The following is a 1,133,148-nucleotide window of genomic DNA, read 5'->3' on the forward strand; positions in this document are numbered from 1 at the left end:
TTAGAATTTAGCAAATGTTCTATATTTCAAAAAAAGATCTTGTTATATGGTGCTAGAGAATTAGCACTTACAAACCAAGTTTTTTCCTGTTCCACTCGAAAATAAAGCAAGAGAAAACTATCTGATATTTGTGAGAAAACTATTTGATATAACATTCTTCATTTTGTCAACAGGATTTGAAGATTGTCATAAAACTGTGCAATTGGCATTCCAATCGACATGATTCTGGAGAATAGAGAACAGCTCCTGTTCAGCACAACTGAGGAAGCAGGACTTTTTTTTCAAATAGCAGCTTCTCTGTCAATTTTGTTATTATTAACAATTTTATGTCAGCTACACCTGTTAACATGTGCCATGAGCTAATACAAACTTTGAAGGTTATCCTTCACAGTATGATACATGGTACAGGAAGAGTGTAACTTGATGTATAAAAAGTTTGTTGGTGTGTCCATTATCCGCAACAAATACATAAATATCCATTTTATCATTGCAATGCCTTTTTCTTGTTGCAGTCTGTATTTATTCACGATTCAGACTCATTTCGCCTTTAATATTAAGGCATCCTCAGCGGATTTACCCTGGAATAATACAGTTTTTTTTATATGACCATTAGATAGCAATTCACATAATAGTTTTTACATTAATAAATTATTATTTACAAATGATGGGACACAGCAATTAGGCATCCTCTTTTTTTTTGCAGGTTTTATTCGGCAGATCTAGATTTTGGCTATTGCCTAGTTATTATCAATGAACTATTTCATAGTATCAGTCCATGCCAGTCCCCTGTTGTTCGGGCGTCTGTCAGTTCTTTCAAGATGCAGTCTTTATTTATTTACTGTTCCGTGGGACCAAATTAAGGACAAGTCTCTATGGTCATGGAACGAGTCAATACATGAAATTATAACACAATATTAGAAACAGATAAAATGAAATATAAAAAAACATATTCAGGTGACAAGTCGTACATTTAAATAAAGAAAATCAACAATGTAACACTGGAATTTGCTTAATTTTTTAGCTCTTCCAGGAGCTCCTCGACAGAATAGGAGGAGTGAGCCATGAGGAAACTCTTCAGTTTAGACTTAAAAGTGTTTGGGGTACTGCTAAGATTTTTGAGTTCTTGTGGTAGCTTATTGAAAATGGAAGCAGCAGAATACTGCACTCCTTTCTGCACAAGAGTCAAGGAAGTGCATTCCACATGCAGATTGGTTTTCTGCCTAGTATTAACTGAGTGAAAGCTGCCAACTCTTGGGAATAGGCTAATATTGCTAACAACAAACGACATTAAAGAAAATATATACTGTGAGGGCAATGTCAGAATTCCCAGACTATTGAATAGGGGTCGACAAGAGGTTCTCGAACTTACACCACATATAGCTCGAACAGCCCGTTTTTGAGCCAAAAATACCCTTTTTGAATCAGAAGAATTACCCCAAAAAATAATACCATACAACATAAGCGTATGGAAATATGCGAAGTAGACTACTTTTCGTGTAGAAGTGTCACTTATTTCAGATACTGTTCTAATGGTAAATAAAGCAGCATTTAGTTTCTGAACAAGATCCTGAACATGGGCTTTCCACAACAGCTTACTATCTATCTGAATTCCTAGGAACTTGAACTGTTCCACCTCGCTTATAATATGCCCATTCTGTCTGATCAAAATATCGGTTCTTGTTGAATTGTGTGTTAGAAACTGTAAAAACTGAGTCTTACTGTGATTCAGCATCAAATTATTTTCCACAAGCCACGAACTTATTTCATGAACTACGTTATTTGATACTGTTTCAATATTACACACAAGATCCTTCACTATCAAGCTGGTGTCATCAGCAAACAGAAATATTTTTGAATCACCTGTAATACTAGAAGGCATATCATTTATATAAATAAGAAACAGCAGTGGCCCCAGCACCGACCCTTGGGGAACGCCCCACTTAATAGTGCCCCATTGGGGCTGAACATCACTACCACTCTCAATATTGCGGAGAATTACCTTCTGCTTTCTGTTCTTAAGGTAAGAGGCGAACCAATTGTAAGCTACTTCCCTTACTCCATAATGGTCCAACTTCTGCAGTAACATTTTGTGGTCAACACAGTCAAAAGCCTTCGTTAAATCAAAGAAAACACCTAGCATTCGCAACCTTTTATTTAATCCATCCAAAACCTCACAGAGAAAAGAAAATATAGCATTTTCAGTTGTTAAACCATTTCTAAAACCAAACTGAACATTTGACAGCAAATTATGTGAATTTAAATGCTCCAGTAACCTTGCATATACAACCTTCTCGATAACTTTAGCAAACACCGATGGCATAGAAATAGGTCTATAATTGTCAACATTATCCCTGTCTCCCTTTTTATAAAGTGGCTTCACTACCGAATACTTTAATCGGTCAGGAAACCGACCACTCCTAAAGGAAAAGTTACATATATGGCTAAGTACTGGGCTAACATACATAGAACAATACTTCAGTATTCTGCTAGATACCCCGTCATATCCATGAGAGTTCTTGGTCTTTAGTGATTTAATTATTAACTCAATCTCCCTCTTGTCAGTATCATGGAGGAGCATTTCAGGTAACAGTCTCGGAACACTTTTTTCTAAGAGCGCTATATGATTCCCTGTTGGGACTAGGTTTCTATTTAGTTCACCTGCTATATTCAGAAAGTGATTATTAAATACTGTACATATATGCGACTTATCAGTAACACGGACATTCCCACTACGCACTGATTCTATATCCTCGACCTGTCTCTGCAGGCCAGCCACTTCCTTTACGACTGACCATACGGTTTTAATTTTATCCTGAGACTTAGCTATTCTATCTGCATACCACATACTTTTTGCCTTCCTAATAACATTTTTAAGCACCTTACAATACTGTTTGTAATGGGCTGCTGCATTTAGATTTTGACTGTTTCTAACGTTTTGATATAATTGCCACTTTGTTCTACAAGATATTCTTATCCCTCTAGTCAGCCACCCAGGCTGCCTGTTTGTGCTAGTACCCTGTTTTGAACGTTCTAACGGAAGGCAACTTTCAAAGAGCACGAGAAAAGTCTTGAGAAAAGCATTATATTTATCGTCTACTGTATCAGCACTATAAACATCTTGCCACTCTTGTTCCTTGATAAGGTTTACAAAGGTCTCTACAGCAACTGGATCAGCTTTCCTAAACAGCGCTAGTGCCTTCTTTCAAGGCACTAGCCAAAATCTAAAAAAAAAAGACTGATTGCTGTGCGCTATCAATTGTGAATTATATCACAGTCGCTGAGTGCACCCACATTCTTAAAGGAAGGTACCCTCATGAATAAATTATTACTTACAACTGTTCATTTTTTTCTGGCTGAAATCTGCGTATACTCTGATCTGGGCATAGGTCACACGTACGTTGACCAGACTTCAAAGAGAAAAAACCGAGGCATTTCTGTTTATTTCAGCCATCTTTATCCCTCTGGAATAATACATACATGAGATATATATTTTGTGCAAAAGTGTTATGTATTTCGCCAGTACCCAACCACATTGGGGGTATATATGGGGCGATGCACCTCATATATTAAAGAATAACACAGAAAATGAACAAAGAATAAAATAACAATGAAGAAATAGAAAATACAGGAATAAAGACAGGTATTACCCCTGCTGCAGTTTCCCCAGGAGTCAGGAAGAGAAGACCAGCACTCTACCCAATGCCAGCCCAGGGCATCAGGCACTGTGCTGTCATATGCTTGAAGATTCTGAACGACATGCAGCACAAGAACAGCACTCTGGATGAGATGGACGCAAGCTCCCACACCTTGAAGCCCAGCTTCAGGAGGTCACTCGTCAACTGTGGGGACCACGTCGCCCTCCAATTCAACATGGCCGATGAAAAGCAGACACTCTGGACAACGGGACGCAGGTCAAGCATGGTACGGTTGATTGACAGTGTGTTGTATTTCGCTGCCTTCTGCTTGTGGCACTAGTCAAGCCGAAGTTGGTCGTCGACTATCTGGGTGTCGACTATGGTAGCTTGGCTGTTGTCGACTGTGACAATGTCAGCCTTGCAGAGTTTTGGTGTTTGAAGGTGGGGCTCTAACGAGACATCACAGACCCTATACGTGAATCCAAGCGTGAGGTACTTCACCACTGTGTCATCGTATATTTCACGTGGGACCCGTGTGTTTGTTCATAAGCCTGGATGATGTGGTTGGTGGTCTCGACTGCTCTGCAGCCTGTGCAGCATCAGTTGTCAGTGATGCGGGCGCGTATCGCATTGATATTGTCGAGCCCAGATAGGAGTGAACTGGTGTCAATGACCCACTGGTGCTGCCCCCGGATGGCGGCAGACTCGGAGAGGTCCGCACCGTTGAAGGCAACGTGTAGGCAAGCAGCCCATGTTTCTCCAATCTGCTCCAACGTCGTGAGGAAGTGGCCTTCCCACGTCAAGTGCTGCTCGGGTGGTGCAACCTCACACTGTACCTCACACAGGTTCGCGTCATCTTCCTCGCTGTAGGGTGGGGGCCATCCAGTGGGTCACAGGAGAATGGAAGCAACCTAAGGGAGTACCCACTACGAGACAGAACCATCTCCCAATAGTGTGTGCCGTGTTCAGGGCACCAATCTGGGTGTCAATGAGGGCCAGCCCGTGGTACAGGCCCGGCAGCAGTACATGCACGAGGACGCAGAGGCGCTGTTGCAGCTTCAGGAGAGCCTGGATGATGATGCCCAGCTGCTCCTGCAGGTGGCAGCGAGTTTGGAACTGGCAGTGGCCGGAAGAGGAGAACTGCAACCTCAAGTAGTAGAAGGTCTCACCCGTGCGTAGTGCTGGCATAACTGGCTGTGAAGATGATCGTGTCACCCATCTTCACTTTCTTATCATGGCCGAAGGCCACTAAGGTGAGGGTGAAACACTTTCATGCATAAATATGCAGCCCCAGATGGGTGGGGGCTGCTGTGGCTGCATCGATGAGGGACTGCAGGCCCCTATTCATTGATGTGAACTGCAGGATATCATCAGCGAAGGCTGCAATGTTGACTCCGCGACCTAAAATCCTGGCTCCTAAATGGGAAGCTGTTAAGCATAGTGTCCTTGGCCACGTTGAAAAGGAGGGGGGAGAGAAGGTCCCCTTGATGGACACATCTTGACGGCTGCATGGCCATGCTCACACTGCCGCCGCCTGTTATCACTGTCATGCTCCCCTGTAGCAGCCCTTAATGTAATCAGCAGATTTGCTCGGGAGGCTATGCGTTTTCAGCACGGAGTGTAGAGCAGCACAGTCTAGCGAGTCGAATGCCTTAGACATGTCAAGAGACCTGACAAAGACAGAACAGCAGGAGCAGACTACGTCAATGATGAATGTGTTTTCCAGCATCCCATCCTGAGAGATGAATGCCCGGTGACATTTGTCCACAGCGCTCAGACGTATCAGGTGTGAGGCCAGAACCTTGTGGAAGGTCCTCACCAGCTCCTAGCTTATGGTGATGGGAAGAAAGTCTTCGGTGGATGCCAGTGCAGCTGTATTGGGGAGTAAGGTAGTCTGGGCGCAGAGGAAGCAACCCGGGAGTGGTCACGCAAGGTGGAGATTCATGATCTTGACCACCACATTGCATGGCAGGCGGCATAGCTCGGCAGGGAATCAGGGACCTCTTCATCTGTGACCAATCGCCACAGGCACTTAAAGTCAACAGGCTGCGAGGGCGGCAGAAGGTGGTCACTAATGTCACAAGCGGCGGACGGCGGCTGCTGCTGGATGAAGTTGGCCCAGAAGTTGTGCAGTACAGGGATGTGTTGGTGGCTGTAACAGGTTGCCATCCAGGAGACCCCGCACGCAATGCACACAGGACTGCCAGAAAGCCCCCTGGGTGCGTTGAACTCCCACCAGCACAGCTTCCACCATCACTGGGGCGGCTGCTGCCACTTAGGTGGTGGACACAGCATAGACTTGTGAATCTCCCCCTCCCTGGGGCTGACAGCAGTGAGGGCATCTGGGAGCATGCCCAAGATGGTGGCACGCTGTGTCCCCAGCCTGAAACTGATGATGTGGTCCAGGGCCAAGAAGCACTGTGCAGATGTGGGTAGGACTGTGAGATGCTCCCAGATGGCAGTGTCGACACTGGCATCTGGCGGCGGCATCACTGGCAGTGTCGTGCTGTCCTCTCCCCCATCCAGCAGCATCGACCTTGCCGGCCCATGGTTGGAGTCCTGTCCCTCTCTCGCAGGATGGCCAGAAACTCCTGCACATGGTGATGGTGTGTAGGCTTGTGCCTCTGACCCTTTATGGTGTTGAGTGTCCTGTCTGGCCCTTTATGATGTCGAGTGTCCTATTGGGAAAGATATGGAGGAGCTCTTGGTTGGCAAAGAAGAAATGGGGGCGACCCTCCTGTGGAAGAGCTCGACCTCCACCCGGGCGAGTGAGAGGGCTTCTTCCTCGGCCAACTTCACGAGTTTCCTGTCCGTGTTTGATGTCAATGTCAGCTGCCACCTGGTGTTGCTGGCAGCAGTGGACCCAAAGCCAGACTTGGTGGCGAAGGTGCAGTCGCATTCAAGACAGGTGTGTGCTGTGTTTCGTCCAGGACCTTCAACAGGGCCGGTTGGCTGGACTGGTGCTGGCACCTCCAGTGGGAGGGCCATTTCCCTTGTTGTCTGTCCTGCTGCCCCCAACTATAAAGGCTATAATGCGAGGAGGGGCTGGTAACCCCCCCAAGCCCCTGGTGCAGTCATCCACTCAGCAAAATCAATGGGCCCATGTGAAGGGGGCAGGACTGCAGGTGAGTAGAACCTAAGGGGGCCAGCCCCGTGTATTGCACATCACTCACCCAGTAATTACAACCTAAGGAAGGAGCCTCACAGCAGCGCCCCAGTCATAGGAAGACTCTACTTGGAAAAGCAAACACTGCTCCTAACCCGTATGCCACTATTTGGCTACCTTAAGAGAGTCATAGTTACTACCACCAAAACCGGGGCATTTGTGTTTATACCTAGCTGCATTACTATACTTACACTTACCATTCTCATCAACTATCATGATATTTTGGAATCGTTAATATGCCTATGATGATGCAGCAGCTGAAAAACCCGTAGTAAGAATCTATTTTCCATTTTGTGAATTGGAAAGGCATGTGTAGGTGCATTACACATAAATGAAATACTTTTGTTCACAAATAAAAAAGGCTGATACACACTTTTTTATTGTTATAGCCTGGATATAGTTTCTGCAATGCTTAGTCACTTACTAAGTACTTAGGTACAATTTGATAATCCTAAAATGTGCATAATATTACTAATCTATGATGGGATACAAATTATACATTTCATAATACAATTTATGATACCGTTTGATAGCAGACTGTTTGGGCATACATGGCTAACAATATTCAATAAGCGTTGCTAACACATGCCGCATCACTCACATTCTTCAAAACACGAACTTACATATGGCTGCAGTCCCATTAGGAGAAATGGTTTGATGCTCCTTCATACCTCCATAGGTTTTGGTTTTACTTGTCTCAAGAGCCATAAGTCAGCAAGTCAGAGGCGGTGGCAAGTAATACCTGCTTTTCTTTTCAACATTTCTCTTACCGGTATGCTTTCTTTTGGCATAAGATGAGTTAAACCAAATGCGTTAGGCCTATAGGGGGTATTGTGAAAATTTGTATTTCTACAGTATTTGACTCCTAGGAAACTTGTTTTTCACGCGTATTTAATTAAATGAGAAATATTAATGGCCACATTTTGTTTCTCAATTAACATCCGGGACAATTGTGTGTTGTCCGAACGACTTTCTTGGGATAGGACATTTATGTGGAAACTGGGAGTAACAGCTAAACCTGGACGTCTGGTCGATCTAGTTGCACTTTCACTTAAGGAACGTCGACGCATTTTCACATCATGATCTTTTTGTTACGAGAACTGTGAATGATTTTGTACACAGTCTAAATAAGTAGTGTAGCAGTCCAAAAACTATTGTGAATTTATGACAGAGGCATTTTTTATATGTGTTTGCGTTTCTTTGCTGTGTGAGTCGAGCTAACAAGAGTAAATTCTAATGTAGTTTTAGCATATTGAGTAATGCTGAATACATTTCTCAGTAGATTGTTAATAAAAATGAAGGTAGTGCTTAAATTAGGAAAAGTAAAATTTTCTTAGGCGCTACCTTCATATTGTTTTATGGTTATCAGCCTTCCGGTTTCGTGCAGCCCGCCACGACTTCCTGTCCTGTGCCAAGCTCTGCATTTCAGAGCAGCATTTGCACCCTACATCGTGAATTATTTAGTGTATATATTTGAATTTCCCTCTTTACCTGCAGTTTTTACCCTCTACAGCTCCTTCTAGAGTCTAGAATCATTCCCTGCTGTCTCGGCGCACGTCCAACGATACAGTCCCTTCGTCACAACACTGTTCTCCATTATGCTCCTTTCCTCGTTTATTCTGTAGAAGAAGCTTCTCATCTGTTACCTTACCTGTCCATTTTATGTTCAGCATTCTTCTATGCTACCACATTTCAAATGGTTTGATTCTCTTCTTCTTCTTCTGGTTTTCCCTCAGCCCATCATTAACTTCCAGATAATGCCGTGCTTCAAACATTGATTTTCAGAAATGACTTCCTCAAACTGAGGCCTATATTTGATACTAGTAGACCCCTTTTGGTCAATAAAGCCCTCTTCACCTATGCTAGCCTGTTTTTTATGTCCTCCTTGCTTTGTCTTTCATTTGTTATTTTGCTTCAAACATACCAGAATCGCTTCAGTTCATTTACTGCTTGGTCATCAATTCTGATGTTATGTTTTCTGCTCTTCTGGTTTATGCTAACCCTCATTATTTTCGTTTTTCTTCCGTTTATTCTCAGTCCATATTAGTATTCACAAGACTGTTCATTCCACTGAGCAGGTCCTGCAATTCTTCCTCACTTCACACAATGTAGCAATGTCATCAGCAAATCTTATCTCTGGTAAGCTATCAGCCTGTTTTTTTAGTTCCATTTGTGATCCTTATTTCCCCCATTGTTTCTTCATTGTACAGATTGAACAATAGTGGTGAAAGACTGAACCCATTTCATACGTTTTTTAAACCAAATGCATCCCTATCTTACACCTTTTTTAATCTGACCACTTCTTTCAGATTCTTCCATTCTTATCGTTCCTTCTTGGTTATGTACACTCTGTATATTACAATCCTTTCCTTATAGCTTACACATTTTTCATCAGGATTCGAACATGTTCCACCATTTTGCCTCGTCAAATGCTCTTTCTTAGACCATTATGAACGTTTCTTCACATATTATATACACCTCAGTAGAGTGCATACTGTTGAAAAAGGACCCCACATTACCAGCAACTGCGCCTGGTAAGGCAGGCTGACCAATCAAATGTTGGCTGATATGCATCTTGTACAATGAGCTATTCCTGCACTGATGACATCACAGTATTTTTGCATCTGTACATAGGAGCCTATGACAAAGCTAACTCTTCTGCATTGTATGGTGATAGCATATTCCATGTTATTTCATTGTTGTGAAGTTAAAAAACAGAAAATATCAATATTCAGCAATAGGCCACTGAAGACGTCCCTTTTATCAAAATACTCATAAAATCTCCCTGAACAAATTTGAAATTTTGTTGGTGGAGCTCAGGTTTAGCCTATACAAAGTAATGAATCTTTTTTTTAAACACACACACACACACACACACACACACACACACACACACACACACACCCTCTTCTTCAATGATATTTCTTTACTGCGATAGGCCTATTTCGGCTACATAGCCATTGTCAAGTTATTTGCTGATAATGTATATAATTTTATCATTATTTGCTTACATTTTTTTGTAGTTACTTGTTATGGCTATATGATGTGTGTGTGTGCGTACATTACTGGCTATGATTTTGAAGGTGTGTCCCTTTCCAAGCCACTTATTTAAGGCCAAGCTGAGAAATTTTTCATCAATTTTCGTGGCAACAAAGATTTTATAGCTTCCGACAGATGGTTTTCAAGATGGAAATGTTGCCATGGAATTCACCAAATGACATCTGAAGGAGAAGCAAGGTCTTGTGACAGTGAATCTGTTCCGAAGTTTCCTGAAATTCTACACAAAGTAATGGTCAATGAAAATTAAATAATTGTGATGAACCGGCACTTATTATAGACTTCTTCCAGTCAGATCTCTTGATATAAAAGGATCAGGAAATAATAAGGGTTTGAAAGTGAATGAAGGCAGAATAATCCTCCTCCTTGCCTCAAATAAATTGCGCATTGCACCCATAAGCCTCTTTGTATAGGTTAAACCAGGGGCGGGCAGGAATCCTGCACGTGTGCGGTGCACTTGCACACGTGCAGTTAACAGGTGTTCTGCGTGCACACAGGGGCAAGCTGACCACCTGCTTACTTCCCCTCCCCACCATACCTTCTGTCCACTCCTTCCTCTGTAATGCGTTTTGTTTTTCTAGCTTGCTTTATTGAATGATGGAATAAGGTTAGCAGGAGTGCTTGAAATAAATCATGGTTTGATAGAGTACCTATTAACTACGATACATTTTATTTAATTATCACAGGTGGAGTTTACAATATGTTTAATATCTGTAACAAAATTTCTGCATACAAACAAACACAAACAGTTATGTAAATTTTCATCACTTATGTTTGCTCTTAACCGAGGCTTATTAATTCAGCAAATGGTTTTCCAGCTCTCACTATATTAAGCGCAATTTTATAGCTTGCACGTACCGCTGGGCTATTATTGTTGTCGTCCTGAAAAATTGAAAACAGTGCTCAATAAAATGTTAAATCAGTTAGATGAGAGACATGACGAGAGAAAGTCGCAGATCTCTCGTGACAACGACAACTAGGACAGATGCATCTAATATCGTCAGGTCGCTCTTCTTAAGCTCAGTCAATTTCCCCATCCACTCAGAATCTGACAATAAAATGTACTCGTCCTTGTGAAATTTATTATAATGGCCTTCAATACTAAACTTCCGCTGACAAGCGAGAATACTGCCACATATAAAACATTTCGAATTTTCACGTCTTTGCACAAAGAAAAAATGATTCTCCCATTACTTTTTAAAAGATAGCAAATCTCCACGTCTCCGTTTCCTTGATTCACTCTGCATTTTCCCGTTCTTGAAATACAACGTTCACTACGTAGTGGTCGCTTCGCATCAACGTCCGCGGCTTAGCCTTGTACTCGTACTACACTGCCGCAACCTGCCGGCTGTCGCCACTGCCCCATTCGACGATTGCATGCGAGCAGCACACGTGCAGCGCTGCGCGCTCTCGAGCCGCGTGCAATATTTGCCCGCCCCTGGGTTAAACTAAAAGCCTGAAATGTTTTAAGTGTGCCATCATTACATTTCACTTACACACATTCAAAGAATGCTTGGACGACATTTTCAACAATTATCTTCAAGAATTGTTCGTTCCATCGGTGAGGGAGCACCTACTGTCACTTAATTTGAAACAAGAACGCCACAAATTCTTGATCACTGTCCCCCAGAAACTTTGTTTTTGCAGGAAAAAACACGACGGCATTAATTCAGCCGCTGGGCACCAAACGAGAATTTACGGCTCACTGTCGCCATGAACTGCGCACTTCAGTTGTAAATTCAGGGGAGGAAATGGGAATTTTCTTGAAATATGTAAATCTTAAAGAGTGTTGCGTATTCAGTAGGCCTGGTGTAGCAAAGCACCGGTATAACGACTACTGGGAATTGCAGGAACAAGTGCTCCACTGAAGAAAATGCAAAAGATGAACGGTTTAGTGACAAAGGTATCAACAGCAGTGACATACAATCTGCATGTGGTGTTCAACAGTGCAACATTGACCGTAGAGACTTGAACTGTTTGGTAGTCATTGACAAAAGAAGAACCAGTTCCAGAGATCATAGACGACAAGGAAATTATTGCTGCAGTTCGAAATGAGAATAGTGAAGCAGACGAGGATGAGAATGATGAAGCTAGTATAACGTATAGATGTCGTCCCTGGTATGCGTGAAACACTGGATAGTATAAGTAATGTGATCATGCACATGGTCCCCCCCATGAACCACGGACCTTGCCGTTGGTGGGGAGGCTTGCGTGCCTCAATGATACAGATAGCCGTACCGTAGGTGCAACCACAATGGAGGGGTATCTGTCAAGAGGCCAGACAAACATGTGGTTCCTGAAGAGGGGGCAGCAGCCTCTTCAGTAGTTGCAGGGGCAACAGTCTGCATGATTGACTGATCTGGCCTTGTAACACTAACCAAAATGGCCAAGGGGAAACTACAGCCGTAATTTTTCCCGAAGGCATGCAGCTTTACTGTATGATTAAATGATGATGGCGTCCTCTTGGGTAAAATATTCCGGAGGTAAAATAGTCCCCCATTCGGATCTCCGGGCGGGGACTACTCAAGAGGACGTTGTTATCAGGAGAAAGAAAAATGGCGTTCTACAGATCGGAGCGTGGAATATCAGATCCCTTAATCGGGCAGGTAGGTTAGAAAATTTAAAAAGGGAAATGGATAGCTTAAAGTTAGATGTATTGGGAATTAGTGAAGTTCGGTGGCAGGAGGAACAAGACTTTTGGTCAGGTGAATACAGGGTTATAAATACAAAATCAAATAGGGGTAATGCAGGAGTAGGTTTAATAATGAATAAAAAAATAGGAGTGCGGGTAAGCTACTACAAACAGCATAGTGAACGCATTATTGTGGCCAAGATAGACACGAAGCCCATGCTTACCACAGTAGTACAAGTTTATATGCCAACTAGCTCTGCAGATGAGGAAGAAATTGAAGAAATGTATGATGAGATAAAAGATATTATTCAGGTAGTGAAGGGAGACGAAAATTTAATAGTCATGGGTGACTGGAATTCAAGAGTAGGAAAAGTGAGAGAAGGAAACATAGTAGGTGAATATGGCTTGGGGCTAAGAAATGAAAGAGGAAGCCGCCTGGTAGAATTTTGCGCAGAGCATAACTTAATCATAGCTAACACTTGGTTCAAGAATCATGAAAGTAGGTTGTATACATGGAAGAACCATGGAGATACTAGTAGGTATCAGATAGATTATATAATGGTAAGACAGAGATTTAGGAACCAGGTTTTAAATTGTAATACATTTCCAGGGGCAGATGTGGACTCTGACCACAATCTATTGGTTATGAACTGTAGATTAAAACTGAAGAAACTGCAAAAACGTGGGAATTTAAGGAGATGGGACCTGGATAAACTGAAAGAACCAGAGGTTGTACAGAGTTTCAGGGAGAGCATAAGGGAACAACTGACAGGAATGGGGGAAAGAAATACAGTAGAAGAAGAATGGGTAGCTTTGAGGGATGAAATAGTGAAGGCAGCAGAGGATCAAATAGGTAAAAAGACGAGGACTAGTAGAAACCCTTGGGTAACAGAAGAAATATTGAATTTAATTGATGAAAGGAGAAAATATAAAAATGCAGTAAATGAAGCAGGCAAAAAGGAATACAAACGTCTGAAAAATGAGATCGACAGGAAGTGAAAAATGGCTAAGCAGGGATGGCTAGAGGGCAAATGTAAGGATGTAGAGGCTTATCTCACTAGGGATAAGATAGATACTGCCTACAGGAAAATTAAAGAGACCTTTGGAGAAAGGAGAACCACATGCATGAATATCAAGAGCTTTGATGGAAACCCAGTTCTAAGCAAAGAAGGGAAAGCAGAAAGGTGGAAGGAGTATATATAGGGTCTATACAAGGGTGATGTACTTGAGGACAATATTATGGAAATGGCAGAGGATGTAGATGAAGATGAAATGGGAGATATGATATTGCGCGATGAGTTTGACAGAGCACTGAAAGACCTGAGTCTAAACAAGGCCCCCGGAGTAGACAACATTCCATTAGAACTACTGACAGCCCTGGGAGAGCCAGTCCTGACAAAACTCTACCATCTGGTGAGCAAGATGTATGAGACAGGCGAAATACCCACAGACTTCAAGAAGAATATAATAATCCCAATCCCAAAGAAAGCAGGTGTTGACAGATGTGAAAATTACTGAACTATCAGTTTAATAAGTCACAGCTGCAAAATACTAACGCGAATTCTTTACAGACGAATGGAAAAACTGATAGAAGCTGACCTCGGGGAAGATCAGTTTGCATTCCGTAGAAATGTTGGAACACGTGAGGCAATACTGACCCTATGACTTATCTAAGAAGAAAGATTAAGGAAAGGCAAACCTACGTTTCTAGCATTTGTAGACTTAGAGAAAGCTTTTGACAATGTTGATTGGAATACTCTCTTTCAAATTCTGAAGGTGGCAAGGGTAAAATACAGAGCACGAAAGGCTATTTACAATTTGTACAGAAAGCAGATGGCAGTTACAAGAGTCGAGGGACATGAAAGGGAAGCAGTGGTTGGGAAGGGAGTGAGACAGGGTTGTAGCCTCTCCCCGATGTTATTCAATCTGTATATTGAGCAAGCAATAAAGGAAACAAATGAAACGTTCGGAGTAGGTATTAAAATCCATGGAAAAGAAATAAAAACTTTGAGGTTCATCGATGACATTGTAATTCTGTCAGAGACAGCAAAGAACTTGGAAGAGCAGTTGAACGGAATGGACAGTGTCTTGAAAGGAGGATATAAGATGAACATCAACAAAAGCAAAACGAGTATAATGGAATGTGGTCGAATTAAGTCGGGTGATGCTGAGGGGATTAGATTGGGAAATGAGACGCTTAATATAGTAAATAGTTTTGCTATTTGGGGAGCAAAATAACTGATGATGGTCGAAGTAGAGAGGATATAAAATGTAGACTGGCAATGGCAAGGAAAGCGTTTCTAAAGAAGAAAAATTTGTTAACATCGAGTATAGATTTAAATGTCAGGAAGTCGTTTCTGAAAGTATTTCTATGGAGTGTAGCCATGTATGGAAATGAAACGTGGATGATAAACAGCTTAAACAAGAAGAGAATAGAAGCTTTTGAAATGTGGTGCTACAGAAGAATGCTGAAGATTAGATGGGTAGATCGCATAACTAATGAGGAGGTATTGAATAGAATTGGGGAGAAGCGGAGCTTGTGGCATAACTTGACTAGAAGAAGGAATCGGTTGGTAGGACATGTTCTGAGACATGGAGGGATCACCAATTTAGTATTGGAGGGCAGCGTGGAGGGTAAAAATCGTAGAGGGAGACCAAGAGATGAATACACTAAGCAGATTCAGAAGGATGTACGCTGCAGTAGGTACTGGGAGATGAAGAAGCTTGCACAGGGTAGAGTAGCATGAAGAGCTGCATCAAACCAGTCTCAGAACTGAAGACCACAACAACAACAACACACGCATGGTGGCACAAAGTGAACCAAAGCAGTTCGAGTCATTGCACCTGATGAACAGAAAACACTACACACTGAAGAAACTATGTGAAGTTACCCACCTACTTTCAGCTAGCTTATTTCTTTGAAGCAGTGGAATAATGACATACTATAGCTTATAGGCAGTGTTGTAAATTATCATACCATATTTGACAGTGTACTTTATATACCGTATTGAGGTTTGTGTAATTGCTGTATTGTATTTGGTAGTTTCTGAAATGTTTAACTTCTAATGTTCTTTAAATTTAAACACAGTATAGTACAGTATGTATAATATTGCGCTATGTGTTCTTCCTAACTTTCCATGCAGAATCTGTCGATACGCGGCTCACTCTCAATATACCGCGGGTATGCTATAATCGACACATCATAGTAAGTAAGGTCCAATTCACACAGAGATGGAAAGGTGGAGACGCATCGCTTTGTGGCACTTGCCATGTCTGTTTGTCACCACGAGTGGTGCACGGAAGGGACACATTGCGGAGACGACCAAGTGGCGCGCTGGAAGCGAAGTATTTAGTTTCTCAGTCAAACATTTACTTTTTTTGTAAAAAAATGAAAACAACTTCTTTGGGTATATCGGTGTTTCCAATGATACAGAAAAAACCACAGACAAGACCGTTTTCAATTCAAATATTCTACATACATTGGTGTAACCGATAGCCTAATGGAGTGCGAGATATTTTGTGTTCAGTTCTTTCACAATGTCGATTTATAAAGGGATATTATATAGGAGAACAGATCCTGACAAAAAGCAGTGGAAGGTCTATTGGCCAAAACAGTGTATCAGTAACCTAATTTGGTTTGTACACCACACATATGCACACTTTGGTAAAAAAAAATGTGCAGATAAGATAAAGGAAAGCTGCTACTTCAGCAATATTGAAAAGAAGGTCAGGACAGTATTGAAAACGTGCATTAAATGTCAAAAAGACCAAAGCGTCTAATTCTAACAATAGAATGGAAATGCGTAACATGATCCCAACCAAAGTATTGGAAAGGGTCTGTGAGGATTTATATGTCCCCCTTCCAACATCATGAGGAGGATAAAAATATCTATTTGTAGTGTCGGATATGTTGTCAAAGCATGTGAAATTGTATCCATTGAGAAAGGCCGCTGCTAAGTCGGTAACAGACAAAATAAAGAATGATTAATGGAAAATCTCATATAAAGATGTGTAACAAATACTAACAAAGAGATAGAGGGGTTGGCCAGTACTTACCCCAGCTCAGTACAGCTGATAGATACACAAAACAGAACAGACAATTTACGTTCCTAGCTTTCAGAAATTTGTTCCTTCATCAGGGAGGAGAGAGAGGAAAGAAAGGGAAAGTGGATTCAGTTACTCACAACCCAGGTTATGAAGCAGCAGGGAAAGGAAAACAGGGAGGGTAGCAACGATGGAGGCATGGTTGTCAGAGGGAACCCAAAGATATTCTACTGTAAGTACTGTGCCAGCTTCAAACCAAAGAGGATGCATACAGAAGTAAAGAGGTATATAGTATAAAGATAAACACAACTGTGTAGGATGAAAAGATGCGTGAATGGCTAAAGAGGAAAGGGAAAGAGGAGAAGACTGAAGAGTACATGGGAGTGAGGTTGTTTAACGTAGGTTCAGTCCAGGGGGACGGCGGGATGAAAGGATGTGTTGGAGTGCAAGTTCCCATCTCCGCAGTTCCGAGGGACTGGTGTTGGGTGGGAGAAGCCAAATGGCACATACGGTGTAGCAGGTTCCTAGGTCCCTATAATTATGCTGCAGGGCATGCTCTGCTACTGGGTATTGGACATCTCCTAGGCGGACAGTTCGTCTGTGTCCGTTCATGCGCTCAGCCAGTTTAGTTGTTGTCATACCGATGTAAAAGGCTGTGCAGTGCAGGCATGTCAGCTGATAAATGACATGTGTTGTTTCACATGTGGCCCTGCCTTGAATTTTGTATGTTTTACCACTAGCGGGGCTGGAGTAGGTGGTTGTGGGGGGATGCATGGGGCAGGTTTTGCAGTGGGGTCGATTACAGGGGTAGGAACCGCTGGGTAGAGAAGGTAGTCTGGGAATATTGTAGGGTTTGACAAGGATGTTACAGAGGTTGGGGGGGGGGGGGGGGGGGGCGACGAAAGGCAACTCTGGGTGGTGTGGGGAGAATTTTGTCAAGGGATGATCTCATTTCAGGGGTTGACTTGAGAAAGTCATATCCCTGGCGGAGTAATTTGTTGATGTATTTGAGGCCAGGATAATATTGGGTGACAAGGGGGATGCTTCTGTGTGGTCTGGGGGTAGCAACATTATTGTTGTGACAGGGAGGAATGTATTGCTCGGAAGATCTGTTTGTGGACAAGGTCAGCAGAATAGTTGTGGGAGAGGAAAGCACTGGTCAGGTTGTTGGAGTAATTGTTGAGGGATTCGTCACTGTAGCAGATATGTTTGCCATGAATGCATCCCCCCACAACCACCTACTCCAGCCCCGCTACTGGTAAAACATACAAAATTCAAGGCAGGGCCACATGTGAAACAACACATGTCATTTATCAGCTGACATGTCTGCACTGCACAGCCTTTTACATCGGTATGACAACAACTAAACTGGCTGAGCGCATGAACGGACACAGACGAACTGTCCGCCTAGGAGATGTCCAATACCCAGTAGCAGAGCATGCCCTCCAGCATAATTATAGGGACCTAGGAACCTGCTACACCGTATGTGCCATTTGGCTTCTCCCACCCAACACCAGTCCCTCGGAACTGCGGAGATGGGGACTTGCACTCCAACACATCCTTTCATCCCGCAATCCCCCTGGACTGAACCTACGTTAGACAACCTCACTCCCATTTACTCTTCAGTCTTCTCCTCTTTTCCTTTCCTCTTTAGCCATTCACGCATCTTTTCATCCTACACAGTTGTGTTTATCTTTATACTATATACCTCTTTACTTCTGTATGCATCCTCTTTGGTTTGAAGCTGGCACAGTACTTACAGTAGAATATCTTTGGCTTCCCTCTGACAACCATGCCTCCATTCTTGCTACCCTCCCTGTTTTCCTTTCCCTGCTGCTTCATAACTTGGGTTGTGAGTAACTGAATCCACTTTACCTTCTTCCCTTTCTCCCCTCCCTGATAAAGGAACAAAGTTCTGAAAGCTAGGAACGTAAATTGTCTGTTTTGTTTTGTGTATCTATCGGCTGTACTGAGCTGAGGTAAGTACTGGCCAACCCCTCTATCTCTTTGTTAGTATTTGTTACACATCTTTATATGAGATTTTCCATTAATCATTCTTTATTTTGTCTGTTACCGACTTAGCAGCGGCCTTTCTCAATGGATACAATTTCACATGCTTTGACAACATATCCGACGCTACAAATAGATATTTTTATCCTCTTCATGATGTTGGAAGGGGGACATATAAATCCTCACAGACCCTTTCCAATACTTTGGTTGGGATCATGTTACGCATTTCCATTCTATTGTTAGAATTAGACGCTTTGGTCTTTTTGACATTTAATGCACGTTTTCAATACTGTCCTGACCTTCTTTTCAATATTGCTGAAGTAGCAGCTTTCCTTTATCTTATCTGCACATTTTTTTTTTTTTACCAAAGTGTGCATATGTGTGGTGTACAAACCAAATTAGGTTACTGATACACTGTTTTGGCCAATAGACCTTCCACTGCTTTTTGTCAGGATCTGTTCTCCTATATAATATCCCTTTATAAATCATGTAATATTTCCTGACATTACTGTTAGTATTCCTACTCCATTCCGCTTTGATAAGCTTAATACTTTCATCCTTATTTTGTTTCCTCCTTAGATTTTGTAACATGACTCGAATTTTTACTTGTGTGAGGTGCATAATTGACATCTCCTTTTGCCCTGAATCATTAAAGTCCACTTTGTCCATTTCAACAGGTAACCTAGATAAGGCATCTGCTACTTTGTTACTTTCTCTAGAAAGGTACTCGATAGTAAAATCATACTCCTGGAGAGCAATGGTCCATCTCGTCAATCTGTTGTGGCTCAGTCTGCAATCCGTAAGGAAAGATAATGCTTTATGATCTGTGTAAACCTTAACTTTTCTGCCCATGACATAATATCTAAACTTCTTGAAAGCAAAGACTACTGCCAAAGCCTCCTTTTCTGTGACAGTATTTTCTTTCCCATTTATTTAGCTCTACTGGCAAAATATATCGTCTTCTTTTCTATTTTCCCACTATTTTCAATAAACTGGCAAAGATGAGCCCCTAAGCCATATTCCGAACTGTCTGCAAGAATGCAGAATGCCTCATTTAAATTTGGGTGGGCTAACACAATGCTGTTACATAATTTGTCTTTGATCTTTTGAAACTCTTCCCCGCACTCTTTAGTCCACACCCAAGTGGCATTCTTTCAGTTAATCTCAACAATGCCTGAGCATCGAGTGCCTGATTGTTGGCAAATTTGCGATAGAATCCAGTGAGCTCTAAAAATGCTTTAATCTGCTTTTTGGCCTTAGGCTGTGGGAAATTTCTAATAGCTTCAAGTATGTCAGAGTCAGGCTTGATTCCTTCCACTGAAATGACATGCCCTAAAAATTTAATGTCACCTATTCCGCATAGGGACTTGTCTAGGTTGGCACTAATGTTACTCTTATCAAATTTATCAAGAACCTGTTTCAATATTTCATTATGTTCCTCCCAACTTTTGCCAGTAATTAGAATGTCATCTACATAGACTGTGATTTTGTCTAGTAGCTTTCTCCTAGCACTTTGTCCAACACGCATATGAAGGCTGATGTTGATATTTTCAGACCAAATGGCAACACTCTTGAATAATAACTTCCTCCTCCATATACAAATGCTGTATATTTTCTACATTTCTGAGCCAGGGGTGTTTACCAGAAGCTAGAAGTCAAGTATATGCTTGTCAAAATCATGACACCATTAAAACTTCTGCACCAATTCCTCTAACACTTCAGGCCAATCTATTTGTGACTGTTTTATTTTTTTCAGCACCCTGGCATTTGAGTGTAATCCTAACTGAGTTATCCTTCTTTGTTACAATTACGAGAGGGCTACTATAACTGTTTTGGGAGTGCTGTGTTTCCATTCAATCATTTTTTGAATTTCTTTGTCCACAGCTTCCCGTTTTACCAGTGGAATGGAATAGGGCTTAAACCTAAAGGGGTCATGTGGCTTTACCTGAAAACAATACTTATAGTCCTTCATGCACCCTGGTTTCTTTGAAAATGCTCTTTTGTGCTGTAGTAATATGTGTTCTAACTTTAGGCTTGTTGTTCCGTTAAACCTTTAATGCTTGCGATCTTTTCTCTGATTCTAATATCAATGCTTACCTCCTCCTGTGACTCTGCTTTTGTAAATAAACAAAGGGTTTCTCTCGGTTTGAGGTCCCACCACATCTTTTCCCTGAGTATTCATATTCTGGCATTACTTTCATCACGCTGTGGTCCCTGGTTCCTTACAATTTTATTACATTTTTCTCCTGTGCCTCTTTCATTTTCATTACACCTTCAGCAAAAACTAGCACTGCTCTATTAGCAATTAACCAATCTGCTCCCAGGATTAAATTGACACACAGGCCAGTCACTACTGTGGCATTAACTGTGAATGTCTTTTCCTGCAGTGTAAATTTCAATAAAATCTGCTTCTTTATAACCTTGCTTCGGGCCCCACAGGCAGTAACTACCATTACTCCTTGTACAGGTATCTCTGGTACTTACTTATTTTTCTTTATTCTCTTGTAAAAGTCACTTGGGGTTGCACTAACTTCACTGCCTGAGTCGAGAATCTCTACTGTCTTAATGTTTAGAACTTCAATTTCCACATCTGGTTGGTACATTTTCTCTACCTCTGGCCTATCATCTTCCATAAGTGCATCTTTAATGTTATCCCTATCTTCATATCCCAAGAATCTCATTAGTGGTCCGCTTATTTCAGCTGTATGCGACTGGACCGTTTTCGAATCGCCTGCACGTTTTCTGACTCCCCTTGATTTCTTTCTCTCTCCTGAGTAAGGCCTCTGCCCTGACACTGATCATTATACTATAATATTCCCTGCAACCACTATGGTTATATCCTCTCCCCCTTCTAGATGGCTAATATATACAGGAGGTTGTTTTCTCCTGTACAGACACTGGAAACTTAAGAACCATCATTTATACTAGGTCAGATTCATGTAAAGGATCAGTCAAATACTGGTTCTTTTCCCAGTAGTGCTGAAAGAACTCCTTATAACTATTGCAGACACTGTTTCCAAAGCTCTTAGCTTCATATATTTCTGTTCTTACACTGTTTTGTGTACCCGTGAACCAGTATTGGTTTAAGAATGCTCTAACAAACTCTTGGTATGTTTTACATGTGTTACTGACTCCTTTTCCCCATGATATTGTATCCCCTTCAAAATGAATGGCTACAAATTTGTTTTTGTGCTGTTCTGTCATGTTGTCAGGTATGATGCCCTCAACCTGCTGAATGAAAGCGACAGGATATATAGTAGCTCTGCTACAAAAGTTATGAAATTTGTATGCATTGGAATGAATTACTGGATACTTCATTATTAAGAACAACACCCTTACGTTTTTCCTGTCCAACCCATGCTTCGAGTTTCTGTTTTAACATAATTTCCGTATTATCTGTATTCTTACTCATATCACTTAATTGAGATATATCTACCTTCTGTTCTATTTCTCTCAAACGACCCTGAATCGTATTTGTATTACCATTACAAACAGATTCTATTCGTGATACTTCATGGCTAAGGGCTGCATTTTCGTCCTTTAAATCTTTGACTTGCTTGTTTTGCCTTTCATGGGTGTCTTTGCAAGTTCTGTTTATAGTAATCTGACCATCACTTAATTTAATGACTTCATCCCTAACTGACAATACAAAAGTGTCTTGCGCTTGCATGAGATCATTTATTTTTGCTACTCCATCATCAATCTTATGATTAACCTCCTGCTTACACTTATCTAATTTTTGACCCCATTCTTTACTCTCATGTTCAATTCTTTTCTCACAAGCTCCTATTCTAGTTCCATGAAATCAACACTGGTCTCTAAACGTTTAAACTTACAATTAATTTTTGCTATCTACTATTTTGTTGCTTGTATTTTATCAGCAAGTAATTTTTGACCCTGTCTATCTTTTCTTCTAGCCCTATTTTTAATTCTTTTTACCCAGATACTAACTCCATTAATATTTCAACCATACTTTATCATCTTGTATAGCCAATGTATCAGATGATGATGTTCCATGGCTTAATCTACTTGTTGAATCATTATCAATGACAGTGTCATCACTGCTGACATCACCATTCACCTTATTTAACTTATCATTAACACTCATGTCATCTACATCAGAATCCACTTCTCTCATTTCACTATTGCTACTATCTAAATTATGTATTCTTGGGAAACTCTAGTTTCTACATCAGATAATTCTGGTAAATGGCTTTCATCCATTTGATTTCGTACACTTTCCTGGCCTACCATTAAATCTAATTTTTCCTGTACATTCTCCATTACTGACTAAGTTAATATGCTTTTTACTTACATTACTAATTTCATATAGCATGCCCTGTAATTGGTTTGACTCTTCAATTTCATTACCCTGAGGGTGCACTGCCTCTCTACTTCTATGATTGTACTGTGTTTTGCTTTCCCCGTGACAGTTTGATATAAAGAAATTATTACGAAACAATTTAACAATATTCTTAAAAAATATCCTTATGGTTGTCAATGCTAGCTTCCTCTCGCTAGCTGTAATGTGTGATCAGTGTACACACTACCTTCTTCTCCTGCGTGATGCTGCTGCTCGCCACACTGTTTTTGCCTTGTTGGGTGTCTTCGGCTGCTGCAGTCAACCACAAACGCCAATCTCTGCCGTTCGCCGCTCACTGATGTTGGACTGCAGCTGGTGGAGGTGACCGGTGTTGCTTCCATGTGATCTGCCTCGCCTGTTGTACGCTGCTCTGCTAACTGCTCCCTGAACGTTGTTTCTCGAAGCGGAAATACAACATAATCGCTTTGGACTGCGCACACACCTATTACTTTACACTTCGATTTATGTTTTTGCGCTTACACTTTCAGCTACGTGATGCCGATTAATTAGCGGCATATATAAATTTTGTTGGCAAACAGTTCAAAAACACTTACAAAAGTTCAAACATGATATAATTGCACAGTTCACGCTATGTCGCTTTTTATCTTTTTCACTGTTCATACACTACTGATTCGGGCATTTTATGATAATCATTACTGTCTACTGTTCTCACTATGATTTTCATGTCTCACCCAGTTCACAGTTCTCGTTAACAGATAACAGCCTCTTCTTTAAATACACGTTTCCTGCCAGGGAAGCCATGTATAAAATATGTGTGCTTTGGCAGTCAGATTTGGAAGCTGGAGAGAACTGGAGATATTGAATAAGAGTCTCTAACCATTCTTTCCACCAACCTGTCATCTTCTAAATTTGTGTCCCCAGCGCAGATCTTCTTCGGCGGAGGCTGCTACGCTGTTAATTTGAACTTGCTCAGGTTAGTTTCTGTATCTACAGAGGACAATATCTGTTGTACTGACAATGATGGTATGCGACACTTCTCATTAATGTTTCCTGTTTGGTTATTATTTAAATACTCACACATTTTACACTGTCTCTTACAATAGTTGACATAGCTTTCTTAATTGGAGGGTAACTTTTCTATCCACTTCTGATATAGAGTACGACATGTCCGCCCGAAACAGAGATACATGCCTGGCTCTGAAGAACGGCCAAAACAAGAGTGATGTATCTGTCCCTCAAGAGCGCCAGAAACAGAGTGACTAGTGCAGTGGAAGTACCTTGTCCCCAGGTGCGCCAAAGCAACCCAAAGGATCCGAAGCACTTCGGTTGCAACATTGTTACTCTTACGTTTCTCAAAACTAGTGAAATTTAATAAACAAAAATGATAGACTGGTAGGGTAACCATGAGAGATTGTTATACTAAAAACTGGGTTAAATATAATGAAAAGTATATAAATAATTAGTAAGAGAAGCCGAATGTGCCAACTAATCAGAAGCAAGTTCAGTACAATTGGTGGACTTTTCGACGGGACTGGTACACATTGTACTACCTGCCGCTTGTACCTCACTACATTTTTGTACCATGTGCTACTTTGCGTGTATCAAGCTGCTTCAAGGCGAGCTTCTAGCAAAATAAAATACTGGCGGCCACAGTCAAGAATATCACACACTGAGAGTAGCAAACTCATTGTGTCAGTGATGTTAAGCTTTGCAGTTGCGTCACATCCTGTCAATGAGATAGTCAAATTTGACAGTCTGCTTCATTCATATCCTATATTCAACAGTTTTTATTACCTTTAATTTGCTGGAACTGTGCTGCAGTAACTAGCATGTTTGGATAAGCATCGCTTAACTCATAACTCAGAAAAAAAATCCTTCACAATATCAAATTAGAAAGCTGTGCCTTTCATTTGAAACATTAAAGAAATTTACTAACTATCTCTGCTGCATAAACATCTCTGCAGTACACTGAGGTGACAAGAGTCATGCGACAGTAACAAACACATGTGCAAATGGGTATAGAACTGCTCATACAAGGCATAGCAGGGCAGTGCACTACCAGAGCTGTCATTTTTGCTCAGGGGATTCGCGTGAAAGAGTTCCGACATGATTATGACCACACGGTGTGAATTAACAGACTCTGAATGCAGAATGATGGAGCTAGACGCATCGGCCATTCCATTTCAGAAATTGTTAGGGATTTAATTCTCCGAGATGCACAGTGTCAACTGTGTGCCGCAAACACCACATTTCAGGTATTACCTCTCACCATGGACAACGCATTGGCTGACAGCCTCCACTTAACAACTGAGAGGAAACTATTGGAATAATTACTGCACTCACAGAGGCATTTAAAAATCATTCTTCCCGCACTCCATACATGAATGGAGAGGAAAGAAACCCTAACTTGTAGAATGGGACATACCCTATGACATGCACCTCAATGTGGTTTGCAGAGTATAGATGTAAATGTAGATAATCAGCAACGGCGTTTGCTTAGAACTGTCAGTGCCAACAGATAACAACACTGTGTGAAAAAACCGCAGAAATCAATGTGGGATGCACACTGTGGTGAAATTTTGCATTAATGCGCTATAGCAACAGGCGACCAATGCAAGTGTCTTCGCTAACACCACAACATCGCCTGCAGCACCTCTCCTGGGCTCGTGACCATGTCGGTTGGATCCTAGATGACTGGAAAACCGTGCTCTGGTCAGACGAGTCCTGATTTCACCTGGTGAGAGATGATGGTAGGGTCAGAATATGGTGCAGGCCCCACGAAGCCATGGACCCAAGTTGTCAAGAAGTCGCTACGCACTCTGATGGTGGCCCATAATGATGCGGGTTGTGTTTACAAGAAATGGACTGGATCTTCTGGTCCAACTGAATCAATCATTAACTGGCAATGGTTATGTTCAGCTACTTGGACACCATTTGTGGCTACTCATTGACTTCATGTTAAAAAAAAAAAAAAAAAAAAAAAAAAAAAAAAAAAAAAAAAAAAAAAAAAAAAAAAAAAACTTTGTCATGGCAGTGGGCCACAACTGTTCGCAACTGGTTTCAAGAACATGCTGGACAATTTGAGCAAATAATTGGGCCACCCTGATAGCCGGACATGAATCCCATCGAGCATTTAAGGGACAAAAGCGGGAGGCAGTTCATGCACAACATTCCGCACCGGCAACACTTTCACAGTTATAGACAGCTATAAAGGGAGCTTAACTCAATATTTCTGCAGGTAGCTTCCAATGACTCGTCGAGTAGATGTCACGTTGAGCTGCTGCATTACACCCGGCAAATGGAGGTCCAACACAATATTAGGAGGTATATATACATCTGGGGAGGATTACTTTGAAGGGGTCGAAGTTGATTTTAATGAATAAATGAAAACAAAACTTTCCATTATGTTTTAATGAGACAGATAACTAGACTTTACATCAAGAGTAGCACTCTTTTTCTTGCAGCTATTTATTAGAATAATGCAATTTTATTACTAATCAGATCATGGCCTTTAAAGACACATAAGTTTGTATTCAGTCTCCCTGGAATAATCGTGGCACCTGTCACAGAGGTCCACTTCTCTCGCTTTGTCTTATCAGCCTGATGCCTAGAAAACCATATTAAGCTGCATCCATATCAGACGTGCTGCGCAGAATGTTTATGGGTGCGTAGCAATGTTCCAGTGGGTGTACGAGTGGAAGCTGCATACTGGGGCATATGTGACGAAGGGCAGGGCAAAACAGCACAGTGCCTCCTTCCGCCATCACCAAGCAGTGCTACACATGCTCCCGTGACGTGTTGACTTAGAATGATGGCAACAAACGTGAAGGTATTGGAAATATTGATACTTACGAGGAAGTTACATCTCAAACAGAGGACCTACAGAATTGGACACTTCTTTATTAATCAAGCACTAATTTAGTAAAGAACAGCCAGGCCAGCTTTAACCTGTTGGAGGCCCTGGACACATTAGGATAATGGGGTCCTATGACCTTGACAGAGAGTACTATTTTGTTAGGATAGATAAAGGAAGTAGATAAGTGAGGTTCTAGATATATTTTTATTTCTTTACAGCCACATTAAATGAACAGATAATATAATCCACAAAAGTAACTCTTTTAGCATGTGCTTAAAAATCTATATTGATTGAACAGGTACCCTCACCCTTCTAGAGCCGAGATGGGCAAAATCGTTAATCACTTCTTCAAAATCAATATTTTTGAGTATATCACATTCTATGGACATCAGCTATAAACTGGTAATCACTCTTGAAACATCATGCTTCTTAATTCATTTTTTATTCTTTTCAATTTGGAGAAGGAGCATTCCGCACTGAAGTTGGTTACCACAATGCTTAAAAAGATTCTCAATGCGATTTCAATTTTGTTTTATTTCAAAAGGTGATATATTTCCAATACACTACTAGTTCCCCCATTTTACTATGAATAATTTTCAAGTATTCTGTTACACATAGACATTCTGTCTCCAACTCTTGCTCGTTAATGTCTTCATAAAAAATTCCAGCAAATTCTTTGCAACTTTGTCTCAGCTCTTCGGAATTCAGAGTTTTCAAGCAAAATAACACACCGAAATGTTGACTAATGTTCTCACACGAGCTTAATCACTGTACTAGATGGAACTCTCACGGCATCAATTATGGAGAGAAAGGTTTCAACTTTAAATTCCTTTTTCCCATTCAGTTGGACTGACAGTGCGGAGCCTTCAAAAAAACTCTGGCGTGAGCTTCTACGTTTTATTCTTTTTGCGATAGGGCCTTGTAATCAGATTCCAGGTTGTTTCTTTGGCGGATGATTCGAAATCATCAAATTTATCCCTGAGGTTAATTATAAAATGATCAAGTGAAGTGAACAAATTAGTTGCAACGTGCAGTGTTATTGTTTCTTTCTGAAGATAATTACTTGGTTTGTCCATTCTTCCCAATAATGAGCTCCAAATTTCCGTTAGTATAATAAAGCCTAGCTTTTCCATTTTTCTGGACAGACTAAGGGCTTCTTTTCTAGTTTCTCTTGCCTGTTCTGTATCTTCTGTGATGGACATCGGAGTTTCTATAATTTGTTTATGACCTTCATGCAAGGCACTTACTGTAGCAGCTCGGGCTGACCATTTGGTTTGTGAAAGACTTAACAACTTTTTTTTAACCTAAATTTTCTGTCAATATATTCCACTGGTGGGAAGAGCTCGACAAAAAGTTGTACACTTTCTGAACTGTTTCAAAAAACTTTGTTGCCTCTGGTGCAAACCCAGCAGCTTGGACTCCTACCAAGTTTAGTGAATGTCCCACACATGGTACATAGGTGACAAATTCACATCTCTCCTTGATTCTTGCTTTCAGACCAGTATACTTCCCCGACATATTTGAAGCATTGTTGTAGCTTCATCCTTTATGGGAATATCATAATTCTGTAAAAAATTCAAGATGGTTTCCGCTAAATATTCAGATGTCCTTAATAGGTACAAATTTCAGGAACCTTTCAACAGGAACACAGTCGTTTACCTATCGAATTATAAAAGTTAGTTGGTCAACACGAGACAGGTTGGGCATACTGTCAATACTAATAGAAAAATATTTTGCTAATTTAATTTTATTTATAATTTTTTAGGACCTGTTTTCCCATTATGTCAATGAACTCATTACAGATATTCACTGATAAATAAGGAGTCTTACCTTTTCCAGGATTCCCAAATTTTTGTAAGTGATCTGCATCTCGATTTCACTCAATAATTCCACACACCCCAAATAATTTCCATTGTTGGGAGATCCTAGGATTTCACTGTCGCCACGAGATGGAAGCTGTCTCGATGTCAAAAGTTTTACAACAGCTACAATCTCTTTAAGTACATTTCTCCAGAAATCCACTTTTCTTTGATGTTGAGATAATATGTCTATACCTATTCTACCAGCTGCTTTACTTCGTGCCAGATAAGTCAACATAAACTGCCTATGTGCTAGGCTATTTTTGTGTTAAAATTATGAGATTAATGTGCGTCCAATCATTACATCCACTCAGAGAGCGTAGATTTACATCACATAGTTTAAATAAGCAGCATGAAAGACAAAATACAGAGTTTTTGGAAGGTGAGAAAACAACCAATTTCTTTCAATGCTTTCATTGCTCTTTAATTTGCGAATAAATAATGCTTTGTTGAAATACCTAGTTATGGATTTATTACCATCTTTGTAGGTTCTGGATGCCTCGGAAATGTCAGAATCATTATTTTGAAAACATTCAGGTCCCTAAAGAATCAACATTTCGCGATTTCTTTCTGTAAAGTTTTCATGAAAAAAAATCAGTGGGATAGTGTGATATTTCTTCTGGGTTGGAAAACTTGTTGTTCAACTGACACAGTTGTCAGTGTTGGTACAGACACCAAAGCTATTCCACTTTCATCATAGTGGTGTCAGTTTCTGATTCAATCTCTTTTCCTTTCTTTGGTAGAAATCTGAAATTAGTGCAGAACATGAACATAAAAAATTCCTGCAACTTGTAATCGACACGACTCATCATGTGGAAGATTTACTATTCGATTGCTACTTACAGAAGTTGTTTCAGCAGTAGTAGTAGTAAAATATGCTGTTAATTTGGGTAACTTTTCAATTACACCCTTTTGATGTACAGCTGTTTTCCTTTTTGCAGATCCACTAGGATATGACCGTTTCGACATTTTATAATTCAGTATTTATTTTTACACCAAAAATAGTCACTAACACAAAACAAAACAAGCAAATGATGATTAAATCAAAGAATATCTCAGAACACAGTAGGTAACAACTACAAACATCACAATGCCACAGACAAATACAGGGGAATTCCTAATCGTCAAATTGGTTTATTTAAGTCGGTCGGTCACGTTTATTTTTACGTTGCTATTCGCTCCGTGCAAACCTGTGCACTGCGCAAAGCTAATACGCAAGTAGGTATTGTAGTTAGTCATTATTGTTCAATTTTTTCGAAATAAACTTGTTTTTCGGTAATAAATATCGACTATAGTTTGTGATCTGGCAGGTACTAGAGGGACCCTACTGATCGCAGGGCCCTGGGCACATGCCCAGAGGGAGAGAGGGGCCTCAGGACAACCAAAGAAAAATAGAACAACTTGATGTTTCCAAACGCATATACTTGTGCTGCGTGAACAAAGGGCAAAAGAAACAGAGACTTGACTCAAAAAGACTGAAGACAAAATCTGCCAGTGAGCCACTCTACAATTTCTTCATTTCAATGTATCAAGCAACTAAAAATATCCCAGCCAATCCAAATTTCTGATTTTGTGAACAGAGAATTCGCAGTCTTCACCTCAAGAACTCAAAATACCTCAGAAGCAACAAGTACTTCATATCCAACATACTCGTCAGAAGCTAGCAGTACATTTTCGATAGGGACTTATGACCTTAGCAGCTAAGTCCCATAAGATTTCACAACCATTTTTGTTACATTTTCGACACTTCTTCAGAACTCACTGGACGTGCCTTCAGGTACAGCTGCTGGGTCTTATGTGCAACTCGTGAATAGTAACAAAAATTTCACAAATTAGTTTTCCTAAGTAACGTATGTGACTCTTGCTAATGTGTTTATTTTGTAAGAAATCCCAGTAAAACTTAAGAAAAACTTCCTGTGTTCTTGTAACTACCGGTTGATTTCTTGGCATTACACCTTTCACAAACTAAAGATTTCTCACAACCTTGCAAAACTCGTGGAACTGACTCTGGTCCAAGTGGAAGCACCTGGTGAACTGTTTCTCAGAGAACTCTGATGTCAAAGCAAATTTGTCATGCGTATTTATCTTGATCTTGAAACAGTTTTTAGATTCTGATTTGCTCCATTTTGATGTGTTATATAATGACATCAACATGTCCACTTCCTCATCAGAATCCGACTCTGAACTAAGACACATTATTTCCGACATACCTTCACACTAAAAAAATGGGCACTGGATCAACAAGGAAAGACTGCGCGGCAATGGCAAAACTGGCTGTCAATATGCGCAAACTTCGTATCGCCAAGCGTTTCCTTTCGCTGCACTGCTCTGTCCTATCCTGCCCTCAGTCACCTAGGTTCCACTGTGCACCTGACGTTAATAATGGAAAACGAGGAACAGTGTCAAAACAGAGCCGCACATTAACAAACCATTTCATTTGATGTACCGACACTATGCGGAAATTGTTCCTTGTTGCACAACATGGTTCGACATCCACACTGGCAGCACCGAACCTCTTTTCTTCATTTTGCGAGGGTGTGGATTAGGGATGGGCAAAAAATATCGATGTATCAAAACATTGATATTACTCTCAAATACCATCAGTGTTGGTCGTCAATAATTAAATTATCGATATATCAGTTAACCATTATTTAATACTGAATTTTGAAAGCGATATTTTAATTTCCTGTCTTTTCTTGATTCTTAGGCACTGTAGTTCTCAGCAACAGATTTCTTGCCCATTCCAACTGCTACCAATCTTTGCAATTTGACAATAAATATCTTGCAATGGGTTTAATTTAATTTCATATTCAGTACTACAAATGAACACCAGATTTGAACATGAATGTATCTGTACTACATATTCGTAAAACCTTGTTACTTCCGTGTGCCATTTCTATCATTGTAAACTGGTAGGTACAAGGTGCAAAATACATAATCTGATGACAGCACTGTATGAGAATGGTGGAAATTATCACTACCTGCTCCCAGCTATGAAGCAGAATGTGCGTTTCTCTTACTCCCTGATGCATGGATCAAGAAAAGACAGACACAGTGTAAAAGTAACGTACAGTCTGCACAAAAATTGCACATATTACCACACTGGTATTTAATGGAAAGCGGGCTCTGTTGTCTGAAATATTTGTCTTCTCTGCCGTCAGTCATGTTTAGTTTGACTACAACAGCAAATCCCCCTCCCCCTCCTTTCATACGGACCTCCTCTGTAAATTCCCACACATTATCTTTTGCCCCCATGCATCCCTGACACCCTTCCTCAGCCCCAGCTCCCCCCCCCCCCCCCCCCCCACCTACACCACTGCGATCAAGCTCAACCCGGTGATCATGGAGGATAAGGTGTTGGCGGAACTCAACTCACACTCAAACCTGGAAATCCATTCTGCTAGCTGTATCCGCCCCCTCCATCGACCACCTCCTAACCCAGGGTGCACTGATTTCCCATCGCCACCACCCTGTTGAATCCTCCAAATCCCCTCCCCAATCCTACTGCTGCCTCATGCATAAAGATCACCTGACCGCCAACTGCAAACCCTCCCCCCCCCCCTACCTGTCCCCATTGCAAGGCCTCCCATATTCTCAAAAACTTCCCCAACCTCGCCATCACTCCTTCCTGTAACACCTGCAATGGCCCCCATCCCACCTACTCCCACAAGTGTGAAGCTAAACCCCCTCCTGCCACCCCTGAGCTTACTGTCTCTGTCCATCCCATTGATCCCCTCATCCACCCCAACAATTCCCTCCATCCATCCCCCATGGCTGAAGACATCCGGTTTCTCACCATAGTCCTCCAAAACATTCACCCTTTTCAACGTCTCCACACCGTCCAACAGATCTCCCTCGCCGCCTGCTCCATCTTTCACCTCAACACTTTTGTCACTTATTCCCACAACCAAGCCCAATTCACCTTCACCTGCCTCAACACCCTAGTTTAAGCCTCTTCCCTCCCCTCTCTTCACCACCCCCTCTTCCCATCATGGCGTGGCATGAGTCACATCCTATTCCAGAACATCCGCTCCTTCAGCACCAACAATTATCTACTCATGAACACCCTCTCCCACCACCTGGTTGACACCTTCCTCCTGAATGAAAACTTTCTCCAGCCCCACTATACTATCCGCACCTCTCCCTATAATCTCCATCGAACTGATGCTGCTGGTCCTCGAGTGCAGGGTGGAGTCGCCATCGACCACCTTCAGCACATCCCTGTCTGGCCACAACCTCCCCTCTATGACCACACCAAACACCTTATCCTCAGCATCTTCCCCTCCCTCACCATCTATGTCCGCTCCACTGCTCCTCTTCCCTATGACTTCATCTCCCACACTGACCACACCTTCCGCACTTATGTGATTGCTGCCGACATCAACATCCATAGCCGCTCCCCTACTGCCCTTTGGCGGAGGCATGAGTTCCTCCTCACGATCCAAGGTGACCTTGTTCCCCATCCCCAGCACATCCGTCCCAAAAGCAACACCACACCTGATGCTGCCATTGCCTCTGCCAACCTCCTTGGGCATATTGCCATCGACATCCTTGACCCCTCAGGTAACAACCACCTCCCCCTCCTTCTCACCATAACATCGGCTCCCCACCCTGCACCCCCTCCCAAGGTAGTCCATGACTACCGCGTGCCAACTGGGATGCCTACCGGAAATCAAGGTCGAAAGCCACCCTTTTACCAATCACTATCCTGATGATATCATCCATGCCTCGTCCTTCCTTAAGAAGGCCATTACTGATGCTGTGGAGGCCCATGCTCCTATTAAAACCATCCACCCCCACCATCCCACTCTCCCTCGGCGGGTTGTCCTCCTCCTCCGCCCACCGCCTCTGTTGCTTCTTCCTGCGCACTCCTGACAGGGATACACTCTCATGCCACTGGCAAATACAACTACACATACGGAACCTTATTACAGCAAAGAAACGCCAGGACTGGTGCCAGACCTGTACACGACTCAATGCCACCCTCCCTATCAACTCCTCCAAGTACTGGTCAGCCTTCCATCACCTTACTGGTTCCAATTCAGCACCCCATTACCCCCTTCTCCACAACGACTGCCCCTTTCCGACAACCTCAGTGAGGCCGATCACTTTGCTTCCCATCTCTCAGAGGTCTTCTCCATCCCTGAAGATCCACACTTTGAATATTCTCTTTTCCCCACCATCATGGAACACGCCGATACCTCGGTCGCTCCTCTTGCTCCCAGTCTCCAGTACTTGGGGCAGTTGCCCCCCTCCGAAATCAACACCCCAATCACAGCACAAGACATTAAACTTAGTCTCCGGTCAAAATGCAACGTGGCTCCTGGTCACGACTGTGTCATCTGCTGCCACCTTAGAGACTGCCCCTTCTCCTTCCTGACTGTCCTTGACAATTTATACATCATCCTCTCTACCAGCTTCTACCCGACCTGTGGAAGACTTCCTGCATCCTCTTATTCCTCAAACTCAACAAACCCCCCCTCTGTCACCTCTTCTTATCATCTCGTCTGCCTCTCCTCTGTCTTCAGTGAGGTCTTCGAATCCATCTTCTCTCATCATATCCATCGCCACCTCAATCAACACCACCTCCTCCCCCTTACCCAATGTGGCTTCTGACCCCCTCCTCCGCCAAAGACCAACTCCTGAACCTCGTCCACCTTCTTTCCCTCCAACTTAACTCCCATCGCTCCGCCATTTTTGTTTCCCTCAATCTCCAAAATGCCTATGACTGCATATGGCATCCCTGTCTCCTCTTTAAACTCCAAACCTATGCCCTGCTTATAAATTTTGTCCATCTGGTCGTTTCCTTCCTCTCACCCTGTCCTTCCTTTGTCACCCTCCATGACACCAACTCCCATATATTTTATCCCACTGCTGGCGACCCCTGGGCTCCGTCCTATCCCCTCCCCCCTCTACCTCCTGTACACCACAGATATGCCCAAGCTGCCCCCACCTGTCCACCTCCTCCAATATGCTGATGATACCGTCTTCCTGGCTCTTTGTCCTACCCTTCAACGGTCCCAAACACCCTCCAAACCCACCATGACCAGTTCGCCACTTGGTGTAACCAGTGATTACTTCATATCAACCCCTCCAAAACACAGGAAATCATCATAGGCTGCACAATCCGCTCCTTCCTCTCCATGATTACTACTTTACCATTTATGGTCATCACATCCGGCTCACCCTCACCCTGAGATATTTTGGCCTCACCCTTGACTGTCACCTCACCTGGATCCCTCATCTCCTGACCATCCAGCAGAAAGCCCATTCCTGCCTCCGCCTCCTGAAACTCATGTCTGGCTGTGCGATGGGGATTGCATCCTTCCACCATCCTACACACCTACAAATCCCTTATCCGCCCTATCCTCTGTTACGCCAGTATTGCCTGGGTCTCCCCCCCCCCCCCTCCCCCTCTCACTTTTATAAGACCCTCCAAATCCGAGAATACCGCGTGCTCCACCTTTCCTTCCATATCTGCCTTCCTTCCCCCACACGACTCCTGTATGATCTCATCCCCTTCCCCCACATCCTCCTCTTCCTCCAGCATCTCCACATCCTTTACACTGCCCACCGGTGAACATTCATAAAACCCACAAACTGCAGGGACGAATTCCTGACTGGAAATGTGTCCAGAAATGCAGCGTTGCCACAGTAGATGGCGCCGATGAATGAAAAGTACCTTTGACCATGTGCCATGATACTGTAAGCGGCAGAATGGTAGTTCGGTGTTCACATAAGGAAAAACGGAGGTTGCGAGCAGATGGAAATGGACTATAGGCAAAGTACCATATCATAACATTTCAAGCACTTTTTGAGAGTTTATGTGATCATGGGTACTATCAGACAGATGAAAGTGCAGGGAGATGAGTACATCTGATCTGGAGGACCAGGTTCTGCCTCTTGACCGTTTCTGTCTGACTGGCCGTACACAAACACCATCTCGGCTTTTCTTGGCATGAATACCAGACTAGTCAGCTGCTTAGAGCTAGGGTTGCCAACTTTAACTGGAGCCAAAACCGGACAACTCAAAAATATTATTATTATTATTATTCACAACATGTTACACAACAGATACATTATAGCTGGTACAACAGGAAGCATGTATTTATTTAAAATGATACTCACTGTTAATACTGTGAATCCATCGATTTCTGTGAGCCTCTAGTTTCTTTACTAGTTGTATTCTGAACTTATACTTCTTTTCTGAGTTCACAGCTTTAGCAATTTCTTCCCGTTGTTGGGTTTAACAAATTTAGCACATTTCTGACGCTAGTCAAAATTCACAAATAGTTCAACATTCACCTTTTTCACTCTCAGTCTGTTTCTTTCATTGCTCCAGATGTTTAGCATCACACTGAAAATCCGCTCCACAAATGCGCTGGACGGTGACACTGCAAGTACATGTTGAACAACTTTCGGCAAATTATGTGCTTTGCAACTCTTAAAAAATGTCATCCATTTGTTTGAAATGTTTGGGTCTGGCAAGTCCTTGATGAATGGCAAGACGTCATTCTGTGCACTGTAAAAAAAAATACAAAGTCTCTTTGAACCCTTTGACACAGTTTGTCAAACAAATAAACATGCAGACTTATATTAAAATACATTGGAATTCATTGCGACAAATCCAGAATGCTTTCAACTTGTGACACAATCTGATACAAAGTATTGAAAAACAACCAGACAGTTGGCAACCCTACTTACAGTATGTTGCGTCAATCACAAAGCCTACAACACACAAGGCACGTGATTGCAGAACTTTCATTTGTCAGGCCTTTTTTACTCCATTTCCAATCAGAAATCTGTTTGTCGTTTATTAATGTCCACCCTGTAAATGTTGAACGATGTATATCGGTACTTTTAAAAATTTGCCCATCCCTAGTGTGGACGTGGCTTTATATCGCAGTGTCTCATGAGATCCCACCAACTGACTCTTCAGTGCAGCGTTAAGAACGTGCGCAAGTTAATTACAATTCACCTCAATTTTTTGCTTGTTTCCAGTCCCGTGCCTCGCTTGAGTTCTCAGCCTGCAGAAATCAGAAGTCTTCTGTGAAGGAGCATATTATTTTGTTTCAGAACCTGCTTGGTAACCTTTAGACAGTTTTTCATTGTTGTTTTTTCTTTCCAGTCAATTTTCGCTCCCTTGGTGGGGTCCTACTCCCACCACACTCGGTACAGCCCAGCTGTTAGCCTCTTCAGCATCTATACAGATTAAATTTTAATTGTGACTTGATTTTTTTGTCATACTATTTTATACGACACTCATCCACAGCCTTGCAACATCTGTTACACTACCAAATACATGACTACACTCATGACTACACTACAGACAAATAGATATTCAGAAAACACTTTCTAACCTTTAAATCTATATTCGACATTAACAAATTTCTCTTCTTCAGAAACGCTTTTCTTGCCACTGCAACTTTTATACACATATAAAAAAAAAAGGTTTTGCATTACCTCAGTCCCGAGAGTTCCGGTACCTGACCTGTACAGAAATTTGGAATAGATATCATCATAAATATCATATCCGCCCTTTTTATTGCTCATGAAACGCACACATTTCATGTTGTACCGCCAAACTGTGAGAACTTCAACAGTGGTGGTCCAGATTGCTGTACACACCAGTACCTCTAATACCCAGTAGCACGTCCTCTTGCACTGATGCATGTCTGTATTTGTCATGGCATAATATCCACAAGTTCATCAAGGCACTGTTGGTCCAAACTGTCCCACTCCTCAATGGCGATTCAGCACAGATCCCTCAGAGTGGTTGGTGGATCACGTCGTCCATAAGCAGCCATTTTCAATCTATCCCAGGCGTGTTCAATTGGGTTCATGTTTCGAGAACATGCTGGCCACTCAAGTCGAGCGTTGTCGTTATCCTGAACGAAGTCGTTCACGAGATATGCACGATGGGGGCGCGAATTGTAGTCCATGAAGACGAATGCCTCTCCGATTTGGTTGCACTATTAGTCGGAGGATGGCATTCACGTATCGAACAGCTGTTATGGCGCTCAGCGACATACGTCGGCCCCACATAATGCCACCCCAAAACAGTAGGGAACCTCGATCTTGCTGCACTCGCTGGACAATGTGTCAAAGGCGTTCAGCCTGACTGGGTTGCCGTCAAACACGTCTCCGACGATTTTCTGGCTGAAGAAATACGTGACACTCATCAGTGAAGAGAATGTGATGCCAATCCTGAGCGGTCCATTCGGCATGTTGTTGGGCTCATCTGTACTGCGCTGCATGGTGTCGTGGTTGCAAAGATGGACCTCCCCATGGACTTCAGGAGTGAAGTTGCGGATCATTGAGTTTGAGTCTAACACAACGTCCTGTGGCTGCACGAAAAGCATTATTCAACATGATGGCGTTGCTGTCAGGGTTCCTCCGAGCCATAATCCGTAGGTAGCGGCCATACACTGCAGTAGTAGCCCTTGGGCGGCCTGAGCAAGGCATGTCATGGGCAGTTCCTGTCTCTTTGTATCTCCTCCATGTCCAAACAACATAGGCTTGGTTCACTCCAAGACGCCTGGACACTTCCCTTGTCGAGAGCCCTTCCTGGCACAAAGTAGCAATGCGGACGTGACCCAACCGCTCTATTGACCGTCTAGGCATGGTTGAACCACAGACAACACGAGCTGTGTACCTCCTTCCTGGTGGAATGACTGGAACTGATGGGCTGTCAGACCCCCTCCGTCTAATAAGTGCTACTAATGCATGTTTGTTTACATCTTTGGGCGGGTTTAGTGACATCTCTGAACAGTCAAAGGGACTGTGTCTGTGACACAATATCAACAGCCAATGTCTATCTTCAGGAGTTCTGCAAACCAGGGTGATGCAAAACTCCTTGTGATGTGTGTAGAACTGTGGTAGGGGCATGTGCAAGCGGAGTCGTGAAGTTGCACCATGAAACTCTCCCGCCGCATCGCACTGCATTGAAGCTTGTGGCCAAATGGCACATTAATTTTTAACTCATATGCAGGTATGAATGAAATCGAGAAATTTCAAGGTTTTAGTGTATTATTATTAAGTTTTATATTAGTTTGGCTTTTTTTCTGTGGTCGGTGAAATGCTACTGTAAAGCATCCGAACTACATCTTTTTCATTTTTTGTTTGTAGCGTTGACTAAGTTTTCAAAACACTAAGATCTAGTGGAAAGCTAAATTACAGCTAAATTACCTGAACCTTATTTTTAATAGTGACTGCACTAGGAAGACGGTACTTCAATGTGTCTCTGAGAAAAGATAATGTTTATCAGGTAAGAAACGTACAGTTGCAATCACACAATTAAAGTCGCAGCCTTTGCAATATCTTCAGATGGCCTGTTAGTACACCGTTGTTTCATAACCAATTCTTGTTGCCAGTGAGAAAAAGAGCCCTGAATCACTTTTCGAATATGCTTTAATTTCAGTAACTCGGAGCTATGAGTGAGGCGATCCTGTAAGTCCGCATTCTTTTAGTAAAGGTCTTTTATTTCTATTTCCATCATTTCTAATTGTTGGTGTAATCAAGCATAGTCACATATACAGCTGTATTAGATTTTATTTACCTAGTAGTAATAGTTTTTATTTATCTAGTAGCAGTTTCTTCATTACCTGGTAATACATTTGTTTGTAACATACCTTGTACTTCTTTACGGTAGCTTCCTTTTCTGTGCACAAATATATCTCTCATTATTAAGCTCATTACTATGACCTAAATCAGCACCAGATGGTAGACTTACAGTTGGAACATCATCAGTTTACAGCTTGCATTTCGAAGGAATATTCAACAGTTCACTTTTCAAATCCCTTTCATAATGAGAATCAGAAAAATGTACTGAGCAGACATGAGCACTTTCAAACTGAAAAAAAAATCTGTACATTTACAAGCACTTATTCATTTTCGTTAGGCTTCACAGTATTTAGGAAATATGTGAAACTTATTTTAACTCACTTCATTGTCTGCTGTGATTACAACAATTGACGATCACGAAGCAAACTATTATTTTTCAATTAAAAACTTACTCTCAAAATCGCTCAATACACTAATAATTACGGTATAACTCTGAACTCAATCGCAACACTAGTAAAAATTCACACTACCGTAAGCAACGTTTTCACTCGTAAGCGCAATTACAATACATTATGGCAAATGCAGGCTACTGAGCGCTGGTTGGGTTCATTCTGACTTCACCTGCACCGCTTGCTACTGCAATGAATGACGGCAAGAAATTACAATTTGCTTTTATTGCTGAAACTGAAGTTATTATTCTGTCTTGAGCTTGCTTGTGGAGGTTAGCTTTAACCGCCGGGAACAAGGCGATCGTGATGTTAGTTCTGCTGCATATTGCTGGCCCCCGCTTTCCCGGACAAATTGCACGTCACGAGGTTGTGCTTAGCTTAGGACAAGAGTTTAAATTCAGGGCTACAAAACGCGTCGTCTACCGCGTTCAGCCATTGGTCATTTAAAATTAGCCGGCGACAGAGTCTCTCATTTCAGACACACCTCCCCAATATTGCTCCGCGTTATACGACAGCAGCATTTGTGAAGTGACTTGGCGAGTTTGCATTTACCTGTAACAGAGCGGTAGCTGGCGGCCGATGTGGCCACGCAGTAGCTCAAGTGACAGACGTCTACTATCAAGGTACTTCAAACGGACTACACAGCTACACAGAAACTAAAAAATAACATCAAGTTTCAGGACAGTTTAGTCAACGTCCAGTGTACGGGTATATTAGGGAGTTAAGGGGTTAACGACGAATACTATATGGAGGCGTTTTACATGAAAGCAGGGCAGAACCGACAACTAGATAATTCAGAAATCAAATGTAACTTCGTAACTAATTAATAACGGAATGAAGTAAGCGCACAAGCGTCATAATGGAATGCAGCGCCTCTGGCGGCTGGCGTGGAAGCACTTTGACAGCTTTACAAAATTTCGCACGACAACCACATAACTTGCAGTGCACTAGAGCGTCACTTCTGTCTCCTACAACAAAATTCTCCACGTTTTCTTCCCATTTTAATTTCTTCTCACTTTTTCCAAACTCCAGATGCACATTATCCTCAGGTGCATCTGCCCCGGTCGTCCCAGCCTCTGCTATTATCGCTGGATAGTTTTCTTAATTGTGCGATGATAATTTATCCTCTTAGAGTAAACAACATACAGCGATGTGAAGCAGCTCTCAACAATACAGGAGTCTCTGCAGCGATCGACGTCGTTGCTAAGCATTAGTTTGAGATGAGACGACTGGCGAAGAACATGAACGTATCCGTCCCATCAGCAAAATCTTCAAGAAAACCGTGAAATGCGTCATCAGCACGGAGCAATAGCAGCTGTCAGAAGGTAAGCCCTAAGCATACATCTGCATTGTGCCAGTCTGTGGCACCCAAAACACAGGTGTCAAATCGAATGCACCATTCTGCGGACGTATAACATAAACCCTCGTAGACATACATTTTTGATGAATTATCTTAGACAGTGCATTTATATTCAGGAGAATCTCATTTTGCAAACTAGTCATCTACATTGCTGGAAGAGCACGGATTTTATAAATCTTGTGATGGCACGAAAATAGGAATGCTACAAATTACACATTCTTCTACGAAGTTTCAGTACCAAATGATCTCTGTGATCCCTAGTATAGACACTGTTCGACAAATCGAGTGTGTCACTGCGATGTTTTGAAACATACGTTCTCCATGCAAGTGAGTAGTGACCATAAGAAATGATACATATTTAATAATACTTCGACGATTACGGACGAATTTTTAACATTATTTCTACCCGAAAACTAATTTGCCTATTACATCACAGATGTCTTACAAACGGAAAAAATTCTATTTGTAATTGTAGTTTCCACTTCCGTATAATTAAATAAGGTGGGTCAGATTTCGTCTTTGTGCCACATTTTCTTCGATTCTCGTCTAGAAGTGAAGATCGCTGGAATTTGAGCTGCTAAAATGTTGAAGCCTCTCTCTGTTCACTTCGACGATGAAATGCAACTAGTCTGACACGATAGTCGTCATCGTTTAATAACGCCCGAAATTTTTGATATGTGGTTCGGGCTCTAACGTGAAACACATTTCGTATTAATGAGCCTGAGACACGGGCAAGAATTATGCGCAAAAAAATAGCTTAGCGTATCCCGATAAATCCAGAATCTATGTTTCATTAAATAAAAAAAAACCACTCGGAAAGCACTATTCCCTTCCCACGCCCCGAGAGGCGTGGTGAACGATCATCGATTGCAGATGAGATCCTACGAACCCCATTCTGCATGCCTCACGCTCAGGGAAAGTGCTACCAAATGTTGAAGCCTCTCTCTGTTCACTTCGACGATGAAATGCAACTAGTCTGACACGATAGTCGTCATCGTTTAATAACGCCCGAAATTTTTGATATGTGGTTCGGGCTCTAACGTGAAACACATTTCGTATTAATGAGCCTGAGACACGGGCAAGAATTATGCGCAAAAAAATAGCTTAGCGTATCCCGATAAATCCAGAATCTATGTTTCATTAAATAAAAAAAAACCACTCGGAAAGCACTATTCCCTTCCCACGCCCCGAGAGGCGTGGTGAACGATCATCGATTGCAGATGAGATCCTACGAACCCCATTCTGCATGCCTCACGCTCAGGGAAAGTGCTACCAAATGTTGAAGCCTCTCTCTGTTCACTTCGACGATGAAATGCAACTAGTCTGACACGATAGTCGTCATCGTTTAATAACGCCCGAAATTTTTGATATGTGGTTCGGGCTCTAACGTGAAACACATTTCGTATTAATGAGCCTGAGACACGGGCAAGAATTATGCGCAAAAAAATAGCTTAGCGTATCCCGATAAATCCAGAATCTATGTTTCATTAAATAAAAAAAAACCACTCGGAAAGCACTATTCCCTTCCCACGCCCCGAGAGGCGTGGTGAACGATCATCGATTGCAGATGAGATCCTACGAACCCCATTCTGCATGCCTCACGCTCAGGGAAAGTGCTACCACTCATCATCGTGGTTGCGTCTACTCCAGTATTGAACTAGAGAGAGTTGAAGACATACTACAGAAATGATCCTGTGAAGTATGATCTTAACATTACTTGCGCTTTCTGGGATATTTATGGCCACGACGGGAACGCGTACTATGCGAGAACAATCAACGCCACAGTCTGTTAGTCCAAGTTCGAGCAAATCCGTCTCCATTGAAACATTTTACCATACAAAATATAGTGAACCACAGATTCTTAACGGCATATTTATCCTGTATTCCACACCTGATGCAAAAAATGTGTTCCCCAGTTATAGCGAGGCGCGGCGAGACCGATGCGCCGGGATCTCCGTAGTTCAGCTCCTTACGTTAGATGGCTCGTTTGAGAACAGCTGACTAGGTCCAAAGGTCAATAATCCTCACGGCTCATGTCCTGGGCGTGTGTTTTACGTTCCGAAAGTCGTATATCACCAACATAGCTAAATCAAATTGTGTTACGTTTACGCGTAGAAAAGATTTGCGCAGCCCCGTAAAATTAGTGGATACGATATGTTATGTAATATTTCTTTTTTTAATCGCGTCTCCAAAGTGTTTTGTGACTTATTTAAAGTTTTCTAACCACACATATGTCGTGTGTCAGTTAATTATTTTACTGTAGTGAAGCTTTGTCGATCGTAAATTTGTTTTCTGCCAGCTTTATTAACGTGCTAATGTGTTACTGGTTGCAAAATTACGCTCACGACTATGCACTTGTTTGAAGTGTATTTTGCATCTAACACGATTTCTGTTCACTTTGGGGTTAATGTTTATGTACTGTGCCCACAAATACGAATGCATGATGGCCTATAACTTGTTTCCTTTAGAACAGCAATTAATAGTTTATATGTTTGGATAAACTTTTCAAATTGGTATGTTATGACTGTATTTCTTGTCTTCAGCGAAAATTTATTTGTACTGTAAATATATTACTGCTCTCTATTGTTTATTCCATCCATTTGATTGCATCAGTGGCACAAATGTACCAGATTTGATATTGGACAGTATCTTACAACACAAGATTACACATACTTTTACAATATTAATTTTCCTTGGACCAGTGTTGTGTTGAAGGCTACCAATTATAATTTAATATGCATAGTGCAGTTTTTTTGTTAAGAATTGATGCAGTGTTTGCAAGTATAGTGATTGGCTACTGACAAATGCACTATAACAACTTAACAGGTAGATGCTGTAATAAGCATTTCCTATTTTGGGGCCACAGTCATGTAATAGCCAGCGTAATCCACGCACTTGTGTGAAGCACTGTGTCGAGGTTGCTTCGTGGCTAATGCACCTGACTAACACGCAGGAGACCCGGGTTCAATTACAGACCTTGGTACAAATTTTCACTCGCTGCCTAAGCCTTTATACCCAGAATTTCTCAGGAGAGTTTGCATCTATCTTAAAGTATGTGCCAGCTTCATTTCTTCAGCATCTCCGTGACACACATGTATCACTCTCACAGGATCTACAAAAAAAAACAGATTTACTTAGTGCCTGCAAAGAAATATTTAACTAGTCATTCTTCCCTTGTTCCATAATGAATGAAGCGAGAAGAAATCCTAATGTGTTGTACAATGGAAAGCACTCTCTGGCATGCACCTCACAATCACTAGCGGAGTGTGGATTTAGAAGTATATGTGAGGTGCTTATGTTCTAATAAAACTTTGTATTCATGGGGATCCACAAACGTGAATACGGCTGTAGTAGGCTGTAATATGATATTCATTTAATCGTGCAATTAGCTCATTTCAACTAAGTGTCATTGTCAAGCACATTTATAACAACTGTATTCATGTTATTTCCAAATACCTCTTAATTACAAGTAAAGAAGTAACTTATCTGCAGCAAGTCATATTTAGAAGGCATATTTCATTACATCTACTTTATTTTTAATGTACATGCAAGTATCTCAAAGTTGCATCATACATGGGCTTAATGAGGCGCATGGTATAACTTGAATAAGAATATTCAAGTGCATTTTGCAAAATATACATAGGTTTTCTATTTGAATGAATAAAACTGGACCTATGTCAAAATGGCTTAAGAATCTATGTGAGGTGTAATTTAAGTCAATGGGTGAGGAACAACAACATCTGCAATTTTAAATGAATTTTTACTCAAGATGTACATATGTCTGAAACTGCCTCATGGAGAATTTATACTTGACAGATAAATACAGCATAGTTTCATTTGAAACAAGTGACTAGATTCTTTAAAGAACATAGTTAGTAGGATTAGGAGAATAACATGCCAAATCCGATTAACCGTGGCCGACCCTGCATAACTGCAGGACAATGCAGAAGTGATAGATAGGAGAATAACATTGGCCATTATTCTATAAGCCTATTGTTACTATCCATTTAGATTAAAATGGCTTATGTATATTTTGAGCATGCCAAAAAAATATTTGAGGTGACAAAAAAGTTATGTTCCTCCTCTCATACAGTGAACCCTTAACTATAATGAAGGAATGCTGCAGCAACTAGACATAAGTTACTAAACTTTGTGATTTATTGCAAATCTCAGAATTTTCTCTTTTATGGGGGTAACTAAAACAAAGTTATTAATAATAGTGTATAATTAGGACCAAATGACAATAAAATGTTATGCTTTGCCCTTAATGTAGAATTTTTGAGTTATCTCATCTACTCAAAGCTCATTGCATTAAAACTATTGCAGCACTATTCTGGCCTTGTGGACAGAAAAATGTTCTGTTGGAATGGAATGTGTACTCCGTCACTCATTATATACTGTAAAAAGGCTGATATTTAATCCGCATCTTAACTACAGCAGTTTATTATTGTGCAGAAAATGTTAAAGGTCATGGTGGAAAACAGAGCCATTAAGCGACCAATTTCTTAGTAGTTAAGTTATTGGTGCCGATAATATAATTGTTGTTCTCGGCAACCTCTCAGATGCTGCTGAGGGTCTGATTAAGGTTCCTATGGAGTAATATTACTGCTAATGGCTTGTATACATTGGAGATGTTATCCAGGTGTTCTCTGAGACCACAGTACATTCTACCTTGAATATTCACGTGCTGTAGCATACAGAATCAAACAAATAGGTTTCTTTGTCCCAAGGTACAGCCACCCTATTCTCTCAAATATTAATGTCTAGCAGTGCCATTATGTCAGGTGTTCCAAAATCAACATTGGGTTTTTACAGCTTTGTACCATTTACTACATTCAATTTACAATTAAAAGTAAGACAATCCATGAAAGAGCAACTCAAACAGTTTTTTTACAAGTGTTCAACATGATGACCATTCTTCATACTGCACACATCGTGTCGATAGTGGAGTTCTTCCCAAATCTTGGTCAGTTTATCTGGAGCAAATGTTGCAAAAACTACTTCAATACTGTTCAGTAAGCCATGCAGATCAGCTGGTAGCGGAGCCACATGTACACAATCCATTATGAGCCCCAAAGAAAAAAATTACATGGCATCAGACCTCCAGAATTGAATGTTTCTTGAACCAGATCCCGGCGAAAAGTTTATAGGCCTTTCTTTTTCGGTGAAATAACTTAACTGGCATTTCTTATCTTGATGCGCTACAACTATGGCTCTTTCCTCAATTGGAATAAGCCGAACCACAGAAAGAAGGTGTACCAACTAACTAGCATATCTCAGCAAGTGATTGATTAAACGACTTTATACCTGACCGCTGGATTGGACACAAGAGGTCAGATTACTGAGCTTGTTTTGTGTGGTCTCCATGTTCAGCTGGTATGACCCCATGATTTTTATATTTAGTGGTTCATAAAGGATTATATGTATCTGCATCCACTATCAGCTGGTCTACCCAATTTAAGAAATAGGATTGAAGCAGTTATTGCTCCAAACATATTGATTGAAGTCTGGGAAGAACTCTACTATTGGGTCAATGTGTGCCATAACATTGAAAACTTGTAAGAAAAACTTCGCGTGTTCTGGTTCATTTGATGTGTTATGAATAATTTTAAGTTGATTGTAATAAATTCTCCAAAGCCTTGGAGGGATATGAAAGGGATATGAAATGAAATACTCACATAGCGTCAACTGAAGGTAAAGCAGAAAATTCCTTACGAAACACTTATACAACCTATCCTAGAATAATACTGCTCAATTGTATGGGACACAGAAAATAAGACTAACAGCAGATATTAAACGTAGCACAAATAGTCACAGATTCGTTTGACTCATGGGAGAGCATCATGGAGGTACTGGAAAAACTGCACTAGCAGACAATAGAAGCAAACTATCCTCGTGAAAGCCTACTTTCAAAACTAGGTTTAACTGAGGTATCTATGAATGTACTACCAGATGTACAAGTATGAATTGTGGATTTTTTTTTGTCTAAAAAATGTTAAACTCAGAAGAATGATAAACAATGCTTTATTCAAAATATGCTCCATCATTTGTGAATACCACACCAGTAAAAACTTTCCCTTTTTGCTGTGAATCATCAACGCAAACAAACAGTAATAGGAAGGAGCCAAGTCGGGTGAGTAAGCAGCATGGGGTAGAACATCCCAGCCAAGTGCTTCCACTGTGTCGCAAACCAGTTTTGCCTTACATAAAGGAGCACTATCATGAAGAAAAATGACTTTGTGTCACCTCTTGTGGTACTGTGGCGTGTTTCCAAGCACCGAACAGTTCCAGTTGGTCAAGTGTTGTTGGTAAATTAACCATTTTCCCAGGTTTAAACAGCTCATAATAGACCGCACCCCTCTGATTACACCAAACACAGAGCATCGTCTTTCTGCCAAAGTGATTCGATCTTGTGGATGATGTGGATGCTCTGCCTGGGACTACCGATGATTTTTTGCACTTGGGTTCTCAAAATAAATCCAGTTTTCATTCCCCTGTAACTGTATGATGCAAAAATGACTTTTTTTTTGTACCAAGTGAGCAAAATCTCTCGTGTTTTTGCACTTCTCCATTTGACTGTCAGTCAGTGGTACCCATCTACTGGTCTTCTGAATATTTCCCATCTGTTGTAGCCAACTGGAAACAGCTTGTTGACCTATGCCCAATTCCTTGGTGAATGGTTTTTGTGTTTGTGAATGATCTTCACTCAACAATGCTTCTAATTCCACATCTTCATAATTTTTGGTGGTTTTCCATGTTCCTTGCTTGCAACATTGAAGTTGCCATTTTTGAAGCACCAAAACGATCATGCACATGTATCTTGTAAAGAGCATGTTCAGAATAAGCTTCTTGAAGTAATCGGTATGATTCAGTGGCAGTTTTCTTCACAGGCAAACAAAAAATTAGTTCTGTACGTCAATGCTCTTTGTTCGGTATAAATATTGCCATATTGAACACAACACCACAACACTACGCACACACTTTCTCAATTTATCACTCGTGCACATCTGTCAATTGTTGATGACACAACAAAATAGTGCAGTGTCAAATCTTGATAGCACAAACTGCACTGGTGTGACATCTGAAATCCACATTTCATATTTCTACACCTGATACAACTGACTACATATCTCTGCTATAGGGACAATGAAGACCACATTAGATTAGCTACAGCATGGATAGATGCACTTTAGCAATCATTCTTCCCATTCTGCATACGCAAATAGAACAGGAAGAAGATCTATAGTGAGTGCAACTAGTACCCTCTGTCATGCACTTCACAGTGGTTTGTGAAGTACAGACAGAGATGTAGAGTCTGGAATGAGTTTCATCCAAACTGATGAGAGTATACAGGAGACTGGTTCACAAAATAAGCAGCAAAACTGATGTATTAGCTGCTGAAGTTGCATCAAATTGACTAGCTTGCAGTTGATTGGATTCCACATAAATTATTTAATAACGTACTATAAGTGCATATTGGGTGGCTTCCTAGAGGAAACCATGGAGCTTTGAGCTTTTGATAGCTGTACCAGGAAATAGTCTTCATATTACAGAAAAAATATCACTCAAGCTATTTGTTTACATTAAAAGTTGCTATTTTCATGTAAATTACATACTAGTCATCTAATTTGGATAAACAAGTAGTTATAATTACATGAATTACATTACATACAAATTACATTACATTAAAGGGAAGATAAAACAAAGTATCTCAGAGAGAGACTGATGAAAATTTATTACATGTAAAACATTGCACTTGTATATGAAGGTCATCTAAACTGTTATTCTACATCACTACTTTTTCTAGTAAGCAGAGCTCTTTCAATTAATTTTAGTACTGAGCCTAATATAATTTAAACATGAAGTTATCATATGTTTCATAGCAGAATAATGGAAAACACTGTTGTTTCAGAATACCCAAATGCTACATTTTTAGAGAGCATTTTAACACTAACACTAAATTGTGATTCACACAGTGCTCTAGAAAGTACAGCAAGGTTCATTTTCTCTAAGGACACATATTGAGAATTTGTCTGTGTGTATTGACAGTCTGTAACAATAGATCTTCCCATCCCTAACTATAAGCTTTTCTCTGGAAACAAAAACTTGTTAAACTATGAGTCACTCTATCCAGTCATTGCCATCTGTCTGTTGACACTAGAAATGGGTACTGTGTGATTGCAACCTGTTCGTTACACAGCCTTCTGATCAATCCCTTGTCCTCAACTCATGTGAACACTGCTAGCTGACCTCTGATCTAATGCCATGCATGTGGCACGTGTGCCTGTAATGTGTGCCCAATATCAGTGGTTGTGGCGTACAACAACATCTTTTCATGTTCCTGTAACCATAAATATAAAGGATTTCGGCCAAGTTATTAGGGAGGCCCTTATAATGAACCACCTGAACCAATAAATTGCTCAAACATTTGGGTTAGGTACTAATTTCCACAAGGTGTAGAAAATGCTCTATTCTACCAAAAATACATTCATTGTCTTTCTTCCTACAGTTATACAATTTTCAGCACTGCGGGTAATTTGTAGTACAGAAGCTGTAGGAAAACAGTTCCTGTCCATGTGTTAGGCAGAGTGCAGGCCCCACAATCCCTGATCTTATATTGATACTACAGTGAGCTTGTTGACTTGCTTCCATGATTGACTGAGAATTGGCACCCCACACACACACACACACACACACACACACACACACACACACAGAGAGAGAGAGAGAGAGAGAGAGAGAGAGAGAGAGACAATATTATGAGAAGGAAAGTTGCTACTCGCCATATAGTGGAGATGCTGAGCATCTCCCCTATATGGTCGAGTAGCAACTTTCCTTCTCAAATATTGTTACATTCCATCCTGAATTTTCCACTGTTTGATATTAGCATTATGAGCACTTCTGCAACAGAGAAATCTGGTAACAATGAACATAAATTTGAATGTTAGGAAGTGTTTTCTGACAGTAAGTGTCTGGACTCAGAGTGAAACACTATAACAAAGGTTGAGAAAAACCCATCTATTTTTTTAAATAGACCTACCCAGTGGGGTTATATATTGTTTTGGGACTTTTTCATATTGACAATTAAATAGTTAAACTGAAATTCTTATGATTGAGAAGAAATTGTAATAGAATACAATGAAGAACTCCCTGCAAACATTAGCAGTATCTTGGATAATGTTATAATTTCTTCTCCAACAACATACAGAGGTTTGTAGAGACCTGGACTTTCTTCAAGCAGACAGCACAGATACTGCACAAGGAGGAAAGGAACAAGCACTAAAGGCTTTCCACCACCTTGCTAATATGTTAGATCCAAGATTCAGAGGAACTAGATTAACTGCTGAAGAAGAAGAAATGCAGAAAACTGGCTCAGAGATGCATCCAGAGTGGATTGCCAAGTGTTTCAAGCTTTAGGATTGCTGATTCTGTTTCTTTTCCTGCCACTATGTTTTGATGCAGTCGTAAAACAGTTCCATCCCAACAAGTGGTGGAAGATAATGGAACAGTAAACAGCAAAAACAAGGAAACTTACCACCAGGATTTATTACTTTTGTGAAAAGTCTCATTTCTTGCCCTTCGAGCACTGCCTCCATTGAGAGAACCTTCTACATCTATGGACTTGTTTGGTCAAAATTAAGAAATAATTTACGAGAAAAGAGAGAAAAGAAATTAGGGAAGACCTATAAATTGCTGCATGCTTAAAAAAAGGACTAAATTGTAATTTGCAGTCATTACAATTCAGCATCAAGTTAAAATCTTTTTTCAGGACGTGTTAACATTGTTTAACTGTGTTTCTTATATTGTAAAAAAAGTTAAAATACAATATTAATAAATAAAATTCTTGTGACAGGAAACACTTGCCTTTGGCAGCAATGATGGCTCTTTTTTAATTTGTGTAAAGTTAACTATGTAACATTTTTTATGATAATTAAATATTCATAATTAAATACAGTTGGATTTTATTTATTTTCTTTTTAAAACCCTCATGGTGTTTTTGGGTCACGTTAAATTACAACTCTGAGTGCACAGGAGTGAAATGTGGATGATAAATTGGTTCAGACAGGAAGAGACTAGAAGCTTTAAAAATGTGGTCTACAGGGGATATTCGAAAGCTAGATGAATATATCAAATAACTAATGAAGATGTATTGAGTACAACTGGAAAGAAAATAAATTTATGGCATAACCTGACAAAATGAAGGATGTTAGTAGAACACTTCCCGACGCCTACTGGTACAAATGTATTCTGAAGTGGTGGTTTTGGGGCTTATGATATTGCACATGTGGTACATTTCTGCAGAAACTGTGATAAAGTAATAATTTACTTGTGTGAGTATGTGGAATGCAGACTGTGAGAGGTCTACCCCATATCCTTGTCTTTGTTGCAAATGACCACATTTGAAGTCCATGGAAACACCTACCGAACCTTTTCTAGACATGCGCACACAATAAGTGTCAACTGATTTACACGATTCTCTGTATGGAAAAGACAACTTCAATGTTCACACTTCACGGGATACATAATTTTGTTCTGAATTAGAAGGATATTAAAAAAGGTTAATGTAGCAGACTGTTTTAACTGTTATAACTGACGTCAGCATCATGGTCAGTGGAATGAGAGAGAGAGAGAGAGAGAGAGAGAGAGAGAGAGAGAGAGAGAGAGAGAGAGAGTGTTGCAACCAGGGTGGCTTGGTACTTACAGGAAATTTTGGACATAGCCAGACCACAGGATAAGACAGCAAAAGATTGATCTGGGTGTGGGTCAATGAATTTTATGTAAGTTGCACTACATTTTTGTACAAAACCCCATGTCTTACAAGCTGAGTGACATGTTCAGAACAGAGAGAGTACTGTTTGCTCCTCTCACATTTACTTGAAGAATCATTAAGTTTATCAACAGCTCTGACTGAATATCTTTTCCTTTCTGCTCTACATAGTTGTAGGGAGAATGAGGCAAGTAGGAGTGGATGCATGTGAGGAATGATTCTGAGTTGTTATTGAAGTTCATTATTATTATCTCCCCCCCCCCCCCAAATCAACTGGTTTGTGGCAATGTTGTTAACTTGCCCAATTTACTTTCAATGCATTGATTATACTTTATTTTAGTTTTACTGAACTGAATTTCAGGACAACTTTCGAACTTGCTATATTAATTTCTTTCATTTGTCATGCAATTTTTGCAGTTTCAGGAATAATCATAAAACACTTTTGTTTTTAAGTATGAGACACATATAATCAGTTTATTGGTAACTAGATATTATTGCCAGGCTCAATCTCTGTAGAAAACAGCATTATCCATAACCTTATCTGGCCTGGAGATATCACTCATCAGTTTTACAAGCAGGATCTTGCAGTGACATTTGTTTCCAAGGACATGAGGCAGAGTGTGACTACCACAGCACATTCTACACGAAACATAATTATGAAATGTTTTCATCTACATCTGCGTGATTACTCTGCTATTCACAATACAGTGCCTGGCAGAGGGTTCAATGAACCACCTTCAAGCTGTCTCTCTACCGTTCCACTCTCGAACGGCACGTGGGAAAAACGAGTACTTAAATTTTTCTGTGCAAGCCCCGATTTCTATTATTTTATAGTGATGATAATTTCTCCCTATGTAGGTGGGTGTCAACAGAATGTTTTCACAATCGGAGGAGAAAACTGGTGATTGAAATTTCATGAGAAGATCCTGTCGTCACGAAAAACACATTTGTTTTTAATGATTGCCACTCCAATTCATGTATCATGTCTGTGACACTATCTCCCCTATTTCGTGATAATACAAAACAAGCTGCCCTTCTTTGTACTTTTTTGATGTCATCCGTCAGTCCCACCTGATGCGCATCCCGCACCGCACAGCAATATTCCAGAACAGGACGGGCAAGCTTGGTGTAAGTAGTCTCTTTAGTAGACCTGTTGCACCTTCTAAGTGTTTTGCCAATGAATCACAGTCTTTGGTTTGCTCTACCCACAATATTATCTATGTGATGGTTCCAATTTAGGTTATTTGTAATTGTAATCCCTAAGTATTGGCTGAATTTACAGCCTTCAGATTTGTGTGACTCACCGCGTAATCGAAATTTAGCCGATTTCTTTCAGTACTCATGTGAATAACTTCACACTTTTCTTTATTCAGGGTCAATTGCCACTTTTTGCACCATACAGATATCTTATCTAAATCATTTTGCATGTCGTTTTGATCATCCAATGACTTTACAAGACGGTAAATGAAGCATCATCTGCAAACAATCTAAGACGGCTACTCAGATTGTCTCATCTGTCGTTAATATAGATCAGGAACAACAGAGGGCCTATAACACTTCCTTGGGGAACGCTGGATATTAGTTATGTTTTACTCGTAGACTTGCCATCTATTACTACGAACTGTGACCTTTCTGACAGGAAATCATGAATCCAGTCGCACAACTAAGGCGATACTCTGTAGGCACGCAGTTTGGTTAGAAGACGCTTGTGAGGAACGGTGTCAAAAGCCTTCTGGAAATTTAAAAATATGGAATCAATTTGACATCCCCTATCAATAGCACTTATTACTTCATGAGTATAAAGAGCTAGTTGTGTTTCACAAGAACAATATTTTCTGAATCCATGCTGACTATATGTCAATAAATCGTTTTCTTCAAGGTATTTCATAATGTTTGAATACACTATATATGTTCCAAAACCCTACGGCAAATCGACGTTAGTGATATAGGTCTGCAATTCAGTGGATTACTCCTACTTCCCTTTTTGGGTATTGGTGTGACTTGAGCAATTTTCCAGTCTTTAGGTACAGATTTTTCTGTGAGCGAGTGGTTGTATATAATTGCTAAACATGGAGCTATTTTATCAACATACTCCGAGAGGAACCTGACTGGTATACAATCTGGACCAGAGGCCTTACCTTTATTAAGTGATTTAAGCTGCTTTGTTACACCGAGGATATCTACTTCTATGTTTCTCATCTTGGAAGTTGCTCTTGATTGGAATTAAGGATTATTTACTTCATCTTATTTGGTGATGGAGTTTTGGAAAACCGTGTTTGATAACTCTACTGTAGTGGCATTCTCATCAGTGACTTCACCGTTGTTATCGCGCAGTAAAGGTATTGATTGCGTCTTGCCACTGGTGTGCTTTATATACGACCAGAATCTCTTTGGGTTTTCTGCCAGATTTCGAGACAGAATTTCGTTGTGGAAATTATTAAAAGCATCTCACATTGCAGTACGCACTATATTTTGAACTTTGGTAAAACTTTGCCAATCTTGGGGATTTTGTGTTTTTTTAAATTTGGAATGCTTTTTTCGTTGGACGATCTGACCCATTTTGTGTACCATGGGTAATCAGTACTATCACTTATTAATTTATGTCGTATATATCTCTCAATTGCTGTCAATACTATCTCTTTGAATACATTCCACAACTTTTCTTCACTTACATGATCAGATCGGAAGGAGTGAAGACTGTCTCTTAAAAAGGCGTAAGGCGTAAGTGAAAAAAATCATGAAATTTCACATTTAAAAAATATTATTTTTTGTGTTTTTGAACTTCCACTGCTATGAGTGTGAATCCTGAATCCTTCCTGGTCATGCTGACAAAGTTTTATGAATTTATTTGTAAAAGTATAGACAGTGCAAATTGAAATGTCTCCTCCTCGAAGTCGGCCCGTTTGACGTCCTACCCCCTTAAGAACATTTTTATCAGTTTTTTTAAATAGATATACTTTGCGTTTCATCCCAATACTCTGTTCTATTGGTGCCCAAGTACAGAAGTGGTTAAATCAGCTCAGAAGCACATTTGTAATTACAACCCTTGCTGTTGGCTTTGTCCTGTACAAGTGGGTGAAAGTCTTAGGCATCGGCAGCTTGAAGCAAATCACTTGACATTATTATTTTTGTAGCATAATAATGTCGTTAATTGCCAGCAGTTCAAACGTATGGTGAATAATGGTACCACTTATGGAAATCATAGCAAGGGAAGAAACGACAGGTGCACTCAGTATGTATGCCTCAAGATCTTATTCAACATACCAAAGAGATTGTTCTGGCAGCCATTTAGCGAACAGGCTGCAATCAACTGCAGATTGTGGCACACTTTGGAACAAACAATGCCTGTGATTTGGGCACCGGTTTCATACTTTGATCATTTCAGTGACTGGCAAAGCACGTTGGGAAGACCAGCTTTACTCACAAGAGTTTCAATGAAGCCCAGACCCTGGAGCACTGTTCCCAGAACAGATCGTGGCCTCCTGCTTCCAAGCTGAGTGGAACTTCGAACTTTGGACTTAGAAGATTCTGTAACAGGCTAGGATGCAAGTCATTGTGTTGAGAATTGTAGGTTTCCTCCAAATGGGTCAGGTGTGAACTACACAGTTTTTTTATTTTTATGTTACGGTTGGGTGACAATCCATTAAATATAGACAAAAACAGCTGTAGGGGACCCAGAGTAAGAACCAAACATAAGCATCCCCCCCCCCCCAACCTCCTCCTGTGGTTTACTGTTGTAGCATTAGCTACGAACTGCCAGAAATTGGACAAAATTCAGTTTACAAATAACAGCCATAAATTACAAGTAACTGAAACAGGACAATTTGAATTTAACTGTAATTAATTACATATATAATTTACAACAGAATTTTTTTTAAAACTTAAAAAGTTCTTTTACTGAATAAAAACACTGTTCCATCACAAATTGCTTAAGGTTACATTTAAATGTATTTTTATGTCGCTGCAGTTTTAACTCACTAGGGAGACTGCTGAATAATCTAACTGTTACTTGTGAAGCACTTTGCTGATACAATACTGTTCTACATGGAGACAGGTAGATATTACTCATGCTTTTGTGTTGTGTCTATGGATATGCTTTTTGTTGTAAATGTCCAGTACTGTTTAAAAGATACTTGTTTGTGTTGTTTGCACACAGGATACACTCATATACGTAAAGGCCTGGCAGGCTCATTATTTTCAGCTGCATGAAATGTGTATGTTTCCAGTTTCTTTAGGAAGTTCTTTCACATGACAATTCTATTTTAAATTTTCTTGTACCAATATCCCTAGAATTTAAGTTTCAGTAATTTGTTGTCAAGTTATGGTATTACATCAAATTCTTCTACATGTGGAGAAGAGTGGAAATTCATAAAGATAGTTCTTTCTTTATTTATTATTATCATGTCTTTTTGAAACCAGCTAGAAACTAGACCTCAGAGATTTTTTCAGCAGCTGCTACTACAATGCTGGTGTCATAAGCAAATAAGATTCATTCAAATCATCAATATTAGGCACAGAAAGCCGATTAAAACCTGAACTTGACAGTAGTGAGATTTTGAGGAAAATGTAAGCATATATCGAAAGTATGGGCTAATGGGAAATGCTGGTGCTGTATTTTTAGCAGTTGTCAATAAATGCAAATCCACCAAGATACAAATTGAAACTGCATTCGAGATTGTTTTGGTGATACTCAAGGACTACCTACAAGTGGGAATAAATTTATAATTGGAACTTTCCATCGAGCTCCATTCACACCAGGTGTAATCAAAATCTTTAGGAAAAAACTTCAGTTTGCTAATCCGTATATTCCCCAAGAATTATACAATTATCAATACTGGAGAAGACATTAATCATCCAACAATCAATTTGGATAGTTACAGTTTTGTAAACAACAGACATGAGAAGATATCCTGTGAAATATTATTATATATCGACTCATGATGTGAGTATATTGGATCTCAGGGTTGCCACAAGTTTCCGCAGGTGAAATTCCCTAATATTTTCCTGATTTTCAGACAAGTTTTAGCATTTTTCCCTAACAAATTTTGAGATCTCAAGGGTAAGTAAAGACATAAGTTGACAAAAAATGTAAGAACTTCTGTATTTCTGCCACGTGTGAGCAAAAATCTTAAGTACTAACATCAACATATTTTGTAATGAACTGTTTTTATTTGGAGAAGGCAAATCAAATGGTACATATGCAAATCCTTGGAACACAAGACAGATTTGAATTACCTTTGCATTGATTTCAGAAATAACCTCAGAAAAACGTAGGCCTCTTGGAAGAAGTGTATAAGGCAGGGAAGAGTTATGTAAACCAACACTATAGGTGACCACTAACAATATGTTGGTTCTATTATGTTTGTTATTGTCAGTTATAACCCACAGTGTTATATCTGTTATTTTACAATTATTGTGTGATTTTTCTTTTGAGAAAAAACAGTTTTTTTATTTTTATGTTACGGTTGGGTGACAATCCATTAAATATAGACAAAAACAGCTGTAGGGGACCCAGAGTAAGAACCAAACATAAGCATGGATTTAGCCTCCAAACCGCCAGCAACAGCCACTATTTTCTTCTTCTTCTTATTGTGCATACTCTCTAATACATAAACTACTTTCAAAGTGCCAAAATCTACTAGAATAAATAAAATTTCTATAAAAGTCACACTGTATGTACTGTAGTAAGACAGTTGCAATTCCTGAAATTTATAGCCCATGGCCTCAGGCCTGCTGAGTAGCACCTCGGTCCTGGGTCCACGGATAACACAAAACCCACCACATTATGCCACACACAGACAGACGTGGCCCACGGGCAGATCGGTGAGGCTAGGTCCGCCGGGCACGGCCTGCACATTAGTGGGAAATGATGGGCTTCAGATCGGCAGGCCTGATCTGTTACACATACCCGCAGAAATGGCCTGCAGTTTTGGTCTGTGGCGAGAATCCACTCGTGTGGCCAGCTTCTCACATGTCAGAGACAGCATGTTTATGAGATGAGACCGCAGTGAACAATCCGTGCAACAGATAACATGCGCAAATACTCTGAGAATCAATACTAATGAGTATAGACAGCAACTCACCGTAAAGATGATAGCTCAGCTGCAGACAGGCACTTAACAAAGGCACACTCTTAGAACAAAATTTTCATCCATTGCCTTTGTCAGAAACTGAGAGAGAGAGAGAGAGAGAGAGAGAGAGAGAGAGAGAGAGAGAGAGAGAGCGTGCGCGCGCACGCACACACACCCACAAAAATCACTCAGACACAACTCGTGCACACATGACCACCTTCTCCGGTTGCTGCGTCACTGAGAATTAGATCCAAACAAACCACTCATCACACCTCCCTGCCTCTCATTGGCAGCTGCTAGGCTGCACATGCACATTCTCAGCTGCACCCAGCCAGTGACGAAGCATGACATCTCAGCAAACAAACCATTTCATTTACTGAGACGAAAACGAGATTTTTCTGGTGTTTTTTTTTTCTTTCCAAATTTCCCTGATTTCCAGAACTTGTGGCACCCCTGGTATCTAATAGCACAAGGAAGAAGCCAAAGGAGGGGTCCAGGGGATCCCCCCCCCCCCCTGCACTATCTCCTACAGTTCTATTTGTCATGTTGATTTTCAGTCATACAATGAAAAAGCAACTGATAGTCAATAAGGCCATAGTTATATTTCACCATCGAGATATCAATAGCATTATTGTCATATCGCCCATCCGTAGTTTAGCCGAGACCAACTACTGTACAGTGTTTGCCTAACCTGAGCTCAGTTGTTGCTTTCTTAATCAGTTCCGTTCTTACTTACAGCCGAATGTGATGTAAGTGCTGCTCTGCATTGTTTTTGTGCTGTGTACTGTTATGAAAGTTTCCAGTTATGAATAAGTTTGTAACAAGAAAGAGGAGGAAAAACAATTTTAATCCTTTCCTAAATCTTAAGGTACGTTAAATATGCGTATGCTCTACTATAACAGCACAATTATCTGCCTACAGCAGTTTAGTGTTAGCACTGGAGTCACTATTTGGACACTGGTAGAACTTTGGTGTTGCAATATTTCAGTGTTTCATATGGTGGCTGAGCAGTAAACATAACTACAAATGACATTCAATTAAAATCAGTACTTAAAAATACACCTCCTCTAGCCCTGTATCACCCAAAAATCATGTTGGTCAACAAAAATATTGTCGAAATGGCAATGATTGCATTTTATTAACAAAATGCTCAAAATTCTATCATTAGTAACCCAAATGTCAAAATATTGCCCAGTCTAGCCATTTGGGTGGCACTTAATTTAAAAGAACAGTTTCAGTATAGAATGATGGGGAGGGATTTGCGGAGAGCAGATGGGGTATGTGATGACGGCACATTCTATAGTTCGTTTCTATTGGGCTGCTTGAATTCAAACAAGCCAACTACACTTTCCACCCCACCCCCCCTCCCCATTTCATCCAAAATCTATTTATGCTGTTGTAGCACTATACTGAATTGGTGAAGTCAAGGGATAACAATATGCACACACACAAATGATAGTAATATCATATGCACAAGGTATAAAATGGCAGTGCATTGGTGGAGCTGTCATCTCTACTCAGGTGATCCATGTGAAAAGGCTTCCAATGTGATTATGATCGAATGGCAGGAATTAATCAACTCTGAACACAGAAAGGTAGTAGGAGCTAGATGCATGGGATATTCCATTTTGGAAATCATACATCAATTCAAAATTTCAAGATTGACTGCGTCAAAACTGTCCCAAGAGTATAAAATTTCAGGCATTACCTCTCAACACGGGCAACATAGTGGCCAACAGAATTCACTTAACAACTGAGAGCAGCAGTGTTTCCACACAGTTTTCAGTGCTAACAGAAAAGCAACACTACATGAAATAACTGCAGAAATCAATGAGGGACATTTGACAAACACATCCGTTAGGACAGTGCGACAAAATATTGCATTACTGCGCTACGGTAGCAGACAACTGAGGCCAGTGCCTCTGCCAACAGCACGGCATTGCTTGCCGCACCTCTCCTGGCCTTGTGGCGATATCGGTTGGACCCTAGATGACTGGAAAACCATTGCCTGCTCATGTGAGTCCCAATTTCACTTGGTATAAGCCAATGAGCGTGGTGCAGCCACAATGAGTCCTCTGTTCCAACTGAACTTACCATTGACTGGAAATAGTTATATTCGGCTACTTGGAGACCGTTTGCAGCCGTTCATAGGCTTCACGTTCTCCAACATCATGTCGCTGGATCGCCTGACATGAATACCATCATCGGGATACCAGTTCGAGCACAAAATGCTGCACTGGCAACAGTTTTGCAATTATGGATGGCTGTAGAAGCAGCAAGGCTCAATATTTCTGCACAGGACTTCCTATGACTTGCTGAGTCCATGCTAAGTCGAGTTGCTGCACTATACAGACAAATGTGTTCTGACACGATATTAGGAGGTATCCGGTGACTTATCAACTCAGTGTATAATAACTGAAGCCATGAGATCAAACGCGCACAATTAATGGGAAAACATTCAATATCAGTTCAACTTTTGTTGTGATGCATTTCATTTTACATTGTACAACAACCAGTTTTCCCAAATTCTCTACCAGCTGGGGTAGCTCTGTGCGCTGAGCTAGCAATCGCTAGATTCTGGAGGTGAGGTGGTTCAAATCCATCCACTGGCAACCTTGAAAATGGTTTTCTGTGGTTTCCCATTTTCATTGTAGTCCCTTACTATAGGCCACAAACAATTCCTTCTGAATCTCTTTCTTCCCTGACAGAGATTCTAGGTTCCTTCTGTGCTGAAATGAAAAGAGTTGTGTCGAAAGCATCCAAACATCTCTTTGGAGACTCCTGGCACTTAAGTAAATTATGTACATGAAATTAAAAAATTAAATATATGTGTTTTCAGAATAAAATGAAAAACAAGACCTTTTAAGCTCCTCTTTAACAAATTGGACTCACCCTTTGACTAAATCCTGGCTACCTTCTTGACAGAACCTCCTTGAGGACGTCCACAACGAAGCTGGTATAAGTAACCAAGAGGCAGTTGTAGCAACAATTGTTAACAAAATGCAGACCATGACTCAAGTTTAAAAAGATTAGTTAACCATGCGCTTTACAGATATTTCCCTAGTAAAACAGTTCACGATGGGATGGATCCTACATAGTATACAGTCGCTGTAAAGAAACACAGACTACTGAATAAAAGACATAAACCAAAGGACAGGGCTATAGATATAGTGATTCTGAATGAAACACATTTGGCTGTCAAGAGAGAAATACATGACCTCTTAAATAACTACCATAGCGGAATATTATCAAAAGAGTTTTCATAAAACCCCAAGAAATCCTAGTTGTATGTAAAGGCTGTCAGTGACAAAAAAGTTGGTGTCCAGCCACTCACACATGAGACAGATGCTGAAACTGAGGATAGAAAAGCAAAAACCAGAAATGCTGAATTCCATTTTCAATAGTTCCTCTGTACAGCAATATCCAGGTGTAATGACAATTACTTCTGGCATCACTATACGGATGATTGAAAAAGATATTAGATCACTGATATCAAGATGCAATGAAAGTGTTAAAACTGATCAAAGCTCCATGGCCTGATGATACCTATCATCTTCTATGCTGAATTTGTGGTTGAGTTAGTCCCTCTTTTAACCATAGTACATTATAGATCTCTCGAGCAAAAAACTCTACACAGTGGTTGGAAAAAAGCACAGTTCACAGCCATCTACAGGAAGAGTAGCAGAAGGGATCCACAAATACACCATACAATATTCTTGACAGCCTTCTGTTGTATTTTATAACATATCCTGAGCCCAAAGGTAATGATGTATATTGAACAAAATGACCTCCTCGGTGCCAACTATCATGGATTCCAAAAGCATTGATCATGTGAAACTTACCTCACCATTTTCCCACATGACTTCACGAAAGCAATGGATCAAGGCAGTCAGGAAGATGCAGTGTTTCCTGATTTCCAAAAGGTATCTGACTTGCTACCACACCTACACATATTACTAAAAGCACAAAACAAAATTTGTGATGCATACTATCCTGTGGAAGCCTACTTACAAAGTTTCAAGAATAACTTTAAATGATGAGGTTAATAATGTGTTACAACCCTCTACCTGCTCCAACTGGGACTGCCTGGAAATCATGAGGCTAGTTACAGCACACACAGAGGCATTTATGAAAACACACTTTTTCCACTCTCGATGTGTGAATGGAATGAGAAGCAGCACTAATCAGTAGTATCCTCTGCTGTGCACTTAATTGTATTTCAGAAGAGGCTTGTTGCCATCTTCAGGTGGTTCCTGTGACCCGAATGGATACCAGAAAATTACACAAGTTGCAAATACTCTGGGAAAACATCAGATTGCATACCACTTTGGTTTAATGGCAAAGTCTCACATTTTAAATACAAAGGTTCAGGATTCAAGCTTTAGTCAGCTCAAGTATCTTTTTTTGCATTTATTCCTTATTTCGCATCTTGCAATTATCTGTATATGTGAAGAATACCAAGTCATAGTGTGATCTGGATTCCCTGTGAAACTGTAGCCCCCCCCTCTCTCACTGTAATTGGCTGGGTAAGGCGGTTCAAAGGTCTGAAGAAGTCAAGTGCATACGACCATGCCTAGTAAAGCACTTGCATTTTAACCACACTTTAGATTGATTTACCTTACTTAATAAATGGAAATACCTGTCATAAAATCTGAACAGAAATGAAATAATAGAGAGAACCATTAGCATGCCTGAAATAATTGTTTCACTCAATTCTGAAGCTTGTTTTTCCTTTTGATCTATGTTTATGAATAAGTACCATATGTTTTTTTCTATCTCCACCTCCTGCAAAGCTTTTTATGACATCCATGACTGGTTGCAGACTTTCTCTGCAAGGGTCCCCCCCCCCCCCCCCCTCCCCCGGCCTCAGCTCACACAAATGATACCATTACCAATTTTGACTTATTACCAAGTCATCATGAGACCTGTTTGAAAAGAAAAAAAGGGAGATAGTATGATGTTAATTAGGACATGAAATTGCAAATAGAACTAAGCTCTATTTCGGCCTACTTTAATATGTTATACCTTAACTCTACTGAATGAGCCTGGAGAGATGGTCACAATGTAAACATATCACTGCTCTGCTTGTTCGAACCTAAGGCTACAGTTAACTATGTAATAGTAAAAACTGATAACTCTTACATCAGAAGTATGACATTATGTTCATAAGGGATGTCATCTGGATGCACTTGATGAGCTATAACATTTTGCTAATTAAAAAAAAATGTTAAATGAAAAAAGTTAATATCCATAACAGGGCAGGGCCTTTTTTGGAATATTTTCTGATTTTTTTTCTTTGTAGGGATTCCTTTTTCTGGTGGTTCACGATTGTCTAATAGCAATTTTATTTTACAGTAAATTCACTCTAGCTCTTAAGCGTACACTTACAATCACCAGTAATTACTTTGCTACTAGCAGATTACGCCTACAGGCATATGTAATTTATCCTGCTTCTAGTGCATGTCTAGCTTATCTTGCCAGTGCTTAAATAATTTTATCCCAGTTTTCATTTTTGTAGGTGTTCTGTCACTATTAGTCTTTCCTGGTCATCAGGGCTCAATTCAAAGTGGGACTCACTGAAAGACAGTTCTATTTCAGTCAATGAGAGTCCAGTCTAAAGACGTGTCTGGAGATGCCCTGGAAAGGAGTGGGATACTAACTTGACTGTCGCCCACCATAGGGCCTGACAACCAGGAACGATGATCTGGTGTGCCATTTCTTTCCATAGAAGGACCAGTTCAGTTGTCATCAGAGGCACCCTTACAGCAAGCAGTACACTGACCATATTCTATGCCCTGTTCTGTAGCTCTTTATGGCAAAACATGCTGGGTTTACATTTCAGCAAGATAATGCTTGCCACATGGCAAGAGTTTCTACTACTCGTATTCATTGCCAAATCCTAACTTGGCCAGCAAGATTACCGGAATTCTCCCCAATTGAGAACGTTTGGAGCATTATGCACAGGGTCCTCCAACCAGCTCAGGATTTTGATGATCTAACACATCAGCTGGACAGAATTTGGCACGATATTCCTCATGAGGGCATCCAACAACTCTAACAATCAATGCCAAGCTGAATAACTTGCCTGCATCAGTACCAGAGGTGGACTAGTGTTAGTGACTTGGTCAATTTGTGAAGTTCTTTTTCTTGAACAAATCACCCAATTTTTTCTGAAAGTGCAATAATTTGGTGGTTGTACATGTACACCATATCTACCCATTTGCATCTCATTCATATAATCCCTTCACGGTGCATATTTTTTTTGTTTTAGGGTGCATTCAAGTGTGCATAGTTATTTATAGAAGATAGCCTGATTTGTAATTTAGTTTCCCAATAACTAACTTCTTTTTTATTTTATTTTTAAACACAGTACACTGACCATATTCTATGCCCTGTTCTGTAGCTCTTTATGGCAAAACATGCTGGGTTTACATTTCAGCAAGATAATGCTTGCCACATGGCAAGAGTTTCTACTACTCGTATTCATTGCCAAATCCTGATCTGATGATGATAATAAGTTCAAACTGGTAGTGACACTATTTGTGTCACCTGAGGCTGAAAAATACAATAATTTCTTTAACAGCAGAAAATCCAGGATGATCATAAAAAGGATATATTGCTGTTTACCACATAGAGATGTTGAGTCATGGACAGGCACAACAAAAAGACTGCTATACAAGTGAACTTTTAGCCAAAAGCCTTTTCTAATGTAGAAAACACACATTCACGCAAGCACAACTCGCACACAAATGACCATTGTCTCTGGCCACTGTGGCAGTGGTCATGCATGTGTGAGTTATACTTGCATGAATGTGTGCTATTTTTATGTTAGAAAAAGGCCTTTTCGCTGGACACTCACTTGTATAGCAGTCATCTTGTTGTGCCTGTCTGTGACTCAACATCTCCTCTATAAGGTGAGTAGCAGTCTATCGTTTTCATAACACTTTCATAATTTTTTTTCCCAACATACACCTCATTTAACTAAGGCAGTACACCGTACCTGTCCAACTTGCTCTAGATATGGCAACCGAAATCCTTGTTGCAATAGAAATAATTTAAGGAAGGCAGGTTACAACTCACTGAACAATTGAGGTGCCGAGTCATATTGATGGGTGCATAAAAATGACAGAGAACTTTGCTAGCATATGAGATGACACACTCTCTCTCTCTCTCTCTCTCTCTCTCTCTCTCTCTCTCTCTCTCAACTGGAGTGGATGACATACCCTCAAAATTATTGAGATCCTTGGGAGAACCAACCATACCACCTGGTATGCAAGATATACATCACGCGCAAACTATTCTTGTACTGCAAGAAGCATATAATGATTTGAATGAACAGTGGAGTAGGCAGGTGGGAATGTTGACAAATCATCAGTTTAATAAAGTCATGGCTGCAAAATATTAACATAAAGTATTTACAGATGGTTGGGAAAGCTGATAACATGTAGATTTAGAGAAAACTTTTGTTAATGTTAACTGAAACACAGGGTGTACATAAGCTCTGGGAACACTTTTAATTATTTATGGCACAAGAACCAAACATTGTACAGATGCCATACATCTGTCATTCTGAAAAGAAATCCTGAAAGTTTTTTCCATGTATACTGCCACAGCATCGTTTGGTAAATTGCCAATAGTCAGCACTAGTCACAAACACTGTGATTTCAGGTGCGGAGCAAGCTCTCTGTGTGTTGGAGTTCGACGATATCAAGTGTGCTACAGATGATGCCTCAAATGCAATCGGGCTCTCCATTCATTTTTCAGCAGGATGGGGCTCCACCAAAGTTTCATCGTGAAGTTCGTGGGTACCTGAACACGGGGCTGCCGCAACGACGGATCAGCCGTGCAGCAGAAGGGGGACAGCTGTTTCATGTAATGGCCTCCCCGATCACCAGATCTCACTCCATGTGACTTTTTCCTGTGGGGATACATTCAAGATCTGGTGTATGTACTGCCTCAACCATGTGATGTAGCAGAGCTCTGAGAGAGAATACAGGAAGCGACTGACCCAGTCGATGATGCCATGCTGGGACAGGTATGGCAAGAATTTGATTACTGTATTGAAGTCTGCTGGGTCACTCATGGTTTGCATCTCGAATGTTTGTAAAAAAAAAACTTTCGGAGTTTCTCTTCAAAATGCAGAACGTATGACATCTGTGCAATATTTTCAACATTTCATGGCCCTGTCAGCAACTGTATAAATATTGATTTTAATTTTAATATCCAACAGCCACAGTTGCAATGTTTACCTAGATTTCAGTCGGGACAACCCAACCTTCTTCAGAATAAAAGTAACTACCGTTTGTCCATAGTGGCCTCATGACGCTACGGTCAGTTCCAGTACAGTATTCATGGTTGCCGCATCGCGGCCACGAAGTGGGGCCAAGGCAGTTTCAAGTAAGTTTTTACTGTCTGACAATAATTTATGGATTTGTAGTTTTAGCTTGATGATGTCTACTATGGACAAATGGTAGTTACTTTTACTCTGAAGAAGGTTGGGTTATCCCAACTGAAACCTAGGTAAATCTAGGTAAACACTGCAACTGAGGCTGTTGTTTATTAAAATTAACATCTGTACAATGTTTAGTTCTTGTGCAACAAATATCTGAAACTGTACCCGGACTTTATGTACACCCCATATACTCCGACGGCAATAAGGATAAAATACAGGGAGCAAGAGATTATCTAGCCTACAACTAGCACGGAGACCAGACTGCAGAAAGGACATGAAAAGGAAGCAGTAGTTGAGAAGGAAGTGAGACAGGATTGCAGCCTAACCCTGATATTATTCAATCTATACAATGACTAAACCAAGAAAGAAGCCAAGGCAAATTTAGGAAAAGGAAATTAACAGAAAAGGAAGTTAAAATTTGAGGCTTGTCAATGATGATGTAATACTGCCAAACAGCAAAGAACTTGGAAGAGCAGATGAATGGAATGCATAGTGGCCTTAAAAGAAGTTGTAATGTGACCAACACCAAAAGTAAAATAAAGAGTAATAAAATGTAGCCAAATTAAATCAAGTGATGCCGAGGTAATTAGATTAGGAAATGAGAGACTAAAAGCAATCTAGGAGAGTTTTCTTTATTGGGCAGTGAAATATGTTAACAATGGCCAATGGTATATAAAATGCAGTCCAACAATAACAAGAATATCATTTCTGAAAAAGTTAACTCTGTTAAATAAAATTATACATGTTAATAAGTCTTTTCTGAAGGTTTCTGTGTGGAGAGTAGCTTTGTATAGGAACGAAATAAGGCTGTTTAACAGTCCAGACAAGAAGAATGGAAGCTTCTGAAATGTGGTACTCACAAGAATGCTGAAAAGTAGAAGGGAGGATTGTATAAATAATGATGTGGCACTAAAATAAACTGGGGAAAACAGAATTTTGTAGCAGAACTTTACTAAAAGAAGAGATTGGTTGATAGCACACCCCGAGACATCAAAGAATCATCAATTTACTGTTGGAGGACGTGTGAGAAGTAAGTTGGTTGGCTGGGGGTGTGAGGGGGGGATTAAGGGATTAAACAGTGAGGTCATCAGTCCCTCATTTGTGGGACTGATCACCTAACCGGAACTTGATCGAACTGTGACAGTATGCAGGAGTGGTGAAACTGTGGCATTGAAGGCAATATTGCTGCCCGAGATGAGACAAAATTGAAAAGTATACTGGTAAAAGTATACAAGTAGATTGATCTGGAGGTCAGAAAGTAGAAAATGGCCCACTCTGGATTCATCTGTGTGTGGCAAGTAAGAACTGGAGGAGACCAAGGTTCGAATACTGTATAAAAGTTCAAGTAGGTGCAGGTGGTAGTATTTGTGCAGAGATGAAGAGCCTTGCAGAAGATAGATTAAAATGTAGAGATGCATCAAATCAATATTTGGACTTGAGAATAAGAAGGAGATGTAGATGTCAATAACAGTAAAGGAAAGTGGCTTTAATGAGAGTATCAACAAGATAAGTAAAAGATAGGTTGTTACTTACCATAAAAATGACACTAAGTTGCAGACAGGCACAACACATTAGCTTTTGGCCACAGCCTTTGCCAGAAAAAGGAAAAGGAACACACATGCATTTTTCCTTGCATTATTGACATTCCAACTTGGATTTTCCATTGTTTATGAAAGAGAGTAAAGAAAGCCTTTCAGTAAATTAAACCTAACAATGTTGATTTACAGTTGTGTAAATAAGGAGAAAATGACACAGTTGATCAATTAATAAAAACACGTTGGTGTCCATAATGATAAAATATGAACTCAGTAGGCCTACATACACAAGATCTGTAAACAGGGAAATTGTGGTTTAGATTGACAAGTTACTTCTGCATGCAAACTTTTATTATATCCAGTGTAAGTGCAGAGTTGGTGTTGAATCATACTGCCGCTTCAAAAGGTTTTGCACAAACAGAGGAAACCCTCTCAAAACCAGGGTACATAATTACAAAGAAGTAATTTTTGGTTTCTGTACTGACAGATGTCAATGATCACAGTAACATTAATCTATGTGACTTGCTGGAAACGAACAAAGAAACTGAGGTATCCGGTTTAGTATATGATACCATTCTTAAATTTATAATATACAGAGATTCTGCAGCAAGAACGAAGTCGTAAATTGGAGTATAAAGCTACTTCATTTGTCTCCTATATCTTCAATACCAGTTGGAGTACTTTTTGTCATGGCTGGTTCTCTGAAGGATATCAATAATTCAAAGTTAATGTCATCTACTTCAGGAGGCCTTTTTTTTATTTTTTATTTTTTTTTTTTATGCTATGCCTTTAAATCGGAAACGAGGCATATGTGTAGTTTACTGCAATAATGAATGTACATCTTGGGTTACATTATTAAGACAATTGTATTTTCTTGTTGAGGTTATTGGCTTTGTTAGCTCGCAAGTGGACTGTCACATTTGAAGGCATCCTAGACCTTGGGCTACACTACAGGTCAGTCTGTTGGCATATTTAGTTTTCTTCCATCCACATTCATTCGCTTCGCTAACTCACAACCAAACTATCACTTTCCAAATGAACCTAGGTCTCGGATTCGCTACAGGTCACATCTATGTTTTTTTTTTTTTTACCCTTTTATTCAGAAAATAAAAGCAAAAATTCAATATAACAAGGTCAGTAAAAGTTATTCTGGCACCCTTAACATCGAAAACAAACGAAATCAATTCCAATTTTATGCTGTAAGAAATCATTAGATTCAGATATTCTCGTTGTCTAATAGCTGCTGTATACCGTCACCCAAGTGCTGCAACCAATCTCAAAGAACTGCCAATGTCAGCATATGACCAACATCAAGGAACTGCCAATGCCAATGTTTAGCACACAATGCAGAGCTGCAGGCGCCATATGTGCACTTTAGCCAATGTGGATGTTTGGCTGTGTTACAATATTCGTACTACACTTTTCCTTTCCAAGCAGTGTGCATAATTTAGGCTTTGAACTGCATCATCGAGATTATTCATTGTGAACTTTGCTTTCACCATTAATAAATGCAAATACTGTTGTACCGTACCTTAATGTATTCTCGACTTTTTGTAAGTTTATACAATTCTGTACAGTAAATGGCATAATACCACTGATTAAGTATAGACTATGAACAGAAGTCTGTTGCTAAGGCAGAATACTCAAAATTTCTGGGTGTGTGCATTGATGAGAAATTGAACTGGAAGAAACATATTGATGATCTGCTGAAACAGGTTCAGCTACTTATGCTGTTAGGGTTATTGCAAATTTTGGTGATAAACATGAGTAAATTAGCTTACTATGCCTATTTTCATTCACTGTTTTCATATGGCATCATATTTTGGGGCAATTTGTCATTAAGAAAGAAAGTATTCATTGCACAAAAGCATGTAATCAGAATAATAGCTGGAGCCACCCAAGATCACCTTGCAGACATTTAATTAAGGAACTCGGGATATTCACAGTACCTTTGCAATACATATATTCACTTACGAAATTTGTCATTAATAATCCATCCTAATTCAAAAATATTAGTGAAGTGAATAGCTACAACACTAGAAGAAAGGATGATATTTACTATTTTGGATTAAATCTCACTTTGGCGCAGAAAGGGGTGAATTATGCTGCCACAAAAATCTTTGGTCATTTTATGTACGATGGATGAGCCTCCATAGGCTCTGTTACAACGACCAATAAAGTACGTGCTAGTCCACATACAACAGTGATCTCTATATGGTACAGTAGAGAGATCATTGGGTGAAAGTTAAAATGCTGAGAAGGAAGAATATGCTACACAGTCAGATCAGTTCGTACGTTGTCTAGTCTCGACAGATAATTTGTTCGCCAAAGTTTGCGGGCAAGGATTACATTCTCTGTCATAAAACGATAAAATCATTGGAGACTAGTTCTGGGCAGGTAAAGCTGCCACACAATGTAATCAAAATCCACTCATTATAAATAAAAAAATTTGCGGAACTTTGCATCGTTTGTCGTACTTTGCGTCGAGTAACTTCTGTAGCAATGTACGGTACACTACTGTAATGGTAAATTCTCCCTATGCGAATGTCTTGTCTTTGATTCTATCTTTACTAGCACAATTGAACTGAATAGCAACTGGGTTTCATTCATACGGAGTGCTACAGTAATAGGGCTACAATTTTTAACTGTGGCCATTCCTTTCCTACAAATATGACTGACAGCATGGTGGCCGTTGGGAGCGATCGTAAAGGCATCTCTCATTTACTGTTTCTTTGCTGCACTGTGTCAAGTACGTGTCGAAATTTAAAAGAAAAATTTGCGAAAAAGTATGTTATGCAATGTAGGTTCAGATTTTAATGCACCCATGGCTGATATTTTGTGCAATTATAAGTTTTTCACGAATGTAGTCTCTAAATAGCGTACGTCGTACTTTCAACAGATTTTCAGAGTTTGCAAACTGTTCACACCACAAATCCGAGACTTAAAACACGTTTATAGGAGCGGACCGTCAACAATGTACACGATGCAGATATGCGACTATTCTAGTAAGAAATTAGAAACAAGAGCATTCTGAACCATTTTTCTTGTTTGAATTGCAAGCACCAACAATAACGTAATTCATTTCCTAGTATCTTACGAAATACAAATAGGAAACATACCTACCCCTACCATGGCATCTGTTGGCATGCATGTACGATTACCCACAACACCTTTACGCGGCATAGTACTATGGCCAGTGCGGCCAACATAGCGACTTTGTCACCAGATCTAGAATTTTTTAATTCAACCTGTAGACGAGATTTTGCGGTATGCGACGTGTTTCATTCTTGGATATTTTAAATGCGTTTTAGCGACTACTGTGCAGGTTTTTTTTAAGTATGGGAAGAAATTGTAGGTTTCAGGTGTACCGGTTCATTAAATATGAAACGATTGTCGAAGTGACAAGATGTGACCTTTTTTTGTTCTTCGATAGTACTTCTTATGTCAGATTTCACGGTCGACACACCACCCGGGAGGCCCCTGGTTTGTATTCTCATGCTCCTCACAGCAAGAAGCCATACCTTGTACAAACGTATCATTCGTATTTTTTCTTTTTTTTGTGCTAGCCACTTTTCATGTTAGTAGACAAATTTTAAATATTAATTAGTGCCTTTGTCTGATATACTTACTGTTCATGGATAATATGTTATCGTTTTTAAACGCATTTATTGTTTCACTACAAATTCTTTGTAACAAATCTGGCTGCCCAGTAACAATGAGGACTTAAACTGTGGAATATTTTTAGATTTATCCAAGGCATTTGACCTCAACAGCCATGATATTTTGCTAGAGAAACTGTATTGCTATGGAGTACGTGGAAAAGCATACAGCTGGTTTCAATCGTATCTGTGCAACAGATATCAAAAGTTGCTCTGAGCACTATGGGACTTAACATCTGAGGTCATCAGTCCCCTAGAACTTAGAACTACTTAAACCTAACTAACCTTAAGACATCACACACATCCATGCCCGAGGCAGGATTCGAACCTGCGACCGTAGCAGTCGCGCGGTTCCGGACTGCGGCGCCTAGAACCGCGTGGCCACAAAGATCGGCCAGATATCAGTGTTGAAATAATACATAATGGCACAAAATATTACTCATCATATCTGAAAGTCAACTGTGGTGTACCCCAGGGTTCTGTTCTAGGCTCTCTGCTCTTCTTAGTTTTTATTAATGGTTTTTGCTAAACATCTAACAAGAGCAGAATCAGTACTTTTCGCAGATAATACGAGCCTTTCCATTAAGGGAGTTAGTGAAACTGACCTACAAGAAAAAATAGCTTCAACAATGAATGAGGCAGTTGAATGGTTCAAGGACACTTACTTAATTATAAATGACAAAAAAAAAAAAACACTTGGATGAGCTTTAGGTGCATAAGGAACAAAGTAAAAAATAACATAAGAGTAGAGATTGGGAAATGTCTGATAGAACAAACTTCTTTTACAAAATTTTTAGGTGTATGGCTGGACAATAGCTCGAGATGGGAAAAACATGTTGAACTATTGAATAAAAAAACTTAGTAAATACTGTTATATATTAAGAAAACTCAAACAAAACTGCAATTTTGAAATAGTTCTATGTGCCTACTACTCTTACATTCATAGTAATCTAAGATATGATATTATATTTTGGGGGAATACAGGTTTCGCAAAAAGTTGTTTTAAGCTCCAAAAGATAGCTATTCGTATTGTGAAGGGTGTTGCCTACAGAGATCCATGTAGAGGACTCTTTAAGGACTTGAAAATTTTGACCCTCCCTAGTTTATTCATCTATGAATCAGTATGTTTCCTAAAGTCAAATCAAGAATTATCTTCTCTAAACAGTGAAGTACGTGAGTATCAGACAAGAAGCAGGCACGATTTCCATAGAAACATACATTCAAAATCCCTGTACCAAAATAGTGTGATATATCTACCCAAAATAATGTTCAATGCCTTACCAAAAGAAAAAAAAGCATACAAAACTTACATATATTTAAAAAAGAATTAAAGAGGCTACTATTAGGTCAAAGTTTCTGTAACGTTGATGAATTTCTTTGCTATCTGAACAGATAGTGCTCATCTTTTGATTTTCTTCATAATCCTTCGTTTTTTTCCAACTTGCATGTAAATAGAAGACAAAATATCTGAAGCTTAATTAAGAAAAATATTAAAGTGTAATTAAGAAAATGTTATTCCCCTTAATTGATATTTCTTTGTATAAACCTTGTAAATATTTTTTCTCGCCTTTCATGTAAAAAGAAGACACAATATGTAAAGTGTAACTAACAAAATGTTATTTCCCTTGATTGTTAAAAATATAAATCATGCTCTCTCTCTCTCTCTCTCTCTCTCTCTCTCTCTCTCTCTCTCTCTCTCTCTCTCTATATATATATATATATATATATATATATATATATATATATATATATATATATAATATGACAATTCCTATACCATGTATATGATAAAATGGATGATGATAAATTGAATTGAATTGTAGTTGAGTCGTGAAAGTAAAACATTAAGGTTCAGGGACTACATAATATAGTCCGTACAGTATACGGGGGTCGATGCACAGTGACCAGTTTTCGTCCACAAGTGCTGGGTGAATTGACTTGCTTGGTTGGAATGAGAGAGCGACAAATGTTTTCCACCTTTCAGCCAGTCAGCGATGCCAGAATCGTGGCGCGCACCTTGCAATCTTACTCAAACGATTTTACAGAAATTATTAGCTAAGCATTTCTCATTTTTGCTTTACATATAGCTTTTTATATCAGGTTCATGATGATGTGCCCATCATAGGTATCGCGATATTTACATGGAAGTAAGACACTGTGCGAAATTCGGAAAAGTTTGCAATGAAAAAAAAGATGTCGCTATGAATTTGCGTTTGATGCATATTACGTCACATGTTCCTGCGTATGAAATTTAGCTAACATATTGAATTTTTCTTTAGACGTGGGTAGAGGTGTCTGTCACCAATTTCGTGAAAACTGTCTGACTCCACAACATTCCTCATCCTTCATGAACGGTTTCAGACATCGAAATGTGATTATGGTAATTGATAGCACTCAAAGAGGAGAGTATTTTGCCAAATCGTATTATGCAAAACTTCATTATCTACTGTGTTAGTCCACTAACTACAGAAGTTTTCCATAAAAGAATGTAGTTTTTAAGGACCATCGATAGCTGGCGAAATGAGAACTGCTGTGGGTTTTGGAACAACACAAGGGATGACATTACACTTTTTTTTGTACTGAGGATATGCTTTTTCATTAGCGGCTGACCTTACCTTTCCTCAGTTCCTCACTTAATAAACTTAATAAATCACTGTTTCAGAATTCTCTCGCTGTTGTCTCTGCATCTGTACAACGTGTTTGTGAGGTGAAATGTATTAACTCTGACGTTTTTTTGGCAAAAGAAGCAAATTTTAACGTGGCAACCAGATAAATCTGTAGGTTTTACTCAAAATTCGCCACTCATGACGCTTCTCTGAAAGATACTAATTGTTAACAAGCCAGGCAAAACTAAATCGCTGCATTTCGGCGGAATTCTTCTTAGATACCAACTAAAGCAGAAGTGACAGTAGATCTTTTTCAATGATCACCATGCAAGTATGAGCATAGAGGGCCCCCACTTTACACACTACTGGCCATTAAAATGACTACACCACGAAGATGACGTGCTACAAACGCGAAATTTAACCGACAGGAAGAAGATGCTGAGATATGCAAATGATTAGCTTTTCACAGCATTCACACAAGGTTGGCGCCGGTGGCGACATCTACAACGTGCTGACATGAGGAAAGTTCCCAACCGATTTCTCATACACAAACAGCAGTTGACCAGCGTTGCCTGGTGAAACGTTGTTGTGATGCCTCGTGTAAGGAGGAGAAATGCGTACCATCACGTTTCCGTCGTATTGTAGCCTATCACAATTGCGGCTTATCGTATCGCGACATTGCTGCTCGCGTTGGTCGAGATCCAATGACTGTTAGCAGAATATGGAATCGGTGGGTTCAGGAGGGTAATACGGAACACCGTGCTGGATCCCAACGGCCTCATATCACTAGCAGTCGAGATGACAGGCATCTTATCCGCATGGCTGTAACGGATCGTGCAGCCATGTCTCGATCCCTGAGTCAACAGATGGGGACGTTTGCAAGACAACAACCATCTGCATGAACAGTTCGACGACATTTGCATCAGCATGGACTATCAGCTCGGAGACCATGGCTGCAGTTACCCTTGACACTGCATCACAGACAGGAGCACCTGCGATGGTGTACTCAACGATGAACCTGGGTGCACGAATGGCAAAATGTCATTTTTTCAGATGAATCCAGGTTCTGTTTACAGCATCATGATGGTCGCATCCGTGTTTGGCAACATCACGGTGAATGCACATCGGAAGCGTGTATTCGTCATCGCCATACTGGCATATCACCCGGTGTGATGGTGTGGGGTGCCATTGGTTACACGTCTCGGTCACGTCTTGTTCGCATTGACGGCACTTTGAACACTAGAAGTTACATTTCAGATGTGTTACGACCTGTGGCTCTACCCTTCATTCGATCCCTGAAAAACCCTACATTTCAGCAGGATAATGCACGACCGCATGTTGCAGGTCCTGTACCGACCTTTCTGGGTACAGAAAATGTTCGACTGCTGCCCTGACCAGCACACTCTCCAGAATTGAAAACGTCTGGTCAATGGTGGTCGAGCAACTGGCTCGTCACAATACGCCAGTCACTACTCTTAATGAACTGTGGTATCGTGTTGAAGCTGTATGGCAGTTGTATCTGTACACACCATCCAAGCTCTGTTTGACTCAATGCCGAGGCGTATTGAGGCTGTTATTACGGCCAGGGGTGGTTGTTATGGGTACTGATTTCTCAGGATCTATGCACCCAAAGTGCGTGAAAATGTAATCATGTGTCAGTTCTAGTATAATATATTTGCCCAATGAATACCTGTTTATCAACTGCATTTCTTCTTGGTGTAGCAATTTTAATGGCCAGTAGTGTATTTACAAAAAATGTGAGCATAGGCTTCAGTTTAGAATGGCACTTCCTCTCCAGGACTTGGCATTTTCCCTACAATGCCTGCCCATAACCCCCACCACTGCCACTCTCCCAATGTGTGCCCTGCCGTCAGTGTATCTGCCAGCCTTGACATTCTGCATGGATTATGACAAATCTATGAGGGTGCACGGGAAACAGCCTGCTCTAACTGAGTTTCGAATTCGAAGAATTCGTCCACACATGGAGCACCTTTTCCCGGAGCATGACAATGGCAGGCCACACACGAGCACTGCAATATCGGCAACAATCACCGATCATCCTCTATACACTCCTGACTTGGTCCTATCCGTTCATCTTGTTTTGAATCATGTTTACACTTTTACTTATAAAATACTTTATTAAAATATACACATGTTAACTTTACAATAGACGCACAAAGACGACTATTGCGCCTCATCACTCACACATATATACACAAACATAGCTGTCATCACAATCGATACTTCTCGAACATAATCGATATAACTTATTCTAGAACGATGTTCTGGAACTTTCTCATATCCGATATAAATGTATTACATAATTCCAACATGCCTCCTTACATTTATATCGCAATGTTTAACATATTCCTAATTTTAATGAATTTTTCTTTACATAACGACTTTGTGAATATATCTGCAACATTTTCATTTGAATCTACTTTAACAATATCAATGAGTCCCTGTTAATAATACTCATGCACAAAATGGTAATGTACTTCTATATATTTTGAATTCTTTGTAAAATTACCAAACTTCGCTATATTTAATGCTCCTGAATTATCTTCATATATGACAATAGGTTTTTCAAATTTAACATTAAAAATGTCTAAAATATCATGTACAAGTTTCACCTCGCTTACAGCTTCAGGCAATGCTACATATTCTGCGAAAGTTGCAGCCTTTGTGACACTCGCTTGTTTTCTTGACTTCCAAAATACAACATTACCAAATAATCTAATTACATAACCAGAAGTTGACTTTCTATCCACACTATCACCTGCCCAATCTGAATCCACAAAACAATCTAATATCTCAGCACTTTAATTCCTACAATAGTTTAATTTCAAATCTTTAGTTAAATATAAATATTTCAAAATTCTCAAAGCGTATTTAGAATGAGTACTACTGTAACAACTTTGGAATCTGCTCAAGTAATTCACACTATAGCTAATATCTGGTCTAGTACCCGAACTTATGTACAAGAGTGCACCTATCAAGTTTCTATATCTAACGTCATTACAATCTTCATACGCTGGTTCTAACTTTAAATTTACTTCCATTGGAGTTTTGTACAAGATCGAATCTTCAATTTTATATTTCGCAGCTAACGAATCAATGTATTTTTCTTGACTCAAACTCATAACTCTTGTTTCATAATCATAATTAATATCGATGCCAAGATATCTTTTTACCTCACCTAAATCTTTCATATTAAATCACTTTGACAATCGACAAAAATAATCAAATAAATCAAGACATCTCCATCTCGCAATACATAAAGACAATAATCATATTTACTCCTTTTAAAACCTAAACCTCTTAAAAACTCGTCAAGACAATTGTACCAAGCTCGTGAGCTTTCTCGCAAACCATACAATGCTTTATACAATTTACAGACTCTATCCGTACCATCATCATATCCTCTTGGCTGCTTTACATAAACTTCAGATAAAACTTTACAATTTAGAAACGCAGTCTCTACGTCCATTTGTTCTATAACCAAACCTTCTTGACAACAGTATGACAACAAAATCTTTAATGTTTGCATATTGGTTACTGGAGAATAAATATCTTCAACGATTTCTTTTTGTTGAAACCCCCTGACAACTAATCTTGCTTTGTAAAGACTTTCTGATTTCTTTGTGAAAACCCACTTTACATCAATGGCTTCTTTATCAACTGGTTTATCTACTAATTCCCATGTTTTGTTTTTGTTCAAACAATCAATTTCCTTATTCATCGCTTTTTCCCAATAATTTCATTCGGCGCTGTTAATCGCCTCCTCAAAGCTTTCCGGACTATTTGCACTGCAAAAGTTTACACAAATAAAATTGCTGTAAACATAATCATTTAATATTTTTGGTTTTCTTTCTCTAGATGATCTCCTCAACTCAAGTACTTTCTCTGATTGATGATTATCAGAAAGCTTTTCATTTTTCTCAATTTCCTTCTGTTTTTCTATTAGTTCAGTTTCATTTTCTATACTTTCGTGTTCAGAATCACTAGAATATTCACTTACTGAATCATAATCTTTAAACCCAATACATTTAACACTTTCAACAATGTCCACATGTCGAGCAACAACTATCTTATTATTTATTTATTAGCACTCTGTAGCCTACTTCACAATAACCCATTAAAACCCCCAAATCGGCTTTCCTATCCCATTTCGACTTTCTCAGTTGCTCAGGTACTCTTACAAAAACTCTACTCCCATACAACTTCAAATGATTAACATTAGGTCTTTTCCCCAGTAATATCTCATAAGGAGTTTTCTTTTCAATGGTGTTAGCTAAAGTTCTGTTTTTGAGGTACGCTGCTGCACAAACCACTTCAGGCCAAAATCTCGTGTCTACTCGCGCTTCGGCTAGCAGGCACCGTGACATGTCCATGATGGATCTGTTATACCTTTCAGCAGTACCATTAAGCTCATGCACATAAGGTGGACAAGCATTCAATACAATTCCTTTTTGTCTCACAAATTCATAGACATTTTCATTTAAATATTCCTTCCCATTGTCACATCTTATCTTTTTAACAGTTTTCCCAGTGAGATTCTCAACTTCATTAATATACTGTACAAAACATTTGTATACTTGATCTTTAGATTTTAAGGTGTAAACACGAGCTGCCTTACTGTAATCATCAATGAAAGAAAGAAAATATCTTTCCCCATGCATTTCAGTAGTTGAGTGAGGCCCATTTAGATCTGTGTGAACAATTTCTAAGATTTCTTTTGCTTTGGTTCTATTATTTTTAAAAGGAACATTATGCATTTTGTTTTCGATACAGATTTTACATTTCATAAATTCTGATTCTAGTTCTGAAGGAACCCCATCTAACAATTAATGTTTACACAAAGTATTTAGATAATTAAAATTAACATGTCCCAAAATGCGGTGCCATTTTTCCTTTGCTGTCATATTATTGTCTTTACTCATAACATTAACATTAACTTCTCCTTTATTAATAGTAGTACTCATTTTATACGACCGACCCTCTTTCCATGCAATCGCAATCAATCCATTAGCTTTATCAAAAATTTTAGCATTATTCCCTACCGATACAATTTTGTGATTATCTGTAATTTTAGCATAACTGATAAAGTTTTTGTCTATGTCTTTTACAAAGAAAACATTTCGCATATTAATTGGAACCATTTGATCATAGACAGGAAAATTACTAATTACATTACCAACTTTAGTAGCTTGCAAAATTTTTCCATCAGCAATTTTTACATTTATAGGTTGTTTTAAAGTTATACTCTTAGAAAAATATTCCTCATTATTAATAACATGATCAGTACAGCCACTGTCTAATAACCAATTAATTTGAATTTGATTGTTGTTACTTGACTCTACTGTTTTATTTTGACCTATTATAGAATTAACCACTGTTATAAAACTACTTATACCATGATCACTCTGATGGTAACCTTGCTTGCTGTGATACCGACCGCTGCTAAAACCATGCTGCTCTCCTCGACCACGTTGCCTGCTGCCATAACCTCCACGCTGCATATTGCCGTAATTTCCACGCTGTACATTGCTATAGCCTCCACGCTGCATCTTTCCATTACCTCTGTCGCTGCTTTGAAAATGTACTCCATGATGCAATGTGCCTCTGTTACTTGTTCTTCCCTGGTTACAATCACGTTTGAAGTGACCTGCTTTGCCGCATCGATAACATACTTGCTCCTGATTTCTTGAATTCAATTTTCTTTCTGTGTGAAATGCATTTGATTTTACCTCTTCATTTCCAGTTTTTGCATTCAATAATTGAATCTTACTTTTAACGTATTCAACTGTCTGGTCCTCTTCCTTCAAGACGTCCACTAAGTCCCCAATATAGCTCATTGACTCTGGTAACGTTCGCAGCATATAATTTAACTTCTCCTTTTCCGTTACTTTAGCGCCTGTAGATTTCAGCTCATTTACAGTTTTTTCAAATGCACTGAAAAATGTCCCCGTATCACTGTAATCACTTAACCTCAATTTGTCCAGCTTGTTTCTGCATAATATTTGAAGGGCTGTAGACTCTTTCGAATATAATTCATCAAATTTCTTCATGATCTCGAAAGCACTTTCTCTGTCACTCACGAATTCTAGTTCCTTATTTGTGATTGCACCATAAATATAGTTGATAGCCTTCAAGTCCTCTTCATCCCACGTTTCGTTGTCTGAACTCACTTTTGCCCTCGTAGTCACTATATGGCATTTCTTCATTTTTAGGTACATGATTATCCGCTGCTTCCAGTTCCCATAGTCCTCGCCATCAAATACAGGAATAGTTATATCAGCCATGTCGAACTTTCTGAATAACACGCGACGGCCACAATATAATATTTAACTTCTACTTTTCTTTTCAACAACCACGCTCTGCTACCATGTTTTGAATCATGTTTACACTTTTACTTATAAAATACTTTATTAAAATATACACATGTTAACTTTACAATAGACGCACGAAGACTAACTATTGCGCCTCATCACTCACACATACACTCCTGGAAATGGAAAAAAGAACACATTGACACCAGTGTGTCAGACCCACCATACTTGCTCTGGACACTGCGAGAGGGCTGTACAAGCAATGATCACACGCACGGCACAGCGGACACACCAGGAAACGCGGTGTTGGCCGTCGAATGGCGCTAGCTGCGCAGCATTTGTGCACCGCCGCCGTCAGTGTCAGCCAGTTTGCCGTGGCATACGGAGCTCCATCGCAGTCTTTAACACTGGTAGCATGCCGCGACAGCGTGGACGTGAACCGTATGTGCAGTTGACGGACTTTGAGCGAGGGCGTATAGTGGGCATGCGGGAGGCCGGGTGGACGTACCGCCGAATTGCTCAACACGTGGGGCGTGAGGTCTCCACAGTACATCGATGTTGTCGCCAGTGGTCGACGGAAGGTTCACGTGCCCGTCGACCTGGGACCGGACTGCAGCGACGCACGGATGCACGCCAAGATTGTAGGATCCTACGCAGTGCCGTAGGGGACCGCACCGCCACTTCCCAGCAAATTAGGGACACTGTTGCTCCTGGGGTATCGACGAGGACCATTCGCAACTGTCTCCATGAAGCTGGGCTACGGTCCCGCACACCGTTAGGCCGTCTTCCGCTCACGCCCCAACATCGTGCAGCCCGCCTCCAGTGGTGTCGCGACAGGCGTGAATGGAGGGACGAATGGAGACGTGTCGTCTTCAGCGATGAGAGTCGCTTCTGCCTTGGTGCCAATGATGGTCGTATGCGTGTTTGGCGCCGTGCAGGTGAGCGCCACAATCAGGACTGCATACGACCGAGTCACACAGGGCCAACACCCGGCATCATGGTGTGGGGAGCAATCTCCTACACTGGCCGTACACCACTGGTGATCGTCGAGGGGACACTGCATAGTGCACGGTACATCCAAACCGTCATCGAACCCATCGTTCTACCATTCCTAGACCGGCAAGGGAACTTGCTGTTCCAACAGGACAATGCACATCCGCATGTATCCCGTGCCACCCAACGTGCTCTAGAAGGTGTAAGTCAACTACCCTGGCCAGCAAGATCTCCGGATCTGTCCCCCATTGAGCATGTTTTGGACTGGATGAAGCGTCATCTCACGCGGTCTGCACGTCCAGCACGAACGCTGGTCCAACTGAGGCGCCAGGTGGAAATGGCACGGCAAGCCGTTCCACAGGACTACATCCAGCATCTCTACGATCGTCTCCATGGGAGAATAGCAGCCTGCATTGCTGCGAAAGGTGGATATACACTGTACTAGTGCCGACATTGTGCATGCTCTGTTGCCTGTGTCTATGTGCCTGTGGTTCTGTCAGTGTGATCATGTGATGTATCTGACCCCAGGAATGTGTCAATAAAGTTTCCCCTTCCTGGGACAATGAATTCACGGTGTTCTTATTTCAATTTCCAGGAGTGTATATACACAAACATAGCTGTCATCACAATCGATACTTCTCGAACATACTCGATATAACTTACTCTAGAACGATGTTCTGGAACTTTCTCATATCCGATATAAATGTATTACATAATTCCTACACATCTATTTGCAAAATTGAGAGAACATCTTTGAGGATTTCACATTGATAGTGATGAAGTGGTGCAAGCAGAGGTGAGGTTGTGGCTCTGTCAACAAAGTCAAAAATTCTACAGCGGCGGTATCAGAGAACTGGTCTCTGTTAGTGCGAAATGTGCTTGTCGCCAGGGTGACTATGTTGAGAAATAAATATGTAGACATGAAGAATAAAGATACAGAATGTTAATAAAATTTATTTAGAAGGCTTTAAGAGTTTGCACATAAAATTTGGAGGATTTACCTTTACGCGCGGCCTTGTAACAAATTCTTTCACCAAATTGTTAATGCTTTCCGGTATGTCCAGAAACTGTTTAGTCCATATGTGGATCAGCTCAAAGAAGATGAACTAAAGTACGGATATTTTAAGCAAGACGAAGCAACTGCACACACTGCCACGACAACCTTGTGATGAGTGCATGAGGTGTTTGTAGTGGAGAGGACAATTAGCAGAGGCTGTGTGGTCTCCTGGCCACCTCTGTCGCCTGATCTCTCTCCATGTGAGTTTTACCTATGGCACAAATTAAGGGTCAGATGTACTCAAATAATCCTCACACACTGATCTAGCTACAGCAGAACATTGAAGACACTACTGCTGCTAACACTCATGCAAAGCTGCTACTCGTGTCTCACAGTTTGGTAGATCGAGCACCGTGCCACATCGGGGTCAATGGTGGTCCTTTCCAGGATCTTCAGTGATGCCCATTAGCAAAGATCATAAAAATTCCATCATTGTTTGGAAACATGCAGTCCATGAATGGTCTCCAAGTAGCCAAACATAATCACTTACAGTCAATGGTGTATTCAGTTGGACCAGAGGACCCAGTCCATTCCAAGTAAAGATGGCCCACACCATTGTGGAGCCACCACCAGCTCACACAGTGCCTTGTTGACAACTTGGGTCCATGGTTTCATGAAGTCAGCACCACACTCTTAAACCCAACCATGTGTTTCCAATCTGTCTATTTTCCCCCGATCTATGCTACTAGACTGCCAGAAGGCCAAGGTGCTGCCTCTTACAGCAGCAAACAATTCAATAATAAAAACGTGTGGCACTCAGCACCGAAACTTTAACATTCAACTGTGGCACATATTTGCTTGGATGTTTACTGTAGATGGTGTCAACAAACCCATACTGGGTGCGGATTTCCTCGGCCTCTACAACTCATTACCCAACATCGTGAATGTCCGGCAGATTCATTCGACAGTAGCAATGTCAAACATTCTACCATATTGAGACAATGCCTGGCCCGGCCACCTCATGCCATCCAAGTTGACTTACACCCAAGCAACTTACTGTAGCAAAGGATAAGTTCCAGGCCATGTTGCAACACTGCATTGTTCGACCATCATGCAGCCCATGGTTTTCTGTCCTGCACGAAATGCCAAATAAAGATAATTCGTGGCGCTCATGTGGAAAATGTCATGCCTTAAACGCATGAACGGTGCCTGACTGATATCCAGTATTGTGCACCTGCAGGATTTAAGCCACACATTAGAGGGCTTATTTATATTTAGCAAAATTGACTGCATGAAGGTGTTCACACAGATGTCTATGGCACCTAAAGACATTCAGAAAAATGCAATTATCACGCCCTGCAGGCTTTTTGAAAGCTTATACATGACAGTTGACCTTCAGAATGCGACCCAGACCTGGCAACACACCCTGGATGGTGTCTTAAGAGACTTTGTGGTGTTTCGCGTACCTCAATAACATTCTCGTCTATATGAAGTCGCCTGAACTCCACTGCTGTCACCTAACGACCATCTTTCGGCACCTGAGCGAGGTCGACATCGTTATTAACCCCTCAAAAACTATATTTGGGGTCATGGAAATTGAGTTTGTAGGACATTTAATCACCCCTATTGGATCCACGCCACTACCAGGCAAGGTATAGGTGATCTTGAATATGACGTGCCCACAGACACACAGAGACTTACGCCGCTAACTTGACATGATAAATTTTTATCAGCACCATCCGCTAATGTCGCCACAGTGCTGGATCCCCTGACAACGATGCTATGTGAGTATACCTCGATGGGAAAGACTCCCATTAACTGGATGTATGCAATGAAGAGAAGCTTTATTAAGTCCAAATAAAGTCTCACAGTAGCGACGCTGCTTGCTCACCCAGAGCACAACACTTAACTGGCTGTGGTCGTGGACGCTAACCAGACAGCTGTAGGCGCAGTGCATCAACAGTGCATCAGTAGCAGTTGGCAGCCACTCTGTTTCTCCTTGCGGAAACTTTCAGAGTCACAATGTGCATGGAGTGCTTACGATCATGAGTTACTTGCAGCATATAAGAGAGTAAAAAACTTCTGCACATTGGTAGAAGCTCATCCCTTCGTAATTTTTACTGGCCACAAGCCCCTGACTCATGCATTTCAGAACAATAATACCAAGTGTATACCATGCCAATTCTGACAGTTGGAGTATGTGTCACAGTTCTCCATGAACATCCGAAACACCAAATTTTTCAGGTAGAGGCAGGAATGGGCACTAGCTTGAGATGTAGGGAATTGGACGTGTCATGGCGTAGGCTGTCCAGTTATTTGTCAGTCTCCCGTTCTTGGGAAACATCCTCAAAGTTCACAGGGGGAGAGATAATGGCACAAGCACACACTGCCCATTTCTACTGAGAAATTCAGGCACAGTGCTGTGTACATGAACTGTCACACCCTGGCATCAGCACCACTGTGCCACTCATGGCCTGGCGTTTCGTCATGCCGGGACTACAGAAAGAGTGCCGCTAATGGTCATGCCCAAGTCAGGAGGCGCACCCATGCACCTGTTAGCGCCTTTCCTCAGCGAAGCACCATTTTGAACACATTGATGTCAATATCGTGGGCCCACACTCTCTATCTCAAGGCAAGCTCTATCTGTTGATGATGGTGGACCACTTCACACAATGGCCGCAGGTGACGCCCATAGTGGACATCACCGATAAGAATGTTGTCCTATCCTTCATCGAGACCTGGGTGGGACACTAGTTGCCCGTCATGTCACAATGGATCGCAGCTGCCAGTTTGACTGTGCACTGTTCATAAAAGTCGCCTGACTGTGTCGTGTGCAATTACACAGAAGTACCAGCTACCACCTGGTGTCTAATGGTATAGTCAAATGGCTCCATCAAACATCAAAAGCCACCCTAATTTTCCACACTTCTGCTTGGACAGATGCCCTCCCACTGGTACTGCTCAGCCTGCAAGTAACGCTGAAAGAAAAGATCGGCACTTCACCTGCCGACCTGGCGTATGGACAACTTCTCGCCGTCTGTGGTGATTTCTTGGATTTCCTGTGATTTCCTATGCAGTGCATCGGCCCCTCCACTGGCAGCACTCTGTGAGCGCACATATCCTTCCTCCAACTGCATGCACCAAATGTGACATAGCACCAGCAATGTGTTTGTACACCCCCCCCCCCCCCCCAACCTACAGCACTGCACACAAGTCATGCTGTGCACTGACACAGAACAGCCACCACTTCGGCCACAGTACTCCTAGTCCGTCACAGCTCCCGGACTCGTGTTTGCATCCCTGTGCCTCTGCCGTTCCGGACGTTGAGGCCAGATTAACTTCCATACTGGGTCTCTGCGTCTTTTCCTGCCAAACTGCAGACATCTCCCTCCACACCACCGGGCTTATGTGTTGCAGTTTCGGGAACCACATTCACACAATGTTACCATACTTGCACGAGTATAGATGTTTGGCTGTGCCAAAGCGTTGAGTCAGGACTGAATCCAGGGCTGTGCTCCTTCGACCGAGTATACCTGCGATTTTTGAACAGTGAAATTCTGGAACACTTTTTTCGTTAGATTTTATCATCAGTGTTGCTTTCCAGATGACGTCTTTTCATGTAACTCACAGCCAGTGCCTCTCGCCACTACTGTCACTAGCCCGCTGCAAGAGGACACACCCACTGTGCAACCATGTGCTAATACCATATGCCATCGCCCAATCACAGCTCACTGGCAGCCGCCATCACGCTCTCACTGACTTCTCAATGATGTGTGCAAAAACCCAAGCATCTGTCACACAAACTGGATCCTGCACTTTCTCGCGGCTTCTGAGCTCCGCTCCGCAAGAGAGGACCTGGCTGTGAACTGCGAGGCAAGAATTCGTGAATGGACCAGAGCTGCTCACGGCTGGCCCAAGTTAGTTGCATCAGATGTCCTTCAGCATGCACGCCTGCCGATAGGCAAAATTCTGGCAACGTGTGGCAGACACGGATGCAGGTCAGCAAAGAAGCAATGGCATTGCAAACTGAGCCACCGTACAGTACAGACACGTTTTTCAAGAGTCTGTAATTTCAATCCACAGACGACACAGGTCGAGCTTAACGCGAGCTCCCCACAGGTGCATACGGAAGTTTGCTTGGTGCTCTGCATTTGTTTCCACCTACGCTTAATCACCTCCATGAAATACGTGGCACCTCACGTTTGTTAGAGAAAGTTTGTTTTCGTTCGGGACACGTGTCCACTGTTCTCCCACCTACCTCACTGAGGAGGGAACACTCTTCAGGATCGGTGTTCGAGTGGAACTGCTATGCTAAGACAATTATAGTGATCGGTGGTTAATGGCCATTGTGATCTGATTTAATTTTTGTCACTCGTTTATTTACTCATTTGGCAGAATAAAATTTTCAGCAAGTGTACTTGTTAGTTCCCGTTCCCATACTGACACCATAGTATACATCTAGAAAAAAGGACATGGGTACGACAGTAAATTCAGCTCACTGCACGAGTGACATGTAAGCGGCAATATCCACACTTTCCTGCTTCATCATCATCATTAAGCCATACAGTAAAGCTGCATGCCCTTAGGCAAAAAATCACAGCTTTAGTTTCCTCTTGCTTTCAGATGTTCACAGTACTAGGACAGCTAGGGTACAGTGGCCAATGTTACAAGGTTTGATCAGTCAATCATCCAGACCGTCACTCTTGCAACTATTGAAAAGGCTGCTGCCTCACTTCAAGAGCTACAGATACCCATCCATTGTGGTTGTATGTGTGGTACGGCTATCTGTATTGTTGAGGCACGCAAACTATGTAAGGTCCATGGTGGTTGTGGTGGGGGGACGGGGGGTGGGAGGGAGGAAGGGGCACATTGTACTTTGTTGTCCACTTAACACTTTTTTTCAAATTATTTACCACAAAATAATTCTTTTTATTAATGAAAAAACATTCTATAACGAATGACATTACATATAGATGTATAAAGAAGCCTTTTAAAGCTCAGAATAATGAATCACTAATATTAAAAAATCCCGAATATAATCGTGCACTGGACTTTGACTAAAATATCATGAAACTTGAAGTCATTCTTTTAGTTTCTGTGTAGCTATGAAGTTTCTTGGTTTATTAGGCGGAGAGGACAAAACATCAAGCTCATCGGTCCCATCGCATCAGGTAAGAATGACGAAGGGAGTCGGCCATGCCCTTTCAAAGGAACCATCCCGGCATTTGCCTGAAGCAAAATAGGGAAATCACAGAAAACCTAAATAAGTATGGCCAAACATGGATTTGAATCGTCATCCTATCGAATGCGATTCCAGTGTGCTAACGACTGTGCCACCTCGCTCAGTAGCTATGAAGCTTCACCATATATTTCACAACAGTTTCCTGTGAACATAAATCTTGGAGGAGCTGGCTGGAGCACCGTGGATGTATTTACCTCGTGCCACTTGTGAGCACTTACAAACTGTCGTCACTCTCTGTCTCTAATGAAGTAGCATTACATTCTTCATACTTTTCTGAACTTGTAAATTTAATGCCAAACCCAGGATCACTACAGTAAACCTGTTTTGAAAGCACTGACAAAACAACAGTATAGTAGAGTTTATGAAAGGGCATGTCTTGTTGTCAAGTATCCAAAGCCCCACACGTTAAAGACGATATCTAGTGGCAACTATCTCAACCTAAACAAGACAGTCAGGCTACAAATTTAGTACCAGATGCTTCCTAGCGGCCGAAGATGTAATTATCAGTACTGAAACGGATATAAGGAAGGTTTTATTTTTTTCGAAGGTCACTTCGTAACTTGCCCTAGTATACTCGGGGTTTTAAGGATCTGTCAAAATAATAAAAATCAGAAACTACTTCATCTTGCTGATTTTATTCACTCATGTCTTTCTGATTGCCATGTTAGAAAAGTGCTAGTTGGATTTTGCATGGAAATCCATGCTGGTCGGCATGGAGGATGTCATTCTCTTCAATGAATCACTTCGGAACAGCGTCTGCCTCAGGAACAGCTCTATAAGATGTGGGCTGTATATTTACGCAATGTATTTGTGGTGTGGTTTAGCCTCTACTGGAATAATGAAATGTAAATTGCCATTGAACATGTAACACGTCAGCCACAGTTGCAAATAGAAACCAAACATTACCCAGGTTTCAGCCAAAATAATTTGGTCTTCTTCAGAAGCGAGTGACACTAAACTACTGCATACCAAAGTTTGGCCATGTCAAGTACAAAACTGTAGCACCGTAGTACCCAGTCATAAATCTACATTACTTGGGCTGAAGAGAAACAGCAGGCCCCACTGTGCGGACGAGGTCAGTAGGTGAGGTCGGTAGGCCACAAGAGCTGCATCGGAAATAAATGTGGTGAGCAGCTGTGTACCGAGCACTGCTGATAGTCATGTGCATGCGCGTGTGGAAATATAGATGCATAACAGTAGCTAACTTTACATTAGGAACTGGATTAATATAACCATTAAAACCTTTAATGGTGTAATATGTAAAAGAACTTACTTCTGAGGAGACCGATACCCCTATAACAGATTCGGAGCCCGTGAGAAAGAATAGCTATTACTCGGCAAAATTATTTCTCGATTTTGAATACATTGCTCAAACTTTATCTGGTTAATTAATAAATGTATGTCTGGCTATTTACAGGAATGATCTGCAATATCGTGGAGAGTATATCAGTATGACTAAGCATCAATAAAGGCAACAGCACCTAAAACCTTAAAAGTAGATGAATTTGAGTTAACACAGCATTAGGAGCAGTAAAGAAGAAAGCATTAACAAAAACTGAGTAGGGTAGTTAGAAACTGGGTAGGCCTGGCAGAACATCAGGTAGTAACATAACATGATGTAACACATTCATCGTGTTACTACAAAAGTATCAGGCTAAGTGTTAGGTTTCCGAAGGCCTTTTTATAAATTTGGCGTATAGCACCATAAATACAGTGGAATAAAGTACATGTACATGCACATATATTGTGTCAAATTACATATTTTTAACAAAAGATAATGGTTGAGAGAAAGAAAGTCAGCAGTGCCTAAATATTTTGTATTAAAAGTAAGTTAGTGTACAGGTGTGTTAAACCATCATTGTCTAACGCTGATTAATTAAAGAACAGAAGTCAACCATCAGCATCTGTAAGACTGGGTGTGCAACGCCACAGTCGTCACTTGTATAAAAAATTTTTGACGGACATTAGGTCAAATTTGCATTTAGGCATTTAAACATGCATTTCTGCTTACGAAACACATTTAAAAATTCCTAAATTGCCATTCTCTTATTGCTAGAATGTTATTGCTACATTCTGTATCTTCTCCAGATTTTAAACAGACACTGCTGACTTAAAACAAATTCAAGCATGTATCGAATTGAAACATTCAAAAATAAGTGCAAAGTATAATCTGTTCTTGAAGGTTTCCATCAAAGTAAATACAATGTTCTAAGTTGTCTCAGAGAAAAGTTTTAACAAATAAACAATATCTGCATAACTAACGTTCATTTTTATTTTGTATGCATTATAAGTTTAAAACTACTTCAACTAATAGCTAGACATTGTCATTTTCAGTCAAGAAATTTTGCAATTGCCTCATGTGTAGAACGCATTTGAATTAGCTAATCTAAGTGCCGCACAGACAAACACACTTATAATGTTAGTCACACCACTAACCTTAGCATTTTCTAATCAGTTGTGACGAGAATGCTGAGCCCAGTTGTCAGATTAACTCATATAAAAGTACATTACATCAAGAACTTGCTGACAGCGCTGTAAAATAACGATTTACAGGAAATATAAGCAAGTTCACTTACCATTCCTATCGTTCAGCAAAGTTAAGATGATGTGTGGAGGCACATTGCACTGTTAGTCTTGGACTCTTGCTAGGTAGTTAAACAAACACTGTCACTTCTGTCACTAATCTAGGTTCCTACGTAACTTACAAGAGGTGGGGGGGGGGGGGGGGGAGACCAGTAATAACGTTGCTGTGGGCAAGGCTTATGATGTATGCATTTCTGCAGCAAGGTGTGTGTAGCACAACTCATTGCCCGTTCAGTGCCACTTGTGTAGTTGGCCTGGCTTGTTCTGCTTACCTGCAGCGATCGTTTTGGCGAGCGGTGTTTTTTTTTTTTTATGATGGCAAGTTTAAGTGAACAATGGGCAGCTGTTAAATTTTGTTTTCTACTCAGTAAAAATGCTGCCAAAACTGTTTTAATGTTGAAAATACCTTACCAAGATGACACTATGGGAAAAAACTAAAGCGTACAAGTGGTCTGCTCAATTTAAAAACGGCGACATGTAGATAGATAACCTACATCATTCTGGATGTTCATCAACTGCCTTAAGAGATGAAAACACTGAAAAAATTCGAGAGGTTGTGCTTACAGACCATTGGCTGACAATTGATCAACTGTCTCAACTGTCAGAGATCGTGCCGTCAAAAAAAGACCAGATTTGTGGCAGACAGGAGACTGGTTCTCTCACCACAACACACCTGCATGTACAGCCATTGCTGTTAGACAGTCTTTGGCTAAAAATGGCATGGTTCCAATGCCCCATGCATCTTACTTGCCTGACCTGGCTCTGTGCAACTTCTTCTCACTTCCACACATGAAAAGGGGCATGAAAGGTCACCGACTCAACAACAGTGAGGAAGTCAAGAGAACTGTAAGTATAGCACACAACTTCTTCACAATGCGTTTCCCTGAACAAATCATCATATCCATGGATATGGGCAATTATTAATTCAAATTTGCTCGCTGTTGCAAGTCACGTTTCTGAGAGAGTACGGGGACAAAGAGAGAGCTGGTGAATTGTGTTAGTGCGGGTTGCCTACATCAGGGGCAGGTATGCACTAAGGGGCAAACCTACTGTTCTCCTGTGATTGACAGGTCCTTAACCTATTATTCCGCTAAAAGGATCCTTCCATTTGAGTGACAGGTCCTTAATCTATTGTCCCCCTGCTCCTCCCCCCTCCCTCGCACCCCTCAGGAAACCTCCATCCCATCCCTTCCCCCTCGTTGCTACAGGTACACTTTCAGGTCTGAGTTATTGGAATAGCCCCTCTCATTCTTATCAATTTGATTGATTACTTAACCAAACTGATCAATTAATTAAGCTCTCCCCCTCTGGTAAACCTCCTTCCCTCCCACGCTCCCTCCCAGAAACTGGCAGAAAAAAGACTCAGTTGATCCGTCATTTGGAGGGAAATTGATTGCAATGTATGGAATATTGTTTAAACAATTTAGACAATGTGTGGAATATTGTTTAAATAAACAATTTATGGGATTCAAGACAGTGTGTGGAATATAGTATATTTATTTATTTGAAGTATATTTCAGAAAATTTATTCCCACTCTGTGCCACACCATCCCCAGCCTCTCCCCTCCCCTCCACTACCTGGAAGTTGGCGACTCTGTGATGGAGAGGACGGATCTCACGAAGGGAAATTCAGTTTGCAGGGGTTGGATTGCTCTGGCCACAATTGGCATGTTTGGTCATTAGGGAAGAAAGTGTGTTGGATGCTGTAGAGACTAATCCAAGCACCAGCAGGCATGCCACTGCCTTAGACTTAAGAAAGTCTCAGCAGTATCAAGAGTGTTTTGAACGCCGAGCCATTACACACCTTTCGTCTCCAAAGGGTGCAGTTATTACAACCCAATGATCATCCCGCATGTGTGCATATCACACACTGGTTTCTGCAACAAAATGGTTGCATTGCAATGTGCATTTCCCGGCTTGTGTGTTGTCCACAGATGAGGCCACATTCACTAACGATGGCGTATTCAATCACTACAATGAGGCATCAGAAAACCCCTACATTGTGTGGCACCTTATGGCACAACATCGCTTCACAGTTAATGTGTGGCCAGGTTTGGTTGGGAACTGCTAAATCAGGCAATACCTTTTACCATTCCACTTTACTGCCATGAGCTATCAGACCTTTCTGGAACAGGTTCACTCCAGCTTGCCCAAAGATGTTCCAATAGATGTGAGATACAGCATGTGGTTCTAACATGATGTCTGCTCATTTTGGACTGGTTCTTCATAGCCATTTGATTAGCCAATTCCGGCATTAATGGATTGAGTGTGATGGACCAGTTCTCAGGTCACCACACTCACCGGATTTATTTAGCCTAGATTTCTTTCTGTGGGGAGCCATGAAATTTCTGATGCATCACTATCCTGTGGAATCTGAAATGAGTCTCTTTGCAAGAATTGCCTGCACAGCTACTACAATCAAGGAAACTGCCAGTACATTTAAGTGTGTCTGACAGTCAATGTCCTGTAGGTGTCAGACATGTGTGGCACCTGATGATGCAAGATTTGAACATCTGTTGTAACAATAGAGCTGTATTCATGTTATACACCATGTGTACTCATTACGCCTTAATGTTTCATATGAATCTCTCTCACATTTCTCTTTTGATCTTCGACTTCTGCTACCACTTACCCCTCACATTTGCAGCTATTGGTTGCTATTCAGTTTTCAATCCTTGTGATGTATCTCACCTCCCCTAGAAGTTTGTCACAATGCTTCTGGGCCACCCTCTGTATGTATATTTATATGCCACATATGTTTTTGAAAAGTAGTGTACCGTATTTACTCGAATCTAAGCCGCACTCGAATCTAAGCCGCACCTGAAAAATGAGACTCGAAATAAAGGAAAACAATATTTCCCGAATCTAAGCCGCACCTGAAATTTGAGACTCGAAATTCAAGGGGAGAGAAAAGTTTTAGGCCGCACCTCCAAATCGAAACAAAGTTGGTCCATTGTAATACGAGACACAATTTAGGTCGAATGAAAGACGATACAGCTACAGTAGTTTGGTTCGAGTCGTAAGCTTAGCAGTTAAGCTGTACCAGGTAGCCATTGCTATGCGTCAGGCGCTCCGTCCGTATTTATACGGGTACCCTTCCTTTTTCACGTGCTTCGTCTGGTTTGAATCGATTGCTTATTTTGCTTTGATCTGATAAGTGCCGTTTTCTTTGTTATAGGTGTTTACGTCACTCTAAGCTGAAAATGCATTACTGTACTGTGTCATGCATTGTTTGTCGCATTCTGATAGTGCGTGTGTACGGCCTGTCGCCGCTCGCGGCATGACTTGCTTTTGTGCGCGCTACCGCCGCTTTTTTAAAAAAAGAGGAATCGTCTCATTAGCGAAACAATGGCAATAGACTGCAGTTTGTTGTTACTTACACTGCTGCTTTCTTTGATAATGATCAACAAGAACCAAATAATAGACTGCGTATGATAGAACATGTTCTGAACGAGAGTTAGGCGCAAATTTTTCTCCGTTTGAAAATCTTTGCGGCCGCTTCTTTAGTACATCAAATTCTGCACAGAAATTAGTCATCTTACATTTAAAATCTAGTCAGTTGCCGTGCTTCATTTCTGACTATATCACTATTAGGCATAAGAATAATACGAATATAAACATGACACGATAAGTATATTCTTCCGCGTTTGCTGTTGTTTCACTCTAGTTTCGTAGTTTATTAGGCAGACAGGATTTAAATGAGAGCAGCAAACACGAAAGAATACATGGCAAAATGTTTATTTTCGTATTATTCTTATGGTGAAGAGAATACTGCATGTGATTCACATTTCATCAGGTTCCTATTAGCAACCATCTCTTCTCACGGGTAGGAAAAAACTCGGAACGTAGAGTTGGCCATATTGACAAACATCCCTAACAGTCTTGCCAGTCGGATTTTCGTAGTACATTGAAATTCTGCTTCATTCGAAGATGAACAATACGGAATTTGTATTTACTTCGTTGGACAATGTATGAAAATGCAGTGGTCGAAACTCGGGGCGGAGAAAAAAAAAAGGTTTTGGCGCCAGTATTTATCTTTGTGCCCACAAAGCATGCTTGTGTAGCGCTACATATATTCGATGGCAGAAGTTAGTTGTGGCGGCACCTACCAACATTTTTCAGAACTTCCGCTTGCTTTGCACTTGATTCTAAGCCGCAGGCGGTTTTTTGGATTACAAAAACCGGAAAAAAAGTGCGGCTTAGATTCGAGTAAATACGGTATGTCCATTTGTACATTCACTGGAGTACTGCATAACAATATGAAGTAATTTTGTCAATAAATTGAGATTTTTGTTATCAACCTTTCCCATTCATATTAGGAAAAGGATAATTGATACTCACCATAGAGCAGAGATGCTGAGTTGCAGATAGGCGCAGCAAAAAGACTGTCACACAATAAGCTTTCAGCCAACAAGGCCTTTGACAAAAAAAAGGCACACACTCACACACGACCATGTACACACCCCCACAACATACAACATGCAACTTACACACACATGGCCACAGTCTCTGGCAGCTGAAGCCAGACTTCCCATTTATATAGTTTATACATACTTACATACCATGTAAATTTAAAAATATGTAGCCTATGTCCACCTGAACATTTATTACAGAATCACATAAAAATTTGAAGTCAGTTAGTCACAAACATTTCGAGATTTTAGGTAAAATTGTTGAACTAGAACTTGTCTTTATGATGTAGTATAGATTCATTAAAAATTGGTACTTTGCACAGTCATAATAGATCTGTAGTTAGTATTTAATGGGAATCAAAAAAGAAGTACTGACAGTGAGGTTCAATCTAGAGACCTTGCACTTACTTGTTTGGCTTCAGACTCCGGTTGCGCTAGTGACCATACAAAGTATACAAGCATGCCTAAAATTTTCAAACTTAGTTTTCTCAAAAATGGTCGGGAGTTGCATCTTCCTGTTTATATATGTTGAAGTCCTAGATGTGCCCACACACTCTTTCAATATAAATGAAATCGGTGAGGAGAAATTTGTATCACCCCCTTGTTAGTGTTGAAACCACACACCACAGAAATCATCTGTAGTAGAATGAGAGTTTGCTGAATAACCACTGAGGTCCAAGAGTCTGCTGGAACTATTTCTCTTGTTGGCCCATTCACCAGAAACAGAGTTATGGATAATCTCAAAATACATACAAAAAGTCATTCATCAAGCTGAAAGAAGTAAAGGAGAAACATGTGTTCCCATGTGTTTAGACAAATTTAAGACACAAGAAGTAATAATTCCACATGGGAATGTTGTAGCCAGTGTACAAGAAATAGAAGCAGTAGGTTGTTGATTACTTTAAGACAGAAGTAGTAAGGTCTCATGAAACTTGGAAGACCCAGCGTTGTGTTAAAAGATGTGGAAAGCTATCTGTGAAGAGTTAGAAAACATTGCTGAGTAAACAAACACCTATCAAAACAAACACCAATCAAAAATCAATTGAGAGAGAAATTAATGCTCTTTTCAGAACCAGACAGGAATCTGTTGTATCTGGTGTCAGAGGAATTCACGTCGCTGATGGAGCAAAGACTGTACTTACCAACCATGCATTTAATGCAGCACAAAATTCCGACTTGAAATGCATGGCCAATAGCTCAGGAAATTCATTAAATTCCCTAATACTCACAATCCATCATAGAAGAAAGCATTCAACAGCAGTTAAATGCAGGGACAATTCAGCCTTCCTCTAGTCTAAGTTACAGTGTCTAAAAAAAAGGAGTGTCCATGGCAAGAAAATTTATTACCTCTGCATTGGTATGTGAGCAGTGAATCAATTTATAACTCCTTGCTCTTATCCATTTTCCTCCATTGACAAAACAGTTGACCACTAGGGGAACAGCAAATATTTTACCACAGGTCAGATTACCAATTTCTCCTCAGGATAGACCTAGACCCAAGACAGCACCTGTTGTACCTTCTGGGCTATATGATTTCATCAGACTGCCTTGCACACTAAGAAATGCACACACTACTTTCCTTGCAGAGTTGCTATTACATGGATTGAAACTCACTATATTCTTGGTGTATGTCAATGATATCATTGTCTTTTCTTGGTCAATCAAGGAACATTAGAATGACTGAGAAGTGTATGGTCACAATTCCAAAGTGCAAACCTGAACTTAAAACTAGAGTAGTGTTCTTTTGTGAAGTACCCAGTGTAATACCTGGGCCACATTACAAGTTCCGCACACATTAAACTCCATCCACACCTCACAGAAGCCGCTGATGATTTGCCAGGGTGAAAGAACATAAAAGAACTACAATTGTTTCTGCATCTTGCAAACTATTGTCACAGATTTCTGCAAGATTAGGACTTGGTCATGAAGCCTTTGACTAAATTAGTGAAAATTGGAGAACCTCTCCATTGTACCACTCAATATGTCATATGAGTACAGCAAATTAAGGATGTTTTGACAAAATTATTTTTATTAGCTTATCCAGACTTTGAAAAACCATTAATTCTGTCAAGTGAAGTCAGCAGTTAATACATTGGTCATATTCTAAGCAAGGAACAAGATGATTTCAAAAATCAGTTAGTTATCAATTCTGACAGCTTAACTGATAGATCCGATATTTGGTGTAAATTATTTCAAGTCCTATTTCTACGGCAAAGATTTCTCAGTAGTCACTGAGGATGCCACACTAGTATAGCTTCTACATTTAAGACCAGAGTAGTCACTTGACATGATGGGCCCTGGAACCCAGTGGCGCGATTACAAAGTCCAGCAAATTTACCTAAAATGCCAATGCACTAAGTAGGAAAGTCTGCGTGCTGCAAGCAGAGGAAGTGCACAGAGCTGAATTGGAATAAGCACCAGGAAAAGATGAGAATGCCAGCAACTTGCCACCCTGCCAGATTTTGTCTGGTGATGGTATCTTATACTGTAAAACCCCACAATAGAACCAATTGGTAATATTACAAGTACTGCAATGATGTGCCACTGCACAGTGTCATAATAGTACTCAAGCTTCTTACAGCAGGAAGTGGGCATGAAATACCCTTGTGGCCACAAAATATTTGTGGAAAGATTAATAGCATGAAACTGAAGATTATATCAGTGCCTGTATACCTTGTGCACACTGCACACAATACACAAAGTCTAATATTCCACTGCAAAAACACAAACTGAAGCCTACAGACTCTTTGAAATAGTACCTTTAGACATACTAGTATCATTTCCAAAAATACAAAAAGACAAAAGTACATATTATCAATAATTTATTGCTTCTCATGTTTCCTAGTCTTGCTCTCAATTACTGACATGACCACAGAAACTGTGGCAAAAGCATCCATTCCACATTTGCTTCTGTGTTTTTGAAGTCCTGATCTGATACTGACAGATCAAGAGAGAAATTTTGTGACTTCATTACTTGTTCAAGTTTGTAAACTTTTTAGAATGAAGAAATGGAGAACACCTCTTCATTCTAAAGTGGATGGAAGATTGGGGTGCATGAGTAAAACTGTAACTAAGATGCTTTCTTATTACATCAATAAAAACTACAATGACTGGACAGGTATCTGCCATCCATTATTTCTTCCTACAATAGTAGAATTCATGATTTAACTGAACAAACCTGCTACAACGTTGTGTATGTGCAGAAAATGAGCTTCCATTTGAATTAGAAAAATTACTGGCAGATACTGACTTAGGTGAAGTCAATGGATTAGCAAGATGACTTAAAATAATATAGAAAAATATACAACAGAACTATTCAAAGGCAATCGATAGGCAATATTGCCACTCTAATGATCAGGTGACTGGGTTCTATAGAGAAATCCTGTAATTAAAATTAGGGACCATACTGTATTTTGCAACTCACATCACCTGTGAGTGTACATTTCAACAGATTAAAGCCATACTTCCATAGAGCAAACTGTCATCTATGTATATACTAAAAACTGATGTCTAGTACTCTATTCAAAAGTTACTTATAATATATACAATTCACCCAGAAAACTTATTCCACTATAATGATGCCTCTGATTTGGCTCCTTTTATTGTTGAAGAAATTGTGTGGGTTGACTACATTTTTCTAGAATTTTATCATTCCACCAAGTCATGTTTTAAAATTTCAACAGTCATGGGAAAATGGTAATCCTTAGTTTCTTAATGATGCTATGTTTCCTTCTTTTTCTGTTTCTCCCTCTTCTTCCATTAGTTCTTGGTATAATGAAAATGGTGTGCATCATTGCAAAAGATAGATTGCTAGTAACAGTAATTAATTATGTTATAAAAGAAATAGGGGGACAGGAAAACAAAAAAGAAACTGGCACAAGTACACACTGTGCTGTAGCTTCAGCCTTGGTGAGGAGAAGAATGTTTACTATTCCTCCCCTGCTGGTGTTTAAGTAATAAAAACATTATTGGCATCACACATTTTTGATTTTTTGGTACTGTTTGACTACTTACAGCTCACCAGAGAAAGCATAAATGGATCAAATATATGTACTTTTCAGTCTGTTCAGCTTTTTTGCAAATTCAAATGTTGAGCTCACTACTTAGCTTTTGTAGTCATTTTCTTCCCAAAGTAAATTAAAATTTTGCATGTGTCATTAGCAAAAACAAAACATGTACTGGAATTTAAGACCAAATTGTACCTAATGACTTCTTTTTTAATTTTTTGTAGCAGACTTAAGTTTCTGAAATTTGCTTTATTTTTCTGATAAGAATTTTTTAAAAAATTATGATGAATGTCTTTCTTTTATAGTTACACTAAATTTTGGTGAGATAACCAAAAAATACACAGACTCCTACATAATGACAATGAAATTTGTACAGTAATGAATTGTCTTTAAGCACAGATAAAGAAAATCTTGTCCTATTTTTCTAACATAAATACACATAAATTAATACTTTCAGAGATACAAAAATATACAGGAATTTTATTACACTCTGCGTGACTATTGACAATGTTAAAAAAGCATTTCATTTTTACAGATGTTCAATACCATAGGAAGGCACATAGCAATTTGATGCTGTGTGCACTACTAACAGTACACACTAAATAATAAGCTTACACTATCTGATCAGTAGGAATGTGAGATACTTTCAAATTTCAAAGAAGAAAATACACTTTTTGAAATTTAAGTTTTTTGTCTTAAGTAAGTACAAGACAAATGATACAATGAAAGTTACAGCACTAAAAAATCATATTGGTATCCAATACAAAGATTTATTTCTGGTGTGTAAACAAGTTTCTAGTGACTGAGAAGAAGAAAGCAGCTGCTATCAGTTATTCAGGTAACAGTATGTTTATGTGAACATACATCACTTTTGTGTGCCTGTTAATGTTTCTTGAAGGTGGGGAGCTACTTACAACTTGCTTTCATGGAGCATGAGAGGAATGAGGACAGACAGAACACTTAAGAAGAAGATCTACTGCAGGTAGCCAAAAGAATAACTCGGCAATCAAATCGCTATGAGGAAAAAATGGAGAATGCTGAAAAGGCAAATGCAAAGAGAGCACTAAGAGGAAATAAAGTATAACATACAGTATTTATTTAGAAATTTGATGATGACCAAGTCCACAGCCTTCAAGTCATTTTTAAATGAAATCATTCCACTCTGTGCTCTTAAAACATTATTTACTGCAATTGCAATTTTGACTCATGGTCATTTTCAAGCACTGTGGGATGTTGTAACCCACTCGAAAATATAAACTTGTGACATGTTGTGTAAGAGCAGTTGCATTTGGAGGAGTGAATTTATCTACTGCTCCAAAACATTAGAAAGTTGGTGAAACAATGATATAAACACACAAGTTTAAATCTTATCAATAAGTTAATCATTTGCTATACTATGGCTAGTGTATAGTGGCACAATACTGATGACTATGAAGTGCAAAGTTAGACCTGAATTGTTGGAAGAGACAGATGCACATAACATAAATGGATTATCACCAAATGAAACAGTTGCATGTTAGATTTTATGGTCTTATAGCTTGTTGGTTAAGAGGGTAATTGCCAGACTAGCAATCTAAAGGTCTGGGGTTCACTGCCCAATCAATCCTATGATTTTTTTTTCTGTCGTTTATAACTTTCTTTATCCTTGTAAATTGTTTGTTAATGTGAAAAATGCCAAACTGCACCAGGGTTTGAAGCACATATTAAACCGTAGGGTTCCCATTTACTTATGGCCTGAAAATCTTCACACAATTTCAGAACTGGTTTGCCTGGTAATTACATGAATAGGGTACTAATGCATGCTGGACACTGAGCCCACTTTCTGGACACAAAAGTATCACTGTTCATGGTCTAGTGTACCAACAACCTTTGAAAAGGTAAGTACAAATTTAAAAAAAAAAAGAAATATGGCATTTTGCATGGCTATTTTATGGTTGTGATCCTCAATTCAAAGACTGGTTTGATGTTGCTCTTGATTCTTTATACAGAACACATATTGAAGCTGCTAACTGTTAGGTATGTGAAAATATCTGTAGAACCATTCAAATTTTATACAGGTGTTCTGTAAAATTTATGGCAAAAAGAAGCCATTATAGCACAACTAGGTTTTGCTTATAATCATCGTTCCACTACCTGAATGAACTAAAATGTGAGTTAAAGATATGATAATGGAAAAAAGAAAGCAGAGTTGGCTTAAAAGGTGAAGCACTCGTCCTGATGATAATATTCACTATTTTCGACAAAATATCCTGAAATTGATGTAACATTATAGTTTTGTGGCAGTATTGTACATGCAGATGAGGATCACATCTCAATAAGATGTGCCAATGCTACAAAGCCATTATATTCTCCTACAAATGTGTATAATTCAAAATAATTCAAGGTAAACACAGAGGAATTATGTTGATTAAAATGGCTATTGTTCAGACTGCCATCTATTTCCATTGGCTACAGAATAAAATGAATAATCATTTGCAAAACCAATTTCATTATCTGATATACAGAGTCACTAGTTCTGGAACTGATCAGTAATGCAAAAGTTCTGCAAGGTTCACAGGAGAGCTTCTGTAAAGTTTGGAAGGTAGGAGATGAGGTACTGACAGAAGTAAAGCTGTGAGGACGGGGCGCGAGTCGTGCTTGGGTAGCTCAGATGGTAGAGCACTTGCCCACGAAAGACAAAGGTCCCCGATCTCGAGTCTCGGTCTGGCACACAGTTTTAATCTGCCAGGAAGTTTCAATGCAAAAGAAAGTGTGAATTGTGAGCACAAATTCATATGGGAGCAGAGTAGAAACGTTGCTCTGCCTTGTCATATGGACATATTTACAGCTGTGTTAAGAAATTAAACTTGAATGACTGGAGAACTGCAGAAGATTGGCAACTTGGGGCATACTTTAGAAAGTGAACACCAAGAATGAGTGGAAGGGCACAGAAATGAGTGTATATTGATCATTCTGAAAAATGTTAGCAATCCAATATGCTTGTGTACAGTATTATGTGATGACTCACTTTTACAGAGGAAGACTGTTGGAAAGCTCAACTAGAACTTGCTGGTCCCAAAGTTTGAAATACCCTAATAAGACCAAGTGTCACTACTTACATGCCACACATTAAAATAATTACAGATATTAAATACTTACTTCAGTAGTACTAAAATTTTATATGAAGTTAACGAGCCATCAAGCTGCATGACATATGTACTAATCCAAAGATAAATATTTTTGTATATAAAAAACTATTAGTGTATAAAAGGTTTCAGCTGCAGTAAAAAAAATAATTTATTGCTTGTAGCTCCATTGGAGTTTTTCAGACAAATTCAATTAATTATGGTACATCAGTAAAGACTCGTAATTACACGACTTGTTTTTCATAGTCAATTACATCAGTTTCTCTTTGTGACAAAAAATAGCAGCATAATATGCAATATGATGAAAGTCTGTTCAGCAATACTAGACCCTTCACATTATCTACTGATCAGAATTTAGTGAGAAACAATTATTTGATGCATAAGAATACAGAGTTACACAAAACTGTTTTTCACAAGATTCCACCTTCAGTATTATCACTTTTACGTAACATTTGCCAATAAAGTTTTCTAAAAATGCAAAACTCCATGCTTCTGAATGATAAGAAGAGAACACAAATAAATCCAGAAAAGTATGTGACAGAATATGCTGTTATAAAACTAGACTCAAAATATTCTGAATAATATCCTACTATTGCTGTATTTCACTGTACATTAGCATTTCTCTGAATATCACATCATAAAACACAGGAATGAATTGATTAGTACATTAATCAGTCACTAGATTGGTAACATTTGTGCAGATTCTCCAGTACCTTTACACAGACCTGTTGGTAATGTACACTGTATTCATCCCCACAAAATGGCAGTTGAACCTGTCATGTTAATGTCTTACATACAAGTCCTTGTAACATCCAGTTTGACAACAGGCAAATAACAAAACTGCTGACTCCAACCCACTCACATGTGCAGTGAATTATCTTCAGTCTTGCAGTCACTGCCACTGTCACTGTCAGGCGTAGTCATTATTCACTAAGAACCACATTACATTCTGTTCATTCTGTTTTACTACTTCCTGTACTCAATAGACATTCCGTGCTCAAACTGTTCTTTAGATTCCACTGGTTACTACTGAAGAGTCCTGTGCAATCCGACTTGTGCTGCAGAAATTTTGTAAGTTCATCTGAAACATACAAAAGACAATGTTTGTATGATTTTTTAACAAACTTTAACAACAACTACATTCATTAGCTTATGCTGTAAACGTGTTGATTTGCTGCAGACACATGGATTCATATATCCTTAATATTATGTAGTTCAGCCCCTCTGTCCTCCTTTCCAAAGGAAGTAGCACTAGTGAGGAAAAGTTTTTCTTTTTGTGTGAGGGTTGGCAACACCGAGTGGTAGAAGGGAATTCCCTGACAAGAGTGAGCATCACAGGAACACGCGAGTACGTAAACTCACGTTGTAGTATCCAGTTGCATGAAAGACATCAAATCCCGCTGAGTGTGCTCTGTTTGCTGTGATCCGCTTCCTACTTGTGGCAGGTCTACTTGCAGGAGTAACACCTACTGAAATTTTTTTGCAAATTGAAATAGTTTATGGGAAAGATGCTGTAAACTGAATGTGTGTGTGTTTAAGTGCTGTAGGGAGTTCAGTGGTGGCAGAACAAATGTTCATGATGAACAGAGGAATGGAACAACATCCATTTCGGCTGATGAGTTGCTGCAAAAAAATCAAGGAAACTGTTCTTGAAGACTGCCAATTAACAGTGGGTGAAATTCCTGTGATGTTTCCACAACTCTTCAGAACTCTCTCCGAGACACTCTCAGAAGTGCTAGTATATCAGAAACATCATGCAAGATGGGTCCCAAAACAGCTGACAGAGCAGCACAAGAAAAATCAGGGCAACAGCTCCTGCAAATTTCTTTAATGACTTTAACTGGAAGGTGAGCATTTTCTGAGCTCTACTGTGACTTGAGATGAAATGTGGGTGGCTTGTTACATTTCTGAAACAAAAAGATAGTCATCACAATGGCATCACACCAATTCCCCAGTGTCTAAAAAATTCAAAACCACAATTTCAGGCAAAAAAAAAAAAAAAAAAATCACAGCCCCAGTGTTTTGGGAGTGAAAAGGCGTAATTTTGGTCGAATTTCTGCCTCAGAGGGAGAGAAATGCACAACAATATTGTAAGATCCTAAAAATCTCAAAAGGAGGGGAATGCTGATGAGGGGGGTGTGCTTGTTGCATGACAACATCCGTACCCATGCAGCCCATTAATACATACATGCTCTTGGACTCATTCAGTCGGGATGTTGTGAGCCACCCCCATATTCCCCTGATATGGTGCCTTCAGATTATAATCTTTTCACCTCCCCAAAGGCACACGTGACTGGAATTAAATTTTCACCTGATGAGTAGGAAAAGGAGGTGGTTCTGAAGTAAGGGAATGAGCTGGCAGGAGAGTTCTTCGAAGAGGGCGTAAAGAAACTTGTGACTTGGCTCACCACAAGCATTGAACAGGATGGTGATTATGTGGAGAAAATAGTCAACAAGTGTAACAACAGCATTCTGTAATTTTTTTCAAATATATTTTTCTAAAAAATATATAAAAATCTAGTACACTTACTTTCTAAACATGCCCTGTATAAAAACAAGTTATCCAACAGAAACAGGATTTAAAAAACACACACATTTGACTACGGTACAGCAGACATCTTTTTCTGTCTACCCCCATGGTTGATGATAATATTATCAATATGTATAATAGCAAAAATAAGTGAACGCCTGTGGAAGAGGAAGATTTACATCTTCACATGGTCAACCTCTCTTCCAATGACAACTATGGAGAAAGATAGCTAACCAGGGAATCAACATTGCAGTAGTGAAAATGTATGCAGAAGAATAATAACAGACAATAATAATTTCACGGTGGCCTTAGTGGCTTCTTGTGGCAGACAAGACAGTAAATGCATGAAAAATTACATGAAAAATCTGACTACTGTCTCATAGTAATATATTTTATTAACCAATCTACATTCTGAAGTACAGTTTCTCCTTCAAGACTTCTTATTATGGAGGGATCCAAAGCCACAACCATAGCCTTAGCTAATAGCTCTGGAATTCAAACAAATTAAAATTACTGGAAGCCTGAGATGATTTTATTACATCAAATCATAGCAAGAGAATGTGTTTGAACATTTTGCCATTCTTCTGCCATTTAGACCAAATACTTGAGTGTAAAATAATATTTTTAAGAGTTTACTACCATAATTATTAGCTCGTTTTCATCGGTGACACTATTCACTTTTCAGTTAGATATGTAGCCTATTAGTACAAAAATATTTGATAAGGGCATATAAAACATTTATTCTCTTCCTCTGGTCAAATGCCTCATTTGGCTTTATTTATTTTCCTGAGTGAGTGGTGACCCATATTTCTTCCTGTTATAATAATGTATATAACTTGAGGTGTATGTAGATGTGAGGTGACACTTACCGTGTGAGATATGAGCTTTGCCAGTCTTGTCCAGATGGCTGCAGAGCTGAGCAACCTCCATGGGTGCCATACCCAATGTATGTTGCAGTACACCAGGCAGATCTGACTGGCTTAAACTGCCATCTTCCCCTGAACCGAACACCTATGATACAAAAATTACAGCTTTCGACACTGCCATATCCTTTGCATTTTTATAAGTCTCACATTAGTGGAGATTGTAGGTCACTGCATTCAAAATAATCCACTAAACTTTTGTCAGGAAATATCAGAAGAAAATTACCTGGAAAACTATAGGGATAATGTCTGATGTTTTCTTTGCCTTTGATATCACCAACACTTCAAAAATGTATTCCCTGACATCAATGACTCCAGAGGATTCCTGCAATGTATTTTCAATTAATCATATAATCTTAAATGAGAGTTGTATCACACTGTAGCTATAGGTCAAAACTCTGATGGCTCACATATTAAGCATTTAAGTATGATAAAATGATGTATGTTCACAGGTGTTTAATATAATGATTCTATTCACCTTATCGTATAGGCAGAAGAGCTGCTGAAGATGACCATCACTGGGCTCTATACCGAGTAACTTTGCAAATTGCTTATAGGAGATTTTGCCACCTTCTTTGCTGAAAAGATGCCTGTGCTCAGACAGAATCTTTTCTTCAGCATCTGAATTCACTAACCTGCAAAGCAATTAAAAAGCATGTTAATTCACACAGAATTTCCTTGAAACTAATGTGAATTCAAAATTATGATTGCAGTTCTTGGTTGATATAACAATTACTGTATATCACAAGGTCATCATTTCAGAACTTTTCTTTTCTGCCCATGAAAGCTTCAAAATGACAAAATTCTTGCAAATGCAGAAGTAAGGACAAAAATAAGATGTAGCACAGACACAGAATGTACATTTATCTTACATAACAACTGTGGGACAGCTAATACTAAAACATAAATGATGGTTTTGGAAATTCTTTTTTCATAAGTAATCATGTTTTTTCATAAATTGGGGGACAAAGGTTGATACACACTTAATCAAAAATGGAACACTTGCTGAAATACCCCATAAGAAATGGTATGGCATAAGATGAAAGATATTGGAAAATGGAGATGAAAGAGGCTAGTCAGAAATGTGTGAAGAGGAATAAATTTGAACTACATGGTGAGGAATATATAAGCAAGTAAGCAGAGGAATGAACTCTTGAGTAGTGGGAAAGTGAAGGGAAGGAGCAAGAAATTACAATGGAGGGAGGAAAAAAAGGAGATAAGGAAGCAAATCTGCCTAGTTCATGTACAGAAAACAATTACAATTGATTCTAACTGTGGCCTAGTACAGCTATAAAAACCTTTGATGATCTACCTTTGAAAAATAAAATGTCAGGCAGACAGTAGAAATAAGTTTCCATGCAGATTCAAGTTGTTTCAGTTTGCTAACTCTGTCCATACTATGAATCCATCTTTGAACTGAAGTAAGTTTATGACTATCTAGAATTCCAACTTCTGGGCAGGCATTGACATTTTGTTATGAAACTTCCTGGCGGATCAAAATTGTGTGCCAGACCGAGACTCGAACTCGAGACCTTTGCCTTTCGCGGTCAAGCGCTAGTTCTGCAAGGTTTGCAGGAGAGCTTGTGTAAAGTTTGGAAGGTAGGAGGTGAGGTACTGGCAGAAGTAAAGCTGTGAGGACGGGGCATGAGTCGTGCTTGGGTAGCTCAGTAGGTAGAGCACTTGCCCGCGAAAGGCAAAGGTCCCGAGTTTGAGTCTCGGACCGGCATACAGTTTTAATCCACCAGGAAGTTTCATATCAGCACCCACTCTGCTGCAGAGTGAAAATCTCATTCTGGACATTTTGTTAGATTGCATACTGGCATATACTTTTCGAGTATTCGTCCAGAAAATGTACAAAAAAAGGTGATGAAATAGGTTGTAATGTGCAATTTTTTATCAAATGGTATTAATTTATTCAATACCTGCATAAATAAATGTATGCTCATGTAATATATACAACCATGAGGATATTATTGTATAAAATACAAATCAGTTAATATAATTAAATACTTTAAAGAACTTATCACAATTACTCTTATGCAGAGCATAGGCCTATTCATAGTAATAATACATTGTTTTGGAGGATAATTTAATAAAATTCTCATATGCCTAATTATTTTCCACTTCTATCTCTTGACTAGACAATTAATGACACATAACTGGAGTTAGTAAGATGTAATGTTTAATGAGCCTTTTATAACACTTTGAATTCTTCCCAAGACCACAGTTCCTTGCAAAGACTGGCTATTTACCATAGTCTCCTCATTTACAATTAATATTGTAGAAATACTTTCTTTTACTTCCTCAAAGAAAGTGCAAATAAAAGCAATAGTTGGTGCCATTGGTCCTCCTCCTCCTCCTCCTCCTCCTCACATTAACTGCACAGTATCTGACTCATTCAGAACTAGTGCCATTCAACAAGTGGATTGCTGGGCCCTATATACATTCTGATCATCATTGACTGTGGCCACGCTCATGCAGACTGCCTACTCCCTATCTGACTGAGCCTTTACTTATAACCTTTCTGCACTAAAGCATTTTGTACTCAACAAAGGGCACATTCATAACTCGCTGCCTCTTTATAATTCTTAATATTTCTGTGTTTGCCAATGAACTCACCTTATTGAGAAGTGTACATGCAAACCTTTCTGTGCAATGTTCACACACCAGCTTGCTCATCAGTCACAAAGTACAGTACTTCCTCCTCATCCTCCCCTCCCTCCCCTCCCCTCCCCCTCCCCCTGCCTCAACCTCTCCATAAAAAAGAACAGTGAACTCTGGATGCACATGGACTAAGTTCATTATATCCCCTGTGTATAATTTCATTCCTCAACTCAAAATCTCCTGCATTAAATGAACTCTCCCCCCCCCCCCATTTCACCCATAATTTGTACATTACTCACCCAACAATTACATTGTATTCTTTATCTTGGATGTTATTCCACTATTCCAAACAAACTGTAACTCCTTTGTTAGAGTATGAAATAACTCGTGTAAGAAATGATTGCAGAAATAGTGAACTGTAATTCCCACTATCAAAAAAACAAGTACCTTATGCTTAAAGTATTCTGACCTTGGTTCTCTCAGGATACAAGTGCTTCAGACATAATAGGTAACTGTCCTAGAGCTGAGCAACCATATCCTTTGCTCCAGTCTTCAGTTCTTCAAGTTATGATGTAAATGAAGAACAGCTTTCTTTAAGGCCAGTAAAATCTCTGAGTCTACCTTCATCACATGATCTTTAGCCTCTGTAAACTAGACTGTCCACATTCTCTCCTTCATAGACCAGATCCGACCTGACAGCTTACTTCAATGACTCATTTGTTTCTCTTCCACCAAATACCATCCACTGCTCAAATTCCCATTCAAGAATTGATCTAAAAATTAATGATTGGTATTCTTAATTTATAATCCTGAATCAGTAAATAATTGTAATGTAGCCAAATGTGGATTCTAACTATGTTGTAACTTGATTATGAATAATTTGTTCTTTGAAATTGCATTCATTGTGAGAGTGGCCTATGAAATAAGTAACTTAACTGATGGGGGCAACAAAGATTAAATGTTAAGTATCAGTTTAAATGGAATGAGCATTAACTAATAAAACATTGTCACCTACTAAGAAGCTAATTAACAGAAACAGAAAAAAAGTTTCTTTAAGTTCTTACCCAAGCCGTCCCCTTAGCTTCTGAACTTCAAGCAAGCCAGCAGCTCCTGGTATATTGAGCCTTTTAGCTCTTGTTATAAGACGGCAATCATCATATGTATAATCTGACATGGGTATGCCAAGAGCCCTGCCAGAAAAAAAATACAATTATACATTTAAACTTGGGAATCTGAGAGGATCAAAGATTCAGAACCTTTACAATGTTAAACAGACAAAAAGAAGTAAATTATAAAATTGTGCAAATGAAACTAAAACAGAGAAAAAGGATAAAGGGAGATTAGTGTTAAATATACCACTGATTATGAAGTCATTCAAGATGGAGCACAATCTGGGATTGGGAAAGGATGGTGTCTTTTTCAAAGGAAAAGTCCCAGCATTTGCCTTAAGCACAGGAAAGCTAAATCTGGATGACCAGATAGGTATTTGAGCTGCCATCCTTTGGAATGCAAGAAAAAAGAAAAATTCATGTCCTGCACACAGTAAGGATAGGCCTTGAGCAAAAGATATGTTCTCACACTAAGGATTGGTTGAGTCCCTCTGCCTATTCTGTACAGATGACTATCTAGGCTACCTGCTGGCTGTCACTCAGTGCACTCTGAGTACTGCGGACATCCTCAGCAGAGGGTGAGAGCACTTAATATTCACACATGCGAGGTGTTTTCAAATATTTTTATTTCTACAGCTTCTTTTATAAAGTTATCCCAAAATCCCTTCATTCTCATAATGACAGATGTTTCATCAAATAGAATTTGGTATCAATTTTCTAAAGTATGTTGTGCCACGGCTGATTTTTCAGGGTATCATAGGTATAAGCACCTCTTGTGTTCCATCTTGGATTGCTCCACAGTGCACACTGTTTGGAGAATGTAGTAGCAGCCACACTACACAGCTGAACAGTACCCACTATGGAGCAATGCCGGACAGAACAAAAGAGTTGTTCTGCATACGCTATCCTAAAAAATCAGCTATGGCAGAACATGCTTTAGAAAAATCGACACCATATTCTATTTGACGAAACATCTGTCATTATGAGGATGAAGGGATTTTGGAATAAGGATAGCATTGTAAAAGAGGCTGTAGAAATAAAAATATTTGTAAATGCCATCAACCAGGATGGCGGTTTGCAATTCAGCATAGCATGAGACCCGGGCATTGGAAGGTTGAAGCGGTTGCAACGAATGCCATATCTGGTGTGTAAGGGAGCGCCAGTGATTTCACAGCCAGCAGCGTGGCTATATAAGAGTGAATCTGTGGTGTCACAGCAGTCATTTACCATTTGACAATGATCAAGGAGATCTTGGTTGAAAGCTTGAGGGATTTTAACCACCTGATGCAGCCAGAAGCCTGAGAACATTTCACTAATTCATATTGCCATGAGACCATGCATTCACATGTATCCAAGTCTGCAGTGCCGGGCAGTTCTGTGATGATGGTTACAATTTAGCATTTCATGGGTTCCAGAGGCTGCAAAGTTGAACTGGTACAAGAAATCTGGAGACATTGCACATTAGGGTGACCCTTAATTTTCAACTTTCTTAAGTTCAGCTCCCACCCTCTCATCTTGCTCCATTCAAGGAATCAACAAATGTCAGTTTTCTTTCATTTAATCAACATGTGATTGTTATTTCCATTGGGTTGTGATTTGCTATTGCTAAAATGCACAGAATGTCATCATGGTGAATTATTTTATGTAATTCAACACAAAATATTCACAAACTAATTGGAAAACTGGCAGAAGCCAACTTCTTGGAAGATCAGTTTGGGTTCTGGAAAAGTGTAGGAACACACTGAGCAATACAGAACCTATGACTTAACCTAGAAGATAAGCTGAAGTAAGGCAAATTTCTACTAGATTTAGAGAGAGGTTTGAGAATGTCAACTGGAATACTTGCTTTCAAATTCTGAATTGAATTAAAATGAATTTTATTTGATCCTGTAAGATTACATTGTGGACAGTAAATCTACATGTAATACAGGACATGTCAAAGTAGCAACATTCATCACCACTTATTTTTCTACCCCTTTAGCTTACATTTTTACATCATTGATAATGAATAACAATATATACAAATTTAATGGCATAAGTATTCATCAACACTGTAAAACTCTTTTTCAATGAGATAGTCTTTAAGTTTCTTTGGAAAGTCATTGTCAAGTACACTATCTTGCAGGTTTTTAGGCAGACTTCTTAGTAGTCTGATTCCAGAGTACTGGGGTCCTTTTTCTAACATTGCCAGTTGGTGGGGTATGCTCCGTTCTTCATTCTTCCTTCTTGTATTGTGGGTGTGTACACTAGCATTTGTAATCCAGTCCTCACTACCTTTTGTGATGTACATTATTGTCTTGTATATATACAATGATGAAAAAGTTAAGATACCTAACTTCTTGAAACAGTTTCTGCACGTTTCAGAGGTCTTTCTTATTAAAATGGTCCTAATTGCGTTTTTGTGAAGGTAGCAGGAACAAAATGCAAGGAGATAATATTTATTTACAACAAACCACGCTGTGATTCTCAGAGTTGAAGAATATGAAAGAGAAACAATAGTTGAGAAGGCAGCGAGAGAAAGTTGCATTCTCTCCCAATATAATTCAGTCTGAACACTGAGTAAGCAGTAAAGGTACCAAGGGGAAGTTTGGAAAGGAAATTATGGTTCAGGAAGAAGAAATAAAAACTCTGAGGTTTGTCAATGATGATGTAACTCTGTCAGAGATGACCAAGGACTTGGAAGATCTGTTGGCCAGAGCGTATGGGGTGTCGTGCAGAAGTAAAGATGAACATCAACAGAAATAAAACAAGGGTAATGGAATGTAGTCAGGTAAATCAGATGGTGCTGAGCTAAGTAGTTTCGAAAATGAGATGCTAAAAGTAACAGATTAGTCTTGTTATTTGAGGAACAAATTAAATGACTATGATTGATGTAATGAGGATAGATAATGAAGACTGCAAGTAGTGAAAAAATCATTTTTGTAAAAGAGAAATTTAAATGGTATGAAATCTTTTCTGAAGGTACTTACTTTGAATGTAACCTTGTACTGAAGTGAAACATGGATGACAAACAGTTCAGACAGGAAGGGAATAGAAGCTTTTGGAAAGTGGCTCTACAGACGAAGGCTGGAGATTAGATCAAATTACTACTGAAGAGGTTTATCAAATTGTGGAGAAAAGAAATTTATGGAACAACTTGATTAAAAGAAGATACTGGTCAATAAGACACATCTTGAGGTGTCAAGGAATCATCAATGGAGGGAAGTGAGAGTGATAAAAATAGTAGAGTCAAATCAGGGCATTAATACAGTAAGCAGTTTAAAATGGATGAAGAGGCTTGCACAGTATAGGCTAGTGAGGAGAGCTGTATCAAACCAATCTTTGGATCGAATATCAAGGAAGCAGCAGCAGCAACAAATTCATACTGTTGTTATTGTTAGATAATTTTATTCTGTAGCATGGACCACTTCTATATCTGAATGGTAAGGGTTGCTGCCTTTGGTGCAGACAGACACAGGTTCAATTCCAGGTACCACCTCTGAATTTTATGAGGTAGAAAAGTCTGGAAAGGGGTCCACTCAGCCTTGTGAGGCCACAGAAAGAGCTGCTTGAATAACATGGCACTACCAGGTTCTCTTACTTGCAACAACAGTTGGAAGTACTGGTGACATGATGGTCACACATCTGACGATCATAGAATGCTCCTTGTACTGCCTTGTAGGCAGCACTCAGTCAGCCTGACTAAACAGGCCTAAGGCCTATCAATAAGTGGCATTAATGCTTTTTTTCTATTTTATAACATTGTATTTTTATAATGTTGTGTGCTTGGTTTACTTAATTTGTAACTAAATATGAGCTTGTCTTTCATGGCTGATTTTTCAACCTTTCTTTCAAGCAATTTGCACTGATGGTGTGAAGGCAGTTCTGTGACAAGTTCTTCCTAGACTTATAAAATCTAGTCAGCTTATTCAGCTACTGCATTACCCAAATCAATTAAAATAAATAAAAAATAAAAAGAAATTAAAATTCTCTTCTGTATGTTACATTTCCAATAAAACCATTGAAGCCAAGCCACCCTCAAAGTAGCAAGCTTTAAATGTTTTCTTCAACAATTTAACAGTTTTAAAGCTCACAACAAAAGGAAGTACAGCATTAGTAATACAAACATTTTCCAATTTTTTGTTAAAATTCATGAAGTCCTACAAGAGGAATGGTGCTGGTAACTTAACAGAATTTACAGTGAATGAAAAGTTTTGTGCGACCAGACGAGGAAGAAGAGATATCTTATTAACACGACTAACATGCTTGGGAATAGGTGAAAACAGGAGGAGGTGAGTCTTTCCTGAAGCTTAAATGCTGAAAAGGATGTCCAACCTCCATGTCTGGTGTATATCAAAATGGAACAATGTGTTGCCATTTATCGGCATTGGTTTGTTGGTTAGTTGGTAGTGGGTTAACGAACTGAACAGCAGCAGCAGGGTCATCAGTCCCTTGGTGCACATGTAGTTCATCTGGAGGTAGTGAAGCCTGCCAACAATGCATTGTGAAGATGAAAGCATGTAGGTATGATAAAATATTGAAGGCAATACTGATCCCATTGAGAAATAATTTACTGAGAAGTCACAGCAGACAAGGGGTCTCCCAGGGCTAATCCATAGCAAGAGAAGCCTCAGCCGCATCCAACCCCATCAACACAATTAGAGAGCAAAGAATGCCTTCTAGTCAGAAATTTAGAATAGTGAGAAGGGTAAAATGTACTAGATATCAGATACACTGTCAATAATAAATACAAGAGGACATAAATATGTAAGGGAGAGAATAGGTGTCCCTGGGGCCCTGCAAACAACAGCAGTCATCCCACCCAGTCATCCAACCCAATTCATTAGGGATTAAAGAGCACCCTCTTATGAACAGAGTGATACCCCTAAAATGTAAAATATGGTATGGTAGATGGAGAGGCAAACTGCATTTAAAAGCAATTAAAACAGAGTAAAAGAGGGTTGGAAGAGGGACAGCTGGGGGAGGAGGTAGGGTTGAATGTTCTCCCTGACACAGAACGCAGCAGGAAACGTCCCAACCCCAAGCATCCTGCTGTCACCCCAATGATAGTTTAAAATATTTTATCTTAGAATAAAAACCACTTCCATCGAGAAAAGGGAGAACCAGTTCAACTGTCTGCAAATCATCTTTAAATATTAGAGGCAAAGAATTCAGGAGACCATGCTTAACATGGAGAGCCAGTAGGAAGGGGCATTCCACCAGGATATAAGCTAGTGTCTGTAAGACTCCAGGCCCACAATGTTTCATACAATAAAATTATGGTTTAAGCTGGTATGACCATTGTGGAAGCAACATACAACAGTGTATTCCTTCCAGAAGGAACAGGAGGAGGAGTGCCAAGCAGCAGTAGTCTCCTCAATAGTGTGGAGTTGAGAGGATAGTAGTCCACAAAATGTTGCTTCATCTCCGAGTGTGCAAAGACTTTATTTGTTCCTGGAAATATGCACCTGGGATCATCAAATTGAATATGGGGCAAGTAATCGCTTCTCTAGCCAAATGGTCAGCCAGATCATTCCCTCGAATATCCAAATGACGTGGGACCTGGAGACAAACAACTGGGCAGGCAGTATGGTTAAGATCGGGGAGAAGGTCATGAATAGCAGGTATCACAGTGTGACAAGAGTATCAATGATCAGTGGCCTAGAGGCTGCACACTTAGTCACTGCAAATTAAAATACAGTCAAGGGAGGCTTAGTTAACAAAATGTAGGGCTCTGTAAATGCTATTAGGTCCTTAAAAACACTAAACATTCCCAACAACAAATGTTGTTCCTGACCAGAGGAAGATGTAAAAGCGTATCACATTCTATCCATAATTTTAGAGTTGTAAGTGTAAATGATGGTACCAACCAGATACTCTTAGAGAACTGAAAGGTACAGACACCAGAAAGTCGGAGTCATAATGAGCTTTAGGACCACGGAATAGAGCTGTTTTAATTTGTGGCTTGAGTACCAACAAAGGGGACAGGAGCAGCTTTCAACTGGTAACCCCACACAAAGGCAAGTGTCAAGGGGTTGATGCCCTTGTATGCAAGAAGAATGTGATACATTGGATAATGAGGAAAGTATAGATGGTTGAATCAGAACAGCCATTGTGATGGTTCAATCTGGTACATTTCATGAGAAAATATCCACCTTGATGCCATGTAACCCACTCTTGTACTCTCTCCATGGGCACCACCAAGCTACAGAAAAGGCTATCTGGCATGACGGTTGTTGCCTGGAGTACTGATGGCCCAGGAATAAAGGCATACACACCTTGGCATGTGTGGAGAGCTAACAGCTCAGGCATCAGAAGTCGAACCCTTTGTTGTTGGGAAGTAGTATGTGCTACTTCACGACCTTCTGTCCCATTTTGTCCACACTACAGAAAAAGCTTTGAAAATGGAGAACAGACTGAGAAGGGGACAAAAATTACTTCAGCTGACAAGTGATGCATGAGAAATGAATGGAGACGATGAGAGAAAGCAGAATCTATGGGAATAGCTGGGTCAAAATCAGAGGCTGCCTCCACAAGAAGGAAAGAAAAGTAATGACAATTGGAGATGCGAAAAGATATGGGAGCTACAACAGCTCAGGGCCCTGTGCTCACCACACAGAAAAGAAAAAAAGGCTGCTTGTCAGTATTGCACACAAAAACAAACGATAAAATCAATCAATAAAAGCAGTGATGTAGGTGACAACAGGAAAAACTGTCTGCCAGTGTTCAGCGAAGATCAGCAACAATAATAAACACAGAAGCACTTCCAGAAAGTCAAGGTACTTTGCTCTTCTTTTATTTGGGATAAATTTATAGGAACAAGACCCACAGAAGACAGACATAACTTAACCTTACTGACCCTCAAAAATTAGTGCCACACTGTGATGAAGAGCTGCTCCCAGCATTCGCATCTGTTGAAAATGTCGATGGAATGGCAATGATAGTAAAATTTCAAGATAAAGAGCAATTGCTGGAAGTGTCTGACATCTGAACACCTGCAGGAGAAGAGAGAGAGAGACATTATTTTTACTGATAACCAATAAAATTCAGTTAAGCAACAAAAGTTGACTGAAGTGTGCCTCTAAAAATAAAAATAAAAAAATTGTACCTTCCTTTCGGTCATCACATTTAGGGCAATCTTTTTTTTTTTTTTCTTTTGGTTCTAGTTCATATCACTGATAATGCAGCTTCTGTTACAGGTGTGATCCTTTTAAAAAGATTTACAGAAGCCTCAACACAACTCTTTAAGAAGATTTACCATAGCTAGCAGCAAGAAGTGTCCAATGATATCTGATCTACCATTTGGTTTCTATTGTATCATCACTCCACATACAAACAAAACTATCATTATTGAGAACTGCGGTGGCAATCCAGAGAACAGGGTATCATTCAGTGATAAGTCATTCTAGGTGGATGACAAAGGCAATTTGTGTATTCAAAATATATTTGTTTCAAGACCAATTTCACTTATCTCGTAGGGTGAAGAACTCTTTAAGAACAATAGGTATTTTTCTTGTTCTTGCAATTAAAGTCATTTATTATGATTTTCTATTCATAAGCCAATTGATGAATTATCAGAATACTGTCCTGGAAATCAGTGTGGCTGCTGTGAATTACATTTTCAACCATATTTGCTACTCTGTTTCTGAAACTGTCACTCTATTCTTTGTGATAATAATGATGATGAACCAGGAAAATATTGCAGAAGTTATGTTGCAAGCAGCCAAAGGTGAAAAAAAAGGAAGAAGAAATAAAATTGACTAAAGAGGTACAATTGGCATCAATGTTGGCTCAGAACACTTTGTAGCAAGTGCTGCAGTATCCTTGTATGTGTGTCTATAAATTTATTTCAGAATTAAAAAGGAAATAGAGGAGAAGGTATACCACTTTTGAAGGGATTTAACAAATGTGTATACTGTTTTCCAACTTCATCATTTTTGGGGATCACCTAGCAGTTGTCCGACTGATCAGAAACTTTACGCAAATTTATTATTTTATTTTATTTTATTTTTTTATTTTTTAACAGCATTAGGAGTGGGAGTAGCAAAATTTTTCCTTCTGGTAAATTACCTATAACTATGGGCTGTATATCACAATGCACTAGCACCAGTTGTATTACATCTGAGTATGTTAGGGCTTACCAGGAGTCCAACATATTCATTCCCACTTCACAATGGCCATGGAGTACTTGATTGAAAGCTATAGCATTTTTACCATTTCAAGCAGCTGGATACTTGAGAACATTTTATCTGATGTGAGACTATGTTTACTCTCATTCAGTTTATGGACAGAACTTCCTGTATCTCACAATGTCCAGTCGTAATGGAATCTGCAATAGTTTCACTGACCCCACTCCCAGATGCATGCACAGCTATGCAACATGTTATAATGGATGTAGTCAAAGTTTTCTTAGTGGAATGTCTGTCCATCATTTGTGAATAAGATAATGAAATTGCACAAGACATATATGGTATTGTGCACACACACACACACACACACACACACACACACACACACACACACACACACTGAACAATGACTGAGAAATATTCACCTTGCCATTAATTTCCGTACATTATTGGCGTAAAGTTTTGGATCTCTCTTCTCATCTTCATTTGGATGGTAGACAGGCAGAAATTCTATGACACAGCTACTGTGAACTTGTGTGAGAGTAAGCCACAGCAGTTTTAACCTGTGAACATATTATTGCAGGGTTACCCATAATGTTAAAAAAGGACTTACACTGTACAGAGAGAAACTGTTTATTCATCCACCACAAACTATTAAACAATTATGTATCTCCTTGAAAGTTGTGGCAAATGGGCAAACAGAAATTCACAATTTCACATGTTACAAAGACACATTTCACTACCAGTAACAGTATTGCCACCTTTCTTTGAAATATACGATAGTTGTAGCCTACACAATTTACTTTTAAGTATAAGATATTTGCACTTTGTACATCTTTGTTGCCATGCTACCTTATATAATATAGAGTGAAACTGACATAAAAGAGATAAGATTTGGGCTCAAAATGCAGCTGATGATGGGGTCACTACAGTTGTGACCAGTCTGAAATTTAGAAAGAATGGATTGCACCTATAAAATAGGAAATGAGTGTAGAAGTTTATGTTAGTCTCTTTTTCAGTCTGTTTGAATCCTTCATCCTCACTGATTCTCTATTCACATAAGCTTGAATTCTTGCAATCCTTGTTCCACAGATTCTGTATGACAATGTCATTATATTTTGCCAGCTGTATCTATTTTTTGCGTATGCCATTTCCGCACCTGGTACATGTGAGCCTTGATAACTGATACCAGCTACACTGTGCATGTCAAAAGTAATGAAACGTGAGAGAAGAAAGGGAGATAAAGTTTACAGTAAGAATACAAATTAGATATGCTCTCAGTTAAGAAAATATCTATCCAAGATGATAAAACGTAGAACTGTTTTGAAGTATACCAATTCAAATAGAGGGACTGATAGGAACTTGTTATTTCTTTTACTTTTCCATACTTTCCCAACTACAGAAATATGTAACACTTTCAAACATCAGTTCCACCACAGAGGGCCACTAACTCTCCTGCTACACCCAGGACTCCCAGATTTAGTGAGCTTCAACTATCCAGCAAAAATTGCTTCAACATCATGGTCTTTCAGCGAGTCAGCTCCAAGATGCAGAATGATTAGTTTTTTTACTCAAGTGTAAGAATGAACTTTGGTGTCCCCTTTCAACATACAACATTTGTCCTTCTGGCAGGACTTCGCATTACTGGCAGAAAACTTGACCCCAGTGGTGACTCCTGAACTCTTCCATAAGCAACCATTTCAAGTCTCTCTGACAATAAACATTGTGTGGAATTCAGAAGTGACCCCATTGCCTCAGCTCCCAGCTGTAGTGAGCATTCTTAACTCACAGAATCTAGAAAAATAACAGAAATTCCCCCAGATGCTTTATTGACAACTAGAATAAAGGCTCAAGGTTGGTTGTCAGTTGGACTAGACTCAAGTACTGAAATCGATTTCTTTTACTTTGGTAGTGCCACTAATTTATGGAGGGGTATGTAATACTAAAAAATATAAAAGCAGCGAGTTCAATATACGAGGGTTGGAACTTAAGTAGTGGCAACTATTTGTTCACGACCGAAACAAAAGTTACTTGTTTGAACCTGTTACTGTCCTTCAAAGTAGTCACCAGCATTGTGTAGAACCCATTGCCAGGGATGTGGAAGGCGTAGTATACCGATAGCAGAGCCTGTTCTGTTGATGGTGCGAATGGAGCGGTCGAATCTCTAACAGTTCTGAAGCGAATGTCACGAAGTGGTTCCTTCGTCTTCGGAATCAAATCAAAGTCACAAGACCTAAGTCTGGGGAGTATGGTGGATGGTACAGTACTTTCGAGTCCCATTGACCGAACAGAACAGCCACAGCTTGCGCTGATGTGCCTGCGCATTGTCGTGCAAAATGATGGGTGGGTTGCGCAGAAAGTGTCGCTGCTTCTTTTGCAAAGCTGGTTGCAGGTGATGCTCCAAACATGAACCGTAATACTGTGCACTGATGGTCTGCCGTGGAGGAATGTAATGCATTAGGATAACACCATCACAGTCGTGCACTAGAATCACCATAACTTTAAACTGCTCCATTCACACCATCAACAGAACAGGCTCTGCTAACGGTATACTACACCTTCCACATCACTGGCAATGGGTTCTACACAATGCTGGTGACTACTTTGAAAGACAGTAACAGGTGCAAATGTTTAACTCTTTTGTATTGGTTGTGAATAAATAGTTGCCACTATTTAAGTTCCAACCCTCGTTACTAAGACAAAGCTTTTATTGATAGTAGACAGGGAAGTGAGCATTTTACAGCACAGTCAACTTTTTCATCCATAGTAATATAACAACAATATTATTTTCAAATGGAATTGTGTTTAACAGGGTTTGAAACAATGATGCAATACTTGTCAAACATAGGAATACATGCACAATTATACTATATTTGCTTAAAAATGGAGATGGTACTGCACTGTTCTGAGACACTTTGGCCTCAGATTTATTCCTTTTTTCTTGTTATTTTGAACAATTCTTTTCATTACATCATTTAATCTTTTTTTCATGAACTATTTCATAGAATTATCACCTAAATCCGTGTCATTGAATTTCTCAGCATCTAAAAATTGTAAATGAACTTAAATCATGATTTTTCGCATCTACAAAACAAAAATATGGAACTGTAGAAGCAGTGCCCAGATTGAGACCACGTTAATAATTGAACTGTGACTATTAAATGTTGTGAGTGTAGCAGAAATGTAACAAAAGGCCTTCGGGTGTGTGCACAAACTCAATGGGGTGGGTACACATCAATTGTATTTGATTGGTAAGCAAAAACATACATATCACATTAGTGTAACTCAGTTCTGAGCAATTAAATAGGTTATGACAGAATCACCGAAAAAAAAAAAAAATGTTATTCTGACACTGATAAATGACATGTCTACAATGTAGGAAAAGACAGATTGCCACTTATTGTGCAGCAAGTTGCAGACAGGCACAATTAAAACACACTTACGTAAAGTTTTCAGCCACAGCCTTTATCAGTAAAAGTGTACAAGTGGGAGGAGAGATGAACACTGTATGGTGGAGTGCATGGGGACTGGACTACTAACAGGTGCAGCATCAGAAGATTGTGGGGCAGAGAGATGGGGAAAAAAAGAAGCTAATTGGAGATTTGCAGGGAAAGATGGGTGGATATGTTGGCAGAGGGCTGCAAATAAACAGGGTGGGAGATGTGAATGGGGAGGAGATGGTAAGACAGAGGGGGGTGGAGACTGCTGGGTGGAGGATGTGGGGACAGCATGTTACCATAGGTTGTACAGTTTGGCAGTGGCCATTCATCCTGGTGGACAGCTGGTTGGTATTCATACCAATATGAAAAGCTGTATAATGGTTGCAGGAGAGCTGGTTAATGACATGGCTGCTTTCACAAGTGGCCTGGCCCCTGATAGGATAGGATAAACCTGTGCCAGGACTGAAATATGAAGTGCTGGGTGGGTGGAGCAGGCAAGTTTTGCTCCTGGGTCTTCCATAGGGATATGATCCTTGAGGTAAGGGGTTGGGATTGGAAGTGGCATAAGTATGGGCAAGGACGTTGTGAAGGTTGGGTTGGTGGTGGAACACTGTGTTAGGAGGGGTGGGAAGTGTATCAGGCATGATGATAGGTAATTGAAGCCTTGGCAAAGGATTTGGTTCAGTTGTTCCAGTCTGGGTCAGTTCTTGGTGATGAAGGGAACACTCCTTCATGGCTGGTTCTTGAGGGTGGTGGGAGGATTGTGGGTGTGAGGGTAAGTGGCAAAAGAGATCTGTTTGTGGCCTAGATCTGGGGGATAGTGCCTGTGTGTGAAGGCCTTGGCAAGACCTTCATCATACTGAGCAAAAAAGTTTTTGTCACTGCAGATACACTGTCCCTGGGTGGCCAGGCTGTATGGATGGGATTTTTTGGTGTGAAAGGGATGAAAACTGTCAAAATGCAGGTACTGATAATGGTTTCTGGGTTTAATGTGGACAGATGTACACATAGAGCCATTAGAGAGGAGAAGGTCAACATCTACAAAGGGGACATGCTGGGTTAAGGAGGACCACTTGAAGCGGATGGGAGGGAAGCTGTTGAGATTGTGAAGAATGAAGATAGGGTGTCTTGGCCCTGAGTCTAGATCATGAATATATCATCAATGAACCTGAACCAGACTAGGGATCTAGTGTTTTGGAAGCCTAGGAAGATCTCCTCTAGATGGCCCACAAGAAGGTTGGCATAGGAGAGTGCCATGTGTGTGCTGCAGATTTGTTTATATACCTTCCCTTCAAATGAGAAGTAGTTGTGGGTTAGGAAAAGTTAGTGAGGTGTATTAAGAATGAGGTAGTGGGTTTAGAGTCTGAAAGATGTTGGAAAAGTTAGTGTTCAACAGCGGTAAGACATTGGGCATAAGGTATGTTGGTGTGAACAGTGATGAATAGGGATCCAGGAGGTAATGGGGTGAGTCAGTGAGTGAACTGGTTGGTGCCTTTGACATGGGAGATTAGGTTACGAGCAATTGGTTGGAGGTGTTGGTCAGTGTGGGCTGATATTCTTTCAGTGGGGGCACAATAACCCACCACAATGGGGGGCATCCACAGTGGTTGGGTTTGTGGAGCAGGTAGAAGGCAGTTTGTGGGGTGTCATAGGGGTGAGGAGGAAATAGATTCAGGAAAGATGTTTTGGGAAGGGCCTAAGGCTTTAAGCAGGGACTGTAGTGTGTGTTGGACTTCTGGGTTGGGATCACTCTGGCAGGGTTTATAGGTGGAGGAGTATGATAACTGGCAGAGGCCTTCTGCCAGATTGTCACTGCAATTTACAACAGTAATGGTGGAACCTTGTATAAATATGCAAATGGCATCAGAGAATCAACACCTTACTTACAAAAACTAGCAATAAGTTAACCATAATGTGTGAACATGAACACATCAAACATGAAAACACTCATGGGTGCCTGAAATCAGTGAACCTAGCACTGAAAACTTCTGCAAATTAAATCAGAAAAACAAAAGTAAATAGAGAGAATAATTCAGACAAAAAAACTCAGCAATATGTAATAGTATTTGGAGACAGCTATGGAAGAAACATTGCACACAAACTGAACGATGTAGTGTCTCCTTTACTGCTTTTGATGTAATACAGCCAGGAGAACTCTTCCGGCAGTGCTACAGAACCATAGCTCCCTTAATGAACTCTCAAACAACAGCCTCAAAATTAGCACCAACAACTTCTACACCTGTAAGTGTGTGCTTAAGACCAAGGCTGAATACATCTAAGAAGGGGAATTTTTCTACTCTCCTCTAAGAAAGGAGTAACCATAGCATCTCCAAATGAGCTTGAGATCCACAAGCTGTCAACAAATCTTGTCAGTCAGTTAAATGTAAAAAGGTTGTGTCTAATAAATTTCATCAATGTACAATGCAATCTATAAAAAAATTCTTTGAACTAAAAGTTTATTTTCAAAATATGCAAGAACTAAAAGTAAATGACTTAGATATTTTAATTAGAAATGGAAGTGATCTGTCAGATGCACAGATATGGTGTTGAATGACCAATTCATGAGGTCTCTTGAAATAGAGGGGTTGGGTTGTTTGGAGGGAGAGACCAAACAGTGAGGTCACTGGTCTTATCGGATTAGGGAAGGACAGGGAAGGAAGTCGGCCATGCCCTTTCAAAGGAACCATCCCGGCATTTGCCTGGAGCGATTTAGGGAAATCATGCAAAACCTCAATCAGGATGGCCGGACGCAGGATTGAACCACCGTCCTTCCAAATGCGAGTCCAGTGTGCTAATCACTGCGCCACCATGCTCGGTTTTGAAATAGAAAGTGATCTGTTAACATAATTTAGACTTGAGTCACTTTTCAAGAAAAAGTTTTAGAAGTGGAGAGAGCGGCGTATGTGTAAAAAATGACATTACTGCCACACCACCAGACAAATGCAATTCCCACAGTTTTGAAAAAGAAATAGAACTGTCAGGCATAGAGCTCACACACTTGACTGTTTATATAATAACAGTTTACAGATCACACTATGGCAACATGAGATGCTTCTACAAAAATCAAGCATCAGTGATAGAAAAATTAAATGAAAGAAAATCTTATAGTATTTTAACATGTAGTGAGTTTAACATTAATTTTCTCTCAGGAGACGCTAGCCATATATTATAAACAACTGCAACCTTGATCCGATGCTAAATTCCCTAGTAGGGTAACAAACTGTAATATCAGTTGCCTGTACCAAGTACCCAGTGACATCAATTGCACAGTATCCTCTGTAAATTTACAGTTCTTAGACAGCAATGCACTAATTAAACAGGTTAACTTGCCAATGAACATGCTCCAACCAAAAAAAAAAAAAAAAAAAAAAATGTATGATAACCTCCTCACACAATAATCAAATAAAAACAAATTATTATGATCACTGGTACAGGAAAACAATGTCCAAGTGACATTAATCTAAAAATAAATGGAAAATCATTCTTCAGTAAAAAAAGAAACAGAAGATGCCTTCAATCACTATCTAATAAAAACAGTTGAAAATGTGACTGACAACCTCAAGGATAATCATCTCTTGTCTCCTAAAATTAGGATCAAAGTTATGCCGTGACACATTATTCTTAATTCCAACATCAAAAATTGAGATACAAAAAAATAATTCATAGGAAAATGAACCATTGGCTCACATATAAATGCCTCATTCCTGGATGGCACATTTCCTGGTTAATTCAAAACTGCAAAAATCACATCTGTTGATAAAAACGTGTGTGTGTGTGTGTGTGTGTGTGTGTGTGTGTGTGTGTGTCTGTCTGTCTGTCTGTTTTAGAAAAAGACCTATTGCTTGAAAGCTAGTATGAATGCTGTTTCTTGTTACATGTTTCTGGACTCCACACCTTTTCCTTATTTTACACACTGCTTTGTTCAGGAAATTCCATTATTGTTATCTTTTGGAATAACTGCAGGGCATAGCATGCACTATTTCTGAGTAATGTGATTATTGAACAGAAAGTATTTCCAGGAAGAAATATAGGACTCTCAGAGCTAACTTTATTAACAGTGACCATTACATCACTGGAAAAGAAATTTTACAATCTTGTTTCATCCAAATCATTTAGCTCAGGCAAAGTTTTCTTTACTGGAAGTTATTTATAATCTTTTCCCTTGTACTGTAATTACAGACTTTACTTTATATATCAGTAATTATAAATAACAGATCTCTTAAAAACCACTGGCCATTATAAAACATCAGGAGAACATTATTTTACTAATTGTGCATGTAAAGCAAAGTACCTGATCTGGGGACATACAGACTGCAGAACTTATTACACAGGGCTCCCAACTCTGACAGTAAGAGTGGCTCTAACCTAGCTGGGCATCGAGTCAAACTGAGCTCAAATGACAGGTATGGAGCTGGCCGGGGTGGCCGAGCGGTTCTAGACGCTACAGTCTGGAACCGCGTGACCACTACAGTCGCAGGTTCGAATCCTGCCTCGCGCTTGGATGTGTGTGATGTCCTTAGGTTAGTTAGGTTTAAGTAGTTCTAAGTTCTAGGGCACTGATGACCTCAGAAGTTAAGTCCCATAGTGCTCAAAGCCATTTGAACCATTTTTTTGACGGGTATGGATAAGTCATCCAGTGCTGCTCCAGCTCTAAGCTAGAGTACACCTGTACAGGGGCTAGTGACAAATTACTGCCTGTGCAAACCAGAGGTGACTTATGTTCTGTAAACAATGGCACCCGATGGTATTGTGCCTCTGCTGGGCCCTTATGATTATGATTATGATGACGATTATGTGAGACTGATGAATGCAATCTGGTAATGTCTGTTCTCCACACATATGTATGTTGATTGTGTAGAACCAGAACTCTTCTTGCCACTGCTGTGTCCAGTGTTGTCATTAGGTTCACCACTGTTAGCTCACCTCTACTGCTGCTGTGTAAAGGTACGGCATCACAATGGTTACTGTGCTCACGGTCAATAGTGCTCCAGATGCCATTACATTACTTCTCTGGATACTGATCCCACTGCAAGCAAGCCCATTTCCTGATGAAGTTAGGTGGGTGTATGATCTTGCACAACCTAGCAAACAGTATGTCTGTCTGGCCAGGCACTAGTCACATGGGGCAGTGAAGATCCTGCATAGAATCGAGTATGGCTCTCCTGAACCCAACAATTCTATATTCACATCACAGTCATGAGATCCTCACCACATGTGCAGCAATTTCTCACAATGATGAACTGCAGCTCAGTAGGTCACAATCTAGCTGCTGTCAATTTCTGACACATTCTGATATGCATTCCTCTATCTTACGTGAGGCATAACAGAATCTTCTCGCAAGCAACCAACAGACAAACTCAGTTTCTGAATGACAAATCTTCTGCATAATCTTTCTTTATACAGAGAAGTTAGATGGCATTAGTCCTATCATCTTTATGTTCTTGCACTGATATGTTCATCATTAGTGTATCCCAGCATCTGGTACTCTCCATAAAAATTTGATGTTTGTTGCATCTCACCTTCATGGTGTCACAATTTTAATGTACATATGGTTGAAGCTGCAACTCAGCTTCTGATCTCCTTTAAAAGGTATCTGCAGTATGATCTAGGAAGATAAAGTAACCACATATTGTGACTGCATGGTTCTGTATATGAAAATTTTCTTTCCCGAAGGTAAGTTCTTTCAGTAATTACCAAAGAAGAAAGCTGTAAATGAAAACTTGATACATAATTTATTTTTCTGCAAGACTCAAAAGAAAAAGTTGCCACGTCTATATGATCAAGCAGCTCTGTAATGTGGTTCATTTAATTATCATCTATAAGTATACTCAAAAGTTCAGAGAATTTTCCCTAACATATTAACTCCTGATGATATGCCATCCTTGCCATTAGTGTTACGCCCATTTCTATGCAGTGTTAAATATATGCAAATAGCATTTGGGAAAATAAAAAAATCCTGAAACATGTAAGCTTTCTGGTTTCAGAGCTGGCTGTATGTTGCAAACTGCAGCCAAACTATATCTCTCTCTTAAGCATTTAGCCACAGAATTAGGAATAATAGAACAGATGGCTGACAAAACTGGCTACCCATATTGGAAAATTAAACTCCTCAATCAGACAAAAAAATAGCACAGAAATATACATATGGTACATATACACCAGAAAAAGACGTTGGGAAGAAGTAGTTCAGTAAGTACCACAACCTTGAATTTGCTGGAAAACTTCTCTGTACAACAACAAATATTCTGAAGAACTACGACGTCAATGTAAGTTTCTACCCAAAGAACAATCCAACCTTACACTTACACAATAAATGAAATCACTCTGACAAACTCAAAAAGCCCTAATGTCTTTAAAATCAGTTACCATACCAGTGACTGCTTCTAAATAGTACAAAGTGGGAGGAATTTTTCCACATGATTCAGAGTACACTACGCTGTTTTCAATCTCAAACTAATAAGTCAGGAATTGCTGATCATCTAATCAAAACAAACTACAAAATTTAAAACACATAAATGGACTTAAAGAAGCTATGAGTTCAACCCAAAGGCTTCAGACTAGACATTTCAGAAACTCATGAAATACAATGGCTGGTCATATTGCACCTTTAGCCCACCTTCAATGGAAAGAATGAAACTAAATTCAATGGCGTGTCCTAACATCATTCAGTAAATCCCTGAACATGCACACAATGTGGGTAAGGTGCTTTTACATTTCACTCCACTTTTATTTCTCTTCCCACCCTGAGCTCTTTCTGACCGGTTACTTCCCCTTTCACACTCCCTTACCTGGTTACAACTTTAGGTTCATCGTTAAAAACTATTAATTCGTTACTGATATATGGTTACTGCATACTGTATTCATACACAACATCCAAAGGCCACATTTCTCAACCTCTTTTCATTTCGGGCATACCAAAGTACATTTCAAACTTCCGTGACATCTCTACATCTGATTTTTTTTTTCTAGCTGCAAAAAATCAAATACATAACATACATACAATAGATTTTTTAAATTATGGAATGAGTATGAGATAAAAATTTTACTAATTTATTACTTCAAGAAATGATTTGGTGATAAATTTTTCATGTTCTAGGTATTTTATCTGTGGAAAATTAGAAGACATTAAAAATCTCACTACACATCTGACACATACTTGCGATATGCCAATGCGTCACAGCATGGCAGTTGAGAAATACAGTTCTACACTGCAAGCCTGTATGCAACCACATATGTTTGCAAACTGTAATACTAATTTGCACTGCATGCTTAATTTCAACTTATACCACAATATATGACGACATGTAACCGTATTATGAAAAGGATAGTTGTTACAATATAGCAGAGATGCTGAGTTGCAGATAGGCACAACAAAAAGACTGTCACAAAATAAGCTTTTGGCCAACAAGGCCTTTGACAAAGGCATTGTTGGCTGAGAGCTTATTTTGTGACTGTATTTTTGTTGTGCCTATCTGCGATTCAGCATCTCCGCTATATGGTGAGGCCTTGCACAAAGGCATTGTTGGCCGAAAGCTTATTTTGTGATTGCCTTTTTGTTGTGCCTATGCGTCACTCAGCATCTCTGCTATACGGTGAGTAGCAACTATCCTTTTTATAATATTGTTACAGCCCCTCCTAGATTTTCCATCGTTTGATACATGATGATATTACTTTTCCTGTAAAATATTTAAAAACTTTTGCTCAAAGATTATTTGTGGTTGTCTAGCACATATGTTGTTATCTTCAAACTATGAAAATATCCATTCAGTTTGTGGTGTAGTTTGAAATTCCTAATGTTAATCCAAAAAATGCATAAACATGTGGAACAGACTTCATTGAGATGTCATATGCAACAGTAATCAGCAAAACTTACAGGTATAATATAAGTTGCTAATAAAATCTGGATAGTGAAGGTGACCAGACAGTCAACTTTATCTCTGAAGCTGAGAAATTTTCTACTGCAGAAGAGATATTAAAAAAAAAAAAATAAAAAAAAATAAAAAAAAAATTCAATTATCTTTTTAGAAGAACCAGTGTCATATTTTTTACAGCAGTTAAATAAGCAACCCTGCACATCACTAATTTATAAATATAAGTTAATTTGATTTGGCCTGGAGCAAAAAAGTAGACAGAAACCTATCCTACACAGTACTATCTTTAAATACTGACTGACATATTTAATAAATCTGACACTTGTATATTACACATTACAGCACTTGCGTATGTGTATTTCAAAGAATAGGTCAGTGTGCTCTAGGACTTTCCAATTACTCTGATGTATAATCTTTACTTACGCTCCTGGTCCTTCCCAGGTCCAAGTAACTGTGTCAAGTTTGTTTGGATAACGTAGACAGACAGGCTGCACAGGTACTCCTGGGTAGAAAGCTCCTGGTTTGAATGTGATTAGACATGATCTGTTTGTACATGTTCCTTCCGGGAATATGAGCACCTGTAAGAGACATTACAACATCATTAATGTCAAAGCCAGGTTTCTGTGGAAGGGTTAATTCAACACAGATGGATAGGATGTACAGATCAATGTCAGCAATTTTTAATACATTTTACGAGAAGGGTATCAGCTTCTATGAATCTCAGTGCATCTCTAAATATACTTGAAATAATGAAAAAACGGCTCAGATATGAAGTTAAATTAAATAAAGCTTCTGAAAGTCTTAAGTGTTACAGTTTTTATGGTGTCTTATCTGAACCTAGTCAATTTATTTTGACATGAAATAGCTGAGATTTCAAGGAAAGAGGTGTACAGCGAATCCCTAGTGGAAAAATGCAATAATGAATGAACATCTGCTTCATAACTGTGTTGACAGTTTGCAACTCATTGAAAGTGGATTGCAAACCATGACTGAAACCTACGTACTTACCCTTTGTGAACACTGTCCTCCTACTTAGGCCATCCAAGTACACTTCACAGACCAATTCAAAGTTTTAACTTGCCACTGAATCGTCTCCACTTCTTCCTGATCTCTGGACCCAAAGTTTGGCCCAACAAAGTGAATCAAATGAAGGAAATTATAGTGGGGATGCATGAAAGGAGAGAGAACTGATGATTTCCAGTATACATCAACACTATGGGAACTCAGAAGGATGTCATCATCGAGAGAAACAAAACTTGCATTCTACAGATTGGAGCATGGAATGTTAGATCCCTTAATCCGGCAGGCAGGTTAGAAAATTTAAAAAGGGAAATGGATTGGTTGAGGTTGCACATAGTGGGAATTCGGTTGAAGGAGGAACAGGACATCTGGTCAGGTGAACACAGGGTTATAAATACAAAATGAAATATGGTTAAAGCAGAAGTAATAATGAATAAGAAAACAGGGATGCAGGAAGCTACTAGAAACAGCTTATTGAATGCATTATTGAGGCCAAGTTAGACATGAGGCCCACTCTCGCCACAGTAACACAAGTTTATATGCCAACTAGCTCTGCAGATGATGAAGAGATTGAAGAAATGTATGACAAGATAAAAGAAATTATTCAGATGGTTAGGGAAGACAAAAATTTAATAATGATGGGGACTGGAATTTTATAGTAGGAAATGGAAGATACGGAAAAATAATAGGTGAATATGGACAGGGGAAAAGGAATGAAAGAGGAAGCCACATGGTAGAATTTTACACAGAGCATAATTTAGTCATTGCTAATACTTTGTTTAAGAATCATAAAAGCTGTATACATAGAAAAGACCTGGATACACCAGAAGGCTACAGATTGATTTATATAATGGCCAGACAGAGATTTAGGAACCAGATTGTAAGACATTTTCAGGGGCAGGTGTGGACTCACACCCTCTGTAAACATTTTGCTGCTGGGGAGACAATAGTTGCTTTATGTTGTGCAGAATTGTCTTCATTGCCAATTGGAGCATGGTTTGCCTCCTTGCTTCCAGACTTTTGGTTATGAACTGTAGATTAGAGCTGAAGAAATTGGAAAAGGATAAGAAATTAAGAACATGGGACCTGGATAAGTTGAAACACCTGGAGGTTGCTGAGAGTTTCAGGGAGAGCATTAAGCAATGTTGACTAGAACAGGGGAAAGGTGTACAGTAGAAGAGGAATGTGTAGCTTTAAGAGATAAAATGGTGAAGGCAGCAGAGGACTGAATAGCTATAAAGTAAAGACCTAGCAGAAGTTCTCATATATCAAAAAAGATACTGAATGTAATTAATGAAAGGAGAAAATATAAAAATGCAGCTAGTGAAGCAGGCAAAAGGCAATGCAAATGTTTTAAAAAAACAACTAAGCAGGAATGGCTGCAGGACAAATGTAAGGATTTAAAAGCATATTTCACTCAAGGAAAGATAGATACTGCCTCAGGAAAACTGAAGATGCCTTTGGAGAAAAGAGAAACAGCTGCATGAATATCACAAGCTCAGGTGGCAAACCAATCCTAAGCAAAGAAGGCAAAGGTAGAAGACAGAGAAGACATTCTTGAAGGCAATATTATAGAAAGGCAAGTCGACACAGATGAAGATGAGATGGGAGATATGATACTGCTACAAGAATTTGAGAGTTCTGAAAGATGTAAGCTGAAACAGGGCCCTAGGAGTAGACTATATCCTGTCATGACTGCTTTCACAGGTGGCCCAGCCACTGATGGTGTAGGATGAGGCTGTGAGAGGATAGGAATCTGAAGTGCTGGGTGGCTGGATTGGGGAAGTCTTGCACTTGGGTCTTCCACAGGGATATGATTCCTGTGGCAAGGGGCTGGGATTGGGAGGGGTATAGATGGACTATAACATTGTCGAGGTTGGGCGGGTGACGGAACACCATTTTGGGAAGGTGCATGTCCTCCATTTTAAGGCATGATGATAGATAATTAAAGCCCTGATTAAGGCTGTGGTTCAATTGTTATAGTCGAGGGTGGTATTCGATGATGAAGGGGGCATTCCCTTTGTAGCTGGTCTTTGTGATAATTGGAGGATTGAAGGTGTGTGGGGTATGGCACGCGAAATCTGTTTGAGGAGTGGGTCTGAGGGATATTGCTTGTCTGTGAAGACATTGGTGAGGCCTTCAATGTACTGGGCAGGGAGGAGGAGGTCAACATCCATGAAGGTGGAATGCTGGGTTGGGAAAGGGAGAGAAACTGTTACAGTTGCGAAAGGAATGAGGATAGAGTGTTCTGGTACTGAGCCCTTATCATGACGATACCATCAATAAATTTTATTTATTAATGGTAGTTCTCATACTGTAGTTCTGACCAAGGTTTTCAAGGGGGTTTCACTTACTCTCTCAAATGGCACTTCCCTTGCCTCACTACCTACTCGTTTGTTATTCTGCTGAAAAGCCCCTGCCTCTCCAATGGGTTATTACGTGAAGATCCTGCTCTTTCTATAGGGGTATGGAATGAAAAGTATGTGATAAAAACAAAACAAAAATATAAAATATAATATTTCCATGTGAACATATACAAATTCTGTACATTAAGTGCATATTTCTCATAGATATACAAGTACTCTGTGTACACTATTGAAACTGTTGTCTTCTTTTTGTCAATGAAATGAGTATGAAAACATGCACAAGTATTAATAACTTTTTTCTTCTCTTTGTAGAATGACTGTAAATGGTCATTGTGGCTACAATCAGATAACTAATTATCACAGCCAATGAATAAAGAAAGGCTAAACCAAATAACTGCTTGTATTTATTTCTTCCAGTTGGAGTCTGCAGCCTGTATACTTATCTCCAACATGCCTATTTTCGTACCTGCATATAACAAAGTGGAAAAAGTGTAAGTAACACAAGGCATCATGCCTGTTAGTTCCATGGCTGGTATCTTTGGAATAAAAATTAAAAAAAATAAATAAAATAAAAAAACCAGCAATGTGACGGAATGAGATCTAAAGGCAAGTCAACTATATATGGTACTTTTACTGTTTTCTAATAAATATGGCAAGAAAAGTGAAAGAGCAACACCCAGAACTGTCTATCTCAGTGCCACTCAAATAAAATTTTTAAGACTGAAATATATATTACTTTAAAGTAGCATCCCATAAGTTAAAAAATGTCTAATTGAAAATTTACTCACTAAAAAAATTTGCAAATTCATTAGACATAACAAAATGTATGTGGAGCAAATTACAGAAAAAAACTGTAAGCCTGTGTTATGAGTCCCTTAACTGCATAATAATAGTTAAGGTGTTGGAAATGAAGCACACAATTCAGGCAGTGTAATCACAGGACAGAAACTTTTCTATTTTCAAGCTGACCAGTTTCAACAGTTTTCTGCTGTCATCATCTGATCTAAGAGGAGAACATGAAGATAATGGGGGAAGCGTGGGGGAGACTACAGTTAATTTCACCTATTATATAAAATAAGAAATTTCAATTACCTTCTGGAACTTGTTATAAAGGTGGCACGTAACATTATATTAAGATAAAAGGCACTCCATGCATAGACATATTTTTATAAAAGACATGCACACAGTTGGTAACCTCCTCATACCATCCACGCATATGTATTAGATGACTAAGTAAATTCAGCTCCGTGTGGTTTTTGTGTATGCTAATGCTTTCCACAAGTGGTAGTTTGTGGGACCCCCTCCATTCCTGGCTGGCTCGGCGTTAATGCTTGCACCATTTGGTTCTTATTTTATGTCCTGTTACTTTATTAATTAAAGATAAAGGCTATTTTTAAACTTTTTTATTGTTACTGTAATTCTCTCACTGCACAATAAGGAAACAGTATGTATGACTATAGATTTTATGTGGAGCATAAGCCCATGGTAGGTTTAAATGTATGGTCAGCTGGCATTCCTGTTATATCAAATATTTGGAAAGTCCACCTTTATTTCTGGTACATAGCTGTCCATTTCTTGTAACCAGAGTGTGTGTCATCATTTGGCATTTACTACTTACATAACTTTGTAACAGATCTGTCGCCTCTATGTAGACACTCCGTCTGTAGCTTAGTGCTGTGCGGCAAGCTTAGGAGAGAGATTTCCAGTGACTATACGCGTGGATGGTACACAGATGTTAAGAACTGTGTGCATTTGATCAATTTCGTGTTTTTCATCATGACATGTATATGTGTGGAGTGCCTTTTGTGCTTTGACTTTATGACAAGTTTCATATGGTACATGAAATTACATGGTACTTTTATAACATCTTCCACAAGGGACAATTTTGTATTTTATGTAATAGGGGAAATTAAGTGTAGTCTCCCCCATGCCTCCCCCCATTATCTTCATGTTCTCCTCTTAGATCATATGATGGCAGCATAAGACTGCTGAAACCAGTCATCCTGGAATAATAAAAGTTTCTACCTGGTGTACAAAGTATGTTCTTCATTGATGACCACACAAATTGCCCCACAACACAACACGTGTATACTTTACAGCTAAGGTGTTGTGTCTCACCTGTGGCCAGTCGAGATCTGAGGTGGCTCTCTCGATGATCTCCTTGATGGTGTTTTGTCTCGAGTTAGGATCCTCCCTCCACACATACACAGGCTGTGTATAGTTTATCAGCTCTGTTGGAAACATTGTAAGTCTGCTTATAATAATTAAAGGATACATATTTTGTTATTATTTTTAATTATATTGTAGTACCTGACTTATCAGAAGTATAGTAATTAAAAGTAAAATTACCATAAGAAAAAAATGTTTTCACTCACATTTGATTTTCTAAACATGTCATACCATAGCAGAAATTTATGGTGCTATGTTCTGGTTCTGTGAAGTACTTAACACAAATACAACTGGTAGAAGTCTATAAGTCTTTAAATATTGCCTTAGGTGAGCTGTTGGGAATATCCAGTGATTTTTGTGATCATCAGAAATATCACTATGGAAGAAAATTAATTTGCACTCAAAAGGTAAATATAATAAGCATATTCAGCATTGTAAAAATCGTAATAATGCCGACAGTAATCCACAGAACTGGGATGATAGAGCTACAGATTACAGTCAGGTGGCAAAATAGGAAAAAGTTCACAAACATTGATCTGATAGATGTGCCTGTTAGATGAAATGAGCATTTTATATGAAAGAATGATATTGCAGATTCCCCACCAGTGTTATTGTCCACCAAACAGCTGAAATAATATGTAATGGATTTGTGAACTGTATTTACCTGGAAAATGTTTCTGAATGTCACTTGATGGATTCTTTTCTTAACACACACAAAAAACTTTTTCTCCATCCATACATAGCAATCACAGTCAGTGTGTCACATGAACTAGCAGATCGCATAATTTACATTAAAAACAGTAGAAATATGTATTTTCAAGAACATTGCTTTAGTTTACATGTTACTCATTGTTACAGAGACAGCTGACTTCTAAAGAATGAACGTTCACAGCCAAATAGGTTTATTACATCTGAAACTGATGCAGTATATAATATGATTAATGGAAAATCTCATATAGAGATGTGAAACAAATACTAACAAAGAGATAGAGGGGCTGGCCAGTACTTACCTCAGCTCAGTACAGCCGACAGATACACACAAAACAAAACCGAAAATTTATGTTCCTAGCTTTCGGAACAAATGTTCCTTCATCAGGGAGGAGAGAGGGGAAAGAAAGGGAAGAAGGGAAAGGAGATTCAGTTACTCACAACCCAGGTTATGAAGCAACAGGGAAGGGAAAATTGGGAAAATTGCTGACAACCATGCCTCCATCCTTATTTCCCTGTTGCTTCATAACCTGGGTTGTGAGTAACTAAATCTCCTTTCCCTTCTTCCCTTTCTTTCCCCTCTCTCCTCCCTGATGAAGGAACATTTGTTCCGAAAGCTAGGAACATAAATTTTCGGTTTTGTTTTGTGTGTATCTATCAGCTGTACTGAGCTGAGGTAAGTACTGGCCAGCCCCTCTATCTCTTTGGCAGTATATAATATATTGTTTGAGGAAGATAAATGGAATTTTTTAGTTTTCACCATATTACAATGTGTGTCTCAGAAAGTGTTACTTATTTTCATTAGGCCATGTCAACTAGTAAATTACATACTACTGGTAGTAAAATAATTCTTCAGTCTTGTTAAGAGTGTGCACAACATTATCTTAGGTTAGTCATCTATTTCATACAATCAGAGAACAAAGCAAAGCTTTTCCACACCAATCTGTGTATATTTCAAGTCATCATTCCTATATGTACAAATGTAGAGTTTTAAAATTAAAGCAGTGAAAATAAGCAGTATTCCTTTAATTTTATATATCTGTAAATCAACTCATACTCTGTCTTGTCTCTAATCTTACTGTGGTTAAATACACGAAAAGGGAATGAAAATACATTGACTCAATTTGTACACATTAACAGACAACCACTTTTGTGTCTGTGCTTTGGTAGATTTTACATACTATGGAAAATATTGAAAAATATTTATTTTTTAAATAAGTAATATTATGTGCAGTGCACTTTGTTCTCTGATACATATGTAATCCAAACCTGCTGGTTCTCACAACTGGCAACAGAAATACAAGAATGTTCTAGATACATACTGCCAATGAAAGGGTTCAGCCCACTTTCCCTGCGAACAATAAGAGAGGGGAATCCAGTGATATAGGTGATACTGGCATCAAGGAACGTCGAGTGTGGTGCAACGACGAGTATGGGTGCCTCCGACCGCGTCGCCTGCCGGCCCCTTATCACAAGGGACATGCCGCCCGCCCGGTAGGTGGAGCGCCCCAGTGCACAGATCACCGGCGTCAATTTTCTGTGTGGTGGGTGGAATAAACAGCACAAGTAAGAGAGAGGGAGCACAGGACAAAACAGCCAGAGTACCACACCATGTGTTAACACTCCCTTGTTTGCAACACAGGAAGAATTATGTTACTGAACACCCACAGAACCACACAAGTTGAGTTTAGAGAGGAGGTCTGTTAATCAGAAGAATCCATCACCAAAGAGAGGTACAGGTAACAGAGATTTAATATTGTAGAAGCAGCAGTAGATTATTTCCTTCCATTTTACAATATTTCTTACAGCAGCATCCATAGAAATAGAGTAAAAACTATAGAAATTTTCCCAATAGGTTAAAGTAATTGTTGTAAGCCATGGAAAAGTGAGTTTCCTTCTGAATAAAAATAATATTTTAGGACTGAAAATCCACAGAAATGAACCTTTCTTGTTGTGCCATGCCAATACAAAAGCATAAGAATTTACAGTTAGAAAAAACTGTTTTTATGGAAATGAGTACTACACTTTGATTGACTTTGCACCCAGTATGTCCACAAAAAGAAGTTGCTAATATGGAAGAAATGATTTCATTATATTTTGTAAGTTTCACTAAAATAAATCCCAAATATGTAATCAGTAAGATATATGCATTAGTTTTCCATTAACAATAGTGAATGACATGATTAAAATGTATCATTAAATGAAAATGTTTATTTTACACACACACACACACACACACACACACACACACACACACACACAAAAATAACCATACCAACTTTGAAACTGTGAAAGTAGTGAGGGGAAAAAAAATTCTCTACAAACTTTTTGGCCAGTGTACAAAGATAGAGAAGATAGATCACTAAAACAAGAATTAATTTTAAAAATACAAACAAGAACGCTGAAAAATATGGCACTGATCAATTTAAGATCCTGTGTGGCAACTGTTAGGCAAGAAGACAAGATCTGTTCTTAAATACAAAAACTTTAGTAGGGGGAGGGAGATGCAAGAGGGGGGGGCGGAGGACACACACACACACACACACACACACACACACACACACACACACACACACACACACACACACACACACACACACACACACAGGCAGACAGACAGAGATATATATATATATATTTAAAAAGAAAGATGATGAGACTTACCAAACAAAAGCGCTGGCAGGTCGATAGACACACAAACAAGCACAAACATACACACAAAATTCTAGCTTTTGCAACCAACGGTTGCTTCGTCAGGAAAGAGGGAAGGAGAAGGAAAGACAAAAGGATATGGGTTTTAAGGAAGAGGGTAAGGAGTCATTCCAATCCCGGGAGCGGAAAGACTTACCTTAGGGGGAAAAAAAGGACAGGTATACACTCGCGCACACACACACATATCCATCCACACATACACAGACACAAGCAGACATTTGTAAAGGCTTGTGTCTGTGTATGTGTGGATGGATTTGTGTGTGTGTGCGAGTGTATACCTGTCCTTTTTTCCCCCTAAGGTAAGTCTTTCCGCTCCCGGGATTGGAATGACTCCTTACCCTCTTCCTTAAAACCCATATCCTTTTGTCTTTCCTTCTCCTTCCCTCTTTCCTGACGAGGCAACCGTTGGTTGCGAAAGCTAGAATTTTGTGTGTATGTTTGTGCTTGTTTGTGTGTCTATCGACCTGCCAGCGCTTTTGTTTGGTAAGTCTCATCATCTTTCTTTTTAAATATATTTTTCCCACGTGGAATGTTTCCCTCTATTATATATATATATATCACATCACACAGGTAATTACAAGCAGTGACTGATGATAAAGGAAGCATAGCCTGTTATAAAAGCCTACAAAATATATATCATACTGGCATCTGGTGTGTTATGCAGTGGAAGCATAGCTACTATTTGCCCCAATAACCATAAAACATTTGTGAAGCATTTTTGTTATTGCTGCTAGACTGTGAGAACCTGAGGTAGGATTGCTTTTTACACATAGATAATGCATGCACGAATGACATACTTCCAAAGAAGGGCAAGTGTCCAGTCTCGCCCTTTGCAACAATACTCGGAGCACCCAGATATACAACTGGCAACGCATCAAAGTAGGAGGAATGCGGCGCTAATGCCAGGACGGGCGCTTCCTTAGCCGTCGCCTGTTTTCCCTTCACCGTCACCCAGTGGAATCCTCCACACAGGAAGAGACCCCTCATCACACAGCAGATCACAGCACGCGCATTGCTACAACACCAAAACCATGTCACTGCACTTGCTATGTTGTTACATGCACAGAAATTTCTCTGAGAATGTTAGAAAGGAAGTGTTAGTGTAAAAAACAATCATTTCCACACAAATTGTATCAAGTGCAAATTGATCTCAACTTAAAACAAAGTTCCATTGTAAGAATATCATATTTTGACCATTTTTCTGTATATTACTATGATAGTGTGTCATTTTTTGACTATTTTTCTTGGTCTTACCCTGGTGATATCTAACAAGTGGCTTAGAAAGGTGAGCTGTTAGGTCACACATGAGAAAGATGGCTTTACACAATCCACACAGGCATTTCACGCTGCTTAGAATATACAGTGTGGTGTAAGAAGCAGAAAGTTTCCTGCCACATACAAAACAAATGTTTTATCCACATTTAAGATGAATATAACAAAGATAGCTACAAACACCACAAAATTCTCAACTTGGTCAAGATCTACTAAATTCATCAAACATCTGAAGCAACACCCTACATTGTCAGTGTAAATAGTGAGCAGGCATAACATGTCTGATTTATTCCCTTAAAAATCCATTCATGGGTAGCTTGTGAAGTTTTTACTAAGCTGCGATTGGGCTGGGCTGGCAATATTAGCCAGATGTCAGCCACTTCATGCTCTGTTCACAAAATGGAAGAGTTAACTTGTGCAGAGAAGGTAAGGCCATGGCTAAGTGTCACTTATGCTGTAATACAACTGTATAGGACAAAACCAATCACAGGAATGAAATTGTTCCCTTGATGCCCTAGGATGGGCAGAGGAGTGTAGGCGAGTGAAGTTTTGACCCTCTTTTTTCAGCCAAATTGCAGAATGTTCAGACCTTTCTCCCACTCCTCTTTGGGAATGAGGCCCCCCACCTCGTATGAAAGATTGAAGACTTCATTCTGTATCCCTTAGAGTAGACAATAAACCATGCCACAATTTAATTGCAATAGTAGACTTGGCATTTCTGATTTCATACCCTGCAGTTATCTCCTATACACTGGGTCCCCAGCTGCAGCTGGCATTCATCCTATCATCCAAACATTTGTGCACTTGCACACCACTTTATTAGGACCAACAATATTATTGTGACTGTCACTGTATAAACAGTCTAAAATACGTTGTTGATTGGGTCAACAATATATTACTTTATGCCTTTATTACACATTTCAGCTTGTGTTAGATTGTTCAACTTATCTTTTATTTCTGAACTTTCATGTCCTTTGCTTTCTTATAACCACAGAAGTTAGCAAGTCGCTCAGTAACAGCAGAACTGTAACATCAGAAACATGTGAGTGTTTGGGTTCACCTATACTAAATGTGTGCATGTTCATACAAAGGCAAATAATTTCCTACAGACTTCCATGTAGAGAAAATATAGCGAGCTTATCTACATTATACAATCAAAAGTATCTGCATACTTAACAATGGCCATTAATATGAGGTGTGCCCGCACTTCACCTTTATGGCAGTATGAGCACTGCTGGGCACACTTTCAGTGAGGTGTCTGAATGAATGGAGGAATGGCAGCCCATTATTCCTCAAAAGCCAAAACCAGGAAAGGCAGTGATTTTGGACACTGGGGTCTGCAAGAAACTTTACATTCTAACTCATCCTAAAGGTGTTGCACTGGGTTCAGGTTGGGACTCTGGGCAAGCCAGTCCATTTCAGGAATGTTATTGTCCACAAACCATTGCCTCATATGTGCTAGTTTATGGCAAGGTTCATTTTGCTGATACAAAGTCATCAACTCCAGACTGTTCCTTTACTTCACACAGTTTACAATGGTGTAAAACATATCCATATCCTTCCGCATTTACCATCATCTTAAGCACAAAAATGGGACTACACCGTATCCACAAAAACCACCCTTGTGCTGTAAAATCCCTCCTTTGTGCTTCGCTGTTGGCACTACAGATGATGCCAGATAATGTTCTCCAGACATTTGTCAAACCCAAAGCATTACATTACATTATCACCAGGTATAGCACGATTCATCACATATAATTGGTTTCCAGTCATCCCCTGTCCTGTGGCATCACTCTTTACACCACCAAAATTATCACTTAGCTTTCACTGCAGAAACAAATGGCTTACGAGTAGCTCCTTGACCAATACATCCCATTATTTTTTAAGTCTGTGTGCATCATCACAATGCTTCCTGGACTGCTAATAACACTTTAGAACTCATGCACAATTAATTCTGCTAACGTCATGCAATTTTTTATAACCACCCTATGCAGTGCTTGACGTCCACCACCAGTAGCTGAGTGGTCAGCACAACAGAATGTCAGTCCTAAGGACCCGGGTTCAATTCCCGGCTGGGTCGGAGATTTTCTCCACTGGGGGACTGGGTGACGTGTTGTCCTAATCATCATCATTTCATCCCCATCAATGCGCAAGTCGCCGAAGTGGCGTCAAATTGAAAGACTTGCACCCGGCAAACGGTCTGCCCGATGGGAGGCCCTAGTCACATGACTATTTATTTAGTGCTTGACAATCCCTGTTGGTCAGTATATGATGTTTCTGCCTGGACTTCGTTTAGTTGTGGTTGTTCCTTCATGTGTCCACTTCACTATCACTCAGTAACAGTCAACATTGGCGGCTACAGAAAAATTAAAATGTCCCTGATGGACTTCTTATATTCAGGTGACATCCAATGACTATTCCACATTTTAAGTCACTGAGCTCTCTTGGATCACCCATTCTGCTGTCGCTCTTTCTCAAACTGACAACACAATATTCCTCAGCTTCTTTTGTACTGGTGGATCTGCCTCTTGTTACATTAGTGGTCAATTTCACATTACACAGTGGTGTCCAGGTACGTTTGCTCAGACAGTGTACATAAATGCCATGAACTGATAGGACGGCATGGATGAGGAGCTGAACCCATAGAAATGCAACTTTAATTCAGCTAAAATGATATGGCCACCCATGGGCATTACATAGCTGTAGTAAGGATGAAATATACACCGATGAACAGCTCAATATTGTGCAGCACCTGTGTGACAGTGGGGAATCGTGGGAAGGACCAAACATGATAACTGATGTACTAAGGATATGCAATGACTTATGGCCATCAAACAGCCACACAAAACCAATTAAGATCACCAGAGCAGGGCTGAAGTTATTAACATCCTCCTCAACAGCAAGTTGAGCAAGACTTTTATTTCTACAGAGATGTCGAGAGTTTGTGAAAATTTCAAAACAGAATTTCCAATTCCTGCTGAAGTACTTTAAGGTTATTTTGGTGTATGACTGCAGATTTTCCAAATGTAATATGCTTTTGAAGTTGTGTACTTAATCTCTGCATAAAATTAAACACAAACACATACCCACATAACAAATTAATGTATTATATACATATGTACATTATGCAATGAAAATTAGAAAAAGAAAGTGTTAATTGATTATCATGCTTTTAACTGACCACTTTCTCAACATGCAGTGTATTAAATAATCAAAAGTGTTTCCGTTTTTAATTATCTGTATGTCTAATACCGTGCACATAGTTGACAAAACAGTTTATGAATTTACATTGTTGTTTAATAAATAAAGACATATCTCATAATACTGTTAACATCCTACATGACAAAGATTGTGTTAATTCTTAACAAAATGGCTTTAAAGGATGGCTGGTAAATAGTTAACTTCAGATGGACACATTCAAAACTAGGAAAAACCTAGCTTTTGGAACTTTTTTTCTTTCTTCATGAATAGGTTGGTGAAGTTGGGAAAGAAATTAGAGGAGCTAAACTTCTTTGTCAAGAAAGCTAATTATAACCTTTATTCTCAGTAATCAGTTCTGGTAATCAATGTTACCATCTCCAGATCTGGAGCGACAGGTTATTGCATATTTCTTTAAATATGAGGGCTGCCCAGTAAGTAATGCACTGCATCTTGTTTCTTTGACAATTCTTTATTGAACATAATGAGAATTACACTCGTGGAAGAATGGTGTTTTATCTACAAACCCCATTTTTCCATGTAATCTCCATCCCGTTCTATGGCCTTCCTCCAGCATGAAACAAGGGTGTTTATTGTCTGTCTGTACCAATCCTTGTCCTGGTGACAGGGCCCGTTTTTCACTATGTTGATCATCTCCTCTTCTTTCTCAAAATGTCTTCCATTAATGGCGTTCCTTAATGAACCAAACAAGTGGAAGTCCGAGGCGGCTAGGTCAGGGCTGTAGGGTGGATGGGGTAACACTGTCCAACACTTTTTTGTGATGTGTTCAGCAGTCCTCAGACTTGAGGGGGCCGAGTGTTATCATGTTGCAGCAAAACATCTCCTGGGTTGCCGTGACGCCGAAGTTACTGGAAGCGCATCTTAAGTTTTGTTAATGCTTTAGTGTATGCTTCTGAATTAATAGTACCACCCCTTGGCATCGCATCAATGAGAATCACACTTTCACAGTCCCACAAGATGGTGATCATGACCTTACCAGCGGAAGCAGTTGCTGTGAATTCTTTCTTCTGTGGTGATTGGGAATAGCACCATTCCATCAATTGTTGTTTAGTTTCGGGCTCAAAATGGTGAACCTGGGTTTCATCACCTGTCACAATCCTGGATATTAAGGCCTCCCCTCAGCTTCAAAATATTGCAACAAGTCAAGACAAATGCTTTTTTGTGCTATTTGTGATCCACTGTTAGACACCGTGGGACCTATCTTGCACAGACTTTTGAATATCCAAGAGTGTGGATAATTGCATCCAAACTTGTTTTGCTGATTGACAGATACAGTGCCAACTGCCAAGTCAAAATGCATCTGACCTTGCAAATGACATCAGCTTGCTGCAACATGTCGGGTGTGACAGCAGTGGATGGTCTCCCTGACTGCTGCAGATCATGGAGCTCCACCGAATCGCCTTCTGATGAAGGCGATGCCCGGCAAGTAACTGTATTTCTGTCGACAGCAGATGCTCCATAGACTTTGCACAAGGATTTGCGAATATTCCTCATCATTTCTTTCTCTGCACTGAGAAATTCAATGACGGCACATTGCTTGTAATGTATGTCACCTACAGGCATAATTTTGAAACAGTCTTGCAGCTACAATTTCTGTTGGAAAAGATGGAAACTTGGGGTGCTCACTCAGGTGACTACAAATATTGCATACGTAACATTTCACATTTGTAGCATTGTTTTGGGCTGAGAAAAAAAATGTGGTGCATTACTTTCTGAGCAACCCTCATAGCAGTGAAGGTACTCTTTCTCTTTTACCCTCCTATTTTAAGGAATGTGCAGTAACCTGTTCGTTGAGATGTGACGATGGTAACATTGATTAGCAAAACTGATTATCAGGAAGATCGCCCATTGTGGCTGAAAATGAGTAAACTATTGGGAGAGAGAGAGAGGAAGGGCACTCAGAGTCCTAGGTTAAGAGAGCACCTAGATACAGTATTTATGTTGTGAAGTACGTAATGACCAGCCATTTTGCACAATCTTGATACAACAATCTTTTTAAGCAAATGTTCCTTTAGAGACAATACTAATTCTTCCTTTGATATTGATGGCTGTCTGACACTGACACTCCTGATTTCAATTTATCACTGGACACATGTCAAATATTGTTAAGAGAGACAGTTGCTGCTATTCCAATTCAGCATATACAATCATAATTGTTTAAGTATCACATTTTTAGACAGCCATATAGGAAAATATCTCTCTTCTTTTGCCAAAATATTAAAATTGTATGAACTGATCTGAGTATCTTCATCATAATCAAAAACACCAAGCAACTTGCATATCAAAAGGAACATAGTTATCAGAAAATTCCCAAAGTAAAGATAAAAAAGATCACAATGCTGCACACTATTTAGAACAATATACAAACAGAAAACTGAAATTAGTGGACACCAAAATGCAGTAATTAAGATCACCTGTTAAATGTTGTATTACCAAAATATATGAACCAATAAAAGACTGGCATATGCTGTTATTTTGCCTGGCGTTTCAATACAGCTCAAGGCTGAATAGGCTCGCTGATAGTGTAAGATAGGTTATCTCAACAATTCTCAACATTTTGCTTTGATGTCTTTTCTTAAAATTTCTTTGTATTAATGTTGCATCAGTAGTGAAGTCAGAATAACACATGTAGTCCTGATTGAATTTTGAAACTGAAGTACCTGAACATTATTCTACGAATTGTTCAACTTGCATACGAAGATTTAGGAAAGACAAGTCATGAATTTGGTATGTTGTCAACAGTAAACTTGGATCATCATATGAACAAGGTTCAGCATTTATCAAATTTAGTATAACACACCCTTGGCAACACCAATAAAAGCCAACTGCACGAACATCGCTGACTGGAGATCAGTTTTGACCTTAATTCACACTTTTGACATTCTCAGTTCAAAGCTCCACTCTATTGCATAACACCGATCTTGGAGCCACCGAATGAGTGTCACTGTTAAACTAAATTAGCAATAAACACTCTCGGGAACACTGCTAAAATCAGCTATTGACACAATTATACGGGGGCAGGTACTAATCATATGTCTTCAGCCTGGAATCTCATTGACTGGAGTAAAATTTGCTTCAGTGATGAGTCCCACTTCAATTAGAGCTTCAATGACCAGCAAAGATGTGTCTGGCAATGTCCCGGACTGCTGTGAGGTACCAGCCCGACTGTTGGCTGCCACACAGTGTGACAACCAGGAATGATGGTCTGAGGTGTCATTTCTTTTCATAGCAGGATCCATTTGGTTGTCATCCATGGCACCATTACAGCACAGCTACAGCACAGCAGTACTCTGACAATATTCTCCACACTGTTTTGTTCCCCTTGATCAAATAATTTTACTGTTTGTCTTTGTGCTTGCCAAACTAATGTGCCCAGTGAGGCCACTGGATCTCTACCCAATTGAGAACTTTTTGAGCATTATGGTCAGGACCCACCAACCAGCTCATGGAGGGCGTGATATCCCTCAGGAGGGCATCCAAGAACTCTATCAATCAACATCAAGCTGAATAACTGCTTGCGTGAGAGCCAGAAGTGGGCCAACCTGTTATTGACTTGTTCAATTTGTGAAGCTCTTTCTCTTGAATAAATCATCCAGTTTTTCTGAAACTGTTATCATTTGTTTGTCTATTTGTCTACGACACATCTACCAGTTTCCATTCCATTCAGTTAATCCCTTCATGGTGCATCATGGTTGCTTTTTTTCTGTTTTGTCTTAGTAGATTTAGTAATCTTTTTTTGTTGGCTCGAACCTACTTGTTTTTTTCAGTTTCTCTTTTGCACAAAACCATATTGCTAGATTTGTAGGGTTGCAAGGTTGTGAGCCGGCCATTGTGGCCGAGCTGTTCTGGGCACTTCAGTCCGGAACTGTGCGACTGCTACGGTCGCAGGTTCGAATCCTGCCTCAGGCATGGATGTGTGTGATGTCCTTAGGTTAGTTAGGTTTAAGTAGTTCTAAGTTATAGGGGACTGATGACCTCAGATGGTAAGTCCCATATTGCTCAGAGCCATTTTTTTGCAAGGTTGTGATGTGCAATAGAATTTGGCTTGAATCGCGTAATTTTGCTAGTCAAAGGAAGTAGGGTGGTGGGGGGGGGGGGGGAGGGAGGAGAGCAGAGAGGAGGACAGGCTCTCGGCCCTTCTACCTGCCGGACAAGTCGCGGAGCTGGGACGGGAGGTTTAGTGAACCCTTCCTCGACCTTTTCTCACAGAACATAGAAGTAAACAGACGGGCCTTGGGGCCGCGCGACGTGTGTCAAGCTTCCCCTCCATCTGGGTACCCACAACCACTGAGATGCTGGCCGCTCCAATCAACATGTTATCGCACGATGCACAGGGAGTGAAATTTCAAGTCTGTTTTATGTAGATGAAGGAAAGTTGCATCCGTCTCTGTAGTTAGTTTCTCGATAAAGCTTTTAGTTTTCGCGAAAAAATAAAAAACAAGTGAAAACCACAGTGCTGGGATTTGCCCTACTTTTCTGCTACGTAGTCTCTTTCAATCTACACTCCTGGAAATGGAAAAAAGAACACACCGGTGTGTCAGACCCACCATACTTGCTCCGGACACTGCGAGAGGGCTGTACAAGCAATGATCACACGCACGACATAGCGGACACACCAGGAACCGCGGTGTTGGCCGTCGAATGGCGCTAGCTGCGCAGCATTTGTGCACCGCCGCCGTCAGTGTCAGCCAGTTTGCCGTGGCATATGGAGCTCCATCGTAGTCTTTAACACTGGTAGCATGCCGCGACAACATGGACGTGAACCGTATGTGCAGTTGACGGACTTTGAGCGAGGGCGTATAGTGGGCATGCGGGAGGCCGGGTGGACGTACCGCCGAATTGCTCAACACGTGGGGCGTGAGGTCTCCACAGTACATCGATGTTGTCGCCAGTGGTCGGCGGAAGATGCACGTGCCCGTCGACCTGGGACCGGACCGCAGCGACGCACGGATGCACGCCAAGACCGTAGGATTCTACGCAGTGCCGTAGGGGACCGCACCACCACTTCCCAGCAAATTAGGGACACTGTTGCTCCTGGGGTATCGGCGAGGACCATTCGCAACCGTCTCCATGAAGCTGGACTACGGTCCCGCACACCGTTAGGCCGTCTTCCGCTCACGCCCCAACATCGTGCAGCCCGCCTCCAGTGGTGTCGCGACAGGCGTGAATGGAGGGACGAATGGAGATGTGTCGTCTTCAGCGATGAGAGTCGCTTCTGCCTTGGTGCCAATGATGGTCGTATGCGTGTTTGGCGCCGTGCAGGTGAGCGCCACAATCAGGACTGCATACGACTGAGGCACACAAGGCCAACACCCGGCATCATGGTGTGGGGAGCGATCTCCTACACTGGCCGTACACCACTGGTGATCGTCGAGGGGACACTGAATAGTGCACGGCACATCCAAACCGTCATTGAACTCATCGTTCTACCATTCCTAGACCGGCAAGGGAACTTGCTGTTCCAACAGGACAATGCACGTCCGCATGTATCCCGTGCCACCCAACGTGCTCTAGAAGGTGTAAGTCAACTACCCTGGCCAGCAAGATCTCCGGATCTGTCCCCCATTGAGCATGTTTGGGACTGGATGAAGCGTCGTTTCACGCGGTCTGCACGTCCACCACGAACGCTGGTCCAACTGAGGCGCCAGGTGGAAATGGCATGGCAAGCCGTTCCACAGGACTACATCCAGCATCTCTACGATCGTCTCCATGGGAGAATAGCAGCCTGCATTGCTGCGAAAGGTGGATATACACTGTACTAGTGCCGACATTGTGCATGCTCTGTTGCCTGTGTCTATGTGCCTGTGGTTCTGTCAGTGTGATCATGTGATGTATCTGACCCCAGGAATGTGTCAATAAAGTTTCCCCTTCCTGGGACAATGAATTCACGGTGTTCTTATTTCAATTTCCAGGAGTGTATTTTGAGGAAACCACCTGGTAACAAAATATTATTTTTCCACGTCTTCCAGCCACACGTTCCAACTTGAGAACGAGCGTGTTTTATTTTCGCTATGTCCCACAGTTGTTGTGATACATCGAAGTGAAGCACAACACTGCGCATATTTAGAAAAGTTTGCAGTGAAAAACGTCGTCACTGGCCTTTACGTCTGACGGGCTTTTAGGAAATAGGTTGGTGCGCATGAAATGTAGCTAATGTATCGAAATTAGAGAGCGGAAGAAGAGTGATAGCTCTTTCCATTATCGACAAAATACGTGAGATATATTGGATACCCTCCGTGACGAGTTTGGTAGTTATGCGGCTCATACCGCCTGCTATGCGGAGTTGCCCCGTGATCGTCTTTTCCGTATGCTCACGACACAGAACGAAGCTTGGAAGGGCAGAAAAACGTAATGAAATGAAAAGACACCGAGAGTCATCAGCTCACGACACTGACTGTATTTTTTTTAATTTTTAATTTTTTTTTTAAGTCCATGCTGCCTGGTTTAAGGATATAACGTTGCCTTATTTTGTTCACTATCTTACCTACGTTATTTTGTTCACTATGTTACCTATGTTACTGAATTTATTCTCTCGTTTATGAATAGCCTGTTCACTTTACAACTGCCATTTTAGATAAGCGCACGGCGAACTGTTGACTTGTACTGCTATTGGCTGTTTCGAATGACGCACGAGCCATGTAACTGCGCTCAGTCAAAATGTACAAGAGTTCCTGAACTGTACCTGGTACACGTGCAGCACACAGAACAAACATACGTTGTGTTAACACAGTCGAAACGAACAGCAGCAAATTAGAACTTTTTTTACACTCGAACAATGCAGCTGTGCGTGTAGGAGTCAACACTACATTCGCTTTTAATACACTCTTTGGGAAATCGTAGGTAATGAAAATAAAGTAAAATAAAATAAAACTTGTATTACTGTGTAATAACTGAAGCTAACGGAATATACAATTGCTATTAATAAATTCTCCCAGACAGAAGCATACGACGTTAAAAAAACTTGTTTTACGATCTAATAACTGGAACTGGGATTCAGATCACAGTTTCAGGTTTTTTCGTACCTTCCTGGATTTCTCTCATTGTTGAAAGAACGCGTGCACGCCATACTACAATGTCCTCCCTCCCGACCAGAAATATTTTATTTTTACATTTTTAAAAACGTAGCAGACCTTTCGTTTTTTCTTCTCGATATTTCTGAACTGCGACATTTATCAATACTTTGCCATCTGAGCGTACTCTTCATTAAGGTATATCTGCGCGGTGACTATCCATTTCAGCAGACTGTGAGAATATGCAGAAGTAGTAACGCACTACGACTATAACCTGACTGTCCAACGCAGGGGCATGTGCGTCTATCGTGTACTGTGAAGTATTGTCGGACTATCTGTACGTGAACAAGGTTTAGTTCCGCGTTCCGCCATCGACAACTGTAAAATGAGCAAATCACAGTTAATTTGAAAATTAACAAATCTAAGACGAACCCGACAGAAGGATGAGACGAGGTAGTGAGTAAAAAACAGAGCAAACAGCAATGCGACTGGTGCTGCGCTAGGCGCTGTACGTACCCAAGGGGAAAGACCCCTCTACTTACTTCTGTGCCCAGTGCCTTTTCTGGGTGCAAATTTCACTGGGTGTGTCATCAGTTTTCTTACTGCTATGAAGCAGCTCGCCACGAATTCCTCTCCTGTGCCAAACCCTTCGCGTCTCACACCAGAACACCGCCGGGCAGGGTAGCCGAGCGGTTCTAGGCGCTTGAGTCTGAAACCGCGAGACCGCTACGGTCGCAGGTTCGAATACTGCTTCGGGCATGGACGTTTGTGATGTCCTCGGGTTAGTTAGGTTTAAGTGGTTCTAAGTTCTAGGGGACTGATGACCTCAGATGTTGAGTCCCATAGTGCTCAGAGCCATTTGAACCATTTTTGAACCAGAACACCGACTACCTTCCTCGTTCCACGCCCAATTCTCCCCCCCCCCCTCTCTCTCTCTCTCTCTCTCTCTCTCTCTCTCTCTCTCTCTCTCTCTCTCTCTCTCTCTCGGCCTGATAAAAGTACCTTGAGGAAGCAAGGTGGGTAGGTCTTTACAGGCTACATTTCTTCGTTACTACGTAGTTACGCTGTAGGGATCTGTAGGCGGCAAAAGCTGTAGAGGAAGACAGAGACTGGTATACATCCAGCAAATGATTGAGCACGTGGTTTGCAAGTGCTACTCTGAGACGCGAAGGTCGTTGGCACAGGAGAGGAATTCGTGGCGAGCTGCTTCATAGCAGTAAGAAAACTGATGACACACAAAGAAAAAAAATATTTATATACACGCTTTCCTCGTCTACCTTAGCATAGTCTCCGAAAGCGAATCACATCTGACGGGGTAGGATACTTGTTTCACGACCCACAAGGTGGCACTCCAAGTGCGACCACACTGCGAACGGCATTACTAGCTCCAAGTATCACTGCTCTTCTGCTCCGCTATGAACTACCCAACTCCCCGAGGCGCAAGTGTTTACTCACGTGGCTCTAGTTTCCTTACAACTCTAAAACTTTGCTACTGGACACACAGATAGTGTGGCAGGCAGGAGAGATAAGTCCCTTAAAAAAGTAGGTGCAGTCCAGCAGTCAAGATGACGTAAATCCAGTACGTGGGATAAATCGTACAAACAGCAGTTCATGTTTTTGTTTTGTTTTTTTTGTTTTTGGTTTTAGGGCGCAAAACTTCTATGGTCATTAGCGCCCAGCCCGTGACTTAAGACAGTAAAAAACCGAAATTGAAAACCAGCAGCAATGGGAACAAAGTCATAAAATTGGAGAAACTAAAAATAGAAGGAATGCTTAAAAATCCACTACAGAAAGGGGGTGGTTGTCCCCAAAAAAAGCTTCAAATGACTGACGTCATTTCACTGTCACTAATAAACTGGAGAACGCGGTCGGCTGAGCGCGTGTCATCTGCTAAAATCGACGATAGATCAGGCGATAGCTGTAGACGGGAGCGTAACGGATTAAAATAGGGGCATTCAATTAAAAGGTGTCTTACCGTCCACAGCTGAAAGCAGTGGGGACAGAGTGGGGGAGGATCGCCGCTTAAAAGATGTCGATGGCTAAAAAGACAGTGCCCTATCCGGAGTCTAGCTAAAATTACCTCCTCCCGACGACGCGTTCGGGAGGAAGAGGTCCAAGCGCAAGGAAGGGCTTTCACTTCCCGCAATTTATTACGGGAAAGTGTTGACCAATGCGCATGCCATAAGTGAGCAACTTTGCGACATAAACCGCTCCGTAGATCGGTGAAGGGAAGCGACTGAATAGCTGGCCGAGGAAGAGAGACTGCAGCCTTGGCCGCTATATCGGCCGCCTCATTCCCACAGATGCCAGCGTGTCCCGGGAGCCAGAGGAACGCCACCGAGACGCCCCCCAGGTGGAGCAAGCGCAGACAGTCCTGAATCCGGTGGACCAGAGGGTGCACAGGGTAAAGAGCTTGGAGACTGAGGAGAGAGCTGAGAGAATCTGAGCAGATAACGTACTGTATCCGCCGATGGCGGCGGATGTAGTGGACAGCCTGGAGAACAGCGTAAAGCTCCGCAGTATAAACCGAACACTGGTCGGGAAGCCGAAAGCGATTTGGGGTGTCGCCAACAATATAGGCACTCCCTACACCTAACGATGTTTTCGAGCCGTCGGTGTAAATAAATGTGGCGTCTGTCATTTGTGCACATAGAGCAGCAAATGCCCGACGATAAACAAGTGTAGGGGTACCATCCTTGGGAAATTGACAAAGGTCACGGAGCAGGCAGATCCGTGGACGGAGCCAAGGCGGTGCTGTACCCCAAGTTGTCAAGAAGGTTTTAGGAAAGCGGAAGGAAAGAGAATGGAGCAGTTGACGGAAGCGGACTCCCGGGGGTAGTAGGGAGGAGGAGCGGCCTGCATACCCTACATCAAAGGAGGCGTCGAAAAAAAGGTCATGGGCTGGATTAGCAGGCATGGAAGACAGATGGCTAGCATAACGACTCAGGAGGACGGCTCGCCGATTGGACAGCGGAGGTTCAGCAGTCTCAGCATAAAGGCTTTCCACAGGGCTAGTGTAAAAAGCTCCAGACACTAAACGTAATCCACGGTGGTGGATAGAGTCGAGACGCCGAAGAATAGACGGCCGAGCAGAGGAGTAGACTATGCTTCCATAATCCAATTTCGAGCGCACTAAGGCGCGATAGAGGCGGAGAAGGACCACTCGGTCCGCTCCCCAGGAGGTACCATTCAGGACACGGAGGGTGTTAAGCGATCGCAGACAGCGAGCCGAAAGATAGGAAACGTGGGAGGACCAGCACAGTTTTCTGTCAAACATAAGACCCAAGAATTTAGCGACGTCTATACAGCAGTTCAGTATCATTACAGAAAAAAGAAACAGATAAATAACGAAAAAGGAAACAAATAATTACGAAATGCGAAACGCTTTCTCGATGTTCTAAAACATTCATTCATTCACACGTCTGCTTTCGGCTTCTTGGACGATAGAAACTTTGCTTGTAGCTGAATGTCAGTTTAACCCTCGACTAGTAAACCCTCGTCTAATTTGTGATTGGAGTTCGTGCCAATTGGAGGCTCCCGCCAGCAGTCAAGATGACGTAAATCCAGTACGTGGGATAAATCGTACAAACAGCAGTTCAGTATCATTGGAGACCTCATAATTGTAATTAACTGGAGAATAAACTATAAGCTATGACTTCCTTTGAATAAAATATGAAGTACTAAAAATTATGACGGCTTAGCAACAATGCAACATTCCTCCCCGCCCCCCCTTTAGTGTTCTAGGGGTAATGAGGCTGAATAAGTACAATTGTCATTAACACCACAACACAAACGGCTGTGTTTGGACTGGTGCTGTGACCGAGACGCACAGATTTCTGACGAATGGCGCCGCACTGTACGCATCAATGAATTGCGGTTCCGCACTACCGTAGACAACCGTCGCCGGCCAGTTTACCAGATGCTAACACGACGCCAAGTAAAACACTAGTGACTTGAACGCACGCACTGGAGACGAACACTTCCGCACAGAAGTGGGATAGTTAATCGGAAGGTTCAAGCGAGAGTCGTAAGACAGCGAACTAATTTAGACTTGGGAAATGGTGACGCCTTTTCGTAGGTTAAGATGAAAACTTGCCTCGGTCCTCTGAACCGCCATTCGCTATTTTCTTTTTAAAACTGTTAAAAATTGAATCAAATACACAAAAAAGCTGAATCATTAAATTCCTTTCGATCGCCGCACATCCGCGACAGATGCTGAAATAAACAATTAAGGCGTCTCAATGAAATCAATGTTTTGGAATTCTTGTTAAATTTTACGTTGAACACGCCGCTGAATTTGCCTTTCCTACCTCACATTCATTGGACGTACCGTGCGGAGCGAGGGATATTCACATATGAAGAGGGCGGTAATATCGCATACTGTCATTTGTACCCAGGTGACATGTGAATAGGTTTCCGATGTAATTATGGCCGCACGACGGGAATTAACAAAATTTTGAACGCGAAATGATAGTCTGAGCTACATGCATGGAACATTCAGATTCGGAAATCGTTAGGGGATTCAACATTCCGAGATCCACAGCGTCAAGAGTGTGACGAGAATACCAAATTTCAGGCATTACCTCTCAACACTCACTCAACTCAGCGGCCGACGGCCTTCACTTACCAGCCGAGAACAGTGGTGTCTGCTTACTGTTGTCAGTGCTAACAGACAAGCAACACTGCATGACGACAGTGTGAGACGTGGGACGAACGTATCCGTTAGGAGAGTGGTGGGGAGGGGGGGGGGGATTTGGCGTGAATGAGCTATGGCAGCATGCGACCGAAGCGAGTGCCTTTGCTGACAGCACAACGTCGCATGCGGCGCCTCTCCTGAGCTCGTGATCATGTCGGTTGGATCCTAGACGACTGGAAAACATTGGCCTGGTCAGATGAGTACAGACTTCAGCTGGTAAGAGATGATAGTCCCTCCCAGGGGACACTGCCTTATCGTAGGCATCTTCAGTGCCGGGCGGGAGGGTTTGCGCACTCTGACGAAATCTAGAGCAGTGCCGGCAGTAGCGTAGCAGGGTCACCCAAGTCGGATTGGTCTCGATGGAGGAGTCAGACAAAGTGTGTCCCACAACGATGGGCGGGGGGGGGGGGGGGGGAGGGGTCTCCATATGCGTAGGGAAGCCAACCCTCCTAGGGGAATAAACCCTAAAAAGATCAATGTCGTCCAAGTCGGGGGTTGGGCGTGAGGCTAACAACCCCACCCCAGAAAAAAGTGTTGTTGCAGATACTCTGCACATGCCTCGAAACGGAAAGGATTGCCTGCCGACGACCCGGCGAGAAAAACGGTTAAAGAGAAGGAAGGCCAAGGTTCTTCAAGGACTGTAAATCAACCAAGAAGAAGAGGAGTTGATAGTAGGGTTCGGTGGATCCATAATGGTGTGTACTGGGTCCTGTGGTCCAGTTGAACCGATCACTGACTCGAAATTTTTATGTTCGGTTTCTGGGAACCATTAGCAGCGATTCATGGACTTCTATTATGGATGACAATGCGCCATGTCACCAGGCCACAATTGATTGCGACTGGTCTGAAGAACATTCTGGACAATTCGAGGGAGCGGTTTGGAAACCCAGATCTTCCAGCGTGAGTTGCATCGAACATTTATGGGACATAATCGAACTGTCCATTGGTGAACAAAATCCTGCTTCGGCGACACTTTCGCAGTTATGGATGACTACAGAAGCAGCGTCAACATTTCTGCGGGGAACTTCCAACGACTCGTTGAGTCTACGCCACGTCGAGCTCCTGCACTACGTCGGATAGAAGGAGATCCGACCGGTATTAGGACGCATCCCAAGACTTTTGTCACCTCATTGTAGCCCTCCGTTACCGTAAAAGGAGTACAGATCATTCTTCTTTAAAGACAGAACTTATGTACAGAACTACAGCAAGTATCGCTAATGACAGTTTGCTGCAGCTTTGAACATACACGTAATGAAAACAGGCTTATTTCAGCATCGGCATGGAATCATGAAAAACCACTCGTGTCGTACACAGGTTACGACGCCTCGTGCGTGAATGACGCAAACAGCATATCTAGCTGAAAAGGGGAGATTTTGCCTTTTTAGGTTTCCGAAAGGCGTACGCTAGTACATATCACTGCAAACTAATAAACAGCATACGGCCATACAGAGTATCTTCACAAAGCAGTAAAACCTAGAGTCTTTAAAGAATCTAACTCCCATGTATAAAACAGCATCAAACGTCTGATTACTTTACAGGTGTGTTAAGTTTTGGACGTTAAGCATGTATAAGCATGTAAGCGAGAAATAATTTTAAATTATGCTCGAAGTTTGTTCGAAATCGGTAAGTATTTTCATTACGACACTGGATGAATATACACTGAATTGGCGAAGGTCAAGAGGTATCTCCTAATATCGTGTAGGACCTCCTCCTGCCGTCGTAGGACAGCAGTTCGACGCGGCGTGGACTCAACACGTGGTTAGAAGTCCCCTGCAGAAATATCGAGCCATGTTGCCTCTATCGCCGTCCATAATTGTGTAAGTGTTGCCGGTGCAGGATTTAGTGCACGAACCTCTTGATTATGTCCCATAAATGCTCGATGGGACTCGTGTCGGGCGATCTGGGTGTTCAAATCATTCGCTCCAATTGTCCATTATGTTCTTCGAGCCAGTCGCGAACAACATATCTCGGTGACGTGGCGCATTGTCATCCACAAAAATTCCATAGTTGTTTGGGAATATGACGTCCATGAATGGCTGCAAATGGTCTCCAAGTAGCTGAACGTAACTATTTCCAGCCAATGACCGATTCAGTTGGACCACAGGACGCAGTCCATTACATGCAAACACAGCCCACAGCATTCTGGAGCCACCGCCAGCTTCCAATCCGGCTTCTTGACAGCTTGTGTCCATGGCTTGGTGCGGTCAGCTCTTACCGACTGAAATCGGGATTCATCTAACCAGGTAAAAGTTTTCCAGTCGTCTTGGCCCCAACATTTATGGTCGCGAGCCCAGGAAGGGAGCTTCAGGCGATCTCGTTCTGTTAGCAAAGGCACTCGCGTCGGTTGTTCCCTACCATAGCCCATCAACGCCAAATTTCGCGTCCTAATGGACACGTTCCTCGTATGTCCCACACTGATTTCTGCGGTTATTTCACGCAGTGTTGCGTGTCTGTTAGCACTGACAACTACACTACTGGCCATTAAAATTGCTACACCAAGAAGAAATGCAGATGACAAACGGGTAGTCATTGGACAAATATATTATACTAGAACTGACATGTGATTACATTTTCACGCAATTTGGGTGCATAGATCCTGAGAAATCAGTACCCAGAATAACCACCTCTGGCCGTAATAACGGCCTTGATACGCCTGGGCATTGAGTCAAACAAAGCTCGGATGGCGTGTACATGTACAGCTGCCCATGCAGCTTCAACACGATACCACAGTTCATCAAGAGTAGTGACTGGCGTATTGTGACGAGCCAGTTGCTCGGCCACCATTGACCACATTTTCAATTGGTGACAGATCTGAAGAATGTGCTGGCCACGGCAGCAGTCGAACATTTTCCGTATCCAGAAAGGCACGTACATGACCTGCAACATGCGGTCGTGCATTATCCTACTGAAATGTAGGGTTTTGCAGGGATCGAATGAAGGGTAGAGCACGAGGGCACGGGTGGCAACACATCTGAAATGTAACGTCCACTGTTCAAAGTGCCGTCAATGCGAACAAGAGGCGACCGAGACGTGTAAGCAATGGCACCCCATACCATGACGCCATGTGATACGCCAGAATGGCGATGACGAATACACGCTTCCAATGTGCGTTCACCAGGCAACGCCGCTCAACTGCTGTTTGTGTATGAGAAATCGGTTGGAAACTTTCCTCATGTCAGCACGTTGTATGTGTCGCCACCGGCGCCAACCTTGTGTGAATGCTCTGAAAAGCTAATCATTTGCATATGACAGCACCTTCTTCCTGTCGGTTAAATTTCGCGTCTGCAGCACGTCAGCTTCGTGGCGTAGCAATTTTAATGGCCAGTAGTGTACATGCAAAAGCCGCTGCTCTCGATCGTGAGCCACTGCATAGACCGTGGTGAGAGGTAACGCCTGGAATTTCGTATTCTCGGTACACTCTTGACACTACGGATCTCGGATTATTGAATTCCCTAACGATTTCCGAAATGGAATGCCTCATACGCCTAGATCCGACTAACATCCCGCGTTCAAAGTGTGCTAATTCCCGTCGTGCGGCCATAACAACATCGGAAACCTTCTCACACGAATCACTTGAGTACAAACGACAGCTCCGCCACAGCACTACCCTTTTATACCTTGTGTTCGAGATACTACGGCGATCTGTATATGTGCATATCGCTATCCCACAACTTTTGTTACCTCAGCGTAGTATGAGTAATTTGTGCTCCATTTTAAGCAAAAGCAACTTTTACACGCATCTCTTCGTTTATGACGTCGTGTCTTCTGAACTGCGGGTCCTTAAATGATATAATTTCGCAGATACATTTAGTAGTGTATGTGGATTCTTTCTACTAAATGTACTGTGAATCGAGTTAATAGTGAAGAAATAACAAATTGAAACGTCACGTCTCGAGTTGAAGCTTTACTACACGAACCGGGAAAATGTAGCAGGCCTAAGCGACTAACTTTTTCTTTTCGTTTCATTGTTCTGTGGAGGGGAGAGTTGGGTGTAAACCACAAAAAGTTTCGAAAGGATTTGGAATTATCCGCAAAGTTTGTTGGATGTCGCCAAGTGCTCTCATTCTCAAGTATTGATCCATCAAGTCCGTGTATTTGCTCGCCGACGGTTACGCTGCTTCAAGACATACACACGGATTTTTAGTTTAATACTTGAATTATTGTGTTAAGTTTTCAACGTAAGGTTATACCTCTTAATGAGTAGATCAAGACACCTGCACGCGAAATACTGAAAATAAAAATTCTGTTGCCGCTGAAAGCATTTCGACAGGCAACTTGCGATTGACAACGGGTTCCAGGATAGTCGCTTAAGGGTCATCAAACGATTTCCATGTGAGGGCGCTGCTACAGCGTGTATGCAACGTAACGCGACTCCGAAGCGGGTGTCTAAGGCATTAGTGCACCACCTATTTCTCCAACGCGCATGCGGTAAATGCGGAAACGTGAACTATGGTGACGTTGTAGCCAGATGCATCCAAACCGGATCAACGTGCTATTATTCTTTTCTTGGCTGCCGAACGACAAACGCGGGACCACATTCGTCTGTGAATGAAGAACATATTTGGAGCAGCACGTCTGTCGAAAGGCACCGTCGTGGAATGGTGCGCCAAGTTCCGTGCTGGTCGTGAATCGACACACGATGGCGGTCCATAAGAGAGGCCAGCCTCAGACGTTACGGACAAGTGGGAAAGATTCGAGCACCAGTCCAATAGTCCTGCTCAATCCCCATGCGACTACCACGCCTTCGGTCGCTTAAAAGAAGACTTGAGGTTTCGACGATTCGTGTCGGATGAGAATGTGAAGCAAACAGTTACGGACTTCTTCACATACCAGAACACTTGTGTTTTGCCGAACGGGTATCTTCAACCTGGTGATTAGGATGATTGCCTCAATGGTTGCGACTTTTCCCGATTACCATACCGATTCTGGACTAAACGGTATTCGACTAAAATTTTTTTATCGCCCCCATATACACTGAAGCGCCAAAGAAACTGGTATAGGCATGCGTATTCAAATACAGAGATATGTAAACGGGCAGAACACGGCGGTGCGGTCGGCAACGCCTATATTAAGACAGAAAGAGTGTGGCGCAGTTGTTAGATCAGTTATTGCTGCTACAATGGCGGGTTATCAAGATTTAAGTGAGACTGAACGTGATGTTACAATCGGCGCGAGCAATAGGACACAGCATTTCCGACGTAGCGATAAAGTTGGGATTTTCCCGTACGACCATTTCACGAGTGTACCGTGGATATCAGGGATCTGGTAAAACATCAAATCTCCGACGTCGTTGCGGCCGGAAAAAGATACTGCCAGAACAGAACCAACGACGACTGAAGAGAATCGTTCAGCGTGACAGAAGAGAAACCCTACCGCAAATTGCTGCAGATTTCAGTGCTCGGCCACCAACAAGTGTAAGCGTGCGAACCATTCAACGAAACGTCTTCTATATGGGCTTTCGGAGCCGAAGGCCCACTCGTGTACCCTTGATGACTGCACGACACGAAGCTTTACGCCTCGCCTGGGCCCCTCAACACCGACACTGGACTGTTGATGACTGGAAACATGTTGCCTGATCGGACGAGTCTCGTTTCAAACTGTATCGAGCTGATGGACGTGTACCGGTTTGCAGACAACCTCATGAATCCATGAGGCTGCATGTCAGCAGGAGCCTGTTAAAGCTAGTGGAGGCTCTGTAATGGTGTGGCGCGTGTGCATTTGGAGTGATATGGGACCCCTCGTACGTCGAGATACGACTCTCGCAGGTGACACAAAGTAAGCATCCTGTCTGATCACCTGTATCCATTCACGTCCACTGTGCACTCCTACGGACTTGGGCAATACCAGCAGGACAGTGTGACACCCCACACGTCCAGAATTGCTACAGAGTGGTTCTAGGAACACTCTTCTGAGTTTAAACAAGGCCTCTGGCCACCACACTCTCAAGACATGAACATTATTGAGCATATCTGGGATATCTTTCAACGTGCTGTTCAGAAGATATCTCCACCCCCTCGTACTCTTACGGATTTATGGACAGCTGCAGGATTTGTGGTGTCATTTTCCTCCAGCACTACTTCAGACATTAGTCGAGTCCATGCCACGCCGTGTTGCGGCACTTCTGGGTGCTCGCTGGGGCCCTTCACGATATTAGGCAGGTGTACCAGCTTCTTTGTATTTCAGTGTAGATACCTGATTGGCTCGATAAATGCTCGGTTAATAGAACGTAGTAGGTTATAGCGAACAGCTAATGAGCAAGAAAAATGAATTAGAAGTACTTCTGTTCTGAATATATATAAACATAGTAATTAAAATTCTTCAGGGTATTATGCCGCGTCATTGCTAAAAAACTAATAACAGTCGTGCCCTGAGGAAGGCCGTTGCAATTCGGCCGAAACGTCGGTTTTAGTTTATTATTGTTGTTAGTTTTTAGCAATGACGCGGCATAATACCCAGAAGAATTTTAATCACTATGGCACCGGCCGCGGAAGCCTACGTTCTTATATATAAATAATTTATTAGACAGTGTTAGCAGCACTAGATTTCTGTGCTGCTGTCTGCAGAGGAGTATCGTCTTTGGACGATCGCAGGGCAATGCAGAAATTCTTGGATCAAATTTCCACTTGGTGTGATGTATGGCAGATCTCCGTGAATGTGGAGAAATCCAAGAATAGTAATTCAACGCTGCCGTAGGTGCTGCAGTCGCAAATGCTACCGTTTCCTCTCCACCCGCGAAGCCATAGCAGATGAAGAATCTACGACGTCGGGAGTTCAGCTCTCCACAGCAGTTCTCATCCTTGATACGCGTTTCTGCTCTTTCCAACCATTTGTAAGTACTTAGGCCACGGGTGTTAATCTTAAATGTGATGAAGTGTGTTCTTGAAGTCAGCAGTAGGACAGGATCAAATGCAACGACTGTTTTGATCAGTACGTTGCTCGCGATAGGGTAAACATATTTCAAATTGGTAATTAAAATTTCTGTCGAAGATTCGCATGAATCATTACGATGCAGTATCTGTTTTGTACAGTGTACAGTACTGTTATTTGTCAGTGATTTCCTTCGTGTATAAGTCTCATCGTTTATTGAGCAAGAAAAACGTGTTGGTCTCCGCATGTCTGGCTTTCTGTTATTGGGTTGGTACTTAAGTTCATAGCGTTTCTGTGTTGTATATTCGCATTCCCGTTGTTGTGTGCTTATTTCTTGAGTGTTATCTTTTATATGTAGTTCACTGTAGCTATTACATATTGTCATTTTGTCATCTGGAAATAGTGAGTGGATCCGCGGACTCTAAAAAATTGAGTGCCAAGTGGAGAAATCGGAACGTTTCCGACGTATTCCTCAGTTTGAGTTCAGTCTAGGGGTGACAGCAGCGGAGGCAGCCACGAATATTTGCGCCGTGTGTGAGGATAAAGTCACTGGATACAGCACGGCAGGAAAATCGTTTTCTCGTTTTAAGGAGGATCATATTGGCATTAGTGACTATCTACGTTCAGGAAGACCTTCAGGGTTTGATGAAGATCGTTCAAGCGCCTTAATCCACGTATATCCAGTCAGTGTATTGACAAAACTGATGAACTGTGATCATTCCACCATCGTGCGACAATTGTACGCAATAGGGAGGTTCAAAAATCGGGTGTATGGGTATCGCATGCTCTAAGCCAAAATCACAAAAATCAGCGGGTGGCGTTACGTACGTCTGTTTTCTAGTGATCACTTGGCTCCTGAACAATACCGACCATTCCCATTCTGTATCGTTACTGGCGACGGGAAATGGGGTCATTCTGCTAAGGTAACGCACAGAAAGGAAAGGAATGGCTGAGCTGAAACAAAGCAGCAACTCCCCTACTTATGCATCTCGTGGGACAGCGACGGTGTGGTTTACTACGAACTGCTTCCCCGAGGTGTAACCAACACTGCTGACAATTATTGTCAAAAAGTGAGACGTCTTGCAGACGCAATCCAAGAACAACGACCAGGAATACGGCGTGAAGCGATGCCAATCCACGGTAACGCCCTACTGCAGTCTGCTGGACTGACAAAAAACACTAGACAGAAGTTGGGTTGGGAAGTCATTCCGCACCCAGCTTAGTCACTTGATCTTGCTCCCTCAAATTTTTCACCTTCTCCGCTCTCTATCGAACAGGTTTCAGGGAATTTCCTTTCCAGATGAAACTCCGCTCCGAACATGACTCCATGTGATTTCTACAGTCGCGGAACTGAAAAGTTGCCCCAGCGGTAGTAGACTGTTGTAAATACCGATGGAGAATATATTATTGATGACTAAAATCTATTATGTGTATCTGTTGTATTAAAATTATGGGAAAACGCTACGAACTTATACTCCAGCCCAATATATTTGTTTGTTGAACCGGCTTTTCTGGCGCTGCCTTGTTTTCACTGTGCCGTCATCATATTCTACAACGAAGCCCCCATCCCCTGCCTGTAAATGGTTGATCCGACAGCCAATTGCCAGCAGTTTCAGCAAATATCCATAGCCAACGGCCGACCTAGCATGTAGCCAGTGATGGTGTCAATAATTCAAGCAATGCCAGTTGAACACGTTGTAAGACTTTTTTCGAAGAAGTCTTCAATAACATATATTACAATTTGTTCCGAAGGCTATAAATGGGCCCAAGTTTTTACCGAAAATGTTCGGAGAAAAAAAGACAACCGTTGAACTCGCAACTTATTGAGATACGTACTTCCGCCACGGCAGTCTTAGGTGTTTTTCTTCCTGCAGGCAGGTAGTATTTCTACTCTCGCATACTGAACGATCTCACAAGAAAAAATTTAAAAATAAAAGCGTTGAGGGGAAAAAGCAGAGAGGGGAGCGATCAGAGAGTAGCCGGCCTTTGCTGTGGAAGCGCGCTTGGGCGCGAACGTCGGCGTAGCGAATTGCTCGTCTTCTGAGGTACACTACTGGCCATTAAAATTGCTACACCAAGAAGAAATGCAGAAGATAAACGGGTATTCATTGGACAAATATATTATACTAGAACTGACATGTGATTACATTTTCACGCAATTTGGGTGCATAAATCCTGAGAAATCAGTACCCAGAACAGTCACCTCTGGCCGTAATAACGGCCTTGATACGCCTGGGCATTGAATCAAACAGAGCTCGGATGGCGTGTACATGTACAGCTGCCCATGCAGCTTCAACACGATACCACAGTTCATCAAGAGTAGTGACTGGCGTATTGTGACGAGCCAGTTGCTCGGCCACCATTGACCAGACGTTTTCAATTGGTGACAGATCTGGAGAATGTGCTGGCCAGGGCAGCAGTCGAACATCTTCTGCATCCAGAAAGGCCCGTACAGGACCTGCAACATGCGGTCGTGTATTATCCTGCTGAAATGAAATGTAGGGTTTTGCAGGGATCGAAAGAAGGGTAGAGCACGAGGGCACGGGTGGCAACACATCTGAAATGTAACGTCCACTGTTCAAAGTGCCGTCAATGCGAACAAGAGGTGACCGAAACGTGTAACCAATGGCAGCCCATACCACCATGCCGGGTGATACCCCAGTATGGCGATGACGAATATACGCTTCCAATGTGCGTTCACCGCGATGTCGCCAAACACGGATGCGACCATCATGATGCTGTAAACAGAACCTGGATTCATCCGAAAAAATGACGTTTTGCCATTCGCGCACCCAGATTCGTCGTTGAGTACACCATCGCAGGCGCTCCTGTCTGTGATGCAGCGTCACGGGTAACCGCAGCCATGGTCTCCGAGCTGATAGTCCATGCTGCTGCTAACGTTGTCGAACTGTTGGGGCAGATGGTGGTGGTTGTTGCAAACGTCCCCATCTGTTGACTCAGGGATAGAGACGTGGCTGCACGATCCGTTACAGCCATGCGGATAAGATAAGATGCCTGTCATCTCGACTGCTACTGATACGAGGCTGCTGGGATCCAGCACGGCGTTCCGTATTACCCTCCTGAACCCACCGATTCCATATTCTGCTAACAGTCATTGGATCTCGACCAACGCGAGCAGCAATGTCGCGATACGATAAACCGCAAACGCGATAGGCTACAATCCTTACACGAGGCATCACAACAATGTTTCACCAGGAAATGCCGGTCAACTGCCGTTTGTGTATGAGAAACCGGTTGGAAACTTTCCTCATGTCAGCACGTTGTAGGTGTCGCCACCGGCGCCAAACTTGTGTGAATGCTCTGAAAAAGCTAATCATTTGCATGTCACAGCATCTTCTTCCTGTCGGTTAAATTTTTGCGTCTGTAGCACGTCGTCTTCGTGGTATAGCAATTTTAATGGCCAGTAGTGTATTTGTCCTTCAGCTGCCCGCACTTTTGGTACGGGAGCAAGTCGGTCGCGGGCATCCCTGCGACCATATAGTCTCTTCGTCAAACGTCTGGCTTCCGGAATGCCAACTCTCTAAAACCGGCGCTGCAGCCCGAAACGGCAGTGTTCACAAATAGTCGGTCGCGCGCCGATGCTGTATTTGTGCCACTGTCTGGTTGCGTCGCGCGTTGCATGCAAAGTGCCTGCCCGCCTTCTGTGCTCACAGCAGACAAAACAAGCTCGCCCCGTTCAGGGGTCACTCGCAGAGTCAGACAACACGATTCTGGGGGGCTCTGTTTTGCAAGTCAGACGGAATACTAACTCGTGACACTACTGCACTGGAGGATGGGAGATTAGGAGCTGTCGTCATCTACATACATACTCAAGAAAGGCACTTCGTAACAAACTTAGCGATTCCCTATTTGATTCTACGGGATGGCGCACGAAATGTGTTACCAATTGTTTCTTTCACAATTTACGACGCACATTAGATATCCCGCTGGGATCTCTATAGCAGGACCAGCAGAGCTTGGAAAAACAAATGAGTTACCAGTTTAACACACGATTGGTGCCTTGCAGGAAGATCATCCACAGGCTGTACGATAAATTTGTGCAGGAAGGAACAGTATTGGAAGCGAAGCGACCTCGGCCTAAGCCTGTTTGTTGGCCGGAGAATACGAGTTACTGTACAGAGACGTTCCGGAAAATCGTGTAGAAAGGCAGCAGTGCAACTGGGAACATCCAGACGCTCCGTTCAACGCATTCTTGAGTGACCTCCATATGTACCCGTACATGATGACCTGTGTCCAGACGCTCACTGAAGGACACAAGTAGCAGAGACTACTGTTTGCTCTGTGGGCGGACAACGTTCGGTTTTCAGACGAGGCGCATTTTCATTTAGGCGGTGTGGTTAACAAAGAAAATGTACCGCTTTTGGGCCACTGAAAATCCACAAGTGCTTCATGAACGACAACATTATGCTCCGAGGATTACAGCGTGGGCAGCAATTTCCAGTCACGAACGTATTGGACCCTTTTTCTCTGAAGAAACTATGAACAGCGAGCGTTATTTGAGCATGCTTCGCAATAGCTTCATTCCTCAGCTTCTTGCTACTGTCTTGCCCTTCAACACGCAGTGGTTCATGCAAGATGGAGCAAGGCCACATACTGCAAACACTGTGTTGGAGTTTTTACACGAGCATTTCGACATGCGGATCATTTCACATAGGTTTCCAGGTCGCTTCAATGACTGACAAAATTGGCCCCCCAATAGTCCAGACCTCAATCCATGTGACTTTTTTCTTTGGGGGTACCTAAAGGAAAAATTTTTCCCGAAACGTCCACGTGATTTAATGGAGCTCAGAAGACTTATTCTTCAAGCTTGCAGTAAAATTACGGAAGACATGTGCTGTAGGGTAATCACTAACTTCAGTGTTCGTTTGAAGGAAGTTAGGAAACGAAATGGTGGACATATTGAGCATGTGCTGAGTTAGAACAAATCTCCGTGGACGGCTCTTCATTGTAGTACATGTTCCTTTCCGATTGTATTGACAATAAAGTTTATATTCAAAAACAAAATGGTAACACATTTAGTGCGACACCGTGTAGTAGTGTATGTAGTAGTGTACTAACCGATGGAGAAATTACTGTCTCTATACAAGAAGTGGACAAAAATATCGAAACACCGAATGTATAACACATTAACGTGTATAATACGGGGTAGGACATCCGTTGGCACTCAAGACAGCTTGCAGTGGTCTTGTATTGGATACATACAAGCTAAGGTTTCAAAGGGAATCATACACCATTCTACCTGTAAAATAGTGACAAGTTCAGGTAAGGATGATAGAGGTGGTTAGCGATGACGCATCATTCTCTCCAAAGAAGACCACAAAGGCTCAATATTACTTACAAGGGAACCTCCCCATCGCACTCGCCTCAGATTTAGTTATAAGTTGGTGCAGTGGATAGGCCTTGAAAAACTGAACACAGATCAATGGAGCAAACAGGAGGAAGTCGTGTGGAACTATGAAAAAAATAAGCAAAATATACAAAAGGAGGAAGTCGTGTGGAACTATGAAAAAAATAAGCAAAATATACAAACTGAGTAGTCCATGCGCAAGATAGGCAACATCAAGGATAATGTGAGCTCAGGAGCGCCGTGGTCCCGCGGTTGGCGTGAGCAGTTGCGGAACGAGAGGTCCTTGGTTCAAGTCTTCCCTCGAGTGGAATTTTTACTTTCTTTATTTTCGCAAAGCTATGATCTGTCCGTTCGTTCATTGACGTCTCTGTTCACTGTAATAAGTTTAATGTCCGTGTTTTGCGACCGCACCGCAAAACCGTGCGATTAGTAGACGAAAGGATGTGCCTCTCCAATGGGAACCGAAAACATTTGATCGCAAGGTCATAGGTCAACCGATTCCTCTACAGGAAAACGCGCCTGATATATACTATACGACACTGGTGACGACATGTGCGTCACGTGAAAGGAATATGTTGTCGACCTACCGAACTCGTACACTTGGCGAATGGGTAAAAAGATTCTTCTACCTTGCCCGATTTCGGTTTTCTTGTGGACGTGATAATCACTCCCCAAAAAAGTGATGAAAACATAAAAAATTAAACTTTTCACTCGAGGGAATACTTTAATCCAGGACCTCTAGTTTCGCAGCTGCTCACGCTAACCACGGGACCACGGCGCTCCTGAGCTCACACCACCCTTGATGTTGCCTATGTTGCGTATGGACTACTCAGTTTGTATATTTTGCTTATTTTTTCATAGTTCCACACAACTTCTTCCTGTTCTCTCGATTGATCTGTGTTCAGTTTTTCAAGGCCTATCCACTGTGCCAACTTATAACTAAATCTGAGGGGGGTGCGATGGGAAGGTTCCCTTGTTAGATCTGTTGACTGTGGCCGGCCGGGGTGGCCGAGCGGTTCTAGGCGCTACAGACTGGAACCGCGCGACCGCTACGGTCGCAGGTTCGAATCCTGCCTGAGGCATGGATATGCGTGATGTCCTTATGTTAGTTAGGTTTAAGTAGTTCTAACTGCTAGGGGACTGATGACCTCAGATGTTAAGTCCCTTAGTGCTCAGAGCCATTTGAACCATTTTTGTTGACTGTGGTGCCTAGGGGAAATGGGGCAATTCATCCTCATGCTAACAAAACCAATTCTGGAGGACGCGTGCTGTGGGCACAGGGGCCCTGTCGTCCTGGTACGTAGCACCACCATTGGGGAGCAAACGCTGTACCATGGGATGGCCCTGATCAGCCAAAATGGTCACATAGTCCCTGGAAGTAATGTGACGCTGCAGAGAAACCATGAAATACCACGGTACGCGTGTCCACATCATCACCAACCCCTCTATGTTTCACTCTTGGGACGTAAACTCGGCCAGAATTCTGAAATAGCGTGAGACAAGACTCATCTGACCAAATGACCTCCTCCCATTGCTCCATGTCCAGATTTTACGGCTTCGGCATTCACCATTGATGCGTGGTTTTTTTAATTCCAGCTCGCCCTGCAGTCCCCAGTTTATGAAGCTCCCCTCAGAGTTGTTTTAGTGCTGATTGGGTTGGCGAGTGCAACATGCAGTTCTGCAGTGACTTCTACAGATGTCGTCCTCTTATCTTCCGCGACAATCCTCTTCAATAACCGTTCTTCACGATCACTCGACACGCGCTTCCGTAAGCGTTGTGACTTCGTGGATGCTGTTTCTCAGCTTTCCCTCTATGCGGTATGAATCTTCGATAGGGCGCTCCTTGAAACACTTCGACTCCCTTGGTTACAGAAGCACCATACAAGCAACAACAGTTTGCCCACGTTCTGATTCACGTAACACCAACATAATGCATTCAGAGCTAATCGTAACACTGTTCTGACCATGGATGACACTTTAAAAACGTCTTGAGGACGTCCCACAGGCGCCGTTCGTGATCAAATACAACAGCTCAACCTGCAGGCTTGACTAGCATCTGCACTTATGTTTAAGTATGAATTTCTCGTGGTGTATCCATATTTTTGGGCGACTCCTGTAGATTATTTGTTCTCCATTGGGGTAGATAGCTGAACCCCGCTCAGCCCTAAATTTAACTGTGGCATTCGAGCAATGCGTTGTGGAAACGGCCTTGCCGCATTGGATACACCGGTTCCCGTGAGATCACCGAAGTTAAGCGCTGTCGGGCGTGGTCGGCACATGGATGGGTGACCATTCAGGCCGCCATGCGCTGTTGCCATTTTTCGGGGTGCACTCAGCCTCGTGATGCCAACTGAGGAGCTACTCGACCGAATAGTAGCGGCTTCGGTCAAGAATACCATCATAACGGCCGAGAGAGCGGTGTGCTGACCCACGTCCCTCCTATCCGCATCCTCCATGAGGATGACACGGCGGTCGGATGGTCCCGGTAGGCCACTCGTGGCCTGAAGACTGAGTCCTAACTCGAGCAATGCGTTGCAGATGGATCAGCAACTGTATTCAGTCATATCCTCTCTCAATCAGGTGCAATGACAATTTCGCTTAATGGTCACCAGTTCCATCATCGAACCATTACATGAGTAGTTTTGAAACATTTAATAAAATAATATTTCCACGATCCGAGCTATCCATAACTGTTCAACTTGGAACATTGTGTGTTCGTAATCTAATGACAATCAGTCATCTGTTCGAACTTCAGCAGCTATGAATAGCTCAAAATCTGCAAACGCTATTTCACTCATTATTTCAGAACCCGTCAGGTAATGGTTCGATGATGAACGGATACTTTCGAAACTACTCAAAAAAATGGCTCTGAGCACTATGGGACTCAACTGCTGAGGTCATTAGTCCCCTAGAACTTAGAACTAGTTAAACCTAACTAACCTAAGGACATCACAAATATCCATGCCCGAGGCAGGATTCGAACCTGCGACCGTAGTGGTCTTGTGGTTCCAGACTGCAGCGCCTTTAACCGCACGGCCACTTCGGCCGGCGAAACTACTCACCATGAAACCAAATTGTCAGTGCAACTGAGACAAAAACTAAACAAATAATAGCAAGATAGTGCACTGAACACCTGCCTAGTACCGTGTAGGGCCCCTGTGAGCACGTGGAAGTGCCGCAATTCGACGTGGCATGGACTCGAATAATGTCTGAAGCAGATGGGATGAAACTGAGTCTGAAGTAGTGCTGGAGGGAATTGTCACCGTGAATCCTGTAGGGATGACTATAAATACGTAAGAGTGCGAGGGGATGGAGATCTCTCCTGAACAGCACGTTGCAAAGCATCCCACATATACTCACTAGTGACCATGTCTGGGGAGTTTTGTGGCCAGCAGAAGTGTTTACACTCGGAAGAGTGTTTCTGGAGCCACTCTGTAGCAATTCTGGACGTGTGGGATGTCGCATTGTCCTGCTGGAATTGCCCAAGTCCGTCGGAATGCACAATGGACATTAATGGATGCACGTGATCAGACAGGATGCGTACGTACGTGTCACTTGTCAGAATCGTATCTAGACGTATCTGGGATCCCGTATCACTCCAACCGCACGCGCCCCACACCTTTACAGAGCCTCCACCAGCTTGAACAGTCCCCTGCCGACATGCAGAGTCCACGGATTCATCAGACTGTATCCGTACCCTTACACGTCTATCAGCTCGATGCAATTTGAAACGAGACTCGTCCGACCAGCGAACATGTTTCCAGTCATCAGCAGTCCAATGTCGATGTTGACGGCCCCGGGAGAGGCCTAAAGCTTTGTGCCGTGTAATCATCAAGGGTACACGACGTTGCCTTCGCCTCCCAAAACCCATATCGATGATGCCGATCGTAGCGCTATATTCTGCCTGTTCACACATCTCTGTATTTGAATACGCATGGCTATAAAAGTGTTTTTGGCATCTCAGTGTAGAATATCGTTCTGTTAACAGCGAGCTATCGTGCCTGTCTCCGAGGGTATTTTCCACGGTAATCTTACTTGCTGGTACCGAGAGGTAAAAAGGCACACCACTTTGAACTGGAAAGTGACCGAGGTGTTTCCCTGCTATGGTCGATTCTAGGGTTCGCTTTTTCGAGTAATATGAGGGCTATTCGGAAATCAAGGTCCGATCGGTCACGAAATGGAAACCACTGCGAAAATCAAAAATGTCCTAATTGCAAGAGTTAGCTACACCTTCCAGCTACTTCTGTACGTAGTTGCCGCTCTGACTTATATGTCTTAGCGTGGTACCAGCTTCCCAGTACCCTCGTCACAGAAGGCGGCCGCCTGCGCTTTCCGCCAATTCTCTACGCTGGTCTGCAGTTCGTTCTCTGTGTCGAAATGTTGTCTTCATAGCCACCTGTTCATGTGAGCAGAGAAGAAAAGCAGAGGGAGCCACGTACGGCCTGTATGCTGGGCGTTCAAAGACTTCGCATCGAAAACGCTGCAGTGCGTCTTCGTTGCCCCTGCAGCGTGCTGCCGAGAAACATCATGAAGGAGGAGACGCACAGCAGTTCTGTGGGCCCCATGAAGTTAGGCGAAATTTCTCGACAGGCACCCACACTCGGCGGGAGACGGTACTTTCGAGGCGTCCTTACGATCTCAGTGTGCGCTCAGAACTGAAAAGATCGTCTTGATGGATCGACGGGCATACTAGAGACACTGCACAACACGTCTGTGCAAAGCTTCATCGAATTTTCACTGCTGTTTCCATTTCGCGGCCGATCGGACCTAACAATCCGAACAGCCCTCGTACTAATTGTCAAGGAGATGTTAGTAAATTAAAAAAAATGTCTGACAAGGGGAGGCCACGACGTTTGGAACCCGGATTTACTGCAAACTTCGTACACTCTTAGTACTCCATGAGGACAACAAAATGTGTAAGCAGTAGCGCGTACATCTCAAGCGTTACTGAGAAAATCGCAAGATAATTTCGGTCGTCAAATATACAGGGTGGTACAAAAAGGTACGGTCAAACTTTCAGGAAACATTCCTCACACACAAAGAAAGAAAATATGTTATGTGGACATGTGTCCGGAAACGCTTACTTTGCATGTTAGAGCTCATTTTATTATTTCTCTTCAAATCACATTAATCATGGAATGGAAACACAGCAACAGAACGTACAAGCGTGACTTCAAACACTTTGTTACAGGAAACGTTCAAAATGCTCTCCGTTAGCGAGGATACATGCAACCAACCTCTGTCGCATGGAATCCCTGATGCGCTGATGCAGCCCTGGAGAATGGCGTATTGTATCACAGCCGTCCACAATACGAGCACGAATAGTCTCTACATTTGGTACCGGGGTTGCGTAGACAATAGCTTTCAAATGCCCCCATAAATGCAAGTCAAGAGGGTTGAGGTCAGGAGAGCGTGGAGGCCATGGAATTGGTAGATACTGACGAAACTAAAATGAGCTCTAACATGGAAATCAATGGTTTCCGGACACATGTCCACATAACATCTTTGTGAGGAATGTTTCCTGAAAGTTTAGCCGCACCTTTTTGTAACACCCTGTATACCTGTGCGTGGCCATTTTTACTATGAAGCGGCGGCAGCCCAGTGGTTAGTGTTCAAGCCCTGTAATCGCTGGATGGAGCCCTGTTCATCAGTTTTTTTCCCCAACACAGTCATATTCTTTGCTATTTATATTACAATTTATATAATGGGAGAAAAACGTGTAATCGGATGAACTTTTATTAAATTTACAATCTTATTTGGCAGTCTACAAATTTTTATTATCACAAATAATATAATATTTGTAACTACCGCCTGGTAAACGACCAAATGCATACAGTGATACTGAAAATGTATGCTTGTCCGTGATTTCAGAAATCCCTTATGCCTGGAAGGAACCCGAAACTACTTGTTACCCGCAAGTTTTGACCGGCACAGACGGCTTTCAAAGAACGAGGGGAGGGGCAGGCTCGAACCGGGATAGAAGGGGTTTCACTGGACGGTTAACTCCCACAGCGGTGAGACCTTGCTTATGTAGCAGGAAGAAATAACGTATGTGCGAATTATTCGTCAAGTATAAAACCTTACTTCGTGACCAGAAAAATGGAAGTGACACCCGGTTTGTCGAGAACTGCGGACGAGGAATGTCATGAACATTCAAACCAAAGTGCAGTTTCGAAACGTCGGTTGAAAGATGCGTTCGTATATTGTGATAGTCTTCTTCAAGAAGCGGGCGTCGTTAATACAGAACATACTAGTCGATAGTTATGAATATTATGTGACAGTAAAAATTTGTAGACTGGCAAATAACATTGTAAATTTAATAAAAGTTCATCCGATTAACGTATTTTCCCCATTATATCAATAATTGTAATATAAACAGTAAAGAATATGACTGTCGGAAAAAAAACTGGCGAACGGAGCTCGATCCAGCGATTACGGTGCTTGAACGCTAACCACTCGGCTGCCGGCGCTTCATGGTATAAATGGCCACGCACGGGTATATATTTGACGACCGAAATTATCTTGCGATTTTCTCAATAATGGTTGAGAAGTACGTACTACTGCTTACACATTTTGTTGTCCTCGTGGTGTACTACGAGTGTACGAAGTTTGCAGTAAATCCGCGTTCCAAACGTCGTGACCTCCCCTTGTGAGTATATGGAGGAACAGTATACATACTACAGTACGACGACCTCAGCTGGTCTTAAAAACACAAGTTGCCACAACCGGTGCATGACTGCATATTTTTAAACCATCTTGTGATAGCAGCTTTTGCGGATTCTGCAAAACACTAAACAGCTTGAGAATGAGCAGTCAGCAGAGCCTCTAAGGCCCCCCCCCCAGCTAAAGCACGACGCCAGGATTGAGAGCTCGATATGTAAATGTGGGCCCGCGAGCTGCCTGAAATGCTAATTACCTCCTGACAAATGCTCGCGTCGCGTCGCCGCGGGGTAACCCTCGGAACAGCTCGTCGCTTACACCGGGCGCCACGGCCAGAGATCGTGCGCCGGCTGTGAGAAGGCGAGGGAGGGGAACACTGCACTGTTCGGGTGTCTGGCGTTTATCTGCGCCACAGCCAAAGCACCAGGCGCCGTGGAAGCTGTGTGGAAGCAACCACCACGATGGCAGAAGACTCCACTCTGTTTTTTTTCCCTTCTCCATTTCTTACCCTCTCTCTTCTGCTGACTACTACTTGTTTATTTCTCGTACTTTCCTGGCCCAGTTAACTTCTCCCGATTTAATTTTTTTTTTTTACAAACTTTCGATATGCTAACCATGAGTGACCCGGCAGACGTCAATACGGTAATCGAATTCTTGCCATACCCGTCCCAGCATGGCATCGTCGACTGTGGCAGTCTCTTCCCGTATTCTCTCCCAGAGCTCTCCTACATCACGTGGTAGAGGCGGTACGTACACAAGATCTTTAATGTGTCCCCACAGAAAAGAGTCATTCGAAGCTTACTCTTCAAAATGAACCATGTATGATATCTGTACAGTGTTTGGTTCTTGTGTAATAAATAATTGAAAGTGTTCCCGGACTTTATGCACACCTTGTGCGAAGAAAGTAATTATTCTGGATTTGCAGGCCTCTTCTAATGGAGTATTGCAGTCTCGTGTTGATTTGACAATTTCCTGATTCTTAGTCGCTGTTATGGTCCATAACGTAAGATTAACAAATTGCAACAGGTAAATAATCATTAACAACGTACAGACCGATCGAAGTTTTTTGCCCAGCGTGCGCGTCGTGAGCTCGTGGTCGTGCAGTAGCGTTCTCGCTTCCCGCTCCCAGGTTCCCGGGTTCGATTCCCGGCGGGTCAGCGATTTTCTCTGCCTCGTGATGACTGTGTGTTGTGTGATGTCCTTAGGTTAGTTAGGTTTAAGTAGTTTTGAGTTCTAAGCGACTGATGACCATAGATGTTAAGTCCCATAGTGCTCAGAGCCATTTCTTTGAACACGCGCGCGTGCGCGTGCACACACACACGTTTTTCTTTTGTGATAGTGCGTAAGATCGTAGCGTTTTTCCGAAAGTTTAATAAAACAGAACAGATGCGCGTAATAGAGCCTTTAATAATAGTAACACGTTCTCCCCCTTTGCTCGTACTAACGCTTATCAGCAGTGGTCTGTCTCAGTGAGATACGTTAACTTTTCATTTTACGCTGCTTGATTGTCCAAAGTACACTCTGATGAACGTGCGTGGCGGTACCCAAAAAACCGCAATTGTTTATTAAAAGCTATATTTTTCGAATTGTTTACGAGATAACCTTATCCCCTCCAATACGACTAATACATTTGTCCCACCGGTGCTTCCACTGTTCGAAACATTTTTAGTTCTAATCCCCTCCCTCGTTTTTTTCTTGACTTCTTCAATGTCGTCAAATCGGCTTTTTTCCACACTCCTCTTCATGTGTGGAAATAGTAAAAGTCGCACTGTGACAGGTCGGGCGAGTAAGGTGCATGGAGCAGCGGAAACATGCCATTTTCAGGCAAAAACTGTCGAACAGAGATGGCTGTGTGTATAGGTGCGTTGTCCTGGCGGAAGAACCAGTCTCCTGTCTGCCACAAATCAGGTATTTTTTTTAATCTGCTCAAAACTTCGAAATAAAAGGTCTGATTGGCGGGTCGACCTGGGGAAACAAACTCTGAATGAACTATGCCCTTGGCATAAAAAAAAGCAAATCAGCATTGTTTTGACGTTTGGTTTGACTTTACACACTTTTTGGACGGGGTGACGATGACGTCTTCCACTGACTTGGCGGTTGCTTTGTTTCTAGGTCGTAACCACAACGCCATGACTCATCGGCAGTATCAAACTTTGATAGAAAATTGGATCAGTTTCAAGCTGTTGTTTCAAAGCATGACACGTTACAACTCTAAGTTCCTTTTGATTGTCAGTCAGAACCCGAGGTCCAAACTTGGCAGCAATCCTTTTCATTCCCTAATCTTCCGTTAAAATTCGCTCCACCGAGCTCTGATCTCTGATCTCTGATCTCTGACAATTGATAAATTGTCTGTCGACAAGCTCTCGAATTTTTTCAATATTTTCCTCGATTCGGGCAGCTGATGGACGTCCAGAACGAGGTTTGTCATCAACTGACATGTCGCCATTTTTAAATCGAGCAAAACACTCGCACGGTAGAATTTTTCCCATAGTGAACTGTTTGCAACATTAAAACAGTTTCAGTAGGATTTTTACCGAGTAGAAAACAAAATATCACAGCTGCACGTTGTTCACTTAAATCTGCCATCATAAAAAACGAAACAAGAACAAAACAGCGCTAGCTAAAATAATCACTGCAGATAAACAGAATAAGCCAGGTCGACAACAAAGGAGGCACTGAACTGGCTATGAGTTTGCTATACACGCCTAAAGACAGAAATGCGTGCTACAGAAGCTCCGCCCACGGCAATGTTATTCCATCCTTTTTTTTTGTAGCCCCTCGTAACAATTTATGATTTCTACTGCTGCATCTCATGGCGTTGTTTCGCACGGCAACGGAATGTATGAACAAAACGATTGCGAAACAAAGCAAAATCGATTTTCCGGCCAGCCTGTCGATGTCCAGTCAAACGAGATTTTTTAAATGTGCCAGTTCATCTTTCTCTTCTCGACGTATCTGGAATATGCAATGTAACAAGCTCACGTGGTCGCGGATTCGGAAAATATTTCCTTTCGGGTGCCCCCCGACGCTGAGGTTGCGCCAGGTTCGAAGTATGAAGAACGTTGGCCGGCAGGCCTTGATAGCAGGATTTCGACGTTCAAACAAAGGCAGAGATCATTGCTACAGACAACTGCTGATTTAGATCGTTTCCTCTGGCACGACTTCCAGTTGCAGGAGCGCCTTGGTGGATGACTATCGTTTTTAGCCAATACTGGAGAGATTACAAACAACTGCGAGCACGAATGTTTTTAATAAATGTTTTATCGAAAAACACTCTATTGTACTTTCTACGGACGTGGTATCTGAGACTGAATGTCGAATAAGGTCGTTTAGGATGCGTGTCCACTGTCCAGATGTGATGTTCTGGTGAGAGACAACCGTCTGCCTCATCAGATGGGGTGACGTATAATATGAGCACTTGTAAATTTACCGATTTATCGATAGAGGATAAACATCACGCCAAGACCGTCTAAAAAAATGTAATGTCAACTGTTATTAATGGGATTATTTTTCCAGAATGAGTTTTTCACTCTGCAGCGGAGTGTGCACTGATATGAAACTTCCTGGCAGATTAAAACAGTGTGCCGGACCGAGACTCGAACTCGTACTGGCAGAAGTAAAGCTGTGAGGACGGGGCGTGAGTCGAGCTTGGGTAGCTCAGTTGGTAGAGCACTTGCCCGCGAAAGGCAAAGGTCCCGAGTTCGAGTCTCGGTCGGGCACACAGTTTTAATCTGCCAGAAAGTTTCGGGATTATTTTTATTTGCTCTGGAGACAAATCAGGGGAGGGAAATCTACTGTTAGCATTAGGCCTAAATATCTCGAAAACAACGTATCGTACGGAGAAGTGTTCCAGGAGAAAAGTTAATATTAGACAACAGGCCACCTGTCTGTGCAGCTACTGGCCATCCCTTCACGTGGCCGGGGTCAACTTCGTATTTTCAAATGGGAGCCCCTCATTTATACTGCATACTTGGATTCTACGCCAATAAATGCGTCCGGTTTACTCAAACCATCGTTTTTCATTCGTGATAGATACTGCTGAAGACAAGTATCAAGTGCGTCTGCTGTAGAATTAAGAACCGACGCATTTGATTCTGTATTTCATTTACGATGCAACTGTAAACCTTTGTGTTCTAACGGTTAATGTTTATGTTCGAAATTTAGTTTAGTCTAGTAAATTTGATTGTAGAGTACAATATGATTAGCCGTTTCAATGCTTGGTTAAAAACTACATTTGGCGTGATTCAGGAACAACGACGTGGATACATTTCGGTGAGTACCCTTGCCCCTCACCACTGCAGAGCTTGACATCAGTGAGTATCCATGGCAGATGCGCCTGTCATTGCAATTTCATGGATATTTTACACTGAAGCACCACAGAAAATGGTACAGGCATGCTATGTAAACAGGCAGAATACGGCGCTGCGGTCGGCAACGCCTAAATAAGACAACAAGTGACTGGAGCAGTTGTTTGCTCGGTTACTGCTGCTACAATGGCAGGTTAACAATATTTAACTGAGTTTGAATTTGGTCTTATAGTCGGCGCACGAGCGATGGGACGCATCATCTCCGAGGCAGCGAAGAAGCGGGAATTTTCCCGTACGACCATTTCACGAGTGTATCGTAAATATCAGGAATCCGGTAAAATATCAAATCTCCGACATCGCTGCGACCGAAAAAAGATCCTGCAGGAACGGGACCAATGACGACTGAATAAAATCGTTCAGTGTGACATAAGTGCAACCCTTCCGCAAATTGCTGCAGATTTCAATGTTGGGCCATCAGCAACTGTGAGCGTGCGAACCATTCGACGAAACATCATCGATATGGGCTTTCGGATTCGAAGGCCTACGTGTGTACTCTTCATGACTGCACGACACAAAGCTTAACGCCTCGCCTGGGCGAGGACTGTTGATGAGCGGAAACATGTTGCCTGGTCGGACGAGTCTCGTTTCGGATTGTATCGAGCGGATGGACGTTTACATGCATGGAGACAACCTCACGAATTCATGGAACCTGTATGTCAGCAGATGACTGTTCAAACTGGTGGAGGCTCTGTAATGGTGTGGGGCGTGTGCAGTTGGAGTGATATGGCACCCATGATACGTCTAGATACGACTCTGACAGGTGACAGGTACGTAAGCATCCTGTCTGGTGACCATCATTTCATGTCCGTTGTGCATTCCAATGTACTTGGACAATTCCAGCAGGACAATGCGACACGCCACACGTCCAGAATTGCTACAGAGCGGCTCCAGGAACACTCTTCTGAGTTTAAACACTTCCGCTGGCCACTAAACTCCCCAGAGATGAACATTATTGAGCATATCTGGGACGCCTTGCAACGTGCTGTTCAGAAAAGATCTCCACCCCCTCGTACTATTACGGATTTATGGACAGCCCATCAGAATTCATGGTGTCAGTTCCCTCCAGCACTACTTCAGACATTAGTCGAGTACATGCCACGTCGTGTTGCGGCACTTCTGCGTGCTCGCGGCGGCCCTACATGCTATTACGCAGGTGTACCAGTTTCTTTGACTCTTCAGTGTACTTTATTACAATGGTTGTCGATTGTACTTCGTCGGTAGCTGCGTAGCGGGCAGCGCGAGACTTACGGCAGTTGTACGGAAACACACTGAACTTAGTCACCCTGATGACGGTATGCGAGGGCGGCCACTGAAATCAAGGATTCTGATGGTTTGAGGACTCACCACAACGGACCCCGTACGGAACAGGAAACTACGTTACAAAACAAGCAGCTCATTTGCCAGAAAGCCAATATTTAATCATATTATTGGTACTGCACAATAACGTTTGTAACACTCGAGTAACGTTTGAACATCTGTATCAACCGTCAGAACACAAAGGTTTAATTTCGTATTATAAATGAAATGTAGAATCAAATGTGTCGAGTTTTAATTGCAAAAAAACTGGCACACTTGGTATTTGTCGATTACAGCGCCATTTACGACGAATTGAATATGGCTCTAAGCACTATGGGACTTAACATATAGGGGACTAATGACCTCAGATGTTGAGTCCCATAGTGCTCAGAGCCATTTGAACTTAACATATGAGGTCATCAGTCCCCTCGACTTAGAACTACTTAAACCTAACTAACCTATCACACACGTCCATGCCCGAGGCAGGCTTCGAACCTGCGACCGTAGCAGCAGCGCGGTTCCAGACTGAAGCGCCCAGAACCGCTCTGCCACAGCGGCCGGTGACGAATTGAAAACAATGGTTTGAGTAAACTGTGCGTATTTTTTGCCGTAGAATCCAAATATGCCATAAAAATGAGGGGTTCCCATTTGAAGACACAACGCTGACCCCGCCCACACAAACGAATGTTTTATTGGTACGACTCTATCTTACGAGTCTCAAATTACTCAAAGCTTTTTGCTTCCTTATTTCGGACGCTTAATACTGGCTTTCGAAAAGAAAATCGCGGTATCACGTACACTGCAGACGGTTTCGTCATGGATCAGCTTGCCGCCGACATGTGTGCCCTGGCCAGACCGACGCTTGGCGGCTGTAGCCGTAACCTTGCGGACGCGTGCTAGTTGGCGAGCGAAGCCAGCGAAATTGTGAAAGCGGCTGGAGGCGTCAGAAGGGAGCCGACGCTTCAGCAGAGCGGCTTTTGTAATCCACCTGTCGCGTCTTCGCCCGCGAACAACTGCAAAGTAGCCATAACACATTCTCCGCGACGCCTCTGGCGTGGAGCGGGCCTTCACACGCACAACACCGTCAGTGACGAAAGATAAATTCAACCTACGAGGACGAGGACGAGGCCGTGCCGAAAGTATGTGGTCACTGTGCTGTAACACTTCATACCTGATGTCGTTTGATTGCTGGCTCTTTTTTACGCTTCGGGGGCAGATTTGGGCAGCACATGTGATGATGCGTTTGCTCGGTGTCTGACAATGAGTCTACAGTCTGTGTCTAAGAACAGGGGGCAACTGTGGACAAGCGAACAGTCTTGATATTTGAACTTAAATTTACTCATATTATATGGATGTTGTTTGAGGGCTGCGACTGTGTTTTAATAATTTTATCAAGTAACATACTGCAGCAGTCACGTGTTACTAATACACTACTGGCAATTAAAATTGCTACACGAAGAAGAAATGCAGATGATAAACAGGTATTCATTGGACAAATGTATTATACTAGAACTGACATGTGATTACATTTTCACGCAATTTGAGTGCATAGATCCTGAAAAATCAGTACCCAGAACAACCACCTCTGTCCGTAATAACGGGCTTGATACGCCTGGGCATTGAGTCAAACAGAGCTTGGATGGCGTGTACAGGTACAGCTGCCCATGCAGCTTCAACACGATACCACAGTTCAAGAGTAGTGACTGGCGTATCGTGACGAGCCAGTTGCTCGGCCACCATTCACCAGACGTTTTCAGTTGGTGAGAGATCTGGGGAATGTGCTGGCCAGGGCAGCAGTCGAACATTTTCTGTATCCAGAAAGGCCCGTACAGGACCTGCAACATGCGGTCGTGCATTATCCTGCTGAAATGTAGGGTTTCGCAGGGATCGAATGAAGGGTAGAGCCACGGGTCGTAACACATCTGAAATGTAACGTCCACTGTTCAAAGTGCCGTCATTGCGAACAAGAGGTGACAGAGACGTGTAACCAGTGACACCCCATACCATCACGCCGGGTGATATGCCAGTATGGCGATGACGAATAAACGCTTCCAATGTGCGTTTACTGCGATGTCGCCACACACGGATGCGACCATCATGATGCTGTAAACAGAACCCGGATTCATGCGAAAAAATGACGTTTTTCCATTCGTGCACCCATGTTCGTCGTTGAATACACCATCGCAGGCGCTCCTGTCTGTGATGCAGCGTCAAGGGTAACCGCAGCCACGGTCTCCGAGCTGATAGTCCTTGCCGCTGCAAACGTCGTCAAACTGTTCGTGCAGATGGTTGTTGTCTTGCAACGTGTATGCTCTGAAAAGCTAATCATTTGCATATCACAGCATCTTCTTCCTGTCTGTTAAATTTTGCGTCTGTAGCACGTCATCATCGTAGTGTAGCAATTTTAATGGCCAGTAGTGTATTTTATTAGCACGACAAGTTTCGGCAGCATGCTGCAGTCGCGAAGTGCATTTACAACTACTTTTTGATTTTAATTTATACGAAGCGAAGTTAGGTCCCTTTTCTGTGTGTACCTGTGAGGATATGTTCCCAAAAAGACGCCTTTTCTGGAAGGTAAATATATTACAGTGAGATCATTATATGATAACCATGATGAGTGATTTTGATAGTGCATTACTTACATTTTTGTTGGTAATTTCGTTGTCTGGCACCCACAGTACAATGAGAAGAACATTACAACTTAACATTTTCATAGTCATTTGTTTACTCAATCCAAAGCGTCGGAAAAGCTTTTTGCCATGACAGAAACACATCTAGATATAAATGTTTCATCTTCACTGTATACTCCTGTTTTAGCAATGGGAACTACCTTATCTTAGCTTTTAAAACTATTTGGACTGATGTAAACAAATGATTGCGAGAGTGTTGTCATGTTCTTGTAACTGTGCTCTGTGTGCCAGGAAACGAAATCACCAACAAAAATGTAAGTAAGTGCACTAACGAAATAACTAATCATGTGTACCCATAATGTACACACTGTAACCAATTTATCTTCCCGAACAGGTGTCTTTTTCGACACACAACCTTACTGATACATACAACAAAGGAAACTAATCTCACTTCATATTAACTACAGTGTAAGTAAGTGCAAATGCTGCTGATGATGGCAACACGCTACCAAAACAACGTGGTGCTGATAAAATATTAGTAACAAGTGAATGTTGCCGTATGTATTATTTCATGAAAAAGTGTGCTATTACCCAAAACCAGCATGCACAACCAGATCCCGCCCTCCCCCAACGGCACCGGCGTTACGGAGGGCACGGTTTGCGAACTGTGGTCAAGTTCAGGGCTACACGACAGGCAGCGCACCTACTGGAAAGGTCGCCCAAATACGACGCGTAGTCAAAAAATACACTCCTGGAAATGGAAAAAAGAACACATTGACACCGGTGTGTCAGACCCACCATACTTGCTCCGGACACTGCGAGAGGGCTGTACAAGCAATGATCACACGCACGGCACAGCGGACACACCAGGAACCGCGGTGTTGGCCGTCGAATGGCGCTAGCTGCGCAGCATTTGTGCACCGCCGCCGTCAGTGTCAGCCAGTTTGCCGTGGCATACGGAGCTCCATCGCAGTCTTTAACACTGGTAGCATGCCGCGACAGCGTGGACGTGAACCGTATGTGCAGTTGACGGACTTTGAGCGAGGGCGTATAGTGGGCATGCGGGAGGCCGGGTGGACGTACCGCCGAATTGCTCAACACGTGGGGCGTGAGGTCTCCACAGTACATCGATGTTGTCGCCAGTGGTCGGCGGAAGGTGCACGTGCCCGTCGACCTGGGACCGGACCGCAGCGACGCACGGATGCACGCCAAGACCGTAGGATCCTACGCAGTGCCGTAGGGGACCGCACCGCCACTTCCCAGCAAATTAGGGACACTGTTGCTCCTGGGGTATCGGCGAGGACCATTCGCAACCGTCTCCATGAAGCTGGGCTACGGTCCCGCACACCGTTAGGCCGTCTTCCGCTCACGCCCCAACATCGTGCAGCCCGCCTCCAGTGGTGTCGCGACAGGCGTGAATGGAGGGACGAATGGAGACGTGTCGTCTTCAGCGATGAGAGTCGCTTCTGCCTTGGTGCCAATGATGGTCGTATGCGTGTTTGGCGCCGTGCAGGTGAGCGCCACAATCAGGACTGCATACGACCGAGGCACACAGGGCCAACACCCGGCATCATGGTGTGGGGAGCGATCTCCTACACTGGCCGTACACCACTGGTGATCGTCGAGGGGACACTGAATAGTGCACGGTACATCCAAACCGTCATCGAACCCATCGTTCTACCATTCCTAGACCGGCAAGGGAACTTGCTGTTCCAACAGGACAATGCACGTCCGCATGTATCCCGTGCCACCCAACGTGCTCTAGAAGGTGTAAGTCAACTACCCTGGCCAGCAAGATCTCCGGATGTGTCCCCCATTGAGCATGTTTGGGACTGGATGAAGCGTCGTCTCACGCGGTCTGCACGTCCAGCACGAACGCTGGTCGAACTGAGGCGCCAGGTGGAAATGGCATGGCAAGCCGTTCCACAGGACTACATCCAGCATCTCTACGATCGTCTCCATGGGAGAATAGCAGCCTGCATTGCTGCGAAAGGTGGATATACACTGTACTAGTGCCGACATTGTGCATGCTCTGTTGCCTGTGTCTATGTGCCTGTGGTTCTGTCAGTGTGATCATGTGATGTATCTGACCCCAGGAATGTGTCAATAAAGTTTCCCCTTCCTGGGACAATGAATTCACGGTGTTCTTATTTCAATTTCCAGGAGTGTGTATAAAATCAGGGATTAGTTTTTGGAAAGTATTTAATCGTCTAAACACAAATTTTCTAATAACACTCCATCTTCAGGCCACAAGTGGCCCATCTGGACCATCCGACTGCCGTGTCATCCTCAGCTGAGAATGCGGATAGGAGGGGCGTGTCGTCAGCACACCGTTCTCCCGGTCGTTAAGATGGTTTTCTGTGACCGGAGCCGCTACTATTCGGTCGAGTAGCTCCTCAATTGGCATCACGAGGCTGCGTGCACACCGAAATAATGGCAACAGCAGATGGCGGCCCGGATGGTCACCCATCCATGTGCCGGCAACGCCCGACAGCGCTTAACTTCGGTGATCTGACGGGAACCGGTGTATCCACTGCGGCAAGGCCGTTGCCCAATCATCTAATAGACCCCCTCCAAATAAGATATTACACACAGTTCATTTTCCAACCCCTAAACATTTCTGTAATTCCATCTGAAGGATAGTTTTTCGTCCCTCAGCAATGCGATTTTATAATCTCAGCTGTACAAGTAAAACGACAGAACTTTACGATTTACTTAATTTTTTATTGTTTTATAGCTTCGCTTGAACAGCGTTGAACTTGTGAGTACACTCTGAGGTTTCGTTTTCGGACACCTCCTCGTCCAGTCCTTGACCGCCGAAGGGACATTAGTATAGTGTGTGTCCACCCTTCGTCTTTCTGACGGCTCGAACTCTGCTGGAGACACTTTCAATGAGTTGTCTGTGGAGGAATGGTAGCTCCAAGGGCCGGAACCAGAGAGAGTAGTGATGTTGGATGTTGGTATCTGGAATGAAGTCGATGGTGTAACTCATCCCGAAGATCTTCCACTGGGTTCAGGTCGCGACTCGGGGGCAGACCAGTCCACTTCAGGAATGCCATTGACTTACAGACGCTGCTTTATGACAGCGATGACAGCGTGCATTGTCATGCTGACACAAACAATGTATGTAACTGATCTACTGGACAACGTCGGAAACTCCACGAGGCTGATAGCAGACTACCAAACTGTCTATAAGAACATAGCAAAGGCGTGATGAGGACAGCGAATTACGGGAAGACATGCAGGTAATCGACGATTGGCGAGGGACTGGTACCTTATCCCGAACGTAAATAAATGAAACATTTTGTATGAGAGCTTCTTTCAGTGTCCGATCGTTTGTAGAATGGAAATCAGAGAAAAAATAAATGTTTTATTTGCAATATTCAGCTACAGTTCCGGCTACTTCTCTTCATAGTCGCCGCTCCGACTTTAGTACTCGTCGTCGAGTGGTACCAACTTTCCAGTACCCTCTTCACTGAAGGCAGCCGCCTGTGCTTTCTGCCAATCCTCTACGCTGGTCTGCAGCTCGTCTGTGCCAAACTGCTGTCCTCACAGCCAGCCGTTCGTGTGAACAGAGAGATGAAAAGCAGGTGGAAGCAACTCCGGGCTATACGGTGGACGCTCAAACACTTCCCATCGAAAACGCTGCAGCTACGTCTTTGTTCCAGATGAAGCGTGCGGCCGAGCATTGTCATGAAGTCGGACAAAGCCTGGTGACAACCTTCCTCTTCACTTGTTCTGAACTGCTTAGAGACTCTCTGAACAATATCCGTTTACACTCGTATCCTTGCTGACCGCCAGCATTATGAACGTCTGTACCTTCTGCTTCGAAGTTCCTGCACCACTGCCACATCACGCATGACTTATGTTATATGGGCTGTATGAAATCAGACGAAAACCCTCAACACGAAAAAATCGAATGACAGCGCGCACTTCACACGGGAAATTATTGTTCTACGCATCTATGCATGTTTACGTGCTCACTGTGCGCTCAAAACTGGGAAGTGCGGCGTGACGCGCGACCTATGGTCATACTCTTACTGGAGACGCTGCACAGAGCTTCATCGGAATTGCACTACGATTTTAATTTCGCGATCGAACGGGCATATATACATACAATTATACGTCGTACATAAATAGGCGAAGTCGATTACATCACTGGTCATAAACCATTGGAAACAGTAACACCATTAAAATACCTAGGACTAAAAATCCTTAGCGACCTGAAGTGCAACGCCAACACAAAACAAACAATAAGGAAAGCAGACGCCAGGCCGAGATTCATTAGGAGGACGTTAAGGAAGTTAATTCACTCACGAAAGGAGCTTACAGAACAATTGTTGGACAATTATTGAGCATTACTTTCTGAGTCTGGGAACCTTACCAGGTTGGACAGAGGGAGGGAGGGAGAGAGAGAGAGAGAGAGAGAGAGAGAGAGAGAGAGAGAGAGAGAGAGGGGGAGGGGGGGGGGAGAGAGAGAGAGAGAGAGAGAGAGGGAGGGAGGGGGAGAGGGAGGGGGAGAGAGAGGGGGAGAGAGAGAGTGAGAGAGAGGGGGGGAGGGAAGGGAAGGGCGAGAGAGAGGGGGAGGGAAGGGAAGGGCGAGAGAGAGGGGGAGGGAAGGGAAGGGCGAGAGGGAGGGGGAGGGAAGGGAAGGGCGAGAGAGAGGGGGAGGGAAGGGAAGGGCGAGAGGGAGGGGGAGGGAAGGGAAGGGCGAAAGGGAGGGGGAGGGAAGGGAAGGGCGAGAGGGAGGGGAGGGAAGGGAAGGGCGAGAGGGAGGGGAGGGAAGGGAAGGGCGAGAGGGAGGGGAGGGAAGGGAAGGGCGAGAGGGAGGGGAGGGAAGGGAAGGGCGAGAGGGAGGGGAGGGAAGGGAAGGGCGAGAGGAAGGGAAGGGAAGGGGGAGAGGAAGGGAAGGGAAGGGGGAGAGGGAGGGGGAGAGGGAGGGAAGGGAAGGGGGAGAGGGAGGGGGAGAGGGAGGGAAGGGAAGGGGGAGAGGGAGGGAAGGGAAAGGGGAGAGGGAGGGAAGGGGGAGAGGGAGGGAAGGGGGAGAGGGAGGGAAGGGGGAGAGGGAGGGAAGGGGGAGAGGGAGGGAAGGGGGAGAGGGAGGGAAGGGGGAGAGGGAGGGAAGGGGGAGAGGGAGGGAAGGGGGAGAGGGAGGGAAGGGGGAGAGGGAGGGAAGGGGGAGAGGGAGGGAAGGGGGAGAGGGAGGGACGGGAAGGGGGAGGGAGGGAGGGACGGGAAGGGGGAGCGAGGGAGGGACGGGAAGGGGGAGGGAGGGAGGGACGGGAAGGGGGAGGGAGGGAGGGACGGGAAGGGGGAGGGAGGGAGGGACGGGAAGGGGGAGGGAGGGAGGGACGGGAAGGGGGAGCGAGGGAGGGACGGGAAGGGGGAGCGAGGGAGGGACGGGAAGGGGGAGCGAGGGAGGGACGGGAAGGGGGAGCGAGGGAGGGACGGGAAGGGGGAGCGAGGGAGGGACGGGAAGGGAGAGCGAGGGAGAGAGGGGAAGGGAGAGCGAGGGAGAGAGGGGAAGGGAGAGCGAGGGAGAGAGGGGAAGGGAGAGGAAGGGAGGGGGAGAGAGGGAGGGAGAGAGAGGGAGGGAGAGGGCGGGAGAGAGGGGAAGGGAGAGGGAGGAAGGGAGAGGGAGGGAGAGAGGGGAAGGGAGGGAGAGAGAGGGAGAGAGGGGAAGGGAGGGGGAGAGAGGGAGAGAGGGGAAGGGAGGGGGAGAGAGGGTTAGAGGGGAATGGAGGGGGAGAGAGAGAGAGAGGGGAAGGGAGGGGGAGAGAGGGGAAGGGAGGGGGAGAGAGGGGAAGGGAGGGTGAGAGAGGGGAAGGGAGGGGGAGAGAGGGGAAGGGAGGGGGAGAGAGGGGAAGGGAGGGGGAGAGAGGGGAAGGGAGGGGGAGAGAGGGGAAGGGAGGGGGAGAGAGGGGAAGGGAGGGGGAGAGAGGGGAAGGGAGGGGGAGAGAGGGGAAGGGAGGGGGAGAGAGGGGAAGGGAGGGGGAGAGAGGGGAAGGGAGGAGGAGAGAGGGGAAGGGAGGGGGAGAGGGGGGAAGGGAGGGGGAGAGGGGGGAAGGGAGGGGGAGAGAGGGGAAGGGAGGGGGAGAGAGGGGAAGGGAGGGGGAGAGGGGGGAAGGGAGGGGGAGAGAGGGGGAGGGAGGGGGAGAGAGGGGAAGGGAGGGGGAGAGAGGGGAAAGGAGGGGGAGAGAGGGAGAGAGAGGGTTAGAGGGGAATGGAGGGGGAGAGAGTGAGAGAGGGGAAGGGAGGGGGAGAGAGGGGGAGAGAGGGGAAGGGAGGGGGAGAGAGGGGAAGGGAGGGGGAGAGAGGGGAAGGGAGGGGGGAGGGGGGAAGGGAGGGGAGAGGGGGGAAGGGAGGGGGAGAGAGGGGAAGGGAGGGGAAGGGAGGGGGAGAGAGGGGAAGGGAGGGGGAGAGAGGGGAAGGGAGGGGGAGAGAGGGGAAGGGAGGGGGAGAGAGGGGAAGGGAGGGGGAGAGAGGGGAAGGGAGGGGGAGAGAGGGGAAGGGAGGGGGAGTGAGGGGAAGGGAGGGGTAGAGAGGGGAAGGGAGGGGTAGAGAGGGGAAGGGAGGGGAAGGGAGGGGAAGGGAGGGAGGGTCTGACAACTTTTTGGTTACTCCGAGTTACGTCTCGCGAATTGATAACAACGAGGAAAAAAAATCAGAAAAATTAAAGATTATCAACAATAATTCTGCCTACGAACGGAACAGGGGGGGGGGGGCAGTGGCTTGCAGCGTGTAGATGTAGAGGTACAAAACGAAGTGGGGTGGAAGAACATTAAATAAAACAACGTCACGTATTTCTTGACAAGATATGAGGTACCATCTCACCTGCATGTTTAAAAGCGTGTTGTACTTCAAATTACGATTGGATATTCGAAACACATTGTATATATGAATCTCATAACTCAATGAAATTTGGAAGTGTGAAGCTGGAGTACACAACCTGGTTTCGGCTCTACTACTCTTTTCAATAGCTGATAACGACAGCAATTAAAAAGTTCTGACAATGATTCAGCCATTGAGAAACGACAGAGCTCTCGCAGCGACACAATAGCCGCAGAGATATGTAATGCACGAGACGAAAGCTGTCCTAATTAAACCTACATAGCGATTAAAACTGAAAAGACACGATATAACAAAGCACAGCAGTTGGTAACGGTGCCCATTAAATAGCTCTGAGCCAGCCAATAATAAAAAAGAGTTTTACCGCAGCGACATTACAGCTGCCGAGACATAAAACGCACGAGACAAAGGCTGTTGGAGTGTATCTGCAAATGAGATTAAAACCGATGAGAACAGCGTCATTTTAGTTCTGATGAGGACTGATTAGAGTCGAAACCGGTTAACAGAAAAATACGTATCAAATGACACTGGAATCGCATTCGGGAGGACGACGGCCCAATTCCGTCACCGCCCACCCTGATTTAGTTTTCCGTGATTTCCCTAAATCCTTTCAAATGCTAGGATGGTTCCTTCGAAAGTGCACGGCCGATTTCCTTCCCCATCCTTCCCTAACCTGAGCTTGTGCTCCGTCTCTAATGACCTCTTTGTCGACGGGACCTTAAACACTAATCTCCACCCCCCCCCCCTCCCCCGTCCTATCAAATGAGATCAAGACATTTATGAATAGAAGAGATTTTCTGATTCCACTTATGATTGTTGTCAGTTGTGTCGTTAGTAGAATATACAGTCCGTCGTAGTATGTAGGCGGCGGACCGTCAAGTACTTGCAGCAAATTAATACATACATAAATAAGTTTCCGCCGATTGGTTCGTTGCCTTAATGTATTGGTGTAGAACTATTTGATCCAGAGTGAAGCTCGTCTTTTACACTCACTGCTTCGTTTCTCGATGTGGTTTCCAAGTCCTTTCGCCAAGTATGTCCGTCTGAAGACACTATTGTACAAAGGGAACAGGAAGTAAACAGAGATGGATAATACTTCGAGAAGAATTTGACACACTGCTGAAAAAATGAAGTCGATATAAGGATCCTAGAGTAGACGTCGTCTCGTCATCATTATTGCGATTCTTGGAAGGATACAACCATGACGAAAATACTCTACCAGGTATGTACTACATAGTCAGAATTACATCCTGACTTCAAGAATTTCTGTTCAAAAGAAGGCAGGTGCTGCCACGTAGGAATATTACATAGCTGTAAGTTTAATGTGATGCGTTTGCAAAATAATGACACGAATTATTTACAGACGAATGGAAAAAGTGATAGAAGCAGACATCGGGAAAGATTAGTTTGGGTTCCGGAGAAGAGTAGGAACACGTGAGGCAATACTGGCCCTGCTACTTAAAAAGATAGGTTCAAGGAGACAAACTAATTTTGAAAATCTAAGGTAGAATATAGTCTTTGAAATTCTGAGGGTAGCAGGGCAAAAATACACACAGAGAAGGGTTACTCGTACTTGCAATTTTTACAGAAAGCAGACTGCAGTTACCCAAGTCTAAGATCATGAAAAGGAAACGCTAACTGAGAAGGGAGCGAGACCGAGTTGTAGCCTGTCGCTGATGTTATTCTATCTGCAGGTAGACTAAACAGAAAAGGAAACTATGAGAAATTTGGAAAATTAATTACAATTTAGGAAAAAGATTTAGGGATGAGGATGACATTACAATGCTGTCGGAGAAGCCAAAGAACTTTGAAGAGCAATTGAACGGAATGATAAGAGTATTGTATTGAGCGATGATGGACGAAGCAGTGAAGATTTAAAATGCAGAATGGCAATAATTAGAAAAGCGTTTCTGAAAAAATGAAATTTATCAAATCGAATGTGGTATGAAATGTTACTAGCGAGGAGAACACCGCAAGTGTCATCACACGATTCCCCAGAAACTTCGCTCAGAGGAGTCAGTATAAGCGAACACGTGGCTCGGCTTATCCGTAGGCACTCGACCGTTCCTGAGAAAACGACGGTCAAAGTTTTCGAGGTACTTTACGTACATTTTACCACGCGATATCCTCAGACGAAATGGCGGCACTGTTTTTAGCGTCGCGGTTTCTTAATTTTGAGCTCCGTGTTCGGAACCCGATTATTACTTTTATCTTGTCTGGAGAAAATCACTACAGGAATGTTTTATTTATGTAACGTTGTCCTTTTTCATCTAACAAATTGATTATCAGATAAATGAACTTGAAAAAGAGAGAACTACTTGGAATTGTTTTCGGTGAAATCCCTGTAGCGTATCGTGATTCATAATCAATTACAAGCGCCAGTCTTCGGAAAAGTGATCCTGGTTTGTCGCGAAATTCTTGCCAACGCCCAAAATCTCCAGCAATGTTAACGACATTTCTTTCCCAAGTGATATTCATACGAAGAAATTTGGCTGTGTTAACCTGTCTTTGCGTGATGCACTTACTGTTCGGAGTATCTGGGTTTCGAATGTTTTTGCGATCGGTATCATCTAAGGCAATGCACCAAATCTTATTGAAGAAAAAACATAAGAATAAAATGTAAGAGTTAGTATAAATTTGATATGAGAAAGAAATATCAGAATATGAAAATTTAAAAAGACTAACCCCTCAACATACCACACACACCCACATATACACTACTGGCCATTACAATTGCTACACCACGAAGATGACGTGCTAAAGACGCGAAATTTAACCGACAGGAAGAAGATTTCTCATACACAAACAGCAGTTGGCCCACGTTGCCTGGTGAAACGTCGTTGTGATGCCTCGTGTAACGAGGAGAAATGAGTACCATCGCGTTTCCGATTTTGATAAAGGTCGGATTGTAGCCTATCGCGATTGCGGTTTATCGTATCGCGACATTGCTGCTCGCGTTGGTCGAGATCCAATGACTGTTAGCAGAATATGGAATCGGTGGGTTCAGGAGGGTAATACGGAACGCCGTGCTGGATCCCAACGGCCTCGTATCACTAGCAGTCGAGATTACAGGCATCTTATTGGCATGGCTGTAACGGATCGTGCAGCCACGTCTCGATCCCCGAGTCAACAGATTGGGACGTTTGCAAGACAACAACCGTCTGCACGAACAGTTCAACGACGTTTGCAACAGCATGGACTATCAGCTCGGTGACCATGGCTGCGGTTACCCTTGACGCTGCATCACAGACAGGAGCGCCTGCGATGGTGTACTCAACGACGAACCTGGGTGCACGAATGGCAAAACGTCATTTTTTCGGATGAATACAGGTTCTGTTTACAGCCTCATGATGGTCGCACCCGTCTTTGGCGTCATCGCGATGAACGCACATTGGAAGCGTGTATTCGTCATCGCCATACTGGGGCATCGCCCGGCTTGATGGTATGGAGTGCCACTGGTTACACGTCTCTGTCGCCTTTTGTTCGCATTGACGGCAATTTGCACAGTGGACGTTACATTTCAGATGTGTTACGGCCCGTGGCTCTACCCTTCATGCGATCCCTGCAAAACCCTAAATTTCAGCAGGATAATGCACGACCCCATGTTGCAGGTCCTGTACGGGCCTTTCTGGATACAGAAAATGTTCGACTGCTGCCCTGGCCAGCACATTCCCCAGATCTCTCACCAATTGAAAACGTCTGGTCAATGGTGGCCGAGCAACTGGCTCGTCACAATACGCCAGTCACTACTCTTGATGACCTGTGGTACTGTGTTGAAGCTGCATGGGCAGCTGTACCTGTACATGTCATCCAAGCTCTGTGACTCAATGCCCAGGCGTATCAAGACCGTTATTACGGCCAGAGTTGGTTGTTCTGGGCACTGATTTCTTAGGATCTATGCACCTATGTTTCGTGAAAATGTAATCACATGTCAGTTCTAGTATATTTGTCCAATGAATACCAGTTTACCATCTGAATTTCTTCTTGGTGTAGCAATTTTAATGGCCAGTAGTGTAATAAAAGTGTGACACTTACTATGAAATGAAGTTGTAATTATACAATTAGTATAATGCCCTTGTATCTTCTAATTTGATAATAAACATTCGTGCAGTAACCTTCTACGAACATGGATAGATAAACGATGTTGTTGTTGTGGTCTTCAGTCCTGAGACTGGTTTGATGCAGCTCTCCATGCTACTCTATCCTGTGCAAGTTTCTTCATCTCCCAGTACCTACTGCAACCTACATCCTTCTGAATCTGCTTAGTGTATTCATCTCTTGGTCTCCCCCTACGATTTTTACCCTCCACGCTGCCCTCCAATACTAAATTGGTGATCCCTTGATGCCTGTCCTACCAACCGATCTCTTCTTCTGGTCAAGTTGTGCCACAAACTTCTAAAACAGTAAAAATAAAATAAATACAGAGAACTGCAACCGCACACTTTTTGGAAATATTTATTTATTCCATGAACCGGTTTTCGGACCTTTTCAGGCTCATCTTCAGATGGTGTGCAAGAGAAGGTGGAACATGCTTTAATGTATCGCCACAAGTATTCTCGGCACAGTGCCTGCACCCAGCATTACGCTTTGAAATAGCTATGTAACTGCCTGCACACCATCTGAAGATGAGCCGGAAAAGGATCGAAAACCGATTCATGCAATAAATAATTATTTCAAAAAAGTGCTTCGTTGCAGTTTTCTTTATTTAACACTGACGAGCCAAAACATCCTGACTAGGTGCTTAATATCTTGTTTGTCCATCTTTTAAGCGAAATACATCACTGATTCTGCTTATCAGGGATCCGACTGTTTGTTGGTAGGTTTGTGGCATTAAATGTCTACGCAAAGGTCACGTAATTCGCGTAAATAACGAGCCGCTGATTTGCGTACGCGATGCTGGCGCCCGATAGTGACCCAGATGGATACCACAGGGTTTACATTAAGCGAATCTTGCCGCCGAGACATCAACGAAATTTCACTATAATGCTCCTCAAACCATTGGGCCACGGTTCCGACTCCGAAATAAGCACAAAAATACTGTTGAAAGATGACATCGCCGTCGGGGAAGACATCAAGCATGAAGGGATGGAGGTGGTTCGCTGCTGTCAGCGTGTCTTCATTTACTACCACAGGTCCCACGCAGTCGCAGGAGAGTGTCTCGCACAGCGTAATACTGCTCGCTGCAGCCAGCGTCCGTGGCGCGGTGCACGTTTCGAGCCGCCGTTCACCTCGATGACGGCGTCTGTGGAGACGACCATCGACTTAGTGTAGCAAAAATGTGATTCACCCGTAGAGCCGACACGTTTCCAGTGATCGACGGTCCAATCCAGATGGTCCCGAGCCCACTGCACTCTTAACTGAGGATGTCGTTTGGTCAGCATGTAGACACGTAGGGGTGGTCCGCTGCCGAACTCCCATGTTCAACTATGTACAACGAGTGCTGTGCTCCGAAACACCTGTGCGTGCACCAACACTGTGCTCTTTCGACAGAGATGCCACAGATCACCACCTATCCTACTTTACAGAGCAGACACGCCTCCAAACCCTACGTTCTGTGAAGAGTCGTGGAGGGCCGACCATTTAGCACCTAATGGGAGTTTCACTGCCCTATCTCTTTCGGTAGATGCTGCTGCGCCGTTTCCGATAAACTTGTTCATAGACTCTGCGTAATAATAATAATAATAATAATCTGCCTTTTCTCGAAGTCGCTTATCTCAATGGATTTCCCCATTTGAAGCCCTTATCTTCGCTAGGGTGATCCCACATTCGTCTCTACTCCGCTTACATACTTTTGCTACAGCCTCACGTGCCCGCAACGCAGCCAAGCGGATTCCAGCGTCTTGGTCGGCAGTTTTCATAATGGGGTTCAAATGGCTCTGAGCACTATGCGACTTAACTTCTGAGATCATCAGTCGCCTGGAACTTGGAACTAATTAAACCTAACTAACCTAAGGACATCACACACATCCATGCCCCAGGCAGGATTCAAACCTGCGACCGCAGCGGTCGCTCGGCTCCAGACTGTTGCGCCTAGAACCGCACGGCCACTCCGGCCGGCTTTTCATAATGTTTTGGCTCGTAAGTGTATACTGAATAAAGAGTTACGGGTTTATTTTAACACCCACAATGGTAAAATTAAAATAAAAACAATAATCGGGTTTCGAGCACGGGGCGCAAAATTAACAAGCCACCGAGCCACAATTTCGTCTGATGGTAAATGGCACATAAAGTACCTCAAAAATACCACGATAACTTCGACTACCTTTTTTTTTCCACAAGCGGTCAAGTATCTACGGATAAGGCGAGACACGTGTTCGCTTATTTCGACCCCTATTCCACTGATCGAAGTTCCTGGGAAATCGTGAGACTGCACCTATCGTGTTCACTTTTCTGAAGGAATTTGTCTTGACGGTAGCCTCGTAAGGAAGTGAAACGAGGACAATAAACGTTCAGATAGGAAGAAAATAGAAGCTTTTCAAATGTGTTACAGAAAAACGCTGAAGATTAGTTGGGCCCATCGACTAACGAATGAGGAGGTACTGAATCGAACTGGAGAAGAAAAGTAAATTATAGTACGAAGGGATCGATTGATAGGACGCTTCCTGAGACGTCAATGGACGGAAGTGTGAAGAGTAGAAAATGTGGAGGGAGACGAAGGCTCGAGTATAGTAAGCAGGGTGAAATGTGTGGAGGTTGCAGTAGGTCTGCAGAGATGAAGGGACTGGCACTGCATAAGCTAGAGCTGAGAGCTGTATACAGTCTGTATCCGGACAGAGTCAGAAGAAAGACAATATGTCCACCTGCACCGCAGACACGCTACGCAGCGGGCAGCAGGCCAGGTAGTGCTAGTGGTAGTGATTCGGCGGCGGGTTGTAGTGGCGCGGGGGCGGCGGTGGCGGAGCACCCGCTAAGCCGGCCGGGCGCGCTGCGGGGGCGCGGTCGATAGAGGGGGGACGCGCACAGCAGACCAGCCCGCGCCTCACGTCGTCTGCTGCCGGATGCTGCGCTAAACGGCGCCTGCATCGCACGCTACCCGCTGCGCTCTGAGGCTCCGCCGGTTGCCGCATTTGAAGGCGCCCTCTCACGCTACCTTTTCCGCCGTACGGCAAATCGCCGGGTTTCAGTCAGTCCGCATCACTAAATGGGGGTTTCCACGCGCCACTGCAAGTGGCCGGAACACAGCTGCCGTCTGGCGATCGTATGTCACTGAGGAAGCCGGCTACCGTACACTGGACGACCAGACGAGTCTGATCTGCATTTTACAGTTTTGTGAATTGTGTGTACTCAGACGCTAAACGCTCAAGCAGTCGGCACGAGAGACGAGGCAGCTAACGTTGATGTGGAAGCAGACGGGTAATCCATCGTCACGAGACAGAACAGCGTCGGCTAAACGCTCAAGCAGTCGGCACGAGAGACGAGGCAGCTAACGTTGATGTGGAAGCAGACGGGTAATCCATCGTCACGAGACAGAACAGCGTCGGCAAGACGGACGATCTGGTTAACGTGTTATTGCGCTCTCAGCGTTCTCCACCGGCAGTTGTCGGCTTTATTTGGCTCGCAACCCATAGTTTTTTTTTTTTCACGAAAATGACGCACGTAAAATTCCTTCTTTAGCTCTATCAAAACGCACATTTCCTCCCTTGTCATATGTACCGTCTCATTAGTTAGTCGATGGGCACATCTAATCTTCAGCCGGCCGGAGTGGCCGAGCGGTTCTAAGCGCTACAGTCTGGAACAACGCGACCGCTACGGTCGCAGGTTCGAATCCTGCCTCGGGCATGGATGTGTGTGTTGTCCTTAGGTTAGTTAGGTTTAAGTAGTTCTAACTTCTAGGGGACTGATGACCTCAGAAGTTAAGTCCCATAGTGCTCAGAGCCATCTGAACCATTTTTTAAACCATCTAATCTTCATTTCTGTAGCGCATTTCAAAAGCTTTTATTTTATTTTGTTTTCTATCTGAATGTTTATCGCCCATGTTTCACTTCCGTAGGAGGCTACCCTCAAGACAAAAAGCTTGAGAAAAGACTCTAGAGGAGAACACGGCAGGTGTCGTCACTCGATTTCTCACGAACTTCGATCAGTGGTCGAAATAAGCGAACACGTATCTCCGCTTATCCGTAGATACTTGACCGCTAGTGAAAAAACGTCAATAGAAGTTAACGTGGTATTTTTGAGGTACTTTATGTGCCATTTACCATCAGACGAAATTGTGGCTCAGTGGTTAGCGTCGCGGCTTATTAATCTGTGCCTCTGGTACACATAAATGGTTATGGTTCAAATGGTTCTGAGCACTATGGGGCTTAACATCTGAGGCCATCAGTCGCCTAGACTTAGAACTACTTAAACCTAACTACCCTAAGGACATTACACACATCCATGCCCGAGGCAGGATTCGAACCTGTGACCGTAGCAGCAGCGTGGTTACGTACTGAAGCGCCTAGAACCGCTCGGCCACAGCGGCCGGCTACACATAAATAAAAACTTCAGTATCTGTGAACATGTAATAATGACAAAACGGAAAGATGCAAGTCTAGTTGGTAAGGACATCAGCTTATGAAAGTTAACCAAAGCGAACAAATTCAGCCCTAAAAGAGAACGTACTTATATTTATGTAACTCAAGTATTACATAAGTAATTTCTATCAATGTCGTAAGAAAGTCCCACAGTCCTTTACAATACGCGAAGATATAAAAAAAGAAATAACACCTGAGATACAGCAGGACTCGAACCGTCTACCAACCTATCGAGTTCTATAACGTGGTGCGTCTAGCCACTATGCTGGGCTGTAGCTCCTTTCTGAGCGATTTTGTATTGTGCGTTATAGACTTCTGTAGGCTTTAATCACCGAAAGGTTATTAATTCACATTTGTCAAAAATCCTAACAAGAACCACACATTTTCGGCGATTCTCCAATGTGTCATTGCTGTTTTTGCCTTCAAACGGCTTAGTCTCGTTATAACGCGGTAATAATAACCAAATACGAAAATTATTTAAACAGCAATCTGACGACTTCCCCCGTCGGTTTATTACAACAAATCGTGCCAATAACGATTCGTTCTCGAGAAATTTAGTGTGCTGATGCTTAGAAACAGCATATATTCGTGGTGGTGGAAGGTGTAACATAAAAGTCACCGAATGCGGGCTTCTACTGAACACAACAAATACGACATCGCGCCTTGTTTTCAGCGGGCCTCAAGCTTTCTGCTCGCGATGTAGGAAGCGTTCGTGCTCACGTACCCGAAGTTTAGCCGAACTTTTGTGTTTCACGCAAGGAAATGGCTCCTCAACGTGAAATAGCAGGAAGTGACGGCCCAAAACTACTAGAGCGCCACCTCATCGATAGCTAGCCCATTCCACGTACCGACAGCCTAAGGCCCATTTCACACTCGTCCGACAAGCGTGTAATCCGGCGCCGTGTTCACGGCCGTGCTATGGGCAGCCATATGGTGCCTTTCACATCCACGCGGCACGGTCCATTGCCGTCCACACGGGACACGGCAGCCGTACAGCAGCCGGGCGACCCCAAAGCAGTGGACGGCTGCTTGGCTCTGAGCACTATGGGACTTAACTGCTGAGGTCATCAGTCACCTAGAACTTAGAACTACTTAAACCTAACTAACCTATGGACATCACACACATCCATGCCCGAGGCAGGATTCGAACCTGCGGCCGTAGCTGTCGCGCGGTTCCAGACTGTAGCGCCTAGAACTGCTCGGCCACTCCGGCCGGCGGACAGCTGCCGTGCCGTGAGCTCGGTGAAGTCTGGAGCACTGAGGACGGCACTGCAGCCTCCGAAACAACAGTGCCTGCCTCAATTCGTTCGTTCTACATGTGTTTACCTTTCTTGTTTTTGTTTTCGCTAACTACTATTCTTAGGCGTACACGTGGTTTGGGAAGTAGACACTGTGCGATGAATCTATTTAGTGGAAGGCGGACCAATTTTGTGGCACGAAACTGTCTTAACCCGTCGAGGGTCGCAAAACACTTGCGCGAATCCCTCAGTTGAATAGGAAGCTATGTCGGATATTTCAGTCTACCGGCTCTTTGGCACGCGAGTGGCTTCGTGCAAGGGACTAAGTCGGCGTCAGGGTTTAGCTGAGGTTTATCAGGTCTCTATGATTGGAGACAGCATAGCAAGACTCTGGTATCAGGCTAGGGAGATAGAAAAACGAGCTTTTGGGTTGGTATCTTGGTCTGATTTTATTGCTTCTTCCTGACTTTACATGAACATGTCGAAGAGCACAGACACTGAGTCATAATTTCAATGAGCGTAGAACATAGATGAGGCTTACTAGAAAAAAATTACTAGAAAAAATAGCCTGCCTGGTCTACGACCATTGTAAGTGCGAATCAGTCACAGGTACAAGTAAGCCCCGTTTTTTGCGTGCCAAATTCGAATGAGTATCAAGCATCTGACAGATGCCTTCATCCAGAGAAAGAAGAAGATGACAATGCAGGCACTCTTTCGAAACTCGAGATTGTATTCAAATTAAATGTAGTAATACTACTGAGAAAGTACTGTCTAAGGTGAAAACAACAACTACATCTACCTCTACTTCTACATGGATACGCTGCAAATCACACTCAAGTGCTTGGCAGAGGGATCATCGAACCACCTTCAACTAATTCTCTATTATTCCATTCTCCAGCACTGGAAAAACGAACATCTGCATCATTCCCTTATTTCATTATGATGATCGTTTCTCCCTGTGTAGGTCGGCGTCAACAAAATATTTTCGCATTCGGAGGAGAAAGTTGGTAATTGGAATTTCGTGAAAAGATCTCGCCGCCACATCAAAACGCCGTTGTTTTAATTATACCCACTCTAAATCCTGTATCATGTCCGTGAACCTCCCTCCCCTATTTCTCGGCAATACAAACGTGCTGCTCTTCTTTGAACGTTCTCCACGTACTCCGTTAACTATATGGTAAGGGTCCCAACACCGTACAGCAGTACTCCAAAAGAGGAGGGACAAGCGTAGTGTAGGCAGTATCTTTTAGTAGATCTGTTGCATCTCCTAAGTGTTCTGCCAGTGTTCTTTGGTTAGTCTTCCTCATAGCATTTTCTGTGTGTTCTTTCCAATTAAAGTTGTTCATAATTGTAATTCCTAGGTATTTAGTCGAATTTACTGCCTTTAGATTCGACTGATTTATCGTGTAACCGAAGTGTAACGTATACGTTTTAGTAATCATGTGGATGACCTCACACTTCTCATTATTTACGGCAACTGCCAATTTTTGTACCATACACATATCTTTCCTAAACTATTGTGCAATTTGTTCTGGTCATCTGACAATTTTACCAGACGATAAATGACTGCATTATCTGTAAACAGCTTAATACGGCTGCTCTGCTTGTCTCTTAAATCAATTATATAAATTATATAGATAAGGAACAGCAGAGGGCCCATAACACTACCTTGGGGAACGCCATAAATGACTGTTTTACGAGACTTCTTTCCGCCAGTTACTGAGAACTGTGACCTCTCTGACAGAAAATCACGAATCCAGTCACATAATTGAGACGATATTCCATAAACACGCAATCTGGTTACAAATCGCTTCTGGAAATCTAGAAACGCGGAATCAATTTGAACTCCCTTGTCGATAGCACTCGACCCTTCGTGTGAGTAAAGAGTTGTGTTTCACAAGAACGATGTTTCCTAAATCTGTGTTGACTGAGTGTCAAGAGACCGATCTCTTCGGGGTAATTCATGATGTTTGAACACATTGTATGTTGCAGAATACTGCTGCATTTGGACCTTAATGATATAGACCTGTAATTTATTAATTACCCCTGTTGCAGAAGGCTGTGCTTAGTAACTCTGCTTTACCAGCACTGTCATCGATATTATTTCCATTGGTATCACGCAGAGAAGGCATTGATTGTGTCTTACTGCTAGCTTACTTCACATAGGAGCAGAATCGCTTTGGATTTTCTGCCAGCTTTCGAGACAAATTTTGTTGTGGAAACTATTGTAAGCACCTCGCACTGAGTCCGCGCTAAATTTCGAGCTTCCGTAAACGATCGCCAATCTTGGAGATTTTGCGTTCATTTAAATTTGGCATGCTTTTTTCGCTCTTTTTGCAACAGTGTTCTAAGCATTTTCTGTACAAGTGGGATCAGCTCCGTCGCTTATTACTTTATTTGGTGTAAATCTCCCAATTCCTGTCTATACTATTTCTTTGAATTCAAGCCACATCTGGTCTACACTTACTTTGTTAACTTAGAAAACGCAGAGATTGACTCTCAGGAAGGCGTCAAGCGAATTTTTATCTGCCTTTTAGAATATATTTTTCGAGGATTTGGGGATTACAATATCAAATCTCTCTACGACAACCATGTGTTCACTAATCCCTCTATCCGTTTTGATTCTCGTTATTAACTCCGGATTATTTGTTGCTAAGAGGACAAGTGTGTTTTCACAACCGCTTACTATTCGCGTGGGCTCATGAACAAATTGTTCGAAATAATTTTCAGAGCATGCGTTTAGCACAATTTCGGACGATGTTTTACGCGTACCTCTGTACTTAAAAATGTATTTTCGCCAACGTATCGAGGATACAGGGAAGTCCCCGGCAACTATAACTGCATGATGCGGGCACGTGTTTGAAATTAGACTCAAGTTTTCTTTGAGCCTTTCAGCAACTGGATCATCTGAGCTGGGAGGTCGGTGAAAGGATCCAATTATTTTGCTCCGGTTGCTAAGATTGGCCTCTACCCATACTATCTACTTCGATGTCGAGTAACGTTTTGTGTAGCAAATGGATAGGCAAATGCTCTTGAACAGGTATTGGTGATGGATGATGTGGTTAGCAGCTACCTTTGCCGATGTCTGGTCTTGAGATCTTGAGCGTTGCAGCTACAATCTATAGCACACAGAACGAGAACGATACTCACTCGCCGGTTGCATAATACTCTGTTGTTGTTGTTGTTGTTGTTGTTGTCTTCAGTTCTGAGACTGTTTGATGCAGTGTTTTATTTTATTTTTTTATTTATTTAATGTTTGTACATATGGTCCCAAGTGCAGCTCGTAAAACTAGCACTTTTCTAGGTCTTAAAGCTGTAAACAGCACAAAAACATTCATTCCTACAGGAAGAAGCGTGAAGCGAAAACCATTACTGTCACGGAGAATAATCGCAAGAGAGAATACTTTTACCTCCATGCTCCTGCTGACTCTGGATGGCGGCTGACAGCTTCAGGAAAAACCCCGCGCAAATGAATAAGCTACGGGAATCCACACACTTTCATAACCGATGAAGACCTTGAGCACGGATACTTGTGTACAAGGTAGAGCATGTCTCCTTGCTGAACAATCTAAAAGCGTTAATCGTGAGATAGATAACTATTTTCGTCACGCTACGAAGAGTAAGGGGAGGAAATATATATTTCCGTTTTGACATGACGTGTATTTACTGTGGCACGAAGGAAATACTTTCAAAAGTACGTTCCCTACTTCATAACTGGGAATTGTCATGTTGGGGGATTGACAGCAGAGCACAATCGAGGGTCTTCCATGTCCATATTTTAAAAAGACGAATCTCTCCTGCCCCCCCCCCCTCCCCCCACCACTCACGAACGTACGCACACTCAGGAACAACGCACGCCTAACGTAACAGTAGGTATAAACAGTTTATAAGAAATTTCTTTCATTCGGAGAGATTGGCCAAAGGAAAAAGAGCGGCAGTCCATATTAAACGCAACTCGTCTAATTCCAAATTGGTTTATGCTACGTTATTATAGTTGTCTTGAGTGTTATTCGATGCACCTATCCACGATAGTCTATCCAGAGCAAGCCTTCGTCATCTTTGACTAACTCCTGCATGCTACACTCGTTTCAACTTACTTACTGTATTCGTCTCTTGGTATCCCTCTACAATTTTTACCATCTTGACTTATCTCCACTACCAAAATGACAATTCCTTGATGCCTCAGGATGCGTCCTATCAATCGGTCCCTTCTTTTAATCAAGTTGTGCTATTAATATCTTTCTTCCCAATTCGGTTCACTAACTTTCGCAGGATTAATTTATTCAGGTTAACCGGTTTTCGGCGTACAAGGTCATCATCAGACTTTAAATGACTACCGTCGTCAAAGAAGTTAATGTTTGTTAACAACATTGGAAAAGGTGTTACTCATGTAGACTAAGGAACAAACACACAGTAAATGTCATCTTTGACAGTGCGGTGGTAATGCAACTGAAAAGGTAAAAAGTTGAGCAATAAATAAATATAAAGGGAAAACATAAACACAAAACTCGAGAATCAGTACCTATATAACAGTTTACATTAAACATACAAACCCAATAAAATGAAGTAAGTACTTGACAAAACTTCAAGAGGTACTGCACATGGAAAGTGATATTTCAACCAAAGAGTTAACAGCTGTTACAACAAAATATATGAAGTATGTAGGCATTCATGTATGTACCCCATATGTACTGTTGCAACAATTGTCAATTCTTTATTTTACTTCGTTTCTGTACCACTTTACGTGTATAATATCTCTTTAAATAATTTTAACGTAAACTGATTTTCAAGCTTAGTATTGATTTTCTTCTTGGTTTTCTCATTTTCTATTTGTTTATTATTCAACGTTTTGCCTTTTAAACTGCATTACCACCGCACTGTCAAAGATAACATTTAGTGTCTGTATGGTCCTTCGTCTAGATGTTAAATAATAACACGGCATCAACGTTGTGTGTGTATTAGAACACTGCAACTGTTTAAGCTGAAGATGTCTGACATCCCATCTTTAGAGGGTAACATTTATTTGTGAGTCCTCAGTATGTTATCTTTACTACTTGTTTTACATACGTTTCTGCACATTAGAGTTTTAGTAACAGCTATGGTGCAGTGCTGCCGTTACTGCGGATGTAAAGAGAAGTACATTATGCGATCAGAAGTATCCAGATACCTGGCTGAAAATGACTTACAAGTTCGTGGCGCCCTCCGCTGGTAATGCTGGAACTCATGGTGTTGGCCCAACCTTAGCCTTGATGACAGCTTCCACTCTCGCAGGCGTACGTTGAGTCAGGTGCTGGAAGGTTTCTCGGGGAATGGCAGCCTATTCTTCATGGAGTGCTGCACTGAGGAGAGGTATTGATGTCGGTCGGTCAGGCCTGGCACGAAGTCGGCCTTCCAAAACCTCCCTAAGGTGTTGTATACGATTCAGGTCAGGACTCTGTGCAGGTCAGTCCACTGCAGGGATGTTATTGTCGCGTAACCACTCTGCCACAGGCCGTGCATTATGAACAGGTGCTCGATCGTGTTGGAAGATGCAATCGCCGTCCCCGAATTGCTCTTCAACAGTGGGAAGCAAGAAAGTGCATAAAACATCAACGTTGGCCTGTACCGTGACAGTGCCACGCAAAACGAGGGGTGCAAGTCACTTCCATTAAAAACACTATCACACCATAACACCAACGCCTCCGAATTTTACTGTTGGCACTACACACGCTGACAGATGACGTTCACCGGGCATTCGCCAGACCCACACCCTGCCATCGGATCGCCACATTGTGTGCCGTTATTCGTCATTCCACACTACGTTTTTCCACTGTTCAATCGTCCAATGTTCACGTTCGTTACACCAAGCGAGTCGTAGTTTGGCATTTATGAGGGTGATGTGTGGCTTATGAGCAGCCGTTCGACCATGAAATCCAAGTTCTCTTATCCCGTCTAATTGTCATAGTACTTGCAGTGGACCCTGATGAAGTTCGGAATTCCTGTGTGATGGTCTGGATAGATGTCTGCCTATTATACATTACGACCCTCTTCACGTGTCAGCGGTCTCTGTCAGCCAACAGACGAGGTCGGCCTGCACGCTTTTGTGCTGTACGTGTCCCTTCACGTTTCCACTTCACTACCACATAGCAAACAGTGGACCTAGGGATGTTTGTGGAAATCTCGCGTACGGGCGTATGACAAGTGGCACCCAATCAGCTGCCCACGTTCGAAGTCCGTGAGTTCCGCGGAGCGCTGCTTTTTGCTCTCTCACGATGTCTAATGACTACTGAGGTAGCTGATGTGTAGTACCTGGCAGCACAATGCACCTAATATGAAAAACGTACATTTTTGGGGGGGGGTTGTCCGGATACTTTTAAAAAGTCGTGGAGGATGAGTTACTTTTCCTAGTTACAGACAACAAATGTCTATTTTAATTGTAAATGTCTATTTTAATTGTAAATGTCTATTTTAATTGTAAATGTCTATTTTAATTGTAAATGTCTATTTTAATTGTAAATGTCTATTTTAATTGTAAATGTCTATTTTAATTGTAAATGTCACATTGATATGAGACAGTTTGTATGTTGGAAAATATGGAAACACGGAATTATAAAGTCCTGTGACGATTTCTGCGGTTTTATGACCATGCATTTACGAGACAAGTGTTGGATAAATTTCCAAGTACACTTGAATAAACTGCCAGTCAGTGTTTATAAATCGCTGCTATTTTCACATGTAGGTAATATTTATAAACGAGAGTGTGATTCTTTCAATTTACGCAGGTTCTCAAATTTGTGTGTGTTTCTAAGTATTTCTGAACGACAGACTGTAACCCGATGTATTCGACAATATGATTCAGTGAATCAAACCTATAAAAAAAATATTGTTGGCTGTCACTTCTTTTGTTACTCCAAAACTCGAGCGTTGATCTTCCATTTTTTTTATTTTTCTGTGAATAGTTTTACTTTACTAGTGAGGTGAGGATTTTTTGTTATAGATTTTACTTGTCCATAAAAACCGGAACGGCAAATGAAGAAAAACTGAAAATAATAATGGACAAGCAGGTGGTACAAATCGCATACATATTTATTATAAATTTGACAGTTCCAAAAGCGTTGTTTCTTCGTGAAATTTCGGCGCCGTCTGCAGTGTCAATGTAAAATAATTAATTGGAGCACAGGTTCGAAACTACGAATCAGTGCAACAGAGAGCGTAAAAAAATAACTTTGGCTGACACTTCTTATCCTGTTACCGAAGAAACGTAAATAATGTTGAATCTGAGCTGTGGTAATATGGCGAAAAAGCAGAATACTATTGTTCTTCACATCTTTAAGCCAAGTTCGGTTCGTGGTGTCAAATTGTTAAGATGGCCATAAAACACGTACACAATGTTTCACGGTACTTCTAAAGATTATAACATCCACAATGCGCTAAACGCAGTACGGAATACGAGCTAAAATGCTCCGTCCCAAAATCATGTGACTTGAGCGGCAGGAGATGTTGCGGACAGAATACTCGTACCGCGCAACCGAAAAATGCTCACTCCACAGATACGTATACTCTACGGTGGGACAGCGTCCTGGCCTTATGCTGACAGCAGCGGCTGAGCTGAACGCTGTTGCCGGAAGAGGTGCCAGTTGCGCAGGTGCCGCCAGCGGGGAAAGGCGTGCAGCTAGGAGAAAGTGTTGTGTTGGTATCTGTGGCGTGGTGCCGTCCAGCGCCTCGCTGGAGCAGTAAGTTCCAAAACGCAGGCTTGCCCTCGCCCCCAGAGCCATGATGTCAGAGCAACATGAGGCTGACCGTTTCCGCCTCAATCCATCAATCCATCCATCCATCAATCCATCCATCCATCCATCCATGCATCCATCCATCCATCACACTGACACGAGTTCCTGTTCCGGAAACGGTTTCTCCCGTTTGCTGCTGGGGTGTGTTTAATAAGTAATACGACACCTTTTCTTCTCGGTCAAATTTGGTTAGAAAAATTCGTAACTGTGGAGCATCGTAGAATATTCCCACTTCAGCCCCTATATTTTCATGAAGATCCCATGGGTGGCGGCGCTATATGTACCCATCAAATGGTCGTCTGTAACGGAGATACGTACCATGCAGAGAGCTGTCATTGAGTTTCTTCTGGTGGGAAACCAGAGCAGCGCAGCTACTCAAAGGCGCTAGCAGAATGTCTGCTGAGACCTGGGAGTGGACAAAAGCACGGTGAGTCGTTGGGTGAGGCGTCTGTCATCATCGCAACAAGGTCGTCCAAACCTGCCGGGCCTAACGCGTGGCGGCCGCCCGCTAACAGCTGTAATGCTGCAATGTTGGAGCGTGCGGACACTCTCATTCGAGGAGATCGACGGATCGCAATCAAACACCTCGCCACACAACTGGACGTCTTTGTTGGCGATGCTGACATACTGGTCCACCAGTTGTGGTAGTCAAAAATGAGTGCCTGCTGGATTCCTCGCCACCTAACAGAAGACCGTAAGGACCAACGAAGGATCGTCTGTGGGGAATTGCTTGCGCCTTAGGAAGCTGATCGCGACAATCTTATACTGAACATCGTCACGGGCAATGAAACATGAATTCATAACTTGAAACTGGAAAAAAATGAGAATCCATTTCTACATGTATATCTACATCCATACTCCGCAAGCCACCTGACGGTGTGTGGCGGAGGGTACCCTGACTACCTCTATCGGTTCTCCCTTCTCGTATTGTTCGTGGAAAGAAGGATTGTCGGTATGCTTCTGTGTGGGCTCTAATCTCTCTGATTTTATCCTCACAGTCTCTTCGCGAGATATACGTAGGAGGGAGCAATATACTGCTTGACTCCTCGGTGAAGGTATGTTCTCTAAATTTCAACAAAAGCCCGTACCGAGCTACTAAGCGTCTCTCCTGCAGAGTCTTCCACTGGAGTTCATCTATCATCTCCGTAACGCTTTCGCGATTACTAAATGATCCTGTAACGAAGCGCGCTGCTCTCCGTTGGATCTTCTCTATCTCTTCTATCAACCCTATCTGGTACGGATCCCACACTGCTGAGCAGTATTCAAGCAGTGGGCGAACAACTGTACTGTAACCTACTTCCTTTGTTCATGCACTGCATTTCCGTAGGATTCTTCAAATGATTCTCAGTCTGGCATCTGCTTTACCGATGATCAACTTCATATGATCATTCCATTTTAAATCACTCCTAATGCGTCCTCCCAGATAATTTATGGAATTAACTGCTTCCAGTTGCTGACCTGCTATTTTGTAGCTAAATGATAAGGGATCTATCTTTCTATATATTCGCAGCACATTACACTTGTCTACATTGAGATTCAATTGCACCATGCGTCAATTCGCTGCAGATCCTCCTGCATTTCAGTACAATTTCTGATTGTTACAACCTCTCTATACACAACAGCACTATCCGCAAAAAGCCTCAGTGAACTTCCGATGTCATACACAAGGTCATTTATGTATATTGTGAATAGCAACGGTCCTCTGACACTCCCTTACGGCACACCTCAAATCACTCTTACTTCAGAAGACTTCTCTCCATTGAGAATGACAAGCTGCGTTCTGTTATCTAGGAACTCCTCAATCCAATCACACAATTGGTCTGATAGTTCATATGCTGTTACTTTGTTCATTAAACGACTGTGGGAAACTGTATCAAACGCCTTGCGGAAGTCAAGAGACACGGCATCAACCTGGGTACCCGTGTCTATGGCCCTCTGAGTCTCGTGGACGAATAGCGCGAGCTGGGTTTCACACGACCGTCTTTTTCGAAACCCATGCTGATTCCTACAGAGTAGATTTCTAGTCTCTAGAAAAGTCACACTCGAACATATACGTGTTCCAAAATTCTACAACCGATCGATGTTAGAGATATAGGTCTATAGTCCTGCACACCTGTTCGACGTCCCTTCTTGAAAACGGGGATGACCTGTGCCCTTTTCCAATCCTTTGGAACGCTACGCTCTTCTAGAGACCTACGGTACACCACTGCAAGAAGGAGGGCAAGTTCCTTCGCGTACTCTGTGTAAAATCGAACTGGTATCCCATCAGGTCCAGCGGCCTTTCCTCTTTTGAGCAATTTTAATTGTTTCTCTATCCCTCTGTCGTCTATTTCGATATCTACCATTTTGTCATCCGTGCGAAAATCTAGAGAAGGAACTACAGTGCAGTCTTCCTCTGTGAAACAGCTTTGGAAAAAGACATTTAGTATTTCGGCCTTTAGTCTGTCATCCTCTGTTTCAGTACCATTTTGGTCATAGTGTGTCTGGATATTTTGTTTTGATCCACCTACCGCTTTGACGTAAGATCAAAATTTCTTAGGATTTTCTGCCAAGTCAGTACATAGAACTTTACTTTCGAATTCATTGAACGCCTCTCGCATAGCCCTCCTCACACTACATTTCGCTTCGCGTAATTTTTGTTTGTCTGCATGGCTTTGGCTATGTTTATGCTTACTGTGAAGTTCCCTTTGCTTCCGCAGCAGTTTCCTAACTCGGTTGCTGTTTCACAGTGGCTCTTTTCCATCTCTTACGATCTTGCTTGGCACATACTCATCTAACGCATATTGTACGATGGTTTTGAACTTTGTCCACCGATCCTCAACACTGTCTGTACTTGAGACAAAACTTTTGTGTTGAGCCGTCAGGTACTCTGTAATCTGCTTTTTGTCACTTTTGCTAAACAGAAAAATCTTCCTACCTTTTTTAATATTTCTATTTACGGCTGAAATCATCGATGCAGTAACCGCTTTATGATCGCTGATTCCCTGTTCTGCGTTAACTGTTTCAAATAGTTCGGGTCTGTTTGTCTCCAGAAGGTCTAATATGTTATCGCCACGAGTCGGTTCTCTGTTTAACTGCTCAAGGTAGGTTTCAGATTAAGCACTTTAAAAAAATTTCACTGGATTCTTTGTCCCTGCCACCCGTTACGAACGTTTGAGTCTCCCAGTCTATATCCGGCAAATTAAAATCTCCACCCAGAACTATAACATGGTGGGGAAATCTACTCGAAATATTTTCCAAATTATCCTTCAGGTGCTTAGCCACAACAGCTGCTGAGCCAGGGGGCCTATAGAGACATCCATTTGCCATGTCTGAGCCTGCTTTAACCGTGACCTTCACCCAAATTAAATCATATTTCGGATCTCCGTCAATTTCCTTCGATACTATTGCACTTCTTATCGCTATAAACACGCCTCCCCCTTCACTGTCCAGCCTATCTCTGCGGTATACTCATAGATTCCAATCTGAGTTCAGAATTTCATTACTGTTTACGTCTGGTTTCAGCCACCTTGCTGTCCCTAGTACTATATGGGCGTTGTGACCGTTTATTAATGAGAGCAGTTCTGGGACCTTTCTATGGATGCTCCCGCAGTTTACTATTAGCACATTAATATTGTTATTCCCTGTTGCATTTTGCCTACTCCTACCTTGCCGCGTCTCAGGAGGCGTCTTGTCGGGCCTAGGGAGGGAATTCTCTAACCTAAAAAACCTAAAAAACCTAAAAGACCCACATGTGCACTCCACACGTACTCCGCTACCCTTGTAGCCGCTTCCGGCGTGTAGTGCACGCCTGACCTATTCAGGGGGACGCTACATTTCTCCACCCGATAGTGGAAGTCGAGGTGGCGCCACACCACCTTTCCTCCGAAGAAAAAGTTCAAAGCTGCACCCTCATCCTAAAGTCATGGCGACAGCCCTCTGTTGGTGCACTCAAGTTGGTGCACTCAAGTTGGTGCACTCAAGTTGGTGCACTCAAGTTGGTGCACTCAAGTTGGTGCACTCAAGTTGGTGCACTCAAGTTGGTGCACTCAAGTTGGTGCACTCAAGTTGGTGCACTCAAGTTCGGGCACTCAAGTTCGGGCACTCAAGTTCGGGCACTCAAGTTCGGGCACTCAAGTTCGGGCACTCAAGTTCGGGCACTCAAGTTCGGGCACTCAAGTTCGGGCACTCAAGTTCGGGCACTCAAGTTCGGGCACTCAAGTTCGGGCACTCAAGTTCGGGCACTCAAGTTCGGGCACCCAAGTTCGGGCACCCAAGTTGGTGCACTCAAGTTGGTGCACTCAAGTTCGGGCACTCAAGTTCGGGCACTCAAGTTCGGGCACTCAAGTTCGGGCACTCAAGTTCGGGCACTCAAGTTCGGGCACTCAAGTTCGGGCACTCAAGTTCGGGCACTCAAGTTCGGGCACTCAAGTTCGGGCACTCAAGTTCGGGCACTCAAGTTCGGGCACCCAAGTTCGGGCACCCAAGTTGGTGCACTCAAGTTGGTGCACTCAAGTTGGTGCACTCAAGTTGGTGCACTCAAGTTCGGGCACTCAAGTTCGGGCACTCAAGTTCGGGCACTCAAGTTCGGGCACTCAAGTTCGGGCACTCAAGTTCGGGCACTCAAGTTCGGGCACTCAAGTTCGGGCACTCAAGTTCGGGCACTCAAGTTCGGGCACTCAAGTTCGGGCACTCAAGTTCGGGCACTCAAGTTCGGGCACTCAAGTTCGGGCACTCAAGTTCGGGCACTCAAGTTCGGGCACTCAAGTTCGGGCACTCAAGTTCGGGCACTCAAAACGTCATTGGACTGTTGTTCCCCATCCACCCAACAGCCTGGACCTCGCACCTTCAGATTTCCATGTTTTTGGCCCAATGAAAGATGTGCTCAGCAGGAAACAGTACTTTCATGATGGGGAGGTTGTTGCAGCAAGACGTTGGCACCGTCGTCGACCCACAGAAGCGAACAGTAAGGTGGCGTAAGGGCGTCGCATTGAACGGAAATTATGTTGTAAAATAGGGTTTTGTAGCCAAAAGAATGAGGAATAATATGCTGTACTTGAACCGTTAATAAAACCAACTTGCTTTGAGAAACAAAAATGTGTTAGCATTACTTATTGAATGCCCCACATAGAGGACAGTACGGTTTCTACAGGTTCAAAATAGCTTTAGTTTCTATACTGTACTATAACACAAGTCAGTGTCTCAAAGTTCAGTAAGACTGCCGCCGCTAGATTCAGTAGAGTGACGCATCGATAGTTCAACCCTCGTGATCGCTAACGGCCGAGTCCTGATCGAGCTGCGGCAGAGTTATTAGTTTCTTCACGTTTGGAGGTTAGTGATTCCGTAACTATGTGTTGGGTTAATGTAAAGTGCTCCAGTTGCTGGTAAGTACTTTATGAAGTCCACTATCGGTTTCGGTATTTATATTAGCTCGTTTTCAAGTGTGTCTAAAAATTATGCTGCACAGAAGAAGTAGCCAAATGATAAAAATCCAAGTCAATTCGATTTAGTATGTTAGTAGTCATTTTCGGAGGGCCAGCTGCAAAGAAATGCCTTCGAATTTGTTATGTGACAACCTGTAAAGCTTTTTGTCTCCGCCACGTTTTGTGTCACGGCACCGTCACACTTTCTCTTTTCCTCTGAGGAAGAGAGCATTGTGTGGCAGGCATTTCCAGACTCAAAACATGATTACTTAGATAGGACATTTAGTGAACAGAAAGTGTGAGAAGCTACTGCTTTCACTGGCATCAGCAATTCATCTCGTGCGTGAAACAGATCGTTACGGACAAGGCGTGATATTCGTCTCTGATCCCTTTCGCCCAAGATTCCTTTGCGACGACTGTTGTTATGCCCTGCCACATGGCTGCATGTTGTACACCGTTCCTTGTAGACACGCTGTACAGTCAGCGTTAATATGCCAACAAATCGGTCGACTTCACGCACGGTGAGGTCATGGGCGTCTCCAAACACCGTAGTTCCTTTCTAGCATTCTGTCACGCCGCCACGTCCACAGATCTTACTGCAACGATTTCACACAACCGACTGGCACATATACACCACTTCACTGCTGCGAATTACGTTACCGATGGTGGGTCACTTCGTTGATTGGTAACAACTGTACACCATCTGCAGTGACCAGAGTGTTCTTATCTTGTCCGGCGAGCTTTGTCTTGCAATTCATCGGGTTGTCGCACGGCTCATGACTCAAGACGAGGAGGACCTTCGCCTTGCAATTTGTGAAGAGCTTTTGGATCGCGCAAACCAGTACAAGATGTGCCTTAAAAGGATCGTAAGTGATGATGAGACGCGCGTCTACGGTAATGATATTCAGGCGAAAGTTCATTCTTCAGAATGGGCCAGGAAAGATTCTCCAAGACCATACAAAGCTCGTCAGGTCTGGTCTAATATCAAAGCCATGCCGATAATTTTCGTTGACTGTAAAGGATTCGTGTCAAAGGAACAAACTGTTAATGGATGGTACTATCAGGTCGAGCTGTGACGTCTGCGAGAAAATGTGAAAAGGAAACGGCCTGAAATGTGGCGAGACAATTCCTCGTTCTTGCACAACGATAACGCATCTCTGTTGGTGTGTGTTGCTCATCTCCGTCACTCCGCATCTAGCCCTGCGAACTTTTTTTATTTCCGATGTTCATGACCCTGTTGAAAGGACGAAGATTTGCAACGACAGACGAGTTACAAGAAAATTCGCGGACGGCGCTTTGCGCTATCCAACAACAGGCGTACCAAGACTACTTCTGGATGTTATTTATTGTGCAGAAGTGGTACAAAGCTGTATCACTTTTCAACATAATCTCCCCCACGCTCAATGCAACTTCTCCAGCGCTTACAAAGTGCATAAAGTCCTTTAGAAAAAATTCTTTTGGTAGTCCGCGCAACCACTCATGCACCGCGTGGCGTACCTCTTCATCGGAACGGAACTTCTTTCCTCCCACTGCGTCTTTGAGTGGTCGAAACATGTGGAAATCACTTTGTGGTGAGGAATGGCGCCATTCCTTGTTCGCTCTCTTCGTTTCCGGTAGGTGGAAGTGAACCCAGGTTTCGTCCCCAGTAACGATTCTTGCAAGGAAGCCATCACCTTCTTGTTCAAAGCGCCGAAGAAGTTCTTTACAAGCATCAACACGTCGTTCTCTCATTTCAGGAGTCAGCTGCCGTGGCACCCATCTTGCAAACACTTTGTGAAACTGGAGCACATCGTGCACAATGTCATGTGCTGACCCGTGACTAATCTGTAAACATGCTGCAGTGTCATTCAGTGTCACACGGCGGTTTTCCTTCACTATGGCTTCAACTGCTGCAATGTTCTGTGGAGTCACAACTCGTTGTGCCTGAAACGGACGAGGAGCATCTTCCACCGAAGTCACACCATTTGCGAACTTCCTACTCCATTCGTAGACTTGCTGCTGTGACGAACATGCATCACCGTACTGAACCTTTATTCGTCGATGAATTTCAGTAGGTTTCACGCCTTCACTACGCAAAAACCGAACAACAGGATGCCGTTCTTCCCTGGTGTAAGTCGCAAGTGGGGTGGCCATCTTTATACTGATACTGCGACGGTATGTGTGCATCTGCACTATTCCGCCACCTACAGGCCATTCTGCACGCTGTTTGTAGCACGCTTACCAACTTACAGGATAACGGCGTGAAATTTCGTTTTGTTATTACAATTTAAGGTTTTCATTTTACTCACCCTCTTATTTTTTTGTCAGTGTAGCAGAATGGGGGCGGGCGTTATCGCGGAGTAGCATTTCACGCAGTCTTCCTGGTCCTTGTTCTTGGATTGCGTCTGTAAGACGTCTCAGTTGTTGACAATAAATGTCAGCAGTGATGGCTACATCTTGAGGAAACAATTCTTGCTACACATCGTCGCTGTTCCACCAGATGGACAACATTAACTTTTATGGATGCGCGAAGGTCTTTCTACGGAGAGTTGCTGCTTTATTGGGGCTCAGAAATTCCTTTCTTTTCCTTATTTTACGAGGTGCATTCAAGTTCTAAGGCCTCCGATTTTTTTTCTAATGAACTACTCATCCGAAATCGATGAAACTGGCGTTACTTCTCGACGTAATCGCCCTGCAGTCGTACACGTTTTTCACAACGCTGACGCCATGATTCCATGGCAGCGGCGAAGGCTTCTTTAGGAGTCTGTCTTGACCACTGGAAAATCGCTGAGGCAATAGCAGCACGGCTGGTGAATGTGCGGCCACGGAGAGTGTCTTTCATTGTTGGAAAAAGCCCAAAGTCACTAGGAGCCAGGTCAGGTGAGTAGGGAGCATGAGGAATCACTTCAAAGTTGTTATCACGAAGAAACTGTTGCGTAACGTTAGCTCGATGAGCGGGTGCGTTGTCTTGGTGAAACAGCACACACGCAGCCCTTCCCGGACGTTTTTGTTGCAGTGCAGGAAGGAATTTGTTCTTCAAAACATTTTCGTAGGATGCACCTGTTACCGTAGTGCCCTTTGGAACGCAATGGGTAAGGATTACGCCCTCGCTGTCCCAGAACATGGACACCATTTTTCCAGCACTGGAGGTTACCCGAAATTTTTTTGGTGGCGGTGAATCTGTGTGCTTCCATTGAGCTGACTGGCGCTTTGTTTATGGATTGAAAAATGGCATCCACGTCTCATCCATTGTCACAACCGACGAAAAGAAAGTCCCATTCATGCTGTCGTTGTGCGTCAACATTGCTTGGCAACATGCCACATGGGCAGGCATGTGGTCGTCCATCAGCATTCGTGGTACCCACCTGGATGACACTTTTCGCATTTTCAGGTCGTCATGCAGGATTGTGTGCACAGAACCCACAGAAATGCCAACTCTGGAGGCGATCTGTTCAACAGTCATTCGGCGATCCCCCAAAACAATTCTCTCCACTTTCTCGATCATGTCGTCAGACCGGCTTGTGCGAGCCCGAGGTTGTTTCGGTTTGTTGTCACACGATGTTCTGCCTTCATTAAACTGTCGCACCCACGAACGCACTTTCGACACATCCATAACTGCATCACCACATGTCTCCTTCAACTGTCGATGAATTTCAATTGGTTTCACACCACACAAATTCAGAAAACGAATGATTGCACGCTGTTCAAGTAAGGAAAACGTCGCCATTTTAAGTATTTAAAACAGTTCTCATTCTCGCCATTGGCGGTAAAATTCCATCTGTCGTACGGTGCTGCCATCTCTGGGACGTATTGACAATGAACGCGACCTCATTTTAAAACAATGCGCATGTTTCTATCTCTTTCCAGTCCGGAGAAAAAAAATCGGAAGCCTTAGAACTTGAATGCACCTCGTACCACAGACACACCTTTTCTCGTTGCCAGTAACGATACAGGGCAGGAATGGTCGGCGTTTTGACGAGCCAGCTGATGACCAATTAGAGATGCATATATGGCCATCCGTAGATTTTTTTGATTTTGGCTTAGAGGTTGGCAGTATCAACTAACCCGATTTTTTCCAACCTTCCCCATTGCATGCACATGTCGCGCGATGGTGGGACGATCGCAGTTAGCCAGTTGTCTAGTACACTGACGTGAATCATTGTGGATTAATGCGTTTAAAAATCGTCAAATGCCGAAGGTCTTCCTGAACGTGGAGAGTCCCTAATGTCACAACGATCCTCCTTATAACGAGAAAACCACTTTCTTGCCGTTCTCTGTCCAGTGACATTACCCCCGTACACGGCGCAAACGTTTCTGGCTGCCTCCGGTGCTGTCACCCCTCTATCGAACTCAAACAGAATAATATGTGGGTTAAAATGGCTCTGAGCTCTATGGGACTTAACTGCTGAGGACATCAGTCTCCTAGAACTTAGAAATACTTAAACCTAACTAACCTAAGGACATAGAGACCGATGACCGTCGCAGTCTGAGCCCTTTAATCCCACAAACCAACCAACCAACCTAAGGACAGCACACACATCAATGCCCGAGGCAGGATTCGAACCTGCGACCGTAGCGGTCGCGCGGCTCCAGACTGTAGCCCCTAGAACCGCTCGGCGACTCCGGTCGGCTAATATGTGGGAAATGTTCCGATTTCTCCACGTGGTACTCCATTTAATACCGTCCACAGCTCCACCCACTATCTCCAAATGACTAAATACCAATATGTAAACTCAAACAGCATCCGTAAACTGCAAATAAAAAATATCCATCTAGAAATAAGCCCATAGTAACACAGGAATACCAACATGCAAAAGAAAAACGCTACGAACTTACGTACTAGCCTAATTCGATCGCGACAAGAAATAGGAACAGACGAAAACACGTCACAAAGAGCACTTCGGAACAGATACAGAAAGGGAGTTCAGCTGCCAAGAGGAGGCCGTGACAGCTAAGCCCTACCTTCAAAACACACCAACGCACACACGCGCACACGCGGAGAGGGAGGGAGGGAAGGAAGGAAGGGAAGGAAGGCGGGAGAGAGATGGTGACGGCGCGGCATTTACTCAGGACGAGGTGTGGTAGCACACCGCGGGGCCTCCTGCGCCCGCAGCACCTGCTGAATATTGCAGGCTGTGCCGCTGCCTGCCCCGCACGCAGTGAGCACTGCCGAGTTGAGAAAGCTGAGAACAGCGGCGCCGGCCGCAGCCGCCGGAAAAACTGGGACGTTAAACGCACGCCGTCTCGCCGCAGCCCGTGTCGCTACCTGCTTCTCCAGACACTGTACACGCCGACACGCAGCAGGACGGCAACGGGCTTCACTCGTTAGGCGCGCTAGTTACATCGTATTCGCTGCCTCCTACAACCGCACCACAAGTGTCTCTCTCACGCTCGTAGACACTCCTCAGCTGCCTGCAGCTTATAGCTGTTTGTACTGCTCTGCTTCGTAATCCTCCTTTATTCTCTAAAATTTTAACTCCCCAATATCAGAAGTTTCTCTGCCTGCCGTCCTTGAAATCTATGCACATAGGATGAATCACCTAACACTTGCACGGACATGGAACGCACTGTCGATACGCGGTTTTCACATAATTGAACTTTAGGTACGCATCTGTATTTGCAGCCTATACACAAATTTTGAGACGTTGATGAAAGGGCAGTTATTTTACACCAGTTATAAATTTTTGAATAGGACAATGCCTGTTGTTCTTGATGATGATGAAGAAGAAGACGACAACAAGAACACCCAGTCATCTCGAGGCAGGAAATATCCCTGACCCCACCGGGAATCGAACCCGGGACGCCGTGCGCGGGAAACGTAAACGCTACCGCAAAAGCACGAGCTGCGGACAGGGCTATTGACAGTAAAATTCTAAAACTAGCGTGAATGAGAATATCAATGGTGTCTGTCGGAGGAAGCTAGTGCAAGTAGTTAACGAGTTATCGTATTGTGAACATCGTAAACACCGATAGTCATTTGTTCCAGTGTACAAGGCGTTTTCGTAAGAGGCTGCAAAAGTTTAATAGGCCATATAGGATACTTCACTGAACAATTTGAGGTAGGGAACATGGGGAATTCAGCTTAAGGACACAATAGGAATAAAATCACATTGCTGGGTACTTTTTTATTTACATTAGTTAACTGCAAAAGCTGCCACTGACACAATTAACGTAATACTTGTACTGTATCTTACAGAATGTGCTGAAACTGACGGCCATGAACCTCAGTGCAAGCATGACATTGGCGAACAAGATTCTGACGCACCCTGACAAATGTCACTGGTGTCTTTCGAATCACATCACAGGCAGCTACAGTTCTGACAACTACTTCCATCTCCGTATCCACTGGGCTCCCACACTCAAATGACTTTACATATCACCACAGGAAACAATCAAGGGCATTCAGGTTAGGGCAGCTCGCAGGCCACGGCATAGGACCACCCCTTCCAGTCCGGTGATCAGGAAGTACTGTACCGGTACTGCTCCATCGTATTGTGCTGTACGTCTCTGAATAGCACTGAGTAACGAATGGGTCTGCCGTTGATTCACTGCACGTCCTGTTGGGGGTTGTCTGGGGAAGGAGACCAGAAAGCGTTGTCATCGGTCTCATCGGATTAGGGAAGGAAGTCGACCGTGCCCTTTGAAAGGAACTATCCCGGCATTTGCCTGGAGCGATTTAGGGAAATCACGGAAAACCTAAATCAGGAAGGCCGGACGCGGGATTGAACCGTCGTCCTCCCGAATGCGGGTCCAATGTATAACCACTGCGCCACCTCGCTCGGTGCACGTCCTGTCATGTGACAATGTAAATATCATACAACAGAGCCACCTTTTGGGCAAGTAAAGTAAACAAAATCTGCATCATGAGTTTCTGGTAGTCAGGCTCGTCCTACTTGTTTCATTGCAGGAGATAAAGAAAGTCCATGAAAATAAACAACGCAGTACATACAAATTTGTACGCATGTTAGTCGCATGAAGATGGAAAACAGAAATGCCAGACAAAGCGATAGACAAGTTTGCTTCGCCATCTCCTTAAGCTGGCCTCAAACTGTTCAGTGGAGCATTCTCTGTGTCCCGTTACGCCCTTACGGAAACACCCTGTATAAAGGAGACAGCGTACAGAACACTAGAGTGATTCATTCGTAAGTACTGATCGAGTGTTTGGGATGCCCACCGGGTCGGATTAAAGGAAGGCATCGAAGCAGTTCAGAGAGGTGCGGCTAGATTTGTTACCGACAGGTTTGATCAATACGTCAGTTTTTCGGAGCTGCTCCGTGATCTGAAATGGCAATCCTGGAGGGAAGACTAAGTTCTTTTCGCCAGCCACTATCGAGGAAATTTAGAAAACCGGCATTTGAGGCCGACTGCAAAACAATTCTATTGCTACCAATGTACTTTTTGCGTGTCACGAAGATAGGATGACAAATCATGGATCGCACGGAGGCTTACAGCCGGTCGTTTTTCCCTCGCTCTATTTCCGAGTTGAACAGGAAAGAAAACGAGTTATTGTGGTGTGTGGTACCCTCCGCCATGCGCCATAGGGTTGCTTGTAGACTATGTATGTGGATATAGATGTAATTTTCTCAATATACAAAAGTGATTTGTAGAAGACGTTGTAATCCTTGAGTGCGGCATTAAGAATACCAACTTTTCTTCTCTCAGATATTCGACCTTCAGTACTCTTGGACTCAGTCACAAATTTATGAAGACGCTATCGTGACGGGTTAGTCCCTAAGGCCTGTCCGAACTACAGAAACATGGAATGTATCGGGTCAGCTTCAGCCACTACTTGCAAGACATTTGGTGCGACTGAAGCAAGATGTGTTTCAGGCGAGTTGGTTTTGCCAGAGGCCGGGCTGATTGAGAGCGTGCCTGTCCGTCAGTAACGTCAGTGTTCGAGCTAACAACGTGCACTAAGACTCTGCAACAGACGAACGTTCTACTAATTTGCAATTGTAAACATCCGTTCTCTTTTCTCCTTTTCTTTCCGCCAGCACTCTCTTTCCGAGAGATACTTTTAGGAAGGAGGACTGTTGATATTTTAGAAAATATCGGGAATAATATACACCGATATTAAGAGAGTCATTATCGACTCACGATATATCGAAAACAGTAAAGATATGCTGACGGAAAAACAGCGACGCACGAGCCCATAAAAATATCGGCTGCACACACACACACACACACACACACACACACACACACACACACAGTTTTAGAACTGTATACGTAAGTATTAATTTATTACTAGCTATTCTGTACATCAACAAGCTGGCAGCCTGCCTATCCGAAAACAAAAGAAGTAGGTTACAGTACACTTGTTCGCCCACTGCTTGAATACTGCTCACCGGTGTGGAATCCATACCAGATAGGGTTGATAGAAGAGATACAGAAGATCCAACGGAGAGCAGCGCGCTTCATTACAGGATCATCTAAAAATCGCGAAAGCGTTACGGAGATAACAGATAAACTCCAGTGGAAGACTCTGCAGGAGAGACGCTCAGTAGCTCGGTACGGGCTTTTGTTGAAGTTTAGAGAACATACCTTCACCGAGGAGTCAACCAGTATATTGCTCCCTCCTACGTATATCTCCCGAAGAAACCATCAGGATAAAATCAGAGAGATTAGAGTCCACACAGAGACACACCGAGAATCTTTAATCTTTCTTTCCACGAACAATACGAGACTGGAATAGAAGGGCGAACCGATAGAAGTACTCAAGGTACCCTCCGCCACACACCGTCAGGTGGCTTGCGGAGTATGGATGTAGATGTAGATCCCCTTGGAGCAAGAATCGGAAGAAAAACGATGCACGTTCACGCTTGGCGATAACCACTTTGCGAACAATAGCAACAGCATGTATGTCGCACAATAAAAGTGCGTCCGATCGGTTGGTTCATCGTTGGGTTTCGTCACATATCGGGTTTGTCTGGAACACTTCATGTCGACCTCCCAGCCAGCGACCTAGCAGTTGCAGTTGCAGTGTCGAAACTGCGTGGTGGAGCTGAACGTCGCAGTTTAGCGCCGGTTACGTCAGCATCTCCCCTCACCACGTCTCGACCCAACGTAAAGACCAATACCGTCATTTAGATTTTTGTTCGTACTTTCCAGCAACTGTTTCGAAGAATGGCGATGTGAAGAAATTGCACACTAGTTGCGTTAATTTTTTTTTTTTTTAATGCAGCTAGAATGCTGTTTCTTCACATCGGAAATCTTGTTATTCCATTCATATCCTTCCACCCAGTGCAATCGGACCATTACTTTCGTGCCACATATACTTGCTTCACACAGTCAAAGAGAAAGATAGGACGTGATGAAAACTAAGAAAGTAGGAAGACTCCTTTATACAATGAAAGTAAAATTATGTTCTACTACAATTTGAAATCATTACCGAAAATTGTGAAAAAAACGTAATGTAAAATAAAAATATCGGCACTCATCATCGGCATTTTTAGTCGGTATGTCGTGTGGAGACATATCACCGATATGTGTCGATATTATGCCGATAAAATGTCAGTGTGTCGACATCGATATTTTGTCAACAGCTCTAGGTTGGAAGATGCCGCATTTCGGTTTACTAGAGACGTACACCTTTAGGGTATTAAAATAAACCATGCAGTGGTGCCCAATGCCTCTCCTGCAACCTAGGCTCCCGCGCTTACTAAATGCACCCATGATGAAACGCACCGCTCTTCTTTGGATCTTCTGTATCAGTCTTAACGTGGTAAAGCTCCCCCACTGAGGAGCAACAACGAAATACGGGTCAAATGCCGTGTTTCGTATGCTGCTCTTCCGTGGACGGACTGCATTTCCTGAGCACTGGAGACGCGCCTGTTTTGGATGCCTTGCCCTGGCAGCCCGCCCACGCTGGCCACAGCCTATGCCGGCGCCGGCATCAGGCGGCGCGGCGGATGTAAGGCGCCGGAAGAGCTCGGGTCGCCCCCCCCCCCCCTTTCCACCGCCCTCCCCGCTTCGTATTTCATTGCCTGCGTAGAAAGCTGGGAGTTTCTCCTCGCTGGCGCGCGCCGGCCTATTCTGCGCTGGAGACGCTGCCGCTGCTTCCCGCAAATACTCCATAGCACGTCCGTCTGCAGGAATTTATCCGAGAACGCGGCTCTTCCTGACATAAGTGATTCGGTGAGTTTGAGAACTTCTCATGTCCCAAGAACGTGACTATGCTAGAAGCATTCTAGAATGAAATTACAATGAAATGAAAACTCTTAGCTGCATACAGGCCTTGATATAAGTCAACGGGGACAGTTGTGTACCCCGGGACTCGAACCCGGGAACTCCTGCTTACATGACAGGCGAAAAATTTTCAAATGTGTGTGAAATCTTATGAGACTTAACTGCTAAGGTCATCAATCCCTAAGCTTACACACTACTTAACCTAAAATATCCTAAGAAAACACACACACACACACACACACACACACACACACACACACACACACCCATGCCCGAGGAAGGACTCGATCCTCTGCCGGGATCCGCCGCACAGTCCATGACTGCAGCGCCTGAGACCGCTCGGCTAATACCGCGCGGCATGGCAGACGCTCTATCCATCTGAGCCACCGAGGACACAGAGGATAGTGCGACTGCCGGGAATTATCTCTGGCACGCCTCCCGTGAGATCCACATTCCCAGCTGATTGTCCCGCGCTATATTCATAGTGTCCCCGCCCATTATACTCATTACTCGCGGCGTGTTGCCGACTCCCGTACGAGTTCGGGCACTATTTGTGCATACGCTCACAAGAAGATGGTCAAATGGCCGGTGAGCCTTAACTATATACAGGGTGTCCCAGCTATCGTGTCCACCCAAAATATCTCTGGAACAATAACAGCTATTGGAAAACGACTTTCACCGGTATCAATGTAGGGCTGGGGTCCATGAATGTACATATTTGGAAACATTCTAAAACGAAAGCATATGTGTTTTTTAACACAAACTTATGTTTTTTTTTAAATGGGCCTTCTATATTTTTTCTTCAGCAATCCATAGCATGACAAAGCACATACACAATGGCGTTGATTGCATCGCAATATTCCCACTACATCCCGAGATATTAAGACGCGAAGTTGACGCTTGAAACACCCGACATGCGCTGCTAGCGCACGTCCTGAGGCTCAGGCGTGAACCCCATGCTGCCCGTAGTCGCGATGTGACTGACATGCGTAATCACACTTCCATACTTATCAAGAGGTCCGAAACGAATAATACGGTCTGCTGCCATCCTGCATTAACGTCGTACATTCCAGCAGGTATTTATGCCATAGGCTAGGGGTGATGCGGTTCTGTAACATATCTCTGTACCGCAACGTTAGTCACAAAGTTAACTTCGCTTATCGTTAATCCGTTACTAAAAAGGTATGCCGTTCAACGTTAAAACTTAACTTTACTGTAGATCTAGCGCAAGTGACAGTTAATCATTCACTCGTAATAGTAAAATTCATGTTGATGGTTTTAGTGAAACGAGCAAGTGGACTAAAAGTTTTACCGTTGTTTAGGTAAAAATGTCTTGATTTGGGAAGTTCAGGTAGGGCATAGACGATGAATGTAAACATGTTTAACCAATTAGTTTTATTATCACATAATTATCAATGTTATGTTTATCTAATGCGTTAAATGACAAATTGTTGCAAACAAATTTTTCCTAACATCACTGGGTAAAATGGTCCTTTGTAGAAACTTCCACTGCGATACCAGCACTACATACTAAACATAGCGTTCACATCTCATGCTCAAAGTTTTGCCCATTCGTTTCGGACCTGTTGATAAGTATGGAAGTGTGATTACGCATGTCAATCACATCGCGATTACGGGCAGCATGGGGTTCACGCCTGAGCCTCAGGACGTGCGCTAGCAGCGCATGTCGGGTGTTTCAAGCGTCAACTTCGCGTCTTAATATCTCGGGATGTAATGGGAATATTGCGATGCAATCAACGCCATTGTGTATGTGCTTTGTCATGCTATGGATTGATTAAGAAAAAATATAGGAGGTCCATTAAAAAAAACATAAGTTTGTGTTAAAAAACACATATGCTTTCGTTTTAGAATGTTTCCAAATACGTACATTCATGGATCCCAGCCCTACATTGATACCGGTGAAAGTCGTTTTCCAATATATATATTCTAGAAGGTCACAAGTGAAGGAACAGTGGCCGGCCGGGGTGGTCGTGCGGTTCTAGGCGCTGGAGTCTGGAACCGCGTGACCGCTACGGTCGCAGGTTCGAATCCTGCCTCGGGCATGGATGTGTGTGATGTCCTTAGGTTAGTTAGGTTTAAGTTGTTCTAAGTTCTAGGGGACTGATGGCCTCTGTGCTCAGAGACATTTGAACCATTTTTTTTTGAAGGAACAGTGAAAACAAGACAAGTCTAATTAAATTATACAGTTTATTTTCAATCCTGTACTTATTGTGTTCAAAAGCAGTAGTAACTATAGTGGTTCAGATAATATTGTACTACTACTGCAGACAGTGATTTAATTTAAATTCCTTTTCTGTGATAAAAATATAGTGCCCTTTTTGTAGTAAAAATAGTTTTAAAATTTAAGTTGCATTTTGTAAATGATATTGTGTTTGTGTAAATTTGCGTAACATTAGTACAGGAAAACAGTTGTTGCCACGAATGAGTTATTACGGCATTAATCTGAGGCGCTATCACTTAAAAACTAATAAGGCACGTGCTCCGACCTAACGACATGTGACCGCACGAAGATGAAGAACCCAAGAGCAGAGGAGGCTGTAGGACGAGGTCAGCCAACAGCCCGCTGACAGGGGCGGCACCGCGGCAGGAGCGGCCCCTGTCCGAAGAGAACATAAGCGCCGCTCCTCCCAGCCTCTGCCGGAGTACAAGACGTACTCTAGTAGAAACCACTACGATAGGTTACTAGTGATCCACAAATTGTGTGATAAATCTGCGTGAACACTGTACATAGCAAAGGACACTGTTTGCATGTCGCCCATAGCTTGCAACAACTCGTAAATCCAAAGTGAAGTATTGTCAATCTTGCAAATACGCTTCTCGCGTTTGCCGCCGAATCGTATTGTGCAAATCGCACAATATTTCTTCGATGGAACTGCTCGACATCATCAGGTGGTGGTAGCTGCTGCTGTCACTGCTGCAACGCACGACTGATGGCAATCGCGCGGCGGCGTCTGAATTCACCACGACGGGAGCAGGCAATACGCGTGCAAAGGGAAGACGCTCGTAGTTGGGGCAAAGCGGCGCTGCTGGTGCCCCCTGATGGGAGCCGCAGAAAGGCCATCCACACGTACGCTATGGGCAATGGCTGTGCTGCTGGACGCTTCTGCGGTTAAAGTTTGAACTAAAGCTCAGCTACGCGTTGTGTCACTTCAGGAAAGGGAACTTCTTGTTTTCCCTGGTTTTGATTTAATGGCAACCAGTGCTGGATTCCAGGCGGCGCTCAGTTGAAAACCTGCATCCCTGTTGATAAGATTGTCCGCCGTGCGTATATGTATGGCCTCTTGACAACACACGCCCAGAAAAATGACGCTGGGGATAAAATTTGTCTGTTCGTAAAGCATACAATGTCCCTTGTCCAGGCGATGCTCCACTACTGCAGAGTTATCAGGTTGCCCCAGGCGTGGATGATGATGATGATGATGATGATGATGATAGACGCAACGTTCTTGCACGGTTCGGCATGTCTGTCACACCACGTTTCCTGAGGGCGAGGTCGTCTTTGACCTAACACAATAAATTCCTCAGTTTTGCTGGTGGCCGAAAAACACACTTGACGTCGTGCTTTTTGAGGATTCTTTCTATTCTCGAAGACATGCCGCCAAAACAGGGCAAGAACGCCGCTTTCCTCCAACTACGAGCGTCTTCCCTTTGCACGCGTATTGCCTGTTCCCGTCGTGGTGAATTCCGACGCCGCCGCGCGATTGCCATCAGTCGTGCGTTGCAGCAGTGACAGCAGCAGCTACCACCACCTGATGATGTCGAGCACTTGCATCGAAGAAATATTGTGCGATTTGCACAATACGATCCGGCGGCAAACGCGAGAAGCGTATTTGCAACAGATCCGTCGGAAAAGCATGAAAAGTCACATTCTCTATCTTATTTGTTGTAATAAAAACTATTAATGTGATTTGCTTGAATTATTATTTATATACCCGAAAAAGGAGCATCCTTTTAGGCACCCTATAAGATACGAGTGGCCAGGATATCACATAGTGAATGAGAAACAGTTTTTGTCACGTTTAGGAATCTTCCCCAAAAGAGATAGCATTATCGTCAGTTACGTAACAGTGTACACTTTGCGTAAAGCGTTGCTAGTCATTGCTTATTACTGGGGATAATTGACGTAACAACAGCACTGCATTCCAAATTAACATATTTTGTGTTCATGTCACACTTATCTTTCACATGGAAATTAGCGCGTATGCAGTTTGTCTAGCTACTGCTTCGTCTTTCTTAGACGAAACTAATGTGATTTTCAAAGTCATTACATTCATTTACCAAAACTAACTTTTCCTCGTTTTTGGAGCTGGCGACCGATTTATCGTGCAACCTAAATTCATTCAAAACTTACTGTGGCAGTCAAAATTACGGCTAACTACAGTGAAACTTTAACTTATTACCATTTTTTATATTTAGCTCATTGTTATAATTAGGTCATAGTTGTAAGCAGTAACAAACATTCGTGCTCTGTCGATCACCACTCATCTTCGGATTCGATGCCTTGTTTCCACTAATAGCAGAACATTAGGTACACGTATCACAATAAAACCTTACATACACCATCGAGTATAGGTACATTACAGTACATCGTCTTTATGAAACTTATTGGCCCTAATTTCTGCTGCCTTATTCTCATGGTTAGTTTCAGAGATGTACAATAACTGATTACAGTATCCGGACACCGCTATATTGCCCGGCATTGACAACTAGACGTCATCACAGGCGGACCCGCCAGTATAAAAGGAGCAGTGACAGCAACGTGGGTGGAATAAGAGAGCTCACCACGACAGCCGTTGAAAAATATCGATATATGGATACTTTCCTGAAAGGTATCGACAAATATCGGGGACATATTCACCCGTAATATCGATATCAAAATGGCAATATCCAGAGCCGATATTTTTATTTTACGTTATATGTTTTACATTTTCGGAACATATTTAAAATTGCTCTTTTGAAATTGTAGTAGAACATATTTTTACCTTCACATTGTGGAGGTGAAGTAAGTATAAAAAGAGGAGTCCGGTTGCACTGTGTGTGTGTGTGGGGGGGGGGGGGGGGGTGAGAATGGAATAGAATAACAAGATTTCCGAACTGAAGAAATACCGCACCAGCTGCGATAAAAAGCAGTTATTAACACAACTAGTGTGCTACTTCTTCCCATCGGCATTCATCAAAGACAGTTGCTGAAAATCATGAACAAAAATCTAAATGAAAAGTGTCGTCTTTGCGATGGGCAGTGACATGTTAAGGGAGATGCTGACGTACTCGCCGCTCGGCGTTACCAACAGATACTACAACATTTACACTATGTAACCAAAACTATCGGTACACCTGGCTCACAATGACTTAAAAGTTCGTAGCGCCCTCCATCGGTAATGCTGGAATTCAATGTGGTGTTGGTCCACCTTTAGCCTTGATGACAGTTTCCACTCTCGCAGGCTTACGTGCTGGAAGGTTTCTTGGGGAATTGCACCCCATTCTTCACGGCCTGCTGCACTTAGGAGAGGTATTGATGTCGGTCGGTGAGTCCTGGCACCAAGTCGGCGATCCAAAACATCCTAGAGGCGTTCTATAGGATTCAGTTCAGGACTCTGCGCTGGCCAGTCCATTACAGGGCTGTTATTGTAGTGAAACCATTCCGCCACAGGCCGTGCATTATGAACAGGTGTTCGATCGTGTTGAAAGATGCAATCGCCGTCCCCGAATTGCTCTTCAACAGTGGGAAGCAAGAAAGTGCTTAAAACATCAATGTAGGCCCGTACTGTGATAGTGCCACCCAAAACAACAAGGGGTGCAAGCCCCCTCCAAGAAAAACATGACCAAACCAAAACACCACCGCCTCCGAATTTTACTGTTGGCACTACACACGCTGGCAGATTACGTTCACCGGGCCTTCACCATACCCACACTGCCATCGGATCGCCACATTCTGTGCCGTGATTCGTCACTCCACACAACGTTTTTCCACTGTTCAATTGTCCAATGTTTACGCTCCTTATACCAAGCGAGGCATCGTTAAGCATTCACCGGCGTGATGTCTGGCTTATGAGCAGCCTCTCGACCATAAAATCCAAATTTTCTCGCCTCCCGGCTAACTGGGATAGTGGATCCTGATCCAGTTTGGAATTCCTGTCTGATGGTCTGGATAGATGTCTGCCTATTACACATTACGACCCTCTTCAACTGTCGCCGGTCTCTGTCAGTCAACAGACGAGGTCGGCCGTACGCTTTTGTGCTGTACGTGTCCCTTCACGTTTCCACTTCACTATCACATCGAAAATACTGGACCTAGGGATGATAAGGAGTATGAAAATCTCGCGTACAGATGTATGACAAAAGTGACACCCAGTTACATGACCACGTTTAAGTCCGTGAGTTCCGCGGAGCGCCCCATTCTACTCTCTCCCGATCGCTAATGACTACTGAGGTCGCTGATATGGAGTACCTGGCAGTAGGTGGCGGCACAATGCACCTAATATGAAAAACTTACGTTTTTGCGGGTATCCGGATACTTCTGATCACATGGTATAGCTTCACCACGCGATTTTGACACTAGAACTGTTAGTTGCTGGCGTTGGCAGACACGAAAAAACAGGGAAGTCGACATGAAGTGTTCCGGACAAATCTAATATGTGACGAAACCGAACGACGGACCCATCGGTCACCCGAAAGATAAGTGTTCATCCCATTTCATTTCACATCGTTTCTAAATATACGCTATGCTGTGTTCCGTAAGATCTTTAACTAACCTTGAAATAGGATATTATCGCGTCCTCTCTCTTTTGTTACTGGCATTTAGCGGCATTTAAAGAGAGCTGCAATTCGTTGAACCAAATGCAAGTTTTGTCTTTCTGCATCTTCTTACGGCCGTCCAAAGACGACAATTTCTTCACAGACAACAGAATCGTCTGCGATGAACATACATACAAGGGGAGGCCACGACATTTGGAACGCGGATTTACTTCAAACTTCGTATAATCGTAATACTGTGTGAGGACAAAAAAAAATGTGTAAGCCGTAGCGCGTACTTCTCAATCGTTACTGAGAAAATCGCAAGATAATTTTGGTCGTCAAATATATACCTGTGCGTGGCCATTTCTATCATGAAGCGGCGGCAGCCGAGTGGTTAGCGTTCAAGCCCCGTAATCGCTGTATCGAGTCCCGTTCGTTTATTTCTTTTTTTCCCCAACACAGTCATTTTCTTTACTATTTATATTACGATTGATATAATGGGAAAAATACGTGTAATCGGATGAACTTTTATTAAATTTACAATGTTAGTTGGCGGTCTACTAATTTTTATTATCACAAACAATACAATATTCTTAAGTATTGACTAGTAAACGACCAGACACATAAAGTGATAACTGAAAATGTATGCTCCGTGATTTGCGAAATCCCTTATACCCGGAAGGAGCCCAAAAGGACTTGTTACCTCCAAGTTTTGACCGGCACAGACAGCTTCCGAAAGATGTACAATTAATCGTCATTTTCGACATTTCGAGTACAAGTTGCAGGATGGTATTTTTCGTAAAAACATGGAAAACAAAGTTAAACGGCACCAGCTGCATTGAATAAATGCTATGTTTCCACATACGCAAGGTCTTTTGAGGTTTTCCGTGGAAATACAAACCTCGTTAACATTTTCAAAAACCTTTCTTTTAGACGATAGATTGAAAAAACCATGCATAACGCAGTATTTCCTTAAAAATCGCCGCTGCAGTATCGACTGTATTTTAATAGCGTCTTCTGAGAAGCAATTTCTCGTTCTCTTTCGATTAAATACGAACAATTTTGAAGACACGGACAAGCATACATTTTCAGTATCACTTTATGCCCAATGAAGGATGCACTCCGAGAAACTCAAAAAACGTGATTGGTCTGTTTCTCCTCATCCATCCTACAGCCCTGATCTCGCAGCTTCAGACTTCCGTCTGTTTGGCCCAACGAAGGATGCATTCCGCGGCAAGCAGTACTTGGATGATGGGCAGGTTACTGACGCAGCAAGGCGTTGTCTCCGACGTCGACCAGTGGAGTGGTACCATGCGGGCCCTCCCAGTAAGGTGGCGTAAGGCCGTCTCACTGAACGGAGATTATGTTGAAAAATAGGGTTCTGTAGCCAGAAGAGTGGGGAATAATATGGTGTACTGGAACCCTGAATAAAAGCAACCTGCTTTCAGAAAAATTGTGTTACTTATTGAACGCCCCCCGTAGATGTACTCGCGATGCAGTCAACATTAAAGCGCTGCTGTACACTGGAGGTATTTTCAGTTGGACACTTAGTAACAATGTCGGCTCCATAAAGTGATTTCATTAGAATAAAATACTAGATAAATTATTACCGGAACAGCTAGATCCTTTTGCTCCACCTCGACCGAGGTGGCGCAGTGTCAGAGCACGGGACTCGCATTCCGGAGGTCGACGGTTGAAACACGCATTTAGCTTTTCCGTAATTTCCCTAAATCGCTCCAGGCATATACCGGGATGGTTCCCCTGAAAGGATATGGCCCATTTCCTTCCCCATCCTTGACACAATCAGAGCCCTTGCTTCCTCTCTAACGACCTCTATGTCGACGGGACGTTAAACCCAATCTATCTTCCTTCCATCCATCCAACTTCATACCATTACTAATACTGGTGTATTAACTGCCGAACTTGCTAAAAAAAAGTGCACTGTTCGTCAAATACGAGAACATTTGTACTGAAATCCACATGCAAAGCTAATGTCGGCGAAATAGAAGCCAATAACTGTGAGTGTGAGTGAGTGTGTGTGTGTGTGTGTGTGTGTGTGTGTGTGTGTGTGTGTGTGTATACCAGAATTAATAACTGCATCTACCGCTATCAACAATCAACGATATGGCAGTGCATTTCGTACAAGCTACAATTGGACGATCGTCCGCAATACATGAAAGAGGAACGTCAAACAGAGCGCAACGCAAATTAATTGCCAAATCGTGTTCCGCTCTTGTGACTGAATTGCTCTCCTCGCACGAACGCCACAGACTTGCAACAACATTATCGCTAGCATAAGTCACACTTCGAGTGGATTACAGATCGCACCGCAATTCCGTTTTGTACGCTGCTAATCGTGTATGGAGTCTGTCAACTGTGGACTCGAGTTAACGAGCAAATAAAAGACAGTCACATTCAAATGTAAAGCTCTTAGCGTTTATGAATCAAGTAAATTTTAATGAATTAGTTTTGCAATAATCGTACATTTTTTGTCAGTATATAACTTACCTTCAACGGTCACATTATATGAGAAGTGGCCCAATTGGACAAGAACGGTGAAGGAAGAAGACGGGAAGATGTTGAAGGATTGAGTAAAGCATTCTATTCAATTCAGAATAGCCACGGACAGTCAGGACAACAGAAATAAGGTTCAAAGTTTCTCCACAGGCATCCGAGTCTTGAAAAGTTTGCTACACCCCTCGCTGGAGAAATAGTTGATATAAATGAAACTAATTAAAAAAGTGAAAACCAAACAGCTGTGTACAGTCTGTCCACTTACGGTGTTTTAGTTGATTATTAGTGATACAGGTCTTTGGCCAACGTTCTACTGCTAGAAGACACTGTACCTCGATACTGACTAATGACCAATATAGAATGAAGAACCATTACACGGGATGTGAGACTGACTTGATGGATATTTCGATATTATCACAGAGTGAACTCTGCTGAACGACAAATGTTCACGAAAACGAAAGCATCCAGTGCGTCGAAACAACCGTAGTATCACATCTAATAAGGGCGATACACGCAAACCATCTACGACACACGGTCAACGGCACTATAAGATTCTCCTCTGATGACTGTGACCTCTCCTCGAAACCTCGGTGGTATAATTGGTATGTGTTGTCACGCTTGACCAGAGTTCGACACTACAGCCCCCTTTTTCGCCCGACAAAATAAGGGAGCACAGTAGGAGTATACTTAGTTTTGTTGTTGATGACATCGCAGAAGTCGCTGCTGGTATCGTACAGCCCATACGAAAGTGGTAACACGGGTGCTCAGCGAACTTAAAGGCTAATCTTTGGAAGAAAGGCTCGATTCTTCTCGCATAATCATTGTGGATCAATTAAAATAACCCATATGCCAGTCAGAGTACGACAGTTCATCTGACACTATAGTACATTTCCCCGCAGGGACGATGAGACTAAGATGTGTTTGATCAGGGCTCGTACACAACCACAGTCAATACTCTGTCGTTCAATACAGAAATCTGCTAACACTGATTTCGAAGTGATGTGATCTCTCAAGATTCCTACGCGTGACTGATGAACACGATAATGCAGTGCCTGTGTTATTCTACTTACGATGCAATATTCCTTCGGACGTGAATGGATGTCCGAAGGAACAGCCACTGCGGCGACTACAGACGTTGTGAAATACATGAAATGTATTCGCAGTTGCGAATATGGACAACCATCACTGCATAACAAAATGACGACAATGAACCCTCTCCCAGAAACTAAAATGTTTTTTGCAGAGTATCCATGCAGATGAAAAGTTGTGCTAGGCCGGGTCTCGAAATCCGATTTCCCGCTTATCGCGAGCGCTTGCCTTACCATTTGGCTATCCGAGGACAGCTTACTTTCAGATGTCGTCAACGATGTGTCCACAGCCTGTACTCTTACACTCACTTTGAACACTACTGGCCATTAAAATTGCTACACAAAAAAAAAAAAAAATAAAAAAAAAATGCAGATGATAAACGGGTATTCATTGGACAAATATATTATACTAGAACTGACATGTGATTACATTTTCACGCAATTTGGGCGGATAGATCCTGAGAAATCAGTACCCAGAACAACCACCTCGGGCCGTAATAACGGCCTTGATACGCCTGGGCATTGAGTCAAACAGAGCTTGGATGGCGTGTGCAGGTGCAGCTGCCCATGCAGCTTCAATACGATACCACAGTTCATTAAGAGTAGTGACTGGCGTATTGTGACGAGCCAGTTGCTCGGCCACCATTGACCAGACGTTTTCAATTGGTGAGAGATCTGGAGAATGTTCTGCATCCAGAAAGGCCCGTACAGGACCTGCAACATGCGGTCGTGCATTATCCAGCTGAAATGTAGGGTTTCGCAGGGATCGAATGATGGGTAGAGCCACGGGTCGTAACGCATCTGAAATGTAACATCCACTGTTCAAAGTGCCGTCAGTGCGAACGAGAGGTGACCCAGACGTGTAACCAATGGCACCCCATACCATCACGCCGGGTGATACGCCAGTATGGCGATGACGAATACACGCTTCGAATGTGCGTTCACCGCGATGTCGCCAAACACGGATGGGACGATCATGATGATGTAACCAGAACCTGGATTCATCCGAAAAAATGACGTTTTCCCATTCGTGCACCCAGGTTCGTCGTTGAGTACACCATCGCAGATGCTCCTGTCTGTGATGCAGCGTCAAGGGCAACCGCAGCCACGGTCTCCGTGCTGATAGTCCATGCTGCTGCAAACGTCGTCGAACTGTTCGTGCAGATGGTTGTAGTCTTGCAAACGTCCCTATCTGTTGACTCAGGGATCGAGACGTGGCTGCACGGTCCATTACAGCCATGCGGATAAGATGCCTGTCATCTCGACTGCTAGTGATACGAGGCCGTTGGGATCCAGCACGGCGTTCCGTATTACCCTCCTGAACCTACCGATTCCATATTCTGCTAACAGTAATTGCATCTCGACCAACGCGGGCGGAAACGTGATGGTACGCATTTCTCCTCCTTACATGAGGCATCACAACAACGTTTCAGCAGGCAACGCCGGTGAACTGCTGTTTGTGTATGAGAAATCGGTTGGAAACGTTCCTCATGTCAGCACGTTGTAGGTGTCGCCACCGGCGCCAACCTTGTGTGAATGCCCTGAAAAGCTAATCACTTGCATATCACAGCATCATCTTCCTGTCGGTTAAATTTAGCGTCTGTAGCACGTCATCTTCGTGGTGTAGCAATCTTAATGACCAGTAGTGTATATTCCTGTAGAGGGGAGACATTTTACTTGAAGGTCGCTTGCCTGGTGTCGGCGGATAAATAAAATATTGTAGTACCTGTGCTATTCCAAATTACGATGCAACGTTCCTTCGGATATGCGTGCATCGTACTTTGCATCGTACTTCTGAACAACATTGGCACTGCAACATCGTATTGCTGATTTGCTTGGTTATTTTAGTGGGGTACCTGGCCGATGTTTCCTGCATCCCAGTCACACGTAATACTTACCACATTCGCATGGAATGCGATGCACATCTGGCTTTCGGTGACCTAGATCGTCTTTAAAAATGCAAAGAAGACTTGTATCTCAGCTGAAAGAGGGAAATAACACTGGATGTCATTTCTCCTACAAGCCCACCAATCTCTTGTGGATGTTGGACCAGTGTAAGGTAGGGTAGCGATTGCTAGTTTCTAGCCCTGAGTCTCAGTCTGCTTCTAGGTGTTCTTCATTTTGGCTGCAACGTCCGCTCGTTTCGACGATTTGAGTGACCACTTCCGCATGACAGTACTAGTAGTTGCTATAATTCTTCGGCGAGACTCTCCTTGTCTGAAAGTGTTCCAGCTCTATGGACCAGTCTTCAGTACCTAATTTCTTTGTGACGGATGGTGATCGCTCGAGGCGTTGAGGTAGGCAGGTCAGTGCGGGATATGAAAACGAAAGAGCATCGAAGGCGAGTGGCCGTCGCCAGTTTAACTCCGATATAAGCAGCGGCGCGAGACCTACAATAGATGACAGTCTCGTTGGAGTCCAGGGGCAGCGAGTTCATATGACGGCACACCTCGCAGCAACTGAAGACCACTATTGGACCGGTCGTCGAAGTATACAGTGTGTCCCAGTTCCGTTAGGACTGTGGCTAAGGAAAATAAAAGTCATGAACTATGTTCAAAAAACCACAGTATGTATTCAAAATAGTCTCTTCCTGAATCAAAACACAGCTGAAACAGTTTCTAAGCATTTTGAAATAATCACTGTATCATTTATTTCAGTTTATACATAGTCAACAACAAAGAAGAAAATCAGCAAAAGACATCACTGATTTCGAAACGCGATGCATTATGTTAGATTAAGCATAAAATAAAATAAAAGTGACTTGTAGCAGAAACCTGACATAAATAATTATCCCACACAGTCACGGTCCACAAACATAGCCATTATGGCTGAAAATAACACTGTAGTCCTTTTTTTGGAGCTGCATTTAGTACTGCAGCACTATTTTCTTGCAGGTCCGTAAGTGCCCCATAAAGGTGTCCTTCTTTGCCAACTTCAAACTGGGGAACGACCCGAAGTCGACTGGGGCCAGATCCGGCGAATACCGTGCGTGATCCAGGACCGTGATCCATTTGCTGGCCAGACAGTCTTCGTTTTGTGGGCTGGGGTGTCATCATGGAGGAGCAGTCAGGAGCCTACCTTCAGTATTCGGGTCGAATTGGATGACTTTTAGCCCACAAATTATGAACGACCCAAAACACGTGACGTTGCCTCCCGAAATCCACCGCTGCCGTTTTCCAACGAGTGTCAGACGCGTACTGCTACATTCCCTTCCACAATACATTACACAGCAAAGGAGCTGACGATTACGGTGACTGTGGTGAACGTGGCGTTTGTAGCAGCTAACTGTGATAGTGGTCGTATGTAGGAGTGACTCCAGAAGCTTTGCTGTGACAACCCAAAAGAAGTATGGCGAACCTTATTTCTGACGCTGGTAACTCTGAGGCTGCTTTCGGAACCTGGCCGCTTCCTCACCTCAGTTCAGCTGACCTCGGAGTCGGAGGCCGCAGAGAGCTTCTAGCGAGGCGAGGCTGTCAGCCTGCGCTCCTACTTGCCGAGATGAGTTGATCGATCTGACAACCCCCGCGCTCCTCGTTTTCCACCCCACTCGTCTGTTTGCAGAGCAACTTGCAGCTGCGAGAGCTTCCCAGAGAGTTGGAAAGGGGTTACCGACCAGCAGGTCTCGCGGATAAACGAGCACTGGTGGGGGTGGGGGGGAGGGGGGGGGGGGAAGGCAGGCCACCAAGACAAACACGGCTACCAGAGCACCTGCAAACTACTGCGCTGGACGACAGGAGCAAAATAGAAGAAATAATTCACCGAGAGGGATCAAGGGCTACATACAGTACTTCTCATATTGCTGGCGAAACGTCCATTATTTTGCGCTGTTTTGTAAAGTTTTCTATAGAGGAATGTGGGCAAATTGGCTAGCCTAAGGTCTTCCTAATTTTTAAGCTGAGCAGCAATAGACGGAAATTCAGAGAAATGAGTTATCATGATCTGCAGCTGTTGAACTATAATATCTAATAATTTAGTTACCTTACGATTAAGTTTAAGGAAGAATATAATTCCAATCCCAAAGAAAGCAGGTGTTGACAGATGTGAAAATTACCGAACTATCAGTTCAATAAGTCACGACTGCAAAATACTAAAGCGAATTCTTTACAGAAGTATGAAAAAACTGATAGAAACCGACCTCGGGGAAGATCAGTTTGGATTCCGTAGAAATACTGGCACACGTGAGGCAATACTGACGCTACGACTTATCTTAGAAGATAGATTAAGGAAAGGCAAACCTACGTTTCTAGCATTTGTAGACTTAGAGAAAGCTTTTGACAATGTTGACTGGAATACTCTCTTTCAAATTCTGAAGGTGGGAAGGGTCAAATACAGGAAGCGAAAGGCTATTTACAATTTGTACAGAAACCAGATGGCAGTTATAAGAGTCGAGGGGTATGAAAGGGAAGCAGTGGTTGGGAATGGAGTGAGACAGGGCTGTAGCCTCTCCCCGATGTTATTCAATATGTATATTGAGCAAGCAGTAAAGGAACAAAAGAAAAATTCGGAGTAGGAATTCAAATCCATGGAGAAGAAATAAAAACTTTGAGGTTCGCCGATGACACTGTGATACTGTCAGAGACAGCAAAGGACTTGGAAGAGCAGTTGAACGGAATGGACAGTGTCTTGAAAGGAGTATATAAGATGAACATCAACAAAAGCAAAACGAGGATAATGGAATTTAGTCTAATTAAGTCGTGTGATGCTGAGGGAATTAGATTAGGAAATGAGCCACTTAAAGTAGTAGTTGAGTTTTACTATTTGGGGAGCAAAATAACTGATGATGGTCGAAGTAGAGAAGATATAAAATGTAGACTGGCAATGGCAAGGAAAGCGTTTCTTAAGAAGAGAAATTTAACATCGAGTATAGATTTAAGTGTCAGGAAGTCGTTTCTGAAAGTATTTGTATGGAGTGTAGCCATGTATGGAAGTGAAACGTGGACGATAAATAGTTTGGACAAGAAGAGAATAGAAGGTTTCAAAATGTGGTGCTACAGAAGAATGCTGAAGATTAGATGGGTAGATCACATAACTAATGATGAGGTAGTGAACAGAACTGGGGAGAAGAGAAATTTGTTGCACAACTTGACTATAAGAAAGGATAGCTTGGTAGGACATATTCTGAGGCATCAAGGGATCACCAATTTAGTATTGGAGGGCAGCGTGAGGGTAAAAAACGTAGGACGAGACCAAGAGATGAATACAGCGCATTCAGAAGTATGTAGGGTGCAGTAGGTACTGGGAGACGAAAAAGCTTGCACAGGATAGAGTAGCATGGAGAGCTGCATCGAACCAGTCTCAGGACTGAAGACAACAACAACAACAACAACAGCAGCAGCAGCAGCAGCAGCAGCAAGATCAAGTTAAGTACTGTAAACAATTCAGTTTTGATAAAGTGGCAAAATGGGTACTTTGTCCGACTGGAATGGGCGAAGTGGCCACTTACTTTTAAACTCAAAAATGAAAGTTAAAAAACGGTTGCAACAAATAACTAAATATATTTTTCTCCGAAACGGATTCCGATTAAATTATTTGCATTTTTAGCAAATACAAATCAAACGGTGTTCCTCAACTCCTGTGCACAGTTGGTGAGCTCAGAGGGAGCACAGATGGCACTAACTTCGCTGATCTTCTGCACTTAAATTTAAAAAAAAAATTCTTTGCAGTACATGCATTCTCTGTCTTCATCGTTGTCGTCAGAAAGATATCTTATAGGGTTGCATTTCCTGCTCTTCACACTCTTCTCTGCATTGCCTTTCTTCTCTTCGGCGGCCGGCCGGAGCGGACGAGCGGTTATAGGCACTACAGTCTGGAACCGCGCGACCGCTACGGTCGCAGGTTCGAATCCTGCCTCGGGCATTGATGTGTGTGATGTCCTTAGTTAGGTAGGTTTATGTACACTCCTGGAAATTGAAATAAGAACACCGTGAATTCATTGTCCCAGGAAGGGGAAACTTTATTGACACATTCCTGGGGTCAGATACATCACATGATCACACTGACAGAACCACAGGCACATAGACACAGGCAACAGAGCATGCACAATGTCGGCACTAGTACAGTGTATATCCACCTTTCGCAGCAATGCAGGCTGCTATTCTCCCATGGAGACGATCGTAGAGATGCTGGATGTAGTCCTGTGGAACGGCTTGCCATGCCATTTCCACCTGGCGCCTCAGTTGGACCAGCGTTCGTGCTGGACGTGCAGACCGCGTGAGACGACGCTTCATCCAGTCCCAAACATGCTCAATGGGGGACAGATCCGGAGATCTTGCTGGCCAGGGTTGTTGACTTACACCTTCTCGAGCACGTTGGATGGCACGGGATACATGCGGACGTGCATTGTCCTGTTGGAACAGCAAGTTCCCTTGCCGGTCTAGGAATGGTAGAACGATGGGTTCGATGACGGTTTGGATGTACCGTGCACTATTCAGTGTCCCCTCGACGATCACCAGTGGTGTACGGCCAGTGTAGGAGATCGCTCCCCACACCATGACGCCGGGTGTTGGCCCTGTGTGCCTCGGTCGTATGCAGTCCTGATTGTGGCGCTCACCTGCACGGCGCCAAACACGCATACGACCATCATTGGCACCAAGGCAGAAGCGACTCTCATCGCTGAAGACGACACGTCTCCATTCGTCCCTCCATTCACGCCTGTCGCGACACCACTGGAGGCGGGCTGCACGATGTTGGGGCGTGAGCGGAAGACGGCCTAACGGAGTGCGGGACCGTAGCCCAGCTTCATGGAGACGGTGGCGAATGGTCCTCGCCGATACCCCAGGAGCAACAGTGTCCCTAATTTGCTGGGAAGTGGCGGTGCGGTCCCCTACGGCACTGCGTAGGATCCTACGGTCTTGGCGTGCATCCGTGCGTCGCTGCGGTCCGGTCCCAGGTCGACGGGCACGTGCACCTTCCGCCGACCACTGGCGACAACATCGATGTACTGTGGAGACCTCACGCCCCACGTGTTGAGCAATTCGGCGGTACGTCCACCCGGCCTCCCGCATGCCCACTATGCGCCCTCGCTCAAAGTCCGTCAACTGCACATACGGTTCACGTCCACGCTGTCGCGGCATGCTACCAGTGTTAAAGACTGCGATGGAGCTCCGTATGCCACGGCAAACTGGCTGACACTGACGGCGGCGGTGCACAAATGCTGCGCAGCTAGCGCCATTCGACGGCCAACACCGCGGTTCCTGGTGTGTCCGCTGTGCCGTGCGTGTGATCATTGCTTGTACAGCCCTCTCGCAGTGTCCGGAGCAAGTATGGTGGGTCTGACACACCGGTGTCAATGTGTTCTTTTTTCCATTACCAGGAGTGTAGTTCTAAGTTCTAGGGGACTGATGACCTAGTCCCATAGTGCTCAGAGCCATTTTAGTTTACTTTTATTCTCTTTCTTTATTTGTCGCTTCTACGTCACTCTTTACAACGGATTGTCGGAAGTACCGTCGCCGAGCCCTTTTCTTCGGCCGCTGCTGTTAGGTTCTTCAGAAGCCACCGCAGAAATGGGTGCTTTACCCACTTGACGCCATAACACAAAAGCTGTACACCCCGAAATTTCAATAACTGAAATAGGATTATGGAGTCAAGATGCGATTGTATTGTATGTCAACCGGAGACCTAGAAACGATGGAGAGACTCCGTTCCCGCCGCAACCGCAGTGGTCCACAACCCCACGACGACTACCGCAGTCCACTTCACCCCTCCGCCGCCCCACAACGAACCCAGGGTTATTGTGCGGTTCGGCCTCCGGTGGACCCCCCCAGGGAACATCTCACACCAGACGAGTGTAACCCCTATGTTTGAGTGGTAGAGTAATGGTGGTGTACGCGTACGTGAAGAACTTCTTTGAGCAGCAATCGCCGACATAGTGCATCTACGTCTACTTCTATACTCCGCAAGCCACTTGACGGTGTGTGGCGGACGGTACCTTGAGTACCTCTGTCAGTTCTCCCTTCTATTCCAGTCTCGTATTGTTCGTGGAAAGAAGGATTGTCGGTATGCCTCTGTGTGGGCTCTAATCTCTCTGATTTTATCCTCATGGTCTCTTCGCGAGATGTATGTAGGAGGGAGCAATATACTGCTTGACTCCTCGGTGAAGGTATGTTCTCGAAACTTCAACAAAAGCCCGTACCGAGCTGCTAAGCGTCTCTCCTGCAGAGTCTTCCACTGGAGTTTATCTATCATCTCCGTAACGCTTTCGCGATTACTAAATGATCCTGTAACGAAGCGCGCTGCTCTCCGTTGGATCTTCTCTCTCTCTTCTATCAACCCTATCTGGCACGGATCCCACACTGCTGAGCAGTATTCAAGCAGTGGGGGAACAAGTGTACTGTAACCTACTTCGTTTGTTTTCGGATTGCATTTCCTTAAGATTCTTCCAACGCATCTCAGTCTGGCATCTGCTTTACCGACGTTCAACTTTATGTGGTCATTCCATTTTAAATCTCTCCTAATGCGTACTCCCAGATAATTTATGGAATTAACTGCTTCCAGTTGCTGACCTGCTATTTTGTAGCTAAATGATAAGGGATCGTTCTTTCTATTTATTCGCAGCACATTACACTTGACTATATTCAGATTCAATTGCCATTCCCTGCACCATGCGTCAATTCGCTGCAGATTCTCCTGCATTTCAGTACAATTTTCCATTGTTACAACCTCTCGGTATACCACAGCATCATCCGCAAAAAGCCTCATTGAACTTCCGATGTCATCCACAAGGTCATTTATGTATATTGTGAATAGCAACGGTCCTACGACACTCCCCTGCGGCACACCTGAAATCACTCTTACTTCGGAAGACTTCTCTCCATTGAGAATGGCATGCTGCGTTGTGATATATAGGAACTCTTCAATCTAGTCACACAATTGGTCTGAGAGTCCATATGCTCTTACTTTGTTCATTAAACGACTGTGGGGAACTGTATCGAACGCCTTGCGGAAGTCAAGAAACACGGCATCTACCTGTGAACCCGTGTCTATGGCCCTCTGAGTCTCGTGGACGAATAGCGCGAGCTGGGTTTCACACGACCGTCTTTTTCGAAACCCATGCTGATTCCTACAGAGTAGATTTCTAGTCTCCAGAAAAGTCATTATACTCGAACATAATACGTGTTCCAAAATTCTAAAACTGAGGCGGAATAAGGGGAGCCAGCCCGCATTCGCCGAGGCAGATGGAAAACTGCCAAAAAACCATCCACAGACTGGCCGGTTCACCGAACCTCGACAGAAATCCGCCGGGCTGATTCGCGCCGGGGACCAGGCGCTCCTTCGCGCCCGGAAAGCTGTGCGATAGACCGCACGGCCAACCGGGCGGGCGAAGATGCGATACTGTCAACAGAGTTTCATTAAAAAGACATAAGCCACATTCCCTCTCCACAGTTAATACGTAAACTTACCTTACACAAGATGTTTTCATATAGAAAACTCAATGAAAAAACTGCTGCCAACATAAAAACTCTTAACAGTTTTGTGGTGTAACCGCCAGACACCACACTTGCTAGGTGGTAGCTTTTAAATCGGCCGCGGTCCGCTAGTATACGACGGACCCGCGTGTCGCCACTGTCAGGATTGCAGACCGAGCGCCGCCACATGGCAGGTCTAGAGACACATCCGAGCACTCGTCCCAGTTGTACAGCCGACTTGCTAGCGAAGCTACATTGACAAATACGCTCTCATTTGCCGAGACGATAGTTAGCATAGCCTTCAGCTACGTCATTTGCTACGACCTAGCAAGGCGCCATAGCATTTGATAATTAATATTGTGAAGCCTGTACAGTAACGAGAGATGTTCACCAATTGTGGATTAAAGTTAAGTATTCTACCAGTTACTCTTGTTTTGATAGTCTTATTTCTCTGACCTGTTCCAGACCTCACGCCAGCCTGCGTGAGGTTAATCGTGTGCCTTTCGGCTTCCTCCAAACTCCGTCAATTGGCTCCTGCCAATTCACAACAAGTATTACTCAAAAATTGTGTGGAATGTCATGGGGAGCTTCAGCAGATACCTTGCACACGTCATCCATTGCGCTGGTCTTCTCAGCAGCCGAGTATTGCGCCCCGGTATGGCTAAACAGCTGCCACACCAACTTGATGGACGTCCAATTGAACCACGCTATGCGGTTAATAACTGGGGCAATCCGGCCAATACCGATTTATTGGCTTCCTCTGCTGAGCGACATCTATCGACCCGCAATCCGCAGAAACGAGGCCTTGCTTAGGCAAGATACAGGAGAACCTGGTATTACCCTACAGCAAGACATACCAAGTCTACGACGAAATAGACTTCGTTCAAGAAACCCACCATTACGGCAAGCAGAACAGCTAGATGCCAATAATGGCTGGGTGAGAGAGCCGTGGGACCAGCGCTGTCAACTCATTGAAAATCCTGAAGAGCGTGAGTGGTTCCGAAAGTGTGACTGTGGTCTGCGGCACAGAACTCGTCAGGAAACAATGGGTCGAACTGAACACAGCTCGCACCGGGCACGGCCGATGCGCGGACTCTCTGTACAAATGGGGTGCTGCAGGGTCTCCGGTTTGTGACTGTGGGGCTCCGAAACAGACAATCAAGCACATTACAGATGAATGCCCTAGTGTTCCTACCAGGGGAATTGGAGCGACCTCATGAAAGCGGACTATACAGGTCTTACATGGATTACGAACTTAGATACCGACATTTAGTTTTATATGTAGTTTTCTATATTCATATTCCTGTTATACATAGTATTACTAATGTTATATACCCGTATTTTTAAACTGCATGTGAGCCGTACGAATAAATAAACAAAATAAATAAACCCTACATCAAGATATCTAAAATCCACGAACATTATAACAACACCCAAGCGCGGCACAGTTAAATCTAGCGCCTGCTTTTCTGGGCGGGTGTAGTGCATAGTGAACTGTCAAGAGTTTTACTGTTTTTCTGACCACATTATCCAACTGTGCTTGTGTTTTAAAAAAAATGTTCAAATGTGTGTGAAATCTTATGGGACTTAACTGCTAAGGTCACCAGTCCTCCCCGGGGGAGGACTCGAACCTCCGCCGGGACCGGCCGCACAGTCCATGATTGCAGCGCCTGAGACCGCTCAGTTAATCCCGCGCGGCTGTGCTTGTGTCCTGCAGATAATGCCTGCAGCTTATCTGACGGTGGGTGTAGTCCAGGTATTGATTGCTTCGACGGTACTGCCGCCAATCAGTTTGCTTTTCAAAATTTTTCTACCCTTCGGGTGTGCTGTTTGTTGACTACACCCTGTACATCCCCACGTTCTTTGCTGTCGAACTGCAAAACGCCTGTATCGTAGCACTTCATAGTTTGTGCATTTGGCAGTTTGATGTCTCCCTTCCCTGATACTTTGCTCTTCTTTAGTTCTTGTCTAAACCGAATTCCATCTGATGTAATGGCTGAAGATTCGGACTGTGTGAGTCACGAGATCACCACCTATTCCGTGCGTTCACAAATGATATTTCAATTGCTGCAGCGTCTTTTTTTTTATTCAAATAGTCATCTTTTTTTTACAAACTAAAATATTTTTATCTGTGGTTTCTGTTCTTTCTGACATGTTCGAAAGAGAGGACACCATATTGACCACACAACCACTATGAATCAAGACACAGTGGAATTAAAGGCAGTGATTGCCAGTGGGCTTGTGGCCGTCCAGGGCTCGAACTCTTACGGGAATCGGCTGCGAATAATGAGGCTAATGGGCAGGGCCACTACGTCAGTAGTTGTAGTCGAAGTTGAGAATTCGGGTCTGGCAGGAGCCGCGCCAGGGTAGCCCGCGCGACTCTGGTGACCACGGTGTCCGGACGCCACAGTGATCAGCACACCTGCCTGGTAAGTGGGAGACCCAGGTTCGAATCTCGGTCTGGCAAAAATTTTCAACTTCTCCCATTGATAAAAGTCAATGCCCACAGGCAGCTAATCTCTTTAATCCCTTTGTGACTTGAAAAATATATTTAGATATCACCAGTGGTATTTGGTGCCCTCGTCGGATATTTATGCCCAGTGCCACCACAGCTGGCACTGGAATTGATATATTTCACGACGAAGCTGTTCGTGCATTAATCGTATTTGAAGAGGGCAATCAATTGTGGAAACCGATAGCGTGAAAATTGTAATTCTTCGTCGATGTTGACATCATAACTTATTACAACATTCGTAAGTTCACATACAACAATTTGGAAACATGTCAGCTTACATAAATTATTATTAATGTTCTCGACATTATCACTAAATTGTTGAAGTTAAATGCCAGGGCGCTTATCTTAGAAGTAAGGTGGCAAAGCTTCCTGTCCCACTGTGTGCTGTCACCGATGACTTGGCGTCGGCGGGATACTAGCCGTAATTTTTCTTAACCTTCCTTCACTCTTTCTTCCCCGGCGACACTTATTACCTTAAATTTCCCTTTCCAAAGTTAAGGAATTTAGCTACGCCAGTTGACCATTCAGCACATGCCAGAGCCCGTAACGAATACCGAGTTGCTAAGTGCACGGTAATGAGAAAGTACAGCTGCAATTAGGAACGTAAGTTATGTATGAAGAGCGAGAACGGGCTGTCTGGAGAAAGGATGTCTGCCTTCCGGGCGGCGGAGTGCCCCTGCTCTTCTTTCTCTATAACAAATAGAGATGGTGCCCGCGAGCCGGCAAGTCTGAATAAGCGAACTGGCAATTCTGCTGCCGACTTCGACACAGTTCTCACTGAACGATGTTACTCCTTTCTCCGCTGGAAAAAAAGCCTACTCATGCTACTCAGTGTCCATCACGCACCACATACGCTACCTATGATACAGTGAAGCGCCAAAAAAACTTGTACAGGCATGTCTTTTCAAATACAGAGTTATGTAAACTGGCAGAATACGTCACTGCGGTCGGCAACGCCTATATAGGACAACAAGTGTCTGGCGCAGTTGTTAGATCCGTTATTGCTGCTACAGTGGCAGGTTATCAAGGTTTAAGAGAGTTTGAACGTGGTGTTATAGGCGGCGCACGAGCGATGGGACACGCATCGCTGAGGTAGCGGTGAAGGGCGGATTTTTCCGTGCGACCATTTCACGAGTGTAACGTGAATATCAGGGATCCGGTGAAACATCAGATCTCCGACATGACTGCGGCCGGAAAAAGATCCTGCAAGAACGGTACCAACGACGACTGAAGAGAACCGTTCAACGTGACAGAAGTTCAACCTTTCCGCAAACTGCTGCAGATTTCAGTGCTGGGGCGTCAACAAGTGTCAACGTCCGAACTATTCAACGAAACATCATCATCGATATGGGCTTTTGGAGCCGATGGCCCACTCGTGTACCCTCGATGACTGCACGACACGAAGCTTTACGCCTCGCCTGGGCCCGTCAACACCGACACTGGACGGTTGATGACTGGAAACATGTTGCCTGATCGGACGAGTCTCGTTTCAAACTGTATTGAGCTGATGGACGTGTACCGGTTTGCAGACAACCTCATGAATCCATGAGGTTGCATGGCAGCAGGATCCTGTTAAAGCTAGTGGAGGCTCTGTAATGGTGCGGCGTGTGTGCAGTGGGAGTGATATGGGACTCCTGATACGTCTAGATACGACTGTGACAGGTGGCACGTACGTAAGCACCCTGTCTGATCATCTGCATGCATTCATGTCCATTGTGCATCCCCACGGACTTGGGCAATTCCAGCAAGACAATGCGACACCCCACACGTCCAGAATTGCTACACAGCGGTTCCAGGAACACTCTTCTGAGTTTAAACACTTCCGCTGGCCATCAAACTACCCAGACATGAACATTACTGAGCAGATCTGCGATGCCTTGCAACATGCTCTTCGAAAGATATCTCCACTCCCCTATGGACAGCCCTGCAGGATTCATGGTGTCAATTCCCTCCAGCAGTACTTCAGACATTAGTCGAGTCCACGCCACGTCGTGTTGCGGCACTCCTGCGTGCTCGCGTGGGCCCTACACGATATTAGCCAGGTGTACCAGTTTCTTTGGCTCTTCAGTGTATATCTGGCGTGTATACCGGTATGCCATTTGAAATACACTGCTGGCCACCCAAAATGCAGCACCTTGAATGTAGCATCCAAATCAGGCGAAATGTGCAATTTGCAGCGTGCGTCTGTGGTGACGAGAGGTGCACATGGTAAGCATTTCAGCGTGGGCGCACACATTACGGGCGCCAGTAGCACCACCTTCAAGCGCTGTATAAAGGGCAAATAGGCGGCCGTGTGGACCTACTAGAATTGTTCTTTCGTGAGGTCTTTTGCCTAAGCAACTTCAATACGGCTCGAAGAAGACAGCGAGCATCTTTCGAGCACGTTTCGTAGTTCGACAGAGGAAAAATAGTTGCCTTTAGGGTTAGCGGATTATTCATCAGAGAAATCGGTGATCGTGTCGGACGGAACCGGTCAACTGTGATGCGAATCAGTAATCGCTGGATGCAGGAGGGAACGACGGACCGATTGCACCCACGTAACTGCACCACCACACGCGATGACAGGCATATTGTGCGCTTGGTAGTGATGGATCGCTCTCCCTCATCACGAACCCGACAAATTCGGTCTGCTGAGCAACAAGCAGTGTCCGCGCGTACCATTTGACGTCGTTTGCAGCACAGTGGACTGTTACCAAGGCGTTTGCGCTGGCAGTGGTGCGATCAAACTGAATGGAACGAGATTGTTCTCACCGACGAATCCCGATTACGTCTGCACCACCATGATGATCAGAAGAGAGTCTGAAGATAATATGGTGAGAGAGAGAGTTGAACTGTTGCCTTATGTATCGTCATGCTGGTCCTACAACCAGTATTATCGTTTAGGGTGCTATTCGATTCCACTTCGGCACCCTCCTAGAACGCATTGCCGGTATACTAAGCAGCCAACGTTACATCGCTGAAGAGTTGGAGCCTGTCGTCCTGCCTTACCTTCAGAGCTTGTCGGCAGCCTTATTGCAGAAGGATAATGCGCGACCACACGTGGTGCGCAATATTCAAGACCACTTCGTCGCCCATAGGATTGCAGTGCTGCCTTAGGCTCCCTGTTCTCTCGATCTCTCGCCTATCGAAAACGTCTCGTCGATGATTGCGGAACAACTGCCCCGGAATATACCACCCACTGCTACACCAGACAGCCAAGACGAGAAACATGTCAGTAGATATCCTTGGTGTAGCGTAGCAGCTTGAGTGAATAATAAAGGTAAGGCCTCCGGTCCAGGTTGTACACCAGTGAGGTTCCTTTCGGAATATGCTGATACAATAGCCCCATATTTAGCAATTATATGCAACCGCTCGCTCACAGAATGTTCCGTACCTCAAGACTGGAAAATTACTCAGGTCACACCAATACCCAAAAAGGGAAATAGGAGTAAGCCACTGATTTACAGACCCATATCACTAACGTCGATTTGCTGTAGGGTTTTGGAACGTATACTGTCATTTCGAAGTGGGACTCATCATCACCAAAGACAATACTACTCCACTCAACGACATTCCATACCGAAGACATGTCCGGAGACGCCCCAGACAGTGAAAAATGTGTAGAGGATCAAGACACGAACTCTGAACCTCAAGTTTCGTGGGCAGTAGTCTTACAGGTGTACTGGCATGAAAACTGTCAGGCAGCTCTCGGTAGCTCAGTCCGTAACAGGTCTGTCCCTGATAGACGAGGTTCCGGTTTCGAGTCGCAATCCGCTACAAAGTCGAATTCTGCCAGGAAGTTTCGGCACCGAAGTAGTGCACAGACTGGGCAAAACAACACGCCCGGAAAATATTTCATGCACCTCAAGATTGGCAACACAAGTTACATCATGTGCCCCAGCATGCAATTATGAAATGTTTTCCGGGTCAGTACTATGCTGCGCGGCCTGTGTAAGCGCTGTTCCCTACTACCTGGAGACTTCATTACTGCATTTGGGCGCCAGCTACACAGGTGTGAGTGGAATGGCGTGGAGTGGGGTGTGGCTACTCACCGCCGCCAGCCGGTCATGGGCCTGGAGCGCAGGTCGTCCTCGGAGAGCCCCAGCAGGCCCACGCACGCCAGTAGCCACGCCAGCACCAGCAGCACCATGATGGCCGCCACGCGGAACGGCAGCACCGCCACCGTCAGCACACCAGTCTGGGGACACCACAACACAGCCGCCACTCACTCACCACACCGAGCAAATGCAGTTTGTAACGTAACAGACCAACACCAAATACTGAACAATACGACAAGGACGTTAGAAATCATGCTGATACACCTTTGAAATACACTGTTCAGCCAGAACAGGTCTGTCGGTGTTGTTCAGTCACTCACTGATCAGTCTGGCCTGGCAACGGAAGACAGCAAAACGAAAGCTGAAATTTTAAATTTAGCATTTGAGAAATCTTTCACGCAGGAGGATCGTACAAACATACCGCTGTTTGAGTCTCGTACAGATTCCCGTATGGAGGACATAGACATCCCTGGGGTTGTGGTGCAGCTGAATGGGTTGAAAATAAATAAATCGCTAGGTCCTGATGGGATTCCAATTCGGTTTTACAGAGAGCACTCTACTGCATTGGCTCCTTAATTAGCTTGCATTTATCGCGAATCTCTTGCCCAACGTAAAGTCCCGAGCGACTGGAAAAAAGCGCAGGTGACGCCTGTATATAAGAACGGTAGAAGGACGGATCCTCAAAATTACAGACCAATATCCTTAACATCGGTTTGTTGCAGGATTCTCGAACATATTCTCAGTTCGAATATAATGAATTTCCTTGAGACAGAGAAGTTGCTGTCTATGCATCAAATGGTTCAAATGGCTCTGAGCACTATGGGACTTAACATCTGAGGTCATCAGTCCCCTAGAGCTTAGAACTACGTAAACCTAGCTAACCTAAGGACATCACACACATCCATGCCCGAGGTAGGATTCGAACCTGCGACCGTAGCGGTCGCGCGCTTCCAGAATGAAGCGCCTAGAACCGCTCGGCCGCAACAGCCGGCCAAACACGTCTGGTGTGTTATAAACGTGAATGTTCTCCAGAGCATAATGAAGCCGCTAACAGCCTGTTTCCGTCGTGCAGTACAGGTGTCAAGGAGATAATACGCTGGAAGACGACGGATTCGGCCGGGCACTGTGGCCGAGCGTTTCTAGGCGCTTCAGTCTAGAACCGCGCGACCGCTACGGTCGCAGGTTCGAATCCTGCCTCGGGCATGGATGTGGGTGATGTCCTTAGGTTAGTTAGGTTTAAGTAGTTCTAAGTTCTAGGGGGACTCACGACCTCAGATGTTAAGTCCCGTAGTGCTCAGAGCCATTTGAAGGACGGATTCGCGACCTTCCATCGGCACAATGAACAACCTATCGGGCGGGATTCATCAGACCATTTGATGCTCTGCCACTGCGCCAACGCCCAGCGCCGATGGTCACATTTCTGTCGTAGTTACCGATATCGTGATGTTAGCACTGACACATCCATGGGGCATCAGCTGCGAAGATCCATCATTAGGAGTGTTTGGTCCACTGTGAGTTCAGGCGCACTTTTACTCTGGCCAGCATTAAAGTCTGATGTTGGTTCCGCCTGTCCCGTATTGCCAGTCTGCCCAGCCTACAACGTCCGACCGACATCTGTAATAGTGGGTGACTGCCCAGTCCTACGAGGTGTGGACGTGGTTTCACATTGGTTTCGCCACGTGTTGAAGACACTCACCACAGCACTCCTGGAACACCCGACAAGTGGTGCAGTTCCCGAAATGCTCGCGCCGAACCTCCGGGCCGTCACAGTCTGCCCTCGCTCGAATTCGCCACCAAATGTGAAAGCAAGGAACTACCTGACGTGTATTTTAGACCCCGCAGAAATGTCAACACGTGCTATCTGTGCACAAATATTGCTCTACACAACTGTCGCGAACTCGTTCAAGGCCGTTCCCCTCTCCCCCCCCCCCCTCTCAAATCCACTAACTGCCAGGTCAAAACGCGTACGCAAAAACTGAGCAGTGTGCCGTTTGGGCAGAGCTCTGATTTCCTGGCAGCTCAAAGGACTGCTGGACTGCTCTCTCTCTCTCTCTCTCTCTCTCTCTCTCTCTCTCTCCCTCCCTCCCTCCCTCTCTGACTATTTAATGCGTGGCGAGGGCCGGATCTGCGCCGGTATTTAGCTGGAGACGCGGGAATCGCCGCAGGGGCGCCCGTATTGTGCGCAGCACTCCGCCCTCTCCCCCCCCCCCCCCCCACAACCAAAGCGGTCCAGGTTCTCAGACTCACGACCCGGAAAGGGGGGAGCCAGCCAGCGCATGTAGCGTACCGCTGCAACGCGCCGCGGTCGATACCCCATCCCGGCAGAAACCGGCACGAATTCTTATCGCCTGTGAAGTACTCTTTCCAGCTATGAGGTTCTGGAACACAGCACTTTCGTCGATAACTGTGCACGTGGTGAAGTCATTTCGAAACCTTATCATTTGTAAATTGATAAAACTGCAACCAGTCACCTTTTGAAATAGTTATTTATTTATTTATTTCATGAAACGGTTCTCGAACCTTTTCAGTCTCATCTTCAGATGGTGTGCAGGAGGTTACATAACTATTTCAAGCATAATGCTAGGTGCTGGCTCTGCGACAAGAAAATGGTACATTCTTCAATCAGTCGCCGTAATATTGTTTATCTAACTGTAAAAAGGTGGGAATTTAAGGAGATGGGACCTGGATAAACTGACTAAACCAGAGGTTGTACAGAGTTTCAGGGAGAGCAGAAGGGAACAACTGACAGGAATGGGGGAAAGAAGTACAGTAGAAGAAGAATGAGTAACTCTGAAGGATGAAGTAGTGAAGGCAGCAGAGGATCAAATAGGTAAAAAGACGAGGGCTAGTAGAAATCCTTGAGTAATAGAAGAAATATTGAATTTAATTGATGAAAGGAGAAAATATAAAAATGCAATAAATGAAGCAGGCAAAACGGAATACAAACGTCTCAAAAATGAGATCGACAGGAAGTGCAAAATGGCTAAGCAGGGATGGCTAGAGGACAAATGTAAGGATGTAGAGGCTCATCTCACTAGGGGTAAGATAGATACTGCCTACAGGAAAATTAAGGAGACCTTTGGAGAGAAGAGAACCATTTGTATGAATATCAAGAGCTCAGATGCAAACCCAGTTCTAAGCAAAGAAGGGAAAGCAGAAAGGTGAAAGGAATATATAGAGGGTCTATACAAGGGCGATGTACTTGAGGGCAATATTATGGAAATGGAAGAGAATGTAGATGAAGACGAAATGGGAGATACAATACTGCGTGAAGATTTTGACAGAGCACTGAAAGACCTGAATCGAAACAAGGCCCCGGGAGTAGACAACATTCCATTAAGAACTACTGACAGCCTTGGGAGAGCCAATCCTGACAAAACTCTACCATCTGGTGAGCAAGATGTATGAGACAGGCGAAATACCCTTAGACTTCAAGAAGAATATAACAATTCCAATCCCAAAGAAAGCAGGTGTTGACAGACGTGAAAATTACCGAACTATCAGTTTAACAAGTCACAGCTGCAAAATACTAACACGAATTCTTTACAGACGAATGGAAAAACTGGTAGAAGCCGACCTCGGGGAAGATCAGTTGGATTCCGTACAAATATTGGAACACGTGAGGCAATACTGGCCTTACGACTTATCTTAGAAGAAAGATTAAGGAAAGGCAAACCTACGTTTCTAGCATTTGTAGACTTAGAGAAAGCTTTTGACAATGTTGACTGGAATACTCTCTTTCAAATTCTGAAGGTGGCAGGGGTAAAATACAAAGAGTGAAAGGCTATTTACAATTTGTACAGAAACCAGATGGCAGTTATAAGAGTCGAGGGACATGAAAGGGAAGCAGTGGTTGGGAAGGGAGTGAGACAGGGTTGTAGCCTCTCCCCGATGTTATTCAATCTGTATATTGGGCAAGCAGTAAAGGAAACAAAGGAAATATTTGGAGTACGTATTAAAATCCATGGAGAAGAAATAAAAACTTTGAGGTTTGCCGATGACATTGTAATACTATCAGAGACAGCAAAGGACTTGGAAGAGCAGTTGAACGGAATGGACAGTGTCTTGAAAGGAGTATATAAGATGAACATCAACAAAAGCAAAACGAGGATAATGGAATTTAGTCTAAGTCGCGTGATGCTGAGGGAATTAGATTAGGAAATGAGCCACTTAAAGTAGTAGTTGAGTTTTGCTATTTAGGGAGCAAAATAACTGATGATTATCCTAAGGAGACACACACACACACACACACACACACACACACACACACACACACACACACACATATGCCCGAGGGAGGACTCGAACCTCCGCCGGGATCAGCCGTACAGTTCATGACTGTAGCGCCTTAAACCGTTCGGCTAATCCCGCACGGCAAAAGACTGAAAGTGCGCCATGTTTTAGAACGCGTGTAGCCGGCCGCGGTGGTCTAGCGGTTCTAGGCGCTCAGTCCGGAACCGCGGGACTGCTACGGTCGCAGATTCGAATCCTGCCTCGGGCATGGATGTGTGTGATGTCCTTAGGTTAGTTAGGTTTAAGTAGTTCTAAGTTCTAGGGGACTGATGACCACAGATGTTAAGTCCCATAGTGCTCAGAGCCATTTGAACCATTTTAGAACGCGTGGCCCAGAACAGCCCAAACGTGAAAAACAGGGATTGCAGGAAACAGACCACCACCTAACATTCTTAACGGCGAGGAAGTGCCAGACGTGAAAGTAGCCTCGGACGTGTCCCGAGGGAATGTAACTGTACTGTTGTACGCAGAGGGTCCCAGGAGGAATGGTCAGTATTCAGGTATTGATTTCTTCCAAGCAGCGAAGTCTACTAAACATGAGCTCTAAGTGCTTACCTTAAGAGCTAAGAGCACTTCATCTTCGATACTTTGAAACAAATATCTTTTACTGAGCTCCTTGCTATTTTGAGATCAAAACAAGGGAAAAATGTCCAGTCAACAAGGGCTCTAAATCGTGTAGCTTAGAAGCTGTGAGGACTTGTCCATCTTCGCTACTGTGAACAAGTGCTCACAGTCCTTCGGGTATTCGATTTAGAGCCCATGATTACTAGATTTTTTTCTGCTTCGAATGACTGTTCCTGTAATATCCCTGAATACTGACCATTCATCCCGGGATACCCTGAATGGACAAATAGCAACGCTAGAAAATTGAAGCCAAGTGCAGGAAAACCTATAGACGATAGACGTTAGGTGTAAGAATTGGCACTTCACCCTCGACGTAAATAAATGTAACATACTGCGCATAAATAGATGGAAAATGTTTTACTACACGACTGCCGAACGAACACGAATTAAAATCAATCGGACGCATAAAACTAATCGTAGAAAAGGCAGATGCCAAACTCAAAGACTGTAGTGTACCCACGAAGGAGATAGCTTTCGAAACAACCGTTCTACCGATTACCGAGTAGTGTTCCTCTGTCTGGGAGCCTTATGAGAAAGGAACTAGAGAAGTTCGAAAGAAGAGCAGCGCATTTAATCGCGGGTTCGTTTAGAAAATGTGAAAGCCTCTCGGAAGTGTTGACTCCCCACGGCAGCCGCTACGAGAGAGACGCTGTCCATTACAGAAGAATTTATTGCGAAAATTCTGAGAGCCTATGTGCCTAGATCAGTCTAACAAAGCACAGGGTGACAATTGTTGACTATACGAAAAAACCTAAATCAGTTACAAACTACGGCGTGCACACTCTTTTTTCGAAATTTAAACGTCACAACGGATATCCGGATTTAGGTTATGACGTGTTCGATTTGCCTGCCATCATCAGCGATGATGTGGCGTAGACGAATAGCGAAATTCTGTATGAACCGCTGGAGTTTCGGAACATCTATGCTGTCGACGACCTCCTGAATGTCTGTTTTCAGCTCAGCAATTCCGCAATGGTTTGGGAGTATTGCTGTATACCTTGTCTTTAAGATAGCCCCACAAAAAGGAGTCGCAAGTGTTCAGATCCGGAGTATATGGCGGCCAATCAAGGCCCATGAAAGTGACCTATGGGTACTCCAGGGCCAGAATGCGGTCCCCATAGTGCTCGTCTGGGACATCACTCTCCTGGTTCAAATAGCTCTGAGCACTATGGGACTTAACATCTGAGGTCATCAGTCCCCTAGAACTTAGAACTACTTAAACCTAACTAACCTAAGGACATCTCACACATCCATGCCAGAGGCAGGATTCGAACCTGCGACCGTAGTAGTCGCGCGGTTCCAGACTGTAGCGCCTAGAACCACTCGGCCACCCCGGTCGGCAAACACTCTCCTGCTTCGATAGGGTGGAGCTCCGTCTAGCATAAACCACATCTTGCCGATATCAGGGTCACTTTGGATAATGTGGGTCAAATCATCTTCCAGAACCTTCACGCACCGTTCGGTTGTCACCGTGCCACCAGGGAGTATCGCACTGATTATTCCGTGACTGGGCACTGCACACCACACACTCACCTATTGTGGATGAGGAGACTTCTCGATCGCGAAATGCGGATACTCAGTCCCCAAAACACCCCAATTTCGCTTACTGACGAACCAATCCAAGTGAAAGTGGGCTTCGTCGCAAAACCAAATCATATTCACATCAAAGTTCTGTTCGTCAATTCTGTGGAAAACAGTGTTGGCGAAACACAACCGCTGTCCATGGCCATGTGGCTTAATGGCTGATGGGTTTGAGTTTTGTGTGGGAAGAGGTGCAAGTGTTCAACAACATGTTGTCGCAGTGCCTCCCGGTTGATTCCCACCTGTTGTGCAGCTCGTCTGATCGATTTCCTGGGGCTAGTTTGAAACACAACGCGTGTCTTCACGATGTTTCCAGGCGTTTTCACCTTTATCGGACGACCGTCATTGCCAATACTGTCATCACGAACACTACCCATTCTCTCAAACTTACGAATGAAATTCTTGATTGTTAGCACACTTGCCTTCAGCATGAACTCGATTGCAAACTTCCTCTGAGCCGAAGTTGGGCTGTTATTGCTCGTATAGTAGACCTTCACAAGCGGTATATGCTTAGGCATGCTGTCCCATGAAATTTTCACGTGCAAATGGCCAACAACAAGGTGCATGCGCATACTAATTCCCATCATGCCTTGCGGCCAACGATGCAGTTTGAAAGTCGTAACGCAAAACGTTCAGAAGTTGATTTTATTTCATGTAGTTCAATAATTGTCACCCTGTATTAGTGCCTCGCACATTTATCTCGCGAAAAAGACCACTGAAGTTGTTCGCACCAGTAGATGTCACATACAATATCTCCTGGTTACACGATGAGTCACAGCTAATTCAAATCTGGCGTGAAATTACCTGAAGCCAAATAATCTGCTTTGAAATAATGCAGAGATGATTACGCAAGCGCAGTTGTGAGCTTAACAAAGCTGTTATTACTTTCACTAGAGACTACGATCTTTTTTCCAGGTTCCGTTCTCTTTAACAGCAATCAGCGTTCTCCACATCAAAGAGATAAATTACTGGGTCGGCTTCTTTTATAACGGCATCTACGTCTGAGGATCAATATTTACGATCTCTCTCAGTTCCCATTCACGTCGCGAAACTATTTGGAATTAATCTTCCTAATGAATGGAGCAGTGTGACCAGTGATACGGAAAAGCGGATGCCAAACAACTTTTCTCACTACGATAAAATTTAAAAAATTCCGTAATCATCCTGCGATGAATTTTAAACCAGTTTTGTCAAAACCAGATATTTAAAAACTTTTCCATAATGGAAATGCTCATTTTGTTCAAGTAGAACCATCATGAAAGGCCCATTGCAAGAGATACAACGTACAATCTTCGATCTCTCTCTGATAAGTTAATTACGTACTGCTTATTTTTATAGTTCATTGAGTAGACACGCGGTATTAATTCAAAGTGTACGTAACACCTGTGAAAATACATGCCCTGAATGTGACAGTGACAATTAGATGCACACGGTAAAGAAATACTCGCGGACTTTTGGCTTCACAACGCTATTGCTATCATACTGACAATACAGAAATGTGTGCGACACATAAGTGGCAGTCAAAATAAAACGAGAAAAATGAAAATATTTACCTATTTATTATTTCAAAAGTAATCGTAAGTGTTAATATATTTATCTTCCTGCTAGGCAAGGCGGTCAGTGCCTTCGAGGAAAAATCTTTGCAGTTGCCTACGGATCCAGGATTGTAACCAGGCGTGCACTAGGGGTATTGGTGATGTATCGACATTCCTTCCAGAAGTATTGATTACACCGGCGATATTTTTCTCACCGACATATCAGAACGTCGATATTGAAATGGCAATATCGAGTTCCGGTATTTTTATTTTATATTACACTTTTTCGCAATTTTCGATAAATATTTCAAGTTGGTCTTCTGAAAGTGCGGTAGAACATAATTTTACTTTCACTGTGTGAAGGAGTCTTACTTGTTTTTGAGATTTCATCACGTCCAATCTTTCACTATGGCTGTGTGAAGCAAGTATAGGTGGCACAAAGAGGAAGACCGAATGCACATCAGTTTTCTTCAAAAAGAGTTGCCTAAACTGATGAACAAAATTCTAAATGACGAGATTGGTCTTCACGGTGGGTCGAGATGAGTGAGGGGAGATGCAGACGTAATCAGCGCTCGACGCCACCATCAGAAACTGCGACGCTTAGCTTCACCACGCAGGCTTGACACTGCAACTGCTAGGTCGCTGGTGTTTGCAGAAATGAAAAAACAGGGAAGTCGACTTTAAGTGTTCCGGACAAATCCGATGTGACGAAACCGAACTACGGACCCATCAGACACCTTTTATTGTGCCACTTACATGCAGTTACCATCGTTAGCAAAGTGGTTATAGCCAAGCGCGAACATGAATCGTTTTGCTTTCAAAAAATGGTCCAAATGGTTCTAAGCAGTATGGTACTTAACATCCGAGGTCATCAGTCCCCTAGAGTTAGACCTATTTAAACCTAACTAACTTGAGGACATCACACACATCCATGCCCGACGCATGATTCGAACCTGCGACCGTAGCAGCAGCGCGGTTCCAGACTGAAGCGCCTAGAACCGTTCGGCCACAACGGCCGGCGTTGCTCCAAGGGGGACAGGCAAGCTGCTAGCTTGTTGATGTACAGAATATCTAATAATAAACCAGTACTTAAATACACATCTCTAAAACTGGCGGTACATTTACAATTTGCAGCCGATTTTTTTTTGGCATTTACGTCGATATTTTTCCGTCGATATATCGATATTTATTCGATATCCCGCAACTGTCCACGGACCGCTGTGCGTTAATTGTGGCGCCGTGTTCCGGAAAGTGAATGAGCAGCGGGCTCTTTATGTCAAAGGAAAAGGTCATCGTGACTTTCCAGGAGCTGGCGTACCTGCTGTTTCGACTACACTTCAGAAGTTTCGCTGGGAACCCCTTACACATCGACATACCGTCCCGATCTCTCCCCATGTGACTTTCATATTTTTGCAGTAAAATGAAAATGCTGCGTGGCTAGCGCCTTCCGACGGTTAGACCTTTCGCCCGGTGCAAGTCTTTCGAGTTGACGCCACTTCGGCGACTTGCGTGTCGATGGGGATGAAATGATGGATATTAGGGCAACACAACACCCAGGCCCTGAGCGGAGAAAATCTCCAACCCAGCCGGGAATCGAACCCGGACCGTTAGCTATGACACGCCGTCGCTCTGACCAATCAGCTACCAGAGGGGGACATTTTTTAAGTTAAGATTTTAATTTACGGAAGACTATTCATAAAGTGATAATTCTACAGATAAAATAACCTACACAGTTCAATTTAAGAGTTTCAGATAAGATTCTGTTCAGTCGAATAGGAGATGCCCGACAAAAAGTTTCTCAGTTCAGCCTTAGACTCCATACGTTACCTCCATGACATTTAGACAAGCAGCTGTCTAAATATGACGGTTTCTGAGGAAGTATGTGCAGCATGGTCTAGAATTAAGACCAGAAGTAATTATTTGGAGACGCCTCAGTACACTGAAAATATTATGCACGGAAGATGGGTTTCGCCCAAAAAAGACTCCATAACGCAGACGTGATTAAGTAAGCAGAGAAAACTAGTTTCTTCATTTTTAAATCAGGACCTGTCGTAATTCCAGTGTAACAGTTAAGAAGCAAGATAGCATACCTCGTAGACTGAAATTAGGATATTAAAAAAATACTCCTACACACGGCGGTTGAATCCTCCACTCTGCCAAATACATCCAGTGAGTAACGTTTTTTTACCTTCTTGAATTAACGTGAAGTTGCACGGGTCACAATAACATTCAAGAAAGGCAGTAGGAGTAATCCACTAAATTACAGGCCCATATCGTTAACGTCGTTATGCAGCAGGATTTTAGAAGATATATTGTGTTCGAACATTATGAATTACCTCGAAGAAAACGGTCTATTGACACACAGTCAACAGGGGTTTAGGAAACATCGTTCCTGTGAAACACAACTAGCTCTTTATTGATATTAAGTGTTCAGTTCTATTGACAAGGGATTTCAGATCGATTCCTTATTTCTGGATTTCCGGAAGGCTTTTGACACTGTACCACACAAGCGGCTCGTTGTGAAATTGCGTGCTTATGGAAAATCGTCTGGCTTATGTGACTGGATTCGTGATTTCATGTCAGAGAGATCACTGTTCGTAGTAATTGACGGCAAGTCATCGAGTAAAACAGAAGTGATTTGAGGCGTTCCCCAAGGTTGTGTTATAGGCCATTTGTTTGCTGTTCCTTATCTATATAAACGATTTGGGAGACAATTTGAACAGCCGTCTTCGGTTGTTTGCAGATGATGCTGCCGTTTATTGACTAATAAGGTTATCAGAAGATCAAAACAAACTGCAAAACGATTTAGAAAAAATATCTGAATGGTGCGAAAAGTGGCAGTTGACCTTAAATAGCGAAAAGTGTGAGGTCATCCACCTGAGTGGTAAAAGGAATGCGTTAAACTTCGGTTACACGATAAATCAGTCCAATCTAAAAGGCGAAAATTCAGCTAAATACCTAGGTATTACAGTTACGAACAATTTGAAGTAGAAGGAACACACAGAAAATGTTGTGGGGAGGGCTAACCAGAGGCTGCGTTTTATTGGCAGGACACTTTGAAAATGTAACAGACCTACTAAGGAGACTGCCTACACTGCGGTTGTCCGTCCTCTTTTAGAATACTGTTGCGCGGTGTGGGATCCTTACCAGATAGGACTGACGGAGTACATCGAAAAAGTTCAAAGAAAGGCATCACGTTTTGTATTATCGCTAAATGTGGGAGAGGGTGTCACAGAAATGATACAGGATTTGGGCTGGACATCATTAGAAGAAAGGCGTTTTTCGTTGCGACGGAATCTTCTCATGAAATTCCAATCACCAACTTTCTCCTCCGAATGCGGAAATATTTTATTGACACCGACCTACATAGGGAGGAAGGATCACCACGATAAAATGAAGGAAATCAGAGCTCGTACGGAGAGATATAGGTGTTCATTCTTTCCGCGCGCTATACGAGATTGTAATAATAGATAATCGCGAAGGTGGTTCGACGAACCCTCTGCCAGGCGCTTAAATATGATTTGCAGAGTATACATGTAGATGTAAATGAAGACGTATCTTACTTGCGATTATAATGATGCCAAATTGTCGTTATTTCGCTTCATTCTGTATCGAAAATTAGGACATGTTTATTTCTCCTCGCGCACCATTCGCTTATGGAATAGAAATGTGGGGAAAATGCACTGCTCAGTCACAAACATTATGACCACCGTCCACCGCAACGCTGGTTGCCGCCTGGTAGCGTTGTGGGCGCGTGACGCGGAAACAAAAGTGTGTAAGCGGAGAATACATGGACGGGGGATCGCCCTAGCAAGGATATGGGCTGCAAATGGGAAAATCCATTGAGATAAGCGACTTTGACAACGAGAAGGTTATTATTATGCAGAGCCCGTGAAAGGGTATTTCGAAAACGGCGAATCTGGTCGCAAGGTGACGTGCTACTGTCCTGAGCAACCACAGAACGAGGTAGAACGACAGAGAAACTACTAACTTAGACGATAAATGGCTGGACGTCCACTACTCTTCACAGAACGTAGGGTCCGGAGGGCTGTCTGCTCTGTGAAGTAGGAAAATGGTGATATGTGTCATCCCTGCCAAAAGAGCGAAATACTGGTGCAAGCACAAGTGCTCCTGAGCCCACCGTTCATCGTACATTGTTGAACATGGACGTTCACAGCAGACGACATCTAGGTGTTCACATGTTGATCCAACGACGTCGTCAGTCGAGGTTGCAGTGGGCACGGGGCTATCGGGATTTGACCATCGATCAAAAGAAACGTGTCGGCTCTTCGGGTGAATCCCTTGTTTGTTTCACTTGGTCTCCAGAAACGCCGTCATCGAGGTGAACGGCGGCTCGAGACCTGCAGCGAGCCATGGAGGCGCTTTGGGAGAGCTTCTCCTGCACTAGCAGCACGGGACCTCTGGTTGTAATTTAAGACACTTTGACAGCTGCGAACCACCTGCATCCCTACATACTTGATAGGTTCCAGATGGCGATGTCACCTTTCAACAGTACGAGGTGCATTCAAGTTCTAAGGCCTCCGATTTTTTTTCTAATTAACTACTCACCCGAAATCGATGAAACTGGCGTTACTTCTCGACGTAATCGCCCTGCAGACGTACACATTTTTCACAACGCTGACGCCATGATTCCATGGCAGCGGCGAAAGCTTCTTTAGGAGTCTGTTTTGACCACTGCAAAATCGCTGAGCCAATAGCACCACAGCTGGTGAATGTGCGGCCACTGAGAGTGTCTTTCATTGTTGGAAAAAGCCAAAAGTCACTAGGAGCCAGGTCAGGTGAGTAGGGAGCATGAGGAACCACTTCAAAGTTGTTATCACGAAGAAACTGTTGCGTAACGTTAGCTCGATGTGCGGGTGCGTTGTCTTGGTGAAACAGCACATGCGCAGCCCTTCCCGGACGTTTTTGTTGCAGTGCAGAAGGAATTTGTTCTTCAAAACATTTTCGTAGGATGCACCTGTTACCGTAGTGCCCTTTGGAACGCAATGGGTAAGGATTACGCCCTCGCTGTCCCAGAACATGGACACCATTTTTTCACCACTGGCGGTTACCCGAAATTTTTTTGGTGGCGGTGAATCTGTGTGCTTCCATTGAGCTGACTTGCGCTTTGTTTCTGGATTGAAAAATGGCATCCACGTCTCATCCATTGTCACAACCGACGAAAAGAAAGTCCCATTCGTGCTGTCGTTGTGCGTCAACATTGCTTGGCAACATGCCACAAGGGCATCCGTGTGGTCGTCCGTCAGCATTCGTGGCACCCACCTGGATGACACTTTTCGCATTTTCAGGTCGTCATGCAGGATTGTGTGCACAGAACCCACAGAAATGTCAACTCTGGAGGCGATCTGTTCAACAGTCATTCGGCGATCCCCCAAAACAATTCTCTCCACTTTGTCGATCGTGTCGTCAGACCGGCTTGTGCGAGCCCGAGGTTGTTTCGGTTTGTTGTCACACTATGTTCTGCCTTCATTAAACTGTCGCACCCACGAACGCAGTTTCGACACATCCATAACTCCATCACCACATGTCTCCAACTGTCAATGATTTTCAATTGGTTTCACACCACGCAAATTCAGAAAACGAATGATTGCACGCTGTTCATGTAAGGAAACCGTCGCCATTTTAAGTATTTAAAACAGTTCTCATTCTCCCCGCTGGCGGTAAAATTCCATCTGCCGTACGAAGCTGCCATCTCTGGGACGTATTGACAATGAACGCGACCTCATTTTAAAACCATGCGCATGTTTCTATCTCTTTCCAGTCCGGAGAAAAAAAATCGGAGGCCTTAGAACTTTAATGCACCTCGTATAACTGACCGTATCTCGGAGCCATAACCGTGGTACAGTGGTTCGAGGAGCATTTTAGTGAACTCGCGTTGATGTTTCAGCCAACAAATTCGCCTGATCTAAATCCTGTTGAACCCATCTGGGTCGCTATTGGGTACCATCACCGCGGACGCAGACCAGTGGCCCCTTATTTCCGCGAATTACACGACCTATGCGTAGACATCTAATGCCACATATCTCCACACACCTACAAATAAACTTCGGATCCTCGGTACGTAGAAGCAGTGATGTATTTCGTTCCAAAGACGGACAAACAAGCTATTATACAGGTGTTCATAACGTTATGGCTCGGCCGGCCGCTGTGACCGAGCGGTTCTAGGCGCTTCAGTCCGGAACCACGCGGCTGGTACGGTCGCAGGTTCGAATCCTGTCTCGGGCATGGATGTGTATGATGTCGTTAGGTTAGTTAAGTTTACCTAGTTCTAAGTCTAGGGGACTGATGACCTCAGATGTTAAGTCCAATAGTGCTTAGAGCCGTTTTTTGTTATGGCTCATCACTGTATATTCTGGTAAACATAGTACCTTGCTACGGTAAACAAACTGGCTTCTGGAGTACCGAGTGTCATAATGTGCCCTTTTTTGCTATTGATTAGCAACTTGTTTGAGGATTATAATTCTGCTGTCACCTCAGCTTCATTTGGCATCAAAAGGAGGAGGAGGAGGAGGAGGAGGAGGAGGAGGAGGAGGAGGAGGAGAAGAAGGAGGAGAAGAAGAAGAAAAGCGAAAGCGAGGAGAAAAATTGGGCTATTACGCAGTTAGTGTCCATGCCGACAGGAATTGCGTTGCCATACTTTGCAGTTTCGAGGTAACTGGGAGGACGTAAATAAAAAGGTGAGTTATTTAATACTCCCACAGCAACGCATGTACGGTACGTTTGCCTATCGAAAATGAAGGCATGCCAAGTGATAAGAAGTAAAACGCACTTTTGGTATCAAAAGAAAAAAGAAATCAAATAATTACAACGCAGAGAATATTGCAAGACTGAAATGTTCGTTTCTTCCGCGTCTCGGAGCTTCCCAGGAAACGACAGTGCCGGCTGCGGTCAGAACAGACGCCCTATTCGACGACGTGCGGCTTGTGGAACAAACCACGTGACATGCGACTCCGTGGATTTAACGGGAAACTTTTTATCAGCGGATCCGGACTGATTCTGTGATACGTGACACGATCAGTTCAGTCTAAGTAAGGGTCCTCAGCCTCGTGGTTAAACTTGTCATCACAACGATGTCAGTAGCACTCGTTGACAATGATTTTTTTTTTCCTTAAAGGCAAAGCGTTTTTTCCAGCGAATTTTTGTATGCCGATATCAGGTAAAATACCTTGAATTTCAGTTACACAGTTTTGTCACAAATTTAGAATTTCTTTGAGGTATGCAAAATATAGCCGTTTAATTGTTTGAGCAGTTATATTTCTGCTGTCACCTCAGCTTCATTTGGCATCGAATAGAGAAGAAGGAGGAGGAGGAGGAGGAGGAGGAGGAGGAGGAGGAGGAGGAGAAGAAGAAGAAGAAGAAGAAGAACGAAAGTGTAAGTATTGCTTTGTGACGGTGTGAAATTTAACCTGCTACAAGAAATTGTTTAATTTTCTACGCTATTATAAAGCGATCTGCATACATTCGGTGATATTGTAATGCAGAATCCTCTGTGTTTTCTTTTCTTTTGTTCACGAAAATTTCGGCAAAGGCGTCGACGGGATTTTAAACCCTAACCTTGCTTCAGTAAAGGATGATAAATCGACTAGTGCCTGCTTTCGCGAGTTTCATGGATTCTCGATGTTATATTACTTCTACTGGCAAGCTTCTAGTGTAAAAGCAGCAGCGGACAATCTCAGACTTTGTCAGTGAAGTGTGTTTAGCGTGCATTGGCATAAAGTGTGCTCAAGTTGCCCTGAACGACCCCTGCTTCCTCTGCAAATGGAATGGTCTTGCAAAAGACGAATACTGATCTCCAATCATCTGGGCAACTGGAACACCCGAAGTTCGAGTGAAAAATAATTAGCTGCTGTTATGGGTTGGCAGTACGAACTATAGTGAGGTCCGCCAGGGCCCGCGGCTGCCAACCCACGGCCATCACATGTGTGGATAGCGAGCGGTCGACGCCTCCTTAAGTACCAGAGCACTGAGCTACAGCGGACTGTTCTCTTGAGTGCGCGGCAGTCGTGTACAGTCTGCAACTACCGCCGACTCTACAAGCTCCAGTGTTCGTGCGTCGTAGCCGAGACTTACGCTCCGTAGCCAAGCTCTGACTCTACACAGGCATCAGTCGGAGGCACAGTGACAGGACTTAAATATTTTAGACGACTTTTAATTGTGCTGGACAAGACGAAGCATTTCTTCATATGTAATAAATATCATTTTATTACTAATCTTAGGGAATATTTTAAGGAAATGGAATAGGACGTAAATGAAATGATATATATGATAGTGCGTGAAGAATTTGACAGAACACTGAAAGACTGAAGTCAAAAAAGGCCCCAAGAGTAGACAAAATTCCATTAGAATGACTGATAGCCTAGGGTGAACCAACCATGACATCATCTTCCATCTGGGGAGCAAAAGGTATGAGACAGCTGAAATAGACTCAGACTTCAAGAAGAATATAATAATTCCAATCCCAAAAAAGGCAGGCGTCGACAGGTCTGAAAATTACCGAACTATCAGTTGGCTGCAAAATACTGACGCGAATTCTTTAGAGACGAACTGGTACAAGCCGACCTAGGGGAAGATCAGTTTGCATTCCGAAGAAATGTTGGATTACGTGGAAATGTTGGAACACATGAGGCAATACTGACTCTACAATATATCTTAGAAGATAGATTAAGGAAAAGCAAACCTGCTTTTCTACCATTTTTAGACGTAGAGAAGGCTTTCGACAATGTTGACTGGAATACTCTCTTTCACATTCTGAAGATGGCGGGGGTAAAATACGGGGAGCGAAAGGCTGTTTACAATTTGTACAGAAACCAGATGGCAGTTATAAGAATCGAGGGACATGAAAGGGAAACAGTGGTTGGGAAGGGAATAAGATAGGGTTGTAGCCTCTTCCCGATGTTATTCAATCTGTATATTGAGCAAGCAGTAAACGAAACAAAAGAAGAATGTGGAATAGGTACTAAACTCCATGGAGAAAAAATAAAAACTTTGAGGTTTGCCGATGACATTGTAATTCTGTCAGAGACAGCAAAGGACTTGGAAGAGCAGATGAACGGAATGGAAAGTGTGTTGAAAGGAGGATATAAGATGGACATCAACAAAAGCAAAACGGGGATAATGGAATGTAGTCGAATTAAATCGGGTGATGCTGAGGTAATTAGATTAAAAAATGAGAAACTTAAAGTAGTAAAGGAGTTTTGCTATTTGGGGAGCAAAATAACTGATGATGCTCGAAATATGGTATAAAATGTAGACTGGCTCTGACAAGGAAAGCGTTTCTGATGAAGATAAATTTGTTACCATCAAGTGTAGAGTTCAATGTCAGGAAGTCCTTTCTGAAAGTATTTGTATAGAGTGTAGTCATGTATGGAAGCGAAACATGGACGATAAATAGTTTAGGCAAGAAGACAATAGAAGCTTTTGAAATGTGGTGCTACAGAAGAATGCTGAAGATTAGATGGGTAGGTACTGAATAGAATTGGGGAGAAGAGGAATTTGTGGTAGAACTTGACTAGAAGAAGGGATCGGTTGGTAGGACATGTTCTGAGGCATCAAGGGATCACCAAGTTAGTATTGGAGGGCAACGTGGAGGGTAAAAATCGTAGAGGGAGAGCAAGATATGAATACACTAAGCAGGTTCAGAAGGATGTAGGTTGCAGTAGCTCGGAGATGAAGAAGCTTGCACAGGATATAGTAGCATGGAGAGCTGCATCAAACCAGTCTCTGGACTGAGGACCACAACAACAACACGGAATATTTCTGACTGAAGATTACCTACGTCGTCGTCCTGCATTCCCATTACATCCCGCGAATAATCACAGCAACAAAACAGAAATACTACCCAAAGCCGACAAGGAAAGAGTCACTCAGAAACTCCACTCTCAAAATCGCCCAGAAACAAATGAAATTTACTGGCGTGAATTAACCGAAGTCAAGTCAGTCACTTATCCAACGCCACCTCCATGTAGCCACGACTCCTCCACGCTTTACTCTGAGGTGTCTCTCTTCGCGAAGGAAGTCTACGCTCAATAACCGGCAGCACTTGCCGATAAAAGCCGGGAGGACCTGAGCACAATTCGATGCCTCCTCACAGGAACGCACGTTTCGATTGCTTTGTAAGCTTTCTGCAGCGGAAAAGGGAACATAGTTGATGACGAAGGATAACCAACTCCATGTTCCCGGAATGATGACAACTTTATAACACAAACACCGCTCCAGAGTGCCCGCGATTCGTGATCTTATCAGCATGAGCGCTGCCCACCGATTCCTTGATATCGAGGTCCCGCAAAAGCGCTCCACGAAATTATCTATCATCCCAGCCAATCATCGTCAGGAGCAGAATACAGACATTTTCCTTGGTTACTTCCTGCTGCTCCTGCTGCTGCTGTTTAAAGCGCTTCCTTAAAGTGCTGCCTTCTAGAAGGACTTTAAGAACTACTTCCACAGCGGATGTTGGGAACACCGGTTATCGTGGAGAACATTACCCTCCCTTTAACCCAGCCATGTGGACTCCGGCCACAACCCTTCTAGGAGAATTAAGGAATTAGCGGCGCCTCAACTCCAGGGTGAAGAAAGCCGTCTCCTCCCAGAAACACACCCTGTCACACACAATAGCCAGAAGAACAGCACACAGACTGGGCAGAAAAAGAGAAGTGTTACAAGACGTAGATCAAATTGATCCTGCTCGGTATTTTTCACATACTCAAAGTGTCCCGGAGGTGAAGTGACACGAAACACGCAGGAAGGAATGTTAAACGATAACGTCCCGCTGAGACGGGGTAATTACAAACCAGAGCTGACAAAAACCCGGATATTAAAGAAAATGAACAGTGGTTAAAAATTCGGTTTTTATGGTTGCTTTTTGTGATTTTTTTCGGATTGGTGGTTAAGTAGTTCAATTTAAATCCCTGTGGTTAATTTATTCAAAACATTAATCCGTTCTTACAGCTACTGTGTCAGCGTCTCACTCTTCGCCCTGTCAGCAGTGTATCCGTCTATTATCTTCTCCGTCTGCGAGCTCGTTTGGTCAAAATCAAGAAATTTAGGACAGCAAATACCAGAAAAATTAATGAAGGTTGTAAATTTCTGCGTTAAAACTAGTTTGTTCTTTACAGTCATAACAGTTTTGTATCAAGTTACAGTATTTTATGTAAATGCGTTATTTAACTGAGTTTTATATTGGTAAAAAAGTTGAAACAATATTTACTAAATAAATTCTCGTGACAAACAGTTGACTTCATTAAACATGATGGCTCTTTATTTTGTGTAAAGCTATGTAACATTCTGTATGGTAATTAAATTTTCATAATTAAATATAGCTGAGTTTTACTGGTTTTTAAGGCTGTTTTACATTTTTTTTCTAAAAACGCATATTTTTTGGGTCGGGTTAAATTACAACAACCCTGTTAGAGACGGAGCTCATGTTCGGACTGGCGAAACATGCGCTCGTGCCCTCCCGGCATGTGTGCAAATGTGACCAAAAATTATATTTTCGCACTTCGTTTAAATTCAGCAGTACAATTCTTTGACTACTACTTCCGAAAGTTTCATTTTCAAAGTCGTATAAAAACCGGTGAGGTGAAAAAAACCATCTTGTACGATGTTTTCCAGCCGTGCCCCTTTTCCTTTCGCAACTGCCTGTGGAATAATAATTCCTACAGCAATAAAAATGTATTCCTGAATATCTAATGAATGCTGTGAAGTCCACATTTACGTTTCAGGCAAATGTGAGCTACTAATGATGTGTTTCCACGGTAAAACCCGAAACTCAAAATCCAAATGACTCTCTGAACGCACTTATCTGGAAAGATATCCTCAAGACAATATTTTCATCATCTGCAGATATATGATGCTGTAACTGTTTTTAATGACTGAAACAGAGAAAAGTGTTGGTTGGTCGGTTTAAAAAAAGGGGGGGTGGGGGAGGAAGGGACCAGACTGGTTGGTCATCGGTCCCTAAAGTAGAAGTGATACAGAAAAATGTCTCAAATGGCTCTGAGCACTATGGGACTTAACTTCTGAGATCATCAGTCCCCTAGAACTTAGAACTACTTAAACCTAACTAACCTAAGGACATCACACATATCCATGCCCGAGGCAGGAATCGAACCTGCGACCGTAGCAGTCACGCGGTTGCAGACTGAAGCGCCTAGAACCGCACGGCCACACAGGCCGGCGAAGTGTTAACAGAGTTTGGGTCTTTAACCATTCTTGAGAATATTCAACATCGAGGAGTCTCTAGAGCTGAAATGTCTATTGAGGCCCTAGCAAAGGAACAAGATTATAGAAAAGATGATACAAGTCTTGAGCGCAAAGCAGATCCTGGGTACAGTCATGGAGCATTCTAAGAAGGTACAATTGAAGAAAATATGTTTAATGTGTGAATTCATTTTCGTAGAAACTGCATTTCATGACACTTAGGTAACTTTTTCTCAGGGTACCTTTCATATAATGACCTGACATTTTGTCCGCACATTTCTGACAGTGCAAAACACACACAATTAGAATAAAATTTTCAAATGTTTTGTTTAAGCTGATATACGTAAATAAAGGTGCTGAAAAACGTTTAAAAAATTAAAAAATAATAACTTCCTATATGGTTTCCAAGAAATTCGTATAGGGATTCCTACGAAAAAGACGTATGCTATATTATCTTTTTATCAGTGATATTCAAAACTACTTATGTGTGATTATTTTGCAAGAATGGGTAACGCAGTTCAAATTTGGAAGTAATTGCTTTAATAGGTTATGAGAAAAAGAAAAATAATTATAGATGTATTAAAACTCATAATTTTATAGTAATTTATAAATCCAATTAAATTTTTGGAAAATAAAATTTTTAGATTTATTATGTTATTACTAATCATCACATAAAGGGATTATATCTCGATCTCTGAGCTTAGTAGTATGACCCTTACAGTGATAGTAACATGTAGCACTCTTCTCTAAACAGGCTATTTGCACAAATATTCCTGTACATTGAGCAAATTTCTGTCAGGCAGCAAATATTACGCGAAGTTCGACTGCGAAGGCGTAAGTATGGAACGCTGGACACGCAGATTCCAACCACCGAAATGCTAGCAGTGTCTACGTCATGCACGAGCACGCAGTGCTGGGAGAAATATGCAAACTGCGTCACGCGGCATCCGCGAGTATCGAATACCCATACTCGAGATGGCCAGCGAAACGTGTAGATTGCGCCGGCGTAGTTTCTCGTTTAACAGTCAGCCCGGCCCCGCAAAAAGCAATATCGTTAAACGTGGCGAACACGGGATAATCACCAAGTTCCATACCTCGTAACGTCGTCTACCCGAAAAGTTATGGAAATTCGCTTCGATGCTGCTGCCTGCTAGCCCAAGCAGCTGGAAATTGTTAGGAGATGTTATACGCCAGTCTGTTTCACAGCTAGGTACCGTCATGATGATCTAAATTTTCATTAGGTCCGTGACCTACTCCACGCGAATGCTTCCAATGTTCGACAAAGAAAATCGTGAACAGATATCCGTCTTCATTTTGAAACGTTTCGGTAACTCCGATTTGAAGCAAAGATGCTGTTTTACATCAGTGAATAACGAGAGTAAATTTTAAAATTGTTTGGATCGGGGAAAGAGTAACGTCGAAGGAGAAAAAAATATTTCTATATTCTAGACTGAAGCAGCAAAGAAACTGGTTATAGGCATGCGTATTCAATTTCAGAGATACGTTAACAGGCAGAATACGGCACTGCGGGCGGAAACGCCCATGTAACACAAGTGTCTGGCGCAGTTAGGCCGATTACTGCTGCTACAATGGCAGGTTATAAAGATTTAAGTGAGTTTGAACGTGGTGTTATATTCGGCGCACGAGCGATGGGACACAGCATTTTCGAAATAGCGATGAAGTGGGAATTTTCCCGTACGACTATTTCAAGAGTGTACCGTGAATATCAGGAATCCGGTAAAACGTCGAATCTCCGACATCACTGCGGCCGGAGAAATATCCTGCAAGAACAGGACCAACGGAGACTGAAGAGAATCGTTCATCGTAACAGAAATGCAACCTTTCCGCAAATTGCTGCAGATTTCGGTGCTGGGGCATCACCAAGTGTCAGTATGCGAACCATTCAAAGAAACACCATCGATGCTTGCTTTCGCAGCCGAAGGTCCACTCGTGTAACCTTGATGACCGCATGACACACAGCTTTACGCCTCGCCTGGGCCCGTCAACACCGACACTGGACTGTTGATGACTGGAAACACGTTGCCTGGTCGGACGAGTCTCGTTTCAAAGTGTATCGAGCGGATGGACGTTTGCGGATATGGAGACAACTTCATAAATCCAGGGACCCTGCATGTCAGCAGAGGACTGTTCAAGCTGGTGGAGGTTGTGTAATGGTGTAAGGCGTGTGCAGTAGGAGTGATATGGGACTCCTGATACGTCTAGATACGACTCTGACAGGTGACACGAACGTAAGCATCCAGTGTGATCGCCCGCATTCAATCATGTCCATTGTGCGGACGGACATGGGCAATTACAGCAGGACAATGCGACAACCCACACGTGCAAAATTGCTACAGAGTGGCTCCAGGAACACTCTTATGAGTTTAAACACTTCCGCTGGCACCAAACTCCCCAGCCATGAACATTATCAGCGTATCTGGGGTGCCTTGCAACGTGCTGTTCAGAAGAGATCTCCACTCCGTCGTACTCTTACGGATTTATGGATAGTCCTGCAGGATTCATGGTGTCAGTTCCACCCAGCACTACTTGAGAAATTAGTCGTGGTGTTGCAACACTACACGATATTAGGCAGCTGTACCAATTTCTTCGGCTCTAAAAAAAAAAAAAATTCAGGCTCAGCTTTTACAACGGTTATGTACTAATTGTAATCACGAGCTTAATTTTTAAATGGCTTGTTTTCTTTATTTCATGCAATAATTTTACAGTTTCATGCAAGATATAGTTGCAGAAAACGGACGGGGAGATTGCTTGATATTCGAAATAAAAACACAGATTACAGACTCTGATTCTGCGATATGCAAACGCCCGTTACACCTAGATTTCATCGCATGGAAACAAGGCACTTTGTAGTGCATTCTTATGTCTACCGGATCACAGTTGTTCCTGTGTATCCACCGTACTGATAGCGATTGATTTGTCCTCACACGAACTTGTTTCGAAATACTGCGCCCATTCAAGATTTGTTCCCTAAAAGATGTTTCACCAGTCATCTTTAAAGCTACCTCGACGAAAATGATGGAAGTTGCTGGATTAGCAGACGAGTCAATATTATCATACGCTGGTTTGCAATACTGAAGGACGAAAGTAAGTTTCGCATCCTGTGTCACTGGCAAGTAACATACACTATGTGATCAAAAGTATCAGGACACTTGGCTGAAAATGACACAAATTCGTGCAGCCCTTCATCGGTAATGTTGAAATTCAGTGTAGTGTTGGCCCACCCTTAGCATAGATGAGACCTTCTACTCTCGCAGGCATACGTTCAATCAGGTGCTGGAAGGTTTCTTGGAGAATGGCAGCCCATTCTTCACGGAGTGCTGCACTGAGTAGAGCTATCCAAGTCGGTCGGTCAGGCCTGGTATGAAGTCCGCGTTCCAAAACATCCCAAAGCCAAAGGTGTTCCATAGAATTCAGGTCAGCCCTCTGTGGAGGCCAGTCCATTACAGGAATGTTACTGCCGTGTAACCACTTCGCCACATGCCATGCATGCCACGCAAAACAACAAGGGATGCAACACGACCACACCGTAACACCACCGCCTCCGAATTTTACAGTTGGCACTACACACGCTGGCAGATGACGTTCACCGGGCATTCGCCGTACCCACATCCTGCCATCGCGTCACCACATTGTGTACCGTGATTCGTCACTCCACACAACGTTTTTCCACTGTTCAATCGTCCTATGTTTACACAAAGGGAGGCGTCGTTTGGCGTTTACAGGCGTGATGTGTGGCTTATGAGCAGCCGCAGGACCATGCAGTCGAACTTTTCTCACTTCCCGCCTATCATAGTACTTGCAGAGGATCCTGATGCAGTTTGGAATTCCTGTGTGATGGTCTGTCGGCGGTCTCTGTCAACAAACAAGGTCGGCCTGAACGCTTTTGCGTTGTACGTGTCCCTTCCAGTTTCCACTTCACTGTCACATCGGAAACAGTGGACCTACAGATGTTTAGGAGTGTGGAAATCTCGCGTACAGATGCATGACACAAGTGACACCCAATTACCCGACCACGTTCGAAGTCCGTGAGTTCCACGGAGCGCCCAATTCTGCTCTCTAAATGACTAGTGAGGTCGCTGATATGGAGTACCTGGCAGTAGGTGGCAGCACAATGCACGTGATATGAAAAACGTATGTTCTTCGGGGTGTCCAGATACTTTTGATCACATAGTGCAGCTTCACGAAACTTTGACCATATACAGAAAGAACTAATACAGTGTAGTACAGATGGTAACTGAAAGAAATGCGCAATTAGACGAAAAGAAATGACACTCTTGTCCAAAGACAGAATTACACTGAAGTCACCGCGTTTCATGATGGTCCCCCAGGCCATCGGGCCATGGTTCTTATTAGGGTGTGATCACCACGGACTTCAGTGCATGCTCTGCATCGTTATTGTGACACTGTACACCTTTCACATGTGCGTCTCTGCCGGCGTGCATTCCGGCCCGACTTCATTTTCACGGACGACAGTGTGAGATTGGATCGAGCAGCGCAGGTGGAGTAGCTTTTGAAACGAGAGCTTGACCGGTCCCCCGACTTAAATCCCATCGAGTACGTGTGGGATGCGTTTGGTAGAGGTATACTATTCAGCAGGTGTCAACCGTCTATTTGCATTTACGAAAGAAGTGATACCGGTTAGTTGCTCTCCAAAGAATAACAAGTGTTAATCTTTCTCAGTACCATGCATCATGATAACTCTATGGATGAACACCACACAAAACTGAAGCTGTAAATTGTCAAAATTTTATGATCAGATGAAGCGTAACGTGGATGTTATGGACCAGCTTGTGCGCAATTACACATGCAAAAGACGAATTGAATGCTGGCCCATGGCTCACTGATGAAATGTGGTCAGCGTATGCACTCTAAATTCCTTTATTCTTTACGCAACATAACATCCCACGCGTTACGGACCGCTTTTACAGAAGAGGAGAATTTTCATCAAGGAACTTCCAACTGCTTATGATCGTATCTTCTTCCCCTCTCTACAGAAATCCATAGACATGGATCTGGAGAGGTTCATTACAATCTCTCAAAATCAAAACAGCAGTTGTAACAGCAAGGTGACTCATCAGAAGAGAAGGAGCTCATTGTTTCCTGCTTCAAAGAACAGACAAACAATATGGAGTGCTTGAGTGCACAAAACATTTTTGCCAGGACCATAGCAGAGTGGTGCATAACAACTACAAAATCAATCTCATGCTTTTCTGTTTAATGATTTGTTGTTTGTCAGTACGATTATCATCAATGTGTGACCAGTTTGTTACAAATAATAATGGTGACTCAGGTTTCAGTTTTCATAATGTTCTAATGACCCTCCCTTGGTCACTAGAAAAATTATTAGGTATTCCTGATAAGAGCAAAAAGAACAAACAGACAGGCAGCCTCGAAACTTTCCGCTGCAAAATTAATTATAACTACCGTTCCCTACTTTTACCAGGTCCTCTTTTCTTCCTAGTATTAAATGATTTGAATAAATCTGTCCTTTGGTATTACTTTTGAATATGAAAACAGAAATTGACTTTTTCATCAAAACTAAAATATTTAGTGCTGTGAATCTTAATTACTCTCTTCTTGGCTGAAAAAGAGTAAATTATTAATTTTGCAGTAATGCGTGGCGTCTCCGGAGCGCAATCGAGCGCACCATAGGCTAAAGTTCTTCTTAGCAACCAGAGTAAGAAACAGCTTTTCAAGATCTGCATAGTAATGTAGCTCTGAAAAATTCTTGACACTGGTATTGAAGAGCAAGTCAGACGGGTACGATTCTAAACAACTATGATAGTCTGTGTCGGTAGGAAAAATTCCACCGATTTTCGCTTTTCACGAAAGAGAATCTGTTCATTTCAAAAGACCGTGTTATTAAACAGGTATCGCACAGTAGAACCTAGCATTGAAAATCACAAGTCTTCTCCTTGCTTGCACTTTGTGTCGTAATTACTAGGAGAGGGCAGATGAGCGTAACATTCACATCATAAAGTAGAAAAATTGTTTGCTTCTACCTCACAATGTTCCACCAAATACACCCTCTTACAGTATTTTACCGGTAAAAACAAATATTATCGGAAAATGTCCCTTCAGCCGTCACAGTACACAGTATTTAGAATTAAGTCACAGTCTGCATTACCAGTTATGAAGTGATACTATAATGTAATTTATTCAAAGACAATTATTCAGGATTAAGATACATACTCTTTTCAACTTAATGAAGCTACTGAAAATGACCTCGCCTACCTTACATTACACCGATATACAAAATTCACACATCAAAAAAGAGTTTGACATCACCCCGGTTCCCAGAACTCCTGAAGATAGACGTTGACAGCGGATTTTGTATCACAAACACAGTTCCTTTGATTGTTCAGAGGTGTCACTAAACCCGCCCAAAGATGTAAACAACCATGCATGAGCAGCGCCTATTAGACGGAGGAGGTCCGACAGCCGATCAGTTCCAGTCATTCCACCAGGAAGGAGGTACACGGCTCGTGTTGTGTGTAGTTCAACCATGCCTACACGGTCAATACCGCGGTTGGATCGCGTCCGCATTGTTACTTTGTGCCAGGAAGGGCTCTCAACAAGGGAAGTGTTCAGGTGTCTCAGAGTGAACGAAAGCGATGTTACTCGGACATGGAGGAGATACAGAGATACAGGAACTGTCGATGACATGTCTCGCCCACGCCGCCCAAGGGATGGCCGCTACCTACGGATTATGGTTCGCAGGAAGCCTGACAGATATGCCACCAGGTTGAATAATGCTTTTCTTGCAGCCACAGGACGTGTTACGACCCAAACTGTGCGCAATAGGCTCCATGATGCGCAACTTCACTTCCGACTTCCATGGCGAGGTCCATCTTCGCAACCAGGACACCATGCATCGCGGTACTGATGGGCCCAACAACATGCCGAAGGGACCGCTCAGGATTGACATCACGTTCTCTTCGCCGATGAGTGTCGCATATGCCTTCAACCAGACAATCGTCGGAGACGTGTTTGGAGGCAACCCGGTTAGGCTGACCGTCTTAGACATACCGTCCAGCGAGTGCAGCATGGTGAGGTTGCCTGCTGTTTTGGGATAGCATTATGTGGGGGCGGACGTACGCCGCTGGTGCTAATGTAAGGCGCCGCAACGGCTGTACCATACGTGAATGCCATCCTGCGGCCGATAATGCAACCATATCAGCAGCATATCGGCGAGGCACTCGTCTTCATGGACAACAATTCGCGCCCCCATCGTGCACATCTTGTGAATGACTTCCTTCAGGATAACGACGTCGGTCGACTAGAGTGGCCAACATGTCACCAGACGTGAACCCTTTCGAACATGGCTGGGTTAGATTGAAAAGAGCTGTTTATGGATGACGTAACCCAGCAACCATTCTAAGGGATCTATGCCAAATCGCCGTTGAGGTGTGGGACAATCTGGACTAACAGTGCCTTGATGAAGTTGTGGAGTTGTTGTTGTTGTTGTTAGAGTTACCAGTGTGTACAGCAATCTGGACCACCAACTCGGAAAGTCTCGCTGTAAGGTGGCGCAACATGCAATGTGCGGTTTTCATGGGCAATAAAAAGGGCGGAAATGATGTTTATGTTGACCTCTATACCAATTTTATGTACAGGTTTCGGAACTCCCGGAACCGAGGTGATGCAAATCTTTTTTTGGTGTATGTATTTGTGCACGACAATTTCCAAAAAATACTGGTTTTTAGTTGAAATTTCGGAAGAGACAAAGTGTCAATGGACGGAGGGAATGTAAATGTGTAAACGATATAAGTCAAGCATAGAAGGGTTAAGTGGTTTAAAGACGATGATAATGAAATGCGAAAGCACAGGCGAGCTTAATGTGGCACCTGGAAGAGGAAGGCTGCTGTTGACGTGACTGAGCGTGCAGCCAGGCGACTGGTAGCGCTGGTGGTCGTGCAGTGTCACGAGAATTGGCCATCCCACGGTCACCATTACGGAAAGTTTTGCGGTCTATTTTACACTGGCACCAATACAAGACGCAGACGGTGTCCAACTGAAACACATTATCCGCAGCAATATTCTCGATTTCCTCTTCGGTTTCGGGCACGGATCGAAACTGACCCATGTGGCCGGGCACCTATTCTACAGAGTGGCGAGGCACATTCTAAGACTACAGGGTGCATTGAGTACACGGAGGTAGCGAATTCGGCGTACTGTTAAATCGCGTGTTGTACACGAAGAGCCGTTGTATTCGTCGTATGTGACTCCGTGGTGTGGATTCAGAGGCACTTTATTCACAGCCTGGTCTTGTTTGAAGAGAGTACACCCAGAGGGTCTGTCAGCTGCACCGTGACGTGCACATTATCGGGATCACCTTGTACAGCATGCGGCTCATGTTCTGGAAGAGCACAACTGTGTGGAAACCACTGTTTTCATGCAGGACGGGGAAACCCCTGACGACGGTCGCCCTGTGGAAGATCTGCTTAATGCATCCATCCACGAACGTGTTATCTCCAGAGGTTTTCCAGATGGATGTCCCGCAAGACCACCTGATCGGAATCCATGTGACTTTTGGCTCGGAGAATATCTAAAAGAAGTCGTTTACGAGGTTCACGTTCGGTCTCTACCTGACGTGAAGACCAGTATACAGGAAAACGTTGCTCAGATTCCACTGGAGCTGCTGCGAGCAACTGCTGATCACGTCGTTTTACGGGTGCTGCAACTCGTCGACGCCTCCGGTTCTCATACTTAACACAAGTGTGTAAGCAGCGGTTAATAATAAAACTAAAATTATGCCTTTCTCACTTGCTTGACTCTTTCTGCCCAAGTCCTGTTCCCAATTCATCACACATGGAAACATTTGGGTGTGTGTTTCTTTAATTTACAGCGCCAGTTTTGCTCCTGGTGGTCAAAATTGAAAATAATTTACTTCCAGCGTAAATCGATTCCTCATTAACGCATTAGACTACCTACTAAAGTTCGCTGTCGTACGATAATTACAGCCGATCCGGACTTCCGTGAGTAGCTACCCTTTAATTATAACCATCCAGTATCTATGGACCAAGATTAATCAACCTATGTTACTTGGCAGTGATATCATATGATAGTTACTTTCGTCCTGAAGTATTGTATGTAAGCATGGACAGGATGACAATTATAAAACTATATGAAATAAAATCGTCGCAACTCCTTAACGGTTTGCGTTAGGACGCTGAAACAGTACGCCTGGCCGCGGGGCATGACGGGAATTAGTATACGTTGTATGGTTTGATTTAGCGACGAAGCCCACTTTCATTTGGACGGGTTCGTCAATAAGCAAAAATGTGGCATTTGGGGAACTGAAAATCCGCATTTCGCGATCGAGAAGTCTCTTCACCCGCAACGGCTGACTATGTGGTGTATTCCCGGCGGGGTCAGGGATTTTCTCTGCCTCGTGATGGCTGGGTGTTGTATGCTGTCCTTAGGTTAGTTAGGTTTAAGTAGTTCTAAGTTCTAGGGGACTGATGACCATAGATGTTAAGTCCCATAGTGCTCAGAGCCATTTGAACCATTTGAACTGTGTGGTGTGCAGTGTCCAGTCACGGAATAACTGGTGTGATATTTCTCGATGCAACGGTGACTACCGAACAGTACGTGAAAGTTTTGAAAGATGATTTCATCCCCATTATCCAAAGTGACCCTGATTTTGACAGGATGTGGTTCATGCAAGACGCAGCCTCGACCCTACAAAGTAGTAGAGTGTTAAGTCCTGGAGCAGCACTTTGGGGACCGCATTTTGGCTCTGGAGTACCCAGATCTCTGGCATCGGCCTCGATTGGCCGCCATAATCTCTGGATCTGAACAAATGTCACTCCTTTTTCTGGGGCTATACTAAAAACAAGGTGTACAGCAATAACCCCAGAACCATTCTGAGCTGAAAACCAGCCATTCAGGAGGCCATCGATAGCATGGATGTTCCGACACTTCAGCAGGTCATGAAGAATTTCGCTATTCGTCTGCGCCACATCGTCGCCAATGATGTCAGATATATCGAACATGTCATAACCTAAATCCGAATATCTGTAGTGATCTTTACACGTTGAATAAAGTGTGTGCTCGCCGTAGTTTGACCTAATTTAATTTTTTTTATAGTTCAATAAATACTTTGAGGTTCGCCGATGACATTGTAATTCTGTCAGAGAGAACAAAGGACTTAGATGAGCAGTTGAACGGAATGGACAGTGTCTTGACAGGAGGATATAAGAACAACATCAACAAAAGCAAAACGAGGATAATGGAATGTAGTAGAACTAAATTGGGTGATGCTGAGGAAATTAGACTACCAAATGAGACACTTAAGTAAAGGAGTTTTGCTATTTGGGGAGCAAAATAACTGATGTGCCAGGAAGTCGTTTCTGAAAGTATTTGTATAGAGTGTAGCCATGTATGGAACATGGACGATAAATAGTTTAGACAAGAAGAGAATAGAAGCTTTCGAAACGTGGTGCTATAGAAGAATCCTGAAGATTAGATGGGTAGATCACATAACTAATGAGGAGGTATTGAAAAGAATTGGGAAGGAGTTTGTGGCACAACTTCACTAGAAGAAGGAATCGGTTGGTAGGACATGGTCTGTGGCATCAAGGGATCACCAATTTAGTATTGGAGGGCAGCGTGGAGGGCAAAAATCGTGGAGGGAGACAAAGGGATGAATACACTAAACAGATTCAGAAGGATGTAGGTTGCAGCAGGTACTGGGAGACGAAGAAGCTTGCACAGGATAGAGTAGCATGGAGAGCTGCATCAAACCAGTCTCAGGACAGAAGACGACGACGACGACGACGACGACGACAACAACAACAACAACAACAACAACAACAACAACAGTTCAATAATTGTCATCCTGTATGTATGTATGTATGTAGATTAAGGTCCGTGAAAATTTGTGGCATCACGGAAACACCTCACAAAACATAATTTTACTTTTGGCAGCACAACGCCGCCTGTTAGAAATCGTTTTATCATTCGGCATCACGTTGTTAAGCTTCCAGTTAGTTTACAATAGTTGGAGGGTGTTTAATCGTATTACTAGAAGTATGGTATTACGCGCAAATTTCTGTTTATTGTAACATCTACAAAGAAACCTGAAACAATCCTTACGTACAAAATGACGTGCAGAATGACGCATGAAATTTTTTCCCTAATTTTTGCTACTCTGATGTCATCAGACTGAATTAAGAAAAATAATAATAAAAGAAATTAAGAATCCCTTACTGCAAAGGCCATTTTCTTGAGAAAAGTACGCCACTGAAGGAAACTGGCAACGCTCTCAAATACGCAGACATCGTCTTTTGAGAACGGAGCACGCTCCCGTAAAGTTTGGACTGTAAGCCTCTTACCGGATATAAAGAAGCCCGTCCTTTCTGCCCGACGACGCGGAGATACGTCGGCACGGAATAACTTGCCGGTTGCGGCGGCTGCGACGAGAAACATGCTCACAAATACCAGTTATGAAGTACAGCGAACGGCAGCAGTTTTCTTTGAAACCCAGCAATCAGTGGAATGTGATTTTACTCTCAAATGTCCGTTTCATATACGTACAACAAGTAGACAAGGCAGCCGATCTAAACCGTCTTTGGTAATGGCGTTGTCTCCTGGTTCAAATTCCGCTAAGGGACTGTGCACCATGTATATTTACATCTGCTGTTGTGCTGCTGCTCCTGTGTTTATTTGGAACACTTGTGTACATCTACATTTATACTCCGCAAGCCACCCAACGGTGTGTGGCGGAGGGCACTTTACGTGCCACTGTCGTTACCTCCCTTTCCTTTTCCAGTCACGTATGGTTCGCGGGAAGAACGACTGCCGGAAAGCCTCCGTGCGCGCTCGAATCTCTCTAATTTTACATTCGTGATCTCCTCGGGAGGTGTAAGTAGGGGAAGCAATATATTCGATACCTCATCCAGAAACGCACCCTCTCGAAACCTGGACAGCAAGCTACACCGTGATGCAGAGCGCCTCTCTTGCAGAGTCTGCCACTTGAGTTTGCTAAACATCTCCGTAACGCTGTCACGCTTACCAAATAACCCTGTGACGAAACGCGCCGCTCTTCTTTGGATCCTCTCTATCTCCTCCGTCAACCCGACCTGGTACGGATCCCACACTGATGAGCAATACTCAAGTATAGGTCGAACGAGTGTTTTGTAAGCCACCTCCTTCGTTGATGGACTACATTTTCTAAGGACCCTCCCAATGAATCTCAACCTGGTACCCGCCTTACCAACAATTAATTTTATATGATCATTCCACTTCAAATCGTTCCGCACGCATACTTCCAGATATTTTACAGAAGTAACTTCTATCAGTGTTTGTTCCGCTATCATATAATCATACAATAAAGGATCGCTCTTTCTATGTATTCGCAATAGATTACATTTGTCTATGTTAAGGGCCAGTTGCCACTCCCTGCACCAAGTGCCTATCCGCTGCAGATCTTCCTGCATTTCGCTGCAATTTTCTAATGCTGCAACGTCTCTGTATACTACAGCATCATCCGCGCAAAGCCGCATGGAACTTCCGACACAATCTACTATACTGATGCATATATCCACGCTATTCTACGCTATGCAAGCCTTTTCATCTCTGCGTAACTATTGCACACTACATCGGTTTGGAACTGCCTTCTGGGTTCACGCATGCGTCTCCCTCTACAATTTTTAATTTTTACCAACCACGCTTCTCTCCATACAAAACTATTACTTTACACCTCACGGCAACGTTTCTTTGTTCCAAACAGTATCACCTCGTTAGTAGTCCGAACTGGCCACCTGGTCTTCGGCATTATTCTGTAGCACCGCATTTCAAAAGCTTCTGTTCGCTTCTTCTGTGGATTGTTTATCGTCCGCGTTTCACTTTCGTGCAAGGCATCACTTCAGAAAAATGGCTTCACAAAAGAGTTTCTAACACATTAAAATTAGATGGATTGATAAGGTAAGGATGACGAAGTTCTCCGCAGAATGGGTGAGGAAAGGAACATGGAAAACACTAAGTAGAAGACACATTGATATGACTTCTTTTACGACATCAGAGAATAACTTCCATGGTACTAGAGGAAGCTGTGGAGGGTAAAAACTGTACAGGATGACAGAGATTGGGACATATACAGCAAATAACTGAGGACGTAGGTTGCAATTGCTACCCTGAGATGAAAAGATCGGCACAGGAGAGGAATTGGTTTGGGGGGACGGAGGGGGGGAGGGGGGAGGCAGCAAACCAGTCAGAAGACTGATGTAATGGCTAAAAAAGTTTATATTAGATGTTAGCGAATGCCAGTTTTTCAAACAATGCTTTTCTTTCTAATGCCATTCTGCATTTTCCACCTTCTGCATTTTGGCTCAAATGGCTCTAAGCACTACGGGACTTAACATCTGAGGTCATCAGTCCCCTAGACTTAGAACTACTTAAACCTAACTAAGCTAAGGGCATCATCACACACATCCATGCCCGAGGCAGGATTCGAACCTGCGACCGTAGCGGTCACGCGGTTCCAGACTGAAGCACATAGAACCACTCGGCCACACCGACCGGCTGTATTTTGGGCGTCAACAGTTATTTAGCTGCTGAAATAATTTATTTACTACTTTCAGCGTCTTATTCCGTAATCTAATTCCGTCTGGTTCGCTTGATTTAATTCGACTTATTTTACTTTTGCTTGCGTTGATCTCTTAATCTCTTTCCAGGCACTATTTATTCTCTCCTCCCAAGTCACACGCCAAGTCTGACAGTATTACAATGCCTTTGGCAAACCCCGAAGTTTTCATTCTTCTCAGTGAACATCCTTTCCATTTTCAAAGGTCCGATGTCAACATTAAAATATCAGCGTGTGAACATCGATATAATTACTTCGACACTTCGGTATTTTCAACACATCGTCGCCATTCTGTAGTATTTTTGGCGTTAGAAGCTATCATATATATATCTCCAAGACTCTCTGCTCAGAGAATTTGAGACTGCAGCATTAAGCAAACGACGCAAGAAGTAGTGTAGTGTGAGGTACCGTACCAGATGGTATGACCGGTACCTATTTCGTTGGAAAGAACGCTCGAATTGTAGTCAATCACTGTGACTTGTATTCCGAGACAGCGTGCCAAAACGCTGATTTTCTGTAATTAATACTTCAAAAGCTATGCAATACATTCCTCGACATTACAATACAGACATCTCTAAATTGCTCGCCATCGCGCACTTACTTCAAAAGTCATAATACTAAGCAACACCACGAACAAAAGTTACACGAACGTATATAGGGAAACATCTGTGTAGTGTTCTATTGAGATGAGTAGGCAAATGATAAAAACAAAAACAAAAATGAAAATAATAATCGGGTTTCGAACACGGGGTGCAAAAGCGTGAAGCCACGAGGTAGCCATTCTGCCACCGCTCTCGCTGTTCTATTTAATCACTAAACGGCACATGAAACACCTCGAAAACTTCGACAGTCGTTTTGCCTAAAACGGTCGAGTATCTACAGGTAAGCCGAAACACGTGGGCCCTTATTTTGACTCCTCTCCACTGAGTAAACTTTATGGGAATTCGGGTTACGGCAGTTGTCGCCTTCTCCTCGTCAGTACAGAGCGGAACGGTGCGACGTTCAAATGGCTTTGAGCACTATGAGACTTAACATCTGTCGTCATCAGTCCCCTAGAACTTAGAACTACTTAAACCTAACTAACCTAAGGACATCTCACACATCCATGCCCGAGGCACGATTCGAACCTGCGACCGTAGCAATCGCGCCGGTGCGACGTAATGTGTGATAACACAGAGGAGGTAAATATTTGGAAATACAATACAGGGTTAGCCAGTGAAACTAGCAGATTGGAGATGGCCTTGACTGCTTGAATGCGAGTGGTGCGGGTAATGGTGGCCGGCTCCGTTCTACCTGCATGTCCCGCCATTTAGTTGCGATGGATCGTTGGACTGGTGAACATAGCGACTACGCTGTTAAAGCGTATTATACGAATGGTGAGAGTTTGGTGAAAACGCGACGGCGACGCCATTTCAACATACCGCGCAACAGGCCTGTTCCCTCGGATAACGCAATTCGTTTGTGGATAAACAACCCGAACAAACTGGATCGACGTCTAAAAAACGAGGTGGGAGTGCAAAAACCGTTCGAACCCCTCAAAACATCGCTGCTGTTCAACAGGCAATGCTCAGAAGTCCACGCCGATCTGCTAAACAACATGCTCTACGTCTTGGAATAAGTAACACTTCGGTGAGAAGGATTCTTCGTAAAGATTTACATTTTCACCAATACAAAATACAGGTTCTGCAATCTCTCAAACCAATTGACTACCAGAAACGATTACAATTTTGTGAGGAAATGGCCGGAAGACTTGAAGAAAATTACGACCAAGTAAACCACTTGTGGGTGAGCGATGAGGCGCATTTCCACCTCTCTGGTTTTGTTAATAAACAAAACTTCAGATACTGGTCTGAGGAAAACCCTGGCGCACTTCATGAAACGCCTCTTCATGCTCAAACAGTGACGGTTTGGCGCGCAATGTTGGCAAGAGGAATCATAGGCCCATTTTTCTTCGAGGATATCAATGGAAGTGCTGTGACTGTTAACTCTGTGCCTTACGTTGCAATGATCCAGAACTCGTCCGTTGTCCAGTGAATGAACACACTATGTTCCAACAAGATGGGGAAACAAGCCACACTGCAAGAGTTGTCACGAATGCTGTGAATGCTTTGTTTCCAGGCGGAGTCATTTCCCGAAGCGGGGACATCCCTTGGCCCCCTCGCTCTCCAGATTTGACAACCTGCGACTTTTTTCTATGGGGTTACTTAAAAACAAGAGTTTTTCAGAACGATCCACCCAGAACTATCCCAGCCCTAAAACAACGAATTCGGGACGAAATTGAAAGGAATACCAGTCAATATGCTGCGAAATGTCATTGGGAAACTTCCACGCCCGGCTGCAGAAGTGCACAGATTCCAATGGAGGGCATTTGACAGATGTTATATTCATAAAATAATTTTTTCGCTTATTTTACAGTAAGTGGCTACCTTTGTACTTTATATTTATCACCATTAAATTAAAAAAATAAATTCTCTTAAAGATTTAGTTACTTATTTAAATCTTCCCGTTTCACTGGCAAACCCTGTATATATGAAGTCTTATTCAGAGTGAAAATCTTTCGCGCCGTAATTTCTGCATTTCGGACGACGGCGGGGTCGGGGGCAGCAGCGACGTAGAAACAGTAGTATCACGAAAGTATTCGAGAACTCTGTTGGCTGCCGCGAATGCCTGTCGCCACAGCCGGTCCTTTCTGAGCAGAGGCCGCCTTTGTCAGGCGTCTGTCTTCTTTCCCCTCCTCTTGTCTTCTGTTCCCTTTCGGCCAGCACACAATGGCCGCCGCAGGCGTGTCCGGGTCGCTTTGGCCCGCGAGCCGTGAGCCGTGAGCCCGCCACTTAAACGCCGGGGCGGGGCTCCCATTGCCAGGTGCTGCCGTCCGCGAAATGAGTCCAGCGCGGCCCGCTGCCGCCACTGGCGAGCCATCGGCTGCCCTATCTCTGGCGCCGCGGCTCTCATTCCTCGCAGCCTTTCATCGCACGGTAGCGGGACAGCGGCACTGTCCCATCCCGGATGTCGCCAGCGATGCTGGAGGCTGCACCTCGTAGGCGGCGTTTCTCTCACCACCCTAAGTTAATTCGTTTTGTTTTGGTTTAGGCAGCTAAAACAACCAAGTCATATGCGCCCATGTCAGAACCTGAGGAAACTGCACGTTAAGCCCAATCGACCAAAGGAAAGACAGCTAAAAAGAAAAAGGACTTCCTCTTGAGGAAAGGCCCACAAAATACTAAGATCCTGAACTAAAGGTTGGATACCCTTCGCTGTATTGCTACGACAGTTGACTCGCATTCGGGAGGACGACAGTTCAATCCCGTCTCCGGCCATCCTGATTTAGGTTTTCCGTGATTTCCCTAAATCGTTTCAGGCAAATGCCGGGATGGTTCCTTTGAAAGGGCACAGCCGATTTCCTTCCCAATCCTTCCCTAACCCGAGCTTGCGCTCCGTCTCTAATGACCTCGTTGTCGACGGGACGTTAAACACTAACCACCAGCAACACCACCACCACGACAGTTGAAAAGTAAAACGCGGTCAGCAGGGTAACTCAGAAGGCTCCCAGGTAGATGCCATTTTCCTTTACTTCCGGAAGGCGTTCGATACAGTTCCGCGCTGTCGCCTGATAAAGTAAGAGCCTACGGATTATCAGACCAGCGCTGTGTGGCTGGATTGAAGAGTTTTTAGCAAACAGAACACGGCATGGTGTTCTCAATGGAGAGACGTCTACAGACGTTAAAGTAACCTCTGGCGTGTCACAGGGGAGTGTTGTGGGACCACTGCTTTTCACAATTTATATAAATGACCTAGTAGATAGTGTCGGAAGTTCCATGCGGCTTTTCGCGGATGATGCTGTAGTATACAGAGAAGTTGCAGCATTAGAAAATTCCAGCGAAATGCAGGAAGATCTGTAGTGGATAGGCACTTGGTGAGGGGAGTGGCAACTGACCCTTAACCTAGACAAATGTAATGTATTGCGAATACATAGAAAGAAGGATCATTTATTGTATGATTGTATGATTATATGATAGTAGAACAAACACTGGTAGCAGTTACTTCTGTAAAATATCTGGGAGTATGCATAAGGGACGACTTGAAGTGGAATGATCATATAAAATTAATTCTTGGTAAGGCGGGTGCCAGGTTGAGATTCCTTGGAACAGTCCTTAGAAAATGTAGTCCATCAACAAAGGAGGTGGCCTACAAAACACTCGTTCGACCTATACTTGAGTATTGCTCATCAGTGTGGGATCCGTACCACATCGGGTTGACGAAGGAGATAGAGAAGATCCAAAGAAGAGCGGCGCGTTTCGTCACAGGGTTATTTGGTAAGCGTGATAGCGTTACGGAGATGTTTAGCAAACTCAAGTGGCAGACTCTGCAAGAGAGGCGCTCTGCATCGCGGTGTAGCTTGCTGTCCAGGTTTCGAGAGGGTACGTTTCTGGATGAGGTATCGAATATATTGCTTCCCCCTACTTATACCTCCAGAAGAGATCACGAACGCAAAATTAGAGAGATTCGAGTGCGCATGTAGGCTTTCCGGCAGTATATCTTCCCGCGAACCATACGCAACTGGAACAGGAAAGGGAGGTAATGACAGTGGCACGTAAAGTGCCCTCCGCCACACAGCGTTGGATGGCTTGCGGAGTATAAATGTAGATGTAGATGGCAACACAAATGAGAACGTAAGTGGTTAAAAGAAAGGACGTTCCGTCAGGAAATGGCGAACCGTGAGGTTGATGACAACGAGCACACAGTAGTGGGTATCAGCGTTCAGAAATGGCGATGGCTAAAAACGACATTGCCCAATATGCAACCCAACCAAAATGATACCCTCGCGGCGAGAGAGCCGATATGAGGTCGGCCAAGCAGCTGGGAGAGATTTAATTCCCTGGAGCTTCTTCCCGTGAAGTGAAGACCAGTGGTGATGCCAAAGTGACACGAAATGCTGACAGATGCCAACACGGAGATCATCGGAACGAATGAAAAGACTAGTGGGCTTAGGTACGAGGACTCCAGCCTTGCCAGCAGCGTCAGCTGCCTCATTTCCTGTAAAAGAAAGGCGAGCAGGGACTCTGATGAACATCACAGTGGCTCCCTCAAGACTCAGATCATCCATGACTCTTTACAGCAGTTCCAAAACCGTGGTGACCTTTTGCCTATCACCTGCAACCATTCTGTCCCCCACTGACGCACCATGCATCTGTAAGAAAATGTGATGATTACGTGCAATGGGATGGGACATTGACGTGCACCACCATCCCGACATCCTTCCTTGTCTGCTTTGTCAGCAACGTCATTCCCTGTATCCCGATATGGCCAGGTACCCAGCGAAAGTTCACCACCTTGCCACGGTGTTGGAACTGCTGTGAAGAGTCGTGGATAATCTGAGTCAAATGGTCTACTGGATACATTTGGTGAAGTAGTTTCAGTGCACTAAGCGACTGGGAATGGACAAAAAGCCTTGTATGGTGATGTCTGTGTATCCTCTCCAGTGCCATCATAATGCCATATAACTCCGCATCATAATTTGCAAATTGTTCCGGAAGACGGACTTCAAAACCGCTATCAGGGAAAAGAACGGAACAGCCGAGGACATTCTCTTGCTGGGACCACCTGTATAAACAACGATAAAACTATGATATAAAATTGAAGTAAAAAATTGTAAAAACGTTATCTGGAGTACCGTGTGAAGCTTAAAATCATTTTGGGCCTCTGAAGACACCAAGGCGGCAACGAGTTCTACCCCCGGCTGTGTATATGCAGGTCCGATGGATCCAGATCCTTGAGACAGTCAGTAGCATGTATCGCGAATGGCTTGATTGCATAGGACCAGTTCCTGAACAGCCCTTCCAAGTTGGGATGTTGTGGAGGGGACTTCAGTTCTGATAAGGAACCAATGTCCAGGAATGCATCGTTTCGTAGTTTGAAGAGCGGATCTCTTCCAGATCCACCGTTTCATGGTACGCACGAAGCACAGACAATGATCACTGGCCTGTGTGTTCTACACGAGCCCATGGCATGGACAGTATTTCGAGTACTGCTCGCCGAGTTCTGTTCTACGTGATGGACGTCCTCTTCAAAGAAAGTCTGATGCAGGAGACTGTTGTAAATGCTGACAACAGCATCTCAGCCAGGAGGCTATGTACAAACACGGCCAATAAGAACACTGACTGTTCTCCATACAAATAAATTGGCGTGTATCTCAACAAGGACTAGTTCCGGCATATGCTCTTACAGAATTTTTTTCCTAGACTGAGTATTTCGGGACACTTTTTCTTTAAACATCATATCTGGAGCTTCGTCCGCCTCCGTATACGAGTGCTCAGCGTAGATGGCCACCAGGTTTCGATTCCCGGTATTGCCCAAGACTTTTCCTTAGGAGAGAACGCGAACAGGGCGGACACAGCCCCATGATGGCAACTGAGGAGCTTCTTGATTCAGAAGTAGTAATGCAAATACCTCCAAATGCGACGTGATGTTGCACTAGCAGAAGTTCAGAGTACCGTAGTGCACATCTTCATGTGACACATTAATTGACGGTGTTATGAGACTAAATAGCGAGGTCATCAGTCCCACAATTCAGAAGTTACGAGCGTAAGGTAGAGGCTTCCAGAAAAAGTGTGCGCATCCAGTCAGAGGGGTCAAACTATAAAGCGCGGACGGTAAAAAAAAAAAGACAGTAGAAGGCAGAAAAGGTAGGCCAAATATAAATCCTAGAAAACAGAGGAATAAAGAACGGTCTTTGCATGAGGAGTGGCCATGGATCCCAGACCTAGAAAGACGAAGAGAGGCCTCAACAATAACCACCCAGCCCATGCTCCAGGACGAAAGTAAAACCTTGTAACTGAAAATAAAAACCACTTTCACGAAGAAACTGAAGACCAGTTCAACCATCCATGAATCGTCTGCAAATATTAAAGACAAGGAATTTGGAAGGTTATGTTTACTACGAAGCGCCAAAAGAAGGGGAATTTCCACCAATATATGGAATATATAGCCACACTGTGGGGGTGGCTCGTTAGGCAAGAGAAAGCAATGTGTAGGCCTGGCATGAGCAGTGCGTAGGCGGCGTAAGACAGTGGATTCCTTCCGAGAGGAGCGGACGGAAGAGCGCCAAACTGCAGTAAACTCCTTCATTGTGCGGAGTTTATTACTGAGAGCAGTAGTGCCCCAGATATCACTATACTTTTAGGAAAAAAAAGATATCTGATGTGAATGCGCATATCTGCACCTGGAATCATGAAAGGAATTGGGGGTAAGTATATAGCTCTCTAGCCAAACGGTCAGTCAGTTCATTCTCTGGGATACCCACATGACTTGTGACCGAGAGAAAGACAGCATGTGGCATGGCCAAGGGCAGGCAGAAGGTGATGGATAGGAGAGACCAAAAGGTGACGACAGTAGCATCGGTCGGTAGCTTTCAGGCTGCTCACCGAGTCGGTATGTATTAACATACTGTGGAGGGAGGCCTGAGTGACAAAATGGAGTTCCCTATTGATGGCTAGTAGTTCTGCTATGAACACACTATATGTTCCCGGCAGTAAATGGTGTCCCACGTAAAAAAAGTATCCCACCTGATCTATCGTTTTCCAACCATCAGTGTAGAAGATGGTAACGTCCTGGAACTCTTCAAGGATGGAACATACAAAACGGTGGAATACCATAGGGGCGACAGAGACCTTAGAACCCTGGAACAGGGCGGTCCTAATCCGTGGTCGAGGCACCATACAAGGGAGGGGGGGGGGGAGGAGGGGAGGAAATACATGGGGCACGTTCCAGTGAGTGGAGATTCCCACAGAGGGATTCCAACCGTTTTCATGTGAATATGAATACATACTCCAGAAGCCATGGTACAGTGCATGGCGGAGGGTACCCTGTAGCGCTAATAATCATTTCCTTTCCTGTTCACTCGCAAATGGTGCGAGAGAAAACTTCTGTCTATGTAACGCAGTACGATCGCTAATTCATCATACCTTGTCTTCGCGATCCTCACGTGACATAAACGTTGGCGGCAGTAGCATCGTTCTACAGCCAGCTGCAAATGTCGTATCTCAATTTTCTCGTGCCGCTCTTCCACTGCGTCCAGTGAACTCACAGACGACGTGCGTATCTCTCAACTACTCACCAAAAAACGAAAAAAAACCTATCCACATTGCGTTAGCGTACAACTAATATTGGTAGGAAGACAAAATCGAGACAAAATTGAGCAGTACTAAATGTAATTTCGAGGGCGAAGAGTAAAATGAACTTAACTGTTCTCAACACCAAATACCGCGGGTAAATGCAACAAGCTTGTTTCCAAACACCACGAGCCGCGCATATTTGCGCTGTTTTCCAGTTTTTTCAGTCCAATACGGATACAGTGATAAGGGGGATATGAAACCACACAAAATGGAGGCACCCTGTAACGAGCCATCAGAGACCACGACTTTCTCATAATGGAAAGTTTCCCTGAATAACCTCCGAAATTTTGGAGGTGAAGTTTTGGGCACACTTCTTACACGTACGTTACGGAGCTCCACCGCTGGTAACTCCCTTTGCATGCGAAATTAGCGTAGTCTCACAATATTATAAATTCTATGTAAAACCACACGTCTCCACTAAAATTATCGAGATGAGGTTAAAAAATGGAGGGAACTTTCCAACAGGACAACGTATCGTAAAGCATTGTTGTTATGGGCGAGATAGGCTTCTAGTTACCAACGCAACTGGCAGTGGAACAGGAGGCTTGCAGAGTAGTAGTTTGGCCGCGCCTTCCGACATTTATTTGTAAAACACGGTGCTCCACTTTCTGGCAGGTCGAGACCTATGAGAAAGACATGCCAAGGCGCGAGCGTCACAGCATGTGGAACTGCATGTCGTAACGAGTGCCAGCAGCCGTTTCCGGCGGGGAGCGAGTATTTCAGACTGTTTAATAATTCTTGATGGCGTGTTTAAATACATGCAAGTTCTCCACAGCACAAGGCAAAATTAAGACCTTCAGTCGGTACCTTTTCAATTAAATATTGATTCCCCTTGGGCCCTGCACGCAGCCCAGCGTTCCCGAAGTATGGTGTACAAGCCTACTAGTGTGACGTCACAAATTCGTTGCAGAGCCCGTATATTCGTTGGCCCCGGGGGCAGGTCGAATGACGTCACGTACAAAATGGATTGTTCCGCGGCCCGCCTGCGAGGCGGAAAATTTAATGCCGTCCTTGCCTATCGTGTTCTCTGGAGATTGAGCGCTGAATTATGCAAGCGACCATCGAGTCCGGCAGCCAGCTAAGTGTAGTACCGCACCTTATCGATACTGCCGGCGCCTAGATGATTCCTGCGAGCGGCACTTTGAACATCGCCACCAATGAAGACCGCCAGGACGGTGTTTGAAGCGGCGGGCACCTGCACACCGGTGTCAAAATTGAAGATTACTTCCGCTCGTTCCCCAGACTCAGTCACCTAGACGTTTGGTTATAGGGACACTTTAAGGAACTGGTCTACGCCACGGAAATTAAAGATGTGCGGACATCACAGGCTTGCGTCCTCAATGCGTGCAAGCAAGTACAACCGCCGAATATACTTCAAAGGCTGTGTCGTTCCATACGCCGGAGGGCAAGAGGGGTGCTTTGTCATGAATGGACGTCACTCTGAACATGTCCTGCAAACACGTGTTCATCGCGGAAAGCATCTATTTCCGGACCCATTTTCATTGGACTTGTTTTGTTTCGGTGAGTACTGCCACCTATCAAAGTATTCGATTCCGTATTCCTGGATTTCCGGAAGGCTTTTGACACTGCACCACACAAGCGGTTCGTAGTGAAATTGCGTGCTTATGGAATATCGTCTCAGTTATGTGACTGGATTTGAGATTTCCTGTCAGGGGGGTCACAGTTCGTAGTAACTGACGGAAAGTCATTGAGTATAACAGAAGTGATTTCAGGCGTGCCCAAAGGTAGTGTTATAGGCCCTTTGCTGTTCCTTATCTATATAAATGATTTTGGAGACAATCTGAGCAGCCGTCTTCGGTTGTTTGCTGATGATGCTGTCTTTTATCGACTAATAAAGTCATAAGAAGATCAAAACAAACTGCATAACGATTTAGAAAAGATATCTGAATGGTGCGAAAAGTGGCAGTTGACCCTAAATAAAGAAAAGTGTGAGGTCATCCACAGGAGTGCTAAAAAAAAGGAACTCAAACTTCGGTTACACGATAAATCAGTCTAATCTAAAAGCCGTAAATTCAACTAAATACCTAGGTATTACACTTACGAACAATTTAAATTGTAAGGAACACATAGAAAATGCTTTGAGGAACGCTAACCAGAGACTGCGTTTTACTGGCAAGACACTTAGAAAATGTTGCAGACCTACTAAGGAGACTGCCTACACTACGCTTTTCCGTCCTCTTTTAGAATACTGCTGCGCGGTGTGGGATCCTTACCAGGTAGGACTGACGGAGCACATCGAAAAAGTTCAAAGAAAGGCAGCACGTTTTGTATTATCCCGAAATGTGGGAGAGAGTGTAACAGAGAAGATACAGGATTTGGGCTGGAAATCATTAAAAGAAAGGCGTTTTTCATTGCGACGGAATCTTCTCACGAAATTCCAATCACCAACTTTCTCCTCCGAATGCGAAAATATTTTGTTGACACCGACCTACACAGGGCGGAACGATCACCACGATAAAATAAGGAAAATCAGAGCTCGTACAGAAAGATATAGGTGTTCATTCTTTCCGCACGGTATACGAGATTGGAATAACAGAGAATTGTGAAGGTGGTTCGCTGAACCCTCCGCCAGGCACTTAAAGGTGATTTGCAGAGTATCCATGTAGATGTAGATAGATTCGACAATAGATTCGACACACTGTATATTTAAATAAAGTGCACTTTTGTCAACTAATTTTTTGCTTGCCTGTCCAGATTACTACGGCGACAGGTTCTCTGGCCACCTTCCACTTATTCATCATTAGCACAGAGGAAGAAACATTTATCTCCTCGGAACATAACGATTACCGACTCTCATCACAACACTTACAGGAGCGGCCAAGGCGAATGGCGTGACAGTTGGAGCCTGATCTCGAAATAGTGATTATTCCCGACAAGAAATCACCGACCCCGCAGCATGTCTAATGGCTTATTTGAGTTGCTATCTTAATTAAATCACAGTGTTGACGAGCAGAAACATTGTAATCTTCACCAATAAAAAAATATTTTAACAAGATTGCGATCAAGACTGTTTTAAATTTTAACTGCGAGTAGTACGGTTGTGGCCGTTAGGTGTCAGCAACTTACAGACTACTAAATCGTACGTAGTTGAAACATTATATTTTGCAAACAAGCTTTATGTATTGTGACTATTACGACTTACATTAATTATTGTTAATTCAATTTCTTTAGTTATTAGTGTGCATGATGGTGGGAATACTAAGCAAGAAGATAAATGAATGTTGTTAAGTCCATTAAATGAGTACACGTCAGCGTGAGAACTGGCGAGAGAGAGAGAGAGAGAGATAGAGAGAGATAGAGAGAGAGAGAGAGAGAAAGCAGCATTTTACGATAATTCAGTTATTTGAAGAGAGGGGAATTCTGCTACATGTGTTTTATAAATTTCTTCTTTTAATAAAGCGTTCATAAAGACTATTAAACTGTGATCGGTCAAATGTAAGAGACGCGGAATTGCCCGGTTTAATATTAGTATCGGATTGGCGTCCGCATCGCGTGGTCGTGCGGTAACGTTCTCGCTTCCCACGCCCGGGTTCCCGGGTTCGATTCCCGGAGGGGTCAGGGATTTTCTCTGCTTCGTGATGACTGGGTGTTGTGTGCTGTCCTTAGGTTACTTAGGTTTAACTAGTTCTAAGTTCTAGGGGACTGATGACCATAGATGTTAAGTCCCATAGTGCTCAGAGCCATTTGAACCATTTTATCGGATTGCTGTGATGTTCGTCGGCCAATCAGAGGATAGTCGACCAAGAGAAAGGCTCCCTAAAATCTACGACGGTTCGGAGCTCAGCCCTCATCATGCTTGGACGTCTACATTGCGAGCTCTGAACGATTTTGTGGAATAATGTGTAAAAGTTGACTGGAGTGCCGCAAAGTGAAGGCGAAAGTGTGCGAAAGACGAGCACGTGAAATTCAGATTTTTGTGAGTAAACTGTGACCTTTGAATAAACCAAACCCCGCGTGGCGTGTCATGCAAGTTGTAACTAGCTAATATTTGTGTAATATCTGAGTGAACATTCTGTCACAGACAATCCGTCCTGTAATCTTTTTCGTAACTGGGTAGGTTAAATGTGATAAGCTGGCTGCTACGAGTGAGTGTGATTGCGTGCGAGTGGCGAAATAACAAAGTTAGCACGGACCTGGCGGCGTTCAGTGTAAAAGAAATTGCAATATAACGACGTTTCCACCCTCAGACAATCTATTATTTAAAAACTGTTAACCTGAAACTAGAAAACTTTTGTTGTATCCTTTAGACTCTTTTCTGGTTCTACTACAGCTTAACCAGTAGAAAAATATTATTCATCTTCCATAGGGCAGGCGTATGGACTCTACTGTAGAAGAAGAAATTCTCCACAAGGTGAGTGGATATTTCTGCAGTAGGAGCCTTTTAAACGGCGCCGTAGCAAAAGCACCATCGGGGCCGGAGACGAATGTCATGGCTTGTCAGTGACGATCTGTTTCAAATGTGAGAGGGATTGCTACTGCCCGTGAATGTTGAGTCCATGTAAATCAGATCCCGAGCGAATGCTGCGAAGGGACTGCATCTAATGGATATCTGGACTCGGGTACCTAGCGAAAGGCCTTTGGTCAGAGCGCCGCTTAATGCGGGCCAAACAACGTAGAAACTGGAAGCTAGCTTATTGCAGGCGTGTAACATTGTTCTACAAGACCCAGCTCTGTCTCTTTTTCAGATGGGGCCCCTAATGCACCAACGTCCAAACGAGGCGATTAACCCGCACTTAATGGAGGGTGCTGAGCCCTGCTTTAAAACTTGGCTGTTACTCAGCGTTTAGTTTCTCGCGGTTATGTCGTGGTTCTTCCTCTTTCTACGTGCGACAGCAGCTGTGTGTATGGATATTTGCACCGTAAATCATCTTTGGTCTGGTGTTTATAGTTCCGGCTTGGCGGTGTGCAGCCAGTCGGTCGGTTGGAGCGGATCAGCAAGCAAGTTTCCGCGCGGCGCAGTCGGCCGGGCCTGCTGGGGGTCTCTATTAGAGTGCTGCAACGCTCCATGTTTGACCGGTCACGGCTCGCCTGTTGACGGGGTGACCGAGCCGCTCGTGTCCGGCCCCAAACCACTCGGCTCTGTCACGTACTCGCCCCATGTCTTATGTCCGGATTCCGGACACGCGGATAACCGAGCATGACCGGTCACCGCTGACGCCTCACCTCGCCTCTGTACTGTACAAATCCAACGCCTCTCTCTCTCTCTCTCTCTCTCTCTCTCTCTTATATATATATATATATATATATATTTCTCTCTCTTTCTTGTAATACAAAAGTAACGTTTCCAAGAACGGGTACGTTACAGAGCTAAATTCACGGAGCACTTTCTTTTATAATATTTACTCCCGTCTTCCCAACGTCCGGGAATTTTGTTGTAAATAAAACATTGATCAGAAGAGACCAATCTGTGTTAATGTAATGAGATGTAAGCGTCAAATAGTGCACCTGATTATGCGAATCAGTCCACATATCAACTATCGCAGCACATGTTTTATTAATAACTTCCGCAATAACAGAAGGCATTATACTGTTTCGTATTGCATCAGCTTGTTCTTTGACATGTCTGCTTATAGTAGAAGGATGTGGCATGACATCTGCCACGTTAACTTTTCCATAATGCGCACCTAGATGTATTAATTCTTGGCCTAGTTCTCTGAAACCTTCACCGCAAACAGCATTAAAAGGTCTCATATCTTTAGCACACATTGCAACACACTTTGCTGTAATACTATTTTTTATTACTGCCGGTATTCCTGAAGGAGCTGTATCTTTGTGAGGTTTCTTGCAACTGTGTTTCTTTAAAAGAGTGGTTCCCGATTGGAAACACAATAATGTGGAGCAGTTTATGCACGATACGTATCCAGTAGACGCACTGTTTGCGTCTACAACCACCAAAAATATGCTCTGTACTTGGCTTTTTAGACCTTCCCGTCTCTTCAATGCGTAAACATTGATTTCAATCTTACGTCTTACTGCACTGGTTTCCTCGCACTGCATGATTGCAGAGAGAGAGAGAGAGAGAGAGAGAGAGAGAGAGAGAGACATACCACAAATGAGAAGCCCGTACTGGCTGCAGTCTCACACGGATAATGACACGTGTAATGTGTTTGAAGTTGCGTGCTACGTATTCGGTCGCGGCTTCTATGCTCGGTCACTAGAACTAGTGCGGGCAGCCTATCCAGTTAGGGTGTGCTCGCCCCATCTCGTATTTTGTGCTCGCTTACTCGGTCATACAGGACTCAAGTCTCTATGCAGTGTCGGAGCGTGTGGGGGCTGTTCCGAGCGCTGCGGGGTTCGTGGCTCGCCGACCCAGGACATGAACGTTGAGCGGCGATTTAACTACCGAAGCCACGTCTGTTCACGTTGTCCCCTTGGTTGGTGGTTCGCTGTTGGCGGTATTCCTGGCAGCAACAGCGAGTGTTCGAGTTGGTGAAGATTTAGCCGCCGTGCGGTGGAATTAGCTATATTTGTCGGTTTGAAATTCAAGCGCAGCAGCGGAATTTTCTGCCTTGTGGCCGTTAGTCTTCCAGTTACCTGCCCTGGTCGCTGACGTAATTTCTCGCAGTGTCCTTTCCTCACCTGTTGTCGCTGTCCAACATGGTGTTTAGTTTTTGACAGCTTAATGTATTTTTGGTTGTGTGCGGCTATGCCTGTAACGTTTTGGCTGTGGAATTCCCGTGTACTGGTCGGTGGTTAGCCAGTCGTCTTGTTGGTGGGTCCCTGACTGTGTCTTGGTTGTGTCGCCGGAGGATCGAGTATAGTTGGGCCGACTTCTTGTCTCACCTAAGCGAGCCTTAAGATTTCAAGGGCAGACCGAGCCCCTTGGAAACTTCTGAGCGCCTTTGCCAATACTGCCTTTCTTGTTGGCATTTAATTGTGTATTTTTCATGGCTCATAGCCGATGGTTGGAATTTGTATGCTTGTAATTGTGTTTTTAAAATCAAAGGCCTTCAGCCGTGTTAAAAGTAAGTTTTACTAAATTGGACAAGTCTTACATTGTCTGAAGATAAAGATTGGGGCTTCTACCTGCTGAAAATTTATTGTATAGTTTTAAAGCATCGGCCTTCAGACGCTTTAAGTTTTAAGGATCCTACTTACCAAATATTACCTTTTGGAAGATAAAGCTGTGCGCTTCTGCTGTTGAAAATTGCTGGTAGTTGTATTGGTTTTTAAAAGCATGGGTCCTCAGTCGGTTTATGTTTTAAGGTTCTTACTTATCAAGTATTACATTTTTCAAGATAAAGCTGTGGGCCTTCTGCCTTTGAAAATTTGTATTGTCCTTAAAATGATGGGCCTTCGGCCGCTTTAAAATTTTGGTTTCTTACTTATCAAGCCTTACATCACTCGGGCTTAAATACTACTTAAGACTGAAGCCCAGAGAATTCTGTCTCAAATTACTTATAGCAGTTCTATTTAATTCATGTGCCTTCAGCCGTTTTAGAATTAAAGACGTTTCCTGTCGATAGTCAAGCTTACAAGTTGCGCTGTAATGTTTGGACAACTAAGTAAAGTGTTATGTTTGGAGTGTAACTGGCAGCCGCTCGTTCTGGCCCCCTTCCACAAGCCCTACAACTTGTCCTGTCCCGCGGGTTTAGCAGGGCGTCTCAGGTGTAATTCTGGTTGGCAGTGGTTCTGTGATGCTTTAGGGTGCTTTTCGTACCACTATTTGAGCGCACCCATTTAGGTCGCCGTCAACATTTTAGGTGACCAACTGTTGACCTTTCTTCTACATCTTCGCGATGACTATAGGATGGACATTCTCGTCCTCCAGTGGTGTTCACAGAGGTCAACGCATACTCTTCTGGTTCAATGAACACTCAGCCACCTTAAAGGGCCGCTACTGGCAAACTTACTGTCCCGATCTTAATCACATAGAGATGTCTGCGCTACGTGGAGCTCAGGAATAGACATCGCAGGATCTAATAAGCAATGGGTGACGGCTGGATATGGCGTACCAGGAGAAAATTTCTTGTCGAACGGAGGCTACTATCAAATGCTAGGGCCTGCGTTAAATGCTACTAGCGTGAACTCTTCTGGGAGTGACTAATTCTTTTTATCTACATCTATTTAGATAGTCAGCAAGCAACCGAACGGTGCGTGGTGGAGGGCAGCCTGTATCACCACTTGTTAACTGCTTTCCTGTCCCATTCGCAAAAATAGCGAGCGAAAAACGACTATCTGTATGCCTCCGTATGAGCCCTAATTTCTCGTATCTTACCGTCGTGATGCTTGCGCGCAATGTGTGTTGGCGGCAGTGGAATCGTTCGGCAGTCACATTTAATTGCCGCTTCCTTAAATTTTCTCAGCAGCATTTCTCGAGAAGAACGTCGCCTTCCTTCCAGGCATTCCCATCTGAGTTCCCGAAGCATCTCCGTAACACTTACGTGTTGCTCGCACCTATCGGTAACAAATTTAGCAGCGCGTGTTACAGGCCCTCTACTGCTCCTGATCTATATTGACGACACAGTGTCGTGTCCTGACACAGGTGGGAGAGGGGAACAAAGGGGTTGCTGGTCAGTCTGCGCTCCCGAGCGGTACAGAGCAGAAGGCAGAAGGACAACTCACAGTGAGCCAACACTGGTGCAGGCATTTACTACAAATGCAGGTGGTGAGACTCGGTAGGGAACTCGTTGTGGAGACTCTCTGACAAACAGGGCTTTGAAATAGTTGTTTATTCAGTACACAGCAGGCTAGTACTACGGTTAGGAAAACATGAGTAACACTGTTACAACAGAAGCCAGTGCAGAAGTCCCAGGAGTGGATGCTAACCACAGTAGCAAACACTAGCAGCATCTTAAGGCAACAACTTAGTTGCAAAGCAAAACATACTGAAAGTGACACTGTTCACTGAGTCACTCCGAGAGAGAGAGAGAGAGAGAGAGAGAGAGAGAGAGAGAGAGGCCACGCAACCAATCCCGTAGGTCTCTTGCAGGTGCCTGCCAATCATGGTTTAGTTAGGTCCCCTCTACTTCTCCTAAGGCGCTGATGTTAATCTAGTTGCACTAACTAAGTCCGTATTTGGTATCAACATTGTTCAGCTAAAAGCTAAACGTAACTTCTGGGCCAAATAAGGCTTGCAACATTATTGTTATACGTCATTTAGCCCCGTCTAGAGGGCTCCCCGGAGTAGGGACTGCTAGGTCAACAGTTTTTGGCGTTTTCCAACCCTTGTTAGTCTACTGACGTTGCTGTTCTCAGGGCTGGTATCAGGCTGGCTTTATACACTAGTAAGTGCCTGTTGATTACAAAGTTCTTCGGTGACAATCTACTACAGCATCTAGACGACATATGAAGTAACATGATAATTCCTTGAATAGTAACTAACGCCCTGGGACCGCTTCTGGGGGCGTCTGCATTTTCGCAAGGCTCTCCCCTTATGGTTTACTTCATGTAAAAATCTCTCTCCTAGTTTCGTCTGCCCTCAGCATCGTCTCTGCTTCCGCGCCTTGGAACGCCTGTCCTCCTCTCTCAAAGCTTCAAGGTAACACTACAGTAGCAAGCAATAACCAATATATTACAATAGGAGACAATCTCAGCAGCCATCTTAGATAGTTTACAAGACGGTATATGTCAGCTTCATTTGCAAAGTCATCAGATGACCAAAAAGGAATTGCAAAACGATTTAGATGAGATATCTGTATGGTGCGAAAAGTAACAGTTGACCCTGAATGAAGAAAAGTGTGAAATTATTCACACGAGTACTAAAACGAACTGTGACCTTTCTGACAGGAAATAACAAATCCAGTGGCACAACTGAGATGATATTCCAAAGGCACGCAGTTTGGTTAGAAGACGCTTGTGAGGAACGGTGACAAAAGCCTTCTGGAAATCTAAAAATATGGAATGAATCTGACATCCCCTGTCGATAGCACTCATTACTACACGAGTATAAAGAGCTAGTTCTCTTTCACAAGAACGATATTTTCTGAATCCGTACTGACTGTGTGTCGATAAATCGTTTTCTTCGAGGTAATTGATAATGTTCGGACACAGTATACGATCCAAAACCCTACTGCAAATCGAAGTTAGTAATATGGGCCTGTAATTCAGCGGATTACTGCTATTTACCTTTTTGGGTACTGGTGTGACTTGAGCAATTTTCCACTCTTTAGGTACGGATGTTTCTGTGAGCGAGCCGTTGTATATACACTACTGTCCATTAAAATTGCTACACGACGAAGATCACGTGCTACAGACGCGAAATTTAACCGACAGGAATAAGATGCTGTTATATGCAAATGATTAGCTTTTCAGAGCATTCACACAAGGTTCGCACCGGTGGCGACACCTACAACGTGTTGACACGAGGAAAGTTTCCAACCGATTTCTCATACACAAACAGCAGTTGACCGGCGTTTCCTGGTGAAACGTTGTTATGATGCCTCCTGTAAGGAGGAGAAATGCGTACCATCACGTTTCCGACTTTGATAAAGGTCGGACTGTAGCTTATCGCGATTGCGGTTTATCGTATCGCGACATTGCTGCTCGCGTTGGTCGAGATCCGACGACTGTTAGCAGAATATGGAATCGGTGGGTTCAGGAGGGTAATGCGGAACGCCGTGCTGGATCCCAGCGGCCTCGTATCACTAGCAGTCGAGATGACAGGCATCTTATCCGCATGGCTGTAACGGATCGTGCAGCCACTTCTCGATCCCTGAGTCAACAGATGGGGACGTTTGCAAGACAACAACCATCTGCACGAACAGTTCGACAACGTTCGCAGCAGCATGGACTATCAGGTCGAAGACCATGGCTGCGGTTACCCTTGACGCTGCATCACAGACAGGAGCGCCTGCGATGGTGTACGGGCCTTTCTGGATACATTTATTATTTATCTTATGGCAGTAGAAAATGTTCGACTGCTGCCCTGGCCAGCACATTCTCCAGATCTCTTACCAGTTGAAAACGTCCGGTCAATGGTGGCCGAGCAACTGGCTCGTCACAATAAGCCAGTCACTACTCTTGATGAACTGTGGTATCGCGTTGAAGCTGCATGGGCTGGTGTACCTTTACATGTCATCCAAGCACTCTTTGACTCAATGCCTAGGCGTATCAAGGCCGTTATTACGGCCAGAGGTGATTGTTCTGGGTACTGATTTCTTAGGATCTATGCACCCAAATTGCGTGAAAATGTAATCACATGCCAGTTCTAGTCTAATATATTTGTCCAAAGAATACCCGTTTATCATCAACATTTCTTCATGGTGTAGCAATTTTAATGGCCAGTAGTGTAATTGCTAAATATGGAGCTATTGTATCAGCATACAATGAAAGGAACCTGACTGGTACAGAATCTAGTTTCAGAAATATAGACGTGCCAATCGGATGATTCTTTTTGATACACCCTGGATTTTACTGGTAGCTCGGCGTTTTCTGCGACCCCTGTTTCGTTGCAAATGCGTTCGAACGATGCCGAATCTTCTCTGCCCACACAGAGGGGAATCACTTAACTGGTAGCCGCGTTGTGAAACAAGAGGGGATGAAAAAAAAGACGAAAAGCGCAGCCAATCGAGGTGGAAGCGGCGGCCGGCAGGCGCGGCTGACCGGCGCTGACTGTCAGCGTGCGCTGTGCGCTGGCTTTAATTTGCACCTGCGGAATGCCGTGACAGCGGGTGTCAGCGGCAGAGTGCGGCTGTCAGCAGACGCGGCCAGGTCCCCTGTGGAACGGCAGCCTGACACGAGGCCAGCAACAGGCGGCGCGACGGCGAGGTGCGCGTCGGCAACACTTGTTACTGGGGAGGGCGGACGAGAGCCGTTGTAAATAACATCCTACCTACAAGGCCAAAACCGTGTTTCTTGTCATTATCCCCAATGCGGCTAATACACGTCATCCAGGAACGATACCATTTCTTTATTATTCTGTCAAGGCATAATGCAGTGTAACGGCGAGATCAAACCTGCATGTGCTTTTTCAATTGCCCCTTCTAAATCCCCAAATAGTGTTGAGAAACAGCAGCGGCGGTAGCAAACAACAAATATCATATGACAAAATTACATTAAGCTTACCTCGCCAGGTAATGAGAAATATACATGCTTTCAAGAAACATAAAATTACACCACATGTCAAAAAGAAAGCGTGTAAACCGTCTGAGGATGAATCACAACGATTCGAAACTGTTAACGGTATCCTTTGAATAAAGGAACTGAAAGTAAATTTGTGGCTGGTTTCTGGTCTAACACCATCAACATTTGTCTTCAAACAACAGCCACGGTCTCCATCATGTCATCATATGACAAAATTGCAAATATCGTTTCAATTTATCTTGTCAGTGTCCAGGAATAGCTAAAAATTCCATTCAGATACACCAAAAATGACGTCCGTGCTTCCTACAAAATGACTAAAATAGTTTTCTTACAGTTCCACATTTTTCATTATAAACTTTACGGCGAAAGCCACAAAGTCCACTACTCTTTTTATGTATACTTGTCAAAATCTCGATATAGTACAGTAATATCAAACACAGCTCGTAGCAAGTCCATTACATTGCCAACTCAGTCCGTCACTTAAGCAAAAGTCAGAACAACCCAGTCTACCGCATTTAGAGCCATCGTGCTATCAAAGAGCATGAAGTATCAAAGGTAAAATGGTTCAAATGGCTCTCACCACTATGGGACTTAACTTCTGAGGTCATCAGTCCCCTAGAACTTAGAACTGCCCAAGACAGGATTCGAATCTGCGGCCGTAGTGTTCGCGCGGTTCCAGACTGAAGCGCCTAGAACCCCTCGGCCACACTGGCCGGCAATCAAAGGTAGCTTTCGAAGATATTTTTCTGATATTAAAATGCAAACTTTTTTTTCGTACATTAAACATGCAGAAACTTTTTACTGCAGAATATATATTACTTTGACCAGTTCTTTTTTAATTATTAATCCCTCGATGACTAAACGTTTCTGAGTTACCGCGTAATCATGTCTTCTGAGTATGCTTCAGTCCAGAGGCTGGTTTGATGCAGCTCTCCAAGCTACTCTATCCTGTGCAAACTTCATCTCCCAGTACTTACTGCAACCTACATCCTTCTGAATCTGCTTAGTGTATTCATCTCTTGGTCTCCCTTTACGATTTTTACAATCCACGCTGCCCTCCAATACTAGATTGGTGATCCCTTGACGCCTCAGAATATGCCCTACCAACCGATCCCTTCTTATGGTCAAGTTGTGCCACAAATTTCTCTTCTCTCTATTTCCATTCAATACCTCCTCAATAGTTATGTGATCTACCCACCTAATGCTAATCTTCAGCATTCTTCTGTAGCACCACATTTCGAAAGCTTCTATTCTCTTCTTGTCTAAACTATTTATCGTCCACTTTTCACTTCCATACATGGCTACACTCTATACAAATACTTTCATAAACAACTTCCTGACACTTAAATCTCTACTCGTGCTATCAAAGAGGTAACTTTACAAGATGTTTTTTCGATGTTAACAAATTTCTCTTCTTCAGAAACGCTTTCCTTGCCATTGCCAGTCTACATTTTATCTTCTCTCTACTTGTGACCATCATAAGTTATTTTGCTCCCCAAATAGCAAAACTCCTTTACTACTTTAAGTGTCTCATTTCCTAATCTAATTCCCTCAGCATCACCCCATTTAATTCGACTACATTCCATTATTCTCGTTTTGCTTTTGTTGATGTTCATCTTATATCCTTTCAAGACACTGTCCATTCCGTTCATCTGCTCTTCCAAGTCCTTTGCTGTCTCTGACAGAATTACAATGTCATCGGCAAACCTCAAAGTTTTTATTTTTTCTCCATGGAGTTTAGTACCTATTCCACATTTTTCATTTGTTTCCTTTACTGCTTGCTCAATATACAGATTGAATAACATCGGGGATAGGCTACAACCAACCCTGTCTCACTCCCTTCTCAACCACTGCTTCCCTTTGATGCCCCTCCCCGGCCGATGTGACCGAGAGGTTCTAGGCGCTTCAGTCCGGAACCGCGCTGCTGCTACGGTCGCATGTTCGAATCCCGCCTCGGGCATGGATGTGTGTGATGTCCTTAGTTTAAGTAGTTCTAAGTCTAGGGGACTGATGACCTCCGATGGTAAGTCCCATAGTGCATAGAGCCATTTGAACCATTTTTCATGCCCCTCGACTCATAACTGCCATCTGATTTCAGTACGAATTGTAAAGAGCCTCCCTCTCCTTGTGTTTTACCCATGCCACCTTCAGAATTTGAAAGAGTATTCCAGTCAACATTGTCAAAAGCTTTCTCTAAGTCTACAAATGCCAGAAACGTAGGTTTGCCTTTCCTTAATCTATCTTCTAAGGTAAGTCGTATGGTCAGTATTGTCTCACGTGTGCCAACATTTCTACGGAATCCAAACTGATCTTCCCCGAGGTTGGCTTCTACCAGTTTTTCCATTCGTCTGTAAAGAGTTCGTTTAGTATTTTGCAGCCGTCACCTATTATACTGATAGTTCGGTAATTTTCACATCTGTCAGCACCTGCTTTCTTTGGGGTTGGAATTATTATATTCTTCTTGAAGTCTGAGGGTAATACAAACTTCAAATACGAAAAAAGAACCTTAATAGCTGAAAATAATATGGACACAACTAGCTCCCCAGCAAAAACCGGAATACGTGAGAATTTACACAAAATGGTACGGATAATTTTAGTTGCGGAAACGGGTATCGATGCAGGCAGTAAAAGTTACAGAACATCAAGCTCGTGTTGTTAAACCCTGTAAGCTGACTATGCTAGGTCGATGTTGTAAACATTTTTGGTGAATGACGGAATTACGGCTGCAACTCCGAGAAAATCATTTTATTAATTTAATATTTTTGGAAACATCAGCGATCTTATATAATTTAATTAAATATATATAATTAAAAACGGTCTTTATCACAATTTTTTTTAATTGGAGTGATCAGTTTCGATCCTTACGGATCATCTTCAGACTCCAGACCGGCAGGTGGACTTCCATGGAGCAAGCTGCGCCGACCCACGACGCTGAACTGACTACTGAGTCTGGAGTCTGAAGATGATCCTTAAGGATTGAAACTGGTCACTCCAATCAAAAGAAATTTGCGATCGAGACTGTTTTTAATTATATATATTTAATTACTTTATTAATTGTTTCAAAAAAAATTGTCTCCTCTGAGTAACGAGGCGCCACACAGTATTTCAACCCGCCAAGGGATGGAGTAAACCGGAACGACTGTGAGAGGTCACCCAAAAGAACGTACACCGTTCATTAAGAAGAAGAGAATTATTTTGTAAAGCTTGAGTCGTAGCATTGTATTCTTTTGAGACTCACCTTAATCTTTCATGGGGCCTGGCTAGATTATTCTTTAAGTTACCATTAATACTGACTCAATCATTTACGAAACAGCTAGATATTACGAGGCACACTGACCGTAATTATTATTTAAGAATATATGCAGAAAGTTTTGTTCCAAGACAGAAGTCTTATTTCATGGAGGAATGTATGTATTAGTGCAATGAACCTAAATCGGACTTTATGTAGTGTAAATTCTTATTAATTTAAAACTTAAGATTTGTTGCAGGTTATCATACGTCTATGGTTCTAGGAAAACTAGTAACTATTTACTTGCGCTATCTATTCTTTGAAAACTATCTATGAATTACAGTTACGAACGACTTCAATTGGAAAGAACACAAAGAAAATGCCGAGGGGAAGACGAACCAAAGACTGTGTTTTACTGGCAGAACACTTACAAGATGCAACAGATCTACGAAAGAGACTGCGTACACTACGCTCCACCGTCCTCTTTTGGAGTACTGCTGCGCGGTGTGGGATCCTTTTCAGATAGGAGTAACGGAGTGCACTGAGAAAGTTCAAAGAAGGGCAGCACCCTTTGTGTTGTCGATAAATAGGGGAAAGTGTGTCTCTGACATGATACAGGATTTGGGGTGGACATCATTAAAGCGAAGACTTTTCTCGTTGCGGCGGGATCTTCTCACGAAATTTGAATCACCAACTTTCTCCTACGAATGCGAAAATATTTTGCTGACGCCGACTTTCTCCGCACGTTGTTCGAGAGTGGAATAATAGAGAAATAGCTGAAGGTGTTACGATGAACCTTCTGCCAGGCACTTAATTGTGATTTGTAGAGTAGCCACGTAGACGTAGAAAATGATACTCGCCTGAAGCGACGGAACTTATGCTACTTACGAATTACGCGTGTGTAAGCACTCAGATGCGAATTAGGGCCCCAGTTACATTTTAAATAAGTATCCGCTGCGCATAATACAAGATTTCTGCGTTAGCCCTCTTTTTGATGGACGGTTTGTCCAGGCAGATCTATATTATTTGTTAAGTTTTAGCGTTCAGGAACAGAATGTGGGGTTCAACCAATAAATATCCCGATCATTTAAACCTAATCATTCAAAACCTTAAGGGGACACTGACTGTCCCATGACGCCAATGTTAAATTATCGAAGTTTGTGACCCATTATGTTGCAAGCTTTTTAAGACACCAACTTACAATTTTCCATAATTATTGAATGCAACTTCCTAGATACACTGAACTAGAATTATTAGCAAAATTCTCTTGTGGGGCATGTTATCCTTTTTTTTCAAACACTCAATTATTTGGCAGAATTTTGTAAATAAATGAACATGAAAACAAAACAACTCAGGATAATTTAATTATTTTAGTGTTATGTGTGTTCAATCTCACACTTGGTATGCTGTGAAAATTTCGTGTCTCTAGAAAAAGGGTCATTTATTGCAGAAAATGTAGTTCAGAGATATTGAGGTTTCGAACTATTTATTACAAATTCTTATTCAGACTTACATTTCTGCGTCTTTCATGCACTAGAATTGCCCTGGCCCATAGTCTGTGTCTTCTTCACTCTCACAACAGCCCTGTGCAGGCCGCCTCCTTTTCTTTCTTGCTTCCTTTGTCATTTGCTGAGCAGCTAACTGCTTCACGTACACGAAACTCATCCAGTTCCCGCAGTCCTTTAGCTGTGTTCGGTCCAAATTTTACCCGTAATTTCTCCAGAAACTTACGTCTTTCATAGTTCCCACCATTAAAAGTTATTTCAGCATCAGACACTGCTAACTTTAGAGTCATAAGGCCAACAAATACATTTTTAGGCACATGGCACCACACAACACTATTGAAGGACTCATTCATTCACATTCTGGGTCTTCCCATGTAAACACTTCTTTACTAGCTGAGGATTTGCCAAATCTCTGTAAATAGGTTTGATTGCCTCCATTACTGCCAAAGTAAGAGAATGTTTATGTGTAAATTCATGCAGGGTGCCAGAAAATTCAGCTTGCCTATATTGACACCAAATGCTTGGTGGAGGTGAACACAAAGCATGACATGGTTTTTCATCGGTTGATATTCGATGAAAGAAAGTGCTCCACACAGCTCTTTTTATCTTCTCTAAATTACTTTTACGCTCAGTCATTTTATTTACGTATAAAAAGTAATAGAAGTTAGCTTACTATAAAAATAGCCGATAATCACACAACTTTCAACGGAAACTAGTATCAGAAACAAACTTCTGAGACGTAGCAGTAGGCACAAAACAAAGCCATTCACAGCCTTCTAGACTGTGTAGTTCCCAAGATGGGACTGTTCAACTGTGGCAGTATTTGCGTAGCCGCGAAATTTGACAGTCACACGTCAACATTCAAAATATTATTTGAAGGTCTCATAAGTGTCTGATTTTAATGTATTATATACCAAAATGTTCATGTACATCCAACGTACATTATGGAGTAGAAAACAGAAAATGTCAAATTTCAAAGAATTTCACGTACAATGTCCCCTTAAATAAGAGAAACATCACAAAACGTAGAGGATAAGTAACTGTGAAGAAAACTTGGGTAACAGTATAAAAACTTTAACTGATAGACGAAACTCAAGTACCAAAATGTCCAAGAAAAGACAGCAATAGAAGTAACTTAGGTATGAACAAAATAGGGAGTGCAGAGAAGACAAGGCGAAGTGGCTGTTGGAAAATCCGAACAAATCGAAAAAGAAATGATCGTAGGAAGTACCGATTCAATTTACTGGAATGTCAAAACAACCATGGTGCAACTGAAAGCAAAGGCCTCGACATTAAGACTGCAAGGAATTCCGCTGTTGAACGCAAACGAGAGATCGGATAGGTGGAAAGATTACACCGACGGGGTCTAAGAGAGGAGGAACTATATGACACCATGATAGAAGAAGAAATAGGATATATGGAAGACATAACAGATCCAGTATTACAGTCAGAATTTAACTGAGTTTTGAAACATTTGCAATCAAATAAAGATGAAGACATTGTACATATTCCCTTGTAACTTCTGAAATCTTTGGGGGAAGTGGCCCTCGAAAGACTATTGAAGTACGTGTGTGGAATCTATGAGACTGCAGACGTATCATCAGACATACACATAATCCCAAAGACAGCAAGGGAAGAGAAGTGTGAGAACTATCGCACAAACAGCCGAACAACTCATACTTCCAAGTTGCTGACATGAATAATACACGGAGCAATGGAAAGAAGCAGCAAATACGACACAAAAAGCAGACTTGCGTAAGCTAAGACTGCATTCCTGACCAGAAGAAGTATACTCAAACACCAGCCTAAGTTTCAGGAAGAAATTTCTGACAATGTATGTTTGGAGCACAACATGACACTTAAGTGCGTTGTTGAATGTGGGAAAATCGGAGAAGAAGAGAATCAAAGCGTTTGAGACTTGTTGCTATGGAGGGATGTTGTAAAATTAGGTGAAGACACAAGAAATGAGGGAGTTTTCCATGGGATCAACGAGGACAGAATGTAGTGAACACTGACAAGAAAAAAGGACAGGATGACAGAACATGTGTTAAGTCTTCAAGGGAAGACAGCCGAATAACCATAGTGATTGAAGGAGCTGTTGAGGGTAAAACCTGAAAAAGGTAGAAGTACGATGTTTGTTCAAAGCTTATAAAGTGAGATAGAGGAGGTGATGCAGGAGCAGCACTTTGGATTTAGAAGAAGAAGAGGGACCAGGCACACTGTTAAATTGCTTGAGAGTGGTATCGGAACGACTTTTAAAGATAAACGAGAAACTGTGTTTACGTTTTACGCACTGGCAAAAAGAGTGACCGCATCAGTTAGACTTCTGGAAATACTGAAGCAAATTGGAATAGATTGGAGAGACCAAGAAATATTCACAGTCTATCTCGTTGGCTCAGTGCTAAATATTGCCATACTACGACTTCCAATGTCAGCATTTCGACCCCTGCTCAGTCGTATAATTTTTACCTGTCACTTAGCATTTCTTTCACCTCTGATAACAGCTTTACCAACCCTTCCCCTCCACCTATTTAATTTTTTTTTACATGGAACAAACAGTAGAATTACGACTCCTGAAATAGTTAGCGGGCAGAAGTCACATCAAAGGAGTGTTCTGGCGACTTCACTGTTCACCATGTACATGAAGCATCTGGTGAATGACTTCGGAAAATCCGTGTGGCTGTCTGCGGACGAAGTTACGTATAGCGAAACTGCAATGCTGAAAAACGACAGAAACGCATTAAGATCTGTGAAGTGCTCGAACCAGTAGCAGTTTGTGTTTGAAATTTATTACTGTCCATTAAATTCTTTATTTTATTGTGTAGGTGATCAAAGGTACTCGTGGAGGAGTGTCGCACTACGACTGAGTGGAAGGTAGTGTAAATAATTTCTCGTCCTAGTAGCATATTTAGGAAAGTTACTTATCATACTCTTAACAGTATAAAATCCTACGAATGTAGGATATTCCGTTTCATTTAATTGGTTGGTTGATTTGAGGGAACGGACCAAACATCGAGATCCAAAGCGATTCTGGTCGTATGTGAAGTATGTTACCGGCAAGAAACAATCAATGCCTTCCCTGCGCGATAGCAATGGAGATAGTATCGAAGACAGTCCTGCCTAAGCAGAGTTACTAAACACAGCCTTCCGAAATGCCTTCACAAAAGAAGACGAAGTAAATATTCCAGAATTCGAATCGAGAACAGCTGCCAACATGAGTAACGTAGAAGTAAATATCCTCGGAGTAGTGAAGCAACCTAAATCACTTAAGAAAAGCAAGTCTTCTGGTCCTGACTGTATACCAATTAGGTTCCTTTCGGAGTATGCTGACGCATTAGCTCCATACTTAACAATCATATATAACCGTTCGCTCGACAAAAGATCCGTATCTAAAGACTGGAGGCCGGTCGGGGTGGCCGAGCGGTTCTAGGCGCTACAGTCTGGAGCCGCGAGACCGCTACGGTCGCAGGTTCGAATCCTGCCTCGGGCATGGATGTGTGTGATGTCCTTAGGTTAGTTAGGTTTAAGTAGTTCTAAGTTCTAGGAGATTGATGACCTCAAAAGTTAAGTCCCATAGTTCTCAGAGCCATTTGAACCAAAGACTGGAAAGATGCACAGGTCACACCAATATTCAAGAAAGGTAGTAGGAGAAATCCACTAAATTACAGGCCCATATCGTTAACGTCAATATGCAGCAGGATTTTAGAACATATATTTTGTTCGAACATTATGAATGACCTCGAAGAAAAAGGTCTACTGACACACAGTCAACATGGGTTTAGAAAACCTCGTTCCCGTGAAACACAACTAGCTCTTTATTAATTTGAAGTGTTAAGTGCTACTGACATGGGATTTCAGATCAATTCCGTATTTCTGGATTTCCGGAAGGCTTTTGACACTGTACCACACAAGCGGCTCGTAGTGAAATTGCTTGCTTACGGAAAATCGTCTGAGTTACGTGACTGGATTTGTGATTTCCAGTCAGAGAGAACACAGTTCGTAATAATTGACGGAAAGTCATCGAGTAAAACAGAAGTGACTTCAGGCGTTTCCTGTGCTGTTCCTTATCTATATAAACTATTTTGGAGACAATCTGAGCAGCCGTCTTCGGTTGTTTGCAGATGACGGCGTCGTTTATCGACTAATGAAGTCATCAGAAGATCAAAACAAAATGCAAAACGATTTAGAAAAGATATCTGAATGGTGCGAAAAGTGGCAGTTGACCCTAAATAACGAAAAGTGTGAGGACATCCACATGAGTGCTAAAAGGAACTCGTTGAACTTCGGTTACACGATTAATCTAAAAGCCCTAAATTCAACTAAATACCTAGGTATTACAATAACGAACAACTTACATTGGAAAGAACACATAGAAAATGTTGTGGAGGAGGCTAACCAAAGACTGCGTTTTATTGGCAGGACACTTAGAAAATGTAACAGACAACTAAGGAGAGCCGGCCGGTGTGGCCGTGCGGTTCTAGGCGCTTCAGTCTGGAACCGCGTGACCGCTACGGTCGCAGGTTCGAATCCTGCCTGGGGCATGGATGTATGTAATGTCCTTAGGTTAGTTAGGTTTAAGTAGTTCTTAGTTCTAGGGGACTGATGACCACAGATGTTAAGTCCCATAGTGCTCAGAGCCATTTTGAGCCAACTAAGGAGACTGCCTACAGTACACTTGTCCGTCCTCTTTTAGAATACTGCATGTGCGGTATGGGATCCTTACCAGATAGGACTGACGAAGTACATCGAAAAAGTTCAAAGAAAGGCAGCACGTTTTGTATTATCGTGAAATATGGGGGGGATGCCACAGAAATGATACGGGATTTGGGCTGGACATCATTAAAGCAAGGCGTTTTTCGTTGCGACGTAATCTTCTCACAAAATTCCAATCACCAACTTTCTCCTCCGAGTGCGAAAATGTTTTGTTGACACCGACTTACATAGGGAGGAACGATCACCAAGATAAAATAAGGGAAATCAGAGCTCGTACGGAAAGATGCAGGTGTTCATTCTTTCCGCGCGCTATACGAGATTGGAATAATAGAGAATTGTGAAGGTGGGTCGCTGAACCCTGTGCCAGGAACTTAAATGTGACTTGCAGAGTATCCATGTTGATGTAGATAGGATAGAGAAGGAATTCGGCATTGTCCTTTCATTCAAAGGAAACACCCCGGCATTTGCCTGAAGAAATTTAGGTAATTCCGGGACAACCTAAATGAGAATAGCCGGGCGCGGGTTTGTACCGTCGTCGTCCTCCCGAATGCGAGTCCAGTGTGCTAACCACTGCACCACCTCGTTCTGTTTCTTTTAAATGTTCTTCCTTACGCATTAATTGGTGAGGTCAGGCCTTGCGCAGTACTTTTACCTCAGTTCGACGGGATTTTGGCGCACGGCAGGAGATAACACACTTTGAACGCGGAATGGTAGTTGGAGACAGAAGCGCGGAACATTTCATTTCGGAAATTGTTCAAAAATGTTTTCAAATGTGTGTGAAATCTTATGGGACATAACTGCTAAGGTCATCAGTCCCTAAACTTACACACTACTTAACCTAAATTATCCTAAGGACAAACACATACACCCATGCCCGAGGGAGGACTCACATCTCCGCCGGGACCAGCCGCACAGTCCATGACTTCAGCGCCCTAGACCGCTCTGCTAATCCCGCGCGGCTCGGAAATTGTTAGGGAATTCAATATCCCAAGAGCCACAGCGTCAAGTGTGTGCCGAGAGTACCAAATTTCAGGGATTACCTCCCACCAGTGTCAACGCAGTGGCTGACTGCCTTTATTTAACGGCCGATACCAGCGGTTTTTGCGTGCACTTTTTAGTGCTGACAGACAGGCAATACAGCGTGAAATAACAGCAGAAACCAATGTCAGACGTACGACGAACGTAACCGCTAGGACAGAGCGTCGAAATTTGGCGTTCATGGCCTAGGGCAGCGGGCGACCGAAGCGAGTGCCTCTGGAAACAGCACGACATCGCCTGTACGTCCCTCCTGGACTCTTGACCACACCGTCTGAACCCCCAGAAGACTGAGAAACCCTAGGCTGGTCAGATGAGTCCTGAGTTCGGTTTGTACGAGTTGATGGTAGGGTTCGAGTGTCGCGCAGACCTCGTGATGCCGTGCACCCAAGTTGTCAAGAAGGCTCTGTGCAGGCTGGTGGTGGCTCCATAACGGTAAGGCCTGTGTGTACGTGGAACGGGCTGGGTCCGCTGGGCCAACTTAACCGATCATTGACCGGAAATTGTTATGTTCGGCTACCTGGAGACCTCTCGCACCCTTACATGGACTTCATTTTTAAGGAGGACAATGCGCCGCTTAACTGGCCCACAAATGTTCGATATTCGTTTGAAGAACATTGTGGACAATTCGAGCGAATGATTCTGCCACCCAGATCGCCCCGACAGGAACCCCATCGAACATTCATGGGACATAATCGAGAGTTCAGTTCGAGCAAGAGCAACACTTCCGTAATTATGGACGGAGATACATTTGTATGTACAGGATGGTCCATTGACAGTGACCGGGCCAAATATCTCACGAAATAAGCATCGAACGAAAAGCTACAAAGAACAAAACTCGTCTAGCTTGAAGGGGGAAACCAGATGGCTCTATGGTTGTCCCGCTAGATGGCGCTGCCATAGGTCAAACGGGTATCAACTGCGCTTTTTTTTTTAATAGGAGCGCTGTAATAGTCACAAACGTATAAGTACGTGGTATCACGTAACATTCCGCCAGTGCGGATGTTATTTGCTTCGTGATACATTACTCGTGTTAAAATGGACCGTTTACCAATTGCGGAAAAGGTCGATATCGTGTTGATATATAGCTATTGTGATCAAAATGCCCAACGGGCGTGTGGTATGTATGCTGCTCGGTATCATCCAAGTGTCCGGACCGTTCGCTGGATAGTTACGTAATTTAAGGAAACAGCAAGTGTCCAGCCACATGTGAAACGTCAACCACGACCTGCAACAAATGGTGAGCCCAAGTACGTGTTTCAGCTGCTGTCGCGGCTAATCCGCAAATTAGTGGCAGACAAACTGCGCGAGAATCAGGGATCTCAAAAACGTCGGTGTTGAGAATGCTACATCAACATCGATTGCACCCGTACCATATTTCTATGCACCAGGAATTGCATGGCGACGACTTTGAACGTCGTGTACAGTTCTGCCACTGGGCACAAGAGAAATTACGAGACGATGATAGATTTTTTGTACGCGTTCTATTTAGCGACGAAGCGTCATTCACCAACAGCGGTAACGTAAACCGGCATAATATGGACTATTGGGCAACGGAAAATCCACGATGGCTGCGACAAGTGGAACATCAGCGACCTTGGCGGATTAATGTATGGTGCGGCATTATGGTAGGAACGATATCTGGCCCCCATTTTATCGACGGCAATCTAAATGGTGCAATGTATGCTGATTTCCTACGTAATGTTCAACCAATGTTACTACAAGATGTTTCACTGCAAGACAGAATGGCGATGTACTTCCAACATGATGGATGTCCGGCACATAGCTCGCGTGCGGTTGAAGCGGTATTGAATAGCATATTTCATGACAGGTGGATTGGTCGTCGAAGCACCATACCATTGCCCGTACGTTCACCGGATCTGATGTCCCCGGATTTCTTTCTGTGGGGAAAGTTGAAGGATATTTGCTATCGTGATCAACCGAAAACGCCTTACAACATGCGTCAGCGCACTGTCAATGCATGTGCGTACATTACGGAAGGCGAACTACTCGCTGTTGATAGGAATGTCGTTACACGTATTGCCAAATGCTTTGAGGTTGACGGACATCATTTTGAGCATTTATTGCATTAATGTAGTATTGACAGGTAATCACGCTGTAACAGCATGCGTTCTCAGAAATGATAAGTTCGTAAGGGTACATGTATCACATTGGTACAACCGAAATAAAATGTTCAAACTTACCAACGTTCTGCATTTTAATTAAAAAATCCTACCTGTTACCAACTGTTCGTCTAAAATTGTTAGCCAAAATGTTTGTGACTATTACAGCGCCATCTATCACAAAACGAAAAAAGTGGTCCAACTAAAACATTCATACTACTTTACGTACTACACGAATATGTAATAAAAAATGGGGGTTCCTATTTTAAAAAACGCAGTTGATATCCGTTTGACCTATGGCAGCGCCATCTAGCGGGCCAACCATAGTGCGATCTGGGCTCCCCCTTCAAGCTAGACGAGTTTCGTTCTTTGTAGTTTTTTTCCGTTTGACGCTTATTTCGTGAGATATATGGCCCGATCACGATTAGTGGACCTATATATATATATATATATATATATACTCGGTATTTCATTTCTGGAGGGGACTTCCAGTGACATGTTGAGTCCATGCTACGTCGAGTTGTTGCACTATTCCGGGGAAAAGGAGGTCCGACAAGGTAGCACCCCACGACTGTTGTCCCCTCAGTCTGTTTCTCCTTCTTGGATATATGATGAACATTTGATTTATGAACAAGAGAAGACCGAATATCGATCCCGCGGTACACCAGTAGTTACCATCATCCCCCATTCTCAAAACGCTGCTTCATTTCGTACACTCCCTCGATACCTCAACGCAAGACACGGCTTGAAATAAGGAGGGTAAGTGGTAAATGGTACTGCTGCGCTGAATACCGTGGCTTATGGAGAACACATGTCGATTTACAATGAACAGTCCGGCACGAAGTATGTTGTCCACGTTTCTCGCAGTACTGGCACGGGAAGGCTTCACAGTACTGGGACCAGGTGGCGTGTAGCAACGTCAGCCTCAGAGTTGGAGTTCGCGCTGCCGCTACTTGCTGACTGCTCGTCCCCCAGCTCTGACTGTGCAAAAGCAGACACAACAGAGAGAAGTAGCACGCGGCACGCGGCTCGCCAAACGGCCGCACCATCAAAGCGAGCCACACAATAGCGGCCGCGACGATTCGATAGCCTGTCTGCCTGCTTGCCAATACAAAGCAAAGCTGCAGACCTGTTCCGCCAGTCACGCGTTATATTACGAGAGAGAGAGAGAGAGAGAGAGAGAGAGAGAGAGAGAGAGAATGAATTATAGTCGTTGCCGATGCTTGGGTCAGTAGTGGAGAATCAAGTAAAAGACTGTGTGCAAAAGAGAGTAAAGAGGACAAAAAATAGCTTAGGATCAAACGTCCTGGCGATAAGGTTATTAGAATCGGGACAAGCCTGGAACGGACAGGTTTCGGGCAGGAAATCGGCCGTGACCTTTTCCAATGCAACCATCCCACCTATCATCTTAGGCGATTTAGAGAAACCACTCAAGAGTCTACAGTGCGCCCATGAAGTCATGGCACAGTATGAACACTTGCGTCTAACAGAAACGCAACGAAAGACTGAAACTTGCGCTTCGTTTCTGTAGTATGATGTTCAATAATGTGAGCACGCAGGTAATGACCCATCACAATGAGATGTGTAGCAGCAGCAGTTAGGCCAAGTCAGTCGAGATGTGGGCGGTACAGAGGAAAGTCCAGTGTGTTCCGTGGCTGGCTAAATTCGAATCCGTGACCAACACTCAACGTAAATATCGTCATGTGTATAACACAGAGCCACCACACACCAATCGGCAGTTGAAGGATACCCGCAGTTTGCTGCACGAACCCGTTTCGGTAGGCCTTTGGCAAGTGACGTGTCTGTTGAAGCCATACGGGATAGTTATCTAATGAGTCCCAAAAAATCGGTGCTTACGTGTCCTCGAGAATGAGACCTAGACAAAGACTACAGTTCATAAGGCTTTGAAAAAAGTCTCTCTCTTTCAGGTTCCAAATTGCAGTTGTTGCGCGCTATCAAACCGATTAATAAACCTGAATGATTCAAGTTTTTTCACAGACATGCTTTATGAGATCGACTATCATCAAATGGTTCAAATGGCTCTAAGCACTGTGGGACTTAACATCTGAGGTCATTAGTCTCCTAGACAGAACTACTTAAACCTAACTAACCTAAAGACATTACACACATGCATGCCCGAGGCAGGATTGGAACCTACGACCGTAGCAGCAGAGCGGTTCAGGACTGAAGCGCCTAGAACAGCTCGGCCACACGGCCAGCTCTGATGGACATTCCAAAAGAACTTGACCAGAACAACACGGCGAAGTGAGAAAATCACTGGGGCAAGTGTGTGAAAACCACATGTTTTTTTCTTTTTTTCCAGAGCAGCCTACAAACACTAGTGTACATTCCCCACGGACACAGAAAATATTTCGTAAATGGCTCGAGCTACTGACACGAGGGCTTTAACTACATTCTTTCACACAAAGCGCGTGGATTTTCTTCTATATGGTTGATATCCATCACTACTGCTATTTTTAAATGGAACAATGTGTTTCCTCTAACAAGAGAAGTTCGAAAAGGGAATTTTGATATTACGATGTTTTATGTTTGTGCTAGTATCTTAGCAATATCGGGCCCAGTAGGAGCTCTAACTGCAGGCCTATACATTCAGTTCACTCGTAGAAGTGAATTACTATACGAAAGGTGCAAGCAGGGAAACCCTCTAGAAGCAGTCATTCGTACTGCTTCCACAAGTCGGTCGGCAGGTCTATGCAACAGCAGCGGGCGCCGTTAGTTTTGCAACACTATCTTCAGAACCTCGCTACGGTCTAAATGCAGCCTGATTTCCCCAGATAATAGCCTAAAAACGGTAATACAGTTACATTGGTCACTATTTTGAATATATGGTTTAGTTTGGACTCTCCTCTTTCGTCGGAACGTTGAAACTGTGGCCAATGTGAAATAACTTTTTTCCTCTCTTTTTGTGAAATAAGTCGCGGTTGTGAAGTAAAACTGCTTTGCGATTATTACAAAACTGTTTACTAGAAGTGACATTACTTCGTTTGATGCCCGTAAACATACCCCGTTCCAGATACTAAAGTTCCTGCTCAGGTGGAGCTGCAAAGGAAATAAATACCTGGGTAATTACCATCATAATCGGATACACCTGAACACTTGAATATTTACCTGCCCGGATAGCCGTGAGCGTTGAAGGGCCGCTTCCGGGACAGGGAGGTAAGCTGGCACCGGATTAAGATGAGGGTTGGTGTACCGACCAGCCTGTATGCGGTTTTTAGGCGGCTTTCTATATTCCATTAGGTGAATACCGGGCTGTTACCCAAATACCGCTCCATTTAGACGGCCCGCAAACATTTAGAAAACGGGGTACAAACATGCCGTCCGGTGTGGTGGTGGGATTGCGACAGAAAGGGCATCCTGCCGCTTCCTTAAATCAACCATGCCAAATTAATTAATAACATTGCCCACCCTGCGCCGATGAGACACAAAGGCACATAAAGAGGAAAGAGGGAGGAGGAGAAGAAAGGAGTTACGGACTTTGACCTTCCAGGACAGTGTAATGCGAGAGAGCTGTTCGTAGATAGAGTCGTCGGTCGAGACTAGGACTTAATATTTTTAAAAGTATCAGGAATCCGATGTATGACTAGAGAGAGAGAGAGAGAGAGAGAGAGAGAGAGAGAGAGAGAGAGTGTGTGTGTGTGTGTGTGTGTGTGTGTGTGTGTGTGTGGAGAGAGAGAGAGAGAGAGAGAGAGAGAGTGTGTGTGTGTGTGTGTGTGTGTGTGTGTGTGTAGATATTTTGTGTGTGTGTAGATATTTTTTCCTTCTAGAAATATATCGGCCTACAAAAATATTGGCTGCACATTGTAAGTGTACTGCCTTGTTTAGAGTTGTATATTTAAGCATTGATTTATTATAAGCTATTTTGTACATCAACAAGCTACCAGCCTGCCTGTCCCCCTTACAGCAAGAATTGAAAAAAGAACACTTAATTTGAAAAATTTTAAGTTACTAATAGGATTTTACGCAGATGAAAATCTTATACTGCAATACTTTCATCTTGGTCGACTGTTGTGTTGTTAATTAACAACTGTGTACAAGGACCGTTGTCATGCAATAATTCATTCCAGTTAACCTCTAATTTTCTATTTCCCTCTCTGAAACTATTTCCCTCTCTGAAACTATTTCCCTCTCTGAAACTATTTCCCTCTCTGAAACTATTTCCCTCTCTGAAACTATTTCCCTCTCTGAAACTATTTCCCTCTCTGAAACTATTTCCCTCTCTGAAACTATTTCCCTCTCTGAAACTATTTCCCTCTCTGAAACTATTTCCCTCTCTGAAACTATTTCCCTCTCTGAAACTATTTCCCTCTCTGAAACTATTTCCCTCTCTGAAACTATTTCCCTCTCTGAAACTATTTCCCTCTCTGAAACTATTTCCCTCTCTGAAACTATTTCCCTCTCTGAAACTATTTCCCTCTCTGAAACTATTTCCCTCTCTGAAACTATTTCCCTCTCTGAAACTATTTCCCTCTCTGAAACTATTTCCCTCTCTGAAACTATTTCCCTCTCTGAAACTATTTCCCTCTCTGAAACTATTTCCCTCTCTGAAACTATTTCCCTCTCTGAAACTATTTCCCTCTCTGAAACTATTTCCCTCTCTGAAACTATTTCCCTCTCTGAAACTATTTCCCTCTCTGAAACTATTTCCCTCTCTGAAACTATTTCCCTCTCTGAAACTATTTCCCTCTCTGAAACTATTTCCCTCTCTGAAACTATTTCCCTCTCTGAAACTATTTCCCTCTCTGAAACTATTTCCCTCTCTGAAACTATTTCCCTCTCTGAAACTATTTCCCTCTCTGAAACTATTTCCCTCTCTGAAACTATTTCCCTCTCTGAAACTATTTCCCTCTCTGAAACTATTTCCCTCTCTGAAACTATTTCCCTCTCTGAAACTATTTCCCTCTCTGAAACTATTTCCCTCTCTGAAACTATTTCCCTCTCTGAAACTATTTCCCTCTCTGAAACTATTTCCCTCTCTGAAACTATTTCCCTCTCTGAAACTATTTCCCTCTCTGAAACTATTTCCCTCTCTGAAACTATTTCCCTCTCTGAAACTATTTCCCTCTCTGAAACTATTTCCCTCTCTGAAACTATTTCCCTCTCTGAAACTATTTCCCTCTCTGAAACTATTTCCCTCTCTGAAACTATTTCCCTCTCTGAAACTATTTCCCTCTCTGAAACTATTTCCCTCTCTGAAACTATTTCCCTCTCTGAAACTATTTCCCTCTCTGAAACTATTTCCCTCTCTGAAACTATTTCCCTCTCTGAAACTATTTCCCTCTCTGAAACTATTTCCCTCTCTGAAACTATTTCCCTCTCTGAAACTATTTCCCTCTCTGAAACTATTTCCCTCTCTGAAACTATTTCCCTCTCTGAAACTATTTCCCTCTCTGAAACTATTTCCCTCTCTGAAACTATTTCCCTCTCTGAAACTATTTCCCTCTCTGAAACTATTTCCCTCTCTGAAACTATTTCCCTCTCTGAAACTATTTCCCTCTCTGAAACTATTTCCCTCTCTGAAACTATTTCCCTCTCTGAAACTATTTCCCTCTCTGAAACTATTTCCCTCTCTGAAACTATTTCCCTCTCTGAAACTATTTCCCTCTCTGAAACTATTTCCCTCTCTGAAACTATTTCCCTCTCTGAAACTATTTCCCTCTCTGAAACTATTTCCCTCTCTGAAACTATTTCCCTCTCTGAAACTATTTCCCTCTCTGAAACTATTTCCCTCTCTGAAACTATTTCCCTCTCTGAAACTATTTCCCTCTCTGAAACTATTTCCCTCTCTGAAACTATTTCCCTCTCTGAAACTATTTCCCTCTCTGAAACTATTTCCCTCTCTGAAACTATTTCCCTCTCTGAAACTATTTCCCTCTCTGAAACTATTTCCCTCTCTGAAACTATTTCCCTCTCTGAAACTATTTCCCTCTCTGAAACTATTTCCCTCTCTGAAACTATTTCCCTCTCTGAAACTATTTCCCTCTCTGAAACTATTTCCCTCTCTGAAACTATTTCCCTCTCTGAAACTATTTCCCTCTCTGAAACTATTTTTATGGAGTGTATTCATGTATGTAAGTGAAACATGTATGATAAAAACTTTAGGTCACAAGAGAACAGAAGCTTTTGAAATTTGGTGTTACAGAAGAATGCTGAAGGTTAGATGGGTAGGTCACGTAACTAACGAGGAGGTACTGAAAACAATTTAGGAGAAAAGAAATTTGTGGCACAACCTGATTACAGGAAGGGATCGGTTGGTAGGACAAATTCTGAGACATCAATAGATCACTACTTTAGTACTGGAGGTAAGCGTGTGTGGTACGAACCGCAGAGGGAGACCTAGAAATGAATACAGTAAACAGGTTCAGAAGGATGTAGTTTGCAGTAGCTATTCGGAGACGAAGAGGCTTGCACAAGCTATAGCAGCTTTGAGAGCTACATCAAAGCAGTCTTCGCACTGGAGACGACGACGACAACAACAACAAGAGCCACGAGCACTTGGTCATCTTTGCCTCAAAAAATTCAAACGGCTCTAAGCACTATGGGACTTAACATCTGAGGTCATCAGTCCCCTAGAACCGCTCGGACACAGCGACCGGGTCATCTTTGCTCCTGTGAGACGTGTTTCTTCAACTGCTCTCAGGGTAAGCATGTTAGAGCCCATGTATACCATACTACTTTGATTCGGACGATCGTTCCCGTCATACCCCCGAATACTGGCCATTCCTCGTGGGCCACCCTGTACACCTACATGAGATGAGAAACACAAGCATCTTGAAGATATGAACGAACCAACCTTATTGTTTATTTCAATATACTACTAACACACACACACACACACACACAGTGCCAGCTCCAGAGCAACGAGTCCGCTGGCGGACGGGGGGCCAAATTGTGTAAACTGGAGGGCGATCCCCATATTGATCAAGGAGCCAGCAGCTAAGAGCTGCCAAGCTCGCGCATCGCCACAAAGCCTAGCATCCCGTAGCCGGGGCGGTTCTGTGTGTCAACATCGAACAGATGTGCAGAACTATGGACCTATATCTCTAACGTCGATCAGTTGTAGAATTTTGGAACACGTATTGTGTTCGAGTATAATGACTTTTCTGGAGACTAGAAATCTACTCTGTAGGAATCAGCATGGGTTTCGAAAAAGACGGTCATGTGAAACCCAGCTCGCGCTATTCGTCCACGAGACTCAGAGGGCCATAGACACGGGTTCCCAGGTAGATGCCGTGTTTCTTGACTTCCGCAAGGCGTTCGATGCAGTTCCCCACAGTCGTTTATTGAACAAAGTAAGAGCATATGGACTATCAGACCAATTGGTGATTGGATTGAGGAGTTCCTAGATAACAGGACGCAGCATCTTATTCTCAATGGAGAGAAGTCTTCCGAAGTAAGAGTAATTTCAGGTGTGCCGCAGGGGAGTGTCATAGGACCGTTGCTATTCACAATGTACATAAATGACCTGGTGGATGACATCGGAAGTTCACTGAGGCTTTTTGCAGATGATGCTGTGGTGTATCGAGAGGTTGTAACAATGGAAAATTGTACTGAAATGCAGGAGGATCTGCAGCGAATTGACGCATGGTGCAGGGAATGGCAACTGAATCTCAATGTAGACAAGTGTAATGTGCTGCGAATACACAGAAAGATAGATCCTTTATCATTTAGCTACAAAATAGCAGGTCAGCAACTGGAAGCAGTTAATACCATAAATTATCTGGGAGTACGCATTAGGAGTGATTTAAAATGGAATGATCATACACTCCTGGAAATGGAAAACAGAACACATTGACACCGGTGTGTCAGACCCACCATACTTGCTCCGGACACTGCGAGAGGACTGTACAAGCAATGATCACACGCACGGCACAGCGGACACACCAGGAACCGCGGTGTTGGCCGTCGAATGGCGCTAGCTGCGCAGCATTTGTGCACCACCGCCGTCAGTGTCAGCCAGTTTGCCGTGGCATACGGAGCTCCATCGCAGTCTTTAACACTGGTAGCATGCCGCGACAGCGTGGATGTGAACCGTATGTGCAGTTGACGGACTTTGAGCGAGGGCGTATAGTGGGCATGCGGGAGGCCGGGTGGACGTACCGCCGAAATGCTCAACACGTGGGGCGTGAGGTCTCCACAGTACATCGATGTTGTCGCCAGTGGTCGGCGGAAGGTGCACGTGCCCGTCGACCTGGGACCGGACCGCAGCGACGCACGGATGCACGCCAAGACCGTAGGATCCTACGCAGTGCCGTAGGGGACCGCACCGCCACTTCCCAGCAAATTAGGGACACTGTTGCTCCTGGGGTATCGGCGAGGACCATTCGCAACCGTCTCCATGAAGCTGGGCTACGGTCCCGCACACCGTTAGGCCGTCTTCCGCTCACGCCCCAACATCGTGCAGCCCGCCTCCAGTGGTGTCGCGACAGGCGTGAATGGAGGGACGAATGGAGACGTGTCGTCTTCAGCGATGAGAGTCGCTTCTGCCTTGGTGCCAATGATGGTCGTATGCGTGTTTGGCGCCGTGCAGGTGAGCGCCACAATCAGGACTGCATACGACCGAGGCACACAGGGCCAACACCCGGCATCATGGTGTGGGGAGCGATCTCCTACACTGGCCGTACACCACTGGTGATCGTCGAGGGGACACTGAATAGTGCACGGTACATCCAAACCGTCATCGAACCCATCGTTCTACCATTCCTAGACCGGCAAGGGAACTTGCTGCTCCAACAGGACAATGCACGTCCGCATGTATCCCGTGCCACCCAACGTGCTCTAGAAGGTGTAAGTCAACTACCCTGGCCAGCATGATCTCCGGATCTGTCCCCCATTGAGCATATTTGGGACTGGATGAAGCGTCGTCTCACGCGGTCTGCACGTCCAGCACGAACGCTGGTCCAACTGAGGCGCCAGGTGGAAATGGCATGGCAAGCCGTTCCACAGGACTACATCCAGCATCTCTACGATCGTCTCCATGGGAGAATAGCAGCCTGCATTGCTGCGAAAGGTGGATATACACTGTACTAGTGCCGACATTGTGCATGCTCTGTTGCCTGTGTCTATGTGCCTGTGGTTCTGTCAGTGTGATCATGTGATGTATCTGACCCCAGGAATGTGTCAATAAAGTTTCCCCTTCCTGGGACAATGAATTCACGGTGTTCTTATTTCAATTTCCAGGAGTGTATAATGTTGATTGTCGGTAAAGCAGATGCCAGACAGATTCATTGGAAGAATCCTAAGGAAATGCAATCCGAAAACAAAGGAAGTAGGTTACAGTACGCTTGTTCGCCCACTGCTTGAATACTGCTCAGCAGTGTGGGATCCGTACCAGATAGGGTTGATACAAGACATAGAGAAGATCCAACGGAGAGCAGCGCGCTTCGTTACAGGATCATTTAGTAATCGCGAAAGCGTTACGGAGATGATAGATAAACTCCAGTGGAAGACTCTGCAGGAGAGACGCTCAGTAGCTCGGTACGGGCTTTTGTCAAAATTTCGAGAACATACCTTCACCGAAGAGTCAAGCAGTATATTGCTCCCTCCTACGTATATCTCGCGAAGAGACCATGAGGATAAAATCAGAGAGATTAGAGCCCACACAGAGGCATACCGACAATCCTTCTTTCCACGAACAATACGAGACTGGAATAGAAGGGAGAACCGATAGAGGTACTGAAGGTACCCTCCGCCACACACCGTCAGGTGGCTTGCAGAGTATGGATGTAGATGTAGATGTAGATGTATTTCCCCAACTGCCACCAGCGGCCTCGTTGCTCTAATCTGGAGCTGCCTCAGTAACGCGTGCGTGAGGGAGAGGGAGGGAGGGAGGTTGGGAGGGAGAGTAAGAGACAGAGAGAGAGAGAGAGAGAGAGAGAGAGAGAGAGAGATATCATCAGCTAGCGTCTGTAATTACTGGAAATACTTCTTTAGAACCAGGTGAAATGTAACACAATCGCATAGAATCATCATCATCATCATCATCATCATCATCCATTTTCAGCTTGCCGGCAACTGTTAATGAACCTCTTCCACTTTCTTCTGCACCTGTATGATCTGTCACGTAGATCATCCATTGCCCTCCCTCTGGCAGCGAAGTCTTCCTTAATCACGTTCAACGGGTTCTGGGTCATTCTACTTGGCATTTACCTCCTACCTCATTTACCAAATTTATTCGAACTATTCTTGTAGCTTTGGCAACGGCCTTGCCGCAGTCGATACACCGGTTCCTGTGAGATCACCGAAGTTAAGCGCTGAAGTTAAGCGCTGTCGGTCGTGGCCGGCGCTTGGATGGGTGACCATCTAGCCGCCATGCGCTGTTGCCATTTTCCGGGGTGCACTCAGCCTCGTGATGCCCATTGAGGTGCTACTGGACCGAACAGTAGCGGCTTCGGTCAAATAAAACCATCACAACGACCGGGAGAGCGGTGTGCTGACCATACGCCCCTATTATCCGCATCCTGAACTGAGGGTAACACGGCGGCCGGGTGGTTCCGATGAGCCACTTGTGGCCTGCAGAGGGAGTGCATTCTTGTAGCTTTCAACCTCATTACATGCCCGTACCGTCGCAGAGAGTATTACAGTACCCTCACTATCTTTCGTAGGTAACAAAGCTGTCGATAACGAAGCACAGTCTAATAAAGCAGCACATATATTCAGACAGACCTTGATAACAGTTCTGCAGAATCACCCCTCGGATCTGTGGAAGATGTCAGCGTCGTAGGGCTTGACGATAATGCATCGTGGCTTACCTGAAACAACAGAAAACAAAAATTAGGTTTAGGTTAGATGGTGAAAGTCTATTACATGCACATACAAAATTTTATTTGCTTAGTGCTTTGTGTTCTTGGGCCAGAGGCGGCTGTGGATTTCTTTTTGGCCGCGATTTGCATTCGAACAAAAAAAAATCTATGGTGCATTAAATAATTTTCTTCGATGGAGCTAACCTGTTACATTGGAGGAATGAGTTTACTGCTCGAGCAGAAAAAGACTCATCATAAAGTCAATACAAATATCCCAGCACCATCGACTTCTCTGCGAGAAAAAGAAAAAAAAAAAGCACTCGCAACATGATTACCGTTGTGTGATACGTACTTCTATTGTAGGCAGTATCTTTGTCCGATGTGTGACTGAGCATCCATTCAGAAATAAGGGAGAAGTGCCGTTTAGCGCAAAAAACAATAAGTTTTGTTATGGAAGTTGACTGCTAGTCAAGCGAAATTCATTCTAAATTATGAGTACACGGGAAAGGACATACTGACCCACAATCGAACATCGAATCCTTTTGTTTTCTGACTCACGTTGATCTACGTAAAAAAACTTTTATGTTTGAGAAACAGTCTAGAATCAACACAGAGTCGCCATTCGTAACTTGTGATCAGATTGGTTCGATGTTAGGATTATTTTAAATCCAGAGTCTAGAGCCCAGAAAGAATTTTCTAGAACACGGTAGAAAAGAAAGGAAGCAGCAGCAGTGTTTTATTCCTCTGACCTGCCACTGAACTTTACGCGGATGATTCCTTTCGCTAACAATAAAACCTAATTTTCTTCGCATCATTATCAGCAGCAGCAGCAGCAGCAGCAGCGGCTTGTTTGTTAGAACGACTTTAGCGGACTATTTAGCACATTGCGTGCGAGGTGAGTTAGTTTAACAAGAGCAATACGTGATTTTTTTAATCTTGAATATTCTTGACTAATATTATGCATCCCATAATGACGTTCTCTCCTGTACCAAATAATTCCTCCGAGAATAGTAGCAGCGCTCAAGATCCTCACCTATTAGTCGCACATCCTAATATTCCTTCCCCTACAAAATTTGTTCCACACGGTCAGCAGAAAAAGTGAAACATTCAGAAGACATGGTCTGATATCAACGTAACTTTGTACACGCACACACCACTGGCACGTATGCAAATGATTATAGTTATCTTCCGTGACACGACACCAAACTGGATTACCATTTCCAGAATGAAATTTTCACTCCGCAGCGGAGTGTGCGCTGATATGAAACTTTCTGACAGATTAAAACTCTGTGCCGGACCGAGACTCGAACTCGGGACCTTTGCCTTTTGCGGACAGTGCTCTACCTACTGAATTACCCAAGCACGACTCACAACCCCTCCTCACAGCTTTAATTCCGCCAGTACCTCGTCTCCTACATTCCAGACTTCACAGAAGCTCCCCTGCCAGTCTTGAAGAAATAGCACTCCTGGAAGTAAGGATATTGTGGAGACATGGCTTTGCCACAGCCTGGGGGTGTTTCCAGAATGAAATTTTCACTCTGCAGCCGAGTGTGCGCTGATATGAAACTTCCTGGCAGATTAAAACCCGTGCTTCGATAGCTCAGACGATAGAGCACTTGCCCGCAAAAGGCAAAGGTCCCGAGTTCGAGTCTCGGTCCGGCACACAGTTTTAATCTGCCAGGAAGTTTTTGGATTACTGTTGTTCGTGTTTAGTGTAGTTACGAGGCCTGGTGGGGTGTATACAACGGACGGGAATAGTGTCAGGTGTTGAATACCACTTAAGGACACAGAGATGCAGCGTTTCCACCAGTTGACAAGAGTCTGAAAGGAACCTCACTGTGTGCTTCCAATTGGCCGGATTTGTCGGGCATTCAGATGTGACATTGGTTGGATGTTGGACTCTGTGGGAACCTGGGGGCTGGTATCATCGCCCTCACGGCTCGGTCGCCGACGTCGGACCACCTACAAGGGAGGATCGCCTTATTGTACACCGAGGACATCTTAACCCCTTCATACCTGTGCCGGCCATCCGAGAAAAAGGAACGGACTGCCTGAAACATTGAATGTCTTCCCGCACTGCTGGCCTGAGAGTAGCAGCAGTCGAAGAATTCTTAGATTGCCGTTAACACCGCCACACAAACGGCTGCTGCCTTTTGAGTGCTATCGTTACCAAGAGCGTGTGTGTGTGTGTGTGTGTGTGTGTGTGTGTGTGTGTGTGTGTTGGGACTTACGGGCGCTCAACGTCGAGGTCATCAGCGCCCTGACACACATTAAAAGGAACGAATGTGGACAGACTTAGCAAAACCGAAGCACACACGCAAAGAAAGCAGGAAAAGAAGGAAAATGCTACGTAAGAAAGTAAAACGTAAGGAAAACGAAAACGTAGCAGGAAGAATGCCACAGGAAATTGTCATTGGCTGGCCCCTTACATAAAATATGGGCTAGCTTGTCACACAGTGAGCAAATTAAGACCGTCTCCCTAAAATCTTTGTAAAAACATTTGACAAGTCACAGAACTTTGTAAAACTTTAACCACATTCGTTCGAGATGGCAGATCCGCCGGCAAGTCAGCCGCGGCCCGCTGGTCAGAAAATAAAACGCAATCCAATAAAACGTGGCGCACAGTGACCTGGACGCCACAAGAACCACAGATTGGAGGGTCCTCCCGCCGGAGCAGGAAGCCATGCGTCATAGGACTGTGGCCTATCCGAAGCCGAGTGAGAAGAACCTCGTCCCGTCTACGGGGCTGGAAGGAAGTACACCACACACGCGTTGTGGGCTTTACTAAACGGAGCTTACTGTCAGTCATCGCCATCCACTCATCCTCCCACCGACGCATGACTCTTGAGCTCAACATCAAGGTGAGTGCGTGCAGGGGGATGGAACGCTGAAGTACTTGTGGATCGAGACACGCCTCCTTTCATTCCCAGCAATGCCGACGTGCCCCGGAACCCAGCAGAAAGCCACCATCATCCCCAGTCGCTGTAGTCGGAGGAGGGCATCCTGGATGGTCTGGACTATTTTATCTGCTGGATATAAACGTTGCAATGAGTGAAGGGCACTTAGTGAATCGGAACCGACAAGGAATTTAGGACAGGAAGAAAGTCTCATCTGCTCCAGTGCCCGCAAGATCGCAGACAATTCTGCATCGAAGACAGTAAAAGTCTGAGGGAGTCGAACCTTGAGGACACGATCCGGAAAAACAACTGAGCAACCAACGGAATCCCCTTGTTTCGACCCACCCCTAAAAACAGCTACATACTCTTGGTGCTCAGATAAAAAAGGCAGAAAATATTGCATTAAAAGCGGTGGCAGGAGTGTAATCTCTCTTGTACTGCACCAGATCTGAAATGACTCTCGGCCTCCCCAGTAACCAGCGTGGCAGGCGGTTAAAACCCTGGATTTGGGGTCGTACAGACTCCACGCCGAGGGACTCCAGCACACGTTGCACACGGATCCCAAACATTACCTGGAAGCATGGACTGCTAATGAACGGCATCGCACTGTGTTTGGCGATGAATCTCATTTCTGCACGACCCCCAGGTGACTAACGTTGGTAAGTATGTCGGCGACTTGGAAAGAGATCTCACAGTTCTAATGCAGTGGTTCCCAACCTGTCTTAGACCATTAACCCTGAATGCAATTAAACATAGCCTAGTACCACCGTCCTCCTCCTCCTCCTCCTCCCCCCCCCGCCCCACCTACCCCACATAATCACCAACTTCAGCACCTAAGTAAACTATAGAATGAAAGACTGTTCTTGTAAAACTTTCATTTTTAAAATGATGAAGGATAAATGAATGTGTGTGTGTGTGTGTGTGTGTGTGTGTGTGTGTTGTGTGAACAAATGACGAAGAAGTCCGTAGTGAATCGCAATGCTACCGACAACTAACTATCCACAGTGAGCGTAGACACTTGTCACAAAACATACTTCCCGTGCCTTACTCCTCTCCATTGCGGCACTTGGTTGAAGTGCACCCTGCAACCAAATGAACCAAATTGAAACGAGTGCACTATGCTTACTGTTCGTAAATGACTTGATCGCTGCACTACTTACTTCTGAACTGTCAGAAACTGGAAGACCTCAGGCTGTTAATGCTTCGTGTCTGACCACAGCCACTAATAGTAATAATACTAACAAGAACACTGAAGAGCACTGTAGTAGACCATTATGTAGTTACCGCTGTGTAGTTCTGTGAATTAATTCATGTATCTGTCTCGTAGCGAGTAGTGACGCAATTTCTGGGCTTCTGCAGTTACTATCTACAACTTTGAGAAGACATTTTCTTTGAGATATTTTGCATTTGTTAAGTGTATATCTCACTTTTATCATCACCAATGTATGGACGAAGCACAACATATGTGGACTTTGTGGTGAACCTGTAACCTCCACTCCATTAACGCTGGTAATTGAGAAAAAGTAATTATTAGTAACTTATATGATCAGTATTAGAATCTTACAAAATTGTCATAAGCTTCTGGAGATAGAACTAAATTATTTGCTTCCGTGGGAATCCACAGCCTGGAAGTGTTAAATAACAGAATACAATGTCCATTGCAGGCTGTATTATGCTTTATTAAACTCGTGCTATTAGATTATTTTGACTGTGAGCCATTAACTAACAGATTTGCTATCTCATGTATTACATGTCGTGCTCATCATACAATGAAGAGTGTATGTAATACACGACATACAAAGGGCGTTCGAAAAGTTTTGCACAGTCGTGTCTAATTTTTTTTATTTTTTTTGCAGGAGGAGAATGAAATTTTGTGTGTACATACTTGGAACATTTAGCTACAAGTTGGTGTACAAAAGTCTTTTCTTTTACTTACAGGTGAGCCATAATGGACCGTGAAGTAGATGTAAAGTTGCGACAACGGTCGGTGAAGGAGTTCCTCTTCAACACCGGCGATGACTCTGCCACATCGATTCACAGGAGTTGCTCCCTGTTTATGGGGAGGACACAGTGGATCGCAGCAGTATCCAGCGGTGGTTGCAGAGGTTTAAAGAAGGTGATTTCTCTCTACTGGACAATCCACGATGCGGTAGACCATTGACGGCAGTGAGTGATGTGAATAAGGAGGCCATTCATCAAATCATCCAAAATGACAGATGTGTGACAACAGGGCAGTTTGCTGAAATGACTCGTTTGTCATTGGGTAGTGTTGTATCACTGGTACAGTCACTACGATACAGAAAAATCTGAGCACGTTGGGTGCTTAGATTATTGGCAAGAGAAATGAAACGATGAGGAAGAATGTGTGTGAGGGTCTCCTGAAGACCTTTACTGAAGAGTGTTTTGATGGCGTCATTACCAAGGATGAAACACGGTTGTTTTTGTCCGGGTTCCCCTGTGAAGAAGAAACCAAGACTTTCACGAACAGCAGGCCGAAAGGTGATGGCTTCCTTCTTCTGGGACCAGTGTGGTGTCGTTTTCATTGTTTTGGAACCTGGCTCCACAATTAACTGGGACCGTTACTGTTTGTCACTGGACAAGTCCCGACTTGGCTCCATCTGATTTTTATCTCTTTGGTCGTCTGAAGGCCCACTTGCGCGGTAAAACCTTTGATAGTGAGAAAGACCATATTTCCTTTGTCAAGTGATGGTGTAAAAGTCAGTCCCCAGAATTTTACCAAAGTGCATTTGCATCCTGGAAAGAACGTTGGGCCAGATGCCTCCCAGGTGATGGACGCTGCAATGAGTAGGCTCAATGTACAGCTAAATGTTCCAAGTATGTTCACAAAAAATTTCATTCTCCTCCTACAAAAAAACAAAAAAATTAGAGACGACTGCGCAAAACTTTTTGAACGCCCTTTGTAGAAACTGTGCCTTGATAATGGGTCAAGGCCAAAATTATCTAATAGCAGCTTAATAAGACACAATACAGCCGGAAGTGGACAGTGTATTCTTCTACTGGTTCAAATGGCTCTGAGAACTATGGGACAACATCTGTGGTCATCAGTCCCCTAGAACTCAGTACTTAAACGGAACTAACCTAAGGACATCACACACATCCATGCCCGAGGCAGGATTCGAACCTGCGACCGTAGCAGTCGCGCGGTTCCTGACTGCGCGCCTAGAACCGCTAGACCACCGCGGCCGGCTATTCTTCTATTAAACAGAATCGAATCGCTTGGTTTTTACCCCTCAGAAAATTTCGACCTCGGCGGCTAATTACCCCCAGGATGGTAAGCATTGTTCTAATGTTTTCGAGAAAAACAGTGGTTCAATTGCTGGCATCATGGTGTGGGGTACCATCAGGTATTACATCAGGACGCGGCTGGTGGTGATTGAGGGAACTTAGACGGCAGAACGTCAAGGATTTACTTATTATACCTCGCGCGACAATTTCATTGTGCCGTTTTCCAACGGAATGCTGCTCATCCACACATGGCACATGTCCGTCCCAGTGCCAGCAGCCATGGTATGCAGAGCAGTTACAACAGCTGTGGGCCAGCATGCTTCAGGAAAGGATACAATGGCTATGCGACACCCTTCCCAACAATCTGATGATGATTTTAGGCGAGGGTCACTCAACATCATGGTCATCAGCGCCATGACGAAAAGTCAGCATGCCAATCTCATGGGTGTGGGCCAAGGCTACCCCGACGTGCGGAGCAGTTTATAATGCATTGAAGTCTGCCTCCCTTCCCTATCGGTTTAAGGATGAGGCCTGATAGTTCACAAAAGTCACCACTCTTGTAACAATGGAACCAGTATCGGCGAGGATGGTGGGCAGATCTCAATCGAGACTCAGGGCTGCCTTTAATCAATATACAAGGTGTTACAAAAAAGGTACGGCCAAACTTTCAGGAAACATTCCTCACACACAAATAAAGAAAATATGTTATGTGGACATGTGTCCGGAAACGCTTAATTTCCATGTTAGAGCTCATTTTAGTTTCGTCAATATGTACTGCTCAATGGAGCTCGTTATCATGATTTCATACGGGATACTCTACCTGTGCTGCTAGAACATGTGCCTTTACAAGTATGACACAACATGTGGTTCATGCACGATGGAGCTCCTGCACATTTCAGTCGAAGTGTTCGTACGCTTCTCAACAACAGATTCGGTGACCGATGGATTGGTAGAGGCGGACCAATTCCATGAACTCCACGCTCTCCTGACCTCAACTCTCTTGACTTTCATTTATGGGGGCATTTGGAAGCTCTTGTCTACGCAACCCCGGTACCAAATGTAGAGACTCTTCGTGCTCGTATTGTGTGATACAATACGCCATTCTCCAGGGCTGCATCAGCGCATCAGGGATTCCATGCGACGGAGGGTGGATGCATGTATCTTCGCTAACGGAGGACATTTTGAACGTTTCCTGTAACAAAGTGTTTGAAGTCACGCTGGTACGTTCTGTTGCTGTGTGTTTCCTTTCTATGATTAATGTGATTTGAAGAGAAGTAACAAAATGAGCTCTAACATGGAAAGTAAGCGTTTCCGGACACATGTCCACATAACATATTTTCTTTCTTTGTGTGTGAGGAATGTTTCCTGAAAGTTTGGCCTTACCTTTTTGTAACACCCTGTATACAACACACATTGCAAAAATATGCTGAACTGAAAATGGCACACCACAAACTTCACACAGTAGTGCATTCTCTCGCCGGAGGAGGAAGCCATGTGTTAGAGGGCTATGTCCGATGCGTAGCCTAGTAAGCATAACCTCCTTCCAGTGGTTAGGGTATGAAGTCCGCCAAGCGTTAGAGGTCCATTTCCCTAACAATCTGTGCATGCATCCAGGCGACAGGTAGTGCAACGTCAAACTGACAAGTGGCTGCCAATTGCCAATTTCTTTGTAATGCAGATTGGATGCTGAAATTACTAAAATAACGTCAGACACCCTCTGAACCAGCGAATTTTTATTTCGCTTCCTCCTTCCCTTCTAGGTGTTTCGTTTTGTCATGCAGCGCACATAATTGGATTTTGAGTTAAAACTTTGTGGTTTTTATTGTAATAGTGCAGCCAGGCTAATGTACTTTGTTGACCAATTATCTCGTTCAGTTAGGTTTTACGTGTAGTGATGAAGTCTGACGAAAGTCGTGTTTCTCTCGTTACGCGAAATAACTGTATCTGGTGAAACGGGGTCCGCCCGAAACAAACGAAAAAATAATCGGCCAATGCGCGTGCGGCCAGTGGCGAAGCGGAGATGGGCAATTCGCGCAGAGTGGCGGACGCTAACCAGCTGCCAGCCAGCAACCGCTGCAGAGGGCGGCCCGTTGTTTCGGCGGCGCCGGGGAGTGATTAATTTCCTCCGGCCGAACGGACGAGTGCCGGCCGGGTGGACTGCTGCAGCAGCCGGAGCGTCGCAGCCAATTAGCGCAGGCTGCGAGCCGTGGCGCGAAGTACTAACCCCGCCATACGGTCCAGCCAGTGCTGTCCAGGGCAGCGCAGCGAGCTCCGAAAATAGTCGCGAGCCGCGGGCGGCTGGGGCGAGGAGCGGCGCCACTCCAGCGGCGCCTAACGAACACGACGCCGCCGGCGCCCCCCCCCCCTCCCTTAAACACACACACACACACACACACACACACACACACACACACACACACACACACCGCAGGCCCTGCAATCAACTTGCCGACGCGACAAGAATGCGCCGTGCAGCCAAGCACCTGAACCACGTCACGCGCTCACTGCATTTGGGGTTACGCGAATACCAAACCGTATATTACGTACTATAAGACAAAACTTAATTTTTAAGTATTTTTAAAAATTAACATTTTTACCATCTTTATTATTAGATTGCAAAACCAGACTAAAAAAAATCCATAGATTATATACTACTGGCCATTAAAATTGCTACACCACGAAATTACTACAGACGCGAAATTTAACCGACACGAAGATGATGCTGTGATAAGCAAATGATTAGCTTTTCAGAGCATTCACACAAGGTTGGCGCCGGTGGCGACACCTACAACGTGCTGACATGAGGCAAGTCTCCAACCGATTTCTCATACACAAACAGCAGTTGACCGGCGTTGCCTGGTGAAACGTTGTTGTGATGCCTCGTGTAAGGATGAGAAATGCGTACCATCACGTTTCCGACTTTGATAAAGGTCGGATTGTAGCCTATCACGATTGCGGTTTATCGTATTGCGTCATTGCTGCTCGCGATCCAATGACTGTTAGCAGAATATGGAATCGGTGGGTAAAGGACGGTAATACGGAACGCCGTGCTGGATCCCAACGGCCTCGTATCACTAGCAGTCGAGATGACAGGCATCTTATCCGCATGGCTGTAACGGATCGTGCAGCCACGTCTAGATTCCTGAGTCAACAGATGGGGACGTTTCCAAGACAACAACCGTCTGCACGTACAGTTCGACGACGTTTGCAGCAGCACGACGAACCTGGGTGCACGAATGGCAAAACGTCATTTTTTCGGATGAATCCAGGTTCTGTTTACAGCATCATGATGGTTGCATCCATGTTGGACGACATCGCGGTGAACGCACATTGGAAGCGTGTATTCGTCATCGCCATACTGGCGTATCACCCGACGTCATGGTATGGGGTGCCATTGGTTACACGTCTCGGTCACCTCTTGTTCGCATTGACGGCACTTTGAACAGTGGACGTTACATTCCAGATGTGTAACGACCTGTGGCTCTACCCTTCATTCGATCCCAGCGAAACCCTACATTTCAGCAGGATAATGCACGACCGCATGTTGCAGGTCCTGTACTGGCCTTTCTGGATACAGAAGATGTTCAACTGCTGCCCTGGTCAGCACATTCTCCAGATCTCTCACCAATTGAAAACGTCTAGTCAATGGTGGCCGAGCAACTGGCTCGTCACAATACGCCAGTCACTACTCTTGACTAACTGTGGTATCGTGTTGAAGCTGCATGGGCAGCTGTACCTGTACACGCCATCCAAGCTCTGGCTCTGTTTGACTCAATGCACAGGCGTATCAAGGCCGTTATTACGGCCAGAGCTGGTTGTTGTGGGTACTGATTTCGCAGGATCTATACACCCAAATTGCGTGAAAACTTCATCACATGTAAATTCTAGTATAATATATTTGTCCAATGAATACCCGTTTACCATCTGCATTTCTTCTTGGTGTAGCAATTTTAATGGCCGGTAATGTAAAACCCAACTGATCTTTAGAATCCCTAAAAATCGGCATCTGAACTTCTTCTTCTTCTTCTTCTTCTTCTTCTTCTTCCTAATCATCGTTTTCATCTATAAGATGGTCTTCACTGCCAGCAGGGGCGTTACTTATGCCGTATATCTCGACAGATTTAACAATAATGCCTTCTCTCACTGCAGAGCACGATTGTTTTATCCACTGACGCACTTGTTTCAGTGCATGGCCGTTTCAAAGCTCCCTTTGGCGTGAATTGCTGTTTGGTTTCATCCACCATCTACTTGTTCCATTCCTCTTTCATATACACTTTAAATGGGTTATTTATCAATGATGATGATGATGATGATGGCCTGTAGGGCGCCCAACATCGAGGTCATCAGCGCTGGTACAAGTTGCCAATCTTTTCAGTTCCAATTCGCCACTTCCCGAATGATTATGAGGACAACACGAACATCCAGTCTCAGCCCGGAGAAAATCCCCGAGCCGGTAGGGAATCGAACCCGGGACCCCGTGATCCAAAGGTAGCAACGCTAGCCACAAGACCACGAGCTGCAGAGAGTTATTTATCGAGCCATCATCAAGAGGTTGCAGTTGTGAAGTAAATCCTCACAGAATAACAGCAAACTCTGATTGTGTGTGTCAATTTCTCTTTCGAAGATTTTTATGAATCAGTGCAAAACTGATCCAGCACAAGAAGTAATTTTCAACAAAGTGCCTTTCCTTCTCTCCCACACTCTGTTAATCCATCATTTCATACTAGCCTCGTTCAGCCAACTCTTGTTGCGTACGTGAACAACAACACCTGGCGGTATTTCAGAAGGTTTTGGCATTGTTTTGCGCTTGAAAATCATCACTGGATTAAGTTTAGTAACGTCAGCACAACATGAAAGGACAACAATGCACTGTATTTTATCATCTCCACAGGTTTTTATAGTTACAATTGTAGCAAGTTTTCTGCCAACAGTTCAGTTACTCGGCACCTCAAATGTCGGAGTTTCGTCCGTATTCGCTATTTGGCGTAGTTCGACACTGATTTTTCTTTCAGTGTTTAATAATAAAACGGTGGAAATGTATTTTTTTCTTCATAGTCTTGTAACATTTTCTGAGACATTTCGGTTTTGGTTCGCATTCTGAGTCCACGACGCATCATAGCTCTGTAGCAACAACCAACTTGTTCCTTGGAGTCTTAAGTACCACTTGTAACCCTAGCTTACGAGCGTGTGTTTGAATCATTTCATATTAATTCCAACACTATTTCGACGCTGCCCTAGAGTCCATTTCAATACGTCATTTTCTAGTTTTGCCCTTTTTGCATCCAGTACTCTTTTTGCACATGTAGTCTACTTTTTTTCAGTTATTCCTTACTAGCCCCATCGCGAATGTTTTTTTCTGTCGGTGGAGGGCCGGAATGCCGCTCAGCTGTAGTGTTTCCATATTGTTCTGCATATGTTATTATTTTCAATTTAGAGCCCACATCACATGAATACCTTTTATTTTTTTCCATAACGAAACTAGCTACTAACAAAAATATTATACTGTTATCGATAACATAATTCACTTTCAATTCGAGTTCACTAGCACCGTAGACCGCAATGACGCATCACAGGCTCGACAGTGTTCTGGGATTGTGATTGGCGGTACGTGGGTAGACAGCGTTAGCAAGCTTGGGAATCGGCGCAACTCATGTTCGTCGCATTGGTGCACTGCTGCTACCAGTTGAGTCCAATGTTGCCGGATAGAGATAGGTTTCCCGCGGCATGGAATGTATAACCAACTGCGGGGGGGGGGGGGGGGGGGGATTTTAAATGAGACATTGGACATTTTATATTAATTTCAAGTATAAGACGCACCCGACTGCTGTCAGTCTACACAGATATTTAAGCATCCTATCAGCTCTAATACCTACCTCCCTACCCTAGACCACATCATGGCTCCCCACCGCCCGCTCCATCTTCATCCAGTCCTTTCCCGTTCAAACCACACCCTCACTCCAGTTCCGCAGTCCATTTCCGTCTGCTGTCATCCACCTAACCTGACGCCGTAACCGATGTCGCTAAGACACGCCTGTGCAGTCGCGTTCGACTCCGAGGTAAATCGGTTCGAATCCTGGTGGTGGAAAATTTCCAGTGGACGAGAGGAGAGCTGTTGGCGTAAAATTCCTGATGACCAGTGTTTGCGGCCTTGTCCTGGCTTAAATTCCAAACAGCTCAGCAGTTTCTCTGCAAGTGAGGGTACATGACATTGTAGATGCTGATTTGTTCGTCGGACGTGGACGTTAATCTCGGTAAGGGTTCTGTTGGGGAAGAGTGGGCTACGAGCCAGCAGCATGTCTCTCTCTCCCTCCGCCCCCCCCCTCCCCTTCCGTTAACACAAAACCAACACTACAGTCTCTTCACCATGAGCTGGGACAAAACATAAACAGTGTCACGTGAGCGACTACGCTCGTTTCCAGATAAATCATTCGGTGTTCACGTGATACGTAGGGGTTTGGAAAATCCTTGGCGCACGCTTTGCATCTGTCGGCGTTCGGCTGGCTGCCGAGCTGTCACAGCGGATTTTGAGAAACTTGGGCAACAATGTACGAAATAAATTTAACAATAATGTTAAACTGAGTTCATTCTGTCGAAGCAGATTTATTTTCATTCAGGTTGCTAACAAAAAGCTCCATTCAAACACAATTAATTGTTAATTTTAATAACAATACCAGTAATAATAAAGGACGAAACAAGGTTCACTCTGTCGAACTTCAACTGTTTTCATTGAGGTTTATAACAAACCGCTCCTCTCTCTCCTCTATAATGCAGTCTAATTTCTATATTTGAGTTTCCACTTTTTCTACGACATGGAGGACGCACTTGTTCTAATCCTCTGCAGTCACTGTTCTTACTGCTTCTTCTAGCAGTACTTTAACTTCCGGCATTTTGTATGTTTTGTTTTTCGCTGCAACATAGCCTTTGATTCTGGCCGACACTAACTCGATGGTGTTTAATTCACAGTGGTACGGAGGAATTCTGAGAACAGTTTTCCCTGCATTCTTCGCCATTTCATCTATTGCGTATTCGTTGCGCGCTGTTCTGCGATTTTTAACTATATCTAAAACTTCTTTCTTCAACATACCGTCTTCGAAATCGATGTTATTAGGTTTTAGCCACTCTGATATTTCGTGCTTGTTGGAATACGCATTGGGAACTTTTTCTTTTCTCCGAGAATGGTACGGTGCGTTATCAAGAACAATAACTGCATTTTCCTGAAGCCGAGGAAGAACATCTTGAAACCACTTCTCGAAGGTTTCGGCGCACATCTCCTCATAATCTCCACTTTTCTTGGATTCGAAAGTCCACAAACATCCGTCAACGAACCCTGCTTTGCTGCCAATGCGTGCGATAATCAGACGTTTCCCTTTACGTGATGGGCCCTTGCTTCCGGTGGATAATCCGGACAGGAACCCTTGTTTTGAGGAATTTATAGCGTCATCTACCCAGACGTAACTTCAGGTATGTCCTGCGTTCACCCAGGTCTCGCCCAAATAGTAAATGGGTCTTCCTTCGTCTCTCAACCGTTTAATGGTTCGAGGATAACGCCGCCTCCATAAATTGATGTCATCCCTCTCTATTAGCATGCTATCGCGCCCACGCCGGACGTATTTGAAATTCATTTCTCTCAATAACTTATAAAATGTAGTTCTCCGAAAATTGCCCAGATCTGCATCTTCGTTCACGACCGTAAGCACTTTGTCAATTGTTGGCAATTCGTTACGAAAAAAATTCGTGTACTTTCCTTCGTATCGCACTTCTATCGAAGTCATCAACACTTTCAGAAAGTTTCTGTCGTTATTTTCCTTCCTTGGGAGACTTCGAAGAGTGTGTGGCGTTGTACTCACTTATCACACGATACACTGAAGAACGTCCAACACCTGTAGCTCCAGCTGTTTTCGAAACAATGTCACTCATCGACTGCTCTGGATGTAACAGTTCCGTTTTATACACATTGAGCACCATGTGCTTCTCAGAAGAACTTAATGGCTTCTTCTTTGCTCGCTTCTTTGGTGGACTCAGAACTGACACGTCGACCTCATTCGCTGAATCCGTGGATGACATAATGAGGACAGCCGTATGTGATGCTAATGAAATAAATGAGTATATAAAATAAGAAACCATGCGATGCTATTGGATGCGCACATAAACAGTGAATGCTCAGCGTAACTACAAACACACATACTTACTCTAATAATCCACAACTAGTCTTACAAGCGTCTTTACGGATGAACCAAGATATCCTGAAATCGCCGCTGTACAACACCCACTAACGAGCTCACACCTGCAACTGAGACGACCGCACTGGCTGAGCGCCGCGCCTGCGAACCGCACAATGCGTCGCTCAGAAAGGGCAAACGGTTGCACCCATCGCATTCGAACAAACTACAAAATTAAATTCAAACCTTTCTGAAACTTTCCTCGCTTACACCGCCACAAAAAAATTTAAAGGTGAAAATTTTGTCGCTTACTATATTTCGGATGACGGTTTGGTTAAAGTTCTGCATCAGACGTAAGATTTTAATTAATTACTTCACTATTAATGACTCTATTGGGCAGAAAATTTGCAGACATCAACATATATTACTGAACGCAATTATAAAATTATTTTGCTGTGCGACACACAGTTTATAAATATAGAGTAACGCGAAAAAACAACTTTTCCTGAAAGCTTAAATATGTCCTCTTTTTCGGTGACAATAAATTTTAATGTAATGTAAAAAAAGGTGTCGGATGGTAGTTCTCGGATAATTTTATCATGTTCAGGTGCCAAATTATAAAAAAACACGATTTTCATTTTTTAATTTCTGACGCCCCTGCCTTGTACACCCCTCGACGGCAGCGCTGTGGTTACGCGCCTTGCCGTGTTTACAGTACGTCTCTTGTTTCGGTGAATGGAGTATACAACGAACAATCTCTCAGTGCAGGCATCTACGTGAAACAGATGCACGCTTGACACTTGAACAGGTAGCGTCTGTGTTTAATGTTTGACGGGCTATCCACTGCGCCATCTTGCGACTAAATCTGAAGCGGGGACGATGGGGAGTTTCCATTGTTAGAAGCTAAAAATAGCGCGGAGCGACCGCAGACTTTAATATGTAACATAAATTTGAACCTTATACATCTACGTTCCTGAGAAAACGCGTTCTTAACAATGGGCTATATTGAAGACGGGCAACAATGCGATCCTACACGCGTTCTGCTTTTACACACTGAGGCAAGCAACACTAAAAAAGTAGAAAAAGAAATGAAAGAGGGAGGGATCAAAAGAAACCCCATTACTCTGTAGCTAGCCACCGGAGAGGAAGGGAATTTTATTCTGTATTAACTTAGTGCTAAGAACGAATCAATACCTGAATGGTGTATCTACGAGGCGTGTTTTTTAACCGTTTTGTTGTTGACCCTAGTAGTTCGCGCGCATACCCCAACGAGATCGTGCGTCGTGTACCGGAATGCCTCGAGAACAAATGTGCTCAGTTTCAGCTCTGTAGCTGACCTGTAGAGTTCTGTTCGGTGCATTCAAAATGCTTAAGACTATGAACTCGCCCGCCGCGTGTGGGGTTCACGCAGTTATACGGTTTTGGTCAGCAAGGAGCCTGTCTGCCGCAGAAATTCATCGACAGATTTGCGAAGTGTACGCTGATACTGTTATGAGTGAAAACAAAGTGCGTAAGTGTGTGAAATCTTATGGGACTTAACTGCTAAGGTCATCAGCGCCTAAACTTACACACTACTTAACCTAAATTATCCTAAGGACAAACACATACACCCATGGCCGAAGGAGGACTCGAACCTCCGCCGGGACCAGGCGCACAGTCCATGACTGCATCGCCTTAGACCGCTCGGCTAATCCCGAGCGGCAAAGTGCAAGTGGGTACAAGAGTCCAAAGATGGCCGTGACAACGTCCATGATGAGGACGCCCTTCTTTGATCACAACCGATATGGTGGCTTCAGTTGAAGCGAGGATTCGTGAGAACAGGCGCTTCACTATGACAGGTCTCTCAAACGAATTTCCTGATGTGCCGAGATCAGTGCTTTACAACATTGTTTCTGAACACCTAAAGTTTAGAAAACTGTGCTCCCGTTGGGTCCCGAAACTCCTGATAGAGGACCACAAAAACCGAAGATATGAGTGTGCGATGAAGTTCTTGACAAGTTATCACGAAGAAGGTGACGCCTTCTTGAGTCTGATCGTAACTGGAGAAGAAACATGGGTTTCGCAAATCACGCCCGAATCGAAGCAACATAGCATGGAATGGAGACAGACACCCCCCCCCCCCCCCCACACACACACACCTGTAAAGGTGAGGGCCAAACAGACTGTCCCAGCGCAAAATTATGGCGTCGATATTTTGGGATAGGGATGGTTTTTTTGTTGGTCGACTTCATGCAATGAAGAACCACTAACAATGGAGAAGGATACTGCCAAACTCTGAGAAAGCTACGCAGAGCGATTCAAAACAAAAGACGCGGCATGTTGACAAAGGGACAATGTGTTTGTCTCCATGATAAAGCAAGATCTCACATTGCAGGTCAGACCCGCGATTTATTGGACAGTTTTGGCTGGGAAGTTTTGAGCACCCACCCTACAGTCCTGATCTCGCGCCGAGCGATTACCATCTGTTCCGCCATCTCAGTGGCAACCGTTACAATGATGACGACGACGTGAAAACGGCAGTGAACTCTTGGTTATCAGAGCAGGCGGCAAATTTTTATGAAGAGGATATTTTAAAATTGGTGGAGAGGTATGATACGTGTTTGAACAAACTTGGCAACAAAGTCGAGAAGTAGAATGAAGTATGTACTTTCTAAAAATAAATTTACTTTTTTGAAATAACCTTTTGTTGTGTACTTATGTTCAAACGGACCTTACTTACAAAACACGCCTCGTAAATTTAGTAATCGACTCACAAGCAGCTCTGCTTTAATTTGGTGCAGCCTCAGTACAATACAGCGATACCGTACACCCTGGATGAAACTCGGGAAGAAGCAGCTGTCCTGTGATAGTGTGGGGAAGGGGGGGGGGGGGGGAGGCGGGAAGTCTTAGTTAACTGTAGGCCGCTCCGCCTGCGCTCACCGACCGGTGAAATCAATTAGCGCGCAATTTCCGTAATTATGTAAGGCTTTTCAATTACGACAACAAGCGGCAGGAGCTGCCGAAGATAACGAAGCCGCTAACAGAATTAGGATGTGAGTTAAGCAGCTGGTAAGTGGGTAAATCGCGAGAAAAGACGACGGAAGCAAACTTCGTCACGTCAAGACAACCACCCTGAAATGCCGAATAAAGGCTAATCTGTTCCACATTTTTCTCACAGCACAAAATATAGTTCTGATAGTATTTAATGACGTTTCGTCTGCCTCAGTACGGCATTCTCCTAAACAACCTTTGACGCGTGTCTTCCACAGCAGTCGTAAATTTGTGCACTGGATGGAAGTTTCTCGGCACCTACTAAGCACACGAATTCGCTCTGCCTGTGTTACAGCCTCACCTCACAACACATCACATCACACCACCTGCACAGTGATATGTAGCTTTGAAACAGCACATCCCACTCGCCTTGCTGCAGTGACAACCGCGTGCTTTTGCAGAAATAAAATACGAGGGTAATCCCAAAACTAAGATCTATTTTTTTTATAAGTAAATAGACCTGTTTATTTCTACAAAGGTTTACATCAGTTTACAGCCTGAACATTTAGCTATTTTTCGACATAATCACCATTTCTGTCGATGCATTTTTGTAGACGCTGTGGCAGTTTTTGTATGCCCATGTCATACCAGCTCGCCGTTATGCTGTTCAGAAAGTTATGAACCTCTTCTTTCACCTCGTCGTCGGAGCTGAATCGCTTTGCGACCAAATGTTCTCTTAACCTAGGGAACAGCTGATAGCCACTGGGCGCCAAGTCAGGATTATGAGGTGGGTGAGTGTTTATGTTCCACTGAAACTGTTGCAGGAGAGCAACGGTTTGCCGAGCGATGTGTGGGCGAGCGTTGTCATGGAGAATGTGTACGACCTTCCTCAACATTCCTCATCTCCGGTTCTGAATTGCCCGTTTGAGTTTTTTCAGAGTTTCACATACCTGTCCGCGTTAATTGTGGTCCCAGCGATTCAGCTCCAACGACAAGGTGAAAGAAGAGGTTCACAACTTTCTGAACAGCATGGCGGCGAGCTGGTATGACATGGTCATACAACAATTGCCACAACGTCTACAAAAATTCATCGACAGAAATGGCGATTATGTAGAAAAATAGCTGAATGTTCAAGCTGTAAACTGATGTAAACCATTGTAGAAATAAACAGGTCTATGTACTCATAAAAAATAGGAGACCTTAGTTTTGAAATTACCCTCGTATTTACTACCTGTCTTACGCTTCAGTTTCACGCAAGTCCTCCAAGGTCGTTTACTGTGTGCCGCAGTTTTGTTTCCAGCTATCTTTCCTTATTCTCGTAGGAGATAATAATTCCTGTTTATGGTTATTAATTTTTATCCAGGAACTGAGCGATACTGAGTTAAAGTTAACGCAATATGACAACAAAGTCTTCCGCGACGACATTATAGAATGAATGGTTTGTGTTCAGTCTCACGCTCTCCAGGACTTCCTCTGTCCTCATCGTCAGCAGACTACGGCAGGCGGTTAGATAGTTAATTTAGTTGGCCAAATTATGTCATGGTCACGACACGAAGTCACCGAACTTCCGTAAACATAAGAGACTGGACGAGAACAGAAGTTTTGGAATTATGGCGCTACACAAGGAAGCTGAAGATTATTTGAATGGATCGAATAAATAATTACCGTATCTTACAGACTATACATGCACTTTTTTCTTCGAGAAATTCCCTCCAAAAATCGGGTGCGTCTTTTACTCAAAATTAACATAAAAGTGTCAGTGTACGATTTAAAATTCCCACCAGTCTTAAAAATGGTCATATATTTGATGCCGCGGGAAACCTCTACCTGGCAACAGTCGATTCAGCTGGCAGCAGCAGTGCACCGATGCGACGACCATGAGCTGCGGGGATTCCCAAGCTTACTAACACTGTCTCCCTCCCGCCCCACTATTCGCAAACACAGAACACTGTCTATCCTGCGACGCGTCATTGCAGTGTACGGTGCCAGTGAACTTGAACTGAAAGTGATTGGTGTTATCGGTAACTATATAATATTTTTGTTAGTAGCTGGTTCCGTAATGAGAAAAAAAAATTCACGATGGCCGGGCTAGTAGAGGACAAAAAAAATAATTTTTTAAAAAATGAGGAAGACTAAACGCGCAAATAGAGAACAGACTACAAAATGGCCAAAACTGGAAGATGACATACTGAAATGGATTCAACCACACCGTCAAAATGCCATTGGAATTAATACAAAAATGATTCAAACGCACGCTCGTAATCTAGCGCTACAGTGGAACTCAGACTTGACGATGCAGTTGGCTGGCGCTACAGGTTTATGAAGCGTCACGGACGTATCATGTGAACCAAAACTAAAATATCTCAGAAAATGTCAAAAGAGTATGAAGAGAAAACAATTTTCACCATATTCAACATCGAAAGAAAACCACTGTGTAACTAAGTTAGATAGCGAATATGGACGAAACTCCTCTGACATTTGATGTGCCACGTACCAGAACTGTTGCCATGAAACATGCTAAAATTTTAACTATAAAAACAAGTGGACGTGAAAAAATGCACTACACCTTTGTCTTTTCATGTTGTCCTGACGGAACTAAACTTAATCCAACAATCATTTTCAAGCGCAAATATATGCCAGGACATTCTGAAACACCGCCAGGTAGTGGTGTTCACTTGGGTTGTTTGGGGGAGGAGACCAGACAGGGAGGTCATCGGTCTCATCGGATTAGGGAAGGACGGGGAAGGAAGTCGGCCGTGCCCTTTCAAAGGACCTATCCCGGCATTTGCCTGGAGCGATTTAGGGAAATCACGGAGAACCTAAATGAGGATGGCCGGACGCGGGATTGAACCGTCGTCCTGCCGAATACGAGTCCAGTGTGCTAGCCACTGCGCCACCTCGCTCGGTGTGGTGTTCACGTCCAAGAGGTTAGATGGGGAGGTTGGTATGAAATCACGGAATAACAGAGTGTGGGAAAGAAGGAAAGGCGCTTGATTGAAAAGCAGTTCTTGTGCTAGATTAGTTTAGGAGTCATTTGAAAAATTCTGTGAAAGAAAAACTGAAACAGGGAAATACATAGCTTGCTGTTATTCTGGGAGGATTCACTTCACAATTGCAACCTCTTGTTGTCTCCATAAACGAATTCATTAGAAGTGTATATGAGAGAGGAATGGAACAAACGGATTATGGATGAAACCCAACATGAATTCACGCTGAAGGGGGCTTTGAAATGACCTACAATCGAACAAGTGTCTCAGTGGATAAACGAGTCATGGTCTAGATGAGATTATTGTTAAATCTTTCAGAAAGTACGGCATAACAAACGCTCTGGACGGCTGTGAAGACCATCTCATATATGAAGAGGACAACAATGACGACGAAGAGGAAGGAGGAGGAGGAGGAGGAGGAGGAGGAGGAGAAGAAGAAGAAGAAGAAGAAGAAGAAGAAGAAGGGGAAGAACGGGAAGGGGAAGTTCAGATGATAATTTTTAGCGATTTTTAAGGTCAGTTCGGTTTTATAAACTAAAAATTTTTGTCTGACCTTGCAGTCTAATAATAAAAATAGTAAAAATGTTACTTTTTATAAATATCTCATAACATCGCAATAAAGTCGTGAGATGTTCAACTTACTCTTTTATTAGAACACATTACACGTTTCGGGATTACACCCATCTTCAGACATCACAAACTTCAAATCTTTCACTTTTTATAAAAACTGCTTAAAAATTAGGGAGCATCTTATAGTACATAGTGCCTTATAGTCCGTTAAATACGGTAAGAGGTACTGAAACGAAAGGGGGGGGGGGGGGGTGGAAATTATTTCACAGCTAGTCTAAACAATGGGATCGTTTCGGTCACGTCATGAGCCATCAAGTTATTGTAAATTTGATAATGGGAAGGATGCGTGGAAGGTAAAAATTGTACAGGGAGACCGGAGCTTGAGTACGATAGACAGGTTCAAATGCACAAAGGCTGCAGTGGCTCTACAGAGATGAAGAGGCTTGTACAACATAGGCTAGCGCAGAGAGATTCATCAGACGAGTTTTCCGATTACAAACAACAACAGAACAGATAAATAATGCAGAAATACGCTGAGACGACAAAAGGCACGGGAATCTCATAACATCGTCTCGGATCTCCTTTTGCCCGGCGTAGCTGGAGCAACTCGACGTGGCGTAGATTCAACAAATCGCTGGTAAGTCCACTGCAGAAATATTGAGCCACGCTACCTGTGTAGCAGTTCATAATTGGGCAAGTGTTGCCGGCGCACGATTTTGCGCACGACCTGTCCTCCACATTATGTCTCACAAATGTTCCATGGGATCCATATAGCACGATCTGGGTGGCCAAATCATACGCTCGGATTGCCCAGAATCATCTCCAGACTAATCGCGAACAATTGTGGTCCCCGTGACATAGCGCTTTGTTATACATAAAAATTCCGTCATTGTTTGGCAACATAAATGTCCATGAATAGCTGCAAATGGTCTCTAAGTAGCCGAACGTAACTATTTCCAGTCAATAATCGGTTCAGTTCGACCAAAGGATGCAGTCCATTCCAAGTAAATATAGGCTACACCATTATGTAATCACCACCAGCTTGCGTAGAGCCTTCTTGACAATTTGCGTGCACGCCTTCGTGGGGTCTGCGCCCTACCATTAGCTGTTACCAACTGAAATCTAAACTCATCTGACCACCCCACGTTTTTCCACTTGTCTAGGGTCCAACTGGTGTGGTCACGAGCCCAGAAGAGGTGCTGCAGGCGATGTCGTGCTGTTAGCAAAGACACTCGCGTCATTCGTCTACTGCTGCTACATCCCATTGACGACGAATTTCGCCGAACTGTACTAACAGACATCTTCGTCGTACTTCCCACATTGACTGCTGCCATTATGTCATGCTGTGTTGCTTGTCTGTTATCACTGATAACTCTACGCAGACGCAGCTGCTCTCGGTCGTTAAGTGAAGGCCGTCGGCCACTGCGCCCTCCGAGGTGAGAAGTAAAGGCTGACATTGGTATTCTCGGCACATTGTTGGCGCTGTGAATCTCGAAATATTGAATTCCCTGATCTTCGGAATGGAATGTCAAATGCGTCCATCTCCAACTACCATTCCGTGTGCAAAGGCTGTTAATTCCCGTCATCCGGCCACAATCACAACGAAAATACACTCCTGGAAATGGAAAAAAGAACACATTGACACCGGTGTGTCAGACCCACCATACTTGCTCCGGACACTGCGAGAGGGCTGTACAAGCAATGATCACACGCACGGCACAGCGGACACACCAGGAACCGCGGTGTTGGCCGTCGAATGGCGCTAGCTGCGCAGCATTTGTGCACCGCCGCCGTCAGTGTCAGCCAGTTTGCCGTGGCATACGGAGCTCCATCGCAGTCTTTAACACTGGTAGCATGCCGCGACAGCGTGGACGTGAACCGTATGTGCAGTTGACGGACTTTGAGCGAGGGCGTATAGTGGGCATGCGGGAGGTCGGGTGGACGTACCGCCGAATTGCTCAACACGTGGGGCGTGAGGTCTCCACAGTACATCGATGTTGTCACCAGTGGTCAGCTGAAGGTGCACGTGCCCGTCGACCTGGGACCGGACCGCAGTAACGCACGGATGCACGCCAAGACCGTAGGATCCTACGCAGTGCCGTAGGGGACCGCACCGCCACTTCCCAGCAAATTAGGGACACTGTTGCTCCTGGGGTATCGGCGAGGACCATTCGCAACCGTCTCCATGAAGCTGGGTTACGGTCCCGCACACCGTTAGGCCGTCTTCCGCTCACGCCCCAACATCGTGCAGCCCGCCTCCAGTGGTGTCGCGACAGGCGTGAATGGAGGGACGAATGGAGTCGTGTCGTCTTCAGCGATGAGAGTCGCTTCTGCCTTGGTGCCAATGATGGTCGTATGCGTGTTTGGCGCCGTGCAGGTGAGCGTCACAATCAGGACTGCATACGACCGAGGCACACAGGGCCAACACCCGGCATCACGGTGTGGGGAGCGATCTCCTACACTGGCCGTACACCACTGGTGATCGTCGAGGGGACACTGAATAGTGCACGGTACATCCAAACCGTCATCGAACCCATCGTTCTACCATTCCTAGACCGGCAAGGGAACTTGCTGTTCCAACAGGACAATGCACGTCCGCATGTATCCCGTGCCACCCAACGTGCTCTAGAAGGTGTAAGTCAACTACCCTGGCCAGCAAGATCTCCGGATCTGTCCCACATTGAGCATGTTTGGGACTGGATGAAGCGTCGTCTCACGCGGTCTGCACGTCCAGCACGAACGCTGGTCCAACTGAGGCGCCAGGTGGAAATGGCATGGCAAGCCGTTCCACAGGACTACATCCAGCATCTCTACGATCGTCTCCATGGGAGAATAGCAGCCTGCATTGCTGCGAAAGGTGGATATACACTGTACTAGTGCCGACATTATGCATGCTCTGTTGCCTGTGTCTATGTGCCTGTGGTTCTGTCAGTGTGATCATGTGATGTATCTGACCCCAGGAATGTGTCAATAAAGTTTCCCCTTCCTGGGACAATGAATTCACGGTGTTCTTATTTCAATTTCCAAGAGTGTATTTTCACATCACTGACTTGAGTACAAATGACAGCTCCGCCAGTAAACTGCCTTTTTATACCCTGTATACGCTATACATAATATGTGCGTACCGCTATCCCATGACTTGTTACCGGAGTGTACATTGAACATGAAATGAGTGAGTGAAAAATCAAATGGCTCTGAGTACTATGGGACTCGACATCTGCGGGCATCATCAGTCCCCTAGAACTTTGAACTACTTAAACCTAACTAACCTAAGGACATCACACACATCCATGCCCGAGGCAGGATTCGAATCTGCGACCGTAGCGGTCGCGCGGTTCCAGACAGAAGCGCCTAGAACCGCTCGGCCACACTAGTCGGCAATGAGTGAGTGAAAAAGACTACAAATGTTCAAACAGTAAGATAACTGAAGTAGAGCAATTAGAGAAGCGAAACAAATGTTTATGCATAAAATCAAACTGCCCTGATGTTTAAAAGCTGCATCCGAATTTTAGCACAATACGGGCGTGGAACGTGGACAAGAAATAAAAAGGAAATAATCTGAAGCGATTGAAATGTGTTGTTGGGGATGCATGTTAAAAAATAAAATGGAGGGTAGAGCCACGAACCAGAAACTCTTGCGAAGAACTAGGTAGAGCAGAACATTTAGCAAAAAAAATCGAGCAAAGAGGACATGGCGCACATCAACATTCTAGAGTGACCAATACAAAAAAATGGTTCTGAGCACTATGCGACTTAACTTCTGAGGTCACCAGTCGACCAATACAAGAACAGAAAGTTGGGGTCGGGGGAGGGAGGTGGGGGGGGGGGGGAGAAGGCCACCGACTTTCATTTTGTAGACGCCACCTGTAGTAGGTATGACGAAATGAACGAGTTGCCCTGTAACAGATCCAGACAGAGAATTGTCAAACACTCGGAAGATTGAGAAAAAAGAAAAAAAATGAGAAGTGGTGGTGGTGGTGGACATTGATGAAGAAACAACAGTCAGCAGTTACGATTCTAGTAAACTGGGATCTTGGTGCAGATCGACCACAAACACTGAGCAGTACACGTGGATGACCAGTCGCATAGTAGTGTTGTTAGTAAGCTCTAAATGGGTGTATGGCAGATCAAAATAAACTTCCTGCTATTCATTTTTGTGTCGACTGTGTGTTTCCGTCACGCTACAAGTGACACTGATAACGAACTGCGTTATCCCCTTTCTTACACACCTGTCGATAATGCAGCAAGTCAAAAATAAAAAATTTTCCTCCAGCTATATTTGCTGAGTATCCGTGCCCTTTTGGGCAGCTGTGGCTTCGTGCTATTTACCACAGTGCCGTGCGGCTGCCATCCGTGGCGAAAGAATCTGAGACGCATGAGCGAACGGGTAACGACCTCGAAACGCGTCAAGCCGTCCGCGAAATGCTGCCTCACAAAGTCCGCCCTCTGCTTTGGGCTGAACGCATCGCAACGCTGGCGAGACGTGCAACGCCAATTCACGGTTCATTCAAGTGGTAACATCACATTACGTCGATTCAAAGCGTGCCACAACGTATTTCAAATGTCGGCTGTGACACAATCGGTTCGCAGCACGCAACATCAAGGATTCTTGGCGAAAATGTATTGACGATCGCTGCGACGTCACGTAATCGTTCGATCCAACGTTCAGCGGTAGGTTGTCAAGAAATGCTGTTAACTGTTAACAGTCGTTACTTTCGCTGCGTTTTATGTTTACGTTGATTGTTTATATTCTTTCCTCAGCTGGACGTTTTTGAAGAAAGATTGCGATGGTTGCTTGAAGAGGTTTTCAAAAGTGTCTTCAGCCGCAAACAAAACTTCAACAGTGAGAGAGTTGCGTAATAAGAGGTTAAAGTTCTTTAGAACTTGATTTTAATGATACATTTTTCAGTACGCAACAGTCAACCTCAATGCCAGAAAAAAAGTCTTGTTTCTTGCCATTATTTTACAATCTACACTACTGGCCATTAAAATTGCTACACCACGAAGATGACGTGCTACAGACGCGAAATTTAACCAATTCATACAAGGCTGGCGCCGGTGGCGACACCTACAACGTGTCGAAGTGAGCAAAGTTTCCAACCGATTTCTCATACACAAACAGCAGCTGACCCGCGTTGCCTGGTCAAACGTCGTTGTGATGCCTCGTGTAAGGAGGAGAAATGCGTACCATCACGTTTCCGACTTCGATAAAGGTCGGATTGTAGCCTATCGCGAGTGCGGTTTATCGTATCGTGACATTGCTGCTCGCGTTGCTCGAGATCGAATGACTGTTAGCAGAATATGGAACCGGTAGGTTCAGGAGGATAATACGGAACGCCGTGCTGGATACCAACGGCCTCTTATCACTAGGTATCGAGATGACAGGCATCTTATCAGCATGGCTGTAACGGATCGTGCAGCCACGTCTCGATCCCTGTGTCAACAGATGGGGACGTTTGCAAGACAACAACCATCTGCACGAACACTTCGACGACGTTTGCAGCAGCATGGACCACCAGCTCGGAGACCATGGCTGCGGTTACTCTCGACGCTGCATCACAGACAGAAGCGCCTTCGATGGTGTACTCAATGACGAACCTGGAGCACGAATGGCAAAACGTCATTTTTTCGGATGAATCCAGGTTCTGTTTACAGCATCATGATGGTCGCATCCGTGTTTGGCGACATCGCGGTGGACGCACATTGGAAGCGTGTATTCGCCATCGCCATACTGGCGTATCACCCGGCGTAATGGTATGGGGTGCCATTGGTTGCACGTCACGGTCTCCTCTTGTTCGCATTGACGGCACTTTGAACAGTGGACGTTACATTTACACCCGTGGCTCTACCCTTCACTCGATCTCTGCGAAACCCTACATTTCAGTAGGATAATGCACGACAGCATGTTGCAGGTCCTGTACGGGTCTTTCTGGATACAGAAAATGTTCGACTGCTGCCCTGGCCAGCACATTCTCCAGGTCTCTCACAAATTGAAAACGTCCGGTCAATGGTGGCCGAGCAACTGGCTCGTCACAATACGCCAGTCACTACTCTTGATGGACTGTGGTATCGTGTTGAAGCTGCATGGGCAGCTGTACCTGTACACGCCATCCAAGCTCTGTTTGACTCAATGCCCAGGCGTATCAAGGCCGTTATTACGGCCAGAGGTGATTGTTCTGGGTACTGATTTCTCAGGATCTATGCACCCAAATTGCGTGAAAACGTAATCACATGTATCTTGTAGTATAATATATTTGTCCAATGAATACCTGTTTATCATCTGTATTTTTTCTTGGTGTAATAATTTTAATGGCCAGTAGTGTACTTCATGAATTGGCGATTACTATCAGATAATCTTTAATAAATATATAGGAATGGGCTGTTTTGATATCAAATCAATTCGATCTACATGCCACTACATAATTTGCACCTCATATATCGATAATGCGAAAGAACAATTAAAACGCTTTGTTGCTACGCGTCTCTCACAGTTTGATAGCTGGAGTTCAGCTATTGCGACGACGTCAGCGGTAGCCATTCTAGCATCTTCTGTGATGTTCAGCCGCGGTAGTCACATTGTGAATATAGGGTGTTTATAAATGAATATGGGGGTTTTAACGTTTTATAATAATTATATTAAAGTTACAGTTATAAATGATATGTGAAATGAAAGAGCAACTGAAACAGTTTTACCAAGAATCTTATAAATGTTCAATGTGAGCACCATTTGTCACACGTCACACATCACGTCTATAGCCGAGTTCTTCCGAAAAGTTGATAAGTGTGTCTTCAGTGATTGTAGGAACAGCTGCTTCAATTCTGTTTCTTAATTCATGGAGGTCTGCTGCTAGCGGAGGCACGTACACACGATCTTTGATGAAGCTCCCAAAGGAAAAAATCGCATGGCGTTAGGTCGGGTGAACGTGGAGGCCATGCAAAGCAAGCCCTGTCATTGGGCCCCTTGCGGCCTGTCCAGCGCTTGGGTACAGTGAAGTTCAACCAGTCGCGTACTTCGCTATGCCAGTGAGGTGGCGCACCATCTTGCTGGAAAATGTTCTCCGTCTCATCTTCTACCAACTGAGGGAAGAGCCATTGCTCTAACGTATCAAGGTAAGAAGTGCCAGTAACAGTAGGTTCACAAAAAAGAAAGGCCCATAAACTTTCCACCGGGATACGGCACAAAAAACAGTCACTATAGGGGAATCTCGTTGCATTTGTACCATCTCGTGAGGATTTTCTGAGACCCAGAGGCGCACATTGTGAGTGTTAACATGTCGACTAAGGTGAAAGGTCGATTCATCACTGAAGAGAACATGAGCCAGGAAATCTTCATCGTCATGAAACAACATTTCCTTTGCGAAGTTGGCACGTAATCCATGGTCTGGCTGCTTTAGAGACTGTAATAAGGTTCTTGGTAAAACTGAGTGGGTCTTTCATTTGACATTTCATTTAAAAATGTAAGTTTAATGTAATAAATATTATAAAGTGTTAAAACCTCAATGTTCATTTATAAACACCCCGTATTTTCCTAGCCAGTTTTATTTTGTGCACCCTGTACAATCCGACGCATATGTTGCGTCTAGTCTTAATCGCATTCAGTTCCGTTCAAGTCCAGCGGAATCGACCTTACTGTCTCAAGTTCGTGGGTAGGATGTCTGTTTTACGACAGACTGCCGTCTCCACAAACTTGGTAATTGCCTAGAGTCGCGCAGATCCAATTAATGGTGCTCCGTAGAGCAGCGAAGCCTATCAGTAATTTCCGGACTGGCCGGTCACGTTGACAGATGTAATCATATCAGTCCGGACGCCTAAGTAATTACAGCGTTCTGAATAACCAATGACGTGCCGCGGTAGGGTGGTATCAGCTACGATGCCCAGAGTGTAGGCAAACTGGAGGTCGGAAAATGATGTGTTGTTACTTTCGCAACCTGGAATTTACTTTGCGAGATAATTTATTTTAACTACTGTGCTGTATTTGCAAAATAGTAATAGAAATTATCAGCAGATGAATGAAACGCCTGACCGAAGCTGAAGCTTACCTTGTGTTTATGAGAAATTTGAGAGCACGCGAGACAATAATGAACACCCGAGTTGTCTTTGGAGACAGGTTTTACAAATAAAATTGTACATTTATAGTATTTGAAGAATTAGAAACATTTTGTTCGATGTTGTGTGGGATAAATGCTTTGAAATTATGAAGTTATGAGACATAAAATACGGGGACCGTAAAGGTAAAATTAACTTCGAAGGAGAAGAAATAGACACTACGTTTTGTCGACTGGATTGTAATTCTGTCACCGAGGCAAAGACATTTGAAGATCACCTGAACGTAATGTAGCAATGCAGAGTTTCGCGGTGGTAACAATGAATAAAATGAACATCTCGTCCGTAAGGTGCGGCATTATGTGAGCTGCGACTGTTAATAAATAAAAATAAAACAGTTTCTGTGCAAATCACTTGTTTATTTTGCCACTAGGCGTCTCTATCTTTCACAAAACCTTTCACAAAATAATATCATGTTCAGGTGGAGAACAGTTTGTTTACATGGGTGGTGAGTTTGTTTATAAATGACTTTCTACTACCAGTCACTATTTTCTTTTATTTATGTTTTACACCGCGCGTTTCGAGAAATGATTCCCATTTTGAAATGTGTAGTTCTTTCTACTATGCCATTTTTTCGTAAAGTTTTCGATGTGTCAGGTTCTGCTTTGTCTGTTGACTTCATTGCAACATACAAAAAAGGCGATTTTGGGTTAGTTATCGATTGTTATTTATAGTTAGTGGCGAAATCTGGAAGAACTTGCACTTACAGTTTCCTTATGTTGCATTTGTGCAGAATCTCAGACATGTTAAACACCACTCAACTTTCAGAGCGCAGTACACATCGAGAATAACACACATAAACAAGCAGATATAGAGCAGAACCTCACACATAGAAAACTTTACAAAAAGATGGCATAGCACAAAGAAACACACAGGTGAAAATGGGCATCATTTCCGGAAATGCGTCGTGTAAAAGAAAATCATGACTGGCAGCTGAAAGTTATTTATAAACAAATCCATTGTTTTTAAAGTCGCAGTCTTTTAAACCATTTAAAATTGAAAAAAAATCAGATTAAATGGGTGCTGTTGGTGAAGAGTATAGATGTCTTTTCACAGTTGCAGACCAAGGGCAGTGTAGGTTAGTTTAAGTCTTTTGCTAATCATAAAAATAGTTTATTTAGGATTGGCACTTTAGAGGTTAAAAAACATGAATTTCTGACAGTGAATTGTGCTTACAGGGACGGTAAAGTTGTAAACGCTCTGCATACTGTTGCATGATGTACGTCCTGTCCACTGCACAACACGTTTACACTGTCACTTCAAATATGTTGTACATGTTTACAAAATGCGCTACGAAGGCAGTCAATATTACGCGAAATAAACAATGTGAACTGTAGATCAACGCAAGAGGGAGCACCAGAGATTTTATCACCAATGCTATCGCGAAAAATCATCTTTAGCTTACCATGCTTTATAAAATGGCCACCATTTAATATTTGAAGACACTCGTGTCGTAGTTCGCACTAACAGCTTCCGGGACTGTGTAATTAAAGAAGCCATGGAAATAAAAATCTTCGACACCACCATTAATAGAGACGGAGGCCCGCGGTCCAGGGTGGCGTGTGATCCAGCGATCGCGAACCTGAAGTGGGCGCAGCAAACGCAAAGGCAACGTACGCCCGTACGGGTGGTCCATTGATCGTGACCGGGCCAAATATCTCACGAAATAAGCGTCAAACGAAACTTGTCTAGCTTGAAGGGGGAAACCAGATGGCGCTATGGTTGGCCCGCTAGATGGCGCTGCCATAGGTCAAACGGATATTAACTACGTTTTTTTTTAATAGCAACCCCCATTTTTAATAACATATTCGTGTAGTACATAAAGAAATATGAATGTTTTAGTTGGACCACTTTTTTCGTTTTGTGATAGATGGCGCTGTAATAGTTACAAACATATGGCTCACAATTGTAGACGAACAGTTGGTAACAGGAAGTTCTTTTTTAATTAAAATACAGAACGTAGGTACGTTTGAACATTTTATTTCGGTTGTTCTAATGTGATACATGTACCTTTGTGAACTTACATTTCTGAGAACGCATGCTGCTACACCGTGATTACCTGTAAATACCACATTAATGCAATAAATGCTCAAAAAGACGTCCGTGAACCTCAATGCATTTGGCAATACGTGTAACAGCGAGTAGTTCGTCTTCCGTAATGTTCGGACATGCATTAACAGTGCGCTGACGCATGTTGTCAGGCGTTGTCGGTTGGATCACGATAGCAAATATTCTTCAACTTTCCCCACAGAAAGAAATCCGGGGACGTCAGATCCGGTGAACGTGCGGGCCAATCCACCTGTCATGAAATATGCTATTTAATACCGCTTCAACCGCACGCGAGCTATGTGCCGGATATACATCATGTTGGAAATACATCGCCATTCTGTCATGCAGTGAAACATCTTTTAGTATCATCAGTAGAACATTACGTGGGAAATCAGCATACATTGCACCATTTAGACTGCCATCGATAAAATGGGGGCCAATTATCCTTCCTCCCATAATGCTGCACCATACATTAACCAGCCAAGGTCGCTGATGTTCCACTTGTCGCAGCCATCGTGGGTTTCCCGTTGCCCAATAGTGCATATTATGCCGGTTTACGTTAGCGCTGTTGGTGAATGACGCTTCGTCGCTAAATAGAACGCGTGCAAAAAATCTGTCATCGTCCCGTAATTTCTCTTGGGACACGTGGCAGAACTGTACACGATGTTCAAAGTCGTCGCCATGTAACTCATGGCACATAGAAATATGGTACGGGTGCAATCGATGTTGATGTAGCATTCTCAACACCGACGTTTTTGAGATTCCCGATTCTCGTGCAATTTGTCTGCTACTGATGTGCAGATTAGCCGCGACAGCAGCTAAAACACCTACTTGGGCATCCGGCGAACGGTCCGGACACTTTGATGTCGTCGTCCAGGATATCGAGCATCATACATAGCACACGCCAGTTAGGCATTTTGATCACAATAGCCATACATCAACACGATATCGACCTTTTCCGCAATTGGTAAACGGTCCATTTTAACACGGGTAATGTATCACGAAGCAAATACCGTTCGCACTGGCGGAATGTTACGTGATAAGACATACTTATACGTTTTTGACTATTACAGCGCCATCTATCAGAGCCAAAAAAGTGGTCCAACTAAAACAATCATATTTCTTTAAGCACTACACGAATATGTAATAGAAAATGGGGGTTCCTTCTTCAAATAAACGCAGTTGATATCCGTTTGACCTATGGCAGCGCCGTCTAGCAGCCCAACCATAGCGCCATCTTGTTTCCCCCTTTAAGCTAGACGAGTTTCGTTCTTTGTGGTTTTTTCGTTTGACGCTTATTTCGTGAGATATTTGGCCCGGTCACCATCAATGGACCACACTGTATATGAAGATACTGCCGTAACCACTTAAGTCAGAACCAGCAGCTAGCGTATGTAAGGGCGTACCAGCAGGCCATCAGTAGTCCTTCCACTTGACATTGGACAAAGAGTGCTTGGCCGAAAGCTCGTGGTATTTCAACCATTTGATACGACTGGAAGCCCGAGAACATCTTATTCAACTGAATGACATTGCTAAATTCTTGGGAAAAAGCATTAGAAGAGACATCAAAAAACTAAAACATGTGTAATGGAGGGTAGCAATCACATGATGTCGAGGACGTAATTAGGAAATGCAGTCCAAAAATCGTCAAGTTTTTAATGAGGATGTAACATCAAGAAAAGATGTTTCTGAACAATAAAAACACGTTAATATAGAGTATGTTGGGACATTTTATTTTATAGGATCACTGTAGAGTTTAGCGGTATGTAGAAGTGATATCTAGACGATTAACATTACAGACAAAGAAGAGATTAGAAGGAAAGAAGGTAGACAGGAAGATCTTGTTCGTGTATGACGAGGTCATAGAGACGCAGCATCATATCTCACTGGGGAAGACTGGCGAAGGTACTGGACTGGGCCATTCAAAGGAACGGTCTCGGTAACCGCCTGGAGTGATTTAGGAAAATCACGGAAAAGGTATATCTGGACGGATAGACAGGGGTTTGAATCGCCGTCATACTGATGTGAGTCCATTTAATTCCCGCTGCGCCACCTCACTCGCCAAGGAAACAGAGGTTTTTTCAAGTGTCGTGCTACAGCAGAATGCTGAAGAATGAACGGATAGATACGAGCTTTAAGACACTCAAGCAAAAAAAAAATGCATTCTGAGGCTTTAACGAAGAGATGGTTTCTAATGGAGCAAAGTGGGTTGACATGGGAGAATGGCTGGGGCTGGAAGCGTTTTGAAGGGAAAGCAAGGACTAACTACAGTAAGCAGGATGAAGTGAAAGTCGGTTGCAGTAATTAAAACCATGTTGACTGTTAATCAGCCGTAACTGTTTCAAATATGTCGAACAGTTGTTTACAGACCGCTACCAGTCACTTAAATTTCTTAATAAAGCAATATGTTTCGAAGGCACAAACCTCATCTTCAGTCTACAAAGGCAATACAAAAACATTTAACGCAAGTACGCATCGACGCTAAAGTTGCGCTCCCTGATAGACTGAAATATGCTATTGTTATACCTTTGCATAAAAAAGGTGATATATCTGATGTCAACAATTACCGTACAATCTCCCTTCTAACAGCTTTATCCAAAATTTTTTGAGAAAGTAATGTATTCAAGAGTAGCTTCACATATCTGTAAAAATGAAGTACTAACAAAATGTCAGTTTGGTTTCCAGAAAGGTTTTTCAACAGAAAATGCCATATTCGCTTTCACCAATCAAATTTTGAATGATCTGAATAACCGAACACCACCCATTGGGATTTTTTGTGATCTCTCATAGGCTTTTGATTGTGTAAATCATGAAATTCTGCTAGACAAGCTCAAGTATTGTGGCATGAGTGGGACAGTACACAAATGGTTTAATTCGTACCTAACTGGAAGAGTGCAGAAAGTTGAAATAAGCAGTTCTCATAATATGCAAAGGTCAGCACATTCCTCAAACCGGGGAACTATCAAGAATGGGGTTCCACAAGGGTCAGTCTTGGGTCCATTGTTCTTAATATATTTAGTAATGACTTGACATTCTATATTCATGAAGAGGCAAAGTTAGTTCTCTTTGCTGATGATACAAGTATAGTAATCACACCTGAAAAACAAGAATTAACTGATGAAATTGTGAATAATGTCTTTCAGAAAATTACTAAGTGGTTCCTTGTAAATGGACTCTCACTGAATTTTGATAAGACACTGTACATACAGCTCCGTACAGTAAATGGTATGACGCCATTAATAAATATAGATTTTAATCAGAAGCATATAGCTAAGGTAGAATATTCAAAAATTTTGGGTGTGTCCATTGATGAGAGATTAAATTGGAAGAAACACATTGATGATCTGCTGAAATGTTTGAGTTCAGCTACTTATGCAATAAGGATCATTGCAAATTTTGGTGATGAACATCTTAGTAAATTAGCTTACTACGCCTATTTTCACTCATTGCTTGCGTATGCCATCATATTTTGGGGTAATTCATCACTGAGGAATAAAGTGTTTATTGCACAAAAGCGTGTAATCAGAATAATAGCTGGAGTCCACCCAAGATCATACTGCAGACATTTATTTAAGGATCTAGGGATTTTCACAGTAGCTTCTCAGTATATATATTCTCTTATGAAATTTGTTATTAACAACCAAACCCAATTCAAAAGTAATAGCAGTGTGCATGACTACAATACTAGGAGAAAGGATGATCTTCACTATTCAAGATTAAATCTAACTTTGGTACAGAAAGGGGTGAATTATACTGGCACTAAAGTCTTTGGTCACTTACTAAATAGTATCAAAAGTCTGACAAATAACCAACAAGTATTTGAGAAGAAATTAAAAGACTTTCTGAATGACAACACCTTCTACTCCATAGAAGAATTTTTAGATATAAATTAAGAAAAAAAGAAAAAAACAAACAAAAAACATAAAAAAATTTAAAAACAAAAAAATAAAGTTATATTAACTTAATTATGTTGTTAAATTAACTTAATTATGTTATTAAATTAACTTAATTATGTTATTAAATTAACTTAATTATGTCATGTTTTGGAAAATTTGACTCGTTCCACATGATTACGAAGTATCGTATTCATGATCCATGGAACTAGTATTAATCTAATCTAATCTAGTCTTTACATATGCTGTGGCCGTCTTACGGAGAGACCTAATGCGAGACAATATCCACTTCGAACCTTCAAACTTCCTCGCAGATTAAAACTGCGTGCCAGACCAGATCTCGAACCTTGCTAGCGCTCTACTGACAGAGATCCAACCACGACACAAGACCCGCCGTCACAGCTTTGCTTCCGCACTTACCCCCATATCCTTCCTTCCAAACTTCACAAAGGTTCTGCTGCATGCCTTGCAAGCGAACGGCAAAGGCCCTCGATTAGAGCCCCAGTCCAACACACAATTTTAATCTGACGAGAAGTGTGTAGTTGGCGTTAGTTCCACTGAGGACTATTTTAGATGTTGTCGGCATTCTGAAGAGTCGGTTGGTTGCGGCCGACCAGGAAAGTTATCTCCGCGCGGTGCAGTCGGCTGGGTCCGCTGCCGGTCCCTGCGTAGTGTCGGAGTGTGTGTGTGTGTGTGTGTGTGTGTGTGTGTGTGTGTGTGTGTGTGTGTGTGTGGAGATATCCGACGGCTAAGAGCTTCGTGGTTCACCGACCCAGGACGTCGAAGTTGAGTAGTGGTTTCAACTGCCCAGGCCACGTTCATTCATGTTGTGGGGTTCGTTTCGGTGGTTCGCTGTTGGGGAGGTTTTGCTGTGAGCAACACAGAGTGTTTCTATTGCTGAAATTTAGCCGCCATGCGGTGAATTAACTATATTCGTTGACTACAATTCAAGTGTACCAGCGGAATTTTCTGCCTTGTGGCCGTTAGTGTTCTGGTTACCTGCCATGGCCACTAACGTAATTTCAGGCAGCGTCCTTTCCTCACCTGTTACCGCTGTCTAACATGGTGTGTAGTTTTGACAGCTAATACATATTTCATTGTCGATAATCACGTTCGTAACCTTTTGGGTTTGAGTTCTCATGTACTGATTGATGGCAACCAAGTCGTTGCGTCCGTCAGTCCGTGGCTGTCCCCTGGTTGGGTTCCGACGGATCAAGTGTAGTTGGGCTCACCTAAGTGAACGAGGGTAGACCGACCTCGCCGGCCGGAGTGGCCGAGCGGTTCTAGGCGCTAAAGTCTGGAACCGCGCGACCGCTAGGGTTGGAGGTTCGAATCCTGCCACGGATGTGTGTGATGTCCTTATGTTAGTTAGGTTTAAGTAGTTCTAGGGGACTGATGACCTCGGCAATTAAGTCCCATAATTCTCAGAGCCATATGAACCATTTTAAGACCGAACCTCCCTGGAGGTTTCTGAGTGGCGTTTTCTTTGTCCTTCGCACGGGTGTTTAATTGTTTGTTTATGATCTATCACAGCCAGTGATTTAAAACTCTTCTTTTTACTGGACTTTATATTTTTGGAAAATTAATTGTGGGCCTTAGGCCGCTTAAAACCTTATTCTTGAAATTAATTTAAATTACTACTGTCGCTGAGTTGCTGCTTTGCCTGACCGTGAACGGCGCTAGCAGCGGGTATCGATATATCCCCTTATCTTATTCTTGAAATTACCCTTTAAGCGAAAACATTGCGGCCTTCTGGCGAAAACATTGCGGCCTTCTGCCTTAAAAGATTACGGTAATACATTTTAAAATTTAATTGTGGCCCTCAGCCGCTTGTATTGCACCTTGCATATGTCTGTTCTATCTACCATTGCCTTGAGGCTTTCCAGCCTAGCTGTGATACCATGTATATCTTATTTATTTTATTTGCTATTTTAACTGCATTTTATTTTGTTTACCTTTAAGTTTTCTTGTTTGGAGGCTCTCAGCCGTCAAATAATTGTCTTTTTGAAACTCATAATTCTAAAGGTTCGGCTATGTGCCGTATGGTTTAAGCGAGTTAGTAAGTTACAATTTTGAGTGAACCTGACCGACACCTTATTTGGCCCTTTCCACTATCCTAATCTCTTGTTCTGCCCTGCGGGTTTAGCGGGCGTTCCAGCAAGCATCGCCCCTTTATTACGTTGGAAAATCCCTACACAAATATGTAGTTCCTTAATACACATAACCGAAAATTAATCAAATATCTTTATTTTTAAAGAAGCGGTCAGAGCGGTTAGATCAGCAACGGACATGCTAATCTTCCTCCATCGCGGCGCCTTCTGCGCTGCTCGCTGCAGCCCACGGATGGCGCTAGGAACGCAACCCACTGCCACCACCACCGCGTCCCTTTCGGGGGCACCGGCGCAGGGACACGTGCTGGCTGCCTGGTGACTCAGTCACCGTGTGCCGCCCTCAGGAAATCGATTCCAGCTTCTCTGAGTCAGAGGGCAAATGCTCGTATTGGGAAAGCGGTCACTAATTCGTAACGGCCATACGATGATGCAGAACGCTGCACACGCAAAAAGGCGCTGAAGCACCCAACAGAGCTAGTCATCAAATTTGCAAAAGCAGAAAGCAAAGCAAATAAAGAAATGGTACACACTGTGGCTATGCAGTACAGGAGGAACAACGGGTGACTAAGTTCGACACACACACACACACACACACACACACACACACACACACACACACACACACACACAGAGAAAGAGAGAGAGAGAGAGAGAGAGAGAGAGAGAGAGAGAGAAGCAACAGTGGATGTAACAGCCCTGGGCCCTGGATGACAAGCAGAGGTGCGTCATTGTACGCTGCATTAACTCCAAGTCAGAGTTCATGAACTGTAGTGCTGATGGTGTGGCAATGTCTCGACTGACCATAAACCGATGTTTTCAATGAGTGAGAGGTTTGGAGAACGGTGCTGCCAGGACGACAGCCGAGGCACGTCAGGACAGGTCAGCAGGGCCGACATGCGGTCTCGCGTTATTTTGGCCTCAGCGCGTCAGAAATGAAGCGCTTGCTCTCCAGATTACCGCACATGGAAATAAAGAGGCGACTTGTGTACTCAATGGCACCTCATAAGCTGCTCGGCCCGTACGACGATGAGAATGCAAACCTTCACCGTTCGATCTCATCGATTCCTCCAAACACGAGTGTGTCCATTGTGATGCTGTGCGCACGACCGAGACTAGACGCAAGAGGTGTCGTGGTGCCAGTCGCATCTCCAGTGTTCTTTCGGGAGCATCACTGTTGGCACATTTCTGTTGGCGCCGCGTCAGGGAAGCCGCAACAATGGTGGCCGTGCCGAGATTCCGTGGTGTTCCAGACGTCACCGCATTACCCATGTGGATACTTGTCGTGCTCGTTGGTTGGTTTCCAGCGTAAAGGGACGAAGTGGCATGGTTTTCACTCTGTACAAAATGCGTAAATCTGACTGTGGATCCACACTGAAGGATGAAACGAAAGTAGCAAGCCAAACCTGAAAACAGTAACTAAAAGAAAAAGCGGCAGTAGGTGTTAAAATAAAATAGCAGATGGTCTGGGCTGGCTGATCAAGGATAAAAAAGGACCAGCCTGCCACTACGCAACAGATTAAATCTCCAGCCTAGAAAAACAAGGCAGGAAAAACACAGATGGTGTAAAGACGAACATGAAGTCGTATAGACAGCACCAGGGGAAGCGAGGAAGAGTTAAAATGCAGGTAGGGTTAAGGCCTGGGACAGAAGGCCACACGCCCACCTGTAGATTGAATGATAAGAACCTCCCCTCTCGAATAAACTACACTACTGGCCATTAAAATTACTACACCAAGAAGAAATGCAGATGATAAACGGGTGTTCATTGGACAAATATATTATATTAGAACTGACACGTGATTACATTTCCACGCAATTTGGGTGCATAGATCCTGACAAAACAGTACCCAGAACAACCACCTCTGGCCGTAATAACGGCCTTGCTATGCCTGGGCACTGAGTCAAAGAGAGCTTTGATGGCGTGTACAGGTACAGCTGCCCATGCAGCTTCAACACGATACCACATTTCATGAAGAGTAGTGACTGGCGTATTGTGACGAGCCAGTTGCTCGACCACCATTGACCAGACATTTTCATTTTCAATTGGTGAGAGATCTGGAGAATGTGCTGGCCAGGCCAGCAGCCGAACATTTTCTGTGTCCAGAAAGGCTCGTACAGGATCTGCAACATGCGGTCGTGCATTATCCTGCTGAAATGTAGGGTTTCGCAGGCATCGAATGAAGGGTAGAGCCACGGGTTGTAACACATCTGAAATGTAACGTCCACTGTTCAAAGTGCTGTCAATGTGAACAAGAGGTGACGGAGACGTGTAACCAATGGCACCCCATACCATCACGACGGGTGATACGCCAGTATGGTGATGACTAATACACGTTTCCAATGTGTGTTCACCGCGATGTCGCCAAACACGGATCCGACCATCATGATGCTGTAAACAGAATCTGGATTCATCCGAAAAATTGACGTTTTGCGATTCGTGCACCCAGGTTCGTCTTTGAGTACACCATCGCAGTCGGTCCGGTCTGTGATGCAGCGTCAAGGGTAACAGCAGCCACGGTCTCCGAGTTGATACTTCATGCTGCTGCAAACGTCGTCGAACTGTTCGTGCAGATGGTTGTTGTCTTGCAAACGTCCCCATCTGTTGACTCAGGGATCGAGACGTGGCTGCACGATCCGTTACAGCCATGCGGATAACATGCCTGTCATCTCGACAGCTAGAGATACGAGGCCGTTGGGAACCAGCACGGCGTTCCGTATTTCCCTCCTGAACCCACCGATTCCATATTCTCCTAACGGTCATTGGATCTCGACCAACGCGAGCAGCGATGTCGCGATACGATAAACCGCTATCGCGATAGGCTACAATCCGTCCTTTATCGAAGTCGGAAACGTGATGGTACGCATTTCTCCTCCTTACACGAGGCATCACAACAACGTTTCACGAGGTAACGCCGGTCAAATGATGTTTGTGTATGAGAAATCGGTTGGAAAGTTTCCTCATGTCAGCAAGTTGTTGGTGTCGCCACCGGCGCCAACCCTGTGTGAATGCTCTGAAAAGCTAATAATTTGCATATCATTGCATCTTCTTCCTGTCGGTTAAATTTCGCGTCTGTAGCACGTCATCTTCGTGGTGTAGCAATTTTAATACTGGCGTATCACCCGGCGTGATGGTATGGGGTGCCATTGGTTATGCGTCTCGGTCACCTCTTGTTTACATTGACGGCACTTTGAACAGTGGACGTTACATTTCAGATGTGTTACGACATGTGGCTCTAACCTTCATTCGATCCCTGCGAACCTTACATTTCAGCAGGATAATGCATGACCGCATGTTGCAGTTCCTGTACGAGCCTTTCTGGATACAGAAAATGTTAGACTGCTGCCCTGGCCAGCACGTTCCCCAGATCTCTCAGCAACTGAAAACGTCTCGTCAATGGTGGTCGAGCAACTGGCTCGTCACATTACGCCAGTCACTACTCTTGATGAACTGTGGTATCGTGTTGCAGCTGCACGGGCAGCTGTACCTGTACACGCCATCCAAGCTCTGTTTGACTCAATGCCCAGGCATATCAAGGCCGTTATTACGGCGCGAGGTGGTTGTTGTGGGTACTGATTTCTCAGGATCTATGCACCCAAACTGCGTGAAAATGTAATCACATATCAGTTCTAGTATAATATATTTGTCCAATGAATACCGGTTATCATCTGCATTTCTTCTTGGTGTAGCAATTTTAATGGCCAGTAGTGTAAATAAACAGCCGGAAATCGGAGTACGTTATAAACCACCATGGGAACTTATTTTGTTTCCTTTATTGACCGGAAACACGGCTGCGTGTGAAATCTGCATGCTAAGTGTGTGTAACAGGTCGAGTTTTCGATTTACCTGTACGCAATGTTGGCGAGAAAGTAAAGCGAGAAGATGCCGTCCCGCCTCCCTCTATCTCGTGGTGGCATACCATGTCCTCTGAGTATCTATTCTGGAGGCATACTCTCAATTCACGCCGCGGCCCCACTTCCTTGCTCCCCGCTCACATTCCCCCCTTGCCTACCCTCCCCCCTCCCACTACTTCTTCTCAGAGCTTCCCCGTCTTTCTCTGCCGTCTCTGCCCGCTCTGTATTGTCCCCTTTTCCCGCGCCCTGGCGAGTAATTTAATGGCAGGAAAACCGGCAGCCTCAAATGAGCCCCCCCATCCTCCTACTTTTCACTCCAACCTCCTCCCTCCCTCCCTGCCTCCATTCATTCATTCACCGTCGTTTGTGGATTTCTGGCACTGCAAAGAAAGAAACTGCGCCGAAAAGTAATAATAAAAGCAGAAAAGAGCCGCAAAAAAGGACGAGAGACCGGTGCACCGCCGTTCGCACAATATGAGCAGGCGGCCGCAAGAACAACAGCTCTCCCTCCCCTCCACTTATTCCCCTCCCTCCCCTTTCCGCCCTGGTTTTTTCTTTTTTGCGCTCGTATTTCCACGTGTGTATTCGCCGCGCTGCAATTGTCTCCCAATCCCGGTGCGTTGTGCTATCTGCTGGCAGGTACCTAGGGGTGGGCGGGGGGCAGGCAGCTATTTTTACGCCGCAATACTACGGCATTTCGCAGACCACGAGCCCATCGCCCTCCACCCTCTAGCTAGACTCCTTTTGTTCAGAGTTAAAAATGCTGCAGACGTAAAGAGGTCATTACGCATTGTCTTGCCCTAGCTTGCTCTTAAACATGGAAATCTGTGCGATTACGTGCGCCAGAAAATTTTTGCAGCTGCATGCAAATCGTTATCAACAGTTCTCCCCTCCCCTTACCCCTTTTAGGTTGAGGCATTTAATGATGGCAAACCATCTCCAAGCAGAATTTGACTATTGCTTTGTTCTATAGGCGACGCGTTTTGAAGCGAACTCAGTTTTCGTGAACTACAGTTATTGTTTCCTATTTACATCTGCTTCAGTTTTCCAATTGAATGGCAATATCGAGAAACCCAAAATGTCCAAAAAACCATATTTTTCAGGAGGTACAAAAAACATTGAAGTACTTAACATTATGCTGAAATTCCGTTTTTCTTCTCAGTTTTCGTTAAAATGAATGGACACAGAAGAATAGCAATGCAAAGTTGGCAATTGTGAAACGTTAATTAAATCGTATTAATTCAAACGTGAGCTTTCTCAATATTTTTTAGTAAATAAGCATAAATCACTGCTTAACTAGTACTTTATTGCTAATACGGAGAAAAATCAACCAAATTATGCCTATTTTCGATTACCTTCGGAATTATGGGCCTATTCCATGCATGGTTCATTCTTTGACACATGTAATTCAGCGTGGCAGTTCTGGATTTCTTCTTTTGCTAGAAATGGTAGAAATCGTCGTAGGTCACATATTTTCTTGTCATTTACAGGCACATATTTATTATTCTCTCTGTTTAAAACAGTGATGACAATATAATATTCATAGAAACCCCAAATCGTTTGTACATGTGAGGGTTTACAGTGACTGCATAACAACACAGAAAATGCTAGAATATATGGCGTTTCTGTATAAACGTAGGTCGATCATGATGAAGTACAAAACTGAAGATAGCTCAGTTTTGCGAAAAATAGAGTTGTCGGGATTCTGAATATTCCCATTCGATTTTTGACCCCATGAAATGCTTACTTTTTTTTATCTGCTACCAATACTTTTATCTCTAACCACTACACCCTACATCCTCCACAATTAGAAATATTTTCGGTAGGAACTTCCACATATTCTTCCAAAATCCCTGACTAACATCTTCATACTCTCTGAAAACTCTTATTTTTCCCAATTTCTGTTTTTACTGATCTGCATCAGACACAAGAAGTTTTTCGAATAGGAATATGTCTGTGCATATAAACATGAAGTTCCATCTCACTCTAAATAACGCCTCAAACACGAACTGGACAACGAAACTCAATCATAGAATTTCCTTGTATTCAGATCTGCTGTCTAATTCATACACAAAGAAGGGCAGAGGGAATGGTCACCATTTTGAATCGCGGGCGAGAGTCGTGGAATTCAGATACACCTGAAATGGCAGTCGTTTTGAAGGCAGATCAACATGCAAAAGCCTACGTAACGAAGTTTAAGGATGTGTGTATGCAGCCTGTAGCAACGGATGAAAATTCGTGCCACGGCTGGGATTCGAATCTGTGTCTCATGCTCACCAGGCACATGCCCTGAACACTGTGCCACCCTGGCTCCGTGGCTTTGCAGAAATGCGTGTACTACTGTAGCTCACCTCCTCCTCAATCAAAATTTCCATTCATGCCTCAGATCAGCTGGTATTCCTCCTAAATGGACTGAGGGATGAATGGGAATTTGGACTGAGGAGGGGGGCGTGGCAGGGTAGTTCGTGCAGCTATGCAAAGCCACTGTGCCCGGGTGGTGTAGTGGTTAGCGCGTCTGCCTAGTGGGCAAGTGACCCAAGTTCGAATCCCAGCTGTGGCACAAATTTGCTTTCGTAGTTTTCGTATGCTTATAAACATGATCGATGTTCGAGACTTGAAAAGATACCTGGAACCATGTAGTTTCATTTGAAGTTCGAAGCACCATTGTTAAGTGCAGAATGCAGGCATATGCCTGTAAAGCAGACCGCATATAGGGCGCTGATGTGACTTATTCTTGGCTACTGCTCGTGTGTTTGGGATGCGGATCAGGTCGGATTGAAGGAAGACAACCCAGACAATTCAGAGGTGGGCTGCTAGATTTGTTACCGGTAGGTTGGAACAATGCGTAATTGTTACGGAGATGCTTCGGGAATTGTTTGATTGATAGAGAGGGTTTATGGAACCAAACGGCGAGGTCATCAGCCCGCGATTCCGAAGTTAGTCAGAGAAGAAAGAGGGCCCACTGAAAGTGGACGGATCAATCAGGGGAGCCAAATAATAAAATATTGAAGTTAAAACACACACAGTAAAAGGCATAAGAGGTGAGACCAAATCTAGAAACTGGGAAAAAAGGGGAGCGGTCTTTCCTTGGGGGAATGGTTATGGAGTCCCAGACCGAGAATACATGAAGTGAACTCCCAACCGCAACCACCCTGCCCCTGTTCCAAGAGTAAAGTAAAACCTTAAACCTGGAAATAAAAACCATTTTTACGCAGGAAACTGAGCACTAGTTCAACAGTCCGTGAATCGTCTGCTAATATTAAATTTAAGGAGTTGGGAAGACTATACTTTGCACCAAGGGACAGGAGGTGGAGACATTCAACCAATATGTGGGATACCGTCAAAAATGTGTGTGAAATCTTATGGGACTTAACTGCTAAGGTCATCAGTCCCTAAGCTCACACACTACTTAACCTAAATTATCCTAAGGACAAACACACACACACACACACACACACACACACACACACACACACACACACACACACACACACACACACACACACACACACACATGCCCGAGAGAAGACTCGACCCTCCGCCGGGATCAGCCGCACAGTCCATGACTGCAGCGCCCTAGACCGCTCGGCTAATGCCGCGCGGCTGGGATACAGTCAGTATGGCTCTTACAAGCACGCTGTGGGGGTGGTTCGTTACGCAGGAGGAAACAATGGGTGGGCCTGGCATGAGCAAAGAGTGGACGGCTTAAGACAGTGGACTCCTTCCCAGAGGAGCGGAAGGAAGAGCGCCAAACAGCAGTAGACTCCTTGATTGTGCAGAGTTTATTACTACGAGCAGTAGGATGCTTCGGGAACTCAAATGGGAATCCCTGGAGGGAAGGCGCCGTTTTTTTTTCTGGGAAACACTATTGAGAACATTTGAAGCTGACTGCCGAACGATTCTACTGTCGCCACCATACATCGCGCCTAAGGACCGCGGAAGTAAAATACGAGAAACCAGGGCTCATACGGAGGTTTACCGACAGTCATTTTTCCCTTGCTCTATTTGCGAGTGGAACAGGAGGGGAAATGACAAGTAGTGCTACAGGGTACCCTCCGCCACGCACCTTACGGTGGCTTGCGGAGTATCTATGTACACGTTGATATGCTACTACCCCTCTCTTTCCCCTCCCCCCCCCCCCTTCGTGTAATGTTCACACAGAGGCTCGCGCGCTCATGTGAAATCACATAGTCAGCTGGTGGAGTAACTGTAGCTGTGACATGACGTGGTTGTAAATTACGTCCCTCTCTTCGATGCCGAATAACCTGCTGTTCTGTGGGCGCTAGAGCAAATGATATGTACCCAGCCTGTTATATTCGTCGTCTGCTTCGACTCCCCGGGTGCTCTTCAGTTTCTGCAACGCTCATGAAGTAGTCCAGTATATACAGGACGCCCTGCCCCACTTACAAAGGGTGGAGGAGGAGATGTCATTCTGGTGGGTGCCTGGGGTCATGGGTACTGCAGCGAACGAAGGAGCCGACGTAGCAGGCAAGGATGCGTGTCGTGATGCTCTGTTCACAGTGCCTTCCCCGGGCATGCTTTCTCCTCGTTGTTGAGATACAGGAGAGTGGCTATAAGTGACGGACAATACGCTGCATCTATTCAAGTCCACAACGTGGCCGTGGCGTGCCTGCTTCCAGGCACGTAGGCGCTCTGCGGTTCTTACTCGTTCACGCATAATCGACGTCCTATGACGCATGACGCCTTGCTCCAGCGAAAGAACCATCCTATGTGTGGTTCTTGTGGCGTACAGATTACTGTGCTCCACATTTTAATACACACTGTTTTTTCTTTTTTCCCCTTTCAGACCAGATGGCAGTCGCAGATTTGTCGACAATTCTGCCCTCAATTTTAAGTGACATTCAAACGAATGCCGTTGAAATTTTATGGGTTTGTCATTTGTGCAACTTCGTTTCCTAAAATTTTAGGAAGCTGATGTTAATATATTAACAGGGTCACTGGCTCAACCATGTTTTTTGTAATTGGTCACCCAGTAACATTTCTTCTGTCATTTTGCGTGTGTTTCAATCCCAGATATACACGGAAGCCCAGAAAAACTAGGAGAAACTGGTAGAGGCATGCGTATTCAAATGCAGAGATATATAAACAGGCAGAATACGGCGCTGCGGTTGGCAACGCCTATATAAGACAAGTGTCTGACGCAGTTACATCGGTTACTGCTGCTAGAACGGCAGGTTATCAAGATTTAAGTGAGTTTGTACATGGTGTTATATTCGGTGCACGAGCGATGGGACACAGCATTTCCGAGGTAGCGATGAAGTGGGGATTTTCCTGTACGACCATTTCATGAGTGTACCGTAAATGTCAGGAATCCGGTGAAACGTCAAATCTCCGATATCGCTGCGGCCGGAGGAAGATCCTCTAAGAACAGGACTAACAACGACTGAAGAGAAGCTTTCAACGTGAGAGAAGTGCAACCTTTCTGCAAATTGCTGCAGATTTCAGTGCTGGGCCATCAACAACTCTCAGCGTGCGAACCATTCAACGAAACATCATCGGTATGGGCTTTCGGAAACGAAGGCCCACTCGTGTACCCTTGATGACTGCACCACAGAAAGCTTTATGCTCCACCTGGGCCCGTCAACACGGACGTTCGACTTTTGATGACTGGAAACATGTTGCCTGGTCGGACGAGTCTCGTTTCAAATCGTATCGAGCGGATGGACGTGCACGGGTATGGAGACATCATGAATCCATGGAACCTGCACGTCAGCAGGGGACTGTTCAAGCTGGTGGGGGCTCTGTGATGCTGTGGGGCGTGTGCAGTTGGAGCGACATGAGACCCGTGATCCGTCTAGATACGACTCTGACAGGTCATAAACTTTACCGTCCTGTCTGATCACCTACATCCATTCATGTCCTCTGTGCATTCCAAACAACTTGGGCAATTCCAGCAGGACAATGCAAGATGCCACACGCCCAGAATTGCTAGAGAGTGGCTCCAGGAACACTCTTCCGAGTTTAAATATTTCCGCTGGTCACCAAACTCCCCAGACACGAACATTATTGAGCGTATTTGGGATGGCTTGCAAGGTGCTGTGCAGAAGAGATCTCCACCCCCTCGTTCTCTTACAGATTTATGGACAGCCCTGCAGGATTCATGGTTCAATTCCGTCGAGCAATACTTCAGACAGTCTACGAGGTGCGACAGTAAAGTACGATGTTCTTTGCAAGATGTGGCATCCCTGTAGGCTTGCGTAGGCACAATATCTTTGACCTTGGTCTATAGGGTGCTTCTAGTCCAAGTGGCACATCGATACAACTGCTCAGTCGTGATTTGTGCTGTAATAAGTTAAAAAGTGTCTCTCGTCACGGAAGTGGAAGCGCATAATATTACGCAACAGTATGCCGTTTCTTTTTCCGTTAAATTGGGTGAAAACGCGACGACAACTTTCGGTAAGCTTCAGAACGCTTTTGGAGAGGAGGGTTTTCCGTTGGCATAATGAATGTTGAAGATGAAGTGAAATTGTGTGCTTCTTTGATTCCAAGGGAATTGTTCATAAAGAGTGGGTGCCTCCTGGACAAACAGTCAACCAATGTTACTACAAAGAAATTTTAGAAAGACTTTGTAAAAGAGTTCTTCGTGTCTGTGCCAACATTGCTGATAACTGGATTCTGCGTCACGATAATGCGCCATCCCATACTGCTCTGTCAGTACAGTAATTTTTAACCTCAAAACAAATTTCAGTACTACCACAGCCACCTTATTCACCAGATATCGCTCCGTGCGACTTTTCTCTATTTCCAAGAGTCAAAACGGCGGTCAAGGGACACCATTTTCAAACAACACAACATGTCCAAAAAGCTGTGACGAGGGTCTTTGAGGATATTACAGAAGATGAGTTCCGGAGATGTTACCATCAATGGCTGAAGCGCTGGAAAAAGTGTGTGCAATCAGAAGGGAACAACTTTGAAGAAGACAACACAAAAATTGACTAAAACGGTAAGCGACATATTTTTTCACATCAGTCTCATTACTTTGTTGTCGCACCTCGTCGTCCATACCATGTCGAGTTGTGGCACTTCTGCGTGCTCGCGGGGCCATACTGGGTGTGCACCAGTTTCTTTGGCTTTTCTGTTTATATGAGTGGCCCGAAGACTTGATAAGCAGTAGGACCCAGTACGAGGTGCATTCAAGTTCTAAGGCCTCCGATTTTTTTTTTCTAATTAACTACTCACCCGAAATCGATGAAACTGGCGTTACTTCTCGACGTAATCGCCCTGCAGACGTACACATTTTTCACAACGCTGACGCCGTGATTCCATGGCAGCGGCGAAGGCTTCTTTAGGAGTCTGTCTTGACCATTGGAAAATCGCTGAGGCAATAGCAGCACGGCTGGTGAATGTGCGGCCACGGAGAGTGTCTTTCATTGTTGGAAAAAGCCAAAAGTCACTAGGAGCCAGGTCAGATGAGTAGGGAGCGTGAGGAATCACTTCAAAGTTATCACGAAGAAACTGTTGCGTAACGTTAGCTCGATGTGTGGGTGCGTTGTCTTGGTGAAACAGCACACGCGCAGTCCTTCCCGGACGTTTTTGTTGCAGTGGAGGAAGGAATTTGTTCTTCAAAACATTTTCGTAGGATGCACCTATTAAGGTAGTGCTCTTTGGAACGCAATGGGTAAGGATTACGCCCTCGCTGTCCCAGAACATTGACACCATTTTTTCAGCACTGGCGGTTACCCGAAATTTTTTTGGTGGCGGTGAATCTGTGTGCTTCCATTGAGCTGACTGGCGCTTTGTTTCTGGATTGAAAAATGGCATCCATGTCTCATCCATTGTCACAACTGACGAAAAGAAAGTTCCATTCATGCTGTCATTGCGCGTCAACATTGCTTGGCAACGTGCCACGCGGACAGCCGTGTGGTCGTCCGTCAGCATTCGTGGCACCCACCTGGATGACACTTTTCACATTTCCAGGTCGTCATGCAGGATTGTGTGCACAGAACCCACAGAAATGCCAACTCTAGAGGGGATCTGTTCAACAGTCATTCGGCGATCCCCCAAAACAATTGTCTCCACTTTCTCGATCATGTCGTCAGACCGGATTGTGCGAGCCCGAGGTTGTTTCGGTTTGTTGTCACACGATGTTCTGCCTTCATTAAACTGTCACACCCACGAACACACTTTCGACACATCCATAACTCCATCACCACACGTCTCCTTCAACTGTCGATGAATTTCAATTGGTTTCACAACACGCAAATTCAGAAAACGAATGATTGCACGCTGTTCAAGTAAGGAAAACGTCGCCATTTTAAGTATTTAAAACAGTTCTCATTCTCGCGGCTGGCGGTAAAATTCCATCTGCCGTACGGTGCTGCCATCTCTAGGACGTATTGAGAATGAACGCGGCCTGATTTTAAAACCATGTGCATGTTTCTATCTCTTTCCAGTCCGGAGAAAAAAAATCGGAGGCCTTAGAACTTGAATGCATCTCGTATATTCTCCTCGACGGTAGTGTTCATCAGAGACCAAAGTATCGTCAGGAGTGCTCCTAGGTCAGCTATTATTCTCTTTATACGTAAATGACTGGCGGACAGGGTGAGCAGCAATTTGGCGTTGTTTGCTGATGAAGCTGTGATGTACGGGGAAGGTGTCGTCGCTGAATGGCTGTAGGAGTATACAAGATGGCTGACAGAGCTTGCAGATTGTGTTATGAATGGCAGGTTGCTCTCACTGTAGATGAATGGAAGTTATTACAGATGTGTAGCAAAAACAATTCTTTTAAGTCCTAATACAGTATTAGTAGGGTGCTGCATGACACGTTCACTAGGATTAAATCTCTAGGTGTATCTTTGCAAAGCAGTATGAAATGGAGTAAGCACCTCAGGTTGGTAGTAAGGAAGGCAAACACTAGACACCGTATGATTGGGACAATTTTGGGAAAGTTTAGCTCATCCATAAACGAGATTGTGTATATAACGCTAGTGCGACCCGCTCTTGAGTACTCTTACAATGTTTGGGATTGCGCAAGGTCGTAAAAAAGAAACACATCAAATCAATCCAGGGGCGTGCTGTTATATTTGTTACCGGTATGTATGATCAGCACGCAGCTATTACGAAGACTCTTCGTGAACTCAAATTCGAATCCCTGGAGGGAAGACTGCGCTCTTTTCACGAGGAACTATGGTGGAAATTTAGAGAACCAGTATTTGAGACCTACTGCACGAAGAGAGTACTGCAGCCGAAGTACATTTTACGTGCGAACCACGAACATAACATGAAATTAAACCCATACACACATTGGCTTTTTCCTCGCTCCGAGTGGAACATGAAAGGAAGCGTCTAATAGTGGCTAGTGGAATACGTATGAACGGTCTCGGGACGGGCAAACTGTCAAGGTGCCTGTTTCTGCTCCATGACGACGCCCTGGATCATTTTGCAAAGCATACGGTCACACATGCAGCTTCATGAAATTTTGCTTCAGCTTCGTTTTCTCCTTTGCTCGGAGACAGAACGCACTGCGGTGCAGGCATTTCCAGAGTGGTGACGAGGCGGCGTTTTTCTAGGTGGGACGATTCGAGAACAGCCAACATACAGTGAGAGGCACCCACATGCCTTGCTCATACTGTGGCATCAAGCAGTCAGGCCTGCAAGATGAGTGGTCTGCCAAGCGAGTGGATTCATTCTTATCTGTCGAGTAACATGAACTCTAGTAGTCACAATAAAGTTATAAATTATCCTCCTGTATGAATAATGCGCAACGGAAATGCACATCTGACTATCAGTAATTTACAGAACTCTGACTGTTCACTACGCACTGGCAATACCACATTTTCTTTTTTTATTTAATGGCTTTTATCAACACGTGGCCATCGCACTGAATATGAGTGGCGCACACATTATAAATTCTGGATATCATGACAACATACAATTCGAAGGAAAAGGCCACCAATCTTTTTCTTTTCACTACCTTATTTATTCCGATAAATTCTATAACCTAAACACACAAATTCTATAACCTACAACAATAACACATGAGAAATTCCACCCAGTGGGCATGGCTTTACATTGGTGATTCTCTATCTTATGATCTCGTAATTATTCAACGCTACAGTGCACTTTCTGCATAGGATGGTGGATCTGTTTGCTATATCTCACACTTCGAATCTCACAACCATCATCACGAAACTTTCCTCCAGACCGAGCGGTACAAAAGGAACACGCATAACCCACTACCTCTGCAACTACCTAGCTACTCTCCCATGCAAGCCACACATACCCAAATTACATGACATACACCACACTACAACATGGAATACAACACAATAAATAGTCACAACACTATCACTTTCAGCTTTCCCACTTCAATTAGTATTTATCCCAGTTTCACACGACACTGCCCCACTTCGTAATTCTTCTTTCCTACTATGAACTCTGGAGATATATGCACGTCTTCCTGTGCAATGCAAGCCAAGTGGCATTGCTGGATAGACGGCTGACGCACCTTGCTTCTCTCTCAGAGTATTGTAGTTTGAATCAAGCGTCACACGGAAACATAACATGCAAAGTAATATTAAGAGCATATTCATCACACACGCGAGTCCTCAACTGATACCATGGATGAGTACTTCTCTTTATCCTTTGTCTCATACACAGATTGAGACTCACACAGATTGAGACTCACACAGTACTCACCACGTGGAAGTACTCGTCTCTAATTTCAAGTCCTGCACACGCCATTCCTTAAATATTTCAACTTATAGTACACACGTTAGTAATTCAGCTTAACTTAAGCACACGGAAGTATTTTAACTTATTGCTACATGTGGTTTCATTGCGACTGTTGGTCACTTCCGAAGATTACTACGATCCCATTAATATTACCTGCCTGACATTTAATTCTCCCCACAAAAGTTCCTGAAATAGAGAAATTATTATTTCAAACTACTCTTAAATATTCCACATGCATACCATGTCTCCACTCTTTTGTCTTTACGGAGCACACCTAAGACAGGTCATAACAGCACAAGATCCAGCGGCAGGGTGCTGAAACATGGCCGTTGTTCAGGTTCTCTCGCACCTCTGCTGAAGTGGGGGAGCACCTTGCTACAGTATTGGTCAGCCACATTTCAGGCGCTCAAAGCTCAGGCAAATTTCATCTCTTTGGTCCCACCAAAGGTGGCCAAAGGAAGGTCTCAAAGATGATCATATATTCACATTCACTATCTGCAGTTAGCAGGCGACCATACATTCATTCATTTCACAGATCTCACCAAACTGGATGTAGGGATTTATTTTGTGGGAGTGCACATGTGATCAATTAAATAAATAAATTGTCATTCTTTCCCACATTGGTATCCGGCTTCGCTGTATTAATTGAAATTGAGTTATTTTACAAAAAAAATGTGTTGTTCTGACAAAAATAATGAAGTATGTTGTACCTATTTTCAATGTTGGGCGGTACTGTACCCTTTCAACAGACTTATACAACCAAGGTTTCCCTCCAGTGACCTATCGTTCGATAAAATGTGTCGCACTGGAAGGTGAATATCTAGACGAGGAATAACGCCATAAGCTAGTTTCGTGGTCACAACTAGAGTCTTTCGATGTGATAATTAAAACTTGGTGCTTGAGTGCTGAAATAGTTTCGAGGCGTGGTCACAGAGCTCTGCAGCCAGCATCGTTAATCGGATCGGCACCCCAGTTTCCTAACAGTGTATCGAACGTTACAAATACCACAGTAGCTTCGCACTATGTTCATTTGAAATGAAAAGAATATACAATACTTCCTCAGTTATATACTCTTTATTTCATCTGCTATTCGTTTCCATGTTTACACCACCACCACCACCACCACCACCACCAACCCTTTACAGAGTTGTTTCAATGCCAAGCATCGACGATTCTCGTAGGAGAATATGAGGTCATCTAGAGATTAGGTTGCGATTGACACAGTTAATTATTAACAGCACTAGCGACAGAATCCACACTATCGACCTGCTCCACTAAAAAAATTTCGGAGGTTGTTCACGGATATATTCTGAATATTTCGGTGTACATCGATTCACAATTATTTCATTTCACTCGACATCTTACCACATTTACGTTTGTACAGCTTTACAAATACCTGGTCAACTGTACAAATTTCGACCGTACGCACTGGAACAATAATCTCTCATTCCATTCACGTGATCTCTCCAGTTATTGCAGGGAAAGAATGCCTTCTGTACAAGTGTTAGCCTGTGTTTTGTAGCAGCTATTACTGACAGAATATTGCTGAAGCCCCATACTTCTTGACATAGCGTAGGGGACGATGCGGGAGACCCGCAGCGCTGTACTAGGCAAGGTCCTACAGCGGAGGTGGTTTGCCATTGCCTTTCTCAGACCGTAATGGGGATGATTGATGATGATGAAGACGACAACACCACCCACTCATCTCGAGGCAGGTGAAAATCCCTGACCCCGCCGGGAATCGAACCCAGGACCCCGTGCTCGGGAAGCGAGAACGCTACCGCGAGACCACGAGCTCCGGACTTGATGAACATGACCTACCACAAATAAAGGATCCATTCGTGTATCTTTGACAAATATGATAAAGTGTATCTCTCGCATGTAATAGCCATATAAACGCTGGAATATGAACACCAATCTTGCTATGGAAATTTTTCCCCTTCCAAGTTAGTAATATATTTTAGTATTTATTGTTCTTTACAACTATTTTTAAGACTGAAATAATTCCCAGAGAAAAATCATTTATTAACTGAAATGATCTTTCACATTTTGTGACAAATTGAGTTCAATTCATATCACAAAGAACCTCAGTACCACTACATAGTTATCATTTAATTTATGGCGAATAATTTTTCCTCTATGCTCATAAGACAGTATTTATGACGACACTCTACATCAAAAGCTTTTAAATAAACAAATTATGACTCTAAACTAGGATCTGTGGTTTGAGAAATGAAAATTGGCAACCTTCCTGTTAGCCATCTATTTTATTTAGTTAAAAAAGTAATACCAGCTACTGCAATTAAATGACTGATCCTTGTGCTTGTCACTCGATTATTTTTAGAAAATGGTTATCCTCTTCTTCTAGAAAACTAATATGTCATTCATTATATTGAAGAGTCCGCAGCCTGTGGTCTCACGGTCGCGTTCTGGCTTCCCAATCACGGCGTCACGCGTTAGAGTCCCGGCGGGGTCAGGGATTTTCACCTGACTCGAGATGACTGGGTGTTGTTGTGTCGTCTTCATCATCATCATTATTATTCATCCCCATTACGGTCGGAGGAAGGCAATGGCAAACCACCTCCGCTAGGACCTTGCCTAGTACGGCGGTGCGGATCTCCCGCATCGTCCCCTACGCTCTGTCAAGGAGTATGGGGCATCATCATCATCATCATCATCATCATCATCATCATCATCATCATCATCATCATCATCATCATCATCATCCTGAAGATGACAACCCAGAACTCTGGAAAATTTACTCCAGGAGGACTTTACGAATTCATTATTAAAATTTACAAGCCGGGTCAATAAACAACTTTTTATATATTGATTCAAATTTTGGTAGTGCAGGTGAACCTTATTTATCTAGACGAAATAATAAGCTCACTACGTACGTTATCATATTTCCTGAAACTACTATTTGTGCAACCGCTGACTACACACAAGCATGTCATCTCCGCCGCTTATGTTTTGCTGTCATACATATTTTTTATTTATCCAACTCATACTCCTAAACAGCAGCAGCCGTATTTTCATTGTTTTATCAAATTTAATTGTTACATCTTTTCCTGTTTCTATACTTAAGTGTTCTATTTATTGTTTCGCATATTGCTGGAAATTTGTGCAGCGTTACCATCCACACTATTATAATAAAAATAACTGGTGTCGAAGTCCAGATATTTAAAATTAGACATCTATGTCATAATTAATTACAACGTTTCCACATTCTTGTAGACATTTCCTGAATTTTAGACGCATGTGAGTGGAATTTTTAAGAGTAAGATTGCATGCATTATTTGGTTGGACACTACCTCACAAAAAATCACCCACAATACATGGTCAGATCCCAATATAACTTCGTACGCTTGTTGCAATTCTCTGTGAGACGTAGAACGGCGACCAAAGCGCTTCAGTATTGTTCGTGTTTAGAGGTCTTTCAGGATTGGTAGGGCATACGAGGGTGAACAGCGTCACATGTTGAGTGATGAGGAGGGAGACAGCGACAACAGGAAGTATTCAGAAAACCTCGCCGCACGACTGTACATGAACTGAAGACACTCGAGCAATCCTTTCATCACTGGGGAACTATGACCACAACCCAGGTGAAAGAGTAAGTGACCAGAGACACTGCCAGCTACGGCATAACCAACTACGGCGAGCTAACGCACACTCGCAGGCGAGCCCCTGCAGATCAGCAATACTGCAATACTGACTGGATATGGCAGCTACTGTCACAGCCGACCAACAGGCAACAGCAGAGAAGCCGATGAACTCGCACACTAACGCACAAACAAACCGCCAACACTACCCTACACTGTGAATCCGATGTATGACCTATCGGACACTAACCGCTAATGAACCCAACTGTTAAAGGTATGTTGATGTTGGTGGAGAAGTGAACACCGGTACCCAGCTGCAGCCGCCGAGTAACAACGCCTCACAACGTCAAACGGATCCACCACTATCTTTGTCCGCCCCTATAGCTGAGTGCTGCCGGCACGGTAGCTCAGCGTATTCGGTCGGAGGGTTAGCTGCCCTCTCTAATAATAAAAAAAACTGAGTTAATCGATCAACGACGAACTTAAATGGGCGTCTTACGACGTCCGCCCCGAACAGATGCAACGAACGAAAGCGAACAAAACGAGATTTTAAAAAAAAAGTTGTCAGCATGACGGATTGCCGTCCCACGGGCCCGGGTTCGATTCCCGGCTGGTTCGGGGAATTTATCCGCTCAGGGAAAGGGTGTTGTGTTGTCTTCATCAATTCACCCCCATCCGGCGCGCAGGTCGCCCAATGTGGCGTCGAAAGTAATAAGACCTGCACAAAGGCAGCCGGACCTGCCCCGTAAGGGGACTCCCGGCCAATGACGCCAAACGCTCATTTCCATTTTTACCACTATCTTACCGAACCCTTGCATGATCTGCCACAGACATCAAGCAGCCCTCTACTATTCTTATTAACCGACACGACTATCGCAGAGGTCTTTTTTTCCCTTGGCTCTTGCCCTGCCACTTTTTTGCCTCTGCCCTTCAAACCGCTACCCTTCGTTTAATTTTCGACCCAATCTATATCCAGATGAGCGCTTACTAATGGTTAATCATAACCAGACCTACGGTTACATCGCAGTCCCCACATCCTACGAAGGCCTCACTTACCGAAAACCAACGCAGAAATGACAGCAGACTTCTGTATTGGCCATGATGCCGGTTCTAGGCGCTACAGTCTGGAACCGGGCTACCGCTACGGTCGCAGGTTCGAATCCTGCCTCGGGCATGGATGTGTGTGATTTCCTTAGGTTAGTCAGGTTTAATAGTTCTAAGTTCTAGGCGACTAATGACCTCAGAAGTTAAGTCGCATAGTGCTCAGAGCCATGATGCCGGTGCGGACGCGGTAGGGGGGGGGGGGGGGGGTGCTCCGCTCTTGAAAATAAAAAAAAAGGACCTGGCAATTTGAAAAGGCCACACTGTGGGTCTCCATCTGGCCAGAGGGTCGAATCGCGCAATATATACAGGATGGTTTTTGCCGTCGTGTACAAGCTCTAGGAACTGATCGATGAGAGTATACGGAACAAAAAATGTCTAATAAACTTATGTCCGAAAATGCATGCAAGAGACCATTTGTTCAATCATATTTTGTTACAGAGACTGCAATCTATTACGCGCTGTGACATGCAGCAACAATTACAATATGAATGGTTTCCTCCTAGAGGGTGGTACTGTTCGTCATACCTCATGTCCTAGCGCCCTGTCCTGCCACAGTAATTGGTAATGTTGTGTCCGATTCATTTTTCTTGCTGACTCGTCTTGTAGCGGATGTGATACAGCTTTGTACACAACGGTTCCGTATTCGAATCGAGAGTTTGCCGACATGGTGTTCACTAACATAAAGGCAAATAGCAAAGGGCGGCAAGGTTGCATGAGGAGGCCGGCCGGAGTGGCCGAGCGGTTCTAGGCGCTTTAGTGTGGAACCGCGCAACCGCTACGGTCGCAGGTTCGAATCCTGCCTCTGGCAGGGATGTGTGTGATGTCCTTAGGTTAGCTAGGTTTAAGTAGTTCTAAGTTCTAGGGGACTGATGACCTCAGAAGTACTCATTGCCAGACCCATTTGAACCATTTGCATCAGGAGACCTATCCCCTCCGACAACAACCACAGCACTCAATTTTCGCAACTATATTTCGCCCTTTGTATGAGGCAGGGTCGTTTGCGGATGCAGGAAATCATGAAGGACTTACGCGAAATGTTCGGAGACCAGAGCTGGAGGAAAATGTTATTAACACTGTGGGAGGCGACCGCCGTGTCAGTACCAGGCAGTTGGCCTGCCAGTACAGAGTATGCTAGACGACCGTGTGGAACATTCTCCATGACAACTGTTACTATCCTTATCACTTACAGCGTGTGCAACGCTTACTACCGACAGACTTTCCACATCGGGAGCAGTTTTGTCATCGGTTTCTTGACCAGGCAACCACGACTCGGGGATTTGTGACATGCATCCTATTCACCGAAGAGGCCACCTTTACGCGGTGTCTTCACCTTTTATGACAGTCATCTGTGGGACAGTATGGAGAACCCCCGCGGTAAGATGACAGCGAATCATCAGCATCGGTGCAGCCGAAATGTATGGGCCGGGATAATTGACGACCGTATTTTGGGACCAATCTTCGTTCTATGTCGCCTAACAGGCCGGAACTATCGGCGTTTCTTGCGGATGACTCTGCCTTCCCTGCGGGAAGAAGTGCCACTGATGATTCGAGGGGTTATGTCGCTGCTACATGATGGTGCTCCAGCCCACTTCGCCGTTAACGCATCTCAATCGTGTCTTCCTTGGTCGATGTATCGGGAGAGGGGGTCCAGTTGCACGGCCTGCTCGTTCACCAGATCTTAACCCGTGTGATTTCTGGTTATGGGGCCACCTCAAAAGTATCGTTGTAAGTAGGCTGTTTAGGCTTTTATGTTGGTAACGCCACGTAGCGCTCTATATGAAAATCACTGACTGCGCTGTGTGAAGTCTGTGGCTGGTTTGCATTGTTGGAATATTTGCTATTGTAGTGTTGGGCAGTTGCATGTGAACAGCGCGTAGCGTTGCGCAGTTGGAGGTGAGCCGCCAGCAGTGGTGGATGTGGGGAGAGATGGCGGAGTTCTGAGAGCGGATGATCTGGACGTGTGTCCATCAGAGGCAGTAAATTTGTAAGGCTGGATGTCATGAACTGAGATATATTATTACTTTTGAACACTATTAAAGTAAATAAACTCCTGGAAATGGAAAAAAGAACACATTGACACCGGTGTGTCAGACCCACCATACTTGCTCCGGACACTGCGAGAGGGCTGTACAAGCAATGATCACACGCACGGCACAGCGGACACACCAGGAACCGCGGTATTGGCCGTCGAATGGCGCTAGCTGCGCAGCATTTGTGCACCGCCGCCGTCAGTGTCAGCCAGTTTGCCGTGGCATACGGAGCTCCATCGCAGTCTTTAACACTGGTAGCATGCCGCGACAGCGTGGACGTGAACCGTATGTGTAGTTGACGGACTTTGAGCGAGGGCGTATAGTGGGCATGCGGGAGGCCGGGTGGACGTACCGCCGAATTGCTCAACACGTGGGGCGTGAGGTCTCCACAGTACATCGATGTTGTCGCCAGTGGTCGGCGGAAGGTGCACGTGCCCGTCGATCTGGGACCGGACCGCAGCGACGCACGGATGCACGCCAAGACCGTAGGATCCTACGCAGTGCCGTAGGGGACCGCACCGCCACTTCCCAGCAAATTAGGGACACTGTTGCTCCTGGGGTATCGGCGAGGACCATTCGCAACCGTCTCCATGAAGCTGGGCTACGGTCCCGCACACCGTTAGGCCGTCTTCCGCTCACGCCCCAACATCGTGCAGCCCGCCTCCAGTGGTGTCGCGACAGGCGTGAATGGAGGGGCGAATGGAGACGTGTCGTCTTCAGCGATGAGAGTCGCTTCTGCCTTGGTGCCAATGATGGTCGTATGCGTGTTTGGCGCCGTGCAGGTGAGCGCCACAATCAGGACTGCATACGACCGAGGCACACAGGGCCAACACCCGGCATCATGGTGTGGCGAGCGATCTCCTACACTGGCCGTACACCACTGGTGATCGTCGAGGAGACACTGAATAGTGCACGGTACATCCAAACCGTCATCGAACCCATCGTTCTACCATTCCTAGACCGGCAAGGGAACTTGCTGTTCCAACAGGACAATGCACGTCCGCATGTATCCCGTGCCACCCAACGTGCTCTAGAAGGTATAAGTCTGGCCAGCAAGATCTCCGGATCTGTCCCCCATTGAGCATGTTTGGGACTGGATGAAGCGTCGTCTCACGCGGTCTGCACGTCCAGCACGAACGCTGGTCCAACTGAGGCGCCAGGTGGAAATGGCATGGCAAGCCGTTCCACAGGACTACATCCAGCATCTCTACGATCGTCTCCATGGGAGAATAGCAGCCTGCATTGCTGCGAAAGGTGGATATACACTGTACTAGTGCCGACATTGTGCATGCTCTGTTGTCTGTGTCTATGTGCCTGTGGTTCTGTCAGTGTGATCATGTGATGTATCTGACCCCAGGAATGTGTCAATAAAGTTTCCCCTTCCTGGGACAATGAATTCACGGTATTCTTATTTCAATTTCCAGGAGTGTACATTGTTTGTTCTTTATCAAAATCTGTCATATGCTATCTATGCCTAACAGTAGTTAGTGCCTTCAGTAGTTAAAATCTTTTATTTAGCTGGCAGTATTGGCGCTCGCTGTATTGCAGTAGTTCGAGTAACGAAGATTTTTGTGAGGTAAGTGATTCATGAAAGGTATAGGTTATTGTTAGTCAGGGCCATTCTTTTCTAGGGATTATTGAAAGTCAGATTGCGTTGCGCTAAAAATATTGTGTGTCAGTTTAGTGTTGGTCAGAATAAGTATAGAGAGAAATGTCTGAGTACGTTCAGTTTTGCTCAGCTGCTAGAAAATGGAATAACATAAGAGGTTAACCAGTACAGTAATTGATAAATTTTTCTAAGGGGATGTTACATCGTGTACATAGAGCCCATTACAGGTGTGGAGACACTGGAGCAGCGTATTCGTGCTGTCTTTGACGCTGTTCGGATGCAGCATAGCGGATGTTAACGTGTGAGACGGAACATGCTACGGCGCGTACACGTATGCGTTGAGGCACATGGAAACCATTTTCAACACACACTGTAACTACATGGTACAGCGTGTATTAGACCGCAGTGTCTGTAACAGTGTATGATTGAATAAATACTCTCTAACATGAAAACCTTGCATTCATTAGACCTTTTTCGTCGCACATGCTCTCATCGATCAATCCCTAGAGTGTGTACACGGTGGAAAAAAATCACCCTGTGGATTTGTGGGGCATTCGGATGTGACAGTAGTCCGGTGTTGGACTGAGTGGGACCGTGAGTACAGGCATACTTGTCAAGGTTACGGTCGAAGTCGTCTGACCACCACAAGAAAGAATCGCCGTATGAGCACCAGGCACATCGTAACGACTTCACAATTGCGCCTGCCATACGAGAAGAAGTAACAGAGTCACCGCAACGCTGTGTGTCATCCTGTACCATTGGTCGGTGACGCGGCAGCCGGACTGGGGAATCACCGCCCCTTGTACAGGCTGCTTCTGCTACCACCACGACACGGAGGTTTGAGTTCGCAGTTGTACGTGACTGGGAAGCATGGCCTGCTGCTTAAAGGCGTCGCACTGTTCCGCGATTCATCACGGTTACATACTACTGTGGTTGACATCGTCGGCGAGTACGGCGGCGGCCTGGGAAGAGGTCCAATTCTTCCATTGTTTCGCAGAGGGACAGCTTTGTTACTCTGAGTCATGGCGTGGGGAGCCACTGGTTAAGACTTCAGCTTACAGGTAGCGACTGAGGGCAACTCTGACGGCACAGACGCACCTCATCGCCATCCTGCGTCCCCATGCGTTACCTGTCATGCGACGGTATCGCGGTGCCACTTCTCAACATAACAATGCTCGTCCACATACGGCAATTGTCTCTTATGCTCGTGTTAGAAACATTCATAAAAAACAGTTTATACAATCGCTGACAGATCAACACAGTTTATGTAGTCTTTGACCAAAATCTGGCCACTTCCAGTGCATTTCCCGTTACCTGGCGAAGGTCATCTGTGCAGGTGGCTGGACAGGCGACACTGAAGCATACGTTGAACAGTCAGTTCTTCCCCGCAGTCACATAGGGTTTTGTTTTCTTGAATGTACCCCCCATTTTGACAGATTAGCCGCGTAATCTGCCCACATCTGACCTCAGCCTATTCAAGGACTTGCACACTAGTTCTCGGCATGACCAGGGGGTAAAGATTCTGAAAATCTTTTCCAACCGGGAGGGTGAGATGTGCCAGCTCTCTGTAGCTGCAGCCTGGCTGCTTTATCAGCGGTTCTTAGTTCCTCCAATGTTCCGAGGAAACTTTTCCTTGACCTTAGTCGTTGTGGGTCGGATTGTTGCCAATGGATGGGATCCGTTTTTTCCTGCTCCAGTTTCGTTTTTTCCTGTTTTCTGCTATTCCTCTTCGAACAGGTGTTGTTTCAGTTCCTGTAATGTGTTAGAGCTATTCGACTGGAGTCGACTTCAAGTAGCCTGCTATAATTCTGCACCTGTCTGCGTGATGTTTAAGTACTACATTGGCCAGCAAGATTCCCAGATCCGTAACCGATGTATCACGTGTGGGACCAGCTCGCACGTAAAGTCCGCCAGTCGTAACACGCAGGATATCAGAGACCAGTTGCGACAGCTGGGGGCTTGCCTCGCGAGGGGAGACAACGGCCTTATGACACCCTTCCCAACCGAATCAGTGCACGCGCCCAGGCCCGAGGGACTGCAACATCAGACTGATAAATGGCTCAAATTCTCATGTTCTTAGTACAAGGTGTACAATATTGCATCCGCCGTTTGACGATAGGTGGCGACAACGGTAAGTATCGGTCGAAAGAAACAGATTGCAGGAGTAAGGCAGTTAGCTTGGACCCCGGTCAACATAACCTCATTCAAACATTAGTCGATTTGTGTCTGCTGTTTTGTTCCAATATGAAGAATTGGAGACATTGCTCAGTGAAGACTCGCGTCAAACTCAAGAAGAATTGGCACGATTAGTGAGAGTAACACAGCAAGCCATTTGGAAACGTCTCAAGGCTATGAGGATGATTCAGAAAGAAGGAACTTGGAGTCCCGTGCGAGCTGAAACCAAGAGATGTTGAACGGGGTTTGTGTGTTTGTGAACAGTTGCTTCAGAGGCAAAAACGGAAGGGATTTCTGCATCACAGTATGACCGGGGACGAAAAAAGGGGTTCATTACGATAACCTGAAACGCAAAAAATCATTGGGATATCCCGGCCGTGCTTCCACGTCGACGGCCAAACCGAATTTCCACGGCTCCAAGATCATGTTCTGCATTTGGTGGGACCAGCTCGGCGTGGTGTACTATGAGGAGTTGAAACCAAGTGAAACAATCACAGGTGCTCGTTATCGAACGCAATTAATGCGTTTGAGCAGAGCTTTAAAATACAAACGGCCGCAATATAGCCAGAGGCACGATAAAGTGATTTCGCAGCACGACAACGCTCGACCATACGTTGCGAAAGAGGTCAAAACGTACTTGGAAACGTTAACATGGGAAGTTCCACCCCTCCCACTATATTCTCCAGACATTGCTCCCTCTGACTACCACCTGTTTAGGTCTATGGAGCACGGCCTGGCTGACCAACACTTCCGATCTCGTGAAGAAGTCACAAATTGGATCGATGCGTGGATCGCTTCAGAAGATGAACAATTTTTTTCGATGCGGGATTCGTACACTGCCCGAAAGATGGGAGAAAGTAATAAATTAATGATACATGTGTGAACAATTTGTTTCATTAAAGCCTCAAATGTTAGGGAAAGAGCGGCGGAAGCAAAGTTATACACTTTGTAGATTCGACTATTTTGTAATCGCTGTAATAACTTCAGATATCGTCTCTAATCGTGCAGTTTCATTTAGTTTCCTCCTCCGCTTCTCGGTGCTTCATTTCCTTTTATTATTATTTTTTTAAGGCAGTGTATTTAGTATGGAAATTGGTGGTAAGTTCCTATGGGACCAAACTGCTGAGGTCATCGGTCCCTAGGCATACACACTACTTAATCTAACTTAAACTAACTTACGCTATGGACAATACACACCCATGCCCGAGGGAGGACTCCAACCTCCGCTGGGGGCAGCCGCGCGAGGCGTGACAAGGCGCCTCAGACCGCTCGCCCCGCGCGGCTATTTAGTATGTGTCACTGTGTTCTCCACGGATTATACATGTCCGTCTCGGGACACTTCTTACACACTAAATGAATAGATACATAGATAGCTAGATAGACAGTGAATCTGTCATCGTCGTTATGAAACCCAAAACAACTAGTCCCCACTCTTACGGCCCTGGAAAGGCCGTCAGTTACGATTCCAGTTAATGAACTAAGGATAATTAACTTTTACGCCCGGTGAATTTGTAGTTCTTTTTTCTGTTCACTAGCGCATGCTTAATTTTCTGTCTTCGTCTTCGTGCAGCGACTGAACAGAAGACCTGCATGCAGTGCGCTCTTGTATCGTGAAAGAAAAATTGCAGGCAACACCTTTCAGCGTTTGTCTCTAACCGGTGGCTCACGATTCAGTGAGCAATGTTCACTGTTTCACTTCGAGCTAATTGCCTGCTCGCTAAACAGCTAAGAGCGCTAACGCCGCCAGCTGCAGGCGCGTAAATCTCACCCATTCGCCTTCGCGTACAGCCCCCGGCTGCGCGGACGGAAAATCGTGCCACGCTGCTACACCGTGAAAGACAAAATACTGCTCGCTCCCTCACGCGTAAAATTTCTGTTCAGTACTGCAGAATTTTGCGAGGAATAAACGCAGACCGTAACAGGCTGAGGAAATTATGCGCGCGCTACACTAACCGTATGAACTCGGGCTACCGCACCCCCAGCTATTACAGCCTCAAACGGCGAAAATCAAAGCAGCTTAGCCCCATTCGCGGTGCGGTGAATACTAAGCGCTTACCGGTGTTTCACATTGATTTCCTATCCAGTATCCGACCGTGTAAGGCGCCGGCAACGTTCCTGCTTCCAGGGAGTCACTGATTTGTTTCGATGCTCGGAAAGGTTTGAGTACCAGAATGAGATTTCCACTCTGCAGCGGAGTGTGCGCTGGAAGGTAGGAGACGGATACTGGCAGAAGTAAAGCTGTGAGTACCGGGCGTGAGTCGTGCTTCGGTAGCTCAGATGGTAGAGCACTTGCCCGCGAAAGGCAAAGGTCCCGAGTTCGAGTCTCGGTCGGGCACACAGTTTTAATCTGCCAGGAAGTTTCAAGGTTTGAGTACATCGCAACTTTAATAAGAAAGATTGAGCCGTGGTAAAAATTGCTGTTTTGAAGAGCGCGCCGCAGCGCGTAGTGTATAGCAGTCGCCCTCCGTTTCTGGCGGTGGCGCCGCTGTAGCAGTCGCAGCTTTGATGTCTCCCTCTGGTGGGAAAGGGGAAAGGTGAAAGGTTGCCTGTTCACGTGTTTTTAAGGGTCGCTATGAGCTCGCCAGTCGGGCTGTTTGGCCAGTCTGGGTCAGTCCCTCGTCCCCAGCTTGTCAGTCTGTCTCTCGTCCGCATTTGTTACGCAGTTAGTGTCTGTCTGTCGTTCGGAGTGCTAGCATGTCGGTCGTTCGGATCAGTCTTTGAAGCCGGGAAAATGAGTCTTTCCCCTCCGCCAGTAAGAGAACTCAGCGAGTGGACGCCCGGTCGGGGCTTCGTTCCTGCATCTGAGTCTGCGCGTTAGGCCGCCAGTCTGTTCGAGTTTGCTCAGGCAATGGTCATTGGCGGTTGGATCGATCGGTTGATCGATCGCGCCCTGAGACACAAGATGATTTCTCCGTCTTGAGCGTCGGCGCATGTGAGGTCGCCACGTGAGTCCAGTGGGCCGCGGCGTATATCGAGGGGTAGTGACTACGCGGTCGACACGAGAGCAACAGGAGTCAACCCACGACATCTGTCTGGCCACTGCGAGCTGCGACGCCGTGGTGTAACTGGTTCTCCGAGCGCTTCTGGGCCCCTTCAGTTACCATCTTGTGGAGCTTGGCACGGTCCTTTCCTGGCGCAGGGATGTCGTTTTGCCAGTGGGCGTGTTTCCTCTGCATGGTTGGGTCCGAGCCGGTATTTCCGCCGTCGTGTGTCTGGAAGTGAGTGGGAGACGCACCATCAGTGCAGTCGCCGACGGAACAGCGGGCAGTCGGTCGGTTGGTGCGCACCAGGAGTGACGGGAGATCGGCGCGCCTTCCTGCGTCCGTTGAAGCGGCTGGCAACGGACGGTTCGGGAGAGCGATTTGGGGGTGCTGCGGCAGGTCTTCTCGAGAAATCGCAGTTATTTGAAGTTAAGTCATTGGTGATACGTTGTGTGATTTACTCGTGTTAAATATTACTTGTTTTCTTGATCATTCTCTCGTCCTCAGCTTGCTCTTCTGTCTCTCGTCCGCATTTGTTAGGCAGTTAATGTCTTTCTGTCGTTCGGAGCTGCCTCTGTCATGTTTGTCGGATTCGGCGTGTTAACGAATTTATTGCTTGGAGTGTAACGGCCTAATTCCTGATATATGTCTTTATCTTACCTATCATCTTGAGAGGCGGTATATGTGTACTGTAGAGCATGTTAATTCGTTTGGCCAACCTTGTATAATTTTGCATTTCATGGGCTTTTATTTAAATGGTCATTTTAGTATATAAAGTTGCCACCCTGCCACCGTAAGAGTTTTCTTAGAAGTTAAAATCAAGTTGCACCTTCGGTGGCCAGTTAATCTTTTAATTTCAGTGTTTTGTACCATTTCCATCCCTTCTACGGGGTGCATAGCTTGTGTGCTTGTGGAACTTGTTAAAACTTTTACTTTAAGGTGCAGATTTGCACCAGTGTAGTCTTTCAGAGTTTGTTGTGAGCGCTCGTGACTACGGCCGTGTCAAAAGGGAGCGGCAAGGCTCTCAGCCCGAAAGCTCATACACTCAAAAATTTGTTTCTTTGTGGCTCTGAATAAATTGTAACTTGATATTTAGAGGATGCTTTCTGATTACAATTTTAAATCTGTTTCTTTAAAAAAAAAGCTTTTAGGAATAAAATTCCCATTTGTTAAAAGCAATTTGATTTTGATTTCATCAGTTACTCCCTGGCAACTACTTCCACGCTCACACAGTGTGATTGCATGTGTTAATGTTCTTGATGAATCGCTAGTAAATAAAATAAATTTTAAGAATATTCTTTGAAATTAAATCCACGGTTCATAGATATTAAGGTTTAATGTGAACAGAGTTAATGGTCCACTCACATTAATGTGAGCACTGGCTACGTTCGACATCAACCAGCAATAACCACTCACATACAGCAGGTGGCAGCACTAACAGTGGAGGGTATATAAAACGTGTCGGCGGGCCACGAAAAAGCAGTGCCGTAGTCCTAATGCGGAAACGTACCTACTTGTCTGACGTCCAGAAGGCGATGATCATTGGCTTTCGAATCACGGGCGCAGGGCGCCGTGGTTAAAGTATACCACGCACGGGAAACTGCGCTATCCAAAACCGGCGCCGAGGCAACTGTGGTGAACCACGGGTCATAGATGACAGGGGTCAACGACAGCTGTGGACATGTGGACGGCCGAAGAGACGTGTAACTGATGAGCAACCAATCGCACTGGTGAACCAAGGAGCTATAAACGGTGTCTCTTCAACGACCGTTCAGCGAGCGTTTGCTGCGTATGGGTCTCCGCAGCAGACGCTTACTTCATGCACCCATACTGACTGCCGTCCACCGGCGACGAAGGCTGGAATTAGCACGCCAACGCAGCAACTGCTCGCTCACTGAGTAGTGGTTCAAATGGCTCTGAGCACTCTGGGACTTAACATCTGAGGTCATCAGTCCCCTAGAACTTAGAACCACTTAAACCTAACTAACCTAAGGACATCACACACACCCATGCCCGAGGCAGGATTCGAACCTGCGACCGTAGCGGTCGCGCGTTTCCAGACTGAAGCGCCTAGAACCGCTCGGCCACCAGCGGCCGGCTCACTGAGTAGTGACAGATCGCTTTTTCAGATGAATCACGTTCGTTTCATGTTCCATCGGACAGACAGCCGCTGGCGTGTACAGCGTGAAACGTCTGAAAGCGAACACCCTCCGTGCGTTATGGTCTTGGGAATGTTTTCGTGGCATTTCCTCGTGTGATCTTGTTTTTATGGAAGGCACGAGGGATCAACGTATGCGTCTAGCCTTGGGGATCATGTACATCCCTACACGCAGCGTTCTTCCTTGGCGCGGTGGCATCTACCGGCAGGACATTTACATCTACGTAGCTACTCTGCAAATCACACTGAAGTGCTTGGCAGAGTGTTCATCGAACCATCTTCACCATAATTCTCTATTATTTCAATCTCGGAACAGCAAGCGGGTAAAAAGAACACCTATAGCTTTCCGCGCGAGTTCCGATTTCCCTTGTTTTATTATGATGATCGTTTCTGCCTATGTACGCTGGAGTCAACAAAATATTTTCGCATTCAGAGGACAAAGTTGGTGATTTAAATTTCACAATAAGATACCGCCGCAACAAAAAACGCGTTTCTTTGAACGACGTCCACTCCAAATCCCATACCATGTTCGTGACAATCTCTTCCCTCTTTCGCAATAATACAGAACGTGGTGCTTTTCTTTGAACTTCCTCGATGTACTCCGTTGATTCTATCTGGTAAGGGTCCGACACCGCATAGCTGTACTCCATAGGAGGACGGACAAGCATACTGTAGACAGTCTCTTTAGTACGTCTACTGCATCTTCAAACAAAGGACCTTCTTGCAGTGGTAACACCGGTTCCCGTCAGATCACCGAAGTTAAGCTCTGTCGGGCTGGGCTAGCACTTGGATGGGTGACCATCCGGTCTGTCAAGCGCTGTTGGCAAGCGGGGTGCACTCAGCACTTGCGAGGCAATTTGAGGAGCTACGTGATTGAGAAGTAGCGGCTCCGGTCTCGTCAGCTGACAAAACGGGCGGGAGAGCGGTGTGCTGAACACGTGCCCCTCCATATCCGCATCCAATGACGCCTGTGGGCTGAGGTCTGAGGATGACACGGCGGTCGGTGGGTACCAGTGGGCCTTCATGGCCTGTCACGGTGGAGTTCTCTCTTTTTTTTGTTTTTGCATCTTCTAACTGTTATGCCAGTACAGCACAGTCCGTGATTCGCCTTCCCCGCAACATTTTCTGCGTTGTTTCCAATTTACGTGGTTCGTAACTTTAATTTCTAGTTTTTTAGTTAAAATTTATGCCCTTTAGAACTGATTCATTTATCGTGTAACCGAAGCTGCACGAATTCCTTTTACCACTCATACTTTTCATTATCTAGGGTCAATTGCCAATTTTGTCGCCATACAGATAGCCTTTCTAATTAGTTTTGCAATTTGTTTTCATCTTCTGAGGACTTTACTAGATGATAAACGAGAGCATCATGTGCAAACAACCTAAGACGAGTGCTCAGAATGTCTCCAAGATCGTTTGTATTGATAAGGAACGGCAGAGGGCCTATAACACAATCTTGGGAAAGGCCAAGAAATCACTTCTATTTTACTCGATGACTTTTCGTCAATTTCTACAAACTGTGAGCTCTCTGACAGGAAATGACGAATCCAGTCACGCAACTGAGACGATATTCCATAAGCACGTAATTTCACAAGCCGCTCGTGTGGTACGGTGTGAAAAGCCTTGTGAAAATCTAGAAATATGGAATCAATTTGAAATCCCTCGTCAATAGCACTCAACACTTCCTGTCAGTAAAGAGCTAGTTGTGTTTTACAAGAACGATGTTTTCTAAATCCGTGTTGACGGTCTGTCAACAGACCGTTCTCTTCCAGGTAATCCAAAATGTTGGAAGACAATGTATGTTCCAGAAACCTGCTGCATATCGACGTTAACGATGTGGGCCTGTAATTTAGTGGATTAGTCCTACTACCTTTCTTGAATATTGGTGTGACCTGTGCAACTTTCCAGCCTTCGAGCGACCAATTTGTAGTTTTTTCGTTTGACGATTATTTCATGCGATATTTGGCCCGCTCACTATCAATGGACCACCCTGTATATAGCCGTCCATATGGACGCATCCGCCATTCACCCCTGCCATCTACGGCCTGCGGTATACCCCAGTTGGCTCGGCGCCGGTTTTGGAGAGCGCAATTTGGCCATGCACGGTGTACATTAAGCGTGGCGCCACGCCAACAGTTTACAGACTTAGCCGTTTCGGAAATGCTTCCACCCTTGGGCCAAAACTCAATGATCATGCCCTTCTGAACTTCGTACAAATCGCTCCGTTTCCGCAATAAAGCAATGACTGCAGTGTTTTCCGCGTCCCACCGACCTCCTATATATACCCTCTACTGCTAGTGCTACCACATGTGAGCTGTTATTCTACGGTGACGACCAACACTGGCGGTGGTCACACTGATGTGATTCGAGCGTGTGTTTGCAGCAGTGTGATAATTGTTACACACACCGTATTTCTGCACGTCTTTGGTTGAAAATCGGTAAACCTCAAAACTGTACTACGATAGCACACATTAGTGTCATACATTTTGTTAATATTTACAAGATCTTGCCGTAACGTCATTATTTCCATCAGTATGAGAAAGAGCTCGTTGTAACACATACTAGTAATGCAGGTACGATTTACCAGGAGTCCATATATCGAGCTGTAGTATTGCCGCTAGATGTTCCCATCTGGCTACCCTCACGGAGGCAATGGACGCACACAATCCACGTGGAGAGATTAACAGTTATACACATATCTAATAACTCGCAAGAATCAAACTTAGAAACAGCGTCAGACTTTGTAATGTACGAGGGTGAGTCAAATTAAAACCTTAAATATTTATTAAAATATTATTTATTGTGCAGAAGTGGTACAAAGCTGTATCACTTTTCAACATAATCTCCCTCACGCTCAATGCAAGTCCTCCAGCACTTACCACTTATAAAGTGCATAAATTCCTTTAAAAGAAAATTGTTTTGGTATTCCGTGCAACCACTCATGCACCGCGTGGCGTACCTCTTCATAAGAACGGAACTTCTTCCCTCCCATTGCGTCTTTGAGTGCTCCAAACATATGGAAATCACTTGGGGCGAAGTCTGGTAAGTATGGTGGATGAGGAAGACACTCAAATGCAGGTCTGTGATTGTCGCAACTGTTGTACGGGGAGTGTGGGGCCTTGCATTGTCATGTTGCAAAACTACACCTGCTGACAGCAATCCACGTCGCTTTGATTTGACTGCAGGCTACAGATGATTTTTTAAGGAGATCTGTGTATGATGCACTGGTGACAGTGGTCCCTCAAGGCATGTAATGCTCCAAAATGACGCCTTTTTCGTCCCAAAAGAGAGTCAGCATAACCTTCCCTGCTGATGGTTCTGTTCGAAACTTCTTTGGTTTTGGTGATGGGGAATGGCGCCATTCCTTGCTCGCTCTCTTCGTTTCCAGTTGGTAGAAGTGAACCCAGGTTTCTTCCCCAGTAACGATTCTTGCAAGGAAGCCATCACACGTTCTCGTTCAAAGCGCCGAAGCAGCTCTTCGCAAGCATCAACATGTAATTCTCTCATTTCAGGAGTCAGCTGCCGTGGCACCCATCTTGCAGACACTATGTGAAACTGGAGCCCATTATGCACCATGTTGTGTGCTGACCCATGACTAACCTGTAAACATGCTGCAATATCATTCAGTGTCACTCGGCAGTTTTCCTTCACTATGGCTTCAACTTATGCAATGTTCTGTGGAGTCACGACTCGTTGTGCATGACCTGGACTAAAAGCATCTTCCACTGAAGTCGCACCATTTGCGAACTTCTCACTCCATTCATAGACTTGCTGCTGTGACAAACATACATCACCGTACTGACCCTTCATCCGTCGATGAGTTTCAATAGCTTTCACACTTTCACTACGCAAAAACCGAATAACAGAACGCTGTTCTTCCCTGGTGCAAGTCGCAAGTGGGGGGGCCATCTTCATACTGATACTGCGACGGTATGTGTGCATCTGCACCATGCTGCCACCTACAGGCCATTCTGCACGCTATTTGTAGCACGCTTACCAACTTACAGGATAACGGCTCGAAATTCCGATTTGTTATCACAAACGTAAGGTTTTCATTTGAAGCACCACCGTATATGTTTCAGTCCTCCACCCTACTGGACAAAATATTTGCCTCTATTTTGCGTAACATAATTTAGCCACAGACTGCACTGTCAAAGTGTCCTAGACCATAAATTACGTTAGTAATTACCACAATTTTGCATAATATATCGTGACGTTATTAACGTAACCACAAACTGAAATGCAAAGTGTGTCAGACCTTAAATTACATTAATATTTACCGCAACTTTGCAGAATTTGCCGTGGCGTCATTAATTTAACAGCCCGCTGAATTGGCGTACACCACAGCAACGTTACTCGACGATTCAAACGCTACCATACATCACTGAAGATGTGGCCAGTCGCGATCAACAGGAGCCGCTGAAGACCGTTACCAACAAATTATGGCTCGCAGCTAACCCGAAGAGACTGCAACAGGACTGGGTGTACATTTTTCAAAGATTGTGTCGTCCTAGAAAGTCCGCAACCGTCTACACACGATCAATATGGTCTTCAGGCATCCATTAGGAACAACAGTATAAACCACCAGCAGACCGGTGCCCGAAGAAGGCGGACAACTTAACACCTAGAATGGAAACTAGGTCAATGACGTCAGTTTCTGCTCACTGACGAGTGTCGGATTTATCTGGTGTCTACTGATCGTTCTACAATCACGTGAAGCCATGCAGCCGGCCGTGGTGGCCAAGCGGTTAAAGGCGCTACAGTCTGGAACCGCGCGACCGCTACGGTCGCAGGTTCGAATCCTGCCTCGGGCATGGATGTGTGTGATGTCCTTAGGTTAGTTAGGTTTAATTAGTTCTAAGTTCTAGGCGACTGATGACCTTAGAAGTTAAGTCGCATAGTGCTCAGAGCCATTTGAAGCCATGCAGTGCCACAGATTCAGCAGTAATATTTTGGGTCATTGTCAAGTGCGAGTGTTGGAAGTTTCTTGTTGCTATCGACGATAGCTGAGGGCTGAGCAGCATACAGACAGAATCCGTGAAAATAGCTGTCCGTAAGGACTGGAAAGTTGTTCAAGTCACACCAACACTCATGAAAGGAAACAAATAATCCGCTAAATTATACATCCATATCATTTGTCATCGATTTGCAGTATGATTTTGGAACATATGCTTTTCGAGCATTATGAGCTACCTCGAAGAAAACGGTCATCACGGATTCAGGAGGGAGGGAGGGAAGGGAGGGGAGAGAGAGAGAGAGAGAGAGAGAGAGAGAGAGAGAGAGAGTGTAGTTTACGGTAGATCTCTAATTTCATTTTTCTATATTTCCAGAAGACTTTTACACCATTCCTCACGAGCGGCTTCTAATCGAACTGCGTGCCTATGGAGTATCGTCTCAGTTGTCCAACTATGTTCGCGATTTCCTGTCAGAAAAGTCACAGTTTGCAGTGAACGACGGAAAACACCGAGTACAACGCAACTGGTATCTGCCGTTCCCCAAGGAAGAATTTCAAGTTCGCAGGAGAGCTTCTGTAAAATATGGAAAGTAGGAGACGAGATACTGGCAGAAGTAAAGCTGTGAGGACAGGGCGTGAGTCGTGCTTGGGTAGCTCAGATGGTAGAGCACTTGCCCGCGAAAGGCAGAGGTCCCGAGTTCGAGTCTCGGTCCGGCACACAGTTTTAATCTGCCAGGAAGTTTTATATCAGCGCACACTCCGCTGCACAGCGAAAACCTCATTCAAGTTCTCTGTTGTTTGAATTTATATAAACGATTTAGGAAACGATCTGAGCAGTCCTTTTGGATTGTTTGCATATGAAGCTGTCGTTTACCCTCTAGTAAACTCGTCTGAGGATGAATACGAATTACGAAGTAATTTACACAAAATACTTGCATGGTGCGAAAAGCGGTAATTGATCCTGAACAACTACTAGCGTGAGGTCTTCCACATAACTATTAAGAAAGTTCTGTTAAATTTCGCTTAGACGATAAATCAATTTTATAAGTTGCATAAAGGGCAGTCAAATGGAAACGAGACAGATGGAAAAAAGAAAGTAACGTGTTTATTATTTCAAAAGCATTCGCCACAACTTAATAAATTTATCCCACTGTGAGACAGTACGGTCAGTACCCTCATCGAAAAATGTTTACGGATGCCTACGGACCTGTGATGTACCTCTTCGTCCAAAGCAAATCTACAGCCACTTAAGTCTTCCTTCAAGGCTCCAATAATGTGGAAATCGCATGGGGAGAGATCGCAATTGAATGGCGGATGCGGGTGAGAGCCCGCATCTTGGCAAGGTTGTTTCAACTAGCCTGTAGAAGTTTCGGTGGGAAGCCCTTACGTATCCTCCGCATAGCCCTGATCTCTCCAGACACGATTTCCACGGTCGTCGATTTGCTCCAGACGATGACGTGCACGCCTGGAAACAATCACTGTTCCGTAGGCAACCGCAAACGTTTTTCCATGAAGGCGCTGATCGTCGATTCTCACAGAGGAATATAGTAACAGTTATTGTGATTACTTTTGAAATGATAACAGTTTACTTTCTTTTTTCCCATCTGTCTCGTTTTCATTTGATAGTCCCTTATAAATAGCTAGCATCACAATTACAAGTAACTTGAATTGGAACCATCACACAAAAAATGTTGGTGTTGAAAGCTAACCGAAGATTGCGTTCAATTGGCAGGACACTTAGAAGACGCAACAGTTCTGCTAAACAGACTGCTTATACTACGCCCGTCCATCCTCTGTTAGAGGATCCTGCTATGGGATGCTTAACATACACCAGTGATAGAGGACATTCAAGAAGTTCAAAGAATGGCAGGTCATTTTGTATTATATCGGAATGGAGGAGTGTGTGTCGGGGACGAGTTGGAGTGGTACTTATTAAAAACAAAGGCGTTTTCCGTTGCGGCGAGTTGTTTTCACGAAATTTCATTACCCCTTTCTCCTCCGAATCGGAAAATAATTTTGTTCACTACCACGTACACAGGATGTTCCCGCAAGAGCGTGCAAAAATTATAAGGGCGCAGAGAATGCTCCACTGAACAATTTAAAGTAGGGAACCTGGGGTCGGTGATGCCAGCTTCAGGAGATAATAGGAATAAAATAAAATTACTGTGTACTTTTTGATTTTCATTATTTACAATTAACTGCAAATCTCATCATTGACACACTATTTCCATTCTATCTTACAAAATGTTCTGAAACTGACGGCCATGAAAGAGTCCTTATGAGCCATCTGCACTCTGGTGGTGGGACGTTTGAAACTGATTTGCATGATCACAGGAGAGATTGTAGCAAGTGCCTTGCTGAGTGCGACGAAAAAGTGTTTCCGCCCGGAATCGAACCGGGGACCTTCTCGTGTTAGGCAGACGTGATGACCGCTACACCACAGAAATTGCTACGCTCTGCACTGCAACTTGTAGGACGATCGCCATTTTGGCGTAAAAAGCACTTTGCCGAAACGCACAATGCAGGTATTTCGCATTCGTATGCGACAATCGACAGCATCCTTGACTGTCTGAATGCCATCACGAGTAAGAGCCCAGGAGGTGGTCGGAAATGCTCGCGGCCGAGTCCTCAGTAGCATCAGCTGCTCTTTCTATCCCTACGAGGTGCCGTCAATTCGCGCAGTCGCTATTGCGAAACATGTCACCAAAGGCAATCACATCGTTAGCGGCAAAGAGCCTGGCCTCAATGCAAGCGTGACATAGGCGAACAAGATTCTGACGCATCCTGACTAATATCGCCGGTTTGTTTCAAATCACACCACAGGCACAATTCTGAAAATAGTTCCATCTCCGTATACACTGGGGTCTCGAGCACGAGCAACTTTAGAAGTCCCCAGAGGAAACAGTCAATGGGATTCAGGCCGGGTGACCTCGCAGGCCACGGAATAGGACCTCCCCCTCTCATCCGGCGATCAGGGAATACAGCACTGAGATGGTTGCGGACACTGAAGTGAGGTGGTGCACCGTCGTGTTTTTCTCCACACCCTCTCACGACCAGTCAAGACTACTTTCTCCAACAACTCAGGTAGAACTCTGCCCGAACATCAAGTACAGGTGGTCCTTCAGACGGCCAGGTAGAACATACGGCCCAGTGAAAATGTCGCCTACAATGCCGGCCCAGATATCCACAACAAAACGTACTTGATGGTGTGACCACCACAGCGTGAGGGCTTTCCTCATCCCACACATGGCGATTCCCGCTGCTCGAAATCCCACACATGGCGATTCCCGCTGCTCGAAATACCATCACGATCAAATGAGGCCTCGTCAGTAAACAGCACGACTTGGAAGAAATCTGGTCGATCTATCCATTGTTGGAGCAACCATTAACACAATGTCGCCCTTGGTATAAAGTCAGTCACAAGCAGTCGTTGTGGGTGATAGGAGTGTAATTGTTGTTCGTGGAGTACTCGCCACACGCTAGTATGTGCAGCGCCCATTTCAAGTGCAATACGACGAGTACTTGTAGTGGGGCCTGCTACAACACGTTGCAGCACCTCCTCTCGAAAATCGGCTGTGCGTGTGGTCCACATTTTGCCAGGTCCCTCGTTTCTTCTTTCTAATGAACCCGTCTCCCGAATTCGTCGTGACGGATGATGTCTGTTAGGAAATCGTTCTCTGTACAGCCTTTCAGTAGCGAGAGCACTGCAACGTACTTCCCCATACACAAGGTACATGGCAATGAATTCAGAGAAACTCTACCGGTACTGCTCCATCGTAGTGTACTGTACGTCTCTGAATAGCACTGCGTAATGAATGGGTCTGTCGTTGAATTCCTAGTAATTATGCTCCTCATCCCTGTTTTCTTGCAGGAAATAAAGAATGTACACGTAAACAGTAAAGTACGTCTAAACTTGTACGCAGGTTAGTTGTAAATATGTTGGAAAACAGTAATGGTAGACAAAATGGGACACAAGTTTACTTCCGTATCTCCTTAAGCTGGCTTCTCTGGTCCCGGGTTCGCTACCTCAAATTACTCTGTAATTTTCTCGATGTCCTGTTACATTTTTTGACGCTCTTACGGAAACACCCTGAGTAGGGACAAATGACCATCGTAATAAAATAAGACCAGCCCGAGCTCGCGCAGAAAGATTTCTGTTCGTTTTTCCCCACGTGTTAGTGGGTAGTGGAAGGGCTGAGAAATATTCTGCAAGTTTTTCTATGAACCGTATACCAAGTACCCGAGTGTGAATTGCGGAGTACATATATAGATGTATGTAATGATGTGTAGCAGTTGAAACTTAAGAGTTTGTACTCACTGAAAGCTTCCAAACACACTGGTTGTCCTCAGGAGTGCCACCGTGCAAGACTGGGACAGGCTTCAGCTGTAACGTGTACACCACCTAGTGAACAGCATGCCATGGGGTATCCGAACATGTCAAAATGCACTGGATGGAGGGACACGGTACTGAGTCACCCAGCATCGGAATTTCGTGGCAGAGATGCACACTTCCGAACGCACTGTATTTAGGTTTGTTACTGCGTTGTTCTTTCTACATCTACATAGACACCCCGCAAGCCTCCGTACGGTACGTGGCGGAGGGTGCCCTGTACCACTACTCGTCATCTCCTTTCCTGCTCCACTCGCAAACGGAGCGAGGGTAAAACGACTGTATACACTACTGGCCATTAAAATTGCTACACCAAGAAGAAATGCAGATGATAAATGGCTATTCATTGGACAAATATACTATACTAGAACTGACATGTGATTACATTTTCACGCAATTTCAGTGCATAGATCCTGAGTAATCAGTACCCAGAACAACCACCTCTGACCGTAATAACGGCCTTGGTACGCTTGGGCATTGAGGCAAACAGAGCTTGGATGGCGAGTACAGCTACAGCTGCACATGCAGCGTCAAACGATACCACAGTTCATCAAGAGTAGTGACTGGCGTATTGTGACGGGCCAGTTGCTCGGCCACCATTGACCAGACGTTTTCAATTGGTGAGAGATCTGGAGAATGTGCTGGCCAAGGGAGCAGTCGAACGTTTTCTGTATCCAGAAAGGCCTGTACAGGACCTGCAACATGCGTTCGTGCATTATCCTGCTGAAATGTAGGGTTTCGCAGGGAATAGAATGAAGGGTAGAGCCACGGGTCGTAACACATCTGAAATGTAACGTCCACTGTTCAAAGTGCCATCAATGCGAGCAAGAGGTGACCGAGACATGTAACCAATGGCACCCCTTACCATCACGCCAGTATGGCGATGACGAATACACGCTTCCAATGTCCGTTCACCGCGATGTCGCCAAACAAGGATACGAGCATAATGATGCTGTAAACAGAACCTGGATTCAACAGAAAAAATGACGTTTTGCCATGCGTGCACCCAGGTTCGTCTGAGTACACCATCGCAAGCGCTCCTGTCTGTGATGCAGCGTCCAGGGTAACTGCAGCCACGGTCCCCGAGCTGATGGTCCATGCTGCTGCAAACGTCGAACTGTTCGTGCAGATGGTTGTCTTGCAGACATCCCCATCCGTTAACTCAGGCATCGAGACGTGGCTGTACGATCCGTTACAGCAATGCGGATAAGATGCCTGTCATCTCGACTGCTAGTGATACGAAGCCGTTGGGATCCAGCACGGCGTTCCGTATTACCCTCCTGAACCCACCGATTCCATATTCTGCTAACAGTCACTAGATCTCGACGAACGTGAGCAGCAATGTCGCGATACGATAAACCGCAATCGCGATAGGCTACAGTCCGACATTTATCAAAGTCGGAAACGTGATGGTACGCATTTTTCCTCCTTACACGAGGCATCACAACAACGTTTCACCGGGCAACGCCGGGCAACTGCTGTTTGTGTATGAGAAATCGGTTGGAAACTTTCCTCATGTCACCACGTTGTAGGTGTCGCCACCGGCGCCAACCTTGTGTGAATGCTCTGAGAAGCTAATCATTTGCGTATCACAGCATCATCTTCCTGTCGGTTAAATTTCGCGTCTGTAGCACGTCATCTTCGTGGTGAAGCAATTTTAATGGGCAGTAGTGTATGTGAACTTATTCCAAATGCTCGTACCTACGCTAGCAGTAAAGCTATAGTTTTAGTTCCTTAGAGCTTATTCGTTCATTTCCTACCCTCTTGAATCTAAGCCAACACTCGCTAGGAGAAATGCAGGTGGCGCAAAATTTATTGAGCAATTTAGATGCAGCCTCCGCCATGCAGCGAACAGCGACTCGCTGGTGTACTGCTTGCCTGCCTGCGTTTGTAACTCCGACTTTCCTGCCGTCTGCGCACTACTTCCCGTATCGTCTCTCAGTCTTGCTACAGACTATGTGCAAGAGCTAGCAGACAACTTTCGCCTCGACATGTGGCAAGCGCCTCTTCCTCCCTCCCTCCCTCCCTCCCTCCTTCCCAGTGCTCACCGCTGAAGTCACTTTGCATCTGATGTCCGATCGGAGATTTCCCTGGCGAATTTGTAATTTAAATTCTCCTTCGTCGTTCTGTCGAGAAGTGGAGTTAGTTCAGCATGATTTTTTCCACCAACGTGACTGGCCTCAGTTGATTTCCTCAGCAGTCGCCTGGAGATGGAAGCAAGTCCCGCGGTCCAAAATCCGCGCAGAATCAATGCCTCGTACCGGCAGAATAGCAGAGAAGAATTTTAATTACTTCCTATTTGCATAATGTCCCCGCTTAGGCTGCACCGATCTGGCACAAATCTGCTACCAGTTTCTCATCCGCTTGCTACCATCAGGTTGACTTGACAATGAACAATAAGCTGAATTTCAGTTCTGATATTCTTTGTACATGGAGTCTATTTTCTGTATCGACGACTGACAAATGTCCTTTTCCGGAGGTGATTTTATCCGTTCACTGTAGTCCGTATGAATACCCATCGTATAGTCATTGATGTTCGGAAAACTGGGAACAATATTTAGGTGATGCTGAGACACTACATAAAAAGTAATATGTCAGTGTATTAAATAAGAAGATTGAGTTTCTACTTGCGTATGCCGCATATGGGTAGCTCAGACTTCCGCCGTTTACCTGAAACAAAAATAAGAACTTGTTATAAAGTAAAATGGAGTGTGCTGCTCTTCAGTTAAACACAAGGAAACTTCAAGGGTAAGGCAACCAAAAGCATTTAAAATAAAAACTACGTATCAAGAAATACGAGGGGTAAAGAAAAAAACCGCATTAACATCGCCTTGGGCGGAGCTTGTGTAGTACGCATTTCTGCCGCTAGGCGTGTATAGTACAACTCGCCTGTGTTGTCGATCTGGCTTGTTCTGTTCATCTGCAGTGGTTGTACTTGCTAGCGCTGTCGGTTCTTGTTTCGTTTTATACTCGGTAAAAATGCTGCTGAAACTGTTTTAATGTTGAAAACAGCTTACCAAGATGACGATATGGATAAAACTCTATTGTACGAGTGGTTAGCTCGATTTAAAAATGGCGACCTCGTTCTGGACGTCCATCAACTGCCCGAATCGAGGAAAATATTGAAAAAATTCGAGAGCTTGTGCTCACAAACCACTGACAGACAATTGATCAGCTGTCAGAGATTAGTGGGCTATGTTGGAGCTAGGTTCAGCGAATTTTAAAGGAAGACAGGAGACTGGTTCTTCCACCATGACGACGCACCTGCGCACACAGCCATCTCTGTTAGACAGTTGCTGACTAAACATGGCATGGTTCCGCCGCTACCCCACGCACCTTACTGGCTTGACGTGACTCCATGAGCCTTTTTCTTATATCCACGCAAAAAAAAAAAAAAAAAAAGAACAGGGAGAAGCTGTCAGCCACTTCTAGAGATGAGCACAAAAATGTTTTGGACAGTGGAAGCACCGGTGGGAAGTTTTAATGGACAACATTTGGAAAGTTGATAAGGCTGTTTCAGAAACAATTTGAAAACATATCTTTTAAAAAATAATTCCGGTTTTTTGTGTACCCCGTCCTACATTCTAACTTCTATCATTCATTCAACTAGAGAGTTCAGTGACTTTTTTTTTTTTTTACACACTGACACTATGAGTTGGACGAAATGAGAATATGCGGGGTGGTCCAGAACTTATGTAAAGACACTTTTTTCCCTTGCAAAAATTTTGGCGGCACATTAGCAAGGGGTTGTGTAATGGTCTTCAGTTTGCTTATCTTATTAGTTTAACAGTGACCTAACTATGAGGCATTTTGGATGTTCATACTACACGGAGATAGTCGACAAAAAAATGTCCCGCACAGTCCATGACTGCAGCGCCTAAGACCGCTCGGCTAATCACGCGCGGCGATAGTCGACAGAAATACCTACAAGCAGAGCAGGTTTGTACAGAGATAGATGAACATCGTCCACGCCAGGCACTCTTTTTTGTGATTTGAGGTACGGGTTCGCAGTTATGGCCAGGTGGAAGCGACCCGCAGTCGTAACGAAGATGCTTGGTTTGTGGGGCGCTCAACTGCGCTATCATCAGCGCCCATACAAAGTCCCAATTTTTACAGAGTCCAATCTAGCCACTGTCACGGATGATGATGATGAAATGATGAGGACAACACCCAGTTACCGAGCCGAAAAAAATCCCCAACCCAGTCGGGAATCGAACCCGGGACCCGCAACCGTGAAAGACAAACCACATGACGTATTAGAGACGATACGAGTGTAGGTACTACTGCTGAAATTAACATGGATCCGCATATTTGTACACGGAGAACAGCGCAGAATTCCAGAAAGAGAAGCAGTACCTCTGGAGAATTCTACATGGTAGTCGTTTTCGTCCTTATCACTTCTATGTTCATCAGGCGTTAAGCGTATATCGTATCCAGACATATGAATCGTTTTCTGCACCTGATTTCTGAATGAAACCTTGGACAAGATGACTGTCACACTGTGGGCTGATGAAACAAACTCAGATGTAAAGGCGAGGAAAATACCCACAATGATCACTTTTCGTCCGATGAAAATTCTCACTGGTTAGGTCAGCAAGACAAATAGCGCGTCCGAAGCATAAATAAATACTTGGTGTAGACTCATCCACGACGAAGTTATGGGACCTTACTTATTTGATGAACAATTAAATGATGACAGACATTTCTAACAAGCAGTGACAGCTCCTAGAACGTGTTTCATTAGAAACACGATTTATAATGTCGTTTGCAGCTTGATGGGCCTACAACAAGTATTTTGTTGTTGGCCAGTCGCACCGAATATCAGTTTTTTTTCCATGGTCGATAGACCAGAAAAGGAGTATCAGTGTCTTGGGCGCCATGATCGCCAGATACATCGATGAGCCAAAACATTTTGACCACCTGTTAAAATAGCGTATTGTTCCACTTTTCAAACAAAGTACAACGGAGATTCTGCTTGGCATGGATTCTCAGTTTCCGTAAATTAGGGGATGGTGGTTGATGGACACGCAGCTGGCGCCCAACGTTTGTAATGTACAGACCAGGCACAGCCGCTGGCCAAAACATCGATGTGAGTTCACTATAATGCTTCTCAAACCACTGTAGCACGATTCTGACCCCGAGACACGTGCAGTTATCCTACTGAAAGATGACATTGAAGTAGGGGTCAGACTTCACACATGAAGCAATGTACGTGGTCCGTAATAACGTTCATTTAGTTCACTGCCGTTATGATGTCTTCCATTATTACCAGAGATTGCATGGAAGCCCAATTCACTGTACCCCACAGCATAATTCTGCCTTCATCGGCCTGCATCTGTGGCGCACTGGATGTTTCGTGCAGCCATTCGCCTGGATGACGGAGTTTAAGGACCCAAACCATCGGCCTGGTGTAGCAAGAAATGTGATTCATTTAACAGGTGACGCGACTCTGTTGATCCACGGGGAAAACTCAGTGAAGCAATCAGAATTGACGATGTCCTTGTGTCAACAGAGGAACATGTAGGGGTCGTGTTATGTGGCGCCCTATGTCCAACAACGGCCTTTGGACGGTGGTCTTCGAAACACCTATGCCTGCATCAGCATTGTACTCTGTCGTCAGATCTGCCGCAGCTCGCTGCCCATCCTTTATTACACAGTGGAGGATCCTCCGACCTCTACGTTTTGTGATGAGACGTGGTCGTCCGGTACCACAAGGCCTGCTGGTTATTCCACCGTCCTTCAACCACTTGCCACAGGCACTCACGACAGTACCACGCCAACAGACGACCAGCTTCGTAGTTTCAGAGATTCTCGTTTCCAGCCGCAGCGCCACGACAATGTGTCTTTATACTAAAATGTAGACTTTCACGGCCGGAAATATCATGTCCATTATAATTATCCGGGCTGTTATGCCGTGGTCGGTTGATGAATTCTGTGTCGATTCCCAACGTTTCGTCTCCGACTGCGGGAGACATCTTCAAGGGGGTCCGTAGCTCGATGGAAGGTCCAACACACCCACTGGCTCGCTACTGACTGCCGCTAAATTCCGTGTCCGCGCGCTCCCACGCCGCTGCCATCACCCAGTAGTGGACGGGTGGTACACATTTTCTTTAGCACCGGCATCCATACACCGTTTAATTTCACGCCCTCCTCCTTTCGGTTGAAATTATTTGGGTGTTTAGCGATTTCGATTGCCTCCCTGTAGAGCCTTTCGTAATATCCGCTTGTGGAGACGAAACGTTGGGAATCGACACAGAATTCATCAACCGACCACGGCATAACAGCCCGGATAATTACAATGGACATAATGTGTCCTTAGTCAGAACCGCTTGTATCAGTGTATTTCCGAAATTGAAGCCCGTGTTTACGTGCCCGTTCACCTCTCCTCCGCTTACATTTTTTCCTTACTGCGTCACGTGCCCGAAGCGCCGCCAGGAGACATTCAAACCTCTCGGTAGATTGTGGTCACGTTTCAAACTTGTGTGAATTCCTAAGGGACCAAACTGCATAGGTCATCGGTTCCTAGACTCACACACTACTTTAACTTATACGCGAAGGACGACACGAACCTCCGGCGGGAGAGGCCCGGCAGTCCGTAGCATGGCGCCGCAAACCGCGCGACCACTCCGCGTGCCGTGGTCAGGCTTCGGCTTGTAACTGTCCTTTATCATCTCTTCTGGGGACGCGTGGAAGATTGTGTGCAACTTGTAACTTGGGATGTTTTTTCCTTACTGGCAGAATAAAATTTGGAAAAAATATTTAGTTGTTATCAAAATGTATGCAATGCAGTTACGAAATGTTTGGCTCAGAAAAAATACGTTAGACACGAGATGGCACGATGCGGTTACTAGTTTAACACACATCACAAAATTTAGTACATCTAGTGTATATTTAGTGTATCTTCTACATCTACATCCCTACTCCGCAAGCCACCTGACGGTGTGTGGCGGAGGGTACCTTGAGTACCTCTATCGGTTCTCCCTTCTATTCCAGTCTCGTACTGTTCGTGGAAAAAAGGATTGTCGGTATGCTTCTGTGTGGGCTCTAATCTCTCTGATTTTATCCTCATGGTCTCTTCGCGAGATTTACGTAGGGGGGAGCAATATACTGCTTGACTCTTCGGTGAAGGTATGTTCTCGATACTTTAACAAAAGCCCGTAGCGAGCTACTAAGCGTCTCTCCTGCAGAGTCTTCCACTGGAGTTTATCATCTCCGTAACGCTTTCTGCTACCATCGCGGTTTAGATGTCCTCTCGAAGTATCAGACCGTGGTGGCTATTTCCATCGTCACTGTTTGAAAGCATTGACCGTGAAAATATATTAACTTCATGCGTGTAGTGGGAAAAAGTATCAAATCGGAATTCGTAGAAAAATGATGCAAAGGTTCGACTTTGTATATACGCAATGGTGAAACGACCGGACGCGATAAACTTTCGGCGATTTTGTTTCCAGACCATGAGTGCGTAACACAGACATCAAGCTTTGTAACTCATAAATCAGATTAGCGTACTTGATTCTAAATGATTCTACAAATGAATGCAGACACATTTAGCAAATAATTAATCTATTATTCAATAACAACAATAAATTACACAGAGCAATTGCATAAGAAGACTGGTGCGAAGTTGTGGAAAATCTTTAAAGAATGTTATCAATAACTGGACGACTGATTTCCAGGGAACTAGCGCTCCTTAATACGTGGACTACTCGTTAAGCGTCTTTTGTTTGGCTTCTTTCAGGTGAGTGTAAATTTCTCTCTCTTCATAAATGCCCATAAAGAGGACCTCCTTCGTTGTATGAAGCGTTACAAAGTTGTTTTCGATACTGTGCACCTTATGACTATCTTGTATGAAGCATCGCATTGTACAGTTTTTATAAATACGACACTTCCATTTTTCTCATGACGTCGTTGGGCGCTAAACTTTAAATGCTCTTTACCTACTGTTTATATCGTCTGATGTTGCTGCTCTTTAGCAATACGTAAGTTGTACATTATATACGTAAGTTTTATATTATTTCTGCACTTTTACATATGTAAGCATTGTCTCTCATATCCTATTATAAAAAAAATATCAATAGTCTATTCAAATTATGTAATAATATGAGTATTTGGTAGTTTTGGATACACTTGATATTGGCCTAATATAAAAGCCGAAACTGGTCGTGTTCTAAAAACAGCAACTGAAGCAACTATTCTTTAGCAAAACAACAGTTGTGCAAGCAGCATCATGCAAACGTGGAGAAACTAGAAACTATTGGGAAAGTTTCGAAAACCGTCATCTGCGACGTATTGCAGAGCGATCATCTCGCGACTAACGTACATCTCGCGTAAGGAACGGGAGGACAATATTAATCGCAGCGCGCACGGAAGCGTTTAAGTAATGGTTCTTTCGCCGCTCCTTACGTGAGTGGAGGGGGAAAAGGATCTGGTAACTAGTACAATGGAAAGTAAAGTCCGCCAAGGACTTCGCAGTGGTTTGCCGAGTATGGATATAGATCTATATGCTACACGGTACGGATCGTGGGAAACATGCCAAAAGTTACGTGGCGTTTGCCAAGAGAAAAGGAAACAGATGTCGCCCAACCTTTTTCAAAGATCAACAGTAAGGAGATAAGAATAAAACTATGAATTAATATGATTTTTGATCCAGACATACTAAAACTCCGTGGCAGCAAGGAGTGTGTAACTAGTCAGCAGCCGACCACTGAAACATATGCCGACGGCCGTCAGACTCGATGGATTATTCCTTAAAAATCACTAGCACCGGTGATTGACTCTCAAATCTTAATGGTTCCTTAATTTTTAGTATGGGTCTTACAGCAATATGGGCTTGATCGGGGCGTAACATAGTTGCCTGACGGTGAGCGTACGATTTTGATCTGGACACAGTCTTGCTACACCGAGGTTAGGTAAGTCAGCCTCAGAGCCATCAGCCTGATTTAGAACTAGTTTCTGAAACAAGTTATCACGAGTTCAGACAGCTATTTGCGTATACTGTTCATTGACTATTAGCTACTGAACGAAATTAGAGTTACTGATGAGTTCAAGGGTACTGTACTAGAAGACTGTTGGGTCAGTAAAACTTTCCACGATGGTAAACCTATCACTTGTTGATAACGGCTCGAATGTAATTCTATTGGTCTGTGGAGAATAATAGTGGGATCGGCAAAGTTCCGATCAGTTCCGATCCGTAGTAGTGGTCCTGCGCAGAACCACTTCGTGTGGGTGTGGTTTTTGTTTCGCGATGTGTGTTAGAGTTATTGAGCTTTTTTGAGTACCCGTGTGATACCCAAGAACAGATTTTTGGTACCGCTGTTTTAGAGTTATCGGAAAGTTCTTGTTGTCAGAAGGCCATACTTGCCCTTAACAAGTTTGTTTCATCGAATTCCAATTTTCGCTGTGGTATGAAAGAAGTATTAAATGCCGCAGCGCACAGTCCTTTTAGTCACTTCATGAGAAGTTATCTGTAAATCGAGTACATACCAATTTTTTCTACTAATATTGGGATATGGCGTTCGCTAGTCGCCAATGCCTGAAGTGGTACAGATTTTCATGAGCATTAATTAAATTGCTAGCGATCAAATGGCGGTCACACCTCTCTTTTCTTTCTTTTTTATTTTTGCACAAACGGCTCAGTTAGGTCTCATTACAATGGAATTCGACCTCAGTCGTTAACGTGTTAAAAAAAAAGATCAAATTCTTATGTTGTTCAATAGATAGCTGGAATACGGTATTCAAGAGATACAAAAATAAAAATAACATTAAAGAGAATAAAATAAAATGTTATTTTCCCAATATCAAAGCTCCAAGACAAAGAGCAAAGGAAATAAGAAAAGCGAAAATATTCCTTGTGTTTAAATTCATTAGATCAGATGAAAATTTAGTTCGACGGTAGTAAATCGGAGTCGGATACTAATTAAACTTTAGTCTTTAAGGCTAAAGAGATGTGTAAATTACGAAATGAGAGTAAAGAACGTAACTTTACTATATTTGAACGAGATATCTATATCTGAAATGGACCATTCTTAACTGGACAGTATCTCGGTATGGTACACACTACTTAACCTAACTTGAACTAACTTACGCTAAGGACAATACACACAGCCATGCCCGAGGGAGGACTCGAACCTCCGACGGAGGAAGCCGCGCAAACCGTGGCAAGGCGCTCTGGACCGCGCGGCTGTTGACTGGTTCAAAAAATGGTTCAAATGGCTCTGAGCACTATGGGTCTTAACTTCTGAAGTCATCAGTCCCCTAGAACTTAGAACTACTTAAACCTAACTAACTTAAGGACATCACACATGTCCATGCCCAAGGCCGGATTCGAACCTGCGACCGTAGCGCCTAGAACCGCTCGGTCAACTCGGCCGGCTGTTGACTGGTGATCAAATACATCTTTGGTAGTTTCATTCTTACGTAAGATGGGTCAAAATTATCACGTTACGGAAACTTTGAGGGAGAAGCTGATACTTAATTGAGGTCTAATACGGTATTTTTGTGTGGAAAAGTGTTTAATATATAAGGAGTAGAAGTAAATCGAAGGGAACGGTCAATTTCCATGCTAAATCTGTTAGGGATCTGAAAACTAGCGACACCATCTAAGTACCGAATTAAGAGTGTTTTTATACACACAGTGATTAGGCTACTTCTATGCTAGAATGAAATTTTCACTCTACAGCGGAGTGTGCGCCGATACGAAACTTCCTGGCAGATTAAAACTGTGTGCCGGACCGAGACTCGAACTCGGCACCTTGGCCTTTCGCGGGCAAGTGCTCTACCATCTGAGCTACCCAAGCACGACACTCGCCCCGTCCTCACAGCTTTATTTCCGCCAGTACCTCGTCTCCTACCTTCCAAACTTCACAGAAGCTCTACTGCGAACCTTGCAGAACTAGCACTCCTGGAAGAACGGATATTGCGGAGACATGGTTTCGTATCAGCGTACACTCCGCTGTAGACTGAAAATTTCATTCTAGAAACAACCACCAGGCTGTGGCTAAGCCATGTCTCCGCGATATCCTTTGTTCCAGGAGTGCTAGTTCTGCAAGGTTCGCAGGAGAGCTTCTGTGAAGTTTGGAAGGTAGGAGACAAGGTACTGGCGGTATTTACTTCTATGCTGTTTGGTTGGTTACGTTAACAGTCTGAGCCAGGGCAAACCGAAAACACAGTGCACGAGACACGTGGGAGTGAGGCGAAGAGCAGATGTGTGTGGGCGGCACTGGCTTCGTCCGCCACCTGGGCCGCGCCGCCCTGCGTGGGCGGTGGTGGTGGCGGCGGCGGCTCCAGAGCCCCGGGAGCGGGCCCGCTCCGTTCAGCGCTGCTCGGCGCGTTTATGGATTTTCGGGCCTACGCGGCTCCACCACGCCGCGAGCACGCCACGCCACAGCACAGCACAGCACAGGGGAGCGGAGGCTGCGCCGCGTCGCTAGGCCGCCCGCGCAACACGCCAGCCACGCCGGCGCGAGGCAGCGCATCTAGCAGCTACAGCCGTGACCAGACTCTTTTATACAAGATAGAAACATATCATACGGGCGAAATACGGCTAGACTTTGAACAGAAGATAACACTTCCTATTCCAAACAAGAGAGCCGATAACAGATGTCGATATTACCGAACCATGGGTTTAATACTAGTAGGGGACACTCACCCTACGACTTCTCATAGAAGCTAGGTTGAGCAAAGATAAACCTACGTTTACAGCATTTGTAGACTTAGACAAATCTTTTGACAATGTTGACTGGAATACTCTCTGTGACCTGGTAGTCAAGGAAAGGCAGGATTCAGTTACGATTGTGGACGGGGCCGTAATCAGTTACTATTGGTTGCCTTTTACACACATTTGTTTTTAAAACAGTAATTCCAGACTCAACAATAAATTTAAAAAAATACCACACGTTATTAATGAAGGAATGAACAAGTGTGTAAATAATAGTGTTTTCAGTGTGTTACAATTTATCAGATTACCATAAAATACAGATGTTTTAAAAAACAAAACAACAACAAAAAAACGCCACTGTGATCACGGCTGAAGGCCTTACACACCAAGAATGGCAATAAATTAAGAATGTTTAAGAATTCGCTGCAATTACAACTTCCAGGTACTGAAATATTACAAGTGGTTAAAAACGCAGCAGAAGATGTCAGGAATGGCAGTAAATAATGTTTTAAGGCTTACTGCTAAAATACAAATATCGATTTTTTTTTAAAGCAAATGACCACAACTCGGCTGAAGGCCTTACACGCCAGTAACGGCAATTATGTACAAAATTTAGAAACCTGCTATAAAACAGCAAATACAAGCAAAGGTTAATTAAAAGAAACAAGCAATTGACCACCAAACTGGTGAAATAAGATGGTAACTTGTAACACAACCCTTACACTGCTAAATTTATTCCAGAAGGCGACCGGCACTGTTAACTAGACATACATAACCTTTAATGTAGGCATTACAAGGTATGGTAATAAATAATAGAATAATGGAACACAAGGAGCAGTCACAGACGGTGCTCCAGGAATCGGTCCGGCAACAAACACTTTCGCAAGCGATGAGATAGGCAGCCAAGTGTTTCATTCACTTCACAAGATGGTAAGTCAGACTAGTGGCAGTCTAACGAATGACTAATGATAATCTTGCTGAAGTTACCTGACGTCTAATAAAGCAAATGCAACGATGAAACAATACGCCAAAGCCGAAACCGGCGGTCTGCACTAGGTCTCCAGAATACTGTGTTTAGAGCGCCCATAACGAGAAAGGAACCACTACCAGATTTCCGTGCGATCGCACAAATCCGAAAATCTGAACAAACAAGTCATAATACAGAACACCAGACAAACTAACATTAACTAAAACCCCACTCGATTTGCGTGCGAGGCAAAACCGAAATGTAACCAACCAGAATCAGCAAAGCGATCCAAAACCAAGTACCAAATGACATCAAATTCATTAGGCACACAAACGCACACTGAACTTACTGTGACATCTCTAACGACGGTTGGTAGAATGAAAAAAATCCCTTCCCTGCTTTATTAATTGACAATTGAGTAACCTCGTCGTCTAATCATTGAGCCAAATGCTTTTAACACAGTTGGGTCTTCAAGTACTAAGCAGTACGCAGATCCACCAAACTGCACATGACGGCGCGATAATACGCATCACATGCGTACTACGGGCCTAACACGTGTGACTGACTCCGCTCTACTTGGATTGAAATGCACTCATCTTAAAGCTTGCTGGATGCTGTTTACGACGAGGTCGTGCACCCTCGTGACCACAGCCCATCCATCCGGCAACTCATGCGTGCTGCCAGCGGTCCTGACGTGTTAATGCACTGCGCGGACCTGGCTCCTCCTGAGTCCCCAACCAAACTCCCCACTCATACGACTCGGAAAAACAAAGACGTCGCCCCAAAGATAGGGTAATAGTTACTACACATCGGTAACCGCAGCTGGTGCCACTAGCGGACAGGCAATGGTTGCGAAACTGAGTGACACCAGTTAACACGAGAAGAAGAGAAACAACTGCAACTAAACGGTACCGTCTGGCCTCGAACAAAGGGTGGAAACCTACAAACAGCGCCAATGCGAGCCGCAACACGGCTCACTCATTCAAATTCTGAAGGTGGCAGAGGAAAAATACAGGGAGTGAAAGGCTGTTTACAATTTGTACGGAGACCAGATGCCAGTTGTAAGTGTCGGGAGGCACGAAAGGGAGGCAGTGGTTGGGAAGGGAGTGAGTCAGGGCTGTAGCCTATCCCCGTTGATATTCAATCTCTACACTGAGCAATTAGTAAAGGAAACAAAAATTTGGAGTCGGAATTGAAGTCCTGGGGGAAGAAACACAAACTTTGAGGTTTGCCGATGACATTTTAATTCGGTCACAGACAGCAAAGGACTCGAAAGAGCAGTTGAACGGAATGGACAGTATCTTGAAAGAAGGATATAAGATGAACCTCAACAGAAGCTAAACGAGGATAATGGAATTAGATTAGGAAATGAGATACTTAATGTAGTAAATGAGTTTTGCTATTTGGGAAGCAAAATAACCGATGATGGTCGAAGTAGAGAACATAAAATGTAGACAGGCAATGGCACGAAAAGCATTTCTGAAGAAGGCAAATTTGTTAAGATCGAGTATAGGTTTAAGTGTCAGGAAGCCTTTTCTGAAAGTATTTGTATGGAGTGTAGCCATGTGTGGAAGTGAAACATGGACGACAAACAGTTTAGACAGGAAAAGAATAGAAGCTTCCGAGATGTACTATAGAAGAATGCTGAAGATTAGATGGGAAGATCACGTAGCTAATTAGGAGGTACTGAGTAGAACTGGGGAGAAAAATTTGTGGTACAACCTGACTAGAAGAAGAGATTGGCTGATATTACACGTTCTGAGGCACCAAGGGATCCTCAATTTGGTATGAAGGGAAGCAACGGTGGTAATAATCGTAGAGGGAGACCGACAGATGAATACAGTAAGCAGATTCAGAAGGATGTAGGTTGCAGTATTGCAGTAGTTACTCGAAGGTGCAGAGGCTTGCAGAGAATACAACATCATGGAGAGCTGCACCAAACCAGTCTTTGAACTAAAGAGCAGAACAACAACGAGTGTAGCAATACTGACACGAATTATTTACGGAAAAGTGGAGAAACTGGTAGAAGCCGACCTCGTGGAAAATCTGTTTGGATTCCGGAGAAGCGAAGGAACACGTGCGGCAGTAATCTTAATCTTAGAGCTGGGATACACGTGCGATTGTTTTTGCTCTCAGACAGTACACCCAGAATTGTTACAGCAGGGGTGAATTTCCGCTTATAGTTATAGTCAGATAGTTTCTTCTGTAAGTGTCACAGAGTCTTGCGACAGCAGATGCCGGAAGCGTTTAAACAGTAGATTGAGAGTGCCTGTGAGAACTACGATATCACTCTCCGCGAGATTTTTCTATCTTAGTTCAGTGCGTGAAGGAAGAGGTTTCGACTAGGACTGTTGATAAAATATCGACAAGAGAACGGCAATATCGAGTGCAGATATTTTTATTTTATATTATTTTTCACAATTTTCGGTAAATATTTGAAGTCGTTCTTTTGGAATTGTAGTGGAACACAATTTTATTTTCACTGTGCGAAGGTGTCTTATTATCTTTTGAGCTTTAATCACGTCCAGTTTTTCTCTCTGTATGAAGCAAGTATACGTGGCACAAAAGAACAAGTCCGATTCCACTGGGCGGTGACGGCGTGAATGGAATACGATTTTCAATGTGAAGAAATTGCACACCAGTTGTATTAAAAAAACAATTTTTAACGCGACTAATGTGCTATTTCTTCACTTAGACATTCTTCGAAAACAGTTGCTGAAACTGACGAACAAAAATCTAAACTACAAGGCTGGTCGTTGCAGTGGGTAGAGACGTACGAGGGGAAATGCTGACGTCATCGGCGCTCGCCGCTACCAACAGAAATTGCAACGCTTAGCTGCACCAAGCAATTCTGACACTACAAATGCTAGATCGCTGGCGTAGGCGGGAATGAAAAAACAGGGAAATCGACATGAAGTGTTCCTGACAAATGCGATATACGACGAGATCGAACGACGGACCCATTTTTATTGTGCCACTTACATGGCGTTTCCATTGTTAGCAAATTGGTTATCGCCAAGCGTGAACGCGCATCGTTTTCCTTTCAATTCTTGCTCTAATGGGGATAGGCAGGCTGCTAGCTCGTTGATCTACCCGAACATCTTATAATAAGTCAATACGTAAATATACAACTCTAAAACCGGCAATATATTTACAGTGTGCAGCAGATATTTTTGTAGGCACATACGTCGATATTTCTTCCGTCGATATGTCGATACTATTTCTCTATATTTCAGGAGTTGCTAATGACGTTTCTTTGAATATCGATATACCGGGTTGTCGATATTTTTAAAAATATCAACAATCCTATTTGCGACGACGGAAGAGCGTCGGACTGCAGCTGCACTTTTAACACCAAGAAGAAAACTAAACGACCGTGTTCGTGTAGGATAACAGAGCGCATTGGGCGGCAGGATGATTCTGAAGTATGCAAGTCTCATTGTAGAGCTTGTCATGGAAAAATCCACAACAGTATCGTAATATTACAAGGATGATAGCGGTGGAGATGGAAGAAATACTGTTTACAATTGGACCCAAAATTACAAAATTAGATACCATTATGCGTAAATCCGTTAGTGTTAAAGACACACTGCTTGTGACAATATTTCTATAATTATCCCCTTTTTTATCTTTAATATTTGGTGAAGTACCGTAACAATTATTATCATGAAATAATGTTACACAAATTTCTTCCTGATACTTATAGACGTTCAAAAGCCAAATTGGACATATCTGATAAATGAAGCACACTGGCCGTACATTTATTTGTACGTTTTTACTATTATCGACTTAAGGAGCCACTCGTAAATTCCTGAAGATCTGTCCTTCAAAACCCAATATATTAATATAATCAATAAATACCACGTCGTTTCAGGTTATACAGACAGCTGTATAACTTTAAATGGAATGTCAATTTCCAGAGTTCCAAAACTTTTACTTTCCCATATAACTTTACCTGTTTCTGTATGTTATAAAGTTACTTGGTCTGTTTCCTTGAGTAGTTGATGTTCTGGTAAATATCTCAGGCGCAGGTGTTAAAACCTGTAGCAATTTCAGCCAACAAAGTTTGCTTCTTATCTCAGTTCCTATAGTCCAGTAACTATACATTCCATGACGCTGGCCTCTACATGTGGTAGCGTACGAACTGTGAAATACGGCACAAATCTGGGATACAATATGGCCACTCAGATCTCCGAGTAGGCCTACTCGTCTACACAAAACGTGTGAACTCGCAAAGTGTGACCACTTTCGATGCTGTTTGTGTGACACAAAAAGCAAAAGCTCTCAGAGTGTGAAAAACTCACGTTTATACCTAGCTTTAGAAGACGTGTTTATAGCGTTTGTTGATTCAGAGAAAGCTTTCGACAATGATTACTGGAATACACACTTCTTCTGCAGGTAGCTAAGATAAATACGGGGAACTAAAGTTTATTTGCAGCTTGAGCAGAAACCAGGTAACAGTTACGACTAAGAACATGACAGGCAAAGCAGTAGCTGAGAAGGGAATGAGTGAGTATTGCAACCTATCCTCTATGTCATTCAGGAAACTGAAGAGAAATTTGAAGAGGGAATTAAAGTTCACGGGGACCAAATAAAAATTTGGAGGTTCGTCGATGACCTTGTAATTATGCCAGAGACAGCAAACGACTTGGAAGAGCAATTAAAAGGAATGGATAGCGTCTTGAAAATAGATTTGAACATAAACATCAACAAAAGTAAAACAACGGTTATGGTTCAAATGGCTCCGAGAACTATAGGACTTAACATCTGAGGTCATCAGTCCCCTAGAACTTAGAACAACTTAAACCTAACTAACCTAAGGATATCATACACATCCGCGCTGAGGCAGGATTCGAATCTGCGACTTTAGTGGTCGCGCGGTTCCAGACTGCAGCACCTAGAACCAGCCGGCCAACAGTTATGGAATGTAGTTTTATTAACTCAGGCAATGCTGAGGGAATTAAATATGGAAATGAGACACTAAAAAAGTAGAAGCGTTGTGCTATTTGGGCAGCAAAATAACTCGTGACGGCCGAAACGGAGGGGATATAAAATGTAGGGTAGCAATGGCAAGAAAAACATTTCTGAAGAAGAGAACCGTGGACGGTAAGCAGTTCAGAACAAGAAGATACAGACTCTTGAAATGCAGTAGTATATAAGTATCTTTAAGATTACACGGCTAGATCGAGAAACTAATAACGAGCTACTGAATCGAAACTGGCTGAAAAAACACAAATTTATGGCACAGTTTGGCTGTAAGAAGGGATAATTTGACAGGTCATATTGAGGAATGAAAAAATCGTCAAGTTGATATGGTAGGAAGTGGGGGGGGGGGGGGATGCGGGGGAGGCAGGGGGTAAAAATTGAGTGAGATCTAGGCGTGAATATATGAGAGCGTGCTGAAAAGTAATGTCTTCAAATTTATGTAAAAACTCTTAAAGCTTTTAAAATAAAACGAACGTTATTCTATTAGTCTTCATGTCTGCAAGTTTAATTCTCAACCTAGTCACCCTGACGACAATGTCATTTCTCCCAACGAGAGGCCAGTTTTTTTGATACCTTTCCGACATTGTCTGATTTTTCTACATGTGCTCTGTTTGCTGCCCCTAGAACGCCTAGGGATCATTCTATGTCTCTCCACTTATTTTCCAACATCTCTTCCGTCGTTGCCTCTACAGCATCTCGTATCCGTGCCCCAAGATTTCGCGAATCAGGAACTGGTGAACTGAGCACTTTATGTTTACCGTTAGCACCACAAAAAAAAGAGGGGATATGTCTGCTGAACATGGTGGCCATAATGTTGGATCGTCTCTCTCTCTCTCTCTCTCTCTCTCTCTATATATATATATATATATATATATATATAGCCGTTGGATAAGCAGCTGCAGCAGCAAGTCGTATACTCCTAGCTCACTCATTTGTTACATAGTTTAATTCTTAATTTATTTGCGTGTTTTTGGTACTTGCATTGTTAAATTCATAAATTTCGGGCGTATTATAGTATTTGAGAGTTGTAGCATCGCGTTTTAGTACCTGAATAGTGTAAATTCGCGTAGTCGTCTGTCTTATGTTTTTGTTTTGAACGGACAGTGTCGGTTGGTCACAGTCAGTGTGCTCCCTGCCGCCGTTGGATAAGCAGCTGCAGCAGCAAGTCGTATACTCCTAGCTCACTCATTTGTTACATAGTTTAATTCTTAATTTCTTTGCGTGTTTTTGTTACTTGCATTGTTTAATTCATAAATTTCGGGCGTATTATAGTATTTGAGAGTTGTAGCATCGCGTTTTAGTACCTGAATAGTGTAAATTCGCGTAGTCGTCTGTCTTATGTTTTTGTTTTGAACGGACAGTGTCGGTTGGTCACAGTCAGTGTGCTCCCTGCCGCCGTTGGATAAGCAGCTGCAGCAGCAAGTCGTATACTCCTAGCTCACTCATTTGTTACATAGTTTAATTCTTAATTTCTTTGCGTGTTTTTGTTACTTGCATTGTTTAATTCATAAATTTCGGGCGTATTATAGTATTTGAGAGTTGTAGCATCGCGTTTTAGTACCTGAATAGTGTAAATTCGCGTAGTCTCCTTCCGCCGCCGAGCAGTGTGTCAGCAGTGCACAAGTTACTGCATTTACTAGGCAATCTCGTATTTTAATAACCGTTTAAATTTTGTGTCGATTTGTTTGCGCTCTGTGTAGATTAGTTCAGACGTTCTTTGCACAAGTTTTTAGCATGGATAGGGACTGCAACTGCTGTGTTCGGATGCAGGCTGAGTTGGCATCCCTTCGCTCCCAGCTTCAGGCAGTGTTGGCTTCGGTCACACAGCTTGAGGCTGTTGCCAATGGGCATCACTGTGGGGGTCCGGATGGGAGTTTGTCGGGGACGGCCAGCTCGTCCCACGCATCCCCCGATCGGGCTACGACTGTGGTTGCCCGGGATACTGCCCGCATTGAGGCTGATCCCTCACCTGTGGTAGAGTGGGAGGTCGTCTCAAGGTGTGGCAGGGGGCGAAAGACATTCCGGAGGGCTGAACGGAAGGCCTCTCCAGTTTGTCTGACGAACCGGTTTCAGGCTCTGTCTCTGGCTGATACTCAGGCTGATACTGATCTTCGGCCTGACATGGCTGCCTGTCCTGTTCCAGAGGTTGCCCCTCAGTCTGCAAGATCCGGGCGGTCGCAGAGGGTGGGCTTACTGGTAGTTGGGAGCTCCAACGTCAGGCGCGTAATGGGGCCCCTTAGGGATATGGCAGCAAGGGAGGGGAAGAAGACCAAAGTGCACTCCGTGTGCATACCGGGGGGAGTCATTCCAGATGTGGAAAGGGTCCTTCCGGATGCCATGAAGGGTACAGGGTGCACCCATCTGCAGGTGGTCGCTCATGTCGGCACCAATGATGTGTGTCGCTATGGATCGGAGGAAATCCTCTCTGGCTTCCGGCGGCTATCTGAGTTGGTGAAGACTGCCAGTCTTGCTAGCGGGATGAAAGCAGAGCTCACCATCTGCAGCATCGTCGACAGGACTGACTGCGGACCTTTGGTACAGAGCCGAGTGGAGGGTCTGAATCAGAGGCTGAGACGGTTCTGCGACCTTGTGGGCTGCAGATTCCTCGACTTGCGCCATAGGGTGGTGGGGTTTCGGGTTCCGCTGGATAGGTCAGGAGTCCACTACACGCAACAAGCGGCTACACGGGTAGCAGGGGTTGTGTGGCGTGGGCTGGGCGGTTTTTTAGGTTAGATGGCCTCGGGCAAGTACAGAAAGGGCAACAGCCTCAACGGGTGCGGGGCAAAGTCAGAACATGCGGGGACCAAGCAGCAATCGGTATTGTAGTTGTAAACTGTCGAAGCTGCGTTGGTAAAGTACCGGAACTTCAAGCGCTGATAGAAAGCACTGAAGCTGAAATCGTTATAGGTACAGAAAGCTGGCTGAAGCCAGAGATAAATTCTGCCGAAATTTTTACAAAGGTACAGACGGTGTTTAGAAAGGATAGATTGCATGCAACCGGTGGTGGAGTGTTCGTCGCTGTTAGTAGTAGTTTATCCTGTAGTGAAGTAGAAGTGGATAGTTCCTGTGAATTATTATGGGTGGAGGTTACACTCAACAACCGAGCTAGGTTAATAATTGGCTCCTTTTACCGACCCCCCGACTCAGCAGCATTAGTGGCAGAACAACTGAGAGAAAATTTGGAATACATTTCACATAAATTTTCTCAGCATGTTATAGTCTTAGGTGGAGATTTCAATTTACCAGATATAGACTGGGACACTCAGATGTTTAGGACGGGTGGTAGGGACAGAGCATCGAGTGACATTATACTGAGTGCACTATCCGAAAATTACCTCGAGCAATTAAACAGAGAACCGACTCGTGGAGATAACATCTTGGACCTACTGGTAACAAACAGACCCGAACTTTTCGACTCTGTAAGTGCAGAACAGGGAATCAGTGATCATAAGGCCGTTGCAGCATCCCTGAATTTGGAAGTTAATAGGAATATAAAAAAAGGGCGGAAGGTTTATCTGTTTAGCAAGAGTAATAGAAGGCAGATTTCAGACTACCTAACAGATCAAAACGAAAATTTCTGTTCCGACACTGACAATGTTGAGTGTTTATGGAAAAAGTTCAAGGCAATCGTAAAATGCGTTTTAGACAGGTACGTGCCGAGTAAAACTGTGAGGGACGGGAAAAACCCACCGTGGTACAACAACAAAGTTAGGAAACTACTGCGAAAGCAAAGAGAGCTTCACTGCAAGTTTAAACGCAGCCAAAACCTCTCAGACAAACAGAAGCTAAACGATGTCAAAGTTAGCGTAAGGAGGGCTATGCGTGAAGCGTTCGGTGAATTCGAAAGTAAAATTCTATGTACCGACTTGACAGAAAATCCTAGGAAGTTCTGGTCTTACGTTAAATCAGTAAGTGGCTCGAAACAGCATATCCAGACACTCCAGGATGATGATGGCATTGAAACAGAGGATGACAAGCGTAAAGCTGAAATACTAAACACCTTTTTCCAAAGCTGTTTCACAGAGGAAGACCGCACTGCAGTTCCTTCTCTAAATCCTCGCACAAACGAAAAAATGGCTGACATCGAAATAAATGTCCAAGGAATAGAAAAGCAACTGGAATCACTCAACAGAGGAAAGTCCACTGGACCTGACGGGATACCAATTCGATTCCACACAGAGTACGCGAAAGAACTTGCCCCCCTTCTAACAGCCGTGTACCGCAAGTCTCTAGAGGAACGGAAGGTTCCAAATGATTGGAAAAGAGCACAGGTAGTCCCAGTCTTCAAGAAGGGTCGTCGAGCAGATGCGCAAAACTATAGACCTATATCTCTGACGTCGATCTGTTGTAGAATTTTAGAACATGTTTTTTGCTCGAATATCATGTCGTTTTTGGAAACTCAGAATCTACTATGTAGGAATCAACATGGATTCCGGAAACAGCGATCGTGTGAGACCCAACTCGCTTTATTTGTTCATGAGACCCAGAAAATATTAGATACAGGCTCCCAGGTAGATGCTATTTTTCTTGACTTCCGGAAGGCGTTCGATACAGTTCCGCACTGTCGCCTGATAAACAAAGTAAGAGCCTACGGAATATCAGACCAGCTGTGTGGCTGGATTGAAGAGTTTTTAGCAAACAGAACGCAGCATGTTGTTATCAACGGAGAGACGTCTACAGACGTTAAAGTAACCTCTGGTGTGCCACAGGGGAGTGTTATGGGACCATTGCTTTTCACAATATATATAAATGACCTAGTAGATAGTGTCGGAAGTTCCATGCGGCTTTTCGCGGATGATGCTGTAGTATACAGAGAAGTTGCAGCATTAGAAAATTGTAGCGAAATGCAGGAAGATCTGCAGCGGATAGGCACTTGGTGCAGGGAGTGGCAACTGACCCTTAACATAGACAAATGTAATGTATTGCGAATACATAGAAAGAAGGATCCTTTATTGTATGATTATATGATAGCGGAACAAACACTGGTAACAGTTACTTCTGTAAAATATCTGGGAGTATGCGTGCGGAACGATTTGAAGTGGAATGATCATATAAAATTAATTGTTGGTAAGGCGGGTACCAGGTTGAGATTCATTGGGAGAGTCCTTAGAAAATGTAGTCCATCAACAAAGGAGGTGGCTTACAAAACACTCGTTCGACCTATACTTGAGTATTGCTCATCAGTGTGGGATCCGTACCAGATCGGGTTGACGGAGGAGATAGAGAAGATTCAAAGAAGAGCGGCGCGTTTCGTCACAGGGTTATTTGGTAACCGTGATAGCGTTACGGAGATGTTTAACAAACTCAAGTGGCGGACTCTGCAAGAGAGGCGCTCTGCTTCGCGGTGTAGCTTGCTCGCCAGGTTTCGAGAGGGTGCGTTTCTGGATGAGGTATCGAATATATTGCTTCCCCCTACTTATACCTCCCGAGGAGATCACGAATGTAAAATTAGAGAGATTAGAGCGCGCACAGAGGCTTTCAGACAGTCGTTCTTCCCGCGAACCATACGCGACTGGAACAGGAAAGGGAGGTAATGACAGTGGCACGTGAAGTGCCCTCCGCCACACACCGTTGGGTGGCTTGCGGAGTATAAATGTAGATGTAGATATATATATATATATATATATATATATATATATATATATATATATATTATATATTATATATATGCGTGCGTGTGTCGTCCTTAGCGTAAGTTTATGTTAGATTAAGTAGTGCGTAAGCTTAGAGACTGTTAACCTCAGCAGTTTGGCCCCATAAGACCTTACCAGAAATTTTCCAAGAACCAGTTAATAAATAATCCCCAATGTGGCAGTGTGAAACTCTTGTCCATGGTTGAAATTCCTGTAGCTGATAAATGATGCTATCAGAGCACATGTAGAAGCGTATCCATAAAATGCTTCACGAGTTTAGCTACCGTTTGTAGCTAACCTCCTAACAGTGTAAGGTCCGCCTGTCATCATTTTAAGTTGTCGATGTGCACATCAGAGAGAGAGAAAGTTATCTTTGGTCTTGTTGTGGCACAATCGTTGCCTCTGCGCAGTCAAATACATTCTTATTTGAAGTGTGGTAGGCGATGAACGTATTCTGTAGTGCTGTGTTGGCTTGTGATTGTAAGACTGCAGCACCGCATAGTTAGTTTGTCGGAATGATTATTGTCAGCTCGTTAACTTCTTTCAGTTGCTTAGAGCTGAGATCAAGACCACCCCACTTTCCTGAGTCATACATTAACATATCAACTGATTAAGCTGTTTGGTTTTTATAGAAATTCTCTGTTAATATTCTACCCTTTTTAAAGCATAATATTGTTCAAACCGATGTTTTGTGTGAAGATCATCCGATGTTTTCCACTGTCTTTTTGAATAGATCCTTTATTCTAAAATCGTTGTCTTGGAATATCAATTCATAGGAATATTACCCTCCCCATCCCACTCTTTAAAGAAGATTTATCATTACGCATTACCACACTGCACATGCGATATGGAACCGTTTAAATGTTGTTTGGAAATTTTATTTTATTTAAAAAAAATTATTTAAAAATTATTTATTTAATTATTATTATTAATTATTATTTATTTAATTATTATTATTAATTATTATTTATTTAATTATTAATTATTATTTATTTTAAAAAAATTGAAATCTAGCTTAGCCGCTGCCTACTTGCTGTTGTGCTTTCGAGAAATCTGTAACAATGTTTTCAATACGCGAAGTGTATCTCCGTGCCACAACAGGAAGTATGTATCTTCTGGTTTGGTTGACATGGGGTAGGGAAAGAAAATTACTTCATGCAAATTCGAATTCGCTTCAAACTGGCAACATTCCGTTGTCCATTCTGTTCTTAGCAATATTGAGCACTTATGAGGCCCACGTTTGACCGGGCACGTCTGGGAATATGACGAGCGGAAGCACGGAATTTGCCAGGCGAATGGTATCTGCTGAAGATTTCAGACAGAGGATGCCAAGTAATCACATCTACGTCTTCCACACTATCACATTTGTATAACGTGACGTGCACAAGATTTTCACTACTAACCTTGTATTGTGATACCATAGCGTTATCTTTGTTACAGTCATTAAGTCGCCATTATTCACATGCTCAAGAGGGGTAATATTCATTATGTAACAAGTCTTCGATCGTAGAAGTGCATCAGAAGAAGCTACATTTCTTAAGTCCCCATTGTAATGATTTGCCTAATACTCCAAAGTCATTAAACAGCTTGTTCCATCCTGCTAACGTGACTCCACTTCATCCGCATCGAGCCATATTTCTTTTGCTGGCGACCACCATCATACACCATAGCCATTTAGGTGCCGGCTACTAAAGTCCTTTCGCTCAACAACAAATGTCTTTGTTCTACTAGATACAGCTCTCTCTCTCTCTCAAACGTTAACGAAAGCAGTACATATACTAGTTGCATATTATTAAATCCGAGCAGCAGAATTGAAAATGTATCACTGTAAAATAATAAAAAACATAAAATTACAATTTCGCACAGTCAATACGAATACTGAAATACTTTCACACATCAGTAACATGTGGCACTCGTTATTTTAATGGGATACTGGCGTATATAGCGACATGTTTCAAAGTTAATCATCATATTTGTTATTTCCGTAGTCAACATCCCTTTTTGTCAACACACACTAAACGCAAAGGGATAAATGAGATATCGTTATAAGGTTCCTAATCCGACTCTGATATTTCATACTAAATTTGCGCTAAAACTTACTATTTGTGGAAAATTTGAAGATGGAAGAGACTTGACTGTCATAGGCAAAAGGGCATCATGGATGCCCAGCTTCAAACCTATATTTTGTGAAACATTTATTAATGATGGTTAAGATACCCGTTTCATATTGAAAACTAAAACTAAGAACAGGCCATGAAGGCCCAGCGGTAGCGACCGGCCGCCATGTCTTCAGCCCAGAGGCGTCACTGGATGCGGATATCGAGGCCATGTTGTCAGCACACCGTTCTCTCGGTCGTATGTCTGTTTACGAGCCCGGAGCCGCTACTTCTCTATCAAGTAGCTCCTCCGTTTGCCTCACAGGGGCTGAGTGCACCCCACTTGCCAACAGCGCTCGGCAGACTGGATAGTCACCCAACCAAGTGCTAGCCCAGCCCGATAGCGCTTGTCATAGATAATAACCGTAACCCAGCCCGATAGCGCTTGTCATAGATAATAACCGTAACCACTGCTGTGGACCACTATCCCTGCCCGTCGTATAAAAAATGGCTCTAAGCACTATGGGACTCAACATCTGAGGTCATGAGTTCCCTAGACTAAGAAATACTTAAACCTAACTAACCTAAGGACAACACACATATCCGTCCCCAAGGTTGGATTCGAACCTGCCACCGTAGCAGCAGCACGGTTCCGGAATGAAGCGCCTAGAACCTCTCGGCCACAAAGGCCGGCGTCCGTTGTACAAGTCGACTTTTGTAAACGAATATATTTTCCGAAACGACAAACATTTTTCATTGTGGCCTTGAATTGTGACTTACCTATTGATACTACTACATAACGTGCTTACACGAAGTACGAAGTGTCATTAATATCTCAAAACACAGTTTGCTATTATTATGACCTTAGTGACATAGGAGGTAAGAAGCGAACACTAATTTCTAGTTTATATAATTCGCATTTAGTTACTTCTTTATATTATATATTGGTATTTCTCATCAAACTTCTCTTCAACAACAGATAAATGTAAAATATTACCGTCAACAGTTAGAAACTACAAGTAATAATGCATAGATATGCGAGGATGTACCGTAACATACATGCTTGTTCCGTAGATCATGAATACGACATTTCGTAATGATGTGGAATCTGTCATTTTAACACACGTTTTCTTTACACAAAATATTTTTTTCTTTTTTTACAGTTAGTGCTTCATATTTAAGAATTTAAAAGTCTGACAGATAGCCAACCAACATTTAAAAGCAAATCCGAATTTCTGAACGACAACTCCTCCTACTCAATAGATGAATTCTTAAATGTGTTGTTGTTGTGGTAACCAGTCTCTGGACTGAAGACCACAACAACAAAACATTTAAGAATTCATCTATTGAGTAGGAGTAGTTGTCATTCAGAAATTCTTTTAATTTATAATGTTGGTTGGCTATCTGTCAGACTTGTAATATTACTTGGCAAAATTCACAATTATTATTTCTGGCAGTTCCGTTCAGTTTTAAAGACGTTTTCTCTTCATTCCCGTAACTATTCCTTAGCCCAACGACTACACTATTCAAAATACTGGTATTATTTAAAACTATAAAATTGCGAAAGTTTCGCATGGGTCATCTCGTCACAATATAAATTGAGAAAGAAGAGATAAAATGTAACTGTGTGTGTCAATGTTTCGAATTTACTGTGTGTTCTGTTATATTGATGATTGCGCCAGGGGCTGAGTCTTATGGTATACCACACAGCTACGCAACGAGGGCGGAGAACGGGGAGGGGGAGGGGGAGCGGGAGCGGAATAATGTAACTGAGTGCAGCGCCGGGTTTGGCGGACCAGGTATTGCGGCGGACACTTGCCACGTGCAGAGAGAGAGAGAGAGAGAGAGAGAGAGAGAGAGAGAGAGGTGTTTGTGCGTTATGAGCGCCTGGCTATTAGGCATCCCAGCTGTGCAGCTGGCAGCTGGCCGCAAGTCAGCTGAACTGCAGCAGCAGTTGCGGGTACCTCGCACTGGCCAGAGCGCGCTCGAAGTGAACTGACACACTCAAGCACGCACTCGCTCTGCGGCTTGACCGCAGCACGCCAACAACACACACGTGGCGGACCACATGTCTGCATTTATTCCTGCTCAAGGTGCCCAATCAGGGTGCAGTAGTGTGACTCGTTACTGGCATGTACATTACACAGCGTAGTGTTCGAATCTGACAGCTTGTACACAACAGCAGTATTTCTTTACATACTGAACATACCATGTACGAGTTTTTCCGAGTCAATGGGTGAAATTTTACGATTTTTCAGGTGATGTGGGTGGTAATTTCAGTGACAGTGGCTTTGTTTTATACGAATATTTCGGAAGTATTTTAGTTTCGTCTACAAATTCGTACTCTTACTTTAACAACAGAAATCAGAACGTAATTCTCCGCAATATTGAGAGCGGTAGTGATGTTCAGTCCCAATGGGGCACTGTTAAGTGGGGAGTTCCCCAAGGGTCGGTGCTGGGACCACTGCTGTTTCTTATTTATATAAATGATATGCCTTCTAGTATTACAGGTGATTCAAAAATATTTCTGTTTGCTGATGACACCAGCTTGGTAGTGAACGATCTTGTGTGTAATATTGAAACATTATCAAATAATTTAGTTCATGAAATAAGTTCGTGGCTTGTGGAAAATAATTTGATGCTAAATCACAGTAAGACTCAATTTTTACAGTTTCTAACTCACAATTCAACAAGAACTGATATTTTGATCAGACAGAATGGGCATATTATAAGCGAGACGGAACAGTTCAAGTTTTTAGGCGTTCGGATAGATAGTAAGCTGTTCTGGAAAGCCCTTGTTCAGGATCTTGTTCAGAAACTAAATGCTGCTTTATTTACCATTAGAACAGTATCTGAAATAAGTGACAGTTCAACACGAAAAGTAGTCTACTTCGCGTATTTTCATACGCTTATGTCATATGGTATTATTTTTGGGGTAATTCTTCTGATTCAAAAAGGGTATTTTTGGCTCAAAAACTGGCTGTTCGAGCTATATGTGGTGTAAATTCGAGAACCTCTTGTAGACCCCTATTCATTAGTCTGGGAATTCTGACATTGCCCTCACAGTATATATTTTCTTTAATGTCGTTTGTTGTTAGCAATATTAGCTTATTCCCAAGAGTTAGCAGCTTTCACTCAGTTAATACTAGGCAGAAATCACATCTGCATGTGGAATGCACTTCCTTGACTCTTTTGCAGAAAGGAGTGCACTATTCTGCTGCATCCATTTTCAATAAGCTACCACAAAAACTCAAAAATCTTAGCAGTAGCCCAAACTCTTTTAAGTCTAAACTGAAGAGTTTCCTCATGGCTCACTCCTATTCTGTCGAGGAGCTCCTGGAAGAGCTAAAAAATTAAGCAAATTCCAGTGTTACATTGTTGATTGTCTTCATTTAAACTTACGACTTGTCACCTGAATATGTTTTTTTTATATTTCATTTTATCTGTTTCTAATATCGTGTTATAATTTCATGCATTGACTCGTTCCATGACCATGGAGACTTCTCCTTAATTTGGTCCCACGGAACAATAAATAAATAAAAACTTACACACGATCTACGACAGCTTGGTACTTACTATCAAAAGAATCAGCTCGCACCCAATCCTAAGAAAACGAAAGCGTGTTCATTCCATCTGAAACATAAACAAGCCGACAGGAAACTTGAAATATTCTGGAATGGAGTTGCACTAGAATATTTTTCCCACCCCAGGTATTTGGGTGTCACTCTCGACCGTACACTAACCTACAACGAACATTGTCTGAAGCTGAAGCAGGAAGTATCCTCCAGAAACTGCCTTCTTTGGAAACTGGCGGGATCGAACTGGGGTACACATCCATAAACATTAAGAACAACAACTCTTGCCTTATGCTATTCTGCAGGAGAGTATGCTAGCCCAGTGTGATACAATTAAGTACATGCAAAGAAGGTTCGTGTAGCCTTAAACGACAGCTTTATGATTGTTTCAGGCTGCCTAAGGCCAACCCCCATGTACAAAGTTCAATGTCTCGCTGGGATTGCTCCATGTGAGATCAGAAGAGACGTCACCGCTAACATCGAGAGGCATAAATCAAATACAGTGACCTGACATCCACTCTTTGGACATCAACCTAACAAGGCAAGACTTAAGTCCAGGAAGTGTTTCCTAACAACTACACAGCCCTTGGAAGGACCAGCTGCGACTACCCGACTCACCAAGTGGAAAGAAAGATGCCAGCACCTGTCAAACTGGATGACACCACAAGAATCGCTCCCGCCTGGACACATGGAGAAGTGAGTCATCTGGAATTCCTCTAACAGACTACGGACCGAAGTCGCAAGATCGAGGGACAATCTCCTTAAATGGAACTTCCAGCTACCAAATGCCAACACAACACTGTGTGAATGCGGTGAATTGCAGACAACCCGGCATCTCTTCAAATGTAACTTATGCCCAACCATCTGTAGCATGAAGGACTTAACGTCTGCAGCACCCGACGCTATCAAAGTTGCCCAATTCTGGGCGAATACACTATAGTTTTCTTTGTATGTATTGTATGTGTGTTCATTTTAGTGTACCTCTGACACGAAGATAAAAAATTGGGTCTTTTGAACTCACAGCACACATCATTGTCAGGAACTGTCATACGAAACTCTTATTAAATATCGAACACAACCTTCGTGCCTTCTAAATATATTCCTGGTATGTGTTGCTTAAATGGTTTGTTGTATGAAAATGATCATACTGACTTACCTAACTCTGTTCTCTGACTTTTATTCATAAGCACTCAGCGGTCTAAATGCAAGATTACCGCTATGCGAGACAAGCCACCTGGCTCAAGGCCAGGTCGGGTCGCTAGTTAAATAATACATCTTAATTGCTTTATTACAGGCTTTTCATTCAAAAATTATCCTAAAATGCTGTTTTGTTAGGTAATATTACACAAAACATTCCTTGGTAAATCCCAAACACAGCCCTGTTCAGGGCTGTTGATAAAATATCGATTTATCGTTTCATATCCGAAAGTTATCGATAGATACCGCCAACACTTTTTCAATGAAACATCGATACAGCCATATCAAAAAGGCAATATCGAGCGCCGAAATTTTTTTTATATTATTTTTTCACAGTTTTCGGTAAATATTTGAAATTGTTCCTTTGAAATTTTAGTAGAACGTAAGTTTTCTTTCATACAGTGAAAGAGTCTTATTGTCTCTTCAGCTTTCATCACGTCCAACTTTCTCAACTATGTGAAGTAAGTATAGGTGGCACTAAAGAAGTCAGATTGCACTGGTGGTTTGCGGTGTAAATGGATTAACAAGAGTTCCTATGCGAAGAAATAGCACACCAGTTGCGTTAAAAAACAATTTTTAACGCAACCAGTGTGTTATTTCTTATCATCGGCATTCTACAAAACAGTTGCTAAAAATGTTGAACATAAATCTGAATGACTGGATTGGTCTTTGCGGTGGACGGAGACTTGTGGGGGAAATGCGGAAGTAATCGGCGCTCGGCGCTACCAACAAACTTCAACGTTTAACTTCACCACGCAATTCCGACACTAGAATTACTAGGTCGCTGGCGTTTGCAGAAATGAGAGGGGGAAAAAAAAGCGAATTCGACATGATGTGTTGTCGACAAATCCGATATGTGACGAAACCGAACGTCGCGCCGTGGGACACCTTTTATTGTGCCTCTCACATGCAGTTACCATTGTGAGTAAAGTGGTTATCACCAAACGTAAACGTGTATCGTTTTCCTTTTAATTCTTGCTGTAAGTAGAATAAGCAGGCTGCTAGCTTGTTGATGTACAGAATATCTAGTAACAAATCTATACTTAAATAAACAGCTCTAAATCTGGCGACACTTTTACAATGTGCAGCCGATATTTTTATATGCCGGTATGTCGATATATTTTCCGTCGATGTATTTGTGTATCGATACATTTTTCGATATATCGAGAGCCGATAATGTCTTTTTTAAATACCTGTACATAGTATTCCCGATAGTTTTTGAAATATCAACAGGCCTAATGTTCACCACGACTATGACGTCAGGCAACACGCAAACTAAATGCCCGTCCCTTCAGGATGAAGTGGTAGACTGGGTCATCGTAGAGAGCGTCTGTGTGTTTTCTGCGTATCGTGTAACCTCAAATTCTGGTGAACTGTACATCACTACGTTTGTCTCGTCAGAATTTTAAGCCTCAAGCCAATACAGCTGCGTAGTTATAGGTGAACATACAGCATTATTATGTTTAAGTGGTTAGTAAGCCAACGAAAACAGGTTTGTTCATCGTGGAAACCATCTGTCTAATTGGAAACAGCCCATTATCTTTAAAGTGCGTGAAGACTCCATACGGCCTGTCCGCAGTATTTTTACCGGCTAAGAGGTAGAGAACTAACCACGGAAGCTCAAGAGGACCAAGCAGTGGCGACAATCACGCTTTCCCCGCCAGTTACGGTAGCTCAATTCATGTTCCTGCGCTGCACCCTATTTTACTTGTTAATTGAACGCGCAGAATGGCAGTATCTCCCAATAAACTGTCACACTTTTACAGTCTCCGAGTACAAAACAATATTTTTTAAATTTCTGTATTAAGTAGAAAGACCTCACTATTCTTACAGAAGCTGATAGGATCAACAGCGCACCATTTGGCGTAGTATTACGAAAATCAAACTCTCCCTTTTCTCATATGGCATCTTGAACCTAGCGGTTTAAGGCAGTTGGTTGGTTGGTTGGTTGGTTGGGGTTGGTTGTTTGGGGGAAAGAGACCAAACTGCGAGGTCATCGGTCTCATTGGATTAGGGAAGGACGGGGAAGGGAGTCGGCCGTGCCCTTTCAAAGGAACCATCCCGGCATGTACCTGGAGCGATTTAGGGAAATCACGGAAAACCTAAATCAGGATGGCCGTACGAGGGATTGAACCATCGTGCTCCAGAATGCGAGTCCAGTGTGGTTTTAAGGCAGTCAGGCAAATTTTTTCCACTTCCAAAAAGGATTTGACTCGACATTAAACCTACGTTTATTATCTAAAGTACGATCGTATGCGGTGGCGAACGAGATTTGAGATTGGTTTGAGAACTTCTTGGTAGGAAGGACGCATCACGTTATCTTGAACGGAGAGTCTTCGACAGATGTGGGCGTAACTTTAGGGTGCCTTAGGCAAGTGTGTTCGGACCCTTGCTGCTCCTGTTACATGTTAGTGATCCTGCAAGACAATTTTAATGGTTACCTCAGACGTTTAGCAGATGACGAAATTACCTGTAATGAAGTACAGCCTGAAAAAAGCTACACAAATCTTCAGGCAGATCTTGATAAGGCATAAAAGTAGTCTAAAGAATCGCAGCTTGCTTTAATTCGCAGGTGGGCTACTGTTTTAGAAAGTGAACTGCGACAGCCAGCAGAACCTTTAGACCCTGAAAAAGCGAAACTCGGCCTTAGAATGAGCAAACTAATGACCCAACAACCAATTTTTTGAAGCAATCTGACATTGTGAACAGATGAAGTTGTGGTTGAACCGTAATTTTACTTTCGAAATCTTTTCTTAAGAATTTACTTAATTTACTAGCGGTTCACCAAGAACATTAATACATTTAATCACACTAGGTGAGCGTGGAAGTAGTTGCCAGGAAGTAACTGATGGAAAATAAAAATTACCTTTAACAAATATGAATTTTATTCCTAAAAGCCTTTTCAAAAACAGATTTAAAATTACAATCAGAAAGCGCCCTCTAGACATCAAGTTACAATTATTCAGAGGCAGGATAACAAAAATTTTTTTTACAGCCTTCGGGCTGAGAAGCTTCCGCTCCCTTTCAACACGGCCGTACTCACGACCGCTCACAACGACCTCTGAAAACTACACTGCTGCAAATCTGCAACACACCAGATTACTTTAAACTAAAAATTTTAACAACTCACACAAACACATTAACTATGCACCCTGTAAGAAGGATGGAAATGGTACAAACACTCACACTAAGAAATTATTTGCCACCAAAAGTGCAATTTGTTTTTAAATGGGCTCTTACGGTGGAAGGGTGGCAACTTTATAAAAATGACTATTTAAATAAAACCTATGAAATTCAGACTTGCATAACGTGTACAACATGCTCTACATTACACATATACCACTTCGCAAGATAAAAATATATTTCAGGAATTCGGCCTTTACCTTAATTCTATAAATTCGTTAACACCGAATCCGACAAACATGTCAGAGGCAGCTATTAACGTACGGCAAATTGACGGGGGAGGAGGTTACTAAACAACCCGAACCGAAGATTGCTCTAAACCTCCCCAAATCCACAAGGGAAAAACAGACCACCCAATTCACAAATAACCACCTTCCCGCGGGTGGGCAAATGGAGAAGAATGGTGGGACTACCCCAAAACAAAGCGGCTGGTGAACTCACCAAGAAAACAAGTAGAATTGAATAAGTAAATGAAACATATCTCCAACCACTTCTAATAAACTGCGATTTCTCGAGAAGACCTGGCGCAGCACCCCCAACGCTCTCCCGAACCGTCCTCTGCCAGCCGCTTCCACGGACGCAGGAAGGCGCGCCGATCTCCCGTCTCACGGCGTCGCAGCTCGCCCCGGCCAGCTAGATGTCGTGGTTTCGCTTCTGTTCCTCTCGTGTGAACCGCGAAGCGACCACCCCTTTCTATACGGCGATGGCCACTGGACTCACGTGGGGACCTCACATGCGCCGACTCACAAGGCGGACACGTCATCTCGTGTCTCAGTGCGCGACCGACCAACCGACCGATCCAACCGCCAATGACCGTTGCCTGAGCAACTCGAGCAGACGGCGGCCTAACGCGCAGACTCAGATGCATGAACTCAGCCCCGACCGGGCGGCCACTAGCTGAGTTCTGTTACTGGCGGAGTGGCAAGACTCTCATTTTTCTGGCTTTAAAGCTGATTCCAAGGACAGACATACCAGGACTCCGACGACAGACAGACAGACACAAATGCAAACGAGAGATAGACCAGCTGCTGGTGACGCGAGACTGACCTAGCCTCATTTCGATTGACCACCCTGCCGAGCTGATAGCGCCCCTTAAATGCACGTGAACAGGCAACCTTTCAGCTTTTCCACCAGAGGGAGACACCAAAGTTGCGATTGCCACAGCGGCGCCACCGCCAGAAGCGGAGGGCGACTGCTTCACACAACGCGCTGCGGCGCGCTCTTCAAAACAGCATTTTTATTTTTTTTTTTTTTTTACCACGGCTCAGTGGTCAAAGTAGCTCTCACAATAAATCGTGCAACTTGTAATTGACAGGCATAGTTTTAATACTTCAACATCAAATGCTGTGGAAATCACTCTTAAGATCCAATGCAAACTATAAGGTTACGGATGTTCAACCTGTAGCTATATACAGTGGAATGGAATCGTAGCCTTTGATTGTGATCACAATACTCTAACTTGAAAATTGTTAATTGTTGATGACATCACTTCAAATTATTTTAATAATGACGAGACTCGTAGGATTAAAATTGTATGAGCTGTTGAAAAATGCTGAAATGACACCATGCTCTGTGCAAATTATTTTGCAGAGATAGAGAGAGGTATTGTTCTTATTTACTGGATGAAGCACCCGCTGTACGGGAGTGCATGTGGTGCTCCAAAGTAACCGAAAATATTCCTCGTAGGACGCCGGTTGGATCGCGTCAGGGACTGCTGGTGGTGGTTTCAGCTGATGAAGCGTCGATCGCTGTAAACCGTAACGCCAGCGACATTGGGGGGGGGGGGGGGGGGGGCTGCATCCAGCTGCGGCGTTAACCCAGTTGCAGCCCCGCATGGTTGGCTGGCGAGGGGTGGGGCGGGGTGGGGGTGGAGTGGGGGTGGCGCGGGATGCTGGTGGGCACCGAGCCAGATGGGCCGCCGCCGGCGCCACGGGCTGACCCCAGACCTGGCGGCTTGTTAGAGGACACGTGCCCGTCCGGTATAACGGATAAGTTGAGCAACTAACTTTTTTTCGTATACGAGAAGTGGCTGTAAAATAACGAGACTGATACTGTCGCAGGGTAAGTACGCATGTCCCAAAGATGAAGAACCAATAGCTGTGAAGCCTGAAGTCTTCTCAACCGAATGCGGCATCTCTGGTGTCCGTATACCTAACAGTGTGACTGTGGCCTTCCTTTGTATAAAGGGCGTTATCTTGTTTTGTCGGGTAAGTGGTAAGTGTAATAATAGAGCAACATTTTGGCATACCAAAAATCAAGGGCAAAGACATACGTCATTTCCTTCATTGATTTCAAAAAAGCATATGATTCGATTAATAGAGAATCTCTATTATCAGTCCTGGAAGAAATGGGTTTGGATAAGAAAACAACTAATATTATAAAAGCGACCCTTACAAATACATTTTCGAAAGCTAAATTTATGGGCGACTTATCGGAACCCTTTGAAATAAAAACGGGAGTGCGACAGGGGAGATGGGCTCTCGCCGTTGCTGCTCAATTGTGCGATTGAGAAAGTAGTCAGAGAATGGAACACAAATATTAAGAGTTGTCTAAGACTAAGTTGCAAAAAGAAAAACCTTAAAGTAGATTGCATTGCTTTTGCAGATGACATGAGCCTGTTTGCGGAAACAATGGAAGAAGCACGGGAGCAAATTCTTGAACTCAAGAAACAAACAGCTAAAATAGGTCTTCACATCTCCTCTGAAAAAACTAAGATACTGACAAACATCGAGCACTCCTGTGAATACCTCAAAGTTCAAGAACAGAAGACTGAAATAGTAAAAGAATTCAAATACCTCGGAGAATGGATTAGTTGGAATGCTGGGGAAAGCAAAGCAATGGAATCTAGAAAAAATAAACTTGAATGGGCCTTCCAACTAACAAAAAATACATACAACAAAAAATCCCTTCCATGGGGGTCCAAAATTACACATTACAAGACAGTGATTAAGCCAGAAGTGCTGTATGCAGCAGAAACACTAAACATGAATTTCAAAGGCCAAATGGAGAAAATTTAGCTTAAGGAAAGAAAAATTTTAAGAAAAATCATTGGGCCAAAATTTCAAGACAATAAGATTACATACATCAAGAATGAAACTCTCTACAAGAAAATTGAGAAACTTTCAGATACTATGCGAAAAAGGAGAATAAATTTTTATGGTCATCTTCTCACAATGAATTCCAACAGATTAACTAAACAAATCTTTGACTTCTTCCGTAACCGCTAAACGAAACCCAACTGGTTTAAAGAAACTGAGAGAAAACAAAAGGTTCCAACACAAATCTACACAAAAGTCCAAACCCTTCATCTCGGAAGAAGAGAGGAAAAGAAGATCAGAAATAATGAAATACTGGGCCATAAGGAAAGAACAACGCACAAAGAAATGATTGATCCAGCGTACCCCAAAGAGGGTGAAACGAAAGAAGAAGAGCAACAAACTGTAGTGAAGTTTCGCATTACAATGGGAAAACTTCGACTGAAACCAATCTTCTCCTAAAAGTAGTGTATGGCGAAGACAGCTTATCACGTACGAGAGTTCGTGAATGCAAGCGTTCAAGCGTTGAGTGTTCAATCGACTGCTGAAACTGTTGGAACTGACACCGAATGCGTAACGCAAATTCTACACAAACAATTTAACATGAGGAGAGTGTGTGTGAAAGTGATTTCGAAAATTCCGACGATCTAAAACAAATATGCTCGTGAAAATCTTTCTAATGACACTTCGAATACCACTGAAAATGACCCTAATTTCTTGGAAAGAGTGATAACATGTAACGAATATTGGTTTTTCATTTACGATCCGGCTACTAAGGGCCAATCCGTGCGCTGGGAGGGCCCAACTTCAAAAAAGCTCGAATGAGCAAATCAAGATTCAGAGCCATGATGATTGGCTCATTTTTCGATGTTCATAGAACTGTGTGTCTTCACCTGTTCTTGAAGGTCAAACTATGAATAAGCATCACTCCCTTGAGGTTCTTGCTCAAATCTATGCAGAAACAAGCCGCAAATTTGAAAGAACAAGCTACGGGTTCTCCATAAGAACAACGCAACGGTTGATACCGCATTGCCTGTTATGAGGTTCGTAGCGAAACACAGCATCCCGGTGTTACAGTACTCACGTTATACGGCTGACCTAGCATCATGTGAACTTCCTATTCCCCAGCGTCAAATCTACATTAAAAAGAAGAAAATTTCAGTCCGTTGAAGCAGTAAAAGAAAAAGCAGCATGCGTCATCAAGGAGCTCACAAAGGGAGACTTCCAGCACTCTTACCATCAATGGAAAATTCGCATGGGGCGTTGTAGAGATAGAGGAGGGGAGTATATTTCGAGTGACTATAACTGCATATGTTTGGTTTTCCAATAAAATGTTTCAAAGCAGTAGCCCCGTTCTTTTACAGCGAAATCTCTTATTTCATTCCTTTTCAAATACTTGAATCACTTATGTGTGGAGTTAGCCAATTATTTTGAAAAGCATGACCTCCTTTGTAACAATCGGGGAAAATTCGGCCAGGTAAAAATACCTCTGCAGCTGCTCTGGAAACTGATCAGACTAACAGCTTTCGAAAATAAGAAGATGGTGTCGCTTTTATTATGTGATGTAACTAAAGCACTCGACTGCATTCCTTTCGACATATTACTAACAAAATTGGAGTATTATGGTGTTCACAAACCTACATTAGCAGTAATTTCTTCCCACCTGGAGAACAGAAGGCAGTTTGTCTCGATTAGAAACAGACTTTCCACCTCCCTTAGAAAAAAATTGGTGTCGGTGCTCCACAGAGCTGTGTCTTTAGCCCCTCCTTTTTTATTGTGGCTATCAACGCTTGCCCCACTTTTCATGACAGTAAATTCCTAGGCTCATCACCTGACTTTACTTACTTCGCGCAGTGACATCGCAGTTCATGATAAGATTACGCAAGTAACTCTTGTCTCTGCATTAGATTGGTCAGCAGCCAATAAACTTGTTTGTTATCCACACGAAAACCAAAAACTTATAACTACCTAAGAATATCGGAAACAAATGTCAAAATCTTAGGAATACATACTGGCGCCGAACTCAATTGGGAAGAACATATCAACGAAGTCTGTAAAAAACCTTCCGGAGTGTCCTACCTCATGCAGAAAAGGATATACGTGGTCATTGATAATTGCCTCCATAAGACATATTTCGCGCTCTTTCAGTCACATATTTCATATGACCTCATACGGCGACTTGTTCAGATGAAGAGAGGTTGTTTTACGGTAACGCAGATGAACAAGTCCTCATAACTCTTGCGATATGCATTTTAGAGCCCATGTTTACTGGATTTTTTTTTGTCCTGTCCATACTACCTGCTACCAAATTCCAGAAAACAAAGAGCTTGGACTAGCAGAAATATCTGCCAAAAATATCACAACTATTTGCGCTTACCAATTTCGACTCGATCGTTTCCTGACCAGGATCCCTCGCCTCCGATTGATACGTTTACCCTCGTCCATCGTCCCTGAAAGTTTCTATCATCACCAAGCAATCACCTTGTATGTAAGTTGCGTATGGCTTCCAATATTACAGGTGATTCTAAAATATTTCTATTTGCTGATGACACTAGCTTGGTAGCCAAAGATGCTGAGGGCAACTTTGAAAAGGTATCAGATAACTGGAGCTCAAGACATAAATTAGTAACTTCTAGAATATAACATTTTTACAGTTGCTGATACAGTTCAACTAAAACTGACATTTTGATTACACAAAATGGTCATTTGATTAGTGAGTCTGAACAATCCAGATTCCTATGCGTCCAGGAGAACGGTAAGCTGACTCGGAAATGCCACTTTCAGGCTCTTCTTCGAAAAAACTGAATGCTGTTGTATTTATCATTTGAACAGTATCTGCAGTAAGTGATAGCCGTATACGAAAATTATCCTACTTTGCTTATTTTCATTCGCTGAAGAGATAGGGCATCATATTCTGGGGTAACTGTTTCCATTCATAAAGACTATCTTTTGCTCTGAAACGGACATTTAGAGGAATATGTGGCGTCATTTCACGAACCTCTTGTCGACCCCTGTTCAGTAATCTGCGAATCCTGACACTGGCCTCCCAGTACACATTAACTTTTTTGTTACTTAATGGGTTTGTTTCTAAGAATTAAAGTCTTTGATTGAGTTAATAATAAGCAGAAATTCAATCTGCACGTGCATCGCACATTCTTGACTCTCGTGCAGAACGCCTGCAATATTCTGCTGCAGCCATTATCAATCAGTTACCACAAGATTTATAAGCAACTTGTTATCTGCGTAAGATTCGTGGGAAGTTTATTTTATCTATTATTAATTTTTCTGGTGTTAATTTCACGTACTCACTCGTTCCATAACCACGGAGATTTGCTATTCAGTTTGGTCTTGTAGAACTATACGTGGAAAATAAAATATCAAATAATTATTTGGGTAAAAATGAATTTTTGATGCATCAAATACTCCGTTTTGAAATTGGACTAACGAGTATAAAACACTTTCTCCTAGACCCATGCAGATTCCTATCCCCACACAGATAACCCTGAAACATTATTGTGAAATTTTAATAGCTAATAAAATATTTGTCCTACTGAAAACGGAAAAAGGGGGGGCGCATACGATAGATAATAGTAATGAGGTGAACTAACCATGCATCATGTGTGTATTGCATCAGCCCCACGTTTGTCGTTTTAATTATTGAAGTATTTTCATAGCTTCACAATTAAAAAATTTTACGGCTATCTGTATGGGGTTAGGAACCTGTACGGAGCTTGGAGAAATTTTTTATACTTTTAGTCCGATTTGAACACTCAGTACAATAAAAATGCTTTTTCATCTAAATAATTATTTCCTGTTTTTCAGTCTTGTGTGTGTGAAATGCTTTAATCGATTTCGAACGTTTTGATGAGATAACAACAAAGACACGTGGTAAATTTCAAGTTTATTTCAGTTTCTCTTCACCCAATATGCCGATTCCTGCTACATACATCTCGCGAAAAGGTCATGGAGGCAAAAAATGAGATTCGAGCTCAAACGCAGGCTTACCAGCAATCCTTCCTCCTGGGAACCGAACAGGAAAAGGGGGAAACTGCAGTACTCTCCGCCACACACCAGACCAGAAAGCGAGTTAATATTGCACTGGCATCCAGTTCTGGGCTGCACTATCGTCCGTAAGTTTGGAAACACTAAGTTATTATGGAGGCTGGAATGTACTTGGCATTTTAATGTTTTCTAAATGATGTTAAGCTCAAATAATACCTAGGTAAATCCAACTATTAAATTTTATGATTCCTCAAAATAGCCATTCTTTGTTTTAATCACTGCCTTGCAAACTCTCGACATGCGATGGGTCAGTTTTGCCAGGATTTCAGTTGGAACTGGTCTCCATTCTTGTTGCACAACCTCCCGTAAGTGTGTCCCATTCATGATTCTCAGTTTTCAGATACTCCTGTCCAACTCACCTCACAGTAGCTCGACTGGGTTGTGATAGGGGGACTGGGGAGGCCATTCCATCTTTTTCAAAATTTTCCGAATCTCTACAGATTTCACGTTGTTCCGTCACAAGCGGCATGGGAATATCGGGTCGTCGTCTTGCTGCAATACGAACCCAGATGTCTTAGCATGTCGCTGGAGAATGGCATGATAATCCCTTTAGTTCACTTTTCCTGCTACTTTCACCAAACCTAAGACTTTATACCCTCCAAAAGATCCCCATAGGACCGCAGAACCGCGTCCGTGTTTCACAGTTGGAATTGCGCACTGAGGATTCAAGCGTTCATGGGGTAAACAGCGTGCGGGTTGGCGGCGTTTGCTTCCAAATATTTCGAACACGGATTCATCAGTGAATAAGGCTTTTCCCAATCACCTGCTGTTCAATTTTGGTGTGTTGTAACCCACTGAATCCTTTTCTTCTCGTTAACACGAAGAAATAATGGTTTTCTTGCTGCTGCCTATGGAGATTGTTTTCTACCAGGCACCATCTCACTTTTGATTCACTCAATGGTGTATCACTAGTTATATTTAGTTCAGTAATAAATTCACCGACTTTTTTGAATCTATTATGTTTACTGATCGCTACCAAATACTTTTCCTGTCGTTCCGATATTTTCCTGGATGCTCCTGAGCGAGGACAGTCATCATAGGAGCCTGCATCTCTATGCCAGACATTATTGCCTAATTGATGCAAACTGATTATCAGTACCCCAGAACCATAAAAATCTAGCACTTTCGCTCAGTCCGGAACCGCGCGACTGCTACGGTCGCAGGTTCGAATCCTGCCTCGGGCAGGGATGTGTGTGATGTCCTTAGGTTAGTTAGGTTTAAGTAGTTCTAAGTTCTAGGGGACTGATGACCACAGATGTTAAGTCCCATAGTGCTCAGAGCCATTTCTAGCACTTTGCGGCCATTTTCAATTACTTTCGCTGCTTGTAGTACCTTCTTTCGTGGTGTGTCCTACAGTCACACATACGGAACTACAACCGATCACAGCTGTTAACAATGTACCTCTACAAAGCTGTGCAGTCTACTGGCGTCACCTTGGGTGTTTAGCAGAACTACTCGGAGACGTAAAGTCAGTTTATGTAAAACTGAGCAATAGCAATATGTATGTATGTGTACAATAATTACCTACACAGTAATGTGTCATTATTAATCATTATCTAAGCATACTATTCAGTATTCTAACCAATAACTTCCATAGCTCACTCCCATCTCGCTTAATTGTAATATGCAGCATGGTGTTTCCAAACTAATGGAGGGTAGTGTATGTTTAAAATTTCAAGTCTCTTGATCACCCGGAAGTTAGTTGAAAATCAACTGCAAAATTTGTACCGAACAGACAAGGAAGAAAGCGTCATAATAAAAGCGCCGATCGAGGTCTCTCGTAGCGATGGGAAGAACTGACGGGTTAAAACGACTAGCGGTATTTTAGTTCAGAATAACCGGTATTTTTCGGAATTCGTTTGGGCTCTATTATAACAGGCGTTTATTTTTTGCTAATAGTCTAGTAAAAAAACGAATTATCAATTAGCCACAGCAGCAGTGCTAGAAGTTTTCGTGTTTAAATAAACCTTTTTTAAAAAAGTAATTTTTGTTTATAAATTTTGCATTGGTTTGAAATACTGCGTTATTATAGAACATGTGAAAAGCGATGAGTGCTTCTTTAACAACCGTACCGACAGAAACGAGAAACAAACACACAGTATAGTAATTGGTCAGCACTGCTCAGACAAAGTCCCTGCTTCCGTGTGTCGATGTTTAAAGCAGGCGCGTTCGCCCCCCCCCCCCTCCCCCGCCACCTTGTCGACGAGGTAGTTCCTCGCTGTTACAGCCGGACATCCGTTGTCTAGCCGAATGGCACCAACCATAGCCTGGAAATATTTTTACCAAGTGACGTTGGAATGAAGTACAATACTTAATTTGCTTTAGAAGATTACAGATTTGTCTGTCATTTCTATGAGATAATAAGAAAGCAAATTCTGGTAACGGTTATAACTGAACAATTTACGTATAGCATACAACAGAAATTAGTTGATCTGCTGCCTGTGTCCTCAGAAAATGCATTTATCTGCCTGTAGCCCTTGAAAACGGACAAATTTACACGAAAAATGTGGTTGTAGCACCGACTATTCATAGGCCAAAACAGTGGTATGATCCCCGATTACAAAATGGTTTTTGAGCGGACTTCAAAATAGAATCAGAAAGAGTAAAATGGTGATTTTTGTAGTATTCACAAAAACAGTAAACTGTGGACGGACTAAGTTTTCTTTTATTTGCCTATTTGCCTATTGATCCTGTGCATCATCAGACTAAGTGGCTCAAAATTTTTCAATTGTTATTAGATTTGTACGAGGGTTGGAACTTAAACAGTGGCAACTATTTATTCACAATCGATACAAAAGAGTTACATGTTTGCATCTGCTACTGTCCTTCAAAGTAGTCACCAGCGTTGTGTAGAACCCGTTGCCAGCGATGTGGAAGGTGTAGCATACCGTTAGCAGAGCCTGTTCTGTTGCAGTGAGAATGGAGCTGTCTACTGCCTGTCCAATCTCTGGAACAGTTCTGAGGTCAATGCCACGAAGTGGTTCCTTCATCTTCGGAATCAAATCAAAGTCACAAGACCTAAGTCCGGGGATTATGGTGGATGGTACAGTACTTCCCAGTCCCATCGAGCGAACAGAGCAGCCACAGCTTCCGCTGTATGCGCCCGCGCAAAATGGTGGATGGGTTGTGCAGAAAGTGTCGCCGCTTCTTTCGCAAAGCTGGTCGCAGGTGATGCTACAAAAACAAACAGTAATACTGTGCACTGACGGCCTGCCGTGGAGGTACGTAATGCGTTAGGATAACACCATCACAGTCGTACACGGGAATCACCGTAACTTTAACCATACTGGCTCGTACGATGTGGCCCTTGTCTCATCCAATTTACGATACGGCGTAAGAAAGCCTCTCCTTCGCGCTCATAGCGCTCCTAGTGTGTCTGACAAACGTCGTAAAGCATCCATTTCTGCATTTCCGTCAAGTCATATGGAACCCCTCGTGATGCAATTTTTCGCATGCCCTGGCGTTCCTTCAGGATGCGAAGCATAGTCGTTTGCCCCAATCCGGTTTCGTGGGGGAGCTCACGAATCGTATTGCGTCGATGACTGTCCACTAACGCAACAGCACGCACAACTTCTTCAGAGATGCTAGAAAGACCTGCCCGATCCATGTCTGCCACAGTTTGCCGACCTTCGTTAAAGGCTTTTACCCGACGTGCCACTGTTCTGTACGGAAGTGCAGATTCCCCGCACGCCTCTTGAAGATGTTGATGACACTGTCGTGCTGTACGACCTCTGACACACTCAATCTTGATCCAACTCCGTTGTTCCTGTTTCGAAAACATAGTGACAGCGTTACGTTAGACCGCTCGCTCACAACTGACTGTTTCCCTAGATTGTACGCACGCCGGTGACGTGGACGGGCGAGTCCATTTGCTCGGATGTAAGATAGGTATGTCAACAACGTGTGCTAGCTGCGACAATAGTAGATTACGTGGCATAGTGTCTCCACTGCAGGGGTGCCACTATTTAAGTTCCAAACGACGTATATTTATTACAGGAAATGTTGTTGTGGTCTTCAGCCCAGAGACTGGTTTGATGCAGCTCTCCAAGCTACTCTATCTTGTGCAAGCTTCCTCATCTCGCAGTACCTACTGCAGCCTACATCCTTCTGAATCTGCTTAGTGTATTCATCTCTTGGTCTCCCCCAACGATTTTTACCCTCCACGCTGCCCTCCAATACTAAATTGGTGATCCCTCTATGTCTCAGAACATGTCCTGCCAACCGGTCCCTTCTTGTCAAGTTGTGCCACAAGCTCCTCTTCTCCCCTATTCTATTCAATACCTCCTCATTAGTTATGTGCTCTACCCATCTAATCTTCAGCATTCTTCTGTAGCACCACATTTCGAAAGCTTCTATTCTCTTCTTGTTCAAACTATTTATCGTCCACGTTTCACATCCATACATGGCTACACTCCATACCAATACTTTCAGAAACGACTTCCTGACACTTAAACCTATACTCGATGTTAACAAATTTCTCTTCTTCAGAAACGCTTTCCTTGCCATTGCCAGTCTACATTTTATATCCTCTCTACTTCGACCATCATCAGTTATTTTGGTCCCCAAATAGCAAAACTCATTTACTACATTAAGCGTCTCATTTCCTAATCTAATTCCCTCAGCATCACCCGACTTAATTCGACTACATTCCATTATACTCGTTTTGCTTTTGTTGATGTTCATCTTACATCCTCCTTTCAAGACACTGTCCATTCCGTTCAACTGCTCTTCCAAGTCCTTTGCTGTCTCTGACAGAATTACAATGTCATCGGCGAACCTCAAAGTTTTTATTTCTTCTCCATGGATTTTAATACCTACTCCGAATTTTTCTTTTGTTTCCTTCACTGCTTGCTCAATAGAGAGATTGAATAACATCGGGGAGAGGCTACAACCCTGTCTCACTCCCTTCCCAACCACTGCTTCCCTTTCATGCCCCTCGACTATTATAACTGCCATCTGGTTTCTGTACAAATTGTAAATAGCTTTTCGCTCCCTGCATATTACCCCTACCACCTTCAGAATTTGAAAGAGTATTCCAGTCAACATTGTCAAATGCTTTCTCTAAGTCTAAAAATGCTAGAAACGTACGTTTGCCTTTCCTTAATCTTTCTTCTAAGATAAGTCGTAGGGTCAGTATTGCCTCACGTGTTCAGAATTTCTACGGAATCCAAACTGATCTTCCCCGAGGTCGGCTTCTACTAGTTTTTCCATTCGTCTGTAAAGATTTCGCGTTAGTATTTTGCAGCCGTGGCTTATTAAACTGATAGTTCGGTAATACATCTGTCAACGCCTGCTTTCTTTGAGATTGGAATAATTATATTCTTGAAGTCTGAGGGTATTTCGCCTGTCTCATACATCTTGCTCACTAGATGGTAGAGTTTTGTTAGGCCTGGCTCTCCCAAGGCTGTCAGTAGTTCTAATGGAATGTTGTCTACTCCCGGGCCCTGGTTTCGACTTGTGTCTTTCAGTGCTCTGCCAAACTCTTCATACAGTACAGGATGTAATGGGAACATAAAACCGTAAATTCGTTATTTCAGAAACAAGTTTTCTGAGCGGTTTTAGCAGCCAGGTTAAACTGGCGTGAAGAACAAAAAAATATATATATATAACCGAAAACCGACTGTTTCAGTGATAACCGCCATCCCACGTCTCGCGGCGCCCTAGACCCGGGCTTTCCTCGGCTACGCCTAAATCCGGCTCCCTGTCACAGGCTGTGTGACGCGAGAATGCTGACGGGGAGATACTCCGGCAACTGGTGACGCTGGCGGGTTTTGCGTGTCGGGTGTGAAACGCGGCCAGGCACGGTCCGCTGCCCTCCAGGGAAGACGGACGGCCGTGTGGCGGAGGCGCTACGTCACCGGGGAACGGCCGCCGCTGTCACGCGCACGGGTCACGCTTTATGGCCGCAGCAGTGATCCCCAGCACGCGGGGGAGGCTGCAGGTGTGGCTGTGCGTGCGTGCGTGCGTGCGACATACGGGGCAGTAGTGACACGGCACACACACGCCCGGGAGACGCCCGCTCAACTCCACGAGGGACGCCGTTTGTTACAGAAAACAGACGTTTAACCACGTATCGATACACTACGGACTTCCAGAGCGTTATGCAGAAATTAGACAACCCAAATTTCGACAACACACAGCCAAAATGAGTAACAAGCACATACCCTCGGTGTAGCGAAGCAGCTCTAATCACTTATTAAAGGCAACACCTCTGGTGCATATTGTATACCCCGTCAGGTTCCGTACACAGTACGCAGATAGTATATACAGGGTGCATCAAAAAATGTATACACACTTTGAACTGTCATAGACAATTTATTTCCCGTTCTACAAGGTTAAATATCTGTGAGAAAGTAATGTTATGTTTCTTGAACAGTTGGCAGCAGTGGCAAGGAAGCAACTGCAACATGGCGGACGTATAATTAGAATTTTGTGAATGGGTTCAGGAGATGGTGAGACGTGAACCGGGATTTATGGGTAGCATAATTTGGTCGGATGAAGCCCAATTCAAACTCAATGGAACTGACAATAGGCACAATTGTGAGTACTGGGCTGAAGATAATCCTCACATTACAGTTGTAAAAGCTGTGAAATTGCCTGGTCGAAATCTGTGGTGTGGTTTGTCTGCAAGGGGACCCACTGGGCCTCTCCGCTTTGAAGGTACTGTTACTGGGGAAACGTACCTAACAATGCTTGCTGACTCCATATTCCCTGCCTTTCGTGCATAATACGGTAATGATGAGTTTTATTTCCAACAAGATGGCGCCCCGCCGCACTATCATAGCATACCTGGATCACGATGTGCCAGGCCAGTGAATAGGACACAGGGGACCAATCGAGTTTCTTGTACGCTCTCCAGACCTCACGCCGCTGGATTTCTTCTTATGGGGCACAGTAAAAGATGATGTGTACAAACGTAAATCACGTAACCTGGACACACTTTGGAATGAGATTCAAGCGGTGTGTGCAGAAATTTCATTGGACACTTTGGTACGATGTACGGAATCAGTGGTGACTCGTACTCAGAAATGTATTGATGCTGAAGGCCACCAGTTTGAACATTAATCACATTTGCAAAGTACATTTATTTTTGCAATTTCACTTTAAGCTTTCCATTTCCAGAAATTTAACATTGTACAACGGGAAATAAATTTTCTATGGCGCTTCAAAGTGTGTATACATTTTTTGACGCACACTGTATAGCTCCTATACAGCCGCTCGCTTGCCGAAAGACACCTGCCTAAAAGCTGTAAAGTTGCACAAGTCACACCAATACCCAAACAAAGAAGTAGGAGCAATCCGCTGAATTACATACCCATATCGCTAATGTGCACTTGCAATACGATTTTGGAACATATACTGTGCTCGAACATTGTGAATTACATCAAAGAAAACGATTTATGGATTAATAGTCGACACGGATTCAGAATATATCGTTCTTCTGGAGCACGACTAGCTCTTTATTCTCAAGAGGTAATCACTGCTCTCGACAGGGGAAGCCAAATGATTCCATATTTTTAGATTTCCAGAAGACTTTTGACACCGTTCCTCACAAGCGAATTCTAATCAAATTGTGTGCCTACGGACTATCGTCTCAGTTATGTGACTGCATTCGTGATTTCCTATCAGAGGTGTCACAGTTCGTAGTAACTGACAAAGTCATCGAGTAAAATTAAGTGATTTCCGGCGTTCCCCAAGGAAGTGTTACAGACCTTCTGGTGTTCTTCACCTACATAAACGATTTCGCCCTCTTAAATTGATTGCAAATGACGCTGTCATTTACCGTCTTGTAAAGTTATCAGATTATCAGAACCAACTGCAAAACGATTTAGACAAGATATATGTAAGTGAAAGTGGCAATTAATTCTATACAATGAAAAATGTTAAGTCATCCATATAAGTACCAAAAGGAACGCCGGCCGTTGTGGACGTGGGGTTCTAGGCGCTTCAGTCCGGAACCGCGCTGCTGCTACGGTCGAAGGTTCGAATCCTGCCTCGGGCATGGATGTGTGTGATGTCCTTAGGTTAGTTAGGTTTAAGCAGCTTTAAGTCCAGGGGACTGATGACCTCAGATGTCAAGTCCCATAGTGCTGAGAGCCATCTTGAACCAAAAGGAACCTGCTAAATTTCGGCTACAGGTTAAAACACACAAATCTAAAGGATGTAAATTCAACTAAATACTTGGAGATTACAATTACCAGTAACTTAAACTGGAACGATCACTTAGATTAAGTTGTAGGAAAAGCAAATCAAAGACCTGTTTGAAAATGTAACAGGTCTACTACAGACAATGCTCATGCTACGCTTGTCCGCCCTCTTCCGAAGTACTGTTGTGCTGTGTGATCTGCATAACATAGGATTGACCCAGGACATCGAAAAGTTAAGAGAAAAGTAGCTCGTTTTGTACTATCATGAAATAGGGTGTGGCATGGATGTCATATACGAATTGATGTGGCAATCATGAAAACGAAAGCGTTTTTAAATGTTCGATTTGCTCGTACGCTCGTGGAGAGTGGAACTGTAGAGAAATAGATTGAAGGTGGCTGGATGAACCCTCTGCCAGGCACTTAATTGTGGATTGCACACAGTAATCGTGTAGAACAGATATATTTTGGATATATTGCATAGCATTACATAAGCAAGGAAAAACGACACAGACGTCGACTTGCTACGGATAGAAGGACATGATGGAAGTTCACATAACAGAATAGCCGACCACGTAGCAAAGAGGAGCATTACTGAAGGACAATTCCGTTTACCACTTATCCCTTATACTGATTTCAAACCTATGATCGAGAAAGCTACTTACGACGACTGGAAGCGCCACTGAGCGTGTCTAGAAATTATATCTTCGTACGACACACATCTGAGGAGGTATGACGTCATAAACACTGACATGCGTGAAGAACTGAGTTCAAGTTGCCCGAACTATGTTCTACACTCACAGTGTTCAGTAATAAACGCACTAGCTGCTTCCAACAAACTTTAATACTTTGAAGGTTTTTTTATACATGGCAGTTCGATTCTTTAAATAATAGGAGGTGGGAGCGTTGCTGCTAGAGACTATTCTCTTACCTTTGGGACTTTACATCCTATATGTTTTCAATAAATACATGGCAAGGAAAAATTTGGAGAACGAAAACCAAGGGGGGGGGGGGGACAAGACTCGTTGGCGGTAATGAAATTTCAAAATCATCAAGAAACGAATAGGAAAGCATAAAATTGAAAAGCGACGAGGCATAGGCCGTAGAAGATTAAGCACGATACTCAGAATCTATTGAACGAAAGATTTGTCTTAAGTTTACGTGGCAGTTTCATTTCAAATAGCCCCTGGTTCATACTGTCAGATATTTAATGGGTGTGACGTGACTGCTTCTAGTAGGTCGTGGTCTCGTGGTCGCGTTCTCGCTTCCCGAGCACGTAGTCCCGGGTTCGATTCCCGTGAGTCAGGGATTTTCACCTGCCTCGAGATAACTGTGGTTTGTGTTGTCCTAATCATTTCATCATCATTCATGAACGTGGCGAGATTGGACTGAGCAAAGGTTGGGAATTTGTACGGGCGCTGGTAACTGCACAGCTGAGCGCCCCACATACCCATCATCATCATCATCATCATCATCATCATCCAGTAAGTGTTCGAAAATAGTGTAATCAAATACTCCTACGTATGCGCAATGATTTACATGCCCAGTTGCCATGGTGATGCACCAAGCACCAAGCCTTGACGCGTTGTAGGTTCAGCATCACTTCGCTACGATTTTTCATCTTTGCGACTTCTCTGTTTATAACAAACACCGCGAACATGCTCATGCAGCTTCCCACTAGGACTGCTGATTTTTAAAAATATCGGAAAAGCGATACATCTGTATTTAAAGATCTCAGTATCGACTATCGATATGTGGAAAGAGGATCGATATGTCATGTTTCTTGACTGGAGGAATATCTACGTACCGGCCTATAAAAATATTGGCTGCATATTGTACATATACTGCCGGTTTTAAAGATAAGTACTGATTTATTATTAGATATTCTGCACATCAACAAGCTAGCAGCATGCTTATCCCCTTACTGCAAGAATTAAAAGGAAAACGATGCACGTTCACGTTTGGCAATACCCACTTTGCTAGCAATGGTAACGACATGTAAGTGGCACAATAAAATGTGTCCGATGGGTCGATCATTCGGTTTCGTCACATATCGGATTTATCCGGGACATTTCTTGTCGACTTCTCTGTTTTTTCATTTCTGCAAACGCCACCGACCTAGCAATTGTAACGTCAAAATTGCGTGGTGAAGCTAAACGTTGCACTTTCTGTTGGTAGCACCGAGCGCCGATTTAGATTTTTGTTCATTTTCAGCAACTGTTCTTGAAGAATGCCAATGTGAAGAAATAGCACACCAGTTGCGTGTTTTTTAACGCGTCTGGTGTGCTATTTCTTCACATCGAAAATCTTGTTATTCTAATCACATTGCCAGCCCCCGATGTAATCGCATTACTAGTTTGTACCATCGACACTTGCTTCGCAATCAAAGAGAAAGGACGTGATGAAAGCTCAAAAAGTAGTAAGACTCCTTCAGACAGTGAAAGTAAAATTATGTATTACTACAATTTCAAAAGGACAATTTCAAATATTTACCGAAAATTGTGAAAATATAAAATATAAAATAAAAATATCGGCACTCGATATTGTCATATCGATATATCAGCTAGAAAAAGAAATTCCAACGTACTGATTATTTTTGGACAAAATATCGATATATCTATATTTTATCAACAGCCCAGCTTCCGACACGAGGTCATATATATATATATATATATATATATATATATATATATATATATATATTCCAACAATAATGGAGTACGGCTGAAAGTATTTCACCGTTAAGAATGACACGTTCTCTTTAATTTGCTAGAAACAACAGCTGGGGCAACCTGGTCCGTTCACATGTGGGAGGGTTGACTGTGGTGCTTCAGGGACGCGCGACACTCAGGACTTCGAAGAGAACGTCCTTCGTCTCGTAGAAGAGAATCCGACAACTAATCCTCGAAACATAGATCATTGCATAAGCTCCTGAGGTCAGAAACCATAGTCTCAGCTGTTTCTGTACGAGTAGTAGGATAAAAATGGTATGTTGTGTCGTAACTATAACAAGGACTGATGACGGCGCCCTCTTCTGAATTTGTGCTTACTATATGCGAGATACCAGAGTGATCCGACCTTCTAGCTTAGTTTACATGGGAATGGTACGTTTTCGAACAGGGGTCATGTATCGAAACTGTCTACTAAGTCCCCACTACAAGCATTTAAAGAACTGTAAAACACCTAGTATAATATACGAGGTGCATTCAACTTCTAAGGCCTCCGATTTTTTTTCTAATTAACTACTCACCCGAAATCGATGAAACTGGCGTTTCGCCCTGCAGACGTACACATTTTTCACAACGCTGACGCCATGATTCCATGGCAGCGGCGAAGGCTTCTTAAGGAGTCTGTCTTGACCACTGGAAAATCGCTGAGGCAATAACAGCACGGCTGGTGAATGTGCGGCCACAGAGAGTGTCTTTCATTGTTGGAAAAAGCCAAAAGTCATTAGGAGCCAGTTCAGGTGAGAAGGGAGCATCAGGAATCACTTCAAAGTTGTTATCACGAAGAAACTGTTGCGTAACGTTAGCTCGATGTGCGGGTGCGTTGTCTTGGTGAAACAGCACACGCGCAGCCCTCCTGGACGTTTTTGTTGCAGTGCAGGAAGGAATTTGTTCTTCAAAACATTTTCGTAGGATGCACCTGTTAGCGTAGTGCCCTTTGGAACGCAATTGGTAAGGATTACGCCCTCGTTGTCCCAGAACATGGACACCATAATGTTTTCAGCACTGGCGGTTAGCTGAAATTTTTTTGGTGGCGGTGAATCTGTGTGCTTCCATTGAGCTGACTGGCGCTTTGTTTCTGGATTGAAAAATGCCATCCACGTCTCATCCATTGTCACAACCGACGAAAAGAAAGTCCCATTCGTGCTGTCGTTGCGCGTCAACATTGCTTAGCAACATGCCACACGGGCAGCCGTGTGGTCGTCCGTCAGCATTCGTGGCACCCACCTGGATGACACTTTTCGCATTTTCAGGTCGTCATGCAGGATTGTGTGCACAGAACCCACATAAATGCTAACTCTGGAGGCGATCTATTCAACAGTCATTCGGCGATCCCCCAAAACAATTCTCTCCACTTTCTCGATCATGTCGTCAGACCGGCTTGTGCGAGCCCGAGGTTGTTTCGGTTTGTTGTCACACGATGTTCTGCCTTCATTAAACTGTCGCACCCACGAACGCACTTTCGACACATCCATAACTCCATCACCACATGTCTTCTTCAACTGTTGATGAATTTCAATTGGTTTCACACCACGCAAATTCAGAAAACGAATGATTGCACGCTGTTCAAGTAAGGAAAACGTCGCCATTTTAAGTATTTAAAACAGTTCTCATTCTCGCCGCTGGTGGTAAAATTCCATCTGCCGTACGGTGCTGCCATCTCTGCGACGTATTGACAATGAACGCGGCCTCATTTTAAAACAATGCGCATGTTTCTATCTCTTTCCAGTCCGGAGAAAAAAAATCAGAGGCCTTAGAACTTGAATGCACCTCGTATATTAACATGTTCCCGAAAGATTCGTTAAAAGTCTTCCCACTAAGCCCATTTACAAGACGACTAATGAGTATCGGTTGAAGCCTTTGGAACAGTCACATTCAGAGGTATCAGTCTAGCAGTAGATGAAGTGAGTTGACGTCAGTTATGGCTGTGTGTGTGTGTGTGTGTGTGTGTGTGTGTGTGTGTGTGTACTTTTGTCGTGCGATTTTGTATTGCCATTGTAACCTGAAGATGAGGTTTGTGCGTCGCAGCGTGTCGTTTTATTTAAACCAACAAAAATTGGCGGTCTCCGGAGAAAAATTTTCAGAAGTTAATCAATCTTTGAATTAGGAAACCCTGTCCCTGGTTTGTTGCCTAATTCTTAAAGTACTAGGCTCCCTCTCCCTCTCCCCCCCCCCACACACACACACACTTACACGTAATAAATACAGGATGGAGCAAATAAAAGTGGCCCAGAGAACAGATTTCCATGGTACACAGAAACGCAGTAGAGAAAAGGAAATACAGTACTAACCTGACTATAGCAAATGCTGAAAGTGACTACCACTCATGTCTTGGAAGTTTTGGGCCCTGGTCAACAAGTTGCTGAAGTCGGATCGAAGCTGGACAGCTGGAATTGCTGCAGTCTCATCCGAAATGTTCTGCTGCATTTCTTGAAGACTATGAGGGTTGTTGCGATGTACCTTAGACTTGAGGGCTCACCACACAAAGTAATCGCACACTGATAGATCCGGCGGCCAGACTCGCCTCTGGTAACAGCTCTGTCGGCCGTGAAGGCCGTATAAATGTGCTCCAAGGTTCGGCCGGCTGTATGGACAGTTGCTCCATCCTGTTGGGAGTAACTGTAGGTCTTTCCTCCTCCCTTAACGCTGCCACAAATAGTTTGATGATGCTGGCAATGTAACACGCCGAAATCAGAAAGAAGATGGGGAAAACAGATGCGGCGTGCAGACACTGCACATCACACCGCAACCCTCTGGTCGTGCAGTGGTGTTTCGTGGAAGCTACGCGGATTCTCCGCTGCCCAGAACTTGTGACTTTGTGAAACCAGCCTTCATCAGACATAAACAACAGATCCGTGTCCAAGCCATTTATTGTGATTTCAGTGAACAGACACAAAACTGGAGGCGCAGAGGAGCATCTGCGGGTTTTAATGCATGTACAACTTGGTACGGATGCATTAGCAGGTGCCGGCGGAGTATTCGTCAGCACGATCAACGTCATATGCAGATCTCTTGCAACAGGCGTCGGGTTAATTGGTAGGACACTGAAGCATTTTCTGGTGAACTGTAGCCACATTTTCTGGTATGCGGGCACGTTTCGGAACTTTTTTTTTTTTTTTTTTTCCGAACCCGATCTTGTCTGATGCCATTTTCGGACTAAACGTTGCATGGCACCCTTTGCTGGCACTTTGACACCACTGAACTTCTCAGGGAAGAAGTGATCACACCGTTACCCCGACTTAGTTGTCACGTAATTTTCCACAACGAACACCCGCCGCTCCACTATGAGTACCATCGTCCCTTTTCCACTGCTCCACTAACATTGACACAACCCGAATTCCATTCTGAACCGGTGAAGATCTCGTGCCGGGCGTGCAAGTAGTGTGCGTATCACAAGTTGTGATTATATGCATACATTCACGACCAATCGTATCCACTGGTCAGGGTCACTTTTTTGTCCTACCCTGTATAAAAAGCGTTTCTCTCGAATCAAATAATTGGCATTAATAACTTCCTGGTCACTCCAACACTATTTCTTTCCATTAACTTGAAAGGTCTCTGTTGGATTCCTTTCATGTTAATTTCTTAAATCTGTTGCCATTTACGGCATTACTTCCTCTTCTAAATTTACTGTGGTGTTTCTGACTATCTCGGAGGAGACTGAGCAGTGGAACGTGTTACTTTTACACATAAACAAGAACGATCTGTCACACTACTACACTTTAAAACGTAGTTCATATGTAATTCATGATTCTCATATGGAACCTACATGCGCTTTCTTTTATATAGTCTATATGATAAGATACTCTCATCCCCCTTCCCTTCTGCGTGAAAGGATGAATGGGCAAATGTATTTCTAGTTGCATGCTGGATGGTAGGGGACAGGCCTGTCTACTAGAGAACAAGAATATCTTCCAATAGTTGCTTTGTCACTACTTTGTGAGTAAAGTGGAACCACGTGTTTATCAGTAACTCTAACGAAGATCATCAGTCTTAAATGCGAATGTGGGTGAGATTATAACGTCTCGTCTTGACAATATTTTTCAATATAGCAACTTTTCTTTATGTCCAACCCACGCGGGGTGTACTTTGTGAGACCAGTACCACGTGCTTATACAATTGTTTGACCCATCAGGTTAATAGTAAGACGATATTAACCAGTTCGAGGTTTTTCTTTTGTAAATTGCGTTTTGATGTAATTTATTTTAATTATCAAAATTATTGTGGAGTTACACTCTTTGTGTAAACCAAGTTGATCTCGTGAAGAATGTGGTGTAGTCATCAAAGTGGCCCTCAGCTATTCTTTTCGGGAAGATTTCACAAAGAGTTAGTATGAATTTAGTATACCAGTGTGTGGTAATTTCATGACGGACAGGATTGCGCTACGAACGTAACTTCTTTGGGTGAAAATTGAATCGGTTGGTTGTGGTTAATTTCATCTTGCATACGTTTCAACGTTCTTCGTGTGTTATTTTATAAATGCAGTGTTGTATGTGTTATGTGTGTCGACAGAAGTGCCGACACAGTGTTATTATGAAGGGGCCGAATAGGGCACGCGTCAACTCACGCCGTCCTGCGTTAAGTCTGAAACAGGATACTTCATAAATGCTATAAAGAAAAGAACGGAGCTTCTCGTATACTCAACTTTATTCTCCTGTGTGGTACATCTCCATGGTGAATACAAGTAAGACTCTCTCCAGATATGGTTAACTGCGCCTTGCTAGGTCGTAGCTATGGACTTAGCTGAAGGCTATTCTAACTGTCTCTCGGCAAATGAGAGGAAGGCTTCGTACGTCTAGTTGCTAGCAATGTCGTCCGTACAACTGGGCGAGTGCTAGACCGTCTTTCTAGACCTGCCATGTGGTGGCGCTAGGTCTGCAATGACTGACAGTGGCGACACGCGGGTCCGACATGTACTAATGGACCGCGGCCGATTTAAGCTACCACCTAGCAAGTGTGGTGTCTGGCGGTGACACCACAGTATGCAGTCTCCGAATCTTGGCTCCATATTTGATGTGTTCCGTAAGATTACAAACTCACATTTTCACAATCCTAAATAAGACACCAGTTTAGTTATGAATCAAGTTTGATATGCTGAAATTTTAACGGAACAATGATCAATGTTAAAATAAATGTCCTAATATAAACTGACTCATTCCTTTTTACTTAAATTCTCTTTTTATATGTTTATCATCGGTTGTCGTAAGATGACTATTAAAAGATTATAATTAATGTTTGTCTGGTTGGGAATTTGGTAAGCTAGACTGGATACCTGGTGAAACAGTTGCTCAGTAATGCAAGGTTAACTTCCCCAGATAGCTCACAGCTTTTAACCCGCTTTTATTGTCTTGAATATCAGCATCGCTTTCAGAACCCCTTAATGCATCAACGTTACAAACTCCCCTAGAAACATTCCATTCATTAACATTTCAAAAAGTAAACAGCAAACTGCGAAACCGAGCACGGATGATACCTGGTAGAGCAAAAAACGACTGTTGGAGCTGGAGTAAGGCAGCCAGACTGCACTCGTGAATCGATACCTGAGTGTTTACATACTGTCAGAAACTGAACAGGAAAATTTGCTTACGGAAGATCAGATGTGGTAAGCCGTGTAAACGCTGTGAATTAAAAGTTTTCGACAGACCGTATATTGTAAACAACTGTGGGAAACGGCTGCCATTCAGACGCACGCCTGAAAACGTTGACTAGCCAGCAGAGACGCAGTGCACTAGAATTAAAGAGCGTGATGCAGCTGATGACGTGACTTTAGTGGCACCCTGTAGCTGTGGGACAGCCCTCGGGAGGGGGCGGCAGACACCCCTACTCAGTCAGCACGGCAGCTGTCCCACTCGCCACCCCACATCATCTGCCGACAGGCGCCTGTTGAAGAGATCGCCTCTCTTCTAGCTCACAACACTCGTCGCAAGGACATTTGAGTGGCGCATTTGACACAGCTATTAGCTAAAGAAGAACCGGCTAAACACTCTGATCCAGACGTAACTTCCTTCCTTTCTTTTCGGCCACCCATTTCATAATCTGTAAATGAATCGACTGTCATAGCTACTTCCAGACACGCACATGACGACAGAAAAAAAAGAACGTGCTTTTGGACAAGAGAGTAGTAACCTCACTCCAGAATGAGATTTTCACTCTGCAGCGGAGTGTGCGCTGGTATGAAACTTCCTGGCAGATTAAAACTGTGTGCCCGACCGACTCGAACTCAGGACCTTTGCCTTTCGCGGGCAAGTGCTCTACCATCTGAGCTACCGAAGCACGACTCAGGCCCGGTCCTCATAGCTTTACTTCTGCCAGTATCTCGTCTCCTACCTTCCAAACTTTACAGAAGCTTTTCTGCGAACCTTGCAGAACTAGCCCTCCTCGCAGAAGAGCTTCTGTAATGTTTGGAAGGTAGGAGAAGAGATACTGGCAGAAGTAAAGCTGTGAGGACCAGGCGGGAGTCGTGCTTCGGTAGCTCAGATGGTAGAGAACTTGCCCGCGAAAGGCAAAGGTCCCGAGTTCGAGTCTCGGTCGGGCACACAGTTTTACTCTGCCAGGAAGTTTCAGTAACCTCACTGTTGGCAAAAAAGATTTTGCCATGCCACGTCCACATGCTGAGTGTTAATCTTGGACAAGGTCGTCTGGAGTAAAATAGTTACGGAAAGAACATTCAAGCCAGCCCTGAAAATCAGATGGATTGATCGAGGAAGGAATCACAACGTCCTGCGGTAAGTTAACGGATAAATGCATAGCACAACAACATAATGAATCGAAGTGATTCCGAATTCAGTCGCCGAGAAACGTTTCATCAGCACATTAACATTTTACATACAACCAATCCTTTAACGATGATCTCGACCGTCGTACACTAAGCTGAAAGGATCGCTTAAATAATGACGGCTTGACCTTACTTACGAGCAACGGCCTTGCCGCAGTGGGTACACCGGTTCCCGTCAGATCACCGAAGTTAAGCGCTGTCGGGCGTGGTCGGCACTTGGATGGGTGACCACCCAGGCCGCCATGCACTGTTGCCATTTATCGGGGTGCACTCAGCCTCGTGATGCCAATTGAGGAGCTACTCGACCGAATAGTAGGTCAAAGAAAACCATCTTAACGACCGGGAGACCGGTGTGCTGACCACACGCCCCTCCTATCCGCATCCTCAGCTGAGGATGACGCAGCGGTCGGATGGTCCCAATAGGAATTTTCTGGATCTTAATTCCACAGTATTTCTTTCCAGGTACCGAATCATATTTACCGAATTTAATTGAAATCGATCTGTGGCTGAAACACTCCCGATTAATATGACGTCGATTGTTGTTAACCGAAACAGCTGCCTAACTTTAATTTTGATGTGACCGTGTCGTAACAGATAAGCGCTAATCGCGTTTAGCTGCTTCGGGAGTCGTTTCTAATCAGAATGCGACAGCCCAAATGTTCACACAATCATAAACGGTTCTCCAATAACCAATGCCAGGATGTTGCACACTGTCTGATTTACATATTCTCATTAAAAATAATTTTGAGGCAGACACTACTTCCGTCCCACATTTCTTGTTACGATTAATCTGATCACAGGTCAGAACTTCTTGTATCCCGTCACACGCTTTAACAATGGTCACCACACAGAGTCCTCACTGCAATCCGAAATTTGGCCGGCGCGGTTGATGCGAACGCGAATATCCGGGACACTGATCTTTATAAAGCACTGGTCAGGTGTATCGTATGACACGAATCAGTCATGTTTTGCCGAGGGTCAACCCACGGCGGTGGGAACTCCACAATTCTTAACTCTCCTGACACTTCACTTACTTGGCGCTAGCGCCACCTGACGATCTATTTTGTCTAATATCGACCTGTGTGAGCCAGCCGGAGTGACCGAGCGGTTCTAGGCACTACAGTGGGGAACCGCGCGACTGTCACGGTCGCAGGTTCGAATCCTATCTCGGGCATGGATGTGTGTGATGTCCTTAGGTTAGTTAGGTTTAAGTAGTTCTAAGTTCTAGGCGACTGATGACCTCAGCTGTTAAGTACCATAGAGCTCAGAGCAATTTGAACCATTTTTGACCTGTGTGAGGCAAAAAATGTGTTAATTGTTGGGTAATGGATCGCGGACCACTTCCAGAGCTTAGGAAGAGCTTTTCACCCGTGGCTTTACCCGCATACGCCCGTATCACACTTACTTCACATAATTTCAACACTTTTCACACATATTTGTACACACTTATGACCTCCGTCCGTGTCGAAATTCGCCTCGAAGTTTCGTTTTCATGCAGCTCAACATCTCCTGAACTATATGTCGTAGTAGTCCACCGCAATATTATTGCACCTGGGAGCGCTTCGGTCTGTTTATCTTAAGTCGTTATCGTGATATTTCACGAGGACACGTAGTAACGCCTGATGGTATATTCATTACTGATGAGAAACCATGTATAGTGCGATGCGTTCTCCTTAACCACCACTGTACTTGTCTGTATTAATGTAACTGCATGTTTCTGATAACAGTCACGGGAGACGAAGTGCAATAATATCGTGGTTACGTAGTACAGGTTTGTAGGTTCATTCATATGTGGATACTTTCTACATCTACATTCTACATTTCTACTCCGCAAGCCACCCAACGGTGTGTGGCGGAGGGCACTTTACGTGCCACTGTCATTACCTCCCTTTCCTGTTCCAGTCGCGTATGGTTCGCGGGAAGAACGACTGTCTGAAAGCCTCTGTGCGCGCTCTAATCTCTCTAATTTTACATTCGTGATCTCCTCGGGAGGTATAAGTAGGGGGAAGCAATATATTCGATACCTCATCCAGAAACGCACCCTCTCGAAACCTGGCGAGCAAGCTACACCGCGAAGCAGAGCCCCTCTCTTGCAGAGTCCGCCACTTGAGTTTGTTAAACATCTCCGTAACGCTATCACGGTTACCAAATAACCCTGTGACGAAACGCGCCGCTCTTCTTTGAATCTTCTCTATCTCCTCCGTCAACCCGATCTGGTACGGATCCCACACTGATGAGCAATACTCAAGTATAGGTCGAACGAGTGTTTTGTAAGCCACCTCCTTTGTTGATGGACTACATTTTCTAAGGACTCTCCCAATGAATCTCAACCTGGTACCCGCCTTACCAACAATTAATTTTATATGATCATTCCACTTCAAATCGTTCCGCACGCATACTCCCAGATATTTTACAGAAGTAACTGCTACCAGTGTTTGTTCCGCTATCATATAATCATACAATAAAGGATCCTTCTTTCTATGTATTCGCAATACATTACATTTGTCTATGTTAAGGGTCAGTTGCCACTCCCTGCACCAAGTGCCTATCCGCTGCAGATCTTCCTGCATTTCGCTACAATTTTCTAATGCTGCAACTTCTCTGTATACTACAGCATCATCCGCGAAAAGCCGCATGGAACTTCCGACACTATCTACTAGGTCATTTATATATATTGTGAAAAGCAATGGTCCCATAACACTCCCCTGTGGCACACCAGAGGTTACTTTAACGTCTGTAGACGTCTCTCCGTTGATAACAACATGCTGCGTTCTGTTTGCTAAAAACTCTTCAATCCAGCCACACAGCTGGTCTGATATTCCGTAGGCTCTTACTTTGTTTATCAGGCGACAGTGCGGAACTGTATCGAACGCCTTCCGGAAGTCAAGAAAAATAGCATCTACCTGGGAGCCTGTATCTAATATTTTCTGGGTCTCATGAACAAATAAAGCGAGTTGGGTCTCACACGATCGCTGTTTCCGGAATCCATGTTGATTCCTACATAGTACATTCTGAGTTTCCAAAAACGACATGATATTTGAGCAAAAAACATGTTCTAAAATTCTACAACAGATCGACGTCAGAGATATAGGTCTATAGTTTTGCGCATCTGCTCGACGACCCTTCTTGAAGACTGGGACTACCTGTGCTCTTTTCCAATCATTTGGAACCTTCCGTTCCTCTAGAGACTTGCGGTACACGGCTGTTAGAAGGGGGGCAAGTTCTTTCGCGTACTCTGTGTAGAATCGAATTGGTATCCCGTCAGGTCCAGTGGACTTTCCTCTGTTGAGTGATTCCAGTTGCTTTTCTATTCCTTGGACATTTATTTCGATGTCAGCCATTTTTTCGTTTGTGCGAGGATTTAGAGAAGGAACTGCAGTGCGGTCTTCCTCTGTGAAACAGCTTTGGAAAAAGGTGTTTAGTATTTCAGCTTTACGCTTGTCATCCTCTGTTTCAATGCCATCATCATCCCGGAGTGTCTGGATATGCTGTTTCGAGCCACTTACTGATTTAACGTAAGACCAGAACTTCCTAGGATTTTCTGTCAAGTCGGTACATAGAATTTTGCTTTCGAATTCACCGAACGCTTCACGCATAGCCCTCCTTACGCTAACTTTGACATCGTTTAGCTTCTGTTTGTCTGAGAGGTTTTGGCTGCGTTTAAACTTGCAGTGAAGCTCTCTTTGCTTTCGCAGTAGTTTCCTAACTTTGTTGTTGTACCACGGTGGGTTTTTCCCGTCCCTCACAGTTTTACTCGGCACGTACCTGTCTAAAACGCATTTTACGATTGCCTTGAACTTTTTCCATAAACACTCAACATTGTCAGTGTCGGAACAGAAATTTTCGTTTTGATCTGTTAGGTAGTCTGAAATCTGCCTTCTATTACTCTTGCTAAACAGATAAACCTTCCGCCCTTTTTTTATATTCCTATTATACTTTGTGCGAAGTATGTGGCGAATCGAGTTAGAAGCAAAGAATAAATAGTTAATTTTATCCATAGTGGATGCTGTTGAACTCTGTGAATGTTCCTTTATAGGGTTTAGAAAAATTTTTCTGCTGCCCGTCACAATAAAAGATTATTTACGTGCCACACGACCAGTGCTGGCGATCACTGTATAAACACAAAAAAAATTATTTGTTGGTGACTAAATAGATGAAAGAGGAATAATTGTAAGTGGGAAGGCGGCGTTTGTCGAAAACATATCTGTACTTTCATAAAGATGAAGCATCATTATTATAATTACGCTGTGGTGGCAGTTTTTCCACTTAGTTGCACACTTATCATTTTCACGTCCATATTTAAGTTTTATAAAGTTTAGCTGCATATTTCACTATTGCGAAGCGCACTTGTGAAATACACTGTGTTTACATACAAACATGTAGGCTATGGTCATAGAACTTCGACGTAGGAAGTTTTAGAGATGTTGCTCATACAGAAACATGTAGGTTATGGTCAAAGAACGTAGGCATAGGAAGTGCACAGATATAAACTTAAAGGATATAAACTTAAAAAGCCATTATAAACTGTGAAGTTTTTTTGATCCACATTACGAAATTATTTTAATCCACATTTTCGTCGTAGAACTTAGCTCTAGGAAGTACAATGATATTGTGCATCTTCATGTTTTCGCGGCGCAAAGACTGTTCCATAAAATTTCGGGCATTCAGCAGCATAAATTCAGCTTCTTCTTCTAATATTTCGGCTGAATACCGTCCCGCCATCTTCAGAGTGAACCTAGGCGACTAACGCTCCATCACTTCCTCCTTCCTTTCAAATCCGAGGACCGAACTACTGAACATGCAACCAAAGATACACAAGGCGCCAGAGACTTTGATAGACGGCTAAGAGGTGCAACATATGCATGGAAATTAAATTTATGGCTGTGCAGTCGATCCACACGGTGATATTACAAACCCCAGATCCCCCGTGAGTGCGGCCGTTCATACATCTGACAGACGACACGTACTGTCCAGCAGAGATGCACAGACCACCGCAGGTACACCCGGCTCTTACAGCCTAACAAATCTGCGGTGACAGAGCACTGTATTGACACTGGTCACTCTATGGCGTACGGTAACATCGAAATTTTAGCCTCGACTTCATCTTTCTGGGACTCAGTAATGAAAGAAGCAATTGAAATTCGGTTGGCGACGAATTTAATTAATAGAGATATCGGCTTCAGCTTGGAAAAATCATGGGATCCGACAATTTCTCTAATGAGATAACAAAGACGCCTATCAACGTCTCTGGCGCCTTGTTTATCTTTGGCCGCATACTCAGTGGTTCGGTCCTCGAGTTTATAAGGACGGAGCAAGTGCTGGAGCGTCGGTCACCTCGGCTAACTCTGCAGGTGGCTGGACGGTATTCAGCCGAAATATTAGAAGTAGTAGTAGTAGAAGAAGAAGAAGAAGAAGAAGAAGAAGAAGAGGCTGAATTTATGCGGCTGCACGCCCAAAATTTTATGGAACAGTACAATGATGTTATACACATACAATTATTTGAAACCTATTACAATTTACGAAAATGACAGTTAAAGTTTGTGTTAACAAAACGACTTTTACAAATTACAATAATGACACTAACTCTTGTATGATTTCTACATTGGACTTACATAGAATATTACTTTGTTATTATATCAGGGGATAATGAGTTTTTGTTTTTGAATATTTCATGAAATACGTGGAGATAAGATTTGTTTGCGAGCTCCATTTGTTCGTTGGGGATAAGGTATGGTGAGTTAGAGCTGTGGATGTAAATTTCTAGCTCCTCGAACAGATTCATTTTCTTTCCTTTGTTGACAGTGTGTAGTATTTGTAGATTGTCTGTAATGGCTTTGGCTGAGTGACCATGGTCTTTTAGATACGTTGCTAAGGTGGGTTTATCAAAGTTATTTATCCGAAAGGCCTCCATATGCTCACGGTATCTTATAGTGAAACTCCTTCCAGTTTGGCCTATGTGGAACTGTGGGCAATCGTCACATAAAAGTTTGTAAATACCTGATTGGTGGTGGCATTGGTTATTTGCCGATGATGTGCTGTTGTAGCTTGTTGTTAGTGCTGCAAGAAATTTAAATACCAGTTTTCCGAAAGACGTTGGTAATTTGGTATGAAATTTTACCAGAACGAGTATGCAGGCAAATGTGTTTTTAGCTTCTCGTGAATCTGACTTAGGATGTGTGCATTGTTTCTTTTTGATTTTGTTGTTTATCACATTTGGGTTGTATCCATTTCTACATGCAGTTGCTTCAATAATGTTAATTTCTTTTTGTTCATCATGGGGGCTGAGTGGGATTCTATATATACGGTTAAGAGTGGATCTGAAGAATGCCATTTTGTGTTGTACTGGATGAGGAGTTGTCAATGACATCACTAGTGGTGGAGGCGTGTATGTTGTTTACATGAGATGTTGTAAGGTCAAAAAACTGATGCCTTTATCTGCTTGATGTTCTACAGTGAGAATGATGATGATGATGATGATGTGCAGGCTGCTGAGACCTTTAGCTAGTTTCTAAACCTCCCCAGTTGTACCGCTGTACAAGATAATAGTATCATTTACATACCTTTTGTAGTATATTAATTTTCAAGTGAACAATCTGATGTGAGAAATTTATTTTGTATGTGGTTAATGTAAATGTCAGCAAGTATTCCTGCCAAACTACTGCCCAGTGAAAGACCATCTTCTACTTTATAAATTTTGATGCAAAATAACTGTGTGATAGGACTAGTTCCAGCCTTGGACAGCTTTTTGTGTTTTAATAGGTTGCTTTTAATTATCTGAAAAGTGTCTAGTATAGTAATGTTGGCGTAAAGGTTTACTATGAAGCAAATTTGGCACCCTCATAGCTATTCTTAATTAAATTCTTTTCATAGGTATAAAAGGTACTGAGAATCTCTAAGTTTCTTGCTGATAAAATATGCTGGACTGTTTCTTGAGTTGACTGGGGCGTATAGGACAATTTTCTTTACGAATCTTTGGTTGTGAAGGTAGTTTTGGTGCTGATGGGTTCATGACAAGGAATTTTAGATCATCAGAGTCAGGTAACAGGAAGTCAGATGATTTCGGTAGTTTCTTAAGCTGGGCCTGAAATTTGGGTGTGGGGTCATTGTGTATTTCATGTATATTATTAATCTGAAAAAAATCTAGAGTTTTGTTGACATATTCAGATTCATACATAACAATAGCTGAGTTCTAAATGGTTCAAATGGCTCTGAGCACTATGGGACTTAACATCTCAGGTCATCAGTCCCCTAGAACTTACAACTACTTAAACCTAACTAACTTAAGGACATCACACCCATCCATGCCCGAAGCAGGATTCGAACCTGCGACCGTAGCAGTCACGCGGTTTCAGACTGAAGCGCCTAGAACCGCACGGCCACCGCGGCCGGCATAGCTGAGTTCTCCATGTCAGATTTGACTACCAAAGCTCTGTTTTCAGACAGTTTTCTATTAACTATCTAATACAGTTTGGAGTCACAGTAATTTGATTTTGTAAGAATTCTTAACTTGCAGCCCAATACTAACCGTTTCATTATTATTTATTTTAGCTGAGTCACATGCCACTTTAGAGCAGATTAATTCTTTGATATTGTTGTCAGTGAGTATTGCTGGGATATTATGTCTGAGACACTTAAGTAATTCAGTTTCATTTTTATCAAATGTGATGGTGGTTGAATTAATCAGACTACCGTAAAACCTATGTTCTGATGTGAAAGGAGATTCTAGTTGTTGCAGTTTGTTAGGATTGAGAGCAAGTGATTTCTGGTTATGTCTAGTTGACACAACTAGTTGTTCTTTGCACACTTGGTCATTAATGTTTGATGGGTAGGTAGTTCTTAAGCCCGCCCGCCCCCCCCCCCCCGACACCCCCCTCCCCCTCTAAGCAATTCTTCCCAATAAGTGATGTGTACCAAGTTTGTTTGTAATCGGTCCAGTGGTTTAGGAGACGTACGTGACATACGTACATACATACAAGGGAAGATGGGAAAGTAACGCACAATTATTTCATTACCCAAAAATTTAATAGATAACAAAAAAAAAAAACAAATTAACTTACATCCTTTACCTACTTTTCTACATAGTTACCAACGTTCTCAACATATTTCTGCCATTGTGGTACCAGTTTCAACGTGCGCTGTTCGTTCAAGTCCGTTTCGTTGGAGTACAGTCATTTGCAGACTGCTGGTATCTGTCGCAAAGCGGTGGTCGGGCAGGAATTTCTTCGTGGGGTTAAACAGATTTAAGTCCGACGGTGCAAGATCCGGACTGTATGGTGTATGCTGGAGCAGCTCCCACCCTAATGTGGCGATTTTGTCGTGAATAGGAGCAGCAACTTGGTGGGGTGTGGGGGCAGGGAAGAGCGTTGTCGTAAAGAAGTTTGACACCGTCGGTATTATTGTTGTGGCATTTGTCACCAAAGTTTTAATGTAGGCCGCAGTATTCTCAGTGGTCCCGCATTCAGCGAAGTTCACCGATCACACACCATGCATCAAATGGTTCAATTGGCTCCGAGTACTATGGGACTTAACATCAAGTCGCTAGAACTTAGAACTACTTAAACCTAACTAACCTAAGGACATCACACACATCCATGCCCGAGGCAGGATTCGAACCTGCGACTGTAGCGGTCGCGCGGTTACAGACCGTAGCGCCTAGAACCCCTCGGCCACTCCGGCCGGCTCACACCATGCATCTCCCAGAACAATGCGGGAACACTTTCCTTGCAGATTGAGTCACTTTGAATTTTTTTTCCGTACTGTTTCCACTCCATAGATGTCTGCTTAGTTTCGGGCGCGTTGTGGTACGCTCAAGACTCATCATCAGTGACGGTTTCCTTCAGAAAGTCGTGCCCTTCTACGGCGTAACGCGGTAAGTAATCCAAGCTTGTCATCATTCGCTGGCCCTTGTGGTTGTCTGTCAGGTTTTTAGGTACGCAACTAGCACTAACTTTAGATGTCATGAGCAATATCGTACGCCGCAGCATAGGAAATGTTGAACTGCTGCGGTAATGTTCTCGGTAGCACACGCCGATCGTTTAAGGTTGCTGCATCAATGGTTCCCTGCAGGCGATACCGGCCACCCGGGGCGTGGAGAGTCACTGAGGTTCACGCGGCCCTCTTGGAAGAAGACATTACAACAATCCATACAGTCGTCTCCATACAAGCCAGAGCGCATGCCCCTGTGAATTTCACTTGGTTTATGGCCCACAAAAATCGAAATACAGTACGCTGCTCTTCACAAGTTGGCGGCAGTAACATGTGAGCCATGATTGTGTTGTTCAGCCTTCTCTCGCTAGAGTTGCCCATGAAAACAAAATATCCTTAGTGGCGAAAACTTGAAACGACATCTACATACATACTCCGCAATCCACCATACGGTGCGTGGCGGAGGGTATTTCGTACCACAACTAGCATCTTCTCTCCCTGTTCCACTCCCAAACTGAACGAGGGAAAATGACTGCTTATATGCCTCTGTACGAGCCTTAATCTCTCTTATCTTTGTGGTCTGTCCGCGAAATATAAGTTGGCGGCAGTAAAATTGTACTGCAGTCAGCCTCAAATGCTGGTTCTCTAAATTTCCTCAGTAGTGATTCACGAAAAGAACGTCTCCTTTCCTCTAGAGACTCCTACCCGAGTTCCTGAAGCATTTCCATAACACTCGCGTGATGATCAAACCTACCAGTAACAAATCTAGCAGCCCGCCTCTGAATTGCTTCTATGTGCTGCCTCAATCCGACCTGATAGGGATCCCAAACGCTCGAGCAGTACTCAAGAATAGGTCGTGTTAGTGTTTTGTAAGCGGTCTCCTTTACAGATGAACCACATCTTCCCAAAATTCTACCAATGAACCGAAGACGACTATCTGCCTCCCCCACAACTGCCATTACATGCTTGTCCCATTTCATATCGCTCTGCAATGTTACGCCCAAATATTTAATCGACGTGACTGTGTCAAGCGCTACACTACTAATGGAGTATTCAAACATTACAGGATTCTTTTTCCTATTCATCTGCATTAATTTACATTTATCTATATAGTAAAATTTTCAACAATCAATATCGGGAGAGAGAAAAGATTACTGTGCGCCACTTTCAGATTCTCCCCCGTACATACATACGTTTATATATGCATACATAGATTTTCATAGTCTGCATGGATGAGTAGACTACGGCAGCATTTTAAATTTTTGAACTCTGTGAATAATTATATGAAATACTGAAAACCAAGTTTTTGTTGCTCCTGGAAGCCATTAGGTCGGCAACCTGTAACTGAGATCGCGTGACCGTCTTAGGCTTTTAGTAATAATATAGGTGGGCACATGCCCAGAAAAGTGAAGACACTTCCACAGAAGATCTGGACGGGGGCGGGAGGGGAGGGGGGAGGGCAGCGGCGAGTATTACCGGGGGTGGGGAGTAGACACTGGGGCCGTGTGAGGAAGGGGTGGTTAGACAAGGGTCAAGGAGGACGTGGTCGAGCAACTAATGATCGAAGTAGAGAGCTGTGCCGGAAGGAAACCATGAAAGCGGACCCTACATTAATGCGGGACACAGAAGATGAAGTGATAAAATGACTGAGCACGTTTTACGAGCCGAGTCTTAGCTGAGAACTGGAGCTGAAGAGCTGATTCAAGGAAGGAACCACAGAGACGCGCCCAAATAGGCACACGAAAGGCAGATCGTTGATTATGTAGGACGTGGAAGTTATGCCGCTTCTTTCTAGCCAATAAATTTAATCGAGGACGCGTTTGCTTCTTTTCATGGCAGATTGTGTTTCTGACTCATGGTGTTTCAGCCAGCGTCCAAAGTTTAAGGTTGGTTGGTTGGTTTGGGGAAGGAGACCAGACAGCGTGGTCATCGGTCTCATCGGATTAGGGAAGGAAGTCGGCCGTGCCCTTTCAGAGGAACCATCCCGGCATTTGCCTGGAGTGATTTAGGGAAATCACGGAAAACCTAAATCAGGATGGCCGGACGCGGGATTGAACCGTCGTCCTCCCGAATGCGAGTCCAGTGTCTAACCACTGAGCCACCTCGCTCGGTCCAAAGTTTAAGGCTCCTAACCTGCGCAGAACATTTATACATCAAGTGGAAGCTAATATTACCCACACGTTTATAGCCTGTGACGTGTGGGCTCAGCTCAGTGAAGACTAACCAGCGGCAGTATACTATTTACAGGAATTCACGGCTGATATCATCATTCAAGAACAAAATCTGTAGTACAAAGTAGTGAGTAAAACTTTAGGGTTCATGTCTCCGTTTTTCCACAGCCGGCCAGATAGAGTCGTCATGTGTACGCGAGAGCTGATATGCAGAACAGTCTTTTTCGTTGTGCCTGTCTGCGACACAACGTCTCCTCTGTATGGTGACTAGCAATCAATCCCTTTCATAACATTAGCCGGCCGGAGTGGCCGTGCGGTTCTAGGCGCTACAGTCCGGAACCGCGAGACCGCTACGGTCGCAGGTTTGAATCCTGCCTCGGGCATGCATGTGCGTGATGTCCTTAGGTTAGTTAGGTTTAAGTAGTTCTAGGGGACTGATGACCTCAGAAGTTGAGTCCCACAGTGCTCAGGGCCATTTGAACCATCATAACATGAATTTTAATTTATTTCTTGCTTTTAATCAAGACCCGCCCAACTGAGTTTTCATTGCTGTCTATTTAGTGAACAACTTCGTATTACAACTACATTAATCGTGGTACAATTTACGGACATAACATTATCTTCAGCATGGGCAACTGTAAGTTAAAACGAACCGAAATTTGTATTTCACCAACTAAAGAACGAAAACGAGGCCCCATTTATGTACTACACATCTGTCGCTACTGTAGACTCGCTGATAGTTTCGTGGCTGTAAATGGAAAAAGAAAAAAATGTATATTGCCGGCCTCTTTTGGTGCAACCCAATCGAAACGGTCACATTCAGTCTATTCGGTGCACTCTGGTTGTTGCATATCCCAGTACTAGAGAAGCCACTTGTCGCAGGGGACTATTCAAGTTGGTGGAGGCTCAGTAAAGTTATAGTGCGTGTGCATTTCTACATCTACATCCACATCCATACTCCGCAAGCCACCTGACGGTGTGTGGCGGAGAGTACCTTGAGTACCTCTATCGGTTCTCCCTTCTATTCCAGTCTCGTATAGTTCGTGGAAAGAAAGATTGTCGGTATGCCTCTGTGTGGGCTCTAATCTCTCTGATTTTATCCTCATGGTCTCTTCGCGAGATATATGTAGGAGGGAGCAATATACTGCTTGACTCCTCGGTGAAGGTATGTTCTCTAAACTTCAACAAAAGCCCGTACCGAGCTACTGAGCGTCTCTCCTGCAGAGTCTTCCACTGGAGTTTATCTATCATCTCCGTAACGCTTTCGCGATTACTAAATGATCCTGTAACGAAGCGCGCTGCTCTCCGTTGGATCTTCTCTCTCTCTTCTATCAACCCTATCTTGTACGGATCCCACACTGCTGAGCAGTATTCAAGCAGTGGGCGAACAAGCGTATTGTAACCTACTTCCTTTGTTTTCGGATTGCATTTCCTTAGGATTCTTCCAATGAATCTCAGTCTGGTATCTGCCTTACCGAGTAATATGCGACCGCTGGTACGTCTAGATACCACTCTGACAGGTGAAAGGTACGTAACCATCTTGTCTGTTCACCTATATCCACCCATGTCCACTGTGCATTCCGACGGACTTGGGCAATTCCAGCAGGACAATGCGACATACCATGTCAAGAATTGCTACAGTGTGGCTCCAGGAACACACGTCTGTGTTTAAACACTTCCAAACTCCCCAGGAATGATTATTATTGAGCATATCTGGCGTGCCTTGGAACGTGCTGTTCTCTTACGGATTTATGGACAGCCCTGAAATATTCATGGTGTCAGTTCCATACAGCACTACGTCATACATTAGTCGAATCGATACCACGTCCTGTTGCTGCACTTACGAGTGCTCGCAGGGGCGTTATACGATATCGGGCAGGCGTACCAATTTCTTTGGCTCTTGAGTGTGTAAGAGAAGTAAACGTCAACTACAAAGCACGTGATTTAAACATAGAAATTTGAGCTATGAACGGCAGTAGTTGAAGAACAGTACATTACGTTGTTGATCTGACGAGCAGAAGTTGACATAGTTACTTTTCGAAAATCGTGGTAGGGGAAAAGAGGTTTGAAACCTATGGTCCACATGGCAATGAGAGTACTTTAAACGACGGTCACCTTTGTTGCGGTGCTCGCTTGTTTCCAAGTCCGTATCGATCTTAGTGCCGAGTTTTCACTCAGACGGCGCTTTGGCGTTAGGCGGTTGTTTCCGTGTGTGATCGCTGGCCGCAGCTTAGCTGGAGGCGTGTGAGGAGGAAAGGGGTGGCTGCCTTGGCGTGGAGACAGTTCGCCTCGGCTGGGGTTGTTTGCGTCTGGACGCCGAGTGGGGCCCGACGGGAAGACCGGACCGTGGTTTTACGGTTAACAGTGTGGACAGCGGCGTGGTGTGCCGTTTAACCGGATTCGCAAGGGAAGCAAAATCTCGCCTGTTGTTGTTTGTCGAGCCCCAGTTTGAAATACTTTCCATGTGCGGCGGGATGTCATTTCGTCCTCCTGTCTCTCCGTCGCTGGGATTGCTATCCTCGTTTACCGTCCCACGGATGTATATCGATGGGGTACGCTGCTCTCCGTACTGTACGAGACGCTGGTGATGGAAGTGCGTCGTTCAGCGGCACGTTAGTCTGGGTGCTTTATGTTTGATCTTCAAGTGCATAGTCTTCGAGTGGCACTCCTTAGAGTTCGCCTTGCGCAGTCAGATTGGAGTTTATTTTGTCTTGTGGTGCTTCCGCTTTCCGGTAACGGAGGTTAAGCTTGATTCGGCACTCCGTACGACGCTTGGCACCTGAGCAGGCGGGTCGGAGCCACCTTCGCGACTAAACGGAAGCCTTTGGACTGAGAGGTCTTGTGTTTTGCAAAAAAAATGGTTCAAATGGCTCTGAGCACTATGGGAATCAACATCTGTGGTCATCAGTCCCCTAGAACTTAGATCTACTTAAACCTAACTAACCTAAGGACATCACACACACCCATGCCCGAGGCAGGATTCGAACCTGCGACCGTAGCAGTCCCGTGGTTCCGGACTGCAGCGCCAGAACCGCTAGACCACCGCGGCCGGCTGTGTTTTGCATATTGTTCATAAATTGTTATTTTGGTATTAAGTTGACTGAGGTGTCTTATGGATTTCCCGGCATTTGGTCCGTTTCCCGGGCTAGGTCTCGTTATTTTAAAAGTCGATCCTTGTTTTGCCTTAGCACGATTTAGGTTTACTGCCTTGTGGTTCTGGTAGTACGCCGGGTCGCTGTGGGTGTGTTGCATTTTGTATGGGGCTGTGTGCGCGGAGCCGTGGAGTACCATTTGTGTGAACCGCTTCACTGGGGAGTACTAATCGGGCCACTCTTGGTCCTCTGCTGTATGCTGATTTTACTATTATTTTAAAGTAACGTTATCACTTCTTAAGTGATTTAATTCTTGTTGCGTTAATTGCAAATTGGGTACTGAGAAATTTAGTAGTGTAATTACGCAAGATTTAATAGTGGCACATGCCCCTTTACCTATCGTAATCTGTTAATTACCGAAAGACCTTAAGCTCATACTCATATGTAATTTTCTTAAATTATTGTATTTTTGTGTCATGATGTGTTTTTAATTTGCTGATCACTGGTTTCAGGTAGCTATTACTTGGGTGGAACGCGCGGAACCGCGACGGAGAGAGTAGTTGCGTGCCTTACGTGTCCGTTGTTGGCGCGGCCTGGTGTCCGTTGTTTGTTTTGGTGCACCTGAGTTAAGTATTGTGTTGCCTCCTCCCTTGCGGTCCCGTCGTGTTCTTCTCATAAACATTTCCTACAAGGCACTTTAATAAATTTTATGCTAGTATTATTTTAATTTCTTACATTGGTAAAATTGTGCGGCCTTGATTATGCACACTGTTTGTCATAATGTCTCATATATCATGATGTGCGTGTATAATGGTGCAATAAATGGATGACTGTTATTTCTGTTTTGGCGCCCTTCGTGCCTCCTTTCTTGTCCCTATTGGTACGCTATCCTTGTACTTGTGTTGGTAATCCATATCATACTGGAAAGTTGGCGTTAACGAGGTGACTGGGGTGGACGCCGCGCAGGAGAAAGTTGGTCGGCTGTGGCGGCGTTGTCTGCCAGTGGCGTCGCCGCGACCCGACGCCGGCGTCGGCGTCTAATGATAGGACAGGCGCGGCGCGACGCGGCGCCGGCAGTAGAAGCGAACGGGAGGGGGGGAAGGGAGAGGAAGAGCGCATTCCGCGCGCGCCGCTGCCGCCCCTCTGTGTTTAAATACACACACACACACACACACACACACACTGCTCCGCGGCGACTCTGGCGCGTATTTCGGCCGTTAATGAGGCAAGCAGAATAGTTGCCAGGTGCGGCAGGTAGCCCTGGATTAAACAGTTCACAACATTTCTCCTTCCAACGCACCACTGTGTAATCAGAAAGTACCTTTACTTTCGAGGGATACGGCTGGAAAAAACTAACTTCAGTAAAAAGATAACACTTTCATAGCTAAAACTACTTACCGTCAACCGATGTTTCCGTGTATAATGCTATTATCAGATACTGAATAAAGTTAAAACACCATGTACACTGAAACAAAAAAACTGGTACAGGCATGAGTATTCAAATACAGATATATGTAAACAGGCAGAATACGGCGCTGCGGTCGGCAACGCCTATATAAGACTAAGTGTCTGGTGCAGTTGTTAGACCGGTTACTGCTGTTACAACGAAAGTTTTTCGAAATTTAAGTGAGTTTCAACGTGGTGTTACAGACGGGGCACGAGCGATGGGACACACTATCTCCGAGATAGCAATGAAGCGAGGATTTTCCCATATGACCATTTCAAGAGTGTACAGTGAATATTTGGAATCGTGAAAAACTTCAAATATCTGAAATCACTAAGACCGGAAAAAGATCGTGCAAGAAGAAGACTGACTACGACAGAAAAGAATCGTTCAACGTGATAGAAGTGCAAGCCTTCCGCAAATTGCTGCATATTTCAATTCTGGGCCATCAACAAGTGTCAGCCTGCGAACCATTCAACGAAACACCATAGATATGGGCTTTTGGAGTCGAAAGCCCACTCCTGTATCCTTGATGACTGCACGACACAAAGCTTTATGCGTCGCCTAGGCAAGTCTACACCGACATTGGATTGTTGATGACTGGAAACATGTTGCCTGGTCGGACGACTCTCGTTTCCAATTGTATCGAGCGGATGGACGTGTTCGGGTATTGAGACAACCTCATGAATCAATGGACTCTGCATGTCAGCAGGAGACTATTCAGGCTGGTCGAGGCTCTCAAACACTACCTGTAAATGAATGAATCATTCAATCACTCGGTGATTCAATCACTCGGTGATTCAATCACTCGGTGATTCAATCACTCGGTGATTCAATCACTCGGTGATTCAATCACTCGGTGATTCAATCACTCGGTGATTCAATCACTCGGTGATTCAATCACTCGGTGATTCAATCACTCGGTGATTCAATCACTCGGTTAATAAACGAATCAACACAAGCTAGGCTCTCACACTCTCGACTACAAGCAATATTACACTTAGGTGACAGAAATCACGGGATAGCAACATGCACATACACAAGATGGCGGTAGTATCGCGTGCACACGGTATGAAAGGGCAGTACATCAGTGGAGCTGTCAGTTGTACTCAGGTGATACATGTGACAAAGTGTCCGACGTGATTATGGCTGAACGACGGGAATTTACAGATTCTGAACATGGAACGGTAGTTGGAGCTAGGCGCGAAGGAGGTTACAAATCGTTAAAAAATTTAATATTCCGAGATCCACAGCGTCAAGAGTGTGCCGAGAATACCAAATTTCAGAGTATTAGCTCTCATCATGGACAACGCAATGGCCGACAACCTCCACTTAACGGCGAAGAGCAACGGCATTTGCGTGGAGGTATCAGTGCTGACAGAGAAGCAACACTGTGTGAAATAATCGCGCATATATATATATATATATATATATATATATATATATATATATATATATATATATATGTGTGTGTGTGTGTGTGTGTTGGTTGGTTGGTTTGGGGGGGATTAAAGGGACCAGACTGCGACGGTCATCGGTCCCTTTTTCCAAAAAAAAGTAAAACCACCCAAAGAGAATAAAAAACGAAAAACAGGAAAGACGTCAGACGACACAGGACAAGAAATACTCCTACAGAGATCAGACGAAACAAATTAAAATCACACAGAGTGTGACAGTGGTTGGCCGACCATAGAGATAAAAAGGAAAAGCCAACCACCGAGAACACATTAAAAACTCAGCGTAAAATCGTAGGCCAATGGCCAGAATCAACACAAAAGAACAGAACAAACACTCAGAGTAAATAATAAAAAACCCCTGCCCGAATAAAACGGAAAACTAAGTCAGCCATACCAGGGTCATCACATAAGAGGGCAGGGAGCGTATCAGGCAGCGCAAATGTCTGCCTGACCACAGCTAAAAGGGGGCAGGCCAACAAAATGTGGGCCACTGTCAAAGCCGCCCCGCAGCGACATGCAGGAGGGTCCTCCCGGCGCAGTAAATAACTGTGTGTCAGGTGGGAGTGGCCAATGCGGAGCCGACAAAGGACGACAGAGTCCCTGCGGTTGGCTCGCAGGGATGACCGCCACACAGTCGTCGTCTCCTTGATGGCACGGAGTTTATTGGGCATGATCCGATTGCGCCATTCAGCGTCCCAAAGCGCAAAAACGTTTCGGCGGAGGACTGCCCGCAAATCAGTCTCTGGGAGGCCAATGTCCAGAGACTGTTTACTCGTGGCCTCTTTCGCCAGGCGGTCAACATGTTCATTGCCCGGGATACCGACATGACCGGGGGTCCACACAAATGCCACAGAGCGGCCGCAACGCGCTAGAGTATGCAGGGACTCATGGATAGCCATCACCAGACGAGAACGAGGAAAACACTGGTCGAGAGCTCGTAAACTGCTCAGGGAATCGCTACAGATAACGAAGGACTCACCTGAGCAGGAGCGGATATACTCTAGGGCACGAAAGATGGCGACTAGCTCAGCAGTGTAAACGCTGCAGCCAGCCGCCAAGGACCGTTGTTCGGAATGGTCCCCTAGAGTTAGCGCATACCCGACATGACCAGCAACCATCGAACCGTCGGTGTAAACAATTCCAGAGCCCTGATACGTGGCCAGGATGGAATAAAAGCGGCGGCGGAAGGCCTCTGGAGGGACCGAGTCCTTCGAGCCCTGTGCCAAGTCGAGCCGAAGGCAAGGGCGAGGAACACACCACGGGGGTGTACGCAGAGGCGCCCGGAAAGAAGGTGGAACTGGGAAAAACCCAAGCCCGCAGAGAAGCTCCTTGATGCGTACGGCGATCGGACAACCCGACCGGGGCCGACGGTCTGGCAGATGGACGACTGACTGCGGGAACAGGACACGATAATTTGGATGCCCGGGCAAGCTAAAAACATGGGCAGCATAAGCGGCCAGCAAACGGTGGCGGCGGAACCGCAGTGGAGGTACACCTGCCTCCACTAGGACGCTGTCCACAGGGCTGGTGCGGAAAGCACCAGTGGCAAGGCGTATCCCGCTGTGGAGAATTGGGTCCAGCACCCGCAACGCAGATGGGGATGCGGAGCCATAAGCTAGGCACCCATAATCCAGGCGAGACTGGATTAACGCCTGGTAGAGCCGCAACAGGGTAGATCGGTCGGCGCCCCAGCGGGTGTGGCTCAAACAACGCAGGGCGTTGAGATGCCGCCAACACGCTTGTTTAAGCTGCCGGATATGAGGCAGCCAAGTCAACCGGGCATCAAAAAGGACACCCAAAAACCTGTGGGTCTCCACCACAGCAAGAAGTTCGTCGGCAAGATAAAGCCGCGGCTCAGGATGGACCGTTCGGCGCCGGCAGAAATGCATAACGCGGGTCTTGGCAGCCGAAAACTGAAAACCACGCGCTACAGCCCAAGACTGCGCCTTGCGCCCTGTAGCTGACGTTCAGCTGCTGCAATGCTAATAGAACTATAGTAAAGACAGAAGTCGTCAGCATACAAGGAAGCGGAGACAGAATTTCCTACTGCCGCAGCGAGACCGTTTATTGCAATTAAAAACAGGCAGACACTGAGGACAGAGCCCTGGGTTCCCCGTTCTCCTGGACGAGGGAGGAACTATACGAGGCCGCGACTTGCACGCGGAAGGTACGATACGACAGAAAATTTCTGATAAAGATCGGCAGAGGGCCCCGAAGACCCCATCCATGAAGCGTAGAAAGGATGTGATGACGCCATGTCGTATCGTACGCCTTCCGCATGTCGAAAAAGACAGCGACCAGGTGCTGACGGCGGGCAAAGGCTGTACGGATGGCCGACTCAAGGCTCACCGGATTGTCGGTGGCGGAGCGGCCTTTACGGAACCCACCCTGAGATGGAGCCAGAAGGCCCCGAGACTCCAGCACCCAATTTAAGCGCCGGCTCACCATCCGTTCAAGCAACTTGCAAAGAACGTTGGTGAGACTAATGGGACGGTAGCTGTCCACCTCCAGAGGGTTGTTTCCAGGTTTCAAAATGGGGATGACAATACTTTCCCGCCATTGCGACGGAAACTCACCCTCGACCCAGAGACGGTTGTAAAGGTTGAGGAGGCGTCGCTTGCAGTCCACTGAAAGGTGTTTCAGCATCTGACAGTGGATGCGATCTGGCCCGGGAGCAGTATCAGGGCAAGCGGCAAGGGCACTCTGAAATTCCCACTCACTGAATGGAGCGTTGTAGGGTTCAGAAGCGTTGGTGCGAAAAGAAAGGCTCCGACGTTCCATCCGCTCTTTAATGGAGCGGAAGGCCTGGGGGTAATTCGCAGAAGCGGAACTCATAGCAAAATGCTCTGCTAAGCGGTTTGCAATGACGTCGGAGTCAGTACAAACTGCTCCATTCAGTGAGAGCGCAGGGACGCTGGCAGGGGTCCGATAGCCGAAGACCCGTCGAATCTTGGCCCAGACCTGCGATGGAGTGACATGGAGTCCAATGGTGGACACATACCGCTCCCAGCACTCCTCCTTGCCTTGGCAGATAAGGAGGCGGGCCCGCGCACGCAGCCGTTTGAAGGCGATAAGGTGATCCATGGAGGGATGTCGCTTGTGACGCTGGAGCGCCCGCCGGCGATCTTTAATCGCTTCAGCGATCTCAGGCGACCACCAAGGCACAGCCCTCCGCCGAGGGGACCCAGAAGAACGGGGAATGGCAGACTCGGCGGCAGTGACGATGCCGGCGGTGACCGATGTAACCACCGCATCAATGGCATCAGTTGAGAGAGGCTCAATAGCGGCAGTGGAGGAGAACAAGTCCCAGTCAGCCTTATTCATAGCCCATCTGCTAGGGCGCCCAGAAGAGTGACGCTGTGGTAGTGACAGAAAAGTCGGAAAGTGGTCACTACCACACAGGTCGTCATGCACACTCCAGTGGACAGATGGTAAGAGGCTAGGGCTACAGATTGAAAGGTCAATGGCGGAGTAGGTGCCATGCGCCACACTGAAGTGTGTGGAGGCACCATCATTCAAAATCGAGAGATCGAGCTGCGACAATAAATGCTCAACGGTGGCGCCTCGACCTGTTGCCACTGACCCACCCCACAGAGGGTTATGGGCGTTAAAGTCGCCCAGTAATAAGAAAGGTGGCGGCAATTGGGCTATCAGCGCAGCCAGGACATGCTGCGCGACATCACCCTCCGGTGGAAGGTAAAGACTGCAGACGGTAAGAGCCTGCGGCGTCCACACCCTAACAGCGACAGCCTCTAAAGCTGTTTGTAGAGGGACAGACTCGCTGTGAAGAGAGTTAAGGACATAGATGCAGACGCCACCAGACACCCTTTCATAAGCTGCTCGGTTCTTATAATAACCCCGATAGCCACGGAGGGCGGGGGTGCGCATTGCTGGAAACCAAGTTTCCTGCAGAGCAATGCAGAGGAAAGGGTGAAGGCTGATAAGTTGGCGGAGCTCAGCTAGATGGTGGAAGAAACCGCTGCAGTTCCACTGTAGGATGGTTTTGTCCATGGCTGAGAAAGGCGTGCCGGGACTGGGACGGCAGATTACGCCGCTGGGTCACCTGCTGCCTCCGATTGAGCACCCGTGCTAGTGCTATTGCTATTCACGGCGTCTGAGGGACCGGCGAGATCGAGGTCCTCAGCGGACGCCAGAATCTCCACCTCGTCCTCAGACGCAGAGCGAGAAGGTTGCGATGGGGTGGCTACCACCGCGCGTTCCTTGGGCTTAGAGCTGCTCTTCTTTGATTTCTCACGCTGCTCCTTGGGTTTAACTGGCTGGGAGGGCTTCACCGATTCAGTCTCCGGGACTGAGGAGGATCGGGAAGCCCTTCGACCTGCAGATTGTGGGCACTTACGCCACTGTCGATCGTCAGCCTTCCCGCCGGTGGAAACCTGGGAAGGGAGGGACCCAAGGGACCCCTTGCGAGCGTGAGAAGCCGAAGAAGTTGGACACTTCTCCGGCTTAGAAGCGGGGACCGACGTCCCCGATGGGGGGGGGATGGTGTTGCTCCTGAGGTAGGTGGCACAGGAGCAACCCGGTGGGTAGAGCCCCCCACTGGCAAGGGGGCAGGAGGAGTTGTACCACTCGTCGATACGGCCGGAAGGCGCGAAACTGATGGGGCTAGCACAGGTGTTGTAGCAGCGGCGTAAGAAGTTGTCATTCGCACTGGATGTAATCGGTCGTATTTCCGTTTGGCCTCAGTATAAGTCAGTCGGTCCAGGGTCTTATATTCCATGATTTTGCGCTCTTTCTGGAATATTCTGCAGTCTGGCGAGCAAGGTGAATGGTGCTCCCCGCAGTTGACGCAGATGGGAGGCGGGGCACATGGAGTATCGGGATGAGATGGGCGTCCGCAATCTCGACATGTGAGGCTGGAAGTGCAGCGGGAAGACATATGTCCGAACTTCCAGCACTTGAAGCACCGCATCGGGGGAGGGATATAGGGCTTGACGTCACATCGGTAGACCATCACCTTGACCTTTTCCGGTAACGTATCACCCTCGAAGGCCAAGATGAAGGCACCGGTAGCAACCTGATTGTCCCTCGGACCCCGATGAACGCGCCGGACGAAATGAACACCTCTACGTTCTAAGTTGGCGCGCAGCTCGTCATCAGACTGCAAAAGGAGGTCCCTATGGAAAATAACACCCTGGACCATATTTAAACTCTTATGTGGAGTAATAGTAACGTTAACATCCCCCAACTTGTCACAAGCAAGTAACCTGCGTGACTGGGCGGAGGATGCCGTTTGTATCAGTACTGAGCCAGAGCGCATTTTAGACAAGCCCTCCACCTCCCCAAACTTGTCCTCTAAATGCTCGACGAAGAACTGAGGCTTTGTGGAGAGAAAAGACTCCCCATCAGCTCTCGTGCAAACTAAGAATCGGGGCGAATAACTGTTACCTCCATCCTGGGACTTACGCTCTTCCCACGGCGTGGCCAGGGAGGGGAACGTTTTCGGATCGTACTTCTGAGCATTAAATTGAGCCCGAGAACGCTTAGAGACTGCTGGCGGCTGGCCGCCAGCGAGAGATGATGTACCACGCTTCATTGCGGGTCATCCGCCCTGATGCCACCTACTCCGACCAAGGGCCCTCCCCACGGGCGCCACCCAGCCACAGCAAAGGCCACCTGGCAGGATGGCCGTTGCCGGGAGTCCTGATACCCCAGGAGGATACGCATCTACTCCTTGGCATACGTGGGGAGTTAACGGCGCAGGCATCAGTAGAGCGATCCCTGTGTTGTCAGGGGGCTACAACCAAGAGGGTACATGGCGGCCCCACCACAACGGACTGGCTACCGTGCTGGATCTTAGGTGCAAAACTGTCCAAGGTCGTCGTCGCAGTTAAAAGAAACACTGCAGAGGGCAGCGTGGAAATCGCACCCAGGGACGTATCCCCGCCCTAAAGATCGAAAACGAGCGGGACACCATTGCAACGACGTGAAAGCCGGCTAAAGGTCTAATTGCACGACGGATACAGTGCACCATGTAAGGCGCCCTTCCCCAATTGGCTCGCTCTTCGGAATAATTTAGAAAGATGGAGGTCAAACCCGAGAGGGGACCATCACATAAGGCCAAAACATGTGAGACTCCTTTTAGTCGCCTCTTACGACAGGCAGGAATACCGCGGGTCTATTCTAACCCCCGAACCCGCAGGGTGTGTGTGTGTGTGTGTGTGTGTGTGTGTGTGTGTGTGTGTGTGTGTTTTAATTCCTGAAGGACCAAACTGCTGAGGTCATCAGTTCGTAGACTTACACACTACTTAAACTAACTTATGCGAAGAACAACACATACTCCAAGGCAGGACTCGAACCTCCGGCGGGAGAGGCCACGCAATCCGCGTCATGGCACCTCAAACCGCACGGTCGCTCCGCGCGGTGAACTGCAGATATCAGTGTGGGACGTACGACGAAATAATCCGTTAGGCTGGTTGGTTGGTTTTGGGGTTTGATGGCGGCTAAACATCGAGGTCATCAGTCCCCCGTTCCAAATAGACATACTTGTAAAAGGCCTACACAGTAAAAGCGTAACCTCTGCACCCAGAGGGAGGGAACACCAAGGGGTACAGAGCTAAAATGAACACCGCAATAACACAAAATAGAGGACACTTAAAAGGAGCAGAGCAAATAGTTGACTAGAGTAAAACAGACTGCAGTGGTTGATATATCAGGTAAAAGGTCAACCACTTAACTACAAACGAAGAACCTCCAGCTGGAAAGCGTTGATAGGGGTACCAACACAACTTGTTAGTTAAAAGACACTATTTTGGTATCCACGTCACAAAAGTCGCTGGAGTGGGTGTAGCCTTAGAAATCATGCGAGTGAGTGATAAAACCAAGCTGCACGGATAAAACGTAAAACTGAGTCAGCTATCGAGGCATCGTCACCAAGAATTAAAGGAAGTGCAGCTGGTAAATTAAAGGACTGCCGCAAGGGGGCTAAAAGGGAGCAGTCCATCAGAAGATGGACCACTGTCAGCCCTGCATCATAGCGACACTTGGGCGGGTTCTCACGGCGAAGGAGATAGCTGTGGGTCAACCGCGTATGTCCAATGCAGAGACGGCAGAAAACAATTGAGTCCCCACGCGTGCTCCTCAAGGATGAGTTCCACACGGCCGTGGACGACTTGGCCATTCGGAGCTTATTTGGCGTGTTCAAGACAGACCATTCAGAGCTCCAGACATCACGGACCTTGCGATGTAGGGCTGACCGGGGGGTCTCTTTCCACGAGACCAAGCTCCAGGGATGGCGAAGTGGTGGCCTGCTTGGCCAACCGATCGACACGTTCGTTTCCTGGAATGCCGATGTGGCCCGGTGACCACACAAACGACCACACTCGGCGAGAGCAAAAACAGCATCTTGAATACCGCGCACCAAAGGGTCCCGAGAAAAACACTGGTCGAGTGCTTGTAATCCACTCAGGGAGTCACTGCGTATGACAAATGACTCCACAGGGCAGGAGAAAAGGTGAGCGAGTGCACGATAAAGAGCAACCAGCTCCGCAGTGAAAACACTGCTCCCGCAAGGCAGGGAATGCTGCTAAACGTAGTCGCCGTGGATGAAAGCAAACCCAGTGCGTCCATCGACCACAGAACCATAGGTGTAGACTACATATGCATCGCGAAACGAGGCAAGAAGAGCCGGGAATTGTTGACGAAGACTGGCGGGTGGAACGGAGGATTTGAGTCGCAGGACGAATCCAAGCAAAGCCGCAAGCGAGGGAGGGACCAAGGAGGGGTAGAAGAAGATGGCCGGAAGGATGGAGGAAGGGGAAAGGACTCGGGTGACGAGAGAAGGGAACGAACGCGGACCGCGATCGGGAGACCCGACCTAGGCCGCCGTCGTGGGGAGGGGAGTGCAGAAGATGGAAAAAGCAGCCTGCGGTTTGGGTGATCAGGCGAGGCATGGACGCGGGCGATGAATTCGTTAGGACAGTGCGGCGAAATTTGTCCTTAATGGGCTTTGCTAACAGCACTGCGTCGTCTTCAGCGCCTCTCCTCGGCTCGTAACCATATCGGTTGGACCCTGGACTACAAGAAAACCGTGGCCTGGTCAGGTAAGTACCGATTTCAGTTGGTAAGACCTGATGACGGAGTTCGAGCGTTTGCATAGAATGCACTGCCTACTCTGGTCCATCTGAACCGGACTAGAAATGTATTATGTTCGCTTACTTAGAGACCATTTGCAGCCATTCACGGACTTCAAAACGTAGTCTTTATGGATAACAATGCGCCACGTCTTATGTCTTAGCGGTAGGTGGATCAAAACAAAATGTCCAGACACTCTGTGACCAAAATGGTACTGAAACAGAGGACGACAGACTAAAGGACGAAATACTGAACGTCTTTTTCCAAAACTGTTTCACAGAGGAAGACTGCACTGTAGTTCCTTCTCTAAATTGTCGCACAGATGATTGTCGCACAGATGACAAAGTGGAAGATATCGAAATAGATGACACAGGGATAGAAAAACAATTAAAATCGCTCAAAAGAGGAAAGGCCGCTGGACCTGATGGGATACCAGTTCGATTTTACACAGAGTACGCGAAGGAACTTGCCCCCCTTCTTGCAGCGGTGTACCGTAGGTCTCTAGAAGACCGTAGCGTTCCGAAAGATTGGAAAAGGGCACAGCTCATCCCCGTTTTCAAGAAGGGACGTCAAACAGATGTGCAGCACTATAGACCTATATCTCTAACGTCGATCAGTTGTAGAATTTTGGAACACGTATTGTGTTCGAGTATGACTTTTCTGGAGACTAGAAATCTACTCTGTAGGAATCAGCATGGGTTTCGAAAAAATCGTGTGAAACCCAGCTCGCGCTATTCGTCCACGAGACTCAGAGAGCCATAGACACGGGTACCCAGGTTGATGCCGTGTTTCTTGACTTCCGTAAGGCGTTCGATACAGTTCCCCACAGTGGTTTAATGAACAAAGTAAGGGCATATGGACTATCAGACCAATTGTGTGATTGAATTGAAGAGTTCCTAGATAACAGAACGCAGCATGTCATTCTCAATGGAGATAAGTCTTCCGAAGTAAGAGTGATTTCAGGTGTGCCGCAGGGGAGTGTCGTAGGACCGTTGCTGTTCACAATATACATAAATGAGCTTGTGGATGACATCGGAAGTTCACTGAGGCTTTTTGCGGATGATGCTGTGGTGTATCGAGAGGTTTTAACAATGGAAAATTGTACTGAATTGCAGGAGGATCTGCAACGAATTGACGTATGGTGCAGGGAATGGCAATTGAGTCTCAATGTAGAAAAGTGTAATGTGCTGCGAATAGAAAGAAAGATCCTTTATCATTTAGCTACAATATAGCAGGTCAGCAACTGGAAGCAGTTAATTCCATAAATTATCTGGAATTACGCATTAGGAGTGATTTAAAATGGAATGATCATATGAAGTTGATCGTCGGTAAAGCAGATGGCAGACAGATTCATTGGAAGAATCCTAAGGAAACGCAATCCGAAAACAAAGGAAGTAGGTTACAGCACGCTTGTTCACCCACTGCTTGAATACTGTTCAGCAGTGTGGGATCCGTACCAGATAGGGTTGATAGGAGAGAGAGAGAGAGAGAGAGAGAGAGAGAGAGAGAGAGAGAGAGAGAGAAGATACAACGGAGAGCAGCGCGCTTCGTTACAGGATCATTTAGTAATCGCGAAAGCGTTACGGAGATGATAAACTCCAGTGGAAGACTCTGCACGAGAGACGCTTAGTAGGTCGGTACGGGCTTTTGTCAAAGTTTCGAGAACATACCTTCACCGAAGAGTCAAGCAGTATATTGCTCCCTCCTACGTATATCTCGCGAAGAGACCATGAGGATAAAATCAGAGAGATTAGAGCCCACGCAGAAGCATACCGACAATCCTTTCCACGAACAATACGAGACTGGAATAGAAGGGAGAACCGATAGAGGTACTCAAGGTACCCTCCGACACACACCGTCAGGTGGCTCGCGGAGTATGGATGTAGATGTAGATGTCATCGGGCCGAGATTATTCGCGATTGGTTGGAAAAACATTCTGGAGAGTTGCGAGCGAATAATTTTGCCACCCAGATCGTCCGACGTGAATCCCATCGAACATTTATGGGACATAGTCGAGACGTAAAGTCGAGCACAAAATCCAGTGTCGGGAATACTTTCGGAATTAGGGACGGCTATAGAGGCAGCATGCCTCATCGCTTCTGCAGAGGACTTCGAACGGGTTATCCAGTCCATGCCGCACCGAGTTGCTGCGCTGTGCCGAGCGAAAGGAATTCCGACAGGATATTAGGAGGTAGCAGGTATGAACACACACACACACACACACACACACACACACACACACACACACACACACACACAATGAGCGCAGACCGTGGAATTTTAAGTCCCATCTAGCAGGTTGCTTTTGCTGTCATGAAAATGACGTGACTCTGCAGGTCATGGCGCCTAACAATTGCGCGTATGGTTTTGTAAACACCTGGTTGTCTATACTTAACTCTTACTCAACTGGAACCTGCCTTGTTTTGTAGTAGCTCATTTTAATTCCATTACAAAGAATGGAATGCTAAAATATTTTATGCTGTTTGCGTCTGTTGATGTACGACCGGTAAGCCGAACACAGGTGTGGAGTGGCTGGCAACGCCTCGCGCCACACTGCAGAACAGAAAGCAGTGGCCCTGCGCTGAAGAAAGCGTGGCGACCCTCAGACCGCCTCCAGTTGGCACGGCAACAGCTCGGCCAGGTGCAGCTGCTGGGACAGCCGCCAGGTGCCGATCCGCAGCCTTCAGCTTTCAACTTGTCTGGCATACAATACGCATCATTCAAGTCGCACCCCATCTGAATATTTACTCCTGGCGTAAACATGTTGACAATACAGGGTGGCAATTATTGAACTATACGAAAAATACCTAATTAGTTACAAGCAACGGCCTGGACACATTTAATTCAACATGTAAACGTCACTGCAGGTATTCAGATTTAGGTTATGACGTGCCTGCCATCATTGGTGACTATGTGGCATAGGTGTATAGCGAAATTCTGCACGACCTGCTGAAGAGTCGGGACATAGACGCTGTCGATGACCACCTGATTGGCTGTTTTCAGCTCAGCAATGGCTTTGAGGTTATTACTGTACACCTTATCTTTAATATAGTCCCACAGAAATGACTCTCATGTTTTCAGATCTGGATAATACGGTGGCCAATCGAGGCCCATCCCAAAAGCCTCTCGGTGCCTCAGAGCCTGAGTGCGGTCCCCAAAGTGCTCCTCCAGGACATCAAACACTCTCCTGCTTCGATGGGGTCGAGCTCCGTCTCGCATTAACCACATCTTGTCGAAATAAGGTTCATTTTGGATATTGAGGATGGAATCATCTTCCAAAACCTTCACGTACCGTTCGGTAGTCACCGTGCCATGAGGGAATATCGAACCGACTATTCTGTGACTGGACACTGCACATCACAGAGTCACCCGTTGAGGGTGAAGAGACTTCTCGATCGCGAAATGCGGATTCTCAGTCCCCCAAATGCGCCAATTTTCCTTATTGACGAACCCATTTGAATGAAGGTGGGCTTCAACGTTAAGCCCAACCATATTCACATACTAACTCCATCATGCCCTGATCAACCGTGCAGTTTGAACGTCCTAACATAAACCTTTTAGAAGTTATGACTTTTTATTTCATATAGCTCAATAATTGTCACCCTGTACATGAAACAAGCTCAACATTCGCTTCGGATTGTAAGAAAGTATTTGGTTTGATGTGAAAGTGTCATAACACAAATATTAAAGTTTGTGGTTCAAACCTCAGTTGGTCATAAGGTTTTTCTGCCACTTACCGCTTCCTTCAACTCTGGGAATGATGTCTGAATGCGAAAAATTTCAAGTTGCACCGTGGTCTCGACTCCACAATGAACAGTATGTTTCCTCTCTGAGAAACTGCCTGGGACAGACAGTTCAGAGGCCAGAGAAGGGTAACTGCGTATTATTTTACAACAGGACATCGCCCAGTAGAGCAATGGTGGTCAAATCGACATTCAGGTTGAAGACACGGATGGATGGACGGAAGGAGTTAAAGAGGCGGAACTAAGAGGTCATCAGCCCCTTAATCCTTTGTATGTCAAGCTAGGAATAATGCGCAGAGATGAAATACACGAAAGACAAATCCCAATGGACTCGACTGTATCCGAGAATCAAGAAACCCAAGCGAAGAGGTAGAAGAAAGGAGAATTGAAAGATAAAAGGGTGAAAGCAGGGGAGTTTCCCCTCCCACAAAGCAGCTGGAGGCCCCCAGGACACATTATGGAGTGGAGACACATACTCTGCATCCAACCAGTGAATAAACGCCTTACATTTTGTGTTCACGCTAAAAACATAACTGTGTGACAATATGCCTAAAAGGTAACCAAATACAGGCGACAAAGGTCATCTTCCTATATATAATAATATAATGATCATTACCGCAAGACAACTAGCTACAAACACAAGACAAAATCTCAGGAAAGGGAACAATGACAACGAGTCTGTCAACCAATGACAGAAGTAAAAGAAAAAGTTGGGAAGAGCAGGAGCCAGTCCAGACCACCAAGCAAGAACAGCCATGGCCCATCAGGTCTGAGCGAGCGACGGGACATTCCTCCACACCCCCTATCAGTTGATGAGGCTGATGTGCCCTATGTCGCAGAGAGCAGTAAAAACCATTTTCGCGGGTAAACCGTAAAACCAAATCAATCGCCTTCGCATCGTCTGCTAGCACCAGAGGTAGCAGGTCAGCAAGTTTAAGGTTTCGCTGTAAGGTGGCCAAATTCGGGCAGTCCAGCAGGATGTCGGCCGCTGTGAGGCAGGCACCACACTGACAGTGGGCTGGATCCTCACTTCAGAGGATGCAACTGTGGGTCAGCCAAGTATGGCCAATTTGAAGCTGATAGGTGACAATAGATTCCCTGCTAGAATCCCAAAATGAAGATTTCAACATGGTCATAGTCGTCTTTATAATTTGCAGTTTGTTCAGAGAAACCAGGGCACCTAATCGCATTCCAAGACTCCAAAAACTGTTGGTCTGGATGCAGTACTCTCATCTCTAAAGTCGGAGTCCTGGTAGCCAACTTGGCCTGCCAATCAGCATGGTCATTCCCCGAGATCCCAAGCTGACCAGGGACCCACATGAAGATGGTCATCATCCAGGGTGGACGAGGTCATACAGAATATCCTGGACAGTCACAATCAATGGTCTACAGCTTGAAGACGACTCAAGGAGTCACTGCCGATTAAGCATGACATGCCAATGCAAGAACGAAGGTTGCTGAAGGTGAACGCACTGCATCCATTTGGCAGGGAGCATAGTTCACGGCATCTTGCTTGTGTGTAGCAAAACTGGTTCATTTGTCGGCCATAGAGTCGACCGTGTATACCACGTCTGAGCCCAGAAATGCGTCAAGGACGTCCAGGAACAGGCAGCGAAAAACCATAGGGTGTATTGGATATTTGGTCCAAGGGAGAAGTCGGGCCAGATCCGAGGACAGGGTACACGCCATGGGGGCACACGTGATTTCTCCCTGACCACAGAGGACAGTGGGGAAAGATGAAGTTCAGAGCAGCGACTCTGTATGCAGACTGCGATCCTGCCTCCAGACCTTGGCCTCTGTTTTGGGGGATAGATCTCTCTACCAGTAAAAAGGACGCGGTAGTGAGGATGCTCCGGTGAGCAGCGAATGTGTACTGCATAGTTGAGCAGCAGTTATTGGCGCCTAATCTGTAGGGGAGGAACGCCAGCGCCGCGAGTACACTGTTCATAGGGCCGGTCCGAAAGGCTCCTGTTGCAAGTCGGACCCCACAATACTGTATTGGGTCCAGCATACGCAATGCTGAACGCGATGCTCAGCCGTACGCCAGGCTCCCATAATCAAGACGCAACAGGGTCCGAGTTTTGTAGAGCAGCCGAAGTTTAGAGCGGTTTGCACCCAGCTGGTGCAGGTTAAGGACAGCTTTAATTTTTATACGCCAATGTTTGGTCACTATCTAAGAAATGTAAATTACAATATGGAAGCATACGTTATCGTTTTATTGAAAGAGACCGATAAATCGCGCGCCAACACACGCGGGTGTGATCGGTTCCAAAAAGCTGATGGAGAGGAAAAACATTGGTTGCAAGAATTTCTCAGCAAAGGTTACGTCAACGACTGGAGTTGTACATAAAAGCTCTCCGCACTTTCTCATGCAGTGAGGGGATAACATGGTGTTGGTGGTGAACCGTCCGTCGGATGGAGTCGCCTACGTACACTTTACGGTGTGTGGGGTAAGATATTTCTGGTGCCTCGTTCGTCCCCTGCCCCTTCGTTTCCTTTTCCATTCGCAGCTTGGGATGTCACTAAGCCTACAGTGTTGTCGTCGTTTTCAGTCCGAAGACTGGTTGGATTCAGCTCTCCACGCTAGCCTATCGTGTGCAATGCTCTTCATCTCCGTGTAACTACTGCAACCTACATCCATTCGAACCTGCTTAGCGTATCCATCGTTTGGTGTCCCTCTAAAAATTTTTTTTTCCCGACGCTTCCCTCTAATACTATTAGGTCTACAACTTTGCTTCCGCCGTTTCGCAATAGATGCCAGTAGTGGCGTGTTTTGGTGCAGGCCCTAGGTCGTAAGTGCCATACAATAAGATTAGGCGTCTGTAACCGTAACGCCATCAAAATTAGTCGATTTGTAATTGCATCGTACAGTTATTCTCGATCGAATAAGTCATTTACGAACTATGTTCTCGCCATCTGCGCGAATTTTTTTGCTTTAACGTGAAGAAATCTGCGGATGAGGCTCATAAAATGCATGGTAGGACATATGGTGAGGCACCTATTAGTGAAAGATCGTGCAGAGAATCGATTCAACGTTTCAAGAACAGTGTTTGTGACGTCGAAGACCGGCACAGCGGTGGTAGAGAGGTTTTCGAAGCTACAGAAACCTACGTTTGAGTAGATCAATGAAAGACGAACAGGCAGAATACACCGATATATATGAAAAAGTGATTTGGAACATGACAATGCTGCACCCCATACCTCGAAACCCATCGGAACATACTTGGAAGCGATGAAACAAAGTCCCATCCCACCCGACGAATTCTTCACACATTGCTCCCTGTGATTACCACCTTTTTCGATCAATGGCACACGGACTGGCTCACCAGCCCTTCCGCTCATACAAACAAGTGTAAAATTGGATCGATTCGTGGATCTCCTCAAAATATTGTCAGTTCTTCCGACGCGAGATTCGCATGCCGCCCGAAAGATGTATGAAAGTAGGGCCCAGCGATGGCCAATACTTTGAATCGTAAATATTTTGCAAGTTTTTCACGATAAAACCTCCAACTTTGAGAACAAACAGCGAAAGCAAAATTGTAGCCCTAATAAATTGACGAACACTGATGCCGCAGGACGTGTCAACCGATCTCATTTTTCAGTCAAGCTGTCCCACAAATTTCTTTTCTTCCCAGTTCCGCTCAGTACCTGATTAATTACGCGATATACCCATTCAGTCTTCAGCACGGTATTTCAAAAGCTATTCTCTTCTTGTCTGAACTGATTATCGCTCATGTTTCACTTCCGTACAAGGTTTCACTCCAGACAAATACCTTCAGCAAAGACTTCCTAACGCTTAAAATCATATTCGATGTTAACAAATGTCTCTTCTTTGTCTGTTCTAAAACATTCTCGAATGTTGTCTAATACTTCAGAGTCATGTAGTATATCGCAGAGTGTTTAACGTTTCGAACGTTGTCAATTGGTTTGGAATGTTCTCGGTATTTTATAAAGAAATGAATAAGTGAATGACAATTCTTTATTTCAGATTAGGGTATTCTAGAATACTTCTGTTGATTAAACAGTGTATAAACGAGTATTTGTGAGCATTCGAGAGTATTTTGGATCGTGATAAACCGACATTTTTACGTTTTTTTCTAATTTTCATTTTTAGACGTTCACGAATGCTCTCAGAAAATAAATGAAAACAAAAACCAAGTGAAGCCGGTCTTTTGAACTCGAAAATAATGAACACAAAAAACTTGTGAGGCCTTTCCACATTGCGGTTAAATGCGCTGCCCCATAGATATGATCCTCTATAGGAATGTATTAAACAATTTTTACCTTATGCACAATAAATTACAGTCTGGTAAAAATATATCGACGAAAACAGATAGAAGGCCGCCAATAGAAAGTTATAGGTTTTCTCCACAACAGAAATTGAAAATTGCTACCTTAGGTTACGACAGCATGAATTTCTGACTCTGAAACCAATCTGCAGTCGGAACACTGAAATGCACTGTAACAGAGAATATCTGCAGTTCAGGTTATTTTGTACGTGCTGAACTCCTATCTCGTTTAAAAAATAGCAATTAACTTCCTGCAAACACATTTAATTTGGTTTGTAAGAACGGTATAGCGTCAGTAACACTACAGGGGCGTAATCTGCCCGTTAATCAGGCTTTTAGCAGATAGAATAGAGCTCGTGAAAGAATTATGCGTATTTTTGGCAGAGATCTTCCACAGCTACGTCAGTGACTGGTACAACAGCCGTGCTATTTATACGCTGTTGGCCTAATGATAGGTAAGCAGCAATGTTTCGCGAGATGGCGCAACAGTAACGTGTTGGCTTCTTACTCGGGAGGGTCACAGCTCACCGACTAATTTAAGTGACCCGTCGAAAACACAGATTAATGTAGGTCATGGTAAACACTGTTGCAGACGACCGAGAGGGACGCTCTATCTTTATTAAAAGAAAATGTTCCCAGAAAAAAATATTCCCACAATGTTGTGACAAAGTAGATTATTTCAATAATCATGGGTTCTGTAATTATTATGCTTTATTTAGGACGTGGCGATTCTTTTCATGTCAAGTGATCGCGAAAGGCACAGATCAAGCTTGGCTGTGGCGGCGGCGGGATCCCGAAGTGGGGGAATGTTTCGAGGAGGCAACGAGGAGGACAATTTAAAATTTGAAAGTACTGTTTTGCAGAGAAGACACGATGTGCTCAGAAGAATCGAACTAAAAAGCAAATTAAAATGAGACTAATTACAGAAATTATAGTTCTCGTGTCAGAAACATACATAAAACACAGTGTATACAATCGCTCACAGATCAACACAGTTTATATAGTCTTTGACCAAAATGTGGCCACTTCCGTTGCATTTACCGTTGCCTGATGAGGGTCATCTTCTGTGCAGGTGGTTGGACACGGACGACACTGATGCACATGTTGACCAGTCTGTTGTTCCCCCGAAGTCAGACTGGGTTTTCTTTACTTCAGTGTATCCCCATTTTGCAAGATTATTCGGTGAACTGCCCACTCTTGACCTTAGCTTTTTCAAGGACTTCCACACTGGCAAATTCTCATCTTGACAGGCGGGTAAAGATTCTGAAAATCTTTTCCAACCAGGAGTGTGGGATGTCTCAGCCCCCCATAACTGCAGCCTGGTTCTTCATCAGTGGTTGTCAGTTTCTCCGATGTTCTGAGAAAAGTCTTCCTTGACCTTCAAATGTACAAATGTGTGTGAAATCTTATGAGACTTGAAACTTCCTGGCAGATTAAAGCTGTGTGCCCGACCGAGACTCGAACTCGGGACCTTTGCCTTTCGCGGGCAAGTGCTCTACCATCTGAGCTACCGAAGCACGACTCACGCCCGGGACTCACAGCTTTACTTCTGCCAGTACCTCGTCTCCTACCTTCCAAACTTCACAGAAGCTCTCCTGCGAACCTTGCAGAACTAGCACTCCTGAAAGAAAGGATATTGCGGAGACATGGGTTAGCCACAGCCTGGTGGATGTTTCCAGAATGAGTTCTGCAAGGTTCCCAGGAGAGCTTCTGTAAAGTTTGGAAGGTAGGAGACGAGGTACTGGCAGAAGTAAAACTATGAGTACCGGGCGTGAGTCGTGCTTCGGTGGCTCAGTTGGTAGAGCACTTGCCCGCGAAAGGCCAAGGTGCCGAGTTCGAGTCTCGGTCGGGCACACAGTTTTAATCTGCCAGGAAGTTTCATATCAGCGCACACTCCGTTGCAGAGTGAAAAATCTCATTCTGGGACCATAAAGATGACGACTGGCATCCTGGATAGACTGTCCCAAATATTTTGTGCCTTTTGTTGCAATTCAGCAATGGTTCTCGCAGGCCCTTGACAGCGAGTGAAGTCGCACTTCATCACGTCCCATAAGTGTTCAGCCGACGACAGATATGATTATCTTCGTGGCCATGCCAGAAGTTGTACAACACGAAGAACACGCTGTGTCGCTGCACCCCTATGTGGACCTGCACTATCCTGCGGAAAAAGCTCATCGACTTCTTGTCAAAGAAATGGCAGTAGCACGAGGATAAAATCCGTCGCAATCTAGCGGACACTGGCTACTTTACCTTGTAGGAACACCGAATGTGAGCGCGAGTTGTAACTGGTGTCTCCCCACACCATGAAGCCTGCGATGGCAAATGTGTGTAGTGGGCGAATGTACTCCGCAATAATTAGCTCAACAGGTCTACGGCACAGACGCGTACGCCCAGCATTCGCATATGGACGGCACCTACTCTCATCACTGAGGACGACACACAGCCATTCCGTTGTCCAGCAACTGCTTCATGACATCAGAGTAGCCGTACTTGGCTGAGTAGTGGTGTCGGCGGTAGTCTGGGTACAGCCACTCGTGATCTTAGCCCTGCCGCAAGCAGACGGTTCTCAATGGTCCCCGATGACAGATCAGGTGCAACATGTGCTATGATTTCGTTCATGGATGCTGTTCGGTCGGCCACAGGTGCTCGCACAATGCGCTATCTTTACATGTGTCTGTACTACGTGGGCGCCCGAAACCTGGTCTACAGGCGTGCGAATGTTCCACACACCACTTTTGAAAGCAGCGACACGCCACCGATGGGCTGTGTCCATCATGTGCAGCAATCTGTCGGTATGTACATCCAGTTTCCTGCAGGCCCAGAATGCTGAAGCTGTTCAACAGGAGTACATACTTGCCGATGGGGCATGGCTGCACTCTAGAATGAATGTCACCAACAGTATTCTACTCTTACCACTGTTACTGCCAGGCCGCCTGATCGCCGATCATTGTGGCAAATGATTCACTAACGCTACAACACCTTTGTGCCTCTATGATATTGAACACTGTCCTTGAGGAATGTGCATTTTTTTCCGGCACGGTATTTATCTGATCTAAGGCGGAAGCGTAACGCAGTCCATGTGGAGTGGGCATTCTCTGGAGTGTGACTAAGTACGTTGTGCCTGAGTTACAGGCAGCTCATCGCTCTTCGATGTAGATTGTGTCCCAGATCTTCTGGAGGACACGGGGGAAAAAACCGGCAGAGGGAGATGGAGACAGACATGGGATATAAGGGGAGGGGTATAGGGGGTGGAAGCGGGGGAGGGGGGTAGGGGCTGGGGGTGGGGGGGCGGTAGAGGAGGAGGGAGGAAGGGAGGACAGAAGAGGGAGGGAGGGAGGGAGGACAGAAGAGGGAGGGAGGGAGGGAGGACAGAAGAGGGAGGGAGGGAGGGAGGGAGGACAGAAGAGGGAGGGAGGGAGGGAGGGAGGACAGAGGAGGGAGGGAGGGAGGGAGGGAGGACAGAGGAGGGAGGGAGGGAGGGAGGACAGAGGAGGGAGGGAGGGAGGGAGGACAGAGGAGGGAGGGAGGGAGGGAGGACAGAGGAGGGAGGGAGGGAGGGAGGACAGAAGAGGGAGGGAGGGAGGGAGGACAGAAGAGGGAGGGAGGGAGGGAGGGAGGACAGAAGAGGGAGGGAGGGAGGGAGGACAGAAGAGGGAGGGAGGGAGGGAGGACAGAAGAGGGAGGGAGGGAGGACAGAAGAGGGAGGGAGGGAGGACAGAAGAGGGAGGGAGGGAGGACAGAAGAGGGAGGGAGGGAGGACAGAAGAGGGAGGGAGGGAGGACAGAAGAGGGAGGGAGGGAGGACAGAAGAGGGAGGGAGGGAGGACAGAAGAGGGAGGGAGGGAGGACAGAAGAGGGAGGGAGGGAGGACAGAAGAGGGAGGGAGGGAGGACAGAAGAGGGAGGGAGGACAGAAGAGGGAGGGACAGAAGAGGGAGGGACAGAAGAGGGAGGGACAGAAGAGGGAGGGACAGAAGAGGGAGAGTGGCAGGGGGAGGAGTAATGGTTGCATCACAAAGGGGGTGGGGGTGAGAGTGGACAAGAGAAACGTTTCTTCTGGGCAAACTACTCCCTTCTATTCTATTGTATTCACAAAAATCGTAGCTACCTCTCTCCCTCTCATTACCTCTTGTCTCTGTCATGGCTGGAAAACTGTAGCAACTCCCAAACATTCCGGACGACTCGCAACAATCCACAGGTAAGAGCTGGAAGTTTCGGCCTCAGAATACCTTGCCATATTAAAGAAAACAGTGTAATGTTGATGCATTAAGTTGTTCTGAAAGCGGTGCTGATATTCAAGATAATAAAAGTGGGTTAAAAGCTGTGAGCTATCTGGGGAAGTTAGCCTTGCATTACTAAGCAACTGTTTCACCAGGTATCCAGTCTAGTTTACCAAATTGCCAACCAGACTAACATTAATTATAATCTTTCAATAGTCATCTTACGACAACCAGTGATAATAATATAAATAAAAAGAAGTAAATCAGTTTATATTTAGACATTTATTTTAACATTGATCATTGTACTGTTAAAATTTCAGCATATTAAACTTGATTCATAACTAAACTGGCCTTATTTAGGATTGTGAAAATGTGAGTTTGTAATCTTACAGAACACATCAAATATGGAGCCAAGATTGGGAGACTGCATACAACACTGCATTCATAAAACAACACACGAAGGACGTTGAAACATATGCAAGATGAAATTAACCACAACCAACCGATGCAATTTTCACCCAAAGAAGTTACGTTCGTAGCGCACTCCTGTCCGTCATGAAATTACCACACACTGGTATACTAAATTCATACTAACTCCGTGAAATCTTCCCGAAAAGAATAGCTGAGGGCCACTTTGATGACTACACCACATGCTTCACGTGATCAACTTGGTTTACGCAAAGAGTGTAACTCCACAATAATGTTGAGAATTAAAATAAATTACATCGAAAAGAAAAACCCCTAACTGGTTACTATCGTCATACTATTAACCTGATGGGTCAAACAATTATATAAGTACGTGGTACTGGTCTCTCAAAGTACACTCCACATGGGTTGAACATCATGAGAAGTTGCTATATTGAAAAATATTGTCAAGACGAGACGTCATAATCTCACGCACATTCGCATTTAAGATTGATAATCTTAGTTAGAGTTACGTATCATCAATATATGATTCCACTTTGCTCACAAAGTAATGACTAAGCAACTACTGGAAGATATTCTGAACTTCACACTCGAATGACACTGCGTTGTAATTTAAGATAACATAAGATATTTTAGATCTAAACCTGAAACAAAGGTGATTAAATTTCCAGTTAGGCTGAACTAAAGAAATCCATTGTCCTACGGACTTAGCAGAGACGCGCTTAGCCGGAGATCATAGCACTTCAGACGCTCGCCGCGGACAGACTGGTGTGGGCCCCTACTGAGGGTGCTTCACAGATACAAACGGAAGTGACCACAGAGGCAGCTTCCTATACCAACATGACAAGGGACGGACAGGACCATACTAAGGATAGAAACCTCTTTGCTTTTAGAAAGTGTAGCTGCCTGTTCCGACGTTGGTCCTACTGTTCTCTAGCAGACAGGCTTGTCTGCTACCCTCAAGCATGCAACTAGAAATACATTTGCTCATTCATCCTTTCACATAGAAAGGAAGGGGGATGACAGTATCTTATCATATTCACTATATAAAAGAAAGCGCATGTAGGTTCATATGAGAGTGTGTGACATGAATTACATACAAGCTGTGTTTTAAAGTGTAGTAGTGTGACAGATCGTTCTTGTTTGTGTGTAAAAGTAACACGTTCCATTGCTCAGTCTCCTCCCAGAAACACCACAGTAAATTCAGAAGTGGAATGTATGCCGTAAATGACAACAGATTTAAGAAATTAACAAGAAAGGAATCCAACGGAGACCTTTCAACAGCACTGAAAAGTGGAAAAATGATTTTGCCACCTCTAATGTGTAGCGCAATTTCGAAAAACTTATGAATGGCTTAAAATAAAGGTTTGGAAAGTCATTCAAATCCAACACACGTTTATGCGCAGCAGTATTAACATTTGCATAAGGCATCACCCACTTTACAAACTTTATTTACGCAAGCTATCGTCACCTACGTGAAGTGTTCGAAACAGTACATCTGGTCTCCTTATACACCTTACAGCTCAATTGAATCAGCTACGCACACTTGCTGCAGTGTTCCGGGTTAGAATGCAATCCGACCATGAGCCTGATGATGGAGCGACCCCCGACAGGAACGCAATAACAAAAAACAATAAAGCAGACAGCTGTAGAGGCATTTCATATACGTTTATTAACAAGGAGGCAATAACATTCCTCCATATCAATATAAGAGGAAATTACTTTTTACTACAACTTATAAAATGCCAGAATTTCCATCCGCTATATAGCGTAGCAGGGCGAACCTCTTGGAGCACTTCTCACGAATGTTTCTACCTCTGATGGATGCGAAACTCTCGTCTCGATTAGGCCAAGACTTAACAAAGGAAGTTGATGAGCGCGTTTCTTTTTGTACGTACGTGTTAACATGGCGAGATCCAATGTCCTTCGTGCCTGTTTGAAGCAGTCTGTCTCGTATAAAAATATCTTGTGTAATCCTGTGACGCCTGGCCGCACATGCTAGACGCCAAGTTTATTGCCCGTCCTGTTTATTTTCGCTCGCACAGGCGGCGTCTCATGGGGCCCTTAAACCTCTCCTTTTGGACACTCCGCGAACTTCCCCTTATTCCGTGTAAGACATCAGAATTGCGTCACAGATACGAAATCTTTTATGTACACCTTAGTCGTGAATACAACTTGAAAAATACAACTTGTCCAGGAATGCAGAATGTTGATATACTGACCATTAAAATTGCTACACCGGGAAGATGACGTGCTACAGACGCGAAATTTAACCGCCAGGAAGAAAATGCTGTGATACGCAAATGATCAGCTTTTCAAAGCATTCACATAAGGTTGGCGCCGGTGGCGACACCTACAACGTGCTGAACATGAGGAAAGTTTCCAACTGATTTCTGATACACAAACAGCAGTTGACCAGCGTTCCCTGGTGAAACGCTGTTGTGATGCCTCGTGAAAGGAGGAGAAATGCGTACAATCAAGTTTCCGAATTTGATAAAGGTCGGATTGTAGCCTGTCGCGATTGCGGTTTATCGTATCGCGACACTGCTGCTCACGTTGGTTCAGATCCAATGATTGTTAGCAGAACATGGAATCGGTGGGTTCAGGAGGGTAATACGGAACGCCGTGCTGCATCCCAACGGCCTCGTATCACTAGCAGTCGAGAAGACCAACATGTTATCCACATGGCTGTAACGGATCGTGCAGCCACGTCTCGATCCCTGAGTCAACAATATGTGGACGTTTGCAAGACAACAACCATCTGCACGAACAGTTCGACGTCGTTTGCAGCAGCATGGACTATCAGCTCGGAGACCGTGGCTGCGGTTACCCTTGACGCTGCATCACAGACAGGAGCGCCTTCAATGGTGTACTCGACGACGAACCTAGGTGCACGAATGGCAAAACATTTTTTCGGATGAATCCAGGTTCTGTGTACAGCATCATGATGGTCACATCCGTGTTTGGCGACATCGCGGTGAACGCACATTGGAAGCGTGTATTCGTTATCGCCGTACTGCTGTACCATCCGGCGTGATGGTATGGGGTACAGTTGGTTACACGTCTGTCACCCCTTGTTCGCATTGACGGCACTTTGAACAGTGGACGTTACATTTCAGATGTGTTACGACCCGTGGCTCTACCCTTCATTCGATTCCTTCGAAACCCTACATTTCAGCAGGATAACGCGCGACCGCATCTTGAAGGTCCTGTACAGGCCTTTCTGGGTACAGAAAATGTTCGACTGCTGCCCTGGCCAGCACATTCTCCATATCTCTCACCAACTGAAAACTTCTGGTCAATGGTGGCCGAGCAACTGGCTCGTCACAATACGCCAGTCACTACACTTGATGAACTGTGGTATCGCGTTGAAGCTGCATGCGCAGCTGTACCTCTACACGCCACCCAAGCTATGTTTGACTCGATGCCCAGGCGTATCAAGTCCGTTATTACGGCCAGAGGTGGTTGTTCTGGGTACCGATTTCTCAGGATCTATGCACCCAAACTGCGTGAAAATATAATCACGTGTCAGTTCTAGTATAATATATTTGTCGAATGAATACCCGTTTATCATCTGCATTTCTTCTTGGTGTAGCAATTTTAATGGCCAGTAGTGTAGCTGAATATTGCTTGTCAATCTGGGATCTGTACGAGACGGGATTAATAGAGGAAACAGAGCATCTTCTTCCTGTCTGTTAAATTTCGTATCTGTAGCACGTCATCTTCGTGGTATAGTAATTTTAATGGCCAGTAGTGTATTAGTCGAACAAGTGTTTCGTAAGCTACCTCCTTATGGGTGGACTACATTTCCTGTGGATACTTCAAGCGAATCCCAGTCAGGCATCTGTCTTACGTGCTATTAGTTTTGTGTGTTCGTACGACTTTAAGTAACTCGGTACGTATACTCCTGGATATTTTGAGGCATAGTTACTGTCCACTTGAGTACACGGAATAAATTACGCGTAGACTGCGCCCAGCTATCGACGTGTCGGCTGCTCCGTCGGAGGTTTGAGTCCTCCCTTGGGTACGGGTGTGAGTGTTTTCCTTACCGTAAGTTAGATTAAGTAGTGTGCAAGCCTAGGGACCGAGACCTCAGCAATTTGGTACCATAAGACCTTCCCCACAAATTTACGAGTCCCCTGTTCTCTACCCCTGCCAGTTGAGCGATGGAACTATGCTGCAGCGTCATCGGGCACCAAAGTTTACAGTTTTGCGTTTTTCGCCGATACCTGTACGCATAACAACTTGTGATCTGCATAACTGCTGCGTTGTGCTTTTTACCTTTTTTTTCTCTCTCTGTTTTTGTCTCGGAGTGTATTTGAGCGATTTGTGGTTTGTGATTTTACTGTCCCTTACGCCAGTTTTTTTAAAGAAATGGTTCAGCTGGCTCTGAGCACTATGAGACTTAACTTCTGAGGTCATCAGTCCCCTAGGACTTAGAACTACTTAAACCTAACTAACCTAAGGACATCACACACATCCATGCCCGAGGCAGGATTCGAACCCGCGACCGTAGACTGAAGCGCCTGGAACCGCTCGGCCACTCCGGCCGGCGCCAGTTTTAAATCAATGTTTTTTTCTCTATTTTCTTACAACAGAGTACAGCAGCCAAAATACCAACAGCGTCTTTTATTGTCCACCTTTTCGATCTAATTACAAAACTGCACAATTTTATGGAGTTGTCATTAATATTGCACAGCACTATTGCAATTATGGGCCGCTTTAACGTGTGTTATTCGTAGCGTCTCTGTAACTACATTATTGGACTTCTCACCGTCTCGCAGTAATAGAAGCTTGCTCATCGTACACTACGAGCATTTACGGGTTCTAATTTGCACAATCGCGTAAGTGGCTCAAGAGACGGCAAGGGAGCTACGGGAATAGATAGTGGCACACGGCACAGTGCCATTCGCTCAAAAGAAGTGTTCATACATAATTCAGTGGCTTTCGACCCCTCGAGCGACTAGTTCTGGAAACAGCGTCGAAGACGCGGGCAAGGTCGTGCCGGGGAAGACGCCATAGGGGCGGTTCTTAGAGGCTGCGGGGCAGCGACTGGCAGGAAGCTCTTTGCATCGACGGTGCTCTCAACGGAATTCAGATTTCAGAAACTCTGTGGCAGAGGGGCTGCACTCCACCCTCTGCTCTTCCAGCTGGTATCCCCATTCCTTTTTGACAGGGTTGTGCTCTTTCACTTACCGGGGTTCTATCGTATTCCGTACCCTTTCTCCTTTCCTGGCTTCCTTTCTTTAACACGAAAACAGTGCACAAGGGAACCGAAAGAATTGATAGTTTACAGATTCGTCAACGAGAACGCTTCGTCTTCGCTGTAACGACCATGACCTTTAAGTAACAACGAAATCTCCATATGCAGCCGAAGTGCTGCAACTGCAATTTTTTATCCCTTATGGCAACGATTCCCAATGAAATGGCAACAACCTCTTGACCTTTGCATATACTCTATTCGAACATTATGAAGTACCTCGAAGAAAATGATTTATTGGCATGTAATCAGCACGAACTCAGAAAATATCTTTCTTATGAAACACAACTAGCTCTTTATATTCACGAAGTAATGAGTGCTATTGACAGGGGACGTCAAATTGATTCCACATTTTTAAATGTCCAGAAGGCTTTCGACACCGTTCCTCACAAGGGTATTCTAACTAAACTGCGTGCCTGCGGAGTGTCTCCTCAGTTGTGCGACTCGATTCGTGATTTCCTGTTAGAAAGGTCACAGTTCGTAGTAATAGATGGCAAGTCATCGAGTAAAACAGAAGTAATATCCGAGTTTCCCCAAGGAAGTGTTATAGGCCCTCCATTGTTCCTGATGACGACATAGGAGACAATCTGAAGAGCCGTCTTAGATTGTTTGCAGATGATGCTGTCATTTGCCGTCTTGTAAAGTCATCAGATGACCAAAACGACTTGTAAAATGATTTAAATAAGATATCTGTATGGTGAGAAAAATGGAAATTGACCCTGAATAAAGAAGCCTGTGAAGTTATTCACATGAGTACTAAAAGAAATCCAATAAATTTCGATTACGGGATAATTCACACAAATCTGAGGGCTGTAAATTCAACTAAATACTTAGGGATTACAATTACAAATAACCTAAATTGGAACGATCACATAGATAATATTGTGAGTACAGCAAACCAAAGACTGCGATTCATTGGCAGAACACTTAGAAGGTGCAACAGGTCTACCAAAGAGCCTGCCTACACTACGCTTGTCCGCCCTATTCTGGAGTACTGCTGTGCGGTGTGGGACCCGCATCAGGTGGTATTGACGGATGACATCGAAAAAGTACAAAGAAGGGCAGCTCGTTTTGTATTAACGTGAAATAAGGGAGATAGTGGCACAGACATGATACATGAATTGGAGTGTCAATCATTAAAAACATATGCGTTTTTTGTTGCGACAGGATCTTCTCGTGAAATTTCAATCACGACTTTTCTCCTCCGATTGCGAAAACATTCTGTTGGTACCCACCTACATAGGGAGAAATGATCATCACGATAAAATAAGAGAAATCAGGGCTCGCACGGAAAAATTTAAGTGTTCGTTTTTCCCGCATGCCGTTCGAGAGTGGAACGGTTGAGAGACAGTTTGAAGATGGTTCACTGAACCCTCTGCCAGGCACTTTATTGTGAATAGCAGAGTAATCACGTAGATGTAGATGTGGCAACGATTCCCAACGAGATGGCAACAATCTCTTGAGCTTTGCGGACCACCTATTTTGTGAAAAAATAGCTTTGAGGTGCAGTAACTGAACACACAAGTAAAAAATATGAACGCACACGAATAATTATTATGTGCACATATGTCAGTGGGCCTTGGTAGTAAAATATACTGTAGAAGAAGAATTGAAAAATATTTGAATTTTTTATAAAGAAAAGATTTCACTGCATCAATTTAATATGAAACTGAAAATGCAGTGGTCAATGTTTGAAAGAACTGAATGAGACATTTGGCATTGTTCGTTAACATAAGCTATCGAAAAGTCCGTTAAATGTCTCACTGCAGTTTGGCAACTAATGGATACTCTTGCCCAACACTTACCCAGAACGGGACCAATGGGGTGTTTTACGAAAAGATTCTAGTGTCTGGTCACATGATATTTCAACAACTGAATATTCTTCAGTTGATGACATCGTTAATTTTTTTACGTGAGCTTCTTTAAAGGGATTTCTGATTCACTGGATTTCGCCTTCAATTTTAGGGACGTAGAAAAATTATCTGCTTTGGATAAAGTTACTGTTTGAAGAATATTGGTGTTTACAATCGCACGTATTACAATATTTGTATAAAATCCAGAAATATATATAACTTTAAATTACCTGAGGCTTGAGGCCAACTACTGATTTGTGAATTTCGACTTCGTTTGTTCCCAGAAAATTATGTAAATGCAATTTTGTTCCACTTTTTGAGCCAATCGTTGAAGTTCCATTACATCCAATTTGTCCTCTACAAAAAACTCAGGTCTACCCGTGGTCTACGGGTAGCGTCTTTGATTCATAATCAAAACGTCTTCGATCCCGGTTTCGATCCCCGCCACTGCCTAAATTTTGATAAATAATCAGCATTGGCGGCCGAAGACTTCCGGCATAAGAAGTCAGCCTCATTCTGCCAACGGCCTTGTCAAAGAGGGCGGAGGAGCTGATAGAGGTTCAGGGCACTCTCTTGTCCTAGGGGTGGGAAATTGCCCCTAAAGGCCGAAGAATCAGCAATGATCAACGACATGAGGATGCAGAAGGCAATGGAAACCACTGCATTAAAGACACGTAACGTGTATCCACAGGACATGTGGCCTGTAATTAAAGAAGTGTTATGATGATCTCTCCATTGGCAAAAGATTCCGGAATAGTCCCCCATTCGGATCTCCGGGAGGAGACTGCCAAGGGGGAGGTTACCATGAGAAAAAGATTGAATAATCAACGAAAGGATAACGTTACTCAAGTCGGGGCGTGGAATGTCAGAAGCTTGAACGTGGTAGGGAAACTAGAAAATGTGAAAAGGGAAATGCAAAGGCTCAATCTAGATATAGTAGTGGTCAGTGAAGTCAAGTGGAAGGAAGACAAGGATTTCTGGTCAGATGAGTATCGGGTAATATCAACAGCAGCAGAAAACGGTATAACAGGTGTAGAATTCGTTATGAATAGGAAGGTAGGGCAGAGGGTGTGCTACTGTGAACAGTTCAGTGACCGGGTTGTTCTAATCAGAATCGACAGCAGACCAACACCGACAACGATAGTTCAGGTATACATGCCGACGTCGCAAGCTGAAGATGAACAGATAGAGAAAGTGTATGAGGATATTGAAAGGGTAATGCAGTATGTAAAGGGGGACAAAAATCTAATAGTCATGGGCGACTGGAATGCAGTTGTAGGGGAAGGAGTAGAAGAAAAGGTTACAGGAGAATATGGGCTTGGGACAAGGAATGAAAGAAAGACTAATTGAGTTCTGTAACAAGTATCAGCTAGTAATAGCGAATACCCTGTTCAAGAATCACAAGAGGAGGAGGAGGTATACTTGGAAAAGGCCGGGAGATACGGGAAGATTTCAATTAGATTACATCATGGTCAGACAGAGATTCCGAAATCAGATACTGGATTGTAAGGCGTACCCAGGAGCAGATGTAGACTCAGATCACAATATAGTAGTGATGAAGAGTAGGCTGAAGTTCAAGACATTAGTCAAAAAGAATCAATAAGCAAAGAAGTTGGATACGGAAGTACTAAGGAATGACGAGATACGTTTGAAGTTCTCTAACCCTATAGATACAGCAATAAGGAACAGCGCAGTAGGCAGTACAGTTGAAGAGAAATGGACATCTCTAACAAGGGCCATCACAGAAGTTGGGAAGGAAAACATAGGTACAAAGAAGGTAGCTGCGAAGAAACCATGGGTAACAGAAGAAATACTTCAGTTGATTGATGAAAGGAGGAAGTACAAACATGTTCCGGGAAAATCAGCAATACAGAAATACAAGTCGCTGAGGAATGAAATAAATAGGAAGTGCAGGGAAGCTAAGACGAAATGGCTGCAGGAAAAATGTGAAGACATCGAAAAAGATATGATTGTCGGAAGGACAGACTCAGCATACAGGAAAGTCAAAACAACCTTTGGTGACATTAAAAGCAACGGTGGTAACATTAAGAGTGCAACGGGAATTCCACTGTTAAATGCAGAGGAGAGAGCAGATAGGTGGAAAGAATACATTGAAAGCCTCTATGAGGGTGAAGATTTGTCTGATGTGATAGAAGAAGAAACAGGAGTCGATTTAGAAGAGATAGGGGATCCAGTATTAGAATCGGAATTTAAAAGAGCTTTGGAGGACTTACGGTCAAATAAGGCAGAAGGGATAGATAACATTCCATCAGAATTTCTAAAATCATTGGGAGAAGTGGCAACAAAACGACTATTCACGTTGGTGTGTAGAATATATTAGTCTGGCGATATACCATCTGACTTTCGGAAAAGCATCATCCACACAATTCCGAAGACGGCAAGAGCTGACAAGTGCGAGAATTATCGCACAATCAGCTCATGCATCGAAGCTGCTTACAAGAATAATATACAGAAGAACGGAAAAGAAAATTGAGAATGCGCTAGGTGACGATCAGTTTGGCTTTAGGAAAAGTAAAGGGACGAGAGAGGCAATTCTGACGTTACGGCTAATAATGGAAGCAAGGCTAAAGAAAAATCAAGACACTTTCATAGGATTTGTCGACCTGGAAAAAGCGTTCGACAATATAAAATGGTGCAAGCTGTTCGAGATTCTGAAAAAAGTAGGGGTAAGCTATAGGGAGAGACGGGTCATATACAATATGTACAACAACCAAGAGGGAATAATAAGAGTGGACGATCAAGAACGAAGTGCTCGTATTAAGAAGGGTGTAAGACAAGGCTGTAGCCTTTCGCCCCTACTCTTCAATCTGTACACCGAGGAAGCAATGATGGAAATAAAAGAAAGGTTCAGGAGTGGAATTAAAATACAAGGTGAAAGGATATCAATGATACGATTCGCTGATGATATTGCTATCCTGAGTGAAAGTGAAGAAGAATTAAATGATCTGCTGAATGGAATGAACAGTCTAATGAGTACACAGTATGATTTTAGAGTAAATCGGAGGAAGACGAAGGTAATGAGAAGTAGTAGAAATGAGAACAGCGACAAACTTAACGTCAGGATTGATGGTCACGAAGTAAATGAAGTTAAGGAATTCTGCTACCTAGGCAGTAAAATAACCAATGACGGACGGAGCAAGGAGGACATCAAAAGCAGACTCGCTATTGCAAAAAAGGCATTTCTGGCCAAGAGAAATCTACTAATATCAAATACCGGCATTAATTTGAGGAAGAAATTTCTGAGGATGTACGTCTGGAGTACAGCATTGTATGGTAGTGAAACATGGACTGTGGGAAAACCAGAACAGAAGAGAATCGAAGCATTTGAGATGTGGTGCTATACACGAATGTTGAAAATTAGGTGGACTGATAAGGTAAGGAATGAGGAGGTTCTACGCAGAATCGGAGAGGAAAGGAATATGTGGAAAACACTGATAAGGAGAAGGGACAGGATGATAGGACATCTGCTAAGACATGAGGGAATGACTTCCATGGTACTAGAGGGAGCTGTAGAGCGCAAAAAGTGTAGAGGAAGACAGAGGTTGGAATACGTCAAGCAAATAATTGAGGACGTAGGTTGCAAGTGCTACTCTGAGATGAAGAGGTTAGCACAGGAAAGGAATTCGTGGCGGGCCGCATCAAACCAGTCAGTAGACTGATGACCAAAACTCATGAACGCACTTGCACGGCACAGTTAAGAACGTTGAGGCAACGAAAATATCTGCCGACTACGCCATTCTTGTCAATCAGTTCTCATCTCCACGGGGACTGAGCGAGGTGTGTAGTGGATAACGCCCTCAACTCGCATCCGAGGGCCACAGATGTTGGCAATTTTTTTCAGAAATACCTTTTATCGAGTCTGCATTTAATGCGCCAGTCGTCGTGGCCGAGCGGTTCTAGGCGCTTAAGTCCGAAACTGAACTGCTGCTGCTGCGGTCGCAGGTTCGAATCCTGCCTCGGGCATGGATGTGTGTGATGTCCTTAGGTTAGTTAGGTTTAAGTAGTTCTAAGTTCTAGGGGACTGATGACCTCGGAAGTTAAGTCCCATAGTGCTCAGAGCCATTTGAACCAGCCAACTACAATAAGAAGAGTAACAACAACCACCAGCAGCAACGGACAAAGAATGGTTCAAACTAATGGTCTAATTTACTAGTTGACTGCTCTGTAACAACCCAGTAGAGCCTTAAAAGAGTATACTAAAGACCGGTATCATTCGGCAGCGTCTATGCAACTATTTTCTTTAGCAAAAAGTAAGGAGCTAAATTTAATATACAATACAGTCCTACCCGTGTCTCTTTGAAATCGATGAACTGGTAAACACTCTCTCCTTGTCTGAAAATTTACCCCGACGAAAATGTTTCACGCCGAGGAGATGAATAAGCTTGTTTCGGCTTGAGCGCTTCTCATATAGCAGGTATGATCACGGTTTGGGTGGGGGTGGGGGTGGGGGGGGGGGGGAGGAGAGCGGCTGCACGCCTCGACAGGAACAAAGACTTTTGCCTTGGCTGCCCATGCACAGGGGCGTAACGGTAGATGAAGCATAAAGCCTAGGCCAACACCCCACTTCGTGCGCCGTTGACCGCAGAACAGGAACACGGAAAAGGGAGCCACACCTTATTAACCTAACACTTGTCATTGCCGTAAGGATCTTTGAAACTCTCGTTCTGGCGAGCGTTTGAACTCCGGTATAGGTCTTTATTGTAAAAAGCCAATAGTGTCATGTGGGCAGTGGTCAATCACGCACTAGATTGCAGAAAGTTTGTTAAGTAACGATCATCATTAATTTAAGGAACGTACAGTATTACCCAGCACTGTCAAATATTTATAGCGATATATCTCTCCCCAAAGGCGAAATTATAAACTTGCAGATAACAAACACCTTTCTTGGTATGGGACAACTGCTCCATCCAGTAACTGGTATCAGGAATATATTTCACTAGCTACAGAGCCGGGTGTTGCCCGCGATATGTAATATCTACCACACAAACTGAGCCTTGTTGATACTTATAGCGAATGCAAACCGCATCGAAAACTGCAAGCGTTTTAAATCGAAGAGTATATCTGAATCACTACGTGTCAACGGAATGCAACGACAGAATATCTTAACCTGCGGCGTTCGAAGATATCGGGTTCTAGGCTTCCAGTTCTAACTTTTGCAAACATATACCAATTTGAAACCAAAATTTTTGTGATAAAAATTAGTTCATGGCTTATGTTTTCATTTCTGTTTCAATTACAAATGAACGTAATATATCTGTAACGCATAATGTAGTTTTCGATATGTTTGATAACTACGTTTCTCCATTATATAGGTATATTTATATGTTGTCAATATTAAAAATATACAGTATATAGCCTATGACCGCCCATATGTTCATTAAGGGAAGTTACAGAAATCTGAAGTAAATCGGCCGACAACTTTTAGAAATTACTAGTAACACGCTTCCCCCTTTATATATTGCGTACATATACACTGTAGAGGCGAAGAAACTGGTACACCTGCCTAATTTCGCGTAGGGCCTCCGCGGGCACGCCATGGACTCGACTAGTGTCTGAAGAAGTGCTGGAGGGAATGACACCATGAATCCTGCTGGGCTGTTCATAAATCCGTAAGAGTGCGGGAGGTGGAGATCGCAACAGCACGTTGCAAGGCATCCCAGATATGCTCAATAATGATCACATGTGAGGAATTTGGTTGTCAGCGGAAGTGTTTAAACTCTGAAGTGTTCCTATAGCCACTCTAGCAATTCTGCACACGCCCCACGCCATTACAGTCTCCACCATCTTGAACAGTACCCTGCTGGCTTGTAGGGTCCACGGATTCATGAGTTTGTCTCCATACCCGTACACGTCCATCCGCGCAATACAACTTGAATCGAGACTCGTCTGACCAGGAAAGATGTTTCCAGTCATCAACAGTCCAGTGTCGGTGTTGACGGGCCCAAGCGACGCGTAAAGCTTTGCGTCGTACAGTCATCAAAGGTACACGTGTAGGTCCTCGCTCCGAAAGTCCGTATCGATGACGTTTCGTTCAATGGTTCGCACGCAGACACTTGTTGATGGCCCAGTATTGAAATGTGCAGCAATTTGCAGAAGGGTTGCACTTCTGTCACGTTGAACGATTCTCTTCAGTCGTCGGTCCCTTTCTTGCAGGATCCTTTTCCGGTCGCGGCGATGTTGGAGATTTGGTGTTTTACCAGATTCCTGATATTCACAGTACGCTCGTGAAATTGTCACACGGGAAAATCCCATTTCATCGCTGCTTCGGAAAAGCAGTGTCCCATCGTTCGTGCGCCGATTATACCACCACTTTCACACGCACTTAAATCTTGATAACGCGCCATTGTAGCAGCAATAACTGATCTAACAACTGCGCCAGACACTCGTCGTCTTATGTAGGCATTGCCGAGCGCAGCGCCGTATTCTCCTTTGTTTACATATCTCTACTTGAATACGCATGCCTGTATCAGTTCGTTTGGCGCTTCAGTGTATGTTTCAAGTATGAAAACAAAGACATGTAGACAATGATCTTCCTCTTGTCTTTAAGGTAAAGTGTGAAAAATTCCATCAAGATCAGAATAAAACTACAGTTTTGTATGAATTACAAACAGACAGACTCTCTTCTTTATGTAGGTAGACAGATAAAATAGTAATTTCCATCCCTTTCCGGGCGGGAAGGAGCGCCTGGTCCCCGGCACGACTCCGCCCGGCGGATTTGTGTCGAGGTCTGGTGAACCGGTCAGTCTGTTGATGGTTTTTAGGCGGTTTTCCATCTGCCTCGGCGAATGCGGGCTGGTTCCCCTTATTCCACCTCAGTTACACTATGTCGGCGACTGCTGCGCAAACAAGTTCTCCACGTACGCTTACACCACCATTACTCTACCACGCAAACATGGGGGTTACACTCGTCTGGTGTGAGACGTTCCCTGGGGGTCAACCGTGGGCCGAACCGCACAATAACCCTGGGTTCGGTGTGGGGCGGCGGAGGGGTGAAGTTGACTGCTGTATTCGTCGTGGGGTTGTGGACAACTGCGGCTGTGGCGGGGACGGAGCCCCTCCGTCGTTTCTAGGTCCCCGGTTAACATACAATACAATACAATATACAATTTCCATCCCTCCACCGAATTCCTAGTGCGGTGTCCTAGCCAATGGACTTTCTTGATTATTCGTTTTAGCTATACCTATGCTGTTTGGTTGCGCTCTATACTAAATATTTAGAGGGGAAGATGGAGTAATATAGGATTGGGCAGTGTGAGGATTTGGCCTATATTTGCTAAATGGGAATTTATTCGGAGAGTCACGCTGGAATTTGAGGGACGGGGATATCAGCGGCATTCACCTTACTCTCAACAAAATCTGTAACGGTCTGGCCCTTCCTGTTTTACTGATTATATTTTATTAAACTTTTAACTGCGAACATTCGTGACCGTATTACTGTCTTGAACTACCACAGGCGCGTAAGCTACCAAGATGAACAGCTTAGAAAAGCGGAACTACATTTGACGATAAACATTAATAAAACTATTACTGATACAGGAAATACTGATGACCAATTTTTTACAATACAGTGACCGTGGTCAGAATCTTGAGAAAACTGTCGCAAATAATCCCATCGTTTTCCAAAGCAGCTAGCTAAAAATCAAGTGGTCGATGTACAACGACTATTCACTATATCTTCAGTGCTTGTCTGAGTTACATTTCAGATTGTCTTATATTACGGTATGTACTAAAGTACACACACCTGGGGGGGGGGGGCGAGAACCAATGCAATATCAGGCTGCGGAAGTCCTCCTGTGACAACATTAAATAGTAAAGAAAATGGTCGCCAGTCCTGGAGGTACGAATCTAAAACCTCTTGCCTTAACTAAGAAATTATTGGCTGCACCTTACAGGAGACTATGCCCTTTTACTTTAAAGAGAATAAAGATGAATCAAGCACGATTTCAACACTTTTAAAGTCAGAATTACTAAGTCTTTTGAAAACGAAATCACATCAAATTTGAAACTTTAATTGATTCAAGTTGCTGTTGCAAGCTGTTAGTTAACTGGCCATGAAACTCATACTACCGCAGCCGTTCTTTACATTCATGCAAATGTATTGAGATTGTACTGCAAGTTCATCCGTAATGTCGGCCAAAAGGGGCATCGCAGTGGAAGTGTGCATACTTGCCTTCTTTGAGTGGAGGAAGACCACGTTCAGAAATATCATCCTACTCCCACAGCTGAAGATCAGCTACTTTCGTTTGCATATTCTGATTTAGACAATGTTAACAATAAGATGTTGTTGTTGTTGTTGTTGTTGTTGTTGGTCTTCAGTCCTGAGACTCGTTTGATGCAGCTCTCCATGCTAGTCTATCCTGTGCAAGCTGCTTCATCTCCCAGTACCTACTGCAACCTACATCCTTCTGAATCTGCTTAGTGTATTCATCTCTTGGTCTCCTTCTACGATTTTTACCCTCCACACTGCCCTCCAATACTAAATTGGTGATCCCTTTATGCCTCAGAACACGTCCTACTAACCGATCCCTTCTTCTGGTCAAGTTGTCCCACAAACTTCTCTTCTCCCGAATTCTATTCAATACCTCATCATTAGTTATGTGATCTACCCATCTAATCTTCAGCATTCTTCTGTAGCACCACATTTCGAAAGCTTCTATTCTCTTCTTGTCCAAACTATTTATCGTCCGTGTTTCACTTCCATACAAGGGTACACTCCATACAAATACTTTCAGAAACGATGTCCTGACACTTAAATCTATACTCGATGTTAACAAATTTCTCTTCTTCATAAACGCTTTCCTTGCCATTGCCAGTCTACATTTTATATCCTCTCTATTTCGACCATCATCAGTTATTTTGCTCCCCAAATAGCAAAACTCATTTACTACTTTAAGTGTGTCATTTCCTAATCTAATTCCCTCAGCATCACCCGAGTGAACTCGACTACATTCCATTATCCTCGTTTTGCTTTTGTTGATGTTCATCTCATATCCTCCTTTCAAGACTCTGTCCATTCCGTTCAACTCCTCTTCCAAGTCCTTTGCTGTCTCTGACAGAATCACAGTGTCATCGGCGAACCTCAAAGTTTTTATTTCTTCTCCATGGATTTTAATACCTACTCCGAATTTTCTTTTGTTTCCTTTACTGCTTGCTCAATATACAGATTGAATAACATCGAGGAGAGGCTACAACCATGTCTCATTCCCTTCCCAACCACTGCTTCCCTTTCATGCCCCTCGACTATTATAACTGCCATCTGGTTTCTGTACGAATTGTAAATAGCCTTTCGCTCCCTGTATTTTACCCCTGCCACCTTCAGAATTTGAAGGAGACTATTCCAGTTGAAAGTGAATAATGGTTTACTGATGTCTAGATTCGGTAGGAAGTAACGTTTTGAATTCTACGTGAAAATAGATTATAATAAGAACACCTCGGAAGGTGAGGTTGACAGGTAAATCGTCATTCCCAAATTAAAACTTCTCTTGGTCAAGAAAACTGGCATGGAAAAGTTCTGTACTAGTGTCAGACAAGGGTTGGGAAAAAACAAGGAAACACCGCCAGACACGAATGTTTGAACATACAGATAGTACCCCCGCCTGCAGGTTGCGCTCTTTTATTTCACCAGAACGGCACCTGTGAAGTGTTCTCACTACGTTATGTGTGTCTGTCGTGATTAAAACAGTGTTCTGTGTAGTTCTGAATGCATTAAGTGGGAGATAAGTGAATTCTCAGATAAAAAAAAATTTGTTGGTGCTCGTACGGCGTGTGCCTCCGTAACCAAGGGAGCCGATGTGTTCGGTGTTTCAAGAGGCACCGTATCGAACAGTCATAATGCATACAGGCAATGTGGAGAAAAAAATGGTTGAAATGGCTCTAAGCACTATGGGACTTAACATCTGAGGTCATCAGTCCCCTAGAACTAGAACTACGTAAAGCTGACTAACCTAACGGGATGACACACATGGGGTATCGATAGCTACGATGCTATGATGCCACGACGTAGGTACAAGTTCTTACCTTGGCCTACGACACCGACGACAGCGCCCTCTAGCCGGCGCTGTGCAGCTCGAGCGCCGATATAGATTCTGCCCATTTGATTCCGAGTAGACAGACAAGCAACATTGTTTCTATTTCATACTGGGCGAGCCACTACAGATTTTGACTTTGTAACTTCTACCCGATGTACAGCTTCGCACCTACGTGCTCATCTCAGTCAAAGTTAAGTTACAATCTATTGTATTCATATTCTTCCTATAGTAAAGGCGCTTTAAAATTACACGCAGTACCGAAGTACTTCACCTTTTCCTGCTCCTACTCGCGTCCTTCACTCTCGGGCTATTTTGCAGAAGCAGTTCACAGAAGCAGACCCACGCGCTGCCTACCACGTGGGATACAAAAATACATCCATGCCCGAGGCAGGATTCGAATCTGCGACCGTAACAGCAGCGTGGTTCCGGACTGAAGCGCCTAGAACTGCTCGGACACAGCGGTCGGCAATGTGTAGAAAGTTCTTCCACTAAGTTACCGCATGGACGAAAGCGTGTGTTCAATGATCGTGACAGGTCACTGAAGAGGATTGTGACAAAAAGTAGAACGGGAACAGTTCCAAAAGTCATTGCCTAAGTGAATGTCGCATTGGCGAACCCTGTAAGCACCGAGACACCGAAGTACCTCCATAAGCTGGGAACTGCAGGACGAGCTAGAATTTCAGAGCCACTCATCAGTCATCCAAATGCGCGTAACAGAAAAAAGGTGGTGGCGAAGCCATAAAACCCGGACTGTAGAGCAATGGAAGAAACTCATCTGGTCGGGCGAGTCTTTTCACATTGTTTCCAACCTCTAGCAGAGTTTACGTCCCAAGAGCGAAATATGGTGGGGGTTCGGTTATGATTTGGGCAGCCACATCGTGGCATTCCACGGGCCCCATGGTTACTCTGCGAGGCCGTACTACAGTTAAGTATTGTGTGAGCATTTTGGCTCATCAGAGCCATCCTATCATACAGTGTTTGTTCCCAATGGTGGTGGTGTGTTCCAACACGACAGGGTCCCTGGTCAAACAGCTTGCATTGTCCAGGACCGGCTTTGTGAGCACCAGCATGACGACTTGCATCTCCCCTGCCGACCATGGTCACCAGGTCTCAATATTCTTCAGTCTTGTTGTCTACTTTGGAGAGAAGGCTGGATGATCGCTGTCCACCCCCATTATTGTTGCCCCAACTTGCCAGGAAGAATGGTATGACAACCCTTGCAAACTATACAGGAGTCACCAGAATGAGATTTTCACTCTGCGCTGATATGAAACTTCCTGGCAGACTAAAACTGTGTGCCGGACCGAGACACAAACTCGACTGTGACTCGAACTCGGGACCTTTGCCTTTCGCGGGCAAGTTCTCTACCAACTGAGCTACCCAAGCACGACTCACGTCCCGTCCTCACAGCAAAGTTTGGAAGGTAGGAGACGAGGTACTGGCAGAAGTAAAGTTGTCAGGACGGGGCGTGAGTCGTGCTTGGGTAGCTCAGTTGGTAGAACACTTGCCCGCGAAAGGCAAAGGTCCCGAGTTCAAGTCTCTGTCCGGCACACAGTTTTAATCTGGTTCGGTTCTGAGCACTATGGGACTTAACATCTGAGGTCATCAGTCCCCTAGAACTTAGAACTACTTAAACCTAACTAAGCTAAGGACTTCACACACATCCATGCCCGAGGCAGGATTCGAACCTGCGACTGTAGCGGTCGCGCGGTTCCAGACTGAAGCGCCTAGAACCGCTCGGCCACCAGCTGCGGGCAGTTTTAATCTGCCAGGAAGTTTTATACAGGAATCTTTTTTTCTGTTCAGAAATGACTGGAAGCTGTTTTGAGTGATAACGGGTTTCCTACACCATATTAAGGATGGCAGTGTGTTGTGCATACCGTGTTTCCCTATCTATGTTCACCCCCCCCCCCCTCCACGTTCTCCACCTCACGTAACACAGCCACAGAACATATGACAGCAGTAAAGAATATATTTTTTCTTATTTTCTTGGCCAAGATAATTCACCGAAGCCAAGACAGAGTACCTCGTTATGATGTGTGGTCAAAGACTGCTGGTCATCTACAATCACTGCCAGTCCTATAAGAGAGTGCATGAATTGAAATACCTAGGGGCGCTTTTCACTGAGGTCATATGAAGCAGAGATCACTACCAGAATACAAGCAGGAATCCGATCTTACCACGGCCTGGCACAACTGCTTCGGTCCAGTTTAAGATTCAACTATACAAATCCTGATCCAACCTGTTGTTCTGTGAGACATTGAGTATCCGGAAACAGGATTTCCATAAGCCCCTCGTTTTTGAGAGGAAAGTGCTTCGGAAGATCTTCTGTTATAGATCTAGACCAGACGCAGGTGAATGGAGGATCAGATACAACCGAGAGCTTGAGGAACTATACCAGCAGCCCAATATAGCAGGAACTGTCAAAGCCAAACAAACGCAATGGGCCAGTCATGTGGCCCGGATGGAAGATCACAGATGGCCTGCGAAGCTCGTGGATGTCACACCTACAGGAAAGAGACCCCCAGGAAGACCCAAGACGTGTTGGAGGGATGGCCTCCATGAAGATTTAAACCAAGCATCAGTAGATGTGGGCGGATGGCGGATAGCAGCAATGGACAAAATGCAATAGAGGAGGAAACTTGTAGCAGAAGAAGAAAATTCAACTTCGGTATTGTTATGTGTCGACAGAAGTGCCGACACAGTGTTATTTTGAAGGGGCCGAATAGGCACGCTATAAGCTCACCCAGAATATCGTGAAGTCTGAAACAGGATGCTCAATGAATGCTAATAAGAAAAGTACGTTGCTTTGGGAATACTTAACTTTAATCCATCCTTTTTGGTTATACATCGTTTATGGTGAATACAAGTAAGACTCTCTCCAGATATGGTTAACTGCGCCTTGCTAGGTCGTAGCTATGGACTTAGCTGAAGGCTATTCTAACTGTCTCTCGGCAAATGAGAGGAAGGCTTCGTACGTCTAGTCGCTAGCAATGTCGTCCGTACAACTGGGGCGAGTGCTAGTCCGTCTTTCTAGACCTGCCATGTGGTGGCGCTAGGTCTGCAAGTACTGACAGTGGCGACACGCGGGTCCGACATGTACTAATGGACCGCGGCCGATTTAAGCTACCACCTAGCAAGTGTGGTGTCTGGCGGTGACACCACAGGTATGACGTTTTACTTGTAAATAATAGATTTCAGCTATCAGTCGTCCTTTGGAATTTTTATTGGCCGATCTAGATTTCAGCTAGAAACTAGCCATTCTCAATGCACTATCATTTTTGGTCAATGCATTGGTCATGCATTGACCAAAAATGATAGTGCATTGAGAATGGCTAGTTTCTAGCTGAAATCTATATCTGCCAATAAAAATTCCAAAGGACGACTGATAGCTGAAATCTGTTATTTACAAGTAAAAATAACAGTCGCTCTGTACAACAGCCTGTGCATGGAGGGTAACCTGATGACGTTTTACTTGTTAGCCAGTCCTACAGACGTTTCTTTATCTACTGCATTGTCGAGAGGTTACTGAGACTGAGTGAGTTGCTGGAGGTGTCTGGAGTGAATGTTCCTGGATAGCGGCGGTCCGCGACCGAATCTTTTTCTGGAGCGGTGTCCCCGTTCCCAGTAAGCGCTCTAGGAGTCTTCTGCGGCCGGCATGATCATTAGAAAGCAGAGGAGACGCAGCTGGCGGCCTCTGGCGGGAAGAAGGCGGCGTGCGCATCACGCCATGGCAAGGGGGCCGCCCACACCACCGCCACAAACACCGTGTGTGTGTGTGTGTGTGTGTGTGTGTGTGTGTGGAGCAGTGATTGCCGCGCATCCGGCCCCGGCCGCAGCTGCGTCCCCACCAGACGACGAGCCCCCCTATCCGGGACCACCCCTGACTGCGCTTCAACAACTGCCCAACACTCAAGTCGCCTTAAGCCGTCGGCACACGGACCGTGCATCTGAACGTTGAGCGTGCCGAGTTTCTGACGTCATAACGTGGAATAGCACGTTCGGGAGTCTTTCCGAACGTGCAGAGCGATATCTGGCATGTCAGATATTCTGAGCGTGCATCTGAGCGTTGACCAGTGAGATGGCACAACGCCGCCTACGTCATACGCACGCAGTCTCACTTCAGTACAGAGTTGTAAGACGCCATATTGGACTCATTTCAAGCCTATATGTATATATGGCGTTTCTGAGCACCAGCAGATTGAGAAGCACTGGAAAACCCATTGTTAGTTGTGTGATTCGTTCCAATAAAATAAAGAGAAACATCATACTCATGGCAAAAGAATTATTGTAACTTGCGTATTATGAGAATAGGCTATTTGAAGGCAGCCACACACTGAAGATGCACCAAAAACGCACTGTTCTTGGTAAAATTTGTTGTTATTAAATTTCAGTTGGTAACTTGGAAGAGCAGTTGAACGGAATGGACGGTGTCTTGAAAGGAGGGTGTAAGATGAACGTCAACAAAAGCAAAACGAGGATAATGGAATGTAGTCGAATTAAATCGGGTGATGCTGTAGGAATTAGATTAGGAAATGAGACACAGTAGTACATGAGTTTTGCTATTTGGGGAGCAAAATAACTGATGATGGTCGAAGTAGAGAGGATATAAAATGTAGACTGGCAATGGCAAGGAAAGCGTTTCTGAAGAAGAGAAATTTTTTAACATCGAGTATAGATTTAAGTGTCAGGAAGTCGTTTCTGAAAGTATTTGTATGGAGTGTAGCCATGTATGGAAGTGAAACGTGGACGGTAAATAGCTTAGACAAGAAGAGAATAGAAGCTTTCGAAATGTGGTGCTACAGAAGAATGCTGAAGATTAGATGGGTAGATCACATAACTAATGAGGAGGTATTGAATAGAATAGGGGAGAAGAAGAGCTTGTGGCACAACTTGACTAGAAGAAGGGATCGGTTGCTAGGACATGCTCTGAGACATCGGGGGATCACCAATTTAGTATTGGGGGGCCACGTGGAGGGTAAAAATCGTAGAGGGAGACCAAGAGATGAATACACCAAGCAGATTCAGAAGGATGTAGGTTGCAGTAAGTACTGGCAGATGAAGGAGCTTGCACAGGATAGAGTAGCATGGAGAACTGCATCGAACCAGTCTCAGGACTGAAGACCACAACAACAACATAATTATCTACGATTAACGTTTTCAGTAAGTGGTAACACCCATATGACCAAGTAGAAGGGTCCTGTTTCCCGGTACCGGAACGGAACTTAAGCCGGCACGGTAACTTAGCGTGTTCGGTCAGAGGGTTAGCTGCCCTCTGTAATAAAAAAACTGAGTTAATGAATCAACGACGAACTGAAACGAGTGTCTTGCGACGACCGCCCCCCAGCAGACGCAAAGATCGAAAACGAACAAAATGGGATTAAAAAAAGAAGCGTAATGAGTAGCGTCTCTGGCCAATAATGAGTTTTTGTTGAGGCGGTGGTTCACGTCTTAACACTTCCAATTTTTTTCGTAACATCCGTGTTTTTATTACGTTCTGATACTTTATTATTACTTTAATATAAGTATATGCTATACTATTTGATGTTATGTAAATATTATAAGTTCACCTTTTTTTGAGGGGTAACTTTGTTCGATTGGCTTAATCTACAGGACAGCTTGCGCTACTCGTATAAAGATATTTTGCTCCTTTTTCTTTTACGCTTCGTAATTCACATGTTGCAAAGATTCTGCTATTGGGTACGAACATTGATCAAGTAAGACTGACCCTGGGGTTTTACTAAAACGTGGGAATGATGATAAATGTTTATCTTATGCGGAGAAGTATTCCAAATTTGTACCGCACTGTTTGTAATGGAACTTTTATAAGCCTGTGTCCTTATTGATTGGACATGGTACTTCCCTCTTCGCGGACGATGGAGGAAATGTGTTGTTTAATAGAGCTAACGTGGCAATTTTACGCGCACCCGTTGACCAAACAGTGTGATTTACGAACTAGAAACATCCCTCAAACTGCCGCTGGAGTGCGTTGCGATCGCGTATACCACGTTGGGCCCACGTACCGTATGCACAAGTAGCATCGTTCCTGAGCGTTCTGCAGCACGTTGAACTTGGCACGCTCAACAAACGTTCGACAGCACGGTCCGAGTGCCGACGGCTTTACACCACCCACGTCTGCATAGAAGAGATCAGAAATGGAGTGAGTTCGAAGGTAATGTTCCGGTTCAACACTACACACATCAAGGCACCGCTGTTAGTACCGTAGGGCTTCCTTGGTTCCCGCTGTACAGTAGTGTAAATCAGTGTAGAGGCAGAGTTCGTACGGAAGTAAGAGTACACTGTCTGTAAGATACCGTACCGAATTTATGATGAAAGTCGTAGATATATATAAGATATAAATAATCATGATGGAATTACATAGTTTCTTTCATAACACGAGTGCCAAAATAAGGCTTTTGCACTTCTGGGGTGGAAACTGGTATAAAGACACTCACTGTACTGTTGTGTTATTGCACTGTTAGTAATTTGTCCAACCTCCGTTCTTCCTAATTACATTAGAAACCATCTTCGGCATTTATTTTGTTAGGGTTTGTAGCTCTTGCGATGAAATTGTCGCCCACTCTTCTCTTACCGCAGTTTTCAGCTCACATACTGTCTCCAGCTTTCTTCCATTGCGATAACCACTCCTTGCAAGTGTTCCTCAACTGTTTCTCCACGGGGTTCATATCCGGGCTACGTGCAAGCCAGGGCAAAACATTGATATCCTTATCTTCGAACCACTTTTGGTTGTAGCAGAAACCTGCACAGATGCATTATCTTGTTGACACATTAGACTTTCGTTCCCTTGGTCCTCATACATTCTAATCAGTTCTGTCTCTAGCGTCTCAGTGTAGAATTTAAAGTTCATTGTAGTATTCAGTCAAGTAATGCGTGGTTTACTCTTAGCTCTGCTCAAAACTTAACACTTCGACACCAAAATTTCTGCTCCTTCTTACCCGCTGCTCTGTTTTCAGATCATGCCAATAATACTGAAATCCACCCAGCCACTCTAAACTAAATTTCTCGTCATCATTGAAGATCACTTTATCCCATTCTGAAGTCTATGAAATACGGTTTTTTTAGCGCACTCCAATGTAGCTTATTTATGTTTGGGTGTTAGAGCAGGCTGCTGCCGTTGCTTCTCGAATTCAAGGTGTCTGTCATGTGAATTAGCAACACGCTGAGAAGACTAATTCTCTGCTTAGCAGATATTTTACGTTTTGTCCACGTCGTGCGCCCGTCTAACGAAATTATCAATCATTCTATTTTAATGGTTAAAACTTCTTGGCGATTTGACGATCAGAGAGTGCTACTTCCTTGTACGCATCAATTTTTGCTTTTCCATCTCGTAAAAACTCTTTCCCGCGTGACATGGTCAGGGGGGCCGTGGTTTACATATACAACACGGACTATCACTTATAATGTCTCTTTCCCATCTGCGGTAAAGGCACATAGGCACAGACTAACACCACACAGGGCAGACTGCCTTTATACCGACTTCCACCGTCTACCACCTGGACTGTTAATGTCTTGTTATATACTGCACCACTGTCATCAAATGCAACACCATCTGATTGCATTTGTCGTATACTCTGTCTCATCTCGAGCAGATGTGCAGGACTATAGACCTATATCTCTAACGTCAATCACTTGTAGAATTTTGGAACACGTATTATCTTGGAGTATAATGACTTTTCTGGAGACTAGAAATCTATTCTGTAGGAATCGCGCTATTCGTCCACGAGACTCAGAGGGCCATAAACACGGGTTCCCAGGTAGATGGCGTGTTTCTTGACTTCCGCAATGCGTCTGATACAGTTCCCCACAGTCGTTTAATGAACAAAATAAGAGCATATGGACTATCAGACCAATTGTGTGATTGGATTGGAGTTCCTAGATAACAGACCTCAGCATGTCATTCTTAATGGACAGAAGTCTTCCGAAGTAAGAGTGATTTCAGGTGTGCCGCAGGGGAGTATCATAGGACCGTTGCTATTCACAATATATATAAATGACCTTGTGGATAACATCGGAAGTTCACTGAGGCTATTCGGGATGATGCTGTAGTATATCGGGAGGTTGTAACAATGGAAAATTGTACTGAAATGCAGGAGGATCTGCAACGAATTGACGAATGGTGCAGGGAATGGCAATTGAATCTCAATGTAGACAAGTGTAATGTGCTGCGAATACATAGAAAGAAAGATTCGTTATCATTTAGCTACAATATAGCAGGTCAGCAACTGGAAGCAGTTAATTCCATAAATTATCTGGGAGTAGGCATTAGGAGTGATTTAAAATGGAATGACCATATAAAATTAATCATCGGTAAAGCAGATGCCAGACAGATTCATTGGAAGAATCATAAGGAAATGCAATCCGAAAACAAAGGAAGTAGGTTACAGTACGCTTGTTCGCCCACTGCTTGAATACTGCTCAACAGTGTGGGATCCGTACCAGATAGGGTTGATAGAAGAGAGAGAGAAGATCCAACGGAGAGCAGCGCGCTTCGTTACAGGATCATTTAGTAATCGTGAAAGCATTACGGAGATGATGGATAAACTCCAGTGGAAGAATCTGCAAAAGAGACGCTCAGTAGCTCGGTACGGGCTTTCGTTGAAGTTTGGAGAACATACCTTCGCCGAGGATCAAGCAGTATATTGCTCCCTCCTACGTATATCTCGCGAAGAGACCATGAGGATAAAATCAGAGAGATTAGAGCCCACACAGAGGCATACCGACAATCCTCCTTTCCACGAACATTACGAGACTGGAATAGAAGGAAGAACCGATAGAGGTACTGAAGTTACCCTCCGCCACACACCGTCAGGTGGCTTGTGGAGTATGGATGTAAATCTACATACTGTTGTATATCCTCCGTGCACAGCTATTCCAGCCAACAACGTTAATTTTCCTAGAAATATCCATGCCTTTATGCTGATTTCCACTACTGTAATTCCGTGAATATGACAAGTGAGTCCGCTGCCGCTTCGTATTCGTCGACTCGTTCTCTGCCACTGAACCGTGCCGAAGTGTAAGGCTAGTCGTGACTTAGTGTTCGTACAGAAGATGAGTACACCATCTTGCTGCTGTGGAGTTGCACTCGCAAGGCGAACGACCGACAGTCGGAATCAGACGGTCTTTCAACGAAGCTGTGTTTTGTGAGCCTGGAGGGAGGAGGAGGAAAATTATTTGACGCGAAGTACACAATTATAAATATGTTCCATTAGAGGACGAGTGATACCTGGAGTAAGTATCACGCTACAGGCCACACTTCCGTTTTTATTCTATCGTAAGGAAAAAGAAAGAAACGGTTGCTCCCAAACATAACAGTAACACCCCGCGCATACGCAAAAGATAATGTAATGCATCTTGCGGAACAGTGACACCATGATGTATTACGAATTGCTTCCCCGAGATGTAGTCGTCACTGCCGACATTTATTGTTAACAACTGAGACGTCTTGCAGACTGCATGAAGTGATTCTACTCCACGGTAACGGCCGCATTTTGCAATACGGCGGCCGAACCCGAAGGGCCAATAAATGCCATACGATCATTTCATTTTTCTGCCAGCTAGACTGACAAAAAAACTGTACAGTTGTTGGGTTGGGAAGTCGTCCCACAACCATCTTTTTCACCTGATATTGTGCACTTAGGTTTTCGTTTTTTCCGTTCTCTATCTAGCAACGTTCAAGGAACGCGCAATCGAAAAGTTACCACAGCGTTGGCCGACTGTTGCAAATAGTGAAGGATGATGACTAAAGGCTCTGTTACGTGTACCTGTTGTGTTTATGAAGCCTACGAAAAAACACTAGAATTTATGCACCAGCCCAATTATTGGCTACTGTTACCCATCTGTGTATCGACAAATTTCAGTAAGCATTTGTTTCACTAACAGATACAGAGACATTCAAATAATCACTACAGTTTCACGTGAAATCTGGTGTACATTGTTGAAATTGCGAACATCTATTATTCTTATTGACAGACTAAAACATTAATGATTTTCAGCCACGCATTGTTCTAATATATTAATTGAATTTAACTAAGTATAAGGAGCCAGTTACAATAGATATATCAAAGCTTTACGATCTGTACTGGTAGTAACTGGAGTGAGTCTGCCTTCTCAGAGTTCGGTCAAGAAGGGCGACATTGACATTCAAAACAACTTGAACTTTTCAATGACATTTTGAAAATAGAAAACTTCTGTGGTGGAATCTCAGTGGAAAGTTCTGGTTCCTTTGCTATCCTGTGTGTACTGCGCTGCTGCGAAACTGTCACGGTGTTGAAGGATGCTCAGCAAGTGGAAAGCGATATGAAAATTTAACGGCCGTTGTTGTGCGTGTCGCCGTCTCTTAGAGCCTCGGTTGCCTTACCGTTGATTTAGGAGTTGTGAATAGTTCACTTGTTGAGCACGCTGTAACTGTTTCATTAGACAGCTCGTTAGATACTGCAATAAAGCGCGTATACACTGCGATTATGTCACTATACAGCTAATCTAAATTAATTCTACACTCCTGGAAATTGAAATAAGAACACCGTGAATTCATTGTCCCAGGAAGGGGAAACTTTATTGACACATTCCTGGGGTCAGATACATCACATGATCACACTGACAGAACCACAGGCACATAGACACAGGCAACAGAACATGCACAATGTCGGCACTAGTACAGTGTACATCCACCTTTCGCAGCAATGGAGGCTGCTATTCTCCCATGGAGACGATCGTAGAGATGCTGGATGTAGTCCTGTGGAACGGCTTGCCATGCCATTTCCACCTGGCGCCTCAGTTGGACCAGCGTTCGTGCTGGACGTGCAGACCGCGTGAGACGACGCTTCATCCAGTCCCAAACATGCTCAATGGGGGACAGATCCGGAGATCTTGCTGGCCAGGGTAGTTGACTTACACCTTCTAGAGCACGTTGGGTGGCACGGGATACATGCGGACGTGCATTGTCCTGTTGGAACAGCAAGTTCCCTTGCCGGTCTAGGAATGGTAGAACGATGGTTTCGATGACGGTTAGGATGTACCGTGCACTATTCAGTGTCCCCTCGACGATCACCAGTGGTGTACGGCCAGTGTAGGAGATCGCTCCCCACACCATGATGCCGGGTGTTGGCCCTGTGTGCCTCGGTCGTATGCAGTCCTGATTGTGGCGCTCACCTGCACGGCGCCAAACACGCATACGACCATCATTGGCACCAAGGCAGAAGCGACTCTCATCGCTGAAGACGACACGTCTCCATTCGTCCCTCCATTCACGCCTGTCGCGACACCACTGGAGGCGGGCTGCACGATGTTGGGGCGTGAGCGGAAGACGGCCTAACGGTGTGCGGGACCGTAGCCCAGCTTCATGGAGACGGTTGCGAATGGTCCTCGCCGATACCCCAGGAGCAACAGTGTCCCTAATTTACTGGGAAGTGGCGGTGCGGTCCCCTACGGCACTGCGTAGGATCCTACGGTCTTGGCGTGCATCCGTGCGTCGCTGCGGTCCGGTCCCAGGTCGACGGGCACGTGCACCTTCCGCCGACCACTGGCGACAACATCGATGTACTGTGGAGACCTCACGCCCCACGTGTTGAGCAATTCGGCGGTACGTCCACCCGGCCTCCCGCATGCCCACTATACGCCCTCGCTCAAAGTCCGTCAACTGCACATACGGTTCACGTCCACGCTGTCGCGGCATGCTACCAGTGTTAAAGACTGCGATGGAGCTCCGTATGCCACGGCAAACTGGCTGACACTGACGGCGGCGGTGCACAAATGCTGCGCAGCTAGCGCCATTCGACGGCCAACACCGCGGTTCCTGGTGTGTCCGCTGTGCCGTGCGTGTGATCATTGCTTGTACAGCCCTCTCGCAGTGTCCGGAGCAAGTATGGTGGGTCTGACACACCGGTGTCAATGTGTTCTTTTTTCCATTTCCAGGAGTGTATAAATCTTGTTACGATATCGCATGAATGAAGTGAACCCACTAAATTAAATAAAAATAACTGCAATTTTCTAAGGCGTAGAAATTTCGGATAATAATCTCGATTCACACGATATAAAAAAAGAAGATTGCAAAAGTATAAAAATCTAGTAGCCACCGTTACAGTACCTTGTACCGGTGTTAGCCATTCCCTTTCCTCTTTCCCTTGCGAATGCAGGGAGGGAAGTACTACTGGACGCATCCGTGCGAATCCTGATCTATCTTATCACGTCCCAGTGGTCCTTGCATGACAAGTACACTACTGGCCATTAAAATTGCTACACCACGAAGATGACGTGCTACAGACGCGAAATTTAACTGACAGGAAGAAGATGCTGTGATATGCAAATGATTAGCTTTTCATACTTTCACACAAGGTTTGAGCGAGTGGCGACATCTACAACGTGCAGACATGAGTGAAGTTTCTCATACACAAGATTTCTCATAAACAAACAGCAGTTGACCGGCGTTGCCTGGTGAAACGTTGTTGTGATGCCTCGTGTAAGGAGGAGAAATGCGTACCATCACGTTTCCGACTTTGATGAAGGTCGGATTGTAGCCTATCGCGATTGCGATTTATCGTATCGCGACACTGCTGCACGGGTTGGTCGAGATCCAATGACTGTTAGCAGAATATGGAATCAGTGGGATCAGGAGGGTAATACGGAACGCCGTGCTGGATCCCAACGGCCTCGTATCACTAGCTGTCGAGATGACAGGCATCTTATCCGCACGGCTGTAATGGATCGTGCAGCCACGTCTCGACCCCTGCGTCAACAGATGGGGACATTTGCAAGACAACAACCATCTGCACGAACAGTTCGACAATGTTTCCAGCAGCATGGACTACCAGCTCGAAGACCGTGGCTGCGGTTACCCTTGACGCTGCATCACAGACAGGAGCGCCTGCGATGGTGTGCTCAACGATGAACCTGGGTGCACGAATGGCAAAACATTTTTTCGGATGAATCCAGATTCTGTTTACAGTATCATGATGGTCGCATCCATGTTTGGCGACATCGCGGTGAACGCACATTGGAAGCGTGTATTCGTCATCGCCATACTGGCGTATGACCCGGCGTGATGGTATGGGGTGCCAACGGCTACACGTCTCTGTCACCTCTTGTTCGCAATGACGGCAATTTCAACAGTGGACGTTACATTTCAGATGTGTTACGACCTGTGGCTCTTCCCTTCATTCGATCCCAGCGAAACCCTACATTTCAGCAGGATAATGCACGACCGCATTTTGCAGGTTCTGTACGGGCCTTTCTAGATACAGAAAATGCTCGACTGCTGCCCTGGCCAGCACATTCTCCAGATCTCTCACCAATTGAAAACCTCTGGTCAATGGTGGCCGAGCAACTGGCTCGTCACAATACGCCAGACACTACTCCTGATGAACTGTGGTATCGTGTCGAAGCTGCATGGGCAGCTGTATCTGTACACGCCATCCAAGCTCTGTTGACTCAATGCCCAGGCGTATCAAGGCCGTTATTACGGCCAGAGGTGGTTGTCCTGGTTACTAATTTCTCAGGATCTATGCACCGAAATTGCGAGAAAATGTAATGACATGTTAGTTCTAGTATAATAGATTTGTCCAATAAATACCCGTTTATCATCTGCATTTCTTCTTGGTGCAGCAATTTTAATGGCCAGTAGTGTAGGCTGGTGACAATAGAATAATTCTACAGTCAGGCGTAAGTGCCGTTTCTCCAAATTTTCTGAACAGTGTCTCGCCAGAGACGCTGTCTAACTTCTAGGGACTCCCAGTGAGTTCATGAAACGTCTCTGCAATACCTGCCTGTTGATCGAACCTATTGGTAACAAATCTAGCAGCACGCCTCTGAACTATGTCTTAAATCTAATACGTATCCCACACTCTCTAGCACTACTCACGAACGTGCCGCCCAAGCGTTTTGCATGCAGTCTCCTTTATAGATGAGGTACACTTTCCTAGAATCCTCCCAGAAAAACTAAAGTGGACCGACCGCCGCACCGTCCGGGAGGACATAAGACAGACTGACCCCTTCAGCGTCCCAGAAGGCCGTCGCCATGGCTTTTACAGGCTGAGTGTGCGGCATTGAACTTTTCCTTCGGAGTAGAGGTGGTGCGGTGCCATTCCATGGATTGCCGTTTTGTTTCCGATTCGAAGCGACGAAACCACATTTCATCGTTTGTGACAGTGTTTGACAAAAACTTATCACGATCAGCCTCGTAACGCGCATGCAATTCTCGCACAGATGTTCCTTCGTTGCTCTTTATCGTCTTCTGTTTGGCGGCGAGGAAGGCAGAGTGCACGCAGCTTTGATACGCCCACTTGTGTCGGCACTACCAACAGCGCATGTTCAGCTGAGCACCGAGGTGGTCGATTGTGATTCGTCGATCACCTCCAATGAGATTGTCCACCCTCTCCAACGTTGCAGGCGTCACAGCACGTGAGACATCGGGTAAGTTCGTTAGAGTTCTTGATGATCAAGTGTTTAGCTTTCGCGCTTCTTAAGACAAACATGTACGATGGTGAGTCAAATGAAAACCTTAAATTTGTAATAACAAATCGAAATTTCGCGCCGTTGTCTTGTAAGTTGGTAAGGGTGCTACAAACAGCGTGTAGAATGGCCTGTGGGTGGCAGCATAATACAGATGCATACATACCGTCACAGTATCAGTATAAAGATGGCCGCCCCACTTGCGACTTGCACCGGCCGTCGTGGCCGAGCGGTTCTAGGCGCTTCAGTCCGGAACCGCGCGACCGCTACGTTCGCAGGTTCGAATCCTGCCTCGGGCATGAGTGTGTGTTATGTCCTTAGGTTAGTTAGGTTTAAGTAGTTCTAAGTTCTAGGGGACTGATGACCTCAGATGTTAAGTCCCATAGTGCTCAGAGCCATTTGAACCATTTTTGTAAATAGCCTTTCGCTCACTGTATTTTACCCCTGCCACCTTCAGAATTTGAAATAGTATTCCACTTAACATTGTCAAAAGCTTTCTCTACGTCTACAAATGCTAGAAACGTACGTTTGCCTATCCTTAATGCCGCACGTGTTCCAACATTTCTACGGAATCCAAACAGATCTTCCCCGAGGTCTGCTTCTATCAGTTTTTCGTCTGTAAAGAATTCGCGTTAGTATTTTGCAGCTGTGGCTTATTAAACTGATAGTTCGGTAATTTTCACATCTGTCAACACCTGCTTCCTTTGGGATTCCCATATGGCGCTACCCAACCGCAGTCCCCCATTCGTGTCCTCATGATCGCTAATTTTAGATTCCCACTGGACGTCGAACGCCTATGTGCATCCGCAATGGAGGTTGAGGAGTCATTGCTCGTCGAGGCGAATCAATTGTATGAATGTGTGGCGTCTGTTCTTTCCGACAAGTCCCTATGCAGCTGGTATCATTAGTTCCTTCCCTCTTCTATCCATCATCAGCTCCTTTTTCTTTCTTTTCTTCCCTCCTCTCCAGCTTCAGTTTACATAATATTCATCACAACTGCGGATTCCACGTCTTGTCTGTTCTTTCAGACATGTTACGGCGACCGCTCTCTCATAGCAGAAAATCAGGGTTCGACACCCGATCCGGCACAAATTTTCATCTGTCACCGCTGCGTTCGTACGATACCCCATTGCAGCTACATGTCGGGTATTTGTTCCGTCATCTTCGAATATTAGCGCCCATACCAAGTGTATAAGGACGCTTAAAATATGCGAACTCTATGTCCTCGAAAACCGTTGAGGTTTACGCCTAGCAGTTTACACATGTTGAAGTCCAAGTCATTATTTACACATCCTTTCAATCTGAATCAAATAGGTGAGGGGAAGTTCGTATATTCTCCTTGCAAGTGTTTCTCCGTGTTCTCCATTTCAGCTACAAGACAGTCGAACAAATTACGCTGTAACCTGCGCCTTATACCAAACCATTGAACTCAAGACGGGAGTGAACCTGTTGTTGTCGGTGTTATCTTTCTGCCCAACAGGGAACCAGTCAGTCACATTCTACACTGTCTATGCTTTTCACATCCCTTTCCAATTCTGTTTACTTTTTTCTACCTCATCTACTCTTGTTACCCTTTTAATTCTAGCTCTTCCTCCGACTATTCCAGCCGGCTGCGGTGGCCGTACGGTTCTAGGCGCTGCAGTTGTAACCTCCCCCTCACTTATCGACCTTAATCACAGTGAAAAATTAAACCGCGTGTACCTAATGGAAATTTGGGAAAAGCAATCGTCACCGAAGTTAATCTGTCGGTAAAGAGAGAGAAAAGGGTTACATCTAAATGAAAGGAAAAATGCAAATGAAACTGGTGGAAATTAATTTTGAAAAGGGGTAAAGTTATTAAAGGAAGTAAATGTGCGGCCGTTACGTTAACAATTAACTAGCGGTAATTAGATATTTGAGATTTGGGGGAAATTACGGAAGTTGACACGTGTAGTGTGGCTACACTCTGACTTAATTTAGCAAAAGAATTAATAAAACCGGAAAATCGAAAGTTAATTTAGTGACTGAAGTTAATAGTGCTTTCTTTCTGAAGCACATCGAAATTCAGTAAAATACGGTTAGTCTTTGACTACCTCTGAAAGGGTACAGTACCGCCCGACATTGAAAATAGGTACAACATACTTCATTATTTTTGTCAGAACAACACATTTTTTTGTAAAATAACTCAATTTCAATTAATACAGCGAAGCCGGATACCAGTGTGGGAAAGAATGACAATTTATTTATTTAACTGATAACATGTGCACTTCCACAAAGTAAATCCCTACATCCAGTTTGGTGAGATCTGTGAAATGAATGAATGTATGGTCGTCTGCTAACCGCAGATAGTGAATGTGAATATATGATCATCTTTGAGACGATCCTTTGGTGGGACCAAAGAGATGAAACTTACCTGAGCTTTGAGCGCCTGAAATGTGGCTGACCAATACTGTAGCAAGGTGCTCCCCCACTACAGCAGAGGTGCGAGAGGACCTCGAGAACGGCCATGTTTCAGCACTCTGCCGCTGGATCTTGTGCTGTTATGACCTGTCTTAGTTGTGCTCCGTAATGACGAAAGAGTGGAGACATGGTATGCATGTGGAATATTTAAGAGTAGTTTGAAATAATAATTTCTCTATTTCAGGAACTTTTGTGGGGAGAATTAAATGTCAGGCAGGTAATATTAATGGGATTGTAGTAATCTTCGGAAGTGACCAACAGTCTCAATGAAACCACGTGTAGCAATAAGTTGAAATACTTCCGTGTGCTTAAGTTAAGCTGAATTACTAGCGTGTGTACTATAAGTTGAAATATTTAAGAAATAGCGTGTGTACCATAAGTTGAAATATTTAAGAAATGGCGTGTGCAGGACTTGAAATTAGAGACGAGTACTTCCACGTGGTGAGTACTGTGTGAGTCTCAATCTGTGTATGAGACAAAGGATAAAGAGAAGTACTCATTCATGGTATCAGTTGAGGACTCGCGTGTGTGATGAATATGTTCTTAATATTACTTTGCGTGATATGATTCCGTGTGACGCTAGATTCAAACTCTGAGAGAGAAGCAAGGTGAGTCGGCCGTCTATCCAGCAACGCCACTTGGCTTGCATTGCACAGGAAGACGTGCATATATCTCCAGAGTTCATAGTAGGAAAGTAGAATTACGAAGTGGGGCAGTGTCGTGTGAAACTGGGATGAATATTAATTGAAGTGGGAAAGCTGAAAGTGATAATGTTGTGACTATTACCTGTGTAGTATTTCATATTGTAGTGTGGTGTATGTCATGTAATTTGGGTATGTGTGGTTTGCATGGGAGAGAAGCGAGGTAGTTTCAAAAGATTAGTGGGTTATGCTTGTTTCTTCTGTACCGCTCGGTCTGGAGGAAAGTTTCGTGATGATGATTGTGAGAGTCGAAGTGTGAGAAATAATAAAAGATCCACCATCCTATCCAGAAAGTGCACTGTAGCGTTAAATAATTACGAAACCATAATATAGAGATTCACCAATGTAAAGCCATGCCCACTGGGCGGAATTTCTCATGTGTTATTGTTGTAGGTTATAGAATTTGTGTGTTTAGGTTATAGAATTTATCGGAATAAATAAGATAGTGAAAAGAAAAAGATTGGTGGACCTTTCCTTCGAATTGCATGTTGTCATGATATCCACAATTTATAATGTGTGCGCCATTCATATTCAGTGCGATGGCCACGTTTTGATAAAAGCCGTTAAATAGGAAAGAAAATGTGGTATTGCCAGTGCGTAGTGAACAGTCAAAGATCTGTAAATTACTGATAGATGTGCGTTTCCGTTGCGTAATATTCATACAGGAGAATAATTTGTAACTTAATTGTGAGTACGAGAGTTCATGTTACTCGATAAATAAGTATGAATCCACTCGCTTGGCAGACCACTCATCTTGCAGACCTGACTGCTTGATGCCACAGTATGAGCAAGGCATGTGGGTGCCTCTCATCTCAACAATCATTTCAAAAGTTACTTGAACTACGCAATTTAGAAATAAGAGACTTAACTTTGAACTTTAATTAAATGATTCTGAACAATTAGCAATAGTAAAATTTAGTACGTACCAAGCTGAGCTGCAGTCACAGGTAAGCTAAAATACGGTAACAAAACTCGCACTCTTAATCTGTGCTTGTGTAATCTAAGTATTGTAGCCAGCTATGAATACCTTAACTGAACTTTGAAATTAAAGCAGTGAAAGCGAATGATGCTGGCGTTTGAATTTCAACGACACTCGGGTTCATTCCGGAAAAGAAGGGACCCTGCTTGGTAATGCAATTGGGACAATGAGCAACAAAGGTTCATGCTACGTTGCTGTAATTTAGTTATGAAAATGGAACAGTTTGAAAAGCTGAGGTCTGCCATACAGTTCTAACACTTTACGTGCTTCCAGTCTTCCTTGTTGGTTGATTGAAGGTTTGAAGCCGTCGATCGAGGAGGTGGCGACAGTCACTCATTGTCGGCCGTCGCTGTTGCAGAAGCTGGATGTTGGCGCGCCTTCTTCTCGACACGGTCACCAGGCGAAACGGGCTCTTGATGTGCGCCAGGTAATGCTTCCCGTCCGCGACACCGTGTCGGAAACTATCATAGCAAGTCGATCGCAATTACATGCTGCCCAACCCCGAAAGCGCGGCAACTCGCGGGAGCGTCACACAACACACCTGCTCCACTGCACCACCCCAGCCAGACTCTCCCTCTGCCCGCGCTCCACGCGACATAGTTAACACTACCAAAGATCCTAAACACTTTGGTTCTCCACACGACCTATCGATGTATTCGTTCGATAGCATAGTTTTCCCTAGGCCAGACCCAGTGTATAAATACAAATAATATTCACCAAACAAACCAACATAAATATAAAACAATTACAATATATAAAGAGACAAATGTCATATCTTCAGGTGACAAAATAAGGAAAAAAATTTGCAGTGCAATAGATGGAAATAGGAGGATATGCATTTCCGGCGTTACACAGTCCGGAACCGCGGGACTGCTACTGTCGCAGGTTCGAATCCTGCCTCGGGCATGGATGTGTGTGATGTCCTTAGGTTAGTTAGGTTTAAGTAGTTCTAAGTTCTAGGGAACTGATGACCTAAGATGTGAAGTCCCATAGTGCTCAGAGCCATATGAACCGACTATTCCTCCTCCGTATTGATTTATTCGTACTGTCGTCACACGTTTTTTGACAGCTGTCGTTGCTCAAATTTGCCAAGAACGTAATGATAAAACTGTTTACCACCCCCTCCCCCCCAGTCCTTATGCACTATATATGCTACATCAATTTTGTTTTTCCAAGTTATATATGGTTCAAATGGCTCTGAGCACTATGGGACGTAACATCTGAGATCATCAGTCCCCTAGAACTTAGAACCTAACTAACCTAAGGACATCACACACACCCATGCCCGAGGCAGGATTCGAACCTGCGACCGTAGCAGCCTCGCGGTTCCGGACTGCAGCGCCAGAACCGTACGGCCACCACGGCCGGCAGGTGAAATAAATACGTAAACAAACACATCTAGCCGTGGGGAAAGGCAGATGCCACACTCAGATTCAATGGAACTGTAATTTCAAAAGCTGCGACATCGTCGCGACTACAGTAACTGTGACAAAAATTATATCGGTCAGACAGGCCACTCTTTTAAATTAAGGTTTAAAGAACACTCACAGCCACGAAACAAAACGGCTTGAAAGCTGTATGCGTGTTCTTCACAGAATGGGGAAGGACCGTTCTCTTGATTTGTTGGAGGAGCTTGAAATTTATAAAGTAAAAAAAATGAGAACAAACTAGACTGCTTAACTGGAAAGATGACTTTGTGCCCAATGCATACTTTGCTTTAATTAACAACAATGTCTTACTCTAATGACTGCACGCCTCTGTTATATACAGTGTGTTGATAAGTTCAGCTAGTATTGAGTGCATCACATATTTACTTCGTTTTCATACGTTTTACGCATGACTCTAGTATGTTATTGTTCCTTCTCTATTCATTTCATAGACTACATCAATCGCATAATGTGGATCATCCACTGTTAGGGAATTTTATCATTCTTTTCTCGCAACGGAGTACCGCAGGATACGAGGGGCCCTCTGCCGGTCACGTTCCTCCAACTACTTCCCGCCTGTGCGGAATTCTGGCGTATGTGCAGCACTATGTTTTCTTTCATTTGAGACTCCTTTAGCGATTTGTTTTATGGTTGTTTAATATTACCCGGTACACTATCAACGGTGTTTGATATTAATGTCATTATCTAGAATATTGGCACTAGAGCACATGTCAACCACTGTTTTTTAACTCTTCCTCTTTTTAAGAATATTACTTCTGTCGTGTTCTTTTTATTGCTTTTTGTTACTGTAATGCTTTTTATACGTTATAAGCTTATTACAAACTTCAACTATTGTATCCCCCTTATTTTCGCTGTTTCAGTTAATTATTGGAAACTAGTGTATGCCGACATCGCCATCTGGTGAACTTACAGCACAAACATCTTGTGGCTACTGCACGGCAGTAGTACTACTACTGACAACATGACTCGTCCATGTGATGTTATTTATATTTATTTAACGATGCTGGTGCTGATTCCGCAGTTAACATTTGATGATGCCACTATGGCTGCAGTACATTAGGACTTTGTTTTTATGAAACAGGTATGCCTCTTCACATTTCAAGCGTACAAATGTAAATTGTGTCAGTACTACTTGTAATTATGGTCTATGTATTGTTGTTAAGCCGTGTACAGCTTGCGAGTGTATTTATGTTTTTCCCATTTTTGCTGCAGATCTGATGATGGTCATTAAAGACCGAAACCGGTAATCTGTTGATAAAAAGTTTGTGACCATAGACGTAAATTAAAGGAAGTGTAATTCACGCACACGGTTTACAGTTGTCACTGTAATCTGAACCTTGCATCGTTCGAGGAACAGTTTGCCACAACACTACAGGAGCAGAGATGTTTACAGCTTGCGACAGACTTGTAGGGCAAGCGTCTGTCCAGTTGCCCCGCTTCCGTCGTTCGCTAATGGCTGTAATCGGGAACCAAAATGAATCTCATCAGCGGTAATTGCCAAGTAGCGGCAGCAGTCGCGCCGCAGCTTTCACCTCGACGGAGTCTAAAATTAACACTCGGGGATCTTAACGGTGAACAGAGGTAAACTGCCTGTGGAACAGAAGGGCCTAGTACAATACTCCACCGTGAGCGCTTGGTTCGTGCACGGCCCACCGGATTGGACCGGATTGGACCGTGTGTTCATGCATAGCATCTTACCTGTTTCTTTAATACTAGACTAACTGTGAAAAAATGGTTTTGCCTCGAGTTACACGCATATTGTTCTTGTTTAAAAACCAAATATGTTTCGGTGAAGTTTCACCATCGTCAGTGGGTTCACTTCTAATCTTTCAAATGAGATGTAAAGAAATTTTGTGCCATAAACATACAGTTTTGATTATAGTATTTAAATTTATAAAATTATAAAAAATATATATGTTAGTATCACATACTGATGTTAATGTGACTGACTAACATTTTCATAGTGCTAATATATTCCTTCAGTTTGTTATCTCCCATTAATCAATCTTATGAAAATTTAGCAAAATGTTGGGCCTAATATGAAACAGCAACCAAGTGGAAAAAAGCATAAAGCTGAGGACAAATTGGAGCAAAATATTGGCAACTTTCTTCTCCCACCCCTCCCCCCCTTCCCCGTGACACCGATGTCACATCCTGGATACGCCTCCAATAACGAACACAGTGAAGAGGATATCAAAATCTGCAAGTATAAAAATATTTTACCTGATCGGGATGTGTAACTGTGTCGGTCATTTACGTCGGAGCCTTCTTATTCTTTCGAGTGCTTACCTGGAACAAAAATAGTCACTTGTAAGAGGAGATCAGGTGTACGCATTTGTGACATGATTCTGAATGACAATAAGAAATGAATTTCAAAGTTTAAATTTCCAAATCAAATCTGCAAATGCTTAATACGGGGAAGGAGAACGCGATTTTTGTAGCTTCAAACCACATGCCTTCTTGTGTTTGCCTCGATGTTAGCAAACTGCTGCAACACGATGAAGATGTTACGCGTATCTTGAGCACTATGGGACTTAACATCTGAGGTCATCAGTCCCCTAGAACTTAGCACTACTTAAACCTAATCTAAGGACTTCACACACATCCATGCCCGAGGCAGGATTCGAACCTGCAACCGTAGCGGTCGTGCGGTTCCAGACTGTAGCGCCTAGAACCGCTCGGCCACTCCAGCCGGCTCTTCACAATATTTCCGCACCACAATCCGAACTACTCAACAGTATGACACGAATAGCTAGTAAGTGTCTTTTGTGCACTCATTTCAATATTATTATAACGGTGAGACAATAACTAATACAAGAAATGCCCATCTTTCCCTATTTCGTACGGTACTTCAAAGGTGCAGGTCCAACGACTCAAATGAGACCGATTAAATTAGCTATAAAAGTAAAATATAATTTATTTTTTGTTCAGTTACACCTCTGTGTGAATCAAGCATGGTCGTAATTATTAAAAAGGAAAGATGAAGACTAAAACGAACCACAAATGTCAAATTGAAAACTATGTAAATAATAATGGAGATAATTACAATAACTACGAACTTGCTCAATAAAAGTTTCTTCATTTTACAAATTTCACTATTCTGGAAGAGAAGATATTTTCCGCTACGATTTATGAGTAGGAACATTCATCTAACCGCTTGGCATGATTTGAGGAATACTCGGAAACGTACCAGTATGGCGGAATCAGCAAAGCAAGCCGATATAATCGATCGACGAACAGTTTTGCCCTGTACAACGCATTTTAAAGAGTAACCATTAGCCTTGCACAATGAAGCAGCCTGAAGTACGTATACAACTCTATATTCATTACAGTGAATCGCAAGAACGTAACAGTTTCAAGTCTATTTGACCTCTTCTTGCACGGAAGAAGAATTTGTCCGTAAGAAGAATGCAACTTCGCTTTGAAAAATTTAATTAATAGCCTGAGGCTCTCGTTAAAGCCTTCTGGAAAAAAATTTCAAGCTTCTTTCATCCAAAAGGTTTGTTGACCAACACAGAGCTTTGCTCGGGATGGTGCTACTATTGCTGGTACGCCCTTCGTGGTTTGAAATGACTTAGCCAGTTGTACAGAGGCCTACAGTGTATTGTGGACTCCGAACCAAGTAGCGTTTTCGAGTAAACAAATCGTTGGCGGGGGGTTGAAAAAAAAGCGTAAAAAGGAGAAAACATTAAAGGGTGAATTACCATCGAACCCTGGACCTTTTATCTGCAGCTTTACACTGGTCCACCTAACCACCGACCTCAAACAGTGCTACATTAACCAGATGTGACTACAACAGCAAGTGAGCAGCTCACAGGATGAATGCTGGTGATATTTTCCTATATTTTGACTATTTTCGGATATATACTACCACCACAATACTCTACTAAAAAGTTTCAATTTTCCGAACGTTCACCTGTCCCAGTATATGTTACTGAGTGCAAGATACGGTATTTTGATTTCGGATGAATGAGCAACTCGGCAGTCAAACGTACTTCGCAACGAAGAGCCACTCAGCCACTGGTCGTGTTATCACGGGTTGCTTAATATACACTCCTGGAAATGGAAAAAAGAACACATTGACACCGGTGTGTCAGACCCACCATACTTGCTCCGGACACTGCGAGAGGGCTGTACAAGCAATGATCACACGCACGGCACAGCGGACACACCAGGAACCGCGGTGTTGGCCGTCGAATGGCGCTAGCTGCGCAGCATTTGTGCACCGCCGCCGTCAGTGTCAGCCAGTTTGCCGTGGCATACGGAGCTCCATCGCAGTCTTTAACACTGGTAGCATGCCGCGACAGCGTGGACGTGAAACGTATGTGCACTTGACGGACTTTGAGCGAGGGCGTATAGTGGGCATGCGGGAGGCCGGGTGGACGTACCGCCGAATTGCTCAACACGTGGGGCGTGAGGTCTCCACAGTACATCGATGTTGTCGCCAGTGGTCAGCGGAAGGGGCACGTGCCCGTCGACCTGGGACCGGACCGCAGCGACGCACGGATGCACGCCAAGACCGTAGGATCCTACGCAGTGCCGTAGGGGACCGCACCGCCACTTGCCAGCAAATTAGGGACACTGTTGCTCCTGGGGTATCGCCGAGGACCATTCGCAACCGTCTCCATGAAGCTGGGCTACGGTCCCGCACACCTTTAGGCCGTCTTCCGCTCACGCCCCAACATCGTGCAGCCCGCCTCCAGTGGTGTCGCGACAGGCGTGACTGGAGGGACGAATGGAGACGTGTCGTCTTCAGCGATGAGAGTCGCTTCTGCCTTGGTGCCAATGATGGTCGTATGCGTGTTTGGCGCCGTGCAGGTGAGCGCCACAATCAGGACTGCATACGACCGAGGCACACAGGGCCAACACCCGGCATCATGGTGTGGGGAGCGATCTCTTACACTGGCCGTACACCACTGGTGATCGTCGAGGGGACACTGAATAGTGCACGGTACATCCAAACCGTCATCGAACCCATCGTTCTACCATTCCTAGACCGGCAAGGGAACTTGCTGTTCCAACAGGACAATGCACGTCCGCATGTATCCCGTGCCACCCAACGTGCTCTAGAAGGTGTAAGTCAACTACCCTGGCCAGCAAGATCTCCGGATCTGTCCCCCATTGAGCATGTTTGGGACTGGATGAAGCGTCGTCTCACGCGGTCTGCACGCCCAGCACGAACACTGGTCCAACTGAGGCGCCAGGTGGAAATGGCATGGCAAGCCGTTCCACAGGACTACATCCAGCATCTCTACGATCGTCTCCATGGGAGAATAGCAGCCTGCATTGCTGCGAAAGGTGGATGTACACTGTACTAGTGCCGACATTGTGCATGCTCTGTTGCCTGTGTCTATGTGCCTGTGGTTCTGTCAGTGTGATCATGTGATGTATCTGACCCTAGGGATGTGTCAATAAAGTTTCCCCTTCCTGGGACAATGAATTCACGGTGTTCTTATTTCAATTTCCAGGAGTGTATGACACAGAACATGGGGTTATTACTGAGCATATGACGCATGTCGTTAGTCACTTGTGTCAAGCGGGAAGGGGAGAGAGAGGGGGGGCGCGCGCGCGCGTGATCATGTGATGTATCTGACCCTAGGGATGTGTCAATAAAGTTTCCCCTTCCTGGGACAATGAATTCACGGTGTTCTTATTTCCATTTCCAGGAGTGTATGACACAGAACATGGGGTTATTACTGAGCATATGACGCATGTCGTTAGTCACTTATCTCAAGCGGGAAGGGGAGAGAGAGGGGGGGGGGGGCGCGCGCGCGCGAGAGAGAGAGAGAGAGAGAGAGAGAGAGAGAGAGAGAGAGAGAGAATTCCAAATTAATGACAATTAACTGAAATCTCAGCTGCGAACAGGTGTTGTTGACATACCTTGGTGGGGTCAGCTGAAAATGTGTACCCCGACCGGGACTCGAACCGGGATCTCCTGCTTACATGGCAAACGCTCTATCCATCTGAGCCACCGAGGACACAGATGAATAGCGCGACTGCAGGGGCCTATCCCTTGCGCGCCTCCCGTGAGACCCACATTCCCAACTGTCCACAATCTACTTACGTAATGTACCTAATAGGTACTTTGCCCATCCACTTGTTACGCCTACTTATGTTGACGATTCCCGTAAGAGTTCGGGCAACCTGTACGCACTCGCACAGACCGGGTGAGACAGATTTGAACGTATAATACGATGTACCGAAAGCAAATAAACCTGATTGTTGCCCGCAGCAACACAGTTCGGCAACACTGACTTCGTTTGCCCGCTCTCTGCCGCCACGCATGCGCAAACCCCATCCCTTCCACGCTCCACTATCGCTCCGCCTCTGTGAGCGGAACCGCCGCCCTACGTGACGCGGACTATAATGAAGGGGCAGCCCAGCCACTATGTGCTGAACGAGGTCTCTTCCCCCTAGAAACCGACCCCTTCGCAGACAATAGGCAAAGAAAATGCGCACAGGCGCGGTCAGTAAATGACTTGTTAAAACACACCGCAGGCGATACAGCGACCTTAGAAACGTTGTGTCGGGCCGACACACACATTGCCTCGTAGTCTCCTCGTCTGCATGCGTCCACACACACCTCACGGCACGTTCAGTCGGCTTCATACCGGCCGCTCACACAAGCAACTCTCGTGTGAAAGCGACTTCGCTGTCTTGACGCGCACAGTGCAACGGCTGAGCGCCCGTGGACGCTGATGGAGGTGACGCAACGTACTCGTGCCGCACTGGCTGTGTTCTCCAGCCCTGGACAGCCTGGAGCTAGGTGGCGCCCTTTCTCCACCGACTTTCTCCCGGCAGGCCGGCTGTGCTGGTGAACTCTGCGGGGACAAGCCCCGAGTCCGAGGGAGAAAAGAAGTCGAGCGCTGTTGGCGGGGACTCGGTGTTGCAGACAATGGCCCGCCGCAACTGGAGCGTGAGATGCGGCACTCCCGTTTCCAGGGTGTTTCCGACAATACGCTGTCCGACAGGCCTGTCTGCCACCGTTTCATAGCGGAAAAAGGGGGTCGGCTACACTACAGCCGAAATCAGCGGCTGCCTGCGAACCCACCCACTGCGGGCCTTTGGAGAGACAGTCAAACCAGTCACACCACCTCTCAGGGTGTACATCACGCCTGTGAATGTTTACTGCCTGAAACATGGGAGGGTAAGTCAAAAGGAAAACAAATATTTTTTTAAAATATTAGTTATTGTCCAGAAGTGGTACAAAGCTGTATCAATTTTCAACACAATCACTCCCACGCTCACTGCAAGTCCTCCAACGCTTACAAAGTGCATAAATTCCTTTCGGTAGTCCGCGCAACCACTCATGCACCGCGTGGCGTACCTCTTCATCAGAACTTCTTTCCTCCCATTGCGTCTTTGAGTGTTCCAGACATGGAAATCACTTGCGGCAAGGTCTGGTGAGTATCGTGGATGAGGAAGACACTCAAAATGGAGGTGTGTGATTGTTGCAACTGTTGTACGGGCAGTGTGGGGCCTTGCATTGTCATGTTGCAAAAGGACACCTGCTGACAGCAGACCACGTCGCTTTGATTTGATTGCAGGCTGCAGATGATTTTTTAGGAGATCTTTGTATGAAGCACTGGTGACAGTGGTCCCTCTAGGTATGTAATGCTCCAAAATGAGGCCTTTTTCGCCCCAAAAAGAGAGTCAGCATAACCTTCCCTGCCGATGGTTCTGTTCGAAACTTCTTTGGTTTTGGTGATGATGAATGGCGCCATTCCTTGCTCGCTGTCTTCGTTTCCGGTTGGTGGAAGTGAACCCAGGTTTCGTCCCCAGCAACGATTCGTGCAAGGAAGCCATCACCTTCTCGTTCAAAGCGCCGATGAAGCTCATCATAAGCATCAACACGTCGTTCTCTCATTTCAGGAGTCAGCTGCCGTGGCACCCATCTTGCAGACACTTTGTGAAACTGGAGCACATCATGCACAATGTGGTGTGCTGACCCATGACTAATCTGTAAACATGCTGCAGTGTCATTCAGTGTCACACGGCAGTTTTCCTTCACTATGGCTTCAACTGCTGCAATGTTCTGTGGAGTCACAACTCGTTGTGCCTCACCCGGACGAGGAGCCATCTTCCACTGAAGTCACACCATTTGCAAACTTCCTACTCCATTCGTAGACTTGCTGCTTTGACTAACATACATCACCGTACTGAACCTTCATTCGTAGATGAATTTCAATAGGTTTCACACCTTCACTACACGAAAACCGAATAACAAAACGCTGTTCCTCCCTGGTGCAAGTCGGAAGTGGGGCGGCCATCTTTATACTGATACTGCGACGGTATGTGTGCATCTGCACTATGCTGCCACCTTCGGGCCATTCTGCACGCTGTTTGTAGCACGTTTACCAACTTACAGGACATCGGCGCGAAATTTCGATTTGTTATTACAAATTTAACGTATTCATTTGACTCACCCTCATACAAATAAACTTACAGATACAGCATTAATACTTAACAGGGAAACTCGCCTGATATTCTGTAAATCATATAAATTATATAATTTCTCAATGGTGTTTCTTTTCGTAACGCCATATCTCTCGTATTTCTTAATCCAAATTATTTTTTTTTTAATGGCTCTGAGCACTATGGGACTCAACTGCTGTGGTCATCAGTCCCCTAGAACTTAGAACTACTTAAACCTAACTAACCTAAGGACATCACACACACCCATGCCCGAGGCAGGATTCGAACCTGCGACCGTAGCAGTCGCGCGGTTCCGGACTGCGCGCCTAGAACCGCGAGACCACCGCGGCCGGCAATCCAAATTAATGGCTGAGGCATTATTTTCAACATTTCGTTCACCACTTATGACGAAAAATATGCAATTACTTTAAAGTTATTGATTTCGTTAAACTATTTTGAACACTGTTTTGTAAGGCCAACATAGAACGCGCCAACTATTAACAATCTAATTTTACTATTAAGCACAAAAGCGGATCCAGTCGTTTATTTAAGCAAGTGTTGTGTACTCCGCAAATTAACTGAATTGCATCACCGTTCATCATCAGAGGTAATCACCCTCTACTTTTATAACGTTACGTTAATCTGAAATCCTAACGCTAATCTGACATTAATTAATGTCTTAAGATTAGTCGTAGCTCACTCAGTAAGCTGATTTAATAGGCTCCAATAAAACTGTGCTTGCAGCCCTATTAAACTCGCATTTTCTGATCAAACCAAGCCTTTAGAAATGGCAAGACACTAATTCACAATTGAAGTAACGTTTGCTTTACTGAACCGTGCATTTACTTTCAAACCTTTAAGAATTTACTTTATTTACTAGCGATTCATCACACTATGTGAGCGTGGAAGTAGTTGTCAGTGGGTAACTCATGAAAACAAATCAAATTTCTTTCAGCAAATGGAAATTTTATTCCTAAAAGCCTATTTTTTTAGAAACAGACTTAAAATTATAATCAGAAAGCACCCTCTAAATATCAAGTTACAATTTATTCAGAGGCAGAAAGAACAAATTTTTGACTGTATGAGCTATCGGGCTGAGAACCTTGCCGCTCCCTTTTGACACGGCCGTAGTCACGACCGCTCAACAACAACCTCTGAAAGACTACACCGAAGCAAATCTGCAACACACCAGATTACTTCAAAAAAAATTAATAACTCACACGAGCACATAAACTATGCACCCCGTAGGAGGGATGGAAATCGTATAAAACACCGAAGGTGCAACTTGATTTTAAAAAAAGAAGTCTTAAGGTGGAAGGGTGGCAACTTTATATACTAAAATGACCATTTAAGTAAAACCATGAAAAGCAGTCTTACATAAATATACAAGGTTGGCCCAACATGCTCTACATTACACATATACTGCCTCTCAAGATGATAGGGAAGATAGAAACATATTTCAGGAATTCGACCGTTACACTTCAAGAAATAAATTCGTTAACACCGAATCCGACCAACATGACAGAGGCAGCTATTAACGTACGGCAGACAGACAATAACTGCCCAACAAATGCGGACGAGAGACAGACGAGCAAGTTGGGGACGAGAGAGAGACCAAGAAAACAAGTAGAATATAACAAGTAAATGAAACAACATATCACGAATCACTTCTAATAAACTGCTATGTCTGGCGAAGACCTGGCGCAGCACCCCCAAATGAGAACGAGAGACAGACCAGCAACTGATGACGCGAGACTGACCAAGCCTCACCCCGACTGACGAACTGACGAACTGATTAGCGCCCCTTAAATGCACGTGAACAGGCAACCTTTCCGCTTTCCCACCAGAGGGAGACATCAAAGCTGCGATTGCCACAGAAACGGAGGGCGACTGCTTCACACAACGCGCTGCGGCGCGCTCTTCGAAACAGCAATTTTTTTACCACGGCTCAGATAAGATATCTATATGGTGCGAAAAGTGGCAGTTGACCCTGAATAAAGAAAAGTGTGAAGCTATTCACATCAGTACTAAAAGAAATCAGCTAAATTTCGATTACGCGATAAGTTATACGAATTTGAAGGCTGTAAATTCAGCTAAATACTTAGGGATTACAATTACAAATAACCTAAATTGCAACGATCCCATAGATAATGTTGTGAGTAGAGCAAACCAAAGACTACGATTCATTGGCAGAACACTTCGAAGGTGCTAAAGGTCTACCAAAGAGACTGCTTACACTATGCTTGTCCGCCATATTCTGGAGTATTGCTGTGCGGTGTGGGATCCGCATCAGGCGGAACCGACGGATGATATCAAAAAAGTGCAAAGAAGGGCAGCTCCTTTTGTATTATCGCGAAATAGTGGAGATATGTCACAGACGTGATACGTGAATTGGGGTGGCAATCATTAAGACATAGGCGTATTTCGCTGCGACGAGATCTTCTTATGAAATTTCAATCATCAGTTTCCTCCTCCGATTGCGAAAACATTCTGTTGGTACCCACCTACATAAGGAGAAAAAATGATCACGAAAAAATAAGAAATCAGGACTCGCACAGAAAAATTTAAGTGCTCGTTTTTCCCGCGTGCCCTTCGAGAGTGGACCGGTAGAGAGACAGCCTGAAGGTGGTTCACTGAACCCTCTGCCAGGCACTTTATTGTGAATAGCAGATAGTAGATAGCAGATATTTGCGAGGGCTCACTCCAGTGGGAAACGCTCGTGAATACCAAGCCTCACCTCTTACTTGACGGTATAGCAGCGCCCCCACACTGCGGTCAGTATAGTGTCGAGCACGCGAGAGCTCAGCCCCAGATCGAGACCTCAACAGCAGCAGTCAACATCATCGTGTAAGACAGTGACAAAGTTTCTCATGAATTGTATTTTAGTTAAATGTTGCATTTTTGTAATGGAAAATTTTTTTTTTGATATTTGTGGTAAGGTCTTATGGGACCAAACTGCTGAGGTCATCAGTCCCTAAAGTTACGCACTACTTAATCTAACTTGAACTCACGCTAAGGAACACACACACACACACACACACACACACACACACACACACACACACACACACACACACGGGAGGACTCTAACCTCCGACGGACTGTGACAAGATGCCACAGACCGCGCGGCTATCCCGGGCGGCAGTTTGTACTGGAACAAAACATCTTGTTAATCTGTGCATCAGATCACACTTTCATAGTTAACGGCAGTTGCAAATTATCAAGCAATCCTATAGGAAACAACGATGTCAAAGATAAATAAACCTTTTGTACATTGATGTAACAGGAAGTCACCCGATGGGATTTTTTGTCATCTCTCAAAGGCTTTTGATTGTCTGAATTATGGAATACTTCTAGATAAGCTCAAGTAGTATGGTATGCATGGGACACCGCTCAAATGGTTTAAATCATATCTAACTGGAAGAGTGCAGGAAGTTGAAATAAGCAGTTCACATAACATGCAAAAAAATGGTGATTTCTCAAACTGGGGAACAATCAAGAATGGGGTGCCGCAAGGTTCGGTCTTGGGTCCTCTGCTGTTCTTAATGTATACTAATGTCTTGCCATTCCATATTCACGAAGATGCAAAGCTCGTACTTTTTGCCGATGCTACAAGTTTAGCTATCACACCCAAGAGACAAAAATTAGCTGATGAAATTGTAAACGATGTTTTTCAGAAAATAATTAAGTGGTTCTCTGCAAATGGGCTCTCAAACTTTAACGAAACACAGTATATACAGTTCCACACAATAAATGGAATGACACCATTAATAAATATAGACTTCGATCAGAAATCGGTAGCTAGGGTAGAATATTCAAAATTTCTAGGTGTATGCATTGATGAGGGGTTGAACTGGAAAAAACACACTGAAGATCTGCTGAAACGTTTGAGTTGAGCTACTTATGCTGTTAGGGTCATTGCAAATTTTGGCGATATACATCTCAGTAAATTAGTTTACCTTGCCTATTTTCATTCTCTTTCGTACGGCATCATATTCTGGGGTAACTCATCATTGAGTAAAAGACTGTTCATTGCACAAAAGCGTGTAATCAGAATAATTGTTGGAGCTCATCCAAGATCATCCTGCAGACACTTCTTTAAAGAGCTAGAGATCTTCACTGCAGCCTCACAATATATATATATTCACTTATGAAATTTGTTATTAACAATCTGAACGAATTCAAAAGTAATAGCAGTGTACATGTCTACAACACTAGGAGATAGGATGATCTTCACTACTGAAGGTTAAATCTTTGGCTCAGAAAGGGGTACATTATGCTGCCACGAAAATCTTTGGTCACTTACCTAATAGCACCAAAAGTCTGACAGCCATATAGCATTTAAAAGGAAAGTAAAAGAATTTCTGAATATCAACTCCTCCTACTCATTAGATGAATTTCAGGATATAGTAAGTGGGTAATTCCCCCCCCCCCCCCAAAAAAAAAAAATTAAGTGTCATGTAATATTTTGAGTAACGTAACATCTTGTATAGACAGCTTTTATTAAAATGACACGTTCCGCATCATTACGAAGTGTCGTATTCACAACAAGTACTAATCTAATCTAATAAAGCTAACTAATATTTCGAGTGTTCTAGTTTGACGAGCGTTGTCGCAGAGCAAGCAAATAACCTATCGTTATGGTACGGCCGGAAGGAAGTTGTTTCGTCTGATCATAACAAAACCACTTTAAAAAACAGCTTCGTTACCTGCAATCATTACAGATTTATTCCCGTATTTCCAGGCATTGACAAACGCAACGTTGCTGCCATGTCGAGTTTTTACAACCGCTGCCCGATTATCTTCACTACCTTTTGCCCTTCCGTTACGCTTTTATTAATAAAACACGGCTCTCACAAAAGCCACAGACTGATCATATCGATCATCCTCTTATTTCGCCTCGATAAAGTTGCGTCTCTTCGAACGCGCCCCCTCCCCCCTCCCTTCTCTCTCTCTCTCTCTCTCTCTCTCTCTCTCTCTCTCTCTTTCTTCCCCCCCTCTCTCTCGTGTTTTGCTACCCAAGTAGGACTGAGCGGAGGAAGAACAGCAGACAATCGTGACGACTACAGAGCCTAGGTATTTTGCTGTACCTAAGAGCCAGGCAGGCATGCAGCGAAGCCTAGCCTCGCAGACTCCTCTCTTTAAGCCCCCCAACCCCCCTTTTTCGCTGCTCGCAATAAAATCTCCCCGCACAATGGCGCTTCAGGAGTACCAACTTCTGGAGCGTGGCGGATTCCCCTCTTTTATCCCTCCCTCCAGATATAGCGGCTACTCCGGAACGCTACCGAAAGAGATGAGCGGGAGGAAGAGATGAGTCGACGCGAGGCAGAAATATAGCTCAGCTTTTCCGGTAAACGGAATGGCGATCTGTCCGAGGAGGGCGATTACTCCGCACTGCCGATAGCGCCCTTCACTACGATCTGGACGATGGCAGCCATTTCTGGTAGGAGTGTAACTGAACCTAGACCCTGTGATTGAAAACGTTGCGGCACTTAATAACAGACCTCAGTATTGTAGCAGCCCGGTTACATGTATTTTTTAGTTTCCCCTTGAGATATTAATTCCAAATGTGAAGTGGGAATAACGAGCTTCAAACGTTTGCTTACGAGGAGAGGTACCCAGCGCTGGGATAGGCATTTTGAAACAAAATATAGGTGATACAGGTTAACATCCCAGGTATAACATCTTGCAGCCCTAAATTGCGAATAATTGACGAAAAATATATTCTGAATTTTCTGTGACACTCAGCACCATTAGACAGGGTGTATTACATAGTCCCGTTGCATTGTGTGATGGACAGGTTAATAGCTTCACAGACAAGATGATGTGGATTCGAATCTCATCATCAGATGCAGTAATTCCCATTTTTTAGATGCAATCTTTAATTCCATTCCTCCGTCACATCATTATGATCATAATATCAAATTCTTCATTTGCCCTCATTTTCCTTATCATTCTTTTTCCACTTGAAATCTTTGTTCACGTGTTTTTAATCAATTTTATATATTAATATCGATTTAACTTCCTTTGCTTTACCATCCTGTTTTTTCGTCCAGCTTATTATGATCATTATATCTGTTTCTCATTTTGCTCGAATTTCGTTTTGCTTATAAATCCTCATTTCATTTCCGTCTTCATCTGCGTTATTTTGTCCATAATCCAGTAGGAATTTAGGTTATATTGTAAATGTTTGTATGATGATTACTATGGAAAAAAACTGCACATCTGGAAACGAAACGTACATTTTTCACCCCACTGTACAGTCAATACAAATAGATTATTTCGTCTTTTATTTTTTCACTGATAGATCGCAATTTTCAAATAACTGTGTATTACAACAGATAAATGAAATTAAATGCACATTCACAAAAATTTCGATTGTAAAAAGTATGATATAAAGAAAAACTGAAAAGTTCATAGAGTGATTAAAATGGTGTGACAATGGAAAAGAAAGAAAAAATTACATTTACATCAATCAGTCGTATAGAAATAACAATCAAAGCCATTTCAATATAGACCAAAAAATAAAATAAAAACTTTTGCACCTGACAAAATTCGAACCCGCAGCCTTCTGCATTTGTAGCTGTTACCATACCCATTACATCACGCATCCAATCTATGTAATATAATCCATTTAACGCAACTGAACATCACGCAAAATTCCGAAATTTTTTTGTCAGTTACTCGCAAATGAGGGCCCACCAGCGTGACTACACCAGGCCTTTGATGATGTAACTAGTTGATGGTTGGTGAATGACGCAACCAGCCACAAATACTTTCTGAATGTTTTATTTTACTGCCATTACCGGTTTCGGGTTACAATGCCCATCTTTTGATGGCTAAGATTTCTCGTTACATAGATGTTTTGGTAACAGCATGTCGTCTGCTCCACATTGCACAAGAATATATGAATATTTAGTCGCACTTTGTCAGTTGTTTCACTAATTAAAATACGCTGAAGTGCTTGAATCTTACATGTGATGCAAAATAGTTACGTTCACTTACATACAGTCCAGCAGATGGCGGTTCTGTTTTGTTGCGGTCCATGTAGTTCTCTAGCTCGATGCATGTGTTCTTGAATGCCACCACATTATTCTAGAATGTATACATCGAGCTAGAAAACCACATGAACCACAACAAAACGAACCGCCATCTAATGGAATCTATTTAAGTGAACACAACATTTGCATCACACATAAGATGCAGGCACTTCAGCGTATTTTTATTAATGAAACAACAGATAAGGTGCCACTAAATATTCAAGTATTCTTGTACAATGAGGAACAGATGGCATGCTGTTAATCAAGACATCTTTGTAATGAGAAATGTTAACCATCTGCAGGTGGAAATTGTAGCCCGAAACCGGCTATGGCAGTAAAATAAAACATTCAGAAAGTATTTATACCTGGTTGCGTCATTCACCAGCTATCATCAACGGCCACGTAATTCACAAGATCCAACATGGATGAAATAACATAACTAATTCATTTTAGCGACAAAAATTTAATAACACGAGGCGCCTTGCCTGTAATTTTAGTCAAAAGGTACAGTTGATTTTGTAGATATTTGTAGATATCAATTCCTATTATCACGTCATCCTATGAGAAATATGTTTCATTTTAGTCAGCTTACGTGATATACAGTTTTTAATTCCAGGGAGTGAAGCTGTGAGAACTACTTGCTCTTTTTTTTATGATGTTGGATTATTTCCTCTGAGGAGTCACATATGTATCCGAGAGCCCCACCCTGACTTTTAAGCTGGTAAATTAATAATTGGTTCAAATGGCTCTGAGCACTATGGGCCTTAACATGTGTGGTCATCAGTCCACTAGAACTTAGAACTACTTAAACCTAACTAACCTAAGGACATCACACACATCCATGCCCGAGGCAGGATTCGAACCTGCGACAGTAGCGGTCACGCGGTTCCAGACTGAAGCGGCTAGAACCGCACGGCCACACGGGCCGGCAAATTAATAATTGAAGACCCCTAGTAGAGGCGGTTTCCACTTTTAGGTCGGGTTTTAAATCTTATTCAGTCTTATTAGGAAAGAGAACCGCCACAGTATATCCTAAAATTATGTAGTGTCTTATACACACATCAAAAAAAGTTTTGCACACCCCCCCCCCCCCCCCCCAGTTCCAAGAACTCCTGAAGGTGGATATTGTATCACAGACACAGTCCCTTGGACTGCTCAGAGATGTCACTAAACCGCCCCAAAGATATAAACAAACATGCATGAGCAGCGCCTATTAGACGGAGCGGGTCCGACAGCCGATCAGTTTCAGTCATTCCACCAGGAAGGAGGTAGACGTCTGGTGTTGTCTGTAGTTCAATCATGCCTAGACGGTCAATACCACGGATTCGATCGCGTCCGCATTGTTACCTTGTGCCAGTAAGTGCTCTCAACAAGCGAAGTGTTCAGGCGTCTCGGAGTGAGACAAAGCGATGTGTTCGGAGATGGAGTAGATACAGAGAGACAGGAACTGTTGATGACATGTCTCGCTCACGCCGCCCAAGGGCTACTACTGCAGTGGATGACCGCTACCTACGGATTATGGCTCGGAGGAACCCTGATAGAAACGCCACCATGTTGAATAATGCTTCCCCTGCAGCCACAGGACATCGTGTTACGACTCAAATTGTGCGCAATAGGCTGCGTGATGCGCAACGTCACTCCCGACGTCTATGGCGCAGTCCATCTTTGCAACCACAACACCACGCAGCTCGGTACAGATGGGCCCAACAACATGCCGAATGGCCTCTCAGGATTGGCATTATGGTTTCTTCACCGATGCATGTCGCATATGCCTTCAACCAGACAATCGTCGGAGACGTGTTTGGAGGCAACGCGGTCACGCTGAACGCCTTAGACACACTGTCCAGCGAGTGCAGCAAGGTGCAGGTTCCCTGCTGTTTTGGGGTGGCATTATGTGGGGGCCGACGTACGCCGCTGGTGGTCATGTAACGGCTGTACGACACGTGAATGCCATCCCCCGTCCGATAGTGCAACCGTATCGGCAGCATATTGGCGAGGCATTCGTCTTCATGGACGATAATTCGCGCCGCCATCGTGCACATCTTGTGAATGAGTTCCTTCAGGATAGCGACATCGCTCGACTAGAGTGGCCAACATGTTATCCAGACATGAACCCTATCTAACATGCCTGGGACAGATTGGAAAGGGCTGTTTATGGACGACGTGACCCACCAACCACTCTGAGGGATCCACGCCGAATCGCCGTTGAGGAGTGGGACAGTCTGGATAGTACGCCACGACGAATACAGGCATGCATCAATGCAGGAGGACGTGTTACTGGGTATTAGAGGTATCAGGGTTTTCATGAGCAATAAAAAGAACAAATGGTTCAAATGGCTCTAAGCACTATGGGACTTAACATCTGAAGTCATCAGTCCCCTAGACTTAGAACTACTTAAACCTAATTGACCTAAGGAGATCACACACATCCATCCCCGACGCAAGATTCGTACCTGCGAACATAGCAGCAGCGTGGTTCCACTGTGGAGCGCCTAGAACCGCTCGACCACAGCGGCCGGCTAAAAAGAACAGAAATGGCGTTTGTGTTGATCTCTATTCCAATTTTCTGTACATCTTCCGGAAATCTCGGAACCGAGGTGATGCAAAACTTTTGATGCGTGTATTATTTTCATTCTGAATTAATGCTTTTATTACTTGACAAATTGATGCAATATACTTTATATACCTTGTCATCAGATGGACCAATCGCAGCTTCAGCGAAATAGTATAATGAGGATCAGTGTATGATATCAATAATTATATAATCACGTAACTTGTTGGATGGGCTCATGTAGTACAGAGGAAATTTTTTTTTTGTTTTGTTTGAATATCTGTGACACTGTAACGCTTCAGGTCTCACGATGAATACCTTTTAGACAGCGTGTTCTGAGCTGTTGAACCTATTGGTTGTAATACGGCATCATCATTACACGTTTCATAAAATCAGCTGCAAATTGGTTATTTCTTGAAACTTCCTAACAGATGTGCCGGACCGAGACTCGAACTGGGGACCTTTGCCTTTCGCGGGCAAGTGCTCTACCACCATTCTGGAAACATCCCCGAGGCTGTGGCTAAGCAGTATCTCCGTAATATCCTTTCTTTCAGGAGTGCTAGTTCTGCAAGGTTCGCAGGAGAGCTTCTGTAAAGTTTGGAAGGTAGGAGACGAGATTAAGCTGTGAGGACGGGGCGTGAGTCGTGCTTGGGTAGATCAGATGGTAGAGCAATTGCCCGCGAAAGGCAAAGGTCCCGAGTTTCGATCCGGCACACAGTTTCAATCTGTCAGGAAGTTTCATATCAGCGCACACTCCGCTGCAGAGTGAAGATCTCATTCTGGTTATTTCTTATTGATTACCTGAGTTCAGACGAGCTTGTTTCGGCATATGTAACATTATGAAGTGTTACTGTTGATACATGTACAAACTGGTGAGCCACACCATTATGACCACTGCCCACCGCGACGTCGGATAAGCCTTTGGCAATGCGGGCACGTGACGCGGTAACGAAAGGATTTAAGCGGAGCAGACAGGGACTGGAAATCACCATAGCGAAGGTATGCGAATGCGGAAATCCTCTGTGATAAGCGACTCTGGCGAAGGGCAGATTATTATTACGTACAGCTTGTGACCAAGTATCTCGAAAACGGCTGGACGAATGGTCACGTGTTGCTGTCGTGTGCATCTATGGGAAGAGGCAGACAGTGAAACCAATTGTTGTTGTTGTGGTCTTCAGTCCTGAGACTGGTTTGATGCAGCTCTCCATGCTACTCTATCCTGTGCAAGCTTCTTCATCTCCCAGTACCTACTGCAACCTACATCCTTCTGAATCTGCTTAGTGTATTCATCTCTTGGTCTCCCTCTACGATTTTTACCCTCCACACTGCCCTCCAATGCTAAATTTGTGATCCCTTGATGCCTCAGAATATCCTCTACCAACCGATCCCTTCTTCTAGTCAAGTTGTGCCACAAACTTCTCTTCTCCCCAATCCTATTCAATACTTCCTCATTAGTTATGTGATCTACCCATATAATCTTCAGCATTCTTCTGTAGCACCACATTTCGAAAGCTTCTATTCTCTTCTTGTCCAAACTATTTATCGTCCATGTTTCACTTCCATACATGGCTACACTCCATACAAATACTTTCAGAAATGACTTCCTGACACTTAAACCTATACTCGATGTTAACAAATTTCTCTTCTTCAGAAACGCTTTCCTCGCCATTGCCAGTCTACATTTTATATCCTCTCTATTTCGACCATCATCAGTTATTTTGCTCCCCAAATAGCAAAACTCATTTACTACTTTAAGTGTGTCATTTCCTAATCTAATTCCCTCAGCATCACCCGAGTGAACTCGACTACATTCCATTACCCTCGTTTTGCTTTTGTTGATGTTCATCTTATATCCTCCTTTCAAGACACTGTCCATTCCGTTCAACTGCTCTTCCAAGTCCTTTGCTGTCTCTGACAGAGTTACAATGTCATCGGCGAACCTCAAAGTTTTTATTTTTTCTCCATGGAGTTTAGTACCTAATCCACATTTTTCTTTTGTTTCCTTTACTGCTTGCTCAATATACAGATTGAGTAACATCGGGGAGAGGCTACAACCCTGTCTCACTCCCTTCCCAGCCACTGCTTTCCCTTTCATGCCCCTCGACTCTTATAATTGCCATCTGGTTTCTGTACAAATTGTAAATAGCCTTTCGCTCCCTGTATTTTACGCCTACCACCTTTAGAATTTGAAAGAGTATTCCAGTCAACATTGTCGAAAGCTTTCTGTAAGTCTACAAATGCTAGAAACGTAGGTTTGCCTTTCCTTAATCTTTCTTCTAAGGTAAGTCGTAAGGTCAGTATTGAAACCAATATTAGGCGCTAAATGGTCGGACGTCCACGACCTTTCGCAGAACTTGGGGTTCGAAGGCTTGTCTGCTCTGTAAAGTAGGAGAAATGGTGATCTGTGGCATCTCAGCCGAAAGAGCACAATGCTGGTGCAGGTACAAGTGTTTCGGAGTACGCCGTTCATCGTACATTGTCGAACATGCGAGCTCCCCTACGTTCTTGCTCCAACGACATGGCCAATTACGATTGCACTGCGCACGAGACAATCGGGATTCGACCGTCGATCAACGGAAACGAGTCGGCTCTTCGGGCGAATCACGTGTTTGCTACAGTAGGTCGATGGTCGTCTCCACAAAACGCCGTCATCGAGGTGAACGGCAGCACGAACGAGCAGAGCGCCACGTACACAGGCTGGTGGGAGCCGTATTATGCTATAGGAGACATTCTTCTGCGATTGCATGGGACCTATGGTAGTGATCGAAGAGTTTCAATAGTGGGCATTCCTTGCAAGATGTCCTACGTCAGGGCATTTTATCTCGCACGAAGTTATGTCTTGGAGGCGGCCATAGATCGGAATACGTCGGCTGAAGCTCTCTTAGGCTGTCCAGCAGCGCACCACCTGGAAATACGGATGCCAACGGTCGTCTGGAAGCAGGTGTGGGCTAATATTAACAACCCATTCCTGCCGTCGGACATCAGTTCGTTGCGCTACGGAGTCGTCAATGACACCTTTCCAACTAAGCAGCGTCTGGCAGACATTCACCTCAGCCAGACGAACGAGTGCAGCCAGTGTGGAGCTGCCCACACCAGAGACCACTGGTCTACGTGTGGGGAGTGTGGGAGTTGTGCCGATTGGTGGTGGGGCTTATCAACCAGACTGCACCTTCCAGTGTGACACCAATGTGGATTCTTTTTGCTAACTTTAAATTGCACCCAAGAACGAAGTGCAACGCCGTGGACTGGCTACTGGGACACACTGCCTACACCATTTTCGAGTTACAACTCAATGACGCCGTGTGCAGTACATGGCCTACCTATGTGAATGTCATCAACGATTGCACCGTTCACCGAAGTACAGCGAACATTTTGCCAGCACACTATCAGTTGCGTTATTGTACGGATATCAGAGGACGCTCAACTTACAGTGAATACTCTCGCTAGAAGTATCCCTTTGGTTTCTCTTTTCTCATTAGATTTCCATTTTCTCTTAGTTTCTTACATGATACACTTATTTCAATTTTGTTTACATTTCACAACTCATACCGATTTTTTTTTTAGAATTGTTACCAAAACGCTGTCTGTCAGTAACTTGTCACACATTTCAATTGTTTTAGATTTAGTTATGTTTTTAAAGGATTTCGATTGTGTAACATACAGGCAGGGGTAAAATACAGGGAGCGAAAAGCTATTTACAATTTGTACAGAAAGCAGATTGCAGTTTTAACAGTCGAGGGGCATGAAAGGGAAGCAGTGGTTGGGAAGGGAGTGAGACAGGGTTGTAGCCTCTCCCCGATGTTATCCAATCTGTATATTGAGCAAGCAGTAAAGGAAAAAAAAAAGAAAAATTCGGAGTAGGTATTAAAATCCATGGAGAAGAAATAAAATCTTTGAGATTCGCCGATGACATAATTCTGTCAGAGGCAACAAAGGACCTGGAAGAGCAGCTGAACTGAGTGGACAGGGTCTTGAAAGGAGGGTATAGGATTAATATCAACAAAAGCAAAACGAGGATAATGGAATGTAGTCGAATTAAATCGGGTGATGATGCGCGAATTAAATTAGGAAATGAGACGCTTAAAGTAGTAAAGGAGTTTTGCTATTTGGGGAGCAAAATAACTGATGATGGTCGAAATAGAGAGGATATAGAATGTGGACTGGCGATGGCAAATAAAGAGTTTCTGAAAAGGAGAAATTTGTTAACATTGAGCAAAGATTTAAATTTCGGAAACTTGTGAAAGTATTTGTCTGGGGCGTAGGCATGTGTGGAAGTGGCTTAATGGCTCTGAGCACTATGGGACTCAACATCTTAGGTCATAAGTCCCCTAGAACTTAGAACTACTTAAACCTAACTAACCTAAGGACATCACACACACCCATGCCCGAGGCAGGATTCGAACCTGCGACCGTAGCAGTCCCGCGGTTCCGGACTGCAGCGCCAGAACCGCTAGACCACCGCGGCCGGCCTGTGTGGAAGTGAAACAGGACGATACACGGTTTAGATAAGAAGAGAAGCTTTTGAAATGTGGTGCTACAGAACAATGCTGAAGATTATATGGGTAGATCACGTAACTAGTAAGGAGGTACTGACAGAAATTGGGAGAAGAGGAGTTTGTGGCACAATTTGACTAGAACAAGGGATCGGTTGGTAAGGCATATTCTGAGGCATCAAGGGATCACCAATTCAGTATTGGAGGGCAGCATGGAGGGTAAAAATCGCAGAGGGAGACCAAGAGATGAATACACTAAACAGATTCAGAAGGATGTAGGTTGCAGTAGGTACTGGGAGATGATGAACATTGCACAGGACAGAGTAGCATGGAGAGATGCATCAAACCAGTCTCTGGACTGAAGACCACAACAACAATTCACAATTACATTTTCCTTTCATGTATTGTTGTAACGATGTTATGTTCATAAATAAATTAAAAATAAAGCCCGCTAAGACCTGCGAGCCAACTCCATCCCTTCATGCTTGACGTCTTCCCTGACTGCGACATCATATTTCAGCAGAAGAACTGTCCGTGTCTCTGAGCCAGTTCCATGCTACAGTGGTTTGAGGAGCATTCTAGTGACCCCACTGTGGTGTCTCGGCGACGAAATTCGCCTGATGTAAATGCCAAGGAAACCATCTGGGTTCCATAGGTTCCACAGCTGAAAACACGCCAACGGGTACTGATCGTGAGACGGGAAGCGCTACAGTTTTCGAACATTCAAACAATGTTAAGGACATAATTCCCTGGGGTCGACATGAGCGCAGCAAACTAGTTACGGAGGTATAAAGAAACAAATAGGTTCCGGTATTGTGACCTTCCGGGAGGGTTTAAATTTCGACTGCTTAAAACCTTATTTGAACGCTCTTTTAAGGGTGCGAGTACAACATTTGTACTGGTAAAAAGTTCTATCGTACCACATCTCATAATATGCGGTTTTTTTCCTCTTTCCTTCGTCAGAGGTACCAGTTCGGAGTACATTTTACATTGTACTTACATCTCGATGGAGTGATATCCATAAATCATCTTAGAAAATAAGTTCTTTTAGGTACTATATTGTTAATATTCGTTGTCTATTTAGGTTTGATACCGGAATAATAGAAAAATTTCGTATTTTTTTTTTTTTTTGACAGTTGTAGAATGGCAGAATCGTTCCAACGATGCTTCATGCCTGCAAGTAAATTGTACCGTAGGCAGAGAGATTTTTGACAGAGAGATCGTGTATTATGTAGCTACACGATCTTAATTTGATCTAGTGTTTTTGTTGATCATGTTTTTTTCATCCTTTTTCTTATTCTATTATCTAAATAAAGTTTTTCAGATAATTTTCATGTCTATGGTCATTCTGTTCATTTAGGATGTCATTCGGATATCTCCTTGTGTGTGCGTGAAGTCCTAGTTCTTCCAAAATGTCTATGGTTTGACATTTATATAACCTAAGTAGAGTTTTCAAAGCGTTTTCCATTGTGTTCACTTTGTGTTTTATTTTTTAAGTGTAGGTAAAAGCTTGGTCGCTTTCACAATCTCTCGTGCGTTCTTTAAATCTGATGAACACGACACGATGACCAAAAAACAATAGACGATCTGAAGATTGCAAATCTACATAATGCAAAATATTGTGATAGCTGGAAAGTTTGCATCCTAGAGGCCAATAAAGTAATATAATAACAATAATGCTCAATATCTGTGACTACTTAAGATACAACTTACTAGTAAAGATAAAACATCATTGGAACAATCTATCAAATAATACGTAATTTCTATAAAAAGTACATACGTGACCTATGTTAACAACAAAGTACGTAAAAGAACTTACCTTCCAAGAGGTATTATGGATGTAACTCCATGTAGACTTCAGTATAGTTGCATTTTCCTTGTATCAAGCCTACTGTCTACCAAAAGTCTTACCTACGACTGAGCTTCTGTGATCATTCTAATTTACACGACTACAAACTGTTATAGGTATTTGTATGAGTGGACTGTTTGTAATTGTAAATCATGTACACTGTAGTTACAGGAAACTACAGTTTTTTCGTTTTGTGAAGTGTATAACTTAATACTTTTATTTTAGATATGTGGGTATTTATTGGCAACCTACTTGCAGAAAAACACTTATACTAGCCATACAAGTTCAAGTTTACCGTAAAAAATGTAAATGTATGGCGCTGTTGGCCGGGATAATCCACGGGGTGGGTTCAGGTCCCTGCCGGAAAAGGTGTTCTTCCTCCGCACACTCTCATCCCTTTCCTTACGGATGTATGTGTATTTGCGGAGTGTCGGTGAGTGTAATGCATAGTGTGCTGTTATGTTTGTGTTGGATGATGATGATGATGATGATGATGATGATGATGATGATGATGTGCCGGCACATACCCTACTCCTCTCTTCTAGCAACACGGGGACCGCCGTGCGTAACATCCGACGGACTAATCACCAAAAACAGTGACACACGCCCTCACTTCATGCGGCACTGCAGAGACGTTTGAAACTGAATCCAAGATATTGGCACAAATACTAATGATCACTGAAGTTACGCCACTACTTTTTCTCCAGCCGGGTAAATACTGACAGTTAAAATTTCCTCAAACACAATTATTCGAAACGGCTTACCTCCCAATCGACCGTCACCACATAGGAATGTGATAGCAACCATGGTTGCGGAGGCGTGCTAGTCTGCCATTAATTCAGATTGATTTTAAATAATTTCCAACATATTTCGTATAGGATGAGAATTTTCACTCTGCAGTGGAGTGTGCGCTGATATGAAACTTCCTGGCAGATTAAAACTGTGTGCCGGACCGAGACTCGAACTCGGGACCTTTGCCTTTCGCGGGCAAGTGCTCTCATTCTGAAACATCCCCCAGGCTGTGGCTAAGCCATGTCTCCGCAATATACTTTCTCTCAGGAGTGCTAGTTCTGCTTGGTTCGCAGGAGAGCTTCTGTAAATTTTGGAAGGTAGGAGACGAAGTACTGGCAGAAGTAAAGCTGTGAGGACGGGGCGTGAGTCGTGCTTGGGTAGCTGAGATGGTAGAGCAACCAAGAATGATCGTAACCGTAGTGTTCGTTGTCCACTACGTTTTCATATGCTCTCGGCATGCATGATGTAAGTGAGAAGTTCTGCATCTACTCAGCAATTCTACGAGGTGCATTCAAGTTCTAAGGCCTCCGATTTTTTTCTAATTAACTACTCACCCGAAATCGATGAAACTGGCGTTACTTCTGCAGACGTACACATTTTTCACAACGCTGACGCCATGATTCCATGGCAGCGGCGAAGGCTTCTTTAGGAGTCTGTTTTGACCACTGGAAAATCGCTGAGGCAACAGCAGCACGGCTGGTGAATGTGCGGCCACGGAGAGTGTCTTTCATTGTTGGAAAAAGCCAAAAGTCACTAGGAGCCAGGTCAGGTAAGTAGGGAGCATGAGGAATCACTTCAAAGTTGTTATCACGAAGAAACTGTTGCGTAACGTTAGCTCGATGTGCGGGTGCGTTGTCTTGGTGAAACAGCACACGCGCAGCCCTTCCCGGACGTTTTTGTTACAGTGCAGGAAGGAATTTGTTGTTCAAAACATTTTCGTAGGATGCACCTGTTACCGTAGTGCCCTTTGGAACGCAATGGGTAAGGATTACGCCCTCGCTGTCCCAGAACATGCACACTATCTTTTTTTCAGCACTGGCTGTTACCCGAAATTTTTTTTGGTGGCGGTGAATCTGTTTGCTTCCATTGAGCTGACTGGCGCTTTGTTCTGGATTGAAAAATGGCATCCACGTCTCATCCATTGTCACAACCGACGAAAATAAAGTCCCATTCATACTGTCGTTGCGCGTCAACATTGCTCGGCAACATGCCACACGGGCAGCCATGTGGTCGTCCGTCAGCATTCGTGGCACCCACCTGGATGACACTTCTCGCATTTTCAGGTCGTCATGCAGGATTGTGTGCACAGAACCCACAGAAATGCCAACTCTGGAGGCGATCTGTTCAACAGTCATTCGGCGATCCCCCAAAACAATTCTCTCCACTTTCTCGGTCGTGTCGTCAGACCGGCTTGTGCGAGCCCGAGGTTGTTTCGGTTTGTTGTCACACGATGTTCTGCCTTCATTAAACTGTCGCACCTACGAACGCACTTTCGACACATCCATAACTCCATCACCACATGTCTCCTTCAACTGTCGATAAATTTCAATTGGTTTCACACCACGCAAATTCAGAAAACGAATGATTGCACGCTGTTCCAGTAAGGAAAACGTCGCCATTTTAAGTATTTAAAACAGTTCTCATTCTCGCCGCTCGCGGTAAAATTCCATCTGCCGCATGGTGCTGCCATCTCTGGGATGTATTGGCAATGAGCGAGGCCTCAATTTAAAACAATGCGCATGTTTCTATCTCTTTCCAGTCCGGAAAAAAAAAATCTGAGGCCTTAGAACTTGAATGCATCTCGTACATCAGCCTGTTCACGTACCAACGTTTTTTCCTACAAGAGCAGGCTGTGAGGTTATTCTCTGCTACGGTGGAGAAAGCGGCCTTCATCTACGTCCACGTCTTCATATTTACTCCGCAAGTCACCATACACTACGTGGAGGAGGCTGCCTTGTTCCTCTACTGGTCATTCCCTTTCCCGTTCCACTCGCAAACAGAGCGAGAGAAAAACGACAGTCTTTACGCCTCCCTACGAGACTTAATTTCTCATATCTTGTCTTCGCAGTCCTTACGTGGAATGTAAGCCTACGTTGGCGGCAGCAGAATCGTGCTGCATTCAGCATCAGCCGCAAATGCCCTTTATCTTATTTTTTTCTACGATGTTTCACGATAAGAACATCATCTCCCTCCACGGATTCCCCTCTGATGTATGTGGTGTTTGTTCTTTAGGACATTATATATACATATATAACGGCGATGATCTCTTCAGTGCGTATGCACACCAGGCTACAACTCTTACGGAAAACGGCGAAATGCCACGGACAATGTGGATAATGGGCAAGGGGCACTACAATAGTAGTGTGTGGATAAGTTAAGAATTTGGGCCAAACATAGGTGCGCTACGACCGTCTGTGCAGTTGCGATGACCACTGTACCCGTATGATGTAGTGGTCAGAGTATCTGCCCAGTAAGCAGCAGACTCTGGTTCGAATCTCAGTCCCGTACATTTTTTCAGTTTTCCCCATTGATTTAAATCAATGCCCACTCGCAACCAGTGACTGTAAATATTGTGTGTCTTAATTCCCATTTGAAGTCATGAAGCAGTTTTGTAATATTTTGTGAAAGATATCTTGTTTACGCCAGTGACAAACACTTTATTTCCGCTATTGCAATTTCGCCCTTAGGGCATTATCAAGTGCAGCTGGAATACAAAATGTTTACAAAATATTTTACAAAAATCGTTGTGTACTTTGACATTCAGCCGATGACACAATTTGCAAATGGAGCTATGTAACCATCCTTACTTACATATTTTGGTTTTAAGCTGTGTCAACTTTACACACGCTGACGCATTTATATGTCGTTGTCATTTGCTGTTATATACATTCTTAAGGCTGCTAAGAAGTGCGAGCACACATGTCCATATAGTAAAACAGCACAGTCTGCACATACACATGTTTGTTCTACCATCACTAGTAACTTTTGCACTAAACCACAGCAGCGAACGACTGTTTACAGGCTACTGGTAGCCGTTTTGGCGCGTAAACGGATTACAGATATTATTCTTGTTCTGAGTACAGCGCCATTGCAGTCCAGCGACTGTATTAGCAAGCATGGAGTTATGCACTCGTTTTACAATTATAGAACATACTATCTCTTACATGGCCTATTCTTAATGATAGAAGGGTGTAGGAACAGGACAAATTTATTTCGTTATAGGGTTTTTAAGAAACAGCGCAGTTAAAATACGTGAAGGTTTTACATCGTTTTAGATAACTGTAGCCGACCGGTGGGACCGAGCAGTTCTAGGCGCTTCAGTCTGGAACCGCGCGACCGCTACGGTCGCAGGTTCGAATCCTGCCTCGGACATGGGTGTGTGTGTGTGATGTCCTCCTTGCAAGAACACAATATCTGTATTGTTTATTTGCGGGACATGTTTGACCACAGCTGTAACTCCCTCAGTAAGTTTCTTTTTTTTCTGAAATATAGGTACAGAGTTTGTGTAGGCTGTGAATACGTCGAACTCAGATTTTTTCCAAGTTTGCCCCTCTGCTGCAACTGGTACCGGGTTTAGGAACAGCATTTCACTAATGTAGGAGTGTGATTCACACAATTTTTACGTTGTGTGTCTCCTGTGGCTGCCAACAGAAATGACAAGTCCATATTGACACAGCATGTCACCTGCAAAACAGAGATGTTAGAATAAGATCGGTGGTGCCCTTTAGCTTTGGCGATAGGAATATCCGGTTATCCTACTCCATTAACAACACCAAATCCAGAATAACGTGAAGACTCCATGAAGGCCAGGAAAAGGAAGATACTAGTTCATGACACATTCATCAGACACATACAAAATAAAAGTGTGTAGGTCCAGAGATCTGTCCAAGTCTCACGCATTTCTGATGTCTATATACAGACTGAAGTGACGAATGAAAATTTGTACCAAGGTCGGGATTCGAACCTAGGTCTTCTACTGACTAGGCAGATGCGCTGACCACTACGCCACCCTGACTTAGTGGCTTCGCACAACTGCACAGACTGCCCTAGCACACATTCCTCCTCAATTCAAATTCCCAGTTCTAATAAAAAAATAAAGACGGTTCAAATTTCGAGAGTCGAAACGTGGATCCTGAGGCGACAAGGAGCTCGCAGATGCAAGTAAACGGAATTGGTTGATGAAAGTTCGGACGCACTGATGTTAGCCTCGGAAAGGCGCGCGAGAATAAATAGTATTCATCGTATGTTGGCGAGTAATTTTGAGATCCTAAAGTCTATGTTACTTCATGCTCAAAATAAAGACGAGCCAGATAGGTTGTGACCACTTTTACGGGCAGCTGTCCATTTTTGTACCACAGCAATTGAACATTTAACTGATACGATTGTTTGGTCTGGCGATGCAATATCGAAACAGAATAGAGCTGTCAGCCGCGAGAACTGTGTGCAGTGGACCAGCGGAAATCCGCGCACTGTGGTAGAGCAAGTAGTTAATCTTCCTGGTGTGACAACGTGGTTGGGCGTGTGCGCGCGTCACAGGAGTTATTGGTCCATTATTCTCTGACCGAAGCGTGACTTGTGAGCAGCGCCGTAGTTCGTTCCCCCTCTACGTCCAGCCAGCCTAGGTAGTAGACTCACTAACCGAGCGAGGCGACGCAGTGGTTAGCACATTGGACACGGCGGTTCGAATCCGCGTCCGGCCGCCCTGATTTAGGTTTTCCGTGATTTTCATAAATCGCTCCAGGCAAATTCCATGGTTGATTCGGAAGGGCGGGCACGGCCGATTTTCTTCTCGATCTTTGAAACATTCACGGTTTGTGCTCCATCTCTAACGACCTGGATGTCGACCGGAAGGTTTTTTTAACACTATTTGCAGGGTACGGGAAGGTATTGCTTTCAGCGACTCTATAGAATACATGAGGGCTTACAAGAAACTTCTAGCCGGTGTGATTAAAGTCAGCTTACTCTAACAGTTAATGCAGATGAGTAGGAAAAAAAACTGTTTTTCGATGTTAGAGTACAGTGTTAGTGGTGTGGTGGTTGACACAGTGGTATCGATTTTTATCCAGGCGATATGAAATGGAACAAACACGTAGGGAAGGCGAATGGTCGATTTCGGTTTATTGGGAGAATTATAGGGAAGTGTAGTCCACGTTTAATGGGAGACCATAAACAGAACACAGGTGCTACCCATTCTTGAGTATTATCTGAGTATTTGGGACCCCCACCAAGTCTGACGAAAGTAAGACATCGAAGCAATTCAGAGGCATGTTGTTGGGTTGGGTTCGTTATCTGGGTCCAAACACCACGCGAGTATTACAAAACTAACTTTTCATAACCGGGATTCACAGTCGTGTAAAATTTTTTGAAGGACGTCATGTTTACGCCAGAGACTTAAACGTTTTATGTCCACTACCCTAGCTTGACATTTTTATAAACACATTAGAAACTAGATTTTTTACAGAATTCCAACAGAAAAGAGATAAAATTCAATACTAGAAGAGATATGTAGATGATACATTGGTAATTATTGAAGGCTTTATACATGATTTAAACATACTGCACAACTAACTAAACGGCCTACATCCAAACATAAAAGTTTACAAAATAAATAGAAAATAACAGAAGTATAAATTTCTTAGATCTGCAAATCTCGATCGTAAATGGCCAACACAAATTTGGAATCTTCCAAACACCCACGACAACATACTGTATTATAAATAATGACTCCTGCCATCCAAAACAACATAAGCAAGCCTACTTAAACAGTTTGATACACAGATTATGTACCGTACCGCTGGACGAGGACGGAATACAAAAAGAACTAGCGATATTACAAAAAGTGGCTATTAACAACGGATTCGAAGCCAAAATAGTTAAGGATCTATATGAACGTGAAGTTAAAATAGGAAATACAGGCCTAAATAGCGAAATTACGTTAGAAAGAGAGTACAATTCGCGCAAAAAGAATAAGTATGCTACTTTACCATAAGTAGGCATAGTATCAGATAAAATTGCGCAGGCCTTTAAGAAAACCCCTGTTAAAATCAGTTTCCACACCAACAACACCCTAGATAACAGACTAATACACAACTACAGTAAAACTAACCAATTTACAAAATCTGGAGTTTGTAAAATATAATGTGAGACTTGCGAGAAATGCTACATCGGACAAACAGGGAGAACATTTACAGATAGATTTAAAGAACACGTTAGACAAACTGAAAATAGCACGTCTACGTTTAGCAAATCCTTAAGTGAAAATAAACACACTGTTAGTAACACAGATTCAGCCCTGACAGTACTACACGCTGTACCCAAAGGAAGAGCCATGAGCGTCCTGGAAGACATGGAAATGTACAGTCACTACAAAAATGTTCCTGATAGCATTTTAAATGACCAAACCGACATGAGAAGTAAACGATACCTAGATAATTTTTACTCGATCTTACGATGTACCCGCAAATAGTAACCCAGGGAACAACACACGTAATCATCAAACACTATTGATATCTGTAGACATATGGCATTAAGTTCCTAATTTTATGCACCCAATTCTGAATGTAAAAAACACTGTTCTATAGATGAACATGGCCAATATCCAGTGCTTAGGCTAACGTAATCAAAAATATTATTTTACGATTATCATAAAACGACGAAATCTCGTCAAATTGACGATGTACACTACTTGTATGATTAATTTAGTAATGTAACGACGATTGCCTTTGATACTAAATCTTATATGTACCTGATTTTATACCTGTTTGTCGATGATCAATCTGTGCGCTTAAAATACGTATGTGTAAAGTTGGCAGTGCGTCACGCCAACTGTGTTTTAATTAAACGAAGGTGCTTCTATGGGAGTGTCCTGCTGATCAACAAAGTGTCTAAGGTTGTGTGGGGCAATATGAGGACCTTCGCGATTTTAATTGTGTTGTATTAAAAACCTACGACGAAATAAACAACCTGTACCAATTTAACATCAAGAGTACACAACACACAAAATTATACTACGTACAAAAATAATACCTACAGTTATGTAAAAAATGGCTCTGAGCACTATGGGACTTAACATCTGAGGTCATCAGTCCCCTACAACTACTTACACCTAACTAACCTAAGGACATCACACACATCCACGCCCGAGGCAGGATTCGAACCCGCGACTTCAGCTTCTCTACAAGCACGGGAATAGAGCCTGAAACTACATTATGACGTTTTAATATGAATTACACCATTTCGGTCAACGCTCAGAAATTATATCATCCTCATGAAATAAATCCAAGACCTTCGAAGAGTTACTAACTAAAAACTTTTTCTCCTTACGTCTACACTGTTCCATATTCTCAGAAAACCTGACTGGTAGCAGTAAAAACCATCAAGAAAAATGTCAAATTAATATTCCACAAACCGGGGAAACAGAATTTTTTAAAAATCACAGTATTTCTCATCCCACTTGACAGTGATACATGTGTCATTTAATAGTATCGCAATCATCGCTAGAAATGCGCGAAGTCTTTGTAATACACACAAAGTCTGCTCTTCCAAGCTCGGCATCTGACAGATCAGCAGTACGTACTGAACGAAACAGATACAAACACAGACACTGAATCGGATGCTGTATCACACACAGGAAGTGAAGACGAGACAAATATACAAACATAGCAAAAGCAAGATAAGATTCTCCAACACTGATTCGAATCAATCTGAAAATGTAAAACTCTATGTAGTTGGTTCGTATGCCATTTCGTTGCCTGTAACACTATCTGAAGATGTGACATTTCTTCTTCTTTCGCTGCATCAGGTGTGACTGGCTCGTAGTTTTACCTATCCCTTGCACCTGATGCAGCTGACTATGACGCTTCAAATCAACTCCCCATCTCCACTGTTACCTGAAGTTGTAACATTACTAATTGATATGTTAAATCAAGTATTGCCACTGTCAAGACAACACATTTTTAACAGACGTGATCATGAACATAGAAGGTATAAAGGGAAGAACTGTCACATCATATATCTAAGATTCCCATCTCTTGTTCCTCCATTAAATACACTTAACTTTTAAGTCAAAATACATCCACAAAATTGCATATATACACATGTACTTTCTTTCACATATTTTTTATTTGTTGTATTTTATTTTATACTTTTCGTAAAATTTTCAAAAACGCACTAGTAATAAAACGGGATTTGTATCACATAACGTGTCAAATCCCACAATGTACGACCTGCTATGTAACAACAGGCATCAGGTCTTTACTTGAGAAATAAATAAAAAATAAAATAAAAATATGGTCTGGGCACACTAGGCAGATTTCGGGGGAGCTTAATTTTCCCACGACAGCCCGTGTTTTCCAGCACTCGTTGCAAAGAAGCTTCGTAAAGCTGCCGTGGAAGTGAACATTAACTTAGGGCTAAAACGTCGAGATTCTGCTCCTGATTCTGAGCGGCTCAAAGGGCTGAATGTTAAATAATTTCGTGGAGCGCTTTGAAGATGTCGAAATCGAGGAGTCGGGCGGAAGTCCTCGTGGGGTTTAGGTGGCAAATGGTCGCGGAGCCATGACATACGAAAAGACTTCAAAATCTAAATTAAGAATTCCGCCCAAGGCTGAGACGATTGCGTAACAAGAGTGAAGGATTATCAGAAGAGAGTACATGTTCCAGGTTTCATGCTGCGGTATGAATGACATGTGCCTGACGAAGTGGAAGCGAAATGACGCGGGAACTGGAAACCTACTCAATAGTTGAAGTACTCATATAACATTATGGATATGGTATCGCTTGATTCAGTAAAACTTTCTAGTTCAAGAGATAATATCTGTAGACATCCTGTAAGTTCTCCAGACAACATATATATTGCAGATTTTACAGCTTATCGAAAATGATCTTTAATTTAGGGCTACAACCTAACTAGCAACCACACAGTTATGAAGATAACAAATTATTGGAACAGGAAAAAATGTATTACATGTAAACAAACCTGTGAACACTAACAACATAGAAATTTCAGTAACAAACCTAAAGACGAAACTTATAAACTGTTCAATATTGATAAATTATTAATTAAATCTTCTTTTGGAACTTCGTGTCTCATGCGAAAACTTAGGAGACAGAGACACTGAAATGCTTCCTCGTTTTTGACAGTTCTATCGCAAATAGAAAATATCCAAATTTTAAATATGAAAATTGCCTCGTAATTTTGAATTAAGAAACATAGTCGATTCTCTAAATTGTTCACACCAAAATTACTTATTTGTAAATCCTGATAGGGAACATAAAACAGAAGTAACACATTCCTGGGAAAAACAAAACTGCAGAACACCTGTTTGACAATGACAGTGGAAAACACGCCCAAATCAAATTACGTATACCATTGACAGCACAACATAAACATTATCTTTCCATAAAGAATTACCAATAGTTACAGTAAGCGTTATTCTCAACATGTATCTTCTACATTTTTCCTAATTTTTAATGGTATTAAACTGTGTCAAAAAGGTGTAAACAAAAAGCAGAATAACAACTCCAGGAGGTTTTACGAGGTATCTGACACATCAGTGCATACGAAGCACTTGGTTGTCAGGAATGCACGAAAGAGGATGTGTGTTAAAGGGTCACTCTATAATCTGTTGTAATCACTAATATATGTGAATATTGTAATCAGTTGTGAAAGTGTATCAGATCCATAATAAAAAAAAAAGTTCAAATGTGTGTGAAATCTTATGAGACTTAATGCTAAGGTCATCAGTCTCTAAGCTTACACACTACTTAACCTGGACAAACACACACACCCATGCCCGAGGGAGGACTCGAACCTTCGCCGGGACCAGCCGCACAGTCCATGACGGCAGCGCCCTAGACCGCTCGGCTAATCCCGCGCGGCTTACAATTAAACCATCTGATGGAAAATAATATCATGGCGAAGAGCCTTTAGTCTGAGGCAAACGTAAACTTAAACCTACTAACAGAACCTATTTTTACAAGCTTGCACAAGAAACTGCAGCAGCCTCAGAGACATCGTCAGCACTTCGACAACACCATAAAGCTAAGTACAATTAATTCAGCTACGCCTTCTTCACTTTGTCCAAATTTGGATACTTTAGGGTAGAAGATTAGTACTAGAATCTAGTCATACCTAAAAAGGTATTAGGCCAGGTGGACGAATTGATGTTAGACGAAGCACAGTGCGAGTGTTGTTAGTAAACCGTGTAAATTGCTCACAGATTCACCGTCAAATTTTGGCGGTAATACAATGTCGGGTCAAGCACCAGTGAAATGGTGCCAACAATTTGACCAAGTCGGTTGATGGTGATCGAGTGGAAAGGCCATCGCCATCGATCACAGGCGACAATGTCCAGGCAACATGGGAGCCGACTCGCAGCTATCGCAGAGCGCATCTTAACAGGCAGAGCTCATTTTCTCGTCAGAGTTCGTCTGCAATACCTAGCAATGTGCACTTGAAAACGTCACTTTGTCGGACTTCTGCCGCTCCATTACTGAGTTACTCCGAAAATTCGTAACTGTATCCAGATGTTTGTAAACACGGTCTGCAAGCAGTCCAAGATTCGTCGAACCTGCGCTAACGACCTCTGCAGTTTCCAGTCGTTGGACTTTGCTAGAGGGCGTAACTTTACACTTGACTTGCATGCCCCGTCCATTGCAACATCCGGTTTTACTAAATCCAAAAAGTCTGCCTCCAAAGCTGAGTGAGCCGGTTAACCGAGTAGCGACGGCACCGGGTGACGAAAACTGACGAGTGACTGCGGCGAGGGGTGTGAGCTGTGAGCTGGCCCCACACCCCTGCGTATCTCACCCTGTGACACCACTGGCAGCGGGCGGTCCGTACCGATGGGGTCGCTAAGGCCTGTGGACGCAGTTCACGAGAATTAAATCGAAAATAGTACTTTTTGCCTTTTATCTGTAAAACATGCAATTTGGAATGTGCCGAAGAAACAAATCCTCTTAATTCCAAAGAATAGTTATGCCTTTATGAACTACACATCTACCATCTTGTCAAGTCCATGTTGCTCATAATATTATTGGGCACTGAACGTTTTAATCCACCTGTCTTGACTTTTAACGCTTGGAAGGTGTTTCTCTACAGCCTAATCTAAGTTTTATACTCCATCTGTACCTATTATACAAATATATAAGCCCTGTTCTTTCATCTCTAAAATAAGTTTATATACATTTATATATATATATATTTATAGCAGTTTACAGAGCCACCTGAAAATGGCCTAACAAAGGCCGAAACAGGCAGTGCGTTCAATAAAGTTTTCAACAGCAACTGGAGCGATTTTTCCTTTGCTAAACAGTTTGGGTCATATGAATGCGCTGTGTCTGTTCTGTAGGACATGTTCCGAAGAACAGACATCACTCGGAACCCGCAGCTGTGATACATATTGCGTAAAAAGAAGGCGGAGGAAGGAAAAGGAAAGGAAAGCGAAGGAACTAATGGTATCAGTTGCATCAGGACCTTATGCGGAATCGGCGGCGACGAGTGAAAATACAGAGGGGTCCAAAAAATGTATGCACTGTTTAAAAGTCCATAACTTGCAAACTAATTGATGGAGTTGTCTCATTTTTGGTGAAGATGTAGCTTAAAGTCCAAGTTAAAGCTATCACTGGAAGTGTTCGAAATGGTCACCATTAAGATCCAGACACAAACGATGCCGCCGAACTGTAGCACGAACTACTGACTGCAACATGTTCAGTTGGGATATTTGCACATGAATGTACGATGGATTCTCGAAGTTGATCAGATGTGCTTGGCTTTTGTCGATAAACGATTCCTTTAGTGTTCCCCACAAGTAAAAGTCCAGAAGAGTTAGGTCTGGGGAACGTGGTGGATACTCCACAGCACCTCTGCGGCCTATCCATCTTCCAGATATATTTTCGTCGAGATGTGCCTTAACACGATTTTGGTAGTGGGCTGGGGGAACCATCTTGTTGAAAGTAAACTCTTCCGTCTCCATACAAGTCTCGGACGGCAGGCAAAATGGATGTCTCAAGTTTCTGAAGGTACACCTCACCGATAACTGTGCCGTCAAAGAAGAATGGCCCAATCAAGCCCCGTTAAGACAACCCACTCCGCACATTTACTCCTGGCAAATTCACGGCTTTGTCTACATGGACGTTCGGATTTTCGGCGGCCCAATAGATAAAACTGTGGCGATTTACTGTACCATTGAGTTAGAGCTGTGCCTCATCAGACCACACACTCATCTCTGCAAAATCTTCATCGTTGCGCACCATGTCAGTAAACCACTCGCAGAACTCCATTCTACGATCTGGGTCGTCCTAGTTCATTGCGTGTAGACTTTGCTGTCTTGAAAATTCGCCCAACACTTGAGCGACTCACTCCAGTTTCACGGGCACACTGTCTCACATACTTCTGTGGTGAGCGAGTGAATTATTGTAACACACGACGGGAGTTAGCTGGACTAGTTACTGTTACAGGTCGCCCAGATCGTTGTTTGTGTACATCTTTGACACAGCATTGGGCTTCAGATTTGGCTCGAATGCAACGAATCGTCAAACGTGTGGGTGACTGTTTGATACTCATTTCGCCATTGCCGTTGAACCTCATTAATGTTTTCGTACTTAAAATACCACTTCAAAACTGACTTCCTTTCATCGAATGTTAGCCTTGCGCCAGCCATGTTTACTCGAGTAACTAGGTACAACTAAGAGCAAAACACTGACTATTTTGGCGACTGTCATCTGACAAAACAAAACAACGCAATACAACGCTTGTGTGGCGATTGCCGGAACTACGAAAGATGAGACAACTCCGTCAGTTAGTTTGCCAGTTATGGACTTTTAAACAGTGGATACCTTTTTTGGACCCTCTATGTGTGACGGACCAGGACTCGAATCCATGATCTCCTGCTTACGAGGCAGTCACGTTAACCACAGCGCCACGCAGACACTGTTTATCGCACGGACTATGGTGGTGGTGGTTAGTGTTTAACGTCCCGTCGACAACGATGTCATTAGAGACGGAGCGCAAGCTCGGGTTAGGGAAGGATCGGGAAGGAAATCGGCCGTGCCCTTTCAAAGGATCCATCCCGGCATTTGCCTGAAACGATTTAGGGAAATCACGGAAAAACTAAATCAGGATGGCCGGAGACGGGATTGAACCGTCGTCTTCCCGAATGCGAGTCCAGCGTGCTAACCACTGCGCCACCTCGCTCGGTACTGCACGGACTATCTCGTACGCTTTGCGGCCGACCCAAGTTTCCACCTAACGCTACAGCACCGTCCGTGTCTTAAACGCTCGCTAGCTTCTACATTCCCGCAGGAGGTCGAACGATTTTGCGCATCCGTACTGAAGGTTGTGGATTCATTACCCATCGAGGAGAATGTTATATCAATACGCATTGTGTGTTGATTCTGACATATCGTTCGACCTCGAGAGGTAATCTAAAAATCAGTGATCATGCAGGACACGGTCTGGGACTGCGTATAGGTGGCGCTAGGTGAGAATGCAGGTCGACCGGGAAGCGTGCCGAGGTAGTCTGAGCATTTGCGATAAAGACTGTCCGAATGGTGCAGTGGATAACACAGCTGCGTAGTAAATAGGAGATCCCGGGTTCAAGTCGTGGTCCAGCAATTTTCACTCGTCGCCACCGATTCCACGTAAAGTACAGATGCAGTTGATATCATTAATTCCCTCCTTTTCTTTTCCTTTCTTCCCCCTTCACCTTCAAATTATACAAACAGATTCGGAATCATCACATAGAGCAGCGTGGGATTAGCCGAGCGGTCTAAGGGGCGCTGCAGTCATTGACTGTGCGGATGGTCCCGGCGGAGGTCCGAGTCCTCCCTCGGGCGCGCGCGCGCGCGCGCGTGTGTGTGCGTGTGCGTGTGCGTGTGTGTGTGTGTGTGTGTGTGTGCCCTTAGGATAATTTAGATTAAGTAGTGTGTAAGCTTAGGAACTGATGACCTTAGCAGTTAAGTCTCATAAGGTTTCACACACATTTGAACATTTTTTCCATCACAGAGACATTGATAATCAGAAATGTTCTTCACACTGGATTTCGCTATCACCGTCACCTGCACACGAAGGCGCAAGGTTTCACTGCCGTCAGGATCAACAGGCGAGAAAAACTAAGCAAAGGCACTGTTCCCCTGTACGTCAATCCAAGACGACGTGCAGCACGCGTAAGGCAAGCTTCGCTCCGATGTTTTCAACGGGAGGTTTGTAACCATTCCTCACACATCCAGATCTCGTTTTCCACCTTTTCGGAAAGCCGAGAGAACATCTGGAAGGGTGGCAGATAGCTTTTCCATCGATGAGGACGTTCACACAGCAATTCTCGACTGACTCTGTAATCAAGAAGCGGGTTTGTATCGTCGAAGAATGGAGGGATTGGTTGAACGCTTTTACCGCTGTTTACAGAAACATGGTGAGCATGCTGAAAAAAAAAAGTGTCAAGTATCTGTGTTTAGTGGAGCAATCAATGAGAGTTTCTTGGCCTGCCATACCAATGTGAAACTTACTTTTGCAGGTCCCACCGTAGCTGAAGGTCTTGTTCAGTGAACGAAACAGACTTGGTGAACGACGATACTTAGTTTGTGGAGCGCTCAACTGTGTGGTCATCGGCGCCTGTACAAAGCCCAAATTTTTACACAGTCCAGTTTTTGCACAATCCAGTCTAGTCACTGTCACAAACGATGATAATGATGATGATGGCGATGACAACACAAACACCCAGCCCCTGGGAAGAGAAAAATCCCCAACCCGGCCGGAAATCGAACCCGGGACCCCGTGATCCAGAGGCAGCAACGCTGACCACTAGACCACGATCTGCGGACAGACTTGGTGTAGTTGAACATGAATTCCACTTCTGTCAAATGCCGTGATAAGATGAGTACACCAGCCCCCGCCAGATCACCAGAGCTACGCATCACCAGGCACGGCCAGTACATGGATGGGTGTCCAGCTACGCCACGTGGTATTGACAATTTTCCCTTGGCCTTTAAGGCAGAGGGGACAGGAGGAATGGCGGCGTAAAGTCCCTGATCCGTTGTATTTACATCAACGTCCTGGATTAAATTTCAAACCTCTCTACAGCGCCTCATGAAGTGGGGCTGATGGTGATCCGCCCGTCGCATGGGGACGTCCGGCTTGGCGGACCCCCATTACTCTTCGAGAGGAACAGGGTATGTGCCGGCACCGGGGTTCACCCTCTCCCTTCTCTGACCACTTCCAACACTAAACTACACACATGCAGTCATACTTAAGAGGTACACTTCCCCACATAGTTCTCAGACTATGTGAAGGGAAAACCTTTCCAATTTGGCAGCTGAGCTGCTCTACGAGGTGCATTCAAGTTCTAAGGCCTCCGATTTTTTTTTCTCCAGACTGGAAAGGGATAGAAACATGCGCATTGTTTTAAAATGAGGCCGCGTTCATTGTCAATACGTCCCAGAGGTGGCAGCACCGTACGGCAGATGGAATTCTACCGCCAGCGGCGAGAATGAGAACTGTTTTAAATACTTAAAATGGCGACCTTTTCCTTACTTGAACAGCTTGCAATCATTCGTTTTCTGAATTTGCGTGGTGTGAAACCAACTGAAATTCGACAGTTGAAGGAGACATGTGGTGATGGAGTTATGGATGTGTCGAAAGTGCGTTCGTGGGTGCGACACTTTAATGAAGGCAGAACATCGTGTGACAACAAACCGAAACAACCTCGGGCTCGCTCAAGCCAGTCTGACGACACGATCGAGAAAGTGGAGAGAATTGTTTTGGGGGATCGCCGAATGACTGTTGAACATATCGCCTCCAGAGTTGGCATTTCTGTGGGTTCTGTGCACACAATCCTGCATGACGACCTGAAAATGCGAAAAGTGTCATCCAGGTGGGTGCCACGAATGCTGACGGACGACCACACGGCTGCCCGTGTGGCATGTTGCTAAGCAATGTTGACGCGCAACGACAGCACAAATGGGACTTTCTTTTCATCGGTTGTGACAATGGATGAGACGTGAATGCCATTTTTCAATCCAGAAACAAAGCGCAGTCAGCTCAATGGAAGCACACAGATTCACCGCCACCAAAAAAATTTCGGATAACCGCCAGTGCTGAAAAAATGATAGTGTCCATGTTCTGGGACAGCGAGGGCGTAATCCTTACCCATTGCGTTCCAAAGTGCACTACGGTAACAGGTGCATCCTATGAAAATGTTTTGAAGAACAAATTCCTTCCTGCACTGCAACAAAAATGTCCGGGAAGGGCTGCGCGTGTGCTGTTTCACCAAGAAAACGCATCCGCACATCGAGCTAACGTTACGCAACATTTTCTTCGTGATAACAACTTTGAAGTGATTCCTCATGCTCACTACTCACCTGACGTGGCTCCTACTGACTTTTGGCTTTTTCCAACAATGAAAGACACTCTCCGTGGCCGCACATTCACCAGCCGTGCTGCTATTGCCTCAGCGATTTTCCAGTGGTCAAAACAGACTCCTAAAGAAGCCTTCGTCGCTGCCATGGAATCATGGCGTCAGCGTTGTGAAAAATGTGTACGTCCGCAGGGCGATTACGTCGAGAAGTAACGCCAGTTTCATCGATTTCGGGTGAGTAGTTAATTAGAAAACAAATCGGAGGCCTTAGAACTTGAATGCACCTCGTATTATAAAATGCCTCCTCCAACCCGTTACTTGCTACCTCAATCCCACGAGGGCTTCCGCCCGACTCCTCGATTCCGCAATCACCAAACCGCTCCACGAAGTTATTTAACATTTCCGCCTTTGAGACTACTCAGAATCAGGAGCAGAACGTAGACAAGTTAGTTGGAAGGTACTGCTCACTTCCATACTGGAGTACTGAGAAGTCTAGCGGGTCAAAGCGAGGTTGGCGTCCCTTCGTTGAAGACACCGGATACTGCGGCAGTGCTGAAAATTAGGCCGGGTCCGCCAACGAGCGTTTCCGAGTAAATACGACAACCAGTATACGCCGCGTCAGCCCTCTCGCGCGCCGCACGTGGGTTCCGTCCGCAGGGTCATTTCATTCGACGCCACGTAAGTTCCCGAAGAGCAGACGAAAGGGGCGCTCGGCCGGGTTTCGAAGTGGCCAATCTCGCCTCGAGCGCCGTTGCACTCGCACGCAGCGGACACCCTGCGACCAGACAGGAGCAGCAGGGAAAGTTTAGCTCTGTCGACAAACAAGGAAGAGAAGGCGACGCGTCGATGGCGGCTGCAGCGGAGACGAGAGACGCTGGTCCTCAGGGCTGCAATCAATAGGCGCCGGGAAGAAAGCCCGCTAACTGGCCAGCGCGCCAGCGACCGCTGTCCGCGCCTGGCTTTCTCCCAGCAGAATGCGGGACGCGCGTGCCGCCTGCACGAGTAAAAAACGCCCGCGGCTCTTCTTGCTGCGCGGAGGCGCGTCTCCACGGCGGCGCTCTGCACTCTGCCCAGCTGGATACCATGTTGCCGACCCGATACGCACTTGTACAACCAACTGACACAGTGGTACACACACTGGACTCGCACTCGAAACGAAAGAGGTGCAAGTTCCCGTACGGCGACCCAGATTCGCGGATTCCTACATTGTTTTTCTATGCCCAGCCAGTGTTCTTCACCTCGATGAGATACGTCAAAGAGAGAGAGAGAGAGAGAGAGAGAGAGAGAGAGAGAGAGAGAGAGAGAGAGAGAGAGAGACGACACAATCAGTCACTGCAGTCAATATTTGAAGGGCTTACAGGGTTGTAGCCTCTCCCCGAGGTTATTTAATCTGTATATTGAGCAAGTAGTAAAGGAAAAGAAAAATTCGGAGTAGGAATTAAAATCCATGGAGAAGAAATAAAAACTTTGAGGTTCGCCGACGACATTGTAATTCTGTCAGGGACAGCAAAGGACTTGGAAGAGCAGTTGAACGGAATGGACAGTGTCTTGAAAGGAGGATGTAAGATGAACATCGACAACAGCAAAACGAGTATAATGGAATGTGGTCGAATTAAATAGGGTGATGCTGAGGGAATTATATTAGGAAATGAGGCACTTGTAGTATAGGAGTTTTGCTATTTGGGGAGCAAAATAACTGATGATGGTCGAAGTGGGAAGGATATAAAATGTAGACTGGCAATGGCAAGGAAAGCGTTTCTGAAGAAGAGAAATTTGTTAACATCGAGTATAGATTTAAGTGTCAGGAAGTCATTTCTGAAAGTATTTGTATGGAGTGTAGCCATGTATGGAAGTGAAACATAGACGATAAATAGTTTAGACAAGAAGAGAATAGAAGCTTTCGAAATGTGGTGCTACAGAAGAATGCTGAAGATTAGATGGGTAGATCACATAACTAACGAGGAGGTACTGAATAGAATTGGGGGGGAAGAGGAGTTTGTGGCACAACTTGACAAGAAGAAGGGACCGGTTGGTAGGACATGTTCTGAGGCAACAAGGGATCACAAATTTAGCACTGGAGGGCAGCGTGGAGGGTAAAAATTGTAGAGGGAGATCAAGAGATGAATACACTAAGCAGATTCAGAAGGATGTAGGTTGCAGTAAGTACTGGGAGATGAAGAAGCTTTCAAAGGATACAGTAGCATGGAGAGCTGCATCAAACCAGTCTCAGGACTGAAGACCACAACAACAATAAAAAGCAGAACGAGGATAATGGAATGAAGACGAATTAAATCAGGTTGTCATGAGGGAATCGGATTAGGAAATGAGACATTATTTGGACAGCAAAATAACTGATGATGGTCGAAATAGAGATGATATAAAATGCGGACTGGCAATTGCAAAGAAAGCGTTTCTGAAGAAGAGAAATTTGTTAACATTAAACACAGATTTAAATTTCTGGAAGTCTTTTGTGGAAGTATTTGTCTGGGGCGTAGCTATGTGTGGAAGTGAAACAGAAAGATAAACAGTTCAGATAAGAAAACAGAAGCTTTTTAAATGTGGTGCTACAGAAGAATGTTGAAGATTAGATGAGTAGACCAAGTAACTAGTAAGGAGGTACTGAATAAGACTGGGGAGAAGAGAAATTTGTGATACAACTTGACTAGAAGGAGGGATCGGTTAGTTGAACACGTTCTGAGGCATCAAGGGATCACCAATTTAGTATTGAAGGGCAGCGTGGAGGGTAAAAATCGTAGAGGGAGATCAAGAGATGGATACACTAAGCAGATTCAGAAGTATGTACGTTGCGGTCGTTACTCAGAGATGAAGAGGCGACGACGACGACAAGTTTACATTCACATATTTACCATCGGCTACCTGCGTTGTTTAGCAGTTGCCGCCAAAAGATCATCATTAACAGTTACTAGGCGGCCGATTCGCATTTCAAAATAAAGTGAGATCTCTGATTGGCGTAGCACATGTACACCGAATTAATTCCTTCAAAAGTAGCAGGCTTCATTTGACACAGCACGATGTTTTGACAGTTGAAAATTGTTGTCTTTAGTACTAATATGGAATAAACTATTATTATTACTACTGTCCAGAGACAATCCAATAGACGGTTCGCTTCTCGTGATACTCTGTTCGAAATCTTAGGACACTATAATTTTTTCCTCAACTCTGTTTTTATTAACACAGTTCTTTGATATGATTCACTACTACGAATGGTCAAACTTAAGCCCAATAATAGATGTACGAACAGGATCTGTAATCGAAAGTCAAGTTGCGACGTGATGTTTGAGTAGTAACTTCGGCAACAGCTGAAGTTCTTAAATTGGAATTAATGATATAGATCTTTTATCTACTGAGATGTTCGCTGGAGTTACCGTTATCTCAGTTCTGTCAGTTTTCATATTTTTGACAATAAATTAAAATATCTGAAATCTATTTTTAATCATCCCGGCCTCCAATGAGGTTAACTATTTCACGCAGTGGTGCACAAACTTAAAGAGACACGAATATTCAGTACTCTTTCGCTAACAACTCTTACAGTAACATTTCCTACGCTATAAAGACTCTCACACGCTAAAGACTCCCAGACCCCAACGACACCCAGACGCTAATGATGTTAACAATACGTGCGTTGGGTTTATATAGTATTTGTGAAACGAAAGAGATATGCGTTACAAACTCTGAACGAAGCCCCCTTGCTACTTTCCATATAATACTCTATTCCATTGGCTCTTATTCTTTCATTTAATTTTCTCTACTTTATAATGGTAATTCGTGATTTTATATAAAATATGGGAATTGCTCATGGCCAGTTCGAGTACATGTTAGTTTCAAAAAAAGACGGGTAACAAACACTCGTGCGGAGCGACACGTCTGTCGAGAGAGATTTCTGTGGAGCCTGGGGGTGTTGCTAGAGCAAGCGGCTTTTCACATGTGGCTATGGTCACAACCTGATCTGTAGCTTAGCCCGAGGTCTAGGTTAGACTGGAATGTAATAGTTTGCCTACGAGTTGGAGAAGACAATGAATGTAAAAGCGGAGAAGCAACTGATGCGTCATGGGCTCTGCAGAAAGGCGAACAGATTCAATCTCCGTCCATGTGTCACTCCGCAAAAGTGTCACGAACTCACAACAAATGCCGGGATGGATCCATTATAAAGGAAACGACTCAATTTCTCCTCCATCCTTTCTAATCTGACCCTCGGCTATATCGCTCTCGTCGGCACTAGATTACGTCCCTTAAATTAATTGAAGGGTGAGCAGAAACCGATAAATGCTACAGAGTATTTCGAAGAGTTTCCATCAGTTTCTCGGCACCATCTTCTACGTTGATGAAGACAGAAACTAAGAGTAAATTTTAGTATGCGCATCAAACCAAAAAGCTTGCCTTGACGTTAGGTGTGAGTTGCCGCTAAAAGTGGTTGACGGTAGGGATCTGGCTAATCCGGGCGTTTTCACTGCCCGAGTCCCATCAAGTCGAGCTGGCGATAAGACAGCAACTGAAGGCTTTCTGCGTGCCCGTAATCAATAGTTCGGAGCTGGCACCTACGTGTAACATTGTTCGTTAGCAATGAGATGCCTCGTCGATAGGTTGGCAGCAGCGTAGCCCGACCACAATGTGGTGCGGGGGTAGGGAGGGGTTATGGGAAAAGGGGTGGTAGCACGCTGTGTCTGTGCCTCCCCTTCCAACGAGTTTGGATGAAATGCGACGCCGCAGTGTGACACCAGCAGATGCAGTAAATCTAGACATGCAAAAGTATGGACGATTTTGATTACGGTCTTTATGTTTCCTGTATGTCCAGGGGACGGCACATTGAACATTGTGTCTATGTGTGTTTTTTTAAGTAAAAGCCGTTCTGAAACAAAAATAAACATACTTTTCTAAGCAATTTCATTTTTACACTAAACCCTGTACTTTTCTACACGATTTCCACCAATATTCGGCGTGTTTACGGTTGTGAGTGTTTGAAACACGTCCAACGTTTCAGAATCCCTCCAAATGTGACATACGAGCAGTGATTCGTTTTCTTGGTGCTAAAGGCGTGGAAGCGGTTGAAACTCGTCGGCAAATCGGCGGAAGTGATTGGAGAAAACACTGTAAGCGACGGAACGGTATGGAAACGGGTGAGAGCTTTCAACTGGCGATTTGCTGCAGAAAAGTTGATGAAAGAGTGAGAGAGATGAGACACTTCACAATTCCGACGTCATCCAATGACTTTCCTCAACTGTCAGGTAGAGTGCTTTATGCAAATGTTGACTAAGAAGCTGGCGACAGATTTCTACGAGGATGGTATTCAAAAGCTGGTTGTACTATACGATAGGGGCCTTAATACTGGTGGTGATTATGTACAAATGAAGATATAAATACAGGTTTTCAAGTAAAAACAGAACTGCTAAGAAAGTTCTAACTGTTTTATCTCAAAACTGTTCTTAGATAAAAGCACACCTCGTACGCGAAAACTACACTGGAACAGCCAAAGAAACTGGTATACCTGCCTAAAATCGAGAAGGGTTCCCGCTAGCACGAAGAAGTGTTGCAACACGACGTAGCATGGAATAATGTCTGAAACAGTGGTGGAGGGAACTGACACCATGAATCCTGCAGTGCTGTCCATAAATCCGTAGGAGTACGAGGGGGAGGAGATGTCTTCTGAACAGCTCAATAATGTCCGTGTCTGGGTAGCCTTGTAGCCAGCGGAAGTGTTTAAGCTCAGAAGAGTCTTCCTGGAGCTACTCTGTAGCAATTCTGGACTTGCGGGGTGTCGCACTGCCCTGCTGGAATTGGCCAAGTCCGTCGGAATGCACAGTGGGCAGAAGTGGATGCAGGTGATCAGACAGCATGCTTACGGACGTGTCACCTGTCAGACTCGTATCTAGACGTATCACGGGTCCCATATCACTCCAAATGCACAAGCCGCACACCATTATAGGGCCTCCACCAGCTTGAACAATCTTCTGCTGACATGCAGGGTCCATGGATTCATGAGTGTCTCCGTACCCCTATACGTCAATTCGCTCGATACTACACTACTGGCCATTAAAATTGCTACACCAAGAAGAAATGCAGATGATAAATGGGTATTCATTGGACAAATATATTATATTAGAATTGTCATGTGATTACATTTTCACGCAATTTGGGTGCATAGATCCTGAGAAATCAGTATCCAAAACAACCACCTATGGCGGTAATAACGGCCTAGATACTCCTGGGCAATTGAGTCAAACAGAGCTTGGATGGCGTGTACAGGTACAGCTTCCCATGCAGCTTCAACACGATACCACAGTTCATCAAGAGTAGTGACTGGCGTATGCTGACGAGCCAGTTGCTCGGCCACCACTGACCAGACGTTTTCATTTGGTGAGAGATCTGGAGAATGTGCTGGCTGTGGCAGCAGTCGAACATTTTCTGTATCCAGAAAGGCCCGTACAGGACCTGCAACATGCGGTCGTGCATTATCCTGCTGAAATGTATGGTTTCGCAGGGATCGCATGAAGGGTAGAGCCACGGGTCGTAACACATCTGAAATGTAACATCCACTATACAAAGTGCCGTCAATGTGAACAAGAGGTGACCATGACGTGAAACCAATGGCACCCCATACCATCACGCGAGGTGATATGCCAGTATGGCGATGACGAATACACGCTTCCAATGTGCGTTCATCGCGATGTCGCCAAACACGGATGAGACCATCATGATGCTGCAAACAGAAACTGGATTCATCCGAAAAAATGGCGTTTTGCCATTCGTGCACCCAGGTTCGTCGTTGAGTACACCATCGCAGGGGCTCCTGTCTGTGATGCAGCGTCAAGCGTAACCGCAGCCATGGTCTCCGAGCTGATAGTACATGCTGCTGCAAACGTCGTCGAACTGTTCGTACAGATGGTTGTTGTCTTGTAAACGTCCCCATTTGTTGACTCAGGGATCGAGACGTGGCTGCACGATCCGTTACAGCCATGCGGATAGGATGCCTGTCATCTCGACTGCTAGTGATACGAGGCCGTTCGGATCCAGCACGGCGTTCCGTATTACCCTCCTGAACCCACCGATTCCATATTCTGCTAACAGTCATTGGATCTCGACCAACACGAGCAGCAATGTCGCGATACGATAAACCGCAATCGCGATAGGCTACTATCCGACCTTTATCAAAGTCGGAAACGTGATGGTACGCATTTCTCCTCCTTACACGAGGCATCAAAACAACGTTTCACCAGGCAACGCCGGTCAACTGCTGTTTGTGTATGAGAAATCGGTTGGAAACTTTCCTCATCTCAGCACGTTGTAGGTGTCGCCACCGGCGCCAAACTTGTGTGAATGCTCTGAAAAGCTAATCATTTGCATATCACAGCATCTTGTTCCTGTTGGATAAATTTCGCGTCTGTAGCACGTCATCTTCGTGGTGTAGCAATTTCAATGGCCAGTAGTGTATTTGAGACGAGACTCGTTCGATCAGGCAACATGTTTCCAGTCATCGACAGTCAAATGTCGGGGTTGACGGGCACGGGCGAGGCGTAAAGCTTTGTTTCGTGGAGTCATCAAGGGTACACGAGTGGGCCTTCGGCTCCGAACGCCCACATCGATGATGTTTAGTTGAATGGAACGCATGCTGACACTTTATGGTGGCTCGGCATTGAAATCTGCGACCATTTGCGGAAAGGTTGCACTTCTGTCACGCTGAACGATTATCTTCAGTCGTCGTTTCTTCCGTTCTTGCAGGATCTTTTTCCGGACACAGTGATGTCTGAGACTTGATGTTCTACCGCATTCCTGATATTAACGGTACACTAGTTACATGGATGTACAGGAAAATCCGCACTTCATCGCTACCTCGGAGATGCTGTGTCCCAACGCCCGTTTCCCTAAATCGCTTCAGGCAAATGCCGGGATGGTTCCTTTGAAAGGGCAAGGCCGACTTCCTTCCTCACCCTCCCCTAATCTGATGAGACCGATGACCTCGCAGTTTGGTCTCCTCCCCCGAAATCACCCCCAACACCCCAACGCCCGTGCTCCGACAGTTACACCACGTTCAAACTCACTTAAATCTTGATAACCCGTCATTGTAGCAGCAGTAACCGTTTAAGTAGGGTGTTTAGGTTTTTATGTTGGTAACGTCACCTAGCGCTCTCCATGAAAATCACTGGCTGTGCTGTGTGCAGTCTGTGGCTGGTTGGCATTGTTAGAATATTTGCCATTGTAGTGTTGGGCAGTTGGGTGTGAACAGCGCGTAGCGTTGCGCAGTTGGATGTGAGCCGCCAGCAGTGCTGGTAGTGGGGGGAGAGATGGCAGAGTTTTGAGAGCGGATGATCTGGACGTGTGTCTATTAGAGACAGTAAATCTGTAAGACTGGATGTCATGAACTGATATATATTACTTTTGAACTCTATTAAGGTAAATACATTGATTGTTCTTTATCAAAATCTTTCATTTGCTATCTATGCCTATCAGTAGTTAGTGCCTTCAGTAGTTAGAATCTTTTATTTAGCTGGCAGTATTGGCGCTCGCTGTATTGTAGTAGTTCGAGTAACGAAGATTTTTGTGTGGTAAGTGATTCATGAAATGTATAGGTTATTGTTAGTCAGGGCCATCCTTTTGTAAGGATTTTCGAAAGTCAGATTGCGTTGCGCTAAAAATATTGTGTGTCAGTGTAGTGTTGATCAGAATAGGTAAAGAGCGAAATGTCTGAGTACGTTCAGTTTTGCACAGCTGTTTGAAAATCAAATAATGTAAGAGGTTTATCAGCAAAGTAATTCATAAATTTTCCTAAGGGGACGTTTCAACCGATCTAGCAGCTGCGTTAGACACCTGTTTTATATAGGCGTTGCCAACCGCGGCGCCGTATACTGCATGTTTACATACCTCTGTATTTCAATACGCATGCCTATACCAGTTTCTTCAAGCGCTTCAGTGTAATGTAATTGTAAAACGTTCCCCAAGGTTTGTTGTGCATGAATGTAAAAGTTATGCCCTTTGCGGAATCCGAAAGTGCTTGTGAAAATTAAAAAAAATAACCATTTCTAATCCCATGCGTAATTGAAATTTCAACAAGTTTTTATTTTCATTCATTTTCTTTCTTGTGAAACACGATAAATGTATTTGAAACACCATATGCAACGCTCGCATGACTGCGTTCGCATAATTTTTTTCACACTTCGTGGAGCCTTATTCTTTACTGTATTTTTAATAACTTTATTAATCTCTTAGCTTTCATTCTTAACTATGTAAGTATATCGTTACTCTTTCATGAATTACTTCCAGATTACTTTTAATTAAACTGAACTCATTCTTGCGCACTTATCTTCTGTACAGCCATGCGTTGTATGTGTGCGTCCCATGTGCAGATTTGTTTAATGTGTGTGAAATTGTGAGGCAGTGTCCTTGCTAAAACACAAACGTCTGAAACAGAACCTCCTGCTCACGCACAGTAGTGTGTGTGTGTGTGTGTGTGTGTGTGTGTGTGTGTGTGTCGCAGACGGCCAGTTCCGCGTCAGCAGCTAGAGTTGCCACCAATGGCCGTGAAACCGTATATGTGTGAACGGCTTCGCCGACGGACGCCAATTACGCCTGCGTTCCACTTACTGTTAGACGAAGCGCAGCCGCGGGTCGCGTCGCGTGTGAGACCCTCCTCCCCCCCTCCTCCTCCTCCCTCCCAAGCCACCCACTACCAGGCAGCTGCATCCGGGGTTCCACAGCAGGTGCTGCCTAGCTTCCGCATTGATCAAAATCAAGCCGTGACCTGCCTACAAGATTTCCAGATCATCCTGCATGACGTCCTTGCAAATTAAGATCAACGTAACAGTAAAGAATAAAAGCGTGACACAAAACATTTACATTTCATTACTTATTTAACCTTTTATACACGACGCACAGAAGGAATTTGTTCATTCGGCAGTCGAGAGTGCGCCGGTTTGGAACTTCTGCATCTACATGGATACTCTGCAAATCACATGTAAGGGCCTGGCAGAGGGTTCATCGAACCACCTTTACAATTCTCTATTCTTCCAATCTCGTATAGCGCGCGGTAAGGCTGAACACCTATATCTTTCCGTACAAGCTCTGATTTCCCTTATTTTATCTTGGTGATCGTTCCTCCGTATGTTAAGTCGGTGTCAACAAAATATTTTCGCATTCGGAGGAGAAAGTTAGTGATTGGAATTTAGTGAGAAGATTTCGTCGCAACGAAAAACGCCTTTCTTTTAATGATTTCCATCCCAAATCCTGTATTATTTCTGTGAAACTCTCTCCCATACTTCGCGATAATACAAAACGTGCTGCCTTTCTTTGAACTTTTTCGATGTACTCCGTCAGTCCTACCTGGAAAGGATCCCACACCGCACAACAGTATTCTAAAAGAGGACGGACAAGAGTAGTGTAGGCAGTCTCCTTAGTAGGCCTATTACATTTTCTAAGTGTCCTGTCAATAAAACGCAGTCTTTGGTTAGCTTTCCCCACAACGTTTTCTATGTGTTCCTTCCAACTTAATTGTAATACATAGGTATTTAGTTGAATTTACGGCTTTTAGATTAGACTCATTTATCGTGTAACGGAAGTTTAATGAATTCCTTTTAGCACTCATGTGGATGACCTCACACTTTTCGTTATTTAGGGTCAACTGCCACTTTTCGCACCATTCCGGTATTTTTTTCTAAATAGTTTTGCAGTTTGTTTTGATCTTCTGATGACTTTATTAGTCGATAAACGACAGCGTCATCTGCAAACAACCGAAGACGGCTGCTCAGATTGTCTCCAAAATAGTTTATATTGATAAAGAACAGCAAAGGGCCTGTAACACTACCTTGGGGAACGCCAGAAATCACTTCTGTTTTACTCGATGACTTTCCGTCAATTACAACGAACTGTGACCACTGTGACCTCTCTGACAGGAAATCACAGATCCAGTCACGTAACTGAGACGATATTCCAGAAGCACGCAATTTCACTACGAGACGCTTGTGTGGAACAGTGTCAAAAGCCTTCCGGAAATCCATAAATACGGAATCGATCTGAAATCCCTTGTCAATAGCACTCAGCACTTCGCTTCATGTGAATAAAGAGCTAGTTGTGTTTCACAACAATTTCTTGGTAGATTAAAGCTGTGTGCCGGATGTGGAGCCGTTGCTTATTCCAGCCACGTGCTGATCTATCTGAGCACCACTTGTCCTGTCTACAGACTTAAGTTTGAAGTCGTTCCTTAAGTATTTCGTACGAAACAGTAGCTTGAAACATGGTCCTTCTTATGTAACTGATAATACGTGTCGTCCACAATTTACTTAGCTTATGTCTAAATACGAGGGTTGCCCACAAAGTAATGCACCGCATTTTTTTCTTCATCAATTACACACACGAAAGAATGGTGCTTTATCTATACACCCTATTTTTCCACGTAATCTTCATCCAGTTCTATGGCCTTCCTCCAGCGCGAAACAAGGCCGTGTATGCCCTTTCGGTACACACACTTCTGGATATCCAAGAATACGGGTAATTGCATCCACACTTCCTCTGCTTAGTGACAGAGGCAGCGCCAAATGCCAACTCCTAACGCGTCTGTCCTCGCGAATGACATCATCAGCTCGATGCAACATGTCAGGTGTGACAGCCGTGGATGGTCTCCCCGACCGCTGCAAACCGTGGAGCTCCGCTGAACCGCCTTCTGATGACCTCACCCTCCGTGCCCAGCGACTAACTGTACTTCTGTCGACAGCAGATGCTCCATACACTTGGCACAAGTGTTTCTGAATATTCCCCAAAGTTTCTTTCTCTGTAGTGAGAAATTCAATGATAGTACATAGCTTGTAACGTACATCACCTACAGACGCCATTTTGAAACCGTTCTGCAGCTATGCTATCTCTCCGAAGAGACGGAAACTTGGCGCGCTCACTCGGGAGACTTCAAGCAATACATACGTATCGTTTCGCATTCGTAGCACTGTTTTCGGCGGTGAAAGAAAAAATGCGGTGCATTACTTTCTGGGCAACACTCGTATAAGTAAAGGATGGTCCCTAGTAATAGTGTGCATTATTTGTGTACCCGAAGTTTGACGTCAGTTTGTACAAACAAATGTAACGAATTTTATACCAGATGTCATCTTTGCAAAAAAAAAATTTGCTCTGTGCACTATGGCACTTAACTTCAGAGGTCATCAGTCCACTAGAACTTAGAACCACTTCAACCTAACCAAACTAAGGACATCACACACATCCATGCCCGAGGCAGGATTCGAGCCTGCGACCGTAGCGGTCGTGCGGTTCCAGACTGAAGCGCCTAGAACCGCTCGGCCACCCAGGCCGGCCTGTCATCTTTGCAGTTTCGAGGCACAAAGACGTTGGGCCATTGTTGGGTTGTGCTTGGAAGTGGCTGAAAATGGTTTCAAAGAATGTGGGATCAATCCTTGTGAAGCCTCGGTTTCTTCATTTATGTAGTTTCATCCTCAGCAATCTGCAGCAAACGTGGGGTGCCTCAGAAGCCACAGCAGAGACACTGTAAATAGCCGTTCACGGAATGCAGGAAACAGTGTTTCCTACTTTTGAAACTAGGCCACCTTCTATATTTCCACCACCAAACCCAATAGCAGGAGCAGGTAAAGTAGTAGTTTTGACATTTTCTCCTTTACAAAAGGAGTTCCTGGCTACAGAGAGAAAGAAAGCAAGTACCGAGACTACAGGGAACACACTACCTTCAACAAATCTTACTCCAGGAGCCTGATTTAATGAATCTGATAGACTTTCAACATCTGGGGTTACCAAAACAAAGCTCTTCGTAAGAACCAGAGAATCACGAAGCAGCAGGATCATGGGGAGGAGGTCTCTGATTGAAGTGTTGTTGAAACCATGTTGAAAGACTCATCTGCATGTGAAAAAGACGAGGAATGCATTTATTACGACCAATTGATACTTAAAAAGAGACAAGGATTAAGTGCGTCGGATACTCTCGCTGGTGTTACGCGGTTCGTTCAGGTGTCGAGGATGACACTTGCGTAGTTTTTATATGTGACTCCTGTATAAAAAAAGCACGGAAATTGAACATTTTTGTTGTTATGGTTGAAACGTCTGCAGAATAACCGAAAGTTATGCGGCACCCTCTACTTTTGAAACAAACATTTGGTGCAAATAAAGGCGATGTTACTATTTCCTTAGTTTTAGTATGTCTATTTACAACTCTTAATTGGGAAACCCAAAATCAGGGGAAACCCAAAATCAGGGGAAACCCAAAATCAGGGGAAACCCAAAATCAGGGGAAACCCAAAATCAGGGGAAACCCAAAATCAGGGGAAACCCAAAATCAGGGGAAACCCAAAATCAGGAATCTGAATTTTTTTTTTGCAAAGGTGGTATTTGAATGTTCCCTAGTAACAGTACAGAAGATTTTTCCATAATTCCAAGACTGCTAATTTTAAATTTAAAAATGGTACTCAATAATAGGGGAATTTAGTCTATTGGTGGAGATAAACCTCTGAGGGCGGCTCGCAAGTCTTACTTTGATAGCTCAGTCGGCACGGCAATTAAACCGCGATAGGCAAAGGCCCCAGGTTCGAATCGCGGTCCGGTACACAAGATTAATCTGCCATCAAGTTTCAATTGGTTACTGTTTGCGACGTTACGCAGAATGCAGCTGCGCTCACCCGTTTTAACAGGCACGCTTACAACAATCAAAACTCGTGTCTACACTTCTGTGTCGGTAGCTCTTTCGAAAGCACAATAATTATCAGTCGCCTCTGGCATACCTCTTGGCTAGTGAGATAAGCAGGGTATGGTAAACAGTACGGGTGCCCACGCTGTCGATTCTGTGCGGACGCAGTTGACGAAAGGAATGAAGGGAGGAAAATCAAAGTTTAACGTCCCATCGACGGATCACGGAAGGTAGGGGATGGAAATCGACTGAACCATTTTCAAAGAAACCATCTGGGCATTTGGATCGATTTAGGAAAAACGGAAAAAATGAAGGGCAAAAGAAATGAGACAAGGGTACGTTCATTAATTATCGGAAGTTTATTTATTGTGGCTGGTAATTACAGGGACGGTTAATGCTGTTTGCGTGACGCTGGAGTTGTCGCCCGACGATGCCCCATGTCATCGATTGGATACAAATCTGGCGACCGAGTAACCCAAGGCGACATGTCGACACCCTGTACTGTATGTTGGGTTACGACAGCGGTATGTGGGCGAGCGTTATCCTTTTGTAAAACACAGCTTGTAATGTTGTTCATGAATGGCAGCAGAACAGGTCGAAATCGCCAGATTGACGTACAGATTTGCAGGTAGGGTGCGTGGGTTGACCACAAGAGTGCTCCTGCAGTCATACGAAATCGAACCCCAGACCGTAACTCCAGGTAAAGGTCCAGTGCGTTCAGCACGCAGACAGTTTGGTTCCAGGCCCTCAATTGGCCGCCCTCTAACCAGCACAAAGGTATCATTAGCACCGAGGCAAAACCAGTATCACATCACCACCCTGCCTTCCAATCGCTCTTATTTGACTCCAATAAAATCGCAAAGGGCGGTGGCTTGGGGTCAGTGGAATGCATGCTAGAGGACGTCTGGCTCGGAGCTGCCCTTTGAAGTAACCTATTTGTAACATTTCGTTGTGTCACTATGGTGCCAACTGCTGCTCAAATTGCAGCGGCAGATGCAGAACCATGTGCCACACAGCAATACGCAAACACGATCGTGTTCCCTCTCGGTAGTACCACGTGGCCGTTGGGAAGCTGGCCGTCTTGCGACTGCAGATTCTCGTGAACACGGCTGCCACCAGTCGTGTAAGTGGCTACATACCTACAAAGTCTTTCCGCGGCATGGCAGAAGGATAAATGGTTCAAATGGCACTAAGCACTGTGGAAATTCTGAGGTCATCAGTCCCCCAGAATTCAGAACTACTTAAACCCAACTAACCTAAGGACATCACACACATCCATGCCCGAGGCAGGATTCGAACCTGCGACCGTAGCGGTCGTGCGGTTCCGGACTGTAGCGCGTACAACCGCTCGGCATCTCCGGCCGGTGCAGAAGGATAATCCAGCCTTTCGTAGCCGTATTGCATAACCTCGTTGAAATTCAGTGGTTCCTGAAGAGGGGCAGCAGCCTTTTCAGTAGCTGCAGGGGCAACAGTCTGGATGATTGACTGATCTGGCCTTGTAAAATCAGCCAAAGCGGCCCTGCTGTGCTGTTACTGCCAACGGCTGAAAGCAAGGGGAAACTATAGCCGTAATTTTTCCCGAGGGCATGCAGCTTTACTGTGTGATTAAATGATGATGGCGTCCTCTTGGGTAAAATATTCCGGAGGTAAAATAGTCCCCCATTCGGTTTTCTGGGTGGGGACTACTCAGGAGGAAGTCGCCATCAGCAGGAACAAAACAGGCGTTCTGCGGATCGGAGCGTGGAGTGTCAGTTCTCTTATTCGGGCAGTTAGGTTAGAAAATTTAAAACAGAAAATGGACAGGTTCTTGTTAGATATACTGTGAATCCGTGAAGTTCGGTGGCAGGAGGAACAAGACTTCTGGTCAGGTGAATAAACGGTTATAAATACAAAGTTATGTAACTGTAATGCAGAAGTGGATTTAATAACGAACAAAAAAATAGGAATAAGGATAAGCTACTACGAATATCGTATTGAACGCATTACTGCAGCCAAGATGGACACGAAGCCCACGCCTACTACAGTAGTACTAGTTTATATGCCAACTAGCTCCGCAGATGACGAAGAGATTGATGAAATGTATGATGAGATAAAAGAAATTATTGTAGACAGTTAAGGGAGAGGAACATTTAGTAGTCATGACAGACTGGAATGCCATTGTAGGAAAAGGAAGAGAAGGGAAAACAGTAGGTGAATATGGACTGGGGGTAAGGAATGAAAGGAGAAGCCGCCTGATAGAATTTTGCACAAAGCATAGATAATCATAGTTAACACTCGGTTTAAGAATCATGAAAGAAGGTTGTACACATGGAAGAGGCCTGGGGACACTACCAGGTTTCACACATATTATATAATGGTAAGACAAGGATTTAGGAACCAGGTTTTAAATTGTAAGGCATTACCAGGGGCAGATGTGGACTAACCACAATCTATCGGTTATGAACTGTAGATTAAAACTAAAGAAACTGCAAAAGGGTGCGAATTTAAGGAGATGGGGCCTGGATAAACTGACTAAACCAGACGTTGTACAGAGCTTCAGGGAGAGCATAAGGGAACAACTGACAGGAATGGGGGAAATATATACAGTAGAAGAAGAATGGGTAGCTTTGAGGGATGAGATAGTGAAGGCAGGGATGAGATAGTGAAGGCAGCAGAGGATCAAGTAGGTAAAAAGACGAGGGCTAGTAGAAATCCTTGGGTAACAGAAGAGAGATTGAATTTAATTGATGAAAGGAGGAAAGATAAAAATGCAGTAAATGAAGCACGCAAAAAGGAATACAAACGTCTCAAAAATAAGATGGACAGGAAGTACAAAATGGCTAAGCAGGGATGGCTTGAGGGCCAATGTAAGGATGTAGAGGTATCTCACCAGGGGTAAGACATATACTGCCCGGAAAATTAAAGAGACCTTTGGAGAAAAGAGAACCACCTGTATGAATATCAAGAGATCAGATGGGAAACCCATCTCAAGCACAGAAGGGGAAGCAGAAAGGTGGAAGTAGTATGTAGAGGGTCTATACAAGGGCGATGTACTTGAGGACAGTATTATGGAAATGGAAGAGGATGTAGATGAAGATGAAATGGGAAATACAATACTGCGTGACGAGTTTGACAGAGCACCGAAAGACCTAAGTCGAAACAAGGCCCCGGAAGTAGACAACATTTCATTAGAACTACTGATAGCCTTGGGAGAGCCAGCTATAACAAAACTCTTCCACCTGGTGAGCAAGATGTATGAGACAGGCGAAATACCCTCAGACTTCAAGAAGAATATAATTCCAATCCCAAAGAAAGCAGGTGTTGACAGATTTGAAAATTACCGAACAATCAGTTTAATAAGTCACAGCTGCAAAATACTAACGCGAATTCTTTACAGATGAATGGAAAAACTGGTAGAAGCCGACCTCGGGGAAGATCAGTTTGGATTCCGTAAAAATATCTGAACACGTGAGACAGTACTGATCCTACGACTTATCTTAGAAAATAGATTAAGGAAAGGCATACCTACGTTTCTAGCATTTGTAGGTTTAGAGAAAGCTTTTGACAATGTTGACTGGAATACTCTCTTTCCAATTCTGAAGATGGTAGGGGCAAAATACAGGGAGCGAAAGGCTAAATGACAATTTGTACAGAAACCAGATGGCAGTTATAAGAGTCGAGGGGCATGAAAGGGAAAGCAGTGGCTGGGAAGGGAGTGAGACAGGGTTGTAGCCTATCTCCGATGGTGTTCAAGCTATATATTGAGCAAGCAGTAAAGGAACAAAAGAAAAATTCGGAGTAGGAATTAAAATCCATGGAGAAGAAATAAAGACTGAGGTTCGCCGATGACATTGTAATTCTGTCAGAGACAGCAAAGGACTTGGAAGAGCAGTTGAACGGAATGGACAGTATCTTGAAAGGAGGATATAAGATGAACACCAACAAAAGCAAAACGAGGATAATGGAATGTATTCGAATTAAATCGGGTGATGCTGAGGGAATTAGATTAGGAAATGAGACACTTAAAGTAGTGAAGGAGTTTTGCTGTTTGAGGAGCAAAATTACTGATGTTAGTTGGAATAGAGATGATATATAATGTAGACTGGGTATGGCACTGGAGGCGAAACATGGACGACAAATAGTTTTGACAAGAACAGCATAGCAGCTTTCGAAATGTGGTGCTACAGAAGAATCCTGAAGATTAGATGGGTAGATCACGTAACTAATGAGGAGGTACTGAATAGAATTGGGGAGAAGAAGAATTTGTGGCACAATTTGACTAGAAATAGGGATCGGTTGGTAAGGCACGTTCTGAGTCCTCGAGGGATCACCGATTTGGTACTGCAGGGAATCGTGGAGGGTAAAAATCTTGGATGGAGCCCAAGAGATGAATACGCTAAGCAGATTCAGAAGAATGTAGGTTGCAGTAGTTATTCGAAGATGAAAAGGGTTGCACAGGATAGAGTAACATGGAGAGAGCTGCATCAAAGCAGTCTCTGGACTGAAGACCACAATAACAACCGTCATATCTAGCGTTTTGACCGATGTAGGGACAGTGATTGTCTAACAGCTTGTCGAGTACGTTGGTCTATCACTTTAAACGCTGATAACAGGCAGATAGGCTTCATACGCACAGGTGAACACACCAAACGTGTATGGTTCCAGTAACCACTTAATGCTGAGCGTAGCGAATTGGCGTCATATTGAAGCAACGAAATGAATGGAACTTCAACTGTTTTTGAGTGCCAGAGTCGATAGATGTCGATTGTAGACGATGTTACCGGCGCCTGTGACACGTGCCGTCACATTCTTCAAGAGCTACTTGCTAATCGTGTCTTTGTTCACAACAACCATAGGAGAAGTTATCGTCAATATTTGAATCATTAAAGCTAGATACAGAGAAGTTCTCCGTTTCGAAAATTAGTATCTATGACGCGACGCAAACCACATTTTGATGTGAAGTCGAAATCACGTTTGTGTACAATCCGCGTCATTACGCGTCTGTGTAACTTTTGTGGGTGCGTATAAGGGATGAAATCAAGGGAACTGAAATCAAATGTTTCCATTGATTTCTAGCACCGGAATACTTCAGTGACCAAATTTTTTCCATTATGTACCTTTAATTTGTTGCAAGCCTCCAATAATTAATATTGGACATCCGACCAGCACCATGTTCTAACGGATTACGTTTTACTCACATTGCGATGTAAAAATTCGAATGAATTTCCAATACTCTGAAGCTGTTATTGTATTAGTTGTGGATCCTCAAGGTTTTTTTTGCTCCACGAACTGGAAAATGAGATTGCAAAGCTCGTGTATTACCTGATGAGAGGGAGTGTGACAGTTAGAAAATTCCGCGTAATAAACGTAATCATTTACTAGAATTCAAATACAGCATAACAGAGGCATGCTGCAAACACGGAAACGATATGACAAAGAGATATAAGCGCCAACCCAGTACAGAGGCAGAACTACACTACTGGCCATTAAAATTGCTCCATCACGAAGATGACGTGCTACAGACACGAAATTTAACCGACAGGAAGAAGATTCTGTGATATGCAAATGATTAGCTTTTCAGAGTATTCACACAAGGTTGGCGCCAGTGGCGACACCTACAACGTGCTGACAAGAGGAATGTTTCCAACCGATTTCTCATACACAAACAGCAATTGACCGGCGTTGCCTGCCTGGTGAAACGTTGTTGTGATGCCTCGTGTAAGGAGGAGAAAGGCGTACAATCACGTTTCCGACTTTGATAAAGGTCGGGTTGTAGAATATCGCGATTGCGGTTTATCGTATCGCGACATTGCTGCTCGCCGTGCTGGATCCCAACGGCCTGTTATCACTAGCAGTCGAGATGACAGGCTTCTTATCCGCATGGCTGTAACGGATCGTGCAGCCACGTCTCGATCCCTGAGTCAACAGATGGGGACGTTTGCAAGACAACAACCATCTGCACGAACGACGTTTGCAGCAGCATAGACTATCAGCTCGGAGACCGTGGCTGCGGTTACCCTTGACGCTGCATCACAGACAAGAGTGCCTGCGATGGTGTACTCAACGACGAACCTGGGTGCACGAATGGCAAAACGTCATTTTTTCAGATGACATCTGTTTATAGCATCATGATGGTCACATACGTATTTGGCGACATCACGGTGAACGCACATTGGAAGCGTGTATTCGTCATCGCCCTACTGGCGTATCACCCGGCGTGATGGTATGGGGTGCTACTGGTTACACGTCTCTGTCACCTCTTGTTCGCATTGACGGCACTTTGAACAGTGGACGTTATATTTCAGATGTGTTACGACGCGTGGCTCTACTCTTCATTCGATCTCTGCGAAACCCTACATTTCAGCAGGATAATGCACGAACGCATGTTGCAGGTCCTGTACGAGCCTTTCTGGATACAGAAAATGTTCGACTGCTGGCCTGGCCAGCACATTCTCCAGATCTCTCACCAATTGAAAATGTCTGGTCAATGGTGGTCGAACAACTGGATCGTCACAATACGCCAGTCACTACTCTTCATGAAATGTGGTATCGTGTTGAAGCTGCATGAGCAGCTGTACCTGTACACGCCATTCAAGCTCTGTTTGACTCAATGCCCAGACGTATGAAGGCCGTTATTACGGCCAGAGGTGGTTGTTCTGGGTACTGATTTCTCAGGATCTATGCACCCAAATTGCGTGAAAATGTTATATGTCAGTTGTAGTATAATATATTTGTCCAATGAATACCCGTTTATCATCTTCATTTCTTCCTGGTGTAGCAATTTTAATGGCCAGTGGTGTACAAATAAATCTCCTGGAAGAAATAGCCAGCAGAACTGGGTTAAGAATTTCTGCAGAAATAACAAAATTTTAACAAACATTAAGACAGCTCCAAAATTCCTGAAAACACATATTGGCCACATTGAGAAAGGTAAAAAAATTCAAATATCTAGGGGAGATGATAAAAGGCTTTGGGAAAACCTGCAATACAGGAAAGGTCGGATAAAATGGGGAGATCATATGGTATCACCAAAGACCTTTACAACAAGAAGTGCCTTTCCAGAAATGCAAAAATGCATTACAACGCAGTAGTGGGGCCAGAATGCCTGTATGCAAGGGAATACCTGACTTTAAACTATAATTTATATAAATGAGATGTACTAGAAAGGCAAATTATAAAGAAAATATTAGGTCCTAACAAAACAGCGGAAGGTTGGAAATTAGGAAGTAATGCTGAAATATACCAAAATACAGAAAATATTCCAAAGGTAATGAGGTAAATACGAACCATATTTTTTAGGCAAATATTTAAGGGGTAAGAAGTCCACAACAAGGTGGGTCAATGAATTAAAAAAGGATTTAGAAAGCCACAATATAAAAACGGAAGACATGAACAACAGAGAAGCCTTTCGGGAAAAAAGTATTGAAAATGGAAGGATTCCAAGGCAGGATAGCTAAGACAGGTTCAAAATTGCCTGAAGAAGGGGAGAAGAAACAAAGTGAACAGATGAAAGCACACTGGAAGAAAAAGAAAACAAAAGGAAGAACTGAAATTGGAACATGGTCCTCAGATGGCCTATTCGCAAAATACACACACACACACACACACACACACACACACACACACACCACCACCACTTCGAGTGGCGACTTGTGTGTGTCTTTAACCTACCCCACCAGTTATCCAACAGAGGAAAGCGGACCTTGTACTGTTTCTCCTGGGTGGACTTGGGTTTAAAAAATGTAAACTAAAGAAGAGATAGAACTACGATGGACATGTTATTCCATGGACTCTTGCGCTTATATGCATGAACTATCATTCCTTTGTCTTTCACTTATCTGCTTGGATTCGGACCTAAGAGGACGTTCTTGTGTAAAGCTCATCTTGGTGTACCAGCTGATAATGTAAGTTGTACTTAAAACCCAAAAATTATGTTTATTTTGTCAAAAGAATTTGTGTATGTGGTCAATCAATTGGCAGTCTGATACCTGGATTGTCTGAAGAACATATGGGCCTTAAAGAATTTTTATTGTTAGGCGCCATCTTAGATAAATGTTTAACATTTTTCTTTTAGCGAATCTACGAGACGTGCCGTCGGTTAGATCAATTAACCTTATTTCAGATCTCACGAGACCGGAGGCTGCTACTAATAATTTAACAATTTTACTTACAGATTTGCCATATGTAACGAGATAACATCCCAGGCAGAAAAGGTCTGGTCACATGATTCCAGTTCCATTATAGGATTTCATTTGTAGATGCTACTCTTATTATATTTGGGAATCGAGACGAAACAACGATCTTAAGTTACGTATTGCAGTAGTTTACATCGAACAGATTTGGCAAATATTCTCTGGCGCAATAGGCACACGCCTTCTCACGAGCGTGGGATGATATCTCTAGTGTCGGGGCCGGAAGGAGTGGCCGAGCGGTTCTAGGCGCTACAGTCTGGAACCGCGCGATCGCTACGGTCGCAAGTTCGAATCCTGCCTCGAGCATAGATGTGTGTGATGTCCTTAGGGTAGTTACGTTTAAGTAGTTCTAAGTTCTAGGGGACTGATGACCTCAGAATTTAAGTCCCATAGTGCTCAGAGCCATTTGAACCATTTTTTATAGCGTTGGGTAAATAAGAAAAGGACAATTAATTATCGACAATTACGTAACTACCCTGAGAACTGAGCTAGTTTACGAAGTGTTCATACACGTCGGGCTAAATTGAACAACATATTACACCGTTAATAACATTCCTACATTAGTTATTTCTCTTTTATGCTGAGCCATTGCATTAATGTGTGTTTCTTTTTTATATAAGTCACGGCTCATATTCATTCTATTACATCACACTGATAGCAAAGAAAAAGAGTCACAGTTTTTGTTTTATTACATTACAACCTATAGTTTAACGTGGAATCAGAACCACTTGTCATTTCTGGCCGATCCTAAACTCGTCAAGAAATGAAGCTAGGTTAAAACGCAGACAGGAAAATCCAACGTTCGACCGGGATTCCATCCCGTCACATCTTTTTTTCCAGTCAAGCGTTTTTCGCTATATCACCAGGCCCGATTGAACAAATGTAAAAGGTATCCCACACACGGTTTAGAGCAGGGGTCTCCAAACTACGGCCCACGGGTCGAAGCCGGCCCGCGAGGGCCGGCAAACCGGCCCGCATTAGCTGGCCGGTCATACCCGGCATCAGGCCCGCCAAATACTTGAGATGGTACCTATACTGCCAACAATTGAGTTTCGAGGCCTATCGCGACCAATACACCGCGACATTGGCTCTGCTACTCGCTGCAAGACTGCGTAACTAAACTTACAGCTGCGCCGCTTGAAATAACAATGCGTTGACATACTCTACCTCTGTTACGTCTTGCAGTAATAGTGTTGCTAACAATGATTTTGAGATTTCGTTAACTTTGCAGGACACTTTCGTGAAGAATGTGCAGTGACATACTTTTTTGTCGGTGACATTCGCCAGAATAAAATACGCCAGAATTTCTGTCAGATACGTCCATCAATCAAAATTACGTAATTACATAAAAATCGTAGTTCGTTTCAGTGCCAGCTATTCCGACAACCTTAGCTTTCTGAGATTTCATCTTTCCTTTAGCCTTACATTACGGTGATCGTGGAGTGCTAGGGTGCTTCAATCCCACTAGGTAGATCATGGCTCTTATGACTTCGTGGAGGAGTCAATGTGGCCCGCGGACTAAAGGGTTTGGAGACCCCTGGTTTAGAGGAACTGTGGACTACGTAAAACATGACGACCAGACGGAGTTTTGGTACGAGTAGACAGTGCATTAGCCGTTGCGCCATCTTCCTCCGCGACCTGCAGATTTACACGAGGTTGGTCCCGAAGTGTGCCACAGCTTCACCCTTCCCGTCCAGGCTGGCGACTCCCACGCGAGGAGCAAGGCCACTGCCGAAGGCCGACGGCTCGGACGCTGCGGTGGCGAAAAGAGGGCGCCTTGCGTCACCGCACCAGGGGCAGAGCGCAGCAGTAGAGCCAGAGCCAGCGCCAGCGCCGGCCGCCTGCTCTCGGCCGCTCTTCTCCAGTTGCGCACGCCGAGGTGTGCGCTCTCGGCTTTCCACGCCGCACGCAGACTCTGCCAAAAACAGGTCCCCTGCGGCGAGGCCTCCATCCGAGGTTGCGGCACCTCGTGTAACCGCGAGAGCAGCGGTCGGGGTTACACAACAAATACGTGGACTGCGAACTGGTCTTCAGTAGGATCAACACAACTAGCTTAAGAAATTTACACTACTGGCCATTAAAATTGCTACACCAAGAAGAAATGCACATGATAAACGGGTATACATTGGACAAATATATTATAGTAGAATTTACATGTGATTACGTTTTCACGCAATTTGGGTGCATAGATCCTGAGAAATCAGTACCCAGAACAACCACCTCTGGCCGTAATAACGGCCTTGATACGCCTGGGCATTGAGTCAAACAGAGCTTGGATGGCGTGTACAGGTACAGCTGCCCATGCACCTTCAACACGATACCACAGTTCATCAAGAGTAGTGACCAGTGTATTGTGATGAGCCAGTTGCTCGGCCACCACTGACAATTGGTGATAGATCTGGAGAATGTGCAGGCCAGGGCAGCAGTCGAACATTTTCAGTATCCAGAAAGGCCCCCGTACAGGACCTGCAACATGCGGCCGTACATTATCCTGCTGAAAAGTAGGGTTTCGCAGGGATCGAATGCAGGGTAGAGCCACGCGTCGTAACACATCTGAAATATAAGGTCCACTGTTCAAAGTGCCGTCAATGCGAACAAGAGGTGACCGAGACGTGTAACCAATGGCACCCCATACCATCACGCCGGTGATACGCCAGTATGGCGATGACGAATACACGCTTCCAATGTGCGTTCACCGCTATGTTGCCAAACACGGATGCGACACTCATGATGCTGTAAACAGAACCTGGATTCATCCGAAAAAATGTTTTGCCATTGGTGCACCCAGGTTCGTCGTTGAGTACACCATCGCAGGCGCTCCTGTCTGTGATGCAGCGTCAAGGGTAACTGCAGCCACGGTCACCGAGCTGATAGTCCGTGCTGCTGCAAACATCGTCGATCTGTTCGTTGTAGTCTTGCAAACGTCCCCATCTACTGACTCAGGGATCGAGACGTGGCTGCACGATCCGTTACAGCCATGCGGATAAGATACCTGTCATCTCGATAGCTAGTGATACGAGACCGTTGGGATCCAGCACGTCGTTCCGTATTACCCTCCTGAACCCACCGATTCCATATTCTGCTTACAGTCATTGGATTTGGACAAACGCGAGCAGCAATGTCGCGATACGATAAACCGCAATCGCTGCATAGGCTACAATCCGACCTTTATCAAAGTGGAACCGTGATGGTAGGCATTTCTTCTCCTTACACGAGGCATCACAACAACGTTTCACCAGGCAGGCAACGCCGGTCAACTGCTGTTCGTGTATGAGAAATCGGTTGGAAACTTTCCTCATGTCAGCACGTTGTAGGTGTCGCCACCGGCGCCAGCCTTGTGTGCATGCTCTGAAAAGCTGATCATTTGCATATCACAGCATCTTCTTCCTGTCAGTTAAATTTCGCGTCTGTAGCACGTCATCTTCGATGTGTAGCAATTTCAATGGCCAGTAGTGTAGTAACATCGTGAATGAACATTTTATTTTGCTGCTGTGAGGAGGCTATAGATAGCTCTATCGCAGATACAACCACAAGAGACTGGTAACTGTAGGGAGCACAGGTTAACATATGATTGCTGAAGAGGGGAAGCAGCCCATTCAGGGCAACAGGTTGACTGACAGTTCTTACAAAATTGGCTACCATGGCTTTGGTATGTTGGTAATTCGAACCGAAGAAGACGAAGTAAATGTTGCAAATTGACATCGTTATGTCCTGTATAGCGAAGCGACCCAAATCACGTAATAAAGGTCTTCCCCTTCCCCTTCTTGGCAACATGCGACCCGCCTTCATCTCTAAAATTAATGCAGTTTCATTTGAGTAACCACGCAGAAATGGGCAATGCTATAGTTTTTAAGTCTAAAATAGAAAACCGGCCACTAGTTTTGTTAGTCCGCTATTTGACAGAAATTAAGAGCGACCTGCTAAAGACGAAATGCGTACCGAAGAATAAAAAATTTAAACTCACAAGACTCAACGGATCCTGAAGCACCTGTCAAGATGTCCGACGCAGCTCTCGTCGAAACGTCGGGAACGAAATTTCAGGGACCGAGACCATACAATACTGAAGATTCACCAGCAAGTAAGGTAGCCGACCGTGAAAGCCTTCACTGAGTGATCAAAAATGGAAAGAACATTGTGTTTTGCAAAGACAAAATTTTTCAGAACCTAAATCTCATTCACAAACGCGAAGTGGAAACATAAGCTTTCACACCAGGAAGAGAGAAAGTTCAACATAACGTAACTGCTCTCACGAGGTAAAATTCTACAGTCACTGTTTCCCGCAAAATGGTGACGGAGCGACAACATTTAGACAGTAAAATATTCGTTCAAAACTCGTCGCTTAAAAATTTATACGAGATTTAAAAGTAACCTAAAATCAATCCAAACAATTAAGAATGATAAAAGTGAAAAAAAGTGTTCAGAATGGTTGCTGACCGTCTAAGGAAGAGAAATTGGAATTTCTAAAGTCCAAAGGCAAAGAGATTACGATGGTTCCGACAATTTGGCAACGATCTTACAGAAACCGATATCTCAAAGAACAAAATCATCGATAGGTATAAATTTAAACAAGTTGTGAGAAAGTACAGGGATTTTAAGCTACGAGGAGAATTCAAACGGCGATGGGGGCCTCTGTTAGAAGGCATTGAACGGTGGAATCAACAGATCCTTGCAGGTTATCAAAGCTCGCAGACGAACATGAGCTAAAGAAAAAATGTATTGATTGTGTACTCTTAGTCCACAGTGCCTCATTTCGAATGTGAAAACAAAGTCCAGTCAGAGCGACAAGTTTAGTCAAAGTTAGTGCTGTTTTCAAGTTCGTACTAAAACAGTCATATCCATTACTTAAATCATGTTCGTTTATTTTCAGATTAATACATAGTAACTTTAGTACTTTTCGAAAGAACACATTCACTTACTTCTAAGAAATCGATCTGCTATTTTTTCTCGACAACTATTACATCAATACAAATAGCTGAAGTGTCGGAACATCGGTGCTGTCGATGACCTCCTGAATGGTTCTTTTCAGCTAAGCAATGGTTTTTGGGTCATTGCTTGTCTTCAATACAGCCCCACAAAAAGCAGTCGCATGTGTTCAGATCCGGATAATATGGCAGCCAATCGTGGCCCTTGCCAGCGGCCTCTGGGTATCCTAGAGGTAGAACGCAGTCCCCAAAGTGCTCCTCCAAAATATCGAACTCTCTCCAGCTTCGATGGGGTCGACCTCCGTCTTGCATGAACAAGATGTTGTCGAAATTATGGTCACTTTGTATAATGGGGATCGAAACGCCCTGCTAAACCCGCAGGACAGGACAGGACAGGTAGTTGGAATTGTGGAAAGGGGCTAAAATGAGCAGCTGTCAGTTAAACCCGAACACATATACAGGGCTATTAAAAAAGATTGAAGCGATTTCATAAATTCACTGTAGCTCCATTCATTGACATATGGTCACGACACACTACAGATACGTAGAAAAACTCATAAAGTTTTGTTCGGCTGAAGCCGCACTTCAGGTTTCTGCCGCCAGAGCGCTCGAGAGCGCAGTGAGACGAAATGGCGATAGGAGCCGAGAAAGCGTAATGTCGTGCTTGAAATGCACTCACATCAATCAGTCATAACAGTGCAACGACACTTCAGGACGAAGTTCAACAAAGATCCACCATCTGCTAACTCCATTCGGCGATGGTATGCGCAGTTTAAAGCTTCTGGATGCCTCTGTAAGGGGAAATCAACGGGTCGGCCTGCAGTAAGCGAAGAAACGGTTGAACGCGTGCGGGCAAGTTTCACGCGTAGCCCGCGGAAGTCGACGAATAAAGCAAGCAGGGAGCTAAACGTACCACAGCCGACGGTTTGGAAAATCTTACGGAAAAGGCTAAAGCAGAAGCCTTGCCGTTTACAATTGCTACAAGCCCTGACACCCGATGACAAAGTCAAACGCTTTGAATTTTCGGCGCGGTTGCAACAGCTCATGGAAGAGGATGCGTTCAGTGCGAAACTTGTTTTCAGTGATGAAGCAACATTTTTTCTTAATGGTGAAGTGAACAGACACAATGTGCGAATCTTGGCGGTAGAGAATCCTCACGCATTCGTGCAGCAAATTCGCAATTCACCAAAAGTTAACGTGTTTTGTGCAATCTCACGGTTTAACGTTTACGGCCCCTTTTTCTTCTGCGAAAAAAAAAAAACGTTACAGGACATGTGTATCTGGACATGCTGGAAAATTGGCTCATGCCACAACTGGAGACCGACAGCGCCGACTTCATCTTTCAACAGGATGGTGCTCCACCGCACTTCCATCATGATGTTCGGCATTTCTTAAACAGGAGATTGGAAAACCGATGGATCGGTCGTGGTGGAGATCACGATCAGCAATTCATGTCATGGCCTCCACGCTCTCCCGACTTATCCCCATGCGATTTCTTTCTGTGGGGTTATGTGAAAGATTCAGTGTTTAAACCTCCTCTACCAAGAAACGTGCCAGAACTGCGAGCTCGCATCAACGATGCTTTCGAACTCATTGATGGGGACATGCTGCGCCGAGTGTGGGAGCAACTTGATTATCGGCTTGATGTCTGCCGAATCACTAAAGGGGTACATATCGAACATTTGTGAATGCCTAAAAAAACTTTGAGTTTTTGTATGTGTGTGCAAAGCATTGCGAAAATATCGCAAATAATAAAGTTATTGTAGAGCTGTGAAATCGCTTCAATCATTTGTAATAGCCCTGTAACATCGCGAGCAGGCCGCTGCGGTTTCGCCTAGTTCTGCACCTTGGACACGGGCGCGCGGGGCCCATGTATGAAGTTATTGCTCTGCTTCCGAGACGTGCGGCGACTTCGGCTCCGAAGAGGCCGTTCCGCCAAGTTAGACGCTGAAATCGGTAGACGAGTTTTGCTACTTGGGCAGTAAAATAACTGACGGTGCCCGAAGTAGAGAGGATGTAAGAGGTAGACTTGTTGTAGCAACAGAAACGACTTTGCCGAAACACACACACTTGCTAATTTCGAATAAAAATGTAAATGTTGGGAATTGTTCACTAAAGGCATATCTTAGTATAGCGTTGTACGTAAGTGAAACGTGTATGATGAACAATTGAGACTAGAAGCTTTTGAAATGTGGTGCTACAGAAGATTGCTGAAGATTAAAACGGGTAAATCTAAAATACAATGGTGAGGTGCGTTTTCGATTTACTGATTCTCTGAACTTACCCGATAATTTGTCTTGTGAACAATTAGAGTTTTTGTTGCAACGGTACACGTAGAAATTTCGTACCGAACTTTAAGGTGAGTAGTACCGCCCAAAATGACAAAATTTGACTTTCCACTTTTACGCCTATTATGAAAGTATCGATATTTGTGCTTAATTTGGAGTTTGTTTTTTGAAATATTGCAGTATTTACTAATTCAAATAAATATTTGAAATTAATCATGCACTGGCATTTCTGACATTTTTGTTTTGCATCATTGGTGGAGAGTAAACCCTATGGTGACTCAGACTGCATAGATTGAAAGAGCAATTGGGAAGTACTAAGTTATCAGATGGTCTAAGGCGTCGACTGACAAACTGATCAGATTACAAAATATTATGGTATGGCTATTACGAGTAACGGGGATAATTTGCCGGCTTTTTGTGGCCGAGCGGTTCTAGGCGCTTCAGTCTGGAACCACGCGACCGCTAAGATCGCAAGTTCGAATCCTGCCTCGAACATGGATGTGTGTGATGTCCTTAGGTTAGTTAGGTTTAACTAGTTCTAGGGGACTGATGACCTCAGATGTTAGTGCTCAGAGCCATTTGGGGATAATTTAGATGGTACGAAGGGAGCTGTTTGGGAAATTTATTCCCACAAGCTGTCTACAGATGCTAAACCAATCCACAACATGTGTTCCATTGAGTGGTGTAAATACCTGTAGGCCTAAGTGGAAGATAATATAGACACGTTCTCACACAAAACCACTGTACCAAACGCTGTTGTGCTTGCCATGAAATCTGTGTTCACAAGGTCTTGCCCATCCAGAAATGTTGAAAAAATGTCTGAAAGGCAAAACATAAAAGGCCACAACGAATCTTAACAATGTTGTATGGTCAATGATACCAGCAAAAAAAAAAAAAAAAAAAAAAAAAGTTTTTGTTGGAAGGTCATTCTTCGAACTGTGTGTTTCTGACGCTAGTCTTACTTTTAATGATGGCTATTCCGGGACACTACAGATTTTGGAGAACCTTTGAACTCATAAAATTTAGAACACCACTATAAATGTGATGGATTTGGACCAACTGTGAATCATGAAGGCAGCAAATAATATGTCAGAAGATGCCAGATCAAAGGAAAGGAGGGCAGCACTGGGTGAGGAAGATGGAGGAGATAAGGACTGACAGACAGGAAGGTTCCAACACGTTTTGTATCAGTTGGCTGTTAATTTATTTTTTTCTTTAAAACTCAATTTTCTCAAAACATTTTTCAGTACAAGATGCCCTATTTCTTAGAAACTTCTAAATTTGCATCTATGAATTACTTACCACGTACCATAGATAGTACCATGATATTGTAGGTCTATTTTAGTAGCATTTACTCTTATACTCAAAATTCAAGAAATTAAAATTGTGAAAATTTACACGAAAAAATTATATGTTTAGGGGGGAAAAATCTTAACCTTTTCGCAAACGTCATTTTAAAGCTATTGTACAGCAGTACATTCAGAAACATGATAGAACATGTGGTAAAAATCTCATATTTATGAACTAAATAGTTCCTGAGGAAACTGGTCATTTATATAGCCAATTTAGCACCGTCAGGACATGGTGGTACGAGACCCCTTAGCTGTCACATTACCTCCCACTACTGTGTCCCTTAAGTCTTTCGCCCTCTTTTCTACCGACTTTACAGGGATCCAGAACACACTTTGAATGAGGGATGCGAAGGAATGGAACGTGAACAGCTTCCGGTACCGAAACGTGGAACGCTGGTGATAGATCTGTCATTGCGGATAACTTCGTTAACGACTGATGCTCTTAAATCTGTTGCACCGCTTCACTATCCACTTGAACGTGGCAAATTGTGCCTGCTATAGAAACTATAGTGAACCTCTGAGCCGGCAATTGTGGATGAGCGGTTCTAGGGGGCTTCAGTCCGGAACCGCGTTGCTGCTGCTGCTACTGTCGTAGGTTCGAATCCTGCCTCTGGTATGGATGTGTGTGATGTCCTTAGGTTAGTTAGGTTTAAGTAGTTCTAAGTCTCAGGGACTGATGACCTCAGATGTTAAGTCCGATAGTGCTTAGAGGCATTTGAACCTCTGAAATCACCTTCACACATTGCGTCCATGCGTTCTATTGTCCCTTTAAACTGGCAACAACTTACTGTGATTCGATGGTGTTGAATTAGCAACGGTTCGCAGAGGTGGTTTTTTTTTTTTCACTGCGCACTGACGTACGTAGCACGCTGTCACACTGAACGAACATAGCAGCTTACCTGAAACAACAGAAAACAAAAATTAGGTATATATCGAACGGTAAAGGGCCACAGTTTCTACGCACAACATTTCATTTCTCAATTGTTATCAAGTATCAAGCTACATTCGGTAGTACGTTATAACCGATATTTGTAATATTATTATACAGTTTGCAGCACCAGTAAGGATATATTATGTTTTAAGAACTAAATTCTTTCGTAACAGGTCAAATATGTAACTTCCCTTCATTCGTCACGGCACAGTTTCACTGATGGAGACACTGTTAGATATTACGATGTGGACCCCACAAGCTCCACTATATTGTACCATCGTACGTACTGCCATAAGGGAGAACCACTTCTAAACGTAACGAAGGTTCATGAACATTACCCATAACTATAATTGCAGCAGAAATAGGCCTAGCTACTAGCAGATCATGCTGCGTATCTAATTGCACAGCGATTGTACCGATGGTAACATGTGATGGAATATGTTTTTCAGCCAGTTATGTAACAATGCTACCATTCAAAAATATATAATTATTGGTGCTGCGCAAGCGATTACCACATCGGAATCTGTTTAAACCTTTAACGATTGGGACTAAAAACAATTGTGTGGAAACAGACCGTTTAGGTTTAGCAGACTACTTAGCCTTAATGACAGACTATTCTGGAAAGAACACAACAAATTACTGTCACAAAAGAAGCAGGAAAACGAAATGTCAGGCAAAGACTTTTCGAAGAAACGGGAAGTAACGTCAGCTATTAAGGGCAGTAAAACCCAGTTAAACAGGAGATACGGAATAATTTAATGTATGAATAGTTTTAAGCAACTGAAGCGAAGAGATTTAAGCCAACCGCCTAGACAAAGAAGCATTAAAAGCAACAGCCACAAGAATTTAAATAGCTTTTCCAACCACACGAAACATTAAGAACAAAAAGTATTTTTCAGCAGATACCAACATTCGTCCTTACAACCCCAAGAAAACCAATGTGTCCATATCAGAGTCCTATCCTCTCAAATATGTTTACTAGCGGAATTAGAAACAAAGAAGAGAACGATCTTACACGATGTTCTGGGTCCAGATTATAAAAACACGTAGTTCAGTTTTATGGCAATGTAAGAGGAATGACGCTGTGCTAGAAACAGTTCAGTGACGAAAAAATGTGGCTTAAAAGGAAAAAAAATTCGGAACACCTATCACGATACTTTTTTTTAATTTATTGGCTTGCTGTACGTGCCCATACAGTGATCTTAGCACTGAAAACATGATCCTGCAGTCTGTTTTGACAATGCAGAGTATACAGTAGTTTAAGTTGTACCGTAATACGAAGTTACGTGGACTTAAAAAAGGCCAGATTCCGACATAAAACAAATTTTACATTCACATTATACCAGTAAACAAAATGAATACGAAGCAAGGGATACACAGAGGTAGTATACTATAAAAATCCTAGAGTGAACAACAAACAATGATAAAACGCCGTTGTTACACATCAGGGATATTCCCAATTCAATCCATTTTAGTGGCTATTTAGAAGCTGACAATTATTGAACTAAATGAAATAAAAACAGTCATAACTTCTGAACGGTTTGCGTTGCGACGTTTAAACTGCACGGTTGGTCGCATGGCATGATGGGAATTAGTATGCGCATGCATGGTTTGGTTTAGCTACGAAGCCAACTTTCATTGGATGGATTCGTCAATAAACAAAATTCGATCATTTGGGGGATGAGAAGCCGCATTTCGCGATCGAGAAGTCTCTTCACCCTTAAAGGGTGACTATGTGGTGGGCAATGTCCAGTCACGGAATAATCGGTGCGACATTCGTTGATAGCAAGGTGACTACCGAACGGTATGTGAAGGTTTTGGAAGATGATTTCATCCGCATTATCCAAAGCGTCTTGATTTCGACAAGATGTGGTTAATTGAAGACGGAGCTAGACCCCATCGGAGCTGGAGAGTGTTTGATGTGTTGGGGGAGCACTTTGGGGTCCCCATTCTGGCTCTGTGGTACCCAGAGGCCACTAGCGTGGGCGTCGATTGGCCGCCATGTTCTCCAGATCTGAAAGCGTGCGATTCGTTTTTGTGGGGCTACATTAAAGACAAAGTGTACAACAATAATCCCCAAAACCAATGCTGAGCTGGAAACAGCCATTCAGGAGATCATCGACAGCATCGATGTTCCGACACCTCCGTGGGTCATGCGGATTTTCGCTATTCGTCTGCGCCACGTCATCGCCAATGATGGCAGGCATATCGAACCTGCCATAACCTAAATCCGAAGATATGCAGTGACGTTTGTTCAACATGTAAAGTGTGTGCACGCCGTCGTTTGTAACTAATTTACGTTTTTCTAATATAGTTCAATAATTGTCCACTGTATCTAAATTAACAATGAAGTGTTCTTTTTTATCTGCTATATGAATTTGTGTCAAAAGTTACGGGTAGATAATTGAATATTTGTGCAGGTCTATAAGTACCATCTAGACAGAACATGAGAACAGTGTACGATAAGCAGACTTTGATGTGACAGCCATACGCATATAGACACCAGTATTGAGACCTGTATGTAAGACGAAACCCGTGACACATTTATAGGCTGAGCCATTCATATTCTGGTGACTAGCACGTTGGAATATAGGCATTATAATTACTAAGGTCCGCAGCTCGTGGTCTCGCGATAGCGTTCTCGCTTCCCGAGCACGGGGCGCCGGGTTCAATTCCCGACGGGATCAGGGATTTTCACCTGCCTCGAGATGACTGGGTGTTATTGTGTCGTCGTCCCCATCATCCTACACCCCCATTACGGTCGGAGGAAGGCAATGGCAAACCACCTCCACTAGGACTTTGCCTAGTACGGCGTGCGGATCCCCTGCATCGTCCCCTACGCTCTGTTACGGAGCATGGGACATCATCAATTACCAAGAGCAGTATCTGGATGTCGGGACTGTTCACGAACTGTTATAGTATTTTGTACGTTGCTCTATCGTTGGATGATACAGTAAAGCTGCATGCCCTCGGGATAAATTACGGCTGTAGTTTCCACTTGCTTTCAGCCGTTCGCAGTACCAGCACAGCAACGCTGTTGTGGTTAGTGTTACAAGGCCAGATCAGTCAATCATCCAGACTGTTGCCCCTCTTCAGGAACCACACGTTTGTCTGGCCTCTCAAAATACCCCTCCGTTGTGGTTGCAACTACGGTACGGCTATCTATCTCTGATCTGGCTCTGAGCACTATGGGACTTAACATCTGAGATCATCAGTCCCCTAGAACTTAGAACTACTTAAACCTAACTAACCTAAGGACATCACACACATCCACGCCCGAGGCAGGATTCGAACCTGCGACCGTAGCGGTCGCGCGGTTCCAGACTGAAGCGCCTAGAACCGCTCGGCCACACCGGCCGGCCTATCTATATCGCTCAAGCACGCAAGCATCCCCACCAACGGCAAGGTCAGTGGTTCATGGGAGGGGGGGGGGGGAGGGGCTTATAGGATATCTAATGAAATTTGCGACTGAACTGAGAATTTATTGTTAGGGAGGATGCATAATGTTACCTAAGATTGAAGATTCAGTTTAAGATTCATAAAAGAAGGTTGTAAGATTTCACAGTGTGTGCCGTGTTCAATTACATCACAGTAACACAAATCTAGAAAGAATAAAGACTGGACAGATCTGGAGATACTGGAAGGTTTCAGATTGATTATGCAATGGTAAGACAGAAATTTGGAAACCAGATTTTGGGCAGTATTACATTTCCAGTGCTAGGTGTGAGCTCTGACCATAACTCAGTGGTTATGAACTAGAGATTAAAAGTCAAGAAATTGTAAAAAGGTAGGAAATTAGAGAGATGGGAACTTGATAGTTTGAAAGAACGAAAGATTACTGACTGTTTGCATTAGGTGACGTTTGACTGAAACAAGCGAAGAGCATATAGTTGAAGACCAGCTTTGAGAGATGAAACAGTGAAGACAGCGGAGAATTAAATAGGTAGAAAGACAAGGCTTAGTAGTAATCCTTGGATAACACACGAGATATTTAGTTCAACTGACGAAAAGAAAAAAAGGCGGAAACGAATACAGGCTTGTAAAAAATGCTATTCACGGAAAAACCGAAATGGTTAGTAGAAGTAAATGCAAGGCTGTAGAAGCTTGGATAACTGCACTGGTGTCCAAAATTAAAGCAATAAACCGCTATTTCCCCGTCCTGTGTCTAATTCACGATATAATCATACAGACTACCAACAGATGTCCGTACGATCGGGTTCTGCATGGAAGATGGCGTTCCGGTCAACGGACAACACGTCAACGATGATGTCAGGCCACCTATCGAAGGGGGTAGTGTTTTCCGGCTAGTTCCACATTGACAATCGCTGTTTACGCAGTGACAGACGGTGCAATAAGGCACAGTGAAGACGCCTACCATACTCTCTGCTGTGGCGGGCCGTAGGAAGAATGGAAGCACGACAGTCTCCAACTGATGTGGCCCGATGGCTTAAAGTGGATCGTTCTGTTGTTTCTCCGATGTGGCGACAGTTTAGAGAGACCGAAACTGCATCCCGAAGACCAGGGCAGGGCCGATCACGTCTGACATCATCATGAACAGAGGACGCTTATTTGTCTGTAAGAGAATGACGGTACCGTCTTAATGCAACTGCCGTCTGACCTCGCGGCATCCACTGAACGTGTTGCATCGAGGCAAAAGGTGCACAGAAGGCTTCGGCAGAGTGGTCTTTATTGTCGGAGACCTGCTGACGTGTACTACTTATACATCTTCACAGAAGGGAACGTCTAGAATGGAGTCGTCAATATGCCACCTGGACGGCCGAACAGTGGGCCAATGTTCTCACAGATGAGTCCCGGTTTGGTCTGGAGAGTGATTCTGAATGGATTTGCATCTGGACGGAAGTTGGAACACGATTTCGGGACCCCAACATTGTGGGAAGGGACCGCTATAGAGGAGGATCCCTGGCGGTATAGGCACGGATTATGTTGACCACTCGAAAACCTCTTCATGAAATTATACGCGTGGACTGACAATGTTTAACTGCTGTCAGGTACTGTGACGAGGTCTTGGGACCTCGCGTGAGGCTGTTGTGAGATGCTGTCAGCCCAGACTTTGTATTGATGGACGATAATGCTCGACCTCACGGGTGGTTTTCTTGGAAACACAAGATACTGCAAGCATGGTGTGGCGTGGTCTGCTCGCCCTCTCGATTTGAATCCCATATAGCATGTCTGGGAAGCACTTGGAGACGGGTTGCATGAGATCGAAGTCAGCGTCCACCAACCACTCTCAGAGACTTCCAAGCAGCTCTGTGGAAGGTATGGGCGTTATTGCCTTAACATGAGATTTATGACATCGTTCACAGCATGCGCCGTCGCTGTCAGGCCTTTATTCTTGCCAAAGGTGTTCACATCCCATCCTAAGTAGATTATCCAGTTGTCGAAATGTGATAGCAAATCCGTTACGTCGGAGAAAACGACCTTTTTGTCTACTTCTATGCATGTTGCAGTTGTTTTCGTCCTGTATTCCTTACATTGTTTCTAATTTACTATCACCTGTATATACTGTTTTGTGGCTAAATAAACGAAACATTGCAAAATTGTTTGTTGATTTAATTTTGGACACCAGTGTAGGTGAAAGATAGATGCCACCTGCTGGAAGATTAGAGAGACATTTGGAGAGAAGAGAAGCAAACAGTACGAAAATCAAGAGTTCGGGTGGCAAGCCATTACTAAGCAGAGAAGGGAAAGCTGGAGAGTGGAAGGTACGTAAGGAAGTTTTATACAAGGTAAATATCTGTGTACGACAATTGACATCGGTGAATGGAGGCTGCCAGAGGTTCGTCAGAATGAAGAAATTACTGTAAAATACTGTGAAAGAAGACTAACATGTAATAATTAAACTGTGCAGCGTCACTGGATGAATTTGTGCAGAGTGCGTACGGCGCGTAAATCGTGACGGGGAAGACATTTTGGAGATAGTGCAGACCTCAAAATGGCTCAGATGGCTCTGAGCACTATGGAACTTAACATCTGAGGTCATCAGTCCCCTAGACTTAGAACTACTTCAACCTAACTAACCTAAGGACATCGCACACTTCCATGCCCGAGGCAGGATTCGAACCTGCGACCGTAGCAGTAGCGCGGTTCCGGACTGAAGCGCCTGTAGCCACTCGACCACAGCGCCCGCAGACCTCAAAAGTTCGTATCGATGTACAGTCACGGAAAAAAATCTTCTTACACCATTGTTCATGTAGAATTGGAACTAAAGATCACAACCGGAGATTTTATTTGGTAAGCTAACAATATGGGGCTTTTTTCCTAATATGTACTTGTGGAATAGAAGGATTACCTAAATTAGCCTCCCGCGAAAGTACATAAAAATTCTGTACATACTAACTTCACACAGTGATGAAAAAGGCATTCATACATACTAAGAAAATTATAATTTATAAAAATATAATGACAATGTTGATACTATGCAGGCATTTCTCTTGTATTTATTATTTTTGTTAACCTTTCTGGCATGGGATGAACCTGTTTTCTGGTAGTTTCTGAGCTAATATTTTACCAATTTGTTGTAGATATTGTTTTAGAGCAGTCTTGTTTCGTATTTCATGTTTTCTGATCAATCACTCAATCGTACTCCGAGTACGTTCAAGTGGTTTTAAGGTCTGCTTGAAACTTGAAAACACGGGGAGTGTGCAACAATAATCACAGACGAACAATTTTCGTTGTATCCTTACGGTCATTGTCTTTTTGAAAGTACTAATATGTGTATAAACGTAAGCTGTCAATACTTTATTCCAGATTTTCTTTTAGGAAATTTAAATACTGGTATCCATCCATGTTTCCTTGCTCATAAACAAGTTGCCCAACAGCAGATGTAGCCATATGTTGCTATACCATAATTCCTCCACCACTGTGCTTTACTTGGCTTGAATGTGCTTCGTAATCTTCACACCAAAATTCTGCCATCATTTACAATGTTAATTTTACTTTCATTTGTGAACGGCACCTTGCTGCAAAATCATGTGTTCTTGCTTCTATGCTCTCGACCAAGATCAGGTCTCAATTTCTTGCTCTTGTTGCTGGTTTTCTTCTAGGTAACCTGTACTACCTAAAATGCTTTGAACAGCCCTTGGTGTGGTTTCCTTCCCGAACTGATCACTAACATTCGCGGACAATGTAATATGTTTCGTTCTCTTTGCATTAGCTTCTGCGGTCGTCGTTTTCTTTCGGAAGTAATGCAAGAATTTTTTCACCACATCGCGATGTTATGGACTGGAAAAACGCCCGGCTTCTTCCGACAATATTACCTATTCCTGAAAATGATTTTGCCTTTGCATATTTGGGGATAACAGTTTGGATTTCCTCTACAGTTGTTTCCTTCCCTTTGCGGCCCATTTTGCTGTTGCACAGCATTCACTGCGTATGGGAAACGATATGCATGGTTTGCATCATGCCAATGAAGGCGTTACTTGCTCCAAGCGGTTCGTTGGTCGTTTCTATATTTACATTTTTTCTCGACTACGAATACTTCTTTCCTCGCTGTGTGAAGCCAGCTGGAACAGAATTTTCATGCGCTTTTTGCAGAAGACTAATTCATTTAATCCTTTTACATGTACAGATTAGGAAGGAAAGCTCATACTGTTAATGATTTTTAGTTATAATAAATGAAGTTATTCCACATGAACAATGGTGTATGAATATTTTTTTCCATTGGTCTAGGGAAGGATGGGGAAGGAAGTCGGCCGAGCCCTTTCAAAGGAACAATTCTGGGATTTGCCGGAATCAATTTAGGTAAATCGCGGAAAACCAGAATCAGGATGGCCGGACGCGGGTTTGAACCGTCTTCCTCTTGAATGCGAGTCCGCTGTGCTAACCACTGCGCCACCTCGTTCTGCCCTTTCTGCACTACGCTAGACGTACGGATCATTATCGTGAAAAGTATGCACAGCTATTTACAAGCACAATCGAATGCTGAAAAGAATAAAACCATCTACTGTATCGCAATATGTGTCGAATATTTCAGGCTGAAGAAGACATTACGGAAAACCTTAAAACGATCTCTGCACCTGCAATGTGCTTTTAAAACATTCTGCTTCCATAATTACCATGACTTTTTAATTTATATAAAGTGTTCACATATCCCAACGGGATAAATGAGGTGTGTTTCACCACGTCGTTAAATACGATAAAAATTGTTAATCTGCACTGTTTACATTTTTTTTTGTAACATGTAATGAGTTTCATGGCATTTTGCCCTGCTATATTGTGACATACATTCTATAATTACATTTATGTATTTGACTTCTTGGTTTCAATGTAATATTTTACGTAAATTAAGAACCTTATATCTCTGGATTCCGTAGAAATATTGGAACACGTGAGGCAATACTGACCCTACGACGTACCTTAGAAGCTAGATTAAGGAAAGGCAAACCTACGTTTCTAGCATTTGTAGACTTAGAGAAAGCTTTTGACAATGTTGACTGGAATACTCTCTTTCAAATTCTGAAGGTGGCAGGGGTAAAATACAGGGAGCGAAAGGCTATTTACAACTTGTATAGAAACCAAATGGCAGTTGTCGAGGGGCATGAAAGGGAAGCAGTGGTTTGGAAGGGAGTGAGACAGGGTTGTAGCCTCTCCCCAATGTTATTCACTCTGTATATTGAGCAAGCAGTGAAGGAAACAAAAGAAAAATTTGGAGTAGGTATTAAAATCCATGGATCGGTTGGTAGGACATGTTCTGAGGCATCAAGGGATCACCAATTTAGTATTGGATGGCAGCGTGGGGGTAAAAACCGTAGAAGGAGACCAAGAGATGAATACCCCAAGCAGATTCAGAAGGATGTAGGTTGCAGTAGGTACTGGGAGATGAAGAAGCTTGCACAGGATGGAGTAGCATGGAGAGCTGCATCAAACCAGTCTCAGGACTGAAGACCACAACAGCAACAACATATCTCTGACTCCCTACGCCAGATGGCGGTTACTGTGTTATAACAAATTGTGGTATATTTGATGTCATGTTATTTGTATATTTTTCTTCTTTGCTAGTCCTGTAATCTGACACCATATAACTTCACCTGTTGATTTTTTTTCTTACATGTTTTTTAGGTCGTTTGAAAATGAGACGTCAGCGGATGTTGGCAAGATGTGCATTTCCTCCTGTCTTTTTTTTTCCTATGCATTTTTTAATGTACAGTCTTAAAATTGAAATATTCAATTAATGATTTGCAAGTGCACGTTGGTATTTTGTGGTAATCTCTTGGCAAATAAAGAATTGTTAAGTCTTCACGTGACACACACTCACCACATAGAGGGCATTCCAGGACCCTGTCACACCGAGGTCTGCTGTATAGGTGAATGTAAACAGCGGCTTCAGTTATTGTAATGACTTCTCAATTTTGGTTATTTACAACTTGATACCAGCGTCCGAGTTTAATTTGTACACTACAGGTATGTTCTTTCCAACAGTTGGTTTATACTGAGGTCTATTTGTGGTTTTTTTTGTTTTTACTCACTGATCGCTATGTAAGATTTTTAACTTCCAGCACTGAAGGTGATCACTGTGTGATCGAAAATCGATTCCGCTACAAATAAAACAATATTACGGCCAACGCTGACCTTCCTTTTAATTTAAACCTAAACAGTACTTTCCTCATGAACAATAATACTACTCTGAAGTCTTTCGCTGAACAGTTTGGCCCCAGAAGAGTAAATTCTAGCTGGATATCGAATCATCATGCTGTAATAAAATAGTTTCTTTTTTCGCATGCACAATTAAGTCTTTCAGCACCAACCCACATTACGGTTCCCCAGTTGCGTAAAATGAAAGCATACAGCGCTGCTGACGTTTGCTGCAAGGACTCCAGGATTGCGATTAGCGCGTGAGGCTGGCATTCGTAACCGGCTGCAGTTTCGGAGGTGAGGTCAGACGCAACGGGAGTACAGGTAAATCATATCGTGTCGTGGTGCGGCGTGCGCAGAGAGACGGGGAAACCGCCGCCACGGGAAGTGAACAACCTCGGCCGGCGGCCAGGGGAAAGTAGGCCGGCCAGCTATGTAGGCCGCGGAGGCCTGCCTTCACCTTGGCCTCCAGCCACGCGGGACTGTTTACATGACCACCAGAACCTGCTGGCTGGATAGCTACCGCGCATTTCCCTTCCGTGAATGGGCCACTGCAGCTCCGCCCGTCTGCGTGCGGCCTGCTCCGCGCATACGTAAACTCAGGCACTGTGCGCGGTGCTCGGAATGCATGCGATACCAACACAGTAGTGTCAGAAACTTAAGGACGAAAGGAACTTTCAAGTTATGCGTTACTGTCAAGAAACAAAGTGCGATGAAAGTTGGACAATAGACGGAAAGAACTACTACAACGTAGCAAACATGGAAACTGAAACCCATACGCTGTGAGACCAATAGAAAAAAAACACTTAAAACAACATGGTGGAATACGCAAAAAAGTATTTTCAAATTATTTACAAAACAACCTTATCCCCTTCAAAATACTCTGTATTAAAACTAATACATTTCTCCCACTGGTTCTTCCACTATTCGTGGCATCTTTTTGCTGTCGTCTTTAGAAGTGGCTGACAGCTCCTCCCTCGTTTCTTTCTTGCCTTCTTCGATGTTGTCCAATCGGTGTCCTTTCATGGCCCTTTTCATGCGTGAAAATATGTCGCACGGAGAGCCAGGTCTGGCAAGCAACGTGCGTGGGACGGTGTAACCATACCATTTTTAGCCATAAACTGCCTAACAGATGGCTGTGTGTACACGTATGTTATCGTGGTGGAAGGATCAGTCTTCTGCCTGCCACAGATCCGGTATTTTTTGACGACACTGCTGCGCAGTCTTCTTAAAAGTTCCACGTAGAAGGTCTGACAGACGGTCTGACCTGAGGGAACAAATTCCGAATGAACTACGCCCTTAGCATAAAAAAAAAGAAAACAGCATTTTTTGATGTTTGGTTTGACTTTACGACATTTGTTTGGACGGGGTGACGACGACGTCTTCCATTGGCTTGATTGTTATTTTGATTCTGAGTAGTAACCATAACGCCATTACTCATCACTAGTAATGACCTTCGACAGAAAATCTGGATCAGTGTCAAGTTGTTGTTTCAAAGCATGTGGTGTTTCAATTAGACGTTCCATTTGATTGTCAGTCACAACCTGAGGAATAAACTTGGCAGCAACCCTTTTCATTCCCTAATCTTCCGTTACAATTCGTTGAACCTAGCTCCAAGATGACTCACTAATCTCTGGCAGTTGATCAATTGTCTGTCGACGGCCTGTGAGCACGAACTCTCTAATTTTTTTCGATATTTTCGCCGATTCGGGCAGTTTAAGGACGTCCAAACGAGACTGGTCGTCAATCGACATGTCGCCATTTTTAAATCGAGCAAAACACTCGCACAATTGAGTTTTTCCCATAGCGTCGTCTTAGCACGCTGTTTTCAACATTAAAACAGTTTCTGCAGCATTTTACTGAGTAGAAAAGAAAATTTCAAACTACACGTTGTTCACTTAAATTTGCCATCATAAAAAAGAAAGAAGAGCAAAACAGCGCAAGCAAAAATAATCACTGCAGCTGAACAGAATAAGACAGGTCGACAACAAAGGAGGCACTGAACTGGCTATGAGTTTGCTATGCACGCGTAACGGCAGAAATGCGTACTACAGAAGCTCCGCCCACGGTAATGTTATTCCGAAGCCACCACGATTTACTATGGTCCCCTGGACATCACGAAAGGCGGGACATCTACATCATTACCCTGCAATTCACAATCAAGTGACTAGCAGAGGGTTCATCGAACCACGTCAAGCTATTTCAAGCTACCGTTCCGCTCTCTAACAGCGTGCGGGAAAAACAAAGACTTAAATCTTTCCGTCCAAGCTTTGATTTCTCTTATTATATTATGATGATCATTTCTGCCTATGTAGGTGGGCGCCAACAACATATTTTACACTCTGCAGAGAAAGTTGACGACTGAAGTTTTATGAGAAGTTGCTGTCGCACAGACAATCCACTTTGTTTTAATAACTGCCAACCCGATTTGGCGCTGCAATCATGATTGCATGCCTTGTGACGTCCAGATATCTGTGCACCACTCGCGCACTTTCATTCATTGCCACTGTGTTGTTACGATATATTACTTCATTCATCTCGTCCTTAAGTTTTTAGGACCAATCTATTAAGCAACACGCAGCGCAATAATGGCCGAGATGGAATTGGTTTCCAGAATTTTATCTGCCCGTGATATGATTCGAAGCACGCTTGGGATATTTGTCAGGGTGCGTCAGAACCTCGTTCGCCGATGTCATGCTTGCATTGAGGTTGATGCTCGCGAGTTTCAGCACATTTTGTAAGATACAGTACAAATAGTACTTCATTGTGTCAATGATAGAATTTGCAGTTAACTAATATAAATAAGGAAGTACAAAGTTATGTGATTTTATTACTATTATTTGCTTACGCTGGCTTCTCTGACCGCAGGTTCCCCACCTCAAATTGTTCAGTGGAGCATCCTCTTTGTCCTGCTAAATTTTTGCAAGCTCTTAAGGGAATACCTTGTATATAGACGTAGGATGCAAGCGTCACGCTGAGGTGAAGGGAGTCGGCATACGAGAGCAGATCGTAGCACGCCCCATCAAAGCAGTCATAACGAGGACGACACAAAAAGTTCTATTTAGTACTGGTCCCTCACAACTGAGCAGTATTCTAGGATGGTCCGCAGGAGTGAACGATACTCTAGGATGTATGTCAGGAGTATCTTCTAAGCAATCTTCTACCTGGATTGGAACTTCCTGACACATTAAAACCGTGTGCCGGACTGGAATCTTAGTACTTCGCGGGCATCTTCAATCTTGTGAGTCAGGTCACTTCCACAATGCGGTATTTTTACCAACCATGCAGAAGAAATAAAAACTTTGAGGTTCGCCGATGACATTGTAATTCTGTCAGGGACAGCAAAGGACTTGGAAGAGCAGTTGAACGGAATGGACAGTGTCTTGAAAGGAGAATATAAAATGAACATCAACAAAAGCAAAACGAGGATAATGGGATGTAGTCGAATTAAATCGGGTGATGCTGAGGGAATTAGAATAGGAAATAAGACGCTTAATGTAGTAAACGAGTTTTGCTATTTGGGGAGTAAAATAACTGATGATAGTCGAAGTAGAGAGGATATATAATGTGGACTGGCAATGGCAAGGAAAGCGTTTCTGAAGAAGAGAAATTTGTTAACATCGAGTATAGATTTATCAGCTAGTCGTTTCTGAAAGTATTTGTATGGAGTGTAGCCTTGTATGGAAGTGTAATGTGGACGATAAATAGTTTGGACAAGAAGAGAATAGAAGCTTTCGAAATGTGGTGCTGCAGAAGAATGCTGAAGATAAGGTGGGTAGATCACGTAACTAATGAGGAGGTATTGAATAGAATTGGGGAGAAGCGGAGCTTGTGGCATAACTTGACTAGAAGAAGGGATCGGTTGGTAGGACATGTTCTGAGACATGGAGGGATCACCAATTTAGTATTGGATGGCAGCGTGGAGGGTAAAAACCGTAGAGGCAGACCAAGAGATGAATACAAGCAGATTCAGAAGGATGTAGGCTGAGTAGGTACTGGGAGATGAAGCTTGCACAGGATAGAGTAGCATGGAGAGCTGCATCAAACCAGTCTCTGGACTGAAGACCACAACAACAACAATGTCCATTGCTCTGGCAATTCCGAGAATATTGCAAGAGAAGTTTTAGGCGTCTATTATACGGCTTACGTATCTGTGCATTGGCACCATACGTATGAGTTTATCGTGGTCAAGTGGGCAGCGTTCGAGCTTCGTAGTACGCACGTGTATTAGGCGATGGTTCAGTTCCCGCTCAAGTTGAATTGTTAATGTAAATTTTTCATCAAAGGTCTTACTATTTAATTTATATGATATTTGAGAGGTAATATGATGAAAAAACACGTCTATTTGCATGAAGTTTCAATGTACGTTTCCTATCTCTGTATGAAAAATACCATCCTGAAACATGTGATGTCGAGAGCACATCCGACGATTAATTGTACGTTACTTTTATGGTCTAGCACATTGTGACTTATTGCATTACTTGTTGTGAATAACGTCATTCCCATCATTGTTTATCGAGGTTTGACTCGGGATTTCCAAGCCTGTCCCTCGTCCCTGAAAATGTAAATAAAACAGTAAGTAGTCAAACAACATATGAACTTCACTACAACCTGATGAAAATGCAAGTGTTTTTTTATTATATTACCTCTCAAATGTCATATAAATTAAATAATGTGACCAGTGATGAAAAAAAATGTACATGAAACGTTACGTGGTTTCAAACCGCCGCCTCGTTCACGACACGCTTGCAACGCGCGGACGCTAACCGCCTGGTCACAACCACCTAACTTCTGTCGAAATGATACATGAATTATATAACAGGCGCGTAAACTTCTCTTGCGATTTTCTCGGAATTGCCAGCGCAGTGCACCTTACTAGTTGCACAATATGTTGTTTTAATGGCCTACTAAAGGCGTAAGAAGTTGGAAGTAAATCTGTGATCCCAACGTCATGGCTACCCCTTGTTTGTTCCGCCAGCCACGTGCTATCGTAGACTTATTGTGACACTTGGGAGATGTAAAAACACACACCTATTTTTGACCCTGTCGCCTGAGTCACGCACGCAGCCATTTATTTGTTCCAAAGGTCCGGAGTTGGATCTTGTTACTGGTATTCACCCTGTACCCGGTTGCAGTCTGTGGAGTCTGCCTCAACGTAACCAGCAGCACGCTGCTCTATACCGTACTTTAACGTCGATGCGGCTGCATCTGTAATAACGTTTCGGCAAATATCGCGTTATCTTTTTTAATGACAAGATGGGGTCTCTCTCTCTCTCTCTCTCTCTCTCTCTCTCTCTCTCTCTGAGAGACGGCTGTCCAAGCCGCTGACACGTTATTCGCGGGCAGCCATTCTACGGGCCCAGCCCTCTAGCGCTGCGTGCGCTCCGCTCGTTCTGTTTGCAGCCATTCTCGCAAACCGCTGAATGCGGCGCTGTCCCACTGTTTTGTGCGAAAACACAATGACTGCAGATTGCCTTGTGGTGCGGCGAGCGCAAAAAAGTGGCACCGCTGTCCACTGCGCTACTCGACGAGAAAATTGCTACATTCTGTAGTCGAATATCAATGAACCCGCCAGGACGTGCCGAGCGGAGTTGTAAACCAGCGCTGAATTTTACCCTCGATGGCATTTACGACCACCGATGGACGTGTCTGCGTTGTCATGTTTCATTTTTGTTTCTGAAGACTTCGGCTACTGGATATGACTCAGCAGAGGGAACATTTTGCAACCTTTCATGCCTGTTATACCACAATTACGAGGACATCGTATAACCTTTTAGCAGAAGGCTTCTGCTAGTAAGTTTAAAAAGAAAAATTGGAGGGCACTTACGGCAGAATCAGTATTGATCCGAGAAAAAAAAAATATTTTATTCGATGTCTCAGGATGGCAAGACAAAACATCACTAAACAACCTCTGAAGTTTGGTCTTGGCGTTCTGGTTCACCTTCTATCTGTATCATAAGCTGATAAGACTGACCCTAGGTACATTACGAAATAGCCGAATAGCTTCTGCGATGATGCTCTCGAGCCGCCATTGCCCATCCGGCGGGGATTTCCAATGCTGCCCCAGACAAATAGGTTCCACTGCGATATAGTCTCGAATAGTCACTAGTTGCTCACATTCGGTCTGCAACAATTGAAACGTGCTTTCATTCTTCAACAATCGACGATCACATTCGTCACCGCTGTACAGTCAGTTCCACAAGAAAGTTTACGCCGTTATCTGTATGAAATAAAAGACATTATAAATGTATGTTTACATGAAAATATACGTTATTACTAATTGCACAATTACCTAATAGTTAATCTGATCGCCTCCATTATCGATTATATCTTGGCACATTAGCCCCCTCTCCCGTAAATCATCCTCGTTTCCAGCCTCTAAATGTCATTTGACCCACTTCACAAAGAATGTCTTTGACTTTCTAAGAATTTCCGCAGTAGTTCGATATGAAAACTTTGGTCCCTTTGGATGATTTACAAGGAACACTGCCTCGCGAGGCTTTAGATGTTTTGCACTCATTTGAAACTGCAACCGACAAAACAAAACGTTCAACTCTCACATTGTTTATCTACACACTGTGCGAAAGTGCACTGAGTACAGATTCGAGACCACTACCAGAGTTGTCGCTGCGGAAGTTACATTTAAAATTATGGCGTACACTTCTTGGAGAACTGACTGTATATGTCGCTTTTTCGCAATATGAATACAAGCCGTAAGGTAAGGACCGAAGCTTTGAATGTTATTTGTAACTGTAAGAATAAATGCACATAAATAAATGCCATTTCAATGCAATTGCAAATTTTATAACCAGTAACGATGTTTCTTGAATACTGGTCTTTCTGTACATTTCAGTTCTTTCTTTTATTCGGATACCGTTAAGTGACATAAAGAAGTAATTATTAAACCGACTTGCTCATTGATTTTTTGTGAATTTTTTAATGCTTCTTGTCATTACGCGTTCCGGGATTATACCATCATCTGATGACCTGATAAATAAACAAAAATTTCTACATTTGGTATATGTTACAACAGTCATAGTGATCATTACAATCTACTACGTCTACATCTACATTTATATTCCGCAAGCCACCCAACGGTGTGTGGCGGAGGGCACTTTACGTGCCACTTTCATTACCTCCCTTTCCTGTTCCAGTCGCGTATGGTTCGCGGGAAGAACGACTGCCGGAAAGCCTTCGTGCGCGGTCGAATCTCTTTAATTTTACATTCATGATCTCCTCGGGAGGTATATGTGCGCGGAAGCAGTATATTCGATACCTCATCCAGAAACGCACCCTTTAGAAACCTGGACAGCAAGCTACACCGCGATGCAGAGCGCCTCTCTTGCAGAGTCTGCCACTTGAGTTTGCTAAACATCTCCGTAACGCTATCACGCTTACCAAATAACCCTGTGATGAAACGCGCCGCTCTTATTTGGATCTTCTCTATCTCCTCTATCAACCCGACCTGGTACGGATCCTACACTGATGAGCAATAGAGATGGGTATTTCGCGAACGATCGGGTGCAAAGGAACGGTCCCCCAAGATGAACGAGAGGACCGAGGAACGAATTCCAAGGAACGATCGGTTCATAGTCCACTATTTGACTTCGGTCGCGACGGTCACTTCGGCAGTTCTCGTTCCAGCCTCGGTCGCGTGCTCGTCTCAGTCTGTCTCCCTCAGTCGCATGACCACCTGTCTCAGTTCCACTGCCGACTGCCCTAGTTAGTTCAGTATCCAGTTGTTCGTTTCGTTCACTGCGCTCGCCCATTTTACACGTGTTACAAACTGTTCTTGCACTTGGGTCTGGCTATTCAGCGTCCACGACCGGTAATCAAAAAGAATTTTATAGTTACGTAAATTACATAAAAAATTACTTTGTATGTAATAGGTACGTCTTTTCAGGTAACAAAAGGTTATATCAGCTCATTTCATTATATCGATGAACAGCAGAAGACATACTTTAACAAGGCAAGTTTTATTTGTTATTCATATATTTTTTGGTTTCATCGACTTGATTTAGCAAGTAACTTTCAATAATCTGCTTAATTTTTAGTGTAAGAAAATTCATATAAAACTATTTTCGTGTATCTTTCATATACAAAACATTACATTTAGGAAGACTCTAATTATTTTTAAGTTTTGTTGTTTCCAATTTTCATTACCTGCTAGTTTGGTTTCTTTGAAAAAAAAATGGGTTGTGACTCATTCTGGCTCAGTAGGAAAAGCGGTGCCTCTCCATTTGAAAAGACATAGATTGCCATAAAATCGTATTTACTTATTATATCAAGAACATTTGTTCAGAAGGAGCTTTCAAACCAAAAACGTTATTACTGTGAACTTAATTATCATTATTGCTGCATTAACTTTAATAATGCAACATAAAAACCTAATTTTTACTAAGCGTGTGACGCAAGTGTGATGAGAAAACTACATTTTATTTTATGCTTCCATAAAGTCTACTTCGCCTACGAACTCAGAGACAACGTGAAGTATATATTGGGGGTAAACGATTATGGTTTAAGACGTAGCATAGCTATGTAGTGGAAGTCAAAACGAAGAATTTTATACAAGACACTTGTGGTCTATTAAGTTGGGAAACAGCCACCAACAGGTTTACAAGACTACATGTGCTGCAGCCCATGCGCGTCGCGTGAGCTTTTCATGTTCTCTTCTCCAGCTCTCTACACATCGTCATCGATTGTTTCGCCATTATTGCTTGTATTAGCTTGTTATTTCTTCACTGACTAATTATTATGTGTTTGTCTGTTTGTAGTATCTGCTCGTAACGGGCAACACATCGTCCGTAATTGTCGAGCAGTCTGTACTCGGGACCGGTTTTCCGTGCGCCACCCTATATCATTTCCCTGCGATCAGCCACACAACGCTACAGTTGGCTAAACGAGAGGTTCTGCAGAATCACAGAAATTACTTCTAGAAGTGTGTAAGAATTCTGTAATGAATAAAAACTCTATACTCCAGGGGGGAGGCAAGTGCCCCCTTGGTGCCCTCCATCCTTCAGTCACCTACACTACTAGTTTTCAGTTTTTCATAAGAACCGTATACCAAGCACAAATGAAAGGTGAACGAGTAAAAATGAACGGTTCCCAAAAAAGAACGATCAGCAGTGAACTAGTTCCCAAGGATGAACGAGTTTGCCCATCTCTAATGGGCAATACTCAAGTATAGGTCGAACGAGTGTTTTGTAAGCCACCTCCTTTGTTGATGGACTACATTTTCTAAGGACTCTTCCAATGAATCTCAACCTGGCACCCGCCTTAACAACAATTAATTTTATATGATCATTCCACTTCAAATCGTTCCGTACGCATACTCCCAGATATTTCACGTAAGTAACTGCTACCAGTTTTTTCCGCTATCATATTATCATACAATAAAGGATCCTTCTTTCTATGTATTCGCAATACGTTACATTTGGCTATGTTAAGGGTCATTTGCCACTCCCTGCACAAAGTGCCTATCCGCTGCAGATCTTGCATTTCGCTGCAATTTTCTAATGCTGCAACTTCTCTGTATACTACAGCATCATCTGCGAAAAGCCGCATGGAACTTGCGATACTATCTACTAGGTCATTTATAAAAAAATAATAGTCAAGAGTAATGAAATGTGAACCTCCGATTCATATCATAGAGTACATATGTGTTTCAGGTGTAACAAAAAGGAGCTACTGAAAGACATTGGATTATGTCATATGGTCCCGAAGTGACTCAGAAAGGTAATTGTCTCAATTCATTTCGATTGAGAAACAATCCATCAAATGTCTTTTCATAGCCCCTTGTTCTTACACCTGAAATATGTAAATGGAATAATAAATAACAACGATTCGACGTGCAATGTATCCACTTTGTAAAGAAACCAATCCATGACATTTTATGTAGTAATTTAAAATGTGAGGCCTTAGTTTCTCCCGGCGTATACAATGTTCAGATAACTCACGGAGATGTAGCGGGGTGATTTCGTCGACGACCTGATATTTTACCAGGAGCACACCTTATCATTTTCAAGGCAAAACTGCTTTTTTTTTTTGAGAATGGCAGGGTCCGCTCCAGTCAAAATATCGGCGGTTGTCGACGACATCACCCGGATGCATTTATGTGAACAACGTAGTATGTGCTTTGGTCTTATATTACATGAAATATTCGCGAATTAGACAAACAAGTTACCGCCTGATGTGTAGGCGTTTTTAAAAATAATTTCCACAACCTTTACTTTTACGATTATTTGTACTGAATACAGAATTTTATTCTGGTAAGTTATTCAGTAGTCGTCTTCTGCAGCGCAGGTAGTTCGAATGGACACTGCAGTTCTAGTCTTATGCCTGTGAGGTTTCTTGTTGACATCAAGTTCTTAACCGAAGAAGCTTAGGCTTCAATTGACGATACAGGACTAACTAGTATGTCAAAGTCGTATAGTACATACGTAAACGTTCACATTTTACTAATCTTGACAGTTTTTTTATTGTAATGACCATTATAATACTCTTGTAACATGTACCGTATGTAAAAAGAAATTTTGTTTATTTATCAAGACATCAGATGATGGGGTATTGCCAAAACGCGTCATGACATGAAGCAATAAAGAAACAGTGAATGTTTGTGAGGAACCTTACACTGTTTTAGAAATCTACTTTATAATCACTATGACTGGTTCAAATGACTCTGAGCACTATGGGACTTAACTTCTGAGGTCATCAGTCCCCTAGAACTTAGAACTACTTAAACCTAACTAACCTGAGGACATCACACACATCCATGCCCGAAGCAGGATTCGAACCTGCGACGGTAGCGGTCGCGCGGTTCCAGACTGAAGCGCCTAGAACCGCTCGGCCACTCCGGCCGGCTCACTATGATAATGGTTGCATTCTTATTTAAGGATTTTCAGTTTAATTTAGATCAGACATAATGAAAGCTTTAGAAATTAATGCCAGTGCCAAGTAGTAGGTGTGAGTTGGGAAGAGAAAATAAGTTTGGTATTTGAACAAGAAGATACAGAAAGCGGAATTATAACAAAAATCACGAGTACTAAAATAATGTGATTCGGGGAATAAAATGACAGCACAACTTCTCATGAAAGACGAATTCGGGAGAACAGTGAGCTGTCAAAAATCGTTGAAAGGAGAAGTGACAAGGTGATAGTAAGGTGAAATGATCAACTCTGAAAGCAAAAACGTTTATGGAAAACAGATACTGAAAGACCAGTTCTCTGTTCTGTTGTTTCTATGAGGTGCTTTCTTTAAATCTGTCGACAGGAAACACTCTTCTGCCGGATTTCTGTCATTTTGTTTGTTGATTGTCTCCTTATTACAGCTAAAGCGCGCGACTTTTTACGCGAACAAGTAGTGAAGGCAACACAAAATTCGTCGCCTGAAATCTACCGGTAGATCTCGTCATTTTCATCAGCCTTCCTGGAAGAGAGCTACTTGCCACCGGAAGCTATTTGGACAGGAAAGAGATTAAACTTCCGCTAGAGTTCTGAAAAATATGTGAGGTTAATGGCCAGGAAGCGAGTAATCTGTTTGTGTATCTGATGTATGTGTGTGCAGCGGAGTAACAATAGCACACCCGACCATGTCAACTCGAGGGTTTGCTATGAATGAGACAAATATTGTAATTCTGTAACGAACTCTTATCGCAGAAAGCTACTCATTGAACGTGACACCCAAATAAGGTCGGACCTGCAGACACCACCTTCTGCATGCTGCTAGAGATGGAGTCGTCTGGGAAATTCCTGCATGCTGCTCCCGAATTTTGTGTCAGTTTCAGCAACAAAGCCGCTGACAGTTCGTTTCCGGTGTTTTCCCACTTATAGCAGAAGTTCCGCAGCGAGCAGCGTTAATCCGACATATGTACTATTCTCCTATCTGTTGCACACAAGATACATTGGGCAAGTAATTAAAAGTATTAGAAAAGCAATCTCACCTCACATTACGCTAGTTCACTAAATTTACTCTGTTGTCGCATTTTCGAGAAAATATGTTCAGATGCAAAACTCATATACAATGAAGCGCATGGTTTGTACTTCTAGTCAACAAATGTAAGAGGCCGTTTTTGACGAGTGGCATAGCCCAGAAATTGGCGAACAAAGCATAATTTTAGTACCTTTATACGTCAACTGTATTTCTCTTGTGTTTGCAATGGTGGCATTGATGGAAGGTTCTATTCTTTTTATTTATTTATTTATTTATTTATTTAATTTATTTATTTACACGCCAAGTTCCTTAGGACCAAATTGAGGAGCAATCTCCAACTTGTCAGTACATGAAATTACAACATAAAAGTTATAACAGATAAAACTAAAATGTTTATGAACCAGAAAAATGTCCGTTCATAAGTTTAAATAAACGCAATCAACAATACAACAAGAATCAGCTTAATTTTACACGGAACTTCTCGACAGAATAGAAGGAGTGACCCACGAGGAAACTCTTCAGTTTCGATTTGAAAGCGCGTGGATTACTGCTAAGATTTTTGAATTCGAGTGGTAGCTTATTGAAAATGGATGCAACAGTATACTGCACACCTTTCTGCACAAGAGTTAATGAAGTCCGGACCAACTGCAGGTTTCATTTCTGCCGAGTATTAACCCTTTCGTGGTTGATGAGTCATATGTGTCCCACTAACTTTGAGCGCCAGTTCGAGTTTCGGGATGTATGTTACCCAGCTCTGCACGGTGCTGTCATCTAGGGATGACTGTACTGAACCTAAGAAAAAAATCGGGACTGCACTGCAAAGGCAATAGAGAAGCGGTGACTACTTTTGTTGACTGGCGTGCATATATGGCCGCTGCAACGCCACTTATTTGTGTCATTCTTCAGTTTTCATCATTTCTCACTTTGCAGCGATGTCTGAAGTAAGTAATACATGTTATTATTAACTTAATAATCATTTTTTAGTACAAATACAGTGTGGAATGTACTTCTCAGTGACTGTACTATCTTATAATCGAAATAAAATTAGTGGGACATGTGTCCCAGCAGACATTATTTGTAAAGGTTAGCAAGACAATTGATTAATGGGTATTCATCCAGGAAAAAGAGGGGATCAATGCCCACTTTCTTCCCAGCAAAGAGAGGAGTCTCTAGTGCGCCAGCTGACGTCCGGCTCTTGAACGTAGGCAAACGTGTACCGAAAGACAGTGGCACTAGGAAGCGATGCAGATTCTGCAGCACCAACTCTAAAGAGAAGAGAACAAAAGTTGTTTGCACTGCTTGTGCTGTACCACTCTGTGCCACACCATGTTTTTCCAAGTTTCATGGCATGTAAAGTTTTGTAAGTATTGATCATGTATCATGAAAACTGAAATGTAATGAATATTTTTTACACTGGCTCTACACAAATAAAAAGATTACATGCATGTATAATTTGTAGTTATTTTATTCTCTGCAAAATCCTGTTTATGGCTAAAAGAATAAAATTACAAAATCAGTCTGCCAGCAGAAAAGGTGTCTTGCGTTGGTTCATGGGACATGTGTGTCTCACTTCCTGTTGTGAAAAAATGGAGAACTTAAAAAATATTTTGGTGGTGAAAATATAATAATCGGAGTGAAAAGAAACTTATCACCTTAATATTTTAAAAATCTGTAAAAATGAATTTTATCCATGAAAGGGTTAACTGAGTGAAAGCTGCTTATTCTTGGGAATAAGCTAATATTGTTAACCAGAAATGACAGTAAGGAATATATATATTGAGAGGCCAATGTCAGAATACCCAGACTCACGAGCAGGAGTCGACTAGACGTTCGTGAACTTACAGCACTTATCGCCCGAACCGTCCGTTTCTGAGCCAAAAATATTCTTTTAGAATGGGGAGACTTACCCCAAAATACAATACCATACGACATAAGCGAACGAAAATAAGAAAAGTAGACTAATTTTCGTATCGAACGATCACTCACATCCCATACCGTTCGAATAGTAAAAATTGCAGCATTAAGTCTTTGAACAAGATCCTGAACGTGGGCATTCCACGACAGTTGACTTTCTATCTGAACATCCAGAATTTTGAACTGTTCAGTTTCACTGATCAGACGCCCATTCTGTGAAATTAAAAGAGGTTTTGTTGAATTGTGTGTTAGAAACTGTAAAAACTGAGTCTTACTGTGATTTAGCATTACAGTATTTTCTACGAACCATGAACTTAGGTCATGAACTGCACTATTTGAAACCGAGCCAATATTGCACACAGCATCATTTACCGCCAAGCTAAGGTCATCTGAAAACAGATATATTTTAGAGTTACTCGTAATACTAGAGGGCATATCATTTATATAAATAAGGAACAAGAGTGACCCCAACACTGATCCCTGGGGCACCCCTTACTTGACCGTACCCCACTCAGAACCCACATCACAGTGATTCAACATTGTGAATAATGACCTTTTGCTGTCTGTTGCTAAAGTAAGAAGTGAACCAATTGTGAGCTACTCCTCGTATTCCATAATGGTCCAACTTTTGGAGAAATATTTTGTGATCAACACAACCAAACACCTTAGTTAAATCAAAAATATGCCTTTCGTTCGAAATCTTTTGTTTAACCCATTCAGTACCCCGCAGAGAAAAATAGAATATAGCATTTTCAGTCGTATCTTCTCTATCTACACTGTTAATCTTGCCCAAGACTGGCGTGCAATATTCATTTCGAACGACCGTTCTGTAAACCACTTCTTTCATGGGAAAATTACAGTTCCATACAATTCTTTCAACGAATCTCAGCGTGACATCTGTTTGTCTTTCAGTTAGTTTTATGTGGTTCTTCCACTTAAGGTCCCTCGAAACAGGTCTGCCCGGATATTTTATGATTGTTGCTGTTTCCAGTGATTTGCCATGAATAATGTCCGATAACGATAATGGGTCGTTCCTCCTATCTATGCGCAATAAGTTATATCGGTGGGGAAGTCATAAGAATTAAAACTGCGACCATGAAATGTGGTGTTGGAGTCTGTCCTCCTCTGCAAGGTCAACCTTCTGTGTGACATTTTACCCAACGGCAGGTCACTTGGAGGAGATCTTCATTGTAGAAATGTGCATGTTGGCTGTTCAGGAAACATTGTGCCTCGTGCCTCGAAAATCTTCTCGTCATTCTGGAAATACCGGGAAGGGGGGGGGGGGGGGATGGGGCACACGGAGGAGAATGAGGGCAACTTTGACAGCTTCCCCTAACCTAGTCAGATTTCGGTAATTTCGGTAGCATGTTCCTGTGACGGTTTGCCTCCTTACGAACATAATTTCTTAGCGCCAGATGTCAGTCACGCAAAACACGCAGGGCAACTTGCCCGATGATGGATAGGTGGTGGTAGTTAAGCCACATTTGTCCACTACATCTGACAATATCTGCCCACTAAGAACGGCATTTTAAGTTCTATCTACTAGGCAATTTTGAATCCAGTCACAAAGTTGGCTCGTCATTCTATGATGTTCTGTGTGTTTTGTTTACTAAGTATGTCTATGGCTATTACAGATGAACGAGGTGAGCTAGTTTCTCAAGGTCTCTTCAGAATCCATGCTGATTCCTACAGAAGATGTTCTTCTTCTGAAAAAGTCAAACCTCAAGCAAAAAACATGACAGACAATTCAAACGACTTTTCTTGGCAATGGAAATGACACGCACCACTTTCCAATCGCTGTGCTCAAGCCAACTACGACTTAGTATTGATAGAAAAAGAGCAAGTTCTTTGTTATCTGTACAGAACCGTTTATGCATCTCATCACATGCAGATGTCTTACCTCTGTTTAACAACTTTACTTTACCTCTGTTTAACTTTACTTCACCTCTGTTTAACAACTTTAGTTTTTGTACTAGCCGTTACCTGTGGCTGCACTCGTGTATCAGTATAGTAACCGAGAGTAAGTGAGCTACTGTACTTGAAATAACACCAGCTACCCTCACGTGTCTGCCTGTTGAGGTAAGCATAGTTACACCCCCTCCCAAGCTACACCAACTCACGTTGCGTCGGCAGGCGTGGTGTCGCTGCCGACCAGCGCGTACAGAGGGACATGGGCAGGAGCGCATGCGTCACGCTATACTAGTGTAGTTATACATTATACTAAGTGTAATTATGAAAGAAACAGTGTGAAAGTTGGCTGATACACAATGAAGAGTGTATAAGCACTCTATTCATTGCTTAGAATCGAGTCACGTAGCAGACATCGACCAATGGAAGTATTTTCACAAATATCATAAAGTTCAAAAGCCAAAGAGTAAAGAGCTTCTTTTCCCTACTTTGCGTAATATTCCTCAAACCAATAGGCAACCTGTACTACACACTTTTTAAAAACAGGGCGTCAAGCTGTCTCCATACTACATTTAATCGAAACCTGTTCACCTGGTTAGCTGCGAAAACGCAACAGCGTTATTTTCGGATTTATAATACGAGGGCAGTTCAATAAGTAATGCAACACTTTTTTTTCTCGGCCAATTTTGGTTGAAAAAACCGGAAATTTCTTGTGGAATATTTTCAAACATTCCCGCTTCGTCTCGTATAGTTTCATTGACTTCCGACAGGTGGCAGCGCTGTACGGAGCTGTTAAAATGGCGTCTGTAACGGATGCGCGTTGCAAACAACGGGCAGTGATCGAGTTTCTTTTGGCGGAAAACCAGGGCATCTCAAATATTCATAGGCGCTTGCAGAATGTCTACGGTGATCTGGCAGTGGACAAAAGCACGGTGAGTCGTTGGGGAAAGCGTGTGTCATCATCGCCACAAGGTCAAGCAAGACTGTCTCATCTCCCGCGTGCGGGCCGGCCGTGCACAGCTGTGACTCCTGCAATGGCGGAGCGTGCGAACACACTCGTTCGAGATGATCGACGGATCACCATCAAACAACTCAGTGCTCAACTTGACATCTCTGTTGGTAGTGCTGTCAAAATTGTTCACCAGTTGGGATATTCAAAGGTTTGTTCCCGCTGGGTCCCTCGTTGTCTAACCGAACACCATAAAGAGCAAAGGAGAACCATCTGTGCGGAATTGCTTGCTCGTCATGTGGCTGAGGGTGACAATTTCTTGTCAAAGATTGTTACAGGCGATGAAACATGGGTTCATCACTTCGAACCTGAAACAAAACGGCAATCAATGGAGTGGCGCCACACCCACTCCCCTACCAAGAAAAAGTTTAAAGCCATACCCTCAGCCGGTAAAGTCATGGTTACAGTCTTCTGGGACGCTGAAGGGGTTATTCTGTTCGATGTCCTTCCCCATGGTCAAACGATCAACTCTGAAGTGTATTGTGCTACTCTTCAGAAATTGAAGAAATGGCTTCAGCGTGTTCGTAGGCACAAAAATCTGAACGAACTTCTCCTTCTTCATGACAAAGCAAGACCTCACACAAGTCTTCGCACCCGAAAGGAGCTCACAAAACTTCAGTGGACTGTTCTTCCTCATGCACCCCACAGCCCCGATCTCGCACCGTCGGATTTCCATATGTTTGGCCCAATGAAGGACGCAATCTGTGGGAGGCACTACGCGGATGATGAAGTTATTGATGCAGTACGACGTTGGCTCCGACATCGACCAGTGGAATGGTACCGTGCAGGCATACAGGCCCTCATTTCAAGGTGGCGTAAGGCCGTAGCATTGAATGGAGATTACGTTGAAAAATAGTGTTGTGTAGCTAAAAGATTGGGGAATAACCTGGTGTATTTCAATGCTGAATAAAACAACCCCTGTTTCAGAAAAAAATGTGTTGCATTACTTATTGAACTGCCCTCGTATTAGTGTTAAGTAGGCTGTTTAGGTTTTTATGTTAGTAACACGCGTAGCGCTCTGCATGAAAATCACTGACTGTGCTGTGTGCAGTCTGTCGCTGGTTGGACTCATTGTTGAAATATTCGCTTGTGTAGTGTTGGGCAGTTGGATGTGAACAGCGTGTAGCGTTGGGCAGTTTGAGGTGAGCCGCCATCAGTGGTGGATGTGGAAAGAGAGATGGCCCTGAGCACTATGCGACTCAACTTCTGATATCAGCAGTCGCCTAGAACTTAGAACTAATTAAACGTAAGGACATCACGCACATCCATGCCAGAGGCAGGATTCGAACCTGCGACCGTAGCGGTCGCTCGGCTCCTGACTGTAGCGCCTAGAACCGCACGGCCACTCCGGCCGGCCGAAAGAAAGATGACAGAGTTTTGAGAGGTTACTATAAGCGGACGATCTGGACGTGTGTCTGCCAGAAAAAGGAAATTTGTGAAGATGGAGGTCATGAATTGATATATGTGATGACTTTTGAACATTATTAAGGTAAATACATTGTTTGTTCTCTATCAAAATCTTTCATTTGCTAACTATGCCTATCAGTAGTTAGTGCCTTCAGTAGATAGAATATTTTATTTAGCTGACAGTACTGGCGTTCGCTGTATCGCAGTAGTTCAAGTAACGAAGATTTTTGCGAGGTAAGTGATTATGAAAGGTATAGGTTATTGTTAGTCAGAGCCATTCTTTGTAGGGATTATTGAAAGTCAGATTGCGTTGCGCTAAAAATATTGTGTGTCAGTTTAGTGATGATCAGAATAAGTAGAGAGAGAAATGTCTGAGTACGTTCAGTTTTGCTCAGCTGTTTGAAAATCAAATAACATAAGAGGTTTTCCAGCACTGTCATTCATAATTTTTCTAAGGGAATGTTTGATTAGTATGGATAAAACTTTCAATTACGGTATCTTCTTTCCGTGATGCGATGTTGTTGAACTAAAGCGTACTCGGTGCCCCAAGCTGTAGTCAAGTTACCTGCGAAAAACCCCTGAAAATTTGTTTAGTAGTTGCGGAGATTATTGTGTTCAGATTTACAGAGGTGTTTTAAGTGTAACCTATGCGATCGCTTACCTGAATATCTGTCATTTAGTTGTGATTTGTGTGCAATGACAAAAGGGGAACAATATGATGATTTTCCGTAGTAAAACCATTTCGCAAGGTCGCATTCAGTATTTCGACTTGTTTCTGTTGTCTTTCGTTTTGGTGTCCGTATAATCACTGAGCGACTTGCATTCAAGATTGTTATCTGATTTAACCGAAGGCCAACACCTTTTTCTTCAGATCGGTAAGTAAAATTTTAAATGCATTGTACTTTCTCTCATTGCTGTACTTAGGCTCAACCTGGCTTCGCTAGGCTTTTATTTATCAACATGGCTTCGACTTAGCCATATCTGTCATGACACTGCCTCTTCTTTCGCAACAACTTTCTAACACGGTTATTTAACCACGATGCCTTCCTTTCCATCCCTCACAACCTTGCTCGCCATACCAACGTTAAAAGCTTATTGTTCAATGCGTTTGAATTTTATCCATTTATACTCCACATCTTAGGCCTGACAAGTCTGCAGATTACGTGAGCAACCAACTTCGATCTGTTTCCTGTCGGGCTAGTGGGCACTGATTGGATTTCGGAGAAATATTCGAATTCTTTGCATTTATAAGGAATGCCCAATTTTCTTTTTTAGAACAGAGACATAACGGTTTCGGAACAAGGAGAAATTACTTCACAATTTAGGACTAAAGGAACGTCCAATCATCAAAAGCGAGTTTATCATGTTATTATGTTTTTCAGTTCGACAGTTTAGAACACTTTTAATTTAAGTAAATAGTAACGAAATTGCCGCAGCAAAGAAATAAATACGTTAATTAATTTCTTACATCTTTCAAGGGAATTTTTATAAAAAATGTAAAACTCAAACTTTTTAATGAAATGATTTCGCTAAAAGTAAGAAATAAAATAAATTAGCGGCACATTTGACGCACCTCATTTGCTGTACAAGATTTCGAGGATCACTCAGTGGTTCGCGGCAATAAATGCGGCTACAGTATTTCGGCAGTTACTTGAAAATTTTTTTTGCAGGAGGTAGCTCGAGTCAGCCCAAACAAATACAGCTTACAGTCAGCCCAAACAAATACAGCTTACCGCGTCCTCATGAGAAGCCGACTGACACAAGAAAGCGTCAGTTAGTTTCCCGTTACAAAGAAAATTATTTTAAGGAAAAATTTTACGCGCCCATTCAATACAGCATTCCCAAATTGGTCTAGTACGATATTAGTTTTATCGATGTGTATTAAAAGGGACAGTAAAGCAGGAAGAAAAAGCAGTACTCCAAAAGCGACTGGTCAGCGCTGCTGCATCGCGGGCCATGGCGGTGCTGTCGCCCCCTCCCTGGTATTACGAGGAAATTGTTACCTTCAATACATAAAACTAGTTCTGGGACTTTTATCATCGACGCTCCAGCAGTTCACTAATACCACAGTAAAATTCTTTGATATCCTAGTATAAATGTTTTCTTCGCTGATGAAAGTGCACGATCGACTCTTTACCTCGACTGCAGATAGTAATTTATCATTGTGGCTATGGAATGTGAACTTACTGTGTACTTGAAAAACAACCATGCCTACTTTGTATACTCTGATTAGCGCACAGCCACTTCATGTGTTGAATGTTGTTGAAAGTTGTGCAGCGACCGTAAACCATAAAATTATCAAATAAGCAGCAACCAGTCGCAAAACCATGTTTTCTTTATTTACTTTTGCAAATCGATTTCAACTGTGCTTTAGACAGTGTTACTACTCAGGGACCATATACATTGAAAGCACCGATGATGGATGTTAATCAGTTGAAATCGATTTGAAAAAAGTAAATAAAGGTAACATGATTTTGCGACTGGTTGCTGCTTATTTGATAGCTTCATGTGTTGACAGCTGTCATTCGCTATTACGTTTGAGAGAGAGCTGTTTGAAGTGTGAATGTGGTATAGTACACTACCGGCCATTAAAATTGCTACACCACGAAGATGACGTGCTACAGACACGACATTTAACCGACAGGAAGAAGATGCTGTGATATGCAAATGATTAGCTTTTCAGAGCATTCACACAAGGTTGGCGCCAGTGGAGACACCTACAACGTGTTGACATGAGGAAAGTTTCTAACCAATTTCTCTTACACAAACAGCAGATGACCGGCGTTACTTGGTGAAACGTTGTTGTGATGCCTAGTGTGAGGAGGAGAAATGCGAACCATAACTTTTCCGACTTTGATAAAGGTCGGATTGTAGCCTATTGCGATTGCGGTTCATCGTATCGCGACATTGCTGCTCGCGTTGGTCGAGATCCAATGACTGTTAGCAGACTATGGAATCGGTGGCTTCAGCAGGGTAATACGGAACGCCGTGCTGGATCCGAACGGCCTCTTATCACTAGCAGTCGAGATGAGAGACATCTTATCCGCATGGTTGTAACGGATCGTGCAGCCACGTCTCGATCCCTGTGTCAACAGATGGGGACGTTTGCAGGACAACAAACATCTGCACGAACAGTTCGACGACATTTGCAGCAGCATGGACTATCGGCTCGGAGACCGTGGCTGCGGTCACCCTTGACGCTGCATCACAGACAGGAGCGCCTGGGATGGTGTACTCAACGACGAACCTAGGTGCGCGAATGGCAAAACGTAATTTTTTTCGGATGAATCCAGGTTCTGTTTACAGCATCGTGATGGTCGCATCCGTGTTTGGCGACATCGAGGTGAACGCACATTGGAAGCGTGTATTCGTCATCGCCATACTGGCGTATCACCCGCATGATGGTATGGGGTGCCATTGGTTACACGTCTCGGTCACCTCTTGTTCGCATTGACGGCACTTTGAACAGTGGACGTTACATTTCAGATGTGTTACGACCCGTGGCTCTACCCTTCATTCGATCCCTTCGAAACCCTACATTTCAGCAGGTTAGCGCACGACCACCTGTTGAAGATCCTGTACGAGCCTTTCTGGATACAAGAAATGTTCGACTGCTGCCCTGGCCAGCACATTCTCCAGATCTCTCACCAATTGAAAACGTCTGGTCAGTGGCGGCCGAGCAACTGGCTCGTCACAATACGCCAGTCACTACTTGATGAACTGTGGTATCGTGTTGAAGCTGCATGGGCAGCTGTACCTGTACACGCCATCCAAGCTCTGTTTGACTCAATGCCCAGGCGTATCAAATCCGTTATTACGGCCAGAGGTGTTTGTTCTGGGTACTGATTTCTCAGGATCTATGCACCCAAATTGCGTGAAAATGTAATCACATGTCAGTTCTAGTATAACATATTTGTTCAATGAATACCCGTTTATCATCTGCATTTCTTCTTGATGTAGCAATTTTAATGACCAATAGTGTAATATATGTGTTGTGGGTATGGTCGCGGAGTAAGTTCAATAGTTCTTAAAAGTGTTATTTCGTGCGGTTCTTCCCATTCATCACATGCAAAGCCCCCAAGGAAAGCAGGGGTGAAGGCCTGCTTCCGCAGACGGTGAACATTCGGTTGCCGCGTCTTGGTGGCGTATCGGATAGATAGGGGAGCAGGCGCGGCAGCGTCCTGATTCTGCGCAGATACCGAATTCAATTTCCGCGGCCGCCCCTGGTGATTTAAGTATCTGGTGACTGCGATAAATCACGCCGGCAGAGCAGAATACGGCAGGGGCCATTAAACGTGACAGGCACGCAAGCAGGCACCAGTTGCTTCCAGTAACCTACCAACACGTAGCTGGCTCCCGTCCACTGTGGATCGCCAATTACATCTACTATGGCTATCGCTGCCAGGTCTGAAAATGCCATAGCTGACAGGTGTGAAAATTACCCAACTATTAGTTTAATAAGTAACGGTTTCAAAATACTAACAAGAATCCTTTACAGAAGAATGGAAAACTGGTAGAAGCCGACCTGGAGGAAGATCAGCTCGGATTCCGGAGAAATGTAGGAACTCGCGAAACAATACTGACCTTACGACTTATCACAAAAGATAGATTAAGGAAAGATAAACCGACGTTTATAGCATTTGTAGACTTAGAGAAAGCTTTTGACAACGTTCACTGGAATCATCTGAAATTATAAAAGTGGCAGGAGTAAAATACAGGGAGCGAAAGCCTGTTTTCAATTTGTACAGAAACCAGATGGTCGTTATAAGAGTCGAGGGGCATGAAAGGTAAATAATAGTTTAGTAGGGAGCGAGACAAGGTTGTAACCTATCCCAGATGTTATGCCCTAGGCAGGATTCGAACCTGCGACCGTAGCAAACCCGCGGTTCTGGACTGCAGCGCCTAGAACCGCACGGCCACCGCGGCCGGCCAATTTAGATAAAAAGGGAATAGAAGTTTTTGAGATGTAGTGCTACAGAAGAATGCTGGAGATTGCATAGATCATGCAAGTATTGGGGGAAGTACCGAATAGAACTGGGCAGGAGAGAAATTTGTGGCACAACCTGACTAAAACAAGGGATCGGTTGGCAGGACACATTCTGAGGCACCAAGGAATCACCAGTTTAGTAATGGAGAGAAGCAAGGGGGAGGGGGGGAGGTTGTAAAAATTGTAGAATGAAACCAAGAGATGAATTTAATAAACAGATTCGGGAGGCTGCAGTAGTTACACGGAGATGAAGAGGCTTTCACAGGATGAAGTAGCATGGACTGCTGCATCAACCAGTCTTTGGACTGAAGACCACAACAACAACAACAACAACATCGATGACGCAGACTTTACATTCCTAAACTTAATGTTCGAACGAGCTGGCTGGCTGGCTGGATTGTATCAGTTTAGTCGCTCCACAGCAGGGGTCGTCCTGGATACAAACGCAACAACATGGCCAAAGAAGGTGCAAGAACCTGAACTTCCTTTGGCGAGATGTCGGTTCAAATCCCGTTTCGGTGATCAAGATTTCCGTTTCGTATGGATGACCTAAATAACTTAACCCATATCCTCCGTCAATTGGCGCTTTTGCTCTGTCTGTAAAGGCCTCGTTCTTGACGGGGCGTTAAATTCTAATGTTTCTTTCATCCTTCCTTCGCAACACAAATCATAATTACCGAGCCAAGAGTTGGAACAAGCTCGTACCATGCACAATGAGCACCTGATCAGCGAGTGCCAAACTGGCTTGTACATTGTTACGCTTAATGCTGTTGGAAGGCACTTAGGACACTCCAAGATAGGAAATGAGAGACGCAATACAGAGAGCACGCAAAAGTGGTAGCGGTTAGGTTACCAGGGTAAACAGTAACCATAGGGGCCTGTGAATTGCAGACGCTCTCGACAGTTGTCGTAGAGGAGAAATTTCATTTCAGAGAATTAACTCTGTCCACCGACCAAACGCTGTTTTAATGCGTCACAGTAATAAAAGGCCACAATAAGCTACGTCTTAGCAGAGGTAGCAAGCTTGACACTTGCTCCTGAGAACTGCAATGTCAGTAGGTTTACAGAAGTTGGTGTGCCCCAACAGGTTTCTTTTGCATCCCGCCTGGAAGGCGCGTTGGTCTGCTCCTGTAAACTGAGGGGTAGGCCGAATGTAGGAAGTGAGTAGGAGCAGGAAAAGGTGAAATGCTTCAGTACTGCACTTAAATTTAAATCACCTTTACTATAGGAAGAATATTAATACATAACTTTGCACTGAGGAGCGCGTAGGTGCTACGCCGGATATATCAAAGCTCACAAAAGTTACACAGGCGAAATCTGTAGTGGCTCGCCCACTATGATATAGAAACAATGTTGCTTGGTCGTCTACTCGGAATCAAATGAGCTGAATCTGGAGCGGCGCTCGTAGATCTGCACAGCGCCGGCTAGAGGGCGCTGTCGTCTGTGTCGGTGTCGTAGTTCCAACCTACGAACTTGCACCTATGCCGTGGCATCGTAGCTATCGATACCACAGTTCCCACACACGAGAGGCCTCTGGACGGGGCCAGGTGACGTAAAACACTGTTGCTGCTGGCCGTAAGAAGAAAGGCAGTGACGCTTAGGTTTCAGGTGAACGTTGTTGCTGCTGAGCTTGGAGTTGGTTAACGTACACTCCAGAAGCATCCCAACCTACCGAGTAGGAGTAGGGGAGGACTCAGTGTGGTTGATCAGAGGTGTCCTGGAGGTGCGGAGCCACCCGCCAGATTGGCTGAAGCCTGTAAAATGTCGGTGGATTTATGGGCCGACTATAGGAACGAAGAAATAGTGCGCCTTTACAAAACTAAGTTTTTGTATTCGCAGGGGGGTTCTCAGACAAATCGGGCCACCAACTCCGTGTTGCTCATCACGGGCCTCGAGTAAGCTTCGACAAGCCTCTTTCGCCGCACGTTGAGTGCTGCTCTCAAAGCTTGTACTCAACACGCTGCTAGTGTTCTCTGCTTCTGTTAGCCCTCACCCCACCGGTTCACGCACCGATTCCTTTCGTGCAACCACTTGCAGCCTCTGCTTTTTCTAATATTCAGAATTAGCCTTTAGTGTAGTAGTTAGTCTGACTGCCAATAAACAGTGTTCAAAACACCTCTGTGTACGCTTGAGTCTCGTGCTGACAGCGTCCTATCGAGTATCAAAACCTGCGCCTCTCGTAGGTACCTTGTGACAGTGTTCGCCGCTGATCCACGCAATCAGTCTACCTTCACTGGAAGTTTGTCTTTCTGCATTTGCTCCTAGCCGCTACGAAATTGGCGACTGATCACTAAGCCCCTGTCTTTCCTCTGTCCCGTGTTAGGACATGACACTAACAGGTTTTTAAGAAACTTTCGTATGTTTAGTTCATAAGTAGGTTCAAATGTGTGGCCTATTGGAATTTTATATTTCTCAACTGTTACAGAAAACCATTTTGGGGTGGAAAGTGGCGACTTTCAAGTACTTATGTTGTGACCAGTTTTCATAATACAGTATGGCAGGCCATGAAAACCAAGGGCCTCAATGCCGAGTTGAAAGAGTCCTAGAGCCTTTCTCTGGACATCCCAGGCGGAGGGATACAACTGGACAGGAAAGTAAAGCGAAGTTTCTCTGCTACGACCACACCCGGGAAGGAGGTGATCACACACGGCATCCCGAAATAGCGCCATCTATTTCTTTTTACGTCAATATTGGCACGGAGAACGACACATTTCTTGGACTGCAAAAGACTGTCTTCACTGGCACAACACTTCAAACACACTATCAGTTACTCAAAAATGAAATAAATAATGAAGACAAAATCAATGTCAGCTAAAATGGGCGTAGAATCTATACACTATCGGCTCGAAAGTATACAAACACCTATTAGTAAACATAGAAATGGAGTGTACCCACCCTTCGTCTTTATGACGGCTTGAGCTCTATTGTACACTTTCGGTGAGGTATCTGAATATGTCTGTGGAGGAATGGCAGCCCATTCTTCGTCAAGAGCTGAAGCCAGAGAGGGAGGGGTGTTGAACGCTGGGGCGAAGGCGACGTCCTAACTCACCCAAAGGTGTTCCACTGGACTCCGGACAGGCCAGTCCGTTTCAGGAATGTCAAAGTAAACAAAGCATTGCCTCTCAGGTGCTACTATATGACGGGATCCATTGTCATGCTCATACAATTGATTATCGTCTCCGAACTGTTCCTCTACTGTACACTTTATGCAATGCTGTGAATTGTGTTCATATCCTTCCTTATTTAGTTGTGGTTGTTCCTTCACGTTTCCAGTTCATAATCACATCACCGACAGTCGACTTGGGCAGATGAAGTGCTGAGATGTCCCTGGTGGATTTGTTACTCAAGTGAGATCCTATGACTAGTCCAAGACTAGTCCAAGACTAGTCCAAGACTAGTCCAAGACTAGTCCAAGACTAGTCCAAGACTAGTCCAAGACTAGTCCAAGACTAGTCCAAGACTAGTCCAAGACTAGTCCAAGACTAGTCCAAGACTAGTCCAAGACTAGTCCAAGACTAGTCCAAGACTAGTCCAAGACTAGTCCAAGACTAGTCCAAGACTAGTCCAAGACTAGTCCAAGACTAGTCCAAGATTCTGAGCACTCTCGAACGGTCCACTCTGCTGTTACTGCCTTTTCACTGAGAACACAATGATGATGATGTTTGGTTTGTGGGGCGCTCAACTGCGTGGTTATCAGCGCCCGTACAATTACCCAATCTTTGCTCAGTCCAATTTCGCCACTTTCCTGGATGATGATGAAATGATGAGGACAACACAAACACCCAGTCATCTCGAGGCAGGTGAAAATCCCTGACCCCGCCGGGAATCGAACCCGGGACCCCGTGCTCGGGAAGCGAGAACACTACCGCGAGACCACGAGCGGCGGACGCTGAGAACACAATGTCCCCCCTCTCCCCCTTCCTTTCACACTGGCGGTTGCGTCTCTCGTGACATCTGGTGGTCAACTCCGCATTACATGGGGGTGTCGGGATACTTTTGATCAGATAATGTGCATCTCAACGCTATTCTTGAGGAATTTTCGATTCGAGTCCGTGACACCCGCAACCTGAACGTGTTACTTATTGACTCCCCTCAGTGACTGTTCAAAATGACACATGATGTGATGTTCTCAACAGTGTCTTATGGATGGAGGACATTAAGACACTGCTGGCACTGGCTCATCCGTTGGGTGGGGAAGTTAAGTTCAGCAACTCTATTTACATTTGTACAGGAATGAGTGGAAGGAAGTGGATATCAAACCTGACGAGTAATGAGCGTGTATGAGAGGCTACTACTTTAAATCCTTCAGTTTTTCATTGCCTCCGTAAATGTCTAAGCTGTTTGTCCGTGATACGTCGTGCATTTTCTCAATGTTTTGACCTGTGGTTGTAGTTTTAGAAAGTGTGCCGTCTTCCAGAGAAGTCATCGTAGCCTCAGGTAACTGCTCCCGCCTGTTCAAGCTTGGAATTAATGTGTTACAATAGCAACATGATAAAAAATAATTTCGTAGTATCAACACGATCTCTGTGTTCGGGAAAGTAATTTTTACATTTTCCTCGTGGTACAAACATGTCCACGTTCAGTGCGCTTTGATTATAAATGGTTTGCACACTGCGTATCTTGTCGTGGAATCGTGACTGGTGGCAGAAAGATAGTTATAAACAAATCCATTGTTTTCACAGTGGAAGTCAGACCATCTGTCTGCTAAGCTGCTATGTGAAACTAACCAGGACATATTCCACGATATTCGAGGATTTGTATTGGATCAACACACGGTTATCAAACGTCTACGAAAGCCCTTCATTTTCTCTCTCTCTCTCTCTCTCTCTCACACACACACACACACACACACACACACACACACACACACACACACATAGTGATGGGGAAGAGCGGTATGACGTGACTCAATTGATGCCCTGGCGTAAATTTTACAATAGCTCTCCCGGCGGCGTGAAATATTCACCAGGGCACAGGATGAGGCATTCTCTGTGAATTCCCGAGCGCTTCGTCTAAAATGAACTCGGCGGACACGCTAAGCCGAGAGGCTATTTCCTCCTCATTAAATGTACGTGTAGGACAGAATGCCTGCTTCCCACGACGCAGAGATGTTGGCATTAGAGCAAACCTCTGACCAGAGTATATTTCACGGGGAGACCTAAAAAAGAGTATACATGTATACTTAAATCGGCGATGATACTTCAATGTGCATGTCAAGGGTTTTTTTTTCTTCGAAATACCACAGTCACTACACGGAAAGGAAGTTTCGATGGAAGACAGACGCAAAGATGAAATTCAGTATATACTAATTAAATCATAACTGCGTTCTACAGATAAGGACTACTGTGTCAAATTCACAAGAAAATATATTTCCCGCGTTTCTACAACAGTGAGATGGAATATCCTGAATATGTTTCTTCCGTAATGGCCTATGACTAATTACAGATTATACAAGGTCTGCCACGGTCGCTATATTTGAAGTCCACTACGGTTCAGATGGGCTTGCCGCCATTATTTTGTGCGGTTTTGCAAAGGTGTGGCGACAGACCCATGTGGTGCACTATGACAGTACATGGCGAGTGTTTTCAGTCAGTCACGCGTTCGGGACAACAAAGGAGCCTCTTATATGTGCCAGAAGTACGCTATACCTATGTGTCACGAATTTATCCCACGATGTAAACTTACGGAAAGCTATCATGAACATAAACGCTTGTCAACGAGATGTTTAGTCCACCTACGACACCCATGACTGCCGATATCACTACGCCTTTAGGTCTAGCCAGACCTGCATGATCCTCGACGACACTTCACGAACAGACTACACAGTTTCCCGATTTCTTGGAACTGTTTGACGCATTTAGGTTGCAGCTTCAGAAACACTGGCTTGTTTCTCATCTGTACGTAGAAGTCTACGTGGGTAAGAAATATTCTATCCCTAGGGCATTGCGTCCAGAAGTTCCTTATGCGCATACATTGGTACTAAAATATCGTAAACCAACCCGTTATGGACGCTGTACTTCTGACGGCAGGCTTGCGTCTGACTTGAATTTTCGTCTGCTGAAGTCGAACACTTTTAATTTACATTCCATAGACGCAAGACCAGTTTTTAATACATCACAGTTTGTAATATTCTTGATACGTTCCTTAAATTACAAGTTTCTATTGTAAGTACTGAAACGGATTGTTTACTTCTCTGCAGAATATCATCTCAGCACTGGGAAATTAAATGAGGTCTAGTAACATGTGCATCTCGCATGCCGTGTAATGATAGCTATGTAACATTTACGAAATATCTATTAAGTGTTTAGAGTAACAGACATCCAGGGCCATCAAAAAGGAACAGATTTCTAACATTTATTGCTTGCAAACTACAAAAGATAAACACAATTCCAACGTTCCTGGAAAGAGGAAAGTTCCATTTTTTATGCATTCATTCAATGTGAGCTCTATGTGTTACGCGATAGATATCAAGACGCTGGCTCATTTCCTGCCACACACGAGGCAGCTGGTCTCTCGTTATAGAATTCACAGCTTCAACAACGTGATGTCGTAGATTTTCAACAGTTTCAGGCATAGAGGGGACAAAAACGCTTTTACGAAGCCCACAGGTAAAAGTGAGAAATTGTGAGGTCTGGAGACCTGGGAGACAACCGGAAAGGATCTTTTGCTCCCTCTCTTCCAATTCAAAGATGGCATCGTTCAAGTAACGTAGGATGTTCTTGAAGAATTCCACCACCGGTGATCTCCCACATGTCCAGACCTCACACCTTGTGACTTATCTGTGGGATTACGTAAAAGATCACGTTACACTTCGAGTAGAGTATTCAAACTTTCAGGGAGTAATACGTATCCTGAGTCTACAGAACTAAAAGAAGAACATAATGTTATGTATAATCAAAATTATTTAGGATAACGTACAAAAAAGTAGATAAAATTTTAACTGTGTAATTAAAAATTTTTATTTCAGAAAGCAGTGGCTGAAATGCAGTTATTGTAATTCAGTAGATTCAGAATATACAGTTTAATGTTCTGTTAAAGTTTCATGTCAACAGCTACAGTGGTTCCTGAAATACAGGGAAGCCAAATCACTAAATTTACCATTGTTGGGATAGGGCGTTCCAACTCCCCTTAAATGAAAAACTGAACCACCACTACCACGTAGAGACATGGAGAACACAACAGCCACACACCATATAGGAGAAAAAAAGGTCAGAGGAATAAAGCAGCTGGATATGTTGGAGAACTAGCTTTCACCAGAATTGCAGGAACATGTCGAAAATTCCATTCTTCGGCCTGACGAAGCACCACTGCACTGGCATTTGCATTTCATCGAAGTGTGTCCATCAGACTAACAGGGAAAAGCGTTGGCTGGTTGTGAAAAGTGGCGAAGCTGCACCTCTGAGCGCCGGCCGAGTGGCCGAGCCATTTTAGGCGCTACAGTCTGGAACCGCGTGACCGCTACGGTCGCAGGTTCAAATCCTGCCCCAGGCATGGATGTCTGATGTCCTTAGGTTAGTTAGGTTTAAGCAGTTCTAAGTTCTAGGGACTGATGACCTCAGCAGTTAGTCCCATAGTGCTCAGAGCCATTTGAACCATTTTTTTTGCACCTCTGAGCACAAGAGCAGGCAGTGTTTGATCCGTGTTTAGCGCCACGGGCAGTGGTGGCCGGTCGTCTCGGATTGCAAGGGACGGTCTTCGAATTGATTCGCCAGCTGATGGTGACGAAATCTTCTGAAACAGCTGGTGATTGGCCGAAAGTGTAGGCTTTAACTGAATTGCTGATCAGATAGGCAGTGCAGATAAAGGCAGTGCATACGGCATTCTCCGAAGTTTGGTGATAGTGCGAAACGCTACCAGTTAGCAGTACGTACACTACTGGCCATTAAAATTGCTACACCACGAAGATAACGTGCTACAGACGCCAAATTTTACCGACATGAAGAAGATGCTGTGATATGCAAATGATTAACTTTTCAGAGCATTCACACAAAGTTGGCGCCGGTGGCGACACCTACAATGTGCTGACATGAGGAAAGTTTAAAACCGATTTCTCCCAAACAGCTGTTGACTGGCGTTGCCTGGTGAAAAGTTGTTGTGATGCCTCTTGTAAGGAGAAGAAATGCGTACAATCACGTTTCCGACTTTGATAAAGGTCGGGTTGTAGAATATCGCGATTGCGGTTTATCGTATCGCTGCATTGCTGCTTGCGTTGCTCGAGATCCAATGACTGTTAGCAGAATATGGAATCGGTGGGTTCAGGAGGGGAATACGGAACGCCGTGCTGGATCCCAACGGCCTCTTATCACTAGCAGTCGAGATGACAGGCTTCTTATCCGCATGGCTGTAACGGATCGTGCAGCCACGTCTCGATCCCTGAGTCAACAGGTGGGGACGTTTGCAAGACAACAATCATCTGCACGAACAGTTCAACGACGTTTGCAGTAGCATGGATATCAGCTCTGAGACCGTGGCTGCGGTTACCCCTGACGCTGCATCACAGACAGGAGCGCCTGCGGTGGTGTACTCAACGACGAACGTGGGTGCACGAATGGCAAAACGTCATTTTTTCAGATGAAATCTGTTTATAGCATCATGATAGTCGCATCCGTGCTTGGCGACATCGCGGTGAACGCACATTGGAAGCGTGTTTTCTTCATCGCCATACTGGCGTATCACCCGGTGTGATGGTATGGGGTGCCGTTGGTTACAAGTCTCGGTCAGCTCTTGTTCGGATTGACGGGCACTTTGAACAGTGGACGTTATTCAGATGTGTTACGACCAGTGGCTCTACCCTTCCATCGATCCCTGCGAAACCCTACATTTCAGTAGGATAATGCATGACCGCATGTTGCAGGTCCTGTACGGGCCTTTCTGGATACCGAAAATGTTCGACTGCTGCCCTGGTCAGTACATTCTTGAGATCTCTCACCAATTGAAAACGTCTGGTTAATGGTGGCCGAGCAACTGGCTCATCACAATACGCCAGTCGCTACTCTTGATGAACTGTGGTATCGTGTTGAAGCTGCATGGGCAGCTGTACCTGTACACCCCATCCAAGCTCTGTTTGACTGAATGCCCAGGCCCATCAAGGTCGTTATTACTGCCAGAGGTGGTTGTTCTGGGTACTGATTTCTAAGGATCTATGCACCCAAATTGCGTGAAAATGTAATCACATGTCAGTTCTAGTATAATATATTTGTCCAATGAATACCCGTTTATCATCTGCATTTCTCCTTGATGTAGCAATTATAATGGCCAGTAGTGTATTATTAACTGGACCTCCGCGTAGTATAGATGATACAAGAGATGAAGAGGTGGCCTAGGAGACGGCGAACAACAGGAGTAAAACGGAACGGGAGTTATAAAGCAGTATTAGGGATGGATCTGGCATATGGATGTCGCACTGCACCGCTGACTTCCAAGGTCGCCATATCTCACGGTATCTGACTTCCTCTCAGCGGAGGTTTGTGGAAGACACTGTACATGTGCTTTTCCTTCCAACAATTTGGGCGAACTACGAGGCCTCTTAGCAGCAGCGGACAATGTAATAACTCCAGACATGCTCGCAAGTATCTGGAAGGACTGACTATCGTCTGAGTAGTATTAGTGTGCCCGGTGGAGGGGGTTGGGTTAGGTTGTTTTGAGGGAGGAGACCAGACAGCGAGGTCATCGGTCTCAGCGGATCAGGGAAGGACGGGGAAGGGAACCGGCCGTGCCCTTTCAAAGGAACCATCCCGGCATTTGTATAGAGCGATTTAGGGAAATCACGGAAAACCTAAATCAGGATGGCCGACGTGGGATTGAACCGTCGTCCTCCCGGTGGAGGGTACACCGAATATTTGTGAACGGTAAATGAAAATTTCGATCGAAAATTTAAAACATAGCCCTAGGTTGTGTCCTCGCAAGTACTCGTAAAATATACGCTCGTAAAATCGAACGAAAATAAAAAAAATTCGTCTTATACGTAAGTTAAAATCTACCCCATGTTTCTGTCTTCACTCCTTTAGAAGGTAAGAGTAACCTGCGCAACATCGATTCTGTGAAGAATCAACCTCCCATGCATAAAACTTCTTCAATTTAACATAATAATAAAAACTGAAGAAATGAATTAAAAGTTGTGCCATGGCTGGGACTCGAACCTAGGTCTACTAGGCAGGTGTGCTAGCCACTACACCACAGCATCATAGCTCCACAGACTACCTTAATCCAATGCTTTCCCAAATACAAGCCTCAATTCACATCTTCAGCTTATTTCCCCTTCTTAGACAATCACTGTTGCTTCTTCCAACAAGTTAATGTGTTAAATATCTGATGTTAAGCATGATTGAAGATGCACAATTATTATTCTGTTTTTTCTTCATAGCATTCAACCACAGACTAATGAAAAAAAATCAAAATTGGACACATAGTCAGGATAATTCGCATTACATTTTGAGATAAGCTACTTTTCCACGCATCAGACTGTTTATGATGTGATATACGCTGAGATATGCCTCGTACAATGACAATCTTGCAGTCACATGCAGTGGCATATGTGGATACTGTCTGCAAAATCTGTTGGGAGTAGACTTGTAGTAGAGTAATACACAAAAAAATGGCTCAAATGGCTCTAAGCACTATGGGACTTAACATCTGAGGTCATCAGACCCCAGGACTTAGAACTACTTAAACCTAACTAACCTAAGGTCATCACATACATCCACGCTCGAGGCAGGATTCGAACCTGCGACCGTAGCAGCAGCGCGGTTCCAGACTGAAGCGCCTAGAACCGCTCGGCCACAACGGCCGGCAGTAAAATTAAGACGTCATACCTGATACTGTATGAACAGCGAATATGTTGTAGACAATTGATTTGTTTTCAGTTTGTTGGAAGTCGCTACATGCTGTCATTCTCAAATACTGGATGACTATAGTCTAGGTAATTTGAGCGCCATGAGTTACGCCGCATCAAGACGTATACGCAGTTTAATACTTGACTTATCGCGTTAAGCCTTTAACAGACGATTATCCTTCTTTAGGAGTTGAATGTCACAGCGTTATAAATTTGGTCAATAACGATATGAAATAACGTTAATCAGGTTTTTGTTGCCCCTTTAATCTGTTAGGCAGCCAACTTGGAACTTCCACTTACCATTTTACCCTTTTAGTACTGTAGCCAGTCTTGAGAAAAAACAATGAATATTTTTTAAACAGCCTGTAGAGTGTGTTGGATGCAGGAGCTACGTACAGATGGAAATAGTAACACAGGACAGGAGGATTCTACAGCAACAAACTAATCGATGAAATACAATCTAAGACACCAAAAGAAAGACTTGCCACGAAGGAATTTTCCGAATGGGAAACGGAAATCGGTGGATATAATGTACATTTACAGAGAAACAAATGTATACAGTTCTTAAAAAATGGGATGATTTATTGAAGAAAAAGAGCTTCACGCATTGAACGAGTCAACAACGCTTTGGTCCATCTCTGGCCCTTATGCAAGCAATTATTTGGCTTGGGACCGATTGGACAGATTTGTTTGAGTCGTCCGAAGGGATATCATGCCAAACTCTGTCCATATCGTCAAAATTCCGAGCTGATTGGAGGGCCCTGCCCATAATGCTCCAAACTTTCTGAACTGGGGTGAGATCTGGCGACCTTGTTGGCCACGGTAGGGTTCGGCAATCACGAAGACAAGGAGCAAAAACTCTCGTCCTCTGTGGGCGGACATTATCTAGCTGAAACTTAAGACCAGGATGTTTTGCTGTTGGACCCAAAGAGTAACAAAACGGAGCGTTGAACACCGTCGACGTCCCACTGTGCTGCCCTGACATGAAAAGAAAAGACACCTCAGAGAATGTAGGGCCGTATGGCAGGCGACAGTCAGATCAGTACCCTACCGCTGTCCAGGGCATCTCCAGACACCTCTTCGGCCTGGAATCTTATTGGGTGGAGCGGAATTGTCTTCAGTGGTAAATCCCGCTTCTGAGCCCCAATGACAAGCCAAGACGTGTCTGGAGAAGTCTTGGGCGGTTGTGGGATACTCACCTCGCTGTCGCCCGGTATGGAGGTCGACAACCGCCACTGATGGCATGGATGCCACTTCTCTGAAAATGCTATATTCTCTTTTCTCTGTGAGGTTTTGGACGGATTAAATAAAAGGTTGCGAACGCTAGGTGTTTTCTTTGATTTAACGAAGGCTTTTGACTGTGTTGACCACAAAATATTACTGTAGAAGTTGGACCATTATGGAGTAAGGGGAGTAGCTTACTACTGGTTCGCCTCTTACTTTAAGAATAGAAAGGAGAAGGTAATTCTCCGCAATATTGAGAGTGGTAGTGATGTTCAGCACCAATGGGGCACTGTTAAGTGGGGCGTTCCCCAAGGGTCGGTGCTGGGGCCACTGCTGTTTCTTATTTATATAAATGATATGCCTTCTAGTATTACAGGTGATTCAAAAATATTTCTGTTTGCTGATGACACCAGCTTGGTAGTGAAGGATCTTGTGTGTAATATTGAAACATTATCAAATAATGTAGTTCATGAAATAAGTTCGTGGCTTATCGAAAATAATTTGGTGCTAAATCACAGTAAGACTCATTTTTTACAGTTTCTAACTCACAATTCAACAAGAACTGATATTTTTACCAGACAGAATGGGCATATTATAAGCGAGACGGAACAGTTCAAGTTCGTAGGCGTTCAGATAGATAGAAAGCTGTTGTGGAAAGCCCATGTTCAGGATCTTGTCCAGAAACTAAATGCTGCTTTATTTACCATTAGAACAGTATCTGAAATAAGTGACACTTCAACACGAGTAGTAGTCTACTTCGCATATTTCCATACGCTTATGTCATATGGTATTATTTTTTGGGGTAATTTTTGGCACTCGTGAAATACACCTCGTAATAGTGAAATATGAAGCTATACTTGCTGAAACTGAAATATGGACGTGAAAGTTATGATAAGTGTGCAACTAAGTGGAGAAACTGTCACCACAGCGTAACTGTAATAATGGTGCTTCATCTTTATGTAAGTACAGATATATTTTCGTCAAATGCTGCCTTACCACTTACAATTGTCCCGCTTGTATCTGTGTAGTCACCAGCAAATAATGTTTTTTGTATTTATACAGTGATCTCCAACAGTATAAACATATACATGGTTGTATGAACACCTGAGGATGGGCGCAAACCCGAATACGGTCGTGTGACAAATAAATAACCTTTTATTGTGACTGGTAGCGGATATTTTTCTACACCCTACAAAAGAACAGTCACGGAGTGTGACAGCATCCACTATGGATAAAATCCATCAAAATTGTGATACATATTTACGGACAACCAAATGATTACATCTACCGTTTACGTCCCATTCGGGTAATTTTTTCGTGGTGCGTCTTTTTTTTTTTCTAGTGTGTAAATATATTCCGGGTTGACGGTAGGATGGATGGTCAAACCCCATCGTTAAATGCATCAAAGAGATACTGTCCGTGTGTGTGCGTGCGCGCTCGCGCGTCTTTGATATACGATGCCGGGCGTAACGGCTGCAGCGAGTCAGTGACAAACTGGCGAAACCCTCAGGGTGTGTAGCGCCCGTGGCTGCAAGTGGTCCAGAGAGAGGGGTCACTGCGCAATAAAAAAGACGCCACAACAGCAGAGCAGGGAGGGGGGGCGGGCGGAGGTTTACGGCCGGCGTTACCCGCAGGGCGCACGCGCGTTTTGTCAGGCCGTGCCTCGGTTGACAAGCAGCAGTTCACACCTACCAAAAATGTGTACGCACCCATCCCTCCAGGGAAGTTTATCAACTTCAACTGGCCTCAGATTCTTCTACGACAACAAATCTGTATATTGACAATTTTAACAATAAGAAAAACTCGACATAATGAATATGTAGTAACAACTGAAAATTTGGGCCAGACCGCAACTCGACGATTTCTAGCAGTGGGGGAGAGGCTATCTGATCAAGCGTCCAGATCCAACAACCTACGACTGTAACTGATATTTCTACCAGTTACTTAGGAGCACTACTCGAGTTCGCATTATGTGACCGATATGTACATACCAAGGCTGTGACACCTTATTCCGTAACTTTCCGAATGGAGTTCTGACAATCACAACTTGACAGTCTAAACAGATCAGCTTTGTCATTTCATTCATTAGAACTAAGACAATAATAGCTACCGCCGCCACCAGGTGTGTATGTAGTGTACTGTCAGAAAACACTACATAGGTAAAATCAAAATATTTGTAGTTAAACAATTGTGTTATTTCTTTCTGAACCACTGAAGATGCCCAATATGGTAAGATAAAACGTTAGTAGAAATAACAAAAATTCGGTTATGAAATATGTAGAAGTCTCATCTATTTTAATCTATATTCAGGAGGAATGTCACATAATTCGTGAGGTGACTGTACATGTGAAAATAAACCGAGAAACTAATGAACATGTGTTCGATTTTCGAACGTTGCAGAACAGAAGTGGGCTGAAGACTACACACTTCCAAGAATGGATAAGAAAACAAGCATGAATATTACATACCGAAATGCTGGGTAGACGCTGTGGTGGACAAGAGTAATGGTGGGACAGACGACTGATCCATCCTACAAGAGGTATGGTGGCTCTCCAACAGATGGTAGCACTGGAACGTCGCATTGTTTAATTGATGGAATCCATTGTGTCCGTGAGTTCCGACATTGGAAATTTGTGGCACGTTCTATGGGACCAAACTGCTAAGGTCATCAGTCCCTAGGCTCACACACTACTTAATTTAATGGTGTTTAAGACAGGTGTTAAATATTAATATAATGCACGAGCGTGCCTCTTCTAGCTCGTGGGAAATTGTTGTTTGATGTAATACGTAATCAGCCACAAGGCCGTAATCTGTTTGTCAAATACACTCCTGGAAATTGAAATAAGAACACCGTGAATTCATTGTCCCAGGAAGGGGAAACTTTATTGACACATTCCTGGGGTCAGATACATCACATGATCACACTGACGGAACCACAGGCACATAGACACAGGCAACAGAGCATGCACAATGTCGGCACTAGTACAGTGTATATCCACCTTTCGCAGCAATGCAGGCTGCTATTCTCCCATGGAGACGATCGTAGAGATGCTGGATGTAGTCCTGTGGAACGGCTTGCCATGCCATTTCCACCTGGCGCCTCAGTTGGACCAGCGTTCGTGCTGGACGTGCAGACCGCGTGAGACGACGCTTCATCCAGTCCCAAACATGCTCAATGGGGGACAGATCCGGAGATCTTGCTGGCCAGGGTAGTTGACTTACACCTTCTAGAGTACGTTGGGTGGCACGGGATACATGCGGATGTGCATTGTCCTGTTGGAACAGCAAGTTCCCTTGCCGGTCTAGGAATGGTAGAACGATGGGTTCGATGACGGTTTGGATGTACCGTGCACTATTCAGTGTCCCCTCGACGATCACCAGTGGTGTACGGCCAGTGTAGGAGATCGCTCCCCACACCATGATGCCGGGTGTTGGCCCTGTGTGCCTCGGTCGTATGCAGTCCTGATTGTGGCGCTCACCTGCACGGCGCCAAACACGCATACGACCATCATTGGCACCAAGGCAGAAGCGACTCTCATCGCTGAAGACGACACGTCTCCATTCGTCCCTCCATTCACGCCTGTCGCGACACCACTGGGAAGTGGCGGTGCGGTCCCCTACGGCACTGCGTAGGATCCTACGGTCTTGGCGTGCATCCGTGCGTCGCTGCGGTCCGGTCGACGGGCACGTGCACCTTCCGCCGACCACTGGCGACAACATCGATGTACTGTGGAGACTTCACGCCTCACGTGTTGAGCAATTCGGCGGTACGTCCACCCGGCCTCCCGCATGCCCACTATACGCCCTCGCTCAAAGTCCGTCAACTGCACATACGGTTCATGTCCACGCTGTCGCGGCATGCTACCAGTGTTAAAGACTGCGATGGAGCTCCGTATGCCACGGCAAACTGGCTGACACTGACGGCGGCGGTGCACAAATGCTGCGCAGCTAGCGCCATTCGACGGCCAACACCGCGGTTCCTGGTGTGTCCGCTGTGCCGTGCGTGTGATCATTGCTTGTACAGCCCTCTCGCAGTGTCCGGAGCAAGTATGGTGGGTTTGACACACCGGTGTCAATGTGTTCTTTTTTCCATTTCCAGGAGTGTATATTGCATTAGAGTGTTTGGTAACCTTAGCGCAGCGAGCCCCAGTAAATCTTATAATGGAACTTTCAGAATTCTGCTCGTTACGGTTTTCACTAAACAAGGGCATAAGAGATTACGTAATTTAATTGTGGCTAAGACTGGAGTGCCCGCTAGCTTTGCTAGTAATTTTAAGTTTCTGTAATATCTTAATAGCAGGCAATTCTCCTTAAGGTTACTGATAAGAGTTGCGCTGTTGGTTGTACCTTGTCTGTGTAGTTCATTCGTAGTGGGGCAAAGCCAGTGTGCCGTGTTATGAATGGTTCAAATGGCTCTGAGCACTATGGGACTTAACATCTGAGGTCATCAGTCCTCTAGAACTTAGAACTACTTAAACCTAACTAACCTAAGGACATCACACACACCCATGCCCGAGGCAGGATTCGAACCTGCGACCGTAGCAGCAGCGCGGTTCCAGACTGAAGCGCCTAGAAACGCTCGGCCACACCGGCCGGCTATTAGTGAATAATTTTATGTGTTATTAAAAGCTTTTGGTGATTGTTTACATTGTCCCTGCGAACCTATTCTGTGCGCTTGTTAAATGTTACAGCTGGCTGGCTTGTGTTTTGGAGTAAGCGCTACCTTTCCACCTATGGGTACCGGGGCTGTGAAATCCTGGGTAGCGGGAGGTGGCTCCGGGTCGAAGCTCGAGAAGTGGGTCTTGTCCAACTTCCGACTGCCGCCTTGGCTTCTCCAAGTTAAGTTTCCTTCGAGCGACCTGGCGTCACTCCTCGCTAATTAATTCTAGCGCTAATTAAAATTACTTGGGTATTTATTATATTTATTATTTTTATTAAACCTTGCCTCAAGTGGAACATACAACTGTGGAAGGTGGTTGCTGTGCTACTCGTAGTAAGACTTTGCGCCGACTAATTGTGTTAGTGGGCCTTGGAGCCGAAGTTTTAAACCTTAGTAAGACTTAGTGATATTGATTGACTCTAGAGTGTGAAACAAGTGCCTTTGTATTAACTTCATCCTGCTATTTATCGGGTACATCTCCGGCAGGTTGTTATTTAGGCAAATGTTTTTGAGGACATCAGTTCTCAGTGTCCGAAGACTAGTAAGAAATATTATGTGCCTTAATTTAAGCCGTCTGGCGCATGACTGTCAGTGGTTTTAAAATTTTCTGATATATGAGATAGACTGTTTCATAAAAAGACATTGGTAGCAGATTCGCTAAATTCTTGTGACTTACTATTTTTATTACCTAAAGTAATCAGGATTAAGATATTGTTGTTTTGTTTTGATATGATTGTTAAATAAAACGAGTGATAACAAAAGGGGTCCAGCCCTTGCTATTGTTTCCCTATTCCCCAGTAGAAGACCGTTCCACCCTTCATAGATTCTAAAATAAAGGTACATGAATTGAAACACACTATTTTCTGGAAATCCATTTTAAAGTTCAACGTAACGTTTTTCGTATGTCACGTCTTATGAAGGCCACAGGTTTGTACTCAGGGGGCCTCTTCCCCTTCAAGGCTTCCCTTCTGGTTTCTCGTTTTCTGACTTCTTTCCCTTATCAGGTCTTCAACTGACTTTTAAGCTGCAGATATTCGCTGTAAATATATTTTTCTCAAGGCGTCTTGAGTGAAATTTTCTATCTTAAAGCAGATTCTCTCCAATACCTTCATCTTCCTACGTTTCCATCAGAATATACCGACATGATCCTTCTGTATGGCGAAGCCTATGCTGCTGGAAGAGCTGCTCGTATCGCCTTTATCAAGATCGTTGACCACAACGTCCGACTCGACCGCACACCCTTTTCGCCAACGGCTTCGAGAAAAGAGTTACCTGGAGTACCTTCAGAGTCAGCAGGCGTGACTGCGGAGCATCAAGGAGACGCTGCGCAGCCGAACAGTAAGAGGCCTTTCTGCATCACGGTTTCTTTTTTTTTCTTTGGTTATCAATGAGTGAAATTGTAACACAAGTGGTATACTGGGTCACTCTTAATAAATTACTTGTAAAAGTGGTCGCCTTACCAACATGTTTTTCAAATGGTAGTAGCACGTAAACGATACGTTTCTGGACCTAGATTCCATTTCAAAACATATCTACTCGTAACTTTTGTTCTTTGGGGCCCGCAGTGCTAAACATGTCTTGTAACAATTGATTATTTCGAATATCAGCCAGCTACGCTGCTCTGTAAGTTGTTTTTATTTTATAAATCATCCACGATTAGTCCATTTCGGCATATTGCTATCATCAGGTGTTCTGTAAATACGTAAGTAAACGATGGTGTTAACATAATGGTCTGTAACTATGATCCGAAGAGTTACAACACATCGTTACGTGATTTTTACCTTACATGTATTAGCGTTGTTGCCAAAACGATGATGATGATGTCCTATCTACTTTTAGAATTATTAGTTTCTCCTTGGATGTACGCTGGAGATGTATATTTGACTTCAGTTGGTTTTTATGTATATTACTTTCCTCTTGACGGCTTGGATGACAGTGAATCGGCGATATTACATGTTCACATAGTTACCATTATAAATAAGTGAAGTGTGGAAATTCGATTGTTTTAATTTTTTTATTTGTTTTACTTTAATTATGTATTTGTCTGGGATTTTTTTTTATCTACTCAGTCCCCTCTGCAAGTCCTAGAAGTTTGCAGCGAGAATTTCCGAACATCCTGTATATCATGGCCTTCTAGACGTCTCCCGCGCTACTTTGCTTGTAAGTAATCCACGGAATCGTTGACCGAGCAGGTATTGAAATTTCGCAAACTGCGACATTGTCGCAAATAAAACAGTGACCCGTATTTACAATAAGTTTCCTTTAATTTACGTCTACGGTTACAAACTTTTTGCTAACAGATTTTTGTTAACAGATCTGCAGCAAAAAAAAAGAAAAAATGGGAAAATCATAAATACACTCGCAGATTGTCTACAGCTTAAAAACAATAAATAGACCATAATGAAAAGTATGCATTTTTGCGCTTTAAGTATGACGAGGCATACCTGTTTAATAAAAACAAAGTCGTATGTTTTATAAAAACAAAGTCCTAATGTACTGCAGCCATAGTGGCATCTTCAAATGTTAAATGCAAAATCAGCACCAGCGTCGTCAAATATAAATAAATAACATATGCACGAGTCATGTTGTCAGTAGCACTACTGTATAAAACAAGCTGCCGTACAGTAGTCACAAGATGTTTGTGTTGTAAGTTCACCAGGTGCCGCTAATGTCGGCATACACTAGTTTTCAATAATTAATTTAACAGTGTAAAATAAAGGGGGATACAATAGCTGAAGTCTGTAATGAGCTTATAACGTATAAAAAGCATTACAGTAATGAAAAGCGATGAAATAGAACACGACAAGTCAGATTGCTAAAAAGAGGAAGAGTTAAGAGACAGTAGTAGACATATGCTCTAGTGCCAATATTCTAGATAATGACATAAGTAATAAACACTTTTGATAGTGCACAGGATGATATTAAAAACCATAAAACAAATAGCTAAAGAAGCTTAGTGCTGCCTCTGTTATCGCTAACGCCAGAATTCCCCCTTACTTTACGCTGTTCAATTAATTATTGAAAACTAGTGTATGCCGACATTAGCGACATCTGGCGAACTTACAACAGAAACATCTTGTGGCTACTGTACGGCAGCTTGTTTTGAACAGTAGTGCTACTGACAACATGACTCGTGCGTATGTTATTTATTTATATTTGACGATGCTGCTGCTGATTTTGCATTTAACACTTGAAGATGCCACTGTGGCTGCAGTACATTAGGCATTTGTTTTTATAAAACAGGTATGCCTCTTCATACTTAAAGCGCACAAATGCATATATATTTGTCAGTAGTACCTTTTCATTATGGTCTATTTATTGTTTTTAAGCTGTAGACAATCTGCGAGTGTATTTGTTTTTTCCCTTTTTTTGCTGCAGATCTGATGGTCATTATAGACCGAAACCGGTAATCTGTTAACAAAATGTTTGTGACCATAGACGTAAATTAAAGGAAACTTATGGTATTGAAACGTTACTTAAGGAAAATTGGCGTGGCAAGATGATCGCGCCACACTATTATTATTCTGGCACTTCGGATGCGATTTCAATGTTGAAACTATGGGGACTTTAATTCTACTAACAAATTTGTCTATGTATCCATCTATCTACATCCGAATCCCGCTCCAGCTACTGCCGGGTCTGGGTGCTGACGAGTCCTCTCCATCTGGGTCGGTCCTCCCACCACTTTTCTTCCTCCACTTCTGCCTGGTCAGACCTCTCCTTTCTACAGATATTCTCACTCCCATTTTCCACAGTGTTCTTGGGCGCCCTCTAGGTCTTCTCCCATACATGTTTAGTTCTTCCACAATTTTGGGGTGTCTCTGCCCATGCATCCTCTTAACATGCCCATACCATCTTAATCTCTTTCTTTCAATTTCTTCTCTCATACTTTCTTGTTTAAGGTCCTTTCTAATCTCTACATTCCCTACTCTGTCCATTCTTGTTTTCCCCTTAACTGCTCTGAGAAATTTCATTTCCCCTGCTTGCAGTCTGCTACAGTCCCTTTCTGTCATTGTCCATATTTCTCCACCACAGGTGACAATAGGGAAGTAATAATTCTTATACATAAGGAGTTTTGCTCCTTATTCCAAATCAGGTGTTTTATTGATTGGTAGAAACTGCCTCCCTTCTGTAACCTCCTATTAACTTCGTTAGTTACTCTTCCATCCCTAGATACTTCACTCCCTAAATAATTGATACTTTCTACCACTTTGAGGGGTTCTCCAATCGAGGTAATATTTCCGTTGATCCCTTTCTCTCTTCCAAATACCATTATTTCACTCTTATCTTTATGTATTTTTAATCAATACCTTTTCATTATTTCCTTCCACGTATCACGCTGTGACTGTACATCTACCTCTGTATCACCCCATATTACCATATCATCTGCAAAAATCATCTTTTTGTCTTTTTATTTTAGTATACCTTTAACTGCGCTATTCATTCCCTCCAGCACAACATTAGTAAGTGCAGGAGGTATTAATAAACAAAAAACTGAATTGAAAACTGACATTTTCGGTCAATTTCATGGAAGTCTCCCTTTAAGAAGCAACAGACTGCCATGTGCCGAGGTAAGCCGAAATAGTTAACCGGTATAAGCAGGGATAAGCTGAAAGGGAAAACTGCAGAGGAAGAACGTTAGCGATGACTGAGTGAACATAGTGGGTACACTTTTTAAGAAGCCGCCTCCCGCCCAGTCAGAAGACACGGCCGCCAGGTGAGCCAGCCACGTGCGGTGCGCCGCGTAATCCGGACGAGTGGCTTCCCATCTCCCTGGGGGCTTCCCCGCGGGCCGCAGTATTGACAACACTCGCCCGCCGAACAGCTGGAAAGCAGACCGCCACCCAGCTGCCGCGCCACGGCTTGTCCGCGCAGTTACCAGTACTTACCGTTCACCCGCTCCCTGTTATCCCACCGCAACAGTGCTATCTGCAACGGGAACTTTCCGACCCGCAGTGTCACATTCTCCGTGCCTGTCTCCCCTATACACTGATGTGACAAAAATCATGCGATAGCGATATGCGTACATACAGATGACTGTACTATTGCGCCAGTGGATTGGCTGTGCTGGTATTTGTACTATGGTGATCGATGTGGAGAGGTTTCCAACGTGATTATGGCCACATGACGGCAGTTAACGGACTTTGATCGCGGAATGGTACTCGAAGCTAAAGGCATAGGACATTAGGGTCTTTTCATTTCCGAAATCGTTAGATACGCAGTGTCAAGAGGGTGCCCAGAATATCAAATGTCAGGCATTACATCTCACCACGGAGAACGCAGTGGCCGACGGCTTTCTCTTAACGGCCGACAATGTACCACACAAGCGGCTCGTAGTGAAATTACGTGCTTATGGAATATCGTCTCAGTTATGTGACTGGATTTGTGATTTCCTGTCAGAGGGGTCACAGTTCATAGTAATTGACAGAAAGTCATCGAGTAAAACAGAAGTGATTTCAGGCGTTCCCCAAAGTCGTGTTACAGGCCCTTTGCAGTTCCTTATCTATATAAACGATCCGGGAGACAATCTGAGCAGCCGTCTTCGGTTGTTTGCTGATGACGCTGTCGTTTATCGACCAATAAAGTCATCAGAAGATCCAAACAAATTGGTAAACGATTTAGAAAAGATACCTGAATGGTGCGAAAAGTGGCAGTTGAGCTTAAATAACAAAATAGTGTGAGGTCATCCACATGAGTACTAAAAGGAACTCAAACGTCGGTTACGCGATAAATCAGTCTAATCTAAGAGCCGTAAATTCAACTAAATACCTAGGTACTAGAATTACGAACAATTTAAATTGGAAGGAACACACAGAAAATGTTGTGGGGAAGGCTAACCAAAGACTGCGTTTTATTGGCAGGACACTTGGAAAATGTAACAGACCTACTAAAGAGACTGCCTACACTACGCTTGTCCGTCCTCTTTCAGAATACTACTGCACGGTGTGAGATCCTTACCAGATAGGACTGACGGAGAACATCGAAAAAGTTCGAAGAAAGGCAGCACGTTTTGTATTACCGCGAAATATGGGTGAGAGTGTCACAGAAACGATACAGGATTTGGGCTGGAAATCATTAAAAGGAAGGCGTTTTTCGTTGCGACGGAATCTTCTCACGAAATTCCAATTACCAACTTTCTCCTCCGAATATTTTGTTGACACCGACCTACATAGGGAGGAACAATCACGACGACAGAATAAGGGAAGTCAGAGCTCGTACGGAGAGATATAGGTGTTCATTCTTTCCGCGCGCTATACGAGATTGTAATAATAGAGAATTGTTAAGGTGGTTCGATGAACCCTCTGCCAGGCACTTAAATGTGGTTTGCAGAGTGTAGATGTAGATAGCAGCGGCGTTTGCGTATAGTGTCAGAGCTAACGGACAAGCAACTCCGTGAAATAACCGCAGAAATCAAAGTGGAACGTAAGAGGAACGTATCCGTTTGGACAGTGCGACGAAATCTGGCGTTAATGGGCTATGGCAGCAGATGACCGGTGCGAGTGCCTTTGCTGTCAGCACGACAGTGCCTCTCCTGGGATCGTGACCCTAGTAGCCTGGAAAACAGTGGCCTGGTCCAACGAGTCCCGATTTCAGTTCCTAAGAGCTGATGGTATGGTTCGTCTGTGGCGCAGACCCCACGAAGCTATAGACCCAAGTTGTCAACAAGGCACAGTGCAAGCTGGTGGTGGTGCTCCCTAGCGGTGTGGGCTGTATTTACGTGGAATGGACTGGCTATGGTTATGTTCGCCTACTTTGAGACCATTTTCATCTATTCATGATGTTCCCAAACATGTCACCGGGCCGCAACTGAAGACGCGCGCGGAAAAACTGACTAACCCTCAAAGGTAACAAGCTTAGAGACAAGTGTTGGTATCTGTTGCTGACAAGGGAACCTCCCCATCGCACCCGCCTCAGATTTAGTTATAAATTGGCACAGTGGATAGGCCTTGAAAAACTGTACACAGATCAATCGAGAAAACAGGAAGAAGTTGTGTGGAACTATGAAAAAAATAAGCAAAATATACAAACTGAGTAGTCCATGCGCAAGATAGGCAACATCAAGGATAGTGTGAGCTCAGGAGCGCCGTGGTCCCGTGGTTAGCGTGAGCAGCTGCGGAGCAAGAGATCCTTGGTTCAAGTCACCGCTCGAGTGAAAAGTTTACTGTGCGAAAATGAAGAAAGTTATGATCTGTCCGTTCGTTCGTTTTTTTTTTTTTTTTTTGTTTTGTTTTTGTGGTTTTAGGGCGCACAACTTCAATGGTCATTAGCGCCCTGACTACTCCAAGAATGCACCGCGAGGCACAAGTTGACAACAACAACTAAAAGGGAAAACACGATAAAAGAGACTGACAGGCATAGGATTAAAAAACAACATCATCAAATGTCCTTAGCGAGGTTCGTCAAATTGATAAAACAAAGAACACGAGCAGCTGCTCGTGGGTCATCCGCTAAAATGGCATCGAAAGTATTAGGCAGGTTAAGATCGAGGCGCAGTTGGTTAAGATCTGGACAGGACAGTAAAATGTGTCTAACCGTCAGCAAGTGCCCACATGGGCAGAACGGCGCCGGCGCAGCCGTCAGCAGATGGCGATGGCTGAACCGGCAGTGTCCAATTCTTAACCTTGCTAAAACGACCTCCTCCCGCCGAGAAGGGCGTGAGGAGGACGTCCAAGCCACGGGAAGAGGTTTTAAGGCCCGAAGCTTGTTGTCGGTAAGTGCAGCCCAATCGGCATGCCACAGCGACACAACGCGCCGACAAATGACCCTGCTAAAATCGGACGAAGGGACACAACAAGAAGCTGTCCGAGGCTGGAGGACCGCAGCCTTGGCCGCGGCATCTGCAGCTTCGTTCCCAGGGATACCGACATGGCCAGGAACCCACATAAAGCTAACCGGCGGACCGACGTCCACCAGCCACTGAAGAGAGCGTTGGATCCGGTGTACGAAAGGGTGAACCGGGTACGGATCACTGAGGCTCTGGATGGCGCTCAGGGAATCTGAGCAGATGACATAAGCAGAATGTCGGTGGCGGCAGATGTAAAGAACAGCCTGGTAGAGGGCAAAGAGCTCAGCTGTGAAGACCGAACAATGGTCATGGAGCCGGTATTTGAAACTTTGTGCCCCGACAATAAAGGAACACCCGACCCCGTCATTGGTCTTAGAGCCATCTGTATAAATGAAAGTCATGTTGATGAACTTCGAACGAAGTTCCAAAAAACGGGAGTGGTAGACCGAACCGGGGGTGACCTCTTTTGGGAGCGAGCTGAGGTCAAGGTGAACGCGGACCTGAGCCTGGAGCCAAGGTGGCGTGCGGCTCTCGCCCACTCGAAAGGTTGCAGGGAGTGAAAAATGAAGGTGTTGAAGGAGGCGACGAAAGCGAACTCCAGGGGGTAGCAGGGCAGAGACATACAACCCGTATTGAAGGTCAAGAGAGTCGTCAAAAAAGGAACGATAAGACGGATGGTCGGGCATTGACAGTAGCCGACAGGCATACCGACAAAGCAGTATATCGCGCCGGTAAGTGAGTGGCAATTCGCCAGTGTCAGCATGAAGACTCTCTACGGGACTGGTATAAAATGCTCCGATCGCAAGTCGTAAACCCCGATGTTGTATGGAGTTGAGGCGGCGTAAGATGGATGGCCGTGCAGAGGAGTATACGAAGCTCCCATAATCCAGCTTGGAGCGGACGATCGACCGATATAGACGAAGTAGGACGGTTCGATCCGCTCCCCACGACATACCACTGAGAACACGGAGGACATTTAAAGAACGGGTACAACGGGCGGCCAAATATGACACATGTGGAGACCAGCTAAGTTTCCTGTCAAAGGTGAGGCCTAAAAATTTGGTTGTCTCCACGATTGGGAGAGCAACGGGACCAAGTCGTAAGGACGGTGGGAGAAACTCTTTGTAGCGCCAGAAGTTAATACAGACCGTCTTCTCGGCAGAAAAACGGAAGCCATTGGCGACACTCCAGGGGTAAAGACGGTCAAGAGAACGCTGAAGACAGCACTCCAGGACTCGTGTACGCTGCGCGCTGCAATAGATGGTAAAATCGTCCACAAAAAGGGAGCCTGATACATCAGCTGAGAGGCAATCCATTATTGGATTGATCGCGATGGCGAACAGAGCGACGCTCAAAACTGAGCCCTGTGGCACCCCATTCTCCTGGCGAAAGGTGTCGGACAGGACAGAACCCACACGTACCCTGAACTGTCGATCCATTAAAAAGGAACGAATAAAAACAGGGAGGTGACCGCGAAGGCCCCATGTATGCATGGTGCGGAGAATGCCCGCCCTCCAACAGGTGTCGTAAGCCTTCTCCAAATCAAAGAACACAGCCGCGGTCGGGCGCTTCCGCAAGTTATTCATAATGAAGGTCGACAAAGTAACCAGATGGTCAACAGCAGAGCGGCGCCTACGAAATCCACGTTGGACATTGGTAAGTAGGCGTCGAGACTCAAGCAGCCAAACCAATCGAGAGTTAACCATTCGCTCCATCACTTTACAGACACAGCTGGTAAGTGAGATAGGTCGATAACTGGAAGGCAAGTGCTTGTCCTTCCCCGGCTTAGGAATCGGGACAACAATAGACTCGCGCCAGCATGCGGGAACATGTCCCTCAATCCAGATGCGATTGTATGTACGAAGAAGAAAACCTTTACCCGCAGGAGAAAGGTTCTTCAGCATCTGAATATGAATAGAATCAGGCCCTGGAGCGGAGGACCGTGATCGGCCAAGTGCGTTTTCGAGTTCCCGCATGGTGAATGGGGCATTATAACTTTCACAATTCGAGGAGCGGAAGTCAGGTGGCCTAGCCTCCTCTGCCTGTTTGCGGGGGAGGAAGGCAGGGTGGTAATGAGCGGAGCTCGAAACCTCTGCGAAAAAGCGGCCGAAGGCATTGGAGACAGCCTCAGGGGCCACAAGGACGTCATTCGCGACCTTCAAGCCAGAAACTGGGGAGTGGACCTTAGTGCCAGATAGCCGGCGCAGGCTACCCCAGACAACTGAAGAAGGAGTAAAACTGTTGAAGGTGCTCGTGAAAGCAGCTCAGCTGGCTTTCTTGCTTTCTTTAATAATACGACGACACTGAGCACGTAATCGTTTATAATTAATACAATTCGCCACTGTAGGGTGGCGTTTAAAGGTGCGTAAAGCACGTCGACGAGCACGTAAAGCGTCTCTACATGCTCCGGTCCACCAGGGGACCGGTACGCGACGTGGAGAAGAAGTAGGGTGAGGGATGGAATATTCAGCAGCAGCGAGAATGACTTCCGTGAGGTGTGCGACCTGACGATCGCAGCTTGTGAAGGTTTGATCCTGAAAGGTCGCCCTGGAGGAGAAGAGCCCCCAGTCTGCCTTGGAGATGGTCCAACTAGAGGAGCACGGAGAGGGAGTATGCTGCAGGAGATGGATAACACACGGGAAGTGGTCGCTCGAATATGTATCAGCAAGTGCATACCACTCAAACCGGCGTGCAAGTTGGGGAGTACATATAGAGAGGTCTAAATGGGAATAGGTATGAGATGTGTCCGAAAGAAAAGTCGGGGCGCCAGTATTGAGGCAGACAAGATTGAGCTGGTTGAAAAGGTCTGCTAACAAGGAGCCCCTCGGGCAGGATGCTGGAGAGCCCCAAAGGGGATGGTGGGCATTGAAGTCTCCAGTTAACAAAAATGGTGCAGGTAGCTGAGCAATAAGTTGCATCATGTCTGCCCTGGTAACGGCAGATGACGATGGAGTGTAAACGGTACAAAAGGAAAACGTAAAAGTGGGGAGAGTAATGCGGATGGCAACTGCCTGCAGGCCGGTGTGCAACGTGATGGGATCGTAGTAAATATCATCCCGGACCAGCAACATAACCCCTCCATGAGCTGGGATACCTACCACAGGGGGTAGGTCAAAACGCACAGAGGTGTAGTGTGCCAAGGCAATTTGATCGCATGGGCGTAGCTTCGTTTCCTGGAGGGCTACGACGAGCGGACGATGCAAGCGGAGCAGCAACTTCAAGTCCTCTCGGTTGGAGCGAATGCTGCGAATATTCCAGTTAATAAGTGCCATTGTAAGAAAAGGAAGATGAGAGAAGGGGTCACCTCGAAGGCCGCTTAGGGCCTGGCTTCGAGCGAGCACTGCCGCCGCTATCAGTAGGCGGACAGTCATCGTCCATGGGGTCTATAGGGTCATCGGCCATCTCGGGAGGATGGCCGGGAGGGGGAGCTTCCTCCGCCGGTGAACGGCCAGATGTTCGGCTACCAGCGGTGCGGCCAGGCGAAACGGATGACGGCCTGGGGCGGCAACCGCTGGGTGGCGCAGGAGAAGAAAGGCGCCGTGGCGGAGAAGGAGAACTGTGCTTCCTATGCGCCTTTTTAGAAGGACGTTTGGTGGAAGTACCGGTCGAAGGCTGGGAGGTCGAGGGACGGAGGAAGTCTGCACGGGATGGTTCCTTCTTAAAGGCCCGTGCATCTGACTTCGGGGTCTTCGACCTAGCAGAAGCTGAGGAAGTGGCTGGTGTCTGTGGGGTGATGAGAGGAAGAGGAGACGTCGACCGCGCGATCTTAGCGCTGGCCGAACGGACGACCGTGGTGCTGAAGGTCAGATCGCATGTCTGGGTTGCTACCTCCATGGTAGTCCGAGGAGAGGCGAGGACAGTGCTGTATTTCCCCGCTGGGAGCAGCGTGGGCTTCCTACTAGCCAATAGCTTGCGAGCAGCCGAGGTGGACACTTTCTCTTTGACCCGTATTTCCTGGATACAGCGTTCTTCCTTATAGACAGGACAGTCGCGGGAGGAGGCGGCATGGTCACCCTGACAGTTCACACAACGAGGAGACGGAGGTGGACAGTCACCCTCATGGGCATCCCTGCCACAAGTGACACATTTAGCCGCATTGGAGCAAGACTGTCTAGTGTGATTGAAACGCTGACACTGGTAGCAGCGCGTAGGTGTCGGGACATATGGGCGAACAGAAATAACCTCGTAGCCCGCCTTGATGCGCGATGGCAGCTTAACACTATCGAAGGTCAAGAAAAGTGTCCGGGTCGGTACAAGGTCATTGTTGACCTTTTTCATGACCCTATGGACAGCCGTCACGCCCTGCTCAGCGAGGAAAGATTGAAGCTCCTCGTCAGTCAATCCGTCGAGGGAGCTACTATAGACTACACCACGAGACGAATTCAAAGTTCGGTGGGCCTCCACCTGGACAGGGAACGTGTACAAGAGTGTGGCCCGAAGCAGTTTTTGTGCCTGAAAGGCACTCTCAGTTTCGAGTAATAAGGTACCGTTACGCAACCTGGTACAAGATTTGACAGATCCGGCTATGGCATCTACGCCCTTCTGAATAACGAAAGGGTTGACAGAGGAAAAATCCTTTCCGTCCTCAGATCGAGAAACTACGAGGAACTGTGGGGCAGGCGGTAGTACTTTTGTCACTGTTGGCTGGTCACGTTTCCGTTTTTGGGTCGAAGTCGAAAGCGATGGAGTAGAATCCATTGCGGAGGAATCCCCCATGATTGCCAGCGTCTCCGATGGCGCGCTCCTTCCTTGTGGGGACCCTCTCAGAGGGCACTCCCGCCTTAGGTGAATGTTTACACCTCAGGTCACACCTCCCGAGAAACAGACGGAGGGACCAATCGGCATGGTCAGAAGGTATCAGCTCAGGCAATCACCCCTCCCCGGGCCTGGCCTTTACCAGGGGGTACGCGCGTGCCTTACATGTCTACCCAGGGCGGGGACTTACGCGTTACCCCGTCACCGGCTATGCGTGCGAACGCGTGGGTCGGCCTTCAGACACGCACAGGGAGGAAGGAAGAAGAGGAAAAAGAAGAGAGAGGGAGAAAGAGGACAGACCGTCTCAAACGCCGAGGCGGAGACCAGAGAAGGCAAGGAGAAGAAGGCAATGAGAAAGCAAGGAGAAGAAGGCAATGAGAAGGCAAGGAGAAAAAGGCAATGAGAAGGCAAGGAGAAAAAGGCAATGAGAAGGCAAGGAGAAAAAGGCAATGAGAAGGCAAGGAGAAAAAGGCAATGAGAAGGCAAGGAGAAAAAGGCAATGAGAAGGCAAGGAGAAAAAGGCAATGAGAAGGCAAGGAGAAAAAGGCAATGAGAAGGCAAGGAGAAAAAGGCAATGAGAAGGCAAGGAGAAAAAGGCAATGAGAAGGCAAGGAGAAAAAGGCAATGAGAAGGCAAGGAGAAAAAGGCAATGAGAAGGCAAGGAGAAAAAGGCAATGAGAAGGCAAGGAGAAAAAGGCAATGGGAAGGCAAGGAGAAAAAGGCAATGAGAAGGCAAGGAGAAAAAGGCAATGGGAAGGCAAGGAGAAAAAGGCAATGGGAAGGCAAGGAGAAAAAGGCAATGAGAAGGCAAGGAGAAAAAGGCAATGAGAAGGCAAGGAGAAAAAGGCAATGAGAAGGCAAGGAGAAAAAGGCAATGAGAAGGCAAGGAGAAAAAGGCAATGAGAAGGCAAGGAGAAAAAGGCAATGAGAAGGCAAGGAGAAAAAGGCAATGAGAAGGCAAGGAGAAAAAGGCAATGAGAAGGCAAGGAGAAAAAGGCAATGAGAAGGTAAGAAGAAAAAGGCAATGAGAAGGCAAGAAGAAAAAGGCAATGAGAAGGCAAGGAGAAGTCAAGGGAAAGAGTAAGGAAGACAGTGAGGTGGAGAAGAGCAAAGAAAGGAACCAACAAAGGGAAGGAAGAAACGAGAAGTGAGAAACCAAAAAGACCAAGATTATAGGTCGTGAAACCGTCCGTCTCCGGACGCAGGCGCTAACTACCCCCGTGAGGGGGATGGACTCCTTTTAGTCGCCTCTTACGACAGGCAGGAATACCTCGGGCCTATTCTAATCCCCGGACCCGCAGGGGGGCGTTCGTTCGTTAACGTCTCTGTTCACTGTAATAAGTTTAGTGTCTGTTTGCGCCGCAAAACGGTGCGATTGGTAGACGAAAGGACGTGCCTCTGCAATGGGAACCGAAAACATTTGATCGCAAGGTCATAGGTCAACCGATTTCAACACAGGAAAACACGTCTGATATATTCTATAAGACACTGGTGACGGCATGTGCGTCACGTGACAGGAATATGTTGTCGACCCACCTAACTTGTACACTTGGCGAATGGGTAAAAAGATTCTTCTACTTTGCCCGATTTAGGTTTTCTTGTGTATGCGATAATCACTCCCAAAAAAATGATGAAAACATAAGAGTGTCACATAAATTGTAACAAATGAAAGCAACAATTTCACAGTCGCACACTTTTCCCAGTGGTCTGTCAAAACATATGCTTTTAACGTTTCAAATTTTTCCGTGTGTAGACCGTCAAATCCTGCATATATCCAAGCAAATCTGAACATGTCCTGCAATTTTGGAGAGCGAAGTTGATTACGTGTGAGTGCCTGAACTTTGATATTTGTCTGAAAAGAAAAAAATAAACTTTTTGCTCGAAGTAAGACTTGAACGAAGAACCTCTCGTTCCGCAGCTGCTCACGCTAACCACGGGACCACAGCGCTCCTGAGCTAACACCACCGTTGATGTTGCTTATCTTGCGCATGGACTACTCAGTTTGTATATTTTGCTTATTGTTTTTTCATAGTTGTACACAACTTCTTCCTGTTTTCTCGATTGATCGGTGTTCAGTTTTTCAAGGCCTATCCACTGGGCCAACTTATAACTAAATCTGAGGGGGATGCGATGGGGAGGTTCCCTTGTGAGTACGGGAACTATCAAAACTGAAGTTGGTCTCTCACTTAAATATCACATTGGGATATTTAGGGGTAACACCAATGTCAGTTTTGATAATTCCCGTGCCCAGCAACAGATGGCAACACTTGGATATAAGTTTTTGCATTTGAGGGTTAGCCCGTTTATATGCGCATGTCTTCAGCTGTTAGCGACTGGTTTGAAGAACTTTTCGGCACAGTTTAAGCGAATGATTTCGCCACCCACCGAGCATTTACAGGACGTAATCAAAATACAGTGTGCGCATAAAATCCTGCACAAGCAATACTTTCGCAACTGTGCACGGCTATAACGGCAGCATTACTCAGCATTTCTGCAGGGGACGCCCGACGTCTTGCTGAGTAGATGCCGACATGCCGCGTCGTGTTGCTGCAGTACGCTAGGCCAAAGGCTGTCAGACAGGATATTAGGACATATACCATGGCTTCTGTCACCTCAGTGTGATTAACTAAGAAGATACATTGCTGAATTCCTTTTTGTTTTATTTCTATTTTTTCGTCAGCCTTGTGACTGGTTTGATGCCGTCCTAAGTACTTCTTGTGTCAACATCTCAGAGCAACATTTGCATTCAACATCCTCAATTATTTGTTGGATATGCTCCAATCTGTGTCCTCCCCTACCGTTTTTACCCTGTAAATTTCCCTTCAGTAACATGGAAGTTCTTCCCTGATGTCTTAAGACGTGTCCTATTATCCTGTCCCTTTTTCTGAAGCGCTGTGATTCAACTCCATGCAATCTACATCTATATCTACTTTATTACTCTGCTATTCACAATAAAGTGCCTGGCAGAGGGTTCAATAACAATCTTGTGCTACATTCTCAGATATCTCTCCCTAAACTGAGGCCAATCTTTAATACGAGTAGTCTTACTTCGGCCAGAAATGCCATCTTTTTCTGTGATGGCGTTCTTTTTCAGTCCTCTTTCTTCGTCTTACAAGTACGCAAAATTCATTCACAGTTCGTCTACTAATTTCGATTTTAAGTTTATCGCTAATCTCATTTCCACTACTCCTCCGTACTTTCGTCTTCGGATCACTGTCAGTCGATATTCTGTATTCATTAGTCTGTTCATTCAATTCAATAGGTCCTTAAATTCTTCTTCACTTTCACTGGGATAGCAATTTCATCAGCGAGTCTAATCATTGATGCCCTTTCACCCTGAATTTTAAACCGAACTTGAGCCTTTCTCTCATTCCTGCCATTGCTTCTTCGATGCACAGCCTGAACAGTAGTGACTTGAGACTGCATCCCTGCCTTACACCCTTTTTAACCCGTGTACTTCGTTCTGTGTCTTCCATTCTTATTCCTTCTTGGTTCCTGTATAGCATATGTATTGTATACTACTCGTTTTCCCACATAGTTTACACCCATTTTTCTGACAAAATTGAACATCTTGTTCCACTTTACACCGTCGGCCGCTTTTCCGTTGTCGACAAATCTTATGAGCGTAGCTCGATTTTTCTGAAGTATTGCTTCTATTACCTTTCCTTAAACCAGCCTGGCCTTCACCTAACAGATCCTCAATTTTCTTTTTCATTCTTCTGGATACTCCCATCATACGACTTCCGTAAAGTGCAAAGGAAAGGCAGTCTCTTTCAATGTGACAATGCAGAGTTTCTCAACAGCTTCATTGATCAAAAATTCACGTGTCAATAGTGTTACGTCATAAAATAAAATGGAAGAAAAGACGAAAGTTTACGGTTTAAGCCTATTTCGTGGACGCGGTCACTAGAGATGGAACAGAAACCAAGATTGGTTAAGGTGGGGAAGAAGTTCGGCGTGTCGTTTGCATAGGAGCCATCTCGCACTCTGCGCTAGGTCGGTTGCGGAAGACACGTGTAACTTAAATCTGCATGGCTGATGGGGGATTCGAACCATCGTCCTGTCGGATACGAAGCCAGGGTCTCGTCACCGCTTTAGCCGGTTCGATCGGTGATGTGAACTTGGTTCTCATCTGAGCCTTGGGTGCAGACACCGAAATGGAGGAATTTTTGCAAATTTGGCCAGTTTTTCTTGCGGCACGCTACCGTTTATCTATCAAGATTCTAAAACATGCTGCATGTTGGTATTGTGTTGCATTGAAAAAAACTTAAATAGCCAAGATTGAATAAATTAATCTTTATTGCTGACAACTGGTTTCGACTGTTTGTAACTGTCATCTTCTAGTCTCCAAAAGTGTTTGTTATAAAACGTGTTCCATTGTGAGTTAGTACCTCCTGCCATGTTGGTGGTTATGGTGGATAGAATACAGCACATTATACACAGGTTTGTAGACAATAAAACCATTTACAGTTAAAAAGGATCTTGTGCATATGGGCATGTTGGCATACGTACCATTCGCAGAAGCTTATTAATTCTGCTTTTGTTTGTTCGACGTGTTACAATATCGTGGACTCACCTTAGATTAAGTATACGGTGCAACTTCGTTTAAGGTGAGTCCACAATGTATGTAACATTTCACTCAAACAAACTGACGCAGAAATGTGCATTTACTGTATACTGTGCTTTTTAAGAACTAACGGATCTCTCTGAGTGCTAGGTACGCGAATATGCCCATGTGCACAAGGTACTTTTTAACTGTAAATGGTTTTACAGTCGACAAATGTGTATGATATGCTGTATTTTATCCACCATAACGACAACAGGACATGAGCTACTAACACACAATGGAAATCGTTTTAGAACAAAAACTTTTTGAAGACTAAAAGAAGATGTCGAAAATGGTTATCAACAGTGAAAACTAATTTAAGCGATGGTTGTTATAGAAAGTTTTTTTTTTCTCAAGCAGAATATAGGTTGCTCCTTCTCAACTCTCATATTCTGTTGGAGTTAATTAAACTACAGAGAATTCTAAAATTTGTCCATTTACAAATAAGGAATTCCCACACATGATGACTTACTCGAAATTCAATCTCCTCGAAATGAAACTGCCGATGAATCTTGGTCGAACACAAAGAACCCGGTTGAGTTCTCCTACATGCCATTTGCATCTCAACATTGACAGTTCTGACCATTTTTATGAGTGACTGCTTTTTCCCATAAGTTTGTGTTCTATGTTAGTCGATGAGAAATTCTTGTACCCGTGTCATTAAAAGAAATTATTTTCGATGTACCTGTTGAGACTGTCTTCACAAATTCCAAAAACGAAAACAATAAACGGCTTCGAATTTTATTTCGGATGTAACACTGGCGATCAGGACTAGTAATTGGATCACAATACATGCCATTCGACAGGTCGATTAAAATTATGACGTCACATATACTTTGCTATTCCACGATTTGAACGAACCACTGGATGACAGCAGATATTTGTTAGAAAACTAGCAGGAATCACCTAAAAAAGGTACTGTACAATATTTTAATTTCCTAGCTGCTAATAAGACTTGTATGTTACACTTGAGACTTACCGGTACCAGAGATCGTGGCTGTCAACATTAATACAGTACTGGAGACAGAAGCACCTATTCATGCCGACCCTACATCTCAAGCTAATCAGATAAGCCACAATATGCCTCAGTGCTATCTCAAAGAACTTGTACAGTGAAAATCGTCCATATATGATGCTTTTCGAAATTCGTTTACCAAAGAAGACTAAGTACATATTTTCAGATCTGGAATCAAGAACAGCTCCCAAAATGAGGAACGTAGAAGTCGATACCATGGGACTAGGGAAGCAACTGGAATCACTTAATAAAAGAGGTCTTCCAGTCCAGACTCTACATCAATTAGTTTCCTTTCAGAGTATGCTGATGCATTAACTCCATATTTTATCATATACAACCGCTCGCTCGACGAAAGATCCGTACCCAAAGACGGAGAAGTTGCACAGGTCATACCACAATTCAAGAAATGTAGTAGGAGTAATCCACTAAATTACAGGTCCGTATCATTAACGTCGATATGCAGCAGGATTTTGGACTGAAGTGTTGCAACATTATGAATTACCTCGAAGATAACGGTCTACTGACGCAGAGTCAACGTAGATTCAGAAAACATCGTTCTTGTGAAACAACTATCTTTTTACTCGCACCAGATGTTGACTGCTATTGACAATGTTCAAATTGATTCCTTATCTCTAGATTGCCAAAAGGGTTTTGACACTGTACCACACAATCGGCTTGTAGCGAAACTGCGTGCTTATGGAATGTCGCCTCAATTAAGTGTCTGGATTCGTCATTTCCTGTCAGAGGTCACAGTTCGTAGTAACAGACGTAAAGTCATGGAATAAAACAAATGTTATGTCTGGCGTTCCCTAAGGTAGTGTTATAGGCTCTCTGCTGTTCCTTGCCCCCATAAACGATTTAGGAGACAATCTTAGCAGCCGTCTCGGGTAGTCTGCAGATGATGCTGTCGTTTACCGCCTAGTAAAGTCATCAGATATCAAAACAAATTGTAAAACGATTTAGAAAAGATGTCTGTATGGTTGACAGCTTTCAACTGCGAAGCGCAAATGGCTGTAGCCGAACACAGTATCCGTGTACACAGCTATGAAGAGGCGTTGCCATAGGGACTTTCACAAAATCGCATTGTAGACACGCCAAGTAGCCCTACTTATACGTGTGTAAGTTATGTGTATTTCTTCGTACAACTGTTTCATAATTTCAAAGATGAAAAGTGAGAGTCTCCCACATGGAAGCTAAAAGTAATCTGTTAGGCTTCGGATTCACGATAAATCAGTCAAATTTAAAGCCCGTAAATTGAACTAAATATCTAGGAATTACAATTACGAACAATTTAAATTGGAAAGAACACACAGAAAATGTTGTGCGGAAGGCATGCCAAAGACTACGTTTTATTGGTAGAACACTTACGAGGGTAATCCCAAAAGTAAAATCTCCAATTTTTTTTATAAGTACATAGATCTGTTTATTTCTACAATCGTTTACATCAGTTTACAGCTTGAACATTCAGCTAGTTTTCGACATAATCACCGTTTCTGTCCATGCATTTTTGTAGACGCTGTGGCAGTTTCTGTATGCCCATGTCATACCAGCTCGCCGCCATGCTGTGCAGAAAGTTATGAGCCCTCTTCTTTCACCTCGTCGTCGGAGCTGAATCGCTGGGACCACAATTAACGCTGACAGGTACTGAGAGATTGAAAAAACTCAAACGGGCAATTCAGAAGCGGAGAAGAGGAATGTTGAGCAAGGGCGTACACATTCTCCATGACAACGCTCGCCCACACATCGCTCGGCAAACAGTTGCTCTCCTGCAACAGTTTCCGTGGAACATAATCACCCACCCACTCTATAGTCCTGGTTCCCTAGGTTAAAAGAACATTTGGCGGGAAAGCGATTCAGCTCCGATGACGAGGTGAAAGAAGAGGTTCCTAACTTTCTGAACAGCATGGCGGTGAGCTGGTATGACAAGGGCATACAAAAACTGCCACAGCGTCTACACAAATGCATCGACAGAAATGATGATTATGTCGAAAAATAGCTAAATGTTCAAGCTGTAAACTGATGTAAACTATTGTAGAAATAAACAGCTCTATGTACTTATAAAATGGTGTCCAGCTCCAATCCTGTATCATGTCCGTGACACGCTCTCCCCTATTTCGTGATAATACAAAACGTGCTGCTCTTCGTTGAGTGTTCTGGACGTACTCCGTTAATCCGATCTGGTAAGGATCCCAGAGTGCGCAGCAGTACTCCAAAAGCGGACGGACAAGCGTACTGTAGGCAGTGCCTTTAGTCGATCTGTTACAACTTCTACGAGGGTAATCCCAAAAGTAAAATCTCCTTTCTTCCGCTCGCTGTTCGACCGTGGAATAATAGAGAATTATTGTGAAGGTAGTTTGCTGAACCCTCTACCAGGTAGGTAAGTGTGATTTGGAGAGTATCCATGTAGATTTAGCGTATCCTAACTGTTTGTACTGATTTTTTATCACCACCGATTCATTCATTTCGGTAGTTCATTTCATTACCGAGTGAAGTCACAACACCAATGTGCGTGGCATAGGTATTGCCAGACTTGAAAGAGACCGAGACTCAGAAAATGTCTAGGAACCAGTCAGAAATGGGATTATTAAGGTCTACAGGGCTGCTTCTGGCCTTTCTCAAATATCAGTCTTATTCAATGCCACCACGATAGGGAATAATATACACTCCTGGAAATGGAAAAAAGAACACATTGACACCGGTGTGTCAGACCCACTATACTTGCTCCGGACACTGCGAGAGGGCTGTACAAGCAATGATCACACGCACGGCACAGCGGACACACCAGGAACCGCGGTGTTGGCCGTCGAATGGCGCTAGCTGCGCAGCATTTGTGCACCGCCGCCGTCAGTGTCAGCCAGTTTGCCGTGGCATACGGAGCTCCATCGCAGTCTTTAACACTGGTAGCATGCCGCGACAGCTTGGACGTGAACCGTATGTGCAGTTGACGGACTTTGAGCGAGGGCGTATAGTAGGCATGCGGGAGGCCGGGTGGACGTACCGCCGAATTGCTCAACACGTGGGGCGTGAGGTCTCCACAGTACATCGATGTTGTCGCCAGTGGTCGGCGGAAGGTGCACGTGACCGTCGACCTGGGACCGGACCGCAGCGACGCATGGATGCACGCCAAGACCGTAGGATCCTACGCAGTGCCGTAGGGGACCGCACCGCCACTTCCCAGCAAATTAGGGACACTGTTGCTCCTGGGGTATCGGCGAGGACCATTCGCAACCGTCTCCATGAAGCTGGGCTACGGTCCCGCACACCGTTAGGCCGTCTTCCGCTCACGCCCCAACATCGTGCAGCCCGCCTCCAGTGGTGTCGCGACAGGCGTGAATGGAGGGACGAATGGAGACGTGTCGTCTTCAGCGATGAGAGTCGCTTCTGCCTTGGTGCCAATGATGGTCGTATGCGTGTTTGGCGCCGTGCAGGTGAGCGCCACAATCAGGACTGCATACGACCGAGGCACACAGGGCCAACACCCGGCATCATGGTGTGGGGAGCGATCTCCTACACTGGCCGTACACCACTGGTTATCGTCGAGGGGACACTGAATAGTGCACGGTACATCCAAACCGTCATTGAACCCATCGTTCTACCATTCCTAGACCGGCAAGGGAACTTGCTGTTCCAACAGGACAATGCACCTCCGCATGTATCCCGTGCCACCCAACGTGCTCTAGAAGGTGTAAGTCAACTACCCTGGCCAGCAAGATCTCCGGATCTGTCCCCCATTGAGCATGTTTGGGACTGGATGAAGCGTCGTCTCACGCGGTCTGCACGTCCAGCACGAACGCTGGTCCAACTGAGGCGCCAGGTGGAAATGGCATGGCAAGCCGTTCCACAGGACTACATCCAGCATCTCTACGATCGTCTCCACGGGAGAATAGCTGCCTGCATTGCTGCGAGAGGTGGATACACACTGTACTAGTGCCGACATTGTGCATGCTCTGTTGCCTGTGTCTATGTGCCTGTGGTTCTGTCAGTGTGATCATGTGATGTATCTGACCCCAGGAATGTGTCAATAAAGTTTCCCCTTCCTGGGACAATGAATTCACGGTGTTCTTATTTCAATTTCCAGGAGTGTATTTCGCCAACTGCAGGAACTAAAACGGCACAGCCTTCTTTACTTTATCTGATTTCGTCGAGACGTTTGAGGACTGCACCACTGGCGGATGCACTGTGTCGGAGCGACGACCTGCTAACGACCGCACCGCTCTGAATAAGAGGGGCAGCAAGCGAAGGGCGGTAAGTAGGAGGCGGCCCGCCGTAACGGCATCCAATACTTTCTGCCTCGCCGGCTGCGTCCACGCTGCCAAATCAGATTCCTCCTTCGCCCACTTTCCACCCCCGTTCCGCAGTACTGGAGTCGGGCATTTGCATCACACAGTATCTGTACGACCCTTGGATTGCGAACAGTGCAGAAGTCTGCTCTCTAACGTCGCTTGGTGTCTTGCTGTCACCCATACGGCCGTTCCAATACCAGTTTACGTAAAATATTCCTAATTGATAGTTATACACCACTGGCCATCAAAATGGCTACACCACGAAGATGACGTGTTACAGACGCGAAATTTAACAGGAAGAAGATGCTGTGATACGTAAGTGGTTAGCTTTTCAGAGCATTCACACAAGGTTGGCACCGGAGGTGACACCTACAACGTATTGACATGAGTTAAGTTTCCAACTGATTTCTCATACACTAACAGCAGTTGACCGGCATTGACTGGTGAAACGTTGTTGTGATGCCCCGTGTAAGGAGGAGAAATGCGTACCATCACGTTTCCGACTTTGATAAAGGTTGCAGCCTATCCTGATTGCGGTTTATCGTATCGCGACATTGCTGCTCGCGTTGGTCGAGATCCAATGACTGTTAGCAGAATATGGAATCGGTGCGTTCAGGAGGGTAATACGGAACGCCGTGCTGGATCCCAACGGCCTCGTATCACTAGCAGTCGAGATGACAGGCATCTTATTCGCATTGCTGTAACGGATCGTGCAGCCACGTCTCGATCCCTGAGTCAACAGATGGGAACGTTTGCAAGGCAACAACCATCTGCACGAACAGTTCGACGACGTTTGCAACAGCATGGACTATCAGCTCGGAGACCATGGCTGCAATTACCCGTGACGCTGCATCACAGACAGGAGCGCCTGCGATGGTGTACGGGCCTTTCTGGATACATTTATTATTTATCTTATGGCAGTAGAAAATGTTCGACTGCTGCCCTGGCCAGCACATTCTCCAGATCTCTCACCAACTGAAAACGTCTGGTCAATGGTGGCCGATCAACTGGCTCGTCACAATACGCCAGTCACTACCCTTGATGAACTGTGGTATCGTGTTGAAGCTGCATGGGCAGCTGTACCTGTACACGCCATCCACGCTCTGTTTGACTCAATACCCAGGCGTATCAAGGCCGTTATTACGGCCAGAGGTAGTTGTTCTGGGTACTGATTTCTCAGGATCTATGCACCCACATTGCGTGAAAGCGTAATCACATGTAAATTGTAGTATAACATATTTGTCCAACGAATACTCGGTTATCATCTGCATTTCTTCTTGGTGTAGCAATTTTAATGGCCAGTAGTGTAGCTAAATAGCTAAGACCCTATCCATAGCGCGATAACATATTACGTTTCTTTATTAAAAAAAAAAAAAGAAAGATTCGAACCCACACGCGAGGAAGTTGACTGATTGAAGCAAACCTGTTGCCATTTCTACATTGCCCCAATTAGTAACTGCTTTCCTGTTCAGACACATCTGCACCAACTCGAAATCCTCTCTTCTTGCGTATGTCCTAAACTAGGAAGTTGCGGGCCTTATCTCGTTACATTTATAAAAATAGATGTACGCATGTGTGCAGCTCCAGGCCATCTCCTAAACCACTGGACCGATTTCAACCAAACTTAGTACACACAACCCTTACTGTCGGGCAACAATCGCTATGGACTAAGAACCAACTACCTGTCAATTCAGGAGAAATGACAACAATGAGATGCGTGAAAAACTGCCACATCATGCGATAGTGTTTAAATTTATTACTTCGTTGCTACTAACTCTATTGGACTCAATTTAAGGAAATCCTTGGCACTTGGGAGCCCTTTTGCCAGCTGTCAACTGCGAAGCGCAAACCGCTGTAGCTGAGAAGAATATTCGTGTAGAGCTACGAAGAGGCGTTGCCACAGAGACTTTTACAAAATCGCGTTGTAGACACGCAAAGTAGCCGTACTTATACATCTTTTAAGTTATGCATATTTCTTCGTACGACTGTTTCATAATTTCAAAGATGTTTTCACGAATATATGGCAGTTTTAAGTTTATCCATTACGGATATTTTAGAACCTGTGACTGCTAATCGAATATAAATACATAAAACTGACCAGTCACTGTTTTAATAGTGATTTATTATTCCACGAACCGGTCGCAATAAGTACAAAACTAAATTTTGGCTCCATATCGATAGATAAACAGCACTAATGGCGATACATAAAAGGAAGTTCCGTCTTCTTGTCACAGAGCCAGCACACAGCATTATGCTAGAAATATGTATTTAACTTCCGGAAAATCACTTTAAGATCAACCTGAGAAGGTTCGAAAACCTGTTCATGGAATAATAAATAACTGTTCAAAAAAGTGAACTGTTGCAGTTTTATGTATTTACATATGGAATTGAATTTTTTCAATATTACACTAAAAACACAATTGTCTGTTTCGATTTCTAATAGAGAACTCCCAGAATGAATACCCGGGACAATGCCAGGTTTGTCAGTCTCTAAAAAAAAAATCCTTGTTTTTGGGTGTTCTAACTGTTCCAAAGGGACAGAAATTCATTCTCCATCACGACATTTGCCCCCGAGTTTTGAAAACTGAAGGGGCATAGCGAACTACATCTTTCCAAATAAGTTATTTTATTTTAGCCCCTACGAACAACCCAAATCGACAGGCTTAAACAATGCATTCGCTTAAGACTGTTTATTTCGGTTGGTCGCAAAATCCGGTAATTCCGTGTAGACCACCGAACTACGCTATTACGTTAGTGTATCGTTCTCAGTAAGATTGGCTTATTTCTACGTGGATAAACACACAAAAAATTACTACGATTCTAGAGATCAAAAGACGCTTGCTAGGATTGAAGGAGATTAAGCTTTTTAAATATTGTTTTTACTTCTGGCAATACAACAAGGACGATTTTCAAATTTCCCTTACTTTACGTCCATGGTCACAAATTGTTTTGTCATCAAACTACAGGTTTCGGTCTATAATGACCATCTTCAGATCTGTTTTATAAAAACATGTCCTAATTTTCAATTTATATCATTTTCACCAAAAATTGCGTTCATTGCTTTCCATTTCCCGTCGTGATTATATCTAGTACATCAACCAATACTTCGCAAGCCACCTCTTGGTGTGTGACGGAGTCCACATCTGGTAATCCTGTCTGATGCCCTATTCACTGTTCGATTAACGAATGGCGCGTGGAAAATGAGTGTCGGTAAACCTCCGCACTAGTTGTAATTTCTCGAATTTTCTCGTGAGGTCATTTCGGGAGGCGTATGCGGGAGGAACAAATTGTTCCTCTCTTCCCGGAACGTACTCCCTCGAAATATCAATACCGAACCTCTCCATGATGCACAACGCGTCCCTTCAAGCGCCTGCGACCACTCTGTTAAGCTGCTCTGTAACGCTCTCGCGCAGACGGAACGATTCCGTTACGAAACGCTTCGCTCTTCATTGGATCTTATTTCTCTCTCTCTCTCTCTCTCTCTCTCTCTCTCTCTCTCTCTCTCTCTCTGTGTGTGTGTGTGTGTGTGTGTGTGTGTGTGTGTGTGTGTGTCGTAATACTCGCGAACCGATCTCTTCATTCGTGGGTAAGTTACATTTCCGTAAGATTCCTTCTATTAATCTCAGTCTGGCGTCTGCTTTTCCTACTATTTATTTTACTTTGTCATTTCACTTAAGGTCGTCCTAGATATTTTACGATAGATACGGTTTCCAGCAGTTTGTCACGAATAGTTCGGTTATGGATTCTTCTACCTATGCACTATGTGTTATATATGTTCAGGGACAACTGCCAGTCCCTAAATTATTCATGAAGCCTCTTCAGATCATTTTGCAAATCGATACTACCTCTTGGTGTTGCTACCTTCTTGTAGATATCCGCATCATCTGCAAATAGCTTTACGGAACTTCTGACATTTTCTACTAGATCATTTACACTGAAGCGCCAAAGAAGCTGGTACAAGCATGTGTATACAAATACAGATATATGTAAACAGACAGAATACGGCGCTGCGGTCGACTTCGCCTTTATAAGACCACAAGTGCCTAGCGCAGTTCTTAGATCGGTTACTGCGGCTACAATGGCAGGTTGTCAAGATTTAAGTGAGTTTGAACGTGGCGTTATAGCCGGCGCACGAGCGGTGGGACACAGCAAATGGTTCAAATGGCTCTGAGCACTATGGGAGTCAACTGCTGTGGTCATAAGTCCCCTAGAACTTAGAACTACTTAAACCTAACTAACCTAAGGACATCACACACATCCATGCCCGAGGCAGGATTCGAACCTGCGACCGTAGCGGTCGTGCGGTTCCAGACTGTAGCGCCTTTAACCGCTCGGCCACTCCGGCCGGCGGGACACAGCATCTCAGAAGTAGGGATTAAGTGGGGATTTTCCCGTACAACCATTTCACGAGCGTACCGTCAATATCAGAAATGTGGTAAAACATCTAATGTCCGACATCGCTGCGTCCGGAAAAAGATCGTGCAAGAACGGGACCAACGACGACTGAAGAGAATCGTTCAATGTGACAGAAGTGCAACCCGTCCGCAAACTGCTGCAGATTTCAATGCTGGGCCATCAGAAGTCTCAGCGTGCAAACCATTCAACGAAACATAATCGATACGGGCATTCGGAGTCTACTCGTGTACCCTTTATGACCGCACAACACAAAGCTTTACGCCTCGCATGGGCCCGTCAACACCGGCATTGGATTGCTGATAACTGGAAACATGTTGCCTGGTCAGACGAGTCTCGTTTCAAATTGTATCGAGCGGATGGACGTGTACGGGTGTGAGGACAACCTCATGAGTCGATGGACCTTGCATGTCAGGAGGGGACTGTTCAAGCTGGTGGAGGCTCTGTAATGATGTGAGGCGTGTGGAGTTGGGAGTGGTATGGGACCCCTGATACGTCTAGATACGACTGTGACAGGTGTCACGTACGTAAGCATCCTGTTTTGATCACCTGCGTATCTTCATGTCCATTGTGCACTTGGGCAATTCCAGCAGGACAATGCGACGCCCCACATGTCCAGAATTGCTACAGAGTGGCTCCAGGAACACTCATCTGAGTGTAAACACTTCTGCTGGCCACCAAACTCCCCAGACATGAACATTATTGAGCGTATCTGGGATGCCTTGCAACGTACTCTTCAGAACAGATATCCACCCCCTCGTACTCATACGGATTTATGGACAGCCCTGCACGATTCATGGTCTTAGTTCCCTCCAGCACTACTTCAGACATTAGTCGATTCCACGCCACGTCGTGTTGTGGCACTTCTGCGTGCTCGCGGGGACGCTACACGATATTAGGCAGGTGTACCAGTTTCTTTGGCTCTTCAGTGTATAAAAACTGCTAAGAGTATCGGTCCCGTCACACGTCCTTGGGGTAGTCGAGAGATTACCTTCATGTCTGTCGATTTTGTTCAGTCAGTAGCGACGTGCAGAATTCTCCCTGCAAGGAAGCCTTGCATCCAGTCGCGAATCTGGTCAGATATTCGGTAAGCTGGTGTTTCTTTTTCACTAAACGACAGTGCGAGACGCTATCAAACTGCATCCTGAAGTCTAGGAACACGGCATCAGTCTGCGGAATCCATGCTGATTTTTATAGTGGAGATTTTTGTCCTCCGAAAACGTTATAATTCTTTAGCATAAAACGAGCTCCGTAATTCTACAACAGTAGTAGGCTTGTAATTATGCGCATGTGTTCTTCAAAACTGCAATGACCTGCGCTTTTTTTTCCAGACGCTAGGTACCTTTCGTTGCTCCAGCGAGCGAAGATAAACTGCTGCTAGCAGGGGAGCAACTTCTTCCGCATAATTTCTGTAGTATCTTATAGATCTATGAATTATAGAGTGCAGCTATCAGTCGTCCTTTTTTAGAATTTATTACACAAATCCAGATTTCGGCTAGTAGCTAGCCATTCTCAATGCAAATCCTTGTTGTTCTGGCGTCAGTCACAGTTCTTTGAATACTATTCTATATCTTATAGGTGTCATTTGGTGCTGAAGCATTTCCATTTGCATGCGACTGTAGTTGCTTTTCTTTTCTGCGATCTCGTACGTCAATATCTACCATTTCGATGGTCGTACGATGACTGAAAGGAGGGAACGTGTTACCATCTTCCGCACTGAAAACCGAATTCAGTATCTTCGGCCTTCTCTGTGTCATCTTCCGTTTCGTTGCAAGTATAGCCCCTGAATTACTGAACAGATGATATCGGTCCGCTTACCGATTTTCACGCAAGACGAGAATCCCTTACGGTTTTTAGCCAGAGCGGATGGCAAAATTTTATTTTCAGTTCCACTGAACGCTTCTCTTACTGCTCTCCAAATGAGCAACGCACTTCCCAAATCTGGTAACAAACGCTGATCAAGTTTTCTGTTCACACACTTCGGATGATTGATTTTTAAAGCCCTACTTACTTTACCAAAAGCATTTCAAGCCAGTTCTACATTCCTGTTTACACTGTGCGTCTCACGGTGGTCTTCGATCGCGCTAAAGTACGAAAAGTCATCAACTAATACTACGACTGTATTGTTGTTTGTATTATTTTCCTTTCTATGTACTGATTATTCAGTACTCTGTCTCATTATCACTGTTCCATAATTGCTCTATTATCTTTCTCCATACCCCTTTTCTTTTTCTCCAAGACGAGCATCTACGCCGTTTTCATCGAAATTGCGAACGACTCTTTCTTAGCGACAGAGTTGTCTCTGAGACAAACCGTTTCTTGCCTATAGCGCAACAATGCTCGTCTACCCACCTACACTGTCACATGAAACTGAGATGAAATTCTGCAGTATTTCATACTTGACGCCGTTCTCATGAGACGATAAGATTCATGATGTGGATGCTATTTTAATCTCGTTCTTCCCACATTTTTCCCTCGCTGGAGGCTTGGTTTGTGGGACAACCGTCGCCCTCCAACGCTTCTCTCAGGGTCACGTGTCGCATAAACGAAGTTTTAGCTCTCAGCAGATTTACGGGTCACTTGATTCTGCTGTTAACCCTGACCGCAAAACACACTGCTGACCGGTGCGGCAAGGGCATGTTGACTTTTGCAGAACCAGTCTGGCGTAGGGGCCGAAACGGATTCCTCCCAGGATTCTACTTTCACGCAGGGGGACTAGTACCGCGAATGTTTGATACGCAGTTGCTCAGAAACGCACTTAATAGATAACTAATTGGCGCTAATTATTTTTCCTTCTCTTTTCTCGGTGCGGCACGACAGGAATAATATGCGTCTAGAAAGTTCTGTCTGCCTTTTGTAAACAAGGGTATGCCCGTGGCACACTTACAGGAGACCAGTTTGGGAGCGCCATATCTGGATTTCCTCTCGCGAAAACCAGTCGAAGCTGTCTTCCCTGGTCTGACACAGCCATACTATATCCTTTTATGTCGGCGCGGAATACTACTATTCTGCGTGCGTTCAGTAATTATTTCGCCCACTGTCGTTTCTCAGAGCACGCTGTAACAAATCTAAGATCACGAAATACGAGTAATGAACTTCCCAAGCACGATGTGACTGCAATATATCACCGCTCAGCCAGTCGCAATGAAGTGTATTTCAGAAGAATTCACCCCGTGTAACAAGACTATTTTCTACGTGAATGAAGATAGAAACTACGTACAAATTTTAACATACGCAAATGACTTGCGGCGGTGCGGTCTGTTTCCTACACAGGAATGTTTCACCTTTCGGTGATCTGCTTCTGCAGGATACGCCTTCCCTGAAAAAACTAGCACGTTCCTTCTAAAACGAGTGACGTTTCTTCGACTGTAAAAGCTCTTGAAAGGTGGCTACACTGAGTCACAGCGCCAGAGATTATTATTCCGCCGCCTCCACTTGGGCAGTAGTAGTTCAGAGGATGTCGAGAGCAGTCGTTCTGTTGAGCGAGAGACTAGACGATCTGCGTGTTGACTGAAATGTTGTACTGTTCGATTGGTGTAGTGTATAGATGGAAGAAGATGCAATTGTCAGAATATATTTGAGAAAGGAGATGGGCTTTTGATTTATGATTCTGGTGTAATGGAATATTTTCGTCAATATATAATGAGGTAAAAAGGTATTACAGTTTGCTTTAATAACAATCCCTCTTGCTCACAGGTACATTCAACAAAGCATCTGCCTCGTGTTTATTTATTAAACTTGTAATTCTGGTTCCTATTTGCAATTATAGTATTTCTGGTTTTTCAATTAGTTCATTGTAAATGGTGTTTAAAATATTTTCTCATATTGAGAAAGAATCGAGCCAGATACATGTACGTTGAGTCACACTACCACACAGAACAGTTACACTTGTGCTTTGTTGTTTCACAGCTTTTATAGTTGCAGGGGACTTAATTGTGTTAATGGAAATTCCTTGTCATTCTTTATTTTTATTTTATGCAGTCAGATTGAGTGCTAATAATAGTCAGGGCCAACCGGTTACGAGACTTCGTAATCGGTCACACAGCTAGTAAAGTTACTGCATTTATTCATTAATATTAGTCTTCTTTTTAATTAAGCCCCCATGCACTCTAATACAAACCAATCACGTTACGTGAATGTGCAAGGTACAAAAGATTTTCAAGAATCCGGTCTGGATAACTACAGAATGAGACAGTCATCGAATGGATATTTTGATATACTGTCACTCCTCGAATACGCTCTCAATTACCAAGTCCGTTTTATACAAATGCGTGATGTCTGTTCTTTGGGACATGTCCGCAAGAACAGACGCCCAGCATTCATGTAATTGCTTCGCTTCGATGGGCAGCGAATCCACCTTCGTCAGTGTGGAGCATGATTACATTAGACCTACTGCGGGAAACACAGCAGCGAGCAGGGAGGATTTGGGCACGGAATGCGGATAGATGGCGCTATGTAGGAATGTCTGTCGGCAGAGAGACGTGCCGAGGTAGTCAATAGTCATAGTACACATACACCCTATCCTATTACCGGAAAATTATGCACAAATTTTTTGTGGATTGAATGCTCGCTCAGTATTCTACTAATTGTTCACTGTGAACTATCAGTTCTAGGTTAAGACATGCACAGACGCCACGCTTATTTGAATTATTCGAAAAAGGTCGCCGTTCACACAAAACTTCCGGAATTCGCACTTTCGTCTTTACATTTCGCCCGTAAATACTTCCAGACACTCCACGATCCTTATAAGACCACGATCGCACAAAATTAAAAAAATATTTTCCGAAGTTAGGGCAAACACGTCTACCGTCATGTCAGGGTCCCGAATACCCTAGTCTCCAAAACTCAAATCTTCTCGCCATTCAAAATGCGCGCGAAGGCGTTCTCTTCTTATTGGCTTGGGTCCAACGTAGTCAATCCGCTTGCAATTCTAATTTTCCTTACTCGGCGTCCTCTACCTTGCACCAATGACATCTTCATTTCTTTGGATTAGTTTGTTAATTTCAGAAAAGCCAATAACAACAGATTATTCCTTCTTTACATAATTGAACTATTGGAGTACGTTTCGTATTTATATTGAATAGAATTGGGGAGAAGCGGAGTTTGTGGCACAACTTGACTAGGAGAAGGGATTGGTTCGTAGGACATGTTCTGAGGCATCAGGGGATCACCAATTTAGTATTGGAGGGCAGCGTGGAGGGTAAAAATCGTAGAGGGAGACCAAGAGATAAATGCATTAAGCAGATTCAGTGAGATGTAGGCTGCAGTACGTACTGGGAGATGAAGCAGCTTGCACAGGATAAAGTAGCATGGAGAGCTGCATCAAACCAGTCTCAGGACTGAAGACAACAACAACAACAACAACAACAACAACAACAACGAGTACGTGTAAACTGGGGTCTTACAAAAGATAATCTTCTCCATGTAATATCACTCATGCGATCCGCCTGAAGTTCCCATGGTCTCGTAATACACTATTATTCATAATGACAAATAATCACATGTCACATACATAACACACACATTCCTTCATATACTCAAGTAATAATTTAAATGCCACTGGCGTGATTTTACATGAAGGGTAACGCTAATAAATGTGGAAATACTACGAAAAAATAGTGTTGAATATAAAAATGTTTTCCCTTGTTGCAGGGTGTTTGAGGAGGAATGGTCCGTACTAGTGGATATGACAGGAACGATCATTCGTAGCAAAAGAATCTCTAAAACACATAACATCTTCGATACTGTGGAACAAAACTCTTCTCCAGCACTCTCTTTGCTTTCTATATTTTGAGAGGTGATAGTATGGACCAACACAAGAAAAAACTGTCGAGTACACATGGGCTCTAAAATGCATATCTTACGAGCTATGAGCATCTGTTCATCTTCGCTACTGTGAAACATCTCTTTTAATGAACAAGTGATCATAGTTCTGCTCTTGAGAGCCAATATCTGCTTGAGTTTTTTTACTTGGAATGCTGGTTCCTGTCACGTCCGTATATTTTTACCATTCATCCTGTGACACCTTGTATATCGTCAAAGTTCTTAACGAATGCTTAGCTACCATTTGTGTATTTGTCAAGTAGGTACTGACTTGTGTAAGCGTTAAATTCTGATTTATTACTTTTTTTCGTATATCTATACATCTAACGGTATGACAAACATTAGGCTGAAATTTACACTGCTGTTAGCTGTACGTATGAAGTTACAGTATGAAGTTACAGTATGAAGTTCCAGTATGAAGTTCCAGTATGAAGTTCCAGTATGAAGTTCCAGTATGAAGTTCCAGTATGAAGTTCCAGTATGAAGTTCCAGTATGAAGTTCCAGTATGAAGTTCCAGTATGAAGTTCCAGTATGAAGTTCCAGTATGAAGTTCCAGTATGAAGTTCCAGTATGAAGTTCCAGTATGAAGTTCCAGTATGAAGTTCCAGTATGAAGTTCCAGTATGAAGTTCCAGTATGAAGTTCCAGTATGAAGTTCCAGTATGAAGTTCCAGTATGAAGTTACAGTATGAAGTTACAGTATGAAGTTACAGTATGAAGTTACAGTATGAAGTTACAGTATGAAGTTACAGTATGAAGTTACAGTATGAAGTTACAGTATGAAGTTACAGTATGAAGTTACAGTATGAAGTTACAGTATGAAGTTACAGTATGAAGTTACAGTATGAAGTTACAGTATGAAGTTACAGTATGAAGTTACAGTATGAAGTTACAGTATGAAGTTACAGTATGAAGTTACAGTATGAAGTTACAGTATGAAGTTACAGTATGAAGTTACAGTATGAAGTTACAGTATGAAGTTACAGTATGAAGTTACAGTATGAAGTTACAGTATGAAGTTACAGTATGAAGTTACAGTATGAAGTTACAGTATGAAGTTACAGTATGAAGTTACAGTATGAAGTTACAGTATGAAGTTACAGTATGAAGTTACAGTATGAAGTTACAGTATGAAGTTACAGTATGAAGTTACAGTATGAAGTTACAGTATGAAGTTACAGTATGAAGTTACAGTATGAAGTTACAGTATGAAGTTACAGTATGAAGTTACAGTATGAAGTTACAGTATGAAGTTACAGTATGAAGTTACAGTATGAAGTTACAGTATGAAGTTACAGCATGAAGTTACAGCATGAAGTTACAGCATGAAGTTACAGCATGAAGTTACAGCATGAAGTTACAGCATGAAGTTACAGCATGAAGTTACAGCATGAAGTTACAGCATGAAGTTACAGCATGAAGTTACAGCATGAAGTTACAGCATGAAGTTACAGCATGAAGTTACAGCATGAAGTTACAGCATGAAGTTACAGCATGAAGTTACAGCATGAAGTTACAGCATGAAGTTACAGCATGAAGTTACAGCATGAAGTTACAGCATGAAGTTACAGCATGAAGTTACAGCATGAAGTTACAGCATGAAGTTACAGCATGAAGTTACAGCATGAAGTTACAGCATGCAGTTACAGCATGCAGTTACAGCATGCAGTTACAGCATGCAGTTACAGCATGAAGTTACAGTATGAAGTTTTGTTCCTTTGGTACATGTAAAATGTTGCATTTACAGTTTTACAATGACGAACTCAACATTTCGTCGCTTGAACGGCAGTGGCACGCCTCAAGTGAAGCTCCAGGCTGGCGCATCAGTTGCTGCAAAGTCGTGAGTCATCGCCTAGATGAAGCTATTAGCCATCTTAAAGGTCTCTACAGCAGCGATGTATGGTGTTACGCCACAAACTACCAAGTTTTTATGTTCGAAAGAACCATCCGATTTTAGAAGCACTGTGTACGCATACCACCTTGCTGTAGTTCTTACAGTTACATTCAGGATCAAACTATTCCTTTACCTTTCACAAATTCATTTGGTCGTCCACAAATATCCGTGCGATAGTCAAACTCGTTGCATTCTTTTGCGGGCTTCTCAGGAGTTTAGGGATTGATTGCTCTTGCTATCTTTCTATACTGCGTCGCAGTTCACTCAGGGCTGGTGGAAGCGGTGGTACGTAGATAGAGTCTTTCCGAGAAAAAGACACACACACACACACACACACACACACACACACACACACACACACATTAGGCTACCTTGCCACGGGCAATACCCATACACCCATACGATCCTCGTTGTTGTTGTGGTCTTCAGTCCTGAGACTGGTTTGATGCAGCTCTCCATGCTACTCTTTCCTGTGCAAGCTGCTTCATCTCCCAGTACGTACTGCACACTACATCCTTCTGAATCTGCTTGGTGTATTCATCTCTTCGTCTACCTCTACGATTTTTACCTTCCACGCTGCCTTCCAATATTAAATTGGTGATCCCTTGATGCCTCAGAACATGTCCTACCAGGCGATTCCTTCTTCTAGTCAAGTTGTGCCACAAACTCTTCTCTCCAATTCTATTCAATACCTCCTCATTAGTTATGTGACCTACCCATCTAATCTTCAGCATTCTTCTGCAGCACCACATTTCGAAAGCTTATATTCTCTTCTTGTCCAAACTATTTATCGTCCACGTTACACTTGCATACAAGGCTACACTCCATACAAATACTTTCAGAAACGACTAGCTGATAAATCTCGGTGTTAACAAATTTTTCTTCTTCAGAAACGCTTTCCTTGCCATTGCCAGTCTACATTTTATATCCTCTCTACTTCGACCATCGTCATCAGTTATTTTGCTCCCCAAATAGCAAAACTCCTTTACCACTTTAAGCGTCTCATTTCCTAATTTAATTCCCTCAGCATCACCCGATTTAATTCGACTACATTCCATTATCCTCTTTTTGCTTATGTTGATGATCATCTTATATCCTCCTTTCAAGACACTGTCCATTCCGTTCATCTGCTCTTCCAGGTCCTTTGCTGTCTCTGATAGAATTACAATGTCTTCGGCGAACCACAAAGTTTTTATTTCTTCTCCATGGATTTTAATTCCTACTGCGAATTTTTCTTTTGTTTCCTTCACTGCTTGCTCAATATACAGATTGAATAACATCGCGAATAGGCTACAACCCTGTCTCACTCCCATCCCAACCACCGCTTCCCTTTCATGTCCCTCGACTCTTATAACCACCATCTGGTTTCTGTACAAATTGTAAATAGCCTTTCGTTCCCTGTATTTTACCCCTGCCACCTTCAGAATTTGAAAGAGAGTATTCCAGTCAACATGGACAAAAGCTTTCTCTTAGTCTACAAATGCTAGAAACGTAGGTTTGCCTTTCCTTAATCTATTTTCTAAGATAATTCTTAGGGTCAGTATTGCCTCACGTGTTCCAACATTTCTACGCAATCCAAACTGATCTTCCCTGAGGTCGGCTTCTACCAGTTTTTCCATAGAATTCCTGTTAGTATTTTGCAGCCGTGGCTTATTAAACTGATAGTTCGGTAATTTTCACCTCTGTCAACACCTGATTTCTTTGGGATTGGAATTATTACATTGTTCTTGAAGTCTGAGGGTATTTCGCTTGTCTCATATATCTTGCTCACCGGATGGTAGAGTTTTGTCAGGACTGGCTCTCCCAAGGCTATCAATAACAATAGTTCTAATGGAATGTTATCTACTCCCGGGGCCTTGTTTCGACTTAGGTCTTTCAGTGCTCTGTCAAACTCTTCACGCAATATCATCTCTCCTATTTCATCTTCATCTACATTCTCTTCCATTTCTATAATATTGTCCTCAAGTACATCGCCCTTGTATAGACCCTCTACATACTTCTTCCACCTTTCTGCTTTCCTTTCCTCACACTGCAGATAGAGTGCACTGGTACACTCTCGACGAAAATTACGTCGCACACCAGTAAATGAATCACACCTGTTGCAACGAAGGATGCAAAACACCTTTCGCTGCCGCAACGTCGCAGTCTCGACGCTTCGGCCATTCGGTAATGAACAAGCGAGAGAAATAGCTACAGTCTGGCAGACCCTACTACCAACCACATTAACAGCCAACTTACAAATGTCTTAGTTTCGACGCGTAGATCATGCAGACGATATAGTCTCATGAAATCGGATGATTCTTTGCGAAATACCACATACCATACTACTGCACGGTCCCAGTTGCAGGTAGCTATATAACGACTTGCATACGCAACGAAAATTTTATTTTCAGTATCCCATATAACTACTGAGCGAATTTAAATATTTAAAATGCTGTCATACTCGGTTCATTAAGAAGTACAATCTTACGTTAAATGTTTAACAGAATATGTCGAGTAATGAAATTAGAAACCGCGGATGTGCCTTGAGGCAGCGTTGATCAGGGCGCGCAAATTACGCAGACTATATTCATCCAGTATTTGAGAATAACAGCACTCACCGACTTCCAACAAGCTTTACACCTATTTTCAAATATTTACGAAACTTTTCACGCATGATCTGTTCAATTTTTTAACGTGCTGTTCACTGAATCCTCTTATCACTGAATCTCAGAGGGGTGCGGATGGGGAGTTTCCCTTGTGGGATGCATATTTCACTGCAGTAAGAGTGTGAAGGAAATTTCAAGATAAATGATTTGAGTTAGGTACAGAGTTGCGCCTCCCAGAGAACACTGCAGCTGTAGCGGAGGCCGCAAAACGGCCCAAACATACTGAATCAAATTTAAATAGTAGTCGTGGCTCAGTACATTACATTATGTAGGATGTGCTCCAGTTTCACACGGATTGAAACAGAACATCATGATGATTATGATGAATGGTTCGTGGGGGCGCTGAACAGCGCAGCCATCAGCGCCCAGACGAAGTCCCAAATTTAACACAGTCCAATTTTTTTTACAAAGACAAATCTAGCCACTGTCATCGATGATGATGATGATGATGATGACGACGATAACACGACAACACAAACACTCAGTCCTCTGGTAGAGAAAATGCCCAGGAATCGAACCCGGGATCTCATCAGCCAGAGGCAGCAACCCTAGCCACTAGACCATGAGCTGCGGACGAAGCAGACCAGCACTAGTCGAGAATAGCTACGAAAACCTACTAAATCTAACAGTCCGATTGGTTGCTTTGCGCAGGCTGTACGTCAGTTGAAATGCCCGCCTGTCAAATTCGACCACTGTCCACGCAGAGACGCGAAACGATGTCGCACTGACGTTAGTCCAGGCGGCCGAATGACGCAAGGGATTTTTGTGTGTGTAGCGTCATAAATCGAACAGGCTTCATCGATATTTCATCGGCGATCGACAGGTGCCGGCTCAGGTCATTTCTGGGCAACGACTTGTAGCGGCGAGTGGCAAGTAGCGGCACTTTGTAGTGTTGCGAGAACGTGACACGGACCGCTGCATGCATATTTCACGACGCCGCTGGAACCAACAGAGCAACTGGCCACCCACTTAACAGACCTCTGTCACTGCTGCTCCTGGAACAGTTCTCTAGCCACCGGAGAATTTCGTAACAAGCTTGGTCACTCCGCAAGCGCAACGAACTTCCTTTCCATTATTAATAATTTCTGTGCGCTGTCCTTTCTATACTTTTCAAGAAATCTTTTTCTTTCTAAGTAACTGCAATTTATTTTACATTTCCACAACTAGTTTCGAACGGAACTTATTTTCAGAGGATACCTGTGCATAACAAAATCACGATGTCTGGCAAAGACCCACGTTATCTGAAATTACATATTATTGTGACACGGTAGCTCTACAGAACAACATCCTCCGACTCAACGGATTCCTGACAGTTCCCGATTCAGTTTAATTATCAAGATATGATAGCTAGGAGGATGCCCTTTTCTTCTAACAATACGATTTTTTAAAATTGTGTGTGGGTGTCGGGGTTCCGTTCCGCAGTTGGTAAAATCGGATACCTTATACGATTACTTCGTTGTCCGCTCGTCTATCTATCTGTCAGCCTACCTACCTACCTAACCCCTACCTACCTACCTAACCCCTACCTACCTACCTAACCCCTACCTACCTACCTAACCCCTACCTACCTACCTAACCCCTACCTACCTACCTAACCCCTACCTACCTACCTAACCCCTACCTACCTACCTAACCCCTACCTACCTACCTAACCCCTACCTACCTACCTACCTACCTACCTACCTAATCGACTGCTAAAAACCCTTTTTCTCAGGAACGGGTAGAAGTATCACGTTGAAATGTATGTCACACACTAAAGTCTACGGTCCCTTGGCTGTGTAAGTAACTGAAACCTTTACGCCAATGCAATCAAAAGATACGGCTATTTATGTCACATTTTTGACACTCGCAAACTTGCTCATCAACACCGGTAGTGTACTTCCTGTTGACCTACAATCGTGAAATTTGGCAAGTAGTAAGGATCCACAGTAATAGTAAGGGAAAAATTCCGAAAATTGGTAATATGTAATTTTATCACACAAAAATAATATTTATTTTTTCCACTTGTTATCCGACGTCAAACTCGAAATTAAACATTCTCGAAAACTTGGAATCCCTGGGACAATTATCTTGCCTGTATCAATGCCAATAAAAGGTAAAAATCCTCGAGATTCTCGATCCCCGGAATGGGTGAACTGTCTACATACACCGACGATCCAAAGAAACTGGTACACCTGCCTAATATGGCGTACGCTCCCCGCGAGCACGCGGAAGTGCTGCAACACGACGTGACATCGACTCGACTATGTCTGTATTAGTCCTGGAGGGAATTGACACCACGAAACCTGTAGGGCTGTCCACAAATCCGTAAGAGTACGAGGGGGTTGCAAGGCATCCCATATATGCTCAATAATGTTCATGTCTGGGGAGTTTGGTGGCCAGCGGAAGTGTTTAAACTCAGAAGAGTGTTCCTGGAGCCGCTCTGTAGCAATAGGGTGTCGCATTGTCCTCCTGGAATTGCCCGAGTCCGTAGGAAGGCACGATGGAAATGAAGAGACCCAGGTGATCAAACAGGATGCTTATGTACTTCTCACCTGTCAGTGTCGTATCTAGACGAATCAGGGATCCTATATCACACGCCCCACACCATTATAGGCTCTCCACCAGCTTGAACACTCCCCTGCTGACATACAGCTTCGATGGATTCACGAGGTTGTCTCCATATCCGTACAAGTCCGTCCGCTCGAAACAATCTGAAACGAGACTCGTCCGACCAGGCAGCATGTTTCCAATCATCAACAGTCCAACGTCGGTGGTGACGGGCCCAGGCAAGGCGTAAAACTTTGCGTCGTGCAGTCATCAAGGGTACACGAGTGGGCCTCCAGCTCCGAAAGCTCATATCCACGATGCTTCGTTGAATGGCTCGCACGTTGACACTTGTTGATGGCCCAGCATTGAAATCTGCAGCAATTGAGGGAACGTTACACTTCTGCCACGTTGAACGATTCTCTTCAATCGTCGTTGGTCCCGTTCTTGCAGAATCTTTTTCCGGCCGCAGCGATCTCACAAGTTCGATGTTTTACCGCATTCCTAATATTCACGATACACTCGTGAAACGGTCGTACGGAAAAATCCCCACTTCATCACTACCTCGGAGATGTGTCCCATCGCTCGTGCGCCGACTGTAACAACACATTCAAACTCACTGAAATCTTCATAACCTGTCATTGTAGCTGCAGTAACCGATCTAACAACTGCGCCAGACGCTTCTTTTCTCACGTAGCCGTTGCCGACCACTTTGCCGCATTCTGCCTGTTTACGTACCTATGTATTTGAATACGCATTTCTATATCAGTTTCTTTGGCACTTCGTTGTAACAGTCCGAAGATTCTGGCGCGAGCTTCCAGCTATTTGGATAGTGTTATTAAGGAAGCAGTTCTAATTAAATTAGCAACTAACCTAAATAGGGATGGGGGTGTTTGCTTAAATTCTGCGTGGAATCCTGCTCTCTCCCTTCTCAAAATGCAGAGGACCAGAGTTAATACTAACAGCCTTTCGTAATGACATTCACTCGATAGTAAATATAATTACGAAAGGCTGTTAGTATTAATGAGGCTGGTTTTTTTAAGGTGCGAGTAGCGTGGGGTTTGCAATAAATAAGATGGTATGGTTCGGAGAGTAAGCTTTTTCTAACACACATAACAAACATCAAAAAAGGAAAGTAATTACTCACGCAAGGAGATGCTGGAAATGCCTCTCTTCATTATTGAAGCATTTTTAACACATGCTTCGGAAATTAATAATTAAATCCTGCAGTTCCCTCAGAGAAATGACTGCAATTTTTTACGAATGTTAGCTTTAAGTTTATCTGAAGTTTTTGGATTTGATTTGCACACTGTCTCCTTTAACGCCCCCAGGAATAAAATTAGCAGACGGTTAGATCTCAGGAACGAAGAAGCTGTGTGTTTTCAGTGATAACTATCTTGAAACACGTCACGGATTTCCTGTAATGAGAACTGGCTGTATGTGCCGTCGCAGAGTTCTGCTGGAAGGTCACGAAAACACATCCTCTCTCACGCCGCAAAATGTTTTCCACATATGTCTCATTGTTAATCATTCCTGAAAAGCGTATTATTCTCTCAAGGCTAAGCTTTTATCGCATACGACACTCCTATTTTTTGATCAATCAGGGGTGCCTTGTGTATTACGTTAGGGTTTCCAAAACTGCTAGAACGGCTATTTTGTGAATTAACTTATACACTTAGTTGGAAGCATGATTCATTCGTAAATAAAGGTAGGTGTGAGTCAACTTCTCTGTCAGGCATCCAACTCAAAATCCATTCACAAAACTGCAATCTTTTTGTAGGGTCACTCAGTGTAAGTTCTTGCACTACAGTTGTTTTATAGGGCTTTAACTTCAGTAAAATTGTAGTCGTTTCAACAGAGCCACAATATTCCATTTGCTGAGAAAGACATCAAACTAATTTTCTAGCAGACCTTTCCAGAGCATGCCCAATGTTACCCAGAGTGTTTTCTGTGAATACTGTAGGTGGATGTCTATGTTCCCTGTCAAAAACACTTCCCGCCCCGCGAAATTTATTTACGAACCAATTAGTCATATTTCAGTTAGGAAAATTTACATCAGGAAATTATTGTTAAAATATTCGCCTTACAGCACGTGCTGATTCTGTATGGACATGTGTATCGTACATGAATACGCTTTGCCATTTCACTTTAAACCCTTAAACTTGACGGACTATATTGCGCCACCCAACATACACCTGCTACCTGTGCAAGATTTATACAGAAAGGCCTCACAGCGCAAGGGGAAATAATATAGTTCCCGCCAGCGTCGCCGCGTTCCGCATTTGGGTTAGGCCGGTATTTAACTATCAAATTTCTTTGTCAAAAATATTATCAAATATTCGTTAAATTTGACACAGATCTTTGACGTGGCGCTAAAAATGGGTATTACACTGTCACCCCTTTTTTCTTGAAAGTTCAAGATGGCTGACAACAACAACTTGTTATTAACCGCAGCAGTTGCATGTACCACAATTGCACTGTGTGCACATGTGGAAGAGAAGCGGGGGGAAAAGAAGGAAACGTATCTGGGTGAAGCTGTGGGTTTTACGACGACACGATAAAAGCATTCAACAACAGTTGTTACGTGAGCTTGTAGTGGAGGTCGTCAAGTCGTACATAAATTACTTAAGAATGGATGAGCATACATTTCAGTGCGTGCTCAGTGAAGTGTCTCCTCACATCACAAAGCACAATATTCACTTAAGAACTGCTACATCTGCAGAAGACAGGCTCACTATAACACTCCGACTCCTTGCTACAGGAGAGAGTTACTCTAGCTTACAGTACAGCACTCGAATACCTCAGTGCACATTAACTACAATAATACCTGAAACGTGTGCAGCAATTTATAAAGCGCTAAAGGACCAATGTCTGAAGGTAAATAAATGTGCAATAAACTTTATGTGCATTAAGAACTGTTTTTATTTTATAAACAAATCAAGTTGTGTGTCCGAAACCGTATCTCACGGTTAATGACCTCCGCAATGTTTTTATAAAAAAATGGCTCTGAGCACTATGGGACTTAACTTCTGTGGTCATCAGTCCCCTAGAACTTAGAACTACTTAAACCTAACTAACCTAAGGACATCACAAACATCCATGCCCGAGGCAGGATTCGAACCTGCGACCGTAGCGGTCGCAAGGTTCCAGACTGTAGCGCCTAGAACCGCTCGGCCACTCCGGCCGGCAATGTTTTTATAGCTCTCCAATCTTCTTAATCTGTTTTTGTATTCATGGTGCCCTCACGTTGTAAAGCGCCTCTTCAGCTTCATACATCTGTATTAATTTTGTAGTTGACGGTACAAACCAATTTTATTTACCGGCCATGTTTATAAACACACTACAGATGACAGAACGCTGCAGTGATGCTAGCGCTCCACGTGGTAACATATCATATTGCAGTGAACAGAAGACAAGCGACTTTTATGATTAAATCTACAGCGAGGCCTTAGATTTGATTCAATTTATTTGACGAGATTTGACAGAGTACCCTATTACACCATCAAACTTCTTTGAGCCGGCCGAGGTGGCCGATCGGTTCTAGGCGCTACAGTCTGGAACCGCGCGACCGCTATGGCCGCAGGTTCGAATCCTGCCTCGGGCATGGACGTGTGTGATGTCTTTAGGTTGGTTAGGTTTAAGTAGTTATAAGTTCTAGGGGACTGATGCCCACAGCAGGTAAGTCCCATAGTGCTCAGAGCCATTTTTGAAACTTCTTTGGCATAAATATTTGACATGTCAACTTTGACTAAGAAATTTGATAGTGTAATACCGGCCTTAATGACTGACTGGCCACCGTGTAGTAAAGCCAGCGAAAGAAGATCCTAGACAGCTGGCGGCACTGTTGCCAGCTTTCAGTTGCTAAGCACAAACGACTGCGGCAAAACAACAATCGTCTACCGAGCTGCAACAGCACTGAGGCGTTTCCACATGTACAAATTCGCGTTACCTGACTGGCAGAGGTAGACACGCGAAGCAGCCTCGCCAAACCTGTCATGGATCACCTTTCGCAGGTTCCACTGTGTGTGTGTGTGTGTGTGTGTGTGTGTGTGTGTGCGTGTGTGTGTGTGCGCGCGCGCGCGCGCGCGCGCGCATTTGTACTGCTCTAGTTTCTTCATTTATTCGTTGAAAATGACGGTAAGTTCACCTTCGAAATATCGATGGTTGTCGAAAACGTCACCCAGCTGCATTCACATTAATCGTTTGAGCGTTGTCATTTCATCGTACCGAGTTATCCTATTTAACGAACAAGAATACCATTAAAATGTCTGCTAGTTGAAAGTAGTCTACGTCAAGTTTCTGAGGTCTCAGCACAGACGTGAAAGTATACAGATATGGCGCCTAAACTACAGGTCCGTGTAGTCTGAAGACTCACTATGGATACCTATCGGTAAGAGTGACTGCTCTTACGGTCTCTGGCCCAGAGAAAATACTCGTTTGACCGTAGTGGTACTACCGCTTGCAAGCAACGTGACTGGGCCTTTGCAGTAAATTCTGGAAGGACCACTCTGGGATGTTGGGCCGCCAGGTACTGGCGGCTTTTTTCTAACCTTGCGCGTGTATTCCTGGACTTGAAGGCAACCTTTTGTCGCCCAACAAAAAAAAAGGCTTGATTTTAATAGGAATCGCCAACTTGGTTATCATCTGATAACAGACTTGCAAAAATCAGGAAAAATACTAAAACACCTGTGGAACATCATGATACTGTCACCATTACCATATCCTAACACATATTGTTACCCATCACCAACGCACAGTATCACATTACAGAATCACATCATCTCATCTCTGCCATCGCGTACATCGTGTCACAGTCGAACTCAAAACATAGTAAATTAATATTCAAATGTTCTCACTTATTAACTAATAAAAGTTTCCCCTTAATTTTGGCTCCAGTGACTTCACTTACTGAATTCTACATAATGGAATGTGACTTCGAACACTAACTCACGCCCACCTCTGTTTTTTTTAAACCACGTATAAAACAGCTTCAAACGCCTGACAACTTTACAAATGAGTTATTACGTTAAATATCTGACGCTGAACACGTAAAATCTTGGTGAAGACGCAAAACCCTAATTATGTTTGTTTTGTTGCTATTTGACTATTCAGTTAGAGGCTAATGAAAAATTTAGAGTTTAGTAATCTGGACTGCCATTTCTTCATACTTTCTTCTACTCTGTAATAATTTTCGTAACACTCACTAGAAGAAAGCTTATAGAAACTCAAAAAGAAAAGCTGATGTTCTATGCAACTCAATGTTTATCACGTCGTACTCATGAACTGTGTGTCTTCTATGATATATGTTTGATTCTAACTGCGAAATTATATCTGGATACTTTCTGGAAAATGTGTCGCGAATAGCGTTAGTGGTAAAGAAGTAATAAATTCAAACGCGATGCCTGATGCTAAAGTGTTCCTGTATGACCAGCGAAAACGACGAACTTTATTCCTTTCTTTGTTTTGTTGTGAGTGTCAGCGAGAAAAGGTTTCGAAAAGGTTATAAATTATGTGTGAAGTTTGCCGGCAGTCGGTAAGTGCTTTCATTCTCCAATAATAGATTAATATATTCTGGGTTATTTGCGCTCCGTTAATTACACAGACTCAAGAGTTATACACCGTTTCTAACTGTAGTACCTGATCCACTGTGTCAAACCTTTAACATTAGATTATACCTCTTAAATAGTACGCCTAGATTCAGACAGCAGCTTAAATTTTTAAATTCGGTCGATAATTATATCAAACACTGAAAATCGAGTTTTTGGAATCCGTTAGACAGACATGCGTTTCTCACCGGCTGTGTCGCAACATATTGCTGTGCCGCGAATACATGTCTGCTGGCGTCGCGAGATTTTATGTTCTTTCATAACGGAAATAACTTTCTTTTACGGTACATATATTGATTCGAAAATCTTACGTAATATATTTGAAAAATCTGTATCTCATATTCACTCTCGATTGTAAAAGAATGAATTGCACGTACTTTGTGTGTGTGTGTGTGTGTGTGTGTGTGTGTGTGTGTGTGTGTGTGTGTGTGTGTGTGTAAAAAATTCGTGTAATATTTTGCAACCGTGACTTATTAAACTGACAGTTTGGTAATTTTCACACCTGTCAACACCTGCTTTCTTTGGAATTCGCATTATCATATTCTTCTTGAAGTCTGAAGGTATTTCGGCATCATAGATCTTGCTCACCGTATGGAAGAGTTTTGTCATGGATGGCTCTCCGAGCGCTAACAGTAGTTCTAAAGGAATGTTTTCTACCCCCGGGGCCTTGTTTAGACTTAGACCTTAGTATGTGACAAATTTCAACTTCGATACGTCTACGCGTATGGGTCTTCACAGACGGACGGGCAGTCGGATAAAAACGACCAAAATTATATAAACAAATTAACAATTTCCGGATTTTTCCTTTAGTTGTACTGGGAAACCTTGCTTCTTCCCAAATTCCATAATTGTGAGTTAACGAGAGGTACCGTATACGTTCTGATGTGTGAATTTGCGAATACGTAAATACGTGACATAAATTACCGTATCTCTTGATTGCATTGGCTTAGAACCTTAAATTTTCTTACACAGCCAAGAGATCGTAAGCCTTAGTATACGAGATCAATTTTAACTTCATACGTCAAAACCGTTCCTGAGAAACAGGGTCGTAACAGACGGAGGGCCAACAGACGGATAAAGTGATCCTGTTAGGGTTTAATTTTCACCGATTGACGTACGGAACTCTAAAAAGGTTGAGAAACGTGGAGATAGGCAAACTGTGGCTGGAAACGAGCTAACGTTTCCGCCGTTTAGTAATACGTATCGATACCGCCACTCATCCAGGGTGCCGGAGCGCAATCTGCCGCAGTAGATCCGCCAGGTGCAACTGTTTCCACACGCCTTAAACGGTGCCTCTTTAACGACACTCGGTGAAGGACGGGGTTCCGGGCGCGGGGTGTGCGTACAGAGGCGAAGTGGCAGAGCGCTGGAGCCTCCAGCACCCTCCAGGCGCGCGCGTGAGAAGCGCGAATACGCCGACTCAGCAGCTGCGCCGGGCCTGGTGGAGAGGTCTTTGACACGGCTGCTCCACGCCGCCTCCTGCGATGCTATGCACAACCGCGCGCCCTGTACACCTCCACCACCCCAATCGATAGTGAACTGGAAGACACGATGGCCCCAGATGCTGCCATGTACTACCCTGACAGACTAACAAGACCGTCCGTATTGCTACAAAAGCTATTTGCTGCGACGTAATAGTGCGTTTAGCGACGAGCAACGAACGGATCCAACTTATAGCAAAGGGTGCAAGCAGGGTTACCAGCCGTCGCGGCATATGGGAGGGCTGTCCAAGATTTACCTGTTGAAAACTCGACTCCCGACTAAATCTCTTCGAGATTCTTGGAAATTCTGATTATACGCACCACGGAGGAATTGTCCAAATAGTTTGGAATTCGATAGATGTGATGTACATGTACTGACAAACAAATGATAGTCTCAGAAAAACTGGTTGGTTTATTGAAGACTAAGAGCTTCACAAATTGAGCGAGTCAATTTTTGCTCCACCTCTGGCCCTTATGCAAGCACTTATTCGCTTAAGAATTGATGTAAGATGTCCTAAGGGATATCGTGCCAAATTCTATCCAATTGGCGCGATAGATCGTCAAAATTTTGAGCTGTTTGGAGGCTCCCGCCCACAGTATCCAAAACGTTCTCAACTGGAGAGAGATACTGTGACCTAACTGATCAAGGTAGAGTTTGGCAAGCACGAAGAGAAGAGGTAGAAACTTTTGTCTGTGGGCGGGCATTATCTTGCTGAAATGTAAGCCCAGGATGGCTCACCATCTTAGGGCAACAAAAAATGGACTAGAACACTGTCGACGTACCGTTGTGCGAACGGGTGCTGTGGATGACAACCAAAGGGGACCCGCTATGAAAAGAAATGGCACCACAAACCACCACTCCTGGTTGCCGGGGCGTATGAAGGGCGACAGTCAGCTTGGTATCCCGGGACGTCTCCAGATACGTCTAAGTTGGTCACCTGGGCTCAATTCGAAGCAGGACTCATTGCCGAAGGTACTATACTCCAGCCTATGGGATTCCAGGCCGAAGATTTATCTCGAGACGCACTGGTGGGACACCAACGTCAACTGTCGACTGCTATACGGCCCGACAACCAGGAGTAATGGTATGGGGTGTTAATTCTTTTCGTAGTAGGATCCCCTTCGTTGTTATCCACGGCACCCTTACATCACAGGGGTATGTCGACAATATTGCACGCCCCGTTTCGTTACCCTTCATGGCGAGCCATCCTGGGCTTACATTTCTGCAAGTTAATCGCCCGCTCACAAACGGCTAGAGTTTCTACTGCTTCTATTCGCGCTTGCCAAATCCTACCTCGGCCAGCAAGGTCACCGGATCTCTCTCCAACTGAGAAAGTTTGGAGCATTATGGGTAGGGCCATCCAACCAGCTCGGGATTTTGACGGTCTAACGCGCCAATTTGATAGAATTTGATACGATATCCCTCAGGAGTACATACAAGAACTATACAGCAATGTCAAGCAGAATAACTGCTTGCTGAAGGACGAGAGGTGGACCACGCGTTACTGACTTGCTCAATTTGTGAAGTTCTTTCTCTTGAATAAATGAACCATTTTTTTCTGAGACTGTAATCATTTGTGTGTCTGTACATGTACATGAGATCTAGCGATTTCCGTCCCATTAGGTAATTCCTTCGTTTAAATTAGGAGGGAGCCTTAGATAACAAATTAAAAATTCAGGAGACCTAAGATGGCAAACCTGCACCAATTGCCTTTAGATCTGACTAAACTCTCAGTAAACAACACGTCGGAAGGCGATCAAGATGACTGGTACTTTCTACTCCATGTTTCGCAGTTCGTGCAGCATTGTTAGAAACAGATTCGTCATCAGACGGCAAAACTATAGCAAGAAGAGCTCAAGTTGAAATAGTAAACGCAGATTTCATAGTGAACTGATCACCTGGCCAGGCTTCAGATGGAGAGCACTAAGTCTCTATGGCCAAACGATTTGTCTGTCGTAGCGTTAATCAATTACGTGCACAAATCTTCCTTGTAATTCTTTCTGTTTATTGGTGAAGACCATATCAACGCCCATACAGTAGTCCCAGAGATTAACCTTCACATACAGGCACAAAAAACGCGACGACGGACTGTCGTCTAGTGATGCGTATAAAATTCTCATGGGCTAACAAGATAAAGGCGATTAATTGCTTACTGTACTATCGTTCTCCCCACGCCACCTCCCTGTCATGTTACAGCACGTTAGAAAGGCAAAAATGACGTTCAAATGGGTACATTAGTGTGGAAGATGAACTACTCATTTTCATGAAAGCCGTTTTGTCATTTTATTGCTGGGGAAGAACGGAAGTGGGAAGCGAGAAGATCTACAAATAAGGTAAAGCGCAGTGGTTTGCTTTAATTCAGGCTGGTTTGTATTGAGTTACCTGTGCCGTCGGTAAACGTAAGGACTGAAAGTAAGAAACCAGTAATTGCAGCATATGTATTTGAATATTTGTCCTGTATATTTTCATTCTAGCCGTAGAGACTGTTTAGAAAAAACCCCAACTTCGTACAATTTGGAAGTGCCTTCCATAAATAATCCTAACTTAATACGTAAGACGAGATAGCCAATTACCTCTTCAGCGCAGGTGCACACCAGCCTCTAACTCTTACAGGAATCGGCCAGACGCCGCGAGTAATGAGGATAATGGGCAGGGGGCACTACATTAGTAGTGTGTGGGTAACTTCAGAATGTGTGTCTGACGGGAGGCGTGCTAGGGTAGTTGACGCAGTTGCGGTGACCACTGTGCCCGGATGGCGCAGTGGTCGGCGCATCTGCCTAGCAATAGCAGGAGACCCGGGTTCGAATCGCGGTCCAGTACAAATTTTCAACTTTCTCCAACGGTTTAATTCAATGCCCACTCGTAGCCAATGTCTGTAATTCCTTCGTGGTTTGATATCTTCTGCAAGAATTGTTATAACCAATCATTATTGGTTTTCTGTGTTATTACACTTACTGCAATGAAAGTGTGTTTTACACAAGATGTGTTTCGCTTTTATTTACAAAGCATCTTCAGTGGTCATTTTGGAAATATGGACAGACAACAGTGCTGTACATTTTGGTCTTTATAATATGAAACAGTGTTTACTCTTAATCTATAAGGACCAAACTGTACAGCACTATTGTAATCCGCATTTCCATAATGGCCAAAGAAGATCCTTAGTAAATAAAAAACGTAACGAGATTTCTTAATATGAGTACATTTCATTTTCTTTTCATGCTGGTACTAAAATTTTATTCAAATAAATAATCTACATTCGCATCAAACTTTAGCGAATATTTTGTACATATCGTATCGTTAGTGGACAGCAACTACGCGACAGCATTTTTTGATGATGGTTATATCAGGATCAGTAGATGTTTTTGGTGACTGAAGGAAGATAATGACACGGTTTAAATTCTCAACTGATATTCCATCAAACAAAATGGGGACTCAACAACCTTAATTCGATGCAAGAGCTTGGAAAATGAACCGTGGTTGAATCTCATCCTAACTGGCGAAATTATTTGGCTTGTGCTTCCTTGAAACGAACCAAACCAAGGTTGTCGGGGGAATGTCTGCTTGAACTTTTGCGTAGTTTTGGTTCTTACAGTTAGATTGATTCAAATTTACTACATTTGAAAGACTTGTTTTCTAACGACACTATTAATTTCAGTTCTTAACAGTTTAAAACCGCGCGTGTAGTTTTTCATTGTTTCTTTTGCTGGTCTGTCTACATGCTCACTGTATATTATTTCTATGTGGCCGTTACCCACTTTATTTGTACAGTTTTCTGCATGATACTAGACGACTGCAATGACTGAGGTATGCTTTCTATCAGATACGAAATTACAAGCTTCTTACGTGAGACTGGTCTTTCATATATCGCTGCTTCTCGAATGCCGTATTGTTTCGTAGATGAGACACACATTTCTTTGTGAAGAAAAAAAGATATTGGTTGTATTCGATGCTTCAGCAGACAATGACACAACCTACATAATTCTGTTCGATAACTTTGCTAAGTCAGTATACGTTTCGTAGAAGTCGTGGAACTTCGCTTCAGTGACATTCCACTGTTGTTCTGTGTGGGCTGGAGTCTTGTCTTTGGGGCGGACACGCACTGTTCAGCTGGAGATTAGCGTTGAGTGCAAATGCTTGCACATCGTATTCCAGTGAGTAGACTGCAAGTAGCTTGCCACGTGTGGTAGCAATACATAACACGTGCGCAAATATATCTTTCTGCAAAGAAAGAGATGGTAGCTAACGCATATCATCCTATCCAGCTTCCTGACTTTATCCGGAAATGGGAGTCTGGCCACTAAAGAAGACTTTCTGCTATCATTAGCGTTTCTACGTATAAACTGTGTTTCAGTGACTTTCAACAGGAAGCCTCATGTACGTCTGTACGTCACTGCACCAAGGCATAGATGTACGAGTCACTAGTATGATCGGTTACTGCCATGCCGTCGAGATGGTCTCCAGCGGATGTTGTGGACATTTTTCGCGTTGCACTACTCGCTCGTAGCTGCCTATCACCCATTTTTTTAACCACTAGTTCAATATATATTACGGTAATAAGCAACATGATTTGCAAGAAGTAAAATTTCACGGTAAGACAAGCGATTTCATTTGGACTCTTCATTCCGAGTCGTTCGAATACATTCACATACTGGTATTGTGTTCGTTGATGTTGTTGATGGGATTCAGAAATTACTTCCACATTTTTCACAGCGTTTGATCTCCTTTCAATGAATTACCCGGAACACAAGAGAGTGCTCTACAGAAGGAGGACGTGGTTTCTGCTAAGCCCTTGCAAAGAGAAGGCCGTGCTAATACGCTGACTCTACTGCCGCTCGTGTTTCACACTTTTCGAAGGCTTGCATAGCAGTTTGCATGCCGCTGCGACATTCCGTCGGCATTTGGCATTTCATTGTAAGTGGCCAATTGCAACCCAGTCTGAGCGACCAACTGGATATAGAAGTGAAAAAAAAGTCATTCTCTCGGCTGATCAAACAGCTTTCGAGAAAAAAAAGATTTTTGCGATAGCGTGAGTTGGTAAAAGCAATTTACACGTTCTGTAGCGATGTGCCATGTAGGAGTGTCATTCCACAGGTAACGACAGTTCTCGTCGCCATGTTAACACAGAATCTGGGGATGATAGGATGTTTTGGTGATGGGATACAGGAGGCCCGAGATACTGTTTAGCTTTTGGAAGACTTACATGATTTTCTACCAAATGTTTTAAGGGCACATTGAATAACATAGTTGTAGAATGATCATTCCTTGACGAAACTAAGGAATTCAAGCGACTTTGGAGACGTCCCAGTGAAGTATACAAAATTTTCGTATTCTCCAGCATCCGTTGAAAATGCGTTAGCAGTACTGAGGTCTTCAGTTCGACGACTCGTTTAATGCAGCAGGCATTAATTTCTTTTCTTCCCGATTCTATGCAGTGACTCGGCAATAATTATCACGTCTACGCATATACGTTTCGGCATTCTTCTGTAGCACATTTCACAACTTCTCTTTGTGTCTGTAGTTCTCAATTATTTGTTGTATATATTCCAGTCTCTTTGTTCCCCTTAACACGTGTCCTACAGTTTTGTCCCTTATTTTACAGAGCTTTTTTTTCACGTATTTCTTTCCTTGGTGATTGTCGACAGAACCATCTGATTTTATATTAGTCAACATGCGTGACATCACAAATTAGACAGTTCGATTCCCTCCCCATTCCTGTGTCCTTACATTAGATACGTAAACCATTCTCCAATGCTAAATGTTGACGATGTCGCATTTCCAAGGTAAGTGAGAAAACTGAGACATTTATTACAACTGATATCCGAAAAGCAATTTCCGTTAGGCTAAAAATAAAATACTGAAAAGTTAAAACGAATTAATGGCAGCATTCTTAAAACTAGACCTTTGTGTTACTTCTCTACACCATCACCTTTGACGTTTCCTCATTCATAATATCTTTTAACGTGCGAATGTCCCTGGGCATAAAATTCTGCCGTCTGAGACTTTTTGACCCAGCGATTACAGGACTCGTGCTTCCCTTATTTTTTTTAAAAAAAACGATGTAACGCAGAACATTCCTAGATATCTGCCAGATAGTTGATATATGGAGAAACGTCAATTTACACGTTTTTTGACAGTTTCCTGTATCAGTTCGCCTTCTGACCGACCGTTCTTTCACTAAGTTGTATCATAAACTCGACGATGATAGATCTTTATGTCACACCACGCGGAACAATGCAATGGACTGTTAAAATTCAGAAGACAATGGGCACGTTTGTAAGTAACACATGCTGCAACTGATAATCACGTACTAAAAGCCAACGAACCTTCCTATAACTTGATATAGTGTTAAATTATTAATCCATGACTTTGAGAATATCTCTTGGTCGAAAATGCTATGTTAAGGCCTAATTCGGTGGCCGCGTGGAGTAGCCACGCGGTCTGAGGCGTCTTGTCACGGTGCGCGTGGCTCCCCCCGTCGGAGGTTCGAGTCCTCCCTCGGACATGGGTGTGTGTTGTCCTTAGCATAAGTTAGATTAAGTAGTGCGTAAGCTTAGGGACCGATGACCTCCGCAGATTGGGCCCGTAAGACCTTACCACAAATTTCCAAATTTTCATAATTCGATTTTGCTACCTTGGTCAAATATCGATTTTCCGATCAGCAGTTGTTTTACACGACTGCCGTCTGAAAATCAGCTGTTCCAGTTCGCAATTTAGTCAGCAGGGTGGCTGTTTCTCTTCCGATAAACATACCAGGTATAGATTTCCTGTTCAGCTGCGCAAAAAGCTACTCCGACCAGATTATCCGGCATTTAAAAAGACGTTACCCGACGAGCCAAGCAATTTTTCAGAATTGATTGTGCGTTTAAATGGGAGCGAATATATGGATTATGGAAGAGGATATACGGCAGCTAGAAGAGCCATTTCAAAATCGGTAACGGAGTGTTTAAATGACCAATGGGGAGCGCTATTACGAATTCGGTTCACAAAAACCTGATTTAAGAGCCGTCATGTAAATGTAGTGAATATAGGCCCCGTACTCTATTTCCTGTGCTACATGAAAACGGAAGTTTACTTTTCGGGCAGAGCTCGTATAATAATGTTCCATAGTACGTGAGCGCAAGCGGAAGCAATGGAGGTCGAGCCACGCTTAATTTATTATTCCGACAACCAACTGTTCTCCAAATTCTCTTTCTTCAGCAACAAATGAAACCGGGGAATTCATAGGACATCCAATATAGAAGACTACATTAGCAATGCTTTTTCATCCATAGATACATATTGAGATCATCAACGACGTAGATTACGTTGAAGTAAGAACACGCAATAAATATTTTTAAAAAAATTGTTGGTAAAGTGTGCTCATGAATACTGGACACCTTTCTGGACCAAAGCAAATAACATTAAATTCCTATGTAAATTATTGTTATTGATTCCATGAGCTAAGCTGCTAGTTTGAAAAAAGAATGTTTACGATAAATTTGAGTCTGGAATTAATATGTTGGGAAGCAGTAGTTGGTATCCTCAGTTCTTTGAATAAGCCTCGGAGGGACTGTTTCGACTTCACAGAACAGATAATTCATATTTAATGCTTTTGGACTTCGAAAACTTTAGATTTACTTGACGAATTGGGGCCGGCCGGTGTGGCCGTGCGGTTCTAGGCGCTTCAGTCTGGAACCGCGTGACCGCTACGGTCGCAGGTTCGAATCCTGCCTTGGGCATGGATGTGTGTGATGTCCTTAGGTTAGTTAGGTTTAAGTAGTTCTAAGTTCTAGGGGACTGATGACCACAGATGTTAAGTCCCATAGTGATCAGAGCCATTTTTGAACGAATTGGGGCAAGGAAATCATCTCTTCTGACATTATAGAACGAAAGGAAGTGATGTATGCTAACTATTTTTATTTCACTATCATCTATGTCTGACAATAAAGTCACTGAAAAGAGTCATTCATTGTGGCACTTTAGCAGTTATGTGACTGCCCTTCCAAATTTTACTCATTATCAAGATGTAATCGCAAGAACTTACCGCTGCCGACCTCTTTTTTTCTGTCATATTGTAAGAGGTCCATGATTAAGGAATTTATTGCTAGCGCACTCGAGCAGATGTAATTTCGATGGACTGCTCACGCGCTGTCTGCGATATGTAAGGTATAAGAGAATCTCAGACCAAAGAGCAGTGTTGACTGCAGTAGGAACTGTGTGTTAGTAGCAGTAAGTAGTAGCTAGCACTCTGGTGTATCGTGTTGGCTGGGCCGGTCGTGGTGGAGCGATGGCGGAGCCTGAGCGTTGTAGTATAATAAAAGCAGCCTCGCGCATATGTGGATTGTTAAATCAAGTCCCATGTAAATGTTTTTTTAAAAATCTCTTAATAATAATCTTTCTCATAAGAAGTAACTTTTGACAATCATTCATTTCAATGTAATGATTTTGCTAATTTCTCCAATCCTTGGTCATCCCGATTATTGTAAAGAAAAATCAGTTGTTTCTTTTTATACATGACAAATCTATCGGTCAGCATTGCACTGGGCTGTGCCAGAAAATTTTATTATAAGAGCAGATATATATGCGTCATCCGGCGACTTCATTGAGGTAAGAATTTTTTTTTTATTCAGAATGATCTTTCAGAGCCATGACGCAGCACTGCTGACGTCCCAAATTCACCAGTTTAAATTCACAGTCTTTATTGAAAGGTTATAAGTGAGCGACAATTTTTTATTGAGAGATTAGCCACATTTTATTATTGGTAGGTTACGGAATTTATTTATTGGGAGGTTACGCTAAATGTCAATATTATAACTATATTTTTTACTGTTGGGAGGTTACGGAACTTTTCTGTTGGGAGGCTACACTAAATGTGAATATTATTTATATTATTTTATTTTGTGGGAGGTTACAATATTTTAGACATTTTCTGGCAGGAAGCCTTTTACAAGTTCTGAACTGCAAATAGCATAGCTTTCCAACGTTTACTGACGAAGAAATGTTTAAGAAGCATTCATTCATGCCTATCCAAATTTCATTAACCGACATTTATGAAATTACGATTAATATGCTATTTACTGTAATGTTTGTTTCACCTGCAAACAAAACAAACTTGGCATATGGTCATGTTGCTAATGAGTCGTTAATAAAAAGGGCACTAAGAAATTTTTGCAATACGACACAACAATAACTCGCAGGAGGCTCATTGTTGCTGTGTTCTGGGAATACTTCACACTTGCGTTGTAGTCGCTGTTCTGAGTCAGTGGGCGCAGTCTTTCACTAGCAGGGATAATATGGCATCGTGGTGACGAAGTGAGATTCGGGCAGCTTTGCAGTACAACTTCGCGCATGGTTTAAACGTAGACCAGTGCCTTGAAGAAAAGACACTTGCACTCGGTTGTGTGTGCACATTATACAACTATATTCTGGAGCTACAGAGAATCCCAGTGGAAATTTCACTCTGGAGGACGCTGAGAGGACGGGAAGGACACGATCATCAGTTATGGTGGAAAAACATTGATGCTGTCAGGAAAAAAAATTCAAGACAAAGGCAGGCGAGTGACCTATAAGCAAATAGAGGTTATCTTATGGCTAAATGCACCAGCAATTTGTTCGATTCTGCATGATCATTGGCAAGTGAAGGAACTTCGTCGTCTCTGGGTGCCGCATAAACTGAAGGAAGAGCAGATGACACGACATGTTACTTGGTGCCACGAGGTGTTACATTCTAAGGGACAATCTCAGTATGTGAATAACATCGTGACTGGTGACGAGAGGTGGGTGTGCTACTATGACGTGCCGACTAAGACTCAGAACAAAGTTTGGGTCTTTGGAGATGACACACCTGTAACTGTCAGAAAAGTCCGATCGTAAAGAAGAAAATGATACTTTATTTTTCTTTTTTTTTTTTTTTCAAATCGAGTGGAACTGTGGAGTTTGGGACTCACGGAAGACAGTCACAGCTAAGAGGATGTACACTGAGTAGCGCCTGCCCGAAGTTATTCCATCTTCGAAGAACCTGCGACCGAAGGAAGAATGGACACTCGGTTCCTCTCCAACGCTCCAGCTCACGACGCCGAAGCACGCACCGAGTATTTGCGGCGTCGAGGACTGAAACTTCTTTAGCATCCTCCTTACAGTTGATACCTCGCTCCTTGTGACATTGCACTGTTCGCGCATGTGAAAATGAGGCTGAAAGGAGTGCAGTTTTCAAGTGATGAGGAGCTCCTGAGGGCTTGGGACAACGAGTGTTCCTTACTCCCTACAGAAACTTGGGGAACTGGTTTAGGGATGGGGTTCGGAGGATGGAGAGGTGTATTCAATGTGGCGGAAATTATTTCGAAAAAAATAAATAAATAAAGCTGTATTGCAAAAGTTTCCAAGTACCTTTTGCTACGTAATGAAAAATAATGGCTTTAATATGGAACCCAGTTGGATGATGACCTATAGCTTCATGCAGGATACTTTGTATTGACTCTGTAATGACACATTCCGGCGCAGAGATACACAATACCGTAAAGGCTCCGCCAAAGATTAAATTGAGACGGATGTAGAATATAATCTCTGTAATGTTCATATTGGATTCTCTTTTGTTTCATACTCCAAAAAGGAGTTAAGAGAGACTTTCGATTGTTACCTTGTGTGTGCGGAATGGCAGCCATCTTGTTAGTATTTATGGTTTGTGCGACGAGCAGAGCAAGTCTTATTGTCTTGCGAATAAAAAATATCGAAGTTTTACGAGAATTATTTAAAGCGACGTAGCATTGTATTCCTTGGTTTCCACCGTCTTCGTGAAGTGAACCGATGCCGACTCAGGAAGATACACACGGTCAACAAAGAGAAGAACATCGATGGCGACTAATGAATTAATATTGTGGCAGAAGGACGAATTCTACGTCTAAGGTGAGAACTCTGAATAACTCAACAATGACGTAGAATTCAAAAATGTAATTAATCGGAATGGTAAATTATATTACAGGCAAATTCGCACAGCACAGAATTTGTCCGCATTTAAGCCGGTCAATATAGTCCGTAATAAAGCCTTTCAAAAAATTCTAAATTTATAGTTCCATATCCATAATTTTTTTCTCTTTTCAAAAAATCAATAAATTTAAATTTTCATTTATTTCGTCAAACTCCCTGTGTTGTTTCCTGGCGCCTTCATAAGCCCCCCCCCCCCCCCCCCCACACACACACACACACACACACACACAAGAGAGAGAGAGAGAGAGAGAGAGAGAGAGAGAGAGAGAGAGAGAGAGAGAGAGAGGGGGGGGGGGGGAGGTCGCATTCGCTGCCGCGGGGATTCCCCGACCGCCACTTGTGGCTGCGGCGGTTGTTCTGCTGCTGTTGCGGCCGGCTTCATTAGTCAGCCGCCGACAACTTGTGGGCGGCGCTGCTGGCGCTCTACTGCAGGCCGTCCGCGCCGCGAAAACTCACGCTCGTGAACTCAGCCCCGCCAGCAACAACATTTCAAATAACTCGACAGAGCAGTCAGCTGAAAAGCTTGCATTCCTGGCGCTACAAAATTCACATACCCAACATTAACGAATCTAAGTATACACACCGAAAGGAGTGTTTTATATTACAATGAAGGGTATCAACGCCACTGTTGACTCATTTTGATATCGGATATACGAAAAAAAAATCTCATTACTGCGACACTGCGGACTAAACTGAGGTGCGACAATACGGGAGCTGCTTCAGCTACAGGCCGAACCGAACTACGCCGATCAAATTTCAGTGGATGTTCAGGGATATTTTCAGAGTAATTAGGCATAACGGGCCAGTTGTGCGCAGCAACTCATTACTGAGTAATAATGTGATTATGGATTTATTCGGTTGGTTACCCTTATTACACTGTTCCAATGAAAATACCTTCACGACAGTAAATAATCATCTAATAATTGTAACATTATGAATGAAAACTCACACAACACTCGTGTAATATTATTTATTTCACAAAACTGTTTTCGATTGTTACGTCACCACGTACAAAGGTAAGTGTGTGGCGCAGTGAAATTTTGTAGGATCAAAGATTTTAAACTACTCTCATTCCTGAGATGAAAAATGTTAATGTTAGCTTTAGGTATAAAACGAGGTTGATTGTTTTAGAGCAAATGCGATGTAAGGTATCCACCAGCCAAAGCTCAGTACTGCATCGCCAGACACAGTCCCCTCACCACTTCTAACTGCAGATACTACTCATAATCCCATCCACGCCATGCTGTAAATTACCACTGATTCAAATAGCTCATTTTCCTTTATTTCAGTTAGCGTAATTTTTTTTGTGCGTTAAAAATATTTTCTTTTTATAGTCATAGCTGTTTCACTTACCTGCTTAACCTCACTAGTGTATTTTATCTGTTTGTAATTTTAGGGCCTATTAAAGACAACGTTATTTTGTTCACCCACACCTTTGAAACATGTCACCACAATTTATTGGTCATTTAATTTTCTTCTACGAAAAACTGTTTTAATGTGTATGCAGTTCATTTTCAGAATCTGCTTAGTGTATTCATCTCTTGGTCTCCCTCTACGATTTTTACCCTCCACGTTGCCCTCCAATACTAAATTGGTGATCCCTTGATGCCGCAGAACATGTCCTACTAACCGATCCCTTCTTCTTGTAAAGTTGTGCCACAAACTCCTCCCCAATTCTATTCAATACCTCCTCATTAATTATGTGATCTACCCATCTAATCTTTAGCATGGTCATTAGTTAATGTGTCACATATGCTGATCAGCCGGAACATTGTTACCACCTACCTAGCAGCCGGTATGTCCACCTCTGGCACAGGTAACAGCTGTGACGCTTCGTGACATGGAAGCAGGAGACCTTGGTAGGTCTTTGGAGGGAGTTGGCACCACATCTGCGCGCGCGCGCGCACACACACACACACACACACACACACACACACACACACACACACACTAAACTCCGGGAAGGGGTCGATGACCTCTGACGCCACGTTCAATTACATCCCAGCCGTGTTCAATAGGGTTCAGATCTGACGAGTTGGGGGGCCAGCACATCAGTTTCAACTCGCCACTGTGTTCCTCAAACCACTCCATCACAATCCTGGCTCTGTGACGTCGCCCATTAACTTTTTGAAAAAATGCCACTGGCGTCGGGAAACATCGTAATGAAGGGGTGTACGTGGCCTGCAACCAGTGTGCGATACTCCTTGCCCGTCATAGTGCCTTGCACGACCTCCATTGCACCCATGGATGCCCACCTGGATGTTCCTCTGAGCATGATGGAGCCGCCGCCAGCTTGTGTCCGTTCCGCACACACACGTCAAGGAGCTGTACCACTGGAAGACTACGAATTCGCGTCCTCCCATCGCCATGTTGAAGAAGGTATCGTCATTGATCAGAGCACGCAAAGCTCTGCCACTGCGCCAACGTACGGTGCCAGTGACCAGGTGTCCATTTCAGTCGTAGTTACTGATGTCGGGGTGTTTAACACTGGCACGTGCATGAGTCGTCGGCTGCGGAAGCCCATCGTTAGGAGTGTTTGGTGCACTGTGTGTTCGGACACAGTTGTACCCTGCCCAGCATTAAAGTCTGATGTTAGTTCCGCCACAGTTCGCCACCTGTCCTGTTTTACCAGTCTGCCTTGCCTGCGACGTGCGACATCTGTAATGAGGGTAGACCACACGACGTTTGGACCTGGTTTCACCTTGGTTTCGCCACAAGTTGAAGTCACTCACCAAAGCACTCCTCGAATACCCGTGACAAGTTGTGTGGTCTCTGAAATGCTCGTGCCTGGCCTCCCAGCTATCACCGTCGTGCGCCTTCACCACTCTACACACGCACAGTATGCTCACTGACATTACATGCACCGTGCGTGTGTCTTAGCAGCACTCATTCCTCGCCACGTGACGCCGCTGTCGCCTGGACATGTTTATACCGGTAGTAGGTCGGCAGTCCTGATGTTCTAGCTGATCGGTGTATTTTCTCCTCGTTAAATAATCTTACGTCGCATTCACACTGAAATAATTCCTCTCGTTTCATTCCTAAACCTAAAATTAACATTTTTCGTCTCTGGAAATGGACACACACTGTTGATGTACTAGGTTAAAATCTCTGACCCAACAAACTTTGACAGCACCACATACTTAGCTTTGTAGCTAATTATGACGCAACAGCCGAAAACCGGTTTGTGGAATAAATAATAAATACTGTAGAAGGCTTCACGAGTCTTGTGTATGTTTTCATTCATAATGAATAAAATATTCTACCAACAACAGATGCAACAGTAAGTCAAAGCAATAATTGTACCAGTGAAGGATACGGTTTTCATAGGCAACTATGCACAGATCCGGAAGTACTGTAATGTGACTCCCGTCGCAGCGAAGAGAGCTCACACAGCCTATCGTTACTGTGGGATTCCCTTTGCATTCAATGACTCGTACACGGGGTGCAAGTCGGCGAACTCTTCATCGGTAAATTTATCCGTGTCACTGTTAACGTACAAGAAACCCAAGACATGACCGAGTAGTACTGAACGAAAGCCTGAGGGTGGAAGAGTAAAGTGAATATTGCTCTTGTCAGCATCAAGTACCGTGACTGTACGCTTCGGTAGCTGCACGCTTAACGGGTCTGACTGCTGAACAAAGGGGCCTGCGTTCGATTCCTGGCCAGATCGGAGATTTTCTCCGCTCGGGTACAGGGTGTTGTGTTGCCCTTACGTTAGTATCGTCATAACTGACATTACACTCTTTACACGGCTGTAGCGTGACCGAATGGAACACGTCTGAAATCTTCTGGCAGATTAAAACTCTGTGTCGGACCGAGACTCGAACTCGGGGCCTCCGCCTTTCGCGGGCAAGTGCTCTACCGACTGAGCTACTAAAGCACGACTCGTGACCCGTCCTCACAGCTTCACTTCTGCCAGTACCTGGTCTCTTACCTTCCGAACTTCACAGAAGCTCTTCTGCGAAGCTTTGAAGACCAGCGCTGCTGGAAGAAAGGATGCTGCGCAGACACGGCTTAGCTACGGCCTGGGGAATGTTTCCAGGGTGAAGTTTTCACTCTGCAGCGGAGTGTTCTCTGATATGAAACTTCCTGGGAGATTGGGAGATTAAAACTGTGTGCTAGACCGAGAGACGAACACCAGCAGAGAATTTTCCCGCGAAACACAAAGGTCAACAGTTGGAGCCTCGGTCCGGCACACAGTTTTGATCAGCCACGAAGTTTAGTAACACTGCACATTCCGCCGCAGAGCGAAAATTTCATTCTGGAACAAGTTTCCTTCCAAACAAGACGGACAACAAGTAGCGTCGAGATTTGCACCGTTGTGCAGATATTTTCTGTGCAATACAGATGAAAAGATGACTCGGGGATACGAAATAAACCGACCTCCAAACACATGAAACCACAGGTCCCTCATACCAAAATAATCCGAAAATATCGTGGAATAACCTCCGAAACTATTTAGGTGAAATTCACGTACACCCTGCATACATGCGTTTACAAAATAATTCAAAACCTATTGCGCAATGCAATTCAGAAGATACTTTATACTAACGATGTCACTGACTTTCCTGTCCCACTCGCGAATGGGACGAGAGAAAAAAAGTTATTACCTGTTTGCAGTGCTCATCCTCGTGAATGATTGTCATATATAAGATAAAAACAATTACCAAACTTGCAATCTGTTGACCTCATGCTGTTGTCTGTTGCAGATTACGTGTACAACGTTGGATACCAGTGACTACAACACCGAAGAGAGCGTAACTATAAGTACCTGAGTCCACTGAAGGAAGTCCTTTACAATGATACGTTTGTTTGCATGGTCTAGCTTTTAAAATCAGTTACTATTTGTTATCCGTCTTGAGCTTACTACAGTTTAAGCAAAGAGAATTACACCAGCTGCGTTTCACTTTTATTTATAAAGTATCTTCCGTGATTACTCTGCAGATTGAAAACATGTTTGTACCTTTTTGGTTGTTTTATCTTAAATACAGCTTTTTTTTTATAAAGTTGGTGTGCAAGTTACTTACCGTGTTTCTTTACATACTCTGCTTCTTCCATCTTTGTAGCAGTGGGTGACGTGAAAAGACTTCGATTCACATCTGCACTTGGCAGTTTTTGCCATTTTGCAATGTTTCTAGCGCTGCATTATTTTAACTTCATTTTTGTAAATTGAACTGCAGCTGTGTGTGTTCCTCTCTCAGCACAGTGGTACTGTTTATGTCTGTCCACTGTGCGGAGTGAGAAACACACATAAATGCAGTTCAGTTTACAAAAGTGAAGTGCAAATAATGCAGCGCAAGTAATATTGCAGACTGGCAAAAACTGCCAAGTGCAGATGTGAATCGAAGTCTTTTGACGTCAACCACTGCTATCAAGGAGGGAAGAAACATTTTAAGTAGCTTTCACACCAATTTTATAAACTAAACGCTGTTTTTAAGCTAAAACAACAAAAAATGTACAAATGTATGTATCCAATTTGCAGACTAACCGCGGAAGATGCTTTATAAATAAAAGCGCAACGCGTCTGGTGTAGTTCTATAATTAAACTGCAGTAAGCTCAAGACGGATAATCAATATAATTCACCTTTACAATGATTTTGTGACGATGTTACTATGCTGAAAAACAGTGTCACGCATCTGTGTCACTGAGGTGTAGTGCAGCGTTCAATGAAAGTTACATGGCCGGCCATAAATAACGTGTAGCTTACTTTACGAAGTCCCTTCGTATTACCCAAAAAGTCACATATCTGATAACGTATTCCGTATTCTAGGATGACTAAACAGTCTACAGTGCGGTCCAGTGTTGACTGCTTTCTGGAAATCGAGAAATAACAAACCTGCATGTTGGCCTTTATTTATAGTCCGCGGGGAACCGTCGTGTGCAATAGCCGAATTGTGTTCCGCACGAGTGGATACCTTCTAGATCCACAACGATTTATGGGCAGATGCTTTTCTATCGCTAGGGAACTCGCTGCATTGGAGTATGTGCTATACTCGAGACCCCTGCATCAGATCCACATTAAGGATACTGGTCTATAAATTCTGTGCATCCGATCTATTGGCTTTCTTTTATAGGAGAGTAAGCTGGCCTTTTATCCAGTGTCTTGAAACCGTTCTCAACACCGCAGAGTGCTCATCCCTGTATCACCAAATTGGAATTCCAACGGGACCTCGCACCTTATTTGTTTTGAAGCGGTTAAATTTTCTTTTCAACACCAGGGATTCTTATTTCTGTCGTCCACTTGACAGTTCGTCTGGCGGTCGAATGATGGTACCTCCACACCACTTTCCTGTATGAACGATTTTCTTAAATGCGAGACTTACGGGGACCACACCCTGCCTATCCAACCCATGTTAATTTAGGCAAGTATTTTACCCATTTCTGAGAAAAACTATTTGATGCAGGACCTTAATATTTTTACTGTGTTACATGATGATAATAGTCAACTGTAGTAAAATCTACTTATATCCATTTTATAGTTTTTAAGAAATACTTTTTTAAATTTATTAACAGAAAATATTAAGTTTTTTTTCTGCGGAAAATATGTTTTGTGAACTTCCTAATGGGAGAATATTAATGAATGTAGTACCAGAGGTGGCTTTTTATGTTATGCAGATTCTCTGAAAATTTCATTCATTTATCTATCATAGTTTCTGATATAATGGGGCATATGTACTGAAAATTTTAGTTTGCGGGAAATTGACTTTAAAGAAAAAACGTTTTAAATTTGTTACTTACAATTAATTAAAACTGTCCTGCTACATATGATGGCCCTTCTTTGGCCTCTAGCAGGTCTTCCAGCTTCTTTTTCGCCTTCCTCGATGTTTGTCTTGCTTTCTTGTCCATATTAGATGCAGACCTGTCTGCATCGGCTATCCTCATTTTATCGCAATGTTGCAGCCCAGTGATCATATTTTCAGCAGGATTAATTCCCAGCTTTTTCAGTACTCAACAATTTCCAATATTACCACAATTGAATGTAATAACAGCATCATGAACTCCTAGTTTCATTGTATGCATGCCTACAAATACAGTTTTAGAAAGGCGGTTCCAAATTACGCTGTTGAAACATTCATTTGGGTTGTGTGTCTGCCCATGCAGACATTTCCTTATGTCAGGATGAGCCATGTCTCTGAAAATAGGTTTAATTGCTGTAATAACAGCAGTAGGAAGAGAATGCTGCAGAGAATAAGATTCTCCAGTTGCCTGAGACCTACTGTATTCGCACCACGAATTTTCTCCTGATGGACACAATCCATGACATGGCTTATGATCAGTAGAGGACTTATGGAAAAATATGGCCCAAACATTTCTCTTCATTGCCTCCAGATTTTCTTTATTTCTCCTAATTGCCTGCCCATAGTATAGCTGCAAGTTTTCTATTTCAGTTTTAGTTAACCGACCCTGTCCAGTCAACAATTTTCCATCTTCTAATTTTTTTCCTCTCATATCAGTTTTCTCAGCCTTGTTCCTAAACGTTTTTGAATATGGCCTACACATTCTATTTTGCTAATAATGGCATCTCCATATGGCTTAGAGTTGACAGTGGGTGGGTTGACAGAAAAGTGGGCATGGCACACAAACGCACGTGGCAGGAAAATGCTTTTTAAAAGCTCGAAAAAAAATTTTTTCAGCAAAATCCTTTTCTGAGTACTTAAATAAAACCTTAATCTATTGAAATACGATGAAAATCGAAACTCGATTTTTTTCGACCTAAATCATGGTGTGGTCCCCTTAAGACTTGAATCTTCCTTTTCTGTCTTCTACACTCCTGGAAATGGAAAAAAGAACACATTGACACCGGTGTGTCAGACCCACCATACTTGCTCCGGACACTGCGAGAGGGCTGTACAAGCAATGATCACACGCACGGCACAGCCGACACACCAGGAACCGCGGTGTTGGCCGTCGAATGGCGCTAGCTGCGCAGCATTTGTGCACCGCCGCCGTCAGCGTCAGCCAGTTTGCCGTGGCATACGGAGCTCCATCGCAGTCTTTAACACTGGTAGCATGCCGCGACAGCGTGGACGTGAACCGTATGTGCAGTTGACGGACTTTGAGCGAGGGCGTATAGTGGGCATGCGGGAGGCCAGGTGGACGTACCGCCGAATTGCTCAACACGTGGGGCGTGAGGTCTCCACAGTACATCGATGTTGTCGCCAGTGGTCGGCGGAAGGTGCACGTGCCCGTCGACCTGGGACCGGACCGCAGCGACGCACGGATGCACGCCAAGACCGTAGGATCCTACGCAGTGCCGTAGGGGACCGCACCACCACTTCCCAGCAAATTAGGGACACTGTTGCTCCTGGGGTATCGGCGAGGACCATTCGCAACCGTCTCCATGAAGCTGGGCGACGGTCCCGCACACCGTTAGGCCGTCTTCCGCTCACGCCCCAACATCGTGCAGCCCGCCTCCAGTGGTGTCGCGACAGGCGTGAATGGAGGGACGAATGGAGACGTGTCGTCTTCAGCGATGAGAGTCGCTTCTGCCTTGGTGCCAATGATGGTCGTATGCGTGTTTGGCGCCGTGCAGGTGAGCGCCACAATCAGGACTGCATAAGACCGAGGCACACAGGGCCAACACCCGGCATCATGGTGTGGGGAGCGATCTCCTACACTGGCCGTACACCACTGGTGATCGTCGAAGGGACACTGAATAGTGCACGGTACATCCAAACCGTCATCGAACCCATCGTTCTACCATTCCTAGACCGGCAAGGGAACTTGCTGTTCCAACAGGACAATGCACGTCCGCATGTATCCCGTGCCACCCAACGTGCTCTAGAAGGTGTAAGTCAACTACCCTGGCCAGCAAGATCTCCGGATCTGTCCCCCATTGAGCATGTTTGGGACTGGATGAAGCGTCGTCTCACGCGGTCTGCACGTCCAGCACGAACGCTGGTCCAACTGAGGCGCCAGGTGGAAATGGCATGGCAAGCCGTTCCACAGGACTACATCCAGCATCTCTACGATCGTCTCCATGGGAGAATAGCAGCCTGCATTGCTGCGAAAGGTGGATATACACTGTACTAGTGCCGACATTGTACATGCTCTGTTGCCTGTGTCTATGTGCCTGTGGTTCTGTCAGTGTGATCATGTGATGTATCTGACCCCAGGAATGTGTCAATAAAGTTTCCCCTTCCTGGGACAATGAATTCACGGTGTTCTTATTTCAATTTCCAGGAGTATGTTTAGCCACCGCACTGTCCGATGAGTATCTGAAAGTACTCGAACCAATAGCGAACTATCAACATTTATAGAACCGTAAGTATATTTCACCTCGTATTATGCTGTTCTGGTCTCATGTGTCCATATTAAGGGATAGACGGCAAACCAGTCAATCATGGCGACGCGGATAGGACAAAACGGTAACGCGAGACTCGCCACTGCGGGACTGCTTAGTGTGCCCGTTAAAGTCTAGATGGGCAGAGCTCTTCAGTATTCGTTGCCTGACGTAATTTTGCCACCGTACAGAAAGGGCGCTGTGTATGTCGAATGTTTGCGAGTCTTAAGAAGAACGTTATTATGAGTCAAATGAAAAACTTAAATATTTTTTTAAAATATTATTTATTGTGCAGAAGTGGTACAAAGCTGTATCACTTTTCAACATAATCTCCCACACGCTCAATGCAGGTCCTCCAGCGCTTACAAAATGCGTAAATTCCTCTAGAAAAAAATTCTTTTGGTAGTCCGCGCAACCACTCATGCACCGCGTGGCGTAACTCTTCATTAGAACGGAGCTTCTTTCCTCCCATTGCGTCTTTTACTGCTCCAAACATATGGAAATCACTTGGAGCAAGGTCTGGTGAGTATGGTGGAAGAAGAAGACACTCAAAATGCAGGTCTGTGATTGTTGCAACTGTTGTACGGGCAGTGTGGGGCCTTGCATTGTCATGTTGCAAAAGGACACCTGCTGACAGCAGTCCACGTCGCTTTGGTTTGATTGCAGGCCGCAGATGATTTTTTAGGAGATTTGTGTATGATGCACTGGTGACAGTGGTCCCTCTAGGCATGTAATGCTCCAAAATGACGCTTTTTTCGTCCCAAAAGAGTCAGCATGACCTTCCTTGATGGTTCTGTTCGAAACTTCTTTGGTTTTTGTGATGAGGAATTGCGCCATTCCTTGTTCGCTCTCTTCGTTTCCAGTTGGTGGAAGTGAACCCAGGTTTCGTCCCAGTAAAATGGGACAAATGGCTCTGGGCACTATGGGACTTAACATCTGAGGTCATCAGTCCCCTAGCACTTAGAACTACTTAAACCTAACTAACCTAATTACATCACACACATCCATGCCCGAGGCAGGATTCGAACCTGCGACCGTAGCGGTCGCGCAGTTCCAGACTGAAGCGCCTAGAACCGCTCGGCCACACCGGCCGGCTCGTCCCCAGTAACGATTCTTGCAAGGAAGCCATCACCTCCTCGTTCAAAGCGCCGAACCATCAACACGTCGTTCTCTCATTTTAGGAGTCAGCTGCCGTGGCACCCATCTTGCAGACACTATGTGAAACTGGAGCACATCATGCACAATGTGTTGTGCTGATCCATGACTACTCTGTAAACATGTTGCAATGTTATTCAGTGTCACTCGGCGGTTTTCCTTCACCACGTCTTCAACTGCTGCAATGTTCTGTGGAGTCACAACTCGTTGTGCCTGACCTGGACGAGGAGCATCTTCCACTGAACCTCCTACTCCATTCGTAGACTTGCTGCTGTGACAAATATGCATCACCGTACTGAACCTTCAAAAAATGGTTCAAATGGCTCTGAGCACTATGGGACTCAACTGCTGAGGTCATTAGTCCCCTAGAACTTAGAACTACTTAAACCTAACTAACCTAAGGACGTCACAAACATCCATGCCCGAGGCAGGATTCGAACCTGCGACCGTAGCGGTCATGCGGTTCCAGACTGCAGCGCCTTTAACCGCACGGCCACTTCGGCCGGCCTACTGAACCTTCAATCGGCGATGAATTTCAATAGGTTTCACACCTTCACTACGCAAAAACCGAATAACAGAACGCTGTTCTTCCCTGGTGCAAATCGCAAGTGGGCCGGCCATCCTTATACCGATACTGCGACGGTATGTGAGCATCTGCACTTGCTGCCACCTACAGGCCATTCTGCACGCTGTTTGTAGCACACTTACCAACTTGCAGGATAACGGCGCTAATATTCGATTTGTTGTTACTAATTTAAGGTTTTCATTTCACTCATCCTCATACTTATCAGTGTTGCTTCTTATTGACTACTGCACGCAGTTGTAAATTCTTTAGTAAATGTTAAGTCTTCAAACTGTCGATTTATCAGCTTTATTACTTAACCCTAGGACGCCTAAGCCTTATTTTCTAACTTGGATGCCTAAGAGAGGGGGGGGGGGGTTCGACGAGCCCACAGGTATTAAATAAGTTTACTTACGAAAATTACAACTTTCAGAATGGTTTATGTATTTTAACTAAGGCATCGGTTTATAAATGTTGTTAATTGTTATAAATATTGAATTGAGTGAATAAAGAATTGACATATTGCAATACAAAATACAGATGTGTTCATATACAATAGACTACTCTGAGTCCTCAACTTCAAGGCAAGAGACACACTTCACCATTTTTTCTGAATGTGTGTTACACATATGTTTATGACACTGTCCACAATACTGTTTTGGTTTACTTAGATTGTTGTGCTTCTTTGTTTTAGCTTCTCTTACACAAATATGGCACCGACCTTTCCCTGCAGGAGGCTGACGTGCTTCTGTTGTTACTTCTTTGATTTTCTTTTGTAGAATAGTCTCCATTGATTGAACAAATTGCATTGGCACTTCTGTCTTCTACCTGCAATTTCACTAATTCCATCCCAGCTTGCAGAAGATAAAGTTTCCGTTTGTTGTGTTTCTTTTCATTCCATCTCGGATGTTTCTGGATGAGTATGGTGGTTGCATTGATAGTACAAATGTCGGTGAGAGAGTAAAATACAGATAGAGGCCATCTCTTTGTTCCCCTCTTGCAGGTGTACATACGCCCCAGTTGATCAGTGGTACCAATTCCACCTTTAGTGGAATTATAATATGCATTTATCTAGGTTTTATTCTTCTCTCCTCCAACAGTGCCTTTATCTTGGTGCATTATTGACAACATCAGTAAGTTTTTACTGGGTTTCGTTTTTGCTATGTAGGACACCAAAGTTATTGGAGGCCTACCTGTTGATGGGTCTGTGAACAAGAACATTGATGAATATAGCTCTCGATTTGACGTGTTCATTATGTCTGGAATATGCTTCCTGTTTGAATGGAGAGTTCCTACTGTAGTAACTTTTTAGTCTTGGTATAACTCTTCCGCCAAATCCACCGATGTGTAGTATCGGTCTGTAGTAATATTTCGACCAGTATTTTTCACAGGTGCTACCAGACGTTTGACGACAGCTGCTGAATCCCGTTCTTCTTTCGACAAATTCCGAACATTACCTGCACAGGGTTCCATATTCAAGACGTACCTGTCAAGTACATCGGACATCATGCATGTAAGGATGCCAAACTTGCCCCGCTTATCCTTCATAAATACTTTGAAGGGACAGCGCCCTCTAAACAAGCTGAGTATCTCATCAATGGTGAGGTGGACCCCTGGTTTATACAGTAGTGGAAACTTATCATTCACGGATTGCTGTGAACTTGTCTGCTTCCCTTCTTAACTGGTGGGTACTTTTATCAAACCTTATGATTGCAATAAGTTCCTTGAAACGTTCTCTTGCCATAACACCTTTGTAAACTGGCCGACCCATTAGGTCTGACCAAAGATCGTGTACACTGACAGAATTGTCCGTATTTGCCCCCGTAAGTATCAGGATTCCTATTACAGTATACAATTCTCACTCATTAGTCAAAGTAACATTTCGCCTAACTGCCTCTTCATTTGAATGTTTTACTATAACATCCATGATGTGAGGCGTAAGAAGTAACTTCAAGGCTTCTCCAGGTGAATGGCAAACACCAGCTGGAGTTACTCCTGCCTCCTCTCTTACTATATTAGCAACAGATCTCCGAGGAATTCTAGGCTGTGTGGTTACGTACCTTCTTCCAGACTTGGCCACAATAACATCCTGATGGTCAATGCCTGAAACTGCACTATCTTCTTCTTCTCTAACATCCACATCACTTTCCCGATCTGAATCACTCCCCGAGTCAGAATCTTCATCCAAAATTTCATTCAGAACTCTTTCTAAAGACGAGTCACGTATTCTTTTAGTCATTTGTAAGTCTGGGTGCGAACAGTAGGGAACTGCACTAACTCACTGCAAGTTTACAAGATTAGTAACAGCTGACTGACAACAATCACTTCCTCTGAAAGTAAACCAATTGTTGTGAATATCAAGAAGACCAACCAACAAGAAACTAATTTGCATTGTTGTAGAGATGAGAAATACGAAATCCTACTAAAGGAAATTTTCTATAGCATGGAAGCCTAAGGGGGGAGGGGGGGGGGTTGTTTGACCCATAATAAGTTTAATTTTTTCTTTCAAAGCAGGAATTTTCTATAAAATATATTGTCACTAATGTTTCATAAAATAGCCAACAAACAATAACTCAAAGGGAATATGTAGTATGAAAGCTACTTGGGCAAAAGTAAGGGACATAAAAAAATTGTGGGTTCAACGAACCCCTCCCCCCGCCCCCCTCAGGCGTCCTAGGGTTAAACTTACTTCCGATGAGCTAAATAAGACAGTGTCACAGTTCCTAATTCTTCCACCGCAAACCATCACGTGTTACGGCGTAGTCAGCGCCGGCACGCCAATAGGGAACGACAGAGAAGAGAAGGCTGTGAGATGAGGTCAGCCAATCGCACGCTGACCGATCTCCCTCCAGGATAGGGTGTCCATTCGTCCCGTCTTTCCCGGGACAGTCCCGTTTTTTAACAAAATGTCCCGCTGTCCCGAAAATTTTTTTGGGGACGCTCAAATGTCCCGTTTTTTTATGATTCCGCTTGGCTAGAGTATTTTACGCTACTGGTTGTTTGACTTTCTAATAACTGCGCAATTATTTACGCTAGGAAGCGTGTGATGACTTTCAGCATACCGCAAACATGTACCGAAATGTCAAAAAACGCATGTAATTTTAAACGCACTATAGGTTACGAATAACAACGAAGATTCTTCTCTTCTAAATCGATCCACTGAATCTGTCCTTTCGGTCCAGAGATACTCTACACCACTAACACTTGCTCTCTGGCTTTCGTCACCACACTGTTAATGTTTTGCACTGTGCAATCGCTGTTTCGTTATGCCAAAACGAAAGTGTAATTTTAACAGGAATATAAAAAGAGAGTTTCCTTTTATCACTGGTAGTGGAGAAACTAGAATGTACATTGTGCAGATCAAAATTTGCTGTTGGTCATGGTGGAAGGTCTGACATTGTAAATCACATTAAGACGAAGAAACATCGCATTAGTGATCAAACGGAAAGAGCAAATAAATGCGTGAGTGACTACTATGTAAACTTCAAATCAGTAACAGAAATGGATAGGCAGTTGGCAGCACAAGAAGCTATGTTTGCATACCACAGTGCAGTGCATAACCAGCGACTGTACTACAGCAGTTGTTAAAAAACTTTTCAATCCTAAATTCACATGTGGACACACAAAATGTAATGCAATCGTTTCAAACGTTATTGCACCGTATGCAGCTCAGCAGGTTTTAAATGAACTCAAAAGTGCTCGATTCATTTCTGTAATGGTTGATACCCACCCCCCCCCCCCCCCCCCCCCCATGAACCATGGACCTTGCCGTTGGTGGGGAGGCTTGCGTGCCTCAGCGATACAGATGGCCGTACCGTAGGTGCAACCACAACGGAGGGGTATCTGTTGAGAGGCCAGACAAACATGTGGTTCCTGAAGAGGGGCAGCAGCCTTTTCAGTAGTTGCAGGGGCAACAGTCTGGATGATTGACTGATCTGGCCTTGTAACATTAACCAAAACGGCCTTGCTGTGCTGGTACTGCGAACGGCTGAAAGCAAGGGGAAACTACGGCCGTAAATTTTCCCGAGGGCATGCAGCTTTACTGTATGATTAAATGATGATGGCGTCCTCTTAGGTAAAATATTCCGGAGGTAAAATAGTCCCCCATTCGGATCTCCGGGCGGGGACTACTCAGGAGGACGTCGTTATCAGGAGAAAGAAAACTGGCGTTCTACGGATCGGAGCGTGGAATGTCAGATCCCTTAATCGGGCAGGTAGGTTAGAAAATTTAAAAAGGGAAATGGATAGGTTAAAGTTAGATATAGTGGGAATTAGTGAAGTTCGGTGGCAGGAGGAACAAGACTTTTGGTCAGGTGATTACAGGGTTATAAATACAAAATCAAATAGGGGTAATGCAGGAGTAGGTTTAATAATGAATAAAAAAATAGGAGTGCGGGTTAGCTACTACAAACAGCATAGTAAACGCATTATTGTGGCCAAGATAGACACGAAGCCCATGCCTACTACAGTAGTACAAGTTTATATGCCAACTACCTCAGCAGATGATGAAGAAATAGATGAAATGTATGACGAGATAAAAGAAATTATTCAGGTAGTGAAGGGAGACGAAAATTTAATAGTCATGGGTGACTGGAATTCGTCAGTAGGAAAAGGGAGAGAAGGAAACATAGTAGGTGAATATGGATTGGGGGGAAGGAATGAAAGAGGAAGCCGCCTTGTAGAATTTTGCACAGAGTATAACTTAATCATAGCCAACACCTGGTTCAAGAATCATAAAAGAAGGTTGTATACCTGGAAGAATCCTGGAGATACTAAAAGGTATCAGAAAGATTATATAATGGTAAGACAGAGATTTAGGAACCAGGTTTTAAATTGTAAGACATTTCCTGGGGCAGATGTGGATTCTGACCACAATCTATTGGTTATGAATTGCAGATTGAAACTGAAGAAACTGCAAAAAGGTGGGAATTTAAGGAGATGGGACCTGGATAAACTGAAAGAACCAGAGGTTGTACAGAGTTTCAGGGAGAGCATAAGGGAACAATTGACAGGAATGAGGGAAAGAAATACAGTAGAAGAAGAATGGGTAATTCTGAGGGATGAAGTAGTGAAGGCAGCAGAGGAACAAGTAGGTAAAAAGACGAGGGCTAATAGAAATCCTTGAGTAACAGAAGAAATATTGAATTTAATTGATGAAAGGAGAAAATATAAAAATGCAGTAAATGAAGCAGGCAAAAAGGAATACAAACGTCTCAAAAATGATATCGACAGGAAGTGCAAAATGGCTAAGCAGGGATGGCTAGAGGACAAATGTAAGGATGTAGAGGCTTATCTCACTAGGGGTAAGATAGATACTGCCTACAGGAAAATTAAAGAGACTTTTGGAGAGAAGAGAACCACTTGTATGAATATCAAGAGCTCAGATGGCAACCCAGTTCTAAGCAAAGAAGGGAAGGCAGAAAGGTGGAAGGAGTATATAGAGGGTTTATACAAGGGCGATGTACTTGAGGACAATATTATGGAAATGGAAGAGGATGTAGATGAAGACGAAATGGGAGATAAGATACTGCGTGAAGAGTTTGACAGAGCACTGAAAGACCTGAGTCGAAACAAGGCCCCGGGAGTAGACAACATTCCATTTGAACTACTGATGGCCTCGGGAGAGCCAGTCATGACAAAACTCTACCATCTGGTGAGCACGATGTATGAGACAGGCGAAATACCCTCAGACTTCAAGAAGAATATATTAATGCCAATCCCAAAGAAAGCAGGTGTTGACAGATGTGAAAATTACCGAACTATCAGTTTAATAAGTCACAGCTGCAAAATACTAACGCGAATTCTTTACAGACGAATGGAAAAACTGGTAGAAGCCGACCTCGGGGAAGATCAGTTTGGATTCCGTAGAAATGTTGGAACACGTGAGGCAATACTGACCTTACGACTTATCTTAGAAGAAAGATTAAGAAAAGGCAAACCTACATTTCTAGCATTTGTAGACTTAGAGAAAGCTTTTGACAATGTTAACTGGAATACTCGCTTTCAAATTCTGAAGGTGGCAGGGGTAAAATACAGGGAGCGAAAGGCTATTTACAGTTTGTACAGAAACCAGATGGCAGTTATAAGAGTCGAGGGGCATGAAAGGGAAGCAGTGGTTGGGAAAGGAGTAAGACAGGGTTGTAGCCTCTCCCCGATGTTATTCAACCTGTATATTGAGCAAGCAGTAAAGGAAACAAAAGAAAAATCCGGAGTAGGTATTAAAATTCATGGAGAAGAAATAAAAACGTTGAGGTTCGCCGATGACATTGTAATTCTGTCAGAGACAGCAAAGGACTTGGAAGAGCAGTTGAACGGAATGGACAGTGTCTTGAAAGGAGGATATAAGATGAACATCAACAAAAGCAAAACGAGGATAATGGAATGTAGTCAAATTAAGTCGGGTGATGCTGAGGGAATTAGATTAGGGAATGAGACACTTAAAGTAGTAAAGGAGTTTTGCTATTTAGGGAGTAAAATAACCGATGATGGTCGAAGTAGAGAGGATATAAAATGTAGACTGGCAATGGCAAGGAAAGCGTTTCTCAAGAAGAGGAATTTGTTAACATCCAGTATAGATTTAAGTGTCAGGAAGTCATTTCTGAAAGTATTTGTATGGAGTGTAGCCATGTATGGAAGTGAAACATGGACGATAACTAGTTTGGACAAGAAGAGAATAGAAGCTTTCGAAATGTGGTGCTACAGAAGAATGCTGAAGATAAGGTGGGTAGATCACGTAACTAATGAGGAGGTATTGAATAGGATTGGGGAGAAGAGAATTTTTTGGCACAACTTGACTACAAGAAGGGATCGGTTGGTAGGACATGTTTTGAGGCATCAAGGGATCACAAATTTAGCATTGGAGGGCAGTGTGGAGGGTAAAAACCGTAGAGGGAGACCAAGAGATGAATACAGTAAGCAGATTCAGAAGGACGTAGGTTGCAGTAGATACTGGGAGATGAAGGAGCTTGCACAGGATAGAGTAGCATGGAGAGCTGCATCAAACCAGTCTCAGGACTGAAGACAACAACAACAACAACAACAACAACAACAACAATGGTTGATACATCGAATCATCTGGATTTGAAGTTGGTTCCTCTCCTTATCACGTATTTTCACACTTAAAATGGCATCACGGTGAAAGTGCTCGAATTGGTTAATTTACCTGGAGAAACTTCAGATTTACTTCAGAATCGTGTGCTGGAGGTTTTAAAGAAATATGATCTTGAGGGAATGGTGATTGCAGTTTCTGCAGACAACACTACCACCAATTTTGGTGGTAAGCAGAGGAAAGGAAAAAACAATTTGTTATATAAACTGCAACAGACCACAGTGAATAATATAGTAGGTGTTGGCTGTCCAGCACATGTGGTGCATAATTCCTTACAAACTGGCTGTAAAATATTTGCTTATTTCAAAAGTAAAAACATTAACATGATAAACATGATTCATTTGGTGGAGTTTTGTCTGGCAATTCCTGGGTCAAATGCTGCTGCGGAACGTGTGTTTTAGTTAGTGAACTCTTTGTGGTCATATGAAAAAAAAATGAAAGTTGAAACAGTGAGGGCCTTGCTCATTGTCAAAACACACTTTAATGGTGTATCGTGTACTGACTTTCTCAATTTCAAATGAAAATGCACCTTTTGATAAAGTACATAAAAGTGAAAAGTACGCTGGTAGTGTGGCAGAATAATTGTAAAAAGTGATTTGGGATCTTCTAAGTGCACGTTGTATGGGTAAACTTGTATGTGTTTTAAATTTACTCAATAGAATATTTAAGTCCCGTTTTTTTCTTCATTGTCCCAGGTTTTTATCTCAACTATTTTAACTGTCCCCTTTTTCAATGAAAATGAAATGGACACCCTACTCCAGGACGACAACGCGACAGCAGCGGCCCCTATGTGAAGAGCACATAAGCGCCACGCCCGACTGGTGGCAGCCCACTTCGATAGCAGCTTCAACGGCAGCCACGTCGTTTGCCGACGCATCGTAGCCTCCATCCTCTACAATCTCTACGTAGGTCAGTGAAGAGATCAGCAGTCACTGCAGTTCAGTTGAGCGACTTTGTTAGTAGCGGTTGCTAGGACCAGAAGAGTTACTTGTGTTTGTCCAGTCATGAAGAAGACTGATTATTTTGTATGTCGTCCTTCGCTTGTGACACATCTGTGTAATTGCACTAGTGGATAATGATGTATAACGGAATACAAGGATTCTCAGATCAAAGTTAAGTATCTGTACTTGTCTTATTGCAATAAACCTCATTAATACAAGTTGTTTCACTATTTGTCCAGCGAACCGAGTATGCAGGATTTCATGACAGCAGCATGAAAACCTTTTCATGCTCCTGCTGCTACATCGAAGCAATACAGACCCAGTGCTCCTTTTGAATATTTTTGAAGTATGGGCACGTTTCCGCCTAGCTTCTACATTTACTTGTTTCGTACACTTATTTGTCAGTCGCTTCCAAGTTTTCGAGCAAAAATTGTTTATATATATTTCTTATAATTATTGTTCTATTACGTTCTAAATCAGTTCAAATGGATTTAGGTCCTCATAGATAAACAAGATTAGGATTTTTTGCCGTAATTTTATAAAAGTTTTCGCTTGACCATTTATTCCATAACTGAATATTCCATTTCTGGTCCATTACAACATACTTTCCTTGCAGGATGGAACGATGGTAGTTCCTTTTTTTTCGGACGTATGTTACTTGGACCATTATAGAACTACAATGCATTTACTTGGGAGATTTTAGAACATCGTTGCTGAAACAACACGTACTGTACGTTTAGAAATATCATTAAATAACACTTATCACTGCATGCTGCAATTTGAATTATTCTTTTCCTTGCACTGACATCGTATCAGCTGCTGCAGTTTCTTTGGATTTGACTCCCTCACACTTATGTAACGAAAAAACGCGGCCGACGCTCTGCAGTGCTCGCTGCCAACGACAGCGCTACGGCTTTAGTCACGTGTTTCATTTCGTATTTTAACCGCGCATTTAATTTTTATCATTCTCCAATGGCGCCACATTTCAAATACTTCTCCATATTCATAGGAATTCCATCGGGTCCTGCAGATTTGTTCAGTTTTAACGACTTCAGCTGTTTCTCAATACTACTGGTACTAAGTAATATCTGTCATTCATCTTTGCAGTAGTGCGAAATGCCTTTTATGCGAGTCTTTGCAGATTGGTCGACTCATTTTTGTGCTCTAAAGTGGTATTTGGAGTAACAGTTCTTACCCTGCAAGCTAATCACATAGGTCAGATGGGAATCAAACCAGATTTCAGCACTGCTGCTTTTGCTATAGTGGTAAAGAATATATATATATATATATATATATATATATATACTCTGTAGCACAGGGCCATCTGATTGGTTGGTTGGTTTTGGGAAAGAAGATCAGACAGCGTGGTCATCGGTCTCATCGGATTAGGGAAGGAAGTCGGCCGTGCCCTTTCAGATGAACCATCCCGGCATTTGCCTGGAATGATTTAGGGAAATCACGGAAAACCTAAATCAGGATGGCCGGACGCGGGATTGAACCGTCGTCCTCCCGAATGCGAGTCCAGTGTCTAACCACCGCGCCACCTCGCTCGGTAGGGCTATCTGAAACCCAATTTCAGCACTACTGCTTTTGCTTTGCTACCATCAATTACAGTTCCTGAGAGTCTGTCCACTAACTTTGGTGCCACGGCGGTCTCTACATATGACCAGAATTAGCTGGGTTTTGTCAAAGACGTTTCAGTAAAGTTCGTCTATGGCAGTCTGTGAAGGCCTTGTTTGTCGCCTTTTTGACAGCCGAACTAGCGTCACTTAGCATCTTCCCACTTGTAACCATATCGTTTGTTTCACAGCTATTGTGCAGTAGTCACTATTTCATTAGAACGTCGTTTACCGGCAATGATGCGTTTCTCCCATCACCAACTGTTCTAATAAGGACATACGTATCCAGTGTAAGGTGAACTATTATTTTAAACTCGAGGTAAAGTTAATCTATATGCTCCGGCCCAGAGGCAAGTATTATGACTTCCTTGTTGAGACACGACACGATGGTCCTTTTAATCAGCTTAATAAACATGGAAATATTACAACTAGTCTCCGTTGCCCTTTGTGTTTTAGCTGCTCCAGGTATATCAAAGTTACTGACACCAATCTCAATATTCCCAACGTCGAAGATGGCAGGTCTGTTGTCTATTCGTTGGCATTAGATCTAATATATTCTCGTAGAGTGATTAAAAATTATAGGTCTCTATTTTCGTCGCTGAAGTTTCTTCATTCGGTTTACAAATTGTTTTACTACACTTGATCCCAGATGCAAGTTGCTTATTTAACGCTTCCAAAAAACAAAAGAGTTATTCCTCAGTATTTCACTGAATTATTAATCGGAAATTCAAAAATTTAAAATTGAGAGGTACAATTTTATGTTAAAGGTTTGACAAAGTAAGGCAAGTATTACAGTTAGAAGCCGTATATATGTCTAGAGGCAGCATAACTCATGGGGACCATATTTCCGAGACTACATCCATGCAGTATTTGAGAAATAAGAGCACTTAGCGACTTGCAACAAACTTTACACAATTTCAAACGTTTTTTAATTTTTTGTTGCTTACGTGATCAGAGTTTTGTAAAGCAATCAGAAGTCTTCAGCTGTTTCCTAGATGGGAAGTCGATTCTTTGAAGATGCTAGGATTTACTGGCATACGAATAACTGTGGAAATAATCGTCGACGATCTTACTACCGTGTTCACTAGTGAAGAAATTCATCTCATAATCTCTACTCGCGCTAGTGAGAAATGTTTGTTCAAGCAGGTGCTCAGGGGACCCAAAAGGTAAAGATGGACGTCTGAGATCCAGTCGACTGAAGGGAGCACCTCCTTTCCGGAGAGGGGGGGGAGGGGAGCGAGTGTCGGCTGGAGTGTCGAGGGAGGTGGTCAGATGGAGGAGGGAGGGGGCGGGGCAGAGCGCAGCCAATTGGGATTGTTTGGGAAGAGATTGCCAGATTTGGGAAACCTGTTTCCCAAGGAAATTATCCCGAAAAACTTGGTCAGAACTGGAATTGGAGTTTATTTATTTCTGGAAGAGTATGTCCCACGCAAAAATATGGGGATCTATTGCGTTTGTATCAATCGACCATTATACCTGTGATGTTATATGGATGTGAAACATTAATATTTAGAAAGAAAGACGAAGAAAAACTTAATATTCGAAAGAAAAGTACTAAGGAAAATTTTTGGACCTGAATACGACGAAAAAACATGGAATGGCGAATAAGAAGAAATGAACAATTAAGAGGGCTGTACAAACACCGTAACATCGTCGAAGTGCTCAAGAGGAAAAAGTTGAATTGGGCAGGCCATATAGCAAGAATGACAATAGACTACCTAGAATGGCATTCAGCAGAACAATAGCTGGAACGAGAGGAAGAGGGAGACCCAGAATCAGATGGCGGGATAACATTCGGGAAGACACAACTAGGATGAACAGCAGTAGCAACTGGACAAACAGCGCATTGGACAGGCAGAAGTGGAAGAGGCTCATAGAGCAGGTGTATGGTCGATAAGGCCCTTGGCACATTTAAAGTAAAGTAAAAGTAGGTTTATGTGACTTGCCCACCTTTTGCAGTGTACTTTGACATAGGAGATCGTGGTTGTGCAGGCCTATAGAGTCTGTCCAGCGAACTGACAAGCAAATTACGCTTCTTGACTGGGAGACAGTCCTAACAAGCGGCCCTCTACGCAGAAAGTCTGAGCACTACCGTCCGTGCAATTACCTGCCGGTGCAACTCCCCCTCAATCCACGAGAGAACGCGAGCCGCGATATCGATTGGGAATTCTGATATCGGAGGAGGGACATCTCCTTCAGTAGAGAGAGGGAACTCGCAGAACTGTTATACTAAAAACAAATCAGGCAACTGAAAGAAACTGGCGGCGGACTCTAGTTTGTACTATAGGCCACACATCATTTCGCCGTGCTCCTTTGAACGCAGACTTTATACAGCACTGAAAAATGCTAAATGAATATTGCTAAGAACATGTTATAAAAACACTAAATCTCCACGGGCACAGATATCAGGCAGAACAGACACAGTGCAAAAGCGTCGCATCGTGAAGTGAACAGGAACCCCGGAAGTGCTGAACCTTTCGCAACTGTACGTATCTTCGTGATGTATACATATAGTGGGTCTCACGGATTATCTATTTTCTAAATGATAGCAACCTTCCATGCCAAAGAAGTCCTTAATTACTATTAAAACTTTGAAAGCATCAAATCCCATTATCTAATGACATACTTATTCCCATTTTTATCTGCCAATCACGACGAACCCCAAAGGTCAGTATTGCGTCCCATTCTCTTCATACTGTACATGAACGACCTTCCACGCAATATAACAGATGATTTTTCAAAATACTATTTATATGCAGATGATGTGGAAGTATGACATCCAGTTCTCTCAACAACACTGACGACACTGCCTTACTCAAAACAGATATACTGCCTGAGTGGAGCAATGACAAATTATCTGTCAATACAGAAAGAACGCAAGAATTAAATATTTCCTACAAAAATATAACCTTAGAGAATGCAGAGCTAACCATTCAGTTCATCAGCATTGTGTTACAGAATAACATCAGTTGCCAGGCACATATTACCTATTTCATGCCCAAAATTTCTAAGGGTCTTTTATGATTAAAAAGTTGGTAAAGACAGTAGACAAGAAAACCCTGCTTTCTGTATTTTATGCCTACATTCATTCCCATGTGACCTGTTGTACTAGCTTGCAGGGTGAGAACTGTTACTCCAAATGCCTCTTTATAGCACAAAAAAGCAGTCAGACTAATCTGAAAAGTCTCACCTAAAAGGCATTTTAGAAGTTTATTCATCAATCTTAGTGTTACGATATTATCATGTACGTATATTTATCAGTGCCTTTTGTGTGACAAGAAAAACGTATCAAATTTTACTGCAATTTCCGATGTACATGGCTATAACAATGAAATTCAATGATGAAAAAACAAAATACAGTTTTCATTCTAAAACTCAAAACAGTTTTAAGATCACATCAGCTGAGCTGTTCAACAAACTACCACACTTAAGTTACTGGAGCAAAGGAAATTTAAGGACACTGCCAAGAATTTGTCAATTCAGAATTGTTTTTATATTCTGGAGGAATTTATGACCATAAATTCTAAATGTACGTATTTATAATTTTATTATAGTTTAAATTGCCTATTTTTGTATGTATTCATATCTTGACATTACTTAAGCAATCTTTACGTAACTGTAATCTTTACACACGTGGCAATAAAAATAAATAAATAATAAACACATCTGACTTCAATGCCCCTCCCCTACTATTTAACCTCTACGTGGGAGGAGCAATGACAGAAATAAAGGTGCAGGAGTGAAATTAAAATTCAGGGTGAAAGAATATGAATGATAAGAGTCGCTGAAGACATTGCTACCCCGAGTGAAAGTGAAGGACTACTGTGTATATTGTAGCATAAATGTGATAAGCGATAAACCCATCAGAATTTGGGAACAGGTATGAGAAGTAGTTACGGAATTCTGCTACTTTGGAAGCAAATATATGCGTGAAGGACGAAGCAAGAAAGCTATACCACGCAGAGAATGTGCTTATGGAATTAGCATTGTGTAGAAACGAATCGTAGACTGCGAAAACGGGAAGAAACCGGGAATCTAAACGTTTGTGATCTGGACTTAACAGAAGGATGCTGAAATCGACGGATGAGGTAAATTAGGATGATCCTCAGAATCGGCGAGAAAAGGAATACGCAGAAAACATTGAGTAGAATAAGGGGCACCGCGTGTTTAGACAACGGAGGAGGAGTTTTACGGAAAGTGAGAGAGCTGTAGAGGTCACACACAGACTGGAACATATTCAGCAAATAATCTTGGACTCGGTGATGCAAAGGTGTTACTCTGAAGTTAAGAGGTTGTCACAGGAGAGGAGGCTGTGACGGCCGCATCAAGTCAGTCAGAAGACTGATGAGAAAATAATGTATTAGTAACGTCTCACGCTAACAAGAAATACAGTTCAATAAGAGACCTACGAAGGTTACCCAGAAAGTTATGCACTGCATTTTTTCCAACAATTCTTTATTGAACATAATAACTACACACACGAAAAAAGGTGTTCTCTCTATACACCCTATTTTTCCACGTCATCCCCATCCCGTTCTATGGCTTTCCTCCAGCGCGAAACAAGGGTGTGTATGCCCTGTCGGTACCAAACCTTGTCCTGGTGTCGGAGCCAGTTCTTCACAGTGCGAATCACCACCTTATCTTCCTCAAAATGTCTTCCACGAATAGCATCCTTTAAATGGCTCAAAGAAGTGGAAGTCCGAGGGGGTTGGGCCAGGGCTGTAGGGTGGATGTGGTAACGTTGTCCAACCCTGTTGCGCGATGTGTTCAGCACTTTTGTGGGGCCGAGCGTTATAGTGTTGAGCAAAGTATCTCCTGAGTTGTTGTGGCGCCGACGTCGCCGAAAGCGCGCTTGGGTTTTGTTAATGTGCTGCCGTATTAATGATACCGCCTCTTGGCATCACATCAATGAGAATTATACCTCTGTCTCAGAACACAGTGATCATGACCTTACAGACGGAAGCAGATGCTTTGAATTTTTTCTTCTGTGGGGAAATGGAATGGCGCCATTCCATCGACTATCGTTGCGTTACGGGCTCAAAATTGTGAACCCAGGTTTCATCAGCTGTCGCAATCCGGGACAAGAAGGCCTCCCCTTCAGCTTCAAAATGTTGCAACAAATCAAGACAAACGATCCACTGTTAGAGAATGCGGGACCCATCTTGCACACACTTTCGTATATTCAAGAGTGCGGGTAATGGCATCCACGCTTCCTTTGCTGATTGACAGATGCAGTGTCAACTGCCGAGCCGTAATGCATCTGTCCTCGCGAATGGCAACGTCAGCTCGCTGCAACGTCAGCTCGCTGCAACGTCAGCTCGCTGCAACATATTTGGTGTGACTGCCGTGGATGGTGTCCCCGACCGCTGCAAATCGTCGAGCTCCGCCGAACCGCCTACCGATGACATGTCCATCCGTGCCGAGCGACTAACTATACTTCTGTTGATAGCAGATGCTCCACAGACTTTGCACAAGCGTTTGTGAATATTTCCTACAGTTTCTTTCTCTGCAGTGAGAAATTCAACAACGGCACGTTGCTTGTAACGTACACCACCTACAGACGCCATTTTGAAACTGTCCTGCAGCTCCGCTATGAGTCGGAAGTGACGGAAACTTGACGCGTTCACTCAGGAGGCTTCAAATAATACACAGGGTGTTACAAAAAGGTACGGCCAAACTTTCAGGAAACATTCCTCCCACACAAAGAAAGAAAATATGTTATGTGGACATGTGTCCGGAAACGCTTACTTTCCATGTTAGAGTTCATTTTATTAGTTCTCTTCAAATCACATTCATCATGGAATGGAAACACACAGCAACAGAACGTAACAGCGTGACTTCAAACACTTTGTTACAGGAAATGTTCAAAATGTCCTCCGTTAGCGAGGATACATGCATCCACCCTCCGTCGCATGGAATCCCTGATGCGCTGATGCAGCCCTGGAGAATGGAGTATTGTATCACAGCCGTCCACAATACGAGCACGAAGAGTCTCTGCATTTGGTACCGGGGTTGCGTAGACAAGAGCTTTCAAATGCCGCCATAAATGAAAGTCAAGATGGTTGAGGTCAGGAGAGCGTGGAGACCATGGAATTGGTCCGCCTCTACCAATCCATCGCTCACCGAATCTGTTGTTGAGAAGCGTACGAACACTTCGACTGAAATGTGCAGGAGCTCTATCGTGCATGAGCCACATATTGTGTCGTACTTGTAAAGGCACATGTTCTAGCAGCACAGGTAGAGTATCCCGTATGAAAACATGATAACGTGCTCCATTGAGCGTAGGTGGAAGAACATGGGGCCCAATCAAGACATCACCAACAATGTAGAGCAATGAGTCGCATGTCAACACAAGCACCGAAGTCAACATTACCTTCCTTCAATTCGGCCAACTGGCGGTGAATCGAGGAAGTACAGTACATACTGACGAAACTAAAACGAGCTCTAACATAGAAATTAAGCGTTTCCGGACACATGTCCACATAACATCTTTTCTTTATTTGTGTGTGAGGAATGTTTCCTGAAAGTTTGGCCGTACCTTTTTGTAACACCCTGTGTATGTAACGTTTCGCATTCGTAGCATTGTTTTCGATTGAGAAAAAATGTGGTGCATTACTTTCTGGGCAACCCTCATATGTACCGTTTGAGACTTGGTACGTTGAGACCTGGAGTAACGTAATAAATGTTTTTCAACGATAGCTGTAGGATAAATGATAGCTATCGATTTTCATTGGACTGGCTTCATGCGCTGGTCATCCAGCCTCCGTTCAAACACTTCATTTAGTGGCAGTTCTAAGAACAACTGGATACTAGAGAGTGGACAGCGGAAGCTATTCTACCTAGGCTCAAGTTGTCCGCGTCTGTGTCATCTGAGAAAATCGGGATTCAGTGATCTGGAATGATGCCATAACTAAGTGATCGTACTTAATCACCGCTATTAGAATGCAGCATAGGAAAATCCAGAGTTGACGGAAGTACCAAAAGTTGACACGTGGCGCAGCCGAGTAAGCTGCTTGTTTTACGAAGCCTGTTGTGCTGCTTAGGACAACAAGCCTAGGCCGGCCAGCACCAGACTCTGATACCGCCTGGACCGGCCACCGCTGTTGCGTGTCGAGATTGTGCCGTCTGGGCAGAGTCACGTACCACTGTACAGTTGTTACGGTGCCGTGCCCAAAATGCACAGAGCTTACAGTGAAATTCCGAAGAACGTGTCTGCGCGGTGATCTCTACGGAGCCACGAATTCGTTTCGCGCGGACCACTTGTTTTCAAAATAAGGGGAACAACTACGAGGTTCGGGCACAGAACTGATATCTACTGCATTCTTAGTTCAAAAGAAAGCAAAGTCGAACTCAAATACCACGTCCTCGTGAGCTTTGCACTGTTCACTTTGCGATATAACCGGTCGTTGTCGTGACAGAGGCAATTAGTGATAGCTGCCATGTTCACTGCGCTCTCCCGTTTGCACGGAGAATGGACTAGTTTGGCGTGCCGTGTATGGCGTATCGACATATCTTGTACTGGCCGTCAAGTCAGTGATTCTCAACCTGAGGGGGAGTGGGGGGGGGGGGGGGGGAAGCGCGTTTTCGCTCCTCGAAAGGAGACCTAGAACGAAAATTGGACACTTCACGGGCGATAATTCTATATTTGCTTCGTTAGTTGTTCTTTCTGTTAGTAACGTACAAACGACTACGTCATTTAATTTCACAAACAGTGGTACCATAGGAAATGTCAGCTGAAATCAAAATCACTGAACAAAATTGTACTTATATTACGAGTAATTTTAAAAGCTCGAATAAATTTAAAAAGACAGATAGGAAAATACAGCGTGTATAAAAAACAATCATCCGATTCAGTACGTCTATAATTCTGGAAGTACGAGGCGTGCTTTTTAAGTAAGTACCGTTTTGAAATTAAAAAAAGACGTGCTAAGATATCTCAATTTTATTTTACATGAAAGCCTGTACCTTAATCTACTTTTCTACATCATTTCCGTCAATATTGAGGCACTTCTCGTAACGTTGTACCAGATTTTCAGTACTCTCCTCATAGAAGTCTGCCGCCTGACTTGTTAACCACTGCATCACCACTGTTTTGACTTCGTCATCGTCTTGAAGACGCTGACCGCCCAGGTGTTTCTTCAAGTGCAGGAACAGATGGTAGTCACTGGGCGCAAGATCGGGGCTGTACGGAGGATGATCTAGAGTTTCCCATCAAAAAGATGTGATGAGATCTTTGGTCTGATTTAACACATGCGGACGGGCATTGTCTTGCAGCAAAACGATGCCCTTGCTCAACTTCCATGGACTGTTGCTTTAATTCTGGTGTGACGTAGGCCACCCATGTTTCATCGCCCGTAACAATTTGGCTTAAGAAATCATTACCGTCGTTGTGGTTCCGCTCAAGGAAAGTCAATGCACTGTCTAAACGTTTGGTTTTGTGCACATCCGTCAACATCTTCGGTACCCAACGTACGCACAATTTTCGGTAATTCAAGTGCTCGGTCACAATGCCATACAAAACACTACGAGAAACATTAGGAAAGTCATTCCGCAAGGAGGAAATCGTGAAGCGTCTGTTTCCTCACCTTGTTGCCCACTTCCTGCACCAAACTTTCATTAACGCACATTTGTGCGGCCATCTTTAAATGCTCTCACCCACTTCCTTACCATTCCATCACTCATAATGTTTGCTCCGTAAACTGCACAGATCTCACGATGAATATTGATCGCTTTTAGGCGTTTAGCACTAAGAAATCTTATAATAGTCCATACCTCACAGTCGGCGGGACTCACGATTATTGCAGGCATCTTAAACACTCAGTATACAACGTAAACAAGGAAGAATCGGACTGTAATGGCGTCAATGCGTAGATTAAGGTACAGGATTTCATGTAAAAATAAAATTGAGATATCTTAGCACCTCTTTAATTTCAGAACGGTACTTACTTAAAAAAAAAACACGGCTCGTGATAAACGTATACAATGAATTTTGTGTTTTGATGAACGGGAAACTCAGTTTTTTTTTTCATACCTTTCCATAGGTGTCCAATACGCCCTCCTTGAGAAGTACGGCGCATGTCAATCTGGTATTAAAAATGTTCGCACACTGCAGCGAGCATGTCTTGAGCTACAGCTTCCTCAGCTGCTGTTATGCAATGTCTCAAAAAAACAAAAAACAAAAAAAAAACAAAAAAAAGGCGCTGAGCACTATGGGACTTAACATCTATGGTCATCAGTCCCCTAGAACTTAGAACTCCTTAAACCTAACTAACCTAAGGACAGCACAACACCCAGTCATCACGAGGCAGAGAAAATACCTGACCCCGCCGGGAATCGAACCCGGGAACCCGGGCGTGGGAAGCGAGAACGCTACCGCACGACCACGAGCTGCGGACGCGATGTCTCAGTTCATTCATTGTTGTTGGTGACGGAAGCACATAAACGGAGTCTCTTATAACCCCCCTCCACCCCCCCCCCCCACACACACACACGCACGCACGCACACACACACGCGCGCGCGCGCGCGCGCAATACAATAATCACATACAGTCAGATCCGGTGACCTTGGAGGCCAGTAACGTAAGGCTGAATCACTTGGTCCAGTGCGACCGATTTACAGTAATCCTTGATTTAAAAATTCAAGAACTTACAGATGCCAGTATGTCGGTGCCCCAAAGCCTGCTGGTAAATGAAGTCGTTAGCGTAAGTCTCCAACTGTGGACAAAGAAAGTTCTCAAGCCTATCGAGATATAAGCATTCTTTAACAGAGTTCTCGGCAAAGAAAAATGGACGGCACACCTTTACCCGGATGAAACTGCACAAAACACTTGAAATTTTGGAGAGTCGCCCCCATGTTGCACAACTTCATGTGGTTGTTCGGTAACGCATATTCTCATATTATGACGGTTCACCTTTCCATGTAAATGGAATGTTGCCTCGTCAAGATACACTAAGTGTGTAAGAAAACTGCCATCCTCCATCCCGCCAAGAACGAAATTACCTAAGTCCACACGTTGTTGTTTGTCACCTTCACGAAAAGCTTGCAGTAGCTGAATTTTGTATGGTTTCAGGTATAAATGTCGACGCCAGACGACCATTGGGGGCATGTTGAGCTGCCGAGCTGCACAGCGAACGGATTTCTGCGGACTCCGTGTGAAAGTGTGATGGATGCATTCTATATCTGAGTGGGGACGGCCCGGCGATTTTCCTTTACAAAAACAACCTGTTTCTCAGAATTGTTTATGCCATCGTGTAAAACTGTGCAGCGGGAGGATCCACACCATAGCTAGTACGAATGTTACGCTGAAAAATTATTACTGATCCGCACTGCGCAAAATGTAGAACACAAAACGCTTTCTGTTGTCACGACACCATTTTTAGTTGAACTGAGTTGGGCGCACACTGCTGCTACCTAGCGGGAACAATGTAAAAGTCGAGAGTTTACTCTTTCGAACAGTACGTTGTTCACTCACATATCTCAACTAATATAATAGTTGCGACTTTTTTTAATCGGATGATCCTTTTTGATACGCCATTGTTATGATTTTTTTTAAAATATCGGATGATTCTTTTTGATACACCCTGTAGTACAAAGCCGTACATATTGCTCCCACAGGGATAGTGAGATCAAGATTAGATTAATTACAGCGAGCACAGAGACATTCATTCTTCCTGCGCTCTACACTTGAGTGGAACGGGGAAAGCCTTAGTAACTGGTACAATGGGATGTACCCCCCTACTATACGATTCACAGTGCTTCACAGAGTATAGATGCACAGGCAGATGTAGAGTATCACGTTGGAAAGAAATAGCACCACTGCGACCAGGATGGAGAGCAAGCGTTTCCAATTAGACGACTAAACAAGCCATCGGGGGATCTCCAGTCAAAAATACCGATATTACTCAATTTTCTGCGTGCGCCAGTATCCCACTCAATAGCTTGTTTTGAGCTTCCCAGAGATTCTCTAATGGTGCGACGGACCGTGTAATTGAACCCGAGCACTTCCGTTTTGTGAAAAATGCCGTCACCGAATGGGCTATTGACGCGAACTTCAAAATAGCAATTTGTCAGTTCTACTTTCCAGTAGGTGATTCCAAGAGTCCGGGTTCGAGTCCCGGTATGGCACTCATTTGCTAGAAAATTTCGTAACAGTATACACATCGCTACAGAGTTATTAGTCCCATCTTCCGTTTTATTAGCATATTGTGGTGCATAGGCTGCCCTAGTCTACGACGTAGTCCAGAAAATGAAAGCCAGGTACCGCGAGGGTCGGTGTAACAGACTATGCAGGTGCTACGAGGTTATGGCGGCGGATGATGTTAACGTGTGTGGCAGTGCAGGGGCCGGCTGATGGGGAATACGCCGGCGCTGTAAACCTGCGAAACGGCGGGCATTAGTTGCTCAGCCTTTGCCGCCGCTATTGGCTTGGCTCTGCTAACAGCCTGTCCATGCGCCCATAGCAGAGTGCGGCCTAGCTGGAAGCAGGATGTTTAGCGGCTTTGCGAGGCCAGTACCTGCGGAAACATTTGCGTGCCGCAGAATGAAGCACACCTACACAGAAAAGCATCACACAGCAGGAAAGCGCAAACATGCTTTAGAAGTCAGACAATCTTTATTACACGCAACATTTTAAAAGACATCAGCACAGAAGTGTCGAAGAACATGAAAGATAAGCACTAGTTGGGAAAGGGGGAGGGGGGGGTGAGACTATCCCATTCAATCTGTATACTCAGAATAAGTAAAGGAAAACTAGGAAAAATTTGGAGATGGAATTAGTCCAGGGAGAAGAACTACAATACTGAGCATTAAAATTGCTACACCTAGAAGAAATGCAGATCATAAACGGGTATTCATTCGCCAAATATGCTAGAATGTGATTACACTTTCACGCAATTTGGATGCATCGATCCTGAGAAATCAGTACCACCTCTGGCGGTAATAATGGTCTTGACACGCCTGGGCATTGAGTGAAACAGAGCTTTGATGGCGTGTACAGGTACAGCTGCCCATGCACCTTCAACACGATACCACAGTTCATCGAGAGTAGTGACTCGCGTATTGTGACGAGCCAGTTGCGCTCGGCCCCCACTGACCAAACGTTTTCAATTGGTGAGAGATCTGGTGGATGTGCTGGTCAGGCCAGCAGTCGAAAATTTTCTGTATCCAGAAAGGCCCGTACAGGACCTGCAACATGCGGTCGTGCATTGTTGTTGTTTTAGTCTTCAGTCCTGAGGCTGGTTTGATGCAGCTCTCCATGCTAATCTATCCTGTGCAAGCTCCTTCATCTCCCAGTACCTACTGCAACCTACATCCTTCTGAATCTGCTTGGTGTATTCATCTCTTGGTCTCCCTCTACGATTTTTACCCTCCACGCTGCCCTCCAATACTAAATTGGTGATCCCTTGATGCCTCAGAACATGTCCTACCAATCTATCCCTTCTTCTAGTCAAGTTGTGCCACAAACTTCTCTTCTCCCCAATCCTATTCAATATCTCCTCATTAGTTATGTGATCTACCCATCTAATCTTCAGCATTCTTCTGCATAACCACATTTCGGAAGCTTCAACTCTCTTCTTGTCCAAACTATTTATTGTCCATGTTTCACTTCCATACATGGCGACACTCCATACAAATACTTTCAGAAATGACTTCCTTACACTTAAATCTATACTCGATGTTAACAAATTTCTCTTCTTCAGAAACCCTTTCCTTGACATTGCCAGTCTATATTTTATATCCTCTCTACTTCGACCATCATCAGTTATTTTGCTCCCCAAATCGCAAAGCTCCTTTACTACTTTATGTGTCTCAATTCCTAATCCCCTCAGCATCACCTGATTTAAATCGACTACATTCCATTGTCCTCGACTTGCTTTTGTTGATGTTCATCTTATATCCTCCTTTCAAGACACTGTCCATTCCGTTCAATTGCTCTTCCAAGTTCTTTGCTGTCTCTGACAGCATTACAATGTCATCGGCGAACCTCAAGGTTTTTATTTCTTCTCCATGGATTTTAATACGTACTCCGAATTTTTCTTTTGTTTCCTTCACTGCTTGCTCAATATACAGATTGAATAACATCGGGGCTAGGCTACAGCCCTCTCCCACTCCCTTCCCAACCACTACTTCCCTTTCATACCCCTAGACACATAACTGACATTTGGTTTCTGTACAAATTGTAAATAGCCTATCGCTTCCTGTATTTTACCCCTGCCACCTTCAGAATCTGAAAGAGAGTATTCCAGTCAACATTGTCAAAAGCTTTCTCTAAGTCTACAAATGCTAGGAACGTAGGTTTGCCTTCCCTTAATTTAGCTTCCAAGATAAGTCGTAGGGTCAGTATTGCCTCACGTGTTCCAATATTTCTACGGAATCCAAACTGATCTTCCCCGAGGTCGGCTTCTACTAGTTTTTCCATTCGTCTGTAAAGAATTCGCGTTAATACTTTGCAGCTGTGACTTATTAAACTGATTGTTCGATAATTTTCACATCTGTCAACACCTGCTTTCTTTGGGATTGGAATTATTGTATTCAGTAGTTCTAAAGGAATGTTATCTACTCCCGGGGCCTTGTTTCGACTCAGGTCTTTCAGCGCTCTGTCAAACTCTTCACGCAGTATCATCTCTCCCATTTCATCTTCATCTACTGCTTAGTACTGGGTTCCCATCTGAGCTCTTGATATTCATGCAAGTGGTTCTCCTCTCTCCAAAGGTCCCTTTAATTTTCCTGTAGGCATTATCTATCTTACCCGTAGTGAGATAAGCCTCTACATCCTTACATTTATCCTCTAGCCATGCCTGCTTAGCCATTTTGCACTTCCTGTCGACCTCATTTTTGAGACGTTTGTATTCCTTTTTGCCTGCTTCATTTATTGCATTTTTATATTTTCTCCTTTCATCAGTTAAATTCAATATTTCTTCTGTTACCAAAGGATTTCTACTAGCCCTCATCTTTTTATCTATTTGATCCTCTGCTGCCTTCACTACTTCATCCGTCAAAGCTACCCATTCTTCTTCTACTGTATTTCTTTTCCCCATTCCTGTCAATTGTTCCCGTATGCTCTCCCTGAAACACTGTACAACCTCTGGTTTAGTCAGTTTATCCAGGTCCCATCTCCTTAAATTCCCACCTTTTTGCAGTTTCTTCAGCTTTAATCTACAGTTCATAACCAATAGATTTTGGTCAGAGTCCACATCTGCCCCTGGAAATGTCTTACAATTTAAAACCTGGTTCCTAAATCTCTATCTTACCATTATATAATCTATCTGAAACCTGTCAGTATCTCCAGGCTTCTTCCATGTATAAACCTTCTTTTATGATTCTCGAACCAAGTGTAAGCTATGATTAATTTGTGCTCTGTGCAAAATTCTATCAGGCGGCTTCCTCTTTCATTTCTTACCCCCAATCCATATTCACCTACTACGTTTCCTTCTCTCCCTTTTCCTACTACCGAATTCCAGTCACCCATGACTTAAATTTTCGTCTCCCTTCACTATCTGAATAATTTATTTTATTTCTTCATACACTTCTTCAATTTCTTCGTCATCTGCAGAGCTAGTTGGCATATAAACTTGTACTACTGTAGTAGGCGTGGGCTTCGTGTCTATCTTGGCTACAATAATGCGTTCACTATGCTGTTTGTAGTAGCCTACCCGCATTCGTATTTTTTTATTCATTATTAAACCTACTCCTGCATTACCCCTATTTGACTCTGTATTTATAACCCTGTATTCACCTGACCAAAAATCTTGTTCCTCCTGCCACCGAACTTCACTAATTCCCACTACATCTAACTTTAACCTATCCATTTCCCTTTTTAAATTTTCTAACCTACCTGCCCGATTAAGGGATCTGACATTCCACGCTCCGATCCGTAGAACGCCAGTTTTCTTTCTCCTGATAACGACGTCCTCTTGAGTAGTCCCCGCCCGGAGATCCGAATGGGGGACTATTTTACCTCCGGAGTATTTTACCCAAGAGGACGCCATCATCATTAACCATACAGTAGAGCTGCATGCCCTCGGGAAAAAATACGGCTGTAGTTTCCCCTTGCTTTCAACCGTTCGCAGTACCAGCACAGCAAGGCCGTTTTGGTTAGTGTTACCAGGTCAGATCAGTCAGTGATCCAGACTGTTGCCCCTGCAACTACTGAAAAGGCTGCTGCCCCTCTTCAGGAACCACACGTTTGTCTGGCCTCTCAACAGATACCGCTCCGTAGCATTATCCAGCTAAAATGTAGGGTTTCGCAGGGATCGAATGAAGGGTAGAGCCGCGGGTCGTAACACATCCGAAATTTAACGTCCACTGTTCAAAGTGTCGTCAATGCGAACAAGAGGTGACCGAGACGTGTAACCAATAGCACGCCATACCATCACGCCGGGTGATACGCCAGTATGGCGATGATGAATACACGCTTCCAGTGTGCGTTCACCGCGATGTCGCCAAACACGGATGCGACCATCATGATTCTGTAAAATGAACCTGGATTCATCCGAAAAAAATGACGTTTTGCCATTCGTGCACCCACGTTCGTCCTTCAGTACACCATCGCAGGCGCTCCTGTCTGTGATGCAGTGTCAAGGGTAACCGCAGCCACGGTCTCCGAGCTGATAGTCCATGCTGTTGCAAACGTCGTCGATCTGTTCGTGCAGATGGTTGTTGTCTTGCAAACGTCCCTATCTGTTGACTCCGGTGATCGAGACGTGGCTGCACGATCCGTTACAGCCATGCGGATAAGATGCCTGTCATGTCGACTGCTAGTGATACGAGGCCGTTGGGATCCAGCACGGCATTCCGTATTACCCTCCTGAACCCACCGCTTCCATATTCTGCTAACAGTCATTGGATATCGACCAACGCGAGCAGCAATGTCGCCATACGATAAACCGCAATCACGACATGCTACAATGCGACCTTTATCAAAGTCGGAAACGTGATGGTACGCATTTCTCATCCTTACACGAGGCATCACAACAACGTTTCACTGGGCAACGCCGGCCAACTGCTCTTTGTTTGTGAGAATTCGGTTGGAAACTTTCCTCATGTCAGCACGTTGTACGTGTCGCTACCGGCGCCAATCTTGTGTGAATGCTCTGGAAAGCTAATCATTTGCCTGTCACTGCATCTTCTTCCTGTCGGTTAAATTTCGCGTCTGTAGCACGTCATCTTCGTGGTGTAGCAATTTTAATGGCCAGTAGTGTACAATTGTTTTTGAAGGTGAGCATTTTTGCCGTTGTTTGTAGAAATTGTCTATTACACAATTACAGCTTCAGCTTTTGGACCATTTTCACGAGGTACTGCAAAAGCTAAAAGAACACAAAAAGGAAGCACAGAGTTTCTGCGGACAGTAGTACATTACGAAAATGGTGAAAATAATACATCACTTATATTTTTGCTTCAGCTCATGTCAGACTAAAATCTTTCGACATGTGTAAGTCATCGTCAAAAATAAGGCTTTATACGGAACTAAGAGTAACATCAAACCAGGGCGAGTCTCTGTACTCTCTGGAATTATGTTATGTTACGGCGTAAAGACAAGCGCCGGCACGCCAGTCGGGAACGAGAGAGCATAGACGGCTGTGAAGAAGACGTCAGCCAATTGCATGCTGACCGACCCCTCTTCAGGGCTACAACACGACAGCAGCGGCCACTATGCGAAGAGGACGTAAGCACCGCGGCCCAGTCGGAGAGAAGCTTCAAGACTAGCTACCTGAATAGAAGCATCAAGGCTCATTACTTCACTTGTATTAGGAATTGTACATACCGAAGAGATTTCTTATTTGCATGTCGCCCTTTGCTTGCGACACTTCTGTCAAAGTATTGTCATTGTTCATATCGTAATAAAACTTATTAATACGGTTTGCATGAATTGCTGTCTGGCGATCCGAGAAAGCAGGTTTCCTAGACACCACATATTTAACGACTACGCAGGATTCACCAATATAAATTACGTGCACAGTTACCAATCATCCTTCACATAAATCCTACAGAGGTCGATGTTCTAGCACACCGTTTACCTGGAACTACGGCCGTTGAAGCGAAAATATCCTCGCAAGTCAGACACACTCTGCACATATCAGAGATGGTACATTCCAACGATAACAACTGTAGGTAGATTTCACGATGTAAAGAGCTTCGCACTCGTTTGATGTTATTCTGTTTCCATTGTGAAAAGGCTTTTTTTTCTGTGACATACATACGGCGGAGGACTTCAAAGTATGATATGGGCTGAAGCAAAATGTAAATGCTGTTTTATTTTCACAATTTTTGTAAGTCAATACAGTCTTGTCTACATGACACATATATGCTGTTTTGTATATACACAAACTGTTATTTTTTTATTCTTTTAACTTTTGCAGTGTCACTTGAAAATAGCCCAAAGGCCGAAATTGGAAGTGTATAAAAAAAATTCTAACAGTCAACGGCGAACATGATGTCCTTAAAAAAAATTACATGACAATCCTGTCTATGAGAAGTTAAAAACTTTGATGCTTGCCGATGACATTCTGTAGGAATTGCAAAGGGACTTTGAAGAACTGTTGGACGAGATGGATAGTAGTACCTTGAAACGAAGTTATAAGAAGAACATCAACAAAAGTGAAACAAGAATAATGGAAAGCAGTTGGATTAAATCAGACGTTACTGAGGGGACTAGACTAGTAACTGAAACGTTGAAAGGGGGGTATTGTTATTCGGCCAGAAAAATAATTGGCAATGGCCGAAGCCAAAGGGATAAAAAATGAGGCTGGCTATACGAAAAATAACATTTTCTGAAAAGCACAAATTTAAGTGTTTGGAAGTATTTTTCTGTAGTTAGTTTGTACAAAAGAGAAATGCGAAAGGTAAACATCCAGACAGGAAGATAATGGCTTTCGAAGTGTGGTAATACAGAAGAATGCTGTAGATCAAATTGGTGGATGAGAATCAATGAATAGGTACTGAATCGAACTGAGGAAAAAGGGAATTTATGGCACAACTGAACTGAAAGGTTCACACACACACACACACACACACACACACACACACACACAATAAAGACTGCTAATAATTTTAATAATATGGGGAATCCGATGCGATATTTAAAGAAATATCGTTAGCGGCTCTCGACATATCAGAAGAAAGTATCTATACATCGACGACAAAAATATCGATATAAATGCCTATAAAAATATCAGCTGCACATTGTAAATACACTGCCACTTTTAGAAATGAATATTTAAGTATTGATTTATTTATTATTAGATATTCTGTACATCAACAAGCTAGCAGCCTGCTTATCCCCTTAGAACAAGAATTGAAAGGAAAACCAAGCACGTTCACATTTGGCGATAATTACTTTGTTAACGATGGTAAGTACATGTAAGTGGCAGAATAAAGCGTGTGAGATCGGTCCCTCTTTCGATTCGTCGTATACGTCTGGCGCATTCCATGTCCACTTGCCTGTTTTTTCCTTTCTGCCAGCGCCGGCGACCTAGTTGTGTCAAAATTGTGTGGTGAAGCTAAACGTTGCAGTTTCTGTCGGTAACACCGTGTACCGATTACGTCAGCGTTTCCCCCATATATGTCTCCACACGGGAAAGAGCAGTCTTGTCATTTGGATTTTTGTTCATCATCATTAGCAACTGTCTCTGACGAATGCCGACGTGGAGCATAGGACCCTAGTTGCGTGCGTTAATCGTTTTAAGGCAACCGGTATGCTATTTCTTTACATTGGGAATCTTGTTATATTTCATTCATACCGCCACCTCCTTGTGCCATCGGACTATTTTTGTGCCACATATACAGGGTGTATCAAAAATAATAATCAGATTTTTAAAAATCGTAACTATTATGTTATTTGAGATATGTGCGTGAATAACGTACTCTTGGAAAGAGCAATCTCTCGAGTTTTACACGATTCCCGCTACGTAGAAGCAGTGTGCGCCCAATTCAGTTCTAGTAAAAATGGTGTCGGGACAACAGAAAGCGTTTTGTGTTCTATGTTTTGCAAACTGCGGGTCAGTAATAACTGTTCAGCGTGACTTCCGTACTATATCTAGTATGGATCCTCCTACAGCACAGAGTATTAGACCATGACATGAACAATTCAGAGAAACACGATTGTATAGAGGCAAATCGCCATGTCGTCCCGGAGTGTCTGACGGACGTCGAACGCATCCGCACGAGGAGTTCGCAGAAATCCGTTCGCCGTGCAGCTCGACGGTTCAACATGCCCCAGATGTCCGTCTGGCGTGTGTTGCGTCGATGTTCACACACGAAACCATACAAAATTCAGCTACTGCAGGTTCTTCGTAAAGGTGACAAACAACAACGTGTGCAGTTCTGTAATTTCGTTCTTCGCAAGATGGAGAATGACAGTTTCCTTCCACGCTAAATGTTTAGTGACGAGGCGACATTCCGTTTACTTGAAAAGATGAACCGTGATAACGTGAGAATATGGAGTACGGAGCAACCACGTTAAGTTTTACAACCATGAGACAGACTCTCCAAAATTTAAAGTGTTTTCTGCAGTTTCGCGGGAAAAGGTGTAAGGTCCATTTTTCTTTGCCGAGAATACTGTTGCAGGAATCACATATCTCGATATTCTTGAGAACTTTCTTTTCCCAAAATTGGAGATTGATTCGAACGACTTATTTTACTACCAGGACGGTGCAACGCCATACTGGCATCTGGAAATGTGGGAAATTTTAAATTAAAGGACGATTCAGCCTTACATTACTGGCCTCCAAGGTCACCGGACACGATTGTATGTGATTGTTTCTTGTGGCAGTTTATAAAAGACAATGTGTTCCCGCTACCAACAACAATGAATGAAGTTAGACATCGGATAACAACTGTGGAAGCTGTAGCTCAAGACATGTTCGTTGCAGTGTGGGAACAATCTGAATACAGCATTGAAATACCGTGCATCTCAAGGGGGGCATACTGAACACACACGAATATGTACTAAAAAATCTTTCCGTTCATCAAAAAACAAAATTCATTGTATATGTTTGTTTCAGAAGTACAGACGTACCAAATTGGATGGTTCTTTTTGATACACACTGTACTTGCTCCACATAGTCAAAGAGAAAGATTTGATGTCATTAAAGCTCAAAAAGTAGTAAGCTCCTTCACACATTGAAAGTAAAATTATGGTGTACTGCTGTTTCAAAAGAACAACTTCCGAAAATTGTGAAAAAAATATAAAGTAAAAATGTCAGCACTCGGTATTGCCATTTTAATATCGATATATCGGTGGAGAGTATGTCGCCAACATATAACGATTTTTCTTGGAAAAAATATAGACATGTCGATATGTTGTCAACAACCATCGTACATAATGCAATAAATTGACATAAATGATATACGTATCTCAAACTGCTTGCGAAAATCCTCGACCTGAGTGCAAGTCCGTCAGATTTTGACGATTGCTGTCTCAGAGGACGAAACATGTATTCCGTGCATTGAACGTGCTGCCCGTATTCTGCCCTGGGGCCTCGCTGGTCAAAGCGACACACCCTGCGTGCTGCTCCCTGTACGCAATCACAATGCCGGCTGCACTGAGCTCATTGTACGGCCGTTACGCCGCTTTCACACTATACGGTTTTGACCGTACGGCAAAAAGCCGTACGGCTGTAGGTGTGAAGAAATGTATGGCGCCTTTCACATTATACGGCGACGGCAAAATGCCGCTGCCGTGCCGTGCTGCAGCCGTGTCTTGCCACTACAACAGACGGTCGCCGTACGGCAAGTTCGACAACAGTGGCCTACGTGACTAAGTGCATGCTTTCACACTGGACGGTTTTGAGCCGTACGGCGTCGACTAGTTCGTTGTAGTGTCGTTTTATTCATTTGTGTTTATTCTTGTTTACTGAAAAGTGTAGAAGAATGGATGAAATTGATACTGAACTTTTGATAACCTTGGTGGAAGTAAGACCTGTTCTGTGGGACAAAACTCTAGATGCGTATAGAGATCGTATTGCTACAAAGAATGCTTGGCGGGAAGTTTGCGTAGCACTGAAGCAAGATTTTGATGAGATGGAAGACAAAGATAAAAATGCGTTTGGTAAGTATTTATTTAATATATTAATATTACATTTAATACGTTTTAAACAGTTTTTATTTAACGTTATAAATTTTATTCTAAAAGTAAATCGTTTGTTTATAAGTAAATTACTGCTACCAGTCACGTTTTTTTTGTTTTGTTTATATTTTGCACGACGCGTTTCGGGAAATAATTCCCATCCTTAAGTGCGTTTTTCTCTAAGTTTTCATCATGTGTGGTGTCTTTTTATGTGTCAGGTCTTGCATTCTGTTTTCTTTACTGTAATTTATAAGAGAAACACGCACAAGACCTCACAAATAAAAAAACACTACACATAATGAAAACTTAGAGAAAAAAACGCACTTGAAGATCGGAATTATTTCCCGAAACGCGTCGTACAAAATATAAACAAAACGATTAAAAACGTGAGTGGTAGCAGTAATTTATTTATAAAGAAAACTATTTACTATACAGTCGCAGGCTTTCACAAACAATCTACAAAAAGGAAAAGGCTTGTTAATTTATATCTTTGACATCTGCCATGACACGCTTCCAGCATTTGTCATAAAATATTTACAAAGAGTGTTCCTTATGGCGTTGGCTGTCAGTCCTCCTCTTATGTTGGCATCTTGGGCTAAGTCTTCCAAACCAGTGAAGGATGTGGTGTCTTCAATTATAAATCCATCTCTCTGACGTACAAAATTGTGTAAAACAATGCAAGCTTTAACCATTTTTACTGCAAAATCTGGATGAACATTTAAAGGTCGGTGAAACAACCGCCACTTATTGGTGAGGATGCCAAAAGCACATTCCACATACCTCCTTGCTCTGCACAAACGGTAATTAAATACACGTTTCTCAACTGTCAAGTTTGTTCCCCCAAAAGGCCGGAGCAAATGCGTGTGTAGGCCAAATGCTGCGTCTCCCACGAAGAAGTAGGGTACTTTTGGACCTTCCGTACCAGGCAGACATTGGACGTCTGGAAATTCCAGGGAATTACTTTCTATTGACTTCCATAAACTGGACCGTCTGAACACTGAAGAGTCACAGTCTTTGCCATAACTTCCTACGTCGACATAAATGAACCTGTAGTTGGAATCCGCTACAGCCATCAGAACCACAGAAAAGTATTCTTTGTAATTGAAGTACATTGATCCGCTATTAAATGGGGCAGTAAGACGGATATGTTTTCCATCCACCGCTCCTAAGCAGTGGGGGAAATTAGCAGTACGTTCAAATCCAGCCGCTATTGATTCCCATACCTCTTTGGTCGGTCTTTGTATACATTCTTCCCGCAGTGATGACCAAATTGCTGTGCATACATCATTAACCACTTTACTTGCTGTAGAAATCCCAATTCTGTACTGGAAATGTAAGTCAGTGAAGGAACAACCGCTTGCCAGATACCTGAACAAAACGAAAAAAAATCAGTGACATTTAGTTTGCAGTGGACATTTTTTGTTACAGTTTTGCTTTTTTCTATACAAAATTAAAATGTTTTCATACAGTTTTGTTTCCTTTTGATGTAGGTATAGAAGTAATACGGAGGTGGACCAATCTACGAGACTCCTTTGTGAAGTCAAACATAAAAATTCAAGCTGCGAAAAAAAGTGGCTCAGCAGCAAAGAAAAAGAAAAAGTATGTATATTCTGATCAGCTGCAGTTTCTAAAAAAGCTGTATGATGCTCGAGAGACGGAGGACAGTTTTCAATCGGAACGCACCGCCAGACTGGAAGAAGATATAGAAACGCAGGGCTCCGTCGAAAATACTGAGAATGTTTCTGGGCCATTTGATACAGTACCCACACAACAAACATCCAAAAGCGAGTGCCATACAAACAGAAAACATAGAAAACCTGATGCAATCGAAATGAAAATATTACGAGCTCTGGAAGAAGACAAACCTTGCAGCAAAATGTCATTTTTACTTAGTCTGAAGCCTCATCTGGAAAAATTTGATGAACAGGATTATCTTCAGTTTCAGATGGGAGTCCTCAAAGTTATAGAAAATATATATGAAAGGAGAAATATATTGACAGCTCAACCTCCTCCATTTACCCATTACACACCTCCCATGCCCTATAATAATAGATTTCAAGCTTATTCTTATTCACCTATGGAAAATGCTGCTCCAATATCCTCTTACCATACGCATCAGATTCGTCCTCCTCCAGCTGCACCAAACCCAACTACTTTTCTCGAACAACCATTACAGACTTCTCAAGGTCGCAGTTCTTATCAACGAATTAATAAAGTGCCACCACCATACCCTTCGCCTTCCACAAGTAGCCATGAAGGCCCACCATCAACAACGCAGTTCTACAACGTTTTTGCAGAGAGCCTGTCGCCACAAAGTGACAGTACAGTCAGTCCTGCTACAAACTCTTTGGTTTCAACTGCTGATATTGATATTGACTTTTCTACTTCATAATCTGAGCGTAATAAAAATGTAAAACACAAATAAATAAGTAAATAAACAGAACTAGTTTTTATGTATTAAATTACCTTAACGTGATAGCCAGCATTTGAACAGGTTGGATGCAATTGCGGAATTGTGTGTTTTGTCGTTGTAACACATCCTTTAGTTTTCTATGTAATTCGTCAAACGAGGTAATAGACATTCGGAAATAGTTAAAGAATTTATTTCCGTCGTTCCTCAAATCTTCAAAGAGTGTATAAAATAAACCCACTTCGTCTCTTCTCTGGTTAATGGGGTGTACCCACAAAAGACGACCTTTTCTTTTGCGGCGACGATGAAGCAACCACAAAGCAACAACTCGTTTACGGTTCATCTTGATACACACATTAAGCAAACTGAATAGACACCAACAACTGGTCACGTCAAAAAGCCGTGTAATGTGAAAGCAACACAGGCACGGCTAAAACTCGTACGGCTTTTTGCCGTACGGTCAAAACCGTATAGTGTGAAAGCGGCGTTAGCGTCGCCCCAGGCTCCAGCGACACTGCACGCAGGCCTCAGCGGAGCGTTTCCAGAGGCCAGTCCGCAGTTTTAAGCTAATATTTTGATTTAGTCCCATACGGACATCTCCACTACGAAGACAAAATCATTAGCTTGTTTAGGACACCTACCGGTCCATGCGAGTGATTATCAAAATTGAAAGGCGATCGTAGAGATGGTTTATATTTAAATACTCAGTTTACAATATTACAGTCGTAGCAAATAATGAAGTACAAAATAAGTTTTCTGTTTCCTTCTGCGTATCTATACGCAGAACGTTGAGAGAAAAAGTCCACACAGGTACTATACACGAGATCTATAGGGTTATCCACAAAATATTTTATCATATAAACATACGCAATTGAGGAATATGTATATAGAATAAAAACCCACCTCAGCTACCAGTGATTTTCCTAATTTATTTTACGACCAGTTTTAAGGCTTCATCTTCAGGTGCCAGCAGGCCGCTGTGGCCGAGCGGTTCTAGGTGCTTCAGTCCGGAACCGCGATGCTCTTACGGTCGCAGGTTCGAATCTTGCCTCGGGCATGGATGTGTGTGTTGTCCTTAGGTTAGTTAGGTTTAAGTAGTTCTAAGTCTAGAGGACTGATGACCTCAGATGATGTCCCACAGTGCTTAAGAGCCATTTGAACAGTTTCAGGTGCCAGCAAATAACTATTGGTTCACGAAAGTGTGGCGGTCGGGACAGTCAGTCATCGGGGAGGGGGGGTTCGCACCCACGCCGCGTCAGATGGCTCTGAGCACTATGGGACTTACATCTGAGGTCATCAGTCCCCTAGACTTAGAACTACTAAAACCTAACTAAACTAAGGACATCACATACATGCATACCAGAGGCAGGATTCGAACCTGCGACCGTAGCAGCAGCCCGGTTCCGCACTGAAGCGCCTAGAACCGCTCGGCCACAACGGCCGGCGACGCGTCAGACAAACGCATGGGAGCGAGAAGAAAAAGGCGGTTTTTATTTACAAAACAAATATTTCTGTGCTTGCTGTGGATGATGTCCACGCAAACAAGCTTGTGACAATATATTAGTTTATTTGTTTTATGGCAGTAGACCCATGATTGCCATCAGCTGTTCTGCCAACTGGGACACAAGGAAAAATATTTATTTCGCACAGTCCCGAAAGTAAAACGCACTCGACGCTACTTAACAGGCGTGAACCTGACGGTGAATTATTACACCAAGAGTTTGTGGGTAAACAGAAAGGACTCCGTTACACCAGAGAGAGAGAGAGAGAGAGAGAGAGAGAGAGAGAGAGAGAGAGAGAGAGAGAGAGTGTGTGAGAGTGCCCACACAATTCACGCCATTAAAAATTTCCTACTTTTCTGTAAAATTATATTTAGTACGTCTCGGACTGGCCTTCGGTTTCTCTTCTCAGGCCATCTTCAGGTGACAACTGAATGTCGCAAACACAGATAAACACGATGTGCAGCTTACACAGATATTATTTGTACAGAAAATAGAAGTATGACAGTGTTTACATAGGAAAGCATTACATTTCTGTCACATAGAAATAATTATATTGACTACAAAAGGCGGTAAACAAAGTTTTTGTGTGGATATATATTTAACAACTGATGAGAAATAACATGAATCTACTATTTGCAATTAAAAATTAATTTCACAAAGGGGATAATGGGTCCGATCATTCAATACTGTGCTACCACTGTGTCATTTGTTTGTTGATTTCCAGTAGGGCCATTTTTCTGCTGACTTGATAGAATGTACAACCACACATTCTGAATAGCGTGAATAGTTTTCTGGCGAAAGATGTTCAGCTTAGACTGGTCAGTCAGGCAATTAGACTGCTGGATATTGTGGGATAAAGATTCCAGCTTCGTTGATCATCTTTTACGAGAAAACCATTCAAATGATGTAGAATTTGAAGTTCTACATCTTGTCGAGAAAAACGAAGCAGATGTTCCTACTGGAAAGACTGGAAATCAACGATTACGTGTCATAGAATGCCTGCATAGTATTAAATGATCAGACTCAGTTTTGATATTCTCCTTTGTTAAATTAAGTTTTCTCCACATAGTAATTTTTTACCCCTATCTTTAGTTAATACAATTATTTTTATGTAAAAAAATGTACTGTTTTCCTATGTAAGCATTGTAAATTTCGTATCTTCTGCACAAATAATATCTGTGTTTGCGACATGCAGTTGTCACCCGAACATGGCCTGAGAAGCAGAAATAATTTTGCAGAACATTAGAAAATGTTTTCCTTTTAAATATTAGACTTTCTTCTTCGGGAGAAACGAGATTCGGTAAGTGTGGAACATGACGTAGCAGAAGAGTGGAAAAAGACCGGCTGCATAGATTCGCTTCAGGTTAAGGGTGACGAAGCGCGCTAACATACGCACTTTGCGATAACCAAAGCGGCGCGCCGGCTGTTGCCTGTCTTTAAGGCTCAGCGCACCCGGTTGGTAAAGTGAAGAGGCGGGGTTTGCACCCGCGACACTCCTGCGAGAGCTGCGGCAATAAGGAAGAGCGGCTGCTTTGTTGCGTAACGCGGTGCTGCCACCTGCAATTTCTCACAGCGCAATTTAGGCCGTCGCTTTCCACAAGCGGTGACATTTCTCTTTACATGCAGAGACACAAGGGAGGCAACGATAAGAAACTGTGTGTAATAGTCGCCACTGCTAAAAACTATGTGGAATTATTACTACAAAACAGGTGTACGCACTATAAAAACATGGTTATTAAAATATCGTAAGATTGTAGAGGGAGTTAACTACATTTAAGCTACGCTGTTTAATAACATCAAAGCGAAGGTCAGTTGCAACATGCCATTGTAATGCACTAGCAGACTTGATCCTAATGGGGTGATAAATGCTTGTCCTTCTATGGATTAGAGCGCTAGCTCAATTACGTAGTGATAACTGTCCACTTTTACAACGTCCAGTTCCCGCTGCGATTTACCCCTACGTCCACCTTCAGGTACACCTGTAAACAGCATCTAAACACAGAGCCGTATGTGATGTAATTGATTTGCAGCTGGACAAAATTAAAATTACACTTTTCTTTGAAATGAGGTATTTTGCACTGTTCATCAGCTGTGTTGTGTGTGTCGCTGCAGTCTAATTTCTCATGTTGGCACGCAAAGGAGACCTCCCTGTTGTCTGAAATCGAACACATACAAGCAAGTTGTCGGTCGCGATTATCATTATTATCTAGGAAGATGGTCAGACTACTGAGATTCGTATCATGGGTCACTCAGCCTCAAGCTGAAGAGTATGTTTATTCTCCAGCCAAATCGCTCAAAACAGAAAACCAAGTCTGGAACTATTTTTCTTAAACGTTACCGGTTTGTGCACTACAACACGAGACCGTTAAGTGCCTATATAGATTTTAACACACATTCCGTACCTCCTCGCCCACACTCAAACCCCTCTATGTTCTACGTATCCACGAACTTCGACTGCTAAACCCCCATCGCATTTTCAATCCTCATATGCTACCATTAAACCAGCACAGCCCATTGACTGCGTTTACATACACACTCCGTATCCTCCATTGCAACTTCAGCAAACACCGTCTCTCCTGTCACAGGCAATGGAATACGGCCTGACATTTACCGCTCCGATGAGCTCACTCGTCCATCCATTCCACAAATCAGGGAGCCCCTTCTTCCTCCCATCCCTTCACTCTTCCTTCACAAGCAGGACCTGGTCTCTATCCTAGCCAGTCCTGCCCTAGATAACAGGTTGTAAGAGTTCCGAGCAGATGTAATTTCAATGTATTGCTCATGCGCTGCCTGCAATAGGCAAGGTATAAGAGAATCTCTGATCAGATAGCAGTGTTGACTGCAGTAGGAACTGTGTAGCTGTAGCAGTATGTTGTTGCTAGTCTGGAGTCTGCTCTGGTCTGGTCTGGTATGGTGTATCGTGTTGGCTGGGCCGGTCGCGGTGCAGCGATGTCGGAGCCTGAGTATTATTGTATAAGGTAAAAAAGCAGCCTCGCGCATATGTAGTAATGTTATCTCAAGTCGCATGTAAATGTTTCAAAACTCTCGTAATAATAATTTTCCTTATAAAAAGTAACTTTTAAAGACCATTCATTTCAATTTAAAGGATTTACTAATTTCTCCCATCCATGATCATCCCGATTATTGCAATAGAAAAATCAGTTGCTTCCTTTCATAAATGAGAGATATATCGGCCAGCATTGCACAGAGCTGTGCCGGAAAAATTTATTGTGAGAGCAGATATATCCGGCGACTTTATTGAGGTAAGAATTTTTCCTTTTTTTTTATTCAGAATGATCTTTCAGGGCCATGACGCAGCACTGCTGTCGTCCAAAATTTACCAGGTTAAATTCACAGTGAATTATTGAAAAGAGTCATACGTGAGCGACAATTTAATTGAGAGGTTAGTTACATTGTTTTATTATTAGGTTACTGAATTTATTTTTTTATTGGGACGTTACACTGAATGTGAACGACATAATTATAATTTTTACTGTTGAGAGGTTTAGGAATTTTTCTGTTGTGAGGTTACGCTAAGTGTGAATGAATTTTGAGCTTAGATTAAATCAGAAAGAATTTTGTGTGGGAGGTGAAATGAGAAAGAATTTTGTGGGGAGGTTACACTAAATTAGAATCATACTTATTATTTATTTAAAATTTTGTGGGGAGGTTACAAGGTGTTCCTATACTCACCCTCCTACATTGTCCTTATCAATACGTTCGAACCTATATGACCTGTAGGTACCCTGCATACTATGAACTTCCCAACCCCATCCCAATTTCATCCTTTCACACCGCAGGTTCCTCCTATCAAGTGCAATGCACCGCCTCAACAAAGAAGCTAAGGAATTTTTACTTACGTGTACTTTTAATATATCTAACAAACAACATGGATTCAACAATTTCAAAACTTACAAAACCTTCTTCAAAAATGAAATATTTATAGCAACAATTAAGACTCTTCTGGGCGAATAGTGGACTATTGCACCGCCGCCAGCACAACCTCGCCGTGATAGGCGAAGTGATGAAATATTGGTAAAGAAACACAACAGAGACTTCAGGTATTTTAATCTTCAATGTTTTGCCACTCGCTGTATAAACTTCATGTGAACTCAGTAGAGTAATTCGGTCCCTTAACAGAAGCGAAGTCAGCTGAAGGACTTTGTAGTTAGGCGCGTCAGGAGATTAGATTAAGGCGTGAAAATGTCAAATGGTAGGCATTTCATATATATAAAAGAAAACAATCAAAATTTATTATGCAGTGTGTTACAAAATGTACGGCCAAATTTTCAGGAAACATTCCTCACACACAAAGAAAGAAAATATGTTACGTGCACATGGGTCCGGAAACCCTTACTTTCCATGTTAGAGCTCATTTTATTAGTTCTCTTCAAATCACATTAATCATGGAAAGGAAACACATAGCAACAGAACGTACCAGCGTGACTTCAAACACTTCGTTACAGGAAATGTTCAAAATGTCCTCCGTTAGCGAGGATACATGCATCCACACTCCGTCGCATGAAATCCGTGATGCGCTGACGCAGCCCTGGAGAATGGCGTATTATATCACAGCCGTCCACAATACGAACACGACGAGTCTCTACATTTGGTACCGGGGTTGCATAGACAAGAGCTTTCAAATGCCCCCATAAATGAAAATCAAGAGGGTTAAGGTCAGGAGAGCGTGGAGGCCATGGAATTGGTCCGCCTCTACCAATCCATCGGTCACCGAATCTGTTGTTGAGAAGCGTACGAACACTTCGACTGAAACGTGCAGGAGCTCCATCGTGCATGAACCACATGTTGTGTCGTACTTGTAAAGGCACATGTTCTAGCAGCACAGGTAGAGTATCCCGTATGAAATCATGGCGGTGAATCAAGGAAGTACAGTACATACTGACGAAACTAAAATGAGCTCTAACATGGAAATTAAGCGTTTCCGGACACATGTCCACATAACATCTTTTTTGTGTGTGAGGAATGTTTCCTGAAAGTTTGGCCGTACCTTTTTGTAACACTCTGTATTTTTCTACTTCTGCTCACCCGTTCAGTTTTACTTTCACTAGTTACTACGTAACGCATTCTAATCATCTGATGACTTATTAAGAAATCTAAACCGGTTGCGGTACCTTCTGAGCTTTGAGAAACATAAAAAAAAATCTGAAAGAGGGCTGTTTCTGCGTTCCGTTAAGGTAGTATGCCCATTCGGGTGTAACGGAAACCGATTGAGCAAAAAATGGCTTAACACTGTTTTCAGCGAAAAGGAGAGGTGTGTCGAAACTAAGCTCTCGATATGTCCGAAAACAGATTTTTACAATCAGCATGTGTTGCTAGTTTTTACTTAAGGAAGTGCGACTGGGGACTTTCAACGAGAAAATCGTTCAATCACTGAGGGTTGTTAAGCAAGAAAGATAGAGATGTTACGGAGTTACTAGGCGAGACGAGAAATAAACAACTGGGGAGAACTGACCGGAGTGGAAGACAATTATTATCGTGACGAAAAATGAAGTAGAGGTGGTATGACATAGCGATCTGACAGGATGGTAGATGGAGCACGGAAGTTGCCTCTTGGATTCCAAGAGATACGAAAAGGCCTTACGACGACATAATTCTAGAGGAGTCCTGTGAATGATTATACAAAAGTAGTGAAATCCGCCTCCTAGAATGAGTAATAAGTAATACTTTTCTGAGACGATGCAGCAACACAACTAGTAAGAACACCCGACGTGAACATTACTCTCCCCAAATACCGTGAGACACTCCCTCTAGTTTTCTTAATGGTCTCTGCGAGGAAGAGTGCATAACTGTCTTCAGGTATCCCCTACCCAACTGAAGCCACCCTATGTTCTGCAGAGCTACCAAACAGCGGTGCTGAGTGCTACATTTCGCCCGCTGTTCCAAAAGTCCCAGACATCTGTGAAAGGCACGTTGGAAGATTTAGCGGGAAAGTCGAGTTTCGATATGATGCTCGAGCGTTCGTCAAACCGTGAACGTATGAACGCAGTCTGAGGTCACCTTGGACGACGAGTGTTTTCACAGCACACGCCTTGTGAAGATGTAGAAGAAGGGGCAATACTTCGTTAACGAGGCTGTTGAAATCATTTTGATTAACGTTTACGGTAACCTGCTTTTTTAAATTCAGTGTATGGCATGTCTACAGAATCATAAGGCACATGTAAACTAACTATTTAAAATAGAGAGATATTGTATATAAAGATCAGTTAATTTTATTACTAATAGATATTGATACAGATAATTACAAATTTGTAAACGTCACGCTGTAAACTACACAAAGATACAAAAATCACAGAACACTGAAAAGATCAGACAGAGCATGTCGCTTATTTGCAAACGTGAAAGTAACTTAACCTTATTGCGTATCTACTGAGCTTAAGCAGGTGATTGCCGCGGGGGAAGCAGCGATGAAATCCTTTATGGTTCCGCGGAACTTTCTCGTCGGGCATTTATGCATGGTGTGCGTTTGCGCTTGTTCTTTGGCTCCACAGTCGCACTGGGGTCGTCGGCGTTCTCCACCTATATAATGAAGTTTCTTTTCTTCGGGCGTGTCCGGCTCTGATGCGATTGACGGCACACCATATGTTTCCTTGGAGGTTCTTTCCTGGGAGGGACTGAGTGGGATCCATTTGTGTCGTCCGCTCGTGCGCGTGACAGCAGTTCCATTTTTTTCCGTTCATGTTGTATGTTGAATGCTGTCGGTTGTGCCCTCCCGCAGTGGCTTCCGAAACTTTAATCGAGTTCTTGGTAAGTTACTGGGTATTTCGTGAACTGGTAAGTTTTTGGGTACAGTTGGGTTGTTTAATTTCTCCAGTTCATGAAATGTTGCCTGTTCGCGTCGAAGAACTGGAGATGTTATACACGTGAAAACACGAAGTCAGGGCAAGGGCCTTGATTTTGTAGTTCGTGACATCAGTCACATTCTGTCTTCCAAGTGACAATCCATCCTGTTAACGTGGCTGTTTCTACTCCAAACAGGACAGCAGTGCTCGACAACAGGGTATTTGAGAGACTGTGTGATAGTTCTAGGGACGTCGGCACTGGACCCTCAACATGCGCCGGCTAACTTCCTAGTTACGTTATTATTGCTTTTCAATTCCTTTCCTGTGATCTCCAGATGTTTCTTATGTGTCAGGTATCTATCTAGGGTTGTTTCCAGATACATGGGGCAGCGTCTGTGCCGCAGTCTCCGGCCGTAGAGCTCAACATTCAACTCCCTGTTTGCTTGGCGCGTGATAAGATGGAAAGTGCTGACCTCTGTGTTACAGGGGTTCAGGCATATCTCCACTTTCTGTAATATTCTTCCTAGTTCTTTAGGTCACTGTTAAGCGTTTGTTCGCCTTCTCCAAATGTCTTGTCATGGGTTCCTATAGCTAGACCGTCAACGTAATTGAACATTTCAGAAGGCTACAGTTACGGTACGAATGACATCAGATAACCACCACTGATCTGAACTACCTGCTCCACAGAGCGCTGCACTACGTCTTCCGTCGTTTGGCAAAATCGCAACTTATTGGACTACACTAAACGCCCCCCCCCCCCCCCCCCCAAGTCAGCTACTGTTTTCCTGTTTTGTTTCCTCCACTGTAGACGGTGCAGATTTATGTGATCTTGTGAGCAATGGCCTTCTGCGAGTTACCAGACTCCAGATGGCCACTGTTCGGAACTGTTTGAGATGGGCCTGAGTTCCGGACACCCCCCAAAACATACGTTTTTTATATTAGGTGCATTGTGCTGCCACCTGCTGCCAGGTTCTCCATATTAGCGACCTCAGCAGTCGTTAGACATCGTGAGAGAGCAGAATGGGGCGATCCGCGGAACTCACGGACTTAGAACGTGGACACGTGATTGGGTGTCAGTTGTGTCATACGTCTGTACGCGAGATTTCAACACTCCGAAACATCCTTAGGTCCATTGTTTGCGATGTGATAGTGAAGTGGAAACGTGAGGGGGGGCACGTACAGCACAAAATCGTAAGTCTGTTGACTGACAGAGACCGCCGGCAGTTGTAGAGGTTCATAATGGCAGGCATCTATCCAGACCATCACACATGAATTTCCAACTGCATCAGGATCCACTGCAAGTACTATGACAGTTAGGCGGCAGGTGAGAAAACTTTGATTTCATGGTCGAGCTGCTACTCGTAAGCCACACATCACGCCGGTAAATGCCAAACAACGCCTCGCTTAGTGAAAGGAGCGTAAACATTCGACTACTGAACAGTGGAAAAACGTTGTGTGGAGTGACGGATCGCGGTACACAATGTGGCGATCCGATGGCAGGGTGTGCGCATGGCGAATGCCCGGTGAACATCATCTGCATGCGTGTGTAGTGCCAACAGTAAAATTCGGGGGCGGTGGTGTAACGGTGCGGTCGTGTTTTTCATGGAGGGGGCATGCACCCCTTGTTGTTTTGCGTGGCACTATCACAGCACGGGCCTACATTGATGTTTTAAGCACCTTCCTGCTTCCCACTGTTGAAGAGCAATTCGGGGATGGCGATTGCAACTTTCAACATGGTCGAGCACCTGTTCATAATGCACGGCCTGTAGTGGAGTGGTTACACGACAGTAGCATCCCTGTAATGGACAGGCCTGCACAGAGCCCTGACCCGAATCCTACAGAACACCTTTGGGAATGCAGACTTCGTGTCAGGCCCCACAGACCGACATCGATACCTCTCCTCAGTGCAGCACTCCGTGAAGAATGGGTTGCCATTCTCCAATAAACCTTCCAGCACCTGATTGAATGTATGCCTGCCAGAGTGGAAGCTGTCATCGAAGGCCAACACCACATCGAATTCCAGCATTACCGATGTAGGTCGCCACGAACTTTTAAGTCATTTTCAGCCAGGTGTCGGGATACTTTTGGTGACTGTCCCATGATCCTCCTTATGCAATAGATATCTTATTATTAAGTTACGTTAAATGAAACTTAACTATATTTTAATATATTAACAGCAATCAACGGTTTCTTAATCACACTAACTATGTAGTTTTCATTCGAAAAATAATCACAATCTCTGTACTGTTGTACCTTGTCGCGCTATTAATACGCAGTATAGAAATGGCTGAGGCCTCTTCTCGCTAGGCAGTGAAACGAGCGTCTCAAACACGCCCTAGAAATGCTGAGAAATAGGTTGTGCTTAATATTTTTCATAAATTTACAGAAAAAAATCTGCTTTGAAGTTTTCCGAGGGCCTGCAATTTGCTAGAGTTAAGCGAGAATTACACACTGCATCCTCAACAGAATCGGTAGCGTGGTGGATATGTAATCTGATTCAGACCATACATTGCTGGTTTTCGTTCAATATGAAATACCTACACTCGTAACGGCAAAATTCATTTTTTGTGAGTAATGCACGTCTTAGTGTTTGTAAATTCATATTGCAAGCGAAATTCCAGTTTTCATTTTAACTATAAAATCTCAATTATTGATATTTCATGGAAGATTGTTAATAAAGATTGCTTAAACGAAGAATATATAATTCAATTTTTAGGGCAAAAATGAACAACCAATTACTGTTTATTTGGATTATGTTTTGTTGTGGATTATGTTTTGTTGTGGAAACGTTTTCACAGCAACGAACACCCCACACAAATGCTGGATTTTTACATTTGCCACTGTACTATTGCAATATGAACCCAACAAAACTGATCGGGAACAATGGATTTGTTGCGAGAAATAAGCTGCACACGTACTAGAACTAACGCACAAAGCTTTTCAAATGTCGCTGCAGAACGTTGGTGGGATGTAGCAAGGCACATCATAAAAGAGGAGGAGAAAATGCTGCGCCTGGATGGCTTCGCGGTTTCTGTTGTTGATCGATTGCTGCAGTTGCAGACCTGAAATGTATTTCTCGGATTCGAATATCACCCCGGTTCCCAGAATTCCTGAAGACAGACGTTTAATGTGGATATTTTATCACAGACACAGTCCCTTTGACTGTTCAGAGATGTCACTAAACCCGCCCAAAGATGTAAACAACCATGCATGACCAGCGTGTATTAGACGGAGGTGTTCCGACAGCCGATCAGTTTCAGTCATTCCACCAGGAAGGAGGTAGACGGCTCGCGTTGTCTGTAGTTCAATCATGCCTAGACGGTCAATACCACGGTTCTATCGCGTCCGCATTGTTGCCTTGTGCCAGGAAGGGCTCTCAACAAGTGAAGTGTCCGGGCGTCTCGGAGTGAAACAAAGCGATATTGTTCGGAGATGGATAAGATACAGAGAGACAGGAACTGTCGATGACATGCCTCGCTCAGTCCGCCCAAGGGCTACTACTGCAGTGGATGACCGCTACCTACGGATTACGGCTCGGAGGAATCCTGCCAGAAGCGCCACCATGTTGAATAATGCCTATCGTGCATCCACAGGACATCGTGTTAAGACTCAAATTGTGCGCAATAGGCTGCGTAATGAGCAACGTCAGGCCCGACGTCCTTGGCGAGGTCCATCTTTCCAACCACGACACCATGCAGCATGGACAGATGGACAGCTCAGGACTGGCATCACGTTCTCTTCACCGATGAGTGTCGCATACGCCTTCAACTAGAAAATCCTCGGAGACGTGTTTGGAGGCAACCCAGTCAGGCTGAACGCCTTAGACACACTGTCCAGCGTATGCACCAAGGTGGAGGTTCCCTGCGGTTTTCGGGTGGCATTATGTGGGGCCGACGTATGCCGCTGGTGGTCAAGGAAGGCGCGTTAACGCTTGTACGGTACGTGAGTGCCATCCTCCGACCGACAGTGCAAAATCGGCAGCATATTGACAAGGCATTCGTCTTCACGGACGCCCCCATCGTGCACATCTTGTGAATGACTTCCTTCAGGGTAACGGCAACGCTCGAGTAGAGTGGCCAGCATATTCTCCAGACATGAAACCTGTCGTACATGCCTGGGATAGATTGAAAAGGGCTATTTATGGACAACGTGACCTACCAACCACTGAGGGATCTACGTCGAATCGCCGTTGAGGAGTATGGTTCTTAGGGATAAGACGAATATCATAATGTGCTGTCGTTCAGTGTGATGAAAATTCCTAGCTAAAACACATCACATGGTAATTTTTCTGCGTATTCTATGCGTGACGTAAAAGCGTATATCAAGGATTTTACCCTGTAGTAAATATCGAAGCGAATGTAGGTATTACTTAGCCAGTCGTCTGGTAATCTCTAAAGTATTTTCATATCCGATTCCGAGGACTACAAGTACTGGAACTGCCATCTGCTGCGTTGATGACGAGGCCATCGACAAATGAGTTCACGAAGCCACCCAAGCACCATATTTCCCTCCTCTCGTTTTGTGACATCTGTTCTGTATCCCGGCCGCGTTCGGAAGTGATGTGTGACAAAGATTAATGCATTATTTCTGGCAGCTTAAACGTCTTGTTATTTATTGCTAAAAATCCCGTAACTTGGATCCAGATTAATTACATTGGCTTCATACTGCAGTGCAAATGTAAAAATGCAGCATTTGTACATTGTGCTGGATTCCGTGAAAATTGTTTTCTTTGTTTTTATGATGGTTAACACTCTGGCTCGTATAAGACCATATCTGTGGCATAAAACAATGGCCATAGTCGAAATAATGAGTATCTGATTTTTAATTTTTGTCCCAAAAATTTAATTTGTACTGTTTTGTTAATATAAATACTCATTATCAACAATGTCTCTGTAACTTGAGAAAACATTAAGAATAACTTGTTTCTCGCCACTTTTAAGGGTGTTCCTTGCGCGTGTTTCACTAAAAAGCAGGATGCAGCGTCAGCCATTTTTACACTACGTACTAACAACGCGACAATCAGAGCATTTGCAAAGACTGCGATTGTACATAGTTTTTGAAATAACAACTACGGAGATGAAGTATGATTAAGAAAAGCGTTGATGGCTGTCGATACATCAGAATATCTTACAGCTACATTTATAGCAATATGTTAATAGAGATCTAATATAAAAGTAGGGGATACAGAGGGTCTAGGAAAGTGTACACTCTTTAATAGTTAAAATCTCTGATAAAGGCTTTGTTACAAATTTTTTGTGTCACAGCGTAGTCCATTTTTTTCCTGAACAGATCTTAGCCCGCCTTCTTCGGCAAATGACAGTGCAGCAATGAATGAAGTAAGATTGTCCTTTGAGCAACGCAACGCCGTATTGAAATGGTACTGGAAGTATGAAAACGTGATGGAGGTAGAACGGCAATGGCGTAATTTGTACGGTACTCGGCTACCAACTCGTACAACAATTTACCGTATTCGAGATAAATTTGAAGCCGATGCGCATAAGGAAAGGTTTGGTCGACCAAATTCATCAACAAGTCCACCTTCCAGCGTTGCTGTGTTGTAACATTTTACTAGGTTACCTAAAAAATCTGAAGCAGGGTGCACGTGAAAACGCGGGAAACCAATCAAACGCACGACGAATTCTGGAAGCTGCAGAATGGAAAGTGTACAGTCCAAGATCGCTGCACGCTATGAACGAGGACGACCTTGCTCGAAGGATGGAGTACTGCGAGTGGTCTGAAGGCATGCTTCGCGAGAACCGTTCGCTGGGATGGTTTTCTGGTCTGACGGGGCGCAATTCAAACTGAATGGTACTGTAAACCGCCAATACTGCTTATACTGGGCTCCTGAAAATCCTCACGTTAACGTGGAGAAACATATTACTCTACCTGGTGTTAATTTGTGGTGTGGTCTGTCATCGCTCGGTTTGATTGGCCCATTCTTCTGTGAAGTTACCGTAACTACATCACACTCCGCAAGCCACCTAATCGTGTGTGGCTAAAAAAATGTTCAAATGGCTGTGAGCACTAAGGGACTTAAGATCTGAGGTCATCAGTCCCCAAGAACTGAGAACTACTTAAACCTAACTAAGGACACCACACACATCCATGCCCGAGGCAAAGCGCCAAGAACCGCTCGGCCACAGCGGCCGGCTCGTGTGTGGCGGAGGGTACTTTCGGTTCCACAACTGATCCCTACAACCCTGTTCCACTCGCGAATACTGGTGAGATGTATCTTTATATGCTGCAAACATTGATTTTTACCTGTCATCCGAGAGATGTTTAGAAGTGAGAGACTTTACCTAGAACAATATGGCGCTCCACCTCGTTACCACAGAGATGTCAGAGGCTACTAGGACGAAAATCTACCTGGACGACGCACAGGTCGAAGAGGAGCTGCTGAGTACCCACCTCGGTCTCCAGACCTTACACCTCTTGACTTCTGCCTACGGGGGACGTTGAAAAACGAAGTTTATCAACAGAAGCCAGCTACACTGAACGATCTACGAGAAACCATCGTGGCATTCCACGACACTGACAGCCATAGTTACGTCAACAGTTCAGTGGCATCGAAGTTGTTCGGCTCCTAATGGGAGTCAGTCTGGACGTACAAAATAACCATCCCCCCCGTGCAAGAATTGTACCAGTATGTCATTTTGTTCCATTAATTCTTACTATCAAAGAGTGTGTACATGTTTCTAGACGCCTCTGTATTTCCAAGAGCGTGGCACAACTTGACTAGAAGAGGGGATCGGTTGGTAGGGCATATTCTGAGGCATCAAGGGATCACCAATTTAGTACTGGAGGGCAGCGTGGAGGGAGACCAAGAGATGAATACATTAAGCAGATTCAGAAGGACGTAGGTTGCAGTAGGTGGTACTGGGAGATGAAGCTTGTACAGGATAGAGTAGCATGGAGAGCTGCATCAAACCAGTCTCAGGACTGAAGACAACAACAACAACAACAACAACAACGCAGACTGAATGAATCTTCAGTACGGATAACAGTCTAAATTAAAGTGTGTTACCTCAGCCGGTTCAGTCCGATCATTGGTTAGTTGCACTGTAGCCACAAAATGTATAACTGCAAACATTTTTAATGGCGGTATAAACTCAATAGTCTTTCATGTTCGGGAGTAAATTGATTCAATGTTCGCTACGATTGTTACAGACCACAGATAGAGGCATATGTCTTGCCATGGTACTTTACCAGCATTGTCTATAAAGTAAAGAGCGAAAACATTTCCTCTACCGTTAAGCGACGTTCCTCTTTGGGCTGACGGAATTCCATCGTCTAGACCACGTGACATGCTTTTCGAATCCCCTGACATCTTTCAGCCAACTTTCTTCTGCGAATTACGCTGTGCTGTCTTTGTCCAAGATTTCCCTCACAGCTTTACAAATTCTCCTTACTATTTTACGCAATATTGCGTGTCCGATTCTGTATCTATAATACAGACCAATTAGAACGACTGTACCTTCATCAGAAAATTACGAATTTACTTTAATCTTCTTTTAAATCTGTAGTGTCGCGAAAGCTCTTTTCAATTGCTGTGAACTAACTATTGCCTGAAACTTCCTGGCAGATTAAAACTGTGTGCCGGACCGAGACTCGAACTCGGGACCTTTGCCTTTCGCGGGCAAGTGCTCTACCAACTGAGTTACCCAAGCACGACTCACGCCCCGTCCTCACAGCTTTACTTCTGCCAGTACCTCGTCTCCTACCTTCCAAAGGTCCCCAGTTCGAGTCTCGGTCCGGCACACAGTTTTAAGCTGTCAGGAAGTTTCATATCGGCGCACACTCCGCTGCAGAGTGGAAATATCATTCTGGAACTATTGCCTGAGTTCAAAACTTTTGTTGCGTTTCGTGATACATTCACAAATGTAATGCGCATTGCTGTTTTCTTCTGCCTTCATCTACATGGATACTGTACCAAGTGCCTGGCAGATGGTTCATTGAACCACCTTCAAAGTAATTCTTTATTACTCCACTCACGAACAGCGTGCGGAAGAAACGAATACCTATAATATCCGTGCGAGCTCTGATTTCCCTTACCTCATTATGATGTTCTTTCCGCCTATGTAATGTGGCGTCAACAGAACATTTTCGCTTTCGGAGGAGGAAGATGGTGATTGAAATGTAGTGAGAAGATCCCGCCGCAAAGAGAAATGCCTTTGTTTTAATAATGACCACCCAAAAACTCTATCATATCCTTGGCACACACTCCTCTATTTTTGGATAATAGAAAACGTGCACCCTTCTTTGAACGTTCTGTATGTACTCCGTTAATCTTATCTGATGACGATCCCACACCGTGTAGAAGTACTCCAAAAGAGGACGGAGACGTATAGTGTAGGCACATCTGTTCCATCTTCTAAACATTCATTCACTGCAACGCAGTCTTTGGTTCGCCCTCCCCACAACATTTTCCATGCGTTTTTCCCCAATTTAAGTTGTTTCTCATTGTAATTCCTAGGCATTTAGTTTAACTTACGGCCTTTAGATTTGACTGGTTTATCGTGTAAAAAGAAGTTTAACGAATTCCTGTAAGCACTCATATGCATGACTTTACAGTTTACATTATCGTACCTAGTTTTGCAATTTGATTAGTGTGCTAGACTAAACGACGGCATCATCTGCAAACAACCTAAGACAGCAGCTCACATTGTCTCCTGAATTGTTCATACAGATGAGGAACAGCAGAGGGCCTATAACACTACCTTCGTGGAAAGCCAGAAATCACTTCAGTTTTACTCTATGACCTTCCGTCATCAGGGAATGACGAATCTCGTCGCATAACTGAGACGACATGCCATAAGCATGCAATCCGATTACAAGCCGCTTGTGAGGTACGGTTGGAAAAGCTTTTTGGAAGTCAAGAAATACGGAATCAGTTTGAAATCATTTGTCGATAGCACTCAACACTTGGTGTGAGTAGAGAGCTGTGCTTCACAAGAATACTTCCATGCTGGTTGGATTCCAATCTACTACTGCTACGCGATTATCGCCGCGATGCTGCTGCGTGTCTAGATTAGGGCAGTTGTTAAAATATCTATATATCAACATTTTTTTCAAATAATATAGATGCATATATCGACGATATATGTCCCCACGACATATCGATACCGAGATACCAATATAGAGTGCCTATACTTTTGTTTTATATAAAAAATTTTCGCAATTATCGGTAAACATTTGAAATTTTTCTTTTGAAATTTTAGTAGAACGTAATTGTACTTTCGCTGTGTGACGGAGTCTTACTACGTTCTGAGGTTTGATCACGTCCACTCTTTCTCTCTGACTGTGTGAGGAAAGTGTAGGTGGTACAAAAAAGTAGTCCGATTGCTCTGGGGATGGCGGTGTGATGAGAATAACAAGATTTCCCATGTGAAGAAATAGCACACCACTTGCGTTGAAAAACCTTTTTACCGAAACTACTATGCAATTTCTTCAGACTGGTATTCTTCAAGAACAGTTGCCAAAAATGATGAGCAAAAATCTAAATGCGGTGGGCTGAGACGTATGGGGTGAAACGCTGAAATGCTGATGTAATCGGCACTCGGCGCTACCAACAGAAACCGCAAAGTTTAGCTTCACCACGCGGTCTTGAGAGTAAAGCTGCCAAGTTCCTGGCGTCTGCAGAAATGAAAAATCGGGGAAGTAGACATGAAGTGTTCCGCGCAAGTTCGGTATGTGACTAAACCGAACGATGGACCCATCGGGCACCTTTTATTGTGCCACTTACATGCAGTTACCATTAAAACAAATCTCGTGTGACTAGGGCCTCCCGTCGGGTAGACCGTTCGCCGGATGTAAGTCTTTCGATTTGACGCCACTTCGGCGACTTGCGCGTCGATGGGGATGAAATGATGATGATTAGGACAGCACGACACCCAGTCCCTGTGTTGTGACTTGGCAAGACAGCCAAGCCACTGTGACCGGTAGCCGAAAGGCACGCGTTTAAGCTCACGCAGGCTGGCGTGAGGTCTGGAACAGTTAAAGGAGTTGAGTCTAGTAAAAATAATACGTAGCTGCTGGAATACTTAACTTTAATCCATAATTGGTTAACATCGGTCTGACGGTACATGCATCACAAGATAAATAGCAAATGATAATGGCGCCTTGCTAGCTCGTAGAAAATGACGTAGCTGAAGGCTATGCTAACTATCGTCTCGGCAAATGAGAGCGTAATTTGTCAGTGAACCATCTGTAGCGAAGTCGGCTGTACAACTGGGGCGAGTGCTGGGAAGACGCTCTAGACCTGCCGTGTGGCGGCGCTCGGTCTGCAATCACTGACAGTGGCGACACGCGGGTCCGACGTATACTTACGGACCGCGGCCGATTTAAAGTCTACCACCTAGCAAGTGTGGTGTCTGGCGGTGACACCACACCCTGACCGAAGAAAATCTCCGACGCAGAGGGGAATCGAACCCGAGCCCTTAGGATTGACATTCTGTCGCGCTAACCTCTTTTTTTTAATCTCATTTTGTTCGTTTTCGTTCGTTGTATCTGCTCGGGGCGGACGTCGCAAGACGCCCGTTTCAGTTCGTCGTTGAACAATTAATTCAGTTTTTTTTTTATTACAGAGGCCAGCTAACCCCCCGACCGAACACGCAGAGTTACCGTGCTGGAGACCACTCAGCTACCGGAGACGGACGCAGTTAGCAAAGTTTTCGCCGTGCGTTGTTCTCCTCCCAGTTCTTGCTCTAATAAGTACGCTGCTAGCTTGTTGTACATAATATCCGATGATAAATCAATACTTAATTTACAGCTCTGAAACCGGCACCATAATAACAATGTGCAGTTACATTTTAATAGGCCGATACGTTTCTCGATATATCGAGGTCCGATAACGATATTTTTTAAAATATCGAGACATATCAACAGTCCCAGCCTAGGCAATGAAACGCTTTCTGACGTGCGATCCCGCTGGGAGCACTCGCGGCTGCTACTCGCGTGCATCGAGCCTTAGGATCTCTTTACGGCCACTGTTCTTACGCCACGTTACACTGCTACATTGGTACACGATTCCTTGCAGACACGCTCGCACAGTCCGCGCTGATACACCGATACATCGGGTGACACGTGTCACTGCTTCCGACTTCGAGGGTACCGCCCTCCTCTTTTAGCAGTTCATCGATAACGTGACCTTTTTGGGTGACCTACCTGAAAATGGCTTTGACCTGCAGCGTTTAAGTAAGGGGGGGACAGACTTACGCAACCGCCTGTGGCTCCCGTTCTCATCAGTTCGCAGTACGATAAGGATCTGAAAACCGGCAGCATTAAAAGCTACATTCTACAGATCAATTTAATGACCACGCGGAGGACTTTTTTATTTAACTCTTGTATTAAATTTTCTTTCCCCCCCAAACGCACGAGACAGGAGATTACGAAGATTGTATGGCTCTGCGAGAGTTTTCACATTCTGATCATCAAAATACCGAATGGAGAGACTAGCAAAGAAGAGAATAAGGCGTAGTCTTTATCTCCCGTAAACCGCGTCTTTAAATTTTATACACTACTGCCCATTAAAAGTGCTACACCAAAAAGGAAATGCAGGTGATAAACGGGTATTCATTCGACAAATATACTAGAACTGACAGGTGATGACACTTTTATCAATGTGGGTGCATAGATCCTCAGAAATCAGTACCCATAACAACCACATCTCGCCGTAATAACGGCCTTGATACGCCTGGGCGTTGAGTCAAAGAGAGCTTGGATGGCGTGTACAGCTACAGCTGCCCATGCAGCTTCAACACGATACCACAGTTCATCAAGGGTAGTGACTGGCGTATTGTGACGAGACAGTTGCTCGGCCACCATTGACCAGACGTTTTCAATTGGTGAGAGATCTGGAGAATGCGCTGGCCAGGTCAGCAGCCGAACATTTTCTGTATCCAGAAAGGCCCGTACAGGACCTGCAACATGCGGTCTTGCATTATCCAGCTGAAATGTAAGCTTTCGCAACGATCGAATGAAGGGTAGAGCCACGGGTCGTAACACATCTGAAATGTCACGTCCACTGTTCAAAGTGCCGTCAATGCGAACAAGACGTGACCAAGACGTGTAACCAATGGCACCTCATACCATCACGCCAGGTGATACGCCAGTATGGCGATTACGAATACACGCTTTCAATGTGCGTTCACCGCGATGTCGCCAAACACGAATGCGACCATGATGACGCTGTAAACAGAACCTGGATTCATCCGAAAAATAGACTTTTGCCATTCGTGGACCCAGGTTCGTCGTTGAGTACACCATCGCAGGCGCTCCTGTCTGTGATGCAGCGTCAAGTGTAACTGCAGCCATGGTCTCCGAGCTGATAGTCCATGCTGCTGCAAACGTCGTCGAACTATTCGTGCAGATGGTTGTTGTCTTGTCTGTTTACTCAGGGATCGAGACGTGGCTGCACAATCCGTTACAGCCATGCGGATAAGATGCCTGTCATGTCGACTGCTAGTGATACGAGGCCGTTGGGATCCAGCACGACGTTCCGTATTACCCTCCTGAACCCACCGATTCCATATTCTGCTAACAGTCATTGGATCTAGACAACGCGAGCAGCAATGTCACGATGCGATAAACCACAATCGCGAAAGGCTACAATCCGACCTTTATCAAAGTGGGAAACGTGATGGTACGCATTTCTCCTCCTTACACGAGGCATCAAAACAACGTTTCACCAGGCAACGCCGGTCAACTGCTGTTTGTGTATGAGAAATCGGTTGGAAACTTTCCTCGTGTCAACACGTTGTAGCTGTCGCCACCGGTGCGAACCTTGGGTAAATGCTCTGAAAAGCTAATCATTTGCATATCGCAGCATCTTATTCCTGTCGGTTAAATTTCGCGTCTGTAGCACGTCATCTTCGTGGTGTAGCAATTTTAATGGGCATTAGTGTGTCTTAGGTAGCTACAAAAGTTCGTAGTGTTTTTGTTTTGCATGGTATTCTGGTTGCTATGGGCTTATTTATCGCTTGTAATTTTTATTTGTGTTTCGCTGTTCCTATTTGAATTTACTGAGTGTCATTTTGTCATCTGGCGTTAGTGAGTGGGGCTGTGAACGCTGTAAAATGGAGTGTCAAGTGGAGAAATTGAACATTTCCGACGTATTCTTGTGTCTGTGTTCAGGGAAGGGTGGCAGCAGCGGAAGCAGCCAAAACATTTGCGCCATGTATGGGGACAATGCGACTGGACAGACCACACGGCGAGAAAATGGTTTTATCGTTTTAGGGAGTATCGTTTTGACATTTGTGGCTCTCCACGTTCAAGAAGACCTTCGGAGTTTGGTGAAGATCGTTTAAACACATAAATCCACAATGATCCACGTCAGTGTACTCGAGAACTGGCAAATGCGATGAACTGTGATCACCATCGTGCGACATTTGCATACAACGGGGAAGATTCAAAAATCGGGTTACGGGTACAGCATGCGCGAAGCCAAAATAACAAAAATCAGCGGTTGGTTATGTATGTATCATTGTCGTCAGCTAGCTCGTGAACAATATCGACCATTCCTATCCTGTATCGATACTTGTGACCAAGAAAGGTGTCTTTATGCTAACATAAGGAAAAGAAAGGAAAGGTTTAGCTCGAACAAAACAGTAGCTTCCCTGCACGCATCCACAATAGATGTTACGCATTTGGTGGGACGGCGAAGGTGTGCTGTACTAGGAATTGTTTCCCCGACGTGTAACAATCAGTGCTGACAGTAGCTGTCAACCATTTAGACGTCCTGCAGACGCAAATCGAAAACAACGACCAGGAAGCGATGCTACTTCACGATAACTCCCGCCGGCATTCTGCTAGACTGACAAAAAACACTGTAAAGGTGCCATTCCGCACCCGCCTTGTTCACCTGATCCTGCGCCTTCAGATTTTCACATTTTGCGCTCTCTGTTAAACAACCTTCAAGGAACTTCTTTTCCAAATGAAAATGCACTCCGAACACGGCTCGACGAGTTGGACTGTACATGTATTAAAGTTAACCCTGCGTTGGATGACTTGTAAATAGAGAAGGATAATGTATTATTGAAGACCACACTACGTTATGTGTATCTGTCGTGTTTATTAAAGTTATGGAAAAATGAGACGAACTTATGCACCTACCAAAGAAAAGAAAATATCTTTATCAAAGAAATTTGATGGAGTAATAGGGAACTTTGTCAAATGTCGTCAAATATTTGATCAAGTCTAGGGCCTCGCTGTAGATTTGATCAAAGATGTCGCTTGTCTTCTGTTCACTGCAATGTGACATGTTACCACGTGGAGCGCTAGCATCGCTGCAGCGTCTTGTCATCTGTAGTGTTTTTATAAACATTGCCAGTAAATACAATTGGTACGTAACGACAACTACAAAATTAATAGAGATGCATGAAGCTGATGAGGCGCTTTACAGCGTGAGGCACTCTGAATACAAAAATAGATTAAGAAGATTGGAGACCTGACCTAACTTTCTCCTGTAGCAAGGAATCTGAGTGTTACAGTGAGCCCGTCTTCTGCAGATATAGCCGTTCTTAAGTGAGTATTGTGCTTTGTGATATGAGGATACACTTCACTGAGCACATACAGAAAGGTATGCTCATAGATTAAGTAATTGATGTACGACCTGATTTCCTGAAGTATAAGCTCACGTAACAAGTTTTGTTGAATGCTTTTATCGTGTCGTCGTAAAACTCACGGCTTCACCCAGGTACGTTTCCTTTTTTTTCCCCCCGCTTCTCTTCCATATGTGCACACAGTGAAATTGTGGTACATGCAACTGCTGCGGTTAATAATAAGTTCTTGTTGTCAGCCAACTTTGACGAAAAATATGACATTGTAATACCCCTTTTTAGCGCCACGTCAAAGATCTTCGTCAAATATATTTGACGAATATTTAATCACATTTTTGATCAAATCTTTGACAAAGAAATTTGATAGTGCAGTACCGGCCTTAGGCAATGGGACGGCATCACTGACAAACGGATGTGAGAGACTACAACAAAGCCACTATGCATTATTCTCGATTTACTGTGAGAGCCGATGTTCAGACACCAATACTCCTCTGGTGTAACGACCACGACAGGAAACTTAAAAATATTCTGTTTATGCAGAACGTTAACAACAGGCGCTGTTCTCTCGAACCATACCACGACAGCGACGAGGCAATGATTAGGGTCTAGAGTACCATATATAGCTACAGCTCAAGAACTGGAAGGAGCTGAGAAGAGTATTTAAAGCGATAACGATTAACGTCCTACAAATATAGCTGAAACCCAAATGGGTGCTTTCCATTTCAACACTGACAGTCAAGTCCTAACCTCAACATTTCATGGCAAAGAATACAATCGTATGCTACAATACATTCACAATATTCAGGTGTCGCACTTGATCGCATCTTTACAAACATGCCGCTCTGCCACAATACACTGAAAGCAGAAGTCAGAAACAATATCCCTGGAAAGATAAGTGATAGTATACCGGGATCTCGTGCAGAAACTACGGACGGCATTATATTTGCTACTTCGTGGCACAATACACCTACCCTTTCCTGCTATCATCCGCCCACGCCAAAGACTTTCACAAGACAATGAATGAAACGTGGAGCGTTAATACTGGATCTCTGTGGTCTGCGCCACTTACTAATTATTTCTTTTATTTGCTGACGCTGATGTTTCACCTGCTGCCTATCTAGGTACTACAGCAAGGACCTTTACCTCCACTAGTGCAGGTTTTAATCGACTGTGCATGTGTTCTGCTCAACAAAGTGAGAGTACTATCCAGCTACGTTGTGTTAATGTCATAGCAAACACATATGTGCCTTAAGATAACATGTTAGTGGGTTAGTACATTCTAAGTAAGCAATATGATATAACCTAAATCAATGTTCGTAAAATCATTGCGGGAAGTGACAATATGACAACTCAAGATGGCGCGTAGACTATGAGACTGGAGACATTCCATTAGAACTTACGGAAATATATCATCCACAGAACCCCGAAGATAGGAAGAACGGGAAGTACGAGAACCGTCCCACAATCAGCTTAACGGCTCATGCATCCATGTTGCTGTCAAGAAGAACAACATACAGAATAATGGAAAAGAGAACAGAGCTTGACAGGTAATGACCCGTTTGGCTTTAGGAGAGGGACAGGTACCAGAGAGGTAGTTAACATTGCAACGATAATAAAGGAAGACTTGAGAAAAATAAGGACACGTACACAGACTCGGTCCATCGGGGAAACGTAAAATGGTGCAGGATGTTAGAAAGTGAGGAAAAAATACAAGTAAGGAAAGATGGATAATGTACAATATGTACAAGAAGCAAGAGGGGACAAAGAAGTTTGGAAAACAACGAAGAGCTCGAATTAAAAAGGGTGTAAGACAGGGATGCAGTCTTTCGTCACCATTCAACCTACACATCAAAAAGCAATAAAGGAAATAAAATAAACTTTTAAGAATGAGATTAAAATTCAGAGTGAAACGATATCAATGATAAGATTACTGACGTCCGCGGAAGAGAATAATTACAGGACGTGATGAACAGAATGGATAGCCTAATGAGTAAAGAATATGAGTTGAAGAGAAACTGTGGAAAGTCGAAGAGTAATGTAGAGCAGGAGGAATGAGACTAGAGATAAACTTATCAAAACTGGTTGCCACGAAGTAGACGAACTGGATGGATTCTACTACCTTAGAAGCAAGATAATACACTGAGGACGAAGCAAGGACAAACACCAGATTAGCACAGGCAAAGAGAGCGTTCCTGACCAAGAAAAGGAGTCCGCCAAGAAAAGGAGTCCGCCAGGAATAAACATAGGCCTTAATTTGAGGAAGTAATTTGTGAGAACGTGGACTTGGGCCACAGCATTGTCTGGTAGTGAAACATGGACTGTAGAAAAACCGAAGAAGAACGCAATCGAGCCTTTAGTATGAGGTGCTATAGAAGGATGTAGAAAACTTGGTTAATTGACAAGAAATGAGTTTCTCCGAAGAAGAAAAAGGAACGAATGGCAATCATTGACAAGGAGACAGGATCATAGGAGACATGTTGAGATATCAGGAGACAGCTTATATCTAACTTGAGGGACGTGTGGAGGATAAAAACTGTAAGGAGGAATACATCTAACGAATAATTTAGGACATTGGTTTCAAGTGCTAGCCTGGAATGAGGACGTTGGCACAACAGGAATTTGTGGTGGGCCTGATCAAACAAATCAGAAGAGTGATGACCGAGAAAAAGAATGTTAATATACCGGTGATTAAATGGTCTTTGTTCTGTATACAGGTTCGACAATTCAGTAACATTTAGTGTAATATTACAGTGTCAAATTACTCTATGCGACAATGCATCCTGCACGCGAGAGCCGTAAAAAGATGTGCAAACGCTTGCGCGACTGTAAATCAGATTGAGACCAGACCCTGGTGACACGTACCCAGTCTCTGACCCTTGGAACCAGAGCACGTTGTGTTGTTGCATTGGAGTGTGAGGAGATCACATAAGGATGAGCACACCAGGCACCGAGTCACGAATCTCCGTGCACACCTTCTTTCCTCGCCTCATTTCACTGCTAGTTCGCCCCAAGCTGCTTCCCCTTGTGTGCCGTCCCTTTAGGCGTCGAGGACACAATCGGCGGAATTCTCGTTCTACAGAGTTCCACGACCATCAAGACCCGGTGCTCGAGAGGGCCAAGAGCTTCAGGTCTTGTGGCTGTAGTTTGGTGCCACGGTTGTGTAACGTCCTTGCAGTGGCAAGCGTTCGAATTTCTTGCCCCAGTCGCACATTGTTATCCTCAGAGCACAACATTGCACACCTTGCACCGAAGTATTCGTGCTGTAACTTCTGCGAGAGAATATATGCGAGGTAGCGCAAAGCTTCGCACTTCTCTCTGAACGGCATGCGTATTTCGCACATGGTATTGCTCTGACAACAAATCTGCAGCATTCAGAATATGGATCTGTGTTCCTTCAATCAAGAATGACTGAGGTTCCAATGCCACCCAAGACACGTAGCTGTAACCTACTTTTCGCTTAAATCTGTGTAGATATAAGGGTGGGGGTCCATTCCCAGAGATGATTCAGACGTGTGGGCGCTGACTGCTTCATTCCACTTTAGTCAACATTTAGCAGAAGTGGAAGCACCCAAGGGCCTGCGCAACTGTTCGCCCATATACGTTGCCATTGCTTGTGCACCGATCTCTGCATCTCATCTCTAGTATCCAGTGCCACTTCGACTGCAGCCCGTACTATCTGCCGCGTCTGTGGCCGAGCTCGCGTTAGTGCTCGACGCGGAGGTAAAACGGTTCGAAACCTGGTGGTGGAAAACATTTTCACTGTCAGTATCATGGCCGGCGTGGGGAAGTTTGTTGTCACCAGACTTTGTGCCAACGTTCTGGTTTAAATACCAAACCTCTCCCCAGATCTCGTGAAGTGAGCCCATGGCACACCGTTGATGGTGCTCTTCGAGAAGAGTAGGCGATGTGCCGAGGCCGGGTTTCAGGCTCTCCCTTCTCTCATCGTCTGCAATGCGAACATGACAATACACTATACACACCTATTACAATCACCTACGCCGACGTAAACACACAGGTAGTTTTCAAACTTTGCGAGGGAAAGATGCCTGCGGGCGCGAAGGACACGGGAAACCGTTTCAATTCGGTGGCTGAAACTGCCCTTCGGTTGGTTGGAGAAGGGACCAAACTACGCGGTCATCAGTCCCTCTGACCTGAGATTAACTAAAACCGATAAAATCCATATTAAAAGAAGGAACTACAGCATCCACAAAATGATAAACTATTGTCAGGGAAGGAAGGAAAAGGACAGAAGACAGGGTGAGGGAAAGAAAGTGACTAATGACAGGGGCATGAAGGAAGAAGCACAGGAGACAAGAGAGATGCTCAGGACATAACAGACCCCATGAGGAAAGGAGTGGGAATGCAGATGGCCAGGGTGAACCACCAAGCCCAATTGAAGCCAATCCAGTCGGGGCGAAGAGGGGAGAATGAAAGCCTGCCATCCCCTCTATTCACCGATAAGGTGGAAGGCCCCTCCCTTAAATGAAGGGATAAAAACCCCCATCACGAATAAAACGTAAAACGAGATCCGCCGCTGAGGCATCGTCAGCCAGCACCATGGGTAGAGATTCTGGAAAGCTGAAAGTCCGTCGTAGGGTGGCTAAGTTGGAGCAGTCCAAAAAGATGTGAGCCACAGTCAACATCGATCCACAAAGACAGAGGGGGATCTTGACGACGGAGGAGATAACCGTGAGTCAAAAAAGTATGGCCGGCAGAGGACGACAGAGGCCTTACGAGAGGCCCATAAGGAGGACCGCCATGGAGTTGTAGAATCCTTAATTGCCCTGAGCTTATTCGGCGAAGAAAGGGTGCTCCATTCTGCATCTCAAAGGCCCAAAACCTGACGACGTAATGCCGAGCGAAGGTCTATATCCGGAACGCCAATAGCGAAAGATGGTCTTATAGTAGCTAATTTAGCCAGTCGATCGGCAAGTTCATTGCCAGGAATCCCAACATGGCCTGGGGTCCAAATGTAAACCACCGAGCATCCACGTTGAGCGAGGAGAGAAAGGGAGTCCTGGATAGCGATGACCAACGGGTGGCGAGGGAAGCCCTGGCCGATAGCGTGCAAACCGCTCAATGAGTCACTACAGATAGTGAAGGGTAGTCCTGAGCAGGAGCGGATATGGTCCAGTGTGCGCAAGATGGCTACCAATTCTACAGTAAAAACACTACAGTCAAATGGCAAGGAACGAAGTTCCGTGCGTCGCGCATAGGTGTAAGCAAAACCAGTGCGGCCAGCAACCATGGAGCCATCAGTATAGATCACTTCTGAACCCTGAAAGTAAAAGGAACTGATGAGACAGGAGAACTGGTGGCGAACAGCCATCGGCGGGACAGAACCCTTGGAATCAATTGAGAGCTCAAGAAACTGCCCTTCGGGGTCTCCCCAAGCCATTCATGCCATACGACTTTTTTTGCAGCCCGTACTCTATTTCCTTCCACAGCCAGTAAATAGCTCCTCTCTTTGGAATGTGTAGATCTGTGGGGTAAACACCGAAGATTAGTAGTAGAGACATTTCTGGCGTCGTCGTGTACACAGATGGTAGTCTTGCCATCTGCATTCTCCTTGCTGTGTCGTCCGAAGAAGAAAGCCAGAGCAAAATCACCGCAGGCGCAAAGATGTGAGCTAGCGCCGATGTCCTAGAGATCGCCACTTGCGCGGGTTCGACCAGCGGAACGGGAGGCTCTGAGGATGAAGATATCTCGGCCGATTGCCGGCCGAGTACAACCCGCCACTGAACGGACGACAACAGAAGGCTACTCGGAAGATAGATTAGATTAGATTAATACTAGTTCCGTGGATGATGAATACGATATTTCGTAATGATGTGGAACGAGTCAAATTTTCCAATACATGACGTGATTAAGTTAATTTAACAACTTGTTTGTCTTTTTTGTGTTTTTATTTTTTTTATTTTTTATCTTTTATTTCTTAATATTTTTTTTTCTTAATTTATATCTAAAAATTCCTCTATGGAGTAGAAGGAGTTGTCATTCAGAAATTCTTTTAATTTCTTCTTAAATACTTGTTGGTTATCTGTCAGACTTTTGATACTATTTGGTAAGTGACCACACCTTTCTGTGCCAAAGTTAGATTTAATCTTGAATAGTGAAGATCATCCTTTCTCCTAGTATTGTAGTTATGAACACTGCTATTACTTTTGGATTGGGTTTGGTTGTTAATAACAAATTTCATAAGAGAGTATATATACTGAGAAGCTACTGTGAATATCCCTAGATCCTTAAATAAATGTCTGCAGGATCATCTTGGGTGGACTCCATCTATTATTCTGATTACACGAAGATAGAAGAGCAGCTCTCGCCCATTTGATTATAGATCATCGTACAGGGCTGACAGACATGGATCGTCGTTTAGCGAACTCTTAGAAGTGAACATTCAGTATTTGTACATTGCATTTGCTATGTGCTGTGAAGTTTACCTACGATTATTTGCACTTAGTCACTGAGAGCCTTTTTTGTGTTATATTACATGCAGTCTTGCAGACCTTTTTTAAACTCATTTGTGTGACTATTACTAATTTGTTGGAGTGTTGTAGAACCTTCCTTCTCCTATGCTGTTACCTGACCTGTGGCATAGCTGTGTAATAGTGGTAAGGAGAAAATGTCTTAGCGGTGTACTGCACCAGAAGTCGTTTCACGAACTCACAAACTCGGCTTACCGTAACAACAGTGGCAACTCGGCCTCCACAGCAGCGACGAGGACTTTACAAAACTGGCGACGAGGGTTTACAAAACTTTTCACCTACGGTATTTCATCTGACAGGTATTGCTAACACATATCAGTCTTGGGGTTGCACAAGCGTAGAAAAAACATTCGCGGTCACCACGTCCACCCACCCTCCCACACGAGGCATCGCCTCCATCGACCAAGGCGTGAATGGGCACTGTGCTCCTTGGATGGTATACTCAGGTTTAACATCGGCTTTGTCCTTGTTACGTTGAACAACAGACGTCCAACCGGACTTAGAATAATTCCAGTGTTGTTGATCACTATGTACGAGCTAGTAACCTCAGTGTTTTTTTCCCGTCATTATGACCCCTTATTCACGAAGTTTGAATTTTGTGTGTCTTTCAGATTCATATGGAATAACGCCCTGGGGCCGTTTGTCTGAGTTACTTTCATTTTGTGTGTTAGAAACAAAGTGTTTGATGTTGTGCTACCTGGTAATGTTTGAGTGTGTAGACACGCTACAATAATTCGAGCCATTTCAACTAATTTACCATTCAGCTTTAAAAGGCTCAAATTTTCGCTAAGATTAGTGTACAGTATGGGTAACAACAAAGCACAAGAGCAAGCCTTCCGTGGTCACTGCGTGAACAGAATCGCGTTCTGACACAGACGAGTATAAGTAGCACGTTGGAAAACCAGAAAACTTATTCGTCTTTGGACCGGAATGCAAAACACCAAGTGTGGTCTTTACAACATTATACTTTCAGTAGGCTAGAGGCCAATGTAAGTACATGACTAACTGCACAGTTTTTCCCATTCAGAAAACAATGGAATAAAAGCTCACGTGACGCAGGTTCTTTTCAGCTAGTAAATTAATAGTAGTCGAGGCAGAAAAAAATTATAAAACTAGCGTAGACTACAGTAAGTAAGCGTAGACTACGGTAGCTTTTCTAGTAATTTTAGTCAGTTAAGCTCGTAACTGAGTTATCTGTATATTAGGTGTGTTGCATATCTACCAGGCATTACCTCATTGCGAGCTTTTCGTTTGCGTATGTCATCATTGTCTTACTACTGTAGAGTCACCTAGGAACCAGAAGCAATAAACCGTCTACACACTGAATGTGGATATGCAAAGAGCCGCATAACCTCCGGAACATTTTTGTTCTAAATAGTTACGCGCTTGTGTTACTTAAAAATAAACAGCATTTATAGCAAAATTGAAATTGTCATTGTATAGCTCAGGTTTTATTCGAAAATTTTTTATTCCTAACGTGGTTCACACTGATTTTATAGTAGAAATAAGAACAATATACATTCATCAGTCTTCCGACTGGTATGATGCATCCAGCCACTAATTCCTCCCCTGTGTAAACCTCTTCACCTCATAGTAGCACTTGGCAACCTACGTCCTCAATTATTTGCTGGATGTATTCCAATCTCTGTCTTCCTCTACAGTTTTTGCCCTCTACAGCTCCCTCTAGTACCATGGAAGTCTTTCCCTTGTGTCTTAACAGATGTCCAATCATCATATAGCGGTAGAAAACGCAATTACCTAAAGAAATGGTAAAATTTTAAAAATGCAAAACAAAAATATACTAAACACCGCTTAAATACTTCGTCGAGCTTATACAAAACATGTTTCCGTTATTGCTAAACAACGTCTGCACTTTTCACAGGAAACTCTTGTCTTTGAACATGATGAATGTTCTGTTGAGTGCAAAATAACAATAATTATGTGTAGTTTGTGTGTTTCTGTGTGTCAACTGTACGTGCATCGGAAGTAATTGTTTTGTTTAGATAAAAGCGCAGACACTACGCCTTTTTTTTACTTATAAAATGCAATTTATATTTTGTAACGATATAAAATGCACTATGGACTAAAACTGAATGATGTGCGGTTCTAATTATGTGCAGTACAAATGAACGAGAGTTCCTCAACCACACATTCATTTATGTTACTTTCCCTACCAATGCAACCAACACTACCGGTAATCCTTCCATTTACTGGAAACGAACGTTGGTTTCTCCAGCGAGGTTTTTGCAGTATGACGCGGTACGATACTCAGAAAAATTTTATGTCAACTGACTCTGGCCGCGGAAGTCTAGGCGATTACATTACCGAATCGTAGTTTCGGTCGAATGCAATTCTGGTCATTTCTAATTGACGCGTCCGTTGACACAAGCAAGTGAAGTTTAGGAATCTCACGGCACTTCCGCGTAACGCATTAGACCAAATATTTACGCAACGGTACCGGAAGTGGATACCCCCACATCCCACCCCTGGAGCGACCGGTTCGCGCCGCCGTTCCCGTATGGCCGTATGCGTGCCACCCAAACCGGACATCGCCACAGTTGCATCACAGTTCGTGTCGGCGGCTTTCACCAGCGTTCTGCCCGTTTTGTCGCTGCTGCCTCCTTCCTTCCTTCCTGTCCCGTTATGCAGATCGGTCGCGGCGAGACTTCCAACTTTCCAGGGCGAAATCTAAGCACGGATGGCAAGAGTTGCGTGTTATAATATACCTGATGAGTGAGAGTGAACTGCCTGAAGCCCGTTTCACACGAGCGACTTTCTGGTCAAAATCGAGTACTCGGAAGTGCGTGCGTCTTTCGTGCCTGCGTGTAAATCAGCAACAAAACACCATACGAGCATGTGTATGACGTCAACGATCTATGGATTGTGCCGAGTGTGTAATTCTAAATTACCGAGCATGCCAAAGGCTGCCCACGCGCACAGACAGTAGACTCTGGCGACGTCTGCTAAGATCGGAAATGATAACCTATTCTGGTCGAGCTCACTTCTGTTATAGAGATTGATTTTCAGCTTCCGTATCATCTTTATCTTTATTATGTTTGCTTTGTTTTCACGGGCCCGTTGAAAAGTTACACAAGGTCATGGTTTTTCCCACTCGTGTTCTCCCACAGGAGAGACGAAATGCACTGAAGCGCCAAAGAAACTGGTACAAGCATGCGTATTCAAATACAGAGAGATGAAAACAGGCAGAATATGGCGCTGCGGTCGGCAACGCCTGTATAAGACAAGTGTCTGGAGCAATCCGTTAGTGCTGCTACAATGGCAGGCTATCGAGATTTGAGTGAGTTTGGGCGTGGTGTTATTGTCGGCGCACGAGCGATGGCACGCAGCATCTCCGAGGTAGCAATGAAGTGGCGATTTTCTAGTACGACCATTTCGCGAATGTATCGTGAATATCAGCAATCCAGTAAAACATCAAATCTCCGACATCACTGCGGCCGGAAAGAGACCCTGCAAGAACCCGACCAACGACGACTGTAGAGGATCGCTCAACGTGACAAGTGCAACTCTACCGCAAATTGCTGCAGATTTCTACGCTGGGCCATCAACTAGTGTCAGCGTGAAACCGTTCGGCGAAACGTCATCGTAATGACAGCCTGCTGTTTCTCTTTAGCTAAGTAATGTAGATTAATGGCTGGTTACTACGGTGCTACAGATTTATACTTGACATGGCCACACTTTGGCATGCAATAGTTCAGTGTCATTTGCTTGTGAAGAAGGCCAAATTATTTTGGCTGAAACCTGGGTAAAGATTGGTTTCTATTTGCAACTGAGGCTGACGTGTTACATGTTTATCGTAATGAGCTTTCGTAGCCAAAGGGCCATTCGTGTACCATTGGTGACTGCACGACACAAAGCTTTACGCCTCGCCTGGGCCAGTTAACACCGACCGACATTGGACTGTTGATGACTGGAAACATGTTGTCGGGTCGTACGAGACTCGGGTCAAATTGCATCGAGAGGATGGACGTGAACGGGTACGGAAGAGGTGGTTTGTGTTTAACGTCCCGTCGACAACGAGGTCATTAGGGCGGAGCACAAACTCGGATTGGCGTAGGATGGGGAAGGAAATCGGCCGTGCCATTTCAAAGGAACCATGCCAACATTTGCCTCAAACGATTTAGGGAAATCACGGAAAACCTAAATCTGGATGGCCGAAGAAGGGTTTAAACCCTCCTCCTCCCGAATGCGAGTCCAGTGAGCTAACCAACGGGTATGGAGACAGCCTCACGAATCCATGGCACCTACATGTCAGCAGGGGACTGTTCAAGCTGGTGGAGGTACTGTGATGGTGTGGGACGTATGTAGTGGGGGTGATATTGGACACCTGATATGTCTAGACACGACTCAGACATGAGACGTACGTAAGCATCCATTCATGTCTGTTGTGCATTCCGACGGACTTGGGCAATTCCAGCAGAACAATGCGACACGCCACACGTAAAGAAATGCAACGGAGTGGCTGCAGGAACACTTCTGAGTTTAAACACTTCCGCTGACTACCAGACTCTCCAGAAATGAATATTATTGAGCATATCTGGGCTGCCTTGCAACGTGCTGTTCAGAAGAGTCTCCATCCCTCGTTCTCTTACGCGTTTATGGGCAAGCCCTGCAGGATTCATGGTATCAGTTCCCACCAGCACTACTTCAGACATTAGTCGAGTCCATGCCACGTCGTCATGCGGCACTCCTTTTACCAGTTTATTTAGATCTCCATTGTACTTGAGAACAAGAAGTACCCCTTCATATTTTACTGAGATAAACACCTATACTGTGATAAAATAAGAACGTAAACAGATAAACGTGTATTAATGAAAATTATTTCAACAGTGAAAACTCAGATTCATTGGATGAGAAAAACAATTTTCGTCGTTATTTAGTACTTAGCAAGAAAACGAGATAGAAAGGATAAAGCAGAACGAACTATTTACTGAGTTCTACATATTGCCTGGTGCGTTTGCTAGTAGGTATTTTCCCAAGTAAATACATGCATATTTTCTGAAATGTTTGGATCACACTTTTCCTATTATCAGTTCTCAGGAGTGTAGATAATTTACCATGCGACCGTTGACAAGAACTTCCACTATAAATTCTGCTTTGGTCGTTAGTAACACTATTGTCCCCAATTTTTTAAATTTTAATTTGATTTTTCCATATAAAGGGTAGTCCCTCATAACCCCACTTTCACCATCCAGGCGCCAAACTGCACAGCAGACAGCTCTCACAACACCGGCAATTTCGGCGCTCACGTGAAAACGAAAAATCACCACTCAAAACAGACAAGACTCAGTACGAGAATCCAACGCCACGGGCGCTGCAGTACACAAATGACTCGAGCAGTGAGCTGAGACAAGAAAGTCTATCATGCAAAAGAGGCTTTCACCACTCGGGCTATTGACGTTTTACAGGAGTTAGCCGGAGAGTACAGATAGAAAGTGCTAATAATAAATATTCTGATGCTTACTAGCTGATTATTTACCAGTATCTCCCCACAGCCTATTCGTTAAAGAATCGAACGTTTGCGCACCGTCTTAAGAAAAGCTAATTTTGGAAGAATCTTAATGTTTATGATGTTATATCTCCAGAACTATGTGCCATTTAATAATATAATTTTACAGTTAGTTTCAGTGGTATATGTAGATACTGTGTGCAAAGTCTGTTGCGAATAGAGGTAGTACTACAGAGGTAATAAATTAAAACTTTGGGCCTCAACGGTGAAAATTTAATAAGCGATAAACTCATTTCCTTTATTTTTTGGAGCCGGGTCAGCGAAAACAGTTTTCGCAGTGGTTTTCAATCACGTGTAAGCTTTTCGCGAAATCGCTTACTGCTCTCACTCTCTAATACTGGATGAATATTGTCTGGTTAATTTTCGCGCCTGAGGCATACACACGGTTTCTAATTTTAATAATTGTCCTATTGTGTTAAACTTTTAAAGTGAGATTGTCTCATTTAATGAGTAGATTACGGTAGAATTTCAATTTTTTAAGTTCGCTCAACAATTACGTGAAGCACTGGAAAATCCAAGTCGTTAGATAGGAAATCTGCAACTGGGTTGTGCGCCCGTCTGCCTGTTTAATAATATAGCTGACAAACCCGGTGCCCGGGTGTCGATTTTGCCAATTTTCAATTAGAAACGAAAACAAAAAGTTAACTGTTTGTAGTGTAATAGCCGCACCGTTTCTATACTCCGGGCGCTTCGCGTGTCTATAACGCGATTTTGTGAACGTCTCTATGGCAGCCCCTCTTCATACCTCTATAGACAGCTATGATTTTCACCTACAGCCGTTCGCGCTTCGTAGTTGGAAGCTGTCAGAATCGCTGCCACGTGTCAGGGATTTTCTTAAGTTGACTCGAGTGTAGAAGAGCCTTACGCAGTAAAGGATAACTGTATTACAACAACCTGCAAGATGCGCCATTTTTTCAGGCATCTCAGTCTATATGACGTCATGTCGCTTTACGTATGTGTCGTACAATGATGTATTTGCGTAAGTACATTCAGCGGTATGTGTGGATACTGTCTGCAAGTAGACTTACAAGGGGAGGCCATGACGTTGGGAGCAAAGTACTAGGGTGCACTACTCTGGCAGTTCCGAGAAAAGCCCAAGAGAAGTTTTACGCGTCTATTGTGTAACCGATGTATGTGTGCGTAGGTGCCGAACGTTGGCGTTAATGGTGGTGAAGTGCTTAGCGTTCGAGCTTTAAGACGAACGTGTATGAGACGATGGTTTGACTTTCGCTCCAACCTTAATTTTTGTAGTACAAGGGCCAAAAAATTAGCTATACTAGCAACGTCTCTCCGCTAGGCAGGTTAACTGCCAAATGGGGCTTGCCTCTGTGTCAGCAGCTCGGAGCGCCGAGGTGCATAGACCGCCCCCGGTAGCTGAGTGGTCAGCGCGACAGAATGTCAGTCCTAAGGGCCAGGGTTCGATTCGCGGCTGGGTCGGTGATTTTCTCCGCTCAGGGACTGGGTGTTCTGTTGTCCTAATCATCATCGCCGGCACGGTAGCTCAGCGTGTTCGGTCAGAGAGCTGCGTGCTCTGTTATATAAAAAAAATTAAAAAAGGAAAGAAAGAAAGAAAAACTGAGTCATGGTATCGACGATCAACTTGAACGGATGTCTTGTGACGTCCGCCCAGACCAAACGCAACTAACTATATCGAACAAAAAAAAGTGCAACGTAGTTCCGGTACTTTACCATACTGCATGGATAAGAGATTTCGCAAATCACGACATACGACAGACATACAGGGTGTTTCAAAAATGACCGGTATATTTGAAACGGCAATAAAAACTAAACGAGCAGCGATAGAAATACACCGTTTGTTGCAATATGCTTGGGACAACAGTACATTTTCAGGCAGGGACAATGGGACTGCAACATGGGGCTTTTCGGTTCCCATATGCGCCAGTTCTGTTTATTGCCGAAGCCGTCCAGGTAAAAATAAGCTTAGTCAGTAAACCAAATGCTGCCCACATGCATATCGCCGTCATCAATCCTGTGCACTATATCGTTAGCGAATGTCTCTCGTGCAGCAATGGTAGCGGCGCTGAGGGGTTGCCGCGTTTGAATTTTGTATGGATAGAGGTGTAAACTCTGGCGCATGAGACGATACGTGGACGTTGACGTCATTTGGACCGCAGCTGCAACACAGCGAACGGAAACCCAAGGCCGCTGTTGGATCACCTGCTGCACTAGCTGCGCGTTGCCCTCTGTGGTTGCCGTACGCGGTCGCCCTACCTTTCCAGCACGTTCATCCGTCACGTTCCCAGTCCGTTGAAATTTTTCAAACAGATCCTTTATTGTATCGCTTTTCGGTCCTTTGGTTACATTAAACCTCCGTTGAAAACTGTCTTGTTGCAACAACACTGTGTTCTAGGCGGTGGAATTCCAACACCAGAAAAATCCTCTGTTCTAAGGAATAAACCATGTTGTCCACAGCACACTTGCACGTTGTGAACAGCACACGCTTACAGCAGAAAGACGACGTACAGAATGGCGCACCCACAGACTGTGTTGTCTTCTATATCTTTCACATCACTTGCAGCGCCATCTGTTGTTGAAAATTGTAACTACTGTAATTTCGAAAGTTTGTCCGCCTGAAAATGTACTGTTGTCCCAAGCATATTGCAACAAACGGTGTATTTCTATCGCTGCTCGTTTAGTTTTTATTGCCGTTTCAAATATACCGGTCATTTTTGAAACACCCTGTACATTTTCAGTAAAACTATGCGTTTCTTCATTTACTTGTCGGTGCTTATAAATATGTTTCTTCTAATAATTAAATTTAATTGAAAATAGTAAACAGTCAAATAACATGAAATTTTTAAATTGTATTACCTCTCAAATGTCGTAAATTAATATGACTAGTGATGAAAAAAATATAGATTAAAATCAGTGTCAGAGGGAGTCCAACCGTCGGCTCAAACCCCTTCGTCTAACGTAGCTTTTTTTTGCGTTTCGTTCGTTACTGTTCGTTGTATTTGGCCGTAGAGGACGTCACATGACAACCGTTGAAGTTCGTCGTTGCTCACTCAGTTTTTTTTATTTTTTAATTACAGAGACCGAACACGCTTTTTCTGCTGATCTCATTTTGTTCGTTATTGTTCGTTCTAGTTGTTCAGAGCGGATGTCCCATAACGCTTGTTCAGTTTCTTTGTTGATTCATTAACTCAGTTTTTTATTATTATTACAGAGCGCAGCTAGCTCACTGACAACACGCTCAGCTACCGTGCCGGCAGGCAGGTCGAACGCCAACCACTTCACCACTATCAACTCTAATGCCCAACATCTACGCACAGAAACATCAGGTGCAGAACAGACGCGTAAAACTTGTCAAGAGATTTTCTCGGAATTGCCAGAGTAGTGCAGCTTACTACTTGCATATTATGTCTCAGTGGTCTACTAAACGTGTACAAAGTTCGAAGTAGATTTGTGATACAAACTTAGTGGCCACCCCTTGTTAGTAGCAAAGAAATAATACATTTAAATGTCATGCATAATGAATCAGTTATTGATGCATCTCATTGCGTATTACAACATATTTCCTGAACCTACGATAGCAGGTTGTTCTTAAGGTATCTTCACGCCAAAAACCAACTCCAACAAACAAAAACTTGCAACTGTTATGAGTCTGGCAAACTTACAACTGTTGAAAAATATTGACAACAGTTTCAAAGTCTTGTCAACACCTGTTCGGAGTTTTTATTTTTTGTTACACAAAAGCACTGGAAATGGATTCTGAGTCTGAAGATTTGCCATTTCTTATGGTGGGAAATGATGCTTTTGTTCTTTCAGCGTACATGATGAAACCATAAGCAGGATGGCAAGAGAAAGGCAGGCAGGAAAGAATGTTTAATTACCGCGCTAGAAAAACTGTGGTGAATTTTTTTGGAATATTTTAAGCAGTTTTTCGGTGTCTTACAAAACTATACACTTAAGTCCTGAAAAGCAACATTGGTGACTCCTGCAACTGCTCTTTGCACAGATTTCTTAGAAGAAATAAAGGACGCGTCACAGTTTACTCACCACCTGGCACTTTTAATGTGAAAGATCCAGAAACAGGTAGGGTTTCGGATGGCAGTTGGAGGATTTCTCCGCAAAATAGATGTCTTCAGAGAAAGGGAGGCAAGGCTCGAAGAACCGCAAAGAATATAAGGGATGAATTTGCAGTCTACTTTGTATCGAATGTTGAAGTGAAATGGCAAGAGAAGTATGAATAAATAAATATCGAGTGTAAAGACAAATGTAATTAGAGACTTCCGAACAAAACCCTTACAGCTTTACTTATTAACAATTTGCATACCAGTTTGTATCATATGTGATCGGAGGCTTTCCCGGCGTATGTGTTGTTTCCACGGCTCTCGGGTGTCCAGCCCGATGCGATCGCTGAAGTCACCCGATATTTCGGCGAATAACTTTTCCGCCATCATCAGGTGGTTCTGATGGAATGGTCTGTCTGCTCATTGTCGGCCTTATTTATGTCCGTCAGTCGGGCTTCGGTCCCTGCACAGACGGTCCGATTGCGGCCGCCGACATTCCCATTACGAGCGCAGACACAGGTCCGCGCAGTCCCCGGCGTCGCGCCGGATGGTGGAAGACGCAGAATCCCGTGGAGTGTCCCCGGCAGCCGTCGTGGAAGGATCTTGTGTTCGCTTCAGGCGTGACTCCTTGATGGAGATAAGTAAGGGATTCGACGCCTGGCTCAGATGACAAGCTGTGTCTCGGTTTATGACATTGTCCGTTACGAGAATTTCAATGGCCTCCTTGAAGATGCTGTCCCAGTACAAGCTGGTAGGGGCCAGAATCTTGGTCTCTTCGTATTTCGCGTTGTGTCCAGTTTCCAAGCAGTGTTCTGCGAGTGCCGATTTGTTGGGCTGGGCTAGGCGCGTGTGGCGTTGGTGTTCTTCGCAGCGATCTTCGACTGTTCGGATCGTTGGACCGTTGTAGGATTTGCCGCAACCACATGGAATATTACATACGCCCGCTTTCCTTAGGCCAAATCCGTCTTTCACCGTCCTCAGTAAGGTGCGTACCTTGAACGGTAGTCGGCAGACGGTGTCAATTTTGTGTTTGTATCAGATGTTGACAAAATGATATGACAAGAAAAATAAATGAATTGGGGGTGAAAATACAGTTATAACTAGAAAATTTACGGCCAAAAGTCTCAGAGCTTCTGTTACGCTAGTAAATGACATTTTACTTGCGATTCTAAACATTTTTCTCCTTGGCTTGTTCACGCCTTCCAAATACTTAATATGCTCGTAAAATAACCATTTCTGAACTTAGGCCGAGATCTCAGTTGTCCCAGACCCACTTTTAGTTTTGACCGCTTTACAATGCTCACGATTGTACTATGTTTTCATATTCGTCCAATTCCTTTCACACTCCACGAACGGTAGACCAGTTTTATCCGAAAGTTCTTTCAACAAATCTTTCCTTTGATATCTGTTTTCATATGCAGAATCAGAAAGATCCTACAGAGGTTTCCTGATTCCTTTTTTTTAACAAACACTGAACTGTTGGATCTACCGGCGACTCGTGAGTTATTGTCGAAAGAAAAACAGCAGACGACACAGCAAATGCGCTTGTGGAAATCACACAACTCCGCCCTGTTTTTGTTCGCCGACCATAAACTAAAAACTCGAGACAAAACTTCCCTCAACTAGTTGTTCAGAATCGCGACTTCAAATAACTGTTGACACAAGCTGGAAACGAAGTCAAACTTCGAGTTGAAAACAGTTGTCAACCGAGTTTGTTGGAGTTTATTTTCAGTGTCACCTTTACACCCAAGCGATTGTTACCTAACAGTAGGGGATGTTGTTATTGTCTTCAGTCCTGAGACTGGTTTGATGCATCTCTCCATGCTACTCTATCCTGTGCAAGCTTCTTCATCTCCCAGTACTTACTGCAACCTACATCCTTCTGAACCTGTTTAGTGTATTCATCTCTTGGTCTCCCTCTACGATTTTTACCCCCCACGCTGCCCTCCAATACTAAATTTGTGATCCCTTGATGCCTCAGAATATGCCCTGCCAACCGATCCCTTCTTCTAGTCAAGTTGTGCCACAAATTTCTCTTCTCTCCAATTCTATTCAATACCTTCTGATTGGTTATATGAGCTACCCACCTAATCTTCAGCGTTCTTCTGTAGCACCACATTTCGAAAGCTTTTATTCTCTTCTTGTCCAAACTATTTATCGTCCATGTTTCACTTCCATACATGGCTACACTCCACACAAATACTTTCAGAAACGCCTTCCTGAGACTTAAATCTATACTCGATGTTAACAAATTTCTCTTCTTCAGAAACGCTTTCCTTTCCATTGCCAGTCTACATTTTATATCCTCTCTACTTCGATCATCATCAGTTATTTTGCTCCCCAAATAACAAAACTCCTTTACTACTTCAAGTGTCTCATTTCCTAATCTAATTCCTCAGCATCACCCGACTTTCTTCGACTACATTCCATTATCCTCGTTTTGCTTTTGTTGATGTTCGTCTTGTATCTCCTTTCAAGACACTGTACATTCCGTTCAACTGCTCTTCCAAGTCCTTTGCTGTCCCTGACAGAATTACAATGTCATCGGCGAACCTCGAAGTTTTTATTTCTTCTCCATGGATTTTAATACCTACTCCGAATTTCTTTTGTTTCCTTTACTGCTTGCTAAATACACAGATTGAATAACATCGAGGAGAGGCTACAACCCTGTCTGACTCCCTTCCCAACCACTGCTTCCCTTTCATGTCCCTCGACTCTCGTAACTGCCATCTGGTTTCTGTACAAACCGTAATTTTTTTTTTTTGTTTTAGGGCGCACAACTTCAATGGTCATTAGCGCCCTGACTACTCTAAGAATGCACCGCGAGGCACAAGTTTAAAACAACAACTAAAAGGGAAAACACGATAAAAGACAGACTGACAGGCATAGGATTAAAAAACAGCATCATCAAATGTCCTTAGAGAGGTTTGTCAAATTGATAAAACGAAGAACACGAGCTGCTGCTCGTGGGTCATCCGCTAAAATGGCATCGAAAGTACTTGGCAGGTTAAGATCTACACGCAGTGTGTTAAAATCTGGACAGGACATTAAAATGTGTCGAACCGTCAGCAAGTGCCCACATGGGCAGAACGGCGCCGGCGCAGCCGTCAGCAGATGGCGATGACTGAACCGGCAGTGCCCAATTCTTAACCGGGCCAAAACTACCTCCTCCCGCCGAGAAGGGCGTGAGGAGGACGTCCAAGCCACGGGAAGAGGTTTTAAGGCCCGAAGCTTGTTGTCGGTAAGTGCAGCCCAATCGGCATGCCACAGTGATAAAATGCGCCGACAAATGACCCTGCTAAAATCGGACGAAGGGACACAACAAGAAGCTGTCCGAGGCTGGAGGACCGCAGCCTTGGCCGCGGCATCTGCAGCTTCGTTCCCAGGGATACCGACATGGCCAGGAACCCAAAAAAAGCTAACCGGAGAACCGACGTCCACCAGCTGCTGAAGAGAGCGTTGGATCCGGTGTACGAAAGGGTGAACCGGGTACGGATCACTGAGGCTCTGGATGGCGCTCAGGGAGTCGCAGCAGATGACATAAGCAGAATGTCGGTGGCGGCAGATGTAAAGAACAGCCTGGTAGAGGGCAAAGAGCTCAGCTGTGAAGACCGAACAATGGCCATGGAGCCGGTATTTGAAACTGTGCCCCGACAATAAAAGAACACCCGACCCCGTCATTGGTCTTAGAGCCATCTGTATAAATTAAAGTCATGTTGATGAACTTCGAACGAAGTTCCAAAAAACGGGAGTGGTAGACCGAACCGGGGGTAACCTCTTTTGGGAGCGAGCTGAGGTCAAGGTGAACGCGGACCTGAGCCTGGAGCCAAGGTGGCGTGTGGCTCTTGCCCACTCGAAAGGCTGCAGGGAGTGAAAAATTAAGGTGTTGAAGGAGGCGACGAAAGCGAACTCCAGGGGGTAGCAGGGCAGAGACATACAACCCGTATTGACGGTCGAGAGAGTCGTCAAAAAAGGAACGATAAGACGGATGGTCGGGCATTGACAGTAGCCGACAGGCATACCGACAAAGCAGTATATCGTGCCGGTAGGTGAGTGGCAATTCGCCAGCGTCAGCATGAAGACTCTCTACGGGACTAGTATAAAATGCTCCGATCGCAAGTCGTAAACCCCGATGTTGTATGGAGTTGAGGCGGCGTAAGATGGATGGCCGTGCAGAGGAGTATACGAAGCTCCCATAATCCAGCTTGGAGCGGACGATCGACCGGTATAGACGAAGTAGGACGGTTCGATCCGCTCCCCACGACATACCACTGAGAACACGGAGGACATTTAAAGAACGGGTACAACGGGCGGCCAAATATGACACATGTGGAGACCAGCTAAGTTTCCTGTCAAATGTAAGGCCTAAAAATTTGGTTGTCTCCACGATTGGGAGAGCAACGGGACCGAGTCGTAAGGACGGTGGGAGAAACTCTTTGTAGCGCCAGAAGTTAATACAGACCGTCTTCTCGGCAGAAAAACGGAAGCCATTGGCGACACTCCAGGAGGAAAGACGGTCAAGAGAACGCTGAAGACAGCGATCCAGGACACGTGTACACTGCGCGCTGCAATAGATGGTAAAATCGTCCACGAAAAGGGAGCCTGATACAACAGCTGGGAGGCAATCCATTATTGGATTGATCGCGATGGCGAAGAGAGCGACGCTCAAAACTGAGCCCTGTGGCACCCCAGTCTCCTGACGAAAGGTTTCGGACAGGACAGAACCCACACGTACCCTGAACTGTCGATCCATTAAAAAGCAACGAATAAAAAGAGGGAGGCGACCGCGAAGGCCCCATGTATGCATGGTGCGGAGAATGCCCGCCCTCCAACAGGTGTCGTAAGCCTTCTCCAAATCAAAGAACACAGCCGCGGTCGGGCGCTTCCGCAAGAAGTTATTCATAATGAAGGTCGACAAGGTAACCAGATGGTCAACAGCAGAGCGGCGCCTACGAAATCCACATTGTACATTGGTAAGTAGGCGTCGAGACTCGAGCAGCCAAACCAATCGAGAGTTAACCATTCGCTCCATCACTTTACAGACACAGCTGGTAAGCGAGATAGGTCGATAACTGGAAGGCAAGTGCTTGTCCTTCCCCGGCTTAGGAATCGGGACAACAATAGACTCGCGCCAGCATGCGGGAACATGTCCCTCAATCCAGATGCGATTGTATGTACGAAGAAGAAAACCTTTACCCGCAGGAGAAAGGTTCTTCAGCATCTGAATATGAATAGAATCAGGCCCTGGAGCGGAAGACCGTGATCGGCCAAGTGCTTTTTCGAGTTCCCGCATGGTGAATGGGGCATTATAACTTTCACAATTCGAGGAGCGGAAGTTAGGTGGCCTAGCCTCCTCTGCCTGTTTGCGTAGGAGGAAGGCAGGGTGGTAATGAGCGGAGCTCGAAACCTCTGCGAAAAAGCGGCCGAAGGCATTGGAGACAGCCTCAGGGGCCACAAGGACGTCATTCGCGACCTTCAAGCCAGAAACTGGTGGGTGGACCTTAGTGCCAGATAGCCGGCGCAGGCTACCCCAGACAACAGAAAAAGGAGTAAAACTGTTGAAGGTGCATGTGAAAGCAGACCAGCTGGCTTTCTTGCTTTCTTTAATAATACGACGACACTGAGCACGTAATCGTTTGTAATTGATACAATTCGCCACTGTAGGGTGGCGTTTAAAGGTGCGTAAAGCACGTCGACGAGCACGTAAAGCGTCTCTACATGCTGCGGACCACCAGGGGACCGGTACGCGACGTGGAGAAGAAGTAGGGTGAGGGATGGAATATTCAGCAGCAGCGAGAATGACTTCCGTGAGGTGTGCGACCTGACGATCGCAGCTTGGGAAGGTTTGATCCTGAAAGGTCGCCCTGGAAGAGAAGAGCCCCCAGTCTGCCTTGGAGATGGTCCAACTAGAGGAGCACGGAGAGGGGGTATGCTGCAGGAGATGGATAACACACGGGAAGTGGTCGCTGGAATATGTATCAGAAAGTGCATACCACTCAAACCGGCGTGCAAGTTGTGGAGTACATATAGAGAGGTCTAAATGGTAATAGGTGTGAGATGTGTCCGAAAGAAAAGTAGGGGCGCCAGTATTGAGGCAGACAAGATTGAGCTGGTTGAAAAGGTCTGCTAACAGGGAGCCCCTCGGGCAGGATGCTGGAGAGCCCCAAAGAGGATGGTGGGCATTGAAGTCTCCAGTTAACAAAAATGTTGCAGGTAGCTGAGCAATAAGTTGCATCATGTCTGCCCTGGTAACGGCAGATGACGATGGAGTGTAAACGGTACAAATGGAAAATGTAAAAGTGGGGAGAGTAATGCGGATGGCAACTGCCTGCAGGCCGGTGTGCAACGTGATGGGATCGTAGTAAATATCATCCCGGACCAGCAACATAACCCCTCCATGAGCTGGGATACCTACCACAGGGGGTAGGTCAAAACGCACAGAGGTGTAGTGTGTCAAGGCAATTTGATCGCATGGGCGTAGCTTCGTTTCCTGGAGGGCTACGACGAGCGGACGGTGCAAGCGGAGCAGCAACTTCAAGTCCTCTCGGTTGGAGCGAATGCTGCGAATATTCCAGTGAATAAGTGCCATCGTAAGAAAAGGAATATGAAAGAAGGGGTCACCTCGAAGGCCGCTGAGGGCCTGGCTTCGAGCGAGCACTGCCGCCGCTATCAGTAGGCGGACAGTCATCGTCCATTGGGTCTATAGGTTCATCGGCCATCTCGGGAGGATGGCCGGGAGGGGGAGCTTCCTCCGCCGGTGAACGGCCAGATGTTCGGCTACCAGCGGTGCGGCCAGGCGAAACGGATGACGGCCTGGGGCGGCAACCGCTGGGTGGCGCAGGAGAAGAAATGCGCCGTGGCGGAGAAGGAGAACTGTGCTTCCTATGAGCCTTTTTGGAAGGACGTTTGGTGGAAGTACCGGTCGAAGGCTGGGAGGTCGAGGGACGGAGGAAGTCTGCACGGGATGGTTCCTTCTTGAAGGCCCGTGCATCTGACTTCGGGGTCTTCGTCTTAGCAGAAGCTGATGAAGGGGCTGGTGTCTGTGGGGTGATGGGAGGAAGAGGAGACGTCGACCGCGCGATCTTAGCACTGGCCGAACGGACGACCGTGGTGCTGAAGGTCAGATCGCATGTCTGGGTTGCTACCTCCCTGGTAGTCCGAGGAGAGGCGAGGACAGTACTGTATTTCCCCGCTGGGAGCAGCGCGGGCTTCCTACTAGCCAATAGCTTGCGTGCAGCCGAGGTGGACACTTTCTCTTTGACCCGAATTTCTTGGATACAGCGTTCTTCCTTATAGACAGGACAGTCGCGGGAGGATGCGGCATGGTCACCCTGACAGTTCACACAACGAGGAGACGGAGGTGGACAGTCACCCTCATGGGCATCCCTGCCACAAGTGACACATTTAGCCGCATTGGAACAAGACTGTCGAGTGTGATTGAAACGCTGACACTGGTAGCAGCGCGTAGGTGTCGGGACATAGGGGCGAACAGAAATAACCTCGTAGCCCGCCTTGATGCGCGATGGCAGCTTAACACTATCGAAGGTCAAGAAAAGTGTCCGGGTCGGTACAAGGTCATTGTTGACCTTTTTCATGACCCTATGGACAGCCGTCACGCCCTGCTCAGCGAGGAAAGATTGAATCTCCTCGTCAGTCAATCCGTCGAGGGAGCTAGTAGAGACTACACCACGAGACGAATTCAAAGTTCGGTGGGCCTCCACCCGGACAGGGAACGTGTACAGGAGTGTGGCCCGAAGCAGTTTTTGTGCCTGAAAGGCACTCTCAGTTTCTAGTAATAAGGTACCGTTACGCAACCTGGTACAAGATTTGACAGATCCGGCTATGGCATCTACGCCCTTCTGGATAACGAAAGGGTTGACAGAGGAAAAATCCTTTCCGTCCTCAGATCGAGAAACGACGAGGAACTGTGGGGCAGGCGGTAGTACTTTTGTCACTGGTGGCTGGTCACGTTTCCGTTTTTGGGCAGAAGTCGAAAGTGATGGAGTAGAATCCATTGCGGAGGAATCCCCCATGATTGCCAGCGTCTCCGATGGCGCGCTCCTTCCTTGTGGGAACCCTCTCAGAGGGCACTCCCGCCTTAGGTGAATGTTTACACCTCAGGTCACACCTCCCGAGAAACAGACGGAGGGACCAATCGGCATGGTCAGAAGGTATCAGCTCAGGCAATCACCCCTCCCTGGGCCTGGCCTTTACCAGGGGGTACGCGCGTGCCTTACATGTCTACCCAGGGCGGGGAATTACGCGTTACCCCGTCACCGGCTACGCGTGCGAACGCGTGGGTCGGCCTTCAGGCACGCACAGGGAGGAAGGAAGAAGAGGAAAAAGAAGAGAGAGAGGGAGAAAGAGGACAGACTGTATCAAACGCCGAGGCGGAGACCAGAGAAGGCAAGGAGAAGAAGGCAATGAGAAGGCAAGGAGAAGAAGGCAATGAGAAGGCAAGGAGAAGTCAAGGGAAAGATTAAGGAAAACAGTGAGGTGGAGAAGAGCAAAGAAAGGAACCAACAAAAGGAAGGAAGAAACGAGAAGTGAAAAACCAAAAAGACCACAATTATAGGTCGTGGAACCGTCCGTCTCCGGACGCAGGCGCTAACTACCCCTGTGAGGGGGATGGACTCCTTTTAGTCGCCTCTTACGACAGGCAGGAATACCTCGGGCCTATTCTAATCCCCGGACCCGCAGGGGGGAAACCGTAAATAGCCTTTCGCTCCCTGTATTTTACCCCTGCCACCTTCAGAATTTGAAAGAGAGTATTCCAGTCAACATTGTCAAAGCTTTCTCTAAGTCTACAAATGCTAGAAACGTAGGTTTGCCTTTCCTTAATCTATTTTCTAAGATGAGTCGTAGGGTCAGTGTTGCCTCACATGTTCCAACATTTCTACGGAATCCAAACTGATCTTCTCCGAGGTCGGCTTCTACCACTTTTTTTCATTTGTCTGTAAACAATGCGCGTTAATATTTTGCAGCTGTGACTTATTAAACTGATAGTTCGGTAATTTTCACATCTGTCAACAGGACCCTAGTTCAATCCCCAGTAGTACGAGAGCTTGTTCTGTGGTGAGAGGACTCATACGGGATGGACTCAGCCTCATAAGACTAACTGAGAAGCTACTAGGGCTCGATGAAAAGTAATGCTTCGAATGTTCTGTTCTGTTCTTTATATCAGTTGAGGTCTACGCATCAGGCGTATTAGACACTCGATTTTTCCATCTTCGCTGGCGAAAGTTGCAACCCTCTGCCTCTACAGGGCTCCGAATTGTAACGTCTAACATGGCGGCGTGTACTGTAACTACGTACGTGAGTGAGAAATAGCGGGCTGTAATCGCGTTTGTAACCGCCCAAAAATTTGGTCCACACACAGCACACCCTCTCCTGAAACGTGACAATCCCAGGCCACCCACGAGCGCTTTTTGTTGTTTTTGTTTTGTGGTTTTAGGGCGCACAACTATAGTAGTCATTAGCGCCCAGACTAAATTATGAAGGCACTGCGAGGCACAATGTTAAAACAGCAACTAAAAACGACAACACTATAAAAGGCACATTAACAGGCAAGGGATTAAAAGAAAACAGCATCATCAAATGTCCTTAGAGAGGTTTGTCAAATTGATAAAACGAAGAACGCGAGCAGCTGCTCCTGGGTCATCCGCTAAAATTTCATCCAGAGTACATGGCAGGCCGAGATCAACGCGCAGTGGATTAAAATTCGGACAGGACGTTAAAATGTAGCGTACCGTCAGCAATTGCCCACATGGGCAGAACGGCGCCGGCTCAGCCGTCAGCAGATGCCTGAACCGGCAGTGTCCAATCCGTAACCAGGCCATAACGACCTCCTCCCGCCGAGAAGGGCGTGAAGAGGTCGTCCAAGCCGTGGGGAGAGGTTTCACTGCCCGAAGCTTGTTTTCAGTAAGTGTAGACCAATCGGCATGCCACGACGATAAAATGCTCTGACAAATGACCCTGCTACAATCTGACGAAGGGACACAACAAGAAGCTGTCCGAGGCTGGAGGACCGCAGCCTTGGCCGCGGCATCTGCAGCTTCGTTCCCAGGGATACCGACATGGCCAGGAACCCACATAAAGCTAACCGGAGAACCGTCGTCCGCCAGCTGCTGAAGAGAACACCCACGAGAGCTGCGATATTTTCAACAATCCGACGCCGGAGGGTCGCCGTCATCGATTATCCTCCATCCACTCCCGACTTGGCCCCGTCCAATTTTCATCTATTTCCAGAACTCCATGAACACATTCGAGGACTCCACTTTGATAGTAATTAAGCTGTGTAAGCACGGGCGAGGTTGGGGCGCCGTCAACAAAGTCAAACATTATACAGCGACGGTATCAACAAACTGGTCTCTCGTTAGGACAATTGTGTTCGTCGCCTTGGTGACTATGTTGAGAAATGAGTATGCAGACAAGAACAATGAAGAAGTAGAATGTTCATAAAATTTGTCTTATTCATAAAGCTTTAAGAGTTTTCACGGACAATTCGGAGGCATTTCTCTGCAGCGCGCCCTCGTACTTGAGCAAGATGTAGGGGCTCTAAGGCTGCGGTAGCACTGGCTCCGACATCGGTGGATTCAGCCGACGACCGACATCGGCCTTACCTAGTAGGTCATATATACAGGGTGGTCCATTGATAGTGACCGGGCCAAATATCTCACGAAATAAGCATCAAACGAAAAAACTATAAAGAACGAAACTCGTCTAGCTTGAAGGGGGAAACCAGATGGCGCTATGGTTGGCCCGCTAGATGGCGCTGCCATAGGTCAAACTGATATATACTGCGTTTTTTTAAAATAGGAACCCACATTTTTTTATTACATATTCGTGTAGGGCGTAAAGAAATATGAATGTTTTAGTTGGACCACTTTTTTCGCTTTGTGATAGGTGACACCATAATGGCCGCAAACGCATAAGTACGTAATATCACGTAACATTCCGCCTATGCGGACACTATTTGCTTCGTGATACATTACCCATGTTAAAATGGACCGTTTACCAATTGCGGAAAAGTTCGATATCGTGTTGATGTATGGCTATTATGATCAAAATGACCAACGGGCGTGTGCTATGTATGATGCTCAGTATCCTGGACGACATCATCCAAGTGTCCGGACCGTTCGCCGGATAGTTACGTTGTTAAGGAAACATGACGTGTTCAGTCACATGTGACACGTCAACTACGACCTGCAACAAATGATGATGCCCAAGTAGGTGTTTTAGCTGCTGTCGCGGCTAATCCGCCCATCAGTAGCAGACAAATTGCGCAAAATCGGTAACCTCAAAAACGTCGGTGTTGAGAATCCGATATCAACATCGTTTGCACCGGTACCATATTTCTATGCACCAGGAATTGCATGGCGACGACTTTGAACGTCGTGTACAGTTCTGCCACTGGGCACAAGAGAAATTACGGGACGATGACAGATTTTTTGCACGCGTTCTATTTAGCGACGAAGCATGATTCACCAACAGCGGTAACGTAAACCGGCATAATATGCACTACTGGTTTACGGAAAATCCACGATGGCTGCGACAAGTGGAACATCAGCGACCTTGGCGGGTTAATGTATGGTGCGGCATTATGGGAGGAAGGATAATTGGCCCCCATTTTATCGATGGCAATCTAAATGGTGCAATGTATGCTGATTTCTTACGCAATGTTCTACCCATGTTACTACAAGATGTTTCACTGCATGACAGAATGGCGATGTACAGGGTTATTACAAATGATTGAAGCGATTTCACAGCTCTACAATAACTTTATTATTTGAGATATTTTCACAATGCTTTGCACACACATACAAAAACTCAAAAGGTTTTTTTTAGGCATTCACAAATGTTTGATATGTGCCCCGTTAGTGATTCGGCAGACATCAAGCCGATAATCAAGTTCCTCCCACACTCGGCGCAGCATGTCCCCATCAATGAGTTCGAAAGCATCGTTGATGTGAGTTCGCAGTTCTGGCACGTTTCTTGGTAGAGGAGGTTTAAACACTGAATCTTTCACATAACCCCACAGAAAGAAATCGCTTGGGGTTAAGTCGGGCGAGCGTGGAGGCCATGACATGAATTGCTGATCATGATCTCCACCACGACCAATCCATCGGTTTTCCTATCTCCTGTTTAAGAAATGCCGAACGTAATGATGGAAGTGCTGTGGAGCACCATCCTGTTGAAAGATGAAGTCGGCGCTGTAGGTCTCCAGTTCTGGCATGAACCAATTTTCCGCGGGCTACGCGTGAAACTTGCCCGCACGCGTTCAACCGTTTCTTCGCTCATTGCAGGCCGACCCGTTGATTTCCCCTTACAGAGGCATCCAGAAGCTTTAAACTGTGCATACCATCGCCGAATGGAGTTAGCAGTTGGTGGATCTTTGTTGAACTTCGTCCTGAAGTGTCGTTGCACTGTTATGACTGACTGATGTGAGTGCATTTCAAGCACGACATACGCTTTCTCGGCTCCTGTCGCCATTTTGTCTCACTGCGCTCTCGAGCGCTCTGACGGCCGAAACCTGAAGTGCGGCTTCAGCCGAACAAAACGTTATGAGTTTTTCTACGTGTCTGTAGTGTGTCGTGACCATATGTCAATGAATGGAGCTACAGTGAATTTATGAAATCGCTTCAATCATTTATAATAGCCCTGTACTTCCAACATGATGGATGTCCGGCACATAGCTCGCGTGCGGTTGAAGCGGTATTGAATAGCATATTTCATGACAGCGCCATATCATGGCCCGCACGATAACCGGATTTGACGTCCCCGGATTTCTTTCTGTGGGGAAAGTTGAAGTATATTTGCTATCGTGATCCACCGACAACGCCTGACAACATGCGTCAACGCAATGTCAATGCATGTGCAAACATTACGGAAGGCGAATATTCGCTGTTGAGAGGAATGTCGTTACACGTATTGCCAAATGCATTGAGGTTGACGGGCATCATTTTGAGCATTTATAGCATTAATGTGGTATTTAAAGGTTATCACGCTGTAACAGCATGCGTTCTCAGAAAATGATAAGTTCACAAAGGTACATGTATCAATCATACTGGAACAACCGAAATAAAATTTTCAAACGTATCTACGTTCTATATTTTAATTTAAAAAACCTACCTGTTACCAACTGTTCGTCTACAATTGTGAGCCATATGTTTGTGACTATTACAGCGACATCTATCACGAAGCGAAAAAGTGGTCCAACTAAAACATTCATATTTCTTTACGTATTACACGAATATGTAATAAAAAATGGGGGTTCCTATTTTAAAAAATCGCAGTTGATATCCGCTTGACCTATGGCAGCGCCATCTATCGGGCCAACCATAGCGCCAGCTGGTTTCCCCCTTCAAGCTAGACGAGTTTCGTTCTTTGTAGTTTTTTCGTTTGACGCTTATTTCGTGAGATATTTGGGCCGGTCACGATCAATGGACCACCCTATATAAATACATATACACTCCTGGAAATGGAAAAAAGAACACATTGACACCGGTGTGTCATACCCACCATACTTGCTCCGGACAGTGCGAGAGGGCTGTACAAGCAATGATCACACGCACGGCACAGCGGACATACCAGGAACCGCGGTGGTGGCCGTCGAATGGCGCTAGCTGCGCAGCATTTGTGCACCGCTGCCGTCAGTGTCAGCCAGTTTGCCGTGGCATACGGAGCTCCATCGCAGTCTTTAACACTGGTTAGCATGCCGCGACAGCGTGGACGTGAACCGTATGTGCAGTTGACGGACTTTGAGCGAGGGCGTATAGTGGGCATGCGGGAGGCCGGGTGGACGTACCGCCGAATTGCTCAACACGTGGGGCGTGAGGTCTCCACAGTACATCGATGTTGTCGCCAGTGGTCGGCGGAAGGTGCACGTGCCCGTCGACCTGGGACCGGACCGCAGCGACGCACGGATGCACGCCAAGACCGTAGGGGACCGCACCGCCACTTCCCAGCAAATTAGGGACACTGTTGCTCCTGGGGTATCGGCGAGGACCATTCGCAACCGTCTCCATGAAGCTGGGCTACGGTCCCGCACACCGTTAGGCCGTCTTCCGCTAACGCCCCAACATCGTGCAGCCCGCCTCCAGTGGTGTCGCGACAGGCGTGAATGGAGGGACGAATGGAGACGTGTCGTCTTCAGCGATGAGAGTCGCTTCTGCCTTGGTGCCAATGATGGTCGTATGCGTGTTTGGCGCCGTGCAGGTGAGCGCCACAATCAGGACTGCATACGACCGAGGCACACAGGGCCAACACCCGGCATCATGGTGTGGGGAGCGATCTCCTACACTGGCCGTACACCACTGGTGATCGTCGAGGGGACACTGAATAGTGCACGGTACATCCAAACCGTCATCGAACCCATCGTTCTACCATTCCGAGACCGGCAAGGGAACTTGCTGTTCCAACAGGACAATGCACGTCCGCATGTATCCCGTGCCACCCAACGTGCTCTAGAAGGTGTAAGTCAACTACCCTGGCCAGCAAGATCTCCGGATCTGTCCCCCATTGAGCATGTTTGGGACTGGATGAAGCGTCGTCTCACGCGGTCTGCACGTCCAGCACGAACGCTGGTCCAACTGAGGCGCCAGGTGGAAATGGCATGGCAAGCCGTTCCACAGGACTACATCCAGCATCTCTACGGTCGTCTCCATGGGAGAATAGCAGCCTGCATTGCTGCGAAAGGTGGATATACACTGTACTAGTGCCGACAATGTGCATGCTCTGTTGCCTGTGTCTATGTGCCTGTGGTTCTGTCAGTGTGATCATGTGATGTATCTGACCCCAGGAATGTGCCAATAAAGTTTCCCCTTCCTGGGACAATGAATTCACGGTCTTCTTATTTCAATTTCCATGAGTGTATTTTGTGAAACGTAATGAACCTGTAACTCCCCGAGGGCACTCTGGATTTACTTTTATGCCTGACGACTTTTCTCCCTTTTGTTTGCTAGAAATCCATTAGTCATGAAGTGCTCTGATCTGAACGCAGTTCCTCCAGCGGAGTAACCACTGCTCACTCTCGCCCCCCACAAGAATAGAAGCACATCAATCGCAAACCGAGGCGTATCGGTGTTTCTCTCTAAGTGGAATATCGGCTAACATTAGTACGCTTTATTCTTCTTGTCTACATATTGATCTGTCGACATAGTCTCCACTGCGGCGAACATCTTTTTCCCAATGAGAGATCAGTTTGTTCACACTGTCTCTGTAGAATGTTTAACTTTGTTGACGGAGCTGCAGCGTCACCTCTGCTTGCACAGCTTCACTATCGAAGTGCAGTCCTCGAAGGTGTTCTGTACGTCTTGGAAACAGATGAAAATCGGATGGGACTAAGTCGGGACTGTACAGCGGATGATCGATGACACTGACCCCACGGCGTCGGATTGTTACAGATGTCGCAGTGCCAGTGTGTGGTCTAGCACAGTCATGCTGAAGAAGAGGGCGGCCCGCGTGTGCAACGAACCATTCGAATTCGGAACTCTATTACAGCACGCCGTTTCTCACTCGCCAACATACAGGGTGTTTCAAAAATGACCGGTATATTTGAAACGGCAATAAAAACTAAACGAGCAGCGATAGAAATACACCGTTTGTTGCAATATGCTTGGGACAACAGTACATTCACAGGCAGACAAACTTTCGAAATTACAGTAGTTACAATTTTCAACAACAGATGGCGCTGCGGTCTGGGAAACACTATAGTACGATATTTTCCACATATCCACCATGCGTAGCAATAATATGGCGTAGTCTCTGAATGAAATTACCCGAAACCTTTGACAACGTGTCTGGCGGAATGGCTTCACATGCAGATGAGATGTACTGCTTCAGCTGTTCAATTGTTTCTGGATTCTGGCGGTACACCTGGTCTTTCAAGTGTCCCCACAGAAAGAAGTCACAGGGGTTCATGTCTGGCGAATAGGGAGACAATCCACGCCGCCTCCTGTATGTTTCGGATAGCCCAAAGTAATCACACGATCATCGAAATATTCATTCAGGAAATTAGACGTCGGCCGTGCGATGTGGCCGGGCACCATCTTGCATAAACCACGAGGTGTTCGCAGTGTCGTCTAAGGCAGTTCGTACCGCCACAAATTCACGAAGAATGTCCAGATAGCGTGATGCAGTAATCGTTTCGGATCTGAAAAGTGGGCCAATGATTCCTTTGGAAGAAATGGCGGCCCAGATCAGTACTTTTTGAGGATGCAGGGACGATGGGACTGCAACATGGGGCTTTTCGGTTCCGCATATGCGCCAGTTCTGTTTATTGCCTGTGCACTATATCGTTAGCGAATGTCTCTCGTGCAGCAATGGTAGCGGCGCTGAGGGGTTGCTGCGTTTGAATTTTGTATGGATAGATGTGTAAACTCTGGCGCATGAGACGATACGTGGACGTTGGCGTCATTTGGACCGCAGCTGCAACACGGCGAACGGAAACCCGAGGCCGCTGTTGGATCACCTGCTGCACTATAATAGCTGCGCGTTGCCCTCTGGTTGCCGTACGCGGTCGCTCTACCTTTCCAGCACGTTCATCCGTCACGTTCCCAGTCCGTTGAAATTTTTCAAAGAGATCCTTTATTGTATCGCGTTTCGGTCCTTTGGTTACATTAAACCTCCGTTGAAAACTTCGTCTTGTTGCAACAACACTGTGTTCTAGGCGGTGGAATTCCAACACCAGAAAAATCCTCTGTTCTAAGGAATAAACCATGTTGTCTACAGCACACTTGCACGTTGTGAACAGCACACGCTTACAACAGAAAGACGACGTACAGAATGGCGCACCCACAGACTGCGTTGTCTTCTATATCTTTCACATCACTTGCAGCGCCATCTGTTGTTGAAAATTGTAACTACTGTAATTTCGAAAGTTTGTCCGCCTGAAAATGTACTGTTGTCCCAAGCATATTGCAACAAACGGTGTATTTCTATCGCTGCTCGTTTAGTTTTTATTGCCGTTTCAAATATACCGGTCATTTTTGAAACACCCTGTAGTTACGTTGCACACCGCAATGTTGCACGCTATAATTTGGAGCCTTCTAGCGGCAGAGGGCTACAACTGTGTCGACACGAGTCAAGATGAAGAAAGTTAGTAACGTTTCTTTTATTTAATAAGCTTCAAGAGTTTTCGCATAAAAAAATTCGAAGGCATTACTTTTCAACACCACCTCATAAATATCGAGAGCCTTTCTCGAAGCTTCAAGAGTTTTCACATAAAAAATTCAAAGACATTACTTTTCAACATGACCTCACATAAATATCGAGAACCTTTCTCGCTAATAATGGAGTCTTCGAATATTTAAAGTCTGTAGACTTGTGACTGTCATCTACGATAGATTTCAAACATTAAGCGCGGTATTCACAGAGCTCGCCATAACTGGCAAGTTGAAATGTGTTTTGAAAGAATGAGGAAAGATTGTTACAAGTTGATTCTGAGTGGGTCCGTCAAGTGTGGCTCGGATAGAATTACTGGTTGCGCTTTGACCACAAAATGGCATAACTGAATTCTAACCCCACACCTGCAAACGATCGTATCTTGTCAGAAACAATTTCTCACATTCTTTGCCGTCTTGTGGGAAGCGCCTTCACAGCTTCAGTCCCGAGTGCCTTTCTCTTATATTCCAAATAATAGAAAAATAATTGCTCAAATTCCCAACAAGAAGCAGTAAATCAGTCGGTAGCGACTCCGTTAATAACACGTAGTTTTTGTTATCTACAGCAGCTTGGTGCACGACAGCGTGAAGTCTCTTACGAAGATGGCAATGCTGGGACAAGAAACTTCAGTACCGTCACACTCCACATCACTGTACGGTTACTGCTGGTAAACGAAGTGCGACCCTTCTGCAAACATATCTTCAACCGCATTGCGTACATAGCGATGAGAAAACCGCTATTCTAAGACAGTGCAATACACCCATACGAGGCAATTTTTCCTACCCAAAAGATCTCAAGTGTGTGTTGTACATCTTTTTTTTAAGGGCTTATCCCCTAAATTTTACCTTCGATGTTTCGTTATTCTGGGACTTTCCGCAATGCCAGCACATATTGTTGCCCGAGGACTACATAAGCGTCACTTCCCTACAAACTATAGCAAAGCTCAACTTTCCTGTACTTGGACGCCATGATATAAATTATTTTTTAAACTCATAAGAAACACTTGGGTAAATTTGTGACTTCATTAGTCACAAAAACCAGTACTTCAACTCCCGACACAAATATTATCGATCACCTGTTAAAATAATTCTGACACTCAGCCCAGAGATGGGTTCGTGCATCCCCGTCGAATACGAAAGCGTGGATGAAATAGGTGGTTCTCGCCGGTATCCGTTACTTATGTCCGCAAAAGCTCATGCCGTTCTCAGTTTTTCCAGGTCAAAGCGCTTCTCTGTTTTCCAACATACAGCAACTAAACAAATACATCTATTCGTCACATTATACGGATCACAAAAACAGGATAAGGGGCGTTTTTTTCAATTATTCCCTCCTCGTCAAATTCCTGTATCTATATCATTTGACTTATCATCTGAAGGGGGATTTGATACCCATTTCCGAACTGTACATTAAAAACAGAACCATCAATCACAGGGAAAACTTTTCTACCGATCAAAATCCAGAACGGTAAAAACCTGCCACACTTTCATATAATATTCTTTGTGTGAAGTCACGTATATGGCAAAATGACTTACCACCAAAATATTGCAGGGATTACCTACCCCAATTCTAGAGGGGTGAAAAGTTTTTTCTTTTTCGATACGACAAAATTCGCGACGCTTTCTTCGAACAGGATTACAACACAGCTCTCGACGAATACAATCGAATTTTGCGTTTATTTCTGATACGAAGAACAGTTTATGATGATGTTTGCAAATTTATCAGATTGAGGACAAACATCTAGTGTGAAACTTAAAGAAAACTTTAATTTCAAGTTCATCATAATACCTCACCAGCTACTCAGTCTTGTTCCTGAAAGCGCTTCTGAGGCAGTGCCCAGTTATTTGTTTTGACATGTCCAAAACAGCTGACATTTCGGCGGCATATTACTGATACTTTCTGTACATCATCATGGCTGAAAGTATTCTTCAATATTTGTGAGCTTTATCTGTTGCTTTAATCATAAAATAAATATACGTTACAGGCCGATCTCAAAAACGCACATACAGAGATAAACATTGACAAAACTGTGTGCTATAGGGCTCTTTGGCAGCAGTCAACCATCTGTGGCCACGAGAGTCAAGAAGTTAAGTTTGAGACACGGTCAGATGGACAGATGTACTGCCATCAAGGTACATTTTGGGGCAAACAACGGCAGCGTACGAGTTTTCTTTTGGAGACAGATGACCCATTACGAACCAACATGAGATCAATGCAAGGTATTTTTTTTAGTTTTGCGTGGTATCCATCTATTAACCAGTTACTTGAACGTTGTACACTTTCAAGATTTGCAGGTTAAATATTCAAAGTATTTGTCGCAAGCGTCTCGCTTACTAGCGAGTGTTTGTATTGTATTTTAATGCGTCATGCACCGGCGGATTTCAACACAACTGGTATGATACTTTATTAACTACCCCGCTTCGTTCAGGAGTTAGACAATGGAGAACGTTAGACACAGATACAATCTTTATGAATCTTCGATCTATATGAAATTTACGACAGCCGTCACAAAAAAATTTTACAGTTTTCCCAAGAAACATTCCTTACGAACTATCTTTCACGTCGAAATATAAAATTTAAGTAACAATTCACACATTAACGCTACCAAACCGTTCAGTCGTAGAAATTGCTTTAGATTAAGATACAACCAGCGGCTCCCAAAACTGACCTACGAACTAATAATTTGCACACAATCAAAAGTTTGCCTTTTTAAGTCTTTGTAAACAGATTATACCGTATTTCAATTCCAGCGGAAGTAACAGTCAAGTGAGATATTGTGACAAGCAGTGTTGGTAATACTCCATACCTGTATTAATAGGGCCCTCAGAGAAAACTGCTGGACTGATTTTGCGAACAGCTTGCGGTCTTGAGATCGAGAGAAGCGCGCCATCGAAGTGATGGCCCTACAAACCGACACAGGTAGCTTTGACGACAAAATCGCTTTGCGTAAAAGAAGAATCAAGTCTGCTGTTACATTCATTCCCAGAAGGATGGCACTTCTAATGAGATTAATTCTGTCATTTGTACCGTGATTTAACAAAGGTACGGTATGTAGCAGCAATACGCAACTGCTATTAATGCACGTTGTTGCTGCTGCAACTTAATGAAGGTCACTTTATTCTAAAATGTAGCCCTCCTGGAAATATTACACACAAACTTGGTGGCAAAACAATTTACGTCAAGACAGGTGATGCACGTGATCAAAGTTGCAACGCGCAGATATGTTCGAAAATATTGGATCTGTGTTAGTGATATGGACATTTACTGCTTTCTCTATAACGTATAAACGCAAACTTGAGAAGGGCGCTAATAAGACATAAGAGGATCGTACTACCTCAATCGACGAATAGCCGGAAGCCTCTTCCGATTTGTCTCAGCACAATAATTTAATGTAACTGGTTGATAAACAAAAAAATAATTTTTCCATGAAAACGATTGTTGTACTAACAGTAACAAAATATAAGGCTTTCAGGAAGGAAGGTGGTTCTTAAATATTTACCTTAATTTTGTCGTACGTTGTTGACAGTTCGAGGCGGTGTACAAATGGATTTAACAGATCTTCTGCATTCGGCAGATGTTCTGCCGCATGTAGCTTTCCATTCATCATGGTGAGATGAAGACGCCAACAATAACAAAAAGAAATAATCACGATCAGTCCATTACTTCACTTAACGCGCGGACACCACAATCACACGTTCACTCACTAGATCAAATCGACCGGCTACTTGCGCTCCGGAACTGTCTGCGGGCAGCGAATGAGCTGGGGAAAGCAAACCCCTCGTAGTTTGTCTGTCGCCCACTAGAGTCGCTCCAGTACGCAAATAATCACCGCTGCACAACAGTGACAGCAGTGTTGACAACATTGACATGATTTCATAGATTTGACTGTTATAAAATTTTAGAATAAAATGACCATCTATTTTGACTCGAATGAGAGAAAAGCATGTTGCTCATGTTCCGGATGCTGCTCGATAGATGCTGTTGTTCATTGTTGTGCCAATACAATTACGGAAAGTTTTCCCTCGCCGTAAGATTTAGCTCACATGAAACACAGTATCTACAAAGCCAGCTATAGACACAATTTTAAACCGGATATTCCATTTAATCATAAAATAAGAAACTTCTCGCTCATTTTCATTTATCCTACCAGCTAGATACTTTCTTTCGTGATCCAGTCTTTCAATGATATTACGTTGCAGTACCTGTTGTTTACAAATATAACCATGCCTAATAACAAAGGAGGTTGAGGTTATGTAAATGTGTTACCGCTAATTTTCATTCACAAGTTTCTTAACGAACGGCAACCTTATGAAGAATCCACAGAGATCCACCGAAAAATATTGTAATGGATAGACTGGAAACCGTATTACGTTCTTTCTACAAATACTTCAGTTCGTATCCGGCTAAATGGAGAGACGTATTACAAGATTATAGTGAATGCTCTACGGCACTGTGTAACGAAATTGAACAGCTTCAGTTAATAAAGAGGTAATAGGAACACTTTTTTACATTACATATGAAGTTTACGAGAATTGCCTCATGATTTTTGTCGTAAAGTTTATTGTGTAAAGCAATGGGTACATTCATATATAGATTCTGTTTCTTGGTTTGTACTTATTGACGCTTTAGACTTCTATATATGGAAATACTATGATTCTTTGATTCACTGGCGACTTACATATTCCTCATTACAAGCGAATAATGTGAATTGGTTGCTATCTCCTTAGTAATACTAAGTTTGGCAGTAAGAAGACGTTGCATATGTTTGGAATTTGCCTTTAAAATATGAGAAGTGGTTGGCAACTGGTATTTTAGCTCATGTTATTTAACTCCTAGACCATGACCTGCACGTCAAATAGTTGGTTACGCATGTCTTAAAAGAAAACAAATCAAATCACAGTTCCCTCGAGTGCCAGTTTGCAGAAGATGGAGTTAGTTATTCATACGCATGGTACCCGTAATTTAAATGTATTTTCCCTTTGAAGCGCCTCATTGAATAATTATGGGATACTTTATACTTCCATTGCTACTGTAATCGTTAAATCAGAAGTCTCTACAGACTTAAGATGTAGGCCTATGTGTATTATGTTGCTAACATTATTGATTTGATTGATTGATTTGCCGAAGTACATAGTAGTGGCTTCACTATTCCGATTTATGTAATTACTGTTTGACCAATTTTTGATGGCGCTGAGAATATCATCGACATTAAAGACATTTGCATGTAAGTTAATACATCTTATTTACAGCAACATTGATGTATTTCACTTTGAACACACATGCAAAACCAGCAGTACAAACATTGATGTGTCAAAATACGCAGTATCTGTATTTAAATATATTCTGCAAAATTAGAATTATTATTTATTTATTCATCCATAGACCATACAGTAGTAAAGGACATATCAGATACAGTACAGAAGTAATATGAATAGTATGTACATACTTAAAACATTTACAGAGTAGTATAAGATTAGGCAATGATAGGAGATCACTTCCAATAACATTATATCTGGTAACACACTTCGGTCTTCAAACCAATCTGTAGGTTGATCACAGTTTTACTTATGAGCCAACAAAGTCACTGTAAATGAAAAGAAAAGTGTGAAGAAGAAGTATATTTACTTATCTCTTCATTTATATTTATTGTCCAAGGTTTAGATGTAAACTGTCAGTGCATTGAAAAGTAAGATTCTCATATACCTTACATGTCTCTGGGTACATGTGCTTTATATTATTTTCACTTTGGAGAATGCTGCATTTGCATTCACAGTGCTTATGTACACTTTTAAGTTTCTTTTAAAACCATTATTTCTAAAACCTTTGATAAATAATGACTGTTGCTAAGGCAGTAAATTCAAAATTTCTGGGATGATCTGCTGAAATGTTTGAGTTCAGCTACCTGTGCTATTACAGTTATTGCAAATTTTGGTGAAAAACATGTCAGTAAATTAGCCTACTATGCCTATTATCTTTCCTTGCTTTCATATGGCATCATATTTTGGGGTAATTCATCATTAAGAGAAAGAGTATTCATTGCAGCTGGAGCCCACCTGAATCACCTTGCAGATGTTAATTTAAGGAATTAGGGATATTCACAATAGCTATACAACATGTATATTCACTAATGAAATTTGTTATTAATAATCTCTCCCAATTCAAAAATAGTGGCAAAGAGATATTGTGTGAAGAAGCCTTATGTTGATGTGACACGTTCCACATCATTACAAAATGTCGTATTCATGATCTAATAATCTACAGAACATGTATTAACGTAATGTAATATAATATCATTGTGCTCAAAGAAGGATAGTTGCACATTTTACAAATTAGGAGATATATGTGTATATGGAGTACGGCTAAAAGTCATCTTCAGAAATTAACACTATAAGCTTGTAGAGGACAGCAATGCAAAAGGTATTAGTTAGTCAGTATCATCTTCCATGGATCACTTGTACAATTAATCATACTTTTGTGGAACAAGTCGTTTTATATTCACATTACACATTCATACATAAATATGGCTAGATGCTGACCATTTGCATGTTTCGTTTTCTTTATTTTTTTATACAGATCTTTGTTAATATTTTCTACCCCCCCCCCCCCTGCCCCCTCCAGCATCTACACATAACAAAAATATAAATTCTTCTATAGAATAGAAGGAGTTTTCTGGGAAAAACTTTTCAGTTTTTATATCATTGTGTAATTGGTCAGAAATTTTTGTGGCAACTTTTTGTGCTAAAGATGATCTTAATGTGGAGTAATGAATTTCATTTTTTCTTTTGGTATTGTAGTTATGTACATCTTTGTTCCTCTTGAAGTGCAGTGAATTATTTACAACAAATTCCACGATGAGATAAATATACTATGAAACAGTAGCCAGAATGCCCAGCTTCTCAAACAGATTTCTGTGATCATGGATGAACACCACATATTATTCATACAGCACATTTTTGAACAATGAAGATTTTTCTTTCTCCAAAATGAGTAACCCCAGGACACTATTGTTGCAAAGTTATATGAAATGGAATGAGCATGTAAGTAGTGTAGTAGGGAAGGCAAATGTCGACTCTCGTTTATTATGAGACTTTTAGCAAATTGTGGTTCACCTGGAAATGAGACTGCATATAGGACACTAGGATGATCCATTATTGAGTGCTGCTTGAGTTTTGGGATCTGCACCAGATTGGATTAAAGGAAGACATCGAGGCAATTCAGAGGCAGACAACTAGATTGGTTACTGATGGGTTCGAATAACACACAAGTATTACGGAGATGCTTCAGGAACTCGATTGGCAATCCCTAGAGGGAAACTGACATTCTTTTCAAGAAACAGTATTGAGAAAATGTAGAGAACCAGCATTTGAAGCTGACTGCAGAATGATTTTACTGCTGCCAATGTACATGTTGCCTAATGACCAAGAAGATAAGATAAGAGAAATCATGGCTCTTATAGAGGCATAGAGACAGCTGTTTTTCCTTTGGACTAGTTGTGAGTGGAACAGGAGAGGAAAAGACTAGTAGTGGTACACTGTATCCTTCGCAACACACCATACAATGTCTTGTGGAGTATGTATGTAGATGTAGATTATTCAATATGCATATTTTCATTCAATAATGTCAAAGTATGTCAACTTACTGATTTGTCTGTCTCCAAGATTTGCAAGTATACAGTCAATTGCAAGATTGTAAGAAATCTGAAACAGTGTATGGCTAAAATGAAAGTGGCATCGCTGTGTCAGAGCATTGCCAATTGTTATTCAATCATATCCTGCCAGTAGTGCCCAAGTTAAAATGGAAAGCTACTGGAACAGAGCAAGTGTATGTAGCTCTAACAAACCAGTTTTCCATTATGATTACCATGGTTCTGCTGATGATAAAAAAAACATATAGTAGATATTTTTGAATTCCCAAATGTTCTCAATAATCATATATGTATAATCTGTAATTATATCTTTCATGAAATGCACTATTTTTAAACAAATAATTCTGTCAATATAGATTATAATGAGACAGAGAATTCTGTAAGTTAGCAATTGCGGAAATATATTCAAATTTATTGTCATGTAATCCATTACATTTTGAAATTTATTTCATTATTTAAATTAGCTTTTCTGTGTTGGTTCATTATATAACTACACTCCTGGAAATTGAAATAAGAACACCGTGAATTCATTGTCCCAGGAAGGGGAAACTTTATTGACACATTCCTGGGGTCAGATACATTACATGATCACACTGACAGAACCACAGGCACATAGACACAGGCAACAGAGCATGCACAATGTCGGCACTAGTACAGTGTATATCCACCTTTCGCAGCAATGCAGGCTGCTATTCTCCCATGGAGACGATCGTAGAGATGCTGGATGTAGTCCTGTGGAACGGCTTGCCATGCCATTTCCACCTGGCGCCTCAGTTGGACCAGCGTTCGTGCTGGACGTGCAGACCGCGTGAGACGACGCTTCATCCAGTCCCAAACATGCTCAGTGGGGGACAGATCCGGAGATCTTGCTGGCCAGGGTAGTTGACTTACACCTTCTAGAGCACGTTGGGTGGCACGGGATACATGCGGACGTGCATTGTCCTGTTGGAACAGCAAGTTCCCTTGCCGGTCTAGGAATGGTAGAACGATGGGTTCGATGACGGTTTGGATGTACCGTGCACTATTCAGTGTCCCCTCGATGATCACCAGTGGTGTACGGCCAGTGTAGGAGATCGCTCCCCACACCATGATGCCGGGTGTTGGCCCTGTGTGCCTCGGTCGTATGCAGTCCTGATTGTGGCGCTCACCAGCACGGCGCCAAACACGCATACGACCATCATTGGCACCAAGGCAGAAGCGACTCTCATCGCTGAAGACGACACGTCTCCATTCGTCCCTCCATTCACGCCTGTCGCGACACCACTGGAGGCGGGCTGCACGATGTTGGGGCGTGAGCGGAAGACGGCCTAACGGTGTGCGGGACCGTAGCCCAGCTTCATGGAGACGGTTGCGAATGGTCCTCGCCGATACCCCAGGAGCAACAGTGTCCCTAATTTGCTGGGAAGTGGCGGTGCGGTCCCCTACGGCACTGCGGAGGATCCTACGGTCTTGGCGTGCATCCGTGCGTCGCTGCGGTCCAGTCCCGGGTCGACGGGCACGTGCACCTCCCGCCGACCACTGGCGACAACATCGATGTACTGTGTAGACCTCACGCCCCACGTGTTGAGCAATTCGGCGGTACGTCCACCCGGCCTCCCGCATGCCCACTATACGCCCTCGCTCAAAGTCCGTCAACTGCACATACGGTTCACGTCCACGCTGTCGCGGCATGCTACCAGTGTTAAAGACTGCGATGGAGCTCCGTATGCCACGGCAAACTGGCTGACACTGACGGCGGCGGTGCACAAATGCTGCACAGCTAGCGCCATTCGACGGCCAACACCGCGGTTCCTGGTGTGTCCGCTGTGCCGTGCGTGTGATCATTGCTTGTACAGCCCTCTCGCAGTGTCCGGAGCAAGTATGGTGGGTCTGACACACCGGTGTCAATGTGTTCTTTTTTCCATTTCCAGGAGTGTATATATTTTGGGTTACAGTGTTCCCACAGAACAAGAAGTTGAAATTGATGTGATTAATTATTACTCAGATCATTAATCAATGGTTCGTTATTTCAGTGTTGGGGACAAAAAATTGAAGATACTGGAAATCCCTCTGTTGAAGCAAAATTTGCTGGGAAAGATATATGCAGCTATTGAGACGGAGGTACAACTTCTTAATAAATTAGTGTATGTATCTTTCCTGCTTTCATAGTGTAGCATATAAAACTTGTTGATGGATATAGAACCAGACCATTTTTATTTCCATAAGAATAGACTTACAACTTAGTCTCACAACTGTTTGGAGGAAAACAGTGATGAGCTTATTTTGAATTGATATTTGGATAACATAATAATGAACAATGAACATCAGAAAAAGCTAAACAGGAATAATGGAATTTAGTTGAATTAAGTCAGCTGGTGCCGAGGGAATTAGATTAGGAAATGAGACGCTTTAGAGTAGTAGATGGGTTTTACTATTTGGGCAGCAAAATAACTGATTGCAGTAGCCACCAGAAAGATCGTGGGAGGCGCACGTCGGCACGACGCGTCACGGACGGTAGTTGCCGCAAGTAGAGTCCCGTCCACCAGAGGGCACGCGAGAATTCGGCCGCGACCTCTGCTGGCGGAACAACAACAACAACAACTCAGGCAGCACTGGTCGTGCCCAGTCAGTTCACATCGGGCATGCCTAGGAGACAGTTCCCGGGCTGTGCTATGTAAAGTGCGACGGAAAACATGAATAGTGTTACTATACTGATGATGGCTGAAGTAGAGAGGATATCAAATGTTCTGTTTATTTATTTAGTTATTTATTTATTGTCCTCTGAATCAATACTGTACATGTCATGCACATGGTGATGCACAAACATACATTTGATGTTGGACATTATGATAATTTTCTGGCATGAAGTAATATGCCGAAAGTTTACACAAACATGAATTTAAATATATCCTTTCTGAGAAGTTATGAGCACACAAATTTATGAACACACAAATTACATACATACTTATTTAAATTACATACTCAGTTACACATTTGTATTTTAGTGCTGTATTCCTCTCACACATTTACACAACAGTACCTGGTTGGATATTATTTCTGCACTTAATTTGCTTCTAGCAGATGATATAGATGCAAGATTTTTGCACATACTTGCATTAATGTTTTACTGTTTACAAAATTCTTTGCTGCATTATTTTCATGTTTCTTTCCACCCATATGGAGCAGAAATTCACTTGCTCTGTAGAAAGAATCATCAAGTTGGAATGATTTTAATTTTCTATTAAATACAGTCAGGGACTTACTGTTTTTTAGTTGCTGAGGGAATGTAGACTGGCAGAGTTCAGAAAAGCGTTTCTAAAGAAGAGAAATTTGTTATCAACAAATATAGATTTAAGTGTAAGGAAGTCTTTTTCCGAAAGTATTTGTGTGGAGTGTAACCATATATGAAAGTGAAACATGGCCTATAAACAGTTTACACAAGAAGAGACTAGAAACTTTTGAAATGTGGTGCTCTAGAAGAACGGCTGAAGATTAGATGGGTGGCTGGTGAACTAGTGAGGTAGTACTGAATAGAACTGAGGAGAAAAGAAATTTTTGGTGCAACCTGACTAGAAGAAGGGATTGGTGATTCTGACACATCAAGGGATCCCCCCGGGGGGCACTCTGCTCTTTGGCAGGTTCGTGTGTGGCTACCACGGGGCCCCAGCCTTTGCAGCACCTTTTCCCTTCTGTGCTGCATGTCCATCCTGTTGCTATGTTTTTTCCCTTCCCTCGGGGACCATGTCTGGGGTGATTTTGGGAATGTGTTCAACAGTGTCAGTAGCTGACATGAGAACAGTCTCACCACTGTTTTTCGTTCCTTTTTTCCTTTATCCGTTTACCTTTTCCTATCCTTCCTCCGCTCTGGTGTTCAAGGCTCCTCTTTTTCTTCTTTCTCCCTGTGGGCTCCTGAAGGCCGGCTCACACATCTGACGTGCAACAGGTAACTAGGTGATACATAATTCCCAGCCCTAGGTCGAGGGGTAGGATTCGCACGTACACCCTGGTACAGGCCAGGCCCAGGGAGGGGGATTGCCTGAGCTGATACCTTCCCAAATTGCCGATTGGTGCCTCTGTTAGGTGTTCAAGAGGTGTGACCTGACATGTGAACAATCGCTTAAGGTGGGTGATCCCCCTATGAACGGGGGCAGTTGGGACGAGCATGCCATTGGAGACACTGGCAGTCATGGCAGATTTTCTCGCAATGAGCCAATCATCATCTTCGCGGTCAATATCTACCAAATGTAAATGGAATGAAGCTCCCGATCCAAAGACCCTCTGAGCTGCACCACATTCCCTCATGGTTTCAAATATTGAAGACGATCGGTCCTTTGCAACGGTAAATCCGTATCTTATTCAGAAAAGTGTTGATGCATTGCCAGTCCTCTGAAGTCCTGCTCTCATTTACACAATGGCATTTTGCTTTTGGAGGTTACTTGTGATTCTCAAGCGCAATAACTGCTTGCTGTTTCGCTTTCTCCAAATCTGTCCTGTTCGTGTCAAGACCCAAAGAAACTGAATTCATCCCATGGTATTATTTATGCTAGGCTGCTTGATGGTTTGACAGAGACAGATATCCATACATACCTCTCTGACCAGAATGTCATTGCCATCCATTGGGTGATGAAAAAGATAGATGCATCCTTAGTGCCCACACTCAGTCTTTTTTTTTCACCTTTGATAGAGTGGTGTTTTTGTCCAAGATCAAAGCAGGCTATGAAGTTACCACAGTCCTATTCCGGGGTCACGTCAAGCGCCGGCATGTTGGGCGAGAATTGAAGAGCAGAGAGGGCTTTGAGACGACATCAGCCAATAGTATGCTGATGAAACCCTCTCTAGGATGACACTGAGACAGGAGCAGCCTCTACACAAAGAGAATATAAGCGCCACGGCCCAAGTGGAAGACAAGCGGTTGTACGAATGCTACAGCAGCCACTTATGAAATGTATTATTTTGCTTGTATTGGATTTGTATATATTTAAGGACATTGATTATTTGCATGTCATCATTTGCTTGTGACACACCTTTGTGAATATTCAGAGTTAAGTATTATCATTTATTTTACTATAATAAACTTCATTAAAACGATTTGTTTGAATTGTTGACTAGCGATCCGAGAAAGCAGTTTCCTAGACACCCTATATTGGATGATTGGGCAGAACACAAGAAGTCCAACCATACATTCTGAACCTGATGCACTGCTACCAATGTCATTGTTTCAACCACACTCAAATGTCTTGTCGACACACAAATGTGTAACCTGTGGTAGGGATGCTCCCGAGGGCAATTTTCCACCTCCTTCTCCCTGCTGTATCAATTGCAATGGTGACCATGCTGGCTTCTCTCGAGATTGTACCATGTATGTCGATGAGTGGGCTATCAGGCAGATCCAGATAAAGAAAAAGTGCCTTACCCAGTCGCTCGCAAGTTATTGGCTATTCGCAAATCCTGTGTTCTTCCATCTGGCACTTACAGTACTGTTCTTGCTACATCTCGCTCCACGAAGACAGACATGCGACCTCAAATTCAGCATTGCAGTTGTTAAATTGCCCAGTGTCATGGTAGGATCGCTGTCTCATTGTCCATCTCTGTAACAAGCCACCAGACATTCACCTCCCGGGATGAAGTCACCTGCTACACAACCAGCAAGCCGGAAAGGACAGAAGGCATACTCTTGCAAAGACTTCCTATGTCTCTCCAACCAGCAAACATCTGAGTCTTCCTCTGCCAACTGGAAAGACTCCACATAGTAAAACAAACGGAAATGGTCTTGTCCTTCGCCGACTCGGAAATGCTTTTCAACAGTGTCGCAACATGATACCCTCACCCTGCTGACCTCCATGTCACTGGTGCGCACCACCAACCGTTTTTCTGCTCTGGACTGCACAGATCAACATAGGGAGAATGCCAATGTCTCTGTAGATCTCATGGAGCAGGATCCTCCAGCCTCTGCACCATGTAGCTGTGAGTCTTGAAGGCTGCCATTCGGAAGCCTCCTAGGTGACACACCTTCATTTTTGCCCTGCTCTCCTTTCCTCATTATGACTCTCTTTCAGTGGAACTTTCGTGGCCTTTGATCAAACAAAGAGGATTTATGGCTACTCTTAAAATCGCATCATCTGCATGTTCTGCGTGGTGCCTTCAGGAAACAAAATTGCATCCTCACGACTGCTTTGAGCTCTCACAGTTCTTCCTGGCCTGTTTTGACCTTCCCCCCCGAGGATGGCATTCCATCTCATGGGGGAGTCAAGCTGCTCATACGGGATGACATTCATAGTCAACGCATCTCCCTGTCTTCAAGCTGTTGCAGTTCACCTTTTGCTTCCTAACTTGACCTTTTCCATTTGTACTGTTTACATCGCTATGTCATTTGATGTCACCAGAGCAGACTCCCTTCAGGTTATTGGGCAGCTACTTCATCCCTTTCTGCTGCTCGGTGACTTTAATGTGCACCATCCCCTTTGGGGTTCTCTCAGAACCTGTCCAAGAACTGCTCTCTTGGTTGACATACCAAATCAACTTAACCTCCTCTGCCTCAACACAGGAGCACCCATGTTCCTTTTAGACTCCATGTGCACCTATTCACATTTGTACCTATCCTTCTGCACTGCCCAGCTTGCCCATCATCTTGAGTAGCAGGATGGTGGTATTAACTGAAGTGTACTGAACAGCCTCAAAACTAAAGTTGAACAAAAATATGTCACCTATAATTATAGATATTACTAAAGAAGTTACTACCAATACGAAAATAGGGATACTGATGCATTTTTGTGAATACCAGGGCACAGTGACACCTTTCATAATAGCGCACTGAACAGCTTAGACAAACAAGCAGTGAACTTAGGGGAAATCCTAAATGATAGACTTTATTACCATCAACTGCTGAACTTAATTAATGAAAAAGTGAGAAACCACTGGAAGAAGCCATGGGGTTGGACCAAGACATCAAAATCAGCACATTTCTGCCAGCTACAACCTAAAATAGCTTCATATCAGTGGTTTGCTGTTGGGTACATAACTTAATAGCTAAAGCACTGTTTAGTTAAACAGTAATGAAACAAACTATCAATGTATCACTCTGTTGCCATGGACAGATGTTACTCCACAGTGACTACCCACTTGAAGCATTGAACAGTGCAGTTGCATCTGAACCCAGCCAACTGCTTATTCAATTACTAATTGTCTTGTAGCCAAGTGCCTTGTCATGGGATTGTTCCTCTAGCTTGTACTCTGGATAATTTTCTTGAACAGAATGTAATTTTTTTCTCACCAAGGCTCACTGTTTATTTTGAATTACTGCTGCTCACTTGGGCGTATGACAACACACTGTGTTAGCTGAAGCAATAATGAAGGAATAGGTATGGGCTCACTATTGTGAAACAACAATGGAACAGTGCAAAACAATTTTGTTTGTTGTTGACACACATTTTATACACAGGCACGCCCATTTGAGGGTTCCTCCGTATGAACTCTAATCTCTCGTATCTAATGTTTGTGTCCTTGTGTGTGATATATGTTGGCTGCAGTAGAACTGCTTGGCAGTTAGCTTCAAACGCTGGTTCTCTAAATTTTCTCAATAGTGTTTCTCGAAAAGAACATTGCTTTCCCATCATGGATTCCCATTTGAGTTCCCGAAGTATCTCTGCAACACTTAAATGTTGTTTGAACCTAGCAGTAACAAATCTAGCTGCTCGCCTCTGTATTGCTTTGATGTCTTCCTTCAGTGTTATCTGGTGCAGATCACAAACACTTTAGCAGTACTCAAGAAAGGTCACACCAGCATCCTATAGGCGACCTCCTTTACAAGTGAATCACTCTTTCGTAAAATTCTCCCCGCAAACTGAAGTCAACCATTTGCCTTCCCTACCACAGTTTTCACGTGCTTGTTCACCTCATATCGCTTTGCGACATTACACCCAGGTATTTAAATGACTTGACTATTTCAAACAGGACACTAGTAATACTGTATCTGAACATTACATGTGAGTTCTTCCTACTCATCCACATTAACTTACATTTTACCACATTTAGAGCTAACTGCCATTGATCACACCAACTGGAAATTTTGTCTAAGTCGTCTTGTACCTTCCTACGGTCGCTCAACTTCAACACCTTACCGTACACCACAGCATCATCAGCAGACTACCACAGATTGCTGCCTACCCTGTCAACAAAATCATTTATGTATGTAGAGAATAATAGCAGTCCTATCACACTTTCCTGGGGCATGCCTGATGATACCCTTGTCTCTGATGAACACTTCCCATTGAGGACAACATACTGGGTCCTATTATTTAAGAAGTTATTGAGCCACTCACATATCTGTGCATATTGCATATGCTCATACGTTCGTTAACAACCTGGAGTGGGCCACTGTGTCAAATGCTTTCCAGAAATCTTGAAATATGGGCTCTGCCTGTTGCCTGTCATCCCTCATTCTCAGTATATCTTTAGAAAAGGGCAAGCCGAGTTTCACATGAGTGATGCGTTCTAAAATCATGCTGATTTGTGGCCATGAGCATCTTAGTCTCAAGAAAGTTTATTATATTCAAACTTAGAATATGTTCAAGGATTCTACAGCAAACAGAAGTTAGGAATATTGGTCTGTACTTTAGCGGGTCTTTTCTTTTACCTTTCGTATGTACTGGAGTCACCTGCTCTTTTTACCACTCTCATGCGACTTTGTGCTGGACGAGAGATTCGCCACAATTGCAAGCTAGGTAAGGGGTCAATGCCGTAGTGTACTCTTTGTAAAATCGAACTGGAATTTCATCCGGACATGGTGATTTTACTGTTTTCAAATCTTTCAATTGTTCTCTATGCCACTAACTGTAAGTGTTGACCAAGTGCGGCTTAAGTTCAAAGTAGGATTATTGATAAAATGCAAAGAGATTTTGGTTGTATGTAATGTACACCAGTGGCACGACACAGTCAATACCTGCACTCTGTGATAGTGATGATAATGTTACCAGTGACAGTACCACTAAAGTTGAGTTATTAAATGTGGCTTTCTGATATTCCTTCACCAAATAAGATGAAGTTAATATTCCAGACTCAAATTAAGGACCAATGCCAACATGAGTGACTGAGAAGTAAATATACCTGGGTGTAGCAAAGCAGCTCAGATCACTTAATAAAGACAAGACTTCTGGTCCAGATGGTGCACCAGTTAAATTCCTTTCAGAATATTCTTTTTAGTGGTTCCATACTTAGCAACAACGTACAACTGCTTGCTCAGTGAAAGATCCGTACCTAAAGATTGGAAAGTTCCACAAGCCATACCAGTGCTCAAGAAAGGAAAAAGCAGTAATTTGATGAATTACAGACCCATAGCATTGATACCTATTTACAGCAGGATTTTGGAACATTTCCTGTGTTTGAACACTATGAATTACTTTGAAGAAAACAATCGTTGACACACAGTCATCATGGATTCAGAAACTATCGTTCTTGTGCAACACAACTAGCTCTTTATTCTCATGAAGTAATGAGTGCTATCACATTGATTTCATATTTCTAGATTTTCAGAAGGTTTTTGATACCGTTCCTCACAAGTGGCTTCCAACCAAATTGCAAGTGGCTTCCAATCAAATTGCGTGCATACTTAGTAGCATCTTGGCTGTGTGACTGGATTTGTGATTTCCTGTCAGAAAGCTCACAGTTCATAGTAATTGATGTAAACTTATTGAGTAAAACAGAAGTGGTACCTGGTGTTCCACAAGAAAGTGTTATAGGCCTTCTGCTTTTCCTAATCTATGTTATAAAAGACAATCTGAATAGCCATTTAGATTGTTTGCAGGTGATGCTGTCATTTACCATCTACTGAAGTCATCAGGAGATCAGAACCTATTGCAACATGGTGTAGGCAAGATATTTGTATGGTGTGAAAAGTGGCAATTGACTCTACATAATGGAAAGTGTGAGAACATCCACATGAGTACTAAAAGGAACATGCGTCATTTTGGTTACACAAAAATATCATGCAAATCTGAGGGCTGTCAATTCAACAGTTATGAACAACTTAAATTGGAATGATCACATAGATAATTTTGTGGGGAAGGTAAACTAAAGACTGTTTTATTAGCAGAATACGTAGAAGATGCAATAAATCCACTGCCTACATTAAGCTAGTCCATCCTCTACTGGAGTACTACTGTGCAGTATGAAGATTCTTTCCAGATAGAATTGCTGGAGAACATTGAAAAAGTTCAAAGAAGGGCAGCTCATTTCATATTATCATGAAACAGGAGAGAGAGTTTCACAGATATGATATGGGAGTTGTGTTGGCAGTTATTAAAACAGAGATGGTTTTTGTTGCGGCAGGATCTTTTCATGAAATTTCAATCTCTAACTTTCTCTTCTGAATGCAAAAATATTTTTTTATGCCTGTCTACATAAGGAGAAATTACCATTGTAATAAAATAAGAGAAATCAGAGCTCGTGCAGAAAGATTTAAGTGTTCATTTCTTTTTGCACACATTATTCGAAAGTGGGATGATACAGAAATAGTGTGAAAGTGGCCTGATGAACCCTCTGCCAGGAAGCTCAGTGTGAGTTGCAGAATAGTCATGTAGATGCAGTGAAGAAGAATGTATGAACCATTTACTATTTTCATATACCAGGCACAGAACACAATTATTTAGAGAAAAAAAGAATGTTGATCATAATCCCAGAAGTTCACAAGATATTTGCCTTAACAATAAAACATGATGTTATTGTGATTTTCAGTCCAAATTCTGCTTTGATGCTACTTTTCATGCTAGTGCATCCTTTCCAATTCTTTTCATTTCTGCATAACTACAGCAATCTACATCATTTTGAATCTGCTTACAATACCTCTTCATTACTTGCCATATCTACCCATCTAACTCTCAGAATTCTTCTGCAGCACCAAATTTCAAAAGCTTCTTTTCTCTTCCTGTCTGAATTGTTCGTTAGTCCATGTTTCATTTCCATATAACATTCTGCCTCAGACCAATATCTTTAGAAAAGACTTCCTAATACTGAAATTTATGTTAAATGTTAACAAATTTCTGTTTTCTGTTTTTTAGGAAGGGTATTCTTGCTATTGCCAATCAGGGTATTATATCCCCTCTTCTTCAGCCATTGTCAGTTATTTTGCTGCCCAAATAGCAAAACTCACCAACTACTCGTATTACCTCAATTACTTCAGCATCACCTGATTTAATTTATGTGTGCTTCATTACCTTTGTTTTTATATTGGTCATATTATTCTTATAACGTCTTTTCCAATACAACAATCCCCTTATTCAACTGATGTTCCATGTACTTTGCCATCTCTGACAAAATTACTATGGAATCACCAAATTGCAAAGTATTTTTTTCTTCTCCCTGTACTTTAATCCATTTCAAAATTTCTGCTTCATTTCCTTTAGCACTTGCTCACTGTACAGTTTGAATAACGTCTAAGATAAGCTACAGTCCTGTCTCATTCCCTACTCACCTCTATCCTTTCATATCCTTTGATTCTTATAACTACAGTCTAATTTTTGTGCAAGCTTTAGCTGGTTCCTATAACTGGAATCTGGTTTTTGTACAAGTTGTAGATAACCTTTCACTCCCTGTATTTTATCCATGCTACCTTCTCCAGAGTTTGAAAGAATGTAATATAGTCAAATTTGTAAAAAACTTTCTGTAAATTTATGAAGTAAAAAAAAAATCGTCAGGTCAGTATTGCCGTACATGTTCCCATATTTCTCAGAACCCAAACTGATTTTCCTTGAGGTCATCTTCTACCACTCTTTCCATTTCTGTAAATAATTTGTGTCTGTGTAGCAACCATGATGGTTCTGTAATATTCGCCTATCAACACTTCAACTGAAATTATTACATTCGTCTGAGGACATTTCAACTGTTTCCTATATTATTCATATTACTTGAATAGTTTTGTCAGGATAATAGCAGCAATATTAGGAAAATGATAGATTGTTACTCACCATAAAGATGATGTGTTGAGTTTATAGACAGGCACAATGAAAGGACTGTTTTACACATTTAGCTTTTGGCCAGAGCCTTCTTTAGACAAGAAAACAAAACACTCATGTATTTACACAAGCAAGCACACATCACACACACGACTGCCATCTCCAACAGCTCGAACTGGAATGCCTTCTACTGTGTATTCTGTGACCACGCTACGTTGTGAATAATACTCGAAGTGCACAGGTCAGCAGGCGAGAGGTAGTGGAGATGGCCAACTATTAAGAATACCAAAGTGGACTTGGGTCAGTCCACTTAGGACAAGAATGTGTTTCTCCACAGTTACCACGTCATTTTGTATGAGCTGTAGTGTTGAGGAGTGCAAGTCACCCCACTGCAGCAAGGTTCACGGTCTGTGGGAGGTGATCTACTGTAGTGATGAAATTTCAGTTTGTCTGTCCTGTATGTCGCCCGTACTTTTTCTGAATCTCATGTAGATAATGTTATTTGTAACATTTCTATTTCAGTTAGTTGTACATAGTGTAATAAAAGAAACAGAAAAGTTTATACATTTTTTTTGTTTTTAATTTCGCCATTCTTTAGACTGCCTTGATACTGTCCTCTGTCTCTTCCTGTATTGCACTAATATTTTGCTGTCTTATATAACCATTACATTATATATACTTCATAATCTGTGTTTCATACTGTACTGTTTGACTACTCTTACTATTTTTCCTTCCTCCTGCTCCTTGCAGTACCATGTTAAATATTCTCAGATGGCAAGTCAGATGCTCTACTTACCTGTTCCTTATTCTGGCAAGTGTCTTCATAAACTTCTATCCTCACCCTTTCCTTTTAGTTCTTCTTTATTTCATACATTTATCTGTCCACTACATTTTTAACCTTCTTTAATAGCATCGCTCTTCCAATGCTTCCAGATCCTTATCATTTTCAATTGTCCAGGTTTCACATCCATACAATTCAGTATTCAAGATGTGCACTTTCATGAACATCTTCTTCAGTTCCATGTCAGGTGAGTTCTTTTTTTTTTATTAAGTACTGATATAATCCCCATTTTGGACATCCTGCATAATCTTGCTTTCTTTATATGATAATTCTTACATGTTTCCTGCAACTTTCTGTGTTTTATGTTAAATGTAAACAAGTCATTATCCTTTTTTCTATCATTTTGCATCACCTTGTCTTTGCTCTGTGTATCCTTAAGGCGTATTCTGTGTTAATATCTTGTAATTCATTTAAATAACTTTCCTGTCTTCCTTCCATCTGACCAAGAGGGCTGTGACACTTGCAAATCTTGTATTGGCATGTGTTCCCCTTCAACTTCTTTTCCTTTGCCAAATTTATTTTTTCATTGTTTTTTTAGTGTTCATCTTCTTGATTACTGCTTTTAACTTAGTGTGTTCATAATTCCTGGTCTAGCTGATCCTATTTTGTTGGCTAGTGAGCATAAATTTGTGAAGAGACTAGCATCTGACGAGTGATTCATGTAAAGTAAAGGAAAGCAGTATGCGACTTCTGGCTGTTTCACAGTCTTATTTTCTATGGTCAGTGTTCCCCCCTGCAGTGATGCTTGCCCTCACTTTCTTTACCAAAATTGCCTGCAAAATACGGAAAAGTACTAATAACACTAAAATGAATATTCATTCCCAACTTTTGGGACCAAGTCCGCATTCTACTTTGCATTATGCTTCTTTTGAAGCACAGCTCTGTATAGGTAAATTCATTAATTTTCTTAATTTACAATAATATGTACATCTTAATGGTACTGTATAGCTTCTAAACTAATTGTGCTATGAGGTTCAGCATCTATTTCATCTCGACAAGCCCTTTTATCTAATACACTTAATTCTTAGGCAATTTAGCAATATTATGAAAAAGATAGTTGCTTCTCACCATATAGCAGAGGTGCTGACTCCCAGATAGACACAACAAAAAGTTATCAGAAAATGAGCTTTCGGTCAACAAGGCCTTCCTCAGAGATAGAACACATGCGCTCACGCACACAAAAGCTGAGGCCTCAGCAGCCAGAGACTGTGGTCTGTGTGTGTGTGTGTGTGTGTGTGTGTGTGTGTGTGTGTGTGTGTGTGTGTGTGTGTGTGTGTGTGTGTGTGTGTTTTATCTCCAAAGAAGGCTTGTTGTGCCTATCTGTGCCTCAGCAATTTCGCTATATGATGTGTAGCAACTATCCATAATATTATTACAGTGAACTCTTACATCACTGTGGTGCTTCACGCACTTTCTGTTGTGACTGTGGCTTTGAAATGTTTATTAGATTGCCACACACTTTTACTGCAGACTGCCATTTCTGGTTAAACTTGGCTACCTCCTATCCTCGTCCCTTTGCAGACAGATCTGTCGGCAAATCTCCCTGGACAGTCAAGTTATGAGTACTGTTATCTGGAGAATGAGCAGTGATCTACTTGCTCACTTCTGATGTCTGGTGGCTGGACACTGCCCAGTGCATGCCAGGTGACAATGCCCATTCTCTCTCAGACTTGCGATTGCACTTACATAAGTGATATTGGTTTGTGCCCAACCGGGCCTACTTTGACAATGTGTATAAAGCTGTTACAAAAAGATGATTAAGTCTGGAGGCAAAGTAACACAAAAGATAGAGACCAATCTGGCTCCTTCCCATTGTTGTCATGGTCTTCAGACCGAAGACTGATTTGACACAGGTCTCCACACTACCCGGTCCTGTGATTTTAACCCTCCCCTCCCGTGCGTGCGCGCGCGCCCACACGCACACACACACACACACACACACACACACACACACACTCTCTTACCTCCAGTACTAATTTGGTGATCCGTTGATGTCTCAGAGTGTGTCCTGTTAAGCTATCTCTTCTTTTAGTCAAGTTAAGACACAAATTCCTTTTTTCTCCCCAGTTCTGTTCAGTACCTCCTCATTAGTTAAACAATCTAATCTTCAGCACTCTTCTGTGGTGTTACATTTCAAAAGCCTCTATTCTCTTCTTGTCTAAACTGTTTATCGTCGTCCATGTTTCCATTCCATACATGGCTACACTCCATGCAGTTACTTTCAGAAAAGATTACTTACACTAAAATCTATATTCAATGTTAACAAATTTATGTTCTACTGAAGCGCTTTTGTTGGCATTTTATATTCTCTCCTTTGGCTATCATCAGTTATTTTGCTGCCCAAATAACAAAACTCATCTACTTTTAGTGTCTCATTTCCTAATTTAATCCCTCAGCAGCACCTGATTTAATTTGACTTTATCCCACTACCCTTATTTAGTTTTTGTTAATTTTCATCTTATATCCCCCTTTCAAGAACTGTAAACTGCACTTCCACGTCCAGTGCTATCTCTGGCAGAATTAAAGGGCCATCGGCAAACTGCATAACTTTTTATTTCTTCTACCTGAACTTTAATTTCCTTTCCAAATGTCTCTTTGCTTTCTGCACAGCTTGCTTAATTTACATATTGAATAATGTTAGAGATAGATTATAACCCCCCCCCCCCCTCTCTCTTTTCCAAGCACTTCTAAACCCTTCTGCTCTTCTAACAGCCATTTGGTTTCTGTACAAGTTGTAAACAAGCTTTCACTCCCTGTGTTTTACCCATGGTACCTTCAGAAATTTAATGAGTATATTGCAGTCAACATTGTCAAAAGCTTTTTCCAAATCTACAAATACTATACACTAAGGTGACAAAAGTCATGGGATAGAAATATGCACATATACAGATGGCAGTAGTGTCATGTTCACAAGGTGTAAAATGGCAGTACATTGGTGAAGCTGTCATTTGTACTCAGATGATTCATGTGGAGAGGTGTCCGACATGATTATGGCCACACGACAGAATTCAACAGACTTTGAATGCAGAATTGTAGTTGGAGCTAGACACATGTAACATTCAATTTCAGATATCGTTAGGGAATTCATTATTCCAAGATCAACAGTGTCAACAATTTGCTGAGAATACCAAATTTCAGGCATTACCTCTCACCACAGACAACACAGTCACCAATGGCCTTTACTTAACAACTGAGAGCAGCGGTGGTTGCGTAGAGTTGTCAGTGCTAGCAGACAAGGAGCACTGCATGAAGTAAATGCAGCAATCAATGTGAGACATGTGATGAACATACTCATTGAGACAGTGCGTCAAAATTTGGTGTTAATGGACTGTGGCAGCACTGACTGACAAGAGTGCCTTTGGTAACAGTATGACATCACCTGCAGTGCCTCTCCTGGGCTCGTGACCATATCGATTGGACTCTTGATGACTGGAAAACTGTGGCCTGTTCAGATGGGCCCTGATTTCAGGTGATAAGAACTGATGGTAGGGTTTGAGTGTGGTGCAGATGCCATGAAACCATGGACCCAACTTGTCAAGAAGCCATTGTGCTGAAACTTCCTGGCAGATTAAAACTGTGTGCCAGACTAAGACTTGAATTCGGGTCTCAGTCTGGCACACAGTTTTAATCTGCACACAGTTTCATATCAGCACACACTCTGGTGCAGAGTGAAAATCTCATTCTGGAAGCCATTGTGCTAGTTGGTTGTGGCTCCATAATGGGTGTGGACTGTGTTTACATGGAATGGACTGTGTCCTCTGGTCCAATTGAACCAATCATTGTCTGGAAATAGTTACCTTCAGCTACTTGGAGACCATTTGCAGCCATTCATGGACTTCATGTTCCCAAACAACAATGGAATTGTTATGGATGACAGTACATCATGTTACCGGGCCACAATTGTTTGCGATTGATTTGAAGAACATTCTGGACAGTTTGAGCAAATGATTTGGCCACCCAGATTGTCCAATATGGGATATAATCGAGGACAGTCCATGCACAAAATCCTGCACTGGCAACACTTTCACAATTGTGGATGGCTATAGTATGGCCCAGTATTTCTGCAGGGGACTTCCAATGACTTGTTGAGTGTATGCCACATGGAGTTGCTGCACTACTATGGACCAAAGGAGGTCCAACATGATATCCCATGACTTTCATGACCTCAGTGTGTCTAGCAATTTTTCCATTCTTCTGTAAATAAGTCATACCAGCAGCATTTTGTAACCATGACTTAGACTGAATGCATAGTTCAGTAATATTCACATGTGTCAGAACTAGTTTCCTTTGGTACTGGAATTATTACATTCTTCTTGGAGCCTGAGGGTGTTTCCCTCATCTTGTATGCCTGCACACCACTGGGAATAGTTTACTCGTGTCTGTCTCCCCCAACGGTATCAGCAGTTATGAGGGAATGTCACATGTTCCAAGGGCCTTGTTTCAGCTTAGGTCTTCCAGTGTTCTGTCAAATTCCTCCCATAGTATCATATCTCTCACCTCATCTTCAGCTACTTCCTCTTCCATTTCTATAATATTACCTTCAAGATCATTTCCTTTACTTAGCTCCTCTATACATTCCTTCCGTCTTTCCCGTTTCTGCTTAGTACTAGTTTTCCATCAGAGCTCTTGATATTCCTACAACTACACCTTTTTTTCTCCAAAGACCTCTCTAATTTTTCCCTAATTATACATGCTTCTAAAATTTGTCCTCTTAGCCACTCCCACTTAGCCATTTTGAATGTCGTGCCACTCTCATTTTTAGATGGTTTTTATTCTCTTTCGCTTGCTTCATTTGTGATATTTTTATATTTGCTCCTTAAATTCAATGTCTCCTGTGATATTCAAGAACTACTACAAGGTTTTGTCTTTTTACGTATTTGATTCTCTGCTGCCTTCAGTATTTCATCTCTCAAAGCTACCCATTCATCTTATACTGTATTCCTTTCCTCTGTTCAGTCAGTCGCTGCCTAATGCCCCCTTAGAAACTCTCAACAACCTGTGATTCTTTCAACTTATCATTGTTTCATCTCCTTAATTTACTACTTCTTTTATTACAATTACATTGGTTGTAATCTACCCCTTTCAGATTGACCCCCACGCTTCCCCTTAAACTGGGTATGGAAATTTAGAAATTTGTGGGTTTTTGTAACAAAAATATTCATAGAATGGTTTACTAATTGGTATGCAATTTTATGTTATTTCGTTTTCACATAAATTTAGGACCTACACAGTTTTGCGGGTCAGGAGTATCTTACTTATTTAAGTCATTTCTTACAGTGTTATTCATGAAAGCAGTTACTGTTTTTTTTTTTCACAATCAACATGAATATTACACTTCACACTAATTGTTCTTTTCCCCTTCTCATAATAATTTTGGTTGAAGCAAGGAGCAGAATGCAAATCACCAACAGTAGGCCAGTGCTGGCATCCGTTTAGCTTCTTCTCATCACATAGTGTATTTGCTGGTTTATGCATTTTGTTTGGTGGCTCTTTCTCAGATGCACTTATGTGTTCTTCACGTGAAGGTAGAAGAAATTAGTGCTTCTCCATTCATCTATCAGAAATCCACTGAAATTTTTCACCTTCAGTTCATCTAATAAAGCTAGAACTTCCTCATCAGCAAAAGCACTAAAAAGTAAATAAATAAAACTGATTTACAGTGACAGTTATATAAAAAAACTGATGGTAATATGACATATCTACTACATAATCTACTCCAATTCCTAAAATCAGATCTTGACTGAAGTGAGCGTGTGCCAGTAATATATACCCAACATGCACAATTTTTTGATAGATCAATTTCTAATTGCTCTGTAGACCTTTCAGATTATGAAACACATTTTTTTTAAATGTCAAGTAATATACAATTAAGACTTATCTCACTGCAGCTGCTCCCAATCTGCCATCCTGAAAATTTGCAAATCATAAAACACAATATTTCACAACTGCTGCGAGATATAGACACGCTTCGGGTTGTATACAAGACAGTGGTACCTGTACAGTCATTTCACGCAGGACACAACTACGTAGCACAATAACATGATGCTGCAACGCAAATAAACTGCACCCATACAACTGTGCATGCTGTGTCTGAAAGGCCTACAGTTAATAACCAATATACAGGGTGATTCATGAAGATATGCAAATATTTTGATATGTTGTTCTACAAGTAAAACTAAAGAAAAAAGTTCATATAAACATAGGTTCGCAAATGCTTAGTTAAGGAGTTATGGCTAATAAAAGATTTTGCCTGAAATTTAGCAACTTTGCTAATATGAAGCCATTGCAAAACTGTACGAGGTCAAAGTAAAACACGATTTCCATTTATTTTGTAGTTATTGATCTGGTGAATCTCATAGAGCATGCCCCAGACACGTATCTGCAGTCGTTTTCCAGAACATCCAGAGAAGCAAAGACATAATTTCATAAAATTTTTACTTTATTAACTACTTGGCCCAAATTGTTTGTTAAATTCCAGACAATTGCACAAAGTTTTCAACAGAAGTTGTAGATAATGTAATTTTGGAAAAATGATGGTAATAACGTTAACTGAAACTGTATGAATGTGCCAGATAATCTGCTTTTATTTATATCACAGCACACATGAATTTATGTTAAACCGGGAAAAAACAAAGCTCAGTGTTAAGGAAATTGTACAGTGTACATACAATTTCACAATACATTCACAGTAACTGTTCAAAAATGCCTCCACCTAGTTCAATGCATTTAGCTGCACATGTATGGACAGATTTTGTTGCTTGTTTCAGTTTCACAGGGTTGTTCTTAATTTCGTCTATTGCATTCATAATGTGAGCAAGTAATGCCTCATGTCTGTTGACTTTGTCCTTATAAACTATGTCTTTCCTCCCTCCCCATACACAAAAATCCATTGGTGTTAAATCGGGCAATCTTGGTGGCCACAGATGTGTAGCACCACGACCAGTCCATTTCTGGGGAAAATGTTCATTTAGATGTGTAGTAACGACATTGGTGAAATGTGGAGGCACACTGTCATGTTGAAAATACATTTCCAATCACATTGCAAGTGAAACGTCTTTGAGTAAGCAGGGCATTTCTTCTTGAAGATATTGTAAGTATGTCTCACCACTTAGACATCCTGGAAAAATGAAAGGTCCAGTAAAGTGTGTGCTGATTATACCATGCCTTGCTTTTATGCTAAATCGCTGCTGGAAACTGCGTTGCACTGTTGCATGTGGGTTTGCTTCAGACCACACATGCTCATTATGTGAATTGTTTACTGTGCCCAGTAAATAAATTGTATCTGTGTAACTGTTGATTAGTATTTTACCAGTTGCACAACTCCAAGTGAAGGGCAGGATCTCTTGGATGTAAATGATGCCCTTTTTGTTTATGGTAAGGATACAGATTATTGTACTTCGGTCTACACCATACCTTAGGTTGTGAAATGCCTAATTGTTGAGAGATACGTCATGTACAGGTACTCTGACTATGTTGAACAGCATCCACAATATCCTCATCATCACCTTCACGTACTGAGCACTCGTACTGATTATGAATGCTAGGTAGAGAACCTGTCTCCTGTAACATTCGAAATACTCCGTTAATGGTTCGTGCTTTCGGAATTCTCCGAGTTGGATAACCTTCGCAGTATTCGTTGACTGCAGCCATAGCATTACCATCACATTTTCCGTAAATAAACACCATATTGGCATATTCCTCTGTCGTAAATTTGAAAGGCATCACTGTTTCATAAATAATCTACAGATTACAACATTACAACAGTTACTATGTGGTTTCACTTAAATACACTACTGTTATTATGCTATGTCACTGAACAATACCGAAAACTAACACATTTCAAGGTTAGGAAATGACTGAAACAACTCACTAACAGTTTCCAACAATGACATAAATGTTTCTGCATTGTTAATGGAAAATAAAAATTGTACTTGTTTAATAATCTTTGCTTCACTGAATGTTCTGGAAAACTACTGCAGATACATGTCTGGGACATGTTTTATTAGATTCATCAGACCAATAACAACAAAATAAATGGAAATCATGCTTTACTTTAACCTCATACAGTTTTGCGATGGCTTCATGTTAGCAAAGTTGCTAAATTTCAGGCAAAATCTTATCAGCTGTAACTCCATAACTAAACATTTGCGGACCTATATTTATATGAACTTTTTTCTTTAGTTTTACTTGTAGAATAACATATTAAAATATTTGCATATCTCTGTGAATCACCCTGTATTATGGTCACACACATCTGCCCCTGAAAATGTCTTACAGTTTAAAATCTAGTTCCAAAATCTCTAAGTTACCGTTATATAATCAGTCAGAAAGCTTCCGATGTCTCCAAGTCTCTCCATGTATAGAACCTTCTTTCACAATTCTTAAACTAAGTGTTACAGATGATTAAATTAAGCTCTATCAAAATGCTACCAGGTGGCTTCCTATTTCATTTCTTTCCTCCAGTACATATTAATCTACTGTTTTTCCTTGTCTTCCTCTTGCTACTGTTGAATTCCAGTCACCCATCACAGTTAACTTTTCGTCTTCTTTAACTATGTGAATAATTTATTTTATCTCGTCATGCATTTCTTCAGTCTCTTCATCATCTGCAGAGCTGCTTGGTATTTTGTGGTGGTTGCTGGCTTTGTGCCTACTTTGGCTATGATAATACATTTTGCACCATGCTGCTCGTAGTAGCTTACCTGCTCTCCTATTTTCTTATTCATTATTAGTCCTACTCCTGGATTAGTTCTATTTGATGTTGTATTTATAACTCTGTACTCAACCAGTGCGTGTAGTCTAGGGGTAGTGTCTTTGACTACTAATCAAAACGTCCTTGAACCCCACCACCATTTAAATTTTGAATAAAATTCATCACCATTAGCTGCTAAAGTCTTCCAGTGTAAGAAGTCACCCTCATTCTGCCAACGGCCTTGTCAAAGAGGGCAAAGGAGCGGTTAGAGGTTCAGGGCGCTCTATTGCCCATGAGGTGGCAAACTGCCCATGAAGATGGAAGAATGATTAATGACATGAGGACGCAGAAGACAGTGGAAACTACTACATTAAAGATACACAGTGTGTATCCATGGGATATGTGGCACGCAATTGAGAAACTGTCTTGGTGATTTCTCCATTGGTAAAAGATTCTGGTATAGTCCCCAGTTTGGATCTCTGGGAGGGGAATAGCATGGGGGAGGTGACCATAAGAAAAAGATTGAATAACTAACCTTAACATTCTACAAATCGACATGTGCAATGTCAGTAGTTTTAACCTGATAGGTAAGCTAGAAAACCTGAGAATGGAAATGCAAAGGCTCAATCTAGATATAATGGGGGTCAGTGAAGTGAAGTAGAAAGAAGACAAGGATCCTTCATCAGATTAGTATGGCGTAATGTTAACAGCAGCAGAAAATGGTATAACAGGAATAGAATTTGATGTGAATAGGACGGTAGGGCAGAGAGTGTGTTACTGTGAACAGTTCAGTAATAGGGTTATTCTCATCAGAATTGACATAAAATCAACACTAACAATGATAGTGCACGTATACATGCTGACATCACATGCTGAAGATGAAGACATAGAGAAAGTATATGAGGTTATTGAATGGGTAGTTCAGTATGTAAAGGGAGATGAAAATCTCATAGTTATGGGGGATTGGAATGCATTTGTAGGGGAAGGAGTAGAAGAATGAGTTATGGAAGAATATGGGCTTGGTTTCTAGGAATAAGAGAGGAGAAAGACTGATTGAATTTTGCAGTAAATTTCAGTCAGTAATAGTGAATATTCTGTTCAAGAATCACAGGAGGAGGAGGTATACTTGCAAAGGGCCGGGAGATATGGAAATATTTCATTTAGATTACATCATGGTCAGGTAGAGATTCCCAAATCAGATACAGGGTTGTAAGGCAAACCAAGGAGCAGATACAGACTCAGATCACAATTTAGCAGTGATGAAGAGTTGGCTGACATTTAAGGGATAATCTGGAAGAATCTCTACACAAATAAGTGGGATATGGAAGTACTAAGGAATGAAGAGATACATTGAAGTTCTCTAAGGCTCTAGATACTGCAGTAAGCAATAGCTCAGTAGGCAGCTCAGTTGAAGAGGATCCAGCATTAGAATCAGAATTTAAAAGAGCTTTGGAAGGCTTAAGACCAAATAAGGCAGAAGGGACTGATAACACTCCATCATAATTTCTAAAATTGTTGGGGAAGTGGCATCAAAATGACTATTCATGTTGGTGTGTGCAATGCACGAGTCTAGGGATATACCATCTAACTTTCATAAAAATATCATCCATACAATTCAGAAGGTTACAAGAGCTGACAAGGGCAAGGATTGTCGTGCAAACGGTTTAACAGCTCATGCATCCAAGTTGCTGACAAGAATAATATACAGAAGAATGGAGAAGAAAACTGAGGATGTGTTAGATGATGAAGCGGTTGGCTTTAGGAAAGTGAATGGCACCAGAGAGGCAATTTTGACATTGCGGTTGATAATGGAAGCAAGACTAAAGTAGAATCAAGACATGTTCATAGGATTTATTGACCTGGAAAAAGCATTTGACAATGTCAAATGGTGCAAGATGTTTGAAATTCTGAGGAAAATAGGCATAAGCTATAGGGAGAGGCAGCTAATATACAATATGTACAAGAACCAAGAGGGAATAATGATAATGGAAGACCAAGAATGAAGTACTCAAATTAAGAAGGTCTGTCACCCCTACTGTTCAATCTATACATTGAAGAAGCAATGAGGAAATAACAGAAAGTTTCAAGAGTGGTCTTAAAAGTCAAGGTGAAATAATATCAATGTTAAGGTTTGCTGATGACATTGCTATCCTCAGTGAAAGTGAAGAAGAATTATAGGGGCTGCTGAATGGAATAAACAGTCTAATGAGTACAGAATAAGGATTGAGAATAAATCGAAGAAAGACAAAAGTAATGAGAAGTAGCAGAAATGAGAACAGTGAGAAACCTTAACATCAGGACTGGTGATCACAAAGTAGATGAAGTTAATGAATTCTGCTACCTGAGCAGCAAAATAACCCGTGATGGATGGAGCAAAGAGGAAATTAAAAGCAGACTAGCAATGACAAAAAGGGCATTCCTGACTAAGAGAAGTCTATCAGTATGAAACATAGGTCTTAATTTGAGGAAGAAATTTCTAAGAATGTGTGTTTGGAGGACAGCATTGTATGGTAGTGAAACATGGATTGTGGAGAAACCAGAACAGAAGAGAATTGAAGCATTTGAGATGTGGCACTACAGATGAGCATTGAAAATTAGGCAGAGTGATAAGGTAAGGAATGAGGAAGTTCTACACAAAATCAGAGGAGATAGGAATATATGGAAAACAGTGACAAGAACAAGGGACAAGATGATACATCTTTTAAGACATCATGGAATCACTTCCCTAGTACTAGAGGGAGCTGTAGATGGTAAAAGGTGTAGAGGAAGACAGAGATTGGAATACATCCAGCAGATAATTGAGAATGTAGGTCGCAAATGCTACTCTGGGATGAAGAGGTGGGCACAGGAGAGGACTTCATTGTGGACTGCATCAAACTAGTCAGAAGACTGATGACTCAAAAAAAAAAAGACCCCTCACTGACCAGAAGTCCTGTTCATCCTACCATCTAACTTCACTGATCCCCACTATATCTAACATCAGCCTGTACATAAAAGTGAGTATATTACGATGAAACTTTCTGGCAAATTAAATTAAAACTGTGTGTCGGGCTGGGACTTGAACCCAGAACCTTTACCTTTTGGTGTCAATTGCTCTGTCAACTGAGCTACTCAAGCACAACTTACAACCCATTCTCACAGCTTTACTTCTTCCTGTACCTTGTCTCCTCTATATTACAATGACCCATTTGCAAGTCAGGAACAAAATTATATGGTGGTGCATTGATTGTGGAGCACCACTTTGTCTGGAATTCACAGATTCTTGGGAAATTTTATGATTAGTTGTCCACAAAACCTGTATTATCCATTGAGACAAGAGGCACTGGTACAGCCTGTGTTAGTATGATAAAGAATGTATGTGTCAGTGCTCTAGCTTCCATTAGACTTCTTCAGAATAATGAGAAACCCAAGACAGAGAGAGGAAGCAAGCAAGAGATTGTACTGCACTTAAATTAGCCTCAGCTGCACTAGTGAAAATCTTCAGATCTTTAAAGGAAAAAGGTGAAACATCTTTTGTTTTTCTAATTGCACTGTTTGCCTCTATTCCATATAAACTTTAACAAGAACTGGAAGAACTTAATAGAATTGATTTTAAAAATAGGCCTGCAAATCACCTATAATAAGACTACAGTAATATGCCACAAACACATAAAAGAGAAATAGTATAAATTAATAATGAAGGCATAAAACTAGTTCAAGAGTTTTTGTTTTCTGGGCAGTTTAAGATAATGACTGGATAGGGCAACAAAATAAATAAATAGAAGAGTGAATCACTCTCCAAAAAACCAGAAGTGTTGAGTCGTCGAAAGGGACCCACAAAAAGGAGGACAATTCACTTTGTACTAGAACTTTCCTACAACAAATACAAGAGTAAAATTGACCTAGAGTGGCTTTGATAAACTAAACAGGGATTTTAAAATGGACCTCCTATGTTTCTAGAATGAAAAGTTTACAATGAATGAATATTATCAGTTTCAGTTACGGTGATGATGCAAAGACTTCTAATGTGGAACCTGTTGCAAAACTACTGATTGCAACAGAGAGATCTGAGGAAAAAAACAACAACAATATTATGAGAAGGATAGTTTGCTGTAATGAAAAGATTGTTATACATTTGAGCTTTCGGCGAAAAGGCTTTCTTCTCAACTAGAAAACACACACACACTCACACTCAATTAAGTGCAACTCTCACACACACATGACCATTGTCTCTGGCTGTTGAGGTCAGACTGTGTCCAGCAGCTGCATCCAGCAGCTGCACCTCATGGGAAAAACAAACTGTGGGTGGTGGTGGTGGTTGTGGTGGTGGTGGTGGTGGTGGTGGTGGTGGTGGTGAGGAGGAGGAGAAGGCTGGGGTGGGGAGGGGGAGGGATAGCAGGGTAGAAGTGGGGAGTGGGGGAAGGTGTGCTGATACTTGTGGAAGCATGCAAGGACATGGTTGGGACAGGTTAGGGCTGCCACAGTAGGGACTGTCAGGAGGTTTGAGTTGGGGGGGGGGGGGGGGGGCGGGGGGAAATGGGGTGGAAGGTGAGCAGAAAAGGAGAAAAGTAGTGGAGGGGAAAAAGACTAGTGAGTGCATTGGTGGAATAGAAGACTGTGTGGTACTTGAGTGGAAGCATGGAAGGGGATAGATAAGTGAAGGGCAGGGACTAGTCAAGGTTGACGAAAGGGGGTGGGGGCTTACAGGAAAGTAATGAAGGGAGACTTTCCACCTGCACAATTCAGAAAAGCTGGTGTTGGTAGGAAGGATCCAAATGGCCCAGGCTACAGTGGATGGTGTGTTGGGCAGCAACTGAGCCAAAGGCCAGAGGCTTCAGCAATTGGGTAGTCCAGCTGTCTCTTGGCCACAGTTTGTTAGTGGCGACTCCTGTGGATAGATGGCTTGTTGGTTGTCAGGCCCATGTAGAAGGCAGCACAGTGGTTGCAGCTTAGTTTGTAGATCACATGAATGCTTTCACAGGTAGCTCTGACTTTAATGGGATAAGTGATGCCTGTGGATGGACTGAAGTAGGTGGTGATGGAAGGATATAAGGGGCGTGTCTTCCAAAAAGGTGTATTGCAGAGATATGAGCCATAAGACAAGGGGCTAGGAGCAGGGGTAGAGTAGAGATGGAAGAGGATATTATGGGCAGTGGACTACCACTAAGGGAGGGGTGGGAAGTATAGTGGTTGGGATGTTCCTCATTTCAGGGCATGAGTGGAAGATGGTAGGTGACTGGAAAGATAAGGCACTAGAGATCTGTTTCTGTACAGGATTGGGTGAGTAATTCCGGTCTGTGATGGCCTCAGTGAGATCCTTGGTACATTTGAAGAGGTACAGGAAGAATGCCTCTGGATGGCCAGTGAATAGGTTGGCATAGGATGGTGTCATGCAGGTGCCCATTGCTGTACCCCAAATTTGTTTGTAGTTGATGTTTTCAAAGGTGAAGTAATTGTGAAAAGAAGCAAGTATATCAGAGAACATGCTGGATTCAGAGACCTGTTTCCAACCGTAACTCAAGCGAAACAGATGTGGGCAGGATATATAGCCAGGCAAATGGGTGACAGATGAAAAAAAGGAAGTTCCAGGATTTAAGAAAAGACATCTACAATTAACTAATGGAAGGTGGGTAGATGTCATTAGAAAACATGCAGGAGCTCCATGTATTCATATAGCTCAACTCATGACTATAATGCCTGGAGAAATCTGGAGGAGGCCGTTAACAACCAGTGGGTGTCAAATGGCTGCTGCTGCTGATGGTGGTGGAGATGATTTTTATTGTAACTGATTTTCAGGAGTACTTTGAAACTTACTCTACTAACAAGTTCCTAGCAATGGCCATATTCTGCAGCAGCTATATATAATTGTAGTAGTTAACAATAATTTTCAGGTGCATTTTGAAACTTGCTTTATTAGGTTCTCCCACTAGTTGTTTGTATTCGTCTGCTCTAGAGCAAAGAATATGAGATCCTTAGAAAAGCAAAAGTGATTGAGGTACATCCCAATAACAAGTATTTCTTCTTATGTTGATGGGTCTTCTTTCAGTGCTTGGTAGAGCAATTTCATATTTAACAGTGTGAATATTCTCCAAAATGTATTTATCTTATGAACCCATTTTCAAGTTTACAGGATCACAACCGGACAAATATTGATTTGGTCACTGGTGAAAGACTTTGGCAAGATATTATTCTTTTTCTTAATTTAGAGATCTGAAAACTTTCACTGCGGCTGCTGAAATGGATTCTCCATCAGTGTGGTAACATAGATGTAATGAATCCATTATCATGTGCCATTAGCAAATATTTTGTTAAAAAGTAGTCAGAATCATCAAAAGTATGTCTTCCAGTATGCTTGTTAGTACCAGGCAAAGTGGTAATTCAGGGATATAATGTATTTATCACTGCTCACTGTATTGCTAACTGGTGTGTGTGTGTATTAGAGATAGAGATAGATAGAGAGAGAGAGAGAGAGAGAGGGAGGAAGGGACTGACTGTTGAAAACTGCCAATCTCCATCATTTGCTTTGTTTCTGACTGCTGTTCAGTGACTTTTCTATCTGGTGTTTAAAAACTTGTAACCATATACCTATTTACTGAAGAGAATTTTTTTGTTGTTTTGTAGTTAATGGTAAATACATTTATTAGTGAGCCACTAGATCTATGTGAAAATTATCCTTCTTACAGGAAAGACTGTAGCTCTCTAAACCAAGAGCTTCAAGACAAGTGTGATACAGTGCGTCGTGCATGTGATGAAGTTGAAACCGTGCCCCTACAGGGCACTCCAACAGTGCCATCTGCTGCCTTGCTCATAGAGTGGATAGAAGATGTGTCTCGATACTATCATACCCTGTATCCTTTGGTATTGTATTTGTTTCCACTGTAGTAGAGTAGCAGTAGTAGTACTAGTATTAGTAGTATTCATCTGTGAATCTTTTTTACAAAGATGTTGAACATGTCATGGTATTACAGCTTAAGAACAAAAAACATAATTTATATGCACAGGCATTTACATTATTATATGTCTGTTTTGACAAGGATGGGACCGGTATTAGCAGTGGTCTTGTTTTTTAAGAACCATCCTGGCATTTGCTTTAAGGTAATTTAGTAAAATCATGGAGAATCTGAATGACTATAAGTGGATGGGTAATAGAGTCCCCATCCTTCCGAATACAAGGCCAGTCTTTTAGCAGTAGTGCAACCTCATTTGATTTATCCATAGTGTACAGTATTGTATATAATTTAATATTGTACAAACACAAAGAAAAAAAAAAGAAACTTATCACTTCTTCTCAGTCAAGTCCCTGTGAGAGCTTGCAAGATCATGCACAACATGACCTAGTTGGAACTGTGACTTATTATTATCATTGTCAGCAGTGAGACTGTATCATAGTGCCATCTTAATTACCATTGGTGGATTTGCAGCAAGTATGTGGACCCAGTAGCTGCACTACCAATATGTGAGAGCACACGTAAGATGCATCCAGCAATATATTCTTTTAAGATTTACTGGAGCATTGGTACAACATCAGCAGAAATTTTGTTGATGATTCTGGGAACATCTAGATGAGATAATCTTCAGGTACGGAGCTGCATGCTATTGCTTGCAGAAAGGGTACATTAAGATGATGTGGCAGATCACTGGGGAAACAAATCATGAATAAAGTTCACTTAAGTTCAGAAGAACCAGTACAGAACAGAGGGACTGGGACCATCAGGTTTAGCAGTTGTTCCCTGGCATACAAGAAAGGAAGAAGCTGCAGTATATGAACCCAAGTAGAGGCATGATCTGTTTTATAATGAGACAAGGATCATGCCCTGTACATCTGTGCATAGAATCAGCAAAAATAAGTCAGAAGAATGGAACTGGAGAGATTGGTACACCTGATCATGTTGTATTATAATGTTATCCAAACAGAGGTATAGGGGGATCATCATTGTAGAGTGAATCTTCGGCCTGCGCTAAGAAACTCTGATTCCTGGGCAGCTATAAATGACATTGCTAACCAAATGTCCCACAGCAAACTTCGAAGTAAACAGTTGATGTGTCAAACACATCAAAGGTTACTGTTGTCATATTTTCATGTAACAGTAAGAACAATTATTGCTGCCTGATATGTCAAACACATGTATTGAACACTGTCCTTTATGTCTTGTGGGGTATTCAATAATTAATGTATACTGTGCTTCGGACCATGTAACTGAACACCTAGCACCCACATGAGGTCTGGCGACTCAAGTCCCACAAAAACTAGGGCTTTATCTAAATAACAGAAATTATTATCAGGCACAGTGGCTGCTGTGACTTAAATTCTACTGAGACCAGCACAGATCCAGTGTATAACGTAGAGTTTGTGTTAAAATTAATTTTCAGAACTATATTTGAGGTATAATTGCATGATCCTTTTTCAGTCATCATCATATTATTATTATTATTATTATTATTATTATTAGTAGTAGTAGTAGTAGTATAAGAAGCTGAAAATATCATAAAATAACATAAATCTCACAAATTCATAATACGATATATACTTACATAACAATGTTATGACCTGTGTTCATAAGATCTGTTGCAGGTAACCAGGAAACAAGGTATGTAAATTGACTACCTTAATACATGAAATGAAATGAATATACAATATTGTTTTATTTATACTTTTACAGCCTTGTGAAGAAGATATTTCATAATGTAAAGAAACAGTGCTACATTGTTCATTCATTTCTCAACACCACTCACTGCACACATTACACACATTATCAGCTGACATCAAGACCATGACAATTAACTTTGGTTTCCATTTTGTAGACCACACTTCTGATTAGTTTGCCTTGAAAATTGAGTCAGTGTCTATCCACAATGAGCGAGACATTGAGCTCAGAAAGCTGATAATTTGTTAGTGTTACTCATAGCAGCAGCCTTGGAGTAAGGTTTTGCAGAAAAAAAGGATGTTGTAGTTCAAAAGTGCGGCCTGAAATAACAGAGGTCTTTTATTATTAACTGCTTGTGTTACAGTTTTTACCAACCCCCCTGCGGGTCCGGGGATTAGAATAGGCCCGAGGTATTCCTGCCTGTCGTAAGAGGCGACTAAAAGGAGTCCATCCCCCTCACGGGGGTAGTTAGCGCCTGCGTCCGGAGACGGACGGTTCCACGACCTATAATTGTGGTCTTTCTGGTTTTTTCACTTCTCGTTTCTTCCTTCCTTTCGTTGGTTCCTTTCTTTGCTCTTCTCCACCTCACTGTCTTCCTTACTCTTTCCCTTGACTTCTCCTTGCCTTCTCATTGCCTTTTTCTCCTTGCCTTCTCATTGCCTTTTTCTCCTTGCCTTCTCATTGCCTTCTTCTCCTTGCCTTCTCATTGCCTTCTTCTCCTTGCTTTCTCATTGCCTTCTTCTCCTTGCCTTCTCTGCTCTCCGCCTCGGCGTTTGAGACAGTCTGTCCTCTTTCTCCCTCTCTCTCTTCTTTTTCCTCTTCTTCCTTCCTCCCTGTGCGTGCCTGAAGGCCGACCCACGCGTTCGCACGCATAGCCGGTGACGGGGTAACGCGTAAGTCCCCGCCCTGGGTAGACATGTAAGGCACGCGCGTACCCCCTGGTAAAGGCCAGGCCCGGGGAGGGGTGATTGCCTGAGCTGATACCTTCTGACCATGCCGATTGGTCCCTCCGTCTGTTTCTCGGGAGGTGTGACCTGAGGTGTAAACATTCACCTAAGGCGGGAGTGCCCTCTGAGAGGGTCCCCACAAGGAAGGAGCGCGCCATCGGAGACGCTGGCAATCATGGGGGATTCCTCCGCAATGGATTCTACTCCATCGCTTTCGACTTCTGCCCAAAAACGGAAACGTGACCAGCCACCAGTGACAAAAGTACTACCGCCTGCCCCACAGTTCCTCATCGTTTCTCGATCTGAGGACGGAAAGGATTTTTCCTCTGTCAACCCTTTTGTTATCCAGAAGGGCGTAGATGCCATAGCCGGATCTGTCAAATCTTGTACCAGGTTGCGTAACGGTACCTTATTACTAGAAACTGAGAGTGCCTTTCAGGCACAAAAACTGCTTCGGGCCACACTCCTGTACACGTTCCCTGTCCGGGTGGAGGCCCACCGAACTTTGAAATCGTCTCGTGGTGTAGTCTATACTAGCTCCCTCGACGGATTGACTGACGAGGAGATTCAATCTTTCCTCGCTGAGCAGGGCGTGACGGCTGTCCATAGGGTCATGAAAAAGGTCAACAATGACCTTGTACCGACCCGGACACTTTTCTTGACCTTCGATAGTGTTAAGCTGCCATCGCGCATCAAGGCGGGCTACGAGGTTATTTCTGTTCACCCCTATGTCCCGACACCTATGCGCTGCTACCAGTGTCAGTGTTTCAATCACACTCGACAGTCTTGTTCCAATGCGGCTAAATGTGTCACTTGTGGCAGGGATGCCCATGAGGGTGACTGTCCACCTCCGTCTCCTCGTTGTGTGAACTGTCAGGGTGACCATGCCGCATCCTCCCGCGACTGTCCTGTCTATAAGGAAGAACGCTGTATCCAAGAAATTCGGGTCAAAGAGAAAGTGTCCACCTCGGCTGCTCGCAAGCTATTGGCTAGTAGGAAGCCCGCGCAGCTCCCAGCAGGGAAATACAGTACTGTCCTCGCCTCTCCTCGGACTACCAGGGAGGTAACAACCCAGACATGCGATCTGACCTTCAGCACCACGGTTGTCCGTTCGGCCAGTGCTAAGATAGAGCGGTCGACGTCTCCTCTTCCTCCCATCACCCCACAGACACCAGCCCCTTCATCAGCTTCTGCTAAGACGAAGACCCCGAAGTCAGATGCACGGGCCTTCAAGAAGGAACCATCCCGTGCAGACTTCCTACGTTCCTCGACCTCCCAGCCTTCGACCTGTACTTCCACCAAACGTCCTTCCAAAAAGGCTCATAGGAAGCACAGTTCTCCTTCTCTGCCACGGCGCATTTCTTCTCCTGCGCCACCAAGCGGTTGCCGCCCCAGGCCGTCATCCGTTTCGCCTGGCCGCACTGCTGGTAGCCGTACATCTGGCCATTCACCGGCGGAGGAAGCTCCCCCTCCCGGCCATCCTCCCGAGATGGCCGATGAACCTATGGACCCAATGGACGATTACTGTCCGCCTACTGATAGCGGCGGCGGTGCTCGCTCGAAGCCATGCCCTCAGCGGCCTTCGAGGTGACCCCTTTTTTCATCTTCCTTTTCTTACGATGGCACTTATTCACTGGAATATTCGCAGCATTCGCTCCAACCGAGAGGACTTGAAGTTGCTGCTCCGCTTGCACTGTCCGCTCGTCGTAGCCCTCCAGGAAACGAAGCTACGCCCATGCGATCAAATTGCCTTGGCACACTACACCTCTGTGCGTTTTGACCTACCCCCTGTGGTAGGTATCCCAGCTCATGGAGGGGTTATGTTGCTGGTCCGGGATGATATTTACTACGATCCCATCACGTTGCACACCGGCCTGCAGGCAGTTGCCATCCGCATTACTCTCCTCACCTTTACGTTTTCCTTTTGTACCGTTTACACTCCATCGTCATCTGCCATTACCAGGGCAGACATGATGCAACTTATTGCTCAGCTACCTGCACCATTTTTGTTAACTGGAGACTTCAATGCCAACCATCCCCTTTGGGGCTCTCCAGCATCCTGCCCAAGGGGCTCCTTGTTAGCAGACCTTTTCAACCAGCTCAATCTTGTCTGCCTCTATACTGGCGCCCCTACTTTTCTTTCGGACACATCTCACACCTATTCCCATTTAGACCTCTCTATATGTACTCCCCAACTTGCACGCCGGTTTGAGTGGTATGCACTTGCTGATACATATTCGAGCGACCACTTCCCGTGTGTTCTGCAGCATACTCCCTCTCCGTGCTCCTCTAGTTGGACCATCTCCAAGGCCGACTGGGGGCTCTTCTCTTCCAGGGCGACCTTTCAGGATCAAACCTTCACAAGCTGCGATCGTCAGGTCGCACACCTCACGGAAGTCATTCTCGCTGCTGCTGAATATTCCATCCCTCACCCTACTTCTTCTCCATGTCGCGTACCGGTCCCCTGGTGGACCGCAGCATGTAGAGACGCTTTACGTGCTCGTCGACGTGCTTTACGCACCTTTAAACGCCACCCTACAGTGGCGAATTGTATTAATTATAAACGATTACGTGCTCAGTGTCGTCGTATTATTAAAGAAAGCAAGAAAGCCAGCTGGGCTGCTTTCACAAGCACCTTCAACAGTTTTACTCCTTCTTCTGTTGTCTGGGGTAGCCTGCGCCGGCTATCTGGCACTAAGGTCCACTCCCCAGTTTCTGGCTTGAAGGTCGCGAATGACGTCCTTGTGGCCCCTGAGGCTGTCTCCAATGCCTTCGGCCGCTTTTTCGCAGAGGTTTCGAGCTCCGCTCATTACCACCCTGCCTTCCTCCCCCGCAAACAGGCAGAGGGGGCTCGCCCACCTGACTTCCGCTCCTCTAATTGTGAAAGTTATAATGCCCCATTCACCATGCGGGAACTCGAAAACGCACTTGGCCGATCACGGTCCTCCGCTCCAGGGCCTGATTCTATTCATATTCAGATGCTGAAGAACCTTTCTCCTGCGGGTAAAGGTTTTCTTCTTCGTACATACAATCGCATCTGGATTGAGGGACATGTTCCCGCATGCTGGCGCGAGTCTATTGTTGTCCCGATTCCTAAGCCGGGGAAGGACAAGCACTTGCCTTCCAGTTATCGACCTATCTCGCTTACCAGCTGTGTCTGTAAAGTGATGGAGCGAATGGTTAACTCTCGATTGGTTTGGCTGCTCGAGTCTCGACGCCTACTTACCAATGTACAATGTGGATTTCGTAGGCGCCGCTCTGCTGTTGACCATCTGGTTACCTTGTCTACCTTCATTATGAATAACTTCTTGCGGAAGCGCCCGACCGCGGCTGTGTTCTTTGATTTGGAGAAGGCTTACGACACCTGTTGGAGGGCGGGCATTCTCCGCACCATGCATACATGGGGCCTTCGCGGTCGCCTCCCTCTTTTTATTCGTTCCTTTTTAATGGATCGACAGTTCAGGGTACGTGTGGGTTCTGTCCTGTCCGACACCTTTCGCCAGGAGAATGGGGTGCCACAGGGCTCAGTTTTGAGCGTCGCTCTCTTCGCCATCGCGATTAATCCAATAATGGATTGCCTCCCAGCTGATGTGTCAGGCTCCCTTTTCGTGGACGATTTTACCATCTATTGCAGCGCGCAGTGTACACGTGTCCTGGAGCGCTGTCTTCAGCGTTCTCTTGACTGTCTTTACCCCTGGAGTGTCGCCAATGGCTTCCGTTTTTCTGCCGAGAAGACGGTCTGTATTAACTTCTGGCGCTACAAAGAGTTTCTCCCACTGTCCTTACGACTCGGTCCCGTTGCTCTCCCAATCGTGGAGACAACCAAATTTTTAGGCCTTACATTTGACAGGAAACTTAGCTGGTCTCCACATGTGTCATATTTGGCCACCCGTTGTACCCGTTCTTTAAATGTCCTCCGTGTTCTCAGTGGTATGTCGTGGGGAGTGGATCGAACCGTCCTACTTCGTCTATATCGGTCGATCGTCCGCTCCAAGCTGGATTATGGGAGCTTCGTATACTCCTCTGCACGGCCATCCATCTTACGCCGCCTCAACTCCATACAACATCGGGGTTTACGACTTGCGATCGGAGCATTTTATACTAGTCCCGTAGAGAGTCTTCATGCTGACGCTGGCGAATTGCCACTCACCTACCGGCACGATATACTGCTTTGTCGGTATGCCTGTCGGCTACTGTCAATGCCCGACCATCCGTCTTATCGTTCCTTTTTTGACGACTCTCTTGACCGTCAATACGGGTTGTATGTCTCTGCCCTGCTACCCCCTGGAGTTCGCTTTCGTCGCCTCCTTCAACACCTTAATTTTTCACTCCCTGCAACCTTTCGAGTGGGCGAGAGCCACACGCCACCTTGGCTCCAGGCTCAGGTCCGCGTTCACCTTGACCTCAGCTCGCTCCCAAAACAGGTCACCCCCGGTTCGGTCTACCACTCCCGTTTTTTGGAACTTCGTTCGAAGTTCATCAACATGACTTTCATTTATACAGATGGCTCTAAGACCAATGACGGGGTCGGGTGTTCCTTTATTGTCGGGGCACAAAGTTTCAAATACCGGCTCCATGGCCATTGTTCGGTCTTCACAGCTGAGCTCTTTGCCCTCTACCAGGCTGTTCTTTACATCTGCCGCCACCGACATTCTGCTTATGTCATCTGCTCAGCGCCATCCAGAGCCTCAGTGATCCGTACCCGGTTCACCCTTTCGTACACCGGTTCCAACGCTCTCTTCAGCAGCTGGTGGACGTCGGTTCTCCGGTTAGCTTTATGTGGGTTCCTGGCCATGTCGGTATCCCTGGGAATGAAGCTGCAGATGCCGCGGCCAAAGCTGCGGTCCTCCAGCCTCGGACAGCTTCTTGTTGTGTCCCTTCGTCCAATTTTAGCAGGGTCATTTGTCGGCGCATTTTATCGCTGTGGCATGCCGATTGGGCTGCACTTACCGACAACAAGCTTCGGGCCTTAAAACCTCTTCCCGTGGCTTGGACGTCCTCCTCACGCCCTTCTCGGCGGGAGGAGGTCGTTTTAGCCCGGTTAAGAATTGGACACTGCCGGTTCAGCCATCGCCATCTGCTGACGGCTGCGCCGGCGCCGTTCTGCCCATGTGGGCACTTGCTGACGGTTAGACACATTTTAATGTCCTGTCCAGATCTTAACATACTGCGCCTAGATCTTAACCTGCCAAATACTTTCGATGCCATTTTAGCGGATGACCCACGAGCAGCTGCTCGTGTTCTTCGTTTTATCAATTTGACAAACCTCGCTAAGGACATTTGATGATGCTGTTTTTTAATCCTATGCCTGTCAGTCTGTCTTTTATCGTGTTTTCCCTTTTAGTTGTTGTTGTCAACTTGTGCCTCGCGGTGCATTCTTAGAGTAGTCAGGGCGCTAATGACCATTGAAGTTGTGCGCCCTAAAACCACAAAAAAAAAGTTTTTACCAAGCCCCAACTCTGTGGTATCTAAGTAATCCTTCACACTATATAAGGTAATAAGTTTAGTATCCTCTTTCATTTTCTTGGACAGTTCATTGTATAATTTTATTCCCTGGTAGAAAATGCTGTTTCAAGTTTTATGTTTAGTATTTCATGTTGAATGTAAATTCATTCTATATTTTCTTTCATGGTCATGGGCAGAGCTGGTTGAACAGTAATTAAAAGAGTTTTTCTGTGTGCGTAACTGATTTGTAAATATTATTATGGGAGTGGTAGGAGTGGGTTGCTCTGTGAGTAATCATACAGTTCATTTCACAACCTAATAAAATAGTAGTTTACATACACTTACTGAAAACATCTTTGCTTTAAAATCAGTCACCTATGGGAAATAATTATTACCAAGGCAACACTTCCTCAATAGAAACCAAATGCAAGAAACACTAGCAGATAGTTTAAGCCCACAGTGAATGTGCAAACCCCAAAGAATAAAAGCAATAACAATCAAAAATATTAAAAACAGAATGGATTTACAGTCTTAAACTCAGTGTGAGTCAAAGCTGAGAGCCAAATAAGATTACACTGTGCAAAATTTCCAATCCACACAATGATAATAAAAATTGTTACAGGCAGAGAATAAATATACACTGTTACATTCATTGTAAATAAAAGCAGAGACCCAAATAAAATTATACTAGATAAAGTATGCTATAAACAAAGAGTTTAGCTTTAGTTGAGGGATCCCATGGTCCTGCTGAATTACACACTGCCAATCAATGAGAATTACCACAATGCCTGACATATGTCACAGATTATATTACCCAGCTGCATACATATCACCAAGACAAAATCAATTTGATGCACTGAGTACCATTACGTAAATCGGCAATTCAACTTGTGCTCAAAATCAGGTGCGTCAGTCAGTCACATAATCATTTGACAACAGTAAACAATGTAATGGAGTTTATGCAGAGTGATTCCACATGTGGACCTCATGGTACTACCACCTGCTTCCTGTGAATATGCTACTACAGCTCTACTCGTGCGGGCTTTCAAATTGCTGCAGACAGGTGATGTCTGGTGACAGCATAAATACACTTGATTGGTGTAGTTAAAATCTCCAATGCATACAACAAATCTTAAGAATGAGCTTGATTACTAATTTTGGTTATTATTTCAAGGCCTTCATCTGTAATTTTGAAAATTTGTTCCTATTTTGTGGAGTTGTTTCCCAGAAAAGAATGCCATAGCTAAGAAATGAGTGCCTATATGAATAGTATGTAACTAAAAGGCACTGGCTATTACATATTGACAGGACTTCAGGAGCATAACATACTGATGACACTCTGTTTGCAACTCTCTTCATGTGTTCACACATCAACTAGGACTCAATACTCATTTGTAGAAATTTTGCGTATGGTGTGAAGTTTACAGAGCACCACCTCCATTTCATGTAACAGTTGTTACAATTGTTGGTAGCGGAAATGATGAACTCGCTGATTAATGTGGAGGATGAGTTGTTAATATTTATCGTCTGAATATTACAAATTCTGAGAACGCTACAGCAATATACTCATAGATAAATTACACAGCCGCAATATACTCATAGATAAATTACACAGCCTGGGTCAACAGCTTTCGTTAATACAGTTAGCAGCTGATTTCACTCCCAACTAATAAATGCTCATCCCCAGCTTACAGGACATCAGTTGTGTATGGTGCATCTTCGCCACCAGCTTAAATGCAATACATAGGTGGACAGTTTTTCTCATCTGAAATCATGTTAGAAATAAGCCAAGATAGGAGGGTTGCAATACCTATACATAACATCCCGTGAAGGGAGGCAGTTAAATTCTTGCCATTTCAATGGAACATTTAAGACACATTAACTTTTAATAAAATAATACTCCAGTTTCAAAGGTAATACATACATGTTTGTTATCAAGTTCAAAATGATAACTCTTAAAACATAGCGTGCTCAACACAGTTTAAAATTTCAAAAACTCTGAGGCAGCAACATCTTATATGCAGCAAGAGTAACAACAAAAAAATTCTTCTTTAACATGATAGCTCGCAGAGGAGTCTGTTAATATGTCATAACTGTGTCTATCATTTAAAATACCTTTACTAAAACTAACACAGTTAGTAGCAGGCAGAACGTATACATAGTATAACACTACTACTTACATATGGCCAATGTACACTCACACGTGATGCACACTGACAACCAGTTGTGCTATACAGCTGATGCCCAGTACATATAAACCAAAATGTGATTATTCATGGGAACTGTAATTAATCCAGCATGGTGCCACCAATGAGCTTTGCTCTAAGCCAATACTTTCACAAAGAAATGCAGTGAGTCTGTGACCAAACTCACAGGCAACCCCCAACAGGTCAAAACAAATGATAGTACCTGAAAATGTAGGTAGAGCGGTACTTAAACACAACTAATAACTCTTAAACCAAATTACATGCCACAAAACATAACTAACCAGAGCCCAGTTACAAGATAGCGTAATGTCTTTTTTTTATTCATACCTATGGCACAGTTGCAAATTCAAGTGCTGTGAAGAGGGGACAACCAGATTCATAGTCTTATGATAGCAACCATATGGGTAGTGAACAAAGTAGAATGTACAGGTTGTATATGGTCCAGGACAACCAGGAAAAGTATGGAAATCCAGGGAAAAACAGAATTTTTAGACTTCCAGTAATTTTTCATTGTTTTAGTTTTCAGTTAAATTTTTATAATTTTGACTGGTAAGAACTGATACTCTAACAAAGAATTTTACTGTAGACCACTACTGCAGAATAATACTGCAGTAGTAAAACATAAAGAAGAGAATAACATGAAGATAAAAGCTTTAGTTGCCAAGAAAAAGCCTCATTTACAACAACAAAATACATTGCACACACAAGCATCTACTGAGAGAAAAATTTGTCAAAGGCTGTGCAATACTTCATAACTACAAACTGCCTTCAATGCATCTTTATGTGGGCCTCCTTTTGATGAGCATGACATCACAACTCTTTATGTTTCTAACACAGGAAAATATTGCAAATGGTGGTTTGAGAAGCATTACTTTCAAAGTAAATTTCCTATTACGCTAGATGAATTATGTTACTTGTGAGAATGTGCAATGAATTTCTTAAATCACAGAGCATTAGAGCCTCGTTCAAAACTTACACTGAGGACCAGCCATATAGAAAACTTCATGTGCAGAAGACCACCCACTTACCCCTTATTTAAAAGTTTACTGCAACACTTGTGTTTGATATATCTTACAAGGTAACACACACTAAAAAAAGACCACATTTCAAGGTTAGTTTTTTATATTTAATTTAATTCTTTCACAGATTACAAATTATGCAGTAATGATAGCAAAAAGTAAAATTATCCTCAAAAAAATTGTGAAATGCGTTCTTGAGCAATTGCACACGAAATTGGTTTTTCTATGGAAAATCAAAGTGCTGGATGGAGCATGTATTCATCCAGATAACCATAAAAATGTTCACTGCACAGCACTGAAATTTATAATGTGCTTGTTAGAAATATTCAGCTGCTGCAATGTAAGCTGTGTGCTTAGGATCCTGCCTAACCACACCCTCGGAAAAAATGGCAAAAATTTTTTAATGACCAATGTTGTTGGTGACTGCTTAGCTTTTCTTGTAGCTGCACTGTATGTGTATTATTTTAAATAATGTGTCCTATGCCCTTAATATCTGCAGTCATTGGCTGGTGAGATCACATGGCATGGCGTACAATTGACTGACAAAAGGGCATCACAATCTCTGTTACAGTGCTTTGGAAGCTACTGCACTGTATATGATGGAATTCATGTTTATACTTTTGTAATACAAAAGTATGTTTTGTAATTGGTGCCACACATCAAAGATCTATTCAAAATGCATTGTTTTTTGCTGGGTTTTATTTCTGTAACGTCTAGTGTTTAAAACCTTCACGATTCAAAGGATTGATAAGTTTTACTGCTCCAAGGGAAAGTATATTGTCATTTAACATAGAGAAAATGTGCTTCCACATGGGGTATATCTTTTCTTGGCCCAGGAAAAAATTTATTTTTGCCCAAGAAAAAGTGTATTTTCAACTGGGAAAACCAGGAAAAATCCAGGAATTTTTTCTTGTCCGCATTCATTAAGCTGTTAAATGAAGTGCATCTCTACTTAAATATGTTTCCTCCTGGAAATTCATTTACTATCAAAATGATGTACCAAGTTTTTGTTAATAAAAAATTGTTCTAGTACATCTGGAGTGCATCATACTTCACATGGGTTCCAGGATGGCTTGTAGTGCTGTCCCAACTCAAGCAGCATGTTCTAGTGTCACTACACTATATTCCCCCTCTTCCTTCCCAGTACAGTGGCACTCTCCTCAGTTTTGCCACAAAGGGTACCACCTGGCTGATAGCCAAGGATAACAAAGCAGTAAGTGACAAAGAAAATGTGTCACTAAGCAGCACAAAGTGTCATTTCCCCTCTTCAAACTGAAGTTCATGACATTTTTTTAAGGACTCCTACCTCAGTTGGAAATGTTACAGGATCACTTTGTTGTCTGTCTGACTGTTAAGACCCCAGTTTCTCAGGAGTGGGTAGAGATAAAGTTGACATTTACGTCAGGTACTCAGGAGTATGGGTCCTTGGCAGTGCAAAATATTTAAGCTTCTGAGTCAATACATTCAAGATACGGCTGTTTATGCCACAAATTTTGATACTTGCAAACTCACTCATCAGAACCTATAGAGTATTTCCCTTGACTTAGAATCATAAAATTTGGCAAGAAGCAAGATTTCACTGTACGAGCAAAGGAAAAAATCTGAAAGTTGTTAATTTGTAATTATATCACATAAAAAATATTTTTTGTCATTTGTTGACTGTATGTATGTATGTATGTATGTATGTATGTCTGTCTCTTTAAGACCCACTTTTCTCAGGAACATGCAGAACTATCAAGTTGAGCTGTGTGTCAAATATCTATGGTCCCTTGATAGTGTAAAAAATTAGGCTTCTAAGTCAGTGCAATCAGAAGAACCAGACAGGATTCCTTTTTCTCAGGAACAGGTAGCTGTATCCAGTTAAAATTTATATCAAATACTAAGGCCCGTAGTCCACTGTCAGTATAAATAATTTGAGCTTCCAAGTCAATGCAATCAAAAGATATGGTGATATATGTCACATATTTTGATATTTGCAAACTCAGAATCTCTAGATTAACTATCTATATACGTGCCTCAAAACTGAGAGGTCGCGTGATCAAATCTTAGTCAGACTGTGGATTTTTGAGGCATCGTTTTAACCTAGCCTGACCTCTCGAAGGTTTGAGAAGTTGCCAGGAACAACATGCAATTCGGATTCCATGTTAAACTGTGCATCCCATTTCCTTGCTTGGATAACTGGGATAGGTTAAGGACACACAAGTCACTGAAGTTGTGTCCAATAGAAAGACTTACACCAGATCCTCGAACCACAAGAAATTGTTATTATTATCTGTATACATAATTAAGTTTGTCTAGAACTCTCAGAGCAAGATTCATACTACTCACACTTGTCTGGTTTTTCTTTGGTGTTCAGTCTCATTTTGTTGTATACTTACAAATTGTAAAGTTCCCCAAGGATCCCATTTGCTTTCTCTGCACAGAGGCCTTATGTTTTTTCAGTGACTATAATGTTTCCGCAGATGGCAGCTAGATTCCAACATGGTCAGACAGATATCCTGAAATCAAATATTGGATTGTAAAGCATACCCAGGAGGAGACTGGGTCTACAATTTAGTAGTGCTGAAGAGTTTAAGAGAAATTTAAGAGAATCGTCTGGAAGAATTGATGTGGGAAGAAGTGGGATACTGAACTAGTGAAGAAGGATGAGACACATGTTAAGTTCTCTAAGGTTTTATCTATTGTCACAATGAATATCACAATAAGCAGTTCAGTTGAAGAGGAAGGACACTTCTAAAAAGGGTAATTACTGAAGTTGTTGTAGATGATTTGGCTACATGTTCTGATATGCCTTGTCCTAGTGCTTAACTCTGCAATTGTGGCATGGAACACAATATGAATCAGAACTGGGAGAGACGTCCTTTATACTGATATGTGTATTTTTCTGTATGTCCTTTAGTTTTCATGCATTTGTTTTCCGAAACCCCAGAGGTATTTGTGGATAACCTGATATATATGATTTGTCTCCATTTGTTAATTAAAATGCCACATTTTGTTCATTTAAAGTGAACTGACATTACATTGGCTTTTTCCTTTTAGGACATCAAGAATATACATGTTAAAAGAAACCATGTGTTGCCCAAATGGCAAAACATTGATGAAAACCCTACTGCAGCATCTCCACCACACCAATAATTTTCATCATAATTTTTAATTTTTGAAATATGCAGTAGCAATTTCAGCAATCATCAATTTGCTTTGGATGAGAATAACCACAAGACTTCCACACACGTTGCACATAGACGCAAAAAGGATGTTTTAAGTCTAGCTTTTGCAGCCCTGCTCAGCAATGAGATAAAAATCATATTGTGTGATGAGCTCATACATCTACTCCTTTATGTATATGAATCTGTCTGTTTATAACATGTGCTTGGTTTTTGTGTGCAGAACATTAGTGTGACGCACTTTCATTTGAATCAAAGAGAAAATTCAGCTGAGAGGTTGTTAAAATGACTTAGTGAGCAAGGTCAGCAAGTTCTTGGTTGCCCAGTTCTTAGCTTCAGAAGTTGCTGTTCCTAGTACTGTTAAGACTGAAACACTCAAAGTAGGAAATAGTACTTGCAGCTTTAAGAGCTATAAGTTTCTTTTTGAGGCAGGAAAAAGGGATTGCTCAGAGAAACTTGGGAAAGGAGAGGGCAGTGCTAGGAATTGTGTTTCTTGAAGATAAGTACTGGTTTGGTATTCTGTCTACTCGTAATTTTCAGATTTTAATATAACTTTTATAAGCTACGTACTGAAGATAAGACCTAACTGAATTCCTGACATCATAATTTTTAATATTCAGATCGGTAGCAGTTAAGTTCCTTTACTTTAGGTATCAGATATTTGCAGTTATCAAGTCCTTTGAATCAGCTGAGCTATGAAGATCCAAACTACATGTCGTTGCTCAAAGAAGCTGCTAAGGAGGACCCAAATCTAAAGGAACACATAGAGAGTAAGTTATAAATACCTCCATAGCTGCTAATGATCTTTTCTGCAATGGTGTCATATCTTAATTTATGGTACTAACTGTGGTATCACCTCAGTCACACAGGCACCTCACCGTCCGTCCAAGTTCAGCAGGACGTGAGGTGCTGACCCATCACATGTTATTCAATCATTCTGCACTGGCCCAAGTCAGCTAAGCTCGATCACCAGGAGGCGTCACTTTCAGACAGTGCTGACTGCGGTGCACCAAGAATGGTGTACAGCTGCCATCCAGTGTCACAATGTGGAAACATCACATGTCATTCTATTTAACTGTGGAGTGGAGTGGCTTCTGTGACGTTCTATAATGGTTTATGCTCTTGTTAACTTCACTCCGTGTGCAGATCATTGTATTTCAAACTGGTACCTACCAAGCTGTGTACAAGGGTGATATATTGAATGTGTTTATGGTTTAGCATTACAGTGAATTTTTTGTTATTGGTGTTCTCAACTGTGAACAAGTGAAGACAAGTAAGGTTTGTTCTTCACATATTTTGTGCAACAGTGTTGTGATGTTGGCAGGCGCATCTTTTTAGGTCATTCTGCAGAGTTTACTACTCAGTAGTTGGAGAACTAGCAGCACATAGAAATGCAGCAACAGGGGCACATGTCCTTGCTGGCCAAGGTGTTGATGGGCCTGTTAATGAGGCCTCAAACTTTGTTGGCCTACAAACCTTTTTTCGTCACCTATGATGATGCTGCTGAAGACTGGAACTCAAAAAAAAAACACCTCGCCTACAGCAAGGTGTCACGGTCTTAGAGGTTACAGACACTGACTCCACTAAAGCTATTTTTGTCATGAATCTCCCCACAAATGCATCACTAGTTAGTGAAGTTAGTCTTCCTTCAGGAATCTGGGTCTCTGTTGCTTGATGAAATGTCGTCTTTGCTGGATTCCTATTATGACAAGCATACTTCTGTGATCTTCACTAGAGTGCACTTTTTATCAGTGCAGAAAGCAACCCCATCAATTCTGTTGCACATGGGGTGCAGAACTGCATGGGTTAAGTTGCAAGTGTCATTTTGTTACTGCTAAATCTCAGGAGTCTTACGCAGACACTATGGTTAGAGACTGTCATACAGCAGCCCCCAGTAGGGAAGTTCCCCCAAGGGGGTTGGCAAATTTCAGGATCCTTCATTAGAGGAATTACTCAAGATAGTGCAAGCATTTGAAGTTTTTGATGCCTCTGCCCATCAGTAACATTCTTGGGCTGACATTGCCACTGTCAGTTCAGAGAGCAACAGGCGTACATGTTCCAGTACACCTTTGATGTTGATGTGGAGGCAGTGCAGATGTCAGGCCACTGCTTTCCATACAAACATGTCTATTGTGGAAAAATTTCTGGAAGTTCCTGCCCTACTTGTTTTGTTCAATATGACTGGCCAGTTTGTCCACAACACTGAGCTTTGTGCCATCTATGTTACAAGAAAGGTCACATTGCAGCTGTGTGCAATGCTTGGTCATCTTCCACTTTGCCTCCCACATCATGATCTGTGGACATTAATGCTGTTAGCCATACATGCGAAGATATTGCAATTGTTTCTAACAAACAATTCATTAGTGTATGTCTCCAAGTGGATACAGGTGCAGTGGTCTTGGTTTTGAATTCTAATATTTATTTTCCCTCCACTGTTGGCTACTTCACACCAGGTTGGCAATAGACAGCAGAGTCTTATCTCAGCCAGTTTATTACAGAAACAGCATACAAGGTGATGGTTCAACCAGTAACATTTCTGATAGGGGACACTGCATTTACAGAAAATTTGTGTGGTTTGGATTCATTAAAGCTTTTAGTTTTATGGTCTATGATTCCATTCATTTAGTGTCAGATCTTGTGCCCTGAAAGAGTTGGAGGATTTGTGCCAAGAATAGTCTTCCCTTTTTTTTCTCTCCAGGACTTGGCAAGGCTAGTGGTTACATAGCCCACATCACTCTCAAAACTTCTTGTGACCTTGTTCTTTCCTTGCCAGGTCTGTTCCACTCGCACTTTCGCACTCAAATGAAGGAAGGGCTAGACAGATTGACAGCTTTAGGAATCATGGAACTCATTTTGTCCAGTCGATGGGCTGCATCATTAGTCTTGTGGTAACTTTAAAGTGACAATTAATTGAGAGTTAGGTAATGATATGTACCCCATTGCTCGCGTGGGTGAACTTATGAGAAAACTTTGGGCAGACAATATTTTTCAGCACTAGATTTCCTAGAAGTATATTTACAGCAGCCACTTGATCACATCAACTTCTTGCTGTCAGTATGTCGTAAGACCTCTACAGGTACAACTGATTGGTTTTCAGCATTGCAAGCATGTCAGCCATTTGTCATCATAGTTTGAAGTAGCTGTCTCTATGAGTTCGTTATTGTATCAATTATTTTGATGACATTGTTGTCCCCAGTCCCATCACAGAGGGCCATCTTTGGAACCTTCATTTTTTTTTTCTCGCCTTGTGTGATGTGGGTATTAAGTGCATGTTGGATAAGTCACATTTCTTCCAACCCTCTATAGAATAACTATCTTAGCGTCCGCTACTTAGCTCGCATATACTATATGGTCTGTACAGAGTTTTTGTTTTTCTTTAATCAAATTTTTATGTTTTCACAAATTGTAACATCTTCAAAACTTTGCGTGCTACTTAAGGCCATTGAAGAAAGTCTTTTTTGGATGTGCTTCTGTCCAAAAAGCAATTTTGGCTGCCAAAGTCAGAGGTCTTTGTTAATCTTGCCTTTTGAGTTATTGTGCTATATTTCCATACAAATTTTCATCTTTATTTCATTAGAAGTCAAAAATAAATTTTCATAGTTTTAGCTTTAAAAATGTTTCAATATGGTGAAATATTTTCATAACAATGAATTTCCATATAACATTGAAACACCTATTTTTTATTTCTAACCGTCAAGCCAAATACAAATTTTCAGAGATGTAGTTTCAAAAATGCTTTTGTAATGAACTATTTTCATAAAAACTGTCATCCTCTTTTTTAGATACTTAGGAGTTGAATGCTGAAGATTAGATGGGTAGATCACATAACTAATGAGGAAGTATTGAATAGGATTGGGGAGAAGAGAAGTTTGTGGCACAACTTGACCAGAAGAAGGGATCGGTTGGTAGGACATGTTCTGTGGCATCAAGGGATCACCAATTTAGTATTGGAGGGCAGCGTGGAGGGTAAAAATCGTAGGGGGAGACCAAGAGATGAATACACTAAGCAGATTCAGAAGGATATAGGTTGCAGTAGGTACTGGGAGATGAAGAAGCTTGCACAGGATAGAGTAGCATGGAGAGCTGCATCAAACCAGTCTCAGGACTGAAGACCATAACAACAACAACAACAATAGGAGTTGAACTTCCAAAAACACTAAAACAAATACTTTTTTATTTTTGAATGAAGAAACAAATACTCACATAATTTTCATAACTCTAGCTTCAAAATTGCATTAAAAGCGACATATTTTCAAAAAACCTGTCATCCCTACCTATTCCCTCCCCCCCCCCCCCCTCTCCCTTAGATGTGGAATTTCATACAATCCCTTCTGTAATGATGCTGACAGTATAAGGTCAGCAGCCTCCCCGTATTTTAAGTTTCTACCCTCAGCAGTTTAGGCTAGGTGATGGTGAGTCAGTGAATCGGCTAAACACTAGTTCACCCCTTGAAGGGTTGAATTTTTTTTTTTTGGGGGGGGGACCTTTGAAATACACATTTTTTATTTCTGATTCAGAAGCCAAATACAAATTTTTAGAGGTTTAGTTGCCAAAATGTTGTTATAATGAAATATTTCCATAGAAACATTTATCACCCATTTTACAACCTTAGAGGTTGAATTTCCGAAAACACTGAAAGAACCCCCCCCCCCCCCCCCCCCCTCCAGCCAAGAAGACAGGTACCAATTTTCATAGATATAGCATTAAAAGCAAAAGAAACTGGTACAATTGCCTAATATCGTGTAGGGCCCCCTGGAGCACACAGAAGAGCCGCAACAGGGACTCTACTAATGTCTGATGTAGTGCTGGAGGGAATTGACACCATGAACTCTACAGGGCTGTCCATAAATCCGTAAGAGTATGAGGGGCTGGAGATCTCTGCTGAACAGCACGTTGCAAGGCATCCCAGATATGCTCAATGATGTTCATGTCTGGGAAGCTTGATGGACAGCATAAGTGCTTAAATACAGAAGAGTGTTCCTGGAGCCACTCTATAGCAATTCTGCACATGTGGGGTGTCGCATTGTCCTGCTGGAATTGCCAAAGTATGTCGGAATGCACAATGGGCATGAATGGATGCAGTTGAACGAACAAGATGCATACATACATGTCACATGTCAGAGTCATATGTTGACATATCAGAGGTCCCAGCCCCACACCATTACAGAGCCTCCATCAGCTTGAACAGCCCCTTGCTGATATGCATGGTCCATGGATTCATGAAGTTGTCTCCACACCCATACACATCCATCCGCTCGAGACAATTTGAAACGAGGCGACATGTTTCCAGTCATCAACAGTCCAATCTCGGCATTGACGGGCCCAGGCAAGGAGTAAAACTTTGTATCCTGCAGTCATCAAGGTTACATGAGTGGGCCTTCAGCTCCAAAAGTCCATATCGATAATGCTTCATTGAATGGTTTGCATGCTGACACTTATTGATGGTCCAGCATTGAAATCTCCAGCAATTTGTGGAAGGGTTGCACTTCTGTCAAGCTGAGTGATTCTCTTCAGTCATCATTGGTCCCATTCTTGCAGGATCATTTACCAGCCACAGTGATTATGGAGATTTGATGTTTTACCAGATTCCTGATATTCACAGTACACTTGTGAAATGGTAATACGGGAAAATCCCCACTTCATTGCTACCTTGGAGGTGCTGTGTCCCATTGCTCGTGCCTTGACTATAACACCATGTTCAAACTCACTCAAATCTTGATAACCTACCATTGTAGCAGCTTTAACCGATCTGACAACTGCACCAGACACTTGTCGTCTTATATAGGCATTGCCGACCACAATGCCATATTCTGGCTGTTTACCCATCTCTGTATTTGAATATTCATTCCTACACCAGTTTCTTTGGCCCTTCAGTATACAGGGTGATTCAAAAAGAATACCACAACTTTAGGAATTTAAAACTCTGCAACGACAAAAGGCAGAGCTAAGCACTATCTGTCGGCGAATTAAGGGAGCTATAAACTTTCATTTAGGTGTACATTTGTTCGCTTGAGGCGCTGTTGACTAGGCGTCAGCGTCAGTTGATGCTAAGATGGCGACCGCTCAACAGAAAGCTTTTTGTGTTATTGAGTACGGCAGAAGTGAATTGACGACAGTTGTTCAGCGTGCATTTCGAACGAAGTATGGTGTTAAACCTCCTGATAGGTGGTGTATTAAACGTTGGTATAAACAGTTTACAGAGAATGGGTGTTTGTGCAAAGGGAAAAGTTCTGGACGGCCGAGAACGAGTGATGAAAATGTAGCACGCATCCAGCAAGCATTTGTTCGCAGCCCAGGAAAATCGACTCGCAGAGCTAGCAGAGAGCTGCAAATTCCACAATCAACTGTATGGAGAGTCTTACGAAAAAGGTTAGTTATGAAACCTTATCGTCTGAAATTGGTTCAAGCACTGTCTGCAGCTGATAAGATTAAAAGAATCGATTTCTGTGATTTTATCCTTGCTCAAATGGAAACAGATGAATCTTTCGTTTCAAAGATTGTGTCTAGTGATGAAGCAACTTTCCACACTAACGGGAAAGTCAACCGTCACAATGTCTGTAGATGGGGCACTGAGAATCCGCGGGAAACAACTCAGTAGTATGAACGTGACTCGCCTAAGGTGAACGTTTTCTGTGCCATTTCAGCCAATAAAGTTTTTGGTCCCTTTTTCTTCGAAGGTGCTACTGTAACTGGACTACAGTATCTGGAGATGTTAGAAAATTGGCTGTTCCTCTCCCAGCCACCATTGATGATTTGAAACGAGAAATAACAGCAGCTATCCAAACTGTTACGCCTGATATGCTACAGAGAGTGTGGAACGAGTTGGAGTATCGGGTTGATATTGCTCGAGTGTCTGGAGGGGGCCATATTGAACATCTCTGAACTTGTTTTTGAGTGAAAAAAAACCTTTTTAAATACTCTTTGTAATGATGTATAACAGGAGGTTATATTATGTTTCTTTCATTAAATACACATTTTTAAAGTTGTGGTATTCTTTTTGAATCACCCTGTACTTTATTAATGCATCAATAATGAACAACAGAAAAAGAATTTCACTCGCTGTTTTACCACCATAGGGGTTAAGTTCCCAAAAATATTGATACACATTAAAAGCAAAATTAAAAAAGCATTTCATCCCCTTTTTCATGTTCTTACGGGTGCAATTTCTTCTTAATCAATGACTACAATATAAGAGCAACACCCACATCAAATTTCAGTCCTTAGTGGTTAGGGCTGGGCGATGATGAGTCAATGAATCGGTGAAGCTCTATTTTCCTTCTTAGAAACACTGTATTTTTATTTCTAACTGAGAAGCCAATTACAAATTTTCATAGATTTAGCTTTGAAAATGCTTTCATAATGAAATATTTCCATTAACACTACATCTACTTTTCATCCTCTTAGGGGTTGAATTTCCAAAACCACTGAAACTTCCCTGCAGATCAAAACTGTGCCAGGCTGAGACTCAAACTCGTGGCCTTTGCCTTTTGTGGGCAAGTGCTCTACCATCTGAGCTACACAAGCATGACTCACAACCTGTACTCACAGCTCTACTTTCACCAGTACCTCATCTCCTACTACCTTCTAAAATTGACAGAAGTTCTCCTGCAGAATTTACAAGACTAGCACTGCTGAAAGTTACACAGGAGAATATGTGGAGTTTGGAAGATAGGACATGAGGTACTGGCGGAAGTAAAGCTACGAGTCATGAGTCGGACTTGTATAGCTTAGTTGGTAGAGCACCTGACCATGAAAGCCAAAAGAAATTTTCATACTGGAGGTATTTTTTAGTTCTGACTGAGAAGTCAAATTCCAATTTTCATAGATGTAACTTTAAAAATGCTTCAGTAGTTCTTTAATAATGATTTGATCTCAAAAACGTTTTCACCCACCATATTACCCCATTACTGGTTGAATTTCCAATAAAGCTGAAAATGTATTTTTTTAATTTCTGACTGAGAAATCAAATCCCAATTTTCATAGTTATAACACTTCAAAATTGTCTCAAAAGTGACATACTTTCAAAAAGCCTTTCAGCCCCTATTTCAATCCCTTGGAAATGGAATTTTGAACAATGCCTACAGTATAACATATCTACAGTATAAGACTCTCTCTCTCTCTCTCTCTCTCTCTCTCTCTCTCTCTCTCTCTCTCTCTCTCCAAATTTCAGGTTTCTGTTCTTAGCAGTTTGGGCTGGGCAGTGATGAGTCAGTGCCTCACTCTGGCCCTATTTCCACTCAGCCCTTAAGGGCCAAATATCCAAAAACAGTGAAATGCATATTTTTTAAATTTCTAGCAGAGTAGCCAAATACAAGTTCAGAAATGGTTACATTATGAATTATATTCATAAAAGTTTTATCTTGTATTTCACCCCCATAGAGGTCGAACTTCCAAAAATTGTGAAACGTATTTTTTTTGTTTCTAACCGAGAAGCCAAATTCAAATTTTCATTAATTTAGCTTTGCTTTCATAGTAAAATATGTCATCCCATGTTTCACACACATAGAGGATGAATTTCCAAAAACACAGAACAAATATGTTTTTATTTATAACCGATATGTCAAATACCAGTTTCCATAGACGTAGCTTTAAAAATACTTTAGTAGTTCTTTAATAATGATTTATTTTCAGAAAAAAGTCTCACCATCTATTTCACCCCATAAGGTTAAATTTCCAAAAATGCCAAAAGACGTATTTTTTGATTTGTGACTGAGAAACCAAATACCAATTTTGGTATGTCTAGCTTCAAAATTGCCTTAATAGTGACAAAAACTTTTCATGCCCTATTTCAAAAAAACAATATAAGGTCAACACCCTCTCCAAATTTCAAGTTTCTATCCTTAGCAGTTTGAAGTGGGCGATGATAAGTCTGTCAGTCAGGAATTGCCTTTTATAGCTCTTCTGCAGCCAATGAATGTGAAGGTGCTTCAGGCATTCCTATTCAGATTCGCGTGTTACCACAAGTTCCTTCAGCAGGCGGCATATGTTTCACCTCCTGTAAATAAGCTACTTAGAAAAGGAGCAGCATTTGATTGCATGCCTGTTTAAGACCATGAGTTCAAGACATTGAAAGATGGTTTGTGTTCCAGCATGTGCTTAGTCACTTATTAGCTGGGTCTTTGTCTTGTGGTTGCAATGGTCCCATCGCAGTATGGTGTGGGGCCGTATTGTCTCAGTTTTGTGCTGGTGTTCCAGATGATAAGCCCATTGCTTTTGTGTCAAAGATGCTTGATGATGCACAGAAGAATTACTCTCAGACAGAGATGGAGACTTGTCACCAGTATGTATGCTATCAAGAAGTTTGATGTGTTCCTATATGGTGGTAATTTTATTTGGTGACTGATCACAAGCTGTTGGTCTCTCTCTTTAGTCCCATGGTACACTTGCCAGACAAGACAGCCCATAGAATTCAGTTGTGAGCCCTATTCCTTAGTAGGTATAATTATGAGATTCAATTCTGCCTTACAGCTCACCATTAAAATGCAGATGCTCTTTCATGTTTACCAATGGGATCTGACCCAGGTTTCAATTAGGATGAAGTACTTTGTTTTCACCTCATTGAGGAAGCTCTATGGACAGTGGATGGATTCCATATTACCAGTTTTAACATTACACAAGCCATTACTGCTGACCCTGTTGTTCGTCAAGTGTGATGATATATTCGGCAAGGGCGGTCCAAATGACCTCCAGTTCCAGCATTGGATCCTGTCTGCAGTTATTTTCTGTTAAGGCACAGACTCAACTCAGTGCTGTTATTTTGTTGGCCATAGAAAACAGTGTTCCACAGGAGGAGGTTCTGGCAGCTCTCTGGCATGACATTCTTCACGTTCTGCTTTAGGATCACTGGGGCTCTTGTTGAGAAAGATGATGGTGTGCCATCATATCTACTGGCCCAGAATTGATCATGAGACTGAACATTTAATCACTGCCTGTTCCAAATGTGCAGAACACCGGGCTTCTCCACGTCAGTGTTATGCACTGTGGCCTGAGTCATCACAGCCTTGGGAGCAGGTCCATATCGGTTTTGCCATTCCCTTCTTCGATGCTCATTGGGTGGCTGTCATTCTCCCTACTCCCAGTGTCTGTTCAGTGTCAAATGTCACTCCACCATAGCGGAAAAACAATCTGGGCTCTCACTCAGATATTTTCCATTGATGAGAAGGTGGAACATCTCATTTGTACTTTAAAGATGCAGCTGAAGAAGTATATTGGCAACCCCCCGCCAAGGATGAGGCAGTCCAGTGCTTCCTTACTTCCTACAAGTCCACACCCATCAGCAATAAGAGCCTGGCAGAACTGCCATCCGTGCATGGTGCTGATCTACTGTTCCCTACTCAGGGGCCTCTGAGGGCCTCTCCAGTGACACACTTATGTTCTTCGTACTTTGGAGTCGGCTGATGCATTAAGCCACCACAGTTGTTGCCTTCTGGCCGTCATCTGCAGTCAGCGCGTGTTCACAATGCAGATGGAAGACAGGCTGGTGATCCACCACTGCAATCAACTTCACCCTTGAGTGGAGGACCGACCTCTACTGCCTCCACACACACCTCCAAATCATCTGTTTCCTGCATTGGACCTCCTTCCCCAGTCTTCTGCCAGTACATCAATGCTCAGGTGCAGGCAAATATACAAAGCAGCTACAGACACCACAGGAAGCATGTGCTGCTTCTGTTGGAGGCATCTCCCAGGCCCCAAGCCCCAGGACGCCTTTGTGGATCTATTTCTGGCATCAGCGCAGTCAGTGGCCCACCCACAGTTATCAGCCCATGGCAGTGCCATCACTGTCTACTGACTGGTTCACTTTTGGCCCTATTCTCCAGTGCAGCCTGCCAGGGAGCTCTTTACGGCACACAGAACATCCACTAGCAGTGCCACAGAAGGCTTGGATATCAACTTCCTGAGCACAGAGTGCTGTCCCACACTGTGGGGGAGGGATGCTGGGGTGGTACCAGCTTACTGGTACCCTGACTAAGGGAGAGGACTGTGGTAACCCCAAGGTTAGCATCTCAATCGCACCAGCACCTTGCCAACTGTCAAAGTTCAGCAGGATTAAAATGCCAGCCTGTCACATGTTATTCAGTCAGCCCACAGCCGAGCTTGGCCGTCTGTAGGGGGCACTTTCAGACAGTGCTGACATTTGTGTGGTAAGTGAGGTACATGCAGTCACCGCCCAGTGCCACCATACAGAAACGTCACATCATTCTGTTTAACTCTGGAGCTGAGCTGAGTGGCTCCTTCCACATTCTGTGTTGTTAACTTCATTCTACATAACCTATGTTACTGCTAGAAGTATTACCAGTTTTATTTTTATTTTTTATATTTATGAGCAGTATTGTGTAATCCTCTGGAGAGGGTTCCAAAATATACATTTTATATAAGTGCAGTACAATATAATGATTTAACCTCTGAAATATTATAATATTACAGTGCAAGTTTTCTGTAGTGGTATTTTCAGAGCAGCTGTATATAAATTACAGCAGTTTACAAGAAAAACTATTGCCAAATGTATTAGTTTTCAGTGTTCATGGAAAGATTTTGAGTGGAGCTAAATGAATTGTCCTACATAAAATTTTCTTAACTAACTCTTAAACTCCTCTATGGTACCCATAAAAAATTAATTTGAATTTTTAATGAAATATTTTAGCCTCTGGTCACATACATTGTACCACTATGTGTTTCACTGTCTTAGCAGTTGGTGACTAAATGATCTGTTGAAAAGGAAGGAAAAACAGACAGTAAAAAACAAGGATACTAATTTACCAAATTAACCTAAATTCTGTACACAGTTACAAGCACTTGAATAAATTAAATAGTAACTCATCAGAGTACAGTTTGGAATGGCCAGGAGAGGCACTTACAGTGCAGTTATGTTTGCTTCTGAGTTATATTTGTGTTCTGAGTATTGGAACTGGTGGGTATAGTAAACTGTATGGAGTATAAAGTCATTAAATTTTACATCACAAATATAAGATTAAAACATTCACAGGATAAAACTGATGTAAGTGTCAGTGTCAAAACTAGTGAGAAATTACACAATTGCTAGTGTCGGTAAACTAGACTTTGCCATGTTTGTAAGAAGATATTGTTTAAACTGCCTCTTGTGTACATATTTATGAGTGAGTATATGTATTATGAAAGGTTTGTCAAGGTACCAAGTTATTTTAAATTGTTCTGTGCAACATGTTATGAGATTGACACCAGGTGGAAAATGGAAATATACTAATTAGTCATTCTTTCAACAGATGACAGTAATAGGTATGAATAATACTGAACTTGTATGTAGTGAGTTTTAGCAGCATTCAGTGACACACCATCTGCCTTAACCTATTTTTTTTATATTTCCAAATATTGCGCTAGCTATCATTTCAGATAAGTAACTGAGACACGCATGTGTGTCAAAAGGAATGTTACCTTGTACTCCTTTACTACACAGGCACTGCAATTTAGTATTTAACGGCCAATGCTGGGCCTGCAACTTACAAATAAAATCTCTCTCCTGTACGGGAGTAACGTTAATGAGGTGTACCAGTACAGGTACGACACATGGACATTGACATATGGAAGTTTTGGTTTGACTATGGGTCATGCTCAGGTAGCGTGGCTGCTCGTGTAATGTGGGAAACCCAGCTTCGAGTCTTGGTCTAGCACAAAGTTTGATTGTTGCCATTCCAGTGTACAGCTGGAGGTAGTTCATATTCACAGTTGTGAATACATTTCATGTCTTTCACAGCAGTTGCAGTCACTGCAGTGCCTGTTTCTTTGGACATGCATGCATGTCCAAAGGAACGTTGCATCATACTTCTTCAAAACACAGGCACTGCAGTTTAGTATTTTCCTTGAATGTTTTATATTCTTTTACATAAATTTATTCATATTGTGTGGAATTAGTTGAAGTCAGTAACTACATTATAAGCTTATGAATCACTTTTACTTCTTCAATAACTTTCCACTCATATTTATTATCTTGATGTGTTTCAGCAGCATGCTGTAGTCATCAGGTGCATTACAGTTACCTGTATATGTATCTGAATTATGATGAGACTTATTTGCTGGTTATGCCAGAGAGGTTACAAACAAAAAATAAAGTCTTTGGATGTCAATATCCGAATGTAAAAGTGCTCGGTGATGATGATGTGTTTGTTAGTGTGTTCTGTGTGCTGAGCAAATAAATTTCAAACAAAAATTATTATATTTTGGTCTACAATCTCACTGGCACACCCAGCAACTAATCCTCATCAGGCTTCAAATTAATGTGCATGGAACTGTAATGCACCTGATTATGGCACCAGGCTCCAAGATATGTTGTGCTAATAAATATTAGTAAAAAACCACTGGATCAGCAAAAATTATTTTGTAACTCTTTTGATACTGATTTTATGTTGTTGTTGTTGTTGTTGTTGTGGTCTTCATTCCTGAGACTGGTTTGATGCAGCTCTCCATGCTATTCTGTCCTGTGCAAGCTTCTTCATCTCCCAGTACCTACTGCAACCTACATCCTTCTGAATCTGCTTGGTGTATTCATCTCTTGGTCTCCCTCTACAATTTTTACCCTCCACTCTGCCCTCCAATACTAAATTAGTGATCTCTTGATGCCTCAGAACATGTCCTACCAACCGATCCCTTCTTATAGACAAGTTGTGCCACAAACCCCTCTTCTCCCCAATTCTATCCAATACCTCCTTCTTAGTTATGTGATCTACCCATCTAATCTTCAGCATTCTTCTGTCACACCACATTTCGAAAGCTTCTAGTTTCTTCTTGTCCAAACTATTTATCGTCCATGTTTCACTTCCATACATGACTACACCCCATACAAATACTTTCAGAAATGACTTCCTTACACTTAAATCTATACTCGATGTTAACAAATTTCTCTTCTTCAGAAACTCTTTCCTTGACATTGCCAGTCTATATTTTATATCCTCTATACTTCGACCATCATCAGTTATTTTGCTCCCCAAATAGCAAAGCTCCTTTACTACTTTAAGTGTCTCAATTTCCAATCTAATTCCCTCAGCATCACCCAATTTAAATCGACTACATTCCATTATCCTCATTTTGCTTTTGTTGATGTTCATCTTATATCCTTCTTTCAAGACACTGTCCATTTCGTTCAACTGCTCTTCCAAGTCCTTTGCCGTCTCTGACAGAATTACAATGTCATTGGCAAACCTCAAAGTTTTTATTTTTTCTCCATTGATTTTAGTACCTATTCCAAATTTATCTTTTGCTTCCTTTACTGCTTGCTCAATGTACAGATTGAATAACATTGGGGATAGGCTACAGCCCTGTCTCACTCCCTTCCCAACCACTGCTTCCCTTTCATGTCCCTCGACTCTTATAACTGCCATCTGGTTTCTGTACAAACTGTAAATAGCCTTTCGCTCCCTGTATTTTACTCCTGCCACCTTCAGAATTTGAAAGCGAGTATTCCAGTCAACATTGTCAAAAGCTTTCTCTAAGTTTACAAATGCTAGAAACGTAGGTTTGCCTTTCCTTAATCTTTCTTCTAAGATAAGTCGTAGGGTCAGTATTGCCTCATGTGTTCCAACATTTCTACGGAATCCAAAACTGATCTTCCCCGAGGTCGGCGTCTACCAGTTTTTCCATTCGTCTGTAAAGAATTTATGTTAGTATTTTGCAGACGTGACTTATTAAGCTGATAGTTTGGTAATTTTCACATCTGTCAACACCTGCTTTCTTTGGGATTATTCTTCTTGAAGTCTGAGGGTATTTCGCCTGTCTCATACATCTTGGTCACCAAATGGTAGAGTTTTGTCAGGACTGGCTCTCCCTAGGTTGTCAGTAGTTCTAATGGAATGTTGTCTACTCCGGGGGCCTTGTTTCGACTCAGGTCTTTCAGTGTTCTGTCAAACTCTTCACGCAATATCGTATCTCCCATTTCATCTTCATCTAAATCCTCTTCCATTTCCATAATATTGTCCTCTATATACTCCTTCCAGCTTTCTGCTTTCCCTTCTTTGCTTAGAACTTGGTTTCCATTAAAGCTCTTGATATTCATGCAAGTGGTTCTCCTTTCTCCAAAGGTCTCTTTAATTTTCCTGTAGGCAGTATATATCTTACCCGTAGTGAGATAAGCCTCTACATCCTTACATTTGTCCTCTAGCCATCCCTGCTTACCCATTGTGCACTTCCTGTCAATCTCATTTTTGAGATGTTTGTATTCCTTTTTGCATGCTTCATTTACTGCATTTTTATATTTTCTCCTTTCATCAATTAAATTCCCTATTTCTTCTGTTACTCAAGGATTTCTACTAGCCCTTGTCTTTTCACGTACTTGATCCCCTGCTGCCTACACTATTTCATCCTTCAAAGCTACCCATTTCTTTCCCCTCTTCCTGTCAATTATTCCCTTATGCTTTCCCTGAAACTCTGTACAACCTCTGGTTTATTCATTTTATCCAAGTCCAATCTCCTTAAATTCCTACCTTTTTGCAGTTTCTTCAGTTTTAATCTACAGTTCATAACCAATAGATTGTGGTCAGAGTCCACATCTGCCCCTGGAAATGTCTTACAATTTAAAACCTGGTTCCTAAATCTCTGTCTTACCATTATATAATCTATCTGATACCTTCTAGTATCTCCAGGCTTCGCCCATGTATACAACCTTCTTTCAAGATTCTTGAACCAAGTGTTAGCTATGATTAAGTTATGCTCTGTGCAAAATTCTACCAGGTGGCTTCCTCTTTCATTTCTTACCCCCAATCCACATTCACCTTCTACACTTCCTTCTCTTCCTTTCCCTACTATCGAATTCCAGTCACCCATGACTATTAAATTTTCGCCTCCCTTCACTAACTGAATAATTTCTTTTATCTCATCATACATTTCATCAATTTCTTCATCATCTGCATAGCTAGTTGGCATATAAACTTGTACTACTGTAGTAGGCGTGGACTTCGTATCTATCTTGGCCACAATAATGCGTTCACTATGCTGTTTGTAGTAGCTTACCTGCATTCATTATTAAACCTACTCCTGCATTACTTCTATTTGATTTTGTATTTATAACCCTGTATTCACCTGACCAGAAGTCTTGTTCCTCCTGCCACCGAACTTCACTAATTCCCACTATATCTAACTTTAACCTATCCATTTCCCTTTTTAAATTTTCTAACCTACCTGCCTGATTAAGGGATCTGACATTCCACACTCCGATCCGTAGAACGCCAGTTTTCTTTCTCCTGATTATGACATCCTCTTGAGTAGTCCCCGTCCGGAGATCCGAATGGGGGACTATTTTACCCAAGAGGACGCCATCATCATTTAACCATACAATAAAGCTGCATGCCCTGAGGAAAAATTATGGCTGTAGTTTCCCCTTGCTTTCAGTCATTCGCAGTACCAGTACAGCAAGGCCATTTTGGTTAGTGTTACAAGGCCAGATCAGGCAATCATCCAGACTGTTGCCCCTGCAACTACTGAAAAGGCTGCTGCCCCTCCTCAGGAACCACACGTTTTTCTGGCCTCTCAACAGATACCCCTCCATTGCGGTTCCACCTATGATACAGCTATCTGTATCAATCTGTATCACTGAGGCATGCAAGGCTTCCCCACCAACGGCAAGGTCCATGGTTCATGGGGGGGGAGGGGGGGGGGGACTGATTTTATATGAACTAAAATGTAAATTACACAAGTACCATAGTTATAAAATTTGCTGTCAATCGTGGAGCAATTTTCTGTTGTATGTGGATATGTTGTACTGAGCAGCATTTTATTATTGTGGGATGTATCATCAGTGGAATTTGGCTAGAAATCAGAAATGAAGTATGTATACTTGCTTTAAACTTACCACTGTGTCTTATGATGTCACCTCTATATTTGTCATCCCCATGAACTTGGAGATTTGATTTGCAAATCTCCACCACTGCCCATTTAACTGAAAATTTGTTGCTCGAGTTTGTTGTTAGAAAAAAGTTGATTATATGAGCATAAAAAGAAGAACAGGTATAAGAGTTCATGAGTGTAACCGATTACTCACAGCATCACCACAACATATGTAACTGTTGGGCATGACATTTATTATTTACTAATACACTGACTGATTGGTCAGCTGTGAATTACTCTCTCTCTCTCTCTCTCTCTCTCTCTCTCTCTCTCTCTCTCTCTCTCTGTGTGTGTGTGTGTGTGTGTGTGTGTGTGTGTGTGTGTGTGTGTGTGTGTGTGTTAGATGAATTTTGTATGCTTTCCATCTTAAATATTGACTGTAACATCAAACTTTTCCCAGACATCAAAAGGAGCAAAGTTGCAGTTGTATATTCTGCATTACATAATTTTCATCTTATACCCTCCACAGTCTCACTAAACACAGCTTCATTAGATGCTATACGATCCTAAGAATTGGTCATTTTAGTGCAGTCAGTGCTACACTATAATATTAAGATTGTGCAATCAACTTCCATGCTATGTCACAGCTTTACGCTCCTGCACACATTAGTAAGAGTAAGCAAGATGACATAGGAAGCAACTGCAGCACCACCACTCTTATACTTGTGGAGCTACAGCAGGAAGAAAGGAAGTCACTATAGCACTGATGCAACAGAAACAGTTAACATTGGGCTCATACACACTCCGTTTGTGATCTGTACTTTTGAGCTACCTACTCCAGTTCTTTGCGAATCTGAGGATGGCATATATGTGGGTCAGTGTCATTATCATCTGTGGGTGGACTATGGGAATTCAGTTTGCAGTAAGAGGCTGCAGAAGTTCTCCTTCATTATGTTCTACAACGATGAACAACAGCTTCCAGAAGAAGAGCGAAATCTCAGAAGTGTTTGGTTTTATGCTGCTATTCTCGTTGCAGCCAAAAATGTGACAGCTCTGGATTCAAAAAGCTTCCAGTAGTGTTGTACCTTCAGTTACCAAAGACTTTTCTTGGGTCACCATCTATTTTCTAAAACTGCTAAAAATGTGAATGTCGTATGTCTTTGCATGCATCTAAACATTATCTGCCTTTCAGCAAAATAATGTGAACAAATCTCATACAAACTATACTCTCTCACTTATGTTCATTGTGCATAGTGGGTACATATTATAAAGTGGTACCATTACTATGACTAGTTGATTAATAAAAAGTTTTCTGTCACATCCCTTAAAAATCCCTAATGAGATCCCATAAAACCATGGACACAAACAAACCCAGGACCTGATCTATGATACACCTCAATCCCACTGAAGTTTCAGTCCTCTCTAAAAGCTTCACCCTCTAACTGATGCCCAGATTTAATCATGCTGGACTGTTCAAAGATTTATGATTCTTCCAGTCACAGCAGCAGCGGAAACGTTTCAGTGAACCATCAGCTCTTGATCATTCCCAGTAATAAGGCCACCATACAAAAAAGTACATTTTTAAGTGAAAGTCAGTTTTATTAATCAAACAAGTTTCTTTTGTGTAATCAGTCTGTTTGTTTCAGGGATAATGGCATACACGCAATACATGATCATGGAGAACTGAATGATTTTATACTCCAGAAGAGGCAGCACTTGTAACTGAGTTATTATTAGTGCCATCAGCCATTACATAAACAGTCAAAAATATTTTTAAGTTTTTTAATTAGATTACACATACTTTTATAATGTGTGTAGAAGGACAATGTTTACATATGCTTTCCTTCTGTATAATGAAGTGCTCTGATTTTGTAAATAAAGTATGTTCATAACAGTAACATGTACTGTCTATTCATGCCATCCTTAGCCCAGGTTCCCTAGTTCTGGATCAGCAGAAGTCTGCAGAAGTTGTTCGACTGTGGGCTGTTATAGTTTTGTGTCACAGCTCTGCCAACATTAGTGATCTAAAATGCATTATCTGTGCATGCAGTACCTATTACAAAGTGATTGTTGTGTTGTGATGTCATAAAAAAATTAATATCTCTCATAATCAGTAATGAAGCAGTTCCTGGCCCATTGCACAAAGCAAAATCTTTTCACATCTTGGAGAAGTGGGAGATTTACTTTGTGAATTAGAGTTAGAAAAATAATTAAATAAATAAAAATGTCATGAAATACAGCAAGCAGGAGAACAGAATGAAAGAGTTGTTCCATACGCTGTTTCAGTTGATGAAATTAGCAGTGGTATACATGGAGCAGGCAGAAGAGCCGCGAAAAGAATTTGATAATTTAGCAAGGAAAACTCTGCAAAATCACCAATAACTATCAGCAAGAGGAGGTAACTTTCATTTCACATTTTTTTAAAGTATGCAGCAAAGAGCTCAGTTTCCAACTAGCAGGGACCAAACAGATCAAGCACTGACCTTACTGTATCATCAACCACCTTATTCTGCCTTGTAACACTCAACCTATAGTAGAGATGCTGAGTGTGGTTTCAGTTGCCTGAGACTGCAGTCGGTGTGTGTGTGTGTGTGTGTGTGTGTGTGTGTGTGTGTGTGTGAGTGAGTGATCTGTTTTTGATGAATGCCTTACTTTCGGAAAGCTTTATGTATTTATGACAGTCTTTTTGTGCCTATCTGTGACTCAGTATTTCCGCTATATGGTAGGTGGCAACTTTCATGACATCCTGGATTTTCCATTATTCTGTCTTGTGCTGCACTTCTGTCCAGGTAGCATTATCTATTCCTATCCGATAAAGCTTTAATCGTTTGAGTATATATGCATTAAAGCACTGATGTTTATTGCAGGAACTCCTGATATACTTTCCTTTAGTTCCAAAGATACATTATGTGTAGGATCTAGTTGTGGGGCGGCGGGTGGAATAATTGTTAAATGTTCCTATTATTTATTTAATGCTGTTGTATGCCGTTCTCAACACTGGCTCTCTAACTACAATATTGGCAACCAGAAAGTGATTAGCAAAATGTGAAGCCTGTAATTAGAATTCCTAGTGCCCACTTCATCTGAGAAATACATTTATAGTTACAGCTTATAGCTCTGAGGAATTAGGAGATTGTCTGGGATTCATAATCAAAAACCATTCTCTCTAAAATGTTCACTATATTCTGAAAGTTACAGACCAAAAAGAATGCACACAGTCCAACTACCAGAGCAGTTCAGAGTCTAATGCACTGATGCAACTATAACTGTTCAAATTAAATGTTTAAGTGAATGCTCGCCATAATTTGATGATAATTTTCATCAAACACCATGCTAAATAATGGTAGAATGTCTGTCCTGTGGCAGCACGTGAAAATACGACATACACAAACTGAAGATAGATCATTAAAGTCATCCCAGAATTAACACTTCACTCGAAAACGATTTCATGGTTACGCGTATCCCGAGTAACTTATTACGGCATCCGAGGCTGTTTATAGCAATGATACCGACGCGACGCGACTCCCGGCACAGGTGGTGCACTAATTAGCGTCTGGAGAGAACTGGGGCCTTCCTTTTCTCGCGCAGCGTTCTTACATATAAAGCCGCGGTGTGGACGGCTAAGGGAACACCTGATCAAATCTGCTCTCCCGACTAGCCGCTGGGCTAGTAATGCACCACTTTAAGTTATCGAATAAATCATTGCTTCCTTTGCTGATGGCCGATGAAGCTTTCAATTTAATTGTGCAATCAGCACACAAGTAAGTAATCATAATAAAAGTCTGACGTGGCTAAGTCAAATATTTTGGGCTAGAGAATTAATTTAATTACACTACGCGCAGCAGACGAGCTCTGAACTTGCCCTTTGGAGATACGCTATAGCTATAGTTTTATAGTTATTCTGTTGAAACTTCTCACATTTTTGTGATTATAGCGGATCTCCCTTCTACTTAAATTTAAACATCCTAGCTTTATTTATTCGCCTACTTAATCTACTTGCTTCCTTAATTTCTAAGACAAAAACCAGAAAATCATGAATTTCAACTAAAATTTTAATTTGTGAGATCCAGAATACTGTTTCTACTAAATTATTATGCAAAAGGAATCTAAATATAAATTTTTAAGTTTCTAGCTCTTTTCTGTTGCGCCAATGATTTTTACAGAAAAACATCCAAATTTTGAAAATGGTTAAAGTTATTGAACTGATATCCAACTCATATTGATTTTGTATTACTCCTGACATGCTAGAAACTTTTCAGGTTACTTACTTCATTTTAAAGTATTGCGCAATATTTATGACGTCAGAGCTAGTTACAGCGGACTAGGCTGGCACACAATGGAAAGACTGGCGTGAATTTTATAAGGCGTGAGTATGCTGCTTCCCTACATAGTCTTATTTTGTAGTATATTTTTTATTTTATTTTAACTAGGCCAGAATCTACTGGACTACTCCTATTTGATTATTTCTCCCTGGAGGAAATGTATTAATGGGATTTACATGGTAAAAAGTGCAAAATCAGAGAACTTAATTACTAGATCATGGAGATGTTGTTGATAAGCAGTGATATTTCATTCTATAAATCAAACAGAATAGGTAAGCAGCTACAGAAATACTTTATGTTAACGAATTTGTGGTATACAATAATTTGACTGTTGGGAAATTGCTGGCAGAAAGATTATAGTGTTGATATTTCAGGATAGAGACCTTATCTGAAAGATTTATTATTTGGAATGCGAGATTATGGAAATGATCTGTGAGCAAGACCCTGCAAAAAATCTGGAAGAAACCCAGAAAAGGCAACTACCACCAGCAAATGAATTTCCAAAACTTTGAAACATGCTTTGAGCATTTGATTCCTCCAAATCTTCCATTTTAGGCAGCCACAGTTATGGATGAGTAAGCACAACAGTGTTATCCAATGTCCCATAGATTAAATCATCACTAATACTGTGGAATCAAACAGCCAAAAGAACCACGAATATGTAAGATGAGGATTACAGTGACAGTGATTTATTTGAATTTAAAATTCAGTATTATAAATGTTACTGAACAACATTTGTGGACTCCTTTATCTAATGGCCTACTGAAATATCTCCTGACAACAACAATGGAGAAAGTTGTCAAAAGCTTGAAGACTGACAAATTTGACATAGTAAGAATTTCGTGAACCATTTATTCAAATTTTGTGAACTTCAGTTTTTCGTATTTTCACTAATTTACATCATATTCCTTGTATTCCTAGTTTTAATTTAGTATGGCAATATAATAATGTAGCTAGGAAACTGAAGATAGCATTTTCAAATCCTCTTAGCCCAAACAACAATGCACATAGTTCAGCAGTCACATCAGACGTCTTATCAGGAAACACAGTGAGCATATTTGAAAGTTACTCAAATACACTTTACCTAAGAGACAGATATCTCTAGAGTATGAATTTTTATGTAATATCACAAAAATATTTTATTAAATTTTTAACATAAAACAATAATTTCAACTGAAATCAACTTATGAATTACACCATATCTGACTGTATAATCTTACCATGCACTTAAATGTACATGAAAAGTACATTGAGAAGGTACATTTTTATATTTTGGTCTGTACTGCACTAATAATAGACAACTATTTTTGGTCACATCTGTTTACTGAAATATGCATCTTCACTGCAGTTTCTAAGGTACCCTACGATACCTTTATTTTCAAAATGCAATGAACAACCCGATACTTTTCCAAATTTTTGCAGCCGTATAATGTCACTGATCAGAAATAATGTTCCTCTGAAAATGAAGATTCTCTTGGATAAGAATCAGTAGCAGATGTCACAGATTGAAAATGTTCATTATAAAAAACGGATAGCTTCAAGCTACGTACCCCACCGCAATAGGGCAGGCTCAGGTGGCAGTGCTAGATACGGAAGCAGTTCTCCGTAAAGTAACACACAGTTTGGGGACTTTGAGAAACACTGATGTGGTGTGTGAGATTATTTTGTTTACTTCTGGGTAGCTGCTGCACATTTCTTCAGTGATATGTTGTAGTGCATGGACCAGGCGTGTGAACTGTATTAAATGCAAACAGAATTCGCGAAGACCGGTTGCCACCTTCAGCATCCTAATACATAAAAAGAACTTTCTCTCTTACGATTCCCTTAGGCCACAGCACATCAAGACTGCCAATCACAGGACAAGCTGCTGTTGAATGATTTGCGCGTTCCAACACTTATGCAGGATATCAGTACTGGGTTTGAGGGTTCTCCTCTATCGAGTTTGCCAACAATGAGATTGCCAATGAAGTGACCATATACATCCAATGTTTCATTGACAGCTGTCGATATGTGGTGGCTACTTATATAGTGCCACAACATTTTCAGGGGCTCCTGGTAACAAAAACGTACATCGTTTTTCCTTAGTGTTGATTTACCAGGAATCTGTTGCCTCCAGTACTTTCGTAGATACGTGCAATGTTCAAGCACTCAAAGCTTGTACATTGGAGAGCTGGTAGTAACTATAGCAGACCACATATCATAGAAAAAATCATTTGTGGAGTTGGGAGTCTTGCATCTGTGTCAGTAACATCTGCTTCTTGGATGACTACATTGCTTTGTTCTTTGTGTGTGCATCACTATGTATACGTTGCTGAAATTGGGCCTTCTTAGAGCACGCGATCTACTTATTGCACCCTCAGCATAGAACAGTCTCTCCTTCAATAGAGAAAGCATAATGCATTGTAAGCCAGGATCTTAATTTAGATGATAGTTTTGATGTAACCAGAGGCATCATGAATACAGTCAGTCATGATTTCTTAAGAAGCACTATTTAACAAACTTTTCTTGGCTCACAAAACCCATAATTTACTTCCCGTTTACAGTTTTCTTTACATTTCATGGTCTTTGGCATGAAGGGAAGAAATATGTGATTATGTAAAACTCCAGATTCTAACTGGCACTTGGTAAAAACTGTTCTGATGCCATCCCAAAGGATGATAATATGAGAAAATGTAAATGCTGCTGAAGCTTCTGTCACTTATGTCGGCAGAGTTGCATCATAAGTAACTGGATTTGTTTAACATACGAGGAATATTAACAGGTTTGTATCTGTATGCATTCTCACTACTCTTATGTATGACAACTAAGCAACATCTTTCCCTCGTAAAATACGACATTTGTCAGTGTGACACAAAACACAGATATAGCATGTACATGGACTATGTACTCTCATCATAAGCGCTAAAGTCAGTAGTACACCCAGGAACAAATACTTTTAACAAGATGCAGTTGTGTATAAGAGACAAAATTTTAATGCATTCAGAGAACAGTTCATAATATTTTCCATAAACCATGTCTTCCATAAACTAAGTCGAATTTCTTGCCATAAGTTGAGTTTTAATATTAATTATTACAATGGAAAGAAATTCCCTCTTCATTTAGGACGATTAGGAAAATAAGGGAATTCCTCCCCTCCCCTCCCCCAGAATCTTCAGTAAAGAGTTTTTATCTACCTATAACCAATATCCAGTGCATAACCATTAATTCTATGGGATATAAATAGGTTTTTGTGTCACCTATAACATTTAGTTCTTCTTGCATCACAACTGATAAACTCATTTACATTAAAAATGGCAGTTGTATGAAAGTCTTACCCTCCCATGGAAAAATTTCTGCAGGCACTCATGTTCAGAAGTGGAAGTAAATATTTGAGGAGCTGATACCAAGTGCAAAATTTCTTGCAGAAACGTTAATAGACAATATTCTTGATTTTAAGTTGATATGTAGTCCAACTGTTTGACTGTCACAGGTAAGTGATATGTTCTAAATAGCGATCATCATCCACTGCTGAATAAATGGTTCCCCAAGAATTTTCCTCATATTAGGGAGCTGAGCTACACTCATCCTTACTAATCCTATTTGTTTTCTAACGTCGTTTACTGATACTCTACCAGGTCATCTACATAGTCAGTCTGCAGTGCATGGCAGAGGGTACTTAGCATGGTGTCACGATGGAGGGGTGCTTCCTGTTCCATTCACGTGTAAAGTGCAGTAAGAATGGCCGCTTACAGGCCTCTGTGGGTGCTGCAATTAGTCTAATCTTGTCTTTGTGATTCCTGAGGGAGCAATATGTGGGGTGATGATGAACACCTGTAAGTACTTCACTTAATACTGGTTCCTGAAATTTTGTAAAGAGGCTTTCATGGGATAATTTGGGTGTATCTTCAAGAGCCTGCCAATTAATATTTTTCAACATTTCTGTGATGCTGTCCCATGCTTGAAACCTGTAGGTACGATAGGCAATGATGTATCTGTCAACAAAACTTTCAAGTCCAGGAACATTAGGTACTCCTGTTCCACCACGTACAATGGCTACAGTAAGCCAGCCATTACCATGCGTAAACGAATCGTTAATGTCAATGCTGAAGTTCAGTCTACATCCACAGAATATACAAGGTCCATCAACAAGTGCGGTGGCAGCAGTATTCTTCAAAGCGTTCTTCTTCTTGTCTGCAGCAGATGTCGAAAACTCAATATTCTCGATGGTTTTTTCTAATTATGAGTCACTGACATCGCAGTTATAAGATACCACACTGTTTTCATCTTGTGAAGTACATTTCTAAATTTCTGTTCATTTAAAGGAAGCTGCCAATATTCCCACCACTTGAAAATATTTTCTAGGTCTGAATACACATATGTTTGCAGCTTATACATAACAGCACCACCTGCAAAAAGACTGAGATTTACTGTTAATTCAGTCTATCGTGTCATTAACATACAACATGAACAACAAAGGACCCATCACACTTTGTCAGCCATGCCTGAAAGTTACTTCTACAACTGCCAATGGCTTTCTGACCTAGATAACATGCTGCATGCTCCATTCCAATAAATTGTCAATTCTGTTACAAATTTTGTTTGAGACCACATATAATCACAATTTTGTTAATAAATGTTTTCGAACCAAGTTAAAAACAACTCGGACATCAAGAAATACTGCATCCACAATTTTCAGGATATCATTTGAAAAAAGTGAGAGTTGGATCTCCCATGACCGACGTTTTCAGAATTTTTGCTAATTGGTATTCTGTCTTAGGTAGGCCTACATTAGATTTGAGCTCAAGATATGTTGTATGATTCTATAACAGATGGATGTCACAGATACTGGATGGTAGTTTTATGGATAATTTCTGCTACTCATCTTGTATGTGAGTGTGACTTGTGCTTTCTTCCAAAAACTGTAGTGTACTAGCTGTTACTCTCAGCTGCACTCACATATCAGTAGTTCTGTTATGATGAGTGATGGTGAGTAAGTAAATTAGTAATTTGTAAATGTTAGTGTATAGACAGGTGCAGAGGCGTATGTATAAAAAAATGTATGCTATGCTGGCATGTACGAGGGGCGCTCGAAAAGTCCGTGCAAAAATAAAAACTACTTACGTGTTTGGGATAAACCTCTTTTATTTTTTGACATAGTCTCCTTTTAGACTTATACACTTTGTCCAACACTGTTCTAGAATAGGTATTAGTTGCTGCAATCATCTCCTCGTTTGAATTAAATCTTTGTCCTGCCAGCCATTTCTTCAAATTATGGAACAAATATACAAATATTAGTCCAAGGGAGCCAAGTATGGAGAATAGGGGGGGGGGGGGGGGGGGGGGGGATGTGAAACGAGTTGGAATCCTGTTTCCATTAATTTTGCGACCACAGCTGCTGAGGTGTGTGCTGGTGCACTGTCGTATTGGAAAAGGACTTTTTTTCGGTCCAATCACTGACTTTTTTCTTGCAGCTCTGTTTTCAAACGGTTCAATAACGAAGAATAATATGCACCTGTAATAGTTTTACCCTTTTCCAGACAGTCGATGAGGATTATCCCTTGCGAATCCCAAAACACAGTCGCCATAACCTTTCTGGCCAAAGGAATGGTCTTCGCCATTTTTGGTGCAGATGCTCCCTTGGTAACCCATTGTTTAGAGTGTTCTTTGGTCTCGGGAGTATAGTAATATATCCATGTTTCATCCACAGTGACGAAACTACGCTTAAAATCCAGCAGATTCTTCCTGAACAGCTGCAAATCATCCTTGCAACACTTCACATGATTCTATTTTTGGTCAAGCGTGAGCCGCAGAACCCATCTTGTGCACAGCTTTCTCATGTCCAAACATTTATGCAAAATATTGTGTGTTCATTCATGATGCCCACAGCATTAGCAATCTCACACACTTTAACTCTTCTGTCATCCATCACAATATCATGGATTTTATCAATGACTTCTGGAGTTGTAACCTCCAGAGGGCGTCCAGAACGGTCAGCATCACTTGTGCCCAAATGGCCACTCTGAAAATTTTGAAACCACCTATAAACTGTTCTAATAGAAGGTACAGAGTCACTGTAATGTTTATCAAGCTTCTCTTTAGTCTCCTGAGAAACGCCTTTAATAAAGTAATGTTTTATCACCACACGAAATTCTTTTTTGCCCATTTTTTGACAATCACTCGACTTCCTTGATTCACACAGATGCCAAACACAAAGAAATAGACCAATATGGCTGAAACTTGGTGTGTATTCTTTCCAAAGATGCTACTAACTAAACATGACCTCGATAAGTGCTGGTGGTGCCATCTCTCGGACTTTGCACAGACTTTTCAAATGCCCCTCGTAGGTACATTATGAATGTGTTTCTATTATGTTGTAGTACATTGAATCTGAAAACATGTATTATATTTTCTAATTATTTTTAAAAATATGTTGATTCATTACATTTGTACAGAAGTAGTGTTTTTAGGGGTTTCTCTGGCTCACGTAGCACTGGACATGAGATTTTACCACCAGAGCAACAAATACCAACCATTTCTTCCTTCCATTTCAATACATTATGTTTCTTACAGTTTTGATCCAGCCCCCTAAGATGACTAATTTATGATTAATAGAGTCAGTTAATAAAAAAATCATATTGAAATGCAGCCTCACCAAAAGCCTCCCACCTGCAAAAGTAAGACATGTGTCTCTGTTTGTCGTGCAGCCTTTAAATGATGCCATCATAGTCATTCTTTGATTGTCTCTGAAGTTGCAGGAGATGCATGATGCTCTCTGTCTAAAATGCAATGGACTTTTCCACTGTCCATGTAGCTCATAAGGCCACGTGAAGTTCTCCAATCAAGTTCCGGCATATCTGAAATTGCCCCAAGGTTTGTAGGATTCAAGTAACTTTTACAGCATGAACTCTCTCAGAACTATGCACTAAATCAGACTTAATGTTTGTGAGACTTATCGTAATATTTTTAAATGTGGCTCCCAGGCTTACCATAAGATTTTATTATTGTATCTTCACAGCAGCTGTCCAGCTACACCAGGTGATGTAGTGGCTCAAAATCATAAAAAGCACGCACTGTAACATTGGATTTTGCACTGTCTAAGAGCAATCTATAAACACTAAGAATTGCCAATCACTGCGCCAACACCGTTTCCATCCCATTTACACAGACCACATTTAAAAATGTCAGTAATACTTAAAAAGATACAACATTCAAAAATAGCTATGATCTTCCATAGGGTTCAATCTGTCTCCATACTGAATTTCTTTGGAATCTGTTCAGTGATAGAATCATGAAAATGTAACAGACAAAGCTACTTTTGCACTTAATAGCGTTGGTATTGTATGGAAGTATGGATTACATACATTGAGAATTGAATAACCATTGTACTGATTGCGTTGAATCATATTACACAGAACAAATCAACCAATAAAAGCATTCCTCGGTAACTTGCATGTCGATGCTGATAAAAATGGTGATAAGGACAACAGTTGAGAGAAGGGAAAAAGTCCAACCCAGTGGCGAATCAAACACAGGACACCATAAACATTAGGCAATAACACTAACCATATAACCACTTTATTGTATTTTTTAATTTTTTGCTTTGTTTGTTTGATTTTTTGTTTCTTCATCATTATACATTTACAGTTCTGTGAGGATGTTGCATGAAGTCTCTTTCATTCCACTGATGAAAGCTTCACTCAGGTTTTTTACTACAGAGGATGGCCAGTCCCCTGACCGAACACGCTGAGTTACCATGTTGGCACAGTGAACTGTTCGTGCAAATTGGGCCATGACTTAGAAGTTATAAGCAGCACATGACACTCAGTAACTAAAATGTGATGGGCTTTTGACTAATATTAGTATGGAAGTTGCTATCTAATTTGATATTTTAACTAACTAGTCAACGAAATGCACCTAATTGTTTTGAACCTTTTGTAATACACACATGCTGCTCATGCTTATATTCCCTTCTGTGATACCTAGTGTTCATTAAGAGTTTAACATAGAAAGATATGTATGAGGGGAGTTTAATAAGTACTGTAATGCACATATTTTGTCTCGGCTAGTTTCAGTTGAAAAAATGTGCAACTGTTATAGGACATCATAGAATTTCCCGCATCAGCTCCTGTAGTTCATGAAGTGCCAATGGGTAGCCGTGCTGTATGTAGCCTTCAAAGTGGTGTCTGTAATGGAGGAGCAGAGAGCTGTATAAAACCAGAGCATCGTAGATATTCACAGGTGCTTGCAGAATGTCCACGGAAACCTGGCAGTAACAAAAGCATGGCGAGCCGTTGGGTGAGGCATCTGTCATCGCAGCTAGGGTGTGCAATGATATCAGATCTTCTGCTTGCCACCCATCCACTCACAGCTGTGATTTCTGTAGTGTAGGTGTGTAAAGATACTCATTCAAGGTGATCAATGGATCACAATCAGACACCTCACTGCTCAACTGGAGTCTTTGTTGGTATTGCTGACACAGTTGTCCACCAGTTAGGATACTCAAAGGTGTGTGCCAGATGGATTTCTCACAGCATTACAGAAGTCTTCTGTTCCATGGGAAGTAGCACATGGATGCTGGGGAGATTATTGATGCAGCAAGACGTTGGCTCCGATGTCGACCAGTACAGTGGTACCACATGGTACAGGCCCTCCCAGTAGGGTGCTGTAAGGGCGGAAGAGTGGGGAATAATATGGTGTGTCGGAATTCTGAAAAAAACAACCTGCTTTTAGGAAAAATGTGTTGTATTAATTACTGAATGCTCCTCATACTTACCCCTTTTACGTAAGTCAGAAATTTGATACGAATGTTGAGAACTAACAGTCAGCTAAACTACTGGCGCCGTTGAACCACTAAACAGCCAAATAGTATCACTGACACCACTGACCAAGACAAAAGAAAGCATAGTGCTTATTCACAATAAGTTGAAGCGGAACTTGTTGGGAGCTGAATGAGGTGTGCCGTGCCCCTGCTTTGACTGCGGAGGAGAGAAGAACAGTGAGAGTAAGGCAGCATCGGCTGCTTCCTGCAGCTTTGATTACAATTAACAATATATATATTAATACTTCGCATCTAGCGGCAGACTGACAATGGCAGCACTCAGAGTCAAATTAATATATTTCAACTATTGCCGACTTTCTACACTTCTGGTAGCGCTAGTGGGTTTTCAACGCATTGTGGACACACAGTACGACCGACTGACCAGCTTATGCCACGCTGTGACGTCTATCACTTGCCCCCACAGATGCTGCAATTATGCCTTGAAAATGACAGTATATCCACCTGTCAAAATATGAGCGGCTGTTGAAGACATCACACGGCTGTATTCCCTTAAGTTACCTGAACACCTTAAACGTCAAGTGGAACTCAGGTTTCACGATGTGTCGCTTGTGCATAAAAATGTTGTCGAACCGGCCCTGGACACAGTTCAATAATATTAAAGAGTCAGTCATAGTATACTCACATATACACTGCTCAAGAGAATCATGGGATCATGATTTTGGGCATCTGCCATACTCGACTGAGCAATAATTGAGGACTGGATGTCTTACTGAATTACACCTTTATCTTCCACATTTAAGTACACAGCAAAACATCATTACATCCCCGAACGTTTACGTAAAAGGAACTAAAGTGTCCGACAGGTGTCAAAAACAAAGTAGAAACAATCATTCAGCCTGTCATTCTGTGTGCTTTTCATTGGACTTTAAGAGCTTGAATAACTTGTATGCCCTCTGTGAGTGTTTATCACTGCCAGGCATCTAAGTGGCATGGTCCGTAAAAGCATACAGGGGTCACCCTGTGGTATTCGTACCCATCCTTCAGGGAGAGCCCATGAGAACTCTTGGAGAGTCTGTGGTGCAACAGGACGACCACGAAGACGTCTGTCAAGCGTGCCTCACATATGTGAGATGAGGTTTAGGTCGAAACTCACCGCTGGTCGTTCCATTACTTCAATATCCAGGCTTCGCAAGACATCCCTGCTAACATCCACCACACTGGCCCTGGCATTAGAGGGAATTCACGACCACAAACGCATGCAGCAGCCACAAAGCGGTCAAACAGGATTTGTTCGATGTACTGTCTGGTGGTAAGGCGACCATGGAAAACGACAAGATCCGCATGGCTGTCAGCACTGATGTCTCCCCACTTCAGGGTGTGGTAGAACTGAAGACGAGTTGCAAGACAGTCTTGTGACGAGTGGTGTGCTCGATAAAGAAATCTCGATCCTAAGGTCCTTCCTTGTAACCTGTTCATTACAGTCTCATCGGACACAGCCACCCTTCTTAGATAGTCTTACAGTGCTCTCACTGTACATCAGCACAATGCAGAGATGGTCAGATATCATCTTCACATGGGGTAGTAATGCGTCGGCGTCCTTGTCCAACTCGCCTTGTTTACTGACCTGATCCTTGTGCACAGTATCATTTGATCGCCGAAGTTGGCGGCGATAGGGATCCACTTCCAGCGACCTCTACCGATTCAGTTCTAGACGAGAAAAGAAGAAAATGTGGCCACGCTCTCCCATTAGTATTGAGGATACAAACTGCACTGGCACAAAGACAAAAGCTGACCCACCTTATGTAACTATACGTTAATTACAATATTTAGAAATTTCATGCTTTTCCAACACAAACTGCTTCAGTCAATTGATAAACAGTCCAGATGACTGGTTTGCAAAATCAGCTTACCTTGGCTATAGCTTCAGTATCGAATATATGCATATTCATTAAACATACAAGGTGGTTCGAAAAAGAACGAACGGGTTTCGTTTATTACAGAAAAACTATGGGAGATAGAAATAAGTTGCACGTGTCACTGGATAGAGGAAGGTTCACAGTTTTATGTTCACACAGGCACTATACAATAGATTCAACATAAGCGCCATGTGTTGCTCGAGAAACATCGAAACAGTAGTCCATTTCATTCCATACATGACTCAACGTGTCCTTGTTTATTGAATCGACAGCTCCAACAATTCGATTTGTCAGCTGTTGAAGAGTAGCTGCCTTAGTTGGGACAAAGGCCCTGTCTTTTGTGTAGCCCCGCAGGATAAAATCGCAAGGTGCGAGGTCTGTGGCCTGGGAGGCGAAAAACAATGAACAAATCTTGTTGCGCACTTCTTCCAGTCCAACATTGGGGGATGGTGTTGTTAAATAACGTCGCATTTCAAGATGAAAGTGGCGCAGGGCGCCATGATGCATAAAAATGAAATCATTGTAATCTTCGTCAAGTTGAAGAAACAACAAATTTTGCAGAACGTCTAGGTATGACAATCCTGTCACAGTTTCCTCCCCAAAAAGAAAGGTCAAAAACTTTGTGAAAAGAAACGGCGCAAACTACATTCAGTTTCGGTGGGTCTCTTCAATGTTCGACGACGACGCCAGTTTTTTGTGACCTCCAATTCCTACATTACCGCGGTTGACTTTACCCGATAGATGAAACGTCGATTCATCCGAAAAGATGAGTCGTTCAGAAAAAGTGCCTTCTGCTTTATCCTGCTGAATGGAATTGCAAAATTCGTGCCTTCTGTTACGTCCGCCGGGACGCAAATGATGCAGTAACTGCAACTTGCGAAACTTAATATGCAGGCGTCGTTTTAGAACACGCCACACCGTTATTTGATGAAATTCCTGGCCTACCCATCTTGTCTACTTCAGAGGGCTCCGTGTGAACGCATCTCGGATGCGCTCGACATTTTCATCACACGTGCGTGGCCGACCAGTGCTCTTCCCATTACATATGCAACCACCTTACAAGAATTTTGGATGCCAGTCCTAAATCTGCTTGCGCAGAGGCGGCTTCTTGCTGAATCGGCAGCGGAATGCACGTTGCACTTGAACAACGGATTGACTTAGGGTACGTCCCAACGCATAGAATGTTTTCTTTCGTGATGTAGTCGCCAAGTTGCTACAAAACAACGGCGTAGATGTGTGAAGACTTTGAACCTTCCTGTATTCAGTGACATGCACAGTGCGTGTGTGTATTCCACAGTTTGTCTGGAATAGACAAGTGAAATCTTATTTGAATCACCAGCACGTGCCTGCGAGGATTTATGCTATGCGCCTGCAGAAAGTGCAATCGATATCCTGCCTGTGTTTAGGGTACCACGGATTGGCGGAATTTAGTTGTTTATTGATAGCTTACCTTCTGACTGCTTTCGTTACTTCGCGCGTTTCAGTTTTCTTACGATTTTGCTAACTGAGGATGCTTATCGTCAGTCCCCTCCTCTTAAACTGTTACTAAGCAACGGCGTGGACCGCTGTGAAAACCCCCCTGTATTATTGAGAACTGCGTCACATCGCGATATATTGTTTACTCTGAGTAAATGCGGAAAGTAACAACCACACAATAGGATATTTTCCTGCGTTAAAAATAAGGTTTGGGTTCTTGTTATTCTGATTGATTATAACATTTGAATAGCATTTACAGTCAATATTCTTACAAGCTTAAAAATCATTAAATATCGAGTTCTGGTCATGGGATCGAAAACACTCTGTTATTGGCTCATGACCTGGTGACGTCACAGTCTAGGAGTAAAACGAAGCTATCTTACGTTATAGTAGCGTTAGCCGAAGTTGCGAGGTTTTTACGTACTTTTACTGCAAACAGTTCAGCTGTTTAGTGATTGAAAACGCAATTACAACTTTTAAGTAACAATAGAAAGGAATTTTGTGAACGCTGCTAGTGGAAGCCTCGCGAAAGTTGATGTGTTTATGCTCCACCCATTTAGAGCGGCGATATGTGCAACGGCGGACATTCTCTTCTTTGCTCCCTGCAACATAATTAAACTCGCTCGAAACTAATGAATTGTGGGACTTTTACAAATAGATCCATATTTTATAACTAGATTCTCGACTTTGTCATGAACTACGACCCAACACAAAAATTATTCTTGGTAAAACTTAGTGCTAATTTTCTCTATACAAGTTACTCAGCGGAGACACTGTTTGCGTGGCGCAACGGACAGCTCATACGAGTACGCTGTAAGGGATCTCATGTTCGAATCATGGAAGGGGTCATATATTTTTAAAAGTTTTACGCGAAATACGAAAATAGCGCCAACAAGAACTGATTGTAGCAGTTGTTTTGATTGTAGGATGTATTACACATAGCTTCACATTAGTCTTAGTCGGAGAAACGGACAACAGACGATAAATGCATTTACTTTGCGAACAAACAATCCACTTTTTTTAATTCCTAGTAGTGAAAAAATAACCACACATCCACAGTACAACGAGGTGTAGGACGATAAGGTTATAAGTAGAGATATAAAGCGTGTACAACATTCTGGTGACACAAACGTAAAGACGGTGATGATTGTGAATGCAAAGTAACGTTAGCGTCTCAAGCACATTTACTTCATCTTCATGTAAGATGATCAGGTTTAAACGATAAGAATCCTAACTAGGGAGTACCTGCTTGGCGAAATTTTCAATATCTGTGGAAGTTGGGCCATTGAGTGTAAACTACCTAATAAACGAACGGAAGCAGTACAGAAGCACTTCGATTAGGTTGGCGAAGATAGAGGCTGATACTTTTATTCAATGACTGACAACATTTATTCGCGACTAAGTACCTGGTTCAAAGGAAAGATGTATGTTATAGACGCAAAAACAGTGATTCAACCTTTTTCACAGTTAACGCCTGTTAATCAGATCTTAAAAATGAAGCAATTAAGCTATTCAGTGACATTTTCATATGACATTTCCCTTGTTTCCAGCACAGCTAGTGTTGCTAAGAACTTTATTTAAAGTACAAACGTAAAAAGAGGTCCGGTGTATAAGACTCAGGACTGATGTCGACTTATCCTGACGTATTCAGAGCCGTCCTGATGTATCTAAGAAATGCTACTGCTGTTGCAATAACTAAGCGTTCTTCTTCCAAGCCAAAAATATTTTTAAAGAAACCTTACGTTCTACAGCGATTCAGGTATTGTTACCTGGTTTGGAGTACTATCAGTAGTGAAGGGATGGCGCGAATTATCACAGGCATTGACTAGAGAGAGTGTGTAACAGAAAGATTGGAAAATCTGAAACTGACAGAACTTGAAGCAAGATACCGTACATCTCTCAAGAACGTGGTTGGAATTTCAGTGCAGAAACCCCATATGTTCAGCCCCTTACGTAACTGTCCAGTAGAGATTGGGGGGATGAAATTACGTTTGCAAAGAGGCATAGAATCATTTATTCTCCACGCACTCCATCCGCGAACGGAACAGGAGCAGACTTCAACGTATCCTATACCACTCACTTTATAGCGATTCGCAGAGCGGAGAAAATGAAAGAGCACGAAATATTTTTTTTTAACAATGGGCCGTTTTGCAAATACGAGAAAGAGGGAAAACTCTGCGGTCCAAGGCATGTCTTTGTGTCCAACGTTTTATGTCGTAATATTGGAGGCAGAACCAGAGGCCATAAAGACCCCAAAAGGAGTTTCAAAATTAAACAGGCTCACCAAGCCCAGCTGCTTCTGAGTTTGTAGTCGGGAAGAATTTGCTTTTTTAGCAATAAGGCCCACAACTTGTCTAATTTCAATCCTTCGAAAGTACGAAAACAACACAAAGACAAAAGAATACTTCAAAAGTACAATTACTTTTTCTGAAAAGAAAGGGATTTTATATGAGACACATTGTCGGTCTTAGTGCCAAATAAAGCCAATTCTTCCTTATAACAAGCTCCATAGTACACGTTGGCGCGACCACTTGACATTAGGCAGTGGTTTGATGACGTCACTACCAGACCGTTGTACGGATACGCAGAACATATCGGCTTACTGACTTGTGTGCTTATTTAAGTTTCAGCTGAGGCATTATCAATATTCATAGATGGTTCAAAGATAGGACACAATGCGTCAGTTGGCACAGTTCAGCTGTCACCTATCACAGATCACACAATTTACCCTCCCAGTACGCATCTCCGCGTTCACAGCAGAAGCAACAGCCACAAAACAAGCACTGATACACTGAAGAGTAAAGAAACTGGTACACCTGCCTAGTATCGTGTAGAGCCCCCGCGAGCACGCAGAAGTGCCGCAACATGACGTGGCACGGACTCGACTGTTTGAACTAGTGCTGGAGAGAACTGACGCCATGAATTCTGAAGGGCTGTCCCTAAATCCGTAAGAGTAGGAGGGGTGGAGATCTCTTCCGAAAAGCAGGCTGCAAGGAACCCCAGATATGCCAAATATTCTTCATGTCTGTGGAATTTGGTGGCCAGCGGAAGTGTTTAAATTCAGAAAAGTGTTCTTGGAGTCACTCTGTAGCAATTTTGGACGTGTGGGGTGTCGCATTGTCCTGCTGAAATTGCCTCGTTCGTCGGAATGCACAATGGACACGAATGGATGCAGGTGATCAGACAGAGTGCTTATGTACGTATCACCTGTCACAGTCATATCTAGACGTATCAGGGGTCCCTTATCACTCTAACTGCACACGCCCCACACTATTACATAGCCTCCACCAGCTTGAACACTCCCCTGCTGACATGTAGGATCCATGGATTCATGAGGTTGTCTCCATATCCATACAGTCCACCCGCTACATACAATTTGAAACGAGACTCGTCTGACCAGGCAACATGCTTCCAGTCATCAACACTCCAATGTCGGTGTTGACGGACCCACGCAAGGCGTAAAGGTTTGTGTCACTCAGTCACCAAGGCTACACGAGTTGGCCTTCGGCTCCGAAAGCCTATATTGATGATATTTCGTTGAGTGGTTTGCACGCTGACAATTGTTGATGGCCCATCACTGAAATGTGTAGCCATTTACGGAAGGGTTGCAATTCTTTCATGTTGAACAAATCTCTTCAGTCGTCGTTTGTCCCGTTCTTGCAGGATCTTTTTCCCGCCGTAGAGATCTCGGAAGTATGATGTTTAACCCAATTCCTGACATTCACAATACACTCGTAATAGTAGTAGTAGTAGATTTATTCACCTGTAGATCTCTTTTTACAATGACATAGGACATGTCAAAGTATTTACAAGTTTAGATCAATTTAAAATAAGCTAATTCGTATACACATATATATATATATATATATATATATACACTCCTGGAAATGGAAAAAAGAACACATTGACACCGGTGTGTCAGACCCACCATACTTGCTTCGGGCACTGCGAGAGGCCTGTACAAGCAATGATCACACGCACGGCACAGCGGACACACCAGGAACCGCGGTGTTGGCCGTCGAATGGCGCTAGCTGCGCAGCATTTGTGCACCGCCGCCGTCAGTGTCAGCCAGTTTGCCGTGGCATACGGAGCTCCATCGCAGTCTTTAACACTGGTAGCATGCCGCGACAGCGTAGACGTGAACCGTATGTGCAGTTGGCGGACTTTGAGCGAGGGCGTATAGTGGGCATGCGGGAGGCCGGGTGGACGTACCGCCGAATTGCTCAACACGTGGGGCGTGAGGTCTCCACAGTACATCGATGTTGTCGCCAGTGGTCGGCGGAAGGTGCACGTGCCCGTCGACCTGGGACCGGACCGCAGCGACGCACGGATGCACGCCAAGACCGTAGGATCTTACGCAGTGCCGTAGGGGACCGCACCGCCACTTCCCAGCAAATTAGGGACACTGTTGCTCCTGGGGTATCGGCGAGGACCATTCGCAACCGTCTCCATGAAGCTGGGCTACGGTCCCGCACACCGTTAGGCCGTCTTCCGCTCACGCCCCAACATCGTGCAGCCCGCCTCCAGTGGTGTCGCGACAGGCGTGAATGGAGGGACGAATGGAGACGTGTCGTCTTCAGCGATGAGAGTCGCTTCTGCCTTGGTGCCAATGATGGTTGTATGCGTGTTTGGCGCCGTGCAGGTGAGCGCCACAATCAGGACTGCATACGACCGAGGCACACAGGGCCAACACCCGGCATCATGGTGTGGGGAGCGATCTCCTACACTGGCCGTACACCACTGGTGATCGTCGAGGGGACACTGAATAGTGCACGGTACATCCAAACCGTCATCGAACCCATCGTTCTACCATTCCTAGACCGGCAAGGGAACTTGCTGTTCCAACAGGACAATGCACGTCCGCATGTATCCCGTGCCACCCAACGTGCTCTAGAAGGTGTAAGTCAACTACCCTGGCCAGCAAGATCTCCGGATCTGTCCCCCATTGAGCATGTTTGGGACTGGATGAAGCGTCGTCTCAGGCGGTCTGCACGTCCAGCACGAACGCTGGTCCAACTGAGGCGCCAGGTGGAAATGGCATGGCAAGCCGTTCCACAGGACTACATCCAGCATCTCTACGATCGTCTCCATGGGAGAATAGCAGCCTGCATTGCTGCGAAAGGTGGATATACACTGTACTAGTGCCGACATTGTGCATGCTCTGTTGCCTGTGTCTATGTGCCTGTGGTTCTGTCAGTGTGATCATGTGATGTATCTGGCCCCAGGAATGTGTCAATAAAGTTTCCCCTTCCTGGGACAATGAATTCACGGTGTTCTTATTTCAATTTCCAGGAGTGTATTTACAAGTTTAGATCAATTTAAAATAAGCTAATTCGTATACACATATATTTACAGAATTCTAGTTAGAGACAATCATTAGATTTACACCTGGTATACAATAATTTTCTTACAAATAACTTATTAAATAATGTAATGCCACACTCCTAATAATTTCCGGGTATGCAGCCGGATCCCGTCGACATTCTGCCATGATATTTCGGCCTAGAGACGTCTGGCCATCATGAGATGAGTACACAACTACTGAAGAGCCCAGCTGCAGTCGCAGTATTTATGCCGAATCTCGCGCAAACAAAATGAACTGGCATCTTTCAGCGCACGCGTCAGGTGTTGACATGCGCGGCATAGCCGAGTTCTATGTGCTGCCCTTGGTGGTGAAAGTAAAAGATTATCTAGTCGCTGAGTATCGAATGACGCCGTCGATTCCACTGTGATTGTATAATTTTAATAACGGGATTCCAATAATGCCACACTGTTGCCTCATATCTCAATATCAGTCACTGCACACACTATACACACATTGTTTCATAACACTTCACTCACTACACACACACACACACACACACACACACACACACACACAGTGGTGTTCTCTGGGCGATTTTCTGTACCGCAACTTCCCATTTGCTATCCTGAAAAACTGAGTCAGCATTCCTCCATAATGAATGAGATGTTGAGCTCAGAAAGAGGAAGAGGTGTTATTATTCTGCTATGCATAGCTTGGGGGTAAGTATTTCTAGAAAGAAAAGAAGAAGGAATAAAAACATAAAGTGAAGGTGTTATGTGGAATGTTGGATGTTCTATAATCATTATTATTATTATTTATTTGTATAATATTTTTTATCAAACCCCTACTCTGTTTTATCTAAGTAATCCTTCAATGTATAAAATGTTTTGCATGGCAGGTACATTTTAGCTGCTTTTTTAAGTAAGTGTATTTTTGCAATTTCTTTCATCTCTTTTAGTAATTTATTGTACAGTTTTATTCCTTGGTAGAAAATGCTGTTTTGAGTTTTATGTTTATTTTTTCTTGGTAAATGTTAGTTGAGTCTATCTCTTGTTGCATGGTCATGGACAGAGCTGTTTATGCAGTAATTACCAATGTTATTTTTGATCTGTACAACTGACTGGTAAATGTATTCACATGGAGCAGTTAAAATCCCTAGTGTTTTGAACAGATCTTTACAATGAGCTCGACTAGTATTTTTAGTTATTATTCTTATGGCTCTTTTCTGGAGTTTGAAGATTGTGTTCGTATGTTGTGTGTTTATTCCCCAAAAAAGAATGCCATAGATGAGAATTGAGTGTACATATGAATAATATGCAACTAAAAGACACTGCATGTTACCCACTGGTGATAGGATTCTATGGACATAACATGCTGGTGACATTCTGTTTGCAAGTACCTTTGTGTGTTCACACCACTTCAACTGAGAATCAATATTCATTCCTAGAAATTTTGCATTTGTTACACAGTCTATAGAGGTGCCATCTACATTTAACATGGTCATTTTTCCTCTTCAAACTGAAATTCATGGCATTAGTTTTCTTTATGTTCAATGTCACTTTATTGCTTATTGACCAATGATAAACTTCCTTAACAGTTTCATTTGTTTTCTCAGCAAGGAGTTCTCTTGTTTTCTCAGCGACTATAATATTGCTGTCATCAGCGAAGAGAATTTTACACCATGAGTAAAACTACTGGGAAAGTCATTGATGTATATCAGGAACAGTACTGGTCCTAATATGCTACCTTGCAGAACTCCTATATTAATGTATTTTGATTCTGGTAAGTGTTTTACTAAACGTTTAGATCTATTTGAGGTATGTGTTATCTCTACTCTTTGTACCCTATCTGTTAGGTATGATCGAAACCAGTCATTAGCTACCCCTCTTATTCCTAATGCCTCGAATTTATTTAACAGAATCTTGTGGTCGACTGCATCAAACGCCTTAGAAGGATCCAAAAATATGACAACATTTGTGAATTCTACTATGGCTGACTCCATGTTTTTGCCACTTTGGAAACCAAATTGTGATTCGCTTCTTAAAAGACTGTATTTATTCAGGTAATTCATTAATCTGTCTTTCATAATTGCTTCTGTTATTTTTGAGAAAGCTGACAGCAGGGAAATGGGCCAGTAATTTTCTATGTCTTCTGCATTACCTTTCTTCAGCAAAGGTACAACTCTTGCCTGTTTAAACTGCTCTGGAAATGTCCTTGATGTGAAGGATTCATTTATTATATTTGTTAAGGAGCCTTGTATAATTCCTATGCATTATTTCAGTACACACATTGGTCCTTCATCTAAGCCTAGTGACTTTTTACTTTTTAGTTTTTGAATAGTTTAATTGACTCCATTCTCTGTGGTTGGAAGTAACATCATTGTATTTAGTGCAACATTATTTGTTGTTGTTGTTATTGTTGTTGTTGTGGTCTTCAGTCCTGAGACTGGTTCGATGCAGCTCTCCATGCTACTCTATCCTGTGCAAGCCTCTTCATCTCCCAGTACCTACTGCAGCCTACATCCTTCTGAATCAGCTTAGTGTATTCATCTCTTGGTCTCCCTCTACGATTTTTACCCTCCACACTGCCCTCCAATACTAAATTAGTGATCTCTTGATGCCTCAGAACATGTCCTACCAACCGATCCGCTCTTCTAGTCAAGTTGTGCCACAAACTCCTCTTCTCCCCAATTATATTCCATACCTCCTCATTAGTTATGTGATCTACCCACCTAATCTTCAGCATTCTTCCGTAGCACCACATTTCGAAAGCTCCTATTCTCTTCTTCTCTAAACTATTTATCGTCCATGTTTCACTTCCATACATGGCTACACTCCATACAAATACTTTCAGAAACGACTTCCTGACACTTAAATAAATACTCGATGTTAACAAATTTCTCTTCTTCAGAAACTCTTACCTTGCCATTGCCAGTCTACATTTTATATCCTCTCTACTTCGACCATCATCAGTTATTTTGCTCCTCAAATAGCAAAACTCCTTTACTACTTTAAGTGTCTCATTTCCTAATCTAATTCCCACAGCATCACCCGACTTAATTCGACGACATTCCATTATCCTCGTTTTGCTTTTGTTGATGTTCTTCTTATACCCTCCTTTCAAGCCACTGTCCATTCCGTTCAACTGCTCTTCCAGGTCCTCTGCTGTCTCTGACAGAATTACAATGTCATCGGCGAACCTCAAAGTTTTTATTTGTTCTCCATGGATTTTAATACCTACTCCGAACTTTTTTTCGTTTCCTTTACTGCTTGCTCAATATACAGATTGAATAGCATCGGGGATAGGCTACAACCTTGTCTCACTCCCTTCGCAACCACTGCTTCCCTTTCATGTCCCTCGACTCTTATAACTGCCATCTGGTTTCTGTACAAATTGTAAACAGCCTTTCGCTCCCTGTATTTTACCCCTGCCACCTTCAGAATTTGAAAGAGAGTATTCCAGTCAACATTGTCAAAAGCTTTCTCTAAGTCAACATGTGCTAGAAACGTAGGTTTGCCTTTCTTCTAAGATAAGTCGTAGGGTCAGTATTGCCTCACGTGTTCCAACATTTCTACGGAATCCAAAACTGATCTTCCCCGAGGTCGGCTTCTAACAGTTTTTCCATTCGTCTGTAAAGAATTCGTGTTAGTATTTTGCAGCTGTGACTAATTAAACTGATAGTTCGGTAATTTTCACATCTGTCAACACCTGCTTTCTTTGGGATTGGAATTGTTATAGTCTTCTTGAAGTATGAGGGAATTAGGCTGTCTCATACATTTTGCTCACATAATGGTAAAGTTTTGTCAGGACTGTCTCTCCCAAGGCTGTCAGTAGTTCTAATGGAATGTTGTCTACTCCCGGGGCCTTGTTTCGACTTAGGTCTTTCAGTGCTCTGTCAAACTCTTCACGCAGTATCGTATCTCCCATTTCATCTTCCATCTACCTCCTCTTCTATTTCCATAATATTGTCCTCAAGAACATCGCCCTTTATAGACCCTCTATATACTCCTTCCACCTTTCTGCTTTCCCTTCTTTGCTTAGAACCGGGTTTCCATCTATAGAAGACACTGTAGTTTTGAAATCATTATTTACAGGTATTATATTTGTTTTGGGGAGCTTTTGCTGTAACTTCTCTGCAGTACTTGAAAAATGCTCGTTTACATAGTCTGCTAAGTGTTTTGGATCATTTATTAACTTATCCCCCTCCCTTAGCAGAATGTTATTCTGCTTTTTTTGACTTTCCCCGTTTCCTTTTTAATAACATCCCAGACTGCTTTGCTTTTATTCTCTGCATTATATATTATTTTGTCATTAAATGACTTTATTTGCAGCAATTAGCACCTTCCTATAGATCTTTTTGTATCTATGACACAATCATGAAGTTATGGACAAATTCATTAAGTACACAACAAATTCCCAACTGGTATTCAAATGATGTATTCAGAAATAGAGTTATAACAAAGAAAAGCTTAGATGATTTCAAACCTGCAGTGTCTTCTATAGATTGGCACCAAGTAATCGATGAATTGCCACAAAATTCTGAATTCAATCACATGTTCCAGAGCCTTGAAGTGAAATTTGATGAACACTTTACATTAAAACCCAAGTGATATTCAAATGCTAAATCAAAATGTAGACAAAAAAATAACAAAGTAGAGAGGTGGCATACTCCAGGACTAGCCAAAATAAAATGTATTGTCCAAATACTAAATGACAAGGTCAAAGCAGCTAAAGATATAGATATTAAGTATAGACTGTACTCTTGTTATTTACAAATCAAACGGATCTACAGAAAGGAAGTAGAAAAAGCAAAGAAGGAAAGCAATGCCAGATTTATTGAAGGAGCTCACAATACTTGTAAAGCAGCATGGGATCTGCTTAATGAGCACAGGAAAAAGCCCACCTCTTGCTCTAATTCTTGCAGTCCAGATGAGTTTAATGACTATTTTTTAAAAATAGTGGAAAACACAATAGATGATATTCCTGACTTTGGAACAGATCCTGCAGCTGCTGTGAAATTTGAGAATAAATGCAGCATGGTAATGTGGAAGAGAATGTATCCAAAAGAAATAATAAAAATTGTAAAAAGCTACAAATCTTCAGGGAGCGCTGATATTTATGGCATGTCCTGTACTATGTTAAAAACTATAATCAGTGAAATTGCACAGCCATTAACAGTAGTAATAAATAAAAGCCTCTGTGCAAGGGAATTTCCAGGCTTCCTGAAAGTAGCATGCACAGTGCCTGTTTACAAAAAAGGCAGTCCACTTGAAGTGTCAAGCCACAGGCCCATATCTATAATACCAGTACTAGTGAAGGTGATGGAGTTGATAATGAAAGAACAACTATTAATTTACTTTGAAGGGAAGAGTCTCTTCTATGATGCGCAACATGGCTTTCGGAAGGGCAGGTCAAAAACAACAGCTGTACATGACTTAGTTACAAACATAAGTCAGAGTTTTGAAGACAAAGAGTCTATAGCACTAGTACTCTGTGACCTTAGTGAGGCATCTGACTGCATTCCACGTAAGGCCCTGCTCAGAAAGCTAAAAACATATGGTATCGGGAGATCTGTCCAGCAAACTCTTGAATCCTACCTGAGAAACAGACGACAGATTATCTCTGTGCAAGGAGCTGATTCAGGTGAGAAGAAGCTACAGAGTTGTGTGCCACGGGGATTGGTTATAGGGCCCCTACTGTTCCTTATCTTCGTAAATGACAGGCTCCAATGGGCACACCTTGCAGTTTGCGGATAATACAAACTTGTTCTCAAAAGGAGAGAATGTTGTACAGGCAGTCCAACAAGCAGAAGTCTTGTTCAATGAAGCTAAGGCCTGGTTTATCGTGAACAAATGAAAATTAATGAAGAAATAACTCACAGGATGACATGCAGCTTCAGCAATACTGGAGCACTGGGTAATGCACCAGATGTTAAACTTCTGGGCTTTCTCATTGATACCAAATTAACCCGTCAACATCACACCAAACATGTATGTTCCAAACTTTCACGGGTCACTGAAAAGTATAGTACCAGAACAGTACTTGCTAATCGTGTACTATGCAATGTTCCACAGCTACATCAGCTATGGGCTGTTGTTCTGGGACCATTATGCAGGCTGCAAGAATGTGCTTTTACTGCAAAAGAAAGCAATGAGGATCATTACTTCAACCAATAAAACAGACCAATGTAAACCAATTTTCACCAGGTTAGGAGTTCTGACTGTTTACAGCCAGTATATATTGAACTGCCTCTTCCACAGAAAGAGAAACCAGGATATCTACAGAAAGAGAAATGAAGTTCACAAATACAGCACTCGCAACAAAGACAGTATCGACATGCCAAGGTGTTGATTAGCTAAGACTCAAAACAGCTTCCCAATGGTGGCCCTAAAATTGTTTAATGCTCTACCTGATGACATTCAGTCTTTACCATGGGAGCAGTTTAAAACCACTATTTTGTGTAAGTTAAAAGAGTAACTCTTCTAAAATATTGAAGAATTCTTCTCTAGTAATATCCTAGCGTTTACTTGAGCTGCAGCTCAGTTCCATGACTCAAACAGCAAACATTATATTTAATTTCGTTATATACTTGTATCTATTTTATTGTTGTGATATTATTGTAATCTAATTTATAACTTAAATATGTCTTTCGGTATTAAATTACTATCATAGTAGAGTTGTATTCATGTATTTTGATAATGTAGTATCTTGACGCTGTCTGTCCAGCTATGGTTGCTGAATGAATAATAGAAATTTAAGAATTCTGGATCATTGTAAATCTTTTTCTTGGAACTGAGGTGTTTAAGTGTTTGGGAGGACTTCTTAATACTTGCTGTTATTCATCTGTTTTTTGAGATGTTGATACGGACAAGCATACTTTTGGCAATGCCTTTTCAAAGTTCAATTTAAACAATGTGGATAATTTAGAGAATTTCATATTCGCATTGGTTTCCTTATACACTTCAACCGAGCTTTGTTTTTCTAGCTCTTTTGAAGAATCTATTATTTTGATTTCTGATAGATGTCGTTTGTAGGCTTGTAGTTTAGGGAATGATTCGATGCCTGATTTTCTACATCTACATCCATACTCTGCAAGCCACCTGACGGTGTGTGGCGGAGGGTACCTTCAGTACCTCTATCGGATCTCCCTTCTATTCCAGTCTCGTATTGTTCGTGGAAAGAAGGATTATCGGTATGCTTCTGTGTGGGCTCTAATCTCTCTGATTTTATCCTCATGGTCTCTTCGCGAGATATACGTAGGAGGGAGCAATATACTGCTTGACTCCTCGGTGAAGGTATGTTCTCGAAACTTTAACGAAAGTCCGTACCGAGCTACTGAGCGTCTCTCCTGCAGAGTCTTCCACTGGAGTTTATCTATCATCTCCGTAACGCTTTCGCGATTACTAAATGCTCCTGTAACGAAGCGCGCTGCTCTCCGTTGGATCTTCTCTATCGCTTCTATCAACCCTATCTGGTATGGATCCCACACAGCTGAGCAGTATTCAAGCACTTGGCGAACAAGCGTACTGTAACCTACTTCCTTTGTTTTCGGATTGCATTTCCTTAAGATTCTTCCAATGAATCTCAGTCTGGCATCTGCTTTACCGACGATCAACTTTATATGATCATTCCATTTTAAATCACTCCTAATGCGTACTCCCAGATAATTTATGGAATTAACTGCTTCCAGTTGCTGAACTGCTATTTTGTAGCTAAATGATAAGGGATCTATCTTTCTACGTATTCGCAGCACATTACACCTGTCTACATTGAGATTCAATTGCCATTCCCTGCACCATGCGTCAATTCGCTGCAGATCCTCCTGCATTTCAGTACAATTTTCCATTGTTACAACCTCTCGATACACCACAGCATCATCTGCAAAAAGCCTCAGTGAACTTCCGATGTCATCCACCAGGTTATTTATGTATATCGTGAATAGCAACGGTCCTATGACACTCCCCTGCGGCACACCTGAAATCACTCTTACTTCGGAAGACTTCTCTCCATTGAGAATGACATGCTGCGTTCTGTTATCTAGGAACTCCTCAATCCAATCACACAATTGGGCTGATAGTCCACATGCTCTTACTTTGTTCATTAAACGACTGTGGGGAACTGTATCGAACTCCTTGCGGAAGTTAAGAAACACGGAATCTACCTGTGAACCCGTGTCTATGGCCTTCTGAGTCTCGTAGACGAATAGCGCGAGCTGGGTTTCACACGACCGTCTTATTCGAAACCCATGCTGATTCCTACAGAGTAGATTTCTAGTCTCCAGAAAAGTCATTATACTCGAACATAATACTTGTTCCAAAATTCTACAACCGATCGACGTTAGAGATATAGGTCTATAGTTCTGCACATCTGTCCGACGTCCCTTCTTGAAAACGGGGATGACCTGTCCCCTTTCCCAATCTTTTGAAACGCTACGCTTTTCTAGAGACCTACGGTACACCGCTGCAAGAAGGAGGGCAAGTTCCTTCGCGTACTCTGTGTAAAATCGAACTGGTATCCCATTAGGTCCAGCGGCCATTCCTCTTTTGAGCGATTTAAATTGTTTCTCTATCCCTCTGTCGTCTATTTCGATATCTACCATTTTGTCATCTGTTCGACAATCTAGAGAAGGAACTACAGTGCAGTCTTCCTCTGTGAAACACCTTTGGAAAACAACATTTAGTATTTCGGCCTTTAGTCTGTCATCCTCTGTTTCAGTACCATTTTGGTCACAGAGTGTCTGGACATTTTGTTTTGATCCACCTACCGCTTTGACATAAGACCAAAATTTCTTAGGATTTTCTGTCAAGTCAATACATAGAACTTTACTTTCGAATTCATTGAACGCCTCTCGCATAGCCCTCCTCACACTACATTTCGCTTCGCGTAATTTTTGTTTGTCTGCAAGGCTTTGGCTATGTTTATGTTTGCTGTGAAGTTCCCTTTGCTTCCGCAGCAGTTTTCTAACTCGGTTGTTGTCCCACGGTGGCTCTTTTCCATCTCTTACGATCTTGCTTGGCACATACTCATCTAACGCATATTGTACGATGGTTTTGAACTTTGTCCACTGATCCTCAACACTATCTGTACTTGAGACTAAACTTTTGTGTTGAGCCGTCAGCTATTCTGTAATCTGCTTTTTGTCACTTTTGCTAAACAGAAAAATCTTCCTACCTTTTTTAATATTTCTATTTACGGCTGAAATCATCGATGCCGTAACCGCTTTATGATCGCTGATTTCCTGTTCTGCGTTAACTGTTTCAAATAGTTCGGGTCTGTTTGTCACCAGTAGGTCTAATATGTTATCGCCACGAGTCGGTTCTCTGTTTAACTGCTCAAGGTAGTTTTCATATAACGCACTTAAAAAAAATTCACTGTATTCTTTATCCCTGCCACCCGTTATGAACGTTTGTGACTCCCAGTCTATATCCGGCAAATTAAAATCTCCACCCAGAACTATAACATGGTGGGGAAATCTACTCAAAATATTTTCTAAATTATCCTTCAGGTGCTCAGCCACAACAGCTGCTGAGTCATGGTGCCTATAGAGACATCCAATTACCATGTCTGAGCCTGCTTTAACCGTGACTTTCACCCAAATCATTTCACATTTCAGATCTCCGTCAATTTCCTTCGATACTATCGCACTTCTTATCGCTATAAACACGCCTCCCCCTTCACTGTCCAGCCTGTCTCTGCGGTATACATTCCAGTCTGAGTTTAGGATTTCATTACTGTTTACGTCTGGTTTCAGCCAACTTTCTGTCCCTAGTACTATATGGGCGTTGTGACCGTTTATTAATGAGAGCAGTTCTGGGACCTTTGTATAGACGCTCCTGCAGTTTACTATTAGCAAATTAATATTGTTATTCCCTGTTGCATTTTGCCTACTGCTACCTTGCCGCGTCTCAGGAGGCGTCTTGTCGGGCCTAGGGAGGGAATTCTCTAACCTAAAAAACCCCCATGTGCACTCCACACGTACTCCGCTACCCTCGTAGCCGCTTCCGGCGTGTAGTGCACGCCTGACCTATTCAGGGGGACCCTACATTTCTCCACCCGATAGCGGAGGTCGTGAAATTTGCACCCCAGATCTCTGCAGAATCGTCTGAGCCTCTGGTTTAAGCCTTCCATTCGGCTCCAAACCAGCGGACCGCGATCGGTTCTGGGAACTATACTACAAATAGTTAGCTCTGATTCCACCCTGCGAGCGAGACTTTCCGCCTTCACCAATTCCGCCAACCGCCTGCACGAACTGAGGATGACCTCTGAACCCAGACGGCAGGAGTCATTGGTGCCGACATGAGCAACAATTTGCAGTCGGGTGCACCCAGTGCTCTCTATCGCCGCCGGCAGGGCCTCCTCCACATCTCGGATGAGACCCCCCGGCATGCAGACAGAGTGAGCACTGGCCTTCTTCCCCGATCTTTCTGCTATTTTCCTAAGGGGCTCCATCACCCGCCTAACGTTGGAGCTCCCAATAACTAATAAACCCCTCCCCCCCCCCCCCCATGTGCCTGCTCGGACCTTGCTGAAGGAGCGGCCACATGTCCACTCACAGGCAGAGCGGGCGATGCCACACGGCCAGCCTCCACATTGATCCTCCTCCTCGTACGCCGCGAACGCCACTGAACCCGCCACTCCCCTTGGGGAGACGGTGGCCCAACCGCGCCCGGTACCCGCGAAGATGTCTCGACAGCAGGGACAGTGGGTGAAGCATGTAACACCTGGGGTGTACCTTGCGACGCACCAGACTCCCCACTGCCGCTACACTCTTAGGCAGCAGCCTGAAGACGGCTGACCGCGGCCATCGACACGTTCAGCTGTTCGTGAACAGTGGCCAGCTCCTCCTGCGTCCGTACACAACAGTCACACATCCTATCCATCCTGTTGTTGTTTCACAGATATGGTCTGATAGTCCGAGATCTTTTACAGCTACATCACATTTTCCCTGTCCATATTTGTGGCCACATGGTCAATAATTGATGCAGTCGTTGTAGTAACCCTTGTTGCACTATTGACCAATAGGGACATGCCAAAACTTTCAAGGATGTTTATGAAGGTGCTGCTGGATTCATTTATGATATTAGTGTTGATGATAATGTCCCCACACAGAATTATGTTGACCTTTGTACTTGAGACTTTATCTAGAACTTCTGTTAATTTATTGAAAAAATTGTCCACACTACCACTGGGAGATCTATACACACACAAAATGATTAATTTCTTGGTGATACCAAACCCTATTAATTCAATAGCTGATATTCCAAAGTGTTTGTCTTCACTTACTGTACTAAGGTCATGTCTTGATTTGAACTGTGTTCCCTTTCTGATATAAATGCATGATCCTCCACCCTTGAAGTAGTTCTGCAGTAAGAGTTTGCCTTTTCATACAATGATAATACTACAAGTTGGTATATTACAGTTCAGGTGAATTTTGAACTCACGACCCTCCATGCAACAGTCTAGTATCATAACCACTACATTACAGTGAAATGGTCGTGCGGGAAAATTCCCACATCATCGCTACCTCGGAGATCCTGTGCCCCATTGCTAGTGCGCCGACTATAGCACTGCATTCAAATACATTTAAATCATGATAACCTGCCGTTGTAGCAGTAGTAACCGATCTAACAACTGCGACAGACATTGTTATAGAGGCGTTGACGATAGCAGCGCCATATTCTGCCTGTTTACATGTTTCTGTATTTGAATAGGTATGCCTATACCAGTTTCTTTCTCGCTTCGTTGTATTTGGTAGACAGGTAGCCAAACAGGACATCGCAATATAGCAGTTATATCGGATTCCAAAAGTGTCATTCAATCTACTGAAAGTCCAAAATGGAACTATGGCACAAACGTATACTGCGTGTCCCAGGTCGAAGGGATATTGAGGAACGTGGCAGGAACGATCTTTCGAAGCAAAAAAGTCTAGCACACATGGGCTCTAAAATGCATACCTTAATAGCTACGAGTACTTCATATTTGATAATGTGAAATACATGACTTTACTGAACAAGTGTTGATAACTCTTAAGGCCCAGTCGGTTAAGTAAGATCGTGGCTGGGTTAATCAGTATAAAAATGTATTTGACAACAAACTAAAATAAATACATACATCATATACGAAAAAAGAAAGTGTAATTACAATAATAATATGCCCAGTCACCCGCAGCGCCGATAATTGCTTGGCATCTCCAAGGCGTACTTGAAACCAAGTTCGCCACATATTCACGCATTTCTCGAAATGTGACGAATATGCGCTGTTAGCTATTTCAGAGTGAAGATCTTTTTTCCTTGCAACTTCTTTTTGATGTAATACCATACATTTGCAATAGGATTAACATCAGGCAACTGTGAGGGTCAATCCAATGCCTGCACACCTTTCTCCTTTTTCCAGCCGCCCCAAAGCCTTCTATTATTCGTATTATTGTCGTCCTGCAGTATCCAATTCTTATTTTTGTCGATGAACCAACGTTTGGCGGTCGGCATCAAACATCTTTGATAAACATGACGCTTAAGTTGCATTCATGTCTCTTCTTTTGTATCTCGGTCGAGAACGCAAAAGTAAATTAATACTTTAGGGGTTTTGCATGAAGGACAAAGGTTCCCTCTGTAGAGTTGTGCAAGAACTAAGGCGACATCTGTTACCATCTGTGTGTAACGCCGGCCACGCACTTACTTAACAGACTGTACACGTTTTGGAGCCCGCCTTTACGCGGCTGATTTATCTTGTTTCGGTTCATACTACCTGCTCTCAAAATACAGAAAGCAAAGAGCTTGCAGAGTAGAAGATATTTGTTCCAAAGTATCTAAGATGAAGAAGTGCTCATAGCACTTAAGGTATGCATTGTAGAGCCCGTGTTTACTAGACTTTTTTGCTTCGAATGATGGCGTCTGTTAAATCCCAGAATACTAAGCATTTCTCCTGGGACACTGTATATAGCCCAAATTGTTCACATGGGGCACAAAGCAATGATAAAAGAATCGTCTCTTCTTTCATTTGGATCCCTTCTCACTTGAAAATCACTCACAACCAACAGACTGATCAGTTAGCGAAGTCAACAGTGCATCAGGAATTTTATATCAATCACCACTTCCTAAATCAGATTTTAAACCATAGATCAAGGAGAGAATTAATACTTGTTGGAAAGAATATTGGAATTTATCTGTATCCAGTAAGGTGAATGGTATGCGTCAATACAAAGATCTATTCCAGCCAATTCTTGGTTCCATACAGAAAGTTCTCAAATTAATAACAAATGTGATCTGGATGCATTTTAATCACAGATATGTTCCAACACGTCTTAACCAGATAGGAGTTTTGCATTCTCTTTATCGTGATTGTGATAATATCACCTACGCCGATCTGTCGTATTTTTTCCCTTCTTCCACATACAGTGTACAGAGACAGGTTTTTATGGAAGGTCTGAGAAAAGCTACCGTCCATTTACCCTGCAGTTTTCCTAGTATCCTTTATGGCAGCTCTTCTTATATGTATATAACACAATACTTAAATTTGTGACATCTCAATTACAGTATAGCTTATCAAGCTAATACCTAGTGGTTCTGGAAATGAATGTTTTAATAACATATTTGCAACAACTATTTGCAATGTATTTTATTTCTGATATATTTGTCTGCTTGGTACTTATTCGCCAGATACCAAATAAAATGCAAAAAAAGTGTTTGAAACTACTAACCAAGTCTTCATAGCCTCTGATGACGTCTCTAGCCTTAGGAAACGAAACATTAGGTTGTTCTGGACTATGACCTAATGCCCATAAAACAAAAATCACCAAGAACGCCATGAATGTCTTCACTGACTGACTATTTAAGACAAGAATTCGGAACATTAAGTACATACGTATTACATTAGCAGTATACACTTTACGTGCCTATTCATTCTTGTATACTTCCTTGAAACTATCTGTTCTCTCTTGTTTTGCCCTGCAATAGTGTAAGATATTATTGCGCTTTTTGTGGCGGTATTCAGAGTTATTAATTAATTTTAAATATTTTTTATTCTGAATGTTATTCAGTGTTATTAATTAATTTTTGATATTCTTTATTCTGAAAGTAAAAAAGATCTTCTTACTAGTTAAATATAGATCCTTAAAACCAAGTTTCATTTTTTTATTTAATTAAAACTTAGGTAGCGTGCAGTATTTTTTGTGTCTAATGAAGGTGGGAGAAGTAGCTGTTTTATGTACAGATAGATCAGGGAAAGATTTTTAAGATTATACATAGTCTGACAAAAAGATGAAGTACCAATAAGAGAGAGTCAGACGTCAATGTAACCTCAAATACACACAATGAGGATATATATATAACATGGCTACTCGCAATGTGGCTTCAGTTGCCTGACACTGCAGTCCTGTGCATGTGAGTTGCATTTGTTTGTATATGTGTGTGTCATATATTTTTGACGAAGGCCTCAGGGGCCGAAAGCTTTATCTGTGACAGTCTTTTTGTTGTGCCTATCTACGACTCAGCATCTCTGCTATAAGGTGAGTGGAAACTTTCCTTTTCATAATATTGTTACATTCCGTCCTCGATTTTCCATTGTTTGATTATATATATACTGGTCAATTATAGACCGCTTAGAACCTGAGACAAAGGTACAATCTTTATCTTTTTATCTTCCCACAACTTCTTTATGCATTGGCTGATGGTCGGCCTCTGTTTGTTTGACATCACCCTCCAAGGCTGTGAATTTCGTTTTTGTATAGAAGATTTTGCAGTATTGATCAGTAGTTAGAAACTGTCCCTGTTGAGTATGATGTTTTCTGCGACGTTCCTTTCTTGTCTCTTCCAGCCTACCCATGTTGTTGTGGTCTTCAGTCCTGAGACTGGTTTGATGCAGCTCTCCATGGTATTCTATCCTGTGCAAGCTTCTTCATCTCCCAGTACCTACTACAACCTACATCCTTCTGAATCTGCTTAGTGTATTCATCTCTTGGCCTCCCCCTACGATTTTTACCCTCCACGCTGCCCTCCAATACTAAATTGGTGATCTCTTGATGCCTCAGAATATGTCCTACCAACCGATCCCTTCTTCTGGTCAAGTTGTGCCACAAACTTCTCTTCTCCCCAATCCTATTCAATACTTCCTCATTAGTTATGTGATCTACCCATCTAATCTTCAGCATTCTTCTGTAGCACCACATTTCGAAAGCTTCTATTCTCTTCTTGTCCAAACTATTTATCGTCCATGTTTCACTTCCATACATGGCTACACTCCATAAAAATACTTTCAGAAATGACTTCCTGACACTTAAATCTATACTCGATGTTAACAAATTTCTCTTCTTCAGAAACGCTTTCCTTGCCATTGCCAGTCTACATTTTATATCCTCTCTACTTCGACCATCATCAGTTATTTTGCTCCCCAAATAGCAAAACTCCTTTACTACTTCAAGTGTCTCATTTCCTAATCTAATTCCCTCAGCATCACCCGACTTAATTCGACTACATTCCATTATCCTCGTTTTGCTTTTGTTGATTTTCATCTTATATCCTCCTTTCAAGACGCTATCCATTCCGTTCAACTGCTCTTCCAAGTCCTTTGCTGTCTCTGATAGAATTACAATGTCATCGGCAAACCTCAAGGTTTTTATTTCTTCTCCATGGATTTTAATACCTAATCCGAATTTTTTTTTTTGTTTCCTTTACTGCTTGCTCAATATACAGATTGAATAACATCGGGGAGAGGCTACAACCCTGTCTTACTCCCTTCCCAACCACTGCTTCCCTTTCATGTTCCTCGACTCTTATAACTGCCATCTGGTTTCTGTACAAATTGTAAATAGCGTTTCGCTCCCTGTATTTTACCCCTGCCACCTTTAGAATTTGAAAGAGAGTATACCCATGGTGTTTTTAAATTTGGAAATGAAGTTAAAAATGTTCTTCATTAGCCTATTATCATTCATTCTAAATGCCTGAACGTAAAATTTTATTCTTCTCTCTCTTACTGTGTCTGTGATTGTTTCTATATAAATCTTTATTTTTCCTTTTCACCCAGTTGCCATCTTTGTTCTTTTGTGCTCCTAAAATATTTCAGAGCATTTTCCAGCAACGGTCCTACCACACTCCCCTGTGGTACTCCGGGTATTACCTTTACATCTGTCGATTTAGTTCCGTTAAGCGCAATGTGTTGAGTTCTATCTGCAAGAAAGTCTTGAGTCCAATTGCAGGTCTGCTCCGTAAGCTCGTTTTTTTTTTCTCCTTTCATTAAACGGCAATGCGGGACGGTGTCAAATGCCTTACTGAAGTCAAGGAACACGGCATCTACCTGAGCGCCGTTGTCCACTGCACTGTGGATCTCATGGAGGAACAGAGCGAGCTGAGTTTCGCACGATCTCTGTTTGCGGAATCCATGTTGATTTTTATAGAGGAGGTATTCATTTTCCAAGAACGTCATAATTCTTGAGCACAAAACTTGTCTCATAATTCTGCAACAGACTGAAGTCAACGATATAGGTCTATAATTGTGTGGATCTGTCTTATGGGCTTTCTTAAAAACGGGAATGGCCTGCGCTTTTTTCCAGTCGTTAGGTACCTTTCGTTGCTCAAGTGATCTGCGATAAATTACTGCTAGAGGGGGAGCAAGTTCTTCCGCATAATCTTTGTAGATTCTTATAGGTGGTTGGTTCAAATGGCTCTGAGCACTATGGGACTTAACATCTGTGGTCATCAGTCCCCTAGAACTTAGAACTACTTAGACCTAACTAACCTAAGGACATCACACATCCACGCCCGAGGCAGGATTCGAACCTGCGACCGTAGCAGTCGCGCGGTTCCGGACTGAGCGCCTAGAACCGCTAGACCACCGCGGCCGGCAATCTTATAGGTAACTCATCAGGTCGTGAAGCCTTTCCACTACCAAGCGATTGTAGCTGCTTTTCAATTCCACGATCGGTTATCTCAATATGTGCCATTTCGACGTTCGCACGATGATTTAAAGGAGGGACAGTGTTACGATCTTCCGCGTTGAAACAACTTCGGAAGACCGAGTTCAGTATTTCTGCCTTACCTCTGTTATCTTCTGTTTCGGTGCCGGTGTGGTTGCTGAGAGAATGAATAGATGATTTTGACCCACTTACTGATTTTACATACGACCAAAATCTCTTAGGGTTTTTACTCAGGTCGGTTGACAACGTCTTACTTTCGAAATCATTGAGCGCTTCTCTCATTGCTCTTCGTACGCTCATTTTCGCTTCGTTCAGCTTTTGTTTGTCGGCTAGGTTTTCACTTCTCTTGAATCTGAGATGAAGTGCTCTTTGTTTACGTAGCGCTTTTCTAACATGGTTATTAAACTATGGTGGATCTTTCCCATACCTTAAACCCTTACTCGGAACATACTTGTCTAGAGCACATTGAACGATGCCTTTGAATTTTTTTTCCATTTGTTCTCTACATCTTCGTCCTCATCACAGAATATTTGATGCTGACAGCTGACATATTCTTAAATTTGTATCCTGTCACCCTTGCTGAGCAAATGTATCTTCCTACCTTTCTTAACATTCCTTGTAGGACCCGTCGTCATAGATGCTGTCACAGCCTTGTGATCACTGATACTTTCCTCTACGTTAACTGATTCGATAAGTTCAGGTCTGTTTGTTGCAAGGAGGTCTAAGGCGTTACCCTCACGAGTTGGTTCTCTAACTGTGTGCTCGAGGTAATTTTCAGACAAGATATCCAGAACAATGCCACACGATTCCCTGTCTCTGGCACCAGTTTTGATGGCATAACACTCCCATCTATATCTGGCAAGTTGAAGTCACTCCCTATTACAACGGCGTGACCAGAAAAAATACTAATGATATTCTGCAAGCTCTGTCTGAAGCGCTCTACAACTACAGATCCTGACCCATGTGGTCTACAAAAGCATCCGATCACCATTTTGGACCGTTCTTTGATACTCAGTTTCATCCAGATTAATTCACATTCGGTATCCGTGATAACGTCGCTAGATTTTATTGAATTTTTTACTGCAATAAACACGCCGCCACCACTGGCGGCTAACCTATCCTTACGATAAATATTCCACTATGAACTTAGGATTTCGTTGTCACTGACGCCTGGTTTCAACCAGCATTCTGTTCCCAATACTATCTGTGCATTATAACCTTCAGTAAGCGATACTAATTCTCCTGCAGTTTAATAAAATCTTTTGTATCTCTGATTTGCGAGGAGCAAGATTCTCTGAGGTCATTGTGGCTGATTTAACAGGCAAATCGTTTTTGATCTCGAAGAGGGGTTTTCTAAGCTAAAAAAGCCCCATGTGCACGCCACACGTACTCCGCTACCCTAGTAGCCGCTACCTGCGTGTAGTGCACGCCTGACCTATTAAGGAGAACCATACAATTCTGCACCCGACAGGTCGAGAAATTCGCATCTGATACCGTCGCAGAGCCGTCTCGGCCTCTGGTGTAGACCTTTCACTCTGCTCCAAACCAGAGGACCGCGATCAACCCTGGGTACGATGCTACAAATAGATGTGCTATCAGAGATAGTTACCATACATGTGGTTACAGTGTTGCCAGATTGCCACTCTTTTTCTGCCGGATGTTCACGCCCGACGAAATTTTGTGGCAGATATTTTTTTATCGCTGGCACGTGGGGAGTCGAGCTGCGAAGCCCAAGCGCGGCCGTTTTTTCCCCAACATCTGAGGCTTTAATGAAACAAATTGGTCACAAATCTATCATTCAAAGTATTTTCCATCGTTGGTCACTACTTTCTCCTATCTTTCTGGCAGTGTACGAAACATCTTTCGAAGCGATCCACGAATCGAGCCAATTTGTGACTTCCTCATGAGATCGGAAGTGTTGATCAGCCAGGCCATGCGCCATTGATCTAAACAGGTGATAGTCAGAGGGAGTAATGCCTGGAGAATACGGCGGGTGGGGTAGGACTTCCCATTTTAACGTTTCCAAGTACGTTTTGACATCTTTTGCAACGTGCGGTCGAGCGTTGTCGTGCTGCAAAATCACTTTATCGTGTCTCTCGTTGTATTGCGGCCGTCTGTCTTTTAATGCTCAGCTCAAACGCATTGATTGCGTTCGATAACGAGCACCTGTGATTGTTTCATTTCGTTTTAACACCTCATAGTACACGACGCCAAGCTGGTCCCACCAAATGCAGAGCATGATCTTGGAGCCGTGAATATTCCGTTTGGCCGTCGACGTGGGAGCATAGTCGGGATATGCCCATGATTTTTTGCGTTTAGGGTTATCGTAATGAACCCATTTTTCGTCCACGGTCACAATGCGATGCAGAAATCTCGTTTTTGCCTCTGAAGCAACTGTTCACAAACCCACAAACGCCGTTCAAAGTCTCTTGGTTTCAGCTCACACGGGACTCCAAGTTCCTTCGTTCTGAATCATGCCCATAGCCTTGAGACGTTTCGAAATGGCTTGCTGCGTCTGTCCCATTAATCGCGCCAATTCTTCTTGAGGTTGACGCGAGTCTTCACTCAGCAATGTCTCCAGTTCTGCATCTTCGAAAACATTCTCTCTTTTCTTCATATTGTAACAAAACAGTAACACTTCCCGCAAATGACGAGAATTTGGCTCGTAAATTGATATTTTCAATCAAGAACAACTTTATGATGCAGACACAAATCGACTAATGTTTGAACGAGGTTACGTTGACCGAGGTGCAAGCTAACTGCCAGACGTCTGCGATCTGTTTCTTTCGACCGCTACTTACTGTTGTCGCCACCTATCGGCAAACGGCGGGAGCAAAGTTGTACTCCTTCTATAATATATATATATATATATATATATATATATATATATATATATATATATATATATATATATATATATATATATATACAGGGCTATTACAAATTATTGAAGCGATTTCATAAATTCACTGTAGCTCCATTCATTGACATATGGTCACGACACACTACAGATACGTAGAAAAACTCATAAAGTTTTGTTCGGCTGAAGCTGCACTTCAGGTTTCTGTTGTCAGAGTGCTCGAGAGCGCAGTGACACAAAATGGCGACAGGAGCCGAGAAAGCGTATGTCGTGCTTGAAATGCACTCGCATCAGTCAGTCATAACAGTGCAACGACACTTCAGGACGAAGTTCAACAAAGATCCACCAACTGCTAACTCCATTCGGCGATGGTATGCGCAGTTTAAAGCTTCTGGATACCTCTGTAAGGGGAAATCAACGGGTCGGCCTGCAGTAAGCGAAGAAACGGTTGAACGCGTGCGGGCAAGTTTCACGCGTAGCCCGCGGAAGTCGACGAATAAAGCAAGCAGGGAGCTAAACGTACCACAGCCGACGGTTTGCAAAATCTTACGGAAAAGGCTAAAGCAGAAGCCTTGCCATTTACAATTGCTACAAGCCCTGACACGCGATGACAAAGTCAAACGCTTTGAATTTTCGGCGCGGTTGCAACAGCTCATGGAAGAGGATGCGTTCAGTGCGAAACTTGTTTTCAGTGATGAAGCAACATTTTTTCTTAATGGAAGTGAACAGACACAATGTGCGAATCTGGGCGGTAGAGAATGCTCACGCATTCGTGCAGCAAATTCGCAATTCACCAAAAGTCAACATGTTTTGTGCAATCTCAAGGTTTAAAGATTACGGCCCCTTTTTGTTCTGTGAAAAAAACGTTACAGGACACGTGTATCTGGACATGCTGGAAAATTGGCTCATGCCACAAATGGAGACCGACAGCATCGACTTCATCTTTCAACAGGATGGTGCTCCACCGCACTTCCATCATGATGTTCGGCATTTCTTAAACAGGAGATTGGAAAACCGATGGATCGGTCGCGGTGGAGATCATGATCAGCAATTCATGTCATGGCCTCCACGCTTTCCCGACTTAGCCCCAAGCGATTTCTTTCTGTGGGTTTATGTGAAAGATTCAGTGTGTAAACCTCCTCTACCAAGAAACGTGCCAGAACTGCGAGCTCGGATCAACGATGCTTTCGAACTCATTGATGGGGACATGCTGCGCTGAGTGTGGGAGGAACTTGATTATCGGCTTGATGTCTGCTGAATCACTAAAGGGGCACATATCGAACATTTGTGAATGCCTAAAAAACTTTCTGAGTTTTTGTATGTGTGTGCAAAGCATTGTGAAAATATCTCAAATAATAAAGCAATTGTAGAGCTGTGAAATCGCTTGAATCATTTGTAATAACCCTGTATATTATATATATATATATACACTCCTGGAAATGGAAAAAAGAACACATTGACACCGGTGTGTCAGACCCACCATACTTGCTCCGGACACTGCGAGAGGGCTGTACAAGCAATGATCACACGCACGGCACAGCGGAAACACCAGGAACCGCGGTGTTGGCCGTCGAATGGCGCTAGCTGCGCAGCATTTGTGCACCGCCGCCCTCAGTGTCAGCCAGTTTGCCGTGGCATACGGAGCTCCATCGCAGTCTTTAACACTGGTAGCATGTCGCGACAGCGTGGACGTGAACCGTATGTGCAGTTGACGGACTTTGAGCGAGGGCGTATAGTGGGCATGCGGGAGGCCGGGTGGACGTACCGCCGAATTGCTCAACACGTGGGGCGTGAGGTCTCCACAGTACGTCGATGTTGTCGCCAGTGGTCGGCGGAAGGTGCACGTGCCCGTCGACCTGGGACCGGACCGCAGCGACGCACGGATGCACGCCAAGACCGTAGGATCCTACGCAGTGCCGAAGGGGACCGCACCGCCACTTCCCAGCAAATTAGGGACACTGTTGCTCCGGGGGTATCGGCGAGGACCATTCGCAACCGTCTCCATGAAGCTGGGCTACGGTCCCGCACACCGTTAGGCCGTCTTCCGCTCACGCCCCAACATCGTGCAGCCAGCCTCCAGTGGTGTCGCGACAGGCGTGAATGGAGGGACAAATGGAGACGTGTCGTCTTCAGCGATGAGAGTCGCTTCTGCCTTGGTGCCAATGATGGTCGTATGCGTGTTTGGCGCCGTGCAGGTGAGCGCCACAATCAGGACTGCATACGACCGAGGCACACAGGGCCAACACCCGGCATCATGGTGTGGGGAGCGATCTCCTACACTGGCCGTACACCACTGGTGATCGTCGAGGGGACACTGAATAGTGCACGGTACATCCAAACCGTCATCGAACCCATCGTTCTACCATTCCTAGACCGGCAAGGGAACTTGCTGTTCCAACAGGACAATGCACGTCCGCATGTATCCCGTGCCACCCAACGTGCTCTAGAAGGTGTAAGTCAACTACCGTGGCCAGCAAGATCTCCGGATCTGTCCCCCATTGAGCATGTTTGGGACTGGATGAAGCGTCGTCTCACGCGGTCTGCACGTCCAGCACGAACGCTGGTCCAACTGAGGCGCCAGGTGGAAATGGCATGGCAAGCCGTTCCACAGGACTACATCCAGCATCTCTACGATCGTCTCCATGGGAGAATAGCAGCCTGCATTGCTGCGAAAGGTGGATATACACTGTACTAGTGCCGACATTGTGCATGCTCTGTTGCCTGTGTCTATGTGCCTGTGGTTCTGTCAGTGTGATCATGTGATGTATCTGACCCCAGGAATGTGTCAATAAAGTTTCCCCTTCCTGGGACAATGAATTCACGGTGTTCTTATTTCAATTTCCAGGAGTATATATATATATATATATATATATATATATATATATATATGTGTGTGTGTGTGTGTGTTTGTGTGTGTGTGTGTGTGTGTGTTTAACAGGATTCATTAAGATATTTGTGATAGGCGCTGTTTGTTACATAGTACTACATTACGGGTGGTTCTTCTATAGAATTATTTTTTAAATTATGATAAGTAATGCATATAATGAAAATATTAATTTAGGAATTTCCATAAATAACATACAACGATCGTGCAGTCACTATACCCCACCTTAAAAGAAACATATATTTATGTAATTTTTCTGGAAGGGAAATGCACAAGTAAAAACCGAACAGCATTTTAATTAATTAATTAACAGATATGAATCCTTTTAATAACTTCAAGAAACCTGGCTCATTTAGGCAGTGCGAGGTTTCGACTAACGAGTGTTCGCCTCCAAGAACAAATTAGAGAAGTTTCATCAAAGAAACAACGGAATATTTCTCAGAAACAGAAAACTGAACAAAACGAATAAATTTTTTTGATGGTCTCTGTGCGGTGTTTTTCATATAAACCGAAGCGAAACTAGCACTACTGATAAATGGGTGAATATCGTCAGTATCAACATTAACGTGTACTCAATTACTTGTGATTCACGTAACCATTTCATAGTTTCCTCACAAATCCGTCGTATGTACAGCACTGTACGTTCTCTGTCGTAAGACATCAAAATACTGGTTACCAGCAACACTGCACTCCACATCTTGGGCACCACCGTAGACCGCATGTATTCCTCCAGCTGCCGATTCACTGGCGACAGGGCATCCTGCGGGCACAAAACGCAGACAGAAAACGCTATCGATATCGAATTACACCATAACTGCTCATAGGTAGGAAGGCACGTTAGGGTGTTCCATAGAACTCTAACTTACAAAACACACTGAAGCGCCAAAGAAACTGGTACAGACATGCTTATTCAAATGCAGAGATATGTAAACAGGCAGAATACAGCGGTGCGGTCGGCAACGCCTATACAAGACAACAAATGTCTGGCGCAGTTGTTAGATGGGTTACTGCTGCTACAATGACAGGTTATCAAGATTAAGGATGGATGGAGAGGTTTGTATGGGCACACGACGGCAAGTTCTTCAGCGCTCGCTCAGAAACAGATTGAGAAGGGTGTCAAGAAAATACCCAGAACAGAACGTAAAACACAGGTAACAAAGGTTGGAAAACTATGAGCGTACCCACACCGAAGCATGGGACGAAGCTTGGCGTCAGCAGTACAACATGGACAACACAGGAAGAAAGTGGTAGAGGGAGCTAAAACAATATAGCAGATGGTAGTGGCTGGCTGACCGCAAGGAAAAAAAGGGAGGAGCCAGCCCCTCTCCAACACACTAAAGCCTCCAGCCTAAAAGTTTAGGCCAGAGTCTAGACACATCACAAAACTTTAAAACCCTAGTTACACGCGTCTCATCATCAGTTAAAATAGAGGGCAGATCTCAACCAATTTTTGCTTCTACTCTTGCATCACGGTTTAAAACGCATTCTGTTAAAATGTGGTGGACAGAGGTGTGCAAACCACAAGCATCACAAAACGGGGGATGCTCCCGCTGTAATAGAAAGCTGTGTATGAGAGGACAGTGCCCAATCCGAAGACGCGTGAGGGTCACTTAATCCCGCCTGAGCAACCGGCAGGAGGAACGCCACGGCCGAGTTGTTGACACACCGAGCGAGGTGGCGCAGTGGTTAGCACACTGGACTCGCATTCGGGAGGACGACGGTTCAATCCCGTCTCCGGCCATCCTGATTTAGGTTTTCCGTGATTTCCCTAAATCGTTTCAGGCAAATGCCGAGATGGTTCCTTTGAAAGGGCACGGCCGATTTCCTTCCCCATCCTTCCGTAACCCGAGCTTGCGCTCCGTCTCTAATGACCTCGTTAAAAAATGTTCAAATGTGTGTGAAATCTTATGGGACTTAACTGCTAAGGTCATCAGTCCCTAAGCTTACACACTACTTAACCTAAATTATCCTAAGGACAGACACACACACCCATGCCCGAGGGAGGACTCGAACCTCCGCCGGGACCAGCCGCACGGTCCATGACTGCAGCGCCTAAGACCGCTCGGCTAATCCCGCGCGGCTGACCTCGTTATCGACGGGACGTTAAACACTAATCACCATCACCATCACCGAGTTGTTGACTTCACCAGTCGCAGCTTATTGGCCGTCACCGCCAGCCATTCTTCCTCCCATAACTGCATGCACTTCCTGTGGAGTGCAGAATTGAGAGACTGCAAGGGAATAGGACTCTGTGCCACATCCTCCTCTCTGCAGGCCTCCTCGGCAGCCCGATCGGCCTTTTCGTTGCCCCATTTTCCGGCATGACCAGGCACCCAGCTGAATGACACCTGCTTACCCTGCCTTTGGAGCAAGTACAGTTGGTCATATATCAGCTGGACCAACTCTTCATTTGGGTACAGATTCTGCAACGATTGTAAGCCAGTAAGGGAATCGAAGCAGATGAGAAACCGATTGCGCCGAATACGATTCATCTGCTCCAGTGCCTTCAGGATCGCGTGGAGCTCCGCTGCGAAAACGGTATATTCAACAGGCAAGCGAATCCTGGTGACATGATCAGGAACACTACACAACAGTTAAGGATATCCCCTTGTTTGGAGCCATCAGTGTAAACGATGGTAAAACCGTGATGCATATCTAACATGTTAAAAAACAGAGATCGGAATGTAAAATCTGGCGTAATATCTCTCTTAAAATTAGTCAAATCTAAAATAAGTCTGGGTCTCTGGAGGAGCCAAGGTGGAAATCTGCCCCAACCTCGACCCCCATGGGGTCTCGTTGCTTGTTGCCGGTTATGAAAAGCCGTGCCAGAGGAAGCTGAACAACGGTATGGTATGCGGGTGTGTATGGCGTGGACACAGTTTTATACGCCTGGCGCACCGTAAGCAGCCGTCTCCGCATATGAAGTGGCGGTTCACCAGCCTCTGCACAGAGGCTTGGTATGGGGCTAGTTCTGAATGCCCCAATGTCCAACCTAGTCCTTTCATGATGCACAACGTCTAACATCTTTAAATACAAAGGTCTTGCAGACCCATACTCCGTGCACCTATAATCGAGCCGAGATCGCACAAAATGCCCAGTAAAACTGGAGCAGACAAGTCCTGTCTGGTCGCCATGTACTGTGGCTAAGACATTTTAAAATACTTAAAGCCTTAAGTGACCGCTGTTTCAGGTCTCTAAGATGTGATAACCACGTAAGCTTAGAGTAAAAAATGAGCCCCAGAAATCACACTGTGTCTTTAAAAGTAATGACAGTGCCCCTCATTCTCATCACAGGAAAGGTTAAAATTGAATGAGAACGGTGAAAAAGAACATACACGGACTTCGCGGTTTAAAACTTAAAACCACTCTTCTGCGCCCATTCATCCAAACGTCGAAGAGTGAGATGCAACTGACGTGTTGTAGTGGCAAGGCTGGAAGAGGAGAAAAACACAGAGAAGTCATCCACAAACAAAGAACACTGGACAGGACTTTGCACTGCTGACGTAATACTATTAATAGCTATGGCAAAGACAGTCACACTTAAAACGCTACCTTGAGAGAGACCGTTCTCCTGCTCAAAGAGATCAGACAGGACGTCACCAACTCGGTATCTAAAATATCGTGGCGAGAGGAAAGACTGAATAAAAATAGGAAGACGACCATGAAAACCCCATTCGTGAAGCTGCTCCAGGATGAGACGCCTCCAAGTAGTTTCGTAGGCCTTCTCGATGTCAAAAAATACACCTAGAAGGTGATGACGGCATAGGAAAGCTTGTTTTATAGCGGCCTCCAGGAGGGCAAGGTTATCGAAGGTGGAACGAAACCTCCAGAACCCACACTGAAAACGACTAAGAAGTTGCCGGGATTCTAAGATCCAGATAAGACAGCGGTTGACCATCCGCTCCAAGGTCTTTCCCATGCAACTAGTGAGGGCAACACTACGGTAACTACTTGGGCATGTGCGGTCTTTCCCAGGTTTTAAAAGAGGAATTAAAATTGCCTCACGCCACCAGTCAGGAAACCGACCTGACGCCCAAATTGCATTATAAAGTGCAAGGAGGATATCTTTGTTGAGCCTTGTGAGGTGGCGTAGCATACTGTAATGGTTCCTTTTCTGACCAGGGGATGTATCACGAGCCGCAGTCAATGCAGAATCCAGCTCCCACATGGAGAATGGGCAGTTGTAAACTTCATTAGAGGTTTGACTGGAAGTCCAAATTACACCTCTCAGCAACTGTTGTATGGTGCTGGAAACCCAGATCCTGACTGGCTGTTACAGTAACTGTGGCAAAATACGCCGCCATAGTCTGGGCAATGTCTCGCGGATCCGTGTGGACAGTGCCGTTATTCATTACAGCAGCCATGGGGCACTTCCCTCCTCTCCCAGAAATTCTCCTGATGGTCTCCCACACAATGGATCTTTTGGTGGAACGATTAATGATGTTGTGAGTGTGAGGGTGTTGTTATGGTCGGCGCACTGGCGATGGGACAAAGCATCTCCGAGGTAGTAATGAATTGGGGGTTTTCCTGCACGACTATTTCACGAGCATACTGTGAATATCAGGAATCCGGTTAAACATCATACTTCCGAGATCGCTGCGGCCGGAAAAAGATCCTACAAGAATGGGACCAACGATGACTGAAGAGAATCGTTCAACGTGACAGAACTGCAACCCTGCTCCAGATTTCAATGCTGGGCCATCAACAAGTGTCAGCGTGTGAACCATTCAATGAATCATCATCGATATGGGCTTTCAGAGCTGAAGGCCCACTTGTTTACCCTTGGTGACCGCATGAGAGGTAGCTTTATGCCTCGCCTGGGCCCGTGAACACCAACAGTGCACTGTTGATGACTGGAAACATGTTGCCTGCCCGTACGAGTCTCGTTTCTAATTGTATCGAGCGGATGGACGTTTAGAGGTATGGAAACGACCTCATGAATCCATGGAGCCTGTATGTCAGCAGGGGACTGTTCCAACTGGTGGAGGCTCTGTAATGGTGTGGGGCGTGTGCAGTTGAAGTGATATGGGATCCCCGATACGTCTAGATACGGCTGTGACACGTGACACGGACGTAATCATCCTGTCTGATCACCTGCATGCATTGATGTCCATTGTGCATTCCGACGGACTTGGCCAATTCCAGGAGGACAGTGCGACACCCCACACTCCCAGAATTGCTAGACTGGCTCCAGCAACACTTTTCTGAGCTGAAACACTTCCGCTGGTCACCAAACTCCACAGACGTGGAGAATCTTGAGCATATCTGGGATGCCTTGCAACGTGCTGTTCAGAAGAAATCTCCACCCCCTCGTAATGTAACGGATTTATGGACAGCTCAGCAGCATTCATGGTGTCAATTCCCTCTAGAACTACTTCAGACATTAATCGAATCTGTGCCACGTCGTGTTGCAGCACTTCTACGTGGTCGCGGGGGCCCTACATGATATTAGGCTGGTGTTCCAGTTTCTTTGGCTCTTCAGTGTAATAAAGTAAAAGAAGATTTATGTAGATACATAAACTTAAGAAATGTTACTCTTTCTGAGGAGATACAAATTGAGTTTCTCATCAAAAATATACGGACACCGCTATGTAACGTGGAAATGAACACTAGATATCACGAGAGGTGGACCGGGCAGTGTAAACAGAGGTGAGGAGAAACAGTAACATCAGAATGGGTCGTCAATAGATCTCAGTAACTTCGAACGTATATTAATAATTGGATATCACGTGAGTAACAACTTCATCACGGACATTTCAACCCTTCTGAAGCTGGTCGATTGTTGGTGATGTGACAGTTATGTGGAAACGCGACGAAACAACAGCAGCTGAACCAAGACCAGGCAGAGCTCGTGCATTGAAGGACAGAGATCATCGACCACAACGTGGTTATAAAAAAAAATTGCATGAAATTAGGGTAAGGACTGTCTTGCGAGTTCCAAAATGCTACCAGCAGTCCGCCTACCACAACGAGCGTGCGTAGGGAGGTAAAAAGAATGAGATACAGTGATCGAGCAGCTCTTTACAAGCTACACATTTCTCAAGTCAGTGATAAGAAACGCTCGAGGTGACGTAATGAACGACGCTGCTGTACAATGAATTACCCGAAACGAGTGATGAATCACTTTGTACCCTGTGGCAATCCGACGGAAGAGTTTGCTTGGACAACTTTACCTGCCACCATGCGCAATGCCAGCAATGGATTACAGACGAGGTGTTGTTCGTGGTTAGCGTGTCGTCTAGGACTGTTGATATTTTTAAAAATATCGGGAATCCGATATATCGATATTTAAAGAAATAACGTTGTCAGCACTCGATGAAAGCGGGACAATAAAAGGCGTCCATCGTTCGGTTTCGTTACATATCGTGTTTGTCCGGAACAGGTTGACTTCTCTGTTTTGCTCATTTCTGCCAACGCCAGCGACCTAGTAATGGTAGTATAAAAATTGCTTGGTGAAGCTAAACGTTGCAGTTTCTGTTGGTAGCGCCGAGCGCCGATTACATCAGCATCTGTGCCCACCGCAAAGACCAATGTTGTTATTTAGATTTTTGTTGATCATTTTCAGCAACTGTTTTTGAAGAATGCCGATGTGAAGAAATAGCACACGGGGTGCACTGTTTCTTCATATCGGAAATCTCGTGTCATTTCCGTGATACGGCCACCCGCCCTCCCCCCCCCCCCCCCCATTTGCAATCGGGCTTCTTCTTTGTGCAACCTGTATTTGCTCCACACAATCAAAGAGAATGATTGAACGTGATGAAAGCTTAAAAACTAGTAAGACTCCTTCGCACAGTGAAAGTAAAATTACGTTCTAGTATAATTTCAAAAGAACAGCTCGAAATATGTTTGACGGAAATTGCGAAATAAATATAAAATAAAATTTCAGCAGTCGATATTGACATTTCAATACCGATATATCGGAGTAAAGGGTATGTTCGATATAAATCAATATCTTTTCGATACAGTCGATATTTTATAAATGGTCCTAGTGCATTCTTTTAGTGCACTTCAGAAAACACCAAAGGCGGAAGCATACGAACACATTTTGCAGCGTTTTGGCCTGCATACAGTAGAGGAAGAGTTCAGAGACGTTTATTATACTAGCATGACACTCATGACAATGCCCCCTGTCATAAAGTATCATCTGTGAGGCAATGGTTTGTGAACGGTAACATTCCTGAAATGAACTGCTCTGACCAGAGCCCCGACCTGAACCCAATGGAACGATACTGGGATGAATTACACCATCGACTTCACTGCAGACCTCAGTGACCCTACACGTAACAGTCAGATGCCTCACTGAAGCAGCAGAGTTTCAGCCATCATAAGCTGGACAAACACCAAAGTAATGTGCACTAAAATGTATCTGGGTAGTTTTGATCAGTTAGTTACTTTCCAGAGAGTTACAACAACTAGCTAGAACATGCACAGATATCTAAAGCAACTGTTTACGAATCTGTTTAAAATACATTTCTATCAATTTTACTTGGGGCTCTAGAAGTGTTCGAAGCTTTAGCGAGGTGGATGCAGCACACTGTTCATAATTAGCTGTGTTCAGAACGTTCCCTTGGAGGAATCTTCATTTAAGTGACATATTCCAACTGGTCCCCATTTTCGTGAACGACCAACTAAGTGCACCTTCGAAACCTTGACGCGCTGTTTGAAGTCATCTGTGGTTGTGGAATCTACTGGTTTTATGAAATCGGACGGTCGAGCAGGCTACTAGTGAGGACCACGCCGTCCTTCCAGAGCTTCAGACGGTCTACCAAGAGAGCTTATCCCTTCATTACACCCTCAACTTTATATTTCGTCCTCAGGTCGTTTAGAAAGCAGATTGAGTTGTACATTCATGGAACACCTTACTTAAACGAACATTCCGCCACCAGAACTTGCGTCTGGACACAGTCAGTTATACAGGGTGGTCCACTGATCGTGACCGGGTCAAACATCTCACGAAATAAGTGTCCAACGAAAAAACTACAAAGAAGGAAACTCGTCTAGCTTGAAGGGGAAACCAGATGGCGCTATGGTTGGCCCGCTAGATGGCGCTGCCTTAGGTCAAACGGATATAAACTGCGTCTTTTTAAACAGGAACCTCCATTTTTTATTACATATTCGTGTAGTACGTAAAGAAATATGAATGTCTTAGTTGGACCACTTTTTTCGCTTTGTGATAGATAGCGCGGTAAAAGAAACATATGGCTTACAATTTCAGACGAACAGTTGGTAAAAGGTAAGTTTTTTAAATTAAAATACTGAACGTAGGTACGTTTGAACATTGCTTTGTGCCGCACATCCATCATGTTGGAAGTACATCGCCATTCTGTCATGCAGTGAAACATCTTGTAGTAACATCGGTAGAACATTACGTAGGAAATCAGCATACATTGCACCATTTAGATGGCCATCGATAAAATCGGGGCCAATTATCCTTCCTCCCATAATGCCGCACCATACGTTAAACCGCCAAGGTCGCTGATGTTCCACTTGTCGCTGCCACTGTGGATTTTCCGTTGCCCAATAGTGCATATTATGCCGGTTTACGTTACCGTTGTTGGTGAATGACGCTTCGTCGCTAAATAGAACGCGTGCAAAAAATCTGTCGTCGTCCCGTAATTTCTCTTGTGCCCAGTGGCAGAACTGTACACGAAGTTAAAATTCGTCGCCATGCAATTCCTGGTGCATAGAAATATGGTACGGGTGCAATCGATGTTGATGTAGCATTCCCAACACCGACGTTTTTGAGATTCGCGATTCTCGCGCAATTTGTCTGCTACTGATGAGCGGATTAGCCGCGACAGCAGCTAAAACACCTACTTGGGCATCATCATTTGTTGCAGGTCGTCGTTGACGTTTCACATGTGGCCGGACACTTCCTGTTACCTTAAATAACGTAACTATCCGGCGAACGGTCCGGACACTTGGATGATGTCGTCCAGGATACCGAGCAGCATACATAGCACACGCCCTTTGGGCATTTTGATCACAATAGCAGTGACCTTTTCCGCAATTGGTAAATGGTCCATTTTAACACGGGTAATGTATCACGAAGCAAACACCGTCCGCACTGGCGGAATGTTACGTGATACCACGTACTCATACGTTTGTGATTATTACAGCGTCATCTATCACAAAGCGAAAAATGTGGTTCAACTAAAACATTCATATTTCTTTACGTACTAAACGAATATGTAATAAAAAAATGGGGGTTCCTATTAAAAAAAAACACAGTTGTTTTCCGTTTGACCTATGACAGCGCCATCTAGCGGGCCAACCATAGCGCCAACTGGTTTTCCCCTTCAAGCTAGACGAGTTTCCTTCTTAGTAGTTTTTTCGTTTGGTGCTTATTTCGTGAGTTATTTGGCCCGGTCACTATAAATGGACCACCCTGTATACAGCACGTTGCATTCATTCGTAAAAACTCTGAATGTTTTTAGCTCCCTAATGAAAATTGTTATGAATTTGATTTAAACTGGTTTCTACATAATTGGTTCAAATACGCTAACTTACACGATGGGACAGTATTAACGGTGGGACGTAACATACTGGTGTGTGTCCCAATTAGTGGCAGGCGAACCTGAGCAAAGGCAGACGTGTCTGACTAGTCCAGTGAGGTGACAGGATACACCAATGTCGTGGGCCATGGACCTGACCTTGCGGGTAAGTACTGACAAAGCGCGGCCCGGGCCAGCACGTCGGGTGGTATTCCCACGCTGTGCCTGGTCGCTGCCGCTGGGTGATGCCAAAGAACGTCGCCACATCAACGCCCTACCAATATAAAGTAACGATAACTTCGCCACTATAGGTAGCGTTCAGTAGCCGGTAACATCGCTCAACACAGAAAAAATATACCAATTGTTTAAAACACGACTGCTTTTCATTGGATAATAAATGACCGAGTCACGACGAACGTGACGACCACACTTCATCATTTAGTTTGGAAATTAATAACTTTCATAGGAAAAATGTCATAACTGTAGTGAAGATGTCATTCAATGGTGCACTTCACGTGGCAGTGAATGACGTATACGAAAAGTTTAATCACTTTACAAAATGCAAGCATTTATTTGTTTATTGCAGTTAAGTAATTAATTCTAGAGTAAGTTAACAAGAAATCGTAACAGAAGATTTTGGAATACCATAGAAAATGGTAATATTAACCACTGCATTTCTATCAAGAACTGGATGATGCCTGTTTTATAATATTAGTCGGATTTTAAGTCTTTGATACAATTAATCTGAATGTTCAGTAGCTGGCCAGAGTGAACGAGCGCTACTAGGCGCTACAGTCTGGAACCGCGCGACCGCTACAGTCGCAGGTTCGAAACCTGTCTCGGGCATGGATGTGTCCGATGTCCTTAGGTTAGTTAGGTTTATGTAGTTCTAAGTTCTAAGGGACTGGTGACCTCAGAAGTTAAGTCCCATAGCGCTCAGAGCTATTTTTTGAATGTTCAGTAAGAACTGTTTACTTTAGGTTTCAAAAATGGTTCAAATGGCTCTTAGCACTATGGGACTTAACTTCTGAGGTCATCAGTCCCCTAGAACTACTTAAACCTAACTAACCTAAGGACATCACACACATCCATGCCCGAGGTAGGATTCGAACCTGCGACCGTAGCGGTCGCGCGGTTCCAGACTGCAGTGCCTAGAGCCGCTCGGCCACTCCGACTGGCTTACTTTAGGAACAAATGGTCATCCTCAGAGGAAACAGCGCCAAAACTCCTTTGGAAATGAATGATCTATGCTTTGTTTTAAAGGCGTCTTTTAAATTAATGAATGAAAGTATAGTAAATTATGATAAGACAAATTTAATAAAGCATTGCAGAAGCCAAGTGATAAATGCAAATCATGTTTTGACACTTGGTGCTGTGGCTGATGGAAGTGATCATAAATTGGGAATGCCTTTACAGTCGTTAGCATCAGCCACTGTAACGAGTGTCAACTTGGCTCGCGCGAATAGTATTGTTGGTTACAAGATGTAGTTTCCATATTCATTTTTGTTAGTTTGGGCAGTAACAGTATTGGGATTTGGAGGCAGAGTGGAGACTGGGCATGCAGAGTAAGGGACAGTGTATGGACCACGGCTGACCTGAGTGGACCTCGTTTGTTGTTGGAGTCGCAAAGTTTAACGGAAGCTACCGAGACAGGTTCCAGGCGGCTGGAATTCAGCGCTGTTGAAATTTGTACAGTTTGGTGCAGAAGTACAAGTGTCAGGCTTACAAGGAAAATCACCAATTTGACTTCACATTTTAAAAATAAAATAGCAAATTTAGCTATCAGCCGCAGAAATCGATTCTGCGTGAAAATTTATGTAATTCTGATAGCACACAGTTATCACATTCGTAATATACAGCTCTTATGCCTGAACGTGAAGTATTGTACTGTAGAAATGGGAAAAACCGACCGCTTAAAACCAATTTGACTATTTTAATTCCGAATAGCCACTAATTCTTTGTATTTGTTTGGTATCGGTTGTAAAAGGTATATTTTTTACAAGGAACTGAGTAAAAGAACCGAATCACCAATTAGCCACAGCAGCAATGGTGAAACAACATTTCTTTAAAAAAAAAAGCAGTAATTTTTATTCGTAAAATCTACATTGGTTTAAAATATTCCGTTATTACAGAAAATGGAAGAAGTGATCAGTGTTGTTTTAATAACAATACCGACAGAAATGAGCAACAAACGTATAGCATAAGAATTGGTACAGCATTGCTAAGGCAATAACATCCCTGCTGCTGTGTGTTGTCGCCTTAGGTACACGTGTACGTGTACTTGCCTCCACCTGGTTTATATTGTCACCAGCGATCGCACCAACCCTACTCTCGAAATATTTTTACAAAGTGATGTAATAATGAATTACAATACTTTATTTGCTTTAACAGATGAAACATATGTCTACCGTATCTATAAGTAATAAAAGAGGAGCAGTGACAGATTAAAAACGTAACAAGTCATTCAAAGTATACAATAAAAGTAGAAAGTAGCTGATTTACTGCCTGTGTCTACATAATATGCCTTTATATGCTTGTAGTCCTTGAAAACAGAAAAATTAACATAAAAAACAGAGTTCTGCAACCTCAGTTTTCACCCTTTTAGCACAGACTATTCCTACTGCCCAAATAAGAAGAAGGGTAATGGAGCTTCTGGCACATTTCTTTTTTGCTGATTGCATACATTCAGGGGCAATCATACATTTAGGGGCAAACATATTGTTATGCAAATTGATTATGACACCCTGGGGGGGGGGGGGGGGACCTGTGAGCCGGCCGCTGTGGCCGAGTTTTTCTAGGCGCCGGTTCGAATCCTACGTCGGGCATGGATATGTGCGTCCCACAGACGCAACTAGGTCCATATTTTCACTGGAACCTAGGATTTTCGAAGTTGAATTTTTATCGGTGGATGGACTTTATCACGTGCTAAATACGTAATGTATTACACTATATCAGCATCAAAGCACATTTATTCTAATGAGAATGAAAAACATGGAATATTGTACAAACAATTTTCGACATAAAATTTGAAGATGGCTATGACGTATCAGTTAGCAATGGCTTTTATTTTTATTTATTTATTTTTGCAGGGGCATAAACTTCACAGTCAATACAAATTATGTACAAACCAGCAGAATAAGTAAGGAGTGTGTTAATGTACAATTCATCTCAATAGTAGGGGGACAAAGCAGAGCGAGTGCATTTTCTTAGTGGGGGTTGCCTACGTCATGGGCAGGTATGCACTCAGGAGCGAAGCTGTTCTTCTCCTTTTATTGACAGGTACTTAACCCGTTGTTCACCTTTGATTGACAGGTACTTAACCTATTGTTCTGTTAAGTGTTTTTCCATATCACTCCCATTTCCTTTTGAGTGACAGGCACTTATTCTATTGCCCCCCCCCCAGCCCCTCCCCCTCCCCAACCCCAGTCTCCCCCTCGCTGCTACAGATACACTTTCAGGTCTGCGTTATTGGAATAGCTCCTCACACTCTTATTAGTTTGATTGACTACTTAATTAAACGCCGGCCAGAGTGGCCGAGCGGTTCTGGGCGCTTCAGTCCGGAACCGCGCGACCGCTACGGTCGCAGGTTCGAATCCTGCCTCGGGAATGGATGTGTGTGATGTCCTTAGGTTAGTTAGGTTTAAATACTTCTAAGTTCTAGGGGGCTATGACCTCAGAAGTTAAGTCCCATAGTGCTTTGAGCCATTTGAATTTGGTAACCTGTCCTTCTGAGAAACCCCAACACAATCCCACTCCCTCTTCTCCTCTTTCACCCCTCTGGGACATCCCCTCGCCCACACCAATACAAACATAATTTGATATCAAATTAACTGATTAACTAATTAAATCGATCAATTAATTAACCCCTCTGCTTCTTGGAAAACCTCTAGTCTTCCCCTCCTGTATGCCCCCCTCCACCATCTGGAAGTTGTCGGAAAAAAGACTCAGTCTGTGCTGAACTGCTGGACTGGAAGGTGCAAGTATTACGTTGTCCAGCGACTACATGTCCTAATTATGTAATTACACGGCTGCAGATTGGAGGTGTTCTCTTTCTAGAAAATTTTTGTGTATGCACTCACCTTGATGTGTGGGGATCGACTGAGCTAGCGCCAAATGCCGCAATCAGACAATGTCCCATCCCTCAACCCTCGTGCCCTCCCCCCACCCCTCGAAGAAAAAACTGGTATGAAAAATCGCTCAATCTGTGCTGAGTTGGTGGCTGGAATGATGACAGGAATCCAACTACATTACAGAGAGCATAATAATATATTGTTACAAAATTCAATTTGCATAACAATTTACAGGGGTACGAACTCTCTATTTGGCGGGAAAAGCTCATCATCTCTGCTGTTTAGTTTTGGAAGATGCAGGTCTTGTAAAAAACATCGAAAGCGAGTAATTAAATATGTAAATACTTCGTTTTTTCCATCACGCTGGGAATACAGTTATGAAATCGATGTCAACATGAAACACTCACTACACATAATTACACTGTTACAGTAGCACTAAGCATATCTGACAAAAAAAAACCTTCAAACTGCATCTTCATGTGCGCCACACAACACCACTGTCCACAAGCACGAGACTGTGGCGTTCCCTTTGAGTCCAGAGTGCTGAACTAAGAGGCGCCAGTTACCTGTGGGGGAATGAGTGATACCAGACGTTGTATTCCTTTGAAATTTGATACCACACTCACTTCCTGTTTTGTTCCTGAACACACACTCCGCACCAGGTCAGTGGAAGCAACTGCTCAATGTGCTCGCCCTGCTGTGCAGATTCTGACTGAAATACACTCCTGGAAATTGAAATAAGAACACCGTGAATTCATTGTCCCAGGAAGGGGAAACTTTATTGACACATTCCTGGGGTCAGATACATCACATGATCACACTGACAGAACCACAGGCACATAGACACAGGCAACAGAGCATGCACAATGTCGGCACTAGTACAGTGTATATCCACCTTTCGCAGCAATGCAGGCTGCTATTCTCCCATGGAGACGATCGTAGAGATGCTGGATGTAGTCCTGTGGAACGGCTTGCCATGCCATTTCCACCTGGCGCCTCAGTTGGACCAGCGTTCGTGCTGGACGTGCAGACCGCGTGAGACGACGCTTCATCCAGTCCCAAACATGCTCAATGGGGGACAGATCCGGAGATCTTGCTGGCCAGGGTAGTTGACTTACACCTTCTAGAGCACGTTGGGTGGCACGGGATACATGCGGACGTGCATTGTCCTGTTGGAACAGCAAGTTCCCTTGCCGGTCTAGGAATGGTAGAACGATGGGTTCGATGACGGTTTGGATGTACCGTGCACTATTCAGTGTCCCCTCGACGATCACCAGTGGTGTACGGCCAGTGTAGGAGATCGCTCCCCACACCATGATGCCAGGTGTTGGCCCTGTGTGCCTCGGTCGTATGCAGTCCTGATTGTGGCGCTCACCTGCACGGTGCCAAACACGCATACGACCATCATTGGCACCAAGGCAGAAGCGACTCTCATCGCTGAAGACGACACGTCTCCATTCGTCCCTCCATTCACGCCTGTCGCGACACCACTGGAGGCGGGCTGCACGATGTTGGGGCGTGAGCGGAAGACGGCCTAACGGTGTGCGGGACCGTAGCCCAGCTTCATGGAGACGGTTGCGAATGGTCCTCGCCGATACCCCAGGCGCAACAGTGTCCCTAATTTGCTGGGAAGTGGCGGTGCGGTCCCCTACGGCACTGCGTAGGATCCTACTGTCTTGGCGTGCATCCGTGCGTCGCTGCGGTCCGGTCCCAGGTCGACGGGCACGTGCACCTTCCGCCGACCACTGGCGACAACATCGATGTACTGTGGAGACCTCACGCCCCACGTGTTGAGCAATTCGGTGGTACGTCCACCCGGCCTCTCGCATGCCCACTATACGCCCTCGCTCAAAGTCCGTCAACTGCACATACGGTTCACGTCCACGCTGTCGCGGCATGCTACCAGTGTTAAAGACTGCGATGGAGCTCCGTATGCCACGGCAAACTGGCTGACACTGACGGCGGCGGTGCACAAATGCTGCGCAGCTAGCGCCATTCGACGGCCAACACCGCGGTTCCTGGTGTGTCCGCTGTGCCGTGCGTGTGATCATTGCTTGTACAGCCCTCTCGCAGTGTCCGGAGCAAGTATGGTGGGTCTGACACACCGGTGTCAATGTGTTCTTTTTTCCATTTCCAAGAGTGTAGCTATAGCTCACAATACCACCCGCAGAGGACAGCAGGAGAAGAAACCTCTCCACCCCTCTTCCTTCCAATCTCTTCCTTCCCTTCTCCCCCGCCCCTCTCGTTGCTTCATGTCAGGCAAAGCATCAGCTGGCGGCGACTCATTGATACTCCGGAAATTCCTGTTGAAACACATGCCCTCGTTCTCTCTCTCTCCCTCTCTCCCTCCCTCCCTCCCTCCCTCTCTCTCTCTCAAGTGGCTACTTCCTACTCACCTAGCGTCTGTCGCGTTCCACCGTAAACCACACTAACGCTCCTTTTGCCCTGAACAAAGTTGTAGCTACCTGGTAGTTCCCCAGGCTCCCAAAACTGCTGGTCTGTGAATGTCTTGGAAATGGTCCATTTGTGCTACCCCCACTCAGTCAAATTGATTGTCGAATTAATTAAACTGATATGCTCTGTATGGGACAGTTTTTCCTTGCTTCCTGTTGGTGGATACTAGGAGTGGCATATTTGGCGGGGAATTCTGTGGCTATCTGGGATTCGACTCCGCAACTTCCTGGTTTAAAGACACCTTATTTTCCTTACATCCTGTTGGCGGCAAATCCATTACGTTGGAGGTAGATGAAAATCGCAGTGAATTTCAAATTTCAGCTCAACTGCACTATGCCCTTAAACAATTTGCAGAAGACAGTGCAGAGAATAGGCTGGAGTGCACACACAACTCCACTATTGTTGTTGTTGTGGTCTTCAGCCCTGAGACTGGTTTGATGCAGCTCTCCATGCTACTCTATCCTGTACAAGCTTCTTCATCTCCCAGTACTCACTGCAACCTACATCCTTCTGAATCTGCTTAGTGTATTCATCTCTTGGTCTCCCCCTACGATTTGTACCCTCCACGCTGCCCTACAATGCTAAATTTGTGATCCCTTGATGCCTCAGAACATGTCCTACCAACCAGTCCCTTCTTCTTGTCAAGTTGTGCCACAAACTCCTCTTCTCCCCAAATCTATTCAATACCTCCTCATTAGTTATGTGATCTACCCATCTAATCTTCAGCATTCTTCTGCAGCACCACATTTCGAAAGCTTCTATTCTCTTCCACTATCAGAAACAATAAACTGATCTATCAAGAATTTGACGGCGTGATTGGAAGCGCTGCTGTATAAAATGATACGAGGGTCACTCCAAAAGAAATGCACACTATTTTTTTTTTAAATCCATATTTTATTCTACATGTTTCAAAGTTTTACAGTGTGTCCTTTAGTAACAATACTTTCATTTCTCCACATAACTTCCATCCCTCTCAACTGCCTTACACCTTATTGGAACCAGCGCCTGTGTACCCGCACGGTAAAATTCTGGATCAACCTGTTGGAGCCACTGTTTGGCAGCATGCACAAGGGAGTCATCATCTTCAAACCTTGTTCCACAAAGAGAGTCTTTCAGTTTCCCAAAGAGATGATAGTCACATGGAGCCAGATCAGGACTGTAAGCCGGGTGTTTCAGTGTCGTCCATCCAAGTTTTATGATCGCTTCCATGGTTTTTTGACTGACATGTGGCCATGCATTGTTGTGCAACAGCAAAACATCCTGCTTTTCCCAATGTGGTCGAACACGACTCAGTCGAGCTTGAACTTTCTTCAGTGTCGTCACATATGCATCAGAATTTATGGTGGTTCCACTTGGCATGATGTCCACAAGCAAAGAGTCCTTCGGAATCGAAAAACACCATAGCCGTATCTTTTCCAGCAAAAGGTGTGGTTTTCAATTTTTTTTTCTTGGGTGAATTTGCATGATGTTTGCATGATGCCACTCCATTGATAGCCTCTTCGTCTCTGGTGAAAAATGATGGAGCCATGTTTCATCACCTGTCACAATTCTTCCAAGAAATTCATCTCCACCATTCTCGTACTGCTCCAAAAGTTCGCTGTATACCGTTTTTCTTGTTTCTTTGTGAGTCACCGTCAACATCCTGAGAACCCACCTGGCACAAACCTTTTATAACGCCAACACTTTCAGTATTCTGCAAACACTTCCTTCCCCTATCCCAACGTAGCGTGACAATTCGTTCACTGTGATGCGTCTGTAAGCAGTCACCAATTCGTTAACTCTCTGCACATTGTCTGGAGTGTGTGCAGTACGAGGCCTGCCTCGCGAGGACAATCCTCAATATTGCCGTGCCCGCTTTCATCACATAACCTGCTTGCCCACCGACTAACTGTACTGCGATCGACAGCAGCAACTCCATACACCTTTTTCAACCTCTTGTGGATGTTTCCCACTGTCTCGTTTTCACAGCACAAGAATTCTATGACGCCACGTTGCTTCTGACGAACGTCAAGTGTAGCAGCCATCTTGAAGACATGCTGTGACAGCGCCAGTCACGGGAACAGGTTGAACTAAGTTTGAAAATAAGCGGGAAGGATGAATCTACACACTGTAAAACTTCCACATATGCAGAATGAAAAATGTATTTTTACAAAAATTATGTGCATGTCTTCTGGAGTAACCCTCGTAGTTGTTAATTCAAATTTCGTTGGGAATTTATGTCATCATGGTCGTGTAATTCTCTATCACCTACAGATCTGCTAACTGTATTTTTTAAACCACTATAGAATTCCCAGGTTGTTTCTCTCTGCTGCATCATGAAGAAGGAGGAAGGGAAATGGTCTACTGCATGACAAGATAGTAACAACAACTGCCTTTATGTAAACAAATATTACTCGACCTTTCTGATACAAGACTGGGATGTATTGAGAAGCACTCAGCACCACCCACAGTAGCTGTCCTCACGTGGACAGGGCACACATACACTTAAACCACGATCCATTCTGTAGTAGGAGCCAGCCATTCTGGAAGCTCAGCCATGACTCCTAGCTGTTACCTGATTAATTTACTTGGGGGTGCGGGATAAATGTCCAACGCGAACACTTGCCATATTGAATCTTCTCAAATTTCCGCGTAAAATCGGAGAATTCTCGCAACGCACGTGATTGCGAAGGCTTCCCAACACATACTGAGTATTAGTTCGCTATTCACTAGGGCGACACGGTTATGTCAGCTGCACCCTTGTACCCTGCCTGACCGGTTCGGAAGGCTCAGTGGTGGCTCGCTCCTGTAGCCGGAAATGTTTATTGCCACTGGCCACCGTCTACATCTGCCATGTGCACAGACGTCAAACTGTGGGAAACCTGTTTTGGTGCCCCCCTGTAGTGGAGCGAAGATGTATGCGAAATACCCCATTTCCCTGCCGAATCTTGGACATAAATCAAGACTTGAGTTTCATAATTGCAGTGATTCTAAGTAATTGACATGGGTTTGAGAGGTACTATAATCCCTGTGTATATATTTGCTTGACAGATGTGTGTGGAAGAGACTGTGCTCTGTTCACAGAGATAGTTCAGCACGGCGTGTAATCTCACCTGCCAAACACCACTGCTGTGCATTTGTCTATTTTCTTACAAGATATCGTTGTTTCATACATTTTCTGTTGCTGCTGATCATTTTTAGGAATCACTTGATTGTAGTATAATTTCCGAATGGTAATCAGACGTGAACAGTGGGCGCTATACACCTCCAGGAAGCTATGTAGTGCAAATATCTCAAAGAATCTATCTTTCTTTCCTTCGCTGTAGATAGTAGTGGTTTTATTATCTCAAAGTTCCTCACCATAGTGAGTGTGACCGAAAATTTGCAGAGTGAACGTATGTCAGGTGTTGGAAATATATTTCTGCATTGAAGTATTAACAGCGTGGCATTTCATAGAAGTTAGCTGGACCCTTCTAAGTAACTCTTTGAACATTAACGTGTCAATTCTTCCTGCTCTGGCATACGCCGACTATCGTACAAAAAACGTATGCAACATAAATAAAAGACGCGACGGCTTTTTAATTGTAATTATGCCCTTTATGCATCGACAGATGCGTGATAATAACGATGTGGCGCGAAGGTTTTGCTATTGGGAAGCTATCGTAGGCCGTGGAAACGGCACCCAGCTGGTGTGAGTGTGGACACACCGTAATTTTTCGGACGCTATACACCAGGGCTTCACAACATACGTGCTCGCGGAGCAAGCTGTGAGCAGCAAGGCGCGAGCACGGAGCAGCGCGAGCACGCTACCCCCACTACCGGACCAGAGCGGAGAGTGGGGAGAGTCACGTGGGGCACACAACAGCTGCCGCCAGTCAATGTAAATCCGCGGCCACCTGCAGGGATATCACTCACGAATTATTACTGTGACAAATGAAACAAATAAAGGAGAATGTACACGTGCCACCTAATTTTATTAGCTTAGTGTATGCCTCTACATTCGTATTAATTTGAGAACTGTTACACAATAAAAGGTGTCACTGAAGTGTGGGATTCTCTGTTATCTTGTACTTTTTGCCCTTTACAATTGCGTCTATGTTCGGAGTAATTGTTCTTGTGCAACGTAGGCGCAGCGTGCAGTTTAAATTTCGATCAGACAATGCGTTTCTCAGGCGCATCTTGTTACATTTCATTGCAGACAACAGTTATTCACAAACCGCCAGTTTGTGCAAATGAGGAAATCTATCCTGAGGGAAGTGTCTGTAAAATTCCAAAATGTTTTTCTTGTTCTGAAATTTGTCTCTGTATTCTCTGTCACACTGCAGGTCAGTAATTTCTAGTTGCAGCTCAGGACGAATCTCTTCAATATTCGCTGAATATGGAGAGGAGAACAGATCAGAATCACTGTCTAGTGCTGTCAGATCTTGAAAGCGTTGATCAAATTCTTCCTTAAGGGCAACTAAACTATGTGAATAACGTTCACAGTCTTTGTGAACATCTTGCATGGATGATAATTTAGGAAAATGAGCTAGATTTCCTGTTTCCAGCTGACTCACCCAAAGTGTCAATTTCATTTTAAAAGCTCGTATTCGATCTATGAAATGAGTAATTAGCAAATCTTTACCTTGTAGTGAAATGTTAAAAGCATTCAGATGGCTAGTTAAATCTACTAAGAACGCGAGATCACATTTCCATGAAGGCTCTTTCAATTCAGGAACACACATGTTATTTATTTCCATGAACATATTTATCTCGTCCAATAGGCAAAAATTCGATTTAATAATTCGCCACGACTAAGCCAGCGGACCTCGCTGTAATAAGGCAGGCTACCATACTGGCTTTCTACACCCTCAAGAAAGCTTTTAAATTGCCTGTGTTGTAGCCCATGCTTCCTTATATAATTGGTTGTACGAACAACAACAATCATCACATTTTTTAGAGTGATACTCTTTGCACATACGTTTTCCTGGTGGATCACACAGTGAACGCCCCTTATTTCATTCGGCACGGTCAGTTTTTGCATTTTCTCCTTCAACAGCGCAACGAAACCTGATTTTTTCCGTGTCATCCTGGTGCACCGTCTGTAGACACAGAAGCTAAAGAATTCCACGACAATCCTATATTTTCAACACTTTCTTCAACACTACTTAAAATATCACCTCCGGTTGTAGTGTTCTTCATGGCTACTACATCGAGGAGCTCCTTCCTCACCTGAAGAACTCTACTAACACCTCTAATAAATATGGAAAGCTGCGCTGTTCCAGTGATATCAACACTTTCGTCCAGAGCTAGAGAATACGCCATAAAATCTTTATAGATATTTGCAAGCTGGCTCTGGACGTCGTCTGCCATGTCCTGTATGCGACGCATAATGGTCATGTCAGATAATGGCACAATCCGAAACTGTTCAACTTGAGGTGGACACAAATGTTCCGCTGCAACTACCAAACATCTTTTATTAAATCGCCATCAGTGAAGGGGCGCAGGGATTTTGCTAAAAACAAAGCAATTTTGTAGCTCACTCTGAGAGCTGCCTCGGTTGATTTTTCTTGTCATCCAGATCTTCTTCGGATAGCTTCCTTTTAAGTTTAATAACTTCCTGTGCACGATCTGGTCCATCACATTTTCCACTTCCGTAGTCTTTCGCGTGGTACGACATATAATGCCGCTGCAAATTAAATTTCCTAAAAGAATTCAGTGTTTTGTGACATACTAAACATTTTGCAACACCATCTTTTTCTGTAAACAGATACAATTCCTCCCAATTGAACTGCGAAAGCATGGTTGGGGTTACACAACGGAGACTTGACATGATTCTTAACCAGCGAAGTGACTGTTAGAGCTGATCGTAGTACTTTTAACGTTACACAGTCGGCGCGAATTCAATGGGCACGCTGCGGTCCTATTCATACGTGCGCGCCCATTTCCCTTCCCTTCCCTCCCACCCTACTAAGACCTTGCACCTGCTCGCGAGCACGTGCCTGAGCAGAAGCGAGTACTCGCGCTCAAAACCGGCCAGTTGTTAAGCCCTGCTATACACCTATAAATGATAATCATACTACTTGTCGGGAATGTTATGCTGTCAGAATGTAACGTTAGTATGGATACTGTTCTGACATTTCACCAGACGGCGTATGGAAGTGATCAGGCAACTATTCCTGAAAAAAAAAAAAGACCTATGTCTAGCTATAACAGGACGATTGATTTGACGTGGGGAATTGTGAGTTCCACGCATTGACGAGTATATCCGACCATAAGGGGTAACAGCTTCATTTCCTAAACATCATACCCAGGGGTTCAATTAGATATGCTATAGTGTATAATCAAGGCAGGCAATACCGCAGCAACATCATGGATATGTCTTCTCATCGCCTCCCCTAAGCAGATCATCGTCCGCAGCTCGTGGTTTTGTGGTAGCGTTCTAGCTTCCACTGCACAGGGTCCCGGGTTCGATTCCCGGCGGCATCAAGGATTTTCCCTACGTCGAGATGACTGGTTGTAGTTGCGTCGTCATCATTCATCCCCATTACGATCTGAGGAAGGCAATGGCAAACTACCTCCGCCAGGATCTTCCCTAGTCGGCGGTGCGGGTCTCCCGCATCGTCCCCTACGCTCCTCGGAGTATGGGAAATCATAATCATCAAGCAGATCCTCGCATTTTACTTGTCACATTATAGATTGCAATGTTTATTACAGTACACCAACCTCTATCAGTGATGTCTTTCCAACCTTTTTGTCTGTGGAGTGCTGTTGATTATCGTATAGTGCCGGACACATGTGTTTTGCAGCACTTGTTTAAGAGAGTCTTGGAGGGATGCAGCACCTACCGGACGTGCTGACTGAAAATACCTGCAATCTGTTCTCAAATATGATTGGCTGAAAGACCTAAATGCTAAATAATTTCCTAGAACTGACAAGAATAGAGACACCTGGCCACTGTGAGTGAGGACATACCATAATTTTTTCGGACGCTACACACATGTGAACGATAATCAAACTGCTTTTCTGAAATATGTATATGTTGGGGTGTAAGGTTACTGTGGTCAAGTGTTCCAACATGTGCAAAGGAAATGATGTGGGCGGGACTATGTCCAGTTGTAAGGAAGGGATCTGGCGCTGCAGTCCGGAACCGCGGGACTGCTGCGGTCGCAGGTTCGAATCTTGCCTCGGGCATGGATGTGTGTGATGTCCTTAGGTTAGTTAGGTTTAAGTAGTTCTAAGTTCTAGGGGACTTATGACCTAAGATGTTGAGTCCCATAGTGCTCAGAGCCATTTGAACCATTTTTTTGTAAGGAAGGATATAGATTTGATCTGGAAAACTGCGATTTCAACACATCGATAGCCGTAAGGGATATGAAAGATTTTACCTGAAAAATCGTGTCCAATCATAAGGAAGATATAGATTTACGTGGGAAATTGACATTGCCAGAGCCACAGCTAACACGAGGAGGTACTTCCGATACTTCACTCATAATTGAATGTCACCAGATTGGTACAGAAATCGTAATATTTAATTGTAATTACACTGATAAACATGTGGCTTCTTTCCTAAGACAACTCCGCTTGGCATCAAGGTATGTTGCAAAGGAAGCCGGTGGCCAGAACGAATGGACATTTCTGGCTTAGGGAACGAGCTGCTGCATAGCCTCCTGAACCATTCAGATGAGGTACTAGGGTGCAGTTGACATAACCGTGTCGCCCTCTGGGGGGGGGGGGGGGGGGGTGAATAGCGGAATAATACTCAGTATGTGTTGGGCATCCTTCGCAGTCGCTTGTGTTGGGAGTATCATTTTATACAGCATCACTTCCAATCAGTCACGACATGAGAATCCCGAATGATCAATTTATTGTTTCTGATAGTGGGCCGGCCGGTGTAGCCCAGCGGTTCTAGGCGCTTCAGTCTGGAACCGCGCGACCGCTACGGTCGCAGGTTCGAATCCTGCCTCGGGTATGGATGTGTGCGGTCTCCTTAGGTTAGTTAGGTTTAAGTAGTTCTAAATTCGAGGGGACTGATGACCTCAGGTGTTAAGTCGCATAGTGCTCGGAGCCATTTGAACCATTTTTTGATAGTGGACTTGTGATCACACTCGAGTCAAACCCTGTCCTCTTTCCTGCAAGCTGTTTAAGGACGTAGCAGAAATGAAATTTTAAATTCTCTCCACTATTTTCAGCTACTTTCAACATAATGGATTTGCCGCCAACGACGTAAATGTGACAGTCTCCATCAACAGGATGCAAGGAAAATCGAGAAGGGGTTTGCAGTTCTGATGATTGAAGAGTCAAATCCCGGATAGCCCCAGAATTTCCCACCAAATATGTCAATCCTAGCATCCACCAACAGGAAGCAAGGAAAAACTGTCCCTCACAGAGCGTACCAGATTATTAATTAGTCAATCAATTTGACTGAGTGGATTGGTTGGTTGATTTGGGGGGGAGGGGACAAAACAGCGAGGTCATCAGTCCCGGCGGATTAGGGAAGGATGGGGAAGGAAGTTGGCCATGCCCTTTTCCCGGCATTAGCCTGAAGCGATTTAGGGACATCGCGGAAAACCTAAATCAGGATGGCCGGACGCGGGTTTGAACCGTCATCCTCCCGAATGCGATTCCAGTGTGCTAGCCACTGCGTCACCTCACTCGGTGGTTGAGTGGGATAGCGCAAATGGGCTATTTCCAAGACATCCACAGCCCAGCATTTTGGGGAGGCTGGGGATTTAAAAGGTATCCACTACTTTGTTCAGGACAAAAGAGGGGTAGTGTGGTTTCCAGTGGCGCATGACAGATGCTCGCTGGTTAGAAAGTAGCCACGAGAGACAGAGACAGACAGAGAGAGAGAGAACATATGTTTTGACAGGAATTTGCCAGGTGCCAGTATCAAGAGTTGCCACTAACTGATGCTCTGTGTGACAAGAAGTAACCGGAGGGCTGAGGGGGGAGGAGAGGAGGCAATTGGATGGAGGAGGAGTGGGGAGCTTGCTTCTCCTGGCCTCCACAGCTGGTGGTATTGTGAACTTATTCAAAATGGCTCTAAGTACTATGGGACTTAACATCTGAGGTCATCATCCCCTAGACTTAGAACTACTTAAACCTAACTAACCTAAGGATTTCACACACATCCATGCCCGAAGCAGGATTCGAACCTGCGGCTGTAGCAGCAGTGCACTTCCAGACTGGAGTGAACTAATTCAGTCAGGATTTGTACAGGAGGGAAAGCACATAAAGCAGCTGCTTCCACTGACCTGATGTGAAAGGTGTGTGTCTGGGAACAAAACAGGAAGTGAGTCTGGTACCATATTTCAAAGGAAGCCAACATCCGGTTCAAAAGGCTCTGAGCACTATGGGACTTAACATCTGAGGTCATCAGTCCCCTAGAACTTAGAACTACTTAAACCTAACTAACCTAAGGACATCACACACATCCATGCCCGAGGCAGGATTCGAACCTGCGACCGTAGCGGTCGCGCGGTTCCAGACTGTAGCGCTCGACCACTTCGGCCGGCGCCAACATCCGGTATCACGCATTCCTTTGCAGTGACCAGCGCCTCCCAGTAAAGAGCGTTGCACTCAAAGTGTTGCCACTGGTCCAGCTCGTGTGGTGCAGCATGGCAAGGAAGAATACGCAATCAGGAGGTAACACTGTAACAGTGTAATTACGTTTAGTGAGTTTTCGATTTGAACGTCGATTTCATGACAGTATTCCATGTGTAATGGAAAAAATGGACTATTTGTGTATTTAATTGCTTCTTTTCGATTTATTTTACAAGACTTGCTTCTTCCAAAATTAAATAAACAGCGGAGAATAATGAGCTTTTCCCGCTAAAGAAAGATAGCCAAATGCTGCAAATTGGTATGCAAACTGAATTTTATAAATAAACAATATACAGGTACTATTATGCCCTCTGCAATGTAGTTGAATTTCCTGTCGTGGGATCCTTCCAGTTCACCAACTCAGCATAGTCTGAGCGATTTTTCCCACCAATTTTTTTGAGAGGGGTAGAGAGGGGGGGGCGCTACGGTCGCAGGTTCGAATCCTGCCTCGGGCATGGATGTTTGTGATGTCCTTAGGTTAGTTAGGTTTAACTAGTTCTAAGTTCTAGGGGACTAATGACCTCAGCAGTTGAGTCCCATAGTGCTCAGAGCCATTTGAACCATTTTTAGAGAGGGGGGGGGGGGGGGGGTAGTGATAGTTGAGGATGGGACATCCTCTGGTGGTGGAATTGTGCACGAGTTCAGTCGATCCCTGCACATCGCCGGCCGGAGTGGCCGAGCGGTTCTAGGCGCTACAGTCTGGAACCGCGCGACCGCTACGGTCGCAAGTTCGAATCCTGCCTCGGGCATGGATGTGTGTGATGTCCTTAGGTTAGTTAGGTTTAGGTAGTTCTAAGTTCTAGGGGACTGATGACATCAGAAGTTAAGTCCCATAGTGCTCAGAGCCATTTGAACCATTTTTTGATCCCTGCACGTCAAGATGAGCACACTAATGAAAATTTTCCAACAACACAACACCTCCATCTGCAGTAGTGTAGTTACGTTCTTGGGACATGCAGTTGCTGGACAAGGTAATACTTGCACCTTCCAGTCCAACAGCTCAACACAGACTGAGCTTTTCTCACCATTTCTACATGTGTGTAGGAGAGGGGAGGAGCTGAGCTTTCCCTGCCAAAATAAAGAAACTAAACTACCCTATGTCCTTCTTCTCCAGCAGCTCAGCACAGACAGTCTTTTTCTCGACAATTTCCAGTTAAGGAGGGGAGGGGTGGTGGAATTCACGTAAGTGAAGGGGTTAATTAATTCATCGATTTAATTAATTAGTCAATTAACTTGATATCATAAATGCGCTTGTATTGATGAGGGGGAGGGAAGAGGGGCTGGGGATTTCCCAGAGGGGTGGGGGAAGAGGAGGAGGAGGAGTGGGTGTTTCGCAGAAGGGCAGATTATTCCCAGGGGGTGAAAATCAACCCCAAGCGGATCGTAAATCAGTTAGCAAAAAAGATGATTCAAATGGCTCTGAACACCATGGGACTTTACTTCTGAGGTCATCAGTCCCTTAGAACTTAGAACTACTTAAACCTAACTAACCTAAGGATATCACACACATCCATGCCCGAGGCAGGATTCGAACCTGCGACCGTAGTGGTCGCACAGTTCCAGAGTGTAGCGCCTAGAACCGCTCGGCCCCTCTGGCCGGCAAATCAGTTAGCATAACAGTAGGTTTGATCCTGAATCCATGCTTGCCTCTGAATGTATGCAACCCTGTGCCGGTACAACGATTACTTTGCTACTCAAATAGAGAGCTATGATCCCTGATCACAGCATGATTTTTGAGCAGAGTTTCAAAAAATTAGAATCAATAGCAGAATACGGTTATTTTTTGAAGTAATCAACCACTTACCGCTTTTCGAGAAAAGCAACGGACTGTGGACGTGTAAGTTTTCCTTTATTTGCCAGTTTAATGCTTTGGTTCAATGTATCTTGGAACTGAGAGAGTAAAACTTATCAATAATTGTTCGATTTCTACATTTATTATTGTAAATAATACGAAAAAAAACAAAAGAACGGTTATTTCAGAAATCGGTTAGTTTGAGGGGTTTTTAACAGTCAGGTTAAACAGCTGTGGAAAAAAACGATGTAACTGGAAACCGATTGTTTCAGTGATAACCGACATCCCTAGTGTACTGCAGAGTTGAGGATGATGGCAGGGGAAGAGAAGGGGAGGAGGGGTCACGACTGCCAAAAGTGTTTCCACATCTCGTTACTTAATGCGGAAAATGAATGACCCCAAGCAACTGAACAGTTATTATGAAATGAAGTTAATGCTTTTCGATTTAGAATTTAAGCATCACACTGAAGAACAGCGCAAACGCCGACCCCGGATCGAATCCGCCTGACGGATTAACGACAAGGGCCAGTGTGCCGACCAGACTGTATGTGGTTTTTAGGCGGTTTTCCACATCCCGCTAGGTTAATACCGGGCTGGTCCCCACGTTCAGCCTCAGTTACACGCGTCGCAAACATTTGCAAACACGTCCGCACTATTTCACGCTTTACACTAGACAGTTGGGGTACACTGATTCCGACGTGGGGGTACAGGGTGGCGGCAGGAAGGGCATCTGGCCACCCCTCAAACTAACATTGCCAAATCCGTTGTAGCCACGCCGACCCTGCGATCGCTGCGGGACTATGGCGTCCGCGGAAGAAAGAAGGAAACTGAAGAACAGCGCAACGCCTGCAAATGTACTTCACTGAAACAGTGCCAGTCTTACAATCTAAGGAAAAGAACGCACAATAGCGATGCTGATAATCAAATAGCGCTACACTACTCAACGTCACACTCATTCGTTCATTAACTTACACTACGTTTGTAAATAGCAACATAAAAATGTTGAAAGCAAAGAGATCTCAAGCACCCGCTAGAAACCGCGCACTTCGACAGAATGAACAGTGTGCTATCGTTTGCCGTTTCACCGACATTATGAACATAAAACTCTTAGTCCGCCGTAGAATACTTCGCGCTCGGCATTAACCGGCTGAAGTGGGACGGAGCAAATGACAGATAACCGATGCGGTGGATGTTTGTGTGAAATCTTATGGGACTTTACTGCTAAGATCATCAGTCCCTAAGCTTACACACTACTTAACCTAAATTATCCTAAGGACAAACACACACACACACGCCCGAGGGAGGACTCGAACCTCCGCTGGGATCAGCCGCACAGTGCAAGACTGCAGCGCCTCAGACCGCTCGGCTAATCCCGCGCGGCGGTGGATGTTTAAAAGCTGTACTTTCAGAAGGTCATAACTGCGTACCATCAGACTTACGGCCCAAATTTTCGAGTGGGATCGATTGCTGCGGCTGATGTATTGCAGGTGCGTTTTTTTCTCATTAAAATATGAGGTCAAGCTGGTGATTCCTTGTTAGTGCAAATCAGCGTGGAATGGCACGGAACTCTATATTATTCGTGTGACATAGCGCGTAGGACTTAGCAGAATTTTCGTGCAGGTGCACTGAACTTTACCAATTCAGGGAGAACAGTCGTAAATCTCAACAATACTGGATAGTTGGCGATAGACTTCAGCTTACTTTACATTGCTGAAATGTGCACAATTATTCGGCAAAAGACTGCAGCTTAGCTCTGAAAGGCAACCTCAGTCCCACGCAATCTTCTGTTTGTGTACGTAGCCATTTGCCCACTCTGTTCAATATAATGCCGATATTTATTTCGGTATTTTTATAATTAGACAAAATATAAACCAAATTCTCGTGTGTCGCCAAGAATTACTGATCACTTATTTCCCGTATGTTAATAATCACAGGCTTTACGGTCAGTCTATGAACATGAGTGGAACAGAACACGACCGTGTGTGGTCACTCCCCTACACAATCAGAAGAAGTCAAACAATTTAGTCGCTAGACATCGTGCCGGCAGAGTTGTTGCTGAAAATAAACATTTAATACCTGTAAAGCCCCAATGTTCTATTTTTTTAAAAATACCACTGGTTGCTGTAACTCTCTGAAAATTAACTAAATGTGTTATTTCTGTAGAAGGATTAAAGTTTTTAACGTTCATCATTCCGAATAAGTGTTCGTTTCACTTACTCTTAAATTGTAAGTTACAGAGAAAAACACTTCATCTCAAACACAGAAGGCGCTGAAGGCCTTCTCAGTAAGCTTCAGTTTGTATTAATGTTACTGACAGATTATTTCCATAGCCGTGGTATCAAAGCAGACAAGCGAGATGAAGTAATAACATACATCCACTAAAAACAACGAAGTCGAATACTGTCTCGGTAAAATGACTATTGGTTAAGCTATATTTCTATTCTTAGAACATAACTGCATTTTCTCTGAGAGTGGAGTTCATTTCTTACGTTTAAATCAGTTTTCCGTGCCAGGGTACAAGTGCACTTACGGTGTCGGCTATTTTTGCGTCACGTGTTGCAGTCGCCGCCTCCTTAAGCTGAGTGGTAACGTGCTTGCCTCCCATGTACCGGGTTCGATTCCCGGCTAGTTGGAGACTGGATGTTGTGTTGTCATCATCGCTTCATCCTCATCACCGGCACGCAAGTCGCCCATTGTGGCGTCGACTGAAATACGATTCGGCTGCCGAACTTCCCCTGATGGAGCCTCCCGGCCAACAATACCATACAATCATTTCATTTCATTTTTTGCGCAGTGAATGATGGGAAATGAACACACGAGTGATGAGACGGTTGCTTAGACAAGATAGCGGAACCAAAGTTCGAAAAAGGTCGTCATGATGCGGGGTGTTTCAGATTATGTGGCGGTATAATAGAATATGTTGTGCAGAATGCTGTCGTATAAAACAGAATATTCCGTAAAATTTAAACTGTCTTCTCAGGTTCCTGCGTGACCACAACCTTGGAAGTCGGTACAATTCGAAAATCTGCGTTACAGAACAGTCCATACCACTGCCAGTTTCCCTCCCATCCCATTCAGTTGCTGCGCCAACCCACAACTATACACATTTCCACCTAACACAGACCTAGGGCTACGCAACAGATCAGCCAGTTACCGCAACTAGCTTTCTTCCAGTTACATTCGTTGGCTTCGCCAAATCACAACCAAACTACAACACTGGAATACAAAATAATATCTCAAAAAATCTTGCCATATTCCGAGAAAAATACAATAAATACGTACGAAAACTTGGAACCAACTGCACTAATTACGACAGATTTCCTAATTCTCTAGTTCACACGATTTATGAGAGGGCAGGACTTGTTATCAACAAATGTTAAAGTTAAAAAATTGTGCTAGATCAAATTCGAACCCTGGCGTCTTGTCTATCGCGAACAATAGTCAATTAGGCCGTCCCTGCATACCTCCATGATCGACTCAAGGTTTCAGTATCACAGATGCTTTCCTCTAATTATTTTCATACACTAAAACCAGAGAGAGAGATTATTAGTTTTCACTTCTTCTAGTGAGACATTGATTTTTAAAGCAAAAAAAAAAAGAAATCGAAAACTGAGTGTTGGTCAGCAGGTAATGGGAAGTTGCATGATGTGCATTAGTGGAAGATACAGGATTACGAACAAATGGATCAGGGAATAATCAGGAGGGAAATACGTAATTATTCCTATCAAGAAAATAGAATGAAGATGGGTAGAAGACGTAGCCAAAACGAATAGATGAACCATATATTAAGGAATAAGCGAAGACCAAGATCTGAGGGAATGGAAAGATGCCAGAAAAAGAGTGAAAGAAACCGTAATCCAGAAGTGGGTGTCACACTGCTAATGATGCTGATTATGACAATGATTCATTCCGTAACACAGCAATCTGTCTTGTTTCTAGTCCACTATGGCATTATAAGTATTCATAAGTATTGCCCATCGTTCTAAAGCATCTATAAACGAAAAAAAAGTATCAGTGAATTGCCAATTAATTCTCTGCCTAGAACGTCAGTAGTACCAAATTTCTTATAGCTATTGAGAAACTACAGCGAAAACATTTTGCAGAACGAATTAAGGCGAAGCACGCAGTGAATATTACAAAAATATTTCTGGTCGTTCCACAACGTAAAGAAAGGGTTAAACAAATAAATGAAAAGTGAGTTGTTCAAAAGTGGCTAGCACAATACCTTTTCGTTTTGTTTAATGCGCACCTCGATAGTTGCGGGTGATCTTTCATTGAAAGCAGACACTTTTGGGTTCATTTCTACCGTTGTTGCCGTTTGACGTTTTCGCTTCTCTCGCCGACGCCGTCCTGACGTCAGAGCGATCGGCGATCCTTCGACCGCAATCTCTTTTGCGTGACGTTTAGTAGCAACTCGTGCACATTTTGACGTAGCGCTATCCTGTTGCAGGAATGGTGGTAAACGGGGGCGGCGCATTTCTTCTTTGTTCACACAGGAGGGGCCTGAAGCAGAATGTGTCATAGTATGAAGTTCTTCTCTGTGGGATGTCTCGTTAAGACGTAATTCAGACACACCAGAAGCGCTTGAGGCGAATCCAGTATTATTGCTTCCCGGATACGAGAAATTATTCGTACTGGATACATTGAAGCGACCGTCACTTTCGTCTCCCAGCGACACCAATACAGAACACAAAATAAAGCATAACACCATCGCTTGAAACACTGAGTAGGAATATCTATGGAGTGATCATAGAGGACAGCGCATCTCTTCGTCTTCGAAATGGGATTGTTACGTGACGTTCGTATAACGCTGTTAATATTTTGTGCGAAGACCGAAAATAATATTACTCATATTTGACCCTCAGTAGCTCATTTTATGCTAAGAAAAAAATCACATAAATGACAAAATCTCTCATAATTTCGTGATGTATATGATTTTTTACTATAGTAGAAATAACACTGAACCTACAAAAAATGTCCTACTACCATACTTCCTTCCGACTCATTCGCTTCAGTCTAAGAAAAATGAATAAGTAAATGAGGGGGGAATGACCAGTTTATATATATATATATATATATATAATTTTCTTTTACTTTATATTTTATCAGTAGTCAGTGCAGTACTTAGTGGGCACATTCAGCGCACATGGGGGAGAAAAAAATGGCGCCAGCGCGCCAATGTGTACGAGTTATAATAATAAAAAGTTTCAATTGAACTAAAAATTCCAAATCATGAAATTCATTATTAATATTTTTCAATTCCTTCAGTCCATTGTGTCTCAATTTAACCCGTCGATCTTCATAAAATTTAAGATCCCAATAAGTTCTTAGTTTCAAACATCTGTCTGGTAACAGACACTTCAACTGGTTATTAAGCTCCGTAAGAATTTTTCTCCATATCTAGTACTGAAATATGCGCATCCAGTGATGTTATAGAAAACATTTACCCTTAGCTCACTATTTTTTAAACAAATTAGTACTGCTTGCGTTATTGACTTCTTTTGTAAGGACTCCATTTATATAGAAAAAATGTTTATTAATAAAATTTAAATTTTATGAATGGACAACCCAGAAAACAACAACAAAAAACTTGTAAGGGTTTATACTGTTCAAGACGTAGCAGAAATGATATGTAATAACCTGAATTACATTATTCACTTTTTTAAGATGAAAAAGAAGAAGAAGATGACAGCAGCAGCTGAAGCAGTTTTTTGACTGCGTAATGTCCCTATGGAAATGTATCTATTTTATCTTTCAAAACTTATAATTTACCATCATGATTTTTTATTTACCTCAACTGAATAAATTTTGTATTGAAAGCTTTATATTACATTCACAGTTCTGTATTGCTCAATATTGTGAAACAACAATCTCTATAATCTCTTTGTCGCCGAGCGGTTCTAAGCGCTTCAGTCTCGAACCGCGCGACCGCTACGGTCGCAGGTTCCAATCCTGCCTTGGGCATGGATGGGTGCAATGTCCTTAGGTTAGTTAGGTTTAGGTAGTTTTAAGTGCTAGGGGACTGATGACCTCAGATATTAAGTCCTATAGTGCTCAGAGCCATTTGAACCATTTTTTCTATAATCTGCTAAGCATATTTCATTTTAACCACACATTTCTTGACTTCTTCTGATTTTTTCTCCTACTTGTCACCAACTTTATAAGCACACATTTCAGCTCTCGAACCACAAAATTCTTCAGTTACACACATCTTTCATTTTCCCTAAAACATTTTTGGTTGCTTGTGGAATATTATCATCTGTTGGGAAGTCTCTAGTATCGAATTTATCAATAACCGATTTCATGTTTTCATAGAAATGTTCAGTCTGTATTTTTTAGGAATAACTGTTCGTATCTCTACAGATCGGATACTGCTGCTACAATAGACAGTCGGCGTACGAGTGATAGGACAGAGTATCTCCGAGATAGCGATCAAGTGGGGATTTTCCCGTACGACCATTTCACGAGTGTACCGTGATTATCAGGAATCCGGAAAAACGCCGAATCTCCGAAATCGCTACAGCCGGAAAAAGACCCTGCAAGAAAGGGGCCAACAACGACTGATGCGACAAGTGCAAACCTTCCGCAAATTGCAGCAGGTTTCAATGCCGGCCCATCAAAAATTGTCAGCGAGGCTACCCAGTGGCTCCAGGAACACTCTCTTCAGTTTAGGTACTTCCGCTACCCACCAAACTCCTCCCCCCCCCCCCCTAGACATCAACATTAATGACCATATCTGGGATGCCTTGCAACGTTCTGTTCAGAAGAGATCTCCATCCCCCATACTCTTACGGATTTATGGACAGCCCTGCCGGATTCATGGTGTCAGTAACCCTCCAGTACTACTGCAGACATTCGTCGAGTCCATGCCGCATCGAGTTGCAGCACTTCCGCGTGCTCGTGGAGGTTCTACACGATATTTAGGCAGATGTAATATTTAGGCAGGTGTACCAGTTTCTTTGGCTCTTCAACGTATTTTCACAATGGAGGCGGACAGAAAGTTAAGGTGTGTAACGTACTCATTTAAAAAAATTACAGATATCGGATGGACGGATTTCAAGAGTTGTTGCACGTAAAATTACTCACAAATCATCATTTATTGATAAGAGTAACAGAGGGAAATGTCCTGCTAAATATAAAACACCAGTGGAAAAGACGCATGAGGTACACGAATTTATACGTTTCCAATACACCAATCGCATTATAAAAGTAATAAACCTGATAAACGTAAATATTTCTCTCTGTATCTGAGTCTAGGACAGTTACACTACTGGCCATTAAAATGCCTACACCACGAAGATGAAGTGCTAAAGACGCGAAATTTAACCGACAGCAAGAAGATGCTGTGATATGCAAATGATTAGCTTTTCAGAGCATTCACACAAGGTTGGCGCCAGTGGCGACACCTACAACGTGCTGACATGAGGAAAGTTTCCAACCGATTTCTCATACACATACAGCAGTTGACCGGCGTTGCCTGGTGAAGCGTTGTTTTGATGCCTCGTGTAAGGAGGAGAAATGCGTACCATCACGTTTCCGACTTTGATAAAGGTCGGATTGTAGCCAATCGCGATTGCGGTTTATCGTATCGCGACATTGCTGCTCGCGTTGGTCGAGATCCAATGACTGTTAGCGTCGGTGGCTTCAGGAGGGTAATACGGGACGCCGTGCTGGACACCAACGGCCTCGTATCACTAGCAGTCGAGATGACAGCCATCTTATCCGCATGACTGTAACGGATCGTGCAGCCACGTCTCGATCCCTGAGTCAACAGTATGGGAACGTTTGCAAGACAACAACCATCTGCACGAACAGTTCGACGACGTTTGTAGAAGCATGGACTATCAGCTCAGAGACCATGGCTGTGGTTACCCTTGACGCTGCATCAAAGACAGGAGCGCCTGCAATGGTGTACTCAACGACGAACCTGGGTGCACGAATGGCAAAACGTCATTTTTTCGGATGAATCCAGGTTCTGTTTACAACATCATGACGGTCGCATCCGTGTTTGGCGACATCGCGGTGAACGCACTTTGGAAGTGTGTATTCGTCATCGCCATACTGGCCTATCATCCGGCGTGATGGTATGGGGTGCCATTGGTTACACGTCTCGGTCACCTCTTGTTCGCATTGACGGCACTTTGAACAGTGGACGTTACATTTCAGATGTGTTACGACCCGTGGCTCAACCCTTCATCCGATCCCTGCGAAACCCTACATTTCAGCAGGATAATGCACGACCGCATGTTGCAGGTCCTGTACGGGCCTTTCCGGATACAGAAAATGTTCGACTGCTGCCCTGACCAGCACATTCTCCACATCTCTCACCAATTGAAAACGTCTGGTGAATGGTGGCCGAGCAACTGGCTCGTCACAATACGCCAGTCACTACTCTTGATGAACTGTGGTATCGTGTTGAAGCTGCATGGGGAGCTGTACCTGTACACGCCATCCAAGCTCTGTCTGATTCAATGCCCAGGTGTATCAAGACCGTTATTAGGGCCAGAGGTGGTTGTTCTGGGTACTGATTACTTAGGATTTATGCACCCAAATTGCGTGAAAATGTAATCACATGTCAGTTCTAGTCTAATATATTTGCCCAATGAATATCCGTTTATCATCTGCATGTTTTCTTGGTGTAGCAATTTTAATGGCCAGTAGTGTATATCGTCTGTGTGAAGGTGAACCCATGGCCTAGTCTCCTATACGTGTTTTGCAATATTTTCAATACAAGCTTTACCCTTTCTTTCCATCCTCCTATTAGTGATTCCTCGCAGGGAGTGTGACTTCTGTAAGGTGAAAACTGATGCAGCTGAGCCGCGCCGTCAGAGGCGCCATGTCGCTGATTGCGCGGCCCCTCCCGCCGGAGGTTCGAGTCCTCCCTCGGGCTTGGTTGTGTGTGTTGTTCTTAGCATGAGTTAGTTTAAGCATTGTGTAAGTCTAGGGACCGATGACCTCAGCAGTTTGGTCCCATAGGAATTCACACATATTTGAACATTTGATGCAGCTGACACTCTTGACGAACGGACTTGGAAGCTTGAACGATAGTTACAACAATGAAATACCGATACTGTGTCGCCGGAAATTCCAACAGTATCACAAGAAAGGAAGCATGCAGATACAACACAACTGTCATCGCATTTTATTTGATGAAAATTTTGAAGATGCCGTTACTGACTTCAGGTGCTTGTTATTACAATAGGCAGCTGCGCACGCACTGCCTAGGAACCCACAACTTGTGCACCAGCCAAGCCACCACGTATTTGTGGCAAAAATGTGATGCTTCCGGAGGTTCTCAGGAGATACGAGCCTGTTTGTACACTTTTAGAGGGCTACTATAAACGTTTCATCCGTTTTTGCACTACTATATTTTCCTAAATATCACATATTGAAATATGATTGAGGAATGAAGAGAACCATAAACTCACCGATCTTACGTTGTAATCACCACCTGCCGTTACTACTTCAGTACCTTGACAAAATGATAACAAAACAAGAAGAGAGTTTTTGTGTGCTCCAGTATGCAAGATGTTCAATTTTCCATTTACCTGAAAAGCTTAATCGCCACAGTATGAGTGTGAGGCACTGAGAATCCTCACGAAATTGTGGCACATAGCCGAGATTCGTCAAATGTTAATGTTCTCTTGCAGTGTCAAAACGAAGCTGCGTGTGTCGTTTTTCTGTTGTGAGAAGACTGTAATGGGTATCTCTTACCTTGATATGTTGCAGCTGTAGTTGTTTCCGCAACCGACTGCCGCTTCCTAGAACTTCGGCTTCCAACAAGACACGGCACTCCCTTATTGGAGCACCGATGTTCGTCGCTTCAGCATTGCTGGACGGGTGTAGTGGTGAAGATGATGTGGCTGTGTTCCCTTAGCCCCAATGTCACCTGACCTAACGCCTTTTGGCTTTTTACTTTGAGGGTACATTATGAACCGTATTAACGTACACCCACTGCCAAGAACACTAGAACAGCTCAGAGAGTCCGTCGGTGCTGTTGGGATGACGATTGACAGGATTTTGCTATATAAGTTATGGAAGTACTTGACTACCGCTTTGGCATGTGCAGTTTCAGAGAAAATTAAAATCATATCTCAGTAGCTACTCTGTCTACAAATTATCTGAATACCTATTAGAGCATGCTGAAAACTAATGCCTCAAAAGATTTTGTGCACTTAAATCTTTTCACATAGAACAAACTTTATTAACATCCCACATTTCTGTTCCTCGTGTCTACATTTTTAATTCTCGACATAGTCATCCTGGCAACAAACACATTTCCTCCAGTGAGAGACCATTTTGTCGAAATGTAGTGAGAGGAGGGCTATGCGAGAGGCGTTCAATGAATTGGCTTTAAATCCTAAGAAATTTTGGTCTTATGTCAAAGCGGTAGGTGGATCAAAACAAAATGTCCAATCACTATGTGACCAAAATGGTACTGAAACAGAGGATGACAGACTAAGGGCCGAAATACTGAATGTCTTTTTCCAAAGCTGTTTCACGCAGGAAGACTGCACTGTAGTTCCTTCTCTAGATTGTTGCACAGATGACAAAATGGTAGATATCGAAATAGATGACACAGGAATAGACAAAGAATTAAAATCGCTCAAAAGAGGAAAGGCCGCTGGACCTGATGGGATACCAGTTCGATTTTACACAGAGTACGCGAAGGAACTTGCCCTCCATCTTGTAGCGGTGTACCGTAGGTCTCTAGAAGAGCGTAGCGTTCCAAAAGATTGGAAAACGGCACAGGTCATCCCCGTTATCAAGAAGGGACGTCGAACAGATGTACAGAACTATAGACCTACACTCCTGGAAATTGAAATAAGAACACCGTGGATTCATTGTCCCAGGAAGGGGAAACTTTATTGACACATTCCTGGGGTCAGATACATCACATGATCACACTGACAGAACCACAGGTACATAGACACAGGCAACAGAGCATGCACAATGTCGGTACTAGTACAGTGTATATCCACCTTTCGCAGCAATGCAGGCTGCTATTCTCCCATGGAGACGATCGTAGAGATGCTGGATGTAGTCCTGTGGAACGGCTTGCCATGCCATTTCCACCTGGCGCCTCAGTTGGACCAGCGTTCGTGCTGGACGTGCAGACCGCGTGAGATGACGCTTCATCCAGTCCCAAACATGCGCAATGGGGGACAGATCCGGAGATCTTGCTGGCCAGGGTAGTTGACTTACACCTTCTAGAGCACGTTGGGTGGCACGGGATACATGCGGACGTGCATTGTCCTGTTGGAACAGCAAGTTCCCTTGCCGGTCTAGGAATGGTAGAACGATGGGTTCGATGACGGTTTGGATGTACCGTGCACTATTCAGTGTCCCCTCGACGATCACCAGTGGTGTACGGCCAGTGTAGGAGATCGCTCCCCACACCATGATGCCGGGTGTTGGCCCTGTGTGCCTCGGTCGTATGCAGTCCTGATTGTGGCGCTCACCTGCACGGCGCCAAACACGCATACGACCATCATTGGCACCAAGGCAGAAGCGACTCTCATCGCTGAAGACGACACGTCTCCATTCGTCCCTCCATTCACGCCTGTCGCGACACCACTGGAGGCGGGCTGCACGATGTTGGGGCGTGAGCGGAAGACGGCCTAACGGTGTGCGGGACCGTAGCCCAGCTTCATGGAGACGGTTGCGAATGGTCCTCGCCGATACCCCAGGAGCAACAGTGTCCCTAATTTGCTGGGAAGTGGCGGTGCGGTCCCCTACGGCACTGCGTAGGATCCTACGGTCTTGGCGTGCATCCGTGCGTCGCTGCGGTCCGGTCCCAGGTCGACGGGCACGTGCACCTTCCGCCGACCACTGGCGACAACATCGATGTACTGTGGAGACCTCACGCCCCACGTGTTGAGCAATTCGGCAGTACGTCCACCCGGCCTCCCGCATGCCCACTATACGCCCTCGCTCAAAGTCCGTCAACTGCACATACGGTTCACGTCCACGCTGTCGCGGCATGCTACCAGTGTTAAAGACTGCGATGGAGCTCCGTATGCCACGGCAAACTGGCTGACACTGACGGCGGCGGTGCACAAATGCTGCGCAGCTAGCGCCATTCGACGGCCAACACCGCGGTTCCTGGTGTGTCCGCTGTGCCGTGCGTGTGATCATTGCTTGTACAGCCCTCTCGCAGTGTCCGGAGCAAGTATGGTGGGTCTGACACACCGGTGTCAATGTGTTCTTTTTTCCATTTCCAGGAGTGTAGATAAACTCCAGTGGAAGACTCTGCAGGAGAGACGCTCAGTAGCTCGGTACGGGCTTTTGTTGAGGTTTGGAGAACATACCTTCACCGAGGAGTCAAGCAGTATATTGCTCCCTCCTACGTATATCTCGCGAATAGACCATGAGAATAAAATCAGAGAGATTAGAGCCCGCACAGAGGCATACCCACAATCTTTCTTTCCACGAACAATACGAGACTGGAATAGAAGGGAGCACCGATAGAGGTATTCAAAGTACCCTCCGCCACACACCGTCAGGTGGCTTGCGGAGTATGGATGTAGATGTAGATACCGTCACTGTAGAATATTTGACTTTATGGCGGAGCCACAACTCACCTCTGGTTTCACTGCTTCATCACTATCAAAGTCAAGCCCTCAGATGGGTTCTTTAAGTTCTGGAGACAGATGAACGTCGGATGGGGTCAAGTCGGGACTGTATGGATAATGTTGCAGCGCTCGTGTGTGATCCGGCATTGTCATGCTGAAGGACAGGGTGCTCCATGTGTGGACGAACGTTTCTGTGGCTAGAAACTCGATTACAGCACGTCATTTCTCACACACCAACATAGTTGCATCACACATCGCCACGTTAAATGCTACAATTCGGAGCCCTCTAGCCGCTGAGGGTTTGCGACTTGCGTCAGCGAACCAGGGAAGTCGACCGAGTAACATGCATGACATGTAACACCTCAACCAATATAGCGAATAGAATACAAAATTCGGAGGCATTACTTTCCAGGACGCCGTCGTAGGTCCATAAACTTAAAGGTTCTGTTAGCCACATGGCAATTAGCGCAGTTTGCAATAAAGCTGTATGGTGCATTAATGCACTATAAATAGGACTCAGCGTTATAGATACAGTATAAAAAAGTATTTTCGCTGCAAAATACCATTGTAATCAAATAAATATGCTACTGGCCATTAAAATTGCTACACCACGAAGATGATGTGCTACAGACGCGAAATTTAACCGACAGGATAGAAGATACTGTGATATGCAAATGATTAGCTTATCAGAGCATTCACACAAGGTTGGTGCCCGTGGCGACACCTACAACGTGCTGACATGAGGAAAGTTTCCAACCGATTTCTCATACACAAACAGCAGCTGACCGGCGTTGCTTGGTGAAACGTTGTTGTGATGCCTCGTGTAAGGAGGAGAAATGCGTACCATCACGTTTCCGACTTTGATAAAGGTCGGATTGTAGCCTACCGCGATTGCGGTTTATCGTATCGCGACATTGCTGCTCGCGTTGGTCGAGATCCAATGACTGTTGGCTGAATATAGAATCGGTGCGTTCAGGAGGGTAATCCGGAACGCCGTGCTGGATCCCAACAGCATCTTATCACTAGCAGTCGAGATGACAGGCATCTTATCCGTTTGGCTGTAACTGATCGTGCAGCCACATCTCGATCCCTGAGTCAACAGATGGGAACGTTTGCAAGACGACAACCACCTGCACGAACTGTTCGACGACGTTTGCAGCGGCGTGGACTATCAGCTCGGAGACCATGGCTGTGGTTACTCTTGACGCTGCATCACAGACAGGAGCGCCTGCAATGGTGTACTCAACGACGAGCTAGGTGCACGAATGGCAAAACGTCATTTTTTCGGATGAATCCAGTTTCTGTTTACAGCATCATGATGGTCGCATCCGTGTTTGGCGACATCGCGGTGAACGCACATTGGAAGCGTGCATTCGTCATCGCCATACTGGCGTATCACCCATCGTGATGGTATGGGGTGCCACTGGTTACACGTTCGGTCACCTCTTGTTCGCATTGACGGCACTTTGAACAGTGGACGTTACATTTCAGATGTGTTACGACCGTGGCTCTACCCTTCATCCGATCCCTGCGAAACCCTACATTTCAGCAGGATAATGCACGACCGCATGTTGCAGGTCCTGTACGGACCTTTCTGGATACAGAAAGTGTCCGACTGCTGCCCTGGCCAGCACATTCTCCAGATCTCTCACGAATTGAAAACGTCTGGTCAATAGTGGCCGAGCAACTGGCTCGTCACAATACGCCAGTCGCTACTGGGACACTCAGATGTTTAGGACGGGTGGTAGGGACAGAGCATCGAGTGACATTATACTGAGTGCACTATCCGAAAATTACCTCGAGCAATTAAACAGAGAACCGACTCGTGGAGATAACATCTTGGACCTACTGATAACAAACAGACCCGAACTTTTCGACTCTGTAAGTGCAGAACAGGGAATCAGTGATCATAAGGCTGTTGCAGCATCCCTGAATATGGAAGTTAATAGGAATATAAAAAAAGGGAGGAAGGTTTATCTGTTTAGCAAGAGTAATAGAAGGCAGATTTCAGACTACCTAACAGATCAAAACGAAAATTTCTGTTCCGACACTGACAATGTTGAGTGTTTATGGAAAAAGTTCAAGGCAATCGTAAAATGCGTTTTAGACAGGTACGTGCCGAGCAAAACTGTGAGGGACGGGAAAAACCCACCGTGGTACAACAACAAAGTTAGGAAACTACTGCGAAAGCAAAGAGAGCTTCACTCCAAGTTTAAACGCAGCCAAAACCTCTCAGACAAACAGGAGCTAAACGATGTCAAAGTTAGCGTAAGGAGGGCTATGCGTGAAGCGTTCAGTGAATTCGAAAGTAAAATACTAGGTACCGACTTGACAGAAAATCCTAGGAAGTTCTGGTCTTACGTTAAATCAGTAAGTGGCTCGAAACATCATGTCCAGACACTCCGGGATGATGATGGCATTGAAACAGAGGATGACAAGCGTAAAGCTGAAATACTAAACACCTTTTTCCAAAGCTGTTTCACAGAGGAAGACCGCACTGCAGTTCCTTCTCTAAATCCTCGCACCAACGAAAAAATGGCTGACATTGAAATAAGTGTCCAAGGAATAGAAAAGCAACTGGAATCACTCAACAGAGGAAAGTCCACTGGACCTGACGGGATACCAATTCGATTCTACACAGAGTACGTGAAAGAACTTGCCCCCCTTCTAACAGCCGTGTACCGCAAGTCTCTAGAGGAACAGAAGGTTCCAAATGATTGGAAAAGAGCACAGGTAGTCCCAGTCTTCAAGAAGGGTCGTCGAGCAGATGCGCAAAACTATAGACCTATCTCTCTGACGTCGATCTGTTGTAGAATTTTAGAACATGTCTTTTGCTCGAGTATCATGTCGTTTTTGGAAACTCAGAATCTACTATGTAGGAATCAACATGGATCCCGGAAACAGCGATCGTGTGAAACCCAACTCGCTTTATTTGTTCATGAGACCCAGAAAATATTAGATACAGGCTCCCAGGTAGATGCCATTTTCCTTGACTTCCGGAAGGCGTTCGATACCGTTCCGCACTGTCGCCTGATAAACAAAGTAAGAGCCTACGGAATATCAGACCAGCTGTGTGGCTGGATTGAAGAGTTTTTAGCAAACAGAACACAACATGTTGTTCTCAATGGAGAGACATCTACAGACGTTAAAGTAACCTCTGGCGTGTCACAGGGGAGTGTTATGGGACCATTGCTTTTCACAATATATATAAATGACCTAGTAGATAGTGTCGGAAGTTCCATGCGGCTTTTTGCGGATGATGCTGTAGTATACAGAGAAGTTGCAGCATTAGAAAATTGTAGCGAAATGCAGGAAGATCTGCAGCGGATAGGCACTTGGTGCAGGGAGTGGCAACTGACCCTTAACATAGACAAATGTAATGTATTGCGAATACATAGAAAGAAGGATCCTTTATTGTATGATTATATGATAGCGGAACAAACACTGGTAGCAGTTACTTCTGTAAAATATCTGGGAGTATGCGTGCGGAACGATTTGAAGTGGAATGATCATATAAAATTAATTGTTGGTAAGGCGGGTACCAGGTTGAGATTCATTGGGAGAGTCCTTAGAAAATGTAGTCCATCAACAAAGGAGGTGGCTTACAAAACACTCGTTCGACCTATACTTGAGTATTGCTCATCAGTGTGGGATCCGTACCAGATCGGGTTGACGGAGGAGATAGAGAAGATCCAAAGAAGAGCGGCGCGTTTCGTCACAGGGTTATTTGGTAACCGTGATAGCGTTACGGAGATGTTTAACAAACTCAAGTGGCAGACTCTGCAAGAGAGGCTCTCTGCATCGCGGTGTAGCTTGCTCGCCAGGTTTCGAGAGGGTGCGTTTCTGGATGAGGTATCGAATATATTGCTTCCCCCTACTTATACCTCCCGAGGAGATCACGAATGTAAAATTAGAGAGATTAGAGCGCGCACAGAGGCTTTCAGACAGTCGTTCTTCCCGCGAACCATACGCGACTGGAACAGGAAAGGGAGATAATGACAGTGGCACGTAAAGTGCCCTCCGCCACACACCGTTGGGTGGCTTGCGGAGTATAAATGTAGATGTAGATGTAGATGTACTCTTGATGAACTGTGGTATTGTGTTGAAGCTGCATGGGCAGCTGTACTTGTACGCGTCATCCAAGCTCTGTTTGACTCAATGCCCAGGCGTATCAAGGCCGTTATTATGGCCAGAGGTGGTTGTTCTGGTTACTGATGTCTCAGAATCTATGCACCCAAATTGCATGAAAATGTAATCACATGTCAGTTCTAGTATAATATGTTTGTCCAACGAATACCCGTTGATCATCTGCATTTTTTCTTGGTGTAGCAGTTTTAATGGCCAGTAATGAATATCGCTACTAATAGACTGATAAACAGCAACTATACAGGGTAATTCATGAAGGTAAGTAAATATTTTAATATGTCATTCTGCAAGTGAAACTAAAGTAAAAAGTTCATATAAACATAGGTCCACAAATGTTTAGTTAAGGAGTTATGGCTAACAACAGATTTTGCCTGGAATTTAGCAACTTCTCTAACATGAGGCCACTGCAAAACTGTGCGAGGTTAAACTAAAGCACAATTTCCATTTATTTCGTTGTTATTGGTCTGCTGAATATAATAAAACATGTCCCAGACGTGTATCTTCAGTATTTTTCCATAATATCCAGAGAAGCAATGATTATTATACAAGTAAATTTGTTCACTTTCCATTAAGAATGTAGAAACGTTTATATCATTGTTTGCAACCGTTAGTGAGTTGTTTCAGTCGTTTCCTAACCTTGAAACGAGATACTTTTCTGTATTGTTCAGTGAAAGAACATAGTAACAACAGTGTATTTAAGTGAAACCACGTAGTAACTGTTGTACTTTGTAGATTATTTATGAAATAGGGATGGCTTTCAAATTTACAGAGGAATACGACGGTATGGTGTTGATTTACGGCAAATGTGATGGTACTGCTACGGCTGCGGTTAACGAATATCGCCTATGTTATCCAACTCGCAGGATCCCGAATGCACCAACAATTAGCGGAGTATTTCGAATGTTACGGGAGACAGGGAGTCTACCTAGCGTTCATAATAACTCGGTGAAGACATTTTCGAACATTTATTGTTAATGTATTGTGAAATACTCTGTACACTGTACAACTTACGTAACACTGGGCTTTGTTTCTTCCGGTTTAACATGAATTCACGTGTGCTATGGTATTAATAAAAGCAGATTATCTGACACATTTATAAAGTTTCAGTTAACGTTATTACCATCATTTTTCCAAAATTAAATTCTCTACAACATCTGTTGAAAACTTTGTCCAATTGTCTGGAATTTAAAAACAGGGTGTATACGGCCCGGGACATCCGGGAATTCCGGGAAAAACCCGGGAATTTTTTCATCCGGGACAAATCCGGGAAAAACCCGGGAATTTTTTAGAATTCCGGGATTTTTCGTTGTTTTAGATTTCAGTTAAAGTTTTGTAGGTGTGACGTGTAAGATCTGATACGCTGACAAAGAACTTTTAGTCCACTACTGCTGAATAATATTGCAGCAATGAAACACAAATCAGAGAGTAACACCAAAATAAAAGTTTAGTTGCATAGAAAATGGGTAATTTACACAATGCACAGACCAGCTTACCGACACCGTTAAGTGTCAAAGGCTTTAGGTCGAAGATTATGCAGTACGTCCGTAACAACTAACGTGCATTCGATGTGTGTGACGTCACAATTGTTTACATTTCTAACAGATCACCAGAAAATATTACGAATAGTGGCTTGAGATGCGTTACTTTCAAAGGAAATTTCCACACAAGATGATTTATGTTACGTGTGAGAATGTGCAGTGAATTTCTTAAATCACAGGGCGTTATAACTCTCATTCAAAACGTAACACTTTGAGGATCAGCCATTTGAAAAGTGTCGGGCCGAGAAGATAAGTCATTTATGCCACTATTTAAAATTTTACCGGCACATTTGTATTTGATATGACTTAACGTGTAACACACGCTAAAAAAAGACCTAGCTTAAAGTTAGTTTTCATATTTAATGTTGTTTTTACATAGATAAAAATTATGCGATCGATGGCAAAAAGTGTAATTGATCTTTAAAAAAATGTGCATAATGTGTTACTGGGTAATGTCACAAGGCTCTTCATGCCAGAACACCTCGACTTTTCTACGCAACTGATAATCATTTTGGCACGATTTTAATTGCCAAATTAGAGCCTGTTAGTAGGCCTACGGAGTTCCTATCATTGTAGGACTAATATCAGTGGATGCCAATAGACGATGCAATTCTCGTTCGTACATACACATCTACTTACGAGTTAAGCGCTGTAGAAACGCACTTTGCTGAGTTGAGCGAGCTCGGCCCACGTTCGTAACGTACGCGCCGCGGCCTGTCTTTCTCGTAGGCCTCGTGCTCTGAATAACTGCCGTCATTCGCTAGCGAGATCACGTGACATGAACTATGACTGGCTGACAAAAGTGCATCGCTCAACGCAATCTCTATTTTAGAGTTTCGGAAGCTACCGTGCTGTAATTTGTGGAATTTGTGTATATACTTTAGCAATACGAAAATAAACCCTGTGCATATTGTCTCGCATCAAACGACTTTCCAAACGCATTGTTTTTCCTAGATTTCGTTTTCTTAAATGCTGGGACGTCCTCCGCCGGTATAAGACCTTTACGATTCAAAGGACAGATAGGTTTTACAGCTCCGAGGGAAAGTATACTGCTACTTAACACGGATGTATTTTCACCCGCTTTATACGTAATTTCATCCGGGAGAAATTGTGTTTTTAACCGGGAAATCCGGGAAAAATCCGGGAATTTTTTTTTCTTGTCCACGTAGACACCCTGAAAAAACAAATTGGGCCAAGTAGTTACTAAATTAAAATTTTTACAAAATTACGTCTTTGTTTCTCAGGATATTCTGGAAAACTACTGCAGATACACGTCTGGGGCATTTGTTTTTAGATTCGCCAGATCAGTAATAACAAAATAAATCGAAATCGTGCTTTACTTTAACCCGGTACAGTTTTGCGTTGGCTTCACATTGGCGAAGTTGCTAAATCTCAGGCGAAATCTTTTATTAGCCGTTAACTCCGTAACTAAACATTTGTGGACCTATGTTTATACGAACTTTTTTCTTTAGCTTTGATTGTAGAATGACATATTAAAATATTTGCATATGTTCGTGAATCATCCTATATAGAATGTTTCTCTAAGAATCATTGGGTACGTTTTCGCCCGCGTTTCAACAGATAATTGCATTTCGTTTTCGCAGTGTGTGTCTTGAGCCAGCCCAAACAAATACTGTTTATATTCATAACGTCTTTTCATGTGACACCCGCGCTACGAACAAAATTAATTTTAAAGCGAAATTTTATATGCCCAGTTGATAGAGTTGTTCAAATTAGTCTGGTGTGCTATTCGTTTTATCATTGGTGTATGCTGCTGCCATGCAGTACCGTTGATCAATCACTACTGCCGTACTCGTTTCTTCCTGTTTTACTGTTCCTGTTAATACACAGCGATAACACGAACAACGCACTCGACTAATTTTAGACCGCTCTATTGAATGCGCACGTAAAAATCCACATAATTTTTTTTAACAGCTAACAAACCGACGCTTTCCGTTGATGCTGGGGGTGAAAGACGTGACGAGCTGTATTTGATCGGGCTGATTCCAGCAAGTCACTGCAAAAATGAAATTGCAAATATCTGCTGAAACAACGGAGAAAATGCGCCAGGTGACTCTGAGGCGGCGCATCCTGTATAACTGATGTTTATCGTTCTATTAGTAGCTTAATATATACTTAATTACAATGATAGCTATTTTTAAAAGAAGATATTATTTACATTTATAAACTCTGAGTCATATTTATATAGTACATTATCACGCGTCATACAGCTGTATAACAAACTTTGTTGCTTGCCATATGGCTCATAGAACGTTTCAGCCTCTGAATCTAGATACTCAGATAATTTGTGGAAAGAGCTACTAATGAGATTGCTTTCACTTTTCTCTTGAATTGGTAGATATTCCCAGTTCATTGCTTATTTCAGGCATAATTCGATTCTAATTCGATTCTGAACCCTAGACAAGGAGACAAAGTGTACATGAAAATTATTACTGTTTCTTGTTATTGTGACTGTTTATAGCACAGACCAACTGAAAATGGTTTTTATTATCAGCAACAAAAACCATTACAGAGTAAATGTATTTGGAAATGGTTGTAATGATTCCATGATCCTTAAAAAGGCATCTCAAAATTTACAGTTATCCACTTTACACAATATTCTTACTGTTCGCTTCTGTGTGGTGCACCAGATGATAATTCCATAAAACAGTAAATGAAAATATGCTGAATAAGACACCATTCTTGTCCTTTTGACAATACAAGTGACGTTTTCTAGGGACACAACACACTGTTTATCCATCTATGGACTCCATAACAACTTGTTTTTGAGCTGAAAAAGGATTTATACTCATTCTGTTTCATTCATTTTTAATTTATTTATGTAGTCCTTCTAATCCTACGTGTACAGAATATAGGCTATACAAGGATATTGGACATGGTTAACTCTTTATAACATAAAATACAGTTTGCATTGCATTCCTAAGGACTAGATATTTAAGTAATTTAGCAAAGAATTATATACATAACAAACATTAGACCCCACATACAAAGTAGAATACCAGAATTCATAATGGATATTTATTTTTGTTGTTTGGTTTCTAGGAACTCTGTCAGTAAAAGCAATGATCAGTAAAATATGCCCTTAGTTTAACCTTAAAACCACTGAGTTTACATGCTGATTTAATATGGTTATGCAGATTATTGTAAATTTTTATCCCAATATGCAGAGTGCCTTTTTAGCTTAATGACCTCACCTGTTTTGTATGGAGATCAGATTTTTGTCTTGTGTTGTATGCATGTATATCTTCATTTTTTAATAAGATATCTGGGTGGCTATCAGTATATTGTTTTATGAAAACTGACGTTTCATAGATAAAAATGCAAGGGAGAGGAAGAATTGACATTTTTTTGAATATGAGTCTGCATGACTTCCTATTGTTTACCCCTACAATAATTCTTAATATTCTCGTTTGCATCCTGAAAAGTTTAATATTTGTTGTTACATTGTCCCAGAAGATTATGCCATATTCAATTATAGAATCCACATAGGAGTAGTATACGTTTAACAGGCTGGCTTTGCTGCAACAACATTTTAGGATCCTGATTATGTGGCAGGTTTTGCTTAGTTTTCTCTGCAGATATTCAATGCGTACCTCCAATTTTGTGTTGTTCTGGAGCCAGAATCCCAGAAATAAGTTTGTTCTGTCAACACTTTCAAGAACTCAGTCCAAGTTCTATTTGTATGTTTGGATGGTGCCTCTCTTTTAGACTGTAGAAGTTCAGTGCTACTGTCTTTTCTTTGTTTATAATTAGTTTGTTATAGCTGAGCCGCTGTTATACAATGTTCATTGTTTGGATAGCAGAGCCTTTTAGTTTTTCTTCTGTTTTCCCACTAACAAGGAAGCTTGTATCATCTGCAAATTGGAGGGTAGTTTTGCAATACTTGTCGTATATAAGACTATTGACATAGAGGAGAAACAGAATGGGTCCTAATACTGACTCCGTATTTCACATTTTCAATCCTGAATAGTAGTAGCTGATTTTGTTATGGTCAGTATATTGCACTTCAACAACCTGTTTGCGGCTACATAGGTATGTCATGATCCACTCATTGGATATACCTGTAATTCCTAACTGATCAAGCTTCTGCAGTAGAGCATTATGGTCAATGATGTCGACACGTTTGGATAAATCAAGAGATATGCCAGTTACAAACTCACTTGCATCCAGTTTAGCATAGACTTCATTTAGAAATTCAAATATTGCACTCTCAGTTGAGTAGCCTTTCCTGAAGCCATGCTGTGACAAAAAAGGAAGAATTTTGTGTTTGTTTGGAAAATCAGATAATCTCTTAGAAAAAAGATTCTAAAATTTTTGAAAATACAGGCAGTAGGGATATTAGCCTATAATTTGAAATGTCTTCTGGATTTCTTTTTTCGTGCAGTAGTTCTAGTTTTGCTGTTTTTAAGAATGGAGGGAGGGTTCCTGATGCCAGAGAGCTCAATTCCACATGAGTAATGTCTGCTTCTGGTGCTAAAAGGTCGATGTTGCTCTTTTGAATAGCTGTGAACTACTTTTAACCCTGTTCAGCTACCATATGAGCTGTGTCTGCTAGGGTTGTGTTTAGAACTTTCATTAGCACGCTTGTGTCAACACTTGCGGTACACGCTTACACGAATTTTGCTCTTAGAGTGAACGTGCATCCTGCAAATTATGCCCCTCGCTTGTTTATGTAGAATTTGTCCCTTACCACCACCACCAGCAATGACAAATGACAGCAGACTGAGTAACAATTCCCTAAATAACTTGCTATGATCACTAGAAGCTCAAATAAAATAATTTTGGGTATTAGGCTGCTCATTATTAAACAGTGAAGCAGCTAAACTGTTGATATTATAACCGACTTGCAGCAGTCCTCTTCAGAGTGGCTATCTGGAGTTAACTCCCTGAAGTGGATCACTGCAAGTCGATCAAAACTTCGGCAATTTAGTTGCTTTAATGTTTCATAATGATGCAGCCTAATACCCAAAATTACTTTTTTCGAAATGACAATGGCCATGGAAACCTACGAACTTACATCATTGGAGGATCATTTATAACAGTTTAGAGACAAGAATGGGCCTAGTACTGACCCCTGCAGCAATCAAAATGTTATAATCCCCTAGTCTGAGGTATTTTTAGCCTAAGAGATACAAACATAAATGTTTTATTCCACCGTTGAGCATATTTACATGCAATTGGTGTCGTCAGTGTTTACATGATAATAACAACAATAAAAGTTTTGAAATTTTTGAAAACATACTCGCTGTCTTAAAATTTGTTAAAATTAAAATTTAAAACAGTCTTGATCGCAATTTTTTTTTATTTATTGGAATGCGTGATCGGTCTCGACTCTTTCATAGAGTCATCTTCAGACTCCGGAGCGGTGGGTGCACACTGCCCGACGAGTTTCGGCGACCCTCGATGAGTGTCGAGGGTCACCGAAACTCGTCTGGCAGTGTCCATGCACCACTCTGGATTCTGAAGATGACTCTATGAAAGAGTCAAAACTGGTCACTCACTCCAATAAATAAAAAAAATTGCATCAAGACTGTTTTAAATTTTAATTTTAATAACAACAACAATAATAATATAAACTTCAACATGACAAATGTTATAATTACAGTACAATAATCCAGGATGGAAGCAATACATATTTGTGCAAATGTAAATAACAACAAGAAGTTTCCTAATAGATCAATTACAAGATAAATGAACTGCATAGTTCAGTGAATGACAAATAAATAATCAAACAGATAATTAACAATAAGTACATGAAACAGCAATAGAATGGTTGCACAGTGTGGCATATGTATAGTTTGCAGTTAATTTATAGTTCATTCTCATAAGGAAAGTGGGTCATTTGTCACAGTAAATTACTTTACTTTTGATCCACCTCGAAAGACTAGTTTTAAATTTATTTACAGGCATTGTGTAGGCATTTTCAAGTAACTTGTTGCAGTAGACAGGACCAAGATATTTGTAGCTGTTATGTGTCTTTGCAAGCCTATTATATGGCATATTAATTGTATGTCCACTTCTTATGTTATGGCCATGAACTGTTCTCCTTAAGTCAAATTTACTCAAATTCTCTTTAACAAAGACAAGACAGTTGTAAATATACAGGTCAGGCACTGTCATTACATTTAGTTTCTTAAAATAATCTCGACATGATTCACATGGGCTAAGTTCTGCTATGCACCTTATGGCTTTCTTTTGCCATTTAAACACTAATTTTGATCCTACAGAATTGCCCCATAATAGTATTCCATAACTCAGGTGCGAATGAAAGAATGCAGAATACGCATACAACAGAAGTTCTTTACTGACACTGCTCCTCAGCTTGTACAGCAGATATATGGCACGTGCCAATTTGCCACATGTCTTCCCTGTGTGGGTATTCCAGCTGAGCTTTTGGTCTATATGAAATCCTAATAATTTTACTGTTGTGTTATCATGACTGGGAGCATTCAGATTGAATACTATAGCTTCAGTTTTACTATCATTCTTCTACAGTTAATTTGCCTCAAACCAAGTAGTGCACCTCTCCATTGCCACTGCCATGCTGTGTTGCACATTTTCAAGATTGGCATCACATGTGATGAGTGTTGTATCATCAGCATATAGCACTGCATCACATGATACAACTGCAGGTAAATCATTTATATAAATAATGAAAAGGAAAGGTCCAAGAACAGATCCTTGAGGTACACCCTTTAAACTAGGAGACATTCTTATATTTGATTATTTACCCTAACTAACTGTTTTCTACTGTCCAAGTATGACTGCATTAGGCATAGAGCGTTCTCTTTCACTCCATAGTGGTAGAGTTTTTTTGATGAGGATATTGTGGGAGATCATATCAAAAGCTTTCCTGAGGTCCAACAATGCTGCACAGATAAAATCTTTATTTTCAAAACAGTTGTATATTTTTACTTCCATACTCCCAACTGCTTTGACTGTAGATAGGCTAGATCTGAAACCATACTATGAGGACGTGAGTATATTATTATGTTCAAAATATTGACTCGTCTGTTTATGCATGCAGAATTGTATTATTTTTGATATTATGAGTATAAGTGATATTGGTCGATAGTTATCTGGTGATGCTATATCTCCTTTCTTATGTACTGGTTTAATTAAAGATATTTTTAAACATTCTGGATAATTACCTTCATTTAAAATTTTGTTGATTATTTTACTCAGTGGCATTACAATTTGATTTCTGATGTATTTAACAACATAATTTGAGAGACCATAGAAATTCTCTGCTCTAGAATTACTGAGCTTAGCTATTGATTCATTGACCATCTTCTCAGTTAAGCAAGTCCAGTGAAAGCTGTCTGTCTGCTTACTGTTCATTTCTGGCAGCAGTGCCTCTGCCTTACTCACTTTCTCCATTATGCTGTTATCTGATTGAGAACTGACAAAATGCGCATTTAGAGTGTCAGGTGGAATTGGTGTCTGGTATACTTTATCACCACAGTTATTTTCTGTTTTAATAATTTCCCATGCAGCTTTGCATTTATTTACTGAGTTCAGTATATATGTATCATTTGCTTTGCACTTAGCTGTGTTGATTTCAGACCTGTAAATCTTTTTCACTTTCATGTACATTTCCTTGTCAGCATTATTGTGTTTGGACCTATCACAATAAAGTAGCATTATGATTCTTATTCTACTTAGATGTGGGGTGTACCAGCTTTTTAGATTTTGCGGTTTGGTGTAACAATTTTGCTTTGATATTTTCTTGCAGTGTTTAGAACAATATGCTTCAAAATTTTCAGTTAACAGTTCTAGAAATTTGTTGGTAGATTCATTTGCACCTGCAGTGGTTATTATTTCATCCCATTTTATTAAATTCAATTTACTCATCAACTTGTTTAGCTTTGATTCGTTAATTGGTCTTATAATTTTTTTACAGTCTGGAAGTTCCAGTTGCTTTACTGTTAAGTTTATCTGAGCCATAGTCCCTCATGATTTCTTTAGATGAAAATTACAAATTATGTTATCTAGACATGCTTCCTATCTTGTGGGTTTGTCATTTGTGCAACTGAAGTTAAAGGATCTTAATGTATTTAGTATGAAATCAACCTTTCTATTCTTAAACCTAATGTCTATATTGATATCACCAAATATTAGTACTTTGTAGTTTTTGTATTTGAGTAGCAAGGGTAGCAGTTTCTCCAAAAGCTCCACAAACAGCTCTTCATTGTGTTTTGAGCGGCAGTGTACTGAAGCTATTATAATTTCCTGGTTTGGCAACATTATGGCTGCAGCTTCAAATTTTGCTTCTATGCACAGTCCACTTACATCTATAAATTCATAGATTAGGTTCACACTATTTTTGACATATACAGATACACCACCATGTTTAATACTTGTTCTACAGTAGCTGGTTGCCAATTCAATTAGTTCCTCATTGCTAAGCCAATGTTCATTTATTGAAATAACAATGCAGTTTAAGTTTTCCAGTCAAAACTGAAGTTCATTAAGTTTGTTTTTAAGAGACTGCACATTAATATGTAAGAACATTACACTTGTACTGATATTACTGTGGTTTTGCTGTAGTCCTTCAGCAAAAAATCATTGAGATAGGATGGAACTGGTGCTTTCCTCTTCCTCAGTATATGACCATTTGAGGGATTTTCCAATGCTGACTGCTCCTTCAGATGGCATGGTGGTGAAGTTCTTGTCTTGTTAAGTGGATGAGTCCCTGAACATAAAAAAACATTGGATTTGCTTTCTGTTGTGTGAAGGGTGGGCAACAGTTTCTGCTGCATGTGTTGATGTTTCAGTTGTTGGTCCTGCCACTGATGATTTTGCTGCTTTTGACAATGCTGCTTCTCCGATTCACTCTGTTAATAAGACCGACTGCAATGGGAAAGAACCCATTTACTGCTATAATCATGACAGAGAATGATTTCTTTTCAGTGTCATGTTTAGAGAAGAATGTAAACTAAAAGAAACCTATCCCAATGTTGTTCCCAAGTTGTATGGATGAAGATAAAATGGCTTTTGTATTCCAAGTATGCTACCTATTCCAACAAAGAATAAGTTGCATTTGATGAAGTTAATTTTGCAGAATGTGGGTCCAAAGTTGTTTGGCCTTGGATTTATAGTCTCCTAATGAGCACATTATGACTGAACTAAAGAAAAAAGATTTTATTTCCTATTTGGAATTCGTACCTCACCCCAGCCCCCACCAACTATTGCCGAAACATGCAAACATCTCCAAATCAGTTGCTCTGATATCATCCTACTTAATGACACAGGTGACAATCATTAAAAATGTAACTGTCTTTTGATCAAATATTCTGAATACAAGCTGTAGTATACTAATAGCCTAATGTGATGGTTTCACACCCAATTGACAATTTCACCAAAAATGAAGTGGCCTAACCAACGTAAACTTGTTCTGTTTCACAGTTTTCTCATTTTATGTAATAAATATTATGTCTGCCAAAATAACATTCTTTTAGGGAGAGTAGTACACAGTGAAACAAAAAGTTATAGTTTTGATGATTTTGAAGAAATTGTTTCTTACAGAAGAAAATGTTTGTATTTACATAAAAGGATAATTTACTGTCCACATTATGGAATAAAACAAAATAAATTTGGCAGCTAATTAACAAATAAACTTACAGTTTTAAACAGATGCTGCAAATGTTGCACTGTGTACCGTGTATAGTGCACAGTGAAAAAGATATGACTTTTTTCCATTATTAATACTTGAATCACACATGGAACATTATTAATGTTAAATACAATTACAAACATAAAGATACAACAAGCTTTGCTCATTAAACATCAAGCCTACCAAAACTGATTGGACATAGAATATAATTTGACAATCTCCTCATAGCCATAGGCAACATGGAGACAATATCATCACAGTCTCCTTATGTGATACACAGACTATGTCCTCTGCTTCTGAGAATACAAAACCTATTTCTTTTTCCAAAGGAATGAGACCTCCTCACATTCATCACCACCATCTACTGACTCAATCACGTTACCTACAAAAATATATCATTTGAAAATTTTATCAAATTATAGCCACCAATCTCAAGATTCCAATTAAAATTAACAAGATCTAGTGATGAGTGCTCCCCTGATTCACCAGATGAGACCTCATGTTTATTGCTTTGTTCATCACTTCGTATGAAGCTCTTTTACTTTCAAGTTGCTCAGTTTTCTTGTTGTTGACTCTCTTCGCAGTTCTTTATCTACTTTATTCTAGATTTATCCTTTTCTTTGAAGTTTATTTACTCAATGGCTACTTTTTCAGGTGTTGAAGTGAATATGATGCTTCTCCTTTTTGAGTGTTCACCTATTTTTCTAAGAGTAGCTTTTGGGAAAACGTGAAACTCCTTTGGTGAGATACATGATTCACTGTGCTACAGTTATAGCTGCAACAGGCTGCCTCATCATTTTGCATATTATCTCCCAAAGCATTTGAAGGAGTTCGACTGGATTAGGTACACCACCAGAATTTAGTGTGGACTGAAACTGCAGGCATCGGGAAATCCAACTCATTAAAGATGTTGACAGTAAATGGATAAATTTCACATCTTCTAAACTCAGAAGTTACATTTGTTGGTGTCACTGCCTTAAGAAATCTTTCAACAACATATTCTGCGATTTGATGCATTGACGTAGGCTATGACCATAATCTGCAGGCACCTTGTCTTTCTTTGTATCTTGAATGATTTTATAGACTTCATTAGACATTATTTTGGGACTGTTACTACTTTCATTATTAACTGTCACTGTGTTTCTCATTCATCTCTTGTACTTGGTTGAACAATTTTCTAACTTGTTAATTACTACACCATTTGTCATCTTAACAGATAAAATTATGTCTGCCCAACAGAAGTTTTTCTTTTAACTTTCCCTTACTCTCAGTGCTGTCAATTTATTCATATTTTCATAGCATCTGCTCACATACACTCCAATGCATTTTGAAATTCCTTTGTTAAATTCATCATGTTTTGCAACATTTCTATTATTTTTTTAGTGACACTCAGTATATTTTTGATAGATACCACATTCAAGATTCCCTCTCTTTTTGCCCTCTTCACAGAATCTTTTGCTGTTTACAAAGTAGATCTGATGAATAATTACCCAATTTGTCTAGATGTCCAGAAACTTCTACGGCGCTGAACTTGTTGAATTTAGTTTGATATACCTTTCTACTCTTAAATAAATCCTCATAATCTACATTTCAGACGAACTGGCTGATAAAGTTTCTTAACAGTTTCACATCTCTTTTTACTCATGTTGAGAATATATGACATCCTGAAACTGTGGTTTATGATGACTGCACCTCAAATAGCTTCTTTACCATTGGTTAAAATTAATCAGTTCTAAACTAATTTTACATGTGCAGTATTCTTGTTTACAGCTTAAGATATCCAGATCTGGTGAGATACCTGTAAGATTCTACATAGATTATGCAGAATACCTAATTCCTCTCCCAGCAGCAGTTTATTAGAGAGCATTGAAGCGATGAAGGGTGCCAAGTGATTGGAAAGAAGTGCAGATCACTTGAATTTTCAAATGATACTGTCTCTTGCCATAAGATGGCTTGTGGTGCATAGATGTAGATGTAGATGTAGACTCCTCAAGACAGATGAACATGATATGGCTACATGTACGTTACCTGTGAATGGGTCAGTGTGGCATCCAGAGTATACACAGAATTGGGCATTTGCAGACACTAGTTCTTTTTTTCCTCATTCAGAGAGCTTTGCTGCAGCAGAATGCACCTTGTTGCTGTTGTGTGAATTATAAGAGAACTCAGCTACTGAGCAGCTGTTATGATAAATGTGTCAAGTTATTGACATAACTGAAAGAGGTTTATATGAATAATAGTTTATATTTTATAGTTATTTGTCATTTTGTAGAAATTGAATGACCAAAGAGTGCCAGAGGAGCACTGATCAGTGCATTTTAAAAAACGTGTGTTCTGTTTAGAACACATCATCCTCTGTCACAATAAAGTAATTATGCAATTCCTTTAATATTCATTTGTGGTCTTTACATCTTTATGTTATGGCCAGATGCATGCAGGCCGAAGTATGCATGTGTAAAGAAGTGGTTTACCGAAACATTCTTTAATTCCTAGGAAATCAAGGGAGAGTAACTAGTAAGGTTGTATCAATGGAACTTCCACCACAAGTCTTGTGAGAATCACCGCATAAAAATGTAAAGCAAATGGATTTGCACTATGGTTACACTATATGCTAGAAATGAAAAGGGAAAAAAAGTAATTAAACAAAGTTGATTGATTTTTATTTGGCCCCATTTGATTACATTATGTACAGTGTGTGTACTTGTAATATAAGACAGGTCAACTTAATAGAACATCTTAAAATATTTTGCCTACATATTATAATAGAAAATATACTACACATTATTTACGTATCACAATATTTTCACATGATAACAGTACATAAATAATAAGGCCATTCCTCATTCTTTACACATATCCTTCTCTACAGTATACATTTATTTTTCCATTAAGTAATCCTTTAGAAGTGTCTGGAATTTCCTTTTACTCATACAGTCCTGTAGACTTTTAGGGAGATGCTTTACCAATTGTACACCTGAGTACTGAGGACTTTTTCAGCATCTCTCAGTGTGGTGTACTTAGCTGGGCTTTATTTCTTGTGTCCTATGGATGAACATCTGTATTTTTCTAGTAATATAATACCTTTGATTAATGAAACAATTTTTCTGCATACGTACATGGATGGAAAAGTCAATATTATTAGTGCAGCATGAGTGTTTTTTAAATTGAAAATGGTTCTAATGACCTTATTGCTGCTGGAGTTTTTCCAAACGGTAATTCCACGCTGTAAGTACAGTTCAAATAGAGCATGGTACACTGTACGTAGAAGTATTTTGTTAGCATAATGTGCAAACTGTTTTGTAATAAATATTTCTGTGCTTAATTTACAAAGGGCACTGTCTGTGTGTGTCTCCACTGGGGGTTTCTGTCAACTGTTATTCCCAACAATTTTAGGGAGGTAACTGCTTTGAATCTTGTTTCACCTGTGAAAATATCTATGTGCTCTTCCTTTCTCCGTTCATGAAACCATGAACACATCACTTTCTTGGAGAAAGTACATATAACCTAAAGTTTGGTGGCTTCCCCTCATGTGTTTTCTTATGGATTGTGTAAAACCATGCAAAAAGCAATCATATTTACCACAAAGTATCATAAGTAATTTTTGTTTTCCAGCATTTCTATTATGAAATTTATATATCAAAAAGATTTGTATTCAGATGTGCCCACTTCATTACGGCAGCCTTGATTATTTAATGATACTTAAACAGGTGCCAATAGTTATTTAGAAGAGATATAATCAACATCCTACTTCCTTGATTGGTCCCTCTTTGCTATGTCTGTGAGTGCAATACAATTAACATTTAGAGTCCTACTTCCGCAATTTTAACTACTAGCTGAAGTATACCCACACACTGCATGACAGGTAATGGTGTTCTAACATTCCATATTTTCCACATATACTGATTTACTCATTCTTCATGTTTCATAATGTAGAACAAGTGAATGTACACATTACAAAAGAACAGCAAAATTTTACAAACTAAATCTGTAAACTGCATTAACATTAATCTATCAATATTACTCTAATGAATTATGTTTATTTAAGCTACCGCTACCACAATAAAATTAGAAGGAAATTACTTTACAATGCCATCTGTCATGCAGCTTACAGAAATTGAAAATACTGTAATCTAAATAATCCAATAATTTGTGGCAGGAATGACTAAGAAGGCATATTTATATTCTTTATAAATTATTTGTATTCTCAAATTCTTGCCTTATAGCTGATTGGAAGTTGCTGAATAGATTTGCATCAGAATACACAACTCCACCCTGAACAAGGAGCCAAAGTCTACATGAAAATTACAATAGCGTCTTCTATTACAGTTGTGTGAATTGCAGTTGATCACAGACTGAAGCTTTCTGTTCGGAACCAATACAATTAAGGAGTAAAATATACTGGGATTGAGTAAGAATTCCCTGTCTTTGAAGATGCCTCTGCAAGATACACAGTTATGTACTGGTACTTTCCACAATATTCTTAATGCTCATTTTTTATGAATAGATAGTTTCTTCACTTTACCTGCACTGAAAATATGCAAAATAATCTTACACACCTGACTTCAACACAATGGCAGATACTTCTGTTATGCTCCCAGTACATCCTACTCACTTGCCACTACTACTCTGTGCTCAGTAACCCCATTGTTTAATGTGAAACTGACCAGAGGGTTAGTTTTGTGGTAAACATGCACAGGGTCACAAACTTTGAAGTAGTAATGTATTTGAACAAAAATTAAATAAACTGAACCTCTAGCAGTAATTATTAACAAACAAATCCAAAAACTCAGTAAAATTAAACTCCATTCTGTATTACCTTCCCTTGTTCTTCAATTTACAAAAAAGCAATTTAAATAAAATCAAAAATGTCTCCAGGAAGATAGCCCAATAAACACATAATCAATTTTTAAAGGTTCAGAGACCAGTTTCATTGCAAGTAAAATAAAGTACTACAGATTGTGATGTACAATTGGATTCAATATGGAATGAAGTAGTTAAAAATAACACATAGATTCTTTTACTCAATGTAGAGGTTCTTTAATTTCAGCAATGTGTGTAGCCATTCATGGAAATAAATCACTATGGCTCACAAGGTGTATGACACTTCGGCTGATGACATTTACAGGATAGATTTGTTGATGCAGGGGAAGTAGATACTTCACCGACAACCCCATAGACTTCCACCAATGGGGTGGCAACACCAAGTACCAACAAATGAAAAAAGATGACAGATTGCCAAATGTGGTGCCAGAAAACAATAACTCAATGTTTGTCACCAAACCAGTACACAACATATGAGGCCTTGGGCTGCTTGCTCATCCTAGAGCTTGACAGAATGCACAATGATGTCAATGTCAAGATGGCAAAGCACAGGATTCTACAAGCTATAGTGGGGGCACAAATGAAAGCAGCTCAGAGAAAAAGAAATTTTATGTTTAATTAGTACAAACTAATAAAGTTTGTAAGTCTTTATTTTGTCTGAATATATGTTCCCATTGTCAACATATAAAACTGATGTATACAAGCCAATGAAGAACCTACTAGCCATGGGTCTTCTTCTACAGTACCCAACTCAATGTTTCTGAATTCCTTGATCAATAAATATGTGCTTTCCGCCTCTTTTAATTAAGAAATTATACAAAATACTAAGTCTTTCACAAGTTCACTTTTATCCTCAGGAAGCCTAGTGGCTTCCTAGTGTAACACAACCCACACCATTCATGAATGTTGTTTTCATGCACGCTTTTTAAACCTATGGGCTGGAATATGGGAGGAGTGTTATTGGGCTCTTATCTATTGCCAGATATGTTGAATGCGCCCCTGTATTGTAAATTTCTCTGCAATACTTTACCCGATGCGGTAGAAAACATTCTGCATGGTGTTCAGCAACAGCTACATTTTTAGCATGATGGCGTACTGTCACACTTTGGAACGAATGTGCATAACTGTTTAAGTGAAGCATTTCCAGGCGAATGGATTGGTTGTGGAGGTTTTATGTTCTAGCCTCCACATTCTCCAGGTCTGGATCCACAAGCTTTTCATTTGTGGGGACACTTAAGGGAACAAGTTTATAGTACTCCACCCAAGGAAGTACACAACCTAACAGCTCACATGCATGCCACTTTGGGAATGGTGGATTCAGGTGTGTTGTAAAGTATGAACCAATGAGTGGCAAAGTGTTTGCAAATGTATGGTGATCACTTTGAACATCATCTGCAATGTGAACATTGTTCGTACATGTATGTACTGGCTCTGTGAAGATAAGCCTGGATGTTACATGTACAGAACGGAATTATTATGCATAGCATAACGTGTAACCTAGTGAAGCATGCCTATTGTGTTTTTTGCACCCTACTGGATACAGATGATTTTACTGTGTCCACTAATATCTTCTATTGGATTTATTTGTGTCATGGATGAAACAAAGTGGCTGTTTACTTCTGTTATGTCTTTATGTTTAAATATGGGTATGAGTAACCCAGAGATTTGATGCTTAACTAATCGGGAGGAGGGGGAGGGGGGGAGTGTGGTACGAACGTGACTCAAACATCAGCTAGTAATGGGGGGAGGAGGGGGGGGGGGTCCAACATATAACTCATATGACAAAAACATCAATGAGTCTCAATATCTGTTTCCCGTGACACTGACCCATCTCACTGCGCTATGGGACAGCTCGGGCACAGTGTGAATGCCTGTAACCTGTTCTTGGCCATACTGCATACAGTTAAACAGTTAGCAGAGCCTCATTTTTTAATTCACATTTCTATTAAACCTACTGAAAGGACTGTATTTCTCTAGATACATTTTTTGTTTTGGAGTGGGTTGACAAATTGCATGCTGACCGTCAAATGCGGCATTTTTTTCTTCACACTGTATATTTATTTATGTAAATAATGTTTACTTAACATACAAATATTTTATACCAATATGCTTTCCCAGTACCATTATAAAATGTTTCAAACGCATCTCTAATCACTTTCACATGTACTGTACATCCAGAGGCACCATGGCAACCTACAAACTTTCCTGTAGGTTCTCAGTGCTTTGTGACTCTATATACATAGTTTCCTAGTAGTGCAGACACAGTTTCTTGATGAGTGAACATATATTTTCACCTCTTGGTTAGCAAGTTTGCAGTTTACAAGCAGCTAGTTTTACTATAGTAGCTGTTTTCTGGAGGTAGGTTTATAGAAGTAAGAAAAACCCTAAAGCGACTGGCAAGAATACTGAAGGTGCTTTCCACTGGTCTTCTTCCTTCATAACAGCTGTAATTAAACAATTTTTCTCCCTTGCAAGGAACGTGGCCTCATGAGTTGCAGCTTAGAGGAAAAGCACTGTCTGCTAGCCAACTATTGGAGTTGTTATATCCCTGTTCCCTAGCTTTCTGCCTACAGGAATGGTCAAAATATATTTGTCTATAAAGACACTTTTGGAGCTTACTTTTCGAAAAAAGAGTCCAGCATCACCAACAGGACCATTAGTTCCTACATACACATACAAGAACTTGTAATTAATATCTGCAGGAGAAAAAAGTTATGCTGTTGAAAGGTTTGTGATAGAAAAAGTGAGAACCACTGGTGTGTGAACATTTGATCCAAATATGGTTAACATCTCTTGCTGCTATTGTGTAACAAGCTTTCTACTTTTTCTTAAAATCATTTGCAATTTGCTCCCATCATTCTCTGCTTGTACGTAAACAAATTTTTGTTATTTCAAATATAATACGTAACTAATATTATAGCAGGATACAGAGACTCAAGAGCACCAGGAGGGGGAATGTGAAGATGGCCAGAATGATCCCCAGCCCCAAGAGCAGTCTCTGTGAAATAAAAGGGGTAAATCCTCTGATGTTCTTATGGAGGCTACCAGAATGCTGAAGAGAGTGGCTTAACTGACTAGGAGCAGCGCTACACCAGCCAGAGACCATTTCTATGCCTTCTCGAACCACATAGCATATGAGCAATGAGAGGTGTGTCATGGGAAGGAGGTGAGGGGGTGGGAGTGGGGGTGGGGGTGGGGGTGGGGATGCTTTTGCTACAGGCTCAATGAATGAAGTTAATCAGGTGCTGATGGGCAGGAGGGAAATGTCTGAGGTATTGCAACAGCTGTCCTCCTATGCCTGTGGTTTTATTCAAACTATGTTTCAAGAGGTAGGGATAGAAGAGGGCAACACTTTGTAATGGGTATATTTTTTTTTATCACTTAAAACTGTTCCTAATGGTTATGTCCCTCTCAGATCCAGTATGCACAATTGTGTGGGTGTGGTTTATTTGTGGTGTAGCATCGTATTACTGCATTGTGTAGTTGTGTCAGGAGTGAAATGATTGTGCATGAATTGCTGAATTGAATACAACTCTAAGCATGTTTATATCCTGTTCCAGATGCAAGATGTAATGTCTTAGCCTTTGGAAATTTTCAAGATAGCAGGGTGCGGGCATCTACGTCTATGTAGGTTGTAATTGCACATTATTTATTACATTTTAAGATTTGAAAAATGTGTTTGGGAATATGAAAGGTCTGCAGAAGTAATTAAACATTAGTCTGCCAAAAAAGTTTTAGCACTTTCAGTTACAATGACTGTAACTTCCAGTCTGCTCATTTTCAGTTGACGTCTGAGGTTGGGATACCATTGGCCTTAAACACTGTTGTCACAGCAAATCTTTTTTTCTTTTTCTTTATTAGAGCTTAATGGTGAGGAAATTCAATCCTTATTAAATAACTCCAAAGTGGTCGACCGCAGGGAAGGTGATGAATTGTCACATACAAGCTAGAATTCTCCCAAAAAAGACCCAGATTGGGAGAAAGTTCAGCATCTTCAGATGACGACAAAAACATCAACAATACATTGGCAAAATACCACTTACTTCAGAAGTTCAGGACAACTTCCCCAGTCAGCTCAATGGAAAGAATTCTGAACAAACATATGATGCTTATTGTAAGTTCAGGTGGAGAAAAAGGCCATTCACTTCCAAAGGTTTTACGCAAGCACACAGTGAGGTAGAAAATATCATTAAAACACCAATGAACATTTTACTGAGTATTATTCAGACAAATTTTTTGAGCTGACCTCTTGTTATATCCATGAGTCAAGCAAAGTCTGCATTGAATGTTAATAACAAAACAGATAACTGTTAATAATAAGAGACAACAGTAAGGTATTTAGGCATGGTGAGAGGAGCCACAGACCTGGAAGCAGGCAGGCCGGCCAATGCCAGGCTGACGTGCAGCTGCGTTCGACGAGCTAAAAGCTATGAGCTACAAAGAAGGCTCTTCATACTTCTTACAATGTGGTTCTTGATAAGGATTGGAGCTGAAGTTAATAGGTGACAGCACTTCTGGTTAGACAGAGTGCGTAAGACGAGAGCGAGAGAGGGCATACAGGTGGGGACAGCACTACATCATGAGAAGCCAATACTAGGCTTAGGATGCAGTGTGTAAGCATATTAAGTGAGGCGTCTCTATGCCTCGGGGAGAGCCAGGGTTCATTGCAGAGTTAACAACATGAGCTGGTGGTCAGATAGGCGACAGCCGTGGGACTCTGAATCCACACTAGGGCGTCACATAAATAAATTTTGGTACCACATGTTGGGTACCACAAAGGCACTTAGGCAACTGGGAGGTACGATCCACTGAAAGAAGCCAGTAGGCATTCCTACAGCAACTGCAGCAACCTGCAGAAAGTTGTGGCGACTTGCAACTTTCAGAGCAAGTAGGCAATCAGCCCCAAGACAGCAGAGTCCAAGAAGTCTGAGCAGATGCTGGGCAACGCAGGTCTATGACAGCATGGTGCAGAGCAATAGGGCACAGGGGTGCCTGAGCAGGCAAAGGTTCGCAGGTTCGAGATCGAGGGTCCGAGCTCCGAAGCGGCAGAGGCAGCAGCAGCAGCAGCCGTAGCAGTAGCAGCTGCCAAGGCGAGCAATGGTGTCAGCACAGCAGAGGACAGCGGCCAACACATCACGATAGTGCAGACACACAGGCAGCGCACAAGCACCAAACGATGCACTACAAGAAGTGGTACCTACCAAGCTTGTTATAATTATAGTGTATCTTTAAGAGTGTTAACATTGTTAAAATTCCCCAAACTAATGAGGCTTCTTCGTCCTCTAGTAGTGGTAGAATGTCAGTTAAGGAGGTTTTGTGTATCATTTCAAAAGCATTTGAAGGGAACAAATGAGACCTCAGGAAATTGATTGAGAATTTGGATGTGTCATTCGAGTTAGTTAAGCCAGAGCAACACAAAAAGTTATTGAAATTTGTAAAAGCAAAGATAACCAGTGAGGCCAGGTCAAGACTGCAAGTGCACGAAAGAATGGGTACATGGGAAGACGTGTAGTGCATTCTAGAAGAGAATTATGTGAATAAACACACTATAGACTATTACACATGCCAAATGTTTCAGGCAAGGTAAGGACAAGATGGGCCAATATCATTGTAGGCAAGCAGAATTTATGAAATGCAGGGAGATTTCAGGGAAGCCATAAGTCGGGTTACATGTCGGGAGAATGTAGAAGGTGCCATAGAATTGGTTGATTTGTTAGGAAGAGCTAGTTTCCTTCAGGGCCTAAGCAACAATAGAATTCAAACAAAAGTACGAAGCCAAGGTGAAATAGGCTTGGCGCAAGTGGAAAGTGTAATTATCAATTAAAGAGCGGGGCTGGCCCCGAGGGTAACCATGGAAGAGAAACAGTAAAGGGCTCAAGAGAGATTAAGGACGTAAAATCTTTTACATTCAATTTGAGATGTCATATTGCAAGTAAATGTAGAAAGAATAAGCCAAAGGGCGAAGTACAAGCAACGACCGGTAAAGACTTCACTAACTTTTGTTACGGTTGTCGCAAGCTAGGTCACACCGACGCAGAATGTTAGGTAAGACTAAGGAAAGTACTTCCTATAGATGTCAGGAAATTGAAAGAAAATCACAGAGGAACCAATGGAGGTTTACAGGAATGTAGATGTCCACAATGCAAAACTACTGGGTAATTGTGGCATCCCGTGCATGAGAATAAAAGACGTAGCTTGCTTCAAGTGCAAGCTTCAGGGCCATTATGCTAAGGATTGTCAAAAAGGGTCCTGACACACCTGTACAAAAGCCATGGTGTCAGTTATCGAGCAAAACAAGCAAAGTAATACAGGGAAGTTAAAGCATGGCAAGGCCGCACAGTCGGGCATTGTCACAGTAAGCAAGCCCACAGATAGGGTAATAAACTGTACAATGGAGAACAATGTTCTAGTATTATATTGTACAGAATTAGAAATGTACTTGAAGTTATTGGCAGATATAGGAGCACAGTTGTGCTTTTGTGGGCAAGTACTCCAGTGAAGAGTGCAATAAAAGTAAATGAAGCAGAAAGTCTTCAGTTAAAATACATAACGAGCAAAGCAGTAAGCACAATAGGTATGGTGCAAATACACTTACCTGTGGAAGGTGCTGTAAAAGTTTAACAGAAATTTCATGTGTATAGGTCAGGTTAGACAATGCAGGGAATGTTGTAAGACTACAAGGGTGAGGCATACCTCCAATAGCAAAGGAAAAACCAAAAGGTTATGAGTTTAAAACAGATCAAGACTCCAATGAGGAAATAGATCACCGAGAAGAAAAGGTAATGTTGTTAAGGTGCCAAGACAGCAAGAAAGGGAAATGGTTATCCCAAGACAGGAAATTGGATAAGAAGTGCATGTATGTGAATTGCTTGTGAAAGTTCAAAAGAGTAAATGCATAGTGAGCACATTGAGTGTGTCAGAGGAGGAGTTCAGCTGCAGAATGTCAGATTACTGACAGGGGAACTGAGACTACTATTCAAAATATGCTGTTCCTGATCTATATAAATGACCTGGGTGACAATCTGAGCAGTTGTCTTAGGTTGTTCGCAGATGATGCTGTAATTTACCGTCTAGTAAGGTCATCCGAAGACCAGTATCAGTTGCAAAGCGATTTAGAAAAGATTGCTGTATGGTGTGGCAGGTGGCAGTTGACGCTAAATAACGAAAAGTGTGAGGTGATCCACATGAGTTCCAAAAGAAATCCATTGGAATTTGATTACTCGATAAATAGTACAATTCTCAAGGCTGTCAATTCTACTAAGTACCTGGGTGTTAAAATTACGAACAACTTCAGTTGGAAAGACCACATAGATAATATTGTGGGGAAGGCGAACCAAAGGTTGCGTTTCATTGGCAGGACACTTAGAAGATGCAACAAGTCCATTAAAGAGAGAGTTCGTCCCCTGTTAGAATATTGCTGCGCGGTGTGGGATCCTTACCAGGTGGGATTGATGGAGGACATCGAAAGGCTACAAAAATGGGCAGCTCATTTTGTATTATCATGTAATAGGGGAGAGAGTGTGGCAGATATGATACGCGAGTTGGGATGGAAGTCATTAAAGCAAAGACATTTTTCGTAGCGGCGAGATCTATTTACAAAATTTCAGTCACCAACTTTCTCTTCCGAATGCAAAAATATTTTGTTGAGCCCAACCTACATAGGTAGGAATGATCATCAAAATAAAATAAGAGAAATCAGAGCTCGAACAGAAAGGTTTAGGTGTTCATTTTTCCCGCACGCTGTTCGGGAGTGGAATGGTAGAGAGATAGTATGATTGTGGTTCGATGAACCCTCTGCCAAGCATTTAAATGTGAATTGCAGAGTAATCACGTAGATGTAGATGCAAAAAGTAGCATGAAAGCCACCAGCAAAACTGAAAGTCTTGCATGTACCTTATGGAAACAGCTAAGGGTAGAGCTTTTAAATGCTGAAGAATTGAGTGCATTAGTGGAAATATGCATTGAGGATGGAGACGTGTTCCATCTATCAGGTGACAAATAGTCATACACAACCGCAGTGCAGCACATAGTTCCAACAGCACTAGAACACATACAGGGAAGGTAGTGAATGCCAGACCGTATCAAATCCCTTAAGCTCAAAAAGAAGTTTTAAAGGAGCAAATTGAACAAATGCTGAAAGATGATACACTTCTGGAAAATGAAAAACGAACACATTGACGCAAGTGAGAAAGACTACCATACTTGCACCCGACAGTACGAGAGGGCGGTGCATGAGATGACCAAAAGTGCAATGCTGTGAACACATCAGGAACCACATTATTGGCTATGGAATGTTGCTAGCTGCGCAGCAGTTAGTCACCGCCAGAGCCAGTGGCAGCCACTTTGCCATGGTATATGGAGCTCCACGCGTGTCTGCAACATTGTTAGCATGCCACGACAGTGTGTATGTGAGCCATTTGTGCAATTGAGAGGAGTTTGAGCAAGAGGTTATAGTGAGCCTGCAGGAGGCTGGGTGGACATACCGCAGACTTGCGCAACACATGGGGGCATGATGTCTCCAAGTGCATCGATGTTGTTGTCAGTGGTCAGCATAAGGTGCACATACCCATTGACTGGGATCTGGACAGTGGCAATGCACAGATGCACACCAAGTCCACTGCATCCTACAAAGTGCCATACTGGATTGGACCATCAGTTCACAACTTAGGGATACTGTTCCTCCAGCGGTATCAGCGAGAACCATTTGCAACTGTCTCCGTGAAGCAAGGCTACGGTCCTGCATACCATTAGGGCATATTCCGCTCATGCCCCACCATCATTCAGCCCACCTCCAGTAGTGTTGCAATAGGTATTTATGGAAGGATGAATTGAGATGTGCTGCCTTCAGTGATGACAGTTGCTTCTGCCTTGGTGTAAATGATGGTCGTACAGGTGTGTCGCGTCATGCAGGTGAGCTCCAAAAGCAGGAGCATATGTGACAGAGGCACAAAGGGCCAACACCCAGTATCATGGTGTGAGGAGCAATATCCTACACTGGCCATACTCCTCTGGTAATCGTCAAGGGAACATTAAACAATGCACGTTAGATTCAAACCATCATCCAACCAATCAAGCTACGTGCTTTTTCAACAGGACAATGCACATCCACATGTATTCTGTGACACCCAATGTGCTCTTTAAGGTGTACGTCAATTAATCAGGCCAGCATGATCCCCGGATCTGTCCCTCATTGAGCATGTTTGGGATTGGATGAAATGTCATCTTGCGCAGTCTGCATGTCCAGCATGAACTCTGGCCCAACTGAAGCACCAGTGGAAATTGTATAGCACTCCAGTAGTGAGCAGAGACATCATGGGTGCACCCGGAGATGAGAGGAGCACTGAATAGAGTGAAGGGTGCGGCGGATCACCTTTCAGCTCGGGAGAGCTCGCTCACCCAGTGGCCCCATCTGACCCGCTGCCTAGAACGACCTGGCCACCATCCATGGGCTTCGACATGGACAACGATTCGGGAGTAGATGACATAATAGTACATGTGCACCTACTATGTCACTCCCGACTGATGAGAGGATGCAAAGCACGGCCAGTGTGCTGCCTCACCTAGTTGGTGAGTGGAACAAACAGCCAATCACCGTTACACCAACCGGCACCAATAAAGCACACCAGAAGAAGAGGCAGCTTACTGTCTCTACCACCGGTGGCAGGAGATGTAAGAGATTGCAGGTCAGGGAAGGGGATCTTTATTACTTGGTTTCTACATTTGATACAATCTGACTTCATTCATATGATGAAATGGTTGGCAGCAGTTAACACTCTTGCTTGTGTGCTCTAGACAAGGCATAGTGTTAGGCTTTACCTGTGTTCTAAGGGAGAGGGTGCTGAGTTAACTGACAGCAGTAAAAGCGTACGGCGGCTGAGAGCTGTGGGGAGCTTGTTTCTGTGGAACAGACAGGCATATCTGGGTGAAAACATTTGCCGACAACCAAGTCCCACAGTCTCATTGTGGAAACACAGGGGGTGGCGTCGGTCGGTTGGCGGCCATGTCCAGGTAGGCTGACTAGGTTCGAGGAGTTGCTGCAGCTTTGACCTGCACATTGTATGATCTGATGGCTGGCAATCAAGCAGAGTGTGGGCCCTTGTTAGATAGAAAGCAGATAAGATGGATGAGGGTCTTATGAATTCCGAGGGACAGGGCAGTGGCACCCAGGCATCCACACTCTGCTACAAAACATATTTTTGAAGGCATGAGGCTTTCATGGAGTTTATGGCCATTGTTTAGAAAGTTTGAAATGGACGCAACAGAGGAGATGGCGATCTTTTTATGGAGGGCTGCGGTTAAATTCAGGTCATGCTTTTAGCAGAGACATGACATAAACGTGTGGGAAAGAGGATGCAATGATGAATCTTTTTTTCCTTTTTCTTCCAATTAATTTTTAAAGTCGCTGATTGGTCAAATTTGTGTATGCAGAGCAGGAGGCAGTCTCCCAACTTAGAATGCCAAGCTATAGCTCGTAACTGGCTTGTGCTAAAGTGGACATGGTCTAAGCATGCAAATGTGCTATGCTACCAAGCCAACTTGTGTCCTTTGCCACTCAGAGCCTGTGCCAGTCACCATCTGAACCATCAGCAGTTGTGCGTGGCTGTATTTATTTGTTTTGAGTTGGCTGTCTAAAAATTTGACATATTCCGTCATGCATAGTGGTGTCACAGAGTCAAATTGGTTTGGCAGACCAGCAAACGGATCCACCTGCACACTGGAATCCACCGGGGTTTCAGAGGCTCTTAGGGAAGTATCTGCATTCCGAATCAGCCGAACACAAGACTGGGTACTTGTATATTTCCAGGCGCATGCCAGTAATAATAGATTGCTGCTGTCTGCAACTGCAGTCGGCGAGTGCGTCGTGCTGTGCTGCCCTCACCTGCAGAAGGGTAAAGTAATGGCTGCTATGGTGTAGGGCTCCAACATACACTTCTCAGCACCCTATTCTTTGGAACCACTTTTTTTTTCAATAGTTGAGTATAGATGCTTGATAGTAACGTAGTTTTGGGCCATATCACAGATTCACACTTACGAAGTCAGATAATGCGATAAGCTCTGGTTAGAGTGGGTGCGTTGATCCCCAGCTGATCACTTTGTTAACCATAGACCATGTGTTATTGAGAGCGATTGTCAGATAAAATGTTTGTGTGGTATTTGTTTAGCCATCATTTGTCATTTGATATTAAGAAAGAATAAATCAGTTGTTATTTAGAGCACAACTCTTCCCAGTGAACTGATTTACATGACCTTTGCCATTATTAAAGTCATGGATTTGTCAAAAATCAAGGTTCTGTCATAATTAAATTGAATATACTCATTAACATTTTTCTGCTTTTTTGATTACCATGCAAGAATTTTATTTTTGTTCAAGGTATTAATTTTGAATGGCACCCTGTCAGTCAGATCCTTTTCTTTTACACACCAAAGCAAGAGCTTGCAATTGTTGACGAAAACAACCACCATCTTAGAATTGTCAACCACTGCCAGAATCTTGCAATTGGTAAACCCCGGAATCTAGCAGGTATGCCATTACCGACGATAGCTTGGAAGGTGCAACTTGGACTATTTTCCTGTCTAAGCATGCAGCCAGACCTAGGACGAGGCCTACCCCACTGCCCACAGCTATTGCAAACCGCTACGGCGCACTAGCAGACAAGGAGAAGTCGGAGCAGCCAACAACAACAAAGCAGACGGACATCACTGCCACTGCCCATGCTGGCCATTCCGAAGAAGAAGATGCCGCACCCTCCCAATCGGACACTACTGCCGCTCGGTCGCAGCAACCGCTGCCTCCCCTAGTCTTTAAGGTGGCTTAAGACCATAAAATGGTTTCATGCAGCTGGTGCAGCAGTGGACAACTGCAGACTTCACAGTGCGAGCTGCAGCAGGAAACCGTATGTGACTGCAAGTCACGAATACAGAAGATTACATAAAGGTGACGAGCGAGGCGTTGAACCGGGGCATGCACTGGTACATGCACGCCGCTATCCCCGAGAAGTTTCTGAAGATTGTCGTCAAGGGCTTCCCCAAGGTGGTGGAATCAGAACTTTTGAAAGATGAGCACACACAGCTTGACGTCGGTGGGCACAACATAATGTGCGTCAAGTCACACGTCACCCACAAGGAGTCACTTTCCCTGTTAGTTATCACCACCGACACCCCAGAGAATAGGCAGCTCTACCAGCTGAGACAGGTGGCCAACACTAAGGTCCCTGAGGAGAGCAGAAGAGGAGCATAGTGCAGTGCTTCTGCTGCCAGGGAATAGGCCATTTGGCTCCCCACTGCTCCTTCCTGGAGGCGTGCATGAAGTGTGCAGGTGCCCATGCCAGCAGCAAATGTCCACTCCCAAGGACACACATGCCCAAGTGCGCGAACTGTGGCATCCCACACATGGCAAGTTATTGCTGCTGTGAAGTTATTAAGGCCACAGTTGCTTGTCAACGTGGGCAGCAGATGAATACGACTGCCGACTGCTCCCTTTGCCGTCCGTGCCTAGGCACACAGGTGGCAAGGAGACCAGCAAACACGAGGACGACACCGGCAACTGAAGCTGCCACCACTGCCTCCACTGAAGGGGTCAACAGAAGATGACGTGCTAGCGACTGGAAATGTGCTCGAGAGGACACACCAGAAGATTTGTGCATCAATCCCCCCAGGGAGAAAATGCACAAAGAAGATGCCAGCTCATTGGGAGGCGGCAGGAGGGCAACAGCCGAGCCGCCATCTGCAATCCAGCTGCACCCAGCCATGGCACAGCAACCACTGTGCAAGAAGGAGAGCTTCTGCAGTCATCTCCATACTCTCTGCAGTAATCGAAAACGTCTCGCACCTGACCAATACACTGCAGAGAGTTGCCGAAGCAGTGCTGACCACCACGCCGGCAGCTGCCCAGCAGAGTAAATCGCTCCAAACCCCGTCCACGCCACAAGCAGCTGGTCCGGTCTGTCATGGGTCACCAAAGTTGTCTGCACAGCAGACAACAAAGAAGAAAGAAAACCTGAGAAGGAAAGTGAAGAAACGACGTGAAGGACAGGAGAAAAAATATCATCTACACAAACCACAGAAGCCATGGAGGCAAAGTAGATACTGCCTACTAGGACTCCACCTACCCAAGGGTCGGGGGAACCCCCGATGAAGCCCATTTCATTCAGTCATTCATTCCTCAAGAACATGTCAATAAAATTTCCCCCTGCTGGGGTAACGAGTTCATGGTGTACTTTTTCATTTTCCAGTAGTGTATAACTGCCGAAGAGTGGGTGGAATGCACTATTGCTCCTAATTCCAAAAAAGATAGATGCCAGTGTGTAACAAAAGTAGAGAATCACAGTGGACTACAGTCAGCTGAATGATATTGCAGCAGTGGACGCATTTCCACTACCGGATGTCTACGACATTGTGGACCAATTAGGGAAAGCAAAGTACTTCTCGGCACTTGATCTTGCAAGTGGATGCCACCAAATATTGATAGATTAGAAGCACAGAGAAAAAACGGTGTTCAGTTTGAATTATCAGCATTATGAATACAAGAGAATGCCGATGGGACTGAAGGGAACCCCACAATGTTTCCAGCAACTGATGAACACAGTCTTGGCACATGTGCAAGGTGTGAAATGGTTTGTCTACCTCGACGATATAGTGTACTATGGAAGAAGCCTGCAGGCGCATAATGAGAAGCTCTGCGATATCTTTGACAGGTTGTGAGAGCGTAACTTTAAACTGCAACTGGATAAGTGAGAATTTCTGAGGAAGGAAGTAATTTTCCTAGGTCATTGTATTACTGACAAGGGGGTCTCACTGGAAAGGCAAAGGTGGAGAAGGTAAACTTCTTAAAGCAGCCAGAAACAATAAAAAGAGTTGAAAGGGCTTTTAGGGTTGATAGGGTACTACTAAAGATCTATCGCAAACTTAAGCAAAATTGCGAAGTCGCTCCACTAGCTGTTAAAGGAGTGGAGTACCAATTGAGCAAACCACAGAACAGTGCATTCAAAGAGCTGAAGGAGAAATTGATAAATCCTCCGCTATGTCAGAACCCAGAGTTTACAAAACCATTTAATGTCACAACACATGCTACCAATGCAGCCTTAGGGGCAGTGTTGTTGCTAAGAAAGAAAGTAGGTGAAGACTTGCCCATTGCGTATGTGTTCAGAGCACTGAATAAGGCAGAAGTAAGCTATAGCACTACTGAAATGGAATTGTTGGCTACAGTATATGTGGTGAAATAGTTCCGACCGTACGTATATGGATGAAGATTTACAGTGGTAACAGACCATAAGCCATTAACCTGGCTATTCAGTGTCAAGGAATAGAGTTCGAGACCCTTAAAGTAGAGACAAACTCAAGAATATGATTATGAGGTGGTATAAAAACCAGGGAGGTTAAACAGTAAAATAGATGCTCTGAGCAGAATAAGGCCTGAAGAGACAGAAGACATAGGCACAAAACAGGACATGGAGACAAAGATTATTTCTGTAGCAGAAGCAAGTGTAGAATGTAATCCCATAAATGTGCGACAAGCATAAGTGTCGCCAGAAATAGAAAAGGAAACAGCTAGCGAAGAGGAAATTAGTCTTGAGGAGAAGGAGAACATACTGAAAGAAATGCATGATAACCCCTTGCAAGGACACCATGGAATGCATAGGACATTAGAAAGAATAAAGGCCTACGGGCAGTAGTGTGAGACGAAGCATGATGCTAAAGATTACATTCGGAAGTGTTTATCCTGTTAGATAAAATAAACACATGCAAGTAAAAACAAGAATGCCTTTACAGACACAGCAGAGACAGTATTTGAGAAATGTTCTATGGAAATTGTAGGTCCCCTAGATGTATCAAGTACGCGTAAGAGGTACATGTTAACATTTCAGGATGATTTACGTAAATTTACCCTAGCAGTTCCAATTGAAAGGCAAGAGAATGAAACAGTAGCCAAAGCATTTGTGGAACACATAATATTAAGATATGGAATTCCATCAGTCCTTCCGACAGACCAAGGATCAAATTTTTTAAGTGATGAATTTAAAAGAGTATGTAAACTTTTAAGATTAAACATATACAGACTACAGCTTACCACCCAGAATCTAATGGTGCTTTTGAAAAGAAATCAAAGAATACTTGTTTAATATCTAAGACACTTTGTCACAGCAGATCAAAGTTCATGGGACAACGGGGTACTGTATGCAATTTTCATATTTAACAGTGCATCACACAGCAAAAGGGTACACTCCATTTGAATTACTGCACGGGAGGAAAGTAAATATACCAGGAGTACTGCAAAACAAATCAACACAGATAAGTTATGATTACGAACCATATGTTAATAGGCTAAAAGTGAGAATTCAAGAAGCCCACTGAAGAGCAAGAGAATCAATAGTGAAACATAAGAAAGTTAGCAAGTAACAGTCCAGTACATAACAAAACGTAAAAAAATTCAAGGTAGGGGATAAAGTGTTACTGCATAATGAATTAGTAAGACAGTAGTCATAAAGATTAAAAGGAAAAAAGGTACATGCAAACAGATTGAAACAATTCTTTTAAATTTCAGGTACAAGAGTAAAAATGTCCAACTCCTCATAGTGATAGCAACATACAACAAATCTACATCAGAATATGCACTGAATTACTTTCAAGTGGCACAGTTTCCAACTTCTTCCAGGTTATATTATGACAATGTAGGACAAGTAGAAATATACAGCACTACTTGGAGAATTGTTACTTATGTAAATTTGGATTCTATAACAGAAACATTTCAAAAGGCAGAAAGATACAGTAAAGCAGCAGTACAAAGGTGCCAAAACACACTACAACAACTAAATATAGATTCAACAGAGTGTTGTTTATTAGACCAACAGGAGACACATCGCATAGAGAAAATCACGGGTCTGCAGTGACTAGTACAACAGCTGACAAAACACGAGACCAGAAGAAAACAAGGAGGCCAGGTAATTAAAATACTTTTTGGCACATGAGACAAAGCAGCATAACATATTATAAAGAAAGAATAGATGCTGTGGAAAGAAACTCAGAGGGGCTATTAAGGTTGACAAAAGAACAAGTGGCAGTAGTAAGAGTCACATTGGCAGGAGTGAACACGACTGTTTATATGTTAAGAGTCAAATGAGCAGGATTTAAAGATGGGTACGGAACGACTAGAATGTGTCATGAAAGAATATGTGAAAGAAACAGACATGGGATTTACACGGGTAGCACCCTTTGTAACTGTAACAGAGCAGGTATTACAGATGTCAGCAGTATTTGACCAGATCGAGGAAGAATATGAGCAAATGACAAATGCCATTGCAAATGCAAAAAAGGCATACTACAGCCTCACATTATCAACCCTGTCCAAATTATAAAGTACTTAAATTTAATACATAATGAGCTAAAAGATGTAAAGTTTCCTGTTCCTCTAGCTGAATCCTTGGGTTGTTTACTATTAAAAATAATTGATTTGGATGTTTTCTTTCCTTGTAGTATATTACGACATGTAATTAACATCCCACTGATAGATAAAAACAATTTTAACTTGTGTAGAGCACTTTCACTACCAAAATAGATCCTGGAAATGAAAGGGAAGCATATGTACATACAGCCGGAAAAAGAATTCGTGCTGATAGACGAGTCCAAAAGGCAACACTACGAGCAGTTAAGCTGCAAAGAATTAAGTAAGAATAGGTGACTGTGCAGACAGTCCTTTGCATTGTTATCAACATTTGACCACGAAGAGTATGAAGCAAAATTGTTACAACTGCTGGAAGAAATTCTAGAATTCGTGTGTGAAGGATAGTTACACTGAATCAAAGGATTTTGGCACATCTACGACAATAATAAGTTCTTGTATGTAGCTCCAAAAGAAGAAGGACTAACTGTTTTATGCGGGAGAGAGATTCCTAAGGATCTAGTAATGGAAGGCATAAGCAAAATAAGTTTTTATAGTAAGTACAAAGCGTACAGAACAAGAGTATTTATAGAAACAGACCGAATAATCCACAGTAATGTAATATAAATTTAGAATTTGAATGTTGTGCTGTGAATGAGGAAATAAAGAACATTTCAGTGTTAAATTTAGATTTACCTTTAGAACATGTAATAACACAAATGGATGATTTAAAAATCACAGGCAAATGACTGGACGAGTCCAGAAAATGGCAGATACACAGGAGGAAGGTCTGAAATACTCCCGGTATCTTACACATTATTCAATAACCACATATGTAACAGTTAACACTAATGTTGTTGATAATTCTTCCGGCTTATATGGCCGTGGTCCATGGAAGTCTTCTATTCCTAACGTTTCGTCCAATACTACATTGGACAAACCTAAGAGGTATGGCTGGTCCTGCTGAGTCCTGCCAACTGACGAGTCGGGCGACGGAGAGCAGCCTAAATACCAAGGAAAGTGGGCGTGGTTCAAAAAATGGTTCAGATGGCTCTGAGCACTATGGGACTTAACTTCTAAGGTCATCAGTCCCCTAGAACTTAGAACTACTTAAACCTAACTAACCTAAGGACATCACACACATCCAAGGCCGAGGCAGGATTCGAACCTGCGACCGTGGCGGTCACGCGGTTCCAGACTGTAGCGCCTTTAACCGCTTGGCCACACCGGCCGGCGTGGGCGTGGTCTAGCTTGCACATAGTAGCAGAGAGAAAACTAGTCAAAGATAAAATGTAACTATCGATAATAGTCCGTCATAGATAAAGATCACTTATCGATTCTGTAACGCCACTGTCCAAATCTCGCTTAATTTCAAGGCCTCTTCTTTTCTATTAAAATTATCTTCATGTTTATAAATTTCAATAGCCTCCCTATACAGTCGTGGATAATAGTTCGTGGTAGCACTTAAAACTGTAGTTTCAGAAAACTTAACTACATGGTCACCTGACTGAAGTGCATGTTCCGCAACGGCCGATTTATCTATTTTTCCCAGTCAGCAAAGACTTTTATGCTCCTTTACCCTAGTATTCACACTTATTTTCGTAGTACCAATATAGACCTTGCCACAAGTACACAGAATTTTATACACACAGCTAGATGATAATGGTGGCCTTCTATCTTTAACAGAACGAAGTACTTGTCCTATTTTTCTGGTAGGTTTGAATACTGGTTTCACTTTATGTTTCAGCAAAATTTTGCCGATTCGATCTGTAACCTTACTAATGAAAGGTAAAGACACCGTGTTCTTCCATTGCTGTGTACCATCCTTGTCCTTTGGCCTGCTGTAATTAGGTCCTAAAACTCTATTAATTTCTTTGTTTGAGTACCCATTCTTTTTGAAGGCCTGTTTCAGATGATTCAGTTCTGTATCCAGATGTTCCGGCGTACAAATACATTTTGCCCTGTCCACTAAACTTTTGATTACACCCCTTTTTTGTTGTGGGTGATGATTGGAGTTCTTATGTAAATATCTATCATTATGTGTGCTCTTCCGAAACACTTTATGTTTTAGACTGCCAACGGTCTGTCTCATGACTAACACATCGAGAGACGAAATAGCCTGGTCTTTTTCCACTTCAATGGTAAACTGAATTTTAGGGTTTATGCTATTAAGATAATCAAAAAATTTGTTTAAGGCTTTTTTACCATGTGTTCAAACCACGAATGTGTCGTCTACATAACGATGCCAACAACATGGTTTCTTATTTGCTTTATTCAATGCTAATTATTCAAATTTCTCCATGTAAAAATTGGCAATCGCAGGGCTCAACGGGTTACCCATGGCAACACCATCCACTTGCTCATGAAACTCCTCATCCTACTGAAACTGGCTAGATGTGAGACAGTGTCTAAACAGACCCGTCAAATCTTCAGGGAAAACTTCCATTATGTAAACCATAACTCCATTGACCGGAATCATAGTAAACAGAGATACAATATCAAAACTGACCAGAATGTCTGAGGAGCCAAGGTTAGACCTTCAGCTTTCTCAATGTTAGTGCGATTGATTCCCCTACTTATCAATTATCTAGGTATCTAGCTACTCTTCTACAACCATACATTGGTAAGACTGATTCTTATGTGAGGGATTCACATCATTTTATTGAGAAAATTGAAGGTCTAACCTTGGCTCCTGAAGACGTTCTGGTCAGTTGTGATATTGTATCTCTGTTTACTATGATTCCGGTCAATGGTCATGGTTTGAACACATGGTAAAAAAGCCTTAAACAATTTTTTTTTGCTATCTTAATAGCATAAACCCTAAAATTCAGTTTACCATTGAAGTGGAAAAAGACCAGGCTATTTCGTTTCTTGATGTGTTAGTCATGAGTCAGACCGATGGCAGTCTAAAACATAAAGTGTTTCGGAAGAGCACACATAATGATAGATACTTACATAAGAACTCCAATCACCACCCACAACAAAAAAGAGGTGTAATCAAAAGTTTAGTGGACAGGGCAAAATGGATTTGTACGCCGGAACATCTGGATACAGAACTGAATCATCTGAAACAGGCCTTCAAAAAGAATGGGTACTCAAACAAAGAAATTAATAGAGTTTTAGGACCTAATTACAGCAGGCCAAAGGACAAGGATGGTATACAGCAATGGAAGAACACGGTGTCTTTACCTTTCATTAGTAAGGTTACAGATCGAATCGGCAAAATTTTGCTGAAACATAAAGTGAAACCAGTATTCAAACCTACCAGAAAAATAGGACAAGTACTTCGTTCTGTTAAAGGTAGAAGGCCACCATTATCATCTAGCTGTGTGTATAAAATTCTGTGTACTTGTGGCAAGGTCTATATTGGTACTACGAAAATAAGTGTGAATACTAGGGTAAAGGAGCATAAAAGTCTTTGCCGACTGGGAAAAATAGATAAATCGGCCGTTGCGGAACATGCACTTCAGTCAGGTGACCAAGTAGTTAAGTTTTCTGAAACTACAGTTTTAAGTGCTACCACGAACTATTATCCACGACTGTATAGGGAGGCTATTGAAATTTATAAACATGAAGATAATTTTAATAGAAAAGAAGAGACCTTGAAATTAAGCGAGATATGGACAGTGGTGTTACAGAATCGATAAGTGATCTTTATCTATGACGGACTATTATCGATAGTTACATTTTATCTTTGACTAGTTTTCTCTCTGCTACTATGTGCAAGCTAGACCACGACCACTTTCCCCGGTATTTAGGCCGCTCTCCGACGCCTGACTCATCAGTTGGCAGGACTCAGCAGGACCAGCCATACCTCTGAGGATGTCCAACGTAGTATTGGACGAAACGTTAGGAATAGATGACTTCCAAGGACAACGGCCACATAACCCAGAAGAATTATCAACAACAATACCATCCGGTTGTGAAAGCCTTCATTGTATGAGTAACACTAATCATTCTAATTATAGTAACAAGCAATAGGAAATTCAGGATGGGATGTAACTGAGGGCCTCACTGAAGCCTTCACTGACCGCAATCATCCTCCCAACCTTGTACAAAAACAAATCTCCCATGTCTTATGTTTCCAGTCTCCCACCACCTGCCAAAGTTCCACCATCCAGCTACAGAGCAGCATTGACCTTCGTAATTCAGTACCACCCAGGACTGGTGCAACTGAATTACATTCTCTGCCAGAGTTTCAATTACCTCTCATTGTGCCCTGAAATGAGAAATGTCCTGCCACTATCCTTCCCACCTCTCCCATAGTGGTATTCCACCGTCCGCCAAACCTATACAATAAATTCGTTCAGCCTTACACAACCACTGCTCCTAATCCCTTACCTCATGGCTCATACCCCTGTAATCGCCCTATATGCCAGACTTGTCCCGTATGTCCTGCCCGTCACCACCTACTCCAGTCCAGTCACTAATATCAGCTATCCCATCAAAGGCAGGGCTACCTGTGAAATCACTTGTGTGGTCTACAAGTTAAGCTGCAACTACTGTGCTGCATCCTCTGTGGGCATGACAACCAACAAGCTGTATGCCTGCATGAATGGGCACTGACAAACTGTGGGCCAAGAAAAAGGGGACCGCCTTGTTGCTGAACATGCTGTCAAACATGATATCCTTCATTTCAGTGACAGCTTCACAGCCTGTGCCATATGGATCCTTCCCACCAACACCAGATTTTCTGAAGGAGGGTCTCAATCTTCATTAGTCACTGTCCTCACCCATCCAGCCCCTTCCCCATTCCCATTCCAGCACTACACAGCCGTCATTCCTCCACCAAACCCAATCTTTTTATTTCTCTCCTTGTCTGATACTTCCCCCCACTCCCTCCCAACGTCTCCCCTGACATCAGTCTAACCCGCAGCACTTTGGTGTCTGCCACCCTCACCATACTATCCCTACCCCTCCCCGCTCCAGCCTCCTCCTTACCCCCCACTCAGTTGCCACTCCCATCATGCACTGGTGGTGCTGCTCGCAGTGTGTGTGTGTGTGTGTGTGTGTGTGTGTGTGTGTGTGTGTGTGTCCGCGTGCGCGCATGGGCATGCACACATCTGTTGTCGACAAAGGCCTTAATGGCTGAAAGCTATAACTGAGACAGTCTTTTTGTTGTGCCTATTTATGACGCAGCATCTCCGCCACATAATTATAGTAACATGTTGTTGCAAACAGTGTAAATGTTGTAAGGAATGTTTTAAAAGTAAATGGAAATATTTTGAAGACCCTGATTGTTGTGCGAAAATATGCATAAGAAACACTATTGTGAACCAGTATCCCGAAACCAGCTTGGCTAAAAGACAACTCAATAGAGAGACTGAAGATGTGGTGATTTATGAAACGTGTGCAAAGGACCAAGTGAGTCAGTATCATTTAGAAACAGACATTAAGACAGAAATTGTAAAATATATATGAAAACTGTAATTGTTAAAATAGAGGTAAAAGTAAACATTGAGGAAACCAAGTGAAATAAATGCAACCACACAAAACAAGTGTAAATTATGAAATTAAATGTCAATTTCGATTTTAATGATCGATATAAAGGTGTTAATGTCAATGATCAATGTTTTAATGTAAATCTATTAATCTCACTGTGTTAATATAAAATAATTTAACCAACATATGTTAAAAAAAGCAAAAGAAATGTAAGATCTGTAATGTATTTTATCAAAGGTGAATAAAAAGACGCACAACTGACACTACTCTGAAGAATAATGCCAATTCTGCTGGCGGGGCAGTTGTTATAACCAAATCTGAACTGCATTGTTGATAACAAAATGGGTAACTGTTAATAACAAAAGAGGCAAAGTAAGGTATTTAGGGATAGTGAGAGGAGCCACAAATCTGGAAGTGGGCTTGCTGGCTGCTGCCAGGTTGATGGGCAGCTGTGTTTGATAAAGAGCTAAAAGCTATAAAGGCACAAAGAGGCCTCTGTGTACTTCTGACAACAGGGTCCGTGATAAGAATTGGAGCTAAAGTTAATAGGCGAACAGCACTTCTCCTTAGCAGAGAGGGTGGGATGAGAAGGAGAAAGACAGACGGCCTTCGGGTGGGGACAGCACTATGTCACGAGAAGCCAATACAGGGCTTAGGACACAGTGCATGACCAGGGCTTAGGACACAGTGTATGACCATATTAAGAGAGCTGTCTCTATCCCTCCAACCAGCCTCTGAAGAATAGTGCACATATACAGTTAATAAGGAGAAAAGTAGCTATCAACATGGCAATAGCTGTCAGAGTCGAAGAGGAAAAGTTCACAAAACTAAGCAGCAAGACGCTCTGGGGCACAGATTGGCAGGAGAGTGGTAGAGAGAGGTCTGACGTGAGGTGCTGCAGGGAGAGCCAGGGTTCATTCTGGCGCTGATGGTCAGATAGGCAGCAGCTGTTGGACTGAGTTAGTTGTGTGGGTTGCATTCTCAGAGCAGACAGAACGACAATTGTCATTCGCCATCTCTGTATCGCACTTGGCTGCTCACTGGAAACATCTCAGCCAGAGCAGTTAAGATTTCATTCATTGTATTTCTGAATAAACTTCAGATTGTTAAACATTCTGGAGAGTTACTTCAATCACCCGTCAGCCTTTCTACTTTCACATGAGAAATTGCACCTTCTTAGAATTCTGCTTCTCCTTATGGCCAACCAGCCAAGCCATGGTTATGAACCGTGTCACTCAATCTCAAGCAAAATTCACACTTTGGACGCAACTCTGACATTTCTTTACATTACTTTACTTTGCTTACAAATCCTCAAGAACTACGAAATTATATGGCATGCATGTAATTGTGAGCTGGATTAGATATCCCTGAACACATGAGTACTGGCAGAAGTCACTGCATATGCCATCCATTGCAGATTGCACACCTAGAGAAAGGTTTTTCACCCTACAGTGTTCCATGCTGCTGACATAAAAAAAATGTTCCAAATGAATCATAAACTGACAGACTGTGGAAAGTACAAGCTGCAGTTAACTTTGTATGCACTGCTTGTTTGGGACTACCATGCCCTTCGGAAAATGATTATTTCATTGATGAGCGAATGAAACCATTTACCCGATGCTGCACACTGCCCCAGTCTGTCCCCAACAAACCACATCCTTTGGGAATTAAGAACTTTATTTTAGCAACAGCAAAATGTTTAGTACTTGAATATGAATTTTATCAACATTCTTGGACAATTTATAATACTTCACCCTACACAAACTTTACCTGAATGTGTAGGACTGTATTGTGGCAGGTATTTCACAATTCTGCCATTATTGCAACAGCTTCTTGACCACTGTGATGGAAGGAACAGGAAGCCTTTTCAACTGACAGAAAAAAAGACTGAAGAGAGAACACAGTGAAGAATTCTGCAGGGGCAAGGATAAAATGGTTATTGTCCAGCAGAAAGATTCAAAAGCTGTTACCCTTGCCTTCACTTGTACAGGATGTCAATCTGTAAACAATGTTCAGAGATAGAGTAAATCAGAAAAGTAGTACATCTCAGTGTCATGTCCTGCAGCTGTAATGAAGCAGAGTATGAGGGGAGTTTATCTCTGTGATCAAATGATGGAGACACATAGGACTTCCTTGAAGACAAAAAAGTGGACTTCAAAAATTTCTATTATCAAAACAACATTAATGCTGCAGCTGCACTTTGAGAACATCACTGGCTGAAAGGATTACTGACGGATCCTCTTTCTCCACCTGCTGTGCAGAGCACAATGAAGTTCGAATCAACTAGAGAACTGGGCGTCGCTCCAGGAAGAGGCCGACCACTGGCTGCACCACGTGTGTTGATGAAATCGTGGTTCCTATGGCAGACAACATTGCACACAATTCCTGATAGTCCGGCAGAGTGCATGCTGTGTCACAACAGTTGAACATACCATGGTCCACTGTACGGAAGGTGCTTTGTACCATACTCAAATGGTTTCCGTACAAGATCCATATCATACAGCAGCTTGCACCACAGGGTGCACAACGACGTGTTGACTTCGCTCTCCACTTTCTCGCAAGGATTGAAGTTCATGAGGGCTGGCACTGGACTATCCTATGGACATAAGAAGCTAATTTTTCTTCAACGGGTGTGGTGAACACACAGAATTATAAAGTGTGGGGCTCCTTCCCTCCAGTCACTGTGCATGAAGTTCCTCTGTATAGTAAAAATGTCACCGTATGGTGTGGCTTCACAGCTACGTCCATCATTGCCAGCGCAGAACATCAAGGGAGGTAGCCAGCATATCTACAAACACGCTTCATTCTGTTGTGCGGAAAGCAATCCTGCACTTTCAGACTCTTCTCGACACAAGACTGTACCATGTGGAACACCATTCTTGATACTTTCCTAGTTAGGGGACTCTGCTGATTTTTGCAGACTATCTGTAATATTAATTTCAACCTCCAGTTAAATATGAGTTAAACCATTCGTGCCCCTTTTCCACTCATACCATAATACTTCAGTTTATCTAGAAGAATTTTATGATTCATATCAAAAGCCTTTGCAAGAACACAAAAAATCCCAAAAGGTGATGTTCCGTTATCCACAGCATTTAATATTTGATCCATGAAGGCATATATAGCATTTTCTGTTGAAAAGACTTTCTGAAAAGTAAATTGACATTTTGTTACTAACTCATTTTTTACAAAAATATGTGAAGCTACTCTCCAATACATGAGGCATAATCTGTATCACTTCAGACAGGGGCAGTTACCTTCATACTATTGGATGTTATTTAATTTAGCATACATTAAAATTCAGGAGTAAGTAACAAGCACATATTTTTTTGTTCTCTCAAAAAAAAATTCCTGCCCTGAGATACAGGCCTCCAAAGATGACACTGCGAACAACATTTTGTAGATGCAAATTTTGGAATTTTTTTTAAAAAATCGTGCGTAGCAGCACCACAGTTTAAGATAGGGAAGTTAGATTTGGTGCAATATTTCAGAGCACACAAGTTACAGCCAGGTGCGGGCAGGATTGCAGTAAGTTATGCTGACCAGCGGTTGCGAAGTGGAATGGAAGCCACAGGAGCCATCTAACTGCCGAGAAGTGTGAACGCAGTGGTTCGCATGTCGCAAGCTATAGGCAGAAGGGGCCCACTGGCGCAACCGTGGTGTGGGGCATACGTGACTCAGAGCGATGCGTTAGCGAAACAGAGCCGCCAAGCCGAGTAGAAAAGGCGTGGTTTTCTAACGAGATTCATTCAAGTGTGGCAGCTCTCCTGGACGGCGAGGCATGTCACACTACCGGCAACACAAGGCAACAGATGGGGCAACAGCGTCCAAGTCCACGGCGGGTCATTGGTTCGACCCTCTGAGGCCGACGCGGGGTCCGCAGCCAGCCAGGGCAGCCACTCTTTGGGCCGCTACCACAGGCAGTCGTCTCGGCTCCTGACGTACGCCGGAGGCTTACAAGGCGAGGGCCACAGGTTTGGACGCCGGAACGGGAGCGGTCATTGCCACCACATTCCCAGCTACGCCAGCCGAGGAAGAAGCAGCAGCGCAGCCGGCTATGGCTCCCAGTGGAACAGTGTGGAGTCAACGGGTATGGTGGCCGCTGAGTCGGCTGCTATTGCAGCCATCCTGACGTAATTGGAAATCTACAGCTGGCGTACAGGGCCGGCTCGACACACTGCGTTGCACAGGCCACTGGGGGTACTGCCTCAGCAATGCGGGGCCTGTGACGTGGACCGAGGTCAATGAAGCTCTGTAGTGAAAAAAATAAATAATTTAAAAGCTCAGAAGAGTTTTAATATGGCACCTCCGGGCACCCATCCACTACATTTGGTGTCAGAATAGCGGACATCATCTGTCCAATACGACGTTCGAGCTCACCGCCTGCAGTACAGTCACAAGATGGTGAGTGATGTCAAATTTGTTCTTTTGAGTGTTGGACGTTTTCTTTCTTATTGGTGTTTTGAGTATGGCTTACCAAGCCACATTTTAGATGTTTGTGTGGGCATAGTATTTTTTGTTGTCGGAATAAGTCTTAGTTTGTTCAGGGAGTAACATTGTTTTGTGGCGTTTAATCACTTTTGTGTTAATTTGAGTATGATGCTACTGAGCATGATGATAAGGAGTTTTAGGAAGTCAGATTGTTCTTGTACTTAAATGATTTTGTTGGGACTAACTGAGAACGAAAGCAACACAATGGTAGAGTCAAGGATGCAAGGTGTGTCGAAACCAGAAGCGGTACAGATTATAATGGAAAAGATAGCACAATTGACAGCGGACAATACGCAGTTGAGAAATGAATTAACATCTAGAAGTGAGCGGGACACTGCATCTGATCAGTAGTTGTTGCCTATGGAGCAGGAGATTGATCCAGCCACTGTGAGTTTGATTATTCCATTTTCTGGCAAGGCATCTGAGGATGTGCGTTCGTTTGTGGAGGATTTGGAAATTTCAGCTGCGATGAATGGTTCGTCAGATGAGCAGTTGTTGCATATAGCCAAGATTAGACTAACGGGTGAAGCAAAAACATATGTAAGGTGTTCTGAGGCCTGAAGGAAGGCAGGACAATTCTAGCAGTTAAAGGAATGGCTTTTACAAAGGTACAAGAAACAGAATAGTGCTCGGTACTTTAGGGGAAGGTTAAGTGCAATGACAAATAGACAGGGGGAGACAGTGGAGAAATTTGCAGACAGAATAAGGGAAATTAATGAGTACACTCACGAGTTGGGTCAGAGGGATGAAGCAAATAGTGTTCTGTTGCAGGACGCTGAGCAAAGGACACTTGTATTTTTGAGAGCGTTACGAGCACATATGTCACGGAAAGTGCGTGAACGGTCTCTGGAAGATTTGTATTCGGCCATTCAGCTGGCAATTCAGTTTGAGGAAATAGATGTGGCAACAGGAGTACGTGAGAGGCAAAAAGTATTTGCAGTGTGTATAAAATGTTATAAGTGGGGTCATATGGGACATGTGCAGAGGCAATGTACCCAGTCACCAAGGAACAGAGGAAGGGGTGGAAATCAGCAGTGTGGAGGATGGAGAAATGGGGAAACGAGAGGTGGACAAGTGTTAAACAACAGAGGGGGCCAAGACCCACCTAAAGAAGCTCCCGTTTAATTTCAATGCTATGAATACGTATGCAGAGGTGGAATGTTCTGTGGTAGGATCCGTAGGAACTAAAAAGTGTAAGATTTTGTTGGAAACAGGTGTACAAGTGTCAGTGGCTACTAAGAATATAATGGGACGAAGGAAGTTAGACCCACCGCGTTATCGGTTGTGTGAAGTGGGGGATAAGGAGGTCACGCTTTTGGGGTCAGTGACAGTTGACTTTCACATAGAGAAAGTTCGATTTAACGCATGCACGAAGGTAGTACCATGTGTGAGCGAGGGCTACAATATGATCCAAGGAGTAGATTTCTTGCATCAACATCATGCCAAAATTGACCTTGGACAACGAACTGTGGAACTTGGTGGAATGTTATTTCCACTAGGGGAAACTGTTGTCAATGCAGAGCTGTTGCAAGGGGCGTTCAGCGTAATGAACAAACCAACTGAACCACGTACATTAGCATTAAGGCTTAATTCACATGAGTGTGTGCCTAGTGGCTCCGGGAAGTCGCTTTGGGTAAGTGTGGTGTCGAATCTACCTGTGGGTACAGTATGTGTTATTGAACCATTGAAGGATGATGAATATTTGGGTTCATTGGGTTGTTTTGTGAAATGACGGGTGAGTAGTTCCCGTGAACATGGATAATTTTAGCACGGTAGGCACAAATTTGAGGAAAGGAATTTTAGTAGCAAATTTGGATGTGCCAGATGATGAAGACTGGTGTTCGAGAGGTAGGCGAAGCGATCAACAACTAACTGTCGATAAAACTGCATTGCGTGACAAAATTAAGCATTTGAAAGGAGAAGAAAGAGAGCAGATGGAAGAATTTTTATGGGAATTTAAGGATTTATTTTTTCCACAAGGGCCGTTACCAGCAACTCCATTAGTTCAACATAAGATACCAACAGTGAATAAAGCACCTGTTGACCGTAAACCATACAGAATACCGAGGTATTTGCAGCTGATTATGGAGGATTTAATTGATCAGCAGCTTGCGGACAGTATTATAGAGCATAGTAATAGTTGCTAGGGAGCAGGCATTGTCATTGTGCCTAAAAAATCTGTGGATGGAACTAAGATATACAGGTTCTGTTGTGACTACCAATACCTCAATAATAAGACAGTAATGGACGCATACCCATTCCAAACATATTGGAGACTTTGGATCACTTAGGACAGTGCCAGTACTTTTCTACAATGGATTTGACAAGTGGTTATCATCAGTTAGAGGTGACTCCAGAGGATCGTCCAAAAACTACTTTCTCTACCCCTGGAGGCCATTACCAGTACATTAGAATGCCATTCGGTTTGAAAAACGCTCTGGCAATGTTTCAGAGATTACTAGACAGGGCATTGAGGGGTTTGAAACCACGGCGGTGTCTTGTCTATTTGGATGACATTATAGTGTTTTCAAGTAGTATGGAGGGTTAAGAGCAATTCATTTGATGTTGAGCCTGGAAAATCATCATTTCGCATTAGAAGAAGTAAAATATTTGAGTCATATTATCAGTAAGGACGGAGTGCGAACAGATCCGAAGTTGGTACAGGCTGTAAGGGATTTTCAGGAACCGAAAACAGTTAAGGAAGTGCAGTCATTCATCAGAATATGCAATTTCTATCAAAAGTTCCTGAAGAGTTTTGCAGATTTAGCACAGCCATTGACGCAATTGTTATGGAAGGGTGTGAAATTTGAGTGGACAGAAGAGTGTCAGAAAGTGTTTGACAAACTGAAAGAAGTGTTAACATCAAGTCCGGTTCTTGTGTTTCCAGGTTTTGGAAAGGAGTTTATACTAGCATGTGAGGCATTGAATCAAGCATTAGGGTGTGTTCTTAGTCAGGAAATTGATGGAAAAGAACATCCTGTAGCCTATGCGTCTAAGTAGTTGAATGCAGCAGAGAAGAATTACTCAACAACTGAGAGGGAGATGCTTAATGTAATCTATGGAATCACATATTTTAAATGTTATTTAAATGGGAGAAGATTTCGGGTAGTGACAGATTGTGTTGCATTGAAGTGGTTGTTGGGGTTGAAGGATCCATCTACTAGACTCGCTCGATGGGCTGTGAGGCATAGTGAATTCGATTACGAGGTTGTGCACAAGCCTGGGAAGAAGCACGGTAATGCGGATGCACTAAGTAGAAAGGTGGCAAAAGTAGAATTCATAGGTTATGACCTAGCAGTATGGCAAAAATTACAGGACACCGACAACGATTGTAAATTGTATCAGACACAGCCACAGTTTAATGTGTATGAAGGTCTTCTGAGCAGGGAAATGAAGTCAGGGCCAAGGGTAGTAGTGCCAGCGAAGTTGAAGGATGAGGTTTTAAAGGAAGCACAGGATCATGTGTTATCCGGTCATGGAGGGTGTAGAGCATTGAACAGAAGAGTGGCGGAGAGGCAGGAATGGAGATGTGGATCAGTATGTCAAGAACTGCATACCATGTGCACAGAGGGCAGCTTTGAGTCGGAAACAGATACAGCTACAACAATTACCGAAAGCAACATGTCCATTCTCTTTCCTGGGGATTGAGGTCTTAGGACCCTTTAGGTGAACACCATTAGGGAACAGATCCATTCTGACAATAATAGATCACTTTTCAAGGTATGTGGAGATGGTGGCTATGCCAAATCAACAGGCAGCAATGGTCACGCAAGCATTAGTAAATAACTGGATTTTGAAGTTTGGTGTACCAGAGACAATAATTACTGACCAAGGGACCTACTTCATGTCGGATTTAATGAAGGAACTGCGTAAATTGTTGAATGTAAAGAAGTTGCAGACGAGCGTGTTGCATCCACAGGCCAATGGAAGGACAGAACAGGTACACAGAACAATTGGGGAGATGCTGAGTTTTTATGTGGGTTCTCATCACCATCCGTGGGACGAGTATTTGAAGCATATTGTATGTGCATACAATGCAAAAGTCCATACAAATACCGGTTTGTCTCCATATGAGGTAGTGTACGGGCGAAAAATGCCATCACCGTTTGATTTAGTAAAGCCACAGAAAGGAAGGACTGGTGAATCTGTACATCAATTCGCAAGGACAATTCGGGATGTTTGGAAATGAATACAAAAGGTGAATACAAAGGCTTTGGAAAGGCAGGAAGATGCAGGAAAGCGTAAAGGAAGTTTACCGCAGTATAGGGTGGGGCAATGGGTAACGCTGTCCAGTCCCTATACGCAAAAAGGGAAAATGAAGAAGTTCCTCCCGAGGTATCAAGGGCCATACCAAGTTGTTGAAACCACATCTCCCGTTAATGTTAAGCTTCAGCTGCCAACTAGAACAACGATAGTACATGTTGGGCAATTACGGCCCTTTAAGGGTTGCCCGGATGTGATTCCAGGCGTGTCACAGGAAGGAAAGAGGAAGAAAGAGAGAGTGAAGAGAGGTGCTACACACAGAGGAAACCAGGAAGATAGAGTACAACATGGAGTACTGTATGCTTTGCGTTCTAGAAAGTAGTAGAGTATTTGTAGTGTGTTTCTCCCCCCCCCCCCCCCTCTCTCTCTCTCTCTCTCTCTCTCTTTCTCTCTCTCTCTCTCTCTCTCTCTCTCTCTCTCTCTCTCTCTTTGTGTTATGTATCATTGGGTTTGTGTAGATTAATTAGGCATTGTATTTGATGTGTGTTTTCGAGTATTGTAAGCCTGCTAGGGGCGGCAGTCTTTTTGAAGAGGGAGGAAGGGTGATGGTGATCCCTGTCCTCAGGTCACTGAAAAGGGAAGTGTAGCTTATGACGTATGTGGAGTGTTGTTGGAGAAATAAATACGTTGGAGTAAATTTTGCAGCAAAGCCGTAATAAATATGTGTTGAACGATGTCAGAGTCATACGATTTCTTGTTTAAATTTTTAGTTATTGACAGTGCTAGGTCAGGAAAGTCGTTTTTATTACACCAGTTCATATAATGTGAATTTAAGGATAAAAGTAGTCACACAATCAGTGTTGAGTTTGCATCAAAAATAGTGAATGTTGGAGGAAGATCTGTGAAGCTACAAATAATGGACATGTGCAACGTGCAGTTATTTTTAGCTAGGGGGAAAGGAATAGACTGTCCAAGGGACATCGTGGAGCCAAAACTGAACTTGCAACAAGTCGGGATGCATTGGATCTTCTCCACCTACGAGAATTTGGTAGTACTAGCAAGTTGTTTTGAGCAAGGAGTGCTTACAGAAGCGAAACGTGTAGAGCTCGAGGGGAGCGGAATTTTAATCAATTTAACTAATAGGACCAACTTTCCATCTGCCAGCGTCAATTTCAGGAGTCACACAACTGAATGTTACGCAGCCACAGCTGTACTGGCCAGAAACCACTTTGGTGTTTTGCCAAGGCAGAATCTGCCCTTGTTAAATCAAACTCTGGAGCCAAGTCTGTTGAGATCCGTAAACCAGTCCATTATAGAGCAAGAGGATTGCATATCAGCCGAACAGCTTGTTCAACATGTCGCACAGTATAGGGAAAGGCAACAGCAAATAATGATCATTTTGAGCACCTCTGTGCCAAGTGTCATCACAGCCTTAACTTTGTTATGTGTTGTTTTCTTTCTGATCAGGCAGAGAGCTAATTCCAAAAGGGAACCAAGGGTACTCCAAGTCCCAGAGGATTGGATACCGAGGGCGTGAGACGAGTAGGTAAGGGGTTGATCAAGCAGTGGTCAACCAGTAAGGAATTTTTACGTTTTGTTTTATATCACTGTTTTTTATTTTAAGGGGGCACTAAACCACATTTAAGTTTTCTAGTAATAAGTAAGCATGTCATAAGTGCCAATCCAAACAAGTTTAAGAGTTAGTTAAAGGACGACCTGAGGACCGGGTCTTTCCAAAGAGGGGAATAATGTAGCGGCATCACAGTTTAAGATAGGGAAGTTAGATTTGGTGCAACGTTTTGGAGCACAAAAGTTACAGCCAGGTGCGGGCAGGATTTCAGTAAGTTATGCTGACCAGCGGTTGCGAAGTGGAATGGAGGCCGCAGGGGCCATCGAACCGCCGAAAAGCATAAACGCAGCTGTTCGCATGTCGCAAGCTATAGGAAGAAGGGGCCCACTGGCGCAACCGTGGTGTGGGGCGTACGTGATTCGGAGCGATGCGTTAGCAAAACACAGTCACGAAGCCGAGTATAAATAGGTGTGGTTTTCTAACGAGATTCATTCAAGTGTGGCAGCTCTCCTGGACAGCGGGGCATGTCACACTACTGGCAACACAAGGCAACAGATGGGGCGACAGCATCCCAGTCCACGGCGGGTCGTTGTTTCGACCCTCTGAGGCCGACGTGGGGTCTGCAGCCAGACACGGTGGGCCACTCTGGGTCGCTACCGTGGACAGTCGTCTCGGCTCCTGACACACGCAGGAGACTTACAAGGTGAGGGCCGCAGGTTTGGACGCCAGAATGAGAGCGGTCATTGCCATCGCATTCCCAGCTATGTCAGCCGAGGAAGAAGCAGCAGCACAACCGGCTATGGCTCCCTGTGGAGCAGTGTGGAGTCAACGGGGATGGTGGCCACTGAGTCGGCTGCTAGCACAGCCATCCTGACGTAATTAGAACTCTACAGCTGGCATACAAGGCCGGCTCGACATAGTGCATTGCATGGGCCGCTGGGGGTACTACCTCAGCAATGCAGGGCCTGTGACACAGACCTAGGTCAACAAAGCTCTGTAGTGGAAAAAATAAATCATTTGAAAAGCTCGGACGAGTTTTAATATGGCACCTCCTGGCACCCATCCACTACACCTGTATCTCTGTAACAGTTCTAGATATTTTGTTAGAGTTCTTTTTATTAGAAAGATAATTGCTTTATGATTACAATGGTATCCTCCATTTGGACATATCTGTCAAAGTTCTTTTACTGTCGCCTTTTGAAATTTTTATAATTTACAGAAAATTTTTTTTTTTTTTTTCAAAAATGACAATCCAGAAAAGTTAGATTTTTTTCTATCGATTAGTACCAGGTAGTACTATATTCTCTGTAAAGGAGAGCTTCCACTTTTAAGTTGGACAGGTGTTATTTTAAAAAATCATTTTTTTTTTAACTTTGAAGGGTAAGGGGTAAGTCTTCACTGAAGTTGTTTCTTACTGATTTCTTTGTTACAATGTTTATTTCCATTGTCTTTGTTGCAGTTATTTCTTATCACTTTCTTCGTTGCAGTTATTTCTTTTTACTCTCATTGTTGCAAATATTTCTTACACTTTGTTGTAGTTTTTGTCAGTTTCTTTGTCGTGTTTGTTCAATGCAGGTTTCTGTATTGTAGTTGTCCAGTGCTTATTTGTTTACTGAAGAGACTTCTAGGAAATCTGAGACCATCCAGTGAGTTCTGTGTTCTCATGGGAATTTGCCAGTTGACACAGTTTCAGTGAGTTTTGTGAAAAGGACTGTTTGAAATGTCCTCTGCCTGGGGCTACAAGAGAGAAGTGTGCTGACTATTTGCATATCCATAAAAGAGTGATATATAAGAGAAACAAAAAAACAGACTTTGTCCAGGTTGGGAATAAGTGTTCTCATTTGAAGACTCTGTTTCAAAGTGAAGATGTTTCCAGTGATGACTTTGTGTATTCTAAATGTTTTGAGAGAATAACAAACTGACAGTATCTGAACAAGGTGAAGCCTCCAATGATGCAGATTTTGCATCAATAGAGCAAGAATTAAATACCCTGAATCAGACAACTACACAGGGAGATATTAGTCCTGTGAAGAAACCGCTGTCAGTGAAGTTGAGTCGTAAGCTCAATGAATCAAGAAAGTGCAGAGAAATTACTTAAGCTATGGATGAATACACTACAGTAAAACTGACCACACTCTTCAAAGTAGAAATTCCACCTTCAGAAGAAATTGAAACAAAGCATTCTTGTACCTCTTGCCAGGAATTTTTCATAAATATCAATTAAGCTGTTGAAAATTGTGCATTCTACAGTGAAAACGTGCAAGTTTTAACTATTATTCCATAGACATTTTCAAAGAAAGCAATTTTGAACCATATTCCATCAATATCAAAGTACTTGGTAGACAAATCAAGAAATGTGAGGTCTGTAAAAGGAGTCTTTGGAAGACCAGATCCCTATTATGGTCATCCTGTAGAAGCAGCTCAGGTTCAAATAGTGCAATCATAATGGAAGATAAATGGGACTGTTCTCGCCAGAGTGCCAACAAAAAAGACACTATAACTGCAATAGTTGAAGGTCAAAAAGTTGTCAAAGTGAAGAGGTACATGACTCACAGTATTAAAGAAACTTTTGCCACTTGTACGAGAAACTACTTCACACATTGGAAGATCAAAATTTTATGCGCTATGACCTAAGTGGTTAGTTCCAAACCCACCTAGAGATGTCTATTTATGTGTGTACTGCGGATGAGGAACTTACTGGAGCTCGTGACACATGACACCTTGGTTGGGCATGTGAAGTCATTAGTAGTCTGTGATGTAAAGCAAGAGACTTGTTTGTTTCAAGAAGGTGGTGACTGCCCTGGAAAGGGAAGACTGTCTTTACAGACACTTGGCCTGGAAGATGCAGCGGATTACTCTGCAGAAATCACATATGCGACATTGGAGGAAAATATACTAATTACGGAACCTGTTGCCTTTGAAAGTTTCATTGATGAACTTGGTAAATGGTCAGTGAAAGTAGTAATACATCAGCATCTGAAGAAATTGAAACAACACATTGCAGAAGTGAAAGGGTGTGTACAGTCTGAAGAAATACGTTTAGCGCTTCACTGTGATTTTGCTGAGAACTGGCCTGTAATTCTCCCACAAGACATACAAGGGTATCATTGGAGTAACCACCAGGTTTCAATTTTTACAGGAGTAACATATTGTCAAAACAAGATCACAAGTGTTGCAGTCATAACTTATGACACAGGACATGACTCAGCACATGCTTTGGTAGCAATGTGGAAAATTCTTCGCCTGCAAACAGGGGCAGAGAAGATCATCATTATTTCTTATGGTGCTCCTAGTCATTTAAAAATCATTACCACCAGTTTGAATTGAGTAAGTCACTTGTGCCAACTGACTGGGTACAAAGTGCTGCCGGTCACGGGAAGGAACCTTGTGATTTCGTAGGAGGTCTGCTGAAGCACCATGCTACAAAATATAATCTTTCCAGACCAAATACAGCTGTGGTTCAGAATGCTGAAGATTTTATGAGAGTCGTGAAATCTTACACATCCACAGCTCTCATTCTTTTGTCCAAAGAGGAAATCGAAGAATTCCGTGAGCAAAAAAAGAATGGTCCAAACAAACTACTCCTGTGAAAGGCATTCAGAAGACACATATTTGGACTCAAAGTGATGGATGAACTCATATAGCACACACTTTAAAGAGAAAGGAAGAAGAAATTTTGTTCGTTTGGCCAACACCTCAGAAACAGCAGGATAATATTCAGCTTCACAACCCGAGAAGGAGGATGTCTGTGGCATGTGTGTATGACTGTGACTGGTGGATTGCATAGATTATAGACACCAGTTATGAGATAAAAGAAGCTGTAGTGAACTTTATGCTACCACATGGACCAGCTGCTGGTTATAGGTTTCCATCTGAAGGACAGCAACAACACCATCAGTGCTGACTTCCTGTTCTCAATGTTTTGAAGATTGTAAGTGCTGCAGTTCCTACTGGTTCAACAGGAGGGCACCCTCTACATCAAAGGTAGATACTGAAGCAGTGGAACACATATTTAGTTTGTTGTCTGGCTAATTTCAGTACAAAACAGAGTGCACAGAATTTGTATAAACTGAAACCTCTAAGTCTTTGGATCTTAAACATACATTTTGGAACCATTTAAAATGCTTGAAAAATGATCTCTTACTCATCTTTCAAAACCAAAATTATGTTAAATAAGGCTAGGTTTTCGTTTTTATGAGCCTGTTGTGTGATAATGTGGTAATAAAACAGGTTTTATGTATGGCAAAAATTTCAGTTCTTATAAAACCTGTTCAGCCTAAAAATGGATGCTCTCCTTTTCAGGGAATGTAGAACTAAATGGTACTAATCAACAAAAAAAACTCAACATTTTATGGATTGGCATTTTTGAAAAAAAAATTTCCATAAATTATAAAAAAGTTCATAGCACTATAAAAAAGAACTTTGACAGATAAGCCCGAATGGAGGATTTCTTTGTAATCATAAAGCAGTTATCTTTAAAAAAAACAAAAAAATATCTAGAACTGCTCCAGAGATACAGCATTTTAAATTTTTTTTCAAAATTCACATCTTCAAAAAGGTATGCACAGTGTCGTCTTTGGAGGGCTGTATCTCTGAGCAGAAATTTTTTTAGAGAAAACAAAAAATACGTGTTTCTTTCTTAGTCCTTCATTATTACATATGCTAAATTCAACAACACCCGAGACTATGAACGTAAGATTTTTTCCTAGCCTGCCTGAATTAATATGGACTATGCCATTACTTTTTCAAGAATTTTGAATAATGCTGTCAGAAATGACATTGGGTGGTAGCTGTTAGCTTCAGACCAATCCCCTTTTTTATGCAGTGGTTTAACAGCAGCACATTTCATTCTATCTGTAAAAATGCCCCGTTTCAGTGAACTACTACACGTGAGCCTGAGATTCCTACTTATCTGTTGGAAACAAGCTTTTAGCACTCTGTTGTAAATCCCATCAATTCCATGCTAGCTTTTACTTTTGAGTGGATTTATTATTTTCCTAATTTCAGTAGGAGAGATTGGTTGAATTCCACTTCTGTCAAATTGCATAGGTATTGCCTCTTCCATATACAGCCTTGCATTTTCTAATGAATAGATGTATCCCATTTTCTCTACAACACATAAACAACTATTAAAAACATTTTCTACTTCTGATTTTTTATCAACAAACTTTTCATCAAATTTGATAGAAATGCAGTCTTCCTGTGCTCCCAGTTGGCCTGTTTCCCCTGTTTTTAATTTTTCATCATCAGAGGTGCTAATTGCAGACATAATCCACATTTTCCAAGTTTGGAAGGTAGGAGACGAGATACTGGCAGAAGTAAAGCTGTGAGGAATGGGCGTGAGTCGTGCTGCGGTAGCTCAGATGGTAGAGCACTTGCCTGCGAAAGGCAAACGTCCCGAGTTCGAGTCTCGGTCAGGCACACAGTTTTAATCTGCCAGGAAGTTTCATAATCCACATACTTCTGAACTTTTTAATAACTTTTCTTAACACAGTGCACTAGTTTTTATAATGTTTAACTGTTTCTGGGTCAATACTCCTTCTAGCTATAACATTCATTTCCCTTTTCTATTTACAAGACACTTTTATCCCTTTAGTAAGCCATGGCTTTTTAAATGGTTTCTTACAATTATAATTCACTGTTTTCTTACGGAAACTGTTTTGAAATATACTCACAAAGACATCATGAGATAGGTTAAATTTTAAATCAGCATCAGATTCCCTGTACACTTCGTCCCGGTCCAACTGTTGCAAGCTTTCCCTAAAATTTGCAATTGTTAAATCATTAATTGAATGCACTATTTTGGAGGACCGGTTTTCGTTACTGTATGGAGCTGTGTCATATAATGTAATTAGCTGTGTATCATGATCATAAAGATGATTCTTAACAGGAAAAGTTTTTATTTGATTAAATTTATCTTGGTCTATAAAAACATCTATCAATGTGCTGCTTCCCTGTACTACCCGAACAGGAAAATTAATAACTGATGTCCAATTTAAAGAACCAAGTAATACTTCGAGGTCATACTTTCTATCGTACTCTTTCAGAAAATCTACGTAGAAATCCCAAGAAACAGTAATTGCTTCCCTCTGTCTGACACATAGCACAACAAAGAACCCAGATTTTTCAGAAATAGCTGAAAATTCCCCAATGGTGACCTATACACAGCTACAGTTATAAAAGTACCATTGTTTAGTTTAAGCTGACACACACATGCTTCTATACATTTCTCTAAACAAAATTTTTTAGTTTCTAAATTTTTCACATTGTGGTAATTCTTCCTCTCTCCTTGGCATCTCTACTTAGATTGCCGAAAGATTACATCCATCTACATTTACCTTTTCCATATCAGTGACTATATGTTGTTCAGACAGGCATAGGCATAGTACATCTATTCCACCCTCAGTTTCTAAATCATCTAAACAAACAAAAAGCTCATCTACTTTGTTTTTTAATCCCCTAATATTCTGATAAAGTACACTAAAGTCATTTTTCACTGTACTTTTATGTGAATTTTGTGATACTTTAAAATCTCTAGTACCTGCCTGTCTGAGCTTTTCATTAAGTTTAATTTCATTCACTGTTTAATCATTGGACAGCGTAAAAGATAGATACTCCCTTGAGTCTCAGTGCCCCCCCCCCCCCCCTACGCCTTTAAAGATTTTGCTATCATCCTGGCCAGTTTACCCTTCCCTTTTCTACTGAGATGCAAGCAAGCCTTGTGAAGTCCCGCCTACCAATAGCATCAATAAGAGCCAAACCCATGACTGACAAAGCAGATACCCGAAGCAGCTGCTCTATCTCCATATTGACCCTCCTGACAGGACTGTTCAATTGTGGCCAATCACACCGCATGAAAGCAAGAATCAAACCAATATTATATGGTTCACACTCAACATTGTAGCCCTGAACCCTATCAATGCTGTTCCCTGCCCCACCCACTATCACAACATGATCCTGCTTTGTAAAACCCTTGCACAATGAGCCTTCCCCTCTATCACATGGCTAAGACATGCACTGGGCAAGAAAGTATGAGACTTATTGGATTATCATGAAGGTGCATTGGATGTCATTGACAGAGGTTCGTGAAGCCCCAGCCACAGGAAGGAGGTGCTCCAGAAATACTAGGGCTATCTAGAAAGTAGGGAACATTTCCGTCTGATGCCGCTAGAGGTGCGCTGGACACATGTATTTTGGTATGTGCATGCTGGACAGCTCAGTCGGCGTCCATCCATGACAGAGGGAACGTCTCTGCATGTCTAGTTTTTCTGATATTCGAATTTGAAATGTGCGTTGCAATCTGAGGTCTCACCAGTTGTGAGGTGCGGTCTGTGATATGGTTTTTATTGGCAAAAAAACGAAAACCTATAGAAATTTATCATGAACTGTGCAAAGTGTATGGAAACAGCATAATGAGTGAACGTTCTGTCTGTAAATGGTGCATTTGGTTTAAAAATGGCTGAGCCAAAGTTCATGATGAAGAGCAGAGTGTATGTCCAAGCATTGTGACTGATGATCTTGTCGCTAAAGTTGATGAAACGATTTGTGAAAACCACAAGTTTCATGGATTTTGTTGTTTGAAATTGTCACTCAAAAGCTAGCCTACCACAAATTTTGTGCACGATGGGTGCCCAAAATGCTTACAGAGCACCATAAAGAACAGCAATTGGGGTAACGTTGACATTTCCAGAGGCCTATCACGAACATGGTGATTCACTACTGGATCAAATCGTAACTGGTGACGAGACTTGGATGAAACACATCAATTGCGAGACAAAATTACAGTCTATGGAGTGGGGGCACTCAAGGTCCCCCGAGAAACCAAGAAAATTTTTGTAAACCTGGTCAGCAAGGAAGTTGACAGCGACAGAGTTTTGGGATAGACAAGGTGTGCTTCTTATTGATTTTCTCGAACATGGAGCAACCACAAATTCTGCCCAGTACTTTCAAACTTTGCACAGCCTTAGAAGAGCAATTCAAAACAAACGCCGAAGAAAGCTGACGTCCAAAATTTTGTTTTTGCATGACAATGACTGACCTCACACGGTAAACTGCACTAAATAACTCCTTAATTCATTCAAATGGGAAATTTTCCCTCATCCGCCCTACAGCCCCGATCTTGCAACAAGCAGTTTCCACTTGTTTTCCAAGTTGAAGAACTGGCTTGCAATGCAGCGCTTTGATGATGATGCAGAACTCCAGGTGGGCATCACTCACTGGCTGAAGTCTCAGGCGGCAGAATTTTACGACGAAGGTATTACAAATATTGTCAAGCTCTATGATAAGTGCCTCAATGTGTTTGGTGACTAAGTGGAAATGCAGTATGTCAGTCACTCTTTCAGATGTATATAATAAAATGTATTTCTTGTACTTACTTTTTTTAACACCAAAACGTTCCCTACTTTCTGAATAGCTGTCATACATATCAAAAAGTACAAATAAGAGAGTGATTTGTATCATAAGGTAAACAATTAGGTGAAATGTATAATGAAGAGCCACAGAAACTGGTACACCTCCCTAATATTGTGTAGGGCACCATGAGCATGCAGAAGTACCACAACATGACATGGCATGAGCTCGACTAATGTCTGATGAACCCTGCAAGGCTGACCATAAATCAGTAAGGGTATGAGACAGTGGAGATCTTTCCTGAACAACACGTTGCAAGGCATCCCAGATATGCTCAATAATGTTCATGTCTGGGGAGTTTGGTAGTCATCGTAAGTGTTTAAACTCAGAAGAGTGTTCCTAGAGCGCCTTTGTAGCAATTCTTGACATGTGGGGTGTTGCATTATCCTGCTGAAATAGCCCAAGTCTGTCGGAATGCACAATGGACATTAATGGGTGCAGGTGATCAGACAGGATGCTTACATACATGTCCCCTGTCAAGAGTCATACCTAGACATATCAGAGGCCCCATATCACTCCAACTGCACACACCCCACACCATTACAGGGCCTCCACCAGCTTGAACAGTTCCCTGCTGACATGCTGCGTCCATGGATTCATGAGGTTGTGGACATAGGCTCTGGCGCATGTTGTGCGCATGACCTCCAGCGGGACTTAGCTGCTGGTGCGGCTGGCCTGGCTCCCTAGTATTACTGGAGGCGGGCCGGGTTATAATTCCGCATGACGTCAGAGATAAGAGTCGCACTGCTCCAAGCCAAGCGACGCCTTATCAACTTACAGTGTGCAGGGAGTTGACTACGCTGCAGCACAGAGCGTCATTCACTCTGCGGACATTGAGGAGTGCGGAAGCTTAGCTCTGGGCATTTACTGGGTGTTGGCTTGGTACGTTCACACGTCCATCTGCTCGCAGTGTTGGCAGGCCCAGGCAAGGTGTAAAGCTTTGTGTCATGCATTCATCAAGGGTACATGAATGGACATTCGGCTCTGAAAGCCCATACCAATATTTCGCTGAATGGTTCACACGCTGACACTTGTTGATGGCCCAGCATTGATATCTGCAGCAATTTGTGGAAAGGTTTCACTTCTGCCACATTGAACAATTCTCTTCAGTTGTCGTTGGTACTGTTCTTGCAGGATCTTTCTCTGGCTGCAGTGATGTTTTACCAGATTCCTGATATTCATGATACTCGTGAAATAGTCGTATGGAAACATCCCCATTTCACCGATACCTCGGAGATGATGTGTCCCATTGCTCCTGTGTCGACTGTAACACCATGTTCAACCGATCTAACAACTGTGCAAGACACTTGTTTTATAGAACATTCGATGAATTAACAGTTCAGTTATGTAGGTATGTTTGAAAGGGATTTTAAGAAAAATTCAAACAGTAATCTGTTGTGACTCTCCGATCTTTCAAAGTGCCGCCGCGCAGTTACGCGCATCCTCTACATTCGGCAGCAGCGCCACCTAAGCGGCCAGCCAGCCAGCGGCCGCTAGACTCTGACTCAGTTCGGATTTGGCTGTTAAAGTGTATACACATCTTACTTTGTTTACTTTATCTGTGACTTACATGTGTTGTGTCGTCCTTGAAATATATTTGTTCAACTAGACGTTCTAACATAATCAAATGGCAAAAGAAGCATTAATGGTAAGTACATGGAAGCAAAAACAAGATGGCAAAGTCAACTTCATTCAGAAAGAGTCCAGGAAGGGTAACGTATGCAACTACTACTAAAGGAAAGATCACTGGGTGAAAGACTAATAAATGGATTTCTGATGGGAAAATCAAGAAAAAATCTAAACAGGAGTAATAATGTAAAGACCTTATTGCTGTGCTGATGTCCGTATTTGAAAATGCCTTTTCATCTGAAGTAGATACAGCAACATGGTGGGTCGAGACGAGCTAAATGATACGTAATGAACTGTTCAGATTATTTTACTGTTTCTCTAAAATTTAGCAGTTTATATGATGTAAACACTGTTAGAGAAGAAAGCTTAGTGACAATGGGAAGTGGCAATATGCGGTTATCATCAATTACAGGTGGGCACAACATGATGCTATTGGGTGTATGCCATGTGATACAACTATTTTTTTTTTTTTATTATGAATTTGGCCAGCTATGGACCGCATACAACTTAAGACTTATGGTGTTTCTTTTTCTTCCGTTCTTCCCAGTACTTCTTCATTTTCTCGCCTACTGCTCGTCTCTGCTCATCTGTCCACACTCTCTTGGGTCGAGGTTTTGGCGCATCTTCTTTATAGTTTGCGTTTTCTATAAGTAGCCTAAAGTTGTTCCTGTCACGTATTATTTCTTCTGTAACACCTATTTTGTTGGCATCTTTTTTTACTGCTTCTATCCATCCTACAGTGTTTTTCAGCTTACTAACGTAATTAAAAATTTTCTTTGTAATCCGTGTTTCTTCCATTCTTTTTAAATGTCCATAAAATTTTTGCTGTCTCTTCCTCATTGTATCTGTGATCTTTTCTGTATTTTTGTATAGGTCTTCATTTCTCCTTTTAATCCAACTATTTTCCTTGTTTTTCTCAGGACCTAGAATTTTTCTTAATATTTTTCTCTCTCTTTTTTCTAGTTCTCTTAATTCGCCTTTCTTATTCAATGTTAGGCACTCTGATCCATATGTTGCTTGTGTCCTAATAACTGAATTATAATGTTTAATCTTTGCTTGTATGGATATTGATTTCTTATTGTAGTAGTTTTGTGTTAATTTATATGCAAATTCCAACTTTTTTATTCTTTCTTGATTTGTTGTGTTATCCAGTCCATTGGCTTGGATCCACTCCCCCAGGTATTTGAATCGATCAACTCTTTTAATTTTTCCATACTTTGTTTTCGTAAACTTTTCTGTATTATGTTTGTGTTCTATATACTCGGTTTTTCCCTAGGATATTTTTAGCCCAGTCTTTTCAGCAATCTCATGTAACATATCAAGCATAACTGTTGCGTCTGTTCGGTTTTCAGTTATCAATGCCATATCATCCGCAAAGACTAAACATTTTACTTCAAATTTGTTCTTTCCTTGGCCCATGCTTATACCCTTTGTGCCTCTGTTTTTTAATGTGTTTTCCCATGTTTTTACTACTTTATCTAAAACCAAGTTAAAGAGAATTGGGAACAGTCCGTCACCTTGTTGAACTCCTGTTTTGATTTTGAATGGTTCAGAAATTTCGCCTTGAAACTTGATTCTTGATGTTGTATCTGTGAGCGCTTGTTCAACAAGTCTTCTGGTGTTTTCATCTATCCCTGATTCATAAAGTATCCGGAATAGTGTTTGTCTGTCAACTGAGTCGTAGGCCATCTTGAAGTCTACGAAAGTAACTACTGAATTTTTATTTTGTATAGCTCTCACTCTCAAAATTGTTTTTAAATTAAGAATCTGTTCTGCACATGATCTACCTTTTCTAAATCCTGTTTGATAATCTCCTATATTAGGTCCTGCTTGTTCCTCTATTCTATTTGAAAGTGCTTTAGAAAGTTTTTTGTATGTCACTGGTAACAAGGATATGCCCCTGTAGTTGTTGGTGTCTGTTTTATCTCCTTTTTTATGGAGAGGGTGGATCAATGCTTGTTTCCAGTCACTGGGTATGATCCCTTTTGTCCAAATGTCTAATAACTTTGTGAATTTTCTGACATGCGGATAAGCCCCCTAGTTTCCACATTTCTGCCACTATCCCATCCTCACCTGGTGCTTTGTTATTCTTCAATGCTTTGATAATCTTTTCTATTTCTTCTACTGTAGGTGGTTCCGACGGTGGATTTTCATGTTGTGGTTTTTGAAATTGTAACCTGTCATTAGGCTCCTCACAATTTAATAGATTTTCAAAGTATTCAGCTAAGATTTGGCAGTTCGCTTTATTGCTTAAAACCATTTTTCCATTTTTATCTTTAAAATGTAAACTTGGTGACTGGAATCCTGTTAAAACTTCTCTGAAAGTCTTATAGAAGTCTCTAGTGTTGTTCGTTTTGAAATCAGAATCCATTTCTTCTAATCTGTCTTTGTCATATTTTCTTTTCACTGATCTGATGATTTTTGCTGTCTTTTTCCTTTCTTCTTTAAACTCTTCCCAGTATTCGTGTTTCTTATTACTGTTCCATTTTTTCCATGCCTTTAGTCGATTGTCAATTGCTTCATCACACAGCTCGTTCCACCATCTGTGTTTTGGTATTCTTCGTGGCTGTCCCATTTCTTTAACTGACTCTATCATTGTTTCTTTAATTTCTTCCCAATTGTCCATTTTTCTTGTGTTTAGTATATGACAGAATTTGTCCTGCTTTTGCAGGAGAAATTTAGTGTTTACTCTTGGAAATCTTCTTGGTTTTGGTTTAGGTTTGTTTGGTTGGAACATGGTCTTTATTTCTGTCAGATAATGATCTGAGTCTATGTTTAGGCCCTTCCTCACTCTGACATCCAAGATTTCCTTGTAGTTGCGAGTCATTATTGCCACATGGTCCAACTGATATTCACCTTGATTTGGATTAGGTGATACCCACATTTTTTTCTTTCTTGCAAGTTTCCTGAAACATGTCGACATTAATTTTAGATTAAACTGTCTACAAAAATCTATGAGTCTTTTCCCATTTCTGTTGGTTCTTGCATGTGCTGGATAATCTCCAACTACTGATTTAAATTTTATTTCTTTGCCAACTTGTGCATTAAAGTCTTCCACTAAAATTTTTATATGTTCTTTTGGTAATATGGATGTTTCGTGTTCAAGCATTTCCCAAAAATCTTCCACTTTGTCAACATTTGTTCTGTTATGTTGGTTAATAGGTGCATGTGCATTTATAATAGTGTAGCGTTTATTGCCTGACTTGAACGTCAGAAATGAAATTCGTTCTGATGGGGAGCTAAAATTAGTTATTGATTCCGTAAGTTGCTGTTTGACCATAAATGCGGTCCCTAATATAGTCGTATTATTGGAATTTTTAATGGCTGGTTTTCCTTTGTAGATCCTGTATCCACATGACTCAAATGCATTTTCATCCAGATACCTTGTTTCTTGAAGAGCTAATATAAGTATGTTACGTTGATTGAGAGTGTCCGTTAGGTGTTTTAGTTTTCCAACTTTCATAAGTGTGTTGATATTCAGAGTCCCCAGTAGATGTTTTTTCTTGGGTCTCATCTTTGAAGAAGTACTAGGAAGCTCCGACTCTTCCTTACATGATGTTCTAGGCTCTCCAGAATCCAAAGGCCTAGTTGCACTGCCATGAATAGCGATGGAAGATTGGTTACTTCCTGGAGTAGTTTTCATTTTGAAATTTACCATCATGTCTTAGGTTCAAGTTTGGTTTGGGGAAAGGTAGTTGAACCTTTTGATGATAAAAATTCAAGCATTTAGCTTAGAATTATAAGTGAGGCCGCCACTAACATGTGGGACAGACGCCTTTTGCAGCCGCCCACTGTGGGAACAGACGCTACAGTCTGGTGCTTTTATACAAAAGCCTGCCTCTTCTGCCAGTTCCGCCATTCTGATGATCTTCATCGCTGCCTTCACTGCTGTTGAGGTCTTGACCGTTTCCCTGGCAAGGGACCCTCACGAGGTACTATCACCCGGGCCAGGTGAACCAAGGTTTTTTAACGAGGTGTTACTCGTGATACAACTATATAACAACTACTAAATACTAAACTACAGAATACTAAAAGTAAATTTAAGTCATCAGAAACTGAATCTTGGCTCAAAATTGATGGAAAAATAGTGTTGCATGAACTCAGAAGCCTTTTTGAACATTGTACAAGGCAGACACATGTCCCACTTTGCCTACAGAAATTGCTGAAGTAAATATAATTGATGACGCTTCATTATTGCAGCTGTATCAAGAAAGATGGGTACATCAAGATAAGCATCATATCAAAGAAATATTAGAAGGAAACTAGGCATAAGCTTTCACTTGAAAAAGGAATTGTGTGCGCCATGCATTTACAACACAAGACAGTGTTTGAAATTTGGTCAGGGAAAGAAGACAACCAAGCCAGGAGAACTGATGTCAGCAGATGCCCGTGTTCAAAAAAAAGCTACATGAAGTTTCATATGAGGGATACGGTGAACCATTCTCCAACATTCAAGGACACTGGGTAATCCAGTCAAAGAGCTATTAGTGACAAAGATGGAAAATTCAATACTAAGGAAGTTCAGGACATACTGCATGTAGCAGGCGTTACTCAGAGGGATCACAGCATCCTACACATTGCAACAAAATGATGGAAGTGAGCATGAAATGTGAACTATAATTGAAATGGCAGGAACTTTCAACTACTCAAATAAAAAATCTGATTTCTCTGCAGATATGTGGGCTGATTTGGTTGGAGGGTCAGTGTACATTGCAAGTCAAATTTCAGAATCATTTGTGGAAGAAATTAGCCTTTAGAGTTATGGTTACATAAGAAGCTGAGAATGAAAAATTTATGAATAATATTGATGGAGGTTTCTCGGGTTTCAAGTATAAACAATGCGGTGACCATGAGGTCATTCATTACACCCTGCAAAGAAACATAAATAACACGCAAAATATTTAACTCCTACAACAGAATCAAACTAACAGGACAACTGCGGGGAGGGGGGGCTAAATATACAGTAATAAGAATAATGAGACCGTTCCAAAACAAATATTAACGAAAAATCAAACACACGAAATTCCCAGCATTCAACACAACCAAAACCCATGATACCATATAGCTTAAACAAAAGCCACAATACCAGTAACCCACACAACACTCAAAAACCCAGTATCATAAATTTCACTTGAGCTATAGCTTACGGTTTAGAGAATAGATCCAATAAAAATTAAGTTGGTTGCTTGATCATTTTTAAATATTTTGATTCTTTTATATTGATTACCCTATAATTGAGAAGCTCAAAACAGTTTTAAAAAAAATTTTACCTTGCTCCGTTATTGAATGGTGGCCATTTTTATTTGTAAGCACACTACAGTTTTTCAATTTCGAAACCTGAGCATTAACTTGACACTTGACACTGAGTTAAGTTACAACATTGCAACTGATATTATTGTTTTTAGGAAAGTCTCCTCAACAACATTGTTTATTACCCAAAATACCCTAAATTCAAAAATAACCACCCAAAATTACCTCCAAATTTGGTACTGGAAGTTTAGAAAGTCCACTTTTTAAACCAAAAAATAACAACCAGGGAGTGATTTATCAGAATGTATTTTTTTTACTCTCGTTCGATATCAGAAACTACTAGCCTTACACTGAACACTGAACACTGACAAATGTTCAACTTAATTTTTTATACATTTTGAAATTTTAAAATCTTTATTTTTTTGTAAAGTTTGGGACTAGTTATCTCTGGTGGGACTGATAATACAATAGAAAAGTACCATATAAATTTCAACACTGATGTTTGATTGTAAACATAAATATGAATTTTTGAATACAAGGAAGTAATTCACATTATGCTACAACTGATCTTGTGCCCTAATTCATCTCTGATATTGGCTGGATATAATCAATTATTATTGAAGTTAAGGTACTGAGTTATATACAAAAACTTCAAAAATTACTCAACTAAAGACTCATATTATCTTTACAAATTTAAAATAAATATTTTCAGTTAACATACTATCCAGATTTGGTGCTGTCTAATCCTAATAGTGGTTGTTAAGATCGCTTATTTCTTCAGACAGCTTTAGTGATATAGAATGAGACCTCCCAACTGCAGTGGCAAGTTCAAGCATTGCAAGTTTCCTTAATACGTTTTTCATTGGTATCCAAACTTTGTCACCAGTAGATTTCTTGAATAATGTTCTTGCGTCAGCAGGGTGGTAAAAAGGCAAAAAAGCCTCATTGTTTTCCAAACCTATTCTTTCAATCTCTGCAAGCCACCATTATCCATCATACGTACATGCCACTATGTCATTCAATATCAAAGACAGAGATGTAATTTTACTGATACAATGATTCCCATAAATTTCGGTTTAGCATCAAATCAAGTTTTCTGCAGTGCCAAGGAACTTGTGGAATTGCTTTGTTCCTTTTATTGCTATAAAGTCTTCAAATTTGGTTTGAAGTGTTGTTTTGATATGAAGAACTACCTCTTCTCTCTTGATGAGAAAAGGCATACATGTCCTTTATTGTAAGAATTTAGCCTGTGGCCTTTCTCTGTAGGCTGGCTTTATTCACTTCACTTCATGTTTTGTTGTACCTACTGCTTCATCGCATGCATCTTTACCATGGCAAGACACAAAAAAGTGCCATTTAGCCTCCAACCAGAAACCTACTTTGTGGTTGCAAATATCTGAAAAATTCTTTTTGTTCTTGTATTGACTACCACTTCCATCTGAAAAGTATATGAGCTTCTCAATCTTGGGCAACTTTTCTTTTATGTAATTTGTTACATACTTTTGCAGCACATGGACAACCAAAGTGTTGTGCACCAATTAGTCACTTAGAATGCAAACTGAAAGAACGGCAAACTTCGTCTTTCTCATTTTTGAAGTACACAACAAATGGATGCACTGTCACCTGGTCATTGACCCATAGTACTCTTGTATTTCATCCTAAACCACAAATGCAAAGTTTTCTGCAAAATCAGCTAGGACTATGCATTCAGTTTCATAAAGTTGTGCTTTTTTTGTCCTTCAAAACTTTGCTTTGGATTTTAGAAATATAGATGTGACCGAGATTTTCTAAGTTATCAATTAAAGATTCAACATACTTTCCTGAGATTTAACCATTGTCATCATTCCAGCCTTCTCGGTTGTGACCCACTGCTTTAAGGTAACATTGTCAGGCATTTCCTCCTCAGATTCATTAAACAATTCAGGAGCAGTTTCTTTACCATGATATTTATCATACAATCTCATCATGCAGTCATAATTGGTAGTGCACAGACCATTAAACCTAGTAGCTCTTTGTAGTTAACTAGTTAATATCACTGAGTTTTGCACCCACAGCCATCAATTTGACATTTTCATGGTATAACCAAACACATATGGAGTGTATTCTTGAAGAGCTGGCCAAACTACACCACTTAGGGAGAAGGTTACAAAATTTTTGACCTTCAAATTTTGTATTCAGGATGAGAATTTCTGAAAGTTACATAATGTCCATTTAAATTTGACAGTACTAACTCTTTCTGCTTTGTTACTTTAACTCAATTTATAACGACTCTTTTTGCTATCTCTGCTACCTGGGCATATTCTACTGTTTTCATCATCTTCAAAAAACTGCTGGATCTTTTCAATTGTTTCTCTACTTATAACCACTCCTTTCTTTTTTCCTAAAACTGGTAGAATGTCTTACTCTTTCACTAACTTTCGGTTTAGTCTAACCAAACTATCAGAAATGCTGAACTCGTGAACTTTTTTTTTGTTTTGACTATGATCAGGAAGCAAATTTTAAAATTTGACTCTTTCCTCTTTAGGTTTCACCGAACAATTGCTTTTTAATTTATCAATTAAGCTCAAATATTTAGTGTTGGATAATTATGGAGGAAGGTTTTTTTCTTTTTTAGAAATACTGTTGGTATCTGCATTATTAAAGCATGATTCTAAGTCTTCTCTAATTTTGTCTGAAATTTGTTGTACCGTGCTTTCAATAGTCCCTTTCCTTTTCACTACACAATTTTCTTATTTTCAAAGCAGGAGGTACCTCTAAATTAGAGCAAGTAAAATCCAATTTGCTAATAGCTTCATCATTAGGAATGTAAATGTCATTAACAAGGTTACATGATTCGGTCCTGGATTCGGGATAAATATCTTTGAGTAACAATTTGGGCACAGGGAATTTCCCAGAATCACATTAAATTACACTCAGAAAACTGTTTTACTTGCACATAACATGGATGGATGTTCAAGTTTTATTTTATCAGTAAACTGTCGAAGTACTCGTAATAAAGTTCCTGAGTTTACAGCCCTCCAGGAAAGTTCTCACACTCACATTATTCTCAGGACTAAGATTTGGCTGAAATACAAAGTGGAAAGGTCTGAGATATTCAGCGAATCATAGACTGTATATTGGGAAGACAGATTACAGGCCATAGGAGGGGGGGGGGGGGGGGTGTTTCACTGTAGTTGACAAAAATATTCTCTCTATTGAGATCGAACTTGAGTCCGACATGAAGTCGTCTAGTCACTTATAACAGATGTATGTGAAACTAAGTTAATTGTTGGATGTTTTTACCAGCATTCAAACAAAGTCTATGATCAATAGTGTGTAAATACTCAGTTCATTCAATACTAGTAGGAGGTGACTTTAAATTGCTGAGTATAGACTGGGATGTCTATGGATTCATTGCTAAGGGTGCATACAGACAGTCATGTGAAATACTTTTGAACACATTATCTGAAAACTGTCTTGAGCAGCTAGCTCAGCAGCCCACACGCAATGGAAATATCTTAGACCTTGTTGCTGTAAATGGGCTGGACCTTATCGACAATGTGAGTATAGAAATGGAGATTAGCGATCATGATGCCATCTTGGTAACTATGATTACAAAAATTAATAAATCAGTCAATAAGGCTAGGAGAGTGTTTCTGCTAGATAGATCAGATAAGCAGTTATTAACATCTTACTTCAACAGTGAATTGGCATCACTTAATGCCAGTAAGATGGATGTAGAGGAATTATGGGCAAAGTTGAAGCAGATTGTAAATCGTGGTCTGGAGAGTTACGTGCCTAGTAAGTGAATAAAGGATAGAAAAGACCAACCATGGTTTAATGACAAAATTCATAAGATGCAGAGGAAGCAGAGGCTGTTGCACTCTAGATTCGGAGGGGGATGCACAAACGATGACAAGCAAATGTCAGTAGAGATTCGTGCATCTGTGAAAAGATCTATGCGCAAAGTATACAACAACTATGAGTGTCGCATCTTAGCAAAAGATCTGGCAGAGAACCTGAGAAAATTCTGGCCATTCGTAAAATCGCTAAGCAGGTCTAAGACTTCCATTCAGTCCCTTGTTGACCAGTCTGGTGTGGCAGTTGAAGATAGCAAAATGAAAGCCGAAATTTTAAATTTCATGTTCACGAAATTGTTCACACAGGAGAACCGTCAAACATACCATCATTTGATCATCAGACAGAGAAGGAACTTAAAGGTTTGAAAACAAATAAATCACCAGGTCCAGATGGAATCCCAGTTCGATTTTACAAAGAGTACTCTATGGCACTGACCCCTTACTTAGCTCGTATTTATTGTGAATCTCTCGCCCAGCACGAAGTCCCAAGCAACTGGAAAAAAGCACAGGTGACTCCAGCAAGTAAGGAAGGTAAAAGAAAGGACCTGCGAAATTAAAGACCAATATCCCTAACTTCTGTTTGCTGCAGAATCCTTGAACACATTTACAGTTCGCATATAATAAATGTTCTCGAGACTGAAAAGCTTATGTCCACGAATCACCATGGTCTTAGAAAGCATCACTGGTGGGAAACTTGGCTTGCCCTCTTCTCACATGATATACTGGGAGCTATGGATAAAGGGCAACAGGCAGATCCCATATTTCTAGATTTCCAGAAAGCATTTGACACCGTACTCCAGTGCAAGCTGTTAATGAAGGTACAAGCATATAGAATAAGTTCATACATACATGAGTGGCTAGGAGACTTCTTAAGTAATAGAACCCATTATGTTGTCCGAGAAGGCGGGTATTCATCAGAGACAAGGGTAACATCAGTCCCCCAGGGAAGTGTTGTTCTCTATATACATAAATGATTTGGTGGCAGTCTGTGATCATTTGCTGATGATGCCATGGTGTACAGTAATGTGTCGAAGTTGAGTGACTGTAGGAAGATAGAAGACAACTTAGTCAAAATTTCCAGTCGGTGTGATGAATGGCAGCTAGCACTAAATGTGGAAAAATGTTAAGTTAATGCACATGAGTATGAAGAACAAACTTGTAATGTTCAGACACAGTATTAGTGGTGTTCAGCTTAACATAGTCCAGTTATTTCAATATCTGGGAGTAATGTTCAACACAAGGTTGAACAAGCATGTGAAAACCATGGTAGAGAAGGCAAATGTTCGACTCTGATGTAATGGGAGAATTTTAGGAAAGAGTACTGCTCGAGTGTTTGGGATCCATACCAGGTCAGATTAAAGGAAGACATTGAAGCAATTCAGAGGAGGGCTGCTAGATTTGTTACTCGTAGCTTCAAAAAAAAACATAAGTGTTATGGAGATGCTTTGGGAAATGCTGGAGGGAAGGCAGCTTTCTTTTTGGGAAACACTATGCCGCCAAGATACATCACATCTGAGGATCACGAAGATAAGATACAAGAATTCAGGAATCATACGGAGGCATACAGACAGACTTTTTCTGTTGCTTTTTTGTGAGTGGAACAGGAGGACAAATGAGAAGCAGGGTTACAGGGTACCCTCCGCATTGCACCTTACGGTGGCTTGCCGAGTATCTACGCAGATGTAGGTATTTCCCATAAACCTTTAATAACTGGATTTTTATTATATTTGAGTGGATCAGACAATTTCTTTTTCCAAAAATGCGACTGTATTTCAGAATACATCTTTTCTAATGATACTTTTAGTCCAGAAGAACCTTACTCATAATTTAAACAAAGTCTGTCGATCTTCATCAAAGTCATTAACATTTTTTAAGTTTTTTTGCAAATGAAGAAAACACTCTTTTGTAACACACTTCACTTACTATATGTCCAATACAACGCTGTTCATCCGTTTTAGTGCATACCAATCAGTCATTCAAATTTATTTGTTATTAAGTTTTGAAATTATTTCAGTTAATTAAAAATTACACTCTAACAGAGGCTTCTGTACAGACTACAAGAATGCCACACCCAGCAAATGTAGTGGGAGTACACAGTTCATATAGAGACTTGTCACTGACTACTGGGCTCCGGTGCAGACTTGGGGATTACAGAAGTGTCTGATTCCACACGTCTGCTTTGACCCATGACGTCATCAATGTGGCGGAAATTGTTATTCTAAGCGTCTTCAATATGGCACCTACGACAGCACTACATATGCGTGGCAACAAACACGAAAACACATATAAATAAGACAATAACATCTCCCTCCAAAAATACAATCAAGCTAACAGGACAACAGCAGGAAATTGGGGGTTTTATGGTGGGAACAAGCTAAATATAATGGTAAAGAAAGCACATGATGAGCCCAAAACACACGATATGATAAAAAAAACCACCTACAACTAAAACTACAAAAATTGGAATCGGTCATTTCCCTTGACCTACATAGATCAAGTTTACCAGAAAAACATCTACAACTACAAAAAACCACAACACCTCAAAAATCCAAAAACCAATCATCCCTATGTAAATTAGAAACATTTAATACACAAAACCTCACAACTCAAGAAGAAAAAACAATTAGTTACCACCAACAAATTCCAGCACTGCAAACTAGGCCAGTCACCCCAACTCCCCAACCGCCCCCCCCCCCCCCCACACACACACGTAACGAAAATGCCAAACCCATAAACAAAAAACAAAAAAAAAGATAACTCATTGAAAAAAATTACAAACTTTACGTTTGGAACTACGAACACTGCCAAAGACATCACACATCCAACACCAAGGCTAAAATTATCCCAGTACAACAAAGTACACACACACACACACACACACACACACACACACACACACACACACACACACACAGCGCGCGCGCACCACTAGAGGGCACCATCAAACGTAACAAGACAACTTCTACAAACACAACCAACTCATAAGCTCTGCACTGTCCATTGAGCTGCTGTAAACACTTGTCTTAAGGACTAAACTCATGCACAAAACTGTAGCCTTCCCAATAACACAGAAATTTCACATGTTTATTATTTTACTTTTATCATTTTGAAGAGGCAATAATGTGCTGCTTAATTGAGGATAAACCCAGATGTAAATGGGCAAATCTTTTAACTTAGAAATAAATCAAATCTCCTGTTGTTTGATATTTTGTTACTGAAATAAATAATACTAATTAAATATAGGATGATGGTGTTAACTAAAATAAGCTATAACTAAATATTATTACAGTGAAACAATAAACCATTTAAATAGACAACAACCATATGATCAATTATAGCATAATGTCCATTATTTCATCATTTTTAAAAATTCATATCTTTGTTTATCATACAGGTGTACAAAATGCGCAAAACTCAAAATTTTTACATTCAGTCCCTCCAGAGATAACTAGCCCCAAACTTTACAAAAAATAAAGGTTTTCAAATTTTAAAAAAAATAATAAAAAATTAGGAAAACATTTGTCAGTGTTCTTGCCCTATATAAGGCTAATAGTTTATGATATCCAACTAGAGGAAAAAATACACTCTAGTAAATCACTTCTTGGTTGTTATTCTTGGTTCTAAAAAGTAGATTTTCTAACTTTTCAATACCAAATTTGGAGGTAATTTCGATTGGTTATTTTGGAATTTAGGGTATTTAGTTATAACCAATGTTGTAGAGGACTAACTGATTGATTGACTGATTTGGGGGAGGGGATCAAACAGCGAGGTCATCGGATAAGGGAAGGATGGGGAATGAAATTGGCCATGTCCTTTCAAAGGAACCGCCCAGCATTTGCCTGAAATGATTTAGGGAAATTATGGAAAACCTAAATCAGGATGACCAGATGCTATTTTGAACCATCGTCGTCCTGAATGTGAGTCCAGTGTGCTAACCACTGCACCATCTCAGTTGGTGTTGTAGAGGAGACTTCTCTTAAAACAATTAAGTCAATAGCAATGTTGTAACTTCACGCTGTAGAGAGATATTCAAATTAATGCTAATGTCTCCAAATTGAAAAACTGTTGTGCACTTACAAATAAAAATGGCCACCCTTTAGTAACAATGCAAGGTAAAATTTTTCTGAAAACCGTCATCACCATTATATGGTAATCACATGTAAAAAAAAATCAAACTATTTAAAAATGCTCAAGCAATCCTCATTGTATCACTTCATATGGATTAACCTTCACATGAACCTTTCAATACCACGAACTCACCCCAACTCCAAAACGCAATACCGCAAATTTCACTTGGCCAAATTTGTAATCCCCACCTTCACTTACCCTATCTACTTAAAATGAACCCAATAGTATAAATGACACCTACAGTATAAATAACACTCGCATATCTAATATCAAAAACATAACCTAACTAACAATGGTAAACCAACATGCATGATACCTAACAACCAAAATCCAACAAAACTACCAAATACTTAGGGGAAAAAAACAGCAAAATTCATGAAAACCTGCACACAAAAACCTAAAAAAAAAAAACAAAATCATCCGTAATCAGTCCAAATAACTGTAACAACAAGATTGCAGACAACCTATCTTTTCACCCTTGCAATAAGCAGCACTCACAAATTTCTGTCATATCCAAACTGACAGGAAAAGAAAAATTATATTAAACCTTCAACCATAAAAAATATACAGCATTATTAAGTCCAAGATCACTCATGAATCCATCAGCTACAAGAAGTAAATCAATGTAACTCACCGTATGTCATTAAATGGCATGGGGAATCAGTATTTCCAAAACTGCATACATTAACTTGATCTTGTTCTTCCATTTTAGCAACAACTTGATATGCTTCGGACACTAAAATCAAATTGTCGAGTCCAAAATAAAGAAAAGAAATAAAATTAATAAGCATTCAGCTTCCCAAAAATTATGTAGCAGTCTCTAGTACAGTTAAATGGTTAAATATAGCGATAAACCTGTCACAAACAGATTTAAAATCACTGAATAAACAGCAAAATGAATATTTAAACAATGAAGACATAATCAACAAAATTCCAAATTTTCGGCAACATTTTTGAACCTTATCCTAAGAGACACCAAAATGAAAATACATTTTTCTAATAGAATGAAATGAGCTCTGTTGAATGGCGTTAATGAATGTAATGTGGTAGGTGTCCATTTTGGGATAGGCCTACATGACTCTGAACATGGGTATATTTTGATACATTCATGTGTTTTAGCAAATTTACAGGATGGTAGCACAGTAATTAAACACACAAGTCAGGCTAAAATTTATTATATACTAAACACCCAGACAGACAGTAGTTTGGCAAAATTCCAGGTCCATAGCACACTTTCTCCACTACTTATGCCTCATTAAACTATGAGGCAAATTTTTCGCGACATGATTTGTTGCCCACTTTGAACTGCGATTATGTCAAATGCATTGCTTTCTGAACTCTACTTGCAACATTTGTGAGTAGAGCACACAAAGCTGTACCTTTATACCCAGAAGCAAGAGTCTAGCTCTTTTACATTAGAACAGTGGAATGCCAAACTTGATGATTTCTTCATTACTTTTCAGTTTCTGTAAAAGTGATCTTCACGAAAATGGCTCTAGCACCTCAACCAAGTTACAGGTGAGCCTGAAACTTTGCTTAAGTTCATGTAGGGCCCTCAGGTACATCCTGTACAAATTTCATCAAAATTGAAGATGCTTGAGCTGGGATCATCTTCTAAACTGGGACACTTGACATGGAATGACCCATGAGACAAAACTCAGGTGAAGAAGAGTCTGATGACTCAAAGACTAAAGAGGACAGTGCTGGTAACAGACAAGGGCAAATGTTTATTCTACCCCATCAACAACTGCAAAATCATTCAACATTAATGAAGTCTTCACAGATAACTAAACTTGTAATGTCACTGACGAGAGAGGAACAAAAGCAAATCCATAGTAATATGAAGAAAATGTCAATATTATACAAAGTGTTCACTGGAAGCAATGTATGAAAAATGAAATGTAGTCTCTACAACAGAATAAGACATGAGAAGTAACTGTTCTACCAAAAGGAGCAACAGCCATACCAAGCAAGAGGATTTGTCTGTAAGGACTAATTCAGACTGGAATGTAGAAAAATATAAAGCAAGGCTTGTCATCAAGGGGATAAGTGAACACTACAGTGAAACTTTCAGTCTAATAGCTAAGCTGAGCACAATTCAATGCTAAGAATTGTTGCAGCTGAGGAGATGCATCTGATGTAGTTCAATGTGTCTCTGTTTTCTTGTACGGAGAATTAGAAAAAGGAATCTATATGCAATAGTCAAATGTGCACAGTGATAGGTCAGCAAGTATTTGCAAATTAAGGTGAAGTTTGTATGAATTTAAAGCGAACACAGAAATCTTGGAACAAACATTTTTGAGCATTTCTCTCGTCAGCTGGTTTCAAGGCAAAATGATGCATATCCATCCCTATACATCAAGAAGAAGCTTTTGGTAGATGAGATATTAGTTGTGGTGAGTGATCATCAAGATTCCAGAAAGTTCACTGAGGATGTGAACTGAATTCAAGATCACTGTGGAACCAGCCTGTAGTATTTCCTTGGGTTTGAGGTTTAAACGCTTTGTTGTTGGTGCAATGAAGTCAGGTCAATGTGTACATGCAAGGAAGATTCTGGTCTGTTTCAATTTTCATGAGTGTAAACCTATTTAAACACCTATAGTAAAGGAACCAAATACATCACAAGCAGAAACAAATAATTCACACAAGTGTAACTTTTTTTTTTTATCAACAAGCAGTTGGAGCACTGGTGACTCTGATTCTTGGAGTGAGATCTGCTTTGGATTACAGTGCTGGTTTACTGTCTGGATACTGGACTCAACATCAACAGATGTGATACTGAAATCAGTATTCTGGTATGTAGCAAGTATATGTGACCTTGCTATCATCTATTATCCAGGTTTGTGCAGTGGTATATAACATTTCTATGGTGCTGCACATGTTGGAGGGTGCAACAAAACTGGTCAGTCGGTATCTGGTGTCCTTACTACACATGCAGGTAGAGTGGCAATGACAGCCAAATCTACAACTGAAGCAAAGTTTGTAGCTGCAACATAAGCTGTTACAGAAATAATTTATCGGTGCAGACTTGTTAGAGGAATGAGAAAGCACATGGAAGTTCCAGTCCTTAAAGTTAATAATAAGGCAACAGCGAGACACACAGATTACAGGCCAGTTAGCCATCTGGCATATTTCGAATGAAGAGCAGCTAGCAGATATATTGATGAAGCTCCTGGTAAAACCAAGACTAAGATTTTATGTCATAAAATGGATATCTTATATTGATGTGTGTTTTTTCTCCATTTCACTCTTAATTAAATAAGGACAAGTGTTACAGTTATACATGTCTATATTAAATAAGCATGGTGCAAGGTTGGTAGCGCTTACTGCTAAAACAAAAGCATCTCAATGTATCGTGTTGGACTGTTTACTGAATAATTTTCAGAATGAAAGTCCTGGGCTGAACAGTTCATCTGCAGACTATTAAGTTCAACAAGCACAACTCACACAGGCACCCCAAAAAACAAGTAATGCGTTGAGAACAATAAATTAATGATTTTTTTCCCTAGTCATGAAATTCATTCTTTATGTTATCGCAAACGTAAACTCTGAAGTAAAACTATACACGGCATGGACAGCTCCGGCGATACCGGGTACCAAATGTACATGGAAAAAACTGTAACACCAAATTCTGTCAAATAAAGAGGTCTCACACAAGGGGACATAACAACAATTTATAAAAGATCCAGCGCAGCTCACATTTTGCATGCATGACAGAGTCGAGGAGAAAATGCAAGGCACGGCGCCGTCTGATGAGAACACACGGCATCAAAGGATGATGCTCTGAACATATTCTGCCACATTTCGTTGGTTCTGTATTATTTGTGTAATGACTCGGCCCAAAATCTTTTCCTTGTGCTGTCCTTCGAAAACATATATATTATAAGGGTGACAGCTTGAAAACGGCAAGCATAACTATTGCAATGAACACTCCATAGGAAAAGTATTAGTTTGGCAAAAGCATTTAAAAAGGCTCTGAGCACTATGGGACTTAACTTCTTAGGTCATCAGTCCCCTAGAACTTAGAACTACTTAAACCTAACTAACCTAAGGGCATCGCACCCTCACTCCCTCCATTTATCCCTCCTATCAACTCTGATCCTCACTCCCCCTCCTTTCCTCTGTCCTTTTTCCGGGCTCCCTCTCCCCCCCCCCCTTCCATCCTCTTTTTTCCCCACCTCCCCTCTCTCTGGCCCCCTTCTCACCCCCGAGTCCTTTTGCATTTCCCTCCTATGTCTTTTCCCATTCCCTCTCGCGTCTGCCCTGCCCCTCTCCCCCCTTATGAGTCCTCTCCCTCCTTTGGTCCCCCCCTTTTTGTTTTTTCCTCTCCTCCCTGCTTGTTTTCCACCTCCTCCAGGTCACCCCCCCCCCCCCCCCCATCTGCCCTTGGTTATGGAGTGTCATCTTTGTGCCGACATTTTCGTGCAGTGTTTTACAGTGAGTGTTCCGTGTTGTGTGTCTTTTGGGAAGTGTTGCGAACGGCCATCATACTGTCGCTGGGTGTGATTTTTTGGAAATACGGAAGCGTCCGATCCCGCCCGTCTGCTTTGACCCATGACGTCACAAATATGGCGGAAACAAAAACACACACACACACACACACACACACACACACACACACACACTTTCCACAAGAAGCCTAATGACACTAACGGGACAAGCGCGGGAAATGGGGTGTTTTGGGTGAGGGGCAAACTAAATATAAACAAATTTAGACGCCTTGCGTAGCTACAACGTGTAAGTGAAGACAGCCATGCATGAATACCCACCCACGTCCCCAGGGGTCGTAACCCCTGCAACCCATAGAAGATAAAGATGCTTCAGTAGCTGATTAGTGTTTTTTGTCTTAAAAAAAAAAATCTCACGGGATAGAACAAACAGATCAGAAAGATAAATATAATAAAGTAAAACAGAAATTGGAGGAAACAGATAATTAAAATAAGTAATAAGTGTTTTTAAATTATAAAAAATAAATCTCACGAGAGAGAACGAACAGATCAGAAAAGTAAATAAAATAAGATAAAACAGAACTGGAGACAGCCACACTCAAACCAAACTCCGCGCCGTATGACGTCACACACGACAACACCCTTACGTCACGGGTCAAAGCCGACGCGTGGGATCGGACGCTTCTGTCGACCCGATTTTTTATGTCTTGCGAACGGAAACCTTTGCTTTCTGTTTTAACTTTCCACAATTTTCCGCCATTTTACACTTTAAATCACCGTTTTTCTTGTTTCTTTTCTTCTTACGTTTTTTAAAAAAAGTCTGTAGGCTGTAGAGCAGCGTACTAAGCTGCTGCCAGCCCGACCCCTTCGGAAAGGGGGGGGGGGGGGGGGGAATTGAAATTCAATAAAGGAAAAAAAAAAGGACATCGCACATCCATGCCCGAGGGAGGATACGAACCTGCTACCGTAGCGGTCGCGCGGCTCCAGACTGTACCGTTTAGAACCGCTCGGTCACTTCGGCCGGCGCAAAAGCCTTTGGGGATCTGTTAACGGTAATAGCTGACTTTGCGCTTCTTTTTGTGAATCCATAGGCTACACAAGTAACCATTTTTTCACGAATTCAAGTTCTTATCTTGATGTATCGCACAGCAGGACACGCACAGTTCAATCATAATATTTCGACTTCCCTTTACTGCTTATGGCGGATTACATCAACACACCAAATGCCCTACCCCAGTCGCCACTCATCGGAGACTGGCTCATGTTTATGTTGTCCTGTTTGGCTAACATTTATGACGTACATGAGACAGGCAGCATAATAGTCAGGACCCTGGACTACCGAACGAAACGATAGATGTCTCCGCCCGACTTTACTCTGACGCACTGTGGCCCTTCGTAGCGGTAACATTCAAAATTGTTTCCATAAATTCTGATTTTATTTCATGTTCCATAGGTGTTACTGCACTGGGTTCGCATAGGTGTGAAACTAGTCATATTTTATTTTTCAGTACAGTTACTTTCACAATCATACACCATTTACAGAGAATTCTAAATAATCAGTGTAGATACTAAATTTATGTTTTCATAGACACTTTAAAACTATACAGAAAAAAGGATAGGGAGTGCAATGTAAATAACAGCATTAGCGACCAGACTTCAAAATAATTTTAATATTATATATCATTACATAATATTTAAATCATATAATGTTTAATTACTAACTTTATTATTCATCTAAGCTATAATCAGCATTTACAAGCTGGAATATTTTTAGACCTGCTTTAACATTTTGTCCAGTCTCAACACTCACATCAGCAGTAGCACTGGAGTTGCGGAATGTCTTTGTTGTTTTCTGTAGGTCGTTTTTCGTCTCACGTGTCGTGAAAGGTTTCAGTTTTCCTCTGTCGCTAAACGATCAAGTCGAGTTTCAGTTTTCCTCTGTCGCTAAACGATCAAGTCGTGTAATAGAATGTCGTCTTTCAATACTCGAGACAATTTGAACTTTTAGAGTTCTGTAGACTATGTCGCCTTGTCTGTCTTTGCCTGGTTTCAATAGAAAAATGTTGGGGGCCAATGGGGCTCAAGTGGTTAGAATAACTAGCAACACAGAGTGCCGAGCAACGTCAACAGCAGAAGCTACAATTGAAGTATCTACTTTCTCAGCGGTGGATTAATACTGAAGTACTCACCTTTAATCTGTTCGATCAGCAAACAAATGAGGCTCTCTTTATTTCATTCATTTGACAGATAAAAAATCTTTTTCCACGGTTAATGACGTTTTTCATTAAATGTGACAATTGGCGCAGTTCTTTTGATGATTCTGCGCAGCCGCTCAGCTGATTCCGTGCTGCTGTCACTTGTTTCATCAGGGTGTCCATCAAACACAATGGCGATCTTTCTGCAACGCCAACGCTTGATATAATCGACATACTTCGTACCTGTGGAAGAAAATAGTTCTTTTGCCTCCCACGCCTCTCTGTGCAATAGAACTCTGCCTTTTATATGTCAAATGGATCTTTAAAGGCATCAAACAAATTGCAAAAACAGCGTTTTGTATTTTCTGCATACCTACGTACTTAAACATAGATACAGGGCATGGGACAAGCTCGAAGAGCTGAAGCGAACGCGATTTTCTGAGAAAGTCGGAATGACTTTGCAGTGCACTGTGATTTTAAATGTTACGCACTTTTAGAGATATGACTCGATTTCTTCTTTGAAATTTCACGTCTGATGCTCTACAACTTTTCTCCTGTAACATTTTGCTTCAAATTGGCCAATTCTCAAATGCTGCTCGTTTTATAGCGATGAAACGAGTCTTTTTCGAAAAGTGTGAGAAATTCCCGGTTTGTGACGTGCCTTTTCTGTTGCAACATTTGAGCAAATAGCGAAGTTTTGGAACTCCCATCGATTCACAGTTTAATGCTCTTCATTTTTGGTAATCTCAGCTTTTTCAATTAAATGCATAGTTTTGAGGGACTTTGGGAAAAAACAAAAAAACACTAAAAATACGAAGTTTTTGTATTTTTTGTTTCATTTCGGCTGAAGCTCCACTCAGAAATCGGAGCAAACTCAAATTATTCTTATCTGAGGTCAACTGGGGTGGTTAAAACAGTTTCCAAAATTCCACCAATTTTAGGAAGAAAAATTCTAATTTGCTTGGCTTAATATGGCTTCGTGTTGTCTCATGGACTATAAGACAGCAAGCAGAATGCTACAGAACTAATTCGACTTCCGACAGCGACATTTCACTCAGCATGTGAAGATATCGCAGAAATAGCGCTAATTGCTGAAAATATCCAGAAATATGCTTCGAGATATTATAAGACACCTTGAGGACAAGGATCGCATAGTAAGTCACTGTCTTTATGTATGTATGAAACAAATTCTTAATTTTTGTCAGTTATGATTGTTAATACTTTTAGTTATTTCGTTAATTTGTTTTCGAAGTTTATTATTCTTTTTGAAGGTATTAAAAAACAGTTAAATACTCCAAGACAAATTATTTAAATTCTATGTAATATATACTTCTTGATATCTTCTAGACAACACCTGGGTGATGGTGAGTGACATTGTACGTGGATGGCTAACGGTAAAATCGATGAAAAGTAGCATTACGGCTGGATTAGGAACTTCAATGTGAAGGTCAGACAAACCAACATCAATTTATAACACATCAGTACACGATGCCTGTATGGTAGTATGCAATGGTGTTTTGAAATGCTAACGTGTGCTGCAAAACTCTGAACACAATGAAAAAATTCATTTTACAACGACAGTACAATATCTTCCGTGCAAACGATTATGGCCGACTGAAAAACGTAAAGCTAGAAGAAGTGGTGCAAAAATTAAAAAAAAGCACTGTTAAGCGATGGGACGGAAATAAGTATTCATCATCTGGTAGCAGATGAATAAACATCCGGGTAATGTTCCCCAACATTTTCACAATGAAAATATATTTTTACTTTCTGGAGGAAGATGCGACAAATGAATGTGCAGTTCGAGATGGTTACCATGATGCTTTTCGCAGCTTCAATGATTTTCAGTTGATGTTGACGATGTGGAAATTGAGGTACAATTTGAACTTAATAAAAATATAGTGTGACTGTTCCGTGGTAAGTTTTATAATAAATTAGTCCCGCCAACATTTATTCCCTCAACACAAATTTCCACGATTTTACAAGTTGAAGTTACGATTACATCGAATGTTACTATCTGTGTACATACTTGTCAGAACAACGTATTCCCGTAACAATGAAAACAAAATCTAAAGGCAGAAATTCACTGAGAGACTTCAGCTCAAAACCACGGCATCAAATTACACATGTTCATAGAGTGGTACCACACATTCATACTTCACTGAATACCAAAACAAGTAATATTAAATGACTTCCCGTGTTTCTGTGTTTGACATTTAAATATAATGTTAACGAAACATGTTTATCAATTTAAATGTTGTCCTAAAATGGCATTCATCATAATGCTGCATGGATCGTAAGAAATAACATGCTTCGCAGGCAGCGGCTCCATCTTATCTCTGTTTCATCAAAATATAAAGAAGTGCCTCATTTCACTTCCATTTCTCAGTATTACACCAGTCTTAGAAAATAAATTTGCTGCGATACGCTTTAATGAGCCATCAGTACATCTCCATAGAACATGACATTAACACCCATAGAGCTAACACTCGTTGGAAAGTTGCCTTGTTCTGATCCCTCCCGCCCCAGCCTTTCACCCATCATAACATCACCATAAGCGAGCCGGCTGCTCACTGCTCAGCATGAGAGCTAGACAGCTCACAACGGCAGGTCTAGAATACACGATTTAATCGACTCATTAAACACTCAAACTGGGCGACCTTGTTTCTACCATAAATACTTTTACAGTTTTGATGCTTAGGTGACTCCTACACACCTAAAACACTTTTTAGTCTCTAATCGTTACTGGAACAATGTCCAGATCTTGTACACCAATATGTCTTTCCTGTTGAAAAACCGTATACTGCTTATTCATGATCAAACTATCTGAACTTGCGAAGTAAAAAGAAGATATACTCATGTATTCTCATGTTCTTCCATTAATGTCTTCAAGTCTTAAGAAATTACTCCAAGTTGCAGTCCATTTGAGACCCAGAATTCTGAAGAAACTTGATCCAACATACTATTCACTTTCTGTAAAAATTACTGTGGTGGGATAAATGTCAGTAATTACATATGTAATTAAGTATATCTATATTAAGTATAAGAAATAAGGCCTGCCTTATTATACATAGGGTCAATGGCGAATTAAGATGAGTAATTCTTCTCTGATTGGTGATGGGTTCTCTTTGAGCAACTCCAGCTACTATAAACTTAAAAATCTTTGAAAAATACTGTTGAGTTAAGAGGGTGGACATGGTTAGCTGGGCTCCAAAAAACAATTTTGAAAATTTGTCCCAAAAAATTCTTCGTTTCTTTTGACTTACACAATTTTTCTATCTCTTACAGCGAAGTATGTATGCTGGTGTGTGTGTGCTTGCCAAACACTCCACACACTTCATCAATTAGTTCCTAACTTAATTGGCAGTTTCACTTCGGCATCTGTTTCTAATATTCTGTGTCACAGAAAGGCATTGTAAATTTTTCATACTTGTTAGGCATAGTTCAGTGCTTCAATTGTTTGCCTAACCTAACCTAGCATAACCTAGCCTTAGAACTGTTTGTTGCTTGAATTGTGTTGTGTTATTGACAGTGCAGACAACTTTCTATTGATGTTTTCAAATGGCTTCTGAGGTGATTATTTTTTATTTAGAATGCAGGAGGGCTAAAAGCATCTTATAAAACGAAATAGGGCATTCTGTAATGTGTATTCTTCCACTCTTTTGTAAAGATTCAATATATTATAGAATCTTGAAAGCAGAACAAGAACCTACAAATGACTTGTTCTGCTTGAATTATTAAGGTACCACAAACATTCTTTATATTTGTTTGTACATTTCAGTTTAAACAACTTCGGAGTTAAGAAGATAACCCATCAAACAGTAGGAGGATTGAATCATCAACAGAAGCACAAAGAAAGAAAAGAAACTTTGCTAGCTTTTGGACAAATTCTTTAATGAACTGGAGTAATCACTCTCACACACACTTGGGCAGCTGTATTGTGCTAGCTGAACACACAATGTGATAATTTAGCTAATTATGTATCATCACACTTAACATGCGTCTTACTTATTTGGTCTCAAGTTGTGTAGGACATGAACCAAACTAATTATCTGAGTAAAAACGTGCCATAATGCTGCAACACATATCAATTACATAATCTTTTTTTTATAGTATTGGCCGTGATGTTTGCACCATGGTTCCATCATATTGAGAAGTGTCGTCCTAAAATGGTATTCATCATAATGCTGGATGGATCGCAAGAAACAACATTTTTCGCCCTTAGCTGCTCCATCTTATCGCCACTTCACCAAAATATTAAAATATGTGTCATTTCACTTCCATTTCTCATTACTACACCAGTCTTAGAATATAAATTTGTCGTAATACGCATTAATGAGCCACCACAAAACAATACATCTCCATAGAACATGCCTTGTTTTGACCCCTCCCGCCCCTGCCTGCCACTCACTCATCCTACCTTTCCACATCATAATATCATCATGAGGCAGCCGGTTGCCCACTGCTCAGCGTGAGAGTGAACCAGCTCACAAGGGCAGATCTAGAATACACGATGTAATCGACTCGTTGTAAATTTGCACTGAGAAACCTTGTTTCTACCATAAACACTTTTACAGTTTAGATGGTTAAGTAACTCCTACACACATAAAACAGTTTTCAGTCTCTAATCCTTTCTCAACCAATGTCCAGATATTGTACACCACCGTGTCTTTCCTGCTGAGAAACTGTATACTGCTCATTCATCACCAAACCTTCTGAACTTGTAAAGCAAAAAGAAGATATACTCATGTATTCTAATGTTCTTCCATTAATGTCTTCAAGTCTTAAAAGATTACTCCAAGTTGCAGTCCATTTGAAACCAAGAATTCTGAAGAAACTTCGTCCAACATACGATTAACTTTCTGTAAAAATTACTGTGGTGAGATTAATGTCTGTAATTGTCCATGCCATTAACTATATCTATATTAGGTACAAGGCATCAGGCCTGTTTTGCTATACATAAGGCCAATGGCGAATTAAGATGTGTAATTCTTCTCTGATTGCTGATGGGATCTCTTTGAGCAATTCCAGCTAGTATAGACTTAAATATCCTTGAAAAATACTGTTGTGTTAAGAGGGTGGACACGGTTAGCTGGGCTCCAAAAACCAGTTTTCAAAATCTGTCCCAAAAAATTCTTCGTTTATTTAGCCTTGCACAAGTGAAGATTGCAACACAACATCTTTCTATCTCTTACAGAGAAAAATGTATGTTGGTGTGTGTGTGCTGAACACTCCAGACACACTTTGTCAAGTAGTTCCTAACTTAACTGTCAGTTTCACTTGAGTGAATGGTTTCACACAAAATGATTGAGTCATTAAATTCCAAAATTTGGAAGACATGTCTGGAGACTGGTTTTCTGCGAGAAGAATAGTGCAAATATAAACCTATGATTCTGTGACTACTTTCAGCAATGGAATCAATGGCAAATTAAAAGTAACTAACAGACTTAAAATACCTGTGAACCAAAACACGATACAATTTTTGAAGTAGGAATGCATGTGAAGATTAAATTCACCAAAAAAGAGAAAAAGATGTTCAGAATGATTCACCAAGGAGGCAAGGAAAATGGGAAAGAAACTGAAAGCACAGAATGAAGCAAAGAATCAATAAGATCATGGAATATAATATTAACCAGGGAATTTTAGTTCATAGAAGACATCATAGGGTACACTAAAGCATTTTACAAACTTTAACGCTGTTTTTATAATTCCGCCTTTTTACAAATTGGGCTCAGTCATAAGTTTGTGTCTACTGCATGAATCTTATAATAATTTTCAGAGGATATTCTACTTATGATGGTCTACAACACACATCACAATTTTTGTTGAAGACTGAAAAATTTTAAGTTGTACATTTTTTATCATGTAAAAATGGTACAGAAAGGGTTCAAGTAACTCCACTCATTATATATCAGCTTCTACATGGAGTATAGTGATGACCTAGTGAATATTCTATCTATGTTTTATAACAATAAACTCCAATTTTAATAAACACAAAAAGTTTATTTCTTCTTGAGTTATCAAGAAAACCATGAAAACCAACATTTTAGCAAGGTGATATTTAATTGTTATTTATGATATTTGCAAACTAGTTATTTAGACAAGTGGATGTCTTCCTGGCTGCCTGTACACATCTTTCTCCTCATGGAATTACCTCTCACATTTTCTGAGGAACAAAGCTAGAACGTAACCTAACTTCACTTCTAGGATCATCTAAATATCTGTGAAGATAAGAAATTCATATACACAGATAAAATTATTGGTTTCTGGGTTAGCTAATTTAATCAGTAACATCCCCTGGATGTTTCACTCCCTGAAGAGGCAGTGCGAAGGAGGTGACATGTTAAAATATTGGAAGTGACATTGTTCATGTTGGACTTTTTCGACTTGAATCAACGAATCACAGGATAATTCTTATAAGTTAGTATACAGTGAACACATGGTCATCATACTTATCCTCCAGTCAACCTTGCTTGCTCTCAACAGAAATGCCCCTATCGTTTATTTATTCTTTGCTCTAGGAAAGGAAACTAGATTGTATCTTTTATAATCAATTTTAGTTTTACATTAATATAGTTGTGAACATGAAAATGAATATACTATGTAATTTGTATACTGTTAAGTTTTATATAAATGAAATTGTCTTAGTTTTTCTTCACAGACGTGGAATATAGAAATAATCGGTTCATAAGGGGTCATTGGCTGCTTTATCTCTTAAGGATGTTTATGTATTGAAGTATCTTACTTTTTACATATGGAACCATACTACAGAACACTGAAACTCCTAACATCTCTGTTTTGTTGCATATATACACTTATTTTATTGCAATAGCATATGGTAAGGTAAATCTTAATTATATGCAAGATAATTTTTCTGTTCATCAACACATCGACAGCTGCAAACACTGCACTAGGGTACAAACATACATACAGTAAATATGTAATAAGAACACGTCCAAAGAGATATTCTTTTCGCAAATAAATTCTAAATATTGACAAGGTCGGCTTTCACGTGATGATTGTGAACAACAGAAAATTGACACATAACTCTTTATCGCATTGCTGCAAATGTTAGTCAAAGTTTTCTACATATTACCATAACAAATGTGACAGAAGTTCTTCGAGAAAATTTTCCGTTTTTATCCGAGCAGTGCATTGCCTTTCGACATCGAACAGCGTGATTGGTTGACAGGAACAGTTGTCTCAACAGAATTTTAAAAAATATCCGAAAGAATTACTCTTCGCAGGCTACTACCATTATAGCTCGTACCAACTTGTGCCCTTTTCGTCGCAAAACTAAAAGGAAACGATGCGGAATACGACGTTGTGTCATACAGAAAGGACAGGTACAATCTATTTGTTATACACAGCCATAAAGAACGCCTCATTTACTTTCTAAGAAAGTACCGCAATGTGTCTGGCTTGGTGAAGACAGAACTCTAACCTAACTGTGCCCACAATGCATGCTGGGAGCAGCTGATATCTCATGCGCGCGCATCCCTCGGTAGGGGAGCCATCTGCTGTCGCTGAATGGAACTACGCGGCCCAATTAGACCAAACAGCTAGGGCCTGTGTAAGCGTCGTTTCGTCAAATGCCGTCTTTAAGAGCTTTGATGACACCACTCACAATATGGGAGAGTTTAGCCGCAAAATATAAGCATTTTACTAGCGTTTTGGGCTCGATGTATTGCACAACTGCCCACACATAACGTGTACAGTGATATGCACTCGATTGTTATAATGCGCTCTGTATGACATAAAGGAGCGAGTTTCTGGGCGTCAAAGCATACTTACCTGGCACAGGGGATACCGTGATCATGAAGGCGGTTCCTCCAGGACGAGGCTCTTCCATTGCACTTCGGTTGGGCTGACCCCTGCGATTACCCCTAATGTGGGTAACTCGGGTGCATAATTTTTGGTAGTCGGGACTGCGTTCGCGCAGACCCGGTCTAATATCAAATAAACATAGTGAAATGCATATTATAGAAGGTCCACGATGGAATGTAACAACATTTTTAGAACCAAAGTTGCTACGTGCCATATAGTACGGAAGCTGAGTCGAAGATACACACAACAAAAAGATTTTCACCTGTAGAGATAGTTTTATGAGCTTAGTTGTATTATAAGGAACAGTCTACAAAATGCTCTCCTTCTTGTCCAGATGTACGAATCTCCCTTATCTGTCGCTCACTTGCAATGTCTTCATCATTCCAATGCTCTTCCTCTCATTTCTTCCATTATTCCCCCTATAACTCCTTGATGCAGACAATTTCTATGCAGTAAATGCCCCATCAAGATTTTTTCCTTATTCTGATAGCTTCCAATTATCATCTTTCTTCCCCTAATGTCTTCCTAACTTCTCCTGGCTTAAATATGTCACCCCACGGTACCTGAAAACTTTCTTCTCCATAGCTACATTTCGAAACTTTCTAAATAGCCTCCTTTTTCAGACAACTCATATTATATTTCTTTTTACCTGTCCATGATTCGCTCCTGTACAACACTACACTTCAGACATAAGATTTAGCTAATCTTTCCCTCAGCTCCAATGGAATTCCGTTTAATGTTAGTAAAAGCTTCACCTTTTGCAAGACTCTCTTTCCCATACACATCCTTCATTTTAATTTTTCTGTTCAGCTTCCATTACATGTCTTTAAACAACTCAGGTACAGAGACAATTTTCTCATTTTATTTTATCTCTTTCCATCTAATGCCCCTTGCATCCTCTATGTCCTTACCCATCAGTTCTACTGCACATTGACCTCACATTTGGGAGGATGGCGTTACTCTGTCAGGCCACTCTGATGTTTGCATTCTGTGGTTGTACTAAATAACTCAGGCGAATGCTGAGATGGTTTTCTAATCAAGGTCATGGCTGACTACTCTCCTATCCTCATGACCACCTGTTCCTGTCCTTCTAAAAAATGTTATATATTTTGTGCCTATTTCGAGCTATTGATGTGTACTGCACTACCTTGACAATTCCTAGATCATTTGTTAGATGATCATTTGATAATTAAGGTAAATAAATGAGCCAAACGGTGCCATCTCATCTGCTGCCTCTTCCCTTTCCGTAATATTGATATAAAATAACGATTTGAAGATACTTCGCGACAGTATGCATATAATAGTGTTCATATACCAGTGAGAGAAATTTCATATAAAGCTTTTTTATAGTTCCACTAAACAATATCGCTGTATGTGAGTGCATTGATACAGCTCGCAGAAGTAATGTTAAACAGTTACTAAATCATCCATATCATGTAACCTTCTTGTTGTGGTGGTCCTGACCATTTCACAGCACCTGACATACGCATCCACGTAACGATTTACTGATATGTGCTCTACAGTGAGAATTCAGAATCGTCAGTGTCACTATTCTAGCATCCTATTCTGTACAATAATTAAGTATTACAAGGGCAAAGATCAGTGTTGAAGAAACAACCTTGGAGTTTTAATGTAAGCAGCATGCAAAGAGTTTACTTGTCCACTTACTTACGGTGGTGGATAACCTTTTCTAACTCGTCGTCCATCGACCAAATAGAACATTTGTACGAAGACTTGACATACTGTCAAGAGAAGAAAGCCCTAACAACTGAGTCAATGCCATCTGTCACTTCATCAAAGGCTTATGACACACACACACACACACACACACACACAGAGTGACTCTTACTAATTATTACATAGTGTGTATCCTTCCACTGCTCTGAAATCCAGCCCCTTTTACTACTGATTATTCTGTAATGTGTATTCTTCCACTCTTTTGTAAAGATTCAATATATTATAGAATCTTGAAAGCAGAACAAGAACCTACAAATGACTTGTTCTGCTTGAATTATTAAGGTACCACAAACATTCTTTATTTGTTTGTACATTTCAGTTTAAGCAACTTCGGAGTTAAGAAGATAACCCATCATACAGTAGGAGGATTGAATCATCGACAGAAGCACAAAGAAAGAAAAGAAACTTTGCTAGCTTTAGGACAAATTCTTTAATGAACTGGAGTAATCACTCTCACACACACTTGGGCAGCTGTATTGTGCTAGCTGAACACACAATGTGATAATTTAGCTAATTATGTATCATCACACTTAACATGCGTCTTACTTATTTGGTCTCAAGTTGTGTAGGACTTGAACCAAACTAATTATCTGAGTAAAAACGTGCCATAATGCTGCAACACATATCAATTACATAATCTTTTTTTATAGTATTGGCCGTGATGTTTGCACCATGGTTCCATCATATTGAGAAGTGTCGTCCTAAAATGGTATTCATCATAATGCTGGATGGATCGCAAGAAACAACATTTTTCGCCCTTAGCTGCTCCATCTTATCGCCACTTCACCAAAATATTAAAATATGTGTCATTTCACTTCCATTTCTCATTACTACACCAGTCTTAGAATATAAATTTGTCGTAATACGCATTAATGAGCCACCACAAAACAATACATCTCCATAGAACATGCCTTGTTTTGACCCCTCCCGCCCCTGCCTGCCACTCACTCATCCTACCTTTCCACATCATAATATCATCATGAGGCAGCCGGTTGCCCACTGCTCAGCGTGAGAGTGAACCAGCTCACAAGGGCAGATCTAGAATACACGATGTAATCGACTCGTTGTAAATTTGCACTGAGAAACCTTGTTTCTACCATAAACACTTTTACAGTTTAGATGGTTAAGTAACTCCTACACACATAAAACAGTTTTCAGTCTCTAATCCTTTCTCAACCAATGTCCAGATATTGTACACCACCGTGTCTTTCCTGCTGAGAAACTGTATACTGCTCATTCATCACCAAACCTTCTGAACTTGTAAAGCAAAAAGAAGATATACTCATGTATTCTAATGTTCTTCCATTAATGTCTTCAAGTCTTAAAAGATTACTCCAAGTTGCAGTCCATTTGAAACCAAGAATTCTGAAGAAACTTCGTCCAACATACGATTAACTTTCTGTAAAAATTACTGTGGTGAGATTAATGTCTGTAATTGTCCATGCCATTAACTATATCTATATTAGGTACAAGGCATCAGGCCTGTTTTGCTATACATAAGGCCAATGGCGAATTAAGATGAGTAATTCTTCTCTGATTGCTGATGGGATCTCTTTGAGCAATTCCAGCTAGTATAGACTTAAATATCCTTGAAAAATACTGTTGTGTTAAGAGGGTGGACACGGTTAGCTGGGCTCCAAAAACCAGTTTTCAAAATCTGTCCCAAAAAATTCTTCGTTTATTTAGCCTTGCACAAGTGAAGATTGCAACACAACATCTTTCTATCTCTTACAGAGAAAAATGTATGTTGGTGTGTGTGTGCTGAACACTCCAGACACACTTTGTCAAGTAGTTCCTAACTTAACTGTCAGTTTCACTTGAGTGAATGGTTTCACACAAAATGATTGAGTCATTAAATTCCAAAATTTGGAAGACATGTCTGGAGACTGGTTTTCTGCGAGAAGAATAGTGCAAATATAAACCTATGATTCTGTGACTACTTTCAGCAATGGAATCAATGGCAAATTAAAAGTAACTAACAGACTTAAAATACCTGTGAACCAAAACACGATACAATTTTTGAAGTAGGAATGCATGTGAAGATTAAATTCACCAAAAAAGAGAAAAAGATGTTCAGAATGATTCACCAAGGAGGCAAGGAAAATGGGAAAGAAACTGAAAGCACAGAATGAAGCAAAGAATCAATAAGATCATGGAATATAATATTAACCAGGGAATTTTAGTTCATAGAAGACATCATAGGGTACACTAAAGCATTTTACAAACTTTAACGCTGTTTTTATAATTCCGCCTTTTTACAAATTGGGCTCAGTCATAAGTTTGTGTCTACTGCATGAATCTTATAATAATTTTCAGAGGATATTCTACTTATGATGGTCTACAACACACATCACAATTTTTGTTGAAGACTGAAAAATTTTAAGTTGTACATTTTTTATCATGTAAAAATGGTACAGAAAGGGTTCAAGTAACTCCACTCATTATATATCAGCTTCTACATGGAGTATAGTGATGACCTAGTGAATATTCTATCTATGTTTTATAACAATAAACTCCAATTTTAATAAACACAAAAAGTTTATTTCTTCTTGAGTTATCAAGAAAACCATGAAAACCAACATTTTAGCAAGGTGATATTTAATTGTTATTTATGATATTTGCAAACTAGTTATTTAGACAAGTGGATGTCTTCCTGGCTGCCTGTACACATCTTTCTCCTCATGGAATTACCTCTCACATTTTCTGAGGAACAAAGCTAGAACGTAACCTAACTTCACTTCTAGGATCATCTAAATATCTGTGAAGATAAGAAATTCATATACACAGATAAAATTATTGGTTTCTGGGTTAGCTAATTTAATCAGTAACATCCCCTGGATGTTTCACTCCCTGAAGAGGCAGTGCGAAGGAGGTGACATGTTAAAATATTGGAAGTGACATTGTTCATGTTGGACTTTTTCGACTTGAATCAACGAATCACAGGATAATTCTTATAAGTTAGTATACAGTGAACACATGGTCATCATACTTATCCTCCAGTCAACCTTGCTTGCTCTCAACAGAAATGCCCCTATCGTTTATTTATTCTTTGCTCTAGGAAAGGAAACTAGATTGTATCTTTTATAATCAATTTTAGTTTTACATTAATATAGTTGTGAACATGAAAATGAATATACTATGTAATTTGTATACTGTTAAGTTTTATATAAATGAAATTGTCTTAGTTTGTCTTCACAGACGTGGAATATAGAAATAATCGGTTCATAAGGGGTCATTGGCTGCTTTATCTCTTAAGGATGTTTATGTATTGAAGTATCTTACTTTTTACATATGGAACCATACTACAGAACACTGAAACTCCTAACATCTCTGTTTTGTTGCATATATACACTTATTTTATTGCAATAGCATATGGTAAGGTAAATCTTAATTATATGCAAGATAATTTTTCTGTTCATCAACACATCGACAGCTGCAAACACTGCACTAGGGTACAAACATACATACAGTAAATATGTAATAAGAACACGTCCAAAGAGATATTCTTTTCGCAAATAAATTCTAAATATTGACAAGGTCGGCTTTCACGTGATGATTGTGAACAACAGAAAATTGACACATAACTCTTTATCGCATTGCTGCAAATGTTAGTCAAAGTTTTCTACATATTACCATAACAAATGTGACAGAAGTTCTTCGAGAAAATTTTCCGTTTTTATCCGAGCAGTGCATTGCCTTTCGACATCGAACAGCGTGATTGGTTGACAGGAACAGTTGTCTCAACAGAATTTTAAAAAATATCCGAAAGAATTACTCTTCGCAGGCTACTACCATTATAGCTCGTACCAACTTGTGCCCTTTTCGTCGCAAAACTAAAAGGAAACGATGCGGAATACGACGTTGTGTCATACAGAAAGGACAGGTACAATCTATTTGTTATACACAGCCATAAAGAACGCCTCATTTACTTTCTAAGAAAGTACCGCAATGTGTCTGGCTTGGTGAAGACAGAACTCTAACCTAACTGTGCCCACAATGCATGCTGGGAGCAGCTGATATCTCATGCGCGCGCATCCCTCGGTAGGGGAGCCATCTGCTGTCGCTGAATGGAACTACGCGGCCCAATTAGACCAAACAGCTAGGGCCTGTGTAAGCGTCGTTTCGTCAAATGCCGTCTTTAAGAGCTTTGATGACACCACTCACAATATGGGAGAGTTTAGCCGCAAAATATAAGCATTTTACTAGCGTTTTGGGCTCGATGTATTGCACAACTGCCCACACATAACGTGTACAGTGATATGCACTCGATTGTTATAATGCGCTCTGTATGACATAAAGGAGCGAGTTTCTGGGCGTCAAAGCATACTTACCTGGCACAGGGGATACCGTGATCATGAAGGCGGTTCCTCCAGGACGAGGCTTTTCCATTGCACTTCGGTTGGGCTGACCCCTGCGATTACCCCTAATGTGGGTAACTCGGGTGCATAATTTTTGGTAGTCGGGACTGCGTTCGCGCAGACCCGGTCTAATATCAAATAAACATAGTGAAATGCATATTATAGAAGGTCCACGATGGAATGTAACAACATTTTTAGAACCAAAGTTGCTACGTGCCATATAGTACGGAAGCTGAGTCGAAGATACACACAACAAAAAGATTTTCACCTGTAGAGATAGTTTTATGAGCTTAGTTGTATTATAAGGAACAGTCTACAAAATGCTCTCCTTCTTGTCCAGATGTACGAATCTCCCTTATCTGTCGCTCACTTGCAATGTCTTCATCATTCCAATGCTCTTCCTCTCATTTCTTCCATTATTCCCCCTATAACTCCTTGATGCAGACAATTTCTATGCAGTAAATGCCCCATCAAGATTTTTTCCTTATTCTGATAGCTTCCAATTATCATCTTTCTTCCCCTAATGTCTTCCTAACTTCTCCTGGCTTAAATATGTCACCCCACGGTACCTGAAAACTTTCTTCTCCATAGCTACATTTCGAAACTTTCTAAATAGCCTCCTTTTTCAGACAACTCATATTATATTTCTTTTTACCTGTCCATGATTCGCTCCTGTACAACACTACACTTCAGACATAAGATTTAGCTAATCTTTCCCTCAGCTCCAATGGAATTCCGTTTAATGTTAGTAAAAGCTTCACCTTTTTCAAGACTCTCTTTCCCATACACATCCTTCATTTTAATTTTTCTGTTCAGCTTCCATTACATGTCTTTAAACAACTCAGGTACAGAGACAATTTTCTCATTTTATTTTATCTCTTTCCATCTAATGCCCCTTGCATCCTCTATGTCCTTACCCATCAGTTCTACTGCACATTGACCTCACATTTGGGAGGATGGCGTTACTCTGTCAGGCCACTCTGATGTTTGCATTCTGTGGTTGTACTAAATAACTCAGGCGAATGCTGAGATGGTTTTCTAATCAAGGTCATGGCTGACTACTCTCCTATCCTCATGACCACCTGTTCCTGTCCTTCTAAAAAATGTTATATATTTTGTGCCTATTTCGAGCTATTGATGTGTACTGCACTACCTTGACAATTCCTAGATCATTTGTTAGATGATCATTTGATAATTAAGGTAAATAAATGAGCCAAACGGTGCCATCTCATCTGCTGCCTCTTCCCTTTCCGTAATATTGATATAAAATAACGATTTGAAGATACTTCGCGACAGTATGCATATAATAGTGTTCATATACCAGTGAGAGAAATTTCATATAAAGCTTTTTTATAGTTCCACTAAACAATATCGCTGTATGTGAGTGCATTGATACAGCTCGCAGAAGTAATGTTAAACAGTTACTAAATCATCCATATCATGTAACCTTCTTGTTGTGGTGGTCCTGACCATTTCACAGCACCTGACATACGCATCCACGTAACGATTTACTGATATGTGCTCTACAGTGAGAATTCAGAATCGTCAGTGTCACTATTCTAGCATCCTATTCTGTACAATAATTAAGTATTACAAGGGCAAAGATCAGTGTTGAAGAAACAACCTTGGAGTTTTAATGTAAGCAGCATGCAAAGAGTTTACTTGTCCACTTACTTACGGTGGTGGATAACCTTTTCTAACTCGTCGTCCATCGACCAAATAGAACATTTGTACGAAGACTTGACATACTGTCAAGAGAAGAAAGCCCTAACAACTGAGTCAATGCCATCTGTCACTTCATCAAAGGCTTATGACACACACACACACACACACACACACACAGAGTGACTCTTACTAATTATTACATAGTGTGTATCCTTCCACTGCTCTGAAATCCAGCCCCTTTTACTACTGATTATTCTGTAATGTGTATTCTTCCACTCTTTTGTAAAGATTCAATATATTATAGAATCTTGAAAGCAGAACAAGAACCTACAAATGACTTGTTCTGCTTGAATTATTAAGGTACCACAAACATTCTTTATTTGTTTGTACATTTCAGTTTAAGCAACTTCGGAGTTAAGAAGATAACCCATCATACAGTAGGAGGATTGAATCATCGACAGAAGCACAAAGAAAGAAAAGAAACTTTGCTAGCTTTAGGACAAATTCTTTAATGAACTGGAGTAATCACTCTCACACACACTTGGGCAGCTGTATTGTGCTAGCTGAACACACAATGTGATAATTTAGCTAATTATGTATCATCACACTTAACATGCGTCTTACTTATTTGGTCTCAAGTTGTGTAGGACTTGAACCAAACTAATTATCTGAGTAAAAACGTGCCATAATGCTGCAACACATATCAATTACATAATCTTTTTTTATAGTATTGGCCGTGATGTTTGCACCATGGTTCCATCATATTGAGAAGTGTCGTCCTAAAATGGTATTCATCATAATGCTGGATGGATCGCAAGAAACAACATTTTTCGCCCTTAGCTGCTCCATCTTATCGCCACTTCACCAAAATATTAAAATATGTGTCATTTCACTTCCATTTCTCATTACTACACCAGTCTTAGAATATAAATTTGTCGTAATACGCATTAATGAGCCACCACAAAACAATACATCTCCATAGAACATGCCTTGTTTTGACCCCTCCCGCCCCTGCCTGCCACTCACTCATCCTACCTTTCCACATCATAATATCATCATGAGGCAGCCGGTTGCCCACTGCTCAGCGTGAGAGTGAACCAGCTCACAAGGGCAGATCTAGAATACACGATGTAATCGACTCGTTGTAAATTTGCACTGAGAAACCTTGTTTCTACCATAAACACTTTTACAGTTTAGATGGTTAAGTAACTCCTACACACATAAAACAGTTTTCAGTCTCTAATCCTTTCTCAACCAATGTCCAGATATTGTACACCACCGTGTCTTTCCTGCTGAGAAACTGTATACTGCTCATTCATCACCAAACCTTCTGAACTTGTAAAGCAAAAAGAAGATATACTCATGTATTCTAATGTTCTTCCATTAATGTCTTCAAGTCTTAAAAGATTACTCCAAGTTGCAGTCCATTTGAAACCAAGAATTCTGAAGAAACTTCGTCCAACATACGATTAACTTTCTGTAAAAATTACTGTGGTGAGATTAATGTCTGTAATTGTCCATGCCATTAACTATATCTATATTAGGTACAAGGCATCAGGCCTGTTTTGCTATACATAAGGCCAATGGCGAATTAAGATGAGTAATTCTTCTCTGATTGCTGATGGGATCTCTTTGAGCAATTCCAGCTAGTATAGACTTAAATATCCTTGAAAAATACTGTTGTGTTAAGAGGGTGGACACGGTTAGCTGGGCTCCAAAAACCAGTTTTCAAAATCTGTCCCAAAAAATTCTTCGTTTATTTAGCCTTGCACAAGTGAAGATTGCAACACAACATCTTTCTATCTCTTACAGAGAAAAATGTATGTTGGTGTGTGTGTGCTGAACACTCCAGACACACTTTGTCAAGTAGTTCCTAACTTAACTGTCAGTTTCACTTGAGTGAATGGTTTCACACAAAATGATTGAGTCATTAAATTCCAAAATTTGGAAGACATGTCTGGAGACTGGTTTTCTGCGAGAAGAATAGTGCAAATATAAACCTATGATTCTGTGACTACTTTCAGCAATGGAATCAATGGCAAATTAAAAGTAACTAACAGACTTAAAATACCTGTGAACCAAAACACGATACAATTTTTGAAGTAGGAATGCATGTGAAGATTAAATTCACCAAAAAAGAGAAAAAGATGTTCAGAATGATTCACCAAGGAGGCAAGGAAAATGGGAAAGAAACTGAAAGCACAGAATGAAGCAAAGAATCAATAAGATCATGGAATATAATATTAACCAGGGAATTTTAGTTCATAGAAGACATCATAGGGTACACTAAAGCATTTTACAAACTTTAACGCTGTTTTTATAATTCCGCCTTTTTACAAATTGGGCTCAGTCATAAGTTTGTGTCTACTGCATGAATCTTATAATAATTTTCAGAGGATATTCTACTTATGATGGTCTACAACACACATCACAATTTTTGTTGAAGACTGAAAAATTTTAAGTTGTACATTTTTTATCATGTAAAAATGGTACAGAAAGGGTTCAAGTAACTCCACTCATTATATATCAGCTTCTACATGGAGTATAGTGACGACCTAGTGAATATTCTATCTATGTTTTATAACAATAAACTCCAATTTTAATAAACACAAAAAGTTTATTTCTTCTTGAGTTATCAAGAAAACCATGAAAACCAACATTTTAGCAAGGTGATATTTAATTGTTATTTATGATATTTGCAAACTAGTTATTTAGACAAGTGGATGTCTTCCTGGCTGCCTGTACACATCTTTCTCCTCATGGAATTACCTCTCACATTTTCTGAGGAACAAAGCTAGAACGTAACCTAACTTCACTTCTAGGATCATCTAAATATCTGTGAAGATAAGAAATTCATATACACAGATAAAATTATTGGTTTCTGGGTTAGCTAATTTAATCAGTAACATCCCCTGGATGTTTCACTCCCTGAAGAGGCAGTGCGAAGGAGGTGACATGTTAAAATATTGGAAGTGACATTGTTAATGTTGGACTTTTTCGACTTGAATCAACGAATCACAGGATAATTCTTATAAGTTAGTATACAGTGAACACATGGTCATCATACTTATCCTCCAGTCAACCTTGCTTGCTCTCAACAGAAATGCCCCTATCGTTTATTTATTCTTTGCTCTAGGAAAGGAAACTAGATTGTATCTTTTATAATCAATTTTAGTTTTACATTAATATAGTTGTGAACATGAAAATGAATATACTATGTAATTTGTATACTGTTAAGTTTTATATAAATGAAATTGTCTTAGTTTTTCTTCACAGACGTGGAATATAGAAATAATCGGTTCATAAGGGGTCATTGGCTGCTTTATCTCTTAAGGATGTTTATGTATTGAAGTATCTTACTTTTTACATATGGAACCATACTACAGAACACTGAAACTCCTAACATCTCTGTTTTGTTGCATATATACACTTATTTTATTGCAATAGCATATGGTAAGGTAAATCTTAATTATATGCAAGATAATTTTTCTGTTCATCAACACATCGACAGCTGCAAACACTGCACTAGGGTACAAACATACATACAGTAAATATGTAATAAGAACACGTCCAAAGAGATATTCTTTTCGCAAATAAATTCTAAATATTGACAAGGTCGGCTTTCACGTGATGATTGTGAACAACAGAAAATTGACACATAACTCTTTATCGCATTGCTGCAAATGTTAGTCAAAGTTTTCTACATATTACCATAACAAATGTGACAGAAGTTCTTCGAGAAAATTTTCCGTTTTTATCCGAGCAGTGCATTGCCTTTCGACATCGAACAGCGTGATTGGTTGACAGGAACAGTTGTCTCAACAGAATTTTAAAAAATATCCGAAAGAATTACTCTTCGCAGGCTACTACCATTATAGCTCGTACCAACTTGTGCCCTTTTCGTCGCAAAACTAAAAGGAAACGATGCGGAATACGACGTTGTGTCATACAGAAAGGACAGGTACAATCTATTTGTTATACACAGCCATAAAGAACGCCTCATTTACTTTCTAAGAAAGTACCGCAATGTGTCTGGCTTGGTGAAGACAGAACTCTAACCTAACTGTGCCCACAATGCATGCTGGGAGCAGCTGATATCTCATGCGCGCGCATCCCTCGGTAGGGGAGCCATCTGCTGTCGCTGAATGGAACTACGCGGCCCAATTAGACCAAACAGCTAGGGCCTGTGTAAGCGTCGTTTCGTCAAATGCCGTCTTTAAGAGCTTTGATGACACCACTCACAATATGGGAGAGTTTAGCCGCAAAATATAAGCATTTTACTAGCGTTTTGGGCTCGATGTATTGCACAACTGCCCACACATAACGTGTACAGTGATATGCACTCGATTGTTATAATGCGCTCTGTATGACATAAAGGAGCGAGTTTCTGGGCGTCAAAGCATACTTACCTGGCACAGGGGATACCGTGATCATGAAGGCGGTTCCTCCAGGACGAGGCTCTTCCATTGCACTTCGGTTGGGCTGACCCCTGCGATTACCCCTAATGTGGGTAACTCGGGTGCATAATTTTTGGTAGTCGGGACTGCGTTCGCGCAGACCCGGTCTAATATCAAATAAACATAGTGAAATGCATATTATAGAAGGTCCACGATGGAATGTAACAACATTTTTAGAACCAAAGTTGCTACGTGCCATATAGTACGGAAGCTGAGTCGAAGATACACACAACAAAAAGATTTTCACCTGTAGAGATAGTTTTATGAGCTTAGTTGTATTATAAGGAACAGTCTACAAAATGCTCTCCTTCTTGTCCAGATGTACGAATCTCCCTTATCTGTCGCTCACTTGCAATGTCTTCATCATTCCAATGCTCTTCCTCTCATTTCTTCCATTATTCCCCCTATAACTCCTTGATGCAGACAATTTCTATGCAGTAAATGCCCCATCAAGATTTTTTCCTTATTCTGATAGCTTCCAATTATCATCTTTCTTCCCCTAATGTCTTCCTAACTTCTCCTGGCTTAAATATGTCACCCCACGGTACCTGAAAACTTTCTTCTCCATAGCTACATTTCGAAACTTTCTAAATAGCCTCCTTTTTCAGACAACTCATATTATATTTCTTTTTACCTGTCCATGATTCGCTCCTGTACAACACTACACTTCAGACATAAGATTTAGCTAATCTTTCCCTCAGCTCCAATGGAATTCCGTTTAATGTTAGTAAAAGCTTCACCTTTTGCAAGACTCTCTTTCCCATACACATCCTTCATTTTAATTTTTCTGTTCAGCTTCCATTACATGTCTTTAAACAACTCAGGTACAGAGACAATTTTCTCATTTTATTTTATCTCTTTCCATCTAATGCCCCTTGCATCCTCTATGTCCTTACCCATCAGTTCTACTGCACATTGACCTCACATTTGGGAGGATGGCGTTACTCTGTCAGGCCACTCTGATGTTTGCATTCTGTGGTTGTACTAAATAACTCAGGCGAATGCTGAGATGGTTTTCTAATCAAGGTCATGGCTGACTACTCTCCTATCCTCATGACCACCTGTTCCTGTCCTTCTAAAAAATGTTATATATTTTGTGCCTATTTCGAGCTATTGATGTGTACTGCACTACCTTGACAATTCCTAGATCATTTGTTAGATGATCATTTGATAATTAAGGTAAATAAATGAGCCAAACGGTGCCATCTCATCTGCTGCCTCTTCCCTTTCCGTAATATTGATATAAAATAACGATTTGAAGATACTTCGCGACAGTATGCATATAATAGTGTTCATATACCAGTGAGAGAAATTTCATATAAAGCTTTTTTATAGTTCCACTAAACAATATCGCTGTATGTGAGTGCATTGATACAGCTCGCAGAAGTAATGTTAAACAGTTACTAAATCATCCATATCATGTAACCTTCTTGTTGTGGTGGTCCTGACCATTTCACAGCACCTGACATACGCATCCACGTAACGATTTACTGATATGTGCTCTACAGTGAGAATTCAGAATCGTCAGTGTCACTATTCTAGCATCCTATTCTGTACAATAATTAAGTATTACAAGGGCAAAGATCAGTGTTGAAGAAACAACCTTGGAGTTTTAATGTAAGCAGCATGCAAAGAGTTTACTTGTCCACTTACTTACGGTGGTGGATAACCTTTTCTAACTCGTCGTCCATCGACCAAATAGAACATTTGTACGAAGACTTGACATACTGTCAAGAGAAGAAAGCCCTAACAACTGAGTCAATGCCATCTGTCACTTCATCAAAGGCTTATGACACACACACACACACACACACACACACAGAGTGACTCTTACTAATTATTACATAGTGTGTATCCTTCCACTGCTCTGAAATCCAGCCCCTTTTACTACTGATTATTCTGTAATGTGTATTCTTCCACTCTTTTGTAAAGATTCAATATATTATAGAATCTTGAAAGCAGAACAAGAACCTACAAATGACTTGTTCTGCTTGAATTATTAAGGTACCACAAACATTCTTTATATTTGTTTGTACATTTCAGTTTAAGCAACTTCGGAGTTAAGAAGATAACCCATCATACAGTAGGAGGATTGAATCATCGACAGAAGCACAAAGAAAGAAAAGAAACTTTGCTAGCTTTAGGACAAATTCTTTAATGAACTGGAGTAATCACTCTCACACACACTTGGGCAGCTGTATTGTGCTAGCTGAACACACAATGTGATAATTTAGCTAATTATGTATCATCACACTTAACATGCGTCTTACTTATTTGGTCTCAAGTTGTGTAGGACTTGAACCAAACTAATTATCTGAGTAAAAACGTGCCATAATGCTGCAACACATATCAATTACATAATCTTTTTTTATAGTATTGGCCGTGATGTTTGCACCATGGTTCCATCATATTGAGAAGTGTCGTCCTAAAATGGTATTCATCATAATGCTGGATGGATCGCAAGAAACAACATTTTTCGCCCTTAGCTGCTCCATCTTATCGCCACTTCACCAAAATATTAAAATATGTGTCATTTCACTTCCATTTCTCATTACTACACCAGTCTTAGAATATAAATTTGTCGTAATACGCATTAATGAGCCACCACAAAACAATACATCTCCATAGAACATGCCTTGTTTTGACCCCTCCCGCCCCTGCCTGCCACTCACTCATCCTACCTTTCCACATCATAATATCATCATGAGGCAGCCGGTTGCCCACTGCTCAGCGTGAGAGTGAACCAGCTCACAAGGGCAGATCTAGAATACACGATGTAATCGACTCGTTGTAAATGTGCACTGAGAAACCTTGTTTCTACCATATAAACACTTTTACAGTTTAGATGGTTAAGTAACTCCTACACACATAAAACAGTTTTCAGTCTCTAATCCTTTCTCAACCAATGTCCAGATATTGTACACCACTGTGTCTTTCCTGCTGAGAAACTGTATACTGCTCATTCATCACCAAACCTTCTGAACTTGTAAAGTAAAAAGAAGATATACTCATGTATTCTCATGTTCTTCCATTAATGTCTTCAAGTCTTAAAAGATTACTCCAAGTTGCAGTCCATTTGAGACCAAGAATTCTGAAGAAACTTCGTCCAACATACAATTAACTTTCTGTAAAGATTACTGTGGTGAGATTAATGTCTGTAATTGTCCATGCCATTAACTATATCTATATTAGGTACAAGGCATCAGGCCTGTTTTGCTATACATAAGGCCAATGGCGAATTAAGATGAGTAATTCTTCTCTGATTGCTGATGGGATCTCTTTGAGCAATTCCAGCTAGTATAGACTTAAATATCTTTGAAAAATACTGTTGAGTTAAGAGGGTGGACACGGTTAGCTGGGCTCCAAAAACCAGTTTTCAAAATCTGTCCCAAAAAATTCTTCGTTTATTTAGCCTTGCACAAGTGAAGATTGCAACACAACATCTTTCTATCTCTTACAGAGAAAAATGTATGTTGGTGTGTGTGTGCTGAACACTCCAGACACACTTTGTCAAGTAGTTCCTAACTTAACTGTCAGTTTCACTTGAGTGAATGGTTTCACACAAAATGATTGAGTCATTAAATTCCAAAATTTGGAAGACATGTCTGGAGACTGGTTTTCTGCGAGAAGAATAGTGCAAATATAAACCTATGATTCTGTGACTACTTTCAGCAATGGAATCAATGGCAAATTAAAAGTAACTAACAGACTTAAAATACCTGTGAACCAAAACACGATACAATTTTTGAAGAAGGAATGCATGTGAAGATTAAATTCACCAAAAAAGAGAAAAAGATGTTCAGAATGATTCACCAAGGAGGCAAGGAAAATGGGAAAGAAACTGAAAGCACAGAATGAAGCAAAGAATCAATAAGATCATGGAATATAATATTAACCAGGGAATTTTAGTTCATAGAAGACATCATAGGGTACACTAAAGCATTTTACAAACTTTAACGCTGTTTTTATAATTCCGCCTTTTTACAAATTGGGCTCAGTCATAAGTTTGTGTCTACTGCATGAATCTTATAATAATTTTCAGAGGATATTCTACTTATGATGGTCTACAACACACATCACAATTTTTGTTGAAGACTGAAAAATTTTAAGTTGTACATTTTTTATCATGTAAAAATGGTACAGAAAGGGTTAAAGTAACTCCACTCATTATATATCAGCTTCTACATGGAGTATAGTGACGACCTAGTGAATATTCTATCTATGTTTTATAACAATAAACTCCAATTTTAATAAACACAAAAAGTTTATTTCTTCTTGAGTTATCAAGAAAACCATGAAAACCAACATTTTAGCAAGGTGATATTTAATTGTTATTTATGATATTTGCAAACTAGTTATTTAGACAAGTGGATGTCTTCCTGGCTGCCTGTACACATCTTTCTCCTCATGGAATTACCTCTCACATTTTCTGAGGAACAAAGCTAGAACGTAACCTAACTTCACTTCTAGGATCATCTAAATATCTGTGAAGATAAGAAATTCATATACACAGATAAAATTATTGGTTTCTGGGTTAGCTAATTTAATCAGTAACATCCCCTGGATGTTTCACTCCCTGAAGAGGTAGTGCGAAGGAGGTGACATGTTAAAATATTGGAAGTGACATTGTTCATGTTGGACTTTTTCGACTTGAATCAACGAATCACAGGATGATTCTTATAAGTTAGTATACAGTGAACACATGGTCATCATACTTATCCTCCAGTCAACCTTGCTTGCTCTCAACAGAAATGCCCCTATCGTTTATTTATTCTTTGCTCTAGGAAAGGAAACTAGATTGTATCTTTTATAATCAATTTTAGTTTTACATTAATATAGTTGTGAACATGAAAATGAATATACTATGTAATTTGTATACTGTTAAGTTTTATATAAATGAAATTGTCTTAGTTTTTCTTCACAGACGTGGAATATAGAAATAATCGGTTCATAAGGGGTCATTGGCTGCTTTATCTCTTAAGGATGTTTATGTATTGAAGTATCTTACTTTTTACATATGGAACCATACTACAGAACACTGAAACTCCTAACATCTCTGTTTTGTTGCATATATACACTTATTTTATTGCAATAGCATATGGTAAGGTAAATCTTAATTATATGCAAGATAATTTTTCTGTTCATCAACACATCGACAGCTGCAAACACTGCACTAGGGTACAAACATACATACAGTAAATATGTAATAAGAACACGTCCAAAGAGATATTCTTTTCGCAAATAAATTCTAAATATTGACAAGGTCGGCTTTCACGTGATGATTGTGAACAACAGAAAATTGACACATAACTCTTTATCGCATTGCTGCAAATGTTAGTCAAAGTTTTCTACATATTACCATAACAAATGTGACAGAAGTTCTTCGAAAAAATTTTCCGTTTTTATCCGAGCAGTGCATTGCCTTTCGACATCGAACAGCGTGATTGGTTGACAGGAACAGTTGTCTCAACAGAATTTTAAAAAATATCCGAAAGAATTACTCTTCGCAGGCTACTACCATTATAGCTCGTACCAACTTGTGCCCTTTTCGTCGCAAAACTAAAAGGAAACGATGCGGAATACGACGTTGTGTCATACAGAAAGGACAGGTACAATCTATTTGTTATACACAGCCATAAAGAACGCCTCATTTACTTTCTAAGAAAGTACCGCAATGTGTCTGGCTTGGTGAAGACAGAACTCTAACCTAACTGTGCCCACAATGCATGCTGGGAGCAGCTGATATCTCATGCGCGCGCATCCCTCGGTAGGGGAGCCATCTGCTGTCGCTGAATGGAACTACGCGGCCCAATTAGACCAAACAGCTAGGGCCTGTGTAAGCGTCGTTTCGTCAAATGCCGTCTTTAAGAGCTTTGATGACACCACTCACAATATGGGAGAGTTTAGCCGCAAAATATAAGCATTTTACTAGCGTTTTGGGCTCGATGTATTGCACAACTGCCCACACATAACGTGTACAGTGATATGCACTCGATTGTTATAATGCGCTCTGTATGACATAAAGGAGCGAGTTTCTGGGCGTCAAAGCATACTTACCTGGCACAGGGGATACCGTGATCATGAAGGCGGTTCCTCCAGGACGAGGCTCTTCCATTGCACTTCGGTTGGGCTGACCCCTGCGATTACCCCTAATGTGGGTAACTCGGGTGCATAATTTTTGGTAGTCGGGACTGCGTTCGCGCAGACCCGGTCTAATATCAAATAAACATAGTGAAATGCATATTATAGAAGGTCCACGATGGAATGTAACAACATTTTTAGAACCAAAGTTGCTACGTGCCATATAGTACGGAAGCTGAGTCGAAGATACACACAACAAAAAGATTTTCACCTGTAGAGATAGTTTTATGAGCTTAGTTGTATTATAAGGAACAGTCTACAAAATGCTCTCCTTCTTGTCCAGATGTACGAATCTCCCTTATCTGTCGCTCACTTGCAATGTCTTCATCATTCCAATGCTCTTCCTCTCATTTCTTCCATTATTCCCCCTATAACTCCTTGATGCAGACAATTTCTATGCAGTAAATGCCCCATCAAGATTTTTTCCTTATTCTGATAGCTTCCAATTATCATCTTTCTTCCCCTAATGTCTTCCTAACTTCTCCTGGCTTAAATATGTCACCCCACGGTACCTGAAAACTTTCTTCTCCATAGCTACATTTCGAAACTTTCTAAATAGCCTCCTTTTTCAGACAACTCATATTATATTTCTTTTTACCTGTCCATGATTCGCTCCTGTACAACACTACACTTCAGACATAAGATTTAGCTAATCTTTCCCTCAGCTCCAATGGAATTCCGTTTAATGTTAGTAAAAGCTTCACCTTTTGCAAGACTCTCTTTCCCATACACATCCTTCATTTTAATTTTTCTGTTCAGCTTCCATTACATGTCTTTAAACAACTCAGGTACAGAGACAATTTTCTCATTTTATTTTATCTCTTTCCATCTAATGCCCCTTGCATCCTCTATGTCCTTACCCATCAGTTCTACTGCACATTGACCTCACATTTGGGAGGATGGCGTTACTCTGTCAGGCCACTCTGATGTTTGCATTCTGTGGTTGTACTAAATAACTCAGGCGAATGCTGAGATGGTTTTCTAATCAAGGTCATGGCTGACTACTCTCCTATCCTCATGACCACCTGTTCCTGTCCTTCTAAAAAATGTTATATATTTTGTGCCTATTTCGAGCTATTGATGTGTACTGCACTACCTTGACAATTCCTAGATCATTTGTTAGATGATCATTTGATAATTAAGGTAAATAAATGAGCCAAACGGTGCCATCTCATCTGCTGCCTCTTCCCTTTCCGTAATATTGATATAAAATAACGATTTGAAGATACTTCGCGACAGTATGCATATAATAGTGTTCATATACCAGTGAGAGAAATTTCATATAAAGCTTTTTTATAGTTCCACTAAACAATATCGCTGTATGTGAGTGCATTGATACAGCTCGCAGAAGTAATGTTAAACAGTTACTAAATCATCCATATCATGTAACCTTCTTGTTGTGGTGGTCCTGACCATTTCACAGCACCTGACATACGCATCCACGTAACGATTTACTGATATGTGCTCTACAGTGAGAATTCAGAATCGTCAGTGTCACTATTCTAGCATCCTATTCTGTACAATAATTAAGTATTACAAGGGCAAAGATCAGTGTTGAAGAAACAACCTTGGAGTTTTAATGTAAGCAGCATGCAAAGAGTTTACTTGTCCACTTACTTACGGTGGTGGATAACCTTTTCTAACTCGTCGTCCATCGACCAAATAGAACATTTGTACGAAGACTTGACATACTGTCAAGAGAAGAAAGCCCTAACAACTGAGTCAATGCCATCTGTCACTTCATCAAAGGCTTATGACACACACACACACACACACACACACACACAGAGTGACTCTTACTAATTATTACATAGTGTGTATCCTTCCACTGCTCTGAAATCCAGCCCCTTTTACTACTGATTATTCTGTAATGTGTATTCTTCCACTCTTTTGTAAAGATTCAATATATTATAGAATCTTGAAAGCAGAACAAGAACCTACAAATGACTTGTTCTGCTTGAATTATTAAGGTACCACAAACATTCTTTATATTTGTTTGTACATTTCAGTTTAAGCAACTTCAGAGTTAAGAAGATAACCCATCATACAGTAGGAGGATTGAATCATCGACAGAAGCACAAAGAAAGAAAAGAAACTTTGCTAGCTTTAGGACAAATTCTTTAATGAACTGGAGTAATCACTCTCACACACACTTGGGCAGCTGTATTGTGCTAGCTGAACACACAATGTGATAATTTAGCTAATTATGTATCATCACACTTAACATGCGTCTTACTTATTTGGTCTCAAGTTGTGTAGGACTTGAACCAAACTAATTATCTGAGTAAAAACGTGCCATAATGCTGCAACACATATCAATTACATAATCTTTTTTTATAGTATTGGCCGTGATGTTTGCACCATGGTTCCATCACATTGAGAAGTGTCGTCCTAAAATGGTATTCATCATAATGCTGGATGGATCGCAAGAAACAACATTTTTCGCCCTTAGCTGCTCCATCTTATCGCCACTTCACCAAAATATTAAAATATGTGTCATTTCACTTCCATTTCTCATTACTACACCAGTCTTAGAATATAAATTTGTCGTAATACGCATTAATGAGCCACCACAAAACAATACATCTCCATAGAACATGCCTTGTTTTGACCCCTCCCGCCCCTGCCTGCCACTCACTCATCCTACCTTTCCACATCATAATATCATCATGAGGCAGCCGGTTGCCCACTGCTCAGCGTGAGAGTGAACCAGCTCACAAGGGCAGATCTAGAATACACGATGTAATCGACTCGTTGTAAATGTGCACTGAGAAACCTTGTTTCTACCATATAAACACTTTTACAGTTTAGATGGTTAAGTAACTCCTACACACATAAAACAGTTTTCAGTCTCTAATCCTTTCTCAACCAATGTCCAGATATTGTACACCACTGTGTCTTTCCTGCTGAGAAACTGTATACTGCTCATTCATCACCAAACCTTCTGAACTTGTAAAGTAAAAAGAAGATATACTCATGTATTCTCATGTTCTTCCATTAATGTCTTCAAGTCTTAAAAGATTACTCCAAGTTGCAGTCCATTTGAGACCAAGAATTCTGAAGAAACTTCGTCCAACATACAATTAACTTTCTGTAAAGATTACTGTGGTGAGATTAATGTCTGTAATTGTCCATGCCATTAACTATATCTATATTAGGTACAAGGCATCAGGCCTGTTTTGCTATACATAAGGCCAATGGCGAATTAAGATGAGTAATTCTTCTCTGATTGCTGATGGGATCTCTTTGAGCAATTCCAGCTAGTATAGACTTAAATATCTTTGAAAAATACTGTTGAGTTAAGAGGGTGGACACGGTTAGCTGGGCTCCAAAAACCAGTTTTCAAAATCTGTCCCAAAAAATTCTTCGTTTATTTAGCCTTGCACAAGTGAAGATTGCAACACAACATCTTTCTATCTCTTACAGAGAAAAATGTATGTTGGTGTGTGTGTGCTGAACACTCCAGACACACTTTGTCAAGTAGTTCCTAACTTAACTGTCAGTTTCACTTGAGTGAATGGTTTCACACAAAATGATTGAGTCATTAAATTCCAAAATTTGGAAGACATGTCTGGAGACTGGTTTTCTGCGAGAAGAATAGTGCAAATATAAACCTATGATTCTGTGACTACTTTCAGCAATGGAATCAATGGCAAATTAAAAGTAACTAACAGACTTAAAATACCTGTGAACCAAAACACGATACAATTTTTGAAGAAGGAATGCATGTGAAGATTAAATTCACCAAAAAAGAGAAAAAGATGTTCAGAATGATTCACCAAGGAGGCAAGGAAAATGGGAAAGAAACTGAAAGCACAGAATGAAGCAAAGAATCAATAAGATCATGGAATATAATATTAACCAGGGAATTTTAGTTCATAGAAGACATCATAGGGTACACTAAAGCATTTTACAAACTTTAACGCTGTTTTTATAATTCCGCCTTTTTACAAATTGGGCTCAGTCATAAGTTTGTGTCTACTGCATGAATCTTATAATAATTTTCAGAGGATATTCTACTTATGATGGTCTACAACACACATCACAATTTTTGTTGAAGACTGAAAAATTTTAAGTTGTACATTTTTTATCATGTAAAAATGGTACAGAAAGGGTTCAAGTAACTCCACTCATTATATATCAGCTTCTACATGGAGTATAGTGACGACCTAGTGAATATTCTATCTATGTTTTATAACAATAAACTCCAATTTTAATAAACACAAAAAGTTTATTTCTTCTTGAGTTATCAAGAAAACCATGAAAACCAACATTTTAGCAAGGTGATATTTAATTGTTATTTATGATATTTGCAAACTAGTTATTTAGACAAGTGGATGTCTTCCTGGCTGCCTGTACACATCTTTCTCCTCATGGAATTACCTCTCACATTTTCTGAGGAACAAAGCTAGAACGTAACCTAACTTCACTTCTAGGATCATCTAAATATCTGTGAAGATAAGAAATTCATATACACAGATAAAATTATTGGTTTCTGGGTTAGCTAATTTAATCAGTAACATCCCCTGGATGTTTCACTCCCTGAAGAGGCAGTGCGAAGGAGGTGACATGTTAAAATATTGGAAGTGACATTGTTCATGTTGGACTTTTTCGACTTGAATCAACGAATCACAGGATGATTCTTATAAGTTAGTATACAGTGAACACATGGTCATCATACTTATCCTCCAGTCAACCTTGCTTGCTCTCAACAGAAATGCCCCTATCGTTTATTTATTCTTTGCTCTAGGAAAGGAAACTAGATTGTATCTTTTATAATCAATTTTAGTTTTACATTAATATAGTTGTGAACATGAAAATGAATATACTATGTAATTTGTATACTGTTAAGTTTTATATAAATGAAATTGTCTTAGTTTTCCTTCACAGACGTGGAATATAGAAATAATCGGTTCATAAGGGGTCATTGGCTGCTTTATCTCTTAAGGATGTTTATGTATTGAAGTATCTTACTTTTTACATATGGAACCATACTACAGAACACTGAAACTCCTAACATCTCTGTTTTGTTGCATATATACACTTATTTTATTGCAATAGCATATGGTAAGGTAAATCTTAATTATATGCAAGATAATTTTTCTGTTCATCAACACATCGACAGCTGCAAACACTCGCACTAGGGTACAAACATACATACAGTAAATATGTAATAAGAACACGTCCAAAGAGATATTCTTTTCGCAAATAAATTCTAAATATTGACAAGGTCGGCTTTCACGTGATGATTGTGAACAACAGAAAATTGACACACAACTCTTTATCGCATTGCTGCAAATGTTAGTCAAAGTTTTCTACATATTACCATAACAAATGTGACAGAAGTTCTTCGAAAAAATTTTCCGTTTTTATCCGAGCAGTGCATTGCCTTTCGACATCGAACAGCGTGATTGGTTGACAGGAACAGTTGTCTCAACAGAATTTTAAAAAATATCCGAAAGAATTACTCTTCGCAGGCTACTACCATTATAGCTCGTACCAACTTGTTCCCTTTTCGTCAAAAAACTAAAAGGAAACGATGCCGAATACGACGCTGTGTCATACAGAAAGGACAGGTACAATCTATTTGTTATACACAGCCATAAAGAACGCCTCATTTACTTTCTAAGAAAGTACCGCAATGTGTCTGGCTTGGTGAAGACAGAACTCTAACCTAACTGTGCCCACAATGCATGCTGGGAGCAGCTGATATCTCATGCGCGCGCATCCCTCGGTAGGGGAGCCATCTGCTGTCGCTGAATGGAACTACGCGGCCCAATTAGACCAAACAGCTAGGGCCTGTGTAAGCGTCGTTTCGTCAAATGCCGTCTTTAAGAGCTTTGATGACACCACTCACAATATGGGAGAGTTTAGCCGCAAAATATAAGCATTTTACTAGCGTTTTGGGCTCGATGTATTGCACAACTGCCCACACATAACGTGTACAGTGATATGCACTCGATTGTTATAATGCGCTCTGTATGACATAAAGGAGCGAGTTTCTGGGCGTCAAAGCATACTTACCTGGCACAGGGGATACCGTGATCATGAAGGCGGTTCCTCCAGGACGAGGCTCTTCCATTGCACTTCGGTTGGGCTGACCCCTGCGATTACCCCTAATGTGGGTAACTCGGGTGCATAATTTTTGGTAGTCGGGACTGCGTTCGCGCAGACCCGGTCTAATATCAAATAAACATAGCGAAAAGCAGACTACAAAATGCTCTCCTTGTCCAGATATAAGAATCTCTCTTATCTGTCGCTCCCTTGGAATGTCTTTATCATTCCAATGCTCTTCCTCTCATTTATTCCACTATTGGCTCTATAATTCGTTGATGCACATAATTCCTATGCTGTAAATGCCCCATCAAGATTTTTTTCTTCTTCTGATAGCTTCCAATTCTCATCTTCCTTCCCCTACTGTCTTCCTTACTTCTCCAGTCTTCAATCTGTCACCCCACTTTACCTGAAAACTTTCTTCTCCATAGTTACATTTCGAAACTTTCTAAATATCTTCCTTCTTCAGACAACACATATTATATTTCTTTTTACCTGTCCATGATTCGCTCCTGTACTATAATACACTTCAGACATAAGATTTAGCTAATCTTTGCCTCAGCTCCACTGGAATTCCGTTTAATGTTAGTAACAACCTCACCTTTTGCAAAGCTTACTTTCCAATACATTTCCTTCATTTTAATTTTCCGTTCGGATTCCATTACATGTCATTAAACTTCTCAGGTACAGAGACGATTCTTCTCATTTTATTTTATCTCTTTCCATCAAATGTCCGTTGCATCCTATATGTCTTTACCTATCAGTTCTACTGCAAACTCATCTCATATTTTGGAGGATGGTATTACTCTGTCACGCCATCCTGATGTTGGTATTTTGCAGATGTACTAAACAACTCAGGCGAATGCCGAGATGGTTCTCTAATCTAAGCCATGGCTGGCTATTCTCCTATCTGCATGACCACCTGTTCTTGTCCTTCTAAAACATGTTATATATTCTCTGTGCATTTCTAGCTATTGATGTGCACTGCACTACCTTGAAAATTCCTATATCACTGTTAGATGAGCACTGGATAATCAAAGTAAAGAAATAAACCAAACTGTGCCATTTCATCTGCTTCCTCTTCCCTCGTCATAAAATAACTATATCACTGAACAATCTGAAGATACTTCACGACAGTATACATATAATAGTGTTCATATAACAGTGAGAGAAATTTAATATAAAGCTTTTTTATAGTTCCACTAAACAATACCGATGTATGTCAGTGCATTTATACAGCTCGCAGAAGTAATGTTAAACTGTTACTAAATCATCCATATCATATAACCTTCTTGTTGTGGTGGTCCTGTCCGTTTCACAGCACCTGACATACGCATACACGTAACAATGTATTGATATGTGCTCTACAGTGAGCCTTCAGAATCGTCGGTGTAACTATTCTAGCGTCCTATTCTGTACTATAATGAAGCCTTCCAAGGGCAAATATCAATCCTGAAGAAACAACCTTTGAGTTGTCATGTAAGCAGCATGCAAAAAGTTCCTTTGTCCACTTACTTACAGTGGTGGATAACCTTTTCTATCTCGTCGTTACATCGAATAAATAAAACAATTCTATGAATTGTGTGCTGAACAGTCCACACACACGCACACACACACACTTCATCATTTAGCTACTAACTTAACTGTCAGTTTCACATTGGCATCTGTTTCACATACTTCTGTGTCACAGATGTGCTTTGTTAATTTCTCATACTTGTTAGGCCCATTTCATAGCTTCGATTGTTTGCCTTAGAAATGTTTGTTGCTTGAATTGTGTTGAGTTATTGACAGCACAGACAACTTTCAATTGGTGTTTTCACATGGCTCTGAGGTGATTATTTTTTATTTAGAAATGGGGGAGGGCTCAAACAATTTTATAAAATGAAAAAGGGGTTCTTTCATGAAAACAGACATAGGGATTTACAGGGGAGCGCTCATAATCATTACCATACACCAATTTCTTCGATGAAATACGTAAAAACCTATTTTAGTCCTATAGAATGTAAAGTATGTCGTGTAAATGCAATTTATAATACAGATTTAATATTTAAGAGATTAAAAAGTGTGTGGATGGTTTAACACAATCTGATTTCGAGAATAACATCTCAACAGAAGGTGAAATATATTGTTTCACCAACGCAATTCTTGAATTAATCCACAATAAAATGTCTCCAACTGGAATTTTTTGTGACCTTTCCAAGGTGTTCGATTGCGAGTACCACGACATTTTTCTGAGAAAGGCAGAATTTTATGTGTTAACTGGAGAAGCAGGGATGTGGCTTGCCTCCTATTTAAAGGACCGGAAACAGAAGGTCATGATATACGACACTAGTGGGGAACCAGTGTCCTCTTCTTGGTGCACAATAAACTGTGGAGTCCCACTGGGCTCTATTCTGGGTCCTCTACTTTTCCTTATTTTCATAAATGACCTTCCAACATGTACAACAGCTAAGATAAAATTTACTTTGTTTGCCGATGACACGACGATTCTGGTAGACAATTCGACAAATACTAATCTTGAAATCAATGTAAATGAAATTTTTCAGGAGACCTTTAACTGGTTTACCTCTAATGGATTATCACTAAATTTTGAAAAAATTCAATTAATTCAACTCTATAGAAGCCAAAGTATCGAAGGGGAGATTAATGTTAAATAGTTCCTGGGTCTACTTGTTAATAGCAATCTAAACAGGTCCTTACACATTCCTTGCCTATATAAAAAACTAAGCTCAGCAATTTTCGCTATTTGTGCGATTGCTTCCTTCAGTGACTTAAATACTTTGAAAGCTGCCTATTTTCGTTATTTTCATGCCCAGATCGCCTATGGAATTACTTTCTGGGGAAACCAGCCAAAGGCAAACAAAATCCTCATAGCCCAGAAAAAGAGTCATTAGGATTCTGTGTGGTGTCAATTACAGACATTCCTGCAGGAAACTCCTCCAAGAACTGGGAACAATCAGAACAGCATCTCAGTATATTTTCTCTCTCATGTGTTTCTTGTATAAAAACCATTCCCTTTTTGAAATGAACAGCATGTATCATAACTATGACACTAGGGTAAATAATGATCTACATCTTGAACAAAAGAATCTAAATATGGTGCAAAAAGGAGTACATTACTCTTGCATAAAAATAATTAATGCTCTTCCTCAGGCAATAAAAATGTCAGTTACTCATCCACCTACTTTTAAAGATCAATTGAAACAGTATCTTCTAAGTAAAACCATTTTCTCGCTGGAAGAATTTATGTATGAGAACATGTGAATTGATTTTGATCTATTTTAAGTCTGTTCAATTTAATTTGTAACTTTATACAAAAAACAATTTTAGTTTTACATTAATATAGTTGTGAACATGAAAATGAATATACTATGTAATTTGTATACTGTTAAGTCTTGTATAAAAGCAATTGTTATTATTTTTCCTCACAGACTTGGAATAAAGAAATAATCGTTTCATAAGGGGTAATTGGCTGGTTTATTTCTTACAGATGTTTATGTTTTGAAGTATCTTACTTTTTACATATGGAACCATACTCCAGAACAGAGAACCTCTTAACATCTCTGTTTTGTTGCATATGTACACGTATTTTATTGCAATAGCATATGGAAAGGTAAACCTTAATTATGTCCAAGATAATTTTTCTGTTCATCAACATATCGACAGCTGCAAACATTCGCAGTAGGCTACAAACATACATACAGTAAATATGTAATAAGAACACGTCCAAAGAGTTATTCTTCTCGCAAATAAATTCTAAATATTGACAAGGTCGGCTTTCACAAGATGAATGTGAAGAACAGTAAATTGACATTTAATTGATTATCGCATTGCTGCAGTAGTTAGTGAAAGTACATTGCCTTTCGACATCGATCAGCGTGATTGGTTGACAGGAACAACTGTCTAAATAAAATGTAACAAAATATCCGAAAGAATTATTCTTCACAGGCTATTTCTAATATAGTTCCTACCATCTTGTGCTCTTTTAGTCGCAAAACTAAAAGTAAACGATGTGGAATACGACGCTAGTGTCATACAGAAGGGACAAGTACAATTTATTTGTTGTACACAGCCACAAAGAACGCCTCATTTATTTTCTAAGAAAGTACCACAACGTATCTGGCTCGTCGAAGATCTAACCAACTGTACCCACAATGCACGCTGGGAGCAGCTGATAACTCGTGCGCGCGCATCCCTCGATATGGGAGCCATCTGCCGTCGCTGAAGGGAACTACGCGGCCCAATTAGACCAAACAGCTAGGGCCTGTGTAAACGTCGTTTCGTCAAATGCCGTCTTTAAGAGCTTTGATGACACCACTCACAATATGGGAGAGTTTAGCCGCAAAATATAAGCATTTTACTAGCGTTTTGGGCTCGATGTATTGCACAACTGCCCACACATAACGTGTACAGTGATATGCACTCGATTGTTATAATGCGCTCTGTATGACATAAAGGAGCGAGTTTCTGGGCGTCAAAGCATACTTACCTGGCACAGGGGATACCGTGATCATGAAGGCGGTTCCTCCAGGACGAGGCTCTTCCATTGCACTTCGGTTGGGCTGACCCCTGCGATTACCCCTAATGTGGGTAACTCGGGTGCATAATTTTTGGTAGTCGGGACTGCGTTCGCGCAGACCCGGTCTAATATCAAATAAACATAGCGAAAAGCAGACTACAAAATGCTCTCCTTGTCCAGATATAAGAATCTCTCTTATCTGTCGCTCCCTTGGAATGTCTTTATCATTCCAATGCTCTTCCTCTCATTTATTCCACTATTGGCTCTATAATTCGTTGATGCACATAATTCCTATGCTGTAAATGCCCCATCAAGATTTTTTCCTTCTTCTGATAGCTTCCAATTCTCATCTTCCTTCCCCTACTGTCTTCCTTACTTCTCCAGTCTTCAATCTGTCACCCCACTTTACCTGAAAACTTTCTTCTCCATAGTTACATTTCGAAACTTTCTAAATATCTTCCTTCTTCAGACAACACATATTATATTTCTTTTTACCTGTCCATGATTCGCTCCTGTACTATAATACACTTCAGACATAAGATTTAGCTAATCTTTGCCTCAGCTCCACTGGAATTCCGTTTAATGTTAGTAACAACCTCACCTTTTGCAAAGCTTACTTTCCAATACATTTCCTTCATTTTAATTTTCCGTTCGGATTCCATTACATGTCATTAAACTTCTCAGGTACAGAGACGATTCTTCTCATTTTATTTTATCTCTTTCCATCTAATGTCCGTTGCATCCTATATGTCTTTACCTATCAGTTCTACTGCACACTCATCTCATATTTTGGAGGATGGTATTACTCTGTCAGGCCATCTTGATGTTGGTATTTTGCAGATGTACTAAACAACTCAGGCGAATGCTGAGATGGTTCTCTAATCTAAGCCATGGCTGGCTATTCTATCTGCATGACCACCTGTTCTTGTCCTTCTAAAACATGTTATATATTCTCTGTGCATTTCTAGCTATTGATGTGCACTGCACTACCTTGAAAATTCCTATATCACTGTTAGATGAGCACTGGATAATCAAAGTAAAGAAATAAACCAAACTGTGCCATTTCATCTGCTTCCTCTTCCCTCATTATAAAATAACTATATCACTGAACAATCTGAAGATACTTCACGACAGTATACATATAATAGTGTTCATATAACAGTGAGAGAAATTTAATATAAAGCTTTTTTATAGTTCCACTAAACAATACCGATGTATGTCAGTGCATTTATACATCTCGCAGAAGTAATGTTAAACTGTTACTAAATCATCCATATCATATAACCTTCTTGTTGTGGTGGTCCTGTCCGTTTCACAGCACCTGACATACGCATACACGTAACAATGTATTGATATGTGCTCTACAGTGAGCCTTCAGAATCGTCGGTGTAACTATTCTAGCGTCCTATTCTGTACTATAATGAAGCCTTCCAAGGGCAAATATCAATCTTGAAGAAACAACCTTTGAGTTGTCATGTAAGCAGCATGCAAAAAGTTCCTTTGTCCACTTACTTACAGTGGTGGATAACCTTTTCTAACTCGTCGTTACATCGAATAAATAAAACAATTCTATGAATTGTGTGCTGAACAGTCCACACACACACACACACACACACACACACTTCATCATTTAGCTACTAACTTAACTGTCAGTTTCACTTTGGCATCTGTTTCACATTCTTCTGTGTCACAGATGTGCATTGTTAATTTCTCATACTTGTTAGGCCCATTTCAGAGCTTCGATTGTTTGCCTTAGAACTGTTTGTTGCTTGAATTGTGTTGAGTTATTGACAGCACAGACAACTTTCAATTGGTGTTTTCACATGGCTCTGAGGTGATTATTTTTTATTTAGAAATGGGGGAGGGCTCAAACAATTTTATAAAATGAAAAAGGGGTTCTTTCATGAAAACAGACATAGGGATTTACAGGGGAGCGCTCATAATCATTACCATACACCAATTTCTTCGATGAAAAACGTAAAAACCTATTTTAGTCCTATAGAATGTAAAGTATGTCGTGTAAATGCAATTTATAATACAGATTTAGTATTTAAGAGATTAAAACGTGTGTGGATGGTTTAACACAATCTGATTTCGAGAATAACATCTCAACAGAAGATGAAATATATTGTTTCACCAACGCAATTCTTGAATCAATCCACAATAAAATGTCTCCAACTGGAATTTTTTGTGACCTTTCCAAGGTGTTCGATTGCGAGTACCACGACATTTTTCTGAGAAAGGCAGAATTTTATGTGTTAACTGGAGAAGCAGGGATGTGGCTTGCCTCCTATTTAAAGGACCGGAAACAGAAGGTCATGATATACGACACTAGTGGGGAACCAGTGTCCTCTTCTTGGTGCACAATAAACTGTGGAGTCCCACTGGGCTCTATTCTGGGTCCTCTACTTTTCCTTATTTTCATAAATGACCTTCCAACATGTACAACAGCTAAGATAAAATTTACTTTGTTTGCCGATGACACGACGATTCTGGTAGACAATTCGACAAATACTAATCTTGAAATCAATGTAAATGAAATTTTTCAGGAGACCTTTAACTGGTTTACCTCTAATGGATTATCACTAAATTTTGAAAAAATTCAATTGATTCAACTCTATAGAAGCCAAAGTATCGAAGGGGAGATTAATGTTAAATAGTTCCTGGGTCTACTTGTTAATAGCAATCTAAACAGGTCCTTACACATTCCTTACCTATATAAAAAACTAAGCTCAGCAATTTTCGCTATTTGTGCGATTGCTTCCTTCAGTGACTTAAATACTTTGAAAGCTGCCTATTTTCGTTATTTTCATGCCCAGATCGCCTATGGAATTATTTTCTGGGGAAACCAGCCAAAGGCAAACAAAATCCTCATAGCCCAGAAAAAGAGTCATTAGGATTCTGTGTGGTGTCAATTACAGACATTCCTGCAGGAAACTCCACCAAGAACTGGGAACAATCAGAACAGCATCTCAGTATATTTTCTCTCTCATGTGTTTCTTGTATAAAAACCATTCCCTTTTTGAAATGAACAGCATGTATCATAACTATGACACTAGGGTAAACAATAATCTACATCTTGAGCAAAAGAATCTAAATATGGTGCAAAAAGGAGTACATTACTCTTGCATAAAAATAATTAATGCTCTTCCTCAGGCAATAAAAATGTCAGTTACTCATCCACCTACTTTTAAAGATCAATTGAAACAGTATCTTCTAAGTAAAACCATTTTCTCGCTGGAAGAATTTATGTATGAGAACATGTGAATTGATTTTGATCTATTTTAAGTCTGTTCAATTTAATTTGTAACTTTATACAAAAAACAATTTTAGTATTACATTAATATAGTTGTGAACATGAAAATGAATATACTATGTAATTTGTATACTGTTAAGTCTTGTATAAAAGCGATTGTTATTATTTTTCCTCACAGACTTGGAATAAAGAAATAATCGTTTCATAAGGGGTAATTGGCTGGTTTATTTCTTACAGATGTTTATGTTTTGAAGTATCTTACTTTTTACATATGGAACCATACTCCAGAACAGAGAACCTCTTAACATCTCTGTTTTGTTGCATATGTACACGTATTTTATTGCAATAGCATATGGAAAGGTAAACCTTAATTATGTCCAAGATAATTTTTCTGTTCATCAACATATCGACAGCTGCAAACATTCGCAGTAGGCTACAAACATACATACAGTAAATATGTAATAAGAACACGTCCAAAGAGTTATTCTTCTCGCAAATAAATTCTAAATATTGACAAGGTCGGCTTTCACAAGATGAATGTGAAGAACAGTAAATTGACATTTAATTGATTATCGCATTGCTGCAGTAGTTAGTGAAAGTACATTGCCTTTCGACATCGATCAGCGTGATTGGTTGACAGGAACAACTGTCTAAATAAAATGTAACAAAATATCCGAAAGAATTATTCTTCACAGGCTATTTCTAATATAGTTCCTACCATCTTGTGCTCTTTTAGTCGCAAAACTAAAAGTAAACGATGTGGAATACGACGCTAGTGTCATACAGAAGGGACAAGTACAATTTATTTGTTGTACACAGCCACAAAGAACGCCTCATTTATTTTCTAAGAAAGTACCACAACGTATCTGGCTCGTCGAAGATCTAACCAACTGTACCCACAATGCACGCTGGGAGCAGCTGATAACTCGTGCGCGCGCATCCCTCGATATGGGAGCCATCTGCCGTCGCTGAAGGGAACTACGCGGCCCAATTAGACCAAACAGCTAGGGCCTGTGTAAACGTCGTTTCGTCAAATGCCGTCTTTAAGAGCTTTGATGACACCACTCACAATATGGGAGAGTTTAGCCGCAAAATATAAGCATTTTACTAGCGTTTTGGGCTCGATGTATTGCACAACTGCCCACACATAACGTGTACAGTGATATGCACTCGATTGTTATAATGCGCTCTGTATGACATAAAGGAGCGAGTTTCTGGGCGTCAAAGCATACTTACCTGGCACAGGGGATACCGTGATCATGAAGGCGGTTCCTCCAGGACGAGGCTCTTCCATTGCACTTCGGTTGGGCTGACCCCTGCGATTACCCCTAATGTGGGTAACTCGGGTGCATAATTTTTGGTAGTCGGGACTGCGTTCGCGCAGACCCGGTCTAATAATAAATAAACATATTTAAATCCAAATTATCGAAGATTCAGGATGGAATGTAACAACATTTTGAGAAGGAAAGTAGCTACTCGCCATATAGTGGGGAAGCTGAGTCGCAGATAGACACAACGTACAGATTTTCACGCGTAAATGTATTATAAGGAATAGTCTACCAAATGCTCTCCTTCTCGTCCAGATCTCTTATCTGTCGCTCACTTGTAATGTCTTCATCATTCCAATGCTCTTCCTCTCATTTCTTCCACTATTGCCTCTATAACTCCTTGATGCACACAATTCCTATGCTGTAAATGCGCCATAAAGATTTTTTCCTTGTTCTGATAGCTTCCAATTATCATCTTTCTTCCCCTATTGTCTTCCTTACTTCTCCAGGCTTAAATCTGTCACCCCACTTTACCTGAAAACTTTCTTCACCATAGTTACATTTCGTAACTTTCTAAATATCTTCCTTCTTCAGACAAGACTTGTTATATTTCTTTTTACCTGTGCATGATTCGCTCCTGTACAATACTACACTCAGACGTAAGATTTAACTAATCTTTGTCTTATTCTGTAATGTGTATTCTTCCACTCTTTTGTAAATTAAGCCACATATACTCTGTATACATTATTGAATCTTGGATCCAGAACAAGAACCTGCAAATGACTTGTTCCTCTTGAATTATTATGGTACCACAAAATGTCTTTTTATTTATTTGTACATATTACTTTAAATAATTTAAGAGTAAAGACTATAAACCATCATGCAGTAGGAGGATTGAATCGTCGATAGGAGAAAAGAAAAGGAAACTTTGCTAGCTGTTGCACAAATTCGTTAATGAGTTGGAGTAATCTTTCTCTCTCACACACACACACCTGGGCTGCTATATTGTGCTGGCAGAACACACAGTGTGGTAATTTAACTAATTATGTATCATCACAAATAACATGTCTTTTACTTATTTGGTCTCAAGTTGTGTAGGACTTAAACCAAACCAATTATCTGAATGAAAATGTGTCAAAATGCTGTAATACGTATCAATTACATAATCCCTTTTTACAATATTGGGCTTGATGTTTGCAGCAAGGATCCATCATCTTAAGAAGTGTAGTTCCTAAAATGGCATTCGTCACAATGCTGCGTGGATCGTAAGAAACAACATTTTTCGGCCTTAGCTGCTCCTACTTATCGCTGCTTCATCAAAATATTAAGATATGTTTCATTCCGCTTCCATTTCTCATTATTACACCAGTCTTAGAAAATAAATTTGCCACGATACAAATTAATGAGCCACTACGAAACAAGACATATCCATAGAACATGACATTAATGGCAGTAGAGCTAAGACTCATCTTCTTTTGACCCCTTCCGCCCCTGCCTTCCACTCACTCATCCCACCTTTCCGCATAATAATATCACCATGAGCCAGCTGGATGTCCACTGCTCAGTGTGAGAGTGAACCATCTCACAAGGGTAGATCTAGAATACACAAATTAATCGACTCATAGTACATTTGCATTGAGCAACCTTGTTTTTACCATAAATACCTTACCAGTTTTAATGGTTAGGTGACTCCTACAAACCTAACACACTTTTCAGTCTCTAATCCTTTTCGGACCAATGTCCAAATCTTGTATACCACTGTGTCTTTCCTGCTGAGAAACTGTATACTGCTCATTCATCATCAAACTTTCTGAACTTGTGAAGCAAAAAGAAGATATACTCATGTATTCTCATGTTCCTTCATTAATGTCTTCAAGTCTTAAAAGATTACTCCAAATTGCAGTCATTTGAGACCAAGAATTCTGAAGAAACTTCGTCCAACATACGATTAACTTCCTGTAAAAATTTCTGTGGTGGGATGTCTGTAATTGTCCATGTCATTAAGTATATCTATATTAGGTACAAGGCATCAGGCCTGTTTTGTTATACATAGGGTCAATGGCGAATTAAGATGAGTAATTCTTCTCTGATTGCTGATGGGTTCTCTTTGAGCAATTCCAGCTAGTATAGACTTAAATATCTTTGAAAAATACTGTTGAGTTAAGAGGGTGGACATGGTTAGCTGGGCTCCAAAAAAGCAATTTACAAAATTTGTCCCAAATAATTCCTCATTTCTTTAGCCCTACACAAGTGAAGACGGCAACATAAAATCCTTCTGCCTCTTACAGAGAAATATGTATGTTGGTGTGTGTGGGCTGAACACTCCACACACACACACACACACACACATACACACACACACTTCATCAATTAGTTCCTAACTTAACTGTCAGTTTCACTTTGGCATCTGTTTCTCAAACTTCTGTGTCACAGAAAGGCATTGTAAATTTCTCACACTTGTTAGGCTCAGTTCAGTGCTTCGATTGTTTGCCTTAGAACTGTTTGTTGCTTGAATTGTGTTGCGTTATTGACAGTGCAGAACTTTCAATTGGAGTTTTCACATGGCTCTGAGGTGATTATTTTTTTTTAGGAATGGGGGAGGGCTCAAAGCATTTCTTTTATGAAAACAGACGTAGTAATTTACAGCGGAGTGCTAACAATTACTACCATACACCGATTTCTTCGACGAAAAAAATAAAAACATGTTTTAGTCCTATAGAATCTTTTAGTCCTGTAGAATCTAAAGTATGTCGTTTATATGCAATTTATAATACAGATTTAATATTTAAGAAAATTAAAATGTGTGTGGATGGATTCACACAATATGATTGAGTCATTAAATTCCAAACTTTGGAAGAAATGTCTGGCGACTGGTTTCCTGGGAGAAGAATAGTGCAAATACAAACTTATGATTCTGTGATTACTTTCAGCAATCAATGGTAAATTAAAAGTAACAAACAGCCTTAAAATACCTGTACACCAAAACACAATACATTTTTTGAAGAACGAATACATGTGAAGATTAAACTCATCAAAAAAGAGAAAAAGATGGGCAGAATGATTCACCAAGGAGGCAAGGAAAATGGGAAAGAAACTGAAAGCACAGATTGAAGCAAAGAATCAATAAGACCATGGAATATAGTATTCACCAGGGAATTTTAGTTCATAGAAGACATCATAGGTGTAAACCAAAGCATTTTACAAACTTTGACGTTGTTTTTATCATATCCCATTTTTACAAATTGGACTCAGTGATAAATTTCTGTCTAATGCATGAATCTTCTAATAATTTTCAGAGGATATTCTACTTATTCTGTTATACAATTTCTGTTGAAGACTGAAAAATTTTAAGTTATAAATTTTTCATCATGTAAAAATGGTACAGAAAGGGTTTAAGTAACTCGACTCATTATAGATCAGTTTCTACATGGAGTGTAGTGACAACCTAGTGAATATTCTACCTATGTTTTATAACAATAAAACCCAATTTTAATAATCACAAAAAGTTTATTTCTTCTGGGGTTATCAAGAAAACTATGAAAATCAACATTTTAGCAAGCTGATAATTACTTGTTATTTAAGATATTTGCAAACTAGTTATTTACACAAGTGGATGTCTTCATCGCTGCCTGTATGCATATTTCTTAATGCAATTACCTCTCACATTTTCTGAGGAATAAAGCTGGAATGTACCCTAACTATATTGTGTGAAGACTGCACCTACCCCTTAAAAAACTCCTGGTGACGGGATCCTGGTTATGAAAAACAAATTAATCATCAGCTTGGAAGGTCTAGGTTCATCTAATTCTCTGTGAGGATAAGAAATCCATATAAACAGATAAAATTATTAGTTTCTGGGGTAACTAATTTAATCAGTAACATACCAAGAATGTTTCACTCCCTGAAGAGGACGTGGGAAGGAGGGGACATTTTAAAATATTGGAAGTAACTTGGTCAGTGTTGGACTTTTTCGACTAAAATCAACGAATCACAGGATAATTCTTATTAATTAGTGCACAGTGAACACATGGTCATCATATTTTTCCTACAGTCAACATTGCTTGCTCTCAACAGAAATGCCTCTATTGTTTGTTTATTGTTTAATCTAGGAAAGGAAACTATATCGTATCATTTACAATTAATAATAGTTTTACACTAATATAGTTGTGAACATGAAAATGAATATACTATGTAATTTGTATACTGTTAAGTTTTATATAACTGCAATTGTTTTTATTTTTCTTCACAGACTTGGAATAAAGAAATAATGGTTTCATAAGGGGTAATAGTCTGGTTTATTTCTTAAAGATGTTTATGTTTTGAAGTACCATACTTTTTAGATATGGAACAACAGGGCACGAAAACTCCTTTAACACCTCTGTTTTGTTGCATATATACACGTATTTTATTGCAATAGAATATGGTAAGGTAAATCTTAATTAAATCCAAGATAATTTTTCTCTTCATCAACACATCGACAGCTGCAAACACTCGCAGTATGCTACAAACATACATATAATAAATATGTAATAAGAACACATTCAAAGAGATATTCTTTTCGCAAATAAATTCTAAATATTGACAAGTTCGGCTTTCACAGGATGATTGTGAAGAACAGTAAATTGACACTTAATTGTTTATCGTATTGCTGCAGTAGTTAGTGAAAGTTTTCTACATATAAACATACGAGATGTTACAGAAGTATTTGTAGAAAGTTTTACCCTGTTCTTGTCTGTGCAGTATATTGCCTTTCGACATCTATCAGCGTGATTGGTTGACAGGAACCGTTGTCTAAATAGAATCAAATAAAATATCCGAAAGAATTATTCTTCACACGCTATTTCTAATATAGTTTGTACCACCTTGTACTTATGTAGTCGCAAAACTAAAAGGAAACGTTGTGGAATAAGGCGCTATGTTATACAGAAGGGACAGGTGCAATCTATTTGCTTTACAAAGCCATAAAGATCGCCTCATTTATTTTCTAAGAAAGTACCACAACGTATCTGGTTTGCCGAAGACCTAACCTAACTGTACCCACAATGCACGCTGGGAGCAGCTGATATCTCATGCGCGCGCATCCCACGATATGGGAGCCATCTGCTATCGCTGAAGGGAACTACGCGGCCCAATTAGACCAAAACAGCTAGGGCCTGTGTAAGCGCCGTTTCGTCAAATGCCGTCTTTAAGAGCTTTGATGACACCACTCACAATATGGGAGAGTTTAGCCGCAAAATATAAGCATTTTACTAGCGTTTTGGGCTCGATGTATTGCACAACTGCCCACACATAACGTGTACAGTGATATGCACTCGTTTGTTGTGATGCACTCTGTACGGCATAAAGAAGCGAGTTTCTGGGCGTCAAAGCATACTTACCTGGCTCAGGGGTTACCGTGATCATGAAGGCGGTTCCTCCAGGACGAGGCTCTTCCATTGCACTTCGGTTGGGCTGACCCCTGCGATTACCCCTAATGTGGGTAACTCGGGTGCATAATTTTTGGTAGTCGGGACTGCGTTCGCGCAGACCCGGTCTAATAATAATTAAACATACGGAGTAATAAATAATTAACATAGCTAAATCGAAATTATGGAAGACCCAGAATGGAATGTAAGAACATTTGGAGAAAGATAGTTGCTACTCGCCATATAACGGGAAAGCTGAGTCGCAGTGAGACACAACAAACAGATTATTACACGTAAAGATAGTTTGATGAACATAGTTGTATTTTTTCAGGCGGAAACGTATTACGAGGAATAGTCTACCAAATGCTCTCCTTCTCGTCCAGACCCGAGAATCTCCCTTATCTGTCGCTCACTTGTAATGTCTTCATCATTCCAATGTTCTTCCTCTGATTTCATCCATTATTCACTCTATAACTCTTTTGATGCAGACAATTCCTATGCCGTAAATGCCCCATCAAGATTTTTTCCTCATTTTGATAGCTTCCAATTATCATCTTTCTTCCCCTATTGTCTTCCTTACTTCTCCAGGTTTAAATCTGTCACCCCACTTTACCTGAAAACTTTCTTCTCCATAGTTACATTTCGAAACTTTCTAAATATCATCCTTCTTCAGACAACACATATTATATTTCTTTTTACCTGTCCATGATTCGCCTGGGTACAGTACTACACTTCAGACATAAGATTTAGCTACAGAAGAATGCTGAAGATTAGATGGGTAGATCACATAACTAATGAGGAAGTATTGAATAGGATTGGGGAGAAGAGAAGTCTGTGGCACAACTTGACCAGAAGAAGGGATCGGTTGGTAGGACATGTTCTGAGGCATCAAGGGATCACCAATTTAGTATTGGAGGGCAGCGTGGAGGGTAAAAATCGTAGGGGGAGACCAAGAGATGAATACACTAAGCAGATTCAGAAGGATGTAGGTTGCAGTAGGTACTGGGAGATGAAGAAGCTTGCACAGGATAGAGTAGCATGGGGAGCTGCATCAAACCAGTCTCAGGACTGAAGACCATAACAACAACAAATTTTCTGTTCGGCTTCCATTACATGTCATTAAACTTCCCAGGTACACAAATGATTTTTCTCATTTTACTTTATTTCTTTCCATCATAAGCTCCTTGCATCCTACATGTCCTTAACTATCAGTTCCACTGCACACTGATCTCATATTTGGGAAGATGGTGTCAATCTGTTGGACCATCCTGATGTTGGTATTCTGAGGTAGTACTAAATAACTCAGGCGAATACCGAGATGGTTTTCTAGTCAAGGCCAGAGCTGGCTACTCTCCGATCCTGATGACCACCTGTTCCTGTCCTTCTAAATCATGTTATATATTCTATGCGTATTTAGAGCTATTGATGTGCACTGCACTACCTTGACAATTCCTATGTCATTGTTAGATGATCACTGGATAATTAAGGTAAATAAATAAACCAAACTGTGCCATCTCATCTGTTTCCTCTTCCCTTTCCATAATATTGTTATAAAATAACTATATCACTGAACAATTTGAAGATACTTTACGACAGTATGCATATAATAGTGTTCATATAACAGTGAGAGAAATTTCATATAAAGTTTTTTTTTATAGTTCCACTAAGCAATATTGCTGTCATGTCAGTGCATTTATACAGCTCGCAGAAGTAATTTTAAACAGTTACTAAATCACCGATGTCATGTCACCTTCTTGTTGTGGTGGTCCTGACCATTTCACAGCACCTGACATACGCATCCACGTAACGATTTACTGATATGTGCTCTACAGTGAGAATTCAGAATCGTCGGTGTGACTATTCTAGCGTCCTATTCTGTACAATAATGAAGCATTACAAGGGCAAACATCAGTGTTGAAGAAACAACCTTGGAGTTTTAATGTAAGCAGCATGAAAAGAGTTTACTTGTCCACTTACTTACTGTGGTGGATTACCTTTTATAACTTGTCGTTACATCGACCAAATAAAACAATTCTATGAAGACTCGACATACTGTCAAGAGAAGAAAGCCCTGACAACTGAATTGTAACCATCTCTCAGTTCATCAAAGGCTTATGACACACACACACACACACACACACAGAGTGACTCTTACTAAATATTACGTAATATGTATCCTTCCACTCCTCTGTAAATCCATCCACTTTTACTACTGATTATTCTGCAATGTATTCTTTCACTCCACTGTAAATCAAGCCACATTTAGTCTGTATACATTATTGAATTTTGGATGCAGAACAAAAACCTGCAAATGACTTGTTCCTCTTGAATTGTTATGGTACCACAAACACTTTTTTTATTTGTTTGTAAATGTTAGTTTAAATAATTTAGGAGTAAAGAAGATAAACCACCATACAGTAGGATGATTGAGTCGTCGGCAGGGGCACAAAGAAAGAAAGGAAACGTTACTAGCTGTTGGACAAATTCTTCAATGAGCTAGAGTAATCTCTCACACACACACCTGGGCAGCTATATCGAGCTGGCTGAACACACAGTGTGGTAATTTAACTAATTATGTATCATCACACATAACATGCCTTTTACTTATTTGGTCTCAAGTTGTGTAGGACGTGAACCAAACCAATTATCTGAGTAAAAAAGTGTCAAAATGCTGTAACACATATTAATTACATAATCCTTTTTTTTACAGTGTTGCGCTTGATGTTTGTTGCATGGTTCCATTATCTTGAGAAGTGTCGTCCTAAAGTGACTTTCTCCACTTCGTCAAAATATTAAGAAATGTTTCATTTCACTTCCGTTTCTCATTATTACACCAGTTTTAGAAAATAAAGTTGCCGCAATACTTATTAATGAGCCACCACGAAACAATAGATCTCCATAGAACATGACATTAACGGCAAACGTTAGTGAAAGTTTTCTACATATTAACATACCAGATGTTACAGACGTTTTTGGAGAACATTTTCCCTGTTCTTATCTGTGCAGTACATTGCCTTTCGACATCGATCAGCGTGATTGGTTAACAGGAACAGTTGTCTAAATAGAATCTAAAAAAATAACCGGAAGACTTATTCTTCACAAGCTATTTCTAAGAATCTAAAAAAATAACCGGAAGACTTATTCTTCACAAGGTATTTCTAATATAGTTCGTATCAACTTGTGCTCTTTTAGTCGCAAAAGTAAAAGGAAGCTGTGTCACACAGAAGGTACACGTACAATCTATTTGTTATACACAGCCATAAAAAACACATCATTTATTTCCTAAAAAAGTACCACAATGTGTCTGGCTTGGCGAAGACAGAACTCTACTCTAACCTAACTGTGCCCACAATGCATGCTGGGATCAGCTGATATCTCATGCGTGCGCATCCCTCGATATGGGAGCCATCTGCTATCGTTAAAGGGAACTACTCGGCCCAATTTGACCAAACAGCTAGGACCTGTGTAAGCGTCGTTTCGTCAAATGGCGTCTTTAATTACTTTCATCCCACGATTAATATATGTGACAGTTTACTCGGAAAGTAAAAGCATTTTACTAGCGTTTCCGGCTTGATGTATTGCACAACTGGCCACACGCAATGTGTAGAATGATATGCACTCGTTTGTTGTGATGCGCTCTGTATGACATAAAGGAGCGAGTTTCTCGGGGTGACAGCATACTTACCTGGCACGGGGGATACCGTAACCATGAAGACGGTTCCTCAAGGACGAAGCTCTTCCATTGATTTTCGCCGTATTATATACAATCCATCCTTGATATTCCATAATTTGGAATTAACTATGTTTATTTAGTATTAGACCGGGTCTGCGCGAGCGCAATCCGGACTACCAAAAACTATGCACCCGACGCAGAGGTCAGCACAACCGATGAGCAATGGAGGAGCCTCGTCCTAGAGGAACCGCCTTCATGATCACGGTATCCCCTGTGCCAGGTAAGTATGCTTTGACCCTAAGAAATTCGTTCCTTAATGTCAAACAGAGCGCTTACAACAAACGAGTGCATATCATTGAACACAATACATGTGTCTAGTTGTGCAATACATCGAACCGGAAACGCTAGTAAAATGCTTTTATTTTCCGACTAAACTGTCACGTATTATTAGTGGTGGCATGAAAGCTCTTAAAGACGCCATTTGACGAATCGTGTGCTTACTCAGGCCCTTGTTGTGTGCGCACGCATGAGATATCAGCTGCTCAAAAATGGTTCAAATGGCTCTGAGCACTATGGGACTTAACATCTATGGTCATCAGTCCCTTAGAACTTAGAACTACTTAAACCTAACTAACCTAAGGACATCACACAACACCCAGCCATCACGAGGCAGAGAAAATCCCTGACCCCGCCGGGAATCGAACCCGGGAACCCGGGCGTGGGAAGCGAGAACGCTACCGCACGACCACGAGATGAGGGCTATCAGCTGCTCTTAGCACGCATTGTGAGCACAGTTAAGTTGCCAGACACATTGTAGTACTTTCTTAGAGAATAAATGAGGCGTCCGTTATGGCTGTGTATAACTAACAGACTGTACCTGTCCCTTCTGTATGACATAGCGCCGTATTCCGCATTGTTTCCTTTTAGTTTTGCGACCAAAAGAGCACAAGTTGGTACGACCTGTAATAGAAGTAGCCTGTGAAGTTTAATTCGTTTGGTTATTTTTTTTATATTGTATTTAGACAACTGTCCCTGTCAACCAATCGCGCTCATCGATGTCGAAAGGTAATGCACTGCACATATACGAACAGGGTAACTTTTCTTCAAAATCTTCTGTAACATCTGGTATGTTAATATGGAGAAAACTTGCAGCAATGCGATAATCATTTAAGTGTCAATTTTCTGTTGTACAATCATCCCGTGAAAGCCGACATTGTGAATATTTAGAACTTATTTGCAAAAAGAATATCTCCTTGGACGTGTTCTTATTACATATTTATCATATGTATGTTTCGACAGAGTAAAACACCAGAAGGGTGTTGACATTTTAAGAAGCATTGGTTTGGATGGTAAAGACCTACGTATTATAATGAAGCTATATTGGAACCAGTCGGCTACTGTGAGGCTGGACAGAGGAAGGACAGAAGACATAGATAATTTACGGCGTGTAAGGAAGGGTTCCCCCCCCCCCCCCCCCCCATGAACCATGGACCTTGCCGTTGGTGAGGAGGCTTGCGTGCCTCAGCGATACAGATAGCCGTGCCGTAGGTACAACCACAACGGAGGGGTATCTGTTGAGAGGCCAGACAAACGTGTGGTTCCTGAAGAGGGGCAGCAGCCTTTTCAGTAGTTGCAAGGGCAACAGTCTGGATGATTGACTGATTTGGCCTTGTAACAATAACCAAAACGGCCTTGCTGTGCTGGTACTGCGAACGGCTGAAAGCAAGGGGAAACTACGGCCGTAATTTTTCCCGAGGGCATGCAGCTTTACTGTATGATTAAATGATGATGGCGTCCTCTTGGGTAAAATATTCCGGAGGTAAAATAGTCCCCCATTCGGATCTCCGGGCGGGGACTACTCAAGAGGATGTCGTTATCAGGAGAAAGAAAACTGGCGTTCTACGGATCGGAGCGTGGAATGTCAGATCCCTTAATCGGGCAAGTATGTTAGAAAATTTAAAAAGGGAAATGGATAGGTTAAAGTTAGATATAGTGGGAATTAGTGAAGTTCGGTGGCAGGAGGAACAAGACTTCTGGTCAGGTGACTACAGGGTTATAAACACGAAGTCCAATAGGGGTAATGCAGGAGTAGGTTTAATAATGAATAGGAAAATAGGAGTGCGGGTAAGCTACTACAAACAGCATAGTGAACGCATTATTGTGGCCAAGATAGATACGAAGCCCACACCTACTACAGTAGTACAAGTTTATATGCCAACTAGCTCTGCAGATGACGAAGAAATTGAAGAAATGTATGATGAAATAAAAGAAATTATTCAGATAGTGAAGGGAGACGAAAATTTAATAGTCATGGGTGACTGGAATTCGAGTGTAGGAAAAGGGAGAGAAGGAAACGTAGTAGGTGAATATGGATTGGGGCTAAGAAATGAAAGAGGGAGCCGCCTGGTAGAATTTTGCACAGAGCACAACTTAATCATAGCTAACACTAGGTTTAAGAATCATGATAGAAGGTTGTATACATGGAAGAACCCTGGAGATACTAAAAGGTATCATATAGATTATATAATGGTAAGACAGAGATTTAGGAACCACGTTTTAAATTGTAAGACATTTCCAGGGGCAGATGTGGACTCTGACCACAATCTATTGGTTAAGACCTGTAGATTAAAACTGAAGAAACTGCAAAAAGGTGGGAATTTAAGGAGATGGGACCTGGATAAACTGAAAGAACCAGAGGTTGTACAGAGTTTCAGGGAGAGCATAAGGGAACAATTGACAGGAATGGGGGAAAGAAATACAGTAGAAGAAGAATGGGTAGCTTTGAGGGATGAAGTAGTGAAGGCAGCAGAGGATCAAGTAGGTAAAAAGACGAGGACTAGTAGAAATCCTTGGGTAACAGAAGAAATGTTGAATTTAATTGATGAAAGGAGAATATATAAAAATGCAGTAAATGAAGCAGGCAAAAAGGAATACAAACGTCTCAAAAATGAGATCGACAGGAAGTGCAAAATGTCTAAGCAGGGATGGGTAGAGGACAAATGTAAGGATGTAGAGGCTTATCTCACTAGGGGTAAGATAGATACTGCCTACAGGAAAATTAAAGAGACCTTTGGAGATAAGAGAACCACTTGTATGAACATCAAGAGCTCAGATGGAAACCCAGTTCTAAGCAAAGAAGGGAAAGCAGAAAGGTGGAAGGAGTATATAGAGGGTCTATACAAGGGCGATGCACTTGAGGACAATATTATGGAAATGGAAGAGGATGTAGATGAAGATGATATGGGAGATACGATACTGCGTGAAGAGTTTGACAGAGCACTGAAAGACCTGAGTCGAAACAAGGCCCCCGGAGTAGACAACATTCCATTGGAACTACTGGCGGCCTTGGGAGAGCCAGTCCTGACAAAACTCTATCATATGGTGAGCAAGATGTATGAAACAGGCGAAATACCCTCAGACTTCAAGAAGAATATAATAATTCCAATCCCAAAGAAAGCAGGTGTTGACAGATGTGAAAATTACCGAACAATCAGTTTAATAAGCCACAGCTGCAAAATACTAACGCGAATTCTTTACAGACGAATGGAAAAACTAGTAGAAGCCGACCTCGGGGAAGATCAGTTTGGATTCCGTAGAAATACTGGAACACGTGAGGCAATACTGACCTTACGACTTATCTTAGAAGAAAGATTAAGGAAAGGCAAACCTACGTTTCTAGCATTTGTAGACTTAGAGAAAGCTTTTGACAATGTTGACTGGAATACTCTCTTTCAAATTCTAAAGGTGGCAGGGGTAAAATACAGGGAGCGAAAGGCTATTTACAATTTGTACAGAAACCAGATGGCAGTTATAAGAGTCGAGGGACATGAAAGGGAAGCAGTGGTTAAGAAGGGAGTAAGACAGGGTTGTAGCCTCTCCCCGATGTTATTTAATCTGTATATTGAGCAAGCAGTAAAGGAAACAAAAGAAAAATTCGGAGTAGGTATTAAAATCCATGGAGAAGAAATAAAAACGTTGAGGTTCGCCGATGACATTGTAATTCTGTCAGAGACAGCAAAGGACTTGGAAGAGCAGTTGAACGGAATGGATGGTGTCTTGGAGGGAGGATATAAGATGAACATCAACAAAAACAAAACGAGGATAATGGAATGTAGTCGAATTAAGTCGGGTGATGTTGAGGGTATTAGATTAGGAAATGAGACACATAAGTAGTAAAGGAGTTTTGCTATTTGGGGAGCAAAATAACTGATGATGGTAGAAGTAGAGAATATATAAAATGTAGACTGGCAATGGCAAGGAAAGCGTTTCTGAAGAAGAGAAATTTGTTAACATCGAGTATAGATTTAAGTGTCAGGAAGTCATTTCTGAAAGTATTTGTATGGACTGTAGCCATGTATGGAAGTGAAACATGGACGTTAAATAGTTTAGACATGAAGTGAATAGAAGCTTTCGAAATGTGGTGCTACAGAAGAATGCTGAAGATTAGATGGGTAGATCACATAACTATTGAGGAGGTATTGAATAGAATTGGAGAGAAGAGAAGTTTGTGGCACCATTTGCCCAGAAGAAGGGATCGGTTGGTAGGACATGTTCTGAGGCATCAAGGGATCACCAATTTAGTATTGGAGGGCAGCGTGGAGGGTAAAAATCGTAGGGGGAGACCAAGAGGTGAATACACTATGCAGATTCAGAAGGATGTAGGTTGCAGTAGGTACTGGGAGATGAAGAAGCTTGCACAGGATAGAGTAGCATGGAGAGCTGCATCAAACCAGTCTCAGGACTGAAGACCATAACAACAACAACAACAAGGAAGGGTTGTATATTATCCCCACTGATTTTCAACATCTATTCAGAACACATTTTGAAGGAAGCTCTTGATGAAGTAGAGTGGGAGTGCTCTTAAAAAATATATATATCAACAACATCTGATATCCTGACGACACAGTAATATTTTCTGATAGTGAGGATAGTTTGCAGTAGTCTGTCGATATACAGGGTTATTACAAATGATTGAAGCGATTTCACAGCTCTACAATAACTTTATTATTTGAGATATTTTAAAAATGCTTTGCACACACATACAACAACTAAAAAAGTATTTTTAGGCATTCACAAATGTTCGATATGTGACCCTTTAGTGATTCTCAAGCCGATAATCAAGTTCCTCACACACTCGGCGCAGCATGTCCCCATCAATGAGTTCGAAAGCATCGGTGATGCGAGCTCGCAGTTCTGGCACGTTTCTTGGTAGAGCAGGTTTAAACACTGAATCTTTCACATAACCCCACAGAAGGAAATCGCATGGGGTTAAGTCGGGAGAGCGTGGAGGCCATGACACGAATTGCTGATCATGATCTCCACCACGACCGATCCATCGGTTTTCCAATCTCCTGTTTAAGAAATGCCGAACATCATGATGGAAGTGCGGTGGAGCACCATCCTGTTGAAAGATGAAGTCGGCGCTGTCGGTCTCCAGTTGTGGCATGAGCCAATTTTCCGCGGGCTACGCGTGAAACTTGCCCGCACGCGTTCAACCGTTTCTTCGCTCACTGCAGGCCGACCCGTTGATTTCCCCTTACAGAGGCATCCAGAAGCTTTAAACTGCGCATACCATCGCCGAATGGAGTTAGCAGTTGGTGGATCTATGTTGAACTTCGTCCAGAAGTGTCGTTGCACTGTTATGACTGACTGATGTGAGTGCATTTCAAGCACGACATATGCTTTCTCGGCTCCTGTCGCCATTTTGTCTCACTGCGCTCTCGAGCGCTCTGACGGCAGAAACCTGAAGTGCGGCTTCAGCCGAACAAAACTTTATGAGTTTTTCTACGTATCTGTAGTGTGTCGTGACCATATGTCAATGAATGGAGCTACAGTGAATTTATGAAATCGCTTTAACCATTTGTAATAGCCCTGTACTTGCACATAAAAGCTCTGAATATGGTCTAGATGTCAACCCTCAAAAAACGAAACCATTGATAATCAGTAAAAACAGAGTCCCTGCATGTCACATTAAGAACGGCTAAAATCACATGGAGCAAGAACATAAATACACGTACCTTGGCACTACAACAAATAACCAGTGGGATCTTTCTGATGAGGTGAGAACTCGAATTGGAAAAGCCAGGGCTGTCTTCAATAAGATGAGTAACCTTTTGAAGAATCATGGCCTAGCAATGACGACGAAGATCAGACTTCTACGCCGCTACGTATTTTCCACCCTCTTCTATGGACTCTGGCAGAATCGTTGGGTAAGCGACTGGAGACTTTTGAGATGTGGCTGTACGGGAGAATGTTAAGAATACCGTGGACAGCGCGTGTCGCAAATGTTGAGGTTCTACGAAGAATGAAGAAACAGAAAGAAGTACTGGCCACCGTGAAAGCAAGAAAGATCCAGTACCTGGGACACATAATGCGGAACAACAACAGATACCATCTCCTCCAGACCATCTTGCAAGGAAAAATACCAGGGAAGAGAAGCGTTTTCCGGAGAAGAATATCATAGCTTAACAACATCAGAACGTGGACCTCTAAAACAACTACAGAGGTATTTAGAGCTGCAAGTGACAGGAAAAGCACTACCAAGATGGTTGCCAACATCCGGAACGGACAGGAACCAGAAGAAGAAGATATGAATTTCTTATCTTCACAGAGATTTTTCTTCCAGATGATCCTAGACCTTCCATTGTCATGATTAATTTTTTATGTAACAGGTTTCCCATCACCAGGAATCTCTTAAGGGGGTAGGTCCAGTTATTGCACAACAAGTGCAATCTTACGTTTGAAGCACTTCTACATTTAAAGAAATGTCACAGTAACGTTGACTGGAACACAATCTTTAAAACTGTGAAGGTTGAGATTTACCGATGACATTCTATTTCTGTCAGAGGCTGCAAATGACTTGGAAGAGGAGTTGAACAGGATGGATAGTGTCTCGATAATAGGTTGTAAGATGAACATCAACAAAAGTAAAACAAGGGCAATGGAATGTAGTCAAATTAAACCAGGCAATGCTAAGGGAATCAGATTAGGAAGTGAGACAATGAAAGCAATAAAGAAGTTTTGGTATTTGAGCAGAAAAGTACCTGATGATGGTCGAAACTGTGAAGGCATCGAACACAGATTGGTAACAGTAAGAAAAGCTTTCTAAAAAAGAGAATTTTTTTTAGCATCGAAAATAAATTTAAATGTTCAAAAATGGTTCAAAGGCTCTGAGCACTATGCGACTTAACTTCTGAGGTCATCAGTCGCCTAGAACTTAGAACTAATTAAACCTAACTAACCTAAGGACATCACACACATCCATGCCCGAGGCACGATTCGAACCTGCGACCGGAGCGGTCGCTCGGTTCCAGACTGTAGCGCCTAGAACCGCACGGCCACACCGGCCGGCATTTAAATGTTACGAAATCTTTTCTGAAAGTACTTGTATGTAATGCAGCTTTGTTCAGAGGCGAAAAGTGGCCAATAAACAGTTCGGACAGTAAGAACATAAGTTTTTGAAATGTGATGCCAGAAAATAATGCTGAAGACTAGATGGGTAGTTCAGGTAACTAATGCACAGGTGCTGGAGATAATTGGGGAAAACGAAATTTATGGCACACCTAGACTAAAAGAAGTGATTGGTTGATAGGACACATCCTGACGCATTGGGGAGGGGGGGTTCGAAGGAGACCGAAGCATGAAGAATACAGCACACATGTTCAAATGGATGTAGGTTTCAATAATTATTCTGAAACGAAGAAGTTTGTACAGGATAAACTAGCTTGCAGGAGTGGATCTAACCAGTTTGCACAACAACAATACAGGAATTGTGGTTGCGGTATATCACGTTGGATAAATATTAGTTTCTAATAAATAATTTGTTGTTGTTGTTGTTGTGGTCTTCAGTCCAGAGACTGGTTTGATGCAGCTCTCCATGCTACTCTATCTTGTGCAAGCTTCATCTCCCAGTACCTACTGCAACCTATATCCTTCTGAATCTTTTTAGTGTATTCATCTCTTGGTCTCCCTCTGCAAATTTTCCCCTCCACGCTGGCCTCCAATACTAAGTTGGTGATCCCTTGATGCCTCAGAATATGCCCTACCAACTGATCCCTTCTTCTAGTCAAGTTGTGCCACAAATTTCTCTTCTCTCCAATTCTATTCAATACCTCCTCAATAGTTATGTGATCTACCCATATAATCTTCAGCATTCTTCTGTAGCACCACATTTCGAAAGCTTCTATTCTCTTCATGTCTAAACTATTTAACGTCCATGTTTAACTTCCATACATGGCTACAGTCCATACAAATACTTTCAGAAACGACCACCTGACACTTAAATCTATACTCGATGTTAACAAATTTCTCTTCTTCAGAAATGCTTTCCTTGCCATTGCCAGTAGTTATTTTGCTTCCCAAATAGCACTACTCATTTACTACTTTAAGCGTCTCATTTCCTAATCTAATTCCCGATTTAATTCGACTACATTCCATTATCCTCGTTTTGCTGTTGTTGATGTTCATCTTATATCCTCCTTTCAAGACACTGTCCATTCCGTTCAGCTGCTTCTCCAGGCCCTTTGCTGTCTCTCACAGAATGTCATCGGCGAACCTCAAAGTTTTTATTTCTTCTCCATGTATTTTAATACCTACTCCTAATTTTTCTTTTGTTTCCTTTACTGCTTTCTCAATATACAGATTGAATAACATCGTGGAGAGGCTACAACACTGTCTCAGATTGAATAACATCGTGGAGAGGCTACAACACTGTCTCACTCCCTTTCCAACCACTGCTTCCCTTACATGTCCCTCGACTCTTATAACAGCCATCTGGTTTCTGTACAAATTGTAAATAGCCTTTCGCTCCCTGTGTTTTACCCCTGCCACCTTCAGAATTTGAAAGAGAGTATTCCAGTCGACATTGTCAAAAGCTTTCTCTAAGTCTAAAAATGCTAGAAACGTAGGTTTGCCTTTCCTTAATCTATTTTCTAAGATAAGTCGTAGGGTCAATATTGCCTCAAGTGTTCCAACATTTCTACGAAATCCAAATTGGTCTTCCTCGAGGTCGGCGTCTACCAGTTTTTCCATTCGTCTGTAAAGAATTCGTGTTAGTATTTTGCAGCAGTGGCTTATTAAACTGAGAGTTCGGTAATTTTCACATCTGTCAACACCTGCTTTCTTTGAGATTGGAATTATTATATTCTTCTTGAAGTCTGAGGGTATTTCGCCTGTCTCATACATCTTGCTCACCAGATGATAGAGTTTTGTCAGGACTGGCTCTCCCAAGGCTGTCAGTAGTTCTAATGGAATGTTGTCTACTCCCGGGGCCTTGTTTCGACTTAGGTCTTGGAATCGATTTTAGCAATATGAAGATTGTATACAGGGGACAATATTCTTACTAAAACCGCTCTGAATTTTAGACATAAGCAGCACAGATGAGTTCTGGGAGAAACACGCATTTTATAGCCGAGTCAATGACTGAATATTTAATTGTACACTTATCACCTTAATTTACACAGTCACAGAAAACGTTTAATATCGGTTAACCGGTACCGACCATCATCAGAATTATTGAAAGCTTCATCACACGGTTACCAAGTAATGCTTTGTCGAACTACGAGGTATGATGTTGCTCCAGGGCAACGCCTGGTCTCTTACCGCTTGGAAAAAAAGGAGTGCTTTCAAAGTTATGATTTTTGGCTGCTATCTCCATATGGTTTTCAAGTGGTTGGTCCGATCAAGCAGTACCTGCGTGAATCCAAGTGTTTGTTGGATGACAAAGATGTGGAGGTGGTGCAGGGATGGACGTGAATGATGTCATGTAGCTTCCTCGGGAACGGAATCAAGAAGCTTTTCACAACATGGGGAAAGCGCGTAGAGGTTGAAGAGGTCGAGGAAATGTCGAAAAATGGTGCTACTTGCAATGCAGTTCTCCCAGTAAAGATGTTTCTCTTTAAATATTTGTCTTCACTTTTTGACTTGCCTTCGTAGTGTTTCAATTGATGTCAGCTGCTACTCTAGCTGAGGAATCATCAAGAAACATTCAAACAATTATCTGGTGACTGTCTGCCATCCATTTATTTCAACAAGCTACGTAGGCACCGATGGGATTCCTCTCCGATTCTATATAGAATCTCCACCTGAGTTCGTTCCCGTTATAATCATCATACACTGTAAATCCAATTAACAAATAACTGTGTCCAGTGACCGGAAAAAAACACGGGTCACACCCATCCACAAAGAGAGTAACAGACGTAATCGACGAAATTACCGTCCAGTCTCATTGATTGCCACCTATTATAAAATTGCAGAACATATTCTGACCTCAAATAGAATGAGGTACCTCGAACAGAATGACCTCCTCTATGCCAACCAACACGGAGCCCCCAAAAATGACCAATGGAAACCCAAATTGTGGTTTTCTCACGTCATATCCTGAAAGCCGTGAAACAAGGAAATCAGGAACATGTAGTTATCGATAATTAAGTATTATCTGAAAAAAGCTGCACAAATATTCAGCCAGATCTTGGTACGATTTGAAACTAGTGCAAAGATTGGAAACTTGCTTCAAATATTGAAAAATGTAAAACTGTGTGCTTCACAAAACGAAAAAATCCTCTCAACGAGTGACAATTAGAATCTGTCAGCTCATACAAATACCAGGGCGTAATCCAGCAACGATCATATAGGCTCAGTCTTAGGTGAAACAGGTGGCAAACTTTTGTTCTTTGGTTGAATACCAGCGAAATGAAATCAGCCTACAAAGAAGATTGATTAAAAATTGCTCGCGCAAACCATCCTAGAATATTGCTCAAGTGAGTCACCTGTACTAAAAAGTCTAACAGAAGATACTGAATGTATGTAGACAAGGTCAGCACAAAAGCTTACAGGTTTGTTTGAACCGTGGGTGACTGTCGCACAGATGCTGAAGATACTGAACTGGTAAACGCTTGAAGATAGACGCAAACTATCCCGAGAAAGCCTACTTTCAAAGTTTCAAGAACCAGTTTTAAATGATGACTCTAGGAATAAACTACAACAGCCTACGTACCGCTTCCGTAGGAACAGTGAGATCAAGATTAAGTTAATTACATCGTGCACACAGGCGTTTAAACAGGCATTTTTCCCGCTCTCTATACGTGAATAGAACGGGAAGAAGCTCTAGTATCTAGTAACATCCTCTGCTTTGCACTTCACAACGGATCGCACTGCTTGGATATACATGTAAATTAGATGTAGTATCTGTCTCTCAAAAATTACAGCCGAGTAAAATGACTCCAAAGGTCAACAAAGAGAAATGAATATAAACGCGTTTCTGGATTAATTAAATTTAAAAGATAAATACTTAAGTATGAAGGCTCAAATGATGTGTAAGTCGTTCCCCATTGTCTGGCGGCTATGCCTTAAACTCTGGAGCGCCCTCTTACTACCCTTAGCCACCAGCATCAGTTACAGTGACTGAGGCACCCACAGCGGATCAGGCGCCATCGCCGTCATCCAGATGGGTAATGATACATCGGTTTAGAGTATACTTTTATAACATTGGCTTGTCTATGTAATGCAGCACTGTTACTTTTGTTATTACAGTCCAAACTGTGATGATGGCTCGTAATAAAAAGGTCGAAACCGGTCGGAAGTTAACATCGACTACGATCACGACTGCTTTTAAATAAATTTATCACAATAAGCTCGCTGTTCTCCAAAAATGTTATATAAAATTATGAAAAGAGAATCGAGGCAGAAGGTGTCCAGTTCGAAAGAATCACTTTACCAGTAAATAGCAGAGTGATGGCTTGATGCTACATTGGCCGATGAAAGTAATTTCAACGCCTTTTCAACAGAGGGATGTAACGCCACTTCCTCGGGCGAAAATTGAAAAAAGAAAAAATAGCAGCCAATACCCCAAAATTTCCCCGCTACAAGTTCCAAATTCCATGAAAAGTGAACAAGTAACAAAAGGTCCATTTAACACTATTATTTGGATAATAACCAGTAATTGAAACAACAACCTTATACTTAGCAATTTATCAACTTACAAAAGAAAGATAGAATCTCAGTAAACACAAACTCAAAATCATAGTAAATCGCAAAATCATTATAATTAAAATTAGCAAAGTAGAACCAACGATCTCAAAGAATACTTCGTGTGAGTACTATTTGATAATCGTGAGTAATGGCTAAGGTAAATCTGATCGATTGTCACTACGTTACGGGAGTTAACAGAAGCTGGACAGACATGTTTGAATACTCGTATATGTAGGCGCGGTTAGATTGTTTTTCGAGGATTGATAATTGCGATCTACTAAGACGCAGTGAAACGAAACATTGACTTCAACTATAACATCGTTTAGAATTCAGATAGAGGACTACCTTATATTAGACCGAAGTGAACTTTTTAATTAGGTGCCTCGAACTCAACTCTAGTTAGGCAGTGAACAGTGATAGACAATTAACTTCATTCGTAATTGCAAATGGACTCTGGAACTTGACAATAGCTTTAAAGCAGACACTTTATAAATTCCCCCACCACCACCTGGGAAAGCTTCTTCCTCACGGCCATGTTAGGAAGTGATTGTTATTGTGAAATAAACCACCCTTTCGTGCCAATTTACGCATTTGTAATTCCAAATTACAAAATTGTTTAGAGACATAACTGTGATCTTTTGCGTGCTGCGATAATATTTGACTGAAGCGCTCGGCGCATACATAGAAACTCTTTGACGTTAGGAAGCAATCGCAATGTTACGACATAGAGTAAATATCTCTGGAGTGAGCATTCACATGTGCAGAACAGATTTTGTTGCCGGCCTGGGCACGTGTTCTCGAGACGTCGTGTGTTTGCCCGTATAGCGCCCTGTATATTTAGAATGTCACTACATCCCTAGTACAGACGGATTCTTTTCGTACGTGTCTTGGATTATTTATATATGTTGCACAGACATTTTAACAGTATCCATTTGATACCGGGAATAAACCAGCTACGCAACTTTTAAGGGCAAGTAATATTACATCCTGCTTCTTTGCGATAGGTGTCTCAGTTCAGATGCACTCGATTTTTGGTGGTTTTCGGTATGATACGGCATTTTATAGCATTACAGAGCCTGACGTACATTTTTGCAGTGATAGTCTAGCAAAACGACTTGACAGTACGCTAGTACTTTTGCAAGTGTCCAAAAAACACCGAATTTGCCACACATTAGCGATTATATCCCTGCTAATTTGTCCTTTTTTCTGCGTATTTATTTTCTCGTTTTTGCGACCTAAAGCACAATTTTTCTTAGTGGTGACACTTTGAAGTATTTATTTAACGCATTTTGCGTACTTGCTCCCAGTTTATTAAATAAATAGTAGACTGAGTAATCTATATACATAATCGACAAGACACTGATAAATGCATGGAGGATAGTATTTGCTGAAACAACTAATCATTCCCTTTCCTGTTCCACTAGCGAATATACGAGAGGAAGCGATTGTTTGTAAGCTTTTTTACGTGTCTTAATATCTATTATATAGTCATAAAATCGTAGAAAAATAGGTCTACAGAATCAAGCCTTAATTATAATGCGTCTCGAAATTTTTAAACATATACAGCGTCTCTTACTAATATGATAACTATAATTAGAGCTACATGGTATGTACACATTAAAAGGTACTATCCCTCCTTTCACATATTTTTCTTTGCATCCGTAGCAACAACAGTAATTCACCATCGCTATTACACTATCGACAAACGGTGAAACACAACAAAAACTCTTGGTATTATAAACTTTAAACGCTCCAGAAAACACACACGCACAGCGAAGTCCCGAAAACACGTGACAATCCTGGTTTAATGTTGACAACATGCGCAGAACGCATTGCTCACTTCAGAGATATTTACTCTATGTGTTACAACTTCTCATAGATTCGAAATTACAACCAAACTATGGGGAAGTTGGTGTCGGTGGAACTGAATTGAATTTATCATTAATATTTTAATAGCAACTGTTAAATCATGGAATATAAACGAGTTAATTACGACGAGTAGAGTAATATTGGTCACAATTGGTGAAGTAAATGTCACGCACACGTCGAGAGTTCAGTTCAGCACTGTTTTTGTAACATCGTCTTTACCTAATAACAGTATCATCGCTCTACCGCCTATCGCCGAGTTTTAGCCAGGGCCGATCAATACTAATCTAATCAACTACCAACTAGAAAAACCGGTGGCGTTACAAGGAATAATTATAGTGTGGCGAAATCCAGATGACGAGCTGCCACAGGGTGACAATTATTGAACTATATGAAATAAAATCATCATAACTTCTCAACGGTCTGCATTAGGACGTTCCAAGTGCACGGTTGCCCGCGGGGCATGACGGGAATTACACTACTGGCCATTAAAATTGCTACACCAAGAAGAAATGCAGATGATAAAAGGGTATTCAATGGACAAATATATTATACTAGAACTGACATGTGATTACATTTTCACGCAATTTGGGTGCATGGATCCTGAGAAATCAGTACCCAGAACAACCACCTCTGGCCGTAATAACGGCCTTGATACGCCTGGGCATTGAGTCAAACAGAGCTTGGATGAAGTGTACAGGTACAGCTGCCCATGCAGCTTCAACATCATACCACAGTTCATCAAGAGTAGTGACTGGCGTACTGTGACGAGCCAGTTGCTCGGCCACCATTGACTAGACGTCTTCAATTGGTGAGAGATTCGGAGAATGTGCTGGCCAGGGCAGCAGTCGAATATTTTCTGTATCCAGAAAGGCCCGTACAGAACCTGCAACATGCGGTCGTGCATTATCCTGCTAAAATGTAGGGTTTCGCAGGGATCGAATGAAGCGTAGAGCCACGGGTCGTAACACATCTGAAATGTAACGTCCACTTTTCAAAGTGCCGTCAATGCGAACAAGAGCTGAGCGAGATGTGTAACCAATGGCAACACATATCATCACGCCGGGTTATACGCGGGTTGGCGATGACGAATACACGCTTCCAATGTGCGTTCACCGCGATGTCGCCAAACACGGATGCGACCATCATGATGCTGTAAACAGAACTTGGATTCATCCGAAAAAATGACGCTATGCCATTCGTGCACCCAGGCTCGTTGTTTAGTACACCATCGCAGGCGCTCCTGTCTGTGATGCAGCGTCCCACGGTCTCCAAGCTGATAGTCCATGCTGCTGCAAACGTCGTCGAACTGTTCGTGCAGATGGTTGTTGTCTTGTAAACGACCGCATCTGTTGACTCAGGGATCGAGACGTGGCTGCACGATCCGTTACAGCCATGCGGATAAGATGCCTGTCATCTCGACTGCTAGTGATACGAACCCGTTGGGATCCTGCACGGCGTTCCGTATTACCCTCCTGAACCCACCTATTCCATATTCTGCTAACAGTCATTGGATCTCGACCAACGCGAGCAGCAATGTCGCGATACGATAAACCGCAATCGCGATAGGCTACAATCCGACCTTTATCAAAGTCGGAAACGTGATGGTACGCATTTCTCCTCCTTACACGAGGCATCACAACAACGTTTCACCAGGCAACGCCGGTCAACTGCTGTTTGTGTACGAGAAATCGGGTGGAAACTTTCCTCATGTCAACACGTTGTAGTATCGCCACCGGCGCCAACCTTGTGTGAATGCTCCGAAAAGGTAATAATTTGCATATCACAGCATCTTCTTCCTGTCGGTTAAATTTCGCGTCTGTAGCACGTCATCTTCGTGGTGTAGCAATTTTAATGGCCAGTAGTGTAGTATGCGCATGCGCACGCGTTTAGCTACGAAGCCAACTTTCATTATGAAGGGTTCGTCTGAGAAGATCATGTTTGCAAAGACCGTCTGCACATCTGGTCTGCAGTATTCAATTCGCATTTATACCTTCCAACCATAATAGTGCTTTCGCACAGTCCTGAATTAGTAGTCCGAGGGTACGGAGTATGTTCTGGCAATGGCCAAATTAATTAAACTTGCTTCTTAGATAATTATTCTGTCTAGAGCTATCACTTCCGTGATTATAATAAATATCAGAACGAAGAAGAGGGACAAAAGAGCGGCTTCTAAAATGTGTTAACACTTTTGCATGTTAGTCTTATGAAGGAGCTCAAAATTGAAAAAAAAATGGACTCTTTTTAAGTACCAGGACGAAGAGTCTTTCTTTGTGTTGTTGCAGTTATGTTACACTGTATATAAGGAGAAATGACACTGTGATAAGTAACTTACAGTAACATTGATGTAGATGGCAACTATCTTATTTTTTCTGCTTTGATATCATCGTCACCGATGAACTACATCATTCCAGAAACACGATGCATCTAGAGATGTGTCATGTCGAGTTACCAAATCTGGTTAACTCGGGATGTGGGGACTTCAAGTCAAACCGAGTTAGTTAGTTATTCTCTTGGGCTGTGTTCACGCGTTGCGCGGCAAACCGCCGCTACTGATGGGACGACTCGGATTACAATGGTTCATCCGTCCCTCTGTAGTTTATTAACATTTTTAAAAAAGTAGACAGCATCACACGCTTTTCTTTGAGAGTTTAAAACCGCCTTCGAGCCGTAAAAGTACATCTCCATTTAACACTAGTTACAATTAAAATTCAGTATGGGTCATGTCATTCACATCTTATAAAAGCTTCCGTATTCATATACACAGAGTTAGATGGAATTTCTCTTACTTTCACATGTATCTGTGGCTATATGACAAATAAATAAGGAGTTTTAAGCTCGCAGCATCTGCGCTGTTTATTTTCGTAACAGTACGGAAATCAACAGATGTGGAAGAGGCAATGGTGCAACTAATACAGAAATCAAAATTTCATTTACACTGCGCTACAGGCAGGAATTTTAGCTCTTTTGGTTTGAAATTTACGAATTGCCGAATACTGACCAGGCACCTTATTTATATACGAATGCTTTATGATTTTGAGTCCAGAAATAACTGTAAAAAGCAACGACGAATCGAAGACTGTTATCTCCTCATCCTCGTGACGAGAATACAGTGAGTGTCTCATTAGTCTCTCTTCCTTAGGAAAAAAAAAAGTCTCTCTTCCTAAAAACATTGCAGCCTATAGATTGTGACGCTCCTTTCAGATATCTGAAGCTCGTCTGATGGCTGTTAAAATCTATACAGCAAGTGTCGGATGGTTGACATGTCTATTTTAAAAATTCCAAAACAACAGACCCAAAATTGCGGCGTGCAGCGCGGTATGCAATCATCATTGTGAACAGCAACTTGGCTACCTTACGATCGACCGATAGCCGTCAAAGGCTGTACAGTATGTTTCAGGTTTTTGACAAGCCTATTTCAAAATTTCTATCCGAAATACCAAAAATAATACCCTATGTAGTATCCATCATGCTCGTGCCTATTAGTTATACTATTGGCAAAGCTCGGGTAGGTTAACTGAACTGAATCGTAATCTGCGCAGATGCGAAAAAGAGAACGATGTTGAATGTTATCTCAGATTTTTTGTCCCAGTTCTGTTTAACTCGGCTTACGTAAACTTTCAACTCGGTTTGGCATAAACGCAAGTTGGCCCATCGCTAGTCGCGCCATGTATGAAGTACTCAAGAACTTTATCTGGTCTGCGTGAATTCAAGCGCACGGGACGAACACAGACAAATTTTTCAGTCCGCGATTAATTCACACGCAAATACACTCCTGGAAATTGAAATAAGAACACCGTGAATTCATTGTCCCAGGAAGGGGAAACTTTATTGACACATTCCTGGGGTCAGATACATCACATGATCACACTGACAGAACCACAGGCACATAGACACAGGCAACAGAGCATGCACAATGTCGGCACTAGTACAGTGTATATCCACCTTTCGCAGCAATGCAGGCTGCTATTCTCCCATGGAGACGATCGTAGAGATGCTGGATGTAGTCCTGTGGAACGGCTTGCCATGCCATTTCCACCTGGCGCCTCAGTTGGACCAGCGTTCGTGCTGGACGTGCAGACCGCGTGAGACGACGCTTCATCCAGTCCCAAACATGCTCAATGGGGGACAGATCCGGAGATCTTGCTGGCCAGGGTAGTTGACTTACACCTTCTAGAGCACGTTGGGTGGCACGGGATACATGCGGACGTGCATTGTCCTGTTGGAACAGCAAGTTCCCTTGCCGGTCTAGGAATGGTAGAACGATGGGTTCGATGACGGTTTGGATGTACCGTGCACTATTCAGTGTCCCCTCGACGATCACCAGTGGTGTACGGCCAGTGTAGGAGATCGCTCCCCACACCATGATGCCGGGTGTTGGCCCTGTGTGCCTCGGTCGTATGCAGTCCTGATTGTGGCGCTCACCTGCACGGCGCCAAACACGCATACGACCATCATTGGCACCAAGGCAGAAGCGACTCTCATCGCTGAAGACGACACGTCTCCATTCGTCCCTCCATTCACGCCTGTCGCGACACCACTGGAGGCGGGCTGCACGATGTTGGGGCGTGAGCGGAAGACGGCCTAACGGTGTGCGGGACCGTAGCCCAGCTTCATGGAGACGGTTGCGAATGGTCCTCGCCGATACCCCAGGAGCAACAGTGTCCCTAATTTGCTGGGAAGTGGCGGTGCGGTCCCCTAAGGCACTGCGTAGGATCCTACGGTCTTGGCGTGCATCCGTGCGTCGCTGCGGTCCGGTCCCAGGTCGACGGGCACGTGCACCTTCCGCCGACCACTGGCGACAACATCGATGTACTGTGGAGACCTCACGCCCCACGTGTTGAGCAATTCGGCGGTACGTCCACCCGGCCTCCCGCATGCCCACTATACGCCCTCGCTCAAAGTCCGTCAACTGCGCATACGGTTCACGTCCACGCTGTCGCGGCATGCTACCAGTGTTAAAGACTGCGATGGAGCTCCGTATGCCACGGCAAACTGGCTGACACTGACGGCGGCGGTGCACAAATGCTGCGCAGCTAGCGCCATTCGACGGCCAACACCGCGGTTCCTGGTGTGACCGCTGTGCCGTGCGTGTGATCATTGCTTGTACAGCCCTCTCGCAGTGTCCGGAGCAAGTATGGTGGGTCTGACACACCGGTGTCAATGTGTTCTCCATTTCCAGGAGTGTATTTTCTGTGCAAACACTGATTGCACAGACGAGCAAATACATGAACGTGTAAAGGGCCCTTAATTCTAGCCACACCAACGCGTCTTCCATAAAGCGCACTACCAGAAAAGGATGTACTTCATGCCCATCCTCAAAACATGCGAGGAATGGGTTTACTTGACTCCCATCCCCGAAAAAATAAAGAAACAAAATTCGTAAATTTCTGTTGACTTATATTAACAACATATTTTTTAAGGGCGAGCTATTGTGTTAATAGGGTCCAGAATATGAAAATACCTTTTAGCACGCTCTTGGTAGTATCAGCGCACTTTCAATAACGTGAGCTACTATGGGGAAGGGGGGGAGGGAGGGGAGCTACTCAAAACGCTCGCCCCAAAAAAATTAAAAACACAAACTTCGTTACTTGTAACTAAGTTTACTTACAACATACTTTTTAAAGAGTTCTTATGTGTAAGTGAGGTACTGAACCTGAAATTGTCGAATATGACATTCACTGGGTAAAGTGAAACCCACTATTAAGACTTAAATTTTTTAGTTACGTTTCAAATGAATGTTCAAATGTAAGTTTCTAAGGGACCAAACTGCTGAGGTCATCGGTCCCTCGACTTACACATCACTTAAACTGACTTATGTTAAGAACACACACACCCATGCCCGAGGGATAACTCGAACCTCCGGCGGCAGGGGCCGCGCAATCCGTGACATGGCGCCTCAGAAAATTTTAAAACATTCCTGCAATCTGGTAGAATAAAATTTATTAAATCAATAAATAATTTTTCAAATTTTTAAGTGTAATGTAACTGACTATTTAGAATATTTTCAAAACTTGGGCATAAAGTACCCCCTCCCCCACGATATTGCTAGGAATAACAGTTTATGAGCGTCAAACACAATAAAAAGGCATACTTGCAGCGATTTTCAAAGCAAGCTGCCACGCAGCAGTATTGTTGCTTTGTCGCTCCGGGCGCTGTCGGCTTCTACAACGTATTATGTGTTGCCGTACCTTTATTCTGCGACGTCATTTCTCATTTCATGATCACTTTAGGTGCATTAACATTTGCAGATGTTTAAAATTTCTATCGTTGATGGATCCGCGGGAACGTTGTCTTACAATAAGTAGTAGTAAATTCATTCTGAAATATTTGCGCGTATTATTTTTTTAATAAGATAAAGTCTAATACTTTCATTTCAAACTGGTTGTGTAGCATACCCTTTTGTGAATATGCTTCAGATAACACTCCTGTTCCTATAAATAGTAATTACTGAGAGCACTTATGCAAGACCACCTTGCAACTTTTCAGACGACCATTACATGTAGCCATTATGTGAAATTGTTTAAAATTTACGATTTGCTAATTCTTACGTTTATCGGCCAACCGATCGACAGATCCTAATTGTGTAGGCTTGCTGGCCGACTGCTAGACCGATTTTTTTCGTCGGGCAGTCGGCTGGGTACGACCATCCGACAGCTAATCTCCCCACCATTTCGCGCAACAGACTGTGTCGTGTGCACAGGCCTACCTTCACTTAAATTGCCGACCTCCGACAAGTCCCCGGACCTTTGAGGGAAGTCGGATTATATTCTCGGACACATACAATCTGTCAGCGATAACTTGACCGGTACAAATAAAACCACGACGAATAAAAAAAATCTTAACTAACATAAATGATACACACTTACGCTGAGTCGGTGTCCTGCAGTATCGAAATGTGTTTCCCACACGGACGTTTGGAGTGAAACTTCGTATTTGCACTGCAGACTTCTCTGTGCCCAACTGTGTGGCGGGCGGCACGGCGGCGCGGTGCAGGCGATCGCCGATTGTCGGCGGCTTTTCATTGTTCACAATAAAGAAATACAGGGTTTGGACAAAAACGTGGAAGCATGGCAAAAATTTGATGCTTTAACATAAATGGAGACGCTAGCTATGTCTGCTGGTGACGCCCTTCTATTTGACTACTAACGGCACCTGTGCAGTGCCCTCAATACATTGCAGATATCGGTCGTGGACAGGAGAGTGTTCTGTGTATTTGCGAGTGCATTATGGCGCAGCTAACAAGGGAACCTCCCCATCGCACCCCCCCCCCCTCAGATTTAGTTATAAGTTGGCACAATGGATAGGCCTTGAAAAACGGAACACAAATCAATCGAGAAAACTGGAAGAAGTTGTGTGGAACTATGAAAAAAATAAGCAAAATGTACAAACTGAGTAGTCCATCCGCAAGATAGGCAACATCATGGATTGTATGACGTCAGGAACGCCGTGGTCCCGTGGTTAGCGTGAGCAGTTGCGGAACGAGAGGTCCTTGTTACAAGTGTTCCCTCAAGTGAGAAGTTTATTTTCTTTATTTTCGCAAAGTTATGATCTGTCCGTTCGTTCATTGACGCCTCTGTTCGCTGTAATAAGTTCAGTGTCTGTGTTTTGCGACAGCACCGCAAAACCGTGCGATTAGTAGACGAAAGGACGTGCCTCTCCAATGGGAACCGAAAACATTTGATCTCAAGGTCATAGATCAACCGATTCCTCCACAGGAAAACACGTCTGATATATTCTATACGACACTGGTGACGGCATGTGCGTCACATGACAGGAATATGTTGTCGACCCACCTAACTTGTACACTTGGCGAATGGGTAAAAAAATTCTTCTACCTTGCCCGATTTAGGTTTTCTTGTGGATGTGATAATCACTCCCAAAAAAGTGATGAAAACATAACGGACGGACAGATAATAATTGTCTGAAAATAAAATATTAAACTTTCCACTCGAGGGAAGACTTGAACCAACGACCTCTCTTTCCACAGCTGCTCACGCTAACCACGGGACCACGGCGCACCTGAGCTCGCACTCTCCTTGATGTTGCCTATCTTATACATGGACTACTCAGTTTGTATATTTTGCTTATTTTTTTCATAGTTCCACACAACTTCTTCCTGTTTTCTCGATTGATCTGTGTTCAGTTTTTCAAGGCCTATCCACTGTGCCAACTTATAACTAAATCTGAGGGTGGTGCGATGGGGAGGTTCCCTTATAAGTGAATTCTAACGTGGGCAAATTTTTGGTGCTCTTATGTTGGCTGCTTCCGTAAACAAGGTAGCCGAAGTGCTTGGTGCACCGCAGCCAAGGATAATGTGACAGTTTCGGCCGATCAGGTCCATACTGTGGTACAGAATTTGTGATGCTGCGTTCCAGAAAGACTGGGCCCCCGTTCACACAATACTGGTTTTGTGAGCACGAAGATGAATTGTCGCATTTCCCTTGCCCACCACATTCACCAAATCTCATTATTATTGCGCGTCTGGAGTGTGCTTTGGAGAGAAGGGTGCGCGATCGCTATACATCTCCATCTTCGTTGCCTGATCTTGCCACTATTTTGCAGGAAGAAGAGTATACGATTCCCTGAAACCCATGCAGGACCTGTCATCTATCCACTCCGAGACGACTGGAAACTGTTTTAAATGCCAATGATTTCCCTAAATCGTATTAGGCATGGAAATGTATTGTTTTAGTTATTTCCATATTTTGCCCACCCCTTGTATGTATTTATCAGAGCGCATCAGCAAGCTTGCAGCTGATTTTTTAAAATGATACGAACGAAACTACATAAGCGCCGATTCTCATCTATTGATTTATAACTAAGACCTGTTAAAGTCTGTTTATTTCTGATTCAATCAGACACAAAAAAAGGTCCGAGTTTATACCGGACACCTTCATACACTACTGGCCATTAAAATTGCTACACCACGAAGATGACGTGCTTCAGACGCGAAATTTAACCGACAGGAAGAAGATGCTGTGATATGCAAATGATTAGCTTTTCAGAGCATTCATACAAAGTTGGCGCCGGTGGCGACACCTACAACGTGCTGACATGAGAAAAGTTTCCAACCGATTTCTCATACACAAACAGCAGTTGACTGGTGTTGCCTCGTGAAACGTTGTTGTGATGCGTCGTGTAAGGAGGAGAAATGCGTACCATCACGTTTCCGATTTTGATAAAGGTCGGATTGTAGCCTATCGCGATTGCGGTTTATCGTATCGCGACATTGCTGCTCGCGTTGGTCGAGATCCAATGACTGTTAGGAGAATGTGGAATCGGTGGGCTCAGGAGGGTAATACGAAATGCCATGCTGGATCCCAACTGCCTCGTATCACTAGCAGTCGAGATGACAGGCATCTTATCCGCATGGCTGTAACGGATCGTGCAGCCACGTCTCGATCCCTCAGTCAACAGATGCGGTCGTTTACAAGACAACAACCATCTGCTCGAACTGTTCGACGACTTTCGCAGCAGCATGGACTATCATCTCGGAGTCCATGGCCGCGGTTACCCTTGACGCTGCATCACAGACAAGAGCGCCTGCGATGGTGTACTCAACGACGAACCTGGGTGCACGAATGGCAAAACGTCATTTTTTCGGATGAATCTAGGTTCTGTTTCTAGCATCATGATGGTCGCATCCGAGTTTGGCGACATCGCGGTGAACGCACATTGGAAGCATGTATTCGTCATCGCCATACTGGCGTATCACCTGGCGTGATGGTACGGGGTGCCATTGGTTACACGTCGCGGTCACGTCTTGTTCACATTTACGGCACTTTGAACAGTGGATGTTACATTTCAGATGTGTTACGACCCGTCGCTCTACCCTTCATTCGATCCCTGTGAAACCCTACATTTCAGCAGGATAATGCACGACCGCATGTTGCAGGTCCTGTACGGACCGTTCTCGATACAGGAAATGTTCGACTGCTGCTCTTGCCAGCCCATTCTCCAGATCTCTCGCCAATTGAAAACGTCCGGTCAATGGTGGCTGAGCAACTGGCTCGTCACAATACGCCAGTCACTACTCTTGATGAGCTGTGGTATCGTGTTGAAGCTGCATGGGCAGCTGTACCTGTACGCGTCATCCAAGGTCTGTTTGACTCAATGCCCAGGCGTATCAAGGCCGTTATTATGGCCAGAGGTGGTTGTTTTTGGTACTGATTTCTCAGGATCTATGCACCCAAATTGCGTGAAAATGTAATCACATGTTAGTTCTAGTATAATATATTTGTCCGATGAATACCCGTTTATCATCTGCATTTCTTTTTGATGTAGCAACTTTAATGGCCAGTAGTGTAACTCCCCCCCTCCCCTTTCCAAGACGCCTCAAGGCACTCTTATAACTACGACAAATCCGTGTGGACCCACATGTACGAGAGCCATATGTGTGTTGCGTTGTCATGCCAACAGCCCGACGGAAGTTCTTCTTCTGTCACTTGAAGCGATGTTCAAATATGGCGAACATGACAGAGAGCGAGGCGTACGATACTTTGATGACGGACTGTCTACAGAAGTTTAAAGACTGCAAATGTTTTTGAGGCAGGTGCGCGAGGATTACAGCAATAGCGAGGCAAGAAATGAAGCATTTGTTTCATTTTTAACGGGTCAATAATGGTTTGAAATGGCTTACGGACAACAAAAGACATATTACTTTATAAATAAATGGCTGCCTGTATTTCGGTTTTTAGGTTTTATTTCTGATAAATTTAAAAAATTCATTGTTAAAAGTGTTTAAAAAATCCAGCCTATGAGCAAATGATATGAAAAGCAAAGTCTAGGACTTTTTTACGGTTCTAAAAGTTGCTAAATACTTTGTTTCTTATTTTGACGTATCTGCTGCTGTATTTTTTGCATTATGTACGCCACAACCAATTGCAGTTTTTCAACTTATAATTTGCAATGAGTTTCTTAAACTTCTAAAACTTCTTAACTTAAATAGTTAGCTTAAATTGTTGCAAGAAGAAGAAGTCAAAATATTTGGAACAACCGAGGTACTTAATTTAATTTAAGCTGTACCTATTAGGTTCTAACCTAACCGCAACCTCGGTCACGTGTCGTGTTCTGTGATTTGCTAACGATGTTAGGTTTCCTGCGCTGTGATTGGCTGACAGAAGCAAATTGACGAGCTCCTACGTTGATTTCAGTGTTTGCAAAGCTGACATGTTGAACTTCAAGATTATCGAATTTATATCTGCTTATTACGAAAATAAGCATTTCCAGTGATTCACTGCAGTAAAGATCAAAACGCATCATTTGTAGTATGATTAGTTATGCTTAAGTGGCGGGAAATGCTACATCGGTGTATAAAATCGATAACCTGCTTCGTAACGCGGGCCGAAACTTTGATATATTCGCACGAACCTGAAACTAAGCAGCAATCAACTGTATGGGCGTTCCAGGATGAACCGAGAGGAGCATAGAGTATAAGTGGTTCGTTCGCGAAGCACTTCCAAGAAAATTATCGCTTGTTTGGATATATTAGCCTTGTCGCGGCCTCTGAATGGTATACAACAATGTGTTTGCCACAAGTCACCTATGAAGTCAGGAGGAACAATTTAAAAACGTTTTATGAACTTTCATCATCACGACACGCCAAACAATTAATTCTTTGACGGGAAAATCATGGAATTAAAGTCTCATTCCCTTTATTCACTTGTTTTACTGTCTAATGACTCTCTTTGTTCCTCTATTTCAAACAAAAGACGTGTGGACGGCGATGGACGAACGTCATAGCGGAAACTTATTTGCCGGGTTGGTTCGGACGCGTGCAAAGCGTTTACATTTTAAAGGCGAATATTTAGAGAAAAGAAGCAACTATTTGTATAAAAAAATGTTTTTCCTTTTTTGTGTTTGTAAAAACATAAAATGTGGCCTTCGTAGTATGACACTTTTTTAGTCTTATTGGTGGGATACTTTTTCATTCCAGTTTTAACTGTATTTCGTTGCTTATTCGTCTTCTGTACTGCGACCATTGATGCCTCCGTAACAGGCAACCACCATACATATCTGTTTTCTGCTTTTCTCCTCCATCCTCGTACTCCCGTTTTCGTTTGGTCATCTAACGGCTTTTCCATCCATCTCGCCCTTGTTCGGCCCTTACTTCCAGTGGATTATATACTTTTAGGAACCCTGTCAACTGCCTTCTTCTCCATATGTCCCACTTTCATTGTCCCTGGATTTGATAAATTTAACATATCTTTCCCCTGGATCGTGAAATGAGGCCATTTTGACCTGTTGGGGGGAGGGGGGGTGGAGGGACTGGTGCTCATGCCGAATTGGATTATAAAGGCCCATGTCTTGGACACATGTTATTGTATTAAAATTGATAACCGGTTTCGACTTTGCAGCTATCATCTAAAATTTATAGCAATGACACATAGATGCGTAATCAGTACATGATGTATGTCTCTGTTTATGACTAAGCACCTACTTGTCACTACTATAATTTTTAGATTTGATTCTGGCTGCAAAGTCGGCAACGACTATCAATTTTAATAACACATAATGTGAGCAAGACATAGGCTTTTAAAATCTAATTTTTTTCTTGTATAAGTGTCTGAAATTAATGTTATATCTCACTGTCCAACCCTCTGCCTCTCTCACAGAGGCATAGAGTTTTTTTTTTTTTTTCAAACTCTCTTTAATTCACTAACTGCTACGTGCAGCTGTAGTTTGAGTACACCAGGGCAGAAACGAAGGTGTCAACAGAAGGTTCGATGCCAAAGAAACCACAGCTGACAGAATTGGTTATCGGCAACTGCATTGGTCTGTTACGAGAATGGAGGAATAAAGTTGCCCCAAGAAGATAATGAACTACAGTTCAGAAAGACGCAGAAGAGAAGTTCGGCTAAGAAAAACATGGACGCAGGGAGTGGGGGAGGGTATGCGAGAGACAAAACTGACAACTGTGGCGTTCGAGGTACGGGAAGCAGGTCAATCCATAAGACCCCACCGGAGGCAATGCAAGTAAACATTACTTAAGATTCTTTTCAATTACCAATGCTCTGTAAAATTTTGAACACTTTTTCTTACTGGTGAGACAATCAAGTACCTAGACAGGATTTATTATGAAAATAGTTCACTTGTGATGAAAACTTGTGGATAGTAACGAACCTGATTCTTGAAAGAATATGTCCTCTAAAACAACAAAGCAATATTTAATTGTAGGGAAGAGTAATAACTGCCACCAATTGACGATGACATTTCCTAATGTGTAGGCCTACGCTTTACAGCAGTAACTACCTTTAAATTAAAACTTGACTATTCTACATAATATTTGAAATAACGTTGCATTTCAGTAATGAAATGATCGTGTGGTATTGCTGGTCTGGAGGCCCCATCCAGGGATGTTCGGCGGCCGAGTGCAAATATTATTTCAGTCGACGCCACATTCGGCGACTTGCATGCCGGTGATGAGGATGAAATGATGAGTCCACGAGCGGAGAAAATCTCCGGCAGGAGTCGAACCCGGGCCCGCTGCATGGTAGGCAAGCACGTTACCACTCATCTAAGCAGGCGCACTGCATTTCAATAAACACAAGTATGCAGCTAGTTAATTCATGACAAGTTTCAAATTTGATGTTTCTTCAGAATACGTGAAAATCCTTTGTGAGCAATGATAATGCTACCGCAAAATACGACCAACATTGCATTCACCATAGATTTTTGAAATCGTACGTTTTTTCGGTGTTAAGGTTGTTTCGGGTTGCGCGCGGGGGGGGGGGGGGGGGTTGTGTACTGGTGCTCAGTGGCGAGATTATCAGCGTAAGACTCACTGACCCATGTGGAACTGTGACCTTTTGATTCAGGATCGTAGGTACACACATATACACACACACCACGTTATATCAGATGCATACACATTTCAGTAAGGGATAATGCACAGGGTAATTCAGGAAAAAAGAATTTATTTCAGTTGTTTATTACAAACTGCGAAAGACAGTAACACATTGCGCTTGTCACTGGACAGAGGAAGGTTCAAAGTATTATGTTCACACAGGCTCTGTACCACACACTCAAAATGAGCACCATGAGTTGCTCGAGAAACATCGAAACGGTAGTCCATTTCGTTCCACAAACGAATCAACAGGTCTCTGTTTACTGAATAGACGGCTTCAACAATTCGATTTCTCAGATCTTGAAGAGTAGCTGCCATAGGTGGGACAAAGACTTTTTCTTTTACGTACCCCCACAAAAAAGAACCGCAAGATGTGCGATCTGGCGACCTGTGAGGCCAAACACAGTGAACAATATCATGTTGTCTAGCTCTTCTGATCCAACATTGCCGGCCTGTGTTGCCGTGCGGTTAAATGCGCTTCAGTCTGGAACCGCGTGACCGCTACGGTCGCAGGTTCGAATCCTGCCTCGGGCATGGATGTGTGTGATGTCCTTAGGTTAGTTAGGTTTAATTAGTTCTAAGTTCTAGGCGACTGATGACCTCAGAAGTTAAGTCGCATAGTGTTCAGAGCCATTTGAACCATTTTTTTGATCCAACATTGTGGGATGATGCTGTTGAGATAACGCCTCACCTGAAGGTGAAAGTGACGCACCATTATGCATAAAAATGAAATCATTGGAATCTTCGTGAAGTCGAGGAAACAACTAATTTTGCAGCATGTCCAGGTATGACACTTCCGTGACAATTTCCTCCGCAAAAAAGAAAGGCCCATAAACTTTGTGAACAGAAACGGCACAAAACACATTCAGTTTCAATGAGTCTCTTTGATGTCCGACACCGAGGATTTTGTGACCCCCAAATTTTTACATTTGCCGGTTTACTTAACCCGACAGATGAAACGTCGATTCGTCATATCCTGGCGAAGTGAAATACAAAATTCGTACCTTCTGTCATGATCGCCGGGACACAAATATGCAGCCGTCATTTAATAAAGTGCCACACCGTTGTTTCAGGAAGTTGCCCGTCTTGTGGACTTCCGAGGGCTCCGTGTAAACGCATCTCGGATACGCTCGACATTTTCGTCAGATGTGCGTTGCCGACCAGTACTCTTCCTTCTGTATATGCAACAAGCTTAGAAGAATTGTGTATGCCAATCATAAATCTGCTTGGGCGGAGGCGACTTCTTGCTGAATGGACGGCGGAATGCACGTTGCACTTGAACAATGGATCGACTTCACCGAAATTCCTACGTAGAAAATGATTTCTCTTGCGGTGCAGTCGTCATGTTGCTGCAAACAAACAGCAGCGCCGATGTGTCAAAACTTTGAACCTTCCTCTTTCCAGTGACGTGCGCAATATGTTTCTGTATTTCATAGTTTATCTGTAATAAAGAGCTGAAATCTGCTCTTTGTTTTGAATCACTCTGTACTAATAGCATTTTAGCTGTAAAGCGGACCACAACCATGAAAAAGTTTTTGAAAGAAATTAGTTTCCTTAGTTGGTTGTTTTTCACTTTCATTTCAATCTTATTTTGTATGTTACGGCGTTACCGTTTGCAAGCACAATGTTTAACACGTTATTCCCAAACAAGTATCGCATTGAAGATAACCAGAACGCTAATACACGGTTGCTTGTAGTAAGTATACAAAGAGCCATCAGTCGTGACGTCTCAGAACAATTTGGCTTTTCGCTGTAATTCTCCTCGCAAATGAAAATCCGCCAGACAGCTCTGTGTCGTAAGAGCTGCCAGTTGGGTCGTGCCTTCATTTGGCAATATTTTTTCTCGTTTTACTAGCCAATGTCAAAACCTACAACAGATGTGACTGTAGAAAGCATTCGCGTGCATCTGAGTTATTACCTGCTTGTCAGCAAAACGATACGTACAAAAGGTTTCCTTTAATTTACTCCTATGGTCACCAACTTTTAGATAACAGATTACCGGTTTCGGTCAATAATGACTATCATCAGATCTGTTTTATAAAAACGAAGTCCTAATTTACTGCAGACACAATGTTGCAACTTGTGAACACGTACAAATCTCATAACAAATTATGCCCTCTATATAATGAATCTTCACTCTGCACCGGAGTGTGCTCTATGGATAAAAACTGTGTGGCGGACCGAGAATCGAACCAAGAACCTTTGCGTTTTCCGGGAAATGTTATTGAAGTTCTGAGGGACATAAGAAGCAGTGGTGGAAGTATAGCTGTGAGGGCGGCTTGTGCGTTGCTCCAGAGTAGCTCAGTCCTATGACAGAGGAGGATTACACCTTGTGAATATCTGAGTGCAATGTAGCGCCATCTTCCTGCGAAACACACTTCATCATCGTCAACATCTTCAAAGCAGCCTTACCAGTTATATCATCAACGAGGTATACGCACCAAGTGGAGAACTGGCATTTGATGTAAACCGCATCAGTCCCCTTCTTAGACACCTAAGCTCATTCTTCGTACAGTTATACAGAACAAGCAATCACTGGAACTACAACAACTAGCAAGACATATGCTGGTGTCCAAAATTAAAGCAACAAACCGCTGTTTCCGCTTGCTGTATGTAATTCAAGATATAATCATACAAACTGCCACTGGCAATCCGGTGAACGGACAACCACGCCAGCAATGGCGTCAGGGCACCCATCAAAGGGGTAGTATTTGTCGGGTAGGCCTGTCATTCTCCGGCCTGTGTTGTACACAGTCACAGATGGTGCAGTATGGCACAAAGACGCCTACCACACTCTTTGCAATGTAGAGCCGGAGGAAGACTGCAAGCAGGACATTCGCAAACTGATGTGCCCCGATGCCTTAATGTGACACTGTACCACACAAGTGGCTCGTAGTGAAATTGGGTGCTTATGTAATATCGTCTCAGTTATGTGACTGGATTTGCGATTTCCTGTCAGAGAGGTCACAGTTCGTAGTAACTGACGGAAAGTCATAAAGTAAAACAGAAGTGATTTCTGGCGTTCCCCAAGGTAGTGTTATAGGCCCTTTGCTGTTCCTCATCTATATAAACGATTTGGGAGACAATCTGAGCAGCCGTCTTCGGTTGTTTGCAGATGACGCTGTCGTTTATCGACTAATAAAGTCATCAGAAGATCAAAACAAACTGCAAAACGATTTAGAAAACATATCGGAATGGTGCGAAAAGTGGCAGTCGACCTTAGATAACGAAAAGTGTGAGGTCATCCACATGAATGCTAAAAGGAACTCGTTAAACTTCGGTTACACGATAAATCAGTCTAATCTGAAATCCGTAAATTCAGCTACCTACCTAGGTATTACAATTACGAACAACTTAAACTGGAAAGAACCCATAGAAAATGTTGTGGGAAGGCTAACCAAAGGCTGTGTTTTATTGGCAGGACACTTGGAAATTGTAACAGACCTAGTAAGGAGACTGCCTACACTGTCCGTCCTCTTTTTGAATACTTCTGCGCCGGCCACGGTGGTCTCGCGGTTAAGGCGCTCAGTCCGGAACCGCGCGACTGCCTCGGGCATGGATGTGTGTGATGTCCTTAGGTTAGTTTGGTTTAAGTACTTCTAAGTTCTAGGGGACTGATGACCACAGATGTTAAGTCCCATAGTGCTCAGAGCCATTTGAACCATTTGAATACTTCTGCACGGTGTGAGATCCTTACCAGATAGGACTGACGGAGTACATCGAAAAATTTCAAAGAAAGGCAGCACGTTTTGTATTATCGCGAAATATGGGAGAGAGTGTCACAGAAATGATACAGGATTTGGGCTGGAAATCATTAAAAGAAAGACGTTTTTCGTTGCGACGGAATCTTCTCACGAAATTCCAATCACCAACTTTCTCCTCCGAATGCGAAAATATTTTGTTGACACCGACCTACATAGGGAGGAACGATCACCACGATAAAATAAGGGAAATCAGAGCTCGTACGGAAAGATATAGGTGTTCATTCTTTCCGCGCGCTATACGAGATTGGAACAATAGAGAATTGAGGTGATTCGATGAACCCTTTGCCAGGCACTTAAATGTGATTTGCAGAGTATCCATGTAGATGTAGATGAATCGTTTTGTTGTTTCTCGGATGTGGTGACAGTTTGTAGAGACCGAAACTGTATCCCAAAGACCAGGGCAGGGCATAAGAAGCGTGGCATCAGGAGGAGAGGGCCGTTATTTGGCTGTAAGGGCACAACGGTACCACCTTAGTACTACACGGCAACTGGCATCTGACCTCGCAGCTTCCACTGGACGTGTTATATCGAGGCAAGCGGTGTACAGAAGGCTTCGTCAGAGTGGCCTTTGTTGCCGGAGACTTGCTGAATGTGTACCTCTGACACGTCTTCACAGAAGGGAACGTCTAGAATGAAGTCGACAGCATGCCACCTGGACGGTCGAACAGTGGGCGAATGTTCTTCTCACGGATGAGTCCCGATGTGGTCTGGAGAATGATTCTCGACGGATTCGCCTCTGGAGGGAACGTGGAACACGATTTCGGGACCAAAACATTGTGAAAAGAGACTGGTATCGAGGATGATCCCTCATGGTGTGGGCAGGAATTATGCTGACGACTCGAACAGCTCTTCATGAAATTGTATCGGTGGATCAGAAATGTTTAACTGCTGTCAGGTATCCTGACGAAATCTTGGGACCTCTTGTGTTGTTGTAAGGTGCTGTGGGCCCAGACTTTGTGTTGATGGACAATAATGCTCGACCTCATACAGTACGGGTGGTTGATGTTTTCTTCGAAACGGAAGATATTGCACGCATGGTATGGCCTGCTTGCTCTTCCGATTTGAATCCCGTAGAGCATGTCTGGGATGCACTGCCGAGACGAGTTGCATCACGTCAACATCCAGTAACCACTCCCCAAGACTTGCGAGCAACTCTGCAGCAAGAATGGGTGTTATGGGTTCAACATGAGATTGATGACATCATTCAACGCATGTCCCGTCATTGTCAGACCTGTGTTGCTGCCAGAGGTGGTCACACCCCATGCTGAGCACATTAATCAGATGGCTGAGTGTGTGTACAATTCCATTAAGTTGGAAAAAATGAAAAACATTTTTGCCTACAGTTCTACATGTTGCAGTTGTTTACGTTCTGTATTATTTACATTGTTTCTACACTCTTTATACTGTTTTGTGGCGAAATAAACCCAACCTTGCAAAATTTCCGTTTGTTGCTTTAATTTTGGACACCAGTGTAGAAAGCAATATGCCATCCATATATGACCACAGTTGAAACTGTGAACAACTGCAGTGACTGGCGACAAAAATGTGCAAATATTCACAGACCACTGTTCAATTCAAATGCAAGATCTGTGTGGCCCAGAGCTATCCACAAAACAGCAAACTACATAAAATAGCGCTTAGGCTGGTATTACACTATCAAATTTCTTTGTTCAATATCTTTGTCAAATAAATCTGATGGTGTAATAAGGAACTTTGTCAAATGTCATCAAATATTTGATCAAATCTAGGGACTCGCTGTACATTTGGTCAAAGAAGTCGCTTGTCTTCTGTTCACTGCAATGTGACATGTTACCACGTGGAGCACTGGCATCGCTGCAGCGTTCTGTCATCTGTAGTGTTTTCATAAACATTGAAGGGAAATACAATGGTGTGTACTGACAACTACAAAATTAATAGAGATGTATGAAGCTGATGAAGCACTTTAGAACGTGAGGCACTTTGAATACAAAAATAGATTAGGAAGATTGGAGACCTAACCTAACTCTCTCCTGTAGCAAGCAATCGGAGTGTTACAGTGAGCCTGTCTTCTACAGATATAGCAGTTCTTAAGTGAGTATTGTGCTTTGTGATATGAGGATACACTTCACTGAGCACATACAGAAATGTATGCCCATCTATTCTTAAGTAATTGTTGTATGGCTTGCCGCCCTCCACTATAAACTCACTTAACAAGTTTTGTTGAATGCTTTTATCGTGTCGTCGTGAAACCCACGGCTTCACCCAGATACGTTTCCTTTTTTTCTCTCGCTTCTCTTCCGCATGTGTACACAGTAAAATTGTGGTACATGCAACTTCTGTGGTTAATAAGAAGTTGCTGTTGTCAGCCATCTTGAACTTTGACGAAAAATATGATGACAGTGTAATACCCCTTTTTATCGGCACGTCAAACATCTTAGTCAAATATACACACCTGGAAATTGAAATGAGAACACCGTGAATTCATTGTCCCAGGAAGGGGAAACTTTATTGACACATTCCTGGGGTCAGATACATCACATGATCACACTGACAGAACCACAGGCACATAGACACAGGCAACAGGGCATACACAATGTCGGCACTAGTACAGTGTATATCCACCTTTCGCAGCAATGCAGGCTGCTATTCTCCCATGGAGACGATCGTAGAGATGCTGGATGTAGTCCTGTGGAACGGCTTGCCATGCCATTTCCACCTGGCGCCTCAGTTGGACCAGCGTTCGTGCTGGACGTGCAGACCGCGTGAGACGACGCTTCATCCAGTCCCAAACATGCTCAATGGGGGACAGATCCGGAGATCTTGCTGGCCAGGGTAGTTGACTTACACCTTCTAGAGCACGTTGGGTGGCACGGGATACATACGGACGTGCATTGTCCTGTTGGAACAGCAAGTTCCCTTGCCGGTCTAGGAATGGTAGAACGATGGGTTCGATGACGGTTTGGATGTACCGTGCACTATTCAGTGTCCCCTCGACGATCACCAGTGGTGTACGGCCAGTGTAGGAGATCGCTCCCCACACCATGATGCCGGGTGTTGGCCCTGTGTGCCTCGGTCGTATGCAGTCCTGATTGTGGCGCTCACCTGCACGGCGCCAAACACGCATACGACCATCATTGGCACCAAGGCAGAAGCGACTCTCATCGCTGAAGACGACACGTCTCCATTTGTCCCTCCATTCACGCCTGTCGCGACACCACTGGAGGCGGGCTGCACGATGTTGGGGCGTGAGCGGAAGACGGCCTAACGGTGTGCGGGACCGTAGCCCAGCTTCATGGAGACGGTTGCGAATGG

At 43.0% G+C, this 1,133,148-nt stretch overlaps 2 protein-coding genes, 9 non-coding genes and 5 pseudogenes across 13 annotated transcripts; 10 read left to right on the forward strand and 6 right to left on the reverse strand.

Annotated features, from left to right (window-relative positions):
- Nucleotides 1-41,767: 41,767 nt before the first annotated feature.
- On the reverse strand, nt 41,768-41,881 carry LOC126178576 (small nucleolar RNA U3; annotated as a pseudogene).
- Nucleotides 41,882-42,114: 233 nt separating this feature from the next.
- Nucleotides 42,115-42,228, reverse strand: LOC126178578 (small nucleolar RNA U3; annotated as a pseudogene).
- A 228-nt stretch (nt 42,229-42,456) lies between these two features.
- LOC126178497 (small nucleolar RNA U3) lies at nt 42,457-42,664 on the reverse strand. Its single transcript, XR_007536389.1, has one exon. It is a non-coding gene; the product is annotated as a small nucleolar RNA U3 (small nucleolar RNA).
- Nucleotides 42,665-102,690: 60,026 nt separating this feature from the next.
- On the reverse strand, nt 102,691-818,019 carry LOC126175913 (lysophosphatidylcholine acyltransferase). 2 transcript variants are annotated; one of them, XM_049922982.1, is made up of 11 exons: nt 817,757-818,019; nt 246,926-247,071; nt 135,908-136,122; nt 133,827-133,939; nt 128,746-128,900; nt 117,437-117,574; nt 108,859-108,984; nt 105,669-105,825; nt 105,417-105,515; nt 105,137-105,278; nt 102,691-102,818 (listed from the first exon to the last, which is right to left on the reverse strand). In XM_049922982.1, the coding sequence occupies exons 1-11, from the start codon at nt 817,862-817,864 to the stop codon at nt 102,691-102,693; spliced, it is 1,527 nt and encodes a 508-aa protein (XP_049778939.1). In that variant the 5' UTR covers nt 817,865-818,019. The 2 variants fall into 2 exon arrangements, with proteins under 2 accessions (XP_049778939.1, XP_049778938.1); XM_049922981.1 differs by lacking the exon at nt 135,908-136,122 and adding an exon at nt 138,095-138,312 and having other exon boundaries at nt 817,757-818,018.
- On the reverse strand, nt 183,117-183,234 carry LOC126177849 (5S ribosomal RNA; annotated as a pseudogene).
- On the forward strand, nt 459,082-459,199 carry LOC126177550 (5S ribosomal RNA; annotated as a pseudogene).
- A 427-nt stretch (nt 818,020-818,446) lies between the features above and the next one.
- LOC126175915 (uncharacterized protein C1orf109 homolog) lies at nt 818,447-883,438 on the forward strand. 2 transcript variants are annotated; one of them, XM_049922983.1, is made up of 5 exons: nt 818,447-818,745; nt 823,915-824,025; nt 850,022-850,186; nt 865,423-865,535; nt 883,200-883,435. In XM_049922983.1, the coding sequence occupies exons 1-5, from the start codon at nt 818,603-818,605 to the stop codon at nt 883,238-883,240; spliced, it is 573 nt and encodes a 190-aa protein (XP_049778940.1). In that variant the 5' UTR covers nt 818,447-818,602; the 3' UTR covers nt 883,241-883,435. The 2 variants fall into 2 exon arrangements, with proteins under 2 accessions (XP_049778940.1, XP_049778941.1); XM_049922984.1 differs by having other exon boundaries at nt 818,608-818,745; nt 823,915-824,002; nt 883,200-883,438.
- Nucleotides 883,439-1,055,837: 172,399 nt separating this feature from the next.
- LOC126178470 (U1 spliceosomal RNA) lies at nt 1,055,838-1,056,000 on the forward strand. The gene has a single exon (XR_007536366.1). It is a non-coding gene; the product is annotated as a U1 spliceosomal RNA (small nuclear RNA).
- A 5,938-nt stretch (nt 1,056,001-1,061,938) lies between these two features.
- Nucleotides 1,061,939-1,062,101, forward strand: LOC126178479 (U1 spliceosomal RNA). Its single transcript, XR_007536376.1, has one exon. It is a non-coding gene; the product is annotated as a U1 spliceosomal RNA (small nuclear RNA).
- Nucleotides 1,062,102-1,068,039: 5,938 nt separating this feature from the next.
- LOC126178471 (U1 spliceosomal RNA) lies at nt 1,068,040-1,068,202 on the forward strand. Its single transcript, XR_007536367.1, has one exon. It is a non-coding gene; the product is annotated as a U1 spliceosomal RNA (small nuclear RNA).
- A 5,942-nt stretch (nt 1,068,203-1,074,144) lies between these two features.
- On the forward strand, nt 1,074,145-1,074,307 carry LOC126178472 (U1 spliceosomal RNA). The gene has a single exon (XR_007536369.1). It is a non-coding gene; the product is annotated as a U1 spliceosomal RNA (small nuclear RNA).
- A 5,945-nt stretch (nt 1,074,308-1,080,252) lies between these two features.
- LOC126178474 (U1 spliceosomal RNA) lies at nt 1,080,253-1,080,415 on the forward strand. The gene has a single exon (XR_007536371.1). It is a non-coding gene; the product is annotated as a U1 spliceosomal RNA (small nuclear RNA).
- Nucleotides 1,080,416-1,084,771: 4,356 nt separating this feature from the next.
- On the forward strand, nt 1,084,772-1,084,934 carry LOC126178475 (U1 spliceosomal RNA). Its single transcript, XR_007536372.1, has one exon. It is a non-coding gene; the product is annotated as a U1 spliceosomal RNA (small nuclear RNA).
- Nucleotides 1,084,935-1,089,293: 4,359 nt separating this feature from the next.
- On the forward strand, nt 1,089,294-1,089,456 carry LOC126178476 (U1 spliceosomal RNA). Its single transcript, XR_007536373.1, has one exon. It is a non-coding gene; the product is annotated as a U1 spliceosomal RNA (small nuclear RNA).
- Nucleotides 1,089,457-1,094,703: 5,247 nt separating this feature from the next.
- Nucleotides 1,094,704-1,094,866, forward strand: LOC126178480 (U1 spliceosomal RNA). The gene has a single exon (XR_007536377.1). It is a non-coding gene; the product is annotated as a U1 spliceosomal RNA (small nuclear RNA).
- A 3,691-nt stretch (nt 1,094,867-1,098,557) lies between these two features.
- On the reverse strand, nt 1,098,558-1,098,699 carry LOC126178485 (U1 spliceosomal RNA; annotated as a pseudogene).
- Between the last annotated feature and the right edge of the window lie 34,449 nt (nt 1,098,700-1,133,148).

This window comes from Schistocerca cancellata, chromosome 3 (genome assembly GCF_023864275.1).
Source record: "Schistocerca cancellata isolate TAMUIC-IGC-003103 chromosome 3, iqSchCanc2.1, whole genome shotgun sequence".
NCBI classification, from domain to species: domain Eukaryota; kingdom Metazoa; phylum Arthropoda; class Insecta; order Orthoptera; family Acrididae; genus Schistocerca; species Schistocerca cancellata.

Excerpts from the sequence above, each read along its gene's own strand:
- LOC126175913 (XM_049922981.1), bottom strand. The coding sequence starts at position 817,864 with ATGATGAATGGAAAGCTACATGCGGCAGAACATCTGCCGAATGCAGAA. Across the intron at positions 105,826-108,858 it reads AAGCTAAGGGGACGGCTTGG|GTTAGTGAATTCAGATGCTG; the intron begins GTAAGAACTTAA and ends ATTGCTTTGCAG. Across the intron at positions 102,819-105,136 it reads CAAAGCTCATATCTCACACG|ATGAACTTACAAAATTTCTG; the intron begins GTAAGTGTCACC and ends TGTATGTTTCAG.
- LOC126175915 (XM_049922983.1), top strand. The coding sequence starts at position 818,603 with ATGGATAGACTGGAAACCGTATTACGTTCTTTCTACAAATACTTCAGT. Across the intron at positions 818,746-823,914 it reads CAGCTTCAGTTAATAAAGAG|TGTTGGGGACAAAAAATTGA; the intron begins GTAATAGGAACA and ends TCGTTATTTCAG. Across the intron at positions 850,187-865,422 it reads TCTCGATACTATCATACCCT|ATATTTGCAGTTATCAAGTC; the intron begins GTATCCTTTGGT and ends TTTAGGTATCAG.